Below are 872,516 nucleotides of genomic sequence, written 5' to 3'. Positions count from 1 at the left end.
GAGGAAAGCAGGAAAAGCAGAAATAAGAGATGAGAGGCAGAGCAAAACAAAGCTTGTTAGAATAAACTTTGAAGATTCATTTGAGTTAAAGCACCTCTCACAACCTTAGCATGCCAGCAGTGTTCTTCAAACTTTTTTCCCGGGAAACCGGCCAACTTTCGGGACCCAACCCGGCCGACCTTCGGGACCCAACCCGGCCGACCTTCGGGACCCAACGCGGCCGACCTTCGCGACCCATGCCAGCCGACCTTCGGGACCCAACGCGGCCGACCTTCGCGACCCATGCCAGCCGACCTTCGTGACCCACGTCGGCCGACCTGAGCAACCCACCATTTTCTCTTACCTTGTTTGCTGCTGATAAAAATGGAGGAAATAGCTTTGGGTCCCTTTGGCCCTCGTACACGCTCCTCCAATGGAGCCTGTTGGATGAAGGTGAAGCCTTCCTGTGTTGGAAAGTATGGAGTCTCCATCTGTCCAAAGTTCTGCATTTTTTTTCCTGTAAAATTTTATCAAATAAAACCCCCCCCCGAACTTGTAAAAAAAAATGAATAAAATAAATGAAAAAAATAAAAATTAAATGAATAAAATAAATGAATAAAATGAATTTTAAAAACCCGAATTTGTAAAAAAATAAAATGAATAAAATAAATGAAAAAAATAAAAATTAAATGAATAAAATGGATAAAACCCCCCGAATTTGAAACAAAAAACTGCGACCGTTTAAAAAAATAGCGGCAGCACTGCGCATGCGTGCCCGATCATCGGCACGCATGTGCATAGTTTTGAGCATGCGCGCCGATGATCGTGCACGCACTGTGGCCGAATTTCTTTTACATGTTCGCGGCCATTTTAAAGGCCGCTTGCAGCCGGCGTTATTAAAAGCCGGCTACTGCGCGGGGATTTGCGCGATCGGGAGCGCCGCTAAGGACGGCTCCGCGACCCTCCCGACACCCGGCCGTGCCCCCGACTTTGAAGAACACTGCCCTAGAGCAGTGGGTCACGGGTGGGTGTGTGGAGGGTCACGGAGCCGTCCGTCGCGGCATTCCCAATCGCGCAAATCTGCGCGCAACAGCCAGTTGTTAATAACGCCTGCTGCAAGCGGCCTTTAAAATGGCAGCGAGCATGTGAAAAAAAAGGCGGCCGCACTGCGCATGGGTGCCAGATCATTGGCGTGCATGCGCAAAACTATGCGCATGCGCGACGATGATCGGGTACGCATGCACAGTGCGGCTGCTTTTTTAAAAAATGGTCGCAACTTTTTGTTTTCCAAGTTCGGGGGGGGTTTATTGATTTTATTCATTTATTTTATTCATTTTATTTTAATTTTTTTCATTTATTTTATTCATTTTTTTTTACAAGTTTTATTCGATAACGTTTTATAGGAAAAAATTGCAGAACGCTGGACAGATGGAGACTCCATACTTTCTGACACCAGAAGGCATCACCTTCATCCAACAGGTTCCATTGGAGGAGCGTGTACGAGGGCCAAAGGGACCCAAAACCATTTCCTCCATTTTTGTCAGCAGCAAACAAGGTAAGAGAAAATGGTGGGTCACGCAGGTCAGCCGGAGTGGGCCGCGAAGGCCGGCCGGCGTAGGCCGCGAAGGCCGGCCGGCGTGGGTTGTGAAGGTCGGCCGGCGTGGGTCGCGAAGGTCGACCTGGGTTGGGTCCCGAAGGTTGGTCGGTTGGTAAAAGTGGGTCCCCGGAAATAAAGTTTGAAAAACATTGCCCTAGAGTGCTTTAGCATCATGAAGTACCTTTTCAAGTGTAGTCACTGCGGCAACCAATTTTTGCACTGCATGGTCTAACAAGTAGCAATTTATAACTCAGAAAATGGCCATTCAGCCCAACAGATGCGTGCTGGTGTTTGTCCTCAACACAAGCATAATATGCCCTGGGGAAATGATGGTATTGTGGTGATGTTACTGTATTAATAATCCAGAGTCCCAGGCTAATGCATTGGGTACATGGGTTCAAATCCCATCACAGTAACTGGTGGAAGTTAAATTCAGTTAATAAATTTGAAATTGAAAGTTAGTCTCAATCATGACAGCCATGACATCAATTGTTGTAAAAACATATCTGGTTCAACAATGTCCCCTAGGGAAGGAAATCTGGCAACCTTACCTGGTCTGGTCTATATCTGACTACAGACTCACAGCAATATTGTTGACTCTTAACTGTCTTTTGAAATGCTCAGTTCAAGGGCAATTAAGAATGTGCAACAAATGCTGCTTTGCTAGCAATGCCCACATCCCATGAAAGAATAAAGAAAAAATAATGATCAGACAATCTATATTTAGTGACTTTGGTTGAGGGTAAATATTGGACTGGACATGGGGGAAAACATGTGGTGACACAGTGGTTAGCACTGCTGCCTCAAAGCGCCAGGGTCCCGGGTTCAATTCCGGCCTTGGGTGACAGTCTTGGGAGTTTGCACTTTCTCCCATGTCTGTGTGTTTCCTCTGGGTGCTCCGGTTTCCTTTCACAGTCCAAAGATGTGCACATCTTTGTGGATTGGCCATACTAAATTGCCCCTTGTGTCAAAAAATGTGCAGGTTAGGTGGGGTTACGGGAATACGGTGGGGGAATGGATCTAGGTAAGGCACACTTTGGAGGATCTTGCAGACTCGATGGGCCAAATGGCCTCCTTCTGCACTGTACGGATTCTATGAACTCCCCTGGTCTTTTTTGAAATACTGTCCATGAGATCTTTTACATTTCCCCATTTAACATCTTAGGATGGTGCCTCTGACAGGTTATATTAATTAAGTTCATACTAACCTGAATCATCTTTTATTCTTTCATGGGATGTGTGAGTGTGGCTGGCAAGATTAGCATTTTTTGCTCAGCCCCAATTTCCGAGTCAACAGTTACGAGTCAACCACATTGCTGGAGTCACATGTCGGCCGAACCAGATAAGGACAGCAGATTTCCTTCCCTAAAGGGCATGAGTGAACCAGATGGAATTTTACAGCAACCAATGTCATGGTCACCATTACTGAGATTAGCTTCATATTTGAGATTTATCAGTTGAATTTAAATTCCACCAGCTGCCATGGTGGGATTTGAATCCATGTTTCCAGGTCGTTAGTCTGGGCCCGTGGATTACCAGCCCAGTGACATACCCACTACACCACCATCTCCCCACAACTTACCTGGCAACAATACAATAAGCATCTGTCCCTGAGACCTCTCCAGCTCCATCTCCAAAATAGTTGGTCGTCATAGAGTGGCATTACGTTTGTTGTCTGTTGTTGACTTCACTCTACCTACTGTCAACTCCACACCGTGAGTTTAAATACATCCACCCTTAAATACACCCATCCTTAAATACACCCATCCTTAAATACATCCACCCTTAAATACATCCACCCTTAAATACACCCATCCTTAAATACATCCACCCTTAAATACATCCACCCTTAAATACACCCATCCTTAAATACATCCACCCTTAAATACACCCATCCTTAAATACATCCACCCTTAAATACATCCACCCTTAAATACACCCATCCTTAAATACATCCACCCTTAAATACATCCACCCTTAAATACACCCATCCTTAAATACATCCACCCTTAAATACACCCATCCTTAAATACACCCATCCTTAAATACATCCACCCTTAAATACATCCACCCTTAAATACACCCATCCTTAAATACATCCACCCTTAAATACACCCATCCTTAAATACACCCATCCTTAAATACATCCACCCTTAAATGCATCCACCCTTAAATACACCCATCCTTGAATACATCCACCCTTAAATACACCCATCCTTAAATACATCCACCCTTAAATACACCCATCCTTAAATACATCCACCCTTAAATACATCCACCCTTAAATACACCCATCCTTAAATACATCCACCCTTAAATACACCCATCCTTAAATACATCCACCCTTAAATACACCCATCCTTAAATACATCCACCCTTAAATACACCCATCCTTAAATACACCCATCCTTAAATACATCCACCCTTAAATACACCCATCCTTAAATACATCCACCCTTAAATACACCCATCCTTAAATACATCCACCCTTAAATACACCCATCCTTAAATACGTCCACCCTTAAATACACCCATCCTTAAATACATCCACCCTTAAATACATCCACCCTTAAATACACCCATCCTTAAATACATCCACCCTTAAATACACCCATCCTTAAATACATCCACCCTTAAATACACCCATCCTTAAATACATCCACCCTTAAATACACCCATCCTTAAATACACCCATCCTTAAATACATCCACCCTTAAATACACCCATCCTTAAATACATCCACCCTTAAATACACCCATCCTTAAATACATCCACCCTTAAATACACCCATCCTTAAATACGTCCACCCTTAAATACACCCATCCTTAAATACACCCTTCCTTAAATACATCCACCCTTAAATACATCCACCCTTAAATACACCCATCCTTAAATACACCCATCCTTAAATACATCCACCCTTAAATGCACCCACCCTTAAATACACCCATCCTTAAATACATCCACCCTTAAATACACCCATCCTTAAATACATCCACCCTTAAATACACCCATCCTTAAATACACCCATCCTTAAATACACCCACCCTTAAATACATCCACCCTTAAATACACCCATCCTTAAATACATCCACCCTTAAATACACCCATCCTTAAATACATCCATCCTTAAATACACCCATCCTTAAATACGTCCACCCTTAAATACACCCATCCTTAAATACACCCATCCTTAAATACATCCACCCTTAAATACATCCACCCTTAAATACACCCATCCTTAAATACATCCACCCTTAAATACACCCATCCTTAAATACACCCATCCTTAAATACACCCATCCTTAAATACACCCATCCTTAAATACATCCACCCTTAAATACATCCACCCTTAAATACACCCACCCTTAAATACACCCATCCTTAAATACATCCACCCTTAAATGCACCCATCCTTAAATACACCCATCCTTAAATACATCCACCCTGGCCTCAGTTGGAGCCTAACACTCAATGGGAATTCATCTCCACCCTCCTACCTCAAGTCCCAATGCCACAATCAGGAAGGTTGTGTTCCTGGTCACCACTGAGAGCCGGATTTAAATTTTTGGAGTGTTTTCCATTCCTCGCTATCTGTGAGTGTCTTCTCTATATCATGCAGCAAAAGAAAAGTATTGAAAAATGGAACCAAACTCCAATTATTTTAAATTTAGATTGAACAAAAACGCTTTCTTTTCACATTGGTATCTCCTTGCTGGTTGTATCTAAGAAACTTTCAACTATTATTCCAACCTGCACAATTCCCTGCAGTTTACAAATGTTAATGGTGCTATATAAATGCAATTTGTTATTGTTGATGCAATACAACATAAATACAGTTCAACACCTGTAGGAGCACCTTTACGACGCAGACTGCTGCAGTTCACTAGTTGCAGGGCCACTAGGGGTAGATAATAAATGCTGGCCTAGCCAGTGACACCCACATCCCAAAATTGAAATGAGGGGCTGTTTAGCACACTGGGCTAAATCGCTGGCTTTGAAAGCAGACCAAGGCAGGCCAGCAGCATGGTTCGATTCCCGTAACAGCCTCCCCGAACAGGCGCTGGAATGTGGCGACTAGGGGCTTGTCACAGTAACTTCATTTGAAGCCTACTTGTGACAATAAGCGATTTTCATTTCATTTCAATATGTTTTTAAAACTATACAAGATTACATTTTAACAACCATACTTTGTGATATGAGAATAAGTGGTGCTTTCAGACATTAAGGGTGTGATTTACCAGTCACGTCTCGCCAGAATCGGTACGGGACACGGCCAGTAAATCCCGCGTGATGCCTCTTCCAGGATTCCCGATGGTCGTTATGCCCCATGAGATCTAACTGGCCATAATGGGTGGGGTACAAACTTGCATAGTTAAGTGATCTTTACAGCTCACTTAACCATGCCTGCGCCGGATCTAATCAGTCCCCAGGATCTCCAGGTCTCCACAAATGGGGACCAGGTGAAATGGCACTGGGGGGTGGGGGGGGGGGGGGTGTCTCCCAGGTAATCAGAGGCCCCCGGGTGGTTGAGATCTGGGCGGCGTGGTACCTTGGCACTGCTGATGCCACACAGGCACCATGGCACAGCCAGCCTGGCATACTGACAGTGCCACCTGGACACCCTAGCAGTGCTAACTGGGCGCCATCCTGGCACTGCCAGGGTACCCAGGTGGCCAGGCTGCCAGTGCCAACACACCCAGGTGGTATTTTGCCCATGCTGTGGATCATGGCTGGGGTCACCCTGCCCGTATGAGGTGGGGTGCGGAGGGGAGGGTTTGAGTTCCCTCCAACAGGTTGAGTTGGGGCGATGGGGGGTCACATGGGGAGCCAAGAGATCAGGGCACCATTTTGATCTCTTCCTGCACTGGCGAGCGGAGCTCGTCGCAGGAAATGAAATTGAGTACTGCCTCGGTGGGGTGTTCCCCACTGAGGCCGGAAAAAATTACAGAGTTCCGTTCGATAGTGGGTTGTAAACGACAGGAACAACCCCGCTAAAACCTAAAACGGGACTCTGTTTTTTTGTGAAATCGTGTCCTCATTTTCTTCCATAAAAAGGGACTTGAAGTGGTTCAGAATGCTTCATTTAGAATCATGGAATGATACGTCACAGGAGGTGGGGGCCATTTGACCCCACAAGGGTGTATCAGCTCTCTGAAAAAACTATCCAATTACTCCCCCTGCTCTCGCCCCGTAGTTCAGCAATTTGTTGATAATTCCTTTTTAAGTATTTATCTAATTCCCTTTTGAAAGAATCTGCTTCCAACCGCCCACAGGCAGCACATTCTGGGTCACAACAATAACTTCAGAGAAAGAATATTCCACATCAACTCTCTGATTCTTATACGAACTATCTTAAATCTGCACCTTCTGTGCACCACTGTCAGAAGCAACAGTTTTTCCTTCACTACTCAATTAAAACTATTCATGATTTTGAACACCTCTATTATATCTCCCGATTAACCCTTCTCTGCTATAAGCAGAACATTTAAGGTGGAGAGGCTGACGAAGTGGGAATGAAGTCCCTCTGCCCTGGTACAACTTTAGTAAATCTCCTTTCCAATTTGTCTTTTCCAGTGCAAAGTTGAAACTTTCCATGGATTACATTGTGTAAAATGGTAACAGTGCACCGTGACAGTAATCAGGGCCAATGATGAAATATTGCGGTAGTTGCCAATGAGGATTTATTTTCTCTTATCAGTTTTTGTTTTAAACTGGGGGAGTATTGTTTCTGTTTGTTTATTAATTTTCAAACTGAACGTGTTACACGTTAGGACATGCCAAGATGTTGCTAGACAGAAGGATCGCCAAGCGTCGGACCCTGTCTTCGAGTAGGGAAGCTGTAAAGCCAGCCCCTTCTGAGGAAACAATTGCTTTCTATGGAGATGGTAAACAAAAGGGCATTGACCTGATCTGCCCTACCCCCACTGGGCAGTGCTGCTGCTTCCTCTGAGCAAATACAGCAATGTCTGGCAGCAGTCAAGAAAACCCGTTCAACACTGAGCTACCACTGAGACTGTTGCTATTTGCACTTCCTATTAATCTGTCACTTGGCTAGTCAAACATTCAGCACAATCTGGACCGCACATTTCTCCATTAGTCACCACTGGGCATTCATGGCAGAAGATGAGTGAGTTATGAGTTGGCTCTACTTTTACCTATCCTTTAAAAGTGCAGCTTTGCTGGAACAGGAGAGACTGAAAGAGTCATTCTGGGTGCCATTCAACCGTACTTGCATCTTTATTATATTGCTGGCCAACAATAGACTGTAGAGAAGGCAGGCTCATCAGAACAAAAGCGTGAACATACAAAGTAGAACTTATCGACAATAACCAGCATTCCCACTATTGTGATGCACAGGTGTCTGTGAGCACAAAGTCTGAATGAATTGGACGGGTTTATTGTTCCGCACAGTTTCTGGCTACTTGTTCAGAAACCTGGTCGCAGCTTCCTACATGTTTTAACTGATTTCCATAAAGAACGATGAAACAAGAAAGTTGCCTGTGAGCCCCCTGAACTGCAGGGCTATGACATTAGTTTAGACAGCTTTGTAGCAGGGTATTGTCTCTAGATTATTCACGAGTTAAAAGAGGCCATAGCCTTGCATTATCGCAAGGGGTTGGGGGGGGAATGTTTTGCTGCAGCTCCTAAAGGAAACCACTGATTTACTGTAGCCGGGTTTTCCAAGGCACCTGCAGGTTGTACACATAGAAACCATAACGAAATGTGCACCATTCCATCCCCCCCCCCCCGACCCCCCCCCCCCCCCCCCCCAACCCTGCCCCTGCTGGCCCACGATTGGCAATGAATCTAGTTGACAGCTATGAAGTTAGTGTAAATCAGCGAATTGTCCCACTTGCTTTTATGGCAGTCTCTGCAATTTGCTACATTCGTTCTGAATGGGATAAAGCTAAAAGATGCCAGCTTCACCTCGCATTCCCTCCTCCAACCCCCCTGCTCAGTATGAATAACACACTGTCTGCCTAACCACAGGGAAATGGTTTAGGACACCGTGGAGAAACGAGCGCTGCTGGAAGAAAGAATCCTGGAGAATTGAGGAGCTAAGAAAGGAGAGCAATATGATCAATATGGTTTCATTGTTCACCCCGTGCTTACCTCCACAGGGAAACCATCTGTTTGCTGTCAATGCATCACCTGCTTGTCTGGACTGTTGCTGCAGCAACCAGTGGAGGGGTGTTTAGAAACCAGAGGTTATGCTGGTGGGAGGGGCAGCCTATCAGGGGGTGGGAGAGAATGGCACCCCAAATACAAATATACTGCCAACTTCTGGCAAGTTGTGAACTTTATGCTCATTCCCTTTGGTCCCGGATTCTATAACCTCTAATTAATATTTTGAAGGGGAGAATGCAATGCATTACAGAGGTGAACCAGTCAACATATCTAGAGTCTGGGCCAGCTATCACAGGTATTTTTACCCTGGACAGAGGGAGATCTGTGAGAATGGAAAGAATGGTACACACGTGTGGGGCTTTGATGAAGTAGTTTTAAGTAAAAATAAACAGAAATTCTGGACGTCTGAACAGAAAATACAGACCGTCTAATAGAGAGGTAAGACAATTGTATATTATAGTGTATTAACAGAATTGTTATGGTGCAGAATGAGGCCATTCGACTCATCGTGTCTGCACCGGCTCTCCAAATGCACATTATGACTTGGTGCCATCCCCTTGCCTTTTCCCCATATCCGTGTACATTGTTTCTATTCAAATAACCATCTGATACCCTCTTGAATGCCTCAATGGAATCTGCCTCCACCACACCTCCAGGCAGTGCATTCCAGGTGCCAACCACCCTTAGTGTGAAAAGCTTTTCCTCACATTACATTTGCTTCTTTTGCAAATCACTTTAACCTGTGCTCGCTCATTCTTGATCCTGATATGAGCAGTAACAATTTCTGCCGATCTACATTGTCCAGCCCTCCAATGATTTTGAACATCTCTATCAAATCTTCTCTCAGCCTTCTTCAGTCCAAGAAGAACGGTCTGAACTTTTCTAACCTATCCTCATAACTGAATTTTCTCATCCCTGGAACCATTCTTGTAAACCTCTTCTGCACTCTCTCCAATGTGTTCACATCCTTCCTATAGTGTGGCATCCAGAACTGTACACAATAATCCAGCTGAGGTCTAACGAGTGTCTAGTATAATTTCAGCATATCCTCCTGGCTCTTGTACTCTATGCCTCTATTTATAATGCTCAGAATACTGCGTCCTTTATTAACTGCTCTCTCCACCTGTTCTGCCACCTTCAATGATCTATGCACATGAACACCAGGTCCCTCTGCTCCTGCATCCCTAATGCTATCTCTCCATGTTCTTCCTACCACAATGCATCAGCTCACACTTCTCCACATTGAACTTTACCTGCCACCTATCTGTCATTCCACCAACTTGTCCATGTCCTTTTGAAGTTCTACACTGTCTTCCTCACAGTTTACAATGGTTCCAGGTTTCATGGCAGCTGCAAACATTTAAATTGTCCCCAACACACTTAGGGTAGAATTTCACCCCCGGACGGCACGGTGGCACAGCGGTTAGCACTGCTGTCTCACGTCACCGAGGCCCAGGTTCGATCCCGGCCATGGGTCAGAGTCCGTGTGAAGTTTGCATGTTCTCCCCATGTCTGCGTGGGTCTCACCTCCATATCCCAAAGATGTGCAGGGTAGGTGGATTGCCCATGCTAAATTGCCCCTTAATTGGGGAAAACAATTGGATTCTCTAAATTTATTTTGCAAAAAAATAATTTCACCCTTGGCAGGCGAGCTTGGTGGGCGGAACTGGAAGCAGCCGTAAATCCCATTTCCGCCAACATTCCATTGAAACTCGCGATATTATGCTTAAAACAGCATGAATTGTGTCTGAATTGGTAGAGCAGGTCTGGAGGAGGTGGGTGCATGGTGACCATCATGTCCAGTGGTGGCCTGCCGCAAACTTCAAAACGTCAGAAGAATCCCTGACAGAGGAGGCCACAGCAAATGTGAGGGGAGTTCTGGTGGCCAGCAAGATCCCCAGTTCCCAGATGACTGTCTTCGTGCCCTGGGGGGAGGGAGCAGTCATGTAAAGGAGGGGAGTGCTGACACTGAGGGATGGGAGGAGGAGGCCACCCCACCTCACCAAGAAGACTTGGACCAAGGTGGCAGCAGAGGTCAGTAGGCATGATCTTGTACAGAGAACCTGGAACGAGTGCCAGAAAAGATTCAATGATCTTCTGCACTCGGCACGGGTGAGTACTGAGTGGGCATTGTGCTGAATGGGTCACTGAGGAGGGTGGCCACCCATGGTTGCGATCAAGTGTGGGGTCTCACGTAGCCTCGGATCACATAAGGCTGGAAAGGTGAATCAGCAGCCTCTGGTCCATCAAAGGTTCAGGTGTCCAGCGGTTGATAATGTCCTCAAACCTCTCGGGGGTGATTTGAGCTGCGGGGGGAGGGGGGGGGGGGGGGGGGGGGGGGGTCGAGAAGAGTACTTAGTGTTATGTAACCACAGTGGTAAATGGAGTTGAAATACACAACTAATTGAATGGTTGAACAGGCTCAAGGGGCTGAATAGTCTCCTCCTGTTCCTATGTTCCTGTGAATTGCTGAGAATGGTGAAGGAGGGGGCGAGAGGGGTATTGTCAGCTGTTATTGAGTTTGTAAACCTAAGCTCATGCAAAATTCTGCTGTTTATGTCCTAACTCTCACCAAATCCTGTTTCCCTCTCACTCTGTGCTCACTAACCCACATTGGATCCCAGTTGAGCAATAACTCAATTTTAAAATTCTCATCCTTGTTTTCCAATCCTCCACATCCCACCTGTTTCTGCAATCACCTCCAGACCTCCACCCCTCAAAGATGTTTGCCTCTTCTGGTCTCTTGTGCATCTCCAATTTTCATGACTCCAACACAGCCATCCCGACCTTCTGTGCCTGGGTCCTGAGTTCGCCCTAAACCTCTCTAAATCTCTCTCCTTCTTTACCATACTCCCTAGAACCTACCTCTCCAACCAAGGATTTGGTCATTTGCCCTAATACCTCCGCAAGTGACACAATGTCAATTTTCTGCTTTTTAATGCTCCTGTGAAGGGTCATGGGATGTTTTGTTCCATTAAAGGTGCCATATAAATGCAAGTTGTTGTTGAAAAATGTGAAGAGATGTACTCACCCCTGTTGCTCATGAGATGATTAAAGGTCTTCCTACATGGTAGCCAGGAATTCGGTGACGATGCTCCCAGTACTGACCATCCCAGCTGCCTCAGAACAAGCTTGCTATAGTGACTGTGGGTAATCCTCTGCAAATCTGTGGAGTAAAACTGTCCTCTTTGTCCTGACCACCAACATCATGACCTCTAGGAGACCTCTGAGAACCTTGGGGGTCACACCGTGGGAGTTTACCACTTGTTCAACACCCATTCCACCTTTTTGACTTAAAGTCAGGACTACTATTTTAATCAATTCGCTGTTCACAGATAAGAGCAATTTTAAATACTCATTGTGCTCTGGAGGTTTACTAGTCTCCCGTGTTATGCAGGATTTATTCCACATCTGGTCTAATCACAGTGACCTTAATTAGCAATGATGTGTGGACTCAAATTCTATGAAACAATAGCAGGTAACAGATGGGCAGCAGTGAGTTACAAGGCAGTAATTATGTTAAGCATTAACATCAGGCAGAATCCCCAGATTGAATTATTTCATTAAACTCACTGCCAGCTTGCCTTTTCTAAATGTGTCCAATATTTCCTTTGCTCATACTGAGGGCTACTTGTCTGAAAGCTTCTCCTTGCGAAGCCAGGAGCCACCCTGTAGCAGATAGTGGTCTGAGAGATTCTGGGTTCACCCCCATTTTGGCTGGTTCAACCAGCCACAGTCAAGTGGTGCAGGACCCAGGATGATCATTCCATATCTGCAAGCATAGAACTGTATCTACAGAACACCTCCCCAAGGCGACAGGCTTTCAGATTGAGAGGTTTGCCATAAAGGAGGCTTATCAATACCAACCACAAACATAAAAAACATAGGCACATGCGGCATCCAGTGTTCTGGCTTCTCTGTCCATTGATGGGGGTTCATTCCCCACATAGGAGCAGAATTAGGCCACTCGGCCCATCAAGTTTGCTCCGCTATTCAATCATGGCTGATATTTTCTCATCCCCATTCACCTGCCTTCTCACCATAATCCCTGATCCCTTTATTAATCAAGAACCTATCTATCTCTGTCTTAAAGACACTCAGTGATTTGGCCTCCACAGCCTTCTGCGGCAAAGAGTTCCACAGATTCACCACCCTCTGGCTGAAGAAATTCCTCCTCATCTCTGTTTTAAAGGATCGTCCCTTTAGTCTGAGATTGTGTCCTCTGCTTCTAGTTTTTCTTACAAGTGGAAACACCCTCTCCACGTCTACTCTATCCAGGCCTCGCAGTATCCTGTAAGTTTCACTAAGATTCCCCCCCCTTCATCCTTCTAAACTCCAACGAGTACAGACCCAGAATCCTCAACCGTTCCTCATACAACAAGCTCTTCATTCCAGGGATCATTCTTGTGAACCTCTACTGGACCCTTTCCAAGGCCAGAACATCCTTCCTTAGATACGGGGCCCAAAACTGCTCATGATACTCCAAAAGGGATCTGACCAGAGCGTTACACAGCCTCAGAAGTACATCCCTGGTCTTGTATTCTAGCCCTCTTAACATGAATACTAACGTTTGCCTTCTTAACTGCTGACTGAACGTGCACGTTAACCTTAAGAGAATCGTGAACAAGGACTGCCAAGACCCTTTGTGCTTCTGATTTTCTAAGCATTTCCCCATTTAGAAAATAGTCTATGCCTAAATTCCTCCTTCCAAAGTGCATAACCTCACACTTTTCCACATTATATTTCATTTGCCACTTCATTGTCCACTCTCCTAGCTTGTCCAAATCCTTCTGCAGCCCCCTTGCTTCCTCAATACTACCTGTCCCTCTACAGATCTTTGTATGATCTGCAAACTTAGCAACAGGGCCTTCAGTTCCTTCTTCCAGATCATTAATGTATATTGTGAAAAGTTGTGGACCCAGCACAGACCCTTGAGGCAAACCACTGGTCACCGTCTGCAATCCTGAAAAATACCCTTTTATCCCCACTCTCTGCCTTCTGCCAGTCAGCCAATCCTCTATCCATGCCAGGATCTTACCCTTAACACCATGGGCTCTTAACTTATTTAACAGTCTCCTATGCGGCAAATGTCAAACACCTTCTGAAAATCTAAATAAATCACGTCCACTGGTTCTCCTTGTCTAACTTCCTTGTTACCTCCTCAAAGAACAATAACAGATTTGTCAGACACGACCTCCTTTTGACAAAGCCGTGCTGACTCAGCCCTATTTTACCATTCATTTCCAAGTACTTCGCGATCTCATCTTTAATAAGACTCTAAAATCTTACCAATGACCAACGTCAGGCTAACCAGCCTATAATTTCCCGTCTTCTGCCTCCCTCCCTTCTTAAACAGCAGTGTTACTTAGCCACTTTCCAGTCCTCTGGGACCCTTCCTGCTTCCAGTCATTCCTGAAAAATCACCACTACTGCCTCCTCAATTTCCTCAGCTATCTCTTTTAGGACCCTGGGGTGTAGACCATCTGGTCCAGGTGACTTATCCACCTTTAGACCTTTCAGATTCCCAAGAACCTTCTCCTTAATGATGGCCACTGCACTCACCTCTGCCCCCTGATTTTTCTGGAGCTCTGGCACCTCACTGGTGTCTTCCACCATGAAGATTGATGCAAAATAACTATTCAGTTCGTCTGCCATTTCTTTGTTCCCTATTATTACTTCTCCGGGCATATTTTCCAGTGGTCCAATGTCTATTTTTGCCTCTCTCTTACCTTTTATATATTGAAAGAAACTCTTCCTATCTTCTTTTATATTACTAGCTAACTTGCACTCATATTTCATCTTCTCTCCCCTTATTGCTTTTTTAGTTGTCCTCTGCTCCATTTTAAATGATTCCCAATCCTCAGGCTTCCCACTAATTCTTGCCACTTTGTTTGCTTTTTCTTTTTCTTTTATGCTGTCCTTGACTTCCCTCGTCAACCATGGACGCCTTGTCCTGCCCTTAGCATGTTTCCTCCTCCTTGGGATGAATTTCTGGTGTGCCTCAATTCAAAGAAATTTATCATGATTCCTCCTGGCCGTTGCTAACAGATTATCTGACCATTGCCGATTGTGGGATCTTGCTGCGTGTAAACTGGCTGCTGTAATTCCTACTGTTATGGGCAAGGCATTTTCAGAACCCCAAAATGTATCATGGAGTTCAACCAACCTCTCCCTTTTTTGGATTTGTTGCTTTTCCGAGCACGTGGCTTTTTCCCTAGGTGTGGGATTACAATTATAGACACGTGGGTTTTTAAACACAAAACAATGTTTATTCCATGAACTCAACTTAACATCTTAAATAAACATTGGATCTCTTAACACCCTTACTTCAAAGATAACTCAGAAAATATTGCAACAGTAAATACTTCCTTAAAATGTTCCTTCAAACTTCCAAGAGACTTAACACCTTTAAACAGTGTCACATCACATTAAAGGATATATATATTTTCTGTAGAATGGCAGAGACATATTAGCTTGGTTGCCTTCAGCTCCAGCAAATCAGCCAGGCACTTTTAAACTGCTCTCAGCAAAAACAGCCAGGCACTTTTCAAACTGAAACTAAAAACCTACAAAATGGCTGAACTGAGCTGAGCTCCACCCACTCTATGACATCACTGTTTTGTTAAAGGTACATTGCTTAAACATCCAGTTCTTAAAGGCACTCTCGCATGACACCTCCCCCCCAAGAAAAAAAACCCATCAACGTCAAGATGGTTTCATTTTTCACTTTTGCATTATCCACTAAGAAATGCACACAGTAAATATACATTTTCATTTAAAGAAAACAACACACGCAAACAGGTATAATAATATAGCCACTTTTCTTTGTTCTTCTTCCTCCAACCGAAATCCTTCTCGATTGACAGTCTCTTTGAACAAAGTCTCTGCACGATCCATTCATTCCTCTACTCCTCGGCATTTCTCTTTAGAATGAGATACTTTAGTTCAATCTGACCACAGAGTCCCTTGCAATTCTCCAATACAGGAGCATTGATGATCACAGCTTTCAGGCAGTCAAATGCCTGTTGAAAGTCTGCTGTCCATTGAAATTTTTTAGGTTTCTTTTGCAAGTCCATCAGTGGAGTAATCACGCCACAAAACTGTTGCACAACTGTTCGATCAAATCCACTCATGCTAAGAAATCGCATTATTTCCCTTCGACTTGAGGCTATCGGAAACTCCACCAGGAAAGTGATTTAGGCGTCTCCAAATTCACTTTCAGCTAGGTTCATCACCAAACCCGCCTCCTGAAGTCGATCGAAGAACTCCATACGATGTTTTAAATGGTCTTTCCATGTCTGGAAGTTGGAAATAAAAGCAGATTGTCCCACTTTCTCCATGCAATCCTTTAATGGTGGGACAGGATAAGAGTCCGTTCTTGTAACTGCATTAACCTTTCTATAGTCCACACACAATCGTTGGGTACTGCCGGGTTTAGGTACCATCACTATGGGTGAGCTCCATTGGCTGCAACCCACTTCAATTATTCCATTCTTCAGCATACTCTCAATCTCTCTGTTAACCTGTGCCAATTTTAAAGGATTAAGACTATATGGATGTTGTTTGATAGGAACAGCATTTCCCACATCTACATCATGTGTCGCCATTTTAGTACTTCCCAATTTATCTCTACAAACGTGCCCATGTGATATCAATAACTCTTTCAGGTCAGTTCGTTTTTCCTCTGGAAGGTAACTTAACAATTCATCCCAATTTTTAAGAACATCCTCATTTTCCAATTTAATTTGAGGTGTGTCAAATTCACAGTCATCTGGATTTGGTTCGTCACTTTGAGTTAGAATCATTAAAACCTCCTTTTTCTCTCCTTCCCTTTCAAAATACCTTTTAAGCATATTCACATGACACACTCGGTGAGTCTTCCTTCTATCTGGTTTTTACCACATAATTCACCTCACTTAATTTCCCTTCAATCTGATACGGTCCACAAAACCTAGCTTTTGAAGACTCCCCAACCACTGGTAACAACACAAAAACTTTATCCCCACTGGCAAAACTACGAACTTTGGATTTCTTGTCCGCAAACCCATTTCATTACATTTTGTGCAATTTTCAAATGTTGTCTAACCAATTCACCTGCTCTATTTAATCGTTCTCTAAAATGTGACACGTAATCCAATAGTGCAATTTCCGATTTCTCACCCACCAATTTTTCTTTAATCAATTTAAGTGGTCCTCTTACCTCATGACCAAAAATTAGTTCAAAAGGACTAAATTTGGTAGACTCATTAGATGCATCCCTAATTGCAAACAATACGAATGGGATTCCTTTATCCCAATCCTTTGGATAATCTTGACAATAAGCCCTCAACATTGTCTTTAATGTCTGATGCCACCTTTCTAATGCTCCCTGCGATTCTGAATGGTACACAGTTGATTTAAATTGTTTTATTCCTAAGCTTTCCATAACTCCTTTGAATAACCTTGAAGTAAAATTCATTCCTTGATCCGATTGAATTTCTGTGGGTGTCTATATCTAGTAAAGAATTTAAGTAACTCCTCCACAATCCTTTTAGCTGTAATATTACGTACTGGAATGGCCTCTGGAAACCTAGTCGATACATCCATTACAGTCAAAAGATATTGATTCCCACCTTTTGTTTTAGGAAGCGGTCCTACACAATCGATTAGGACCCTTGTAAAAGGTTCCTCAAATGCTGGAATGGGTATTAAGGGTGCTGGTTTTATCACTGCTTGAGGTTTCCCTATCATTTGACATGTGTGACATGATTGACAAAATTTAACTACATCTTTATGTAGTCCAGGCCAATAAAAATGTTTCTGGATTTTGATCCTTATTCCCAAATTACCTCCCACTGGTACCTCATGTGCAACTCGCAACACCTACTTTCTATACCCTACCGGCAATACTATTTGATGAACTTCTGCCCACTTTTCATCCACCTGCATATGTACAGGTCTCCATTTTCTCATCAAGACATCATTTTTACGGTAATAACACTCTGTTATACTCTCAGATTCCTCTTCCGTATATGCTTTATGATATATCCGTTTTATTTCTACATCTTTCTGTTGTAACTCCGCCAATTTTCCTGAATAAAAATATCCGCCTCATCCTCCACCTGTTCTTGTTCTTTTTCAACCATCTGATCAAAAATCGTTTCTGATAATTGCACTTCAACTTCATCTTCACTCATTGATTTCTCCTCTTGTCTCAACCTGTGACTTTGCGACCTTGCTACTACACAATCCGGAAAAATCCCAGGATATTCGTCCTTCAACACTTCAGTTGTCTGATTTTCCACTGGCTTATCAAACACAGTAGGCATCACTCCCACCTGTGATCCAGCTATATCATTACCCAAGATAAACTGTATTCCTGGACAAGATAGTTTATCTATTACTCCTACTACCACTTCACCACTCTTTACTGGACTTTCCAACCTTACCTTATATAATGGAACGCTACTCCTCTCACCCTGAATTCCAGATATCACCACCTTTTCTGGCAACATTCTTCCCAAACTACATAATTCCTCATCTCTTACCATTAAAGATTGACTAGCCCCTGTATCTCTTCTTTACCTGCTCCTCCTGATACACATGAGTAAACTTTACCCACACAAGTAAATTCTTGAAAGACATCTGACACCTTCTAAACAATTACTTCTTGAACAGGCTGTACAATCTTTTGCATCTCCTTTGCTTTCCTTGGGCTTTCCTTTAACACTGTAACAAACCCCACTGTCTTATCCTGTTTTACCACATCAGCCTTCCCAGTGCATTTCTTCAACCACCAACACTGTGACTTTACATGGCCTAGTTTATTACAGTGAAAACATTTGAAACTTTTCATTTCTTTTCCACCCTCCTGGATTTATTTTTTAATCTGAGGTACACTCTCTTTATTGTCTCCCATCAGATCACCTTTACCTTTACCACTTGAGTATTTCTCATGTCCCCAGTTTCTATCCCTCGCCGGCTGAAACTGATGTCGGAAACCAATCTTTGATTTATGAACTAATTCATAATCATCTGCCATTTCCGCTGCTAATCTCACAGTTTTAACCCTCTGTTCTTCCACATGAGTTCTCACTACATCAGGAATTGAATTTTTAAACTCCTCCAAAAGTATAATTTCTCTGAGAGCTTCATATGTTTGGTCTATTTTCAAAGCCCTTATCCACCTATCAAAATTACTCTGTTTGAGCCTTTCAAACTCCATGTATGGTTGACCAAATTATTTCCTTAAATTTCTAAACCTTTGTCTGTAAGCTTCAGGCACTAGCTCATATGCACTTAAGATAGATTTCTTCACCTCCTCATACGTTCCAGATACTTCCTGCGGTAGTGATACAAACACTTCACTAGCTCTACCTACCAGCTTTGTTTGAATCAGTAACACCCACATGTCCTGTGGCCATTTCATTTGTTTAGCTACCTTCTCAAATGAAATGAAAAAGGCTTCCACTTCCTTCTCGTCAAACCTTGGCAATGCTTGGACATATTTAAATAGATTCCCACCAAGCTTTCGACTATAACGCTCCTTCTCACTATCCTGATCACTATCATCCAACCGTACGTTTCCCTTTACGTCTGCCAATTTTAACTGAATGTCATGTTTCATTGCCATTTTCTGAAGTTCAAACTCCCTCTCTTTATCTTTTTCCCTGATCTGTATCTCCCTTTCTTTTACTTTTTGTTCTGCTCGGGCTATTCTTTCTTTTCTCCTTTCTTCTCTCTCCTTTTTTTTTTCCTCTCTCTCTCTTTCTCTTTCTTTTTCCTCTCTCTCTCTTTCTTTTTCCTCTCTCTCACGCTCGTATGCCAGCCGCTTTAATTTTTCCTCATGTTCCATTTGTTTAATTTGCAACTGAATTTTTGCCATTTCCAATGAGTCAAATTCTATCTTAGGCAACTTTAAATGCTTAACCACCGCCATAATTACCTCATCTTTTCACATTTTGTCAGGTAATGTTAACTGCAATGTTCTTGCCAAATCTAACAGTCTGCTTTTCGTTTCTGTCTGTAATGTACTACGTGTAACATTCTCCACCCCAAAAAACTTCAGAGCCTCTTAAAGAGCAATTGTTCACAACACACTCCCCACTTAAACTAAAATACCACACCGGAAAAGCAACAATCCTTCACTGTCTTTAAGTTCACAAAAGCTAATCCAATAGATAGACTTTTATACCCCTTGAGCCCCCAATTGTTATGGGCGAGGCGTTTTCAGAACCCCAAAATGTATCATGGAGTTCAACCAACCTCTCCCTTTAATGGATTTGTTGCTTTACCGAGCACACGGCTTTTTCCCTAAGTGTGGGATTACAATTATAGACACGTGGGTTTTTAAACACAACACAATGTTTATTCCATGAACTCAACTTAACATATTAAATAAACATTGGATCTCTTAACGCCCCTTACTTCAAAGATAACTCAGAAAATATTGCAACAGTAAATACTTCCTTAAAATGTTCCTTCAAACTTCCAAGAGACTTAACTCCTTTAAACAAAGTCACATCAGGTTAAAGGATATATATATTTTCTGTAGAATGGCAAATACATATTAGCTTGGTTGCCTTCAGCTCCAGCAAAACAGCCAGGCACTTTTAAACTGAAACTAAAAACCTGCAAAATGGCTGAACTGAGCTGAGCTCCACCCACTCTATGACATCACTGTTTTAAAAAAAAAAAGATTTTTATTAAGGTTTTCATAAAATATCAATAACAAAATGAAAAAGGAACCTAACAGGGTTGAGTACAAACCACAGTCCAAAAAAAGCAAACCGCCATACCCCCCTCCCCTCTGTACATTAATAATAAATTAACATTATCCCCTCGACTTAACACAACAAATATATACACCCCCTCAGACCCCCCAGTGTAAATAACAAAAACAAAAATAAAGTAAACCCCCCCCCCTCCCCGAGTTGCTGCTGCCATTGACCAATGTCTATGTTCTGCCAGGAAGTCTAAGAACGGTTGCCACCACCTAAAGAACCCTTGTACCGGCCCTCTCAAGGCGAATTTCACCCTCTCCGAGTTAATATCCCACCATATCGTTGATCCAGGATTCCACGCTTGGGGGCCTCGCATCCCTGAAGAAGAATCCTCCGCCGGGCTACCAGGGACGCAAAGGCCAGAATACATGCCTCTTTCACCTCCTGCACTCCAAGCTCTTCTGCCACCCCAAATATTGCGAGCCCCCAGCCCGGCTTGACCCTGGAACCTACCACCCTCGACACCGTCCTCGCTACACCCCTCCAAAATTCCTGCAGCGCTGGGCATGCCCAGAACATATGGGTGTGATTCGCTGGGCTCCCCAAGCACCTAACACACCTGTCCTCGCCCCCAAAGAAACGGCTCATCCTTGTCCCGGTCATGTGTGCCCTGTGCAGCACCTTAAACTGTATGAGGCTGAGCCTCGCGCACGATGCGGAAGAGTTCACCCTCCCGAGGGCATCTGCCCACGTCCTTTCCTCGATTTCATCTCCCAACTCCTCCTCCCACTTACCTTTCACCTCCACCACCGATACCTCCTCCTCCTCCTCCTGCATCACCTGGTAACTTTCCGAAATCTTCCCCACTCCCACCCACCCCCGCGAGAGCACCCTGTCCTGCACTGTACGTGGCAGCAGCCGCGGGAACTCCACCACCTGCCGCCTGGCAAACGCCCTTACCTGTAAGTACCTGAAGGTGTTCCCCGGGGAGAGCCCCTATTTCTCCTCCAGCTCACCCAAGCTCGCGAAATTCCCGTCCACAAACAGGTCTCCCAACCTTCGTATCCCTGCCCTGTACCACCCCAAAAACCCTCCACTTGTTCCCCCTGGGACGAACCGGTGGTTCCCCCGTATTGGGGTCCACACCGAGGCCCCAACTTCCCCCCTGTGCCGCCTCCACTGCCCCCAGATTTTGAGGGCAGCCGTCACCACCTGGCCCGTGGTATACCTCCTTGGAGGGAACGGCAGCGGCGCCGTTGCCAGCGCCCCCAGACTTGTACCCACACATGACGCCGTCTCCAGCCTCTTCCATGCAGCCCCCTCCCCCTCCATTACCCACTTGTGCACCATCGTCGCATTGGCGGCCCAGTAGTACCCACAGAGGTTGGGCAGCGCCAGCCCCCCCTATCTCTACTCTGCTCCAGGAACACCTTTATCACCCTCGGAGTCCCTCGCGCCCACACAAACCCCATTATACTCCTGTTGACCCGCCTAAAAAAGGCCTTCAGGATAAACACAGGGAGGCACTGGAACAGGAACAAAAACCTTGGGAGCACCGTCATTTTGATTGACTGCACCCTACCCACCAAGGACAGCGGCAACGCGTCCCACCTCTTGAACTCCTCCTCCATTTGCTCCACCAACCTTGTGAAATTAAGACTATGCAGGGCCCCCCAGCTCCTGGCCACCTGGACCCTCAAATACCTGAAGCTCCTCTCCGCCCTTTTTAGTGGGAGCTCGCCAATTCCCCTCTCCTTGTCCCCTGGGTGAACCACGAACAGCTCGCTCTTCCCCATGTTGAGCTTGTACCCTGAGAAATCCCCGAATTCCCTGAAGATCCTGATTACCTCCGGCATTCCTCCCACCGGGTCCGCCACATATAGCAGCAAGTCATCCGCATATAGCGACACCCTATGCTCCTCCCCACCCCGCGCCAACCTCGACTCCCTCAGTGCCATAGCCAGGGGTTCAATCGCCAGTGCGAAGAGCAGGGGGGACAGGGGACACCCCTGCCTCGTCCCTCGGTGCAACCGAAAGTACTCAGACCTCCTCCTATTCGTGGCCACACTCGCCATCGAGACCTCATACAACAGCCTAACCCACCTGACGAACCCCTCCCCAAACCCAAACCTCTTCAGCACCTCCCACAAGTACCCCCACTCTACCCTATTGAAGTCTTTCTCAGCGTCCATCGCCATCACTATCTCCGCCTCCCCCTCCCTCGCCGGCATCATGATAACGTTCAGAAGCCACCGCACATTTGCGTTCAACCGCCTGCCCTTCACGAACCCCGTCTGGTCTTCGTGGATGACCTGCGGCACACAATCCTCGTGGCTAAGACCTGCGCCAGCACCTTGGCATCTACGTTTAGCAACGAAATAGACCTGTAAGACCCACACTACAGGGGATCCTTGTCCCGCTTCAGGATCAAGGAGATCAGTGCCCGGGACATAGTCGGTGGCAAAGCCCCCCCCTCCCTTGCCTCATTGAAGGTCCTAACTAGCAACGGGCCCAACAGGTCCAATTATTTTTCATAAAATTCGACCGGGAAACCGTCCGGCCCCGGTGCGTTCCCCGCCTGCATGCTCCCTATCCCTTTGGTCAGCTCCTCCAGACCAATCGGGGCCCCCAATCCCGCCACCAGTCCCTCCTCCACCTTCGGAAACCTCAATTGGTCCAGAAAGCGGCCCATTCCTCCCTCCTCCAGTGGGAGCTCGGACCGATACAATTCCTCACAAAAGTCGCTGAAGACCCCATTGATGCCAACCCCACTCCGCACCACACTCCCTCCCCTGTCCTTAACTCCCCCGATCTCCCTAGCTGCGTCCCGCTTCCGAAGCTGACACACTCGTAAATCGCCCCCTGGGCCTTCCTCCACTGCACCTCCGCCTTCCTGGTGGTCACCAGGTCGAATTTGGCCTGGAGGCTGCGCCTCTTCCTCAACAGTCCTTCCTCAGTCACTTCCGCATACCTCCTGTCTACCCTCATCATCACCCCCACCAGCCTCTCCATTCCCTCTTCTCCCTCGTCTCGTTGTGGGCCCTAATGGAGATCAGCTCTCCCCTCACCACCGCCTTCAGCGCGTCCTATACCATCCCCACTCGGACCTCCCTGTTATCGTTGGCCTCCAGGTACCTCTCTATGCTTCCTCGGACCCGCTCACTCACCTCCTCGTCCGCCAACAGCCCCACCTCCAAGCGCCACAACGGGCGCTGATCCCTCTCCTCCCCCAGTTCTAAGTCCACCCAATGCGGGACGTGATCCAAAATGGCAATCGCCGAGTTCTCGGTATCCTCTACTCTCGCTATCAGTGCCCTGCTCAAAATTAAAAAGTCGATCCGGGAATAAGCCTTATGGACATGTGAGAAGAATGAAAATTCCCTAGCCCCCGGCCTTGCAAATCTCCAAGGGTCCACCCCTCCCATCTGGTCCATAAACCCCCTCAGCACCTTAGCCGCCGCCCGCTTCCTACTCGTCCTAGACCTGGAGCGATCCAGTGCCGGATCCAACACCGTGTTAAAGTCTCCCCCCATTATCAGGCCCCCCACTTCCAAGTCTGGGATCCGACCCAACATGCGCCGCATAAAACCCGCATCATCCCAGTTCGGGGCATACACATTGACCAGTACCACCCTCTCTCCCTGCAGCTTACCACTTACCATTATGTACCTGCCGCCATTATCTGCCACAATGCTCGACGCCTCGAACGACACCTTCTTTCCCACCAAGATCGCCACCCCTCGATTTTTGGTATCCAGCCCCTAATAAAACATCTGACCTACCCACCCTTTCCTCAATCTTACCTGGTCTGCCACCTTCAGGTGTGTCGCCTGGTGCATAACAACATCCGCCTTCAGCCCCTTCAGGTGCGCGAACACGCGGGCCCGCTTGACCAGCCCATTCAGTCCCCTTACATGCCAGGTTATCAGCCGGATCAGGGGACTACCCGACCCCCTCCCCCGCCGACTAGCCATGACCCCTCCTCGGCCAGCCACGCGCCCGCACCCCACACCCGGCCCGTTCCCCACGGCGGCAGACCCCCGTCTCGACGCCCCCCACTCGCTCCAGCTCCCCTTGACCATAGCATCACTGTTTTCTTGTAGGTACATTGCTTAAATATCCAGTTCTTAAAAGCACTCTCGCATGACCCTACATTACAGCAGTGACTGCACTTCAAATCTTCGCCATGTCTGTAAAGCACTTTGGGACGTTCGCCAGTCATGAAAGGTGCTACCTAAAGATTTTTCTTTATAATAGTAATCTTTATTAGTGTCACAAGTAGACTTACATTAACACTGCAATGAAGTTACTGTGAAAATCCCCTAGTTGCCACGCTCCGGTGCCTGTTTGGCAGGAAGAGTTCAGAATGTCCAATTCACCTAATAAGCACGTCTTTCGGGACTTAGTGAGAGGAAATTGGAGCACCAGGAGGAAACCCACGCAGAGACGGGGAGAACGTGCAGACTCCGCACAGCCCGGAATCGAACCCGGGTCCCTGGTGCTGTAAAGCAATAGTGCTAGCCACAGTGCTACCGTGCTGCCCAAGGTAAACTATGACAAGGTGAACAGCAGATCCATTGAGTTCATTGATGTGTTGGGTGCTCTGGATCCGTGGAACACATACAGGCCACCAACACTTAAAATAGTGCAACACTATTTTATTAAGTTAGAAACTGTTGAACATACTTTCACTGTGGGTTAACACGATGTTAGATTAAACTAAAGACCTATGCCTGTCCGTACCAGTCTATGCACTCAGCACATGGTGAAGATCTGGGCTATAAGCTATAAGCTCTGTCCTTGTAGGAGGCTGCATCCCGAATGAGCGGGAACTCTTATGCCCCCTGTCTTTATAGTGAGTGTGCTCTAACTGGTGATTGGCTGCGGTGTTGTGTGTGTTGATTGGCCTTGCTGTGTGTCCATCAGTCTGTGTGTATCTGCACCATGATATACTGGTGTATATCATGACATTCCCCCCTTTTATAAAAGAATGTATATGTGTGGCAATAAATAATGTGTGGTGAGAATGTTCCTAACTACGTGTGGGGTGCGAAGACATATTTACAGGACTATATACAAGAGAACTAAGCTATTTACATGGGACGGTGCCTGGTGCAGAGAAGCAGTATGCAACAAGAATAACGAGATCAACACTATATGCAAACCAGGGAAACGATCAAACAAAGCAACAAAACAATTCAGAGAGTCTATAAGTCCGCAAAGTTCATAAATTAACGTGGGCGACGAATTCTGGTTGACTGCCTCAAGGGTGGGTCGAGAGCCGCCGGTTCAGGAGCGGGCTAGACTGCGTCAGAGTCAGGGGGATGCAGAGTGACAGGGAGCTCTGCATAGTCCGTGGCAGGGTCAGCAGGAGGGCGAGGCGACAGTGGAGGATCACGAGACGAGCGTGGAACGAGACGAAGGGCGCGTCGATTGCGGCGCAGAATAGAGCCATCTGGTAGACGAACCAGGAACGAGCGGGGGGCCACCTGCCGAAGGACAACAGCGGTTGCAGACCAGCCACCATCCGGAAGATGGACGCGGACGTTGTCATCTGGAGCCAGAGCAGGGAGATCAGCTGCACGGGAGTCATGAGCCGCCTTGTGCTGTGCACGAGACAGTTGCATCCGGCGAAGGACCGGAACATGGTCGAGGTCTGGGACATGGATGGACGGCACCGTCGTCCTCAGGGAATGACCCATGAATAACTGGGCTGGCGACAGGCCAGTGGACAGTGGGGCAGAGCGATAGGCCAGCAAGGCAAGGTAGAAATCGGACCCAGCATTGGCAGCCTTGCATAGGAGCCGTTTGACTATATGTACTCCCTTCTCCGCTTTGCCGTTGGATTGGGGGTACAGGGGACTGGATGTCACATGGGCAAAATTGGTCCCGCTGTGTGTCCATCAGTGTGTGTGCATCTGCACCATGATATACTGGTATATTATGACATTCATGTATCTGGCTACCAAGTTACAGTGAGGCTACAGCAGTGAAACAAGAGGCTGGAGAAGATTCGTCCACTGCTGAAGCTTATGCTCTACATGCATTTATCTCACTTTCCCTCAAAGATGGGGCCTATTTTTAATTCCAACCTGTTCAAGCCAGTGTAGAGAAGCTGTGAAGATACTTTACCGCTAAAAGTATGATAAAAATCAAAACATTGCTACTATCTGTTTATTAATATTTGTAAGAAATGTGGAAAACAGCCTAGGCTTCTTTTCTCCAGAAAAGAGAAGGCAGAGGGGTGACCTGAGCTTTAAACTAAAAAGGTTTAAATAGGGTAGACAGGGAGAAAATGTTTTGACTTGTGGGAGGGACTAGAACTTGGGGCTGTAAATATAAGATGGTTATGAAAAAATCCATTAGGAAATTCAGGAGAGGGTTGGCACTGCTGCCTCACGGCGCTGAGTTCTATCCAGGCCCCGGGTCGCCGTCTGTGTTTGCACATTCTCCCCTTGTTTGCGAACCCTGAGTGAAACACCTGACCCACCCTGCCCTTTCTCAACCTAACCTCGTCATTCACCCGGAGGTGCACCTCCTGGAGAATGACCACCACCGCCTTCGAGCTACTCAAGTGCACGAAGACCCGAGACCTCTTCACCGGCCTGTTCAGTCCCCGTATATTCCATGTTACAAACCTCACCGGAGGCGTCGCCACTCCCCTCTACTGTTCGTCATCCTCCTCTTCCGGTTCTGTCTTCTTTAATTTTGCCCTAAACCGGGCCCATCTCCTTCTCCAACCATGACCCCGCTCCAACTCCAACAATGCTGCGTCGCATTCCCCCTTCCCTCCACCCCCCCCCCCCCCCCCCCCCACCCGCCACCCGCAACTTGGCCAATCCCACGGCCACCTCCCCCACCTCACCAGCAATACCTGCCAGCATGGCACCTCCTGCCCGAAGGCTTCTCTTATCTATCCCTCCACCCCTCCCCCACATTTCCCTCCTTGGTCTGTGCAACTGGCTCCCTGTGGACCCTACCCTCCCTCCCATGAACAAAGAGACATCCAAGGCCACAGGTCACCTCCACCAAAAATGAAAAACACACCCCAGCAGTGGCGGGGGGGGGGGAGGGGGGTTGCCCCCTTACAAACTTATTGCCCCTTAACAAACAATCACAACAACAAATCACCCAACCCGAGAAGAAAAACCCACTGGCCCCCACACTACCTGCAACTTCCGAATTCCATTGTTCCAGTTCCTCCATCTCCCATCAACGTCCAGTTCTCCCCCAGTTTATGGTTTCTAATAAAGTCATTGGCCTTCTCTGGGGTTTCAAAATAGTACTCCCGGCCTTCAAAGGTCACCAAGTTTTGCCGGGTACAGCGTCCCAAATTTCATCTGCCTTCGGTAAAGAACTGCTTTGGCCCTGTTGAACCTGGTGCATCGTTTCGCCAGCTCCACTCCAATGTCCTGATAGATTCAGACCCTGTTCCCCTCCCATTCACAGTTCCGCTTCTCCCTGGCCCACCGCAGGATCTTCTCCTTCTCCACAAACTTGTGGAGCTTCACAATCACCACCCGTGGCGGCTCCCCCGCTCTCAGCTTCTGCCTTAGTGAGTGTGCTCTAACTGGTGATTGGCTGCAGTGTTGTGTGTGTTGATTGGTCCCGCTGTGTGTCCATCAGTGTGTGTGTATCTGCACCATGATATACTGGTATATTATGACATTCATGTATCTGGCTACCAAGTTACAGTGAGGCTACAGCAGTGAAACAAGAGGCTGGAGAAGATTCGTCCACTGCTGAAGCTTATGCTCTACATGCATTTATCTCACTTTCCCTCAAAGATGGGGCCTATTTTTAAGTCAAACCTGTTCACCCAATGCACCTCTGGGGCCTTGTCCAGCACCCCCTCTGCCACCAGCTCCGCCTGCATCCGTGAGACGTATCGCGTGGCACGTTTTGCCAACAATACGCAGCTTCTGCCTTTTGGATCTATTTTCCTGCTCCTCTATCCTTGCCCTTAGTGACTTTCAAAGGTCCCACAGGAGCTTCACCTCCACCTCCAATGCCACCACCCGGTCACTGTGGTCAGACGTAGTCCTCTCCATCTCCCGCATCTGCGACCCCTGTGCCTCCACGCACTTCTCGACTCTCTCCACTGAGCCTTTCAAGAGTGCTACTGCTCCCTTGATGGCCTTCGATCGATCTTCAAGAATCTCCTTTCGCTGCTGGTGGAACGTCTTTCTGATGAACCCCATCAACTGCTCCATCTGGAGCTTTCCAGCATGCGACATCCCTTCCTTCTCCGTCATCTTCTCAATTGCTACTGCGTCACAGGTCTCTTCCAGTTCCTTGGCTAGGTCTTTAACCTTCTTCTGCCGGGTCTGATAACTAGGAGACATGCCACTCCCGGGGGCAACTGCTCCTCCACATCTTCAGCTACACATTCCTATTAAAATTCCCCTGCATTCGGGCAAAAAAACCTCAATTCAACACCTTTGATTCGGCACTGCCCTGTGCGCGTATCACTCACTCCATGGCCACTGCCGGAAGTCGGATGATTGTTCTGGTTGATGGAGATCTCAATTGCAGGAGATCACTGAGTTTGACAGTGGGGTGACCGAGGCCCAACCACCTTCAGTTGTTTCATTAGTGACCTTCCCTCTTCATAAGGAAAATGGGATGTTCACTGATGCTTGGACAGCATTCAGTTCAGTTTGTAACTCATCAAATACTGAAGCAGTCCATGTCCAAATGCAGCAATACCTGGACAATATCCAGGCTTGGGCTGACAAGTGGCAAGGAACATTTGCACCACACAAGTGCTAGATAATGACCATCTCCAACAAGAGAACTTCCAACCATCTTCCCTCAACGTTCAATGGCAATATCATCATCAAACCCAGATCAGTGACATCCTCAAAGTTACCACTGACCAGTAAATCAACTGGACTAACCACAAAAATTCTGTGGTGACAAGAGCAAGTCAAAAGCTGGGACTTCTGCAGCATGTAACTCGCATTCTGACTGCCTGAAGCCTGTTCTTCATCTATAAGGCACAAGTCAGGAGTGATGAATACCCTCCACCTGTCTGGATGAGTGCAACTCCAACAGCACTCAAGATGTTTGACATCATCCAGGCCAAAGCAGCCCACACGATTGGCACCCCAACACCTTCAACATTCACTCCCTCCACCATTATCACACTATGACAGTATTATGTGCCATCTACAAGCTGCACTGCAGCAACTCACCAATGCGCCTTCAACAGCACTTTCAGAACTTGCAAACTCCTAGAAGGACAAGGGCAGCAGACGCTTGAGATCACCAGCACCTGAAAGTTCCCCTCCAAGCTACACACCATCCTGACTTCGAACTACATTGCTGTTCCTTCACTATTGCTGGGTCAAAATCCAGAAACTCCCTCCCTAACAGCATGGGCTGCAGCGATTCAAGAAGGCAGCTCATTGCCATCTCAAGGGTCACTGGGGATGGGTGATAATGTCCACTTCCTGTGAAAGATTTTAAAACATTTTCAGATCACAAAATAAAGGATTATTATTGGATTTACATAGATGCTAAAATGTCAATGTAAACAAGATTTTAAAATATTATTTTAGAAATAGGTAGAATTCTTATGGTTATAATGGAGAAATGTAACATTCCACAACTATAAAATTAGCTTCTCAGAGTGAGTGAGGATGTTTAGCAGTAATTATGAAGTTGGTACACTGTTAAAAAACCATTAAATGCAGTGTCAATTGTTTGAGGCACTGTTTAAGAATGTTTAAGTTTTCAGCAATTCAATTGTCTGGAAGGATTTCAGCAGCTCACCCTCTAGAGAAAAGTAGAATCACTGAGAAAAACTTCTGGGATTTTCATGTTAATTTCAGCATCTGCGGACTCCAGTTTTAGAGGAGTAGAGGTGATGATCTATACTTCAAAAAATACTGCATTGGCTGTAAAGAGCTTTGAAACGTCCAATGATCATGAAAAGTGTAAAAAATGATGCAAGTCCTTCTTCCTTTAACATTTTGTTGTCGTTGCCACTGAAAAATCTGCAACATAAGGGTGCATTGGCACTCCTGTGTAATAGTAACAACACACAAGCCTATATAAATGGAACAGAATGACCAAGGTTCCAATCCATTGCATTTTACTTCCATTCCACTTCAAGTTCACTGAAACTCTTCAAACCTGTTATAACCTGCCTGCTTACCACTGGCTGGGGACTAATGGCAGTCCCACAATCCTTTGGGAGTATGAGCTTCCCCAAAGAGGGGGCGGAGAAATCATTAGCAGATTCCCTGCATAAATAGAGCTGGTCAGTTTGGAACTGGCGAGAGGAGAATGAGCAGCAAGGGAGTTGCTGCTGTATATATATATGTTATTGTAAATAAATGTTATTTCTTTCTATCCTTCAACTTGTGCTGGATTCTTCGTGGCCCTCACAAAACTGGCGACGAGGGTTAAAGTGAACAGCTGTCTACACTGCTGAAGCCACCTCCCTGGATTTTTGTTGGATACAGGTTGGAAGTTGTTTTCTATTATACCATGCCTCTGTATGGATGTTTGGATGTTTTTGACGCTGCGCTGGAAAGCTGGAACCAGTACGCACAAAGGATGCGTTACTATTTCCGGGCAAACAACATCACCGAAAATGAGCGCCAGGTGGTCATATTGCTCACCGCCTGCGGCCCGCATACATTTGGGGTGATTAGGAGCCTTACGTACCCAGCTATGCCGGACACCAAAACATTTGATGATCTTGTGAACTTAATGGGGCAACATTTTAACCCAACCCCGTCCATGATAGTCCAGCGTTACCGGTTTAATACACCAGAGGATCCCAGGAGAATCCCTTGCCGAGTTTCTATCCAGGCTACGCAGGATTGCGGAGTACTGTGACTATGGTGAGACCTTGTCAGAAATGTTACGCGCCGTTTGGTTTGCGGTATTAACAATGCGGCCACCCAGAGAAACGTGTTAGCTGAGACAACATTGACTTTTCAACAGGCCATTCAAATAGTATTGTCCCGAGAGAGTGCAGAACGAGGAGTGCAGGAGCTACAGGGAATGGAGGTGCACGTCTTGGGGCACAACCCCTTCCGCCCGAAAGCGTCCCCCCCGCACCCCTGCGGTACCTTGGGCAAGGCGACGTCCGGATCGACGCCAGTGGCCGTCGGACATTTCTCCCCAAAGAGAGCCTTCTCCAGAACCAATAGATGAGGAGCCATGCCCGTGTCAGTCTTGTGGGCGCCGACCCCGTCGCGGACGCCGGTCCTGGGGGCGGGCCGTCGTTCGGACAGAAACTGGGGCCAGCCCAGGGGCCGTACCTTCCATTTGAATGAACCTGCGGCGACTACTCCCGCTGATGTGGAGACGGAGAACGACTGCCTGCAGCTACATTGTGTGGCAGCTCCCCATGTGGCCCCCATTAAGGTGACAGTACGGGTAAATGGTCACCCTCTTGAGATGGAGTTGATCACCCAGAGGACATTCGACCGCATCAAGAAGGGTGTACAGACCCTTACATTAAGCGACACACAGCGAGGTTTACCACATATACGGAGGAACCATTGGATATTGCAGGAACTACGATGACCCCTGTTGTTTATGGATGCCAGGAGGGGCGTTTCCCACTTATCGTGGTGCGCGGCCACGGGCCCAACCTGTTGGGTCGGGACTGGTTGGGCCATTTGCGGCTGCAGTGACAGCACATCCTCCAAACAGTTCCTGGAGGGTTAACTGAGGTGCTAGGATGATACCCAGATGTATTCCAGCCCGGTTTGGGGAAAATAAAAGGGGCCGCAGCCCGTATCTAAGTCGAACCAGGAGCCACACCGCGTTATTTCCGGGTGCGTCCGGTGCCTTACGCCTTGCTCGAGAAGGTAGAAGGGGAGCTCACTCGTTTGGAGACTTTGGGTATTATCAGGCCTGTCCGTTTCGCTGACTGGGCAGCACTAATTGTACCTGTAATGAAGCCAGGTGCCACAGTTCACTAGTGTGGCGACTATAAACGTACAGTGAATACGGCTTCCTGGCTCGACCGATATTCAATGCCTCGCATCAAGGATCTCTACGCAAAGCTTGCAGACGGACTCTCGTTCACAAAATTAGATATGAGTCACGCCTACCTACAGTTGGAGCTGGACCCTGCCTCCCGACCATATGTAACGATTAATACACACTGGGGCCTGTATGAATATACACAGTTGCCCTTTGGGATAGCCTCTGCCTGTGCTATTTTTCAACGCGTCATGGAGGGCATTTTGAGAGGTTTACCGCGTGTCGCTGTCTACCTGGACGACGTTTTGATTACAGGGACGTCGGAGCAGGAACATTTGGAAAATATGGAGGATGTCCTTAGATGCTTTTCGGAGGCTGGAGTCCGTTTACGTCACACAAAGTGCGTCTTTCAGGCGAAGGAAGTAGTCTACCTGGGTTATCGGGTGGACCGCGAAGGTTAGCACCCCGTTACAGAGAAGGTGCGCGCAATTCAACAGGCCCCCGTTCCGACTGACACTTTGCATCTTCATTCTTTTCTCGGCCTCGTAAACTATTATGGGAAGTTCCCTCCCAATCTGGCAACTACGCTGGCCCTGTTGCACCTTCTGCTAAAGAAGAATCACACCTGGGTTTGGGGTCAGCCGCAAGAAACCGCTTTCTGGCGGGTAAAACAACAATTGTCGTTGTCTGGGTTACTAACCCACTATGATCCTGGAAAGCCTTTGTTCATCACATGTGATGCATCCCCGTATGGTATTGGGGACGTCCTGTCCCACAAGATGGAGAACGGGGCTGAGCGGCCGATAGCTTCCGCCTCCCACACATGAACTGCAGCGGAAAAAAAGTACGCGCAGATCGAGAAGGAGGGCCTGGCAGTGGTCTTTGCGGTGAAACGCTTCCACCAGTACGTGTATGGCCGCCACTTCACTATCATGACTGATTATAAGTCTCTGCTGAGACTTTTCCGAGAGGAGAAGCCAGTACCGCCCATTGCTTCCGCACGGATCCAGCGCTGGGCTTTGTTGCTCCCTGCCTACTAGTAATCTCTGGAGCACAAACCAGGAACCCAGATAGCGAATGCTGACGCACTGAGCCAATTGCCTTTATCAACCGGCCCTATGTCGACCCCCACGACCGGTGAGGTGGTTGCAACCCTAGATCTTATGGACACCTTGCCTGTCACGGCATCACAGATCCGTGAGTGGACCCAGACGGAGCCAGTCCTGTCAAAGGTTCAGCACATAGTCCTGTATGGTGGGCAGCATAGACAGCTCCCAGGCGAGCTGTCGGAATTTAGCGTGGAAGACGGTATCCTCTTGTGGGGGACACATGCGATTGTCCCAGAAAAAGGACAGGAGCTGATACTAAGAGACTTGCACAATGGGCATCCGGGTGTGACCAAAATGAAAATGTTGGCCCCGAGTTATGTCTGGTGGCCAGGCCTCGATATCGACATTGAGAAGGTGGCCCAAAACTGCTCCATCTGCCAGGAGCATCAGAAGCTTCCGCCGGCCGCGCCCCTACATCACTGGGAATGGCCAGGGCAGCCTTGGGCGCGCTTGCATGCGGATTTCGCCGGCCCTTTTCAAGGATCCATGTTCCTTCTATTAATCGATGCCCAGTCTAAATGGTTAGAGGTGCATAAGATGGTAGGCACAACGTCCTGCGCAACAATTGAGAAGATGCGTTTGTCTTTCAATACACATGGCCTCCCCGAGGTGCTGGTCACGGACAACGGCACTCCATTCACAAGTGAGGAGTTTGCGAGATTCATGAAGATGTACGGCATACGCCATATCCGCACCGCCCCATACCACACGGCTTCAAATGGGTTGGCAGAGCGCACATTGCAGACACTCAAACAAGGCCTAAAGAAGCAGTCTTCCGGGTCGATGGACACAAGACTGGCTCACTTTTTGTTTTCATATAGGATCACCCCACATGCGGTGACTAGGGTAGCTCCGGCGGAACTCCTCATGGGCCAGAGACTTCGCACCCACCTTAGCATGGTTCCCCGGACATTGGCACAAAAGTACGCCGCACACAAGAACGGCAGGGACGTAGTTTTTCTCAACATCGGCCGATTCGGCAGTTTGCACCCGGTGGCCCAGTGTTCGTTCGGGATTTTGCTGGTGGTGCCCAGTGGGTCCCTGGCGTAATCCTTCACCAAACAGGCCCTATCTCTTACCAGGTGCAAGCCCAGGGTCGTTTCCAGTGCAAGCATGTAGACCACATTCGGTCCAGAAGATCATCTCTTCCAAAGATTGCCCACCCCCAGAGCTAGTTTCTACAGCCACAGAGACCAGACACAGTGGAACGTATTCCTCACAATTTTCCTCTGGTGCCGTACTCAAAGCCTGCGCAGGTCATTGCAGAACCCCGTGGAGATAGACGCGGATATGACGGAGGCAGCGGACTCCGACTCCGAGATGGAGACACAGGATGCCTCAGAGGGGGAATCCTCGGGTCCACGGGCCGTGGATATACAACCGCTACACCATTCATCACGGAAGCGCTATTCTCCGTCTCGTTACACGCCGCCTGATCCAGCGCCTCGTGCAAAAGGTGTCCGGCCTGCGGCAAAACGAGTCCAACGCCCTCCTTCACCAGGGCCTTTGGTGGATTCCTTGGACCTTGGGGGGGGGGGGGGGGGGGGGGGGGGGGGAGGGGAGGATGTTATAACCTGCCTGCTTACTACTGGCTGGGGACTAATGGCAATCCCATAATCCTTTGGGAGCATGAGCTTGCCCAATGAGGGGGCGGAGAAATCATTAACAGATTCCCTGCATAAATAAAGCTGGCCAGTTTGGAACCGGCTAGAGGAGAGTGAGCAGCAAGGGAGTTGCTGCTGCTGCTGTTGTGTGTGTATATATGTTATTGTAAATAAATGTTATTTCTTTCTATCCTTCAACTCGTGCTGGATTCTTCGTGGCCCTCACAAAAAAACCCTAGCTCAATGTATTACATTGTTGCCTTTAGGTCAGGAGGTTGTGTGTTCAAGTTCCATTCTAACCTAACTTGCACTTAGCCCTGTTCTGCTTTCACACCTCTCAATGACCTCTGTTGGCGGCTGATCAAGCAATGCCCCTATTTTAAGATTCTTATCCTTGTTTTCAAATCCCTCCATGACCTCACCCCTCCCTACCTCTGCATCCTCCTCCGGCCCACCAACTACCTGTGATCTCTGCGCTGCTCTAGTTTTCAGAGTCCCAGTTTTAATCGCTCCGCCATTGGAGGCCGCGCCTTCAATGTCCTAGGCCCAAACTCTGGAATTCTCTCCCCAAGCCTTTCCACCTCTCTCTCTCTCCTCTTTTAATCTGTTCTTTTAGACTTATCTCTTTGATCAAGCTTTTGGTCACCTGTCTCGGCATACATGGTTTAGTGTCAAGTTTTGTTTGATAATGCTTCTATGAACAATACCTATGAATGACACAACAGATTAGCAACGGTGAGGCATTAGGCACAAAAGAAATACCTTACATCCCTACAATCAGCCCAAGTAAGTACCCAAACTATTTTGTATCGTTCATCAGTGTGAGGACAACCTGTCAGTGGCAAGGTATTTTTCAAGCTACTTCTAGAATCTGTAAGCTGGAGGGATCTCCATAAAAGGAAGGTTTGTATTTCTATAGCGTCTTTCACATCCTCAGGACATCCCAAAGTTCTTAACAACCAATGAAGTGGTTTTTAATGTATAGTTGCTGCAGCAATGCAGGAAGCCACCGGTTGGAATTTTGCAGTCCCTTTGGGGCAGCAAAATACAATGAGCCACTCAAAAGTGACTTTGGCGGGCCCGAAAAATCCCATGGGCAGGAGGGGTGGTAAAATCCTGCCTGAGGTTTGTGCACAGCAATCACCCACGAACAACTATGCGATAATAACCAGATAATCTGTGATGCTGGTTGAGAGGGATGAATATTGGCCCCAGGACACTGGGGAGAACTCCCAACTCAACAGTCAGAAATGCTGTGAAATTCATTAATACTATTTCACAGTGCGTCACTCCCCATATTTACTATTGTATTAATAAACCATCTGAACTCCTTGATTGAATTTGTGCCTTGTAATCACTCCAATTACATGAAATCAAGATGTGTAATAGGAGAATTTGAAAGAAGATATATATGCATTTACATTTATTAAAATAAACACGATGACTTACACAGAAAGGGGTTTAATTTTAAACTCAGTGTACTGTCGGATAGTCAATCATCCTCTTTATCTAGAGAACAGCATGACCTTCCTTTATTGTGGAGGAGAAAATAATCTCTTTCACGTCTTTCATTGCAGAGAACATTTTGTTTGTTTTAAGGACAGAAGCATTGATGGATATTTTAGGTTCTCTTTCAGTCCCCTCGGTGGCAACAAGACACAGCCTGCGAACACCACATTGGTCCCCAGCCTCAGCATGACATTCTCCTCCATACAATTTTGCCCGTTCTCTAACCTTTGGCCTTGCTTTTCATCCGTTTAGATGTCCACCCACCGGGGACACAGTGTGTGGTTGTAGCAATGCAGCCTCCCAGCCCTTTGCAAGGCCTTTCCTGGTTTGCCTGCACGCTGTGCTGGCATCAACGACCACTGCAAAAAATAAAGTACTGAAGCGATCAATCTTCAGATTGTCAGATCCCAGCTTTCATAAGTCAAATGCCTAACCTATTCGTCATTTTCAAAAGTGACGGTGCCTTGTTATCTCTACCTAGTCACTCACAACACCCCCCTGCTCCCCACAGCCAGCATCAGAAAAGAAAGTGGACGCAATTGGGCCTCAAAAGATTTTCAACAGCAATTCAGTTTGACTCAAGTGACAGGTGAAATGTGCTTCTGGAGCCATCCATTGTTTGACATCCCAGCAACAATATGCTCACTGTCAAACCTGCTTAAGAAAAGCCCGAGGGAGGGAGGGGCAGACTGCAGATCCCACACAAACATGGAAACAAGACAGGTGCCTTCAACATCTGTATCTGTCACTCCCAGTTAGAGTGAACAAACTGCTTTGGTGCCGAGCCCAGCTGTGGTGTTTTTGGTTATTTTTCTCTCTCTTAATGGCCCAAACGTAAGCATCTTAATGCCGCTCGTCATCTCAAAATGAATCTGCTGGGTCCTCAATAAAGTGAGCGAGCAGGTCTGCAGCCCACACTGACTGGCAGCAGTTTATCTGCTGCTGCACACAAGCTTTGTCCATTGTCTTGCTGTATCATTGCCCTACCATTTCCTGACTTCTCATTTTGGCTCTGATGCAGTTGCAATGTAAAAATTCACCATCTCACTTCAAAGAGGCAGCCACACTGTGACAGGCGATTTGATTTTCACAGACTCACAGCACCGTCACAGTGCAGAAGGAGGCCATTTGTCCCATCGTGTCTGCACCGGCTTTCCAAACGAGCAGCATGACTTAGTGCCATTCTCCTGCCTTTTCCCCGTACCCCTGCACATTGTTTCTATTCAAATAATCATTTAATGCCCTCTCGAATGTTCCAATTGAACCGGCCTCCACCACACTTCCAGGCAGTGCATTCCAGACTCGAACCACTCACTGTGTGAGAAAGCTTTTGCTCACATCACATTTTGCTTCTATTTCAAATCACCTTGAATCTGTGCCCTCTCCTCCTTGATCATTTTACAGGCGGGAACAGTTTCGCCCCATCTACTCTGTCCAGTCCCTTCATGATTTTGAACATCTCTAACAGTATTCGTTAAGTTCCTGGGGGTGGGGGGTGGAATTGCATTTATATAGCGCCTCCTATGACCTAGGGATGTTCCAATAACCCTTCACAGCCAATGAAGCACTTTCTGAAATGAAGCATGAAATGTGGCAGCCAGTCTGTGCACAGTAAGATCCCACAAACAGCGATGAGGTAAATTCCCAGCTAATCTGCTTTTTAGCGATTCAAAAGCAGCCAGCCCACAAGGGAAAGTGACTATCTCCTTCTTTGAAATTGTATCAGGGAATCTCGCAGACAGGGCCTCCTTTTAATGTCACGTCCAAAAGGCTGTACCTCAGGCAATGCAGAGCTCCCTCAGTATTGCATCAACACTGTCAGCTAGGTTCTAGGCACAACTCTCTGGAGCAGGGCATAAACTACAATCTTCCGACTCCGAGACGAGGATGCTGCCCTCTGAGCCAAGGTTGGCACAAGGAATAACCTCGCTATTTGGCAGAGGAGGAAGTTGAGGAAGACAAACTGCCAGAACTTCTGATGCATACTCCTGGACAAGGTTCACAGCCAGGAGCACAAAACCAGAAGTTATCTTGAATATCTCCAACTGGCAAAATACATAATACAGCAGTTTCAAAACTCTGAGCTGAATATAAATGGGCCAATTTTAACCCTTATCCATTTATGAAGAAACTGATGGGATTGGGTGCTATGATGATTCTACACCTCATCTGATTTTACTCTCTACAGAAGCCAACATAAAACAGATGGGCTGAACCGTCTGTTTCTGTGCTGTAATTTTGTTAATAGAGAGTAATATTGTAGAATAAGACACATCAGTGAGCTTTGCGCATGAGCAGTGGGAGAGAGCACATCCTGAGTGAGTCACATTCAGAATGAATGTGGGTATTGGGAATTTGCAGCACAGTGGGAAATTGGTACAGAGGGGAAAATGGTGCTTCTAACTTTTTTTCTTTGCTTTTTAACTTTTAAATCTTCAGAAAGTGGTCTTGCCCTGTTGCAGCAATAATAGCTGCAAGGCAAAGAGTTGATTGGCAAGTAGCAACATCAGGAAAGTACCGCTTATAATTTATCAGGTCTTTTAGTGGTTTATAATTTGTAAGAGCTATATTCTGTAGTAACAAGGATCGGGAAAGAAGGGCCCGATAGTAATTGATATTATCTGATATTAAGCATCTTCCAAAGGTTTAATTTAAATGGGTAAGTCACGGCAGGAGAGCTCCAAGCTGTGGCGTGCTCTTCTTGCTCTATATGGGAAGCCGGGAACATTTCCAGGGCTCAGTGCCAGCATGAGTGCAGGAAGTGTCTCCAGCTGCAGCAGCTGGAAGCCCCGGTTTCAGAGCTGGAATGGCGGCTCGGAACACTCTGGGGCATCCATGCGGTGGAGAGAACCGTGGATAGCACATATAGCGAGGTAGTCAGACTCCACATGGCTGGAAGGGAATGGGTGACCACCAGGCAGAGCAAGAGGACTAGACAAGCAGTGCAGGAATCTCCTGTGACCATTCCCCTGCAACACAGATATACCGCTTTGGATACTGTTGAGGATAATGGCCTCTCAAGGGAAACAGCAACAACCAAATTTGTTGCAACACAGTTGGCTCTGCTCCACAGGGGGTGAGTAAAAGGCATTATAGTTTTTATTCAAAATATTTTTATTCAAGGCTTTTTACATATGTACTCAAAATATCAGAAGAGCATCACATCAACCGAAACAAACAAACGCAGATTCCCACACTCCCCTGATAACAACACCCCACCACATCCAGCCTTCCCCATTTTACCCCCTTAACACGCCCCAAATCCACCCTTACCCTGCTGACCCCTCAATCCTTGAAGAAATTGATGAATGGTTTCCACCTCCAGGTGAACCCCTCTCCAACCCCCACAGAGCCACCTTGACCTTCTCCAACCTCAAGAATTCTGCCAGGTCGCTCACTCACACCCCTGCCTTCAGCAACTCCGAGTCCCGCCAACACAGTGTGGTGAATGCATAATTACTGATAATTCACCAGTGCACTGTGTTATGTTATGTTATGTTATTAACCCTGTGGGCTCCGTTCGACGTTTTAGTTGCTGTGATATGAAGAGTCTAAAGTTCTGTTCCTTTTTCACAAACACACATTAAACAAAATTTCAAGAAACTCAAAAACACACACATGATTTCCCTCCTTTTTTTGGGGACGGGAAGGAAAAAAAAAAAACAGTCACAGAAACAAAGGCCCTTCATTAACAATATCCAAAAGTTTCTGTGAACTCGCCCCTCTTTTCGTAAAACAGTCTGACAGTTGATAGCTCCTGTCGACCCATTTAATTTTTGTTATTTCCCCTCTGTCCAACATCTGCTTCAAACTTGCGATGTCTATCCGTAACCTCTTTTCATTGACACTTTTTGTAGAGTGCACATTTTCCCACAGGGATTTATTGTCAATGTGACAGTCAATAGGTATATTACCCAAATCCCCTCATCCCAAAATTTCTGTCAATATCAAACTTATATAAAAGGCCATATCCACTGCCTCTACAAGGCTTAACGTCTCAGCAGCCAAAGTGCTTTTTGCCACTCTCCTTATTTTCTTTGTTTCCCACACAAGCGGGCAACATTTACTATTGTTTCCCAAAAGGAAAATTATAAAACCTCCTGCGCTTGAAACCCCATCACATAAATTTGCGTAGGACGCATCATTATAAACTATGAGTTTCAAGTGCCTAAGGTCACCTAAAACCGGGAACTTCGAAACACACTCCTGCATTTTTAGTTTGGCCAACGCTTTATTTGCTCTTATTATGTCTTCCACTTTGGGATCATTCATTTTTGTACTCAACTCCAAGACATCAAAACTCACGTCCGGTCTAGTCTGTCTACCTAACCAGTTCAGTTGCCCAATTAAACTTCGCAATTGCTCTTTTTCTATCTTTGAAACCATTGCGTCTTTTTGTGAAACTCTGCCACGACTAATTGCTATTGGGCTGATGCTTTCCAAATAAGATTGCTGACAAAGTTGCCCCTAACTTAGTCTGTCCAATTTCCAGTCCAATATATTTAAATGCACCGGAAGCCTGACTTCCAACCCTGAATTATTTCGTCAAACCAGAGATTACAATAGCTTCAAAATCACTAGTCCCACCCCACAAAAAATCATCGACATGCATCATAAAAATGCCAGAAAGATTTCCTTTATAGTGCCAGTAAAACATTGCAGGATCTGCTTTCAACTGGCAACAGCCGAACTTTAACAAAACTGACCTTACCGAAAAGTACCAGACTCCAGATGCATCATTTAATCCATATACACATTTGTTCAACTTCCAGAGTACCCCTTCTGTGTTAGCTGCTTCTTTAGGACGGAGAAAAATGTCTTTCTGGAGCTGATGCCTCTGCAAAAAGGCAGCTTTTATATCTATAGATTTGCATTCCCATGCCTTTGTGGCTAACAGAGCCAAGAAGATCTTTCAAATCACCTTTCCTGCTGTAGGTGAATCTACCCTTAAATCCTGATCTTCTAAGTTTTCTTCAAATCCCCTTGCCACAAACCTGACCTTTGCCTTATAAGTTCCATCCGGAAGAACCTTTTCCATGCAAATTCATCTGTGGGATAGAGCTCTTTGTCCCCTATCCGGTACTTCCATGTATACCCCAAATTCACTCCAACTATGCAATTCTTGCTGTTTAGCTTCTTTGATAACTTTTTCATCTAATTTATTTGAAGCCACCAAAATCTCACATGCATGTGGGCTTCTACTCCTATTAGTATTCGTAGTCTTACTCATGTTCTGAGATCTTGATAAGCTACGTCCCCTCTCCCGCCTGGTATCTCGTTCTGTACTGCTACTGCTTGATCTTTCCCTTCTGCTGTGGGATGTCCTTTCAATAGTTCTCGACCTTTTCCTGCGGACCTGTTCACTATCCGATGTACAATCTGAACTGGCACTGTGTTTCTGTGCCCTCCATTTTTGAACTTCGTTTTCCCAATCCATTGTCTTGACTCGTTCCCCTGAATGCTGTACATTCAACCAATGTTTATACTTTCCAGTGGCCTTCCCTGCTCTACTAATAACAGTTGCATCCTTCCATTGACTAGATCCTTCAGGCGAGTATGTCGCTTTTGTACCAACTTTTGGCAGTTGCCCTTTTGGAAAAATGGCCTGTTCTAATTCATCAGAAGTGTTGTGTTCCTCCACAGAAACCCTGTCTATATCAGTTAATTGGTCCTCATAGTTCTGTAACACATGCGTACCAGATGACTCTGGTTCCTCGTCATGTCTGTCTGCTCTGTCTAAATTTGAAAATTTGTAATCTATACCCATTATCCTTGATGAATGTACCCTAACATTTTATTACCATGTTGCAAAATAATTGTTTTACCATCTATGCCTAAGATCTTCCCTGGGCCTTTCCATTCATTAGAATTGTCTCTCTTATAGTATACCATGCCTGCTTGCAGAAAAACGGCATCTGATGGCCGTACGTTATGTCTTAAAGCTCTGCGAATTCTTTCAGAGACTTCTGCTTGCAAAAAAGCTTTTCTACTCCTATGTAATGCATTTAAATGGTCAGAAAAACCAGAGCTAATTGTAGTCCCCTCCCAAGCTGGAGGCTGGTCATCCAAAATGGACGGAATTTTAGGATTTCTACCAAACACTAATTGATAAGGACTATAGCCCCCAACCATCTGCAATTAATTCTTTGCATGTACTGCCCATGCTAAAGCTGAATTTAGCCTGCAATTTGGTCGATCTGCCAAAATTTTCCAAAGCATGTCATCGATGACAGCATGATTTCTTTCACAGACACCATTACTAAATGGGCTTTCTGCAGCCATATTCATAACTCTGATATTCATGTTTTCACACATATCCCTAAACTCATCATTAGCAAATTCTCCCCCATTGTCCGTAAAGAATTTTGCCGGTGGACCCATTCCTGTCCCTATCCATTTTTCCACGATTTGATCCAGAATTACTCTCTTTTCTTTACTTCGTACAATCCTTGATTGACTAAATCTGGTTGCTAAATCTACAAAATGCAAAGTAAATATATTATTTGTTTTACCCCAGATCTTCAGGTCCATGGCCACAATGTCGTTAAAATCCCTGGCCAAAGGTTGGAGCCGCAGAGGGTAATAGATGCGATGTTGGAGGTAGATAGGAGGTATGCAGAGGATGGGGACCTGGCAAATCTGGAAAAGAGGAAGGAACTACAGGCGAGCTTCGACCGACTGTCCGCCAGGAAGGCGGTGCGCCAACTGAGATGAGCAAGGGGTGCAGTTTATGAACATGGAGATAAGGCAGCACAGTTAGCAGGTCAGCTCCGGAGGGAGGCAGCGGCAAGGGAAATTCTTCAGCTGAAGGATAGGGCAGGGAGGTTGGTGGTGGCTCCAGTGCTGATTAACAAGGTTTTTGAGGCGTTTTATGAGAGGTTGTACAAGTCAGAGCCACTCGGGGGAGACCATGAGATGCAGGAATTTCTAGATGGGTTGGAGTACCCGAGGCTAGGGGAGGGGGACAGGGCTACATTAGAAGGAGCAATAGTGGAGCAGGAGATAAAGGATGCGATTGGGAGGATGCAGTCGGGGAAGGTGGCAGGGCCGGATGGGTTTCCGGTGGAATATTATAAAAAATTTAAGGATGGGTTGGCACTCCCTGATGGTGGGGATGTTTGAGGAGGTGATAGAGCATAGGGTGTCCTTATATGCCGACGACTTGCTGCTCTATGTGTCAGAGCCGAGTGCGTCGATAGAAGGAATATTGGAGCTACTGCGGGTATTTGGGTCTTTCTCGGGCTACAAGTTGAACCTGGACAAGAGTGAATACTTTGTGGTGTCTCGGCCGGGGGTGGAGGCAGGGGTGGGGGGGCTGCAGTTCCGTAGAGCAGGGACTCATTTTAGGTATCTGGGGGTGCAGGTTGCCCGGGAGTGGGGGAGGCTTCGCAGGTACAACATCACTAGTTTGGTGGGGAGAGTGAAAGCCGATCTGGCAAGGTGGGACGGCCTTCCTCTGTCACTGGCAGGTCGGGTACAGGCGGATAAAATGAATGTGTTGCCGCGATTCCTGTTTATTTTTCAATGCCTACCGATTTTCCTCCCAAAGTCTTTTTTCAGGGAGATTGAGGGAAGGATTACCTCATTCATATGGGTAGGGAAGGTGGCCAGAGTGAGAAAGGTGCTGCTACAGAGGGGAAGGCAGGCAGTGGGTTTGGGTCTCCCGAACCTGTTGTACTACTACTGGGCGGCGAACGTGGAGAAAGTGCGGAGCTGGGTCAGAGGGGTGGATTCTCAGTGGGTCAGAATGGAGGAGAGTTTGTGCAGGGGGTCAGGGCTGAAGGCACTTGCAACAGCGCCGCTCCCGATAGCTCCGGGGAAATATTCCGGGAGTCCGGTAATAATAGCTTCATTGAAAATCTGGAGACAGTTTCGCCAACACTTCGGGTTGGGTTTAGGGTCAAGGGAGATGCCAATTCGGGGGAACCACAGATTTGAGCCAGGGAGGTGGGATGGAAGCTTTCAGAAATGGGAAGAGAAGGGGATTAAGACGCTAAAAGATTTGTTTCTTCGGGGTTGGTTTGCAGGATTGAGGGAGCTGGAAGCGAAGTATGAGCTGGAGCAGGGAGAAGTGTTTAGGTACATGCAGGTTCGGGATTTTGCCAGGAAGGAGATACAGAGCTTCCCAGAGGAACCGGCCTCCACATTGCTGGAGGAGGTGTTGACGACAAGGGGACTAGAGAAGGGGGCAGTGTCAGCAGTGTACGGAGCTATTTTGGAAGAGGATAAGGCACCACTGGAAGGGATCAAAGCAAAGTGGGAGGAAGAGTTGGGGGATGTCATAGATGAGGGGTTCTGGTGTGAGGTGCTCCAGAGAATGCCTCCACCTCATGTGCGAGGTTGGGGCTGATACAGGTGGTATATAGAGCGCACCTCACGAGACTGAGGAGGAGCCAATTTTTTGAAGGAATAGAGGATGTGTGTGAGCGTTGCGGGGGCGGGGGGGCGGGGGGGGTGGGAGGGGGGGCGGGGGGGGGCGAATCACGTTCATATGTTTTGGTCCTGTCCAAAGCTAGGGGAGTACTGGAAGGAGGTGTTTAGGGTAATTTCCAAGGTGGTGCGTGTGAAACTAAACCCGGGTCCCCGGAGGCCATATTCTGGGTGTCGGACCAGCCAGGGTTGGAAACGGGAGAGGAGGCAGATATCATAGCCTTCGCCTCGTTGATCGCCCAAAGGCGGATCCTGCTGGGATGGAGAGCAGCCTCTTCACCCAGTGCCCTGGCGTGGCGGGGGGACCTGTTGGAATACTTGACCCTTGAGAAGGTTAAGTTCGAACTGAGGGGAAGCTCGGAGGGGTTTTACAAGTCATGGGCACTATTTATTATGCACTTTCAAGAACTGGATAACATCGAACATTAGTTGGGGGGGGGGCTGTGTAGATTAACGGTGACTACGCGTAATCTCTGATTCCTTTTTGTCATTTGTTTATGTAAACATGCGGGCTGATGTTTGGGGGCTGGTGGGCGGATGGGATCGTTGTTATTATGGGGATTGACATATCTTGCTGATTATTGTTTATTGTTGATGGGTGTAAATGCGGGAGAAAATGTGAAAAAGGAGAATAAAAAATTTTTTTTTTTTAAATCCCTGGCCAAAGGTAGGGTTACTATCGGTCGTGCTGGTGTCCTTCTGTACTTCCTATAAACTTCACAGCGGTCACTAACCTGTTCTATCAATTTAGTATATTCATCATCCCTTACCCCTGCATCCTTTAATAAATTTTTCAGCCTCCGAGGAGACGGATGTGCAAATTGCCTATGCAGTTTTAATACCACAAGCTTTTTATCAGCTAAAGTCCCATTTTCAACTGCCATTAACACATCCTTAACCACTCTACTTGAAATATTATTTGTCAGTAATGGAATACAATAGTGTCCCGACTGTGTAAATTGTAAGTCCACCACCTTTGCAAAAACTGTTGCCTTATCCTGTTCCATATCCAGTTTCATGTGTGCTTTTTCATCGATGGTCTGCTCAGAAGCAAAGGTATCTCACTTGATACAACATCCGTGCTAATGAAATGATTCAGCCCGGCAATATTGCAAGGGATCACCACTCTTTTCAGTGACTTTAGAGTATTATCACCTCCAAACCTGAAACTTGTGTAACTTTCAAATTCCTTAACCTTGTTACGATTTTCAGCATTCAAAGAGTCCAGGTAACATTTTACCCAGTCAATTCCACACACAGTAGATGTGCAGCCACTGTCCAATACAGCACAGTTGAAGGATTCTACACCCAACACCCTCATTACCGGCATAAAACTGCTTGTCAATAGGACAATGCCTTCTTTCTGGTCACAATCTTTTTCCTCTTCTGACTCTTCCGTGTCATGTGTCGCTTCAAACTTTCTATCATAACGAGTTGGACAGTTGAAAGCATAATGGTATTGAGAGTCACATCGAAAACATTGATTTATCAAGCCCGGTGCATTTCTGGGGTTCATCTTCCTATTGTAGGTTCTAACTGGGTTTCTGTCTTCATAATTTCCTTGTCTCCGTCTCCTTCTATAGTCTTGAGCCCTGTTCGTAGCCATACGATTTCGCCATCCTGTTAGTAGTGTATCTTCCATATTCTGCCTTATTGCAGGCTGACCTATTTGGGTCATCAGAGCCATCGGAATCGAATGCTTTCCCAGAAACTTTTGTAAAGCTTTTGTCATCTGTTCGAATAAAGTATCCTTATCAGTAAACTGAACTCCTGTCAAAACCAGGAGTCTATCCATGTTGCTCACTCTAGCACAGTCAAGTAATTTAAAGGCCAACGCAGACTGTGGAAATTCCAGGTTGTGTTTCTGCAGCCTTTTATATTGTCTGCCAAATTCCATTATATAGCCTTCCATGGAGATATCCTCCATTTTCCGGAACTTATCAAAATCCAACCATGCTTCATACGCACTTGACAAGTCATCTTTCTCATAAATCTTATCCATATAATGTAATAAAGTCTCCAGACCTTCTTCTGAGTCTAACTCTTCCAATTCCAGCTCAGAAAGCACTTTGTTTCAGATTTTACTGCCATATGGTAGAGAAAGAGCCAATGTCATACCTTGTTTTCTCTTTCCCAAAGCAGTTACCTTAGTCCACATAACTACTGCACTTCTCCGTTGGTTGTACGATTCCCTTTCAGAAAATAAGGGAGGATAGTCATATCCAGTCATCTTTATCCTCAGCTCAGCCATATATCCCTTTTTTTTTTCTCACTCACTCCTTGGTTTGATCTGGAAAAGTTGTATCTTTCAACCCTTCACATTTACACAGCAACCATTCTCTGCTACCAATTGTTAGACGTTTTAGTTGCTGTGATGTGAAGAGTTTAAAGTTCTGTTCCTTTTTCACAAACACACATTTATTTCCTTCCAACAGCCTTTGCACAAATCTCTCACTGTACATCACCCGACAGAGGCCACCTGAAGCCCCTTTACATATATGTCAATTAATGGATACTTAACATAAATGTGACAATTAATTGCAATGTCTCTTAACCCATTACTTAACAGGCTCCACCTATGGGCCATTGTGTGGCTTCACCCACAGGGGGATATGTTGGGGCATGTACGGGCTCCGCCCATGGCTCCAACCCTTTAGAGGAAATATAAGAGCAGCTGACCTGCGGGGCTGCCTTCAGTATTGTACCGGTCACAGGCAGGCACAGTTCTAAGCTGATTAAAACCACGGTTTACTTCTCCACGAGTGAATTGATGGTCGCATCACACAGCAGAACCCGTCTCCGGGCTATCAGGGAGGCAAAGGCCTTTACATCGGCCTCTCTCTCCCACTGGACACCCCAGTCTTCTGTCACACCAAATATCGCCACTTCTGGTCTTGGCACCACCCCCACACCCAGAACCTTGGACATCACATCCGAGAACCCCTGCCAGAACCCCCTTAATCTTGGAAACGCCCAGATCATGTGGATGTGATTCACGGGGCCCCCATGCACCACCCACACCTATCCTCTACCCCCGCAAAGAACCTACTCATCCTCGCCACCATCATGTGGGTCCTATGAACCACTTTAAAGGGATGAGGCTTAACATCGCACACGACGAGGACGCGTTCACCCTCCGCAAGGTTCCTACCCACATCTCAGCCCGCAACTCCCCTCCCAACACCTCCTCCCATTGTACTTGATCTCCGCCACTGGAGTGCCCTCCCATCCATCAATTCCTTATATACATCCCATACCTTCCCCTCTCCTATTTTGTCTTCCGACAACAGCTTATCCTGCAAAATGGGAGGTGGCAGCCCTGGGAACGACGGCACCTCTCTCCTCATGAAATCCCTTACCTGGAGGTACCTAAAGCCCCTTGGGTTACTTATACAGTTCCTCCTAATCCCCCAAACTCATCTGGTTCATCCGAACGCTCATCACTGGAGCCTTGTACAACAGCCGACACAATCCACAAACATCTGCCTGAACCCAAACCGTCCCAAACCCTCCAACAAATAAGCTCACTCCACCTGATCAAAAGCCTTCTCCACGTTCATCACCACCACCACATCTACCCCCTGCCCCTCAGAGGGAATCATAATCACATGAAGTAACATCCGCACATTCGGCAACAACTGCCTTCCCTACACAAATCCCGTCTGGTCCTCCCCTATCACCCCCGGCAGACAGCAGTCCTCAATTTGCGATGTAAGCACCTTTGCCAACAGCTTACATTGACATTCAGCAGGGACAGCGGGCTGTGCGAGACACACTGCTCCGGGCCCTCATCTTTCTTTAAAATCAGGGAGATGGAAGCCTGCGACAGTATTTGGGGGTGGGGGGTCGGGGGAGTTCTTCACATAGGGGGAGGGGGGGGGGGGGAGGGGGAGTTCCTCACTTTCCTCGCTATATGTCATCACCAGCAGTGGCCCCAGCTCCCCGCCAAGCTTTTTATGACAATCTACTGGGAACCTGTCTGTCCCAGGGTCTTCCCTGCCTGCATTGCACCCATGCCATCCATCACTTCCCTCAGCCCAATCGGGCTCTGAACCTACTCCCCATCAACCTTTGGGGAACTCCAAACCATCCATGAACTGCCGCACCCCTCTTCCCCTGTGCGGGGGCTCCCACTAGTACAGACTCCTGGAGAAGGCCTCAAATGCCCCATTCATCCCCACTAGGTCCATCACCCTTACCCTACCAATTTCCTTCACCGCTGCCTGCTTCCTCAACTGGTGGACCTGCACCCTGCTTGTCTTTCCCCCGTACTCATGCGCTGCCTCTCAGGCCCTCTGCAACTGCCCCACCACCTTCCCCGTCAACACTAACCCAAACTCCATCTGGAACCTCTGTCTCTCCCCCAACAACCCCTCCTCCGGCACTACCGAGTACCTTCAATCACCCTCAATCTCGTCTACCAGCCTTGCTCTCTCCTCCAGCTCCACCCTCTCCCTGTGTTCCCGAATCAAAATAAATTCCCCCTTACCTTAAGTGCCTCCCACAGCGTGGTGGATGTGACCTCCCCCGTGTCGTTCAACTCCACATAGCCCTGAACGGCAGCTCTCACTCGCTCACACATCCCCTCATCCGTCAACAGCTCCACCTCTAGCCTCCACTGTGGTCATTGTGTCACACCTGGGCCTCCTCCTCAATGCCCTGTGCACCCGATCCAGCTCGAGGGGCCGATCAAAGGTCTCCTCCCCCAGCACGCTCGCCACAGACTTTGAGGCCTCCGCTCCCCCAATACCCTTGGGCATCCCGACAATCCTCAATTCTGCCTCCTGGAACGGTTCTCAAGGTCCTCCAATTTTTCTCTTGGCCTCTTCTGGCTTTTCAACACCATCCCCAGCTCCGTCTCCAGTGAGGCCAGCCACTCCTCATTCTCCCCACCGCCTCCTCCACCTTCTGGATCGCCAGGCCCTGAGCCTCCTGCCTCTGCTCCACTTGCTCAATCGCCGCCCTGAGCGGCTCCATCACCTTGGCCAAATCCTCCAAAGTCTCTTTCCTCTGCTGCTGGAATTTGTTATTCAAAAACTCTACCAGCTGCTCCGTCGACCACTGGGTGGGCAGCGCTGTCCCCTTGCCCTCCGCCATCTTCATTGTGGTGGACCACAAAAACCTTCTTGCTCCAGCTGCTCGCTCTTTCTCGTGGCACTTCTTGTCTGTTGATCCATACACCAGCCTCACCAGAGGAGTATTACCTTCCCTGGGTACTCTCACACCTTTTGCCCTTAAATATCACCCCATTTGCGTGGGGAAGGAACAAAAACATCCACCTTGAGCTGGAGCCACCAAATGTGCAACCACTCACTCTAAGGCCACCAACAGAACCTCGTGAATGGTGTCATAGTTATAGCAATAGTTAAAGGGGATTCAATTGTAAGGGGAATATATAGGTGTTTCTGTGACTGCAGTTGAGATTCCAGGATGGTATTCTGCCTCTCTGATGTTAGGGTCAAGGATCTCTAGGAGCAGTTACTGGACATTCTGGAGGGGGAAGGTGAACATCCAGTAGCACACATCAGTACCAACGGCATAGGTAATAAAAGGATGAGGTCCTAAAACCAGTCTATTGGGAGTTCGGAAGTCAGTTGAAAAGCAGGACCTCAAAGATAGTGGGGCGGGATTCCCTGATCCTGAGGCTATGTTGACGCCGTTGTAAACGACGTTGCATTTCCCGATGGCATCAACATGGCCTCAGGAGCAGAAATTCTGTCCCCTACAGGGGGCCAGCACAGCACTGGTGCGACCCACGCCGCTCTAGCTGCCGATCCCCGGTGTCAGAAGGGCGCCGCGGGTCTGCACGTGCGCTGTGGCACCGGCGCGATTGCCGTGAATGCGCGGTGGCTCGCTTCTCCGCACCGGCCCCGACGCAACATGGCGTAGGGCTACAGGGGCCAGCCCAGAACAAAAGAGGCCCCCAGCCCGAGAGGCCAGCCCGCCAATCGGTAGGCCCCAATCGCGGGCTAGGCCACAGCAGAGACCCCCCCCCCGGGGTCGGACCCCCCTCATCCTCCACCAGGCCGCCCCCAGATGCATCCACGCCGAGGTCCCGTCGGGAAAGAGCAGGTGTGGACGGCGCCGGCGGGACTCAGCTTTTTCAGCGTGGCCGCTCCACCCACCCCGGGGAGCCCCGTAGAGCGGCACCCGACCGCCGCTGATTCTCGACGCTCCGGAGAATCGGCAGACCGGCGACGGGGCGGCGTGCCGCGATTCGCGTCAGTCCAGGCGATTCTCCTGCTGGGCCCCGGGGTGAGAGAATCCCGGCCAGTGATCTCAGGATTACTACCAGTGCCACATGCTAGTCTATCGGATGAATACATGGCTGAAGAGACGGTGTGAGGGGGAAGGTTTCAAATTCCTGGGACATTGGGACCAGTTCTGGGGGAGGTGGGACCAGTATAAATTGGATGGGTTACACCTGGGCAGGACCGGTATTAATGTTCGAGGAGGAGTATTTGCCAGAGTAGTTGGGCAGGGGTTAAACTAAAATGGGGGGGGGGACCTATTCAAGGAGTAGGAGGAGGGGGAATCAAGGACAAGAACAAAAGACAGGAAGGTGAATAAGAAAAGTGATAGGCAGAGAATGCAGGTGCCAGAATCAAATAGGGCCACAGTAAAAATTAGTGAGAACGGGACAAGTAATGTTAAAAAGGCATGCCTTAAGGCTTTGTGCCTCAATGCATGGAGCATTCGCAATAAAGTGGATGAATTAATCACGCAAATAGATGTAAACGGGTACAATATAGTTGGGATTAGGGAGACATGGTTGCAGGGTGACCAGGGATGGGAATTGAACATCCAGGGGTATTCAATATTGCAGAAGGAAAGACAAAAAGGAAAAGGTGTTGGAGTTGCATTGCTGGTTAAAGGAGAAATTAACGCAATAGCGAGGAAAGATATTGGGCGGGATTCTCAGTTCTCCGACATCAAAATCGTGTTCGCCGTTCGGCTGGAGAATCCCCGTTTGCACTAAAATCCCGGTTTGCTCTGCCGCCTCAAAAGCTGCATACTCGGGAGTACGCAGCACGCCGTATGGACGGCCTCAGGACATCACCTGAGACCCTCCCCCGATGCTCCGCACTCGAGGGGCCGAGTTCCCGACGGAGTGGGTCACTCATGCTATTTATTTTCATGAACCTGGTGTGGTGGCTGCGGACTGAGTCCAGCACCACCACAGTCGGGTGGGAGCCGTTCCACGGGCAGGGGGGGCTTTGGCAGGGGCTGGGGGCACTGTGGGGGGCCACGGACCCGGAAATTCTCCAGCCGTATCAGCAGCTAAAGCCGGGGGCTTTACACTGCGTGTCTGCTATACTGTTGAAAATGTAGGAGAGGCTTGCTGATACCACTTTGGGTAAAAAGAAAGCATTTGTGCTTATCTATAACACAGAATGTCAATTCATTGTAAAAACCTGACCGTAGTGTAAGCATGAGACATCTTAAAGAGGAGTATGGGGTCGGAACGACCACCATCTACGGTCTGAAGAAAGAGAAGGACAAACTGTTAAAGTTCTCTGCTGGAAGTGATGAGCAGAAGCTAATGAAAAATAAAAAATCATTGCATAAAATGGAATGGAAGATATTCCAAGATTCAAAGAATTCCGGAATCCACGACACTTTCGGCCCCAAGCATTTTGGATAAAGGATGCTTATCCTGTCCTAGAAAGGAATGAATGGCTTGCAGCAAATGGATTTGAGGGGTTGAAACACAGGTCACAGCGGTTCTCCTTCGAGGACATGTGGGGCCTCCAAGTAGGTGTTACAGCTGTTATGTCCCTGTCTGCACTACTCTCTAGCTTCCAGACAGGTGTCTTTTCTCTGGGTGTGGGGGATCAATGGGAGAGGTGGGGGGGTGGAATCTGTTGGGGGAGGTCTATGAGGGGGATCCCTTTAGTCATTGGCGCATCATCGGCTGGCCATGTCGCGATGCTCCACCCCCGATGGGCCGAGTTCCTGACGGCGCGGGACACACGAGGTCTAAGCCGGCGTGCCAGCGCCACCACACTCGGCCGGGATCCGTGTCGCTAACCGGGGCAGCGTCTGCTGGGGAGACAGGGTGGGGGATGGCTGGGGGTGGGCTGTGAGGGTCATGGTTTGCGGTTTAGGTTACGTGCACGGTCGGCGACATGTTTTATGGCGTGACCGGTGCAGGTCATCAGCCGTGTGCATGCGCGGTCCGGGCCCCGGCCATTCTCCAGCCGTTTTCTGTGCGATTATCTGGCATTCCAGATGGCCACGGTGCTAACCCCTCACCAGTCCCAGATTTGGTGAGGGGTTCATGCCGATTTGCCGGTCCGTGAAACCCCATGGGAAGGATTCTGCGGGAATCAGCGGGGCGGGCAACTCCGGCGCCGAGCAGCGGCATGAACCACTCCGGCGTCGGGCCACCCCAAAGGTGCGGAATCCTCCACACCTTCAGGGGCTAGGCCAGCTCCGGGGTGGTTTGCGCCATGCCGGCCGGCGGGGAGGGGCTTGGTGCCACGCTAACCGGCGACAAAGGGCTTCCGCCGGCCTGAGCGAGTTGACGCATGCGCGGGAGCGGCAGTGTGTGCTGGCGTCATCTCAGCACATGCGCAGGGGGGTGGTCATCTCCGCGTCGGCCATGGCTGGGGACCACAGCAGCCGACGCGGAAGAATAGAGTGCCCCCACAGCACAGGCCCGCCCGCAGATCAGTGGGCCCCAATCGCGGGCCAGGCCACCATGGGGGCACCCCCCCGAGGACCCCGGAGGCCTCCCGCGCAGCCAGGTCCCGCCGGTAAGTACCTACTGTAATTTACACTGCCGGGTCCGGCCGAAAACGGGCAGCCACTCGGCCCATCGCGGGCCGGAGAATCGCCTAGGGGGGGGTGCTGCTGCCAGCGGCCGCTGACTGACGCAGCGTGATTCCCGCCCCCGCCAAATCCCCGGCACCGGAGAATTCGGCAGCCGGCGGGGCCGAGGATTCACGCCGCCCCCCTGGCGATTCTCCGTCCCGGCGGATGGTCGGAGAATCCTGCCCCACAGGCCCCACGCTGGCGTTGCGTGCTTAGCCTCAGAAACTGAGAATTTACTCCTCTACCTCCAGCAGTGCAGCTTTCCCTCAATACAGCTCTGGAGTGCCACTCTGCATATTTACATTCAAGTGGGACTTGAGGCCACAATCGACTGACTCAGAAAGTCAGAGTACTGTCCACTGAATTTCAGCTCACAATAGAACTAGTAAGTGAGGTACTGACCGACATTTTGCTGAGTAGAGAATCTCATGTCACACTGTTAGTTCGATTTATTCCCTCAATCCTTTAGCTCAGAATTTTTGTAGCCTATAATTTGCTGAATGTGTGAACTGACAACAGCTTGGTGAGGGGAACTGGACTCCTGAGACCTTACTGAATGATGGGGATCAACTGTCTATCTCCTTACCCAAGGAGATTTAAGTTTTGAAAATGAAACAGGACAAAGGAAATAAAGTGAATTAGAGTCAAATCTAAAGGAGAACTAGAGGGAAGGAAAGATTTTATTAACAAAGAGAGAAAAAGTGGACTTCCAGTGGCAGCATGTTGGTGGCGGTCGCACATTGGGTGGCTCCTGCTAGAGTCTCTGGTTTTTGGACTTTTATGCTCGGTTTCATGGTAGCTTGTGGATGAGTTGGTGTGGGAAATCATCAGGAAGAAGAGGAATGTCGAAGCCCCAGAAGAAAGATGGAAAGAAGGGGGTGAGCGAACGTCTGCCAACGAATGAGTCTGTGAGTCTTGCAGGAAGAAAGATGGTGGGGCTGGGTCGTTGGGTGCGGCCACTCCCCTCACAGTGGAAACTCTGACCGAGGTGATGTTGGTGGATTTGAGAGACTGTTTGCCAAGCATATGGAGCTGCTTCAGACGGAGATGATGGCTACGCTGAAAGATTGGGTGGAGGAGGGGACTGCCCTGGCAAAGGCAGCAGTGATGATGATGTTGGTCGCGGTGCAGGAGTGGAGGAAGCACTGTTGCTACACTGCTACCAGTTCACCTCGATGGATGAAGAGCTGCGGAGGATGGCGGAGGTCAACAAAGGGGTCAGAGCTAAGGTGGAGGACCTGGAGAACAGGTCGAGGAGGCAAAAGCTGAGACTTGTGGGCTTGCCCGAGGGGGTGGAGGGCCCGAGGCCAACCATGGATTTTGCGACGATGTTTGTGGAGGTAATGGGGAGGGGGAAGAACCCTCCTGCTACGAGTTGGACCAGGGCACATCGGTCACTCAGGCTGAAACCTAAAGCATATGAGCCCAGAAGGGCGGTTATCGACTGCTTTCACAGCTCCACGTGAAGGAGAAGGATTTGAGCTGGCAAAGCAGAAACGAGATGTGAAGTGGGAAGGCGTTGGTACATGAATATATCAAGATCTGACGGAGGAGCTGGCAAGAAGGCGGGTGGCCTTTGAACTGGTAAAGACGGCACTGTACGGCAGCGGAGTGAGATTAGGAGTGGTCTACCCTGCAAAACTGAGAATGACTCCCAATTCGAATTATTTTTATATTTTTTTTATTTTTATGAATTTAGAGTACCCAATTATTTTTTTCCAATTAAGGGGCAATCCACCTACACTGCACATCTTTTTGGGTTGTGGGGGTGAGACCCACGCAGACACGGGGAGAATGTGCAAACTCCACACGGACAATGACCTGGAGCCAGGATTGAACCCGGGTCCTTGGCACCGTGAGGCAGTCGGGTGATTTTTATTTTGAGACGGTGGAGGCATTCATTTAGGCTGAAGGACTGGGACTGAGATGAGAGTTGGGATTTGGAGTTGATTGGTGGGGACGGGGATTGTGTTTTTCTTATGGAGTGTGGTCTATTTGATTGGGGTTTTGTTTCTGTCTCTGGAATGGGGGGGTGTGGTGTTGTTTTCATGTGTTCTGGGTTTTGTTTTGTTTTCCTTATGGGTGCAGTTCTATATTGTTTCTTGTTTTTTTTTAAAAATTCACTTTATGGGATCTGGGCATCGCTGGTTAGCCCAGCATTTATTGCCCATCCCTACTTGCCCTTCAGAAGGTGGTGGTGAGCTGCCTTCTTGAACCGCTGTAGTCCTTGAGGTGTAGGTATACCCACTGTGCTGTTAGGGAGGGCCCAGCAACAGTGAAGGAACAGCAATATATTTCCAAGTCAGGATGGTGAGTGACGTGGAGGTGAACCTCCAGGTGGTGGAGTTTCCAGATATCTGCTGCTCTTGTCCTTCTAAATGGTAGCGGTTGTGGGTTTGGAAGGTGTTGGCTAAGGAACCTTGGTGAGTTACTGCAGTGCATCTTGTAGATGGTACACATGGCTGCCACTATTCATTGGTGGTGGAGGGTTTGAATGTTTGTGAAGGGGGAGCAAGGGAGCAATCAAGTGGGTTGCTTTGTCCTGGATGTTGTCGATCGTCTTGAGTGTTGTTGGAGCTGCACTCATCCAGGCAAGTGGAGAGTATCCCATCATATTCCTGACTTGTGTCTTGTAGATGATGGACAGGCTTTGGGGGGTCGGGAGGTGAGTTACTTGCGGTAGGATTTCTAGCCTTTGACCTGCTCTGGTAGCGACAGTATTAACATAGCTAGTCCTGTTCAGTTTCTGATCAATGGTAACCCCCAGAGTGCTGATTGTGGGGGATTCAGCGATGGTAATGCCATTGAATATCAAGGGGCTGTAGTTAGATCCTCTCTGTAGGACATGGTCATTGCTTGGTCATTGACTGACACGAATGTAACTTTAAGGGAGGTGGGTTTTGGGTACGTGGGGCTGGTTGCTGAGGAGAGGGTGGGGAGGAGGAGGGGGATTCTGGCAGGGGTCACCACACTAGCAAAAGTAGGTTGGCTAGCATTGTTGTTTAGGCCAGCATTTCTTACTCATCCGTAATTGCCCTTGTAAAGGTGGTGGTGAGCCACCTTCTTGAAGCGCTGCAGTCCTTGTGGTGTAGGTGCACCCACAGTGCTGTTAGGAAGGGAGTTCCAGGATTTTGATTCAACGACAATGATCATCTTGTGCGACTAACTACCAGTTCTAACTTTCTGCAGGAATTTAATGTATAAATCCAACAATTTCTTAATAGTGGTATGGAGACTGTGGGGGAAGATGTCATTGGTGCAAAGTAAATGTTTGAGCAACCCAAATTGGCCATGAAATTCTGGAGATTTGCAACTCATGGTGTATCCGTGAGTTGTCTGAAATGCTAGCTGCGTTAGGCATTAATAACAGCATGCCTCGTCAACACAGTGTGACTTTTCCAGCATGATTTAGGACATGTGCTCCCTAATCTCTGCACTTTATGTAGAAAAACTGTGATGTTACTACAAAAATTGTTCAAATATTTTAAGGACAAATTTGTTTTACATTCTGTGCTTATTTCCACTACACACAGCTTCAGAGTGACACACACTAATGTACTATCACACAGCATATAGTTCAGAAAACAGTGGGGGGTGATTGGTATAAAAGGGTTTCTTTATTAACGATAACACTTGAGTGGACTAGATAATTGAAAGCTTGTTTTTACTTGTGGACTTTGTAGACTATCTCTGAATCTGTGAATGGGCTCTCGAATTGCCATCTGCTCCTGTCCCATGCCCTCAGCACATTAAAGGAAAGTCGACAACTGACTGGGGTCAAACAGCAAGAGACTACAGCAACATATTCCTTTTGTTTGAAGCACGGTTAAACATTGATTCGGAAAGGTCTACGGTCTTACAGAGGGAGGGTCAGGCTAACCCCCAGATGGATATGCCACAGGGAGAATCTTGCAGATGCCAGCAGAGACAGTCCTTGAGTTCTCTTTGTGTAAGATTGCTTCCATATTTTAATTCCAAATTCCTTCACACGATGATAAAACTACAAAGAAAAAAAATCAATCTCACAGTTCCCTCTGACAGCAGGGCACTGTCACAAAGTGGGAACACTCTGTGTAAACTGGATCATTATCTGTAAACTTCAGCTCATCCACAACTCTACTGCCTGTATTTTAATTTGCACCAACGCGGTAGCACAGCGGTCAGCACTGTTGCTTCACAGCGCCAGGGTCCCAAGTTCGATTCCCGGCTTGATCGCTAATTGTGTGGAGTCTGCATGTTCTCCGTCTCTCCTCCGGTTGCCTCCCATGTCCCAAAAGATGTGCTGTTAGATAATTTGGACATTCTGAATTCTCCCTCTGTGTACCTGAACAGGTGCCGGAATGTAGCGACTAGGGGATTTTCACTGTAACTTCATTGCAGTGTTAATGTAAGCCTACTTGTGACAATAATAAAGATTTTTTTGAAGTACCATTCATCTATCATTCCTCTTCTTGCGGGGCTGTTTAGCACAGGGCTAAATCGCTGGCTTTGAGAGCAGACCAAGGCAGGCCAGCAGCACGGTTCAATTCCCGTAACAGCCTCCCCGAACAGGTGCCGGAATGTGGCGACTAGGGGCTTTTCCCAGTAACTTAGTTGAAGCCTACTTGTGACAATAAGCGATTTTCATTTCATTTAATTGGATCTCGCCTGGCAGCACCATTTTAAAATTCTCATCCATGTTGTTCAAATTCCTCCATTACCTCATCCCCTCCCCCCATCTCTGTAACTTCCTCCAATTTTCCGAGGTATCTGCACTCCTCTAATTCTCACCTCTTGTGTAGCCCTGATTTAATCGCTCCATCACTCGTGGCCTGTTTTCAGGTGGGCCCTAAGCTGAGGAATTTCCTCCGTAAATCTTGCTGCCTTTCTCTCTCTCTGCCTGTACATTGCTCCTTAAAACCTATGTCTCTAGCCTTGATTTCTGATATTTCCTTCCGTGGTTCCAATGTCACATTGTGTCGGATAACACTCCTGTGAAGCACCTTGTGATGCTTTACTACATTAAAGCTGCTACATAAATGCATAATGTTGTTATTGATTTCCCTGATTACCATGGATAGATGGTTGCAACTTTACCTTAGCTCAGTTGGATGGCACCCTCAGCTTTGAGTTGGAGGTTGTGCGCTCCACCGTCAGAGATTTGAGCTCACACCCAGGCTGACACATCAGTGCAGAACTTGTGAGGAAGAACAAGAGGGTTCTCCCCTTCTCCCCAATGTCCTGGCCCATTTTTTTATCACTCAAGTGACTTTACTACAGCAGATGATCTGCTCATTTAGTTCATCGCTTTGTGTTGGACCTTGCTGTTCTCAAATTAGTTGCTGCATTTACTCCATCATGACAGTGACGACACCCCACTTCAACAAGTATTTAATTGGCTGCAAATCACCTCGAGACATCCTGAGGAAGCTCGGAATTTACCAGTAGCAATCCGAAAGTGCATTAAACACAAACACCAGGGGCTTTAATTTGACAAAAGTGAAGTTTTTAATTCTGGCAACTAGCCATCTGGATCTCATACGGAGCTCACTGAAATGGACTGTCAGTGTTCCTTTAATTGCATTTTAATCTAATTTCTGTGAGAATCTCAAATCGACAGGTGAAAGAGGATACAGATTGTTACCAACCAATGATTGTGAAATGGAGCAGGAGGTACCTTGATGGAGGAGAGGAGCACTTCAGAAGACAGGTGCTGGATAGATAAGGAAGGGAGGGAGGGAGCAGGAGTAGACTATGTGACTAGCTGAGCCTTGTCTGCTATTCAAAATGATCATGGCTGATCTTCTGCCTTAGTTTCACTTTCCCACCCGCTCTCCAGATCCATCGATTCCTCGAGAGACCAAACATCTAACAATCTCGAATGAACTGAAGCTCTTTATGGTGGTTTGGAAAGCCGTTGGCAGGAACCCATCAATTGCTGCAGTGTGGGTGTTCATGAACAAGGCAGGTTCCTGATTCAAATGTGAGGCCATTACTGCCCCCAATAGGCAAATGGGACAATAACAGCCCCTCAATCAATAATGATGGAAATTGACATTTTCAACAGGCAAAAGCTCTTTACCAGGGAGTTGTGAGAATTGTGGAACTTGCTACCCCAGGGAATATTTGAGTTGAACAGTATAGATACATTCATGGGGAAGATAAATGAACACATGAGGGGAAAAGAATAGAAAGATATACTGATAGGGTAAGATGAAGAAGAATGGGCGAGTAGGATTATGTGAATGCAAACACCGCACAGACCAGAGGGGCTGAATGGCCTGCATCTGTGATCTACATTCTATGTAATCTAGTGTATAAATTAAACATTCCTATATTTGTTTAATATTATTGTGATAATCAGCATGAGCTTAAAGCAAATAACCGTCCTTTATACACACTGAGCTTCCCACAACAGAGAGAGCTTGCTGTTTATTATTAATTCACGGGCTGTGGGCATCGGTAGCAACCCAGCATTTATTGCCCATTCCTATTTGGCCGGAGACGATGGTGGTGGTTAGCTGACTTCTTAATTCTTTGTGTGGTTTGATACAATTGAATCAAACCACACTTGGCCCTTTTAGAAAGAAGTTAAGAGTCAATCAGGTGGTAGATGCAACTGGAGAGTAACTGTTGGGATTGCATCAATTCATCCATTCAGATTTCTGAATACAAATATCTATTTTCACATTTATAACAGAAATGGCTTTCTGCAAACTTTGAATTGCACTTACTTGTAGGGAGGTTATGCTTCAGTTCTACAGAGCACTATAGTGAAACCACATCTGGAATACTGTGTGCAGTATTGGTCTCCTTATTTAAGAAAGGATGTAAATGCATTGCAAGCAGTTCAGAGCAGGTTTACCAGACAAATATCTGGAATGGGTGGGTTGTTTTATGAGGAAAGGTTGAAAAGGCTAGGCTTGTATCCGTTGGAGTTTAGAAGAGTAAGAGGTAAATTAATTGAAACATAGAAGATCCTGAGAGGTATTGACAGGGTGGATGTGGAGAGGATGGGCAGTTTTCTCCAGAGAGATTTTGGAGTGTTGTAGCGAGCGTGACTGCCGCGAGCTTCCTGCCGCTCGGCACAGCGACCCCAGCAACGCTATTTAATGTTAATTGGTCCACTTAACGAGATCTCATGGGCCTCTCACCGCAAATGAAGGCTCGCCAACCGATTCGCAGCACCACGCTCGCTTGCCCCCGCTGTCGAGCAGCACTTAAGCAGCTCTTGCTGAGTCAATCCCAGCCAGCTCACAACAATTGCGCCCAGGAGACCGGTCCCAAGATTCGGGGATGCAGATCTGGCCAAGCTCCTAGACACAGTGGAAGCCAGGAGGGATGTCCTGTTCCCCCGTGGCTCCTGGAGGGTCAGCCACAAGGCAGCCAGTGCTGCCTGGGACGAGGTTGCGGCCGCTGTGAGCGCCGGGAGTGTGACCAGGAGGACTGGCCTCCAGTGCCGAAATAAGGTCAATGATCTACACCGGACAGCGCAAGTGAATAGATATCAACACCCAACTGGCCCCTGCCAACCCCCCGAGACCTTTCTGCAATCGTAGAGTATCCGCCCCCCAACTCTCCATGTGGCCCCAACGTTCCCGCCACCCCCTCTCCCTTCAACACCCTCAACCTTCCCTTGACAACCCCCCCCATCACTGTGAAGCACGTGTGTGGCTAATGAGCACCTCGGAGGAGATCTCCGAGGAAGACACGATCGAGGTGTCACAGCTGTCATCCCCACCCACACCTGCACAGATACATGCACCTCGGTGGGAAGTGTTAATGGTCAGGCTTCTGGTGCACAATCTGATCAGCACCACATAGCTGCTGATGCACATCAGGTGGCGGCAGGGAGCCTCAGGCGAGACAGCAGTCAGAGGTCTGCTGGATTCCAGGACCCAGCTAGCCCCAACCTGATGCTGAGCCTGTGGAAGAGGTATACCTGGAGCTGATGGAGACAGTAGGGTGCGGCTATAACATTCAGAGGGAAATCTGAGCCACACTCCAGCAAATCCATAGCTAATTGGAGGAGTCTCAGAGGCTATGGGCGCAGGAGATATCATTGGCAATGCGGGGCACCAAGGCCAACACTGCTAGGCTGGCAACTGCAGTGGAGAGCCTGGTGCACGACTTCGGTACCATTAGTGAAGATGTCCAAGGCATCGAGCAGTCGGTGACGGCCAAGGCTGAGGGTCTCGGCAGAATGTCCACCTTGCTGGGGGATATCACCAGTACCAGGCTGACCTTGATGAGGATCTGCGGGACATGGCCCACTCTCAGATGGGAATGGCCAAGGCACTGTGGAGCTTATCCCAGGCATAGGTGGCCATTACCGTGGCGCTGCAGAGCATTCCCCAATCACTGAGGAGCATTGCCGAGGGCGACACGATGGTGCAGACCTTGGGGAACCGCCACATCTGACAGAGCCAGATGATGCAGGGACAGCCAAGGCTCGAACAAGCTGCCCATCTGTCCCAAGGTGAACCACCCGGCCCTATGGGCACCGACTGGGAGGAAGGGGCACCAGGTGCCAACCCGGACCCGTCCCATGAAGTGGCGACGCTGTCCACCAGCTCCCCCGAGTTCCAACCCTCTGAGGCCGCATCTCAAAGTCAGCACACGGGAAAGGGTGGCACAGCTGTGCATGTGCCGCCGACAAGTGAGCAGGGGCCCTTGGCCCCCAGACGATGCTCGTAATAGGCAGTGAAGGCCACGGGATGTGGTGAGCAGTTGGCTGCCTCCATCTTTGATGTGCATCTTGGGGACACACCTAGATGTACTGATAGAGCTAGGAAGGCAAAGTACTTGAGGATCACTGACCCCACTGGGGGTGGGGGGTGGGAGTGGGGCAGGGGTGGGGGGAGTAGGTATGGGGTGTGGGGGGAGGTGGTCCCGTTAATTATAAAAAATAGGGCTTAAGTGCTGATAATTGGTTTCTTGCATGCCCCGGCGAGATCCCGATTTCGCCTACAGGAGCGGGCCGGTTGCAACGCAAACTGCCGCCTGCCGCAGTTCCAATTTTTGGCCTCTCCTGATATTCACCGGCCTAGTTTCGCGAGAGCGAGAGCAGAATGAAGCCGGAGATTGTGCCCGATGTTTCGTCTTGTGGAAGAATTGAGAACTAGGGAGTCACTGTTTAAAAATAAGGGATCACCCATTTAAAACGGAGATGAGGAGAATTTTATTCTCTCAAAGCATCGTGAGTCTTTGGAATTATCGTCCTGAAAAAGCAGTAGAAGCGGAGGGCGGGATTCCCCAGAATCATTTCTAAGTGTGGTAGCGAGCGGGAACTGCCGCGAGCTTCCTGGCGCTCGGCCCAGCAAGGCCGGCAACGTTATTCAACGTTAATCAGTCCACTTAATGAGGCCCCATGGGCTTCTTACTGCACTACCAGCGATAACGGGAGAACATCCCTCTTTAAATCCTCCTTCACCCTTTCTACCGGATTGGCCACATTTAACTAGCACAGCAGAGTCTAGTTATGTGTCACCCATATTCCCAAATACCGGAAGCACGACCTGACCAGCTGAAAAGGCAACTTCACCAGGGCCCTTCGCTGTCCCTGGGAACTCACCAGGCACAGCTCACTCTTCCCCACATTTAGACTGTACCCCGAAAAAGAGCCAAACTTACTCAGCATCTCCATAATCCTATTCATACAGGATATCAGATCCGTCATATATAGCAACAAGTAGACTACTTATAGGGACACTCGGTGATTCATTCCCCTCCCCTCTATTCCCCTCCACTCAGTCAGGGTCTCAATTGCTAGCGCAAAAAGTAATGGGGAGAGTGGACCTCCCTGCTTTGTACCCCAGTGCAAATGGAAATACACCAAACATGTTGTGTTAGTGCGAACACTAGCCGTGGGGGCCCGATACAACAACCTAATCCAGGCAATGACCCGTTTCCAAACCGCCCCAATACCTCAAACAGATATTCTCACTCAACCCAGTTGAACACCTTGTCTGCATCCATGGGAATTATTACCTCCGGTTCCTGACCAGTCGGGGGAGTCATCACTACATTCAATAACCTCCTTTTTTTGGTTGACAATTGTCGTCCCTTCACAAACTCTGTCTGATCCTTAGCTTTCAACCGGCAAACAATCCTCCAAGCATGTTGCCAGCAACTTTGCATCAGCATTTAATAATGATATCGGCTGATAAGATTCACACTCCTCGGGATTCTTGTTCTTTAGTGAAATCAAAGCTTGTACCAATGTGGGCAGAAGTTCCCCCGGGGTAATGAGTCATTGAACATTTCCATGGGATCAGATTTACAAGGATGTTGCCAGGATTCAAGGGACTGAGTTACAGGGAGAGATTGGTCAGGCTAGGACTTTTTTCTTTGGAGCGTAGGAGACTGAGGGGTGATCTTATAGATGTGAATAAGATCATGAGAGGCATGGATAGGGCAAATGCACTCAGTCATTTTCCCAGGGTTGGGAAATCGAGAACTAGAGGGCATAGGTTTAAGTTAGGAGGGGAAATAATTAATGGGAACCTGAAGAGCACAGAGGGTGGTGCGGATGTGGAATGAACTGCCGGAGGATGTGGTTGAGGCAGGGACCTGGTGCGGCGGGACGGTGAATCCCGCCCAAGGTTTTAAACTTGCAGGTAGATGTATCTGAAGCATGGACTTGTGTCAGTAAGAGATCCCATCTGTGACTGTAGATGATTCCATTGAAGTCATGGACTTATTAAGACTTTTTTATAAAGTGCAAATGACTGTTCTGTTCTCCTCATTTTTTTTGTGTCTGTCTTCCTTAGATAGTGCGCTCGCTCATCTGTACCATGGGTTTAGCCTCTGGCGGTCTTGAGAGGGCTCTGGAGCAGTGTAGCCACTGATGAAGACCATTGTTTGGTGCCTTCCTCTTGACTACCTAAAGGATGAACACAAAGGAAAAGGAATGATGCCTGGATTCCACCATTAGACCTACGTTACAACCACTCTCCATTTTTTAACCTTTTATTTTCCTTCATTGGATATTAATTGAAACAGAGTCTGTCCTTTCGGCTGGACGTAAGATGTAAGAGATCCTCCGGTACTATTTGTAAGAGAAACAGGGAAGTTACTCCCCAGTGTTAGGGTTGACAACTGTTATAGGGAAAATCAATCTCCAGGCGACTGCTGTGTGTAACCCTGGAGGCAAATCTTAGGGACATAAAAAATGACTTTTAAAACTTTTCTTTTGAACATTTTTTACCAGATCTAAAAATATTGAACACTAGGGGTGTAGCAATTTTGATTAGTAAGCGAGTGGCATTCGAGGCGGGGAGAATCGTGTCGGATAAGGGGGGTAGGTACATAATGGTGAGTGGAAGGCTGGAGGGTGTACGAGTGGTGCTCGTCAACATATATGCTCCGAATTGGGATGACGTGGAGTTTATTAGGTGGGTGTTAGGTAAGATCCCGGACTTAGAGTTGCATAACTTGATCATGTGGTGGGGGGGGGGACTTTAACACGGTCATTGATCCAGAATTGGATCGGTCATTATCGAGGTCGGGGAGGAGGCCGGCTGTGACAAAGGAATTGAAGGGCTTTATGGCACAAATGGGGGGCATAGATCCATGGAGGTTTACACGGCCGAGGGCGAAGGAGTTTTCTTTTTTTTCCCACGTTCATAAGGTTTATTCTCGTATTGACTGTTTTGTTCTAAGCAGGACGCTAACACCGAGGATGATGGGGGCGGAATACTCGGCAATTGTAGTCTCGGATCATGCACCACATTGGGTGGACTTGCGGGTTGGCGAGGAGCGAGGCCAACGTCCGTTATGGAGATTGGATCTGGGGTTGTTAGCGGATGAAGCGGTCTGCGGGCGGGTGAATATGTCCATTCAGAACTGTCTGGAAACTAATGACACGGGAGAGGTATCTGCGGCGATGGTGTGAGAAGCTCTGAAGGCGGTTGTTAGAGGGGAGCTAATTTTGATCCAGTCCCACAGGCAAAAGGGGGAGCGGGCAGAGAGGGAGAGGTTAGTGGAGGAGATACTCCGGCTGGACAGGAGATACGCGGAGGCCCCAGATGCGGGGCTCCTGAGTGAGTGGCGGAAGCTGCAGGCAGAGTTTGAGTTATTGACCACAGGGAGAGCAGTGGAACAGTTGAGGAAGGTAAATGGGGCGGTTTATGAGTACGAGGAAAAGGCGAGTAGGCTGTTGGCGCAGCAGCTTAGGAAGAGAAAGGCGGCCAGGGAGATTGGTAGAGTAAAGAATAGGGACGGTGTAGTAGTCACCACTAGTTGTATTACATGTATTACGGCACTGCCCATATAGTAGAGGTATATGGGTAAATCCCTGCCTGCTGGCTCCGCCCAGTAGGCGGCGTATAAATGTGTGCGCTCGTCGGTGCTGCAGCCATTCTGGTTCCAGCTACAGGAGGCACAACATCTTTGCTCAATAAAACCTCAATTATTCCACTACTCTCGACTTTGTGGTAATTGATAGTGCATCAGACGGGAACATGGTCTTGGACCCAGGGGGGGTGAAGAAAGTTTCCAAAGAATTTTACAGTAGACTATATGAGTCGGAACCCTCGGCTGGTGTGGAGGGGATGAGGCAATTTTTGGATCGGTTGGAGTTCCCGAGGGTGGAGGAGGACCTGGTGGCGGGGCTGGGGGCCCCAATTGAGATGGAGGAAGTTATTAAGGGGCTGGAGGGTATGCAGTCGGGCAAAGCTTTGCGGCCGGACGCCTACCCGGTGGAATTTCATAAGACGTTCTCAGAGATACTGAGCCCACTGCTGGTTAGGACGGTTAACAAGGCTAGAGAGAAGGGCTTCCTCCCCCCGACAATGTCGCAGTCTCGATTTCACTTATTCTTAAACGGGAGAAGGACCCTAAGCAGTGTGGGTCATATCGGCCGATATCGCTTTTGAATTTAGATGCCAAATTGCTGGCGAAGATATTGGCCACTAGGATAGAAGACTGTGTTCCGGGGATGATAGGGGAAGACCAAACGGGATTCATTAAGGGCAGGCAGTTCAAGGCTAATGTGCGGAGGCTTCTAAATGTTATTACGATGCCCTCAGAGAGAGGAGATGCGGATGTCGTGGTAGCGATGGACGCGGAGAAGGCCTTTGATCGGGTGGAGTGGGAGTACCTGTGGGAGGCGCTGGGAAGATTTAGGTTTGGAGAGGGCTTTATTGGCTGGGTGCGGTTACTTTACCAAGCGCCTGTAGTGAGTGTACGTACGGACCGGCTGGGGTCGGGGTATTTTAAATTACTTCGAGGGATGAGACAAGGGTGCCCCCTCTCCCCTTTATTGTTTGCTCTAGCTATAGAGCCACTGGCCATGGAGCTAAGATCTTCGAGGAACTGGCAGGGGCTAGTTCGGGGGGGGGGGGGGGGGGGGGGGGGTGGAGCATCGGGTCTCGCTCTATGCAGACGATTTGTTCTTGTACATTTCGAACCCGCTGGAGGGGATGGGAAAGGACATGCAGATCTTGGGGGAATTTGGCAGTTTTTCGGGGTATAAATTGAACTTGGGGAAGAGCGAAATGTTCGTGATCCAGGCTGGAGGGCAGGAGGCGAAACTGGGGGAGCTGCCGCTTCGAATGGTGGGGAAGAGCTTTCGCTATCTGGGAATCCAGGTGGCACTGCTTAAGCTTAATCTATCCCGGTTGGTGGAGCAAATGGAAGGGAACTTTAAGAGATGGGACATGCTCCCACTGTCATTGGCGGGGAGGGTTTAGACCATGAAAATGACGGTCCTCCCCAGATTTCTTTTTGTTTTTCAGTGCAACCCCATCTTCATCCCTAAGGCCTTTTTCAAGCGGGTGAATAAGATAATCTTGGGCTTTGTATGGGCAAATAAAACCCAGTGGGTGAAGAGAATATGGTTGGAGCGCAGTCGGGGCGAGGGTGGTTGGCGCTGCCGAACTTCTGCAACTAATACTGGACGGCTAACATCGCCATGATTCGGAAGTGGGTAATGGGGGAGGGGAGGCATGGGAGCGGCTGGAGGCAGCGTCTTGTAAAGGTGCCAGTTTGGGAGCATTGGTTACGGCAACTCTGTCGTTCTCGCCAGCCCGATACTTCACGCGTTCGGTGGTAGTGGTGGCTTTGAGGATCTGGGGGCAATGGAGGAGGCATAAGAAGGTGGAGGGTGTGTCGGCCTGGACCCCGATTTGCAACAACCACAGGTTTGTTCTGGGCAGGCTGGGCGGCGGGTTCCAGAGCTGGCAGAGGGCAGAAATTAGAAGGATGGGGGATCTATTTATAGACGGGGGCTTTCCCAGCTTGAAGGCACTGGAGGATAAATTTAAACTGCAGCCAGGGAATGGGTTCAGATACTTGCAAGTGCGGGACTTTCTGAGAAAGCAGCTGCCGGCCTTTCCGCTGCTGCTGCCGCGGGGGATACAGGACAGGGTAGTGTCCGGTACTTGGGTGGGGAAGGGGAAAGTGTCGGATATCTACTAGGAGCTGTTGGAGGCGGAGGAAACTCCGGTGGAGGAGCTTAAGGACAAGTGGGAGGACGAGCTCAGTGAGGAGTTAGAGGCAGGTCTATGTGCGGATGCCTTAAGCAGAGTCAATTCCTCCTCTTCATGTGCCAGGCTTAGCCTAATACAATTTAAGGTGGTCCACTGGGCACATATGATGGCGGCGAGATGGGCACGTTTTTCAGGGTAGAGGATAGATCTGTGAGGTGCGCGGGAAGCCCAGCAAACCATGTCCACATGTTCTAGGCATGCCCGAAGCTTAGTGGGTTTTAGGTGTTAGATGGTTGTGGTGTGTGAAGATTGGGCCGGGCGGCGAAATGTTTATTTTACCATGTTAATGTTTTTGTTTTTGTTATTGTTATAAAAATGTGCAAATACTTTCATAAAAATATTTTTTTTAAATAAAAATATTGAACATGGAGGGCAAAAGTGCTGTTTGGTTGACAATCATGCATTATCCAATTGGATAATGATTCTTTTTGCTTTCTAATTGGCGTAAGAAGACACTGCATCAGAAGGATGGATGTATTGGCCAACTAATGACTGCAGCGCAGGAGTAAGTCATGTGATGAAATCTCCAGGAATACATTTAATCACAATTGGAAATATTTCCTGGCCAATCTTTATCTTTCAATCCACATCACTACAAAAAAAACAGGTGACTTGGTCATTATCAGATTGCTGTTTGTGGGAACTTGCTGTGATCAAATTGGCTGCTACGTTTCCCTACATTATGACAGTGACTACCCTGCAAAGAAACATACATCAAATTGCCGTACAACTTCCTTGAAGTTCTTGCTAACCGCCTCACTGTAGAAAAAGACATGTTAAATAATATTTCTATTGCTTGGGGACCAGCTACAGTGAGCAGCAATGCAATACACTCTTGTCAGGCTGTGCCTGCAGACCAAGAGCTGCAACATAGAGTTTGAATTGCTGTTTGAATACACACTAATGCTCATCTACATTACCGGTGACACAAAGCTGGTGAGGGACTGTCCATTCGAAACTTTGAAGTCTTATAGTGCATTGAGTACTAGTTGCCAGTAGTTCACAAGGTTAGTAGAAAATGTTTTTCTTTTTCTGTACCAGCTTCTTCTTCGGAGCTATCTTTAATTGTGCAGATCTTCAAAGTATCTTTTTTACTTAGTTGATCTTCAATCCTGGTACCATGTCATACCTTCAAAACCCCCACTCCTGGTATCATGTAATGTTCTGGTGCTATGGCCGGTAGGAATGATGCACAATAGAACTTCTGGTTCTTGACTAGTTAAAGTAATTTAGTATAAAACAAATGCATGGTAAAGATAACTATAAGAAATATATTACAAACTTCTGATACTAATAAATTATCCTAGACCTACTACAAGTATGACTATCCACTAACACAACTAACTCCCAACTCCTTGAGGTACAGAGTCACATGGTAGATTTACACTGCCACCTGCTGGTCAGAGGCCATGTACTTCATTATATACATGATTAGGGCAGCACGGTGGCGCAGTGGTTAGCACTGCTGTTTATGGCGCTGAGGACCCGGTTTTGATCCCGGCCCTGGGTCACTGTCCATGTAGAGTTTGCACATTTTCCCCGTGTCTACGTGGGTTTCACCGCCACAACCCAAAGATGTGCAGGTTAGGTGGATTCGCCATACTAAATTGCCCCTTAATTGGAAAAAGAAAGTGGTTAAAAATGATATACATGATTGCTTATGCATATCATCACATCATATTTGACTGAACTAAAGAATCATATAAATGAGGAGGCAGGAAATTAGGAAGTTTGCGTGCTGACTATGCAGCCTATAGGTGAACTGGGAGTGGGCTAATGGCAAATTCTACCCCCATGCCTGAAAGTGGGAACAATCCCACTTTTAACTCTATCTATTTTCCACCTTGCACATTCTAGTTCACTGTTTTGTTTAGTTTCCTCTCATTTGTGTTACTCTCTTTCAAACCTTGCAATTTAAAAAGAATCCTGAATTCACTTGGGGTGCAGAGACTTTTTTCATCGGCATGTATTCAATCTCCAGTCAAACAGCAATCTCTCATTAGCACCATCAAGTTACAATAAGCTTTTTTTTTTAAAAACTGCATGAAAGGAGCAACAGTTTAATTCAATGAGACAAGTCAAACTCCTGACAATTTGCACTTATCTCAGTACAGTAACCAAGGAGACACAATGTGAATGAGCTGTGCAAACAAATGTGCAAACCAAACTATCTTCTACCCCCTCCTCATGTCAGTAAAGATTATCAAAGGGTAAATCATCATTCTGGATTTATTTATACTTTATTATTTATAAATGAATTAGTTCCAGACGTCAACTGGTCATGCCAGAAGGTTTCCAAAAAAATGCTATTGTAAACTTTATGCCTGCAGCTCTTTCAGCCCAGTCTCCCTTAAATTGAGGTCCTTCATTACTGAGGACCTATCAGAGGCATTGCAGTCTACACACTGTATTCAGCTGAGCATTTGTTTAATGAGGTTTCCATTCAAACATAGCAACAAATATTGGAGTTGCCAACTTTACAGCAGCATCACCTGCTGCTAAGTGCAACGTACCATTGTGTCGCCCTATTAGAAAGGGAATTCTGAGGCTCCTTTCATACGTTTGATATGCCTGGAGCATTTCTTCCTTGTAGCTTCCTTGCCGCCGCACTGAAAATAAAACTTCCAGGGTTGACAAGTGCAGCGAAGCAGATTCGTTGCCCAGATGCAGCACTCCAACTAAATGGGACTTCCAACTAAACAGGACTTCCACTCAAAATACTAGCATTGGAACTGGCTGCCTCGACAGGCTTCACCTGCTAGAGAGTATAACATGTCATTGTGCTGCCCTTTCAAAGCGGTTTCTGTCCCTCTTTTCAAATGCTTGTCATGCTAACTATGTATGAAAATGTAGCGAATTAGGATAAGTACAGTTAGCCAATTACTACAGTTAAACTCTGCACTGTCACCATGCATTTATTACCCACAGATTATATGCAAGGGTTGCACTCATTCACCAATCTTCAGAGAGCAGTGTTTAAATGTCTATGGCTGGCAGCTCCCCATAGGCAAGGTACAACTTAGAACATACATACAAAGAGCTATTGTCCACTGGTCCCCAACAACTGGAGCTAATGTGCATCTAACAATAGTTCATTTAGAGGATAAATCATTCTCATTGCCATTATGTGATTTTCTTAAGTGTTTTGCATTAGTCATTGACTGTATTTTGCCAAACGCAGTTTATCAGCCATTTAATGAATCATAATTACTGACATGAATGCATCAAGTAAAAATGACATTTATAGACAATGATTGATGACACCCCCAGCAGAGTGAAGGTTGCGGTGAAAGAACACGAGAACGCAAGAATGAGGAGCTGGTGTCGGCCATTTTGACCTCCGAGCCTGTTCCTCAATTCAACAAGATTATGACTGATATTTTGCCTCAATTCCACCTTCCCCCCACTATTCCCATATTCCTTGATTCCCTTGGTGTTCAAACTAGTTATGGTATGTGAAATGACATTGTAATGGGATTAAATTTCAGTGCTGAATCATCTGATAGACAAAGCATCTTAAATTAGGAATAAAGACAGGTGGTAGAGGAAGAGTTGCGGTATGGTTGCTAATGTCATGTGAGAGTACCTTTAAGAAATGGGTGTTTATTACTGCAGTGATGTCAGAGAGTGGGTGGAGCTGGGCTGTAGGTCAGCTTTTTACTTTCGGTTTAGGCTGTTTGCTGCAGGGTGTGTTTTAGTTTTGTTTTCAGAGCTGGATAGCTGCAGTCACAGCCAGAAGGTGTATTAGAGTCTCTCTCTGTAATCTAAAGACTGTAAATCAATCCCGGTGATTCAAAACTATTAACAGTAGTGACTTTAACCTGATGTACTTCTGGTAAAAGGTGTTTTAAGTCTTATGGAGGTTAAAAGGAAAGTTTAACGGATTACTTAGTGTTGTAAGCTTTGGGGGTTGTATTTGAATTAATGGTTGCTAAGATGTTCACTGTATGTTTTAAAAAGGTTAACTTGAGTTCATAGAATAAACATTGTTGTGCTTTAAAAAATACTTTTCCATTTCTGCTGTACCACACCTGTAGAGTGGGCCATATGCTCCCCATACCACAATCTAGTAAAAGTTGTGGGTCAGATGAACTCCATGATACACTTTGGGGTTCTCAAAACAGTGGCCCATAACAAATTGGGGGCTCGTCTAGGATAAAAGTCTATCTATTGGATTAAATTTGTAAACTTAAAGACAGTGAGGGGTGAGCATATTGTGTGTGCTTTTCAGGTGTGGTATTTTAGTTTAAGTAGGGAGTGTGTTGTGGACAATGGCTCTTTCAGAGACTCAGACATTTTTGGGGGTGGAGACGGTCACACGCAGTACCTTACGGACAGAGACTAAAAGCAGACTGTTAGATTTGGCAAAAACATTGCAGTTAACATTACCTGACAAAATGCGAAAAGATGAGGTCATTATGGCGGTGGCTAAGCATTTAAACTTGCCTGAGATACAGTTTGATCCATTGGAAATGGCGAAAAATTCAGTTACAAATTAAACAAATGGCACATGAGGAAGAATTAAAGCAGCTTGAATACAAAAAAGAGAGAGAGGAAAAAGAAAGAGAAAGAGAAAGAGAGAGAGAGGAAAAAGAGAGAGAAGAAAGGAAAACAGAAAGAATAGCCCTAGCAGAACAAAAAGAAAGAGAAAGGGACATACAGATCAGGGAAAAAGATCAAGAGAGAGAGTTTGAACTTCAGAAAATGGTCATGAAACATGACAGACAGTTAAAATTGGCAGACGTAAAGGGAAACATATAGTTCATGGATAGTGATGAGGATAGTGAGAAAGAGCGTCAAAGTCGAAGGCTCGGTGGGAATCTATTTAAATATGTCCAAGCATTGCCAAGGTTTGACAAGAAAGAGGTAGAAGCCTTTTTCATTTCATTTGAGAAGGTAGCTAAACAAATGAAATGGCCACAGGACATGTGGGTATTACTGATTCAAACAAAGCTGATAGGTAGGGCTAGTGAAATGTTTCCATCACTACCGGAGGAGGTATCTGGGACGTATGAGGAGGTGAAAAAAGCCATCTTAGGTGCATATGAACTAGTGCCTGAAGCCTTCAGACAAAGGTTTAGAAATTTAAGGAAAGAATTTGCTCAAACAGAGTAATTTTGATAGGTGGATAAGGGCTTTGAAAATAGACCAAACGTATGAAGCTCTCAGAGAAATTATACTTTTGGAGGAGTTTAAAAATTCAATTCCTGATGTAGTGAGAATTCATGTGGAAGAGCAGAGGGTTAAAACTGCGAGGTTAGCAGCAGAAATGGCAGATGATTCTGAATTGGTTCATAAATCAAAGCTTGGTTTCCGACATCAGTTTCAGCCTGTGAGGGATAGAAACTGGGGACATGAGAAATACTCAAGTGGTAACGGTAAAGGTGATCTGATGGGAGATAATAAGGAGAGTGTACCTCAGATTTAAAAAGAAATCCAGGAGGGTGAAAGAGACATGAAAAGTTTCAAATGTTTTCACTGTAACAAACTAGGCCATGTCAAGTCACAATGTTGGTGGTTGAAGGCTGATGTGGTAAAACAGGATAAGACAGTGGGGTTTGTTAAAGTGGTAAAGGAAAGCCCAAGTGAAGCGGAGGAGGTGCAAAAGATTGTACAGCCTGATCAAGAGGTGATTGATAAGAAGGTGCCAGATCTCTTTAAAGAATTTACTTGTGTGGATAAAGTTTACTCACGTGTATCAGGAGGAGTAGGTAAAGAAGTCACAATTTTATTTTTTTTTAAATATATTTATTAAGAATTTTAACACAGTTTTTCACCTTTACAAACAACCCCCCCACCCACCCCCCGTAACAAAAAGAAAGAAAGCACTCATAGCAAGACATGAACATGGTAAATCGATATGATACAGAGCTTTGTACATTGGATTCCTCCCGTATATGTCAGTTTTCCAGATCCTTCATGTATTTCCTTGCTCAAATACCCCTCAGATAAACCCCTCTTCCCCCTCCCTCCCTCCTCCTCCCCCCCCCCCCCCCCCCCCCACGCAAGACATCTCCCCCTCCCCCCCTGGGTTGCTGCTGCTGCTGACCGACCTTCATCTAACGCTCCGCGAGATAGTCTAGTAACGGTTGCCACCGCCTGTAGAACCCCTGCGCAGACCCTCTCAAGGCAAACTTTATCCTCTCCAGCTTGATAAACCCAGCCATATCATTTATCCAGGCCTCCACGCTGGGGGGCTTCGCCTCCTTCCACATTAGCAAGATCCTTCGCCGGGCTACTAGGGACGCAAAGGCCAGAATGCCGGCCTCTTTCGCCTCCTGCACTCCCGGCTCGTCCACTACTCCAAATAGTGCTAGCCCCCAGCTTGGCTTGACCCGGACTTTCACCACCTTAGATACTGTTCCCACAACTCCCCTCCAAAACCCCTCCAGTGCCGGGCATGACCAAAACATATGGACATGGATCGCCGGACCTCCTGAGCACCTCCCACATCTGCCCTCCACCCAAAAGAACCTACTCAGCTTCACCCCCAGGCTAAGCCTGGCACACGAGGAAGAGGAATTAACCCTACTTCGGGCATCAGCCCACAGCCCCTCCTCAATCTCCTCCCCCAGCTCCACTTCCTTTCAGCTCCTCTGCCAAAGCCTCTCCCTCTTCTTTCATCTCCTGGTATATCGCCGACACCTTGCCCTCTCCGACCCATACGCCCGAAATCACCCTGTCCTGAATCCCCTGTGCTGGGAGCAGCGGGAATTCCCTCACCTGTCGCCTCACAAACGCCCTCACCTGGATGTACCTGCATTCCCCGGGGGTAGCCCAAACTTCTCCTCCAGTGCCCCTAGGCTCGGAAATGTCCCATCAATGAACAGGTCTCCCATTCTGCTAATCCCTGCCCGATGCCAGCTCTGAAACCCCCCGTCCATCCTCCCTGGGACAAACCGATGATTACCCCTGATCGGGGACCACACCGAGGCTCCCATTGCACCCCTGTGCCGTCTCCACTGGCCCCAGATGTTTAGCGTTGCCGCCACCACCGGATCCGTGGTGTACCTTGTCGGCGAGAGCGACAGCGGTGCCGTCACCAGCGCCCCCAGGCTCGTTTCTTTGCAGGACGCCATCTCCAACCTCTTCCATGCCGTCCCTTCTCCCTCCATCACCCACTTACGGATCATCGCCACGTTGGCTGCACCCAGATTCGGCAACGCCAACCCTCCTCTGTCCCGACTGTGCTCCAGAAACCCCCTCCTTACCCTTGGGGTCTTATTCGCCCACACAAACCCCATAATACTCCTGCCTACCCTCTTAAAAAAGGCCTTGGTGATTACAATTGGAAGGCATTGGAACACAAAAAGAAACCTCGGGAGGACCACCATTTTGACCGACTGCACTCTACCCGCTAGCGAGAGCGGCAACATGTCCCATCGTTTGAAATCCTCCTCCATCTGCTCCACCAGCCTCGTCAGATTGAGTTTGAGTAGGGCCGGGACTTCCGGGTGCGGCGATGATCAGCTGAGTCGCACGTTTCGGCAGCTCCCAGTGGAACGGACTTTTGGGCTCTTAATAAGAGCCCCAACGGCAATTTTAACGGCTAAAAGTACTGTGCGGTGAACCAGAAGGGAATCCCCCCTGGATACGGATGAAAAAAGGAGAGGAAGGTGGCCGGATTGCGGTGGATCCTTTAGAACAGCGGCAAGGAAGGCAAGCAAAAACCAAGATGGCGTCGGAAGGTGGCAGTTTAATATGGGGCCCTGAACAACACGAGTTTTTGAAACGCTGCGTGGAAGAACTCAAAAAGGAAATGAAGAAGGAGCTGTTGGCCCCGATATTACAGGCGATCGAAGGGCTAAAGGAGGAGCAAAAGACCCAGGAGCGGGAGCTTCGGGTCGTGAAGGCAAAGGCTGCCGAGAATGAGGACGACATACAGGGCCTGGTGGTGAAGACGGAGATGCACGAGGCACACCATAAACGATGTATGGAAAGGCTGGAGGCGCTGGAGAACAACGCGAGGAGGAACAACCTAAGGATTCTTGGTCTTCCTGAAGGTGCGGAGGGAGCGGACGTCGGGGCATATGTGAGCACGATGCTGCACTCGTTAATGGGAGCGGGTCCGCTGGAGGTGGAGGGAGCATACCGAGTGATGGCGCAAGGACCGAGAGCAGGAGAAATTCCGAGAGCCATAGTGGTGAGATTCCTCCGTTTTAAGGATAGAGAGATGGTCCTTAGATGGGCAAAGAAAACTCGGAGCAGTAAGTGGGAGAACGCGGTGATCCGCGTATACCAAGATTGGAGTGCGGAGGTGGCGAGAAGGAGGGCGAGCTTTAATCGGGCCAAGGCGGTGCTTCACAAAAAGAAGATAAAATTCGGAATGCTGCAACCGGCAAGACTGTGGGTCACATATCAAGGGAGGCACCACTACTTCGAGACGGCGGATGAGGCGTGGACTTTTATCGTGGAAGAAAAATTGGAATGAGCGGGTTATTAAAAAAAAGAACGTTTGAAACAAAGTGGTGGGGCGAGTATGGGGGGCGAAGAGGGGGGTAAAAAGGGGGGAAAGAGGAGTTTTATGTTATTAATCCTGCGATGTGGTAACTTTTCTCTCTTCCACAGGAGGTGGTGGGGGGAGGAAAGGAGGTGGAGGAGATGGGGCGTTGGCCATTGGGGGCGGGGCCAATGGGGAAGCGCGGGCTCGGTTCCCGCGCTACGATAATCATGGCGGGAATAGGGAAGCAGGAAGGAGGGGGCGTCGCACGGTGCGAGCCGAGGTCACGGGGGGAAGCCGAGGTCGGCCAGAGTTTGCTGACTTCTGGGAGCAACATGGGGGGTGTAACTACGCTAGTGGGGGATCTAGCGGGGGGGTGGGAGGGGGAAATTATTGGGCTGCTGCTGCTGGGGAGAGGGGGGAGCTGGCATGGGGTGGGATGGGCGGGGGGGGCACCGCCTGGGGGGGACACAGCTGCGTGGGAACCGGGTGAGGAGCTGGAAAAAGGGGATGACTAATCGACAAGGGGGGGGGGGTAAAAAGCCCCCCAACCTGGCTGATCACGTGGAACGTGAGAGGGCTGAACGGGCCGATAAAGAGGGCACGGGTACTCGCACGCCTTAAGAAACTTAAGGCAGACGTGGTTATGTTACAGGAAACACACTTGAAACTGATAGACCAGGTGAGATTACGCAAAGGTTGGGTGGGGCAGGTGTTACATTCGGGGCTAGATGCGAAAAACAGGGGGGTGGCTATATTAGTGGGGAAGCGGGTAATGTTTGAGGCAAAGACTACAGTGGCGGATAGCGGGGGCAGATACGTGATGGTGAGTGGCAAACTACAGGGGGAGGCGGTGGTTTTGGTAAACGTATATGCCCCGAACTGGGATGATGCCAATTTTATGAGGCGTATGCTAGGACGCATCCCGGACCTAGAGGTGGGAAAGTTGGTAATGGGGGGAGATTTCAATACGGTGTTGGAACCAGGGCTGGACAGGTCGAGGTCCAGGACTGGAAGGAGGCCGGCAGCAGCCAAGGTGCTTAAAGATTTTATGGAGCAGATGGGAGGAGTAGACCCGTGGAGATTTAGCAGACCTAGGAGTAAGAAGTTTTCGTTTTTCTCCTATGTCCACAAAGTCTGTTCGCGAATAGACTTTTTTGTTTTGGGAAGGGCGTTGATCCCGAAGGTGAGGGGAACGGAGTATATGGCTATAGCCATTTCGGATCACGCTCCACATTGGGTGGACTTGGAGATAGGGGAGGAAACAGAAGGGTGCCCACCCTGGAGAATGGACATGGGACTAATGGCAGATGAGGGGGTGTGTCTAAGGGTGAGGGGGTGCATTGAAAAGTACTTGGAACTCAATGATAATGGGGAGGTCCAGGTGGGAGTGGTCTGGGAGGCGCTGAAGGCAGTGGTTAGAGGGGAGCTGATATCAATAAGGGCACATAAAGGAAAGCAGGAGAGTAGGGAACGGGAGCGGTTGCTGCAAGAACGTCTGAGGGTGGACAGGCAATATGCGGAGGCACCGGAGGAGGGACTGTACAGGGAAAGGCAAAGGCTACACGTAGAATTTGACTTGCTGACAACGGGTACTGCAGAGGCACAGTGGAGGAAGGCACAGGGCGTACAGTACGAATATGGGGAGAAGGCGAGCAGGTTGCTGGCCCACCAATTGAGGAAAAGGGGAGCAGCGAGGGAAATAGGGGGAGTGAGGGATGAGGAAGGAGAGATGGAGCGGGGAGCGGAGAGAGTGAATGGAGTGTTCAAGGCATTTTATAAAAAATAATACGAAGCTGAACCCCCGGATGGGAGGGAGAGAATGATGGGCTTTCTGGACCGGCTGGAATTTCCCAAGGTGGAGGAGCAGGAAAGGGTGGGACTGGGAGCACAGATTGAAATAGAGGAAGTAGTGAAAGGAATTAGGAGCATGCAGGCGGGGAAAGCTTCGGGACCGGATGGATTCCCAGTTGAATTTTACAGGAAATATGTGGACTTGCTCGCCCCGCTACTGATGAGGACCTTTAATGAGGCAAAGGAAAGGGGACAGCTGCCCCCGACTATGTCTGAGGCAACGATATCGCTTCTCCTAAAGAAGGAAAAGGACCCGCTGCAATGCGGGTCCTATAGACCTATTTCCCTCCTAAATGTAGACGCTAAGATTCTGGCCAAGGTAATGGCAATGAGGATAGAGGATTGTGTCCCGAGGGTGGTCCATGAGGCCCAAACTGGGTTTGTGAAGGGGAGACAGCTGAATACGAATATACGGAGGCTGCTAGGGGTAATGATGATGCCCCCACCAGAGGGGGAATCGGAGATAGTGGTGGCGATGGATGCCGAGAAAGCACTTGATAGAGTGGAGTGGGATTATCTGTGGGAGGTGCTGAGGAGATTTGGTTTTGGAGATGAGTATGTTGGATGGGTGCAGCTGTTGTATAGGGCCCCAGTGGCGAGTGTGGTCATGAATGGACGGGGATCTGCATACTTTCGGCTCCATAGAGGGACAAGGCAGGGATGCCCTCTGTCTCCATTATTGTTTGCACTGGCGATTGAGCCCCTGGCAATAGCATTGAGGGGTTCCAAGAAGTGGAAGGGAGTACTTAGAGGAGGAGAAGAACACCGGGTATCTCTGTATGCGGATGATTTGTTGTTATATGTAGCGGACCCGGCGGAGGGGATGCCAGAGATAATGCGGACACTTCGGGAGTTTGGAGAATTCTCAAGATATAAACTGAACATGGGGAAAAGTGAGTTGTTTGTGGTGCATCCAGGGGAGCAGAGCAGAGAAATAGAGGACTTTCCGCTGAGGAAGGTAACTAGGGACTTTCGTTACTTGGGGATCCAGATAGCCAAGAATTGGGGTACATTGCATAGGTTAAATTTAACGCGATTGGTGGAACAAATGGAGGAGGACTTCAAGAGATGGGACATGGTATCCCTGTCACTGGCAGGGAGGGTGCAGGCGGTTCAAATGGTAGTCCTCCCGAGATTCCTCTTTGTGTTTCAGTGCCTCCCGGTGGTGATCACAAAGGCTTTTTTCAAAAGGATTGAAAAGAGTATCATGAGTTTTGTGTGGGCCGGGAAGACCCCGAGAGTGAGGAAGGGATTCTTACAGCGTAGTAGGGATAGGGGGGGCTGGCACTACCGAGCCTAAGTGAGTACTACTGGGCCGCCAATATCTCAATGGTGAGTAAGTGGATGGGAGAAGAGGAGGGAGCGGCGTGGAAGAGATTGGAGAGGGCGTCCTGAAGGGGGACTAGCCTACAAGCTATGGTGACGGCCCCATTGCCGTTCTCACCGAAGAAATACACCACAAGCCCGGTGGTGGTGGCGACTTTGAAAATTTGGGGACAGTGGAGACGGCATAGGGGAAAGACGGGAGCCTTGGTGGGGTCCCCGATAAGAAATAACCATAGGTTTGCCCCGGGAAGAATGGATGGGGGATTTGGAATATGGCAAAGAGCAGGAGTAACGCAACTGAAAGATCTGTTTGTGGATGGGAAGTTCGCAAGTCTGGGAGCGCTGACCGAGAAATATGGGTTGCCCCAAGGGAATGCATTCCGGTATATGCAACTGAGGGCTTTTGCGAGGCAACAGGTGAGGGAATTCCCGCAGCTCCCGACGCATGAGGTGCAGGACAGAGTGATCTCAAAGACATGGGTGGGGGACGGTAAGGTGTCAGATATATATAGGGAAATGAGGGACGAGGGGGAGATTATGGTAGATGAGCTGAAAGGGAAATGGGAAGAAGAGCTGGGGGAGGAGATTGAGGAGGGGCTGTGGGCGGATGCCCTAAGTAGGGTAAACTCATCGTCCTCGTGTGCCAGGGTAAGCCTGATTCAATTTAAGGTGTTACACAGGGCGCATATGACTGGAGCATGGCTCAGTAAATTTTTGGGGGTAGAGGATAGGTGTGCGAGATGCTCGAGAAGCCCAGCGAATCACACCCACATGTTCTGGTCATGTCCGGCACTACAGGGGTTCTGGGTGGGGGTGACAAAGGTGCTTTCGAAAGTAGTGGGGGTCCAGGTCGAACCAAGCTGGGGGTTGGCTATATTTGGGGTTGCACAAGAGCCGGGAGTGCAGGAGGCGAGAGAGGCCGATGTTTTGGCCTTTGCGTCCCTAGTAGCCCGGCGCAGGATACTGTTGATGTGGAAGGAAGCCAAGCCCCCGGGGGTGGAGACCCGGATAAATGACATGGCAGGGTTTATAAAGCTGGAACGGATTAAGTTCGTCCTAAGGGGATCGGCTCAAGGGTTTACCAGGCGGTGGCAACCGTTCGTCGAATACCTCACAGAGAGATAGAGGGAATGGAAAAGAAGAAGACAGCAGCAGCCCCGGGGGGGGGGGGGGGGGGGGGAGGAACCAGAAGGACTCTCAGGGCTGTTAATATATATATATAATATGTATAGGTCGTTGCTATAAATAATTGTATATTGGACTGTTAAATCATATTTTTGGAGAGTGTTTATCTGAGACAAGGCAGTTGCCATTTAGTTTTAGTTTTCGTTTTTGTTATATATTATTTATTCTTTGTTTATAAAACAGGTCATTGTTATTTATACTGTTATATTATTGTGTAAAGGATACACAATGTACTGTGATGGTTGACCAAAAATTTTCAATAAAATATTTTTTTTTTAAAAAGAAACTGAATGTCATCTGTTAGTGCTAGAGCTGAAGTAAAAGTTTAAATATTGTTTTTTTCTTTTGTTTTAATAAAGTTTGTTTATAAAATTAAAAAAATACATAAAAATTTTTTTAAAAAGAGTTTGTGTCGGGCCCCCCAACTCCTCGCTATTTGGATCCCCAGATACCGAAAGCTCCCCTCCGCCGTCCTCAGCGGTAGGACCCTATCCCTCTTTCTTGGTCCCCCGCCTGCAATACAAAGAGCTCACTCTTGCCTACATTAAGCTTATAGCCCGAAAAATCCCCAAACTCCCTTAGAGTCTGCATGACCTCCACCATCCCCTCCATTGGATCCGCCACGTACAGCAACAGGTCGTCCACGTATAGCGGCACCCGATGCTCCACTCCCCCTCGGACCACCCCCCTCCGTTTCCTGGACTCCATTAATGACATGGCCAAGGGTTCAATTGCTAATGCAAACAACAGGGGGGACAGGGGGCACCCCTGCCTCGTCCCACGATACAGCCGAGAATACTCCGACCTCCACCGATTCATAACCACACTTGCCACCGGGGCTCTGTATAGGAGCTTAACCCAGCTAATAAACCCTCCCCTGAACCCAAACCTCTGCAGCACTTCCCAGAGGTACCCCCACTCTACTCGGTCAAAGGCCTTCTCCGCGTCCATAGCCGCCACTATCTCCGCCTCTCCCTCCACCGATGGCATCATTATCCCGTTTAGGAGCCGCCGCACATTGGTGTTTAGCTGCCTGCCCTTTACAAATCCCATCTGGTCCTTGTGAATCACCCCCGGGACACAGTCCTCGATCCTCGTAGCCAGCACTTTTGCCAGCAACTTAGCATCCACGTTGAGGAACGAGATCGGCCTGTATGACCCACATTGCAGTGGGTCCTTATCCCGCTTCAGGATCAAAGAGATCGTCGCCTCAGACATTGTCGGGGGCAGGGTCCCTCCCTCCCTTGATTCATTGAAGGTCCTTACCAGCAACGGGGCTAACAGGTCTACATACTTCCTGTAGAACTCCACCGGGAACCCGTCCGGTCCCGGGGCCTTCCCCGCCTGCATACTCCCCAGACCTTTGATCAGCTCCTCCAACCCAATTGGTGCCCCCAAACCAGCCACCTCCTGCTCTTCCACCCTCGGGAACCTCAGTTGGTCCAAGAATCGTCTCATCCCCTCTTCCCCCACTGAGGGCTGAAATCTGTACAGCTCCTCATAAAAGGCCTTGAATGCCTCATTCACTTTCATCGCACTCCGCACCGTAGCTCCCCTTCCATCCTTCCTCCCTCGCTGCCATCTTCTTACGGAGCTGGTGTGGCAGCATCCGGCTCGCCTTCTCCCCATACTCATACGTCGCCCCCTGCGCTTTCCTCCACTGTGCCTCTGCCTTCCCTGTGGTCAACAGGTCGAACTCCGTCTGGAGATTTCGCCTTTCCTTAAGTAGTCCCTCTTCAGGGGTCTCTGCGTATCTCCTGTCCACTCTTAAAATCTCCCCCACTAACCTCTCCCTTTCCCTGCCCTCTATCTTCTCCCTATGAGCCCTGATGGAGATTAGCTCTCCCCTGACCACCGCCTTCAGCGCCTCCCATACTACACCACCTGCACCTCCCCACTGTCGTTGGCCTCTAAATACTTTTCAATACACCCCCTCACCCTCCCACACACCGCCTCATCTGCAAACAGTCCCACATCCAACCGCCACAACGGCGTTGGTCCCTCTCCCCTCCCAACTCCAGTTCCACCCAGGGCGGGCGTGATCTGAAATGGCAGTGGCCGAACACTCCGTTCCCTCCACTTTCGGGATCAGCGCCCTGCCCAGAACAAAAAAATCTATCCGAGAGTAGGCTTTATGCACGTGGGAGAAAAAAGAAAATTCCCTGGCCTGCGGCCTGGCAAACCTCCACGGATCCACTCCCCCCATCTGGTCCATAAACCCCCTAAGCACCTTGGCCGCAGCCGGCCTCTTTCCGGTCCTAGATCTGGAGCGATCCAGTGCTGGGTCCAACACCGTGTTGAAATCCCCACCCATTATCAAGCTTCCTACCTCCAGGTCCGGAATGCGCCCCAACATACGCTTCATGAATCCAGCATCATCCCAGTTCGGGGCATATACATTTACCAATACAACCCACGTCACCTGCAACTTACCGCACACCATCACATATCGACCTCGATTGCCCACTACAATATTCTTGGCCTCAAACGACACCCGCTTCCCCACCAATATTGCCACCCCCCAGTTCTTCGCATCCAGCCCCGAGTGGAATGCCTGTCCTACCCATCCCTTTCTTAACCTGACCTGGTCTGCCACCTTCAAATGTGTCTCCTGGAGCATGACCACGTCTGCCTTCAGTCCCTTTAAGCGCGCGAACACTCGGGCCCTCTTTACCGGCCCATTCAGGCCCCTCGCATACCACGTTATCAGCCGGATTGGGGGGCCTCCTCCTCCCCCCGCCAACTAGCCATCACCTTTTCTAGGCCAGTCCCGTGCCCGCGCCACCCTCACCCTCCAGTCCCCCAGACGGGGGACCCCCGCCCCGACCACCTCTTCTGTGTCCAATTCCCCCTCGGCCAGTGCAGCAGCAACCCTGTTTCCCCACCTCCTTCCCCCCCCCGCTAGACCTATGTCTAGCTCTTTTGCTCCCCCCATAACACTCCCGTAAGTCAGCTGACGCCTGCTGACCCCGGCTTCCCCCGCCGTCCCATTGACCCCCCCCGTGTGGGAATCTCCCCTCCCCAACTATCAGTGTGCGCTCCTCCATTCCCCCCCCCCTCCGTCCTTCCCTAGCGCGGGAAGCCTGCCCCGCCCCCTCTGGCGCAGCTCCTGTCGCGGCCTTATCTAATTTCCCCCATCCCCATCTCACCCGATCCCTTTCCCCATCCCCATCCATCACCCAACCCGTGAAACATTTCCTGCGCGTGATTAAAATCCTGTGTACAACAAACATCGAACATTCCCCCCCCCACCCTCACAAACCCTCAGTTTGAGTCCAACTTTTCAGTTTGGATGAAGGTCCAAGCCTCCTCAGGCGTTTCAAAATAGTAATGTTGATCCTTGAATGTGACCCACAATCGCGCTGGCTGCAGCATTCCGAATCTCACTCCCTTCCGATGCAGCACCGCCTTGGCCCGGTTGAAACCCGCTCTCTTCTTTGCCACCTCTGTGCTCCAGTCCGGGTAGATTCGGATCTCCGCATTCTCCCAGCTGCTGCTCCGCTCTTTCTTGGCCCATTTCAAGACCCTCTCTCTGTCCGTAAATCGGTGAAACCTCACCACAATCGCCCTTGGCGGCTCGTTAGCCTTGGGCCTCCTCGCCAGCACCCGATGTGCCCCATCCAGCTCCAGAAGCCTCAGAGGGGCCTCCGCACCCATCAGTGACACGAGCATCGTGCTCGCATATGCCCCGGCATCGGCCCCCTCCACTCCTTCAGGGAGATCCAGGATCCTCGACCTGTTATCCATGTCTTCGAATCTTTCCGCCCACCTTTTGTGCAGCTCCTCGTGCCTCTCCAACCTCACCGCCAGGCCCAAGATCTCATCCTCGTTCTCATTGACTTTTTCCTGCACCTCCTGGATCTTTACCTCGTGGGCCTTCTGGGTCATCCCGAATCCTTCAATCGCCAACAGCATAGGCGCCAGCATCTCTTTCCGCAGCTCCTCAAAACAGCGCTTGATGAACTCTTGCAGCTCCGGCCCACCTTCCACTTTATCTCCGGCCGCCGCCATCTTGTTTTTCTTCCCTCGCTTCCCTCGCTGCTCGAACGCCGCTTTTTTAGCCGTTTCACTTCTTGTCCGTTCCATAAACAGTGAAGGGGGAACTCACTCTCACCTTCCCACACGGGACGTCTTCGAAAAATTCCCGTTGGGGCTCTTCTGGAGAGCCCGAAAGTCGGTGATCGCGGGAGCTGCCGAATCGTGCGGCCTAGCTCCGCATCGCCGCAACCGGAAGTGTCAAGAAATCACAATTTTAATAAATACGGGAGCTAGTCAATCTTTATTGGTAAGAGATGAGGAGTTATGTAGTTTGGGAAGAATGTTGCCAGAAAAGGTGGTAATATGTGGAATTCAAGGTGAGAGGAGTAGTGTTCCATTATATAAGGTAAGGTTGGAAAGTCTAGTGAAGAGTGGTGAAGTGGTAGTAGGAGTAATAGAGAATCTATCTTGTCCAGGAATACAGTTTATCTTGGGTAATGATATAGCTGGATCGCAAGTGGGAGTGATGCCTACTGTGGTTGATAAGCCAGTGGAAAATCAGACAACTGGGGCGAAATTCTCCGGTATCGGCGCGGTGTCCGCCGACTGGTGCCCAAAACGGCGCAAATCAGTCGGGCATCGCGCCACCCCAAAGGTGCGGAATGCTCCGCATCTTGGGGGGCCGAGCCCCAACCTTAAGGGGCTCGGCCCCCTAATTTCCGCCCCGCCAGCTGGCGGAAAAGGCCTTTGGTGCCCCGCCAGCCGGCGTCGAAATGACATCTCCGGACGGCGCATGCACGGGAGCGTTAGCGGCCGCTGACGGCATTCCCGCGCATGCGCAGTGGAGGGAGTCTCTTCTGCCTCCGCCATGGTGGAGACCGTGGCGAAGGCGGAAGGGAAAGATTGCCCCCATGGCACAGGCCCACCCGTGGATCGGTGGGCCCCGATCGCGGGCCAGGCCACCGTGGGGGCACCCCCGGGGCCAGATCACTCCGTGCCCCCCCAGGACCCCGGAGCCCGCCCGCGCCACCTTGTCCCGCCGGTAAGGTAGGTGGTTTAATCTACGCCGGTGGGATAGGCATTTTAGAGGCGGGACTTCGGCGCATCAGGGCCGGAGAATCACGGGGGGTGGGGCCCGCCAACCAGCGTGGCGCGATTCCCACCCCCACCGAATATCCGGTGCCGGAGAATTCGGCAACCGGCGGGGGGGTCGGAGAATCTCGCCCCTGAAGTGTTGAAGGACGAATATCCTGGGATTTTTCCGGATTGTGTGGTAACAAGGTCGCAAAGTCACAGGTTAAGACAAGAGGAGAAATCAAAGAATGAAGATGAAGTTGAAGGGCAATTATCAGAAACGATTTTTGATCAGATGGTTGAAAAAGAACAAGAACAGGTGGAGGATGAGGCGGATATTTTTACTTCAGGAAAAGTGGCGGAGTTACAACAAAACGATATAGAAATAAAACGGATATATCAGAAAGCGTACATGGAAGAGGAATCTGAGTGGATACCAGAGTGTTATTACCGGAAAAGTGATGTCTTGATGAAATGTAAATGGAGACCTTTACATATGCAGGCGGATGAAAAGTGGGCAGAAGTTCATCAAGCGTATTGCCAGTAGGGTATAGAAAGGAGGTGTTGTGAGTTGCACATGAGGTCCCAGTGGGAGGTCATTTGGGAATAAGGAAAACTCAAGCTAAAATCCAAAAACATTTTTATTGGCCTGGACTACATAAAGATGTAGTTAAATTTTGTCAATCATGTCACACATGTCAAGTGATAGGGAAACCTCAAGCATTGATTAAACCAGCACCCTTCATGCCCATTCCAGCATTTGAAGAACATTTTACAAGGGTCCTAATTGATTGCATAAGACCGCTTCCTAAAACAGAAAGTGGCAATCAATATCTTTTGACTATAATGGATGTGTCTACTAGGTTTCCAGAGGTCATTCCAATACACAATATTACAGCTAAAAAGATTGTGGAGGAATTACATAAATTCTTTACTAGATATGGACTACCCACAAAAATACAATCGGATCAAGGATCAAATTTTATCTCCAGGTTATTCAAAGAAGTTATGGATAGCTTTGGAATAAAACAATTTAAATCAACTACCATCCAGAATCGCAGGGAGCATTAGAAAGGTGGCATCAGACATCAAAGACAATGTTGAGGGCTTATTGTCAAGATTATCCAGAGGATTGGGATAAAGGAATTCCATTTGTACTGTTTGCAATTAGGGATGCACCTAATGAGTCAACCAAATTTAGTCCTTTTGAACTAATGCTTGGTCATGAGGTAAGAGGACCACTTAAATTGATTAAGGAAAAATTGGTGAGTGAGAAATTGGAAATTACATTATTGGATTACGTGTCAAATTTTAGGAAACGATTAAATAGAGCAGGTAAATTGGCTAGACAACATTTAAAAGTTGCACAAAATGTGATGAAACGGGTAACGGACAAGAAATCCAAAGTTCGTAATTTTGGCAGTGGACATAAAGTTTTAGTGTTTTGTGGACTTTATCAGATTGAAAGGAAATGAAGTGAGGTGAATTATGTGGTAAAAAAATACCAGATAGAAGGAAAACTCATCGAGTGTGTCATGTGAATATGCTTAAAAGGTACTTTGAAAGGGCAGGAGAGAAAAAGGAGGAGGTTTTAATGATTCTAACTCAAAGTGACGAACCAAGTCCAGATGACTGTGAATTTGACATACCTCAAATTAAATTGGAAAACGAGGATGTTCTTAAAAATTGGGATAAATTGTTACCTTCCAGAGGAAAAATGGACTGACCTGAAAGACTTATTGATATCACATGGGCATATTTGTTGAGATAAATTGGGAAGTACTAAAATGGCTATACATGATGTAAATGTGGGAAATGCTGTGCCAATCAAACAACATCCATACAGACTTAACCCTTTAAAATTGACACAGGTTAACAAAGAGATTGAGAGTATGCTTACAAATGGCATAATTGAAGTGGGTTGCAGCCAATGGAGCTCACCCATAGTGATGGTACCTAAACCAGACGGTACCCAATGGTTGTGTGTGGACTATAGAAAGGTTAATGCAGTTACAAGAATGGACTCTTATCCTATCCCACGTTCAGAGGATTGCATTGAGAAAGTGGAACAATCAGCTTTTATTTCCAAACTGGATTTACTTAAAGGTTACTGGCAGGTACCTTTATCCGAAAGGACGAAGGAGATTTCAGCTTTTGTGACTCCAGATGGTATATACCAATTCAAAGTTATGCCATTTGGCATGAAAAGCGCTCCAGCCACATTTCAACGTTAACCAACAAAGTTGTTTCAGGATTACCCAATTGTGCGGTACACATCGATCTGGTAATTTTCAGCCAGACAAGGAAAGAACATTTAATTTTATTGAAAATTTTTGGTCAACCATCACAGTACATTGTGTATCCTTTACACAATAATATAACAATATAAATAACAATGGCCAGTTTTATAAACAAAGAATAAATAATATATAACAAAAACTAAAACTAAAACTAAATGGCAACTGCCTTGTCTCAGATAAACACTCTCCAAAAATATGATTTAACAGTCCAATATACAATTATTTATAGCAACGACCTATACATATTATACATATATATTAACAGCCCTGAGAGTCCTTCTGGTTCCTCCCCCCCCCCCTCACCCCCTCCCCCCCCCCCCCCCCACCCCCCTGGCTGCTGCTGCCTTCTTCTTTTCCATTCCCTCTATCTTTCTGTGGGGTATTCGACGAACGGTTGCCACCACCTGGTGAACCCTTGAGCCGAACCCCTCAGGACGAACTTATAAACCCTGCTATGTCATTTATCCAGGTCTCCACCCCCGGGGGCTTGGCTTCCTTCCACATCAACAGTATCCTGCGCCGGGCTACTAGGGACGCAAAGGCCAAAACATCGGCCTCTCTCGCCTCCTGCACTCCCGGCTCTTGTGCAACCCCAAATATAGCCAACCCCCAGCTTGGTTCGACCTGGACCCCCACTATTTTCGAAAGCACCTTTGTCACCCCCACCCAGAACACCTGTAGTGCTGGACATGACCAGAACATGTGGGTATGATTCGCTGAGCTTCTCAAGCATCTCGCACACCTATCCTCTACCCCAAAATATTTACTGAGCCGTGCTCCAGTCCTATGCGCCCTGTGTAACACCTTAAATTGAATCAGGCTTAGCCTGGCACACGAGGACGATGAGTTTACCCTACTTAGGGCATCCGCCCACAGCCCCTCCTCAATCTCCTCCCCCAGCTCTTCTTCCCATTTCCCTTTCAGCTCATCTACAATAATCTCCCCCTCGTCCCTCATTTCCCTATATATATCTGACACCTTACCGTCCCCCACCCATGTCTTTGAGATCACTCTGTCCTGCACCTCATGCGTCGGGAGCTGCGGGAATTCCCTCACCTGTTGCCTCGCAAAAGCCCTCAGTTGCATATAACGGAATGCATTCCCTTGGGGCAACCCATATTTCTCGGTCAGCGCTCCCAGACTTGCGAACTTCCCACCCACAAACAGATCTTTCAGTTGCGTTACTCCTGCTCTTTGCCATATTCCAAATCCCCCATCCATTCTCCCCGGGGCAAACCTATGGTTATTTCTTATCGGGGACCCCACCAAGGCTCCCGTCTTTCCCCTATGACGTCTCCACTATCCCCAAATTTTCAAAGTCGCCACCACCACCGGGCTTGTGGTGTATTTCTTCGGTGAGAACGGCAATGGGGCCGTCACCATAGCTTGTAGGCTAGTCCCCCTATAGGACGCCCTCTCCAATCTCTTCCACGCCGCTCCCTCCTCTTCCCCCATCCACTTACTCACCATTGAGATATTGGCGGCCTAGTAGTACTCACTTAGGCTCGGTAGTGTCAGCCCCCCCCTATCCCTACTACGCTGTAAGAATCCCTCCCTCACTCTCGGGGTCTTCCCGGCCCACACAAAACTCATGATACTCTTTCCGATCCTTTTGAAAAAAGCCTTCGTGATCACCACCGGGAGGCACTGAAACACAAAGAGGAATCTCGGGAGGACTACCATTTTAACCGCCTGCACCCTCCCTGCCAGTGACAGGGATACCATGTCCCATCTCTTGAAGTCCTCCTCCATTTGTTCCACCAATCGCGTTAAATTTAACCTATGCAATGTACCCCAATTCTTGGCTATCTGGATCCCCAAGTAACGAAAGTCCCTTGTTACCTTCCTCAGCGGAAAGTCCTCTATTTCTCTGCTCTGCTCCCCTGGATGCACCACAAACAACTCACTTTTCCCCATGTTCAGTTTATATCCTGAGAATTCTCCAAACTCCCGAAGTGTCCGCATTATCTCTGGCATCCCCTCCGCCGGGTCCGCTACATATAACAACAAATCATCCGCATACAGAGATACCCGGTGTTCTTCTCCTCCTCTAAGTACTCCCCTCCACTTCTTGGAACCCCTCAATGCTATTGCCAGGGGCTCAATCGCCAGTACAAACAATAATGGGGACAGAGGGCATCCCTGCCTTGTCCCTCTATGGAGCCGAAAATATGCAGATCCCCGTCCATTCGTGACCACACTCGCCACTGGGGCCCTATACAACAGCTGCACCCATCCAACATATTCATCTCCAAAACCAAACCTCCTCAGCACCTCCCACAGATAATCCCACTCCACTCTATCAAGTGCTTTCTCGGCATCCATCGCCACCACTATCTCCGCTTCCCCCTCTGGCGGGGGCATCATCATTACCCCTAGCAGCCTCCGTATATTCGTATTCAGCTGTCTCCCCTTCACAAACCCAGTTTGGTCCTCATGGACCACCCTCGGGACACAATCCTCTATCCTCATTGCCATTACCTTGGCCAGAATCTTAGCGTCTACATTTAGGAGGGAAATAGGTCTATAGGACCCGCATTGCAGCGGGTCCTTTTCCTTCTTTAGGAGAAGCGATATCGTTGCCTCAGACATAGTCGGGGGCAGCTGTCCCCTTTCCTTTGCCTCATTAAAGGTCCTCATCAGTAGCGGGGCGAGCAAGTCCACATATTTCCTGTAAAATTCAACTGGGAATCCATCAGGTCCAGGAGCCTTCCCCGCCTGCATGCTCCTAATTCCTTTCACTACTTCCTCTATTTCAATCTGTGCTCCCAGTCCCACCCTTTCCTGCTCCTCCACCTTGGGAAATTCCAGCCGGTCCAGAAAGCCCATCATTCTCTCCCTCCCATCCGGGGGTTCAGCTTCGTATTATTTTTTATAAAATGCCTTGAACACTCCATTCACTCTCTCCGCTCCCCGCTCCATCTCTCCTTCCTCATCCCTCACTCCCCCTATTTCCCTCGCTGCTCCCCTTTTCCTCAATTGGTGGGCCAGCAACCTGCTCGCCTTCACCCCATATTCGTACTGTACACCCTGTGCCTTCCTCCACTGTGCCTCTGCAGTACCCGTTGTCAGCAAGTCAAATTCTACGTGTAGCCTTTGCCTTTCCCTGTACAGTCCCTCCTCCGGTGCCTCCGCATATTGTCTGTCCACCCTCAGAAGTTCTTGCAGCAACCGCTCCCGTTCCCTACTCTCCTGCTTTCCTTTATGTGCCCTTATTGATATCAGCTCCCCTCTAACCACTGCCTTCAGCGCCTCCCAGACCTCTCCCACCTGGACCTCCCCATTATCATTGAGTTCCAAGTACTTTTCAATGCACCCCCTCACCCTTAGACACACCCCCTCATCTGCCATTAGTCCCATGTCCATTCTCCAGGGTGGACGCCTGAAAGAACATTTAAAACATCTGATGGAGTTATTCGATCGACTTCAGGAGGCGGGTTTGGTGATAAACCTAGCCTTGGCCATACAATTGGACAAGGTCGAATGGTCACAGGGGATGTGAAACCAACAGTTATTGAGGAGTTTTCGATACCCTCAAGACGAAGGGAAATAATGCGAGTTCTTGACATGAGTGGATTTGATCGAACATTTGTGCAAAAGTTGTGTAGCGTGATTGCTCCACTGATGAACTTGCTGAAGAAGCGTAACAAATTCCAGTGGACAGCGGAGTGTCAACAGGCATTTGACTGCCTGAAGGCTTTGATAACCAATGCTCCTGTGTTGGAGAATTACAAGGGACTCTGTGATCAGATTGAACTAAAATTTCTGACTTTAAAGAGAAATGCTGAGGCGTAGATAAATGGATGAATCATGCCGAGACCTTCTTGTTCAAAGAAACTGTCAATCGAGAAGGATTTCAGTTGGAGGAAGAAAAACGAGAAAAAAAAATGGACTATATTATTATACCTGTTTGCATGTGTTGCTTTTTGAAACAAACAAAAAAGTATATTTACTGTGTGCATTTCTTAAAGGATAGTGAAAAGGTGAAAAATGAAACCACCTTGAAGATGATGGGTTTTTTTTTCTTGGGGGGAGGTGTCATGTGAGAGTGCCTTTAAGAAATGTGTGTTTATAAATGGGTGTGTATATAAATAGCTGTAGTGAGGGTACCTTTAAGAAATGGGTGTTTATTACTGCAGTGATGTCAGAGAGTGGGTGGAGCTGGGCTGTCTGTCAGCTTTTTACTTTCGTTTTAGGCTGTTTGCTGCAGGGTGTGTTTTCGTTTCGTTTACAGAGCTGGATAGCTGCAGTCACAGCCAGAAGATGTATTAGAGTCTCTCTCTGTAATCCAAAGACTGTAAATCGATCCTTGTGATTTAAAACTATTAACAGTAGTGACTTTAACCTGATGTGCTTCTGGTAAAAGGTGGTTTAAGTCTTATGGATGTTAAAAGGAAAGCTTAAAGGATTACTTAGTGTTGTATTCTTTGGGGGTTGTATTTGAATTAATGGTTGCTGAGATGTTCACTGTATGTTTTAAAAAGGTTAACTTGAGTTCATAGAATAAACATTGTTTTGCTTTAAAAAATACTTTTCCATTTCTGTTCTACCACACCTGTAGAGTGGGCCGTGTGCTCCCCATACCACAATCTATTAAAAGTTGTGGGTCAGGTGAACTCCACTTTGGGGTTCTCTCAACCCTGGCCCATAACACTAAAACCATTCTGAGCTTTAACATCAATCCCGGCTTAGCCTTTGCTCTATCACAGGGATGGAAAGGAAATTTGACAAACACAAACAAAGTGAAATAATTTAATTTCAGGTGTCAATATATCAGTGTGTGGAACATTAATGTTCAAATTCTGTAGGTGATACATCAGTCCATCAAAACCCATTTTTTTATTGATTGCGTATAACTGTCCCTATGATTGAGTATAATGGTCTAAATGATTGCAAATCTCTGTCTATGGCAAGTTGACCTCTCATTTTTCATCTCTCCCTGTTGTAGCGGTTTTATAATCATTTGCAGGTCTCAGAGGCTCAAAAAAAGAATTGTTTTATTCAGGAGATGTTAATACTACAGGCTGTGATGTTACACTGCCCGTTTGCCCATGCAAATAGACAATGATGTCATGTGATCGGTCTCTCAAAGTGCACTTGTTCCACTGCAAGGCAGCTAGTGAGGAAACACTGGCAATACCACATAACCAATACATAACCTTTTCCTTACCCTTTAAATCAAAGGTCCCTGACACAATAAACAGTATAACATTAACAATCAATCAACAACAACAGTCAATACGTCAGACGCTTCAGGGGTTGTCATTCTCTGTGTGATTGTTGGCGATTGTCAGTGCTTCCTGCAATCTCTGATGTCTTTGGCTTCATTTGGGTGTCATCAATGGTCGTCTTAACCGGATTTGATGTAATGGTCTGAGGTTAACAGTGTCCGGTTCTCAACTGAGGTACTGCTTTCTCCAATTGTTTTGATTAGTGTCAGGTTGTCGAGAAGGTCCAGGTCATCTCTTTGCACAGCTGGATTTGGACACTCCGTCGGTTCAGCCTCTGGCAGATTGGTTCTTGTCGCCAAAGGTGAATCCACATGTCTCTCCCTTATTGTACCATCACGGGTTTGTACGATGTAGGAGAGCAGTCCTGTCTGCGCTAAAATGGTGGCAGGTATCCACTTTTCACTTGTGGCATAATTCCTTGCCAGAATTTCTTGAGCAAAAACCACGACGCCTCGCTTTTTGTCCCGCCATATGAACTGATCCTGCTGCTTTTTCTTGACAATTTATTTTGTCTTGGGGGTTTTAGCAAATCGAATCCTGTGCATAGTTGGTGCCTAACCATTAGCAATGGTTGAGTTGTTAAGTGTGCAGCTTTCCTATATGTGAGTGGGAATTGACTCAAACATTTGGACAATTAACCTTGTTTTCTGATCACCTTTAACAAATGTTTAATTGTCTGTAGCTCTGCCAGCTTATTTGTGCCAGGAAGATAAGGTGCGAATCAGATCTGTTGAATTCAAGTAGAACACTTGTGAAATGAACTGCCGCTCATTATTGCTCGTGAGTTCTTCAGGGTAAGTGAATCTGCTGAAGGTTTCACACAATCTCTCAACTGTTTTCTCCATTGAAGTTGTTTTCATGATGGCAACTTCAGGCCATTTCGAGTGAGCATCGACTAGAATGAGAAACATGGCCCTTCAAATGGCATGATCAACATGTACCCATTGCCAGGCTCCTTCTGACCATTCCCATGGTGTAATGGGGCTAATGGCGGCAGGTTCCACACCAGTATTGGACAACCTGCGGTTTGGAGGCCACATAAGGCGCATAAGTATTCTGAGTGAGGCCCACAAAACATTTTGTTGACTGTTACCCACGTGCAGGTTTGCCACATCCCATTGGTTTCCATCCATGTTAAATTTTTCCTCCCAATGTAACTGAAGTGATATGCCTGTAAAGCAGGGGCACTTGAAGTGAGGCATGTGCTGATTGCACACAACATTGACTGTGAGAACTGTGCATCCAATCAAGCATAAATATTTATTTTGTTTTTACCACTTGAAGTTGATGACAGTTCTATTAATATATGAATGAGTAAGCATTTTCTATAGATTGTAATGAAATATTCGGCATGTATTAAATGTTTTTAGTCTTATTCATAGGGTCAGGGCTAGTGAACATGCCTGATTTTAACCTGGTGGCCCACTGAGATGAAGGAGGGCCACTCTTGCGGCTCACTCACCAGCTTAGGTTACCCATCAGTTTTGCGCAAGACAAACACATTCCTGGCTTCTCCTTGATTTATACATCTCGCCCTGGCCACTAAAAATAGCTTCTGGCTATCTTCTTCATCCTTACAATACCACAATGACCTTCGTGTAATTGATTTAATACACATGTTTTCAGTAATGATGGAATGATGACTCTCATTCCCCAAAGGAGACAACCACTCTGTATGAATAATTCAAGCCTTTGCGTGGAATATGGCTTTAACTCAGGGTTTTAACTCTTTGCTCGAAGCACCATGTCCATTACCTCCGACAGTACTGGATTATTTCTGGTATGTTTCTTAACTTGTCCAGCGGCTGCAGGAGTATTATCTACGTGCTCAAAGTAGAAAATGTTCCCACACAAACTGCTTATTGACAAACTATTTGGTAAGGGTAGTCAGGAGAATCTATTTGCGTTCCAATGAATGCTTGATCTTTGATTTTGTATGTGTGTGCTGACAAAAACAATGCCCATCTCTGCATCCTGCTCAATGCCCTTGATGAAATCCGGGCATGAGGTTCACAAAATGTTGGTGGACGATGGTCACTCAGTAAAGTGAATTTCTTCTGAAACAGGAATTGGTAGAATTGTTTTATGCCAAATACGATTCCTAGTGCTCCTTTCTCTATCTGTGCGTAATCGCTTTCGGCTTTATTCAAGGTCCTGGATGCAAAGATTATTGGATTCTCTTCATCTGTGAACATTATATGGGAGACCACTGCCCGAAACCCATAAGGTGATGTGTCACATGCCAGTTGCAGGGGTAAATTTGGACCAAAATATGTCAGGACTTCTGACTTGAGTAGTACCTCTTTGGATTGCTGTCTCACATTGATCCACTCATGCCACTTTTTTTTTTGGCCCAGTAAAATGTATAAGGGTTTTAGAATAATCATCAGATTGGGGTCAAACCTTCTGTAGTGATTTAATAAGCCTAAGAAAGATCGAAGTTGGTTCATATTCTGAGGTGCAGGTGCCTGAGTAATGACTTTGACTTTCGAAAGCGGCTTATGCAGTCCCTTGGCCTGGATGGCAAGTCCGAGATGTTTGATTGAAGATTAGAAAAATTAACATCTGTGATTAATTGATTAATTGCACTGTTACCTCAATACGGCCACTCAGTGGAGCCACTTCTCCAGTATAGGTTATTACCATTATCCCTGAGGGTTTCAGCGCAATATGTTTTAATTGAAAATGGGGTAAAGGGTTATGGAGACCAGGCAAGATGGTGGAGTTAAGGACAGGATGAGTATCAGCTATGATCGTATTGAACAGTGGAGTGGGCTCAAGAGGCTAAATTACCTACTCCTGCTCCTAGTTCATGTGTTCTGAGAAAGAACTATTCTGGTTGATTTCACCATCCAGCTCTTGGTCGGTAGCACTGTAGGTGACTGCACCCCAAGCACAAATATGGTGTTCATGATCAATAAGGGGATTTCTCGGGCAGCACGGTGGCACAGTGGGTTAGCCCTGTTGCCTCACGGCGCCGAGATCCCAGGTTCGATCCCGGCTCTGGGTCACTGTCCGTGTGGAGTTTGCACATTCTCCCCATGTTTGCGTGGGTTTCGCCCCCACAACCCAAAGATGTGTAAGGTAGGTGGATTGAACATGCTAAATTGCCCCTTAATTGGAAAAAAAATGAATTGGGTACACTAAATTTTTTTAAAAAAGGGGATTTCTCGATTAATATGAAGATCAGGGGTTAGAGGGAGAAGGCGGGAGAATGGGGATGAGGAACATGATCGAATGGAGGAGCAGACTTGAGCGTCTGAATACCTAATTCTGCTCCTATATATCTTATGTCAGAGCTTTTCTTGATTAACAGTTTCTGGTACCAATGACACTGCTGCCCCAGTGCCCATCTCCATCTTCACTGGCTGAATAATGGAGTGACCCAGGAGTGATTTGTTTCAACCACAATAACCAATACCTTTAATGAAAGTTCATCTTTTGCTGGATTCCTCTACCCGCTCGCCGTAGGATTGCCATGGGTGGGTCGCGGACCATGTAAAGGTCCATTGATCTCGGGGGGGGGAATTTCCAGTCGCTGGGGAGGCGAGGCCGGAGAATCCTGCCCCGGGTTTCTTCTCACATCCATTTTGTACCACGTGGATGCTTTTTCCTTTATTCAGTTTCCCATTTGATTTATTCTCCTCTTGCTTTTTGCAACTTTTGCCTGGAGCTTGCTTCTTTTTCCAACAAGCATATTCAATGTGGCCCTTCCTGCCACAATTCCTACACATGATGTTTTTGCACCAACAACCTGTTGCTGAGTATCTGGTTTTTGCACATCTATGACAAGTGTGAGTCTGTGCCTGTGTTCGGTATTCAGATGACATCATGCGAATTCTTGTGCTCAAACTCAACTGTTGAACATCTTTGGATGCTAATTCGATGGATACTGCAACTTCCAAAGTTTTCATTAAAGTCAGGTTGCTTTCAGTTAACAATAGCTTTGAATAGCTTTGCTCCTTAAACCACAGACTAATCTATCTCTGATGGTATTGATTGATTGATTGATATTTCTTGTCACATGTACCGAAGTACAGTGAGAAGTATTTTTCTGCGGCCAAGGGAAAGTACACCGTGAATACATAGTAGACAAAAAAAATAATCGACAGAGTACATTGACAGTGTTGCATCAACAAATAGTGATTGGTTACAGTGCGGAACAAGGCCTAACAAGAGCAGCATAGGGCGTCATGAATAGTGTTCTTACAGGGTACAGATCAGCCCAAGGGAGAGTCGTTGAGGAGTCTAGTAGCTGAGGGGAAGAAGCTGTTCCTATCTCTGGATGTGCGGGTCTTCAGACTTCTGTATCTTCTGCCTGATGTAAGGGTCAGGAAGAGGGCAAAGCCTGGGTGTGAGGGGTTTCTGACAATGCTGCCTGCCTTTCTGAGGCAGCGGGAGGTGTATACAGAATCAATGCGAGGGTGGCAAGCTTGTGTGATGGGTTGGGCTGAGTTCACCACACTCTGCAGTTTCTTGCAATCTTGGGCCGAGCAATTGCCATACCAGGCTGTAATTCAGCCAGATAGGATGCTCTCTATGGCACATCTGCAGAGGTTTGTGAGAGTCATTGCAGACATGCCGAATTTCTTTAGCTTCCGTAGGAAGTAGAGGTGTTGTTGGGCTTTCTTGAATGTTGCTTCAACATCAGTGGCCCAGGACAAACTGTTGGTGATGGTGACCCCAGGAACTTAAAGCTATCGACCGTCTTCGGAGCCATTGATGTAGACGGGTTGGGGGGGGGGGGGGGCTTGTTTAACACGTCGCCCAAATTGCAGCATTCAGCCAGTCTTTTCAGGGTAGCTGCAAACTGTGCAATTGATTCACCTCCTTGGTTGTGCTTATGAAACCTAAACCTTTCTGCGATGACTAAAGGTCATCGCAGTGAATAGCAGCCCCGCAATATTTCCACTATTTCATCGTAGCATTTAAGTGCCTGCCGTTTCCAACTGTGCCGGACTTTTCAGGAGGTTAAATATTTCCCCAGTTGTGCTTAGGAAGGTTGGGACTTCTTTATCTGCTGCTTTCTTGTTTACTTGAACAAAATTGTCAAATCTCTCTTTATATGAGCTCCATTGTTTTGTATTCTCATCAAACTGAGAATACAGATTGGCGCCCAAACCTCACGCCATTTTTCACAATGAAACGACAAGCATGTGCACAACGTGCCATGAATGTTTAGCACTACCATGCTTCCCTTCTCCTCAAAGCAAGGCAGACCTGAGCAAAGTCTGTTGTCCTTTAGTGTTTTAAAACACCTCCAGCTCTAAATAGAACATAGAACGTTACAGCGCAGTACAGGCCCTTCGGCCCTCGATGTTGCGCCGACCTATGAAACCACTCTAAAGCCCATCTACACTATTCCCTTATCGTCCATATGTCTACCCAATGACCATTTGAATGCCCTAAGTGTTGGCGACTCCACTACTGTTGCAGGCAGGGCATTCCACGCCCTTACTACTCTCTGAGTAATGAACCTACCTCTGACATCTGTCCTATATCTCCCCTCAATTTAAAGCTATGCCCCTCATGCTAGACATCACCATCCGAGGAAAAAGGCTCTCACTGTCCACCCTATCTAATCCTCTGATCACCTTGTATGCCTCAATTAAGTCACCTCTTAACCTTCTTCTCTCTAACGAAAACAGCCTCAAGTCCCTCAGCCTTTCCTCATAAGATCTTCCCTCCATACCAGGCAACATTCTGGTAAATCTCCTCTGCACCCTTTCCAATGCTTCCACATCCTTCCTATAAGGCGACGACCAGAATTACACGCAATACTCCAAATGTGGCCGCACCAGAGTTTTGTACAGCTGCAACATGACCTCATGGCTCCGAAACTCAATCCCTCTACCATTAACAGCTAACACACCGTACGCCTTCTTAACAACCCTCTCAACCTGGGTGGCAACTTTCAGGGATCAATGTACATGGACACCAAATTCTCTCTGCTCATCCACACTACCAAGAATCTTACCATTAGCCCAGTACTCTGTCTTCCTGTTATTCCTTCCAAAATGAATCACCTCACACTTTTCTGAATTAAACTCCATTTACCACCTCTCAGCCCAGCTCTGCAGCTTATCTATGTTCCTCTGTAACTTGCAACATCCTACCGCACTGTCCACAACTCAACCGACTTTAGTGTCATCTGCAAATTTACTCACCCATCCTTCAATGCCTTCCTCCAGGTCATTTATAAAAATGACAAACAGCAGTGGCCCCAAAACAGATCTTTGTGGTACACCACTAGTAACTGGACTCCAGGCTGAACATTTCCCATCAACCACCACCCTTTGTCTTCTTCCAGCTAGCCAATTTCTGATCCAAACTGCTAAATCACCCTGAATCCCATGCCACCGTATTTTCTGCAATAGCCTACCGTGGGGAACCTTATAAAATGCTTTACTGAAATCCATATACACCACATCAACTGCTTTACCCTCGTCCACCTGCTTGGTCACCTTCTCAAATAACTCAATAAGGTTTGTGAGGCACGACCTACCCTTCACAAAACCGTGTTGACTACCTCTAATCAAATTATTCCTTTCCAGATGATTATACATCCTATCTCTTATAAACCTTTCCAAGATTTTGCCCACAACTGAAGTAAGGCTCACTGGTCTATAGTTACCGGGGTTGTCTCTACTCCCCTTCTTGAACAAGGGGACAACATTTGCTATCCTCCAGTCTTCTGGCACTATTCCTGTAGACAAAGATGACTTAAAGATCAAAGCCAAAGGCTCAGCAATCTCGTCCCTAGCTTCCCAGGGAATCCTAGGATGAATCCCATCCGGCCCAGGGGACTTATCTATTTTCACACTTTCCAGAATTGGTAACAGATCCTCCTTATGAATCTCAAGCCCTTCTAGTCTAGTAGTCTGTATCTCAGTATTCTCCTCGACAACATTGTCTTTTTCCTGTGTGAATACTGCTGAAAAATATTCATTTAGCACCTCTCCTACCTCCTCGGATTCCACACACAACTTCCCAGTACTGTCCTTGACTGGCCCTAGTCTTATCCTAGTCATTCTTTTATTCCTGACATATCTGTAGAAAGCTTTTGGGTTATCCTTGATCCTACCTGCCAAAGACTTCTCATGTCCCCTCCTGGCTCTTCTTAGCTCTCTCTTTAGGTCCTTCCTAGCTAACTTGTAACTCTCGAGTGCCCTAACTGAACCTTCACGTCTCATCTTTACATAAGCCTCCTTCTTCCTCTTGACAAGTGTTTCAACTGCTTTTGTGAACCACTGTTCCCTCGACCACTTCCTCCCTGCCTGACAGGTACATACTCATCAAGGACACGCAGTAGCTGTTCCTTGAACAAGCTCCACATTTCCATTGTGCCCATCCCCTGCAGTTTTCCTCTCCATTCAATGCATCCTAAGTCTTGCCTCATCGCATCATAATTGCCTTTCCCCCAGATATAACTCTTGCCCTGCGGTATATACCTATCCCTTTCCATCACTAAAGTAATCGTAATCGAATTGTGGTCACTTTCACCAAAGTGCTCACCTACCTCCAAATCTAACACCTGTCCTGGTTCATTACCCAGTACCAAATCCAATATGGCTTCGCCTCTCGTTGGCTTATCTACATACCGTGTCAGGAAACCCTCCTGCACACATTGGACAAAATCGACCCATCTAAAGTACTCGAACTATAGCGTTTCCAGTCAATATTTGGAAAGTTAAAGTCCCCCATAACAACTACCCTGTTACTTTCGCTCCTATCCAGAATCATCTTTGCAATCCTTTCCTCTACATCTCTGGAACTTTTCAGAGGCCTACAGAATACCTCTAGCAGGGTGACCTCTCCTATCCTGTTTCTAACCTCAGCCCATACAACCTCAGCAGACGAATCCTCATCAAACGTCCTTTCTGCCACCGTAATACTGTCCTTGACTAACAATGCCACCCCTCCCCCTCTTTTACCACCTTCCCTGAGCTTACTGAAATATTTAAACACCGGCACCTGCAACAACCATTCCTGTCCCTGCTCTATACAATCTGCTGTTGTAGGGCACTTAGGACTCTTGGCGCTCCCAGTACTGTTAATGGTAATTTCACACAGAGCATGTGGCGAGCTTCTTTCCAAAGGTTGTTTTCTTTGGGTTACTCAATGATTTTTATTGTTCCTCCGGTGGCTGCAACCGTTGTTTGGCTCCCCCGTTGCTAGCTTTCATGTAGCACCAATTTTAATTATTTAGTTTTCTTTTTGGGTGCCTACAAAACTCTGTTTGACTATTTGTTTAGGTGCATACAAACATTGTCGCCAGTTTTGATGTGGAGGTTTTAAAATCAAGTCAGCAGGCCTCAGCGGTTCAAACCAATGAAGAGTTCTATCCACAAGATGTTAACACTGAAGGTTGCTCTGTTATACTGCCCATTTGCCCGCACAAACAGTCGATGATGTCATCCGCTTGGTCTCCTAAAGTGCTCCTGTTCCACTGCGAGTGAGGAAGCGCAAGGTATACCATGGCTACATAACATCTGTCTTCTGATGTTCACTGGATATAAACATGTGGGGAGGTGGGTTCCACAATCAAATAAAGTCAAAACGGGGCCAAGCTGAATACGTAGAAATTTCTCAGGAACAGTTACTGATGGTGGCAATCGATTAATCTATTCCATGAATGTGTTGTCAAAAGTCATGTGAATGTATTGGTACACGAGAAGATGTGACTCATCGTTTATCTCATTTGCGACAGTTATTTGTTGGTTGTTTGAAAATTGCCTGGTGCTTTTGTGCAACTGACCATACATCAAAGAACAATTTGTTGAACCTGAAGTAATTCTGGATGTCCTAACAAAGTACTCCTCAAGGCATTCTTCCTGGATGCAAATTGCCAAGGCCTTGGGAGGAGCTCACTGGAATGGAACCTGGTTTGGGAGGCTTCAGTTCCCTGGAGAGATTGGAAAAGCTGTGATTGTTCTCCTTAGGGCAGAGAAGGTTTGGGAGAGAATTAATTGAAGTGTTCAAAGTTATAATGAGTTTTGATGGGATAAATGAGAATAAACTATTTCCAATGTCAGTTTTCATTGTGCAGTGAGTTGTTGTGATCTGGACAGTGCTGCCTGGAAGGATGGTGGAAGCAGATTGAATAGGAACTTTCAAAGGGAGTTGGATAGACACTTGAAAAGGAAAGAATTTCAAGGCTATGGGGAAAGTGAAGGGGAGTGTGACAATTTGGATCACTCTTTCAAAGAGCCCATGCACGCATGATGGGCCAGCTGGCTTCTTTCTGTGCAGTAAAATTCTATGGGGAACCTCGGGGGGTGTTTGTCTTGATAGGCTAAAGTAAGGAAGGGTTAGATTCAGAGGCAATTGAAGTTCTGGATTAGCTGTGATCATGCAGAATGTTGAAGCAGGCTTGATGAGCCATGTGGTCTGCTCTTGCTCCTATTCCTTGTGTTCACATGTGCTCTTGTGGCCTGCTGTTGTTGGTGAGGATTTTGAGGGTAGGGCAGATGGGTTAAGGAGACATTTGGAAGGAGAGATGAATGAGAGAGAAGTTTAGGGGAAGAAGAACAAGGCCCAACAACACTACAACCCTTCAGGATTGCTCCATTCTGGCACCATCAGCATTTCCGATGTTAAACACTCTACCACCAGTGCTCGTGCCTTCCGAAACGTCTCCACCTTGCTGTGTCCTCCTTCAAGTTGATTTTAAAACCTACCTCTTAACAGCAAATTATGTGGCCTGCCATCAGTTTGACAGCACTCCTGTGACACTCCTTGTGATTTTCACAACCTTGAAGGTGTAGGAGCGGTTTCAAGGCCTGTGTATTGAGTCGGCTTCCACATGGGCTTTTCTCCTGTGGCTCAACTCAGTACAAAGAACAGTAGCAGACACATCAACAATCTGAAGATGGTTTAATTTTCTACAAGCATGCTTTCATGTACATGAGAGATAAGACCTGGAAAGCTGCCAAGGTCCTTCTACAGAACAAAGACACAAACTCAGTACATGTACAGCATTCAAAAATTAATAGCTCTCCCCAGTTGGATGTGATCCAATCCCTGAAGCTGCTATGTTTAAACTCACCCAATAGAATTGCAAACAATGTTTAAACTTCACCCAATAGAATTGCAAGCAATCTTTAAACTTCACCCAATAGAATTGCAAGCAACCCATGATTGATGCCAGGATCCTCATCCAGACTATGTACAATCTCAACATCCTGTGCTGTTTGTTTGTGAGAAACAGAACAGAACCAGCACCCTGGATTGTTTCACTATTGATTACGTATTACTGCTATGTCCTAAAAATACATGTTTAATGGTTAATAATGATTACTCGGTACTCTTCCTATAATTCATCTCAATCCTTAATAAAGTAACTTATGTGTCATGTGAGTGTATCTTTAGGAAATGTGTGTTTAAGAAATGTACCTTTAAGAAATGGGTGTTTATCAGTGATGTTAGAGTGTGGGTGGAGCTGGGCTGTCTGTCAGCTTTTTACTTTTGTTATAGGCTGTTTGCTGCAGGGTGTGTTTTAGTTTCGTTTTCAGAGCTGGATAGCTGCAGTCACAGCTAGAAGGTGTATAAGTCTCTCTCTCTGTATTCTACCCAATCAATCCTTTGGTGATTTAAAACTAATAATTTCTCTCAGTCGTGGCTTTAACCTGATGTGCTTCTGTTTAAAGTTTTTTTTAAAGTCTTCTGGATGGTAAAAGGTTAGCTTAAGGATTATTTAGTGTTATATTCTTTGGGGGTTGTATTTGAATTGATGGTTGTTAAGATGTTCACTGTATGTTTCAAAAAGGTTAACTTGAGTTCATAGAATAAACATTGTTTTGCTTTAAAAAATACTTTTCCATTTCTGCTGCACCACACCTGTAGAGTGGGCCGTGTGCTCCCCATACCACAATCTATTAAAAGTTGTGGGTCATGAGGGGGTAGCACGGTGGCGCAGTGGGTTAGCCCTGATGCCTCACGGCGGCGAGGTCCCAGGTTCGATCCCGGCTCTGGGTCACTGTCCGTGTGGAGTTTGCACATTTTCCCCGTGTTTGCGTGGGTTTCGTCCCCACAACCCAAAGATGTGCAGGCTAGGTGGATTGGCCACGCTAAATTGCCCCTTAATTGGAAAAAAAAATGAATTGGGTATTCTAAATTTATAAAAAAGAAAAAAATAAGTTGTGGGCCACGTGAACTCCATGATACACTTTGGGGTTCTCCAAACCCTGGCCCATAACATATGTAAAACTAATCTAGTGGCATGCTAACTATTTAGTTTTAAGAGGTATCATCGCTGAACGCCTCCCTTCAGAAGGCTCTATATAAATACAGTTTGCTATTGTTGATATGTGCCCAGTCAGGTCTGGCAATGAATGGCTAAACCAGTTGTTCACCATACACATCTAAAACTGTGCCCACGGCAGTGTAGCCCAAGCACGACTCCAAAACTCTAAAATCAGCCATTGCAAACATTTAAAGCAACAATAATGAAGCAGCAACTATTTGTGGATTTACCACAGAACTAAAACAAACTCTTCAACTATAAGCAATTTGGACAGCAAGGTGGCGCAGTGGTTAGCACTGCTGCCTCACGGCGCTGAGGTCCCAGGTTCGATCCCGGCTCTGGGTCACTGTCCATGTGGAGTTTGCATATTCTCCCGTGCGTTTTGCCCCCACAACCCAAAAGACGTGAACGGTAGGTGGATTGGCCACACTAAATTGCCCGTAATTAGAAAAAAATGAATTGGGTACTCTAAATTTATTTTAAAAATACAAGCAATTTATCTTGTTAAAGGGAGGACAGGTAGTCTCCTAAAATGCAGTAAGAGAAGCCTGTTATTTTTATAACAATTACAGATTTTTCTTTCTTTCATGGGATGTGGGCGTCATGGGCAAGACCAGCATTTGTTGCACTTAAACTGAGTGGCTTGCAAAGCTATTTTAGGGGGCAGTTAAGAGTCAAATTTTGGCCAAGCCAGGTAAGGACATTGGTGAATTGGATAGGTTTTGGGGACAATCAGCAATGGTTTCATGGTCACCATGACTGAGACTTGCTTCATATTCCAGATTTTTTGTCAATTGAATTTAATTTCCTCGAGGTGCTGTGGTGGGATTTGAACCCATGAACCAAGCACATTAGCCTCGGCCTCTGGATTACTAGTCCAGTGGCATTACCACTATTCCACGATCTCCTCAGTTACTGCAGCCGATAACTCCTATAGGTTTGGAAACAATTCATAGCACTGTACACTGGGTTGAATAGTGTCAATGTGAAGACAAATGTTTCTATTTTGAGTGAGTTTAGTCCCAATTTACAATTAGATTTGCCATTTGCTGATCACATTGCCTGTCCTTTCGGAGGGATGTGATTCATGATGTGCACGTAATTGGGTCTGAAGGGGTCAACAGAGGTCAAGCTAATGATAACAGGTATAATGACAAGGATGGTTGTGGTAGATCATAGGTCACAAATTCAAAGGAAGTCATCAGCCCTGAAGCTTTGGGGCCTTTTCAGCCCAACAACCTCTGTCTTGTCTGTTAAAAACATGACATAAAGCAGTTAAGCTGTAAAGTGTCACAGTTGATCTAGGGACATGGCCCATTCGACCCCTGTCAATTTAGTCATATAGCCCTCAGTAACCTAGCTTTCGCACTGATGTGGATAACACAGCATTACAACTCACGTCACACCTGGAAAATCAGCAAGAGAGAGACATTTACATTAAATCTTTCACAAACTTAGGACATCCTATCCACTTTGCAGCCAAAGACGTGCTTTTGAAGTTTGCTCACTGTTACAAAGTTGGAACACAGCAGCCAAGTTGCGCACAACAATCTCCCTTAACAGCAGTGTGATAATAATCCAATGATCTTAGTGATGTTCATTGAGGGACAAATATTGGTCATGTCCACCAAGGAAAACTCCCCTGCTCTTCTTAAAAGTAGCGGCATGGGATGGTTTAAATCCACAGAGAGGGCGGAGAGGATCTTGGTTCAATTACTTATCTGAAAGTAGCAACCCAATGGGTCTGCGCAAGCTAACCAACTTTGCAGTGATATCAGAGTGATCCCAAAGTTTGATATGTTTAAATTTCAGATAATAACATTGCACTAAGTACTTCTTGACTCTCAGCTTTAGACATTGTCCAGGCATCAGACGGTATAAATTAGATAAAGCAGCAGCCCTGCTCTGGAATTGCCCCAGGCAAGGTGCTGCAATCCGGGTTTCAGAAGGACATTCCCAACTGCATCGGTGTGACACTTTCATTATCACCATTGGTCATCTTTAACAACTCGCTGAGCTTGCTACTTAGCACCAAATTAGAAGCAGCATTGCACCGTGGTTTCAGATTCACTACAAACATGCTCATCCTGTCCAACCTCATTTCTTATTGAACACTTCACATACCAGAGGCTGCTGACACTTCAGTCTTAACTGGATTTGAGCCCAGGTCCCAAGTGTAAAATGACAGTTCACTCACCCACCATGCTTTATGCCTTCAGCAGAAACGTATTTACACAGAATAGTTGTTAATCAATCTTACTTTAACCTGCTATTTATCTCAAGAAAAAAGGTTTGCATATCTTCCCTGGAATTTCATTGTCGGCACAGCACCGAAAGAGGCCATTCAGCCTATCAGGTGCATGCTAGTATTTATGTTCCACATGAAAATCATTCCAACCTGTTCTGCTTTATGCATTGGAGATATGCACAGATGACACACGCGTTTCTATGCCTAAGTAGAAGCTTCAGTTACAATGCTTTTAAAATGAAATAATCTTGATTAATAATCTTTATTATTGTCACAAGTAGGCTTACATTAACACTGCAATGAAGTTACTGTGAAAATGAACGCTGTCATGCCTACAGCGCCTCGCTGTCAGTTTAGTTTCTGTTTATTGTGTAACAACACCCAGGCCTAACGAGTAGCAAATAACAGTAAACAGAAGTACACTATCAAAACACCAAATATTGAACAATTGAATATTGCAGACCCTATCAGCATATCTTTCTATTCATAGAGTCATAGAATTTACAGCGCAAAAGGAGGCCATTCAGCCCATTGAGTCTGCACTGGCCCTTAAAAAGAGCACCCTACTTAAGCCCACACCTCAAACCTATCCCCATAACCTCACCTAACCTTTTTTTTGGACACTAAGGGGCAATTTAGCATGGCCAATCCACCTAACCTGCACATCTTTGTACTGTGGGAGGAAACCGGAGCACCCGGAGGAAACACATGCAGGCACAGGAGAAAGTGCAAACTCCACACAGACAGTGACCTGAGGCCGGAATTGAACCTGGGACCCTGGAGGCTGTGAGGCAGCAGTATTAACCACTGTGCCACCAAGCCATCCATATTCCTTCCTCACTCACGTGTTGTACTTTCCGAGGTTCAGTACTCAGGGAATGCTGCACAGACCAACGGTCAGTATTGAGGGAATGTTGCACTGTGAGAGGATAAGTACTGAGAGAGTGCTGCTGTGTCTGACGGTCAATACTGAGAGAGTGCTACTCTGTCAGAGGGAATGCTGCATTAGAGGATCAGTACTGAGGGAATGTTGCACTGTGAGAGGATCAGTACTGAGGGAGTTCTGCTCTGTCAGAGGCTCAATACAGAGGGAGCGCTGTATTGGCGGTGGGACAGTACTGAGGGAATGTTGCACTGTGAGAGAATCAGGACTAATGGAGTGCTGCTCTGCCAGAGGCTTGATACTGAGGGTGCTGCATTGGTGAAGGGTCACTATTAAGGGAGTGCTGCAGTGTCAGAGAGTCAATACTGAGGGAGTGCAGTACTGTCAGAGTGTCAGTACGGAGGGACTGTTGCATTTTGAGAGGGTCAGTACAAAAAGAACGTTGCACAGTGAGAGAATCAGTACTGAGGGAGTACTGCACTGTCAGAGGTTCAATGCTGCGGGAGCACTGCATTGTTGGAGGGTCAGTACTGAGGGAACACTGCACGATCAGAGATTCAGTACTGAGGAAGTGCTGCACTGTCAGTGGTTCAACACTGAGGGAATGCTGCACAGTGAGAGAATCAGTACTGAGGAAATGCTGCACTGTCAGAGGTTCAGTACTGAGGGAGTGCAGCACTGTCCAAGGGTCAATACTGAGGGAGTGCTGCACAGTCAGAGGGTCAGTACTGAGGGAGTGCTGCACTGACAGAGGTTCAACACCGAGGGAATACTGCACTGTCAGAGGATCAGTACTGAGGAAGTGCTGCACTGTCCAAGGGTCAGTACTGAGGGAGTGCTGCACTGTCAGAGGGTCAGTACTGAGGGAGCGATGTATTGTTGGAGGGTCAGTACAGAGGGAACACTGCACTATCAGAGATTCAGTACTGAGGAAGGGCTGCACTGTCCAAGGGTCAGTATTGAGGGATTGCTGCACTCTCAGAGGGTCAGTACTGAGGGAGCGCTGCACTGTCAGAGAATCAATGCTGAGGGAGTGCTGTAATGTTAGAGTGTCAGTGCTGAAGGAGTGCTGCACTTTCGGAGGGTCAGTACTGAGGGAGTGCTGCACTGTCAGAGGGTCAGTACTGAGGGAGTGCTGCACTGTCAGAGGGTCAGTACTGAGGGAGTGCTGCACTTTCAGAGGGTCAGTACTGAGGGAGTGCTGTACTGTGAATTTGGCAGCACTGAGATGGGTAGTATTGAGGGAGTGCTACACTGTGAGATGGGCAGTACTGTTGGAGGTTCAATGCTGAGGGAGCACCGCATTCTCAGAGAGTCAATAATGAGGTATTGTTGCACTGTGCAAGGGGTCAGGACTGAAGGGTCACTACCAAGGGAGCGCTGTATTGTTGGAGGGTAGGTGCTGAGTGAGTGCTACACTGTCGGAGGATCAATACTGAGGGAGTACTGCACTGTCCATGGGTCAATACTGAGGGTGTGCTGCATTGTCAGAGGGTTAGTACTGAGGAAGTGCTACACTGTCAGAGGGTCAGGACTGAGGGAGAGAATGCCGCTGTAAGAGGGTCAGTACTAAGGGAGTGCCACTCTTTCAGAGGGTCAATACTGAAAGAATTCTGTACTGTCAGAGGCTCAGGACTGAGGAAACACTCCACTCTCAGAGAGTCAGTACTGAGGGAGTGCTGCACCGTCCAATGGTCAGAACTGAGGAAGTGCCACACTGTCAGAGGGTCAGTACTGAGGGAAAGTTGCACTGTCAGAGCGTCAGGACTGAGGGAGTGCTGCACTGTCAGAGCGTCAGGACTGAGGGAGTGCTGCACTGTCAGAAGGTCAGTACTGAGGGTGTGCTGCACTGTCAGAGTGTCAGTACTGAGGGAGTGCTGCACTGTCAGAGCGTCAGGACTGAGGGAGTGCTGCACTGTCAGAGTCAGGACTGAGGGAGTGCCGTACTGTCAGAGGGTCAGGACTGAGGGAGTGCCGTACTGTCAGAGTGTCAGTACTGACGGAGTGCTGCACTGTCAGAGTCAGGACTGAGGGAGTGCTGCACTGTCAGAGGGTCAGTACTGAGAGTGTACTGCACCATCAGAGTGTCAGTACTGAGGGAGTTTTGTACTGTCAGAGCTTCCGGACTGAGGGAGTGCTGCACTGTCAGAGGGTCAGGACTGAGGGAGTGCCGTACTGTCAGAGGGTCAGTACAGAGGGTGCGCTGCACTGTCAGAGTGTCAGTACTGAGGGAGTTTTGTACTGTCAGAGGGTCAGGACTGAGGGAGTGCCGTACTGTCAGAGGGTCAGTACAGAGGGTGCGCTGCACTGTCAGAGGACCATGTCTGTCCTCTCGTGTGATTGTAAAAGAATCCAGGGTCACTATTGGAAGAAGAGGAGAGGTACTCACCCAAACTTCTGGCTAATATTTATCCCTTAACGAACATTATTAGAGCAAACAGTTTAGCCCTCGTTTATCATGTTCCTGTTTTTTCAGGTTGCTGTTTGAACATTGTTATCATGTTTCCTAAGACTAGCGGTAATCAGGTTTGGCTTTCATTGTTTAGAACATTGGCCTCAACTTCTGTTGAAAATCCCTCATATTTTGGCTGCGACATTTTCAACCACCAGCTTTATGAATGTAATTAAGTAAAGGATAGGAGCAGGGGTAGAGAGCATTTAGCCCCTCGAGCCTGCTATGATTTTCACTAAAATCATGGCTGACATTCTACCTCAACCACACTGTTCCCCTGCTCCTGAAATCCTCTAATTTCCCTTCTTATCCGAAAGATCTATCGATCTATTGAACAGACTCAGTGACTGAGCATACGCAGCTCTCTGGGCTAGAGAAATCCCCAAATACTCAATCTTCTGAGTAAGCAATTTCTCCTCATTTCCCCCCAAATTGGCCAACCCTTTATCCTGAGAATGTGCCTCCTTGCCCAGACTCCCCCAGCCACAGGGGGGAGGGGGGGAGGGGGCGCATCTCTGAGGGGACTTCCATAAAATCCCTACAGAATCCCTACCCTGTCAAACCATGTAATCATTTTAAACATAATGGCAATGAAATTATCGGCCGGTCCTTTGAGAATTAGATCGGAATTGGTCAAAATCAATTCATAGCTGTCCTTTAGGGGGGCCAAAGTAGAGGGAAAGGGATCGAATGAAGAGTCTTTTGTGTCCGAGCTCGGATTACATCCGTGTTCCAGACTTGAAAGGGTTATTATTCTAGCACCGAGTACTACAGCAACTCGATCAGAAAGACAAAAGGTGGGCACCTTGCTGGACACTAAGTAGTCTGACCCGCTGACATCTGAAGGTGTGCAGTTTCCTTTCCTTTATGTGCAGCCTCATTCATTAATCCAGAAATAATCCGATGACAACCAGCAAACTGGGTTGCTGGTGAGTGTCATTTTGCAGTCCCTTTTTCAGAAACACAATGAGAACAACAGTGCCCAAAGCCCTTCTTAAATTGAGCTCTTTCTCAGCGTGAGGCAGTGGCTTCTTTCCCAAGTCGGATTGTGAGGGAGGGTCAAGGAAATTGGGCCTGCCTCAGGAATTCCCTGCAGGGATCTGGAAATCCATTAAAATAAAATAAAATAATTTTAAGAGTGAGGACTTCGATCCACCCATCTTCCAGAATATTGTCACCAGTCTCCAAGTCTGAGCATTCCCACAACAAACATCCCATCGATTATTTAATCCTGCCTTTCCTCCTCTTTGTTTACGGATGTGTCCCTCGTGAAAGGGATTCTTGCTTTCACGGGAGGGCCCCATTGGTGGTTTGTACTGGAAACAAAGCAGTTCTCTTGGTGCCAGCCGTGACTCAGTGAGTCACATTTTCCTGCCTGGAAGATTGAAAGTCGTGGGTTCGAGTCTCACTCCGGAGGCTCGCGAACAAACTCCAGGCTGAGTTCCCAGTGCAGTGCTGAGGGAGTGTTGCACTATCAGATGTGCTGTCTTTCAGGTAAGATATTAAACTGAGGCCACATCGGTTCTCTCAGGTGAATATAAAAGATTCCACAGGATCACTTTAAACAATAAAATTCTCCCCGGCGTCCTGGTCAATATTTATCCTTCGCCCATCATAACTAAAAACAGATTATCTGGTCATTATCACATTGCTGTTTGTGGGATCTTGCTGTGCACAAATAGATTTCTGTGCACCCTACAGTGACTAAGCTTTGAAGGTACTTCATTGACTGTAAAGTTCTTTGGATGTCGCAAGGTTGTGGAAGCTGCTACAGAAATTCAAGGCTTTCTTTAATCATCTGGAGAGGAAACTGGTAAATTCCTCCAACCCCTTCAGCAAATCTAAATGATTTCAGGAATGCAGACTGACTCTGACATAATATTGGGACCAACATCTTGTGATGTTCACTGCTCCCATACCCACCCGCCTGTCCCCCTCCTTCCTCCCCCCACCCCACTCCACTATGTTGAACACACATCCCTCCCCCACTCCAGCCAGGAGACATTTCAGATCTCCTTGAAGGCACAAAGTGAATCAATATTCACCACAGGACATGCCAGCAGGTTCCGCAGGCCCAAAGTTCTCTGGGAAGCATCCAATCTAATCCTGTCTTTATATGATGAATAACCCGGAAGGCAATTTGCCATTGTGGATACAGTCCATAGAATAGAATCCAAAGAATTCCTACAGTGCAGAAGGTCATTCAGCCCATCAAGTCTACACCGATCCTTCAAAAGAGCGCCCCACCCTAGGCCCACTACCCCGCCTTATCCCCGTAACCCCAGTTAACCTGCACGTCTGTGGACATTTTAGGGGAATTTAGCATGAACAAACTACCTAACCTGCACATCTCTGAAGCAAAGTACTGTACACACCCCTGTCAGCATCAACGGGGCCGAGATGGAGATGGTTAGCAGTTTCAAATTCCTAGGGGTGCACATCTCCAAAAATCTGTCCTGGTCCACCCACGTTGACACTACCACCAAGAAAGCACAACAGCGCCTATCCTTCCTCAGGAAACTAAGGAAATTCGGCATGTCCACATTAACCCTTACCAACTTTTACAGATGCACCATAGAAAGCATCCTATCAGGCTGCATCACAGCCTGGTATGGCAACTGCTCGGCCCAGGACCGCAAGAAACTTAAGAGAGTCGTGAACACCGCCCAGTCCATCACACAAACCTGCCTCTCATCCATTGACTCCATCTACACCTCCCACTGCCTGGGGAAAGCGGGCAGCATAATCAAAGATCCCTCCCACCCGGCTTACTCACTCTTCCAACTTCTCCCATCGGGCAGGAGATACAGAAGTCTGAGAACACGCACGAATAGACTCAAAAACAGCTTCTTCCCCACTGTCACCAGACTCCTAAATGACGCTTTTATGGACTGACCTCATTAACGCTACACCCTGTATGCTTCATCCGATGCCAGTGCTTTTGTAGTTACATTGTATATGTTGTGTTGCCGATTATGTATTTTCTTTTATTCCCTTTTCTTCCCATGCACTTAAAGATCTGTTGAGCTGCTCGCAGAAAAATACTTTTCACTGTACCTCGGTACACGTGACAATAAACAAATCCAATCCAATCCTTCATTATTTTATAGAGCAGTGTACAGAACTCTGTGAGCTACTTTGAGTAGAGTCAAGACATTTCTCCATGCTCACTGATCTAAACTGGTGCATGGTTCAGCAACGTCTCATTTTAAAATTTCACATCCTTGTTTTCAAACCCCTCCATGGTTTTGCCCCTGCCTATTTCTGAAATCTCCTCCACAATCTTTCGAGATCTCCCCATTCCTCCTATTCTGGCCCATTAAGACTTCCTCCACCTCACTATTAGTGGTTGCATCTTCAGCTGCCTCAGACACAAGCTCAGGAATTCCCTCCTGAAATCTCGCTGCCTCTCTTTGTCCCTGTCCTCAAAAATTACCCCTCGGATCATCTGCCTCATTTGGTCATCTGTCCAAATATCTCCTTCTGTGGCACTGTGCCAATTCTTGGTAGATAATGCCCCCGTGAAGCAGCTTGGAGCATTTAATTACATTAAAGTTGCTACATAAAAGCACAATGTTGTTGTTATGGGTTCTCAACATGCTTCCTGATGGTTTAATGCTCCATAAAAAGTGATTTGTGAACAAATTTAATATTAGATATTTCTGTGTGAATTTTGGTCTTTTGGATGAACTCTCGATGATTGACGTTTGGCATCTCATGGTCCAGCACAGATCTGCACACTTGGCTATACATTTATTTCAGAGTAATTTTAGAAATAGTAATTGCATCATGTAAACAAGCCATTCGGACAATGGGTTCCATGCCTTTGTTTATTATCCACACAAACCGATGGCACGGTGGCGCAGTGGTTAGCACTGCTGCCTCACGGCGCCGAGGGCCCGGGTTTGATCCCGGCCCCGGGTCACTGTCCATGTTGAGTTTGCACATTCGCTCCGTGTCTGCGTGGGTCTCACCCCTACATCCCGAAGATGTGCAGGTTAGGTGAATTGGCCATGCTAACTTGCCCCTAAATTGGAAAAAAAGAATTGGATGCTCTAAATTTTTTTTTCAATTATCCACACATACCTCGGTCCACTCTTCATCGTGCCTCATTGGCACAACCTCCTATTCCTTTCTCTCTCGTTTGTTTACCCAACTTCCCCTTAACTGTGTCTTTAATATTCCCTTCTATAGCACCAGATGGGAATGAGTTCCCATCTCTCTGCATAAAGAGGTTTCTCTTGAATGCACAACTGGATTTGTAAGCGACTATCTTACATTTGTGGCCTCTAGTTCTAGACATTGACAAGTAGAAATATCTTCTCTCCGTCGATCCCATTTCATGATTTTAAAGATCTCTATCAGGTTACCTTTCAGTCTTCCCTTTCTAGAGAAAAGAGCTCAGCCCGTCTACCCTGTTTCTTATTAAAATTAAGAACTGAAAAGTCTTGATTTTAGTCACACACTCAGTAATTCTAAGTGTTTTTCCACCTGTTCCACACCAGCCTTAGGCAGGTCTGGTTGGATCCTCAACCTCATCGTTCAACCAATCACATATCCTGTACTCTGCTGACACCTGCTGGATGGAGAGGGCATTGCAACAGATTGCCCCACAATACTTTTTCTTTATTCTTTCATCGGAATGTGGGCATCATTGGTATGAAGACCCAAGAGGCGCTTGGAAGGAAGTAAATAAATACAAGTTGATTGTAGTCATATAAAATGGCCGCTAGGGCAGCGTGTACACAATAACTACTGGAGTGTTAGTCCCTATCGAGATCGTCTTTTACATAATCCAGTAATGCGCCCCAGTTGGGCGGGCTTCCGCCCAGGAGCGGGGAAGCTCGTATTCCAGGAGTCCCACTGGGAGAACGATTAGCGTATCCCCCTGGGCCTCTTATGGCTTCTCCATCCAACCCCGCCCCCTCCCAAGTCTGAAGGTTCCCCTCCAATAGCCAGCTGAGGGGGCTTCACCATGGCAGAGTCAATGCCAGTGGTGGGGCTCGCCTTTCTCGTGACGAATGGCGGAGTGTCACTCAGGGAGCTCGGCTCCGGTTGCGACGATGTCCATAAGTGCAGATGCTCCCGCGTCACTGTCCGAGGCTGAGTCGGACTGGATGCTGCTCCATGGCAGGTTGTGCCACTTGAGTGCATGGTGGCATGAAGGACAGTGGAGGCACTGATGTGCCTGGCGTGGCATCCTCTGAGGCGGGTACCCTGCCTTTTGAGGCCATCCACAGTCTTCTCGGGTTCTAACCTTGTATGAAACGGGCCCCATTCTCTCCAACATGACCCCAGGGACCCAATCGGCGCTGTCCCCGAAAATACAGATGTACATATTTTAAAGCCTCTCTCGGGTATCCGGTGGTCATGGTACTTCTTTTGGAGGCCCTGCTTTGTTTCTACTTTTCTGCCTAGAATTGGAAATGTCAGGCTCAGGCGGGTTCAGAGGCGTCGGCCCATTAATAGCTCTGCCAGTGTTATCCCTGTTGTGGCATGAGGCATGGTCTGATCATGAAACAGGAACATTGCCAGCTTTGCATCAAGGGAGCCCGTATTCTGCTCATTCTTGCCTTGTTTGAATGTGTGAACTGCCCTTTCCTCAAACCTTTCGAGAACAGGTGGTATAGAGCAGCCTTGCCCCGTTGGCACACATAAATAATTGGAACTCCGCACTGGTGAACAGGGTTCCGTTGTTCATGACCAAAACCTCCGGTACCCTGTGGGTGCTAAATGATTGGCATAATTTCTCCATGGTAGTCTCAAGGTGGTACTGGGCACCCTGTGCTCATCCAGCCACTTGGACTGGGCGCCTGAGGATCAGAAACATGGACCCCCATGAACGGCCCAGCGAAGTCGGCATGCAACCGCACTGCACCCAGGGGCACCCTAGCCATTCCCAGGGGTAGAGCGAGTCCGACGGGGGGAGCTTTTGGTGTTCTTGGCTTGCCGGGCACCGTTTTATAATTCTCTCGATGTCGCCGTCAATTCCAGGCCACCACACAAAGCTCCTCGAAATATCTTCATCTTCGAGTTCCCAGGGTGTCCACTATGCAGGTCCTGTAGGATCGTCTCTTGACCCGGCCATGGGATGACCACGTGAGCTCCCCATCGAAGGATACCATCCTCCACACTGAACTCCTGCTGCTGCGTGGTGTAGGGCTGTAGCGCTGCCGGGGGCTTCACTGTAACCTGTTATGCAGGATGATGGTGGCATTGTTTTGCCAACGTGGGATCCCTCTGGATCCAGTTACAGATCTGCGTGGCAGTGAGGGGCAAAGGATCCATGAAGATCAGCGGTGACACGATCTCGCCCATTAGGTGGAGATGGGGGCTGACAGGCAATCGGAGTCGACTGAGGACATCAGCGTTTGCTATATGTACACCCAGGTGATGCTCAAATGTGTACTTCTGGGGCAGCACGGTGGCACAGTGGGTTAGCCCTGATGCCTCACGGCGTTGAGGTCCCAGGTTCGATCCTGGCTCTGGGTCACTGTCCGTATGGAGTTTGCACATTCTCCCTGTGCTTGTGTGGGTTTCGCCCCCACAACCCAAAGATGTGCAGGCTAGGTGGATTGGCCACACTAAATTGCTCCTTGGAAAAAATGAATTGGGTAATCTAAATTTTTTTTTTAATGTATACTCCTAAGCCGCTAATAACACGGCCCAGCGCTGGTTCTGGGATGAGGCTATAGGAGGAGTCCCTTTGTCCTCCTTGAAGAGGCCCAGCAGCGGATTATAATCAGTGATGATAAAGAAGTGGTGCCCGTAGATGTACTGATGACATTTTTTGTCACATACATCACGCACAACCCTTCTTTCTCTAGCTGGATGTAGCGTCGTTCTGCTCGGCGAGGGTTCTAAATTTGATTTGATTTGTTTTGATTTTGATTTGATTTATTGTCTCATGTACCGAAGTACACCGTGGCCAAGGGAACGTGAGTGGACCAGGACAGACTGTTGGTGACGGTGACCCCCAGGAACTTAAAGCTATCGACCGTCTCCACTTCGGAGCCATTGATGCAGACGGGAGTGTGTGTTGCGCTACGCTTCCTGAAGTCAATGATCAGTTCCTTGGTCTTTCCGGCATTTAGAGAGAGGCTGTTCTCGGTGCACCATGCAACCAAGTGATTTATTTCCCTCCTGTAGTCTGATTTGTCGTTGTTTGAGATTCGGCCCACCACAGTTGTATCATCCGTAAACTTATAGATTGAGTTGGAGTTAAATCTTGCCACACAGTCATATGTGTATAGGGAGTACACATCCTTGCAGGGCCCTGGTGTTGAGGACTATTGTGGAGGAGGTGCTGTTGCCTATCCTGACAGATTGCGGTCTGTTGGTGAGGAAGTAAAGGATCCAGCTGCACAGGGAGGGGTCAAGTCAATGATTGCAGAGTTTGGTTATTAGTCTTGTTGGCATAATGGTGTTGAAGGAGGAGCTGTAGTCTATGAATAGCAGTTTTACATAGGTGTCCTTGTTGTCGAGATGTTTGAGCATTGATTGTAGAGCCAGGGGGATAGCATCTGCTGTGGACCAGTTGCAGTGATAGGCAAACTGCAGTGGATTGAGACCATCTGGGAGGCTGGCAGTGATCCGTCTCATGACTAGCCGCTCGAAGCATTTCATGATAACAGATGTCAGGGCCACTGGTCGGTAGTCATTGAGGCAGGCTACCTTGTTCTTCTTTGGTACTGGTATTATGGTGGTCTTCTTGAAGCAGGTAGTGACCTCGGAGTGGAGAAGTGAGGTGTTCAAGATATCTTCGAATACACTCGCCAGCTGGTCTGCGCAGGCATTGAGTGCTCGCCCAGGGACTCCGTCGGGACCCAATGCTTTCCGCAGATTCACTTTCAAGAAGGCAGCTCTTACCTCTGAGGCTGTAATAGTGGATATAGGTGTGTCCCGGGCTGTTGGGGCGGGTGGCACAGATGCATTGGCTGACTGCTAAAAGCGGGCATAGAACTCGTTCAGATCATCAGGTAGGGATGCTCAGCCCCAAATATTCCGCCTGGCCTTGCTTTATAGCCTGTGATCTTGTGTAGACCCTGCCATAGTCGTCGTGGGTTAGTGTCGTTGGCCTGGGACTCTAGTTTGATGCAGGATTGTCTTTTTGCATCCCTGATGGCTTTCCGTACGTCGTACCTGCCGTAGGGGAGGTTTTGCATGTGAGGACGAGTGGCCTTGAAGGGTCGTAATGCATCAACAGCTGGGAAGATAGCAGCTGTCGCTTTATCCTTGCAAATGCTTCCTCATATGGTGATCCCCATGCATATCTTTGGTTCTTCTTCAGCAGTGCCTGAACGAGCACCAAGGGAATGGCTACGCTTGGGATAAATATTTCATAATATTTTGCGAGGCCCACAATGACAGTTCAGTTGTATTTTCTGCAGTCAGAGCTCCCTTTATGGCCTGAACCTACTGGGTGCAAGCCAGGATCTTAAAGAATAGCACTCTTCCTCTAACCCTCTCAAGGCATACTTAATCTTTTCCAATCTCAGGAACTCTGCCAAGTCCCCCAACCATGCCAAGTCCCCCAACCATGCCAAGTCCCCCAACCATTAGGTGACACCGCCAACCTCCATCCAAGCAGGACCCGTCTCCACGCTATCAGAGAGGTGAAGGCCAAGACATCAGCCTTCCTCCCCTCTGGTGAGTCTGACACCCCAAAGATTGCCACCAATGGACATGGCTCCAGTCTGATCCCCACAATCTCTGACATGGTCTCAAAAAATGAGACCAAGTGCGGCACAGTGGCATAGTGGTTAGCACTGCTGCCTGATGGTGCCAAGGACCCAGGTTCGATCCCTGTCACGGGTCACAGTCTGTGTGGAGTTTGCACATTCTCCCCATGTCTGCGTGGGTCTCACCCCAAAACCCAAAGATGTGCAGGTTAGGTGGATTGGCCACGCTAAATTGCCCCTTAATTGGAAAAAATAATTGGGTACTCTAAATTTATATATTTTTTTAAATGAGGCCTAGAACCCAACCAGCTTAGGGCAGGACCAGAACATGTGAGTTCATAGGCCGCCTTTAGTAATGCGCACACCTGTCCTCTAATCCGTGGAAGAACCCACTCATGCTGTCGTCAAGAGTGCCCTATGAACTACTTTAAACTGTATCAGGCTCAGCCTGTTGCAAGAAGAGGTGGAATTCACCCTATGAAAAATCTCACTCCACACCTCTCCCTCTAGCTCTAGCCCCAGGCCCAGTTCCTCTTCCCACTTCCCCTTTACCTCCTCCAATGGTGCTCTCCCTGTCTCCAGCAACCACCCATATTTATCGGAAACTTTCCCTTCCCCTACCTCCTCTCGAGATATCATCCTGTCTATCGTGTAGGTCTCGGTAACCGAGGGAACGAAGACAGCTCTTTATGAACAAAATTCCTCACCTGCAGATACCCAAACACACTCCCCCTTGGTAGTTGAAATTTCTCCACCATCTCCTCCAGTCCCGCAAACCTACCTTCCACAACCAAATCCCTGAACCTCTCAACCCTCTCCCTCCTACAAATCTTGTACATTGCATCCATCCCTGACAGTACAAACCTATGATTCCCACAAACTGGTGACAGTAATGACATGGCCGCTAATCTAAAACGCTGCCTAAATTGGTTCCAGATTCTTAGAGGCGCCACCACGACCGGGCCCGTTGAGACCTGGCCGGAGAAAATAGATAAGGGGCATAACCAAGGCCCTTAGATACAATAAGAGGACTCCTCCATCCGCCCCCACCTTGACCCAGGCTCTCAAACCACCTTCATAATTTCTGATTGTTCACCGCTCAGTAACAGAATATTAAATTTGGTTGTGCCAGTCCGCCCACCTGTTGTCCCCTCTGCAGGAAGGCTCTTCGAATCCTGGGAGTCTTATCCGCCCAAACAAAGATTAATTTATCAATCTCAACAAAAAGATTTAGGGAGGAAGATCGGGAAACTCCAGAACACAAATAAGAAGCTCAGCAGAATGTTCATTTTGACCGTCTGCACTCTACCCGCCACGGAGACCAAGAGGGCATCCCACCTCTTCAAGTCCCCCTTCACCCCCTCTGGCCAAGTTCAGTTTATGTAATAGAGCCCAGTCATGTACCACCTGAATTCCTAAATACCTAAACTTAGTCTTGGCCAGCTGAAACGGCAGCCTCCCTAAATCTGCCCCCCATCCCAGGGGATTCAATGGGAAGATTTCACTCATACTTACATTCAGTTTGTACCCTGAGAAGGATCCAAACTTCTTCAACAACTCCATTATCCCTCTTACACCAGCAAGAGGATCAGAAAAGTACAACAACAAATTGCGTGCATAAAGGGACACCCTGGCCGGGATTCTCCGAGCCCGCGCCGGGTCGGAGAATCGGCAGGGTCGCGGGAAGTTCCCGCCACGCCGCTCCAACGCCGGGCTGCTGATTCTCTGGTCACCGGAGAATCGGCGGCAATCGCACCTGCGTGGTCGCCACGGCGCCGGTGAAATAGGCCCCCGTGGCACTTCTCCGCGGGCAACGGGCCAAACTCCCGCTGGTGTGGTTTACATCTGGCACCACCCAACGGGAGCTCGGACCAGCGGCCGCGGTGGCGGTCCTGGTGGGGTCGTTGAGAATCTGACTCCGAGGGGGGCCTCAGCGGTGGCCAGGCCCGCAATCTGGGGGGGACCTACAATCCACCGCGCGGGCCCGCTGTGTGGGTCTGCCATGTCTGCGGCACCCACACCGAAGTGAGCTGCCTCACGCATGCGCGGACCCGCTTGCAGCCACCGTGCACATGCACGGCCGTGCGGTCTGGACAGCAGGGCACGCCAGAAGCCAGAGCTGCGGGACGCACGCCAGGGCCCTGGAAAACGGAGGATCATCCCAGACTTTCGAGGAAAAAGTCCGGAGTGATCCTTGCCCATTTTCCGGCGGGCGTGGGGTCTTAGTCCCCAAAAAGGAGAATCCCGACCCCTATGTTCTTCGCACCCCTCTCTCAATATCTCTCCACTTCTCTGACGATCTAAGTGCGATGACCAACAGTTTATTCACAAACGCAAACAACAATGGGGACCGCTGGCATTCCTGCCCTGTGTCCCTATATAACCGGAAATACCCTGAGCTTGCCGCATTGGTCCAGACATTAGCCATTGGGGACAGTCTCACCCAGGCGATGAATGTTGGTCCATCCCCAAATGTTCCCAAGACTTCAAAGAGGTACCTCCACTCCAGCCGATCAAAAGCCTTCTTCGCATCCATTGAGATAATTATCTCAGGCACCTGCCCCTTAAAGGGTGACATGACATGGTCAAAAATCTCTGATGCTGGTTGACAACTGTTGGCCTTTAACAAACTCTGTTTGGTCCTCACAGATCACCTCTCCAGACACTTTGCCAGAACCTTAGCTATTACCTTAGCATCAGAATTCAACAGTGAAATAGACCTGTAACACCCACACTCCACAGGATCCTTGTCCTTTTTCGGGATCAAGGAGATCAATGCCTGCCTCAATGTGGCTGGCAGGACCCCCTTTGACAGAGAATCATTGAACATCTCCAATAAATGTGGTGCCAACAAGACTGCAAACTGCTTTTAGAATTCCACTGGAAAACTATCCGGCCCCAGTGCCTTTCCCGATTGCATGGAACTGATAGAATGCATAACCTCCTCCAAACTCCTGTCTCTTCACCCTCTCCACCACCAGGAAATCCAACCCTTCCAAAGGTTGCTCCATCCCCGAGCCACCCCCCGGAGGCCCAGCTTGCACAGCCCTCGGTAGAAATCCTCAAAAGCTCCATTAATCTTGTCCAAAGCAGTAACCAGCCCCTTCCCTCATCCTTAACCTGGGTTATCTCCTATGCAGCTGCCTGTCACCTCAGCTGATGAGCCAGTAGACATCTGGCCTTATCCCTGTGCTCATAAAATGCCCCTAGCAAGTAGCGAAGTTGGATCACTGCCTTCCCCGTCGATTCAACTCTATTTGTAGCCTCTTTTTCTCCGCTAACAACTCCGTCATAAGGGAGTACTGCCAATCTACCTCCAAATTTGGTCAACCAACCTCTGTCTTTCTGCCCTGCCGACTTTATCTCTGTAAGCCTTGTATGAAATTACCTCCCGTCTGACCACCGCCTTCAACCCTTGCAAGAAAGTGGAAAGCAAAACCTCCCCATTCTGATTAAAACCTATGTAGTTCCTGATGGCCAAAGTTACTCTTTCACGAAAGCCCTTATCTGCAAGGAGCGATGGTCAAGTAATCCTCGGACTAACCATATCTGCAACAACTGCATTTTATTTTAACATATGGAAAGTAATTGCATTATTTGGATTCTTGAAAGCTGGCTTTGTTTTAAATAAAGATCATGGGCGGGATTCTCCGTTGTCGGGATCCTCCACTTTTCTGGCAGCGCACTCACGCTCGTGGATTTCCCGATGGCGTGGGGTCGCCACAATGGGGAACCCCATCGGCCGGCTGCCGGGACGGGGGATCCCACTGCCGGTGGGGACGCACCGTGCCAGAAAACGGGTCTGCCAGGACGGAGAATCCCACCCCATAAGTTCACATTTGGACTAGGAGCAAGCATGCCTTTTCTAAGGAATCACCTAACCAGCATGGTACTTGAGAGGGGAGATCATTGGATCAGGACCAGCATAAATAGAAGGTAAACAGCCCAAGTCTTTGTGGTTCTGGCCAATCACAGAGAAATCAGTGCATGTTGGAATCAGCAATCAGAAATTTAAAATTCTTCTGTCAGTAGCAGGGATGTGCTTATGTCGCGATATCCGATGGTCCACTGTGTCGCTTTCGGGTCACTCTGGTCTCCGAATATCTTCATAAAATTAACAGCAAAGTGGATAAATTAAGACAGCAACTTTTGGATATTTGCAATTGATTCCTCTCCTGGAGTTGCTGCAGTATTTACCTTTAAATACCAGAAAGTGCCAGTTAACCTTACCCTTATTTTTAGAATAAATCTGGCCCATTGTAATGTTATGGATAAGGTTAATTGGCTGTTTACCTTCTAATTATGCAGGTTCTGACCCAGATTTACTCAGGGCTTTTCAGAGCTGTTTAAAATCAACCAAACTAAGCAAATCAGTCTTTGGTTTGGAGTCTGGATGGGATTTCTTTAGGGTTTGTCTGTTAGCCTAAGAATGTCACCATAGACTGTGATTCATAAAAAACATTCTTGTTTATTTAAAGATCTATATATGTCTCAATTAGATTGCACCAGATTGTACTTCTACTTCTCTTGGTCATGTGACATTGCATCATAATGTCGGCAGTGTCAGGGGCGGCATGGTGGCAGTGACTAGCACTGCTGCCTCACAACTCCAGGGACCCAGGTTCAATTCTGGTCTCGGGTGACTGTCTCCCCAGTTTCCTGGCACTAGATCGTCCAGATGATGGGCACCATACCAAGACCAACAATAATACGTAGAGACATGGATGTTAAATGTACTTCCCTCAGGGCACATTTAATTCATGTTGACTTGGACCAGAGTGTTTTTGCCTTTGTCATGATTATTTTGGCAGCACAGTTGTTAGCATTGTTGCTTCACAACACCAGGGACCTGGGTTCGATTCCCGGCTTGGGTCACTGTCTGTGCGGAATCTGCACGTTCTCCCCGTGCCCGAGTGTGTTTCCCCGGGATGCTCCGGTTTCCTCCCACAAGTCGCAATAGATTACTTTGATATTCTAAATTCTCACTCTGTGTACCCAAACAGGTGCCGGAGTGTGGCGACTAGGGGCTTTTCACTGTAACTTCATTGCGGTGTTAATGTAAGCCTACTTGTGACACTAATAAAGATTATTATTAGATTTGTCTAATTATTTTCAATCCGTTGATTGGTTATTGTACTTTTGGTGACCAAGGGCATTTTTGTTGTAATAGTTTTACATTTGGGGAATCAGAAGGGTTCAAGAAAGCAGCTCACCACTATCTTCTCAAGCGCAACTAGGAATGGGCAACAAAAGCAAAATACTGACGCTGGAAATCTGAAATAAAAATAGAAAACACTGAGGAAACTCAGCAGATCTGGCAGTATCTGTGCAGAAACAGAATTGACCTTTTAAGATTTTCTACAAAGCAGGAAGGACCACATTAGAATCGAAACTTTAACTAACACCTAGTCCTCTCTCACGCCTGATCCCCATAACCCCGCCTAACCCGTACATCTTTGGACCCTAAGGGCAATTTTAGCATGGCCAATGCACCAAGCCTGCACATCTTTGGACTGTAAGAACATTTTTAAAATGTGTGATCCGACTTGTCAAACATCTAAAAAGCCTCCTGCAATCGAAACCCTCAGCTGACTTCCTGGAAATAGGTTCGCCTCCTCTTTGCTCAGCTTGGCACCCCCTCCTGTGCTATCTCCGCCATCGCAATTTGGTTGGACGTGAATTTTGCGAAGGCGACTCATTTGCAGAGGAAGGACATCCTCTTGCAGAGCTCGGTATGGCTTCGAGATTGGAGCTGGGGGATGGTGAGTGGCGCTTCAGAACCGCTTCGAATCCTCATTGTCAGCGGGGGTCACATTTAACCTGGCGTCAATTTCTCGTGTCAGTTTCCTTCTGCCCTGGTCGCCGGCTCCGAAATTGACTTCATTGATTTGAGAGATCGAATATTACAGCAGTCAGCCCCCCGGGGGTGGGGGGTTTAAATTAGGGTTGTGAGCCCTGAATTGTCCTCTGATCCACTCTCTCCCTCTCTCTGACCCAGTAATGCGGAGTCCACTGACCATGTCTCCCTCTAGAGTCCCCATTCAGACCGTGCCTTCTCTCAGTTTTCAAGCGAAACGAAAGTGATAGAGAATTGAAGAGGCAGACTTGGCTCTATTTATAGAACAAAGAATAAGTGGATCTGTTGGAAAGTTTATCCAGGGTTTTGGGGAGTCGTGTTTTCCTCACTGACTGTGTGTTATTTACTTTACACCCTTTTTAACAACAGAAATAGACCATTCGGCCCAACGGGCCCATGATGACGGTTAACTCCCCATTTCACCCCGCCAACATTATCCTTCAATTCGTTTCTTCCGTTTATGCACATTTTCTTAAATGCAGCATCGTATATGTCAGTAAAGACCCCTGTAATGTGAATGAGAGAGGCTTCCATTGTATACTGGAAACAAAGGGAGGCGAAGTGTATTAGAGTGAGACACAGAAAGGCATAGGATTTCAGCAACTTCTAAAATACCCACTAGTCCCGGTCCTTCCCCGGCCTTGATGCTAAATTTATTGGCAGTGCACCCACCCCTGTCATCCTACAAGAGACAACGTCCAAGCCCGCCATTTGGTTAATGCGGGAGTAGATTCCTGAGGCTGCCAGTCCAAATGGTTAACCTTGGAAAGTTGGCAGCCCTGCTGGCACAGGTAGGCACTGTTGGTATTAGAGAGGGAATGCAAGGGCATCTCCTTCTTGAGGCAACCTTTAAAGACATTGCAACCTTTTTCAAGAAGTGGAAGTGTGAAGGGGGGAACGCTGTGCTGTCTGGGGCCTGCAAAAAGGGGAGGAAATTCCTTCCATAGCATATACCTGTGACCTGTGTGGATCCCTGTAATTCTAGTAGTGGGTGGAGTGATGGGGTAAGTATGGCAGATCTCGCACCCCCCCCCCCCCCTCCCCCATACCCCTACTCCACCCAGGGCTGCCATCAGTAAACCACCTCCAGGAACCTACCCAGCCTGTCCCCCAGTGACATCCCCAATGTGTGCAGAATTGGGAACTTCAATATTCAGGTTGATTTTCTTTCAGGTGGGTTCCAAGTTCCACCCCAAGATCAGCCAGATCTTGAGGGGGATGCTTGTTGAACTGCCACCCTCCCATCATAACATCTTCCCAGTCCTGTGATCAAAATCACCTCCAGTGGGACCAGGACGACTTCACCCGGGGGGAGAATAAGAGGACACATGAATGAGGAACTGAAAGATGGATGTGTGATGTATTAACAGAGCGAGAAACAGAAAAATAAGGAGAGAGAGAACGAAAGAGTGAATGGAAATGTGAGAATGGAGAGAGATGTGCAGATCCAGTACAAACTTCAATTTCACAAATCTTTCAAACAAATTGCTTTGTCTCCAATGAATCACTCTCGAGTAACTTTTCTACACAGTCAAAAAGCAGCAGCAATTTTGTGTTTGGCGGGATTTTCCAGGAGTTATTGGTCTGTTTTTTAAAAAATGTTATAGAAATTTAGAGTACCCAATTAATTTTTCCCAATTAAGGGGCAATTTAGCGTGGCCAATCCACCTAGCCTGCACATCATTTTGAATTGTGGGGGCGAAACCCACACAAACAGGGGGAGAATGTGTAAAATCCACACAGACCGTGACCCAGGGCCGGGATCGAACCTGCTAACCACTGCGCCACCTTGCTGCCCGTGCTTTTTATTTTAACAAAAATGTAGAGAGTAGAATTCAATTTGAGTGGAGAGCATAAATACTTATTAGGCATTCAAGCTAGCAAGTCTCTAAACTCTGGAATTCCCTCCCTCTGACTCTCCCCATCTCTCAACTCCTTTAAAATGCTCCTTACGACCAACGCCTTTGACCAAGTTTTTAATCATCTGTCTGAGCTGGGCATGTGACTCAGCATCAAATTTTGTTTGATAACTACTCCTGTGAAGTACTTAGAGACGCTTCACTATGTTAAACCTGCAATCCAATTTGGGAATACTGATGATATGAGCGTTATATTAATGCAGGATTATTCTCTTGGCATTAGCCATGGTTCAGTGGGTATCTCTGAGGCAGGGGGTCATGTGTTCAGCAGCACTGAGGGAGTGCTGCAGTGTCACAGGTGGTGGCTTTCAAATACAAAGAATAGTACAGCACAGGACCAAGCCCTTCACCTCTTCAAGCCTGTGCCGATCATGATGCCTGTCTAAATGAAAACCTTATGCACTTATGGGGTCTTTATCCCTCTATTTCCATCCTATTCATGTATTCGTCAAGATACCTCTTAAACGCTGCTATCTATCGGCTTCCACTACCTCGCCCAGCACTCACCACCCTCTGTGAAAATAAAACTTGCCTCGCACACCTCTAAACTTTCCCACTTGCACCATAAACCTATATCCTCTATGATATGGAGATGCCGGCGTTGGACTGGGGTGAGCACAGTAAGAAGTCTTACAACACCAGGTTAAAGTCCAACAGGTTTGTTTCAAACACTAGCTTTCAGAGCACTGCTCCCTCCTCAGGTGAATCAGAAGGAGCAGTGCTCTGAAAGCTAGTGTTTGAAACAAACCTGTTGGACTTTAACCTGGTGTTGTAAGACTTCTTACTATATCCTCTAGTAATTGACATTTCTACCCTAGGAAAAAGCATCTGACTACCCACTCTGTCCATGCCACTCATAATTTTGTAAACCTCTATCAGGTTGCCCCTCACCCTCTGTCGTTCTAGTGAAAACAATCCAACAAATCTCTCCTTATAAATGAGTCATTAAACCAGTCTGCTCTCGGGTCGATGTAAAGATCCCATGATAGCTCTTTTGAAGACAAGTAAGGAAGTTCCCAATCCCTGCACCCTGGTATCTTAGCCAGTGTTTATTCCCCCAACCAGCATCAGTAAAGAGATTATCAGATTGCTGAGTGTGGGAGGAGTTTGCTGTGTGCAAATTGGCTGCTGTAACTTTTTTTCACATTAATCATCGACTACATTCTAAAAGTGCTGAACTGGGCATAAAAAGATTTGGGAGATCCTGAGATGGTGCAAGGGGTTATATAAATACAAAAGTCACACTAACTCTGTTTCTCTCTCTGCAGATGAGGCCAGGCTTGCATGAACTTTTCCAGCATTTTCTGCTTTTATTTCATATATCCGGCATTCACAGTATTTTACTTTTATTGTATTATATAAATAAAATTGTATTATATAAATAAAATCTCTTTCATCCTTCACTCAAGAGGAAGGCAGCGAAAGCGATGATAGCATCTACAGCGCTGATGGTGATGACAATCATGAAGGAGCGAGTGGCAGTGATACAGCCAGTTTTGCTGAAGGACAATTTAATGAAGGAAGATTCAAGAAGAATCGCGCAGAGAGGACAGGGCTTATCGTAAGTGCCTAATGCAAAAAATAACATGATCAAATGGCATGGCAGACATGCTACAATGCGTACCAGAGCACGAAAGTCATGTAAGCCCCGTGTGATAGTGAAAATGGAGAACTTTGTTCAGTAGGATTGGATTGGATTTGTTTATTGTCACATGTACCAAGTTATAATGAAAAGTATTGTTCTGCGTGCAGCTCAGACAGATCATTCCGTACATGAAAAGAAAATACAGAATAGGACAAAGTACACAGTTAAGTACAATGTAAGGTGAGCACATTTTGATCATTGTCATTTCAATCACATGTGGAGATTATTTTTCCCCCACCATCTGAGCTGAAGATTATTTCACCATGCACAGCGCTTCACCAAGTCACTTCGTGAGCATCAATCACCTGTGAGCTTGAACAATAAGTTTCATGGAAGTGATCAAGTCACCTTTTGGACTGGTTCACCTTCCTATTGAGATCCATACATCCAATGGGCAACAGTCCGAGTAAAATAGTGTTCCACCAATAATCCACCAACACTGATGCCATTTCCTGTACAAACTAATACCTTGTTTCAAGGTTTCTCAATTCCAAGAACTAAAGACTGTGGATGTTAAGTAATCACCAAGAAATCCAATCAGGAAGTCAGGAGAAACTTCTTTCCCCAGAGTGACAGAACTGTGGAATTTGCTACCATAGGTCATAGCCAAGGTGAAAATTGAGATACATTTAAGGAGAAGCTAGATAAGCATGAAGTAGAAAAGAATGACAGCTTACTCTGATAGAGTGTGGAGCATAAAGACAATTAGGCTGAATCCCTGTTTCTGTGCGGTGGACACTATTGGGGAGTTTGCATATTCTCCCCGTGTCTGTGAGGGTTTTTGCTGGGTGCTCCGGTTTCCTCCCACAGTCCAAATACATGCAGGTTAGGTAGATTGGCCACGCTAAATTGCCCCTTAGTTTGCCTGTGTGTGAGTGTGGCTATGTTTGCTGTGGTTAATGCTCCTCAAGCTATAAGCCCCTGGCGACAGACTAGCGACCTGTTCCAGGAATAATTAGCTACAGAAACAGACAAAAGTCTGACCTGTGCACCATTAGGGTGCAGAAAGGTAGAGAGAGAGAGAGATATACTATTGGAGTGTAGGTGATAGAATTAGATCTAGTATTAATCCAGGTGATGGTGAGTAGTCTTCTTGGTCCACTGCAGTCCCATATAAGGAAGGTGCTCCCATGGTGCTATGAAGGAGGGAAGGAGTTTCAGGATTTTGACATAACAATAATACAGGAATGATGTTCTATGGCCAGGTCAGGATGGTGTAGACTTAAAATGGAAACATTTACAGGGCAACAGAGCAACAGCGGAGGGACTAACTGGACAGCTTGACCAAAGAGCCGGCATAGGCACGATGGGCCGAATGGTTGCCTTCTGTATGATTCCACATTCCTCCAATTGGTCCTCATGACCCCAACTCCTAACAACATTGGTGTTAAGCATGGATTTCTCCTGTGTCTCAGTGGCCTGAACTGGACACCCTGAAAACACTCGGGGAATCTTCAAAATGCATCTTAATTTTGGTACTTCTCTTTCCTTCCAGCCGTGTAAATATTACAACGAACGTAAATGCATGAACAAGAACTGCACATATCAGCATGTTTGCAAGTATTACTTCAGTGGAAATTGCAGATATGGGAACTCTTGTAGGCTGAGCCACAGTACGCATTCTGACTCCGAATCATCAGATGAAGCCACACCACAAAGTGAGTTTGTTTGTTACGAGGATTGTGTTATTCCAACCAGCAGAAGTGACATTTGTAAAGTACTTACTTTGAAATCCCTCCATAGCCTCGCTCCTCCCTATCTCAGTAACCCTCAAAGATATCTCAGTCACAAATTCTAGCCTCTTGTGCATCCCCGGTCTGAATTGCTCCACAGATCTTTACGTGGCACGATGTTTGTTTTTATAATGTTCCTGTGAAGTGCCTTGGGATGTTTTGTTATGTTGAAGGTGCTATATAAAAAAGTTGTTGAATTCAGTTTTAGCGGGTGCAGAGGTCAGGAAAGGGTAACGGTAAGGATGAGTGAAACAGAAGATCTGTGATAGGAGCTGAAGCAGGAATGATTAAACGAAAAACAGGAGAGGTAACATAGTGGTTAGCATTGCTACCTCACGGCGCCGAGGTCCCAGGTTCGGTCCCAGGTTCAATCCCAGCTCTGAGTCACTGTCCGTGTGGAGTTTGTACATTCTCCCAGTGTTTGAATGGGTTTCACCCCACAACAAAGATGTGCCGGATAGGTGGATTGGCCACGCTAAATTGCCCCTGAATTGGAAAAAAATAATTGGGTACTCTTTTTAAAAAATAAAAAATTAAATGACAAACAGGACAATGGTACAAGGCAAAAAAGGTAATGAGACCTAGAGGAACAAAAGAATGATGACCGAAGGGAGTGGGGGACAGAGGAGGAGTGGGGGACAGAGGAGGAGTGGGGGGACCAGAGGAGGAGTGGGGGGACCAGAGGAGGAGTGGGGGGACAGAGGAGGAGTGGGGGGACAGAGGAGGAGTGGGGGGAGAGAGAAGTGGGGGGAGAGAGGAGGAGTGGGGGCCAGAGGAGGAGTGGGGGCCAGAGGAGGAGTGGGGGGAGAGAGGAGGAGTGGGGGCCAGAGGAGGAGTGGGGGGGGGGACAGAGGAGGAGTGGGGGGGGACAGAGGAGGAGTGGGGGGGGACAGAGGAGGAGTGGGGGGGGACAGAGGAGGAGTGGGGGGGGACAGAGGAGGAGTGGGGGGGGACAGAGGAGGAGTGGGGGGGGACAGAGGAGGAGTGGGGGGGGACAGGAGGAGTGGGGGGGACAGAGGAGGAGTGGGGGGACAGAGGGGGAGTGGTGGACAGAGGGGGAGTGGTGGACAGAGGGGGAGTGGTGGACAGAGGGGGAGTGGTGGACAGAGGGGGAGTGGTGGACAGAGGGGGAGTGGTGGACAGAGGGGGAGTGGTGGACAGAGGGGGAGTGGTGGACAGAGGGGGGGGGTGGACAGAGGGAATGATGACAGAGGGGGAATGGTGGACAAAGGGGGAGTGGTGGACAGAGGGGGAGTGGTGGACAGAGGGGGAGTGGTGGACAGAGGGGGAGTGGTGGACATGGGGGGAAGTGGGGGACAGAGGGGGAGTGGGGACAGAGGGGGAGTGGGGGACAGAGGGGGAGTGGGGGACAGAGGGGGAGTGGGGGACAGAGGGGGAGTGGGGGACAGAGGGGGAGTGGGGGACAGAGGGGTAGTGGGGGACAGAGGGGTAGTGGGGGACAGAATGGTAGTGGGGGACAGAGGAGGAGTGGTGGACAGAGGGGGAGTGGGGGACAGAGGGGGAGTGGGGGACAGAGGGGGAGTGGTGGACATAGGGTGTGCTGGACAGAGGGGGAGTGGTGGACAGAGGGTGTGGTGGACAGAGGGGGAGTGGGGACAGAGGGAATGATGACAGAGGGGGAGTGGGGGGACAGAGTGGGAGTCGGGGACAGAGGGGGAGTGGGGGACAGAGAGTGTGGTGGACAGAGGGGGAGTAGTGGAAAGAGTGTGTGTGATGGACAGAGGGGGAGTGGGGGACAGAGGGGGAGTGGTGGACAGAGGGTGTGGTGGACAGAGGGGGAGCGGTGGACAGAGGGGGAGCGGTGGACACAGGGGGAGCGGTGGACACAGGGGGAGTGGGGACAGAGGGAATGATGACAGAGGGGTAGTGGGGGACAGAGGGGGAGTGGGGGACAGAGGGGGAGTGGGGGACAGAGGGTGTGGTGGACAGAGGCGGAGCGGTGGACACAGGGGAGCGGTGGACACAGGGGAGCGGTGGACACAGGGGGAGCGGTGGACACAGGGGGAGCGGAGACAGAGGGGGAGTGGGGGACAGAGGGGGAGTGGGGGACAGAGGGGGAGTGGGGGACAGAGGGGGAGTGGGGGACAGAGGGGGAGTGGGGGACAGAGGGGGAGTGGTGGACAGAGGGGGAGTGGTGGACAGAGGGGGAGCGGTGGACACAGGGGGAGCGGTGGACACAGGGGGAGTGGGGACAGAGGGGGAGTGGGGGACAGGGGAGGAGTGGGGGACAGAGGGGGAGTGGGGGACAGAGGGGGAGTGGGGGACAGAGGGGGAGTGGGGGACAGAGGGGGAGTGGGGGACAGAGGGGGAGTGGGGGACAGGGAATGATGACAGAGGAGTGGGGACAGGGGAGGAGTGGGGGACAGAAGGAATGAAGACAGGGGGAGTGGTGGACAGAAGGAAAGGTGACAGGGGGAGTGAGGGACAGGGGGAATGATGACAGAGCAGGAGTGAGGGACAGAGGGGGAGTGGGGGACAGAGAAGGAGTGGGGAACATGGGGGAGTGGGGGACAGAGGGTGTGGTGGTCAGAGGGGGAGCGGTGGACACAGGGGGAGTGGGGACAGAGGGAATGATGACAGAGGGGGAGAGGGGGACAGGGGAGGAGTGGAGGACAGGGGAGGAGTGGGGGGACAGAGGGGGAGTGGGGGGACAGAGGGGGAGTGGGGGACAGGGAATGATGACAGAGGAGGAGTGGGGGACAGAAGGAATGAAGACAGGGGGAGTGGGGGACAGAAGGAAAGGTGACAGGGGGAGTGAGGGACAGGGGGAATGATGACAGAGCAGGAGTGAGGGACAGAGGGGGAGTGGGGGACAGAGAAGGAGTGGGGAACATGGGGGAGTGGGGGACAGAGGGTGTGGTGGTCAGAGGGGGAGCGGTGGACACAGGGGGAGTGGGGACAGAGGGAATGATGACAGAGGGGGAGAGGGGGACAGGGGAGGAGTGGAGGACAGGGGAGGAGTGGGGGGACAGAGGGGGAGTGGGGGGACAGAGGGGGAGTGGGGGACAGGGAATGATGACAGAGGAGGAGTGGGGGACAGAAGGAATGAAGACAGGGGGAGTGGGGGACAGAAGGAAAGATGACAGGGGGAGTGAGGGACAGGGGGAATGATGACAGAGCAGGAGTGAGGGACAGAGGGGGAGTGGGGGACAGAGGGGGAGTGGGGGACAGAGGGGGAGTGGGGGACAGAGGGGGAGTGGGGGGAACAGAGGGGGAGTGGGGGGAACAGAGGGAGAGTGGGGGACAGAGGGGGAGTGTGGGACAGAAGGAATTATGACAGAGGGGGAGTGAGGGACAGACGGAATGATGGCAGAGGGGGAGTGGGGGCAGAGGGGGAGTGGTGGACATTGGGGGAGTGGGGGGCAGAGGGGGAGTGGGGGGCAGAGGGGGAGTGGGGGACAGAAGGAATTATGACAAAGGGGGAGTGAGGGACATTGGGAATGATGACAGAGCATGAGTGAGGGACAGAGGGAATGATGACAGAGGGGGAGTGGGGGACAGAGGGGGAGTGGGGGACAGAGGGGGAGTGGGGGACAGAGGGGGAGTGGGGGACAGAGGGGGAGTGGGGAACAGAGGGGGAGTGGGGAACAGAGGGGGAGTGGGGGACAGAGGGGGAGTGGGGGACAGAGGGGGAGTGGGGGACAGAGGGGGAGTGGTGGACATGGGGGGAGTGGGGGGCAGAGGGGGAGTGGGGGGCAGAGGGGGAGTGGGGGACAGAGGAGGAGTGGGGGACAGAGGGGGAGTGGTGGACAGAAGGAATTATTACAGAGGGGGAGTGAGGGACATTGGGAATGATGACAGAGCATGAGTGAGGGACAGAGGGAATGATGACAGAGGGGGAGTAGGGGACAGAGGGGCAGTGGGGGACAGAGGGGCAGTGGGGGACAGAGGGGGAGTGGGGGACAGAGGGGGAGTGGGGGACAGAGGGGGAGTGGGGGACAGAGGGGGAGTGTGGGACAGAGGGGGAGTGTGGGACAGAAGGAATTATGACAGAGGGGGAGTGAGGGACAGACGGAATGATGGCAGAGGGGGAGTGGGGGCAGAGGGGGAGTGGTGGACATGGGGGGAGTGGGGGGCAGAGGGGGAGTGGGGGGCAGAGGGGGAGTGGGGGGCAGAGGGGGAGTGGGGGACAGAGGGGGAGTGGTGGACAGAAGGAATTATGACAGAGGGGGAGTGAGGGACATTGGGAATGATGACAGAGCATGAGTGAGGGACAGAGGGAATGATGACAGAGGGGGAGTGGGGGACAGAGGGGGAGTAGGGGACAGAGGGGGAGTGGGGGACAGAGGGGGAGTGGGGAACAGAGGGGGAGTGGGGAACAGAGGGGGAGTGGGGAACAGAGGGGGAGTGGGGGACAGAGGGGGAGTGGGGGACAGAGGGGGAGTGGGGGACAGAGGGGGAGTGGGGGCAGAGGGGGAGTGGTGGACATGGGGGGAGTGGGGGGCAGAGGGGGAGTGGGGGGCAGAGGGGGAGTGGGGGGCAGAGGGGGAGTGGCGGACAGAGGAGGAGTGGGGGACAGAGGGGGAGTGGTGGACAGAAGGAATTATGACAGAGGGGGAGTGAGGGACATTGGGAATGATGACAGAGCATGAGTGAGGGACAGAGGGAATGATGACAGAGGGGCAGTGGGGGACAGAGGGGCAGTGGGGGACAGAGGGGGAGTGGGGGACAGAGGGGGAGTGGGGGACAGAGGGGGAGTGGGGGACAGAGGGGGAGTGGGGGACAGAGGGGGAGTGGGGGACAGAGGGGGAGTGGGGGACAGAGGGGGAGTGGGGGACAGAGGGGGAGTGGGGCGGAACAGAGGGGGAGTGGTGGACAGAGGGGGAGTGGTGGACAGAGGGGGAGTGGGGGACAGAGGGGGAGTGGGGGACATGGGGGGAGTGGGGGACAGAGGGGGAGTGGGGGACAGAGGGGGAGTGGGGGGCAGAGGGGGGATTGGGGGGCAGAGTAGTAGTGGGGGACCGAGGGGGAGTGTGGGACAGAAGGAATTATGACAGAGGGGGAGTGAGGGACAGTGGGAATGATGACAGAGCATGAGTGAGGGACAGAGGGAATGATGACAGAGGGGGAGTGAGGGACTGACGGAATGATGGCAGAGGGGGAGTGGGGGCAGAGGGGGAGTGGTGGACATGGGGGGAGTGGGGGGGAGTGGGGGGCAGAGGGGGAGTGGGGGACAGAGGGGGAGTGGTGGACAGAAGGAATTATGACAGAGGGGGAGTGAGGGACATTGGGAATGATGACAGAGCATGAGTGAGGGACAGAGGGAATGATGACAGAGGGGGAGTGGGGGACAGAGGGGGAGTGGGGGACAGAGGGGGAGTGGGGGACAGAGGGGGAGTGGGGGGAACAGAGGGGGAGTGGGGGAACAGAGGGGGAGTGGGGGAACAGAGGGGGAGTGGGGGAACAGAGGGGAGTGGGGGGCAGAGGGGGAGTGGTGGACAGAGGGAATGATGACAGAGGGGGAGTGGGGGGCAGAGGGGGAGTGGGGGACAGAGGGGGAGTGGGGGACAGAGGGGGAGTGGGGGGAACAGAGGGGGAGTGGGGGGAACAGAGGGGGAGTGGGGGGAACAGAGGGGGAGTGGGGGGAACAGAGGGGGAGTGGGGGGAACAGAGGGGGAGTGGGGGGAACAGAGGGGGAGTGGGGGGAACAGAGGGGGAGTGGGGGGAACAGAGGGGGAGTGGGGGGAACAGAGGGGGAGTGGGGGGAACAGAGGGGGAGTGGGGGGAACAGAGGGGGAGTGGGGGGAACAGAGGGGGAGTGGGGGGAACAGAGGGGGAGTGGGGGGAACAGAGGGGGAGTGGGGGGAACAGAGGGGGAGTGGGGGGAACAGAGGGGGAGTGGGGGGAACAGAGGGGGAGTGGGGGGAACAGAGGGGGAGTGGGGGGAACAGAGGGGGAGTGGGGGGAACAGAGGGGGAGTGGGGGGGACAGAGCGGGAGTGGAGGACAGAGGAGGAGTGGAGGACAGAGGAGGAGTGGAGGACAGAGGAGGAGTGGAGGACAGAGGAGGAGTGGAGGACAGAGAAGGAGTGGAGGACAGAGAAGGAGTGGAGGACAGTGGGGGAGTGGAGGACAGTGGGGGAGTGGAGGACAGTGGGGGAGTGGAGGACAGAGGGGGACTGGGGACAGCGGAGGAGTGGGGGACAGAGGAGGAGTGGAGGACAGAGGAGGAGTGGAGGACAGAGGAGGAGTGGAGGACAGTGGGGGAGTGGAGGACAGAGGGGGAGTGGAGGACCGAGGGGGAGTGGGGGACCGAGGGGGAGTGGGGGACAGAGGAGGAGTGGAGGACAGAGGAGGAGTGGAGGACAGAGGAGGAGTGGAGGACAGAGGAGGAGTGGAGGACAGAGGAGGAGTGGAGGACAGTGAATGAAACTAGCATGTGTCTGGAAGTCAGTGTCACCCTTGCAAACTGAACAGAGGTTGTTCCACAAAGTGATCTTCCAATCTGCAGTGGGTCTGCCCATAATTGACAAGTTGTGAAACCGTGAAATACTTTTATTATTCATGTTTTTCTTCTCTGAAGTATTCTTTTCAAAATCCACAGGAAAAAAGAGACAGTCTGCAGGGGAGCAATACCAGTGGCAGATTAAGGATAGAAAAGGCTGGAACGACATTGACTGCGACCACGTAATCGAGGCTCAATACTCAATGCCTGAGACAAAAGGCATCAAACTTTACAACTCCGCATATGGGTGAGCTGCCTAAACTTGCAAGGGTTATCAAAAATGACAGGAAGGGTGTGACGAAGTAGATTGTAATTCAGCAATAGTAACTAAAGTAGACAACCATGAGCATAGTAAAAAGTCTTTCAACACCAGGTTAAAGTCCAACAGGTTTGTTTCAAATCATTAGCTTTCGGAGCACTGCTCCTTCCTCAGGTGAAAGAAGAGGTAGGTTCCAGAAACATTCATATACACAAAGTCAAAGAAGCAAGACGATACTTTGAATGTGAGCATTTGCAGATAATTAAGTCTTTACAGAGCCAGAATGAGGGGTAACCCCAGGTTAAAGAGGTGTGAATTGTCTCAAGCCAGGACAGTTGGTAAGATTTTGCAAACCCAGACGAGATGTGGAGGGTCAACATAATGCAACATGAATCCAAAGTCCCGGTTGAGGCCGTACTCGTGTGCGGAACGTGGCTATAAGTTTCTGCTCTGCGATTCTGCGTTGTCATGCATCCTGAAGACCGCCTTGGAGAACGCTTACCCGGAGATCAGAGGCTGAATGCCCTCGACTGCTGAAGTGTTCCCCGACTGGAAGGGAACATTTCTGCCTGGCGACTGGCGCGCGATGTCCGTTCATCCGTTGTCGCAGTGTCTGCATAGTCTCGTCAATGTACCTCTACCACCCTTTGCAAAGACGGCCTGGTGGGTCAAGGATCTTCTCTTCCGCTGTTGTAAACATTGTTTGCAACCCCCACTAGCAGGGTCGCCGTCGGCAGGACCAGATGATCCTGCTCATGGGAATGACTGGAAAATTCTGGCCCTTCTTTCCACCATGAGGTCAGTACTGAGGATATTTGTTGATGATCACACAGTGTTCAGCATCCTTCTATATCCCTCAGCTACTGAAGCAGCTCACGCCTGCAGCATTCAGCAGGAAGTGGCGTTCATGCCACAGAGGAAAGAATGCAAGAGGTCTAGTTCCAGATTGCAGTGAGAAAGTAGCAGGAAACCTAAACATGGAGAGCAGGGAATCTTGTTGCAAACACAGAGTGGTTATACTTTTTTTTATATAGGCTAGAGAAAACAGAGCCACTTGAGTCCCAAACCCAGTGATTTTTTAAAGATATATTTGGAATGATTTTCTGGAATAATTTATTCTTCTTTAATATATAAATTTAGAGTACCCAATTCCACCTACCTTGCACATTTTTGGGTTGTGGGGGTAAAACCCACACAAACACGGGGAGAATGTGCAAACTCCACACGGACAGTGACCCAGAGCCGGGATCGAACCTGGGACCTCGGCACCGTGATGGAATAATATATTCTTGAACTAAAAGACAACACATAATCATAGATTTTGTACTAAGCTTAACAATCAAATTAATTATACTAGTTAACCGTAACCATAATGTGATAGAATTTCAAATTGGGTTTGTCAAGGAGGAGGGTGATTTACAAACCATGGTTTACATTCAGGTATGATTGAGTTTGAAGAGATGAGACAGGAATTGACCACAATAAACTGAGCAAAAATATTTTTTAAATTGAATAATTGATGCCCCAGGACCTGGCGGTTTCCATCCCAGGGTATTAAGAAAAGCAGATGAGAAATTGTTGACCATTCCAGGAAGGAACCCTGACAATTGTATTAATTCTACAATTAACCAATGGGATGAAATCAGCTACATATGCATTCATGGATAGATCGATAAAAGTTAAAGATAAACAATGAAGAAGATATTAATTGAATAATGCCAAAAGAACCTGAGGCAACACATGACAATTTGAGTGAAATAAAGTTTCCCGTGATAGGGAATGCGTGGTCTGAAAAGGCAGTGGGAGCAGATTCATAGAGATAGACTCAAAAGGGGAAGGGGAAGGAACAGGGAAATGGGATTGGATATTGGATAGCTCTTTCAAAGAGTTGGTGTAGGCATGATGGGCTGAATGGCCTACATGTGTGCTGTATCATTCTGATCTTATATAGATCCATATTTAAGTCATGACCTACTTATTTCATGGCCTCCAGCTGAAAAGAAGCACTTAATACTTCTCTCCAAAGGAGAGGCCTTTCCTTGGCACCATCCTCTATTGGCACAGGTCGGGTTTAAAAGGGTAACTGTTCATGGCCTCACTCTATGGGGCTGAGGTGGAACTCTCTGGGTGATATTTAATGGAAGCTATGGGGTCTCGGTGACTGATAGCCAATATACTGTACAGTGCTTACAGTCAATGAATGTTCTGTATTTTTCAGCATGATCTCAATAGATTTCAATAAAATGCAAGTCCATGGAAAAGATCTCCAAGTTCAGCGTAAGACCTTTGCTAACTCCTCAAAGGACGAATGGTTCTGGTATTACCGTTGTGAGCACAAATGGAAACAGTTTTCAGCCAAGGTAAGGGAACAAGTTTCCATCCTGCCAGGTACAGAAGTTATGTTTAACTTTGTAGTCACCCAACCATAACCATAGCTGAAACCCTCATCCATTTGTTCGTCACTTCCAACCACAATTTCCCCAACACTCTCTGGCCCTCCTATGATGCACCCAACACAAACTGCAAGTCTAAAAGTACCATTGCCTGCATCCTATCCCTAACCTCTCCATTGTATTACTACCCTTTCTGAATGCAAACTCTAACAGGACTAAGCTAATCGTAGGTTTGGTTTATTTGAAGATGTAGTACTAGATTGCTCAGCGCACAGATTTACTATAAAGATTCAACAGCTATTGTTATCAGGAGCATATAGCTGTAATTCCTTCACAGATGTGTCGCTAGGTAAAATGAAAACTCTTCTGAACAATATGTGCTGATCACATGGTTTATATCCTGGCTACTTACTCATTACCATATTCTCTCTTAAAGCAATATCGCAACACAGTAACTCACCTCCTGACTCCCCAAAGCCTGTCCACCACCACCTGCAAGGCACAAGTCAAGAGTTTAATGGAATACTCTCCACTTGCCTGGATGAGTGCAGCTCCAACAACACTCAAAAGCTCGACTATCCAAGACAAAGCGGCACATTTGATTGAGGTCCGTTCCACAAACATTCATTCCCTCCACCACCAATGCACAATAGCAACAGTGTTCCATCTACTGCAGCAAAAAGCTCTTTCGGCAGCATCTTCGAAACCCACAACCACTACCATCTAGAAGGACGAGGGCAGCAGATACATGGGAAAACCACCATGCGGATGTTCCCCTCCCAGTCACTCACGATCCTGACTTGGAAATATATCGCCGTTCATTCACTGTCGCTGTGTCAAAATCCTAGAACTCCCTCACTAATAGCACAGTGGGTGTACCGACACCACATGAACTGCACTGGTTCAAGAAGGAAGCTCACCATCACCTTCGCAAGGGCAATTAGAGATGGGAAACCAATGCTGGCCTTGCCAGTAAAGCCTACATCCTGTAAAAAAAAATACTCCTCACTGCAATCAACTATCGCCCATTCCTTCACACATTTGATTTAAAACCTGTAGCACCATCGATCACACGCGAGGCGAGACGTAAAGAACTTCAATCGAGGATTTATTGAGAAGACTTGTTCAGACACGTTCCCCAGCAGCTCACTCACAGAATGCAGCTGCGGGGATTAACCCAGGTTCTTATATCCCGCCTATCTAGGTGGAGCCCAGTAGGCGGCGGATCCAATCGGGATCCAGCATCTGTCCTCCAATGGCTTCTCGGCATTCATGGTGTACTTTATTACCCTTAATACATACCACCACATTCTCCCCTTGTTAAAAAAGAACCCGGCGGGGTGGTGGGTGGTATGGTGGTAGGGGTTTACAGGGTCGGTGCCTTAACCATTGAACTATATACAATCATGCCACTTTTACTGGGCCACCAAATTATTCACATTTTACCCGATTTGCAGCGTTAACTATTTACAACAATGCCGCTTTACTGGGCCACTGAATTATATACATCTTAAGTCGATTCGATGAGTCGAGATGGTGCTCTGGTCGCCCTTTCCGATCGTCTCAGCCCGGGTGGTGGTGGTGGTGCTGGCTCGGGTCCGGTCGACTCTGGGAGCATCGCGCTGTCCCCCTCGGTTTCCTTACCCCTGGATGGGCCTGGGAGGAGAATTGATCCCCCCGGGAAGGGGGTGGCTGTGGGGTGGACTGGCGGGAGTGAGGGGGAGGTGATTTGTGTTGGCGGGGGAGGGGGGGTAGCTCCGGTGGGCGCCAGGTCCCGCAGAGAGACCGTGTCCTGTCGGCCGTCTGGGTACGCCACGTGGGCGTACTGCGGGTTTGCGTGGAGTAGGTGTACCTTCTCCACCAGTGGGTCTGATTTGTGCGCCCGCACATGTTTCCGGAGCAGGATGGGTCCCGGAGCTGCCAGCCTTGTCGGAAGTGACGTTCCAGAAGCGGACCTCCTGGAGAAGACAAGGAGGCGCTCGTGAGGCGTTTGGTTAGGTGGTACACAGCAGGGACTGGATAGAATGAAGGGCATCCGGGAGGACTTCCTGCCAGTGGGAAGTTGGGAGACTCCTAGACCGTAGGGCCAGTAGGACGGTCTTCCAGACCGTTCCGTTCTCCCCCTCTACCTGCCCGTTCCCCCGAGGGTTGTAGCTGGTCGTCCTGCTCGAGGCTATGCCCTTGCTGAGCAGGAATTGACGCAGCTCATCACTCATGAAGGAGGACCTCCTGTCGCTATGGATGTAGGCGGGGAAACCGAACAGGGTAAAGATGGTGCCGAGGGCTTTAATGACCATGGCCGCGGTCATGTCGGGGCAGGGGATGGCGAAGGGGAAGCGGGAGTATTCGTCAACGACGTTAAGAAAGTACGTGTTGCGATCGGTGGAGGGGAGGGGGCCTTTGAAATCCAAACTGAGGTTTTCAAAGGGACGGGAAGCCTTTATCAGGTGCGTTCTATCTGGCCTGAAAAATGCGGTTTGCATTCTGCGCAGATTTGGCAGTTCCTGGTGACTGTTCGGACGTCCTCGACGGAGTAAGGGAGGTTGCGGGCCTTTATGAAGTGGTAGAAACGAGTGATCCCCAGGTGGCAGAGGTCCTCGTGGAGGGCTTGGAGACGGTCCACTTGTGCGTTGGCACAAGTGCCGTGAGATAGGGCATCGGACGGCTCGTTCAGCTTTCCGGGACGGTACAAGATCTCATAATTGTAGGTGGAGAGTTCGATCCTCCACCGCAGGATCTTGTCGTTTTTTTATCTTGCCCCGCTGTACACTATCGAACATGAAGGCCACCGACCGTTGGTCAGTGAGGAGAGTGAATCTCCTACCGGCCAGGTAATGCCTCCAATGTCGCACAGCTTCCACTATGGCTTGGGTCTCCTTTTCTACTGAGGAGTGGCGAATTTCTGAAGTGTGTAGGGTCCGGGAGAAAAAGGCCACGGGTCTGCCCGCTTGTTTGAGCGTGGCCACCAGAGCTACGTCGGACGCGTCGCTCTCGACTTGGAAGGGGAGGGACTCGTCGATGGCGCGCATCCGCTTTGATGCGGCTGAAGGCCTGGCGGGCCTCTGTCGACAGGGGAAAAGTAGTGGACTGGATTAGTCGGCGGGCCTTGTCTGCGTACTGGGGGACCCACTGGGCGTAATAAGAAAAGAAGCCCAGGCAGCGTTTCAGGGCTTTGGTACAGTGGGGGAGAGGGAACTCCATGAGGGGCAGCACGGTAGCATAGTGGATAGCACAATTGCTTCACAGCTCCAGGGTCCCAGGTTTGATTCCCGGCTTGGGTCACTGTCTGTGCGGAGTCTGCACGTCCTCCCCGTGTGTGCGTGGGTTTCCTCCGGGTGCTCCGGTTTCCTCCCACAGTCCAAAGATGTGCAGGTTAGGTGGATTGGCCATGTTAAATTGTCCTTAGTGTCCAAAATTGCCCTTAGTGTTGGGTGGGGTTACTGGGTTATGGGGATAGGGTGGAGGTGTGGGCTTGGGTAGGGTGCTCTTTCCAAGAGCCGGTGCAGACTCGATGGGCCGAATGGCCTCCTTCTGCACTGTAAATTCTATGAAATCTATGAGGGGGCGCATGCGTTCGGGGTCTGGGCCTATCACTCCATTACGCACTACGTAGCCAAGGATGGCTAGACGGTCGGTGCTAAACACGCATTTTTTCTCGTTGTAGGTGAGGTTGAGGGCGTTAGCGGTCTGGAGGAGTTTTTGGAGGTTGGCGTCGTGGTCCTGCTGGTCGTGGCCACAGATGGTGACGTTGACGAGGTACGGGAACGTGGCCCGTAAACCATGCTGGTCGACCATTCGATCCATCTCCCGTTGGAAGACCGAGACTCCGTTCGTGACGCCGAATGGAACCCTTAAGAAGTGGTATAGCCGCCCGTCTGCTTCAAAGGCATTGTACTTGCGGTCACCGGGATGAATGGGGAGCTGGTGGTAGACGGACTTAAGGTCCACTGTGGAGAAGACCTTGTACTGTGCAATCCGATTGACCATGTCGGATATGCGGGGAAGAGAGTACGCATCTAGCTGCGTGTACCTGTTGATGGTCTGACTGTCGTCTATGACCATCCTTTGCTTCTCCCCTGTCTTCACTACTACCACCTGGGCTCTCCAGGGACTATTGCTGGCCTGGATTATGCCTTCCTTCAGCAGCCGCTGTACTTCGGACCTGATAAACGTCCGGTCCTGTGTGCTGTACTGTCTGCTCCTAGTGGCGACGGGTTTGCAATCCGGGGTGAGGTTCGCAAACAGGGAGGGCGGTTCGACCTTGAGTGTCGCGAGGCCGGAGATAGTCAGTGGGGGTATAGGGCCGCCAAATATGAATGTTAAGCTCTGGAGGTTGCATTGGAAGTTCAACCCCAGGAGCGTGGCAGCGCAGAGGTGGGGAAGGACATACAGCCGGTAATTTTTGAACTCTCTCCCCTGCACCGTTAGGTTTGCGATGCTGAACCCTTTGATTTCAACGGAGTGGGACCCCGCCGCCAGGAAAAACTTTTGGGTGCTTGGCCAAATTACAAGGGAACAGCGTCTTACCATGTCCGGGTGAATAAAACTCTCCGTGCTCCCTGAGTCGATCAGACACGGCGTCTCGTGCCCGTTCACCAGCACCTTTGTCGTTGTCGTTTGTAGCGTCCGGGCCCGCGACTGGTCGAGGGTCACCAATGCCAAACGTGGTTGGTGTATCAGATCGTTGTCTTCAGGCAGTGTGGAGCCGTCCACGCTGGGGTCCTTGACTGTCAGCCAAGATGGCAGCGTCCATGGATCGCACGCGGTCGGGGGTGGACAAAATGGCCGCTCCCATGAGTCGCACGCTGCCGGGGGTGGACAAAATGGCCACTCCCATGGATCGCACGCGGCCCGTAGGTAGGAAGATGGCGGCGCCCATTCCCCCCCTCGTGGTGTCCGGGGGCCAAAATGGCGGCACCCGTTGGCCGCCCGTGGGTCGCTGGGGGGGTTGAGCCCGTGGTCCCATTTGTTCCCCTGAGATAGCGGCGGCCCCACGGGACTGGCACACTGCTGCGTAGTGCCCCTTTTTACCGCAGCTTTTGCAGGTGGCCGAGCGGGCCGGGCAGCGCTGGCGGGGGTGTTTCGGCTGCCCGCAAAAATAGCAGCGGGGCCCCCCCGAGTGGTCTGGGATTCTGGCTGTGTACGCTTGTGGAGGGGTGGGGGTTGCTGGGGGTCGGTCGCGGCGGGGGTCCACGGAGCCCAAGGGGCTGCAGCGCAGTCGGGGGCATAGACGCGGGCGTTTTGGGAGGCCACGACGAGGGAGGCTGCAAGGGCCCGTACCTCTGTGAGTCCGAGAGAGTCTTTCTCTAAAAGTCTCTGGCGAATTTGCGACGATGCCAAGCCTGTTACGTAAGCGTCTCTGATCAGGAGGTCCGTATGTTCGTTCGCCGTAACCGCTGGGCAGTTGCAGTTTCATCCCAGGATCGTTAGAGCATTGAAGAAATCGTGTAGCGATTCCCCGGGGATTTGTCGTCTCGTCGCGAGCTGGTAGCGTGCGTAGACCTGGTTGACGGGCTTAATGTAGATCTCCTTCAGCAAGTTGAGCGCCGCTGGGAATTCTTCCGCGTCCTCGATGAGTGAGTAGATTTCGGGACTCACCCTGGAATGCAGGACCTGCATCTTCTGGTCTTCTGTTGGTCTGCCGGGGGCTGTTCGGAGGTATCCCTCAAAGCACGCCAGCCAGTGCTTAAACGCCGATGTTCCGTTAGCTGCTTGGGGCCGATTCGCAGGCACTCCGGGGCGATCCGGAGCTCCATATTCCTTTTTAAGTCTGCTCAATAAATTGTAGCACCATCGATCACACATGAGGCGAGACGTAAAGAACTTCAATCGAGGCTTTATTGAGCAGACTTGTTCAGACACGTTCCCCAGCAGCTCAGTCACAGAATGCAGCTGCGGGGATTAAACCCAGGTTCTTATACCCCGCCTATCTGGGTGGAGCAATCGGGATCCAGCATCTGTCCTCCAATGACTCCTCGGCATTCATGGTCTACCTTATTACCCTTAATACATGCCACCACAAAACCCTAATTGGTGTTGAAAACAGAAACTTGCATTTATATGCCACCTTTCATATCCTCAGTGTATCCCATTTTAATCATCTTTGTTATGTACGAGATGTAGCAAACAGCTTTTGCATTATTAAGGTCCCACAAGTAGCAATAAGATAAATGGCCTGATAATTTGAGGGAAATGAAATTAAGACACTGACAGGAACTCATCTTTCAAAAAGTGCCATGTGCTCTTTCACTTTTACCTGTTGGGGCCTCGGGTTAACCTCATCTATAATATCACACTTTATCACTGTGGAGGTATGTATTACGGGTAATACGGTACACCAGGAATGCCGAGGAGCTATTGGAGGACAGATGCTGGATCCCGATTGGATCCTCCACCTACTGGGCTCCACCCAGATAGGAGGGATATAAGAACCTGGGTTTAATACCCGCAGCTGCATTCTGTGACTGAGCTGCTGGGGAACGTGACTGAACAAGTCTGCTCAATAAAGCCTCGATTGAAGTTCTTTACGTCTCGCCTCGTGTGTGATCGATGGTGCTACAATTTATTGAGCAGACTTAAAAAGGAATATGGAGCTCCGGATCGCCCCGGAGTGCCTGCGAATCAGCCCCCACGCAGCAAACGCAACATCCGCGTTTAAACACTGGCTGGTGTGCTTTGATGGATACCTCCGAACAGCCCCCGGCAGACCAGCAGAAGACCAGAAGATGCAGGTACTGCATTCCAGGGTGAGTCCCGAAATCTACTCACTCATCGAGGGCGCGGAAGAATTCCCAGAGGCGATCAACTTGCTGAAGGAAATCTACATTAAGCCCGTCAACCAGGTCTACGCACGCTACCAGCTCGCGACGAGACGACAAATCCCCGGGGAATCGCTAGACGATTTCTTCAATGCTCTAACGATCCTGGGACGAAACTGCAACTGCCCAGTGGTTACGGCGAACGAACATACGGACCTCCTGATCAGAGACGCTTACGTAGCAGGTTTGGCATCGTCGCAAATTCGCCAGAGACTTTTAGAGAAAGACTCACTCGGACTCACAGAGGTACGGGCCCTCACAGCCTCCCTCGACGTGGCCTCCCAAAACGCCCGCGCCTATGCCTCCGACCGCGCTGCAGCCCCTTGGGCTCCGTGGACCCCCGCCGCGATCGACCCCCCGGCAACCCCAACCCCTCCGCAAGCGTGCGCAGCCAGAATCCCAGACCACCCGGGCGGCCCCCGCTGCTACTTTTGCGGGCAGTCAAAACACCCCCGCCAGCGCTGCCCGGCCCGCTCGGCCACCTGCAAAAGCTGCGGTAAAAAGGGGCACTACGCAGCGGTGTGCCAGTCCCGTGGGGCCGCCGCTATCTCAGGGGAACAAATGGGACCACGGGCTCAACTCTCCCAGCGACCCACGGGCGGCCAATGGCCGCCGCCATTTTGGACCCCGGACACCACGAGGGGGGGACGGGCGCCGCCATCTTCCTACCCACAGGCCGCGTGCGATCCATGGGAGCGGCCATTTTGTCCACCCCCCGGCTGCGTGCGACTCATGGGAGTGGCCATTTTGTCCACCCCCGGCCGCGTGCGACTCATGGGAGTGGCCATTCTGTCCACCCCCGACCGCGTGCGATCCATGGACGCCGCCATCTTGGCTGACAGGCAAGGACCCCGGTGTGGACGGCTCCACACTGCCTGAAGACAACGGTCTGATACACCAACCACGTTTGGCATTGGTGACCCTCGACCAGTCGCGGCCCCAGACGCTCCAGACGACAACGACAATGGTGCTGGTGAACGGCCACGAAATGCCGTGTTTGATCGACTCGAGGAGCACGGAGAGTTTTATTGACCCGGACACGGTAAGACGCTGTTCCCTTGTAATTCAGCCAAGCACCCAAAAAATGTTCCTGGCGGCGGGGTCCCACTCCGTTGAAATCAAAGGGTTCTGCATCGCAAACCTAACGGTGCAGGGGAGAGAGTTCAAAAATTACCGGCTGTATGTCCTCCCCCACCTCTGCGCTCCCACACTCCTGGGGTTGGACTTCCAATGCAACCTCCAGAGCTTAACATTCAAATTTGGCGGCCCTATACCCCCACTGACTATCTGCGGCCTCGCGACACTCAAGGTCGAACCGCCCTCCCTGTTTGCGAACCTCACCCCGGATTGCAAACCCGTCGCCACTAGGAGCAGACGGTACAGCACCCAGGACCGGACGTTTATCAGGTCCGAAGTACAGCGGCTGCTGGAGGAAGGCATAATCCAGGCCAGCAATAGTCCCTGGAGAGCCCAGGTGGTAGTAGTGAAGACAGGGGAGAAGCAAAGGATGGTCATAGATGACAGTCAGACCATCAACAGGTACACGCAGCTAGATGCGTACCCTCTCCCCCGCATATCCGACATGGTCAATCGGATTGCACAGTACAAGGTCTTCTCCACCGTGGACCTTAAGTCCGCCTACCACCAGCTCCCCATTCGCCCCGGTGACCGCAAGTACACTGCCTTCGAAGCAGACGGGCGGCTATACCACTTCTTAAGGGTTCCATTCGGTGTCACGAACGGAGTCTCGGTCTTCCAACGAGAGATGGACCGAATGGTCGAACAGCACGGTTTACGGGCCACATTCCCGTACCTCGACAGCGTCACCATCTGTGGCCATGACCAGCAGGACCACGACGCCAACCTCCGCAAATTCCTCCAGACTGCTAACGCCCTCAACCTCACCTACAACGAGGAAAAATGCGTGTTTAGCACCGACCGTCTAGCCATCCTTGGCTACGTAGTGCGTAATGGAGTGATAGGCCCCGACCCCGAACGCATGCGCCCCCTCATGGAGTTCCCTCTCCCCCACTGTACCAAAGCCCTGAAACGCTGCCTGGGCTTCTTTTCTTATTACGCCCAGTGGGTCCCCCAGTACGCAGACAAGGCCCGCCCACTAATCCAGTCCACTACTTTTCCTCTGTCGTCAGAGGCCCGCCAGGCATTTAGCCGCATCAAAACGGATATCGCAAAGGCCACGATGCGCGCCATCGACGAGTCCCTCCCCTTCCAAGTCGAGAGCGACGCGTCCGACATAGCTCTGGCGGCCACGCTCAACCAAGCGGGCAGACCCGTGGCCTTTTTCTCCCGGACCCTACACGCTTCAGAAATTCGCCACTCCTCAGTAGAAAAGGAGGCCCAAGCCATAGTGGAAGCTGTGCGACATTGGAGGCATTACCTGGCCGGCAGGAGATTCACTCTCCTCACTGACCAACGGTCGGTAGCCTTCATGTTCGATAATGCACAGCGGGGCAAGATAAAAAACGACAAGATCCTGCGGTGGAGGATCGAACTCTCCACCTACAACTACGAGATCATGTACCGTCCCGGAAAGCTGAACGAGCGTCCGATGCCCTATCTCGCGGCACTTGTGCCAACGCACAAGTGGACCGTCTCCAAGCCCTCCACGAGGTCCTCTGCCACCCGGGGGTCACTCGTTCCTACCACTTCACAAAGGCTCGCAACCTCCCTTACTCCGTCGAGGACGTCCGAACAGTCACCAGGAACTGCCAAATCTGCGCAGAATGCAAACCGCATTTTTTCAGGCCAGATAGAGCGCACCTGATAAAGGCTTCCCGTCCCTTTGAACGCCTCAGTTTGGATTTCAAAGGCCCCCTCCCCTCCACCGATCGCAACACGTACTTTCTTAACGTCGCTGACGAATACTCCCGCTTCCCCTTCGCCATCCCCTGCCCCGACATGACCGCGGCCACGGTCAGTAAAGCCCTCGGCACCATCTTTACCCTGTTCGGTTTCCCCGCCTACATTCATAGCGATAGGGGGTCCTCCTTCATGAGTGACGAGCTGCGTCAATTCCAGCTCAGCAAGGGCATAGCCTCGAGCAGGACGACCAGCTACAACCCCCGGGGGAATGGGCAGGTAGAGACCGTCCTACTGGCCCTACGGTCTAGGGGTCTCCCAACTTCCTGCTGGCAGGAAGTCCTCCCGGATGTACTTCATTCTATCCGGTCCCTGCTGTGTACCACCACTAACCAAACGCCTCACGAGCGCCTCCTTGTCTTCTCCAGGAGGTCCGCTTCTGGAACGTCACTTCCGACCTGGCTGGCAGCCCCGGGACCCATCCTGCTCCGGAAACATGTGCGGGCGCACAAATCAGACCAGCTGGTGGAAAAGGTACATCTACTCCACGCAAACCCGCAGTACGCCTACGTGGCGTACCCAGACGGCCGACAGGACACGGTCTCTCTGCGGGACCTGGCACCCACCGGAGCTCCCCACCACCCCCCAACACAAATCACCTCCCCCTCACTCCCGCCGGTGCACCCCACAGCCACCCCCTTCCCGGGGGGATCGGTCCTCCTCCCAGGCCCATCCAGGAGTAAGGAAACAGAAGGGGACAGCGCGATGCTCCCAGAGTCGACCGGACCCGAGCCAGCACCACCACCACCACCCGGGCTGAGACGATCGGAAAGGGCGACCAGAGCACCATCTCGACTCATCGAATCGACTTAAGATGTATATAATTCAGTGGCCCAGTAAAGCGGCATTGTTGTAAATAGTTAACACTGCAAATCGGGTAAATTGTGAATAATTCGGTGTCGCAGTAAAAGCGGCATGATTGTATATAGTTCAATGGTTAAGGTACCAACCCTGTAAACCCCTACCACCATACCACCCACCACCCCGCCGGGTTCTTTTTTAACAAGGGGAGAATGTGGTGGTATGTATTAGGGGTAATACGGTACACCAGGAATGCCGAGGAGCTATTGGAGGACAGATGCTGGATCCCGATTGGATCCTCCACCTACTGGGCTCCACCCAGATAGGAGGGATATAAGAATCTGGGTTTAATCCCCGCAGCTGCATTCTGTGAGTGAGCTGCTGGGGAACAAGTCTGCTCAATAAAGCCTCGATTGAAATTCTTTACGTCTCGCCTCGTGTGTGATCGATGGTGCTACAATCACTTTATACAGTTCAGCACTATCTCTTGTTGAATGGTGGAGTAGGCTCAAAGAGCTGCATGGTCTATCCAACTCCTGTTTCTAAGGGCAGCACGGTAGCATGGTGGTTAGCGCAATTGCTTCACAGCTCCAGGGTCCCAGGTTCGATTCCCGGCTGGGTCACTGTCTGTGCGGAGTCTGCACGTTCTCTCCGTGTGTGCGTGGGTTTCTTCCGGGTGCACCGGTTTCCTCCCACAGTCCAAAGTCCAAAGATGTGCAGGCTAGGTGGATTGGCCATGCTAAATTGCCCTTAGTGTCCAAAATTGCCCTTAGTGTTGGTTGAGTGGGGTTACTGGGTTATGGGGATAGGGTGGTGTGGGCTTAGGTAGGGCGCTCTTTCCAAGAGCCAGTGTAGACACGATGGGCCGAATGGCCTCCTTCTGCCTGTAAATTCTATGGTATGGTAATGGTACCAGGAATCTCAGCCTGGACTTGTGCTAGAGGCTCTAGAGAGCCTCTCTCTAGAGAAGGCCTTGAACTTACAATCTCCTGGCTCTAAAGCAAGATGCTACCTATTGGATCATGGCTGGCACTATGCATAAGGTCCGCTGAAGCCTACATCGCAATGCTTTGCGAACTCTTTCTCGAAGAGTTTGTTTTCCTCGCTTATGCTACCGTTCCTTACATCACTCATGTTATCACTGGTTGAGTTGCCTAGACCCTTCACTCAGAAGCTTCCTGCCAAATCCCTCCAAACCTGTGGCCTTTCATTAGCTCAGTCCAACCTGGCTCAGTGGTAGCACAAAATTAGAGCCAGGTTGTTCAGGAGGACAATCTAGAAGCACTTCTTCACACAAAGGATAATTTAAATCTAGAATTTTGTCTCCTGCAGGGTATTAAGGAATATGGAACAAAGGATAAATTGAGTTCAGCTTCATGTCAGCCATGGTTAACTGTCAGTTCTGTAGAAGGGTCATTTAGATAATTCTGTTTCTCTCTCCACAGATGCTGCCAGACCTACTGTGTTTATTCAGCATTTTCTGTTTTTATTTCAGATTACCTGCATCTGCAGTATTTTGCTTTTATTATTTTAGATAAATGCCAGAACATGTTCAAGGGGCTGAATGACCTCATGTTCATGTTCTTCATGTTCCTATCTTCTTAGTGCTGTACTGGGCTGCACCTAATTTGTGAGGCATCAGAGCTGATGCCTTTGCAATTAATTAGTGTAATTAATCAATTCCTCTTTATTAATAGGATAACACCATCAGCAGCGCTGACATTGAAAGTGAGTATCAACTGGATAGATGCAAAACCATCCCAATTACACTGAACCACACATCTTACGAGATCTGCTTCCGCAGTAAGTTATTTTGAAACTCAACTTGATAGATATATTATTAATGCTTTCAAGACATATGAAAAAGTTCATGGCGTATTTCCAAATGTACAATGATAAAGTTAGTGGGAAGCTCAGGCTCACTGACATATTTGATATCATATGGGGACAGTAAAATTATACACAGAAAGTTTTAAGTACACTCCCATTGCAGTTTATTGAGTTTGGTAAAATGTTGACATACAATCGTATGGGGTAGAATGTTACGTTGACCGGGTGGGCATGAACCCAACCCGGAAGACCAGTAAATTGCTTGTCAGGTACACATGCTAACACACTTACACAATGTCTTGGTTTGTGGGCTCTGGTGCAGATCAATAGCTCATCCACTGACAATAATGGAAGAGGTTGAGGGGATTAAAATCACAAGTGACCATAATTAACGTCGCCCATGCAATTTAAGCTCATTGCAGGGGCAAAACGGGCAGGCGGATTAAATGTAATTTATCTTTTTCATGCAAGGGTGGGATAAAAGGGACCTGCTGCAAACGCTGGCTGAGGAGTTAGGCGTTTCTATGAGTGAGGTGAGGTGGTATTTTGGAGTGTTGATGCTGAGTGTTTTCTGCGTTGGGTTCATCACAGTAGAGTGCGCAGGACATTTCTGTCCTCTGGCACTGGAGGTTTGGCTCCCTCTGTTGCTCTTTGCGCACAGGTGAGCCCCATTCACTGACCTGCTGATGGGAATTCTCTACTCGGCAGGGAGCACCTGCTCCGCTGAGGGGGAGTGGAAACAAAGAAGCAAGGTGGTCGCAGGTGCCCCCCATGGGCAGAGGTGCCGGCACAGGAAGATCAGGGCAAGGAGACTGCCTTTGCAGAAGATGCCACTACCAAGTTGCCAGGGTGTAGAGGTGGCAATCAAACTCCTCAACATGACCAAGGTCCAGTGCCGCAGAAGGCTCTGGCTTTCATGGGGAGCAGTGACGAGCATCTGCCAGGTGGTTGGATCTGAAAAATCTTCTAATTGTTTGGACTGACACCCAATGCCTGTGGCTCACCACCCCCCACCATTAACCCCACCCCACACCCCACAAGAACGCCATGGGTGAGACACCGACAATGGAAAAATCCATTGACCTCGAGATGAGGGTGGCTTTTGAGGCAGGGTGATGATCTTGTTGTCCTGTTGGCACAGATTACCTTGAGAGTCGTCGTCTGGTCGGCAGGGCCCGAGCAGGTACCACCTAGGAGGGTTAGATCATTAACATTGCCGGACAACCCCCAGTCGCCACGGACACGGAGGATGGAGCAGCACCTGGCAGTGAGACAGAGGAGCTGCTGCCCTCGTCTGGGGCTCCATGAGAGGAGTCTACAGAGACAGCAGCAGGTTTGGATTTGATTTATTGTCACGTGTACTGAGGTACAGTGAAAAGTATTGTTCGGCATACAGTTCAGACAGATCATGAAGAAAAAAGGACTTGCAATAAATACACACTGCAAATACATAGATACAGGCAATAGGTGAGCATACGGAGTGTAGTACTACTCAGTAGAGAAACTATGAAGAGATCAGATCAGTCGATAAGACAGTCATTCAGGAGTCTGGTAACAGTGGGGAAGAAGCTGTTTTTGAACTTGTTAGTGCGTGTTCTCAGACTTCTGTACCTTCTGCCCAATGGAAGAAGTTGGAAGAGTGAATAACCCGGGTGGTAGGGGTCTTTGATTATGCTGTCCACTTTCCCAAGGCAGTGGGATGTGTAGACAGAGTCACTGGATGGGAGGCGGGTACGCGTGATGGACTGGGCTGTGTTCACGACTCTCTGTAGTTTCTTACGGTCTTGGGCCGAGCAGTTGCCATACCAGGCTGTGATGCAGCAGATAGGATGCTTTCTATGGTGCATCTGTAAAAGTTGGTAAGAGTCAATGTGAACATGCTGAATTTCCTTAGTTTCCTGAGGAAGTGTAAGCGCTGTTGTGCTTTCTTGGTCGTAGCAGCGACGTGAGTGGACCAGAACAGATTTTTGGTGATGAGCACCTAGGAATTTGATGCTGTCAACCATCTCCACCTCAGCACCATTGATGCTGACAGGAGTCTGTACAGTACTTTGTTTCCTGAAGTCAAAGACCAGGGGCGCGATTCTCCACTCCCACGCCGGTTGGGAGAATCGCTGGGCCGCCAAAATTTTCGGGGACGCCGGTCCGACGCCCTCCCGCGATTCTCCCAAGCGGCGGGAACGGCCCGGTTGAGTTTTGCGGGCCGCAGGCCGGACAATCGCCGGAGACACCCAAAATGGCGATTCTCCGGCACCCCCGCTATTCTGAGGCCCGGATGGGCTGAGTGGCCAGGCCAAAATGGCAGGTTCCCCCCCGGCGCCGTCCACACTTGGTCGCTGCAGTCGTGGGCGGTGCGTGAACGCTGGGGGGGGCGGCCTGTGGGGGGGCGAGGGGGGATCCTGCACGGGGCTTCACCTGGAATGTGGAGTGGCCCACGATCGGTGCCCACCGATCATCGGGCCGTCCTCTCTGAAGGAGGACCTCCTTCCTTCCGCGGCCCCGCAAGATCCGTCCCCCATCTTCTTGCGGGGCGGATTTAGGGAGGACGACAACCATGCATGCGCGGATGATGCCCGTTATGCGGCGCCGGCCGCGTCATCTATGCGGCGCCGCCTTTACGCGGGCGACAAGGCCTGGCGCGTGTAGATGACGCGGCCCCGATCCTGGCCCATTGTCAGGGCCTGAATCGGTCGGGACCGGGGCCGTTCCGTGCCGTCGTGAACCTCGACGGCGTTCACGACGGCACGGCCACTTCGGCGTGGGGGTGGAGAATCCCGCCCCAGTTCTTTAGTTTTGCTGACATTGGAGAAGAGATTGTTCTTGTTACACCACTCTACTCGGTTCTCTATCTCCTTTCTGTACAGAGAGTGAGCAGGGAAGTGAATCTTCACCCCTCTGCTCACCGATTGAAGGATGCAACCACATTGACACTGGATGCTGCCTCCTTCTCCCACACAAGCATTGATCTCCAGAGATCAGTGTCTGTGTGGGGGCTTACCGGTCCGGTCCAATCATAACCCCAGTAGTGTGTCATTGCGCACCTGGAGCTGCCTCTCCACTTAAGTTGCCAATCCCTGGTCCCCCGCAGTCCTTTGATCACTGATTAACTGGAAACTCTTTGCCTCCACCATCTGCCCCTGTGCGTGTGTTATGTACTCACTGATGTGCCCTCGCAACTCTCCCAACATGGTCACGGCCACCAGCATGCCAGTATCTGAGCTGCTGCGCAGTTCGGAGAGATGATGTGCCACGTGTGCATCCCCCAATGTCTCGGATGTTCAGGGAGGGCCGTTGGCCTCTTGGCTGGCTCTGGTGGACATTTCATCAGAGGGATGAAAACAAAGGATGAGATTATATCACACAGGTTAACATCTCAGCATATGCTGCCCATTGCGATTGGTCTCAGTTGCATTCGGGTGTTTCAGTGATCAGCACATACATGAGGTCGTTCTGATGGATGAAATGCTCATTCGTCTCCTTGAGCCTCATTCTGTCATACTTTATCCCAATGGGCTCATATCTTCCTCAGAGATGCCAGCCTCTCCATGACCTGAGGACCTTCCTCCTCAATCACCCTTGGCTCCCAGGTCCTGGCTGGTGTCGATCGCCAGGCTAGCCATTCCCACCACCAGTTGCAGTTCGCTCACAATTGTTGTGATTTTGTTTCTCCTGAATGTCAGTGCAGAGCTCCAATGAGTGCTGAAACCTTCACCTCCAATTCCATACCTTGCTGCCCCCCTCCCCAACTCGAAACACCCCAGGGAGGGTTGTGAATGTTACCACCCCTTTAGGCACCTGCACCTTTGATGGACCAAAGGCTGCTGATTCATCTCTCCAGTCTTGGAACAAACTGGCAATTGCATGGTGTGTAACTTCCTGGACCCCATGAATGGGTGCCCTCCTCAGTGCCCCATTTAGCACAATGCCCAATCAGTACTCACCCATGCCGAACGCAAAAGGTCATTGAACCCTTTCCAGCATTGAATTCAGATTCTCCAGACAAGGCCATAACTGCTGACCTCAGCTGACCTCTTACACCATGGATTCAACAGCAGCCTGTGGAAGCCACTTTTAAAACTTGTGGAGGCTGCCATTGAACACGGCACCCGCTGTGTGCCCACTCCCACCAGCCAGGCTCACCCAATGAGGGTGTGATTTGCACTGGTTGCCACTTAAATGTGAGTATTAATATTGGGAGTATTTATTGGAGTCAGACAGGATTGGGATTTGCAGCCGCTGCTGGTTCCGCCCGCCAATTGGCCTGCCAAGCGTGAAATTCTACCCTATCGTGCAGATGGAGGCCATTTGGCCTGCCATGCCTGTGATGACCCTTTAAGATCTACCCAATAGTCCCACTCCTCCAATCGTTCCCCATAGCCCTGCAGTTTTATTTTTATTTTTGGAGTCAACTTCCCCATTTTCCTTTTGAGAGTTACGATTGGAACTTGTGCAACTGCTATTTCAGCCAATGCATTTCAGGTCATTATAACTTGCAGCATTAAAAGTGTCTTCTGGTTATTTTCCCAATTACCTTAAACAACATTAACAAAAACTCTCCTTGTTGTTTGTATTGGGCTCTTGAAAGATAGGGGGCTGGATTCTCCATCGGCGGGCTCCTCCGTTTCGCTGACGACATGGGGGTGCCCACAATGGGCGGGCTTCCGGGATAGAGAATCCCACTGCCGGCGGGGATGCGCCGCACCAGAAAACAGGTGCGGAGGGACGGAGGGTCCTGCCAAGGAACTTGGGTCCATTCAACCTGTCAAAACTGGTCCACTATTCAATTATTTCATGATCTGTGCATTAACCCCATTTACCTACTTTGTCATCATAACCCAATAAAAATCTATTAATTTTAAAATGTCCAGCATCAGAAACTTTCCTGGGAGAGAAAGTTCCCGATTTCTGCTATCCTTTGTGAAAATTAGATTACACTCTCTTGTTCTAGATTCCCCTCCACAGGAAACAGTTTATCTGAATCTACTTCACAAACTTTTCTAACACTTTAAACACCCCTCAATCATTCATACTTAAGAGTATATAAACCAGGTTTAAGAAACCTGTCCCCATAATTTAACCCTCTAAGCTCTGGGGCGGGATTCTCTGATCCTGAGGCTAACTGTTGACGCCGTCGTAAACGCCATCACGTTTCACGACGGCATCAACATGCCATCATGAGCAGCAATTCAGACTCCTACAGGGGGCCAGCATGGCACTGGATCGAGCCACGCCGCTCCAGCTGCCGATGCCGGTGTCAAATGGGCGCTGCGGGTCTGCGCATGTGCACTGTGACCGCCTCAATGCGCAGTGGCTCCCTTCTCCGCGCCGGCCCTGACGCAACATGGCATAGGATACAGGGGCCGGCGGGAGCAAGAGATGCCCCCAGCCCGAGAGGCTGGCCCACCGATCGGTAGTCCCCAATTGCAGGCCAGGCCACAGTGGAGGTCCCTCCTGGGGTCAGACCCCCCCCCCCTTCCTGGGGTCGGAGCCCCCCCCACACCAGGCCGCCCCTGGATGGATGCACGCCGAGGTCCCGCCGGGCAAGACCACACATGGACGGCGCCGGCGGGACTCGGATTTTTTGTGCGGCCACTTGTCCCATCCTGGGTGGAGAATCACCTGGGGGGGGGGCCGAGTAGAGCAGCCCCCAACCGGCGCCGCGCCGGCGCCAATGGCGCTGATTCTCCACTCTCCGGAGAATCAGCAGACCAGCGTCAGGGCAGCGGCGTGCGATTCGCGCCCGGCCCGGCGATTCTCCGGCCCGGCGTGGGCTGAGAGAATCCCGTCCCTGGTATCGTCCTGATGAAGCTAAGCTGCACACCCTCTAATAACTGTTTCCTGAGGTGTGGTGCGGTACCCAGAACTGAACACAGTTACGCCAGATGTGGGCTGACCAGGGCTGTGTAGGAAAAAGCCATAATTTCATTTTGTCTTTCAGCCCCCTTGGGATAAAGCGCAGCTTTCCATAACTCATTTGATTGCTTTTTGTACCTATATACTGGGCATATTTATAAACTGGATATATTTATATACTGGATATATTTATATGCTGGACATATTTATATACTGGACATATTTAATCAGCTTTCTCCTCTGGATTCCTGAGAAACAATTTACTGGTCTCTTTCTAGGAATGATGCAGATCAACATGGTGACTGGGACAAAAAGACACCTCAAACGCAGACCAAAGTTTCAAGGCAAAATGAAGGCCAGATTCAGGTTAGCACCATGAGACAACACTGAATAATGAAAGGAAAGGCTTGAATTTAAATACTGTGACTTCCTAAAATACACTAAAACCAATCAAATAGTTGTGTTGTGTATTCACTTGTAATTAGGAAATGTGGCAATCAGTCTGCTCACAGCAAAGTCCCACAAAGAACAATATGATGATGACCTTATAGTCTGTCCTATTGAGGTTGATTAAGGGATAAATATTTATCAGGAGTCCAAGGTTGAGGAACTTCAGTTACATCGATTGGAGAGATTAGGACTTTTTCTTGGGAGAAGATTTGATAGAGGCGTCCAAAGTCATGAGGGGTCTGGATGGAGTAGACAGGAGAAAACTATTCCTATTGATGGAAGGATTGGAAATGGGATGGGGGGTGCACAGAGTAAGGTAAATGACAAAAGAAACAATGGTGACAGGAGGAAAACCATTTTCACGCAGCAAGTGGTTAGGATGTGGAATGAGGTGGAGGCAGCTTCAATCATGGCATTCCAAGAGGAAACTGGGTAATTGTCTGAAAAGGAAGAATGTGCAGGATTACTGGGAGCAGGACAGTCGTGAATTGCTTCTTTAGAGAGCAAGCATTGGGATGAGGGGCCAAATGGCCTCCCTCTGTGCTGTAACCATTCTCTGGTTCTATGGAAAATCCCTATTGAATTTGCATCCACTCCAATTTCAGGCAGTTCATTACAGATCACCACAACTGGCTGAGTTAAAAGAAAAAAGTTTCCTCACGTCATCTATGGTTCTTCTGCCAATCACCTTAAATTTGTGTCCTCTGGTTACTTTTGCCCCTGGAAACAATGTCTCCTTATTCCTCCCTGCTCATGATTTTGAGTAGCTGTATCAAATCTCCATTTAACCTGCCCTGTTTGAAGAAACACACTGCCAGTTTCTCCATTCATGGTGCATAACTGACATGCCTCATCCTTGATACCATTCCAATAAATCTCCTGGCATCCTCTTAACTACCTTGACATCCTCGCTAAAGTGTGGTGCACAGATTTGAACACAATAATCCATCGGGGGCCTAACCAGTATTTATTTTCTAAATGTTTAGCAAAACTTGCTTGGTTTTGTATTTGCTGCCTCTATTTATAATGTCCAGAAATCCATCTCAGCCTTCTGAAATCCTGCTCAACTTGTACTCGCTGATCTCCATTAGTTTCCTTTCCCTCTCTGCATTATGATGTATTCAAAGTCTTCATCTTGATTTAGCAAGTCCAGCCAAGATGTCACTCCTGCTGACCTTTGCAGTCTTCTACAGACCGATGTGCCGATGTTGAGTCAATCTTCGTTAGTTTCAAGTGGGGTTTGTTTGTCATTTTCAGTAGGGATATTTATCCCAGGCAGTGATTCTAAAATCTGTGTTTTTTATGGTGTGCTATGCTTAGTCTTTCAGAACCAATGAGTCATTTAAACCTCCATGGGCAGCATCAGCAATACAGGTGGCAGTTTTCAGGAAACCATGGCAGCTGGTACAACTACAAAAGACGGGTAAGGAAGCATTCTGTGATTAAAGTTTGTGTTTTATGAAAATTATGATTAATAAGAGCTGAAGTACCATCTGCCAGTGAATAAACTCGCTCATATGAACTTACAAATTTAAGAGCTGAAGTAGGTCATTCGCCCCCTTGAGCCTGCTCCGCAGATCTTCACTAAGATCATGGCTGATCAGTTTGTGTTTTGTATTCCACATTCCCATCTACCCTCAACCTTTGGTTTCCCCTGCCTAACAAGAATCCATCCACAGTGAGGTATTACGGGCCAGGATTTAGAGAACCCCAAAGTGTATCATGGAATTCACCTGACCCACAACTTTTAATAGATTTTGGTTATGAGGAGCACAAGGTCCCACTCTACAGGTGTGATGCAACAGAGATCTAAAGTATTTTTAAAGCAAAACAATGTTTATTCTATGAATCCAGTTAACATTTTATAAACACACAGTAAACATCTTAGCAACTATCAACTCAAATACTCCCCCCGAAAGAATACAGTACTCTATAAGTAACCCTTAATCTTTCCTAGCAACATCCAGAAGACAAATACTCTCTTTAACAAAGACAGCAGATTTAAATTCTCTACTGAGAGCAGTTATCACTTTTAAATTAGCAAGTGATCTGAAGACATTCTTTTCATGCAGAGAGAGATCAAAATTACACCTTGTTTGGCTGGATGCAGCTCCAACTCTGAAAACGAAACCAAACACACACTTTGGGCAGCACGGTAGCACAAGTGGATAGCACTGTGGCTTCACAGCGCCAGGGTCCCAGGTTTGATTCCCCGCTGGGTCACTGTCTGTGCGGAGTCTGCACGTTCTCCCTGTGTCTGTGTGGGTTTCCTCCCACAGTCCAAGGACGTGCAGGTTAGGCGGATTGGCCATGATAAATTGCCCTTAATGACGAAAAAGGTTAGGAGGGGTTATTGGGTTACAGGGATAGGGTGGAAGTGAGGGCTTAAATGGGTCGGTGCAGACTCGATGGGCCGAACGGCCTCCTTCTGCACTGTATGTTCTATGTAGCTGTCAGCTCAAAAACGAAAGTAATAACAGACAGACAGCCCAGCTCAACCCACACTCTGACATCACTGCAACTATTTGATAAACACCCATTTCTTAAAGGTACATCCACTACAGCTATTTGATAAACACCCATTTCTTAAAGGTACTCTCACATGACAAGAGTGCAACGACCTTGCCCTACAGACGTCCTAACTGCTCTATATAGATTTGGCACCATTCAGACATGACATGCCAGGCAAAGCTTGGATGTACAAGTTCAACCAAGGACTGGGAATATATCCAATAGTCTACACCCACAGACTGGAGCTCAGTCCTCGCCAGCCACTCCCACCCTTCACACACCCTACAACATCTCGAGCAATACGGGCACAATCTGCCCACGTTTTCTTGATGAATGTGACTGATGGTGTAACCACCTGTGCGTCGAGAATTAGTCCACTATGTTTGGTGGTTGACAAAAGTCTCACTGAGGCGCATTAATCCACCAATAATATCCAACAACTAACCGACCATTCATATAGGAGGTAGCCAGTGCTCTCCCCAAACATACGTTTGAGCATCTGACCAGACTTGGGGTGGATATTTTGATATTTCCTGGAACTGGGATGAACTGATCAGCTAACCAGTCTGAAGCAGACCGGGTAAAGTGAGGTTGGCTGATCTTGCACAATGTTAGCAACATAAAGGTTGTGGCATCCAAAGAATTTTAAATGTTCCAGTTTTTCTGACTTTCCCTTATATATCACAGAGCGGAACAGGCACAGAATGCTCGGTGACCAGTGAGGAGATCGAATCTGAATACTTGCAGAACCCATCGGGCTCTCTGACTTTCTATGTGAATAATGACCAGTTCGAATTGGATTTCCTGGGTGAGCCAAACGCTTCTACTAAAGATGTTTCCATGATGTAACCTCTATGTTTTTATTAATTTTGGGGAAGTGTGCGTCACTGGCTAGGCCAGCATTTATTGCCCATCCCTCGTGAGCCTTCAGAAGGTGAGCTGCCTTCTTGAACAGCTGCAGCCCCTGAGGTGTAGGTTCATTTACGGTGCTGTTGGGAGTGAATTCCAGGAACTTCACCTAGCGATAATGAAGGAACAGCGAGTTTGAAATGTACAACAGGAGATTGTAGAGAGAGACTCGGTGCTCCACCCCCCCCCCGCCCCCCCCCCCCCCCACAATACACTCCACCCTCCGAGACCCTGAGTGCAATAGCTAGAGCAAAAAGCAACAGGGAGAACGGGCACCCCTATCTCATCCCCCACTGTAATCCAAAGTTATTCATCCGGAGAGGCGCTATAGGGGCCTTATACAGCAGCCTCACCCAATCTACGAATCCATGTCCTAACATAAACCGTCCCAACACCTCAAACAAATATGTCCATTCAACCCAGTCAAATGCTTTCTCTGCGTCCATCAACACTAGTACCTGGCCCCCAGGAGGCTCCATGATCACATTCAATACCCTCCGGACATTAGCCGACAATTGCCGCCCCTTCACAAACCCAATCTGGTCCTCACCTATCATCCCTGGCACACAATCCTCTATACGCATCACTAGCACCATCACCAATATTTTCATATCCACATTCAACAACAAAATTGGACGGTACAACCCACACTGTTCTGGGCCCTTATCCTATTTTAAAAGAAGCGAGATAGAAGCCTGAAACAGCTTTTGGGGACCTCCCCACTCTCCAAAGACTCGTTGTACATCTTGATTAATAGGGGCCCCAATTCTGAACCAAATTTTTTATAAAACTTTGCCAGGAACCCGTCCAGGCCCCAGAACTTCCCTGACTGCATAGATCCCACAACATTATCTCCCTCAGCCCCATCGGCGCTCCCAACCCCTGTATCATCCGCTCGGGAACTGCAGCCCGTCCAAGAACCGTCTCATACCCTCATCACCCACCGGAGGCTCCAAGCTGTGCAGCGTCCATAAAAAAAGCATCAAATACCCCAATTCACCCCCCCACCGACTCTGTGACCACTGCACCCCCACTATCCCTCATCCATCCAATCTCCCTCGATGCTGCCTGCCTCCTCAGCTGATGTGCCAGCATCCTGTTGGCTTTTTCCCCATACTCGTACATCGACCTACTGGCCCTGCGCAATTGCCTCACTGCCTTCCCTGTGGACATAAGCCCAAACTCCATTTGGAGACTCTCCTTTAACAATGCCTCCTCTGGTGTTGAGTATTTCCGGTCCACCACTTGGGTGGCCTCCACCAAGCTCTGCCTCTGTAACCTCTCCAACCTCTCCTTTGTGCTCCTGAGTCAAAATTAAACTCACCTCTAATCACCACCTCAGCACCTCCCATAACATGGAGGTGGAGACCTCACCCATCTTGATATGCGCCACATAATCCCAGATGGCCACCCCTACCTTTTCAGATCTTCTTATCTGCCAACAACCCCACATCCATTCTGCACTGCGGCCACTGGGAGCCCCCCCTTTCCACCCACAAGTCCACCCAGTGCTGCGTGTGGTCAGACACCATAATCGACGAATGTTCCGACTCAACCACCCCAGCTAACATCGCCTTGTCAAGTACAAAAAAAAATCAATCTGGAATACACCCGGTGGACATGCGAAACAACAAAAATTCACTTTCCCTCGGCCTCTCAGACTGCCACGTGTCCACCTTACCCATCCGCCCCATAAACCCCCTGCAACTCCTTCACCATCACCGACACCTTCAAAGACCTGGGACACAACCGATCAAGCCTAAGATCCAACGCTATATTGGAGTCATCCCCCACCCCGCCGCCATAGTCAGCCGGTGCATACAAGTTCGGAACATTTGCCGAAACCTGCTTCATGAATTCTACATCATCCCAATTTGGGGCATATATGTTCCTCAGCGCTACCGGCACCCCCTCCAGACTCCCACTTACCATCACAAACCTGCCCCCAGGGTCTGCCTCTATATTTCACACACGTAAAGGTCACCTTCTTATTCATCAACACTGCCACTCCCTCGTTTTCATGCCCAACCCAGAGAGAAAAGCCTGCCCCACTGAGCCCTTCCTCAGCCCCATCTGATCTACTAACTTCAAATGAGTCTCTCGTAGAAACGCAACATCCGCTTTCAAACTCCCCAAATGTGCAAAGATGCGTGACCTCTTAATCGGCCCATTTAATCACCGAACATTCCAAAAGATCAGCCTTCTATTACACTCCAAACTTGTACCTTGTTGATGGTGGACAGGCTTTGGGGAGTCAGGAGGTGAATTACTCGCTGCAGGATTCCTAGCCTTTGATCTGCTCATGTAGCCTTGGTATTTATATGGCTGGTCCAGTGCAGTTTCTGGTCAATGGAAACCCCCAGGCTGCTGATAGTGGAGGATACAGCAATGGTAATGCCTTTGAATCAGCCATGGTAATGTCATCGAATGTCAAACAGCGATTGTTTGATTCTCCCTTGATGCAGATGGTCATTGCCTACTACTTGTGTGGCACAAATGTCCACTCCAGTTTGAATTTTAAAGTTTATGACGGAGTTTAAATGCCTTCATGTTTCCATTTCAATCTTTCAGCCATGATGCAGACTAATCTGTCCACTGGTGCAACACGCAGTGTTCAGCGGCTTGCCCTGTTGCCGTAAGCGACACCACCCAGGTAACTCTGTCTGATGATCCTTCTGCTGCCAATCTACCCGTGGACAGAGAGATGGAAATTGCTTTGCGACAATAATTGATGACGCAGCTTTGAGCAACTATTAGATCCTCTACTGATTCCCATAGTATCTATGCTAACTGACAATAGCCATATATTTGATACATTTGTTTATCATATTCAAATCTTTAAACTGCCAAATATTTACCACTGCCTTCCTTGACCTGCACAATAAAAAACCTTTTAAAATATTAGATATATGAAAAATCTAGCTAAGAATTTTTGGGATTAAATATTAAACCGAGGCCTCCCCTGCCGTCCCAGGTGGATATACAAGATACCATGGCACTATTTCAGACAAAAGCAGGGATGTTCTCTCTGGTTTTCTGCCCACTGTTTACCCTGCAACCAACATGTGTTTGAAAAAGAAACACTTTTTTTGTGTACGGATTTACTGCCACATTTCCCACATTAAAACAGTAACGACACTTCTGGGAAGTAATTTACTGACATTAAAAACCTATAAAGAGTCCTCGAAGTACAGTTCCTGCTTTATCTTCGGTTTAGAACACTCCTTAAAACTTACCTTTTTGACCAAACGTTTGGCTATTTGTCCCAGTATTTCCTCATACTGCCAGTTCTTGTCTAATCCTGCCTCTGGGAAGCTCTTGGGAATTTGATCCTGTCTCTGGGAAACTGCAAGGGATATATTATACTATATATAATATATAAGCAAACGGTGTATGCACCAGACCCTTGTAAAGGAAACAGTTGTATGCAGAGGAGACTTAGATTAACATTCATTGACGGTTTAAAAACAAACGGGTGATAGTAAATTAGCTGCTGCCTCATGCAGCCATCAAATTGCTGGACCCCTCTCCATGATTACCCTGCAATCTCTGTGAATTAAATATCAGCCAAGCCAGCAGTGTTCCTTCCCTAAAGGACATTGATGAACCAGCTGTGTTTTTACAATAACCTCACAGCTTCCTGGTCATTTCTCTTTACTGATACTAGTTTATTGATTTCTGGACGTTTTAAACTAAATTCAGCTTCTCAAACTGCGGTGGGGGAGATTAGTGCTAGGGTGCTAATCTAGACCTTTGAAGTATTAGCCCAGTAACAACACCACAACCCTATTCTACCCCAATGCTATTACTCTAAGAAGGCTGTAGAGTAAATGGTCATCCAAAGAAATATTCATTAGCATCGGTGATGATATCAGTGATCGGTGACAATATCAGTTATGTAATCTCTGGCTTTTATATTGAAATCGGTTCTCATCTTTTTGTGCAATGTTGGAAATATTAACCTCAATCAATTTGTTGCATCGGGAACTGGTGGCAACTGAAGTAATTTATCTTTTGCTTGAATTAATATCATCTGTGGTGTTTTGTATCTGAATAAACTTGGAATGAAATTGTGTTGCTCTTCATGTATCCCTGACTCTGTAACACACAGCATCATAGAACATTACAGCACAAAACCAGGCCAGTCGGCCAAACATGCCTGTGTTAGCCCATTTAGACCCATGCTCCAGCTTTTTCTCCATAGCCCTGCAAATTAGTCCTAGTCAAGTACATGTCCTATTGCCTTTTGGGGATTCTTCTGGAATCTGCTTCACTATTATTGCAAGTAGTGCCTTCCAAATCTTAATACTGGGTAAAAACATTTCTTCCTATTTACTATCTAGTTTTTTGGCAATGATTTTAAATCTATGATCCCTAGTTGCTGACCCACTTGCTGAGGGGGTTGAGGTGCTTGCAAGATACTGTCAAATTGCAATTTAGAAATTCCTCAGAATTTCCACCCCTAATATAAATCTGGCAATCCCTGTTAGGTCGATCTGCCAAATTTAATGTTTACTTCACTGATACGTCTGTAATGTCATAGGTTAACAACAAAGGCCATGCAGCCGAGCATTCTGTTGCTGCTAGCTTTACGAATAGAGCTGCCCTATCCCCATATTGTTTTGGATTCCTGCTTCTCAAATATTCATCCAATTTCTTATCTTGGATGACAACAAATTAGGAAGTCATTTGTCCAATTGCACCTGTGATGGCAGAAAAATACCTTGAATAAAAGATTTGTGCCACAAATTTCCTCAGGAGTTGCTCCTACTCAGTAACCTGAATCAGTAACTCAAAAAGCTTGACTTGTGTGCTCAAGTGGATGTTTCACCAAAGTTGAAATCGTATATTACTGTTTAAACTCTCCGGGACTGGAGCTGAGGAGCTCAGAGAAGAATTTTTCCAGAGCATTTATTCAACTAACTGTCGTCCTGGTTTATCTTTTTTTTAAAAAACTGATGAAACTGCATCAAATGCAAATGAATGAGTGCAGTGAACATAGAACATACAGTGCAGAAGGAGGCCATTTGGCCCATTGAGTCTGCACTGAACCACTTAAAGCCCTCACTTCCACCCTATCCCCGTAACCCAATAACCCCTCCTAACCTTTTTTGGTCACTAAGGGCAATTTATCAAATCCAATCCACCTAACCTGCACATCTTTGGACTGTGGGAGGAAACCGGAGCACCCGGAGGAAACCCACGCATATACGGTGAGAACGTGCAGACTCCATACAGCCAGTAACCCGGGGCCGGGATCGAACTTGGTTCTCGGTGCCGTGAGGCAACAGTGCTAACCACTGCACCACCGTGCCACCCACATCATCTCTACTTTTACAACATCAAACCCGTTCATAATCCTCAGACCTCTACCTGCTCAGTTTTGACATTGTCTAAATGCTGGTGGAGCTGGGGGTGGGTGGGTGAAATCTCTGATCACCTATGGTCTGGTCGTCATGGGGAGGAGGCAGGGGCGGGGCAGGCTTGTCAGATAATCTGAATTTTCTCCTGTGCATCAATCTGATCTGTTGACCCAGAGTGACTTACCTGATGAAGGAGCTAAACTCCGAAAGCTAATGATTCCAAACAAACCTGTTGAACTTCAAGCTGGGGTTGAAGACTTCTTACTGTGCCCACCACAGTCCAATGCCGGAATCTCCATATATATAGGAACAGGAGGAGAGGAAGCCTTTCAGCTGCTTAAGCCTGATCTGTCATTCAGTGAGATCAGGGACTGGATTCTCCGCCGGCGGGACGCTCCATTTTGCCGGCAGCCCGGGGGTTTCCCGATGGCGTGGGGCTGCCGCACAATGGGAAACCCCATTGACCAGCCAGCATAACAGAACATCCCGCCGGCATGCTGAAACAGAAATGTGGCGCGGCGGGATGGAAAGTCCAGCCCCAGAGCTTTAGTCTCTCAGGGAATCAAGGGATATGGGGAGGTTAGGGGTCGGGAAAGTGGAATTGAAACTGAAGATCAGCCACATGGTCTACTCCCACTCCCGTTTCCTATCATTGATTCCTTTCCTAACTCCTGAATACCCTTGTTTAACAAATCTATATCAATCTTAAGAGTTGATCTTGCATCAATTGCTGTGTTTGGAAGAGTTCCAAACTGGCCATCTGCAAAAGCACTCAAGTCAAGGCATAAACCTGTTATTGCTATATGAACTTTGTGATTACCCACTCCAAGTCTATGAATATGCAACAAACTTCGAGACACAGGTGATCAACTTTGCAGCAGGACGAGGAACAGACAAAAGAAGCCATCAGACTCCTTAATGAGCTGATGGCTGGTCAGAAAAAGGAAGTTTCAGAGGACAATGGGTCTTGATTGAACCACCATGGATAAACAGGAGTATCCTGTCTTTCCCATTAACCAGTTGAACATGAATAGGATGGGAATAGAGGGATACACACCCCAGAAGTGTAGAAGAATTTAGTTTAGGCGGCGCAGGCTTGGAGGGCCGAAGGGCCTGTTCCTGTGCTGTACTTTTCTTTGTTCTTTGTTCTACCACCCTTTGTGTGCCAAAGAATTTCCTCATTTCACTCCTGAAAGGTCTGACTCTAATGGCCGCTATTCCTGAACTCCCCAATCCGCGGGAAACCTTTCTACCCCATCAGCTTCCCACAATATCTTGAAAACTCCGATCACCCCAAAACCGTACAAATCCTGGGGAATACAACCATAGTTAATGTAATCTCTCCTGGTAAATTCATTCTAACAAATCCACTCCCTCCTAAAGTGTGGTGTCCAGCTTTAACTCCAGTTGCAATCTAATGTGTAGCTGATTTCCAGCCTCTTGTAGTGTATTTCTCTCAATATAAATTCCACAGGCACACAACATGAAGCAGGGGACAATTTGGTGAACTGGACAGATTTAAATTAGGCGACATTGTCATATTTTTCCCAGGATGAGAATATCCAGGGGAAGTAAACAACACGTGACCAGTCAGCCTTGGAACTGGCGGGAGCTCTGGAAGCGAGAAAATGTTAGGATGAAGGTTTGCTTAGTCGGTGATGTGATGGGAATGGAGCGAATATAAATCGACATGTGGGAGAATTCACATTGCAAAGACAGAAAGGGTCAGCTTGCGACGCCCTTCAGTAACGTCAGCTAGTTTCATTCTGAGCAACTCAGCAACAACAAGATGGATTTTCCCTTTCAGGCTGTGACAGTGTGGGGTGTATAACCCAAATTGTTGTGCATTCAGCAATAGTCCCACTGAGAGTAGAACCATCCACCCAATGGTTTAAGATCCAACAGCTGATGCCAGGAAACTGCTGAGACTTATCGAAGTGAAAGTAACTTGTCGGCAGGAAGATTCGCCCTTTGTCAGAAGTTAGAATCCAACAGGCAGCAACTCCTGGAGACCCCCAGATGCAACATCACTTTAGTTCAGAAGGTAAGGAGGCGACTGGGGAGAGTTTGCTGATTGGGGTTGTTCCGAGCAACAACCGGGTGAATGGTTTGTGCTGTATGAACACAGATTCTCCAGCCTACAGCCAAGAATTATATACCAGGAAGTGAGGTTGCCGAAACCTTGGGGGATAAGATCCCTCTGGGTAGATTTACCAATAACTCCGGCTGTAATGCTGTCAGCTTGTTCGTTAACGTCTGGTCCCGTTTTACTGAAACATGACACAGGGCGAGGGAGGTCCTGTGATGCATTGAGTAGGGTCCCTGCCTCTCGGCCAGTTCCCAGTTCAAGTTCCACTTCAGGACTTCATGGCCACGGAAGTTGTGTTCATCGTGTGACCAGGAATTAAGAGCGTGGGTCAGGCAGACCACGAAAAACAACAGCAAATAACTGCAACACTTTTTCTAAGCATAATCATGGGCCAATCCAAAGGATGTCGATGGTCACTTCGGGCATGGTATCTGGAGGAGGATAATGGGTTAAAATGTTGGCCTTAATTATGGGGAATTCCTCCAAGGACAGTCTCATTTCACAGAAGGTTTTATTAATTGGAGATTAGCTTGGTGAAACTTAGTGTGGGAGGACAACAGCAAGATCAGCAAGCAGTGGAGAGATGTGGGGAAGTGGTGCTGGGGCCATTAACTGTCAAAACCTTCAGCTATGGGATTCTCTCCTCAAAGATCCACTTCCACCAAACTCGGGGTCACCTGCCCTAATATCTTCTTCTGTGACTGGCTGTTGAATTTTGTTTTATAACATTCTGGTGAAGCATTTTGTGACATGGAATCATAGAATGGTCATGGCACATATAGCAGTCCTTTCACCACATCGAGCCTGTGCCAGCTCTTTGCAAGTGTAATTTAGCTAGTCCACCCCCCCCCCCCACCTTTCCCTGTAATGCTGCATTTTTAATCTTCAGGAACTTATCAAATTCATCTTTTTTTTAAAAATAAATTTAGCGTACCCAATTCATGGGCAAAATTCTCCGTTATCGGCGGAAAGTCCGCCAATCAGCGCAAAAAACGGCGCAAATCCGACTTGCGTCACGTCGGAAAAATGGGTTGATAGTCTCCGGCCCGAAATGGGCTAGCAGCGACGTAACGGGATCCGCGCTTGCGCAGTGGTTCACGCCGTGCAGCGGCATACGCGCTGCACGGCGTGATGGCTCATAAGGCCGCGCTGCTCCCCCCCCCACCCGACCGCAACACCCGACCGCAACACCCGACTGGATGGCTGGCCGTCGCTCAGCCCCGAGGTTCGAGTCATGCGATGTGGAGGCGCTCCTGGAGGGACGCCCTGTATCCCGGGCACGGCCGCAGAGTTGCCCCATGCCACAGCCGGCGTCTGTGGAGGGAAGTGGCAGAGTCCGTCACCGCTGCGGCCCTGACACCACGGACAGGCACCCAGTGCCACAAGAAGGTGAACGACCTCGTCAGAGCAGGCAGGGTAAGCCCCCCCATATCCCCCCTCCCCATATCCCCCCTCCCCCATATCCCCCCCCTCCCCCATATCCCCCCTCCCTCATATCCCCCCTCCCCCATATCCCCCCCTCCCCCATATCCCCCCTCCCCCATATCCCCCCTCCCCATATCCCCCCTCCCCATATCCCCCCTCCCCATATCCCCCCTCCCCCATATCCCCCCTCCCCATATCCCCCTCCCCCATATCCCCCATACCCCCTCCCCCATATCCCCCTCCCCCATATCCCCCCTCTCCCATATCCCTCCTCCCCCATATCCCCCCCTCCCCCATATCCCCCCTCCCCCATATCCCCCCTCCCCCATATCCCCCCTCCCCATATCCCCCCTCCCCCATATCCCCCCTCCCCCATATCCCCAAGTGAATCCAGCCCTAACCTTAACCTCTGCAATGCACGCGCAACCGATGGCGTGCATTCATATACCTGCCTAACACTGTTGCCTTTTACCCCTCCCCCCCCCCCCAACAGGAGAAGCGCGCACACAACAATAGGGAGCATGTGAGGACTGGAGGACGGCCCGCTGATGAGAGGCCACTGACCGTACACGAGGAAAGGGCCCTGGAACTGGCTGGCGGACCTGAGGACCGGGAGGTTGCTGATGCAGAGGTCGGGGGCGTACTAGCGAGTGAGCCACCGACAGCCTGTCCCCATATCCCCCCTCCCCCGTATCACCTGATCACTGCCTGATATCTAACCATGCATGCTTCATTGTGTATCGCAGGACCAAACGTCCAGGCACCCATCCCCGCAGATGCAGACCGCCCGCAGGATGCCCCTCGGAGACCACAGGAGACGGAGAGACCCGCACCCTCCAGCATGCGACGCCCGCAGGATTCCCCTCAGAGACCACAGGAGACGGAGAGACCCGCACCCTCCAGCATGCGACGCCCGCAGGATTCCCCTCGGGACCACAGGAGACGCAGAGACCCGCACCCTCCAGCATGCTACGCCCGCAGGATGCCCCTCGGAGACCACAGGAGACGGAGAGACCCGCACCCTCCAGCATGCGACGCCCGCAGGATGCCCCTCGGAGACCACAGGAGACGGAGAGACCCGGACCCTCCAGCATGCGACGCCCGCAGGATGCCCCTCGGAGACCACAGGAGACGGAGAGACCCCCACCCTCCAGCATGCGACGCCCGCAGGATGCCCCTCGGAGACCACGGGAGACGGAGAGACCCGGACCCTCCAGCATGCGACGCCCGCAGGATGCCCCTCGGAGACCAAGGGAGACGGAGAGAACCGCACCCTCCAGCATGCGACGCCCGCAGGATGCCCCTCGGAGACCACGGGAGACGGAGAGACCCGGACCCTCCAGCATGCGACGCCCGCAGGATGCCCCTCGCACACCACGGGAGACGGAGAAACCTGGAGCAACAGGGAGACGACACCCCCGTCACGTGCAGGAGCGACCACCCAGCGACGAGGGGGGCAGCCACAGGCCCCCGTCACATCCGAGCCAGGACACCACTACCCAGGACACCACTACCCAGGACACCCCTACCCGGGACAGCACTACCCAGGAAGACGAAATACCGGACAGTGACTCAGAGTGGATGGGTGGAGACGAACCCCAACCCTAAAGTGCCATGGACTCAGAGTGGGATGGAGAGCACGACACAACGCCACTGCTGTCACCAACACCCTCCACCATCGCAGAAACACTCACCACGGTTGGGCACTTTAGTGATGAGGCGTCTGGTACACTCACTGGTGCGCACAACACAGCCGTCCCAGTACAGCAGGTGGAGGTAGGAGCAGCAGAGGGACCGGGCGGTCGGAGGGCAGCCCAGCCCAAGTGAACATCTGCCGCCCAGATAGATCCCGGGTTCCTGCAGTTACCACACCCACACATAGATCCGATGCAACCACCGACCCGGAGACGAGCGAAGAGGGTGACGGGCGGCTTGCGGCGACTGCGGTCGCAGGTGGAGGAGTCCACCCGCGTCCAGGAGCTGGGAGTGGTGCCGGTCATGCGTGCCACCCAGGCTGACACCGCACGGGTGGCGTCCGCGGTGGAGGCAATGGGTGCGACGGTGTCAGACATGGGGAACGGTTTGCGAGGCCTGGGGCCTTCCGTGCAGGCGGCGTCTGTGGCCCAGGAAATGGCTGCCCTCTCACAGGAGGCCATGAGCCAGTGCCAGCGCCAGATGGCAGAGGCGCTCAACGCCATAGCCCAGTCTCTGCAGGCCATGGCCCAGTCTCTGCAGGCCATCGCTGAGGGCATCGGCGCCAGTGGCCATGTGCGAGCCGGCGTCGCACTGTCACAGACAGGGTTTGCCAACCCCCTGGGCCCCATGGCTGCAAACCTGCAGACCCCTGTCGATACCAGCACGGGCCTCCAGGACTGGCAGTGCCAGATGTCGGGGGGGCGTCGAATGGCCAGTCCGTTTGCATCCCCCACCCATGTAGAGGCCTGGGGGCCATCGGGCACCCCGAGGGAGGAGGAGGTGGTGTGGTCCGTCCCGGCTCCCTCTGTAGGGGAGGTCCCGGTACACCGCGACACTCGGACTCCCCCCCCCTTCCGTCCCAGGTGCATCGGGTGGGCAACGGGCAGGACAGGCTGGCAGCTCGCCATCCCAGTCGCCCGGGCCGCAGCCTGGCCCATCTAGGCCAGGACACCCCAGGAAATGGCCGCCAAAGGGATCCAGTGTCAGAGGGCAGGAATCACAGGAGTCCACCTCCAGTTCTGCTGTACCGTCTGGGGAACCACGTAGACGTAGTCAAAGGGCCCGTAAGGCCAAACAATTAGACACTGAGTAAGTTGGCACGGCTGCAGGGCACAGGTGAGTTTTAGGGGCTAGGGCACGTGCATGAACTCCTTTGGTTATTAAAGTCAATGTTACACCTACCGAAGCTGCCTTTGTGCTCTGTCCAAAGTGTGCGGGGGTGTCATGTACGTTGAGCGCAAGTGTGTGTGTGAGGGGTGGTCTTACCTCAGCCCCAGGTGAGTCTGCCCCCTTCCCCCTGGGCCGCCATCAACATCCCCCGGGCAGAGGACGGGACCGTGCGCTGCAGTGTCACAGCCGCATGCAGGGATGGTCCGGGTGGATGGTGGTACTGTGGCCATGGCTCAGACATAGTCCAATGATGTAGAGCCAGGAGCTCACCGCAGGGCGGGTTGTCATCATCCTCCATGGCCTGCGATAGACACGCGTCCACCCGCAACTGTGTGAGCCCGGCCCGTTGTGCCGCAGGTGGATCGGCAATGGGGGGGGGGGGGTGTGCATGCGGGTGGGGTGGGTGGGGTTGGGGAGGGGGGTGAGGGTGCTGGGTGGGTGGATGGGTGGGGGGTGTGGGTGGTCAGCTGTTGCCATGGTGTGCGGTCTGTGGCCATACTACCCGATTCCCACGCTCATCTAGTCAGTGAAGCGGGCGTCTATCAGTCTGTCCCGTGCCCACTGGGCCAGCCAGTAACGGTGGACAGCCACCCGCCTGTGTCTACCCCGTCTGCCCTGACCATTGCCCCCATCCCCCTCATCTGGGGAGGACTGGGCCTCTTCCTGCTGCTCCTCCACTCCGCCCTCCTCTGCCTGCGGCACATCGCCCCTCTGCTGGGCTATGTTGTGCAGGACGCAGCACACCACAATGATGCGGCCGACCCTATCTGACCGATACTGGAGGGCGCCCCCAGAGAGGTCCAGGCACCTGAAACGCATCTTCAGCACGCCAAAGCACCTCTCGATCACTCCCCTTGTCGCTACATGGGCATCATTGTAGCGGTTCTCCGCCTCATTGCGTGGCCTCCGTATAGGCGTCATCAGCCACGATCGCAATGGGTAGCCCCTGTCGCCCAGCAACCAGCCCCTCAGCCGGGGATGGCGTCCCTCGTACATGCCGGGGATGGATGACCGCGACAACACGAATGAGTCGTGTACACTGCCTTGTTGACGGGCGCAGACGTGCAGGATCATCATGCGGTGGTCGCAGACCACCTGTACGTTCATCGAATAGGTCCCCTTCCTATTAGTGAACACGGCCCTGTTATCTGCAGGTGGCCGCACGGCGACGTGCATCCCATCGATCGCGCCCTGGACCATGGGGAACCCGGCCACGGCAGAGAAGCCCACGGCCCAGGCATCTTGGCTGGCCCGGTCCATGGGGAAGCGGATGTAGCGGTGCGCCATGGCATATAGGGCGTCTGTCACTGCCCAGATGCACCGGTGCACCGATGTCTGCGATATGCCGGACAGGTCCCCACTCGGTGCCTGGAATGACCCCGTTGCATAAAAGTTCAGGGCCACCGTAACCTTGACAGACACGGGGAGAGGGTGTCCCCCGCCAGTGCCACGCGGTGACAGGTGTGCCAGCAGGTGGCAGATGTGTGCCACGGTTTCCCGGCTCATCCGGAGTCTCCTCCTGCATTCCCGGTCTGTGAGGTCCTGGTATGACTGCCGGGGCCGGTACACACGGGGCGCCCTCGGGTGCCTCCGTTGCCATGGGGCCGCGACGTCCTCCTCCCCCTCCTCGTCCTGTCGGTCAGGTGTCCCTCCAGCCTGGGCGGCTGCCGCCTGCCCCTCTGCGGCAGCCTGCGCCGCCTCTCTGGCACGCTACTCCTCCTCCTCCTCCTCATCCAGGGCAACATAGACATGAGCGGCTGCCACCACGGCGGCCAACATCGCTGGATGATCTGAAAACATGACGGCCTGGTGGGGGGGAGGGGAACGACGACATGTCATCATTGCCCATATCCCCTCCTCCCCCCAGCCAGGTGGCATGGACCGCATGGGTCCAACTGTTGGAGGCTGGCACCTGGCCAGGTGGACCAACTCACTTGCCCTCCCATCCCCCTCCTCGGCACGGACCCCCCCCCAACCCCCAACCTCCACCCCGGCACGGCACGGACCCCCCCCCCCCCCCCCCAACCTCCACCCCAGCACGGACCCCCCCCCAACCTCCACCCCGGCACGGCACGGACCCCCCCCAACCTCCACCCCAGCACGGACCCCCCCCCAACCTCCACCCCAGCACGGACCCCCCCCCCCCAACCTCCACCCCGGCACAGCACGGAACCCCCCCCAACCTCCACCCCAGCACGGACCACCCCCCAACCTCCACCCCAGCACGGACCCCCCCCACCCCCAACCTCCACCCCGGCACGGCACGGACCCCCCCCCCCCAACCTCCACCCCAGCACGGACCCCCCCCCCCAACCTCCACCCCGGCACGGACCCCCCCCCCAACCTCCACCCCAGCACGGACCCCCCCCCCCCAACCTCCACCCCGGCACGGCACAGACCCCCCCCCATCTCCACCCCAGCATGGACCCCCCCCCAACCTCCACCCCAGCATTGACCCAACCCCCAACCTCCACCCCGGCACGGACCCCCCCCCCCCAGCCTCCACCCCGGCACGGACCACCTCCCGGCACTCCCCCGGAGCCCAGCCTACTCTAACCCCCCCCCCCCGCCGCTCACACACACACACAACCCGAGACACACCTCTCCTCACGCATTCAGACTGCGGCCACGCCATTGCCTGCCCAGAGCCAACCCCCCAGGCCGTCACTCACCTCCACGCTGGTCGGCGTGAGCCTGGAGCACCGGGTCACGCCGATGAAAAGGAGGTTTGATTCACGTCGACGTGAACGGTCATCACGTCGACGGGACTTCGGCCCATCCGGAAGGGAGAATATCGGCAGGCCGAAAATCGGCTGCCTTGCGCAGACCCGTGACATTCTCCGCGGCAGCGGCGCCATTAACGCCCCGCCGACTTTTCTCCCTTCGGAGACTTCGGCAACCGGCGGGGGCGGGATTCACGGCGGCCAACGGCCATTCTCCGACCCTCTGGAGAATGACGCCCCATTTTTTCCAATTCAGGGTCAATTTAGCGTTTTCAATCCACCTAACCTGCACATCTTTGGGTTGTGTGGCGAAACCCACGCAAACACGGGGATAATGTGCAAACTCCACACGGACAGTGACCCAGAGCCGGGATCGAACCTGGGACCTCGGACCACCCTGCTGCCTTATCCAATTCACCTTTGATGGTCACGATTGAATCTGTCGCCACCACACTCAGACAGTGTGTCCTAACCACTTGCTACGTAAAATATTGTTTTTCCTCATGTTGCCTTTGGTCCTTTGCCAGTCACCTTAACTCTGGCTTCTATTGGGAAACACGGTGGCACAGTGGTTAGCATTGAAGTCTCACGGCGCCGAGGTCCCGGGTTCGATCCTGGCTCCATGTGGAGTTTGCACATTCTCCTCGTGTTTGCGTGGCTTTCTCCCCACAATACAAAGATGTGCAGGCTAGGTGGATTGGATACGCTAAATTGCCCCTTAATTGGAAAAAATGAATTGGGTACTCTAAATTTATGGGGAAAAAAATCTGGAGCGGGATTCTCCCAGCCCGGGGTCAGGCTGGAGAATCCCCGCAACCGGGCCTCGCTGCCCTGACGTCCGCACGCGGAGAATCGGAGCGATTGGCGCCGGCACGGGCTTCGGTCGCGGGCCGCTGTACACTGCCGGGCTGCCGCTTCTCAGCCCGGGATGGGCCAAGCGGCCGCTCTAAAAAGGCAACCGTCCACACCTGATCACAGCCAGCAGGAACTTTGCGTGCAGGGCCTGGGGGGGAGCCTGTGTGGGGGGAGAGGGGCTCCGACCCCTGGGGGGGGTGGGGGCCTCCCGACCCCGGGGGGGGGCCTCCGATGGGGCCGAGCCTGCGATCGGGGCCCACCGATCGGCGGGCTGGCCTCTCGCTCCCCGGGCCAATTTTCTTCCGCGCCGGCCCCATAACTCCCGTGCCATGTTGCGTCTGGGCCGGCGCGTTGAGGGAGGCCACCGCGCATGAGCGGGTTGGCGCTGGTGCCACTGCGCACGCGCGGATCCCGCGGCGCACAGTTCACGCCGGGATGGGAGGCTGGAGCGGCGTGAACCGCTCCAGCGCCGTGCCGGCCCCCTGTAGGGGCCAGAATCAATACTCCCAGCGGCCTGTTCACGCCGTCGTGACACGAGACAGCATGTCCGACGGCGAGGACACTCTGCCGCCGAATGGGAGAATCCCGCCCAGGGCTTCTATTTCTCAATCCTTTTCTCCCTATCTACTTTGTCCAAACCCCTCTTAGTTTTGGGGGAAAAAATTACTAGGTTATATTTACATTTTACCATGTTACGGGTACTATATAAATGCAAGATGTAAGGTATACAGTTGCCGTGCCATTTTGTGGGGGGAGGGGTGGGGTGGCAGGATAAAGTCACAGTCGCTGTCGCTGTTGCTGCAGTCTGTGGGCGTTCCGGGGCAGAGTGTATATTTTGGGGGTGGAGTCGAGGTTGAGTCCGTGGCTGGGCTGGATGTGTTGGGGGATGGTAGGGTTACGTTGGCTGTGGGCGGGGCGTGGTGTGCTGTGTCGAGCATGACGTGGTGTGAGTGGTTAGACTGTGTTCCATATGCCTTCAGCTGGTTGATATGGAACCACGCAGTCTTTCTATTAGGGTACTTTATTTTGTAGACGGAAGGGCTTACTTTGTCCGCAATGGAGTACGGACCCGAGTACTTTGGTGACAGGAATGTGCTGGGGTTGTATACGGAGAGCATGACTTGCTGTCCTACACTGAACTCAGTTGCATGCGCTGTCTTATCGAAACAAGCCTTGCTCTTTTTCTTTCTTGTGCCCAATTGCGGCTGCTAGCTGAGCCGTTTTAACATTCGCCTCTAACTGTTCTACTGCTTTCTCGTGTGTGAGGGCCGTCACTTCGGGGCTGGTCAAATCTAAGCCTAATAAAAATTCTGTGCCTTTCATGGGGCGTCCGGTCATGAGGGTGTGTGGGGTGTAATCTGTAGAAGTGGAAACTGTATTTCGCAGAAACATCAGCGCAAAGGGGAGGACTGAATCCCAAATGGTGTTGTTTTGCTGGACCATTTTTCTGAGGGTGGAATTTAGGGTCCGATTCATGCGCTCCACGATACCACTTGACTGGGGGTGGTATGCAAGGTGGAATTTTTGGGTAATGCCAAATATCGTGAGGACATTCTTCATGACACGTCCCGTAAAATGGGAACCTTGGTCGGATTCAATGCTGCAGGGGAGTCCCCATCTCGTAAAGATGTGGTGGGTTAGGATCTTTGCGGTGGTCTTTGCCGTGTTAGTTCTGAATGGGAATGCTTGCACCCATTTGGTAAACGTGTCTATCACCACGAGTACATATTTATAACCATTCCTACAAGGGGGCAATGGTCCTATAAAATCAATCTGGAAGTTAGTCCAGGGGCCATTAACGGGTCGGGTGTGACTGAGTTGAACCTTTTTGGCGTATCTGTCCGGATTATTCTGGGCGCAGATAAGACAATTCTCAATGTAGTGATTTACATCGTCTTTTAAACTCGGCCACCAGCAGAGCTGCCTGAGGTGGGTTGTAGTGGGATCAATTCCCTGATGTCCATGACCGTCATGGAATAAACAAATCAGTTGATTCCTGTCCTGTTCAGGAACCACATGCAGGGTGTCTTTTAACACCACACCGTCATGTGTGGTCAGTGCATTTTTGAACCACTCATAGGGTGATGGATAGTTTCCTTTCAAAATCTCCTTGAGATTGCTGTCCTGCTTCTGGGCCTGCACTAGATCCTCGATCTTAGTCTGCGAGACCTGAACTGCATTCACTGGTGCGCTTTCGGGGGGTGTCCAAAAATATCCGTGCCTGGAACCTGCATAGCAATCGCATAGCAAGACATGAACATGGCAAGTCAATATGATACAGAGCTTTGTACATTGTTTCCTGGATCATTCATGTATTTTCTTGCTCAAATGCCCCCCAGAAAGGCCGCCCTTCCCCCTCCCCCCTCCTCTCCCCCCCCCCCCCACCCCAAGGAAGATGTACCCCCCCTCCCCTCCCCTCCTCCCCCCCTGGGTTGCTGCTGCTGTCCGACCTTCCTCTAATGCTCCGCGAGATAGTCTAGGAACGGTTGCCACCCGCCTGTAGAACACCTGCGCAGACCCCCTCAAGGCAAACTTTATCCTCTCCAACTTAATAAACCCAGCCATATCATTTATCCAGGCCTCCACGCTGGGGGGCTTCGCCTCTTTCCACATGAACAAGATCCTTCGCCGGGCTACTAGGGACGCAAAGGCCAAAATGCCGGCCTCTTTCGCCTCCTGCACTCCCGGCTCGTCCACTACTCCAAATAGTGCTAGCCCCCAGCTTGGCTTGACCCGGACTTTCACCACCTTAGATACTGTTCCCGCAACTCCCCTCCAGAACCCCTCCAGTGCCGGGCATGACCAAAACATATGGACATGGTTCGCCGGACTTCCTGAGCACCTCCCACATCTGTCCTCCACCCCAAAGAACCTACTCAGCCTCGCCCCCGTCATATGCGCTCTGTGAACTACCTTAATCTGTATCAGGCTAAGCCTGGCACACAAGGAAGAGGAATTAACCCTACTTAGGGCTTCAGCCCACAGCCCCTCCTCAATCTCCTCCCCCAGCTCCTCTTCCCATTTACCTTTTAGCTCCTCTACCAAAGCCTCCCCCTCTTCTTTCATCTCCTGGTATATCGCCGACACCTTGCCCTCTCTGACCCATACGCCCCAAATCACCCTGTCTTGAATCCCCTGTGCCGGGAGCAGCGGGAATTCCCTCACCTGCCGCCTCACAAACGCCCTCACTTGCATGTACCTGAAAGCATTTCCCGGGGGTAGTCCAAATTTCTCCTCCAGCTCCCCTAAGCTCGCAAACGTCCCGTCGATGAACAGGTCCCCCATTCTTCTAATCTCTGCCCGATGCCAGCTCTGAAATCCCCCGTCCATCTTTCCTGGGACAAACCGATGGTTATCCCTGATCGGGGACCACACCGAGGCTCCCATCGCTCCCCTATGTCGTCTCCACTGCCCCCACATCTTTAACGTTGCTGCCACCACCGGGCTCGTGGTGTACCTTGTCGGCGAGAGCGGCAGCGGTGCTGTCACCAGCGCCCCCAGGCTCGTTCCTTTGCAGGACACCATCTCCAACCTCTTCCACATCACCCTCTCTCCCTCCATCACCCACTTACGGATCATCGCCACGTTGGCTGCCCAGTAGTAGCCACCCAGATTCGGCAACGCCAACCCTCCTCTATCTCTGCTACGCTCCAGGAACCCCCTCCTTACACTCGGGGTCTTGCTCGCCCACACAAATCCCATAATGCTCCTGCTTACCCTCTTAAAGAAGGCCTTGGTAATCACAATTGGGAGGCATTGGAATACAAAAAGAAACCTCGGGCGAACCACCATTTTAATCGACTGTACCCTGCCCGCCAGCGAGAGTGGCAACATGTCCCACCTTTTAAAGTCCTCCTCCATTGTTCCACCAGCCGCGTCAAATTAAGTTTGTGCAGTGCCCTCCAGCTCCTAGCTACCTGAATCCCCAAGTATCGAAAGCTCCTTTCCGCCCTCCTCAATGGTAGGTCGTCTATCCCTCTTCCCTGATCCCCCGGCTGCACCACAAAGAGCTCACTCTTTCCCACATTGAGCTTATAGCCCGAGAAGTCTCCAAACTCCCTTAGGATCTGCATGACCTCCACCATCCCGTCCACTGGATCTGTCACATACAGCAACAAGTCGTCTGCGTACAGTGACACTCGATGTTCCTCTCCCCCCTCGGACCACCCCCCTCCATTTCCCTGATTCCCTTAACGCCATGGCCAAAGGTTCAATTGCTAATGCAAACAGCAGAGGGTACAGGGGGCACCCCTGCCTCGTCCCTCGGCACAGCCGGAAATACTCCGACCTCCGCCGGTTCATGACCACACTCGCCACCGGGGCTCTGTACAGGAGCTTAACCCAACTAATAAACCCTCCCCCGAACCCAAACGTCCTCAACACTTCCCAGAGGTACTCCCACTCTACTCGGTCAAAGGCCTTCTCCGCGTCCATGGCTGCCACAATCTCTGCCTCTCCCTCCACCGATGGCATCATTATCACATATAGGAGCCTTCGCACATTGGTATTTAGCTGCCTGTCCTTTACGAATCCCGTCTGGTCCTCGTGAATCACCCCCGGGACACAGTCCTCAATTCTCGTAGCCAACATTTTTGCCAGCAATTTAGCATCTACGTTGAGGAGCGAGATCTGTCTATACGACCCGCATTGCAGTGGGTCTTTATCCCGCTTCAAGATCAAAGAGATCGTCGCCTCTGACATTGTCGGGGGCAGGGTCCCCCCTCCCTTGCTTCATTGAAGGACCTTACCAGCAACGGGGCTAACAGGTCTACATACTTCCTATAAAACACCACCGGGAACCCATCCGGCCCCGGGGCCTTCCCCGCCTGCATGCTCCCCAGTCCTTTAACCAGCTCCTCCACCCCAATGGGCGCCCCCAAACCAGCCACCACCTGCTCCTCCACCCTCGGGAACCCCAGTTGGTCCAAGAATCGTCGCATCCCCTCTTTTCCCCCTGGGGGCTGGGACCTCTACAGCTCCTCGTAAAAGGCCTTAAATGCCTCATTCACTTTCACCGCACTCCGCACCGTAGTTCCCTGCCATCCTTGACTCCACCTATTTCCCTCGCTGCCATCCTCTTACGGAGCTGATGTGCCAGCATCTGACTCGCCTTCTCCCCATATTCATATATCGCCCCCTGTGCCTTCCTCCACTGTGCCTCTGCCTTCCCTGTGGTCAACAGGTTGAACTCCGTCTGGAGACTTCGTCTCTCCCTGAGTAGTCCCTCATCAGGAGCCTCTGCATAGCTCCTGTCCACCCTTAAAATCTCCCCCACTAACGTCTCCCCTTCCCTGCCCTCTCTCTTCACCCTGTGAGCCCTGATGGAGATGAACTCTCCCCTGACCACCGCCTTCAGCGCCTCCCATGCTACCCCCACCTGCACCTCCCCGTTGTCGTTGGCCTCCAGATACCTTTCAATACACCCCCGCATCCTCCCGCACATTTCCTCGCCTGCCAGAAGTCCCACATCCAACCGCCACAACGGGCGTTGGTCCCTCTCTTCTCCCAACTCCAGTTCCACCCAGTGCGGGGCGTGGTCTGAAATGGCTATGGCCGAATACTCCATTCCCTCCACTTTCGGGATCAATGCCCTGCCCAAAACAAAAACATCTATCCGGGAGTAGGCCTTATGTACATGGGAGAAAAAATAAAATTCTCTGGCCAAAGGCCTGGCAAATCTCCACGGATCTACTCCCCCCATCTGATCCATAAACCCCCTGAGCACCTTGGCCGCCGCCGGCCTCTTCCCCGTCCTAGATCTGGAACGATCTAATGCTGGGTCCAACACCGTGTTGAAATCCCCCCCCATTATCAAGCTCCCTACCTCCAGGTCTGGAATACGCCCCAACATCCGTTTCATGAAACCAGCATCGTCCCAGTTCAGGGCGTATACATTTATCAATACCACCTCCGTCCCCTGCAACCTACCGCTCACCATCACGTATCGGCCTCCATTGTCCGCTACTATGTTCTTGGCCTCAAACGACACCCGCTTCCCCACCAGTATTGCCACCCCTCTATTCTTCGCATCCAGACCCGAATGGAACACCTGTCCTACCCATCCCTTCCTTAACCTGACCTGATCTGCCACCTTCAGATGTGTCTCCTGAAGCATGACGACGTCTGCCTTCAGTCCCTTTAGGTGCGCGAATACTCGGGCCCTCTTAACCGGCCCGTTTAGGCCTCTCACATTCCACGTGATCAGCCGGATTGGGGGGCTACCCCCACCCACCCCCACCCCCCGCCGACTAGACATCTCCTATCTTAGGCCAGTCACGTGCCCGGGCCTCCCGCACCCTCCAGTCCCCCCGACGGGGAACCCCCGCCCCGACCACCTCTTCCATTTTCAGTTCCACCTTGGCCAGTGCAGAAGCAACCCTATTGTCTCCCCCCCTTCCCTCCCCCCCCCCCCTTCCCCGCTCGATCCGCATCTAGGTCTTTTGCTCCCCCCATACTACTTCCGTGAGTCAGCTGACTTCTGCTGACCCCGGCTTCCCCCGCCTTCCCGTTGATCTCCCCGTGTGGGAGTCTCTCCTCCTCTTTACCTTTCTCCATCCCCCCCCCCTCCCTAGCGTGGGAAAAAGCCCGCACTTTCCTGAGCCAGCCCCGCCCCCTGTGGCGCAGCTCCTGTTGCGGCCTTATCCCAGTTCCCCCATCCCCGAGTCTCACCTCCCTCCAGCACCGACGCCCACATTTCCCACTATCTCGTCAACAGAAATTTTTTTTTAACAAGAACTCTTCCCACATCCCCCTCCATCATCCCACCCATGAAACATTCTTTACCCATATTTACAACCCCGTATACTGCCAACATCCCCCCCACAACCACATCCCCTCAGTTCGAGTCCAATTTTTCCGTTTGGATAAAGGGCCAAGCCTTTTCTGGCGTTTCGAAATAGTGGTGTCGGACCTGATACGTGACCCACAGTCGCGCAGGCTGCAGCATTCCGAACCTGACACTTTTTTTGTGCAGCACCGCCTTGGCCCGGTTGAAGCCAGCTCTCCTCTTTGCCACCTCCACACTCCAGTCCTGGTAGACTTGGATCACCACATTCTCCCATCTACTGCTCCGCACCTTCTTGGCCCATCTCAGGACACTTTCTTTGCCCGCGAAGCGATGGAACCTCGCCACTATCGCCCTTGGCGGTTCATCAGCCCTGGGTCTCCTCGCCAGGACCCGGTGAGCTCCTTCCAGCTCCAGGGGGGTCGGAGAGACCTCCGCACCCATCAGCGAATGGAGCATCGTGCTCACTTACGCCCCGGCATCAGCTCCCTCCACTCCTTCGTGGAGACCCAGAATCCGGAGATACTTCCTCCTCGACCTGTTCTCCAGGACCTCGAGTCTCTCGGCTCACCTCCTGTGCACCGCCTTGTGCGCCTCCATCTTTACCGCCACGCCCAGGATCTTGTCCTCGTTCTCATTAGTTTTATCCTTCACCTCACGGAGCTCCACCGCCTGGGCCTTCTGGGTCTCCTTCAGCCCCTCGATCGCCAACAGCATTGGCGCCAGCTCCTCCTTTTTAAGCTCCTCCACACAGCGCCTGAGGAATTCCTGCTGGTCCGGCCCCCATGCTGCTCGATCTCCGCCCTCCGCCATCTTGTTTTTTCCTCCTCGTTTTTGACGCTGCTCCAAAGCCTTTTTCTCCGACGCTCCACCGCTAACCCCTGCCATACAACGTAAGGGGGACCTTACTTCACCTTCCCACACGGGATTCAATCAAAAAATTTCCATTGGGGCTCCTCTGGAGAGCCCTAAAGTCCGTGATAGCGGGAACTGCCGAAATGTGCGGCTTAGCTCCGCATCACCGCAACTGGAAGTCCGTTATGCGCTTCCCTTCTAATATTGTGGAAGATCCATCCACATATATCTTTATGGGTTCGCACGTGTCTGTGTGCTTGGGGCTCTGGGTTGAACTGCCTATCTTTCTGGGGGGTGTTTTAGCAATAAAGAGGCCTGAGTTGTGGTGTGGAGATATAATTTCACATTCATGGGGGGTTCCGGGTACTGTAAGTTGTCGGCTAAAAAAGTGTGGGCCTTTGTCCTTTTAACAGTGATGTCCCGTCCCTGCAAAAGAAAGGTCCATCTGGCTGCTCTTATCTGACTAACTGTACCGTCTTTTAGTCGTCCATCCAGTAAAAGTTGGGTGGGGGTGTGTTCCTTGAGGATGGTGATGGGGTTCAGTCCAGTAATGTACGAAAAATACTGTACATCCAGAATACTGCGAGCAGGTGCCTCTAAAAATCTCTGCTCCACAGCATCTAAAACTCTGGAGGTGTAAGCCACGGGCCTTAACTGTTCGTGCCGTTCCTGAAGGAGCACGGCCGAAAGGGTGAGGTCTTTGCTTGCTTCCTCTATAGCGTAAGGGGAAAGCGGGTCTGGAACTTGTAGTGCGGGGGCTGCTATGAGTGCTTGCTTCAACGCATCCACAGCATCCGTATGCTGCGGAAGCCATTCCCAGGGGGCTCCTTTCTTTAGGAGGTCTGAGAGGGGTGCTGCCTTGCTGGCAAAACTGTCAATGTGGTTTCGCAGTAGCCAACCAGTCGTAAAAACGACCGGAGGGCTGAATCGTTCTGGTGAAGGGGCAATTTAGCAATCGAGTCAATCCTTTTATGCTCGATCTCGCGTTTACCATGTGTGATAATTGTACCCAAATATATCACCTTATCTTCCAAAATCTGGGCCTTTTTGGGGTTAACTTTACAACCAATTGAATGTAAGAGTTCCAGGAGTTCGGACAGAAGCTCAATGTGCTCTTCCTTGGTGTCTGTCTGCAGTAGTAGGTCGTCTACGTACTGGACCAGACATTCGGGGCGAGAAAATTTGGCTAAACCATTTGCCAGCTGTCGGTGGAAAATGGAGGGGAGTTGTGGAATCCTTGTGGAAGGCATGTCCACGTGTACTGTTGGTTTTTAAAGGTGACGGCAAATTTGTACTGGCACGCCTTTGCCAATGGAATAGACCAGAATCCATTACTGATGTCCAAAACCGTAAAGAATCGGGAATTGAGTCCCTGCTTGAGCATGGTCTCGGGATTTGTGGCTACTGTGGGGGCTGCTGCGGGGGTGACTTTGTTGAGTTCCCGGTAATCGATGGTCAGTCGCCATGATCCATCGGGCTTTCTCACTGGCCAAATCGGGGCATTATTAGTGGAGGCTACTGATCTAAGTACGCCCTGCTCTAATAAGCTTTCGATTACTTTTGCGATTTCTCCCTCTGCCTCTTGGGGAAATCCATACTGTTTCTGGGGTCTAGGGTCAGGTCCTGTGATTTGTTCGGAGCCAGTCATCCGCCCACAGTCGTGCTTGTGGGTCGCGAATGCTGTCCTGTTTTTCTGTAACACTGCCCTAACCTGCTTGTCCGTACTAAGCGTGGTCGGGTTAAACCAAAATTCGCCTACTGCGCTAATTTTGTTGGCGTATTCTCCTATGTTGAGCGATGCAGGGACTCTTGCAGACTTTGCCATTTTCCAGACACACTGGTTGACTGGATCAAATGATAGATTGTGGAAATTCATGAAGTCTATTCCCAGAATGTGTTCTGCTGTGTGGGCAGGTCAACTAAAACTACGGGGTGCTTGGTGGTGATGTTGCCGATTTGAATGGGTACAGGGGCTGTGATGTGTCTCTGCTGTGAGTAGCCTGTAAAGCCGCTGAGGGTGATAGTGGCTGTAGTGGGCCATGTGTCGTTTTGGAACATGTGGAGGAATTTATTGTGGTGCGGGACCCTCCTGTGTCCCACAGAAACTCGATGGGCTGTCCCCAGATTTTTGCTGTCGTCCGGACCTATCCCAAAGGGTGTCGCAGACCCAACTGGGGGAGCCCGAGCACCGTCAGTCCGTTCCGTTCAGGTCCGTCTGATCTGAACGGGTGCTCACACTATGTATGGGCTCTGTCTTATTCTTACTTAGAGTGTCTGCTGGGCTCTCTGTGGCTTTCGTGGAGCATTACATTCCCTTGCAAAGTGTCCCAACTGTCCACAGTTGTAACACTCCTGTGACTTTTGTGGGGGGCTGTTCTGTCCTTCATTTACCCATGCGGGGTTCTGGTGTGTTTTAGCTGCTTGTATGTCTGCGTTTGCCTGCTTTTCTTTGGGATTTTTAACTGCGGGTTTGCTTTGTACAGACTGCTCCCAGGTGCGGGACAATCTTTTTACGACCCATTTCTCGTTATGAGCCTCCTCTGAGGGATCATAATTCGCGCAAGCTTTTTGTCCTGTTTCTGTGGCATGGGAGATAAGGGTGCGGGTCCATTTGGTCATGTTGTCTGGGGACAAATGGGCGTGGTCTAAGTCTCCAAAAACTGCTGCAAAGTGGATCCACAGGCGTCCAGCAAACGCTGTGGGGTGCTCGGTTTTCTTTTGCCTGCATTTATTGAGGCCATCTACGGGGTCACCCCGGTTATACCCGATCGCGTCTAGGACCGCGGTATGCATTTCTGCAAGGGTGCCTCCTCCTACATTCTGTGGGTCGGGAAGGGCTGCTACGACTGAAGGGTCTAAACTTAAAACTGTGAGCTTTACATGCTCTCGCTCATCCAGGCCGTACATGGTCGCCTGCTGCTTTACTCTGGCAAAGAAATGGTGGGGGTCTGAGGTGGGGAGGAACGGTTTGATTTTATCGCATGCATCCCGTAATTGGGTTACTGTTAAGGGGGTAGTAAACAAAAATTCCGTGTCGTCCGATGTGGCTGTGCGGTGGGTGGTTACTGGGTTCATTGGAGCCTGAACTATCTGCTCTGTGGGGGGTTGGGGCGCTTTTCTCTTTTGGGGCTTTCCCTGCGCACATGTTCCCTGAACATATCTCTGCGCTGTTTCATTTAACCCTTCCCAATCAGGGCCGTCTTCCTCATCTAATTTTGCTCCAAAGGTTTCCTGGAATCCTTTTTGGACTGAAAGCAGCGATTGCAGCTCTGCAATCTGCTTCCGGCACTTTGCTTGGTCTAGTGAGCTTTGTCTTTGCTCCGTGGTGGCAGCATGGAGTGCTCTTAACGCTGCCTTCAGGTCACTACACTGCCTCTGCAATGCTTCCACCTGCTTCTCGGTTTCTTCTCGTACCAGGACTGCACGTTGCGTGTCCTGATAGGCCTTTTCATACTGGGACTGCAAGCTGCTTAAGTGCGCCAGACAAGATTGGTGAGCCCTTTTGGCATCATCCACCTCTCTGTCTTTTGCTGCCAACTTCCTCCTTAACTCTAAGTTCTCTCTTTCTACTTCACTAACATTGACCTTACTCATTCGATGTATGCCTTCTACCTCTTTCCGGAGAATCTTAACGACCTCACCTGTGCCTCGCAACAGTGCCAAGCAGGACACGATTGCCATCGGCTTGCGAGCTTTCCCTAAGCTCTTCTTGTGGATCTTGCTCAGGGTTCTCCCACCAAGTACGTCCTATACTCCCGGGACCTGTTTCCTCATTGCTACAGAATTTGCTCCAAAGGGGCATCTTTTCCCTTTGAGGTGCTTCCTGATTTTTTTCCTCCCATTCGGGACATTGTCCTACTCTGCTGCTGCTGGTCGCTGCGACCGCAAATTCCTGCATTGCCATCTTTCTTGTCCGAATGCTTCTTTTAAATTTGGAACAGGGGAGCTAAGGCGGTGCTGTAAATACGGGTACGGCTTTCGCTAATTTCCGAAGTACAAACTCCCAACAGTTTTGTCGCAACAAAAAATCTATCAGTTTACCGTATAGCCCTGTTAGTTACGCATGCATACACACACTTCCGAATTATGAGGATTGGTCAGAACTGCTTGAACACTTGTGGTGTTCCCAATTGGATCTCTAATTCAAATTTTTGGGTTCTCCCGGAGTGGTTAAGCCACTTTTAGTTCGGGTCCAGTCAGAATGCCGCCAGTAATATGTTGCTAACGTTTGGTTGGTTCACTTGGCTCTGTTTTATAACCTTTGCTCTCAAGTCGCCAGGTATCTTTATGATACCACCACGAGGTTCAAGTTCGAGTAATGACCAATAACTCAATACACCGATTAGTAAGATTTAAATCAAAGCACATTTATTATACACAGTAATTGCTACTCATGCACAAATTCTACGTCTAAGCTACTTCTACGACTAACAGGCCTGTACTTAACTTCGGACTGGCCCACCAGGTCAGGGGAACAAATGGCCTTTCGTTCGGGTTCTGAGCCTGCGGGATTCGAAGTTGGTACGGATTGATAGCTAGGAGCGCCTATCTCGTAGCGTGCGTTGACTTAAGACTTGCGATCTCTCGGCGGCCGTTGGACCGGTCACGGTCAATGTTGGTTTGCGTTTCTGGGTGACCCAGTCAAGAAGAAGAGGGGCAATGTGAACTTGTGGCTTAACTTTATAGTCCCCAGGGGCTTCCCGCCTTTCGGGGCGGATCCTGTACCTGGTTCTAGGTGATTGGACTTTGTTCCAATCGCTTGGTTCGATTTCTCCAATACTGGAGCGGTTCCCTGATCGATGGGCGGTCTTGAGGTGTCCGTTAACCTCTTTTGTGTTGGCTCCTGCTGGCGCCGGGGAGTCTGGCTTAGTTTTGTTTGTCCCAAATGTTGCTATTGTTCCCGGGGATTGCTCATTAGTATGTAGATGGCTGCTACATTATTATGCTGATGGTCGCTGGTATCGATGCTGTCTGGGTTTCTGCAGAGTTAAATACACAGCAAACCTGCACCTGCTGGTTTCTGCCTGTGTTGGCTGAATTTCCCTTCAGCCTTTGCCGTTCGCTATTTTAAATCGGGACTTGGCCAACTCAGGTGGCTACAATACAGTCCCACCTCACTGCTGAACGGGGATGCCAAAATACTGGCCAAGATTCTAGCCAAAAGGCTAGAAGACTGCGTGCCAGAGGTGGTCGCAGAGGACCAGACGGGCTTTATCAAAGTTAGACAGCTTACATCCAACATTAGGCACCTACTGAACGTAATAATGACCCCCTCCGGGGAGAGAACACCAGAGCTGATCGTCTCCCTAGATGCAGAAAAGGCCTTCGACAGAGTCGAATGGAAATACCTCATAGAGGTACTGGAGGGGTTCGGGCTTGGAACAGGATTCACCTCCTGGGTAAAACTCCTATACAACGCTTCCATGGCGAGTGTACGGACCAACAATACCAACTCCCGATTCTTCCAGCTGCACAGGGGCACCAGACAAGGATGCCCACTGTCCCCGCTGCTGTTCGTTCTAGCGATCGAACCACTAGCAATTGCGCTCAGAGCAACAAAAAGCTGGAGGGAGTTCCTAAGGGGAGGCAGAGAGGACAGAGTCTCACTCTATGCAGATGACCCGCTCCTCTACATTTCGGATCCACAGAGCAGCGTGGACGGAATCATCGCGCTCCTAAAAGAGTTTGGCGCCTTCTCGGGCTACAAACTCAACATGAGCAAAAGCAAGATCTTCCCGGTACACCCACAAGTAGGTGGGGCAGCAGTAACGGGATTGCCGTTTAAACAAGCCTGACACAAATTCCGCTACATGGGGATCCAAATAGCCCACGACTGGAAAGGGATCCACAAATGGAACCTCACCAGTCTGAGAGGAAGTAAAAAAGGACCTGCAAAGAGGTAACACACTCCAACTCTCCCTCACGGGGAGAGTCCAGACGATCAAAATGAATGTGCTGCCCAGGTACCTCTTCCTATTCAGATCCATCCCGATCTTCATCCCCAAGGCCTTTTTCAAAGCACCAGACAAACTAATCATAGCGTTCATATGGGGGGGGGGGGGGGGAGAAGAATGCTAGGATCCCAAACAAGGTCTTACAAAAAACAAAATCCAGTGGGGGGCTAGCCCTCCCAAACCTACAATTCTACCACTGGGCGGCCACGGCTGAGCATGTAAGGGGTTGGATCAGAAGCCGAATGGGTGCGCGCAGAGGAGGCCTCCTGCAGGGGGACCTCCCTCCGGGCCCTCGCCACGGTGGCACTCCCATCCCCACCCAAAAAACACTCCAGCAGCCTGGTGGTAACAGCCACCCTCCAGTCCTGGAACCAACTACGGCAGCAATTTGGCCTGACCAGAATGTCGGGTAAAGCTCCCATCTGCAACAACCATAGGTTCACGCCAGCACTGACTGACGCCACCTTCAAAAGGTGGGGACAGGACAGAGGGACACTGACAGTCAGGGACCTATACATACAGCAGGATCGCAACACTGGGCGAACTGACAGAGAAATTCCAGCTAGCCAGGGGGAACGAGCTAAGGTACCTGCAACTAAAAAACTTCCTACGAAAGGAGACAAGGACATACCCACAACCACCACGACAGACATTACTGGAAGACTGGACGCAAGCATACGAGATAAAGAAAACTAGCGGCATGTATGACTGACTGGTAAAAGGGGCCGACACCGTACTGGATGCAACAAGAATGAAGTGGGAGGAGGACCTGGGGATTGAAATAGGGTGGGGACTCTGGAGCGAAGCACTGCATAGGGTCAACTCCACCTCCACGTGTGCAAGGCTCAGCCTGACGCAACTAAAAGTGGTACACAGAGCCCACTTAACAAGAACTAGTATGAGTAGGTTCTTCCCGGAAGTGGAGGACAGATGTGAACGGTGCCAAGGAGGCCCGGCCAACCAAGCCCACATGTTCTGGTCTTGTCCCAGACTTGCAGGGTACTGGACAGCCTTCTTCGAGGCAATGTCCAAAGTGGTGGGGATGAGGGTGGAGCCATGCCCGAAAGTGACAGTCTTCGGGGTTTCAGACCAGCCAGATCTATTCCTGGGGAGGAGGGCGGACGCCCTTGCCTTTGCCTCCCTGATCGCCCGCCGTAGAATCCTGTTCGGCTGGCGGTCAGCAGCACCACCCAAAGCTGCAGACTGGCTGTCCAACCTCTCAGAATCTCTCCAAATGGAGAAAATCGAATACGCCATCCGAGGGTCAGACGACGGCTTCCACAGAACGTGGGAGCCATTCACCCAATTGTTCCGGGGCCTGTTTGTGGCCAACAAACAAGCAGAAGAATAGCCAGGTAGCCAAGAAACAGGGGAAAGTAGCCAAAGCATGAGAGTGAGAGATAGACCGGGGGGGGGGGGGAAGACAACAGCTAAATCTAAGAGGAAGGAAAGGCGAACCACAGGGGGGGAGGGGCAGAAGCGGGGGAAGGAGGGGTAGAGGGGAAGAGACGGGGAACAATAGAGGAGAGCCAGGGAGGGGGAAGGGGAGGCAGGGAAATGTTAACAAACTTGGCATCCACAGAAACAGAGAAGACGGGAGGACCGCTGAAGTGGAAGTGAGCACGAGATGACAACAGCAGAGAAATCCGTCTGGGAGAAGCAAGGGACAACACCACAAACAGATGCCTACTTATGTGTGGAAATAATTTTGCCAAGTGTACAGAGCTGCTGCTGTTGAGCGGGGGCATAATACCACTCGTCGACTTTCTCGCGGAAAATTAAAATGTCAGCAGCAGCAGCGACCCATAGGGGGGGTGGGTGAGTGTTCCGTCATGATGGTGTGGGAAGACTGAGGCGTGTGGGGTAACGTCTAGTTAATTGCTATTGTATATTCTCTTTCTGCACTATGTTAATGTTCACTCTATTTTGTTGTGTTAGTATTATTACTATTGTTTATTATGAAAAATTTTGCAAAACTTTAATAAAAATATATTTTTAAAAAATCTTTGAGGTACCTCAATGTGGCCATGCAACATTTGTGAAGTATGAAAGATGCCTTGTAAATGTAACTAAATCTTAATTTTTATCTTATTTATTTGATAGCTGCAGAGAGCAGGCTGGATGAGAAAGCATTCCAGTGGCAGGTTCACAATGGAAATCAATGGCTGGATATAGCCCATGATGAGATAATTGAAGCACAGTACACATTGCCGACATCAGAAGGAATACATCTCCACACCGCTCAACATGGGTAAGCACGGCCCAAAGGCGTTACCAGTAGCACATCCTGAAGAAATCCCAATTTTTTTTTAGATTTGTTTATGGAATGCAAGTTTCACTGGCAAAATTAGAATTGTACTCCGAATTAGCACTTAGTTCCAATCCTTAAAATGTTCAAAATGATATTGGGGTGTAACAAAATAGATAGTGAGAAACTGTTGGCACTGGCAGGAGGTCAGTAAGCATGTTAATTTATGGTAATTTGCAATAAAGCTGAGTATGGGAGGAGGTGAAGAGAAATCCTTTTGATGCAGGGAGTTGTTCTGATCTGGAATGTGGGGCGGGATTCTCCGCAATCGGCGCGATGTCCGCCGACCGGCGCCAAAAACGGCGCGAATCAGTCTGGCATCGCGCCGCCCCAAAGGTGCGGAAGTCTCCGCATCTTGAGGGGCCGAGCCCTCACCTTGAGGGGCTAGGCCCGCGCCGGACTGATTTCCGCCCCGCCAGCTGGCGGGAAAGGCCTTTGGTGTCCCGCCAGCTGGCGCAAAACTGACTTTGCCGGGCGGCGCATACGCGGGAGCGTCAGCGGCCGCTCACGGCATCCCCGCGCATGCGCAGTGGAGGGGGTCTCTTCCGCCTCCGCCATGGTGGGGACCATGGCGAAGGCGGAAGGAAAAGAGTGCCCTCACGGCACAGGCCCGCCCGTGGATCGGTGGGCCCCGATCGCGGGCCAGGCCACCATGGGGGCACCCCCCGGGGCCAGATCGCCCCACGCCCCCCCCAGGACCCCGGAGCCCACCCGCGCCGCCTTGTCCCGCCGGTCAGAGAGGTGGTTTGATTCTCGCCGGCGGGACATGCATTCCAGCAGCGGGACTTCGGCCCATTGCGGGCTGGAGAATCGCCGGGGGGGGCCGCCAACCGGCGCAGTGCAATTCCCGCCCCCGCCGAATATCCGGTGCCGGAGAATTCGACAACCGGCAGGGTAGGATTCACACCAGCCCCCGGCGATTCTCCAACCCGGCGGGGGGTTGGAGAATCCCGCCCGTGATGTCTGAAAGTAGGAGAAAGCATCTTCAGTGATAACTTTCAAAAGGGAATTGGATAAATACTTGAAAAGGGGAAGATTTGCAGGGTTACCAGGAAAGTAGAAACATTAGATTAGGTCAAAGGTTTTAAGGAGCAGCTGAAAGGAGGAGTGAGTGGGAGAGAGAGGAAGATGTGTAGGGAGAGATTTCCTGAGCTTAGGACCTAGATAGCTGAAAGTATCTCATAGTCTCCCCGCAAGGGCAAGTACTTCGCCCAATGATGAGTCGAGTCAAATTGTGGATGTTCTTGAGGCCAGAATAATAGGAGCGCAGAGATCTCAGGGAGTTCTAGGAAATTACAGAGGTAGGGAGGTGGCACCATGGCAGTGGCTAGCACTGGTACCCCACAGCGCCAGGGATCCGGGTTCAATTCTGACCATGGATGACTGTGTGGAGTTTGCACGTTCTCCCCATGTCTGCATGGGTTTTCTCCGGGTGCTCTGGTTTCCTCCCACAGTCCAAAGATGTGCAGGTTCAGTGGATTGGCCGTGCTAAATTGTCCCTTAGCACCCAAAGGTTAGGTGGGGTTATGGAAATAGGTAGGGGGGGGGGGGAAGTGGGCCTAGTTAGGATGTTTCTTCGGAGGGTTGGTGCAAACTATATGGGCCGAATGGCATCCTTCTGCACTGTAGGGATTCTATGATTCTATGAAGGAAAGTGGGCAGAGAATTGTGTGGAGCATAAACACTCACAGTGAGTATTTGCGTCAAAAGATTTTGTATTGTACAATTCAATATCTTTTTGATCCCCTCATCCCCAGTCAATGAATTTCTGTTTGTCTCTGCTGCCTAGAGCAAGAGATTGACAAAGTGTCTGCAACCTGTTCTCACTGAGCCGTTCCCAGAAAGGTTACTCGGAATTAATGAAAGAAAATAAACAAACTTAACTTACAACAAAACCAAACTCTTGCAGATATTGAACATCAGAAATATGCAGCAGGTCAGGAGTATCTGACCAAGAGAGAAACATATGGGATTTTCCAGCCATTCTGGGATCCTCCAGTCCTGCCGACGGTGCCCCCTGATGCGGATTCCCCGGCGGAGGAGATGTGAACAATGGGTAACCCTGTTGACGGTGACAGTGCCGGAAGATTCTGCCACTGGACAATAGCGGACTGTCGTAAAACATGGCGTGGGGTTGGGAAATCCCATCCGTGAGTGAATGTTTCAGGTCAATGATTTTATTTCAGATCCGGGAGGAAAAGTGAGAAATATTAAGACTGTCCATCCTGGAACATCGGAGGTTAAGAGATGACTTAATTGAGATTTTCAAGATAATGAGAGATTTGGTAAATAGGAAAAGGCTTTTCCCTTGGGTGAGTGGGGCAATAAACAGTGGCCCTGGGTTTAAACTCACTGGCCTAGAGCAGAGATGAGGAGACATTCCTATAGTCTGAGAATTGCAGAGTTCTGGAACTTTCTAACTGGAAAGGTGGTAGAATCTGAATCCATAAGTAACTTGAAAAGAGAGTTGGACGGATAATGGAGGATGAGAAACTGACAGGGTTACAGAGAAAAGTGGGGGATGTGGGACTAATGGTTACTGCTGTTTCAAAGAGCTGGTACAGAAATGATGGGCTGAGTGGCCAGCTTTGATGCTGTAGGTATCAGTGAATATCGCCTGTTCTAACTGCACACATACTCTTGTCTCCCTGTTCGACCGTAGGACAATCTATCTCGACTTTAACAAGATGGCGATTGTTGGCAACAGTTTCAAACTACAAAGGCTGACCTTTTCACAGTCCCAACAAATGAACGAATACTGCTGGTATTTTCTGGATGATCATTTCTGGAGGGAATATGGAGTTCATGTAAGATGACAGAAGATTGGAATTGATTTAGCATTGAAGTGAATGCACTGTGCACCTGAGCTCACCGAATAAATGTTGCCTTTGTATAGAATATTGTTATTGATCTCTTTTGCCCTTGCAGAGGCATTAGGACATATTGATTATATCATTCATCTCGAATACAGGTACAAGAACTTGGAAACGTTGAATAATCTGGTTAATACCCAATATTAAATCAAGTCAATGAGATAATTTACAGACAATGAGTTACAGTTCTAATTGACAAATGAAAGAAAGAGCTTGCATTTATATATCTCCTGTCACAAGCTCAGGGCATCCCAAAACCCTTTCACAGCCAATTAGGTACCCTTGAAGTGCAGACACTGTTGAAATGCAGCAGCCGATTTGTGCAGAACAAAATCCCATTACACAAATATGGTAATGACCAGGGAATTTGTTTTTGTGATGTTGATGGAAGGATAAATATTGACCAGGATACAGGGGATAACTCTCCTAATCTTCGTCGACATGTTGCCATGGGATCTTTACCATCCATCTGAGAGAGCAAACAGGGCCTTGGTTCACGTTCTCATTTGAAAGATGGAAACTCTGACAGTGCGGCACTCCCTCAATACTGCACTAGAATGTCAACCTGGTGCTCAGGTTCTGGGAATGGGACTTGAACCTACAATCTCCTGATCCAAAGGCTGCAACCAAAAAACAGGAGGGTGGAGATAATCACAACTATCCTTTTAAAGAAGCAGCACAGGCAAAATGGACAGAATGGCTTCCTTCTGTACTGTAAGCTCCTATGATTTGGGGACTAGTACAGATAAATTTACTGGAAATCTGGATAAACACACAAGGCAAAACTTACAGATTCATGGAATCTTGAAAAATACAGCAGGGAAGGATACCATTCAACCCTGGCTGATAAAGAGTAATCCAGCCTAATCCTACTTCGAGTCCTTGGTCCATATCCTTGTAGCTGGTATTACTTCAGGTATATATCCAAGTACTTTTCAAATGTGATGAGGTTCTTTGTCTCTAATATCCTTTCAGGCAGCAAGTTCCAGGCTCCCAACACCCTCTGGTGAACAACTTTCTCTTCAACTCCCCACTAATCCACCTAATTAATCAATTATTTTAAATATCTCCTCCATGGTTATTGTTCTCCCCTGCTAGGGTAAAATAGGTTGTCCCTATTTTTTCTTATCTCGGGCCTGCTTTATGGACCTCATTTAAATCTGCCCTCAAGCTTCTCTGTTCCAAAGAAAACAACTTCAGCATAAGCAATCTTTTCTCATTGTTAAAACTTTCCATCCTGACAATATCTTTGTATATCTCCTCTGTGCCCTCTTGAGCCGGATCACATCCTTCCTAAAATCCTTCTTCTTCGACAATCCCTTGGGATTTAGGATGACTTGCTTCTAATCCGATTTGATGGGTTCTGAGGTGGCTGATAAATCCAATGCGCAATGTGCAGATTCAGCCACAGGTGGTGCCTGAGGTATTGGGTAGATAGGAGGTTTTTGCGCTCACTCTGTTGCGTCCAACTTGCCTCTTCATGTTCCCGATGAAGTCTCGATGTGCTTGGTTCCTTCCTGAATGAATCTTCTCCATTTTTGTCAGTCACAAGCCAGGGTCTCCCACGGGTCAGTGGGATGTTTGACCTTTTCAGAGATGATTTCAGGACATTCCTGAAGTGTTTCCGCTGTCTTCCTGGGAATTTCCTGCCACAACCAAGTTCCAAGTAGTTTCTCCTGGTGTCTGGTTTCAGGTATATGAACGGTCTGTCCTTCCCAGTGGAGCTGGTTTTGAGTGATTGATGCCTCAATGCTGGGTATGTTGGTTTGAGAGATGCTGTTTTCCTGGCCAGCCCATTTGGAGGATCTTGCAAAGGGCACACTGGTGGTACTTCTCCGGTGCTCTGATGTGCCTGCTGTTGCTTGTCAAAATCTCTCATATGGAAGCACAGAGATTACTGTGGCTCAGTAAACCATCACCTCGTAGAATTTACAGTGCAGAAGGGGGTCATATGACCCATCGAGCCTGCACCAGCTCTTGGAAAGAGGACCCTACTTAAGCCCATGCCTCCATCCTATCCCTGTAACCCCACCTAAACTTTTTGACACTAAGGGGCAATTTAGCATGGCAAATCTACCTAACCTGCACATCTTTGGGCTGTGGGAGGAAATCAGAGCACCCGGAGGAAACCCACGCAGACCAGGGGAGAAAATGCAAACTCCACACAGTCACCCGAGGTCAGAATTGAACCAGGAACTCTGGAGCTATGAGGCAGCAGTGCTAACCACCTTGCACAATGTAATGGGTTTGAGATCAAGACTTGGGTCATGTCATGCCAAATTCTAAGAATATAGAGGTTTCTTTAGGCCCCAAAATATTTTATCCTATTTATCGTATTTGAAGCATAACCACAATGCCTAAAAGTATCTATGAAACACTGATAATTGCCCAGAAATTAGTGTGTGTGTTACCTTATTCAATAGATAGTATGTTAGGAAAAAAATAGTTGAGGATGAAGGCAAGAATTTCTTCTTGCTCAACATGTTAGGAAATAATGGACTTAAATAGCAGCGTTACTCCTGAAATGATATCCGATTTCCATGTGGGAACTGTAGAAATTCACAGCATTAGAAGGAAGTTACGTAGCCTATGATTGTAACTGCACAATTCTCAGAATGTCATCCCATTTCCCATATCTCTCTATGTAGTTTAATTTTGTATAGAAAATGTTTGATGGATTCTATTCCTGCCGCTGTTTGTGCTGGGTGCATTCCATGTCCTAACATTCCATGTCCTCAATTCATATCAATAGTCATTGTATTTCATTGGTTGAGAAAGCTATTGCTGCAGACAATTTGCTGTACCTGCTGTAAGAATGGGTTCAATTTTCAGGTCTAAAGAAATGTTTCAAAAATGGAGATTGGGGTGCGCTGATTGATGGTAATAAGTTATAGAGAAGAAAATTAAGTTATTTACATAAATAGTCAGAAAGTAGCCGCAAAAATAAATATTTCACAAAGTATAAAACATTGGGAAGATTTCATGGATATGTATCAGATACAGCTAAAGTTAACTAAAGCCACAAGTGAATGCCACAAATATAACGCTTTAGAAATTCTGTTAGTGGCCAGAAAGACCAAGTAAGTCCTTTGAAAGATTCAGTACAATGGTTAGGATTGAGAGTAGGATATGGCTAAAATATAAATGTATATGTTTAGAATTCATTTTCACCATTGAAGATAATACAACGGTAGGTATAAATGCTTTCTGCATTGACTCCTTGAATGTAAATGTATAAATGGCCTTAGCTTAGTTTGAGGCTGAGGGGAGTCAGGGGTGGGGGTTTAATGGAATGGGGGAGGGGAGGGTTGCGTTTGTTGTAAATTGTAAAAATGTTGAAAATTTGTCAATAAAAATACTTTACAAAACAAAAGCTCAGTTTGAGGCACTGAAGATTGATCAGGTTGCTGAATCTGATAATGTTTAACATCTAATGTGGGAGAAAATCAGAGTGGTAACCATGTGAGCCATTAATTTAGCTGACTAATAGCTATTTGCAATCTGGGCTAGTCTGAATGGACTGGGGAAAGGGCTTGATGGTTTCACAGATGTGCCAAGCCCTGTTCATTGATATCTAGATATTAACATGCAAACAAGATTATGCCATTCAGCCACTTGAGCTTGTTCTATCATTATGGCTGATCTGTATCTTAACTCTATTTACGCAGTTTTGTTCCATATCTTGTTGGTAACGTGCTATAAACGCCATGTTTTAATAGGCTAGAATTTCATAATTAAACTGTTGCATAACAAACTTCTAGCGCTAATGATTCAGTAATACCTATTTTGAAATAAAATGTCAACTGCCACTAATATTTTTCACTTAAAAAAACATAGTTTTAGGCTCAAATAATTAATACATAGGAAAACAATGTAGTAGAAAATTGAGAAATTATATTGCGAGGGGTCAGGTAGAAGAGAGGGTGTGTGCGCAAAGTTGGGCAGAAAGAGAGGGTGTGCGCAAAGTTGGGCAGAAAGAGAGGGTGTGTGTGAGAGTGGGGAGGAAGAGAGGGTGTGTGTGTGAGAGTGGGGAGGAAGAGAGGGTGTGTGTGCGAGGGTGGGGAGGAAGAGAGGGTGTGTGTGCGAGGGATCGGGAGGAAGAGACGGTGTGTGTGCGAGGAGACAGAAGGAAGAGAGAGTGAGTGTGAGGAATCGGGAGGAAGAGAGGGTGTGTGTGTGAGAGAGGGAGTGCGTGAGAGTGAGCAGAAATGGTGTGTGTGTGAGAGTGGGCGAACAGGAGAGGGTGCGTGTGTGAGAGTGGGGAGGAGGAGAGGGTGTCTGCGCGAGGAATCCGAAGGAAGAGAGGGTGTGTGTGCGAGGGTGGGCAGAAAGAGAGGGTGTGTGTGTGAGAGAGGGAGTGCATGAGAGTGAGCAGAAATGGTGTGTGTGCGAGAGTGGGGAGGAAGAGAGGGTGTGTGTGCGAGGAATCATAAGGAAGAGAGAGTGAGTGCGAGGAATCGGGAGGAAGAGAGGGTGAGTGCGAGGGGGCGGGAGGAAGAGAGGGTGTGTGTGCGAGGGTGGGCAGAAAGAGAGGGTGCGTGCGGGAGAATGGGCACAATGGGTGTGTGCGTGAGAGTGGGCACAATGGGTGTGTGCGTGAGAGTGGGCAGAAAGGGTGTGCGTGAGAGTGGGCAGAAAGGGTGTGTGTGAGAGTGGGCACAATGGGTGTGTGCGTGAGAGTGGGCAGAAAGGGTGTGTGCGTGAGAGTGGGCAGAGAGGGTGCGTGAGAGTGGGCAGAAAGGATGTGTGTGTGAGAGTGGGCAGAAAGGGTGTATGCGTGAGAGTGGCAGAAAGGGTGTGTGCGTGAGAGTGGCAGAAAGAGAGGGTGCGTGCGTGAGAGTGGGCAGAAAGGGTATATGCGTGAGAGTGGCAGAAAGGGTGTGTGTGTGAGAGTGGGCAGAAAGAGAGGGTCCGTGCGTGAGAGTGGGCAGAAAGGGTGTGTGCGGGAGAGTGGGCAGAAAGAGAGGGTGTGTGCGTGAGAGTGGGCACAATGGGTGTGTGCGGGAGTGGGCACAATGGGTGCGTGCGTGAGAGTGGGCAGAAAGAGTGAGTGCGGGAGAGTGGGCAGAAAGGGAGTGTGCGGGAGAGTGGGCAGAAAGGGTGCGTGCGTGAGACTGGGCAGAAAGGGTGTGTGCGGGAGAGTGGGCAGAAAGGGTGCGTGCGTGAGACTGGGCAGAAAGGGTGTGTGCGGGACAGTGGGCACAATGGGTGTGTGCGTGAGAGTGGGCACATTGGGTGTGTGCAGGAGAGTGGGCACAATGGGTGTGTGCGGGAGTGGGCAGAAAGGGTGCGTGCGTGAGAGTGGGCAGAAAGGGTGAGTGCAGGAGAGTGGGCAGAAAGGGTGTGTGCAGGAGAGTGGGCACAATGGGTGTGTGCGTGAGTGGGCACATTGGGTGTGTGCGGGAGAGTGGGCAGAAAGGGTGTGTGCGTGAGAGTGGGTAGAAAGGGTGTGTGCAGGAGAGTGGGCACAATGGGTGTGTGCGTGAGAGTGGGCACATTGGGTGTGTGCGTGAGAGTGGGCACATTGGGTGTGTGCGTGAGAGTGGGCACATTGGGTGTGTGCGTGAGAGTGGGCACAATGGGTGTGTGCAGGACAGTGGGCAGAAAGGGTGTGTGCGGGAGAGTGGGCACAATGGGTGTTTGCGTGAGAGTGGGCACAATGGGTGTGTGCGTGAGAGTGGGCACAATGGGTGTGTGCGTGAGAGTGGGCAGAAAGGGTGTGTGCGGGAGAGTGGGCAGAAAGGGTGTGTGCGGGAGAGTGGGCACAATGGGTGTGTGCGGGAGAGTGGGCACAATGGGTGTGTGCGTGAGTGGGCACAATGGATGTGTGCGTGAGAGTGGGCACAATGGGTGTGTGCGGGAGAGTGGGCAGAAAGGGTGTGTGCGTGAGAGTGGGCAGAAAGGGTGTGTGTGTGAGAGTGGGCACAATGGGTGTGTGTGTGAGAGTGGGCAGAAAGGATGTGTGCGGGAGAGTGGGCAGAAAGAGAGGGTGTGTGCGGGAGAGTGGGCACAATGGGTGTGTGCGGGAGAGTGGGCACAATGGGTGTGCGTGAGTGGGCACAATGGGTGTGTGCGTGAGTGGGCACAATGGATGTGTGCGTGAGAGTGGGCACAATGGGTGTGTGCGGGAGAGTGGGCAGAAAGGGTGTGTGCGTGAGAGTGGGCAGAAAGGGTGTGTGTGTGAGAGTGGGCACAATGGGTGTGTGTGTGAGAGTGGGCACAATGGGTGTGTGCGTGAGAGTGGGCACAATGGGTGTGTGTGTGAGAGTGGGCACAATGGGTGTGTGCGAGGGTGGGGAAGAAGAGAGGGTGTGTGTGAGAGTGGGGAGGAGGAGAGGGTGTGCGCACGAGGGTGGGGAGGCAGAGAGGGTGTGTGTGCGAGGGTGGGGAGGAAGAGAGAGTGTGTGTGCAAGGAGTCAGAAGGAAGAGAGAGTGAGTGTGAGGGATCGGGAGGAATAGACGGTGTGCGTGCGAGAGGGGAGGAAGAGAGGTTATGTGTGCGAGGGTGGGCAGAAAGAGAGGGTGTGTGTGCGAGGGTGGGTAGGAACAGAGGGTGTGTGTGCGAGGGTGGGGAGGAAGAGAGGGTGTGTGTGCGAGGAATCAGAAGGAAGAGAGAGTGAGTGCGAGGGATCGGGAGGAAGAGAGGGTGTGTGTGCGAGGAATCAGAAGGAAGAGAGAGTGAGTGCTAGGTGTTGGGAGGAAGAGAGGGTGTGTGTCCGAAGATGGGCAGAAAGCGAGGGTGTGTGCGAGGGTGGGGAGGAAGAGAGGGTGAATGCGAGGGTGGGGAGAAAGAGAGAGTGAGTGCGAGGGTGGGGAGGAACAGAGGGTGCATGTGCGAGGAGTCAGAAGGAAGAGAGGGTGTGTGCGAGGGGGCGGGAGGAAGAGAGGGTGTGTGTGCGAGGAGTCAGAAGGAAGAGAAGGTGCGAGCGAGGGTGGGGAGGAAGAGTGAGTGAGTGTGAGGGATCGGGAGGAAGAGAGGGTGAGTGCGGGGGGTCGGGAGGAAGAGAGAGAGTGGGTGAGGGGAAGAGAAAGTGTGTGCCAGGATTGGGCTTTGTCTTTAGATCCCAGAGTGGGGTTGGGGGGGCGGAGGTGGTACTGAAAATGAAGCTGAGCAGGGGGCCTACCGACCTGTAAATCCGCCTCTGCTGGCTGGGAAATCGAGAACACTGGGCATGGCCTCAGGATAAGGAGTTGGCCATTTCGGACTGAGGACTAATGAAATATAATGACCCAATGACGATTGATGTGAATTGAGGACATGGAATGCTCCCAGCAGAAACTGTGGCAGGAATAAAATCCATCAAACATTTTAAATACAAAATTTAATTCCTTCACTCAAAAGGATGGGAATGTTGTGCATAACCATAAGCCCTCACTGAAATCCAATGTGTTTTGTGTTTCTTCACTCCAGGGCACTGGCAGCAAAACAGCAACCGTTAACAGTTCTGATATTGAATACCAATTCCAGATGGCTTCTCAAAATATCTATAGGTTTCAAGTCGGAAATTCAAGTTACACCATTAATTTCCCAGGTATGAAGATTGGTTAGTATGATTCATGTGGCACAGTGTTTACAGCCTGTACCTGTACCTGTATCTGGTATGTTAATATGACAGATCTTTCTCTTTTCTCCGTCACTTTTTTAGCAATGATTCAGACTAATGTTCAAACGGGTATGAAGAGAAAGGTCAGGAGGAGGTCACGGTTTACTCCAGCGACTCAGAATGCAAATCGGTTAGTACAGTTTCAAAGATGAGGGGCGGGGTCCTTCGTTTCTGAGACCAAGTGTTGACGCCAATGCAGAATCTGTGGACTTTTACAACAGAAAAGCCGGTGCCGCAGCTGGAGCGATTCCGATACCTTTGAGGGGCTAGCACCGGTGCCGCGTGGAACACAATCGATTCCAATGAAAAACGGTGCGGGATTCGCCGGGTCCGTGATTGACACTCGGGATGCTGACAAGCTGCAGCCGCACATAAACATTACAATCCCAACACACACTCATCCCAGCCAAGAAGATGGCACTGGTTGCACTGGAGCATGCCCATACAGCTGATGGGTCGGCTGGGGCCAGAGGGCACCCAAGGCGAATGTCCTGGGGGGACACCTATACGACCCGTGGCGCGAAGTCCAAAGTGGGCTGTTAGCAGTGTGCACAGCTGTATGGCTATCTTGCCGGCTGCAGCAATGGTGTTCCGACCCTAACAGCGACCCTCTCAAGGCGAACTTAATTTTCTCCATACAAAGAAAGCTAGCTATGTCCAATAGCCAGGTCTCCGACTTCGGGGGCTTTGAGCCCCTCCATGCCAATAGTATCCGTCTCCGGGCTACCAGGGAAGCAAAGGCCAGAACATCTGCCTCTCTCCTCCTGGATTCCCGGATCTTCCGACACCCCAAAAATTGCCACCTCTGGACCCAGCGCCACCCTTGTTTTTAAAACCTTGGACATGACGTCCGCAAACCCCTGCCAAAATCCCCTAAGCTTCGGACATGCCCAAAACATGTGGACATGGTTCACTGGTCCTCCCGCGTATTTTGTGTACCTGTCCTCCACCCCAAAGAATCTACTCAACCGTGCCACTGTCAAGTGAGCCCGGTGAACAACCTTAAATTGTATCAGGCTGAGCCTGGCACATGTTGCGGATGCGTTGACTCTACTCAACGCGTCTGCCCATAGACCATCCTCTATCTCACCTCCCAGCTCCTCCTCGCACTTGAGCTTCAGCTCCTTGGCCTGCGACTCCTCCGACCCCATAAGCTCCTGATAGATGTCCGAGGCGCTCCCCTCCCCTTCCCACCCTGTCCTGAATCCCCCTCAGCGGTAAGAGCAGGAAGGTTGACACCTGTTTACGAAGGAAGTCTCGCACCTGCAGATACCTGAATTCGTTTCCCCTCGCCAGCCCAAAGTTTTCCTCCAATGCCCTCATACTCAGAGCTCCCCTCTATGAACACATCTCCCATCCTCTCAATGCCCGCTCTCCACCATAACCGGAAACCCCCATCCATCCTCCCCGGGGCAAACCGGTGATTATCACAAATTGGGGCCCAGACCAATGCTCCCATTGCTCCCACATGCTGCCTCCACTGGACCCAAACTCTCAGGGCCGCCACCACCACGGGGCTGGTGGAGTGCCGTGCCAGCGGGAGCGGCAGAGGCGCAGTTACCAACGCCCCTAGACTGGTGCCCTTACAAGAAGCCGCCTCCATACGCACTCATGCCGACTCCCCCTCCCCCCCCCCACCTGATCATGGCTATATTAGTCGCCCAGTAATAGTTGCTAAAATTTGGCAGCGCCAGCCCACCCTCTCCCCCACTCCGCTCAAGCATCACCTTCCTTACCCGCGGGGTCTTGCCCGCAGACGAAGCCAATGATCACTCTGTTGACCCGCTCAAAAAGGATCGCGGAGACACTGAAATACAAACAGGAATCTCGGGAGAACCGTCATTTTCGCCGTTTGCATCCTCCCAGCCAGAGACAACGGAAACGCATCCAACTTCGAAAATCATCCTTCATTTGGTCCACTAGCCGGGCCAGATTCAATTTATGCAGCCGGTCCCATTCCCGCGCCACTTGGATGCCTAGGTACCTAAAACTTCCTCCTACTGACCTAATTGGCAGCTCTCCCAGTTGCCCCTCTTGTCCCCTCGCCTGAACCACAAACATCTCACTCTTTTCCATATTTAGCTTATACCCCTACAACCAGCCGAATTCCCCTAGAATCTTCATGATTTTTTCCATCCCCTCTACTGGGTCCGAAATGTACAGAAGCATATCATCCTCATAGAGCGAAACCCTGCAAACAACAGTGGGGAGAGGGGGCATCCCTGTCTCGCACCCCGGTGCAGTCTAAAATAGTCCGAAGTTGTCCTATTCGTCCGTACACTTGCCGCAGGAGCCTGATTCAGTAACCTGACCCAGTTAATAAAGCCCCGCCCAAATCCGAACCGTCCCAGTACCTCGATTCTACCCGATCAAAAGCCTTTTCTGCATCCATTGCGATCACTACCTCCACCTCCCTACCTTCCAGGGGCATCATGATCACATTTGACAGTCTTCTTACATTGGCCACCAACTGCCTACCCTTAACAAACCCCGTCTGGTCCTCCCCAATAACGTCCGGAACACAATCCTCAATCCTGGAGGACAAGATTTTGGCCAGCAACTTGGCATCCACATTCAACAGGGAGATCGGCCTGTAGGACCCACACATCTCCGGGTTCTTGACCGCTTAAGAGTCAGCGAAATCGTTGCCTCTGACATCATCGGGGGCAGCACCCCTCTTTCCCTTGCCTCATTGAACATCCTCAACAACACTGGCCCCAATATCCCCGAGAACTTTTTATAAAACTCCACTGGGTACTCGTCCGGACCCCGGGCCTTACCTGCCTGCATGGCCTTCAAGCCCTCCACTATCTCTTCCAGCCAAATTGGGGCCCCCTGCCCTTCTACCCGCTCTCTGTCCACCATTGGAAAATTCAGCCCCTCCAAGAAGTGCCTCATTCCCTCCGGCCCCGTAGGGGGTTCCGACCTGTACAGCCTGCTGTAGAAATGCCTAAACGCCTTATTCACCCCTACCGAATCAACAGCCAGGTTCCCTTCACTGTCCTTTACTTCCCTATCTCCTTAGCTGCCTCCCTCTTCCTAAGCTGCTGTGCAAGCATTCTGCTGGCCTTCTCTCCATGTTCATAAATCGCACCACCTCGCCTTTCTCAGCTGCTCCACCGCCCTCCCTGTGGTCTCCGCCTGTAACCTCCGCCGTTCCCTTAAAAGCCCTGTCTCTGGCATCTCCGCATACTTCCTATCAATCTGTAATACCTCCTTTACCAGTCGGTTCCTCACTGCCCTGTCAACCTTCTCCCTATGAGCCCGGATCGAGATCAGCTCCCCCCTGACCACCACCTTCAGTGCTTCCCAAACCTTAGCTGCCGAAGTTTCCCCCGTGTCATTGACCTGTAAGTAGCTCTGAATGCATTTCTCAGCCGCTCGCACACCCCTTCATCCGCCAAAAGTCCCACATCTAACTCCAGTGCGGGCGCTGACTACTGTCTTTGCTAACCTGCAGGTCAACCCAGTGTGGAGCATGGTCTGAGATTGTGATCGCCGAGTACCCCGTGTCCGCCACCCCAGCCAGAAAGGCCCTGCTCAAAATAAAGAAATCAATCCGGGAGTACACTTTATGCACGTGTGAGTAGAAGGAGAACTCCTTCACCCTCAGCTGCCCAAATCTCCATGGATCCACCCCCCCCCCCCCCCCATCAGCTCCATGAACCCTCTTAGTTCCTTTGCCATTGCTGGCAGCCTGCCTGTTTTCGAGGTTGACCGGTCTACGCCCGGGCCCATAACTGTATTGAAGTCCCCTCCCATGACCATCCTGTGCGAGTCCAGGTCCGGTATCTTTCCCAGCATCCTCCTAATAAACTCCACATCGCCCCAGTTTGCCACATATACATTAACTAATAACACCTGCACCGCCTCTAGCTTCCCACTGACCATAATGTACCGTCCTCCCACGTCCGAGATTATTCTTCCCACTTCAAACACCACCCGCTTATTGATCAGGATTGTGACCCAGTTTCATTATTTCTAAAAGAACACGTGAACCACGCCATCAGGAACGTGGCCCATTGGAGGCGGAGAATCGCGGAGGCCCTGGAAAATACCGGGCTGGGCCCGCTAATGATATGCAAACGGTGTCTACTGTACATGTGTTCCGGAATGCATTGAAGCCGCTGTTGAGGTGCTGGGGTGTTGCGATTTGGCGTCGGATCCGATTCTCCAGCCAATCCTGCCCGAGAAATCCCATTTATCTGAGCAGTAACGGAATGTTGAAACAATTTATTCTGAAACAGCAATTTGCATTTATAAAAGCACCTTTGACGTAATAAAACATCCCATGGCAATTCACTGGAACGAATATTTTAAAAATTAACATCAAGCCACATGAGGAGAGATTAGGGTGATCAAAAACGTGGCGAACTTGATTGGTGTCAGAAGTGTCTTAATGGGGGAGAGATGGAGAGACAGAGAGGTTTATGGAGGGAATTCCAGAGCTTGGGGTCCAGGTAGTTGAAGGCATGGCCACCAGTTTAGGAACAATTAAAATTGGGAATGCTCAAGTGGCTGGAATTGAAGCAGCTCAGAGATTCCTGAGGGCTGCAGAAAGTTCCAGAAATCAAGTTAGGTGTCAGGTGGAAGCCATGAAAACAAAGATGAGGGGCGAAATTCTCCTACCCGCCCCGCCACATTTCTGCCCCGACCGGCCGGCGGGAGTCTCCGTAACACCGGCCGGTCAATGGGGTTTCCCATTGTGGGGCACCCCCACGCCGTCGGGAAACCCCCGGGCGCTGGCAGAACGGAGACTCCCGCCGGCGGAGAATGACGCCCGAGAATTTTAAAAATCGAATAACTTTATCCTAAGGGTTCCTTAGACAATAAACCACTCTGTAATTTTCAATCTATTTTTACCAACTAAAAAAGGATAGATTATTAAAATCACTCCTTCTCATAATGGGAGATGCCATTTTTTCCTCCGTCTTCACTGGGAGAGTAAGTAGAATGGTTGTAATTGGAAGCTTAACACTGACCAAGGTGCAATTAACGTGAAATCTTTAAATTACGGACACCTTAGTGACTGGCATCAGCTCTTCTTATTTTCAAAATGGTTATTGTGCTTATTGTAAAAAAAAATCAGGAAAATGGGGAGGTCATTACCCAACATCTATCGCTGCAGAAAAACAATTCTAACCCTGGGCTAAATCTACAGAAGCATTCAATCTCCGAGACAAGTCATTCCCTTGTCAGAATCAAACACACGGTACAAGGACAGGAACTGGAGCAGTTTAGAAAGAATCTCCCAATTTTAATTAAATTATTTAAAAGGTAGGTTTTATTTTACAGCCCATAAATTAACTTTTTGAAGTTCTGATTTAGGTGGAAACAATAGCCAATTTGAGCAAAGTAAGATCCCACAAATAGTATCTGACAGGCAGCACCTCTGGCGGTACAGCACTGGAACGTCCGCCTAGATTACATACTCACGGTGAGAGGGATGTTAGTTGGGCGGCTTTCTCCCTCCAGATATGCGGGAGTTGGTGTTACAAATTAAGCCAAAGAATTTTGAAGTCAAGGTTCAGCGGGATGGACAGTAAATGACAGTCAACATGGACAAGCCCTGATCGAGTGGTATCTTCTGAGGCAGGAAGACTTAAAGGAAAAGTCATTGTTAAAGTGATGTTGACACCTGTGGAAAATATTAAATGTCAGCATTGGCGCAGTACTCGGGTATTAATAATCTTTATTGTCACAAGTAGGCTTACATTGCAATTAAGGTACTGTGAAAAGCCCCTAGTTGCCACATTCTGTCACCTGTTCGGAGACACAGAGGGAGAATTCAGAATGTCCAAATGACCTAACAGCATGTCTTTCGGGACTTGTGGGAGGAAACCGGAGCACCCGGAGGAAACCCATGCAGACACAAGGAGAACGTGCAGACTCCACACAGACAATGACCCAGCCGGGAATCGAACCTGGGACCCTGGCGCTGTGAAGCCACAGTGCTAACCACTGTGCTACCGTGCACTGCGGTAGCAGAGATGCCGAAGCCGTCTTCCTTCTTAGATGGACTTAAAGATTCCAAAGCCACGATTCACAAATCATGAGCACGGGTAGCTGTAGTAACTTGCATGGGCCACATCCAGCTGGGGATGATTGTTTCCCTGTGCTCGTGCTCATTGGTGCTGTTAGCTCCCCACATTGGGCAGAGTAGCCTATTAGCACTGATATAATAGTTCAGCCAGCGTGGGGTTGACCAGAAAAGAGAGAGGACCCGGTGAGGTGCACCGGACTTCGTGTAGATAATGTTGTTTGCAGAATAAAAAGACTTTTACGAAACTCGCCGGAATCCTCTCGCTTTATTAAAGCGGTTTTCCCCAGTTTGCTGAACAATATTTATCCCTCAAACAAAACTGATGGTCTGGTCGGTATCGCATTGATGTTTGTGGGATCTTGCTGTGTATAAATTGCCTGCTACATTTCCGACATTATAGCAGTGACTACACTTCAAAAAGGCTTCACTGGCTGTGAGGCTCTTTTTGAAAATCTTGAGGAAGAGAAAGGTGCTGTATAAATGCAAATCTCCTTTCTGGCTTTTCAGCCTGTAACCTCTGCCACAGTTGTCTTTTGATCCAATGGACTTTTAAGGGTAGAAGAAAGAGAAAGCAAGTTGCTTTTCATAAAAATAATAAGAAAAAGTACTAACCTTAAAATGAAAAAACATGAATTGTTGGTTTTGAACTCTGCAGCGTTTCAGATGCAATGGTTCACCTGACTCAATCTCCGCCACTCACCTCTTGTACTTGGCAGTTCAAAGGTGATGATGACCATTGGTTGGATTACAGGAGACAGGTAAGGGGTGAAACTTATTTTCCTTTGTTGTCATTGCCCAGTTATGCACACAAATTTGGAGATTCAGATCCGATATCAAGAAACGAGGATCCAGGAATCTCACTGAGTTCCTGAGTGGAAATTGGTTCAGCTGCCAGGCATGGATATGTAGATCGGCTGAAATATAATCCTGCCGGAATTCTGGCCCATTAAACAAGGCCAGGAAAATTCCAAAAGGGGATGAATGAATCTTACACCTGTCAAATTTCCCTGCCAACCCCAGCCACTATTGCACACAGCAAACTCCTACAAGTAGCAGTGATCAGATCATCTGTTTTCTGATGTTGATTCAGGGATGAGTATTGGCCCCAGGAAAGTGGCACGATAATATCCTGTTCTTCTTTGAATTAGTGCCATGGGAGGCAACGTCTCATCCAAAAGATGGCACCTCTGACAGTGCAGCACTCCCTCGCTACTGCACTGGAGTGTCAATCTTGAATTTTGTTCCCAAGTCGTTGGAGTGGGTCTTGACCCCACAGTCTTTTGGCACACAGAAGAGAGTACGACCCACTGAGCTGACACCTCATGGAAATGTGATCGGGGAGTTCCCAGGAATTTCACTCAGTACGTATTTGGCAGTCCTCAGCAGATTGGCTGCCGGCTGTTGCCAGTCTCTCTGATTTGGCACTAATAATCTCAGAAATCGGCCAGAAGGACTTAACCCTGGCGAGACAGGGGGTCAATCCGCTTAACATTACGAAACCCAACTTTCGCTCAAGAAACTAATTTGAATTACCCATGGAGAGGCACAATTTTCCTGGCTGCTTTTGGTGTCTTATCCCGTGGTCAAATCAAGACTTTGAGAGCTGCTCCACTTTGCTTCCCACTGTGGCATTGTCCGAGTTGGAATTTTGAGCTTCGGATATGTGCAGGTTTAGACACAGGGTGTGATTCCTTATGTTCTCCCGCTGGAGGGGAATTGTTACTGATCCCCCCCCCCCCCCCCCCCCCACACACACACACACACAATGTGGAGCGCAAATCACAAAGTAATTCAATATCCTTCGCCATGCAAATTTATTACGAGTGATTCCCGAAGGAATCCAGCTATCGGGCCTCCATTTTGAGTGGGGCGGCCTGACAGCGAAGTCCCGTGGCCTCTCCAACACCCCCCCCCCCCCCCCTCCCCCCCCCCCACACCCCTCCAAATGTCATAAAGCAGCCCACCAACTCCGGGCTTTCTGGGTGCCCCCCTTCCCCCAAGTACGGGGTGACCCCCCCCTCCCGGCCACTCCAGAACCCCATAAATGAGGAGGTGCCCCTCCTGGGACAACCCCACAGACTCTCCCAGAAAAGAGATCCCTGTCTGGAAGCTACAGAGTAGTCCAGACGAGGCAATGAAAAAAGTGACAGTTGTAACACTTACCTGGAAGCACCACCTGTCCATTCCTGGAAAGAAAACAGATGTATCCATTGTTTAAACCCCTCAAATCTTTTAGCTGGAAGCCACTCGTTCATTTCCCATAGTGCGCTGTGATTGACAACGTCTACAAACCAGCTTCATTCATCTTCTTCAAGGATGAGTAACTCATAAGTGATGTAACCAACGAGAGTTAAGTGCTGTACATTTCCAGTTCAGCACTTCAACATCGCTTCAGCATGAAGGAGCGTGTTTGGAGTGCACTTAACTCTCTTTGATGTGGTTGATATTTGTAAACATTGTGTTTACAACACTTAAGAGTTACCCAACTTAGAGTTGCCCTTGTGGGGACATTTAAGAGTCAATCACATTGCTGTGGATCTGGAGTCACATGTAGGCCAGACTGGGTAAGGATGCAGGTAGAATACCCTAAGCCACTTCACAGGAATGTTAAGAAACAAAATTTGCCCTTGAATTACATTAGGTCAGTTAACAAGTGGAAAGTGGGAGAAAGGAGGAGAGGTTTAGGGAGGGAATTTGAGAGCTCAGGGCGCAGGCCACTAAATGCATAACTGCCAATTTGTGTACAGCAATAACCCACAAAGAGCAGGTGAAGGAAAGTGAAGAATTGATTGTGAAGAATTTGACTGGAAGACCAGAAGATCTGCCTCCTTCTCTGCACAGATTGAGATGGGAGCTTTTGCATTCACGTGATGGGGCAAACAGGAATAGCAGCTCATCTAAAAGGCAATGCGTTCATTAATACAGCACTCCCTCAGCATCGTAGTCCAGAGCAATCACCCTAGTTTAGGATAAGGCATCCTACAATGGGGGGGGGGGGGGGGGATGTGGGGGGGTTGGAGAGGCCACGGGACTTCGCTGTCAGGCCGCCCCACTCAAAATGAACTGAGTTGAGACGTGTGTTCACAGATGCTGCCAAGTCTGCTGTATGCTTTGAACTTCCTTCCACACAACAACTTGCACCTTTAATGTTGTAAAACATTTTATGGGGAGGCGGTGGCATATTTCTGAACAAATATCTAACAACCAGTGGAACCAGTTAGGATCACCGCTGTGCTCACTGACCTACATTAACCACCCTCCCTCCTTGTTCAGCAACACCTTGAATATAAAATTCTCACCCTTGTTTTCAAATGCCTCCATGGCTTCACCTGCAGCCTTACAGTCCCCCAAGGATTCTGCAGCTCCACCAATTTTTATTTGTTGCACATTCACATGGGTGGCCGAACCTTCAGCTCTCTGGGCCCTAAGCTCTGGAATTCACTCCCTGTGGCTTAATGCTTGATAATTCCACCTGTGAGTGTCTTGTGATTTTTTTTTTTTATTCGTTCATGTGGGACGTGAGTGTCACTGGCTGGGACACCATTTATTACCCATCTCTACTTGCTCTTGAGTCCCATTTCAAAGCGCGTTTTAGAGCAAATCACATTGCTGTGGGTCAGACCAGGGAAAGGCGGCAGATTTCCTTCCCTAAATGGCATCAGTGAACCAGATGGGTTTTTACAACCATGGTTTCATGGTCATCATTGGACTTTTGATTCCATAATTTTTTTAATCTGCCGTGGTGGGATTCGAACCGGGTTTGCAGAACATTACCCTGGGTGTCTGCATTATTCGTCCAGTGACAACACCACTGAGCCACTGACTCCCCATCAAATGTTTTACAAAATGAAAGGTGTACTAGTGGTATGGGAACTCCCGAATCTTCATCAAATAGTTCAATTGGTTCAGGCGTTGGATTTTAGTATATTTTCTGAAAGATGATACCCCTGGCTCTGCAACACTTACTCAGTATTATCTTCCCTTATTATTAGCTTGGCAGATCTATGACTGAGAGTCAGAGGTTGTGTGCTGACACTTAAGTGCATTGCTGAGGGAGTGCTGTGTTTTGGGTGCTTTGTTCCACATGAGGCAAATCAATGCCTCAGGTACATGTGCAGAGGGATGTTAAAAACACCATGCGACTTTTTAGAAAGGAATGGCCAGGGAAGCACGGTGGCACAGTGGTTAGCACTGTTGCCTACAGCGCTGAGGACCCAGGTTTGATCCCGACCCTGGGTCACAGTCTGTGTGGAGTTTGCACATTCCCCGCGAGTCTGCATGGGTTTCACTCCCACAACCCAAAAGATGTGCAGGTTAGGTGCATTGGCCGCGCTAAATTGTCCCTTAATTGGAAACAAATAACTCTAAAAAAAAATTTTAAAGAATGTAAATTGATGGTTTGGATGATTATACTGATGTCTTGTTTTAATTCCACAGGGTGGAGGTAGGGCTGTCTGCTCACTCAATAGTCAAGATATCGAACAGAGTTATCAGCTGAATCCCCAAGGATCCCTACAATTTGCTGCTGGCCATTTTAAATATACACTGGACTTTTCAGGTAAAATTATGAATCTATAAATCTGGGCCGGGAGTCTCACCAATTGGCGGGACGGCCCGACGCCGGCGCCAAGAGCGGCGCGAACATCTCCAGTGTCAGGCCGCCCGGAAGTTGCGTAATACTCCACACTTCCGGGGCTAGGCCGGCACCGGCGGGTTTGGCGCTGCGCCAACTGGCGCCGAAGGGCCGCCGTTGGCCGGCGCGAGTTGGCGCATGCGCAGAACCGCCGGTGTCTTTCCTGCTCATGCACAGGGGGTTTCTTCACTGCGCCGGCCATGGCTGAGCCTTAGAGAGGCCAGCGCGGAGGGAAAGAGTGCCCCCAAGGCACAGGCCCGCCATGGATGCCCCCCCCCGGGGCCAGATCTCCCCGAGGACTCCGCTAGCCGCCCTCCAAACCAGGTCCCGCCGGGATGGACCATGTCCATTTCACACCTGCGGGACTGGCCGAAAACGGGCGGCCGCTCGGTCCATCGGGACCCGGGGAATTGCTGGGGGGGCGGGGGGGTCGCTGCCAACGGCCCCTGACTGGAGCGATGTGATCCCCGCCCCCGCATGAAAACCGGCGCCGGAGAATTTGGCAGCCGCCAGCGGGGTGGGATTCATGCCGCCCCCCCGCGATTTTGCGACCCGGTGGTGGGTCGGAGATTCCCGCCCCGGTCTCAAATGTGGGAATTCTTCATTGTGATTGGCTGGTTAGCCTGCTCGATGACAATGCCGTTGATCGGATGGCAGAATGAAGTTAACGTTCAGAAAGGGAAGTTCACCCCACGGAGCTCATTAGATCTCTCAGTGAGCGGCACGGTAGCACAGTAGTTAGCACTGTTACTTCACAGCACCAGGGACCCGGGTTCGATTCCTGTCTTGAGTCACTGTCTGTGCGGAGTCTGCACGTCCTCCACGTGTCTGCATGGGTTTCCTCCGGGTGCTCCGGTTCCCTCCCACAAGTCCCGAAAGACGTGCAGGTTAGGTGAATTGGACATTCTGAATTCTCCCTCAGTGTACCCGAACAGTTGCCGGAGTGTGGCGACTAGGGGATTTTCACAGTAACCTCATTAATGTAAACCTACTTGTGACACTAAGAAAGTGTGTCACATGGTGAGCGGCAAGCACAATCATTTCACCGCTGAGTCCAGGCCAGAGTTACTTCAGGGAGCTGAGTCATTCAGCTCAACTAGTTTGTGTTGGTGGTTTACCTTCCTCCTGAACAAATAATTTTGATCACAATTACCCTGATCATTGCTTTTTAATTTTTCAGCCATGACACAGACCAATCTTTTAATTGGCACCAAGAGAGCTGTCAGGCGCTTGGTAACTCCCAGCCTTTGGGGAGCAAGTGGGTAAGTGTGTGCTATATGTGTTTATACTGTAAATGCAACTGAAATATCAACTATGAAATGTTGGTGTGAAATGGAATCGGTCCAAGCTGCACTTTCATTGATGTACAATTTACTCTCCTTTGGTACTGACAGATGGAGCAATAATCAAGGGAATCAAGTGGGGAATATAGAATAATGGACAGGCCAGAGAGAGATGTTTGGGGGATTCATAGTGAGTGTAATTTCAATGCTCAGCCAGTTCATACAAGGCATTGTAACGCAGTGAGGATTATTTTACTATCCAGTAACGCTTTTATCAAGTTTCCTCTGGAACACACCCTTGCTTAGCATCTCATAATAAAATAAACCCTGCTCTGAATTAATGCTTTCCCCACCAAGGCAATACGTGAATTACACCAGTGCAGTCCTGACAACTAATAGTGGGAGTGTTGGAGCTAAACTGACTTGTCCACTATCAGCACTGGATTGTTCAAACTCTATATGACACCTGATCCTGGAGCATTTGAACATGGAGAGTTCCTCGGTGTTCTCCTTGGTGATCCACTCACCGGGACTTTGCCTCTTAAAGTGTGGCAACTCAGATCCCACCTGTTGCAAGGTTCAAGATTAGCACCAACATTTGGACTAAAGAGGGAAGATTTAGCCTGGGTGCCCAGGAACAGGTTGGACACCTTGGAGATAAGTGGGGTCCTCAAAGGGAAGGAAGCCACAGATACCCTTAGAGAATAGAGCTAAATGAACCTTGTTTTTTTGTTTAAACGTTCGTGGGATGTGGACATCACTGTCTCGGCCAGCATCTGTTGTCTATCCTAATTGCCCTTGGGAAGTTGGTGGTGAGCCACCTTCTTGAATCGCTGAAGCCCATGTGTTAGGCAGGGAGTCCCAGGATATTTATCTAGAGACAGTGAAGGGACGGTGATATAGTTCCAAGCTGGATGGTATGTTGCTTGGAGGGTGATGCACGATCAATGACCACTAAAGCGAGGTTGTAGTCCAACTGAAGGCTTTAATAAGCTAGATGTTTTCCCCAGCAGCTCAGGTACAGAACGAAGGCTGCTGGGGCGGCACGGGCTCTTATACCCCGCCTAGCAGGACGGAGCTACCATACAGCTTGACCAATAGGAAGCATACAATTTCTACCAATGGTGTTCCAGCATTATCAGGTTCCATAATACCTCTACTACTACATTCATCCCCTGTTAAAAAAGAGTTCGGCGGGGGGGGGTGGCCTGATACTACAAACATGGCAACGTGGTAGAATTAGTTATGGAGGTACCGTAATACCTCCCTACAGCGTTTTGTAACTATTTACAATTCTAGTAACTATTTACAATTTATGATTTAAATTTACAATTTAAAACGAAGCAATCAGTCGCTCGGGGGCCCTGGTCGTCCTCTGTGATCGTCGGAGTTTCGGTGGTGATTTCGGTGGAGGCTCGGGCGTCTGTGACTCCGGGAGCGTGGCTTCGATCTCCATGGCAGCTTCGACACCCATAGACGGCGCTGGTGGGGAAAACGGTTGACCTGGGAAGGGAGCGCCTGCGGGGTGCATCGGTGAGCGGGGGGGCCGAGACGGGGCCGGCAGAAGGACCGATCCTCCTGTAAGGTGCCCTGCTGGAGGGGAGGGTGGAACTGGTGGCTGGGGTGTGTGGGGGGCTCCGGCTGGCGCCAGGTCTCGTAGGGAGACCGTTTCTTGTCGGCCGTCGGGGTACGCCACCGAGGCATACTGGGGGTTAGCGTGGAGAAGATGGACCCTCTCGACCAACGGGTCCGACTTGTGCGCCCGCACGTGTTTTCGGAGCAGGACGGGTCCGGGAGCTGCCAGCCAGGTCGGGAGCGAGGTCCCAGAGGAGGACTTCCTGGGGAAGACAAGGAGACGTTCGTGAGGTGTCTGGTTGGTTGTGGTACAAAGCAGTGACTGGATGGAGTGGAGGGCATCCGGGAGGACTTCCTGTCAGCGGGAGACTGGGAGATTCCTGGACCGTAGGGCCAGTAGGATGGTCTTCCAGACCGCTCCGTTCTCCCTCTCTACCTGTCCGTTACCCCGGGGGTTGTAACTGGTCATCCTGCTCGAGGTGATGCCCTTGCTGAGCAGGAATTGACGCAGTTCATCGCTCATAAAGGAGGACCCCCTATCACTATGTATGTAGGCGGGGAACCCGAAGAGTGCAAAGATGCTATGGAGGGCCTTGATGTCGGTGGTTGCGGTCATGTCGGGGCAGGGGATGGCGAATGGGAACCGGGAGTACTCGTCAATCACGTTCAGGAAGTACGTGATGCGGTCGGTGGAGGGGAGGGGGCCTTTGAAGTCCATGCTGAGGCGTTCAAATGGACGGGAAGCCTTTATCAGGCGCGCTTTCTCTGGCCGGTAGAAGTGCAGTTTGCACTCCGCGCAGATTTGGCAGTCCCTGGTGGCTGTCCTGACCTCCTCAATGGAGTAGGGCAGGTTGCGGATCTTGATAAAGTGGAAAAAGCGAGTGACCCCCGGCTGGCAGGGGTCCCCGTGGAGGGCTCGGAGGCGGTCCACTTGTGCGGTGGCACATGTACTGCGGGACAGGGCGTCAGGAGGCTTGTTTAGCTTCCCGGGATGATACAAGATCTCGTAGTTGTAGGTGGAGAGTTCGATCCTCCACCGCAAGATCTTATCGTTTTTTATCTTGCCCCGCTGTGCATTATCGAACATGAAAGCAACCGACCGTTGGTCAGTGAGGAGAGTGAATCTCCTGCCGGCCAGGTAATGCCTCCAATGTCGCACAGCTTCTACTATGGCCTGGGCCTCCTTTTCGACTGAGGGGTGGCAGATTTCGGAAGCATGGAGGGTACGTGAGAAGAAGGCCACGGGCCTGCCTGCTTGGTTGAGGGTGGTCGCCAGAGCTGCGTCAGACGCGTCGCTCTCGACCTGGGGGAAAGCTGTAGATTGGATCAGGGGACGGGCCTTGTCCGCATAGTTGGGGACCCACTGGGAGTAGTAACTGAAAAACCCTAGGCAGCGCTTCAGGGCCTTGGAGCAGTGGGGGAGGGGTAACTCCATAAGGGGGCACATGCGTTCAGGGTCGGGGCCTATAACTCCATTTTGCACTACGTAGCCGAGGATGACTAGACGGTCAGTGCTAAACACACATTTATCCTTGTATATAAGGTTAAGGATCTTTGCGGTCTGGAGGAATTTTTGGAGGTTGGTGTCGTGGTCCTGCTGGTCGTGGCCGCAGATGGTGACATTATCGAGTTACGGGAATGTTGCCCGTAAACCGTACCAGTCAACCATTCGGTCCATCTTGCGCTGGAAGACTGAGACCCGGTTGGTGACACCGAAGGGAACCCTTAAGAAGTGATAGAGCCGCCGCCCATCTGCCTCGAAGGCAGTGTATATGCGGTCACTAGTGCGGATGGGGAGCTGGTGATAGGCGGATTTAAGATCCACCGTGGAAAAGACCTTATAATGCGCGATCCTGTTTACCAGGTCGGATATGCGGGGGAGAGGGTACGCGTCCAGCTGCGTAAACCTGTTGATGGTCTCACTGTAGTCGATGACCATCCTATGCTTCTCACCGGTCTTTACCACCACTACTTGAGCTCTCCAGGGACTGTTGCTAGCTTCAATGACTCCTTCCCTCAGTAGCCTTTGAACCTCTGACCTAAAAAAGATCCGGTCCTGGGCACTGTACCGTCTGCTCCTGGTGGCGACGGGTTTGCAATCCGGGGTGAGGTTCGTAAACAGGGAAGGCGAGTCGACCTTTAGGGTCGCGAGGACGCAGACAGTGAGGGGGGTATAGAGCCGCCGAATTTGAAAGTTAGACTTTGGAGATTACACTGGAAGTCTAAACCTAGGAGTGTGGCTGCGCAGAGGTGGGGAAGGACGTAGAGCCGGTACTTTTTAAACTCCCTTCCCTGGACCGTGAGGTTTGCTGCACAAAACCCCTTTATCTCTACTGAGTGGGAACCGGAGGCCAGGGAGATTTTTTGATTAACGGGGTGGACGAGGAGAGAACAGCGCCTTACCGTGTCGGGGTGTATGAAGCTCTGCGTGCTCCCAGAGTCGATTAAGCAGGACGTTTCGTGCCCGTTGATAAATACAGTCATTGTAACAGTTGAGAGTGTTCGAGGCCGCGACTGATCCAGAGTCACCGAGGCTAATCGCAGCAGTTGAGTGTTGTCTTCGGGCAGTGTGTGGTCAGCCGAGCTGGGGTCCTGGGGGTCCATCCAAGATGGCGGCTCCCATTGGTCGCATATGGCTGGGGGTACACAAATTGGCGGCGCCCATCCATCTAACATGGCGTCCGCGGGACAAGATGCCCCGCGGGGGCTGCACGTGGCCCTGGAGTAGGAATTTGGCGGCACCCACTGGCCGCACGGGGACCGTGGAGAGGTTTATGGTGGCGGTCCGCATTCGCCGCCGGACACCGCGGCGACCGCATGGGCCTGGCATACCACCACAAAATGGCCCTTTTTACCGCATCCTTGCAGGTGGATGCGCAGGCTGGGCAGCGCTGGCGGGGGTGCTTAGCCTGCCCGCAAAAGTAGCAGCGAGGCCCCCCCAGGGTTGCCAGGCCGCCTTGCAGCACAAGCTTGTGGGGGGATGGGGGATGTCTCGGGGTCAGCTGCGGAGGGGTTCCACACTGCCCAGGGGGCTGCCACGCGGTTGGGAATGTAAGCGCGGGCGTTTCTGGAGGCCACATCCAGGGAGCCTGCAAGGGCCCGTGCCTCCTTGAGACCTAGAGTGTCTTTTTCCAGCAATCGCTGGCGGATTTGGGAGGACAGCATACCTGCCACAAAAGCGTCCTGATGGCATCAACATGGCCTCAGGAGCAGAAATTCTGTGTGTTCGCTCGCCGAAACCTGCGGGCAGCTGCAGTTTCTCCCCAACACCAGGAGTGCACGGTAGAATTCTTCCAGCGATTCTCCAGGGATTTTTCGCCTCGTTGCTAGCAGATGTCAGGCGTTGACCTGGTTTATCGGGCGAATATAATGTCCTTTTAGCAGCTCTATTGCTGCATCGAAGTCTTCCGCTTCCTCGATGAGGGTGTAAATCTCCGGGCTCACCCTCGAGTGCAAGACTTGCATTTTCTGTTCTCCTGTGGGAGTGTTTTCGGCCGTCCCGAGATATCCTTTAAAACACGCCAGCCAGTGCTTGAAGATTGCCGCTGAGTTCGCCGCGTGGGGGCTGAGTTGCAGACACTCCGGCTTGATTTAAATCTAGTTTATTAAATTGATGCACGATCAATGACCACTAAAGCGAAGTTGTAGTACAACTGAAGGCTTTAATCAGCTAGATGTTTTCCCCAGCAGCTCAGGTACAGAATGAAGGCTGCTGGGGCGGCACGGGCTCTTATTCCCCGCCTAGCAGGGCGGAGCTACCATACAGCTTGACCAATAGGAAGCATACAATTTCTACCAATGGTGTTCCAGCATTACCAGGTACCGTAATACTTCTACTACCACAGAGGGGAACTTCCAGCTGATGGTATTCCCATATGTCTGCTACCCTTGCTCTTCTAGTTTATAAAGATCACAGGTCTGGAAAGTGCTATCGAAGGAGGTTTGGTGAGTCACTGCTGTGCACCTCGTATACAGTACACACTGCTGCCACATACATCACTGTTGGAGTTGGAGGGAGTAAATGTTTAAGATGGTGGATGGAGTTCCAATCAAGCGGGCTGCTTTGTAATGGAGAGTATCAAACTTTTTGAGTGTTGTTGTTGGATCTGCTCTCATCCTGGCAAATGTAAACTATTCCATCACACTCCTGACTCCTGTGCCTTGTTGATGGTGGACAGGCTTTGGGGAGTCAGGAGGTGAGTTACTGCAGGATTCTGAGCCTCTGACCTGCACGTAGCCACAGTATTTATATGGCTGTTCTAGTTCAGTATCTGGTCAATGATAACCCCCAGAATGTTGATAGTGGGGTATTCAGAGATGGTAATGCCATTGAATTTCAAGGAGTGATAGTTAGATCCTCTCTTATTGGAAATGGTCATCATCAGGCACTTGTGTGGCACAAATGTTACTTGTCACCTACTAGCTCAAGCCTTGATATTGCTGCATATGGCCAAGGAGTAATTCAGTATCTGAGGAGTTGCAAATAGTGCTGTACATTGTACAATCATCAGTGAACATCCCACTTTCTGACCTTTATGATGGAGGGAAGATTATTGATGAAGCAGCTGAAGATGGTTGGGCCGAGGACACTACTCTAAGGATTTTCTATAGTGATGTCACTCTTCCTTTGTGCCAGGTACAACTCCAACCAGCAGAGGGCAGTACCTCGGAACACGTGACAATAAATCTAAATCACTTTACTGATGATCAAGAGTAGACTGAGGGGTCTGTAATTGTCCAGGTTGGATTTACTCAACTTTTGTATGTCTTTTGCACAGATGTGCTAACCTCCTCAACCATTGAGGATGGGGTCAGAAAGTGCTGGGAAAACCCAGTAAGTCTGTCAGTAACTGTGGAGAGAGGAACAGAGTTAACGATTTGAGTCCAATTTCCAACTTTCTTTGGAACTGATGGTCGGGAGGTAGCTATGTGAGTGTGTGGAATTAGGTGCCTAACTGTGATCCTCTGAGGAATTTCTCACAGAACCGGAGTGGGCATGCTTCGATAAAGCACCTGGTGTTTTCTTGTCCTTTGATTTTGCATCTTTACACCCAATGTCATGCTGCGTTTTTGAACAGATTTCTACACGTTCCAATTTTGTTTCTGTATACTGATAAAAACATTTTGTGTAAATTATGCAATCAGCTTCCAAGATATCAGACAAAACACTTTATAATAAAAGAAAAAAAAATGCTAAGCGGACTGGAAACATTATCTTTCCAAGGTGCCACCAAACCTGCTGAGTTTTCCCAGCACTCTGCTTTTATTTCAGATCTTGACCATCTGCAGTATTTTACTTTTATTGAGGATTAGGATATTTGTGGGTGAGGATTCAGAGGTAGATGAGGAGAAAGCAATCTAAGCAGCAAGAAGCTGAATGCAGTTAGTCAATGGTACCAAGGATCACTGGAACAGGAGGAGGTCATTCAGCCGCTTGTGCGTTTTAATTGACGGGGATTCTATTACACCCACTTGGGAATACCCAATAGAAATACACAATTTACCTCATTGGGTTAACTGCAGGTACGGCAGGGTCATTCCCTTAAGTTTCTGAAACCAAGACATTCCCATTACATTTAACGGCAAGACTGATGCAGTTCTACATAACAACACAATGTCCGGGTCTGTCAGGTAGGCTGTCCTCTTAGAATTATAGAATCCCCACAGTGCAGAAGGAGGCCATTTGGCCCACTGAGTGTGCAATAACCCGCTGAAAGAGCCCCCTACCCAGGCCCACCCCCCCTGCCCCATCTCCACAACCCCACCCAACCTGGACATCCTTGGACATCAAGGGGAAATTTAGCATGGCCAATCCACCTAATCTGCACATCTTTGGACTGTGGGAGAAAACCGGATATGGGGAGAAAGTGCAAACTCCACACAGTCACCCAAGGCCAGAATTGAACCCGGGACCCTGGCGCTGTGAGGCAGCAGTGCCAACCACTGTGCCACCCTTAAGATGATACTCCAATATTTTTCAGTTTACATGTAGTAACTGAGATACAGTAACCACCTTGATGTTTCCCACGTGCCATTCTCAACTCTGAGTCGGAAGACTGTGGATTTGAGACACACTTTGTAGACCTGAGCCCATCGTCAAGGTTGACATTGCAGTGCAGCACTGAGGAAATGCTGCACTGTCTGAGGTGCGGTCTTTTGAATGAGATGTTATACAGAGATCTCTCAGATGGACATAAAAGATCCCAAGGATCAAAGTAGAACAGGAGTTATCTCCGGTGTCCTGGCCAATGTTTATAACTCAACATCACAAAAACAGGTTATCTGGTCATTATCACACTGCTGTTTGCGAGAGCTTGCTGTGCACAAATTGGCTGCATTGCATTACAACAGTGACTACACTTCAGAAGTACTCAATTTATCGTAAAGCACATTGTGACTTCCTGAGGTCATGAAAGGTGCCAAATAAATGCAAGTGTTTTAATTGTTTCCTTCTCTCTTACAGAAGCGTTGTAGACAAAGGAATGTGGCAGTTCATGGATGACAGTGGGTTATGGAAGGACTACTCGCAGGTTAGTTCAGTTTTCTACTTGAAGTACAGCTGTAGAATTAGCTCCACTTAGTCTTCAAGTGTTCAAATTGGACACTGAATCATCGCAAAATGTAGGCTACATTGCTCAGCACTGACATGTTTCTATTGATGTAGGTGCATCTCAGGAGGGGAAAATTAAGGGGCCTTCTTGTGTAACCCCCAGCGAGGTGCTGTATATCACGAGATGTTAAATGGAGGCCTCGTCTGCCTAAAGGATGGCAAGGTAGCACAGTAGTTAGCACTGTTGCTTCACAGCTCCAGGGTCCTGGGTCACTGTCTGTGCGGAGTCTGCATCTTCTCCTAGTGTCTGTGTGGGTTTCCTCCGGGTGCTCTGGTTTCCTCCCACAAGTCCCGAAAGGCATGCTTGTTGGGTGAATTGGACATTCTGAATTCTCCCTCTGTGTACCCGAACAGGCGCTGGAGTGTGGCGACTCGGGGATTTTCACAGTAATTTAATTGCAGTTAATGTAAGTCTACTTGTGACAAAAATAAAGATCATTATTAAAAAGAGATCCCACAACTAACATCTGAATAAGAGCAGGGGAGTATTCCTTTAAGCCCTGGTATCCATGCCTCAATCTACATTGTTAAAACAGATTGCCTGGTCATTATAACTTTGTTGTTTGTTGGATTTAGCTGTGCATAAATTGGCTGCCCCGTTTCCAGGATTGGTGTGCGGTTGAAGATGCAGCCCTAGGATCAGTCACACCAGGATCCACAGAAGCCGAGTAGCACGGAGCTTCTTCGGTGGACAATCATACTCGTTAGCGAGTGATCGCCAACAAAGAAGATACTTCAAAAATACTTCATTATCTGTAAAGTGTTTTTCGGATGCCTGTTGGTCGTGATAGAAGCTATAGAAATCCATTACTTACTTCCTTTCAATCTTTTCACTGCACCTACAATTAAATAACCAAACCAGAAACTTAATGGTCTTTTCCAGGTCCCAACAGACCTGCTGTGGAATTTTGATTATTTTATTTTTATTTAAGATACATATTGTTTGCAGTTTCTTTGTCCTTTTTTAATGTACAAGGAAATGCGAGATAGGAGCAAAAGCAGATTCGGCCCCTCAAGCCTGTGCCTTCATTCAATTAGTTCATCTGTTTGGCTGATCGGTTGTGGCCTTAATTCCACTTTCCTGCCTCTCCCACATAACCCTCAACTCCCTTGTCAATCAAAATTGAGCAGGAACATGGTGAATGCTACCCTCTTGTGGGGGAAAATGGAATCTTACAACAAAAAGGCATCATCACAGAATTCAAGCTCAGTTACTTAAACATGGATCTGGGAGAAAATCATAGAATCTCTACAGTGCAGGAGGCGGCTATTCAGCCCATCGAGTCTGCACTGACCCTCCAAAAGAGCACACCCTGTCCACCCCACCCCACCTATCCTGCACATCCCTGGACACTAAGGGGCAATTGATTATGGCCAATCCACCTAACTCGCAGATCTTTGGACTGTGGGAGGAAACTGGAGCACCCAGAAGAAACCCATGGAGACACGGGGGGAATATGCAAACTTCACACCAAGTCACCCGAGGCCGGAATTGAACCCAGGTCCCTGGCGCTGTGAAGCAGCAGTGCTAAACACTGTGCCACCGTGAAACAAATCACGTGGTTAAATAGGAAGAAACATGGCAGATGCAAAAAAAAAGTGAAGTAATTCAATTTGAGTGAACTAATACAGGAAGAGACTGTACTATAAAATGGCAAGGTCTGAAAAGTGCAGAGAGCACAAGCACAAAGATTAAGCCATTCAGCCCTTTGAGCCTGCTGTGTCATTCAAATAGATCATGGCTGATTATCTATCTCAGTGCCTTTTTCCCTGCACTATCCCCATATTGCTTGAATACCGTGAAATCTATATATTTCTGTGTTGAACATGCTCAATGACTTAGCCTAAATTGCCCTCTGAGATAGTTTCTTTATAAAAGTTGATAAGAATAATTAACCTAAAACTGGCCCTTCCACTTAAATGATTCGGAGAATCTGAAACGTATTGAGATCGATGCAGTGTGACTCATGATGTTTCAAAACTTATCTATTTTCGAAGGATATTGGGTCAACAGCCCAGTGGTAGTAAATTGCAGAATTGATTCAATAAACCTGATACAGCGTGGTACCCTTGAGGAGGGAATTGAGAATTCCTGCTCCAGATGTAACTTGTGTTCCTTGCTGTGTGGTCAACTCACTGTCCTAAGAGCAATATTGAATGGCCAAATACTACTTTGTCAGTCTTGACTACAACCCAAACAAAAATTGTGATGCACAGGAAGGATTTGAGGTCTGGTTTAGCACAGTGGGCTAAACAGCTGGCTTGTAATTCAGAACAAGGCCAGCAGCGCGGGTTCAATTCCCGTACCAGCCTCCCCGAACAGGTGCCGGAATGTGGCGACTAGGGGTTTTTCACAGTAACTTCATTGAAGCCTACTTGTGACAATAAGTTATTATTATCATGGTAACAAGATGCCTGGCTCTGTCAGTGATACAACAGAGGAGGTCATTCATTCCTGTACCAGCTCTTTGAAAGAGCTATCCAATTACACCCGCACCCTGTCCTTACTCACATAACACTTGCTGCTTTTTTCCTTTTCAAATATTTGTCAAATTCCCTTTTGAAAACTAATATTGAATCTGCTTCCACCACCCTTCCAGACAGCGCATTCCAGATCACCATCCACTGTTTTAAAAAGCTCTCAGCTTCCTGCTGGTTATTTTACAAATTATCTTTAATCAGTGTGCAACCTTCTGACCAATTTTTAAAAATCAAAACCCTTCAAAATTTTAAACGCCGCTGCTCAGATGCGAACAATCCCAGCTTTTCCAGTCTCTCCCCGTAACTTAAGTCCCTAAGCCCTTGTGCTATTCTAGTAAATCTCCTCTACATCTGGTTAAATTGGTTTACTGTTCCTTTTATTGGGGTGTTCTGCAAACGTTTGGTGAAATACTGTAATTCTAGTACAATAACTATATGTCACATCTTCACACAGCCTGGAGTCCGCAAGTCAATTCCAAGTCAGGACATTGAAATAAATTATCAGATGAACCCTCAGGGTTCCATGAAGCTTAATGCTGGACCATTTGTGTATAACTTGGATTTCTCAGGTAAACCAAAGCTCCGTCAAAACCATCACAAAAATATTCATTAGCTGCAGCAGTTCTGTTCCAAATGAAACTAACCTCTCCGCTCTGTTATCTTTTGCAGCCATGACACAGACCAATTTGACAACCAGGAAAGTTAGACAAGTACGTCGTCTTTGAAGAAAAATCACACGTTCTAAATGAGAAAGGAAAGTGTGGGATCAGAGCTGTGTTCCAATCAATACATGATGATGTTAACAGGACTAATGGAAACCTGGGAACCAATTGAAGGATGAGCATACAAATATTTCATGAATTATGTGATAGCAAACGCAGATTAAACCCCTTCAATTTCAGTAGATGAGCTAGAGGCACTTCAGTGCAGGACTGAGGGAGCGCTGCGCTGTCAGGAGTCCATCTATTGAGTAAGCAGAAGAGGAAAAGAGGGGTTCACTATGTCCATCAGCCTCTACTCAGCTATCAAACCACAATAAATGAAAGGCCTATCACAACCTTCTCAAACAAACCAGAGATGGCCAAAGAATACCAGCAATACACATACCAAGAGTTAATTTTTTATTTAAAACAAATTTGTAACATTTACAGAAAAAAGGCAATAAGCAAAGAACCTTAACATGGTGAAAACAAACAATGGGAAAAAACAAACATACTAAGGCACTCCCCTCCGTCGGCTCTGTTTGTACAGCCCACATATGGTCATCTAAACTAAAGTGCCCCGCCCCCCGGGGATGCTGCTGCTGCCGGTATCCTAGACTTCTCCCTGAAAGTTGACAAGTGACTTCCCCCTCCGGGGTATCCCTGGTCCCCACCACTGGCCCACTTGTGCCTCCCCTATGCTATCTCACAACAACCCTCTCCCCACCAGACTTCCCCAGCCCCAAAAGCCTGAACCAGGTCAGCCATCTGCTTGGCCCCAGCTCACCCCTCCTCCTACACTCCCTAGTGCCCCCTGACCTACGCTAGCCTCGCTGACCCCTACCCTTGGCACCTGTCTGACTACCACCCGACTACTCGGGCCCTCCCCCCCCACACAGAAAAGACCCATTGTGGTAGTATGTATTGGGGGTCATGTGGGACTGGAAGCCCTAATGTCATTGGCTGACAGATCCCGGGTCCTGGTTGGCCGTTGACCTCATACTCCGCCCTGAAGGCGAAGTATAAGAAGCCGGTGCCTTCCCCCGCATGCCAGTTTACTATCGGGCTGCTGGGGAACAGACACGCTTAATAAAGCCTCATCGACTTCACTCTGTTTGTCTCACGGAGTCTTTGTGCGCCACACCCATTAACCTGATTGCATTCCTTAGTGAGTAAACAGCTACTCTCTAAAGAACATTTACATAGCCTTAACCAGCCCAGAGCCAGTCCCCCAGAACAGAGGCCCCGCTCTCCCGCCGAAAGATACTGACTGCAGGGCCCCCTTGCACCCCCCTCCCCCCATGCAGGCATCCCCGCACATGCAAACTCCCGAAACAATGCGCCCTCCAACCGTCCCTCCAGTCCATATTCTCTGCCAAGACTAAGTACCTTATTGAATGGAGCAATACAGTACAGATTAAATTAACAAACCACCACCACATTACATCTCTGGAAGCCCAAAGTCCTTTAGTTCAAATCCAGTTTCTTCTCTTAATAAAAGTCCAAACCTGATCAGGACAAATTAGATTAACAAACCGCCGTCACTGTACAACACTGGAAACTAAGTGTCCTTCAGTTCAAGTCCAGTTTCTTCTCGTTAATAAAAGTCTAAACCTGATCTGGCGACTCAAAGTACTAGTGATGCTCTTCGAACGTTACCCAAAACTTCGCAAGATGCAGCATTCCAAACCTCACCTATTTAAAGAGGGCCGCCTTTACCTCGATGAACCCCGCACGTCTCTTGGCCAGCTCCGCTCCCAGGTCCTGGTATATGTGCACCTCACAGTTCTCCCACCTGCTGCTCCGCTCCTTGCCTGAAAGCTGCTGGAAGCAAACCACCAGGGCCCTCGGTCGATGCCCGCCTTGGGATTCCTTGCGGGGACTCTCTGCGCCCCATCCAGCTCCAGGGGTCGAGGAAAGGTCCCCGACCCCATCAATGCCTCCAGCATACTCAACGCGTATGCTCCTGTATCCGATCCCTCACTGCCTTCGGGAAGGCCAACGATCCTCAGGTTCTGTCTTCTGGCTCTGTTTCCCAGCTCCTCAAGCTGCTCCTGCATCCTCTTTTGGTGGCGTTCAGTTCCTCCACCTCGTGCTCTTCCTGGCTAGAAAGCTTCGACTCAACCTCCTTAATTGCCTTCTCCTGGACCGCCTTGTCATGATATTCAAACATACATCATAACACATACATAATGATAGACAGACCAACGGACCAATTAGCACACATAACATGACAGCCAATCACAGACAAGAGCAGACACAGTATAAAACAAGAAACACGACACTTCCTGGGCAGTCCATCTGGAGACGGCACAGGGCCAGGACCTCATAACAAGACACTCACACAGTCACAACGTGCTGAGTACCAAGTCTGATGTATAAATAGTTTAATGGAATAAAACTGCGTTGTACCAATGGCAACCGTGTTGGTTCATCTGTACCTCAGAGCACCCAACACTTCATGATACCAGGAGTGAATCAATACCTACTGGCAAATCTGCCATCCTGAGCCATGGACACCCTCAACAAACCGCAGCCATTGCAAGTCACTGGGCACAAATTGGACGCTCTTCAAGCAGCGCTCCGAACTCTTCATGCATGCCAATGAAAAACAGGGCGCCTCGGACGAAACAAAGATTGCCATGCTCCTCACTACCGCAGGTCAGCACGCCATCGATGTACACAACTCCTTGGTGTTCGCGGAAGGCGAGAACAAAGCTAAGTATGACACGGCCCTCCTCAAGCTCGCCAAGCACTTCAACGTTGAGGTCAACGAAAGCTTTGTCTTTCAGCAGCGCCTGCAAGGTAAGGATGAGCTCTTTCAGTCCTTCCTGACGCACCTCCGCATACTCGCGCAGTCCTGCGGTTACGACACCCACCTCAGAGTCCATGATCCGGGACCAGATCGTTTTTGGCGTTGCCTCCAGTGGCCTACGCCAGCAGCTTCTAAAAATTAAAGGCCTGACCTTAGCATCTGCAGTTGAATCCTGTGTCCTGCATGAGAATGCGACTAGCCGCTATCCCCAATTTCAGGCGACTGAATCGGCACGGAGGGGGTCCCACACGACCGAATCGGCAAGCCAGGCCACCCACGAGGCCGAACGCGTCCAGGCAATCGAGTTTCTCCCGGCCCGCGGCCCAGACGAGGGCGGCCGTTTCGCGTGTTTTTCAAGGCCTCCTGCGTTCGTGCGCGGCAAAACCTACGGCAACACTGAGGGACGTACTGCGCAGGCGCACCCGATGCAAGACCGAACTGCGCATGCGCAGTGGCGTAACGAACGCCATGACATCATGACGTGCGGCAACTGTGGAGCTGCACATTTAAAAGGGCAATGTCCTGCAAACACCCGACAATGCCTACGCTGTGGCAAGATGGGCCACTACGCTGCCTACTGTCGAGCGGCTCAACCTGTTGATCTTCCACATCTCCGACAACCTTGCAGGAACGTGCGGACCATTCAGCCTCCACATCACGACATCCAAACCGATGACACAGATGACCAAGACGCCTTCTGGGTTCCGGTCATTGATGGGAACCGGGTCAACACCATCAATCCGGGCGATGAATGGAGTGCCACCCTAACGGTCAACCGATCGCCGATCACTTTCCGCCTGGACACTGGCGCCTCCGCCAACCTCATAGCATGGTCAGCCTTCTACGCAATGAAGGTCAGACCACCAATCCGGCCATCCCGGTGCAAGATGGTCGACTACAACGGCCATGGGATCCTGCCAGCTCCAGGTGACGCTCAACACACACACGGCCACACTCTCGTTCGAGATAGTCGGTTCATCGAAGGACTCCCTGCTGGGCGCACAGGTATGCAAGGCTCTCCACCTTGTGCAACAAATTCTTTCTCTCTCTCTAGACGGCACGGTATTCCCAGATGCTGAGTTCAACGCACAGCTCCAATCGCTCCTCGCCCACAACCAGGAGGCATTCGAAGGCATGGGAACACTGCCATACACCTACCGAATTCGCCTCAAACCGACGCCATCCCGGTTGTTCACGCACCTCGCAGGGTTCCTGCGCCACTTAAAGACCGCCTCAAGCAGCAGCTGCAGGATCTCCAGGACCAAGGGGTCCTATCCAGGGTCACGGAGCCCACGCCATGGGTCAGCTCCATGGTGTGTGTCAAGAAGCCCTCCTGCGAGCTCCGCATCTGTATTGACCCCAAAGACCTCAATAATATTATGGTAATAATATTATGGTAATAATATTATTAATAATAATAATAATATATTCAACACCCCTTTCGGCAGGTTCTGCTACAACCGGATGCCATTTGGCATCATCTCGGCATCCGAGGTCTTCCATAGAATCATGGAGCAGATGATGGAGGGCATCGAAGGGGTGCACGTATATGTGGACGATGTCATCATCTGGTCCACCACACCGCAGGAGCACATACATCGTCTCCAACGCGTTTTTGCCCGCATACGGGAAAACGGCCTGCGTCTCAACCGAGCCAAGTGCTCCTTTGGCCAGGCCGAGTTGAAGTTCCTGGGGGACCATATCTCTCGGTCAGGTGTCCGTCCGGATGCAGACAAGGTGAGCGCCATCGCAGCCATGCCGCAGCCGGCCGACAAAAAAGCAGTGCTACGCTTCCTTGGCATGGTCAACTTCCTGGGGAAGTTCATTCCCAACCTTGCCTCCCACACAACGACTCTGCGCCAGCTCGTCAGAAAATCCACAGAGTTCCAGTGGCAACACACACACCAGCTGGAAAGGGAGGAGCTCAAACGCAAACTCACCACGGCACCAGTGTTGCCGTTTTTTGACACGTCTCGTGCCACCAAAATCTCAACTAATGCCAGCCAATCCGGCATTGGAGCAGTGCTCCTGCAGAGGGATGACATGGCATCATGGGCCCCAGTGGCCTATGCATCGCGGGCCATGACCCCCACAGAACAGCGCTACGCGCAAATCGAAAAAGAGTGCCTGGGTTTGCTAACCGGTTTAGGCAAGTTCCATGATTACGTATATGGTCTTCCCCTGTTTACTGTCAAAACTGACCACCGTCCCCTGGTCAGCATAATAAACAAGGACCTGAACGAGATGACCTCTCACCTCCAGCGCATCCTACTTAAACTCAGGAGGTACGACTTCCAACTGGTCTATACTCCAGGGAAGGACCTCATCGTGGCGGATGCCCTATCCAGCGTAGTGAGCACGCCGCCAGATGCGGAGGGGTTCGTATGTCAGGTCGAGGCACAGCTGGCTTTCACAGCGGCAAATCTGCCGGCTGACGACTCCAGTCTGGCCCGTATGCCCCATGAGCTGGTGACGTCCCCCTGGGCGAAGGTGGGTGTCGACCTGTTTCACGCGCTCGGCAGGGACTATGTCATCATAGTTGACTACTTCTCAAACTACACTGAAGTCATACGCCTGCACGATTTGACGTCGTCTGCTGTCACCAGGGCCTGCAAAGACACCTTTGCTTGCCACGGCATTCCGATGACTGTCATGTCGGACAATGGGCCCTGTTTTGCCAGCCAGGAATGGTCGTCCTTTGCTGCTTCGCATGGCTTCACACACGTGACGTCTAGCCCTCTGCATCCCCAATCAAATTTAAAGGCGGAGAAGGGCGTTCACATTGCCAAGCGGCTCCTCTGCAAGGCTGCTGCTGCCGGGTCGGACTTCTGCCTCGCCCTGCTGGCCTATCGCTCGGCCCCACTAGCCACTGGTCTCTCACCAGTACAGCTGCTGATGGGTCGCGCCCTCAGAACCACTGTGCCTTCAATCCTGGCACCAAAATAGACCATGCTCCGGTACTGCATAGGATGCAACTGCAGCGCGGTCGCCAGAAGAGATCGTACGACACACGTGCAACTGATCTTCCCTCCCTGGCCCCTGGAGACAACGTCCGCATCCACCTACCAGACGGTGGCTGGTCAGCACCTGCCGAAGTCCTCCGACGCGTGGCTCCCCGCTCGTTCCTGGTACGCATGCCGGATGGATCCGTGCGTAGGCGCAATCGCCGAGCCCTTCGCTTACTTCCACGCTCGCAACGGTACCCTACACAGACGCCGTGTCCTCCACTGGTTCTTGATAGTGACTTCGTGGAGCTGCCATATACCATGCCCCTTCTATCGCCGTCCGTGGCCAGGCTCGCACCTCAGCCGGTGGTTCTCGACCCATCCTTGAGGCGGTCAACCCGAATTCGTCGCTCACCCACTAGACTGGACTTATGAGACTGTTCACACGTCAAACTTTTGCAACCACTGTTTTATAACATGTCTCTGTTTTATCGTTACAGGCTTCGTTTGATCGTTCCAAATTTCCACGTTGTTCTTTTTGTTATGGTACAACCTCGTTAGCATGTCACACCTGGCATTGCCCCTTGTATATAGTTAAGCCCCATGTACATGATGTAAATATTATGCACACACACACACACCTTTAGCTGCACTCAGGACACATTTATATTTATAACCACGTAGGCACATAATCTTGTAAAAAAGGGGGGATATCATGGTATTCAAACATACATCATAACACATATATAATGATAGACAGACCAACGGACCAATTAGCACACATAACACGACAGCCAATCACAGACAAGAGCAGACACAGTATAAAACAAGAAACACAACACTTCCTGGGCAGTCCATCTGGGGACAGCACAGGGCCAGGACCTCATAGCAAGACACTCACACAGTCACAACGTGCTGAGTATCAAGTCTGATGTATAAATAGTTTAATGGAATAAAACTGCGTTATACCAATCGCAACCGTGTTGGTTCGTCTGTACCTCAGAGCACCCAACACTTCACGCCTGTGTCTCGACGATTCGGTCCATCACCGTTCTCATCGGGTCCAGCGATGCAGTTCTTAAAAAACTCCATCTGCTGCTCCCTTGGCCAGTGAGCCTCCGCTCTCTGGTCCCTGCCGTCCACCATGCTTCGCCGCCCGGTTTGCTGTCCTCGCTGCTCCGCTTCTATCCAAGCCGCTTCACTTCACTACTTCTGGTCCAGCCATCCATACCCGGGGGGAAGGGGGGGGGGGGGGGGCCTCTTCCCTGTTGTTTCCTCCACCGATTCAGGTCGCAAAGTCCCTAAACATCCGGTCGAAAATGTCCGTTAGCCCATCACCGGCGGGAGCGATCGGACCTGCGACCTACTTCATCCTGGCCGTCACCGGAAGTGAAGAGTTATTTTTTTTTTATGCATATCTGATGCAATGCAATAATTAATCCTCGTGACATTTTCATAAGATGTATGTTTTACAGTTAGATGAAACAGAATAATCAAGCAGTTTCTCAAGGTGGAAAAGAAATGTAAGGATCAAGAGGAATAATACGAGCAGTAATATGGACAATTATTCTGAAGAAGGATTAATTTACTACTACACCAAAACTCCTAACTCTTGGTGTATGAACTTTAGATATGTCTGCATTTCTGCATTAGAATGATAGAACTCAATTGGGTAGTTCCAGAGAAAGTATTTCCTCTAGTGTGGGAATGCAAATCAAAAGTGGCAGAATCTTAAATTATGTCAAATAAGGAGTGAAAGCAAGAAGCGCTTTGTTCACAATAAGGGTGGTGAAAATCGGGAACACTGCCCTCCCAAAAGGCTGTGGATGATGGGGGTTAACTAAATCTGTCAAGATTGCAAGATTTTTATTGCGTACAGGTATTTAAAAATATATGGGCCGGATTCTCCAGTCCGCCAGCCGCGTTTTCCGGCGCAGCGCATCCCCGCCAGCAGTGGGATTCCCCCTTACCACACCCGGCCAACAGAGTTTCCCATTATGGCCGCCTCAAGCTGTCGGAAAACCCGTGGACGTGGGCGCGCTCCCGGCGAACTGCAGGATCCCGCCAATGGAGAATTCCGCCAACGGAGAATTCCACTGCTTATTTTTTAATTCAACGTTTTGCATTTTCAAATATAAGGGACGTAACATTGCCCTTCTCCCCTACTTCCTTTTTCAAATATTTTTTATTTATCTATTTTTCCCCCAAATATATATGCTTTTTCCCTTAAATTTAAAACTTTAATGTAGAACTTTAACGGGAGCCACCTCACGCGTAAACTGGGGCTGGCTAGTGAAAAGCATGGTAGGGTGGGAGTGGCTGCGACACGTGGAACCTGCTAAAATAGGATTCGGCCGGCCTAGGTGCTGTGACTGAATGCGGAATAGGGGTAAAGATAAGGAAAGTAGTTTCAAGAGTAAATATCTGGGGGATTTATGGGAGGGGGGGGGGGGCGTTAGGGGAAGCTGACTGCCGGAGTTATGGAATAAGAGTGAGGCCAAAGATTATAAAAATGAGGTGAGGAATTGGAAATACTGGCAGGGGGTCAGACATACCCCTCGGAAGGGCGACGGTTGAACGGGCCAAGAGGAGAGGTGAGAAACCCCAGTCCGGTTTGTGACTTGGAACAACAGGGGACAGGGAAGTCCAGTGAATAGGACAAGAGTCCCCTCACATCTGAAGAGTTGGAAAGCCAACATAGTGCTACACAGGAGATTCATTTGAGGTAATAGATCAGTTACGGCCCCAAAAGAGATGGGTGAGTTAGATGTTCCACTCGGGTTCTAATAGCAGAGCCCAAAGGGTGGCAATATTGGTGAGCAAAAGGGTTAAATTTCCATACGGAGCAAGTAATAATAGATCAAGGGGGCAGGGACTTGGTATATTGGGAAGATCAGTGGTACTGGATAGTGCATCTCCCCCGAACTGGAACAATGTAGGATTTCTGAAAAGGCTGGTGGTAGCCATTCCAAGTCTAGATACACATCAGGTAGTTTTAGGTGGAGACTTAAACACTGGACTGAACCCAAAGTTAGACCATTCGAATCCCCGTGCATTTACGCCTTCAGCTGGGGCGAGAGTGTTGGCAGCATTTATGAAGAGGGAGGGGGGCGGGGTGCGTGGACCCATTGCGTTTTTTGCACCGGGAGGGAAGAGAATACTCTTCCTCAGTACACTATGTACATTCAAGGATTGATTTTTTTTTTTCATCATACGGAGGGCGCTATTATAGGGGGTGAGAAAAGATAATTATTCCGCCAGTGTTATTTCAGACCATGCCCCACAATTGGTAGAAGTAGTCTTGGAGAAGGGGCCGATTCAAAGACTGCCATGGCGGATGGATTGTTGGCGGATTGCGAAAGGATGAGTGGAGTTATCGAATATATTATAAATAATAATGGAGAGGTCTCGCCCTCAATGGTTTGGGAAGCTGTAAAGGCAGTAGTGCGGGGGGGAAGTTATCTCATACAAAGACACAGATCTATAGGGAAGTAAGGGAGGAACACCAATGACTACTGGACAAAATTTTGAAGGTGGATGAGAAACCACACCAGTTATTGATCAGCAGGAAGGAGCTATCTACTCGGAAAGTAGGACAGGCTAAAGGAGTGGTGTTTGAATATGGGGACAAATGGATGTTGGCAAGCCAACTTGGGCATCAGGCAGCCGCGAGGGAGATTACACAGGTCCGGGATGAAACAGGGAGGTTGGTGTCAGCACCGGATCAGGTGAATAAGGTGTTCAATAAGTTTTGTAGAAATGTGTACAGATCAGAGCTCCTGGGGATTGAGGGGGGATATGCAAAAATAGTTTGAGGGATTGAAATTTCCTATTCTAGATGAAGAAGAGAAGGCCAGACTGGAGGGGCCCATAGGGGTAGAGGAAATACATATTGCAATGGGGAAGATGCATACAGAAATAACAGCAGGACCGGATGGATTGCCAGTGGATTTCTATGTTAAATTTAAGGATAAGCTGGCTCAACTACTGGTAATGATATTTGAACATGCAGTAAAAGAGAGGATGCTCCCAGAGGCGATGAGGCAAGCTTCAAATTCATTATTGTTGAAAAAAGATAAAGATCCGATTGAGTGAGGGTCATATTGGCCGACACATTATTAAATGTGGACTGGCCGGCATGGTGGTGCAGTGGTTAGCACTGCTGCCTCACGGCGCCCAGGACCCAGGTTCGATCCCGGCCCTGGGTCGCTGTCCATGTGGAGTTTGCACATTCTCTGAGTCTGCATGGGCCTCACCACTACAAACCCATAGATATGCAGGGTAGGTGGATTGGCCATGCTAAATTGCCCCTTAATTGGGAAACAAAGAGACTTCTGGTTGCGGCTATGCGGAGCTAAGCCGCACGATTCGGCAGCTCCCGCTACTACGGACATTCGGGCTCATTGGAGGAGCCCCAACGGAATGTTTTTTTTGACGACAACCCGTGGGGAAGTGAAGAGAGAGGTCCCCCTCCAACTTTTATGGACCGGACCAGAAGTGCAACGGCCAAAAAAGCGGCATTGGAGCAGCGGGAGAAGCGAGGGAAAAAAATCAAAATGGCGGCGGGCGGAGACAAAGCGGAGTGCGGGCCAGAGCTGCAGGAATTCATCAAGTGCTGCTTCGAGGAGCTGCGCAAGGAGATGCTGGCGCCTATGCTGGCGGTAATTGAAGGACTAGGGATAACCCAGAAGGCCCACGAGGTGAAGAACCAGGAGGTACAGAAAAGAGTTGGTGAGAATGAGGACGAGCTCTTGGGCCTGGCGGTGAGAGTGGAGCAGCACGAGGCGCTACACAAGAGGTGGGCGGGAAGACTCGAAGACCTGGAGGACAGGTCAAGGAGAAAGAATCTGCGGATCCTGGGTCTCCCAGAAGGAGTGGAGGGGGCCGATGCCGTGGCATACGTGAGCACGATGCTCGAGGCGATGATGGGCACGAAGGCCCCTTCGAGGCCGCTGGAGCTGGACGGGGCACACCGGGTGCTGGCGAGGAAGCCCAAGGCAAATGAGCCGCCAAGGGCGATGGTGGTGAGATTTCACCGGTTCACAGGGTCCTGAAATGGGCCAAGAAGGAGCAGAGCAGCAAGTGGGACAATGCAGAGATCCGAATATACCCGGACTGGAGGACGGAGGTTGCAAAGCGGAGAGCGGGTTTCAACCGGGCCAAAGCGGTGCTGCACCGGAAAGGAGTGAAATTTGGAATGTTGCAGCCAGCGCGATTGTGGGTCACATACAAGGACCAACACTACTACTTTGAAACGCCTGAAGAGGCGTGGACCTTCATACAAACTCAAAAGTTGGACTCTAACTGAGGGTTTGTGAGGATGGGGGGGATGTTTGAGGGTTGATGTGTGATGGTTGTTGTATATAGGGGGTCAATCACGTGCAGGAAATGTTACACGGGCTGGGGGAGAGAGACAAGGCCGCGACAGGAGTTACGCCAGAAGGGCGGGGCAGGCTTTGGAAAGCGCGGGGTTTTTCCCGCGCGCGGGAAGAAAGGCGGGAAGGGGAACGAAGGAACGCACATTGATTGGGAGACTCCCACACAGGGGGGTCAAAGGGACGGTGGGGGAAGCCGGGGTCAGCAGGTGTCAGCTGACCTACGGGAGTGATATGGGGGGAGCAAAAAAGGTAGACAGGGGTCTAGCGGGGGGAGAGGAGGGGGGGAAGGGGGGGGGGAAAAGGGTTGCTGCTGCACTGGCCGAAAAGGAATGGGACACAGAAGAGGTGGTCGGGACGGAGGTCCCCCGGCTGGGGGACTGGAGGGCGAGGGAGACGCGCATACGGGGCTGGCCCAGAAAAGGAGATGGCTAGTCGGCGCGGGGGGGGGGGGGGGGGGGGGGGGGGGGTGAGAGCCCCTCCAATCCGGCTGATAGCGTGGAACGTGAGGAGCCTGAATGGGCCGGTGAAGAGGGCTCGAGTGTTCGCGCACTTGAAGGGACTGAAGGCAGACGTGGCTATGCTCCAAGAGACACACCTGAAGGTGGCGGACCAGGTCAAGTTAAGAAGGGGATGGGTAGGACAGGTATTTCACTCGGGACTGGACGCGAAGAATAGAGGGGTGGCAATATTGGTGGGAAAGTGGGTGTCATTTGAGGCCAAGACTATCGTAGTGGATAATGGAGGGAGATATGTGATGGTGAGTGGTAGGTTGCAAGGGACGTGGTTGGTGTTGGTAAATGTATACGCCCCGAATTGGGATGATGCTGGATTCATGAAGCGCATATTGGGGCGCATTCCGGACCTGGAGGTAGGAGGCCTGATAATGGGAGGGGGCTTCAATACAGTGTTGGATCCAGCACTGGACCGTTCCAGATCAAGAACTGGAAAGAGGCCGGCGGCGGCCAAGGTACTTAGGGGGTTTATGGCTCAGATGGGGGGAGTGGACCCATGGAGGTTTGCAAGACCGCAGGCCAGGGAACTTTCTTTCTTCTCCCACGTGCACAAAGCCTACTCCCGGATAGATTTTTTTGTTCTGGGCAGGGCGCTCATCCCGAGGGTGGAGGGGACGGAGTATTCGGCCATAGCCGTTTTGGACCACTTCCGCACTGGGTGGAAATGGGGCTGGGAGAGGAGAGGGACCAACGCCCGCTGTGGCGGCTGGATGTGGGACTGATGGCGAACGAGGTGGTGTGTGGGAAGGTGAGGGGGTGTATCGAAAGTACTTGGAGGCCAACGACAATGGGGAGGTGCGTGGGGTGGTATGGGGGGCGTTGAAGGCGGTGATCAGGGGAGAGCTAATCTCCATCAGGGTTCATAGGGAGAGGACAGAGGGCATGGAAAGGGAGAGGTTAGTGGGGGAGATTTTGAGAGTGGACAGGAGATACGCAGAGGCCCCGGAGGAAAGATTACTTGGGGAAAGACGACGGCTCCAGACGGAGTTTGACCTGTTGACCACAGGGAAGGCGGAGGCACAGTGGAGGAAGGCGCAGGGGGCGACCGATGAGTCTGGGGAAAACGCTAGTCGGATGCTGGCACACTAGCTCCGTAAGAGGACGGCAGCGAGGGAAATAGGGGGAATCAAAGATGGAAGGGGAGCCACGGTTCGGAGTGCAACGAAAATAAACAAGGTATTCAAGGCCTTCTATGAAGAGCTGTACAGATCCCAGCCCCCAGCGGGGGAAGAGGGGATGAGACGATTCCTAGACCAACTGAGATTCCCGAGGGTGGAGGAGCAAGAGGTGGCTGGTTTGGGGGCACCAATTGGGTTGGAGAAGCTGAGCAAGGGTTTGGGGAGCATGCAGGCGGGGAAGGCCCCGGGACCGGACGGATTCCCGGTGGAGTTCTACAGGAAGTACGTAGACCTGTTGGCCCCGCTACTAGTGAGGAGCTTTAACGAGGCAAGAGAGGAGGGGACCCTGCCCCCGACAAGGTCGGAAGCGACAATTTCTTTGATCCTAAAGCGGGACAAGGACCCACTGCAATGTGGATCGTACAGGCCGATCTCGCTCCTCGATGTGGATGCTAAGTTGTTGGCAAAAGTGATGGCCACGAGGATTGAGGACTGTGTCCCGGGGATGATCCATGAGGACCAGACGGGATTCGTAAAGGGCAGGCAATTAAACACCAATGTGCGGCGGCTCTTAAACCTGATAATGATGCCATTGGAGGAGGGAGAGGCGGAGATAGTGGTAGCTATGGACGCGGAAAAGGCCTTTGACCGAGTAGAGTGGGAGTACCTCTGGGAGGTGCTGCGTAGGTTTGGGTTTGGAGGAGGGTTTATCAGCTGGGTTAAGCTCCTTTACAGAGCCCCGGTGGCGAGTGTAGTGACGAACCGGCGGAGGTCGGAGTACTTTCGGTTGTACCGAGGAACGAGGCAGGGGTGCTCCCTGTCCCCCGTTGTTTGCATTGGCGATTGAACCCTTGGCCATGTCATTGAGGGAGTCTAATAAATGGAGGGGGGTGGTCGGAGGGGGAGAAGAGCATCGGGTGTCGCTATATGCGGATGACCTGTTGCTGTATGTGGCGGATCCAATGGAGGGGATGGTGGAGGTCATGCAGACTCTAAGGGAGTTTGGAGAGTTTTGGGGCTATAAGCTCAATGTAGGGAAGAGTGAGCTCTTTGTATTACAGGCAGGGGACCAAGAAAGAGGGATAGGGGACCTACTGCTGAGGAGGGCGGCGGGGAGTTTTCGGTATCTGGGAATCCAGATAGCCAGGAGTTGGGGGGCCCTACATAAACTGAATCTGACGAGGTTGGTGGACCAAATGGAGAAGGACTTCAAAAGATGGGACATGTTACCGCTCTCGCTGGCGGGTGAGTGCAGTCGGTCAAAATGGTGGTCCTTCCGAGGTTTCTGTTTGTGTTTCAGTGCCTTCCCATCGTGATCACCAAAGTCTTTTTTAAGAGAGTAGGTAGGAGCATTATGGGGTTTGTGTGGGCGAATAAGACCCCGAGGGTAAGGAGAGGGTTCCTGGAAAGCAGTAGGGACCGAGGAGGGTTGACGCTGCCAAACCTAGGGAGCTACTACTGGGCAGCAAATGTGGCGATGATCCGCAAGTGGGTTATGGAGGGAGAGGGGGCGGCATGGAAGAGGATGGAGATGGAGTCCTGTAAAGGAACGAGCCTGGGGGTGTTGGTGACGGCACCACTGTCGTTCTCACCGTCAAAGTATACCAGTGATGGTGGCAATGTTAAGGATCTGGGGCCAGTGGAGACGGCGCAGGGGTGCAGTGGGAGCATCGGTGTGGTCCCCGATCAGGGGTAACCACCGGTTTGTCCCGGGGAAGATGGACGGGGGTTCCAGAGCTGGCATCGGGCGGGGATTAGAAGAATGGGGGATATATGCAGGTGAGGGCTTTTGTGAGGCGACAGGTGAGGGAATTCCCGTTGCTCCCGGCACAAGAAATTCAAGACAGGGTGATCTCGGGTGTATGGGTCGGAGAGGGAAAAGTGTCGGCAATACACCAGGAGATGAAAGAGGGGGAAGCGCTAGTAGAAGAGTTGAAGGGTAAATGGGAGGAGCTGGGGGAGGAGATCGAGGAAGGTCTGTGGGCTGATGCCCTAGGTAGGGTTAATTCCTCCTCCTCGTGTGCCAGGCTCAGCCTGATACAATTTAAGGTGGTTCACAGAGCTCACTTGACGGGGGCGAGGTTGAGCAGGTTCTTTGGGGTAGAGGACAGATGTGGAAGGTGCTCAGGGAGCCCGGCGAACCATGTCCATATGTTTTGGTCATGCCCGGCACTGGAGGGGTTCTGGAGAGGAGTGGCGTGAGCAATATCTCAGGTGGTGAAAGTCCGGGTCAAGCCAAGCTGGGGGCTGGCAATATTTGGAGTAGTGGACGAGCCGGGAGTGCAGGAGGCGAAAGAGGCCGGCATTCTGGCCTTTGCATCCCTAGTAGCCCAGCGAAGGATCTTGCTCATGTGGAAGGAGGCGAAGCCCCCTAGCGTGGAGGCCATGGCTGGGTTCATTAAGCTGGAGAGGATAAAGTTTGCCTTGAGAGGGTCTGCGCATGGGTTCTACAGGCGGTGGCAACCGTTCCTCGACTATCTCGCGGAGAGTTAGAGGAAGGTCGGTCAGCAGCAGCAGCAACCCAGGGTGGGGGAGGGGGGGGGAACGTCTTGGGGGGACGTCTTGGGGAGGGGGGGGGGGAAATGGGGGACTGCTTGGGGGGATGGATGAGCAAGAGATAACATGAAGGGTGGGGGAAACTGGCACGTGCGGGAGAGAGCCAGTGTATAAAGCTATGTAAATATACCATTTTGCCATGTATATATCTTGCTCAGTGCGATTTTTTGTTATTTTGTTACGGGGGGCGAGGGGTTATTGTTTGTAAGGGAGAAAAATTGTGTTGTTAAAAAACTTTAATAAATATATATATATTTTTTTTAAATTGGGAAACAAAAATTGGGTACTCTTAATTTATTTTTAAAATGTTTTTAATGTGGACGTTGATATTGACAAAGATATAGGCTCTTAGATTAGTGAAGTGCCTGCCACGGATAATAGGGGAAGACCAGACAGGATTCGTAAAGAGACGGTTGGCTTCAAATGTATGACGCCTGTTAAACGTGGTTTTGACTCTGGCAGAGGAGACAGTGCAGTAGGTGATAGCGCATTAGATGCAAAGAAGGTGTTTGATAAGAGTCGAATGGAGGTTTTTGTTTGCGGTGTTGGAGCAGTTTGGAATTGGGCCAGAGTTCACAGCTTGGGTCAAATTATTGTACGCAGATCCGAGGGCGTGTACGAGCAAACAAAATGAGCTCGGACTACTTTTGGCTACAGAGGGGAACGAGACAAGGGTAGCCCATGTCCCCCTCTACTATTTACGTTAGCAATACAATCCTTGGCCATTGCACTGAGGAGCTGGAATAAATGGAAGGGATAATGAGGGGGTGGAACACAGGGTATCATGCTCTGACAATTTACTTTTATGTATATCTGACCCGACACTTATGACTGCAAACATTATGGGGCTACTAAAAAGGTTCGGAACCTTCTAAGGCTACAAGTTAAATTTTGGAAAAAGTGAGTGCTTTTCAATCTCAACACCAAGGGAAGGACAGAGCTTGGAAAACATGCCATTTTGATCAGTAACGAACCACTTTGGATACTTGGAGATACAAGTAACTCGAGAGTGGGCTCAGATCCGTAAATTAAATGTTACAAGCCTAACAGCAAGGACTTAGGAAGACTTACAAAGATGGGATAGTCTGCCCCTGTCGCTTGCAGGGCGAATGCAAGTTTTTATTTCTAAAGCCTTTTTTAATGGGGGTGGAAAGATTGAGTTCTTCATTTATATGGGCTGGTAAGTTTCCTAGGATTCATAAATCGTTGCTTCAGAGGGAGCAACAATTGGGCAGCTAGCCCTGCCAAATTTTAGGCACTATTACTGGGTGATGAACGGTGAGAAGGTTCGTTGCTGGAGTATGGAACCAGATACGGTGTGGGTGCAGATGGCAGAAGGGGCATGTAAAGGGCCAGGGCAGTGGCCATTGGCTACTTCCATTGATGCCTCGGAAATACTCAAAGAGCACGGTTATAGTGCCAACACTGAAGATATGGAAGCAGTTTAGCAAACATTTAAAATTAGGGCAGGGTCAAGACCAATACCAGTCCGAGAAAACTATCTGTTTAAGCTTGCAACAATAGACGCTGAGTTTCAAGACTGGGAGGAAAAAGGTGTGATCACGTTGAAAGACTTGTTTCTTGAAGGTCATTTTATAACATTTGAAGAATTGAGGGAGAAACGTGAGCTCCCAAGGAGGGAGGCCTTCAGATATAACACAGAAACGGACTTTCATAAAGGAGATCTTCTCTACGTTTCCAATGTTGCCCTCTTCTTTGCTGGAGGAGGTATTGATGTGTTGGGGATAGAAGGGAGTTACTTCTGCCATTTATAGAAAAATTATGGAAGCCAGATCAGAATCCCTGGATAAGGTTACGACCAAATGAGTGAGGAATTGGGGAGATGTTCGAAGGCGGGCATTTGTGCTAAATTGTACAGAGGATAAATGCATTGACCTCATGCGCAAGGTCGGCACTAATACAATTGAAGGCAATTCACAGAACATATTTGAGAAGATGGAGAATAAGTTGCATGTTTTAAGGGGTTGGGACAGATGCAGGAGGGGGCCAGCCAATCACGTACACTGGTTTTGGTCGTGCGTGAAACTGAGGAAATTCTGGAACCCTTCTTTAGCACCAGGTCGGCAGTGTTACGGTTGAACAAGAACCCAGTCCCCTGGGGGGCATATATGGAGTGTCGGACTTGCCGGAGCTCCAGACAGGGGCAGGTGGTGGCAAGGAGGTGGATCTTATTGGGATGGAGGTCATTTGCTCCACCCTGTGCCTCAGCATTGCTGGGAGACTTAATGGAGTTTCTAAGCATAGAGAAGGTTAAATTTAGTTTAAGAGGGAATGAGGAGTTTCATAAGAGATGGCGTTTGTTCATATCTCACTTGAAGGAATTAAGTCAGCAGCTTAATAGGGGAGGGGGGTAGTTAGTTAATGAATTGTTTTCAGGTTGAGGAAGGGATTGTTAAATGTTAGTTAAATATGAGTAATGTAATTTATGTTGAAAATATTTTGAAAAAGCTAATAAAAATATGTATTTTAAAAAACGTTTTCAATTTATACATTTAAGAACAAAACCACACAGCATAAAAGCCACCTATCCCCCCTGCCACCTCCCCCCTCCCCACCCACTCAGACCCCTTCAAACAAAACACCTAACCCATCACTCAGCAACTAGCTCTTTGAATAAACGGTTGCCATCTTCGGTAAAACCCCTCAATTGTTCCCCTCACTATGTACTTGGCTTTCTCGAGATAGAGGAACCCCATCAGATCTCCCATCCCCACTGAGACACTGGGTGGAGAAGCTGACCTCCAACCCATCAGGACTCGCCTCCAGGCAATCAGTGAAGCAAAGGTCAGGACATTCGTCCCCGTGCCACTAAGGGACATTGACCAGCTCAATTTTCATAATCGCCGACATGATGCTAAAGAAGGAGACCCAGAAGATTGGGAACTGACCAGAACATATCACATAGTTGGCTGGACCCCCTGCACAGTGCTCACACTGGTCCTCCTCCCCTGCAAAGAACTAATTCATCTGGACCTAGTCAGATGAGTCCTGTACACTACTTTAGGTTATATTAAATCAAGCCTCGCAAGGAGTTCAACCTCCGCACATCATCCAACACCGACCCCCAACTCCTCCCACTTGGCCTTAACCCCCTCCACCGAATACTGCGGCCTCCAACATAATCTGTCCATAGATACCAGAAATGTTCCCTTTCTCTAAACTTGCGAGCGAAAGAATCCTCCCCATTAGAGAGATTGGCAGCGCCACAGGGAAAGTCAGGAAGATCTTATTTGCAAAATTCCAAACTTGTAAGTATTTGAATGAGTCAGGTCGCAAGAGTCCAAACTTCTCCGCTAGTTCCTCTGAACTGGCAAACTGCAACTTCAGGAACAGGTCCCCCATTCTTTCCAATACCTTCCCTTCCCACCCCTAAAATGTGGCATCCAACCTCGCAGGCTCAAACATGATTCGCACAGATCAGAGCCAGCTTCGATACAGCCCCCAATTGAAAATGCTGTCGAAATTGCCTCCATAACATCCCGGTGGAGAAAACTACCGGATCTGACAAATATTTCACCAGTAAGAACAGGAGCAAAGCTGTCACTAGTGGCCTCAACCCAGACCCTCTACACGACTTTGATTCTATCCGTGCCCAAGCAGAACCCGGATCCCTACACCACCCCAACACCTTCTCCGCATTCGCCACACAATAATTACATCAGGCTCAGCAATTCTAAGCCCCCTTTGAAGGACGGTCCGTCGAATTTTCATGGTCTTGCCCACCCATTTAAAGGCTGAGATCAATTTATCGACTCCCCCAAAAAACGATTTGGAATAAAAGTAGTTGAGAGCAGTTGTTTCCAGTTTCCCTTCTGGGATTTGAACTCGGCATTTACCATCAGCTGTGTCCTTAACAGTATTAAGGGATATGCAACCAATGTAGAGTTGAAGTACAGAGTAGCCCTATTCTGAACGTCAGAATAAGCTCAAGGGACTGAATAGCAATCTTCTTTTGCCAATATTCCCTTTCGGTTGTGTTGTTATGCACAGCCTGTTTTCTTACACTTTGTGGTCCATTTTTGATTGCTCAGTAGCCATCACATGGGCTCATCTTAAAGGGAACACTGGTTGTGTGCAGACTGTGTATTGCATGCAAAGTTTTGGATTACTAGGCAATGCGCACCCTGTGCAGTTTAAAGGGAACATACCTGTTGCCACGTGTCTATATGACAATCAGCAGGAAACTTATACCATAATTTAATATAATGGTGTCGCTGCTGTTTCACTGAATGGAGGAAGGTCAGTTTAGAGAGCACGAGAGAATCTGGGCCCCAAGTTAATTGTTATATTTGAAATTTGGCATAAGTTATTTTTCTGTTGCAACCTGCACAACTCCTATTGGGTAGGGACACTTGGTTACCCCATGGATCTTGGGGAATATGAATAAAGGGGCAGGCAATCGTTAACCTTTTCTGTTGTATAAATAGAAACGGCCAGTTAGGTACTGGCTAGATAGAAAACCAGTAGCGAACTACTGGTGCTGTGTAAATATTAAGTGTAAATAAAGTTTTGTTTGACTCACAAACTTGTGTTGGACTCTTTGTGGCACTCACAAAATTTCCATTAGTCATATGTCCGACAAGGGGATCTCTGTGCCCCAAATCAAAACCAGTGATGTTGCTTGCTAAATTCCTATCCCATTTTGGATGGTGCTCCTTATTCAAAGGTAAAATATAGGGGGCCTGGACTCCAGAAGTTAAATTATTTGAGATTACATAAACCAGGATTGTAATGTCTAGAATTTAAACGGTTAAGAGGTGATTTGATTCAGGTTTTCAAGATTTTAAGCGGATCAGATACAGCAGGTGGAGAGAAATTATTTCTGCTGTTTGTGGAATCTAGGACTAGAGGGCAAACTTTAAAGATTAGATTCAGCCCTTTCAGGGGTAAAATCAGGAAACAGTTCTACACGGACACACACACACACACAAAGGGTAACAGAAATTTTGAACATTTTCACAAATGGCAACAATGCAAAAATTGTTCCTTTTGAAACTCGAAACGATAGCCTTTGTTAGCCAAAATGTATTAAAGTGTGTGTACGGAGTTAGGTTGCTGATAAGCCAGGATCTTATTGAATGGTGGAACAAGGTCAAGGGGCTAAATGGTGTTCTCCTGGTCTATTTGGTGTGCAGCTTTCATTGTCACTGCTGACTGCAAAATCCAGTCAGCTACAGCTACGTTTCTATATAAATTCTGTTGAAAAAAAAAATCTAATTTGGTCATTCTTAGCTTATTTGGTGGGGAATTCAGCATATGAGCAACAATTAATCCAAACTTTGAAACAAATACAGAAAGGAAATAATAAGAGGAAAGACTCTCCAGACCAGTTAATACATTACATATTGAAACACATTCCCACAGACTGAGTACCGGCTACTCACAGTAATTATCGAGCACATCAACACCAATATTCAGAGTTCGAAAAGGTAATTTGACGTGTCAATTCCGTTCCTTTCACATACAGATCACATACAGATCTAGTGAGAACAATCATGGCTTCTAACCAAATTGATCAATTTCTTCATGGTACAAACTGAAAGAATATGGAACTAGTTGACAATTTAGCAGTTCTTCACAAAGTTGTTTCGCTTCACAACAGCAGTAGAAATTTCATAGTGCAAATCCAGAGAAAGGAGGGTGTCAGTTTTTACTTCAGAGCAACTGAGCTAGATTGCCTATTCCAGGTTGGGTGCCGGTACCAAAACCAGAGAGCACCTGTCGCAGCTTCAGGATGTTAAAAGGTGCTTTACAGCCAATCAAGTATACAGCAAGATTCCACAAACAGCAATGAGATAATAAACAAGCAGCTCTAATGATGTTACTGGGCATTACTGGGTAGAACGCCCCTGCTTTTCTTCAGTATAGTGGCCTTGGAATCTTCTACATCTGCCTGAAGTGGCAACAGGCCCTCAATTTAACATCTAATCTGAACAACAGCAACTCAGACAACCCAGCACTGTCTGAATCGAGTGTCCATTTGGATTTTGTGCTCAAGTCTCTGGAATGGGACTTGAACCCTTAACCTATTGACAAGCTGACATCTCCACAAATTTATACCATGTCTAAAATAATGTTGAAGCCGAAATGTAATTAATTATCAGATCATAATCCATTCTGCATAAAATTGGTGTGCGTGGAACTGATAGCCGATGATTTACAACAGTGATGCCCCTGTTAGTTGGTTCACTGCCCTTCAAGTTACACCTATAGTATCTCAGGCACGAATGTTTTGTAAGCTTCAGGTTACATACAGTTTGACTAGTGATGCACAAACACCCCTCCCTCCTCCGTTGAACTTGGGAAATATATTGCCGTTCCTTCACTGTTGCTGGGGCAAAATCTCTCCCTAATAGCACAGTGGGTGTATCTACACCTGAAGGTCTTCAGTTGTTCAAGAAGGTAACTCGTCACACCTTCTAAAGGGGAACTAGGGATGGGCAATAAATGCTGCCTAACCTACGCTCACATCCCGTAAATGAATAAAAAACTTGAGAATATGGGGATTACTACTCGACTGTAAGTCCTTCGCCTCTTCTGCTATGAAAAATCTACATACATGCATACACACACACACACACCATGCAGGCTTGTTTTTTTTTTCCTTTTTTAATGTTAAACATCGAGGGTTTTTTCCCAATCTGGTATCTTCACTTTCTAAGTGCCAAAACAATACCAGTTGTTTTTTCTGTTCCAGTACAAACTGATTTATCATTGCTGAATACTGTACATTTCAACTGATCTGTAATTTGGTACAAGAATATTTATGTTCTCTCTTTTTAAATACCTGCAGTGTTCAGCAAATGATATATACAATAATGCCATGCCAGGACAAAGCATCTTTTAACAAACTATCACAGAATTTATCACAAACTTACAGTTACTGACATAGACAGGAAATAACCAATGCCCAAAATATGTGCACAATATATTTTATCTTCACCAAACCATTACAATCAAACAGAATGTCTAAAAATAACACAGTTTCAGAAGACACTTGAGTGCCTGGAAACTAAGATGAACAGGAATGTTGATATGTTCAATTACTTTGGACTGCCCACTTCTATATCCCTGAAGTACAGAATGGCAGTGAGTATATTTTACAAGGGGGTTGACATGCGGCTCAGCCAGTTTGAAAAAGTGTCTTCATCTGATGGGCCGCATTTATTTATTGCACAACAATAAAGAAATGGAGAGAACGGGCTTCACTGCAAGTCATCTGACTTTCCCTTCAAGGTGATTTTGGTTTGCTTATTAGGAGCTACGGTGGCAGTGTGAACCCCCAGAGCCACCTCAGTACAAGAACTGGACAACATGTAGAATAAATTAAATTGCTTTGCCTAATATTGCTGTACATTCATTAAGGCTGCAGAACTGGTCCCAGACAAAAAGCTTCTTAACAAATGGAACTAAAACAGAGTACGGTTTGGAAGTATAAAGTGGACATTCTTCTCACAGCAAAAAATTGCCAAAAAGACAATTTGCTCTACTTAATGTAAGACCACTTACAACACATGGGAAACTGCTATTTTTTGAGGCATTGTGTGGCTTTTACTGTGTAAGGCCGTGTGGGTTTCACAGCAGCAAAAATGGAACAGGAACCAACTTCCGTATAAAAGCACAAGGTACCCAAATGGAACAGAAACATGTTTAATCGGTAGCGGTCCTCTTCCAAAAGGTCTGCAATAAAGGAAGAGGTAAACACTAGCCAAACAGGTCTTTCAGGTCGTTGTTAGCAGAGCTGCTGGGCGGTTTCGAGTTCGTTGGCAAGCTCGGCTGTGTGAAGTCCTGGGGTGACATGAATGGGTTAGCCTGTAGTGGGGTCATAGAGACGGTGGGCTTCCCCATTACACTGGGCTGAGCCCCTCCCATCGGATTGTTTGTGGCTGGTGAGCCTTGGGCTGGGACAAACTGCTTCAGCCACTGGTTCTGAGCTGCTGGCGGCTTCGGCACTGGTTGGGCCATTTGATTCAGGGTGACTTTGTTCTTCTGAGGGCCCAGCAGGTTGTCCAAAGCGGACAGATCCACAGCTTTACCTGGTTGCAAAATGGGCCCAGGCCCAGGCTGGCCCAGTGTGCCCATGCCAGAGAATGTTGGCAAGTTGGTCGCTGATGACATGGGCAGTCTGATGCCAGTGGTAATTCGGCTGCCATAGAAGTTTTGCCCTGTGCCAGCCATGGTCATGCTGTTGCTATAAGTAGGTTGAAAAGCCATGGAAGTGTTGAACCCCATGCCGTTGCTCATGCTCCCCAAAGCACTCATGCCGGTGCTGGAACTGGTGAATCCAATATTGCTGTTGATTGGGGTAGGTGAGGAGAACCCACTCGAGGAGATAGTCTGCGCAGGACCAGTCTTGGACGCACCAATGGAAAATGAGTTCATGGAGGACATGTTTTCTAACAAATTACTTGTCAGGTCTTTGGTCTGTGAACAAAAGAAAAAGAAAAGGGAAGACGTGTTCAAAAGCACTTCAAAATAGCAACTGGTGTCCAAGGCAGCTTTCTATAGTTTCATATTCACAGATTATAGAATGGTCCAGCACAAGAGGCCATTCAGGTCAGGATCATGTGATGCCTCTTAGAAAGTGCCAATTCTCTTTTATGTTATCTCCATGTGAGCTTTAAATTAATTTTGCCGAAGCAATAACAGATGCTCTGAGGACCATTTTCAAATCATCACAAGGTACAGGCGAGGTCAAAGAGGATTAGAGGTCTGCGACCATTATTTAAAAAGAGTACGAGGGATGGGCCAGAAAAATTACAGGCCAGTCAGTCTGACTTCTGGCAAATTATTGCAAACAATTCTGAGAGAATAGCAGTAACAGTTCGCATTGGGGGAAGACAAATTTTAAAAAGCTGAGAGGTAATCTGGCGAAGGGACTGGAAACAGCTATTGGAAGCAAAAGCTGCATCAAATCAGTGGGAGGCATTCAAGGTGAGATTCTACGGGCACTGTGTAGACATATTCCCACAAAGAAAAAGGGTGGTCTGCCAAACCTAGAGCCCTCTGGTTATCCAGCAACATTCAGGACAAGATAAAGCAGAGAGCAGAAAGCAGAGAGTGGGGATAAATGGGTGTTTCTCTGGTTGGCAACCTGTAACTAGTGGGGTCCCTCAAGGATCAGTGTTGGGCCCGCAGTTGTTCACAATTTACATAGACGATTTGGAGTTGGGGACCAAGTGCAATGTGTCAAAGTTTGCAGGCGTCACTAAGATGAGTGGTAAAGCAAAAAGTGCAGAGGATACCGGAAGTCTGCAGAAGGATTTGGATAGGTTAGGTGAATGGGCTAGGGTCTGGCAGATGGAATTCAATGTTGCCAAGTGTGAGGCTATCCATTTTGGGAGGAATAACAGCAGAATGGATTATTACTTAAACGGTAAGATGTTAAAACATGCTGCTGTGCAGAGGGACCTGGGTGTGCTGGTGCACGAGTCGCAAAAAGTTGGTGTGCAGGTGCAACAGGTGATTAAGAAAGCTAATCGAGTTTTGTATTTCATTGCTAGAGGGATGGAGTTCAAGACTAGGGAGGTTATTCTGCAATTGTATAGGGTGTTGGTGAGGCCGCATCTGGAGTATTGTGTTCAGTTTTGGTCTCCTTACCTGAGAAAAGACATATTGGCACTGGAGGGAGTGCAGAGGAGATTCACTAGGTTGATCCCAGAGTTGAGGGGATTAGATTATGACGAGAGGTTGAGTAGACTGGGACTGTACTCATTAGAGTTTAGAAGGATGCGGGGAGATCTTATTGAGACATATAAAATTATGAAGGGAATAGATAGGATAGATGCGGGCAGGTTGTTTCCACTGGTCAGGGAAAGCAGAACTAGGGGGCATAGCCTCAAAATAAGGGGAAGTAGATTTAGGACGGAGTGTAGGAGGAACTTCTTCACCCAAAGGGTTGTGAATCTCTGGAATTCCTTGCCCAGTGAAGCAGTTGAGGCTCCTTCTTTAAACGTTTTTAAGAAAAAGATAGATACCTTTCTAAAGAATAAAGGGATTCGGGGATATGGTGTACGGGCCGGGGAGTGGAGCTGAGTCCACAAAGATCAGCCATGATCTCATTAAATGGCGGAGCAGGCTCGAGGGGCCAGATGGCCTACTCCTGTTCCTAGTTCTTATGTAAAAGAAAGCTTATGACAGAGACTGTAGAAAGCCGAAAGGAGTAATAGAAAGTACAGGGGTGAAGTAAAAATGGAAATTAGGAAAGCAAAGAGGATAGGAAAAAATATTAGTAAGGTAAAATCAAGAACATTCTAAGATGTCTTACAAATACATTAAGAGCAAGAGAACAATCAAGGAAAAGGTAGGGCCTATCAGAGATGTACCTGGTAACTTGAGTTGATGCAGATTTTGTGGGCCGGGTTCTCAATGAATACTTTGTCTCTGTCTTCACTAGGGAAGAGGGATGATGCAGACATTCTAGTTAAAGAGGAAGAGGGTGAAATACTAGATTTGAGAGAGGAAGAACTGGAGGAACTGGCATCCTTGAAGGTAGATAAATCACCAGGATCAGATGGATTGTATCCCAGGCTGTTGAAGGAAGTCAAGGAGGAAACAGCAGATATTCATAATTTTTCAAACCTCACTAGATACAAACGAGATCTCTGGAGGATTGGAGGTCTGCGAATGTTGTACCATTATTTTAAAAGGATGTGAGGGATGGGCCAGAAAATTATAGGCCAGTCAGTCTGACTTCAGTGATGGGCAAATTATTGGAAACAATTGAGACAGGAAAAACTCATTTAGAAAGGCAGATTGATCAGGGATAGGCAGCATGGTTGTGTTATGAGAAGATTGTGTCTTACTAACTTAATAGACTTTTTTGAGGAAGTAACAAGGAGGTATGATAATAGTAGTACAGTGGATGTTGTCCACATGGTCAGAAATGTGAGGCCTCATGGGGTATGAGGGAAGGTGGTAGGAAAAAGGTCATGGTCGGTGGATGTTTTTGCAAATGGTAGATGGTTTCCAGTGGTGTTCCACAGGGCTCAGTGTTGGGGCCCTTGCTGTTTGTTGTATATATATATTAATAGTTAGGCTTAGGCCAGAATTTAACGTTACTGTCAGGTGTCTGCCTGACCCGGAAATGTGTAACATTGTGCAAGACTACATTGGGCACATATTCCCAATATCATTGCACAATATTTTGTTTGGTGGGCACGAGTTGCAAGTGCGCCCGCCGAAAATCAAGAAGCCAATTTAAATCAAACAGCAATTGACTGGGATTTTAGGTTGCCTGTCTGTCTTTATGGTTGGCGGGCAGGCCGATTGGGAAGGCGGTCTTTACATTTTAGCTGCAACCTTGATCCAGGACGGGATGAAAATCAGGGCTCAAACAAAATTAACTTGTGTCTGGGACTGAGTATGCTGCCCAGACACTTGTGGCATAGTGGTTCTGCTGATAATTAGTTTTACAAGTCAGCTCAGACAGCTCCACGGTGGCTGTACCTGAGTGGGCACATTGGAAGCTCAAGCCCGCACCTTCCTCTTTCTCGTCACCACCCCTCCCACGTCCTCCCGGCAGCTTTTATGCTTTCACAGAGCCCATTTCACCCTGGATGGCGGTTAACTGGCCAGCTGGAGTAATATTGCGTAATAACGCAATCTCAAGTGGGAGTGGATTTCACATCCTCTCCCGCCCGTGCTGTCCAAACTTAAATTCAGGCCTTAAGTGTGGGTAGCAGGATTGGTAAATTTACAGATTACACAAAAATTGAATGGGCAGAGAAGTGGCATTCAATTCGGAAAAGTGTGAGGTAATGCATTTGGGGAGAGCAAACAAAGCAACGCAATACTCAATAAATGTGAGGATATTGAGAAGGGTTGAGATAGTGAGAGGTCTTTGAATACATGTCTTCGGATCCTTGAAGGTGGATAAGGTAGTTAAGAAAGCATAGGGATGCCCCCACCAGAGGGGGAGGCGGAGATAGTGGTGGCGATGGACGCCGAGAAAGCATTCGACAGAGTGGAGTGGGATTATCTGTGGGAGGTGCTGAGGAGATTTGGTTTTGGAGAAGGGTATATCGGATGGGTACAGCTGCTGTATAGGGCCCCGGTGGCGAACGTGGTCACGAATAGACAGAGGTCTGACTACTTCCATCTTCATAGAGGGACGAGGCAGGGGTGTCCCCTGTCTCCGTTACTGTTTGCATTGGCGATTGAGCCCCTGGTCATAGCACTGAGGGGCTCCAGGAAGTGGAGGGGAGTATTCAGGGGAGGAGAAGAACACCGGGTATCTTTGTATGCAGATGATTTATTGCCGTATGTTGCGGACCCAGTGGAGGGGATGCCTGAGATAATGCAGACACTTAGGGAGTTTGGGGAATTTCCGGGGTACAAATTGAATATGGGGAAGAGTGAGTTGTTTGTGGTGCATTTGGGGGAGCAGAGCAGGGGAATAGATGACTTGCCGCTGAGGAAGGTGACAAGAGATTTCCGGTACTTAGGGATTCAGATAGCCAGGAGTTGGGGAACCTTTCATAGGCTTAATTTAACAAGGTTGGTGGAACAGGTGGAGGAGGATTTTAAGAGATGGGACATGGTGCCCCTGTCACTGGTGGGTAGGGTGCAGGCGGTCAAAATGGTAGTCCTCCCGAGATTCCTTTTTGTGTTTCAGTGCCTTCCGGTGATGGCCACGAAGGCTTTTTTGAAGAGAATTGAGAAAAGTGTCATGAGTTTTGTGTGGGCCGGGAAGACCCCGAGAGTGAGGAGGGGGTTCTTGCAGCGTAGCAGGGATAGGGGGGGGCTGGCACTACCGAGCCTAAGTGAATACTACTGGGCCGCCAATATCTCAATGGTGTGTAAGTGGATGGGAGAAGGGGAGGGAGCAGCATGGAAGAGATTGGAGATGGCGTCCTGCAAAGGAACCAGCCTACAAGCAATGGTGACGGCGCCGTTGCCGTTCTCCCCGAAGAAATACACCACAAGTCCAGTGGTGGTGGCAACACTAAAAATTTGGGGGCAGTGGAGACGACATAGGGGAAGGACGGGAGCCTCGGTGCAGTCCCCGACAAGAAATAACCATAGGTTTGTCCCGGGGAGAATGGATGGGGGATTTGGAGCATGGCAGAGAGCTGGGGTTGTGCAACTGAGAGATCTGTTCGTAGACGGGACGTTTGCGAGTCTGGGAGCGCTGACGGAAAAATATGGGTTGCCCCAAGGGAATGAATTTCGATACATGCAACTGAGGGCTTTTGCGAGGCAGCAGGTGAGGGAATTCCCGCAGCTCCCGATGCAGGAGATTCAAGATAGAGTGATCTCAGGGACATGGGTGGGGGATGGTAGGGTGTCGGATATATACAGGGAAATGAGGGATGAGGGGGAGATCATGGTGGATGAGCTGAAGGGGAAGAAGAGCTGGGGGAAGAGATTGAGGAGGGGCTGTGGGCTGATGCCCTACGTAGGGTAAACTCGTCGTCCTTGTGCGCCAGGCTAAGCCTGATACAATTCAAGGTTTTACACAGGGCGCATATGACCGGAGCAAGGCTCAGTAAATTTTTCGGGGTAGAGGATAGGTGTGGGAGATGCTCGAGAAGCCCAGCAAACCACACCCACATGTTTTGGTCATGTCCGGCACTGCAGGGGTTCTGGGTGGGGGTGGTAAAGGTGCTTTCGAAGGTGGTGGGGGTCCGGGTCGAGCAAGGCTGGGGGTTGGCTATATTCGGGGTTGCAGAAAAGCCGGGAGTGCAGGAGGCGAAAGAGGCTGATGTCTTGGCCTTTGCGTCCCTAGTAGCCTGCCGAAGGAAATTGCTTATGTGGAAAGAAGCCAAACCCCCGGGCGTGGAGACCTGGATAAATGACATGGCAGGGTTTATAAAACTAGAACGGATAAAGTTCGCACTAAAGGGTTCGGCTCAAGGGTTCACCAGGCGGTGGCAACCGTTCATTGACTACCTCGCAGAACGATAAAGGAAATGGGAAGGTAACAGCAGCAACCTGGGGGGGGGTTGGGGGGGGGGGGGGGGGGGGGGGGGGGGGGAAGAGAGCCCGGGCGGGTCCTCAGGGGTGTTTTTGTATAGATATTTGTATTAGGCTATGTATATTGGATTGTTTGATTTTATTTTTGGAGAGTTATTATTTTTGATATGGCAGTTGCCATTTAGTTTATATATATATTATTTATCTATTTGTTAAAAACGGCCACTGTTATTTATACTGTTTTATTGTTGTAAAAAGGAAAACCTTTGTATTGTTTTGTTTGGCCAAAAAATTTGAATAAAATATATATATTTTTAAAAAGCATAGGGAATGCTTTCCTTTATTGGGCAAGGTACCGAATATAAAGCAGGAATGCAATAATAGAACTGTATAGCACTGGTTAAGCCACAGCTAAAATTTTGTGTACAGTTCTGGTCATTACATTGCAGGAAGGACATAATTGCTCTGGAGAGGTTGCAGAGGAGATGTACAAGAATGTTGCCAGGGCTTAAAAAATGTAGCTATGAGGAGAGATTGAATAAGCTAGGGTAGTTTTCCTAGGCCAGGGATTTATCTAATAGAGGTGTACAAAATTGACTGGATAGACAGGAAAGCCTTGTTTCCCCTAGCTGAGGGGTCAAATACGAAGGGCCTTAGATTTAGGGTGATTGGTAGAAATATTAGAGAGGGCACAAGGAAAAACCTTTTCACCCAGAGGGTGGTGAGCATCTGGATTTCACTACATAGATTGATGGGTGAGGCTGAAACAGTCAACTCATTTCACAGGTACCAGGATCTGCATCTGAAGTGCTGTAACCTGCAAGGTTAGAGACCAGGTGTTGGAAAGTGGCATTAAAATGAGTGGCTAGTTTCTGCTTTCTCTTTTATGGCCGGCACAGACACAATAGGCTGAATGGCCTCTTTCTGTACCATAGCTTTTTTATGGTTCAGATGATAACCATTTATTGAACAGTTACATGCTGGATATTGCTTCAATAACCTGGGAAGCTATGGGGTATTGCACACCAGCTGCCCATGTTTCCGAGCAAAGGAAACAAACTGGGTGTAGACACGGCTAATAATGTGTTTCCCTGTTCCTTGTGTCTCCAACAAACAACCCAATGGAACATTAAAATATGGCGCAAGAAAAAAAAAACATTCAGCCCATCACAACAGACAACAAATCTGTACTGTTAATCATGGAACCTTCGAGTAAAAGGACGTCATTCAGCCTATGTTGGCTCTTTGAAAGATCTATCCAATTTGTCCCACTCACCCTGCTTTTTCCTCGCAGCTCCGTTCATTTTTCCTTTTCAGAAATTTATTTGGTTCCTTTTGATTCTGCTTCCATCACTTTACAAATTGGAACAAATAATCATCTTGCCTCTAGTTCCTTCACCAATAATCTTCAATCCCCCAATGAAACGTTTCTCCTTAGTTACTCGATATCAAAGCCAATCATGATTTTGTATACCTCTATTTAATCTCTGTTAGCCTGCTCTGTTCCAAAGGTAACATAATCCCAGTTTCTTCACATAATTGAAATCCCTCATCCCTAGTACCACACAATCTAGTAAATCTCCTCTACACCCTCTCAAAGCATTAATATCATTCCTAACATGCACCATACCCATCAGCCTCTCCCTCTTCAGGCCAATTGTGGGTCCAAAAACAAAGTTGTAAAGCTCCTAATAATCCTCACAGTCCACAATCAGTTGTGTATGCGTACTGTATGCGTACACAAGCCTCATCCCATCCTACTTCATGTTACCCCATCTTATATCCTTCTATTCCTTTCCCATGTACTTATTAAGCTTCTCCCCAAATGCATTACAGTTGTTTCGGTTCCTTGTGGTGGCTGGTTCCACTTAATATTTATGCTGAGGAAAGACGTTTACCCAAAAATCTTTTTACTCATTCATTGCATGTAGGTATTGCTAGCAAGGTCAGCATTTCTCGCTCATCCGTATACAGCCGAGTGGCTTGCGGAGTCAAATATATATTTTATAAATATATAGATTTAATATTGATGAATCTCTGTAGAGGTTCCAAGTGGTACACCTTCACCATATGGCTTTGGATAGCCAAAGTATTTTATAAACAGATAATTGGAAATCAAAGTGAATGAGGTTGTCGACATGCTCCCGGGAGTTGGCAGCTTTACAAAGGTATACCTGCTTGCTTGGGGCTGAAACTTTAACAGCCTTTGGGGCAAGAGGCTGCTGATTCCGAAGCTTCTGAGCCTGTTCTTGCTCTTTGGCCAGTCGCTGCTTTTCTTCCAGTGTGAGAGGAGTCTGGAGAAGAAAACGCATTAAAATTATTTCGCAGAATGGTAGAATTCGATAGCACAGGAGGAAGCTGTTCAGATCACCATGCCCACGCTGGCCATCTGAAAGAGCAATACGTTCCCGAACATCCTTAAGAAAACTGTTCTTCAAATTATTTTTATCCCCTTTGCTTTTCATAGAATCCCACATCACAGGAGTCCCTTTAGTCCACATATTTGTTCTAATCTCTGATAAAGCCATCCAATTAGACCCCTGCTATTTCCCCTTAGGCAGACAAGTTTTAAAAGCTATTATGGATGCTGTTTCTAGTTGAGCATTCGGTCTCCTAGCAACCCTCTGTATCAAATGAAATTCTCCTAGCTCTTTCTTTGCCTTTTTTGATGACCAGTGGAAATAGCTTTTCTTCTTTATTTATCTGAACAAAACCACTCATGCTCATTACATCCTTACAATGCTGTTCTGAAAGGAACAGCCCCAAGTTTATCCAATCAATCTTCATATTTAAACATTTGGTATCTTAGCGAATTGATTGTTCACTCTCCATGCACGGTAGCATTGTGGATAGCACAATTGCTTCACAGCTCCAGGGTCCCAGGTTCAATTCCCAGCTTGGGTCACTGTCTGTGCGGAGTCTGCACGTTCTCCCCATATGTGCGTGGGTTTCCTCCGGGTGCTCCGGTTTCCTCCCACAGTCCAAAGATGTGCAGGTTAGGTGGATTGGCCATGCTAAATTGCCCTGAGTATCCAAAATTGCCCTTAGCGTTGGGTGGGGTTACTGGGTGATGGGGATAGGGTGGAGGTGTGAGCTTGGGTAGGGTACTCTTTCAAAGAGCCGGTGCAGACTCAATGGGCTGAATGGCCTCCTTCTACACTGTAAATTCTATGATTCTATGATTCATTACCTTGATCTTCTTCCTGAAAAAGCCCAAAACACTGCGCACAATATTCTAGCTCAGTCCGAACCAATGATTTGTACAGTTTCATTATTATCTCTATATGCTTGTGTATTATGCCCTTATTTATAAAACCTGGAAACTATTTTTAATGCCATAATGTTTCTTGTCCTACTTTTAAGTTGGAGTATATCTGAACTTGAAATGTCTCAGCTCCTCCTTTCCTTTCAAAGCCTCACCCAGACTCTCATACATGAGAAATTTTAGTAAATTACTCTGAAGAACAAGCCAAAGGGAAGGTACATGGATTGGGAATATTTTAGGAGATCAAGGAGGAAGAAGCCACTGCTGCTTCAATAGATCGTGAGCCACGTTAAAAAAAAAAGATGAGTGTCCTTCCATTTCTCAAATTAAACAACTTTTCTCCTTCCACCTTGAGAATCTACATGGGGCAGCTATGGCAAAGATCATGGGCAGGCAACCCAGGACTGAAAGAGGCTTGCATTCATATAGCATCTTTCATGCTGACCTGAAATGCTTTACAGCCAATGAAGCACTATCTTGAAGTGTAGTCACTGTTGTAGGAAACAGCAACATTTTTTTTGCACAGCAAGATCCCACAAACAGCAATCTGATAAATGTTTTTAATGGTCCTGTATCAGGGTTACAATTGGTCAGGACACTGGGGAGAATACTCCTGCTCTTCAAAATAGTAACGTGGGTTCCTCTATATCTGCCTGAGGGTCAACGGGGACCTCAGTGAAATAGCTCATCTGAAAGTCAGCACCAGTGACAGCGCTGAACCCTGACATTGTCAGTCCATATTTTGAGTTCAGAGTCTGAAGTGCAACCTAAACCCATGACCTTTTTACTGAGACGAGAGTTCTACTCACTAAGCTACAGTTAATACCATGACACTTTGGATTGAATTTCCTCAGCTGAGTGGAGATGGAAATGGATGTGCTGGGGTAGAGTGGGGTGGGGGGCCAAGAAAACAGTGGAGAGCCAAATCGAGACAGCTCCCTAAAACATACAAGACCCTGAAGGGACTTGATAGCGTCGATACTGGGAGGATGTTTCCTCTTGTGGGGGAAAACTAGAACTCGGTGCAGAGTTCTCTCTTTTAAGATCGAGATGAGAAGCAACATTTTCTCCTACAGAGTCATTAGTATGTGGAATTCTCTTCCCAAGAAGAAAATTCTTTTTTTAAAAAGAATATTTTTATTCAAATTTTTAACATATTTTCAACAACCCCCCCCCTTACAGAAATAAGAAAAAACAAAGAACACATAAATAAACATCTAATAGCTATGTCACGTATTCCCCCAATATACAAGCCCCCCATTAAACGATAATAAACACAGTAGTAAACACAAAGTAACACCCCCCGGTTGCTGCTGCTGCTGACCACCTCCTAACGCTCCGCTAGAAAGTCTGGGAACGGTTGCCACCGCCTGAAGAACCCTTGCACAGATTCTCTTAAGGCAAATTTTACCCTCTCCAATTTAATGAACCCTGCCATGTCGCTGATCCAGGCTTCCATGCTTGGGGGCCTCGCATCCTTCCACTGTAGCAGAATCCTCCGCCGAGCTACCAGGGGCGCAAAGGCCAGAATACCGGCCTCTTTCGCCTCCTGCACTCCCGGCTCGTCCGATACCCGAAATAGTGCGAGCCCCCAACTCACTTAACCAGGGTGTTTACCACCTTAGACACCGTCCTCGCAACGCCCCTCCAGAACCCATCCAGCGCTGGGCACGCCCAGAACATGTGGACATGATTTGCTGGGCTCCCCGAACACCTCACACACCTGTCCTCCACTCCAAAAAAACGACTCAGCCTTGCCCCCGTCATATGCGCCCTGTGCAACCTTAAATTGTATCAGGCTAAGCCTGGCGCAAGAGGTGGAAGAATTTACCCTACCCAGGGCGTCCGCCCACATACCCTCGTCTATCTCCTTCCCCAGCTCCTCCTCCCATTTACCTTTCAGCTCCCCCACCGAAGCTTTCCTCCTCCTCCTGCATCACCTGGTAGATCGCCGAGACTTTGCCTTCTCCAACCCACACCCCCAAGAGCACCTTATCCTGGATCCTACGTGCTGGCAGCAGCGGAAATTCCCTCACCTGCCGCCTTACAAACGCCCTTACCTGCATGTACCTGAAGGCATTTCCAGAGGGGAGCCCGAATTTTTCCTCCAACGCCCCAAGGCCCGCAAACGTCCCATCTATAAACAGGTCCCCCATCCTTCTAATACCTGCCCTGTGCCAGCTCAGGAACCCCCCATCCATTCTCCCCGGGACAAACCGATGGTTCTCTCAGATCGGGGACCACACTGAAGCCTCTGCCTCCCCCCTGTGGCATCTCCACTGCCCCCAAATTTTGAGGGTCGCCGCCACCACTGGACTCGTGGTGGACCTTGTCGGCAGGAGCGGCAGCGATGCAGTCACCAGCGCTCTCAGGCTCGTGCCCACACAGGACGCCATCTCCAGCCTCTTCCACGCCGCCCCCGCCCCCTCCATTACCCACTTGCATATCATCGCCACATTGGCAGCCCAGTAGTACCCACACAGTTGAGGCAACGCTAGCCCTCCTGCTCCGTTCCAGAAACACCCTTGTCATCCTCGGGGTCTTTTTCACCCATACAAACCCTATGATGCTCCTGCTGACCCGCTTAAAAAAGGCCTTAGGGATCAGGATGGGGAGGCACTGGAATATAAAAAGGAACCTCGGGAGCACCGTCATCTTCACCAACTGTACCCTACCCGCCAGGGAGAGTGGCAGCATATCCCACCTTTTAAACTCCTCCTCCATCTGCTCCACCAACATTGTCAAGTTGAGCTTATGTAGGGCCCCCCAGCTCCTGGCCACCTGGATCCCTAGGTACCGAAAACTCCTTTCCGTCCTCTTCAGTGGAAGCTCGTCTATCCCCCTTCCCTGGTCCCCTGGGTGTATCACGAATAGCTCACTCTTCCCCATGTTGAGCTTATACCCGGAAAAGTCTCCAAACTCCCGGAGGATCCGCATCACCTCCAGCATCCCCCCACCGGGTCCGCCACATACAGTAACAGGTCATCTGCATACAGTGATACCCGGTGTTCCTCCCCCCCAACACCCGCACCAGCCCCCTCCAGTTCCTGGACTCCCTCAAAGCCATCGCCAAAGGTTCAATTGCCAATGCAAATAGCAGGGGGGATAGGGGGCACCCTTGCCTCGTCCCCCGGTACAGACAAAAGTATTCCAACCTCCTTCGATTTGTGGCCACACTAGCCACCGGGGCTTCGTACAGTAACCTAACCCAACTAACGAACCCCTCCCCGAACCTCCTCAACACTTCCCACAGGTACCCACACTCCACCCTATCGAAGGCCTTCTCCGCATCCATAGCCGCCACTATCTCCGCTTCCCCCTCCACTGCAGGCATCATGATTATATTTAGGAGCCTCCGCACATTGGTGTTTAGCTGCCAGCCCTTCACAAAATCCGTCTGGTACTCGTGGATCACCCCCGGAACACAATCCTCAATTCTGGTAGCCAACACCTTCGCTAACAGCTTCGCATCCACGTTGAGGAGCCAGATTGGCCAATGCGACCCACACAGTAAAGGGTCCTTGTCCCGTTTCAAGATCAGTGAGATCAGCGCTCTGGACATTGTCGGGGGTAGGCCCCCCCCTCCGTCGCCTCATTGAAAGTCCTCACTAGTAGTGGGCCCAACAGGTCCAAATACTTCCTGTAAAATTCCACCGGGAACCCATCTGGCCCCGGTACCTTCCCCGCCTGCATACTCCCCAGCCCCTTAGTCAGCTCCTCCAGCCCTACCGGTGCCCCAAGCCCCGCCACCTGCCCCTCCTCTACCCTCGGGAACCTCAGCCGATCCAGAAAATGACGCATCCCCCCGCTCCTCCGTCGGGGGCTCAGACCTATACAACCCCTCATAGAAGTCTCTAAATACCCCATTTATTCCCACCGCACTCCGCACCGTGTTCCCCCCATTATCCCTAACTCCCCCAATCTCCCTCACCGCCTCCCGCTTCCGCAACTGGTGTGCCAGCATCCGTCTAGCCTTCTCCCCTTATTCATACACCGCCCCTTGCGCCTTCCTCCACTGCACCTCCGCCTTCTTGGTAGTCAACAGGTCGAACTCGGCCTGGAGGCTTTGTCGCTCCTTGAGTAGTCCCTCCTCGGGGACCTCTGCATACTTCCTATCTACTCTTAAAATCTCTCCCTCTCTCCCCTCTCCTTCCCCTCCTTGTGGGCCGTAGTGGAGATTAGCTCTCCCCTAATCACCGCCTTCAGCGCCTCCCAGACCACCCCTACCTGCACCTCCCCATTATCGTTCACCTGTAGGTAGCTTTCAATGCGCCCCCGGATCCGCCCGCTCACCTCCTCATCCGCCAGCAAACCCACCTCCAGGTGCCACAGCGGGCGCTGGTCCCTCGCCTCCCCTAGCTCGAGCTCCACCCAGTGCGGGGCATGGTCTGAGATGGCTATGGCCGAATACTCCGTGTCCTCCACCCTCGGGATCAGCGCCCTGCTCAAAACGAAGAAGTCAATCCGGGAGTAGGCTTTATGGACGTGCGAAAAGAAAGAGAATTCCCTGGCCCCCGGCCTAACAAACCTCCATGGGTCCACTCCTCCCATCTGGTCCATAAATCCCCTCAACACCTTGGCCGCCGCCGGCCTCTTACCCGTCCTGGATCTAGAGCGGTCCAATGCTGGATACGTATTGAAGTCCCCCCCCCCCCCCATTATCAAGCTCCCTGCCTCCAGGTCCGAAATCCGGCCCAACATGCGCCGCATAAATCCGGCATCATCCCAATTCGGGGCATACACATTCACCAAGACCACCCGCACCCCCTGCAGCTTACCGCTCACCATCACGTACCTACCTCCATTGGCTGCCACGGTGCTCAGCGCCTCAAACGACACCTGCTTCCCCACCAAAATCGCCACCACTCGATTCTTTGCGTCCAACCCCGAGTGGAAAACCTGCCCTACCCACCCCTTTCTCAGCCTAACCTGGTCTGTTACCCTCAAATGCGTCTCCTGGAGCATGACCACATCTGCCTTCAGTCCCTTCAGGTGCGCGAACATACGGGCCCTCTTGACCGGCCCTTCAGGCCTCTCACATTCCAAGTTATCAGCCGGATCCGGGGGGGGGGGGGGGGGGGGGGGGGGGGGGGGGGGTTCCCCGCCGCCGATTGGCCTTCTCCCTTTCTAGGCCAGCCGCGTGCCCGCGTCTCCCGCACTCTCCGTTCGCCCCAGCAGCAGACCCCCACCCCGACTCTCTCTTGAGGCTCCAGCTCCCCTTTGGCCAGTGCAGGAGCAACCCAGTTTCTCCCCCCCCTCCCCCCCCCCCCCCCCCCCCCCCCCCAGCTAGATCCCCCCCCTAGCTGCGTTGCTCCCCCCATAGGACTGCCGTAAGTCAGCTGACTCCTGCTGACCCCGGCCGCTCCCGCCACTCCATCGACCCCCCCCAGTGTGAGAATCTCTCCCACCCCCCTCCTGTCCATCAGCGGGCTCTCCTCTCCAGCACCACCCCGCCCCCTTCCTTCCCTAGCATGGGGGGGAAAAAACGCCCTTTCCACCAAGCCGGCACCGCCTCCTCAGGCGCAGCTCCCTTTCGCTGCCTGATCCCAGCACCCCCACCTCGGGCCTCCCCTTCCCCCAATGGGGCCCCCTCTTCCAACCAACGACACCCGCACTCTCACCAAATCCCCACTACGAACCATTTCACCCTCATCTACCCAGCACCCAAAAAAAAAAAACCCAGTACCAAACATAACAGAACATCCTCCCAAAACACAATAATCACATCAATCCCCTCTCGACATCCCCTCGCAACCGACCCTCAATCCGAGTCCAACTTTTCGGCCTGGATAAAGGTCCACGCCTCCTCCGGCGTCTCGAAGTAGCGGTGGCAGTCCTTGAAAGTGACCCACAGTCACGCCGGCTGCAACATTCCAAATTTCATCCCCTTCCGATGCAGAGCCGCCTTAGCCCGATTGTACCCGGCCCTCTTCTTGGCCACCTCCGCGCTCCAGTCCTGGTATATCCGGACCTCTGCATTCTCCCACCTGCTGCTTCGCTCCTTCTTTGCCCACCTTAGGACACACTCCCTGTCCACGAAGTGGTGGAACCGCACCAGCACTGCCCGCGGCGGCTCGTTGGGCTTGGGCCCCCTCCAGCTCCAGGGGCCCCGGGAAGGCCCCCGCGCCCATCACCGTGTTCAGCATCGTGACCACGTATGCTCCAACATCCGACCCCTCCACTCCCTCCGGGAGACCCAGAATCCGCAGGTTCTTCCTCCTCGACCGGTTCTCCATGTCCTCGAACTTCTCCTGCCATTTCTTATGCATCGTCTCGTGCGCCTCTACCTTCACCGCCAGGCCCATGATCTCGTCCGCATTCTCGGAGGCCTTTTGCCACACCTCCTGGATTGTCGCCCCATGGGACTTCTGGGTCTCGAGCAGCTCTGCCTTCAATTCCGTGAAGCAGCGCTGGAGAAATTCCTGCTGTTCCTGCGACCACGCTGCCTGGTCTCCACCCGCCGCCATCTTGGTTTTTCTCCCTCGCACTTGTCGCTGCTCAAAAACTACTTTTTTCACCACTCCACTCCTGGTCCAATCCATACAGTGCCGGGGAAATGTTACTATCACCTTCCCACACTGGGAACGGTCGAACAAATGCTGCTGGGGGCCCTAAAAAGAGCCCAAAAGTCCGTTTCTGTCAGGAGCTGCCAAACGTGCGACTTAGCCCCGCATAGCCGCAACCGGAAGTCAAGAAGAGAATTCCTCTGTAGTGATTGCTGAGCCTTTAGGTCAAGGCTGTGTTGGATAGATTTTTGTTCAACGAAGGAGTCAGGATTATGAAGGGCAGATAGAAAAGTAGAGCTGAGACCTCTATTAGATCAGCCATGATCTATTGAATGGTGGAGTAGTCTCAAAGGGCCAAATGGCCTACTCCTGCTTCCAGGTCCTATATACGTTCCAGACACTCTCACGTCTCGGGGAAACACCCGAGAGAAGGGCTGGCAGGGAAAAAGGTTGGAAGTTCCAAATAGGATGGCAGTCAATTACACCAATGAAAAAGAAATTTTCCGATGGACTCAGGATATTCCTGTCATCGGAATGGCATCATCCCCCAGCCACACTATATGCAGAAGCCTCTAGACACAGCTCCTGACATCAAGGCTAGAGGAGAAGTTCCCTCAGAGTTGGAGACTCCAAAGCCTAACAAAGGCACGGCCAATACAAAAGTCTACTGCAGCCTAAACCAGATCTGTAAAGGGGTTCCCTCTCCACATAATGGTCCTACCGGCTAGGATCCTTGTCATTTTAATATCTACAGAAGGCAAAAAGAGAATCCATGTTGGTACGCCCTCATGCTTCCTAACCTTGTGGTGCCAAGCTCCTTGGTGGGACTGCTATTTGGATATCACTGTCAGCCCTATTGAGCCTCCCGCTCCCCTGTCTGCCATCCATCTTTAATTGGATGGCTTCCCAGAAGCAGCTTTTTAAACGGTTGCCTCCAGGAGGATTGTAACTGATGTCCACCCATGGAAACGCTCAGGTTTTCAACGTGATCATTACCCAACCGAGAAAATCAGCCCATTGACTCAGACAATACCGCATGGTAAAATCGGACTAACATTTGGTTTAATATCTTACTTTGACTTGCTTCTGTGAATTGGAGGCCGATCCGTTCTCTTTCCTATTAGCTCCTGCATTTACATCCACTCCAAAGCTGGTGAAGATCTTGTCAATCTATTTAGCAAGACAACAGTACAAATCAATAATTAAACAAAATAGAACTATCATACAGAGCTCAAATGGGGTAGATGCTCAACTCCAGCCAAAGAATTTCAACAAACCCCTCTCAAGCCATTCAAGCTTCAGAATCCTAGGAACCACAGCAGAGATGGTAACCATGTGGCCCCTGGCCGTGCTAGTTCTTCGACAGGCACTTCTGATCCAAATCCCATTTCCCTGCTTTCTCCTACTTCCATCCAGATTAGATTTTTCTTTACCCAGTTCTCAACTGATGGTATTCCTCAGTGGCCACTTGCAGCAAAGCTTTCCAACTTTTTGTTCAAAATATATTTTAACTGACCCATTTCGTTACCAGCATTATATTTGCTGGTAAATCTCATCAGTTTCCAGCTGTCCCAGGACTCTCATATGCAAAGGCCTATCATCCATGCATGGATACTGATCTCTTCTTCTCATCCATCCTCTCTTTGAGATGCTCATATTCTTTGCTGCATAATTGCCATGACTGGGAAAAGAAATTTAATTTATAAATCAAGAAAGTAAAACAAAGAACACTTGATGCAGCCAGTTAGAATGCAAATCTCTACACTGCTGAAGCTGGACTGACAGAATAATTTCAGAGAACGTGACATTTGTGACTTTATGGTTAGTTTCACGAGTGTCTATTTTTAAAAAATTATAAAATTGCAATGTAATACGAAAGCCAGGTCCCATAGCTAAAAGGATAACTTTCACCCATCATAGTGTTATTGAATGATACAACACAAGAAGCCATTCAGCCCATCAAACTGGCCCACTGGTAGAGCGATCTAACTGATCATGGACCCCTCCTCTGTCCGCAGAACTATATATATTATTTCTCTTCAAATATTTATCAAACTCTCTTTACAATGTTACTGTTGAATCAGCTTTGGGAACATCCTTACTGGGAACTCAGTTAAAAATCAGGCATAATTTCACATTCCAGACATCATAAAAATGCAAAGCTTTCTTAAAATGTGAGATAATTCTGAACCAGCACTGAAACTGCCACAGATTTTCCAGTTTTCAAAGTTCTTTGACAAACAGTTGATTTCTGATAAACTTGACCCTACATTTATTGAATCACCATTTATACTTTAAGGATTACAAAGGACACAGTTCTTCCAAGTGCATTATGTGCAACGTATCCATCTTAGGAACAAGATGAGGTCACTCAGCCCTCTCGCTGTATCATGGCTGATGTGCACCTAAATTTTCCCCCCCAAAATTTTCCAATTTAGCGTGGCCAATCCACCTCCCCTGCACATCTTTTGGTTGTTTGGGGGGGGGAGACACGGGGAGAATGTGCAACTCCACGCGGACAGTGAGCTGGGACCGGGATCGAACCTGGGTCCTTGGCGCCATGAGGCAGCAGTGCTAACCACCGTGCCACCCCATCTGCACCTAAATTCTGAAATAAAAACAGGAAATATTGCAAAAACTCAGCTAGTTGAGCAGCATCTGTGGAGAGTTAACGTTTCAAGTCCGTATGAGTTCCTCGGAGCCAGAGAGGGGGAGAAATTTGATGGATTTTATATTGTTTGAGAGGGGGTGGAGCAGAACAGAAGGTCAGGGGCAGGTGGAGCTCGTACAGATTTGACAAAGGTGTTATGGGGACAAGACAACGGGTGTGTTAATATTAGTGTTAAAGACTAAAGAAGGTTTAGATAGTTGCATAAAGTTAAGATAGCAGAATGTGTTAATAGCAGAACAAGGGTCAGCGTTCTGTGAAAGCAAAACTTCAGCACAAGCGACAGAAGGGCCAGTGGGGGAGTCGTTGGGCCAAAAGAAAACTGAACTAAAAAGTGTTCAAAATGGAGGAGTGTTCCTTGTCTGAAATTGTTGAACTCAATGCTAAGCCCAGAAGATTGTACAGTGTCAAATTGGAAGATGAGGTGGTGTCCTTCCAGATTTTGCTGGGCTTCACTGGAACACAGGAGCAGGCCAAAGATGGGCATGTGCGCATGAGAGCAAGATGGAATTGAAATGGAAAACGACAGGAAGATGGGGAATGGGTTTACGGACTGAACTATGGCGTTCCATAAACCAACCTGCGTTTAGTCCCTAAATGTAGAGATGACTGGTGCTTGCTAACTATTTTCTAGTACCAAGGTTGTGTATTTCTCTTCTGCTTACACTCAGGAACTGTTACCTTACCTGACTGTCTGTGCTTTCCTTTGATTCAGTTGCTTTACTGAACTGGCCAGGTAGATCCAAACTTCTAAAAAAAAATACAAAACTTCACTGTTGTATTGTCTAAAAAAAACAAAGAACCTGCAATCAAATAGTAGCTCTCAGGGCGTACTTCACATCCAATGGAATTGTAGTTACTGCTGTAATGTAGAAACCTGACAGCCAATTTGCACACAGCAAGTTCCCAGAAATAGCAATGAAATAATGACCAGAAAATCTGTAATAAAGTATGTTGCCTGAAAGACAAAATTAGCCCCATTACACTAGTGACCAGATCCAATTGTAAACTGAGGGTTCAAATCTTAGAGTGAATCAGAATCTTTTATTCGTCAGGTTGCAGTTGATATCTACCATTGAACGATTTTCTTTTAAAATTAGCTTTACTTTACAAGAAAAAGACTATGAAAATCATAGAAATATGTAACACAAAAGGAAACCATTTGGCTTGTTGTGCCTGTGCCGGCAGTGATCCAAAGAGTAATCTAGTTGGTCCCACTTACCTGTTCTTTCCTTATTAACACCGCGTAATCATCCTGTTCTAGTAAATATCCAATTCCTTTTTGAAAGTTTCCCTGATCCACCACCCTTTCAGAAAGTCCAGATCATGGTTTGCTGCATAATGTCTCATCTTCTCTCTGGTTCTTTAACCATTTAAATCTGTGACCTCTGGTTACTGACTCATGAGCCAGTGGGAACAGTTTTTCATTATTTACTCTATTACAAAAGAGATTTAAACATGATGAGAATTTTCTATTTCAGACTCCAGAGAGCCATTGTGGGTCAGCAAGAAAAAATGTGATCGGTGCGGGGAGGCGGACAGGTTGAAAGGCAATAGTGGTGAAGGGCAGAATGGGTTAAAATTCTTAAGTGTTATTACGCTGTGATGCAAGAAAGACAAAAATATTTTGGGAGTTGTATTAATGTCTGTGTTAAATTAAATAATTTCTGCTACACAGCGGTGTTCGTAGGAAATTGTCTTAAATTAAGTTGATAAGATTGATGATTACAAGTTTAGGGTGTTGCTTTAAATATTTTCACAAAGGTAATGTGATCTGGGGAGTGTGCCCTTATTGTCTGATATCTCATTGTATTTAGCATTACTCCCTTCTGATCTGAACCAGATGTTTGAATCTTTACCACATGCTTCATTGTGCCTCCGATCACTTCGAAGGAGGACCGGAAAGCACTTAAGATGCAAGTATGAAAAATATAACTGCATTCACTTAGTTCAAACACTACAACTTATTTTTGTGAAATAAACAAAATAACGAACATGCTGTGCATTTCATATCAGTGGTTATCGCATTCACCTGAAACAAAATAACCTCTCAACTCCCCTCTAACATGCTAAATCTCTCGCAACCTTCTGCTCAAAATTTGATTGAGTTTGTAACCTTTTCTGAACCTATTTCCCTGTCCTCATCTCTAGCACTACTTTTTTTTAAAGTCACTGCGTTCAAAGCCAAAAGGAACCAGTGACTTGCCAAACCAACGATCAGTCTGCCACCACAGGTTAATGAATTGTTTATTATTTAAGAGTCTGAGGAAAACAACAAAGCTTAGCATGTAGCCAACTGTAGAACTGTCTTGGTGACTATCGTTTTCTTAATTTGTGAAAATACATACCGTTTTAAAAACATAACAAATAACCATTATCTCCCCCAAATACTTTCTCTGGAAAAATTGGTCAAAAGATTCTGAAACTCAACACTGCAATTTCTCCAGTTACCCTTGATGTGTTAAGTAAGTTGGTTCAACGTTGACTGCAGCTGGATGCAGTGAAACTAGAAACAGGCTTCTGACACAGGAGATGGTCCTGTTTTACTGAACTTCCTGATTGCTGTACATAGTCTGCTGTGAGTTGACACTCTATCAATCTAACTGATAACCTCCTACTGGCTTAACCAGACTTGCTCTCTACCTCATGGTGATCGTGCTCACTGGCTTGTTCACCCTTACTATCTCAGTAGTTGTGTCCTGTAGAGAGAGGGAGAGTCTTAATGCCCTGTGTGCTTTATAGTGATGGTGTCCTGTCTGGTGATTGGTTGTTATGTATCGTGGGTGTTCATTGGTTATCCTGTGTGTCAATCACTGCCTGTCTGCATCTCATTATATACATGAGTGGATATTATGACATCTCCCCTTTTTGAAGTAAAGTTTGGAACGCGGCGATGTATATACATGCATGATTATATACATGTGGTGAGTGAATGAACATATGTACATGGGAAGGTGTCTATCGTGCAGATACAGAGCAAACTGAAAACAATTTACAAGATTTAAGTCTATATATTCAGTCTTTGTGGCGGGCGACGAATTCTTGTCGATCGCCTCAGAGGTGGAGGGGGGAACGCTGGCACTTGGATAGGCAGGATTGCTGCCATGTCGGTGGCCTCATGGAGAGGCGGGATCACTGCCAGATCGGTGGCCTCGTGTTGCGAGATGTCCGGAGGAGGAATGATGACATGCGGAGGAGTGCGGCCAGGCGGTGGGCAGGGAACATTTCGTAGCGCCCTCCTGTTGCGCCGTAGAATGGAGCCATCAGCAGTTTGGACAACAAAGGACCTGGGGGCAGCCTGCCTGACGACAATAGCTGGGGCTGACCAACCTCCGTCAGGCAACTGGACACGAACAACATCGTCTGGAGCCAGCGCAGGTAGATCCTTGGCATGAGCATCATACGTGACCTTCTGCTGGCCCCTGTGTCGCTGCACTTTCTGCAGCACCGTGAGGCGGTCAAGGTCTGGAACATGGATGGCTGGAACAGTCGTCCTCAGGTTGCGGTTCATGAGCAGCTGCGCCGGAGACAAACTAGTTGACAGAGGGGTTGCCCTGTATGCCAACAGCGCCAGGTTGAAGTCCGAGGCTGAGTCTGCAGCCTTGCACAGCAACCGCTTGACAATATGGACCCCTTTTTCGGCCGTCCCATTTGATTGCAGGTAATGGGGACTGGATGTGATGTGACTGAAGTGGTAGGATCGTGCAAAGTCGGATCACTCTTGGCTGTAGAAACATGGGCCGTTGTCACTCATTACTGTGAGTGGCATGCCGTGCCTGGCAATCGTCTCTTTGCAGGCTTTAATCACTGACTTGGACGTGAGGTCCGACAGTTTCACCACTTCTGGGTAGCTGGAGAAGTAGTCGACCAAGAGCACGTAATCACGCCCATTTGCGTGAAAGAGGTCTATTCCCACCTTGGACCACGGAGAAGTCACGATCTTATGCTGTTGCAGTGTTTCCTTGAGCTGAGCTGGTTGAAACTTCTGGCATGTTGTGCAGTTGAGGACCGTGTTGGCAATGTCCTGGCTGATGCCAGGTCAGTAGACTGCCTGCCGAGCTCTGCTTCGACATTGTTCGACCCCAAGGTGACCCTCATGGATCTGTCTGAGCACCATGGCTTGCATGCTTTGGGGAATAACGATTCTATCTAGTTTAAGAAGGATCCCCTCGACAACCGTCAACTCGTCCTTAACGTTGAAGAACTGGGGGCACTGCCCTTTTTGCCAGCCATGGGCAAGGTGTTGCATCACGCGCTGCAGTTAGAGGATCTTTGGCAGTTTCTTCACGTATCTGGACAACTCGTTCATCAGTGGCTGGGAGGTTGCTGGCACACAACTGCACCTGTGCCTCAATGTGGCGAATGAAGTCGCCCGGTTGACACGGCATGGTGATGGATCGGGATAGGGCATCCGCGACGATCAGCTCCTTGCCCGGTGTATAGACGAGTTCAAAGTCATATCGGCGGAGACGAAGAAGAATTTGCTACAGACGAGGTGTCATGTCATTTAAATCCTTCTGGATTATGTGGACTAAACGACTGTGCTCTGATTCCACCATGAACTTCGGCAGACCATATACATAGTCATGAAACTTGACTATTCCTGTAAGGAGACCCAGACACTCTTTTTCGATCTGGGCATACCGTTGTTCGGTCAGAGTCATGGCCCTGGAGGCATATGCCACTGGAGCCCAGGACGAGGAATCAACTCGCTGGAGGAGCACCGCCCCAATGCCATCCTGGCTTGCGTCTGTGGATATCTTGGTATCCTTGGTTGGGTCAAAGAACGCCAGTACTGGGGCTGTGGTGAGCTTCGCCTTCAGCTCAAGCCACTCCGCTTGATGTGCGGGAAGCCACTGGAACACTGTCGACTTTTTAACGAGATGCCGGAGGGCCGTGGTGTGGGATGCCATGTTGGGAATTAATTTTCCGAGAAAATGTACCATCCCGAGAAAGCGGAGGACCGCCTTTTTGTCCTCTGGTGTCTTCATGGCATTGATTGCCAGCACATTGTCAGCGTCAGATTGCACACCCTGCTGTGAAATGTGGTCACCTAAAAACTTGATAGCGGACCGCCCAAACGAGCATTTGGCCCTGTTGAGATGGAAGCCATTTTCATGAATCCCTGGAAAACCTGTTTGAGGCTAGCAATGTGATCCTCGGGCGTCGTGGACCAGATGATCACGTCGTCCACATAGACTCGCACCCCCTCGATGCCCTCCATAATTTGCTCCATTATGCGATGAAATACTTCGGAAGCTGATGATACTAAAAGGCATGCAGTTGTAGCAATACCTGCCGAACGGAGTGTTAAAAGTGTACAGCTTCTGACTGGACTCATCCAGCTGAATTTGCCAGAAGCCACGTGAGGCGTCCAGCTTGGTAAAGAATTTGGCGTGAGCCATCTCACAGGTCAATTCTTCACGCTTCGGGATCGGGTAATGCTCTCGCATGATGTTGCAATTCAGGTCTTTGGGATCAATGCAAATGCGGAGTTCGCCAGAGGGCTTCTTGACGTAGACCATGGAGCTGACCCAGTCTGTGGGTTCCGTGACCTTTGAGATGATGCCCTGGTCTTGGAGCTCTCGTAGCTGCATTTTCAGACGATCCTTGAGAGGAGCCGGCACCCGGCGTGGTGCATGGATGACTGGGGTGGCATTCGGCTTGAGCAATATCTTGTAACGATATGGGAGCATGCCCATCCCATCAAACACACTGTGGTATTGTGTGAGAATGTCGTCTATCTCAGCCTGGAGATTCGCATTGAGCGAGGCTGTCGCCGGTGTCGAGGACATGGCATGAACTCACTGTACCAGATTTAGGAGTTTGCATGCGCGAGCAGGGATGCCTTGTCAGGCCGGACGATCTCGAATCTCAATGTCACCTTGATTGCCTTGTGAGAGACACCTAGCTGACACGTCCCACTGGCAGCTATGGCATTACCATTGTAGTCGAGGAGCTGGCAGGAAGAATGCTAGGTTGGTGTCGGATGCTGTCGCGGTCCAACTGTGATATGAGGTTCTCAGGCGCGCCAGTGTCCAATTTAAATCGGATGCGAGACTGGTTGACCGTGATGACGGCATACCACTTGTTGTCAGGATCCACGAGGATCGAAAGGCGGTTGGCAGGCATGATAGAGACCAACTCGCGTGTGGTGATGATGCCCACCCGATATGGAGACTCGAGGCAGTCAGCATCGGGGTCCGTTGGGCTGTCTGGATCAGAATCCTGCATGCCTTGTTGTACGCAGCGGACACGTCTGCACTGCAGCTGGGACCGCTGGCTGTTGTTCGGAGGAGCGGACCTGCAGAAGGCCGCGTAGTGGCCAGGCTTTCCACACTGTAGACATCGCCTGCCTTTGGCTGGACATTGCTGCTTTAAATGGGCGGAGCCACAATTCGGACACGTCATGCTGCTGACGCAGCACGTTCTGTGCGCCATCGCGCATGTGCAGTCGGTCGATGTTCGTGCATGCGCCTTAGGGTTTTCGGCCTCATCGTCCACCTGGTCGTGGCGCGCATGCGTGGGGACCAGAGGACAACGCGCGAAGCGGCCACTTTCCTCGATGCTCAGGGCTTGCATTTTCGCTATGGCCTGCACCCTTTCTGCCTCGAGGGAGGCCAGTTTTGCAGTTTCTGCCGCTCTGATGTGGGAGTAGCGATTTCTGGCATGCTCATGGACAACGCACGTTTCGATGGTGAAGGAGAGGGTCAACTGTTTGATTTTGAGGAGCTGCTCCCGCAGGGAGTCGGACTGGACCCGAAAACAATTTGATACCGGATCATGGAATCAGTTGTCGAGTCATAATTACATGACTGCGCTAGGATGCGGAGATGGGTCAAGAAGGACTGAAAAGGTTCATCCTTACCCTGAAGCCTCTGTTGGAAGATGTACCGTTCAAAGCTCTCATTCACCTCAATGTCGCAGTGGCTGTCGAATTTCAGCAGAACTGTCATGAACTTTGTCTTGTCTTCGCCATCGCCAAACGTAAGCGAGTTATAGATGTGGATGGCGTGATCCCCCGCAGTCGACAGGAACAGCGCGATCTTTCTGGCATCCGATGCTGCCTCGAGGTCGGAGGCCTCGATGTACAGGAGGAACTTTTGTTTGAAGACTTTCCAGTTGGTGCAGAGGTTGCCGGAGATCCGGAGTTGCGAAGGAGGCTGGATCCTTTCCATGCCGCTGGATGGCTACTTGCTGGTCGTTGCAGATGCACTCGAGGTAGGTTCGTTAGGATTAATAGCACTCTGGTACCATGATGTGTTAAGTAAGTTGGTTCAATGTTGACTGCAACTGGATGCAGTGAAACTAGAAACAGGCTTCTGACACAGGAGATGGTCCAACGCTGTTTTATTGAACTTCCTGATTGCTGTACATAGGCTGTGAGTTGACACTCTTATCAATCTAACTGATAACCTCCTACTGGCTTGACCAGACTAACTCTCTACCTCATGGTGATAGTGCTCACTGGCTTGTGCACCATTACTATCTCAGTAGCTGTATCCTGTAGAGAGAGGGAGAGTCTTAATGCCCTGTGCGCTTTATAGTGGTGGTGTCCTGTCTGGTGATTGGTTGTTATGTGTCGTGTGTGTTCATTGGTTATCCTGTGTGTCAATCACTGCCTGTCTGCATCTCATTATATACATGAGTGGATATTATGACAACCTTTATTACCAGATCGGGAAACAAGAACAGCAGCAGTTTAATTTGGACAGGCACAACTGCTGAAAAAATATTATCGGATTTGCTGCTTTCAATTGACATTAACTTTCTCTCAAGAATCCTAGAAGGGTCGTCATTACTCTGTGGCGCAAGCAGATTGCAGGCTGTCACACTGAATACAAAGCACATTGCGAGCACTCATTACCTCTGTTGTTCTTGCATATGGTGTAGCTGTTCCAGTTTAGTCTTGTGCTCAGCCTCCAACTTACTCAACATTTCCTTGATCACTCCCATGAAGGAGTTGAACTATATTAAAAAGAGAGAAATTCATATTAATTTTTGGAAATTATACAAAGAGGCATATAAAAAAACAAATCATCAATCCTGCGCTGACCATGGGAACAGGGGTTGGAGAAGCGAGCCCTCACAGGATCATATTCTAAAGACCACGGAGAGCAAAAACCAACTGTATGGACTACAGTCCCTTTGGTATTTAAAAAAATCTTTCTGAAGTACTCAGTAAGGCTGCAATTTTTCAAAAGATTGTGCCTTTAGTTTAAGGTGTAACAAATAAATTTGCTGTAAAAAAAGGCCATAATCACCAAACAGTTATGCAAATATGAATTGTTTTGACTTTTAGATGCTTAGCTGTAAGAGCAGTGTTGATGTAAAGTGGCACTGCACAAATCTGAAGAAATTACATCATAAATTAAGAGGCAGGACCTTACTTTTCTTTGAAATGAGGCAGGACGAGGTGACGAGAAGAGCTACCTTCTCTGCTCAGGGGATACATCTTCAGTAGAGTGCAAACAAAGCCCAATTAAACATTTTAGAGTAGTGGCTACCTACATAACAAATGGATTACATTCTAACCTTAGCAACACATGGTTTACAGTCCTTGATGACTGCATGTCTACACTTAAGGTTTGCACGATGAGCATTGCTGAAAAAGAGAGACATCTTTCGAAGCTTTTCTTCTTGCAAACATCAGGACAGATATGCAAGATAAACCAACAGTAAAGGAAGCCACAATTCATACTGCATGAGAAGAGTGCTGATTGGTTGGCAAGTGCACTCAGATCGCTAGAGGCATTACAGCAGAGAACAGTTAACTGCCAAGATTTTGTTTCAAATTCAAACCAGGGAGTTGACACTGATTGGTGAAGGCATTCCCATGGGAACACTCAAAATATAGAGTGGAATTTTCCCTTCTTGGACAAAGGTCCATGGGTAGCATTTCCAGTCACAGAGGCAGACGGGAGTTTGCGTGGTATTGCATGACCCTGGCCTCATGAATTATGCTGATGTATCGCATGGTGGGGCAGGCTAGATGATGTGCACCGTGCCATCATATCCAGACAGCAACTTACTAACAATGTGACGACCAGAATTGCACACAGTACTCCAGCTGTGGTCTCACCAAAGCTCTATACAACTCCCAACATGACCATCCAGCTTTTGTAATCTATGCTTCGACTGAAAACGACAAGTGTCCCACATGCCTTTTCCACCCCGCTATTAACGAGCCCTCCTGCCTTTAAAGATCTATGGGCGAATACTCCAGGATCCTTTTGTTTCTCGGAACTTCCCAGTGTCAAACCATTCACTGATTGCTTCCTTGTCAAATTACTCGTTTCAAAGTGTATCACCTCACACTTTTCAGAGTTAAATTCCATCTGCCACTTTTCTGCTCATTTGACCTTCCCGTCTATATCTTCCTGCAACCCAAGACACTATTAACCACTCGGTCAATCTATGTGTAATCCGTAAAGTTACTGATCCTACCCCCCACAGTCATCTATGTTGTTTATCTAAATGACAAACAATTGGGGACCCCAGCACAGATCCCTGTGGTACGCCATTGGACACTGGCTTCCAGTCACTAAAGCAGCCGTCTGTCATCACCCTCTGCCTCCTACAGCTCAGCCAATTAGAAATCCACCATATCAATTTACCCTGTATCCCACGTGCATTTGTCTTCTTTAGAAGTGTCCCATGTGGGACCTTCTAAAAGGCTTTGCTGAAATCCATGTAAACTACATCAACTACACTGCCTGGTCACATGCTCAAAGAATTCTAATTTATTAGGCATGACCTCCCTCTGACAAAGCCATGCTGACTATTCCTGATCAAACCTTGCCTCTCCAAGTGGTGATAGATTCTCTCCTTCAGAGTTTTCTCCAATAGTTTCCCTACCACTGACGTGAGACTCACTGGTCTGTAGTTCTCTGGCTGATCTCTCACAACCTTTCTTAAATAGTGAGACAACGTTAGCTGGTCTCCAGTCTTCTGGCACCTCCCCTGTGGTCAGAGAGGAAATAAAAATTTGGTTCAGAACCCCTGCAATCTCCTCGCTCAGCATCCTGGGACATAATTCATCTGGATCTAGAGATTTGTCCACTGTTAAGCCTGCCAACACCTCCAAAACCTTTTCACTCCGCGTGTCAATTTGCTCAAGCACCTCACAGTCTCTCTCTCCGAGTTCCATATCTACCTCCTCATTCTCTTGGGTGAAGACAAATGTGAAGTATTCGTTCAATACCTTACCAATGTCCTCTGGCTCCACCCACAGATTTACCCCTTGGTCCCTAATGGGTCCTATTCTTTACTGGTTATCTTCTTCCCATTGATATACTTATAGAATATCTTGTGATAGTCCCTAATCCCCTACTTTTACCAGCCAGAGCTTTCTCAAATCTCCTCTTTCTCTCCAAATTACTTTCTTAAGCTCCATTCTCCACATTTTGTACTCCACTAATGCCTCAGTTAATTTGCTCCCCTTGCACTTGCTAAAAGCCTCTCTTTTCCTTCTCATCGAGAATGTAGGACAAGAGGAACATCCTGTTCCCAGCTACTGGGAGGAGACTACCGAGCAGGGAAATCAACCCTGCATAGGAGCAGTCAGTGCCCAGGGCCTCCAGCGCAGGTTATCCCTCCAATGTCAAGGGAACAACAACATCATTCGCACCACCAGAGTAAGTGAGTCCGCAGCTACTCGCAATAACCACAATGAATGGTACAGGGGAAATGGTCCTCAGTGGCAACACTATATGCTTATGCCTCGCAGGCCCACAGCAGTCCAAGCAGTCTGCAGGACAGCCCACTCTGTCCTCCTCACCTTTCCATGCAGAAAGAGCTTACATGCTGTCTGGAAGGACAGGTGGGGAAGAGTAGTGGTGAGGTGATGAGTGGGGGTGGGGCAGTGAAAGAAGGGGCTCAAGCATTTTTAGTACCAGCAAACTCCGCAAATGATATGCCTCTCTCTGAGCCTTATCTCTATATCTGGATGGGCTCATTGCTCTGGAGGATGGTGGCCCTGAACCCTTCTGGACAACCTGTACTACATCAATGACACCATATAACCCAGTGGGTTGTCTGGAAAAGACTGGAAGCATGAGAGAAACGTGAAATTGCTATGTAAAAATGGATGCTAAATACAATTCCTATCCATCTGTTCTCTTTGAGCAGGAGAAGTTAGGGCATAACCAGTGAGAGAGGGAGAGAGAGAGGGGGGGGGGGGGGGCCTGGCCACATGTGAAGGAAGTGATAAGAATTCAAGGAGCGGGTAGCCCAGCTGGCAGGCATTGAGCAGGAACAGGCCACTGCTAATGGAGAGATTATCATGTAGCCTCCAACCAGTAAGGATATATGCAGGTCAGAGAAACTTAGGGGAAGGTCACCTCCATGTTGGAAGCAGCTCATGCTGTCACTCGCTCTCTCCTCTCTCACTTACAGGTGTCACCAGGAAGAGGGCAAGGGCCAAGCAACAAGAAGCCCTGGCCAGCGCCAACCCAAGCAGAGGGCAGTAGAGCAGAGCTGCTGATTGTCTGTTGCGGGGGAAATTTGCATACGTCCGTGTGCTCACCCTAACTTGAAGGTGCACCTGAGCAAGAGACCCTAGCTGTTCAAGTGAAGCCAAGCATCAGCAGAGGGCAGTAGAGCGGAGATGCTGATTGGCTGTTGCATGGGGAAATTTGCATACGTCCGTGTGCTCACCCTAACTTGAAGGTGGTTTGTGGAGGAGCTGTTGTCAAGTGACACTTAAACCCAAAACACTTCTTCAGTGTTTCCCTCCCTACCCCTCCTCCAACCTAAAAATAACAACCGCTGTAAAGATCAAGAGGAAGGTTCGAGGGCAGGTAGAAGTAGAAAGAAGTTGAACCGTGATGTCACAGTCTGCAGGTAAGGGATTGGCTGGTGACTGGTAAGTAGTTTTTATTTTATTTTCCCTCAGGTGTTATCGTGCGGGGTGCAGAAGTTGCTGAGTGAGTGCTTGCTGAGAAGGGGAGTGAATAACAGGTAAGCTCTTTCTTTCTTTTTCTTTTTTTAATCTAGAGGGGATGGCAGGGAAGGTAGTGCAATGTTCCTCCTGCAGAATGTTTGAGGTGAGGGACGCTGTCAGTGTCCCTGCTGAGTTCATCTGTGGGAAGTGCACCCATCTCCAGCTCCTCAGAAATCGCGTTAGGGAACTGGAGCTGGAGCTGGATGAACTTCGGATCATTCTGGAGGCAGAGGTGGTCATAGATAGAAGCTTCAGGGATGTAGTTACTCCAAAGAATAAAGATAGATGGGTGACGTTGAGAGGGGCTGGGAGGAAGCAGTCAGTACAGGGATCCTCTGTGGTCGTTCCCCTTAGTAACAAGTATACAGCTTTGGATACTGTTGGGGGGGGGGGGGTAAGCCATGGGGTACAGGTCTCTGGCACAGAGTCTGTCCCTGTTGCCCAGAAGGGAAGGGGGGAGAGGAGCAGAGCATTAGTCATTAGAGACTCCATAGTTAGGGGGATAGAGAGGAGATTCTGTGGGAACGAGAGAGAGACTCGCGGTTGGTGTGTTGCCTCCCAGGTGCCAGGGTGCGTGATGCCTCGGATCGTGTTTTCGGGATCCTAAAGGGGGAGGGGGAGCAGCCCCAAGTCGTGGTCCACATAGGTACCAACAACATAGGTAGGAAAAGGGAGAGGGATGTAAGGCAGGAATTCAGGGAGCTAGGGTGGAAACTTAGATCTAGGTCAAACAGAGTTATTATCTCTGGGTTGTTACCCGTGCCACGTGATAGCGAGATGAGGAATAGGGAGAGAGAGGAGTTGGACACGTGGCTACAGGGATGGTGCAGGTGGGAGGGTTTCAGATTTCTGGATAATTGGGGCTCATTCTGGGGTCGGTGGGACCTCTACAAACGGGATGGTCTACACCTGGACCAGAGGGGTACCAATATCCTGGGGGGGAAATTTGCTCATGCTCTTCGGGAGGGTTTAAACTAGTTCAGCAGGGGCTTGGGAACCTGAATTGTAGCTTCAGTATACAGGAGGTTGAGAGTAGTGAGGTCATGAGTAAGGTTTCAAAGTTGCAGGAGTGTACCGGCAGGCAGGAAGGTGGTTTAAAGTGTGTCTTCTTCAATGCCAGGAGCATCCGGAATAAGGTGGGTGAACCTGCGGCATGGGTTGGTACCTGGAACTTCTATGTTGTGGCCATTTCGGAGACTTGGATAGAGCAGGGACAAGAATGGTTGTTGCAGGTGCCGGGGTTTCGATATTTCAGTAAGCTCAGGGAAGGTGGTAAAAGAGGGGGTGGGGTGGCATTGTTAGTCAAGGACAGTATGACGGTGGCAGAAAGGACGTTTGATGAGGACTCGTCTACTGAGATAATATGAGGTTAGAAACAGGAAAGGAGAGGTCACCCTGTTAGGGGTTTTCGATAGGCCTCCGAAAAGTTCCAGAGATGTAGAGGAAAGGATTGCAAACATGTTTCTGGATAGGAGCGAAAGCAACAGGGTAGTTGTTGTGGGGGAACTTTAACTTTCCAAATATTGACTGGAAACGCTATAGTTCGAGTACTTTAGATGGGTCCGTTTTTGTCCAATGTGTGCAGGAGGGTTTCCTGACACAGTATGTAGATAGGCCAACGAGAGGCGAGGCCATATTGGATTTGGTACTGGGTAATGAACCAGGCCAGGTGTTAGATTTGGAGGGAGGTGAGCACTTTGGTGATAGTGACCACAATTCGATTACATTTACTTTAGTGATGGAAAGGGATAGGTATATACCGCAGGGCAAGAGTTATATCTGGGGAAAAGGCAATTATGATGCGATGAGGCAAAACTTAGGATGCATCGGGTGGAGAGGAAAACTGCAGGGGACGGGCACAATGGAAATGTGGGGCTTGTTCAAGCAACAGCTACTGCGTGTCCTTGATAAGTATGTACCTGTCAGGCAGGGAGGAAGTGGTCGAGCAAGGGAACCGTGGTTTACTAAAGCAGTCGAAACACTTGTCAAGAGGAAAAAGGAGGCTTATGTAAAGATGGGACATGAAGGTTCAGTTAGGGCGCTCGAGAGTTACAAGTTAGCTAGGAAGGACCTAAAGAGAGAGCTAAGAAGAGCCAGGAGGGGACATGAGAAGTCTTTGGCAGGTAGGATCAAGGAGAACCCTAAAGTTTTCTATAGATATGTCAGGAATAAAAGAATGACTAGGGTAAGAGTAGGGCCAGTCAAGGACAGTAGTGGGAAGTTGTGCGTGGAGTCCGAGGAGATAGGAGAGGTGCTAAATGAATATTTTTTGTCAGTATTCACACAGGAAAAAGACAATGTTGTCGAGGAGAATACTGAGATTCAAGCTACTAGACTAGAAGGGCTTCAGGTTCATGAGGAGGTGTTAGCAATTCTGGAAAGTGTGAAAATAGATAAGTCCCCTGGGCCGGATGGGATTTATCCTAGGATTCTCTGGGAAGCTAGGGACGAGATTGCTGAGCCTTTGGCTTTGACTTTAAGTCATCTTTGTCTACAGGAATAGTGCCAGAGGACTAGAGGATAGCAAATGTTGTCCCCTTGTTCAAGAAGAGGAGTAGAGACAACCCCGGTAACTATAGACCAGTGAGCCTTACTTCTGTTGTGGGCAAAATCTTGGAAAGGTTTATAAGAGATAAGATGTATAATCATCTGGAAAGGAATAATTTGATTAGAGATATTCAATACGGTTTTGTGAAGGGTAGGTCGTGCCTCACAAACCTTATTGAGTTCTTTGAGACGGTGACCAAACAGGTGGATGAGGGTAAAGCAGTTGATGTGGTGTATATGGATTTCAGTAAAGCGTTTGATAAGGTTCCCCACGGTAGGCTACTGCAGAAAATACGGAGGCATGGGATTCAGGGTGATTTAGCAGTTTGGATGAGAAATTGGCCTGCTGGAAGAAGACAAAGGGTGGTGGTTGATGGGAAATGTTCAGACTGGAGTCCAGTTATTAGTGGTGTACCATAAGGATCTGTTTTGGGGCCACTGCTGTTTGTCATTTTTATAAATGACCTGGAGGAGGACGTAGAAGGATGGGTGAGTAAATTTGCAGATGATACAAAAGTCGGTGGAGTTGTTCACTGCCCATCATCAGAAAATGTGGACATATGAGATACATCAACCTTTTTTGAAAAGGAAATGGCTGCCACTTGCTAATTTTGAAATGTACGTCAAGCTGGAGAAAACGGGATCATTTTGAAGAGCACAGAGGAGGTGGTCTGACCTGGTTAAGATTCAGATTGCTGTCAATGCTGAGGGGTATGAGATGCGGTAGTACTTTTGAGGCCAACTGCTCTTTGGTAATACCCAACTTCTTGTGGCTGAATGTACATTTGTAGATACCTGAAATACAAAAGTGAATTAAAACATTTGTTAAAACTCACTGCCAAATATTATTCCTTACTTACTGGCAAAACCGGCAGCAAGGAATATCCCCCAAAATTTGGCTTGTAGGAGCCTGTCTGGGAGCAGAAAGATCAGAAATAGCAGGTTTTTAAAAACGTACATTTGCCCAGTGCCTTTTCGAAGCAGCTAAAATTAAACATTGAGGCAGGCAGGGGGAAAAAACTGAAAATTACGAGATATTAAAAATTACAGCTGTACATCTCTCAAACACCTGCAACTGCTTCAATATTACAATGGAAAGCAAGGGCAGTAGCAGCAGAGACCGGGCACTCATTCCATCATTCTAGGTTTGATTCAACAACATATTCCAGAGATGAACAGCTAAAGGGTGTCCAAGTCTTTTAACTTTGCAACAGTCACACTGCTGCATCTCCTTGGGCCTCAGAGGCCACTTGAAAGTTAAATATTTGTTTTGATTTATTGGCAAAACATTTGTTAACTCTCCTGAGAAGGGCCTTGAGATGTTTTACCATGTTAAAGACACTAAATAAATGAAAGTTACTGCGTTGTTTGCTACTCAAGTCAACTGAAATTACATTTGAGAAACACTGCAACATAAATTACTTAAACAGTCTCACCTAAAATTCCCATGAGAACTGCAGGCTCCCGGGATGGAATCTGCTGTAAGAAAGGAAGTATCTCATCCAGGACAAACCACTTGTCCAGGTACTCCAGGAGCTTGCCTAAGCAAACCAATGAATTTACGCGCACCTGTAGAGATTGGAAGCAGAATACAAGTCAAGGTAACGTAACGGATTAACATCCTGAAGAAGAGCTAAACAGTTACTACTGTCGAGTTAGAAGTTGGCCAAGTTTATCGCAGTGAGCTTATTTTTAAATTTAGAGTACGCAATATTTTTTTCCAATTAAGGGCCAATTTAGCATGGCCAATCCACCTACTTGCAAATCTTTGGGTTGTGGGGGTGAGGCCAACGCAGACACGGGGAAAATGTGCAAACTCGACAGACAGTGACCCGGGGCCGGGATCGAACCCGGGGCCTCAGCGCTGAGAGGCAGCAGCGTTAACCACTATATCACTCGCCGTCCCTATCCCAGTGAGCTTATGAGACCAGAGATGTCCCAATTTAGGCAGAAGAAACAGGTGACTTATACTGGGAGTGGCAGTGAATAGGCATCAACAACAGTTGTGATTTGAGCAGGAGGATAGAGGAAGACAGTCAGTTTTCTGTGTCCTTTGGTAGGTAACTCATGCTGGAATTGTGCATGTATACATATTACATACAGCAGCTATGGGGACAATTTGGCTTAGCTGCGACTTTGAGTAATTTGTCAGTGGCCATTGCCACATTAGGGCTATATGGGCTAGCCAACCAGCTTACACCCGCTGCTACAAGGTCTCTAGGAGTGAGCAGAGGAGAAAAAGGGGCATAAACAAACTGGTGACCATCCTTAATTATTGCTTGCACTTTGTAACCTTTCATCAGGCAATTTCACGACAGCATTTGTTAAACAAAATGTACTGCAGCTTGCAAGTTTCAGAAAAAGGTGAATCATTCTGTTTAGCATCAAATAGTATCGCATTACCAGCTGCTCCTGAGTCAGAAGATAATGTTAATTAATGTTCTATCACCTGTGGTTTAGTGGGCCACACTCTCATCTCCAAGTATAAAGATTGTGACTTCAAATCCCACTCCAGAGACCTGATCACAAACAAATACCTAGGCTGACACTCCAGTGCAGTACTTAGGGAGTGCTCCACTGTCAGAGGTGTCAGATGAGATGTTAAATCAAGACCCATCTGATCTCGCAGGTGGACGGAAGAGATACCCTGGCACAATGTTTGAAGTATAAGAGAGTGCTTCCTGGGGCGCTAGCCAATATTTATCATTCAACCAAATTCACTTCAAATAATGCTCTGGTCATTATCCCAGTGCTGATTTTAGGAGCTTACGATGCGCTTCTTGGCAATTGCATGTCTTACACTTGAGAAGTATTTAATTGGGCATAATGTGTTTTGAGACATTATGAAATTGTGAAAGGCACTATATTAAGTACAAGCCTTTCTTTCATAGTCCCAAGTCAAGTTTAAGCACATTAACCTTCAATCCACTGGAGAAACCTGCAGGGAATCACTGTAAAGTTGTTTATCTAAATGATAATGACTGCAAGAATACAAGTCCACTTACTGCAAGGGAGGAGGTCTGTAAACTAGTACTCTTAATGCGTGGTATTAAAGCATTCTTCATGGATGGATAATCTACCAAGTTTGCAAACGTGGGAATTATGTTGAGGCAGAGTTCCTAAAAGGCAAAGAAGATAACTCAGCAAATGTTCACAGTCATCACAGCAATCCCCGTTTCATTTTAACCAATGATTGGAGTGAAGAAAGGCAGGAGAGAAAATATCCAAAAACAATTAATCCTCATGAGCCCAAAGCTGGACAGAAAATGCAGAATTCTGAACTTGGAAATAATTTTCTGCTTGATGCTTATTGAGCTGAGCCTGTAGGCCAACATGATGTAGGATGCAGGGATGTACGGTGACACAGTGGTTTGCACTGCTGCCTCACAGCTCCAGGGACCCGGGTTTAAGTCCGGCCTTGGGTGACTGTGCTGAGCAGAGTTTGCACATTCGCTCTGTATCTATGAGCGTTTCCTCTGGATGCACAGTCCAAAGATGTGCGGATTAGATGGATTAGCCATGCTAGTGTCCAAGGTTAGGTTGGGGTTATACGAATAGGGTGGGGGGGTGTGCCTCAGTAGAGTGCACTTTCGGAGGTCACTGCAGATTTGATGAGCGAATGGCCTCCTTCTGCATTGAAGGAATTCCTAACTAGGTCACTTGGCCCATCGGGTCTGCTCTGCCATTCAACTCCACTTTCCTGCCTTATTCCTATAACCCTAGATTCCCTTGCCGATTGAAAATCTGTCTATCTGAGCCTTTGCACCCTCTCCGTAAAGAATTCCACAGAATTCCTCCTCATCTCCATCTTAAATGGGTGACCCCTTATTCTGAGATTATGTATATTATCTTCAAGTGGTGGCATATCTCTAGACTGCACACCTGCCTGATGAGACATTAAACAGAGGGCCCCACCTGCCCTCTAAGTGCATGCAAATATTCAAAGGTTGCTCTGCAACTGCTTAGGGGAGCTCTCTAGTTTTCTGACCAATCAATAAATGCTTAAAAACAACCATCTGGTAATCATCACTATGCTGTTTGTGGGAGTTTGCTGTGAGAAAATTGACTATTGGATTACATAGAACATACAATGCAGAAGGAGGCCATTGGCCCATCGAGTCTGCACCGACCCACTTAAGCCCTCACCTCCCACCCTATCCCTGTAACCCAATAACACCTCCTACCTTTTTTGGACATTAATGGCAATTTAGCATGGCCAATGCACCTAACCTGCATGTCTTTGGACTGTGGGAGGAAACCGGAGCCCCCGGAGGAAACCCATGCAGCCACGGGGAGGACGTGCAGACTCCGCACAGTGACCCTGTGGGGAATCATACCTGGGACCCTGGTGCTGTGAAGCCACAGTGCTAGCCACTGTGCTACCGGTGCTGTCCATCATTTTTCCCTAAATTAAAACAGTTACAACACTGCAAAGGTACTTCATTGGCGGTGAAGTAGGACACTGAGGCAGTGATGGGCAACCTAGTGGCCCTCTGTCATCTCAGAGGGTCACAAGATTTAAATCAGGCATGTTTACTACCCATGTCCTCATGAGTAAGACTGAATACATTCAGGGCTCGTCAAGTATTTTGTAATGAGTTATAAAACATGCTTAAATGATCATATTAATAGAACTAACAACTTCAAATGCTAAAGCAAAATAATATTTACATTTTGATTGGACACAGAGGGAGGTGCACGGCTCTCAGTCAATGTTGTTGTGCAATCAGCACGCACCTCACTTCACATGCCTATGCTTTATGTGCCTATCAATTCCCTTATACCGGTAAGGAAAAAACTGCAGACGGGAACCAGTGGATCTGGAACAATGCACAGGGGCAATGGTCTCTCGTGAGCAGTACTCAGAACCCTGATGGGCCGCATGTAGCCCCAGGACGCTGGTTGCCCACCATTCCACTGAGGGCACGAAAGGTGCTATTCTAAATATCCTTTCTTTTTTGTTTGCAGTCCCAAGATACAGTAGACCCTTAAAATAATTTATAGTTGTTTGCATCACAAAATTGATTGACGGATTGATTGATCGATTTATTGTCACATGTACGCCCGAATTACAAAGAAAAGTATTTTTCTGCGTCCAGGGAACGTACACAGTACGTACATAGTAGACAAAAGAATAATCAACAAAGTACATTAACAAATAGTGATTGGTTACAGTGCGGAACAAGGGCCAAACAAAGCAAATACATGAGCAAGAGCAGCATAGGGCGTCGTGAATAGTGTCTTACAAGGAACAGATCAGTCCGAGGGAGAGTCGTTGAGGAGTCTAGTGGCTGTGGGGAAGAAGCTTTTCTTATATCTGGATGTGCGGGTCTTCAGACTTCTGTATCTTCTGCCTGATGGAAGGCTCTGGAAGAGGGAAACCATGGGTGTGAGGGGTCTCTTACAATGCTGTCGGCCTATCTGGGGCAGCGGGAGGTGCAGACAATCAATGGGAGGGTGGCAAAGCTTGTGTAATGCGTTGGGCTGAGTTCACCACACCCTACAGTTTCTTGCGATTTTGGGCTGAGCAGTTGCAATGCCAAGCTGTGTTGCAGCCGGATAGGATGCATCTATATGCACATCTATAGAAGTTTGAGAGTCGATGCAGACATGCCGAATTTCTTTAGATTCCGTAGGAAGTAGAGACATTGTTGGGCTTTCTTAATTGTTGCATCAACGTGAGTGGACCAGGACAGACTGTGGTGACCCCCAGGAAAGCTATAGACCATCTCCACTTCGGAGCCATTGATGTAGATTTGGAGGGGGGGGGGGGGGGGTTAGGGGGGACGTGGTCTTGGCTTTGCTTCCTGAAGTCGAATAACAGTTCCTTGGTCTTGCCGACATTTAAAGAAAAGTTGTTTTCAGTACACCATGCAACCAAGTGATCTAGTGTGATTCGGCGTTGTTTGAGCTATGACCCCCCACAGTTGTATCATCCGCAAAACTTATAGATTGAATTGGAGTCAATCTTGCCACACAGTCGTGTGTATATAGGGAGTACCACAGAGGACTGAACACACATCCTTGCGGGGCCCCGGTGTTGAGGACTAATATGGAGGAGGTGCTGTTATCTATCCTGACAGATTGCGGTCTGTTGATGAGGAAGTCAAGGATCCAGCTGCATGGGAGGGGTCAGGTCCAAGATTGTAGAGTTTGGTTATTAGTCTTGTCGGGATAATGGTGTTGAAATTCTACATTCAAACCATCTTCTCTGTAAAGACATTTTCGTATCGTCTCTCAATTCGTTCGTCAATTCTTTATGTTCTAAATTTCTCCCCTCTTCCTGACCATGTGCCACTGGAACCAATTTATCACAATTTACCCCACTATAACTCTTCTAGAAGCTAGTGAATAGTGAACATGGAAAACAGGTTGCCAGGTTACTCATGCCTTCAAGCCAAAATTAATACTGGATAGCGAACAATCACCTTGTACAAAAGGAAGTAATTGTACGATATTAGTAAGGCCGGAGTGATCCCTGGGACTACTCTGAATTACTTAAGGGAGTGAGAGACATATTTCAGATTTTCGATTGGGATTTTATCTGCCTTCTTCAGGGATATCCCATGGCTTTGGGTGGAGTGGCAGATGTAGATATTATGACATAGGCATCAGGATTGTGCGACCCAGGATGAGTGAACCAGCCCCTCATCTGTCACTGGTCATATATTTTTGTAATTTTGAAGATCTCCATGATTAAATTTGTTAGCTCTGATGAAAAATGCCCCAAATCTTCAATTTCGCAACATAACTGTAACCTCTCATGCCTGGCACCTAAACCTCCGCTGTACCTATCCAGTGAAATGAAAGCAATATACTGCTGATTCTGGAGAGATCTGAATAATAACTGGGGGTGCTGTAAAAACTCGAGGTCTGGTGGCATCTGTGGCGAGGGAAACAGAGGTAATGTTTTGAGATGAATGTGACTCTTCTTCAGAATTCTGTTCTGAAGCAGTTCTGACGAGAGTCATATTGGATGCGCAACATTAACAGTTTCTCTCGCCACCGTGCTGCCAAACCAGTTGAGTCTTCCAGTACTTTATTTTTATTTCTCTACTTAACCAGCAATTCCATATACTTGCTTAGCTGGAGCCTAATAAAGACAACATTAGTTGCTCTTTGTTTTTGCATTCCATGTACCTAGACATGCAACGTTTATGTTTGTCGGCAGACTACTGCCTACACTTTAGGCAGTCTAGATTTACAGCAAATTAAAACAGAAAGGTTAAAATAGTGCAGAGAGAGTCGGTGAAATTTTCTATGCACTAAATTGTAATTAATTTGTTTTGAATCAATAGACTGGTCCATATATAAGAACTCAACAACCAACCTAAACGAGTATGCACCACAGACTTATCAGCAAATGTGGCAGAAGACTGCGTGCAAAGTAAGTATACGTAAGTTCCGCAACCGGAAACAATGGCTTAATCGGGAGATTGCTCCCTACTGAAGGCCAGTGCTGAGGCGTTCAAGTCAGGCGACCCGGACCTATACAACAAATCAGATACGACCTCCCGCAAAGTCATCAGGGACGGCAAGAGACAATATCAGACCAAGCTAGAGTCACAGACTAACGTCACAGACCATCGTCGATTGTGACAAGGCTTAAACGGGGTACAAAGCAAAGCCGAGCAGAGTCTCTGGCAGCAGTGCACTCTCCTCGATGAACTCGATGCATTCCATGCTCGGTTCGAGCAGGAAACCATCAAACCTTTGTCAACTGCCCCAGCAGTCCCGGACACATCCATGCCCACTGTCACAGCTTCCAAAGTCAGATTGGCCTTCTTGAAAGTGAACCCTCAGAAGGCGACCGGTCCTGGCGGGGGTCCTGGTTGTGCACTCGGAACCAGCTGGCAGGTGGTGTGTTCAAGGACATCTTCAACCTCTTCCTCAACCTCCGATCAGACGTCCCCACCTGCTTCAAGAAGACCACCATCATACCAATGCCAAAGAAGAACCAGCAACATGCCTCAATGACTATCGTCCGGTGGCTTTGACATCGATCGTAATAAAGTGCTTTGAAAGGTTGGTCATGAGGCACTTCAACTGCATACTCCAGAATGCCATCGACCCACTGCAATTTGCATACCACAATGGGTCCACAGCAGACGCCATCTCCCTGCCCTACACTCATCCCTGGAGTATCTCGACAACAAAGCTCCTACAACAGACTCCTATTTATTGACCAAGCTCCATAATCCAGCTCATTTCAAAGCTCCAAAACCTAGGACTTGGCTCCTCACTCTGGAACTGTATCCTCACTTTCTGACCCACAGACCACAATCAGTAATGATAAACTACAACACCTCCTCCACGATAGTCTTCAATACCGGGGCCCTGCAAGGTTGTGTACTTAGCCCCCTACTATACTCCCTATACACACACGGCTGCGTGGCAAAATTTGGCTCCATCTCCATCTACACATTTGCTGACATCACGACCGTAGTGGTCGGATCTCAAACAACGATGAGTCACAATACAGGAGGGAAATAGAGAACCTAGTGGAGTGATGTAACAACAACAATCTCTCCTCAATGTCAGCAAAGATGAAGAGCTGGTCATTGACTACAGGATGCAAAGTATCATTCACAACCCTGTCTGCTTCAACAGGGCCGAGGTGAAGATGGTTGACAGCTTCAAATTCTAGGTGTGCACATCACCAATCTGTTCTGGTCCACACACGTCGACGCTGCGATCAAGAAAGCACAACAGCACCTATATTTCTCAGGAAACTAAGAAATTCAGCATGTCCACACTGATTCTTACCAACATTCACAGATGCACCATAGAAAGCATCCTATCTGGCTGCATCACAGCCTGGTATGGCAACTGCTCGGCCCAAGACCGTAAGAAACTACAGAGTCGAGAACACAGTCCAGTCCATCACCCCGCTGCCTTGAAAAAGCGGGCAGCATAATCTAAGACCCGACCACCGGCTTATTCACTCTTCCAACGTCTTCCATCGGGCAGGCGATACAAAAGTCTGAGAACACGCACTAACAGATTCAAAACAGCTTCTTCTTCACTGTTATCAGACCCCTAAATGACCCTCCTATGGACTGATCTGATCTCTTCACACATCTTCCTCTACTGAGTGGTACTACACTCCTGTATGCTTCACCCGATGCCTATGTCTATGTATTTGCATTGTGTGTATTTTATGTTTGCCCTATGTATTTTCTTTTCATCTACGGAACGATCTGTCTGACTGTACGCAGAACAATACTTACTTTTCACTGTACCTCGGTACCGTGACAATAAACAAATCCATCCATCCATTTGGAATTCAGTGCCTGAAAAGTGGTGGGAGCTGTTTTAATAGTATGTTTCAAATGGGAATTGGAGATACCTTTGAAAAGGAAAATATTGCAGAGCTCTGGCGGGTGAGGTCAATTGGTTAGTACCAAGAGCTAGCACTGGCACGATGGGTTCCTGTTCCTTATGATTCAACTTCTGAAAACGTATTAATCACGCACATAATGAATTGCCAAGTGATGCACTATACATCCTGTGTCAGCATACCCCAGATCTCTCCATGCCCTTCAATAAGACCATACCTGAATCTGAATTGAAGGTGCTTCTAGGGCCCTGTAAATCATGGGCAAGACAGTGCTCTTTATATCTTCTGGTGGAGTTTTAGTCAACAGCAAATCCATCTTCTGCAAGAATATCAGTAAAACCTGTAACAACCACAAAAATATGTCAAGAATAAAGCAACGTCAAACGATTTGCAACTGCTTCTACAAACGTCCTGGTAAAGTGCACAAAAATAAAGCTTGACAGAAATCTTGTTAAAAATGCATCAGCCAACACTGCCCTCCTGCTTTTTCTTTATATATTTAATCATGTACAACAAACTCACCATGTTGCTAGCCTGAAGCATGAAAAGCAAAAGGATAATTTCCTCACTTGAAATGAAGTGCGCAATTTACAAAGGCACAGGAAAGAGCATCACAAATGCTTTTTTATAGCACAACACAGACCATATAAAAGCAATCCTCCACAGCACAAATTCCAAACTGACCAACACACAGCAAGTCATTGCTATAAGCAATATCAGTCAGCGTGCAGCAGCAAAGTCACAGTACAATTAGATCTCAGAGGTACAGATGTGAAGCCAGCTTTAATCCATAATCGATCAGCAGCATCAACTGAATAGGTATCATGCATACCACCAAATGAAGCTCCATTAAGCACACCCAGCAATCAGTGAATTACAATGACGATGTGGGGAAACAATTACTCTTGGTTATTCAGCTCGCTGGTGTCAAACTGCACACTTGCTTAAAATAAAAATACGATTGTGCAATGATTTGAGGCTTCCATGGTCTTGACTTTCAATACCTGAATGGGTTCCTGGAGCCGGAAAACTGGAACAAGGTCTGGGAGAATCAGCCTGACGTACTCTTCTTTGGTACACTCTTCAACAATGAGAAGGACATTGGGTAGGACAAAGGGCACCATGTCTGGGTTCACAAACTCAGAAGTCAAGAATGGCAGAATGCGTTGGATGACAACCCGCTGAAAACAAAAAGGAGTGGGAAGAGGATTATTACATGCTGCACTGCACATTAGAATACAGGGAAACCAACTAAATAACTGTCTATGGAATAGATTGATAAACATTTCCCTCATTCAAATACTGGTCAAGAACCAAATTAACTGATCACTTTTTGTTTTAAAAAACATTTTATTAAGGCATTTATGATTTTGTAACAATAAACAATACAAATGTACACATAGTTCAGTGCGTAACACATCCCTTCATCTCCCATTGTTCCTGCCTACTCTAAACACAAAATAGCCCAACTCTCCCCCCCCCCCCCACAAATGAATCTGCTGACAGTTTAGTTTTCTCCACAGAAGTCGATAAACGGCTGCCACCTCCAGACGAACCCTAACGTTGATCCTCTGAGGGCAAACTTAATTTTCTCAAATCTGAGAAACCCAGCCATGTCACTAACCCAAACCCCTGATTTTAGGGACTTCGAGTCCCTCCACGCTAATAAGATCAGTCTCCGGGCTACCAAAGAGGCAAAGGCCAAAACGTCAGCCTCTCTCTCCTCCTGGACTCATGGATCTTCCGACACTCCGAAAAACACTACCTCTGGACTCGGTGCCACCCTTGCTTTTAGTACCGTGGACATGACATCCGCAAATCCCTGCCAGTATGCCCTAAGCTTCGGGCATGCCCAAAACATATGGACATGGTTTTCTGGCCCTCCCGCACACCTCACACACTTGTCCTCTATCCCAAAAAACTTGCTCATCCAGGCCATTGTCATGTGTGCCCAATGAACCACCTTGAATTGTATCAGGCTGAGCCTGGCACATGATGAGGACGTGTTGACTCTGTTCACAGCATCCTCCCACAGACCCATCTCTACCTCCCCTCCCAGCTCATCTTCCCTTTTACGCTTTAGCTCACCTATCTGAGTTTCCTCCAACTCCATGAATTCTTTATAGATATCCGAAACCTTCCCCTCCCCCACCCCGTTTTAGAAACAACTTTGTCTTGTATCCCCTGTGGCGGTAGAAGGGGAAAGGTCGAATACTGCCTTCGCGCAAAATCCCTTATCTGCAGATATTGAAACACATTTTCTCCCGGCAATTCAAACTCCTCCTCCAAATCCTCTAAACATAGAAAGCTCCCATCAATAAATAGATCCCCCAGCCTCTCAATCCCTGCTCACTGCCACCTTCGAATCCCCCCATCTAGCCTCCCCGGGCCAAACTGGTGATTACCACAAATTGGAGCCCACACCGATGCTCCCTCCACTCCCATATGCTTCCGCAACTGCCCCCCAGACTCTCAGGGCCGCCACTACCACCAGGCTTGCGGAGTACCGGGCCGGCAAGAACGGCAGAGGAGCCGTTACCAATGCACCCAACCTTGTGCCCTTACATGATGCTGCCTCTACTCACTCCCACACTGACACCCCCACTCCCCACTTCATGATCATGGTTATATTTGCCGCCCAGTAGTAATTACTAAAGTTTGGCAGCGCCAGAACTGATCACTATTAATAGACAGAGTTGAACGTCTGTGGAGATGTGAAGGTGGGACAGGAGGTGGGCATGCTGTAAATTTCCCACAATCAGCCAGTTATGCCAACATGGTCCCACCTCTGGGCTATTTTAAAGCTGCGTGTATTGGGCTAGAGACAATTACCCAACTGCTTTTGGCAGATAGCTAATTAAGCCAATGAAATTGTCTATTGAGAGCAATAATCAGAAGCTGCCTGGTAAGCAGACACCCCTGCTAAGGCTGAAGTCTGGCTGAACAGGGGAGGTGGCCTCCTGGAGGATGCCATTATTGCCTCATTCACACTAACTCAGCCAACCCCACCCCTTTTGAGGTGTGATTGTCCAACGGTTACCTTTAAGGCTGCAACCTGTCCATTGGAAGGGTTCCCACTCCACAATGCAGCAGCTGTGGAAATTTTTTATTTTTAAACTTCGAAAATTCTTCAGAGGCGCCTCCATCTTTCATTCTCCAAATTGTGTCCCTGCACCCACTTCTGACAGTGGGGCTGTTTTTTTCCCCCCATTATTCTTTCACAGGATGTGGGTATCAATGGCAGGTCTGCATTTATTGGGCATCCCTAATTTCCTTTGAGAGGGTGATCTTCAAGTTGTCCTTGCAAATGTTTCAGTGCTGAAGAGCCTCCAACAAGCCTCAGGGGTCGGATCTCTGTCCCTAATTGTATGGGGCCACCAGAGGTAGTCACTTACTTGGCAGGCTCCTCCCAAGTCATCTTTGGGACCCTGCTACTGGCATTTCCAGGTTCCTGATCCACAATTCATGCCAACAGTGGAATTGGAAAATAGGAACAGAATTTAGCCCACAGTAAGGGCAGCACGGTGGTGCAGTGGTTAGCACTCCTGCCTCACGGCGCCGAGGTCCCAGGTTCGATCCCGGCTCTGGGTCATTGTCCGTGTGGAGTTTGCACATACTCCCCGTGGTTTCTCCCCCACAACCCAAAGATGTGCAGAGTAGGTGGATTGGTCATGCTGAATTTTCCCTTAATTGGAAGAAATGATTTGGGTATTCTAAATTTATTTTAAAAAATAATTTAGCCCACAGTCTCTGTCGGCATATTTCTCATTGGTTTTAAAATGTTAAAATTTTAAGCATTGCTGACCAAAACCATCACTAACAATGCAGTTTTCTTAATCTTGTAAATGGGCAGTGAATTCTTATCTCCATGCATCTCTTGACAATTCCATATCATGGACAATACATGAAGTTTAAATCCACGCACAATAATTTTCAAGTTGCACATGCTGACAGATCTTGGTCTTCTGATTTAGGGATTCATCCACCAATGACACGACAGTTTGAAATACAGCCTCCAGACCCCAGCATTCAAACAGAGTTGTCATGTTTTGTGGACAAGCCTGTTCAGGTTTACAAGTCAAAAGTCTTGGCATACGAGATTCATATTGCACAGAGGACACCATTCAGACTATCATGTGTGTTCCAGCTCTTTGAAAGTAAAATCCAATTAGTCCCACTCCCTCCACGCTTTTTCCACTGCCCTGAAAAAACTTCCTTTTGAAATGGAGATCTAAATCCCTTTCGAAAGTATCTACTGAATTTGCATGCTTAGGCAGTGCATTCCAGATCATTAAAAACATTTCTTCCATCTCCCGGCTGAGTTTCTTTTGCCAACTGTTTTAAGTCTGTGTCCTCTGATTACCAACCGTTCTACCAGTAGGAACAATCTCCCCATCTACACACTCACCTCTAACTAAATATTCATTTTTATTTTTATTTCCCTTCTACGTTTATCAATTGAAATTGAAGTTCTTGCTCCTTAATGATGCAATTTTCAATGGTGACTGGCCATTGTCCCCAAGCAGCAGCCTGATTACAATTCCTACAGTAAAAGTGAACGGTTCTGTCCTGCAGCTGTCTCTGGTCCAAATCAGCATGCAGCAGAGTCCACAGTTAACACATTATTTGCAGCAGAGGTGACAGGCCATTTGAACTGAATGATCCATGTCAGTGTTTATGTTCCACACAGGCCTCCTTTCACCCTCCTTCACCTAACCCGATCAACATTCCTTTCTATTCTTTTCTCGCATGTACTCAGCTAAGTTGCCCTTAAATACACCTATGCTCAATTTCACTGTGTGGTACTGAGTTCCAGGCCCAAACTTCTCTTTGGGTAAATAAATTACTCCTGAATTCCCTTTTGGATTTATTAGTGACTATCATAAATTCATGGGCCCCACTTTTGCTCTCCCCACAAGTGGAAATAACTTTACATCTAACCAGGCATTGTCAAACTCAGGGACGCGACCCGCGGGTGGGTCGCGGAGCAGTCCATCGCTGCGCACCTGATCACGCAAATCTGCGCGCAACAGCCGCAGCAGCCGGCTGTTAATAACGCCGACTGCAAGCAGCCTTCAAAATGGCCCCGAACATGTAAAAAAAATGCAGCCGCACTGCGCAATCGTGCCAGATCATCGGCGCACATGCACAAAACTATGCACATGCGCGCCAATGATCAGGCACGCATACGCAATGAGGCCGCTTTTTTTTTTTAACGGTTGTAGCTTTTTGTTTTACAAGTTCCAGGGTGTTTTAATTCATTTATTTAATTCATTTTATTTTTATTTTTTTAATTCATTTTATTTTTTTTACAAGTTCGGGGGGGTTTTATTTGATAAAACTTTACAGCAAAAAAAATGCAGAACTTTGGACAGATGGAGTCTCCATACTTTCCAACGCCGGAAGGCTTCACCTTCACCAACAGGTTCCATTGGAGGAGCGTGTACGAGGGCCAATGGGACCCCAAAACCATTTCCTCCATTTTTGTCAGCAGCAAACAAGGTAAGAGAAAATAGTGGGTCGCCCAGGTCAGCCGGCATAGGCCGCGAAGGTCGGCAGGCGTGGGTTGCAAAGAACAGCCAGAGTGGGCCGCGAAGCCGGACGGCCTGGGTCGCGAAGGCCGGCCCGCATGGGTCGCGAAGGCTGGCATGGGTCGCGAAGGCCGACCGGCATGGGTCGCGAAGGCCGGCCGGCGGGGTCGCGAAGGTCGGCCGACGTAGGTCGCGAAGGTTGGCCGGTTGGTAAAAATGGGTCCCCGGAAACAAAGTTTGTAAAACACTGATCTAATTTTAAAGACCTCCAGTTTTCTCTTTTCTAGAGTCGCGAAGGTTGGCCGGTTGGTAAAAATGGGTCCCCGGAAACAAAGTTTGTAAAACACTGATCTAATTTTAAAGACCTCCAGTTTTCTCTTTTCTAGAGTAAGAGCTCCAGTCTGTTCAATCTTGGAAAAGTATAACTTTACAGTTCTGTTATCATTCTAATAAATCTTTTTTGCACCTTCTCAATTGCCTCTATATTCTTTTTGTAATGAGGCACGGTGGACAAAGCAAGTTTAACATAATTTCTTTGCTTTTCAATTCTATCCCTCTAGAAATAAACACCAACGCTTGCTTTGCTTTTTTTCCATAGCCGTATTTACATAGAATTTACAGTGCAGAAGGAGGCCATTCGGCCCATCGAGTCAGTACCGGCTCTTGGAAAGAGCACCCTACCCAACGTCAACACCGCCACCCTATCCCCATAACCCAGCAACCCCACCCAACACTAAGGGCAATTTTGGACACTAAGGGCAATTTAGCATGGCCAATCCACCTAACCTGCACATCTTTGGACTGTGGGAGGAAACCGGAGCACCCGGAGGAAACCCACGCACACACAGGATGTGCAGACTCCGCACAGACAGTGACCCAAGCCGGAATCGAACCTGGGACCCTGGAGCTGTGAAGCAATTGTGCTATCCACAAGGCTACCGTGCTGCCCATTAATTTGTGTCACTACTTTAGAGTGGTTTGTGTACCTCTGCCCCAGAATCACATTTACTCCATTCAGTAATTTATTTTCAAAGGAAATAAGGACAAAGCCGCAATACCTTTAAAATTGCATTCACTCTCTATAAAACGTTAAATCAAGATTTTTTTTTTAAACCACATTATTTCAGGAGAATTTCAAAATCAAATACTTCCAAAAGACAAGTACCACATGGCGGGCTTCAGCTTTTCTGGCAAGCCTGTGGAATAAAAGGAACAGTGGCAATATGGATAGGGAATTGGCTGAGTGACAGATAACAGAGGAGTGGTGAACATTCATTTTAAGGCCTATAATGGTTTGGTTCTGGAACATTTGCTTTTCTTCATAGATATTGATGACTTTGTGTGCAGGACACAACTTCTAAATTTGCAGATGACACAAAATTTGGAAGCATACTGAACTGCGAAGAGAAAATGATAAGACTTCAAGAAAACAGACAGGTTAATGAAATGTCATGGATGGACACATAACAGAAGAAATGTAATGCAGAAAAGTGTGAAGCGTTACATTTTGGTCGGATGAATGAGAGGCAATACAAAGTACCGGATGCAGGTACAGAAATACCCAGGGGTATATCTGCACAAGTCATTGAAGGTGGACGGTCAGGCTGAGAAAGTGTTTCAAAAGGCATGTAGAAACCCGGACTTCATAAATAGAGGCATAGACTGATACACTACGAAAGTAAGGAAACTATGATGAACCTGCATAAAACACAGGTTCAGTCTCAAGTGGAGTACCCTGTCAATTCGGGGATATTTTCCTTAAGAAGGCTGAGAGGAGAGATGACCGAAATATTCAAAACCATGAGGAATCTGGACAGAGCAGATAGGGATAAGCTGCTCTCATTGGTGGAAGAATTGAGAACCAAAGGACACAGATTTAAGGTGGTTGGCAAATGAACCAAAGGTGAAATGAAAAACTTTATGTAACAAATGATTAGGGTCCGGAATACCCTGCCTGAGTATGTGGTGCCGACAGGGTCAATCGTGGCTTTGAAAAGAGAATTGAATAATTATCTGAGGAAAAATGATTTGAAGGGCTAAGAGGAAAAGGCAGGGAAGTGGAACTAGCCGAGCTGCCCTTGCAGAGAGCTGGCATGTGCTTCATGGGCTGAATGGCATTGTAACCATTCTGTGATTCTACATTTTAAAGAGTTATAGTTCAGTACAGGTGTTTAAATTATACAGCTAACTAACAGGCAGATATAAATCAATATCAATTTGGTTAGTGGGTAACTTGCTTTCAAAAGGATTAGCCAAAACAATATATGGATTGTCCAACTAGGGAAGGGGCCATTCTGGATCTGGTATTGGGGGTGAGCCCGGCCAGGTTGTCGACGTTTCAGTAAGGTTCAGTTCGGGAACAGTGACCACAATTCAGTAAGCTTTAAGGTACTGATGGATAAAGATAAGTGTAGTCCTCAGATGATGGTGCTAAATTGGGGAAGGCTAATTACAACAATATTAGGCAGGAACTAAAGAATGTAGATTGGGGCAGATGTTGGAGGGCAAATCAACAACTGGCATGTGGGAGTGTGGGAGGCTTTCAAGTGTAAGTTGATATGAATTCAGGACTGGCACTTTCCTGTAAGGATGAAAGATAAGTATGGCAAGTTTCGGGAACCTTGGATAAGGGGCTGGTTTAGCACATTGGGCTAAATAGCTGGTTTTTAAAGCAGACCAAGGCAGGCCAGCAGCACGGTTCAATTCCCGTACCAGCCGCTCCGAACAGACGCCGGAATGTGGCGACTAAGGGCTTTTCACAGTAACTTCATTTGAAGCCTACTTGTGACAATAAGTGATTTTCATTTCATTTTCATAATGAGAGATATTGTGAGCCTAGTCAAAAAGAAAAAGGAAGCTAGGAGGCTGGGAACACACAAAGCAAGTGTGGTGTAGCCACGGAAAATGGCTGCTTCCCGATTAATTTGGCCCAAAACCCGATTTAAAATGGCTAACCGGAAAGGCTGCTGGGAAAAGCAGGGAACAAGACAGAAACGGACAGCTGCAGACAGAATAGCATATTCGGCTCTGGGGAAGTTGGCCCAGATCGATTCTCAGGGCTATTAACAGCCCATCCACCCAGACATCTGCAGTGTAATCAGCTATCCCCGGGAACAATTGCAACATATTAGCAATTGAATACCAGGCCAGACCTGTCGGCACCTGCAGTGGCCGAAACAAAGGCAGGTGACCGACCACCCCCCGATCGGGGAATCGCCTCGCAATTGGACATATCGAACCCAGCGATTGGGAACAAGTTCAATCACTTGGGACTCAGGGTCAAGGGCCGCCCCGGGAGGCGGGAAGCCCCTGGGCCCTATAAAGTGAGGGGCCAAGTTCAGATCGCTCTCTCTCTCCCTTCTTCGCCTGCTCGAGACCTCCGCAAGAACAGCAACCGGCAACCGTAAGTTTGAGTCCAGCGATCGCTATCTGATAAAGACTCCTAGCCATCGACCTGTAGCAGCCTTTTGAATCCCGCGGGCCAGATCCGATTGGATAAGCCATTCGTTTCCCTGACCTGGTAGGCTCTTCCTAAAGTTAAGTATTGGCCAGTAGTGATAGGTTTATTATATAGATAGTAGGATTATTGTGTAAACATTACTTGTTGTATATAATAAATGACCGTTGATTTCAATCTTACTAAGTGGTGTGCTGACTTATTAATCATAACTTGAACTTGAACCACGTGGCGGTATCAGAAAGATACCTGGCGACTCGTGAGCAAAGGTGACGTAATCAGAGCTAATAAACTAAGGCTAAAAAGAGCAACAGTGGTATACAAGGAAAGTAGAAAGAAACTTAAACAAGGAGTCAGGGGGGCTAAAAGGGGGCATGAAAAGTCCAGCTGGATTAAGGAAAATCTCACGTTTTTTAATATAAAGAGCAAGAGGGTAGCCAGAGAGAGGGTTGGGGGGGGGGGGGGGGGAAGAGAGAGAGAGAGAGAGAGAGAGAGAGAGAGAGAGAGAGAATATCTATGTGTGGAGCCAGGGCAAAGTATAAAATGAGTACTTTGCGTCAGCATTCACCAAAGAGAAGGACTTGGTGGATGATGAGTCTGGGGAAGGGTGTGTAGATAGTTTGGGTCATGTTGAGATCAAAATGGAGGTATTGGGCGTCTTGAAAAACATTAAGATAGACAAATCCCCTAGGGCTGATGGGATGTACCACAGAATACTGACTGGCTACAGGGGAGGGCCCAGAGAATTGGAGAATAGCCAATGGTGTTCCTTTGTTTTGCCCCAGCAATTTCCTCCCTTGCCTCTGTCAGTATTCTGGGTTTAAGAAGGCTAGCAAGGATAATCCAGGTAATTACAGGACGGTGAGCCTTATGTCAGTGGTAGGGAAATTCTTGGAAAGGATTCTTCGAGACAGGATTTATTCCCACTTGGAAATAAGTGGACGTATTGGTGAGAGGCAGCATGGTTTTGTGAAGGGGAGGTCGTGTCTCACTAACTTGATCGAGTTCTTCGAGGAAGTGACAAAGATGATTGATGAGGGTGGGGCAGTGGATGTTGTCTACATGGACTTCAGTAAGGCCTTTGACAAGGTCCCTCATGCAGACTGGTACAGAAGGTGACGTCACAGAGGATCAGAGGTGAGCAGGCAAGATGGATACAGAAATGGCTCGGTCATAGAAGACAGAGGGTAGCAGTGGAAGGGTGTGTTTCTGAATGGAGGGCTGTGACGAGTGGCGTTCCTCAGGGATCACTTTGCAATATATATAAATGATTTGGAGGAAAATGTAACTGGTTTGATTTGCAAAGGTTGATGGAATTGCGGATAGCATTGAAGACTGTCAGAGGATATAGCAGGATATAGATCAGCTGGAGACTTGGGCAGAGAGATGGCAGACCACCTGAGGTTCAATCCAGACAAATGTGAGGTAATGCATTTTGGAAGGTCTAATACAGATGGGAAATATACAGTAAATGGCTGAACCCTTAAGAGTATTGATAGGCAGAGAGATCTAGGTGTACAGGTACATAGGTCACTGAAATTGGGAACACAGGTGGAGAAGGTAGTCAAGAAGTCATACAGCATCAGCCGGGGCATTGAGTTTAAAAATTAGCAAGTCATGTTGCAACTTTATAGAACCTTTGTTAGGCCGCACTTGGAATATAGTGTTCAATTCTGGTTGCCATACTACCAGAAGGATGTGGAGAAGGTACAGAAAAGATTTACCATGTTGCCTGGTATGGAGGGCATTAGCTATGAGGTGAGGTTGGAGAAACTTGGTTTGTTCTCACTGGAACAACGGAGATTGAGGGGCGACCTGATAGAAGTCTACAAGATAATGAGGGGCATGGATAGAGTGGATAGTCAGAAGCTTTTTCCCAGGGTAGAAGAGTCAATTACTTGGGGACATAGGTTTAAGGTGAGAGGGGCAAGGTTTAAAGGAAATGTATGAGGCAGGATGTTTTACACAGAGGGTGGTGGGAGCCTCAAAATCGCTGCCTGGGGAGCTAGTGGAAGCAGATACAATACGGACTTTTAAGGGGCATCTTGACAAATACATGACTAGGATGGGAATAAAGGGATATAGGGATATGCCCCCCCCGGGTAGGGGCTTTTAGTTCAGACGAGCAGCATGGTAGGTGCAGGTTTGGAGGCCAAACGGCCTGCTCCTGGGCTGTAATTTTCTTTGTTCTTAAGTGGCAATAACATTTTAATGATCGGAGCATGAATGCTATACATTATCAGCCTTAAAATTACTCTTCGGTCTGTAATTATCGTGGGAGAGAAGGTTGCCTGCACCCAGGGTTTGGCCTTTGTTTCCTCAGTTTTTGCAACTGGCAGACTTAACATTTGTTTCCAACGATTCCGCTAAGATCTCATATCTCTCCACTGTTCAACACTATTTTGCATATTCTTCTTTGTTTTGAATGTGTTTTCATTGACTCTGGGATGATATTTATTCAGTATCGCATTCTTTATGAAAAGCATAGAATCACAAAGCACAGAAGGGCCCATTTGGTCTATCATGCCTGGATCAACTATTTGAAAGGGTTGTCCAATTAGCCTCATTCAACCTGCTCTTCTCCATAGAACTGCAAATTTCTTCTATGAAAATATATATCCAATTCCTTTCAAACTTATTACTGCATCTGCTTTCACCAACCTTTCAAGCAACACATTCCAGACCATAAGTCGATGTGTAAAAAAACTCATTTTTACCCTGGACTTTTTGCCAATTATTGATTACCCATCTCTGGTTAACAATTTATCTGCCAATGGAAACTACTTTTCTTAATCTAATCGATTTTCAACTCCTCTATTAAATCTCCTTTTCAGCTCTCAGGAGAAAAAATCCAGTTTTTTTTTCTATTTTCCTCTCACCTGCAGTTCCTCATCTCTGGTGTTATACTTGTCATCTACTGTACACCTTCTCAAGATCTTGACATCGTTCCACAAGTATCATGTCCAGAACTGGACATAATCCTCCAGCTGAGGCCTAACCAGTAATTTAGCAAGATTCACTATGACTTATTTCCTTTTGTACTCTATGCTTCTATTTCCCAAGCCCATTCTGTTATTTTAACTTCATCAACTAGGGGAGGGGGTGGCATAATGGTATTGCCGCTGAACTAATAATCCCGAGACACAGGGTGATGGTCTGGGGACTCGGGTCCAAATCCCATCATTTAAACTCAATAAAATATCTGGAATTAAAAGTCTAATGATGACCATGAAATCATTGTCGACTGTCGTAAAAACCTACCTGGTTCAGGAATGTCCTTTAGAGAAAGAACGCTGCCATCCTTACCTGGTCTGGCCTACATGTGACTCCAGACCCACAGCAATGTGGTTGACTCTTAAATCCCCAATTAGGAATGGGCAATAAATGCTGGCTTCAGCCACGTCCCATGAATGAATAAAAAAACCTTGCCCTGTCCTCTTTAAATATTTGGCTTTCAGTGGTCTTATGGTCCCTTTAGAAATCTGCATTTTCTATTTGTATTTCAAATTCCACGTATTTGCTCATTAAAGAGAAACATTTTAATTTGTGTCATTATCAGATCAGATATGAACAGCAGGGCATCTATCTGTCAGAATTATACCCCTTGATTTGCAGCACTCCGTTTTGAGCACATGCTTCGTTGTCAGCCATGTCAAATCACAGTTGAACTAACCATACCTTCGGTAACTTTGCCAAGATTTTTGGCAGACCTTTGTAAAACTGCGATTTCTGGAGGTTGTCTCGTTGAAATAGTGAGTCAAAATACTGGAGAGTCATGGCGCCTACATCATCAAAAAATGGGATCTGAAAAAAATGCAGAGATTTCATGAGAAAGAAAGGAATTATGTACGAGTTGCAAGACTGAGGTGGCAGTACCGAGGGCGAGCGGCACTGTCGGAAGGGCAGTACTAGGGCGCGCGGCATCGTCGGAGGGGCATGGCCGAGGGGGCGCGTGGCACCATTGGAGGAGCATGGGCGAGGGAGCGCAGCACCGCCGGAGGGGCAGTGGTGAGGGCGTGTGGCACTGTTAAGGGCATGCGGCACTGTCAGAGGACTGTCGGAGGGGCAGTATCGAGGGCACGCGGCACTGTCGGAGGGACAGTATCGAGGGCATGCTGCACTGTTAGACGGGCAGTACCGAAGGCGTACTGCACTGTTAGACGGACAGAACTGAAGGCGTGCTGCACTGTCAGAGGGGCAGTACCGAGGGCATGTTGCACTGTTAGGCGGGCAGTACAGAGGGCACGCGGCACTGTCGGAGGGGTAGTACCGAAGGCACGCGGCACTGTCGGAGAGGCATGGCCGAATGCGCGCAGCAATGTCGGAGGGGCATGGCCGAGGGGCATTGTACTGTCGGAGGGGCAGTACCGAGGATGCGTTGCACTGTTGGAGAGGCAGTGCCAAGGACGCGCTGCACTGTCAGAGTGCAGTCCCGAGAATACAGAGTCAGTACTGCACTGTCAGGGAGGCAGTACTGAGGGTACACTGCACTGTCAGACGTCTGCAGGTGACCTAAAAGAACCCATGGCAATATTTTGAAGAGCATGGGAGTTCTCCGCAGTGTTCTGGTTAAAATTTATACCTCAATTAAACATCACTATATCTGATTATCCGGTCATTTATTTCACTGTTTCTTGTGGGAGTTTGCTGTGTGCAAACTGCCTGCTGTGTTTTCCAACATTACAACAATGATTACACTTCTAAAGTAGGTCCACAGCTAAGAATACTCTGACATCTGCATTGTAGAGAAACAAGCAACTGATTATGCTGAAGAATGACAATTAAAAGAAACATGATTTTGTGCTCATGTGTCTGCTTCCTGTTTACTTACCTTACTTAGCTGGTCAGGGTCTGGTCTGACATTGGGAACAACATTGAGCAACAATTTCATGTGCTCCCGAACTTCTTTAGGAACTTTATGCAGTAAGTTGGGGCCTAACCGGGTGAGCTGCAAAAATTGAAAGGCACCCATTGTTTAAACCTTAACACAAGAAAAATCATACTTATACAGTGCTTTTAACCTAAAGAGACATCCCCAAAGGATCTCACACAAGCGATGCTAAAATCAGAACAAGACCAAAAGAGATGATAACAAGAGGTAGGTTTTAACGGCAAATTTAAAAGGAGGAATGTGGGTGGTGTTTTGGAGAGGTTTCGAAAATCTTCATATTAAAGCTAGAGAAGCAGAAATCTCAAACTCCTTTAATAATAATAATCGCTTATTGTCACAAGTAGGCTTCAATGAAGTTACTGTGAAAAGCCCCTCGTCGCCACATTCCAGCACCTGTTCGGAGAGGCCAGTACGGGAATTGAACCCGTGCTGCTGGTCTTGTTCTGCATTACAAGCCAGCTGTTTAGCCCACTGCTAAACCAGCCCCTCCACTGTGCTAAAGCAGCGCCTTCCCCAAATGGCTGGGAGTCAAATAAAGTTTGAATCTGAGATTGTTGAGATTTTTGTTGGGTAAGAGAATAAAGGAACATGGAGCAAAGGTGAGTAAGTGAATTGAGATTGGTATCAGCTGTAATCTAACTGAATAGTGAAACAAAATCAAGGGGCTGTTCAGCTCCCTCCTGACCCTATGGAAGAGTTTGGATAAAGGACACATCTTTCCGGTACTCCAAAGGAGAGTGTGACAACAGAAGGAGTACCCATTGTTAAAGGTATCCTTGGCTACGACTTCACATAAAAGTGAAACCAGAGGTCAATTCCACTGATCTGAAGGGTGGCGTGGTGTCACAAAGATCGTGAAAGATGGGGAAGAATAGAAACTGAATACACATTCATGAACGACACAATTAGCGAATGATTAGGGGGGAGTTCAACAGTATGGTGGGTAGAGATTCAAGCATTGGGGTTGTTGGAAAGATGTGCATGAGTTTGGAGAGTGCCATTTTTATTCAAGAATAATGGGGAAGTTGGAGATCAAGCAGCAGCTTGCAAAGACACATGGCATCAAGCTGTTCTTTTTGAGGATGGTGCGTTACAAAAGGTGGGGGAAATGGGTGGTTGGGAAACAATAACCAAAACGAGGGAACCATTTGCAACATCAGCTAGAAAAGGAGCCACTAAGGGAACGTGGATGGTCAGCAGTCATGTGGGACTGTAATCAAGGGAATCAGAGATAAGTCTTATAATGTGCTCTCAGACTTGGATTCAGGGCTAAGGGGCAGGGATAGGGAGGGGGGGGGGGGGGGAGGAGGAGAGTAGGGCAGGCTTGGCAGAATGTTACCTGATCCAGTTGTCTGCTGAAACTCTTGAAAATATCTTGCTTGTTGACCTCGAAGATAGGCTTGCCATCATTAAACACAGCAAACATGACACCTCCTAATGAGTACATATCACTGGCCAGATCACAACTCACTGACAGGATATACTCAGGAGCAACATACTCAGGGTTAGGGAGGCTCAAAGAAGGAAGATTTGGGTCCCATTCCTTGCAACTAAATGTAAGCTATAAAGAACAGAAGCAAAACATTGATTGATTTAATTACATTTAAAAAAATATATATATATTTTATTGAGTATTTGAAATTTTTTATAACAGTAACATAAACAATGACATCAACATGGCAAAATAAACATTCCCCCGCCCCCAGCCCAATCTTCACACGCCTCAATCATACAACAACAACAACAATCCCCCCCCCCCCCCCCGGGAATACTGCATCTGTTGACATTTTAATTTTCCCCAAGAAAGTCGACGAACGGCTGCCACCTCCGGGTGAACCCGAACATTGACCCTCTTAAGGCTAATTTATTTTCTCGAGCCTGAGAAACCCAGTCATGTCACTAACCCAGGTCTCTACACTTGGGGGCTCCGAGTCCTTCCACATCAACAAGATCCATCTCCGGGCTACCAGGGAGGCACAGTCCTCTTTCGCCCCTGAACTCCCGGATCTTCCGACACTCCAAAGATCGCTACCTCCGGACTCAGTACCACCCGTGTTTTTAGTACCATGGACATTGCCTTAGCAAAATTCTGCCAAAACCCTCTAAGCTTCGGGGGCATGCCCAAAACATGTGGACATGATTTGCTGGGCTTCCCGCGCACCTCGCACACCTATCCTCAACCCCGAAGAACTTACTCATCCTAGCCATTTAATTTTAATTTATCACATCAAATTGTTTCTTCAAAATAAAGTCACTTATTAAAACCAACCCTCCATCTACATTTCTTCAAATCTAGCAATGCCTCATTTTAAAATTCTTATCCTGGTGTGGAAATCTCTCTATGGCCTTACTCCTCCATTTCTCTATAACCTCCTGCAGCAGAAAAAGACAAATGAGGAGGAGTAGGCCATTTGACCCCTCAAGCTATTTGATAAGATTATGGTTTATCGAATTGTGGCCTCAACTCCACTGTGTACCCCCAATAACCTTTGACTCCCTTGTCAGTAAATAATCTATTTTCTTGTCTTAAAATATTCAATGACCCTGATCCATCACCCTCTGGGGAATGGATTTCCACAGACTCACCACCCTCCATTTCCCCTCATCTCCTTAAATTGGGGACTCCTTATCTTTAAAGGGTGTTCCTTACTTCCGGCCTCAACCACTGGCAAAACATCCTTTCAGCATCCACCTCCAGCCTTACAACTTTCTGAGATTTCTGCTCTCCTTGTAGACCGGGTCTGATATGTGCAGCTGATTTTCTCGCTCCACCACTGGCTTACCCAGATCCTAAGATCTGGGGTTGCCTCCCAAAATGTCTTCATCTCCCTCTTCTCCTTTAAGTCAACCCTTTGAAATGCTCTCTTTGACAAAGCTTTTAGTCACCTGTCTTTCTTTACAGAGTTTTAAGTGTCAAATTGTCTGATAAAGCTCCTTATATTATTTTACTTTTTTAAATGCAATCCATCCAACATAAAAACCAAGGGTCAATTTCTTTTCTCTCCACATAATGGTCTTGACTTACTTCTCTGATTATTGAAAGGTTCTCTCCTTTCCAATTTATTTGAAAACACAGAAAAATTAAATGTAGTATTTATACTCCATAGTACTGGAGTATAATACATGGGTGGCAGTGTAGAGGCAGCAGGACATTGTGAAGTACTGGGTGCAGGTTTGATAACCAGCTCCACCCTTTCCAGGTCCCAGTTATTCAGAGTTGTTGAGGTACTGGGCTGTAGCTACCCTCACATGGGGGGGATATGTAATAAGACCGTGTGGTTTCTGCCAGGGTAATTCCTGCAGCTTTGGATCACAGACGTTTGCTGCAAAGAAGAGGCCATTGCGAGAGCAATCCAAAACAAATCTCCTTTCACCTACTCACTCATCAACCTACAAAAATTATCAACTCTTCCCTTGCAAGATGACTTAGCCACTTCCTGTGGGAAAAATATGCCACTCAAAAACAGCCTGCATCTTGGGTACTCTAAATTTATAAAAAGAAAATGCAGATATAAATCATAGAATCCCTACAGTGTGGAAGGAGGCCAATCAGCCTGTCAAGTCTGCACCAATCCTCCAAAAGAGCACCCACCTATGCCCACGTCCCCGTCCTAGCCCAGTAACCCCACCTAATCTTTGGACACTTAGGGACAATTTATCATGGCATAGCCACCTAACCTGCACATCTTGGGACTGTGGGAAGAAACTAGAGCACCCGAGTGCAAACTCCACACAGTCAGCCACTGCCGGAATTGAACCCGGGTTCCTGACACTGTGAGGCAGCAGTGTTAACCACAGTGCCACCATGCTTCCCACTGTGGAAAAAAAACCTGTCCAGCTCCACTGACACTATCAAAATCTACTGTGCGATTTAGACAATTTCTATTAAATTTCCGCTTACCCTTTCGTCTCCAGCGGAAAGAGACCCGATGTCTAAAGTCTTGCCTTATAACCAGTGTTTATCATTCCTGGTTTCATCATAAAGATCAAAGACGAGCGGGTAAATTACATTAATCAGAACCTCCACTTTGTACACATTATTTCGCACCGATTGCCTCTGAAGGATTGCCATTTTGCAAAATCTGTTTTACATTCCACCCATTAGGCAGGCTAACATGTTCAGTCAGTGTGCTACCTTTTTGTAGCCCTGTTATAATGGCCAACTCACTAAATGTTTAACGAGAGGGGACAATTATTTTGCTCAGTTCAAACTTCATCACAAATGAGCTGCAGCCGATGTCATACGATGAGTCACAGAGATTAAGCATGCACAATATTTATTTACAAATCAACAGCATAACTACAGGAGGCTGCTCATCAATATTGCTCCTTCATCGGAGCTCAGAGTGGGAGTCCAGTGGGAGAAGAACACACCAGGAACTTATCAGTTTTCCAGTAATTTGGGAAAAGAAAAGGGACCAAAATAAATCAAGCCTGCACACTGAATGAAAGGGAAAAACTCCAGGGGGAAAAGTTTATATCAAATAACAGAAGGGAGAACAATGCAGTTGAGAAGTACAATTTTGCCATATGGTATAATTCCTCTTTGGAATCTCCATTTTTCTGTTAAAACCAAGCCATTCACAAAGTCCACAATCAAATGGCACAAATATCATTTGAATCATGTGACAGAGATTTGGTCCTGTCATAATATGTCACAAATGTCACATATTTTTCAAAGCTCTCAGTTAAATTAAATGCTGTTCTTTAAAACATGACTTCACAAAAGGAAGACAAATTGGCCAAGTTTAGGACTGATGTACAAAGGCACATTTTCACACAAACTACAGTCACCACCTGAAATGATCACTGGTTAGAAGGTTGGAAGCATTCTGGAGGAAGTTATTTTTTTTAATTTAGAGGTCCCAATTGTTTTTTTTCTAATTAAGGGGCAATTTAGCATGGCCAATCCACCTACTCTGCACATTTTTGGGTTGTGGGGTGAGACCCACGCAGACAATGGGAGAATGTGCAAACTTCACACAGACAGTGACCCGGGGCCGGGATCGAACCCGGGTCCTCGGCACTGCTGAGCAGCAGTGCTAACCAGTGCGTCACCATGCCACCCCTGGAGAAAGTTAGTTGCTGAGATGATGGAGTTCTAGGAATCAATGACAGAATGACTGAGTTAGCCTTAAGACTTCTTCATCTGCACTTAACTTTTTGTTTTCACCAAGGTTGAAAAGAAGGGTCAGCATACAGAATAAGGTTCATTTTCTGTCTTAGTAGCTATTCTTTTAATCAAGGGTTTCATTAAGTTCAAGAGCTTTGAAATGTCATTTTTACAGAGCCTGTTTGTAGAAATAATACAGGGGTCCACTCGCATAACATTTCAGTAAATACAGGGACATCATAACTGATAGCAAAATAGTTCAACTTATATCATCCTGGTCGTCATATGATACAACAATAAAGGAGCTGTTGACTAAACAGAACAATAGGCAATACATGAGACAAGGAATCCTCCAGTGTGGAGAGTTTGGGAAGCAAGGGCTCAAATTTACCTGTTCCTTCAAAGCATGTTAAACTCACAGGTAATGTTACAATTCGTGCTGGTTTGATATGTGAAATGGCCTCATTTTATGATTTTGTAGACTTCAGCTATCTCATGAATGGACACTCCTTTCATCAGGAGTGGAGATATTCATAATTCCTCCAACAATGATGCAGTTCACACAAAACTACAGCAGAACCTGGGTAACATTCAGGCTTGGTTTGGTGACTGACAAATAAACCAAATAATCTCCACCTAAAACAAAGCTTCCCACCACTGGCCCCTGACCTTCAACACTACCTTGTCAAGCTATCCACTATCAGGATTTTGTGGGTGTCACTGATTACTGGTTGCTCAACCCCATCTTCTCAAAGGCAATTAGAGATGAGCAATACAGGGCAGCACGGTTAGCACTGGGACTGTGGCGCTGAGAACCCGGGTTCGAATCCTGTCCCTGGGTAACTGTCCGTGCGGAGTTTGCACATTCTCCCCGTGTCTGCGTGGGTTTTAACCCCACAACCCAAAAAGATGTGCAGGTTGGGTGGATTGGCCATGCTCAATTGCCCCTTAATTGGAAAAAATGAATTGGGTACTCTAAATTTATTAAAAAAGAGATGGGCAATAGATACTGGTCTTCCTACATTCCATGAATGAATTAAAAAAACTCAACTGGACCAGGCATAACAACACTGTGACTACTGGAACAGGACAGAAACTGGGTAATCTAGAATGGCTGGCTTACACCTGACCCCTAAATGTCTCAGCCTCTACATCAGTCCCGCGGTTTAACTTAGAAGTGCGACCACTTCATGTAAAGAGCAGCAACGGTAGCACAGTGGGTAGCACTGTTGCTTCACAGCGCCAGGGTCCCAGGTTCGATTCCTGCATGGGTCACTGTCTGTGCGGAGTCTGCATGTTCACCCCATGCCTGCTTGGGTTTCCTCCGGGTGCTCCAGTTTCCTCCCACAAGTCCCGAAAGACGAGCGTGTTAGGTGAATTGGACATTCTGAATTCTCCCTCAGTATACCGGAACAGACGCCGGAATGTGGCGAGGGGATTTTCACAGTAACTTCATTGCGGGGTTAATGTAATCCTACTTGTGACAATAATAGATTATTATTATTAAATGGGTTTTGTTGCAACACTTAACATGCTTGATACCCTATAGGACAGAGTATTTTGTGAGATTGGTGCTCTTGCCACTGGATGCAGTACCTGCGCTCTCTATCACTGATACATTGCGGCTGGAGTGTACCATCAGCAGTACTTCAGTATAGATACTTTCAGGATCTTCCAGCTCTGAAAGGTCTACCACCAAGCAGGCCAAGAATAGGAACACTGACAAACTGTCTCACTTCTTCTAATTTAGATATATGCCTCTACTTCTTCATCATCATTGGATTAATTTCTTGGAATCTCTGATCTAATATCATTGATTTGATGGATTCATAATAACTAGGAGTTCAGGAACTCACTATCTGATTGTGTTAAAGTACTGACCCTAGAAGTGAAAGCACAGTGCTTCATCCCATCGCACCATAGCCTCCATCTAACATCAATCCAGGAAACAGAAAAAGTATTTATTTACTATATACACTGACCAGTTACAATGACCTTCAAAGTTCCTGTCCTTAGATCGCTCACACGCCTCAGCAACAGTTAGTGCCAGTATTTATGTTGTCCCTTCAACATGATGAAATACTTGGGGTGCTTGATTGAATAAAAAAAACAAACTCAAGTGTTGGGCAAGATGGAAGAGATGGAGAGAACAACTCAAAGTCCACTGATTGAAGCAGGAGAAAAGAGCTGCAGCTTCCGATCACCCAGCCCGTATCCCTTACACATACTCGCGACCAGAATCCCAATCCCCACAGAACATTACTCCATTCGGAGCCACATGCTTCACATATATGTCTGGACCCACCTCCCCCATTCAAACCCTCCAATGTTGATGAACAGTGGCAGCAGTGAATACCATCTACAAAATGCACTGCAGGAACTCGCCATGGTTTCATAGACAGCACCTTCCAAACCCATGACCACTACCATCTAGAAGGACAAGAGCAGCAGATACCTGGAAACCCCACCACCTGGAGAGTCCCCTCCAAGTCGCTCACCATCCTAACTTGGAAATATATCTGTTTGCAAGCCGTTCCTTCACTGTCACTGGGGCAAAATCCGGGAACTCCCTCCCTAATAGCACAGTGGGTGTACCTACACCTCAGGAACTGCAGAGGTTCAAGAAGGCAACTAGGGATGGGCGATAAGGCTGGCCTAACCAGCGACGCCCACACCCCCTAAATTAATTTAAAAGGATCTGAAAGAATTTCTTCCCTCAAAAACATAGTTCAGGTCCTTCAAAACAATTACACATCCATAACATGAACAGAGTAAAACACAAAAAAAAAATCCATTTAATTTATTATCTTCAGAATCAATTAGGACTTTGCAGTTCATTTATTATGAAGAGAATTCACCTTTTCAGCTTTATTTTAACTCAGGATAAAACAGACTCTCTTTTAATAATGCCTTGTTAGAATTATAAATAGAAGTAAAGCAACCAGTTGAATAACTCAATTGTCCCTACCTCCTTTTCTGAGGGATTAGATGAAGAGATGCAAAAGTCAAAACCCATGATTTTCCAGGCGCCACTTTTATTCAAGATGATATTCTCTGGTGTCAGGTTCCCATGAATCATTTTCACACCGCTGTGTAAAAAGGACAGGGCTTCGCAAACCTGCAGATTAAAACAGTGTAACATTACTGTATTCGACAGTGCAGCTTTAACATTTATTTAATTAAATTAAGTTTGTGTACTTGCAAAATTACTTTGTTGGTAGATTAGAAGTGCAGAGGTGTGACAAAGAGAAAGAGAACAGAAGACCAGGGAATGCAAGCCTCCTGACATAATCAGGTGATATTTTTAGGATGGGTTATAACAGGGTGAACATCAGAGATAAATATGAAGCATAAGTCTTATGAGACTGATATTGGGAGGGTGGCATAGTGCATTGGATCACAATTTATTTTTGCTCATTGAAGGGATGTGGGCTTCACTGGCCAGGCCAGCATTTATTGCCTATCCTTAAATATGGAGAATCAAGTAAGGAAGAATCAAATCAAATAGGAAGAAAGAATTGGCATTTCTAGAACACCTTCCCTGACATCCCAAAGTACTTCCAAGCCAATTAATTTGTTTTAAAGGCAGTCATTGTTTTGTAGCGGCACGAAGCAGCCAACCTACTCACAGCAAAATCCCCAAAAATTAACCTGATAAATAACCAATTCACAAAAGCAAAGATGCTGAAAATTTGCTACAAAAATAGAAAATGATGGGAAATCTCTCGTGTCCAACGCATCTTTTTGAGGTGTCAATTGAAGTATAAATGCTGTTATAGGGATGTCCCAAGGGAAACCCAGTCTAGACTTACCAGGTGTTTTTGTTTTAAATTGTAATTGTTCCATGATAATACATAAATATTTGTTTAGTGCCTCAACAAATCTTTCAGGAATGGCCCAAAACACATTACAGCCAATGAATTTATTTTGAAGCATGATTATGTAAGTGAATCTGCCCCTGACCTTGCACACAAGGACCTATTAAAAGTAAATTAGATGAGTGACCAATCTGTTTCAGGTGGTGCTGTTGGAGGTCACCACATTAGGCAACAACATCCTATTCTGTGGCCAGTTTCAGATATGGCTCAGCAGGTAGCACTCTCGCCTCTGAACCAGTATGTGATGGATTCCAACTGCACTGCAGAGTGGATTACAAAATTAAGGCAATGTTGAATGGGCACAGCATTATTGAAGATTTTTCAGATGAAACGTTAAACTGAGGTCCTGACAGCTCTCTCATGTAGACATAAAAGACCTCCACAGCATTCTGAAGAGGAGCAGGAGAGTTCTGCCCAATGTCTTGGCTAATATTGATCCCTCAATCAATATCACTAAAACAGGATCAACTGGTTATTTATTTCATTACTGGTTTTGGGAGATAGCTGTGGGTACATTGGCTCCTGTGTTTCCAACAGTAGCTATACATCAATCGGTACTTCATTTGCTGTAAAATATTTTATGATGGCCTGAGGTCATGAAAGGCGTTAGATAAATGCAAGTTTTCTTTAGTGCTGTGGGATCTTTGTCACCCCTCTGAACCACCAAAACACAGCTTTCAATGCTTCCTGTACACAAACTCAATGTAGCACCCTAACCTAGGCCCAATCCCTCATCTTGCAAATCCTTATAGGGGCAGTTTCGTACATCCAATCCACTTAACTTCACCGTCAACAGGGGTGGTACCAGGGGATTGGAGTGGCAAATGTCGCGCCCCTGTTCAAAAAAGGGAATAGGGATAACCCTGGGAATTACAGGCCAGTTAGTCTTACTTCGGTGGTAGGCAAAGTAATGGAAAGGGTACTGATGGATAGGATTTCTGAACATCTGGAAAGACACTGCTTGATTAGGGATAGTCAGCACGGATTTATGAGGGATAGGTCTTGCCTTACAAGTCTTATTGAATTCTTTGAGGAGGTGACCAAGCATGTAGGTGAAGGTAAAGCAGTGGATGTAGTGTACATGGATTTTAGTAAGGCATTTGATAAGGTTCCCCATGGTAGGCTTATGCAGAAAGTAAGGAGGCATGGGATAGTGGGAAATTTGGCCAGTTGGATAACGAACTGGCTAACCGATAGAAGTCAGAGAGTGGTGGTGGATGGCAAATATTCAGCCTGGATCCCAGTTACCAGTGGCGTACTGCAGGGATCAGTTCTGGGACCTCTGCTGTTTGTGATTTTCATTCATGACTTGGATGAGGGAGTTGAAGGGTGGGTCAGTAAATTTGCAGACGATACAAAGATTGGTGGAGTTGTGGATAGTGAGGAGGGCTGTTGTCGGCTGCAAAGAGACATAGATAGGATGCAGAGCTGGGCTGTGAAGTGGCAGATGGAGTTTAACCCTGAAAAGTGTGAGGTTGTCCATTTTGGAAGGACAAATATGAATGTGGAATACCGGGGTAATGGTATTGTTCTTGGCAATGTGGAGGAGCAGAGAGATCTTGGGGTCTATGTTCATACATCTTTGAAAGTTGCCACTCAAGTGGATAGAGCTGTGAAGAAGGCCTTTGGTGTGCTAGCGTTCATTAACAGAGGGATTCAATTTAAGAGCCATGAGGTGATGATGCAGCTGTACAAAACCTTGGTAAGGCCACATTTGGAGTACTGTGTACAGTTCTGGTCATTTTAGGAAGGATGTGGAAGCTTTGGAAAAGGTGCAAAGAAGATTTACCAGGATGTTGCCTGGAATGGAGAGTAGGTCTTACGAGGAAAGGTTGAGGGTGCTAGGCCTTTTCTCATTAGAACGGAGAAGGATGCGGGGCGACTTGATAGAGGTTTACAAGATGATCAGGGGAATAGATAGAGTAGACAGTCAGAGACTTTTTCCCCGGGTGGAACAAACCATTACAAGGGGACATAAATTTAAGGTGAATGGTGGAAGATATAGGGGGGATGTCAGAGAGTAGTGGGGCATGGAATGCACTGCCTGTGGAAATAGTTGAGTCGGAAACATTAGGGACATGGATTACTGTAGAATGATATAGTGTAGCTAATTTGTTCTTCAGGGCAGCACGGTAGCATTGTGGATAGCACAATTGTTTCACAGCTCCAGAGTCCCGGTTCGATTCCGGCTTGGGTCTCTGTCTGTGCGGAGTCTGCACATCCTCCCCGTGTGTGCGTGGGTTTCCTCCGGGTGCTCCGGTTTCCTCCCACAGTCCAAAGATGTGCGGGTTAGGTGGATTGGCCCTTCTAAATTGCCCTTAGTGTCCAAAATTGCCCTTAGTGTTGGATGGGGTTACTGGGTTATGGGGATAGGGTGGAGGTGTTGACCTTGGGTAGGGTGCTCTTTCCAAGAGCCGGTGCAGACTCGATGGGCCGAATGGCCTCCTTCTGCACTGTCAATTCTATGATAATCTATGATTAATCTGGGACAAAGGTTCGGCACAACATCGTGGGCCGAAGGGCCTGTTCTGTGCTGTATTTTGCTATGTTCTATGTTTTAACCTGCACATCTTTGGACTGTGGGAGGAAACCGGAGAGGAGGAAACCCACGCAGACATGGGGAGAACGTGCAAATTCCACACAGTCGCCAGAGATCGGAATCGTACACGGGTCCCTGGCGTTGTGAGGCAGCAGTGCTTAACCACTGTGCCACCCTATCCCTCTATCCATTGTAAACACTGATATCTCGATGTATGTAGAAATTGCTTGTTACATATGTTTTAATGTTTCTTTTAATCAAGCAACAATATAATTTAACTGTTAGAAGTAATCTATAAAATTAGAAGAAAGTGTTGAGTTGAAACAGCTGTTGCATTTTTTCATCAGTTATTAACTTTTCTTTACATCCCTTAGATTATTTTTTAAAAAAATATTTCTGAGCAGCAGTCAATCTGCTCTAAATAGAATGTGCAATTATTGATCCATCGGGCTTTCTTTTCAGGATTTGATCACATGATATGGGTACAACATTAAGCCAAGTCTCATCTATTTTGGTGATCCAGATGATTCCATGATGCCATTCACCAAGAATCATAGAATCCCTACAATGCAGGAGGAGGCCTTTTGGCCCATCAAGTCTGGACCACCCTCTTAAATAGCACCATACCTAGGCCCACCCATAACCCACCTAATCTTTGGATACTAAGGGGTAAACTTAGCATGGCCAATCCATCTAACCTGCACATCCTTGGACTGTGGGAGGAAACCGGAGCACCCAGAGGAAACCCATGCAGACACGGGAGAACATAGAAACTCCATACATACATAAAGCCAAGGTTGGAATTGAACCCGAAACCCTGGCGCTGAGGCAGTAGTGCTAAACACTGTGCCACTGTGTCACCCCCATCAGAACTTTGCCTTTTTTGTCCTGACTAACATTCCTCCTCCCTCAACCAACACCATCAAAAACATTAAACAATCCACCTGGTCATTCACCTTAACTGCTGCATCTTACTGCTATATTTGCTTATTTAACTGCAACTGCACTCAGCAGTAACAAATTGCGAAGCAATTCGCGATGTTTGCAAAAATAATGGCATGATCGGGTGAATGGCCTCCTTTTTATTATTTGTTCATAGGATGGAGGCATCGCTGTTATTTCCCATCCCCAATTGCCCTTGAGAAAAATAATAGCTGCCCTACTATGCTTTATTATTTGTTGATTCTTGCCTTTTTCTTTGGACTATTAATTGCATATAATTCTACTGTTTCAAGTTATTAAGTCAGCAGAATGGCTGGATGGCCCTCATTGGTTGAAACATTATACAGGTGTTATATCTTAGGCAGATCATTTGTTGAGGTATTGCAATTTAACAATTGTCCTGCTCACCCATAACACCATTCCTTTTTTAAAAAAACATCAGTCACTTTGTACTGCAGAAGTTCAATATTGATGAAAAGAGGAATATGTTGGCAAAGCTTTTCATTATGCACTCATCAGGACAAACACAAGAAGCAATCTTTCAAATAATGACAACAATTTATGCGACAGGAGGGACCCATCCTCTGCAAACAAAACCAATGTGTTCAAGCTTTGTCTCATTTTGAATTACACAGGAACTTGGGCCATTGCTTTCCTCATGGCAAGGCTTCAGCCGATCAAAGTGACCTTGCCAACCAATCAGCACCCTTTCCTTAAGTATCAATTGTTTTGATGGTTTGAAATTTGGTATTCTTGTGTTTGCTCTGATGAATGGAAGAGAAAAGCATCAGCAATATAAAAGCAATGCCCTGTTTAATTTTTACGTTGATGGTTGATATGTTAATTAACACCCCCCTATGGTGTCAGCGATGGGTCAGTGATAGCACTCTGAGCAAAATCATGGATTCAAACCTCCATCCAGATTTTTGAGAGTGTAATCTAGATTGATATGTGAGTTTTAGTCCATGGATATTAATTGTGGAACCTCTTGCACTTTATAAAATTGCAAAACTCCAAAGATTAGCATAGTTGAGTACAGGTAAAAGTCCAGCTAGCTGAGACAGTAGACTGAGAGAGTCATGCGGTACATCCATTTATCGCCACAGAAATCTGAATATCTAATAAATTCACCTGCAGGAGACCATATTTGACTTCAACATCAAAAAGTTTGTGTTCTTTAATTTCCGTAGGTACAGGAGATGGTAAGTGGTCATAGCAACCAAGGACGTTGGCTAAACTTGCAAAGATGGGCTCCGTGCAAAAGGCTAAGCAGTCTCTGTAATAAATAATTCAGACAGTTTACACACAAAGAAGCATCTGTTTGAAAAACAGGTTAACCTTCGTTGATGGTCATGAAAAATAAATATGGGAATTCCTTTACCTGGACTCCTCTAATGGATGCTGCACAGTCAATAGGCGTGGGTGTCTCAGTCTGGTTAGCTGCTGTGCACCTTTTTTGAGCGAATCAATAATGTGGTCCTTCTCAAACTTTTGATACTTCTCAATTAACTTTTTGTCAAAAACAAATACAGCCACTTCCTGAAAAAGAAAACGAGATGAATAAGTCTGAATTGATGCTAGAGAATTGAAATGCTGTACATCTCTCGGTGTTGTATCATTGATTGTATCAACACAGCTTGGAGTCCTGATTTGAGATTTATCCATCTACAATCCTCCGAGATCTCTACAGTGCTCTAATATTGGTTGTACCACTGGTGCCCTTCAGGTCTTTCGACAGCATCTTCCAAACCCACAACCTCTACCATCAAGAAGGATAAGGACAGCAACAATTCAAGAAGCAGCTCACCACTGCCTCCTCAAGGGCAATTAGGGATGGTCAACAAATTCTGGTCAAGCTACCACATCTTGTAAATTTTTTTAAAAGCTGCCTAAACTCCAAGGTCTGCAATTTCCTCCCTAATTTCTCTGACTTCTATCTCCTTAAAATCTGCTTTTTTGACCAAGCTTTTAGTCACCTAATATCTCCTATTGTGTGACTCGGTGTTAAATTTTATTTGATAATCACGCCTGTGAACTGCTTTCTGGTGTTTTATGTTAACAGCACTACTACATAAAACGCAAGTTGTTGTTGTCGCAGCAGCAAGGCAGAATTTGAAACAACACTTTTTGGTTCAGCAGACAGCATTGCTACTAGGTGGTTTAGAGTTCTTTTGATATGTTCGTGTGTGACAGAAATGTAACAACAATGAAAATATACCAGAAGGCAACTCGGGGTACTGAAGCACAATTAAGGAGGGCATCCTCAGAGGCACTAATTAATTCCCATGGGTTCTGCATAATGCTGATGATTAAACTTTCAACAGGGAGTCCCAAGTAACCAGTTTTAATTTCCAAAGATCGCGAATAAAACAAAACAAAAGTGACCCACGCAATTAACAGTCATTCCCCGTCCAGATAGACAAAACATAAACATTTAAGAAATTCACTGAGAGAAGGGTGGACACAACTAAGTAAAAACAACTGCAACTAAAAGCATACAATTTTAAGGGCAATAAATGTAAAAACAAGGAATAATACTGGATTTACACTCAACTTTGGACCATAGTCGGTAAACAGTATGAACTTCAGAGCACCTCATTAGAAGAATAAATACTGGGACTATGGAAAGCAGAGAATAACTGGAGTAATTTCAGAAACAATGGAGAGATTAGAAGTGGGTGGAGGTCTTTTGCCGATTTTCAAAATTATGAATAGTTTGAGGGCAAATACTGAAAGTTTGTTCCTTTTGGTTGGTTAAATCGGTAACAACAGGCACCAATTGAGGATTATCAAAAAGGGGAAGTTAGAAGAAATCTTTTCATACAAGAGGGTTATCATAAATAAAATGATTTAAACACAGTTGACGAGCAATGCAAAGACTATATCATCTTTAAAATGCAATGAATTCTTGTAACTCCAAATTTACTTTACAGCCAGTGAAATACTTGAAGTGTAGTCACTTTTGCAATGTAGGAAACAGATCTGCCAATCTGCTCTCAGCAAGTTTCCACAAACAGCAATGCGAAAATAAGCAGGTAATCTTTTTTTATATTAATTAAGGATGAATATTGGCCAGGATATGAGAGATGTTGTGGTGCCTGTTCTTCTTTGAAATAGTGCTTTTGGGTCTTTTATGATCAACTGAAAGTGGAAATGGGACCTTGACTTAACGTTTCACCTGAAAGACGCACCTCCAACAATGCAGCACTGGGTGCGTCAGCAAGGATGTAATGCTCTAATTTCTTGATGACTCCCTTAAGTCTTTCGATAATCCGACTATTTCCCTGACAGTGACAAATCTTAAACTTCGCTCATGGAATGTACGGGGAATTCATCAAAAGGAAAAAGATCCTCGCTTTTCTTAAGGAGGAGAAAGTGGACATAGGCCTATTACAGGAGACTCACTTGCATGACAACGAGCACTTAAAATTGAGAGGGGAGTAGGTGGGGCAGGTCTCCTTTGCCTCTTTTTCAACCATTAGTAGGGGTGTGGCAATCCTCAAATAAAAATGCCCCAAACTAGAGAACTGTGTTAAGGATAAAGGTGGCAGGGGCAGCACGGTGGTGCAGTGGTTAGCACTGCTGCCTCACAGCGCCGAGGACCCGTGTTCGATCCCGGCCCCAGGTCACTGTCGGTGTAGAGTTTGCACATTCTCTCTGTGCCTGCGTGGGTCTCACTCCCACAACCCAAAGATGTGCATGGTAGGTGAATTGGCCATGCTAAATTGCCCCTTAATTGGATAAAAAAAAGAATTGGGTACTCTAAAATTATGAAGAAAAAGGATAAAAGGTCGCAGGTATATGATAGTTAAGGGGCTGGTACAGAGGGAAGCTGCTTTAATAATGAATGTGTATGGCCCACCGAATTGCTCTTCGCAGTCTTTCACTAAGTCTTTTCTGGACCTTGCAGAATTGGACTTGGCTAATTTGTTTGTGGGTGTTGAACGACCAGTTATTTCTCACATGGTCAACTAAATGCATAAAATGTTGGAGAACCAGCATCAGTTGCAGGTCTGTTTGGCTGATGCTGAGGAGAGGTTTAGGAGGGCTCTAGCAAGCAATTGTTGAAGAAGTTTAACACAGCAAGGGTGGCTGTGGACTTATTGGTGCAGCAGTCAGAGAGGCTTGAAATTTGCTAGGCAGAAACTCTACAAGTTTGGGAATAAGCTAAGTACTTGGCCTGTCTAAGAAGAAGGCAGGCTCCATGGCTAAGCCTGGGAGGGTGGGTGGGCGAGGGGTAATTCTTTTGGAGGCCAACACCAACATCTCCCTGATTTTGAAGACAGATAAAGGTTGGGAGGAATGTGCCTCTCCCTTTTGAATGTTGACTTGAAATTGTTGTCTACCGTATTGGCGAACGGCTGGAGGGTATCCTTCCGGTGATTTTTCAGGAAGCTCCGACTGCGTTTACATAAGAACATAAGAACTAGGAACAGGAGTAGGCCATCTGGCCCCTCGAGCCTGCTCCGCTATTTAATGAGATCATGGCTGATCTTTGTGGGCTCAGCTTCACTCTCCGGCCCGTACACCATAACCCCGACAGGTTTAAGGGCAGGTTCTCCAATAATGTTAGAGGATTGTTGAATGAGATTCAGATCTTTCAGAAGCAGGTCCTGGACAGACGAGTGATCGCCATGGATTCGGAGAAAGCCTTTGATTGGGTTGAATGGAACTATTTTCCCGTAACAGCCTCCCCGAACAGGCGCCGGAATGTGGCGACTAGGAGCTTTTCACAGTAACTTCATTTGAAGCCTACTTGTGACAATAAGCGATTTTCACTTTTTTCATTTGGTGTACACGTTGCAGAGATTTGGGCTGGGTGAGAACTAATGGATTCAAGTGTACATAGCCCTGTGGCAGCAGTGCTCACGAATGGTTTTAGGTCTGAGTATTTTGGGTCGGCAAGACTTCCTTCTATCCCCCTTGTTATTTGCACTGGTCAGAGCCTTTGGCGGAGGCAAATGGGCGAGTCCCCCTAATATCAGGCTTTATGCGGATAACGTGCTGCTACGTGTCGAAGCCGGCATCTCGGTTCCCGCGATCATTAGTGCGATGGATAGATTTAGTGCCTTCTCCAATTACAAGATCAACGTTACAAAGTCAGAGGCAATGCCAGTGGGAGAGCTGAGGGACGCATCTCCCCCTCACCTTGCTATTTCCCCTTTAGGTCTTCCTCCTTGAGGTTTCAGTACCTGGGTGTCATGATGACCCCTTGTTTTAGCAGTTGTATACTTTCCCTCAGTTGAGTGCTTCTATTAGGTGGGACTTGACTCATTGATCATCCCTGCCAGTTTCATGGCTGGGCAGGATTTTCATGATTAAAATGAATGTGTTGCCTAGATTGTGATACCCCCTGCGGTGCGGGATATTGCCAATATTGTTGTCAGCTAGAGTTTTACAAGAGATTAATGGAATGAGCGTAGAGAAGGTTTACCAGACTGATTCCAGGGATAACAGGAATGATGTATCAGGAGAGATTGAATCAGTAAGGATTGTATTTGATGTTCAGAAGAATGAGGGCGGATCTCATAGAAACCTAACAGGACTAGACAGGGTAGATGCAAGAAGGATGTTCCCGATGATGGGGGTGTCCAGAAACAGGGTCACAATCTGAGGATACAGAGTAGACCATTTAGGACTGAGAATAGGAGACATTTTTTCACCCACAGAGTGGTCGGCCTGTGGAATTCGCCACCACAGAAAACAATTGAGGGCAAAACACGGTTTTCGAGAAGCAGTCAGATATTGCACTTGGGGCAAAGGGGGAAACAGGTTATTGAGTTGGATGATCATTCATGATCATAATGAATGGCGGAGCAGGCTTGAACGGTCGAATGGCCTCCTCCTGCTCCTAATTCCTATGTTAAGTTTAATAATTTCCAGCTCATGGGGGCTAAGGCAGGGCTGGGTGTCCGAACATTAGGCTGTACTAACTGACTTCTCATCTCAGGAAGGACCCTACCTCCATTCGGTTTGAGGCAGCCAGTCGACTTACCCTCTGCAGGTCTTGTTATTTTATGGAGACATTAATTAAGACTGGTATTGCTAAATGTGATAATCCTTTTAATACTCAAGAGCACAGAGATTGCTCTGCCAATTTGAAGGGAGATCCAAACTGACTTCTGCCCTTCTCCCATCCAGTACAACCCACCAGGCATTATGGACCATGGAGAAATAGAGGCATTGTAGGCTGGGAGACGTGTTCAGAGATGCTCCTCGTCATCTTTGTCAACAATGTTACATCCCGAGATGCTCCTTTTTGAAGTTATTTACAACCAACTCAAGAGACTTTATCCTTAACAAGATGACTTTTCCTCTTAACTCCATTTCCCCAGTGGAAAAAGCCTGAATTCTGTGGAGCTTAAGAAGTTAATCAGCAGGGCCGCACGGTGGTGCAGTGGTTAGCATTGCAGCCTCATGGCACCCAGGTCAGATCCCGGCCCTGGGTCACTGTCTATGTGGAGTTTGCACAATCTCTCAGTGTTTGCATGGGTTTCGCCCCCACAACCCAAAGATGTGCAGGGTAGGTGGATTGGCCACGCTAAATTGCCCCTTAATTGGAAAAAAATGAATTGGGTACTCTGAACTTTTTTTTTCAAAAAAGGCATCAGTGAGTTTTATGACACTATGTTCTAGATCCTGCATTACATCTAGATTAATACATTGGGTACTTTGCAAAAAAACTTGGTAACTAACACCAATGAGGAAACGAGGGGTAATATATGGGATTATGCAAGTAAAAGTTTGGTTTGCGAGACTTCCGGTGGCGGCTATGCGGAGCTAAGTCGCACATTTGGCGGCTCCCGCAAAAAACGGACTTTTGGGCTCTTTTCAGGGCCACCAATGGATTTTTTTCGACGCTTCCCGGTGTGGGAAAGAGATTACTATAGTTCCCCGACAGTATATGGCTTTTACCAGGAGCGGGGCGACTAAAAAGGAGGTGGCGGACCCGAAGAAGGAGCGAGGGAAAAAGAACAAAATGGCGGCGGGCGGGGACCAGGCAGCGTGGATGCAGTGGGCGCAGGAGCAACAGGAGGTTATCCAGCGCTGCTTCAGAGAGATCGAAGCGGACCTGCTTGAGCCGATGAAGGCTTCTATTGATAAGCTGCTGGAGACACAGTTGGCCCAGGGGGTGGCGATCCGCCAGGCCCGACAAAAGATCTCCGACAATGACGAGATCTTAGGCCTGGCGGTAAAGGTGGAGGCGCACGAGGCGCTCCACAAGAAATGGCAGGAGTGGTTCGAGGAGATGGAGAATCGGTCGAGGCGGAAGAATCTGCGGATTCTGGGCCTCCCGGAGGGGCCTGACGTGGGGGCCTGTGTGGTCACCATGTTGAACTCGCTGATGGGAGCGGGGTCCTTTCAGGGGCCCCTGGAGCTGGAAGGGGCCCATAGAGTGCTGGCGAGGAGGCCCAAGGCTAACGAGATCCCACGGGCGGTGCTGGTGCGGTTTCATCGGTTCGCTGATCGGGAGTGTGTGCTCAGGTGGGCCAAGGAGAGGAGCAGCAGGTGGGAGAACGCGGAGGTTCGAATATACCAGGACTGGAGTGCGGAGGTGGCGAAGAGGGGGGCCGGGTACAATTGAGCGAAGGCGGTGCTGAACAGGAAGGGGGTGAAGTTTGGCATATTGCAGCCGGCTCGACTGTGGGTCACCTACAAGGACCGGCACCATTATTTTGAGTCTCCGGAGGAGGCGTGGGCCTTTGTTCAGGCCGAGATGTTGGACACAGATTGAGGGTCGGGGTGGGCGTTTGGGGATTGCGGTTGATTGTTACTTTTTGAGGGGGGGTGGGGGGGGTCCTTTGCTCTTGGTTTTTTTTCTTTTCTCTTTCTGGTCCGGTGAGGGTGGTTAGGGCGGGTTGGGCACTGTTTTGGTTGGGTTGGTTGGGGGGGCTCTTGGAGGGGGGTAAGCAAATGGAACAGGGGTGGATGGCCGCCGGTGAGATGGGGCCCCGCGGGGGAGGGGATACCGAGTACTTGGCGATAGCCATTTCGGATCATGCCCCGCATTGGGTGGACTTAGAGCTGGGGGAGCAGAGGGACCAGCGCCCGTTGTGGCGCTTGGAGGTAGGGCTGTTGGCGGACGAGGAGGTGAGTGAGCGGGTCCGAGGAAGTAGAGAGGTACCTGGAGTCCAACGATGACGGAGAGGTCCGAGTGGGGATGGTATGGGAGGCGCTGAAGGCGGTGGGTAGGGGAGAGCTGATCTCCATTAGGGCCCACAAGGAGAGGAGGGAGCGGGGGGAGAGGGAGAGGCTGGTGGGGGAGATGGTGAGGGTAGACAGGAGGTATGCGGAGGTGCCCGAGGAAGGATTGTTGAGGAAGAGGCGCAGCCTCCAGGCCGAGTTCGACCTGGTGACCACCAGGAAGGCGGAAGTGCAGTGGAGGAAGGCCCAGGGGGCGATTTACGAGTATGGGGAAAAGGCAAGCCGGATGCAGGCGCATCAGCTTCGGAAGCGGGACGCAACTAGGGAGATCGGGGGAGTTAAGGACAGAGGAGGAAGTGTGGTGCGGAGTGGGGTTGGCATCAATGGGGTCTTCAGGGACATTTGAGGAATTGTACCGGTCCGAGCCCCCACTGGAGGAGGGAGGGATGGGCCGTTTTCTGAACCAATTGAGGTTTCCGAAGGTGGAGGAGGGACTGGTGGCGGGATTGGGGGCCCCGATTAGGCTGGAGGAGCTGACCAAAGGGATAGGAAGCATGCAGGCGGGGAAGGCACCGGGACCGGATGGTTTCCCGGTCGAATTCTATAAAAAATATATGTTGGGCCCGTTGCTAGTTAGGACCTTCAATGAGGCAAGGGAGGGGGGGGGGCGCTTTGCCCCCCGACGATGTCCCGGGCACTGATCTCCTTGATCCTGAAGCGGGACAAGGATCCCCTGCAGTGTGGGTCTCACAGGCCAATTTTATTGCTAAACGTAGATGCAAAGGTGCTGGCGAAGGTCTTAGCCACGAGGATTGAGGATTGTGTGCCGCAGATCATCCACGAAGACCAGACAGGGTTCGTGAAGGGGAGGCAGTTGAACGCAAATGTGCGGAGGCTTTTGAACGTTATCATGATGCCAGCGAAGGAGGGGGAGGCGATGGACGCTGAGAAAGCCTTTGCTAGGGTAGAGTGGAGGTACCTGTGGGAGGTGCTGAAGAGGTTTGGGGAGGGGTTTGTCAGGTGGGTTAGGCTGTTGTATGAGGTCCCGATGGCAAGTGTGGCAACGAACAGGAGGCGGTCCGAGTACTTTCGGTTGCACCGAGGGACGAGGCAGGGGTGTCCCCTGTCCCCCCTGCTCTTCGCACTGGTGATTGAGCCCCTGGCAATGGCACTGAGGGAGTCGAGGAACTGGAGGGGGTTGGTGCGGGGTGGGGAGGAGCATAGGGTGTCGTTCTATGCGGACGATTTGCTGCTATATGTGGCGGACCCGGTGGGGGTAATGCCGGAGGTAATGAGGATCCTTAGGGAATTTGGGGATTTCTCGGGTACAAGCTCAACATGGAGAAGAGCGAGCTGTTCGTGGTTCACCCAGGGGACCAAGAGAGGGGGATTGGCGAGCTCCCACTAAAAAGGACAGAGAGGAGTTTCAGGTATTTGAGGGTCCAGGTGGCCAGGAGCTGGGGGGCCCTGCATAGGCTTAATTTCACAAGGCTGGTGGAGCAAATGGAGGAGTTCAAGAGGTGGGACGCGTTGCCGCTGTCCTTGGCGGGTAGGGTGCAGTCAGTCAAAATGACGGTGCTCCCAAGGTTTTTGTTCCTGTTTCAGTGCCTCCCCGTGTTTATCCCGAAGGCCTTTTTTAGGCGGGTCAACAGGAATATAATGGGGTTTGTGTGGGTGCGAGGGACTCCGAGGGTGAGAAGGGTGTTCCTGGAGCGGAGTAGAGATGGGGGGGGCTGGCGCTGCCCAACCTCTGTGGGTACTACTGGGCCGCCAATGCGACGATGGTGCGCAAGTGGGTGATGGAGGGGGAGGGGGCTGCATGGAAGAGGCTGGAGACGGTGTCGTGTGGGTACGAGTTTGGGGGCGCTGGCAACGGCACCGCTGCCGTTCCCTCCAAGGAGGTATACCACGAGCCCGGTGGCGGCGGCTGCCCTCAAAATCTGGGGGCAGTAGAGGCGGCACAGAGGGGGGGGGGCCTTCGGTGTGGACCCCAATACGGGGGAACCACCGGTTCGTCCCAGGGAGAACAGATGGAGGGTTTTCGTGGTGGCACAGGGCAGGGATACGAAGGTTGGGGGACCTGTTTGTGGACGGGAAGTTCGCGAGCCTGGGTGAGCTGGAGGAGAAGTACGGGCTCCCCCCCGGGGAACACCTTCAGGTACTTACAGGTTTGCCAGGCGGCAGGTGGTGGAATTCCCACAGCTGCTGCCACACACAGTACAGGACAGGGTGCTCTCAGGGGGATGGGTGGGTGTGGGGAAGATCTCGGAAACTTACCAGGTGATGCAGGAGGAGGCCGCGGTGGTGGAGGTGAAAGGTAAGTGGGAGGAGGAGTTGGGAGAGGAGATTGAGGAAGGGACGTGGGCAGATGCCCTAGGGAGGGTGAACTCTTCCTCATTGTGCGCGAGGCTCAGCCTCATACAGTTTAAGGTGCTGCACAGGGCACACATGACCGGGACAAGGATGAGCTGGTTTTTTGGGGGTGAGGACAGGTGTGTTAGGTGCTCAGGGAGCCCAGCAAATCACACCCATATGTTCTGGGCGTGCCTAGCGCTGGAGGAATTTTGGAAGGGCGTAGCGAGGACGGTGTCAAGGGTGGTAGGATCCAGGGTCAAACCGGGCTGGGGGCTCGCAATATTTGGGGTCGCAGAGGAGCCGGGAGTGCAGGGGGCGACAGAGGCCCTGGTAGCCCGACGAAGGATTCTTCTTCAGTGGAAGGATGCGAGGCCCCCCAAGTGTGGATCAACGATATGGCGGGGTTTATTAAGTTGGAGAGGGTGAAATTCGCCTTGAGAGGGTCGGTACAAGGGTTCTTTAGGTGGTGGCAACCGTTCTTAGGCTTCCTGGCAGAACTGTAGACATTGGTCAATGGCAGCAGCAACTGGCAGGGGGGGGGGGGGACCTTAATAAAAATTATTTTTTTAAAAAAAAATTCTGTTTGCAATAAAATGAAGGAGACTCAATTTAAGATACCGCACCGTTTACTTATCACGCCTAATCTTGCTATATCCCCAATGTGCCTAAAGTGCCTTGCAGTTGACAATGATTATAGACATTGCATATAGGCGTGTGTTCAAATTCAATTCTGTTGGTGTAGTCAGAGAGCTGAGAAGATCTTTGACAGAGAATGTAACATTATGTTCCTAATTCTGGGTCTTCCCAATGGGAGAATTATTGCTATATGTGAAAAAAGGCTGTAAAACACCGACTTGTGCAGCTCATAAGAATATTCTCTGCTCCTGGATCACTGACGTGTCCTTCAATTCAAAACTGGGACAAATTAGTTATGGAATGCATTCCAATGGAATTCTCAACATCTGTGAGCCGTTTTAAATCTGATGCATTCCATATAGTGTGGGACCCCCACCTTAAATTTATAGGTTCCATCTTGTCTGGCTTGCTCCTGTTGAGTTTTTCATGAGCCATATGAGCCATTATTGTATTGTACGTCTTGATCTCGCAACATAACTATGTGGGCACTGAACTGCTGTCCTTTGGCACTTATATGGCCATATTATCCTCCTTTCCCCTCCCAATCTGAAATTGGATTGATCCGCTATCAAAACTGGAGACACTGGTTCCTTAAGTATATTATTCAAAATTTATCGTTTCTTGGTTGTTCCTATATTTGCAATTATTCTTGTTCTTTTCTGTACCTGTTTTGCATTGTTAATTTTTGTTGCGATAATTGTGAAAAATAGAAAAATATAGTAAAAATATATATTTTTAAAATGAAGAATTATCACATTGTTTGTGTGTTTACGGGAGCTTGCTGTGTGCATATTGGTTGCCATCTTTCCTACATTACAACAGTGCCCACACTTCAAAAATGCATCATTGGATGTAAAGCACTTGGAATGTCATGGAAGGCATTATGTAAATTCAAATTCTTTCTTTAGCCCATAATGTCCTGAGCTGTCTCGCTCCTTCTCCAGGCACAACTGTCCGGCATCTTAAAAGTGCCATTAGCAATAAGCAATCAATTCTTATGGTCCTTGTGATCATGTGGTGCTTTTATTTATTTTTAAAGTTTCACAAAAAGTCAAAATATTCAATGAATGCTGTACAGATAGCCATTTGTACAAAATCAATGCTCTTGGTATGTTGCATAATAATTAAGCCTATTAAATATTAACTGCCATGATTTTGAAGTTTTTGACATGTCAAGGATATTTATACAACTAGACCTTTGGACGGGAATTTATTTTAGAAGTTAGAGGTTCTGAGGTAATGAACAACAAGGAAGCACAAAGAAAACGGAATTGCATTTGTACATGGCTTTTCAAACATATTACAAGGAATCAAGTCCCGTCACTGTTGTAAAGTCAGAAAGAGGCCAAAGGGATATCTTTGACCCAGAATACAGATGGCGAGCAGGGGTAGTTATTCCCATAATCCAGTTCAGATATTGGCAAAATAAATCTTTTGAGCAAATCTCCAGTGGAACAATCCTGTTGAAAGGAAGTTTCTATCAGGAGCATACCCAAGTTTGTGGCTGAGCAAAATGACCTATTTTAAGCATCAACACCATGCTTTGTAGAAAGAAAACAACCTGCTCAAAAACAAAATGTAAAAATAATTTTCAGACAGGCTGGGGGTAAATCCAGAGTGTGTGAAATCGTTAATTAGTTAGCCGCCCGTTTTACATCTCCCCCATTTTAATTTCCATTTGTGGTCACGGATTAAAGCAGCATGCCATTTTCCAATGGCTCATTTTACAGAGCACACAAAGTTGAGACTCAATCCAGTGACTCTTCAGCCAATCCAAACTGACTTCAGGTGAAAGCAAAATACTGTGGTCCTAGAAACTCATCGAGACAATTCTCAAGAATACCAAATGTAATGGGAACAACAATTTGTACTTTGTGAGAAGAGTGCTGCTTGATTGACAAGTGGACTCTGATTTGTAGAACATTGTCATGGCGAATGCAGCAATTAACTGATGACTGACAGTCAGGGCAGCACGGTGGCGCAGTGGTTAGCATTGCTGCTTCACGGCACCGAGGTCCCAGGTTCGATCACGGCTCTGGGTCACTGTGGAGATCGCACATTCTTGCCGTGTTAGCATTGGTTTCGCCAATTGCCCCTTAATTGGAAAAAATGAATTGGGCACTCTAAAAGATAACTGACAGTTAACTGCCAACCTGTCAAGCTTTGTTTAAATTCAAGCCAGGCAGGTTGGTCAACGCACTGCCCTGGGGAATAAATCAGAGAATGGCTACCACCTATTATGTTCAGCTGAAATAGGCACAATACATGTTCTTTCTTTCTGGAAAGAACAGGGTCTGTGTTAATATATGTAATTTCTAGCACATGTATGTGTGCCATACTGTGGGCCCACCTGATGATCCTAAATTGGTTACCAGCATAATTGTTTAGCAAATGTTGTCCAATCATGGAATCACATCTAGGGCGTCATTCTCCGACCCCCCGCCGGGTCGGAGAATGGCCGTTGGCCGCCGTGAATCCCGCCCCCGCCGAAGTCTCCGGTACCAGAGATTGGGCAGGGGCGGGAATCGGGCCGCGCTGGTTGGCAGGAACCCCCGCTCAATTCTCCGGGCCGCATGGGCCGAAGTCCTGCCCAGAGATTGCCTGTCCCGCCGGCGTAAATCAAAGCTGGTATTTACTGGCGGGACCAGGCGGCGTGGGCAGGCTCCGGGGTCCTGGGGGGCGATCTGACCCCAGGGGGTGCCCCCATGGTGGCCTGGCCCGCGATCGGGGCCCACCGATCCGCGGGCGGGCCTGTGCCGTGGGGGCACTCTTTCCCTTCCGCCTCCGCCACGGCCTCCACCATGGCGGAGGCGGAAGAGACTCTCCCCACTGCGCATGCGCAGGAAACTGTCGGTGGCCGCTGACGCTCCTGCGCATGCGCCGCATTTCCGCGCCAGCTGGCGGGGCACCAAACGCCATTTCCGCCAGCTGGCGGGGCAGAAATCCCTCCGGCGCCGGCCTAGCCCCTCAATGTTGGGGCTCGGCCCCCAAAGATGCGGAGCATTCCGCACCTTTGGGCTGGCGTGATGCCAGTCTGATTGGCGCCGTTTTTGGCGCCAGTCGGCGGACATCGCGCCGTTGGGGGAGAATTTCGCCCCTAATGTTGGACACAATGTGGAGTTTGAATACACGGATTGGTTGGGTTGGGTATGGTTAGTAATTTGTATTATATGGTCAGTACTTTGCCTGTTGCGAACAACAGAGGGGATATACGATCCTCATCAGTCTTTGAGACATACAGCCTACATACCAAGCATCATACCGGCACTGAAATTCTCTTATCACATTACCCATTTGTGTAATAGGCAAAACATCTTTTTGGTTTGATAGCAGCATCCTGTGACTGAAGAATACTACTCCTGCATAGTTTTGAGACAGACCGGGCACTTTTCAGGACAGAAAGTGGCAGCCTTCGGCCTACTCACAAGTTTGCGCGATAAGTGGTGAGGAATGAACTGATCAGTTATCTCACATGATGGCTTTGATACGCACGATATCAGATATTGCACGGTTAGCAAGCGGCTTGAGCTCCATTTACGAGGTACCTTGTTTTTTTTTAAAAAGGCATTTTATTCTAAACATGTTCAACATAATAATACAACCTTAACATCCAACAGAAGGGCTTCATGGCACGGTGGTGCAGTGGTTTGCACTGCTGCCTCACGGCACCGAGGACCCGGGTTCGATCCCGGCCCCGTGTGGAATTTGCATATTCTCCCTGTGTTTGCGTGGGTCTCACCCTCACGACCCAAAGACTTGTAGGGTAGGTGGATTGGCCACGCTAAATTGCCCCTCAACTTTAAAAAAATCCAACCACTGTGGTACCCGCACTGTACAGAGCATAACAAAATGCAATATAATAAAACATTACACCCCAGCACCGAATGGACCCCTCAGAAAAAAGCAGCAATTTAACTTCAATACAAGGGCGGCGCGGTAGCATAGTGGTCAGCACTGTTGCTTCATAGCCAAGGTCCCAGGTTAGATTCCCGGCTTGGGTCACTGTCTGTGCGGAGTCTGCACATTCTCCCCGTGTCTACGTGGGTTTCCTCCGGGTGCTTTGGTTTCCTCCCACAAGTCCCAAAAGACATGCTGTTAAGTAATTTGGACATTCTGAATTCTCCCTCAGTGTACCTGAACAGGCGCCAGTGTGGCGCGACTAGGGGCTTTTCACAGTAACTTAATTGCAGTGTTAATGTAAGGCTACTTGTGATAATAAAGATTATTAAAAGAGAAAGTACAAAAACAGCATCCAAAAGAATACTCCCGGCTCTCAAAAGTGACCCAACGTTTGGCTGGGTGCAACACTCCAAACCGAATCGGGTACCAGTACAACACTGCCAGTCTCTCGGCCAGCTCTGCATCAACGTCCTGATAAATTCGGATTCTGTTTCCATCCCACTCGCAATCCCGCTGCGCTCTGACCCACCTCAGGATCTTTTCCTTGTCCTGGAACTTGTGCGTACTCACAATCACCGCCAATGATTGCTCCCCCCTCCCGGCTTCTGCCTCAGGGACCTATGGGCCCGATCCACCTCCAGGGCCTTGTCCACCAACTTGGACAATGTCTTTGTGATGTAGTCCGTTCCCTCCACTGACTCCAGTAGGCCCACAATCTGAAGATTTTGCTGCCTGGACCTGTTTTCCTGGTCCACCACCTTAGCTTGTAGTGTCTTGCACGTCCACCAGAATCGGCATCTCTGCTTCCAGCAACACAATCTGGTCACTCTAGTCAAACACCACCTTATTGAATCGTCGCTCCCTGTCCCTCCAGGCTCTTCTCCATCCGTTCCAGAGTCCGCGAAGAGCTGCCACTGCCTCCTCAATCACCTTTGACCAGTCATTCTGCATTTCTTTACGCTGCTGCCAAAATTTGTCCTTAATGAAGCTCATCAACTGCTCCATTGACAACTTTCCAATCAACGACAACCCTTCACCTCTGCCATTTTTCTAACTGATATTGCGCCACAAGTCTTCCTCCAAATTTTTAGCCAGGGCTCTCACTGTCTTCTGTTGAGTTTGATAACCCACAAACACCATCAGGGGGAGAACTGAACTCCCTCCACTCGCCTCACGACGTTCCCGCCAAAATTCCCCAAACTTCAGATAAAAGGGACCAAAACCATCGCCTTCAAGTAGGAGCCACCCTGTGTACGACCGTTCACTCCATGGCCGCCACCGGAAAGAAGTGTTAATTTGTTACTGGTGCATTCTCTATGACAATGTCTCTACTAGAGTCCACTTATCAACCAATCAATACTCTTTCCTCATGAAGTATAGATTGTTGTTCCCTTTACATTTTAGAATGGCCTGATGAGTACAAGACGAAAAGCTTCAACATGCATCTTTTTCAGTGATATGAGCGGAGGCACAGTGGTTAACACTGCTGCCCCACCGCACCAGAGCCCCGGGTTCAATTGTGTCCTTGGGAGTCTGTCTGTGTGGAATTTGCATATTCTCCCAGTGTCTGCTTGGGTTTCTTCCGGGTGCTCCAGTTTCCTCCCACAGTCCAAAGATGTGCAGGTTAGGTGGAGATAGGGCGAGGAGCTCGCCTAGGTAGGATGCTCTTTCAGAGGATCGGTGCAGACTCGATGGACCAAATGGCCTCCTTCTGCACGGTCAGGATTCCAAGATATTCAAGTTCCATACTACCAAACAACCACGGTCATTTGTACAACAACAAAACAAAAATCTACATTTAATGAAGAAATTATTCAGTGTGGTTTCATCTCATTTAGGAAAAAATAATTTACATTTGCATTTAAAGAAAATGTTGCAGGCATTACCTGCTTAGTTGATTTCTTTACACCATGGAAGATCTTCCAGGCCATTGCTGGCCCACCACTAGCCATGTGACGCCCAACTTCAAATTCCCTTGTAACAGGGTTTCCCATCACTGCACTGGTAACATCTGCTGTTACCTTAGTAACAGTACTCTTGAGTTTATGAAGCATCGACTCCATGGTTTCAGATGAACAGCCTAGCTGCAGAAACAGGGCAAGAACAAGAAATTAGTAAAAAGAAAACTCCATTTTTCTTAGTTATGGAGATATGGTTACCATCAACAACAAGGCATTTAATACGAATCCCTGGGTATTCTTAACAATCTGGTGAGCTTCATTCAAGAAATCTTTCTACAACCAAGTATCTTGTTAGGTCAAGTGTATAGTATAAGTCAGACTCGGGAGACATGGCAGGTTCCATTTCCTTAAGAGGTAGCTGGGGTTGTTTTCGCTCCAAGAAAACAGTTGAGATGAGATTTGATATAGGTATTCAGAACTATGGAGGGGCCTGGACAGTGTAGAGAGAAACTATTCCCATTGGCTGGAGGGTCGAGACAAGAGGTCGCCAATTTCAGGTGATTGGCACAGGAAAAATAGCTTTCGCACACAATGAATGGTTAAGATCTGGAATGAACTGCCCGAGAGAAAGCAGATACAATCGTGGATTCAAGAGAGAGCTGGATAGGCATCTGGAAGAAAGCAATCAGCAGGGTTATAGGGAAAGGTCAGGGGAGTAAGACAAATAGAGTTGGTCCTGCAAAGAGCTGGCACAGATACAACAGGCCGAATGGCTTCCTTTCTATGCTCTGTCTGTCTTCCCAGATACATAAAAAATCTCCCATAGACTAGAACAGGAGTGTTGCCTGGATCACTGACTTCACCCAACTTCACTAAAGCAGATATTTTTCAGTGTCACTGCTTTTTATGGGAGCTTGCTGAGTGGAAATTGATTGGTGGGTTTTCCTGAATTAAACAACTCAAAACCAGACCATTGATTGAGAGATATCCAGAGCTCAAAAAGTTCTGCCTTTCTTTAAAGACACGGTTGAATGTACAATGCAGGCCTGGAATTAAAGGACACCTGACCACAAAGCACACAACCTTTATTAAAGTTCTTCAGGGAAGTAGGCATTTAGAACTTGATGTTCAAAGAGATTAAACAGTTTGAGTGATTTCTTCGTACCCTTGAACATCATCCATCCAAAGGTCAGAACCCAGCCTGTGCTGTTAACTGACTGCACTGCAAAAATGACTCGTCCATAACTCTGGCAGCACTGGGGCTATTCTGTGCGATGGAGTGTCTGGATTACTTACAACTGTCACAAAGGTTCTTTTACGGGCAGCACGGTGGCACAGTGGTTAGCACTGCTGCCTCATGGCGCCGAGGTCCCAGGTTCGATCCTGGCCCTGGGTCACTGTCCATTTGGAGTTTGCACATGTCTGCATGGGTTTTGACCCCACAACCCAAAGATGGGCAGGGTAGGTGGATTGGCTGTGCTAAATTGCCCCTTAATTGGAAAAAATTGAATTGGGTACTCTAAATTGGGTACTTTATTTTTAAAAAAACAAAGGGTCTTTTACTCTGCAGGCTTGCTGAGCCCCAGAGCAATTTACTATTCAGGAGGCTGCTATTTGGCCTATCGAGTCTATGCTGTCTTTCTGCATAGTCCAGTCAGTCCCAAACACTTACTCCGTTCTCGTAGGCCTGCAACTTTATTTCCTTCAAGTACCCATCCAATTTTCTTTTGAAAACATTGTCACGACCTCCAAGACCCTCATGGGCAGCAGATTCCAGGTCATCACGGAGCGCTATGTTCTTCTTCACATCCCCCTGAATCTTTTGCCCTGAACCATATCTGATTCCTCGAGTTCTTGCACCATCAGTTAACGGAACAGCCTTTTCTTTGTCTGTCTTCTCTAAACTAGTCACAATCTTATACACCTCTATCTGTTCTCTTTTTTTTGTATAAATTTAGAGTACCCAATTTTTTTTGTCCAATTAAGGGCAATTTAGTGTGGCCTACCCTGCACATCTTTGACTACACCTACCCTGCACATCTTTGGGACGTCGGGGTGAGATCCACGCAGACACGTGGAGAACGTGCAAACGCCACACGGAGTGACCCGGGGCCAGGGTCGAACCAGGGTCCTCGGTGCAGTGAGGCAGCAGTGCTAACCACTGCACCACCCCAACTCTATCTGATCTCCCTGCTCCAATGTGAAAAGCCCAGCTCCACCAACTAACTTTGGAGCTATACCACTCCTTCCTTTCCCCAATCCCTGGAACCATTCTGATAATCTCCTCTGCACACTCGCAAAGATCTGCACATATTTTCCTAAAGTGTAGTAGGCGGTATTGGATGGAATCCTTTAGTTATGACATAACGAGAGCTTTATAATGGTTCCACATAATGTAACTCAACATGAGACATACTTTCATCGTAAAACTGAAGTACATTACAAAACCATTGAACAGGTTCAAAACAAATCTACAATTGAATATGTTTTGTCAGTCTGTGTACATAGGTTTTGTTTAAAAATAAAGTACACCCTATTTTTTAATACCCAGTTCTAGGAAAATAAATGTGATAAAACAAATAAAAAGATAAACACTCCTTCCATGCAAGACATCAATTTCCACTTCTAACCTTGTACCCTAAAAACTTCTACTCATACAAATTAGGAGTAGAAGGTCAATCGGCTCCTCTAGCCTGAACCGCCATTCAATTAGATCATGATTGATCTGATTGAAATCTCAACCCCGCATTCCTGCCTACACCTGATAACGTTTCACCCCTTGTTAATAAAGAATTTATCGAGCTCTGCCTTAAAAATATTCAAAGACTCTGCTTCCACTATTTTGAGGAAGAGAGATCCAGAGGCTCATTACCCTCAGACAAAATCATTCTTCTCATCTGTCTTCAATTAGTTCTAGTTTCTGCAAAGGAAATCTCCATACTTTTCTAATCAAATTCCCCTCGCAATAAATGATAATATTCTATTAGTTGTCCTTAGAACCCTACATGCAGAAGGAGGCAGTTTGGCCCATCGAGTCTGCACCGGCCCTTGGAAAGAGCACCCTACTTAAGCCCATGCCACCCTATCCCCATACACCAGTAACTCCACCTAAAAGTTTAGGCACAAAGGGGCAATTTAGCTTGGCCAATCCACCTAACCTCCACATCTTTGGGATGCGGGAGGAAACTGGAGTACCTGGATGATACCCACACAGATACGGGGAGAATGTACAAACTCCACACAGTCACCCGAGGCCGGAATTGAACACGGGTTCCTGGAGCTGTGATGCAGCAGTGCTAACCACTGTGCCACCGTGCATCCTAATTACTTGCTGTACATGTATACTAACCTATTGTGATTCTTGCACCAGGACACCCAGATCCCTCTGCACCTCTGAACTCTTATCACTCACCATTCAGATAATAAGCTTTTTATTCTTCCTGCCAAAATGGACAATTACACATTTGAAGATTTGAACATTAGAACATAAGAAATAGGAGCAGGAGTAGGCCATCTGGCCCCTTGAGCCTGCTCCGCCATTCAATAAGATCATGATGTGGAGATGCCGGCGTTGGACTGGGGTGAGCACAGTAAGAAGTCTTACAACACCAGGTTAAAGTCCAACAGGTTTGTTTCAAACACTAGCTTTCGGAGCACTGCTCCTTCCTCAGGTGAATGAAGAGGTATGTTCCAGAAACATATATATAGACAAATTCAAAGATGCAATACAATGCTTTGAATGAGAGCATTTGCAGTTAATTACTGACTGGAAAAGATATAGTTTGAGTACATTAGATGGGTCGTTTTTTGTACAATGTGTGCAGGAGGGTTTCCTGACACAATATGTTGACAGGCCAAAAAGAGGAGAGGCCACATTGGATTTGGTTTTGGGTAATGAACCAGGCCAGGTGTTAGATTTGGAGGTAGGTGAGCACTTTGGGGACAGTGACCACAATTCGGTGACGTTTACGTTAGTGATGGAAAGGGATAAGTATACCCCGCAGGGCAAGAGTTATAGTTGGGGGAAGGGCAATTATGATGCCATTAGACATGACTTGGGGGGGATAGGTTGGAGAAGTAGGCTGCAAGTGTTGGGCACACTGGATATGTGGAGCTTGTTTAAGGAACAGCTACTGCGTGTTCTTGATAAGTACGTAGCGGTCAGGCAGGGAGGAAGGCGTCGAGCGAGGGAACCGTGATTTACCAAAGAAGTGGAATCTCTTGTTAAGAGGAAGAAGGAGGCCTATGTGAAGATGAGGAGTGAAGTTTCAGTTGGGGCGCTTGATAGTTACAAGGTAGCGAGGAAGGATCTAAAGAGAGAGCTAAGACAAGCAAGGAGGGGACATGAGAAGTATTTGGCAGGTAGGATCAAGAAAAACCCAAAAGCTTTCTATAGGTATGTCAGGAATAAAAGAATGACTAGGGTAAGAGTAGGGCCAGTCAAGGACAGGGATGGGAAGTTGTGTGTGGAGTCTGAAGAGATAGGCGAGATACTAAATGAATATTTTTTGTCAGTATTCACTCAGGAAAAAGATAATGTTGTGGAGGAGAATGCTGAGACCCAGGCTATTAGAATAGATGTGATGTGGAGATGCCGGCTTTGGACTGGGGTGAGCACAGTACGAAGTCTTACAACACCAGGTTAAAGTCCAACAGGTTTGTTTCGATGTCACTAGCTTTTGGAGCGCTACTCCTTCCTCAGGTGAATGAAGAGGTCTGTTCCAGAAACACATATATAGACAAATTCAAAGATGCCAAACAATGCTTGGAATGCGAGCATTAGCAGGTGATTAAATCTTTACAGATCCAGAGATGGGGTAACCGCAGGTTAAAGAGGTGTGAATTGTACCAAGCCAGGACAGTTGGTAGGATTTCGTAGGCCAGATGGTGGGGGATGAATGTAATGTGACATGAATCCCAGGTCCCGGTTGAGGCTGCACTCGTGTGTGCGGAACTTGGCTATAAGTTTCTGCTCGGCGATTCTGCGTTGTCGCGGGTCCTGAAGGCCGCCTTGGAGAACGCTTACCCGGAGATCAGAGGCTGAATGCCCTTGACTGCTATTAGACTGTATTAGAATAGATGGCATTGAGGAACGTAGGGAAGAGGTGTTGGCAATTCTGGACAGGCTGAAAATAGATACGTCCCCGGGGCCTGATGGGATTTATCCTAGGATTCTCTGGGAAGCCAGGGAAGAGATTGCTGGGCCTTTGGCTTTGATTTTTATGTCATCATTGGCTACAGGAATAGTGCCAGAGGACTGGAGGATAGCAAATGTGGTCCCTTTGTTCAAGAAGGGGAGTAGAGACAACCCCGGCAACTATAGGCCGGTGAGCCTCACGTCTGTTGTGGGTAAAGTCTTGGAGGGGATTATAAGAGACAAGATTTATAATCATCTAGATAGGAATAATATGATTAGGGATAGTCAGCATGGCTTTGTGAAGGGTAGGTCATGCCTCACAAACCTTATTGAGTTCTTTGAGAAGGTGACTGAACAGGTAGACGAGGGTAGAGCAGTTGATGTGGTGTATATGGATTTCAGTCAAGCGTTTGATAAGGTTCCCCACGGTAGGCTATTGCAGAAAATACGGAGGCTGGGGATTGAGGGTGATTTAGAGATGTGGATCAGAAATTGGCTAGCTGAAAGAAGACAGAGGGTGGTGGTTGATGGGAAATGTTCAGAATGGAGTTCAGTTACAAGTGGCGTACCACAAGGATCTGTTCTGGGGCCGTTGCTGTTTGTCATTTTTATCAATGACCTAGAGGAGGGCGCAGAAGGGTGGGTGAGTAACATTGCAGACGACACTAAAGTCGGTGGTGTTGTCGACAGTGCGGAAGGATGTAGCAGGTTACAGAGGGATATAGATAAGCTGCAGAGCTGGGCTGAGAGTTGGCAATGGAGTTTAATGTAGAGAAGTGTGAGGTGATTCACTTTGGAAGGAATAACAGGAATGCGGAATATTTGGCGAATGGTAAAGTTCTTGGAAGTGTGGATGAGCAGAGGGATTTCGGTGTCCATGTACATAGATCCCTGAAAGTTGCCACCCAGGTTGATAGGGTTGTGAAGAAGGTCTATGGAGTGTTGGCCTTTATTGGTAGAGGGATTCAGTTCCGGAGTCATGAGGTCATGTTGCAGCTGTACAAAACTCTGGTACAGCCGCATTTGGAGTATTGCGTACAGTTCTGGTCACCGCATTATAGGAGGGACGTGGAAGCTTTGGAGCGGGTGCAGAGGAGATTTACAATGATGTTGCCTGGTATGGAGGGAAAATCTTATGAGGAAAGGCTGATGGACTGGAGGTTGATTTCGTTAGAGAGAAGAAGGTTAAGAGGAGACTTAATAGAGGCATACAAAATGAACAGGGGGTTAGATAGGGTGGACCGTGAGAGCCTTCTCCCGCGGATGGAAATGGCTAGCACGAGGGGACATAGACTTAAACTGAGGGGTAATAGATATAGGACAGAGGTCAGAGGTAGGTTCTTTACGCAAAGAGTGGTGAGGCCGTGGAATGCCCTACCTGCAACAGTAGTGAACTCGCCAACATTGAGGGCATTTAAAAGTTTATTGGATAAGCATATGGATGATAATGGCATAGCATAGGTAGATGGCTTTTGTTTTTTGACTTCCCATGTTGGTGCAACATCGTGGGCCGAAGGGCCTGTACTGCGCTGTATCGTTCTTAAGTGTTTACAGATCCAGAGGTAGGGGTAACCCCAGGTTAAAGAGGTGTGAATTGTCTCAAGCCAGGACAGTTGGTAGGATTTTGCAAGCCTAGGCCAGATGGGGGGGGCATTGTCTTGCATCTTTGAATTTGTCTATATATATGTTTCTGGAACATACCTCTTCATTCACCTGAGGAAGCAGTGCTCCGAAAGCTAGTGTTTGAAACAAACCTGTTGGACTTTAACTGGTGTTGTAAGACTTCTTACTATAAGATCATGGCTGATGATTTTGTGGACTCGGCTCCACTTACCCACTGGCTCACCGTAACCTTTTATTCATTTACTGTTCAAAAATCTATTTACCTTTGCCTTAAAAACATGTAATGAGGTAGCCTCAACTGCTTCACTGGGTAGGGAATACCAGATTGACAATCCTTTGCCCGCATTGTACTCCATTTGCAGAGTTGTAACCACTCTCTAAACCTATTTATGTCCATTCATAGCCTCTTTATGTCCTCTTCACAATATACTTTCCTACCTGTGTCATCAACAAATTTGACAACCATGCCTTCAGTCCCTTCAATACTTTTACCTTTCATAAAACCATGTTGAGTCCAGCCGATTGTCTTTAAATTTTCTCAGTATCCTGCTATAACATCTTTAATAATGGTCTCTAACAGAAGTGTGGCAACAATTGCTCTGCATACAAGGACTTTGATTTGCGGAGGTCTTTTTGTTGTCAAACACGTTGCTGTAGTTTGCTGAAAGCTGAACTGGCGCAGCTGATCCAGTGTTGGATTCACTCGATAGTAGCCTTTTGAGAGAGATGGTTGCAATGGTATGGGAAGTGTTCAACATAATCCAGAGTCTCTATTCAACATGTATGAGGGGAGGAATATTTGGCTCTCTAGGTATGGGTTGATATGACATTTGTTTTGGTAACATTCAAGGTCAGGCTGAATTGAAGAGATCAATAAATAGGAGTAAACCACATGGCCTCTAAAGCCTGCTCTGCCTTTCAATACAACTTCTGATCTTGGGTTACAACCCCAATTCTCTGCCTGATTCACCATACCTCCTGATTCCAAGAACAAAAATCTATCCACTCCACCCAGAAATATATTCAACGATGGAGCATCCACAACTCTCTGGGGTAGAAGATTGCAAAGATTCACAATTCGAAATCGTTGACAAAGAAGCTCAATATAAAAAAGGCTCAGGAGGGAAGCCTGAAGAAAGGTGAAAGAGGGAAGATGGCCGCTGTGCCCATTACATTAGACACGTTGGCAGTGGTAATGGCGCAGGAGCTTCATAGGAACATAAGAACTAGGAACAGGAGTAGGCCATCTGGCCCCTCGAGCCTGCTCCGCCATTTAATGAGATCATGGCTGATCTGTGTGGACTCAGCTCCACTCTCCGGCCCGTACACCATATCCCCGAATCCCTTTATTCTTTAGAAAGGCATCTATCTTTTTCTTAAAAACGTTTAAAGAAGGAGCCTCAACTGCTTCACTGGGCAAGGATTCACAACCCTTTGGGTGAAGAAGTTCCTCCGTCCTAAATCTACCTCCCCTTATTTTGAGGCTATGCCCCCTAGTTCTGCTTTCCCCGACCAGTGGAAACAACCTGCCCGCATCTATCCTATCTATTCCCTTCATAATTTTATATGTCTCAATAAGATCTCCCCGCATCCTTCTAAACTCCAATGAGTACAGTCCCAGTCTACTCAACCTCTTGTCAATCTAATCCCCTCAACTCTGGGATCAACCTAGTGAATCTCCTCTGCACTCCCTCCAGTGCCAATATGTCCTTTCTCAGGTAAGGAGACCAAAACTGAACACAATACTCCAGATGCGGCCTCACCAACACCCTATACAATTGCAGCATAACCTCCCTAGTCTTGAACTCCATCCCTCTAGCAATGAAAGACAAAACTCGATTAGCCTTCTTAATCACCTGTTGCACCTGCACACCAACTTTTTGCGACTCGTGCACCAGCACACCCAGGTCCCTCTGCACAGCAGCATGTTTTAACATCTTACCGTTTAAATAATAATCCATTCTGCTGTTATTCCTCCCAAAATGGATAGCCTCACACTTGGCAACATTGAATTCCATCTGCCAGACCCTAGCCCATTCACCTAACCTATCCAAATCCTTCTGCAGACTTCCGGTATCCTCTGTCCTTTTTGCTTTACCACTCATCTTAGTGTCGTCTGCAAACTTTGACACATTGCACTTGGTCCCCAACTCCCTAGTTCAGCAAACAAATGAACAGGCAAGTTTGAGCAGTAGGGCCAGGAAATTAAGGAATCTTTTAAAGCAACTATTGAAGAAGCTTTGGCCTCGATCCGTTAACAGGTGGTGCGAATTTTGAACATGTTGAAGGCACAAGGCGAGTCGCTAAAAGGGGTGGAAGAAGCCTAGTTGGGGCACAAGGTTTGCCTTGGTGGAGGCAGAGTTGCTGTTGGTGACGAAAAGCAATAAAGGCCTGAGAGTTGAAGTGGAGGACCTCGAGTATAGGTCACAGCGGTTAGATCTCAGGTTGGTGGGGCTGCCAGAGGGAGCAGACGGCCCGGAGCAGACCCAGTATTTCTCGAAAATGTTTTCTCGGCCGGTGGGAAGGAATAAAGTGTTTGCCCTTCTGTAATTGGACAGAGCGCTTAGACAAGAGCCAAGACAGAACGAGGCAGTGATAATCCATTACACAATTATCAAAGCAAGGAGGGGGTCCTGGTGTGGGGGAACATATTCGGACCATTGACTGGGACAGAACTATCAAGATATTGGGACTAAATTCACGAGGAGGCATGAAGCCTTTAATAGGACAAAGCCACTTTTTCATAAAAAGGGCGTGTGGTTTGGAGTGGTGTACCTGCCGCATTTCCGGGTTGCAATGGATTTGAACGATCACTTTTTCTGACAAGTCGGAGCAAGCAGAGGACCAACACCAGCGTTAGTTACTTTTTTTTCCTATTCAAATACTTGTAGAAACTCTTACTTTCTGTTTTTATATTGCCAGCTAGCTTTCTCTCTCCCAGACCTTTTTTTTTTTTTAAAATCATTCTTTTCCAGTTCTTAAAATCTGTCCAATTCTATAACCTACCCCTAATCTTTACAGATTTGCCATGCTTCTTTTAAGTTAATACTATCTATGACTTCCTTATTTAGCCACAGATAGTGCATTCATCGCAAATATACACATGTATAAATAGAGAGCCTCTTTAAATAAAAATGTATCTGGACTTCCGGTGGCGGCATGTCGGTGGAAGTCGCAAGTTCGGTAGCTCTTGCCTGCGGCTTAGTTTTAGGAACTTGTGCCCGGTCCCAGGGCAACAGGTGCAGGAAGACATAAGGAAGGAGGAAGATGTCTAAAAACCAGAAGAAAGCAGTCAGGAAGAAGGGGAAAAGTGAAGGTTCACCATCGAGCGAAAGGGTCAGCCCGGCAGCAGGAAAGATGGCGGAGGTTGGATCAGACTATGTGGCGCATTGGGTGGATGTGGTCCTAGAGAGAGGGAGGGGGGGGGGGGGCAGAGGCTGGGGCAAGCAATGGTAGGGTTGTTGGGGGACCGAAGTTTCTGTGATAAGATCGGTAAAGTGATTGAAGAGTACATAGGATTTAACTGTACTGGGGAAGTATCGCATGCGGTGGTATGGGAAACCATGATGGCAGTTGTGAGGGGAGGGGGGGGGGGGGGGGGGGTGCAGGGGGGGGGAGATGATATTGTTTATGTCCAAGTTGGATGAGGAGGAAAGGGAGGAGCGTCAAAGGTTGGTAGAGGAGTAGAGGAGGTTGGAGGTGGACAGGAGGAACACGGGGGATGCTAATCTGACGCTTCTGGACAAGAGGAAGGAGTTCTAGGCTAGTTTTGATCGGGTGTCTATGGGAAAGGCAGTGCACCAACTGAAGCAGATGAGGGGAGCAGTTTATGAACATGGGGAGAAGGTGGGCGCATGTTGGCAAGCCAGCTTCGGAGAGAGGTGGCAGCGAGGGAGATAGTCCAGGTGCGTGATAGGACGGGGAAACTGGTGGTAACTTCGGAATAAATTAATACAGCGTTTGAGGAGTTTTATGAAAGATTGTATAGATTGGAGCCACCGTGGGAGGACCAGGGGGTGAGGGAGCTTCTGCACGAATTGAAGTATCCGAGGCAAGGGGGAGGTAGATAGGGCCAAGTTGGAGGGGTCAGTGGGGGAATAAGAGGTAAAGGAGGCAATTGGGAAGGCGGTAGGGCCAGATGAGTTCCAAGTGTAGTACAAGAAGTTCAAAGACAAGTTGGTGCCGCTGATGGTGGGGATGAATGGTGTGCCAATAGTGGGGGGTGGGACCAAACTTTGGGACAGGGGTTGCAGCACATGATGCAGTGGTTAGCACTGGGACTGCAGTGCTGAGGACCCGGGTTTGAATCTCGGCCCTGGGTCACTGTCCGTGTGGAGTTTGCACATTCTCCCCATGTCTGCGTGGGTTTCACCCCCACAACCCAAAGATGTGTAGGTTAGGTGGATTGGCCACGCTAAATTGCCCCTTAATTGGGAAAAAAATAATTGGGTACTCTTAATTTATAAGACAAAGAAAACTTTGGGACAGGCCTCAATCTCCCTGTTGTTAAAGGAGGACAAGGACCCGATGGAGTGTGGGTCGTATAGGCCCATATCGTTACTGAAAGTAGACGCCAAGATACTGGCGAAGGTACTGATGGCTAGGTTGGAGGGGTGGCTCCCGAAGGTGATGGGGAAGACCAGACCGGTTGTGAAAGGAAGGCAGTTATTCTTGAATGTCAGGTGGTTATTAAATATGATCAAGACGCCGGCCAAGGGAAAGGAGATGGAGGTGGTGGTGGCGCTAGATGCGGAAAAGGCGTTCAATCAGGTGGCGTGGGGGGTACTTGACGATGACCCTCGAGAGATTTGGGATTGGGCCGAGGTTTACGGAGTGGGTACGGCTATTGTATTAGGGAGCCGATGGACAGTGTTTGGACAAATAATATGAGCTAGAGGTCGTTTGCTCTGCACCAGGTAGGGGTGTCCTATCTCCCTCCTGCTATTTGCATTAGCAAGAGAGCCATTAGCCATCACTGTAAGGAGATCGGGACTGTGGATGGGGATGGAACATAGGGTATCTTTGTACGTGGATGATCTAACGTTGTACATTTCAGAGCAGATCACGTTCTCGAGGTGAGAATTTTATGGTGTCCCAACCAGGAGTGGGGGGGGGGCTGTCATTTTGAAGGGCAGCAACCCACTTCAGGTATTTCCGGGTGCAGGTGGCACAGGACTGGGTGGGGGGGCTCCATATGTACAATTTCACTAGCTTGGTGGCGAGGGTGAGGCTGACTTGGCACAGTGGGAGGGACAATCTTCCTGTCATTGGCAAGTCGGGTGCAGGCGATTAAAATGAATGTGTTGCCACAAATTTTGTTTCTGTTCCAGAGCCTACCAGTCTTTTCACCCAAGTCATTTCCAAACCTACTATATTACTTTTGGGCGACAAACAAAGAGAACAGCACTGACAACAGCACTGTTTCCGTCAGCACCTGGAAAGTACTCTGGAAGTCCAGTGGTGGTGGCAACACTGAAGATTTGGAGGCAGCACTTAAGGGTCAAGTGAGATGCCGATTAGGGGGAATCATAGGTTTGAGCCGGGGAGGTTGGACGGGAGATTTTGGAGATGGGAGGAGAGAGGAGGATCAAGGTAATAAAAGATCTGCTCCTGGGGGGAACGTTTCAAAATGCTTTACAGTCAATGAAATATTGTCACTATGATACTGCAGCCAGTTTGTGCACAGTAAACACCCAGAAACCACAGCCAGGTGATCTGTTTTAATGTTGATGAGAGATAAAAACAAAATTCCCAGAAAACAGGGAGAATCACCCTGCAATTAGAGCACAAAATGCTGGACCAGAAGTAGGTCATTTGGCTGCTGTTATTTTTTACTTACACCCAAGAAGGCTTAACGGTCTCATCGGAAAGGTAGTACCTTTGATGGTGCAGTACTGCACTGAAGTGTCAAATTAGAACCCAGATTCAAAGCGAGACTGGGACTTGAAGCTACCTCAAACGAAAGTGCTGTTCGTTGACATAATCACAGAAGAGGCCCTTCGGCCCATCAAGTCTGCACCCGCACATGAGAAACACCCGACCTGCCTTCCTAATCCCATTTGCCAGCACTTAACCCAGAGCCTTGAATGTTATGATGTGCCAAGTACTCATCCAGGTACTTTTTAAAGGATGTAAGGCAACCCGCCTCTGCCACCCTCCCAGGCAGTGCATTCCACAACTGACAATCTCCACCAACTCCCAATTCCGGATCTCTTGACCCCAGGTCACAGATCCCAGACTCTAATCCAGTCTCCCACATATCCTGTTCTCTCATCCGAATCCTAACACAGGGTCCCTGATCTGTAACACGGATCCTGTGTCCCACTCGCGGATCCGGGTGTCCATCTCCGACTCACAGGGTACCAGCCCGCACTCTGACCCCTGTCCGCACTGCTCACAGTGCCAGCTCCCTGTGTGTGTGACTCAGCCTCACTCTCTGTCAGTTTACAACGCTGGCTCCTCATTGTCCGGCTCTCGGCTGCCTGCCCCTGACCTCCTCTCACACTATAACCAGGCGGGGCCTCCCTCCCCCCGGGCAGCCTAGGCCGCTGCGACCTTTAGCCGCCGCCGGTTGGAGAGTGAAGCGGTGTTACCTGAGCCTTCCAGGCAGTTGGACTGTCGGACGGTAAGAAGCTGTGCAACTCGCGGCCCGCCCGCCTCGCTCCGTCCCGGGCGAGCTCACATCGACAGCGGCGCCGCCAGCCTTTTCGCCATCACAACACTGCCCCTCCCCCAGCCCGCCTACCTCACTTCCGCTTGCGCCCACACACGTGACCCGACTCCAGGGGCGTGGCGACAGGTACAGGAAGGTCCAGGTATCTCCACCTGATCCAGAGAAACTGTCCTGGGGCACACTGCCCCCCCCCCCCCCCCCCCCAATTGCACCACCCTGGACAGGGGGGCGGGGCGGGGGGCCACACTCTCCCCATTACACCGCCATGGGTTTCACACTCCCCCCATTACACCGCCATGGGCTTCACTTGCACCACACTGGGGGAGGGGGAGGGATTCACACTCACCCCCCACCCCCCCCATTACAGCGCCATGGGTCAGGGAGAGGGGATTCACTCTCCACCTGCCCCCTTCCCCCACAATGGGTCAGGTGGTTTACACTCCCGACGCCCCTCCCTCTCCATTGCACCGCCATGCGCCAAGGGTTTCACACTCCCAGGAAACAGGGAGTATGAGTAAATTAATATTTTTTGAACTAGAAGGTAGTGACTAGTAGTGACAGGGATCAGTGCTTAGTCCACAGTTATTCACAATATACATCGATAATTTGGATCAGGTAATTAAACGTAATATTTCCAAGTTTGCTGACAACACGAAACTAGGTGGAATTGTGAGTTTTGAGAATGAAATAAAGAGGCTTTAAGGTTGCCTCACAGCACCAAAAACCCGGGTTCGAACCCGGCCCCGAGTAACTGTCAGTGTGGAGTTTGCACATTCTCCCAGTGTCTGCATGGGTCTCACCCCCACAACCCAAAGATATGCAGGGTAGATAGATTGGCCACTCTTTTGAGGTCAACCAACAAAATAGAAGAAAGGAAACAAACTTAGGTACAAAGCAAAAAAGGCCGCCCCTATTAGGGGCATTGATCGAATGTAAAATGAAAACGTAAAATGAAAGGGGTCAATAAAGCACCCCAACCGTTGCGGTGCCCACCAAGCATGGAAGGCCTCAATGGTGTCTGTGAACACTGCATGCTCCCTTTCTCGGGACACCCAGCGGAAAATGTAGCCGTGGAAGAGGGGCAGACAGGCTGGTCGGAGGACCCCCTTGGTCGTCTGCTGCCTGGACCTATAATAATATCAATAACCTTTTATTGTCACAAGTATGAAGTTGCTGTGAAAAGCCCCTAGTCGCCACATTCCGCCGCCTGTTAGGGTAAGCTGGTACGGGAATTGAACCCGCGCTGCTGGCCTTGTTCTGCATCATAAACCAGCTGTCTTGCCCACTGAGCTAATCCAGCCCTACAAATGGTTCTCTTCGCCAGGCCCAGGAGCAGGTTCACAAGGAGCTCCTCTGCCTTTTGTGCCCCTTTCTGCACCGGGTGCCTGTAGATCAGGAGCGTGGGGCTGAAGTGCGAACAAAACCTCAACAAAAGATTTGACAAAAAACTAAAACAGAGGTGCAGCCTATAACACCTAACATGGATGTGGTCCACAGATTCCACAAGGCCGCAAAAATGGCGGTGCAGTCCGTAAACCGGTGCAATCGGTGATTGTACGGCACTGCTGCAGGCAACACCCTCCACCCCAGGTCCACAAGATTTGAGGGGGAAGATTCCTCCATAGAGGGACTTCCACCACCAAACAGCAACAAGGCACGCCATGGCATGTCCGGGCGAAGGGCTAGGGTGAGGTGGTGAATTGAGGGCAGCACGGTAGCCTTGTGGATAGCACAATTGCTTCACAGCTCCAGGGTCCCAGGTTCGATTCCGGCTTGGGTCACTGTCTGTGCGGAGTCTGCACATCCTCCCCGTGTGTGCGTGGGTTTCCTCCGGGTGCTCCGGTTTCCTCCCACAGTCCAAAGCTGTGCAGGTTAGGTGGATTGGCCATGATAAATTGCCCTTAGTGTCCAAAATTGCCCTTAGTGTTGGGTGGGGTTACTGGGTTATGGGGATACGGTGGCGGTGTTGACCTTGGGTAGGGTACTCTTTCCAAGAGCCGGTGCAGACTCGATGGGCCGAATGGCCTCCTTCTGCACTGTAAATTCTATGAAATTCTATGAATGGTGTGCAGCAGCAGGCCATACAGGAAACACCTCCGTGCAGTGCGAGAAGGCACGGAGGGCATTTCCGTGAGGCGGCTAGGATTGTGGGGCACCAGCCCCCGAGGGAGGCGAAACCCACGCAAATACGGGGAGAATGTGCAAACTCCACACGGACAGTGACCCAAAGCCGGGATCAAACCTGGGATCTTGGTGCCGTGAGGCTGCAGGGCTAATCCACTGTGCCACCATGCTGCCCTAGCTTGTGGGGTTTTTCGCATCCAGCAAAGATCCCACATCCCACACCATCCTCAAAGCTCGGGAATGGTAGAGCGGATGAACCAATCCTTGAAAATAGCCTAGCCAAAGCTATATTGCAGGAAGGGAATAATTGGGTATGGGCCCTGCCTGCAAAATTGCTGCGACAAAGAGCCCCCCCCCCCTGCCCCCGGGAACGGGTCTAACCCCTTTTGAGTTAATTACAGGAAGAGCAATGCGCCTCCCGGAGGAGGTGATAACTGGAGGAGCGGAACTTGAGATAAGCAAAGGCACTGTACTCCAATGCATGCAAGATCTGGTGAACTGCCTGCATACCCTTACGGGTCAGGTAATTGCACAGCAACAGCATAGATTGGACCAAACTGACTGGAAAGGATACCCCAGAACTACCGACACCAGGGGATAGGGTCGTGGTCAAACTCATGACAGGTAAAAAGGGACCAGGGGTTTGATGGGAGGAATCCTATGCAGTAATCATCGCTGGACAAATATGTGCCTTAATAGACGAGAAACCCAGTCCAAGGTGGCGGCACTGGACGCAGTTGAAATCATACCCTCATGAGTCATCCCATAATCACAAGGATTGAGAGAACCCTCTGGTGGGTTGGCGAACCTAAGGAGCGGGGGGTAGCCATGGCATTGCCAGCTGCTGCACTTGTAATGGGACTTATCTGGATTTGTCGGGCCACCAGAGTGGCTCAGGATATGGGACTAAGGCCCGGAGAGGATGTATATGAGGAAGGATTGGCAATGATGCGAATGATATAATACTAATTGAGCGCCAGAAGATGTTTGTTTATTCCTACAGGATTCTATTGCGAGCACACCTCAGGATCCCATCTCATCTCTGGCTGCAACCATCAACATCGACCACCTCACCAGGGACGCGGAAGGAGCTGGACATTGCTGAAGCCAAGTCCAGTGATCGCATGTATTCTAATGTCACACGGGTGAGTCGGGATGCTGTTAATGTTATGAGCGATGCAAAGGGGAGGAGTGGTATAGGTTTTTATTATGATGGGACTCAGGATGTATGCACAAACAGGACTCTATATGTCCCTGTGGGGCAGCTTATACAAATTACGTGCAATTCCGAAATACCTGGGCCATATATCAGTTGGGAACCGAGGATCATGGGAGTTACAGGTGATACGGAAAGCTGGGACGCAGGATCTTTGCCCCCAGGCAGGATGACATTGTTTTTAAAATGACCGATCAGGGAACGCTACATGCCATCGGTGGCCCAAATCACTCGATTGTGAAATAGTAAGTTATGGGGGACCGTCTGGTAATTCACTGTATAGATCCCTGCCAGGCACCTAACCGTACTGAAAATCATGAGATGATTATGTGATAGATTAACAGCTTTGTATCGGGGAAGTAAGGTAGGTAGCCAGTCAGCGCAGGAATCTGAGAATCAGGTGGGATATTGTAGGAAGCAAGGACTCCACGGGGTACCAGGCCGAAGCCTACCACCTCCACTGTGACACCGGCGAGCTCTGGCTCGATTACAACCACGAGTCCAAGGACAACCCCCAAGCCCGAATGTGATGAGCATATCACTAGCCACACTGTGGGACACGGGTTAGTTCTGACCCTCACTGATGAATCAGTGACGATAGTATAAGGATATGGACCTGTAAGAGTTATTATTGATGTCACCAACCTACACTTACCAGTCTATTGCTGTGGTCAAAGATTGTTTCTAGCCTTGGAGAGGGGGATATTGCCCCCTTTTGCAGCTTTTTATATTGTTCGTCTTTTTTATTACGCTCTGTTGCCTCAGACGCCGCATTAGGAAATGGCAGACAGACTGTCGCCCCCTAGTTGAAGAGGAACTGTTACAGCTCTTACCTGTTGAGTATTCCACACATCAGCCGGACCCCAACACATTCAGTATGTCTCTTTAATGACCTATTCTTGGGCTAGCCAAGGGCCAACAGGGGGGAATTGAAGGGGGGGGGGGGGCTCAGCTATGATACCTTTTAAAACTGAATAGTTAGCATGCCACTAGAGCAGTTTTACGCAAGTTATTTTATTAAAGATTTAGATGAATTGTAGGACTGAGTAATCATTATTAACCATTAAACATGTATTTTTAGGACATAGCAGTAATAAGTAATCAAATGGGATTTAGGATAGCTAACTTGACCAAAAGGACATTACTTCTGACAGCTTGTCTTTGTGAAACAATTCAGGGTGCTGGTTCTGTTGTTCTGTTTCTCACGAACAGGTTGCTGGGATTGTACACAGCTGTCAGGATGAGGAGCAATCATGCGCTGCTTGCGATTCTATTGGGTGAAGTTTAAACACTGCTTGCAAGTTTAAAAGTAGCAGCTTCAGGGACTGAATCGCGTCCAACTGGGGTGAGCTATTGATTTTTGAATGTTGTATAAGTTCTGTGTTCTGGTCTTTGTTCGGCGAACAGGTCTTGGCAGATATCCAGTTTGTTCTCCGTGTACACGTAACAAGCTTGATTAATTAAGCCAGGTTGTCATGTTTGTTCCTCTCTGTACTGAGTTGAGCCACAGGGAATAACCCCATGTGGAAGCTGACTCAATACATAGGTCTTGAAACCGCTCCTACATCAATATCCAAAAATCTCTTTCAAACAGCAAGTAAGTATCTGGGTCACACTGCCTGAGAGTGTGATGGAGGCAAGTTCAATCGACGCATTCAAAGGATATTTAAGACTGTGCAGGGTTACGACGAGAATGGTACGAAGTTCATTACTCATTCGGAGAGCCGGTGCTGATAAAATGGGCTGAATGGCCTCCTTCACAAGGATGATTCTGAGTTTTGTTTTCAAAGCACCCAAGCAATTTTTTCTAAAATTTAAAGTACACAATTCTTTTTATTTCCAATTAAAGGGAAATTTAGCGTGGCCAGTCCACCCACCTGCACATCTTTGGGTTGTGGGGGTGAAACCCACGCAGACACGGGGAGCATGTGCAAACTCCACACAGACAGTGACCCAGGGCCAGGTTAGAACCCGGGTCCTCGGCACCATGAAGCAGCAGTGCTAACCACTGTGCCACCTGCATCCAAGCAATTCACCTCAATTGCATCATCTCTAATCGGAGAAAGTTTTCCTTTTGGAAATATTAACAATCTTGCATTTATGGCCCCAGTGGTACCATTGGAATCAGAATCACAGAAGGAAGCTATTCGGCCCATCAAGTCTGCACTAATGCTCTGCATCATACCCAGGCCCATGCCTCTGCCATATTCCCATAACCCCACCTAATGTTTGGACACTAAGGGGCAATTTAGCATGGCCATTCCACCTAACCTGCACACCTTTGGACTGTGGGAGGAAACCCACACAGACGCGGAGAGAACGTGCAAACTCCACACACAAAATCACACAAGGCCGGAATTGAACCCAGGTCCCTGTGAGGCAGCGGTGCTAACCACTCAATATATACCCTCTGTCCAACACATTTGTACTTTTTTGTTTAGATCGCTCATCGCTCTCTTGGCTGGTGAAACTGAATTTCTACTTATATTTGAACAGAGAATGGTATAATTTCTATCAAAATAGAACCATAATTACATCAGGATAAAATTTCACATGCAGCAGTCTGAAGATCTTGTGCAATTTAAGTAACATTGGCTGATGTCATTGCCTTTGCTAACCTTTGTTTTTTTCCAACTATCCATTTCCACAAAAGGTGTTATTAGAATCACAGAATTGTCACCGTGCAGGAGGCCATTTGGCCCATCATGTCTGTACCGACTCTCAGAATGAGAAATTCACTGTGCCATTCTCTCCGCAACCATGCACATTCTTCCTTCTCAGATAACTGAGGGGGGAATAGTGTAGAACTTCAAAAGAACATGGGCATTTTGGTGGAATGAGGGGGTTGGTGCGGGTAATGCAGTTGATGTGGACCTCCAAAAGACATTTAGTGCCACACAACAGACTTGTGAACAAGCTCATAGAATAAAAGGGATAGGAGCAAAATAGATAATTTCCTTTTGAATACCTCGATTGAACCCGTCTCCCACCACTCTCAGACAGTGCAATTCAGGCCTTAACCACTCATAGAATCATAGAATTTACAGTGCAGAAGGAGGCCATTTGACCCATCGAGTCTGGAAAGAGCACCCTATTTAACCCCACACCTCCACCCTATCCCTGTAACCCACCTAACCTTTTTTGGACACAAAGGGCAATTTAGCATGGCCACTCTACCTAACCTGCACATCTTTGTACTGTGGGAGGAAACCGGAGCACCCGGAGGAAACCCATGCAGGCACGAGGAGAACGTGCAGACTCCGCAGACAGTGACTCCAGCCAGGAATCGAACCTGGGACCCAGGAGCTGTGAAACAACGGTGCTAACCACTGTGCTACCATGCTGCCCTTGCAGCGAGAAAACACTCATATTATTTTGTTTTTTGACAATAACTTTAAATCTGTGCCCTCACGTTCTCGATCCGTTCACCAGTTGGAAGTTTCTCCGTTATCTATTCTGTCCAGATCTCATGATTAAAATGTCTCTTTCAAATCTCCTTAGCCTTCTTTCCTTCAAAAGAAAACAGTCCTAACTTCTTCAATCTAACTTTGTAACTGAAGTTCCTCATCCCTGGAACCATTCCAGAGAATCGCAACAGTGCAGAAGGAGGCTATTCAGCTCAAGTCTGCACCGACCCTCCAAAAGAGCACTCCTAGGTGCACTCTCCTGCCCTATCCCTGTAACCCCAGGCATTGATCATGGCCAATCCACCTAACCTGAACATCTTTGTACTGTGGGAGGAAACTGGGACACTTGGAAGAAACCCACGGAGACACGGAGGACATGCAAACTCTAAACAGTCACTCCCGAACCCAGGTTGCTAATGCTGTGAGGCAGCAGCGCTAACCACTGTGCTACCGTGCACACTTCATTCTCATGAACATTTTCAGCTCTCTCCAATACCTTCATATCCTTCCCAAAGTGTGAAGTTCAGATGAGGTTGAGTTAGTGTCTTCGATATGTTCAACATAACTTCCTTGCTCTTGTACTGCATATCCCTGTCAGTAGATACCATATGCTTTATTAACTATGCTCTCCACCGGTCTTGACACCTGCATTGACTTATACATAGATACATCCAAGTCTCACTGCTCCCATTCATTTTAGAAATGCCCCTTTATTTTATATCATGCCTGTGTTCTTCCTACACAATGACTCACTTCACATTTCTCAAGACTGAACTTCATCTGCTACCTGTCCGCCCATTCCACCAACTTGCCCATGTCCTTTGGAAGTCCGACACTCTCATCTTCACAGTTTGCAATACTTACAAGATTCGTATCATACATAAAATTTGAAGTTGCTCCCTGTACACCAAGGTCAAGATTGTCAGATACATATCTTTATATATGCTCCTATTTTCTGTTAGGAATGTGGCAAGTTAACAAGATTGACAGTGAACTCGAGATGAAAATAAAATGACAGACAAGTAACGTGACTAGCAGGTATCGAGAGGAATTTTTTTCTTTAGTACCCAATTATTTTTTTTTCCAATTAAGGGGCAGTTTCGTGTGGTCAATCCACCTACCCTGCACAACTTTAGGTTGTGGGGGTGAAACCCACGCAGACACGGGGAGAACCACAGACAGTGGCCTGGGCCGGGTCCGCGGCACCATAGGCATCAGTGCTAACCACTGTGCCACTGTGGCATCTGGAGGAATAATAAGATTTGATTTGCCCAGTAACAAGAAAAGCAGTGAGGTGAGAATGGCCGTTTCAGAAACATTGTTCACCACAGATCTGTGGGGGCTATGTAAATGATAAATTCTAACAACAAGGAACTGAGAGAGTTAGACAACAGAATCCAGAGTGGAATATCAAACAGACAAAACCGTACAACGGCTAGCAGCCTCATTGGGGTGGGAGGCTAGTTGTACGCTCAAAAAGTCAGACAGGCTAGTTCTCCGTGATCCGACACATGGAGGCATATTCCTGTTAACATTTAGAGCCACGTCCGATGGCAGATAATCTCCTCCAAAAAGATATTGGCCAGGATTCTGCAACCCCCCCCCACCGCCGGGTCGGAGAATCCCCGGCGCGTATTCTCCGGCGCCGTTTTTCATGCGGGGGCGGGATTCACGCCACACCGGTTGGGGGCCATTGGCAGTGGCCCCCTGGCGATTCTCCGGGCCCCGATGGGCCAAGCGGCCAACCATTTTTGGCCAGTCCCGGCGACATGACTCAACTCACATACCGGCTGGACCTGGCAGGTAAGTCAGTGGGGGCAGTCCTCGGGGGGGGCACGGTGGACTGGCCCGCGATCGGGGCCCACAGATCTGCGGGCGGGCTTGTTCCGTGGGGGCACTTCATCCTTCTGCACTGGCCCCTGTAGGGCTCCGCCATGGCCAGCGCGGAGGCGAGAACCCCTCGCGCATGCGCCAAAATACGGCAGCCGGTCTGCGCATGCGCGGAACCACACTGGAGGTTCCGCGCATGCGTGAGATCACGCCGGCCCTTCGGCGCATGCGCAAACTTGCGCCGTCCCTTCTGCGCCAGCTGGAGCAGAGCCAACCCCTCAGTCGTCCACCTAGCCCCCGAAAGTGCGGAGGATTCCGCACTTTTGGGGGCTGTTGACGCCAGAGTAGTTGTCGCCGGTTCTCCCACTGGCGTGGGGACTTATTCCCCAGAAGGGAGAATCCTGGCCATTGTTTTGTACCTTCACTGAACCAGGAGAGACTGTTTCACAGGCCTGGTACCCAAGCAGTATGGTGTGGTAACTACTAACTAGATTGGACCTGTAGAGTTACTGAAATTGGATGTTACTTGGGAAGAGGGATGTCTGTGAGTTCAGAGAATGTAGGTATATTTCGCAAACAAGAGGTAACCAGATAACACTGTGCTTAGTCATTCAGATACTTAAGTGGCATAGTGTATGTCAGTCTTCTGTTGTGTATTTTTTCATTTATTTTACCTTAATAAATATTCTGGACTGGTTCCTCACTGGGTTGTACATTGTTTCCTCACATTATTCCAAATAAAAATACACCACTAAGAACCAGTGTTTCACGTTATCCTTCAGGATTCTGAGACACACCCACAGGTTTCCTAACATTTCTATGTCTGCATGCAAAAATAATATCACACCTCATGTGCGCAGAGCGTGAAGGAAAGAAAGATAGGGACTGAGTAAAAGACAAAAGCAAACCAAAAAGAAAAGTTGATTGAAATAATGAAAGCAAAAGGGCAGTGAAGGGAACCATGGTGGAGAAAAACAAAAATTACAAAAGGAAAATAGATCAAAAACCAATGTTTCACCTTTTAAAATCAGCGTAATGGAGCAATATGGAATGGACAAAAGGTTCTAACTGAAGCCAAGCAGTAAATATAATTTTTATTTTAAAATCATTATCACTGGATTAAAATACACATTTGAATCGGTTTACCACACAATAGATAAATCTTTTTCAGTGTCAATATTAAATATAAAAACGTTTCCACAATTAGCCGTTTCCATCATTTAGCATTTTGTCAAGTAATATTTTAAATTATTTATTCTTATTATATGCTAGCTGGCAGAAGGTCACCAATGCGAAAGAATTAGGCACATTTCTAATCTTCGCAGTTATGCCTTTGATCTCCCCTCCAAAGACCACCACCCATTTAAGTTTCCTGATGTACAGAGTTCCAATGCAAAACAATTACCTAAAATGCAGAGTGAAAAAGGTCCATTTAGCCAATTGGGCCTCCTTAAACCAGCGCAAATTGGATCATTACAAATACTTCCATCAAAGTTCACTGAAATGCCTCATGCCTTTCATATGCCTGTGATTGAAGAAGATTCACTTGACAGGTTAGAGGGGCAAATATGAGTTCATATTTCTGACATGACTGTGCTTAGAAGAAATCATGTTGCCTGTAATCAACGCGGCCAGCAGACAAGGCTCCCAGGTCGTGGCGCAATCACAAAAGAGCCACCTGATGTGTCAATTAAGGAAAACAATTGTTTCCATTGAAATACTGCAACATTAATCAGTAGCATAAAAGGAAACTTCACAACTTAGACAATTTAATAATTCTATAATTCTCATTCACTGCAAAATAAATTAAACCATAAGCCAAGATTTTAGTAGAGAAATTAACACATCACTGTTACCAGTGCCAAATGGCCAGCACCCATGCATATTTTTACAATTGAGGTCGTGCCATTAAATTCTTGCAATTGTTCGAAATGCTAGTTTTTCAAAAAATACAGGAACAATTTTACTGATATTCTCCTCCTAAATATTTTAGAAGTGCTGAAGAAATACTAAAGGATGATGTTTCTGAAACTGATGAAGCAGTATGTTTCTCTCTTTTACAGATATGTTGGAGTTTTGATTGATTTCTTGGACTAACTGTTGAAGTTGGTCCATGGTGGTCTTGTTTTTCTGCTCATCAAACTCCTTCTGCGATATATGCTGGCAGAATGTAAAACCTGGCACAAAATGAGCAGCATAATTAAAAATACTCATCAGGGATGGAAGTATTATATAGTGAACAGTCCATGCAAGAATGATTTCATTCATATAGCATCTGGTCGCATCCCGAAGACATCCTCTCTACTTTGCAACCATTGATTAATTTTGAAATGTCACCATTTTGTTATGCAGACAAATGTAACAGCCAATCTGCACATGGTAAGATTAAGGTCATTACTCTGTGAAACTGTTTTATTCTTAACTGTTCTTTGCTAATGATTGTGACAGGAAGAAGTCTGACTCACATTGGAGTTGATATGGTTGATAGAGAGGAACTACTTACTCTTAGTGGGCAGCACGGTAGCATTGTGGATAGCACAATTGCTTCACAGCTCCAGGGTCTCAGGTTCGATTCCGGCTTGGGTCACTGCCTGTGCGGAGTCTGCACATCCTCCCCATGTGTGCGTGGGTTTCCTCCGGGTGCTCCGGTTTCCTCCCACAGTCCAAAGATGTGCAGGTTAGGTGGATTGGCCATGATAAATTGCCCTTAGGGTCCAAAATTGCCCTTAGTGTTGGGTGGGGTTACTGGGTTGTGGGGATGGGGTGGAGGTGTTGACCTTGGGTGGGGTGCTCTTTCCAAGAGCCGGTGCAGCGTCGATGGGCCAAATGGCCTCCTTCTGCACTGTAAATTCTATGAAATCTATGATGGCGAGTTCAGAATATGATATGGAGCTACCAGTGCTGGACTGGGCTGGGCACACTATGAAGTCTCACAACACCAGGTTAAAGTTCAACAGGTTTATTTGAAATCAAAAGCTTTTGGAGCACTGCACCTTCATTAGGTGAAATCCTGATGAAGCGCTCCGAAAGCTTGTGATTTCAAATAAACCTGTTGGACTTTAACCTGGTGTTGTGAGGCTTCTTACAGAGTTCAGAATATGGTGATGCACAGAGCTCGGGTCATCAGGTGGCACTTCCTCATACAACCCTTTCCCTGAAAAAGTTTATAAAAGCTGGCGGTCAGTTTAACATTTTAAAGCTGGGATTGCTTGATTTTTTTGTTGCATAAAGATGTTAAGAGATACAGGACCAAGGCAGGCAAACAAAGTTGAGGTGCAGAACAGCCATGATCTAATTGAATGGAGAAGCAGTCTTAAGTAGCTGAATGACCTGCTCGTGTTCCAGTGTTCGATTTGTGCCATGGGAGTTTTAACATCCACTTGAGCTATTGTAACAAGCAGACAGGGTCTTAATTTCTCACTTTAAATAGAAGGTGCCATTAACACTCTTGATATTGCTCTGCACTGGAGCGTCAGCCTAGATTTAGGCTTTTCTCAAAGAAAAGTATTTTAATAATTAATTGCTGGAAGGGCGGCGCAGTGGTTAGCACTGCTGCTTCATGACACTGAGGATCCAGGTTCGATCCTGACCCCGGGTCACTGTCTGTGTGGAGTTTGCACATTCTTTCACTGTTTGCGTGGGTCTCACTCCCACAATACAAAAAGATGTGCAGGGTAGGTGGATCAGCCACTTTAAATTGCCCCTTAATTGTACAAAAATAATTGGGTACTCAATTTATTTTTAAAAACATTAATCACTGGAGGGACTAATTCATGCCCCGATCAGTTCAAACAGCAATTAAAATTGTTGCTGCAGTAGCTTCTCCAAGGCACTGAGGGGCACTGCAGACAGTTCGCTGAATGCTACTCCATTCCCACAATTATCCATTCCTCTTGAACAAACACTACAACTGATATTTGTCTGGCATCTCAACAGAAATTGTCTCAAAGCACCTCATCTGGGAATAGCTAAATAAATATATAAAAATGATGGTTATTGATACTTGCCATAAAATTCGAGACAAATGACATTTGGCATCTAGCCCCGAGTGAAACACCCGACCTACCCACCCTTTCCTCAGTCTTACCTGGTCTGCCACCTTCAGGTGTGTCTCCTGGAGCATAACCACATCCGCCTTAAGCCCCTTCAGGTGCGCGAACACGCGGGCCCCGCTTAACCGGCCCATTCAGTCCCCTTACATTCCAGGTTATCAGCCGGATCAGGAGGTTATCAGCCGGATCAGGGGGTTACCCGCCCCCCTACCCCGCCGACTAGCCATGACCCCTCCTCGGCCAGCCACGTGCCCGCACCCCACACCCGGCCCGTTCCCCACAGCGGCATACCCACGTCTCGACCCCCCCCCCCCACGCTCCAGCTCCTCCTTGACCTTAGCAGCAGCAACTCGATTCCCCCCCACCCACCCGGCTAGGACCCAACCTAGCTGGTTTACTCCCCCCATTGCACTACCGCAAGTCAGCTGACTCCTGCTGACCCCGGCCACTCCCGCCTCCCCTTCGACTCCTCCCATTGTGTGGCACACCCTCCTCTCCCGCTCCCCATCGACAGGCTCTCCCCCTCCCCCCTCCGTTCTAAGCGCAGGAAACAATCCTCGCTTCCCCGCCCCCCCAGTCTTCGGCGCAAGAAAAAAGCCCGCGCTCTCCACCTACCAGGCCCCGCCACCAACTAAAACAGTGCCCAACCCGCCCCATCCACCCTCCCCAACCCGAAAGAGAAAAAGAAAAACACAGAGAAAAAGAAACCCAAAACAATGCAAAGGCCCCCCCCCGCGAACCAAAAATAGGCATAACATATCCACCGCAGTCCCCAATCGCCCATCCTGACCCTCAGTCTGTGTCCAGCTTCTCGGCCTGAACAAAGGCCCACGCCTCCTCCGGAGACTCAAAATAATGGTGCCGGTCCTTGTAGGTAACCCAGTCGCGCCGGCTGCAACATGCCAAACTTCACCCTCTTCCTGTGCAGCATCGCCTTCGCTCGATTGTACCCGGCCCTCCTCTTCGCCACCTCCGCACTCCAGTCCTGATATATCTGAACCTCCGCGTTCTCCCACCTGCTGCTCCTCTCCTTCTTGGCCCACCTGAGCACACACTCCCGATCGACAAACCGACAGAACCGCACCAGCACCGCCCGCAGAGGCTCGTTAGCCTTGGGCCTCCTCGCCAACACTCTATGGGTCCTTTCCAGCTCCAGGGTCCCCTGGAAGGACCCCGCTCCCATCAGCGAGTTCAACATGGCGACCACATAGTCCCCCACGTCCGGCCCCTCCAGCACCTCCGGGAGGCCCAGAGTCCGCAGATTCTTCCGCCTCGACCGATTCTCCATCTCCTCAAACCGCTCCTGCCATTTCTTGTGGAGCGCCTCCACCTTTACTGCCAGGCCCAAGATCTCGTCCTCATTGTCAGAAATCTTTTGTCGAGCCTCACGGATCGCCACCCCCTGGGCCGCCTGTGTCTCCAGCAGCTTATCAATAGAAGCCTTCATCGGCTCGAGCAGGTCCGTTTTAATCTCTGAGGGAGCGCTGGATACCGTCCTGTTGCTCCTCCGCCCACTGCCTGGTCTCCGCCCGCTGCCAGTTGGTCCTTCTTCCCTCCCTTCTTCTGTTCCACCACCACCTTTTTTGTCGCCCCGCTCCTAGTTAAAGCCATATACTGACGGGGAGCTTTTATTAACTCCTTCCCACACCGGGAAACGTCAAAAAAGTGCCTTTGGGGGCCCTGAAAAGAGCCTAAAAGTCCGTTTTTGTGGGAGCCGCCGAATGTGCGACTTAGCTCCGCATAGCCGCAACCGGAAGTCTCGAGAGGGAATCCTTTTGGCAGTGTTCGCTTCACCAATCTGCCCCAAAAAGTCTGTGAAAACTCCTGAAAAAGGTCTGAGTGTAAGTTCCAGACTGGAGCTGCCGAATGTGCGACCTACTCCTCAATGGCCGCCACCGGAAGCCTCGTCCCCGCTTCTTCAATGGCCTTGGTAGATCTCGTCACAGTTGTTCCTTCTGCTGCTAGAATTCACCTTTATTAGAGGCCCTCAAGTCAGGTTGCAGCTTTAAGCTTGCCCTTCCCCCGCCTGCATGCTGGAAGAGGCTCCTCTTTTCCCTGCAGTTACAGACAAATCTTTTACTGTTTCTGCCGGGTCTGGTAACCAAAAGACGTAACATTCCTGGGGGACACTGTCAGGGGAATGTTACAGTCTTCTTCCCACTCCGGGAAATGTCAAACAAATGCCGTGGGGGCCCTGTAAAAGAGCCCAAAAGTCCATTCCAAGCGGGAGCTACCGAATATGCAACCTAGCTCTGCATAGCCGCACCCGGAAGTCACAAATGACATTTGATTCAACAGGTATCTTTGGAGAAGGGATAGCAAAAAATGGAAAGTAGATCCACCATTCAAAATTATGTTTACTGCAGTACCATTTCTTCCATGGGTTATTTTTGCTCATTTAATCCGGTTTCAAACCTTTCAGTAATTTATTATTTTTCGAATACGAGTTTTTTTTTTTAATACTCTTCCCCCAATGTGAAAAATATCTAGAAGATCAAGGAGACGAGCAGCTCCTAAATATCACCAAGGCACCAACTTTGATCATTAGCTTTGCACTTTCATATCCATTTCATGTTTTGCAATTTTAGTCACCAGATCTTCAAACAGGCAATCTCTAGTGACTCTCAGTATTTTGTAGTGTACCATCAACATCCTGGGGTTATCACGGATTAGAAAATGAACTGGACTGGTCATATAAATACTGTGGCTACAAGAGCAGGTCACACGCTGGAAATACCATGGCGAGAAGGGTGTGAAAGAACCTTGCATGCTTTCAATGGGACTTGTCCAAGGTACCTGTGGAAGCGTCAGGGTCCCCTCCTTCCTGGAGGAGCAGAAGCTTCTTCCTGACAATCTGAAGCAGAGAACCAGGGATCTATTTAATTGAAAAACAGGGGGGAAACAAGATATTAAATTGCCGTACTCAACCTTATGGATATTAAACAGTTCAAGGTCTCTGCCACAAAAATAAAAGCTTTAAGTACTTTGCCAAGATATAATTCAACCAGTTATAAACTGTTGACAAACTACTTCCTTCTCAATAACCTACCCTCATGAGTAAAAATGTGAGTTTAAGGGGCCAGTTCATTCTGGTGAATTTATTATAGCATACTAGGTTTGTAAACTGCAAGCAGAGAACATCTTTATTGAAAGAATGAGCTATTATGCTGCAAATTGCAAATATTTGCAAACCAAAGGGATGTGGTAAAAGGGAACAAGCACATGGGGTCAAAACTGCTGCTAATATGGAGGAAGACAGCTCACATTTTCATAGCACCTACAGGTGGTTTACAGGCAAAATGAAAAGAAAACACTCAACAAATCACAGGAGGAAATGTTGTGAAGTATAAAAGAAGTATGAAAGTAGTGGGAGGGGGAAGAGTGGGTGGCAATTACATTGCATGTACTTATGTGGCCGCAGGCACAACTGAGTGTGGAAAGTGAGAGAGGGCATGTCAGGCAAACAGAAATCTCTAATGGAGGTGCAAGGGTTGAATAGGTTACAGAGATAGGCAAAGGTGAAGTCACACAGAGATTTCAACACCAGGATTGGAACTTTAATCTGACTGTGTTGGGTGACCAGCAGCTGATTTTGGACAGCAAGATCATTGGGTAAACAGCATTGTTTTACAGGAATCGAAGCTTATCGAAGATGGAGGATGGAAGGGCAGTCCAGAGAAAACCAGAATAATCACATTTCAATGTGATAAAATGCGGATAAAGATCCAAGCAGCAAATAGGTTGTCAGGGTGGAGATGGACAATGTTTACCAAGGTGGACGTTTTTTGACTTTGTTGACTAGGTCAGAAGCTCAGATCAGGATCGAATGGGACTTGAAGACCTCAAACAGTTTGCATCAGCCTGAGACAATGGCTGGGAAGGGAAGGAAATCAGTGGCAAGGACACCCAGTTTTCAATGTAAGAAACAGAAGTAAGCCAGATAGCCTCTCGAGGCTGCTCCCTCATTGAATCGATCATGGCCGATCTTCTACATCAAACCCACTTTCCTATCCTGTGAAGACAATGGGCCAGGTCTTCCAGGAATGGGAGTGGCAATATACTTCAGGACCCTGAGGAGGTCCTAACACGCAAGTGTACTGCCATTTCCTGCAAAGTTTAAAGTTCTGAATAACAAATTTATACCACTCTTACACTTATCTGTGCCATAAATCCTGGCTAGATAGATGTATTTACCCAGATACGTACCCTAGAATCATTCCTGCTGTAACTGTGATTAACAGCATAACCCAATCCACACCCTGACTCAACCACCCACCCTTGACTGACCAAGCCACCTTCCATCCCCTCGCACTCCCCGAAGACAACTTTCCCCCCACCTCATCACATCCCCAACCACACTACCAACCAAACTACGCACTCCTATCTCTCAGCCACCCATTTGCCAACACCACTGAAAGACCCGAAACCTTAAAAATGAAACCTGGGCAGCACGTTAATGCACTGGGTTAGCCCTGCTGCCTCACGGCGCCGAGGTCCCAGTGACCCGACTCTGGGTCACTGTCCGTGTAGAGTTTACACATTCTCCCCATGTTTGCGTGGGTTTTGCCCGCACAACCCAAAAGATGTTCAGGCTAGGTGGATTGTCTATGCTGAATTACCCCTTAAGAAAAAATGAATTGGGTACTCTAAAATTATTATTTTTTAAAAATGAAACCTGAAAAAACGTGGTAAAAAGGAGGCATGTCCTCTGCGGTACTCCTCTTCATCAGTTTTCCCTTGGATCACTGCGCAGAGATGGTGTTGTTCCAGCTAGGATTGAAAGTCCCAACTCAAAGTGCACAGAAAAGTAAGCATACAAAGGTCTTCGCAGTCAACAGCAATGCACACGGCATCACCACTAATCGGAAAATCTGCCCCAATGGCTTCCATCTTTGCAACCATCAACCACAGAAAATCATGGTTCATCCAAGACTGTTCAAACATGCAATCTGAAAGCAAAGGCAGTGGAGGGTTTGGGAGGTGGGAGTCAAGCAGCCTATAAGTTGAAGTTAACCATCCATCTGTGGAGAAGGAGCATCATCTGGATGAAGACATGGATATATCCTCAAGAGAATTCCATGGGCAACAGTGCAAGAATGAGAAGAGAAGCCAATGCTAGAGATTGCTCTGACTACAACGATCAACCAAGTCAAACGTCGTTGCTTACATTAAAGATGGTTTAATAGTGTTGGACAATAAAGAATTCAGGACCAGAAAGTAGGAGGGAGGTTGAGAAACGTGAGCAGGGGTAAAGTGCACCATTTTGATGCTAGAGCTGAGAGGATATCAACACAGAGTGGCTGGGTCTTTCCTGTTGCAAATTCAATGAAATTCGACTTTCGGAAGAAAACAAACTGAAATTCTCATGAGTCATAGCACAAAAACCTTTATCTATCCCAACAGGCAGCTTCTGACCTCAACTCAAACAGTGAGCCATGTTCAGATGACAACTGTCCCACATCTTTCAAGTAGCAATCAATTACAGATAACAAAATAATCGCAAGAATATCCAATAATATGCTACTAGTTACTAGTGGTGTACCTCAAGGATCTATTTTGGGGCCACTGCTGTTTGTCATTTTTATAAATGACCTGGAGGAGGGCGTAGAAGGATGGGTGAGTAAATTTGCAGATGACACTAAAGTCAGTGGAGTTGTGGACAGTGCGGAAGGATGTTACAAGTTACAGAGGGACATAGATAAGCTGCAGCGCTGGGCTGAGAGGTGGCAAATGGAGTTTAATGCAGAAAAGTGAGGGGTGATTCATTTTGGAAGGAATAACAGGAAGACAGTACTGGGCTAATGGTAAGATTCTTGGCAGTGTGGATGAGCAGAGAGATCTCGGTGTCCATGTTTAGCGATCCCTGAACGTTGCCACCCAGGTTGAGAGGGTTGTTAAGGTGGTGTACGGTGTGTCAGCTTTTATTTGGCAGAGGGACTGAGTTTCAGAGCCATGGGGTCATGTTGCAGCTGTACAAAAACTCTGGTGCGGCCGCATTTGGAGTATTGCGTGCAATTCTGGTCGCCGCATTATAGGAAGGATGTGGAAGCATTGGAAAGGGTGCAGAGGAGATTTACCAGAATGTTGCCTGGTATGGAGGGAAGATCTTATGAGGAGAGGCTGAGGGACTTGAGGCTGTTTTCATTAGAGAGGTTAAGAGGTGACATAATTGAGGCATACAAGATGATCAGAGGATTGGATAGGGTGGACAGTGAGAGCCGTTTTCCTCGGATGGTGATGTCTAGCACGAGGGGACATAGCTTTAAATTGAGGGGAGATAGATATAAGACAGATGTCAGAGGTAGGTTCTTTACTCAGAGAGTAGTAAGGGCGTGGAATGCCCTGTCTGCAACAGTAGTGGACTCGCCAACACTAAGGGCATTCAAATGGTCATTGGATAAACATATGGACGATAAGGGAATAGTGTAGATGGGCTTTAGAGTGGTTTCACAGGTTGGCGCACATTGAGGACTGAAGGGCCTGTACTGCGCCGTAATGTTCTATGTTCTATAATGGACCCCATAACCTTTCTCATCAATACTGTACCTTGAAGACAGCAGTGCAGTTATCCATTAGAAATAAGACCAGTTCCTCGGCCTGTGTTTTTGGTAAAGATTTATTTTGTATAATAGCTTTGGTGAAAGTTCGCCCGATTACAGTTTTGTTTGTATTCTGCAACAATAGAAAAATCAGAAATCAAAGGGGTAAAGCACAAGACCCGAGAGCAAGAATGAATCTGGAAAAACCCTGGTACAGCCCCGCACAAAACACTGTACAATTCTGGTGGTCATACAACAGCAACACTATTGAAGCACAGGGAGCAGTGCATACTGATAGCAAGAACAAACTTGAATTTCTACACCACCAAGACTACGATATCCCAAAGCACTTTCGAACCAATAAAATGCTTTTGAAATGTAATCACTGCTGCTGCACAGAAAAGCCAGTAGCTAATTTGTGCACAGCAAACTTGCGCAAATAGCAATTCGCTGGTGGCTAGATTATCGGAGTGATTTTTAAAAATGGATTCATAATGACCAGGACACAGGGTGAACCGTTTACTCTTCCTCAAGTAATGCTATGGCATCATTTATAATACGAAGTTTCAGGTGCCTGGGGTATAGGCAGAGGTCGAAGAGCCGAGGATTACTCACTCTGGACAATATCAAGAAACATATTCAGCAGCACGGTAGCCTTGTGGATAGCACAATTGCTTCACAGCTCCAGGGTCCCAGGTTTGATTCCGGCTTGGGTCACTGTCTGTGCGGAGTCTGCACATCCTCCCCGTGTGTGCGTGGGTTTCCTCCGGGTGCTCCGGTTTCCTCCCACAGTCCAAAGATGTGTAGGTTAGGTGGATTGGCCATGCTAAATTGCCCTTAGTGTCCAAAATTGCCCTTAGTGTTGGGTGGGGCTACTGGATTATGGGGATCGGGTGGTGGTGTTGACCTTGGGTGGGGTGCTCTTTCCAAGAGCCGGTGCAGACTCGATGGGCCGAATGGCCTCCTTCTGCACTGTAAATTCTATGATAATTTCTATATTCAAAATTTTCAAGGAAATCAAGTAAATGCAAATAATATGTTCAACATTGTCATAAACGAATAATTATGCTCAGAACTGCAGGGGTGTAGACAGTTTAGCTATAGCTGGTCAGAGGGTAATGGGTACACAGAATTACCCGCCCAGTGAGCCAGATAGTGCTGTGAATTAGTTGGTATTTTCAAAAGTTGATGTTTGGGACTTATTACCCTTTGGGGCCAACAAGTTAGACGGCAGATAGTTTTCTTGTCCTGACTTCGTATTTTCTGAGTCTTATTGAACTACCTTTAATATCAGACACAAATTTTCTTCGGGATAACAAGGTAAATAGAAAACCAAGAGAAAAGCAGGAACATCTGAACCATTTAGTCGGGAGCACGAGTGGGGAGAAGGTGTAGTGCTGTTTGCAAATACATCTCATTCGGATGTCAGTACTCACACAAAGTATGCTTGCACAGTTCAATGGCAGAAATAGAACTGTTGTGCTAAACGAAGATGACTGTCCTCTGATTAATTATTTTAGCGCCCGGTCCCGGGGGGCTACGGAGGATGAAAAGGCTGTAAGAAGGCACAGAGAGGAGAAATGTCCAAGTTTGGGAGAAAAACGGCCCTGAAAAAGGGGGTTAACGGAAGTCCACCGGGGAGTGAAAAAGTCAACGCAGGAACTGTAAGGAAAGCGGAGGCTGAAGCACCAGGGGAGGCTGCATCACTCACAGCAGAAGAAATGACCCCAAGGTGATGGCTGTGGAACTTGAAAAACAGTTCACAAAACACATGGAGGCGATGAAGGAGGAGATGGGGGCAGTATTGAAAGTGCTGGTGGAGGAGTTGATTGCCCCGGTGGGGGCAGCGGTATCAAGCACAGTGGCAGAGGTGAAGGAGCAACGTGAGACACTGAAGGAAACGGAAGAGGCATTATCGCAGCACAGTGATCAACTCACCTCGATGGGGAAGGAGTTGCGGAGGGTGATGGAGACCAACAAGGGCCTGCGAGCCAAAATCGAAGACCTGGAAAACAGATCCAGGCGACAGAATCTGAGGATTGTGGGTCTGCCCGAAGGGGTGGAAGGCTTGAGGCCGACGGAGTATTTTGCCACGATGTTGGCGAAGCTATTGGGGGGGGCGGGGGAGGAGGACGATCCCTCCCGATATTAACGGACCCGTTGGTCGTGGAGGCCTATATCAAAGGCGAGCGAGCCGCCAACAGTAGTAACTCTGTGTTTCCGTAGGTACAGCGTGAAGGAGAGAGTCCTGTGCTGGGGCAAAGCAGAAGCGGGTGGTGCAGTGGGCTGGAGCTGGTATACACAGATATCAGGACTTTACGGTGGAGCTGGCGAGGAGGCGGGCTGCTTTCAGCCGGGTGAAGAAGGCATTGTACATCAGCAAGGTGCAGTGCGGCATAGTATATCCAGCTAAGTTGAGGGTGACCTACAAATCCAAGCACTTTTATTTTGGGACGGCGGAAGCAGCGGAGGAGTTTCCAAAGGCAGAAGGACTGTGGTGGAATTGAGAAATGGTTGTGTACCGATGTAGCCTCATGTAACTTTATTTTTTCACTGCTTGTTGGTGTATGTACTAAATTAGTCGACGCGGTATATATTTGGACAAGGGAAGAGATGGGACTTTCATTTGCAATGATGGTTCTTTGGGGCTTGGGTGTGTATGCGGGGGTTGTGTGCTAAAGGAGATTTCTTGGTTTTCCTGGAACCGGAGAAGGGGGAAGGAGACCCGGGCGGGGGCCTCAGGTTTCGGTGAGTCTAGCCGGGGTGAAAAGTTGGGGGAAGGAACCGAGGTTCGGGGGAGTTTACAAAAGGAAGTGGAGGGGAGGAGTTTGGGAGGGGGTCCGTCTACAATTCATGGGAGTCATTCATGGTACTCTTTTGGGGATTGGATGGCATTGAATATTAGGGGGGGGGGGGGGAAACTGTATATGTCAATGGTGACCATAGGCGATTCCGGATTCCTTTTTTCGTTCCACCTTGGGAGGGTTTGTTTTATTTTATGCTTATATTATGAGGTGGGCCGCTGTTTGGGACGGAGGGAGGATGGGATCGCTGTTGTTGATAAGGGGATTGACATTGTATTCGTTACTGATTTGTTGGTGGGGTGTAAATTTTGAAGAAAATGTGAAAATGGAGAATAAAAATATTTATTTTTAAAAAAATAATTGCACTGTTGGCAGACAAGCCAGCAAAGAAAACAAAACAGATGTCAAACACTCCCCACCACCTCTCTCTGCACAACCCTTACATCAAAAATACTAACATTCTAAGCATTGCTAGAGTAAGCATATTCATCCAGTAATTAGTAAGATAATACCACATTTGAACAAGAATTCTATGTGGTTCGCATGGACCACATTGATAAAAGTCTAATATATTGATACAGTTCCCTTCAACAGTTGATCTCAGTTGCATTTTGCAATGCCACAAACAAAGTTGTGGCTGCGATTCAGCCATCGCGTTGCACTCAGTGGAGCCAGACAAATCCCAGGGGAGTCCCAAATCGGGCTGTGTGTCAGCCACTGGGTCAATTGTGAGTCACCCGACTTGCAACGCCCGATGCGATCTGTCTCATGCCCTTGCTGGGTGTGCTCCAGATAATGATATTGATGAGGAGTCGTTAGGCTCACTTAAATATCCCCGATGCCACATTCAAAGGCTGTGCCTGCGAGGCCTCAACTGGGCAACTGTTTCCACAGGTGTGGCACTGCCAAGATTCAGGGGCCTGGGGGAGCCATGACCATGAAAGGAGGGGGTGCAGGGTAATGAAGGAGCTTCCGGCAGCGTTTCTCGGATGTTATGTCCGAGGTTCTGGGGGTGAGGGTGGCCCAGAGTCCGGAGGTGGCGATATTTTGGGTGTGACTCAGGAGTGCAAGGGGGCGAGGGGAGATGTATTGGCCTCCTTGATAGCCCGGAGACAGATTTTGTTATGTTGGAGGGGCTCGAGGGCAGTACGGTGGCACAGTGGTTAGCATTGCTGCCTCACGGCGCCGAGGTCCCAGGTTCGAATACCGGCCCTGGTCACTGTCCGTGTAGAGTTTGCACGTTCTCCCAGTGTCTGCGTGGGAACCGTTCATCGACTTCTTAAAGGAGGATTGAGGTGTCAGCGTTAGAAGGGCTGGAGTGTTGGGTGGGTTGATGTGATGGTCTTTTGTTGTTCTTTGGTTGTTCTTTTTATACTTTGTATATTTATATTTTGTTGAAAAGCCTTGAATAAAGAGATTATTTAAAAACAATGGACTGCAGAAAGGTGGCGGGGGGGGGGGGGGGGGGGGGGGGGGGGGGGGGGGAAGAAAGAGTGTGGAAGAAGCGGAAGGGGTGTCCTTAAAGACGGAGGTCCTGAAAGGAAACTCAGCTCCCCGATGCCAAAACAATTTCTAAGTATAGCCTTGACCAGAGGTCCCCAAAGTCCAAAGAAAAATGGCGAAATAGCTGTCTCTATGACAGCATTGCAGCCTTCGTGAAACACACTGCCAAACACGCTCGAAACTGCACTTTGAAATTTGTCTGGTGAATCGCGCCCGTTGTGTCGGACCCGGTCAGTCTGACAGGAAATCATGGGATCTGGGCTACACTTTCCAGCACCCTTGCACAAAACAGTTGTGTCTTAGACTACCTGCACTAAACAGAGCACAAATCTAAGATGGATTTATCATCAGTAAGTTTGCATCTAGAATTGTGGCAATCCATACACTTCTACCACAAATTAGATTTTCTCGTGTGTGAAATCACATGAGGAATGTTCAAACTCGGGTTCAAATCAAAACCCTCCTTTGCGATGTTCTTATTCTATCACTGTCCCCCCTGCCCTCTGGAATTTTCCCAGATTTCTCTCCATGCAATCCTTGTCACCTGCCTCTTTCTCCATGTTCAGCCTTCACTGTGTTCCTTTCCTGCCCAGCAACAGAGTAATTGCTGGACGAAGAGAGACCAAAGTCCATTTCTTCATCTTCTACCATTCTAGTGGTCACATGGTACAATGATAAGTTATTCATCAATCAGTGATCAATCTCTATCAATCCATCTACAACAGAGCCAGACAAGAGTGAGGAAGGTGGTGAAGACTTTTGGAAACCATTGTGTCCCCCTGCACCCTCACCCCAGCATATAACACATCCTACACCATGTTGCCAATTACTCATATTATAAAATACTCGTGGGCGGCAAGGTTGCACAGTGGTTAGCACTACTGTCTCACGGCACCGAGGACCTGGGCGTTTGTATGGATCTCACTCCCACAACCCAAAGATGTGTAGGGTAGGTGGATTGGGCACACTAAATTGCCCCTAAAATTGGAAAAATTAAATAGGAACAAAAATTATGAAATACTCTCGAATGTACTTGCATGACTAAAGATTGCTAATAGTTACCTACGACTGTCATGTGAGGGAGATATTAGGAAATTGGGTCCAGAAATGAGACCCCAATCTAGGAGGCAATTTAGGGGTTAAACAGACGGAGTGGGAAAAAGTCAGAGATACACGGCCACACCTGGCAGAGTTACATTGTCCCAGTCAGACGTAAACCCATTAGTGGAATATACAGGATGCCTCAGATCCATTGTTCGTCAGGACCTTGCTCTCTGACCATCTATTGGCTCATTACAGAGTCTGATGGCCTCTTTGTCCACCAATGGGAAGATAGTTAAAATATCAATAACGTGGTTCTGTTCTTTTGTAAAAGCGGGAGTGGGCAATCAGCCAAGATAATGACGACAAGTTCAAGTCTGGAAACCCCAGAGAAGCTTTGTTTGAGGGATTGGGCAGAGCTTAGAGAGAATGAGAAAGAATGCTGTTTTGAACAATTATAGGGAGAAGGCTATGAAAATCGACTGAGACTGTCATGAAAATTGCCACCGAGGTAGACTTGTAAAAAGTCAGAACAAATTTTCCCGTCAGAAAAAAGGTACTTTGTAAATGCAAGTATTACTTTTGTCTGCCTGTGAAAGTGACATGAGAGTTGCATGTTCTGTTATAGCGTTGCTAAATGGAAACCAGTGTTAAGGCTAAGAAATTGCATGTAATCTGTTAGTGTCAGAGTTGAAGTTTAAAAATTTAAATTATTTTCTTTTAATAAAGTTTACAAATAAAATAACCATGCTCTATTTCTTATATTATCGCTCCCGGAACGAGTTGATCTTTACCCGCCATCTTAAAACTTCAAAAAGTTATGATCCTGGTCCAGTCTCTCGGCCATTGTTCAGTGCTGATCAGGCGTCTATAACAGTACCCACAAATAATTTGTTTTACGGATGGCACAGTGACGCAGTGGTTTGCACTACTGCCTCACAGTGCTGAGGACCCGGGTTCAACCCCGGCCCCCTGTCCGTGTGGAGCTTGCACATTCTCCCCGTATCTGCGTGGGTCTCACCTCCACAACCCAAAGATGTACAGACTAGGTGGATTGGCCACAGTAAATTGCCCCTTAATTGGAAAAACAATTAGGTACATAAATTTATTTTTAAAAAACAAATAATTTGTTTTATATTGCACGGCTATCTGCCATCAGCTCACTCTACCAGTTGCTAATGAATAATTAATGAATTATTATAGTCTGTGCGCATGCATCCGTCTGCGACTGTCCATACGTGTGTGTGTAACAGCTTGATGCAAACTCTCCTCTTGGTAACCAAGGGCTTCAGTACATAAGCCAGACTTACAGTCCCAATACAGTACTGAACGAGTGCTGCACAGTCTTTCAGGCAAGACATCGAGTACGTCGGCTCTCTCAGATCAATGTAAAGGATCCTGCAGGAGCCGCTTCACTGAAAGGAGAAGCGTTCTTCGTATCTTAATTAATAATTAACTCTCAAGCAGCATCACTAAAAACAGACTATCCAGTTATTCCTTCCACGGAATATTCCTGTGTACGAACTGGCTGACATTTCCTATCACGTTACAATAATGTAACTTCATGAAAAGTCTTTCAATGGATTGTGAAGCCCCAGGTTTGCGAAAGCCACTATTTAAATACAAATTCTTTATTTTCATCCTAAATTTTAGAAACTGATTTTTGCGATTTGTCACCAAGATGATCTAACACAAGAATGGCCTAAATGCAAAGGAAATAACCAATTTTCAGAAAAAAACTGTCACTTTTGTTTGGTATATGCACATTTAATCACAGAACACATTTCCTGAACAACCAATAAAATGTTATCAAAATATTGTTTCCTTGTTCAGAAATGCTTGAAAATAGATTAAAATATTTTTACAACATATTTTTCTCATCAAGGTTTTCCAATTAGTTTAAAAATATCAATGAACCTGTTTATGTAGTTTGTAGGCACCAGGGGCAGCTGCAACAGCCATGAAGGACAGCAATCTGTGCAGCTCCTCTCTGCAGTTAGGCTCCAACAGTCTGATACAAAGCTGTGCTGCTTCCAGAGCGCGTCCAGAATTTCCACTTTCTGTAGTTTTATAGGACAAAAAGTAATATATTAATTGTGATTGTGATGATTCTTTTCCAAGATAGGAAAATGCACTTATTTTTTCTACTACTGTTAAGAGCAAACTGCACAGTGTTTGACGGTTTAATCTAAATGTGATGTAGTTACTGTATCAGAACAGCAATTACGCTTCACAAGTACATCACTAACAGTGAAGTGCTTTGGGATGTCAGAGTTCAAAGACTCTTTCTTTCAGAGGAAATTTAAATAATTTGATTGATTACTTCCTGGTTTTTGTCAGTTTTGGATTGAAACTTATAAAAACAAAAATCGAATGGTCAGATTGTTGAACTTTTTTCTGATTCTTCAATGTTCACTAGTGGTTACCAGGTGAACCAAATTGCTTTTGATTAATTCACATTGAGTCAATTAAGGTTTTTTGATGATTGATCGTGTAGGCTCACGTTTCAGCAAATTACAACCACTGCCTGGAAAGGTGTGGCAGTCTGATGTGATGATTCAGTCAAGAGGGAAGACTCAGAAAGGCATGATTCAGCACTTCAAAAACGTACAAAATACCAGATTGGCCAGGAGAAATGTCAGAGTCAGAGGATCCCATCTTATCTGCCAACTGCCTGTCGGCTAGTGATTTCCAGCTTCGTGGTACACTCATCTGTTCCAAGCTTGCTCATGGGACAGACTGAAGAGGGGGAAACAGCAACAGGTAGCTTATAACCTAGGACATCTCTAAATTCTTCTAGATCTGATGAAAGGTCATTGAAATGAAAAGTTAGCACTTTCTCTGTCCACGGATGATACCTGGCCTGGTGAGTCTCCAATATAGGATTAAATGATCAGGTATTCAAATAGACAGCATGCACGGTTCAATTCCCGTACCAGCCTCCCCGAACAGGCGCCGGAATGTGGCGACGAGGGGCTTTTCACAGTAACTTCATTTGAAACCCATTTGTGATAAGTGATTTTCATACTTCCCGAAACAGCTACCCCCCTCACTCTAGTGTTTCTCAAGCTCAGATCTGAGGCCTCCCACTTCCACCAAGTTTCCTATCTTCAGGCAGCCCATCCCCATATACCCACTGACAGAGTAGTGTCTCAGGTTCCAGATGGAGACTCCATCAAGTGTATCCAGACTCCAACATTCCCATATTTCACTCACCCAATTAGTTCCAGGCTCAGCCCTTCCTCCACACCCACCCAGACAAAGGCCTCCAAGTCTGTTTATTTCCAGTGTTCAAACCCAAATTCCTGCTTCCTCCTCCCCACCCCATAGATCCGCCCATTATGGTGGTGTCTTTCCTTAAACCCCATCCTCCACTTTTTCAATCAATAATGCAGCATCTCTGACACCTGCCTCGTCCTTAGTTCCTTCCATCCAGCAAAGACGAGAGATATCGCTCACATTAACAGGGAAAAATTGGCAAGAACCATATATATTGGAGAGAGACACACTCAAGGTCAGAGACCAACAGAAAGCATAAGACAGAAATATTGGGAGTGGGGGCAGGGGAGCTAGCAGTGATAAAAATTAGAAACAAGTGGGACAATCAAAAAGAGAACAAAGGAAGGCAAAGGCAGAAAGGGCACAAAAGAGTTATGTAATACAGATTTATTGGAATGAGAGTTTTTTTCCATCTGCCACCAGTCACATGCAAATTACATACATGGCATGTATGACACAACTAATTTTAAATGAGCGTATCTTCTGACTTGTGAAATTCTGTACACATTATTAGGCAATGTTCATCACGCACAAGCAATTCAAATCATGTTGACCCAAAATTTAAGATATGATCAACATTGGCTTCATTTTTTAAAAAATAAACATTTTATTGAGGTATTTTTGGTATAGTAACAACAAAATAAACAATATACATGAAACCATAATCATAGTGCAAAAGCCATTTACCTCTCGTACAGGACCCACCCTTATTGACCCCCTACTCTAATCTAAACTCCCCCCCCCCCCCAGTCTGCTGACGATTAATTTTCCGCAAAAGAAGTCGACGAACATTTGCCACAGCCGGATGAACCCCAACAACAGTGACCCTCTCAAGGCGAATTTGATTTTCTCCAAACAGAAAAAGCTAGCCATGTCCGATAGCCAGGTCACGACTTTGGGGGCTTTGAGTCCCTCCATGCTAAAAGTATGTGTCTCCGGGCTACCAGGGAAGCAAAGGTCAGAACGTCGTCCTCTTTCTCCTCCTGGATTCCAGGGTCTTCTGACAACCTGAAAATCGCCACCTCTGGACTCAGCCCCACCCTTGTTTTTAACACTGTGGACATGATGTCCGCAAACCCCTGCCGAAATCCCCATAGCTTTGGAAAGTACCCGGTCCTGAATCCCCCTCAGCAGTAGGAACAGGAAGGTTGACACCTGATTACGAAGGAAGACCCGCACCTGCAGATACCTGAATTTGTTTCCCCTCGCCAACCCAAACTTTTCCTCCAACGCCCTCATACTCTGAAAGCTCCCCTCGATGAACATATCCCCCCATCCTCTCAATCCCCGCTCTCTGCCATAACCGGAACCCCCCGTCCATACTGCCCAGGGCAAACCGGTGATTATCACAAATTGGGACCCAGACCGATGCTCCCACATGCCGCCTCCACTGGCCCCAAACTCTAAGGGCCGCCACCACCACTGGACTGGTGGAGTACCGTGCCGGCGGGAACGGCAGAGGCGCAGTTATTGGCTTAATTTGTAACAAGTCTGCAAAATAAACCCTTTACCTAGAAGTTCAATGATCCCAGCATGGATGTTGAGATATCGGTCATAGAGAAGTGGCTCCCTGTTCTGACTGTAGTGCCTTGCTATAGTATCAAACAGCACCCTTTTGTTTGACTCTGCAAACACCTCTCTGTCATTTACGATTTGAGATAACAGTTCACTTGCATGCACAATCAGCTCATCTGGGAAATATTCCAGGCAATCAACTGCAACCTTGAACCACTCATCTGTACTGTGGACAGAAACAAAAACAAAGAGACTGAGGAAGTTATATCTCATGCAGTTTGTCTTGACAAGACACCGCGTATTCCTGTCCTGAAATCTCAGGCGCTCATTTCAGAGAATGTTACAGCACAGAAGGTGATCATTCAGTACATCAAGTCTGTGCCAGCTCACTTGATGAACAATCTTGTGCTTTTTCCTCATCTTTGCAATATTTTACTGAAATATTTATCCAATTCCCTTTTGAAGGCAACGACTGAATCTGCACCCAGACCCGATCAGACAGTGCAAATCTTAACCACTCAGTGCGCAAAAAGATTTTTCCTCATCTCTGGTTCTTTTGAAAATCCCGTTAAATCTGTGCCCTCTGGTTACTGGCACTTCAGCCATTAGAAACAGTTGCTCTATCTAAATCTTGCATAATTTTAAACATGTTTTTCAAATCTTCTCTTAGTCTTCTCCATTCCAAAGAGAACAATCCCAACTTCTCCAGTCGCTTCATGTACCTGTAATCCTTCATCCCTGGCCGATTCTCATTAATAGCTGGCATGCTGTAGTCCAAGCTGGTTAGTGAAGCCAAAAGAAAGACAGAGCTTTTCTTTATTGAGAGAGTTTATTGACTTGTTCAATTTCTCAGCTCTCCTGCCACTCAACCTCGTGTCCCAGTTATCCCCAATTCACTTGTGCCCAAAGACAATACCCGTCCCATTTCTTGTTACTGTAAAAATGTAATTGACAAGACACTAACACCCAATTAGGTAGAAATACTACGACAAATCCTAGAAACAATTGGTCTTCGTGTCTACATTTCTATAATGTACTATTTGAATTGTGTGCCTGACATTTACAAAGAACAAACACGCCCTTCTCCCGTGTCTGCATGGGTTTCACTCCCACAACCCAAAGATGCGCTGGGTAGGTGAATTGGCCATGCTAAATTGCCCCTTAATTGGAAAAAAAAAAAAGAATTGGGTACTCTAATTTTTTTTTTTTTAAAAACACACCCAAATATGGAAAGACAGGAGAGAGAGAAAACGGTTTAGCGCGAAGCAAGATCAACAGAAGACAATGCATTTTAAAAGTTTTTTTACACATAAAACATAATGCTCTAGTTTTTCAAGGAACCATTAGGGGGAGAAACTGAGGTTTACTATACATTTCCCATTATTTTCATCTTCTCTACACAGCTAAAATTTTAAGATAATATTTTAGATCTCATGTTTACTGTACTTTAAATGCTATTTATTACAAACTCATTATGAGTTAAAATTATTTGCAAATACTAACTAGGACAGATTTAGGCTCTTAGAAACTTCTCGATCCAGGAACGTGTTGGAGATAATAAGATCAGTTTGCCGATTGAACTGAGCTAGTCGCCTTCTTTCCACCTTCAAAGGAGACTCCAAGATGCTGTCCAAGATGGGGAGGTGAATTAAATGTAGCAGCTGCAACAAAGTTGCTTGCTTCCAAACATCTTCTACAACTGTCGTGGAGCAAGTCAGACCCCAGTGTTGAAGGTAGAAGAGAAGCACAGTAGAAACATCATTAGTGCTCACATGCTAAGTTATCAAAAAAATTAAACAGCCATGCACCAGTTAGTCAATGCATGCAATTCGCACATTGAAATGCAACATCCAATTCTGAGTTAGCTTCTACAAAAAGGGAACTAGGAGAGGGGGCAATTGTTAAATCTGGGACAACATTAACAAATTAACTACTGCGCTTCCCTACATTCCAAACACATCTCAAAGCTACTTCATTGGCTGCAAAGGACTGACTACAACAATTAATCAAAAGGGACACCATTTGAATGTGCAACAGTGATCACTCCCCAAAATCTGGGTTGAGGAACGGTCAACAATTTGAAAGGGAGCATAAACAGTACAGTTCAATGAGTTTGATTTCATAAATTTCTTGCTTGTGAGCAAAACTTCCCAATGCAAATTCCTAATTTTCGCCAGGCCATGAATAGATCCTATATGAAACTGAAGTTAGTGGATTAGACACCCGTTTTTTTTACACTGAAGGTCTAGGTTCAAATTCAGCACAGCCGGATGGACTGAAAGTCTCTGCTGTTTGTTGGTTAAAAAGATCCTTTGAGGGCAGCACGGTGGCACAGTGGTTAGCATTGCTGCCTCACGGTGCCGAGGGCCCAGGTTCAATCCCGGCTCTGGGTCACTGCCTGTGTGGAGTTTGCACATTCGCCCCGTGTTTGCACGGGTTTCGCTCCCACAACCGATAAATGTGCAGGGTCGGTGGATTGGCTACGCTAAATTGCCCCTTAATTAGAAAAAATGAATTGGGTACTCTAAATTTATTTTTTTAAATATCCTTTGAACCGGGTTTGGCAGTTCCCAAGCTCGCATTTAGTTGGCAGTGTCACCCAGACCCATTCCAGGCAAAGCACAAAAATTGCTTCAAATTCTTCAAGTGATTATGACGCTCAGCCATAATGGAGTGTACCCCACAATGGCATATTAGGGGTTAATTGCCAAGCATAGGACTGTTACACATTCTTGAGGCAGAGTAGAAGGAACTTTTTTTGTATCTCAGAATAAAAGATTGTCCAAAAACACAAACACCATCTTGAGGATAAAGAAAAGTGAGAATAAAATTCATTATTGTTGCAATAGTGCAGTTTTGTTCCCCAAACAGAGCAGTTCACTATAAGGATTGCCCTCCCCATCCTTTCCTGTCAATATTTGGGTAAATAAAACCAAACGAATAGCCAATATAGAATTGGGAAGGCAAAGAGGTGAAGGAGAGGGAAGATGAATCTTTTTTAAAAATTCAATAATTTAAAGGACTCAATGATGTGTTGGGTGCTCTGGATCCGTGGAACACATACAGGCCACCAACACTTAAAATAGTGCAACACTATTTTATTAAGTTAGAAACTGTTGAACATACTTTCACTGTGGGTTAACACGATGTTAGATTAAACTAAAGACCTATGCCTGTCCGAACCAGTCTATGCACTCAGCACATGGTGAGGACCTGTGCTGCAAGCTCTGTCCTTGTAGGAGGCTGCATCCCGAATGAGCGGGAACTCTGATGCCCCCTGTCTTTATAGTGAGTGTGCTCTAACTGGTGATTGGCTGCGGGGTTGTGTGTGTTGATTGGTCTTGCTGTGTGTCCATCAGTGTGTATGTCTCTGCACCATGACATACTGGTGTATATCATGACACCCAATTCTTCTTTTCCAATTAAGGAGCAATTTAGCGTGGCCAATCCACCTGCCCTGCACATATTTGGGTTGTGGGGGTGAGACACGTGGAGAATGTGCAAACTCCACATGGACATGACCCTGGACTGGAATCGAACCTGGGTCCTCAGCATCGTGAGGCAGCAGTGCTAACCACTGCACCACCGTACCGTCCTGGAAACCAAGTATTCTCAACTTGCTCCACACCCATTTCTTAACCATTCTCTGATCATTGTATAGCAGTCATAATGATGATGCCAGTGACACAGGCTAGTTTGCACACATCTCCCTACAGGAGGATTGATACTACAGAACTGTATTAAGGGAAGGCCAGATTGGGAAAGCAAGAATCCAATTTGAAATGAGTTCTGTCCTGGCTGAAATCTGTGTTAATCAGCGAGTGTGCTAATTTAAATTGTAGTACGAACTGAGATGCCTGCTGACATCAAAAGCTATTTAAAATGAAGTGCGGACAAAATTTGCAGTTTATTCCATGTACTAAGGAATAAAATTAAAAGAACAGCCAATATTTAAATTTGAGCCTCTACCAAACACAGATTGAAAATATGGACAAAGTTCATATGATGAAACTCAGCAACAGAAACATATACAGAAAATAAATTAAATGCTTCTCCATACATAGATCCTTGTGGCCACAGATAATGTAAAAAGAAATCACAGGTTCACTCACCTTTTTTAGACAGCAGGTTGGTCGGTCTTTTTCGTTTAGGGTTTGGGGATAGCGAGGGATGAAGGTTGATCATTTTCAGAAGCTCTTTAATTCTTTTATCATGAGCTTCCAAGGCAACAGGATTCAAAAAAGTTATTTTATTTGTTCTGTTGAAAAGAAAAATAAACAACCAGTACTTCGATCATGGAATACGTTCTAGTCATTGACGACTGAAGACTGATATTACAAAAATTAAACAGCTGGTAACTAAATACTGAGAGTATAAAATTAAATATTTAATGAAATGCAATCTAGAGGTTGGAGCTATCAAGTCCAAAAGACTCTTTGCAATGCATTGAATATTTGCTCTTTTTGGATCATATCTCTCAATCCATGCCCAAGCAACAATGGCAGAGGAAGACTCCACGGAATGGCACATTGACATTCCAGCTCATCATTTTCTTTTTATGATTTTTTTTTTTATATAAAAGAGGCAATTTAGCTTGGCCAATCCACCTACCATGTACAGCCCGAGACCCACACAGACACGGGAAGAATGTGCAAACTCCACATGGAGCAGTTCATCATTTTCATGTCACATAAATGGTGGTAGAGGCCAGTTGGGCCAAATGGCCTGTTTCTGTGTTGTAGACTTATTTTTATTTTTTTTAAATTTAGAGTATCCAATAATTTTTTTTTCCAATTGAGGGGCAATTTTAGCATGGCCAATCCACCTAACCTGCATATCTTTGGGTTGTGGGGGTGAAACGTAGACACGGGGAGAATGTGCAAACTCCACACAGACAGTGACCCAGGGCCGGGATTCGAACCTGGGTCCTCAGTGCTGTAGTCCCAGTGCTAACCACTGCGCCATGTGCCATCCCTCGACTTATTCTAATTCCAATACAAACATATCCTCCAAAGTAATATGTTCTCTAACTTGGCTAGGTCAAGGGAAAAAAATGGTAAAATAACTGAGGAACAGTTAACCTAGATTGAAAAAGGGCAACACGATGGCACAGTGGTTAGCATTGCTGCCTACGGCACTGAAGACCCGGGATTGAATCCCGGCCCAGAGTCACTATCCGTGTGGAGTTTGCACATTCTCCTCGTGTCTGCTTGGGTTTCATCCCCACAACCCAAAGATGTGCAGGTTAGGTGGATTGGCCATACTAAATTGTCCCTTAATTGGAAAAAAATAATTGGGTACTCTAAATTTATTTTTAAAAATCTAGATTGAAAAGCGGTGAGAGAACAGTCAGTATGAAGTGGCAGGGAGTTGTTTCTCTACAATCAAGGCTGTAGATCCATGAACAATCCATGAAGAAAAATCAATCAAATTATGTACATTCAAATTCTATTTTGCACTGGTATATATTACATTTTAGAACTATACTTTTTTAGAACTATACTTTAGACTAACATTTAAACTAGTTGAGCCAACAATATTCTCTATAGCCACCAGTTTCCAACAGTCAAGAAGTTGGGGTTAAATTGGAAACTGCTGGATCTGGCAGTGTTGCAGTTACATTACTGAAGTAGCAATACAAGAACGCAATTTCTAATCCATGACAAAATGTGAGTTTGAATAAAATTCCTTTATAATATCTGGAAAGAGGGTGCATGTGGCGCAGTTGTTAGCACTGGGACTGCGGCGCCCAGGACCCAGGTTTGAATCCCAGCCCTGGGTCACTGTCCGTGTGGAGTTTGCACATTCTCCCCATGTCTGCGTGGGTTTCACCCCACAACCCAAAGATGTGCAGGTTAGGTGGATTGTCCACGCTAAATTGGCCCTTAATTGGAAAAAAATAATTGGGTACTCTAAAATTTAAAAAAAATATCTGGAAATAAAAATCTTGTATCAATGAAGATGAACCTTTGTGACTGAATCTGGCTGGTTCATGAGCATTTGGAGTCATTCCACACCAACCTAGTTATCTGCTCTTTGAAGTAGCCTATCAAGCTATTTTGTTTTGTGGTGGATGATAAACATTGGCCTCGTCAGTAATGGTTATATCCAAAAAAGGGAATGAGAAAGAATTCTTACTCGGGAAATTTCCTCTTTGGCTCCAGTCCCTCATGACACAACAAATTCTCCATTTCTTGGTCTTTTTCAGCTCCAGGCAAAGCGTAACTGTTCATAAATTTATAGAGACTGCTGCTGCGGTCCTCAAACATGATCTTTTGCTCTTTACTGAAGAGTCTTGAACCAACAGGATAAAACACTTTGTGATCCATCAGAGTCTGACAAAGGCGAGCTGCCTTCAAACGTGAAATATCATTGCTGCTGAAGTAGACATTCTGCATGAGGTGACTGAGCACCACATCAACAGCATCAGCGCCAGTGAAGCAATCATTGTGCATTCTCCAATGCCATCTCTGCTGCCTCAAGTCCACCTGGGTCTGGAGGGCATGAATAATATTGTTCCAAAGCTGTGTTGCATGAAAAGGTTCCAAATGGCCTTAAAGAAAACACAATGTTACATTAAGAAAATTCCAATATTTATAAATTAACTATTTGTATTGTGCCTTATCACATCTATCCAGATAGCCCGAAGTTCACCAAATCCAGGGAATAACTTTGAAGTGCTATCACTTTTATAATAATCTTTATTGTCACAAGTAGGCTTAAATTAACATTGCAATGAAGTTACTGTGAAAATCCCCTAGTCGCCACATTCCGGTGCCTGTTTGGGTACACAAAGGGAGAATTTAGAATGCCCAATTCACCGAACAGCACGTCTTCCTGGACTTGTGGGAAGAAGCCGGAGCACCCAGAGGAAACCCATGCAGACATGGGGAGAACGTGCAGACTCCGCACAGACAGTGTCATGTGAGAGTGCCTTTAAGAAATGGGGGTTTATAAAATAGCTGTAATGGATGTACCTTTAAGAAATGGGTGTTTATCAGTGATGTCAGAGTGTGGGTGGAGCTGGGCTGTCTGTCTGCTTTTACTTTCACATTGGGCTCACAGCTACAGGGTGTGTTTTATTTTTGTTTTAGATTTGGAGAAGCTGCAGTCAGAGCAAGATGTGTAAGAATCTCTGCAAGCTTATGAATATTCATTTGGTGATTTCAAAGTGGTAACTGTTCTCAGTAGTGAAGTTAAACCTGATGTCTTTCTGTAAAAAGGATTATTTTTGTCTTATGGATGTTGCAAGGAAAGATTAAGAGTTACTTAGAGAGTACTGTATTCTTTGGGGGATTTATTGGTGTTGATAGTTGTTAAGATGCTTATTGTGGGTTTATAAAGTGTTAACTGGTTTCATAAATAAACATGGTTTTAATTTAAAAGTACTTTAGATTTCTGTTGCATCACACCTGCAGAGAGTAGGGCTGTGTGCTCCCCATAACCACAATCTATTCAAAGTTGGAGTTCACCTGACCCCATGATACACTTTGGGGTTCTCCAAACCCTGGCCCATAACACCAGTGACTGGGAATCGAACCTGGGACCCTCGAGCTGTGAAGCAACAGTGCTACTCACTGTGCTACAGTGCTGCCCTAGTTGCTGCATAAGCTCCTACAGCAGTCATTTTATGCACATTTTGTGTGTGACTCTCTCCTCCTCCCCTCCCCCCCCCCCCCCCCCAGGTATCCATCCTTCCATTAATGGAACACCATGGCTGCAATGCGCACAGGAATCACTGCAGTGACGCAACAAGGTTATTTCAGTAGCATCTTCCTCCCGACCTTGTTCTAACAACAACAATTTCCTGGGAAAACCACCACCTGCAACTTACCTCCATGCAACCCATCATCCTGATCTGGGTATATAATCACCATTCTTCTACCATTGCTTTGTCAATATTCAACTAATATCACTCTGGAAGTTCCACCATTACAAGCGTTGCAGTGATTCAAGCTCACCGTCACCTCCTTGGGGTAACAGAGAATGCAACCCAGCTTGCACCGTCACATCCAGTGAACAAACCGAAAAAACAAAATTCTGCCATGCTAAGTTATTACCTCATCACGGATGCAAAAATCAACATCTGCAACCGAGCTCTTTCAAAGGAAAATAAACCAATGCTATCCAGATTGTAAATTTTCAATTCTTCATGCATATATTTACAGCACAGAAACAGGCCATTATTTGGCCCATCTGGTTCATCCTGATGTTTATGTTCCAAACAAGCTTCTTTCAACCCTCTTCATCAAAGCTCATCAAAATATCGCCCAGTGGATGACTTCCAGTGCCGGCTATGAAGGAGTAAGTCGCACATTTGATGGCTCCCGCTCTGGTCGGACTTTTGCACCTCTCCCCCGTTTTTCTACCGGACCGGAATTGTAAAACAGATGTTAGTGGCAATTGTTTACTGAATTCCCACTTCAGTGCATGGAGAGAAGGACTAGAAGTGTTCATAAGGGCAGAAACAAAAATAGAGAAGGCTTGGGCTGTAGCTGCAACAGAAGACAGCATGGCGGAGGTTCGGACCCAGCAGTCTATGGAGCAGCTGAAGCAAGTCATTCTGGAAGGCTTTGCTACACAGAAACGTGACTGCTTGGACCCGATAAAAGAGTTGATTGAGTGGTTGGAGCATAGATTGAATGCCCAGGATCGGGCGATCCAGAAGGTGGAGAAGTCGCTGGCTGAGCAGGAGGAACATCAGACTGCTGTGGAGCTGGAGGTGGGGATGCTGAGGGACCAGCAGAGGAAGCTCCTGGAGAAGGGTGGTGGAGGACCTAGAAAATAGGTCCAGCCGGCAGAACCTAAGAATCGTTGGGCTCCCGGAGGGGTCTGAAGGAACGGAATCTGAGGCATACATCACAGACATGTTTGTGAAGCTGCTGGGGGATGGGGCATTCTTCCAGCCCTTGGAGGTGGAGAGGGCTCACACCCTCATGGGTGTGAGCGCATGGATAAGGAGCGCATTCTACAGTGGGCCAAGCAGACACGGAGCTGTAAAAGGGATAATAGCATCCTGCGGTTTACCAGGACCCGAGTGTAGAGATGGCCAGGAGGAGAGCAGGCTTCAACCAGGTCAGGTCGATCCTGCTTAAGAAAAAGGTGAAGTCTGTGCTGTTATACCCAGCCCGTCTCTGGGTCTCGCATGAGGATCAGCACTTCTACTTCGAATCGCCCGAGGACGTGTTGGACTTTGTGAAAAAGAAAGGGCTGGTGGTGCACTGAGAACTTTTGAACTTGGCTGCAACGTTCATGTTTTTGTTTTTTCTTTTTGTTTCTCTGGTTTTTGTAAAAAGTGTCTCGTTTTGCATTTCATGGAAGATGTTTGTGATGCTGTTTGCATTGATTTGGAACCAGCGGTAGAGCTGAGTGAGTTAAGGTTTTCATTTGCATTGTTAGGGGATGGAGGTGTGCTTGTTTTGATCTTGGTGTTTTTCTGTTGGGCAATTGTGGGGATTGTCTGATGTTGGAGTTTGTTTGTACGAGTGTGGGAGAGGGAACAATAGGTGGGAGACTATCTGGCGCCGGGAATGGGGCCACCAAGCTAGCTGGGCGAGCTAGCTCTCGGAGGCACAGTGCCTATGTTTGGTTTAGTAGAGGTTTTTTTAATATACAGGGTGTTGTTACGGGGGGGGGGGGGGGGGAAGAGAAAGAGAGGAGAAAGTGGTGAATGTTTTGCTGATCAGGGACGGACTTGGGCTGAGGGACAGAGAGGAGGTTGGGGATGGGGGCTGCCTGGGGATGGGCCGGTGGAGGCACGGGCTGGAGGTGGGCCTAAAAAAGGGGATGGCTGATCTGCGGAGGGGGGGGGCGTCAATGAGACCCCCAACTAGGTAGATCACCTGGAATGTTCGAGGGTTAAATGGGCCGGTCAAAAAGGCACGTGTGTTCGCACATCTTAGGGGATTGAAGGCGGATGTGGTAATGTTGCAGGAGACGCACCTTAGAATAACGGACCAGGTTAGACGGAGGAAAGGCTGGGTCGTCAGGTCTTTCACTCGGGACTAGATTCAAAGGCTAGTGGGGTCGCGATCCTGATCAATAAGCGGGTGGCATTTGAGGTGGGTAGAATAGTCTCGGACGTGGGAGGTTGGTACATTATAGTCAGTGGGAAGCTAGGGGGGGGGGGGGGTGCAGGTGGTATTAGTAAATGTGTATGCGCCAAATTGGGATGATGTGGAGTTTATAAAGAGGATGCTGGGGAAGATAGCGGACCTGGACTCGCACAGGTTGGTCAGGGGAGGGGACTTCAACATACTTATGGACCCTGGCTTGGACCCGTCAAGTTCAAAAACGGGCAGGGTGCCAGCAATGGCAAAGGCACTAAGAGGTACCAGACTAAGATGGCTGCCAAGGGTCAGGTGACTTTTGTCAATTCAACACAGATTATATTAAGCTTCCAGAAAGTTCCAACTTGAATCATCCTGGGTGGGGGACTCCTCTTGAATAGAAATACCCAGACAGCATCCCTCTGTGGAATTCATGCCTGCCATTGTTCATAGTTTACTCCAAATTCAGAACCAATGGAATTAGAGACTCCACATATCCAAAGTTACATAAGAACATGGAACAGGAGTAGGCCATCTGGCCCCTCGAGCCTGCTCCGCCATTCAATGAGATCATGGCTGATCTTTGTGGACAATTCAACAAAGGGAGAATTGCAGAAAACCTGTTGTCCACAAGTGGATGTGAAAAGCCATCGTCTAACTCCATTGTGTAGCAATAACAATCAGCTTTAAGCCAGTCTGGGTGGACAATAGCTGTTTAACGTGTGACCAAAACGGACTTCAGACACTCTGGTGATATACATCACTAAGTACACAAAGGGTTAATGTACATACACTACACCTAGCTAGACACTAGAGTGAACACCAGAGCCAGGCCAGGCACGCACAGGCATTACATCAACCTCAGTCTCTTTCCAGTGGAGACACTCTGAGTACAGACACAGGGTTGATCATTGTTATCATAACTTACACAGAGTATCACTCGTCTACCTAGTTTGTTCAATTTTCTTTTAACACTGTACAGAAAATATTTTACATGAAAAAAGGGGGATGTGGTGATATACATCACTAAGTACATAAAGGGTTAGGGTACACAACCAATGGGCAGTCACGATACACACAGAGGTGACACGACCACAGGAGGGCATGACACCAACCCATATAAAAGGACACATCTCACATGCTCAGTCTCTTTCCAGTGGAGACTCGGAGTACAGACACAGGGTCGATTGAGCATCACACCCACACCCACCATGTGGATTGTAGCAGACTGGTTAGTCTGTCTGAGTAGCTATAGAAGGATTAACAGTAGCGTCGAATCCAAGTGGGAGAAGTGTTAATAGTTTAATAAACATGTTAAAGCTATCTCCAAGTCTGAACCTTCCTTTGTCAGAGTGCACATCAAGGAAGCAGCTTATGCTACGTCAAGAGCACAACAAAACATGATTCCAGGAGTGAACTGTTAAATCCATATAGTTGCAACACAGCGAACAGTGACAACCAGCAACAGCCAGGCAAGATGATGTTCGGGATTCCGGTTCCACAATCACTCAGGTACCAAGGCAATCTCAGTGAAAACTGGCACTGGTTCAGGCAGAGATTCGACATCTACGTGGTAGCGTCCGAATTAGATGGCGTGGCGAATGCAGAAAAAATAAAGCTTTTACTTACCATCGCGGGTCCAGAAGCAGCTGAAATCTTCCAGATCTTCAAATACTCAAAGGGGCAAAACAAAAGTGATTTCCAAGCAGTCCTGTACAAATTCCAAGAATTCTGTGAGGAACATACAAGAAGAAAAGGTAAACGAGGCGCCAAAACTCACCGCGAGGTAGGCTTGCAGCAACGAACGGCAGTTTTGAATTGCAGCCATCTTGGAAAAGGTGCTGCACATGCACAGTTGCGCGAAGAGTGCACAGAACGGGAAGGTCTGTTTGCGCATGCGCGAGAAGTCGCGCATAAGCAATTGAGAACAAGGCCCCAAGTAAAGGAACAGCGATCTGCGCATGCGCAACCGCTTCCTACGCCACAAGCGTCATGACGTCAGAGGCCCCGGACCACACCCACTTAAAGGGGAAATGTCCCAAACACAGGGGAAAAAATTTGAAGCCTCAAAACTGGATTCTTTCACCTGGAACGACAGCACAATGCCGGAACTTCGATCAGTAGCTGAAAGTAACCTCTGCAGAACCCTGCAACAAGCAGTTAGCACCACCCAAAGAGATGATACAGTCCTTGAAGACTATGACTCAGACCTTGAATTCTTCTTTGAACATCGCGAGCCCAATGCCAGCTCCGACACAAAATGTAATGATATGGTCTTGGAAGATAACGACTCAGACAAAGCTTTCACCTTGGGAGGCTACCCCAGTACCAAATCCAAACCGCAACTAGACGTGTTGTACATTGACAACCCCGACGAAGAGTTCTTCGGATTTGAGGATCTTCAGCCCAGCATATATGACATCTCGACTCGTGAGTGCAGGATTATGCTGCGGCCTGACACCAAGAGACAGAGGGCGGTACAACCCCACAGAGAGCGGCCTACTGCCACACAGAGAGTGGTCCACGCACCGCGAAGGGTCCCCGACTCCACATAGAGAGTGGTCCATGCACCACAAAGGGTCCCAGCCTCCACAGAAAGCGATGAAAGCCTTCACAGCGAGCTCGTGGACAGACTCCATGATAGAAGCAACGCAAGACTCCAGAGCGCAGTCCTTGCATGAACAAGTGATGACAGTTTCCAGAGAGAATTCCACACAAGGAACGCTGTAAAACTCCACAGACGGAGTGACACAAGCCTCCACAGCGAGCTCGTGGACAGCCTCCATGATAGAAGCAATGCAAGACTCCAAAGCGCAGTTCTTGCATGAACAAGACCATGAGGGTCTAGCAACCTCCTCTGAGCAACCAGCAGCAGATAATGCAAGTCTGCCATGCTCAAGTGAACACCAGAAAGACTTTGACAGTCTGCCATGCTCATGTGTACAGCAAGCAGACTATGACACTCCACCCAGATTATTTGAGCCACCAGAAGAAGACTCTGACGGTCTACCCAGCTCAAGTGAACGACAAGAAGACACGGAGGCTCTACCCACTGTATGTGCGACAAGTGACGACGGCATCCCACTTCCCATACCAGATGTGCAACGTGACAGATCTCAGCTAGTGTGTACAGAGGCACTCGACAAGCACAGTGAGACTACTGGTGACTCCGGTGACACCATGTTACTTCAAACCTCACTCGCTCGAGCCTCTCCACAAGCAAATGCACTCGTGACTGTTTTGACTCCGTACGGGGAGCATCACGAAACTTCAGAAAATTCAAGTGAACTTAAAATGACTCCGGACATGGAGCATCAAGAAGCCAAAACTGACTCAGGTGAAACAGACCAGACTCCAGACGGGGAGCATCGACATGCCAAAACTTACTCAGGTGAAACAGACCAGACTCTAGACGGGGAGCATCCACAAGCCAAAGCTGATTCAAGTAAGCCGGACATGACTCCAGACGGGGAGCGCCGCAAACTCAGTGACGGCACGCTCAAGGAGACAGCAGACGCCACAAAGCACGCTGACACAAGTAACTGTGTGAAGGACTCGTATTATCCACAGAGTGTGGTCCTTGAGCGCAGCAAACACGGCAACAAAACCAACCACAGCAACAACAAAGACAGTAGCAAGAAGCGTACCAAAGGCAACAACGTCGACAACAAGCACAACGTCACTGGAACAACGACTGGTACGACATGGTACAACTCTGCAAATGAGGGACACTTTATGCTCAGCTCAGTAGAACGACATGCCATGGCAGGACGATGGATCTTACCAATTCACGTTTGCTGCACTACCAACAGGCAACCTGGCTTTCAAACAGATGTCATCAAGAATTACCACCACAAGCACCGAAAGAAAAAAAAAGTCCAAATCAGACAACAAAGTGAGTTGACCACTTCTTGGTTCCTTCAGCACAGGGACACTGATGGCGTTTACAATGCAATGCCACCATCAACATCACCAACCAAACAAGAAAGCCACTCAACCATAATAATTAATGAACTTTGGACTCATGCAAATGATTTGGACTTATTGTTTAATGATCACTGTTATCATAACTTGGACAGAGTATCAGTCATCTACCTAGTTTGTTCAATTTTCTTTAACACTGTACAGAAAATATGTAACATGAAAAAAGGGGGATGTGGTGATATACATCACTAAGTACACAAAGGGTTAATGTACATACACTACACCTAGCTAGACACTAGAGGGAACACCAGAGACATGACACAGTCAACCGATAGGTCACTAAGATAGGACACGACCAATGGGCAGTCACGATACACACGGAGGTGATTCTACCACAGGAGGGCATTACACCAACCCATATAAAAAGGACACATCTCACATGCTCAGTCTCTTTCCAGTGGAGACTCGGAGTACAGACACAGGGTTGATTGAGCATCACACCCACCATGTGGATTGTAGCAGACTGGTTAGTCTGTCTGAGTAGCTATAGAAGGATTAACAGTAGCGTTGAATCCAAGTAGGAGAATTGTTAATAGTTTAATAAACGTGTTAAAGCTATCAGAGTGCACATCAAGGAAGCAGCTTATGCTACGTCAAGAGCATAACAAAACAGACACCAAAATCCTTTATTATCTCCAAGGCCCAGAAATACCTCGGCAGTCTGCAAAAAGCACTGCTGCATACCATCAGCTGCAGTCCAAGGCACTAAAACGGAAGTCTTTTTCAACTTGGAGGCGGCCACATCTTAGAAAGCCTGTCTCAATCCTTAATCCAAGAACACATGTAACGAAATTAGACCTCCTGATACGAATACCACAAATATTTGGATATTCATCGCTGAGAGGGGATCCTGCAATAATCCCAATATCCAACTATTCAAACGCATCAAAACTGCAATTCAAGAGTGGAAAAGACTTCCATTTTTACCAGGCCCGCATATGTTCTGCGACAATTGGACAAGCACATGAACTAAGAACTATTATTTACAACTTGTACAATTATACTATTCTTCCGAGCTGTATTCTACAAGTGTGTATGTCTTCTGAATTTCTTCTGAATTCCTATTGCACGTTTTTGGTCACAGTTCTGATCTTCCCCACAAATGGAAAGACCATCTTTGTATGTACCTGGGCAGCGCCATGGTGCAGTGGTTAGCACTGCAGCCTCACAGTGCCAAGGTCCCAGGTTCAATCCTGGCTCTGGGTCACCTTCCGTGTGGAGTTTACACATTCTCCTTGTGTTTGCGTGGATTTCGCCCCCATAACCCAAAGATGTGCAGGGTAGGTGGATTGGCCACACTAAATTGCCCCTTAATTGGAAAAAATTAATTGAGCACTCTAGATTTATAGAAAAAAAACGTTTGCATGTACGTTATCAAAGCCTTCGACAATTTTGATGTGAAGGTGCTCCCTCAGTACTGTTCAGGAGGGACTTGCAGGACTTTGATCCTGCTATAGTGCAGGGACCATCTTCATTTGCAAACAATGCAACAAGCTAAAATTACACTGTGAAATATGTAATCTTAAAAACAAATTAATTGCAAGTTGCGTTGTGCAGTGCAAGTCTTTGCAGCTCAAAACAAGCCAAGTTCATGAAATATATACTTTTGCATCTCATGCAAAGAAATGCTTGAAGTTCAGTCAGTTTAATAAATAGATTTGTCCCCAAAATTTCCAGGACTCTTGAAAAGAAATTGCTGTGTTGCACTACTTTGATGTGGGCAGTTAGTTCTTAATGGAAACTGTGGAAATGAGCTTCAAATATTCTTAAAATTAAATTGAAAAACCCAAATTGAAGTGTCAGTGTAACCTGTGTGAAGTGGTTTCAGTCTCAGTTACATTTTGAATAATCATGCACTCTCACTCTTCAAAAAGTGTAATCATCACTGTTTTAAGACATTCAGCACAATATACACATTATATCAAACTTCTCTATAATTCACTTCGTAATTAGTTTTAACCAAGCACACAGAATTTGATATTCTTAAACTAAGGATCCTGTGGGTGGAGTAAATTCCTGGGGATCAGATCAACCACAATCTATACTACTTGCAAGATACTTTAGTCAGTGGAATCTGTTGTGCTGCCTTTTGCAAGAAATTGGGAGAAAATAAAAGACCAATAAAAATCCCAATCTATCATTTCAATGGTGAGCTTTTGGAACTGGACATGGCAATTACTGCTCAGTATTAGCTGAAGCCAGGCAGTTCTGTCAACATTACCAATAAGGGCAACACGGTGGCGCAGTGGGTTAGCCCTGCTACGTCATGGCGCCGAGGTCCCAGGTTCGATCCTGGCTCTGGGTCACTACCCGTGTGGAGTTAGCACATTCTCCCCGTGTTTGCGTGGGTTTCGCCCCCACAACCCAAAAATGTGCAGGCTAGGTGGATTGGCCATGCTAAATTGCCCCTTAATTGGAAAAAATGAATTGGGTACTCTAAATTTTTTAATTTTTTTTTTTTTTTTTTTAAAAACATTACCAATGATGATGGATAAGGCATTGAAGTTAAGGTTTCGGAACTATAAAGCAGATTCAGCTTGAAACTTTCCCAAAGACTAAAACAATTATCTGTCTCAGTAAATGGATAATCACCTCACATCCATTGTATTCCTTCCAGACATCTGGCAGGAATTATCTGAACCAGACCCAGATCTTGGATTTTTGAACACAAAAGGTGAAGAATACAAATTAGATAGCCAAGGCTTCTAAATATAATGTTGATGGGTTACATTTTTCCAGATTAAGAGAATGCAGGAAGGTGCTTAGGAACACAAGAACATTCAGTCCGCCACATCTTCTCCATCATTCAATCTTTTTAAATTCAGACATGGGATGCAAGCCCAATATTTATTGCTCATCCCGAATTGCCCTCAAACCTTGAGCCACTGCAGTCAATGTGATGCAAGTTAGTCAGCGTGTTCCAAGATTTTGACCCAGCAACAGTGAAGGAATGGGGAGTGACTTGGAAAAGAATTCCAGTTGGTGTTCCTATAGACACCAGGTGGTGGTGTCTGCTGCCCTTGTCCTTCTAGATGGCAGTGGGTTTGGAAAGTGCCATCAAAGGATTCTTGGTGAGTTCCTGCAGTGCAGCTTGTAGATGGTACACACTGCTGCCACTGTGCATTAGTGGAGGGAGTGAATGTTTGTGATGGGGTACCAATCAAGCAGGCAACATCAGGTCTGCTCAATGCCACTTTCCTGCACTAGCCCCATATTCCTCGATATTGTTCGTATCCAAGAACCAACCTATTTCTGTCTTTAATATGCTCAATGATTGAGGCTCCACAACCTCAGTGAAGAAACTCCTTCTCATCTTGGTCCTAACTGCCCCTTATTCGAAGACTTTTCTTTTGTTCCAGGCTTGCCAGCCAGAAGAAATATCCTGTCCATATCTACATTGTCACAGCCTGCAAGAATTCTCCAAGCTTCAATGAGATCACCTCTCATTCTTTTAAGTTAAAGGCAACCTGATGTGGCAGAGCATTGGGGAATTTATCAATGTTGTATTATTGTGTTGTGACTCCAGGTCAAGTGGGGTTGGAATTGACCACGCACTAGCCCAGGGTGTCGTACCAAAATACACAAATACAGAAAGCACTCAGATAATATACGGGAGCGAGGAGCACTTGAACTCCAGAAAATCTCTACAAGCAGGAGCCAAGATTTGTAACAATGCTTTGTGGTTTATCCTCAAATTATATCAAAGAATGGCAGACTGTGGGAAAGATGGCATAACAGATGAAAGACAGAATTTGGAGGATTTGATACCGGAAATACATTGGTTTCAGTCAAGTGGCATTAAAGGCTTGTGCATTGCAACGGGCTGGTGCTTGATAAAGATCATATAATCCTTACAGTGCAGGCCATTCGGCCCATCGAGGCTGCTCCAGCCCTCGGAAAGAGTACCCTACGTAAGCTCACACCTCCACCCTATCCCCACCCAACCTTTTTGACACATTCTCCCCGTGTTTGCGTCTAAAGATGTGCAAGGTAGATGGATTGGCCACACTAAATCACCCCTTAATTGGAAAAATGAATTGGGCACTCTAAATTAAAATCTAAATTCTTTGGACTGCGGGAGGAAACCAGAGCACCCGGAGACCAGAGCACCCGGAGGAAACCCAAGCACACACGGGGATAAAGTGCAAACTCCCAGAGTCATCCGAGGCCGTAAATCAACCCGGGTCCCTGGTGCTGGGGGGGGGGTAAGGGGCTGGTGCTGGGGGGGGGTAAGGGGCTGGTGCTGGGGGGGGGTAAGGGGCTGGTGCTGGGGGGGGGTAAGGGGCTGGTGCTGGGGGGGGGTAAGGGGCTGGTGCTGGGGGGGGGTAAGGGGCTGGTGCTGGGGGGGGGTAAGGGGCTGGTGCTGGGGGGGGGTAAGGGGCTGGTGCTGGGGGGGGGTAAGGGGCTGGTGCTGGGGGGGGGTAAGGGGCTGGTGCTGGGGGGGGGTAAGGGGCTGGTGCTGGGGGGGGTAAGGGGCTGGTGCTGGGGGGGGTAAGGGGCTGGTGCTGGGGGGGGGTAAGGGGCTGGTGCTGGGGGGGGGTAAGGGGCTGGTGCTGGGGGGGGGTAAGGGGCTGGTGCTGGGGGGGGGTAAGGGGCTGGTGCTGGGGGGGGGTAAGGGGCTGGTGCTGGGGGGGGGTAAGGGGCTGGTGCTGGGGGGGGGTAAGGGGCTGGTGCTGGGGGGGGGTAAGGGGCTGGTGCTGGGGGGGGGTAAGGGGCTGGTGCTGGGGGGGGGTAAGGGGCTGGTGCTGGGGGGGGGTAAGGGGCTGGTGCTGGGGGGGGGTAAGGGGCTGGTGCTGGGGGGGGGTAAGGGGCTGGTGCTGGGGGGGGGTAAGGGGCTGGTGCTGGGGGGGGGTAAGGGGCTGGTGCTGGGGGGGGGTAAGGGGCTGGTGCTGGGGGGGGTAAGGGGCTGGTGCTGGGGGGGGTAAGGGGCTGGTGCTGGGGGGGGGTAAGGGGCTGGTGCTGGGGGGGGGTAAGGGGCTGGTGCTGGGGGGGGGTAAGGGGCTGGTGCTGGGGGGGGGTAAGGGGCTGGTGCTGGGGGGGGGTAAGGGGCTGGTGCTGGGGGGGGTAAGGGGCTGGTGCTGGGGGGGGTAAGGGGCTGGTGCTGGGGGGGGGTAAGGGGCTGGTGCTGGGGGGGGGTAAGGGGCTGGTGCTGGGGGGGGGTAAGGGGCTGGTGCTGGGGGGGGTAAGGGGCTGGTGCTGGGGGGGTAAGGGGCTGGTGCTGGGGGGGTAAGGGGCTGGTGCTGGGGGGGTAAGGGGCTGGTGCTGGGGGGGTAAGGGGCTGGTGCTGGGGGGGTAAGGGGCTGGTGCTGGGGGGGTAAGGGGCTGGTGCTGGGGGGGTAAGGGGCTGGTGCTGGGGGGGTAAGGGGCTGGTGCTGGGGGGGTAAGGGGCTGGTGCTGGGGGGGTAAGGGGCTGGTGCTGGGGGGGTAAGGGGCTGGTGCTGGGGGGGTAAGGGGCTGGTGCTGGGGGGGTAAGGGGCTGGTGCTGGGGGGGTAAGGGGCTGGTGCTGGGGGGGTAAGGGGCTGGTGCTGGGGGGGTAAGGGGCTGGTGCTGGGGGGGTAAGGGGCTGGTGCTGGGGGGGTAAGGGGCTGGTGCTGGGGGGGTAAGGGGCTGGTGCTGGGGGGGTAAGGGGCTGGTGCTGGGGGGGTAAGGGGCTGGTGCTGGGGGGGTAAGGGGCTGGTGCTGGGGGGGTAAGGGGCTGGTGCTGGGGGGGTAAGGGGCTGGTGCTGGGGGGGTAAGGGGCTGGTGCTGGGGGGGTAAGGGGCTGGTGCTGGGGGGGTAAGGGGCTGGTGCTGGGGGGGTAAGGGGCTGGTGCTGGGGGGGTAAGGGGCTGGTGCTGGGGGGGTAAGGGGCTGGTGCTGGGGGGGTAAGGGGCTGGTGCTGGGGGGGTAAGGGGCTGGTGCTGGGGGGGTAAGGGGCTGGTGCTGGGGGGGTAAGGGGCTGGTGCTGGGGGGGTAAGGGGCTGGTGCTGGGGGGGTAAGGGGCTGGTGCTGGGGGGGTAAGGGGCTGGTGCTGGGGGGGTAAGGGGCTGGTGCTGGGGGGGTAAGGGGCTGGTGCTGGGGGGGTAAGGGGCTGGTGCTGGGGGGGTAAGGGGCTGGTGCTGGGGGGGTAAGGGGCTGGTGCTGGGGGGGTAAGGGGCTGGTGCTGGGGGGGTAAGGGGCTGGTGCTGGGGGGGTAAGGGGCTGGTGCTGGGGGGGTAAGGGGCTGGTGCTGGGGGGGTAAGGGGCTGGTGCTGGGGGGGTAAGGGGCTGGTGCTGGGGGGGTAAGGGGCTGGTGCTGGGGGGGTAAGGGGCTGGTGCTGGGGGGGTAAGGGGCTGGTGCTGGGGGGGTAAGGGGCTGGTGCTGGGGGGGTAAGGGGCTGGTGCTGGGGGGGTAAGGGGCTGGTGCTGGGGGGGTAAGGGGCTGGTGCTGGGGGGGTAAGGGGCTGGTGCTGGGGGGGTAAGGGGCTGGTGCTGGGGGGGTAAGGGGCTGGTGCTGGGGGGGTAAGGGGCTGGTGCTGGGGGGGTAAGGGGCTGGTGCTGGGGGGGTAAGGGGCTGGTGCTGGGGGGGTAAGGGGCTGGTGCTGGGGGGGTAAGGGGCTGGTGCTGGGGGGGTAAGGGGCTGGTGCTGGGGGGGTAAGGGGCTGGTGCTGGGGGGGTAAGGGGCTGGTGCTGGGGGGGTAAGGGGCTGGTGCTGGGGGGGTAAGGGGCTGGTGCTGGGGGGGTAAGGGGCTGGTGCTGGGGGGGTAAGGGGCTGGTGCTGGGGGGGTAAGGGGCTGGTGCTGGGGGGGTAAGGGGCTGGTGCTGGGGGGGTAAGGGGCTGGTGCTGGGGGGGTAAGGGGCTGGTGCTGGGGGGGTAAGGGGCTGGTGCTGGGGGGGTAAGGGGCTGGTGCTGGGGGGGTAAGGGGCTGGTGCTGGGGGGGTAAGGGGCTGGTGCTGGGGGGGTAAGGGGCTGGTGCTGGGGGGGTAAGGGGCTGGTGCTGGGGGGGTAAGGGGCTGGTGCTGGGGGGGTAAGGGGCTGGTGCTGGGGGGGTAAGGGGCTGGTGCTGGGGGGGTAAGGGGCTGGTGCTGGGGGGGTAAGGGGCTGGTGCTGGGGGGGTAAGGGGCTGGTGCTGGGGGGGTAAGGGGCTGGTGCTGGGGGGGTAAGGGGCTGGTGCTGGGGGGGTAAGGGGCTGGTGCTGGGGGGGTAAGGGGCTGGTGCTGGGGGGGTAAGGGGCTGGTGCTGGGGGGGTAAGGGGCTGGTGCTGGGGGGGTAAGGGGCTGGTGCTGGGGGGGTAAGGGGCTGGTGCTGGGGGGGCAAGGGGCTGGTGCTGGGGGGGCAAGGGGCTGGTGCTGGGGGGGCAAGGGGCTGGTGCTGGGGGGGCAAGGGGCTGGTGCTGGGGGGGCAAGGGGCTGGTGCTGGGGGGGCAAGGGGCTGGTGCTGGGGGGGCAAGGGGCTGGTGCTGGGGGGGCAAGGGGCTGGTGCTGGGGGGGCAAGGGGCTGGTGCTGGGGGGGCAAGGGGCTGGTGCTGGGGGGGCAAGGGGCTGGTGGGGCAAGGGGCTGGTGCTGGGGGGGCAAGGGGCTGGTGCTGGGGGGGCAAGGGGCTGGTGCTGGGGGGGCAAGGGGCTGGTGCTGGGGGGGCAAGGGGCTGGTGCTGGGGGGGCAAGGGGCTGGTGCTGGGGGGGCAAGGGGCTGGTGCTGGGGGGGCAAGGGGCTGGTGCTGGGGGGGCAAGGGGCTGGTGCTGGGGGGGCAAGGGGCTGGTGCTGGGGGGGCAAGGGGCTGGTGCTGGGGGGGCAAGGGGCTGGTGCTGGGGGGGCAAGGGGCTGGTGCTGGGGGGGCAAGGGGCTGGTGCTGGGGGGGCAAGGGGCTGGTGCTGGGGGGGCAAGGGGCTGGTCCTGGGGGGGGGTAAGGGGCTGGTGCTGGGGGGGGGGTAAGGGGCTGGTGCTGGGGGGGGGGGTAAGGGGCTGGTGCTGGGGGGGGGGGTAAGGGGCTGGTGCTGGGGGGGGGGGTAAGGGGCTGGTGGGGGGATAAAGGGTCGGTGGGGGGGGGTTAGGGGCCCGTGGGGGGGGGGTAAGGGGCTGGTGGGGGAGGAGGGGTAGGGGGCCGGTGGGAGAGGAGGGGTAGGGGGCCGGTGGGAGGAGATCAGGGGCCGATGGGGGGGTGTAGGGTGGGAAGAGGAGCGATAAGGAGCCGGGGGGGGGGGGGGGGGGGGGAGAGAAAGAAAGAGACAAGGGGCCGGGAGGGGGGAGAGATAAGGGGCCGGGGGGGGGGGGGGCGAGAGAAAGAAAGAGATAAGGGGCCGGGGAGGGGGGGGAAGAGAAAGAGATAAGGGGCCGGGGAGGGGGGGGGGGGGGAGAGAAAGAAAGAGATAAGGGGCCGGGGAGGGGGGGGGGGGAAAGAGAAAGAGAGAGATAAGGGGCCGGGGAGGGGGGGAAGAGATAAGGGGCCGGGGAGGGGGGGGGGGGGAGAGAAAGAAAGAGATAAGGGGCCGGGGAGGGGGGGGGGGGAAAGAGAAAGAAAGAGATAAGGGGCCGGGGAGGGGGGGGGGGGGAAAGAGAAAGAGAGAGATAAGGGGCCGGGGAGGGGGGGGGAAGAGATAAGGGGCCGGGGAGGGGGGAAGAGATAAGGGGCCGGGGAGGGGGGAAGAGATAAGGGGCCGGGGAGGGGGGAAGAGATAAGGGGCCGGGGAGGGGGGAAGAGATAAGGGGCCGGGGAGGGGGGAAGAGATAAGGGGCCGGGGAGGGGGGAAGAGATAAGGGGCCGGGGAGGGGGGAAGAGATAAGGGGCCGGGGAGGGGGGAAGAGATAAGGGGCCGGGGAGGGGGGAAGAGATAAGGGGCCGGGGAGGGGGGAAGAGATAAGGGGCCGGGGAGGGGGGAAGAGATAAGGGGCCGGGGAGGGGGGAAGAGATAAGGGGCCGGGGAGGGGGGAAGAGATAAGGGGCCGGGGAGGGGGGAAGAGATAAGGGGCCGGGGAGGGGGGAAGAGATAAGGGGCCGGGGAGGGGGGAAGAGATAAGGGGCCGGGGAGGGGGGGAAGAGATAAGGGGCCGGGGAGGGGGGAAGAGATAAGGGGCCGGGGAGGGGGGAAGAAATAAGGGGCCGGGGAGGGGGGAAGAGATAAGGGGCCGGGGAGGGGGGAGAGATGGTAAGGGGCCGGGGGGGGGGGGGGGGGGGGGGGGGGGGGGGAGGGTAAGGGGCCGGGGAGGGGGGAGAGATGGTAAGGGGCCGGGGGGGGGGGGAGAGGGTAAGGGGCCGGGGGGGGGGGGGGGGGAGAGGGTAAGGGGCCGGGGGGGGGAGAGGGTAAGGGGCCGGGGGGGGGGGGGAAGAGGGTAAGGGGCCGGGGGGGGGGGGGGGAGAGGGTAAGGGGCCGGGGGGGGGGGGGGGGGGGGGAGGGTAAGGGGCCGGGGGGGGGGGGGGGAGGGAGAGGGTAAGGGGCCGGGGGGGGGGGGGGGGGGAGAGGGTAAGGGGCCGGGGGGGGGGGGGGGAGAGGGTAAGGGGCCGGGGGGGGGGGGGGGGGGGAGAGGGTAAGGGGCCGGGGGGGGGGGGGGGGGAGAGAGGGTAAGGGGCCGGGGGGGGGGGGGGGGGGAGAGAGGGTAAGGGGCCGGGGGGGGGGGGGGAGAGGGTAAGGGGCCGGGGGGGGGGGGGGAGAGGGTAAGGGACCGGGGGGGGGGGGGGGGGGAGGGTAAGGGGCCGGGGGGGGGGGAGGGTAAGGGGCCGGGGGGGGGGGAAGAGAGAGGGTAAGGGGCCGGGGGGGGGGGGGGGGGGGAAAGAGGGTAAGGGGCCGACAGGGGGGGGGGGGGGAAGGGGCCGACAGGGGGGGGGGGGAAGGGGCCGACAGGGGGGGGGGGGAAGGGGCCGACAGGGGGGGGGGGGGGGAAGGGGCCGACAGGGGGGGGGGGGGGGAAGGGGCCGACAGGGGGGGGGGGGGGAAGGGGCCGACAGGGGGGGGGGGGGGAAGGGGCCGACAGGGGGGGGGGGAAAGGGGCCGACAGGGGGGGGGGAGAAGGGGCCGACAGGGGGGGGGGGGGGGAGAAGGGGCCGACAGGGGGGGGGGGGGAGAAGGGGCCGACAGGGGGGGGGGGGGGAGAAGGGGCCGACAGGGGGGGGGGGGGGGAAGGGGCCGACAGGGGGGGGGGGGGGGAAGGGGCCGACAGGGGGGGGGGGGAGAAGGGGCCGACAGGGGGGGGGGAAGGGGCCGACAAGGGGGGGGGGGGGGAAGGGGCCGACAAGGGGGGGGGGGGGGAAGGGGCCGACAAGGGGGGGGGGGGGGGGAAGGGGCCGACAGGGGGGGGGGGAAGAGGGGCCGACAGGGGGGGGGGGGAGAAGGGGCCGAAAGGGGGGGGGGGGGGAAGGGGCCGACAGGGGGGGGGGGGAAGGGGCCGACAGGGGGGGGGGGGGAAGGGGCCGACAGGGGGGGGGGGGGGGAAGGGGCCGACAAGGGGGGGGGGGAAGAGGGGCCGACAGGGGGGGGGGGAAGAGGGGCCGACAGGGGGGGGGGGAGAAGGGGCCGAAAGGGGGGGGGGGGGGGGGGAAGGGGCCGAAAGGGGGGGGGGGGAAGGGGCCGACGGGGGGGGGGGGGAAGGGGCCGACAGGGGGGGGGGGAAGAGGCCGACAGGGGGGGGGGGGAAGGGGCCGACAGGGGGGGGGGGGGGAGGGGCCGACAGGGGGGGGGGGGGGGAAGGGGCCGACAGGGGGGGGGGGGGGGAAAAGGGGCCGACAGGGGGGGGGGGAAAGGGGCCGACAGGGGGGGGGGGGGAAAGGGGCCGACAGGGGGGGGGGGGGAAAGGGGCCGACAGGGGGGGGGGGGAAGGGGCCGACAGGGGGGGGGGGGGAAGGGGCCGACAGGGGGGGGGGGGGGGAAGGGGCCGACAGGGGGGGGGGGGGGAAGGGGCCGACAGGGGGGGGGGGGGGGGGAAGGGGCCGACAGGGGGGGGGGGGGGAAGGGGCCGACAGGGGGGGGGGGGGGGAAGGGGCCGACAGGGGGGGGGGGGGGGGAAGGGGCCGACAGGGGGGGGGGGGGGGGGAAGGGGCCGACAAGGGGGGGGGGGGGAAGGGGCCGACAGGGGGGGGGGGGGGAAGGGGCCGACAGGGGGGGGGGGGGGGAAGGGGCCGACAGGGGGGGGGGGGGGAAGGGGCCGACAGGGGGGGGTACGGGCCGACAAGTGGGGGGGGGGGTAAGGGGTCGGGGGGTAGGGGTCGGGGGGTAAGGGGCCGGGGGGGGGGGGGGGAGGGTAAGGGCCGACGGGAGTTGAAGACATTGTAGTTTCGGTAGCTTGGACAGAATTTTTGCATCCCACCCAATTCACCCGGGAACTGTTGCCGGCACCGCCGGCTGCAGGAGCGGCTTCCCACCTCTAGCCCTTGCTCCTCAGTACCTGGCCTTCTCCTCAGGGAACTCCCGCTCCCCAACCGCCGAAACCGGGGAGTTAAATTCAGCGCCATTCGCGGCCGACTTCACCGCAGACACGCCCCTCCTGTGAACGTCACTGCAGACACGCCCCTCCTGTTAACGTCACGGCAGACACTCCCATTCCCAGAGGCTGACCTCAGCTGGTGGCCCCTCTCTGAGTGTCTCAGGCAGCAATCTGAGTGAGGGGTCTTGGTGACCCACGGGGGGCTTTGAATGACCAATGCACATGAACACATTAACATTCGAAATTGGAGAATTAGGCCATTTGGCCCCTCGAGCCTAATCTGCCATTCAATTAGATCGAGGCTGTTCTATTTGTGTTGTGTTCCACATTCCTATCTATCCCAATAATCTTTGAGTCCGTCGCCTAGCAAGAATCTATCTAACTCCCCCTTAAAAATATTAATGACCCTGTGTCCACCATCTTTTGACACAGTGAGTTCCAAAGTTGCACAACCCTCAGAAAAATAATAATCCCCCTCATCTCTATCTTGAAAGGGTGACCTCCAATTCAACCTTTTTAAAGAAGTGCTCCCTCATTCTGGACTCGCCCACAAGAGGAAACATAATTTCCATGTCCACCTTGTAAAGACCATTCAGGACCTTACATTCTTCAATCAAGTCACCCCTCACTCTTCTAAACTCCGATGGAAACAAGCCCAGCCTGACCATCCTATCTTCATAAGACAGCCCACGCATTCTCCATATCAATCTAGTGAACATTCCCTGAACCGGTTCCTTAAGTAAGAAGACCAAAACTGCGCACAATATTGAAGACAGTCTCACCAATACCCTGTATAACCAAAGCAGAACATTGTTACTTTTATGTTCAATTCCTCTCATTATAAATGATAGCATTCCATTAGCCTTCTTGATTACATGCTGCATGTGCATATTAACTTTGTGACACATATGTGACTTATACAGGAGAATACCTAAATCCCTTAGCACATCAGCATTCTGTAGGCGTTCTCCGTTTAAGTAATACTCTGCTTTTTAAATTCTTCCTGCCAAAGTGAACAACTTCACATTTTCACACATTATGTTCCATTGGCCAGATTTTTGCACACTCACTTAACCTATTTGTATCCATGCCAACTTTGTATGTCTTCTTCACAACATACTTTCCTCCTGACCTTTGTGGCAACTGCAAATTTAGCTACCATGCCTTTGCTCCCTGCATTTAACACATTGATGTAAATTACAAAAGGTTGAGGCCCCATCACAGACTCCTGTGGGACTCCACTCATCACATGCTGCCTATCAGACAAAGACCCATTGATGTATAATCTGTTTTCTGCCAGCGCCTACACTATGAGCTTTGATGTGGCACCTGAGCAAATGCTTTCTGGAAATCCAAGTGCAGTCCATCTACAGGCTTCCCTCTGTCCATTGCCTACTTTACTCCTTCAAAGGACACTAGTAAATTGGTTAAACATGACCTCCCTTTCATAAAACCATGCTGATTCTTGCCAATTACCTTGAGCTTGTCTAAATGCCACATTATAAACTCGTTAATCAGCGATTCTTTTTTAAAAAAATGTTTAGTTTAGAGTACACAATTCTTTTTTTTTTTCCAATTAAGGGGCAATTTAGCATGGCCAATTCACCTACCCTGCACATCTTTGGGTTGTGGGGGTGAGACCCATACGTACATGGGGAGAATGTGCAAACTCCACACGGACAGGGCTGGCTCAGGAAACTAAGGAAATTCGGCATGTCCACACTGGCTCTTACCAACTTTTACAGAAGCACCATAGAAAGCGTGCATCAAAGCCTGGTGTAGCAACTGCTCGGCCCTTGACCGCAAGAAACTTCAGATAGTCGTGAATACAGCCCAGTCCATCATATGAACCTGTCTCCCATCCATTGACTCTATCTGCACCTCACGCTGCCTGGAGAAAGCTGGCAGCATAATCAAAGGCCCCTCCCACCCAGCTTACTCACTCTTCCAAAGTCTTCCATTGGGCAGGAGATACAAAAGTCTGAGAACACGCACGAACAGATTCAAAAACAGCTTTTTTCTTGCTGTTACCAGACTCTTAAATGACCCTCTTATGGACTGACCGATTAATACTACACTCCTGCATGCTTCACCCGATGCCAGTGTCTATGTATTTATATTGTGTACCTTGTGTTGCCCTATTATGCATTTTTCTTTTCCTTTCATGTACTAAATGATCTGTTTGAGCTGCTCGCAGACGATATTTTTTACTGTACCTCGGTACACGTGACAATAAAGAAATCCATCCATCCACCCTCAGCGCTGAGGCAGCAGTGCTAACCACTGCACCACTGTGCTGCCCCTGTTAATGATCGATTCTAACACTTTCCCCACGACAGATGTCGACCTTACTGGCCTATACTTTCCTGTTTCCTGCCTCCCTCTCTTCTTGAATACAGAGGTTGCATTCACTACTTTCCAGTCTGATGGAACCTTTCCAGATTTTTACAAATGTTGGAAAATATATATATTTTTATACATTTAGAGTACCCAATTATTTTTTTTTCCAATTAAGGCGCAATTTAGGATGGCCAATTCACCTATCCTCCACATCTTTGGGTTGCAGGGGTGAAACCCACGCAGACATGGGGAGAATGTGCAAACTCCACACGGACAGTGACCCAGGGCCGGGATTCGAACCCGGGTCCTCAGCGCCGCAGTCCCAGTGCTATCCACTGTGCCACATGCCGCCCCTTAAATTTTTGAAAATTAACTCCGACACATCTACAATCTTATTAGCCGCCTCTTTTAAGACCCTAGGATGTAGTCCATCAGGACCTGGAGACTTGTCAGCCAGCACCTCCATTAGTTTGCTCAGTGCTGCTTCCCTCTTGATTGTAATTTTGCCAAGGGCGGCACGATAGCACAGTGGTTAGCACTGTTGCTTCTCAGCACCAGGGTCCCAGGTTTGATTCCCACTTGGGTCACTATCTGTGTGGAGTCTGCACGTTCTCCCTGTGTCGGCGTGGGTTTCTTCCGGGTGCTCCGGTTTCCTCCCACAAGCCTCGAAAGATGTGCTGTTCGGTGAATTCTGAATTCTCCCTCTGTGTACACGAACAGACACCGGAGCGTGACGACCAGGGGATTTTCACAGTAGCTTAATTGCAGTGTTAATGTAAGCTTGTGACAATAATAAAGATTATTATTATTATAAGTTCCTCTCTCTCTTCCATCTCCTGATTTACAGTTATTACTGGAATGTCTCCTAGTGAATACAGAGGCAAAATATCTGTTCATTTCATCAGCCATTTCCTTACTCTCGACTATTAACTGTCCATTCTCACATGCGAGTGGACCAATGCTCACTTTACTTACTCTTTTCCTTTTTAAATGCATGTAGAAACTCTTGCTCTCCATTTTTACATTTCTTGTTAGCTTTCTCTCGTACTCTGATTTCTTTCTCCTGATTAATATTTTAGTTATTTTTTGAGGGCCACGAAGAATCCAGCACAAGTTTTAAGGATGCAAAGTAATAACATTTATTTACAATAACATATATATATATATATATATATAGATATATAACAGCAGCAGCAACTTCCCTTGCTACATACTCCTTCCTGCTGGTTCCTAAACTGGCCAGCTTTATTTATACTAGGAGTTTACTCATGGTTTCTCCGCCCCCCTCATTGGGGAAGTTCATACTCCCACAGGATTGTGGGATTGTCATTAGTCCCCAGCCAATGGTAAGTAGGCAGGTTATAACATCCCTCCCCCCCCAAAGTCCAAGCAATCCACCGAAGACCCTGGCGAAGGCGGGCGTCGGACTCGTTTTGCCGTAGGCCGGACCCCATTTGCACGTGGCGCTGGATCAGGCGGCGTGTAACGAGACGGAGACCGGCGCTTCCGTGATGAATGGCGCAACGGTTGTACATCCACGGCCCGTGGACCCGAGGATTCCCCCTCTGATGCATCTGCTGCCTCCGTCATGTCAGCGTCTCTATCTCCATTCGGTTCTGTAACGACCTGCGCAGGCTTCGAGTGAGGCACCAGTGGAAGATTGTGAGGACTACCTTCCCTTGTCTCTGGTCTCTGCGGCTGTAGAAATGAGCTCTGGGGGTGGGGAATCTTTTGAGGGGATAGTCTTCTGGACCGAACGTGGTCTACATGTTTGCGCTGGAGATGACCCTGGGTTTGCACCTGGTAAGATATAGGGCCCGTTTGGCGAAAGATTACACCAGGAACCCACTGGTCACCACCAGCAAAATTCCGAACGAACACTGGGTCACCGGGCGCAAACTGCTGAATCGGCTGATGCCGAGAAAATCCCTGTCCCTGCAGTTCTTGTGTGCGGTGTACTTTTGCGCCAATGTCCGGGAAAACCATACTAAGGCGGGTGCGAAGTCTCCGGCCCATTAGGAGTTCTGCGGGAGCTACCCCAGACACCGCATGGGGGGTGGTCCTATACGTAAACAAAAAGCGAGCCAGTATCGTGTCCATTGATCCGGAAGACTGCTTCTTTAGGCCTCTTTTGAATGTCTGCACTGCGCGCTCTGCCAACCCATTTGAAGCCGGGTGGTAAGGGGCAGTGCGGATATGGCGTATGCCGTTCATCTTCGTGAACCTCGCAAACTCCTCACTCGTGAATGGAGTGCCGTTATCCGTGACCAGCACCTCGGGGAGGCCATGCGTACTAAGCGACAAACGCATCTTTTCAATTGTTGCGCAGGACGTTGTCCCCTGCATCTTATGCACCTCTAGTCATTTAGACTGGGCGTCAGTTATTAGAAGGAACATGGATCCTTGAAAAGAGCCTGCGAAATCTGCATGCAAGCGTGCCCAAGGCCGCCCTGGCCATTCCCAGTGATGTAGGCGCATGGCCGGCGGAAGCTTCTGATGCTCCTGGCAAATGGAGCAGTTTTGGGCCACCTTCTCAATGTCGGTGTCGAGGCCTGGCCACCAGACATAACTCCGGGCCAACATTTCATTTTGGTCACACCTGGATGCCCATTGTGCAAGTCTGTTAGTATCAGCTCCTGGCCTTTTTCCGGGGCAATCACAAGCATCCCCCACAAGAGGATGCCATCTTCCACGCTGAATTCTGACAGCTTGGAGGAAAATGCCCGCAAATCGCCTGGGAGCTGTCTATGCTGCCCACCATACAGAACTATGTGCCGAACCTTTGACAGGACTGGCTCCGTCTGGGTCCACTCACGGATCTGTGATGCCGTGACAGGCAAGGTGTCCATAAAATTTAGGGTTGCAACCACCTCACCGGTCGTGGGGGTCGACATGGGGCCGGTCGATAAAGGCAATCGGCTCAGTGCGTCGGCATTTGCTATCTGCGTACCTGGTTTGTGCTCCAGAGAATACTCGTATGCAGCAAGCAACAAAGCCCAGCACTGGATCCATGCGGAAGCAATGGTCGGTATTGGCTTATCCTCTCTGAAAAGTCCCAGCAGAGGCTTATGATCAGTCACGATAGTGAAATGGCAGCCTTACACGTACTGGTGGAAGCGTTTCACCGCAAAAACCACTGCCAGGCCCTCCTTCTCGATCTGCGAGTACTTTTTCTCCGCTGCAGTCAATGTGCGGGAGGCGAAAGCTATCGGTTGCTCGGCCCCGTTCTCCATCTTGTGGGACAGGACGGCCCCAATATCATACGGGGATGCATCACATGTGACGAGCAAAGGCTTTCCAGGATCATAGTAGGTTAGTAACCCAGACGACGACAATTGTTGCTTTACCCGCCGGAAAGCGGTTTCTTGCGGCTGACCCCAAACCCAGGTGTGATTTTTCTTTAGCAGAAGGTGCAAAGGGGCCAGCGTAGTTGCCAGGTTGGGGAGGAACTTCCCGAAATAGTTTATGAGACCGAGAAAAGAACGAAGATGCGAAGTGTCAGTCGGGGCGGGGGCCTGTTGAATTGCACGCACCTTCTCTGCGACGGGGTGCAAACCTTCGCGGTCCACCCGATAACCTAGGTAGACTACTTCCTTTCCCAGAAATACGCACTTTGTGCGACGTAAACGGACTCCAGTCTCTGAAAGGCGTCTAAGGACAGCCTCCAGATTTTCCAAATGTTCCTGCTCCGACGTCCCTGTAATCAAAACGTCATCTAAGTAGACAGCAACACGTGGTAAACCTCTCAAAATGCCCTCCATAGCACATTGAAAAATTGCACAGGCAAAGGATACTCCAAAGGGCAACCGTGTATATTCATACAGGCCCCGGTGTGTATTAATCGTTACATATGGTCGGGAGGCAGGGTCCAGCTCCAACTGCAGGTAGGCGTGACTCATATCTAATTTTGTGAACGAGAGTCCACCTGCAAGCTTCGTGTAGAGATCCTCTATGCGAGGCATTGGATATCGGTCGAGTCGGGAAGCCGTATTCACTGTAAGTTTATAGTCGCCACACAAGCGAACTGTGGCATCTGGCTTCATTACAGGTGCAATTGGTGCTGCCCAGTCAGCAAAATGGACGGGCCTGATAATACCCAAACTCTCCAAACGAGTGAGCTCCCCTTCTACCTTCTCGAGCAAGGCGTAAGGCACCAGGCGTGCCCGGAAATCGCACGGCGTGGCTTCTGGTTCGACTTGGATACGGGCTACGGCCCCTTTTATTTTCCCCAAACCAGGCTGGAATATATCTGGGTATCGTCCTAGCACCTCAGTCAACCCTTCAGAAACTGTTTGGAGGATGTGCTGCCATTGCAACCGCAAATGGCGCAACCAGTCCCAACCCAACAGGCTGGGCCCATGGCCGCGCACCACGATAAGTGGGAAACACCCCTCCTGGCATCCATAAACAACAGGGGTCATTGTAGTTCCTGCAATGTCCAGAAATTTTCCCCGTGTAGGTGGCCAACCTGGCCTGTGAGTCGGTTAATGTAAGGGTCTGTATACACTGCTTGATGCGGTCGAATGTCCTCTGGGTGATCACGGAGACCGCTGCGCCAATGTCCAACTCCATCTCAAGCGGGTGGCCATTGACCCGTACTGTCACCTTAATGGGGGCCACACGGGGAGCTGCCACACAATGCAACTGCAGGCAGTCGTCTTCCGTCTCCACGTCCTCAGGAGTAATCGCCGCAGGTTCATCCACATGGAAGGTATGGCCCCTGGGCTGGTCCCAGTTTCGGTCGGAACGACGGCGCCTCTGGCGCCCCCAGGACCGCCGTCCGCGACGGGGTCGGCGCCTACAAGTCTGACACAGACATGGCTCCTCATCCATTGGTTCTGGAGAAGGCTCCCTTAGGGGAGGAATGTCCGACGGCCACTGGCGTCGGTCCGGACGTTGCCTCGCCCAAGGTACCGCAGGAGTGCGGGGGGACGTTTTCGGACGGAAGGGGTTGCGCCCCAAGGCATGCACTTCCATTCCCTGTAGCTCCTGCACTCCTCGTTCTGCGTTCTCTCGGGACAATACTCTTTGAATGGCCTGTTGAAAAGTCAATGTTGGCTCAGCTAACAACTTTCTCTGGGTGGCCACATTGTTAATACCACAAACCAAACGGTCGCGTAACATTTCTGACAAGGTCTCACCATAGTCACAGTACTCCGCAATCCTGCGTAACCTGGATAGAAAATCGGCAAGGGATTCTCCAGGGGTCCTCTCAGCGGTATTAAACTGGTAATGCTGGACTATCGTAAACGGGGTTGGGTTAAAATGTTGCCCCACTATATTCACAAGTTCAACAAACGTTTTGGTGTCCAGCGCAGCTGGGTGCGTAAGGCTCCTAATCACCCCAAACGTATGCGGGCCTCGGCGGTGAGCAATATGACCACCTGGCACTCGTTTTCGGCGATATTGTTTGTCCGGAAATAGTAACGCATCCGTTGTGTGTACTGGTTCCAGCTTACCAGCGCAGCATCAAAAACATCCAAACGTCCGTACAGAGGCATGGTATAATAGAAAACAACTTCCAACCTGTATCCAACAAAAATCCAGGGAGGTGGCTTCAGCAGTGTAGACAGCTATTCACTTTAACCCTCGTCGCCAGTTTTGTGAGGGCCACAAAGGATCCAGCACGAGTTTTAAGGATACAAAGTAATAACATTTATTTACAATAACATATATATATATATATATATATATATAATATATATATATATAACAGCAGCAGCAACTTCCCTTGCTGCACACTCCTTCCTGCTGGTTCCAAACTGGCCTGCTTTATTTATATTTGGAGTTTACTAATGGTTTCTCCGCCCCCCTCATTGGGGAAGCTCATACTCCCACAGGATTGTGGGATTGTCATTAGTCCCCAGCCAATGGTAAGTAGGCAGGTTATAACAGTTATTCCCTGCTGTTCTTTATATTCGGACAAATCATCTGAGTCACCTGCCTCTCAGCTTTACAGTTATATTTGTTTTTCTTAAGTTTGATGCTTTCCTTAACTTATTTGGTTAACCATGGATGGTAGTTCCTCTTTTTAGAATTTTGTTTCACAGCAGGAATATACTTATTCTGAAATATCCCCTTAAATGTCTGCCATTGGTTCTATATTGATCTATCTCCTAGCCTATTATCCCCATTCATGTCAGCTTGCTCAGCTTTCATGCCCACATAGTTGCCCTCATTTGAGCTTAAAATAGTCGTCTTAGACCCACTCTTCTCCCTTTCAAACTGGATGTAAAATCCAATCATATGGTTGCTGCTAAGGGTGCCTTCATTCTGAGGTCATTAATTAATCCTGTCATATTTCAAGATAATATGTTGGGGGCTAAGTGATGAATTAGGGTTTTGAGTGATAAATTACTTTTGTTGGGGGTTTTAAGTGACTGATGCAAGTTTTAAGTGACTGATGGGGATTTTGAGTGACCAATGGGTTTTGAGTAACTGATGGGGGTTTTGCGTTACTGATGGGAGCTTTGAGTGATTGTTGGGGTTTTGAGTGACTGATGGGGTTTTGGGTGACCAATGGGGGTTTTAAGTGACCTAAGGGGGCTTTAACAGCCGTAACAGCCTCCCCGAACAGGCGCCGGAATGTGGCGACTAGGGGCTTTTCACAGTAACTTCATTGAAGTCTACTTGTGACAATAAGCGATATTCATTCATTAAGTGACCAATGGGATTTCAGTGATTATTGGGAGTTTTGAGTAACTGATGGGGGTTTTGAGTGACTGATGGGGGTTTTGAGTGACTGATGGGAGTTTTGAGTGACCAATGCGTTTGGAGTGACTGATGGGGGTTTTGACTGACTGATGAGGGTTTTGAATTACTGAAGGGAGTTTTGAGTGACCAATGCATTTTGAGTGATTGATGGGGGGTTTGAGTGACTGATGGGGGATACAGTGACTGATGGGGGATACAGTGACTGATGAGGGTTTTGAATGACTGTTGGGGGTGACTGTTGAGTGACCAATGGGTTTTGAATGACTGCTGGGCGTTTTGAGTGACTTATAGGGGGTTTGAGTGACTGATGGGGGTTTTGAGTGACCAATGTGTTTTGAGTGACTGATGGGGATTTTGAATGACTGATGGGGGTTTTGAGTGACCAATGGGTTTTGAATGACTGATGGGGATTTTGAATGACTGATGAGGATTTTGAATGACTGATGGGGGTTGAGTGACCAATGTGTTATGAGTGACTGATGGGGGTTTGAGTGACTGATGGGGGTTTTGAGTGACCAATGCGTTTTGAGTGACTGATGGGGGTTTAGAGTGACTGATGGGGGTTTTGTGTGACTGATGAGGATTTTAACTGACTGATGGGAGTTTTGAGTGACCAATGCGTTTAGAGTGACTGATGGGGGTTTTGAGTGACATATAGGGGGTTTGAGTGACTGATGGGGGTTTTGAGTGATTGTTGGGGGTTTTGAGTGACTGATGGGGGTTTTGGGTGACCAATGGGGGTTTTAAGTGACCTAAGGGGGCTTTAACAGCCGTAACAGTCTCCCCGAACAGGCGCCGGAATGTGGCGACGAGGGGCTTTTAACAGTAAATTCATCGAAGCCTACTTGTGACAATAAGCGATATTCATTCATTCAGTGACCAATGGGATTTCAGTGATTATTGGGAGTTTTGAGTAACTGATGGGGGTTTTGAGTTATTGTTGGGGGTTTTGAATTACTGATGGGAGTTTTGAGTGACCAATGCGTTTTGAGTGACTGATGGGGGTTTTGACTGACTGATGGGGGTTTTGACTGACTGATGGGGGTTTTGACTGACTGATGGGGGTTTTGAATTACTGAAGGGAGTTTTGAGTGATTGATCGGGGGTTTGAGTGACTGATGAGGGTTTTGAATGAATGTTGGGGGTGACTGTTGAGTGACCAATGGGTTTTGAATGACTGATGGGGGTTTTGAGTGACTTATAGAGAGTTTGAGTGACTGATGGGGTTTTGAGTGACCAATGTGTTTTGAGTGACTGATGGGGATTTTGAGTGACCAATGGGTTTTGAATGACAGATGGGGGTTTTGAGTGACCAATGTGTTTTGAGTGACTGATGGGGGTATAACTGATGGGGGTTTTGAGTGACCAATGCGTTTTGAGTGACTGATGGGGGTTTAGAGTGACTGATGGGGGTTTAGAGTGACTGATGGGGGTTTTGAGTGACTGAGGTTTTTGACTGACTGATGGGGTTTGAGTGACTGATGGGAGTTTTGAGTGACTGATGGGGGCTTTGAGTGACTGAGGTTTTTGACTGACTGATGGGGTTTGAGTGACTGATGGGGGCTTTGAGTGACATATAGGGGGTTTGAGTGACTGATGGGGGTTTTGAGTGACCAATGCGTTTGGAGTGACTGATGGGGGTTTTGACTGACTGATGAGGGTTTTGAATTACTGAAGGGAGTTTTGAGTGACCAATGCATTTTGAGTGATTGATGGGGGGTTTGAGTGACTGATGGGGGTTTGAGTGACTGATGGGGGATACAGTGACTGATGAGGGTTTTGAATGACTGTTGGGGGTGACTGTTGAGTGACCAATCGGTTTTGAATGACTGCTGGGCGTTTTGAGTGACTTATAGGGGGTTTGAGTGACTGATGGGGGTTTTGAGTGACCAATGTGTTTTGAGTGACTGATGGGGATTTTGAATGACTGATGGGGGTTTTGAGTGACCAATGGGTTTTGAATGACTGATGGGGATTTTGAATGACTGATGAGGATTTTGAATGACTGATGGGGGTTGAGTGACCAATGTGTTATGAGTGACTGATGGGGGTTTGAGTGACTGATGGGGGTTTTGAGTGACCAATGCGTTTTGAGTGACTGATGGGGGTTTAGAGTGACTGATGGGGGTTTTGTGTGACTGATGAGGATTTTAACTGACTGATGGGAGTTTTGAGTGACCAATGCGTTTAGAGTGACTGATGGGGGTTTTGAGTGACATATAGGGGGTTTGAGTGACTGATGGGGGTTTTGAGTGATTGTTGGGGGTTTTGAGTGACTGATGGGGGTTTTGGGTGACCAATGGGGGTTTTAAGTGACCTAAGGGGGCTTTAACAGCCGTAACAGTCTCCCCGAACAGGCGCCGGAATGTGGCGACTAGGGGCTTTTCACAGTAAATTCATCGAAGCCTACTTGTGACAATAAGCGATATTCATTCATTCAGTGACCAATGGGATTTCAGTAATTATTGGGAGTTTTGAGTAACTGATGGGGGTTTTGAGTTATTGTTGGGGGTTTTGAATTACTGATGGGAGTTTTGAGTGACCAATGCGTTTTGAGTGACTGATGGGGGTTTTGACTGACTGATGGGGGTTTTGACTGACTGATGGGAGTTTTGACTGACTGATGGGGGTTTTGAATTACTGAAGGGAGTTTTGAGTGACCAATGCGTTTTGAGTGATTGATCGGGGGTTTGAGTGACTGATGAGGGTTTTGAATGAATGTTGGGGGTGACTGTTGAGTGACCAATGGGTTTTGAATGACTGATGGGGGTTTTGAGTGACTTATAGAGAGTTTGAGTGACTGATGGGGTTTTGAGTGACCAATGTGTTTTGAGTGACTGATGGGGATTTTGAGTGACCAATGGGTTTTGAATGACAGATGGGGGTTTTGAGTGACCAATGTGTTTTGAGTGACTGATGGGGGTATGAATAACTGATGGGGGTTTTGAGTGACCAATGCGTTTTGAGTGACTGATGGGGGTATAACTGATGGGGGTTTTGAGTGACCAATGCGTTTTGAGTGACTGATGGGAGTTTTGAGTGACTGATGGGGGTTTTGAGTGACTGAGGTTTTTGACTGACTGATGGGGTTTGAGTGACTGATGGGAGTTTTGAGTGACTGATGGGGGCTTTGAGTGACATATAGGGGGTTTGAGTGATTGATGGGGGTTTTGAGTGACCGTGGGCAGCACGGTAGCCTTGTGGATAACACAATTGCTTCACAGCTCCAGGGTCTGATGGGGGTTGAGTGACTGATGGGGGTTTTGAATGACTGATGGGGTTTTGAGTGACCAATGCGTTTTGAGTGACTAATGGGGGTTTTGAGTGACTGATGGGGGTTTTGATTGACTGATGGGATTTATGACTGACTGATGGGGGTTTTGAGTGACCAATGCGTTTTGAGTGACTGATGGGGGTTTTGAGTGACTCATGGGGGGTTTGAGTGACTGATGGACGTTTTGAGTGACTGATGGGGATTTTGAGTGACCAATGCATTTTGAGTGACTGATGGGGAGTTTGAGTGACCAATGCGTTTTGAGTGACTGGTGGGGGTTTGGGTGACCAATAGGTTTTGAGTGACTAATGGGGAGTTTGAGTGACCAATGGGGAGGTTGAGTGACTGATGAGGGTTTTGAATTACTGTTGGGGGTGTTGAGTGACCAATGCTTTTGAGAGTCCAATGGGTTTTGAATGACTGATGGGGGTTTGAGTGACCAATGTGTTTTGAGTGACCTATGGGGGTTTTGGGTGACCAATGGAGTTTGAGTGACTGATGGGGGTTTTGAGTGACTGATGGGGGTTTGAGTGACCAATGCGTTCTGAGTGACTGATAGGGAGTTTGAGTGACTGAAGGGAGTTTTGAGTGACCAATGCGTTTTGAGTGATTATTGGGAGTTTTGAGTAACTGATGGGGGTTTTGAGTGATTGTTGGGGGTTTTCAGTGACTGATGGGGGTTTTGAGTGATTGTTGGGGGTTTTCAGTGACTGATGGGGGTTTTGAGTGGCTGATGGGGGTTTTGAATTACTGAAGGGAGTTTTGAGTGACCAATGCGTTTTGAGTGATTGATCGGGGGTTTGAGTGACTGATGAGGGTTTTGAATGACTGTTGGGGGTGACTGTTGAGTAACCAATGGGTTTTGAATGACTGATGGGGGTTTTGAGTGACTTATAGGGAGTTTGAGTGACTGATGGGGGTTTTGAGTGACCAATGGGTTTTGAATGACTGATGGTGGTTTTGAGTGACTGATGGGGGTATGAATAACTGATGGGGGTTTTGAGTGACCAATGTGTTTTGAGTGACTGATGGGGGTTTAGAGTGACCAATGCGTTTTGAGTGACTGATGGGGGTTTTGAGTGACTGATGAGGTTTTTGACTGACTGATGGGAGTTTTGAGTGACCAAAGAGGGTTTTGAGTGACCAATGTGTTTTGACTGACTGATGGGAGTTTTGAGTGACCAATGCGTTTAGAGTGGCTGATGGGGCTTTGAGTGACATATAGGGGGTTTGAGTGACTGATGGGGGTTTTGAGTGACCAAAGAGGGTTTTGAGTGACCAATGTGTTTTGAGTGACTGATGGGAGTTTTGAGTGACCAATGCGTTTTGAGTGACTGATGGGGTTTTTGAGTGACCAATGCGTTTTGAGTGACTGATGGGGGTTTTGAGTGACTGATGGGGGTTTTGATTGACTGATGGGGTTTATGACTGACTGATGGGGGTTTTGAGTGACCAATGTGTTTTGAGTGACTGATGGGGGTTTTGAGTGACTCATGGGGGGTTTGAGTGACTGATGGACGTTTTGAGTGACTGATGGGGATTTTGAGTGACCAATGCATTTTGAGTGACTGATGGGGGTTTTGAGTGACCAATAGGTTTTGAGTGACTGATGGGGAGTTTGAGTGACCAATGCGTTTTGAGTGACTGATGGGGGTTTTGGGTGACCAATAGGTTTTGAGTGACTAATGGGGAGTTTGAGTGACTGATGGGGGTTTTGAGTGACCAATGGGGAGGTTGAGTGACTGATGAGGGTTTTGAATTACTGTTGGGGGTGTTGAGTGACCAATGCTTTTTGAGTGTCCAATGGGTTTTGAATGACTGATGGGGGTTTGAGTGACCTATGGGTTAGAGTGACTGATGGGGGTTTTGGGTGACCAATGGAGTTTGAGTGACTGATGGGGGTTTTGAGTGACTGATGGGGGTTTGAGTGACCAATGCGTTCTGAGTGACTGATAGGGAGTTTGAGTGACTGATGGGTGTCTTGAGTGATCAATGTGGTTTGAGTGACTAATGGGGAGTTTGAGTGACCTATGGGTTAGAGTGACTGAAGGGATGTTTGAGTGACCAATGTGTTTTGAGTGACTGATGGGTGTTTGAATTATTGTTGGGGTTTTTGAGTGACTGTTGGGGTTTTTGAGTGTCTGGTGGGGGTTTTGAATGACTGATGGGGGTTTTAAGTGACTGATGGGGGTTTTGATGACCAATGCGTTTTGAGTGACTGATGGGTGTTTGAATTATTGTTGGGGTTTTTGAGTGACTGATGGGGTTTTTGAGTGTCTGATGGGGGTTTTGAATGACTGATGGGGGTTTTAAGTGACTGATGGGGGTTTTGAGTGACCAATGCATTTTGAGTGATTGATGGGGGTTTTGAGTGACTAATGGTTGGTTTGAGTGACTGATGGGGTTTTTGAGTGACCAATGTGTTTTGAGTGACTGATGGGTGTTTGAATGATTGTTGGGGTTTTTGAGTGACTGATGGGGGTTTTGAGTGACTGATGGGGGTTTTGAATAATTGTTGGGGTTTTTGAGTGACTGATGGGGGTTTTGAGTGACCAATGCGTTTTGAGTGACTGATGGGTGTTTGAATGATTGTTGGGGTTTTTGAGTGACTGATGGGGGTTTTGAGTGACTGATGGGGGTTTTGAATAATTGTTGGGGTTTTTGAGTGACTGATGGAGTTTTTGAGTGACCAATGCGTTTTGAGTAACTGATGGGGGATACAGTGACTGATGAGGGTTTTGAATGACTGTTGGGGGTGACTGTTGAGTGACCAATGGGTTTTGAATGACTGATGGGAGTTTTGAGTGACCAATGTGTTTTGAGTGACTGATGGGGGTTTTGAATGACTGATGGGGGTTGAGTGACTGATGGGGGTTTTGAGTGTCCAATGCGTTTTGAGTGACTGATGGGGGTTTGAGTGACTGATGGGGGATACAGTGACTGATGAGGGTTTTGAATGACTGTTGGGCGTGACTGTTGAGTGACCAATGGGTTTTGAATGACTGATGGGCGTTTTGAGTGACTTATAGGGGGTTTGAGTGACTGATGGGGGTTTTGAGTGACCAATGTGTTATGAGTGACTGATGGGGGTTTGAGTGACTGATGGGGGTTTTGAGTGACCAATGCGTTTTGAGTGACTGATGGGGGTTTAGAGTGACTGATGGGGGTTTTGAGTGAATAATGAGGATTTTGACTGACTGATGGGAGTTTTGAGTGACCAATGCGTTTAGAGTGACTGATGGGGGTTTTGAGTGACATATAGGGGGTTTGAGTGACTGATGGGGGTTTTGAGTGATTGTTGGGGGTTTTGAGTGACTGATGGGGGTTTTGGGTGACCAATGGAGTTTGAGTGACTGATGGGGGGTTTTGAGTGACTGATGGGGGTTTGAGTGACCAATGCGTTCTGAGTGACTGATAGGGAGTTTGAGTGACTGAAGGGAGTTTTGAGTGACCAATGCGTTTTGAGTGATTGATGGGGGGTTTGTGTGACTGATGGGGGTTTCAGTGGCTGATGGGGGATACAGTGACTGATGAGGGTTTTGAATGACTGTTGGGGGTGACTGTTGAATGAATGATGGGAGTTTTAAGTGACTGATGGGGGATTTGAGTGACCAATGTGTTTTGAGTGACTGATGGGGATTTTGAATGACTGATGGGGGTTTTGAGTGACCAATGGGTTTTGAATGACTGATGGGGATTGAGTGACCAATGTGTTATGAGTGACTGATGGGGGTTTGAGTGACTGATGGGGGTTTTGAGTGACCTATGCGTTTTGAGTGACTGATGGGGGTTTTGAGTGACTGATGGGGGTTTTGAGTGACTGATGAGGATTTTGACTGACTGATGGGAGTTTTGAGTGACCAATGCGTTTAGAGTGACTGATGGGGATTTTGAGTGACCAATGGGTTTTGAATGACAGATGGGGGTTTTGAGTGACCAATGTGTTTTGAGTGACTGATGGGGGTATGAATAACTGATGGGGGTTTTGAGTGACCAATGCGTTTTGAGTGACTGATGGGGGTATAACTGATGGGGGTTTTGAGTGACCAATGCGTTTTGAGTGACTGATGGGAGTTTTGAGTGACTGATGGGGGTTTTGAGTGACTGAGGTTTTTGACTGACTGATGGGGTTTGAGTGACTGATGGGAGTTTTGAGTGACTGATGGGGGCTTTGAGTGACATATAGGGGGTTTGAGTGATTGATGGGGGTTTTGAGTGACCGTGGGCAGCACGGTAGCCTTGTGGATAACACAATTGCTTCACAGCTCCAGGGTCTGATGGGGGTTGAGTGACTGATGGGGGTTTTGAATGACTGATGGGGTTTTGAGTGACCAATGCGTTTTGAGTGACTAATGGGGGTTTTGAGTGACTGATGGGGGTTTTGATTGACTGATGGGATTTATGACTGACTGATGGGGGTTTTGAGTGACCAATGCGTTTTGAGTGACTGATGGGGGTTTTGAGTGACTCATGGGGGGTTTGAGTGACTGATGGACGTTTTGAGTGACTGATGGGGATTTTGAGTGACCAATGCATTTTGAGTGACTGATGGGGAGTTTGAGTGACCAATGCGTTTTGAGTGACTGGTGGGGGTTTGGGTGACCAATAGGTTTTGAGTGACTAATGGGGAGTTTGAGTGACCAATGGGGAGGTTGAGTGACTGATGAGGGTTTTGAATTACTGTTGGGGGTGTTGAGTGACCAATGCTTTTGAGAGTCCAATGGGTTTTGAATGACTGATGGGGGTTTGAGTGACCAATGTGTTTTGAGTGACCTATGGGGGTTTTGGGTGACCAATGGAGTTTGAGTGACTGATGGGGGTTTTGAGTGACTGATGGGGGTTTGAGTGACCAATGCGTTCTGAGTGACTGATAGGGAGTTTGAGTGACTGAAGGGAGTTTTGAGTGACCAATGCGTTTTGAGTGATTATTGGGAGTTTTGAGTAACTGATGGGGGTTTTGAGTGATTGTTGGGGGTTTTCAGTGACTGATGGGGGTTTTGAGTGATTGTTGGGGGTTTTCAGTGACTGATGGGGGTTTTGAGTGGCTGATGGGGGTTTTGAATTACTGAAGGGAGTTTTGAGTGACCAATGCGTTTTGAGTGATTGATCGGGGGTTTGAGTGACTGATGAGGGTTTTGAATGACTGTTGGGGGTGACTGTTGAGTAACCAATGGGTTTTGAATGACTGATGGGGGTTTTGAGTGACTTATAGGGAGTTTGAGTGACTGATGGGGGTTTTGAGTGACCAATGGGTTTTGAATGACTGATGGTGGTTTTGAGTGACTGATGGGGGTATGAATAACTGATGGGGGTTTTGAGTGACCAATGTGTTTTGAGTGACTGATGGGGGTTTAGAGTGACCAATGCGTTTTGAGTGACTGATGGGGGTTTTGAGTGACTGATGAGGTTTTTGACTGACTGATGGGAGTTTTGAGTGACCAAAGAGGGTTTTGAGTGACCAATGTGTTTTGACTGACTGATGGGAGTTTTGAGTGACCAATGCGTTTAGAGTGGCTGATGGGGCTTTGAGTGACATATAGGGGGTTTGAGTGACTGATGGGGGTTTTGAGTGACCAAAGAGGGTTTTGAGTGACCAATGTGTTTTGAGTGACTGATGGGAGTTTTGAGTGACCAATGCGTTTTGAGTGACTGATGGGGTTTTTGAGTGACCAATGCGTTTTGAGTGACTGATGGGGGTTTTGAGTGACTGATGGGGGTTTTGATTGACTGATGGGGTTTATGACTGACTGATGGGGGTTTTGAGTGACCAATGTGTTTTGAGTGACTGATGGGGGTTTTGAGTGACTCATGGGGGGTTTGAGTGACTGATGGACGTTTTGAGTGACTGATGGGGATTTTGAGTGACCAATGCATTTTGAGTGACTGATGGGGGTTTTGAGTGACCAATAGGTTTTGAGTGACTGATGGGGAGTTTGAGTGACCAATGCGTTTTGAGTGACTGATGGGGGTTTTGGGTGACCAATAGGTTTTGAGTGACTAATGGGGAGTTTGAGTGACTGATGGGGGTTTTGAGTGACCAATGGGGAGGTTGAGTGACTGATGAGGGTTTTGAATTACTGTTGGGGGTGTTGAGTGACCAATGCTTTTTGAGTGTCCAATGGGTTTTGAATGACTGATGGGGGTTTGAGTGACCTATGGGTTAGAGTGACTGATGGGGGTTTTGGGTGACCAATGGAGTTTGAGTGACTGATGGGGGTTTTGAGTGACTGATGGGGGTTTGAGTGACCAATGCGTTCTGAGTGACTGATAGGGAGTTTGAGTGACTGATGGGTGTCTTGAGTGATCAATGTGGTTTGAGTGACTAATGGGGAGTTTGAGTGACCTATGGGTTAGAGTGACTGAAGGGATGTTTGAGTGACCAATGTGTTTTGAGTGACTGATGGGTGTTTGAATTATTGTTGGGGTTTTTGAGTGACTGTTGGGGTTTTTGAGTGTCTGGTGGGGGTTTTGAATGACTGATGGGGGTTTTAAGTGACTGATGGGGGTTTTGATGACCAATGCGTTTTGAGTGACTGATGGGTGTTTGAATTATTGTTGGGGTTTTTGAGTGACTGATGGGGTTTTTGAGTGTCTGATGGGGGTTTTGAATGACTGATGGGGGTTTTAAGTGACTGATGGGGGTTTTGAGTGACCAATGCATTTTGAGTGATTGATGGGGGTTTTGAGTGACTAATGGTTGGTTTGAGTGACTGATGGGGTTTTTGAGTGACCAATGTGTTTTGAGTGACTGATGGGTGTTTGAATGATTGTTGGGGTTTTTGAGTGACTGATGGGGGTTTTGAGTGACTGATGGGGGTTTTGAATAATTGTTGGGGTTTTTGAGTGACTGATGGGGGTTTTGAGTGACCAATGCGTTTTGAGTGACTGATGGGTGTTTGAATGATTGTTGGGGTTTTTGAGTGACTGATGGGGGTTTTGAGTGACTGATGGGGGTTTTGAATAATTGTTGGGGTTTTTGAGTGACTGATGGAGTTTTTGAGTGACCAATGCGTTTTGAGTAACTGATGGGGGATACAGTGACTGATGAGGGTTTTGAATGACTGTTGGGGGTGACTGTTGAGTGACCAATGGGTTTTGAATGACTGATGGGAGTTTTGAGTGACCAATGTGTTTTGAGTGACTGATGGGGGTTTTGAATGACTGATGGGGGTTGAGTGACTGATGGGGGTTTTGAGTGTCCAATGCGTTTTGAGTGACTGATGGGGGTTTGAGTGACTGATGGGGGATACAGTGACTGATGAGGGTTTTGAATGACTGTTGGGCGTGACTGTTGAGTGACCAATGGGTTTTGAATGACTGATGGGCGTTTTGAGTGACTTATAGGGGGTTTGAGTGACTGATGGGGGTTTTGAGTGACCAATGTGTTATGAGTGACTGATGGGGGTTTGAGTGACTGATGGGGGTTTTGAGTGACCAATGCGTTTTGAGTGACTGATGGGGGTTTAGAGTGACTGATGGGGGTTTTGAGTGAATAATGAGGATTTTGACTGACTGATGGGAGTTTTGAGTGACCAATGCGTTTAGAGTGACTGATGGGGGTTTTGAGTGACATATATGGGGTTTGAGTGACTGATGGGGGTTTTGAGTGATTGTTGGGGGTTTTGAGTGACTGATGGGGGTTTTGGGTGACCAATGGAGTTTGAGTGACTGATGGGGGTTTTGAGTGACTGATGGGGGTTTGAGTGACCAATGCGTTCTGAGTGACTGATAGGGAGTTTGAGTGACTGAAGGGAGTTTTGAGTGACCAATGCGTTTTGAGTGATTGATGGGGGGTTTGTGTGACTGATGGGGGTTTCAGTGGCTGATGGGGGATACAGTGACTGATGAGGGTTTTGAATGACTGTTGGGGGTGACTGTTGAATGAATGATGGGAGTTTTAAGTGACTGATGGGGGATTTGAGTGACCAATGTGTTTTGAGTGACTGATGGGGATTTTGAATGACTGATGGGGGTTTTGAGTGACCAATGGGTTTTGAATGACTGATGGGGATTGAGTGACCAATGTGTTATGAGTGACTGATGGGGGTTTGAGTGACTGATGGGGGTTTTGAGTGACCTATGCGTTTTGAGTGACTGATGGGGGTTTTGAGTGACTGATGGGGGTTTTGAGTGACTGATGAGGATTTTGACTGACTGATGGGAGTTTTGAGTGACCAATGCGTTTAGAGTGACTGATGGGGGTTTTGAGTGACATATAGGGGGTTTGAGTGAATGATGGGGGTTTTGAGTGATTGTTGGGGGTTTTGAGTGACTGATGGGGGTTTTGGGTGACCTATGGGGTAGAGTGACTGATGGGGGTTTTGGGTGACCAATGGAGTTTGAGTGACTGATGGGGGTTTGAGTGACTGATGGGGGTTTGAGTGACCAATGCGTTCTGAGTGACTGATAGGGAGTTTGAGTGACTGAAGGGAGTTTTGAGTGACCAATGCGTTTTGAGTGATTGATGGGGGTTTTGAGTGACTGATGGGGGTTTGAGTGACCAATGCGTTCTGAGTGACTGATAGGGAGTTTGAGTGACTGAAGGGAGTTTTGAGTTACCAATGGGTTTTGAATGACTGATGGGGGTTTTGAGTGACCAATGTGTTTTGAGTGACTGATGGGGATTTTGAATGACTGATGGGGGTTTTGAGTGACCAATGCGTTTTGAGTGGCTGATGGGGGTTTGAGTGACTGATGGGGGATACAGTGACTGATGAGGGTTTTGAATGACTGTTTGGGGTGACTGTTGAGTGACCAATGGGTTTTGAATGACTGATGGGCGTTTTGAGTGACTTATAAGGGGTTTGAATGACTGATGGGGGTTTTGAGTGACCAATGTGTTTTGAGTGACTAATGGGGATTTTGAATGACTGATGGGGGTTTTGAGTGACCAATGGGTTTTGAATGACTGATGGGGGTTGAGTGACCAATGTGTTATGAGTGACTGATGGGGGTTTGAGTGACTGATGGGGGTTTTGAGTGACCAATGCGTTTTGAGTGACTGATGGGGGTTTAGAGTGACTGATGGGGGTTTTGAGTGACTGATGAGGATTTTAACTGACTGATGGGTGTTTTGAGTGACCAATTCGTTTAGAGTGACTGATGGGGGTTTTGAGTGACATATAGGGGGCTTGAGTGACTGATGGGTGTTTTGAGTGATTGTTGGGGGTTTTGAGTGACTGATGGGGGTTTTGGGTGGACAATGGGGGTTGTAAGTGACCGAAGGGGGCTTTAACAGCCGTAACAGTCTCCCCGAACTGGCGCCGGAATGTGGCGACTCGGGGCTTTTCACGGTAACTTCATTGAAGCCTACTTGTGACAATAAGCGATATTCATTCATTCAGTGACCAATGGGATTTCAGTGATTATTGGGAGTTTTGAGTAACTGATGGGGGTTTTGAGTAACTGATGGGGGGTTTGAGTGATTGTTGGGGGTTTTCAGTGACTGATGGGGGTTTTGAGTGATTGTTGGGGGTTTTCAGTGACTGATGGGAGTTTTGAGTGGCTGATGGGGGTTTTGAATTACTGAAGGGAGTTTTGAGTGACCAATGCGTTTTGAGTGATTGATCGGGGGTTTGAGTGACTGATGAGGGTTTTGAATGACTGTTGGGGGTGACTGTTGAGTAACCAATGGGTTTTGAATGACTGATGGGGGTTTTGAGTGACTTATAGGGAGTTTGAGTGACTGATGGGGGTTTTGAGTGACCAATGGGTTTTGAATGACTGATGGTGGTTTTGAGTGACTGATGGGGGTATGAATAACTGATGGGGGTTTTGAGTGACCAATGTGTTTTGAGTGACTGATGGGGGTTTTGGGTGACCTATGGGTTAGAGTGACTGATGGGGGTTTTGGGTGACCTATGGGTTAGAGTGGCTGATGGGGGTTTGAGTGACCAATGCGTTCTGAGTGACTGATGGGGAGTTTGAGTGACTGAAGGGAGTTTTGAGTGACCAATGCGTTTTGAGTGATTGATGGGGGTTTTGAGTGACTGATGGGGGTTTGAGTGACCAATGCGTTCTGAGTGACTGATAGGGAGTTTGAGTGACTGAAGGGAGTTTTGAGTTACCAATGGGTTTTGAATGACTGATGGGGGTTTTGAGTGACCAATGTGTTTTGAGTGACTGATGGGGATTTTGAATGACTGATGGGGGTTTTGAGTGACCACTGCGTTTTGAGTGACTGATGGGGGTTTGAGTGACTGATGGGGGATACAGTGACTGATGAGGGTTTTGAATGACTGTTTGGGGTGACTGTTGAGTGACCAATGGGTTTTGAATGACTGATGGGCGTTTTGAGTGACTTATAAGGGGTTTGAATGACTGATGGGGGTTTTGAGTGACCAATGTGTTTTGAGTGACTAATGGGGATTTTGAATGACTGATGGGGGTTTTGAGTGACCAATGGGTTTTGAATGACTGATGGGGGTTGAGTGACCAATGTGTTATGAGTGACTGATGAGGGTTTGAGTGACTGATGGGGGTTTTGAGTGACCAATGCGTTTTGAGTGACTGATGGGGGTTTAGAGTGACTGATGGGGGTTTTGAGTAACTGATGGGGGTTTTGAGTGATTGTTGGGGGTTTTCAGTGACTGATGGGGGTTTTGAGTGATTGTTGGGGGTTTTCAGTGACTGATGGGGGTTTTGAGTGGCTGATGGGGGTTTTGAATTACTGAAGGGAGTTTTGAGTGACCAATGCGTTTTGAGTGATTGATCGGGGGTTTGAGTGACTGATGAGGGTTTTGAATGACTGTTGGGGGTGACTGTTGAGTAACCAATGGGTTTTGAATGACTGATGGGGGTTTTGAGTGACTTATAGGGAGTTTGAGTGACTGATGGGGGTTTTGAGTGACCAATGGGTTTTGAATGACTGATGGTGGTTTTGAGTGACTGATGGGGGTATGAATAACTGATGGGGGTTTTGAGTGACCAATGTGTTTTGAGTGACTGATGGGGGTTTAGAGTGACCAATGTGTTTTGAGTGACTGATGGGGGTTTTGAGTGACTGATGAGGTTTTTGACTGACTGATGGGAGTTTTGAGTGACCAAAGAGGGTTTTGAGTGACCAATGTGTTTTGACTGACTGATGGGAGTTTTGAGTGACCAATGCGTTTAGAGTGGCTGATGGGGCTTTGAGTGACATATAGGGGGTTTGAGTGACTGATGGGGGTTTTGAGTGACCAAAGAGGGTTTTGAGTGACCAATGTGTTTTGAGTGACTGATGGGAGTTTTGAGTGACCAATGCGTTTTGAGTGACTGATGGGGTTTTTGAGTGACCAATGCGTTTTGAGTGACTGATGGGGGTTTTGAGTGACTGATGGGGGTTTTGATTGACTGATGGGGGTTTTGAGTGACCAATGTGTTTTGAGTGACTGATGGGGGTTTTGAGTGACTCATGGGGGGTTTGAGTGACTGATGGACGTTTTGAGTGACTGATGGGGATTTTGAGTGACCAATGCATTTTGAGTGACTGATGGGGGTTTTGAGTGACCAATAGGTTTTGAGTGACTGATGGGGAGTTTGAGTGACCAATGCGTTTTGAGTGACTGATGGGGGTTTTGGGTGACCAATAGGTTTTGAGTGACTAATGGGGAGTTTGAGTGACTGATGGGGGTTTTGAGTGACCAATGGGGAGGTTGAGTGACTGATGAGGGTTTTGAATTACTGTTGGGGGTGTTGAGTGACCAATGCTTTTTGAGTGTCCAATGGGTTTTGAATGACTGATGGGGGTTTGAGTGACCTATGGGTTAGAGTGACTGATGGGGGTTTTGGGTGACCAATGGAGTTTGAGTGACTGATGGGGGTTTTGAGTGACTGATGGGGGTTTGAGTGACCAATGCGTTCTGAGTGACTGATAGGGAGTTTGAGTGTCTGATGGGTGTCTTGAGTGATCAATGTGGTTTGAGTGACTAATGGGGAGTTTGAGTGACCTATGGGTTAGAGTGACTGAAGGGATGTTTGAGTGACCAATGTGTTTTGAGTGACTGATGGGTGTTTGAATTATTGTTGGAGTTTTTGAGTGACTGTTGGGGTTTTTGAGTGTCTGGTGGGGGTTTTGAATGACTGATGGGGGTTTTAAGTGACTGATGGGGGTTTTGATGACCAATGCGTTTTGAGTGACTGATGGGTGTTTGAATTATTGTTGGGGTTTTTGAGTGACTGATGGGGTTTTTGAGTGTCTGATGGGGGTTTTGAATGACTGATGGGGGTTTTAAGTGACTGATGGGGGTTTTGAGTGACCAATGCATTTTGAGTGATTGATGGGGGTTTTGAGTGACTAATGGTTGGTTTGAGTGACTGATGGGGTTTTTGAGTGACCAATGTGTTTTGAGTGACTGATGGGTGTTTGAATGATTGTTGGGGTTTTTGAGTGACTGATGGGGGTTTTGAGTGACTGATGGGGGTTTTGAATAATTGTTGGGGTTTTTGAGTGACTGATGGGGGTTTTGAGTGACCAATGCGTTTTGAGTGACTGATGGGTGTTTGAATGATTGTTGGGGTTTTTGAGTGACTGATGGGGGTTTTGAGTGACTGATGGGGGTTTTGAATAATTGTTGGGGTTTTTGAGTGACTGATGGGGTTTTTGAGTGACCAATGCGTTTTGAGTAACTGATGGGGGATACAGTGACTGATGAGGGTTTTGAATGACTGTTGGGGGTGACTGTTGAGTGACCAATGGGTTTTGAATGACTGATGGGAGTTTTGAGTGACCAATGTGTTTTGAGTGACTGATGGGGGTTTTGAATGACTGATGGGGGTTGAGTGACTGATGGGGGTTTTGAGTGTCCAATGCGTTTTGAGTGACTGATGGGGGTTTGAGTGACTGATGGGGGATACAGTGACTGATGAGGGTTTTGAATGACTGTTGGGCGTGACTGTTGAGTGACCAATGGGTTTTGAATGACTGATGGGCGTTTTGAGTGACTTATAGGGGGTTTGAGTGACTGATGGGGGGTTTGAGTGACCAATGTGTTTTGAGTGACTGATGGGGAGTTTGAGTGACCTATGGGTTAGAGTGACAGACGGGGGGTTTGAGTAACTGATGGAGGTTTTGAGTGACTGATGGGGGTGTTGAGTGACTGATGGGGGTTTTGAATGACCAATGCGTTTTGAGTGACTGATGGGGGTTTGAATAATTGTTGGGGTTTTTGAGTGACTGATGGGGTTTTTGAATGGCCAATGCGTTTTGAGTGACAGATGGGGCTTTTGAGTGACCGATGGGGGTTTTGAGTGACTGATGGGAGTTTTGAGTGACTAATGCGTTTAGAGTGACTGATGGGGGTTTTGAGTGACCAATGCGTTTTGAGTGACCAATGGGGGGTTTGAGTTACTGATGGAGGTTTTGAGTGGCCAATGCGTTTTGAGTGACTGATGGGGGTTTGAATAATTGTTGGGGTTTTTGAGTGACTGATGGGGTTTTTGAATGGCCAATGCGTTTTGAGTGACAGATGGGGCTTTTGAGTGACAGATGGTGGTTTTGAGTGACTGATGGGAGTTTTGAGTGACTAATGCGTTTAGAGTGACTGATGGGGGTTTTGAATGACCAATGCGTTTTGAGTGACCAATGGGGGGTTTGAGTTACTGATGGAGGTTTTGAGTGGCCAATGCGTTTTGAGTGCCTGATGGGGGGTTTGAGTGACTGAAGGGGGTTTGAGTGACTGATGGGGGTTTTGAGTGACCAATGCGTTTTGAGTGACTGATGGGTGTTTGAATGATTGTTGGGGTTTTTGAGTGACTGTTGGGCTTTTTGAGTAACTGATGGGGGTTTTGAATGACTGATGGGGGTTTTAAGTGACTGATGGGGGATTTGAGTGACCAATGCATTTTGAGTGATTGATGGGAGATTTGAGTGACTGATGAGGGTTTTGAATGACTGATGGGGGTTTTGAGTGACTGGTGGGGTTTTTGAGTGACCAATGCGTTTTGAGTGACTGATGGGGGGTTTGAGTGACTGAAGGGGGTTTGAGTGACTGATGGGGGTTTTGAGTGACCAATGCGTTTTGAGTGACTGATGGGTGTTTGAATGATTGTTGGGGTTTTTGAGTGACTGTTGGGCTTTTTGAGTAACTGATGGGGGTTTTGAATGACTGATGGGTGTTTTAAGTGACTGATGGGGGATTTGAGTGACCAATGCATTTTGAGTGATTGATGGGAGATTTGAGTGACTGATGGGGGTTTTGAGTGACTGATGGGGGTTTGATTGACTGATGAGGGTTTTGAATGACTGATGGGGGTTTTGAGTGACTGATGGGGTTTTTGAGTGACCAATGCGTTTTGAGTGACTGATGGGGGTTTGAATGATTGTTGGGGTTTTTGAGTGACTGATGGGGTTTTTGAGTGACTGATGGGGGTTTTGAGTGACTGATGGGGGTTTGATTGACTGATGAGGGTTTTGAATGACTGATGGGGGTTTTGAGTGACTGATGGGGATTTTGAGTGACCAATGCGTTTTGAGTGACTGATGGGGGTTTTGAGTGACTGATGGGGATTTTGAGTTACAGAAACATAGAAAATAGGAGCAGGAGGAGGCCTTTTGACCCTGCTCCACAATTCATTATGATCATGGCTGATCATCCAGCTCAAAGTGAAATCCTGCTCTCCCCCATATCCTTTGATTCCCTTCGCCCTAAGTGCTATATCTAACTGCTTCTTGAAAACATACAATGTTTTGGCCTCAACTACTTCCTGTGGTAATGAATTCCACAGGCTAACCACTCTCTGGGTGAAGAAATGTCTCATCTCTATCCAAAATGGTCTATCCCGTATCCTCAGACTGTGAGCCCTGCTTCTGGACACCCACCACTAGGAACATCCTTTCTGTGTCTACTCTGTCTTGTCCGGTAATAATTTTATAGGTCTCCCCTTGCCTGCGAGGATCTTCCCACAACACAAAGATGTGCAAGGTAGTTGGATTGGCCATGCTAAATTTTCCTTAATTGGAAAAAAATAATTTGGTACTCTAAATTTATTTTAAAAAAAGAACATCCTTCCTCAGACAAGGAGACCAAAACTGCTCAATATTCCAGGTGTGGCCTCACCAAGGCACTGTATAATTGCAGCAAGACATTCGTGCTCCTTTTCTCGAATCCTATGAATGAAGGCCAGCATACCATTTTCCTTCTTTACCATCTGCTGTACCTGCATGCTTTCCTTCAGATACTGATGTACGAGGACACCCAGGTCTCATTGCACATTCCCCCTCTCCTAATCTATGGCCATACGGATAATACTCTGCTTTCTTGTTTTTGCTATCAAAGTGGATAACCTCAAATTTATTCAATTATACTGTATCTGCCATCCATTTTCCCACTCACTTGTCGAAATTATACTGCAGGATCTCTGCATCCTCTTCACAGCTCACCCTCCCACCAAACGAGATGTCATCTACAAATTTGGAGATATTACATTTTTTCAAGTGCCCTGCTATAAAATCTTTGCTAATGGCTTCTAGAATTTTTCCCACTACCGACGTCAGGCTTACCGGTCTATAATTCCGTTTTGTCTCGACCTCCCTTTTTAAACAGTGAAGTTACATTAGCCGCCCTCCAATCTGCAGGAACTGTTCCAGAGTCTATAGAAGATGACCACCAATGCATCCACTTTTCTAGAGCCAGTTCCTTAAGTACTCTAGGATGTAGATTATTAGGCACTAGGGATTTATTAGCTTTCAATCCAATCAATTTCCCCAACATCATTTCTGTACAATCAGTTCCTCCTTCTCACTAAACCCTATGTTCCCCAACATTTCTGATATCTGATTGGTGTCCTCATTTGTGAAGACAGAACCAAAGTATGTGTTAGTTAGTCAGCCATTTCTTTGTCCCTATTATACATTCACCTGTTTCTGACTGTAAGGACCGACATTTGTCTTCACCAATCTTTTTCTCTTCACGTTCCTGTAGAAACTTTTAGTCAGTTTTTATGTTCCCTTCTCGCTTACTCTCGTACTCTATTTTCCCCATTCAAAAATAAAAAAATTTAAAGTACCCAATTTATTTTTTCCAATTAAGGGGCAATTTAGATTGGCCAATCCACCTAGCCTGCACATCTTTGGGTTGTGTGAGTGAAACCCATGCAAACACGGGGAGAATGTGCAATATTATCTCCATCTTAATCAATCCCTTCATCCTTCTTTGCTGAATTATAAACTGCTTCCTATCCTCAGACCTGTTGGTTTTTCTTGGCCAATTGGTATGCTTCTTTCCTGGATCAAATACCATCTCTAATTTCCCTTGTAAGCTCTGGATTGGTCACCTTTCCCGTTTTATTTTTGTGCCAGACAGGAATAAACAATTGTTGCAGTTCCCCCATACATTCCTTAAATGTTTGCTATTGCCTATCCACTGTCATCCCTTTAATTACGTTTCCAAATCGATCAAAGCCAACTCACACCTCAGATCATTGTACTTTCCTTTATTCAGATTCAGGACCCTAGTCTCAGAATCAACTACTTCACTCTCCATCTTGATGAAAAATCCGATCATATTGTGGTTGCTCATCCCCAAGGGGAATCAATAGGTTTTGAGTGACTGATGGGTTTTCAGTGACGATTGGGGATTTGAGTGACTGATGGGTATTAAGAGACCAATAGAGTTTTTCAAGTAACTGATGGATTTTGAGTGACCAGTGGGTTTTCAGTGGTAATTGGTTTTGAGAGTCTGATCGAGGGTTTTGAGGGACCGGTAGGTTTTGAGTGATCAATGTGGGATTTTGAGTGACCAATGTGGGATTTTGAGTGACTGATGGTGTGGGTTTTGCATGACTGATGATGGCGGTTTGAATGACTAATGGACTTCACTGAGGGATTGGGAGTTTTGGGTGATGGGAGATTTAGGTGATCGATGAATTCCAGTGACCGATGGGGCTTTTGAATGACAAGTTCCAGATTTCATCATCACAGAATCATTTATGATACCAAAGGAGGCCATTTGCCCCACTGAATCCATGTTGTCTCTCTGCAGAGCAATCCAATCAGGTCCATTCTTCTCCTCTCTCACCATAGTCTTGAATGTTTATTTATTTCAAGAGCCCATTCAATTTCCTTACAAAATCATTAACTGTGTTTCCTGCTACCCACATAGACAGAGAGCTCTATATCAACTCCACTCGTTACTTAAAAAATGTCCTTCCTTGGGGTGGCACAGTGGCGGAGTGGTTAGCACTGCAGCCTCACGGTGCTGAGGACCCAGATTTGAACCCAGTCGCGGGTCACTGTCCATGTGGAGTTTGCACATTCTCCCCGTGTCTGCGTAGGTCTCACCCCAGCAACTCAAAAGATGTGCAGGATCGGTGGATTGGCCACTTTAAATTGCCCGTTAATCGGAAAAAAGTGTTGGGTGCTCTAAATTTATATTTTAAAAAAGTCCTTCCTCAAATCTCCTTCGTGTATCTTGTCCAAAACCTTTTCTTTGTACCTGTTAGTCCTTGTACCATCAGAAAATGGGAACGGCGTTTCCTTATTTATCTTATCCAAATTCATCATGAGCTTTTATGTCTCGATCAAATCTCCCCTCAAATCAATTGATCCAGAGAGAACAACCCCAACATGATCTTGTAACTAAATTCCCCACCCCCATCCTCATTCTGCATCATCGAGCCAATGGGCAGAAGGAAAATTTTAGCCCAGTGTTTCTGGGGGCAAACTCTGCAGCTTCTTCCTGACCCACTGTCATGTGAGAGTACCTTTAAGAAATGGGTGTTTAAGAAGTGTACCGTTAAGAAATGGAGCTTCTCATGTTACTGGAGTGATATCAGAGTGTGGGTGGAGCTGAGCTCTACTTCTGCTTTTTAGTTTCAGTTTGAGAAAAAGCTTGGGTGTGCCTGTGTTTTTTCAGTGAGCTGCATCTGAATTTTAACAAAGAGCTGTACGGTTGATCTCTGCCATCTCAAGAATATTTATGGACCATTTGGTGACCCCAGAAATGTAAAAGGTCACAGTATTGAATGTAAACCTAATGTGCTCCTGTTTGAAGGTTTGTTAAGTCCTTTGGATGTTAAAAGGACAGCTTACAGGGTTACTTAGTGTTGTAGTCTTTGGGGTTGTATTTGAATTAATGGTTGCTTAGATGTTCAGTTTGTTTTAAAAAGGTTAACTTGCGTTCATAGAATAAACATTGTTTTGTTTTAAAGAAATACTTGTCCTTTTCTGCTGTACCAAACCTGTAGAGTGGGCCGTGTGCTCCCCATACCACAATCTATTAAAAGTTGTGGGTCAGATGAACTCCATGATACACTTTGGGGTTCTCAAAACCCTGACCCGTAACACCCACAGCCTGAAATGCTTAGAAAATGAGGAGTGCTCTTCCATTGCCCAGCCTACAGGAGCACTCCACAAGTAGCTGATCAGATTGTGGTCTGAACCCCAACTTTCTGGCTGTTCCCCATAACCCTCAACTCCCATGATGATAAAAAATTTATTCAACTCAGTCTTGATATATATTCAATGACCCAGTCAGTCTCCACTGCTGCCTTGAGTAAAGAATTCCAAAAATTATCAACCCTCTGAGAAAAGCAATTTCTCCTACTTTTTGGCTTAATTTTTTAACTGCCTACTCAGTTCTAGATTCACCCATGAGGGGAAATATGCTCTCAGCATTTACCTGACAGTGTTATACCTCTCAGTGTTATGTTTCAGTAAGACCATTTCTCATTTTTCTATACCCCAATGAGTACTGACCCAACCTGCCCAAACTTTTATCTTAAGGCGACCCTTCACCCTTTGACTCAACTTAATTCACAGAATGTGCACTGTCTCCAATGGAACGCTATCACTCCTCAGATAAGGAGACCAAACTGTACACAGTACTTCAGGTGTGGTCTCACCAACACCCTGTTGTTGCAAGACTTCTCTACTTTTATATTCCTCTCCCATGCAGTAAAGGCATGTATTCCATTCGCTTTCCTAATTACTTGCTTTACCTGGTGATGCACGATCAATCACTACTGAAGCGAGATTGTAGTCCAATTGAAGGCTTTAATGAACAAGTAGTTACCCCAGCAGCTCCGGTACAGAATGACTGCTTTGGGAGAAACATAGACTCTTATGCTCCGCCTGTTGGACGGAACTAGCAGGCAAGTTCTACTACTCATACTACAGTTTTAGGTACATCCCACCTGGGTACCACGATACCCCTAATATAGCCTACCACATTCACCCCCTGTTTAAAAAAGAGTCCGGCAGGGGTGGTGTCTTGCTTTTACAGTGGTAGAGGTTGTAGCGGTACACTTCGGTGCCTTTACATGCAATACACATATTTACAGGCAATTATTTATAAGTTTATTTTACAATGAAACTATCAGCCGGTCGGGGGCCCTGGTCGTCCTCTGCGATCATCGCAGTCCTGGCGGTGATGCTGGCGTCAGCTCGGGCATCCATGGCTCTGGGAGCGTGTCGTCTTCAGCTTCATCACATCCGGGTGGGGCAAGTGGGAGGATGGAGCCTCCTGGGAAGGGGGCTGCGGTGGTGTGCATGGTGAAAAAATGGTTGGGGTTGGTGGGGGGGGATCCAGCAGGGGCCAGATCCCTGAGGGAGACCGTGTCTTGTCGGCCGTCGGGGTGCGCCACATAGGCGTGCTGGGGGTTAGCATGGAGGAGATGTACCCGCTCGACCATTAACCTTTCTATAGTCCACACACAACCGTTGGGTACAGTCTGGTTTGGGTGAGCTCCATTGGCTGCAACCCACTTCAATTATGCCATCTTTAAGCATACTCTCAATCTCTTTGTTAACCTGTGCCAATTTTAAAGGGTTAAGTCTGGATGGTTGTTGTTTGATTGGAACAGCATTTCCCACATTTACACCATGTAAAGCCATTTTAGTACTTCCCAATTTATCTCTACAAACTTGCCCATGTGATTTCAATAACTCTTTCAGGTCAGTTCGTGTTTCCTCTGGAAGATGACGCGACAATTTATCCCAATTTTTAAGAAAATCCTCGTTTTCCAATTTAATTTGAGGTATGTCAAATTCACAGTCATCTGGATTTGGTTCGTCACTGAGTTAGAATCATTAAAACCTCCTCCTTTTTCTCTCCTTCCCTTTCAAAGTACCTTTTAAGCATATTCACATGACACACTCGGTGAGTCTTCCTTCTATCTGATGTTTTTACCACATAATTCACCCTCACTTAATTTCCTTTCAATCTGATAAGGTCCACAAAACCTAGCTTTTAAAGATTCACCTACCACTGATAACAATACTAAAACTTTATCTCCACTGGCAAAACTACCAACTTTGGATTTCTTGTCCGTTACCCATTTCATCACATTTTGTGCAACTTTTAAATGTTGTCTAGCCAATTCACCTGCTCTATTTAATCGTTCCCTAAAATTTGACACGTAATCCAATAATGTAATTTCCGATTTCTCACGCACCAATTTTTCCTCATTCAATTTAAGTGGTCCTCTTAACTCATGACTAAACATTAGTTCAGAAGGACTAAATTTGGTTGACTTATTAGGTGCATCCCTAATTGCAAACAGTACGAATGAAATTCCTTTATCCCAATCATCTGGATAATCTTGACAATAAGCCCTCAACATTGTCTTTAATGTCTGATGCCACCTTTCTAACACTCCCTGCGATTCTGGATGGTACGCAGTTGATTTAAATTGTTGATTCCTAAGCTATCCATAACTTCTTCGAATAACCTTGAGGTAAAATTTGATCCTTGATCCGATTGTATTTCTGTGGGTAGTCCATATATAGTAAAGAATTTAAGTAGCTGCTCCACAATCATTTTAGCTGTAATATTACATACTGGAATCGCCTCTGGAAACCTAGTAGACACATCCATTATAGTCAAAAGATATTGATTCCCACTTTGTTTTAGGAAGCGGTCCTACGCAATCAATTAGGACCCTTGTAAAAGGTTCCTCAAATGCTGGAATGGGCATTAAGGTTGCTGGTTTTATCACTGCTTGAGGTTTCCCTATCAGTTGACATGTGTGACATGATTGACAAAATTTAACTACATCTTTATGTAGTCCAGGCCAATAAAAATGTTCCTGGATTTTAGCTTGAGTTTTTCTTATTCCCAAATGACCTCCCACTGGTACCTCATGTGCAACTCGCAACACCTCCTTTCTATACCCTACCGACAATACTACTTGATGAACTTCTGCCTACTTTTCATTCGCCTGCATATGTAAAGGTCTCCATTTTCTCATCAAGACATTACTTTTACGGTAATAACTCTCTGGTATACACTCAGATTCCTCTTCCGTGTATGCTTTCTGATACATCCGTTTTATTTCTACATCTTTCTGTTGTAACTCCACCAATTTTCCTGACCTAAAAATATCCGCCTCATCCTCCACCTGTTCTTGTTTTTTTTCAACCATCTGATCAAAAATCGTTTCAGATAATTGCACTTCAACTTCATCTTCATTCTTCGATTTCTCCTCTTGTCTTAACCTGTGACTTTGCGACCTTGTTACTACAAAATCCGGAAAAATCCCAGGATATTCGTCCTTCAACACTTCAGTTGTCTGATTTTCCATTGGCTTATCAACTACAGTAGGCATCACTCCCACCTGCAATCCAGCTATATCATTACCCAAGATAAATTGTATTCCTGGACAAGATAGTTTCTCTATTACTCCTACTACCACTTCACCACTCTTCACTGGACTTTCCAACCTTACCTTATATAATGGAACGCTACTCCCCTCACCCTGAATTCCACATATTACCACCTTTTCTGGCAACATTCTTCCCAAACTACATAACTCCTCATCTCTTACCATTAAAGACTGACTCGCTCCCGTATCTCTTAAAATTGCTACTTCTTCACCTGCTCCTCCTGATACACATGAGTAAACTTTACCCACACAAGTAAATTCTTCAAAGACATCTGGCACCTTCTTATCAATCACCTCTTGAACAGGCTGTACAATCTTTTGCACCTCCTTCGCTTCACTTGGGCTTTCCTTTACCACTTTTAACAAACCCCACTGTCTTATCCTGTTTTACCACATCAGCCTTCAACCACCAACACTGTGACTTTACATGGCCTAGTTTATTACAGTGAAAACATTTGAAACTTTTCATTTCTTTTCCACCCTCCTGGATTTCCTTTTTAATCTGAGGTACACCCTCCTCATTATCTCCCATCAGATCACCTTTACCGTTACCACTTGAGTATTTCTCATATCCCAGTTTCTATCCCTCACCGGCTGAAACTGATGTCGGAAACCAAGCTTTGCTTTAATAACTAATTCATAATCATCTGCCATTTCTGCTGTACCCTCGCAGTTTTAACCCTCTGTTGTTCCACATGAGTTCTCACTACATCAGGAATTGAATTTTTAAACTCCTCCAAAACATAATTCCTCTGAGAGCTTCATAGGTTTGGTCTATTTTCAAAGCCCTTATCCACCTACCAAAATTACTCTGTTTGATTCTTTCAAACTCCATGTATGTTTGACCAAATTCTTTCCTTAAATTTCTAAACCTTTGTCTGTAGGCTTCAGGCACTAGTTCATATGCACCCAAGATGGATTTTTTCACCTTCTCATACGACTCAGATACCTCCTCCGGTAGTGATGCAGACACTTCACTAGCCCTACCTACCAGCTTTGTTTGAATCAGTAATGCCCACCTGTCCTGTGGCCATTTCATTTGTTTAGCTACCTTCTCAAATGAAATGAAAAAGGTTTCCACTTCCTTCTCGTCAAATCTTGGCAATGCTTGGACATATTTAAATAGATCCCCACCAAGCCTTCGACTATGACGCTCTTTCTCACTATCCTCATCACTATCATCCAACTGTACATTTCCCTTTATGCCTGCCAATTTTAACTGACTGTCATGTTTCATGACCATTTCCTGAAGTTCAAACTCTCTCTCTTTATCTTTTTCCCTGATCTGTATCTCCCTTTCTCTTTCTTTTTCCTCTCTATCTCTTTCGTATTTAAGCTGCTTTAATTCTTTCTCATGTTCCATTTGTTTAATTTGCAACTGAATTTTTGCCATTTCTAATGAGTCAAACTGTATCTCAGGCAACATTAAATGCTTCGCCACCACCACAATTATCTCACCTTTTCGCATTTTGTCAGGTAATGTTAACTGCAATGTTTTTGCCAAATCTAACAGTCTGCTTTTAGTCTCTGTCCGTAAGGTATGGTGTGTGACCGTCTCCACCCCAAAAAACCTCAGAGCCTCTGAAAGAGCCATTGTCCACAACACACTCCCTACTTAAACTAAAATAACACACCTGAAAATCAACCACAAAATGCTCACCCCTCACTGTCTTTAAGTTCACTAAGCCAATCCAATAGATAGACTTTTATCCCCCTCGAGCCCCCAATTGTTATGGGTCAAGGTTCAGAGAATCCCAAAGTCTATCATGGAGTTCACCTGACCCACAACTAGTAATAGATTGTGGTATGGGGAACACACGGGTCACTCTACAGGTGTGGTACTTCAGAAAGGGAAAAGTTCTTTTTTAAAGCAAAACAATGTTTATTCTGTGAACTCAAGTTAACCTTTTTAAAACAAACAGTGAATATCTTAGAAACCATTAATTCAAAGATAACCTCCAAAGAATGCAACACTAAGTAACCTGTATGCTGTCCTTTTACACCCAAAAGACTTAACAAACCTTTAAACAGAAACACATCAGAGTTTACATTCAATACTGAAAACATTTATAATTCTGAATTCACCAAATGATTAAGAAATAGTCCTTCATGGCAGAGAGCTCAACAATACAGCTGCTTTGGCTGACTTCAGCTGCAACACACTGAAAAACGAAATCAAAAAGACAGACACACCCAAGCTTTTCTCAAAGTGAAACTAAAAAGCAGAACCAGAGCTCAGCTCCACCCACACTCTGACATCACTGCAGTAACATGAGCAGCCAAACAGTTCTTCAAGCAACATTCTCATGACACTACTAATAACCAACAGAAAACCCGAGTTAGGATAAACTCAGAAGGTTTGTTTATTTCACACCTTCAAAACCCGCGAAAAGGAGTGTTTGCAATATTTCACTCTGCATTCGCAGAGTAAAACTGAGGTGGGGGAGAGAGAAAAAGGAGGTTTACTGCAAAAGGACCACAGAAAAACTGAGTTCCAGAGTCCAATAAGGAATTGTTTCACGTAGGCATGTCGAGTTCGGCTGGCTGGAGACCAGTGTTGCAAGATTCATTTTTCAAATGGTGCTGGTGTCACAAGATGAAGTTGGTACACAGAGATTGAGTTGGCTCTCTAGGTACAAAATCATTCAGCAGAGTCAGGTCAGATGGGTCGGTTGTCCTGTCTGGGCAGAGTGGCTTCTTTGTGGATTTCCAGTCAGATGGTAAAGCAGCAAACTGGGTGTGCAGTCCCGAAATGGAATATTAAACCGTTCAAAGGACCAGTGTCTTGGGTCACGTGCCATTCCTCCGCCACAATGATTTCCAAAGAAATATTTATCGAGGATCTGGAATTTGATTTGTTTTCAGGACTAATAATGTCTCAGCCAATATGGGTTGAGGATCTGGTGTTTGTCTCCACTGTCTCTGTAGATTCACTGATTTTGCTGACAAAGTTGGCTTAAGAAAGGCAAATGGCATTCCTGTAGCTCCCTTTGAAATTGATCTGAACAGTTTCAACTTGTTTGTCAATAGCTCCCTCAGCACTATGTTCCAGAAACTGAGAAGATAATTGTTTTGTTCTGGTGAAAAAGTCCAGTTTAAAAATAAAAAATAGAAATAAGGATAACATTTTGAAATATTGAGGGTGTTGTGTTTCTTTTCCATGTTGGGGTGACACATCATTTAATTTACTCTGTTTGAGACCAAGGGGTGCCACATCTGCTGTAAATACCAGTGTCTATATTTCAAACATGACTCAATAACTGTATGCTTTGGAACTTTGGGGGCGGCATGGTGGCACAGCAGTTAGTACTGATGCCTCACAGCACCTGGGTTCGATTCTGGCATTGGGTGACTGCCTGTGTGGAGTTTGCACATTCTCCCTGTATCTGCGTGGGTTTCCTCAGGGTGCTTTGGCTTCCTCCCACAATCCAAAGATATGCAGGTTAGGTGGATTGGCCATGATAAATGTGTAGAATTACGGGGATAGGGTGGGTGAGTGGACCTAGGTCGAGTGATCTTTCGCAGGGCCGGTGCAGACCCAATGGCTGAATGGTCTGCTTCTGCTCCGTAGGGATTCCATGACATCTTTTTTTTTTAAACTTTAGAGTGCCTAATTCATATTTTCCAATTATGGGGCAATTTAGCATGGCAAGTCCACCTACCCTGCACATCTTTGTGGGAGCAAAACCAACACAAACACAGGGAGAATGTGCAAACTCCACATGGACAGTGATCCAGCGCGGGGATCAAACCTGGGACCTCAGCACCATGATGGTGCAGTGCTAACCACTGCGTCACCATGCTGTCCGATTCTATGGCCTCTATGGACATTCTGAAGATGTGTAAGGTGCTATATAAATGCATGTTCTTTCCTCCCTGATTATTCCCTGGCTGTTTGCCATCACTGTATTTATAAGGCTGTTCTTCTCAAATATGTTCAGGTTGGAGTGACCTGAGCAGACTGCTCTCAATCTCTTTGGCATTTTCTCTCCACACAAAATATTTTACAAACATTTCAAACAATAAATCAGCCCCAGGGAGTAAAACTTCTAAATGATAAGTAATTGAGAGCATATGTGTTATAAATCTAATATATATTTATGTGCGTAATACATTCTTGTCTCTACCTGTAAGTGGCTATTATAGACATTTTCATTACACTCACTAACTGTGCTGATTATACTTATATGGTAGAATTTTTTTGCCCTGTCGCGGAAGTGATGGGGTTAGAAAATGTGGTGAACTAGTCCAACGTCTATTGACTTCAGCGGGAATGGATAATCCCGCCATTGTAACCTCCTACAGCATGACAATCTTCCGGGATAGCTCCAGTTTGGCCCTCTTCAATATTTCCGAAGCCATCGTTCTGCCATTGGCATGTCATCAACTGCGTAAGCTGCAAGTGTTATATTTTGTTGCCGCAAAGAGAAAAAGTATGACAGTTCCCACACTCTGGATTCTTGTAAAACACGAATAGAGGTTTATTAGGGATAGTGCTCATAAAACCATGATGGTGATCTGCTCAAAGCCCGTTCAAACACTCTGCTGCCGTCATTACACATCACATGATGCATGACCAGCAGGAATGTATCCTCTCATACATACTTCACTAGTGTAATGACAACAATTAACATTTTGACTTTTGAGTGGTTAGCACTGCTGCCTCACAGCGCCAGGGACCTGGGTTCAGTTCCCGCCTTGTGTCACTGTCAGTGTGGAGTTTGTAAGTTCTCCCCGTGTGCCACAGTCCAAAGATGTGCAGGTTAGGTGAATTGGCCATGATAGAATTATCCCTTAGTGTTCAAAACGTTAGATGGGGTTATTGGTTTACGGGGATTGAATGGGATGTGGGCCTGGGTAGGGTGTTCTTTGAGAGGGTTGGTGCAGACTTGATGGGCCAAATGGCCTCCTTCTGAACTGTAGTGATTCTCTGATTTATTCAACAGATCATTTCTATACATATACACATTTCAATCAGACAGTCTCTGTGGTGGACATCTATTCCTTTTTGGTAAAATTCGGTGTTCTTGAACTTGGCTACTTGCGACCTGAGAAGTGTCCTCATTCCTTTCTGTAGATGGTATTTCTTGGGTAGTTATTTCAGTATCTGACACTATTGGCATTGAAACGTCCTCAGAAACAGAATCCGAACTCATCACTGTCTCTGGTCTCTGTTCTGAAGTATTGTTCTCTAGAATGCTCCAGGGAAGAACCTCTTGAGAAGTTTCTGCAAACTCACTTAGTGCAGTAAATAACTGATCAGCATGACATCGCCAAACTCTTTCATCATCCGTCTATACGGTGTATGATATTGGACCCGTCTTTGGTAGGATCATAGCTGGTACCAATTTCTCGTTGGTGGTGTAGTTCCCAGCTAACACTTTCTCTCTCTGGTTGAATACTTGCTTTTCAGAGATTTTCTCCCTCCTAACAATTTTTGCTTGTTGTTGTCGGTTGACAGTCTCTGAAGTATCGGGTGGAGTCAACAAATCAGACTGTATTCTTAGTTTCTTCTTGAACAACAGCATTTCTGATGAACAGTGCGTGGTAGCACGTACAGTGTTCTTGGAAGATATCAGAAATGTGTTTACTCTTCTTGATAATGTCCCCTGGTCCTGACAGAATGCTTTAATGATTGCACAAAACATCCAGCCAATTCATCCGTTGCTGGATGATATGGAGCTGACTTGCTATGGTGTATACCGTTCCCTTTCAAGTCGTCCTCAAACTCCTTCAAAGTAAACTGCGTACCATTATCACTGACAATCTGCTCCGGTGTTCTAAATCTTGCAAGTCTTTAATCTAGTTTCACAATGGTTTGCTCACTCATGATTGACTTCATTACAACAATCTCTGACCATTTTCAGTGTGCGCCCACAATCACCAAGAATGGCCATCCCTCCAGTGGACCAGCATAATCGATACGCATTCTCGGCCATGGCTGAGTCGCCCCATTCCCACAAATATAATGGTGGAGTGTTCCTTAGTTTTGTACAAGATTGGCATTGCCCAGTTTTCTCTTCAACTTAAGCGTCTAATTCTGGCTACCAATAATAACTGTGTGCCAATTCCTTCTTCCTCAGCCCCCTAGGGTGTCTCTCATGGAGTTGGTCAAGGACTCTACTACGCAGGCGCGGATTCCCCACAATATAATTCCTTTCTGCACTGTAACTCAAGTCCTCGTGTGATATGGGATTGTAGATCTGGATTTTGTCTGTGAACATGTGACAGTGTTCCTTTTTGGACCAGGTCCATCACCTTACCCATTACTGGACCGGTTCTTATATAACTTCGAACTTGAGATGAAGTCACAGGTACACTATCCACAAGCAATGAATACAAAATATTGACAAAATGTTCTTCAAGGTCATGCCTGACTCGTAATGTCAGTTGTGATAAAGCACCAGCATTTACATGCTGCTCTGACTTGCGATACTGGAGTTTGTAAATGTGTACATAGCAATGATCATCTTTGCAATCTACTAGCTGCCAAAGAAGGCATACTTTTATACGGCCCAAAGATTGTATTCAAGGGTAGATGATCCATCAAAAGAGATTTGTGGACCTGCACACCCAGATCCATCTACCTGTTAATACTCTTAAGAATTCTGCCATATACTCTATATTTTCCACATGTATTCAACCTTCCAAAATGCATTACCTCACATTTGTCCAGATTAAAGTCCTTTGTCGATAATATGACTTTGGAATTCATGGATGACTTGAAGAGTCGAAAGTTTCCTTTTTAACTCTCAAGCAGTGGCTCTGTAACTGCTACAGAACGGCTTCCAAATACTCCAAGAGCTGGAATCTCCACTGTCGGGATTCTCCATTTCGCCGGCAGCCCAGGGATTCCCTGACGGCATGGGGTTGCCCACAGTGGGAAATTCCATTGGCCGGCTGGCGAGATGGAGAACCCCGGGGGCCCGCCACACCAGAAATCCCATCCCAAGTGTTCCTATTCACTTGAACTGGTGATGAGCATGTCATCTAAATAACATTGCACTCCATTCAACCCATTTAGAGTTTGATCTATTGATCTTTGAAAAAGAGCAGATGCAGATGTTATTCTGAAATGAAACAGACCTTTGTGTGCTCTGATGGTGATTGGTGGCTGTGATTATGCAGCCACATTCACCAACAGAAATGTCTGTGAAAGATCAATTTTTACTAAATTTCTGTCATCCAGAAAGCCCAGCAAACAAGTACAAAGAAACAAGAACAAAGAAAAGTACAGCACAGGAACAGGCCCTTCGGCCCTCCAAGCTCGTGCCGACCATGCTGCCCGACTAAACTACAATCTTCTACACTTCCTGGGTCCGTATCCCTCTATTCCCATCCGATTCATGTATTTGTCAAGATGCCCCTTAAATGTCACTATCGTCCCTGCTTCCACCACCTCCTCCGGCAGCGAGTTCCAGGCACCCACTACCCTCTGTGTAAAAAACGTGCCTCGTACATCTACGCTAAACCTTGCCCCTCGCACCTTAAACCTATGCCCCCTAGTAATTGACCCCTCGACCCTGGGGAAAAGCCTCTGACTATCCACTCTGTCTATGTCCCTCATAATTTTGTAGACCTCTATCAGATCGCCCCTCAACCTCCGTCGTTCCAGTGAGAACAAACCGAGTTTATTCAACCGCTCCTCATAGCTAATGCCCTCCATACCAGGCAACATGCTGGTAAATCTCTTCTGCACCCTCTCTAAAGCCTCCTGGAAGTGTGGCGACCAGAATTGAACACTACTCCAAGTGTGGCCTAACTAAGGTTCTATACAGCTGCAACATGTCTTGCCAATTCTTATATTCAATGTCCCGGCCAATGAAGGCAAGCATGCTGTATGCCTTCTTGACTACCTTCTCCACCTGTGTTGCCTCTTTCAGTGACCTGTGGACCTGTACACCTAGATCTCTCTGACATTCAATACTCTTGAGGGTTCTACCATTCACTGTATATTCCCTACCTGCATTAGACCTTCCAAAATGCATTACCTCACATTTGTCCGGATTAAACTCCATCTGCCATCTCTCCGCCCAAGTCTCCAAACGATCTAAATCCTGCTGTATCCTCTGACAGTCCCCATCGCTATCCGCAATTCCACCAACCTTTGTGTCGTCTGCAAACTTACTAATCCGACCAGTTCCATTTTCCTACAAATATATCAGATCCCTGCAGAACACCACTAGTCTTCAATCAGCGGCAGTGAATAAAGATCTGAGCATAATACTGGGTTAAATGTGGTTTTAAAGTCTCCACAAATTCTCACTGTGCCATCACGTTTTAATACAGGAACGATTGGTGTTGCCCAATTATTTGTAGCAACAGGTTCAGTGACTCCTGTTCTTACTAATCTTTCTAATTCTTGGCCAACTTTAGGCCCATTGGCATTTGGTATGATTTTAGCTTTGAGATATTTATGTGTGCTGCCTGGCTTGATTTTTAGGTGTTCCTCAACGCCAGTCATAGAGCCGAGTGAATTTTCGAACACCTTTGTGTGCTTCTTCAGAGGTTGTTGCAACTTGCTCTTTGAAGACTGCTTCCCAAGCCTGATCGTAGCCAACCATGATCTGCCAAATAGAGCAGGAAAGTTTCCACAGACAATGTGAAGAGCCAATTTTGGCATGTGTGCATTTGCTTCTACGTTGACCCTAATTCATCCTTTCAACCGGGACCTGGGATTCATGTCGCATTACATTCATCCCCCACCATCTGGCCTGCGAAATCCTACCAACTGTCCTGGCTTGACACAATTCACACCTCTTTAACCTGGGGTTACCACATCTCTGGATCTGTAAAGATTTAATCACCTGCTAATGCTCGCATTCCAAGTATTGTCTGGCATCTTTGAATCTGTCTCTATATATGTTTCTGGAACATACCTCTTCATTCAGCGCTCCGAAAGCTAGTGACATCGAAACAAACCTGTTGGACTTTAACCTGGTGTTGTAAGACTTCTTACCATCCTTTTAATGGTATGACCTCTTCAGGTGTATGTTATTAGGATTAAATGTAATGGTTTTAAAGGCAGATGCTTCAGCTTTTTAAAAATAAATTTAGAGTACCCAATTCATTTTTCCAATTAAGGGGCAATTTAGCGTGGCCAATCCACCTATCCTGAACATCTTTGGGTTGTGGGGGCGAAACCCACACAAACACAGGGAGAATGTGCAAACTCCACACGGACAGTGACCCAGAGCCAGGATCGAACCTGGGGCCTCGGTGCCGTGAGACTGCAAGTGCGACCCACTGTACCACCGTGCTGCCCTGATGCTTCAGCTTTTGATGGTAAATTGTCTCAGGTATTAGTGATACTGTGTATCCACTTCTATTTCAATTCATGACTTTCAACTTTTGGATATGTCCAAAAACATTGTTGATCACCCTGCATTGATTAAACACCTAGCTTTAGCTCTTCCAGTTGCTTGGTTTCACAGTCTTTTGAGTGAACTTGAGCTTCATCCACTAATTTGTAGAGATGACTAGATTGTTTTACTGTGTTTTCCTTCTTGCACCTTCATGGTGTAGGAGACATTTTCTGAGCCCAGCATGCCTTCGCGATGTGGCCCTTCTTGCCACAATTCTTAATTGTATTCGATTTACTCCAGAATTCTCCCGCTGAGTGTCCAACGTGTGTACAATGGTGACATGGTTGCACTTTTGCAGCCTTGTTCTTTGTAGTAACAATTCTGTGGATCTTGGCTCCAGGCCTTGTGAACCTTCTCTTGTTGTTAGCTCCGTAGATGTGGTAAGTTCCACAGCAGCTTTTAGAGCTAAATCACTTACAGGAAGCAGCTTCCTCTGAATAGCTTCACTGCGGTGTTCACAAACCATCCCGTCACGAAGAGTATCATCAAGTGTTGCACCAAACTCACAATATTTATCTAACCTTCTTAAAGTTGCCATGAACTGTAAATGCTTTCACCTTCTTCCAGACTCTGGCGATGGATTCAAAATCTTTCTGCAATCAATAAAGTTTTGGAGAGAAATGTCCCTCAAAGATTTTCATTAATTCGATGTAGGACTTATCTCCTGGTTTTCCTGGGTCAACTAGATTAAGTGTCAGCATTAACGTTTTATGCCAAACTAAGCGGAGAAATGTTGCGACCTTTAGGTCATCCAGTGTCTGATTTGCACTGAGAAACAATTACATTTTTTTCTCATATGAATTCCATGTCTCATAACCCTCATCAAACGCATCCATGGTACCTGTTTGTCCCTCCATTATTGGGTCCCGGCTCATGTGTGTATGTGCAAGTCCCGAGAATCTTCCGTTGTTCCCGATGTCGTCCTTCTGTTAGTTGACTAATCTTTGTTTCACTGAGGTGCCCATACTTTGAATCCTTATAAAACGCAATGAGAGGTTTATTAAGAGATATTGCTCATACAATCAAGATGGTGATCTGCCCAAAGCCTGCGCCAATACTCTGTTAATGCCACTACACATCATGTGATGCAGAACCAGCAAGAATGTATTCTCTGATACATAACATGAAGCTCTCCAGCCTCCTTGAAGACGCTCCAACCTCTTTGACCAAGATTTTGGGCACCTGTTTGTTTATCGATCCCAATACCTTATGTGGCTTGGAGACAAATTATATCTATAAAAAAATGCCCCGTGAAGCACTTTTTCAAGATAATATGTAACTAAACATTGTTGTTGTAAAGGTGCCTCTTGAAATGAAAATCGCTTATTGTCACAAGTAGGCTTCAAATGAAGTTACTGTGAAAAGCCCCTAGTCGCCACATTCCGGCGCCTGTTCGCGGAGGCTGTTACGGGAATTGAACCGTGCTGCTGGCCTGCCTTGGTCTGCTTTCAAAGCCAGCGATTTAGCTCTGTGCTAAACAGCTTTTACATCAGTTAGTTAAAAGTTTCCCCAATGGACTTCCGGGTGCGGCGATGACCAGCTAAGTCGCACGTTTCGGCAGCTCCCGGTGGAACGGACTTTTGGGCTCTTGATAGGAGCCCCAACGGCAATTTTAACGGCTAAAAACACCGTGCGGTAAACCAGAAGGGTGTTCCCCCTGGACACGGATGGAAAAAGGAGAGGAAAGTGGCCGGATTGCAGCGGATCCTTTGGAACAACGGCAAGGAAGGCAAGCAAAAACCAAGATGGCGTCGGAAGGTGGCAGTTTCATATGGGGCCCTGAACAACAAGAGTTCTTGAAATGCTGCGTGGAGGAGATAAAAAAGGAAATGAAGAAAGAGTTGTTGGCCCCGATACTACAGGCGATCGAAGGGCTAAAGGAGGAACAAAAGACCCAGGAGCAGGAGCTTCGGGTCGTGAAGGCGAAAGCAGCCGAGAATGAGAACGATATACAGGGCCTGGTGGTGAAGTCGGAGATACAGGAGGCACATCAGAAACGATGTGTGGAGAGGTTGGAGGCACTGGAAAACAACGCAAGGAGGAACAACCTGAGGATTCTTGGCCTTCCTGAAGGTGTGGAGGGGGCGGACGTCGGGGCATATGTGAGCACGATGCTGCACTCGTTAATGGGAGCGGAGGCCCCGACGGGTCCGTTGGAGGTGGAGGGAGCGTACCGAGTTATGGTGCGAGGATCGAGAGCAGGAGAAACTCCCAGAGCCATAGTGGTGAGATTCCTCCGTTTTAAGGATAGAGAAATGGTCCTTAGATGGGCGAAGAAAACTCGGTGCAGTAAATGGGAGAACGCGGTGATCCGCGTTTATCAAGACTGGAGTGCGGAGGTGGCGAGAAGGAGGGCGAGCTTTAATCGGGCCAAGGCGGTACTTCATAAAAGGAAGATAAAATTTGGAATGCTGCAACCGGCAAGACTGTGGGTCACATATCAAGGGAGGCACCACTACTTTGAGACGGCGGATGAAGTGTGGACTTTTATTGTAGAAGAAAAACTGGAATGAGTGGATTATGAAAAAGAACGTTTGGACAAAGTGGTGGGGCGAATGGGGGGGGGCGAAGAGGGGTTTTATGTTCTAATCCTGCGGTATGGTAACTTTTCTTTCTCCCACAGGTTGTGATGGGGGGAGGTGGGGAGGGAGAGGAGATGGGGCGTTGGCCATGGGAGGCGGGGCCGAGGGAGAAGCGCGGGCTTGTTTCCCGCGCTATGATAATTATGGCGGGAATAGAGAAGCAGGAAGGAGGGGGCGTCGCACGGTGCGAGCCGTGGTCACGGGGGGAAGCCGAGGTCAGCCAGAGTTTGCTGACTTCTGGGAGCAACATGGGGGGAGTAATTACGCTAGCGGGGGGGTCTAGCGGGGGGGGGGGGGTGGGAGGGGGGAATTACTGGGTTGCTGCTGCTGGGGGAAGGGGGGAGTGGGTACGGGAGAGGATGGGCGGGGGGGCACCGCCTGGGGGAGATACAGCTGCGTGGGAACTGGGTGAGAAGCTGGAAAAAGATGATGGCTAACCGGCAAGGGGGGGGGGGGGGGGGGGGTGGGTGGAAGCCCCCCAACTCGGCTGATCACGTGGAACGTGAGAGGGCTCAACGGGCCGATAAAGAGGGCACGAGTACTCGCACACCTTAAGAAACTTAAAGCAGATGTGGTTATGTTACAGGAAACGCACCTGAAACTGATAGACCAGGTTAGGCTGCGCAAAGGATGGGTGGGGCAGGTGTTCCATTCGGGGCTGGATGCGAAAAACAGGGGGGTGGCTATATTAGTGGGGAAGCGGGTAATGTTCGAGGCAAAGACTATAGTGGCGGATAACGGGGGCAGATACGTGATGGTGAGTGGCAAATTACAGGGAGAGATGGTGGTTTTGGTAAACGTGTATGCCCCGAACTGGGATGATGCCAACTTTATGAGGCGAATGCTAGGACGCATCCCGGACCTAGAGACGGGAAAGCTGATAATGGGGGGAGACTTTAACACGGTGTTGGAACCAGGGCTGGATAGGTCGAAGTCCAGGACTGGTAGGAGGCCGGCAGCAGCCAAGGTACTTAAGGATTTTATGGAGCAGATGGGAGGTGTGGACCCGTGGAGATTCAGTAGACCTAGGAGTAAGGAGTTCTCGTTTTTCTCCTATGTCCATAAAGTCTATTCGCGCATAGACTTTTTTGTGTTGGGGAGGGCATTGATCCCGAAGGTGAGGGGAACGGAATATACGGCTATAGCCATTTCGGATCATGCCCCACACTGGGTAGACTTGGAGATAGGGGAGGAAACAGGAGGGCGCCCACCCTGGAGAATGGACATGGGACTAATGGCGGATGAGGGGGTGTGCCTAAGGGTGAGGGGATGCATTGAAAAGTACTTGGAACTCAATGACAATGGGGAGGTTCAGGTGGGAGTGGTCTGGGAGGCGTTGAAGGCGGTGGTTAGGGGGGAGCTGATATCAATAAGGGCACATAAAGGGAAGCAGGAGAGTAAGGAACGGGAGCGGTTGCTGCAAGAACTTTTGAGGGTGGACAGACAATATGCGGAAGCACCGGAGGAGGGACTGTACAGGGAAAGGCAAAGGCTGCATGTGGAATTTGACTTGCTGACTACAGGCACTGCAGAGGCACAATGGAGGAAGGCGCAGGGTGTACAGTATGAATATGGGGAGAAGGCGAGCAGATTGCTGGCACACCAATTGAGGAAAAGGGGAGCAGCGAGGGAAATAGGGGGAGTGAGGGATGAGGAAGGAGAGATGGAGCGGGGAGCGGAGAGAGTGAATGAAGTGTTCAAGACATTTTATAAAAAATTATATGAAGCTCAACCCCCGGATGGGAGGGAGAGAATGATGGATTTTTTGGATCGGCTGGAAATTCCCAAGGTGGAAGAGCAGGAAAGGGTGGGACTGGGAGCACAGATCACGGTAGAAGAAGTGGTGAAAGGAATTAGGAACATGCAGACGGGAAAGGCCCCGGGACCGGACGGATTCCCAGTGGAATTTTACAGAAAATATTTGGACTTGCTCGCCCCGGTACTGACGAGGACCTTTAACGAGGCAAAGGAAAGGGGACAACTGCCCCCGACTATGTCTGAAGCAACGATATCGCTTCTCTTAAAGAAGGAAAAGGACCCGCTACAATGCGGGTCCTACAGACCAATTTCCCTCCTAAATGTGGATGCCAAGGTCCTGGCCAAGGTAATGGCAATGAGAATAGAGGAATGTGTCCCGGGGGTGGTTCACGAGGACCAAACTGGGTTTGTGAAGGGGAGACAGCTGAACACGAATATACGGAGGCTGTTAGGGGTAATGATGATGGCCCCACCAGAGGGTGAAACGGAGATAGTAGTGGCGATGGATGCCGAGAAAGCATTTGATAGAGTGGAATGGGATTATCTGTGGGAGGTTTTGAGGAGGTTTGGTTTTGGAGAGGGGTATGTTAGATGGGTGCAGCTATTGTATAGGGCCCCAGTGGCGAGTGTGGTCACGAATGGACGGGGATCGGCATATTTTCGGCTCCATAGAGGGACAAGGCAGGGATGTCCTCTGTCCCGATTACTGTTTGCACTGGCGATTGAGCCCCTGGCGATAGCGCTGAGAGGTTCCGGGAGATGGAGGGGAATACTTAGGGGAGGAGAAGAACACCGGGTATCTTTGTATGCGGATGATTTGCTACTATATGTGGCGGATCCGGCGGAGGGGATGCCAGAAATAATGCGGATACTTGGGGAGTTTGGGGATTTTTCAGGGTATAAATTGAACATGGGGAAGAGTGAGCTGTTTGTGGTGCATCCAGGGGAGCAGAGTAGAGAAATAGAAGACCTACCGTTGAGGAAGGTAACAAGAGACTTTCGTTACCTGGGGATCCAGATAGCTAAGAATTGGGGCACATTGCACAGGCTAAATTTAACGCGGTTGGTGGAACAGATGGAGGAAGATTTCAAGAGATGGGATATGGTAGCACTGTCAATGGCAGGGAGGGTGCAGGCGGTTAAGATGGTGGTCCTCCCGAGATTCCTCTTTGTGTTTCAGTGCCTCCCGGTGATGATCACGAAGGCTTTTTTTAAAAGGATAGAAAAGAGCATCATGGGTTTTGTTTGGGCCGGGAAGACTCCGAGAGTGAGGAAGGGATTCTTACAGCGTAGTAGGGATAGGGGGGGGCTGGCACTACCGAGCCTAAGTGAGTACTATTGGGCCGCTAATATTTCAATGGTGAGTAAGTGGATGGGAGAGGAGGAGGGAGCGGCGTGGAAGAGATTAAAGAGTGCGTCCTGTAGGGGGACCAGCCTGCAGGCTATGGTGACAGCCCCATTGCCGTTCTCACCGAGGAACTACACCACGAGCCCGGTGGTGGTAGCTACACTGAAGATTTGGGGACAGTGGAGACGACATAGGGGAAAGACCGGAGCATTGGGGGGGTCCCCGATAAGAAACAACCATAGGTTTGCCCCGGGGGGAATGGATGGGGGATATGGAATGTGGCAAAGAGCAGGAATAACGCAACTGAAAGATCTATTTGTGGATGGGAAGTTCGCAAGTCTGGGAGCGCTGACCGAGAAATATGGGTTGCCCCAAGGGAATGCATTCAGGTATATGCAATTGAGGGCTTTTGCGAGCCAACAGGTGAGGGAATTCCCGCAGCTCCCGACACAAGAGGTGCAGGACAGAGTCATCTCAAAGAAATGGGTGGGGGATGGTAAGGTGTCGGATATATATAGGGAAATGAGGGACGAAGGGGAGACTATGATGGATGAACTAAAAGGGAAATGGGAAGAAGAGCTAGGGGAGGAGATCGAGGAGGGGCTGTGGGCAGATGCCCTAAACAGGGTAAACTCGTCGTCCTCGTGTGCCAGGCTAAGCCTGATTCAGTTTAAGGTATTACACAGGGCACATATGACTGGAACACGGCTCAGTAAATTTTTTGGGGTGGAGGATAGGTGTGCGAGGTGCTCGAGAAGCCCAGCGAATCATACCCATATGTTTTGGTCATGCCCGGCACTACAGGGGTTTTGGGTGGGGGTGACAAAGGCGCTTTCAAAAGTAGTAGGAGTCCGGGTCGAACCAAGCTGGGGGTTGGCTATATTTGGGGTTGCACAAGAGCCGGGAGTGCAGGAGGCGAGGGAGGCCGATGTTTTGGCCTTTGCGTCCCTAGTAGCCCGGCGCAGGATATTGCTAATGTGGAAAGAAGCCAAGCCCCCGGGGGTGGAGACCTGGATAAATGACATGGCGGGGTTCATAAAGCTAGAGCGGATTAAGTTCGTCCTAAGGGGGTCGGCTCAAGGGTTCACCAGGCGGTGGCAACCGTTCGTCGAATATCTTGCGGAAAGATAGATGGGGGAAAAAAGAAGGCAGCAGCAGCAGCCCAGGACTTTGGGGGGGGGGGGGGGGAGGAATGGGGGGTGGGGGGGTGGGGGGGGGGTGTAGCCTGTGACAAGGCAGTTGCCAATTAGGGCTAGTTTTCATTTTTGTTATTTAATATTTATTTATTTGTTGTTTTTTGTTTATATAAAAAAGGTAATTATTATCTGTATTGTTATAATGTTGTGTAAAGGATGCACAATGTACTGTGTTGGTTGACCAAAAATATTCAATAAAATATTTATTTAAAAAAAAGTTTCCCCAATGAGACTTAAAAAGAGCACAAATAATGTCCGATCAGAGAATTATACTCACAAGAGTTTACCTCTAACAAAATAAACTATTTCAAAGTGTCCTTCTTTTATATCTTAATTTTAAAGAGAAACTTCTCGCATTTAATTGACTCATTTCCTGACTCCCCAAAGTCTGTCCACCATCTACAAGGCACAAGTCAGGAGCGTGATGGAATACTCTCCACTTGCCTGGATGAGTGCTGCTCCAACAGTACTCAAGAAGCTCGACACCATCCAAGACAAAGCAATCCATTTGATTGCCACCCCTTTCACAAGCATTCAATCCCTCCACCACCAATGAACGATGGCAGCTACGTGTGCTAGCTACAAGATGCACTGCAGCAATTCACCAAGTCTCCTTCACCAGCACCTCTTTAATCTACACCTTCTACCAACTAGAAGGACAAGGAGGAAGGCACATGGGAGCACCACCACCTGCAAGTCCCCCTTCAAGTCACACATCATCCTGACTTAAGACGAGACCACTGTTCCTTCATTGTCACTGAATCAAAATCATGGAACTCCATCCCCTAGAACACAGGCAGAACACCTTTACCACAGAAACTGAAGTGGTTCAAGTAGGTAGCTCACCACCACCTTCTTAAGGGAAATTGGGGATTGGCAATGAATGCTGGCCTTGCCAGTGATGGCCACACCCTATGAACGAATAAATAAAAGGGGGAAAAAAACAATCATAGCAGCACATGTGCTGAAAGATTTTGTCCCTTCTCCGGTGAATTATTTTAAGGTTGTTTGGTGTCACGCTAAGAGGACTGGAAGCTTGTGTGGTTGAGCATAAACAGTTTATTGGTAACCCATAACTATATACATAGGGTATAGTCCTATCTAGGTGCTATCATCTTACTGACTTCCCTCAGATCCTCTCTGCACCATTCTGCCATTGTCATGTGTCTTTCTGTATCATGAGATGAGATATCTTTTAAAAACATTTCAGACCATGTTGGTATTCTGTACAGGGAAAGAAAGCTGTGTATGTGTGTGTCCAGGGTTAATTAAACAAGGGGGAAGTTACTGAAGATAGAGGGCGGGATTCTGTGATCCTGAGGCTAAGTGTTGACGCCATTGGAAACGCCGTCGCGTTTCTCGATGGCGTCAACAGCCTCAGGATCAGCAATTCTGGCCCCTACAGGGAGCCAGCACGGCACTGGAGCGATCCACGCCGCTTCAGCTGCTGATCCTGGTGTGAACTGGGCGCCGCGGGGTCCGAGCATGCGCAGTGGCACCTACGCCAACGCGTGCATGCGCAGTGGCTCCCTTATCCACACCGGCCCCGACGGAACATGGCGCAGGGCTACAGGGGCCGGCGCGGAGGAAAGGAGGCCCCCAGCCAAAGAGGCCGGCCCGCCCATCAGTGGGCCCCGATCGTGGGCTAGGCCACATTGGAGGTTCCCCCCCCCGGGGTCGGATTCCTCACCCCTCCGGGGTCGGACCCCCCCGCCCCAAAGGCTGCCCCCGGACCCTTCCAGGCCGAGGTCCCGCCGGCTGAGAGGAGATGTGAACGGTGCCATCGTTTTTTTCGATGGCCGCTCGGCCCATCCCGGGCCGAGAATCGCCCGGGGAAGGGGGGGGGGGGCGCCACGTAGAGCTGACCACGACAGGCGCCACACCAACCACGCCGGCGCCAATGGCGCCGATTCTCCGCTCTGCGGAGCCAAGAGACAAAAGTTTAACGGTGTTAGATTGTTGCATTTGTAATGAGAAGCTCTGGTGAATTTGAGTTACATGTAAATAGGTCTGAAAATTGCATTGTGAGGTTAGTGGTAAACTAGGTTTTTCAGCTGTTGAGTTTGAAAAGGGAGTTCAGAGATGATAAGGAACTTTTCCATCTTTCAAAGGCTTCATGTTTTTTTTTTAAATTTAGAGTAACCAATTCATTTTTTCCAATTAAGGGGCAATGTAGCGTGGCCAATCCACCTACCCTGCACATCTTTGGGTTGTGGGGGCAAAACCCACACAAACACGGGGAGAATGTGCAAACTCCACACTGGCAGTGACCCAGAGCCGGGATCAAACCTGGGACCTCGGTGCCGTGAGGCAGCAGGGCAAAGGTTTCATGGTTAAACAGGGAATCATATAACTTTTATTGATTAAAGGTAGAGGCAAAATAGAAAATAATTGACAGATTTTGATATTTGGGGAAGTTGAATTCAAAGAGGTGTTTGAGGACAATGAAACCTGAGATGAAAGGAGAAAATTATAGGTAAGAAAGGATGTGCAACTGAATTGTAGTGGCTGAGGGGTAAAGCCCTGAAAGCCAACTACTTTGTACCAAGAAGCTGTGAAAGGTTTGAATAAGAGGCAACTATCCAGCATTAAGACAAGAGTCTTCGTTTTCGAAAAAAGTTTGTTTCTCAGCCTCCTTTTTGGAATTCCATCTCAGAGTGGCAGTGTTGGAGAAGTGTTGCAGCGTAATATTACTGCATTACTTTGGCAAAAAAATCGATAAGGGGTGTTACAACCCCTCAGGGACCAAGCAATGTGTTGTATCCGATTCCCCTCCTACACCATGGAATATGAACTCACCCGGTAATTGAGGGGGTAGAGCCTCACCCTGAGTGGGTGCAGGTCAGGGAGGGTCCCTTCAGGGTGAGGAGTGGTTATTCTGTATAGTAAATAAACCTTATTCTTATCCAGCCAATCCATGAAGTCTCCTCCTTCAGCTACTACAAGGGAGTTGTTGCACTTGTGTACTTTTGACCAAGTAGGATCTTTGGGGCCTCTTCCGTAAGACTGCTTTAACTGTGTAATTTATTCCGGGTGCGGCGATGACCAGCTGAGTCGCACGTTTCGGCAGCTCCCTGTGAAACGGACTTTTGGGCTCTTGATAGGAGCCCCAACGGCAATTTTAACGGCTGAAAACACCGTGCGGTAAACCAGAAGGGTGTTCCCCCTGGACACGGATGGAAAAAGGAGAGGAAAGTGGCCGGATTGCAGCGGATCCTTTGGAACAACGGCAAGGAAGGCAAGCAGAAACCAAGATGGCGTCGGAAGGTGGCAGTTTCATATGGGGCCCTGAACAACAAGAGTTTTTGAAACGCTGCGTGGAGGAGATAAAAAAGGAAATGAAGAAAGAGTTGTTGGCCCCGATATTACAGGCGATTGAAGGGCTGAAAGAGGAACAAAAGACCCAGGAGCAGGAGCTTCGGGTCGTGAAGGCGAAAGCAGCAGAGAATGAAAACGACATACAGGGCCTGGTGGTGAAGTCGGAGATACAGGAGGCACACCAGAAACGATCTGTGGAGAGGTTGGAGGCACTGGAAAATAACGCAAGGAGGAACAACTTGAGGATTCTTGGCCTTCCTGAAGGTGTGGAGGGGTGGACGTCGGGGCATATGTGAGCACGATGCTGCACTCGTTAATGGGAGTGGAGGCCCCGACGGGTCCGTTGGAGGTGGAGGGAGCATACCGAGTTATGGTGCGAGGACCGAGAGCAGGAGAAGCTCCCAGAGCCATAGTGGTGAGATTTCTCCGTTTTAAGGATAGAGAAATGGTCCTTAGATGGGCGAAGAAAACTCGGTGTAGTAAATGGGAGAACGCGGTGATCCGCGTCTATCAAGATTGGAGTGCGGAGGTGGCGAGAAGGAGGGCGGGCTTTAATCGGGCCAAAGCGGTACTTCACAAAAAAAAGATAAAGTTTGGAATGCTGCAACCGGCAAGACTGTGGGTCACATATCAAGGGAGGCACCACTACTTTGAGACGGCGGATGAAGCGTGGACTTTTATTGTAGAAGAAAAATTGGAATGATTGGACTACGAAAATGAACGTTTGGACAAAGTGGTGGGACGAGTGGGGGGGGGGGGGGCGAAGAGGGATTGTATGATTAATCCTGCGGTATGGTAACTTTTCTTTCTCCCACAGGTGGTGATGGGGGGAGGTGGGGAGGGAGAGGAGATGGGGCGTTGGCCATGGGAGGCGGGGCCGAGGGAGAGGCGCGGGCTTGGTTCCCGCGCTATGATAATTATGGCGGGAATAGAGAAGCAGGAAGGAGGGGGCGCCGCACGGGGCGAGCCGTGATCACGGGGGGAAGCCGAGGTCAGCCAGAGTTTGCTGACTTCTGGGAGCAACATGGGGGGAGTAATTACGCTAGCGGGGGGTCTAGCGGGGGGGGGGGGGGGGGAGGGGGGAATTACTGGGTTGCTGCTGCTGGGGAAAGGGGGGAGTGGGTGCGGGAAAGGATGGGCGGGGGGGCACCGTCTGGGAGAAATACAGCCGCGTGGGAACTGGGCGAGAAGCTGGAAAAAGATGATGGCTAACCGGCAGGGGGGGGGGGGGGTGGGAAGCCCCCCAACTCGGCTGATCACGTGGAACGTGAGGGGGCTTAACGGGCCGATGAAGAGGGCACGAGTACTCGCACACCTTAAGAAACTTAAAGCAGATGTGGTCATGTTACAGGAAACGCACCTGAAACTGATAGATCAGGTTAGGTTGCGCAAAGGATGGGTAGGGCAGGTGTTCCATTCGGGGCTGGATGCGAAAAACAGGGGGGTGGCTATATTAGTGGGGAAGCGGGTAACGTTCGAGGCAAAGACTATAGTGGCGGATAACGGGGGCAGATACGTGATGGTGAGTGGCAAATTACAGGGAGAGATGGTGGTGTTGGTAAACGTGTATGCCCCGAATTGGGACGATGCCAATTTTATGAGGCGAATGCTAGGACGCATCCCAGACCTAGAGACCGGAAAGCTGATAATGGGGGGAGACTTTAACACGGTGTTGGAACCAAGGCTGGATAGGTCGAGGTCCAGGACTGGTAGGAGGCCGGCAGCAGCCAAGGTGCTTAAGGATTTTATGGAGCAGATGGGAGGGGTGGACCCGTGGAGATTCAGTAGACCTAGGAGTAAGGAGTTCTCGTTTTTCTCCTATGTCCATAAAGTCTATTCACGCAGAGACTTTTTTGTGTTGGGTAGGGCATTGATCCCGAGGGTGAGGGGAACGGAATATACGGCTATAGCCATTTCGGATCATGCCCCACACTGGGTAGACTTGGAGATAGGGGAGGAAACAAGAGGGCGTCCACCCTGGAGAATGGATATGGGACTAATGGCGGATGAGGGGGTGTGCTTAAGGGTGAGGGGATGCATTGAAAAGTACTTGGAACTCAATGACAATGGGGAGGTTCAGGTGGGAGTGGTCTGGGAGGCGTTGAAGGCGGTGGTTAGGGGGGAGCTGATATCAATAAGGACACATAAAGGGAAGCAGGAGAGTAAGGAATGGGAGCGGTTGTTGCAAGAACTTTTGAGGGTGGACAGACAGTATGCGGAAGCACCGGAGGAGGGACTGTATAGGGAAAGGCAAAGGCTGCATGTGGAATTTGACTTGCTGACCACAGGCACTGCAGAGGCACAATGGAGGAAGGCGCAGGGTGTACAGTATGAATATGGAGAGAAGGCGAGCAGATTGCTGGCACACCAATTGAGGAAAAGGGGAGCAGCGAGGGAAATAGGGGGGGTGAGAGACGAAGATGGAGAGACGGTGCGGGGAGCGGAGAGAGTGAATGAAGTGTTTAAGACATTTTATAAAAAATTGTATGAAGCTCAACCCCCGGATGGGAGGGAGAGAATGATGGAGTTTTGGGATCGGCTGGAAATTCCCAAGGTGGAAGAGCAGGAAAGGATGGGATTGGGAGCACAGATCACGGTAGAAGAAGTGGTGAAAGGAATTAGGAACATGCAGACGGGAAAGGCCCCGGGACCGGACGGATTCCCAGTTGAATTTTACAGAAAATATTTGGACTTGCTCGCCCCGCTACTGACGAGGACCTTCAACGAGGCAAAGGAAAGGGGACAACTGCCCCCGACTATGTCAGAAGCAACGATATCGCTTCTTTTAAAGAAGGAAAAGGATCCGCTACAATGCGGGTCCTACAGACCAATCTCCCTCCTCAATGTAGATGCCAAGGTCTTGGCCAAGGTAATGGCAATGAGAATAGAGGAATGTGTCCCGGGGGTGGTTCATGAGGACCAAACTGGGTTTGTGAAGGGGAGACAGCTGAACACGAACATACGGAGGTTGTTAGGGGTAATGATGATGGCCCCACCAGAGGGTGAAACGGAGATAGTAGTGGCGATGGATGCCGAGAAAGCATTTGATAGAGTGGAGTGGGATTATCTGTGGGAGGTGTTGAGGAGATTTGGGTTCGGAGAGGGGTATGTTAGATGGGTGCAGCTGTTGTATAGGGCCCCAGTGGCGAGTGTGGTCACGAATGGATGGGGATCGGCATATTTTCGGCTCCATAGAGGGACAAGGCAGGGATGTCCTCTGTCCCCATTACTGTTTGCACTGGCGATTGAGCCCCTGGCGATAGCGCTGAGAGGTTCCAAGGGATGGAGGGGAATACTTAGGGGAGGAGAAGAACACCGGGTATCTTTATATGCGGATGATCTGCTACTATATGTGGCGGATCCAGCGGAGGGGATGCCAGAAATAATGCGGATACTTGGGGAGTTTGGGGATTTTTCAGGGTATAAATTGAACATGGGAAAGAGTGAGCTGTTTGTGGTGCATCCAGGGGAGCAGAGTAGAGAAATAGAAGACCTACCGTTGAGGAAGGTAACAAGAGACTTTCGTTACCTGGGGATCCAGATAGCTAAGAATTGGGGCATATTGCACAGGCTAAATTTGACGCGGTTGGTGGAACAGATGGAGGAAGATTTCAAGAGATGGGATATGGTAGCATTGTCAATGGCAGGGAGGGTGCAGGCAGTTAAGATGGTGGTCCTCCCGAGATTCCTTTTTGTGTTTCAGTGTCTCCCGGTGGTGATCACGAAGGCTTTTTTCAAAAGGATAGAAAAGAGTATTATGGGTTTTGTTTGGGCCGGGAAGACTCCGAGAGTGAGGAAGGGATTCTTACAGCGTAGTAGGGATAGGGGGGGGCTGGCACTACCGAGCCTAAGTGAGTATTATTGGGCCGCTAATATTTCAATGGTGAGTAAGTGGATGGGAGAGGAGGAAGGAGCGGCGTGGAAGAGATTAGAGAGGGCGTCCTGTAGGGGGACCAGCCTGCAGGCTATGGTGACAGCCCCATTGCCGTTCTCACCAAGGAACTATACCACGAGTCCGGTGGTGGTAGCTACACTGAAGATTTGGGGACAGTGGAGACGACATAGGGGAAAGACCGGAGCACTGGGGGGTCCCCGATAAGAAACAACCATAGGTTTGCCCCGGGGGGAATGGATGGGGGATATGGAATGTGGCAAAGAGCAGGTATAACGCAATTGAAAGATCTATTTGTGGATGGGAAGTTTGCGAGTCTGGGAGCGCTGACCGAGAAATATGGGTTGCCCCAAGGGAATGCATTCAGGTACATGCAATTGAGGGCTTTTGCGAGGCAGCAGGTGAGGGAATTCCCGCAGCTCCTGACACAAGAGGTGCAGGACAGAGTCATCTCAAAGAAATGGGTGGGGGACGGTAAGGTGTCGGATATATATAGGGAAATGAGAGACGAAGGGGAGACTATGATGGACGAACTAAAAGGGAAATGGGAAGAAGAGCTAGGGGAGGAGATTGAGGAGGGGATGTGGGCAGATGCCCTAAACAGGGTAAACTCGTCGTCCTCGTGCGCCAGGCTAAGCCTGATTCAGTTTAAGGTATTACACAGGGCACATATGACTGGAACACGGCTCAGTAAATTTTTTGGGGTGGAGGATAGGTGTGCGAGGTGCTCGAGAAGCCCAGCGAATCATACCCATATGTTTTGGTCATGCCCGGCACTACAGGGGTTTTGGATGGGGGTGACAAAGGTGCTTTCGAAAGTAGTAGGAGTCCGGGTCGAACCAAGCTGGGGGTTGGCTATATTTGGGGTTGCACAAGAGCCGGGAGTGCAGGAGGCGAAAGAGGCCGATGTTTTGGCCTTTGCGTCCCTAGTAGCCCGGCGCAGAATATTGCTAATGTGGAAAGAAGCCAAGCCCCCGGGGGTGGAGACCTGGATAAATGATATGGCGGGGTTCATAAAGTTAGAGCGGATTAAGTTCGTCCTAAGGGGGTCGGCTCAAGGGTTTACTAGGCGGTGGCAACCGTTCGTCGAATATCTTGCGGAAAGATAGATAGGGGAGAACAAAGAAGGCAGCAGCAGCGGCCCAGGACTTTGGGGGGGGGGGGGGGGGGGGGGGGGGAGGGATGGGGGGGGGGGGTGTGGCCTGAGACAAGGCAGTTGCCAATTAGGGCTAGTTTTTATTTTTTGTTATTTAATATTTATTTATTTGTTGTTGTTTTTGTTTAAATTTAAAAAAGGTCATTATTATCTGTATTGTTACAATGTTGTGTAAAGATGCACAATTGCGTACAGTTCTGGTCACCGCATTATAGGAAGGACGTGGAGGCTTTGGAACGGGTGCAGAGGAGATTTACCAGGATGTTGCCTGGTATGGAGGGAAAATCTTATGAGGAAAGGCTGATGGACTTGAGGTTGTTTTCGTTAGAGAGAAGAAGGTTAAGAGGAGACTTAATAGAGGCATACAAAATGATCAGAGGGTTAGATAGGGTGGACAGTGAGAGCCTTCTCCCGCGGATGGAAATGGCTAGCACGAGGGGACATAGCCTTAAACTGAGGGGTAATAGATATAGGACAGAGGTCAGGGGTAGGTTCTTTACGCAAAGAGTAGTGAGGCCGTGGAATGCCCTACCTGCTACAGTAGTGAACTCGCCAACATTAAGGGCATTTAAAAGTTTATTGGATAAACATATGGATGATAATGGTATAGTGTAGGTTAGATGGCTTTTGTTTCGGTGCAACATCGTGGGCCGAAGGGCCTGTACTGCGCTGTATTGTTCTATGTTCTATGTTCTAATGTACTGTGTTGGTTGACCAAAAATTTTCAATAAAATATTATTTAAAAAAAAACTGTGTAATTTAAATCTTGTCTGCTCAAGCTCTTTTTCCTTTTCAAAGGTGTTACTGGAGTTCTCTGTTTTGGGGGTCATGAGCTCTTTATCCTCATTTTCACAATTCAGAAAAGTAAGACAGCCCTCACTCTGGAGTCTCTTGCTCAGCAATAACATTTGCTGCGGTCGTAATAAATTTGGGGGCTTTGGTGGGATCAAAATTCCTTGAATGGATTGGAATTTGTGAATCCAAAGGATATGTGTATGAGGAGGAATACTGAACACAGAAATTTTATATTGGTTGGCCGGCAAAATGGCTTTTGCAGTTACTCAGACCTTTCTGGGTGTGCAAGTTGTAACTGTGGAGTATTTGAAATCTCTGACTAAGGTTCAGCTGAGAGAGTTGGCAGATAAGGTGCAATCAGCCGGGGTTGTAATAATAATACTGTGGGCGGTACTCTTTCCCAAGTCCCACATTAACCCTTACTACCCCAAACACCCTTCTATTACATGAATTACCTTTAAAAACTGTGGAGACCTGTGAATTTCATTATTGCTGAAGTGTCACAGACTTCATGTCTGCAGTTATAGTATTCTCTTCTTCTAGCTTACATTTCTCAAAAGTTTATTCCACACAAATGGGGTGCTGACATATTTAGGAGCTCTACTTGAGTCCTAAACCAGAGAAAGTGGCTTCTCACACTGTGATGGAATGTCTGTATATCTACACTCTTTCCTGGTGTAATTAGCTTAGAGGTTTTATGCCTTAATTATTTCATGGTTTTTAGATCAGAAATTTATTATTAGTTTTACCGACCAACCTGCTGCGTGTTCTTTGGCGGCAGAGGCGGACGTCCAGTGGGTTTTCTGGTTCCGCTGTTGTCAACAGGATAGCATATACGTGGTTTACAACAGCTACCTCTGTGGGTGTTGGGGAGGGGAGCGTTAAACGTCACTGCTGATTGTGACACCCTTTAAAGATGGTGCCCCGATCTCTGTGGAGGCGAGTACCAGCTCTATCAGGTCCCACCCTGCCAGAGTGATGGCGTAAACCACACCCACTCGTTTTCTTTTCTCAGAGATGCTCAAGTAGAGAAAACTGGTCTGTGCAACTGGAGAGCGAGACATCAGTTTTCTGTCTGAGCCTGACACTTTGAAAAAATGTGGTCAGATTCCACGCAACAGAAAGAAGTGAAGTAAGGCAATGTTGAAATTGGTTGGCTTGTGGTAGGAATCTTGGAACTGTTGTCACATACTGTACCTTGCTTCTTGACAAAAATATCATCAGTCAGCCTGGTAATACCATATTATTTCAGTGACGGAGTGTTCTGTTTAATTATAACCTGAGTCGTGTTGCTCCACCATGCCCTTCCTGTGACCTGACAGTCACGATGCATGAGTTGGCTGGTGAGGAGTTTATGAATAGACTGGGCCAAAATACTCATCCAATCTTGTGTAATATTGATCACAACCTGACTGCCTCACTCAATTCTCACTTTTCCACGGTACCCATTTTTGTTAATTGTTTCAAATGCATACCTTAAACTTGACTCACTTTTTGAGGAAATAGCTTTTAATCTATTCTATAATTGCCCTTGACAGGCCACTGAGGTTTTGTCATGTCTTCTAGTGTCCACCTCCAATCTTTCACCAGATCACCTGATATCACATAACGGAAGACTTGGAGTTGGGATAAGAGGGTGTATTCAGGGTGGCAGCCTTATAAACAAGAGGAGTGCCACAGGGATCAGTGGCAAAACAAACATTTAATTGAGGCATTTTTGGTATAGTAATAACAACAAAATAAACAATATACATGAAACCACAAACATAGTGCAAAAGCCATTTACCTCTCGTACAGGTCCCACCCTTATTGACCCCTGACTCTAATCTAAACTACCCCGCCGCCCCGCCCCCCCTCCCCCGTCTGCTTTTTTCCCCCCCGCAAAGTCGTCGACGAATGGTTGCCACCTCCGGGTGAATCCCAACGGTGACCCTCTCAAGGTGAACTTGATTTTCTCCAAACAGAGAAAGCTAGCCATATCCGATAGCCACTTCTCCGAATTTGGGGGCTTTGAGTCCCTCCATGCTAATAGTATCCGTCTCCTGGCTACCAGGGAAGCAAAGTCCAGAACATCTGCATCTTTCGCCACCTGGATTCCCGGGTCTTCTGACACCCCGAAAATCGCCACCTCGGGACTCAGCGCCACCCTTGTTTTTAACACCGTGGACATGACGTCCGCAAACCCCTGCCAAAATCCCCTAAGCTTCGGACATGTCCAAAACATGTGGACATGGTTCGCCGGTCCTGCCGCACATTTTGCGCACCTGTCCTCCACCCCAAAGAATCTGCTCATCCAGGCCACTGTCATGTGAGCCCGGTGAACAACCTTAAATTGTATCAGGCTGAGCCTGGCACATGTTGCGGATGTGTTGATACTGATCATGACTATATACGCCTCCAGGATTAGTTGTGAAAATTTGGCAGTGCCAGCCCGCCCACTCCCCGACTCCGCTCAAGCACTACCTTCCTTACTTGCAGGGTCTTGCCCATCCAGACGAAGCCCGTGATCACTCTGTTGACCCGCTTAAAAAAGGATAAAGATGGGGAGACACTGAAATACAAATAGGAATCTCGGGAGGGCCGTCATCTTCACCGTTTGCACCCTCCCATCCAGAGACAACGGAAGCGCGTCCCATCTCCGAAAATCGCCGGTCCCATTCTTGCGCCACTTGGATGCCTAGGTAACTAAAGCTTCCCTTTACTAACCTAAACGGCAGCTCTCCCAGTCGCCTCTCCTGTCTCCTGTTTGTGGCTGGACCACAAGCATCTCACTCTTTCCCATATTAAGCTTATACCCCGAAAACCAGCCAAATTCCCCTAGAGTCCTCATGATTTCTTCCATCCCCTCTATTGGGTCTGAAACGTACAGAAGCAGGTCATCTGCATAGAGCGAAACCCTGTGCTCTACCTCCCCCCCGCCACGGACCAGTCCTCTCCAGCCCCTCGAAGCTCTCAGAGCAATTGCCAACGGCTCTAGAGTCAGCGCAAACAACAGTGGGGAGAGGGGGCATCCCTCTCGTCCCCTGTTGCAGTCTAAAATAGCCCGATATTGTCCTATTCGTCTGTACACTTGCCACAGGAGCCTGATACAGTAACCTGACCCAGTCAATAAAGGGCGCCCGAATCCAAACCGTCCCAGCATCTCCCACAGATAGTCCCATTCTACCCGATCAAAAGCCTTTTCTGCATCCATTGCGATCGCTACCTCCACCTCCCTACCTTCTGGGGGCATCATTATCACATTTAACAGCCTTCTTACATTGGCCACCAACTGCCTGCCCTTAACAAACACCGACTGGGCCTCCCCAATAACATCCGGAACACAATCCTCGCTCCTGGAGGACAAGATTATGGCCAGCAACTTGGCATCTACATTCAACAGGGAGATCGACCTGTAGGACCCACACAGTTCCGGGTTCTTGTCCCGCTTAAGAATCAGCGAAATCGTTGCCTGCGGCATCGTCGGGGGCAACACCCCTTTCCCTTGCATCACTGAACATCCTCAACAACATCGGCCCCAATATCCCCGAGAACGTTTTATAAAACTCCACTGGGTACCCGTCCGGACCTGGGGCCTTACCCGCCTGCATGGCCTTCAAGCCCCCCACTATCTCTTCCAACCCGATTGGGGCCCCAGCCCTTCTACCCGCTCCCCGTCCACCTTTGGGAAATCCAGCCCCTCCAAGAAGTGCCTCAACCCCTCCGGCCCCGTAGGGGGTTCCGACCTATACAGCCTGCTGTAGAAATCCCAAAACGCCTTATTCACCCCTACTGCATCACCAACCAGGTTCCCATCTCCATCCTTTACTTTCCCTATCTCCTTAGCTGCCTCCCTCTTCCTAAGCTGCTGTGCAAGCATTCTGCTGGCCTTCTCTCCATGTTCATAAATCGCACCACCTCGCCTTTCTCAGCTGCTCCACCGCCCTCCCTGCGGTCAGCAAGCTAAACTCCGCCTGTAACCTCCGCCGTTCCATTAAAAGCCCTGCCTCTGGGGTGTCTGCATACCTCCTATCAATCCGTGGTATCTCTTTTACCAGTCGGTCCGTCTCTGCCCTGTCCACCTTCTCCCTATGGGCCCGGATTGAGATCAGCTCCCCCCTGACCAGCACCTTCAGTGCTTCCCACACCGCTGCTGAAATTTTGCCCGTCTCATTGATCTGGAGGTAGCTCTGAATATATTTCCTCAGCCGCTCGCACACCCCTACATCCGCCAAAAGTCCCACATCCAACCTCCAGCCCGGGCGCTGGTTACTGTCTTTACTAACCTGCAGGTCAACCCAGTGCGGAGCATGGTCTGAGATTGTAATCGCCGAGTACCCTGAGACCACCACCCCAGTCGGCAAGTCCCTGCTCAAAATTTAAAAAATCAATCCGGGAATACACTTTATGCACGTGTGAGTAGAAGGAGAACTCCTTCACCCTCGGCTTCCCAAATCTCCATGGATCCAATCCCCCATCAGCTCCATGAACCCTCTTAGTTCCTTTGCCATTGCTGGCACCCTGCCCATTTTCAAGCTTGACCGGTCCAAACCAGGGCCCATAACTGTGTTGAAGACCCTCCCATGATCAACCTGTGCGAGTCACCAAGATCAAAACAAGCACACCTCCATCCCCCAACAGTGCAAATGAAAACCTTAACCCACTCAGCTCTACCGCTGGTTCCAAATCAATGCAAACGGCATTACAAACATCTTCCATGAAACGCAAAACGAGAAACTTGTTACAAAAACAGAGAAACAAAAAGAAAAAACAAAAACATGAACGTTGCAGCCAAGTTCAAAAGTTCTCAATCCACCACCAGCCCTTTCTCTTTCGCAAAGTCCAACACGTCCTCAGGCGACTCTAAGTAGAAGTGCTGATCCTCATGCGTGCCCAGAGACGGGCTGGGTATAACAGTTCAAACTTCACCCTTTTCTTAAAAAGGATCGACCTGATCTGGTTGAAGCCTGCTCTCCTCCTGGCCACCTCTTGTAGCCATCTGGGATGGCCACTTCTAACTAGGTACAGAGAAACTCGCAAAGCCTGGCGGGTAAAATGGACAAGCCAAGACACAGACAGGCTCAGAGCCTGAATTGCATATTTGTCAGCAAAAAGTCCAGACGGTATTGAAACTCCAACCAATTAGCATTTTAATGGGGTCGATTAACATTTGATGGCCTATCTTCACCAAAACAAAGGACTGGTACTCAAGCAACCGGGACAGTCCTAGAAATTTCGGCGCCACTCCCTATTCAAGGTAAACGCAAACAACGGGATCAGTGACCGCTTGGGACACACCCAGCCATCCAGATCCCCGCCCATTTATTGGCTAAGGAATTGAACGGAGAGATCAGGGATCACCCAATTAGTAAGACCCAAATCGAAGGACCACCCAAAAGAGGGCGAAAACCCCTGAGTATAAGAAGAAGAGTTTGCCATATGTTCGCTCTCTCTTGGCGCCATCTTGGCCTTGGTACCCCGGTCACGGCCATCGCCAATTGCAGCAACACCAGAAGCGAGTCCAAGTTCAACGCCCGCTACCAGACGGATGAGCCCAGCTGAGCAGCAGTTACTCCTTCGAACCCGAGAGATCCAGAATTGAACAGCGGCCACTGTTTTCTGACCTAAGCCGGGTGCCCGAAGTTAAGTACAGGTTGTCTTAGTTGATAGGTGTAGTTAACTAGTAGTGTTTATGTTGCATGACTAATTGTGTGTAAATAAAGTACCCTTGACTTTAACCTAACTAACTGGTGTTTGGCCCTTTGATCAATAGCTGGTTGAAACTTGTGGTAGGATCATTCGATACCTGGCGACTCTAAGCATTCGGACACAGATGACATAAAAAGGGCAAACTCACTGATTGCCATAATTGGAACAGAGCCACAGAAAAGACAGAGTAAAAGAAACTCGCAACACTCTATACTCAGGTCCTGGTAAACCCGCAGGATGCTATTGTCCCATTTACAGCTCAGTGTCTGCTTGGCCCACTGTAGAATACACTCCTTATCCGAGAACTTGTGGAATCTCACCACCATTGCCCTCGGCGGGTCTCCCATTCGCGGCTTCCTCGCGAGGGCTCTGTGAGCCCTCTCCTCCTCCAAGGGCCGGGAGAATGCCCCATCCCCCAGCAGCTTCACAAACATGTCTGCGATGTATGTCCCAGCGTCCGTTCCTTCGGACCCCTCCGGGAGCCCGACGATTCTTAGGTTCTGCCGGCGGGACCTATTTCTTGGTCCTCCACCTTCTCCAGGAGCTATTTCTGCTGGTTCCTCAGCATCCCCACCTCCAGCTCCACTGCAGTCTGATATTTCTACTGCTCAGCCAGCGCCTTCTCCACCTTCTGGATCGCCCGATCCTGGACGTCCAATCTATGTTCCAACCGCTCAATCGACTCTTTTTATCGGGTCCAATGGACAAGCCAAGACTCAGGCAGGCTGCGTAGCAAAGCCTTCCTGAATGACTTGCATCAGCTGCTCCATAGACTGCTGGGTCGACATGCCAGAAGTCCGAACCTCCGCCTTGCTGTCTTCTGTTGCAGCTACAGCCCAAGCCTTCTCTATCTTTTTGTTTCTGCCCTTACGAACACTTCTAGTCCTTCTCTCCATGCACCGAAGTGGGAATTCAGTAAACAATTGCCACTAACATCCGTTTTGTCCGGTAGAAAAACGGGGGAAAGATGCAAAAGTCCGACCAGAGCGGGAGCCACCAAATGTGTGGCTTACTCCTTCATAGCCGCCACCGGAAGTCCGGGGTACAATATATTTAATGATTTGGATGAGTGATGTACTATTGTTAAGTTTGCGGATGACACAAAATAGGTAGGAAGGCAAGTGGGGAGGATGACATAAAGAGTCTACAGAGGGATACAGAGAGATTAACTGAGTGGGAAAAAACTTGGCAAATGGAATGCAAAATAGGAAAAAGCGAAGTAATGCACTTTGGTTGGAAGACTAAAGGAGCTGAATATTATTTAAATAGAGAAAGACTGCAGAAAGCTGCAGTACAGAGATATTTTGGGATTGTTGCTCATAAATCACAAAAAGCTAGTATTCAAGTTCAGCAGGTAATTGGGAAGGCAAATGGAATGTTGGCCTTTATTTCAAAGGAAATGGAGTATAAAAATTAAGAAGTCCTGCCAGACATTTGTTTTTTTTTAAACAAAGAATTTTAATGAGGTATTTTTGGCATGCAAACAGCAACAGTATAAAAACAATGTACAAAGAACAATAAACATAGTGCAAACACCGACTCCCATCTCTCCAAGACCCACCTATTTAACCCCTTATTCTATGCTACACTAGCCACCACCTCCCCCCTCCGCTGATGATTAATTCACCGCGAAGAAGTCAATGAATGGTTGCCACCTCCGGTCGAACCCTAACAAAGACCCTCTCAAGGCGAACTTCATCTTCTCTAGGCCGAGAAAGCTCGCCATGTCGGTTAACCAGGTCTCCGACTTCGGGGGCTTTGAATCCCTCCAAGCCAATAATATCCGTCTCCAGGCTACCAGGGAGGCAAAGACCAGAACATCTGCGTCTTTCTCCTCCTGGACTCCCTGATCTTCCGACACCCCAAAAATCGCCGCCTCTGGACTCATTGCCACCCTTGTTTTCAATACTCTGGACAGGACGTCCGCAAACCCCTGCCAATACCCCCCAAGTTTTGGACATGCCCAGAACATGTGGACATGGTTCGCTGGTCCTCCCGCACAGTTTACACACCTGTCCTCGACTCCAAAGAATCTACCCATCCGGGCCACTGTCCTATGGGCCCGGTGTACCACCTTGAATTGGATCAAGCTGAGCCTTGCGCATGTAGCGGCCGCGTTGACTCTGCTCAACGCTTCCGCCCATAAGCCATCCTCCATCTCACCCCCAAACCCCTCCTCCCACTTACGCCTCAGCTCCTCAATCTGTGTCTCCTCCGCTCCCATAAGTTCTTTATAAATGTCCGAGACACTCCCCTCTCCCACCCATCCCCTAGACACCACCCTATCCTGGATCCCCCTCAGTGGCAGGAGCGGGAAGGATGATACCTGCCTGCGCAGGAAGTCCCGCACCTGCAAATATCTGAATTTGTTCCCTCTTACCAACCCAAACTTCTCCTCCAGCACACAGGACCAAACCGATGCTCCCACTGCTCCAACGTACCTCCTCCACTGACCCCAGATCCTCAAGGCCGCCTAAAACTGTCCCCCACTAACCTAAACCGTAACTCACCCAGCCGACCCTTCTGTCCCCTTGCCTGGACTACAAACATCTCGTTCTTTGCCATATTCAGTTTATATCCCGAAAGCCGGCCAAATTCCCCCAGAGTCGCCATGATTTCACCCATCCCTGCCCCTGGATCTGCTACAAATAAGAACAGGTCGTCCGCGTACAGCGAGACCCTATGCTCCACCCCCGAACCAGCCCTTTCCAGCCCCTTAAAGCTCTCAGAGCAATCGCCAGCGGCTCTATAGCTAACGCAAAAAGCAGTGGGGAGAGGGGGCATCCCTGTCTTGTCCCCGGTACAGTCTGAAATAGTCCGAGGTCATCCTATTCGTCCTTACACTAGCCTCCGGGGCCTGGTACAACAGCCTAACCCAGTCGATAAAGCCTTAACCAAACTCAAATCGCCCCAACACCACCCATAGATAGTCCCATTCCATCCGGTCAAACACCTTCTCCGCATCCATGGCCACAACTACCTCAACCTCCCTACTCTCCGGGGGCATCATAATCACATTGAGCAGCCTTCTTATATTGGCCACCAACTGCCTGCCCTTGACAAACCCGGTTTGATCCTCCATAATCACATCTGGCACACAATCTTCAATCCTGGAGGCCAAAACCTTGGCCAGCAGCTTGGCGTCCACATTAAGCAGTGAGCTTGGCCTATATGACCCGCATAGCTCCGGGTTCTTGTCCCGCTTCAATATTAACAAAATAGTGGCCTGTGACATCGTCAGGGGCAGCACCCCTCTATCCCTCGCCTCATTAAAAACCTTGACCAGCAACAGCCCTAATATACCCGAGAATTTCTAGTAGAATTCCACCGGGTACCCGTCCGGCCCCGGGGCTTTTACCCGACTTCATTGCCTTCAAGCCCACCCCTATTTCTTCGGCCCTAATCGGGGCCCCCAACCCAGCCACCAGCTCCCTGCCCACCCTTGGGAAGGTCAGTACGTCCAAAAAGCGTCTCATCCCCTCGGGCCCCGCGGGGGGTTCCGAGCGATAGAGTCTACTGTAAAAGTCCCTATACACCCTGTTTAGTCCCGCCGAGACCCCTACTAAATTCCCATCCCCATCAACCACCAACCCTGGCCGCCTCCCTCTCTGCCAGACATTTGTTAAACCACACCTGGAATACTGTGAAACGTTTTGGTCCCTTTACATCAGAAAGAATATACTGCATTGGAGGCAGTCGAGAGAAGGTTCACTAGGTTGATCCCAGGTAGGAGGGATTTTTGTATGAGGAGAAATTGAGTAGGTTGGGCCTCTACTCATTGGAGTTTAGAAGAATCGAGGCAAGATTTCCGTTGACAAAGGCAGGACCAGTAGATCCCGCTGCTGGGCCACCTCCCCTTCCGAAAAACACGCGGCAGGGTGGTCGGTAAATCCAGTCCATAGGATTCTCAGGGGGCTTGACAGGGTAGATGCTGAGAGTCTGTTTTTCCTTGTGGAAGAGTCTAGGATTGGAGGGCATCGTCTTAGAGTAAAGGGTCTCCCATTTAAGACAGAGGTGGGGAGGAATTTTTTTCTCTCAGGGGCAGTGAATCTGTGGGATTCTTTACCGCAGAGAGTTGTAGAGGCTGGGTTGTTAAGTTTGTTCAAGGCTGAGATAGACAGATTTTTAATCAGTAAGGTATCAAGGGTTATGGGGATAAGGCGGAAAAATGGAGTTGAGGATTATCATATCAGATATAATCAGTCATAACCTGATTGAATGGCGGAGCAGACCTGATGGGCTGAATGGCCTACTTTTGCTCTTGTATTTTATGGTCACATCAGGGCATTCCTTTTATTTATTTTCTTATTTATATATTTTTTAAAGAGTACCCAATTCATTTTTCCAACTAAGGGGCAATTTAGAGCAGCCAATCCACCTAGCCTGCACATCTTTTGGGTTTTGGGGGCGAAACCCACTCAAAGACAGGGAGAATGTGGAAACTCCACACGGACAGTGACCCAGAGCCAGGATCGAACCTGGGACCTCGGCGCCGTGAGGCAGCAGGGCTAACCCACTGCGCCACCGTGTTTCCCAGGGCATTCCATTTAAAAAGGAAACAATCTGACCTCACTTTCTTCACCTTACATCATAATAAAAGATCTCTATTGGCTACTACTGATCATCTTTGCGCAGCTCAAAGGCAATAATATCCATCCTCAAGCAGTATTACACAATATTACTTTACTGCACCACAGTGCTCCCAATTTAAAAAAAACATTAATTCAGGATTTTTCATTTATAATAACTTTATAACAAAACTAACATCATATACAACGGATGAAACACAAAACAATATAGCAAAATATAACCAACCATATAAATCTCATCCAGAAGGAAAAAAAACCTCCCCACCCATAAACTAAACCTGCCCCCGCCCCAACAAATGACAATGACTAACTCCTTAAAGAAGAAAATGAATGGCTGACATCTCAGGTAGAACCCTTCAACCGACCCCTTAACGGTGTATTTGACTTCCAGAGATGCAAAAATTCCATTAGGTCACCCAGTTCGAGGAGCTGGGCCTAGCAGAACTTGCTATCAATGAGGCAAAGGTGAGGACATCTACCTTCACCACTGTTTGCAGCCCAAGTGAGTCTGACACCCCGAAAATGATCACCATAGGACAAGGCTCCAGATCAAAGTTAAGAATCACTGACATGGTGCTGAAGAAGGAGACCCAAAAACTTACCAGTTTAGGACACGACCAGAACATGTGGGTGTGGTTGGCCAGCTCACGGGAACACCACTCACACATGTCTTCTACCCCCGGAAAGAAACCACTCATCCTAGCATTGGTCAGGTGAGCCCTATGTACTGCCGTAAGCTGGATCAGGCTGAGCCGTGTACAAGAATACGTGGAGTTCACCCTGTGAAGGGCCTCATTCCACACCTCCTCATCCAAAATGGGTCCCAGTTTCCCCTCCCACTTTGCCTTCACCTCATCAACCGGGGCCGAATCCACTGACAGGATCTGCCCGTAGATAGCTTAAATACTCCCCCCAACAGACCCTGCTAGAGAAAGAATCCTCGCCAGAAGGTATGACGGTGGTGTCAAGAGAAATGACGAAAAGGCATTTCGCAGTGAGGATTCTGGAGGTATCTGAACAAATCCGTCCCAGAAAGTCCGAACTTTACTGACAGTTCCTCCAGGCTGGCAAACCGTTCCTCCACAAATAAATCACCAAATCTCTCACGTCCCTTCCCTCCCCATGACCTAAACGTGGGGTCTAATCTCGACAGCTCAAACAGGTGGTTATCGCAGATAGTGGTCAGCAACGACATGGGTTCAACTTAAAATGCTGCCAAAACGGATTCCATATCCTCAGAGTGGTCACAACTACTGGTTCGAAGAATACCTCGCTGGAAAAAACAGGAGCGAGGCTGTTACTAATGTACCTAAGCTAGAGCCCCTACACAAACTCCATGTGGAACCCGAGTTGCTGATCCACCCCAATACCTTCTCAATAATAGAAGAATAAATTAGGCAACGCTAGACTCCACGACTGCTTGTCCCTCTGAAGAACTACCCTACGGATCCTTGGGGTCGTACCCATTCAAAGAAGGGTGTTACCAATTTATTAACTTTAACAAAAAATGTTTTAGGGAGAAAAGTGGGGAGATACAGAAAATGGAGGATATTCATTTGAACAGACTGGATTCTGCCAGCTAATGACAAAGGAAGGTTATCCCACTTTTGCAAATCGGACTTAACGTTGCTCACCAGACTAGCATGGTTCAGTTTCTGGAGCAGGGCCCATTCATGGACCACCTGGTTCCCCAGAAAACGGAAGCTAGACCTGGCAAGGCGAAAAGGTAGCACCCCCAGAGTGGCTTTCGTCCACGGGGGATTAACCGGAAAGCATTCACTCGTTTCCAGATTCAACGTGTCCACGTAATATCATGAAACAGCTGAAGGCATTAGATATTGTAAAGGCTATGGGCCCTGATATCATTTTGGCAATCGTATTGAGGTCTTGTGCTCCAGAACTTGACGCGCCCCCAGCCAACTTGCTTCAGTACAGCTAAAACACTGGCATCTATCCAGCAATGTGAAAAATTGCCCAGACACTGTACGCAAAAAGCAGGACAAATCCAACCCAGGCAATTAATGGCTCATCAGTCTAATCTCGATCATCATCAAGGAACTGGAAGGGATCATCAACTGTGCTATCAAGCAGCACTTGCTCAGCAATACCTGCTCACTGACGTGCAATTTCAGTTCTGCCAGGGCCATTCAGCTCCTGACCTCATTACAGCCTTGGTTCAATCATGGGCAAAAGAGCTGAATTCCAGGGCAGCATGGTGGCGCAGTGGATAGCATTGCTGCCTCACGGTGCCGAGGTCCCAAGTTCGATCCCAGCGCTGGGTCATTGTCCATGTGTCCATTGAGCCTTTCAGCAGGCAATACAGAACAATATCAGACTCTGATTGGAGGATTCACATTTAGAGCGGTAACACTTTGCCAGACGTTAAGAGGTAGACTTAGAGCAGTTCAGACACGTGGGGTTGCAGGAATAGTGCGGAGGATTGGGACTTAGTAGGGTGTCTTTCGAGTGGTTGGTATAGACTCGATGAGCTGAATGGCCTCTTTCTAGACTGTAGGGGTTCCATGGAGTTTGCACATTCTCCCCGTGTTTGTGTGGGTTTCGCCCCTACAACCCAAAGATATGCACGCTAGGTGGATTGGTCACACTACATTGCCCCTTAATTGGAAAAAAATTGGATACTCTTCAATTAAAAGAAAAAGAGCTGAATTCCATAGGTGAGGTGATAGCGACTGTCCTTGATATCAACTCAGCAATTGACCGAGTGTGGCATCAAGGAGCCCTCATTAAACTGGAATCAATGGGAATCGAGGGGGAAACTCTCCACTGGTTGGAGTCATACCTGGCACAAAGGAAGACGGTTGTGGTGTTTGTAGGTCAATCATCTTGCAGGATATCATTGCAGGAGTTCCTCAGGGTAGTGTCATCGACCCAATCATCTTCAGCAGCTTCATCAACGACTTTCCATCATAAGGTCAGAAGTGGGGATGTTCGCTGATGATTGCACAATGTTCAGCACCATTTGTGACTTTTCATATACTGAAGCAGTCCATCTCCAAATGCAGTACGACCTAGACAATGTCCAGGCTTGGGCTGACAAATGGCAAGTAATATTCGTGCGACACAAATACCAGGCAATGACAACCTCCAACAAGAGAGAATCCAATTGTCACCCTTGATGTTCAATCGCATTACCATCACTGAACCCCCCGCAATCAATATCCTGGGGTTATCATTGACCAAAAACTGAACTAGCCATATAAACACTGTGGCTGCAAGAGCAGGTCAGAGGTTAGGAATCCTGTGACAAGTAACTGACCTCCTGACTTCCCAAAGTCCACCATGTACAAGGTACATGTCAGGAGTGTTATGGAATACTCTCCTCATGTCTGGATGAGTGCAGCTCCAACAACTATCAAGAGGTGTGACACCATCCATGACAAAGCAGCCTGTTTGAGTGGCATCCTATCCATAAACATTCACTCCCTCCTCAACTGAGGCACAGTAGCAACAGTGTGTCCCATCTGAAAGATGCACTGCAGGAACTCACCCAGCGTCCTTGCACAGCACCTTCCAAGCACATGTCCACTATCATTTAGAATGACAAGAGGAGCAGACATATGGGAATACCATTGCAAATTCCCCTTCAAGTCACTCACCATACTGACTTGGAAATATATCACGATTCATTCACTGTCACAGAGTCAAAATCCTGGAACTCCCTCCCTACACAACTCATGGATTGGAGGAGTTCAGGAAGGCAGCTCACCACCACCTTCTGAAGGGCAATAAATGCTGGCCTAGCCAGTGATGCCCGCATCCCATGAATGAATTTTTAAAAAAGCTTCGACAAAGAATAACCCAGATTTGAAATGTTAGCTCCTTTCTCTCTCCACAGACCTGCTGAGAATGTCCAGTGTTTTCTGTTTTTGTTCAAAAAAGCTTGTTGTCTGCTGTAGGACATCTCTCAGTTCTGAACTGGCAGATAGCCCTGGACGGCTAACCCTGAGATTAATTTCTTGGGTAGAATGGGAAGCTGTGTTCGAAGCTTTCTACCCATCCACATTCCAGTCGGGTAAACCTTGATGTTGCACGTGCCTTTGGAAAATCCTTGTTCTTCTTCAAGAGGGTATTTCAAAAAAATCTTTTTATTGGCATTTTCACAATTATATACATTGCCGTTCGTTTTCATTTATTGTACAGTCACAAAAGTTTCTTCATAGGTTTCTCTATTTACAGTCTGCCGCCATCTGGCTCAGCATACAATCCTCCCTATCCCCCCCTCCAGCTCCCTTCTCCCTAACCCCTCCCCCCTTTTTCACTGCTGCTTCCCATTTTTTCTTGCTGGGCTTTGCTACCTTATCTTGCTCCCCCCCCGCCCCCCCCTCCCTCACCGCCACCACCGCCCTCCGCAACCCCCCGGTCCTCCCTCGCTTTCCTCTTCCTATCTTGTCCTGGCTATTTCTCCCTGGCAACTGGCTATTTATTTATTTATGTGTTGTCCACCAACAGGTCTCAGAACAGTCGGGTGAATGGCTCTCATGTTTTGGGGAAGCCCTCTTCAGACCCACGGATGGTGAATTTGATTTTCTCCATTTGGAGAAATTCTGATAGGTCGGACAGCCAGTCTGCAGCTTTAGGTGGTGCTGCTGACCGCCAACCAAGCAGGATTCTATGGCGGGTGATCAGGGAGACAAAGGCAAGGGCGTCCGCACTCCTCCCCATGAAGAGATTTGGCTGGTCTGATACCCCAAAGACCATCACTTTCAGGCATGGCTCAACCCTCATCCCCACCACTTTGGACATTGCCTCGAAGAAGGCTGTCCAGTACCCAGCAAGTCTGGGGCAAGACCAGAACAGGTGGTTGGCTGGGCCTCCTTGGCACCGTTCACATCTATCCTCCACCTCCGGGAAGAACCTGATCATTCGGGTTCTGGTCAAGTGGGCTCTGTGTACCACTGATACCTCAGGGAACTGGTGAGTAGGATTCCGTAATTCTTCTGTTTTGGTATTGCTGGCTAAGCTAGCATTTATTGCCCATCTCTAATTTCCCTCTGGTTAGAAGGTGGTGCAAAACTGTTTTCTTGAACTGCTGCAGTCCATGTGGTGTTGGTACACCCAGAGTGCTGTTAGGAAGTTCCAGGATTTGGGCTTTATTCTGGGATTTCAAATTTAGTCCACTTTGCAACAAATGTCCTTCACTGGATCGTAACAATCATCACAGTGCTGTTGAGCTTGCCAAGTGCAAATTGGTTGCCTCCTTTCTTACAGTGACCATACTTCAAAAGTGCTTTATTGACTGTTAAGTGTTTTGGGACATCCTACGGCTGTGACAGAGTCTATATAAATGCAGGATCTTTCTTTTGCTGACGGAAGTCTGGAGGTGGCTGCTTCAAAGAGAGAGAGAGAAAGGGAAACTCACATCTTTATGGCACCCTTGGAGGCCACGGTGAAGGAGGGAATGAAAGGAGGCATTTACCTTGGATGTAAGGTGCACCCTCGTTAGAAAGCTGGAGCCCAGGGCAGCCTGGGAAAAGAGGTCAGTGCAGGTTAATGTCAGTGTCCTTATCAAAGAGTTAATCCTCCCAGGTGAGGAAGAAATTCAGCTAGCTGACAAAGTTTGTCAAGGTATGTGACTTCTGCATTTATCTTTCAAGGGTGTTCTCACAATTGCAGATTGGTTACAGCGCAATTAGGCCATCATATCTGTATTGGCTGTCCATAGGTGCTCCCCCACCCTCTCCCCATAGCCCTGGACATTCTTCCTTTTCAGAAAACACACCAATCCGCGCCCCCCCCCCCCCCCCCCCCCCCCACCACCAGTCTCCGCAATCGAACCTGCCTTCACCACAATCTCAGGCGCGCATTCCAGATCCTAACCACTTGCTTTGTGAAAATGTTTTCCTCATGTCGCCAGTGTTTCTTTTGTCAATATCTCCAATCTGTTCCTTCTTCCTCTCGATCCTTCCATATATAGAGACTTTTTCCCCTATCTGCTCTGACCCCTCATGTTTTTGAACACCTCTATTAAACACCTCAGTGAAATGGTCCTAACTTCTCCAATCTATCGGTGTAAGTGAAGTTCCTCATCCCTGGGATCATTCTCATGAATCTTTGCTGCATCTTCTAATGCCTTTACATCATTCCTTTTTTAAAAAATTTAAGAGTATCCAATTCATTTTTTTCCAATTAAGGGGCAATTTAGCGTGGCCAATCCACCTAGCCTGCACATATTTTGGGTTGTGGGGGCGAAACCCACGCTAACACGGGGAGAATGTGCAAACTCCACATGGACAGTGGCCCAGAGCCGGAATCGAACCTGGGACCTTGGGGCCGTGAGGCAACCGTGCTAACCACTTGTGCCACCGTGCTGCCCTTTTCACATCATCCCTAAGGTATGGCGCCAAGAATTCGACCCAATACTCCAGCGAAGGTTGAACCGGTATTTTATACAAGTTTAACAAAACCTCCTCGCTCTTTTACTTTATGCCCCTATCAATAAAGCTGAGGCTACTGCTCACTTTATTAATTGCTCTTTCAACATGCTCTGCCATCTTTAATAATTTATGCACACATACACCCGGGTTCTTGCTCCTGCACCCTTGTTAGAATTATACCCTTTATTTTATATTGTTCTTACCAAAATTAATCACTTCACATTTCTCTACTTGAAATTTCATCTGCCACTTGTCCACCCATTCCCCCAACTTGTCTATGTCCCTTTGAAGTTCTGCACTTATCCTCCTCACAGTTCACAATGCTTCCAAGTTTTCTATAATCTGCAAAATTTGAAATTGTGCCTTGTCACCAACGTCTAGGTCATTAATATGTATCAGGAAGAGCAAGTATTCCAACCCTGACCCCTGGGAAACTCCACTATAAACCTTCCTCCAGTCCAAAACACAACCATTAACAACTGTTTTTTGTTTCCAGTCACTCAATCAGTTTTGTATCCATGATGCTATTGTCACTTTTATTCCGTGAACTATAACTTAACTCACAAGTTTGTGCAGCACAAATGCCAAGTCTGTACACGGCTGATCAACATCATTGTCCTCATCAACGTTCTCCGTTACCTCTTCATAAAACTCCAGCAAGTCAGTTAAGCATGATTTGCCCTCAACAAACGCATTTTCTTAATGAACTTGCATTTATCCAACTGACAATTCATTTTGTCCCAAATTATTGAACTGAGTTTTATCAGGTCTGCTGTTGTCCTGCGCATGTGTGAAATCTGATGTGATGACAGTTTTTGAAATAAGCAGTCCGCCTGGCATTTTTAAAAACACATTAACCCGAATATTGATGTCACCCATGTCTTAATATGATGGGTACATGGGAAGCAGATTCGGTGGGTTTTATGATTTTCAATGGGAAAGGCTACAAAGGCAGGTACAAATTCTACAAGTGAACTGTACGGGTCAAGGAGAGTTTGGTATTGTTGCTGCATTTATTTTACTTTCAATTTAATGGGAGTACTCCATTTTGGAGGCTTGTCTTCCAGTGTGGAGGAGGACAGCTGGGCAAGGAAAGGTTGTGCCTTGTGCTCCAGCAAGCTGACAGGTAGACGGATGAAAAGACACCATGCAGCCAATCGAGTCTACTAGCCCAGGTTCACATACTTGCAAATAAAAGTGTTCCAGTGGGTCCAAAGACTCCTGCTGTCCAGGGAGATGGTCACAGCAACCTGTGGCACATTGGCTGCTGACAGTGCACCCAATTGTGAAGGTGGGCACCTGATGCCTGTGGCCTTCAAGGTCACAATGGCCCTGCATTCTTTCGTCACAGGATCATTCCAGGCCTCATCAGGAGACCTGTGTGAAATTGGCATCTCTGCAACACATGGACAAAATAGTTTCCCCCTCAATCAGCTGCTTAGTATAATGCCCTCCTCTCTTTATGCTTTCTCTGGCACAGGATCAAGGTAACCCAGATTCATGTGGGACACATCTTTTTGTATCTGTGCAAGTGAACTTTGGTTGCATTCAGGCAATTTAAGCACAAAAACTGCACTTCAAAAAGTAATCCATTGATAGCTAGTACTTTAAGTTAGATCATGACGGGATAAGAATGACGGACAAGCAACAGTGGACAAACGGGTTTTTCCAGGTCTTTGCTCCGGGCTGAAAATTTCTTTACAGAGTGTAACAGCAGTTATTTTAAAACACAGCTTCTGTCAAGGTTCATTCTTTTTATAACTGAATCCTATAGGGACTGCTTGGGAAATAAGATTATTACCTCTTGTTGTCATACAAACATATAAACTAGAAGCAGGGGTACGCCATTCCGCCATTCAATACGATCATGGCTGATCTGATTGTAACTTCAACCCCACATTCCTGCCTACCCCCAATAACCTTCCACCCCTTTCTTATCAAGAATCAATCTAGCTCCGCCTTAAAAATATTCAAAGACTCTGCTTCTACTGTCTTTTGAGGAAGAGTTTCAGAGACTCACGACCCTCTCAGAAAAAAACTCTCCTTATCTTTGTCTTAAATGCGCAACGCCTTATTTTTAAACAGTAACCTTGTTCTAAAATCTCTAACGAGATGAAACATCCTCTCATGATCAATCCTGGTATTCCCTCTGGACTGTGAAGGTCTTGAACAAGTCACCTCTTACTGTTCTAAACTCCATTGGATACACACCTAACCTCTCCAACCTTTCCTTCTAAGACAACCTGCGCATTCATGCCATTAGTCCAGTAAGCCTTCTCTGAACTGTTTCCAGTACTGTACACAATACTTCAGATGTGGTCTCACCAATATTATATATAACCAAAGCATAACCTTCCTACTTTTGTAATCAATTCCTCTTACAACAAATGATAACTTTCTATTAGCTATCCTAACTAAATGCTTCCCCTGTATACTAGCCCTTTGTGATTCATGCACAAGGACACTCAGATCCCTCTGCATCTGCGCTCTGCAATTTCTGCCATCTCTGACCATTCAGATATATATTCTTCCTGCCAAAATGCACAATTTCACGTATGCCCACATTATACTCCAACTCCTTGTTCGCTCACATAGCCCATCTATGTCACTTTGTAGCCTCCTTATGTCCTCTTCACAATTTATTTTCCCACCTATCTTAGTGTTGTCAGCAAATTTAGAAATTATACCTTCAATCCCAAGACATTTAAATAAATCGTAAAAGGTTGAGGGCACAACACTGATCCCTGTGGCACACCACTCGTGACATCAAGCCAAACAGAAAAGGACCAATTTATGTCAACTCTCTATTTTCTGTCAGCTAACCAATCTTCAATCCATGCTAATATGTTACACCCCACACCATGAACTTTTATTTTACACAATTACCTTTGATGTGGCACCTCATCAAATGCTTTCTGGAAATCTAAGCACAGTACATCTACTAGTTCTCTTTTATCCACAGTACATGTAACTCCTTCAAAGAACTCCAATAAATTGGTTAAGCATGATTTCCCTTTCACAAAACCATATTGACTCTGCCTGACTGTCTTGAATTTTTCCAAGTGCCCTGCTTTTAACAATGGCTTCTCACATTTTCCCTACGACAGATGTTAGGCTAACTAGCCTGTAGTTTCCTGCTTTCTGTCTCCTTTCCCTTTTGAATAAAGGAGTTACATTTACGTTAGATTGGAGAACCTTCCCCAAATGTAGGAAAGTTTGAAAAATTAAAACCAATGCATCAACTATCTCATTAGCCACTTCTTTTAAGGTCTTAGTGTAAAGTCCATCTGGACCTGGGGATTTGTCAGCCGTCTGACCCAACAATTTGCTCAATTCCAGTTCCCTGGTGATTGTAATTCTCCTAAGTTCCTCCCTCCCTTCCACGTCCTGATTCACAGCTATTTATGGGATTATACTTGTGTCCTTGAAAGTGAATATAGATTCAAAATACCAGTTTAATTTATCCATCATCATCCTACTTTCCACTTCGAATTCCTCAGGTACACTATCCATAGGACCAACGCTCACTTAGTTAACTGAAAAGAAATCTGAATATCAATAGAAACTCTTATTATATTTATATATTATTATTGTATTGCATTATATTATATGTTATTATTTAACTTTATATACTAGCTAGCTTTCTCTCATCCTCTAATTTCCACTCCTTACCAATCTTTTGGTCATTCTTTGATGTTCTTTATATTATTTCCAGTCTTCTGACCTACGACTCGTCTTTGCGCAACACATGTTTTTTCTTTATGTTTAATACTTTCTGCAACTTTTTTACTGAACCATATATTCTTTTATCCAGTCTATTCATAAACCACCAAATCCTGAGACAATCTCATTGTTATTTGAAGGCATGTCATGGCATGTTTATTTTAAATTGCCTGTAAAATGTGACCCTTCGGTTATATAGATTTTTAACAATAAATTTAGAATACCCACTTCTACAGATGTGAGCGGCGCCAAGGAGGCCCAGCCAACCATACCCACATGTTCTGGTCCTGCCCCAGACTTGTGGAGTACTGGACAGCCTTCTTCGAGGCAAGGTGGTGGGGGTGAGGGTGGAGCCATGCCCGAAAGTGACAGTCTTCGGGGTTTCAGAGCAGCCAGATCTATTCCTGGGGAGGAGGGTGGACGCCCTTGCCTTTGCCTCCCTGATCGCCCGCCGTAGAATCCTGTTCGGCTGGCGGTCAGCAGCACCACCCAAAGCTGCAGACTGGCTGTCCGACCTCTCGGAATCTCTCCAAATGGAGAAATCAATTTCGCCATCCGAGGGTCAGACAACGGCTTCCACAGAACGTGGGAGCCATTCACCCAATTGTTCCGAGACCTGTTTGTGGCCAACAAACAAGCAGAAGAATAGCCAGGTAGCCAAGAAACAGGGGAGAGGGAGAGATAGACCGGGAAGGGGGGGTGGGGGGGGACAGCTAAATCTAAGAGGAAGGAAAGGCGAATCACAGGAGAGGGGGGGGGGGGGGGGGGGGGGCAGAAACAGGGAGAGGGGGGGGGGTAGAGGAAAGAGACAGGGAACAATAGAGGAGAGCCAGGGAGGGGGAGGGGGAGGCAGGAAAAAGTTAACAAGTTTAACATCCACAGGAACAGAGAAAACAGGGAAGACGGGAGGGCCGCAGAAGCGGAAGTGCGCACGAGACGACAACGAACTCCGTCTGGGAGAAGCAAGGGATGACAACACCACGAACAGATGCCTACTTATGTGTGTAAATAATTTTGCTAAGTGTACAGAGCTGCTGCTGTTGAGCGGGGGCATAATACTGTCCGATGACTTCTCAGGGAAAATTAAAATGTCAGCAGCAGCAGCAGCGACCCATAGGGGAGTGGGGGTGAGTGCTCCGTTGGGAGGGTGTGGGAAGACTGAGGCGCGTGGGGCTACTTCTAGTCAATTGCTATTGTATAATTCTCTTTTTGCACTATGTTAATGTTCACTCTATTTTGCTGTGTTAGGATTATTACTATTTATTATGAAAAACTTTGCAAAACTTTAATTTAAAAAAATATATTTTTTAAAAGAATACCCACTTCTTTTTTTTTCAATTAAGGGGCAATTTAGCATAGCCAATACACCTATTTGCTCATCTTTGTGGGGGTGTAACCCACACAAACGTGAGGAGAATGTGCAAACTCCACACAGACATAGACCCGGGGCCGGGATTGAACCCGGGTCCTTGGCGTCGTGAGGCAGCAGTGCTAACCACTACTCCACCGTGTCGCCCATTGCTGTCGTCTAGATCTACTTCCCAAAGATCTCTTTGACGAAATAAAAATAAAAACGTGCACTTTTCACAACCACTGGGTAATGCAAAGCATTTAATAGCCAATTAAGTACTTTTGAAGTATAGACATTGTTGTAATGTGGGACAGGCAGTAGCCATTTTGTGCACAGCTTGATCCCACCAAGAGCGATATGATAACAGATGTTCGTGTGATGTCAATTGAGAGACAAATGTTGACCAGGACTCCGGGGAGAACTCCCCTCTGTTTCTTTGAAATAGTGCCAGGGGATATTTTACATCACCCAAACAGGCAGATGGGGCCTTGGTTTAAGATCTCATCCAAATAATGGCATCACTAACAGTAAAGTCCTTCCTCAGTACTGCACTGGCGTGTCAATGTAGATTTTTGTGCTCAAGACCTGGAGTAGAACTTGAACCTTGTGACTCAGAGGCAAGAGTGCTACTTAGTGAACCACAGCTGACATTTTAGCCGCACAACAGCTTGTAGTTTTAGACCACTTTTAACGTGGGAAAGCATCTTAAGGTATTTCACAAGAGTGCAATCAGAAAAAAATTTACACTGATATTGGGAGAAGTAACCAAAAAACTTGGTTAAAGTAGTAGGTTTTAAGGAAGGCATGACCACCAGTGTTAGAGCGAGCAAAGTGAGGGATGCATGTGTTGAAGGCACAAAAGGGTTTTGGCTGGGGCTGGAGGCAAAGAGGGATTTGAACACTCAAACCCCTTCATTGGAATGAGAAAAAAGTTGAGAATTTTTAAATAAAGCCATAGCCTTTCTATCACTCTGCCAGTTGAAGCAAATGACAATTCAGCATATCTGCTTCTGCTTTGGTTGTGTTGGTGTCACAGACTCATAACCATATTCCACCAACATGTATATGGGTAGCACGAGTTAAACCAGGCACGAGCTGCTGAGATGGCAGTTCTGATAATGCAAACTTTTAAATGGAAATAATCTAAAGATGGATCTTGAAGGTTTCCAGTGTTGGGACTGTGATTGTTTCATTGTGGGATTGCCCTCGAGAAGAAAGATGGTTGATACGCTGTCTTGGAAACAAGTGGTCTTTGTAGTTTCTGTGGATGGCTACCTTGGGGGCAGCACGGTGGTGCAGTGGTTAGCACTGCTGCCTATGGCACGGAGGACCCGGGTCACTGTCTGTGTGGAGTTTGTACATTCTCCTTGTTTCTGTGTGGGTTTCACCCTCACAACCCAAAGATGTGCAGGTTAGGTAGATTGGCCACACTAAATTGTCCCTAATTGGAAAAAAAAGTTGGGTACTCTAAAAGGGAATGGCTACCTTCCATTTTGTCATTGCCGAGGGCACCAGGTACTTGTTTCCGTCAACTCCCACTAGCCCATCCCATATTTCAGAGAACATGGTTAGCCTACTTTTCTCCCTCCTTTGCTGCAGTGATTCACATTCCAAACCGTTGATCAAGAATGTGACACTTGTGTAATTCCCATATCTGAAAGGATGTTTGTTCAGTGTTAAGGTGTAAGAATAATACATTATTGAGACACAAAAGAGATCGACTCCGAACATTAACAGCCAATCCCTGCACACTAGCACTTTATGTTAAAATGGAGGTTTAAGGTTCTAAATCATGGATTTATTTTTACATGTAAAATTACATATATATCCTGCATGTCTCTAAGGATTGGTAATTATAATTCTTAAACTATTGATCATAAAATATGATATTTTTATCATGTTGTGTAATTATCCTATTAAATCCACATCAAAATGTTTTATATTTTCAGTACGTTCACTAGAATACACAGATTTGGACTAATCCAATAATTTAGGGGCAACTTTGTAAGTTTCTAGCATGATATTTCTCATATCATGAAGGTCAGAGAATCGTCAGAGGCTATAATGTTATCATTGCTCTCTCTCACCCACACTGGTATCTAATAAAACTCCACAATGGGAGGAGTTAGGGAAGAGGCAGCAACAACACCGGGAATCGAGCCTGGGACACTGGGGCTGTGAAGCAATTGTGCTGACCACTATGCTACCGTGTTGCGTATCGGGAGATTACAAAAGGTTTCAAAATATTTTTATTAAGGTATTTGCAAACTTTTTATAACAAAAACGATAACATTAACATGGTAAAATAAACATTTCCCCACCTGACCCAATCTTCACACACCTCCACCATCTAACACCTATCCGCCCGCTCCCCCCCGCCTTCAGAATGCTGCTTCTGCCGACATTTTCATTTTCCCCGAGAAAGTCGACGAACGGCTGCCACCTCCAAGAGAACCCCAACATTGACCCTCTTGAGGCAAACTTTATTTTCTCAAGACTGAGAAACCCAGCCATGCCACTAACCCAGGTCTCTACACTCGGGGGGGCTTCGAGTCCCTCCACATTAAAAGGATCCGTCTCCGAGCTACCAGGGAGGCAAAGACCAGGACGACGGCCTCTTTCACTCCCTGAACTCCCGGGTCTTCTGACACCCCAAAGATCGCCACTTCTGAACTCGGCACCACGTGTGTTTCTAGCACCGTGGACATTGCCTTCGCAAACCCCTGCCAAAACCCTCTGAGCTTCGGGCATGCCCAGAACATGTGGGCTTGGTTTGCTGGGGTTCCCGCACACCTCGCACATCTATTTTCTACCTGAAAAACTTGCTCATCCTCGCCGCCATCATGTGTGCCCGGTGGACCACCTTAAATTGTATTAGGCTAAGCCTAATATGAGGAGGAATTGACCCTGCCTAGTGTGTCCTCCCATAGACCCGCCTCTAACTCTCCTCCTAGCTCGTCCTCCCACTTGCCGTTAAGCTCCTCCACCGCGGTTTCCTCCGCCTCCAACAGCTCCTGTTAGATATCCAGCACCTTCCCCTCCCCCACCCAGGTACCGGAAACTACTCTATCCTGTATCCCCCGTGGTGGCAGTAGCGGGAAGGCCAACACCTGTTTCCTCAGGAAGTCTCGCACTTGCAAATATCTAATACCATTCCCTGGTAGTAGTTTAAATTAATCCTCCAGCGCCTTCAAGCTGGGAAAGCTCCCATCTATATACAGATCCCCCATCCTTCTAATTCCTGCCCTCTGCCAGCTCTGGAACCCTCCATCCAGCCTGCCCGGTAATCGGGGTCCGGACCGACGCATCCTCCACCTGAGATTAATAGAGGTTTATAAGATAATGAGGGGGATCGATAGAGTGGACGTTCAGAGGCTATTTCCTCGGGTGGATGTAGCTGTTACAATGGGGCATAACTATAAGATTCAGGGTGGGAGATATAGGAGGGATGTCCGAGGTAGGTTCTTTACTCAGAGAGTGGTTAGGGTGTGGAATGGACTGCCTGCTGTGATAGTGGAGTCAGACACTTTAGGAACTTTCAAGCGGTAATTGGATAGGCACATGGAGCACACCAGAATGACAGGGAGTGGGATAGCTTGATCTTGGTTTCGGACAATGTTCGGCACAACATCGAGGGCCGAAGGGCCTGTTCTGTGCTGTACTGTTCTATGTTCTCACACTTGGTTGTGAGATAGGTAATTGAAAAAAGGTTTGCGATCTAGATTTTGCCCTCACTGGGCAGGTAGCAGATTTTCATATTTCATTGGTGAGCAATTAGACTTATTTAAATATGCCTGCACCGATTCTCCCAAGGCCTTGGATCGAATGCCCGCACCTGGGGACCTCACCATGGCGCCGTTTAGCACTGGTCCACACATACATGACCCAGGCATAACGGCACCTGGGGAGGGTCTCCCAGGCCACTGGAGGCCCCCGGGTGGTCGGGCCCTGGGCAGGGTGGTACCCTGGCACTCCCGCTGGCACTCAGGCACTGCCACATGGGAATCTTGGCAGTGCCAAGGTGCCTGGTGCCAGGTTGGCGCTACCAGGGATCAGGCAAAAGTGCCCTGCCCATATGAGTTGGTGTGAAAGGGTGCTCGAGGACCCCCTAACAGGTACGTTGGGGCACAGGGGGTGTTTGGAGGCTGCGGTGGGGGAGTGGGCAAGTCCAGAGATCGGGGCAGCATTTAAAAATGGTGCCCCGATCTGCAGTGTCAAGCTCAGCTTCTTAGTGCAGGAAATGAAGGTAAAGGCGGCATCGGTGGGGCATTCCTCGCAGAAGCCAAGAAAAAACATTCCCATTTGATAGTGTGGCAATTTTCAGCGCTAAGAAACACCCTGTTAAAGGGGCAGCACGGTGGCACAGTGGGTTAGCCCTGCTGCCTCACAGCGCCGAGGGCCCAGGTTCGATCCTGGCTCTGAGTCACTGTCCGTGTGGAGTTTGCACATTAGAACATAGAACATACAGTGCAGAAGGAGGCCATTCGGCCCATTGAGTCTGCACCGACCCACTCAAGCCCTCACCTCCACCCTATCCCCACAACCCCTCCTAATCTTTTGGTCACTAAGGGCAATTTATCATGGCCAATCCACCTAACCTGCACGTCTTTGGACTGTGGGAGGAAACCGGAGAACCCGGAGGAAACCCACGGAGACACGGGGAGCACGTGCAGACTCCGCACAGACAGTGACCCAGTGGGGAATCGAACCTGGGACCCTTGTGCTGTGAAGCCACAGTGCTATCCACTTGTGCTACCGTGCTTTCCCTAAATTCCCTACATTCTCCCCGTGTTTGCGTGGGTTTCGCCCCCACAATCCAAAAAGATGTGCAGGCTAGGTGGATTGGCCAAGCTAAATTGCTACTTAATTGGAAAAAATGAATTGTGTTCTCTAAATTTATTTTAAAAAAAAGAAACACCCTGCTAAATGTGCCCCAAACCCTTTTTTCACCTGATAAATTGCACCCATAGTTCCAAGGGAGGATGTGTGTGGCTTGAAGAGAACTTACAGGCAACCGCTGCCCTTGACTTTCCAGATAGTGGAGGTGGAGTGACCAACCGTACCTTGTTCCATGGGATTATTCCATATCCGAGTGCACCATGTCCCGATTTGCATGGGTCCAGAATGTTGTTTTTCCTTTCATGTGCATGCGTAGTGCCCACTCTCCTCCTATTTGCAAGTTCCAAAATTGTTGACATCTCCGTGCATAAAAGATTAATCCAGAAGGTGAGATCGCAGGGAGCACACTACTAAATTGGGTCGACGATCAGCTGACTACAGAAAGCAGAAGGTTAGGTTAAATCGGTCCTTCTCTGGCTGGTGGACTGTAACTAGTGGGGTGCTGAAGGGTTCAGTCCTCCGACCTCAACTGTTTACAATCTATATAAATGATCTACAAGCAGGGACAGAGTGTAACAGAGCAAAATTTGCAGATTATACTAAAATAGGTGGTAAAGTAGGCAGTGAAGAGGAGATACAGATTTTACAGACATATATAGCTAGGCTAGGAGACTGGCCAAAATCTGGCAGATGAAGTTAAATGTGGATAAGTGTGAGGTTATTCATTTTGGCCTCTGGGTCTCCACTTCCGAACTAACTCGGGCAGCGAATTCCAGACTCCCACTACTCTCGGTGTAAAAAAAAGTTCTCCCTCATGTCCCCTCTACACCTTCTGCCTCTTATCTTGAATCTATGTCCCGGTTCTAGAATTCTCCAACAAGGGGAACAATTTTATCCTGTCCATTCTGTCTCTTCCCCTCATATTTTTGTACACCCCAGTTAAGTCACCTATCAGCCTTCTTTGTTCCAAGGAAAATAACCCCAACCTCTGCTCTAGCTAGAATTTCTTAAATGTTGTGATGTTTGCTCCTCTACCATCCTTTCCGGCAATGGCTCATAGATTCCCTACAACCTCTGGGTGAAGAGTTTTCCTCAAATCCCCTGCACCTTGCTGTAAATCTATGCCCCCTGGTTTTGGGCCCCTCTACCAAGGGGAATAGTTTCTTCCCATCTACCCTATCAATGTCCCTCAAGACCCCAGTCCAAAGATGTGCAGGTTAGGTGGATCGGCCATGTTAAATTGCCCCTTAGTGTCCAGAGGTTGGGTGGGGATACAGGGCTGGAGCAGGGATTGGGCTTGGGTGTGGGGTACTCTTTTGAGGGATCAGCGTAGACTCTGCACTTCACTGCAGGGATTCTACGATGAAGACCTCAATGAGGTCTGCCCTCATCCTTCTCTGTGCGAAAGAGAACCCCAGCCTGGCTTCATTGTTGAAATGCTCCAGCCCAGGCATCCTTTCACAGTAACTTCATTGCATTTCTTAATCTAAGCCTATTTGACAATAAAGATTATCATTAACCTCGTGGTGCTTCTACTCTGCACCCTCTGCAGTGCAATCACATCTTTCCTCTGGTGTGGCGACCAGAACTGCACACGGTGCTGTAACCGAGCGAGCGTTTTATACAGCACTTCCTATATTCTCAACATGCCCTGCCACCTGTTACCTTGAATGACTTCTGCACACGTGTGGTAATCCTCTTTGCTCCTGCAAACCTTTTAGAATTATCCCCATTATCTCTCCATGTTCTTTACCCAAATTGTATCTTCCAACTGAGAGCAATCTGCCCAAGAGTCTCGTGACGTCACCTCCCCACTCCCCCGGCCGATGACATGAACGAGCCGAGCCGGGCCTCCAGCTCTCGCGGGATTATGCAGATGAGCGGCGCCATGGCTCCCAGGGCGATGGGATAGCCGGAGGGAGACGGCCCACGCAAGATGGCGGACGCTAAACAGAAGCGGAATGAGCAGTTGAAGCGCTGGTTGGGCTCCGAGACCGAGCTGGAGCCGCCCGTCCTCAAGAAGAAGAAAACCAAGGTCAAGTTTGACGATGGCGCTGTGTTCCTGGCTGCCTGCTCGAGCGGGGACACGGATGAGGTGAAGAAGCTTCTGGATCGCGGCTCGGACATTAACTACGCTAATGTGGACGGACTGACCGCCCTGCACCAGGTGAGGAAGGGGAGAGGAACCGGCCGCGGACTGGCACCAGGCCCGGAAAATCGGGCCGTGGTCCTTCAGCTCCATCGGTTCCGGGGACTCGGGAGGCGGAGATTAACCCCCTCATCCCCTCCGGCTCACTGCCTCCCAATTTCCCTACCTGTCCTCGCCAGCTTCCAGCCGGTTCTCTTCCCCCGTACACCCTCTTCGTCTTCTCTCTCTCCCCTCTTCCCCCCCCCCCCCCCCCCAAAAAAAAGCTGGGCACCACACCCGCTCCCCCCCCCCCCCCCATGCCTACCCCCACGCCCCCCTCACCACCGTTCCTTCCCCAGGCCCCCCCTCCAAATCCCCATCTCTCCTCCCTGCTTCCCTGCTCTACCCCCCCCCCCCCCCCCCCCCCGCCGCTCCAGGTTAAGATGTGACATTTGCTTTGGGTGACCGGGGTTCACCCCTACAAGGAGGAGATGTTTTGCCAGTCACTTTGCCAGGGAGCTGGACAAGAACAATGTCTCTGGATTGAAGTTGCCACCCTTTGCATGAGGGTTGGTTTCGGGCATGACACATTTGCACTGCAGATTTCGATCCCCATTCTCGTTGTCTGAGCCAATATCGCTGCCACAGTGGAGATCGAAAGCTTGAGTTTCCAAAACTGTTGCGCTGAATTTGGGTGTCAGCAGTTAGAAAGTTGAACGTTTTCAGGCTGAATGTCAGCTCCTTTGGTCACCACTTAAACCACCTTGTTGCACCACAAGTGTAGGTTTATGAATTGCACCGTTTGTGTGATCATAAAGTTTGCACTGCTTAGGGAATTGTTTTTTTTTGGTGGTGGGGTGGGGGGGGTTGTGAAGACTGTTGAAGCCCGTGTGTAGCATATCCAGTATTTTATTCATTTGTTTGCAAGTAGGTTCTATAGTGATACTTAACGTTTAATTTTCTTTTATTGATGAAAATGCTGTGATTGAGTGTTATTTTCGCCCCTGTGAAATTGAACTTGGGCTGTATTGAAATGATGCAAATGGATCTCGTGCACTCGGCTGTGTTTCTGATGCATACTATAGTTTGTCACTTTGTTTTAGATTGTTGTCATGAAGGCTGGTTGCTTTGCTATCTTGAAAGAATAGTTCTAATTATTGAATTTGACCGTGATGCTGAGAAATGAGCACTGAACAAATAACAAGTCCCGTATCTACCAGGGATTGTACAACAGTCTGTCAATGATGCTAAATGTGGCAGAAAAGCTGGTAAATTTTGCAACTTGTCAAAACCCTGAGATCAGCCAACAGCCGTGGAATCTAACTATCTTAGTGCTTTAGATGTGTGTCTTTGTCTTTTGTTGCTGATAGAAGTTGTCATTGTGTCCTCTGTGATCAAAGTTCATGCAAGTATTTATTTTCTAATCTCATTACCCGTACATTGAAAAATGTGATTAACTTTGTTTGTATACTGAAGATTCACACTTGCTCCATGGTTAATAATGATTTGAGCCAAGGTTCAGGCATGTATCATCTACATTGATGTTAACCTGGTTACATAACATATAGCATACAAGCACCTATCTGGAAGTTTGACAAATTCCTCCTAATCTTGTAATTTAATGTTTCAAGACGACTAATCTGAAAAACATGTTGGACTTCCAAAACGAAATTGTTCAACAGCACAGTCTTCTGTACCTGACATTCCAAGATGACAGCAGGCGTAGAATAGAGAAGTTATTTTTATGGAAAAATAGATATGTATATAAAAATATATTGAACATTTCTCTTTAAAGGTAAATTAAGCTTGGAGTATAGGGACGTATGATTCTCAGTATGCACTGCACAATGCATATTCTGATGATCTCAGATGGGCGGTTGCATTCCACCCTGCCATGCTTTGCAGTGTACATTCCTGAAATGACAGACAATGGAAACAATGGTTTAGGAGTGGATGCATTCCTTAGCTGCCAGGTTTGAAATGACCTCTAATTGAGGATGCACATCTTGTTGAAAAGTAGAATTGATAAGAAAGTACAAGAAGTTTCTACTTTTATACTGGCAGCAAGAAGTTATTGCAGCAAATCTAATACATCTTCCGTAGTTCAGAAGAATGCAGTGAAGCTAGTTTTGACCATCCATGTTAAGGACATTTTTTTTCGATGCAGAGGTCCTTTGTTTTTAAATCTGAGAGGGATTACTTTACTGGTTCAACTTCTCTACCTTGCAATGGACTTAATGTTGAGGTTTCTAAACATTAGACACAGTTTACTATCCATAGTTAGATATTGCTCATATGTCAATGATGAATCTTCCTGCAGATGGCTGGCTTTAAGTGAGATGTGTTGGCTAAGATGGCAAATGAGCCCCATCCGAACCTTACAGGCTCTCCCATATTGAATATGTCAGTTGGGAAGAGGTGGTGGCGGATTGTTGGCATGAGCCATCTTTCTGCTTTGGTGGCTGCTCTTGCTGATTGGATGGTCTTGACACGATTGTTTTTGATGAATCGCCAATTTGGTTGCAATTGGGCATTTGTTTCCCATGTGTTGATGCTAACAGAGCAGACCTTCAAAGAGGCGTTAAGATTGTCTTGCACTTGAAAGGATGGCGCTGTGGTGCAGTGGTTAGCACTGCTGCCTCATGGTGCCGAGAACCCGGGTTCGATCCCAGCCCCGGGTCACTGTCCGTGTGGAGTTTTCACACCCCCACCCCTGTGTCTGCGAGGGTCTCGCTCCCACAACCCAAAGATGTGCAAGATAGGTGGACTGGCCATCCTAAATTGCCCCTTTATTGGGGAAAAAAAAGATTTGGGCATTTAAATTATTAACAAAACAGATGGTCTTTGATATATTTACTTTGGTTCTGTGTGAGCAGGTTCCCTGGTGTAGTTGTGTACAAAACATATTGGGCAGTCCTGAATGAGGGAATCTGACACTGCATCCTGTCCATCTCGGCTGATGTGAGATTATCACGGCCTTTAATCTTGGCATTTTTGTGTCTTGTGCTCATGCTTGTCCTTTTGTTCTCCCGTTTGCTTTGCAAGATCCAATAAGACCTTGGTTCTCAGACCTTGAAGTGGTGACTATAACTCGTCCAGGCTTCAGCATCGTAGAAGAGTTGGGTGTGCCAGTGCCCAACAGACGAGTTCAGTGTCAGATTTGATATTACATTCTCAAATTCAGGTACATGATATAGTATCGGTTGAGTTACTGAGGTACACCACTGAATCCAGGAGTGTGGCGAGGTACATCACTGAATCTGGAGTGTGGCGACTAGGCGGTTTTCATAGTAACTTTGTTGCAGTAAGCCAACTTGTGACACTGAGGTACACCACTGAACCCAGTGTCAGCTTTTTGGACTGGATAGGTTTTTATAATCTTTATCAGTGTCACAAGTTGGCTTCCATTAGCACTGCAACAAAGTTACTGTGAAAACCACCTAGTCGCCACACTCTGGCACCTGTTCGGGATATAATAATAATAATCGCTTATTGTCACAAGTAGGCTTCAATGAAGTTACTGTGCATTTTCCAGCCCTTTAAATTCTTTGCTGTGGACTTCTGCCTCGTATTTGAACACAACTCTATTTCTTTTTTTAAATCCATGAGGTAATTTTTGAATTGAAAAACACTATTTCAATTAAGATACAATTTTAGCGTGCGCATCTCTGGGATGTAGGGGTGAGACCCACTCTGATACAGGGAAAATGTGAAACACCACACAGACAGTGACCCGGGATTGAACCTTCGGTGGCTTGAGGCAGCAGTGCTAACCACTGTACTGCCGTGCTTCACCCTCCTTGAGGTATTTGATACATGTTAGAGTCATAGCACAGAAAGAGGCTCTTTGGCCCATCGTCTCTGTAAGCTAACAAACACATCTATTCTAATCCTATTTTCCAGCATTTGGCCTGTAGCCTTGTATGCTATGGCGTTTCAAGTGCTCAACGAAATGGTTCTCAAATATTGAGGGTTCCCACCTCTACCACCCTTTTGGACAGTGAATTCCAGATTCTCACCATCTCTGGGTGAGAGAGATTTTCCTCAAATCCCCACTAAATCTCTTGCCTTTAACCTTAAATGTATGGCACCTGGTCATTCATCCCTCAACTAAGGGGGAATGTCTTACTATCTCTATCTCATAATTTTGTACACCTCTATTAGGTCCCCTTTCAGCCTTCTCTGCTCTAGAAAAACAACACCAGCCTAACTTGCCTCTTCATCACTGACATGCTCCAGTCCAGACAGGATCCTGGTGAACCTCCTCTGCACTCTTTCTAGTGTAATCGAACTGCACACCGTACTCTAGCTGTGGCCTAATGTGTGTTTTATACAGCTCCATTATAACCTCCCTGCTCTTACGTTCTATGCCCCGGGTACTAAAGGCCTTAGCCACCTAATCTAACTGCCTTCAGGGACCTTTGACATACTCCCCAAGATCCCTCTGGTTCTCTGTATTTCCTAGTATTCTGACATATATGGTGCATTCCCTGGCTTTAGTAGTCCTCCCTAAATGCATCACCTCACACTTTTCAGGGTTAAATTCCATTTGCCACGGTTCTGCCTATCTGACCAGCCTGTCTCTAGCATCCTGTAATCTAAGGCTTTCCTCCTTACTGTTTAAGGCATTAAAAGTTTTTGTGTCATCTGCGAACTTACTGATCATACCCCCCACATTCAGGTCGAGATCATTAATGTACACTGCGAACAGTAAGGGACCATCAATGCCTATGGCACACCACTGGACACAGGCTTCCAATCACAATTTTTAAATTTTTTTTTAGAGTATCCAATTCATTTTTTCCAATTAAGGGGCAATTTAGCGTGGCCAATCCACCTATCCTGCACATCTTTTGGGTTGTGGGGGTGAAACCCACGCAAACACGGGGAGAATGTGCAAACTCCACATGGACAGTGACCCAGAGCCATGATCGAACCTGGGACCTCGGCGCCGTAAGCCAACCGTGCTAACCGCTTGTGCCACCATGCTGCCCTTTCCAATCACAAAAATAACCTTCACCCATCACCCTCTGCCTCCTGCCACTGAGCCAATTTTGGACTCTCTTTGCCAAATTGCCCTGGATTATCATTGATTAGTCTCCCATACAGGACCTTGTCAAAAACCTTACTGAAGTCCATGTAGACTACATAAACTGTACTGCCCTCTTCTATGTACCACGTCACCACCTCAAACAATTTGGTTAAATTTGTTGGACTTCCCCTGGGAAAGCCATGCTGACTTCCTTGATTAATTCATTTCGCTCCAGGTGGGAATTAATTCTCTCCATCAGAATTTCTTCCGATAATTTCCCTACCAATGATGTTACTGATTGGCCTGTAATTATCAGTTTTTTCCCTACTTCCCTTTTTGAATAATCATTAGCTGTCCTCCAGACCCCTGGCACCCCTCCTGTGACCAGAGAGGATTTGAAAATTAGCATCAGAGCCCCGCAATCCTCTCCCTTGCCTCCCACAGAAACCGAGGATACATCTCCTCTGAACCTGGGGATTTATCTACTTTTAACCCCACAAAAACTACTAATGCCTCCCTCTCGAGGCTCTTCATTTTACACTTATCAGGACAGATGCATAAATGTCAAATTTCAAAGGGAAAATCAATTATACTGCTTGGGGGGGAAAAAAGTGCTGATTGGTTTGCAAATCAGCTTTGGTTGAGATGTTGCGCGGGTGAATGCATCAGGGAGCTCTTGTCCCCCATGCTTTACTTTATTCCTAAAAGGTTCAATGTCTGGACACGTTCCATTTGTCTACAGAGGATAGGTCCCTGTACACAAATACATAATTAATAAATAATCTTTTATTGTCACAAGTATGAAATTACTGTGAAAAACCCCTAGTCGCCACATTCCAGCACCTGTTCGGGTAAGCCGGTATGGGAATTGAACCCGCGCTGCTGGCCTTGTTCTGCATTACAAACCAGCTGTCTAGCCCTGTCACTTGCAGCAAGCGTACATGAGCTACATTGCAAGCCTGACTATCTTCAGTTGGTTGGTAGTGTAATCAGCACAGTCAGGATGGTTCAGCAAATGCTGCCCGATAACCGAATCACATCTAATGTTAGATGCTATGTTCTGAATTTCACAAGCGCGGATTGGTTGAGTACAGTCTGGACTGCCTATTTCAAGTTGAAGGGATGTGCTGTTTGATACGATGTGTCAGCCATTGGTACATACAACCTATGTACCTGGCATCGCACTGCCAATGAAATTCATATCCACATCACTCATTTGTGTGATCAGCAGAGCGTCTTTTTAGCTTGATGGCAGCATCCTGTTAGTGGAAAGCATCACTCTTGTCACTGAACAGAGTCCACTGACAAACCAATCAACATCCTTCTTTCATGCAGTGTAAATTGTTTTTCCCTTTGAAATTTGGCATTCTTTTGTCTGTCCTACTGAGTGCAAGATGTATGTAAAGCTTGACAGCACAGGGGCAGCACGGTAGCACATGTGGCTAGCACTGTGGCTTCACAGCGCCAGGGTCCCAGTTTCGATTCCCTGCTGGGTCACTGTCTGTGCGGGGTCTGCACGTTCTCTCTGTGTCTGTGTGGGTTTGCTCCGGGTGCTCCGGTTTCCTCCCACAGTCCAAAGATGTGTAGGTTAGGTGGATTGGCCATGCTAAATTGCCCATAGTGTCCAAAAAGGTTAGGAGGGGTTATTGGGTTTTGGAGATAGGGTGGAAGTGAGGGCTTAAGTGGATCGGTGCAGACTCGATGGGCCAAATGGCCTCCATCTGCACTGTATGTTCTATGTATCTACGACATATATCTTTTTCAACGTAACTCAAGGTCTTGTACTACCTAGCGATTATTCATTAATCCTGAAAATTGGATTTTACGTGACATATTCAAAACATTCAAATGGATTCTGTGTTCCACAGTTCTGTGACATTTCTAGGTTATATATATTAGATTAAAAAAAGATTGTAGTGTTGTTGTAGCACTATTGGATGGCACTGGCTTCTTAGCAGAAAGATGCACACTTTGTCTCGCCAAATGAATTGCAAAGCTGCATTTGAGCTGCCCACTTATGCTTATTATGTGCATTAACACGCCTGGAAGAAGCAAAGAATGCAGCAAGTCCCAGAGGTTTAAATAGCTGGGTTTTGTTTCCCAGGTTGCTGCATAAGTGCAGGTAAATAGTGGTGTTCATCTTGGAACATGCAAGTGAATAGTTTCTGAAAAACTACAGTTGTAACATTTTTGTGTGTAGTCTTTTCCCTCCACATGATACAGAGCTATGTAATTGATCCTTATTGTCTGAAATAATATGGTCAGTCAATCAGTCCCATGAATAAAAACTCTAAAAGACACACCGTCCACCTTGGCACAGCTGGTGGTAGTGGTCAGTAAAGCTGGCCTGCGCCACAGTTCACATTCCAAAGGCAAACCTAGACTGACCTCAGTGACTGTTGCCAACTAGAAGTGCTCTTGTGGTGAGCCAAACATCATGCTTACTCCATGTCTGTCTTTTATAGCCCCTCCCAATGTAATATTCTGTAATGTGACGAGGAGGAATATATGACAAAACTGCATTTGTGTTAATGAGGATCAATGTCAAACGGAATTAGGATAAAGGTCAAAATATGACTGATTTGGACATGACTAAATTTCAGAATGATGTTCCTCTTTGATCAGTTTGGATTCTTACAAGTACGAAGTATGATTATGTCACCAGTTGGTTAAGTATGTGCTTTGTACCACCGGCTGTCAGCTGTTTTTTTTTGCGCACAAAGCCACAAAGATGGTGCAATCATGACGATTTGCATTTATTTGATACTGTCTGGTTCTCCATGCCCCAGTACTTCCCTTGACACCTCATAATGAATCAGTTATCTTCGAAATGTATCAGCCAGTTTGCACATAGCAGAGACTGATATGCAAAATCATATTAATTCACGGTATGGTAGCACAATGGTTAACACTGCTGCTTCACGGTGCCAGGTTCGATTCCCAGCTTGGGTCACTGTCTGTGCGGAGTTTGCACTTTCTCCCCGTGTCTTCAGTGGGTTTCCTCCAGGCGTTCCGGTTTCCTCCCACAAGTCCCGAAAGACTTGCTTGTTAGGTGAATCGGATATTCTAAATTCTCTCTGTGTACCCGAACAGGCGCTGGAGCGTGGCGACTAGGGAATTTTCACAATAACTTCATTGCAGTGTTAATGTGAGCCGACATGTGATAATAAATTATTATTTATTTATTTTTGGTTGTGCAATACCAAACACTGCAGTACTACTTGACTGAATTAATATTTGTTCGATGTGTAAATGTATACTCAAACTGGAAGTTAGCAGTAAAACAGAAGTTAGCAAAAACCAGACCTTTACAGCATTGAACTCTCCATTCAATGTGGTTTCACTTCTGTTTTCACTGTGATAAGTGCTAAAAGTTAAAACTATGGCATTTTGGCCCCAGCAAATCCCTATCTTACGAAACATGCTCCTTAGGTTCCATTAAATGTGGTTTGCCTTTGTAAATGTTGACATTTTTTGTTTGTGGGATAGAGATGTGGAGCAGAGGGATGCCTTAGAAGGAGGCAAAAGAAACTTCTTGTGCTCAGCTCTTGGAGGCTAATGTTGGGAACTTTTAAGTCTCACAAGAGAATTTGAGATCCCATAATTCAACGGTTTGCACTCAACAATTGTAGTATACTGTAGAAACAAATGTTAACTGTGTGTTCATGTATTAGGAACTAGCGATAGTTTTAAGTAAGTTGTAATTGTGAGTGTTGGCTAGAAGCTATAGCTTAGTTTATTTATATTCTGTATTTGTGTTAAGAAAAGGGGGGTATGAATTTTGGTTTCATTTTAAAAGTTGTCTTTAATTCTGGGGGCGTTTGTATTGTAATTAAATTTTATGATCCTTGGGGTGGATACTGGTTTATGGAAGCTGAAACAAAGTAGAAAAACTGGGCTGCTGCCTGACAACAGTGGACTTGGGGTGAAACGGACCAGAAGTTTTAGTTCAGTTGGAAGCAGGTGCCAGGAGAGAGCACTGCAGGAAGCGGGCTGAAAAAGAAAAGTTCCAAAACCAAAAAGTGGAACCAAGAGATAGATCCAGAAAAGAACAGGAATCTAGAAATACTCCTGTTAAGTGAGGGAAGACTGAGGAGCAGAGGAAAAGGCAACAAGTTAAAAGACAGAACTTTAGGGAGCAGACTTGTAAGAAAGTGGGCTTGCTAGAAGCCAGAGATATGAGGAGACAGCCGAAAGTTGACATCTCCTTACTACGGGTCTTTCGAGTAGTGGTGTCCTGTTTTGCACAGCCGAAACCTAAGAAGTTGCACTTCTTAGAAGATAAATCCTGAATGCGCACACAGATCCAGGGCAAAGGGACATCAGAAGGAGAGATTGAAATCCTGGATGTGGATCCATGTTGAAGGCATGCAAATGAAAGCATTGTTTGGGAGAACATTTTAGAAGTGTTGAAATTGGAAACACTTTGGAGAAAGATGGAGTTCGGTTTTGTGATGGTTTGCAAGCATGGGCAGGGGGTTTGGGGAGTGTTGATGAGAGATCCATAGTATCTGTTTTGGATGGCATCTATCATTTGGTTTCAGATTGTGGTGTGTCTGACTACAGTTACTTACTGGTTTACATGGACTGTACACGTAATGTGAACAGAGTACAAGGTGGAATTTGTGTTCTCCTTATGAAATTGCATATATTTGTAAAGGTAGGGTTGGGTGAACGAGTAGTGTAATGTAATTTGTCTTGTCCTGTTTTATAAATGTTTATTCTTTTGTTCAAAGTTTATCAGAGGACTCTGCGACTGTTTGGTCATCGCTCCACGTTTTTGGACACAAAATATAAGTTAGGATCTACCAAGCTGGGTTCCAGCCTGGGATCTGACTTGTCCAGCAGTAACATCAGCTGGGATCATAACAGAGGTGTAGGTTGTTCGTCATGGCTCACTGGGTAGCCCACTGCAGGTACTTGGAACACAGAAATCAAGGCTGATCCTCTAGTGCAGTACTGTGGGAGAGTACACTGTCAGGGAAGCCATATTTCAGGAAAGGCCCCACCTGACTCCTCAGGTGGCTATTTCTGGCATTTCCTGATTTCATGAAAGGTGCGAAAAAGATGCAATTTTCTTGAACATTTTTGGTGTGAATTTTGGCAGTCAAATGAGCAGCGAAGCCAACTTTGGAAGGACAGCATGCTGCAGTATAGAAATCGGGCTGTTCAACTCATCACGCTTCTGTTAGTCAGAACTACTTAAATGATATGGTTTTGGTTGTGGACGTGCTTGGTAAGGTAATGTTTTGAGAGTGTTCAAATGATACAAAATATTTGAATACATTATGATTTATCCAAAGGACTATTTTTGAAGCAAGCCAACCACACTTTCTCCTTGCATGCGAGGTAGGCGCATCAGTAGGTCATTCGATTCCTCGAGCTTGTTCAGCCATTCAGTCAGCTTGTGGCCTCCACTCGTTTACTTCCTATCCCTGATACCCTATGACCCCCTTGCCTGTAAAAAATGTATATAACAGCCTTAAAAATATTCAATGACCCTGCCTCTACTGTTCTCTGGGGAAGAGAGAGTTCACAGATCCATGACCATCTGAGGAAAATAAATTCTCCTTATATCCGTTTTATTTTTAAACTGTACACTGCTCGTTCTAGTCTCATAAGGGTAAACATCCCCTGAATGTCCACTCTGTCAAGTCCCCTCAGGATTTTGCATGTCTCAAAAGATCACTTCTCATTCTTCTAAAACTCTAATGGATACAAACTCGACCTACCCAGATATTTCTCAGAAGATAGTCCATTCATCCCAGGTATCAGTTGAGTGAACCATCCAGGAACTGCTACTGCAATTATATCCTTAAGTAAAGAGACTAGTACTGTAGGCAATGCTCCAGATATGGTTTCACATATGTCCTGTAAAACTAGCAAAATGCCCCTACTTTTATGTCCACCCTTTACAATAAAGCCCAGAATTCGATTTGTCTTCCTAATTCACTTCTTGTACTTGCCTATAACTTTGTGATTCATATACCAGGACATCCTGATCACCTCTGACTCAGCAATCTCTCCTCTTTTAAATAATGTGTTGCTTTTTTATTTTGTCATGCCAAAGTGGACAAGTTCATTTTTTCCCACGTTATACTCTATCTGTCAAATTTTAACCTATATAATATATCTTTGCAGACTCCTTGTGTCTTCTTCGCAACTTGCTTTGCTACCTTTGTGTCATAAGCAAATTTAGCCATCATGTCATTAAATTCTCCTTAAATTCTCATTGCATTTGATGGTTACTTTTGAGTGTTTGCAACCTTCAACAAATCAGCATTGATGTGTACGTGCAAAAAATCTGACCAACATGAAAGCAAAATGTGAGGGCTGGTCCCATATGTGCACACTGCTCTGTAGTTATCCCCACCATGAGTATCCTCAGCCTGAAGCCTGGCATTGACCAGCCAGACCTATTGGGTAGAAGGCACATGTATGTTGTAGGTGTATTTGATAAATGATAAGGTATTAGTTTGTTCAGGTTTGCAGAATTTTTTAACTTAAATACTGTGTATTGATAACTGAATTTTAAATGAATGTTAATTATGGGGCAGTGAAAACTTAACCCAGAATCTAATTACTTTGTTTTAAGTGGTTTGGACAATGCTGGAAATTGCTTTTGAGGAAAGCTTTAGATGGCAGCAGGGATATTTTTATTGTTTAGCAGCACTTGAAGCAGCAAAACCCTTTTTAGTTGTCTAACAAGATTTTTTTCAAATGCACAGGAATTTTTTTTATTGCAAATGATTTAGTTGTCTACTTAGTGAAACAGAAAATCTGTGTATATTGATATATTAGGCTTTCAAAGCTGCATAATTGAGAACTTAAATTATGGTTCACAATTTCAGCTAGAAGAAACTGTACCTTAATTTTTTTCTGTAATTTTTCCAATTAAGGGGCAATTTAGCATGGCCAATCCACTTGCCTGCACATCTTTGGGTTGTGGGGGTGAGACCTATGCAGGAACTGGCGGAATGCACAAAGTCTACACGGACAGTGACCCGGGGCTGGGATCGAACCACGGTCTTCGGCGCTTTGAGGCAGCATTGCTAACCACATCACATTGCCACCGTTGATTTTGTATTTTGGGGAAGACACTGCATTCTTGACTCCCTTGAATCTGCATAATTCAATTTGTTCTAGATGTGCATTTTTGTTAAATAAGTATTTTTCCTTTGCTATCTGCCTCCCTCAAAAACGTAGTTTAAGGGATGATGATTGGGTAGTTTGTTGCTTTTAGATTGTTGGATTTAATGTAGTTCACATACTTTATTGGAAACAGCGAAATACTTACCATATGAAGCAAGGGATAGGTTAATAGAGATGCAGTGGTAAGCAATTAAGGGGATATTTTCAGAATACACAGAATAGAAGCATTCTAACACATAAGAAAAAATGCAAGGGACAGACACTAGTTAACTAGAAAGATAAAAGATGGTATTGAACTTAAATTAAAAAAGCATATAATTGTGCAAAACAGGAGGACGGTCAGAAGATTGGACAGAATATAAGGAACTGCACAGGATGACTAAAAGATTCATGGGTGGGGGGGATTACAGTACTAGAGAAAGCGAACAAGAAATATAAAAGCTTAAAAGTTTCTATGAATATTTAAAAGTGCCTGGTGTAGCACAGTGGGCTAAAAAGCTGGCTTGTAATGCAGAACAATGCCAGCAAGGTGGGTTCAATTCCCGTACCGGCCTCCCCGAACAGGCGCCGTAATGTGGCAACTAGGAGTTTTTCGCAGTAACTTAATTGAAGCCTACTTGTGACAATAAGTGATTATTATTATTATTAAAAGGAGATGTATTAAAGCAACAATGGTCCTATGGAAAGTGAATCTGGAGAATTAATGATGGAAAACAAGGAGATGGCAGAGATTGAATAGGTATTTTGTATCAGTTTTCACTCGAGGATGCAACATCCCAGAAGCAGTTATAAACCAGGAAGGGATGGAGGAACTCAGGAAAATTACAGTCACCCGAGAAGTGGTACTGAGAAATTGTTGGAGCTGTGGACTGGCAAGTACCCAGGTTAAAAGAAGTGGTCAATGAGATCGTTTGTGCAGTGATTTTAAGTTTCCAAACTCCGTATATTTGTGATAGATAGGTAGATTGGAAATGTAATTCTACTATTTAAAAAAGGGAGGGAGACACAAAGAGACAAACTACAGGCCAGTTCGTTTAACATCTGTCATCGGGAAAATGTTTGGAGCTATTATTAAAAAAGCTATACAAGGGCACTTGGATAAATTCATCAGGCAGACCCAACATGGTTTTGTGAAAGGGAAATCATGTTTAACCAACTTATTGAATTTACTTGAAGTGAATAAAGGAGAACAGGTGGATATCCTGCACATGGATTTCAAGAACACTTTTGACAAGGTGCCACATTAAAGGTTAGTGCGGAAAATAAAAGCTCATTTTATTGGGGGTAACATATGAAAATGAAAATCGTTTATTTTCACAAGTAGGCTTCAAATGAAGTTACTGTGAAAAGCCCCTAGTCGCCACATTCCGGCGCCTGTTCGGGGAGGCTATTACGGGAATTGAACCGTGCTGCTGGCCTGCCTTGGTCTGCTTTCAAAGCCAGCGATTTAGCCCTGTGCTAAACAGCCCTATCATATTGGCATGGATGGAAGAATAGTTGGCTAACAAAAAGCTGAGCGTAAGCGTAAATGGTTTTTTTTCAGGTTAGCACCAGGATAGATGCTGGGGCCTTATGATTTATATAAATGACTTTGGATGATGGGAGGTTGCCAAATTTGCTGCTGACACAGATGGGAAAGTAAGTTGTGAAGATGGCATAAGGAGGCTACAAAAATATATAGATGGGTTAAGTGAGTGGGCAAAAATTTGGCAAATGGAGTATAATGTGGGAGAATGTGAAACTGTCCATTTTGGCAGGAAGAATAAAAAAGCATATAATCTAAATGGTGAGACTTTGCAGAACTCTGAGATGCAGAGATACATTGCAAAAGGCTAGCATGCAGGTACTAATTAGGAAAATTTATACGGTTATCATTTATTGCAAGGGGAATTGAATACAAAAGTCATGGGAGGTCATACTTCAGTTATGTAGTGCAATAGTGATACTACATCTGGAGTAATGTGTACAGTATTGATTAACTTATTTAAGGAATGATGTAAATGCGTTTGAAGCCGTTCAGAAAAGATTAATATGTGGAGTGGGCAGTGTGTATTATAAGAATAGGTTGGGCAGGCTAAGTTTTCGTCTGCTGAAGTTTAGATGAGGAAGAGGCGACTTGATCAAAGCATACAAGATGCTGAAGGGGTCTTGACATCATGGATATGGAAGGAATGTTTCCTTTTGTGGGCAAATTTAGAACACTTTAAAAATAAGGGGTCGTCCATTTTGGTCAGTGATGAGGTGATGTTATTTCTCTGAGGGTTGAGAGCCTTTGGAATGCTTTCTGGAAAGATGGTGGAAGCAGAGTGAATATTGTTTAAGGCAGGGGTGCATGAATTCTTGATAAGCAAAAGAGTGATAGATTATCAAGGATTGTCAGGATGCAGATTTTAAGGTTACTGTCGGATTAGCTATAATAGCTGGAGTGGACTCGGGGTTAAATGACCTACCCCAACCCCTTGTTTGTATGTTATTACGTGTCATGTGTCTACCTGAAGAAAGCAGTCGATAGTATTCAAAGGCCCTCAATTGGTAGCGTCTCTCCCGTGTTTAGAATGCCAATTTAGATGATGATCAAGCATATGGAGGAGAAACCGATTATAGGTGGTTGGGAAGGTCACTGAGATATACATATGTTAATATATAGTCAAGGAAGTTGATGGAGGCAGACAGCCAAATACACAGAATGCAAAATCAAAGAACAACAAAGGCATAATTTCCCAAACCCTGAGAAGCCAGGAGAGGCCGTTACCATCTAGCAGTCTCAGAAAGTCGACAGGCCAGTTTCCAGGCTTCAAGCCTGAAGGCCAAGTTTACAGCAAACAAGTTTAAGTCCTGGAGAGAAGGCAGTGCAGAAAATCTTTGCATCAACAATTTTAAAATATCTTTGTACGAGGAAAAAGATAGTTCTCAGATATGAGTATCATCCCTCTATTGTGTGGTAGCTACAGTTAGTTATTCAATTTGGATGTTGTTTGTGGAACAGGGGAAAGTATTAGTTCAGGTATGGGAGATATATTGTGCAACAAAGAATATGTTTTCTAGAAACTGTGTTTAATCATCCATATGTGCTAATTGTATAAGAATAGAGTAGTCAGTTTTGTGTGTATTTGTTTTTTATTTTAAGAAAAAGTATTTTATAATTATTGCCTGACAACTGAGTTTTTATTTTCGCTGGGGTTTCGCAAGGTTCCTTACATCAAAACAAAACTATACACCCCCACGAACTGGTGTTCCAAGTTGGGATAACAGGATGCAGATTTTAAGGTTACTATCAGATCAGCTATGATATTAATTTGTGGAGTGGTCTCGGGGATAACAGTCGCAGATAACATCAGCGTGCTTTGTGACATTGCGTTGAGTTGAAATTTCTGCAAAATGCCAGAGACCTGTTTAATGAGGAATTTGTCAACTTACAAATATATATCTTTTTGTATCTCATGCTCTCGGTGATATCAAAATGTTGATATCTGAATAAACTTCAGACTTCCTTTCCTATTTCAACCTCTTGACTTTTCCGAGCAATTAAGATTAACATTTTTTTTGAACCAGGCCTCCAGACAGCCGAAGACCGATTTTCATAAATTAATACAAAGACATGTCTCTTAGTGATGGATAAATTCAGAAGATATCCTCTGCTGACTTAGAACTATATTGCTGTTCCTTCACTTTTGTCAGGTCAGAATCCTGGAGCTCCCTCTCTTGAAATGAAATGAAAATCGCTTATTGTCACAAGTAGGCTTCAAATGAAGTTACTGTGAAAAGCCCCTAGTCGCCACATTCCGACGCCTGTTGTTCGGGGAGGCTGGTATGGGAATTGAACCGTGCTGCTGGCCTGCCTTGGTCTGCTTTAAAAGTCAGCTCTTTAGCCTTGTGCTAAACCAGCCCCTGCACTGTGGGCGTACCTAAATCACATGGACTGCAGCGGTTCAAGAAGGCAGCTCACCACCACTTTTCGAGGGAAATTAGGGATGGGCAATAAATGCTGGCCTAGCTAATGACTTCCACAACCTGTAAATAAATTTTAAAAATTTGCAGATTTGTACCCATCATATAAAAACTGCAGTGGGTCATGGAAACCTTTCGCATCTAAGGGGGTTGGTGGTGTTGAATGAAGGAATATACGCCACGAATACTGTAAACAGAACTAACAATTCAACTTTGACTGCATAGCCCTCTATCTAGCCAGCACACCCGGCGCCATTGTTAAAATGTCTGTTGGATTGTGTTTCCTCATTGTAGTAAATTCATCTGGCTTAGTTGGCTACTCATTTTCAGCCTCCGATCTGGCAGAAGGAGAGAAGCTCATTCCTGCAGGATTCCAGTCTAGCTGAATAACTTAGAATTTACTCCAGGTTGCTGACTTGTTGATCCGAACCTTTGATTTCTGGTGACAGATGTGGGATTTTCCAGCATGTTTATTTTGAGATTGTCATTCCAACAATTCTTTTTGTCAGTGGCTTTGCTATGGGTGATGTTAGCTCTCTTCCGATTTAAACTTATGGAGTATTGAGTAACTTTATTCCTTGATATCAGTTTTGTTGGACAGACAGGGGTCAGGTGCTTCAGCCCTGGAAAAAGTCTTAATTTAGTTAGTCTCCAGCTGTGCAGTGTTTACTATTATTGCCTAGAACTGGCTTGCAAGTCGCTTTCATGTTCCCACCATTAAAGTTTAGGAGAGCAATAGCTGTGAATCAGGGCCAGATGTTTGCACAGTTCTATCTGGTTCCTTTACTCTGTTAGCTGGTTCAGTAATCCACAAAAACCTGGGGCATCTGTTTTTGGTACATGGTACACTTAATTGAAGGCACTAATTGTTCAGTATCCAAATTTAATCAGTGCTAATATCAAAGCAGTTTAGTTTAGTGTTAATTATCTGAAGCTTGGTTGCCTTCTCAATAGAGGACTATTGTGTGATTTAACAAGTGGGCTGGGTGGAATGACAATACGTAGATCAGAACTAAATTGGGAGTTGTGATGCCAATGGTGTTGATGAACAGACATATTAGGCTTTCAGCCTGAGCTCGATAGCAGACCAGAGACCTATTTTAAATTTAGAGTACCCAATTCTTTTTTTCCCATATTCGTTGTACCCAATTAGTTTTTTCCAATTAAGGGGCAATATAGCGTAGCCAATCCACCTGTCCTGCACATCTTTGTGTTGTGGAGGTGAGACCCACGTAGACATGGGGAGAATGTGCAAACTGCAATGACCCGTGGCCGGAATTGAACCCGGGTCCTCGGCACTGTGAGACAGCAGTGCTAACCACTGCACCACAGTGCTGCCCTGCAGACCAGAGTCTTGAGCACATGATCAAAGCTGACACTTGAGTACAGCATTGAGTGCTGCATTGTCAGAATTTCCGTCTTAACAGATCAGTCACGACACCGTGGCTCCTTGTACCTTCTCAGCTTGGTGTGAAAGATCAGCAACACCCTTAAAGAGCAGGAGAGGGATTCTGACATTTTGGTCAATACATCATTAAAACTTTTAACAGGTCGTTAATTTGGATTGGTCTCTCAGCCGTCAGAAAAAGTGCACAATATGAAGCTAGCCTATCCAAAACAGATTTGATTTGCTGCATATCCATCATACACAGATGCCAACGACAAGTTATTAATTCAGTGTGTGGGCATTGGCTGCTGACTTTCTCTACACTTTCATTTCCACAGTGACCACGCTTCAAAAAAGTACAATTGGCTGCAAAGTCTTTATGAATGCCATGAGAGCTTGAAAATGTCATTTAAATACATGTTTGTGACGGCACGGTGGTGCAGTGGTTAGCACTTCTGCCTCATGGCTGAGGACCCGGGTTCGATCATGGCCCCGGGTCACTGTCCATGTGGAGTTTGCCCATTCTCCCAGTATCCGCGTGGGTCTCACCCCCACAACCCAAAAAGATGAGCAGGATAGGTGAATTGCCCACACTAAATTGGCCCTTAATTGGAAAAAAAGAGTTGGATACTTAAATTTATGTAAAAAATGCACGCTTGTTCTTCCAAAATTTTAAAGATGCTTGTGTGTTTGGAACACAGGTATCGGGCATTTTATCCAGCATCCCAAAATCTGGAAGGACCCGAAAACTGGTGACATTCAAAGATGGCATTCTGGGTAGAAATTAGTGTGCTGGGTACTACTTTGAGCTGTTGCTTAGTTTGGTGATGTCACCGACTCCTGCGTGGTTCAAACACTGCTCCATGTGCTTATAAGTGTCTCTCTGTAATTCCAGTCTTTTTCAGCTCTGGGTTTTTTCAGCCATGTGGAAAAGGCCAGCACATAGTCCTGTGGCTGGTAAGAGGGCCAAGAGGAAGCACTTGTCATTAAGTATTGAGCAGGAAGTGGAGTTGCTAAGTTGTCGAGAGAAAGGTGGCCCAGTGAAAATATTAAATGGTGGTGTTGGTACATCGATCATTTATGATTTGAAGAAGGAGAAGTTACTTACATTTTATGCTGATCGCGATGTGCCAAAATTAATGGATAATAGGAAAACACCGCATTAGTCAAAGACTGACTATGTAGACCGTGTTAGTAGAGTTAAGTTGGGCAGAGTTGGAGCAAAAAACATCCATTGGATTTCTTAATTGTTATGGCCCAAGTGAAAGAGTTCTGTGAAATCTAACAATACCATGTGCATATTCCTCAGGATAATATAACAAATGTTTAAAAAAAACACACCATGGCATGTGTTTGCTGTAAAAATGCAGTGAAAACGCTTCAGCTGACCATGCTGAGGCATACTTGGATAGATTTTTACGATAATATCGAAAGAAGGTTTAACAGCAGAGCAAGTGTACGATGTTGATGAGACAACATTTATTTTGTGAGTATGTTCCTAGGAAAATCAACATTCTACTCAGCACCAACAGAATGCAAAGATTCTAAAGACAGCTTGCTGTACTCCAATCTTCAAATACAGTGGAGATGTACAGGTGACGCTTGCTTATTATTGGTAAAGACCAGAATCCTCGGGTTTCCAAGGTGATTGCGATTTTTCCTGATGTTTATAAGGCAATGAGTGCATATGGATTACTAGATAAATTTTCCTCGATTGGTGCAACACCCATTTTGCCCCTGAAGCTGCAGGACATGTTTGAAAGAATAATGAAAAAGCCCCAACCGTGCTTCCTCGACCTGTGCCTCTATTTCAGCTACCAACCCAGACATTCCTGTTGATGATGACTCTTCAGATAATAATAAGATGCAATGTAATTTAAAAAAACAATAAATTTAGAGTACCCAATTGTTTTTCCAATTAAGGGGCAATTTAGCGTGGCTAATCTACCTACGCTGCACGGTTGTGGGGGTGGAACCCAAGCACACACTGGGAGAATGTGCAAACTCCACATGGACAGTGACCCAGAGCCGGGATCGAACCTGGGACCTTGGTGCCGTAAGGCACCAGTGCTAACCACTGTGCCACCGTGCTGCCCTCTGGTGCAATGTAATTTTAGAAAATAAATCCAACAGGCCTTCATTTGGAAGCAAAAAAACTGATGATGATTTGGTCAGTAAATAAAAACCTTTTATTCTTTTTCATACTATATTTTGTATGTAGTTTGTGTACAGTGTACATGTTACGCCTAGGACCCAAAATCCATGAAGTCCCCAAATTGGGTCCTGAGCTTCCCGGATATGGGATCTGGTACCTGGATTCTTTTCTTTTTTTCTTTTTGAAAATAAATTTAGAGTACCCAATTCTTTTTTTCCAATTAAGGGTCAATTTAGCATGATCAATTCACCTATCCTGCCCTGTATTGTTTTCTGATTACATTTGTCCATTTGGATTCCTTGGAGATGAAGCGTCGAAGCATTTTCTCAGGTGCATAACATGGCAATTCAAGACTGAAGGTTAAGTCATGTTCCATTAATTTGCTTATACATGCAGTTTCTGGTATGTTTTGAGAAGAATGTATGTACCACTGGAGCAGTATCGTAAAGACCAGGCCATTCCCAACATTCCATTCGAGCAGGACAAACAAGCAAATGAGAAATACAGATGCAAATAGGATCAAGTTGCCTCGGCTGTGTCGACTTGATTGCCCCAAGCACAGCAGGCATGTGACCAGAGGGCCAGAGATCAGATGCTGCTGAACTTTAGAGACTTGAGTGACATCTGGTATTTAAATATGAAACACCTGTGTTAAAAACTTGGAAAAGTTGGATGTTTTGGGTCCTCAATCACAAGCTTCAGGTTCGATTTTTCTGGTCATGCTTTTTGTTAGCATTTGTTGATTGAAACAGTTTTGCTTTGCGAACTGCCACTGCCACCAAGTAGTAATACCTCTGGCCATTAACTGGCTCTCTAGAGTAGGGTTCTGTAGTCTGTTCACCTCCAAGTCTTGCCAATTTATACATTAAAACTTAGATTAATCAAATAAATATGGACAACATCAAAGGAAATTTGCTAGTTGTGGGAAACATGCAATCAACCCTACATTTTTAAAATGCGCTGCACCGTGCCCCATCTGAGCTCTTTACAAATGTTAATTGGACAGATTGTGTTCAAATTTGTAGCAATTTTATCAGTTTCTTGTTGATTATTGGTATTTAAAAGTAAAATTTTTATGACGACAAGACTGCATTAGAACCATCACTCAACAAGGCTGTTCATGCTTCACTTCCCAAACCCATGATGCCATGTCAAAGCACAAGGGCAGCATGGGAGTACCACCTCTTTCAAGTTTCCCACCAAGCCACTCATTATCCTGACTTGGAAATATATCGCTGTTCCTTCACTGTGAGTGGGTTGAAATCCTGGCCAGGACAGTGGGTGTACTTGCACCACATGCTGAACAGCCAGAGTTCCAGGAGAATCAGGGAGCAGAGGCAAGTACAGTGGTCGTTGTTAAGGCGAAAGTTCTGGAGAAGCTGAAAGGGCTGAAGGTGGATAAATCACCAGGACCAACCGGACTACTCCCCAGGATTCTGAAGAAGATAGCTGAGGAGATTGTGGAGGCATTGGTGATGATCTTTCAGGAATCACTGGAGGCAGGGAGGGTCCCAGAGAACCGGAATGTAACACCGCTGTTTAAGAAGGGAGGGAGGCAGAAGACTGGAAATTATATGGCTATTAGCTCAGGGTTATTCAAACTCCGGATCATGACCCACGGGTTGGTGTCAGGAGGGTAGTGGAGCGATCGGTTGTGGCGCTGCCGATCACGGGAAGAAGTTCCCAACTGCCACAACCGGCATTTTAAGAATGCCGGCCATGGGTAGTCCCCGGTTGGTTGCGGTGGTTGAGGGGGTGGGCGGCGCGAGGCTGGGCAGTGTGCTGGTCACTGCGCGCAGAGTGGGAGGGGGGGGGGGCGGTGGAAATGGTCTTAACGGGCATCCATGTGGACACGATGCTAACAATGGTGGCCCCAGCTTGGAGCTCTGCTCTATTGCTCGTCCTTTGCGCGCTGCTCGGCTCATCCCCTGCCATCGATCGGCAGCATGCAACCTGCGGCTACTTGGTCAATCCATTCAATGGCCAGCACAACATCCGTTAGCACTCCCACGACGGTAAGTACTGGTCGGGAAGTGGTCTGTGACTGGGGTGGATACAGTGAGAGGAAGCCAGGCCAGGTTTCTTGGACTACTGATTAACCAAGGTCATCCAATAGGTCTGACATATGTGAACACTGGAAGAAGCCTACAGTCATCACTTTGTGTCGACACTCTCTGGAAACCAGGAAGTAAGTGCTTTTGGTGAGAATGGAGCAGGAGGTGACTTGGATGTTTGGATAGTGCAATGCAGTGGGACCAGTAAGAAATAGTGTGACATTGTGCATGTTTGACAAGTTACTTCATCTCCTCTAAAGTCGTAGTTTGTAAAGTAAAAACAAAATTATACTTTTTTCTATAATTGGTTGCATTTCTTTTTTAAAATAAATTTAGAGTTCTCAATTATTTTTTCCAATTATGGGGCAATTTTTAAAAAATGTGGCCAATTCACCTATCCTGCACATCTTTGGGTTGTGGGGGTGAAACCCACGCAGATAGGGGGAGAATGTGCAAACTCCACACGGACAGTGACCCAAGGCCGGGATTCGAGCCCGGGTCCTCAGCGCTGTAGTAGCAATGCTAACCACTGTGCCATCGTGCTGTCCCCATAATTGGTTACATTTCTAAAGAAATTGGAATATATTTAAAACAAAGATTGTGTGTAAATGTAAGGGTGCACATGTTCAACTGAAGTTTTAATTTTTAGCAGTCAAAGGTCATACATTTGGAAAAATTATGTTTCAAAGTTTAAAAAAAAAAATGCCCGCCTCGACCGGCCTTTAAATATGAACGATGAGTCTTCTCTGGCAGCGGCAGAGAGAAGGTCATGTGCCGCATGCCAATGCTTTGGGTGTAAAATCATAAGAAGTGAGCTTCCTCCATTTTGTAGCTGCCAGCAAGCAAGCAATTGGACTGTGTGAAGAACTGAAGATGGGTAATTTTGTAATAAGGTAGAGAGGGTCAGAGATCCAAACAGAACAGGATCTCCCAACTAAATCTGCTGGAGAGAGCTTTTCAGGAGAGTCCACGTGCTGGTGTGAACTGTATCCCGAGCTCCAGGGCCCCTGGTGAACAAAAAATTAAGAAGAAACTGAAATCGGGACCAAAGCAGTACAAAGATGATTTCTTGAGGTATGGTGCTCATTGCACCAATGCAAATCAGGATGCAAAGCCCATGTGTGTTATATGCAGGGAAGTACTGACAAATTAAGTTTAAAACCTTTAAATCTTCAAAGACATTTGAAGACTCAGCATGGTGAGTTCGGGGACAAACCTCTTGATTTTTTTCAAAGCATGCAGCAAGAACTTAAATCGTCAGCTGAAGGCCTTAGCAGAAATGCAACATTGAATGACGAAGCAAGTGAGATCGTGAGGCCAAAGCAGGCACACCTGCCTCATTAAAGGTAAGCAATGATGGTGTCTCGCGAAGAGCGGCCGGCATGCCTCGTGAACATCGGCCGCATGGGTCCCGCAGGTCCGCCGGTTGGTAAAAGTGGGTCCTGGGGAAAAAAAGTTTTAAAAATACTGGGTTAGCTTGACTTCGGTCATTGCCAAGATTTTAGAGTCCATTATTAAAGATGAGATCGTGGAGTACTTGGAAATGCATGATAAAATAGGACTGAGTCAGCACGGCTTCGTCAAGGGGAGGTCATGTCTGACAAATCTGTTATAGTTGTTTGAGGAAGTAACAAGGAAGTTAGACAAGGAGAACCAGTGGACGTGATTAAATTTAGATTTTCAGAAGGTCTTTGACAAGGTGACGCGTGAAAGGTTATGCACTTGGGAAGGAGGAATGGAGGCGCAGACTATTTTCTAAATGGGGAAATGCTTCGGAAATCAGAAGCACAAAGTGACGTAGGAGTCCTTGTTCAAGATTCTCTTAAGGTTAACGTGCAGGTTCAGTCGGCAGTTAGGAAGGCAAATGCAATGTTAACATTCATGTCGAGAGGGCTAGAATACAAGAGCAGGGATGTACTTCTGAGGCTGTATAAGGCTCTGGTCAGACCCTATTGGGAGTATTGGAAGCAGTTTTGGGCCATGTATCTAAGGAAGGATGTGTTGACCTTGGAAAATGTGCAGAAGAGGGTCACAAGAATGATCCCTGGAATGAAGAGCTTGTCGTATGAGGAATGGTTGAGGACCCTGGGCCTGTATTCGTTGCAGTTTAGAAGCATGAGCGGGGATCTTATTGAAACTTTCAGGATTGATTGATTGATTTGATTTATTGTCACCTGTACCGAAGTACAGTGAAAAGGCGTACATAGTAGACAAATAAAGTAGATCAACAGAGAACATTGACAAACGGTACATCGACAAACAGTGATTGGTAACAAACGGTGATACTGAGTGGTCTCGATAGAGTGGACATGGAGAGTATGTTTCAACTAGTAGGAAAAACTGGAACGCAAGGGCACAGCACCAGATTGAAGGGACGATCCTTTAAAACTGACATGAGGAAGAATTTCTTCAGCCAGAGGGTGGTGAATCTGTGGAACTCTTTGCTGCAGAAGGCTGTGGAGGCCAAATCACTGAGTGTCTTTAAGACAGAGATAGATAGGTTCTTGATTAATAAGGGGATCAGGGGTTATGGGAAAAAGCTAGGAGAATGATGAGAAAAATATCAGCCATGATTGAATGGCGGAGCAGGCTCGATGGGTCGTGTGATCTAATTCTGCTCCTATGTTTTATGGACCGCAGCGGTTCCAAAAGACAGCTCACCATCAACTTCTCGAGGGCAATTAGGGATGGGCAATAAATGCTGGCTTATCCAGAGATGCCACCACCCCATTAATGAGTAAAAAACAAGGTGCGTATTTGTTATCTCTGCAGTCTTGTCATCTGAAATTGTTGCCTGTATCCTAACTCCGCCATTACCCCTTTGCTCAATTACCTACATTGGCTCCCAGTTAAGCAATGCATTAATTAAATGTTTTCACCCTTTCATATTTTTCATGGCACATCCTTCCATATCTCTGTAATCTGGGATACCTTTGCTTCTCCAATTCTGGCCTGATAACCGCTGCACCATTGCCTTCAGCTTTCTAGGCAGAAGTCAGGAATTCCCTTTGTAAACTTCTCTACTTCGCCACCCTCTGAAGTCACTTCTTAAAACATATCTCTGGTGAAGCTTATCTGCACTAATATGTCTATGTGCCTTGGCATCAAATATTGTTCCTGTGAAGTTCCTTGGGACATTGGTTGTGCCGAACGAGAAGTCATTGCACATTTGATATCTCTGATAAATTCAGGTGACATCAGAATGAGATGACCGATTGATGAGATGATGTAGTTTATGAAATTTTATCGGCCAGTCTGAGAGGAAGTTCTGTCTGCTATATCAGATCAGTGAAGCATCAAAAATTATGCAAGTTCAGGGGAAGGGGGGAGAATGGAGTTCATTTTGGCTGATAAAGATCAGGGAGTGGACGAACAGCCATGGAAAGAGGATTTGCAAACTCTGTAGCTGTGTTATAAAGTTTAGTACGAATAAATACAGGCTATACACATGCCATCTGTGCATGCTACATTTACCACCTTGTCTTCAGTATCCAGCTTTAAAATTCACATTAAGACTGTTTTCCAATTTTGTTTTACCTCATCTGATTGTTGCTATTTGAAGACATGACCTAGTTAACATTTCAGAAATTCCACGAAAATTTCTGTCAAAGTTTGCAAAGAAGAACTTAATTGACTTTGGAATATTGAAAAGTGAACAAAACTTGTACATGCTTATAGATTGTCCTGAAAGGTACCTGCAAGTGTTTGTTCCTACCGTGAGCACTTGTGTTTATGTTACGATATGCTTTGAAAGCCCTTTGTCTTCTACATATGTTACTCGAAGATTAAGGAGTTATAAAAATTACAATTGATGTAGTAGTCTATCCTAATTTGTATAGTCGGCTGTACATACATTCGTATGCATGTTGTTACTGTTTTAAATTTTGTGAATGACTTTTTATGCTCTCCAGTGAATTGCATAGATGCCTTTGAGATCTTGAAACAAATTCAGTTAAGTTTGAAATGGGTGTTGGCTGTTTCATTTAAAAACCTAGATCTTTGTGTTTGTTTCAAATGCTGACTTCCTCCATGGTCCCATCCGATAGATAGAATATTTATAATATCTCACTGAGTTGCAAAGTCAGTCATATCATTCTGACGACTGATAAACTTAATTTCAATTTGATGTAAAACTTCCAAGGTTTCCAAAATACTGCCAAAATACTGTATGTTGTACAATAAAAGTTTTTATTATATTTTGTAAGCTGTTCCTTTCAGATTATTACAAAAACACCACTTTGGTTTATAGCTGATAGGTTAATTGTTTAAAGCCTTATATGGGTGGTTTATTTTGAACCCATTTACGTCATGTAAGCCTGCAATTAAACTATGTAAGCCTTCAAGAATGAGAGGTGATGTGATTGAAACATGTGTGAGTTAGACAGGGTAAATGTTGGGGGAATGTTTCCACTCACCAGAGGGCATGTTGCAGAATAAGGGGGTACTCATTTAAGATGGATTTGAGGAAGAATTTCTTCCGTGATGAGTCTTTGGAATTCTTTACCCCCAGGAAGCTGTGGAAGACAGTCCTTGAACATTTTCAAGGCTGAGATCAGTAGGATTTTAATCAGCAGGAGAACTAAGGGTTACAGAGAGAAGGCAGGAAAGTGGGTGGACTGAGTGTTACATCAGTCATTATCTTATTAAATGATGGAGCAGGCTCAAAGGGCCTACTGTAGCTATTTTTTATGGTCTCAGACTTGCTGACAAAATTTCGTAAACTACATCATCTCATCAATATTCTGTTGTCACCTTAATTTATCAGAGATATTTTGATGATGGGAAATGCTACTGTTAGCTCTGCTGTGGACTTTGATTTGCACCTATGCACAGCAGAAAAACAAAGCTGTGTGTATGTGCAGGAACAGTACTATGTACAGTTTTAGCCCAATTTGAGGAGCAATATACTTGCATTGGAGACAGGAGATGGTTCACTGGAGTGATGCTTGGGGTGACGGAGTTGTCTTGTATGTACTCATGGGAGTGTAGATGAATGAGACATGATCTCATTGAATGACAAAGCAGATTTGACAGGCAAAGTTCCTGTTTCTTATGTTGGGTTTATAATTGTTCCAATTCTGTTTCGCCCTTGATAACTTACCTGGCAACATCTGTTATTTGGTCATTTCCAAGTTGTGAAAGGTTATTGGGGGAAGGCAGGAATGAGGGGCAGATGTTACATGCAAATTTGCGGATCAGACTCGAGTGGCCTACTCTTAATTTGAACATTCGTAAGTGCATGAGCACGTTTCAAACAACTCCCGAACAACTCCTGGTTTCTTTCTCCATCTTTGGTGACCATGCTTTGTATTGCCAGCAAACTGAGATGAAGAGGCAGAGTAATGTATCTAAGCCATTGATCCAGATTTGTAAATAGTTCATGTCTCAACACTGATTCTTGTGGCACTCCATTCGTCAAAGCCTGCCAACTTGAAAATGCCCCATTTTTCCTACTTTTTGCTATCTGCTCATTGACCAATCCTAACAGCCTCCCCGAACAGGTGCCGGAATGTGGCGACTAGGGGCTTTTCACCGTAACTTCATTGAAGCCTACTTGTGACAATAAGCGATTTTCATTTCATTTCATTTCATGTGTTGCCCCCAGCCCATGAACCCTGTGTAACTTTATCAAATGCTTTTTGCAAATTCACATCTCTACTAGTTAGTTAATTCAGAAAAGTCAAATTAATTTGTCAAACAAGATTCCCCTTGCACAAACGTGTTATTTAATCTGATCATGCGATGATTTTCTGTTTAAAGTTCCTTATTAATGGATTCCAGCACTGTCAGGCTACAACAGGCCTGTAATTCCATCTTTTCTCTCCCTATCTTGTTGAAGAGCATTGTTACATTTGCTATATTCCAATCTTGTGGGGCTGACTCAATTTAGGAAAATTATGGCATCCACCAGCTGTTATACAGCCCTAAGATGAAGGCCATAAGGTCCTGGGGATTTGTCAGATTTAGGCTCCTTAAGTATCTCCACTACTTTTTCCTCTGATAATTACCTTAATTTCTTCACTTTTTAAATCCCTAGGTTCATGTCTATTTCTGGTATGTAATTTTTGTCCCTCAAGTGCCTATCCAATTTCCTTTTGAAATCATTCAACATCACTGCTTCTTCCTTCCATACTTGCAGGAAATCAATTCTAGGTCATTACCATGTACTGTGTATTTTTAAAATGCAATTCCCACCTTCATCTCTTTCCCAAAACAGTGAATGAACAACTTTTCTTTGCCTACCGTGCATAAACCTGTCATAGGTTTGTGCATGTTATCAAATCTTCCTTCACCTACTTTACTTCAAAGAGAGCAATCCCAGCACCTCCAACCTAACTCTGTATGTAGCCTTATCCCTCATTGCTGGAACCATTCTGGTAAATATTGTATACACCCTCTCGAACACCCTTGCTGGTGTGGTGACCAGAAATGGACCCACATCTCTAGTTGTGGCCTAACTAGAGCTTCATACAGATTCAGAATTCCGTCCCTTGGGTTCCATTTGCCTTTCCCCATTTAACCATTCTTTGGCATTTGGTCATCCCGTTTCATTTTTTCTTTTGCCCTCACTTTGACAGCTATTGTTTTGGCACCTTTATGGCATGATTTGTGACACATTTGTGTTGATGACACTATATAAATGCAGGTTATTGTGAGTGTGTGGACAGTCACCAGTGCTCTAAAAAGCTTGATTTTTAATGTGCTCGAAAGCCAGACTGAGATCGAAGTCGGAAATTATACTTTCACGCTGATTTTCTGAAGCTAAGTTTACTAGTGTAAAATGGGGAGTGTAACTGCAGAATATGATTTAGTAAAATATCTTTACAGTTGGTTATGACCACATTTTCAAAGCATTGAAAATTCTCTGAAAATGAACCAATGTTTCTTGAACCAACGTTAGTATGTATTGGCGATTGAATTATTGAATGTGATTCATTTGAGGGTCTAATGAATGCATTTCAGCCTGATCTAACAAAACTGCTGTCAATTCAGAAAGTCTTTTGAATTGGAAGTCATAAATTACTTTCTATGAAGTATAGTATGCTGCCAGTGTTTTTGCATCCCTTGAACTCTGGTATCTGGTACCGCAGCCTTGTGGTTTTTGAAACTTTGAATCTTGCCAAAAGGACTTCGAGTCAGAAGCACAGAAAGAGGCCCTTCGGCCCATCCTGTCTGCACTGGCCATCAAGCACTATCTATTCTCATCCAAATTCCAGCACTTGGCCTGTATGTAGCCTTGTATGCAATGGTGTTTCAAGTGCTCATCTAAATGCGTTTTAAATGTTGAGAGTTTGTTCATTTTAATAGAATTTCCACAATGCATTGAAAACATGGTCATAACTTTAACTGTAAAATACTTTACTAAATCATATTCACACTTCCCATTTTACATGAGTAAACTAGTTTCAAAAAATCATAATTATGGATTATAATTTAAGGCATCATTCTCAGTCTGGCTTTCAAGCAGGTTAAAAGTCGAGCTTTTTAGAGAATCTATGACTGTCCTCGGTTCCCATTCAGGCAGTGAGTTCCAGATTCCTGTGGAAAGAATGTTTCCTCTTGTCGGGGAATTTAGTGCTAAGGACCACTGCTTAAAAATAAGGGTTGCCCATTTAGGGCTGAGATCAGGAGAAATCTTTACAGGAGGTTAAGTCTCTTTGGACCTTTCTTCGTCCAAAGGCAATGGCAGCAGAGCCTTTGAATATTTTTAAGACAGAGGTAAGTAGATTCTTGATGATAATGGGGCTGGTTTAGCACAGGGCTAAATCGCTGGCTTTGAAAGCAGACCAAGGCAGGCCAGCAGCACGGTCCAATTCCCGTACCAGCCTCCCGGAACAGGCGTCGGAATGTGGCGACTAGGCGCTTTTCACAGTAACTTCATTGGAAGCCTACTTGTGACAACTGATTTTAATTTCATAAAGGGGGTGAAAGGCTATCGGGGGATGTGGAGTTGAGGTTAAAATCAGATCAGCCATGATATTGAATGGCAGGGCATGCTCGAGGAGCTGAATGGCTAATACCTAATTCATACATTTATCCCAGGCCTGTTCTGTTAGCTCCTCAATAAAAGCTATGTGCATATTGTAATCCAGCTCTGCTGCCCTTTATATTTTTTTCATCAGGTTCTATTTTTAATATGCACTTAATAGGCATTTTTGTTGAAGCATCCTTTGTTCTAAACCCACTGATTGAAAGGAATACATTTTAATAATAGATATTTTTGCTTGGGCTAATGGTTTTCTGTTGTTGCATCACTAAATGAAATATTCAATGTTGAAATTAACGTGCATTTGCTGAACAGGCCAAGCAACACTTGACCTTTTTCACTTACCACATTTTAATTTGTACCAAAGTTACACATCACTTTGTGAATTGCACCACTGTGATAGGTGTTTCTTGTCACTTGACTTTAGCTTGCTTGAGAGTCTGGGGACCAAATAGAGTTCTGTCACTCCCATGCTAATGTCTGTTTGAAATCATTTATGCCTCCAGCGATAAAGCTAGGTGTGTTGGCCACCGACATTTCAGTTTCCTTAATGGCTGGTTTCAGCATATCGTCTGTCCTTATTCATAAATCTAGTCTTCATGTGGAAAATGTCACCTGAATGCAATGATGCTGTATTAAGTTTAACAGACTTGCTCATCACACTGGTTCTTTGAAAACTGCTGCACCTTGACTTGCTCTTCCCTTGAGCACAGCTCAAAAAAGTATCCAGCTTCTGGATTTTGCCAGATTTAAAAATTCCTCATTCCCCTATTTATTTCTCAACAAAGAGAGGTAGAGGCAGTCACTGCATCTGTGAATATTCTGTACTCCCAGGGTCTAAGTTGCCATAGCGTAAAGATTTGGCGAGACGGGAAGCTTTTTTCTTACATCAACAAACTGCATTGGTTATTCCGAGCTTTTCACTCCGACAAACAAACTTCCTCAGCTCAAAACGACTGGAGAAAACAAAAACCAATGTGGCAGCAAGTAAATTGTCGTAAGGTGTGTTTACTGCTGTTGTAGCTTTGATGCAAAGCAAGATTCCTGGTAGTTGATAATGAGCAATGCAGACCGAATCCCAGTTTAATGCAGCTTTTAAAATATACAGTTGTGGGGATGAGGAAGCTTCTTGAATTTCGTAGCTTTCAATGCAACAGTGGTGTAGATTCTTTCAAGTGTGGCACTAAAACAGCATTTTTAACTTCATAGTCTCATTCTGAGCAGCTTTAAAGCTTTGTTTAAATCTCCTCGTTCACTTGTTTGTTACACTCATTGGCACAGTGGCTGATGTATTGGATATTCAATCTACAGGATGCCCTGCAGCAACTCAACAAGGCTATTTTGATAGGAATAAAAATGAGGTGCTGAAAATACTTGGATCTGGCAGTATATCTGGAGAGAGAAAAACAGTTTTGACCTTTTGAGTGTAATATGACTCGTAATCTAGGTAATGCTATGGGGACTTGGATTCAAATCACACAACGGCAGATGGTGGAATTTGAATTCAGTAAAAAAAATCTGGACTTAAACATACGGCCATCGGTGATTTTCATAAAAACCAATCTGGTCCATTGATGTCCTTTACGGAAGGAAATCTCTCTTTACCTGGTCTGTCCTACATGTGACTCCAGAATGCTTCCTGAAATGGAGCCACTCTCAGTTGTGTCAAACCGCTAAAAAATCTAAAAGGAATGGAACCGGGTGGAATACCCAGCATCGACCTCAGCACTGGAAACAACAATGGCAAACTCAGCTGTGTCAACCCGTGCAAAGTCCTCCTTACTAACCTCTGGGAGCTTGTGCCAAATCCCCACTACTGAAGGTGGCAAGGGCACAGAATGTACTCTGGGTGGGGGACTTCACTGTCCACGACACCACTACTGACTGAATTGGCTGGGCCCTACAGGATGTAACTTGTTGACTGGGTATGTGGCAGGTGGTGAAGGAACTAATGAGATGAAAAAACATACTTGATCTCATCCTCCAATTGATTGCCTCAGATGCATCTGTCAGTGACAGTATTGGTTGGATACTGCATAATCATTTTGGAGTCAAAGTTCCATCTTCACATTGAGGATGTCCTCCATTTGTATGGCACTACCACCATGTTTTATAATCTTTATTGTCTCAAGGAGGCTTAAATTAACACTGCAATGAAGTTATTGTGAAAATCCCCTAGTCACCACATTCTGGCACAGTCAACGACGCCCATGTCCCATGAACAAATAACAAAAAAAAGATCTACAGTGCTACCAAGTGGCATTTGCTTAGTAATAGCCTGCTCACTGATGCTCCGTTTGGGTTCCGCTTGTTCAGGTCCTGATATCATTACAGCACTGGTCCAAGCATGGACAAAAGAGGAGAGTGTGACTGCCAAGGCATTATTTGACTTGAATGTGGCATCCAAGAACCCAAGCAAAACTGGAATTGATAGGAATCTGGGAAAAGTCTCTGCTGGTTGGAGTCATAACCAGGACAAAGGAAAATGGCTGTTGTTGTTGGAGGCCAAAAGCAACAGTTTCAGGATATCACAGCTGAAGTTATTCAGTGTAGTGTCATGGCCCAAACATCTTCAGCTGCTTCATCGATGACCTTCCTGCCATCGGAAGAGCAGAGGTAGAGATGATAGAACAATGTTAAGCACCATTAGCGACAACTCATACTGAAGCAACTCGTATCCAAATGCTGCAAGACCTAGGCAGTATGCAGGCTCAGCTACACAAGTGACACATTGTTTCACAAATGCCAGGCAATAATCGTCTCCAACAAGAGAGAATCTCTCTATTTCCCCATGACATTCAATGGCATTGCCATCGCTGAATCCCCCACTACCAACAGCATGGATGTTACCATTGACCAGAAACTGAACTGGATTAGCTATATAAATACTGTGGCTACAAGAGCAGGTCAAAGGCTTGGAATCCTACTGCAAGTAACTCCCCTCCTGACTGTCCAAAGCCTGCCCACAAGGCACAAGTCGGGAGTGTGATGGAACACACTCCACTTGTCAAGATGAATGCCGCTCCAACACCACTCGAGAAGCTTGACACCATCAAGAACTTAGCTACTCGCCAACCGCGTTAAACATGTATTCCCTCCTCCAATGGCAGCTGTATGTACCATCTGCAAGATGCATTGGAGCAACTCAGCAAGGTTCCTGCGACAGCACCTTCTAAACTGTTGACCTCTTAACACTTAGAAGGACAAGTGCAGCAAATACATAAGAACAACAACACCTGCAAGTTCTCTTCCAAGCCACTCATACTGACTTGAAAATATATCACCATTCCTTTACTGTTACTGGATCAAAATCCAACAACAATGTGGGTGTACCTACGCCACATTGACTGCAGTGGTTCAAGAATGCAGCTCGCCACCACTTTGACATGGTGATTTGGGATGGGCAATATGCTGGCCTAGCCAATGGCGTCCACCACAACCTGTGAACGAGGAAAAATAAACCTACCATTTATCTATTAACTGAGTTTCACTGATTAATCTGCTTTTTGGCAGAATTCTTTTTACATTTTTATCCTGACAAGGTACTCTTGGGTCGCCTATCCAAAGTTGAAGGGTTTCAGTAGTACTCAGCAGCAGAATTGCATTATCCTAATCAAAATGATTAGGACCCAGGAACTGCAGAAGAGAGTGAATGCTGGACTAAGATCCATCGTGTGTGAGTAAGTCCTTCGACTGGTGCCATTGTTGCTGCTCCAGTGGTTCTGGGAGCAATGGGATTTGCCAGTGCTGTAACAGCAAGCGCTTCCATTGCAGCAAGTATTATGTCTGCAGCAGCAGTTGCCAATGGAGGAGGTGTAGCTGCTGGAAATCTGGTGGCTGCACTTCAATTTGGTGGGACTGTTCGGTTGTCGACCAGTGCCAAAGTTGTTCTGGGAGTTGAAGGTGCGCTTGCAAGTTCAATCTTCGGCCCTAAAACAACTGGAAGAGAACGTGGAAAGCAGTCACCCTAGGTTCCAGTTGCCGGCAGTGGAAGCTACTGATGCTGTTGTGCCTTGATGTATAGCTTAGAGTAATGGAACAGAGGTCTATTTGCATTCCAGGGCCGTTTTACCAGTATGAAAATGTGAGGGGTAAAACAAGTAAATACCAGAGTGTGGTGACACTCTGCAGGTTCTCTCTCACAGATCCTTCTCTTCATGTATGTAATGATCTGCCTGGATTGAACGCAGAACAATACTTTTCACTGTACCTCAGTACATGTGACATCTCAAATCGAAATATAAATGTTTTTCCATTTAAAACTTGATTGTCGAATTGTTCAATGGCAAATCTGACCATGACACACTGTTTTGAAATGTAACACCAAATAATGCATACCACAGGTATAGAATATCAAATTGAAAGAGGAATATTGTCTCACATATCTATAAATTATAGTCTGAGAAATATGCACTTCAATGTAAAATAGTTCCTGTCCCAGGTAATTGCCCAAAATCTAACTCTAACTTGTGTGTCGTGAAGACCTGTGGGATATTGCAGTGTCACACCTGGGTAAGAAATAGCTTTATTTATTGGGTAACTAATAGAATCATAGAATCACTACAGTGCAGAAGAGGCCATTTGGCCTAATTGAGTCTGCACCGAACCTCTGAAAGAACACTCTACCTAAGCCCATGCCCCTGCCCTATCCTCTTAAACCCATCTAACCCATGAAGAGGGAATTTGGCATGGTCAATCCACCTAACCTGTATCTTCCTACTGTGGGAGGAAACCGCAGCACCCGAAGGAAACCCACCCAGGCACTGGGAAGAAGTGCAAACTCCACACAGTCACGCAAGACTGATATCAAACCTAGGTCCCTGGCGCTGTGAGGCAGCAGTACTAACCATGTGCCACTATGCTGCCCATAAACAACAAGCTGCACAACAAATTCTTTTCAAGTGTACCAATTGTTGATGTAAAGGTGAACACAGCAATTTTGAGCAAGATGAACTTAATAATAAATTACGAGTTGTTTCTGAGGTATTGGCCCAGTAGAACTCGTGACTCTGCTTTGGTGCGTGGAGCATTTTAATGTACCCCTGAGCAACCAGCAGGGCTTTGGCATTGACAGCAAGGCAATGCCTAGAATGGTACTGAGACATCAGCCTAGATAATAGAAGATTGTAGTTTAGTCGGGCAGTATGGTCGGCACAGGCTTGGAGGGCCGAAGGGCCTGTTCCTGTGCTGTACATTTCTTTGTTCTTTGTTCTTTGTAATGTGCCACTAAGAAAGCACAACAGCACCTGGACTTCCACAGGAAACTAAGGAAATTCGGCATGTCCACATTAACTCTTACTAACTTTTACAGATGCACCATAGAAAGCATCCTATCTGGCTGCATCACAGCCTGGTATGGCAACTGCTCGGCCAAAGACCACAAGAAACTTCAGAGAGTCGTGAACATAGTCCAGCCCATCACACAAACCTGCTTCCCATCCATTGACTCCATCTACACCTCCCGCTGCCTGGGGAAAGCGGGCAGCATAATCAAAGACCCCTCCCACCCGGCTTACTCACTCTTCCATCGGGCAGCAGGTACAGAAGTCTGAGAACACGCATGAACAGACTCAAAAACAGCTTCTTGCCCGCTGTTACCAGACTCCTAAACGATCCTCTTATGGACTGACCTCATTAACAGTACACCCCTGTATGCTTTATCCGATGCCGGTGCTTATGCAGTTACACTGTGTATCTTGTGTTGCCCTATTATGTATTTTCTTTATTTCCTTTTCTTTTCATGTACTTAATGATCTGTTGAACTGCGCGCAGAAAAATACTTTTCACTGTACCTCGGTGCACATGACAAACACATCCAATCCAATCAAGCACACAATCTTTAAATTCAGAAGAAAAATGCTGTCTGCTGAGCCAAACTGATAACCCATAAGCATGTTGGGATGCACGGCTGAGCATGGTGTTGAGGCACATCACTAGGAGCAGAGTGAAGGAACGGTGCAGAAGAGGTTCACCAGGATGTTGACTGGGCTGGAGCATTTCAGCTCTGAAGAGAGGCAGGCCAGACTCTGTTTTCCTTAGAGTAGGGAAGGCTTCTGGGTAACTTGATCGAGCTGTACAAATATCGAGGAATAGCGATAGGATTGATGGAAAGAAAATGTTCCCTTAGCCGAGGGATCAATAATCAGGGGGCACAGATTTAAGGTAAGAGACAGGGGATTTTGGAGGGAATACGAGGAAAAACCGTTTCACCCAGAGGATGGTGAGTATCTGGAACTCTCTGTCTGAAAGGGTGGTAGAGGCACTCAACATTTAACAAGCGTTTAGATGAGCACTTGAAATGCTGTAACTTGGTTTCAGGCCAAGTGCTGGCAAATAGGATTAGAATATATAGGTGCTTGATGGGCAGCCCAGACACGACGGGCCAAAGGTCCCCTCCTCAAACTGTGGGTCGTGACCCGAATGAGGGTGTCAGGGGGGCCATGGAGCAATCGGTCGCCACTTTCCCGGCTGCAACTTGCTTTTCAGTTGAGAATGCCCGTTTCCTCCCACAGTACCAAGACGTGCAGGTTTGGTAGACTGGCGATACTAAATTGCCCCTCGGTGTTCAAAAAGGTTAGGTGGGGTTACGGGAATAGGGTGGAGGCGTGGGCTTAAGTATATTGCTCTTTCCATGGGCCGGTACAGATTTGATGGGCCAAATGGCCTCCTTCTGCAATGTAAATACTATGACTCTATATGCAGGCCGCAACCTGCCTTTAAAAACCGTCGTCTTGCCACAAACGGTGACAGAGAACAGGTCACGGCCTGACACGTTCACTGACATTACACGCCCTGTACATCTGTGCTTTGGGCAAAAAAATCGAGAGATTCCTCCCATTTTCTAGCTACCAGCAAGCAATGGCACTGTGAGGAACTGAAGATGGATCATTTTGTAATAAGGAAGAGAGGGCCAGAGACACAACAAACCAGAATCTCACAACTGAACCTGCTGGAGAGAACTGCTCAGAAAAGACCAGACATTGGAACAGAATTAGGCCACTCAGCCCATCGAGACTGCTCCACCATTCAATGGCTGATATTTCTCTCATCCCCATTATCCTGCCTTGTCCCCATAACCCCTGATCCCTTATTAATCAAGAACCTATCTATCTCTATCTTAAAGACATTCAGTGATTTGGCCTCCACAGCCTTCCACGGCAAAGAGTTCCACAGATTCACCACCCTCTGGCTGAAGAAATTCCTCCACATCTCTGTTTTAAAGGATTGCTCCTTTAGTCTGAGATTATGTCCTCCGCTTCTAGTTTTTCCTACAAGTGGAAACATCCTCTCCACATCCACTCTATCCAGGCCTCGCAGTATCCTGTAAGTTTCAATAAGACCCCCCCCCCCCCCCACAATCCTTCCAAACTCCCAACGAGTACAGACCCAGAGTCCTCAACCGTTCCTCATACGACAAACTCTTCATTCCAGGGATCATTCTTGTGAACCTCCTCTGCACATTTTCCAAGGCCAACACATCCTTCCTCAGATACATGGCCCAAAACTGCTCACAGTACTCCAAATGGGGTCTGATCAGAGACTTTTCCAGCCTCAGAAGTACATCCCTGGTCTTGTATTTTAGCCTTTCAACATGAATGCTAATGGGGTCTGATCAGAGACTTATGCAGCTTCAGAATTACATCCCTCGTCCTCTCGACATGAATGCTAACATTGCATTTGCCTTCCTAACTGCCGACTGAACCTGCACGGTAACCTTAAGAGAATCTTGAACAAGGACTCTCAAGTCCCTTTGTGCTTCTGATTTCCGAAGCATTTCCCCATTTAGAAAATAGCCTGCGCCTCCATTTCTCCTTCCAAAGTGCATAACCTCACACTTTTCCACATTGTATTCCATTACATTTGTATTCCAGCAGGGGCATGGGAACCTGGATTGTAGTTTTAGGGTAAGGGAGAATGAGAGTATAGAGGTCAGGAGCACAGATTTGACGTCGCAGGAGGGGGCCAGTGTTCAGGTAGGTGGTTTGAAGTGTGTCTACTTCAATGCCAGGAGTATACGAAACAAGGTAGGGGAACTGGCAGCATGGGTTAGTACCTGGGACTTCGATGTTGTGGCCATTTCGGAGACATGGATAGAGCAGGGACAGGAATGGATGTTGCAGGTTCCGGGGTTTAGGTGTTTTAGTAAGCTCAGAGAAGGAGGCAAAAGAGGGGGAGGTGTGGCGCTGCTAGTCAAGAGCAGTATTACTGTGGCGGAGAGGATGCTAGATGGGGACTCTTCTTCCGAGGTAGTATGGGCTGAAGTTAGAAACAGGAAAGGAGAGGTCACCCTGTTGGGAGTTTTTTATAGGCCTCCTAATAGTTCTAGGGATGTAGAGGAAAGGATGGCGAGGATGATCCTGGATAAGAGCGAAAGTAACAGGGTAGTTATTATGGGAGACTTTAACTTTCCAAATATTGACTGGAAAAGATATAGTTCGAGTACAATAGATGGGTCGTTTTTTGTACAGTGTGTGCAGGAGGGTTTCCTGAAACAATATGTTGACAGGCCAACAAGAGGCGAGGCCACGTTGGATTTGGTTTTGGGTAATGAACCAGGCCAGGTGTTGGATTTGGAGGTAGAAGAGCACTTTGGGGACAGTGACCACAATTCGGTGACGTTTACGTTAATGATGGAAAGGGATAAGTATACACCGCAGGGCAAGAGTTATAGCTGGGGGAAGGGCAATTATGATGCCATTAGACGTGACTTGGGGGGGGATAAGGTGGAGAAGTAGGCTGCAAGTGTTGGGCACACTGGATAAGTGGGGCTTGTTCAAGGATCAGCCTTGTTCAAGGATCAGCTACTGCGTGTTCTTGATAAGTATGTACCGGTCAGACAGGGAGGAAGGCGTCGAGCGAGGGAACCGTGGTTTACCAAGGAAGTGGAATCTCTTGTTAAGAGGAAGAAGGAGGCCTATGTGAAGATGAAGTGTGAAGTTTCGGTTGGGGCGATGGATAGTTACAAGGTAGCGAGGAAGGATCTAAAGAGAGAGCTAAGACGAGCAAGGAGGGGACATGAGAAGTATTTGGCAGGAAGGATCAAGGAAAACCCAAAAGCTTTCTATAGGTATGTCAGGAATAAGCGAATGACTAGGGAAAGAGTAGGACCAGTCAAGGACAGGGATGGGAAATTGTGTGTGGAGTCTGAAGAGATTGGCGAGATACTAAATGAATATTTTTCGTCAGTATTCACTCAGGAAAAAGATAATGTTGTGGAGGAGAATGCTGAGCCCCAGGCTAATAGAATAGATGGCATTGAGGTACGTAGGGAAGAGGTGTTGGCAATTCTGGACAGGTTGAAAATAGATAAGTCCCCGGGACCTGATGGGATTTATCCTAGGATTCTCTGGGAGGCCAGGGAAGAGATTGCTGGACCTTTGGCTTTGATTTTTATGTCATCATTGGCTACAGGAATAGTGCCAGAGGACTGGAGGACAGCAAATGTGGTCCCTTTGTTCAAAAAGGGGAGCAGAGACAACCCCGGCAACTATAGACCGGTGAGCCTCACGTCTGTAGTGGGTAAAATCTTGGAGGGGATTATAAGAGACAAGATTTATAATCATCTAGATAGGAATAATATGATCAGGGATAGTCAGCATGGCTTTGTGAAGGGTAGGTCATGCCTCACAAACCTTATTGAGTTCTTTGAGAAGGTGACTGAACAGGTAGACGAGGGTAGAGCAGTTGATGTGGTGTATATGGATTTCAGCAAAGCGTTTGATAAGGTTCCCCACGGTAGGCTATTGCAAAAAATACGGAGGCTGGGGATTGAGGGTGATTTAGAGATGTGGATCAGAAATTGGCTCGCTGAAAGAAGACAGAGGGTGGTGGTTGATGGGAAATGTTCAGAATGGAGTACAGTCACAAGTGGAGTACCACAAGGATCTGTTCTGGGGCCGTTGCTGTTTGTCATTTTTATCAATGACCTAGAGGAAGGCGCAGAAGGGTGGGTGAGTAAATTTGCAGACGGTAATAAAGTCGGTGGTGTTGTCGACAGTGTGGAAGGATGTAGCAGGTTACAGAGGGATATAGATAAGCTGCAGAGCTGGGCTGAGAGGTGGCAAATGGAGTTTAATGTAGAGAAGTGTGAGATGATTCACTTTGGAAGGAATAACAGGAATGCGGAATATTTGGCTAATGGTAAAGTTCTTGAAAGCGTGGATGAGCAGAGGGATCTAGGTGTCCATGTACATAGATCCCTGAAAGTTGCCACCCAGGTTGATAGGGTTGTGAAGAAGGCCTATGGCGTGTTGGCCTTTATTGGTAGAGGGATTGAGTTCCGGAGTCGGGAGGTCATGTTGCAGCTGTACAGAACTCTGGTACGGCCGCATTTGGAGTATTGCGTACAGTTCTGGTCACCGCATTATAGGAAGGACGTGGAGGCTTTGGAGCGGGTGCAGAGGAGATTTACCAGGATGTTGCCTGGTATGGAGGGAAAATCTTATGAGGAAAGGCTGATGGACTTGAGGTTGTTTTCGTTGGAGAGAAGAAGGTTAAGAGGAGACTTAATAGAGGCATACAAAATGATCAGGGGGTTGGATAGGGTGGACAGTGAGAGCCTTCTCCCGCGGATGGATATGGCTGGCACGAGGGGACATAACTTTAAACTGAGGGGTAATAGATATAGGACAGAGGTCAGAGGTAGGTTCTTTACGCAAAGAGTAGTGAGGCCGTGGAATGCCCTACCTGCTACAGTAGTGAACTCGCCAACATTGAGGGCATTTAAAAGTTTATTGGATAAACATATGGATGATAATGGCATAGTGTAGGTTAGATGGCTTTTGTTTCGGTGCAACATCGTGGGCCGAAGGGCCTGTACTGCGCTGTATTGTTCTATGTTCTATTTGCCACTTCTTTGCCACTCTCCTGGCCTGTCCAAGTCCTTCTGCAGCCCACCTGCTTCCTCAATACTACCTGTCCATCAGCTGCAAACTTAGCAACAGTGCCTTGAGTTCCTTCTTCCAAATCGTTAATATATGTATTGTTAAAAGTTGTGGCCCCAGCCCCGACCCCTGAGGCACACCAGTAGTCACCGGCTGCCATTCTGAAAAAGACCACTTTATCCCTACTCTCTGCCTTCTGCCAGTCAGCCAATCCTCTATACATGCCAGGATCTTACCCGTAACACAATGGGATCCTAACTTATTTAACACCACGTTGTCAAAGGCCTTCTGGAAATCTAAATAAATCATACTCACTGGTTCTCCTTTGTTTAACTTCATTGATACTTCCTCAAAGAACTATAACAGATTGGTCAGACATGACCTCCCCTTGACAAAGCTGTGCTGACTCAGTCCTATTTTATCATGCACGTCTAAGTATTCTGAGATTTCATCTTTAATAATGGACTCTAAACTCTTACCCATGACCAAAGTCAGGCTAACCGGCCTGTAATTTCCTCTCTTCTGCCTCCCTCCCTTCTTAAACAGCGGTGTCACTTAGCCACTTTCCAGTCCCCTGGTACCCTTCCTGTCTCCAGTGATTCCTGAAAGATCACCACCAATGCCTCCACAATCTCCTCAGCTATCTCTTTTAGAACCCTGGGGTGTAGTCCAGGTGACTTATCCACCTGCAGATCTTTCAGTTTCCCTAGATCCTTCTCCTTCATGATCGTCAATGCACTCACCTCTGGCCCCCTGATTCCACAGCAGGACAAAGCAATGCAGTATGAGATGTATACAGAGCTCCAGGGTGAACAACTCGTTAACAAGAAACTGAAATCGATAACAAAGCAGTTTAAATTATTTCTTGAGTTATGGCTTTTATGCCAATACAAATCAGAATTCAAAGCCCTTGTATGTGATATTCAGGGAAGTACTGGCACATGAGAGTTGGATGCTAACTATGCTTTACCTGACAGACATGTTTTTAATTCTAAATGAACTGAACCTCAAATTGCAAGGCAAAAATGATGATTGCTTTCGGCACTGTGAAAAAATGGGTACATCGGTACCTAGGTATTAGGAGGAGAGGTAGACAATTCAGCCCATTGAGCCTGCTCTGCCATTCAATCAGATCATGCCTGATCCCTTCCTGGTCTCAAATCCATCTCCCTGCCTGTTCCTCAAAACTAATTAAATTTAAAAAAAAAAAAAAAAAAATTCTCTAAATTGTACCAAGTTCATGTTTCCAATTAGGGGATAATTTAGCTTGTCAATCCACCTACCATGTACATCTTTAGGTTGTGGGAGTGAAACCCTCGCAGACACGGGGAGAATGTGCAAACTCCACAAGAACAGTGACCCAGAGCCGGGATCGAACCTGGGACCTCGGTGCCGTGGGGCAGCAGTGCTAACCACTGCTCTACCGTGCTGCCCTCTCTATCCCCTTGAAACCATTTAATGAATGGGATTCCGTCGCACTATGAGGCAGCGAGTTTCAAAAATTCACCACCTTTTGCGAGAAGTAGTTCCTCCTCATCTCCATTATAAATGTAGCGCCTCTCAACATGTATCTGTGACCTCTTGTTCTAAATTGCTCCACAAAGGGGAACAATTTATGTACCTTTACTTTGCCTATCAGTCTTAGTATTTTATGTGCCTCGATCAGATTCTTTATCATTCTTCTGAACTCGAACGAGCATAAGCCCAAATTGTTCAATCGCTTCTCATCCCTTTCATCCCCAGAATCAATCTGGTGAACATCCTCTGAACGACCTCCAATGCCACCACGTCCTTCCTCAAATAAGGAGACCACGGCGGCATGTGCCGCAGTGTTTAGCACGGAGACTGCGCCGCTGAGGACCCGGGATCGAATCCCGGCCCTGGGTCACTGTCCGTGTGGAGTTCGCACATTCTCCCCATGTCTGCGTGGGTTTCAGCCCCACAACCCAAAGATGTGCAGGTTAGGTGGATTGTTCACGCTAAGTTGCCCCTTAATTGGAGAAAAAATAATTGGGTACTCTAAATTTATTTTTAAAATAATGAGACCACTTGGGAATATTGTTCAATTCTGTTTGCCATACTACCAGAAAGATGTGGAGGCTTTGGAGAGGTTACATAGAATCATAGAAGTTACAGTGCAGAAGGAGGCCATTCGGCCCATCGAGTCTGCACCGGCTCTTGGAAAGAGCACCCTACCCAAGCCCACACCTTCACCCTATCCCTATAACCCAGTAACCCCACCCAACACTAAGGGCAATTATGCATGGCCAATCCACCTAACCTGCACATCTTTGGATTGTGGGAGGAAACCGGAGCACCCGGAGGAAACCCACGCACACACGGGGAGAACGTGCAGACTCCGCACAGACAGTGACCCAAGCCGGAATCGAACCTGGGACCCTGGAGCTGTGAAGCAATTGTGCTAACCACTATGCTACAGTGCTGCCCTTATATATGAAAATTCACAAATGTTGCTGAACATTGTGCAATCATCAGCGAACATCCCCACTTCTGACCTTGTGATGAAAAGTCGCTGATGAAGCTGCTGAAGATGATAGGGTCGATGACACTACCCTGAGGAACTCCTGCAATGATATCCTGCAATATGATTGACCTACAAACACCACAACCGTCTTCCTTTGTGCCAGGTATGACCCCAACCAGTGGAGAGTTTCCCCTTCGATTCCCATTGACTCCAGTTTAATTAGGGCTCCTTGATGCCACACTCGGTCAATTGCTGAGTTAATATCAAGGACAGTCGCTATCACCTCACCTATGGAATTCAGCTCTTTTTAAAAAAAAAAAAAAATTTAGAGTGTCCCAATTTTTTTCCAATTAAGGGGCAATGTAGCGTGACCAATCCACCTAGACTGCACCTCTTTGGGTTGTGGGGCGAAACCCACGCAAACACGGGGAGAATGTGCAAACTCCACACGGACAGTGACCCAGAGCCGGGATCGAACCTGGGACCTCGGCGCCGTGAGGCTGCAGGGCTAACCCACTGTGCCCACCGTGCTGCCCTAGTCATCTCCTCCTTAATGATTGATTCCAACAACCTCCTCACCAGAGAGGTTAAGCTAACCGGTCTTTAGTTTCCTATTTTATACTCCTCCCCCTTTTTGAATAGGGGCATCACATTAGCATTAGATTGTTTCCAATCTCCTGGGGCCGTAGTAGAATCCAAGGAATTTTGAAATATCATAACCAACGCATCCGTTATCGCTGCTGCCACCTCCTTTAATGGATGCTTTCCAAAAGTTATTGGAAGTTTGGCAAGTGAAAGTACAAAGCCAAAACTACTAAATTTTCCCCACACTGCTATAACATATCGAAGAAAACTGTTAGTAAGTGAACTGTCAATAGATTGGCAAGCATTATTCAGCAGCCTCTGGCTGTGTTCAACAACAGTCTTTGTCACTACTTTCCAAAGAAGTTTCAGATTTAGAAAGGGAAGAGGTGGGTGAAAAATCCTTTTTGAGTTTGAAACTCCAGGGTCAATTATTAACTTAGCTGACTCCAAATGAAGAGACTGAACTTTTGCACCTCACCTGTGACAGCATATTAAAAACATGCCCCAAGTCCTTGAGGCTGTCTGCATTCTGGAATAGCATCTCCAAGGAGTATCCCGTGCGGAGTAAAAGGAGCATTGTTTTGCTTTTGCACTTCACAACAACCTACACAGCATTTCTTTTTTAAAAATATATTTTATTAAAGTTTTTCGATAAAACAAAAATTTCCCATTTTGCAACTTTGTAATAATATATACATTGATCGTTTTTTTAAATAAATAATATGCTAACTAACGGCAACTGCCAACAACAAAATAAGAAACAACAGAAATAGTAACTAAAATAGTAACTTCGTAAAATCTAATATAAATAACTAATATACAAACACACACACAAAACCCCTGGGGACCCAAATGAGTCCTCCTCCTCCCCCCCCCCCCCCCCCCCCCCCCCCCCCCCCCCCCCCCCCCCCCCGGGTTGCTGCTGCTACCTTTCCTATTTTCCCTTATCGCTCTGCGAGATAGTCGCGGAACGGTTGCCACTGCCTGGTGAACCCTTGAGCCGAACCTCTTAGTGCGTACTTTATCCGCTCCAATTTTATGAACCCTGCCATGTCGTTTATCCAGGCCTCCACGCCCGGGGGTTTAGCTTCTTTCCACATAAGAAGAATCTTTTGCCGGGCTACTAGGGACGCAAAGGCCAAAACATCGGCCTCTCTCACCTCCTGCACTCCCGGCTCATCTGCAACCCCAAATATAGCCAACCCCCAGCCTGGTTCGACCCGGACCCCCACCACCTTTGTAATCACTTTTGCCACACCCACCCAGAACCCATGCAATACCGGACATGACCATAACATGTGGGTGTGGTTCGCCGGGCTTCCTGCGCATCTCCCACACCTATCCTCCACTCCAAAAAATCTACTCAGCCTTGCTCCAGTCATATGCGCCCTGTGTAGAACCTTGAATTGTATCAGGCTGAGCCTGGCACACGAGGACGAAGAGTTTACCCTATTTAGGGCATCTGCCCACAGCCCCCCCTCAATCTCTTCCCCCAGCTCCTCCTCCCATTTTTCCTTCAGCTCCTCTACCATCGTCTCCCCCTCGTCTCTCATTTCCCTATATATATCTGACACCCTACCATCACCCACCCATGCCCCCAATATCACTCTGTCCTGGATCTCCTGCGCCGGGAGCTGCGGAAATTCCCTCACCTGTTGCCTCACAAATGCCCTCACTTGCATATAGCGAAATGCATTCCCAGGTGGCAACCCATATTTTTCTGTCAGTGCTCCCAGACTCGCGAACGTCCCGTCTAAGAACAAGTCCTTCAATTTCGCAATTCCTGCTCGCTGCCAAGATTTAAATCCCCCATCTATCCTTCCCGGGACGACCCTATGGTTGTTCCTTATCGGGGACCACACTGAGGCACCCGTCACTCCCTTATGTCGTCTCCACTGCCCCCAAATTTTCAGAGTTGCCACCACCACTGGGTTTGTGGTGTATTTCTTCGGGGAGAACGGTAACGGCGCCGTTGCCAGTGCTTTTAGGCTAGTTCCCCTACAGGACGCCATCTCCAGTCTTTTCCACGCCGCTCCTTCCCCTTCCCTCATCCACTTCCATATCATTGATACGTTGGCGGCCCAATAATAATCACTTAGACTCGGCAGTGCCAGTCCCCCTCTGTCCCTACTGCGCTGCAGGAACCCCCTCTTTACTCTTGGGGTCTTTCCAGCCCACACAAAGCTCATAATACTCTTGTCCACCTTCTTAAAAAAGGCCTTTGTAATCAGTACAGGGAGGCACTGGAACACAAAAAGAAACCTCGGAAGGACCACCATTTTAACCGCCTGCACCCTGCCCGCCAATGACAGGGGCGCCATGTCCCACCTCCTAAAGTCCTCTTCCATCTGCTCTACCAGTCGTGCCAAGTTAAGCTTATGCAAGGTTCCCCAGTTCCTGGCCACCTAGATCCCTAAATACCGGAAATCCCTTGTTACCCTCCTCAACGGTAAATCGTCTATTCCCCTGCCCTGTTCCCCGGGGTGCATCACAAACAGTTCACTTCCCCATATTCAATTTATATTCTGAAAATTCTCCAAACTCCCTGAGTGTCTACATTATCTCAGGCATCCCCTCCACTGGGTCCGCGACATACAACAACAAATCATCCGCGTATAATGACACCCAATGCTCTTCTCCTCCTCTAAGTACCCCCCTCCACTTCCTAGAGCCCCTCAGCGCTATGGCCAGTGGCTCAATTGCCAACGCAAACAGTAACGGGGACAGGGGACATCCCTGTCTTGTACCCCTATAGAGTCGGAAGTGGTCAGATCGTTGCCTATTTGTAATCACACTTGCCACTGGGGCCCTGTACAGGAGCTGAACCCATCTAATGAACCCCTCTCCAAATCCAAATCTCCTCAGTACTTCCCACAGGTAGTCCCACTCCACTCTATCAAATGCTTTCTCTGCATCCATCGCCACCACTATCTTCGCCTCCCCCTCCGGTGGGGGCATCATCATCACCCCCAGCAGCCTCCGTATATTAGCATTCAATTGCCTCCCTTTAACAAACCCCGTTTGATCATCATGCACCACCCCAGGGACACAGTCCTCTATCCTCGTCACCATCACCTTGGCCAAAAGCTTGGCATCTACGTTCAAGAGGGAAATAGGCCTGTATGACCCGCACTGCAGCGGGTCTTTGTCTCTTTTCAGAATCAGCGATATCGTCGCCTCCGACATCGTCGGGGGTAGTGTCTCCCTTTCCCATGCCTCATTAAAGGTTCTCGTCAGAAGTGGGGCCAGCAGGTCCACGTATTTCCTATAGAACTCCACCGAGAACCCATCCGGTCCCGGGGCCTTCCCTGCCTGCATGTTCCCAATTCCTTTTACCACCACCTCCACCTCAATCTGCGCTCCCAGTCCTGTCATCTCCTGTTCCTCAACCTTCGGGAACTCCAGCTTGTCGAGGAAACGCATCATTCCCTCTTTCCCTTCCGGGGGTTGAGCCTTATATAGCCTCTCGTAAAATACCTTAAACACCCCGTTCACCCTCTCCGCTCCCCGTTCCATCTTTCCCTCCTCGTCTCTAACCCCTCCGATCTCTCTTGCCGCCCCCCTCTTCCTAAGCTGTTGGGCCAGCAGCCGGCTCGCCTTCTCTCCATATTCATACTGCACTCCTGGTGCCTTCCTCCATTGTGCCTCCGCCTTACCCGTGGTCAACAAGTCAAGTCCGTGTGCAATCTCCGTCTTTCCCTGTATAGCCCTTCATCTGGAGCCTCCGCATATTGCCTATCCACCCTCAAAATCTCCCTCAACAATCTCTCCCTTTCTTTACCCTCTTGTTTGCCCTTATGGGTCCTTATGGAGATCAGCACCCCTCTAACCACCGCCTTCAGCGCCTCCCAGACCACTCCCACCTGGACCTCTCCATCATCATTAATCTCTAGGTACCTTTCAATACATCCCCTCACCCTTACACATACCCCCTCGTCCGCCAACAGTCCCATATCTAATCTCCAGGGTGGGCGCTGTTCCTTTTCCTCTCCTACTTCCAGATCTACCCAATGTGGGGCATGATCTGAAATGGCTATAGCCGAATACTCCGTTCCTGCCACCTTCGGGATCAGCGCCCTTCCCAGGACAAAGAAGTCTATCCGGGAGTACACTTTGTGGACATGGGAGAAGAAGGAAAACTCTTTACTCCTTGGCCTAGTAAATCTCCAGGGATCCACTCCTCCCATCTGCTCCATAAAGCCCTGAAGCACCTTGGCCGCTGCCGGCCTCCTCCCAGTCCTAGATCTGGACCGGTCCAGCCCTGGGTCCAGCACCGTGTTGAAGTTTCCCCCCCCCCCCCCCATTACCAACTTTCCCATCTCCAGGTCCGGGATGCGCCCCAACATACGCTTCATAAAGTTCGCGTCATCCCAGTTCGGGGCATATACATTCACCAGCACCACCGCCTCACCTTGCAATCTGCCACTCACCATCACGTATCTACCCCCACTGTCCGCCACTATGGTCTTCGCCTCAAACAATACCCGTTTCCCCACCAGTATTGCCACCCCTCTATTTTTCGCTTCCAAGCCCGAGTGGAATACCTGTCCCACCCATCCTTTTCTTAATCTGACCTGATCCGCCAGTTTCACGTGCGTCTCCTGAAGCATGACCACGTCTGCCTTTAGCTTCTTTAGGTGCGCAAGTACCCTTGCCCTCTTAATCGGCCCATTCAACCCTCTCACGTTCCACGTGATCAACCGGGTTGGGGGGCTCTTTACCCCCCCCCCCTTGTCGACTAGCCATCCCCTTTTTTAGACCAGCTCCTCACCCGGTTCCCACGCACCCGCTTATCCCCCCGACGGCGCCCTCCCGTCCCGACCATCCCATCCCGTAACAGTTCCCCCTTCCCCTTAGCAGCTGCAACCCAGTTAACCCCCCCCCCTCCCCCCACCGCTAGATCCCTCTCTAGCTTAGTTGCTCCCCCCATATTGCTTCCGGAAGTCAGCAAACTCTGGCTGACCTCGGCTTCCCCCGTTTATCCTTCGCCTCCCATCATGTGAGGCCCCCTCCTTCCTGTGCCCCCTTTACCCGCCACAATTTCCATAGCGCGGGAACAAAGCCCGCGCTTCCCTCTCGGCCCCGCCCCTGATGGCGCTCCTTCCCCCTCCCCTTCCCCACCGGCGCCCACATTTCTTCGTGTCCCCCCCTTCGAGGGGAAAGAAAATTTTCCTCCATCTGATTCACAGTCCCTTGCCACCACCTCACTCCTTCATTTCAAACACTCTTTCTCCAATCTAGTCCAACTTCTCCTCTTCAATAAATGTCCACGCCTCTTCTGCCGTCTCGAAGTAGTGGTGTTTACCCTGGTGTGTAACCCACAGTCTTGCCGGCTGCAACATTCCGAACTTCACTTTCCTCTTGTGGAGCACCGCCTTGGCCCGATTGAAACTCGCCCTCCTTCTCGCCACCTCCGCACTCCAATCCTGATACAGGCGGATCACCGCGTTCTCCCACCTGCTGCTCCGTATCTTTTTCGCCCATCTCAGGACCATCTCCCTGTCCTTGTAGCGGTGGAACCTCACCACTATTGCTCGAGGTATTTCTCCTGCCTTTGGTCTTCTCACGAGGACTCGATATGCTCCCTCCACTTCCAGGGGTCCCGTCGGGGCCTCAGCTCCCATTAAGGTATGGAGCATCGTGCTCACATACGCCCCAACGTCCGCTCCCTCTGCCCCTTCGGGAAGACCCAAGATTCTTAAGTTCTTCCTCCTCGAGCTATTTTCCAGGGCTTCCAGTCTCTCCATATACCTCTTATGCAGTGCCTCGTGCGTCTCCGTCTTTACCACCAAGCCCTGTATCTCATCCTCATTTTCGGCAGCTTTTGCCTTCACTCCACGGAGCTCCATCTGTTGGGTCTTCTGCGCCTCCTTTAACCCCTCAATCGCCTGCAGCATCGGCGCCAACACCTCCTTGCTGAGCTCCTCCACACATCGCCGGGGGAACTCCTGCTGTTCCAGGCCCCATACCAACTGGCCTCCCTCCGCTGCCATCTTGCTTCTCACTTCCCTTCTTTGCCGCTGCTCCAGAGGATCCTCCTCAATCTGGCCACTATTATCTCTTCTGTCCATTCACATCCGAGGGGACTACCTTCTATGTCGCCTCACAGTGGGTTTAGCCTTCGAAAATTGCCGTTGGGGCTCCCGATAAGAGCCCAAAGGTCCGTTAAAACGGGAGGTGCCAAAACGTGCGACTTAGCTGGTCATCGCCGCACGCGGAAGTCCCCTACACTGCATTTCTGAATGCTAGTCAGATGAGTGTCCCATACCAAAGGGTATAACTACTGACAATTTTAAAGGTTGATTCTCGGTAAAAAAACAGTGTAGAAATCTGTGGTTAGTGTTCCACCATCTGCAAGTTTTTATCATTGTTTACCTGCTTAAGTTGTGCAGCTTTGCAATGGCTGTGAATTGATCTAAAAGCTGCAAGTTTCACTTTTACGCCAGTGAATCTGACCAAAATGATTAAGATGGGGCAGTAAATAATGGAGACCAGGAAGCTCAGCCCTTGTCTGTGTTGGTTTAACAGTTAACAAAAATTTAATTGACATTTCTTTCTTATCCCTCTTGGCCAGTGGTTCCCATCCTTTCCGGCACACCTCTGTCCTGTTTTTGAAAATAAAAATTGAGGCACACCTATTTTCTCTGCCTCTTTCTGTTATGACACCCTGGGCTGGTATGCGTTTGGTTCCAGCCCCATGGACCCCGGAGTCCCAACACAATGAATTGCCCAATAACTTGTATAGCGTTTGCAGAATCTTTGGGCCCTTGACTGCTCAATACGTTATAGCTAGCAGGGTTGAACGTTGAACACAAACTATTTAAATAAACTAAGTTGAAATATGCAATAATTATAATGAAATAATTGTCAGCTAATCTACTAAACCCCCCACCTGCTGTCTCACCTTCGACCCAAACGTGCACAAGACAAGTAAACATAGAGGGAGGGATTAAATAAAAGGGATTCAAATGAAAAGAGATGAGTGATCTTGTTCCGATGTTGAAGTCGTTGCAGCAGCCTGTCCTCTCAGGATACTTGGGGAACAAAGCTAACATAGAACAGTACAGCACAGTGCAGGCCTGCTAGTGGAGATGCCCTGGCAGCAACACTCAGTCAGTACTTCCAGGCTGTAGGATTCTCTTTAGGGAGTTGCTTTAACTTTTATTAACCTGGGCCTTCACACAAAGGATGCCTGTTTAATTCATATTTATTTCCAATTCTATCAGCATGCCCAACAGCCGTACTGAGATAAGAACAGAGTTCCCCATACAGGATTTTAAAAAAGGGTTTTAAACAACTGACCCTGCCTTGTGGTTGGACTGAATTTCCCTGCAGTTCAATCTGGCTGTGGCGAGAGAAGGCCTTTACTTTGTATCTTCAGAAAGAATCCATCAGAGGAGAGAGAGAGAGAGATCAGAGCTGTGGCCCTCCAGCTTCTGACCAAAATGGAAGTAAAAGCAAAACCAGTCACAAACAGAAAGGACCAATACAGAAAGAACCTTGACCTATCAGCAGGGGCCTTTGATGAGGCCCGGCCATTCGAAACAGTCCGTCGACTGACAGCCAAGTTAATCGTGATTTGTCATCACTGATCTCCCTTAAATCGCCTGATCCGAAATCTAAACAGCTCTTTGTAACCTGTCTTGCCGGAGGTCATAAGTCAATCTTCAATTTCCCGGCCACTGGAATTAAAGGTGAGGTTCATCTTGAAGGCCAAGGTCCCACTCATTGTCCATGTTCACAAATTGAAATAGCAGAATAACAGAAATTAAAAGGAAAAAAAACAAGGTACAGACAGGGAATAACAGGATGATCCTTACACTTCCCTTGCTGTGAACTTTATTTTTTAACCTGTCTCTGTCCCCTTTCTATTTTACTTTTTAAAAAAAAAAAAACCCTCTCCCTGTCTCTCTCGCTTTAAAAATAAATAAATTGAGGGATAGACCTAATTATTTTTTTCCAATTAAGGGGCAATTTAGCGTGGCCAATCCACCTATCCTGCACATCTTTGGGTTGTGGGGGTGTGACCCATGCAGACACGAGGAGAATGTGAAAACTGAACACAGTGACTCGGGACCGGGATCAAACCCGGGTACCCGACACTGTGAGGCAGCAGTGCTAACCAATGCACCACCGTGCCGCCCTGTATCTCTCGCTTCTTCCAGGGTTTTGTGCCCTTTTTGAGTTTTCATTTTCTGTGCAGGCTCATTGGACCTTTGTCTTGAGCTCCAAGTCCCATTGGTCATGCACATGGGCCTGACCAACATAAAAAATCTAACCCATGCATGCGCGGCTCTTTCCTAGCCACTGCATGCGCGCGAGACCAAAGATTCGCCGGGCCTCGGAGATGCCAACCACAGAGCTGAAGACTAAGGTTACTTTTAGTTCAATGACATGAATTTTAAATCTTTGTTCGTGGCACAAACGAGTTGGGAACCCCTATTCTACATCCCACACCAAGTCAAATGTAAAAGCAGCTTGTTGAAAAAGGAACCAATTACAATGGCCAAATGGATAACATTGGACACTTGCAGGCTTTAGGGTTCTCCATGGGCTCTCTGAACCATTTTGCAATATGATTGAAGTTCCAGCAATGCACTTTTAGAATACAGGCTATGTACTAATTAGTAACTGCCTACTTTTGGAGATTTTAAATTACTGGACAGGAAAAATAATCAGCATCAGCCAACTGCTGCTGCCAAATTCAACTTGAATATGCTTTAGATCAATAAATTTTCTTCTTAATTGGCTTTATTTCCTGTAGTAATCTCATCTTTGGAAAAAGTTAATGGAGCTGCTCTTACAGTAATGTTTGTGTCATTACAAGATTTTGGTGTTTTGTGATCTGAGGTATTTAGATTAGATTTAATGTTTTGTCTTGGCTGTATCACAAAACTTTTCTTTTAGTTAGTTTGACCACAAGCTGTGACGTGAGAGTGAAATATCGCAATGTTGGTTTTGCAAAATACTGTTGATTTTAATTTAAAAGCTGGGACATAGATTTTGTGAAAAGTTTATCTGAAAAGGGATACTGTAGTTCAGTGATGGGCAATAACTTCCTGTTATTGAGATGAAATGTGTTGTAGCAAGGGTCGTTAAGTGTGATTTCCCATGGAAGTCTTGGTTGAGACAGTGACTGGTAAAGCTGCTGCCAGTGCATTGATATTTCTTGGGTCCTTTTTTGGAATTCTGTGGCAGCATCAAATCTTGTCAGTTTTATTAATCTTGCGTACATCAAGTGGTTCCAGTGCCAAGTTGCCCTTAGCATTAGGACACTTTCAATGTGAGGAACTTAAATAAAATAGAAGGTTTTCTTGAAATGGCATTTTCATTTGCATTTAAAGCATAACTGCAAGTCATTCATCTTATCTCTGTTTGTAAAGAAAGAAAACCTGATAAGAATTTCAGGACACATTTATGAACACAGTCAATGGCTTTGTGCTTAATTGTAGGCGTGCAGAGATGATTTGCACGGACTCATCCCAACCATTCTCATTTCCTCATTACAAAGCTGCAACAAGGACTTCCGGTGATGGCGGGCAGGAGGCAGCCGCACACTGGAGGGCTCCCGTTCGGGAACGGAATTTTCGGGGTCTGAACGCCCGGTCCCAGGGGTAACTGAGGCTGCAAAAGCAGTAAGAAGGCACAGTGAGGTGAAATGTCCAAGTTGGGGGAAAAAAGGCCGTGAAAAAAGTGGTTAAAGAAAGTCCACCGGGGAATGGAAAGGTCAGAGCGGGGACTGCAAGGAAAGCGGAGGTTGGGGCACCAGGGGAGACAGCATTGCTCACAGCAGTAGAAATGACCAAGGTGATGGCCGTGGAACTTGAAAAATAGTTCACAAAGCACATGGAAGAGATGAAGAAGGAGATGGGGGCGGTATTGAAAGTGCTGGTGGAGGAGATGATTGCCCCGGTGAGGGCAGCGGAATCGAGCGCAGCACAGTGATCAACTCACCTCGATGGGGAAGGAGTTGCGGAGGGTGATGGAGACCAACAAGGGTCTGCGAGCCACAATGGAAGTCCTGGAAAACAGATCCAGGCGACAGAATCTGAGGATTGTGGGTCTACCCGAAGGAGTGGAAGGCCCGAGGCCGACGGAATATTTTACCACAATGTTGGCAAAGCTACTGGGGGAGGGGGACGATCCATCCCGATATGAACTGCATCGGGCTCATCGGTCGTGGAGGCCTATATCAAAGGCGAGTGAGCCGCCAAAAGTAGTGACTCTGTGTTTCTGTAGGTACAACGTGAAGGAGAAGGTCCTGTGCTGGGCAAAGCAGAAGCGGATGGTGCAGTGGGCTGGAGCTAGTGTACGCATATACCAGGACTTTACGGTGGAGCTGGCGAGGAGGCGGGCTGCCTTCAGCCCAGTGAAGAAGGCACTGTACATCAGCAAGGTGCAGTACAGCATAGTATATCCAGCTAAGTTGAGGGTGGCCTACAAATCCAAGGACTTTTATTTTGGGGCAGCGGAAGAGTTTCCAAAGGCAGAAGGACTGTGGCAGAATTGAGAAATGGTTGTGTACCGATGTAGTCTCATGTAACTTTATTTTTTCACTTCGTGTTGGTGTATGTACTAAATGAGTCAACGCTGTATATATTTCAACGAGGGAAGAGATGGGACTTTCATTTGCAATGATGGTTCTTTGGGGCTTGGGTGTGTATGCGGGGGTTGTGTGCTGGAGGGGATTTCTTAGTTTTCCTGGGACCGGGCAAGGGGGAAGGCTTGTCCCACCTTGGGAGGGTTTGTTTTATTTGCTGCTTATATTGTCAGGTGGGCCGCTGTTTGGGACGGTGGGAGGATGGGATTGTTGTTGATAAGGGGATTGACATTGTATTTGTTACCGTTTACTGTTTGTTGGTGGGGTGTAAACTCTGAAGAAAATGTGAAAATGGAGAAGAAAAATACTTAGAAGAAAAAAAAAAGCTGCAACAATGGAGTATATCCTAATGGTACAAGACTGTGTGGGAACAAAATAGCTTGAGGCATGAAGTGCTCAAGACAGCTATATGTTATGGTGAAGGATCTGCAGTTTATGCTTGAAATCCCAAGCTACTGATAGGAAGTTGCCTCCGCTTTGACCAAGTTTACCATCACAAGTTGGAGCATAGTGAAGTAGAAATTGCTGAAGTAGGCATGTGAATATGTTCAATTGTTGTTTTAATTTGTCACAAGTATGATACTCTTGTGAATGTCTGCTGAGGGCTGATGACCTCCGGCCACTCCCTCAATGAGATCATGAGACCTAAATGAATGTGAATGACAAGGTGTAATTCAATTATTTTGATTCCACTGTGTATGCACATTTGTTAGTGTGATGTGCAGCTAGAAGCAGTAGTCCCTCTGAATCCCATTCTTTGTAAATTCAGCAACACTTGATGTGACTAAAAAATTTGAAGCACCAATCTTTCCAAATCAATTTTTATTGTTGATACTGTTTGCCTTTGTTCCTTAATATGGGCAGCATGGTAGCACAGTGGTTAGCACTGTGGCTTCACAGCACCAGGGTCCCAGGTTCGATTCCTGGCTGGGTCACTGTGCAGCGATTGCACGTTCTCCCTGTGTCTGCGTGGGTTTCGTCCAGGTGCTCCGGTTTACTCCCATAAGTCCCGAAAGATGTGCTGTTAGGTAATTTGGACATTCTGAATTCTCCCTCTGTGTACCGGAACAGGCGCTGCAATGTGGCGACTAGGTGCTTTTCACAGTAACCTCATGTAAACCTACTTGTGACAATAAAGATTATTATTATGTACATGTTATACAGCACCATCACAGTACCACTGGGCTTATTCACACCCTTGCTCAATCTTTGGGAATCACTCAAGGATCTATCTTGGCTGCTTTTTCCTGAACTGCATGTTGTCTAATGCTGATTTCTAAACAAGACATGGGACTTGGTGTCTATACAGACACTAGCACCCCACTGTCTGTGGGGACAGATTGCTTGTCTCATATTCAGGATTTGATGAGCAGCAATTTACTTGACCGTAGAACATGGCATGTAGGTGCATCCAACATTTTAGCCAACCTCATGTTTTTGGCAGGTATGATGTAATTACCACTGACAACGAAGATAAGGAGGAAGACTGCAGGGAAAATTGCCACAATGCAGATCATGGCATCATGCCTCAAGGCTGTTGAAAGTGGGGAAGGAGCAGCAAAATAGAATTGTGATGGTAATAGGACACTGCATAATTAGGGGAAGTGATAATGTAGTCGAGAACACCCCTTGGGGTGTCTGGTGCCAGATTAAGCGTTATTTTATGGCAACATGATGGGAGCTTGGAAAGAGAGGGGACAAGTCGTGTTTTATGGTCCGTGTCTGATGAGTGAGGAGGTTCTGCTGAAAGAATATTTCGTTACACTCGAAAAGGTATGGTAGTAACTTGGATAATTGCTAATTGGCATGTGACATAGGCAAAGGAGCAAACAGATCATGCAATGTACCTTGTGGCTGAAGGGCTGGTGTGGGGAAAAAGGTGTTCCTTTCCGTGGGACACTGACACCAGAACAGGAAGGAGCTGTACCAATGGGATAAACTTCACCTGAATCATAATTGGACCCATGTCCTAGTGGAAAGGGTAAATAGGGATATGACAAAGGCTTTGAGTGAGTCTGTGGGGGAGGGGGGGGGGGGGGGGCGGGAAGCAAGGGGTTGGTGAGGAATGTATTAGAAACATGAGCAACCTAAACATTGATCAAAGATAATAAAGGATCAATCTTGTTCATAGGTACAAAATACAGACCACCAAATAGTGGAAGGGGAATAAGAAATGTGTAGGAAACTTGGGTAAATTTAGAGTACCAAATTATTTTTTCCAATTAAGGGACAATTTAACGTGGCCAATCCACCTAGCCTGCACATCATTGGGTTCTGGGGGTGAGACCCACCAAAACACGGGGAGAAGGTATAAACTCCACATGGACAGTGACCTGGGCCCGGGATCGAACCCGGGTACTCAGTGCCATGAGGCAGCAGTGCTAACCAATGCGCCATCATGCCACCCGAGGGAATTTAATTTCGAACAAAGTTGGAAGAATAATCATGAATGAATCCAATTTGCCTACGGTGCTGAGGAACTGGGTTTGATTCTGGACCCGGTTCACTGTCTGTGTGAAGTTTGCACATTCTCCCTAGTCCCTTGTCTGCATGGGTCTCACCCCCCATAACCCAAAGCTGTGCAGGGTAGGTGGCTTGGCCATGCTAAATTGCCCCTGAAATTAAAAGAAAAGGAATGATTCCAAGTATCCTGATATCCATTGACCTGAAGAGGTAGGTTAACGGCATAAGTACAAAGTCCAGCAAGGGAAGATTTGCTATTGAATCTGGTCATGGGGAGAGGCAGAGTAAATGATAGAAGTCAAGTAAGGGGACATGCAGGTAATGGTGGCCATAACATACCCTTTGAGATGATGTCAGAAAAGGACCCAAGTATAATAAACACTGGGTTAATAGGTTGAAGAAAAGCTTATCTTTGAAGGGCAGAAAATAGAATGTAGGGAAACAAAATGGGCAATAAACTTGACAGAACAATGTTGAAAAACAACGGGAATCATTTAAAACTCTGTTCAACAGAGAGCAGGGGAAATGTATTCATTTGAAGATAGGAATTAGGGGCATGAATAGGCCAGTGCACCCTTTGAGCCTGCTCCACCATTCAATAAGATCACAGCTGATTTGATTTTAACCGTGACTCCACATTGCCACCTATCCCTGGATATCCTTTCACCCCATTGATCATCAATAATATATCTAGCTCTGCCATATAGATATTCAAACTCTAGGCTTCCACAGCCCTTTAAGGAATTTCTGCTCATTGCTATCTTAAATGGGCGACCCCTTATTTTTAAACAGTGACTCCTAGTTTGAGATTATCAGGGACTGCTTGGGAAATAAGATTATTACCGCACGCCATATGATCATACAAATTAGGACGAGGAGTAGGCCACTTGACTCCTCGAGCCTACTCCGCCTTTTAATAAAACTGCCTAATCTGATTTTATTGTCACATGTGCCGAAGTACATAACGTACATAGTACCTACATGGTAGACAAAAAGAATAATCGACAGAGTATATTGACAAATGGTCCATCGACAAATAGTGATTGGTTACAGTGTGGGACAAGGGCTAAACAAAGCAAATAAATGAGCGAGAGCAGCATAGGGCGTAATGAGTAGTGTTCTTGCAGGGAACAGATCAGTCCAAGGGAGAGTAGTTGAGGAGTCTAGTAGCTGTGGGGAAGAAGCTGTTCCTGTGTCAGGATGTGCGGGTCTTCAGACTTCTGTATCTTCTGCCTGATGGAAGGGTCTGGAAGAAGGCAAAGCCTGTGTGTGAGTGGCCTCTGACAATGCTGTCTGCCTTCCTGAGGCAGTGGGAGGTGTGGACAGAATCAACGGGCGGGTAGCAAGCTTGTGTGATGCGTTGGGCTGAGTTCACCACACTCTGCAGTTTTGCGCGATCTTTGGCTGAGCAGTTGCCATACCAAGTTGTGATGCAGCTGGATAGCATCGTAGGATACTCTCTGTGGCACATCTTAGACATTTGTGAGAGTCGATGCAGGATTGCTGAATTTCTTTAGCTTCCGCTGGAAGTAAAGACGCTGATGAGGTTTTACTGTTGCATCAACATGAGTGGACCATGACCGACTGTTAGTGGTGACCCCCAGGAACTTAAAGCTATCGACCATCTCCACTTCGGAACCATTGATGCAGATGGGGGATGTATGTTGTGCTACCTGAAGTCGATGATCAGTTTCTTGGTCTTTCCAACATTTAGAGGTTGTTTTCGGTGCATTATGCAACCAAGTGATCTAACTCCCTTTTGTAGTCTGATTCGTCGTTGTTTGAGATACGACCCACCATAGTTTAATCATCTGCAAACTCAACCCCACATTCCTGCCTACCCTGATATCCTTTCACCCCCTGTTAATCAAAAATCTATCTAACTCTGCCGTAAAAATATTCCAAGACTCTGCTTCCACTGCCCTTTGAGGAAGAGAGTTCCAGAGACAAACAACGCTCCGAGAAAATATTTCTTATCCCTGTCTTAAATGAGACCCCTTATTTTGAATCAGTGACCTCTAGTTCCAGATTCTCCGACAAGAAGAAACATCCTCTCAACATCTAGCTGTTAAGAGCCCTCGGGATCGTTTCTGGTTCAGTCCAATTACTCTTCTAAACTCCAGTTCACCTGTCCAACCTTTCATCATAAGGCAACCTGCCCATCCAGGTATTAGTCCAGTAAACCTTTTCTGAACTGCCTCTATCATGGTTACATCTTTCCTTGAATAAGGTGCCAATTCTGTATAGTTTGCAGATGACACAAAAATATTTGGTGTGGTAAATAATGAGGAGGAAAGCCTTTGATTACAAGATGATATAGATGGGCTGGTTAGATGGGCAGAAGAGTGGCAAATTGAATTTAACCCTCAAATATTAAGTAATGCATTTTGAGAGGATTAACAAGGCAAGGAAATATACAATAAATGGTAGGAACCCAGGAAGTGCAGAGCATCAGAGGGACCTTGGTGTGCATGTCAATAAATCCCTGAAAATTGCAGGACATATAGATAAAGTGGTTAAAAAGGCTTTATTAGACGAGGCATAGAATACAAGAGCAGGGAGATTATGATGAAGCTGTATAAAACGCTGGTTAGGCCACAGCTGGAGTGATTGGGATCAGAGTAGATGGGTGCTTCATGGCCGGCATGGACACGATGGGCTGAAGAGCCTCGTCCCATGCTGTAAAAACTTTGACATTCTGTGTACACAGATATGGTCTCAATAATGCCCTGTAAAACTGAAGCATAACCTCCCTATTCGGGTATTCAATTGCCATCCTGATAAACAATCTTCTATTAGATTTTCTGATTACTTGCTGGACCTGCATGTTATTCTTTTGTGACTCATGCAGTAGGACACCCAGATCCTAGTGTATTCGCAGATATCTTTTTAAAAAAAAATAAAAATAAATTTAGAGTACCCAATTTTTATTTTGTTTCCCATTAAGGGGCAATTTAGCGTGGCCAATCCACCTAACCTGCACATCTTTGTGTTGTGGGGGTGAAACCCACGCAGACACGGGGAGAATGTGCAAACACCACACGGACAGTGACCCAGGGCCGGCATTCGAACCCGGGTCCTCAGCGCCATAGGCAGCAATGCTAACCATTGTGCCACGTGCCGCCCTCGCAGATATCTTCAACACCTCACATCTCCGCTCCGAGGTCCCGACCTGCTTCAAGAAGACCACCATAATACCAGTACCAAAGAAGAACAAAGAAGTGTGCCTCAACGACTACCGACCGGTGGCCCTGATGTCTGTTATCATGAAATGCTTCGAGCGGCTAGTCGTGAGACAAATCAACACCAACCTCCGAGATGGTCTTGATCCATTGCAGTTTGCCCACGCAACAACCGATCCACAGCAGATGCTATCTCTCTGGCCCGACAATCACTCTCGAACATCTTTTTTTTAAAAATAAAATTTAGAATACCCAATTCATTTTTTCCAATTAAGGGGCAATATAGCATGGCCAATCCATCTACCCTGCCCATCTTTGGGTTGTGGGGTCAAAACCCACGCATACACAGGGAGAATGTGCAAACTCCACACAGACCGTGACCCAGAGCCGGGATCTCGGTGCCATGATGAAGCAGTGCTAACCACTGCGCCACCGTGCTGCCCCTGCTCTCGAACATCTTGACAACAAGGACACCTACATTAGGCTGTTGTTCATAGACTACAGCTCTGCCTTCAACACCATTATCCCGACAAGACTAACAACTAAACTCTACATCCCTGTGCTGCTGGATCCTTGACTTCATCACCAACAGACCGCAATCTGTCAGGATAGGTAACAACACCTCCTCCACAATAGTCCTCAACACCAGGGCTCCGCAAGAATGTGTGCTCAGTCCTTTACTGTACTCCCTATACACACAAGACTGTGTGGCAAGATTTAACTCCAATTCAATCTATAAGTTTGCAGATGATACAACTGTGGTGGGTCGTATCTCAAACAATGACAAATCAGACTTCAAAGGGAGATAGACCACTTGGTTGCATGGTGTACCGAAAACAACCTCTAACTAAATGCTGGAAATACGAAGGAACTGACCATTGACTTAAGGAACCGTAGTACGACCCCCGTCGACATCAGTGGCTCCAAAGTGGAGTTGGTTCCTGGGGGTCACCATCACCAACAGTCTGTCCTGGTCCACGCACGTTGATGCAACAGTCAAGAAAACCCAACAACGTCTCTATTTCCTACGGCAGCTAAAGAAATTCTGCATGTCTGCATCGACTCTCTCAAATTTCTACAGATGTGCCATAGAGTGTGCCCTATCCGCTGCATTACAGCTTGGTATGGCAACTGCTCGGCCCAAGATTGCAAGAAACTGCAGAGTATGGTGAACTCAGCCCAATGCGTCGCACAAGTTTGCCAACCTCCCATTGATTCTGTATGCATGTCCCACTGCCTCAGGAAGCATTATCAGAGACCCCTCCCACCCAGGCATTCCTTCTTCCAGACCCTTCCATCAGGCAGAAGGTACAGAAGTCTGAAGACCCGCACATCCAGACATGGGAACAGCTTTTCCCCCACAGCTACTAATCTCCTCAACGACTCTCCCTTGGACTGATCTGTTCTCTGTAAGAACACTATTCACAACGCCCTATGCTGCTCTTGTTTGGCCCTTGTTCCGCACTGTAACCAATCTCATTGCCAATGTACTCTGTTGATTACCCTTTTGTCTACTATGTACGCACTGTGTATGATCCCTTGGCCGTAGGAAAATACTTTTCACTGTACTAAGGTACATGTGACAAATATCAATATCCTTCTGCATCTCAGTGCTGCAATTTCTTACCATTTACATTGTTTCAATTTTATTGCTCCTGATTAAATTTCACATTTTTCCCACATGAAATTTGTCAATCTTTGCCCACTCACAAAACCTAGCTTTTTATCTCTTTTAACCTCCTATCTGCTCTTTCCTCTGAAAGGAAAGGACAATTAAATACTACTGGGACTTTGTGGCTAAATAAGGGCAAAATGGAATATGATTAGGAAAGAGGCATACAGTAAGTATGTCGATAGTGGAGGGTTGCCAGATAAAAGAGAAGATGATGAAGTTAGGTGAAAAGCCAAAACAAAATTAGGATGGCATAGAGCAGTGTTTTTCAAACTTTTTTTCCTGGCGACCCATGTTTACAAGTGGCTGTCCCTCATGACCCACATCATGTTCACTGTCCTCACTTTTATGCATTTAAAATTAATTTAATTGATATTCCTCACTTATGGCAGTAAATTGCACTCAGTTCTGCATACTTAAAACCAAGATGTTGCATGGCAAAAAAAATTCCCCTTTGTATTTTGCAAATTTAGCTTACCAACAGTTTTACATCCCTGAAACTGAAATCTATGTTTTTTTTTCCAATCGGGCATTTCCAATTCGAAGCTGAGATTTCACTCTGGGCTCCAAAGAACCAAAAAGCTACCTAATTGATCTGAGGATTTGGCACGCCATGTACCATCCTACCTACCTGAACGCATTCGCTGTTTTGATCGTGCTGTATCAACGCAAATTCAGCTATAAAGAAATACGATGAATCTTATCCCCCTCGTCAAGATATAAATTCAAAATGTCCGACATCAGACGATATGTTCATTTACAGTCAGTCAGCCATCTGTCAGACGTCATTTCATTTTGAAATTGATTCAACAGCAAAATATTTCAATGCACACTGGAAGAAATAATAAGTTGGATTGTGAGATAATGGCAAATCCAGCCAAAATTCTGAAGCCATAGCCTGCCTTCATGGTGGGAAATTTGAGACTCGGGCAGAGTCCACTGACCAGGCAAGCTGCCTCACTGCTCCTACAGTCGCAATCTGAACGGAATTCACTGTACATTTAAAAATACACATTCCTCCCAATTCCTTCCTTTTCCTTTCATAAAGTGCACACAATTCAAATTATATGAGGCACTACTCAGCTTTTCCTCCAGATGAAAAGACCTCGTGCTGGCAATGTCTGTAATATTGCCCTCTACAAAATGCACGCTACAAACAGAACCAGACTGTAAGCCACACCAGTGATGATCTCACATCCATTCCAAATATTAGGTTTCATAATGAAACATTGTATTTGTGGATTAGCTAGGTATTGAATTAACCTTATGAATGTGCACTATCTTTTTGAACAGGATCACAATGGGCAGCAAAACTTGACCCAGATAGAAAACGGAAAGAAAGATCAGGTGATCTTTGGGGATCATTTTTGGCGACCTGTTTTCAACATTCGCGACACACCTGCGGGCCGCGTCAACCCCACTTTGAAAATGTGAAGCACAGAGAAAAAGTATCACGACATTAACTTATTCAAGAAAATAAAATAAAGTAAGAAAATATTCTGCCGGCCTATGAATAAACAGGAAGGATGTGGTGGAAATGGGATAGACAGGATAATACTACCGGTAATGACAGATGGCAGGAATATTATGATTATTCTACTTCGGTTTTGACCAAGGAGGTAGAACAGGTAGATGTGACATTGAATCATGATTAATAAATGCATTAAAAATAACAAAAGATGTATTTCATAAATTAATCAAGCTAAAAGGATAAGGGCCTTGGATTGGGATTCGGATGGATTGTGCCCATGTATTTTAAAGAAATCTGGGGAAGAGCCCTCAGATGTATTGCTCAATATTTAATTACTTAAGGATGTGCCAGAGGTTAGACTGGTAGCTAATGTGTTTCTTAGGCCAGAACATGCCCAGGTGGTTATGTACCCATCATCTTCAGTGGTAAGAAAAATAATAAAATCCTTACTAAATGCACGACTGAAAGAACATCAAGAAATTAAAAATAACACAAAGAATAGTTAACATGGAGTGCAAAATAAAAAATCTTGCCTGATCACCTTTTGAAATTTTTGATGGGGTAACAGTGTGTCGACAATGGTAGTGCAGTCATGCAGTATATACAATTGATCTGGATTTTCAAAAGGTTTTTGATCAGTTATCCTACAATGTACTAATGAATAAGTTCAGAGTATGTGGAGGCAGAGGAAAAATGGCTAGCTGGCTTGAAGACCGAAAGCATAATGGCGGCACAGTGGTTAGCACTGCTGCCTCATGGGGCTGAGGACTCCGATTTGAAAAGAATAAGCAGGTCACATTACTTAGAAGGTGCAAGTCTAGGTGGGGGCAGTTGAACAAAGGGGACGCAAATATACCAATCATTAAAAGTTGTACCACAGATTTGCAAGGCCTTAAAAATCACCCACACACACTGGGTTTTATTTCTGGAGAATGGAATGGAAAAGTAGGGAAGCTATGCTCAGCCTACATCGAACCTTGTTTAGATCTCTTTTGAGTATTGCATGCAGTTCTGGTCTTCATATTATAAAAATGATTAAGGCACTCGAGAGGGTGTCGAGAAAATATTCGAGGGTGATACCAGAAATATGAGCTGGTTTAGCTCAGTGGGTTAGATAGCTGGTTTGTGATGCAGAACAAGGCCAGCAGCGCGGGTTCAATTCCCGTACCAGCTTACCCGAACAGGCGCCGGAATGTGGCGACTAGGGGCTTTTCACAGTAGCTTCATACTTGTGACAATAAAAGGTTATTAATTATTATTATATGGGGATGCAGATCAGCAAAGGATTGATAGGTTTGATCTTGTGGCTTTGAGGTGACCCAAGAGGTCTTTAAAATTATGAAAGATTTTGATTTAGTGGATGCAAAATTCTTCCAATTGTGAAGAGCATAACTCGAGGCAACCAATATAAGATAGTTGTGAATAAAGTCAATGGGAAGTTCAGGAGGAACGTCTTTACCCAAAGTGGCGAGAATGTGGAACTTGTTACCATGGGAAGATGAGAAACTTTTCCTCTTGTCATTCTGTAGAATTCTCTTCCCCAGAAACCAGTAGAAGCTGGGTCATTTAATTTATTCAAAGCAGAGTTAGAATTAGATTTTGGGGCGCAGCATGGCGGTGCAGTGGTTAGCACTGCTGCCTCATGGCACTGAGGACCCAGGTTCAAATCGCCCCTCAGTGTCCAAAGTTGTGCAGGTTTTTAAATAATAAATTGAGTACCTAATATTTTTTTCCAATTAAGGGGCTATTTAGTGTGGCCAATTCACCTACCTTGCACATCTTTTGGTTATGGGGGCGAGACCCATGCAGACATGGGGAAACAGTGACCCGGGTCCTCGGTGCCGTAGACAGCAGTGCTAACCACTGCACCACCCGTCGTCTTCCGACTTTACTCTTTTCATTCACCTTTCTGTTCTTTAGAGTGGGACTGGGCTTCTGCCCCCGAGCGTTGTTCTGGCTGTTCTTGCAGTCTCTAGTTCTATTCCTTGTCTCTGGGTTACCTGGTTCCAAACTGTAACTCAAGTGCTTTTGCTTTTCAGTGTGGACCTCTGGTTGCAGAGCAACAGCTTAGTTCTTTGAAAACCCAGTAATTGAGGTCAGCACGTTGGTGCAGTGGTTAGCACTGCTGCCTCAAGGCGTAGAGGACCCGGGTTCGATGCTGGCCCCGGGTCACTGTCCGTGTGGAGTTTGCACATTCTCCCTGTGTCTGTGTGGGTCTCACCATACAACCCAAAGATGTGCAGGATAGGTGATTGGCCACGATAAATTGCCCGTTAATTGGAAAAAAATAATTGTGTACTCTAAATTTTTTTTAAAAACAGTAATTGTGTTTACGTTGTGAAAACTTCATTACAATGCAGGCAAAGTTGAAATTGAAATTAAGCTGACAGACTTGGAGGCACCTTTGTTTAACATGAAGCTAAACCGGTTTTAATCCTTTCTTAGCATACAAACGCAGAAACCCATGTTAAGCCTACTTCCACCTTATTCTTAATGTGCACAAAACAAATATAATTAACTTAAACTATCTCTATTTCCTAACATTACATATCAAGAAATGACTGAAGTAATTGGATACTGCAAAGACTATGGGTCCTGACAATTTCCTCTTTATAATTCTGAAGACTTGTGCCTTAGCTGCACCTCCAGTCAAGTTTCCATACAGCTGCAGCATTGGTATCAACCTCAAGTGTGGAAAATTGCCCAGTAATGTCCTGTCCAAAAAAAGCAAGACAAATCCAATATGGTCAACTATCACTTCATCAATCCACTCTTGATCATCAACAAACTGATGTAAGGTGTCACTAACAGTGCTATAAAGTGGCACTCCTAAGCAATAACCTGGTCAACCAAGCTCACCTTGGGTTTCTACAAAGCCACTCTTCTCCAGACTTTGTTGCAACCTTAATCTAAACATCGGCAAAGGAGCGGAATTCTAGAGGTGAAATGAGTGACTTCCCTCGACAGCAAGGTAACATTTGACCCTCTGTGACGTCAAGGGGCTATGGCAAAGTTGAAGTCAATCAAAAACCTTGAGAAGCACTCCACTGATTGGAGTGACACTGAGTGCAAACTCAGCTGGTTGTCCCAGGACATCTTCAGGGCTTAGTCCAAGGCTCAACCAGCTTCATCTGCTTTGACAATGACCGTCCCTCCATCATGTGGTCAGAGGTTGGGACAATCACTTCTAATTGCACTGTTAAGTATCATTTACAACTCTTCACATGCTGATTCGGGCTGAGTGCATGCAGCAAGACCTGGATGACTTTCAGACTTTTGACTGATCAGTGACGAGCAACCTTCATGCCACACAAGTGTCAGGCAATGATGACCTCCATCAAGAGAGAATTTATGTTCACAGTGAAGGGTATTACCATTATTGAATCCCTCAGCATCCTAGGAGTTACTATTGACCAGTGTCCATTTAAATATTGCGGCTACAAGAGAAGGCCAGAAGCTGGGAATGTTCACAGAGAATAATTCACCTCCTGACTCTCAAAGCCTGCCCACAATCTGGAAGGCACAGGTAAGGAATATGATGGAATACACTCCAATTGCCTGATGAGTGCAGCTCCAACAGCATTCAAGAAGCCCAGGAAAAAAACAGCCCTGCTTGTTTGGCACCCCATCCACCACATTCAACAGTTACTCCCTCCACCACTGACTCTAAGCGCCAGCAGTGTGCAATAAGGTTAAGGTACACAATGCACTGCAACAGCTCTCCAATCCTCTTAGGACAGCACCTTGCAGACATACAGTCTCTTATTACTTGGATAAATCAGGGCAGCTGCTGCATGGGAACATCCAAACCTCAGACTGCATGCCAGTCTGACTTGAAGCTACATTACGGTCAACATCCTGTAACTCATCTCCCTCGTGCACCCTGTCTCTCTCGCACGCTCTGTCTCTCTCGCACGCTCTGTCTCTCTCGCACGCTCTGTCTCTCGCGCACGCTCTGTCTCTCTCGCACGCTCTGTCTCTCTCGCACGCTCTGTCTCTCTCGCACGCTCTGTCTCTCTCGCACGCTCTGTCTCTCTCGCACGCTCTGTCTCTCTCGCACGCTCTGTCTCTCTCGCACGCTCTGTCTCTCTCGCACGCTCTGTCTCTCTCGCACGCTCTGTCACTCTCGCACGCTCTGTCACTCTCGCACGCTCTGTCACTCTCGCACGCTCTGGCACTCTCGCACGCTCTGTCACTCTCGCACGCTCTGTCACTCGCACGCTCTGTCACTCGCACGCTCTGTCACTCGCACGCTCTGTCACTCACACGCTCTGTCACTCTCGCACGCTCTGTCACTCTCGCACGCTCTGTCACTCTCGCACGCTCTGTCACTCTCGCACGCTCTGTCTCTCTCGCACGCTCTGTCTCTCTCGCCTGCTTCCTGTCTCTCTCGCCCGCCCCCCGCCTCCCTCATCCACCCCCGCCTCTCTCCCCGCCTCCCTCGCCCGGCCCCGCCTCCCTCGCCCGGCCCCGCCTCCCTCGCCCGGCCCCGCCTCCCTCGCCCGGCCCCGCCTCCCTCGCCCGGCCCCGCCTCCCTCGCCCGGCCCCGCCTCCCTCGCCCGGCCCCGCCTCCCTCGCCCGGCCCCGCCTCCCTCGCCCGGCCCCGCCTCCCTCGCCCGGCCCCGCCTCCCTCGCCCGGCCCCGCCTCCCTCGCCCGGCCCCCGCCTCCCTCGCCCGGCCCCCGCCTCCCTCGCCCGGCCCCGCCTCCCTCGCCCGGCCCCCGCCTCGCTCGCTCCCTCCCTCGCCAGCCCCCGCCTCGCTCGCTCGCTCCCTCGCCCTGGCCCCCGCCTCGCTCGCCCCGCCCCCCCCGCCTCCCTCGCCCTGGCCCCCCCGCCTCCCTCGCCCCTGCCCCCATCTCCGGAGATGAACTGCTGACCAATTGTCACCTCTGATCAACCCTACTGCACTTCCGCCTCCCTCGCCCGCCCCCCGCCTCCCTCGCCCGCCCCCCGCCTCCCTCGCCCGCCCCCCGCCTCCCTCGCCCGCCCCCCGCCTCCCTCGCCTGCCCCCCGCCTCCCTCGCCCGCCCCCCGCCTCCCTCGCCCGCCCCCCGCCTCCCTCGCCCGCCCCCCGCCTCCCTCGCCCGCCCCCCGCCTCCCTCGCCCGCCCCCCGCCTCCCTCGCCCGCCCCCCGCCTCCCTCGCCCGCCCCCGCCTCCCTCGCCCGCCCCCCGCCTCCCTCGCCCGCCCCCCGCCTCCCTCGCCCGCCCCCCGCCTCCCTCGCCCGCCCCCCGCCTCCCTCGCCCGCCCCCCGCCTCCCTCGCCCGCCCCCCGCCTCCCTCGCCCGCCCCCCGCCTCCCTCGCCCGCCCCCCGCCTCCCTCGCCCGCCCCCCGCCTCCCTCGCCCGCCCCCCGCCTCCCTCGCCCGCCCCCCGCCTCCCTCGCCCGCCCGCAACCGCCTCCCCCGCCTCCCTCGCCCGCCCCCGCCTCCCTCCCTCGCCCGCCCGCCGCCTCCCTAGCCCGCCCCCCGCCTCCCTCGCCCGCCTCCCTCGCCCGCCTCGCTCGCTCCCTCACTCGCCCTGGCCCCCGCCTCGCTCGCTCCCTCCCTCGCCCGCCCCCGCCTCCCTCGCCCGCCTCCCGCCTCCCTCCCTCGCCCGCCCGCCGCCTCCCTCGCCCGCCTCGCTCGCTCCCTCACTCGCCCTGGCCCCCGCCTCGCTCGCACCCGCCTCCCTCGCCCGCCTCCCGCCCCCGCCTCCCTCGCCCGCCCCCGCCTCCCTCGCCCGCCCCCGCCTCCCTCCCTCGCCCGCCCGCCGCCTCCCTCGCCCGCCCCCCGCCTCCCTCGCCCGCCTCCCGCCTCCCTCGCTCCCTCCCTCGCCCGCCTCGCTCGCTCCCTCCCTCGCCCTGGCCCCCGCCTCGCTCGCTCCCTCCCTCGCCCGCCCCCGCCTCCCTCGCCCGCCCCCGCCTCCCTCGCCCGCCCCCGCCTCCCTCGCCCGCCTCCCGCCTCCCTCGCCTGCCCCCGCCCCCCTCGCCCGCCCCCCGCCCCCCTCGCCCGCCCCCCGCCTCCCTCGCCCGCCCCCCGCCTCCCTCGCCCGCCCCCCGCCTCCCTCCCTCGCCCGCCCGCCGCCTCCCTCGCCCGCCCCCCGCCTCCCTCGCCCGCCTCCCGCCTCCCTCGCTCCCTCCCTCGCCCGCCTCGCTCGCTCCCTCCCTCGCCCTGGCCCCCGCCTCGCTCGCTCCCTCCCTCACCCGCCCCCGCCTCCCTCGCCCGCCCCCGCCTCCCTCGCCCGCCCCCGCCTCCCTCGCCCGCCTCCCGCCTCCCTCGCCCGCCCCCCGCCTCCCTCGCCCGCCCCCCGCCTCCCTCGCCCGCCCCCCGCCTCCCTCGCCCGCCTCCCTCGCCCGCCTCCCGCCTCCCTCGCCCGCCTCCCGCCTCCCTCGCCCGCCTCCCGCCTCCCTCGCCCGCCCCCCGCCTCCCTCGCCCGCCCCCCGCCTCCCTCGCCCGCCCCCCGCCTCCCTCGCCCGCCCCCCGCCTCCCTCGCCCGCCCCCCGCCTCCCTCGCCCGCCCCCCGCCTCCCTCGCCCGCCCCCCGCCTCCCTCGCCCGCCCCGCCTCCCTCGCCCCCCGCCCCCGCCTCCCTCGCCCGCCTCCCTCGCCCGCCTCCCTCGCCCGCCCCCGCCTCCCTCGCCCGCCCCCCGCCTCCCTCGCCCGCACCCCGCCTCCCTCGCCCGCCCCCCGCCTCCCTCGCCCGCCCCCCGCCTCCCTCGCCCGCCCCCCGCCTCCCTCGCCCGCCCCCCGCCTCCCTCGCCCGCCCCCCGCCTCCCTCGCCCGCCCCCCGCCTCCCTCGCCCGCCCCCCGCCTCCCTCGCCCGCCCCCCGCCTCCCTCGCCCGCCCCCCGCCTCCCTCGCCCGCCTCCCTCGCCCGCCCCCCGCCTCCCTCGCCCGCCTCCGCCTCCCTCGCCCGCCCCCGCCTCCCTCGCCCGCCCCCCGCCTCCCTCGCCCGCCCCCCGCCTCCCTCGCCCGCCCCCCGCCTCCCTCGCCCGCCCCCCGCCTCCCTCGCCCGCCCCCCGCCTCCCTCGCCCGCCCCCCGCCTCCCTCGCCCGCCCCCCGCCTCCCTCGCCCGCCCCCCGCCTCCCTCGCCCGCCCCCCGCCTCCCTCGCCCGCCCCCCGCCTCCCTCGCCCGCCCCCCGCCTCCCTCGCCCGCCCCCCGCCTCCCTCGCCCGCCCCCCGCCTCCCTCGCCCGCCCCCCGCCTCCCTCGCCCGCCCCCCGCCTCCCTCGCCCGCCCCCCGCCTCCCTCGCCCGCCCCCCCGCCTCCCTCGCCCGCCCCCCCGCCTCCCTCGCCCGCCCTCCCGCCTCCCTCGCCCGCCCCCCGCCTCCCTCGCCCGCCCCCCGCCTCCCTCGCCCGCCCCCGCCTCCCTCGCCCGCCCCCCGCCTCCCTCGCCCGCCCCGCCTCCCTCGCCCCCCGCCCCCGCCTCCCTCGCCCGCCTCCCTCGCCCGCCTCCCTCGCCCGCCCCCCGCCTCCCTCGCCCGCCCCCCGCCTCCCTCGCCCGCACCCCGCCTCCCTCGCCCGCCCCCCGCCTCCCTCGCCCGCCCCCCGCCTCCCTCGCCCGCCCCCCGCCTCCCTCGCCCGCCCCCCGCCTCCCTCGCCCGCCCCCCGCCTCCCTCGCCCGCCCCCCGCCTCCCTCGCCCGCCCCCGCCTCCCTCGCCCGCCCCCGCCTCCCTCGCCCGCCTCCCTCGCCCGCCCCCCGCCTCCCTCGCCCGCCCCCCGCCTCCCTCGCCCGCCTCCGCCTCCCTCGCCCGCCCCCCGCCTCCCTCGCCCGCCCCCCGCCTCCCTCGCCCGCCCCCCGCCTCCCTCGCCCGCCCCCCGCCTCCCTCGCCCGCCCCCCGCCTCCCTCGCCCGCCCCCCGCCTCCCTCGCCCGCCCCCCGCCTCCCTCGCCCGCCCCCCGCCTCCCTCGCCCGCCCCCCGCCTCCCTCGCCCGCCCCCCGCCTCCCTCGCCCGCCCCCCGCCTCCCTCGCCCGCCCCCCGCCTCCCTCGCCCGCCCCCCGCCTCCCTCGCCCGCCCCCCGCCTCCCTCGCCCGCCCCCCGCCTCCCTCGCCCGCCCCCCGCCTCCCTCGCCCGCCCCCCGCCTCCCTCGCCCGCCCCCCGCCTCCCTCGCCCGCCCCCCCGCCTCCCTCGCCCGCCCCCCCGCCTCCCTCGCCCGCCCCCCCGCCTCCCTCGCCCGCCCCCCCGCCTCCCTCGCCCGCCCCCCCGCCTCCCTCGCCCGCCCCCCCGCCTCCCTCGCCCGCCCCCCCGCCTCCCTCGCCCGCCCCCCCGCCTCCCTCGCCCGCCCCCCCGCCTCCCTCGCCCGCCCCCCCGCCTCCCTCGCCCGCCCCCCCGCCTCCCTCGCCCGCCCCCCCGCCTCCCTCGCCCGCCCCCCCGCCTCCCTCGCCCGCCCCCCCGCCTCCCTCGCCCGCCCCCCCGCCTCCCTCGCCCGCCCCCCCGCCTCCCTCGCCCGCCCCCCCGCCTCCCTCGCCCGCCCCCCCGCCTCCCTCGCCCGCCCCCCCGCCTCCCTCGCCCGCCCCCCCGCCTCCCTCGCCCGCCCCCCCGCCTCCCTCGCCCGCCCCCCCGCCTCCCTCGCCCGCCCCCCCGCCTCCCTCGCCCGCCCCCCCGCCTCCCTCGCCCGCCCGCCCCCCGCCTCGCTCGCTCCCTCCCTCGCCCGCCCCCGCCTCGCTCGCTCGCTCCCTCGCCCCGCCCCCCCCGCCTCGCTCGCCCCGCCCCCCCGCCTCCCTCGCCCCGGCCCCCCCGCCTCCCTCGCCCCTGCCCCCATCTCCGGAGATGAACTGCTGACCAAGTGTCACCTCTGATCAACCCTACTGCACTTCTGTCTGCATATCATTCATCTTTGCCGCTGTCTCAGTCCATCTGTCATTTCAATCTATATCCATGCTTTTGCCACTCCATACTCAACTATTCCAATGCCTTCCAGATTAACGTCTCATCTTCCACCTCTGTTCATTTTTCTTGCCCAAAGCCTAGCTAACAATTGCTATCTTTTGCCAAGTCCTGTTGCCCATTGCTGTTGTGCTCTCCATATTGCCTCAGCCACACAGAATCTAAGTTAAATTAAGCACAAGAGTGAGAATTTTAAGCCATGGCTGTGCCCCATCCCTATCTCCATTTGCGGAAAACATGGTGGCACAATGGTTAGCATTGATGCCTCACAACACTGAGGTCCCAGGTTCGATCCTGGCTCTGGGCCTCTGTCCTTGTGGAGTTTGCACATTCTCCCCGTGTTTGTGTGGGTTTCACCTACACAACCCAAAGATGTGCAGGGTAGGTGAAATGGCCATGATAAATTGCCCCTTAATTGGAAAGAATGAATTGGGTACTCTAAATTTAAAAAAAAAAAAAAAATCTTTGATTTGCAATTAGTGCTCTGCCCTGTTGTTGCTTGTCCTAAATTTTCTAATTCTACAACTTCCTGTCCGCTCTCTTTGACCCAGAGTTGGTGGCTCCATTTTGAGCTGCCTTAAAACTACGTGGGCTAAAAATGTTTCCCTAAATCCCTCAGCAGTTCCTCCTAATTGTCTCATGTGAGTTAATTGTTTCCCCTGTAGACCTCTGTGAAGCATTTTGGGATGTCAGAGGTGCTACATGAGTGCACGTTGTGGCAATGTTGTGTTCAATTGCATCAGTGGACTTTGGTTGTAATTTTATGTCGGCCAGCAATCTGCGAATGGTATCGTGACATATGTGGAATGGGCTAAGAATTCTAATGTGCTAAAACCAGTATAACTGGTGGCAGTTGACATTTGTCACAACCAGCAGGCTTCCAGAAGTAATGACAAAGTCACCTTCTTTGGCAATTGCCACTGCATCTTGTGACCAATTAGCATTGATGCAAATGGGAAGTACAATGAATAGAGCTGGCAGTTACTACTCTGAAATCAACACTATATTTGCCAGGTTGTTTGCTTGGTATAGGCAAATTGTTTCTCATCTAGCTCCAGTATAGTTGAAACTGAATGTGATTATTTTATCTACTTTTTATGCTATTATTAAGATGCATAATAAGCTTTACTGGGGGTTAATATTCAACCCCCCCCAGATAATTTAATGCAGTGGTGTACAAACAAGTTCATTTGAACCATTCAAGCACTCTGCAGTACAAATACAGATTTTGCAATTCCAAATTCTGCTTGTTGGACATAGCACTTTAACTGTATACTTGCCGGGTGAAGATATAGTAATTAAAAAAAACACAATTTAGAGTACCCAATTGGGGCAACTTAGCGTGGCCAATCTACCTATCCTGCACATCTTTGGGTTGTGGGGTTGAATCCCCTGCAGGCAAGGGGCAAATGTGCAAACTCCACACAGACAGCGACCCAGGACCAGGATTCAAACCCGGGTCCTCCGGTCCGTAGTCTCAGTGCTAACCACAGCACCACGTGCAGCCCTGTTGATGTAGTAATTTTGAGCAAATTTAAAACATTGCTCAAGGAACACTGCTTGGCAATAACTTGCTGACTGGTGCTCAGTTTGGGTTTTCCAGGGTCACTCAGCTCATGACCTCATTACAGGCTTGGTTCAAGCCACTCCCCATCCTAGTTTGGTAATATATCGCCGTTCCTTCACTGGTGCTGGATCCAAATCCTGGAGCTCCCTCCCTAACAGCACTGCAGATGTATCTATACCAGTGTTCTTCAAACTTTTTTCCGGGGACCCATTTTTACCAACCGGCCGACCTTCGTGACCCACGCCAGCCGACCTGCGCGACCCACCAATTTCTCTTAACTTGTTTGCTGCTGACAAAAATGGAGGAAATGGTTTTGGGTCCCTTTGCCCTCGTGCACGCACCTCCAATGGAACCTGTTGGATGAAGGTGAAGCCTTCCGGTGTCGGAAAGTATGGAGTCTCCCTCTGTCCAAAGTTCAGCATTTTTTCCCTGTAAAACTTTATCAAATAAAACCCCCCCAAACTTGTAAAAAAAAATGAATAAAATAAATGAATAAACCCCCCCCCCCCGAACTTGTAAAACAAAAAGCCGCAACCGTTTATAAAAAAAAAAAAAAAGCGGCCGCACTGCTCATGCGTGCCCGATCATGGGTGCGCATGCGCATTTTTAAAACATGTTCGCAGCCAATTTGAAGGCCGCTTGCAGCCGGCGTTATTAACAGCCAGCTGCTGCGGCTGTGTGCAGATTTGCGCGATTGGGAGCGCCGCGAAGGACGGCTCCGGGTAACGCCCCCGAGTTTGACAGTGCTTGATCTATATCACAGGGACTGCAACAGCTTACCACCACTGACGTGGGCAATTTGGCATGTGCAATAAATACTGGCCTAGGCAATGTTGCTCATGTCCCATGAATGAATAAGACAAAAACCTCCAGGTCAGGATGCTGAGTGACCTGGAGGGGAACTTGCAAGTAGTGGTGCTGCAACATGTCTGCTGAGATGGGAGGGGTTGTGGGTTTGGAAGATGCTGTCTAAGTAGCCTTGGTGAGTTCCTACAGTGCATCTTATAGATGGTGCACACTGCTACCACTGTGCTTCGATGGTGGAACGAGTGAATGTTTTTGGATAGCGTGTCAATCAAGTGGGCTGCTTTGTCCTGAATGGTGTCAAGCTTTTTGAGTGTTGTTGGAACTTATTCAGGCAAATGGTGAGTATTCCATTACATTCCTGACTTGTGCCTTGTAAATGGTGGACATGCTTTGGGGTGTCAGGAGATGAATTATTCACCAGAGGATTCCTAGCCCCTGAACTGCTGTTGTAGCCACAGTATTTTTATGGCTAGTCCAGTGCCATTCCTGGTAAGTGACAACTCCTAGAATTTTGATAGTGGGGGATTCAGTGATGGCAATACAATTGATTATCAATGGTCGAAAGTGAGATCCTCTCTTGCTGGCTGTGATCATTGCCTGGCACTTGTCTGGCATAAATGTTACTTGCCACTTGTCAGCCCAAGCCTAGATATTGCCCAGGTCTTGCTGCATGTGGATATACGCTGCTTCAATATCTGAGGCGTCATGAATGGTGCTAAACATTGTGCAGTCATGAACAAATTTCCCCACTTCTGACCTTGTAATGGAAGGCAGGTTATTGATGAAACAGCTGGAGATGGTTGGTCCTAGCACACTGCCCTGTGGAATTCCTGCAGTGATGTGCTGGAACTGAATGGAGATGATTTACCGACAACAACCACAATCTTTTGTGCCAGACATGACTCCAACCAGCGGAGAGTTTTCCCCCTCATTCAAATAGATTCAAGTAAGGCTCCTTGATCTCATACCCAGTCAAATGCTGTCTAGATGTTGAGGGAAATCACACCTCAGCCCACCTCTGCAGTTCAGCTCTTTTGTCCATGCTCAAACCAAGGCTGTGATGAGGTCAGGAGCTGCGCAATCATTGTTCATAGCAGGGTTTTGACACGTTCTCTGTTTTTTGCAGAGTTTAATTACAGGCTTTAATTAGTTTTAAACAAATCCAAAGTTTTCATGTCTACAACTCTACCCAGGTGTTTATTCCATCACTGGATGAAGAAGAATGTTCTGAAAATTTCCACCCAAAAATTGCTTTTTCGTTAAGTTGAAACTGCGGTCCTTGTACCTACACACCCGGTACTGGTAATTATTCTGACACTTAAGAATTCCCTGAAGCTGTACATGAACTATAGCAGATGAATTTGAGTTGTCATAACCCATATGAGGAGAGCATCCATGCTGTGTTTTGGTCTTGTGTCAATGAAATGTTGATCAAAGTGGGATTCTGGTTTCTGCTCACACTGATTCATTTGTCAACTGTTGGGAGAATTCTGAATTTGCTAGTTGTGTGCAGCAGTGAATTATGTGGTGAAACTAGCAAAGGACAGGGTAAAAACACTGATATGGAAGAGTGAAGTGCCACTGTGGTTTGCTGTGAACTAATTTGTACTGAACTCTTTCACCCAAAACAAATTAGGCTTTGGCAGCTTTCCATTTCAAAACTGAACTTGTATTGTCTGATAACGTTGTGCATGGTCTCCTTTATGATTCCAGTCACGTTGTAATTTTTGAGAATGAGTAAAGAGAGTTCAGTTTGCCAGAAATTGCTGTATTTTGTACAATTATTGTATAGAATTCCTAACTTTTACCCCACTATCCATTTTCATTCTTTGCCATGTTAGTGATATAAAGAAATAAACCTGTATATTAGACAGTAATTCTAGCAGCTGATCAGAATACTTACTATATCTATTTGTGCAATAGTAACTTTTTCATACTCTTATTTTGTCATAAGGCATAAAAGTGCATATCTGATAACTTTTGTGTTCAACAAAGAATTTTACCACTGTTAGCTGTTTTCCTGAAATTATGATTTTTGACAAACTATCTTGAGTAGTTTTCTTGTATCTTCATGTGCTTCCGTCAGAGTAAAGTGTGGTTCAATGGAAAGGTTCACAAACTGATTAACGGTTTGACGGGCCCCAATATGACTACATGTTCCATGGCTGTAATCATCTTCATACTGTTACAGTAATTCCTCATTTAACGTCATGGTTGCATTCCTGAAAAGTGCAACATTAAATCAAAACAACATGAAGAGAACCAGGTTGACCCGTTACAAAACGAGCAAAAGCTTGAGTTAGTTTCTGTAGGATTTTAGTAACAAGATTTGTACAAGGGACTAGGCCATTGTCAAAAACATAAAAGAAGAAATCAAGCAACACTAACTCCATAAACAACTGTACAACAGGTTGTCAGGGTTCCCGTGCTCACATTATCTTCTTTACATTTGTTTTTACAATCAATGCCTGAATGCTCTGCTTTCTTTTTATTTGCACTTATTTTGGTGGGGTCTTAGTTATTTGCTGGTTGCAAACAGGTCCTCAAAGAGGTTTGTGGACTTCTCCAGTGTCTCGTGCAATCTCTCCTCGGACCCTCTGATTGACAATTTTAGTTTCTCTAGCCTCAGGAACTCGACCACGTCTGAGAGCCATTCCAAGGACCCGGGTGGTGCTGCCGACTTCCATCCCACTTGCACCCTTTTGTGCTCCACCTGACGATCAGTGAGGCGAAGGCCAGGGCGTTCCCCCCCCCCCTCCCTGTGCAGAGCTCTGGATGCTCTGACACCCCAAAGACCTTCACAGATGGGCATGGCCCCATCTCGATCCCCACAATACATGGCCTCAAAAAAAGGCGATGCAGAACTCAAGAGTCTGGGACATGACCAGAATGTTTAGGTGTCGTTGGCTGGGACCCCCCTGACGCCGCTCGCACTTATCTTCCATGTCCGGGAAGAAACCGCTCATGCCTGTCTTAGTATGTGCATTCTGTGTACTACCTTGAGCTGCAACAGGGTTAGCCCAACACAAGAGGAGGTGGAGTTGACCTTGTACAGTGACGCGATCCAGAGTCCTCCACTTTCTCCATGCTCAGCTCCTCTCTTCCCCGACCCCCACCTCCTTCCATTTCCGTCTCATCTTGTCCACTGGGTCCTGACCTTTTTCTATGAATCATCCATAAATGTCGCCACATTTGTCGTCTCCCAGCCAGTCCACCCCTACCATTGTGTCCAGAAATGTGTGTCCAGGTCTCTTGGGGGAAAGTTTTTATCTCCTTGCAGAGAAAGACATGCAGCCGGTATGGGTTTATTCCCTTTCGGGAGTTTGAGCTTCTCAAAATTATCCCAGGGTTTCCCATCGAATGTCCATGTGCATGTCCTTGACTCTCAATGTCCCTCTGTCCTCCCTCCACGTCCCAAATGTGTTGTTTGTCTTCGCTGGTGTTAACCTATGGTTGTTACATATGGGATGGGGGCAAATGGGCACGGGCACCCCCCCCCATTCTGTGGGGCCAGTCATACTTCCCCTGTGGGTCTGAAACTGTTTGTCTGGGCCTGCCCTTGCTCACGTGCTATTCAAGATGGCCACCAACTACTACCTCATTTTTGCTGTCTCCATGTGCAAACCCTTGCAACCGACGCTCTACCCTCCACCCCCTCTGCTTATTCTCCCTCTGTGTTCCCCCCCCCCCTTGGCTTTGCCCCCTTTTCTACCCCCTCCGATCCCTCCCTTCTTGCCCTTAGTTTCCTATGAAATTCTGATTTTCCCCTTCCTCCTGCCAGGCGCTCCCTCCCTCCCGGGAGGTGCACCGCGGCCTCCTGCACACCGTATCTCCAGACACCGGCTATTTGTTAGTGTAGCAGCTCTCCTACCAGTCGGATTTCCCCAATTTAACCACCCTACCCCCACCCCCGCACCTCTGTATGTGGCTGTTCCCTGCCTCTTTCAGATTCTTACAGCCCGCGTTCTGGCCATTGCCCTCTTGTTGGTTGCCCAGTCAATTTTTCTGGACCAACTAGTTGGCCTCATCCACGGCATCAAAGTAGAGTTCTTTGCCCTGATACGAGACCCACAGTTTGGCAGGGTAGAGCATGCCAAACCGCATCCCACTTGTGCACAGCGCGGATTTGGCACGATTAAATTTCACCTGCTGCTTGGCCAGGTCTGCACCAAAAGTCCTGGTACACGCGGATGGAATGGCCTTCCCACTTGCACCCTTTTGTGCTCTTCGCCCACCGCAGGATTCGCTATTTATCCTGGTACCTGTAGAGCCTCACTATTATCACCTGCGGTGGTTCCTCAGCCCTGGGCTGCTGCCAAAGCGACCTGTGGCCACGATCTACCTCCGGCTTGGCGAAATCCTCCTTGCCGACCAGCTTCCCGAGCATCGCTGCAATGTATTCTCTTCTCCGTTCCCTCTGGCAGCCCCATAATTCTCATGTTTTGCCAATGTGATCAGTTTTCTTGGTCATCGAAAAGTCCTTCAATCCCTTCAGGATCTTGACCAGCCTCACCACCTTGGCCTCAAGTGCCATGATCCCTTTGGTCCGTGATGGCTTTTTCGAGGTGCGTGTCATCGTCTCCTGGACCTCTAGCTTCCACTCCACATGTCCATTGCCTCCCTCATGGGGGCTGTCGGACCTCCACTGGTGTCTCAATGGCTGCCAAGAGGTCTTTTTTTAATCTCCTCCCTATGTTTCTGGAACTCTGAGGTGATGATCATTGTGTTCATCAGTGCCTGGGTCTGCACTGGGAACACTGCGGGGTTGACCCTCGCAGTTTCTATGTCTCCACGTGCGGTTCTGAGACTGATGATTACCTCCCCTCGACCCTGCAGGCTTTTAGGCTGGGCGGCTGATTCTTTCCCATGTTGGTTGTCAGTGTGATCGATGAGGGATTATTTTGGGGGCTTTTGTGTACTTGTGCCTATTTCTTGGGGTAAAAAGGCCTTAGTCGATGTTCTTAGACATGAGCCATTTTTCATGCGATCGCTCAACTGGAAGTCCAGGTTCTTATAAGTTCAGAAGAAATAGGAGCAGAATTAGGCCATTTGGTCCATTGAGTCTGTTTCGCCATTTGACCATGGCTGATCTCATCTTGGCCTTAACTCCACCATCCTGCCCATTCTCCGTAACCCTTCAACCCATTACCAACTAAAAATCTACCTAATTTATCCTTAAATTTACTCACCATTCCAGCATCCATCGCACTCTGGGGTAGCGAATTCCACAGATTCACAACCCTTTGGCACAAGTAGTTTCTCCTTAACTCTGTTTTAAATTTGCTATCTCTTCAGGCTAGAATGCCCTACCAGCGGAAGCATCCACTCCATGTCTACTTTATCCATACCTTTTATCATCTTGTGTACCTCAATTTTATATCCCCTCATACTTCTAAATTCCAGAGAATCTAAACCTAAACTGTTCAACCTTTCTTCATATGACAAACCCCTCGGCTCTGGGATCAACCTAGTAACCTCCTCTGAACTGCCTCCAATGCCACTGCAGCCTTCCTCAAATAAGGGGACCAAAACTGTGCACAATACTCTAGATGTGGTCTCACCAATGCCTTGTTTAGTTGCAACAACATTTTCTTACCTTTTATATGGGTGGCATGGACAAGCTGGGCTTTTCCATGCTGTAAGCATAGAATCTATGATTCTATGACTATACTCTATTTCTTTAGCTGTAAATGCCAACATTCCATTCGCTTTCTTTATGATCTGCTGTGCCTGCATGGTAGATTTCTGTGATTCATGAACGAGGACACCCCCCCCCCCCCCCCCCCCCCCCCCCCCGATCCCTCTGTAGGATTTATACCCTGGGAGTTTAAATATGTACATTACTATGTTGGTAAACAAAATAATTTTTAAAATAAATTAAAAATTGTAGAACTATTCTCTTTGCACTTAACTCCAGCTTGTTGTCTATCATGCTCACCACCTCTCCCACTCCTCAGCCCTCCAACCCCCTCCCTTACCACATTCTGCCTGTTTGAATTGCAAGAGGCAAATATCCCCTTACAAAATGTGCAGTTTTGAGTTGCAGGGTCATGGAGGTAACCCACAAGCTAGAGTGGCAATGTATGCAAAGGTCAGTGGCAACAAAGATGCTGGAGAAGCCACTCCAAAATGGCAGCAATTGCATTATGCAACCCTATATTTCACTGGTGCAAAATGATATAAATCCGAGTACACAATGCTAAACATTAATGCCATCCCCATTAAAAACAAGATGTCAAGTCAAAGTGACTTGTATCACAGCAACTTAAAGTGTGGACTTAATGCAGTTTCCATACTGCAGGAGGAATTTATGGCCATCCATAACTCATATAATCGGCGGCAGGGTGGTAGATGCCCATGCCATGTGAGCTGGATTTGAACCTGCAATATAAAGCTGGGGTTCCTGTCTCCACTCGCCAGAACTCTCCGAAGTAGATTCCAGCTCTATACATTTTGACTCTTGGGCAGGGATGCTTTTACCGAGCCAAAGGCTCGCTCTCTATCAAGCACTTAATATTGAGACATGGTGGCACTTATAGCATAAACATTGAGTAACATTACTCATTGATTTTTTTTTTCAGTCCGATTCTTAACGTCTGTACAGATCCTGAGGTGCAATCCTTTTTGGTGCCTGCCAATGACTATCGCACCTAGCGTGTGAGCAACATTAATTGTTTTTTCCCCATATTTGAGTGTTTTTACTGAATGTCTGCATATCTTCTTAGAAAGCCATGAATCAGGAAGAATGCAACATTGCTCCTCAGCTGATTATTATTCTCAATATATATGAAATGTTAGCATACAATATTTAGCCATTGGTAAAGTGACATTTCAATTTCCTTTTAGCTGTGTCCCTTTTTCTTAATGCTTGTTTGATATACATTTCTGCAAAATGCTTGGGATTGATTTGTACATTAATGATGCTATATAAGTACACATTGTTGAAATTAAAACTGAGTGACTCTTTGCAGTGCTTTCTGTAAGTTTCAGTGACCGCAACATGAGGAATGTTGCAGGTGGAGGGAAGGGATGTTTCAGCTGGTGAATGGAGCGTTGATCAAGCAGACTGCATGGTATCTAGCTTCTTTAATGCTGTTGCAGCTGTAACCATCAAGGTGAAGTTATTCATCACACTTTCAACAACTTGCTGCTTGTTGGCGATGGAGAGGCTGAGCCACAATACTCAGTCTGTGACCTGTTTCAGCAGCTGCAACATTTCCGTAGCCTGTTAAGTTGCATTTCTCCTGACTAATGGGGACCAGAATGTTGAGTTGGGTACTGAGTGCAGGTCATGCCCTTGGTCATCAAGGCGTGATCGGGAGGCCATCTCTTGTTGGAAATTTATTATTGCCCATCAAGTATGGTGCAATTGCCATTTGTTATTTATCAGCCCAAACCTGGATGTTATCCAGATCTTGCTACCAGTGGTAATTGGCTCAATGATTGTGACAAATTGAAAGTGTGGCTGAACATGGCAATCGTCAGCGAACAGCTCCACTTTTAACCTTGAGGCAGTGACATTGCTGAAGCTTCAGAACACAGCTGGTTTTAAGATTGTCTTGACGAGCTCCATAACAATGTTCAGAGGCTGAGCTGATTGACCTTCATAAACTATAACAAGCTTCCTTTGGTCCAGGATTAACTCCAACCACTAATCTCACCCGCCCCCCCCAATCTTCACCGACGTCGATTTTACTCTGACCCCCTTGATGCCATACTTAATTGAATGCTGCCTTTATGCCGAGAGCACTCACTCCCACCTCACTACTTTTTCTTTGAAAGGTTTTTAAAAAAAATTTAGTGTACACAATTCATTTTTTCTAATTAAGGGGCAATTTAGCATGACCAATTCACCTAGCCTGCACATCTTTGGGTTGTGGGGGCGAAACCCACGCAAACATGGGAAGAATGTGCAAACTCCACACGGACAATGACCCAGAGCTGGGATCAAACTTGGGATCTCAGTGCTGTGAGATTACAGGGCTAACCCATGCTCCCACCTCACTTCTGATGTTCAGCACTTTTGCCCATTTTGGATAGGGTCTATAAAATGTTTGAAGCCAAGCGATTGTCAGAACCCAAACTGAGAATATTATTGATTTAAGCACCCCTTAATTGCAGTGATAATTGACCGTAGATTGATAAGATTGCTAATAGCTAGATTAGGTTGATTATGTGGGCAGCACGGTAGCACAGTGGTTAGCACAGTTGCTTCACAACTCCAGGGTCCCAGGTTCAACTCCTGGTTTGGGTCACTGTCTGTGCAGAGTCTGCACGTGCTCCCCGTGTCTGCGTGGGCTTTCTCCGGGTGCTCCGGTTTCCTCCCAAAGTCCAAAGATGTGCAGGTTAGGTGGATTGGCCTTGATAAATTACCCTTAGTGTCCAAAACGGTTAGGTGGGGTTACATGATGGGTGGGGATGGGGTGGAGTTGTGGGCTTAAAGTGGGGTGCTCTTTCCAGGGGCCGGTGCAGACACGATGGGCCGAATGGCCTCCTTCACTGTAAATTCTATGATTCTATGCTTTTTGTGGGCAAGGCCACAGATTCATTTTCCACATAGTAGTCCGTATTATAGATGCACTAGAGCAAGTTTATTAGAGATGTGACTGGTTGTGGAGTAACTTCATGATATTGTGGAATGAAAGCAATTGTTTGTCTGACACCCAATACTGGTTGAGTATAAATTTCCTTCAACAAAATATTGGGATGGTAAAAGTCATTGTCTTCCATCCCTGTCACAAAGTTTGTTCCCTTGCCACTGATTCCATCCCATTTTGTGGCAGCTCGGAGGCTGAACCAGATTGTTTGCATCCTTGGTGTTTTATATTTGACCCCAAGATGAGCTTCCACATTTCTTTGCCATCACTTAGACTGTCTATTTCCATGCTGTGATACCAACCCTGCCTCCGCTTATCTGCTGCTGAAATCCTCAATGTGCGGTAGTTATTTCTAGCCTTGATGGTTCCAGTGCACTCCTGTATGGCTTCCCTGATTCTACCCGCAGCAAACTTAAGGCCATTGAAAACTAAGCTGTCAGTCATAATTCGCACCAAGTCCTGCTCACCCATGACCCCAGTGCTCACTGATCCATATTCACTCCTGGTTCAACAATGCCTTGAGTTTTAAATTTATTTTATTGTTTTAAATTTATTTCATTGTTTCCAAGTCGCTTTCTATTTGTGATCTTCTCTACCTCTGCAGACCTTTGAAATCTTCATGCTCCACCTGTTCTGGCTTGTTGAGCATTTCCAATTTTAATTTCCCACGATTGGTGTCTGTGCCTGCTGCTACCATGGCTCTCTCTCTCTCTCTCTCTTGCTCTCTCTCTCCCTCCCCTCCTCCCCTCCATGCAGGGCGAACGTATCCAAAGATTGGTTAGAGAATTTGCACTTAATTACCAGATATAACCGAGATCCCTCTTTTAAAAAAAAAAAAAAAAAAAAATGCCTTTGTCTAAAATGGTAAGGCAATCTCGTGGTTGGGTGCTTAACCTGCAACCATTAAGGTCATGTAGAATTTTTCACCTGAATGGGGTCAAGGAGATTTGCCGAATGCACAAGCAACAAAGTCTTTGGATGCTTCGGCAGGCATGGTCCGATAACACATTGGACAGTGTGAAGTGTTGAATAGCCTAATGGGTAAGAATATATGGAATGCTTTATATAATGTGTTTATTTAGATGTCATTATTGGTCTTGTACTGTGCAAGTAGTCTGTCTAGTCTAAAATCGTATTAAGCACACTATCTATCTGGCTAAATGACAGCCAATGAGAATGCAAATCCTTTTAAATTCCAGGTCTTGTTACAATGGTATTTTAAACTGTAAAGCTGGGCTTCTCTGGGATTCCTATTCCATATATGGTAATATGCTACCATAACGATCCTGAAGAGTCGAAGTAAAATCAGCTCTGCCCTTTTTTTGGCCTCCTGTAACAGCACAGTAGCTCGCTTAACGAAGCCTGCTTGAAGCTCTGTACTGCAGTGCTGGCGCTGGAAAAATATAATTTTCTTGACCTTCAAAGACTGTTAATTATGTGAAGGAAGCTATCTTCATGCTTTTAGCCTGTATCATGTTCAGGCCACACTACATTTAGTAGGAATATTAATGCTTTCACGGGGTTTCGATGTGGCTGGCCAGGTCAGCATAGATTGCCCATCTAGAATTGATGAGGTGATGGTGAGCTGCAAAAATAGCCATATTTCTAATAAATGTAGCGTGCGCTTCTTACTTCGCAAAATCGCTTTCATAATACACCAGCTTGATGCAAATTTTTAGATAATTATCCATAACTTTAGTTTAATCATTTCTTTACTTGGTGAACTTTTAAAAATTCTGTTCTTTTGCCTAAATGGCTATTTGAATGTTTCCAGGTGTGGGATAGAGAAAGATTTGACAAACATTGAGAAAGAATAATGAAAGGTATTCAGCTTGTATGAAGTAGTTAATGGCTTAAGTTGAAAGGAACAGGTTTATATACTGTTTCTGATCCTGTTAAGAACAGTTGATGTTTAAAGGAGAAAACTGAATCACCCAGCCATTAACCAGCAGAACTATGCCACTAGATTTCACGAATTTAAGCAAACTTTATTGCATATAGAAAGAAATTAAACAAAGCAAGCACCATGAAGTTTTAAAAAATAAACTTGGAATAGCCAATTTGTTTCTTTCCAATTAACAGGCAATTTATCGTGGCCAATCCACCTACCCTGCACATCTTTGGGTTGGGAGGGTGAGATCCACGCAAACACGGAGAATGTGCAAACTCCACACGGACAGTGACCCGGGGCTGGGATCGAACCGGGTCCTTTGCTAACCACTGCACTACCATGCCGATCCACCATGAACTTAACACTATAGCTCTTGCAGACTTATTCTCTCAACTCTGTTCTTTTTACTGCCCCCCACCCCACCAAAAGAGTTCCATTAGCTGAACAACACAAGGTGCATTTGCCTTTCCTAGGACCAATCCAAAGGGAGGCAACAGTACTCTGAAATTTACTTCAGTTCAGTTCACTATTCCAGCTCCTCTAAGGTACAAGACTAATGGGGATCTTACCATTTGTTTTTTGCAAAGCGGCCCTCAGTTTTCCTTAAAGACTGCGGAATCTTAAATGCAAGCCTGACGAGCAATTCATATTCTTTGGCTCTTCCCGTTCAATGTATTTCTGCCTCTGTTCCCAAATTGAACTGCTTGCTTTTGTCAGCAAACATACACAAGTTAAACTCAAGGACCTTTTACCCCCATACCCTGTCTCCATGACTAGCTAGCATGCTCCTGGATGCTCTCAAACCGGGTTGTAAGCAAATCCTTTTACCTTCCATGTTACTCTTTGATTCTGTTAACAATGCAAATAATTTATATTGCTAACAGAACTTTATGAATTTTTCTCCCACATTTCTAACCTACAAAGGAAGTTTGCAACTGGCTTTCACTTTTTTTCAGCTGGCTGGAAACTACATAAAAAATTTCAATCTTTATTGAAGTAAGTAGCCTTTCAAGCACCATCATAAGGTCAGAGATGGGTCATTCATTTGGCCTACCAGGTCAGGGGAACAAATGGCCTTTCATTCGATCTGAGTCTGCAAAAAAACGGTACCTCTAACATCCTCAATAAACTACACTCACTCAAACATTCAATCATACTAACTTCCTAACAATACAAAAATAAAAGCAGCATTCACATTTTTCCTGGCTTGGCAGTCAAGCACAGGGTTATACGATCTTTCCGTCGAAAATGAAATTTCCAAAAGAACACAAACTAATGTCCTTTATTATAGATCGAAGGTTCGGGGTCCTGCTGATAACCGAACATAGGGGATCTTATCCTATATACCGGGGTGCGAGCGCGGTAGGCTCTCCTTCGCCATTTCCTCATGCGGATAGTCTGCACGATGCTGCAGAGTATCGCCAATGTTAATAGGGATTCGACTACGTAGGAAAGGGAGTACCATGTTATGAGCTTATCACACCATGATGGTGTGGTGTTGCCTGTTACTGGGCTTTGGGTGCTGTGGGGAAGTGAATCATTAACGGCCGGGGGGGGTTGGGGTCAGGAGGTTCGTGTTCACGCGCAACCAAATACACATTATAATGGTGGTGATCAACACGGAGGATGTCCTTATTGTTCGTCTTTCTCTTCTCTTTTCTTTCCTTGGGGCTTCTGGAGTTCTGTGGGATCAAGCACAGTTTCTGTTACTATCTTGGTTAATATCTCGTCTGTTAGTATGTCTGTCCTTTAGTGCCAATTCCTGTTTACAATTTGTCACCATGTGTGACTCCCTCATTTTTTTTTAAACAGAATATTCAGGACAAGACACATTTAAAAATACTGAAACAGTGCGAGCCATCTCGCAGGCTGTGCGATTTACCATCCAAATGTTTGAGGATGTAAATAGCATAGGGATGACAACCGGAAAACAAAACAAAACGTTTTGAACCAAGAGTGCCGAAATGAGGTGCGTATGGGCCGCGACGGGTAAGAATTGGATGGAATCCCCGGGTAGGACGGTGACCGATGCCATGTGTGCTCTACCCGAGCGTAGCTGACCAGAGGGGGGGGGGTCCTCAGGCAGGGCGGAGACCAATGCCGGTCTCCACTGCCTGAGCAACTGGCAAGAACGGTCAAAAAATGTAGTCATCGTGGGGGGTTGCTGTAAAGGTTCCACCTTCGAACCAGAAGAGCAGTTATGAACGGGGCTGGCAAGCTCTCAGCGGTTTCTGCCGATGATCGTGCTGGCAAGTTTTCATACGTTTCGGCAGACAAATAAGGCGTGGGGCCGTGGAAGAAAAAAAAAATTTCCGGTCTTACATACAACACATAACAATAACAGTAACAAACAAACATTGAACAACATGCTGCAGGTTCCATCAGAAAGGACCCCGTTTCTCCCAAGCGGTTCCTTTTTAAAACATCATCTGGACATCTCAGTTATCAGTTGCGAACAGGGTCGCAAAGGGGTTCTCGTTTTGGGAGTCAGACTCAAAGTAATCCTCTTCTCCCGGATGCCATACTCTCGAGTGTATCAGGGCTGATAGGGCTGCATGGTGCGATTTGGGGTCCATCTCGTCGTTCCGGCGAGCCTGTATGAATTGTCACGGTGCCAGAAAGTTGTATCTAGTTCTGTGGGGACGGAGTCGGGGTCTTAATCGTAGGGCGGTGGTCTTTGGTGAGGTTTGTTGAGGAATGTGATCAGGAAGGGATCACTCGAATCGTGTTCAGATTCGCTGGGTGTGGGTCCTGTTGCATGGGGAGAGTAGGGAGGCGTGCTGTGGCTATTGTCTGAGTCACAGTCGCTGTCTCTGCTGCTGCTGTCCGTGGGCGTTCCGGGGCGGAGTCTAGAGTTTGGGCTGGAGTCGAGGGTGAGTCCGTGGATGGGGTGGCCGTGTTGGGGGAGGGTAGGGATACGTTGGCTGTGGGCGGGGCGTGGTGTGCTGCGTCGAGCATGATGTGATGTGCGTGGTTGAACTGTGGGCCATATGCCTTAAGCTGGTTAATATGGAACCACGCAGTCTTTCCGTTGGGGTACTTAATTTTATAGACGGAGGGGCTTACTTTGTCCGCAATGGAGTACGGACCCGAATATTTAGGTGACAGGAATGTGCTGGGGTTATAGATGGAGAGCATGACCTGCTGTCCTACCTCAAACTCAGTCGCATGCACTGTCTTGTCGAAACAGGCCATGCTCTGTTTCTTTCTTGTGCCTAATCTTACTGCGGCTGCTAGCTGAGCCGTTTTCACATTTTCAACTAACTGTTTGACTGCTTTCTCGTGTGTGAGGGCTGTCACTTCGGGGCTGGTCAAGTCCAATCCTAATAAAAATTCTGTGCCTTTGATGGGGCGTCTGGTCATGAGTGTGTGTGGGTGTAACCTGTGGATGTTGAAATAGTATTTCTCAAAAACATCAGTGCAAAAGGGAGGACTGAATCCCAAGTGGTGTTGTTTTGTTGGACCATTTTTCTGAGGGTGGCTTTTAGGGTCTGATTCATGCGCTCCACGATACCACTTAACTGGGGGTGGTATGCGATGTGGAAGTTTTGGGTAATGCCAAATATCATGAGGACGTTCTTCATGACACGTCCCATAAAATGGGAAGTTTGGTCGGATTCAATGCTGCGGGGGAGTCCCCATCTCGTAAAGATGTGGTGGGTTAAGATCTTTGCGGTGGTCTTTGCCATGTTCGTTCTGGATGGGAATGCCTCTACCCATTTCGTAAAAGTGTCTATGACAACTAATACGTACTTGTAACCATTCCTGCAAGGGGGCAATGGTCCTATAAAATCGATCTGGAGGTTAGTCCAGGGGCCATTAACGGGGCGGGTGTGGACGAAGTTGTGCTTTCTTTGCGTATCTGTCCGGATTGTTTTGGGCACAGATAAGGCAATTCTCAACATAGTGCGTTACGTCTTCTTTTAAACTTGGCCACCAACAGAGCTGCCTGAGGTGGGATCAATTCCCTGATGTCCATGACTGTCATGGAATAACAAATAAGTTGATTCCTGTCCTGTTCAGGAACCACATAAAGGGTGTCTTTTAACACCACACCGTCATGTGTGGTCAGTGCATTTTTAAACCTATCATAAGGTGCCGTAAATTTTCCTTTCAAAATCTCCCTGAGATTGCTATCTTGCTTCTGGGCCTGCACTAAATCCTCGATATTTGTCTGCGAGACCTGAACTGCATCCACTGGTGCGCTTTCGGGGGGGGGGGGGGGGGGGAAGTGTCCAAAAATATCCATGCCTGGAACCTGCTTTTGCCAGTGCGTCGGCCTTTACATTTCCAGGGGGGAGGAAAGGTGGTGACTGCGATCTTTAACAATACCAAAGGTCCTGTCCTGTGCTTTCTCTAAAATGTGGCAGAGCAATGGGGCTGAAGGGAGGGGTTTTCTGTCTGCGGAAACAAATCCTCTTGCTTTCCACAGGGGTAGGCATTCTGTAAGGCTGTTGCAGACATAGAGGCTGTCCGAATATATGTCTGCTGGGCTGGGGAAGGAATCTGGGTGATCGGCTGCTAGTTCTGCCGCCTGCGCGCCTAAGTGTCCTGGTAGTTTTAGTGAGATTTCTTCTAGGGCGCGTCCCTGCACGTCCTCGACATAGATGCCGCATCCTGTAATGCACTACCCGTCTAATACAGTGGAAGAACCATCCACATATATCCTTAAGGGTGTCTGTGGGCTGGGGGCTCTGGGGTGAACTACCTATCTTTCTGGGGGTTGTTTTCGCAATAAAGGGGCTGTGTTGTGGTGCGGTGAGATGATTTCACATTTGTGGGGGGTGCCTGGGTACTGATGTATATCGGCTAAGAAAGTGTGGGTCTTGGTCCTTTTAACAGTGATGTCCCGTCCCTGCAAAAGAAGGGTCCATCTTGCTGCTCTAATTTGGCTGCCTGTACCGTCCTTAAGTCGTCCGTCCAGTTAGAGTTGGGTGGGGGTGTGTTCCGTGAGGATTGTGATAGGGTTTAGTCCGGTTATGTAGGAAAAATACTGAACTGCCCAGAAAACTGCGAGCAGGTGCCTTTCACAGGTCGAAAATCCCTGCTCCACAGGATCTAAAAGTCTGGAGGCATAAGCCACGGGTCTTAACTGTTCGTGCCGTTCCTGGAGGAGCACGGCCGAATGGGTGCGGTCGGTGCTAGCTATCTCTATAGCGTAGGGGGAAAGCGGGTTTGGAACTTGTAGTGCGGGGGCTGCAATGAGGGCTCTTTTCCATGCATCCACAGCATCCGTATGCTGCGGAAGCCATTCCCAAAGGGCTCCTTTCTTTAGGAGATCCGAGAGGGGTGCTGCCTTGCTGGCGAAACCGTCAGTATGGTTCCGGCAGTAGCCAACCAGTCCTAAAAACGACAGAAGGGCTGAAACATTCTGGGGAAGAGGCAATTTGGCAATCGAGTCAATTCTTTTGTGCTCGATCTCGCGTTTACCATGCGTGATAATCGAACCCAAATATATCACTTTGTTTTCCAAAATCTGGGCATTTGGGGGGTTTACTTTGCAGCCAATCTGTTGCAGGAGTTCGGACAGAAGCTCAATGTGCTCTGCCTTGGTGTCTGACTGCAGTAATAGGTTGTTCACATACTGGACCAGACATTCGGGGCGAGAAAATTTTGACAAACCATTTGCCAACTGTCGTGGAAAATGGAGGGGGAGTTGTGGAATCCTTGTGGAAGGCATGTCCACGTATGCTGCTGACTTTTAAAAGTGAAGGCAAATTTGTATTTGCACGCTTTTGCCAATGGAATGGACCAGAATCCATTACTGACGTCCAAAACCGTAAAGTATTGTGAGTTGAGTCACTGTTTGAGCATGATCTCGGGACTTGTGGCTACCGTGGGGGCTGCTGCAGGGGTGACTTTGTTGAGTTCCCGGTAATCGATGGTCAGTCGCCATGATCCATCGGGCTTTCTCACTGGCCAAATCGGGGCATTATTAGTGGAGGCTACTGATCTGAGTATGCCCTGCTCTAATAAGCTGTCGATAACTTTTGAGATTTCTCCCTCTGCCTCTTGGGGAAATCCGTATTGCTTTTGGGGTCTGGGGTCAGGTCCTTTGATTTGAACGGAACCAGTCATCCCCGCACAGTCGAGTTTGTGGGTCGCGAATGCTGGACTGTGCTTCTGCAGAACTGCCCTAACCTGCTTGTCTGTGCTAATCATGGTCAGGTCAAACCAAAATTCGCCGACTGCACTAATCTTGTTTGCGTATTCACCTATTGTGACCGTTGCGGGGGCTCTTGTGGATTTTGCCATTTTCCAGACACATTGGTTGACTGGATCAAAGGACAGGTTGTGGGAATTCATAAAATTGATGCCCAAAATGTGTTCTGCTGTGTGGGGCAGGTCGACTAAGACTATGGGGTGCTTGGTGGTGATGTTGCCGATTTGAATGGGTACAGGGGCGGTGATGCATCCCTGTTGTGAGTGGCCTGTGAAGCCGCTGAGGGTGATTGTGGCTGTAGTGGGCCACGTGTCTTTTTGGAACATGGTGGAGGAATTTATTGTGGTGCAGGACCCTCCTGTGTCCAAGAGAAATTCGATGGGCTGTTCCAGTACTTTTGCTGCAACTACTGGTCGGCCGGACCTATCCCAAAGGGTGTCACAGACCCAGTTGGGGGAGCCCGAACACCGTCAGTCAGTTCTGTTCATGTCTGCTTGGTCTGAACGGGTGTTTACACTATGGACTGGCTTTGTCCTGTTTCTATTCAGAGTGCCTGTCTGCTGGGCTCTCAGTGGCTTTTGTGGGGCATTGCACTCTCGTGCAAAGTGACCTAATTGTCCACAGTTGTAACACTCCTGTGGTTTCTGTGGGGGGCTGTTCATGCTTTCGTTCACCCATGCGGGGTTCTGGTGCGCTTTAACTGCTTGGATATCTGCCTCTGCCTGCAGTTCTTAGGGTTTCTTAATTAGGGGTTTGTTTTGGACAGATTGCTCCCAGGTGCGGGACAATCTCTTTAAAACCCACTTTTCATTGTGCGCATCTTCTGAGGGGTCATAGTTGGTACAGGCCTTTTGTCCTGCCTCTGTGGCATGGGAGATAAGGGTGCGGGTCCATTTGGCCATACCGTCTTGGGACAAATGGGCGCGTTCTAAATTGCCGAAAACGGCTGTGAAATGAATCCACAGGCGTCCAGCAAACACTGTGGGGTGTTCTGTCTTTTTCTGCCTGCACTTATTCAGGCCTTCTACTGGGTCATCCCTGTTGTAACCGATCGCGTCTCGGATCGCTGCGTGCATCTCTGCAAGGGTGCCTCCTCCTACATTCTGTGGGTGGGAAGGGCTGCTACGACTGAAGGGCCTACACTCAAAACTGTGAGCTTCACGTGTTCACGCTCATCCAGGCTGTACATGGTCGCCTGCTGTTTTACTCTAGCAAAGAAGTGGTGGGGGTCTGAGGTGGTGAGTAACGGTGTGATCGTTTTGCACGCGTCCCGTAATTGGGTCACGGTTAAGGGGGTGGTGTAAAGGAATTCTGCGTCTCCTTCCGATGTGACTGTGCGGTCGGTAGTGACTGGGTTCATTGGTGCCTGAACTATCTGCTCTGTGGGGGGTTGGGGCTCTTTTCTCTTCTGGGGCTTTCCTTGCGCACATGTTCCCTGAACATATTTATGCGCGGTCTCATTTAATTCTTCCCAATCCGGGCCGTCTTCTGCATCTAACTGGGATCCAAAGGTGCTCTGGAATCCATTCTGAACTGAAAGCAAAGACTGCAGTTCTGCAATCTGCTTCCGGCACTTTGCGTGATCTAATGAGCTTTGTCTCTGCTCCGTGGTGGCAGCATGGAGTGCTCGTAATGCTGCTTTCAGGTCGCTACACTGCCTTTGCGATGCCTCTACTTATGTCTCTGTTTCCTCTCTTACCAGGACTGCACGTTGCGTGTCCTGATAGGTCTTTTCGTACTGTGTCTGGAAGCTGCTTATGTGTGCCAGGCAAGAATGGTGTGCACTTTTGGCATCATCCACCTCTCCGTCCTTTGCTGCTAACTTCCTTCTCAACTCTATGTTCTCTTTCTCAACCTCACTTACATCGACCTTACTCATTCGATGTATTCCTTCTATCTCTTTACGGAGCGTCCGAACGACCTCCTCTGTTCCTCGCAATTGTGCCAGACAGGACACGATTGCCATCGGCTTGCGAGCTTTCACTAAGCTTTTCTTATGGATTTCTGACAGGTTCTCCCACCAAGTATGTCCTATACTCCCGGGTCCTGTTTCCTCATTGTCACAGAATTCACTCCAAAGGGGCCATCCCTTCCCTTTGAGATATTTCCTGATCTCTTCTTCCCAAACGGGACACTGACCTACTCTGCTGCTGGTCGCTGCGACCACAAATTCTTCAGGGTTCATGAGGCATTGCATTGCCTGCATTGCCATCTTTCTTCTCTAAATACTCTCTTAAAATTTGGAACGAGGGGTACTAAGGCGGTACTGTAATTACGGGTATGGCTTTCGCTATTTTCTGGAATACAAAGTCCCAACAGTTTTTCGCAACAAAAATCTATCAGTTTTACCTTATAGCCCTGTTAGATACGCATGCATAAACACACTTCTGAATTACGAGGATTGATCAGAACTGCTTGAACACTTGTGGTTTTTCTGTTCCCAATTGGATTCTAATTCAAATTTTGGGTTCTCCCGGAGTGGTTAAGCCACTTCTAATTCGGATCCCATCGGAGTCGCCAGTAATATGTTGCTAACTTTGGTTGGCTGTTAATTCGTTGCCCGTTGTATCTTTACTTAATTTGCTCTGTTTCTATAACCTTTGCTCTCGAGTCGCCAGGTATCTTTATGATACCGCCACGAGGTTCAAGTTCAAGTAATGATCAATAACTCAACACACCAATTAGTAAGATTCAAATCAAAACACATTTATTATACACAGTAAATCACTACTCATGCATAAACTCTACTTTCTAGACTATTCTCTATCACTAAAAGGCCTATACCTAGCTTCGGAATTGGCCCACCAGGTAAGAGGAACAAATGGCCTTTCGTTCGATCTGAGTCTGCAGGATTCAAAAGCTGGTATGGACTAGTATTATTTTTTCAAGAATAAAGGGATTAAGGGTTATGGTGTTCGGGCCGGAAAGTGGAGCTGAGTCCACAAAAGATCAGCCATGATCTCATTGAATGGCAGAGCAGGCTCGAGGGGCCAGATGGCCTACTCCTGCTCCTAGTTCTTATGTTCTTAGTAGCTAGGAGCGCCTATCTCGTAGCGTGCGCTGACTGGAGACTTATTTGGTTGATGCGGCAGCTTGGGCAGTTCACTCTCTAGGGTTGATTCACTGCTGAGTGACCCTGTCAAGAAGGACGATTTGAACTTGGGGACTCTACTTTATAGGCCCCAGGGGCTTCCCGCCCTTTGGGGCGGACCCTGTACCTGGTTCCAAGTGATTGGACTGCGTTCCGATCACTTGGATCGATTTCTCCAATACTGGAGTTGTTCCCTGATCGCTGGGCGGTCCCTGAGTGTCCGTTGGCCTTCCTTTGTCTTGGCTCCTGCTGGCGCCGAGGAGTCTGGCTTGGCTTTATTCACCTTAAGTGTTTCAATTGTGCCTGGGGATCGCTCATTAATATGCAGATGGCTGCTGGTTTCAGTGCTGTCTGGGCTTTTGCAAGTTCTAATACACAGGATTTCTGCATTTGCTAGTTTTTGCCTGTGTTGGCTGAATTTCCCTGCAGCCTTTGCGGATCTCCATTTTAAGTCGGGAAGTGGCCAACCCAGGTGGCCACAGCACCCCAACCAACACCTTGAACAGTCACTTCCTTCACAGCTGATGCACAGTGGTAGCAGTGTGCACCATCTCAGAGATGCATTGTAGCAACTCACCAAGGTCCTTCAACAGCACCTTCCAAGACTGTGACCTCTACCACCTAGAAGGACAAGGGCCTGGGTGACCCCCCATTATTGCTTGCCTTTAATGCGACAGATGAGCCTGTTTGCTACTCGCGATCACCCTTGCTTTGCCATTCAGTGTTACATTTCACCTAAGGGCTTCAGCTGATGATTTAAGTTCCTGCTGCATCCCTTGAAAAAAAATCAAGAGGTTTGTCCCAACTTTCCATGCCTAGTCTTCAAATGTCTGTAGTTTTGAAGGTTTAAACTTTCATTTTCCAGTACTTCTCTGCATACAAGAAACGGGTTAAAGGAGACATGGGGAACAGCTAGGGAGGTGGCTTTAAGACAAGGAAGAGATCAGCCATGATCTGATTGAATGGCAGAGCAGGCTTGAAGGGTTGAATTTGCACATTTGCACAATTAACAAAGTCATACCTGAAGAAATCATGTTTATACTGCTTTGTTCCCGATTTCAGTTTCTTAATTGTTTGTTCATTCGAGGCCTTGGAGCTCTGGATACAACTCACACCACTGCTTTGTCCTGCTGTGGACTCTCCTGAGAAGTGTCCTCCAGATTCAATTGCGAGATGCTGACTTGTTGTGTCTCTGACCCTCTCTTCTTTTGTTGCAAACTGATCCATCTTAAGTTCTTCGCACAGTCCTGTTGCTTGCTTGCTGGCAGTTACAAAATGGAGGAATCTCTCCTCGATGATTTCATGCCCAGAGCACACAACATCAGAGAGCGGGTGACCTAATGTCTGCCGTCCTTTCTGGTGGGAAGACTCCATCGATTTAAAAAGAATCTGGGCCTGGGTTAGCCCGCTGATGTCAGGAGGATGCGGTCTGCCCTGCTGGGCTTGGGCCTGCGCGCTGCTAGATCCGGCTGAGGGGGCATGCTTGCGCAGGACAGCCACCATTCTTGACAGTCGGTCACGGCCAGCATTTTTAAAAGCCGGTCGCAAGACGGTTGGGCATGTCTTCCCACAATTGGGAATGCGCAACCGATCGCTCCTCAACCCACCTGTGACTTGCGACGCTGAGTTTGAAAACAGCTGAACTTGAGGGCAATTAGGGTTGGACAATAAATGCTGGCCATAGACAGTAACTCCTGCATCCCTTAAAAATGAAAATTCTTAGTGAAAGGACAAAACATTTCAGTAATGTTAGTGACAGTATGAAATACCTCTGTATGAAATTGATTGAAAAGTCAAAATTCTGAAACCAGCAAGATTCTGATGCATAAAATGTAGTTTGCGCTTAATTATGATCAATCTGTTCTTGGGTCCAGAAAATAATGAAATCATAAGACCATAAGACATAGGAGCGGAAGTAAGGCCATTCGGCCCATCGAGTCCACTCCGGCATTCAATCATGGCTGATTTCAACTCCATTTACCCGCTCTCTCTCCATAGCCCTTAATTCCTCGAGAAATCAAGAATTTATCAACTTCTGTCTTAAAGACACTCAACGTCCCGGCCTCCACCGCCCTCTGTGGCAATGAATTCCACAGACCCACCACTCTCTGGCTGAAGAAATTTCTCCTCATCTCTGTTCTAAAGTGACTCCCTTTTATTCTAAGGCTGTGCCCCCGGGTCCTAGTCTCCCCTGCTAATGGAAACAACTTCCCTACATCCACCCTATCTAAGCCATTCATTATCTTGTAAGTTTCTATTAGATCTCCCCTCAACCTCCTAAACTCCAATGAATATAATCCCAGGATCCTCAGACGTTCATCGTATGTTAGGCCTACCATTCCTGGGATCATCCGTGTGAATCTCCGCTGGACCTGCTCCAGTGCCAGTATGTCCTTCCTGAGGTGTGGGGCCCAAAATTGCTCACAGTATTCTAAATGGGGCCTAACTAATGCTTTATAAAGCTTCAGAAGTACATCCCTGCTTTTATATTCCAAGCCTCTTGAGATGAATGACAACATTGCATTTGCTTTCTTAATTACGGACTCAACCTGCAAGTTTACCTTTAGAGAATCCTGGACTTGGACTCCCAAGTCCCTTTGCACTTCAGCATTATGAATTTTGTCACCGTTTAGAAAATAGTCCATGCCTCTATTCTTTTTTCCAAAGTGCAAGACCTCGCACTTGCCCACGTTGAATTTCATCAGCCATTTCTTGGACCACTCTCCGAAACTGTCTAAATCTTTCTGCAGCCTCCCCACCTCCTCCATACTACCTGCCCCTCCACCTATCTTTGTATCATCGGCAAACTTATCCAGAATGCCCCCAGTCCCGTCATCTAGATCGTTAATATATAAAGAGAACAGCTGTGGCCCCAACACTGAACCCTGCGGGACACCACTCGTCACCGGTTGCCATTCCGAAAAAGAACCTTTTATCCCAACTCTCTGCCTTCTGCCTGACAGCCAATCGTCAATCCATGTTAGTACCTTGCCTCGAATACCATGGGCCCTTATTTTACTCAGCAGTCTCCCGTGAGGCACCTTATCAAAGGCCTTTTGGAAGCCAAGATAGATAACATCCATTGGCTGTCCTTGGTCTAACCTATTTGTTATCTCTTCAAAGAACTCTAACAGGTTTGTCAGGCACGATCTCCCCTTACTAAATCCATGCTGACTTGTCCTAATCTGACCCTGCACTTCCAAGAATTTAGAAATCTCATCCTTAACAATGGATTCTAGAATCTTGCCAACAACCGAGGTTAGGCTAATTGGCCTATAATTTTCCATCTTTTTCCTTGTTCCCTTCTTGAACAGGGGGGTTACAACAGCGATTTTCCAATCCTCTGGGACTTTCCCTGACTCCAGTGACTTTTGAAAGTTCATAACTAACGCCTCCACTATTTCTTCAGCTATCTCCTTTAGAACTCTAGGATGTAGCCCATCTGGGCCCGGACATTTATCAATTTTTAGACCTCTTAGTTTCTCTAGCACTTTCTCCTCTGTGATGGCTACCATATTCAACTCTGCCCCCTGACTCTCCGGAATTGTTGGGATATTACTCATGTCTTCTACTGTGAAGACTGATGCAAAGTACTTATTTAGTTCCTCAGCTATTTCCTTGTCTCCCATCACAAAATTACCAGCGTCATTTTGGAGCGGCCCAATGTCAACTTTTGCCTCCCGTTTGTTTTTAATGTATTTAAAGAAACTTTTACTATCATTCCTAATGTTACTGGCTAGCCTACCTTCATATTTGATCCTTTCTTTCCTTATTTCTCTCTTTGTTATCCTCTGTTTGTTTTTGTATCAGGCCATAATGAAGTCTTCATTAGCTGAATAATGAATAGTTAGAACAAGGGAACAGTGATCTCGCAGGTACTTCCCAACCAATATGCAGCCAGCGTTTGATTGTTGAATGCTATGTTTGTTTTCTTCGAACCATGTATTTTGGGTTTCCCAATTGTGGATTGTTGTAGATGTGGAGTAAATCGTTGTTTGTGAATGTTCATTACCAAGTCCATAAAATGTTTGGGCTGAGAAGTGGCAAGTAACATTCGAACCACACAAGTGTCAGGCAATGACTATCTCTCACAAAAGGGAATCTAACCATTACTCCTTGACATTCAATGACATTCTCATCACTGAATCCCCCACTGTCAACATCCTGGAGGTTATCATTGAACAAAAACTGAACTGGACTAGGGAATAAATACTGTAGCTACAATAATAATAATAATAATTATTATTATTATTAAAAGCAGTCTGCTGATTGGCACCCCTTTAACATTCACTCCTACCACCAATGCTTCGGAAGCAGACTCATGATCTCTGCCACTCGACGCATGGGAACTATAAATGCTGGCCTAGCCAGGACAACTAAAAAAGCAATAAGGGGGGAGAAGAAGAAGTACGAGTCCAAGCTAGCAAGTAATATAAAGGGAGATAGGAAGAGGTTTTTTTTAATATATAGAAAGTAAGAGAGGCCAAATAAACATTGGACTATTGAAACATGTGGATGGAGAAGTAATAGTAGGAAATAAAGAAATGGCAAGTGAACTGAATAGTTACTTTGCATCAGTCTTCACGGTGGAAGACACCAGTGGGATGCCAGAGCTCCAGGAGAACCAGGGGGCAGAGGTGAGTGCAATGGCCATTACTAAGGAGAAGGTTCTGTGGAAACTGAAAGGTCTGTAGGTGGATAAATCACCTGGACCAGATGGCATACACCACAGGGTTCTAAAAGAGATAGCTGAGGAGATTGTGCAGGCATTGGTGATGATCATTCAGAATAACTGGAGGCAGGGAGGGTCTCAGAGGACTGGAAGGTGTCTAACACCACTGTTAAAGAAGGGAGGGAGGCAGAAGACGGGAAATTATAGGCCGGTTCGCCTGACTTTGGTCATTGGTGAGATTTTCGTGTCCATTGTTAAAGATGAGGTCGCGGAGTACTTGGAAGTGCATGATAAAATAGGACCGAGTCAGCACGGCTTCGTCACGGGGAGGTCATGTCTGACAAATCTGTTGTAGTTCTTTGAGGAAATAACAAGGAAGTTCGACAAAGGAGAAACAGTGGACGTGATTTATTTAGATTTCCAGAAGGCCTTTGACAAGGTGCCGTATAGGAGTCTGTTGAATAAGTTATGAGCCCATGGTGTTCAGGGTAAGATCCTGGCATGGACGGAGGATTGGCTGACTGGCAGAAGGCAGAGAGTGGGGATAAAGGGGTCTTTTTCAGGATGGCAGCCGGTTGCTACTGGTGTGCGTCCTGGGTCGGTGCTGGGACCACAACTTTTCACAATATGCATTAATGATCTGGAGGAAGGAACTGAAGGCATGGTTGCTAAGTTTGCAGATGATGCAAAGATCTGTAAAGGGGCAGGTAGTATTGAGGAAGCAGGCGGGCTTCAGAAGGACTTGGACAGGCTAGGAGAGTGGGCAAAGAAGTGGCAGGTGGAATACAATGTGGAAAAGTGTGAGGCTATGCACTTTGGAAGGTTCAGTCAGCAGTTAGGAAGGCAAATGCAATGTTAGCATTCATGTCGAGAGGACGAGGGATGTAATTCTGAAGCTGCATAAGTCCCTGATCAGACCCCATTTGGAGTATTGTGAGCAATTATGGGCCCCGTATCTAAGGATGGATGTGCTGGCCTTGGAAAGGGCCCAGAGGAGGTCCACAAGAATGATCCCTGGAATGAAGAGCTTGCCGTATGAGGAACGGTTGAGGACTCCGGGTATGTACTCGTTGGAGTTTAGAAGGGTGAGGGCGGGGATCTCATTGAAACTTACATGATACTGCGAGACCTGGATAGAGTGGACGTGGAGAGGGCGTTTCCACTTGTAGGAAAAACTAGAAGCAGAGGACACAATCTCAGACTAAAGGGACGATCCTTTAAAACCGAGATGAGGAGGAATTTCTTCAGCCAGCGGGTGGTGAATCTGTGGAACTCTTTGCTGTGGAGGCCATATCACTGAGTGTCTTTAAGACAGAGATAGATAGGTTCTTAATTAATAAGGGGATCAGGGGTATGGGGAGAAGGCAGGAGAATGGGGATGTGAAAAATATCAGCCATGATTGAATGGCGGAGCAGACTCGATGGGCCGAGTGGCCTAATTCTACTCCTGTGTCTTATGGCCTTACGGTCTAACACCATCTCTTACAAGTTCTCCTCTAAACCACTCACCACCCTGACTTGGAAATATTTTGCTGTTCTTTCACTGTTGCTGGGTCAAACTCCTGGGACTATCTCCTCAACACCACTCTGGGTGTGTTCATGATACATGGACTGTAGCAGTTCAGGAAGATGGCTCCTCATAACCTTCTGGTGGGTATTTGGGGATGGGTGATAAATGGCCAGCAATACACTCATCCCATGAAAGAATGAAAACTTGTCATGAAAATGGGAAATGCTGGAGATACTCGGGCAACATCTGTGGTGAAATATCAATAGTTCTGATCAATTTCTCCTTTTTATAATAATCTTAATTATTTTCACAAGTAGGCTTACATTAACTGCAATGAAGTTACTGTGAATATCCCCTAGTCGCCACACTACGGCACCTGTTCGGGTACACAGAGGGAGAATTCAGAATGTTCAATTCACCTAACAAGCATGTCTTTCAGAGGAGCATCCGAAGGAAACCCATGCAGTCACGGTAAGAACTTGCCGACTCCCCACAGACAGTGACCCAAGCCGGAACTCGAACCTGGGACCCTGGAGCTGTGAAGCAACAGTGCTAACCACTGTGCTACCTTGCGTGCAGCCCTACACTTTGATAGTGGAAAAAGTGCTTCCTGATTCCATCACCAGAGGAAACAATTTTTTTGTTTTTGCTATTTCATTTGTATGATTTTTAAACCCCACTTACCAGCTCATCTATGAAAAATTGTGACATCCACTAGTTATTTAAAAAATAAACTTGTGTAACTTGCAGTTTTCAAATTCTAAACTTTTTTGACATACTAGTTTTGCTGATGTCAAACCAAGGGATTTTGGCACCAAGGAACAGAACAGTTTGAAATTCAGCAAACCATAATCAGCATAAAATGTTCTTTTTCTGGTAGAACCTGGTGAGCTGAGGACTAAAGCTCATTGTTTTCTGTTCCAATAATGTGCATGAGCCACTTCTTATACCTGTCATTTTTGTGGTGTTTTTCCCTGCTAGTCACCCAGTGGTTTCTGTGAAAGATTGTTTTCAGTGCAAATGTCTGTTAGAAACTGAATCGAGACTGCTGCAGTGAGAGCTCCAGATTATTGAAACCTGGAATCCTCCCAACCAGCACGAAGCAGACTTGCCATCAGTTTGGCCTGAAACTGCATCAAGATCCCAGTGGTGCAAGGCTGGTATCAAATCCACTGCCTTTTTAAGAAGTCTAATTATCTGTTAGTGAAATTAAAACCACTGTAAGAATCCATTCTGAGCAAAGCTTTTTGTGGATACATGGGAGCACAGTTGATTGCCTCTAAAACAAAATGTGATGCTGAAAAATTGTACTAAATCTAATTTGACAATTATGTAGGTCTCTTTTATATATTATTTTGTGAAATGAAATGAAATTCTATGCTCTGTTCATGACACGGTCATTGCCTGATACAACTTTTCAATCTCCTATGAATGAAAATCTAACCATCTCCCCCTGCCGTCCAATTGTATTACCATTGCTGAATTTCCAGAATCAACATCCTGGGTGGTTACTGTTGACTAGAAACTTAACTGGCCCAACAATATAAATACTATGGCAATAAGAGATGTCAAAGGCTGGGAATTCTGTGCTGAGTGATGAATCTCGTCTCTCCAAAGTCTGCCCACCATCTGCGATACAGTCGGTATGAGGTTGTCAGTGAGGTTATTCATTTTGACCAAAAAAAATAGAAAGACATGTTATTTTATAAATTATATAATTTTATAAAATTTATAAATTTTCAAAATGCATTTGGACAGAGGGATCTGGGCGTCTTTGTTCATGAATCACCAAGTCGGTATGCAAGTACAGCATGAAATAAAAAAGGCAATTGAAATGTTAGCATTGATTGCGAAAGGACTGGAGTATAAAAGTAGAGAAGTGTTGCAATTTTATAGGATGCTGGTGAGACCACACCTGGTGTTTTGTGCCAAGTTTTCCTTAGAGGAAGGATGTGACATTGGAGGCAGTTCAGAGGAGGATCACAAGATTGATTCCATGGGTGAAAGTGTTGACTTATGAGGAGAGATGAAACAGTTTGGGCTTATACTTGCTGGAGTTGAAGGATGTGAGAGGATCTGATCGAGGTATATAAAACACTAAAAGCAATTATTAAAGTAAATGTAGACCAAATTTCCCGCCCTTGTGGGGTAATCTGGAGTGAGAGGACACGATATATGTTGAGAGCCGGTAGATTTAGAATTGAGCTGAGGAGGAACTACTTCTCACAAAGGGTGATGAATTTGTGGAACTTGCTGCCCCCATAGTGAGGTGGAATCTGAGTAATTAAATGGTTTCAAGAAAGAGATGGATATATTTCTGATACAAAATGGGTTGAAGGATGTGGGTTGCAGGTGGGAGGTGGATTTCAGACCAGGAAGAGATCAGCCATGACCTGATTGAATGGTGGAGCAGGCTCGCAGGGCTGAATTGCCTACTTCTGCTCCTAGTTCCTATGTTAGTCAAGAGTGTGATGAAATAATCTCCCCACTTGTATGAATGAGAGCAGTTCCAACAACATTTAAGAAGCCCAATGCCAGGGGCAGCATGGTGGCGCAGTGGTTAGCATTGCTGCCTCATGGCGTTGAGGTCCCAGGTTCGATCCCGGCTCTGGGTCACTGTCCGTGTGGAATTTACACATTCTCCCCGTGTTTGCGTGGGTTTCACCACCACAACCCAAAGATGTGCAGGGTAGGTTGATTGGCCATGTTAAATTGCCCCTTAATTGGGAAAAAAATGAATTGGGTACACTAATTTTTTTAAAAAAATAAGTAAGAGGTATTGGGTAGAAAAACAGGGAAGTTATGCACAATCTTCCTCATTAGACCCAAATCTGAGTATTACCTTCAGTTCTGCTCGTCACATTTTGAAAAAGATGTGAAGTTACTTGAGAGGGTGAGAGAAGATTTACCAGAATTTTCACCCCCGCAACCCAACGATGTGCAGGGTAGGTGGATTGGCCACATTAAATTGCTCCTTAATTGGAAAAAATGAATTGGGTACTCTAAATTTAAAAAAAAAGAAGCCAATGCCATTCATGACGAAGCAGCCTGCCTGATTGATGCATCATCCACCACTTTCAACATTCACTCCCTCCCTCCAGTACCTTTCAGGCACTTATTAGTCAAAATTCTGAAATTTGCTCATTGAATTTGCATTTCCATCTTGGTCTTGTGTGATGTCATGAATCTACAGAATTAAATCTTGCTTCTAGGGTGTGCAATTGTTTGGTTCAAGTGCCATATCAATCAATAATTACTGTTAACTGAACAATCTTTTAGTCTTAAATTTTCGCGAGCAAAAACTTAGTAATGAAATAACATAATGAAAAACATCCAAGTGTTTCACAGAAACATTTTAAAGCAAGGTAAGATTCTAAGCCACGTAAGGGGATGCTCGTTAGATGATCAAAAACTTGATCAAAGAGTTCTTAAGGAGTGAATTCAAAGAAGAAAGCCAAATAGAGAACTTTATGGAACGAATTTCAGAACTGGGAGCCGAGGCAACTGAATGCACAAGCACCCATAGTGGGGAAATTCTAATTGGGTTTCACAAGGGGCCAAACATAGAGTGTAGACATCTCGATGGGTTGTGGGGTTGGAGGAGATTAAAGGTGGGGAAGGGCAAGAGAGAGAGGGATTTGAAAACAAGGATGCGAATTTTGAAATCAAGATTTTTTTGACTGAGGGCCATTATAGTTCAGTGAGCAGGTGTGATAGGAAATAGGACTTGCTGCGAGTTAGGATAAGCTCAAATTTCTGGAGGGTAGAATTTGATATCAAAATGTTTAAGGGCTGTTCGATATCATTGGTCCAATTCCCACTGTATAATTGGACTGATGTTACGGAGCTCCAGAGAGTTAGGCTTGTACACAATTTGTTTGTCATTGAAATCTATTTATGAGGTCATTTATTTACTGTTGTGTTCAGGTGAATTGGTAATCAATATAGTGGCTGAGATTAGTTTTTCTCCAGCTCAAGAGCTAGCACAAAATGAGCTGACTGTTTTGCTGTGTTGTGTGATGCCACCCTGGGCTAGTACAAAGTCTATTCCAGCTCTGCAGACCCCGGAGTCCCAACACAAGTGAATTATGCAATAATTCAAATACAGTTTGCAGAATCATTGGCCCCTTGGCTGCTCAATAAGTTATAGCCACTAGGTTATATACTAGCTATGACAGGTGCAGAGTTGAAATATGCAATAATGATAATAGAATAAAGGCCAGCTAATCGAGTACGCCCCAATTTTACCGTCCCATCTTGTCACACACACGCAAACACACACACACAAACACACGGGAAGGGGAAAAGTAATAGGAATTAAAAAGAAATGAAAGATGAGTGTCCTTGCTTCCGATGTCAAGGTTGTTGCAGCAGACTGTCCTCCCAGGATGCTTAGGAATCAAAGCCACCGGCTGGACTGTTAATGAGCATCTGCTGGCAGGTATATTCAGTCACAATTCCCAGGCTGTAAAATACCCTCTGGGGAATCACTAACTTTTATTAACCCGGGCCCTCGCTTAAAGGATCGACTCAGGCCCGTTTCATTCTTTCTTTCCAACTCCACCAGAATGACAACAACATCACTGAAATAAAAACATAGTTACCCACAAGAGATTTCAAAAAGGGTTTTTAAACAGCTGACCCTGACTGCAGCTGATGGCTGGACTGAATTTCCCTGCAGTTCAATCTGACTGTGGAGAGAGAAAGGTCTTTACTTTGGATCTTCAGAAATAATCTATTAGATGAGAGAGCTGAGGGCTATGACCTGTCAACTTCTGACCAAAAATAAAAGTAAAAGCAAACAGTCACACATAAGAAGGAATATTCCAGAGAAAACCCCAACCAATCGGCAGGGACCGGCAATTTGAAACAGTCCATTGGCCGACAGCTAAGTCCATCAAGATGTGTCACCACTGATCTCCCTTGAATCTGCTGATCCAAAATATAACCAGCTCTTTTTCAACCTGCCAAGCCGGAGGTCATAAATCAATCCTCCGTTTACAAGCCACTCAAATTAAAGGTGAAGTCATCTCAAATGCATAGGTCGCATTAATTGTCCAAGCGCAAAAATTGAAATAGCAGAGTAACAGAAAATAAAAGGAAAAAACAAGGAACAGACAGAGATTAACAAGTAGATTCTTACAGTTGTAAATTTCAGTGGTCCTACTGTACGACGAGTTCTCTTCCCAAATTAAATATGTATAAGATATCTGTTCAAAAATTACATGTGGGTGAACAATTGTCGTTGCAGCAGCATACCCTTCCAAGCGAGGGAGTGATTAAATGTAATATTGGAAAGGCAAGGGGTATAATTTTATTTTTTAAATAAATATGGGAGTTTACACTCCACATTTAAAGTAAAATGGATTGTAAAATTGTAATAACGTAAAAGTGCATGTGAGCTACTCCTTAGATCAATCTATAAGGTCCAATTTGCTGAATTGTGTCAGGCCAGGGTTTTGAGAACCCCAAAGTGCAGTATGGAGTTCACCTGACCCACAACTTTTAATAGATTGTGGTATGGGGAGCACACGGCCCACTCTACAGGTGTGGTACAGCAGAAATGGAAAAGTATTTTTTAAAGCAAAACAATGTTTATTCTATGAACTCAAGTTAACCTTTTTAAAACATACAGTGAACATCTTAGCAACCATTAATTCAAATACAACCCCCAAAGAATACAACACTAAGTAATCCTTTAAGCTTTCCTTTGAACATCCATAAGACTTAACACCTTTTACCAGAAGCACATCAGGTTAAAGTCACTACAGAAAACATTTATAATTCTGAATTCACCAAATGATCACGAGATAGTGTTTTCATGGCAAAGAGATCAACAGTACACCTGCTCTGTCTGGCTTCAGCTCCAACACTGAAAACGAAACTAAAACACACCCTGCAACAAACAGCCTAAAATAAAAGTAAAAAGCTGACTGACCGCCCAGCTCCACCCACACTCTGACATCACTGATAAACACCCATTTCTTAAAGGTACTCTCACATGCCACCTCCTCCCAAGAAAAAACATAAACCATCAACTTCAAGATAGTTTCATTTTTCACCTTTTCACTATCCTTTAAGAAATGCACACAGTAAATATACTTTTTCGTTTCAAAACACAACACGCAAACAGGTATAATAATATAGTCCATTTTTTTTTGGTTCTTCTTCCTCCAACTGAAATCCTTCTCGATTGACGGTCTCTTCGAACAAGAAGGTCCTTGCATGATCCGTCCATTTCTCTACGCCTCGGCATTTCTCTTTAAAGTCAGATACTTTAGTTCATTCTGATCGCAGAGACCCTTGTAATTCTCCAACACAGGAGCATTGATTATCACAGCTTCCAGGCAGTCAAATGCCTGTTGAAAGTCCGCTGTCCACTGGAATTTGTTACGCTTCTTCAGCAAGCCCATCAGTGGAGCAATCGCGCTACAAAATGTTTGCACAAATGTTCGATCAAATCCACTCATGCCAAGAAATCGCATTATTTCCCTTCGTGTTGAGGGTATCGGAAAATCCTCAAGGAAAGTGACTTGGGTTTTTCCAAATTCACTTTTGGCTAGGTTTATCACCAAACCCGCCTCCTGAATAACTCCATCAGAAATTTTATTTCCATGTCTGGCTGAAAATTACCAGATCGTCGATGTATACCGCAAAATTGGGTAATCCTGAAACGACTTTGGAGTTAACCGTTGAAATGTCGCTGGGCGTTTTTCATGCCAAATGGCGGAACTTTGAATTGGTATATACCATCCGGAGTCACAAAAGCTGAAATCTCCTTCGCCCTTTCGGATAAAGGTACCTGCCAGTAACCTTTAAGTAAATCCAGTTTGGAAATAAAAACTGATCGTCCCACTTTCTCAATGCAATCCTCCAAACATGGGATAGGATAAGAGTCCGTTCTTGTAACTGCATTAACCTTTCTATAGTCCACACACAACCGTTGGGTACCGTCTGGTTTATGTACCATCACTATGGGTGAGCTCCATTGACTGCAACCCACTTCAATTGTGCCATTTTTAAGCATACACTCAATCTCTTTGTTAACCTGTGCCAATTTTAAAGGGTTAAGTCTGTATGGATGTTGTTTGGTTGGAACAGCATTTCCCACATTTACATCATGTATAGCCATTTTAGTATTTCCCAATTTATCTCCACAAACTTGTCCATGTGATATCAATAACTCTTTCAGGTCAGTTCGTGTTTCCTCTGGAAGATAACTCAACAATTTATCCCAATGTTTAAGAACATCCTCGTTTTCCAATTTAGTTTGAGGTATGTCAAATTCACAGTCATCTGGATTTGGTTCGTCACTTTGTGTTAGAATCATTAAAACCTCCTATTTCTCCTTCCCTTTCAAAGTACCTTTTGAAAATGAAATGAAAATCGCTTATTGTCACAAGTAGGCTTTAAATGAAGTTACTGTGAAAAGCCCCGAGTCGCCACATTCCGGCACCTGTTCGGGGAGGCTGGTACGGGAATTGAACCGTGCTGTTGGCCTGCCTTGGTCTGCTTTAAAAGCCAGCTATTTAGCCCTGTGCTAAACCAGCCCCTGGTTCAAGAATTTCTTTTTAAGCATATTCTTTTTAAGCATTAAGCATTATCCTTTTTAAGCATATTCACATGACACACTCGGTGAGTTTTCCTCCTATCTGGTGTTTTTAACCACATAATTCACCTCACTTAATTTCCTTTCAATCTGATAAGGTCAACAAAACCTAGCTTTTAAAGGTTCACCTACCACCGGGAACATCACTAAAACTTTATCTCCACTGGCAAAACTACAAACTTTCGATTTCTTGTCCGCTACCCGTTTCATCACATTTTGTGCAACTTTTAAATGTTGTCTAGCCAATTCACCTGCTCTATTTAATTGTTTCCGAACATTTGACACGTAATCCAATAATGTAATTTTCGATTTCTCACTCACCAATTTCTCCTTAATCAATTTAAGTGGTCCTCTTACCTCATGACCAAAAATTAGTTCAAAAGGACTGAATTTGGTTGACTCATTCGGTACATCCCTAATTGAAAACAGTACGAATGGAATTCCTTTACCCCAATCCTCTGGATAATCTTGACAATAAGCCCTCAACATTGTCTTTAATGTCTGATGCCACCTTTCTAACGCTCCCTGCGATTCTGGATGGTACGCAGTTGATTTAAATTGTTTTATTCCTAAGCTATCCATAACTTCTTTGAATAACTTTGAGGTAAAATTTGATCCTTGATCCGATTGTATTTCTGTGGGTAGTCCATATCTAGTAAAGAATTTAAGTAATACCTCCACAATCTTTTTCGCTGTAATATTACGTACTGGAATGGCCTCTGGAAACCTAGTGGACACATCCATTATAGTCATAAAATATTGATTCCCACTTTTTGTTTGAGGAAGCGGTCCTACGCAAACAATTAGGACCCTTGTAAAAGGTTCCTCAAATGCTGGAATGGGTGTTAAGGGCGCTGGTTTTATCCCGGCTGGAGGTTTCCCTGTCACTTGACATGTGTGACATGATTGACAAAATTTAACTACATTTTTATGTAGACCAGGCCAATAACAATGTTTCTGGACTTTAGCTTGAGTTTTCCTTATTCCCAAATGACCACTCACTGGTACCTCATGTGCAACTCGCAACACCTCCTTTCTATACCCGACCGGCAATACTACTTGATGAACTTCTGCCCACTTTTCATCCACCTGCATGTGTAAAGGTCTCCATTTTATCATCAAGACATTGCGCTGGTCAAGGAGACACAGCCTGAGTGAGTGAGACACAGACAGAGTGAGAATTTGGTAATTTGGTGCAGTGAGGTAACCAGGAAAGGTAAGTGGTTAATCTAATTGTGCTGTTTTTCAGTTAAAAGTGCAGTGTAGATTAGTGTCTGATTGGCTGAAGCTGCCCCCACCCTAATTGCTGAGATGCAGTTATGTGGCAGTCACCTGAGGCATGTTAAGGGGCACAAACGTACTCATTGTATTCTTCTCTTTGAAGTTTTAGTGTGAGTCATCCTAAAGTCTGTATAAAAGACAGACAGAAAGCGCACTGAGTAAGCATTGCGCTGGTCAAGGAGACAGAGCCTGAGTGAGTGAGACACAGACAGAGTGAGAATTTGGTAATTTGGTGCAGTGAGGTAATTCGCTGAAGAGTGGGAGAAGGTGCTTTTTCCCGACTGTTTTGTTCTCTCTCTTTCTTCGGGCCTAATTTCGGGAGCCGTTCGGAGGAGGAGGAGCAGTCTCTGTGAGTATAAAAACCGAACGGTAACTTCCTGTTTTCCAGTTTTTTCCCCCAAAAGTGAGGTCAGAGGGAAGCTGTGATCTGATTGGTTGATAGCAAATCACCCCCAAATTTAAACAAAAAACACAGCTAAACTCGTAAACTTAAATTAAACTAATTAATTAATTAGTGATGGCTGGTCAGGTGATGTGCTTGAGCTGTTTGATGTGGGAGCTGGCAGATCCCATTGCGAGCTGCAGCGGCCACATCTGCAGTAAGTGTTGGCTGCTCGAAGAGCTCCGGCTGAGAGTTGATGAGCTGGAGTCTGAGCTTCAAACACTGAGGCACATCCGGGAGGGGGAGACTTACCTGGACACTGTGTTTCAGGAGGCAGTCACACCTGTCAGAGTAAGTAGTTTAAATCCTGCCAGTGGCCAGGGACAGCAGGGTGTGACTGCAAGTCAGGCAGGTAAAGGGAACCAGCAGTCACGAACTCAGGAGCCTCAGCCCTTGACCCTGTCCAACAGGTATGAGGCACTTGCTCCCTGTGTGGATGGCGAACAGGGCTGCAGGAAGGATGAGTCAGCTGACCAAGGCACCATGGTTCAGCAGGCCATTCAAGGGGAGGGAGTAAATAGGCAAGTTGTAGTTGTAGGGGATTCTATTACCAGGGGGATAGATAGTATCATTTGTGAGCAGGATAAAGAGCCCCGCATGCTATGTTGCCTGCCCGGTGCTAGGGTGCGGGACATCTCTGACCGGCTTGAAGGGATACTGGAGAGGGAGGGGGAGGATCCAGTTGTTGTGGTCCATGTTGGTACCAACAACATAGGCAAGTCTAGGAAAGAGGACCTGTTTAGAGATTATAAAGAGCTAGGATTCAAATTTAAAAAACAGTTCCTCAAGGGCCATAATATCCGGATTACTGCCCGAGCCACGTGCAAATTGGCATAGGGAGGCAAGAATAAGGGAAGTTAACACATGGCTGCAAGAGTGGTGTGGGAAAGAGGGGTTCCTTTTCATGGGACACTGGCATCAGTTTTGGGACAGGGGGGACCTATACCGTTGGGATGGTCTCCACCTCAACCGAGCTGGGACCAGTGTTCTGGCGAAAAGAGTAAATAGGGTGGTCAATCGGACTTTAAACTAAAGATTGGGAGGGAAGGGAAAGTCAGGGAACCAAGAGGTGAAGTAATCAGTGGGAAGCGCAGCTGCTTAGGAATACAAAAAAGCACGAAAAGACAGAACTCAGGAGAGGTTACAATAGTCCCCATCCCACAAAATATGACTCAGTGTATGGAAAGGCTCAGTAAACCAAGGTCCACCACACTAAGAAAACAAAAAGGGACGGTCAATAGAGAATTAAAGGTGCTATATTTTAATGCGCGCAGTGTACGGAACAAGGTAGATGAGCTTGTGGCCCAGATTGTGACTGGCAGGTATGATGTGGTAGGCATCACAGAGACGTAGTTGCAGGGGGTTCAGGACTGGCATTTAAACATCCAGGGATTCACAACCTATCGAAAAGACAGAGAGGTGGGCAGAGGGGGCGGGGTTGCCTTTTTAATTAGGAATGAAATTAAATCAATAGCACTAAACGACATAGGGCCAGATGATGTGGAGTCTGTGTGGGTAGAGTTGAGGAACCACAAAGGCAAATAAACCACAATGGGAGTTATGTACAGGCCTCCTAACAGTGGTCAGGACCAAGGGCACAAAATGCACCACAAAATAGAAAGTGCATGTCAGAAAGGCAAGGTCACAGTGATCATGGGGGACTTCAATATGCAGGTGGACTGGGTAAATAATGCTGCCAGTGGACCCTAGGAAAGGGAATTCATTGAATGTTTACAGGAGGGCTTTTTGGAACAGCTTGTGATGGAGCCCACGAGGGGACAGGCCATTCTGGACTTAGTGTTATGTAATGAGCCAGACTTGATTAAAGATCTTAAAGTAAGGGAACACTTAGGAGGCAGTGATCATAATATGGTAGAATTCAATCTCCAATTTGAAATAAAGAAGGTAGAATCAGATGTAAAGGTGTTACAGTTAAATAAAGGTAACTACAGGGGCATGAGGGAGGAACTGACAAAAATCGACTTGGAGCAGAGCCTAGTGGGAAAGACAGTAGAACAGCAATGGCAGGAGTTCCTGGGAGTAATTGAGGACACAGTACAGAGGTTCATCCCAAAGAAAAGAAAGGTTATCAGAGGGGGGATTAGGCAGCCATGGCTGACAAAGGAAGTTAGGGAATGCATCAAAGCAAAAGAGAAAGCCTATAATGTGGCAAAGAGTAGTGGGAAGTCAGAAGATTGGGAAGGCTACAAAAACAAACAGAGGATAACAAAGAGAGAAATAAGGAAACAGAGGATCAATTATGAAGGTAGGCTAGCCAGTAACATTAGGAATGATAGTAAAAGTTTCTTTAAATACATTAAAAACAAACGGGAGGCAAAAGTAGACATTGGGCCGCTCCAAAATGACGCTGGTAATCTAGTGATGGGAGACCAGGAAATAGCTGAGGAACTAAATAAGTACTTTGCGTCAGTCTTCACAGTAGAAGACATGAGTAATATCCCAACAATTCAGGAGAGTCAGGGGGCAGAGTTGAATATGGTAGCCATCACAAAGGAGAAAGTGCTAGAGAAACTAAGAGGTCTAAAAATTGATACATGTCCGGGCCCAGATGGGCTACATCCTAGAGTTCTAAAGGAGATAGCTGAAGAAATAGTGGAGGCGTTAGTTATGAACTTTCAAAAGTCACTGGAGTCAGGGAAAGTCCCAGAGGATTGGAAAATCGCTGTTGTAACCCCCCTGTTCAAGAAGGGAACAAGTAAAAAGATGGAAAATTATAGGCCAATTAGCCTAACCTCGGTTGTTGGCAAGAATCTAGAATCCATTGTTAAGGATGAGATTTCTGAATTCTTGGAAGTGCAGGGTCAGATTAGGACAAGTCAGCATGGATTTAGTAAGGGGAGGTCGTGCCTGACAAACCTGTTGGAGTACTTTGAAGAGATAACAAGTAGGTTAGACCAAGGAGAGCCAATGGATGTTATCTATCTTGACTTCCAAAAGGCCTTTGATGAGGTGCCTCACGGGAGACTGCTGAGTAAAATAAGGGCCCATGGTATTCGAGGCAAGGTACTAACATGGATTGACGATTAGCTGTCAGGCAGAAGGTAGAGAGTTGGGATAAAAGGTTATTTTTCGGAATGGCAACCGGTGACGAGTAGTGTCCCGCAGGTTTCAGTGTTGGGGCCACAGCTGTTCTCTTTATATATTAACGATCTAGATGACGGGACTGGGGGCATTCTGGCTAAGTTTGCCGATGATACAAAGGTAGGTGGAGGGAGGGGCAGGTAGTATGGAGGAGGTGGGGAGGCTGCAGAAAGATTTAGACAGTTTCGGAGAGTGGTCCAAGAAATGGCTGATGAAATTCAACGTAGGCAAGTGCGAGGTCTTGCACTTTGGAAAAAAGAATAGAGGCATGAACTATTTTCTAAACGGTGACAAAATTCATAATGCTGAAGTGCAAAGGGACTTGGGAGTCCTAGTCCAGGATTCTCTAAAGGTAAACTTGCGGGTTGAGTCCGTAATTAAGAAAGCAAATGCAATGTTGTCATTTATCTCAAGAGGCTTGGAATATAAAAGCAGGGATGTACTTCTGAAGTTTTGTAAAGCATTAGTTAGGCCCCATTTAGAATACTGTGAGCAATTTTGGGCCCCACACCTCAGGAAGGACATACTGGCACTGGAGCGGGTCCAGCGGAGATTCACACGGATGCTCCCAGGAATGGTAGGCCTAACATACGATGAACGCCTGAGGATCCTGGGATTATATTTATTGGAGTTTAGGAGGTTGAGGGGAGATCTAATAGAAACTTACAAGATAATGAATGGCTTAGATAGGGTGGACGTAGGGAAGTTGTTTCCATTAGCAGGGGAGACTAGGACCCGGGGGCACAGCCTTAGAATGAAAGGGAGTCACTTTAGAACAGAGATGAGGAGAAATTTCTTCAGCCAGAGATTGGTGGGTCTGTGGAATTCATTGCCACAGAGGGCGGTGGAGGCCGGGTTGTTGAGTGTCTTTAAGACAGAAGTTGATAAATTCTTGATTTCTCGAGGAATTAAGGGCTATGGAGAGAGCGGGTAAATGGAGTTGAAATCAGCCATGATTGAATGGTGGAGTGGACTCGATGGGCCGAATGGCCTTCCTTCCGCTTCTATGTCTTATGGACATTACTTTTACGGTATACACTCAGATTCCTCTTCCGTGTCTGCTTTCTGATACATCCGTTTTACTTCTCTATCTTTCTGTTGTAACTCTGCCAATTTTCCTGAACTAAAAATATCCGCCTCATCCTTCGCCTGTTCTGGTTCTTTTTCAACTATCTGATCTAATATCATTTCTGATAACTGCACTTCAACTTCATCTTCACTCTTTGATTTCTCCTCTTGTCTTAACCCGTGACTTTGCGATCTTGTTACTACACAATCCGGAAAAATCCCAGGATATTCGTCCTTCAACACTTCAGTTGTCTGATTCTCCACTGGCTTATCAACCACAGTAGGCATCACTCCCACCTGCAATCCAGCTGTATCATTACCCAAGATAAGCTGTATTCCTAGTTTCTCTATTACTCCTACCACTTCACCACTCTTCACTGGACTTTCCAACCTTACCTTATATAATTGAACACTACTCCTCTTTTCCTGAATTCCACTTATTACCACCTTTTCTGGCAACATTCTTCCCAGACTATGTAACTCCTCATCTCTTACCATTAAAATTGACTAGCTCCCATATCTCATAATATGGTGACTTCTTTACCTGCTCCTCCTGATACACATGAGTAAACTTTACCCACACAAGTAAATTCTTCAAAGACATCTGGCACCTTCTTATCAATCACCTCTTGATCAGGCTGTACAATCTTTTGCACCTCCTCCGCTTCACTTGGTCTTTCCTTTCCCACTTTAACAAACCCCACTGTCTTATCCTGTTTTACCACATCAGCCTTCCCAGTGCTTTTCTTCAACCACCAACACTGTGACTTTGTATGGCCTAGTGTATTACAGTGAAAACATTTGAACCTTTTCATAGTCTCTTCCACCCTCCTGCATTTCTTTTTTAATCTGAGGTACACTCTCATTATCTCCCATCAGATCACCTTTACTTTTACCACTTGAGTATTTCTCATGTCCCCAATTTCTATTCCTCACAGGCTGAAACTAATGTTGGAAACTAAGCTTTGATTTATGAACTAATTCATAATCATCTGCCATTTCTGCTGCTAATCTCGCAGTTTTAACCCTCTGTTCTTGCACATGAGTTCTCAGTACATCAGGAATTGATTTTTTAAACTCCTCCAGAAGTATAATTTCTCTAAGAGCTTCATTCGCTTGGTCTATTTTCAAAGCCCTTATCCACCAATCAAAATTACTCTTTGATCCTTTCAAACTCCATATATGTTTCACCAATTTCTTTCCTTAAATTTCTAAACCTTTGTCTGTTGGCTTCAGGCGCTCGTTCATATGCACCTAAGATGGAATTTTTCACCTCTTCATACGTCTCGGATACCTCCCCCGATAGTGATGCAAACACTTCACTAGCTCTACCTACCAGCTTTGTTTGAATCAGTAATACCCATATGTCCTGTGGCCATTTCATTTGTTTAGCCACCTTCTCAAATGAAATGAAAAAGGCTTCTACCTCCTCCTCGTCAAACCTTGGCAATGCTTGGACATATTTAAATAGAATGCCACCAAGCCTTTGACTGTGACGCTTTTTCTCACTGTCCTCATCACTATCATCCAACTGTACGTTTCCCTTTACGTCTGCCAATTTTAACTGGCTGTCGTGTTTCATGGCCATTTTCTGAAGTTCAGTCTCTATCTCTTTATCTTTTTCCTTGATCTATATCTCCCTTTTTCTTTTTGTTCTGCTAGGGCTATTCTTTCATTTCTTCTTTCTTCTCTCTCTCTTTTTCCTGTATCTCTTTCATATTCAAGCTGCTTTAATTCTTTCTCATGTTCCATTTGTTTAAGTTGTAACTAAATTTTTCCATTTCCAATAAGTCAAACTGTATCTCAGGCAACTTTAAATGCTTAGCCACCGCCATAATTACCTCATCTTTTCGCATTTTGTCAGGTAATGTTAACTGTAATGTTTTTGCCAAATCTAACAGTCTGCTTTTAGTCTCTGTCCGTAAGGTCCTGCGTGTGACCGTCTCCACCCCCAAAAACCTCTGAGCCTCTGAAAGAGCTATTGTCCACAACACAGTCCCTACTTAAACTGAAATACCACACCTAAAAAGCAACCACAATATGCTCACCCCTCATTGTCTTTAAGTTTGTTAAACCAAACCAATAGATTGACTTTTATCCCCCTCGAGCCCCCAATTTGTTATTGGCCAGGGTTTTGAGAACCCCAAAGTGCAGTATGGAGTTCACCTGACCCACAACTTTTAATAGATTATGGTATGGGGAGCACACGGCCCACTCTGCAGGTGTGGTACAATAGAAATGGACAAGTATTTTTTTCAAGCAAAACAATGTTGATTCTATGAACTCAAGTTAACCTTTTTGAAACATACAGTGAACATCTTGGCAACCATCAATTCAAATACAACCCCCAAAGAATACAACACTAAGTAATCCTTGAAGCTTTCCTTTGAACATCCATAAGACTTAAAACACCTTTTACCAGAAGCACATCAGGTTAAAGTCACTACTGAAAACATTTATAATTCTGAATTCACCACATGGTCAAAAGATAGTATTTTCATGGCAGAGAGATCAACAGTACACCTGCTCTGTCTGGCTTCAGCTCCAGCAGTGAAAACGAAACTAAAACACCCTGCAGCAAACAGCCTAAAACAACAATAAAAAGCTGACAGACAGCCCAGCTCCAACCTCACTCTGACATCACTGATAAACACCCATTTCTTAATGGTATATTTCTTAAACACCCATTTCTTAAAATACTCTCACATGACACGAGTTGTGAGCATTTCTTTATGACACTAAAAGATGATCAGAACCGCACCATTTCTATTTAAACCTTGTTGGACGTTTCCACAAATGACACTTTCTTGCTGGCAGCAACAGAAGGTCTGTTATGGTCAACAGTATTTTATTCAACTATATCAAAATTTGAGACAGCAGTCTCTTGGTTGATCAGAGTTTAGTGCAGGTGTCTTTGCTGATTCTGCTGAACACATCCATCACTTTTTGAGAATGCTAGCAAGGAAGTGATTTTGACTGTGCTCTTTGGTGGCTTGCCATTTTTCCAATTTTCTAATTCCATCCACAAAATGCAAAACTTTTTTCTTTTGCAACTGAATTTGGCTTCTTTTCCTCCTCCCTTTTAAATTCTTTCTACCCCCCCCCCCAATGAAATTGGTAAATCTGGTTTATATACTTTCTACTGTCTATTGCAATTCTTAGTCCTGAACCCACCCTTTCAACTCATCTTTGAATTCCCTTCATTGAATAATTTCCATTTTGAAGGCAAGATGTCTAAAATTGATCTCGCCTTTCAATAAGTATCCTCTCCAATTCTGTATGGGATATGAGAATAACTTGCTTTCACTTGAAGCCACATTTCCCAGTGTTGCAACCCAGTACTTGTCTAACCTTGTTAACAACCAGGCATTACTGAATGGAAAGCTTCATCACCACCGATTCTATTTAGTTTAGAACAGTTTGCCAGTGGACATCTTTTCATGTAAAACATATAATTATTTTTCTTATTCCAAAGAGAATTGGATTCACTGCCTAAAAATCTGCAGCTCCGAAGCTATCCACATCATTTGTGCCGTCTCGTAAATTCAATCAGTCTCCTGATATATTTGTTGCCTCACCGTACAGCTTGGGGTCATGAGCAATTAAAAATAGAATCCGTAGAGGCAACTTAATCCATGTTAGTTTGTCAATCGAGTTAACTGCAGAACTTTACTGCTCGGACCACCTCCCTCACTGGTCTGGATGTTCGCCGAAAGCTAAAAATTATTACCCCATATTACTGATGTTTAAGTACTCGTGAGCATGCTGTAAGCGGATCTGCCTTTATCAGTTATAAAGTTTAATATTCAGTATTTCAATGTTACTGTGTCTTCTGGAATTCTTTTCTCTGCCCATCCTCTCATGGCTTCATTTTTACTTTGCAGATCATCATATATATAGAACATAGAACATAGAAAATACAGCACAGAACAGGCCCTTCAGCCCATGATGTTGTGCCGCACCTTTGTCCTAGATTAATCATAGATTATCATTGAATTTACAGTGCAGAAGGAGGCCATTCGGCCCCCTGAGTCTGCACCGGCTCTTGGAAAGAGCACCCTACCCACCACCAAGGGCAATTTTGGACACTAAGGGCAATTTATCATGGCCAATCCACCTACCCTGCACATCTTTCAATTGTCTAAGAAGTGGAATTTAATATTAAATTTGCACTTTAATTTTCAGCAAGTTATAATTCCAATCAGACAGAAGAGTTGCTTTAGTTTACACTGCTGAATAAAGCTTCATGATTGTGAGCCAAACCTATTCCCATCAATCCAGACTTCAGGCTACATGCAATGCCAGAAATCCCTGTGTGCTCACTGTCTTTCAGGTTACTTGAGGTTTGAGGAGTGACTTTTTAAAAATGTCAACTCATTGGTAGATTAATCTTTAATCAGTATCAAGATATATTAGCATCAGCAACTTGAAATATATGCAAACCCATGGGAAAATAAAGCTAAATTTTATATTAAATGCCTGTGAGATTTGCAAGGACAAAAAGAATGCCCTAGCTTTAGAACACCTTACAGTTGTTTCTGTTTGTGATTTTTTAGACTGATGGTTAAGGGTATCATTAGTGGAAAATTAAACACTTAATATTCATAGTTCTGGCACAGTATAACCTGATGCTCTGGTACAGAATAACCTGATGCAGGGAGGACTGTCCATACCTTCTTTTTTTTTTCCAATAATTTTTATCAAAGGTTTTCATAAAATATCAATAACAAAATAAGAAAGAAAAAAGAACCCAACAGGGTTAAGTACAAAACACAATCTTAAAAAAAGCAACCCCCCAAACTCCTCCCCCCCCGTACATAAACAATAAATGAACATTAACACCCCGACTTAACACAGCAGGTGTATGCGCCCCCTCAGACCCTCCAGTGTAAATAACATAAACAAAAATAAAGTTAAACCCCCCCCCGAGCTGCTGCTGCCATTGACCAATCGTTCTGCCAGGAAGTCTAAGAATGGTTGCCACCGCCTAAAGAACCCTTGTACCGACCATCTCGAGGCAAATTTCACCCTCTCTGTCCATACCTTCTAATGGCACCTTCTACCCTGTAATCAAAAGGCAGTATTATAAGAGCATGTTTATCTCAATGGCCTCCATCCAAACTCAATTCAGTGCTGATGTGGACATGTGTGACTGCTCTTTCTCTCTCTTTAATATATGTGAACACCCATGCAACCATGGGATTACTGTCATGAACAAGCAGATCAGCAATTCAAGAAGGTCCACCAACATCACCCTGAGGGAGGGTAATATATATGGCTTTGTCAGTGCTGTTTCTTCTTCAGGAACAAAACTAATAAAAATTGTAGGATTTTTGTGCTATCTAGTATCCTCTTCAAGACTTATTAAATTGTTGCCTCATGGCGCCGAAGTCCCAGGTTCGATCCCGGCTCTGGATCACTGTCCGTGTGGAGTTTGCACATTCTCCCCGTGTTTGCATGGGTTTTGCCCCCCCAATCCAAATATGTGCAGGGTAGGTGGATTGGCCACGCTAAATTGCCCCTTAATTGGGAAAAAAATGAATTGGGTACTCAATTTTTTTTTTTAATAAGTAAGAGGTATTGGGTAGAAAAACAGGGAAGTTATGCAGAATCTTTCTCATTAGACCCAAATCTGAGTATTATCTTCAGTTCTGTTCATCACATTTTGAAAAAGATGTGAAGATACTTGAGAGGATGAGAGAAGTTTTACCAGAATTTAAAAAAAATAAACCTAGAGGACTCAATTTCTTTCTCCCAATTAAGCGGCAATTTAGCAGTTGCACTTAGTATGAAAATTGAAATGAAATTATGCTAAACCTGTATTGAACCGTAGGTAGACCAACTTGGAGGAAGGTGTGCAGTTCTGGTTACGATCTAAAAGAATATAAAGGCACAGGAGAGGGTGCAAAGGAGATTTACAGGGCTGTAACTGAGTGGACAGAATAGAAAATAACATTGGTTTGCAACTCGTGCGTAAACGAAGACCAAAAGCTCCAACCAGCGATCCCTTTCCCCATTTCTAATCTGAGTCAATCATTCAATTAACTCTTCATCACTTGGAAATATCAGCTAAAATGTCATGCTTTGAAAATATCTACTTTGAAAGTATCAGTAAGTGAAGCATTGTGACAAGTAATTACTCCTTTTTGAAAGCTGACATGAGGCACAGCGGGAGAAAATGCAGAGAGCGTGTTCCTATTTGAACTGATAGGTGGTTTGTTGGATGCATGAACAGCTTTAAAAAATTGTTATAGCAGCATTGTATTTAGTTGGGCGAAGATGTAATTTGTGAATGAATTGGATTTTTAACTACGAAGGGCTGAGAGAATTTATAGATGAAACTTCTGTCGTCACTCTTATTACCCATTGGTGCTACGGGCCAAAGAGCTGAAATACATTTCTAGGTGTTGGTGGTGATGATCTTAGGAAATGCCTGAGGCTGTTGTGGTTGAATGGCCAACACCCAAACAGGGTCATTGGTGACCGACTCTAAAGTAAATAATATTTGGCTGCAAAATATTTACATTTGAAATGGTGAAACTGAAAACTTCAGACTTTATTTTCTTGGTTATATACATAAACATGTTAAAATTAACCATTGGAAATGTTCGACAAGTGTCTAATTTGTTGAAACTATTCTTGCAGTGTTTTATTTTTCCAAAGGAAAATAATCACTGGAAATCTTTGTTAGTTTGCCCCATGTTTGTTCCATTCTATATTGGATGGGGGACATAAACTGTCGCTGGTCACTGAGGGATTAGCTTATGTACGACAGGTACAATGCATGTCAGGGTTGCATGGTGAATTTTGCTGAAAATTTTCAGTTGTCATGCATTCATTAAATAAAATAAAATAAATTTAGAGTACCCAATTCATTTTTTCCAATTAAGGGGCAATTTAGCGTGGCAAATCCACCTACTCTGCACATCTTTGGGTTGTGGGGGCGAAACCCATGCAGACATGGGGAGAATGTGCAAACTTCACACGGACAGTGACCCAGTGCTGGGATTGAACCTGGGACTTTGGCGTCGTGAGGCAGCAATGCTAACCACTGCGCCACCGTGCTGCCCTAGTTGTCATGAATTCATGCTGGTTACATCTAACTGACCATAAAGGAGCTGACTCCAGTCATCCAAATTTAAAGAAATGTATGCATTTCGCAAACTGCCGCTTTTGTCTTGATTTTGACGGTTGTTGGGTAAATGGTGGGGACTATATATTCCCCCACCTACTAATCGTGCAAATAGCACAGGATTTGCCATTCGATTAAAGCCTTATTGTACAAGTTGAATATGTCAACTATTTTGGTTAGAAACTGGTAAATTTGCAATTTCACCTGCAAGTGGCATTGGCTACATTTCAGATCAAATATATTGCAGCTGAGCACTGACTTTCAGAGTTTGTGTCTGAATTGATCCAAATAAATTCATATTTGAAGTATTCTGGTGAGGACCTTCAAGGAAAGAACTGACTACATTTATTCAAATGTCGTTAGCCTGTTGTGCTGTCTGTGCGTGTATATTTGTTTTATTGAAATTTTTTTTCCCTGAGCAACATTTTTCCCGCTTACAATACAAGCGAAACGATAACAATAACAAAACAGAAATTTTTTAACTTTTTAACAATAATAATATCCAAGTAACAAAACCTCGTACTCTATTGACCTATACTCAACTAAGCCTCCCCCCCCCCTTTCTCCCTGGGTTGCTGCTGCTGGTCATCTGTCTTCCCTCTAACGTTCCCCGAGAAATGGCTGCCACCGCCTGGTGAACCCTTGAGCCGATCCTCTCAGGGCAAACTTTATCTTCTCCAGTTTAATAAACCCCGCCATATCGTTTACCCAGGCCTCCAGTCCGGGGGTTTCGCCTCCTTCCACATGAGTAGGATCCTGCGCCGAGCTACGAGGGACGCAAAGGCCACGACATCGGCCTCTTTCGCCTCCTGCACTCCCGGCTCTTCCGCAACTCCAAATAGAGCTAACCCCCCAGCCTGGTTTGACCCGGGCCTTCACCACCTGCGAAATCACTCCCGTCACTCCCTTCCAGTGCCGGGCACGCCCAAAACATATGTGCGTGGTTTGCCGGGCTCCCGCCACACCTCCCACATTTGTCCTCCACTCCAAAGAACCTGCTCAATCTTGCCCCCGTTATGTGTGCTCTATGTAGCACCTTAAATTGAATCAGGCTAAGCCTGGCGCATGAGGAAGAGGAATTTACCCTGCTTAGGGCATCCGCCCACATACCCTCCTCTAACTCCTCCCCTAATTCTTCTTCCCACTTTCTTTTTAGTTCGCCCACCGACTCCTCCCCCTCTTCCCTCATCTCTCTATAAATCTCTGACATCTTGCCCTCTCCAACCTACACCCCGAAAGCACCCTGTCCTGTATCCCCTGTGTCGGGAGCCGCGGAAATTCCCTCACCTGTTGTCTAGTAAACGCCCTCACCTGCATATTTCTCAAGAAATTCCCCCGGGGTAACTTATACTTTTCCTCCAGTGCTCCCAAGCTCGCAAAAGTCCCATCTATGAATAAATCTCCCACCTTCCTAATTCCCAACTGGTACCAGCTCTGAAATCCTCCATCCATTCTTCCTGGGGCGAACCTATGGTTGTTCCTGATAGGGGACCCCACCAGGGCTCCCCGCACCCCTCTCTGTCGCCTCCACTGTCCCCATATGTTCAGTGTTGCTGCCACCACCGGGTTCGTGGTGTACTTTTTCGGTGAGAACGGTAGCGGCGCCGTCACCAGTGCCTCTAGACTCGTCCCTTTACAGGACCTTCTCTCCAGCCTTTTCCACGCAGCTCCCTCACCCTCCATCATCCATCTACGTATCATTGCCACATTGGCGGCCCAATAATAATCTCCCAAGTTCGGTAGTGCCAGTCCTCCTCTGTCCCTACTGCGCTGAAGGAACCCCCTCCTTACTCTCGGAACTTTCCCTGCCCACACAAAGCTCGTAATGCTCCTATCTATTTTATTAAAAAAGGTCCTGGTGATGAAAATAGGGAGACATTGAAATACAAATAAGAACCTCGGGAGGACCATCATCTTAATTGCTGTGCGTGTATATTTGTATACACAAATACAATAATCTTTGATTTGGAGGCAAAATATCTGGAACGATTAATTGTTCTGGTCTCCAAGAGGGGAAATCCTAGATTGAGAGATAGATTTCTCCAATTATGCAGCCTCACACTCTGAAAATTGCCATAAATTGTCCATTGAGGACAAGATGGTTGGCACTAATTGATGTCTCTCACACAATTGACCCTTTGTGCACCTCTCCTTCTGGTGCGAAACTCCATTCACTCAATTATTTTATTAAAAGCATTTGAATCTCCATTTTAAGTGACATAAGTTGTTCAGCATAATTAGGCTAGACTTTTCTTTCAGGTACTGTGCTAATAGTTGTATTTCAATATGAAATATAGGCATGGTTTAATTACACTTGGCAGTTTGACAGTGAAACGTTAAGTTTCAGTACAGTTTTGTACCCTGTTTTAGTTTATTGGATTTCATACTCTGAATGGAACAGATTTGTGAAGCACATAATGGTGATTTAAATCACATTCAAATGAATTATATTGTTTGTGAAGGACATTGTTGTGACACTGCTCTTCCAAATGCTTTTGGCTCGAAACTTTTCAGCGATCGTGACCGTCAACTCTCAAAATATGTCCTTAATATTCTGACAATTAAGGATTTTGTCGTGTTTTGTTCATTAAGGCATGATTTGACTTAATTTCATTTCATTTTCAGTGTTCTTCACCATTTTGAATATTTTGGACATGTTATCTGTGAAGTCATCCAGTATCAAAGGCCAATTCTCCTTTATTGTAACAGTTTTATTTTGAACGTAATCATAAAGTACTTGATTTAAAATGATTTGCCTTCTCTCAGCAGTTGCTGCAAATCTGTTGGAAATTAGCAGCATTTTCTGTTCCCATTTGTTCTACATTCATGCTTCCACTTCACCTGCAAAATAAAATTTCTCTTGTTTGGAAGTGAATGTGGTAACTCCGGGTCTGCAAATTTTAATTTTAAAAGAAAGCTATTTCATTTGCTTGGTCTTGCATTTGGAACATTGATGAATGGGTGCATCAAGAACATAAAATATTACCTGATGCTAACTTGCAGTGCAGCTTTGGCAGCTAGTAATAAAACCCAACCATTGAATATCTCTGAGTTTTGTCCCTTTAGTACATGGACCAGTACTTTAAGATGCTATCATGAGAAGGTGTGCTTGAGTTTTCTTTTGGCTCTATCTGTAGCAAATATTGAAACAAAATATTTTTCGTCTCTCTTTTAGGCATGTATAGATGATAACCTGGATATGGTGAAATTCCTAGTGGAGCATTCTGCAAATATTAATCAGCCAGATAATGAGGGTTGGATACCATTGCATGCAGCTGCTTCCTGTGGCTATGCAGACATAGCAGAGTAAGTACAATTCTTTTTCAGACTTGCATTCATGTTTTTTGCCTTCCTTGCTCTCCTATAGTATTTAGAGATCCTGAAAGGATGGAACCTTCTGTGGGAATTCAACAGTTCTGTATAATTGTCTGAATAGTGTCTCAGGGTGACTGGATGTACCCCCCCCCCCCGCCCTTTTAAACTTTTGTCGCTAATTAATAGATTTTCATTTGATTCTGTAAAACTCACGTTGATGTTAGGATTCATTACAGGCACATTGAAGTTCCCTGAGTTGAGAAGTACTCCACTGTTTTAAAGCATTTTCTTGAGGATTGATTATTTTAAAGAACAAATTAGTCATCCTATTCCATCTCATTTGACTTAGTTATTTGGATATAAGATTCTTTCAGTTTGATGATACAGGTGTGACTGTTGCATGCTCTCTGAACCTGGAGGTGAGAGCACTGCACGCTCTCTGAACCTGGGGGTGTGAGCACTGCAAGCTCTCTCAACCTGGGGGTGTGAGCACACCACGCTCTCTGAACCCTGGGGGTGTGAGCACTGCAAGCTCTCTGAACCTGGGGGTGTGAGCACTGCACGCTCTCTGAACCAGGGGCTGTGAGCACTGCACGCTCTCTGAACCAGGGGCTGTGAGCACTGCAAGCTCTCTGAGCCTGGGGGTGTGAGCACTGCACGCTCTCTGAACCAGGGGCTGTGAGCACTGCACACTCTCTGAACCTGGGGGTGTGAGCACTGCAAGCTCTCTGAACCTGGGGGTGTGAGCACTGCACGCTCTCTGAACCTGGGGGTGCGAGCACTGCACGCTCTCTGAACCTGGGGGTGTGAGCACTGCACGCTCTCTGAACCTGGGGGTGTGAGTACTGCACGCTCTCTGAACCTGGGGGTGTGAGCACTGCACGCTCTCTGAACCTGGGCGTGTGAGCACTGCACGCTCTCTGAACCTGGGGGTGTGAGCACTGCACACTCTCTGAACCTGGGGGTGTGAGCACTGCACGCTCTGAACCTGGGAGTGTGAGCACTGCACGCTCTGTGAACCAGGGGGTGTGAGCACTGCACACACTCTGAACCTGGATGTGTGAGCACTGCACGCTCTCTGAACCTGGGGTGTGAGCACTGCACGCTCTCTGAACCTGGGGTGTGAGCAGTGCAAGCTCTCTGAACCTGGGGGTGTGAGCACTTCACGCTCTCTGAACCGGGGTGTGTGAGCACTGCATGCTCTCGGAACCTGGGGGTGTGAGCACTGCAAGCTATCTGAACCTGTGGGTGTGAGCACTGCACGCTCTCTGAACCAGGGGGTGTAAGCACTGCACGCTCTCTGAACCAGGGGGTTTGAGCACTGCACGCTCTCTGAACCAGGGGGTGTGAGCACTGCACGCTCTCTGAACCAGGGGGTGTGAGCACTGCACGCTCTCTGAACCAGGGGGTGTGAGCACAGTACGCTCTCTGAACCTGGGGGTATGAGCACTGCACGCTCTCTGAACCTGGGGGTGTGAGCACTGCACGTTCTCTGAAACTGGATGTGTGAGCACTGCACGCTCTCTGAACCTGGGGCTGTGAGCACTGCAAGCTCTCTTAACCTGGGGGGGTGAGCACTGCACGCTCTCTGAACCTGGGGTGTGAGCACTGCACGCTCTCTGAACCTGGGGCTGTGAGCTCTGCAAGCTCTCTTAACCTGGGGGTTGAGCACTGCACGCTCTCTGAACCTGGGGGTGTGAGCACTGCACGCTCTCTGAACCTAGGGGTGTGAGCACTGCACGCTCTCTGAACCTGGTGGTGTGAGCACTGCACGCTCTCTGAACCTCGGGGTGTGAGCACTGCACGCTCTCTGAACCTGGGGGTGTGAGCACTGCACGCTCTCTGAACCTGGGGGTGTGAGCACTGCACGCTCTCTGAACCTGGGTGTGTGAGCACAGGACGCTCTCTGAACCTGGGGGTGTGAGCACTGCACGCTCTCTGAACCTGGGGTGTGAGCACTGCACGCTCTCTGAACCTGGGGTGTGAGCACTGCAGCTCTCTGAACCTGGGGGTGTGAGCACTGCACGCTCTCTGAACCTGGGGGTGCGAGCACTGCACGCTCTCTGAGCCTGGGGGTGTGAGCAGTGCACGCTCTCTGAACCTGGGGGTGTGAGCATTGCACGCTCTCTGAACCTGGGGGTATGAGCACTGCACGCTCTCTGAACATGGGGGTGTGAGCACTGCACGCTCTCTGAACCTGGGGGTGTGAGCACTGCACGCTCTGTGAACTTGGGGGTGTGAGCACTGCAGGCTCTGTGAACCAGGGGGTGTGAGCACTGCACACACTCTGAACCTGGATGTGTGAGCACTGCACGGTCTCTGAACCTGGGGTGTGAGCACTGCACGCTCTCTGAACCAGGGGTATGAGCACGGCACGCTCTCTGAACCTGGGGTGTGAGCATTGCAAGCTCTCTGAACCTGGGGGTGTGAGCACTGCACGCTCTCTGAACCAGGGTGTGTGAGCACTGCACGCTCTCTGAACCGGGGTGTGAGAGCACTGCATGCTCTCTGAACCTGGGGGTGTGAGCACTGCAAGCTCTCTGAACCTGTGGGTGTGAGCACTGCACGCTCTCTGAACCAGGGGGTGTGAGCACTGCACGCTCTCTGAACCAGGGGGTGTGAGCACTGCACGCTTTCTGAACCTGGGGGTGTGAGCACTGCACGCTCTCAGAACCAGGGGGTGTGAGCACTGCACGCTCTCTGAACCAGGGGGTGTGGGCACAGCACGCTCTCTGAACCTGGGGGTGTGAGCACTGCACGCTCTCTGAACCTGGGGGTGTGAGCACTGCACGTTCTCTGAAACTGGATGTGTGAGCACTGCACGCTCTCTGAACCTGGGGCTGTGAGCACTGCAAGCTCTCTTAACCTGGGGGGGTGAGCACTGCACGCTCTCTGAACCTGGGGTGTGAGCACTGCACGCTCTCTGAACCTGGGGCTGTGAGCTCTGCAAGCTCTCTTAACCTGGGGGTTGAGCACCGCACGCTCTCTGAACCTGGGGGTGTGAGCACTGCACGCTCTCTGAACCTAGGGGTGTGAGCACTGCACGCTCTCTGAACCTGGGGGTGTGAGCACTGCACGCTCTCTGAACCTGGGGGTGTGAGCACTGCACGCTCTCTGAACCTGGGGGTGTGAGCACTGCACGCTCTCTGAACCTGGGGGTGTGAGCACTGCACGCTCTGTGAACCTGGGGGTGTGAGCACTGCACACACTCTGAACCTGGATGTGTGAGCACTGCACGCTCTCTGAACCTGGGGGTGTGAGCACTGCACGCTCTCTGAACCTGGGGTCTGAGCACGGCACGCTCTCTGAACCTGGGATTTGAATACGGCACGCTCTCTGAACCTGGGGTGTGAGCACTGCAAGCTCTCTGAATCTGGGGGTGTGAGCACTGCACGCTCTCTGAACCAGGGGGTGTGAGCACTGCACGCTCTCTGAACCTGGGGGTGTGAGCACTGCATGCTCTCTGAACCTGGGGGTGTGAGCACTGCACGCTCTCTGAACCTGGGGGTGTGAGCACTGCACGCTCTCTGAACCTGCCTGTGTGAGCACAGCACACTCTCTGAACCTGGGGTATGAGCACGGCACACTCTCTGAACCTGGGGGTGTGAGCACGGCACGCTCTCTGAACCTGGGGGTGTGAGCACTGAACGCTCTCTGAACCTGGGGGTGTGAGCACTGCACGCTCTCTGAACCTGGGGGTGTGAGCACTGCACACACTCTGAACCTGGATGTGTGAGCACTGCACGCTCTCTGAACCTGGGGGTGTGAGCACTGCAAGCTCTCTGAACCTGGGGTATGAGCACGGCACGCTCTCTGAACCTGGGGTATGAGTACGGCACGCTCTCTGAACCTGGGGTGCGAGCACTGCAAGCTCTCTGAACCTGAGGGTGTGAGCACTGCACGCTCTCTGAACCAGGGGGTGTGAGCACTGCACGCTCTCTGAACCTGAGGGTGTGAGCACTGCACGCTCTCTGAACCTGGGGGTGTGAGCACTGCACGCTCTCTGAACCTGGGCGTGTGAGCACTGCACGCTCTCTGAACCTGGGGGTGTGAGCACTGCACGCTCTCTGAACCTGGGGTTGTGAGCACTGCACGCTCTCTGAACCTGGGGGTGTGAGCACTGCACGCTCTCTGAACCTGGGGGTGTGAGCACTGCACGCTCTCTGAACCTGCCTGTGTGAGCACTGCACGCTCTCTGAACCTGGGGTATGAGCACGGCACACTCTCTGAACCTGGGGGTGTGAGCACGGCACGCTCTCTGAACCTGGAGGTATGAGCACTGCACGCTCTCTGAACCTGGGGGTATGAGCTCTGCAAGCTCTCTTAACCTGGGGGGGGTGAGCACTCCACGCTCTCTGAACCTGGGGTGAGAGCACTGCACGCTCTCTGAACCTGGGGGTGTGAGCACTGCACGCTCTCTGAACCTGGGGGGGGTGAGCACTGCACGCTCTCTGAATCTGGCTGGTGGGGGAAGGTGCGAGGCTGGCAGGCAGTGTTGCATATTCTCTGAAAGTGGGGATGCGAGTGCTGCATGTTCTCTGAAGCAGCAATGTTAGCAGTGTGACCTTTGCCTGACTAATGAACATCAATTGCACAATGCAGAGATCTTGGAGTGCTCTTGGCAGGTTCTAATTACACATTCCAGGAAAACCTGTCTTCCGGGGGACAAATCAAAAATCTGGTCTAACCCACAAATAAACACTGTCAAAAATGTTTGATATGTAACATGTTCAAAGTGCAGAGACAATGAAAGTGGGAAGGTGGACGGTGTGTGAAAGTCTGTGGTGCGTTGGGAGCGGCAGAAATCAAATACCATCATTTTGTCACATAGAACAAAGTGAGGTGGGATAGCTGCAACTAAAAATGGTACAAGTAAACACCTGAAAGTAGCTAATTCAATGGTGCGGTTAGTCTCAGTATTCAAAAGTATCTTGGATTCTTTGCCATTCAAGTGGCTGGTAAAGTTGAAGCATTTTTACCACTGAGAAACCAGGTAAAGTTGACCACTGCAGTTCTTGCACACAACCATAGCTGCCTGTTGGCAAAACATTTTTTAAACAGTGAGTTGTCAACTCTCTTTATTGCTATTATTGTGTTGCTCAATTCTGCTGTGCTGGAAGTACCTGAAACAAATTGAGTATATATAGTTAAATGTTCACTTTCAGAAAATTGATTTGGTTTGTGTTGAATGTGGAGAAAAAAAACCTTGATGTTCAGTTTTAGATTGTGCTGAGAACAAGTTTTGTTTGTCAAATGTGCGGCACCTGGCATCTTGTCAAGAAATTGGAATATGATTTATAATTCCTTATTTGTGATAGGTAAGGCAGAGGTTAAAGTCTTGATGCTGTTTCTATTGACTGAGCCTCAAAATATTACATCGGATGCCACAAGGAGAAGCATTGCACAAGGAGGTTTGGATGAAGATGGTCCCATGTTACTTTAAAAAAAATTCCCAGCCAATGTCCTGAAATGCTCCACCTATCAGTTAACAGGAGCACCGTCACCACCACCTCAGGGCAACTATGAACAATAAATTCTGCTTTATCAGTGTTGTCTGTACTCTGATGATAACTTGTACCACCTTTGTTATCTTGCGATTGCAGCAATAGTATTAGCAATGTGAGCATTTCAATCTGTCTGATGAAGGCTGCACCAAATTATGAAATGTGTTTTTGTTGTCTTGGCTATTCTTCCAGATAATACGTGCCAGCTGTGAAGAAATATCTCTTTTATCTTCCATAAATAAGCCTTTCATGCTGCTGAGTATCCTCTCACTAATCCTCTGTTTTTTGAGTAACTTGATTTAACAAAGAGAAGCAATCTTTGTGCAAAGTTTTTCCTTTATTCTTTACAAATGAACTATGTGAATCAATAACTTGATTTATTTCACAGCAGTTTTTTGCTGCGTAATATTTCAAGTTGTTCTTGAGACCAAAAGATGTATTTGTTGACATTTAATTAAAAAAACAGAGCAGGTCTCTCTCTTGATAGCTGGAACCTCTGTGTGTTCCCCCAGGGTTGATGCGTTCAAGTCAAAAGCATGTTTCGCAAAGGAACGCCGACATACCTCAGATACCAGTACACTCACTAGTAGAAATACTGCTGAATGCAGGTGACCTAGGGGAGGGGAACTGTCGGGACATGTATGAGCAACTCCTGGAGGAGGTACACTGCTCCCTGGACAAGAGAAGGAAAGGATAAGAGGCGGAACTAGGCATAGAGGTGTGGGGAGGAATCTGGATTGAAGCACTGCACAGGGAGAACACCATCTCCACGTGCACAGTACTGAGCATAACACAGCTAAAAGTGGTGCACAGAGCGTACCTAACCAGAACTCGAATGAGCAGGTTCTTCCTGGTGGAGAGGGAGGCTTTGCCAACTGCACCTGTTCTGGTCTTTTCCCAGGCTTGTTGTGTATTGGACGTCCTTCTTCGAGGCCATGTCCAGGTTTGTGCCCAAAAGTTGCAGTCTTCAGGTATCGGACAAGCCAGAGTTTTTCATGGGAGGGGTGCCGATGCTCCAGGTTTTGCCCCCTTGATCACCTGCTGGAGAATCCTGCTCGGTTGGCGGTTTGCAACACCACCTAAGACTGCAAACTGGCTGCCCGACCGAGCTGAATTTCTCAGGCTGGAGAAAATAAAATTCACCGCCTGCAGATCGGAAGAAGGCTTCCGTCGGACATGGAAGCCATTCACCAACTTGTTTCAAGACCTGTTCGTCGCCAGCAACCAGTTGAGCAAGGTGCAGAGGGTGGTGGGAGCGGGCAGCGGTGGTGAAGGCAAACCAAAAGGAACACTAGATACTAGCAAGAGGACTGGTCCAATGGCAAGCAAAGCCCAAACCAAGTTGTGTATAAATGGCTGTACATATGTGTCAGCCATATTGGGAATGTCAAATATGTATGTATGCAGGTTAAGAGGGGGGCGGGAGGCGGTCACGACCACAGTTGTTATGAAGATGCTTGCTTGTAAAGATACATGTTGGTTTTTGCCCATTTTTTTCTGATAATGTATAATTTAGAATTTGTTGGATATAAATTATGAAAACGCGATTTAAAAAAAAACATTTCTAAAAAGCCCCCCAGAACAATCCAGTAAAAGAGTTTCTGAAATACTTTCATTCCTAAAATTGCTAAACCACCTTGGTGTGCTTTCTGTAAGTAAGCTCAACTATGGAGGTGCTTAAAATTCACAAATAATCTGCATCTAAAGAAAATCTGAGGTAATTTTACTTTGGGTAGAATAAAGCAGAATACGCTGAAAGTAAAGATAGGATTTGTTTATATAAATTATATGCATTCAATGACCTTTTAAACAGCTTAAAATCTAATTTGAAAATTCAAATTAAAAACGAATCCAACTTCAATCAATGTTGTTAAACAATGAAATTTAAGGAGGAAGTTACTGACCGTACCTTGTGCTGTCAACTTTTCTGAATTTCTGAAGTTGGAATCAATTTATTGCAACATCTTGCTCACTGGATAATAATTTCAGATGCATTGGCATTAAAGGAGTGGGGCTAGAGTTTCAGGGAAGAAGTAATTTTCAGATGTTGTGGTATCGAAAGCTGTTTGTGCTACTGAACATGTTTTTTTCAGTTGAGTGGTTAGAGATTGTGCAATGCATATATGAATAAAAAATTGTATGATTTGGAAGCAGGAGTAGGCCATTTATCCCCTTGAACCTGCTCCACCATTTATTAACATGAGCTGGTCTGATTGTGGCCTCCAGTCTACTTTCCTGTCCACCCCCTATAACCTTTGACTCCCTTGTCAGTTAAGAATCTGTCTCTAACTCGGCTTTAAAAATATTTAATGACGTTGCCACCTGCTGCTCTCTGGGAAAGTTAATTCCACTACTCACAGCACTCGAAAGAAGATATTTCTCCTCGGGGTGACCCCTTATTTTTAAACTGTGTCCCATCATTCTAGTCTCTCCCATAAGGGAAAAGGTCCTCTGCATCCACCCTGTCAAGTCCCCTCAGAACCTTGCATTTCAGTAAGATCACCTCTCAACCTTAAACTCCAATTGGTCAGTCTGTCCAAGATTTCCTATTTACATAAACCCTTCATCCCAGGACTCAGTCGCGTCAACCTTCTCTGAACTGCGTAGAATCCCTACTGTGCAGAAGGAGGCCAATCTGGCCTTTGGAAAGAGCACCCTACTTAAGCCCATGCCTCCACCCTATCCCTGCTTTGGACACCTATGGACAATTTAGCATGCCCAATCCTCCTAACCTGCACTTCTTTGGACTGTGGGAGGAAACTGGAGAACCCAGAGGAACCACGTAGACATGGGGAAAAAGTGCAAACTGCACACAGTCACCCGAGGCTGGTATTGAACCCGGGTCTCTGGAGCTGAGGCAGCAGTGCTAAACACTGCGCCACATCACTTTACTTCAGTAAGGAGATCAAAGCTCTACACAGTATATCAGATGTGGTCTCACTGACTCCGTGTAAAACTGTAGCAAAGCTTCCCTACTTTTGTATTCCACCTTCCTTGCAATAAATGGCAACATTCCATTTGCCATTCTAATCATTTGCAATATTTTGACTTAACAGTACTCCTTCAAGTCCCAGCCATTACTGAAAACTTGCAATAATCAGTATTAATATAGAATTTCAATGTACAAATATTTTGATTTGTTTTAAAATGCGTGCTTTGGGACATTTTTTGTATAATTTTATAACTGCGGTTTGGCAGGGCTGGATGGGGAATGTCTTAATTGGGAGCATGAAGATAATGAATTCTTTGAACTAAACATGGCGATGTGCTCTTTTATCTGAAGTCTATTGGATTGTAGGTAAGTTGTCAGTATATCCAGCTCTCAAAGGTCATTCACTGTCTTTATTTTCTGTGGGGGAGAGCATACCAGCAGCAAGTGATTCTTGTGTGTAAGCCTGAATTTGATCACTTTTGAGTAGTACTGCAGCATTTCTCATGCCTACACCAGAGAGCAGATGGCAGCTTCAGTGTTATCACTTCACCTGAAAGATGATGCTTCTAACAGGACACAGTGCTCTTTCAGCACTGCACGTGAGTGGGAGCGTAAATTGAAGCATCATAGATAGTGACTTATGAGAGTCTAGACAATGATTATCGAATCATTAAATTGCCATAGCCAAATTCAATTTTGTTTTTCCATTAGGGAAGTGAAAAATGAGAAACCTAGACAAATGTTTATAAAAAGAAAATCAATCAGTTAGCTGAATGTTCAATCGTGTTATAATTCTGATTTAAGGTGCTTGAACTTAGAGAAAATAAAAAAGATGGCATTGCCAGAGTAAGCAACAGTAACATCTGTGCACAGCAAACCTGTCAACATCTAAAGAAAAGAAAGTTAACAATAGCATTATATTTTAATGCCTGTAAGGTAATCATTCTTGCTTTTCTCACTGATTTAACTTGCCAAAGAGATCTGGATAGTTTGGGATGGTGGACAGCTGTGTGCTGAATGGCACCACTTCCCACATCTCGAGAACAAAATTCAAGCCAGACAAATGAGCAAATCAAAATTTTGACTGCTATGGAACTGATGGTTCTGGACTTTGTCTGCTTGTTATTTGGGGTTCAGCGAACCAGTACATTGGCTCTCTCTCCCTTTCATCATGTAACTGCGTAGATCCTTGGACAATTTGCGGGCCCTTGATGTGCTTAAACTCATTTCCATCTTTACCGTTCATTGTGAAATGCTCTGAGTTGAAATCTTCTTCCTCAAACAAACACTTTGTTTCCCGAGACTTTTGTAAAACATTGGCCTCTTCTCAAAATTAATAAAAATCTGGAAGAAAAACACAGAAATCAGAGCAGTGCCATGAGCAAATCAAAGTTGTTTTTTTTCCCCCCCAAACATAGAAACTAAGAGCAGGGACAGGCCATTCTACCCCTTCGAGTCCTCTCCACCATTCAAAATGATCATGGCTGACCCTTGATCTCAATGCCGTATTCCCGCTTTCTGCCCATACATGCCCTTTGCCTTTAAAATCCATAAAAAATTTATTTCTTTCTTGAATACATTCAGTGACTTGGCCTCCCAAAATGAGAACCTATTGTCTCTTTCAGGTGCTGATGTACCCTGCCATATATTCCCGGCAGATTTATTTGACCATTTCCTGGACAAACAAATCCCGTATTTATTGAAGGCTAAAAACAGGAAATACTCTGGTCAGGTAGCATCTGTAGAGAGTGAAACAGAGGTAATGTTTCAGGTTGGTAAACTGTCAACCGTATCAAAAAGATTAGCATCATGCCTTCTTGGCACTTACACCCTTGTTACGGACGCATGGGCAGCCCTCAACAATGACTAAGATACAAAACCAGACAGGTAATGTTTTTAAGTTTTAATGCGGTGCGGAAAGATAGATTCATCCTCTGAGTGCTAATATAAGAAATAGGGCTTGGTTATTTTGTAAACAAAAGAAAACAATATTTGAACACTAGCAGATTACATGCAGTTTATTTAGCCTTAACATACTAGTTCCAATTGCAGAACGCAGCTATTGTTTCACTTACACAAACAAGACAACGGCGTACTTGCGTTTAAAAGCACTTTTATTCTGCTAGGGACATTTGTTCACGATCTTTTTTCAAAGCCTGCCTCAGTGGCAACTTTCATGACCTCCCTGGTTGATTTCCACAGTCTTCTATGTAACTGTTTAAACAGCATTTCCTCTCTGTTTGTCTAAGCTCCGCCCACAAACAAAGGTTATTCCCTGAGGTGGCCAGACTTGAATCTATTTTCGTTATCTTGGCTGATTGCCAACTCCCATGCATATAAAAGAACAGAGCTACACCATTTATATGCAACTGACCTTCCATTGACGGACAAATAGGTCATCAGTCTCTGTGATGGGCTGCTGGCTGGTCAAACAAGGTTGTCCTGAAATACAATGGACCTTGAGTAGATCATCCTGGCTAAATCGGGACATCCTGTGTATTCCCACTGACGAGGTTAAGTCTGAATGGAACAAGGTAACTCAGGCTGCGAGCGAATCCCTCTGACTCTGCTGTAAGCAGTCTTTTCCTTCAGTTTGTTCAACCCCTAAATTGCCTGCTACATCTTGGACCCCATTTCTGGAACCAAGTTCAAAATATCATCACCCCATCATGGACTTTTCCTTTTGTTTATCGCACTTCCCTGCCTCTTTACTTTAAAAATGTTACATCTTTTTCCAGTTCTGATGGAAAGTCATTGACCTAAAACATTAACTACTGTTGTTTTCTCTCCACTGATGGGTTTCACCTGAGGTTTTCCAGCATTTCATTTTGAGTTTCCATCATTTTTAAGAATCTTGTTTTTGATTTAGTGAAGTCTACCTACTGTATTATAATATCAGAGTAGGAGATTAATTAACTTCAACCCTATCAATCCCAAACTCTTAATTGATGTTCCCTGGCTTCAGATTGCGTGAGGTTATTCTCCCATTTTTTTCTGTTTTGTGTCTCAAATGTCAAAGGATGAAGGATCTCAGTTATGAGTAACTTGCTGTTTTCTGCAACAGTGGGCACTTGCAGATTTCAAAATACAATAAAACAAGTGTATGAATATTTTGCTGAGCATTACTTGGGTAAAGTTGCTGTGATAAATGTTCAGTTTGAGCAAAAATACATTTTAACCATCATCACTGCTCAAATGTCTCCCATGTTTCTGCCTGCCCATAAAAGTAATGGGAAAGTATAGACAAAGCTTGTGGGAATGACAACTGTGTTGGATGTTTTGGCTGTTGAACTGTTGTCATCAAACCAGCTTCAACCTGGCTTTAACCCAAGCCTCAAACCCCTACAGCATTGATTTTGAACCGTTCAAGTGTATAACACACAAGGAGCCATGTGACCCAGTAAATAGCAATTGTTAAGCAATTTAAGTTTGTTATATTTGATGCACGGGATCATAGAATACCTAGAATACTAGGAGTGTATTTTCATTTTTTCACAGTCAAATATGGGAGGATGTTGGCATTTTCTGTCCCAAGTGTGTTGAACTCCTCTTCCAACGAATTCCTCCGACAACATGATTTGGTAACTGGCTTAATTTCCGAACATATAAATTAGGAGTAGGAGTAGGCCAATGAGCCCCTCGATCCTGTTCCACCATTTGATAACATCATGGCTGATCTGGTTGTGAGCTCAACTCTACATTCCTTCCCCGATAATTTTTCACCTTGCTTATGAAGAATGCTTACGAAGGATCTATCTACCTATGCCATAAACATATTCAAAGGTTCTGCTTCCATCACCCTTTGAGGAAGAGATAGACTGAGGACCCTCAGAAAATTCTTCCTCATCCTGGCCTTGACTGAACGACCCTTAAATTGTTTACATCTTTAAGGCGCTGTTTTCTAACTGTCGCATTGAATCCAGGAAGGTTTGTTGTTTGTGTTGGTGGCACGGTAGCACAGTGGTTAGTACTGATGCTTCACAGCGTCAGGGTCCCAGAATTATGGAGATTGAAACCTCTTCCCTCATTGAATACCTTGTGGCACAGGCTGGGTCCCATCATAACCCAGTATGTGCTTTCCAAATGTTTTGCCACCCAGCATCAAGCGGTGCATTAGGACATACTTTCTTGGAACTTAAGCAGGCAAGTATTGGTGTATTGTCCCCACACCTGACATCCTGAACAGCCTGTATCATTAAGGCATATGATGTCAAAGAGAGCTTTATTCACTATTCTGGGGATGAGACAGCAGTCTGTTAAGGTGTATTATTTGAACAATTTTCCAGTGTCCAGAAATGCTAAAACCTCCCTCTTGCAAACTAAGAAAGATTTTTTAAATCTATGCTGTAAAATCTTTTTTCCAGAGTACCTAATTAATGGTCAATTTAGTGTGGCCAATCCTGAACATCTTTGGGTTGTGGGGGTGAGACCCTCGCAGACATGGAGAGAATGTGCAAACTCCACACGGCCAGTGACCCGGGGCTGGGAACAAACTCGGGTCCTCTGCACCATGAGGCAGCAGTGCCAACCACTGAGCCACCGTGCCTCCGCTGTTTTAAATCTATGGTGACAGATTTTCAGTTATTTTGTATTTGATGTGTGTGTGTTATGCATGTTTAGCTGGAGAAACCTTCCAAATCCAGAGTAGTGCGGAGTACCTCACAATATTGCTCCAGCTGTTAGCATTCTGCTTGTTGCAGTGCTTCTGCTCATTGCACAATCAATTTTTAATAATCAAGCAGTAATAGAATTTTTCTTGCATCTGTTAAATAAGTTTCAAATGGTCATCTCTTAAGATATAAACCACTATCTGCTGAATTGGTGCCAACAACCTGTTAGAAAGATAGCAGGAAGCATGGGCGATACATTAGCTTATCGTTTCTGGTAACTTGCCTTACACCTGAACGTGTGACAACATAGCAATGTCTGGTTGAAATTGTGAGGATTTGTTTCTTGTGTAGACTTTGCTTAACTTGAACATGCATAATTTACTATGGGATTTGTTTTTGTATGTCCAGGCGCAGGCCAGATAGTTGGCAGTGAAACCAGTTTTGTCCCAGTGAGACAATTTTCTCAAATTCTAAGTGGTGGAAATAGATCTGTGCAAAACTCTACTTTGTGCACTGCTAGTCTGAGGGGTTTTGGACCAATGTGCATTGACCGATTTATGTGGGTTAGAATGGGGACGAGAAATTAAGAACAGCAGTTGTACATTTGGGATGATCCAGAATGTTGGATAAATTAGGATAGAGTAGGGAAGTCAGACTAGCCCAGTAGAGCTGCACAGTAGACGAATATTACTTGTATCTTTAATTCCACTCACGGGCAATCTGTTTGAAACATTCTACGACCAAGAAACATCTCAACATGCTTTAAAGGCAATTAATTACTTTTTGCAGTGCAACCAGTATAATGTAGGAATTTGCAGTACTATCTTAACTCGATGCATGCAACCCGTTGGGCAGTTTGCAGGAGGAACATTCTGCAGGAATGAGAGGGCAAATTAGCCGCCATTGACTGTTCTGTGGTCAGGGAAATCCCCCTGCATTCCTTCTCTTTTTCTTTCTCTATTCTGGCCCCATCCCACTTTGACTGACAAAGCTCGGAAAAATACTGTATTGGGAGTAGCTTCACTTGAAAGCAGTGATGGGGCACCAACTCAGTGGTTAGACTGAAATATCGTTGGATAAATCAGAGTAATTTACAGTACAGGAGGTGGCCATTCAGCTCATCTCGCTCATGCTGGTTCCCCATGAAGCAACCCAGTCAGTCTCTCACTCATTCAGTCCCTGTCGCCCTGCAAGTTTAATTCTTTAGTGTCCATCCAAATTCCTTTCTGACTGGTTGATCGGCTCACCAACCTTGTGGGGAGCAATACTATATTAATTCTATGCTTTGTTTTTGAAAAACCTCATCCTCATTCCAGCTGCATCTCTTGCCTAAATCTTAATTCTGTACCCTCTTGTCTTTGTACCAACAGCTAATGGGATGCATTTTTCCTTGTCTACCTTAGCTAAGCCTGTCATAATCTTGTGCACTTGCTTCAAAACGTGCCTCAATTTATTTTCCTCTAAGGAGAACATACCTAGACGTTCTAACCTTTCAACAAAATCCCTGGAACCATTTTGTGTCTGTGGTTCAAAGGTGGATGTACTTACATTTCCAGAAGGCATTCAATAAGTGATATACCTTCAATTTACCAAGAGGCCGAGAGAGCGAGTGAACATGAGGCTTTATTAGTCGTGAACTTGCCTAGCCAGAGTCGGTTGTGCAGACAAGTGCCACCCGCAGGTGGCCAGGTTACATATGGCCCCGGTGAGGGCGGAGCCAGAGGCGGAGCCCGCCAGGATTACAGTACAGTACCGGGAAGCAGCTCGTATCACCACTTCCAGGTCAAAGGTTACATTAGGTGGTTACAATGGTTACAGTGTCATGCATTATGGTGAATACATTCACCACATTCACCCCCTGTTAAAAAATCAAGTCCAGCGGGGATGAAGTGGGGTCATTACATATTCAGTCTCTCTGGAGGCCGGATGGTTCTCTTCGACCTCCTCAGCTCTGGCGGTGTGGCGGGCATGGTTGTTGCAGGTGGTGACTCCAGGGGCGTTGTGTCTGGAGCTGGAGCCTCAGTCCGGCGAGTCGGAGACGGTTGGGGTGTGGGGGTAGACGGGGGTGATGGGTGGCGGCAGTGTCGGCACAGGACAGTGCAGGAGGCCCAGGGGGTGTACGGGGCGCTGGTGGCGGGTCGTGGGGGGGGGCGCGCTGGCAGGGGAACCAGCTGGTGCCAGGTCTAGTAGGGAGACCGTATCTTGCCGTCCGTCCTGGTGCGCAATGTAGGCGTACTGGGGGTTGGCGTGGAGCAGCTGGACCCTCTCGACCAGCGGGTCGGTCTTATGGCTCCTCATGAGCCTCCGGAGAAGGACCGGTCCCGGGGTTGACAGCCAAGGTGGAAGCGAGACCCCGGAGATGGACTTCTTGGGGAAGATAAACAAACGATTGTGAGGAGTCTCATTCGTGGCTGTGCAGAGGAGTGGTCTGATGGAGTGGAGGGCGTCAGGGAGGACCTCCTGCCAGCGGGGGATTGGGAGCCTTCTAGACCTGAGGGTCAGAAGGACGGCCTTCCATACCGTTGCGGTCTCCCTCTCCACCTGCCCGTTTCCCTGCGGGTTATAGCTCGTAGTCCTGCTCGAGGCAATGCCTTTGCTGAGAAGGTACTGGCGTAGCTCATCGCACATGAATGATGTACCCCGGTCACTGTGGATGTAGGCAGGGAAACCGAACAGTGTGAAGATGCTTTATTACAGTGGCCGAGGTCATGTCGGGGCAGGGGACAGCAAAGGGGAAGCGGGAGTACTCGTCGATGACGGTGAAAAAATATATATTACGGTTGGTGGAGGGGAGGGGCCCTTTGAAATCGATACTTAGGTGTTCAAAAGGCCAGGAGGCCTTTACCAGGCGGGCCTTGTCTGGCCGGTAGAAGTGCGGTTTGCACTCCACGCAGACTTGGCAGTCCCTGGTCATTGCCTTGACCTCCTCGGTGGAGAAGTGCAGATTGCGAGCCTTAATGAAGTGGGTAAGCCGGGTGACCCCCGGGTGACGGAGGTCATTGTGGATAACCCGAAGTCGGTCATCCTGCGTGCTGGCGCATGTGCCGCGAGACAGGGCATCTGGGGGCTCGTTGAGCTTCCCAGGACGATACTTGATATCGTAATTGTAGGTGGAGAACTCTATCATCCACCTCAGGATTTTGTCATTTTTTATTTTTCCCCATTGTGCGTTGTCGAACATGAAGGCGACCGACCGTTGGTCGGTGACGAGGGTGAATCTCCTACCGGCTCGTTAGTGCCTCCAGTGCTGCACGGCTTCCACTATGGCTTGTACTTCCTTCTCGAGGGGTGTCGAATTTCGGAAGCGTGGACGGTCCTAGAGAAGAATGCGACTGGCCTGCCCGCCTGGTTGAGGGTGGCGGCCAGGGCGACGTCTGACACATCGCTGTCTATCTGGAAGGGGACAGACTTGTCCACCACGTGCATTGCGCCCTTGGTGATGTCGGCCTTGATGCGGCTGAAGGCCGAGCGAGCCTCATCGTCAGGGGGAAACTGGTGGTTTGAATAAGTGGGCGTGCTTTGTCCGCGTAGTTGGCGAACCACTGGGTGTAGTAGGAGAACAGCCCCAGGCATCGTTTTAGGGCCTTGAGACTGTGGGGAGGGGCGAGTTCTGTGAGGGGGCGCATACGGTCGGGGTCGGGCCCTAGGACTCCGTTCTCTACGACGTAGCCAAGGATGGCCAGTCGGGTAGTAGTTAGGTGTTCTTTTCTTTGTTGTATGTAAGATTAAGGGATTGGGTGGCCTGGAGGAACCTCTGAAGGTTGACGTCATGGTCCTGCTGATCATGGCAGCAGATGGTCAGGTTGTCCAGGTACGGGAATGCCGCCCGCAAACCGTACTGGTCCACCATTCGGTCCATCGTTATCTGAAAGACCGAGACCCCATTAGTGATGCCGAAGGGAACTCTGAGGAAGTGGAAGAGTCGGCCGGCTGCTTCAAAGGCAGTGTAATGGCGCTCTTCCGGGCGGATTGGGAGCTGGTGGTAGGCCGACTTCAGATCGACTGTGGAGAACCCACGGTACTTTGCGATCTGGTTGACCATCTCCGCTATGCGGGGGAGGGGTACGCATCCAGTTGCGTGAACCTGTTAATTGTCTGGCTGTAGTCCACAACCAACTGGTTCTTTTCACGGTCAGGACGCCCACCACTTGCGCTCTCCAGGGGCTGTTGCTGGCCTCTATGATCCCTTGGCTCAACAATCGTTGGACCTCCGACTTGATAAATACCATGTCTAGCGAGCTGTACCGCCTGCTCCTGGTGCAATGGGCTTACAGTCAGGAGTGAGATCCGCAAATAGTGAAGGTGGGGAGACCTTGAGGGTCACGAGGTTGCATACTGTGAGGGGGGCAAGGGTCCGCCGAACTGAAGGGTCAGGCTTCGGTGATTACACTGAAAATCCAATCCGACCATTAGGGGGGGGGGGGGGGGGGGGGGGTGCGCAGAGGTAGGGGAGGACGTGGAGCTTAAAGCGGGTATACTCCGTGCCCTGCATCGTGAGATTGCCGATGCAGTATGGAGGGAGCAGCGCCTTACCGTGTCGGGGTGGACAAAGCTCTCCGTGCTCCCGGAGTCGAAGAGGCAGGGGGTCTCATGCCCGTTGACCCGGACGACCATCATGGAGTTATTTAGCGGTTTTGGCTGCGACTGGTCGAGGGTCACCGCGCCCAGCTGCGGGTAGCCTGCGTGGTCGGTGGAGTCACAAGATGGCAGCCCACATGTGTCGGACGGGATCGAAGATGGCGACCAAGATGGTCGCCCCCATCGGTCGCACGTGTCGGTCGGTGCCGGCAGCCATGATGGCGGCTCCCATGAGTCACACGATGCCGATGACTCATCTGGAGGGGGCGTTCCGGGCAGGCAGCCACATTGCGGGGTCTGTGGGGCTGCGAGTCCATAGGTCGGGCCTGGTGCGTTTTCGATTTCTGGGCCTTGGGTCGGCCCAGATAGACTCTCGCGTAGTGCCCTTTTTTCCCCGCAGTCGCTGCACGTCGCTGAGCGGGCCGGGGGTGTTGGCCCTGGCCGCAGAAGTAGCATTGCGGTTCTCCGGGCTGGGCTGGCAGACGCGCAGCGCAGGCCTGCGACGTAGGTGGGTCTGAAGGGGCCGCGACGCTAGTGTCCACAAGGTGTTTGTCGGGCCCGCGGGGAATGCGCTAAGGTTCGGGTAGGCCACCTCCAGCGAGGTAGGTAGCTTTACCGTGTCCTGCACGTCGGAGGTCCCGTTTCCCAGTAGACGCTGCCTGATATAGTTCGAGCTATATCACCCGCCACGTAGGTGTCCCGGATCTGAGAGTTCATATGCTCCTCCGCCGTCACATCTCGATAGTTGCAGTTCCTCGCGAGTAGAATCAGGGTTTCCAGAAACTCATCCAGCGATTCTCCGGTGCGTTGACGGCGAGTAGTGAGGAGGTGTCTCGCGAACACCTCGTTTACGGGCTTTACGAAGTGCGCCTTGAGGGTTGCGACTGCCTCTTCGTACGTGGACTCTTTCTCAATCATTACCGAGATTCGATGGCTCACCCGAGCGTGGAGGAGTCGCAGTTTTAGGGTCTCTGAGGGAGCCGTTGTGGAGGAGTCGATGCAGGTGAAGCATCAAAGCCAATGTTCAAATATTTCCTTGGCTTCGGACGCACGGGCGTCGAGTTCGAGCCTATCTGGCTTTAGAGCGGCCTCCATGGTGCTGTCGACGACTAATAAATTGATATACCTTCAATTCACCAAGAGAGCGAGTGAACATAAGACTTTATTAGTCGTGAACGTGCCTAGCCAGAGTCGGTTGTGCAGATGAGTGCCACCCGCAGGTGGCCGGTTGAGATATGGCCCCGCTGAAGGCGGAGCCCACCTTGGTTACAGTACCTGGAAGCAGCTCGTATCATCACTTCCAGGTCAAAGGTTACATTAGGTGGATACAATGGTTACAGTGTCATGCATTATGGTGAATACATTCACCTCAATAAGGTCCCATAACAAGTTATTGTGGAAAATGAAAGCTCATGTGTATGGAGTAACATATGGACAAGTGGTGAAGATTGGCTAGCTAACAGGAAAGAGTTGGCATAAAACAAATGGCAGATGAACTGAACAGTTACTTTGCATCAGTCTTTACTGTGGACGAAACCAGTGGGATGCCAGAGCTCCAGGAGAATCGGGGGGGGCACAGTTGAGTGTTGTGGCCATCACTAAGGAGAAGGTTCTGGGGAAACTGAAAGGTCTGAAGGTGGATAAATCAGCTGGACCGGATGGACTACACCCCAGGGTTCTAAAAGAGATAGCTGAGGAGATTGTGGAGGCATTGGTGGTGATCTTTCAGGTCTCACTGGAGACGGGGAGGATCCCAGAGGACTGGAAAGTGGCTAATGTACCACCGCTGTTTAAGAAGGGAGGGTGGCAGAAGACAGGAAATTATAGGCCGGTTAGCCTGACTTTGGTCATTGGTAAGATTTTAGAGTCCATTATTAAAGATGAGATCGTGGAGTACTTGGAAGTGAATGATAAAAATAGGACTGCTTCGGCACGGCTTTGTCAAAGGGCGGTCATATCTGATAAATCTGTTATAGTTCTTTGAGGAGGTAGCAAGGAAGTAAGATAAAGAAGAACCCGTGGACCTGATCTATTTAGATTTCCAGAAGGCCTTTGACAAGGTGCCACATAGGAGACTGTTAAATAAGTTCAGAGCCCATGGTGTTAAGGGTACGATCCTGGCATGGATAGAGGATTGACTGACTGGCAGAAGGCAGAGAGTGGGATAAAGGGGTCTTTTTCAGGATGGCAGCCGGTGACTAGTGGTGTGCCTCAGGGGTCGGTGCTGGGACCATACATTTTCACAATATATATTAACGATTTGGAAGAAGGAACTGAAGGCATGGTTGCTAAGTTTGCAGATAATACAAAGATCCATGACAGGTAATATTAAGGAAGCAGGGGGCTGCAGAAGGACTTGGACAGGCTAGGAGAGTGGGCAAAGAAGTGGTAAATGGAATACAATGTGGAAAAGTGAGAGGTTATGCACTTTGGTAGGAAGAATAGATGTACAGACTATATTCTAAATGGGGAAATGCTTAGGAAATCAGAAGCACAAAGGGACTTGGGAGTCCTTGTTCAAGATTCTCTTAAGGTTAACTTGCAGGTTCAGTCAGCAGTTAGGAAGGCAAATGCAATGTTACCATTCATGTTGAGAGGGCTAGAATACAAGAGCAGGGATGTACTTCTGAGGCTAGAAAAGTCTCTGATCAGACCCCATTTTGAGTACTGTGAGCAGTTTTGTGCCCCGTATCTAAGGAAGAACGTGCTGGCCTTAGAAAATGTTCAGAGGAGGTTCAGAAAAATGATCCCTGGAATGAAGAACTTGTCATATGAGGAACGGCTGAGGACTCTGGGTCTGTACTCGTTGGAGTTTAGAAGGATGAAGGTGATATTATTGAAACTTACAGATACTGCTTGGATAGAATGGACGTAGAGAGGATGTTTCCACTTGTCGGAAAAACTAGAGCCAGAGGGTACAATCTCAGACTAAAGGGACGATCCTTTACAACCGAGATGAGGAGGAATTTCTTCAGCCAGAGGGTGGTGAATCTGTGGAACTCTTTGCTGCAGAAGGCTGTGGAGGCCAAATCACTGAGTGTCTTTAAGACAGAGATAGATAGGTTCTTAATTAATAAGGGGATCAGGGGTATGGGGAGAAGGCAGGAGAATGATGATGAAAAAAATATCATTAAAAAATATCTAAAAAAATATCTGCAGAGCAGACCCGATGGGCTGAGTGGCCGAATTCTGCTGCTATGTCTTATGGTCTTAAAAGTGTATTTTTCTGGTTGGTAGGATGTGACAAGTGGTGTGCCACATGGATCAGTACTGTGACCTCAACTTTTCATAATTTATATAAATGACTTGGATGAAGGGACAGAAGGTGTGGTTGTGAAATTTGCGAACAACATAGGTAGAAAAGTAAATTGTGAGGAGGGCGTAAGAAGGTTGCAAATGGACATGGGTTAAGTGAGTGGGCAAAACCTTGGCAAATGGAGTATAAAGTAGACAAATGTGAAATTGTCCATTTCGGCAGAAAGAATAAAGCAAGCTTATTCTAAAAGGTCAGAGGCTGCAGAGGGATCTAGGTCTGCTGGTGCATGAATCACAATAGGCTAGTATACAGGTCGAGCAAGTAGTTAGGAAATCAAATTGAATGTTGTCATTTATTGTGAGGAGAATTGATTACACAAGTAGAGAGGTTATGCTTCAGTTGTACAGGGCCAGATGTGAGACCACATCTGGGGTATTGTGCAGTGTTGGCCTCCTTATTTAAGGAAAGATGTAAATATTTTCTAAGCTGTTCAGAGAAGGTTTACGAGACTAATACCAGGATCAGTGGGTTGTCTTCTGAGGAATGGTTGGACAAGTTAGCTTTGCAGTGTCCACTAGTTTAGAAGAGCAAGAAGCGACTTTAAAAAAAAAAAAAAAATGATTCTGACAAGGTTTTCATTATAAAGTAACAAAAAAACCACAAACCCCAAAACAAACTACACCCACCTAAACCCTAGTCCACTGCCTCTTCCTCCTCAGCCGACCATAAAGAAAACAAAACCTTGACAAAAAGTGCCCCCACCCCCCCCAAACAACTGACGGTAACCCGTTCCCTGACAAAGGAGATAAAAGGCTAGACCCTTCCACTCAAGATACAAAAATTCACCAGGTCCCCCAACTAGGCTAAGGCAGTAGGCGACATAGGGGATCTTCACCCAAGTAGAACCTACCTCTGGCGATGACCTACCTTCGTCCCTGTGTGCAGCACCAGCGAGCCCGATATTCCAAAAATTGCATGCAACTGGCACAGCTGCAGCTGAATACCCCAAATCCCCAACACAGTGTTGAAAAAGGAGATCCAGGAGCTTCCAAGCTTGGGGCAAGACCTCAACATCTGCTTTTGATTGGCTGGTCCCATCGACCACTGTTCACACCTATCCTCCATCCCAGAGAAGAACTCACTCATATGCGCCCTGGTCAGGTGTGCCTGAGAACATAGAACAGTACAGGCCCTTCAGCCCATGAAGTTGTGCCGACCATTTATCCTAATATAAGATCAACCTAACCTACACCCCTTCAATTTACTGCTGTCCATGTGCCTGTCTAAGAATCAGCCGGAGTGGGTCGCGAAGGTCGGCCGGGTTGCGTCCCGAAGGTTGGCCGGTTGGTAAAAATGGGTCCCCGGAAAAAAGTTTGAAAAACACTGACCTAACCTACACTCCATCAATTTACTGCTGTCCATATTCCTGTACAAGAGTCGCTTAAATGCCCCTAATGACTGGCTCCACCACCTCTGCTGGCAGTGCATTCCACGCACCCACCACTCTGTGTAAAGAACCTACCTCTGATATCTCCCCAAATACCTTAAAATTGTGTCTCTCGTGACAGCCATTTCCACCGTGGGGAAAAGTCTCTGGCTATCCACCCTATCCATGCCTCTCATCACCTTGTACACCTCTATCAAGTCACCTCTCTGCCTTCTTCGCTCCAGTGAGAAAAGCCCTAGCTCCCTCAACCTTTCTTCAGAAGACATGCCCTCCAGTCCAGGCAGCATCCTGGTAAATCTCCTCTGTACCCTCTCCAAAGCATCCACATCCTTCCTATAATGAGGCGACCAGAACTGGACACACTATTCCAAGTGTGGTCTAACTAGGGTTTTATAAAGCTGCAGCAAAACCTCTCAGCTCTTAAACTCAATCCACCTGTTAATGAAAGCCAATACACCATACGCCTTCTTAACAACCCTATCAACCTGGGTGGCAACTTTGAGGGATCTATGAGCGTGCCTTGTGCACCACCTAGCACATGAGGAGATAAAGCTGACCCTGTTAAGAGACTCACTCCACCACCACCGCCTACTAAAAAATAAAACCCAGTTCACGCTCCCAGTTCATTTTTGCTTCTTTCCGTTGACCGGATCCGCCCATAAATATCCAAAATCTTACCCTCCCCTAACTTGCCCAAGTATTAGGACTTTAACCAAGAGCGAGGGAAATGGTGCCAAGGGAAATGAAGGAATCTCATTACATAGAAAGCTGTGAACCTGCAAGTACTTGAATACGTTCACTCTCAGAAGCTGGAACCTCTCCTCCTAACCAGCAAACCTTCTTCAAGAAACATGCCCCTAAACCTCTCCAACCCCTCCGCCTCCCATGCCTTGAACAATGAATCCAAGCCAGGCGGCTGCAAATCGGAGCCAAGAGTGATATGGAGCCCTGTTTAAAATGCTGTGTAAATTCATCAAAGTGAATCAAAGAGGAAAATGGGAGTGGGGCAATAACCAGTGCCCTCAGACGCGACCCTCCTCCATCTGCCCCCATATAGAATCCCGATCCCTGAGCCACCCCTGCACCATATCAACATTTGCCGCCCATTAGTACCATAACAGTTTAGCTCGTGCCAAAATCCACCCGCCCCCCATCTATCCATTTGCAGTAATGTCCTACCAGCCCAAACAAAAGTAGATAGCAATTTATTGACCTGCAAAGAAAAAAAGCCTTGTGAAGAAAGACTGGGGGACACTGCAACAAAAACCTCGTATGGGTGGATCAGTGTTTAGCACTGCTGCCTCAGAGCGCCGAGGTCGTGGGTTCGATCCCAGCCCTGGGTCACTGCCCGTGTGGAGTTTGCACATTCCCGCTGTTTCACTCCCACAGCCCAAAGATGTGCAGGGTAGGTGCATTGGCCACGCTAAATCGGCCCTTAATTGGAAAAAAAAGAAATGGAGACTCCAAATTTATTTTTTTGAAAACTTTGGGAGAATATTCATCTTCACCTTCTGTACTCTTCCGACTAAGGTCAGAGAGAGGGCCCCCCACCTTGTTAAGTAAGCTATCCATCACCCTATCCACCAGGCTAATCATGAGCCATCCGGATTCCCAGGTAACAGAAGCTGTTCCTGACAGGCAAAATGGCAATCTCCCCATCCCCAGATCAACTCCCCTCCCGGGGGGGTTCACCGGAAAATATACACTTTTGCCCAGATTCAGCTTTTACCCCGAGAAGGAGCCAAAACCCGGTGCAATAGAGAAAACTTGCATATATTTGATACTGGCTAGTTCTCAATGCCCTAATACTTCCCTTGACACTTCATAATTAATCAATGCAATAGCCAGTTTGCACATAGCAAGATCCTAGAAACTGATATGCAAAATCATATTGATTCACGGTACAGTAACATAATGGTTGGCATTGCTGCTTCACAGTGCCTGGGTCCCAGGTTCGATTCCTGGCTTGGGTCACTATCTGTGTGGACTTTGCATGTTTTCCCTGTCTTCGTGAATTTCCTCCAGGCGCTTCGGTTTCCTCCCAGAAGCCCCGAAAGACGTGCTTATCAGGTGAATTGGCCATTCTGAATTCTCCCTCGGTATACCCGAACAGGCGCCGGAGTGAGGGGATTGTCACAGTAACTTCATTGCAGTGTTAATGTAAGCCTACTTGTGACAATAATAAAGATTCTTATTATTAATAATAAACTCCTGAGCAGCTTCATTATCTCCTTTGCATCGGAGAGTGGGTCCGTTATATGTAGCAGCAAATCAACTGCGTATAAGGACACTCTGTATCCCCTTCTCCCATGCTTTATCCCCCCCTCCGTCTGCTGGATGACCTCAACACAATGACCAGTGGCTCGATTGCTAAGGCAAACAAAAATGGAGACAATGCATACCCCTGCTTTGTACCCGTAGTCATTTGAAAATAACACAAGCTCAGGGCATCAGTATGCACTTTCGTGGTGGGGCCCTGCACAAAAGCCTAATCCATAATATAAATTTTGGCTGAAAGCCAAACTGTCCAATGATTTCAAAGAGGTACACCCACTCAACCCTAACAAACACTTCCTCTGCGTCCACCAAAACAATTACCTCTGACTTGGGCCCTAAGGAGGAAGACAACACAACGTGAAACAATCCCTGAATGTTTGCCGACAACTATCAGCCCTTCAAAAGCCCAATCCACTCCTCTGTGATCACCCTAGGGACACTGAATCATTTAACATATCCAGCAGAATTGGGACCAACTGATCGGCAAACTGTTTGTAAAATTCGATCAGGATTCCATCTGGACCAGGTGGTTTACCTATCTGCATTAACCTAATACAGTTTATTAGGTGAGACCGCGTCTTTCCTGTTCAATTTAACATACTCCCCAATGGCAGAGGATATACACTGACAAAATCGGCGAGCAACACTGTCCAATCTCCACGGGGGCCGTTGAGAGGGCACGGCTCCACCTTCAATTCCACACAATGCTGATCATGATCCGAGATAACGATCGCAGAGTATCTCTGGGAAAAGAGACCTACCCCCCAAAAATAAATCAATTTGAGAATAGATTTGATGGATGTGGGGGGAAATAAAACCTCCACCTGGGTCTGTTAATATATTAACCACAGAAACTGACACTGAGACTAGGGAATCTTAAAGTCAAAGACAACTAAACAGTATACTGACAATCAGCGCGCTCCCCCCCCCCCCCTCCCACCCCCACCAATCTTTAAGACAGAATAATAGAGGAAAATAAAGAACCAACCCCCACCCCACAAACAACTCCCAACAGCACAATATGCAAACCCCAACTTCACCCAGAAAAAATACTCCAGAGCAAAGTCCCATAACAACCCCATTCCCTCCCCCACAATACAGAAATCCCACAGTAAACAAAGATTCAGATGAACCTAACAGTGGTAAAACAATCTAACTTAGTCCTTGAGCACTTTAATTCAACCCCAGTCCATGGTGCTTGACAAATTCATTTGCATCAATAGTAATCTCTTTCATTGAAAATCACCAGAAGACGAGCCAGGCACACCACACCAAATCTCAAATTATTCTTTTACAGCGCAGCCTTTGCCTTGTTGAATGCCGCACACCTTCTTACCAGCTCTGCCCTCATGGCCTGATATATTCTGATGTTGTAGTCCTCCCAGCTACAGCCTTTATGGTCTTTCACCCACCTTGGACCCGTTTCTCGTCTTGGGAACTGTGAAACCTGACTCTGATCACCCATGGTCGCTCCCCAGATCTGGGCTTCTGCTTCAGCGACGAATGGGCCCAGTCCAATTCTGGAGGTGACAGCAAACCGCCCTCCCCCACCAACTTTCCAAACATCTTGGACATATAGATAGCCCTCCGGTATTCCAACAATTTAAATGTTGCCACCTGGAGCGGTTCTCCAATTTGTCCACCTTGGCCTTCAATGCTTGACGCTCTTCAGCCAGCAACTCTGCCTCCAGGGAGACAATCCGATCCTTATGGTCTGAGAGTGCCCCTTTCACTTGAAATGAATGAAAATCGCTTATTGTCACAAGTAGGCTTAAAATGAAGTTACTGTGAAAAGCCCCTGGTCGCCACATTCTGGCGCCTGTTCGAGGGAGGCTGATATGGGAATTGAACCGTGCTGCTGGCCTGCCTTGGTCTGCTTTAAAAGCCAGCTATTTAGCCCAGTGTGCTAAACCAGCCCCTTTCAGCATCACTGCATTTTGCTCTTCTAACTACCGGTCCATCTTCTCCAAGACACCTGAATAGGGACCAAAGGTCACCCCTCCAACTCTGCCTCCAGGGAGACAATCCGATCATTATGGTCTGAGAGTGCCCCCTTCACTTTCAGTATCACTGCATCTTGCTCTTCTATCTACCGGTCCATCTTCTCCAAGACACCGGAATAGGGACTAAAGGCCACCCCTCCCTCTCCTGGCTCTAGGGGCTTCGGGCTTCTGAGTCTGACAACGATCCCTTGCCTGACTTCTACCTTGCGAGGGGACCCTATCCCATCTATTCAAACTAAACAAATTCCGCCATCCCGCAAACATTGCCCATAAACTGGCATAAAGGGCCAAAATCAAATTACCCTGGCGGCAACTACCACATGTGACTGCTCATCACAGAGTCGCCACCGGAAGTCCCAGTAAGAGGTGACGTGATCAAAACCTTGAAGATCCTGAGGAGTATTGATAGGCTGGATGTGGAGAGAATGTTTCCTCTTGTCAGAGAATCTGGAATGGTGGGTCATTTAAGACAGATGAGAATTTTTTTTCTGAGAGGGTTGTGGGTCTCTGGAACTCTCTTCCTCAAAAGGCAGTGGAAGCAGGTTCTTTGAATATTTTAAGTCTGAGCTAGATAGATTTTTGATTAGCAAAGGGGCGTACGATTATCGGGGATAGGAAGGAATGTCTGGTTGAAGTTGCAATCTGATCAGCCATGATTTTCTTCAATGGCAGAGCAGGCTCAAGTGGCCTACCCCTCGTAATTTGCCTGTTTGTGTGTCCTGGCTCCTGCCCAATATCTACTGGGCAGTGATGGAATACTCTTTCTTGCAATATATTGCAATTCCTTCACTGTGGCTGGGTCAAAATCCTGAAACCCCGTCCCTAATAGCACTGTGGGTGTACTGCGCTACGTGGACTGCAGTGGTTGAAGAAGGTTCATCACTACCTTCTCGTGGCCAACTAGGGTTGAGCAATCAATGATTGCCTATCTAGCAACACCACATCCCATAAATGAATACAGAAAAAGTCTGCTTGCCTAACCTCACCCCTGTTGCCAAATTGTATCATGTCACACTTCTCTGTATTAATTTCCACCTGCCACTTGTCTGCCCATTCTGCTAGCCTATGTCCTGTTGCAGACAATTGGTATCAACCTCAGTTTGCCATGTTTTGAAATTTTACTTGCATTCCAAGATCTGAGTAATTTATGCATAAATGAAAAAAAGCACTGACCCTTGGGGAACACCACTGTCTACACTCCAGTCCAAACAACAATCAACTACTCCCACTTTCTCTCTATCCTTAAGTCAACTTTTTAAAAATGCAATTGGACACTGGCCCTCTTATTCCTTAAGCCTCAATGTTGTTAACCAACCTTTAGAACAAAGAAATGTACAGCACAGGAACAGGCCCTTCGGCCCTCCAAGCCCGTGCCGACCATACTGCCCGACTAAACTACAATCTTCTACACTTCCTGGGTCCGTATCCCTCTATTCCCATCCTATTCATGTATTTGTCAAGATGCCCCTTAAATATCACTATCGTCCCTGCTTCCACCACCTCCTCCGGTAGCGAGTTCCAGGCACCCACTACCCTCTGCGTAAAAAAACTTGCCTCGTACATCTACTCTAAACCTTGCCCCTCTCACCTTAAACCTATGCCCCCTAGTAATTGACCCCTCTACCCCGGGGAAAAGCTATCTTGTCAAACAATTTCTTAAAATGCATATTGACAGCATCCACAGCATTCTCTTCATCAATTGTCCCCGATTCTTCAATTCATTCAATTAGATTAGTCAAACATGATCTCCCTTTATCAGTGCTCAAACTCCTTAACTCTAACCTTTCATAGTGCCTGGTGATTCTCTCCCTGCCCCACCCTAGATTCAGATCCCAAAACCTGTGTGATCACTGATGTTAGACTGACTGGCCTGCAGTAGCTAGAAATGTCCTTGACATCCGTATTCAAGAAAAGGTATTACATTTATCACCCTCTAGTCCTCTAGCGGTTCTCTCATATCTGGCTAAGCTTGAAAAATTAAGGTACCCCTTCTGTCACCACCCGCACTTCATTTAGCAACCTATCAACTCGGTGTTTTTTTGGTTCCCTTACCATTCCCCTTTGTCGGCACTTACTTATCCTGTTCCTGAAGCACCCCTTAAAGATCACTGTGCCCTGTTAGTTGTTCCTGTCTGTCTCTGGCTCCATAGGCTAGATCCTTTTTTGCCCCATTAAAATTAGCACACTTCCAATTTAAAAGTTCTATATTAGATTGTTCCTTGCTCTTTTCCATTACTATTCTAAACCTTATGAATCAAGGTCCCACTAGATTAGGAATTCATTGGGGAATGTGGTTGAAACTTGAGTATGGGCTGGTTGGGAGAGTTTTGGAAGCGATTCAAAGAATGTATTCCAATGGTTTTATGCAGTTAAACTTGCTTACACGTGGGAAAATTTGATTAAGATAAATGAATTGAAATTCAATCTCCATTTTGGTGAAAGTAGGAAATCAAACTCTGTTTAGGATTAAATTCATGGAGTAATGAAGATGTTGAATTTGTAGTGTTTAGCCTCAAATTGATGAAGGTTACTTTCCAATCCAAATTTATTTTTAAAAACGAAATTAGAACTAAGTTAAAATCTTAATTGGCATTGTTAATTCAAATTTGCCATTTGTTTTTATCCAGTAAGTGAAATCCAATAAAGACTGTTTCTCTTTTAAACATAATTTTGCAGGTATTTAATTAGTCGTGGAGCAAATGTAGCTGCAGTCAACAGTGAAGGAGAAACTCCATTAGATATAGCTGAAGAAGAGGCCATGGAAGAGCTCTTGCAGGAAGAAATTAGTAGGCAAGGTAAGAAATGAGCCATGGGGAAATTATCTCAACAATACTGTGCAGCAATGCTAACAGTAGAATGCAATAAATGGATAACTTTCAAATTTGTGGTAGTTCCAATATAATTGGAATTGTTTGATCCTTCAAACTCTTAAGTGGACAATCTCACCGGAAAAACCATAGTTAAACCATGCCTTGGAGGCTGTTTTCATAGAACCTAAATTACCTTGCTTTCCAAAAGCAAAATGCTGTGAATGCTGGAAATCTGAAATAAAAACTGAAATTGCGGATATACTTAGCAAGTCAGGCTTCTGTGGAAAGAGGAACAGAATGAATGTTTCAGGTTTTGTCAGAATGTTCTGTCAAAAGCCTTGAAGCATTAATTGTGTTTCTCTCGGGGTGGCATGTGGCGCTGTGGATAGCACTGGGATTGCAGCACTGTCGACCCGGGTTCGAACCCGGCTCTGGGTCACTGTCCGTGTGGTGTTTGAGCATTCTCCCCATGTCTGTGTGTGTTTCACCCCCACAACCCAAAGATGTGCTGGTTAGGTGGATTGGCCATGCTAAATTGCCCGTTAATTGGAAAAAGAAAAATAATTGGCTACTCAAAATTCATATTAAAAAGAAAGAAAAGAAAAAAAAAATTGTTTATCTCTCCACAGACGCTACCTGGCCTGCTAACAATATCCATAGATTTCTCCAGCATTTTCTGTTTTATCAGATGCTTTCTCGTGACTTTTAACATTGTATCCATTGGTCTCTGTCTTCACTTCCTTTTCTGCATTCAGTCACACTGAACTTTGCTTTGCTCAACATTATAAGTCTAAAACCTGTTGCCCTTATGGATTTCAAATTGAACCAGGTTCTGAACTTAGCAGTAAGTTCGGAGAACACTTGAGCGCTAACTGCAATCCAATGCAACTTTGCATTCCGTTCAGGCTAATTTGTTTGTAAATTCTGTCAGTATTTTCATGGTGACATGGATTCTACCAAGGCAAGGCACTCCACATTTAGATTATGCATACAATGTGATCTCAAGGATCAACCTAATTGAAGATCAGATGCTTGTTATTGATGGAAGGAATTTCACCCAGCGGCCCCACATTTTACCTGCTTTGGGCATAAGAATAAGTGCTATCGGGAAGACTTTTCAATGAGGTTTGTCGCACGAGGCACACACTTGAACTTGTATAAATATTACAACAGGCCATTTGACCCAACCAAACTGTATTCATGTTTATCCTTTATACCAATAGTAATCCTAATTTTATGCCCTGTATCGCTGTCAATTGTTCCTCTAACCTATTAAATGTTGACTTGGTCACTGCTTCGGTCATCAACTTTGCGACTGCATTTATAGCTCTGTCGAAAATAGTTTTGTCTTTCTTAGCTAAATCTCTTGTCTTTGATTTGTGTCTTGTGTCATTTCATTATGGACTCCAAGTTACTTGAAGCTGTTTCTACCTGGCCGTCCTAATTTGAACTATCTTCATCAAATCACTGATTAATATTTTGTGCCCTAATGAAAACAGCATCAGTTTGTCAAGTCTTCCCCACGGTCAGCATCTTGGTGACTGTACTCTTCCCTACCTATTGTCTTGGCATATAATTGTGCTCTCATTAAAGATGTATATGGACTCGGGGCAGCACGGTGGCCCAGTGGTTAGCACTGCTGCATCACGGCACCGGGAACCCGGGTTTGATCCCGGCCCCGGGTCACTGTCCGTGTGGAGTTTGCACATTCTCTCAAGTCTGTGTGGAGTTTGCACATTCTCTCCATGTCTGCGTGGGTCTCACCCCCACAACCCAAAAAGATGTACAGGTGAAATGGCCACACTAAATTACCCCTTAATTGGAAAAAAAAAAAGAATTGGGTACTCGAAATTGAAAGAAAAATCTATATCGACTCATCATCTTGACTTTTATATTCCTAGACCCAATATTTTATATTTTAAACCCAATATTGTCTTACCATTTGTTACCTGATTCATTTGAAATTGTCTACACTGTCTCTCAAAATTCCCAACCCCGGGACCAAGTCCATACCGGATTTGGAAGCTTGCTGGTTTTGGGTTCAGGGTGGGTGGACGAGCGAGCTGGGTTGGGTGGGATCAAAGGTCATTCGGACCACTGGGAGCGCAGGAAAAGACAGGCGGACAAAGCCAATAACCAGTTTGTGTGTAGTGCAGCACCTAGCCGAACAAGTCAGTTAGTTTCCTCATCTGATGATTTACATTCAGCTTAAAAAAAAAAAAAAATTCTTTTGGGGCATGGCCGGTTTTGTGACAGTTTTCAGATAGCCAGTTTTGTGAACCTGAAGTCCCCCCTCTACATTACACAACTTTCCCCCATTTTGGAGTGTAATCATTACTTTCATTTTTTTATTGGCAAGTCATCTGATATTTACTAATATTAGCAAACATCTGCCTAACCAGCACTGCATATATTTTTGCAAACAGTGTGGGCTACTCACAAGCTAACTTCTCTTGCTCTGTTCATGATGTGAATGCAGCTGGCCATATTTCAGTCTGCCTTTTGTCTTTGTGCTGTAATACGACCTATGATTTTACTGGGGATGGTTGGAGAAAAAATGCATCTATACAGCATCTCATTTTACCATTTAGAAAAGACTATGTTGCTCACGAAGTAACAGATCTGAAGCATAGCGACTGTTAAAGAGGCTAACAGTTTTCCTGGGTACAACAAGTACGTACAAATGTTATGATGAAAGGTCAGTTAATCTTTATGGTTAGGGCATCAAGAGAGTTTCCTGGTGATCTAGCCACTGTTGATTTATTTAATTGCTTTTGAGATCTACAGGAGATCTTTATCATCCACCTGAGTCACAAATAGGCAAGCAAGATCTTGGTTTAACATTTGATCGAACGGGCAGCATTCCTAGAGTGCAACACTGAAATGTACACTGAATTCCTGGAATGGTGCTAGAGCCCCCTCCGATTTAAGCATGAAGATGTCTTTTCCTGTGCTCCCACGGTCCGAATATCCTTTGATCCCACCCAACCCAGCTCGCACGGCCACCTCCCCAACCCGAACCCAAAACCAGCAAGATTAGAAATCCGGCATGGACTCAGTCCCGAGGTTGCCAGTTTTGAGAGACAGTTGCTGTAGAAACCATCTCTTCATGTAATACTGTATTTCGCCACCAGTGTAATTTAATGTTGTGTATTACAGCCCTCCTTGACTTTTTTTTCTTTTTTAAAGTTGATAAATATTCTTTATTAATTGTTCACACAACACCTGGACTATTTCTCCCCGGTTCTCACATTTTTCTCTCTGTATACCAAATTGAAAATATACACCACTTGGTGTTCCAAGTTACCTTTCTGTGTTTTGGGGTACCCTCGCATTTAGCATCAGTGGGTTCTTATCAGTAGTAGATTTTGTCTTAACAAACCTCATTCATCCAATTATCGTTTGTGTGAACTTTCTGGGGTAAAATGATTGTCAACATTGCATTCCGAAGAAACACTTCATATTTGTAGTGCTTGGAATATTTTTGAGCTGTGACAAGACTGAAAGTTTTGCCCAGACTGGTGCGCCCCATTATTCAAACGATTCTAATTTAAATTTGATGTGTAAGTTGAATCTTTATTTCTCTTGAATCTTTATTTTATAAATTTAAAGTGCCCGATTCTTTTTTCCAATGAAGGGGCAATTTAGCATGGCCAATCCATCTACTGTGCACATCTTTGGGTTGTGGGTGTGAGACCCACGCAGACACGGGAGAATGTGCACCAGGATCGAACCCGAGTCCGTGGCACCGTGAGGCAGCACTGCTAACCACTACGCCACTGTACTGCCCACTTGAATCTCATTTAAATTTTTGCTATTCAAAAAAATCCGCTGTAAGGAAAGTTGCGTTTCTTCTGTTCAAGCCCAACAGCATACTACATCGCCCTCTGCAGGCACTTTTTAAATCTCTCTGTATCACAAAGCCTGGGCAATAAAATTAATAATGTAATAAATATAAAATACTGCATTATAATGCAGTTTGGTTTCTCAGTTCTGTGCTTATAAATGGCGCATAAACTGTTCCAATAATTATAGAAATATCTCCTTGGGGTAGGAAATATTTCATATTTAGCATCGATCTTTCACTGGATCTATTTTCCTCAGCTTTTTTAATACAGGAATGTTGAGAACGTGTTGGACTGCTTTATCATGAATGGTATTGAGCTGCTTGAGTGTTGTGGGAACTGCATACATCTGTGCAACTAGAGAATATTCAGTGTCCTGACTCTGTGTCATAATTGACCAGAAAATTGCCCCTTCTGGGTATTGGAGAGACATTGGTTGTTATTGGATGTGTCACTTGCTGTTGCAGCCACAGTATTTATGTGGCTGATTCAGTTAAATTTCTGGTCAATTATGACACCTAGGGTGTTGATGGGCAAGTGATCTGTGGTAATACTGTTGAACATGAAGTGAGATAGTTAGATTCTCTCTTGGAGATAATTATTACCTTCCACTTACCTGGCATGCTTATCTCTTATCAGCCTGAGCCTGAAAGTTGTTTAGGTCTTGCTTCAGACGGGCATGGACTGTTTCAGTATATGAGAAGTTGCGACATTACTGAACTCTAGTTCTTGGCATAATACAACTGATCCTTAACATCCATTGCACAAGACAGATGGTCTGATTTTAATATCTCATCATAAATATGGTGCCTCTGACAATGTAACACTCTCTTATCAGCACTTCAGTGTTCTCTCAACCTGGATTGTGTTCAAAATTCTGGAGCCATGAATTCCTAACTTTCTGACTCAAGAGTGAGCTACAACTGACCCAAGTTGCTGCTGGATAAGATTGACTGCCTTAAACATGGTGCCAGAAGAAATGAAGTTGATCTTTCACGACTAGTTGCATTCCTTGGAACCTTTTCTCCTGCCTGAATCTATGTTTTGGGCTGTTTTAATGCTTTGAATGTCACTATCCTTAATTTTCAAAATGTGTGCATGCTCGATCTGTGATGAGCTTGTATTGGGGGGGGGGTCTGACTCTAGTTCTTTGGCAGACAGTGTAATTTCTATTTCAACTTTCATTGATTTATTAATCTCGTGCTTCTCACAGTAGTCAGTGTACGTTTAAGTCTTTGAACTTGGCCCACCGGGCTCTTGATCTTGACTAAGTAAGTGCAGACGGATGTTGGAGGTCAAGCAGTCCTCTAATGGAGAAGAGAAAGTTACATAGAAACATACAGAGAAAATAGAAGCAGGAGGAGGTTGTTAGGCTCTTTGAGCCTGCTCCACCATTCAGTACGATCATGGCTGATCATCAAGTTCAGTACCCTGATCCCGCCTTCTCCCCCGTATCCCTTGATTCCTTTAGCCCCAAGAGCAATATATAATTCCTCCTTTAAAATTACACAACGTTTTGGCCTCAAATACTTTGTGCGGTACTGAATTCTATAGATTCACCATTCTCTGGGTGAAGAAATTTCTCCTTACCTCAGTCCTAAATGGTTTACCCCTTATTCTTAAACTATGACCCCTGGTTCTGGACTTTCCCACCATCGGGAACGCATTCTTTCTGAACCTACCCTGTCTAATTTTGTTACAATTATGAGTTTTTATGATGTCCCCCCTCACTCTTCAAAATTCCAATGAAAATAATCCTAACCGATTTAATCTCTCTTCATGTGACAGCCCTGATGTGTTGGGTGCTCTGCTACACAGACAAACCAACACGGTTGCGAATGGTACAACTCAGTTTTATTGCTAACATTTATTTACAGTGGTAAAATGGTTACTGAGGTTCGATCATAACCCTAGGATCTGTGGACCTATTCCTCACACTATCTTGGAGTGGCACTCAGCACATGGTGGATGTCTGTGTGGCTTGCTGTGAGCTCTGTGCCCTGAGCTGTCTCCTGCTGGAATGAACAGGAAGTGTTGTGTTCCCTGTTTTGTAGTGTGTATGCTCTTGCCTGTGATTGGCTGTGGTGTTGTGTGTGTGTTGATTGGTCCGTTGATCTGACCATCAGTATGTATGTCTGTTTGCACCATGATGTTTACCTGAATATCATGACATGCCCCCTTTTTTGTTTTACAAGAACATGTGCCTGTGTGGTTATAAATAGAGATGTGTACTGAGTGCAGCTGAATGTGTGTGTGCGCAATATCTACAGCATGTACATGGGGCTAAACTACATACAAGATGCGATGTCGGGTGTGACATAGCAACGAGGTTGTACCATAAACAAAGGACGGGGAAATGTTGAACGACAAAATGAACTCCTGTAACGACAAGGAAGAACAGAAACATATTAACACAGTGGTATTATGAGTTCAATGTACAAACAGGCTCATAAGTCCAGTCTAGTAGGTGGGTGACGAATTTGGGTTGACCGTTAGGGTGGCACACCATTCATCACCCGGATTGACAGTGTTCACTTGCAACGGCTGGTGGGTCCTGGCTGGAGACATCCGGTTCCCATCAATGACCGCAACACGGATGGCGTCCCGGTCGTCTGTGTAACTGGTCTGGATATCGTCTGGGCACGACTCGTAGTAAGGAGGTTGAATGGCCTGCACGTCCCTGCGAGGTTGTCGGAATTGGGGATCATTGGCAGGTTGAGCTGCTCGACAGCAGGCAGCGTAGTGGCCCATCATCCCACAGCGGAGGCATTGTCGGTTTCTTGCCGGACATTGCCGCTTTAAATGTGCGGCTCCGCAGTTGCCGCACGTCGTGATGTCATGCCGTTCGTTGCGCCACCGCGCATGCGCAGTTCGGTCTTGCGTCGAGCGCGCCTGCACATCACGTCCCTCTGTGTCAACATCTTTTTTGGCGCGTACAAACGCGGGAGGCCTCGGAAAGCGCGTGAAATGGCCGCCCTGCGGCCCGGAGGAACTCAGTCGGCTGTGGTTGGCTGTGGTATTGTGTGTGTGTTGATTGGTCCGTTGATCTGTCCATCAGTATGTATGTCTGTTTGCACCATGATGTTTACCTGAATATCATGACCGGTCCCACCATCCCAGGAACCAGCCTGGTAAACCTTTGCTGCACTTCCTCCACAGCAGATGAGGACACCAAAACTGCCCACGGTACTCCAGGTGTGGTTTCACCAATGCCCTAGACAATTGCAGTGAAACATCCCTGTTCCTATAGTCTAATCCTCTTGCTATGAAGGCTAACCTCCCATTTGCCTTCTTTACTGCCTGCTGTACCTGCCCGCTTAGGTTCATCGAAGGCTAACCTACTATTTTCCTTCTTTACTGCCTGCTGTACCTGCCCACTTACTTTCAGCGACTGATGCACAAGAACACCAAAGTCTCGCTGAATATCCCCCTCTCTCAATTTACATCCATTTAAATAATCTGCCTTCCTATTTTTGCTACCAGAGTGCAAACTAAGTTCCCTTTTGTCCACATTATACTGCATCTGCCATGCATATGCCCACTCACTTGAACCTTTAGCCTTGAACCTTTGAACCTCATCTTGCAGCTGCCATAACTAGTTCTCTAAACCCCCTGTGACAGTATAAATCTGACCCTCTTTCCAGTTTTCTCTAGCTTTGACAAAGAGTCATTTAGATTCAAAATGTTAGCTCACTTCTCCACAGGTGCTACCAGACCTGCTGAGATTGTCCAGTATTTTCTGTTTTATTTCAGATTCCAGCATCCACAGATATTTGCTTTTAACTAGTTCTCTGTTCATTGTTGTGTGTAAGTGTAAAGTTGCCATAATCCCAGGTGACCATAGGCTGCTTTCCCCTTTGAGGGTGAGAGCTGACTGGTGGTGATTTATCCTGAGGACCACTAGACCTCGGTCGAGGGACAAGATTGAGAAGGCGGGTCTTCATAAATAATCTCAGCCGGTACGGGGATTGAACCACCGTTGCTTGTCTCGCTCTGCATCACAAAACCAGCTGTCTTGCCAACTGAGCTAAACATATAATATTGTGTATTGCTTCGGAAGATTACAATCCTACATCGTGGTACTCCCTTAAATTGGAAGGAGAGCTAGAATGTCCCATCTCTTAGATGGGATTGCATTTATAATTCTATTGTTGAGGCTACTGTTTCATATTATATTCTTGAAAGAATTTCTCCAGTATTATTATTTGGTGAATGAGATGAGTGTTGTATGTCTCCAGTATATGAGAAGGACAAACAGCCCTGTTTTCAAATTGGGCTCAAACTTTTAACTTGGCAATTTTCCCTCTAATTTTTTTTGTGGAATGCGTGGGCAATTTGTTTAAAGTGCACAACCCCATTACATTGACTTATGCTGCTGTGGATGTGCTGTAATTTAAAGGTGTTCACTTGTGCATAATCTGCGTGGGGATTTATAGGCTGTGCATTTTTGAGAAACTGTTACTTGGTCTCTTTACGCTACTGTATGTTTTGCATTCTCCAATCTTGAGATTTCATTTTCTGAAAAGGAATTGTATGTTGTATTGGAAATATATATTATACACCGCATTAGAAGAGGGTTTAAATACAAATCAAATACACACAAAATGACTGGCAGAGTTTCTTTTGTTCATGCTGGGTTGTGAGTGAGGTTGGCAAGACTCCTATATTACTCTTGAACGCTTACAAAATATGGTGGTCAGCTTCTGCCATGTATTACTGCAGTTGTTGCACATAGAACTGATACATTTATTTGTCACACTCACTCCACATGGTCATGAGTTCCCAACCCCACACCAGGTGAAGGGGTTTCTCTTAAATTCCCTTTTGGGATTTATTGATGATTTTCTGTATTTGGCGATCTGTGTTTTTGGGTTTCTCCCAAAAGAATCCAACGAAAATTTTCAGACGTTCATCAGGTCATTTTTATGACTTGGATGTCAATTTCATGGTTGAGGTATTGCTCCCACACCAGTGATGAATACAACCCATCATGATGGTTGGGCAGGCTGGGACTCCTTTTTTTTTGTAGGAAAGAGAAGTTTGAGGTGTGATCAGATAGTTTTCTTTGACATTGCGAAAGGGTTTGATAAGGTAGACATCGCAGGATTCTGGGGGAGAGCAGAACTTGTGGCCGGGAAAAAAGATAGCCACTACTGAATCCAATAAGGAATTCAGGATAAACTTTACTCAGTGGTGAGAATATGGAGCTTGCTCTTACAAGGAATTGTTACGGTCAATAACAACTTTAAGGAGAAGCTAGATAAATCCATGAGGATAAAGGAATAGACGAATATGTTAAGGATTGCAGTAGGCTCAGGTGGAGCATTAGAAAACAGCACAGACCACTAAATTGCCCCTTAATTGGAAAAAAAATAATTGGGTACTCTAAAAATCTTTAAATTTTTTTTAAAGAAAACTGCACAGACCAGCAGCCTGGATGGCCTAATTGTGTGCTTTAATTACAATGGAAATAGAACTAAGAACAAAGAACAATACAGCACAGGAACAGGCTCTTCGGCCCTCCAAGCTTGTATTGGTCATGTTACCACCTTTGGCCAAAATCCTCAGCACTTCCGAGTGCCATATCCCTCTATATCCATCCTGTCCATATATTTGTCAAGATGCCTTTTGAACGCTGTTAATTTATCTGCTTCCACAAACTCCCCTGGCAACGCGTTTCAGGCACTCACCAACCTCTGTGTAAAAAATACCTGCCTCGCACATCTCTTCTAAACGTTACCCTACGGACCTTAAACCTATGCCCCCTCGTGACTGACCCCTCCACCCTGGGAAAGAGTGCCTGCCCATCCACTCTATCCATGCCCCTCATAATCTTGTAGACCTCTATCAAGTCGCCCCGCAACTTCCGTCTTTCTAATGAAAACAGTCTGAGTCTATTCAGCCTCTCCACATAGCTAACACCCTCCAGAGAAGGAAACATCCTGGTAAACCTCCTCTGCACCCTCTCCAAAGCCTCCACATCCTTCTGGTAGTGTGACGACCAGAATTCATAGAATTTACAGTGCAGAAGGAGGCCATTCGGCCCATCGAGTCTGCACCGGCTCTTGGAAAGAGCACCCTACCCAAGGTCAACACCGCCACCCTATCCCCATATCCCAGAAACTCCACCCAACACTAAGGGCAATTTTGGACACTAAGGGCAATTTATCATGGCCAATCCACCTAACCTGCACATCTTTGGACTGTGGGAGGAAACCGGAGCACCCGGAGGAAACCCACACACACACTGGGAGGATGGGCAGACTCCGCACAGACAGTGACCCAAGCCGCAATCGAACCTGGGACCCTGGAGCTGTGAAGCAATTGTGCTATCCACAAGGCTACCGTGCTGCCCCGTGCGCAATATTCCAAGTGCAGTAGTAGCAAGGTTCTATACAACTGTAGCATTTTTATACTTGACGCCCTGTCTAATGAAGCTCAGCATTCCATATGCTTTCTTGACTACCTCGTCCACTTTCACAGATCTGTGGACCTGTATGCCCAGATCTCTCTGACTTTCTATATTCCTAAGATTTTTACCATTTACGGTATATTTCCCCTCTGTTAGAGTTGCCAAAATGCATTACCTCACATTTGTCCAGATTAAACTCCATTTGCCATTTATCTGCCCAAGTCTCCAACCTATCTATGTCCTGCTGTATCCTCTGTCAATCCTCAACACTATCTGGCACTCCACCAACCTTGGTGTCATCCGCAAACTTACTAATCAGACCAGCTACATTTTCCTCCAAATCGTTTATATATACTACAAACAACAGAGGCCCCATCACCAGTTTCTTGTGGAATACCACTAGTCACAACCTTTCATTCAGAAAAACACCCTTCTACTGCTACCCTGTGCCTTCTGTGACTGAGCCAGTTCTGTATCCATCTTGTCACCTCACCTCTCATCCCGTGTGACTGTAGATTTATCTGCATCAGAAATATCAACGGATGCATTTTCCCCCTGACTGGGATGGATTGACTTCCCAAGTTCCCAAACTCTCACATGCGTCTCCCAAAGAGCTGAATTCAGAATGGGGCAAACATGAATCCACTTCATAACAATGGGCCAATTGCAAGGTGGGGAGACCTCCACAGGATACACAGAAATGATCTGCTAAATCTTCTACATGGGAGTCCTCTGGCTACGAGTTGCTGACTGGGGTACTTGTGGAATCATGTTCCAGCAAGCAGTCGTTTGGTTTTGGGTGCGAGGTTCAGGCCTCACAAGAAGAAAGTAAGAAGCATTACTGGAAACTCTGCTGAAGGGCATTTTTAGGAAAGAAATTTGAAAAGAATTGATTTTTCTCATAACCTCTTCAGTTTTAGTTGCAGGTGCTAACTAACCTGGACAGTCACCTGTTGCAGAAACTGGAGGGCGTATTGATGGCTGTGACTGTAACATAGATCCAGGGAGGCAAAAAGGTCCACAGCACCACCTTCCACATTTGGCCATACATTGTACTGCAGTGAGAATTTACCCAGAAAGAAAATGGTCAGGCGATCTTTGGGGATTATTTTGCTGACCTATTGGTGACTCATTTTACACCATTTTGGTCGCGACCCCCACTTTGAAAAATATTGCTTTATGTGACTGACCTGTTGTGTACATAAATGATACTTCCAATTCCTGACTTTAACAGTGCTTTTAAATCAGTAATTCCTAAAGGGTCGATGGACTACATTGGGAATATTTGTAAATTTTGTTCTGGCTAAGATTTCAGAATCGGGTTCTGGGTTTTAGCCCTAGTCACAGGACTGGATCAGAAAATGTAGCTGACCACAGTGCATTACTTGGGAGGGTCTTTCCTATATAATGAACAGAGATCAGTAACAGCACCAAGAACTTTATCCGTCATAGACCCCACATATGTGTTATGAGACAAAATTGACACTGGCTGAAGAGTGAAATATGAGGGGAGGTGACCAAATGCTTGTTTAGAGGAGTAACACTTGAAACAAGGGAGAGAGCTTGAGGCTCAAGGAGGAAATCTCAGAGACTTGAGCGCAGATGGTGGGAGACAGTGAATGAAATTGCACATGTGCAAGTGGCTAGGTTTGGAGGACTGCAGAGTTCTAGAGGAAGGAGAAAGAGGAAAGAGAATAAACAGGGCAATGCCAGGAGGGATTTGAATGTTAGAATGAAAAATACAATTTGATGAACTGGGAGATTTTAGGTTAGTAGGCTCTTAAGTAATCGCTGAACAGGACTTGGTATGAAATGGAATAATGAAAGCAGAGTGTTGAATAAATTCTCATTGATGGAGACTGGAAAATAGTAAGCTAATGAAAGGCTGGATGTAGAAAAATAATGGATAAGTGACTCAACACCATAGGCAGAAATAGGTGATATTATGGAAGAGAGGATATAATGGACTTGAGAGATGTCATAGTGCTCTTTGGTGTTCGAGCCAATATTGATTCCTTAAAGTTATGAAAACATATTACCTGGTCTCTCTCTTGTTGCTATATGCCAATTGTTGTTGTTCCTCCACATGACCAAACCCTGATTTCATGAAAGATACTCAAATGAAATTTTGTTCCTTCCTTTGTTCCTTATGTCATGAGCCTAAGGGGGATATAAACATAAAAGGTAAATTGGATGTTCTTTATTACATGATGACAACTGCGCAAGCAATATCAATAATTTCTAATCTGATGTAATTCCATTTTTTTTATAAAGCCTTAATTTTGACGTTGTTAATGCAGTGTGCTCTGTAGAGCAGTAGCCTCATCAAAATATCTGGCCAGATTTTAGATTGCCATGTTTTTTGTGTTGTTTCATTGCTGCATGTGGATTTGTTTTCTGTGCTGAAACATTTATATTATATATATATATATATATATATATATATATATATATATATATATATATATATATATATATATATATATATATATATAAAATACAATATCCTCTGAAGTTTTGTAAATGTAATGATGCATACTCAGCATTGGTTAGGTGTGAGGATAACCTGTTTGTTAACTTGCTTTTTGAACTGGCTTTCTTTGTTTAGGAGTGGATATAGAAGCAGCTCGGAAAGAAGAAGAACGAATCATGCTCCGCGATGCCAGGCAGTGGTTAAATAGTGGGCAAATAAATGACAATAGGCATCCCAAATCTGGGGGAACAGCTCTTCATGTAGCTGCAGCTAAAGGCTACACAGAGGTTTTAAAGTAGGTACTTAAAATTACTCCAATACTTTGTACTTAAAAATTAATAAAGGAATGAAATGAGCAAATTGGTTCCTTTTCCATCTGTTACACAATGCACCAGAGTCCCTTGTGTTTCAAAATTATAATTACTGTGGCTAAAATGACTGGTTCATACCCTGTAGCTATTTGATGGAGGTGGGACACTTTGTGATGCTTGCATGCTATTAACAGGAGCATGCAACGTAATTGCTCACTGACTGTTTTAGAAACTATTGTTGGTGACTCATGGCAGTTAAAATGTTGAGAAGTGGTAGTAGGACATTGGAAAGCGGAGTTGAAATCCGTAAAGTGAAGATGGTCGTAAATTACACCCACTAGTGGGGAGTTGGTTGAGTGAGCCTGGTAATAGGGGTGTTCTACTCTGTTAGCATGTTCTTGTCTTGTAAACATCAAACCTTGAGCTTGTCTTGAAGTACATATGACTGAGAAGTGATTGATATAGTGCAGCTGAATCAAAACCTTTTGCTTGGGTTCTTGGACAACTAGCTCAATTTAACTTTTTAAAATGTACATGACAGATCCAGAAAGCTCCTGTAACTCACTAAGATGACATTTATGGGGTGTTCCTTTTCTTAGTTGACTTTTTCCAAAAGTTTACTTTTTTTTAAATCCACAGGCTTCTACTCCAGGCAGGTTATGATGTAAATATCAAAGATTATGATGGCTGGACCCCACTTCACGCTGCAGCACACTGGGGTAAAGAGGAAACCTGCCGAATCCTGGTCGAAAGCTTCTGTGATATGGAGACGATCAACAAAGTGGTTTGTTGCCAGCTACATTTTATTTGTTTGTCGTAACCAGTTTTTTTTTTTCTTGTTTTGAGTCACAAGTGTAAAGAAAAGCAGATGGTTAAGTGATTACACCTAAACTGGAGGGCACCAATACCCTCGGTGGGAGGTTTGCTAGAACTCTTAGGGAGGGTTTGAACTCGTTTGGCAGGGGGATGAGAACCAGAGCTATGGATCAGAGGATAGGGTAGCTGTTGAACAGACAGAAATAGTATGCAGCAAGTCTGTGAGGAAGGATAGACAGTCAATAAGGCAAAGTTGGACTCAGTGGAATGGGTTAAAGTGTGTCTGTTTCAATGCACGGAGTGTCAGGAATAAGGGAGATTAACTTAGAGCATGGATCAGTACTTGGAACTGCGATGTTGTGGCCATTACGGAGACATGGATTTCACAGGTGCAGGAATGGTTGTTAGATGTTCCAGGGTTCAGATGTTTTAAGAAGAATAGGGAGGGAGGTAAAAAAGAAGGGGGAGTGGCACTGTTAATTAGGGAGTGCACCACAGCCGCAGAAAAGGAGGTAGTTCGGGAGGGTTTGTCTACTGAGTCAGTATGAGTGGAAGTCCGAAACAAGAAAGGAGCAGTCACTTTATTGGGAGTTTTCTATAGACCCCCCCCCCAATAGCAGCCGAGAGATAAAGGAACAGATTGGGCGTCAGATCTTGGAAAAATGCTGAAGTAACAGAGTTGTTGTCATGGGTGATTTCAACTTCCCTAATATTGACTGGAACCTCCTTAGTACAAATGGTTTGGATGGAGCAGATTTTGTCAGGTTAGAACAGGAAGGATTCCTGACTCAATATGCAGTAAGGCCGACTAGGGGGGGAGGCCACATTGGAATTGATGCTCGGCAACAAACCAGGCCAGGTGTCAGATGTCTTGGTGGGAGAGCATTTTGGTGACCACAACTCCCTGACCTTTACCATAGTCATGGAGAGGGATAGGAACACACAGTATGGGAAGGTATTTAATTGGGGGAGGGCAAATGATATTGCTATTGAGGATTCTTTGCTACCAGTCCGGATGAAATGATCAGTCGTACACCTCGTTACTTCAACGTATACTTTATTTCACGGCCGGTGCTAAGACCGCTGTATCACTGAGAGTTACAACAATAAGCCAAAGTCAATACATCTGACAGCAGTTCTTATACATTTTTGGTTCATTGCTGAGGGCAGCCCCATCAATTATAATTATCTTTAAAGCCAGCGCAACCATTCCCAAGGCCGTTACTGCAATTTGTCTGGTACGAAAACAAGTGATTACAGCTTGCGACCAAAAAGCCTGTCTTGACATTCCTTCACACAAAGCTTTATCTCACATTTTGTTTTCCCATAAAGTTCCAATCCATCTTGAGCCAAACTCTCATTTATCCATCATCAGCCAAACTCTCACTATTAGACAGGAGCTGAGGAGCATAAAGTGGGAACAATTGTTCTTGGGGAATTGCACAGCAGTAATGTGGGGATTGTTTAAGGAGCACATGCTGCGAGTGCTGAGTTGTTTCTTCCCACTGAGACGAGGAAGGAATGGTAAGGTTGAAGGAGCTTTGGATGACAAGAGAAGTGGAGCTTCTAGTCAAGAGGAAGAAGGAAGCTTGCGTAAGGTTGAGGAAGCAAGGATCTGACTCTGCTCTAGAGGGTTACAAGGTAGCCAGGAAGGAACTCAAAAATGGACTGAGGAGAGCTAGAAGGGAGCATGAAAAAGCCCTGGTGGGAAGGATTAGGGAAAACCCCCAAGGCGTTCTACACTTGTGAGAAATAAGAGGATGATCAGAGTGAGAGTAGGACCGATCAGGGATAGTGGAGGGAACTTGTGCCTAGAGTCTGAAGAGATGGGGGAGGCCCTAAATGAATACTTTGCTTCAGTATTCACGAGAGAGAGGGACCTTGTTGCCCATGAGAACAGCGTGAACCAGGTTAATAGACTCGAACAGGTTGATATTAAGAAGGAGGATGTGCTGGAAATTTTGAAAAGCATCAGGATAGATAAGTCCCCTGGGCCTGACGGGATATACCCAAGGTTACAACGGGAAGCGAGGGAGGAGATTGCTGCGCCGTTGGCAATGATTTTTGCGTCCTCGCTCTCCACTGGAGAAGTACCAGATGATTGGAGGGAGGCGAATGTTGTTCCCCTATTCAAGAAAGGGAATAGGGAAACCCCTGGGAATTACAGACCCATAAGTCTTACGTCTGCGGTGAGCAAAATATTGGAATGGATGCTGAGAGATAGGATTTATGATTATTTGGAAAAGCATAGTTTGATTAAAGATAGTCAGCATGGCTTTGTGTGGGCAGGCCATGCCTCCCAAGCCTCATTGAATTCTTGGAGGATGTGACGTGACACATTGATGAAGGTCAGGCAGTGGATGTGGTGTATATGGATTTCAGTAAGGCATTTGATAAGTTTCCCCATGATGGGCCCATTCAGAAAGTCAGGGGGCATGGGATACAGGGAAATTTGGCTGTCTGGATACAGAATTGGCTGGCCGAAAGAAGACAGCGAGTGGTAGTGGATGGAAAGTATTCCGCCTGGAGGTCGGTGACCAGTGGTGTCCCACAAGGATCTGTTCTGGGACCTCTGCTCTTTGTGGTTTTTATAAAAGACTTGGATGAGGAAGTGGAAGGGTGGGTTAGTAAGTTTGCCGATGACACAAAGGTTGGTGGAGTTGTAGATAGTGTTGAGGGTTGTTGCAGGTTACAACAGGACATTTCCAGGATGCAGAGGTGGGCTGAGAAGTGATAGATGGAGTTCAACCTTGATAAATGTGAAGTGATTCATTTTGGAAGGTCGAATTTCAATGCTGAATGCAGGGTTAAAGGCAGGATTCTTGGAAGTGTGGAGGAACAGAGGGATCTTGGGGTCCATGTACATAGATCCCTCAAAGTTGCCACCCAGGTTGATAGGGTTGTTAAGAAGGCATAATGTGTGTTGGCTTTCATTAACAGGGGGATTGAGTTTAAGAGCTGCGAGGTTTTGCTGCAGCTTTATAAAACCCTAGTTAGACCACACTTGGAATAGTGTGTCCAGTTCTGGTCGCCTCATTATAGGAAGGATGTGGATGCTTTGGAGAGGGTACAGAGGAGATTTACCAGGATGCTGCCTGGACTGGAGGGCATGTCTTCTGAAGAAAGGTTGAGGGAGCTAGGGCTTTTCTCACTGGAGCGAAGAAGGCAGAGAGGTGACTTGATAGAGGTGTACAAGGTGACGAGAGGCATGGATAGAGTGGATAGCCAGAGACTTTTCCCCAGGGTGGAAATGGCTGTCATGAGGGACATACTTTTAAGGTGTTTGGAGGAAGGTATAGGGGAGATATCAGAGGTAGGTTCTTTACACAGAGAGTGGTGGGTGTGTGGAATGCACTGCCAGCAGAGGTGGTGGAGTCAGAGTCATTAGGGACATTTAAGCGATTCTTAGACAGGCACATGGACAGTAGTAAATTGAAGGAGTGTAGGTTAGGTTGATCTTAGATTAGGATAAATGGTGGGCACAATATCGTGGGCTGAAGGGCCTGTACTGTACTGTGCTGTACTGTTCTATGTTCTCTGATTGCAAGATCAGATTGAAATCACAATGGTGCGCAAGTTGCCAGGGAAGGGCAACTTGTAGCCTGACAGACTATTCCTGTCCCATGATGCTAATGGACTCCAAATATCCTCTGAAGTGACCCAACAAACCACTTGGTTCTAAAATCAATTGTCAGAAAGTCAGCCCACCATCACCTCAGAGGATGGGCAAAAATGCAGTCAACTGTTAGGCCACATTGACCAGAATTTCAGTAACGTCATGAATCGTCTTCTAAGCATTTAAATGTTGCATTTAAGTAGCAGTACAGGCATATCAATTCATCTTTGAAATATAGGAATACATTTAGTAGAAGAAAGTGCCTTACATGACTGCAGGATGTCTCAAAATACTTTGCAGCTGATGATATACTTTTTGAACTGCAGTCACTGTTGTAATGTAGAAAACGTGGCAAAGTTGCACACAGCAAGATCCCACAAATGGCAATGTAATGGCCAGATAATCTGCTTTCAGTTGTGTTTATTGAGGGAAAGGTATGGACCAAGATGAGAACTCCTCAAATAGTGCTGTGGGATCTTTTATGACTTTTCAGGAGAGAACAGATTGTGACTTGTCTTGACGAACAGGCTCACATAAACTTAGGCTTTAGTGTCTTGCCTAAATGTATTTATTTTCTGTTTTCAATCATGGGTTAATCCTGTGATAACAGAGCTTTGTAAGGCACTCTCCTAAAACACTAAATTTAGTCCAGTTTTTTTCTCCCTCCCTGTTTTTCCTGAAAGTATTGATTTTTTGCAACAGTGGGGTTTCACAGGTGTTAGGCAACATCTGTCAGCACACTTAGGTGGCCATTCATCAGTGGTAAGAATTGGCAGTCAGTGTTTGCAAGATATTGGGCAAGTGGGGTGTAATGGAGAGGTAGAGCTGTGATTCAAACTGCTCTTTCACTAACAGGTTGCTCTTTCACCTTCCTTGGCTCAGGAGAACTGAAGGTAATTGTCGTGCCTGTATCACTGGCTAAATAAGGTAGCTCAGCACATATACCAGGCTTAATACACAGGCACATTCTTCTTTTTTTAAATTAAGAGTACCCAATTCATTTTTTCCAATTAAGGGGCAATTTAGCAGGGGTAATTTAGCGTGGCCAATCCACCGACCCTGCACATCTTTGGGGTGTGGGGGCGAAACCCACGCAAACACGGGGAGAATGTGCAAACTCCACGCGGACAGTGACCCAGAGCCGTGATCGAACCTGAGACCTCGGCGCCGTGAGGCAGCAATGCTCACCACAGGCACATTCCTGATCCTCTTGACTCCATTGGCCATGCAAAGCACTCGGTGTCAATGTCATGTGAATGTGAAGCTGTTTGGTGGCAAACTGCAGCTGTGCTTGAGGGGTGACCCATAAGGAAACCATGTAACCAGAAAAAGATGTTTCCAATATATTTTTTTAAATAAATAAGTTTAGAGTACCCAATTCATTTTTCCAATTCAAGGGCAGTTTGGCATGGCCAATCCACCTACCCTGCACATAAAGAACAAAGAGCAAAACAGCACAGGGGCAGGCTCTTCGGCCCTCCAAACCTGCGCCGATCACGTCCTATCTAGACCAACCGCCTGTATCCTTCTGTACCCCGTCTGTTCAAGTGCCTATCCAGACTCAGTCTTAAAGGGCGCCAACGTATCTGCTTCAACCACCTCACTTGGCAATGCATTCCAATGCACCACCACTTTCTGTGTAAAAAACACTTACCCCGCACATCTCCATTGAACCTTTCCCTCCCTCCTCTTGAACTTGTGGCCCCTTGCAATTTACATTTCCGCCCTGGGAAAAAGCCTTCAACTGTTCACCCTATCTATACCCCTAATAATTTTATAAACTTCTATCCGGTCGCCCTTCATCCTCCGTCTCGTTCGGGCGAACAATCCCAGTTTATTCAATCTCTCCTCACAGCTAATACCCTCCATTCCAGGCAACATCCTGGTAAAGTGTTGGGGCCACAGCTGTTCTCTTTATATATTAACGATCTAGATGACGGGACTGGGGGCATTCTGGCTAAGTTTGCCGATGATACAAAGCTAGGTGGAGGGGCAGGTAGTATGGAGGAGGTGGGGAGGCTGCAGAAAGATTTAGACAGTTTAGGAGAGTGGTCCAAGAAATGGCTGATGAAATTCAACGTGGGCAAGTGCGAGGTCTTGCACTTTGGAAAAAAGAATAGAGGCATGGACTATTTTCTAAACGGTGACAAAATTCATAATGCTGAAGTGCAAAGGGACTTGGGAGTCCTAGTCCAGGATTCTCTAAAGGTAAACTTGCAGGTTAAGTCCGTAATTAAGAAAGCAAATGCAATGTTGTCATTCATCTCAAGAGGCTTGGAATATAAAAGCAGGGATGTACTTCTGAAGCTTTAGAAAGCACTAGTTAGGCCCCATTTAGAATACTGTGAGCAATTTTGGACCCCATACCTCAGGAAGGACATACTGGCACTGGAGCGGGTCCAGCGGAGATTCACACGGATGATCCCAGTAATGGTCGGCCTAACATACGATGAACGTCTGAGGATCCTGGGATTATATTCATTGGAGTTTAGGAGGTTGAATGAAATGAAATGAAATGAAAATCGCTTATTGTCACAAGTAGGCTTCAACGAAGTTACTGTGAAAAGCCCCTAGTTGCCACATTCCGGCGCCTGTTCAGCGAGGCTGGTACGGGAATTGTACCGTGCTGCTTGGTCTGCTTTAAAAGCCAGCGATTTAGCCCAGTGTGCTAAACCAGCCCCAGGGGAGATCTAATAGAGGGGAGATCTAATAGAAACTTACAAGATAATGAATGGCTTAGATAGGGTGGACGTAGGGAAGTTGTTTCCATTAGCAGGGGAGACTAGGACCCGGGGACACAGCCTTAGAATAAAAGGGAGTCACTTTAGAACAGAGATGAGGAGAAATGCCTTCAGCCAGAGTGGTGCGTCTGTGGAATTCATTGCCACAGAGGGCGGTGGAGGCAGGGACGTTGAGTGTCTTTAAGACAGAAGTGGATAAATTCTTGATTTCTCGAGGAATTAAGGGTTATGGAGAGAGCGCGGGTAAATGGAGTTGAAATCAGCCATGATTGAATGGTGGAGTGGACTCGATGTTCCGAATGGCCTTGCTTCCGCTCCTATGTCTTATGGTCTTAAACCTTTTTTGTACCCTCTCCAAAGCCTTCTGGTAGTGCGATGACCAGAATTGTACACAGTATTCCAAATGTATCCATACCTGCGTTCTGTATAACTAACATAATTTTTGAGCTTTTATACTCGATACCCCATCCTATGAAGGCAAGCATGCCATATGCTTTCTTTACCACCATTTCCACCTGTGCTGCCACTTTTAAGGATATGTGGATCTGCACGCCCAGATCTCTGTGTCTCTATGCTCCTGATGTTTCTGCCGTTAATTTTATATCTCCCACTTGAATTGGATCTACCACGATGCATCACCCCGCATTTGTCCGGGTTAAATTCCATCTGCCATTTCTCTGCCCAATTTTGCAACCTATCTATATCCTGTTGCATTCTCTGACAATCTTCATCACTATCCACAACTCCTGCAATCTTAGTATCATCCGCAAACTTGCTAATCAGACCCGCTATGTTTTCTTTCAAGTCATTTATATATATTACAAAGAGCAGAGCTCCCAGTACTGATCCCTGCGGAACACCACTAGTTACAGACCTCCATTCGGAAACACACCCTTCCACTGCCACCCTCTTGCCTTCTATGGCCAAGCCAGTTCAGATCCATCCACCTCGTTCAACCCTGACCCCATGTGATTTAATCTTTTGCACCAGCCTGCCATGAGAGACCTTATCAAATGCTTGACTAAAATCCATGCAGACAATATCCACAGCCCTTCCCTCGTCAATCATTTTTGTCACCTCCTCAAAAAATTCAATTGAATTAGTGAGACATGACGTCCCTCATACAAAGCCATGCTGTCTGTCGCTAATAAGACCATTCACTTCCAAATGTGAGTAGATCCTATCTCTGAGAATCTTTTCCAACAATCTCACTGTCACTGACGTGAAGCTCACTGGCCTATAATTACCCGGATTATCTATGCAACCCTTCTTCAATACATTGGCTATCCTCCAATTCTCTGGGATCTCACCTGTGGCCAACGAGGACGCAAAGATTTCTGTTAAGAGGCCCAGCGATTTAATCTTTTGTCTCCCTCAGTAATCTGGAAAAAATGCCATCTGGCCCTGGGTATTTGTCTACCTTAATGCTTTTTAACGCACCTCGTAATAACGACCTGTTCTAAAGTGTTTTAGCATCCCTCTGAAATATCACCAATCAATGTGTGCAGGGTAGGTGAATTGGCCACGCTAAATTGTCCCTTAATTGGAAAAATGAATTGGGTACTCTAAATTTTTTTATTTTAATTACCACCTTAACCCTCGGACAACACTCGTCCTTTTCTTTGGGTTGTGGGGGTAAAACCCACGCAAACACGAGGAGAATGTGCACACTCCACATGGACAGTGACCCAGGGCCACCGTGCTGCCCTAATATTCCAATATATTAACACCAGTAAATACTCAATCTGTTTGCACGGTTCTCATTAATCACTTTGTTCAAAAATTTTGATACACAAGCCAGCATTATAAACTTGCTTGCTATTTTGAAGCTTTGCTGGAGAGCTGCACCCGATGTTTTGTTGACCGTGATCTTCCAGGTTCATTTTCCTGTCACACTGTTTACAAATTGGAACACAAAAGACTGCAAGCAAGAATGACATCCCATTTCCACTAATCATGGACTGGCATTTTTACTCTGGTTGTAAATGGTGCATAAAGCTGAAGTTGGAGTGTAACTTTGATCAGATCAGATTTTTAAGGGGCAAATGTGTGGTTGGGCAATTGGGATTCCAGATTTCCTTTGCCGCAGTCTTGCAATGACAGGTAACAGGAATGAAAACTTGCTTCACAATGAAGTTATGACAAGAGTGTGGTAGTGCAAGGGTAAACGGGGTTAGTGTTTCGTGTGAGGAGCTTAGATGTGCTTTTGATGTACTTTGATCTAATGGCAACAAAGTAGGCTGCAGTTGAAATCACTATAATAAAGTAGACAAAATTCTATGTCACCCTAGCAATGATCCATGAGAGGATGTTTTCTTGGTATGGCTTGAGGTAATCAAATTCCCAACGATTGGCTTTGATTTTGTTTACGGAAAACAAAATTCAAACCTTTTGGGAATAAATGCTTTGCTGACATATTACATTTTTATAACCTGTTCAACGTAGCAAAATGCTTTCCGGGAGGATTAACAATTGACATTAAAGCCAAAGGAGGAGTTATCAGGACAGGTGACCAAAACCCTGATCAAATATATAGGTTTTTAGGAATGATTTAAAGGAGGACGAACCGGTTTTAAGGACGGACTTCCAGAGCTCTGGGCTAAGGATGCTGACAATATGCCTGTCACTCGCTAAGCAGTTAAAATCAGGGATGTGCAAGAGGCCAGAATAGGAGGGGGCATAGAGACCTTTGAAGGCTTGCAGGTCTGGAGGAAGTCAGAGATGGGTAAGTGTAAGACATGGAGGAATTTGAAAACAAGGTTAAGGGTTTTAAAATCAGGATTAATCAAGATAAAGCCAATTTTGTATTCATGCTGCTGTTTCTTTTATTTCATGCTGAGAAACGTCAAGTGGCACTCTCAAATGCCTTTTGGAAGTCCACGTATGACATGTCAAAGGCATTATCCTCATCGGCCCTCTCCTCGACATAAAACTGAAGCAAGTTAGTTGATCTTTAAATCTGCGCTGGCTTTCCTTCTTCCACACTCGTATGAATGACTTTTTTGTCTCAAATTATCATTTCTAAAAGCTCTCCTACCACCAAAGTTCAAGTGCTAAGCCTGTAGTTGCTGAATTTAACCTTGCATCCTTTTTTGAATAAGGGTGTAACTTTTGCAGTTCTCCAGTCCTCTAGATGGTAACCTACAAAATACTTCCAGCAATATAATGGTGCCATTGGGAGTCAGTTAGCACAGGTGGTTAGATGGCCGGTTTGTGATGTGGAGCTACGCCTATTCCTGAATCGGCTGAGGTTATCCATGAAACCTTCTCCATCAAACAAACCCCTTACCTGTGGTGTGGTGACCCTCTGGGTAAATCCCCACCAGTCAGTCAGCTCTCTCTCAAAAAGGGAGTGCAGCCTATGTCATTGAGGCTGAGGCAACTTTCACTTTTATGGGACCTCCATTGTTTCTTTGTTTTAACCTTCAGGACCACCTTCACCTCAACCATGCCTGCACCAGTTTTCTCGCAAGTTGTATGACTGGGGCAGTAGGGGCGGCTTTAAATGAAATAGTGGGATAAAGGGATTACCTGAAGGAAGACATTGTATATTCAAGGGAACGGGCCAGGCAAAAGAGCATGGTCGCAAAAAGGATAATAATCAGTGTGGCCGGAAGGGTCCAAGTATGCAAATTTGTGTGACCGCAAATAAGGCCAGAGTTTCAAAAAAATAGTGAAGACAGAACTCGAAGCACTGTATCTGTGAGTAACATTTGTAACAAAACAGATGAATTGTCAGTTCAAATGTAAATAAATATCTGTGATAGCCATTACAGAGAAGTGGTTGCAAAGTGACCATGGCATATTCAAATGGACTTGCATTTCGGAAGGACAGGAAGCTAGAAAAAGATGGTGATGTAGCTTTGTTAACTAAGGATGACTCTAGTACAGGAGTGAGAGATGACCTTTGTTCTAAAGATCAAGATGTAGAGATGAGAATTCTATATATTTGTGATGTAGAGATGATAAATAACAATGGTAAACACGGTGGCATAGTCGTTTGCACTGCTGCCTCACAGCACCCGGGCCCCGGGTTCGATTCCGGCCTTGGATGACTGTCTGTGTGGAGATTGCGCATTCTCCCCATGTCTGCGTGGGTTTCCTCAAGCTGCTCCAGTTTCTCCCAAAGTCCAAAGATGTACAAGTTAGGTGGATTGGCCATGATCAATCCGCGGGGTTACGAGGACAGGGCAGGGGAGTGGGGCTCGGTAGTGCTTTTTCAGAGGGTAGGTGCAGACTGGTTGGATGGAATGGTCTGCTGCGCAAAGGAAAAAAAGTCACTTGTGGAAGTTTTTTTAATTTGTTCATGGGACTGGGTGTCCAACATTTATTGCCCATCCCTAATTGCCCTTGAGGGGGTAATTAAGAGTCAACCACATTGCTGTGGGTCTAAAGTTGCATGTGGGCCAGACCAGGTAAGGATGGCAGATTTCCTTCCCTGAAGGACATTAATGAACAAGATGTTTTTTTTACAACAATTTGGACCCAGGTCCCCAGAGCATTACCCTGGGTTTCTGTTTTTTTTAACAGTCCAGTGCCAATACCACTGCGCCATTGCCTCCCCATAATTTCTAGGTCCGTTAACAGTCGCCACAATGTAGGATGGAGTACAAAGAAATAAATCATGGGAGCTTGAAAAAAGGTATGGCACTAATCATCAGTGATTTTAATCTACATATAGATTGAACAAATTAGATTGGCAAAGTTAGCCTGTAAGATGAGTTGATTGGTTTTGGAACAATTTCTTTGATGAGAATGTTCGAGAGTCAACCAGGGAGCAGTCTATTTTAGACTATATACAATGAGACAGGGTTAATTAAGGATCTCCGTGAAGGGGGCCTTCAGTAGTGGCGATGATAACATGATTGAGTTTCACATTCAGCCTGAGGGAGAGAAGAGTGGGTCGAGATCAAGTGTTTTAAACTTAACGGCAATTGCAAGGGTATGAAGACAGAGCTGGCTAACGTGAATTGAGAAATTGGGTTTGCAGTAAATGGAGTTGCAGTGGAAGACATTTCAGGAGCAATTTCATAATATTAACAAAGATACATTCGACTGAGAAAGAGCGACTTTGGGAAAAGGATGCACCATCATGGCTAAATAACAATGTTAAAGGTAGTGTCAAATTGAAAGAAAAAACACTGCTCTGCAGCCACTCAGTGACATTCTTAACCTGCCACCAGCAAGGCAATGTAACACCCTGGATTCATGGCTGCAGTCACAGAAATGCCTTTCTGTTCCCTTTATTATTGAATCCCTTGTCATGTTTTTCCACCCAGTCTTTCTTCTGCCCCAGTTGTCCAACCGAGCCTGCCATGGGCAAGGCTCTGGCTGCACACTGTTTGAAAAATATATATTTTTATTTCAGGCATTTTCAATTCATGTACAAAACATTCATCTTTATACACGTGCCGTAATATAAAAAAACCTCCATTTCCTTTAACACCCCACATGCTGCACTTTATACTTATTTTTTAAAAATAAATAAATTTGGAGTAACCAATTCATTTTTTCCAATTAAGGGGCAATTTAGTGTGGCCAATCCACCTAGCCTGCTCATCTTTGGATTGAGGGGGCGAAACTCACGCAAACACTGGGAGAATGTGCAAACTCCACACGGACAGTGACCCAGAGCGGGGATCGAACCTGGGACCTCGGCGCCGTGAGGCAGCAGTACTAACCACTGCGCCACCGTGCTGCCCTTGAACTTTATACTTTTATACAAAACAACGATAACCCCTAACAAAACATACTCTTCCCCCCCCCCCCCCCCCCCAAACTGACGTATACCACTCCTTAAAGAAGGCGATGAACAACCTCCACCTCAAGAGGAACCCCTCCTCTGATCCCATAATGGCAAACTTTATCTATTTCAAATGTAGGTTACTCACCCACCCTGCTGCTTTGGGCGGCTCTTCAGCCCGTCACCCTAACAAGATCTGCCTCCAGGCTATCAGGGAGGCAAAGGCCAATACATCAGCCTTTCTCCCCACCTGCACTCCTGGATCCTCCGACACTCCAAATATCGCCACCCACAGGCTCGGGGCCACCTTCGCTCCCAAGATCTCCGACATAACCCCCGAAAAAGCCACCCAATACTCCTCCAACTTCGGGCAAGACCAGAACGTGTGTGTGGTTTGCTGGCCCCCTTGAACACCGTCCACATTTATCCTCCACCTCTGGAAAAACCTCATCCGTGATACTGTCATTTGCGCCCAGTGCCCAATTTGAATTGTATTAGGCTCCGTCTTGCACAAGAGGAGGTCAAATTTATCCTCCGCATGGCCTTGCTCCATACTACCACTTCGAATATCCCCCTTCCCCACCCACAGCCCCTCCTCCCACTTCCGTTTTACCGCATCCAGGGAGGCTCTCTCCCACTCTATTAGCTCTCCATAGATATCGGCGAACTTACCCTTCCCTATTTCCTCCTCAGACACACTTTACAAGCAATGACTGGGGTGGCAACCTCCGAAACGTAGCCAGCTCCTTCCTCACAAAGTCTCTGATTTGTAAATACCAAAATCCATTACTCAACAAACTTCCCCACCAACTATGCAAACCTGCCCTCCGGGAACAAATCCCTGAACCTCTCTAACCCCTCTCGCTCCCTGAACGTTGAGTCCAGCCCTGCTGAAATAACGCTACGATTATCACAAATTGGCACCCACAGCGGCATGCCCTTAATCCTAAAATGTTCACCACACTGATTCCAGACTCTTGAGCAACGCAACCACCACTGGGCTCAGAGTATTTGGCCAGCGAGAACCGAAGAGGCGCTAACACAAGTGCCTTCAAACTTGTCCCCCTGCACGAAGCATCCTCCATCTGCCCCTACATTGACCCTTTCCCCCATGTCCTACTTTCCGAGACTTCTGCAAGTTCGCTGCCCAGTAATAATTCAACAAACTCGGCAAATCCAACTCTCCCCTCCACCTGTCCCTCTGCAAAACACCCTCCTAAACAGAGGTACCTTACCCGTCCAACCAGAGGTACCTTACCCGCCCATATAAAATCCAGAATGAACCTGTTTATCCTCCCAAAAAAGACTTGGGCACAAAAGTCAGGAGACTCTGAAAGACAAACGGAAACTTTGGTAAGGCCGCCGTCTTCACTGTCTGGACCCTCCCTGCCAATGAAAGTGGAAGAACATCCCACCTCTTGAAGCCCTCCTTCATCTCCTCCACCAAATTAGTACAAAATTCAACTTCAACAGAATTAACAATACTGAGTAGATAATACGAACGAAGATATACTTAACCGTTCAAAAAAAAATAAATCCCTCCCTCCCGCTGAATAACATTTCCCCAGTCCAAGTCATAGGCGAACTCACCCAATATCCAAACCCTTCAAACTCCCCCCAATCCATGGTTCCTTAAAATGTTACTTGCCTCCTGGTGTATCAAAGTAGTACTCCTTTACCCCATGCGTGACCCACAGGTGAGCAGGGTACATTATCCCAAACAGCACCGTGTTCCTGAATAGGGCTGCCATGGCCCTATTGAAACCCACTTGGCCAGCTCCGCTCCCAATTCCTGGTAAATATGAACCATATGGCATTCCAGAGTCTTCTTCACCCACTTCAGAATCTTCTCCTTGTCTAGGTATCAGTGTAGTCTCACGATGATTGCCCAAGGCAGCTCCCCCACTCTCAGTTTCCTCCTCAACAGCCGGGATGCAAATGGTGGCCAGTGAATATAGTTTGTGGTGGGGACCAAAGACAAAGGTTTCAGTCTTCGCAGTACTTGGTTGGAAATTTATTTTTGTGCAATTTTTGATGTTGGAGAAGCAGTGTGAGCAGAGACAGTGGAGGGGTCTAGAAAAGTGATGGTGAGATGGAGCTGAGATGTCAATGCATATATGGAATCATATGTATTTGGATAATTTGTCTAGGAGTGGAATCTAGATGGAAAAACCGAAGGGCTCCAAAGATAGATACACTAGTAGCTCCAGAGCCAGTGGAAAGAAAATCCATCGCAGGTCACTTCCAACTTCAATTCCAGTGGAAAAGAATGAAACTAAACGAGGGCAGTTCCACCCAGTTGGATGATGGAAGAGAGACGTTGGAGGTGGATTATGTTGTCAGCTGTGTCGAAGACTGCAGACCATTCGAGAAAAATGAAGAGGGATAGTTTACCTTTGTCAAAGTCACCGGGGATATCATTTGTGATTTTGCTAAGAGCCATTTCAGAACCGTTGTTGGGCTGGATATCTGGTTCAAAATGGAATTGTACACTGGATGGGCATGGATTTGGGAGGTGACAAGACGTGCAAGGACTTTGAAGAGAAAAGGGCAGTTTGAGATGGGGCAAAGACCAGTCATGGTAAGTTCTTGAGAAGAGTTTATAATGGCAGATTTGAAGTGGAAGACACTTGAGTGTAAACAAAAAACAATTATCAGTGAATGTGGTGGCTGATCACTGACCCCTCTCAATTCCCAAGAGAGTATTGTGAAGGGTTTGAGAAATGTTACCATGTCCTTTGAAACTGTCTAGCCCAGTTTGTGCTTTATTAACTTGAATTAGGCGCATGGATTAGAAGAAAGATTTTCCTTTTCTATCAACCTCTTTTTGAGACTTCTAAATGTTGTCCATAGGGGCAGACAGCTTTTGATGTAGCTGATGAAGACATTCTTGGGTACTTAGAAGAGTTGCAAAAAAGGCAGAATATGGTAAGTATCTGGCACCTATTTCAAATCGTTTTTATTGATGGCCTTTTGACAGGAGGTGAATTAGTTCAATAATAATTATTGTAATTGGACTATCCATACAAAAACATATAAAGTTTTATGCTGAGTAACTAAAGATGGAAAAAACCCTCCGGTCATAATATTAAAGCTGCCTTACATGGAAACATAGAAAATCGGAATAGGAGGAGGTCATTCATTATGATCATGGCTGATATAAAATCATAGATTCCTTACAGTGCAGAAGGAGGCCCATTGAGTCTGCACCAACCCTTTGAAAGAGCACCCCAACCAACCTTTGGACACAATGGGCAGTTTAGAATGGCCAATCCACCTAACATCACATCTTTGGATTGTGGGAGGAAACCAGACCATCTGAAGAAAACCAACACAAACACAGGGAGAACGTGCAAACTCCACAAAGTCACCCAAGGCCGGAATTGAACCCAGGTCCCTGGCACTGAGGCACCATGCCTCTCTTGATCATCCAATTCAATTGCCTAATTCTGCTTTCCCCATATCCTTTGAACCCTTTTGCCCCAAGACCTATATCTAACTGCTTCTTGAAAACTACTTTCTATGGCAACAAATTTCACAGGCTCTCCGCTCTCTGGTGAAGAAATTTCTCCTCACCTCTGTCCTGAATCGTCCACCACATATCCTCGGAGTGCGACCCCTGATTCTGGACACACCTACCATTGGGAGCATCCTTCCTGCAGCTACCCTGTTTAGTCCTGTTTGCAATTTCATAGGTTTTGAGATCGCCCTCATTCTTCTGAACTCAGCGAATGCAAACGTAACCGATTCAATCTCTCTTCGTAAGTCAGTCCCGCCATTCCAGGAATCGGTCTGGTAAATCTCGCTGCACTCCCTCCAGAGCAAGAACATCCTACCTCTGATAAGGAGACCAAAACTGCACACACTCTTACAGGTGTGGCATCACTAAGGCCCTGTATAATTGCAGCAAGCTGAACCCAATAGAACTTGAGTACTTATCGTTTAAATCAGAATTGACATCTTTACGGAAATTGAACTTTCACAACCATGGAAGACACATACACTGCCCCTTTTAGCCTGTTGGTTTTCAGTATGTTTTGGAGTGGCAAATGTTGTTTTGGACAACTGTCATTGTGCACAACTAAATAATGCTGTTTTAATATTCTATGCAAGAAAAATCTGTTTGAAATTCCGATGTGTGGAATCTCTGCCTGCATATAATTAGTTCAAAAAACCTGACTGCTGCCACGTATAATTCTGCATGTATATCAATGGTTCTGCTACCAGTAAGTTCTTATTTTGCCTGTTGCTATCCCCTGGTGACACAATTCACAAGCACTGAGTACATTTTCACATCAATGAAACCTGTGGCACTCAACTTTACCTCTGGTCAGTCATCAAGTCTGCATTTTTTTCTTCCACCTCCAGAAAATGGTTTTCCTCTCATTTACTGACGTCCTTAACCCATTGCTTCACAGGAATTCGGTTCTCACTTTGCCAGAGTCCTCTCTTCTTTTCCCTCCTCCTTTCACAAACCTAAATTGGTTTCACTCTGCGGCTTTCCCTCACCCAATAGCATGTGTCCTTGCTATGTTACATTAGCTCTTTCCCCATGATGTTAAAATTTTGGGATTACCCTGTGATCTTGTTTCACTTAAGTAAACCTCTCGAGCTGGCTGTTCCAACCTTCCTCACCATCTGCTCTTCAACTCGGCATTAACATTCTTTGGAACTCTGTCAAAAAAAAATAATTACTTGCATTTAATTTGGGGGAAATTATGGGGTTGTCATCATCAAATATTATCACTGGACCAATAATTCACTGGACTAGTAATCCAGAAACACAGAGTAATGCTTTCGAGACCTGGGTTTCGTTTAGGAAAGGAAATCTGCCATTCTTACCCGGTCTGGCCTACATGTAACTCGAGACACACAGCAGTGGTTGACTCTGAAACAGCCTTCTGAAATAGCTTAGCAAGCCAATTATTTCTAGGCAATAAGAGATGAGCAATAAATGCTGGACCAGTTAGCGATGACCACATCCCGTGAATGAATAAAAAATATATACTTTACAGCAAATATGAATTAAAATTGACTGTAGGTATTGATTTTGAGACTCCTTTGCCACTGTTTGGGGAGAGGCCAATACATAAAACTGCCTAATCCATGTCTGTTTCCTCAGAGTCAAGAGAGCAGAAGCAAGTTGTTTGCTATGAACCAGTTAGAATACAGATGCATACTGTTAGCCACTTGAGTTCCAGAGAAATTGATGTTTGATCTGTTGAGTCCCAACAATTATCCATCAGACTGGTACCAGCCAGAAGCTGTCTGTGTTCTTCAAATCTTTTCAGGTCTTTACAGTGATGTTTGCCAAGAAAAAAGATAAATGAATTTTCATTCCAGACTCGGTCCATGCCTCCGACAGCTGTTCTTGCTGAAAAAATGTTACTTGAGGTGTAAAATGAAATATCCCAGCAACAAATGCATACATCATTGAGACATGGTCTTTCGAACTCCGATGCGCTGCTTCCTAAAATGTGGTTTAAGCATTCGGTGTGCAATGTCTTTGAGGATCCTTTATCAAAATGCGGTTGGTTCCCATAGATTGGAGAACGGATGGTTCCTCAATTTCAGTCAATTGCTTTTTCTGAAATTAAAAAATAATATGCCATAGCATAAAACAGCATTTTGGGTTCAGAATTTGAAATATTTTCTGTTTTCCATGTATAGTTTAGTTTCTTCAAGTTTTCAAACACGCAAAAAAATATTGCACATAGTTCAAACTATCCAAAACCTTGAATTTGCAAACTTGAAAACTCCTGAATTTGTCAGGCCATTTAAATTGCTCAGCTAAAGGTTGGTTGGGGTAACAAAGCCCTTTGCCTAATTTAAGCTAATTTCTAGAATGTCAACTTTCTTAATTTCCTCTTGCAGCACCTATTGGTTCGATTTAAATTAGTCCACTGTTAGCAGTCTCAAACTACTCTCCCCAGCTGCCTGTTCCACCTTCAAATCAAATAAATACATTGCGTGCCTTCCTTAATTCTGCATTCACCTGGTCAGTTCATGTGTGCTGAATGGAAATGGAAATGCAATTGAGTTTCATAATGTGAAACCATTTTCAAATTGTACCTTGATTTTTTTTTTTACCTGCCCCCCCCCCCCTCCAAAAAGCTTTATAGGGAGAAACAAGCAAATAAATCCCCATTGATCGAGTCAACAACAACAATGGATAACAACCAACAATTAAAACCCATCAAAAGGTAAGTAAAAGTGAGATTCACAACATGTTAACGATGATTGATTTGGGAAATCAAATTTTCTGTTTCCTGTTCCTGCTGATGAACAAGGTTACTCATAATCTACAATCTGGTACCTTACTGAAATTCCTCCAACAGTAAAGAAACCCTGCTGAATGAACAAAAGATTCCAGTGCATATAGAGTCTCTGGAGCAGGAGAAAGTGGATGAAGAGGAGGAAGGAAAGAAAGATGACTCTAGTTGTTCTAGTGAAGAGGAGGAAGAGGATGACACTGAGTCAGAAGCAGAGACAGGTAACCTCTGAGAAATGTTCAGACTGTTGCCCATAAATTCAACCATGGTTATAATAATTTGACCATCTCAAAGCCTAGAATAATGTTGAATAACTTTACCCTTTTCTGAAGGTTACTGGATTTTTTTGTCTAAAATTGATTAGTTTTTGTTGTTGCATTAAGGGATCTGCTAATGATAGGTATAGAACATTCTCTGCTTCATGTACCCCATGTCAGCATCAATCAATCCCAAGTCATCAACAGCATGCAGAGTGAAATTCTCTTCACATCATTGTCTACAATGCCAACCTTATTAATTGCCTAGTAAAGGTTTTGAGAAACAGTTTTGTGCAACGAGTTAAGATCCATTAGAAACTGAATTGAGACTGAAATCATTTCCACGTGTAATTCTTGGAGCCAACAGTCAGAATTCTCATTGCATCAGCCTGCACTACATTTGTGTTCAGGTGCTTGTAGACTGATGCGTGACCAACTATGCAGCACATTTCATTTTTAAAAGTTATGCCAGTTGTATTCTACATTTAGCAAATTAAGCAGGAAATGTGATTTTAGATTTGTTCATTCTACAAAACTTTTCATCTTGAAATATGATGTACACGGATCAATGCTGCAACTTTCAAAATGGAATGCTACGACTACCTTGGGTAGCTATTCATTTTGAGAGTTTTTTTAGTTTACTTGGTTAACAAGTACAATTTTCTTCCAGAAAAAAGCAAACCTACAGCAACTGTAAATAGTGTAAACCGTATCAACTGTGGAAGTATACAGTCTGCTGCAGTGGCCCCATCAACTGTACCCACAAATCCAGTTGCACCAACATCACCAGTGAAAAAGGTATGGAATAACCAGTTTGAACCTTAAATGACAGCAGTAGGTGGACTAGTAATCTTGGCAAGAGATGTTTGGACACTTGACCAGAGGATTTAGATCTCTCTCTTAACTGATAATTCAAAACAATTTATTGTTGGGTTAGTTTAATTAATAGCTGGTTTGCTGTACCGTGCAGCAAATGCAACCTTATATCTGAGGAGAAAGATAAATGCTGTCCTTTGGCCTGTCCTAAATAGCTCGGTGTGCAACCTACCTGCAGCTGTTGAATGATATAGTAATTTTGGTAGTACTTAAATTGGTCAGTCTTGCATTCTACCTTCCTAGAGAGAGAGACAGCATTGAGTCGAGAAAGTGAAGATTAAGCATGAAAGATCAAAACATATATTTGTTGCAGTTGGCACATGAAACTGCAAAGACTGGTAATGAGCAGGTCAAATGAATAGATTATTCAAGTGAAAATCAGTCACAGTCCCTTTAAGACTGCATCACTACTGTCCCAGACTAGTCCAACAATCCTTTGTAGTGAGAAATTACAACAAGGTTACAATACATACACAAAGATCCCCCAATACTTAAGGTCAGAGAAGGGAAGACATTTTCTAAGTACAAGAAAAACTTTTAAATGCGATTACTCCAGCATTCTTCTTTAATTATTCATCATTTGAGAGTTGTGGCTTGAAAGATGGTGCTTTCGATTCCTGCCTCACTGGGATGGGCTTTGCGAGAGATGGCATCTGTACAAGCCAGATGGGTTGCACCTAAACAGAGCCGGGACCGAGTTCCTTTTAGGGCGTTTTGCTAGTGCTATAGAGATTTTAAACAAACTCAGTCGGGGTGTGAACCAGGAGATATTAGAGCGTAATACCAAGGTGCACAAATTACCGGGAGAGACAGATAGCACTGAAATAGAGTTAATAGATGGAGTCGGAGTTTATAAATCAGGGTTATACTGCATATTTGAGAATAGATGCAGTGCAGCAAATAAAATTGGTGAGTTACAGGTGCAGATTGTCAAGCGGAAGTATGATGTTGTGGTGATAAGACTGAAGGAAGGGAGGACTGGGTGTTAAATATTCCTGGATACGTGTACAGGGAAGAAAGGGCAGCAAGAAAAAGAGGAGTGGCACTGTTGGTTGAGAAAAGCATTACAGTGCTGGAAAAAAAGATGTCCCAGAGGGTTCAAGGGCAGAATCCATTTGCCTGAAGCTAACAAACAAAAAGGGTGTAATTACTTTGATCAGTGTATTCTATAGGCCACCAATTATTGGGAACAATGTAGAGCAGCAAATCTGCAGGGAAATTACGGAGAAGTGCAAACATTTTAAGAGTAGTTATAATGGAGGACTTTTAATTACCGGATCATAGATTGGGATAGCAGTGTTGTAAAGGACGGAGAGAGACAGAAGTTCCGAGATTGTGTTCAGGAGAATTTTCTACAGCAGTATTGTTAGGATCCCAGATGAGAACCCAACTATTCTTAGTTTATAAAACTGAGAGGAAAGAAGAAAGCACCAGAGGAGTGATGACACTGGCTTCCACAAACACATTAATCGTGAAGGGTGATAAAATGAAAAGTAGCATTGATTAGGGACCAAAAAGGGAATTTATACATGGAGGTGGAGATGTTAAATGAATCCGTCTTTATCAAGGAGGTAGATGTTGTCCAATACATGGTGACAGATGAGGAAATTCTATCATCAGAAGAATTCAAAATTGATGAGGAGAGGAGGTTATGGATAAGGCCTCAGTACTGAAGGGCACTGGGACCGGATAAGGTGTATCCAAAGATATGGAAGGAAGTGAGTGTGGAAATTACAGAGACACTGGCCATAATGTTCAGCTAGATTCTGGGGTGGTACCAGAGGACTGGGGAATTGCAAACATTACGCCCTGTTTGAATAAAGGTTGTACGGTTAAGCTCAGCAATTATAGATCAGTCAGTTTAATTTCTGTGGTGGGGATAATTCCAGGAACATTTATTTGGGATAGAATTAATAGTCATGTGAAAAAGTGTGTGTTTATTAGGACCAGCCAGCATGGATGCTTAAGTGAAATCGTGCTTCAGTAAATTTTGCTGGAGTTTTTATTTTAATAAGGTAACCGAGAGGGTCGATGACAGCAAAGATGTTGATATGGTATACATGGACTTCCAAAAGACATTCAAAATAACAGACTTGTGAGAAAAGCTATAGCTCGTGCAATAAAAGTGATAGTTGCAACATGGATATCATTGGCTGAGTAATAGGAAACAGAGAGTAGTGGTCAATGGATACTTTTTGGTTGGAGGGAGGTTTGTAGTGGTGTTCTTCAGGGATCGCTGTTGGGGCCCTTGTTTTTACTGAGTGTAAATAATATATCTATATATTTATATCTGGATCTTGGTGTATAGGGGACAATTTCAAAGTTTGCGAATGATACAATGGAAGCATTGTAAACTATGAGGACAGGTCGAACTTCAGAATGACACAGACAAGTTGGGGTAGACAGGTGGCAGATGAAGTTCAATGCAGAGAAGTGTGAGGTGATTCATTTTGTGAGGAAGAACATGGAGAAACAGTATAAAATAAAGATTGTAGCTCTAAAAGGTGCAGAGGAGGACCGGGATCTGGGCATATATGTGCATAAATCATTGAAGGTGGCAGGACAGGTGGAGAGAGCAGTTAACCAAGCATACAATATCCTTGGGGGATAGAGTACAAGAACAAGGAGCTTATGCTGAGTTTGTATAGGACACTAGTTAGACCTCAACTGGGTTATTGTGTCCAGTTCTGGGTGCTATATTTCAGGAAGGATGTGAACATATTCATCTGCTGAAGGAGCTGCGCTCCGAAAGCTAGTGATTCAAAACAAACCTGTTGGACTTTAACCTGGTGTTGTAAGACTTCTTGGACAGAGTAGATGGGGAGAAAGTTTCCTCTTGTAAAAGGATTGTGAACGAAAGGGCACAATTTTAAAAGAATTTGCAATGGTAGCAAATGCAACATGAAAAATGTTTAACACAATGAGTGGCTCAGGTCTGAAGTGCAGTGCCTGAAGGTGTGGTGTTGGCAAGTCAGTCAAGCCATTCAGCAGGGCTATGGGGAACAGGCAGGAGAATGGCACAAAGTTATAATGCTCATCCAGTGACGACTGGTGCAGACAGGGCAGGCCGAATGCCCTTCTTTTGCACTGGAGCAATTCCGTGAATTTTGCATAGATATACCAGATGGAGCTGGACTAAATATTGAGGCAGCTGTGAACCACAGAAATGCCAAAGCGTTCTCCATTATATAAAATACATTCTGAAGCATTTAAGCATGTAGTTGGTACTGCACATTGGTTCAGTTGGTACTGGAACTTGACTAGAATGAGTCATATGTGAAATTTCACAAGCTGAAGTCTAACTCAGAGCAATGAGTTTTGTTGTCAATTGGCCATGTTTTTAAAAAATGGCTTTATCCAAGCTCTTACTGTCAGATCATAGAATCTACAGGGCAGAAGGAGCCATTTGGCCCATCGAGTACACAGACCCTGGAAAGCGCACCCTACTTAAGGTCAAATAGTGTTCTGCACTGGAATGTGACCGTGGTCCTGCAAGCATAGATAGCCAAGTCACTAATGAGCAAAGTTTAGAGAAAAGAGGTGACAAATAAAAATTAAGCATCTTAAAGCTTGACCAGTGAAGGGCAGGTTCAAGCAAGCACTGACAAAATGTTTTGTTTTATATTGGAATGCCAGGCAATGCAGCTGAGGTTAACTCATCTGCAGATGTAGGCAAAATAATGGAAAACTGGAATTTTCCATGTGGGTCACTAAAGGGAGACTTTTTTTCTTTTTTAAGAGGTATCAAACAAACTATTTTGTCAGCCACACTCACGCATCCTTAGTTATCTCCTAAAGACATGTCACTTACCAGGCAGCCCTCAATAGAGTATTATGAATCGGCAATTGGTCTCGTAGTGGATGTGAATAAGGTTCTGTCCAACCCAGAAAATATACTCTTGGATATTGCAGAAAGTTTAAGGGAAAAGTCGGATTATAAGGGCATAATGTGGTCTAATGCATATTCTAGAAAAACTTGATTCAATTTTCTGCATCATGTTTCAGGCAAAGATAGTTTTTGGAAGACAGCCCACAACAGGTGAAACAAATTGTCTTTCTGTGCAGATGTTGTACTTTATTTTGAATACTGATGTGCGACTGCTGCAGTTCGTTTGAGGTATTTAAGGGAAAAAAAGTTGAGATCGACTTTCGTTGTTCTTTTATATAGAATTAACAATCTGACAATCTCTGATGCTAGACACGTTGGGTAGCAAGCATGAAATAAACCCTCCAATATGTAATTTTGGACAATATTAAGCCTAAAAATGAAGGGAAATTTGCATGCTTGTGTAGTATGTCATTCTACCACAGGGCCTTTTAGAATATTAAAGTTGATAGTAATGTTGCAGATTTATTATGAACTGGCCAGGTAGTAAGGAAATTACGTATACAGAGAACTTTCTAATACTGATTAGCGATCATACCTTGGCTCCAGTTAGGATTGAAAGAATTTTGGCATTCCCAGGAAACTCATAAGAGGCTGTAATGTTCCAGTGTATTTTCTATTATCAAAAGTGCCTAGTGGATAAAGGTGGTAGATTGTCAGATAGTTCAGATAGGTGTTGAGCATTCTATGACACTGGGGAAAAGGAAGTTCTGGTGTCTCATCAGTATTTCTGGCCAGAGATGTTTTTCAGAACATGCGAAACAAGAAATGGATGCTGGTTGCATTGAAACGTCAGAACCATTCAAAGCTTTCCAAGATACTTGTTCGACATGCTAATTCCTTGAATAGAGGCCCAACCAGTCCCCACCTACCGTTGCCCTCTTCCGCCTGACTGAACTTAATTTTCACCTTGAACAATTTGCCTTTATCTCACTTCTTCGACCAAATAAAAGGTGTTTATATGCATAGGTCCTAGTGGGGGTTATGTGGAAGAATGTTTTGGTCCAGTTCTACATGGGGCCCCTTCCCTATCTCTCTTTTCCCTGTACATTGATCACTATGTTAATGCAATTTCCTGCTCTTGTCCAGAACTGGAAAACTTAATCAACTTTGCTTTCAATTTCTACTATTCTCTCGCCTTAGCATGGACCATCTGTGACACTTTCCTTTCATTCCTCAACTTCTTTTCTCCATATTTGAGGCTTAACTGTCATCTAATATTTGTTACAAGCCCATCGACTCTCTCCTCTGCCTCAGCTACACTTCCTCATGTTGTCCCCCTGTAAGAACTACATTCCATTCTCCGTTTCTCTGTCTCCATTGTATCTGTACTGATGCAATATCTTTCCACAAGAGCGTTTCTGATACGTCTTCCTTTTAAAATCCAGCAATTTAATCCTCCAGTTGTGAAAAAGAATCATAGTCGACTCTTCATAGCCAAAACTTTAACCTTCTCTCCACAGAGCTGCTGGGTATTTCCAGCATATTCTATTGCAGATTTCAAACAACCAGAGTATTTTGTTTTATATTAAATGAATGGGTATTTTTCATATCTTTAAGAATGGAAAGCCATACAGTCCATTTTAGCTCAACCACCAGATAAGATTCTACAGTTTTCCCTCCCCTCCTGTCCTCTTTACATCTGCAAACCTGTTCCTATGTTTAATGCATAGAAGAAACTGGTAGCATCAGCCCTGCATTTTTCTCTTGAAAATGTTCTCTCTGATGTCTCTTTGCTTTGTGTGGCTTGTCCGTGGCACTGAGCAATCCCGTTAAAATTATTGCGCACCTGTGCAGCATTGAAGTTCTTTGAGCATGTAACAAGCAGGGTGATAATGGGGAACAAGTAGATGTAGTGCATTTGGATTTCCAAAAGGCATTCAGTTACGTGCCACACAGAAGGTTACTGCACAAAATAAGAGCTGATGGTGTTGCGTTGATATTATCATGGATAGAGGAATGACGAACAGAAAACAATGCATAGTTGGGTTATTTTCAGGTTGGAAAACTGTAACTGCTGGAATGCCACAGGGATCAGTGCTGGGGCCTCGACTATTTATGATCTATATTCGTTACTTGAATCAAGAGACCAAGTGTATTGTAGTAAAATTTAGCAATGATTCAAAGATGGGTAGGAAAGCAAATTGTGAAGAGGATACAAAGTCTGATAAGTTAAATGAGGGGACAAAAAATTGGCAGACGGCGAATAATGTGGAAAAAAGTTAAGTTGTCCATTTTGTCAGAAAGAATAGAAAAACAGCCTATTATTTAAATGAAGAGAAATTGCAGACCTCTGGATGGATTGGTTTATTGTCACGTGTACCGAGATACAGTGACAAGTATTTTTCTGCGAGCAGCTCAACAGATCATTAAGTACATGAAAATAAAATGTAAAGAAAATACATAGTAGGGCAACATAAGGTACACAATGTAATGACTTCCACTGAGACAAGGAAGGACTGGTAAGGTGAAGGAGCCTTGGATGACAAGAGAAGTGGAGCTTCTAGTCAAGAGGAAGAAGGAAGCTTACGTAAGGTTGAGGAAGCAAGGATCTGGCATGGCTCTAGAGGGTTACAAGGTAGCCAGGAAGGAACTCAAAAATGGACTGAGGAGAGCCAGAAGGGGGCATGAAAAAGCCCTGGTCGGAAGGATTAGGGAAAATCCCCAGGCGTTCTACACTTATGTGAGAAATAAGAGGATGATCAGAGTGAGAGTAGTGCCGATCAGGGATAGTGGAGGGAACTTGTGCCTAGAGTCTGAAGCGATGGGGAGGACCTAAATGAATATTTTGCTTCAGTGTTCACTAGAGAGAGGGATCTTGTTGCTGTGAGAACAGCGTGAACCAGGCTAATAGGCTCAAACAGGTTGATATTAAGAAAGCGGATTTTCTGGAAATTTTGAAAAGCGTCAGGATAGATAAGTCCCCTGGGCCAGACGGGATATTCCAAAGAACAAACAAAGAACAAAGAAATGTACAGCACAGGAACAGGCCCTTCGGCCCTCCAAGCACGTGCCGACCATGCTGCCCGACTAAACTACAATCTTCTACACTTCCTGGGTCCGTATCCTTCTATTCCCATCCTATTCATATATTTGTCAAGATGCCCCTTAAATGTCCCTATCGCCCCTGCTTCCACTACCTCCTCCGGTAGCGAGTTCCAGGCACCTACTACCCTCTGCGTAAAAAACTTGCCTCGTACATCTACTCTAAACCTTGCCCCTCTCACCTTAAACCTATGCCCCCTAGTAATTGACCCCTCTACCCTGGGGAAAAGCCTCTGACTATCCACTCTGTCTATGCCGCTCATAATTTTGTATACCTCTATCAGGTCTCCCTGATAGGAAAGGTTACTACGGGAATCAAGGGAGGAGATTGTTGCGCTGTTGGCAATGATCTTTGTGACCTCACTCTTCACAGGAGTAGTACCGGATGATTGGAGGAGGTTGAATGTTGTTCCCCTGTTCAAGAAAGGGAATAGTGAAATCTCTGGGAATTACAGACCAGTCAGTCTTACTTTTGTGGTGAGCAAAATACTGGAAAGGATTCTGAGAGATATGATTTATGATTATTCAGAAAAACATAGTTTGATTAAAGATAGTCAGCATGGCTTTGTGAGGGGCAGGCCATGCCACACAAGCCTCATTGAATTCTTGGAGGAGGTGATGAGACATATTGATGAAGGTCGGGCAGTGGATGTGTATATGGATTTCAGTAAGGCATTTGATAAGGTTCCCCATGATAGGCCCATTCAGAAAGTCAGGGGGCATGGGATACAGGGAAATTTGGCTGTCTGGATACAGAATTGGCTGGCCGAAAGAAGACAGCAAGTGGTAGTGGATGGAAAGTATTCCGCCTGGAGGTCGGTGACCAGTGGTGTCCCGCAAGGATCTGTTCTGGGACCTCTGCTCTTTGTGGTTTTTATAAATGACTTGGATGAGGAAGTGGAAGATTGGATTAGTAAGTTTGCTGATGACACGAAGGTTGGTGGAGTTGTAGATAGTATTGAGGGTTGTTGCAGGTTACAACAGGACATTGACAGGATACAGAGCTGGGCTGAAAAGTGGCAGATGGAGTTCAACATAGATAAATGTGAAGTGATTAATTTTGGAAGGTTGAATTTCAATGCTGAATATAGGGTAAAAGGTAGGTTTCTTGGAAGTGTGGAGGAACAGAGGGATCTTGGGGTACACGTACTTAGATCCCTCAAAGTTCTCACCCAGGTTGATAGGGTTGTTAAGAAGACGTATGGTGTGTTGGCTTTCATTAACAGGGGGATTGAGTTTAAGAGCTGCGAGGTTTTGCGGCAGCTTTATAAAACCTTGGTTAGACCACACTTGGAATATTATGCCCAGCTCTGGTCGCCTCATTATAGGAAGGATGTGGATGCTTTGGAGAGGGAGCAGAGGAGATGTACCAGGAAGCTGCCTGGAATGGAGGGCATGTCTTATGAAGAAAGGTTGAGGGAGAATAGACTTTTCTCACTGCAGCGAAGAAGGAAGACAGCAGTAAATTGAAGGAGTGTAGGTTAGGTCAGTGTTTTTAAAACTTTTTTTCCGGGGACTCATTTTAAACAACCGGCCACCTTCGCGGCCCACGCCGGCCGACCTTCGCGGCCCACGCCGGCCGACCTTCGCGGCCCACGCCGGCCGACCTTCGCGGCCCACGCCGGCCGACCTTCGCGGCCCACGCCGGCCGACCTTCGCGGCCCACGCCGGCCGACCTTCGCGGCCCACGCCGGCCGACCTTCGCGGCCCACGCCGGCCGACCTTCGCGGCCCACGCCGGCCGACCTTCGCGGCCCACGCCGGCCGACCTTCGCGGCCCACGCCGGCCGACCTTCGCGGCCCACGCCGGCCGACCTTCGCGGCCCACGCCGGCCGACCTTCGCGGCCCACGCCGGCCGACCTTCGCGGCCCACGCCGGCCGACCTTCGCGGCCCACGCCGGCCGACCTTCGCGGCCCAGGCCGGCCGACCTTCGCGGCCCAGGCCGGCCGACCTTCGCGGCCCAGGCCGGCCGACCTTCGCGGCCCAGGCCGGCCGACCTTCGCGGCCCAGGCCGGCCGACCTTCGCGGCCCAGGCCGGCCGACCTTCGCGGCCCAGGCCGGCCGACCTTCGCGGCCCAGGCCGGCCGACCTTCGCGGCCCAGGCCGGCCGACCTTCGCGGCCCAGGCCGGCCGACCTTCGCGGCCCAGGCCGGCCGACCTTCGCGGCCCACGCCGGCCGACCTGCACTTTCTCTTGTTTGTTGCTGACAAAAATGGAGGAAATGGTTTTGGGTCCCTTTGCCCCAATGGTCCCTTTGGCCCCCCAACTTGTAAGAAAAAAAAGGCTGCGACCATATTAAAAAAATGCGGCTGCACTGCGCATTCATGCCCGATTATCGGCTGAATTTTTCTCATGTGTTCCTGGCCATTTTGATGGCAGCTCGCAGCCGGTATTATTAAAACCCGGCTGTTGTGCGCGGATTTGCCCGATCGGGAGCGCCGCGACGGACGGCTCCGTGATCCTCCCGACACCCGCCCGCGACCCACCCGTGGGTCGCGCCCCCGGGTTTGACAGTGCCTGGGTTAGGTTGATCTTAGATTAGGATAAGTGGTCGGCACAACGTTGTGGGCCGAAGGGCCTGTACTGTGCTGTACTGTTCCATGTTCAATAAACATCAGCATCAGGTGAAGCATACAGGGGTGTAGTGTTAATCACGTCAGTCCATTAGAGGGTCATTCAGGAGTCTGGTAACAGCGGGGCAGAAGCTGTTTTTGAGTCTGTTCGTGCAGACTTTTGTATCTCCTGCCCGATGAAGAAGTTGAAAGAGTGAGTAAGAAGGTGGGAGGGGTCTTTGATTATGCTGCCCGCTTTTCCCAGGCAGCAGAAGGTGTAGATGGAGTCAATGGATGGGAAGCAGGTTTGTGTAATGGACTGGGCTGTGTTCACGACTCTCTGAAGTTTCTTGTGGCCTTGGGCCGAGTAATTGCCATACCAGGCTACGATGCAGCCAGATGGGATGCTTTCTATGGTGCATCTGTAAAAGTCTGCAGTATAGAGGAATCTTAGTGTCACAAAAAGTGAGTACACAGCTACAAGAAGTAATTTGAAAGATAAATGGAATGTTGCCCTTTTTTGTAAGGGGGGTGGAGTATAAAATTAGGCAAGTCTTGGCGCAATTGTACAGGGTGTTGATGAGGCTGCAGCTGCAGTACTTGGTCTCCTTACTCAAGGAGGGATATACTTCCATTGGAAGCAGTTCAGAAAAGGATCGACTCATTCCTGGGATGAAGAGATGATCTTATTGAAACATATAAGATTCTGAAGGGACTTGACGGTGGATGCTGAGAGGATGGTTTCCCCTTGTGGGGAAATGTATAACTCGGGGGCACAGTTTAAAAATAAGGGGCCTCGCATTTAAGACTGATGAGAAGGAATTTCTAAACTTGGAAGTTGTTATTCTTTGAAAATTTTCTACCCCAGAGGGCAGTGGAGGCTGGGTCATCAAATATATTCGAGGCTGAGTTAGATTGTTGGTTGGCAACAGAGTCCAGGGTTTCTGGGGGCAACCAAAAAAGTGGACTTGAGCCACAATCAACCAGCCATGATCTTATTGAATGGTGGAGCAGGTTCGATGAGGCACTACTCATATTTCTTATGTTCTTATGGTGAATGTTGCTTTCAACTATTTTGAACTTTTAACTAATTCTAGTGGATTAAATTTAACTATCCAGATTTACTTTCTTTATTGTATTTACAATTTTGCACACTTAGTTTTCTGCAACCTTTTAGTGAATTATTGAGATTATAGATTCATGTTACTTTTCAATGGAAATCAGTAGTTTGTCCCATTTAAAGCTTAATGCGAAATGGTTTAAAGGATGCATTTACTTGGGAAAAGCAGTACAAATTGGATGAAAGGTTCCAATTTAGCTGTAAAGCCAAGACAATAAACCTCCCATCAAGCTTCTCACAACATTTGGGAGCTGGGGGTTTCTTGCACTGTATGAAAGCATTAAAAACTATCAATGAAATATTTGAAAAAGTGGGTACTCCAGTTGGGCTCTAATAATAGTGAAGGTTATTTGCAACACTAATGGAACAATAAACTTGTGTGGAAGCTCAGTTACTGTTGCACCAGGATGCCAGTCAGACTGAGGTCAGCATGTATTTTTGACAGCTGCCTCTTGACGGATGTGGCCTGGTGAGCAGGTAACCGTTGGTAATTCGCTGCAGCATGTCGGCAGTAATCTATTACGTTTTTATGGAAATTAAATTTGTAGTCTTATTTTGAGCTTAAGGCTCGTTGCCCATTCTGCAACCATTCTGCTTATGATCTTGAGATCTAGTCTAGCCTCATGTGAAGTTTAATGGAACCGAGCATGTATTAAAAACACTAAATTATCTAAGCTTTGATTCATTTCAGGTTTATGACTGTATACTGCTCGATACTGTAGGGTGTTGAACTATCCCCACAAAGTGTTCCTTGATGGCTGTTATTCACGCCGGTAGCGTGCGACTCATGTCACTCTTGCTTATTTCTCTTTGCAGTTTTCTCATTGCATTTTTTGTTTTAATTGGCTTCAGTATGAATCCATTACTCCACCAATGCCTGTGGCGGAGCCATTAGATCCGACATCTTGGCGTCAGGGCTTGCGCAAAACTGGCATTGTTCTTGTGCCCCAAAAGGGTGAAAAAGTTATGGTGAGCTGGCTTTTGTGTGCACAGAGGTTTGTGTTTGTGTTAAGTTACCTGTTTACCCAGAAGTATCCGGGTTTCACTGCATGTTGTGATGACACTCATTTTCCACGTGTTTTCAAACAAATAGTTGGACATCGGAGCATTTGAATTGAAATGCAGAATTTGTGTGGTTTGTGTGCACATATTTTTTTCACATTTGTCTTGTTGCATTCCTTTAATCTGCCTTCAAAGTGCATGAATGACTATTATGTAAATATAGAGTAATTCATGGAATTATAGTTTAACAGTAGTGGTTTCCTTCCTGACTCCCAGCTCCCCACCCCATCAGCTCTTGAGGACCAAAGGCACCACACACAGGCAAAATACACATGATGTGACCTACTTGAATAGTGCAGTGTTAATTGTTTGTCTTTATGTTCAAAGATTATATGATTTTTAAGACCAGTCTTAGCAATTTTTCAGTTTGGGAGCAGGTTGGAAATTGGCTGTTTTATTGTGAAATATAGGCTTGCTGATTCCTTCAATTTATAAATTGTGTTCACTTTGTAGACATTTTAAAAACCTCAGACAAATAAATATATCTGAAATTAAGCTGGAAAAGCAAATATTTCTGTGTCAAATTGGAAAGCGATTTAGACCTTGATTTATTCCGAAGAGATTTAGAATATTCCAGTGTTTCATTAAGAACAAAGAACAGTCGTAAAACAAGATTTGTTAGAATAAATGATATTTGACAGCATTAGCAATAATGGTTGTTCTCCATTGTTTTCATTGGTTCAGATAGCTATTCAACGCAAAGAACAAACCTGTAATTGCTGAGAATGTTGCATATTTTTGTATTCCGAGAGATTGCAGTGTTGAAAGTTCTACATTTTCAGAATTTTGCTAAGTATTAAAATGTTGCCATCATTGGGCCTCAAAGCTGCTGAATCAGATCGTGGTCAGACTTTTAATCATTCAGCTGTAGTGGTGGATTGCTTGCGTTTCTGAGTCATCTTGTTTCAGTAAAGTTTGGAACGTTTTGTCTTTTAGTGAAGGCAATCAACTGTTTTCTAAATCTGATTGCTTGTTGAATGGTTCATTGCAAGCAAACCTGAGGAAAACCTTTTAAACACGACCTAAAACAATGGCATATTAAAAACCATAATGTAAATTGGCTGTGATAGATTTCATAGAATTTACAGTGCAGAAGGAGGCCATTCGACCCATCGAATCTGCACTGGTCCTTGGAAAGAGCACCCTACCCAAACCTACACCTCCACCCTCTCCCCGTAACCCCACCCAACCCAACCCTTTTGGAAACTAAGGGCTAATCCATCTAACCCGCACATCTTTGGACTGTGGAAACCGGAGCACCCGGTGGAAACCCATGCAGACACGGGGAGAACCTGCAAACTCTGCACAGACAGTGACCCAAGCCGGGAATCGAACCTGGGACCCTGGAGCTGTGAAGCAAATGTGCTAACCACAATGCTACCGTGCTGCCCATGATGTTTGAGATGTTTCTGCAATTCGACAGCAACATAGTCGTGGATTTCTGATTTTCACACCTGTAATTTGAAATTGCCTGATTTCGTCCACTGGAAAAATTTTACAGTTCTCAGTACTGAAGGACTTGTTTGCCAGCATAATTCTATGATCTGGATCTTAACTTCCTCAGTGGAGGAGAAAAAGGAATGTTCCAACAAAGTACAATATCAATAATACCAAGGTTAAGATAGCTAATGAATTGATACATCTTAACTTGAATCTCTATCTTTATAAAAAGTTGACATGGTAGTTTTAAGTTTACTGTGAAAGTGAAGTACCAAAAGAGTGAGTGGTTGTTTTGACAAGCCCTAACCTTTATATATGGTCTGTCCAGTCACAGGCGCTTGATAAACACTCGTGAATAGTATATTATTCAATATTTTACAGTTCACCACTCCGTTAATCAAGTCTTCAAAAGAGGAAGAAAAAAAGAAGAAAGATGAGGAAGAGAAGAAAGATGCATCTCCGGCGTCTTGGAGGTCTGGGCTTCGGAAGACTGGAAGCTATGGTGCATTGGCTGAAATTAGTGGTTCGAAAGAAGCACAGAAAGAGAGGGATGTTACAGGTGTGATGCGTTCAGCCTCAAGTCCCCGGCTCTCATCGACTCTAGATAACAAAGAGAAGGTAGCTATTCCTTGCACATATCATCCCATTTATGTTGAAACCTATTTAAGTTGTGTACTAAATTGCCTGTGAAAGTTGGATATGAAGTAATTCTCTCATGCATCCCTGTCCCCACCCCCCAAAAGATGTTCAGTTTTGAATTGATTGCGCAATGTCAATTACATTTTTTTAAAAAAGCACTGCTATTGTTTGGATGGTAGATTAAAGAGCAGTGTGCCATTGGACTGTATAAATATGTTTTCTATGTCACCAAAAATGAACATTTGTTCATTCTGGACATTAACCACTTCAAGCGTGCTCCACCATTTAGTAAGATTATGGCTGTTGGTTGTGGCCACAACTCCACTTTGACATTTGGGCCCCAAAACCTTTGACTCTTGTCTATCAAAAATCTGTCTTACTGTGTCTTGTATCAATTTAGTGACCCAGCCTGCTCTGCTTTCAGGGGAAGATATTGCACATACTAACCTACCCTCTTAAAGAAAAAGATTCTCCTCATCTCTGCCTTAAATGGGAGACCTAGTATTCTTCAATTGTGTCCCTGAGCTGTAGTCTCTCCTACAAGTAGCAACATCCTCCCAGTATCTAGCCTATCAAGTCCATTTCGGATCTTCTGTTTCCATAAGATCACTTCTCATTCCACTAAACTCCAGTGGGTTTAGGCACAACCTGTTCAACCTTCCTTCATAAGATAAGCCCCTTATTTCACCTCCCCTGAACTGCTTCTAATGCAGTTTTAACCTTTTTCAAATAAGACCAAAGCTTTTATATTCCACTCCTCTTGCAATAAACGCCAGTATTCAATTTACCTTCCTAATAACTTGCTGTATCTACATGTGTTTCCTGATTCAAGTAAAGTGACATCCAGATCCCTCTACCATTGATTCCTGCAATCTCTTTCCATTTAAGTAGTATACTGCTTTTCTATTCTTCCTGCCAAAGTGGACACGTTCACATTTTCCCACATTATACTCACATCTACCAAGCTTTTTGCCTACTCACTTAACCTACCTCTCTTCCTTTGAAGACTATTTCTCTCCTCTTAATAACTTACTTTCTAAATGACCTTGGTGTCATTGGCAAATTTAGTGATCATTCAATGCCTTCATTGATGTAGATTGTAAATAGTTGAGGCCATAGCAGTGATTCCTGTGAAACTCTTTTGGCAAGCTGTTACAACTTGCCAAAAGGACCTATTTAACATAGGACTCTGTTTCCTGTCAGTTAACCTGTCTGTGTGGAGTTTGCACTTTCTCCATGTGTCTGCATGGGTTTCCTCTGTGTGCTGCTGTTTCCTCCCACAGTCCAGATATGCCGAGGTAGGGTGCTCTTTCAGAGGGTCTGTGCAGATTTGATGGGCTGAATGGCCTCCTGAACTGTAGGAATTTCATGATTCTATAATAAAGTGGTCAGATCATCATTAAAAAGCTGTAACTAATACTTTACTTTGGGAAATATTTGGCCATGATGCGAGATGCCGGCGTTGGACTGGGGTGGGCACAGTAAGAAGTCTTACAATACCAGGTTAAAATCCAACAGGTTTGTTTCTAATCACTAGCTTTCGGAACGCAGCTGTGCTCACCAACCAGAAGATCATGTCAGCACACTTGACAAAAAACACAATTGAGTAAAAATAATTACCTACTTTGTATTTGAGACCTAAATTGTGAATCCCCACGCCTGATTAGTAAACTGCAAGCAAGCGTATTGTAATTTCTTTACTCTTTTCTTTTCATGGTGCAATTGTAAATTATCTATGCAAGGGTTGAAAGATAGGAATAGCCTGATAATTAGCACCAAGGTTAAATATCCTTTCCTGGAACATGATTCTGGGCAAGCCAGTGGTAGACAGGGGAATTGAAGACAACTGATTTGGAAAGAACAAATCGTATGATAAATGACATTTTTTTTAAAATGCTGGAAATATTTGGCCATGATGTGGAGATGCCGGCGTTGGACTGGGGTGGGCACAGTAAGAAGCCTTACAACACCAGGTTAAAATCTAACAGGTTTGTTTCTAATCACTAGCTTTTGGAGCACAGCCCTTTCCTTGGGTGAATGAAAAGGTGGGTTCCAGAAAAAGATATATAGACAAAGTCAGTGATGCAAGAGTATATTTGGGTCAGAGAAACAGAGGTAGTGTCATCTTAATGACTTTCTCTCACCAAAGGTGATGCTTAATTTCCACGATTTTGTGACCTATCGTTCCAGCATTTTTGTTTCTGACAGATTTCCAGCATTCTTTGTGTTGTGCTTAAATGATAAATGGTTTCATATATTGTTTTAATGTGGCAGAGATATCGCAAGATTGTTTAGCACCTCTGGGAAAAATTTGTTGTTGAAATAGTTCTCCCCATTGCCAGCAGGAGAAGGACCAAAAAGGAGCGAGACTTGCATATGTTGTACCTACCATTCCATCCAGAAGACTGGCAAGTGCATCTGACATTGATGAGAGAGAAATCAGGTAAAATCCTGCTCTGATTTATTTTATTATTTCCTTAGAGTCTCTTCCTTTCTTTGCGTGTTTTCAACTGAGATGATTGCTTCACAGAGATTCTGCGAGTAACTTAGTGCGTAGTGGTTCTTACACACGGCGACGGTGGGAAGAAGATCTGAGGAGGAAAGAAATAAACCATGCATCCACCATTGAAGGGCCAACATCACAAAATCCTGCTATCACCAATGTAGTGCCTAGTTATCAAAGAAGGTAATTGAAAGCTCTTGATGTTTGTGTTGTAATGTGGTTGTGGAAACAAGTTGGAGGAAAGGAAAAATCAACTTAAGACTGTCCTAACCACATTATTGTTCTTGTTGATTTTACTACACTTGAAGAGGCCCATCAGGTAACAAAGGCAGGAAAATATCACCTCATTGGGGGTTGTACCTGTAACCCTGATTCAGGAAAAATAAGAGTAATTATTCAAGTTTAAAAAAAAAAAACCATCTAGCTCATCAATTGTCGTTTATGTCGTACATTAAATGTTTCATAAGTATATCTATTTGTAAGATAACAAAAGAAGTGTTGATGAGGAAGAACCTTGGAGTCCTGCTGTTATCACCCTGGTTTCAACAAAGTTGCATGCTACCAATGCATACTAGTGCAGAATCCAGGGTTTATTGCATCCCGTTGGCAGGCAAAGCGCCTCAGCACAGTTGAAGATGAGCAAATCAACAATTGCATATGTTCACTGGTACAATTTCTTTGTCCATCGTTTTCCCTCTTAAATTCCCCCAAGCCAAAGAAAAGGCAGAGAAGAAGAATGACCAAACTGTCACCTGCCTCAGTGACAGATCTGCATTTAGAGGATAGAATCTCTACAGTGCAGAAGGAGGCCATTCAGCCCATCAAGTCTGCATCAACCCTTGGAAAAAGGTCCCTGCCTAAGCCCATGCCCTGACCCTACCCCTGTAACCCCACCTTTTGGACACTAAGGGACAATTTAACATGGCCAATCTACTGAGCCTGCACACCTTTGGACTGTGGAAGGAAACCGGAACATCCGGAGGAAACTCACACAGTCACGGGGAAAACGTTCAAACTCCACACAGTCACCCGAGGCCGGAATTGAACCCGGGTCCCTGGCGCTGTGAGACAGCCATGCCACATTTTGCACTGTGCACATAGATGATGGGTCCTTGATGGTTGAATCTTCCAATTGACATTTTACTGGCACTGGTCTAGAAAGCTAGATGCAGCCACCGAAAGTAATGTCATTAGATATGGAAAGGACATTTGAACATTTTTGAAAAGGTGCGAATGCCTTGTTCTTGGAGGTTGCCCATGGTTTGTGGAGAATACTGACCTTTAAATAATGGAGTGTGCTACACTTTGCCGGTGAGAAATTTACCTTTCACATAAAGCTGCTTTTCTGTTCAAGCATATATCAAAAAAAGGAACGCTGATATCCTCCAACAGACAATTTGTTGTCATGTATTTATCATAGAACACACAATGCAGAAGGAGGCCATTCAGCCCATCGAGTCTGCACTGACCCACTTAAGCCCTCTCTTCCACCCTATCACCGTAATCCAATAACCCCTCCTAACCTATTTTGGTCACCAATGGCAATTTATCATGTCCAGTCCACCTAACCTGCACGCCTTTGGACTGTGGGAGGAAACCGGAGCACCCGGAGGAAACCCACGCAAACACTGGGAGAACGTGCAGACTCCACACAGACAGTGACCCAGCAGGGAATCGAACCTGGGACCCTGGCGCTGTGAAGTCACAGTGCTAATCACTTGTGCTACCGTGCTGCCCCCGCTCATGCTCAACCATCTGAAATAATAAGTATTTACAGATACTAGATGGTTCCCAAGTGTTACTGAACTATTTGGTGCTGTAGATATTAATAAGCTAACATTTTTGCTTTGTATTTTGCATGTAAAATTCAGCCACCTTCTGCAAAATAGATGAGGTCAAGGTTTCTGTGCAATTTGTAAATCAGATAATTTCCAATGGTGAAGGACTCCTGAGAAATGTTGTCACCTGTAAAAGGCTACACAGTAAAGCAAACCTGATCATAATTTTTAATTGTAATGCTGTAGATACATGCCTCAGCATTTTTTCCAACTGTTTTGTGTACTGTTGTAACTTGCTCTTGATCTAAATGGAAGTCCTGTGCTCCATGTCAAATAATTGCATGCGCTGTCTTGAGTTGTCTGCAAATATAATTGAAAGGCTATGAATGTTATTGACACACCTCTGCATCCTAAATATCTGTTCCAAGTTGATGATATCGAGAATTTCTGGCACATTATATGAAAACATCAGTGATCATTCTAAATTAGGAATTTAAGTGTAATAATGTGTGTTCTGCTGTCATGACTGGGGAGAGCTGGAGTGCAGTGTTGAGATAGAAGACCAGCCATGATACTGAATGGCAGTGCAGACTTGAGGGGCCAGATGGCCTACTATTTTCTATGTTTTTATGATGTTGGACAAGGTAGCTTCAATTTGGCACCCTAAAAACAAAGGCAGTGCTTGAGAGTAACTTCCGGAAGTGAGTTCATCACCAGCTTCCTATACATAATAAACTCAATGTTACAATTTTGTAACATCCGAAAAGTTACAACTCCAACTCATACGTACATCTGGAAATCACATATTTAACATCATTATTCTCATTGAAATGTAAAAAGAATAGGATTTGTTACAGTCAAATCGAGTTTAACTAACTTGCTTGAATTTGGTGAGGTAGCAGAGAGGGTTGATGAGGTCAATGCTGTTGATGTGAACGCTGACTTTGAAAAAGCATTTCGTAAAGTGTCACACAACAAACACGAGCAAAGTTATAGCTACAGGTGTAAAAGGGTCATGGATACAAAACTGGCTGAGTGACCGGAAACAGAGTAGTGGAAAATGTTGTTTTTTGATTGAGGGGTATCTCAGGGATTGGTGTTAGGGTCCCTTAGCTCCCTGATTATATATACATGACCTAGATCTTGGTGCACAGGGTACAATTTGCATGTTAGGAGGCATTTGAAGTATTGTGAATCATGAAGAAAGTAGAACTTTACAAGGATGTAATTTGGTGGAATGGGTAGACAAGTGGCAGATGAAATGTAGAGAAATGTGAGGTGATTCATTTGGTAGGAAGAATGCAGATAAATGATAATAAATTCTAAAGGGGTACAAATACCTGGGTGTATTTGTGCATAAATTATTAACGGTGGCAAGACAGGTTGAGAGTGCACTTAGTGAAGCATACTGCATTCTGGACTTCATCAATAGGGGCATGAAGTACAATCAGCAAGGAAGCAGTGTTAAATATCTATAAAATGCCAGCCTCCGGGTAACACAGTGGTTAGCACTGATGCCTCACGGCGCCGAGGACCCGGGTTCGATCGTCGCCCTGGGTCACTGTCTTTGTGGAGTTTGCACAATCTCCCCGTGTCTGCATGGGTTTCACCCCCACAACCCAAAAAGATGTGCAGGGTAGGTGGATTGGCCACATTAAATTGCCCCTTAATTGGGGGAAAAAAGAATTGGGTACACTAGCCTCAACTGGAGTATTGTGTCCAATTCTGGGCACCACACTTGGAAGGATATGAAAGGTGTTAGGAAGGGTGCAGAAAAGATTCATTAGAATGGTTCCAGAGATGAGGGACTTAATTTGGGGAAGGTAGGAGTGTTCTCCTTGAAGAAGAAATGGGTGGAAGGAGATTTGGTAAAGTTATTCAAAATCAGGAAGGGTCTGGATAGAGTAGATGGGGGAAAATCTGTTCTCCGAGGTGGAAAGATTGAAAAAGAGAGGGTACAAATTTAAGATCATTGGCAAAAGAAGCAATGGCGACTGAAGGAAAGCTTTTTCATGCAGCGAGTGGTTTGCAGTGCTCAAGAGTATGGTGTCGGCAGTGTCATTTGGGGTATTCAACAAAGTGGGATCGTTATCGAAAAGGAAACTCCAGAGAGAAAGTCAGAGTGGCACTGGATGAGTTGCTCCTTCAGAGGACCAGCACAGACACGACGAGCTGAATGGTCTCCTGTGCTGCAATCATTCTGATTCTATAACGGCTAAGTAAATTTTATTCATTGAGGTTTTTGTAATTCAAACCAAAATTGGGTTTTGTTTGTTCCTGTCCAGTCAAACTAAATGTTGCAAACAATTTTCCAGCTTTTGTCACTCACTTAACTGCTTGCATATTTAAGACTTTTTATTTTACATTTGTGCATGATAGCATGTATTCCTATTGCTTTTGTTACATTTTTCTAATTGTTTTGATGTGCTTTCTTGCTTGGTATGCATGCAGTAATTCGTATCTGCTAGCAATAGGCAGAAGTAGCAGTGCCAGAGATCTCCCAGCCAGCTCTTCCTCAATCATCAACTTGGATTCCACTAATTCTAAACCTAGGCAACCATCTTCAACTCAGTACTCATCTTACAGCATCTACAAAAGGTATAACATTGAACTGTTTGAAAAGGCCAACACCTTAGTTTGACCAGAATGCTTTGCTTTTGTGTTTCATGCTCACCTTTGGTGTATGTATGTACGTGTCTGTTACTGTGTGTGTGTAAGGTTCTGTCATCATTGTTTTCCTAATTTTTTGATTGAGGTATTGGCTTTTAAGGAGTATAAAAGATAGGTGCAGCAACTGATAACTTTATGATTAGTGTACAAGATCTAATATATTCACAAGTTCTGTCGAGATTTTGCTCCAAAATAAAATGTTGATAAGACATCAGTTTGCCACCATATGAAAACTGGAAAAAGTGGGTAGTGTTTTGGGCATAGATCCTTCTGCTCTGTGGGAAGGATTGTACCCAGATAGTAACTTTATTTTTTTCACTCTTATAGTGAATTTCTTGCCAATTATTTCTGACTTATGTATATACACATATATATATTTGTGATTCATGGGAAAGAGGGAGTTATTTAGACTGACATGACCTTTTTTACACATGCTGCCATGAGTCAGATGTAATCTTGCCAGTAATCTGTTTGCATTTCCATTACAATTTTGCATCCTGGTGGTTACGATGCGTCTTTTATCACCTGAGCCCCATATTGTATTCTTGCCAGATAGTAATTTTCAAAAAGAAATTGATAAAATCTTAAAGGGACTCAGTATGCTCAGCTGTGGGGAAACAATGGGTGAGTGGGACCAGAATAATGCCTCTATCATTGAGCTGGTATAAACACGTTGAGATGAATGGCCTCATTCTATCGCAGTATTGTTACGGAGCAGGAGGCCAATATGACTCATCATGTCTGAATTGGCTCTCCAAATGAGCATCATGGCTTCATATCATTCCCCTGGTCTTTCCCTGTACCCCTGCACATTGTTTCTATTCAATTACTCATCTGATGCCCACTTAAATGCATTGATTGAACCTGCCTCTACCACATTTCCAGGCAGTGCATTCCCAATCCAAATCGCTCACTGAAAAATATTTTTTTCACATTTCAATAGCTTCTTTTGCAAATCAGTTTTAATATGTGCCCCCTCATTTTTGATCAGTGGGAACAGTTTCTCCCTATTCACCCTGTCCAGCCCCCTCAGGATTTTGAACATCTCTATAAAATCTCCCCTAACCACCTCTCTATGGAGAACAATCACTTTTTAAAAATAAACATTTTATTGGAATTTTGAAGTTTGTACAAAAAGTGGTCATCGTGTATTGACATATATATAGTTCCCTCCCCTCCCCTGTTTAGGTGTTGCCTTGGCGTCTTGGTCTATTTACATTTTGACGGTTATAATGGACTTTGGGGCCCTTTGTCCCTGCCGCAGGGCCCTGTCTCAGTGGCCTTGTTCTTGGCTCCCTGTTGTCCATTCTCGTTCCCCTTCTCTTTATTTCCCCCCCCCCCCCCCCCCCCCCCCCTTCTTCCCTCTTCCTGCTCTTTGGTGTCTTAGTGACCTCTATGCGCCCCCTCCCCCTCGCTCTATTGGCCGTTGAATTCAAGCAGGTCCTGGAACAGGTTGGTGCTGTCTTGTGGACGTCCTCCTCCGACCCTCGGATAGTGAATTTGAATTTGATGGAGAAATGACTACGAGCCTGTAGCTCTCAGCAGCTTCATGTACCGGCCATGCAGCTCTGTGGGCCCGAGACGTCGAGGAGAAGGTAATCTGCATAACTAAGACCCTGTGCTCTTTGTCCCCTCTTCGGATTCCCTTCCAGTGTTTCGTAAATACGAGGGGTGACAGCGGACATCACTACCTTGTGCTTGTGTGCAGCTGGAAGCATTCAGAGCTGGCGATGTTGGTCCGTATGTTGTACAGGAGTTTCACCCTTGAGGTGAACCCTGTCCCCAGCCCAAACCGCTCTAGTATCTCAATGAGGTACTTCTACTCGATTTTGTCGAAGGCCTTTTCTGTGTCCAGAGAGATGATCAACTCTGGTGTTCGGTCCCAGGTGGGATCATGGTCACGTTTAGCAGTCGCCTGATGTTCGCTTTTAGCTGTCTACCCTTAACAAAGCCCGTCTGGTCTTCTGTGACCATCTCTGGTACGCAGTTCTCCAATCGCTTGGTCAAGATTTTTACGACTATTTTCGCATCCACATTGAGCTGCAAAATGGGTTGTTGTCTTTCTTGGGTATCAGCGATATAGTGGTTTGTGCCAGCATTGGAGGCAGGGTGCCAGTCGCTAGCGAGTCTACAAACATCTCCTGCAAGTGTGGGGCCAATGCTTCTGTGGAGTTTCTGTAGAAGTCCGCTGGGAACCAATCTGGTCCCAGTGTCTTCTCCGCCCACCCGCATGGAGCTGATGCTCTCCATGGCTTCTCCCAGTTCTGGTGGTAGTTCCAGCCCCCTCCTCCTATCATCCCCCATGACTGGCATGTGCATGTCCAGTCCGTCGGGGTGCTTGGAGGCATACAGCCCCTGATAGAAGGTCTCAATTGCTTTGACTACCAGTCAGCGTTTGCTATCCTTCACCTGCGCTACTCCTTTGTGGCTGCCTGCTTTCTCAGCTGGTGAGCCAGTAGGCGGCTAACTTTGTCTCCTTGTTCGTAGAAGGTTCCCCATGTCTGGCGGAGTTGGTGCACTGCTTTCCTGGTAGAGAGCAGGATAAAGTCCATTTGTAGCTTTTTCCGCTCTACCAGAAGCACTGCGGTCGGGACCTCGGCGTATCATCTGTTTACCTCCAGAATGGAGTCGATCAGTTGTTGCCAAGTCGCCCTCTCTTCCCTGTGTGCCTTGTTGGCGATAATTTCTCTTCTGATCACAGCCTTCAGCATCTCCAGAATATAGCGGTGGGACCTCCCCATTCCGGTTGTTGGTAGTATACTCGCTTATGGTCATGGACATGGGGCACAGCCCATCTTCAACCTCACATCCGTGTAATGTGGAAGTGAGGTCGGAGAATACGATTGCGGAGTATTCCGCTCTTCCTATCCCTGGAAACAACGATTTTCCCACCATAAAGAAGTCGATACGGTTATGGATCCTGTGTACTTGTGAATAAAATGAGAACTCCTTCGCACCTGGATGCGTGAACATCCATGGGTCCACTGCCCTCATCTGCTCCCTAAATGCCCCTAGTTCTCTCGCCATGTTTGACGGTTTTCCCGTTTTGGGGTTCGACATATCCTTCAGCAGACCCTGTGCACAATTAAAGCTGTCGCCCCCCTCCCCCTCCCCCAAATCATTAGTCTGTTGGGGATTTCCATCATGGTCGTCTTTACGAATTCCATGTTGTCCCAGTTGGACGTGTACACGTTTACCAGGACTACCGGTGCCCTGTCAAGGACACCGCTGACCATGACGTACTGTCCCCCTGGGTCAATAACCACCCCTCGTCACGGTAAATGTTATCCTCTTGCTAAGATGTTTCGCTACCCCCTCATGCTCGTCATGTAACATGCTTGGGTCACTGTCTGTACAAAGTCTGCACGTTCTCACCGTGTCTGCGTGGGTTTCTTCCGGGTTCTCCGGTTTCCTCCCACAGTCCAAAGATGTGCAGTTTAGGTGGATTGGCCATGCTAAATTGCCCTTAGTGGCCAAAAAAGGTTAGGTGGGGTTACTGTGTTACGGGGATAGGTTGGAAATGTGGGCTTAAGTAGGATGCTCTTTTCCAAGGGCTTGTGCAGTCTCGATGGGCCGAATGGCCTCCTGCGCTGTGAATTCTATGATTCTATCCCTTTCTTATCCTCAGTCGGTCCTTCTCACATATGTGTCTTGAAGGAAGACCATGTCGGCTTTCATACTTTTCAGGCGGACAAAGACTCTGGATCTTTTCACTGCGCTGTTGAGTCCCCGGTCTTTCCAGATGACCACTCTGATGGTGGGGAGGTTATTGTCCACCCCCGCGCCTCCTGCGGGGTTAACCATACTTACATTGCAGATATGTCCCTGCACTCCAGGGTTTTCCTTTCTTCGGGAGCCATCCGAATGGCTGTGGTCACTGTAATCACCATGAGGTCGAGCCCCTGTGCTCTGGGGTTTGCCTTTTCCAGGGCCACCCAACATGGCCACCAACTGTGTCTATATGCCAGGTGAGTGAGCCCATGCACTCGGGGGTTTTCCATTGTTCAGGGACCCTCCAAACTGGCTGCTTGTGGTGACATATTGTTCCTTGTTGCCAAGAGTGGCCTGTTGAAGCCAGTCTAGAACCCTTTACCCCACATGTCGTTTTGTTCACGATACGAAGATTGGTGGAGTTGTGGATAGTAAGGAGGGCTGTTGTCGGCTGCAAAGAGACATAGATAGGATGCAGAGCTGGGCTGAGAAGTGGCAGATGGAGTTTAACCCTGAAAAGTGTGAGGTTGTCCATTTTGGAAGGACAAATATGAATGCGGAATACAGGGTTAACGGTAGAGTTCTTGGCATTGTGGAGGAGCAGAGAGACCTTGGGGTCTATGTTCATACATCTTTGAAAGTTGCCACTCAAGTGGATAGAGCTGTGAAGAAGGCCTATGGTGTGCTCGCGTTCATTAACAGAGGGATTGAATTTAAGAGCCATGAGGTAATGATGCAGCTGTACAAAACCTTGGTAAGGCCACATTTGGAGTACTGTGTACAGTTCTGGTCGCCTCATTTTAGGAAGGATGTGGAAGCTCTGGAAAAGGTGCAAAGAAGATTTACCAGGATGTTGCCTGGAATGGAGAGTAGGTCTTACGAGGAAAGGTTGAGGGTGCTAGGCCTTTTCTCATTAGAGCGGAGAAGGATGAGGGGCGACTTGATAGAGGTTTATAAGATGATCAGGGGAATAGATAGAGTAGACAGTCAGAGACTTTTTCCCCAGGTGGAACACACCATTACAAGGGGACATAAATTTAAGGTGAAAGGTGGAAGATATAGGAGGGATATCAGAGGTAGGTTCTTTACCCAGAGAGTAGTGGGGGCATGGAATGCACTGCCTGTGGAAGTAGTTGAGTCGGAAACATTAGGGACCTTCAAGCAGCTGTTGGATAGGTACATGGATTACGGGAAAATGATATAGTGTAGATTTATTTGTTCTTAAGGGCAGCACGGTAGCATTGTGGATAGCACAATTGCTTCACAGATCCATGGTCCCAGGTTCGATTCCAGCTTGGGTCATTGTCTGTGCGGAGTCTGCACGTCCTCCCCGTGTCTGCGTGGGTTTCCTCCGGGTGCTCCGGTTTCCTCCCACAGTCCAAAGATGTGCGGGTTAGGTGAATTGGCCAATGATAAATTGCCCTTAATGTCCAAATTGCCCTTGGTGGTGGGTGGAGGTGTTGAGTTTGGGTAGGGTGCTCTTTCCAAGAGCTGGTGCAGACTCAAGGGGCCGAATGGCCTCCTTCTGCACTGTAAATTCAATGATAATCTATGATTAATCTAGGACAAAGGTTCGGCACAACATCGTGGGCCGAAGGGCCTGTTCTGTGCTGTATTTTCTATGTTCTATGTTCTATGTTCTTCCTGTGGGTTTGCTTCCCCTCCCCTTGCCTGCCTGTCCCACCTCCCCTTGCCTGCCTGCCCCCCTCCTATGCCAGCTATGTCAATTTCCCCTCTGTCTCCTCCTCATCCTCTCTTGCGCTCTGCTGCATTTGCCTCCTTTTTGTGAACTAGTTCCCCGGTTCAGAATGAGGCAGTACGATTCCGTGCAAATTGTCATTTAGCTTTCTCTGTGTCCGCCTTATTGCTGCCTTCTCTGGTGCTTGTCTAATCCTTTCTTTTGGACGAACTTGTCCGCATCCGCAGGGACAGTAAAATAGTGTTCCCTCTTCTAGTATGTTACCCAGAGTACAGCAGATGGGTACAGCATCAAACTTGATGTTCATGTACAGGGCCAATTTTTCTCTTTTAAATTCTGCCTGACACTTTGCCAGGTCTGCCCCAATGTCCTAGTACATCCTGATCCTGTGACCCTCCCAGCTGGAGGCCTTCTTTTGCCTGGCCCAGCATAGGATTTTTTCCCCGTTCCTGGTACCGGTGTATTTTGGCGATGATTGCTCTCGGCTATTCCCCCACTTTGGGTTTCGGCTGGAGTGACCTATAGGTCCCGTCGCTCTCCAGTGGGTTGGGAAGCTGTCTCTCCCCACCAGGTTTCCCAGCATCTGGGCCACGTCGCCTGTTGGGTCCCTGTCCTTGGTTCGTTCTGACAGGCCCACTATATTAATAGTCTGGCGTCTTGACCGATTCTCCTGTTCGTACACCTGCCCCTTTTGGTTCCTCTGAGTCGCCACCAACCTCATTATTTCTGCCTCCAGGGTGATGATTCAGTCGCTCTGGTCCATCGAGGCCTTCTCCAGTTCTTTAATCGTGTTCCCCTGGACCTCTAGTCTCTCTCACATTTCTTCGATAGCCACCTGCATGATGGCCAGCGCTTCCATCACTACCACCTTGATCGCTACCTTGATTTTGTTTTTTATCTCCTCTTTCAGTTGCCTCGTGAGAAACGTCTCCCATCCATCTTCCAGTGGGGGGGGGGTTACGGTCGCTGGTCTCCCTCTCTCTCGGGAGTGACTGGGACCCCCCTCATCCTGCCTTGTGGGTCCGCTGACCCGCACACTCATGGCTCCTGTCCTTTATCTCCGTTTCTGGTTTCTCTATGGCCTCTAGAGCTGCTGCTTCCTGGCATTTTTGTTAATCTTTGTGTTATTGAAGGCAAGGGAATGTTTTAGTCTGGTTTTTGTGGGCTAATGTCTACTAAAAGTGCTTATTTTTGTGGCCTTCAGAGGAGGACCACCTGACGTGCGCTCAGCACATCCCCGTCACGGAAAGTCTGACGGAGAACAATCCAATTTATTGACTGCAATTTCTCATTCCTGGAGCCATTCTTGTAAATCTCATCTTCACACTTTCCAATGACTTCACATTCAATAGTGTGGCAACCAGAACGTTCCACAACAATACAGCGAATGTCTAATTGGTGCCTTGTATACGTTCAGCATAGCATCCATGCTCTTGTACTCTGTCCCTATAATTATGGTAAGAAGTCTTGCAACACCAGGTTAAAGTCCAACAAGTTTGTTTCAAATCACTAGCTTTTGGAGCACTGCTCCTTCCTCAGGTGAATGGAGCAGTGCTCCGAAAGCTAGTGATTTGAAACAAACCTGTTGGACTTTAACCTGGTGTTGTAAGACTTCTTACTGTGCTCACCCCAGTCCAACGCCGGCATCTCCACATCATGCCTATTATGGGCCAGGATTTAGAGAACCCCAAAATATATCATGGGGTTCACCTGATCCACAACTTCAAATAGGTTTTGTTATGGGGAGCACAAGGGCCCTCTTTACAGGTATGATGCAACAGAGAACAAAAAGTATTTTTAAACAAAAACAATATTTATTCTATGAATCAAGTTAACATTTTATAAACACAGTAAACAGTTTATCATCTACCAACCCTGACCACCCCCAAAAAGATACAGTACTCTATAGGTAACCCTTAATAACTTCCCAAACAACATCCATAAGTTAAGCCCTTTTTAAATAAAGTTAAACACTTTTTAAATAAAGGCATCAGGTTTAAATTCTCGACAGATCGTGTCTCGGATCGTGTTTTCCGGGTCCTTGGGGGGAGGGGGAGCAGCCCCAAGTCGTGGTCCACATTGGCACTAACGACATAGGTAGGAAAGGGGGCAAGGATGTCAGGCAGGCTTTCAGGGAGCTAGGATGGAAGCTCAGAACTAGAACAAACAGAGTTGTTATCTCTGGGTTGTTGCCCGTGCCACGTGATAGTGAGATGAGGAATAGGGAGAGAGAGCAATTAAACACGTGGCTACAGGGATGGTGCAGGCGGGAGGGATTCAGATTTCTGGATAACTGGGGCTCTTTCTGGGGAAGGTGGGACCTCTACAGACAGGATGGTCTACATCTGAACCTGAGGGGCACAAATATCCTGGGGGGGAGATTTGTTAGTGCTCTTTGGGGGGGTTTAAACTAATGCAGCAGGGGCATGGGAACCTGGATTGTAGTTTGAGGGTAAGGGAGAATGAGAGTATAGAGGTCAGGAGCACAGATTTGACGTCGCAGGAGGGGGCCAGTGTTCAGGTAGGTGGTTTGAAGTGTGTCTACTTCAATGCCAGGAGTATACGAAATAAGGTAGGGGAACTGGCAGCATGGGTTGGTACCTGGGACTTCGATGTTGTGGCCATTTCGGAGACATGGATAGAGCAGGGACAGGAATGGATGTTGCAGGTTCCGGGGTTTAGGTGTTTTAGTAAGCTCAGAGAAGGAGGCAAAAGAGGGGGAGGTGTGGCGCTGCTAGCCAAGAGCAGTTTTACGGTGGCGGAGAGGATGCTAGATGGGGACTCATCTTCCAAGGTAGTATGGGCTGATGTTAGAAACATGAAAGAAGAGGTCACCCTGTTGGGAGTCTTCTATAGACCTCCAAATAGTTCTAGGGATGTAGAGAAAAGGATGGCGAGGATGATCCTGGATAAGAGCGAAAGTAACAGGGTAGTTATTATGGGAGACTTTAACTTTCCAAATATTGACTGGAAAAGATATAGTTCGAGTACATTAGATGGGTCGTTTTTTGTACAGTGTGTGCAGGAGGGTTTCCTGACACAATATGTTGACAGGCCAACAAGAGGCGAGGCCACGTTGGATTTGGTTTTGGGTAATGAACCAGGCCAGGTGTTGGATTTGGAGGTAGGAGAGCACTTTGGGGACAGTGACCACAATTCGGTGACGTTTACGTTAATGATGGAAAGGGATAAGTATACACCGCAGGGCAAGAGTTATAGCTGGGGGAAGGGCAATTATGATGCCATTAGACGTGACTTGGGGGGGGGGGGGGGGATAAGGTGGAGAAGTAGGCTGCAAGTGTTGGGCACACTGGATAAGTGGAGCTTGTTCAAGGATCAGCTACTGCGTGTTCTTGATAAGTATGTACCGGTCAGGCAGGGAGGAAGGCGTTGAGCGAGGGAACCGTGGTTTACCAAAGAAGTGGAATCTCGTTAAGAGGAAGAAAGAGGCCGATGTGAAGATGAGGTGTGAAGTTTCAGTTGAGGCGATGGATAGTTACAAGGTAGCGAGGAAGGATCTAAAGAGAGAGCTAAGACGAGCAAGGAGGGGACATGAGAAGTATTTGGCAGGTAGGATCAAGGAAAACCCAAAAGCTTTCTATATGTATGTCAGGAATAAGCGAATGACAAGGGAAAGAGTAGGACCAGTCAAGGACAGGGATGGGAAGTTGTGTGTGGAGTCTGAGGAGATAGGCGAGATACTAAATGAATATTTTTCGTCAGTATTCACTCAGGAAAAAGATAATGTTGTGGAGGAGAATGCTGAGACCCAGTCTAATAGAATAGATGGCATTGAGGTACGTAGGGAAGAGGTGTTGGCAATTCTGGACAGGCTGAAAATAGATAAGTCCCCGGGTCCTGATGGGATTTATCCTAAGATTCTCTGGGAGGCCAGGGAAGAGATTGCTGGACCTTTGGCTTTGATTATTATGTCATCATTGGCTACAGGAATAGTGCCAGAGGACTGGAGGATAGCAAATGTGGTCCCTTTGTTCAAAAAGGGGAGCAGAGACAACCCCGGCAACTATAGAACGGTGAGCCTCACGTCTGTAGTGGGTAAAGTCTTGGAGGGGATTATAAGAGACAAGATTTATAATCATCTAGATAGGAATAATATGATCAGGGATAGTCAGCATGGCTTTGTGAAGGGTAGGTCATGCCTCACAAACCTTATCGAGTTCTTTGAGAAGGTGACTGAACAGGTAGACGAGGGTAGAGCAGTTGATGTGGTGTATATGGATTTCAGCAAAGCGTTTGATAAGGTTCCCCACGGTAGGCTATTGCAGAAAATACGGAGGCTGGGGATTGAGGGCGATTTAGAGATGTGGATCAGAAATTGGCTAGCTGAAAGAAGACAGAGGGTGGTGGTTGATGGGAAATGTTCAGAATGGAGTTCAGTTACAAGTGGAGTACCACAAGGATCTGTTCTGGGGCCGTTGCTGTTTGTCATTTTTATCAATGACCTAGAGGAAGGCGCAGAAGGGTGGGTGAGTAAATTTGCAGACGATACTAAAGTCGGTGGTGTTGTCGACAGTGCGGAAGGATGTAGCAGGTTACAGAGGGATATAGATAAGCTGCAGAGCTGGGCTGAGAGGTGGCAAATGGAGTTTAATGCAGAGAAGTGTGAGGTGATTCACTTTGGAAGGAATAACAGGAATGCGGAATATTTAGCTAATGGTAAAGTTCTTGGAAGTGTGGATGAGCAGAGGGATCTAGGTGTCCATGTACATAGATCCCTGAAAGTTGCCACCCAGGTTGATAGGGTTATGAAGAAGGCCTATGGAGTGTTGGCCTTTATTGGTAGAGGGATTGAGTTCCGGAGTCAGGAGGTCATGTTGCAGCTGTACAGAACTCTGGTACGGCCGCATTTGGAGTATTGCGTACAGTTCTGGTCACCGCATTATAGGAAGGACGTGGAGGCTTTGGAGCGGGTGCAGAGGAGATTTACCAGGATGTTGCCTGGTACGGAGGGAAAATCTTATGAGGAAAGGCTGATGGACTTGAGGTTGTTTTCGTTGGAGAGAAGAAGGTTAAGAGGAGACTTAATAGAGGCATACAAAATGATCAGGGGATTAGATAGGGTGGACAGTGAGAGCCTTCTCCCGCAGATGGAAATGGCTGGCACGAGGGGACATATCTTTAAACTGAGGGGTAATAGATATAGGTCAGAGGTAGGTTCTTTACGCAAAGAGTAGTGAGGCCGTGGAATGCCCTACCTGCTACAGTAGTGAACTCGCCAACATTGAGGGCATTTAAAAGTTTATTGGATAAACATATGGATGATAATGGCATAGTGTAGGTTAGATGGCTTTTGTTTCGGTGCAACATCGTGGGCCGAAGGGCCTGTACTGCGCTGTATCGTTCTATGTTCTATGTTCTAGAAGCAGGTGTTACTTTGAAATCATCAAGTGATTTGGAGACGGCCTTTAGATTGCAGATATACAGCTTCTTGTTTGAATGCAGCTCTCCAACTCTGAAAACTAAACTAAACACACTGCAGCTGCCAGCTTCAAAACAAAAGTAAAAGCAGAGATGGAGCTCAGCTCCACCCACACAATGACATCACTGCAGCTATTTGATAAACACCTATTTCTTAAAGGTACATCCACCTGACACTTAATTAATAGTGACACTGACCATAAGACAAAAGAGCAAAATTGGACCATTCAGCCCATCGTGTATGCTCCGCCATTCAATCAGGGCTGATATGTTTCTCATCCCCATTCTCCTGCCTTATCCCCATAACCCCTGATCCCTTTATTAATCAGGAAGCTATCTATCTCTGTCTTAAAGACACTCAGTGATTAGGCCTCCACAGCCTCCTGCAGCAATGAGTTCCACAGATTCACCACCCTCTGGCTGAAGAAATTCCTCCTCATCTCTGTTTTCAAGGATACTACATGCTTTATTAACTACTCTCTCCACTTGACTTGTCATCTTCAATGACCATTGTACACCTATGCTCCGGTCCCTCTACTCCTGCAAGCCCTGAATTATTTTACCATTATTTTATATCATGTGCCATGTTCTTCTTAGCCAAATGCATCACCCCACATTTCTCTGCATTGAACTTCATCTGCACCCTGTAATGATGCATCTGCTGAAGAGAACCCCTCCCTTTCAGGGTGCTTTTCCACTCAGTACCAATTGGTCACCCAGGCCAGGAGACCCTTTTTATGCTGTGTTCCCCTTAAAGGAGCAAAATGGCAATCACCACAGACTTTTCTGCCCATTCCAACTTGCCCATGACCGTTTTTAAGTTCTGCACTCTCCTCTTACAGTCCACGATACTTCCAAGTTTTGTACCATCCGCAAACTTTGAAATTGTCCCCCGTATAGAGTAATGGGGGGAACATTCAAAAAGGAATGGGGAGGGTCAGGCCCAACATGTTCCCTCTAAAGTGATAGGAAGGAGTAACAAGCCTAGAGAACCATGGATGACCAGAGACATCTAGGGTACGATGAGAAGGAAAAGAGAGGCTTTTAGCAAGTGCAAGGGGAGCAAATCACCAGAGGCATTAGTGAGAGCACACAAAGTACAGATAGAGCTTAAAAAAGTAATTAGGAGAGCAAAGAGGGGATATGAGAAAGCTCTGGCTGGTGAAAGTAGGGAAAATCGCAGGATATTCTAACAGTATATCAATGGGAAGAGGATAGCCAGGGAAAGGCATCAGGGGGAAATCTGCGTGGAGCCAAAGGACATTGGTAGAGTGTTGATCGAATATTTTGCATCTTGGGGGCGGCACATGGAGCAGTGGTCAGCCCTGGGTCACTGTCCGTGTGGAGTTTGCACATTCTCCCCATGTCTGCTTGGGTTTCATGCCAACAACCCAAAGATGTGCAGGTTAGGTGGATTGGCCATGTGAAATTGCCCCTCAATTGGCAAAAAAAAAAGTAATTGGGTATTCTAAATTTATTTCAAAAAAAGTAAATTTTGCATCTGTTTTCACCCAAGAGAATGAGGATGTAGGTATGAAACGGGGGAGAGACTGAGGTTTTTGAGCAAATTGACATCGAGAGTGACAAGGTATTGGAGGCATTGGCAGGCTTAAAAGTGGACAAATCGCCAGGTCCGGATGAATTGTGTCCAGGTTGCTGTGGGAGGTGAGGGAGGAGATTGCAGGGGCTCTGATGCAACTTTGTAATTCCTCTCGCCATGGGGGAGGTGCCAGAGGACTGGAGGAGAACCGCTAATGTGGTTCCACTATTTAAGAAGGGTTCTAGAGATGAGCCAGGAACTAAAGACCAGTGAATCTCATGTGAAACATTTGGAGAAAATTCTGAAGGAGAGAATCGATCTCCACTTGGAGAGGCAAGGTTTGATCAGGGATGGTCAGCATGGCTTTGTCAGAGGGAAGTCATGCCTAACAAATTGGATTAAATTTTTTTGAGGAGCTAACCAGGAGTGTAAATGAGGATAGTGCAATTGAACTAATTTGTATGGATTTCAGCAAAGCCTTTGACAAGATTCCACATGGGAGACTTACAAAGAAGACAAAAGATACAGGGTAATTTGATAAGGTGGATTCAAAATTGGCTGAGCTGTAGGAGTCCGAGGGTGATGACAGACGGCTGCTTTAGTGACCGGAAGCCAGTGTCCAGTGGTGTACCACAGGGATCTATACTGGGTCCCCTATTAATCGTCATTTATGTAAATGACATAGATGACTTTGGTGCGGGTATGATCAGTAAGTTTGCGGATGGCACAAGGATTGACCGGGTGGTTGACAGTGAGGTTGAGTGTCTTGGTTTACAGGAAGATATCAATGGGATGGTCAAATGGGCAGATAAGTAGCAGATGGAATTTAACCCTGAAAAGTGCTTTGGAAGGAGTAATTTGACAAGCAAGTATTTAATGAACGGCATGACACTGGGAAGTTCCAAGGAACGAAGGATCCGTAGCGTGTTTGTCCCTAGATTTCTGAAGGCGGGAGGGCAGGTTAGTTAATAGGGTGGTGTAAAAGGCATTAAAAAATAAATAAAAACATTTTTTGGGGATGTGGGCATCGCAGGCTGGGTCAGCAATTGTTTCCCATCCCTACGTGCCCTTGAACTGAGTGCTTGCTGGGCCATTTCGGTGGGGGGCAGTAGAGTCACCACATTGAGTCACAAGTAGGCCAGATCGGGTGAGGATGGCAGATGTCCTTCCTTGAAGGGCATTAGTGAATAAAATGGGTTTTTATGACAATCGGCAATGGTTTCATGGCCATCAGTAGATGTTTAATTCCAGATTTTTATTGAATTAAAATTTCACCATCTGCTATGGTGAAGTTCAACCCTGGGACCACAGAGCATTACCCTAATTCTCTAGAATTCTAATCCAGTGACAATACCACTATGTCACCACCACCTCATATGGGATTCTTGCCTTTATGCATCGAAGCACAGGTTACATAGATACACAGAAGCTAGGAGACAGGAGGAGTCCTTTACAAAAGCAAGGAGATTATGTTGCAGTTGTGTAGAACTTTGGGGAGGCTACAGCTGGAGTGCTGTGTGTAATTCTGATCACCACATTATAGGAAGGGTATGATTGCACTGGAGGGAAGAGCAAAGGAGATTCACCAGGATGTTGCCCGGGATGATATATTTTCGCTATTAGAGAGGTTGATTAGGGTTGGGTTGTTTTTGTTGGATCAGAGAAGACTGATCGAGTTGTACAAGATTATGAGGGGCATGGTCAGGGTGGATAGGGAGCAGCTGTTCCCCTTAGTTGAACGGTCAGTTACGAGAGACACAAGTTCAAGATGAGGGGCAGGAAGTTTTGGGGGAATGTGAAGAAAAACATTTTTACCGAGAGTGTGGTGACTGTCTGGTATGCACTGCCTGGGAGGGTGATCGAGGTGGGTTGCCTCACAACCTTTTAATAAGTACTTGGATGAGGACTTGACACATCATAACATTCAAGACTGTGGGCCAAGTGCTGGCAAATGGGATTAGGTAGGTAGGTGAGGTGATTTTCATGCATCAGTTCAGACTCGATGGATGCAAGGGCCTCTTCTGCACTGTATTTTCTGGTGATTCTGTGTGCCTACCGCTGATGTTGAATTGACTGGTCTGTAGTTGCCGGTGTTATATGTACAACCTTTTTTTAACAAGAGTGTAACATTTGCAATTTTCCAGTCCTATAGCTTTTCAAGTAACTTCATTGCAGTGTTAATGTAAGCCTACTTGTGACAATAAAGATTACTAGAATTCATTAAAATTAAATCTTCCTTGAGTCATGAATACTGGGAGAATATGGACAGTGTCCCTGAAATTTTCATTCTCGCTTCCTTCAGCATCCTTGGATGCATCTCATCTGGTCACTGTGCTTTGTCAACTTTAGTACCAACATTATATTTAACACTTCATCTGTACCAATTTTCCACCCTTTTAGGGACAGCGATTCCTCCCCTGTCGTCTTGGCCTGTGTAGCATCTACCTCCTTGGTAAAAACAGACAAAAAATATCTATTTAATACTTCAGGGGTGCCCCCTTTTTGGTCCATGATTCGCCCTACTCCTTTTACCACCCTTTTATGCCAAGGGACTTTAGGGCTCCCCTTATGTTGGCTGCCAATCTTTTCTCATAATTCCTCTTTGCTTCACTCGCATGCTTCTTCACCTCCTCATCTGAACCTTCTGTGTTCCTCTATGTTCTCAACTGTATTTTCCACCTGTCACAGGCATATTAAGTTTTCTTCTTTATCTTAATTTCAATCTGCTTTTTCATGTAGGGAGCTCCGGATTTGGTTTGCCCTACCTTTCCCTTTTAAGCAAATATACCTTGACTGTGCCCTTTTTTGAACGTAGTCATTTGTTCAGCTACAGTTTTTCCCACCAACCTTTCATTCCAATCTAACCAACCCAGTTCTGTTCTTGTCCATTGAAGTCCGCTCTCCTCCAGTTAATTATTTTTACTCTGAATTGTTTTTTTTCCTTTTCTATCATCATCCTAAACCTTACAGTACAATGATCACTGTCTCGGAATTGTTCCTTCACTGACATTTGATCTAATTGGTCCACCTCATTTTGAAGGACCAGGTCCAACAGTGCATCCTTTCTTGTTGGACTGGGCACCTACTGCTGTAGGAAATTGTCCCGATCGCAATTTATGAATTTTTGCCCCACTCCATAATAATAACCTTTTATTGCCACAAGTATGAAGTTATTGTGAAAAGCCCCTAGTCGCTACAGTCCTGCGCCTGTTTGGGTAATCTGGTACGGGAATTGAACCCCGCTGCTGGCCTTAGAACATATAACATAGAACATCGCAGTACAGGCCCTTCGGCCCTCAATGTTGCGCCGACCTGTGAAACCACTCTAAAGCCCATCTACACTATTCCCTTATCGTCCATATGTCTATCCAATGACCATTTGAATGCCCTTAGTGTTGGCGAGTCCACTACTGTTGCAATCAGGGCATTCCACGCCCTTACTACTCTCTGAGTAAAGAACCTACCTCCGACATCTGTCTTATATCTATCTCCCCTCAATTTAAAGCTATGTCCCCTCGTGCTAGACATCACCATCCGAGGAAAAAGGCTCTCACTGTCCACCCTATCCAATCCTCTGATCATCTTGTATGCCTCAATTAAGTCACCTTTTAACCTTCTTCTCGCTAAAGAAAATAGCCTCAAGTCCTCATAAGATCTTCCCTCCATACCAAGCAACATTCTGGTAAATCTCCTCTGCACCCTTTCCAATGCTTCCACATCCTTCCTATAATGTGGCGACCAGAATTGCACGCAATACTCCAAATGCAGCCGCACCAGAGTTTTGTACAGCTGCAACATGACATCATGGCTCCGAAACTCAATCCCTCTACCAATAAAAGCTAACACACCGTATGCTTTCTTAACAACCCTCTCAACCTGGGTGGCAACTTTCAGGGATCTATGTACATGGACACCTAGATCCCTCTGCTCATCCACACTACCAAGAATCTTATCATTAGCCCAGTACTCTGTCTTCCTGTTATTCCTTCAAAAATGAATCACCTCACACTTTTCTGCATTAAACTCCATTTGCCACCTCTCAGCCCAGCGCTGCAGCTTATCTATGTCCCTCTGTAACTTGTAACATCCTTCCGCACTGTCCACAACTCCACTGACTTTAGTGTCATCTGCAAATTTACTCACCCATCCTTCTACGCCCTCTTCCAGGTCATTTATAAAAATGACAAACAGCAGTGGCCCCAAAACAGATCCTTGTGGTACACCACTCGTAACTGGACTCCAGTCTGAACATTTCCCATCAACCACCACCCTTTGTCTTCTTCCAGCTAGCCAATTTCTGATCCAAACTGCTAAATCACCCTGAATCCCATGCCTCCGTATTTTCTGCAGTAGCCTACCGTGGGGAACCTTATCAAACGCTTTACTGAAATCCATATACACCACATCAACTACTTTACCCTCATCCACCTGTTTGGTCACCTTCTCAAATAATTCAATAAGATTTTTTGAGGCACCACCTACCCTTCACAAAACCGTGTTGACTATCTCTAATCAAATTATTCCTTTCCAGATGATTATACATCTTATCTCTTATAAACCTTTCCAAGATTTTGCCCACAACAGAAGTAAGGCTCACTGGTCTATAGTTACCGGGGTTGTCTTTACTCCCCTTCTTGAACAAGGGGACAACATTTGCTATCCTCCAGTCTTCTGACACTATTCCTGTAGACAAAGATGACTTAAAGATCAAATCCAAAGGCTCAGCAATCTCCTCCCTAGCTTCCCAGAGAATCCTAGGATAAATCCCATGTGGCCCAGGGGACTTATCTATTTCCACCCTTTCCAGAATTGCTAACCCCTCCTCCTTATGAACCTCAAGCCCGTCTAGTCTAGTAGCCTGAATCTCAGTACTCTACTCGACAACATTGTCTTTTTCCAATACAAACCAGCCATCTAGCCCACTGAGCTAAACCATCCTTTGCAGTCCCATCATCCCAGTCTACATTCAGGTGGCTATAATTCCCCCATTGTAACTACTCAAAATGTTGGCATTTCTCTCATTTCTGTGCTGTATCATTCTGTGATGTAATGAAAGCTGGTATGAGGTCATTCTAATATGCACATGGTGGCTTTTGCCCACTTTGTCTTGGTATTGCATGGAGCTGACATGCAGGGGTGACTTTTGGTACTCCTGGAACATGGGTAATCCTGGGAAAGCGCTTAAAACTATTCCATGCCTGGTTTGCCTTTGTTTTTGTGTGTCCCAAAGAAACCCAAGTTTCCATTCATTTAAATTAATGTTTGGCAAGCTCTGTAGAGGTAGTTCCCCCCAGCCTTATATTTCTACTGCACCCAGGTGTTCCAGTATGCCCAGTAACAGGAAAATATGTCAGTGTTGTCTCATATATAGATGATCCTTGCTGTCCCAATCTTTGTTGAACTGTATTTGTTGTGGAAGCATCAAAAAAAGTCAAGTATAATGAGTGTAGACTAAATCTATTGACCGTCATTTTAGTCAACCTGCTTTTGCAATCTACCAATTGTTTAGGATCCTTTCAAAGATTGGGTTGTTGACACGCCCTTGGTATCCAAATTTCATTTTTGAATGGCATTTTAAGAACTTGCATGTTTCATTGGATCCTCACCAAACAGCACCGTTTTCTGACCTTTTTGCAAAGCAGTATGGGTTGGATGGTTACATTCTAGAAATATCATTGCACTACATTTTTTTTGATTGCTTTTTTAACAAAACTGATTTGATTATCTTGTCTGCAAAACTGGAATTCAACTCCCATACACCACACATTCAGCTCGGTAGCATTGTGGATAGCACAATTGCTTCACAGCTCCAGGGCCCCAGGTTCGATTCCGGCTTGGGTCACTGTCTGTGCGGAGTCTGCACATTCTCCCCATATGTGCGTGGGTTTCCTCCGGGTGCTCCGGTTTCCTCCCACAATCCAAAGATGTGCAGGTTAGGTGGATTGGCCATGATAAATTGCCCTTAGTGTCCAAAATTGGCCTTAGTGTTGGGTGGGGTTACTGGGTTATGGGGATAGGATGGAGGTGTTGACCTTGGGTAGGGTGCTCTTTCCAAGAGCCGGTGCAGACCCGATTGGCCGAATGGCCTCCTTCTGCACTGTAAATTCCATGATTCACCAAACTTCAGTAGCATCCTCTCGCGACATGTGTTTCTTTGGATAAATGTGCAGGCTGAAAGGGAAATTATGTGTGCATTTGATAACTCTTAATTTTTAGTTGCAGCTGAAAGAACATTGCGGCAACTATTGCTTTTCATGTGTAATAAAAGTTAACCATTCTGTAACATCACAAATATAAACAAAGGACAACTTTTTAATAACCTCAATCAATGTTTGAGAACAAAGCAAATCAAAAGCACTGTGCTGATGCATTTCCATACATGTTTTTATTCAATCCATTTGACTTGGCATCTTTTCCATATCTTGTTCCACATGCATGCAAACCATGGTTGATTTTCTGGTCAAATTATTTTTTTCATGTTATGAAACACTGAACTCCAATATACTGTTCGTAGCCTGAAAACTGGATGCAATAAAAACCATTGCCAAACTCTGAAGGTATACTCAAACTGAAAACAAATCTGTTCATTATACAGAATTCAATGTTTCAGGCTGCCCTGTTTAAACACAGCAGTGCTTAGAAAATGTTTGATAAAAATTCTCATAAAAGGTCTCCATTTTGAAACTGTGTCCAACGAATAATATTATTCCCACAGGGGTAGCCTATAAAACAATTGTGCAAGCTTCCACATAAAAGTTTGGATTAACCAAGTTCTTGCCCTCATTTGTTTGACAAAATTAATTGATATTGCACAAGATGTTGTTTTACAGAGGGCACTTTATCCCTGTCTATTAGTGAAGATCGTACTTTTGGAATTTGCTAAACATTGCAACAAATTAAGTTGTGTGCATGCATGTGTCAGCAACACTATCTTTTTAAGTCATTCTGGAAGGGAAGAAAGAGCTTGGCATTTAGATCTTGTTTTTGATTTCATTTTTTAACAGCTCATAATATAGCCAAGTGATTCATTTAACATCAAATTTAAAAACAATCTAAAGCTTAGTTGGATTGGCCAATGTGCGGGGTTTTGGGAATAGGCGGGGGGGTGGGCCTAGGTAGAGTGCTCTTTCGGAGGGTTGGTGCAGACTCTGTGGGCCAAATGGTCTCCTATAGAGTGGACTCCTATAGAGTAGTTCTTTGAAGAGATAACAAATAGGTTAGACCAAGGAGAGCCAATGGATGTTATCTATCTTGACTTCCAAAAGGCCTTTGATAAGGTGCCTCACGGGAGACTGCTGAGTAAAAGAAGGGCCCATGGTATTCGAGGCAAGGTACGAACATGGATTGACGATTGGCTGTCAGGCAGAAGGCAGAGAGTTGGAATGATAGTTTCTTTTTTGGAATGGCAACCGGTGTCCCGCAGTGTTGGGGCCACAGCTGTTCTCTTTATATATTAACGACCTAGATGATGGGACTGGGGGCATTCTGGCTAAGTTTGCCGATGATACAAAGATAGGTGGAGGGGCAGGTAGTATTGAGGAGGTGGGGAGGCTGCAGAAAGATTTAGACAGTTTAGGAGAGTGGTCCAAGAAATGGCTGATGAAATTCAACATGGGCAAGTGCGAGGTCTTGCACTTTGGAAAAAAGAATAGAGGCATGGACTATTTTCTAAACGGTGACAAAATTCATAATGCTGAAGTGCAAAGGGACTTGGGAGTCCTAGTCCAGGATTCTCTAAAGGTAAACTTGCAGGTTGAGTCCGTAATTAAGAAAGCAAATGCGATGTTGTCATTTATCGCAAGAGGCTTGGAATATAAAAGCAGGGATGTACTTCTGAAGCTTTATAAAGCACTAGTTAGGCCCCATTTAGAATACTGTGAGCAATTTTGGGCCCCATACCTCAGGAAGGACATACTGGCACTGGAGCGGGTCCAGCGGAGATTCACACGGATGATCCCAGGAATGGTAGGCCTAACATACGATGAACGTCTGAGGATCCTGGGATTATATTCATTGTAGTTTAGGAGGTTGAGAGGAGATCTAATAGAAACTTACAAGATAATGAATGGCTTAGATAGGGTGGACGTAGGGAAGTTGTTTCCATTAGCAGGGGAGACTAGGACCCAGGGGCACAGCCTTCGAATAAAAGGGAGTCACTTTGGAACAGAGATGAGGAGAAATTTCTTCAGCCAGAGAGTGTTGGGTCTGTGGAATTCATTGCCACAGAGGCGGTGGAGGCTGGGACGTTGAGTGTCTTTAAGACAGTAGTTGATAAATTCTTGATTTCTTGAGGAATTAAGGGCTATAGAGAGAGCGGGTAAATGGAGTTGAAATCAGTCATGATTGAATGGTGGAGTGGACTCGATGGGCCGAATGGCCTTACTTCCGCTCCCATGTCTTATGGTCTTGTGGATGTTCAGAGACTATTTCCTTGGGTGGATGTAGCAGTTACAAGGGGGCATAACAATAAGGTTCAGGGTGGGAGGTATAGGAGGGATGTGCGAGGTAGGTTCTTTACTCAGAGAGTGGCTAGGGTGTGCAATGGACTGCCTGCTGTGATAGTGGAGTCGGACACTTTAGAAACTTTCAAGCGGTTATTGGATAGACACATGGAGCACACCAGAATGACAGGGAGTGGGATAGCTTGATCTTGGTTTCAGACAAGGCTCGGCACAACATCGAGGGCCAAAGGGCCTGTTCTGTGCTCTACTGTTCTATAAAACATGGAATTTGAGGTGAAGAATTTTCACCAATCTTTCTGTTTAATATAACATCCAATGTCGGAAATAAATTGTGTGCTAATTTCAAAATGGTTTATTACGGTTACTGAAAATCAATATTTAGCATTGAGGTAAGATCACAACAAAGACTTTTGATGAACCCTTCTCCCCACTTTTCCCTTCAGTAGTTCTTTTGGACGAAGGAAAGAGGATTCGATCAGTCCTGTTCAAAGTGCCATTTCAACCAACACCATAGCAACCATTACCTCATCAAACAGCCTGCAACCGATTACCAGGACCTCTGCATCCACTTCATCTGGCAGGTAAAGCAAATGAACTGTAGAGATTTTACAAGGAAGTTGGAAGTTTCCTTTCCTTCCTATGTTGTATGTTTTCTTTCCTTTGTATGTCTTAAGGATACTCAATTCTATGTGCAACCGTCATTTGGGGAAAGTCAAAATTTTGCTCAGAAAAGAGGCCATTTGGACTATTGGCTAGTGCCGTCACTAAATGCACATCAGAATCATCTACTTGAAATTTATTTTCTTCAAGTATTCAAATTTTTAAAAAAAAATTCAAGGGGTGTGCATCATTGGCACAGTCAGCATATATTGCCCTTGAGAAGGTGAAGGTGAGCCCTGTCTTGAACCACTGCAATCTGTCTGGTGTAGATACCCCCACAGTGTTGTTTGGAAGTAAGTTCCAAGTTTTTGACCTAACGACAGTGAATGAATGGCAATATGGTTCCAAATTAGGATGATGTGTGGCTTGGAGGAGAACTTGCAGGTGTTCTCATGAATCTGTTGCCCTTATCTTAGGTGATAAGCCATGTGTTGGAAAAGTGCTGTTGAAGGAGCAGTGGCAAGTTGTTGCAATGAACATTGTGTATAGTATACACTGCTGTCACTGTCAGTGGTGTTGGGGAGTGAATGTTTAAGGTTGTTTGGGATGACAATCAACCTGGCTGCCTTTTCATGTGTGTTGTTATGGAAGTCTCTTCAATAGCTGCTTTTAATAATAGCTTCCATGTTCCATAATCCTTTGCTAATGAAGAAATTTCTAACATCCCCTCCTCGTATGCATTTATTGTTATCCACCTTATGGTGTACTGACTGGCAGAAAAATCTATTATTGTTTACTCCTCAGACCTGCTGAACACCCATTAACATCTTGTCCTGTAAATATAGTTTGTATTTTCCAAGCCTCTCAAGATATACTAAACCCTGCCATCTATGCCATGCTTGAAAATTTTTAGCATGGCTTCAATAGTTAATATTTATAATGATTTTTGGGCAAGTACCCAGATATATCTATTGACCAGTTAGTGTTTAAAGAAACTAAGTGGTAATCGCAAATTGCCAGGGCAATCAGGAATAATTTGGAGAATCAAAATGAAATTAAAGCTATATGTTGGAAATATATGAAATTCTTCAATAAGAATAATGAGGATACAGATTTTGAAATATTGGTCCAGATTTTGAAATAAGCATCCTATTTAGAAATGTGAGAATAGGTTGACAATGGCATATTGATGGACTTTGATGAATAGCTGTTGGAATGATGTTTACCCTTTAGCTTAGTTGGCTGGACAGCTGGTTCGTGATGCAGAGTGAGGCCAACAATGTGCGTTCAATTCCCATAACGGCTGAGGTTATTCATGAACCTTGCCCCTTGCTTGAGGTGTGGTGATCCTCAGATTAAACCACTACTCGTCAGCTCTCCCCTCAAAAGGGAAAGCAGCCTATGGTCGTTTGGGACTATGGTGACTTTACTTTACCCTGACATTGGTAAATTATTTATCCTCTCCCCTCAAAAGGGAAAGCAGCCTATGGTCGTCTGGGACTATGGTGACTTTACTTTACCCTGACATTGGTAAATTATAAATCCAGTCAGCCCACAGGTGTACTTGCGACTCCAAAGGTGTAAACTGCTGTGTATTACTTGGTAAGTTCTACAACAATTGACTTATGTTTCTGTTCATAAATATCATAATTAAACTTCTTGAAGTAAAAGGTGAGCTCTTCAGGAAGGCAAGGTGAAGTCTCATGCCCTTAAAGAGATCAATGCCAACACAATTAACATTTTAAGAATATTCTAGCAAAGCAGCATTAGCTGTTCTTTAAAGGTTTGTAAACATTAAGTATTTCAGACCAGGCCAATAAGCCTAGCAGATCCAAATACACTCCTGTAAATAGTAAAATGCTCAAAAAATACAACTAGTGAATGTACAAAAGACAGGTTAACAATTCAGATGTAGGCCTTTCATTGATTCCAGTGAGGGAGTTAGGAGACAAAGAAAATCACCCCCAACTTCTCTCTCTCTCTCTCTCTTCTCCTCTCCTCTCTCTCTCTCTCTCCCCCCCCACCCCTCCCCGTCATGTTATCGTTTCCAGTGCTGTTTCATCTGATGTGTGTTTCCAGTACTTTCTGTTATGAATTTCGCAGTCCATCTTTAATTTTCTTCCGTCATTTCAGACAGTAGGATGATGGAATATGTAAACAACTGTTCTTAAATCTCAGCAGTACTGTAATCAATTTTCCTACCCTCAGCAGATTGCTTTTTAAAATTCTTTCACAGTATTTGGATCTGACTGGCGAGACGAGCCTTTGTTGCCTAATTCCCCTTGAAAAGGTGATAGTGAGCAGAATATTTGAACTGATGTAGTCTGTGGTGTAGTTACCTCCAGAGTACTGTTTTTGTTCTTCCCAAAAGAAATACATCTCTTCTTGGATGGTACCAAGATTCTAGTTGGCTGATATTTGAACAAAATTCTCAATTTGCAGATTAAACTGCAGAAACAAAAGTAGCCCAGAAAAATGAAAACAATTCAGGCAAAGGCCCTAAATTATTGACCTTTTATTTAACCTTTAAAGCCAGTCCTTAAGTCATACAAAATCTGTTTGAAAATTGATTTTGGTTGATTTTTATTTCATGTTTGTTGTGCTTTGCTTATTTTCTTGTTTGTGTTGCTGCTTGATATGCCGTAGTACCTCAAATCGGTTCTCGACGGGGGACAATACTGAAAGAGAGAAAGAGAATGTTCCTTCAGCGGTTACAACTGGCACTGTCTCTTCAGCAACAGAGGTCAGGGAGAGACGCAGGTGTGTAGCCTTCCTGGTAGTGTCGATGCAGCTTTAGAGAGGTGGCGATTAGGTTTTCAAATAGTCTAATTTTTGGAATTTTACATAGATCCAGCATGTACTTCAAAAGTCGATTTAAAGGTTCCAATGTTGTGACCTGATTCCTGAGTGTGTAATGTCCAGACTTCCCACCCCCCACTTTTGTTCCATTCATCATTAGTCTTTTCCACTTGTTTTTTGGTGTATTTTGGAGCACATGTTGGGCAGACCACTCCTTACAACTGCTGCAAAAGGATGGATTAAATTATTTGGTTGTTGTAGGCTTATGAAGCGGACATATAAAATGCATCAGAATATAGGCAAACTTGAGACATGGAAGCGTTGGGGACAGATATTGGGTATGAATTTAGCATAATTAATTATTACAGAAATTCTCAAGCTTGGTTGTGAAGAAGACGCTGAGGTTAGAATACTTTGGTAGAGATTTTGTTGCTTGCCATAGAGGTAACTTCTCCATTCTAATACAATTTCCCCCAATGTGGGCAGCACGGTAGCATTGTGGATAGCACTATTGCTTCACAGCTCCAGGGTCCCAGGTTTGATTCTGGCTTGGGTCACTGTCTGTGCGGAGTCTGCATATCCTCCCCGTGTGTGCGTGGGTTTCCTCCGGGTTCTCCGGTTTCCTCCCACAGTCCAAAGATGTGCAGGTTAGGTGGATTGGCCATGATAAATTGCCCTTAGTGTCCAAAATTGGCCTTAGTGTTGGGTGGGGTTACTGGGTTATGGGGATAGGGTGGCGGAGTTGACCTTGGGTAGGGTACTTTTCCAGGGGCCGGTGTAGACTCGATGGGCCGAATGGCCTTCTGCACTGTAAATTCTATGATAATGTTGGCTGACTCTTTATATACATATCTGATCATAATTAATCAATACCAAACACCTGTTTACTTTATCGCCATAAACTCCTCGGTATTTAACATCCATCAACACAACCTGTTCGATAAGTCATTATGCTAAAGTTTTGAATATTATTCTTCAAGAGGAGGTATGGAAAGTAAATTAGGAGCTATGTTTTAATTCTAATGCAGCATAAGAATGGCACATTGTTCATGCTACCAGACTGAGAATTGCATATGAAGTTAGAATTTGCTTCGGGATTTGGCAGAGGACCATTGCCAGTATGGCTTTCTTTCTATGTGATTGACAGAGGCAGGTGATGCTGTTATATCTGACTATAGTTTCAACCATCACACTTTGTGCTTTCCCAAAGTGCAGTAAGCGTGATGTGCTGTTGAACCCTACATGGATTTTAATATTTTAATTTCTTGTATGATGTTTTTAATATTTTCCAAAATAAACTATTTGAAGATCAAGGCAAACAAAGTATTCCTTTAGCCCCTTTCTCAACCTCGGGAAGTCACAAAGTGCTTGTGAAATAGTTACCGTTATAATGTAAGAAAAATTGGCAGCCAGTTTGCAAACAGTAATAGTCCCACAACTAGTGAGATAATGACCAGATAATCAGCAATATGAATCATTAATAAGTTGGTCATTTATATCATCACTGCTTTTGTAATAGCCGTAGGAAACCATGATGATGAAATATTGGAGTTGTTTTGAGAAGTATTTTTCCTTCAGCTTTTTTTAGAGGAAGGTGTAAATGGGACTGGAGGAGTAGCTGATGAGAGGAAAAGAGATACATATTCAAGTTAGTGTGATGACTGGAGGATTTTGGGAATATTGGATTCTGAATATTGGGACAATTGGGCTTACAGTGTGTTTGACTGCAGTGGTCATGCTTTTAAAATGGATTTTGTTTGCAGGGCCTGGGACCCTTTAGGAGCCAGAAGGTGAAATTGACCAGAGCAATGTGTTTTTCAGTCTTGGCTGATGCTTTTCAGCTTCAGAAAATCGTCATTGCTGGGTGGAACTAAGGAATTCCGAGAGATTTTTTGAAAAGCTTTGGAGGGAGCTGAGATCTGATCTGTCTGACACTCCAGCCACAATTTCTCTCCCACTGGGTTAGTTATAAAAAGATAGATGTTTAATGCAGAGCACTCTTGTCTGAGGACAAGGAAGAAACTGAAACATGCCAAATGAACGTCTTTTTAAGATACTCAGGCAGAGTCTAAAGGGGTTCTAAGTGGAGCCATATCTGGTCTGCAAAGCAAGTATTACCCAATGCCGTGCTGATTTTAAGATGGATTGAGAGCTGTCTGTTTCTTGCTTAATGGGGAATTGAGTCGTGGTGTTTAAGTGGTAATTGTAAGCTGTTCTTTTTGGATATGAAGTTAAAGAGTTTAATATTGTATTCACAATAAAGTTTTGTTTTAAAAATCCCAAATCCCAATTTCCTCATGCTGGAGTGAACCATTCTTTACACACAGTCTTATAAAATAAACTAAAATATTAGGGTTTAGATCCAGTATCCTAGCCCCTATTGGGGTCTGGTTTGGGATTGTAATATTAATAACAGTAAAGTGGAAAAGACATAAATGGTAACCATCCCAGAATACTGAAGGAAATAACACAGGCTTTGTCATAATTTTCTCTTAATTTGTCAGAGCTTTGCAGGTAAGGGATAAACCATGAAACGGTACACTGGCTAATCCCATGTATGTAAACTTCTGGAGCTCATTGTGGGATAACATTTTCAAATACTTCGAAAAGTATGGGCTAATGAGGGATCAACAAACGACATGGCACACTTGACCAATTTAATTGCATCTTTTGTGGAATTTGTGACGTTTGATAAAGAATATGGTCAATATTATGTATCCCATTTTCAGAAGTCATTCGATAATGTGCCACATAGACTCAGGAACAGAAATAGACCATTCAGTCAGTCAAGCCTGCTCTGCCATTTAATACTATCGTGGCTGATTGGACACTTCAATGTTTTTCACCCTCATCCCTATAACCCTTTACATTATTATGTTACTACTTTCAATGGAAATTAAGGCACTATGAAGGGAGTGCATCTGTCTAAATATAGAGATAGATGAGGGACAAATAGAAATCATAAGTATAAGGTGTTTCTGAAGTGGCGCAGCAGAGAATTCAGAGTAAAAGATCTAGATTTGTAATTGTATCAGTGGTTCTAAGTGGACGCATTATGTACTGCTTTTCCCAAGAGTCAAGGCAAGACCTGATTCCAGTATTACTTGGCAAATTTAGTGTTGCTGCAATTTGGAAAAAGCTAAATTAACTTTCTAGACTCGGTGGACATTCAAGTGTCCAATCAGCCACAATCGTATTAAATGGCGGAGCAGGCTTGACTGACTGTACGGCCTATTCCTGTTCCTGAGTCTGTGGCACATTATCAAAGAACAAAGAAAAGTACAGCACAGGAACAGGCCCTTCGGCCCTCCAAACCTGCACCGACCATGCCGCCCGTCTAAACTATCAAATGACTTCTGAAAATGAGATATATAATATTGACCATATTCTTTATAAAACATTATAAATTCCACAAAAGGTGCAATTAAATTGGTCAAGTGTGCCATGTCGTTTGTTGATCCCTCATCAGCCCATACTTTTCTGTTAAGTGTCTATCAATGTGACAGTAAATAACTCGTGATGGACATAAAAATTATATTGAATATAAAATTATTATTGAAGAATGCATCATTAGTGTCATGAAATGCAACAAATTACTTTGGCATTTTAATTTCTTTGATCAAGTTGAGAAATGGGAGATTAGTCAAATCAGTGCGTGAGTTTATGAACCAATCAAATTCTCTCTAATCTTTGCCTTTTCTCTTCTCTGAATTTCAGCCTCTTGATCCTTTTCCCTGCTATTTCCTCACTTGTTATCTCCTCTTCTTTTCTTTCCCATTTCCACCCTTCCTTTTTCTTTATTCTTTTTCTCACTCTTTATTTTTAAAATCTAGACAGCACTCAATCATAATCAGTAATTCCATTTTTTGAATTTTTACCAAAACTTAATTTTTTTTCATCAGACTATTGGCTCCTTTCGAGATTCGGTGAGATGAAGATCTGCATGCTTTGTGGCCATTAATACTGGCTTGTGATTTTGAGAATTTAATTTCAATACACTGTAACCAAAACATTAAAATGACATAATTACCCAAATACCTGATATGAAGTGAAAGCAATTGGCATGATACAGGCTTTCCCTTTCCATCAATATTCCTTTTATAATTGCTTACTCTGAGAATTGCATAAAATTTTATAATTGGATGCTTGGGACTACTATAAATAAGATGCTTCTAAATTTGCATGCGTTTTAACATCTGTATTGGTATTAAATATTTGAATTGAGCACTTGCAGTTTGAAGTATCATCTATGTTCTGTTTTATTTTCACATCAGACACCTATAATTGTAGTGACTTAAATATCTAATATAGCAAATACTTCGTTTTTGGTGTAATTGTGTTATGCTATGTTGCAATGAAGGAGGTCTTGAGGTTCAATGGGTAGTGTCACTGCCTCTGAGCCAGTAACCCCGTGTTCGAGTCTTTAGACTTGATGGCCAAGGAAGGTGTGTTCCATAAGTGGCCAACAGGTTGGCTATCATGCTGCCAAATCCTTCGAACAAGCCAGTGGCAGATGGGAAGAGCGGGAGTGACTCCTGGTTAGCCATGCTTGATGTGGAATGGCGCCTTTCAAGTTCCAAGCCCCTGGCAACAGGCTAGAGACCTATTCCAGGAAAAAAAACATTATGGGAACAGATGAAGATTTGCCTTATGCACCACTAGGTGCGGGAAGAGAAACAATAACAAAAATGCTGTACTGAATCCGTATGAACATAGCAACATGATTAGACCACCTGACCCTTCAAGCCAGCTCCACCATTCAATATCATGATGGTTGATGTAAATCAAATCTACTTTTCTACACTTTCCTTATACCTCATAATTCTCTTCTCATCCAAAAATCTGTCGATCTCTTTTTTCTTTATTCGTTTATGGAATGGTGGGTGTCGATGGCTGAACCAGCATTTATTTCCCATCCCTGAGGGTATTTAAGAGTCAACCACATTGCTGTGGGTCTGGAGTCACATGTAGACCAGACCAGGTAAGGATGGCAGATTTCCTTCCCAAAAGGACATTAGAGAACCAGATGGTTTTTTGTGACCATCGACAATGGTTTCACGGCCGCCGTTAGACTTTTAATTCCAGACTTCTTATTGAATTCGAATTCCATCATCTGCCTTGGCGGGATTCGAACCCAGACCTCCAGAGCATTATCCTGGGTCTCTGGATTACTAGTCCAGCGACAATACCACAAGCCACTGCCCGTTCCGGGATATGTGTTGATATACTCAACAATTCAGCATCTACAGTTGCCTGGGGTGAAGAATTCTAAAGATCTAAGAATGTTGCAATTTCTCCTATCAATCTCAAATTGCTGGTTCATTATTCGGAGACTGTGATCTCGTGTTCTAGGCTAGCCAGCCACGGCAACATCCCCTAACATCACTGTTTCCTCTCATTTCCCTCATCATACATAGTCCATTTGCTCACAGAATCACAGGATTGTTAGGGCATAGGAGACTGCCATTTAACCCATGGCTGTACCAGATCTCCGAATGAGCAACCACATAGTGCCATTCTCCCAAATTCTGCCTGTAACCCTGCACATTCTTCCTTTAACTGTCTAATTCCCTTTTGAATGCTTCAATTGAACCTACCTCCACCAACACGGGCAGTGCATTCCAGACTGCAACCACTTGCTGCATGTAAAACCTTTTCCTCATGTCACATTTGCTTCTTTTACCAATTACTTTCAATTTGTGCATTCTTCTTCTCGATCATTTCACAAGTGAGAACACTTTCTCCCTATTTACTCTGTCCAGACTCCTCATGATTTTGAATACCTCTATCAAATCTCTTCTTGACCTTCTTTGCTCCAATGAAAACAGTCCTAAACTTCTCCAATCTGTTCTCAAAACTGAAGTTTCTCACCCCTGGAACAATTCTCATGATTTGTTTCTGTACTCTCCCCAATTCCTTCTCATCATTCCTAAAGTGCAGCACCCAGAACTGGATGCAACACAGGCAGGTCAATGTCCTATGAAATTCAACATAACCACCTTGCTCTGCCCTTGTTAATAAAGTCTGTACTATTGAATGCTTTATTAACTGCTCTATCACACTGTCCTGCTACCTTCAATTAAAAATTGCGCACACACACCCAGGTCTTTGCTCCTGCACTCCCTTTAGAATTGTGCCTTTTATTTCATATTGTCACTGCCATATTTTCCTACCAAAAAAATGAATCTCTTCACATTTATCCAGATTGAACTTCATCTGCCAACTGTCAATCCATTCGACAAACTTGTCTGGTATCTTTAGAGGTCTACACCATCCTTCACACGGTTCACATTGTTTCCAAGATTGTGTCACTTGCTAACTTTGAAATTCTGCTTTGTACACCATGTTGAGGTTATTAACGTGCAACAGGAAAAGCAAGGGTCCATACACTGACCCAAGGAGAACTCGACTAAAATCCTTCACAGAATCATAGAATCCCTACAGTGCAGAAGGAGGACATTCGGCCCATTGAGTGCACCAACCCTTGGAACGTGCACCCTACCTAGGCCCATACCCCCACCCTATCCCAGTAACCCCACCTAATCGTTTGAACACTAACGGGCAATTGAGCATGGCCAATTCACCTAACTTGCACATCTTTGGACTTCTAACAGCCTGAAAAATATAAGACCATAAAAAATAGGAACAGGAGTGTGCTACTTTGTCCCTTGAGTCTGCTACTTACGCTATTCAATAGGATCGTGGCTGATGCAACTTTCTTCATGTCCACTTTCCTGCCCTTCATTACCTTGCTAATCAAGAATATATCTGTCTCTGCCTGAAATATACACACAGACTGTGCCCCCCACAGTGCTCTGTGGCAAGGAATTCTGAGGACACTCAACCCACTCAGAGAAGACATTTTTCCCCATCTCAGTCTTAACTTGACACAACTTAATTCTGGGATTATGCCCTCTGCTCCAAAAGTCTCCCATGAGGGGAAACATCTCTCAACATTTACCCTGTCAAGTCCCTTAATAATCCTACATGTTTTAATGAGATCACCTCTCATTTTTCTAAATTTCAATGAGTAGAATCCCAATATTTTTAATCTTTGCTCATAAGACAGTCCCCGTCCCCCGTCCCCCCCCGTCCCCCCCCCGGGCAATACTGGGGATCAGGCCTTGTGAGCACTGCTGCCTCACAGGCCCAGGGACCCGGGTTCAATTCTAGACTTGGGAGACCGTGTGGACTTTGCACTTCCTCCCCGTGTCTACATGGGTTTCCTCCAGATGCTCTGGTTTCGTCCCACAGTCCAAGGCTGTGCAGATTGGGAGGATTGACCATGTTAAATTGCCCCTTGGTGTCCAAAGATTTGCAGGTTAGGTAGGGCTATGGGGTTATGACGAGAGGGTGGGGGTGTGGGCCTTGGTAGGGTGCTCTTTCAGTGGGTTGGTGCAGATTCGACGTGCCAAATGCCCTTCTACACTAGGAATTCTATGGTTCTCGGAACGGCTTCCAATGAAATAATATCTTTCCTAAATAAGGGAACCAAAACTGCTCTCTCTACCCCAGATATGGTCTCACCAGTATATCGTACAGTTAAAACCATTCCATTAACCACTTCTCTCTCTTTCCTGTCACTCAGCAATTTTTATATCCAGGTTGCTAATGTCCCTTTTATTCCATGATCTATAACTCTGTTCACTAGTCTGTTGGGTCCCATGGTACCAAATGCTTTTGGAAGTCCAAGTACATTATATCAACTGCATTACCGTCATCACCCTTTCTGTTGCCTCTTCAAAAAGCTCCAAGTTAGCTAAACACAATTTTCCCTTAAGAAATCCATGCTGGCTTTCTTTAATTACTGGACACATGGACAATATGTTCAACCTCAGTGAGCAGCTTGTGAGGAGAACAAAATTGGGAACTCCGCTCAGTTTCTAGTGAGAACCTAGCAAATGGCTTCAGTTTTGATCAATTGATTGTTCTGTTTTATCTATCGGGCAAGCAACGGGATGCATAATGGTCACTGTCTTGAAGGTGGTAATAAAATAATGTGGGTGCCATCATTATCCATATGGAAGATGATATCTGTAGATTAATTTGGAAAACCAAATTAACTTGTACGAGTTCTTGTGATGTGTTGAACTGGTGAAAGTGTTTATTTTCCCACTCTTAGATGCCCTGAGAAGCTGGTGGCCTTTATCACTGTGCTGTTTGTCAAGATGCTCCTAAAAGCAATAAGATTGGAGGCACTTGTAGGTCGAGCCAGCACTGTGTGTCATGTTCCCTCCCTTAAAAGATAGAAGTGAACCGTTTTTGGGTATCGTAAGAACTTTTCATGATCAGATTTATTGAATTCAATTTCACAGGCTGGTAAGGGCTGCATCAGTTGCCCAACCCTAAATGCTCTTGATAAATGGTGGGCTGCTACCTTGCACCACATGTTCATGGAAGTTCTGCATTTTAACCGTGAGGTTGAATGAATAGCGAGTCAGGATGTTGTGTGTGACTTGTGATGTTAAGAGGAGGTAGTTGACTCTCCTTTGTTAAAGATGATATTTGCCTGGCACTAATATGAATTGACATCTAGCAGCTTAAGCCTGAAATGTTGTCTAGATTTTGTGGCTTAAGGAAATTGATTGCTTAATTACTTGAGGAATGCAGATGGAGTCTGAGCTTGTGATGGACACAAGGTAATTGATGGAGTTGTTGAAGATCTTTGGTCCTGTGCATTACCCTGAAGTATTCCTGCAGCAGTGTTGTGGAGCTGAGATGATTGGCCTCCCACAACCACATCCATCTTCCTTTGTGCTCAGTCTGATTCCAACTGTTTCCCGTTTAGTTTAGTCTTATTAGGACTTCTTGGTGCCTCAGTCTGTGCAATGCTTCCCTTATGTCGAGGGCAGTTACACTCCCTTCACCTCTGGAATGCAGACCCGTTGTCCATGTTTGGGCCAAGGTTGTAATTGAGGTCCGGAGCTGAATGCCCCTGGCAGAACCCAAACTGATTGGGGGTCTCAATTTGTGTTGCTAGTCGAGTACCATAGTCACGAGATTGCTTTTCTTCCATAGTTCTAATTGGTTGGTTAGTACCTTGCTAAAAATTTTGTTCTCTGTCGACTTAGTGTTCACTTCTGAAAACAACTGTTGAATCAACTCAAAAATTAGGGCTTGACTTAATTTAGCAATCGCACATTATTTTAGCAGTTTATTGATGAATGTTATCATTAGCAAATTATTTAACAGTTCTGTTTGTAGGACAGTTACATTTATAAAATTAAGCATTATATTTATAACGAGAATGCTTACAGATAAGTTTAATAGCTTTTTATCATTCAATTGTGGCAAACTGCAGAATTGATTAGTTTTTTGTGTTTGATTACTTCAGCTGTTCTGTGGAGGCAGAAAGTTGTGATGTGCCAAACTTTGTCCTGCCAAGCTCCAAATTTGATGGAGCTTTGGTGCAGTGTTCTGGCATTTGCAGCCAAATTTTGTGTCCCTGTTATCAGCTATTATAATGCATGCCAAATAGTACAAGCTTTTCCTCGAACGGTTACATGTGTGTCTTTGAATAATTCCCTTCAGAAACAGTCTAATTGTGTCCTGCATTTCTGTTAGCATATGCTGCCTAGTGTTTGAGTGTAAGTATGCCAGTGGTGTCTGTAGTACAAATGACTTTGAAGTAAATGCTTGTTCCAGAATGAACAATCTGGCCTTGAGTTGAAATATTGAATATAATTTTTTAAGCTTGGTACTGAAATTTATAATTCAGTTTGCATGCAAAATGGAAATATCCATTGTCTAAATGTGTTTAGATCAATGTACAGGTCAAGTGGCTCAAATCTGGCAACCCAAAAAGTGCGTTCCGAGTGGCACAGTAAACCTTGAACCCAGTTTGGACTTATCCATCTGACCTGACCCACATAGGAGCGCCTCCTTACAGTTGGCCTCAGTCAGTTCAAAGTTAGTTATTAAAAGTACTTTACAATCTTGCATGAATAAAAGCAAAGTTTTCAGTTACAACTACAGAGTATTTTTAACATCTTTTCAATTTGATCTTTTTGTTATAACCAGGATGGGAGGAGCCCCAATACTCCGCAGATCATACCATTAATTTAAGAGTTCAGTTTACGCACCAAAATGTTGTTTACCTTTTGCACTGATACTCCGTATAAAATAGACTTTAAAAGGGCTTCTATGAATACACTCAGAACAATTGTTTATTATAAAACAAAACTTCTTAAGTTGCAAAACTGGTTAAAACCCAAAGAAGCACCAGTAAACAAAGGACAAACGAATAGAGTTTCTCTGCAGAAATGGGTTTTCAAGGATAGGCATTCCAAAATAAAGGATAAGATTTGCAGGGGCTCAACGCTGTCGACCTACAGTTCCCTCTTGAAGATGTGACAATGGTCCCAGTGGGCACCTGGGAGTTTTCATCAAGGGTACTTGGTGCATTTATCAGCTTTGTAGCTCCAAATGCAGACAAGTTATACTTGGATGAGGATTCTTTGACAGCAGATTGAGAACCACACACAATCTTGGGTAATGCAGATGAAGAGAGTAGGGAAGCCTTCTCTTCTCTGCCAATTACACAACAAGGCTGACTTTAAAACCAGCAGGTTCAAAACCTGAAGCTTGTCCCTGCCATTTGATTTCCTCCATCAATTAAAGTGATAACAGTACAAGATCTTCCTCCAGGATCATGCAGGTTAGTGATTTCTTGGAAGAAGACAGGCTTGCTTCCAGTCCAAGGTAAATGACCTTTTAAAAAAAAACACTGCAGGTCAATATCCAATGTGTTCAGAAAATGCGATTTTGTTCCATACTTAAAAAAAACAATATAGTTTTCTCATTTTAAACAGGGTGTGCTGATTTAGGGAAGTGGGTGTGGCATGATAGTTATTAAATCCAATGAGTAATAATTGAAATAATATCAGCAACCACATGGCCATTAACCTAAAGTGCTTTGCAATCCTATCACTTAATTTGTCAGTGTTCCCTGCTCACTGAATTAAATGGTTCCAATTTCTCCCCAAAACCTGGCAAGGCCCAATAGTATGAGTCCCACTGTTGCTGGTTTTGAGGTACTTCCCCTGTAATTAGATTTGAAAAAAAGTGAGATTGATGCTCAAGTTCATTTTGGAATTGGTGTACTTGCACAACAGTTTAAGTAGAGATACATATGTTCTTTTAAACATATGTTTAAAACTGTCGCGATTTGTAGGAGATATTAAGTTGAAGGCTGTTTATGTCATCATTTGTGAATAACTACAAATGGGACGTGGATATATTTGGCTTCATATTTAAGAAGCGATTTGCACTCAAGTTGAGTAAATTGCACTTCTCATTGAACAAATATATGCGAATTACAAGTCATTTGTCATTTCCTGACTCAAATAACATTTACTGTTGAAGGTCGTATTTAACTCCTGTTCGAGATGAAGAATCTGAGTCACAAAGAAAAGCCAGGTCGAGGCAAGCAAGGCAATCGCGAAGGTCAACACAGGCAAGTTTTGTCTTTTCCTCCTTGATTTAAAAGTTATTGTTCTTCATTTGCCTACCCAGTCTAATCTTGAATTTTTGTCTTGCTTTCACATCAATTGTCAACCCTGGATCTGAAATTCAAATCCTCTTCGCTCTGCAAAGCAGTTTCTCTTTCCCTCTGTCCTGAAGCTGACATTTAATCTTGAATCTAGTTTTCTTGTTCTTGAACCCCACAACAACCAGAAGAATCTACTTCTGCCTGACCAATTGTATCACAATGTTGTTCTCATGTGGAAAAAGATGCACCCCCATCTTTTTTGGAATCTTTATTTTGCCTCATACCAACCAGCCAGCACATGGTGAATATAATCTGCCTTGTACTCTCTCATGCTCAAATCTTTCTTTGTGTTCTTCCATGGAATGTAGCCATCATTGGCTAGATCCCTAATTGCCATTGAGAAGGTAGCAGTGAGCCAATTTGAACAGCTGCAGATTTTATAATGAAATGAAAGTCGCCATATTCTCGGAGGACCAGAGGCTGTTCTCCTCTATTGAGAGAGAGCTGCCTGGTGGTGATTTAACCTGAAGGTTACCACATCTCTGGCAAGGAGTAAGGTTGAGAAGGTTATCATGGATAACCTCAGCTGGTATGGGAAATGAACCTGTGTTGTTTTATAAATAGTGGAGCTGAAATCATGGAGAGCATCAGCTCCATGCAGGCGGGGAAGGCACCGGGACCCAACAGGTTCCAGGCGGACTTCTACAAAAAATTTGCATCAGTCCTGGCCCCACATCTAAGGGACATGTTCGCAGACTCACTGGCAGAGGGCACCCTGCCCCCAACGCTAGCGCAGGCCACAATCTCACTGATAGCCAAAAAAGATAAAGACCTGACGGAATGTGGATCATACAGACCCATTTCACTGCTAAACGTGGATGCAAAAATACTCGCAAAGATCCTGGCCTGGAGGGCTGCGTGCCAGAGGTGGTCGTAGAGGACCAAACGGGCTTTGTCAAGGGTAGACAGCTCACAGTGAACATCAGGCGGCTGCTGAATGTGATCATGACAGCCCCCCCCCCCCCCCCCCGGGTGGGAACACCAGAGGTGATCGTCTCCATGGACGCAGAAAAGGCCTTTGACAGAGACGAATGGAGCTACCTCCTCTAGGTACTGGAACAATTTGGGCTAGGAGCAGGATTCACTGCCTGGGCGAGTGTCCGAACTAACACCACCAGCTCTGAATACTTCCAGCTACAGAGAGGAACAAGACAGGGCTGCCCCCTGTCCCCACTCTTGTTTGCGCTAGTGATCGAACCCCTGGCGATAGCCCTGGGACGCAAAAAGCTGGAAGGGAATCCGGAGAGGAGACAGAGAGCACAGAGTCTCACTCTATGCAGATGACCTGCTCCTCTATGTCTCAAAGCCACATGAGGGACTGAAGGCAATACTGCAAATACTGAAAGAGTTTGGAACCTTCTCGTGCTACAAACATAACCTGGGCAAAAGCGAGACATTCCCAGTGAACCCAAAAGGGGGAGGGACAGAGCTGAAGGTGCTCCCGTTCAAAACGGCCCAGAACAGATTCCGTTACCTGGGGATCCAAATAGCCAGAGACTGGACAAGTGGAACCTGACCAGCCTGGTGGAGGAAGTAAGAAAAGACCTTCAACGGTGGGGCTCACTACCACTGTCCCTGGCGGGTAGAGTACAGACGATCAAGATGAACGTACTGCCAAGGTTCCTCTCCCTGTTCAGATCCATCCTGATCTTCATCCCCAAGGCCTTTTTCCAAAACATAGACAGGCTAATCATGTCGTTTCTGTGGGGTGGTAAGAACCCGAGAATTCCCAAACCGACACTGCAACGAGGGAAAGTCAGAGGGAGCCTGGCTCTACCGAACCTACAATACTACCACTGGGCAGCAACGGCAGAAAGAGTGAGGGGATGGGTACAGGAACCCGACACAGACTGGGTACAAATGGAGGAGGCATCCTGTAAAGGAACAACCCTCCGGACCGTGGCCACAGCAGCACTCTCATCCTCCTCAATAAGGTACACAACGAGCCCAGTGGTAGCGGCCACGCTGAGAACGTGGACCCAGTTGAGACAGCACTTAGGGATAACCAAAACGTCCCTTATGGCCCCCATCTGCGGCAATCACCGATTTCCTCCAGTCATGCTAGATACCACCTTCAAAAGATGAAGGCGGGACGGGGGCACATTGACGGTCGGGGACTTCTACGTAGGGCGCAGACTGGTGACACTGGACGAACTGACTAAGTAGAAACTAGCAAAAGGACAGGAATTGAGACACCTCCAAATAAAGCACTTACTCCACAAAGAGACAAAAGGATACCCTGGGGCCCCAGAAAGCACACTACTAGAGGACCTGATGGGCACAAGCAGCGAGAAGGGGGGGGGGGGGGGGGGGGTGCTGCTATGTGCGAAAATATACGGACAGCTACTGGACAGAGCCCAAACACCACTGGACGGGACCAGACAAAAGTGGGAGGAGGAACTGGGGACAGAGGTAGGATGGGGACTCTGGAGTGAAGCACTGAGCAGGGTGAGCTCCACCTCCTCCTGCGCAAGGCTAAGCCTAATGCAGCTCAAAGTGGTGCACAGAGCGCACCTGACCAGAACCTGAATGAGCAGGTTATTCCCGGAGGTGGAAGACAAATGTGAATGGTGCCAGACAGGCCTGGCTAACTACACCCGCATGTTTTGGGCTTGCCCCAAGCTTGCTGGGTTCTGGACAGCCTTCTCCGAGGCAATGTCCAAGGTTGTGGGGGTGAGGGTGAAGCCATGCCCAATAGTGGCAATCTTCAGTGTATCGGAGCAGCCAGAGTTACAAATGGGGGCCAACGCCCTGGCTTTCGCTTCCCTAATCGCACGCCGGAGAATCCTGCTCGGCTGGTGATCGGCAGCACCACCCAAAGCTGCAGACTGGCTCGCTGACCTCTTGGAATTTCTGCACCTGGAGAAGGTTAAGTACGCCATCCGAGGGTCAGAGGAAGGCTTTGTGGATACTTGGAGGCAGTTCGTCGGCCTGTTCCAAAAACCTGTTCGAGGCCAGCAACGAGGAGTGAGCCAGAGGGAAAAAAAGATTAAGAACCAAAGGACTGCATAAAGGGGGAGAGGGGGACCACAAGAGAAGAGGAAGGGTGCTGAAACCAATGGGGGGGGGGGGGGGTGGAGGAAGGGGCAATATCATCGACTGATCAAGAGGGCAGCAAAATGTCAAATGAAGGGCAAAACAAACCTCTGGAAAATAAAGCAAATTAGCACGGGCAAGAAAAATGTAATGTATATAAGCAACAACTGTTTATAAATATGAGAAACAGCAATAAAAAGATTTTCAAAAAAAATATATAGTGGAGCTAGCTAACAGGTTCTACAATATTGGCTCAATACATCTTGGTATTTGTATTCTAAAGCTCCTTAAACACTAAAGTAGTCAGTGTCCATGTGGCGCGAGACCTGGACAACATTTTGGTTTGGTCCATTAAGTGGCTGGTAATATTCATGCCACTGAAGTGGTAATGACACGAGCAATGATTATCTCCAACAAGAGTAAACCTAACCAACTCTCTTGACAGACAACGGCATCATCGTTACTGATTTTCCCGATTATCAGCATGATGTGGCAGGTGTTTCCATTCACCAGGAATTGAATTAGACCAGCCATATGAATACTGCAGCTCCAAGGGCAGGTTAATGGCTGGAAATTCTGTGGCGACTAACTTAGCTGCTGTCCAAGGTTTGCAAGCCACAAGTCACGTGTGTGATAGAATACTCTATACTTAGCTGGATGAGGGCAGCTCTAACAACCCAAGAGGCTTAACACAGCCCAGAACAAAGCAGCCCGCTTGATTGGCATCCCATCCACCACAAACCTGTTCGAGGCCAGCAACGAGGAGTGAGCCAGAGGGAAAAAAAAAGATATTAAGAACCAAAGGACTGCATAAAGGGGGGGAGGGGGACCACTCTCTCCACCATCACGGTGGCAGCATTATGTACCATCTACAAAATGCACTGCAGCAACTCACCAAGACTCTTTTTGACACCACCTTCCAATTGTGTGTCATCTGATACCTAAGACCAGGGCAGTAGATGCGTGGGAACACCATCATCTACAAGTTCCCCTCCAAGCCACACATCACCTTGCTATAGAAGTTTATCAATGTTCCTTCACTGTCGCTGGAACAAAACCCAAGAACTTGCTCCCTAACATCACTGTGGGTGTACCTACACCACATGGCCTGAAGCCGTATAAGATGGCAGTGCATCACCACCTTCCCGGGGCAATTTTAGATAATCAATAAATACTGGCCTTGCCAGCAATGCTCTCATTGTGTGAAAAAATGTTTTGAAAAATGGACTGCAGTTCAAGAAGGCCACTCATCACCACCACCTCGTGGGCAATTAGTTATGGATGACAAATGCTGGCCTAGCCAACGATGCCCACATCCTGCAAAATAATTTTGGAAAGGTTGTTGCTTAACTAATATCCTTAAGGTTTTAAGAAGTACCATCAGGCAGAGCAAATATTTAGCTAGTTTTAAACTAGTTTCGCAAGCAAGTTTATTTTTTTGACATGACTTGGGTGCATGTGATTAGTGTCCCAGCTGCACCAGAGGTCCTTCGTTCATAAGACAGAGGAGCAGAAGTAGGCCATTCGCTTCATCAAGTCTGTTCCGGCATTCAATGAGATCTTGACTGATCGCCTATGATGATTCTCAACCTTCCTGCCTTATCCCCATAACCCTTGATTCTCTTTCAAATTAAAAATCTGTCTATTTCAGCGTTGAATACACCTAATGATCCAGCCCCTACAGCTCGCTGTCGTAAAGAACTAATGGGCAAATGGTCGAAAAGTCCCCTGGACCTGATGTGTTTCATCCTAGGATATTAAAGGAAGTAGCTACAGAAACAGTGATGTACTGGTAGTAATCTTCGAAGAATCTTTAAATTACGAGGATAGAGTGGGGCATGGGCCCATGTAGGGTGCTCTTTCGGAGAGTAAGTGCAGACCCGATGGGCCGAATGACTACCTGCACTGTTGGGGTTCAATGATGATTCTATAAATGTCTGCCATTGCTGATGAACTGCTTCTTCTGCTGAGCTCCTTTCCCAATCCACTCCAGCCAATTCTGTCCTCATTTATTTGTAGTTACCCTTGTTTAAGTTTCGCTCAGTTGTTTCTGGCCCTGCTTTCTTGCTCCCAAACTTAATGCTAAATTCTTCCATTTATGGTCACTGTTTCCTTGGGTATCTGTTACGCAGATTGTTTATTAAGCTTGCCTCATTACCAGGTACAAAATAGAATGAGCTCTGGTTCCATCCACAACATATTGTTCGAGGAAACTGTTCCGAATACATTCTGAATTCTTTCTCATGGCGACCTCTGCCAATTTGATTTTCCCAATCCACAAGATGATCAAAGTCAGCTCTGATTAATTAACTGCCTTTTTTACATGCCGTCTTATCTCCTGATTTATTTTCCATCCTACAGTATAACTACAGTTAGGGGGTCTATAGACTCCTCCCACCAGTGTTGTCTTCCCCTTGTTATTTCTTAATTCCACCCATGGGAATTCTACATCGTCCCATCCAATATAATTTCTTGCGATCTTAATTATTCCATCTCGTACTAAAAAAGCTAACCAACTCACTTTCCTTCTTGCCTGTCCTTAAGAAAAGTTAGACACCGCTTTTTAACCATGTCTCTATAATGGCTATAAAATCATACCCATTAACCTCAATTTGTGCCATGAATTCTCTTAATACTACTGCCTTTATGCAAGAGCCATTAATCTTGTAATTTAAAAAAAATTATTTATTTATTTTATAAATTCAGAGTACCCAATTATTTATTTTTTTCCAATTAAGGACAATTTAGCGTGGCCAATCCACCTAACCTGCACATCTTTGGGTTGTGGGGTGAAACCCACGCAGACACGGAGAATGTGCAAACTACACGGACAGAGACCTAGGGCCGGGATTCGAACCCGGGTCCTCAGCGCCGCAGTCCCAGTGCTAACCACTGCGCCACATGCCGTCCTCTTAATCTTAATTTTACCAATTTTTCCCCCTCTGACCCTGTTTGTTGCTGTTTTTTATGTTTGTACACTCACCCAGAGTCTGACAGGAAGGGGCATCATTACCCGCATAAGTGCCTTGCAATGCTGCCATTTTGTTTTCTAAGCGTACGTATCCGCTCTCCAGAACCACCCCCCCTCAAAGCCCCCTCTACTTCCCTAGTTGTACAGTTTGCAACAACACTGGTCCCAGCACAGTTCAGATGTAGGCCGTCCCAATGGTACAGCCTCACTTTTCTCTGATGCTGGTGCCCCATGAGCCGAAACCCACTTTACCCACATCAGTCTTTGAGCCATGTATTCATCTTTCTAATGTTATGTACCCTATTCCAATTTGCATGCACCCCGAGGATTAATCCAGAGATGATAACCTGGGTGGGGGGTTCTTTTTACTTAATTCAGTGCCTAGCTCCTCAAACTGTATGCCAAATCTCTTTCTCATTCTACCTCTGTCGTTGGTGCCTACAAGGACCACAGCAAGGGTCCCTCCCCCTTCAACTGCCTGGAGCAGTTGTCCTGAACGCTGGCACCAGGCGTGCAACACAGCCCTCTGGACTGTCACTCATTGCTACAGAGCCCAGTGTCAATCTCCTCTCTATACTGTCAGCTACTACCACTACAGCCTTATGTGCCTTCCCACTTGAATGACATATTAAACCACAGTCCCATCATCAGTGAGTTCATGCACCCTGCAGCCCTGACTCTCATCCAAACAAGCTGAATGAACCTCCAACCTGTTGGACAATTTCTGAGGCTAATGCTCCTGCACTCCTGCTCCCTCTCTCCTTACCTGCCTTCGGTGCAGTCACACCCCTTGTGTCCCTGACCACTGTCCAAACCAGAGGTTCTGTCCTTCGGGTCATGACCGCCTCCTGAATCAAACTGTTCAGGTAACTCTCACCCTGTCACAATGTCCGCAGCTCAGTCTTCAGCTCAATGCCTCTGAGCTAAGCTCCTTAAGCTGCAGGCACTTATTGAGGACCTGCTTGCCCTGGATAACATGGACTCCCGCATGCTGCAGCCGTGACGCATCACCTATCCTGCCAGATTTATGAGCTTTAATTCATTACTTGAATATTTTGTTCAATTAATTATTTTCTTTTAGATGTGCACCAATCTGCTCACAAACTTCAGTGCTATTTTGAACCTTTGGAAAATGGACCTTGACCACTTACCAGATAATCATCAGACACTCGCCAACTCGCCCATACTACACCAGAAATGCATTCCAACAGGGTGAAAATGTTAGAAAAGTAAAGGAATATCTCTCTCCCCTTATCACCAAACATCCACACTCTGTCTGAGAAAACATTCAAGGCTGGTCGCTGAGAGTGTGTCTCAATTTCTATTGTGAACAAAGGGACTAGATGAGCCCAGGTACAGCAGAGGCCAGTTCAAGCTAGTTTTCTTAATTAACTCTTTTTAGCTGCTGCCGATCGATGGCTTCTATCCCTCCCATTCAGGCCCCTGGATGAGGCCATTGTTCTTGCACCGAACAGTTCGCCAATTTATCCCCTGATGATCCTTATTTTTTATTTATAGATATTTGTGCAATTCCCTTTTGAAAGTAACCATTGAATCTGCCTTCACCACCTTTTCAGGCAGTTCACTTCAGATCACCACAACTTGCAATGAAGGAATAAAGCTAATTTCTTAATTTCCTCTCTTTTCTCCCCCCCCCCCCCTTTATTTTACCAATTATTTGAAGCCTGTGCTGTCGGATAACCCACCTGATGGTTCCTTTTCATCTACTCTATCGAGCCCCTTATTATTTTGAATGCTTCTATTAAATTTCTTTAACTTTGTCAGTTCCAAAATGAAAGTGCCTATTTCTGTGCAGAATCTCTTCTCTCTCGTGCATGTTTTAAATTGGGGTACTAAGAAATGGACACAGTACTTCAGCCTAACCAGTATTTTATGAAGGTAATGCTCCCTGGGTGTAGACTATAATGGGTACAAGAAATGCAGTGAGCCATGACAAAACATTGAACAAAACTGCCTTCCAGGGTGTAACTCTGACAGACCTACAAGAAGCCGAGAAAACAATCGGGAGGAGCCGTTTAGACCGTCGAACGAGAGAACAGGAAGAAAAAGAAAAGGAAGAAAAAGAAAAGCAGGACCGAGAAAAGCAAGAAGACAAGAATCAACCAGAAACTCAAGATGACGAGAGACAAAGGTTTAGTCACAACACTGAAGAGGTATTGATCTTTATGAAAAGGAAATTGCTTGATTTATTCAGTAAATGTGTCAATATTTGAGAACTAGTGCTTTTATTTTCATTAATCATGGTAAATGTGTTTTCGAAGCAAATTTTAATAACGGTTTTGGGGGAACTGCTTCACAAAATCCTAGCATACCATTGTTGATTAGTGGTGCTCTCCACTTCCTTCTGCTTTTTATCAAGTACATACCAATTTACAAATTAGGAGTAGGAATAGGCTCTCTTTCATCCCCTTGTTTATCAAGAATCTATTCAAAGAGCCTGCTTCCATTGCCTTTTGAGGAAGAGTTCCAAAGACACTCAACCCTCAGAAAAAAATATTTCCCTTCACCTGTGCCTTATTTTTAAACCCTGACTCTTTGTTCTAGATTCTGCCACAAACATCCTCTGACATAACACCATTGTGCCAATCTATCTATTATATCTGAAAAGATGGTGTTCTTTTGAAATGTATTTTCTTCCAAACTTATAGAAAAGGTTACAAAACATAAATAATTCGGGGAACAAACTCCCCAACGCACAACTATACAGTTTATACAATTTTTTCCCTTTTTAACCCCCCCCTCCTCCCCCAGGTGACGAACAGCTCCTCAAACACAGCCACGACCATCCTCCACCTTGTCTTGAAGCCCTCCGCTGAACCCCTTAATTCGTACTTAATCTTTTCCAACCGAAGAAAGTCATATAAGTCCCCCAGGCAAGCCGCCACCCCCGGGTGCAATGCTGACCGCCACTCCAGCGGAATTCTTTGCCAGGCAATCAGAGAGGCGAAGGCCACAACGTCGGCCCTCCTCCCCTCCATCAGCTCCGGCTTCTCGGAATATCGTCACCAGTGGGTCCAGCTCAACCTCCACCCCACTATCCTTGTTAACGCTGCGAACACTCACTCCCAAAATCTCCCCAACATTTCAAAGCCCAGAACATATGAACATGATTTGCTGGTCCTCGACCATACTTCTCACACTCGTCTGCCACCCCCTGAAAGAACCCACTCATTCTTGCCCGAGTCATATGAACCCTGTGTACCACCTTGAACTGTATCGGGTTCATCCTTGCGCACAAGGAAGTCGCATTTACCCTTCGTAATGCGTCACTCCATACTCCTCAGTTTATCTCCCCTCCTAGCTCCCCTTCCCACTTCTCCTTAATCTGCACCACCTGCTCACCTCCCTGCTCTCCCAGCTGCCCGTATATGTCTCTAATCCTGCCCTCCCCTTCCAGCTGCTCCAACAGGGTGTACCTCGGCAACCTAGGGAACTCTTTCCAAACCTTCCACGCGAAGTACCTAAACGCACTTCCTCTCAGGAGCTCTACCCTCTCCTTCAGTTCCTCTATACGGGCAAACCCTTCTTCCAGGTACAAATCTCTCACCCTAACCAGCCCCACTTCTCTCCATTTCCTATACATGCCATTTATTCTCCCCTGGCTCAAAACCTTGGTTTTCGCACAACGGCATTAACATGGCATAATCCCCGCTACCCTAAAGTCCCTCCTCAGCTGGTCCAGACCTTCACAGTGGACTGCACCACAGGGCTCTCCCATGGTTTCCTTGGCACCATTGGCAATGCTGCCATCGTCATAGCCCTCAAGCTGGACCCCTTACAGGATTCTTCCTCCATCCTAACCCATTCTACCCCTTCTCCACGTTCGCCACCCAGTAATAAAGTAGCAGGTTCGGAAACACCAACCCTCCTTTCTATCTCTGTAACAGGGTCCTCTTAATTCTTGGCACCTTGCCTGCCCATACAAAGTCGTAAATAATCATAGCCAGCTTTAGAAAGAAGGCCTTCGGAACAAAGGTCAAGAGTGTCTGGAATATGAACAGGAACCTCGGCAGAATGTTTATCTTCACCACCTGGACCCTCCCTGCCAAAGTCAAGTGCAGCATGTCCAACCTCTTCAGATCCTCCCTAACCTCCTCCACCAGTTTTGTTAAATTCCATTTGTGTAGCATCACCCATTCCCTTGCTACCTGAATCCCCAGGTATCTAAACATGTCTCTGGATACCTTAAATGGCATCTCCCCCCCCACCCCCAGATTGGTTCACCGACCCAACCCATTCACTGAATACTTCGCTTTTCCCTAGAACGTATATCCCAAGAACGCCCCAGAGATCCCCAACAGGCTCATGATCTTCACCATGCTCTGCAGCGGGTCCAAAATATACAATAGTAGGTTGTCCGTGTATAGCGACACCCAATGCTCCCTTCGTCCCATTGTAATTCCTCGCCAGTCTGCTGACCCCTAAGAGCCATTGCCAGAGACTCTATAGTCAGCGCAAACAGCAGCAGCCACAGCGGGCATCCCTGCCTTGTTCCTCTGTGCAATTCAAAGTTCCATGAACCCATGTCATTGGTCTGTACATTCGCCATCGGTGCCACATATACCCAGCACACCCATGCCACAAACTCCGACCCAAACCTTCACAGGACCTCAAACAGGTACCGCTACTCCACCCGGTCAAATGCCTTCTCCACGTCCATGGAAACCACTACCTCCGGTATCTGAGCTGTCGACAGGGTCATGATCATGTTTAACAGCAGCGTTTTATTACCAGAAAGCTGCCTGCCCTTTACAAAACCTGTTTGGTCCTCCACAACCACCCCAGGGACACTCACTTCCATCCTTCCCGCCATCAACTTAGCCAGTACTTTCACATCCATATTTAACAATGATATGGGCCTATACGACCACATTCCAACGGGTCCTTCCCAGCGCTGCCAACAAGCACAGACTTTCTGTATTTCATACGGAAAATCTGCTTAAATATGGCAATACGATTTCTCGCGTTGAAATACGAAATCCACTGCTGCCCTCGGACAAATCCCACACACCGTACTTAAGGAGAGTAATTTAAGCGAGAGGAGGAGTTTTTTGAGGGGGAAATACTCCAGTAGACTATAATTGGTACAAGAAATGCAGTGAGCCACGCCCAAACTTCAGGTGAAGTTGAGAGAAATTCCAAGAGCAGGAATGCAACTTGTATTCAACGTTTATTCTGACTAAAGTCTCAGCAGAGTTAGTTGTGAGGGCCTATGGAAGATTGTAGCAAGATTTGGCTCTCCATAAAAATTCTTCATTATTGTACGGCATGCTTGCTCATGGTCTGGAGAATCATCTGAAGGTAAGCTCATTGAAAGGAAATGTTCTAGTGGCGGCCTGAAAACGCACTCAAGGACATCTTGAAGGTCTCGCTGAAGAGTTTATTTTTTTAAAAAAAGATTACCCAATTCATTTTTTTTTCCACTTAAGGGGCAATTTCGCATGGCCAATCCACCTACCCTGCACATATTTGGGTTGTGGGGATGAGACACGGGGAGAATGTGCAAACTCCACACAGACAGTGACCCGTGGCCGGAATCGAACACGGGTCCTGGGCGCCATGAGGCAGCAGTACTAACCACTGCATCACTTTGCTGCCCCTCGCTGAAGAGTTTCAACATAACCCCTGAGGCATGAGAGAATCTCACATGGGATCTTTCGATATGGCAGTCAATCTAGCAAAGACACCACCTCCTATGAAGGAACAGTGTTGAACTGGCCAACAGGAGTTGTGGGCTTCACAAGTCTAGAGCTGCAAACGCCTCTTTGGGACCAACAATACTTGTGTCCATCCAACAATTTTGTATAACATAAAGAACTAAGTAAACAAATTAACTGTGGGACAAATTAAAGGGACAGACCCTTAAGAAAAACTTAAACAAAAACGAAGCGCAAATGAAATTTAAATGTGACTAACAGTGTTAGTAAGGCACCCAGCCCCTGTGGCACCCAGAGAGCTGACTGATTGTGATTTAACCTGAGGGTCATCATACTTCAGGCAAGGGGCAAGGTTGAGATGGATAACCTCAGCTGGTACTGGAATTGAACCCACACTGTTGGACTCACTCTGCTTCACGAAGCAACTGTCCAGCCCAACATGCAACATCCTTCCGTGCTCCAATTGAACTGATTAGTCATCGTTGAACACATTGCTTCTGAAGCTGAACTCATTGAATTCTCATTGATTTTCATTTCATTTTCATTTCATGTCATGATAATCTTTGACTGCAAAGGACAAACCCATTCCAGAAAGCTGGATGGTAAAGACTAGCATTGGAGCCAAACTTTACGCACTTCTTAAGCATTTATTTAGGGATCCATGGTATAAACATCTCCTAATCCATCGACCACTGTTTTAGTCTGTTCTTTAGTCGGTTCTTATTTGTAGCAGCACACATGAACCCAAGTTCATGCCTGGCCAATTGCAAGCAATCAAACACAATTAACATATATTTGACAATTGAGACACGTCTTCAATTGGACCACAAGAAGTTTGACAGTTCATTTTTCTCACTTTTCTGTTTCTTCTAATCCATGTTTTTCTCACTTATGCAAGTTCTGTCCTGCAACTCTGGACATTAGCGCTGATGGAATCCGGCAAAGAAACCTCCAGAATGAGTATCAGTGGAAACACTGCTGCCCTTAAAAAGACATTTCTATGAATAAAATGAGGCAAAATAAAAGCAAGTGGACAATTTCAAGCTTTTCCTAGACTCAGCAATCAACTGTATTCTATTAATTTCTTCTGGCCAGCTTATTGGACTAAATGACTCTTTTGAAAGGACCCTGAAGCAGATATCACTCACTCTTGATTGTTATTGATACCGATCAGTGCAACTTTAATGAATCGTTGCTGTTCGATACATTGTTAGCAGTGACAACATTGTCATAATATGCACCCATGCACATCATGAGGTAAAAGCAGGCAGTGACAGACACCCAGGTGAGCCAATGAATGTACAGAACAGAACACGACCAATCACAAGACAGGACACCATAGGGGGACTTACACCTATAAAACACACGAGGCATCAGCACTCTGCCTCTTTCCACTGGTGATAGCTATAGTGATAGTCAGGGTGTACAAATCATTCAACACCTCCAACACGTGGATCAGAGCTAAGCTGGTCTAGATAGTTAGCTTTAGTTTACTTAGGGTAGTAGAGAGTCAACCCACAGGCAGCTGTGCGTTTTGTTGCTAGAGTTCAATAAATCTTTTATTGAACCAACGCCTTCGTTTGGTGTATACTTGATCAGTTAATTGCATTGCGTGCAATCCGTGTTACCCCAGGGTGAACAACACCACATGATACCAGAAGTGACTATTGCCTCTAAGCAATTTACCGTTGAAAATTCTCTGAAGATCAGCAACTGCCTTCCTGTGGCATGGAAAAGATCTAGGCACCTCTGCAGCTCCGCATCTCCGGGAACCTTGGCGCCAACTGGCGGGCCTTCAAGCAAAATTTCAGCCTATACCTTGAGGCCTCGGGCCTCGAAAGTGCCTCCAATGCGTGAAAAATAGCCCTGCTGCTGTCTACTGCGGGGAACCAGGCCATCCAAATCTTCAATTCGCTCACTTTCTCCGAAGGTGAGGACAAGGTCAAGTTCCAGACCGTCCTCGCCAAATTCGAGAGTCACTGCGAGATCGAGACAAACGAAAGCTTCGAGCGTTACGTATTCCAGCGGCGCCTTCAGGGTAAGGACGAGCCTTTTCAGTGTTTTCTTACACAGCTTCGCATTCTAGCGCAATCCTGCAACTACGGAGACACCGCTGACTGCCTCGTCAGCGATCAGATTGTGTTTGGCAGCCACTCCGACGCCCTGCGGGAGCAGCTCCTAAAAATATAATATATGACCTTGCCAGTGACCATCGAGACATGCAAAGTCCACAAACTGGTGAAAAGTCACTATTCCCGCCTGAAGTCGGCAGAGCAGGGCTAACTCGCCTCCCACGAGGCTGTAAGTGTACAGGCCATCGCCCAAATGTGGGGCCTGAACATCGATGAAGGCGGCCATTTCACGTGCTTTTCCAGGGATCCCACGCATGCGCATGATGGTCGGGTAAACAAAGCAGGTGCGAGTGGCGGCTGACCGCACTGCTCAGGCGTGACGACGCGCCGAATGTCACGCGTCGACGTAATGACGTGTCCCAACTGCAGAACCGCCCATTTAAAGCGGCAATGCCCCGCGAGAGGCAGGCGTGTCTCAACTGCAAGAAACTTGGCCATTATGCTGCTCTGTGCAGATCTGCACCTCCGACAGGGGGCCAGCGGTACCAGGTCCAACAAAAATGAGTTTGAAGTGTGCAGCAAGAGCTGCTGGACTTGGAACCGGATCCCATTACCGATCCAGAGGACGACTGCCCGGAGTCCACATATCTAGTGGGCATCATCACCATGCATAAGCATGCCTCCTCACTTTCAACAAAATACATGCCATCCTTAAAGTGGGTTGTGCGGACGAGTGGCGTTTCACAGTACAGGTCAACAATTGTAGCATCTGGTTCAAGCTTGACACCGGTGCTTCGGCCAACGTGATAACCAAATCAGATCTGGCTCCCATCCGGAGGCAGCCTACCATTCTTCCACCGGCTTGCCAGTTGCTCGACTACAATGGGAATGCCATCACGGCGCTAGGGTCCTGTCACCTGCAAGTATCCAACAGGGCCGTCAAGGCCACTTTGCGATTTGAGATCGTCCAGCCCGGCAAGGCTTCTCTGCTGGGTGCCTGAGCATGCAAGCTCCTCCAGCTAGTTCAGCGTGTACATGCCATGTCCTCAGCTGACAACACTCAGCAAGCCGACATTGAGGAGCTCCTACTGCAGTACCCGGATGTGTTCACAGGGATGGGCACGCTGCCCTACCGCTATAAAATTCTGCTCATGCTTGATGCCACGCCTGTCATCCATGCGCCGCGCCGGGTGCTGGCGCCCCTCAAAGACCGTCTGAAGGTGCAACTGCAGGATCTCCAGGAGCAAGGGTTAATATCCAAGGTGACGGAACCAACTGACTGGGTCAGCTTGATGGTCTGCAGCAAGAAGCCCTCAGGAGAACTGCGCATTTGCATCGATCCAAGGATCTGAACCGCAACATTGAGGGAACACTATCCGATCCCAAAGCGGGAGGAGCTGACGAGTGAAATGGCGCATCCAAATATTTTACAAAGCTGGACGCATCGAAGGGCCTCTGGCAGATACAGCTGGATGAGTCCAGCCGGAAGCTATGCACATTTAACACGCCCTTTGGGAGATATTGCTACAACCAAATGCCATTTGGCATTTTGTCGGCCTCCGAAATCTTTCATTGAATAATGGAGCAAATGCTCGAGGGCATAGACCCGTACACCGTCAATGTTAACAATGTCATCATCTGGTCCACGACCCCGGAGGAACATGTTGCCCGTCTGCAGCAGGTCTTTAGGCGCATTCATGCCAACGACCTGAAGCTCAACAAAACGAAATGCTCCTTTGGCAGGTCGTCAATTAAATTTCTGGGCGATCAGATCTCACAACAGGGCGTGCAGCCGGACTCCGACAAAGTCCAGGCAATTAACACGATGAAGACTCCAGAGGACAAGAAGGCGGTCCTCCGCTTCTTGGGGATGATGAACTTTCTGGGGAAGTTCATTCCCAATCTCGCGTCACACACCACGGCCCTTAGACAACTTGTGAAAATGTCGACCACTTTCCAGTGGCTGCCCGCACATCAAGAAGAGTGGCTTGAGTTGAAAGCGAAGCTAACCACCGCTCCTGTTCTAGCCTTTTTTGACCCAGCAAGGGAGACCAAGATCTCCACAGACGCCAGCCAGGATGGCATTGGGGTGGTGCTCCTGCAGAAGGACAACACCTCGTCCTGGGCTCCAGTGGCCGACGCGTCCAGGGCCATGGCGCCCACTGAGCAACGCTATGCTCAGATTGAGAAAGAATGCCTGGGCCTGCTCACTGGCATCGTGAAAGTCCACGATTATGTGTATGGCCTCCCGACCTTTACCGTGGAGCCGGACCACAGACCCCCGGTGCACATTATGCACAAGGACTTAAATGACATGACACCCAGGCTCCAGTGCATTCTTCTTCGGCTCCGCAGGTATGATTTTGAACTTGTTTCCACACCTGGGAAGGAGGTAATCATCGCAGATGCCCTTTCCCGTGCCATGTGAGCAGGTAGACATCATGCATGACATCGAGGCGCATGAGGAACTGTGTGCCAGCACCCTCCCTTCATCCGACGACCGACTCGGCATCATTCGGGAGGAGACCGCCAAGGACCCTCTGCTGCCAATTCATGGACCAATTGAGGTTTCCAAAGGTGGAAGAGGATCTGGAGGAGGGACTGGGGGCCCCGTTAGAGTTTGTTAAGGGCCTAGGGAGTATGCAGTTAGGCAAGGTCCTGGTGCCGGATGGCTATCCTGTAGAATTCTACAAGAAATTTTCGGAACTGTTGAGCCCACTCCTGCTAAGGACCTTTAATGAGGCTAAAGAGAGAGAGACCCTCCCCCCAACAATGTCACAGGCCTCTATCTCACTCATTCTCAAACGGGAGAAAGATCCGCTACACTGTGGGTCCTACAGACTGATATCGCTCTTGAATGTAGATGCCAAATTGCTGGCCAAGATTTTGACCGCTAGAATAGAGGACTGTGTCCCAGGGGTGATCGAGGAGGATAAGACAGGCTTTGTTAAGGGCAGGCAACTGAACTCCAATGTACGGAGGCTCCTAAACATTATTATGAGGCAGAAGTAGCGGCTGCGATGGATGCAGAGAACGCCTTTGACCGGGTGGAATGGGGTACCTGTGGGAAACGCTAAGAAGGTTTGGATTCAGTGAGGGATTCATAGGGTGGGTAAAACTACTTTATCAGGCCCCCGTAGCAAGTGTATGCATGAACAGGCTGCGGTAGGAGTATTTTAGGCTTCACCGGGGGACGAGGCAGTGGTGCCCCCTCTCCCCATTACTATTTGCCTTGCAATAGAGCCGTTGGCCATAGCGCTGAGGGCTTCAAAGAACTGGCAGGGGTTGGTTCGGGGGAGGAGGAGCATCTGGTCATGCTCTACGCTGATGATCTGCTCCTGTATATTTCGGACCCACTAGAGGGGATGGGGGAGGTCATGCAGATTTTGAGGCACTTCGGTAACTTTTCGGGATACAAATTAAACAAGAGGAAAAGCGAGATGTTCATTATCCAAGCTAAGGGGCAGGAGAAGAGACTGGGAGAGCTTCCGCTTAAGATGGTAGAGAAGAGCTTTTGGTACATAGGCATACAGGTGGCTCAAAACTGGAATGCCCTCCAGAAGCTTAACTTATCCCGGCTGGTAGAGCAGATGGAGGGGGATTTTAAAAGGTGGGACATGCTCCTGCTTTCTCTACCGGGGAGGGTGCAGTCTGTTAAGAGGACGGTCCTCCCCAGATTTTTGTTTGTATTCCAGTGTCTTATCATCTTCATCCCTAAGTCCTTCTTTAAGCGGGTGAACAAGATCATTTTGGGATTTGCATGGGCAAATAAGACCCCGCGAGTAAAGAGACTGTATCTAGAGCGCAGGTGGGGGGGGGGGGGGGCTGGCGCTGCCAAATTTTTGCAGCTACTACTGGGCGGCTAATATCGCCATGATTAGGAAATGGGTCTTTGGGGAGGGGTCGACGTGGGAGCATTTAGAGGCGGCCTCATGCAAAGGCACCAGCTTAGGGGCACTTGTAACGGCACCTCTGCCATTCTCGCCGGCGCGCTACTCCTCAAGTCCGGTGGTGGCGGCGGCACTAAGGATCTGGGATCAGTGGAGAAGGCACAGGAAGGTGGAAGGAGCCTCAATTTGGACCCCGATACGCAACAATCACAGATTTGTCCTGGGCAAGATAGATGGAGGGTTTCAAAGCTGGCATAGGGCAGGTATTAAAACGATGGGGGACCTGTTCATAGACTGGACTTTTCCCAGCTTGAAGGTGCTGGAGGAGAAATTTAATCTGCCCCCTGGAAATGCCTTCAGATACCTTCAGGTACTCGCCTTCCTAAAAAAAATAGGTGGTGACATTCCCGATGCTACCCCCGCGCAGGATACAGGATAGGGTGGACTCTGGCACCTGGGTTGGGGCGGGGAAGGTGTCAGACATTTACCAAGAACTCCAGGAGGCGGAGGAAGCACCAGTGGTGGAACTTGAGGGCAAGTGGGAGGAGGAGCTAGGCGGGGTGCTGGATGCGGGCCTGTGGGCGGATGCCCTAAGTAGGGTTAATTCCTCCTCATCTTGTGCCAGGCTTAGCTTAATTCAGTTTAAGATGGTCCATCGGGCACACATGGCAGCAGCGAAAATGAGCAAGTTCTTTGGGGTTGAGGATAGATGTGCAAGATGTGCAGGAAGCCCAGCGAACCATGTCTGTATGTTCCATATCTGGCTCTCAAAGGATTCTGGCAGGGATTCGCTAAGGCAATGTCCAAGATCCTAGACACGCGGGTGGTGCCGAGTCCAGAGATAGTGATCTTTTGGTGTGTCAGACGAGCCGGGAGTTCAGGAAGCGAAAGAGGCCGAGGTTTTGGCCTTTGCCTCCCTGATAGCCTGGAGATGGATCCTTTTAATGTGGCGAGACTCTAAACCCCCGAGTGTGGAGACCTGGCTTGGTGACATGGCTGGGTTTCTCAGTCTTGAGAAAATAAAGTTTGCCTTGAGAGGGTCCATAACGGGGTTCTCTCAGAGGTGGCAGCCGTTCCTCAACTTTCTGGGAGAGCATTAAAATGGCAGCAGCAGCAATCCGGGGGGGTGGGGGGAGGAAATGTTCATGCACTGCATATTCTTGGGTTTTTTTTTCCTCTTTATATAATGTTAATGTTCACCTTGTTTTGTTAATAGTTATGTAAAAATTTTGTTTTGATAAAAATCTGAATAAAAATAATGTATTAAAAAAAAGGACCCTCTGCTGCAGCGGGTCATACATCACCTCACGAATGGCTGGCAGAAAGGGCAATGCCCCCAATACTAAAGGATGACCTAACTGTTGTCGAGGGGATCCTTCTGAAATTGGATCGCATCGCCATCCCGCACAGCCTCCAGAGCTTGGTGCTCACGCAGATACACGAGGGACACCTCTGCATTGAGAAGTGTAGGCGCAGGGCCCGGCAAGCTGTCTATTGGCCGGCATCAATGAGGACATCTCAAATATGGTCCTCAACTGCGTGACATGCCAGCAGGGTTCCTGCCTGCTCAGCCCAAAGAGATGCTCCACCAGCATGAGCTTGTGACCTCTCCGTGGTCTAACGTCGGTGTGGACCTCTTTCATGTCAATGGGTGTGACTACGTCCTGATAATTGATTACTTCTCCAGTTACCCCGAGGTAGTGAAACTATCGGACCTAACATCCCGGAACGTGATACGGGCCTGCAAAGAGGCATTCGCCAGGCATGGAATTCCGCTCACGGTCATGAGCGACAACGGTCCCTGTTTCTTCAGTCAAGAATGGTCCAATTTTGCAAAGCAATACCACTTCCAGCACATCACCTCGAGCCCGCATTATCCACAATCGAATGGGAAAGTCGAAAAAGGGGTCCACGTCGTGAAGCAAATGCTCGAGAAGGCTGCGGACTCAGCTTCGGACTTCAATCTCGCTCTTCTGGCATACAGGGCAACCCCTTTGTCCAATGGGCTATCTCCGGCTCAGCTCCTAATGAATCGTAACCTGTGGACGACTGTCCTGGCCATTCATGTACCTGACCTGGATCACCTTCCAGTGTTGCAAAAGATGCAGCAGATCAGAACCATGCAAAAGATGCTCACGCTACGGATCTGCCGCTCCTCTCTCCGAAGGACAATGTTCGCATTCAGTTGCCTGGTGGCGGCTGGTCAGCTCCTGCTGTTGTGGTTCGACAGGCTGCTCCCAGGTCGTTCGTGGTTCGCATGGCGGATGGATTGTTATGGATCAGAGTTTAGAGAACCCCGAAGTGTAGCATGGAGTTCAACTGACCCACAACTTTTAATAGATTGTGATGTGGTGCACACGGCCCACTCTACAGGTGTGATACAGCATAAATGGACAAGTGTTTTTTAAAACAAAACAATGTTTATTCTATCAACTCCAGTTAACCTTTTTAAAACAACAACCATTGAATATCTTAACACCCATTAATTCAAAGATAACCCCCAAAGTCTAAGTAATCGTTGCAGCTGTCCTTTTAACATCCAATTGACTTAACCAACCTTCAAACAGGAGCACATTAGGTTACATTCAATTATATATATATATATATATATATACATATATATATATATATATATATATAGTGAGAAAGGGTTCAACCGTGCTGCTGCTTTTGGTACTTCAGCTGCAGCCCCTTTGTTTTCTTCATGCAGCTCACTAGAAACACACAGGCACATACAAGCTGCTCTCTCAAACTGAAACTCAAAAAGCAGAAGTGAGCTTAGCTCCCCCCACACTCTGACATCACTTCAGTAACATAGATTATCATAGAATTTACAGTGCAGAAGGAGGCCATTCGGCCCATCGAGTCTGCACCGGCTCTTGGAGAAGAGCACCCTACCCAAGGTCAACACCTCCACACCCTATTCCCATAACCCAGTAACTCCACCCAACACTAAGGGCAATTTTGGACACTAAGGGCAATTTATCATGGCCAATCCACCTAACCTGCACATCTTTGGACTGTGGGAGGAAACCGGAGCACCCGGAGGAAACTCACGCACACACGGGGAGGATATGCAGACTCCGCACAGACAGTGACCCAAGCCGGAATCGAACCTGGGACCCTGGAGCTGTGAAGCAATGAGCAGTTCCATTTCTTAAAGGTACATTTATTAAACACCCATTTCTTAAAGGTACACTCACATGACAGGATCGATTGTAAGGCGCAACAGAAGGGCGCCACGCACACTTGCATGCCCACCACCGGATCTCACTTTCCCAGATGTCACTTTGCCCGACCCGAACACCTCGCTCCATGAGGCCACCAGCCTGGCTGCATGCCAACCGGTCAAGACACCATCATCTCCACCCCTCAGGCGGTCCACGAGAATCTGTCGACCGCCTCAACGATTGGACTTATAAATAATTCTCTGTATATATGTTATGTTTCTGCACACTAGACACCTTACATGTACATAACCATCCACTCACCGATTTTGTATATAGTTACTCTTGTAAATATGTATTTTCTGCTCTAAGCAGCCGACAACATTTGTTTTTAAAAAGGGGGATGTCATAATATGCACCCATGCACAACATGAGGCAAAAGCAGGCAGTGACAGACACCCAGGTGAGCCAATGAATGTACAGAACAGAACACGACCAATCACAAGACAGGACACCATAGGGGGACTTACACCTATAAAACACACGAGGCATCAGCACTCTGCCTCTTTCCGCTGGTGATAGCTATAGTGATAGTCAGGGTGTACAAATCATTCAACACCTCCAACACGTGGATCAGAGCTAAGCTGGTCTAGATAGTTAGCTTTAGTTTACTTAGGGTAGTAGAGAGTCAACCCACAGGCAGCTGTGTGTTTTGTTGCTAGAGTTCAATAAATCTTTTATTGAACCAACGCCTTCGTTTGGTGTGTACTTGATCAGTTAATTGCATCGCGTGCAATCCGTGTTACCCCAGGGTGAACAACACGACAAACATAATGCCAGCATTGAAAACCAACATGTTCTCTATTTGGGTGAGGCTTGTACGTTCAGCTGCCTTGCCTTGAACTATCAGGAGGCCTGATGCCTGCCTCAGTGTGATTAGAATATCTCTCCGCTAGCGGATAGAGCTGAAATGCTTCACTGAATCTTTACACTGCAGAAGGAAGCCACCTGCCCATCGACTCTGCAGTAACTTTAAAAGAGCATTCTGCTTAGTCCCACTCCCCAGGTTTTTTCCCTGTAACCTTGCACATTCTTTCTTTTCAGATAGCAATCCAATTTCCTTCTGGAAACCACAATCAAACCTGCTCCACAATCCACTCAGGAGGTTTGTTCCAGACTCCAGCCACCATCTGGGTGAAAACATTTTTTCCTCCCATCATTTTTACTAATTTTGCCAATTATTTGGCATCTGTATCGTTTCGTTCTCGATGCACTTTTTTTCAGTTTTTCCAATTAAGGGGCAATTTAGCGAGTCCAATCCACCTGCCATGCACATCTTTGGGTTGTGGGGATGAGACCCACACAGACATGGGGAAAATGTGCAAACTCCACACAGACAGTGACCCAGAGCCAGGATCGAGCCCAGGTCCTCGGCGCCTTGAGGCAACAATGCTAACCACTGCACCACCTTACCACCCCTTGATACACTCGAGTGGGAACAGTTTCTTCCTATTTACCTTGTCCATACCCCTCAGGATCTTGAACACCTCTATCGAGTCTCCTCTCAGCCTTCTTTTCTCCAAGGAAAAGAGTCCCAACCCCTTCAATCTATCCTTGAGGCGACAGTTCTATATCCCTGGAATCATTCTTGTGAATCTCCTATGAACTCTCCAATGTCTTCACATTTCTTCTCCAGCGTTGATGTGGAGAAGTCGGCATTGGACTGGGGTGGGCACAGTAAGAAGTCTGAAAACACCAGGTTAAAGTCCAACAGGTTTATTTGGAATCACTAGCTTTCGGAGCATAGTTCCTTCATCAGGCGAGTCCTTCTCAAGCGTGGCACACAGAACTGGATGCAGTACTCCAGGTGTGACCTCACCATTGTCTTATACAAGTTCAACATGACCATGCTCCTGTACTAAATGCCCCCATTCATCAGACCCAAGATACTATATGCTTTTTAGTATTTCCTCAAAGTACCCTAAAATCATCAATGACTTCTGTACATATACCCCCAAGTCCCTCTGTTCCTACATCTTCTTTAGAGTTCCTTCTTTTAATTTATACTGTCTCTCCATATTCTTCCTGCCAAATTGAATCAACTAACACTTCTCTACATTGAACTTCATATGCCACTTGTCTGCTCATCCATCAATGTTTCAATGTCCTTCTGAAGTTCAAAACTATCCTCATTACAGTAGACAACGCTTCCAATTTTCTTTTCGTCTGCAGATTTTGAAATTATGCCCTGAACACTACAGTCAAGGGCATTAATATATATCCAGAAGAACAAGGGTCCCAACACAGACCCCTGAGAACTCCACTGCAAACCTTCTTTTAATCTGAAAAACAACCATTTATTACCACTCCTGTTTCCTGTCATTCAGCCGATTTCTTATCCAAGTGCCTACTTTCCTTTTTATTCTATGAGCTAGAACTTAGCTCACAAGCCTGCTGTGTGATGCTGCATCAAATACCTTTTGAAAATCCATATAAGCCACATCAACAGTGTTGCCCTTTTCTGTTACCTTCTCAAAAAACTCCATGTTAGTTAAACATGATTTTCTCTTAAGGAAAGGTAGCATGGATTCATTAATTATTCTGCACTTGTCTTATCCTGAAGTTTCTCTACTACTGAAGTCAAACTGACTGGTCTGCAGTTTCTGGCTTTATCCTTGCACCCTTTTTTGCACAAGAGTAGAAATGCACAATCACCCCTGTGTCTGGGGAAGGCTGGAAGATTATCTCCTGTGCCTGTGCATTTTCCACACTCTTCCCTCCGTAACCTTGGATGCATTTCATCCAGCCCTGATAACTTGTCTATTTTAAGTAAATACAACCTTTCTGACACCTCAATTGTAGTGATGTTACCCAGGAAGCACGTAAATGGCATGAGCTAAGAGATTATGACATTAATTCCAAGAAATTGCCATTTCCTGTCGTCTATAAAGATGTACATGTTAGACCTACGGCTGTAGGAACGTGTACACCTCGGGAACAAGAGGGGCCTTATCCAGGTCACTGGATACAATGCGGAGATGACTATCCATACTTTGAACCAGGCATCAGCCCACAAGCTCCAAAGGAACTTGACATTGATCTGCTTAATAAATTGCCAAAAGTCACTGCAGAACAATCCAAAAAAGCTGAAAGTAATTTAAATTCATTAATTAAACATATTGTATGTAAAAAAGATGTATCAGGCACAACTGAAATCTGTACAAATGATGATGCTGAAAACAAACGTGTTTCAATTTCGCATTTGCCAGTACATGTCACTGCCGGTAGAAAAACGAATAAAGCACATGTTTATTACTCCTCTGCGAAAGGTGTCATTAATTCAGCAGAAACGAACCAGCAGGTTAATTATAGAATGTGGGATTTGATTAATAGACATCCCAAAACATGGACAGTAGGTGATTTGAATTCCTGGGGTTTGTACCGAAATCATGATGCAGTGGGCCTCATAAATTGGAATGAAATGATGGCCAAATCAATATTATATCATGCTTGGGATGATGCGCTAAAATACATTCCCAAGTTTGACAGACAGAAAATCTTAATTGATAAATTCATTACTAGAACTAAAAAAGTAGGTGAAAGCGAACAATCTGAACTAATGAGACCAGGTCCATGGTGGTTGGATTGGAGACTTTTAACAATCGGACAGGACAATTTTTGGGGGCTGTTCTCACCCGAAAAGAATTTATTTCCAACCTGTCACACAGATTTGTGTGCACAGATTCATGTTCAATCGTATGACAAAATGTTAAAACTTGGATTGACACCTCACACCAGTTGGAGTAATGCAGATGCTGATTTTATACTGTGCTTACAAAAAAATAACAATTGGGGTGCTGCAGCAGGTAGAAGTTTGTTTAGGATGAAAGATATCATGACCAAGTTACTTGACCGTAGAATTCTGAAAACAGCAGAAACATGTATGGAGACATTAGAAACAGCTTGTACAGAGTATGAAAAGGAAAATTGTTTCAATGTACAAAGCGATGATATTGATCAACAAACCGGGTCTACACAAAATCTATTAGAGAATGAGGAAATACAAGCACATACCGTGAAAACAAAATTTAGAGTAAATGATAAATGGACATTAGAAGAATATATTAAGTGGGGTCTTGTAAATACTAATCTAACAAGGTCTGAACTTTGGCATTCTTGGATTAAAAGAAATACAGGGCAATCTGATGTTGGAGAAACGGAATTGGTAAAATCACCTGCGTTGACTCCAGAAGACATTAAAGATGTGCACTTCATCCGTGATAGTAAAGAGAATATTGAACATTTAAAGTCCAAAGAAAAACTTAAACGTAATCATCGTATCTATTTTAGAAATCGCATAATGTCACAAATGGTGTCGAAGAAAAGAAAGATGAATTCTGACAACGAAGAATCAGAGTCTGTAAATTGCCCACTAGGAAACCCGCCAGTACTGAGAGGATCAGTTCCACGAAGTAGTGGATGGAGGATTAATGGAAACATGTTGCATTGTTTTCAATCAAGAAGAGTTGTCTTTCAAACAAGAGATGTTTACAGAAAATAATTCAAACATGCAAAAAGACAGAGAGGTGGGCAGAGGGGGCGGGGTTGCCTTGTTAATTAGGTATGAAACTAAATCAATAGCACTAAACGACATAGGGTCAGATGATGTGGAGTCTGTGTGGGTAGAGTTGAGGAACCACAAAGGCAAAAAAACCCACAATGGGAGTTATGTACAGGCCTCCTAACAGTGGTCAGGACCAGGGGCACAAAATGCACCACGAAATAGAAAGTGCATGTCAGAAAGGCAAGGTCACAGTGATCATGGGGGACTTCAATATGCAGGTGGACTGGGTAAATAATGCTGCCAGTGGACCCAAGGAAAGGGAATTCATTGAATGTTTACAGGAGGGCTTTTTGGAACAGCTTGTGATGGAGCCCACGAGGGAACAGGCCATTCTGGACTTAGTGTTATGTAATGAGCCAGACTTGATTAAAGATCTTAAAGTAAGGGAACACTTAGGAGGCAGTGATCATAATATGGTAGAATTCAATCTCCAATTTGAAAGAAAGAAGGTAGAATCAGATGTAAAGGTGTTACAGTTAAATAAAAGTAACGACAGGGGCATGAGGGAGGAACTGACAAAAATCGACTGGGAGCAGAGCCTAGTGGGAAAGACCGTAGAACAGCAATGGCAGGAGTTTCTGGGAGTAATTGAGGACACAGTACAGAGGTTCATCCCAAAGAAAAGAAAGGTTATCAGAGGGGGGATTAGGCAGCCATGGCTGACAAAGGAAGTTAGGGAATGCATCAAAGCAAAAGAGAAAGCCTATAATGTGGCAAAGAGTAGTGGGAAGTCAGAAGATTGGGAAGGCTACAAAAACAAACAGAGGATAACAAAGAGAGAAATAAGGAAAGAGAGGATCAATTATGAAGGTAGGCTAGCCAGTAACATTAGGAATGATAGTAAAAGTTTCGTTAAATACATTAAAAACAAACGGGAGGCAAAAGTAGACATTGGGCCGCTCCAAAATGACGCTGGTAATCTAGTGATGGGAGACAAGGAAATAGCTGAGGAACTAAATAAGTACTTTGCATCAGTCTTCACAGTAGAAGACATGAGTAATATCCCAACAATTCCGAAGAGTCGGGGGGCAGAGTTGAATATGGTAGCCATCACAAAGGAGAAAGTGCTAGAGAAACTAAGAGGTCTAAAAATTGATAAATCTCCGGGCCCAGATGGGCTACATCCTAGAGTTCTAAAGGAGATAGCTGAAGAAATAGTGGAGGCGTTAGTTATGATCTTTCAAAAGTCACTGGAGTCAGGGAAAGTCCCAGAGGATTGGAAAATCGCTGTTGTAACCCCCCTGTTCAAGAAGGGAACAAGGAAAAAGATGGAAAATTATAGGCCAATTAGCCGAACCTCGGTTGTTGGCAAGATTCTAGAATCCATTGTTAAGGATGAGATTTCTGAATTCTTGGAAGTGCAGGGTCGGATTAGGACACATCAGCATGGATTTAGTAAGGGGAGGTCGTGCCTGACAAACCTGTTAGAGTTCTTTGAAGAGATAACAAATAGGTTAGACCAAGGAGAGCCAATGGATGTTATCTATCTTGACTTCCAAAAGGCCTTTGATAAGGTGCCTCACGGGAGACTGCTGAGTAAAATAAGGGCCCATGGTATTCGAGGCAAGGTACTAACATGGATTGACGATTGGCTGTCAGGCAGAAGGCAGAGAGTCGGGATAAAAGGTTCTTTTTCGGAATGGCAACCGGTGACAAGTGGTGTCTCGCAGGGTTCAGTGTTGGGGCCACAGCTGTTCTCTTTATATATTAACATTCTAGATGACGGGACTGGGGGCATTCTGGCTATGTTTGCCGATGATACAAAGATAGGTGGAGGGGCAGGTAGTATGGAGGAGGTGGGGAGGCTGCAGAAAGATTTAGACAGTTTAGGAGAGTGGTCCAAGAAATGGCTGAAATTCAACGTGGGCAAGTGCGAGGTCTTGCACTTTGGAAAAAAGAATAGAGGCATGGACTATTTTCTAAACTGTGACAAAATTCATAATGCTGAAGTGCAAAGGGACTTGGGAGTCCTAGACCAGGATTCTCTAAACGTAAACTTGCAGGTTGAGTCCATAATTAAGAAAGCAAATGCAATGTTGTCATTTATCTCAAGAGGCTTGGAATATAAAAGCAGGGATGTACTTCTGAAGCTTTATAAAGCATTAGTTAGGCCCCATTTAGAATAATGTGAGCAATTTTGGGCCCCACACCTCAGGAAGGACATACTGGCACTGGAGCGGGTCCAGCGGAGATTCACACGGATGATCCCAGGAATGGTAGGCCTAACAGGGCATTTAAAAGTTTATTGGATAAACATATGGATGATAATGGCATAGTGTAGGTTAGATGGCTTTTGTTTCGGTGCAACATCATGGGCCGAAGGGCCTGTACTGCGCTGTATTGTTCTATGTTCTATGTTCTAACATACGATGAACGTCTGAGGATCCTTGGATTATATTCATTGTAGTTTAGGAGGTTGAGAGGAGATCTAATAGAAACTTACAAGATAATGAATGGCTTAGATAGGGTGGAGGTAGGGAAGTTGTTTCCATTAGCAGGGGAGACTAGGACCCGGGGGCACAGCCTTAGAATAAAAGGGAGTCACTTTAGAACAGAGATGAGGAGAAATCTCTTCAGCCAGAGAGTGGTGGGTCTGTGGAATTCATTGCCACAGAGGCCGGTGGAGGCCGGGACGTTGAGTGTCTTTAAGACAGAAGTTGATAAATTCTTGATTTCTCGAGGAATTAAGGGCTATGGAGAGAGATCGGGTAAATGGAGTTGAAACCAGCCATGATTGAATGGTGGAGTGGACTCGATGGGCCGAATGGCCTTACTTCCGCTCCTCTGTCTTACGGTCTTATGATTACATGTACACTGACAGACTGGAATCACATCAATATTAATACATGGGGAGACTTAATGATGCCAGGAGCACAGGAATTTCTACTCCAGCAGAGTAGCAGATTTCAAGCATATGCTATAAAATACATAATAGGTGAATTCGAGACAAGAGAGCCAGATACCGAAAAGGGTTGTTGGTACCCAAGTTCAAATACAGTATCCATTTTATTTGACACTGGTAAACTGCCATACTGTTCCGGTTTGAATCAAAGTGTTTTTCCAGTTGATCCAACAATGATATTTGAACCTGTACCATTTGGTTACTGGAACGAGGAATTGACTCAAGATCCAGTCATGGAAAATGTAAGACTGTTAAAAGAGGGAGAAGTTACAAATTATTACATTGCCATAAACGGTCCATGGCAAAGTAACGAAAAAGCAAGATTTAATGCTATTCAATTTGGTACCAACCCTGTTACAAACTATTCATTAGACGTTGAGAGACCTTGGAAAATTAAAAAGGTGCTAAAAACAAATCAAGTATCTACATTGAAAGATGACTTTGATCCAAAACAAATAACTAGAAGCGTGGACGGTAGAGACCTAGTTCACCAAAAGAAGAAAAAAGTGCTATCTACGTTAGCGGGTGAAATACATTTGACACCACATTGGGAAAGCACAGATCCAATACTTCTGAGAACACCTGATCATGTTGACTTTCCAAACGGTCTAAGATATAATTGTGCATTAGTTCCTAACGCACCACAAATCTTGATTAAATCAGACCCAGGTTGGAGTCCAGACCTAATAATTCAAAAATCAGTAGAAGGATGGATAAGAGTAGAATTGTCAATTAAATATCAGATGAAGTATCCAAAATCACAATGGAATATCACAGAAGGAAGCACAAAACCAGACGTCGAAGATTTGACCAAAGTAAAGACCTTATTCCCTCATACGGAGGGAATGTCTAGAACGGCGGCCATAGTGAAGGGTAAATTGGTGGATAAATGTGAAATAACTCACATGGACACATCAATGGAAGTTCAAGCTGCTGGATCAAGCGGACAAGCTCCAAAACCTACTTGCGAAGCAAGTACTTCAGGAGAACCTAAACTGTATCCTCAGATTAAAAAAGAATCCAGCCAGTTCAATTGTAATTGTAATGTCATTAAAAATGTCATACTGCCAAAATGAAACAATAAAAGGCTTTAAATACTAAAAATTTCATTTTTGGACTTGGGAAAGACCAGGACCTATCTCTCACCACCACCACCCTGTCAGTTATTGAGGAAGGTGTGACTAAGCGTGATATCCGGTGTTGACTAGACATCATATCTGGTCCAATGTACAATTCCTAGTTACCTCCTTGCCTCAGTCTTTCGTTTGCAAAGACTGATGCAAACTACTCATTTATTACCTCCGCAACTAATACTGTTTCCATGTACAAATCCTCTTTTTATACCCAGTTGGCCCGACCCTTTTAGCACCTTTTTAGTATTCTAAAATAAGACCTTGGGATTCCACTTGGTTAGCTGCCAGTCTCCTTTCCTGTTCTCTCCTTTGCTTATTAGTTTTTTACACTTCCTCTCTGGTTCTTCTGTATCCAGCCAGATTCTCCTTGTATTTTCTGCCTGGCATCTGTCGAGCACACCCTTTTTGCCTTTTTACTTGCACCTGTATCTCTCTTGCCATCCAGAGTGCCATGGAATATTTATCCTACTTTTTCCCTTCAAGGGAATATATCTTGGCACTAGCTCCAATAATTTATCTTTGAAGGTGGCCCATTGTTCTGCCCCCATCTTATCTGCCAACATTTGATTCCTACTCTCTCAACTCCGATGCATTCTCATCCCGTTCGAAGTTGGTGTCTCCCAATTCATTATTCATACTCTGGGTTGTTCCTTGTTCTTTTCCATGGCTAACCTAAACCTGATTATGCAATGGTCACTATATCCTAAATGTTGTCCCACTGATACTTGATCCACTTGGGCCAATTCATTCCCCAGAATAGGGCCCAAGAGTGCCTCCCCTCCATTGGACTGGAAACATACTGCTGCAGCAAATTATCCTGAACACATTTCAGGGGCTCTCTCTCCCTTGTTACTTTGCACTATTCCTATCCCAGTCTATATTTGGATAATAGAAATCTCCCATTATAAGCACTCTATAATTCTTGCACCTCTCTGTACCTTCTTTGCAAGTTTGTTTTTCTACATCTCTTCCCCTATTTGGTGGTCTGTATACCACATCAATCAATGTTATTGCTCCTTTTCCATTCTCTACCTCTAGCCAGAGAGATTCCGTCCTTGACCCCTCTGAAACGTCTTCTCTTTCCCATACTGGAATACCATCTTTAATCAACACTGCCACTCCATGTCACCCCTGGTTTCTGCCTTTCCTGACTCTCCTAAACACCTTGTTACCTTTGAGCCTGGCTTCTTTTACACCAATAATATCATAATTGCATTTATCAGCCTGTGCCTGTAGTTCACCAATCTCACAAACCATATTCCGTGCATTGACATATGAGCACATTAACCCTGATTAAGACTTTTTTTTACTTTTCCACTTATTCTGACCCCATCTAATGACTTACTATTGCCTACTCTAATTCCCTAATGCAAGTATCCTATTTACCTTGATATAATTCTCAGACATATCCTCCTGATTAGTTCCCACTTCCAGTTTTTCTCCTCTGCACTCTGAATTTCCCCTAAGCTTCCCCCACCTCCAATCGAATTTAAACCCTTCCCAACAGCACAAGCAAAACTCTCCATGAGGGCATTTATCCCAGTCTTGTTGAGTGTTACCTGCCTTCCTTGTACAGGTTCCACCTGCTCCAGAACCGATCCCAATGCCTCAGAGATCTGAAGCCCATCCTCCTGCATTTGTCCAACCACGTGTTTCACTGCTCAATCTTCATATTTTGATGCTCACTAGTTTGTGACACTGGGAGAACTTCAATGATAATCTTTATTGTCACAAGTAGGCTTACATTAACACTGCAATGAAGTTACTGCGAAAATCCCCGAGTCGCCACATTCCGGCGCCTGTTCGGGTACACAGAGGAGGGAGTATTCAGAATGTCCAAATTACCTAATAGCACGTCTTTCAGGACTTGTGGGAGGAAACCGAAGCACCCGGAGGAAACCCACGCAGACACGGGGAGAACGTGCAGACTCTGCACAGAAAGTGCAGACTCTGCACCGAAAGTGACCCAAGCTGGGAATCGAACCTGGGACCCTGGTGCTGCGAAGCCATAGTGATAACCACTGTGCTACCGTGGTGCTCTTGAACTCCTTTGTAATTCCCTAACTCCCTAAAATCTGCTTTCAAGGTTCTCCCGGCTCTCTCTCCGCTGCTTTACGGGCTCGCTCTCCGCTGCTTTATGGGCTCACTCTCTCTCTGAACTCCCACGGTTTTATGTGCTTCCCCTTTAGCAAAGTAACGGCCAGCTACTGGAGGCTGAGGAAAGATACAAAAGAAAGTAGAACCTCCTTCCCCTCTTTACCAAACTGCCTCACTCGCCAAACTCCAACTTAGCACTCTTATGCACCCAAAGCAGCACTCTAGTACCGACTCTTGATGATGAACTGATGCTGTTGCCTGGTTTCTCTAAATGCAGCTTGAGTAAACCAGTTTGTGTATTTGATCTCTCGCAGTGAAAATTGAATCTCCAGTTGGTCCTAAAGAGCCCCAGAAGATGGGTGGTATCTAGATTTGACCGCATGTATTATCCTTGACAGCTGTGCTGAAGTTGTTTTATGGTGCCAGTCTTTTCCTGCACCGTACCAATGATGATGAAGAAATGAAGATAATGAATGAAAGAGACACTGTAGGCTGGTTTTCATTCTTAAAATGTAGATCATTCTCCACAGACCACAATCCTGTTGATCTTCAGACACCGTCAGTATGTTGGAATTTCCTAGTTTCAATTTTGAATAAAAATGCTTTGGTGCAGCAGTGTCCAGAACTTTCTTCGGGGTTAACATGCAGCTTAGCTACAGTGTACCAGCAATCATAATTTTACCATTGGTGCAAGGCGTCCAGTTCCCCTGTGAACCATCGTACTGAGGTAGGCTACTATGCCAGGAAGTTGCGAGATAATTTGACAAATGCAAAGGACTCAAAGTGAATAATTACTCAGTAATTTGCTGAAAAGGAGTAACCTTTCAAAACCTATGAAGTTAATGCTATCGCTGTAAGTATTTACATGTTTTTGGTGAAATTGTTAATGCTCTGTCTTACTTTTGAAGCCATATCAACGCACCAGATCAAGTACCACAACATCTTCAACTGCTACTATCTCTGCCCTCAATAGTTCATATGTTCCATCCCAATTCAATCGACCCAACAGCCTTATCGGCATTACGTCTGCTTACTCTGCATACTCCCGAGGTCCTGGAGAAGCTGAGAAAGGTACTGTTGCAATTGTTTCTGCAAGGTCTGTTGGTGAGATCTAAGCATGAGTCTATGACTATATACTTGCTCCACTTGAATGGGCTTCAAGATCAAATGATTGAATTTTGTCCATTTTTAAAAATTTATTTATATTTGTCCATATCTGTGGGAATATTGTACATTAAACATAGAACATGCACACACACAAATCCTAGATAAAAATTCCAGTGTCAAAAAAATTTACATCTTGGAAAACTTTTCCTCTTCCCAGCAAAAAAACTTGCAGTTACAGGTAACTTCGCACCCAGCACTTGCAATCAATGTATTCCTTTCAAAATGCAGCCACTCCCGGCAACCAGCTGCCAATGTGCATAAAGTTAATTTTAGTTAAAGGTTGTTTGATAAAGGGTTATTTGCCACTGGGAAAGCTCCCTAAACTTAAGCAGGTAGTTTAATATCTCATTCAAAAAACAGTACTTATGTTGAAGCATGAGCTAAAGTTATCTGCTTGTATACTGGAGTGGAACTGGAATTTCTGATTTGAACTGAGTTGCAAATGCTAATCTGCTCATTATTAATCCATTTCCTACTGTACGCAGTGACAGCACTTACTAAATTTTGTTTTATTTGAACCAGTCCTCTATTAATTTGCAGTGTTGTGTACGCTGGCACAAGCATCCTGTGCTTGAAATTTATTTGATTCTATTCGGAGTGCAGAATCCTGGGAAGAATTTCTTTTTTCTGTGGACATTACAGCCTGACCACTTTCCAGAGAGAGTAAGATGACACTTGACAAATATTCCCACCCTCCATGATGAAGGATCCCAGCACATCTGTGCAAAAGAACAGGCTGAAGCATTTTCCACAATCTTCAGCCAGAAGTGTCGATTGCTGATCCATCTTGGCCTCTACTGGAGGTTCCCAGCATCATAGAGGTTCCAGTCTTTTGATTCAATTCACCCCACGTGTTATCAAGAAATGCCTGAAGACCCTGTATACTCAAAGGTTATGGATCGAGACAACATTATGGAAATAATCCTGAAGACATGTGCTCCAGAGCTTGTCGTGCCCCTAGCCATGCTGTTCCAGTACAGCTATGATGCTGGCATCTACCCAGCAATGTGGAGTATTACCCAGGTATGTCCTGAAAAATCCAAAGCGTCTGTTTGCCGCCCCATCAGCCTACTCTTGATCATCAGTAAAGTGATAGAAGGGGTCTTCAGCAGTATAATCAAACGGAAGTGGCTTCGCAATAACCTGCTCATGGGCGCTCAGTTTGAGTTACGCCAGGGCCATTCAGTTCCTGACCTCATTAGAGCCATGATTGAAACATGGACAAGAAGGCTGATCTCCAGAGGTGAGGATGGCTGCACTTGACATCAAGGCAACATTTACCCGAGTATTGCATCAAGGAGCCCAAGTAAAATAGGAGTTACTAAGAAGCAGAGGGAAAACTTCTATATTGGTTGGAGTCATAACCTGTCACAAAGGTAGATGATTGTTTTTGGAGGTCCATCCTCTCATTTCCAGGACATCACTGCAGGGGTTCCTCAGGGTAATGTCTGAGGCCCAACCATGTTCATCTGCTTCATCCATGACCTTCACTCGATCAGAAGGTCAGAAGTGGGGATTTTGCTGATGATTGGACAATGTTCAGCAATGACTCCGATACTGATAGAAGCTCATGCCCAAATGCAACAAGACATGGACAATATCCAGGTTTTGGCTGAGAAGTGGCAAGTATTATTTGCATCCATCAATATCCAGGTTTGGGCTGACAAGGGGCAAGTGTCATTTGCATCACGGAAGTGAAGGCAATGACCATCTCCAATAAGAGAGAGTCTAACCATTACCCCATCTCATTTAATGTCATTGCACGGTAGCACAGTGGTTAGCACTGTTGCTGCACAGCGCCAGGGTCCCAGCTTCGATTCCCGGCTTGGGTCACTGTCTGTGCGGAGTCTGCACGTTCTGCCCGTGTCTGCATGGGTTTCCTCCGGGTGCTTCGGTTTCCTCCCACGAGTGCCAAAACACAGGCTTGTTTGGTGAATTGGACATTCTGAATTCTCCCTCAGTGTACCCAAACAGGTGCTGGAATGTGGCGACGAGGAGATTTTCACAGTAACTTCATTGCAGTGTTAATGTAAGCCTACTTGTGACAATAATAAAGATGATTTTTATTATTAATCACTGAATTCCCCCACTAGCAGAATCCTGGGGTGTTGCCATTGATCAGAATGTCAGCTGGCCTTGCCACATAAATAATGTGCCTACAAGATCAGGTCAGAGTTCAGGAAATCTGTGGCGGGCAACTCCGCTCTTGACTCCCCAAAGTCTGTCGGCAATTACATGCCACAAGTCCACTTATCTGAATGAGTGCAGCTCCAGCAATTTTCAAGCTTGACTGCATCCAGGACAAAGCAGTTCACCTTACTGGCACTCCTTTAAAAAACATTCTCTCCCTCCACCAATGCATGATGGTAGTCGTATGTGACATCTGTAACATGCACTGTCGGAACTCAAGAGACAGCACCTTCCAAACCCTGAACCATGACATCCAGAAGGACAAGGGCAACAGATACATGGGAACACAAGCACCAGCAAAACTGGAGTCAATGGAAATCAGGAGGAAAACGCTCCACTGGTTGGAGTCATATGGAACACAAAGGAAGATGGTTGCGGTGATGGAAGATCAATCATTTTATCTTCAGAACATCACCACAGGAGTTTCTCAGGGGTGTCCTAGGCCTAACCATCTTCAGGTACTTCATCACTGACCTTCCATCCAGCATGAGGTCAGAAGTGGGGATGTTTGCTGATAATTGCACAATGTTCAGTATCATTCCCGACTCCTCCAACATTGAAGCAATCTATGTCCAAATAGACAATATCCAGGCTTGGGCTGACAAGTGGAAAGTAACAATCGTGCCACACAAGTGTCAGGCAATGACTAGCTCCAAGAAGAGAGAATCTAAACATCGCCCCTTGACATTCGATGGCATTACTATCAATGAAACCCCCACTATTAAAATCCTGGGGGTTACGATTGACCGGAAACTGAATTGGACCAGCCATATAAATACTGTGGCTACCAGACCAGGTAAAAGGCTAGGACTCCTGAAGCGAATAACTCTCCCGATTCCCCAAAGCCTGTCCACCAGCTTCAAGGCAGGTGTGTAATGGAATACTCTACACTTGCCTGGATGAGTGCAGCACTAACAACACTCAAGATGCTGAACACCACCCAGGACAAAGCAGCTGCTTGATTGCTATCCCTTCCACAAACATCCAATCCCTCCACCACTGACGAACAGTGGTGGCCGTGTGTACCATCTACAAGATGCACTGCAGGGACTCGCCGAGGTTCCTTCAGCAGCACCCACCAGACCCACGACCACCATCCTCCAGACCCATGACCACTACCATCCAGAAAGACAAGAACAGCAGATACCTGGAAACACCACCAACTGGAGGTTCACTTCCAAGTCACTCACCATCCTGACTTGGAAATATTTTGCCGTTCCTTCACTGTCGCTGAGTCAAAATCATGGAAATGCCTCCGTAACAGCATTATGGGTGGACCTCCACCTAAGGAACTGGAACAGTTCCAGCAGGCAGCTCACAACCATCTTTTCAAGGGCAATTAGAGTTGGGCAATGAATACTGGCCTAGCCAGTGAAATCCACATACCTTGAAACAGCAAATAAAATAATGGAGTAGATATGGGCAAGTATCTGTGTAGAAAGCTAGACACAGCTTAAAAAAGTTTTAGCTTTTCCATTTATCTCGCATGCTAAAAGCTGTAGAAGCAGAATTTGTGCTATGATTATGTTGCTTGAGCAAAACTAGTGACATGTGGTTTCCTTATTTGTCAAAATAAAATCATTATTTTCTTTAATTTACTAGAAATGGACAAAAGGGAGGATGAGCGAGACGGAGAAGAGAAATTGGATGATAAGTCACAAAACAAACCATCAATAAGAGATCGGCGGCGGCCTAGGGAAAAACGGAGATCCACAGGTGTTTCTTATTGGACACAGGATGTAAGTGTGATGTCTTTCCAGGTTATTAACGCAAGGCACACTTGATGCTATTAAGATATTTCCTGCTCAGTCAGCTCCTCGAGATTGACACCTTTGTCAGAAAAAGCAAGAATCTGCTGTTTAAATTGTGTTCAATCTCCTAAGAGAGTATGCGTCGGGCCAGTTGGATCCAGTGTTTCTCCAGGTGCATTGTCATGTCAGATAATCCACAGAATAAGTACATAGCATTCTTTTGTTGGCAAGTACCCAGTGGCCACAAAAGTTCCCATGTTTTCATTTGTTTTATACCATTCATGTAAGCAAAAAGAACAAAACATGTTAAAAACACAAGCTAGGCCTCTGATTGTGCAAATTCTTCAATGACTCGAGGAGATGGGAGGAGGCTCCGGTCCTTCAAAGTCTGTGGAACTTCTGACAGCTCCAGCAGTCAATTTGCACGCTTCTGTAATGCCTCCGGAATGCTCCACAAGCCAATGGATGCAATTCGATAATCAGCAGGAGGGAGAAAAAAAAGATGATCCGTAAACTAAATCCTACTTATGAAACATCGCTTTTCTATCTAACCTATAGTAAGTAGGTCCTGATCCTTGAATTTATTTGCTGGTTTTTGTCATCAGATATCTTGCCCTCCCAACATTCTACACCCTCCTGACAGCTTCAGTTTTGCTTGATGCTGTCCAAGCCCTAAACCCTCCGTTGCTCAACCTCCTTCCTCTCCCTTAATATTCTCCTTTGCTTGAATCTTTGGTCATTTCTGGTAAACTTTGTTTGGCTCTGTATCCGTTTCCTTAGTTTCTTTGGAAGTGCACTGGGATATATTTCTTCATTAAAAACACAACCTAAATGTGCATTGTTGGTACATAAAAAGTTGAATCATTTTTATTCAAAACATTTGCTTATGTCTTGCACTTTTCTGCTGAGCAACTATTTCATTTTTCACTGAAATTTGATACATTGAAGATATTAACGAGAAATAGGAGCACCTGAACCTGCTCCTGGTCAAAACAATCCTGGCTGATCTTCAAACCAGTCAAACCATGTGAACTCGTTTTAATCATTTCTAAAATGCCTTGTTCAGACTTCCTTAACAATAGATTCCAGCATTTTTCCCAACAGCTGATGATAGGCTAACTGGCCTGTAGTTTTTCTCTTCCCCGCTTTCTTGAAAAGCTGAGTAACATTTGCTAACTTACAATCTCGTGGGACCATTCTTGATTTTAACGAATTTTGGAAATCATAGCTAATACATTCTTTATCTCTGCAGCTATGTCTTTTGGAGCCTTTGGGTGTAGTCCGTCAGGTCCTCGGGATTTGTCAGATTTTAGTCCCTTACGTTTCTCCCATACTTTGCTCTGCCAATTTTCCCCAATGTCCTCACTGATTTTAGCCCCTAGTTTTTCTGGTATGGAACGTGTATTGCCTCTGAAGACAGCCACAAAATGTGTGTTCATTGCCACTGCCATTTACTCAATCACCATGCCTATCTTTCCTGTCTCTGCTTCTAAGGGGCCACCATTTACTTTTGCTAGTCTCCCCGTTTTTATATACCTATGTACGCTCTTATCTGTTTTGATAATTCTGGCTAGTTTACTCTGATTTTATATTTTCCCTTTATGTTAACTTTTTGGTGGCCTTCTGCTGGTTTCTAAACGACACCCAATCCTCCAACCTGCTACTATTTTTGCAATTTTCTAAACCTCTTTTAATCGAACACTATGCTTAACTTCCTGAGTGAACCGCAAATGGGTCTTTCTCATTTGAGGCTTTGATCTTAATGGATTTTTTTTTTGTTGAACACTTGCATGGTTTCTTTAATTGTTTCCCACTGCTCAATTTCCTCCATACATTTTAGTCTATTTACCCAATTAACCTTAGCCAGTTCCTCCCTCATACCTACATAATTGGCTTTATGTATTAGTGGATTTAGTATACAATATGTTGTTTTCAAACTAAACGTGGAATTCAGTGGGATAGTGATATTATGATCACTGTTTCCCAATGGATCTTTCACTATGACATTACAAATTACACAAGACTAGATTTGAGATAGCTTTTGTCAATTGTTGGTTCCGCTTTGTACTGCTCTATGAAACTCAGAAAAATGTAAAAATGAATTGTCAAGACCATTCTCACCAATTCAATTTTTCAGCCAAAATGAATTGTGTTTCCTTTGTTACAAACTCCAATCATTTTTTGTTCAATGCTCATAACAATATAACTATTAGGGGGCCTATAAACTACTCAGACCAGTGTTTTCTGACTCTTGCTTTTCCTAATTTCGACACAGATTCTACTTTGTGATCTTCTGAGGCCAGGTCCTTTCTCACGACTGCCCATATATTATTCTTATTATCAGGGCTAACCCTTCCCCCTTTGCCATTCTGTCTGTCTCCTGAAACATAGTGTACCCTGGAGTACTTATTCACAACCATGATTACCTTGTAACCATCCCCTGTAATGGGGATTTGACCCCAAATTGTTTACCTTAGTCGTGCTGCTAATTCGACTATCCTCTTGCAGATGCTTTATGCATTTAGGTAAAGAACATTTTATTTCATTTTTTTTACTTCGATTCCCTGTCATGACATTCATTAATGTGCATTTTTTGTTAAACCCTATTTTTTCCTGTCCCAGTCTGCTTGCTTTTACATACATTGCTATTCCAGTATCTCAAACTTTCTCTTTGGAGAAACTTTATCTTCCTTTACCTGAACCTTCTCCTTCCTCTTAGTTTAAAGCACTGTCCATAGGCCTCGTTATGCAATTGCCCAGGTTAAAGTGAAGCGAATCGCAATGCAATAGCCCACTCTTTCCCGAGAACTGATGCCAGTGCCCCATGAATCCAAGACCCCTCCTTCCTTCAAAACTGAGGCACATGTTTAATTCTCTGATCGCTTGATATCTGTGCCAATTGATACATGGCTCGGGTAAGAATCCAGAGATGATTACTTTTAATTTTCTGCATTTTAGTTTGGACCCTAACTCCTCAAATTCTCTCAGCAAAACACCATTCTTAGCTCTACTGATGTCATTCGTTCCCACATGGACCTCAACAACTGGATCCCTACCCCCACTCCCACTCTCTGTTCCTCTTCAGCCACAAGATATCCTTAAATCTGGCATCAGGCAACACAACCTTCAGAGCTCCCTGTCGTCACTGCAGAGAGTAATATCGGTCCTCCTGATGATACGATCTCCTATCGCTACCGCATTCTTCTTTGCTCCACCCATTTGAATGGCATCCTTCACCGTGGGTCAATCTGCTCATCTAGCTTGCAGTCCTTCTCATCCAAACAGGTGAACAATCACCTGTTGAACAAAAGCAAGGGCTGAGGCTCCTCCAACACTAAATGCCCATATGTGCCTGACCTGCAGTTACACCCTCCTGTCCCTGACTGTTGACCATCTCTGCAGCCCTGCTAGTCTAAGGGGTGTGACAACCTTGTGGAATTAAGTGTCCAGTAACTTTCCCACTCCCTGATACATTGCAATATCTGCAGCTCAGTCTCCAGCCTATTGACAGTGCTGAGGTTGTTATAAAATGGACACACTCATCTTGTGTTGTTTTCAATCTCTCATTTCTCTCGCCTCTTTCTCCATGTTGTATTAAAATGGACCGTTGTCTTTTGTGCTGTTTTCAATCTCCCGCTTCTCTCCACTGCTGTTTTTGATTAAAAAAATTCTGCGCACAGTTCCAGGATGGAGATTTCTTTTTGTTGCTTTGTGATTGGAAGGGGATGATTTCTCAGACTGACTCCAGATGCCAGTGCCCCCACCCCCACCCACCATTCCCACTCTTAAGTTCTCTTCAGCCACAAGACTGGAGTTAATCAGGCCAGGTAAAAGCAAAGGACCACTTATTGATTGTACAAGATATTGGTAATTTGAAGGCGGGAAAAACGGTGGTGCAATTACACCTGTGACTACTTCAGCAAGAACCATAGGTCCACAGGAGGCAGTAAAGGAGAACAGTTACACATATCAGGAAAGATCTGGGGAGAGAACAGTGTAAAATATAAATCAACATCTTAAATCGTAAGCAAATTGTACACTCCACGATGAGGAGATCATTTTTGTAGAGGGAATAGACAGGTAGTTGCATATAAACACATTTTATTTTATGAGTATCGCAGATATATCTTTGGAGCCCTGTATCTTTCACAATTTAGCCATGTGCTAAATTTAAAGCTTGTGTTAATCATGTGATAAAATTCTTTGCACAACCGACCGGGTTTCAGATGCTTGTCTGATAGCAGCCACCAATACTGCAAAGACGATGGACCTTGAGAATATTTTGAAAAGTAGCAATAGTACTGAAGTTTTGTGCTCCAGAACTCACTGTGCTCCCTAGCCAAGCTGTTCCAGACAAAACCAGAAGATGTAGGAGCAGAAGTAGGCCATTTGGCCCAGTGAATCTGCTTCGCCGTTCAATGAGATCATGGCTGATCTGATACAATACTCCTCATTTCCACTTTCCCGTCTTATTCCCATAACTCTTGATTCCCTTACTGATGATAAAATCTGCCTATCTCAGCCTTGAACAGAACGATCCCGGCCTCACAGATTCACCACCCTCTGAGAGAAGAAATTCCTTGTTTCTGTGTTAAATGGGTGATACCTTACTCTGAGATTATGCACTTTGGTGGTTCTAGACTCTCCCACAAGAGGAAACAACCTCTCAGCATCTACCCTGTCAAGATACCTGAGAATCCTATTTGTCTCAATAAGGTACCCTCTTATTCTTCAACACTCCAATGAGTACAGGCCCAAATTACTTAACCTCGCCTCATCAAAAAATCTCTCCATACTCTGGGTAACCTCATGAATGTTCTCTGATGGGGCAGCATGGTGGCGCAGTGGTTAGCACTGCTGTCTCATGGCACCGAGGTCCCAGGTTCGATCCCGGCCCTGGGTGACTGTCTGTGAGGAGTTTGCACATTCTCCCTGTGCCTGCGTGGGTCTCACCCCCACAACCCAAAGATGTGCAGCGTAGGTGAATTGGCCACACTGCCCCTTAATTGGAAAAAAATAATTGGGTACACTATATTTTTATTTTTAATGAATGTTCTCTGACTGCCTCCAATGCCAGTATATCTTTCCTTAGATAAGGGGACCAAAACTGTTCTCAGTTGTTGGCTAATTTGTGCCTTGTATAGTTTCAGCAGGACTTTCCTATTTTTACATTCCATTCTCTTTGAAATAATGGCTAATATTCCATTTCCCATCCCAATTACCTGTTGGACTTGCATGCTGTCATGTGAGAGTACCTTTAAGAAATGGGTGTTTATAAATGGGTGTGTATATAAATATCTGTAATGAGAGTACCTTTAAGAAATTGGTGTTTATTACTGCAGTGATGTCAGAAAGTGGGTGGAGCTGGGCTGCCTGTCAGCTTTTTACTTTCGTTTTAGGCCGTTTGCTGCAGGGTGTGTTTTAGTTTCGTTTTCATTGCTGGATAGCTGCAGTCACAGCCAGTAGGTGTATGAATCTCTCTGTAATCGAAAGACTAAATCGATCCTGGTGATTTAAAACTAATAACAGTAGTGACTTCAACCTGATGTGCTTCTGATAAAGGTTTTGTTTTGAAGTCGTATGGATGTTAAAAAGGAAAGCTTAAAGGTTTACTTCGTGTTGTAGTCTGTGGGGGTTGTATTTGAATTAATGGTTGCTAAGATGTTCACTGTATGTTTTAAAAAGGTTAACTTGAGTTCATAGAATACACATTGTTTTGCTTTAAAAAATACTTTTCTATTTCTGCTGTACCACACCTGTAGAGTGGGCCGTGTGCTCCCCATACCACAATCTATTAAAAGTTGTGGGTCAGGATTACTCCATGATACACTTTGGTGTTCTCTAAACCCTGGCCCATAACAATGCTTTTTGTGATTTATGCACGAGGGCCCCCAAATCCCTTTCTGCAGAAGCTTTCTGCAGCTGTACTCAATTAAAATAATATTCCATTCCTTTATTCTTCTAACCAAAGTGCATAACATCACATTTTTCAACATTACACTCCATCTGCCAAGTTTTTGCCCATTCACCTAACCTGTCTATAATCCTCTGTAAACTTTGCCATCCTTGCCACTTGCTTTCCCACCTATTTATGTTTCATTTAACTACAAAATTGGCAAGTACATTTACATACTTCATCCAAGTCATTAATATAATGTAAATAACTGTGACCCCAGCAGTGATCCATGCGGCACTCCTGTCGTTACAGGTTGCCGTCCTGGAAATGCCCCTCTTATCCCACTCTGTCTTTTATTAGTTATCCAATCCTTTATCCATGCTAATATATTATCCACAACACTTTGGGTTCTCATCTTAAGTAACCTTTTGTGAGGTACCTTATTGAATGCTTTTTGGAAATCCAAGAACGTTGTATCCACTGGTTCCCTTTTATCATGCTTGTTACCACCTGAAAACATTCCAATCCAGTCAGGCATGATTTCACCTCCATGAAGTTATGCCGCCTCTGCTTATTATGTATTTCTAAATGTTCTGTGATTATATTCTTTATAATGGTCTCGCAATGACAGATGTTAAGCTAACTGGCCTGTAGTTATGTTTTTTCTCTCCCCTTTTTGACTAAGGGTGGTACATTGACGGTTTCAAATTCTCTGGGACTTCTCCGGAATTTAAGGAATCTTAGAAGATGACTACCAATGCATCTATTGTCTCTGCAGCTACTTCTTTTAATATCCTAAGATGCAACCCATCAAGCCCAGGGATCTCATCGGCCTTTAGCCCCATTCGTTTCCCTTGTTCTTTTTCTCCAGTGATATTTATTGTATTTATTTCTACCCCCACCCCCACCTTTTTCTCCTTGATTATTTGATCTTTTTGAAATGTTATTAATATCTTCCACTGTGAAGTCTGATGCAAAGTATTTGTTTAACTCCTCTGGCATTTCCTGGTTCCCCATTATTATTTCCCCAGTCTATTTCTCTAAGGACCTATGTTCACTTTGGCCCCTCTCTACCTTTTTATACACTTAAAGAAGCTCCAACTGTACATTTTATATCACTTTCTCGTTTAAAGTCATGTTTTATCTTTTCCCTTTTTGTATTTGGCTTGGTCATACTTTGTTGGTTTTTGAATCTTGCCCAATTCTCTGGTTTACCACCAATCTTTGCCACATTGCATGTTCTTTTAAAACAGTTTAATACTATCCTTAACTTGCTGGTTTAACCTCCTTCACTGGGATTTATCTTTGTTGTGAGTCATGAACTATTTTCATATACATCTGTCATTGCTGATTAACTGATTTTACCACTAAACTCCTTTCCCAGCCTCATTCCTTTGTCGTTACCCTTGTTCAAGTTTAGCACAGTTGTTTCTGACTGAAGTTTCTCAATCTCAAACTGAATGCTAAATTCTACCATGTTGTGGTCATTGTTTCCATGGGGATCTTTTACTTGGAGATTGTTTACTAATCCTGCCTCATTGCACATTACCAGGTCCAAAATAGCCTGAGCCATGGCTGGATCTGTAACATGTGAAGGAAACTGTCCCCAGTACACTCTTTTATGAATGCTTCCTCATGGCTATCTCTGCGAATTTAGTTTTCCCACTCCTGGAACTCCCTCCCTAACAGTACTGTGGATGTACTGACACCACACGAACTGCAGCAGTTCAAGATGGCAGCTCACCACCACCGTCTCAAGGGCAATTAGGTATGGGCAATAAATGCTGACCTATCCAGCAATGTCCACATCCCTTAAAGTGGACTTCAAGTCTTGGGCTGCCCATGATCAATACCATGGAGCAAATGAGCATGTGCATAAATATCCTGAGTTTGCATTCCTTTTATCCTCACACTTGAAACTTCTTTTTAGAGTGATGAGAACGAACAAGAGCCCCAGTCGGATGCAGAAGATGGAACGAACAAGAAGCATCAGGTAAAATATCTTTCTCTAAATACTCAACCTTGAAATGTTTCTCTTGGAAAGGTGACAAATTTACAATCAAAAGGGTAAGCTCATGCAATCCTGCGAGTTAGCTCGTGTGTGTGTGCTTTAATATTGGGGTCAGCTGTGTTTGAGCCAGAATTGGTTGAACTACTTCAAAACTAATTAAGTTTCAAGTGGAGGGATTTTCTGTTGGTTGTAATATTTGTGATGTTCTGTTTATGGAAACATTGAATCTGCCATTTAATGCTCGCACGCAGCTTTACAGCAATAACAAATCAGCACTAAAAATGCACATATTTGGGCATGTTTGGTGACAATTGATAAACCACATTTTAAAAAATGTAATACTTTTATTAAGGCATTTGTTTCAATACACCAAACACAATCACACAACCAAAAAGAGAGCAAACAGGAATTCACATAGCAAATAAATATCTAACAATCCACCCTCCATGCCGCTACACTCCACCTCCCCTACATCCTTTTTTAATCCCTCACTCCCCACCTCTCTGACTTAACTATTCTTGAAGTAGTCGATAAACTATTTCCATCTCCGGGCAAATCCCTTCACAGTCCCTCCAAGGCAAACTTGATATTTTCCAACTTGTGGAATTCCGCGAGGTCGCTTGCCCATGCCCCTGGTTTCAGTGGCCCCAAGTCCCTCCATTTCAGGAAGATCTACCAGGGAGGCAAAGGCCAGCACATTGACCTCTCTCTCCTCCTGGACTCCCGAGTCTTCTGACACTCCAAAGATTGCCACTTATGGACTCGGGACCACCTTCACCCTCAACACCACAGACATCACGTCAGCAAACCCCCACCAGAATCCCTCCAGCTTCGGACAGGCCCAAAAACATGTGCATGTTTCCGGGCCCTAACATAGATGTGCAATCTCTTTACACCTCCATCCACGGTAGAATAGTGGTTAGCACAGTTGCTTCACAGCTCCAGGGTCCCAGGTTCAATTCCCAGCTTGGGTCATTGTGTGGAGTCTGCATGTTCTCCCCCTGTGTGCATGGGTTTCCTCCGGTTTCCTCCCACAGTCCAAAGATTGTGCGGGTTAGGTGGATTGGCCATGCTAAATTGCCCTTGGTGTCCAAGAAGGTTAATTGGGGTTACTGGGTTAAGGGGATGGGGTGGAGGAGGTGTGTGCTTAAGTGAGGTGCTCTTTCCAAGGACTGGTGCAGACTCGATGGGCTGAATGGCCTCCTGCACTGTACAGTCTATGATTCAGCTCCGTACGCCCCCGAATAGCAGCCCTCACCCGCTCACAAACCTCCTCGTCTACTAATAATCCCACATCTAACCATCAAGACACTAATGTGGAAGCTAGAGCCCCGTGAGACCAGTTAGTGCACAGTGTAATAATTATCTGGAGGGACTTGAGAAATCCACAGAAGTTCGATTAGGGCGGCATCTGCCACTTGGTTTCAGAGTGGGGCCTGTTTGTCCACCGCAAGCCTTTTGCTTTACAGGAACTGTGTATTTACTGAGAACATTATAGCATAAGATGTATTTTGTAACCTGGGCTCCTTGATGCCATACACAATCAGATGCTGCCTTAATGTGAAGGGCAGTCGCACTCACTTCACCTCTGGAATTCAGTGCTTTTGTCCATGTTTGAACCAAGGCTGTAATGAGGTCAGGAGCTGAGTGACGATGACGGAACCCAAACTGCGCGTCCTTAGAAGGTTATTACTGAGTAAGTGCTGCATGACAGCACTGTTGATGTTTCCTTCCATCACTTTGCTGATGATGAAGAGTAGACTGATAGGGCGGTAATTAGCCTGGTTGCATTTGTCCTGCTTTTTGTGTGCAGGACATACCTGGGCAAGTTCCCACATTGTCGGATAGATGCCAGTGTTATATCTGTACTGGAATACCTTGGCGAGGAGTGTGGCAAGTTTTGCAGCATAAGTCTTCAGTTCAATTGCAGGAATATTGTCAGGGCCCAAAGTCTTTGCAGTGTTCAGTGCCTTCAGATGTTTCTTGATGTCACATGGGATGAATCAAATTGGCTGAAGACTGGCATCTCTGATGTTCGGGACCTCTGGAGGAGACTGACATGGATCATCCACTCGACATTTCTGGCTATAGATTGTTGCAAATGCTTCAGCTTGCTCTTTTCCACAGATGTGCTGGGCTCCTCCATTGAGGGTGGGAATATTTGTTGTCCCTCCTCCTCCAGAGAATTATTTTAATTGTCGTCCACCATTTACGACTGGGTGCGGCAGGACTGCAGAGCTTAGATCTGATCCATTGGTTGTGTGATCGCTTAGCTGTGTTTGTCACTTGCTGCTTATGTTGTTTAGCATGCAAGTAGTCCTGTGTTGGGGCTTCACCAGATTGACATCTCATTTTTCAGTATGCCTGGTGCTACTCCTGGCATGCTCTCCTGCACTCTTCATTGAACCAGAGTTGATCCCCATGCTTGGTGGTCATGATAGAGTGAAGGATTCGCCAGGGTATGAGGTTACAGATTGTGGCTGAATACAATTCTGCTGCTGATGGCCACAGCCCCTCATGCATGCACAGTCTTGAGTTGCTAGATCTGTTATCAATATATCCCATTTAGCACGATGGTACTGCCACACACCATGGAGGGTATCTTCAATGTGAAGACGAGACTTTGTCTCCACAAAGACTGTGCAATGGTCACTTCTACCAATACTATTATGGACAGATGCACCTAAAGCAGGCAGGTTGGTGAGGATGAGGTCAAGTATGTTTTTCCCTCTTGTTGGTTTCCTCACCACCTGCTGCAGTCCCAGTCTATCAGCTATGTCCTTTCGGACCTGGCCGGCTTGGTTTATGGTGGCACCACTGAGCCACTCCTCGTGATGGGCATTGAAGTCCCCCACCCAGAGTTGATACTCAATGCTTCCTCCATTTAATAATAATAATCTTTTATTATCACAAGTATGAAGTTACTGTGAAAAGCCCCTAGTCGCTACATTCCGGTGCCTGTTCGGGTAAGCTGGTATGGGAATTGAACGCGCGCTGCTGGCCTTGCTCTGCATTACAAACCAGCTGTCTAGCCCACTGAGCTAATGTTCAACATGGAGGCGTACTGATTCATTAGCTGAGGGTGGACGGTATGTGGTAATCCGGAGGTTTCCTTCCCCATGTTTGACCTGAAGCTTCATGGAGTCCAGAGTCAATGTTGACGCTAGGTGCAGCTCCCTCCCGACTCTATACCATTGTGCTGTCACCTCTGCTGGGTCTTTCCTGCCGGTGGGAATGGTGATAGTGGCGTCTGGGACATTGTCTGTAAGGTATGATTCTATGAGTATGACTATGTCAGGCTGTTACTTGACTAGTCTTCGAGAAAGCTCTTCCAATTTTGTCACAACCTCCCAGACTGTGGCGTTTATAACCAGATGTTAGAAAGAAGGACTCTGCAGGGTCAGCAGGGTTTCGTTTGTCGTTTCTAGTGCCTGGTGGTCTGTCCGGTTTCTTTCCTTTTTATTGACTTCGTAGCGGTTTGATACAACTAAGTAACTTGCTAGGCCATTTCAGGGGGCATTTAAGAGTCAACCACATTGCTTTGGATCTGGAGTCACATGAAGACAAGCTGAGGACTGCAGACTCCCTTCCCGAAAGGGCATTCGTGAACCAGCTGGTTTTTTTTTTGCGAGAAATCATTATTAGACTTTTAATTCCACATATTTATTGGATTCAATTTCCACCATCTGCCATGGAGGGATTCGAAGATCACCAGTCCAGTGGCAATATCACTATGCCACCGTCTTCCCCCTTCGAAGTTGTCTACGGTGAAGACAGACACAAGACACCTGTTCAATGCTTGTGCCATTTCTTTGCTTTCTGTAATCAGTTCCCCAATTAATTTCTGGAGGACCAACACAGTCTTTAATTTATAGTTGAATTCCGCAATCATCTTTGTGTAGCGTATGACTCCAGCCAGCAGAAAGCTTTCCCCATATCCCATTTACTTCAATTTTATTTGGGCTCCTTGATACCACACTGTATCAAATTTAGAATCAATCAAGTTGGCAACCATTGTATTCAAAAATTTCTGTTGGAATCAGGCGGCATGGTGGTGCAGTGGTTAGCACTGCTGCCTCACGATGCTGAGGACTCTGCTTTGATCCCGGTCTTGGGGCACTGTACGTGTGGAGTTTGCACATTCTCCCCCCTGTCTGAATGGGTCCCACCTCCACAACCCAAAGAGTAGGTGAATTGGCCCCTTAATTGGAAAAAAATTGAATTGGGTACTCTTAAATTAAAAACAAAGACGAGTAATGGAAGAATCTGGCCTCGTTTTCTTTCCTTGGTTTAATTAAAAACATGCTTACTTCAATATGACAGAGTAAAAATCCAACACACAGATTTGTGGCTGTCCGGGATGTTTTGAATAACTGTATAAGCAAGCAACCTTTTAGATGAGAATTATCTGGGGCTGCACTTGTAAATTTCCAATGTCTGCAGATCTATCATTAAAGATTAACCACTTTGCTGGGGCTGACGGGGGAGACAACTGATCAGGTCAATTTTGAGCACTTCAGTAAATGGTCGATCCACATTAAATTAATCTTTAGGAGTAAATCCCCTGAGCACTCCTTCCCAGCAGAGAAAATATCCTTTCTGATGCATGTCAAGCAGCTTAAAATTTGTTTGTACACCTTTTGCTTTGTCGTATTTCTGTAACATCATCTCACATATGTCTGGAAACTCTTCAGTAACAGACAATGGTTTCTGTTCTGTGTGAAGCACTCTGGTCATGTCAAGCGTTTCATATTTTCTTAGGAGACCATTTGGGAAAAGTTAGCTTACTATTTTTTGGGTTTGTGCAAATATTGAGAGCCTGACTTGCAGCTGTTAAGACCAATATTGCATTTGTATGGCACCTTTCACAATCTCCGGATTTCCCCAAATCCTTCACAACTAATGATGTTGCTAACTTTGCCTTAGTTTAATTGCTCTGTTTTATCACCTTTGCTCTTGAGTCGCCAGGTATCTTTATGATACCGCCATGTGGTTCAAGTCCGAGTAATGATCAATAATCCAATGTACCGATTAGTAAGATTTAAATCAAAGCACATTTATTATACACCGTAATCACTACTCATGCATAAATTCTCCGTCTAAGCTACTTCTACAACTACCAGGCCTATGCTTAACTTAGAACTGGTCCACCAGGTCAGGGAAACAAATGGCCTTTCGTTCGGGTTCTGAGCCTGCGGGATTCAAAGTTGGTACAGATTGATAGCTAGGAGCGCCTATCTCGTAGCGAGCGTTGAAGTAAGACTTACAGGTTCGATCGGCTGCTGAAGAGTGACGAGAGCTGGAAGAGAGAGCGCCTTGAACTTGGGGCTCAATTCCTCTAGTCCCCAGGGGCTTCCCACCTTTCGGGGCGGACCCTGTACCTGGTCCCAAGTGATTGGACTTTGTCCCAATCACTTGGTTCGATTTTCTCCAATGCTGGAGCGGTTCCCTGATCGATGGGCGGTCTTGAGGTGGTCGTTCACCTCCTTTGTGTAGGCTTCTGCTGGCGCCGAAGAGTCTGGTTTTGCTTTGTGTGTCTAAATGTTGCATATTGTTCCCGGGGATTGCTCATAAGTATGCAGATGGCTGGTGTTTTGTTATACTGATGGTTGCTGGTATCGATCTTGTCTGGCCTTTCCAGAGGTAAATACACAGCCAACCTGCAGCTGCTCGTTTTTGTCCTGTTGGCTGACTTTCCCATCAGCGTTTGCCATTCGCCATTTTGAATCGGGAGTTGGCCATTTTAAGTGGCTACATTCCCTCCTTGTGATCCTGACACGAAGCGTGAAGGATCACATAACTATGTTGCTTTCCAATCCCTGACCTGGGGGGGGGGGGTCACTTCCTTCATGGCCTCTGCACTGACCATAGCTATGCAAAAAAATTTTAACTAACAATTCTAAGGGCGCTATGTCAAACAGGGACATGCATTACAAAACAATAAACTGGGGACCTCTAACTATTCTTAATACACTGCACTTAAACATTTCATTATCCTAACTTCCCCAACCATACAACAAAATCATAGCATTTTATACACAGTTTTCCTGGCTTGGCAGTCAAGCTCAGGATCGTACAATTTGCTCATGAATAGTTCTTTACATTTCTTTGTTTACAATAAACGCAAGTGAATGCTCTTTATTATAGATCGCGGGGGTCGGGGGTCTGGTCGTATCCGAAAATAGGGGATCTGATCCTATATACTGGAGTTCGAGCGCGGTAGGCCCTCCTTCTCCATTTCCGTAGACGCACAGTCTGCACGATGCAGCAGAGTTTTGCTAATACCAGTATGGTTTCTATTACATAGGACAGGGAGTACCAGGTTATAAACCTGGCACACCAAGATGATGTGGTGTCGCTGGTGACTGGGCTCTGGGTACTGCGGGGAAGTGAAACATTAACGGCTGGGGGGCTTGATGTCATGGGGTTCGCGTTCACGCGCAACCAAATGTCCATAAAGATTATGCTGATCCATGTGAAGGAAGTCCTCATGGCTCTTCTCTTTCCTTTTCTTTCTTCTCTTCTCCGGTCCTGGAGCTTCTGGAGTTCTGTGGAAACAAGCATCGTGTCTGTAACTATCTTTGTTTAATATCTCGTACGATAGTGTGTCTGTCCTGTAGTGCCAATTACTCCCTTTATAATTGGTCACTATGTGTGACTCCCTCATTTTTTTTCAAAAATCGAATTTTAGGACAAGACACACTTCCCAATAATGAACCAGTGAGAGCCGTCTCACAGATTGCGCAATTTACCATCCAAATGTTTCAGGATGTAAATAGCATGTGATTGGCAATCTAAAAGTTACCTAAACAAAAAAAACGTTTTGAACTGAAACTGCCAAAATGAGGTGCGTATGGGCCGCGACGGGTAAGAGTTGGATGGAGTCCCCGGGTAGGACGGCTACCAATGCCGTGTCTTTCCTACCCGAGCGTAGTTGACCAGAGGGGGGGTTCCCAGGCAGGGCGGGTCCCAAGCCGTTTCTCCACTGCCTGAGCAACCGACAAGAACAGGCAAGAAATGTAGTCATCGTGGTGGGGCTGCCGTAGTGGTTCTTTCCTTTGAACCAGAAGGGCAGTTACGAACGGGCGTCTGGTTCCTTAACCAGTCTCTGCAGACAAGTTCTCAGGTTTCGGCCGAATAGGCGTGGCGCAGTGAAAAACGTTTTTTTCTGTCTGACATACAACATGTAACAAACTTACAAACAACATAAAACATTCTGCAGGTTCCATCACAAAGGACACCACTTCTCCCAAGCGGTTCCTTTTAAAACATCATCTGGGCACCTCAGTTCTCGGTTGTGAACAGGGTCGCAAAGGGGTTCTCGGTATGGGAGTCAGACCCAAGGTCGTCATCTTCTCCTGGGTGCCAAACTCTTGAGTGTATCAGGGCTGAAAGAGCTGTGAGGTGGGGTCGCTCTCGTCGTTGCGGACGAGTTGGAACGAGTTATCTCGGTGCCAATAGTTGGTGTCTAGTTGTGTGGGGACAAAATCGGGGTCGTCAGCGTAGTTCGGTGGTCGGTGGTGGGGTTTGTTCAGGAAAGTGATCATGGAGGGATCACTTGGATCATAGTCGGAATCGCTGGGCGTGGGTCCTGTTGCATGGGGATAGTAGGGAGGCGTGCTGTGGCTATCGTCCGAGTCACTGCTGCTCTGCTGCTGCAGTCTGGGCGTTCCGGGGCGGAGTGTATATTTCGGGGGTGGAGTCGAGGTTGAGTCCGTGGCTGGGCTGGACGTGTTGGGGGATGGTAGGGTTACAGTGGCTGTGGGCGGGGCGTGGTGTGTTGCGTCGAGCATGACGTGGTGTGCGTGGTTCGACTATGTTCCATATGCCTTCAGCTAGTTTATGTTGAACCACGCAGTCTTACCGTTGGGGTACTTCATTTTATACACGGAAGGGCTTACTTTATCCGCAATGGAGTACGGACCCGAGTATTTTGGTGACAGGAATGTGCTGGGGTTATATACAGAGAGCATAACTTGCTGTCCTATACTGTACTCAGTCGCGTGCACTGTCTTGTCGAAACAAGCCTTGCTCTGTTTCTTCCTGGTGCCCAATTTTACTGCGGCTGCTAGCTGAGCTGTTTTAACATTTTCCACTAATTGTTCTACTGCTGTCTCGTGTGTGAGGGCCGTCACTTCGGAGCTGGTCAACTCCAAACCTAATAAAAATTCTGTGCCTTTCACGGGGCGTCCGGTCATGAGGATGTGTAGGGTGTAACCTGTGGAAGTAGAAATTGTGTTACGCAAAAACATCAACGCAAAAGGGGGGACTGAGTCCCAAGTGGTGTTGTTCTGCTGGACCATTTTTCTGAGGGTGGATTTTAGGGTCCGATTCATGCGCTCCACGATACCACTCGACTGTGGGTGGTATGTTATGTGGAATTTTTGGGTGATGCCAAATATCGTGAGGACGTTCTGCATGACATGTCCCGTAAAATGGGAACCTTAGTCGGATTCAATGCTGCGGGGGAGTCCCCATCTTGTAAAGATGTGGTGGGTCAAAATCTTGGCTGTGGTTTTTGCAGTGTTTGTGCGGGCTGGGAATGTTTCCACCCATTTCGTAAATGTGTCAATTACCACAAGTACATATTTGTAGCCATTCCTGCAAGGGGGCAATGGTCCTATAAAATCAATCTGGAGATTAGTCCAGGGGCCATTAACGGGTCGGGTGTGGCTGAGTTGAGCCTTTTTGGCATATCTGTCCGGATTATTCTGGGCATACATAAGACAATTCTCGATGTAATGGTTTACATCGTCCTTTAAATTCGGCCACCAACAAAGCTGCTTGAGATGGGCTGTAGTGGGATCGATTCCCTGATGTCCGTGACCATCATGGAACAAGCAAATCAATTGATTCTGTCCTGTTCAGGAACCACATAAAGGGTGACCCATCATGTGTGGTCAGTGCATTTCTAAACCTCTCATAGGGTGCTGGATATTTTCCTTTTACAATCTCCCTGAGATTGCTGTCCTGCTTCTGGGCCTCCACTAGATCCTTGATCTTTGTCTGTGAGACCTGAACTGCACTCACTGGTGCGCCTTTGGGGGGTGTCCAACAGTACCCATGCCTGGAACCTGCTTTGGCCAGTGCGTCGGCTTTCACATTTCCAGGGGGGGAGGAACGATGGTGGCTGCGGACTTTGATTATCCCAAAAGTCCTGTTCTGGGCTCTCTATAAAATATGACGGAGCAATGGGGCTGAGGGGAGGGGTTTTCCGTCTGCGGAAACAAATCCTCTTGCTTTCCACAGGGGCAGAATTTCCGTGAGGCTGTTGCAGACATAGAGGCTGTCCGAGTATATGTCTGCTGGGCTGGGGAAGGAACCTGGGTGTTCCACTATATATGCGATGGCCACAAGTTCTGCTGCCTGCGCGCCTAAGTGGCCTGGAAGTTTTAACGATATTTTCTCAAGGGCGCGTCCCTGCGCGTCCTCGACATAGATACCGCAACCTGTTATGCGCTTCCCATCCAAGACTGTGGAAGATCCATCCACATAGATCTTTATGGGCTCACACGTGTCTGTGTGCTGGGGGCTCTGGGTTGAACTACCTATCTTTCTGGAGGGTGTTTTAGCAATAAAGGGGCCTGTGTTGTGGTGTGGAGAGATAATTTTGCATTCATGGGGGGTTCAGGGGTATTGTAAGTTGTCGGCTAAATAGGTGAGCGTCTTTGTCCTTTTCACAGTGATGTCGCGTCCCTGCAAGAGAAGGGTCCATCTCGCTGCTCTAGTCTGGCTTACTGTCCCCTCCTTGAGTCGTCCGTCCAGTAAAAGTTGGGTGGGGGTGTGTTCGGTGAGAATTGTGATGGGGTTCAGTCTGGTAATGTGTGAAAAATACTGCACTGCCCAGAATACTGCGAGCACGTGCCTCTCACAGGCTGAAAATCTCTGCTACACAGCGTCTAAAAGTCTGGAGGCGTAAGCTACGGGCCTTAACTGGTCGTGTCGTTCCTGGAGGAGCACGGCTGAAAGGGTGCGGCCTGTGGTCGCTACCACTATGGCGTAAGGGGAAAGCGGGTCTGGAACTTGTAGTGCGGGGGCTGCTATTAGTGCCTGTTTTAAAGAGTCCACAGCATCCGTATGCTGCGGAAGCCATTCCCAGGGGGCTCCTTTCTTTAGGAGATCTGAGAGGGGTGCTGCCTTGCTGGCGAAACCGTCAATGTGGTTTCGGCAGTAGCCAACCAGTCCTAAAAACGACTGGAGGGCTGAAACGTTCTGGGGAAGGGGCAATTTAGCAATCAAGTCAATCCTTTTATGCTCGATCTCTCGTTTACCGTGTGTGATAATTGTTCCCAAATATATCACCTTTTCTTCCAAAATCTGGGCCTTTTTGGGGTTAACTTTACAACCAATTGAATGTAAGAGTTCCAGGAGTTCGGACAGAAGCTCAATGTGCTCTTCCTTGGTGTCTGTCTGCAGTAGTAGGTCGTCTACGTACTGTACCAGACATTCGGGGCGAGAGAATTTGGCTAAACCATTTGCCAGCTGTCAGTGGAAAATGAAGGGGGAGTTGAGGAAGCCTTGTGGAAGGCATGTCCATGTGTACTGCTGTGCTTTAAAGGTGAAGGCAAATTTGTACTGGCACGCCTTTGCCAATGGAATGGACCAGAATCCATTACTGACGTCCAAAACCGTAAAGAATCGGGAATTGAGTCACTGCTTGAGCATGGTCTCGGGACTTGTTGCTACTGTGGGGGCTGCTGTGGGGGTGACTTTGTTGAGTTTCCGGTAATCGATGGTCAGTTGCCATGATCCATCGGGCTTTCTCACTGGCCAAATCAGGGCATTATTAGTGGAGGCTACTGATCTAAGTACGCCCTGCTCTAATAAGCTTTCTATTACCTTAGATTTCTCCCTCTGCCTCTTGGGGAAATCCATACTGTTTTTGGGGTCTAGGGTCAGGTCCTGTTATTTGTACGGAGCCAGTCATCCGCCCACAGTCGTGCTTGTGGGTCGCGAATGCTGCCCTGTTCTTTTGCAGAACTGCCCTAACCTGCTTGTCCGTACTAAGCGTGGTCGGGTTGAACCAAGATTCGCCTACTGCGCTAATTTTGTTTGCGTACTCTCCTATGTTGAGCGTTGCGGGGGCTCTTGCAGATTTTGCCATCTTCCAGACACATTGGTTGACTGGATCGAATGAAAGATTATGGGAATTCATGAAATCGATTCCCAGAATGTGTTCTGCTGTGTGGGGCAGGTCAACTAAAACTATGGGGTGCTTGGTGGTGATGGTACCGATTTGAATTGGTACAGGGGCTGTGATGTGTCCCTGCTGTGAGTGGCCTGTAAAGCCGCTGAGGGTGATAGTGTCTGTAGTGGGCCATGTGTCTTTTTGAAACAGGATGGAGGAATTTATTGTGGTGCGGGACCCTCTGCCCCATAGAAATTCGATGGGCTGTCCCCAAATCTTTGCTGCAACTAGCGGTCGTCCGGACCTATCCCAAAGGGTGTCACAGACCCAACTGGGGGAGCCTGTACACCGTCAGTCCGTTCCGGTCAAGTCCGTCTGATCTGAACGGGCGCTAACGCTATGAATGGGCTCTGTCTTTTTCTTACTCAGAGTGCCCGTCTGCTGGGCTCTCTGGCTTTTTAGGGGCATTGCACTATCTTGCGAAGTATCCCAACTGTCTGCAGTTGTAACACTCCTGTGACTTGGGTGGGGGGCTGTTCTTTCCCTCATTCACCCATGCGGGGTTCGGGTGTGTTTTTACTGCCTGCATATCTGCTCCGGCCTGCTTTTCCTCGGGATTCTTGACTGCGGGTTCACTTTGAACAGATTGCTCCCAAGCGCGGGACAATCTTTTCACTACCCACTTCTCGTTATGGGCCTCCTCTGAGGGATCATAACTCGTGCAAGCTTTCTGTCCTGTTTCTGTGGCATGGGAGATAAGGGTGCGGGTCCATTTGGCTATTTTGTCTGGGGACAAATGGGCACGGTCTAAGTCTCCAAAGACTGCTGGAAAGTGGATCCACAGGCGTCCAGCAAACACTGTGGGGTGTTCGGATTTCTTTTGCCTACATTTGTTGAGGCCATCTACGGGGTCACCCCGGTTATACCCGATCGCATCTAGGATCGCGGTATGCATTTCTGCAAGGGTGCCTCCTCCTACATTCTGTGGGTCGGGAAGGGCTGCTGCTACTGACCGGTCTAAACTTAAAACGGTGAGCTTTACATGTTGTCGCTCATCCAGGCTGTACATGGTCGCCTGATGCTTAACTGTGGCAAAGAATGATGGGGGTCTGAGGTGGGGAGGAACGGTGTGATCTTATCACACGCGTCCCGTAATTGGGTCACTGTTAAGGGGGTGGAGTATAGAAATTCCGCCTCGTCCAATGTGGCTGTGCGGTGGGTGGTTACTGGGTTCATTGGAGCTTGAACTATCTGCTGTGTGGGGGGTTGGGGCGCTTTCCTCTTTTGTGGCTTTCCCTGCGCACATGTTCCCTGAACATATCTCTGCGCTGTTTCGTTCAGTTCTTCCCAATCAGGGCCATCTTCCTGATCTAATTTTTCTCCAAAGGTTTCCTGGAAACCTTTCTGAACAGAAAGCAGCGATTGCAGCTCTGCAATCTGCTTCCGGCACTTTGCGTGATCTAGCGTGCTTTGTCTTTGTTCTGTGGTGGCAGCATGGAGTGATCTTAATGCTGCCTTAAGGTCACTACCCTGTTTCTAAAATGCCTCTAACTGTTTTTCCGTTTCTTCTCGTACCAGGACCGCACGTTGCGTGTCCTGATAGGCCTTTTCGTATTGAGACTGGAAGCTGTTTAAGTGCGCCAGACAAGACTGGTGAGGCCTTTTGGCGTCGTCCACCTCTCCATCTTTTGCTGCCAACTTCCTTCTCAATTCCAAATTCTCCTTTTCTACCTCGCTTACATCGCCCTTCCTCATTCGATGTATGCCCTCAACTTGTTTCCGGAGCGTCCTAACGACCTCCTCTGTGCCTCGCAATTGTGCCAAGCAGGGCACGATTGCCATCGGCTTGCAAGCTTTCCCTAAGCTCTTTTTGTGGATCTCGCTCAGGTTCTCCCACCAAGTATGTCCTATACTCCCGGGACCTGATTCCTCGGTGTCACAGAAATCATTCCAAAGGGGCCATCCTTTCCCTTTGAGATATTTCCTGATCTCTTCCTCCCAAATGGGACATTGTCCCACTCTACCGCTGCTGGTCGCTGCGACCCCAAATTCCTCTGGGTTCATTAGGCGCTGCATTGCCTGCATTGCCAGCTCTCCTATCCGAATGCTGCTCTTCAAACTTTGGGACAGGGGTATGAAGGCGGTGCTGTAAATACGGGTACGGCTTTCGCTACTTTCCGATATACAAACTTCCGACAGTTTTGTCGCAACAAAAAATCTATCAGTTTTACCTTTTCGCCCTGTTAGTTACGCATGCATACACACACTTCCGAATTATGAGTATTGATCAGAACTGCTTGAACACTTGTGGTTTTCTGTTTCCAATTGGATCTCTAATTCAAATTCTTGTGTTCTCCCGGTGTGGTTTTCCACTTCTAGATCGGGTTCCGTCAGGATATCGCCAAATAATGTTGCTAACTTTGCCTTAGTTTAATTGCTCTGTTTTATCACCTTCGCTCTTGAGTCGCCAGGTATCTTTATGATACCGCCACGTGGTTCAAGTCTGAGTAATGATCAATAATCCAATACACCGATTAGTAAGATTTAAATCAAAGCACATTTATTATACACAGTAATCACTACTCATGCATAAATTCTACGTCTAAGCTACTTCTACAACTATCAGGCCTATACTTAACTTAGAACTGGTCCACCAGGTCAGGCAAACAAATGGCCATTTTGTATCGGGAGTTGGCCATTTTAAGTGGCTGCAATGAAGTTCTTTTGAAGCAGATGCTTTACTTCAATCTTTTATGATAAATATTCTGTTTGGTCTTTGTTTTGTTTGCTTTTACTAATTGATTTAAATTTCCAAACTATAGTTTCATTTTGATAGATTACAAAATCTAATTCACAAAACTAGAAGATTGAAGGGGGAAGCAACTTCTCCGTTATTGACAGGTCAAATGCTTTGTTTCCTGGGCAGTGACCATAAATATAATCTGAAAGGGAACTGGAGTAATTTTTAAAAAGAAACCGTATGTGTGTGTGTGAGCAAGCTACATATATATCTTACCTGAATGGATTGAGCACGTGTGCTGCCATTTTTGTTGTGTGTTCCTTCAGTAGTCCAGGGAGTTTAGGTTTGTTTTGGTCCAATGGCACAGCAACTGAGAATTTGTTGCTGCTGTCCTTGGCAAATCCTCAAGAATCTGAATTCTAAACCTGAAGAGATGTGGGAATTCAGTAATAAGATGACACAAACTTTTGAGGCCTGTGACACAATGGAAAGAATCCAGTTCTAATCCTCCCAGCTATAGAATGAATCCCTGAATTTGTCCAAACTTAACATTTGCAGCAATCATGAGCTTAGGGTGCTTCACCAACCATGAAGGACTAAGTTGATAGGTCTGACTGGAATGTAGGACATTATAAGAGCATGTAAAACTTTGTGATCTTAAATAAGAAAGATACAGTTCAATTACTCGCGAGCTTATTCTGGAATAGTTGTTACAAAACATGAAATGTTAAAAATGGCTCGAGTATCTTGATAGAAAATGGCTTGTATATAATATTTGACCATTGCATTTCAGAGTTATAATAAGTAATTTTTGTGTGTTAATTAATCATCTTGTGTTGTGACAAAATGCCAAATTTTAACTAATTACCATTGTAAACTCCATTCCATTGTTTTACTCCTAAAATTGTAATAAATTGGAACTTCTATTTTTGATTAAGATATTGATTGCCACATGAAAGAAGCATTGTGCTGAATAAATGATGAATAACCTGAATTAACATTCGTGCAAAAAGGTGCTTTTGGTTATAGCTATCTTTGTGTGACTGTTTTGTTTAACATGCAAGTCTTTAATTTTGGCACTTTCAGAAAATGATGATGGTGAATTCCAAACTTTGTTCATGTTGGATATTAGCTGATATTTTTACTCCGTCTTCATACTTTAGGAAATTTTATGATCATAATTTCTCATTGCCCCATAATTAGAAACAGCTGCAGTGATCTGTTTAAGATGACAAATATTCCTGACCGGAATATTCCATCAAGGACACCAAATTAATCCTTAACCTTGGCTATAGCACCAGAGTCTGGAGTTTATCACCCAATTTATGCCTGGGAGTTTATGCCAACATTTGTGTCCCTTTGTCTTTGACTTCCATCAATCAGTTGAGATTATATTAGCATCTATAATCACTGACCTCCCATCTATTCTCACTATTTGCTGATTGGATTAACCTTTTTTTTGCCAATTAGAAAACAGATTGGGCTCCAAAGTCATGAACTAACATTTCTTTATTAACTTTAGACTCTTCGGACTGAAACATAACATTGAGTATGCAAATAATTATTAGGATGAATTGACAAAATCCAAAAGCAGTTACAGAAGCAGGCAAAGGTTACCATTGTGTCTCGGTAGTTCTGTATTGATTATTATGCATTTGCTTTGAGGCCACTGAGATTGTTGCAAATTGTTGCTTTCAATTTCAATTGTAACTTCTTGACCAAGGAGTTAACGGGATTAGATAACCAATAATTGAGTAGAATGATGTTTATAGGCTTGTTGTGGCCCACGCCCAGGGAGGCTTGGACTAGCCTTACTGGTCCAAGTTCCTCATCTAGGTTGTCAGGAAGTCCTGTCCATCCCTTTTGGATGTTCTGCTCCTGCATAAATTCATTGTGTATCTCGCCTAGCTGTATTGAATCTCACCTCTTTTGATCTTCAGATCTGTACATCGATCTAGCTTATGCACCTGCCTACATCTGACTGATATAGCCCTACTTCTCAACTGTAATCGTTGATACAACAGAATACCCTGCTCTCAAGTCTAGAAATAGAACTCCACACATTCTACTGCAAATCCATGCAAAACTGGCATCTAGTCCTCTCAGGGTCTTTGTTTACTCCTTGATTTCTCTGGCCTTTGCTAGCAAAATGGTCCACTGGCCCAAAAAAGCTGGAAATACTTTTTTTTTTAAAAGAAATTCCCCAAACTTTTAATATTTACAACACAGTCCCCCCCCCCCCCTCTCCCTCAGCAGTCAATGGTAACCAACTCTCCAAAATGCAAAATGAACAACCCCTACCTATTGTAAACACCCTCCCCCTCTAGCAGCAAATTTCACTTTCTCCAGGACCAAAACTCCCAACAGGTCCCCCGCCACGCTGAGGCACTGGATGGTGGAGAAGCTGATATCCACCCAACAAGACCCGCTGCGAGTAATCTCAGAGAAACACACAAAATCCAGATGGGACTGGACAGGCTAGATGTGAGAATAATGTTCTTGATGTTGGAGACATCCAGAACTAGGTGTCACAGCCCAAGAATAACAGGTAAGCCATTCAGTAATGAGATGAGGAAGAACTTCTCTCAGAGTTGTGAACTTGTGGAATTCTCTCCCACAGAGAGAAAGCAGGAGTGGGATATTGAATTTGCATGATCAGACCATATTGAATGGTGGTGCATGCTCGAAGGTCTGAATGGCCTACTCCTGCACCTATTTTCTATGTACCCGGGCCGCCAACGACTGAGGAAGATTGTCCCACCTCAACAAGTAGGCCTTAACCACCCCCCCCCCCCCCCACCCCGCCACTTAGCTAGTGAAATTGAACTTCCAGAACCTGCCCAGTGACCCGGGCCACATGCAGCCCCATATACCCAAAGTTGAGACACCGCCAAACAAAATGAATTTGGATGAACTATTAGCTCCTCGTTTTTCGGACAAAACTAAACCATACTGTTGCTCAATTTGTTTCATAGTTTATTAGCTGGTTTTATCATGGTGATTGGAAAATTTGCTAAAATTCAACCTTTCTGATTTTTTCCAGAATGACAGACTTTCAAGGTACGATTTTGTTCATTTTTCTGCCATTCCAAGGTGATGTACTTGCTACATAATCAAAGCTACAAACGACACAATTTTTAAAAAAAGCGTGTAGACCTTGTGTTTGTGCCGAATGTCTGATTTGCATTTTGTTCGGTGTCAGTGGAGGAAGTGTCATTGCGGCTTTAAGCATAATTGGGGAAGTCAAATTAGAAAGATTTACAGCTTTGAGAGTGATGCTTTATTTGTTGCAAATGTTTTGCTGGGAAGATTACCAAAGTTAGTAAGAAACCACAGTGTTCTGGAGCTGTTGAATGAGGATTTATTTGATTGCAATAAACTTTTGCTCAGCATTATCTGATCTTAGAACCATGAAAAATATCAAGCTGACAATGTCTACTTGTTTTACAGGTTTGACTCTGTGCTTTCTAGCACTGCGCATAATGAGGGTTCCGACCAGACAACTGGTCGAACCAGTTTCTGTCCTTACAGAGGAAGCCGGCATGCATTTCACAACAGGGCAGAAAAGGAAGACTCGTTGGATTATAAAAAGGTGACCATTGACGTGGTGTCTTCTCTAGATTGGTGCTTAGCAAAGAGATTTACACCTTTGTCATGTGAGAGTACCTTTAAGAAATGGGTGTTTATAAATGGGTGTGTATATAAATATCTGTAGTGAGAGTACCTTTAAGAAATGGGTGTTTACTGCTGCAGTGATGTCAGAGAGTGGGTGGAGCTGGGCTGTCTGTCCGCTTTTTACTTTCATTTTTGAGCAGGCTGCAGGGTGGGTTTTAGTTTCGTTTTCAGTGTTGGAGCTGAAGCCAGACCAAGCGGGTGTACTGCTGTTCTCTCTGCCATCAAACGACTATCTCTTGATCATTTGGTGAATTCAGAATTGTAGATGTTCTCAGTAGTGAAGTTAAGCCTTATGTCTTTCTGTTTTGAAGGTTTTTTTAAGTCTTATGGGTGTTAAAAGGAAAGCTTAAATCATTACTTAGTGTTGTATTCTTTGGGGGTTATATTTGAATTGATGGTTGCTAAGTTGTTCACTGTATGTTTTTAAAAGGTTAACTTGAGTTCATAGAATAAACATTGTTTTGCTTTAAAAAATACGTTTTCCTTTTCTGCTGTACCACACCTGTAGAGTGGACCGTGTGCTCCCCATACCACAATGTAGTAAAGGTTGTGGGTCAGGTGAACTCCATGATACATTTTGGGGTTCTCTAAACCCTGGCCCATAACAAATTGGGGGTTCGAGGGGGATAAAAGTCTATCAATTGGATTGGCTTAGTGAACATAAAGACAGTGAGGGGTGAGCATATTGTGGGTGCTTTTCAGGTGTGGTATTTCAGTTTAAGTAGGGAGTGTATTGTGGACAATGGCTCTTTCAGAGGCTGTGAAGTTTTTGGGGAAGGTGACGGGCTCATGCAGTACCTTACGGACAGAAACTAAAAGCAGACTGTTAGATTTGGCAATAACATTGCAGTTCACATTAGCTGACAAAATGCGAAAAGGTGAGATAACTATGGTGGTGGCTAAGGATTTAAGGTTGCCTGAGTTGCCTGACTCATTAGAAATGGCAAAGATCCAGTTGCAGATTAAGCAACTTGAACATGAAAAAGAATTAAAGCAGCTTGAATACGAAAGAGAGGAAAAGGAAAGTGAAAGAGATAGAGCGGAAAGAGAGAGAGAGAGAGGAAAAAGAAAAGGAGAAAAGAAAGAATAGCCCTAGCAGAACCGAAAGAACGAGAAAGGGAGATACAGATCAGGGAAAAAGATAAAGAGAGAGCGTTTGAACTTCAGAAAATGGCCGTGAAGAATGACAGAAATTGGGACTTCCAGTTGCGGCGATGACCAGCTAAGCCGCACGTTTCGGTGGCTCCAGCTCCAACGGACCTTCGGGCACTTTTAAGAGCCCCAACGGGAAATTTTCGCACGACGAAACCCGGTGTGGGGTGAGTTAATAGGGAGTCCCCCCCCCCCCCAACGAAAGAGGAAAATATCGGCGGCGACGGCTACATTGCGAGAAATCCACGACGATAGGGACAGAAAGGGGAAAATAAGCAAGATGGCGGCGGAGAAAGCCCAGGCGACATGGGGGCCCGATCAAGACGAATTTTTAAGACGGTGTGTGGAGCTACTAAAGAAGGAGGTGCTGACCCCGATGCTACAGGCAATTGAGGGGCTTAAGGAGGCACAAAGGACCCAGGAGACAGAGCTCCGCGTGGTGGAGCAGAAGGTGACGGATAATGAGGACGAGACCCTGGCGGTCAAAACACAGTCGCACGAGGCGCTCCACAAAAAGTGCATTGAAAGGATTGAGGCCCTAGAAAACAGAGCACGAAGGAAGAACCTTCGGATCCTGGGTCTCCCTGAGGGAGTGGAAGGAGCGGACTGCGGGGCTTATGTGAGCACGATGCTAAGCTCGCTGATGGGAGCTGAGGCCCCTGCGGGCCCCTTAGAAGTGGAGGGGGCTCATCGGGTCCCGGCGAGGAGACCAAAGGCGGGAGAACCACCTAGGGCGACAATCGTGCGATTTCACCGCTTTAATGATAGAGAAGTGGTTCTGAGATGGGCCAAAAAGGTACGGAGTAGCAGATGGGAGAATGCAGTGGTACGGGTGTACCAGGATTGGAGTGCGGAGGTGGCGAGAAGGAGGGCGAGTTTTAATCGAGCCAAGGAGGTGTTACACAAGAAGAAGGTGAAGTTCGGGATGCTGCAGCCGGCGCGACTATGGGTCACGTACCAGGAGAGACATCACTACTTCAAAACGGCGGAAGAAGCATGGTTCTTTATTAAAGATGAGAAATTGGATCGGAACGGAGGGACTGATATTACAGGGAAATGTCACTGTCGATGTATATAGAGATGTAAATTGGGAAGGGGGAGACACTAAGAAATGTGGGCGCCGGTGGGGGGGGAAAAGAAGAGACATAGGCGGAGGATGAGGAATGGGAGTGGGGTGGGAGAGGGAGCTGCGCCACAAGAGGCGGGTCAGCTACAGAGATGTTCCCGCGCCAGAAAGATAATGGCGGGAAGATAGGCGCAAGGTAGATGGGAGTTCAAGGAGTGAGCAGGAGAAGCTGGGGTCAGTTGAAGTCAGCTGATTTGCGGAAGTAATATGGGGGGAGCAATCACGCTAGAGGGGGATCTAGCGGGGGGGGGGGGGGGGGAGGATAACTGGGTTGCTGCTGCAGAAATCAAAGAGGAACTGGCTAAAGAAAGGGTGGTCGGGGCTGGAATGCGGCACCTGAGGAACGAGTGGGAGCGCGGAATTGGGACGTGGGACTGGCCTAGAGAGGGTGATGGCTAGTCGACACGGGAAGGGGGCAGGTAGCCCCCTAGTGAGGCTGATCACGTGGAACGTGAGAGGCCTAAATGGACCGATTTAAAGGGCCCGAGTGCTCGCGCACTTGAAAGGACTGAGGGCAGACGTGGCTATGCTCCAGGAGACGCAGCTGAAGGTGGCGGACCAAGTTAGGTTAAGGAAAGGTTGTGTGGGACAGGTGTTCCATTTGGGGCTAGATGCAAAGAATAGAAGGGTGGCCATACTGGTGGGGAAACGGGTACCATTCGAAGCAAGGAGCACTGTAGCAGATAGTGGAGGCAGATATGTAATGGTGAGTGGCAGGCTGGAGGGAATGGAGGTTGTGTTGGTTAACATATATGCCCCGAATTGGGATGATGCGGGATTTATGAGGCGGATGCTGGGACGTATACCGGACCTGGAGGTAGGAAACTTGATAATGGGGGGAGACTTCAACACCGTGCTGGACCCAGGGTTAGATAGATCCAGATCTAAGACCGGACGAAGGCCGGCAGCGGCCAAGGTGCTTAAGGGGTTTATGGACCAAATGGGGGGAGTGGATCCATGGCGATTTCTTAGACCAAGGACCAGGGAGTTCTCCTCCTTCTCCCATGTTCATAAGGTGTACTCCCGGATAGATTTTTTTGTTTTGGGAAGGTCGTTGATCTCGAGGGTAGAAGAAACTGAGTATTCAGCCATAGCTATCTCGGATCATGCCCCACATTGGGTGGACCTGGAACTAGGAGGGGAGAGGGAGCAGCGAGCACTCTGGCGATTAGATGTGGGATTGTTGGTGGATGAGGGAGTCTGTGGAAGAGTGCGGGGATGTATCGAGAGGTACCTGGAGGCCAATGACGACGGGGAGGTCCGAGTGGGAGTGGTATGGGAAGCACTAAAGGCGGTGGTCAGAGGAGAGCTGATCTCCATCAGGGCCCACAAAGGGAAAACAGAGGCCAAGGAAAGGGAAAGACTACTGGGGGAGATCTTAAGGGTGGACAGGGAATTTGCGGAGACCCCGGAGGAGGGACTGTACAGGGAGAGACGACGACTCCAGACGGAGTTCGACCTTCTGACCACCAGGAGGGCGGAGGTGCTGTGGAGGAAGGCACAGGGGGTGAGGTATGAGTATGGGGAAAAGGCTAGTCGCCTTGGCCCATCAGCTGCGAAAGAGGACAGCGGCGAGGGAGATAGGGGGAATTAGAGACGAAAAGGGAGCTACGGTGCGGAGAGCAGGGAAGATAAACGGGGTGTTTAAGACCTTTTACGAAAGACTTTATAGGTCCCAACCCCCGGAGGGAAAAGAGGAGATGCGGCAGTTCCTGGACCAATTAAGGTTCCCGAGGGTGGAGGAGCAGGAGGCGGAAGGCCTGGGGGCACCAATTGGGGTGGACGAGGTTACTAAGGGGCTGGGGAATATGCAGGCAGGGAAGGCTCCGGGACCAGATGGGTTCCCGGTGGAATTTTATAGAAAATATGTGGACCTGCTGGCCCCGCTGTTGGTGAGGACTTTTAACGAGGCCAGGGAAGGAGGGACTCTACCCCCGACAATGTCGGAGGCGACGATATCGCTAATTTTGAAGCAGGATAAAGATCCGTTGCAGTGCGGGTCCTATAGGCCTGTTTCACTATTAAATGTGGACGCCAAATTGCTAGCAAAGGTGCTGGCATCGAGGATAGAGGAGTGTGTCCCGGGGGTGGTGTACGAAGACCAGACAGGATTCGTAAAGGGGAGACAACTAAATGTCAACGTGCGACGGCTATTAGGGGTGATAATGATGCCCCCAGTAGAGGGGGAGGCAGAGATAGTGGCGGCAATGGATGCAGAGAAGGCATTTGACAGGGTGGAGTGGGAGTACCTATGGGAGGTGCTAAGGAGGTTCGGGTTCGGAAACGGGTTTATTAGCTGGGTCAAACTCCTTTATGGGGCCCCAACGGCAAGTGTGGTCACGGGTCGGCAAAGATTGGAGTATTTCCGACTATACAGGGGAACAAGACCGGGATGCCCGCTATCTCCATTACTGTTCGCGTTGGCAATTGAACCACTGGCCATGGCGCTGAGAGACTCCAGGAAATGGAGGGAGGTGATTAGAGGGGGAGAAGAACACCGAGTGTCACTCTACGCGGATGACCTACTGTTGTATGTGACGGACCCAGTGGGGGGGAATGACAGAGGTCATGCAGATATTGAGGGAGTTCGGAGATTTCTTGGGATATAGGCTTAACATGGGGAAGAGTGAACTTTTCGTGATACACCTGGGGGACCAGAGTAGAGGGATAGATGGCCTGCCTCTAAGGAAAGTGTAAAGAAACTTCCGATACCTGGGGATTCAGATAGCCAGGAGCTGGGGAACCTTGCACAGACTTAATCTGACACGACTGGTAGAACAAATGGAAGAGGACTTCAAGAGGTGGGACATGCAGCCACTGTCACTGGTGGGCAGAGTGCAGGCAATTAAGATGATGGTCCTCCTGAGGTTCCTATTTGTATTCCAATGTCTCCCTATACTGATCACTGAGGCCTTCTTTAAAAAAATAGACATGAGCATCACGAGCTTCGTGTGGGCAGGGAAAGTCCCGAGGGTAAGGAGGGGGTTCTTACAACGTAGCAGAGACAGAGGGGGGCTGGCGCTGCCGAATTTGGGCGACTACTATTGGGCCGCCAATATGGCGATGATGCGTAAATGGATGATAGAGGGAGAGGGAGCGGCGTGGAAAAGACTAGAGAGAAAGTCCTGTAAAGGGACGAGTCTAGAGGCGCTGGTGACGGCGCCACTACCGCTCTCACCAAAAAAAATTTACCACGAACCCAGTGGTGGCGGCAACATTAAATATCTGGGGACAATGGAGGCGACAGAGAGGTGTGCTGGGAGCCCTGGTGGGGTCCCCAATCAGGAACAACCATAGGTTTCCCCCTGGGAGGATAGATGGAGGATTCCAGAGCTGGCACCAGTTGGGAATTAGGAGGGTGGGAGATTTATTTATAGATGGGACGTTTGCGAGCTTGGGAGCGTTGGAGGAAAAGTATAAGCTGCCCCGGGGAAATTTCTTTAGGTATATGCAGGTGAGGGCATTCACAAGACAACAGGTGAGGGAATTTCCATTGCTCCCGACACAGGGGATCCAGGATAGAATGCTCTCAGGGGTGTGGGTCGGGGAAGGCAAGGTGTCAGAGATATACCGAGAGAAGAGGGGGAGGAGCTGGTGGGCGAACTAAAAGGAAAGTGGGAAGAAGAGTTCGAGGAGGAGATAGAGGAGGGTCTGTGGGCTGATGCCCTAAGCAGGGTAAATTCCTCTTCCTCGTGCGCCAGGCTTAGCCTGATTCAATTTAAGGTGCTACATAGAGCACACATAACGGGAGAAAGGTTGAGCAGGTTCTTCGGAGTGGAGGACAAGTGTGGGAGGTGCGGCGGAAGCCCGGCAAAACCACGCACATATGTTTTGGTTGTGCCCGGCACTGGAGAGGTATTGGAGGGGAGTGACGGGAGTGATTTCGAAGGTGGTGAAGGTCCGGGTCAAACCAGGCTGGGGGTTAGCTTTATTTGGAGTTGCGGATGAGCCGGGAGTGCAGGAGGCGAAAGAGGCCGATGTCGTGGCCTTTGCGTCCCTAGTAACCCGGCGTAGGATTTTACCCATGTGGAAGGAAGCGAAACCCCCCGGACTGGAGGCCTGGATAAACGATATGGCGGGGTTCATAAAACTGGAGCAGATGAAGTTTGCGCTGAGAGGATCGGTTCAAGGGTTCACCAGGCGGTGGCAGCCATTCCTCGACTACCTAGATAGATGACCAGCAGCAGCAACTCAGGGGGAGGGGGGAAGATTCATTTTATGTTAATTGATTAGTTTATCATGTTGGTTAGTTACCTTTTATTAGACTGTGGTTAACATGTTACATGTACTGTTAAATTTTTCTTTTTGTTTTTATGTTTGATTTGTAAAGGGAAAAAATTGTGATCAAAAAATTTCAATAAAATATATTTAAAAAAAAAAAAGAATGACAGAAATTAAAATTGGCAGACGTAAAGGGAAACGTACAGTTGGATGATAGTGATGAGGATAGTGAGAAAGAGCGTCAAAAGTCGAAGGCTTGGTGGGAACCTATTTAAATATGTCCAAGCATTGCCAAGGTTTGACGAGAAGGAAGTGGAAGCCTTTTTCATTTCATTTGAGAAGGTAGCTAAACAAATGAAATGGCCACAGGACATGTGGGTATTACTGATTCAAACAAAGCTGGTAGATAGGGCTAGTGAAGTGTTTGCATGACTACCGGAGGCGGTATCTGGGACGTATGAGGAAGTGAAAAAATCCATCTTGGGTGCATATGAACTAGTGCCTGAAGCTAACAGACAAAGATTTAGAAATCTTAAGGAAAGAATGGAGTTTGAAAGGCTCAAACAGAGTAATTTTGATAGGTGGATAAGGGCTTTGAAAATAGACCAAACGTATGAAGCTCTCAGAGAAATTATACTTTTGGAGGAGTTTAAAAATTCAATTCCTGATGTAGTGAGAACTCATGTGGAAGAGCAGAGGGATGAAACTGCGAGATTAGCAGCAGAAATGGCAGATGATTATGAATTAGTTCATAAATCAAAGCTTTAGGTTTCCGACATCAGTTTCCGAGTGTAAGGGTTAGATACTGGGGACATGAGAAATACTCAAGTGGTAAAGGTGAAGGTGACCTGATGGGAGATAATAAGGGGAGTGTATCTCAGACTAAAAAAGAAATCCAGGAGGGTGGAAGAGACATGAAAAGTTTCAAATGTTTTCACTGTAATAAACTAGGCCATGTAAAGTCACAGTGTTGGCGGCTGAAAAACAGCACTGGGAAGGCTGATGTGGTAAAACAGGATAAGACAGTGGGGTTTGTTAAAGTGGTAAAGGAAAGCCCAAGTGAAGCGAAGGGGGTGCAAAAGATTGTACAGCCTGATCAAAAGGTGATTGATCAGAAGGTGCCAGATCTCTTTAAAGAATTTATTTGTGTGGGTAAAGTTTACTCATGTGTATCAGGAGGAGCAGGTAAAGAAGTCACCATTTTATGAGATATGGGAGCTAGTCAATCTTTAATGGTAAGAGATGAGGAGTTACGTAGTCTGGGAAGAATGTTGCCAGAAAAGGTGGTAATATGTGGAATTTAGGGTGAAAGGAGTAGTGTTCAATTGTATACAGTAAGGTTGAAAAGTCCAGTGAAGAGTGGTGAAGTGGTAGTAGGGGTAATAGAGTAACTATCTTGTCCAGGAATACAGTTTATCTTGGGTAATGTTATAGCTAGATCGCAGGTGGGAGTGATGCCTACTGTGGTTGATAAGCCAGTGGAAAATCAGACAACTGAAGGGTTGAAGGCCGAATATCCTGGGATTTTTCCGGATTGTGTAGTAACACGGTCGCAAAGTCACAGGTTAAGACAAGAGGAGAAATCAAAGAGTGAAGATTAAGTTGAAGTGCAATTATCAGAAACGATTGACTTCCGGGTGCGGTGATGCACTGCTAAGCCGCACGTTTCGGCACCTCCCGTTCCAACGGACTTTTGGGCTCTTATCGGGAGCCCCAACGAAATTTTTTTTCGACCTAACCCAGTGTGGGGTGACGAAGGAAGGAGTCCCCCCGGGTGTGTATGGAAAGGAGCGGCGGTAGTGGCCAGATTGCGAAGGATCCTTTGGAGCAGCGGCAGAGAAGAGAAAGGAGAAGCAAGATGGCGGCGGATGGAGCCCAGATGGTATGGGGCCCGGACCAGCAGGAGTTTCTCCGACGATGTGTGGAGGAGCTCAAGAAAGAGGTGCTGGCGCCGATGCTACTGGCAATCAAGGGACTGAAGGAAACACAAAAGGTCCAGGCGATGGAGCTCCGTGGAGTGAAGGCAAAGGCAGCCGAGAATGAAGATGAGATACAGGGCCTGGTGGTAAAAACGGAGACACACGAGGCACTACACAAGAGGTGCATAGAAAGGCTGGAAGCCCTGGAGAACAGCTCGAGGAGGAAAAACCTACGGATTCTAGGTCTCCCCGAAGGAGCAGAGGGAGCTGACGCTGGGGCTTATGTGAGCACGATGCTCCATACACTAATGGGAGCTGAGGCCCCAACGGGCCCCCTGGAAATGGAGGGAGCATACCGGGTCCTCGTGAGAAGACCAAAGGCAGGTGAAACACCAAGAGCAATAGTGGTGAAGTTCCATCGCTACAGGGACAGAGAGATGGTCCTGAGCTGGGCCAAGAAGGCACGGAGTAGCAAATGGGAGAATGCGGTGATTCGTGTGTATCAGGACTGGAGTGCGGAGGTGGCGAGAAGGAGGTCGAGCTTTAACCGGGCCAAGGCGGTGCTCCATAGGAAGAAAATTAAATTTGGGATGCTGCAGCCGGCGCGACTGTGGGTCACGCATCAGGGCAAGCACCACTACTTCGAGGCGGCGGAGGAGGCATGGACATTCATCCAAGAAGAGAAACTGGACTAGATTTGAGAGTTTGATGTTTGGAGAGAAGCAGCGAGGTGGTGATACAGAAATGTAAAGTGGGGAAAGGGAGGGCTACTGTACAGCAATGTTGGACGGGGAATTTCTCTCCCCCCGATGGGGGGGACACGAAGAAATGTGGGCGCCAGTGGGAAAAGGGACAGGAAAGGGGAATGAGGGAACTGAGCCATAGGGGGCGGGGCCGAGAGGAAAGCGCGGGTATTTTCCCGCGCTATGGAAATTATAGTGGGAAAACGGGCGCAGGAAGGAAGGGAGCCCCACATGCAGGGAGGTCAAAGAGTGAACGGGGGAAGCCGAGGTCAGCCAGAGTTAGCTGACTTCCGGAAGCAATATGGGGGGAGTAATCAAGTAATCAAGAGGGGGATCTAGCGGGGGGTGGGGAACAACTGGGTTGCTGCTGCTGAGTGCAAGGGGGAGCTGGTAAGAGATGAGGTGGTCGGGGCGGGAAGGCGCTACCTGGGGGACAGACGGGTGCGCGAGACCTGGATGAGGAGATGGCCTAAAAAAGGGGATGCCTAGTCGACGAGGGAGGGGGGTGAATGGCCCCCCAATCCGGCTGATCACATGGAATGTGAGAGGCTTAAATGGGCCGATTAAGAGGGCAAGGGTGTTTGCGCACTTAAAGAAACTGTAGGCGGACGTAGTCATGCTCCAGGAGACATACCTGAAGTTGGCGGATCAGGTTAGACTAAGAAATGGATGGGTGTGACAGGTATCCCACTCAGGGTTGGACGCGAAAAATTGGCAATATTGGTGGGGAAACGTGTATCATTCGAGGCTAAGAACATAGTGGTGGACAGTGGGGGCAGATATGTGAGGGCGAGGCGGTTATGCTGGTGAATGTATATGCCCCGAATTGGGATGACGCGGGATTCATGAAGCGAATGCTGGGACGCATCCCGGACCTGGAGGTGGGAAATTTGATAATCGGGGGGGGACTTTAACACAGTGCTGGATCCAGGGCTAGACCGGTCCAGATCCAGGACCGGGAGAAGGCCGACAGCGGCCAAGGTGCTTAAGGGATTTATGGAACAAATGGGGGGAGTGGATCCGTGGAGATTCGCCAGGCCAATGGCTAAAGAGTTCCCTTCTCCCACGTCCATAAGGTATACTCCCGGATAGACTTTTTCGTTTTGGGAAGGGCACTGATCCCGAAAATGGCAGGAACGGAGTACTCGGCCATAGCCGTTTCAGACCACGCCCCGCACTGGGTGGATCTGGAACTAGGAGAGGAAAGGGAGCAGCGCCCACTCTGGCGATTAGATATGGGACTACTGGCGGACGAGGGGGTCTGCGGAAGGGTGAGGGGGTGTATTGAGCGATACCTGGAGGTCAATGACGATGGGGAGGTTCAGGTGGGGGTAGTATGGGAAGCGCTGAAGGCGGTGGTCAGAGGAGAGCTGATTTCCATTAGAGCCCACAAGGGGAAACGAGGGCAAAGAAAGAGAGAGATTAGTGGGGGAAATTTTGAGGGTGGATAAAAAATATGCGGAGGCCCCAGACGAAGGGCTATACAGAGAAAGACGAAGACTACAGACGGAGTTTGACCTGCTGACCACGGGAAAGGCAGAGGCACACTGGAGGAAGGCACAGGGGATGCAATATGAGTATGGGGAAAAGGCGAGCCGGCAGCTAGCCCAACAACTTCGGAAGAGAATGGCGGCGAGAGAGATCGGGGGAGTTAGGGACGAAACGGGAAATTTGGAGCAGAGAGCAGGGAAAGTGAATGAGGTGTTCAAGACCTTTTATGAGAGGCTATACAAGTCCCAACCCCCGGGGGGAAAAGAAGGAATGCTACACTTTCTGGACCAGCTAAGGTTCCCGAAGGTGAAGGGGCAGGAGGTGGCAGGTCTGGGGGCGCCAATCGAGGTGGATGAGGTGATTAAAGGACTGGGGAACATGCAGGCAGGGAAGGCCCCGGGACCAGACGGGTTTCCGGTGGAATTCTGCAGGAAGTATATGGATCTGTTGGCCCTGCTTTTGGCGAGAACCTTTAATGAGGCTAAGGAAAGGGGGATGCTACCCCCGACAATGTCGGAGGCGACGATATCGCTAATCCTGAAACGAGATAAAGACCCGCTGCAATGCGGGTCATACAGGCCTATCTCACTCCTAAATGTAGATGCCAAACTGCTGGCCAAAGCGATGGCGACAAGGATAGAGGATTGTGTCCCAGGGGTGGTGCATGAAGATCAGACAGGGTTTGTAAAGGGGAGACAACTGAATGTTAATGTACGAAGGTTGCTGGGGGTGATGATGATGCCCCCACCGGAGGGGGAGGCAGAGATGGTGGCGGCGATAGATGCAGAGAAGGCATTCGATAGGGTGGAGTAGGACTATCTGTGGGAGGTGCTGAAGAGGTTTGGGTTCAGTGAGGGGTTTATTAGTTGGGTCAGACTCTTATATGGGGCCCCGATGGCAAGCGTAGTTACAAACCGGCAAAGATCGGGATATTTTCGGCTACAGTGGGGTTCAAGACAAGGGTGTCCTCTGTCCCCGTTACTGTTCATGTTGGCAATTGAACCACTGGCCATAGCGCTATGGGGTTCTAAGAAGTGGAGGGGGTTGCTTAGAGGGGGAGAGGAGCACCGAGTGCCGCTCTACACAGACGATCTACTGCTATATGTTGCGGACCCGGTAGAGGGGATGCCAGAGGTAATGCAGATACTTAGGGAGTTTGGAGCGTTCTCGGGATACAAACTAAATATGGGGAAGAGCGAGCTTTTTGTAATGCACCCCGGGGAACAGGGCAGGGGGCTAGATGCTCTGCCGCTGAGGTGAGTGGTAAGGAACTTCCGATACCTGGGGATCCAGGTGGCCAGGAACTGGGGAACCCTGCATAGACTTAACCTGACGTGACTGGTGGAGCAGATGGAGGAGGACTTTAAGAGGTGGGATATGGTGTCGCTGGCGGGCAGAGTTCAGGCAGTTAAAATGGTGTTTCAGTGCCTCCCCGTTCTGATCACAAAGGCCTTTTTTTAAAAAATAGATAGGAGCATTATGAGCTTTGTGTGGGCGGGAACGACCCCGAGAGTAAAGAGGGGGTTCCTGCAGCGCAGTAGGGACAGAGGGGGACTGGCGCTGCCGAGTCTGAGCGACTACTATTGGGCCGCCAATGTGTCGATGGTCTGTAAGTGGATGAGGGAGGAAGAGGGAGCAGCGTGGAAGAGGCTGGAGATGGCGTCCTGTAAGGGAACGCGCCTAAAAGCGCTGGCGACGGCGCCGCTGCCGTTCTCCCCGAAAAGGTACACCACAAACCCAGTGGTGGTGGCAACCTTGAGGATCTGGGGGCAGTGGAGGCGACACGGGAGTGACGGGTGCCTCGGTGTGGTCCCCGATAAGGAATAACCACAGGTTTGTCGCAGGGAGATTGGATTGGGGGTTCCAGTGTTGGCAGCGAGCAGGAATTAGGAAACTGAGGGACCTGTGTATAGACGGGACGTTTGCAAGTCTGGGAGTGCTATAAGAAAAATATAAGTTGCCCCCAGGGAACGCCTTCCGATATTTGCAAGTGAGGGCATTTGCGAGGTAACAGGTGAGGGAATTTCTGCAGCTCCCGACGCAGGGGATCCAAGATAGAGTGATATCGGGGGCATGGGTTGGAGAGGGCAAAGTGTCCGAAATATACCGGGAGATGAGGGACGAGGGGGAGGCGATGATAGAGGAGCCGAAGGGAAAATGGGAAGAAGAGCTGGGGGAAGAGATCGAGGAGGGGCTATAGGCGGATGCCCTAAGTCGGGTAAATTCCTCGTCCTCGTGTGCCAGGCTTAGCCTGATTCAATTTAAGATTCTACACAGAGCACATATGCCGGGAGCAAGACTGAGCAGGTTTTTTGGGGTCGAGGACAGGTGTGGGAGGTGCTCAGGAAGCTTGGCGAACCACACACACGTTTTGGTCGTGTCCGGCACTGCATGAGTTCTGGGGGGGTGTAGCAAGGGTAATTTCAACGGTGGTGAAGGTCCGGGTCAAGCCAGGCTGGGGGTTAGCTATATTTCGGGTTGCAGAAGAACCGGGAGTGCAGGAGGCGAAAGAGGCCGACATTTTGGCCTTTGCGTCCCTAGTAGCCCGGCGTAGGAATCTACTCATGTGGAAGGAAGCGAAGCCCCCGGTCGTGGAGGCCTGGATAAACGACATGGCAGGGTTCATAAGATTGGAACGAATAAAATTTGCGTTGAGAGGATCAGCTCAGGGGTTCTCCAGGCAGTGGCAACCGTTCCTTGACTATCTCGCGGAACGATAATGAAAAGATAGAAATGACAGCAGCAGCAACCCAGGGGGGAGGGGTGGGGGGGGAGCACTATTTTGTGTTTTTGCTATTTGATTTTCTCTTCTAGTTTTTGTTGTAAGCTCACTATATTATTTAAATTATGTTTGCAAGTCTGGGAGTGCTATAAGAAAAATATAAGTTGCCCCCAGGGAACGCCTTCCGATATATGCAAGTGAGGGCATTTGCGAGGTAACAGGTGAGGGAATTTCTGCAGCTCCCGACGCAGGGGATCCAAGATAGAGTGATATCGGGGGCATGGGTTGGAGAGGGCAAAGTGTCCGAAATATACCGGGAGATGAGGGACGAGGGGGAGGCGATGATAGAGGAGCCGAAGGGAAAATGGGAAGAAGAGCTGGGGGAAGAGATCGAGGAGGGGCTATAGGCGGATGCCCTAAGTCGGGTAAATTCCTCGTCCTCGTGTGCCAGGCTTAGCCTGATTCAATTTAAGATTCTACACAGAGCACATATGCCGGGAGCAAGACTGAGCAGGTTTTTCGGGGTCGAGGACAGGTGTGGGAGGTGCTCAGGAAGCTTGGCGAACCACACACACGTTTTGGTCGTGTCCGGCACTGCATGAGTTCTGGGGGGGTGTAGCAAGGGTAATTTCAACGGTGGTGAAGGTCCGGGTCAAGCCAGGCTGGGGGTTAGCTATATTTCGGGTTGCAGAAGAACCGGGAGTGCAGGAGGCGAAAGAGGCCGACATTTTGGCCTTTGCGTCCCTAGTAGCCCGGCGTAGGAATCTACTCATGTGGAAGGAAGCGAAGCCCCCGGTCGTGGAGGCCTGGATAAACGACATGGCAGGGTTCATAAGATTGGAACGAATAAAATTTGCGTTGAGAGGATCGGCTCAGGGGTTCTCCAGGCAGTGGCAACCGTTCCTTGACTATCTCGCGGAACGATAATGAAAAGATAGAAATGACAGCAGCAGCAACCCAGGGGGGAGGGGTGGGAGCACTATTTTGTGTTTTTGCTATTTGATTTTCTCTTCTAGTTTTTGTTGTAAGCTCACTATATTATTTAAATGATGTTTCATGTATAATCCCTTGTTGAGCTGTAAAAACGGAAACATTTTTGTTTGAAAAATTTCAATAAAATATATATTTTTTAATTATCCGAAACGATTTTTGATCAGATGGTGGAGGATGAGGCGGATATTTTTAGTTCAGGAAAATTGGCGGATTTACAATAGAAAGATGTAGAAATAAACCGGATGTATCAGAAAGCATACACAGAAGAGGAATCTGAGTGTATACCAGAGTGTTATTACCGTAAAAGTGATGTCTTGATGAGAAAATGGAGACCTTTACATATGCAGGCTGATGAAAAGTGGGCAGACGTTCATCAAGTAGTATTGCCGGTAGGGTATAGAAAGGAGGTGTTGCGAGTTGCACATGAGGTACCAGTGGGAGGTCATTTGGGAATAAGGAAAACTCAAGCTAAAATCCAGAAACATTGTTATTGGCCTGGTCTACATAAAAATGTAGTTAAATTTTGTCAATCACGTCACACATGTCAAGTGACAGGGAAACCTCAAGACGTGATAAAACCAGCGCCCTTAATACCCATTCCAGCATTTGAGGAACCTTTTACAAGAGTCCTAATTGATTGCGTAGGACCGCTTCCTCAAACAAAAAGTGGGAATCAATATTTTATGACTATAATGGATGTGTCTACTAGGTTTCCAGAGGCCATTCCAGTACGTAATATTACAGCGAAAAAGATTGTGGAGGTATTACTTAAATTCTTTACTAGATATGGACTACCCACAGAAATACAATCGGATCAAGGATCAAATTTTACCTCAAAGTTATTCAAAGAAGTTATGGATAGCTTAGCAATAAAACAATTTAAATCAACTGCGTACCATCCAGAATCGCAGGGAGCGTTAGAAAGGGGGCATCAGACATTAAAGACAATGTTGAAGGCTTATTGTCAAAATTATCCAGAGGATTGGGATAAAGGAATTCCATTCGTATGGTTTGCAATTAGGGATGCACCTAATGAGTCAACCAAATTTAGTCCTTTTGAACTAATTTTTGGTCATGAGGTAAGAGGACCACTTAAATTGATTAAGGAAAAATTGGTGAGTGAGAAATCGGAAATTACATTCTTGGATTTTAGGGAATGATTAAATAGAGTAGGTGAATTGGCTAGACAACATTTGAAAGTTGCACAAAATGTGATGAAACGGGTCGCGGACAAGAAATCCAAAGTTTGTAGTTTTGCCAGTGGAGATAAAGTTTTAGTATTGTTACCAGTGATCGGTGAGCCTTTAAAAGCTAGGTTTTGTGGACCTTATCAGATTGAAAGGAAATTAAGTGATGTAACTTATGTGGTAAAAACACCAGATAGAAGGAAGACTCACTGAGTGTGTCATGTGAATATGCTTAAAAGATACTTTGAAAGGGAAGGAGAGAAAAAGGAGGAGGTTTTAATGATTCTAACTCGAAGTGACAAACCAAATCCAGATGACTTTGAATTTGACATGCCTCAAATTAAATTGGTAAACGAGGATGTTCTTAAAAATTGGGATAAATTGTTGAGTTACCTTTCAGAGGAAAAACAGACTGACCTGAAAGAATTATTGATATCACATGGGCAAGTTTGTGGAGATAGATTGGGAAATACTAAAATGGCTATACATGATGTAAATGTGGGAAATGCTGTTCCAATCAAACAACATCCATACAGGCTTAACCCTTTAAAATTGGCGCAGGTTAACGAAGAGATTGAGAGTATGCTTAAAAAATGGCATAATTGAAGTGGGTTGCAGCCAATGGAGATCACCCGTAGTGATGGTACCAAAACCAGACGGTACCCAATGGTTGTGTGTGGACTATAGAAAGGTTAATGCAGTTACAAGAACGGATCTTATCCTATCTCCCGTTTGGAGGATTGCATTGAGAAAGTGGGACAATCAGTTTTTATTTCCAAACTGGATTTACTTAAAGGTTACTGGCAGGTACCTTTATCCGAAAGGGCGAAGGAGATTTCAGCTTTTGTGACTCCAGATGGTATATACCAATTCAAAGTTATGCCATTTGGCATGAAAAATGCCCCAGCCACATTTCAACGGTTAACTACCAAAGTCGTTTCAGGATTACTCAATTGTGCGGTATACATCGACGATCTGGTAGTTTTCAGCCAGACATCGAAAGAACATGTAAAACATCTGATGGAGTTATTTGATCGACTTCAGGAGGCGGATTTGGTGATAAACCTAGCCAAAAGTGAATTTGGAAAGGCCAAAGTCACTTTCATTGAGGAGTTTTCGATACCCTCGAGACGAAGGGAAATAATGCGATTTCTTAGTATGAGTGGGTTTGATCGAACATTTGTGCAAAATTATTGTAGCGTAGTGGCTCCACTGATGAACCTACTGAAGAAACGTCAAAACATTCAGTGGACAGCGGACTTTCAACAGGCATTTGACTGCCTGAAAGCTGTGATAACCAATGCTCCTGTGTTGGAGAATTTCAAGGGACTCTGTGATCAGATTGAACTAAAGTATCTGACTTTAAAGAGAAATGCCGAGGCGTAGAGAAATGGACGGATCGTGCAGAGACCTTCTTGTTCAAAGAGACTGTCAATCGAGAAAGATTTGGGAGGAAGAAGATCAGAAATGGATGATATTGTTATGCCGGTTTGCGTGTGTTGATTTTTGAAATGAAAAAATATATTTACTGTGTGCATTTCTTAAAGGATAGTGCAAAGATGAAAAATGAAACCATCTTAAAGTTGATGGGTTTTTTTTTCTTGGGGGGAGGTGTCTTGTGAGAGTACCTTTAGAAATGGGTGTTTATCAATGTGTGTGTATAGAAATATCTGTAGTGAGAGTACCTTTAAGAAATGGGTGTTTACTACTGCAGTGATGTCAGAGTGGGTGGAGCTGGCCTGTCTGTCAGCTTTTTACTTTCATTTTTGAGCAGGCTGCAGGGTGTGTTTTAGTTTCGTTTTCAGTGTTGGAGCTGAAGCCAGACCAAGCAGGTGTACTGCTGTTCTCTCTGCCATCAAAAGACTATCCCTTGACCATTTGGTGAATTCAGAATTGTAAATGTTCTCAGTAGTGAAGTGAAGCCTGATGTCTTTCTGTTCTGAAGGTTTTTTAAGTCTTATGGATGTTAAAAGGAAAGCTTAAATCATTATTTAGCGTTGTATTCTTTGGGGGTTGTATTTGAATTGATGGTTGCTAAGATGTTCACTATGTTTTAAAAAGGTTAACTTGAGTTCATAGAATAAACATTGTTTTCATTTAAAAGTACTGTAAAGCTCTGTTTGTACCACACCTGTAGAGTGGGCCATGTGCTCCCCATACCACAATCCAGTAAAAGTTGTGGGTCAGGTGAACACCATGATACACTTTGGGGTTCTCTAAACCCTGGCCCATAACACATTGTAAAATAACCCTTGTCTCTGAATTGCTTGTGGCTGGGTGCAAAGCAGCCCCTTGAGTTACAGCCCTACTCCTGGACCTGAACACATAATCAAGCTGATACTTCCAAACTGTGATTCTAAGGGAGTGAGATGCTATTAGAGTTCCTGATTTTCAGATGCACTGTCAAAACAAGGGGCTTATTTGACTGCTTGTTTGGGCTAAAAGATTTCACGGCGCAATTTGCTGAAGTTTAGTGGAGTTCTGCTGTCCTGAAGGCAGTATATTATTCCTCAACCAAAGCCAATGATCCGTCCAGTTACCTTGTTTTTGTGTGACATGCATAGGTGCAAAATGGCTGCTGTTTTTCATAAGTGACTACATTTCAAATAATTGACTTGAAGCACTCTTGTAATGAAATGAAATGAAATGAAAATCGCTTGTTGTCACAAGTTGGCTTCAAATGAAGTTACTGTGAAAAGCCCCTAGTCGCCACATTCCGGCGCCTGTTCGGGTGCCTGGTGTCCCTGGTTTGTGCAAGGCAAGTTCATTCCTGCTAATGACTACAAGTTTTGCCAAGTAGAACAATTTATTGAAAAAACAATATTACATTTGGTGAATAGTGGTATTTAACTTGTAGCATTTAAATGTGGAATCCCAGGTATTACAATGACTGAAATTTGGTGTTTTCACAGCTTTATGAACAGTTCCTGGCAGAAAATGATAAACTTAAGGCGAATCTACACGACACAAACATAGAATTGAATGAGTTGAAAGTGCAATTAGAGAAACTGACACAGGTAAATACAACAGTTAACTCTTTGGTGAAAAAGATGAACACATGCGAACATTTGAAAAAATCTATTCTGCAAAATTGAAAGTTTTAGCCCGAATAGCAAATGTTCAGTTTATCCTGCATCCATATCTTTAATTGATCTTAATCCTGAGTAGCTCTTATTGGTTTGCTTTTGTCTTGGCGTTTTGAATGGACCAATATTTGTACAGTAGATTCTAATCAGACAGATTATTTTGACCAATGGAATCTAGCAAGGCTGCCCAGTCACCACCTTCAGTTGTTACCAACTCAAAACACGTCTGCAGCTGCAAGAACTGATCATGGAAGAAACTTAATCACTGGCACCAAATCTAAAGTGAGGGTATGGCAGATATTGTAAGATATAAGTGGTACCCTATCCAGTAAGTTAATTTCATAGAATCTGTATGTTTGCCACCAATGTTTTTTCCAACTTCTCATTGTTGGGCCAGACAAATAGAGGACATTGTTAGTGATTGTTTGAGGTTTGTGCATACCCCATCTGCATTCAGCTTGCAAGTGTGGCCTTACTGGTTCACAGAATCTTTAAAGTGCAAAAGAAGACCATACAGCCAAGTTTGCACTGGCTTGCTGAAGGAGCATATTCTTGAATGGAAACAGTTTCTTACTATTTGCAAGCAAAATACTGTACGCTGAAATCATTTTTTTAAAAAAACAGAAAATGCTTGAAAACCTCAGCATGTCTGGCAGCAACCATGGAGAGAGTGTTGCAATCTCAGTTGGGTGGTATAATTGGATAGGAAGATCCCAGAATGGAACCCTGGCTCAGGGCTCGAGATGTACACTCAAAACTTCCAGTGGTTAAAAAAGGGTTTTATTGATGAAAGACAAAGGCAGTTAAATAACAGGCTCAGAACACAATACAACAGGTCTTAACACTTCGGCTCTCTAGTCCACACCGCCTGGGATCCAGCTCCCAGAGCCCTGTGCAAACTCGCCATTGGCCAAAGTTCGCATGCTCTTGAGTGATTGGCCCTGAGCCAGTGAATGTGGTCCATGGTGCCCCGCCCTTAAAGGGGCTGCACTGCCACATCCATCCCTCCTCAAATTCCCTTTTACAGCGACCGCAAAGAAAATATATACAGAAGTTACAAAAGTTAACAGAGGAAAGGAGAGTTCATCAAAAATCAATAAATCTGGAGATCTCCAGGTCCTCCCAGACCTCCTTTGCGCTGCCACTCTTTGGGTGATCAAGTGGTCAACCAGTCAGTGCCTCCTCAGGAGGCACCACTTCACAACAGGCCCAATCGGCCTCGACATATGCAGCTAATTAAACAGAAACACGGGTCTCTCTCCCTCGCCCTTTATCTCCCTTACTCTGTCTCCCTCGCCCACTCACTCCCTCGCCCTCTCTCCACTCGCTCCCTCGCCCTCTCTCTCCCCCTCACCCTCTCCCTCTCCCTCTCCTCGCACTCTCTCCCTTGCCCTCTCTCTCCCTTGCCCCCTCTCTCCCTTGCCCTCTCTCTCCCTTGCCCTCTCTCTCCCTTGCCCTCTCTCTCCCTTGCCCTCTCTCTCCCTTGCCCTCTCTCTCCCTTGCCCTCTCTCTCCCTTGCCCTCTCTCTCCCTTGCCCTCTCTCTCCCTTGCCCTCTCTCTCCCTTGCCCTCTCTCTCCCTTGCCCTCTCTCTCCCTTGCCCTCTCTCTCCCTTGCCCTCTCTCTCCCTTGCCCTCTCTCTCCCTCGCCCTCTCTCTCCCTCGCCCTCTCTCTCCCTCGCCCTCTCTCTCCCTCGCCCTCTCTCTCCCTCGCCCTCTCTCTCCCTCGCCCTCTCTCTCCCTCGCACTCTCTCTCCCTCGCACTCTCTCTCTCTCCCTCGCCCTCTAACTCTCTCGCCCTCTCTCTCTCTCGCCCTCTCTCTCTCTCGCCCTCTCTCTCTCGCCCTCTCTCTCTCGCCCTCTCTCTCTCGCCCTCTCTCTCTCTCGCCCTCTCTCTCTCTCGCCCTCTCTCTCTCGCCCTCTCTCCCTCGCCCACTCTCTCTCCCTCGCCCTCTCTCTCCCTCGCCCTCTCTCTCCCTCGCCCTCTCTCTCCCTCGCCCTCTCTCTCCCTCGCCCTCTCTCTCCCTCGCCCTCTCTCTCCCTCGCCCTCTCTCTCCCTCGCCCTCTCCCCCCCTCGCCCTCTCTCTCTCTCCCCCCACCTCACCCTCTCTCTCTCCCCTCGCCCTCGCTCTCTGCCCCTCGCCCTCTCTCTGCCCCTCGCCCTCTCTCTGCCCCTCGCCCTCTCTCTGCCCCTCGCCCTCTCTCTGCCCCTCGCCCTCTCTCTGCCCCTCACCCTCTCTCTCCCCGCGCCCTCTCTCCCCCTCGCCCTCTCTCCCCCTCTCCCTCTCGCCCTCTCTCTCTCCCTCGCCCTTCTCTCGCCCTTCTCTCGCCCTCTCTCTCGCCCTCTCTCTCGCCCTCTCTCTCGCCCTCTCTCTCGCCCTCTCTCTTGCCCTCTCTCCCTCGCCCTCTCTCTCCCTCACCCTCTCTCCCTCACCCTCTCTCTCCCTTGCCCCCTCTCTCTCCCTTGCCCTCTCTCTCCCTTGCCCTCTCTCTCCCTTGCCCTCTCTCTCCCTTGCCCTCTCTCTCCCTTGCCCTCTCTCTCCCTTGCCCTCTCTCTCCCTTGCCCTCTCTCTCCCTTGCCCTTTCTCTCCCTCGCCCTCTCTCACCCTCGCCCTCTCTCCCTCGCCCTCTCTCTCTCCCTCGCGCACTCCCTCGCCCTCTCTCTCCCTCACCCTCTCTCTCCCTCTCCCTCCCTCACCCTCTCTCTCTCCCTCGCCCTCCCTCTCTCCTTCGCCCTCCCTCTCTCCCTCGCCCACCCTCTCTCCCTCGCCCTCCCTCTCTCCCTCGCCCTCCCTCTCTCCCTCCCTCCCTTCCTCGCCCTCCCTCTCTCCCTCGCCCTCCCTCTCTCCCTCGCCCTCCCTCTCTCCTTCGCCCTCCCTCTCTCCCTCGCCCTCCCTCTCTCCCTCGCCCTCCCTCTCTCCCTCGCCCTCCCTCTCTCCCTCGCCCTCCCTCTCTCCCTCGCCCTCCCTCTCTCCCTCGCCCTCCCTCTCTCCCTCGCCCTCCCTCTCTCCCTCGCCCTCCCTCTCTCCCTCGCCCACTCTCTCTCCCTCCTCCACTCTCCCTCCTCCACACTCTTTCCCTCCTCTACTCTCTCCCTCCTCCACTCTCTCTCCCTCGTCCGCTCTCTCTCCCTCGCCCACTCTCTCTCCCTCGCCCACTCTCTCTCCCTCGCCCACTCTCTCTCCCTCGCCCACTCTCTCTCCCTCGCCCACTCTCTCTCCCTCGCCCACTCTCTCTCCCTCGCCCACTCTCTCTCCCTCGCCCACTCTCTCTCCCTCGCCCACTCTCTCTCCCTCGCCCACTCTCTCTCCCTCGCCCACTCTCTCTCCCTCGCCCACTCTCTCTCCCTCGCCCACTCTCTCTCCCTCGCCCACTCTCTCTCCCTCGCCCACTCTCTCTCCCTCGCCCACTCTCTCTCCCTCGCCCACTCTCTCTCCCTCGCCCACTCTCTCTCCCTCGCCCACTCTCTCTCCCTCGCCCACTCTCTCTCCCTCGCCCACTCTCTCTCCCTCGCCCACTCTCTCTCCCTCGCCCACTCTCTCTCCCTCGCCCACTCTCTCTCCCTCGCCCACTCTCTCTCCCTCGCCCACTCTCTCTCCCTCGCCCACTCTCTCTCCCTCGCCCACTCTCTCTCCCTCGCCCACTCTCTCTCCCTCGCCCACTCTCTCTCCCTCGCCCACTCTCTCTCCCTCGCCCACTCTCTCTCCCTCGCCCACTCTCTCTCCCTCGCCCACTCTCTCTCCCTCGCCCACTCTCTCTCCCTCGCCCTCGGCCCCCCTCGCTCTCGCGCTCTTTCGCTCGCCCTCCCTCTCTTTTGCTCACTCTCGCTCGCCCTCCTCCCTCTATCTCTTCTCCCCCTCCCTCTATCTCTCCTCCCCCTCTTCCAAGTTTCTACACTATCGGCTCACTGTTTGTAGTGATTGCCTCATGATTAGTGTTGTTGCATATCCATATTATGGGGAGATGGATATCGTAGTAATATCACTGGGTGAGTAATCCAGGGACCTAGAGCAACTCTTTGGGACATGGGTTAAAATCCCACCATGGCAACTGGTGGAATTTGAATTCAATTAATAAAACCTTGAATTAAAAGCTGGTCTCAGTTCTGAAAGTTTCAAACTATCATTATTATTATTATTACAATGCAGACAGGGCCCTTCGTCCCATTGAATCTTATGCCGTGCCAAGAGCTCATCCAGGGACTTTTTAAGGATGTGTAGAAACCCGCCTCTACCACCCTCCCAGGCAGTGTATTGCAGACCATCACCACTGTGTAAAAAGGTTTTTCCTCAAATCCTCCCTAAATCTCATGCCCCTTACCGTAAAAGTGTGTCCCTTGTAACTGACCCTTCAACTCAGGGGAACATCTGCTTGCTATCCACCCCTTGCCCCTTATAATCGTGTACACCTCAATCAGGTCACCCTTCCATCTTCTCTACTCCAGCGAAACCAACCCAAGCCTATCCAACCTCTCCTCATAACTTTTTTAAAATACATTTAGAGTACTCAATTTTTTTTTCCAATTGAGGGCCAGTTTAGTGTGGCCAATCCACCTAACCACATCTTTTGGGTTGTGGGGGTGAAACCCACGCAGACATGGGGAGAATGTGCAAACTCCAGATGGACAGTGACTGAGGGCCGGGATTCAAACCCGGGTCCTCAGCGCCGCAGTCCCAGCGCTAACCACTGCGCCACATGCCGCCCTTGTCGCTTCATAACTTAAGTATCCCATCCCAGGCAACATCCTGGTGAATGGCCTCTGCACCCCCTCCAGTGCAATCACATCCTTCCTATAATGTGACAACCAGAATTGCACACAGTACTCATGCTGTGGCCTCTTCAAAGGTTTATCAAATCCAACATGACCTTTTGTAATCTATGCCTCGATTGCAAAAGGCAAGTGACCCAAACGCCTTTCACCATCCTATTAACCTCCCCTTCTCAGCCTCCCATGTGGGACCTTGTCAAAGGTTTTACTGAAATCCATGTAAACTTATAGAATTTACAGTGTAGAAGGAGGCCATTCAGCGCATCGAGCTAGCACGAGCATTTGGAAAGAGCACCCACTTAAGGCTACCCCTCCACCCCAACCCCCATAACCTCACCTAACACTAAGGGCAATTTATCATGGCCAATCCACCTAATCTGCACATTTTTGGACTGTGGGAGGAAACTGGAGCGTCCGGAGGAAACCCACGTGGACACGGGGAGAACATGCAGACTCCACACAGACAGTGACCTAAGCCAGGAATCGAACCTGGGACCCTGGAGCTGTGAAGCAACTGGGGTAACCACTGTGCTACATTGCTGTCCGAACTTCATCTACGCATCTGGGTCTGGTCACATGCTCAAAGAAATTCAATTCAGTTTATTAAGCATGGCATCCCTCTGACAAAGCCGTGCTGACTATCCCAGATCAAACCTTGCCTCTCTAAGTGGAGATAGATTCTCTCCTTCAGAATTTTCTCCAGTAGTTTCCCTACCACTGACATGCGACTCACTGGTCTGTAGTTCCCTGGCATCTGATTGCTAATGTTGAATAAGGAAGGAAATCTGCTGTGCTTAGTTGTCATAGCCTACATGTGACTCCAGTCCCACAGCGAAGTGGTTGACTCTTCACTCAACTCTGAAAATGCCCAGCAAACCACTGAGTTCAATGGCAATTAGGGATTGACACCACATTCTGACTTTGCCAGTGATGCCCACATCCTATGAAAGAATTAAAAGATGCAGGGCACTAACTTGTGACTCTCATTATCTCCAATTGACTTGTTTGCAAACAAATTAATTATTTTGAATGTAGGGCTTTGGATTTACCGGGGCATTTACACTGAGCAAGCATTGATGAGCAGAGATCATTGATTGATTGCTTGCATTTAGCAGATCTTCCTCTTCCAATATGAATCTGTCCACATGCATTCCTGTTAGACGTTTTCGTTGCTGTGATATGAAGAGTCGAAAGTTCTGTTCCTTTTTAACAAACATTTATTTCATTCCAACAGTCTTTGCACAAAACTCTAACTATACATCACCTGACAGAGGCCACCTGAAGTTCCTTTACATATGTGTCAATTAATGGATACTTAACATAAATGAGACAATTAATTGCAATGTCTCTTAACCCATTACTTAACACTTCCTCCACAATTCCTGAAATTTGGTGATATGGAGTCTGTGGGGTTCAATTTCAAAGCTCCACATTATGCTTCAAGAATAGCTAAAATGTTTTGACCTGTTTGGGAATGGGTAATATGAAATGTTTTCCTTGAAGCACTTTTGGAAGGGGAAATTATATTTGGCATCAGTAGTCTTAAAATGTCAGTGATAACTGTGACTTAAAAATGGCATTGAATAGCCACACTTTGTCTCTGCTATGTTGAGTGTAATGTGATATGAACCAGCGAGATGATGCTCAATGCACATGACCTAACATTGTTTTTCAGAGGCAAGAAAGGATAGCTGATCGATCGCTGCTTGAGATGGAGAAAAGGGTAAGCTTCAGTTTCCAGTTTAATCCTGTGTCGTACTGGTCCTGAAAATTTTTAATACGTTCAGTGATCGTGATACTTTTAGCAATTTGTGAGATTACTGTGTTACGACTCTTGGGCGAGTGTTCAGTCAGTTCCAGCCCCACAGACCCTGGACTCCCAACACAAGTGAATTAACCAAATAATTTGTGTACTCTCCTGATATCTTCAACCCTCGACTAGTCCAATGAGTTACAGGCACCTGATTTATAAGTAAAACATTTGAAAAACTGTTTATTTATAACAAAAGGAAACAATGAACATATAATGGAACAATAGTCCACTGGTCTAACTATTCCCAAAACCCTGTCCCACCCTCCACCCAGACACACGCGGTGAAGGGTGTAGGAGAGGTTATAAAAACAACAGGGGAGTGAGAGATTTGTGATTTTTTGTGGTCCGTGATCTTCCAAGGAGACAGTGTCAAACTCAGATGGATTGGCTTTCCTAATGGTTGTCATCAATTAGAACATGGAGGCGGAATTCCCTTCAGAGTCACCAGCATTTGTTGGACCTCTGCCAGTCGAACCCTCAGATCACTGAGGTAATTTTAGAATTCTTCACCCAGGGATTTCACTAGTTTTTTAAACAACCCCTTCTTCCTGCAGGTGGCACTGGACTAGGTCCTTCCGCAGGTTGAACTGACTGCAGAGAGAAAGGTCTTTAACCACAGGTCATCAGTTGAGAAAAGTTAGTTTCAGCTCCCAGCCTTTTATTCCGAAGTGGAACATTCATGGACTGGCACTTTGATTGTCAGCCTTAGCTGTGACCAATCACTAGTGAAAATATGAAAAGGTCCGGAATTCCAGAAGAGGTGATTGGCTGGTAGCCGAGTCCATCAAAATGACATCAAAAGCTATGCCACAGAGCATACTGAATCAAATGGAATTTGCCGGATCAGTCCACAGAGCAGCTTGCAGCGGTTTGGAGGGGAAGGGGGTTCAGTTCAAAACCATAAGTCTGTGGTTTTAAAACCAGTCAGCAGGACGGGCATTAAAAGAGAAACACAAAACAGCCCAGGATTTAGCAAGTTCCGATTGATTTAAATGACATTGTAATGTCCAGTTGAACTTTCCTGGATTTATAATCCACGTGGACAAAGGTTTTCTTGAACCCTGAACATATTTAAAATGTGATATTTTAGGTAAAAGTGATTCACTGTGACTTGAGGACTAAGTTCAAAAATGGATCTTGCATTGAATGGCATTGTTATCGTAATTTTATTAGCCTTGCGACTTTTAATTAAACTGCAGCAGCAAGTTGAAAAATGTCTGAAATTAGATGGTACATAATGTGTTATTGTTACAGAATGCATTTCATTTTGTACAGTAGAAGCTGACTTATTTCCATCACCGTTAAACCACAAGCACTGTAGTTTATTCAAGTTTGTTCCACAAATATCAGATGCTTGCTCTTTGTTGACTGCATGCATTCTCAAGTGCAGTCTTCCAGAGTTGGAGCTCCAGAATTGTGCTCAGGTTGGTTAAAAGCCATGACACAGGGTGTAATTGGTTCAACAGATCCCGGACCATGCAGGGTGTCTTTCCATCACTCACCAGAACAGCATGCAAACTTTCACTGAAGTGGAAAACCGTTTGCTTTTTTAAAAAAGGGAGGCTGGGGGAGGAGGATCATTTTAGAAAACAGCGGGTGAAGAGTTGGAGCAAAAAGTGATTTTTCTAAACCTCGATTTTCCTTTTTAATGCAGGTGGTGTGACGATTGTCATGATATGCAGATAATGATATACAGACAGGCAGCTAATGAACACAGAGAACAGGACATGACCAATGAGCAGGCAGGACACTCAGTGGTGGTATCTCACTATAAAAGGCACGAGGCACTCGCACTTCGCCTCTTTTCACTGATGAACATCTACAGAGTGAGTCAGGGTGTATGTACAGTCTCACACCTCCAGCACTTGGCTAAGAGCTAGTCTGGTTCAGTCAGACAGAGTAACCACACTTAGGTTAGCAGAGAGTCGAACTCATGTGCTAACTGTGCTACTGGTTCAATAAATCAGATTGAACTAACTTCAAGGTCTGGAGTATCTTTTGGTTAAAGCTGCATCCAGTTGCAGCCTGTGTTATCCCAGAGTACATAACACGACATGCTACCAGGAAACTGCTTAATTATCATAGAATTTACAGTGCAGCAGGAGGCCATTCGGCCCATCGAGTCTGCACCCCACCCAAGGTCAACACCTCCACCCTATCCCCATAACCCAGTAACCCCACCCAACATTAAGGGCAATTTTGGACATTAAGGGCAATTTATCATGGCCAATCCATCTAACCCGCACATCTTTGGACTGTGGGAGGAAACCGGAGCACCCGGAGGAAACCCACGCGCACACGGGGAGGATGTGCAGACTCCGCACAGACAGTGACCCAAGCCGGAATCGAACCTGGGACCCTGGAGCTGTGAAGCAATTGGGCTATCCACAATGCTACCATGCTGCCCCAAATCTAGGTGGTTTACCTCAGTCCGTTCCGTGATGACCAGCGAATATATCCCGGCACCATGGAGAAGATTCAGGCTCCTCACCAGCTCAGGACCTCCAGCAATCTCAGTGCCAACAAGCGGACATTCAAGCAAAAGTTTCTTCTGTACATCGAAGCTTCAGACCTCGTGGGTGCGTCTGATGGAAGGAAAATCGCGCTTCTCCTCTCAACGGCGGGTGATCAAGCCATCAAACTCATCAACTCTTTTTTTTCTCTTCACCGAAGGCCAGGACAAGACCAAGTTTCAGACCATCCTGGACAAGTTTGACAGTCACTGTGAAGTGGACACCAATGAAATCTTCGAGCGCTACATATTCAAACAGCGTCTACAAGGTAAAGATGAATCTTTCAACTCCTTCTTAACTCACCTCCACCGGCTAGCGCTGTCCTGCAACTTTGGTGATTTTGCTGACTCCATGTTCAGAGACCAAATCGTTTTTGGAGTTCACTCTGATCCTCTGAGAGAGCAGCTACTGAAAATCAAGCATATGATCCTGCCAGTCGCGATTGAAACATGCACAGTGTGTGAGCACGCCAAAAATCGCTATGCCCAGTACAAATCGGCTGAAAATGAGAAACTTGCCTCCCACGAGGCAGAGAGTGTGCAGGCCATCTCCCGGATGCAGCGACTCCGCATTGATGAAAGCGGCCATTTTGCACGCTTTACCCGAGCCCCACACATGCGCGATGCGAACCGGATAACGAAGCGGCCGACACCCACACTGCGCATGTGCGACGACGCACGGAGCGTCAGGACGCCAAGATGCAGGTCAACCACTGCTCCATCCAGTTTAAGCTGGACACAGGTGCATCGCTGCCAACCTCTTCTCACAGGCAGATTTCAAATGCATCAAGAAGCCTCCCCAAGGTCCTTCTAGCAGTCTGCAGGCTCCTGGACTACAACGGAAATGCCATCACGGCACTGGGATCCTGCCATCTACTCGTCTCCAACCGGATCACCCATGCACGGTTACGTTTTGAAATTACCAAGCCAGACAGGGCAACCCTACTTGGCGCGCAGACCTGCAAGCAGCTGAACCTCGTGCAGTGGGTTTACACAACGACATCCTCCAATGTGGATCTTCAGGCCGGCATTGACGACATCCTCGCTCAGTATCCGGTGTGTTCGACGGGATGGGCACGCTGCCATATCAATACAAGATTCTACTACGACCTGATGCCAAGCCAGTGGTCCATGCACCACACCGGACCCGGCTCCGCTGAGGGAGCACCTGAAGGCACAGCTCAAGGATCTTCAGCAATAGGGCATCAGTTCCAAGGTAACCGAACCGACTGACTGGGTCAGCTCCATGGTATGTGTTAGAAAGCCTTTGGGAGACTTGCGCATCTGCATTGATCCCAAGGATCTCAGTAAGAATATAATGCGTGAACACTACCGCATTCCGAAGCGGGAGGGACTCACCAGTGAGATGGCACACACACGTTTTTTTCACCAAGTTAGATGCACCACATGGATTTTGGCAAATCCAGCTGGATGAGTCCAGCAGAAGGCTCTGCACCTTCAACACACCGCTTGGCAGATACTGCTATAATCGCATGCCGTTTGACATTGTCTCGGCATCGGAGATCTTCCATCGCATCATGGAGCAGATGATGGAGGGCATTGAAGGGGTTTGTGTGTATGTGGACAACATCATCATATGGTCCACGACCCCTGAAGAGCATGTTTCCCGTCTCCAGCAGGTATTCCGCCATGTCCATGCCAATGGCCTGAAGCTGAACAGGTCCAAATGTTGCTTTGGTATGTTGCCACTCAAGTTCCTAGGTGACCAGATCTCTCAGCAGGGTGTGCGCCCGGACACAGACAAGGCCAAGGCCATCAAAGCCATGAAGGTCCCTGAAGACACGAAGGCGGTTCTGCGCTTCCTGGGCATGGTCAATTTTCTGGGCAAGTTCATCCCAAACCTGGCCCCACACACCATGGCCCTACGAAACTGGTAAAAAAATGTCCACTGCCTTTGAGTGGAAGGCAGCACATCAGGCAGAGTGGTTGGAGCTGGAAGCCAAGCTCACCACTGCACCCGTCTTGGCATTTTTCGACCCAGACAGGGAGACAAACATCTCGACAGATGCGAGCCAGGATGGCATCGGTGCGATGCTGCTTCAACACGATGACACTTCATCCTGGGCACCGGTAGCCGACGCATCAAGGGCCATGACGCCCACCGAAACAAGGTATGCGCAAATAGAGAAGGAATGCCTGGGTCTTCTCACTGGCATTCTCACGTTTCACGACTATGTCTACGGCCTGCCGACATTCACTGTCAAGACGGATCATAGGCCTCTGGTCCACATTATCCACAAGCACTTGAACGACATGACGCCTCGGTTGCAGCGCATCCTCCTCAAACTCAGAAGGTACGACTTTGACTTAGTTTACACGCCTGGCAAGGGGCTCATCATCGCTGATGCATTGTCCCGCTCCATCACATTACCTAGTGAACTGTTGGAAATCATCCGCCAGATTAAATCACAGATGCAGCTGTGTGCTAGCACCCTCCCGGCGTCTGATGAGAAGGTGGTTCGTATCTGAGGAGACAGCCAAAGACCCCCTCTTGCAGCGTGTCATGCACCACCTCGCCAATGGCTGGCAGAAAGGGCAGTGCCCTCAATTTTATAATGTAAAGGACGACCTGACTGTGATTAATGGTATCCTCCTCAAGCTGGACCGGATTGTCATTCCACTCAGTCTCCAGAGCTTGGTGCTCCGCCAAATCCATGAGGGACACCTGGGCGTCGAGAAGTGCAGACGCAGAGCCAGGCAGGCTGTCTACTGGCCCAGTATTAGCCAGGACATCTCGAACATGGTTTTCAACTGTGCGACCTGTCAACGCTTCCAGCCAGCGCAGAGCAAGGAGACGCTCCAGCAGCATGAAATCGAGACCTCCGCGTGGTCCAAGGTTGGTATCGACCTCTTTCGTGCGATCGGTCGTGACGACGTGTTGATTATTGACTATTTCTCCAATTACCCTGAAGTCGTGAAGCTCTCAGACCTCACATCTCGGACCGTCATCAAGGCCTGTAAGGAGACGTTCTCCAGGCATGGTATCCCACTCACTGTCATGAGTGGCAATGGCCTGTGCTTGGAACAGCCACGAGTGGTCTATGTTTGCCAAGTCCTACCATTTCAAACATGTCACTTCCAGCCCACACTATCCACAGTCCAATGGGAAGGTTGAAAAAGGGGTGCACATTGTGAAACAGCTCATCTGAAAGGCCGCGGATTCTGCTTCTGACATCTACCTCGCGCTGCTTGCGTACAGGGCGATCCCACTGTCCACTGGCATGTCACCGGCTCAACTCCTGATGAACAGGGACCTGCGGACGACACTTCCAGCCATACACTTGCCCAACCTGGATCACCTTCCGGTGCTGCAGAAGATGCAGCAGCTCCGAAACCAGCAAAAGCAGGACTTATGATGCTCATGCCACCCATTTGCCCGTGTTATCCCCGGCAGACACTGTCAGGATCAAGATACCGGAAGGTGGCTGGTCTGCTCCAGCTGTCATTGTTCGACAGGCTGTGCCCCACTCGTATGTTGTACGTATGGCTGATGGTTCCGTTGTGCGACAAAACAGACGGGCCTGCCCGCAACCGCTTTCTTCTCCGTTTCCGTCCGTTGTTTTGCCACCTCCTGATACCTCGAACTACGAGGCCACCAGTCAGGTTTCCATCCCGCCTGTCAAGGCGCCGTCGTCCCCACCACCACCCCTCCGGCGGTCGAAAGGATCAGACGCAAGCCCCAGAGACTGGACTTATGAACATTTGTTTTGTTTGCTATGTTCTGTTTTCTCACATGAGACAGCTGCCTTCACATGTAAATGCGTTCACATATGCCACCGCTTGTAAATATGTTCATTTATGCCACCACATGTAAGTATGTTCCCATGTGCCAACAAAACATTTTTAAAAAGGGGAGATGTCATGAAATGCAGACATGCAGATAATGATATATAGACAGGCATAAACAGGCAGCTAATGAACACAGAGAACAGGACATAACCAATGAGCAGGCAGGACACTCAGGGGTGGTATCTCACGTAAGGCACAAGGCACTCACACTCCCCCTCTTTCCATTGATGAACATCTACAGAGTGAGTCAGGGTGTATGTACAGTATCAAACCTCCAGCGTGTGACTAAGAGCTAGTCTGATTCAGCCAGAGTAACCACACTTAGGTTAGCAGAGAGTCGAACTCATAGAGAACTGTGCAACTTGTTCAATAAATCAGATTGAACGAACTTCAAGGTCTGGAGTATCTTTTGGTTAAAGCTGCATCCAGTTGCAGCATGTGTTTTTCCAGAGTACATAACACGACAACGATTTGTCATTATTTAACAGGAAAGAAGAGCTTTGGAGAGAAAGATTGCAGAATTGGAAGAGGAGCTTAAGGTGAATTATTGTTCATCCAATTAATATTCTTTACATGAGACAGTTTCTTAGATTACTTAAACACAAACTTGAAAAATCCTCAAAAGGGGATCTTTTAAATGGCACTAGAAGTTTTCTGGTGTGGAAGTTAAATGAGATTGTATATTAACTTCTGGTGCATAACAATGTAATTAAATGACTGCTGACCAAATAAGATTGAATATGTTGAGACTAGTGATTGTAATGGCAGAGTAAAATTGGAAAAAGCGATATAAACGAATTTCAGACTGTTTACCAGAATATTATACGGCTATTAGAATTCTTCAGTGATTTTTTTTTTCAGAAATAAAATTGTTACTGCTTGATTTGATCTTGGAATTGGCAGCCATCTGCAACATGGTTTTCTTTTAATGTACATGATATATAAAGAGGCTGTATCATAATGCATTTGACAAAACCTCAAGGCCCTGGTTTTCCCCTTGGTTCAGTTAGACAACTGGCACAATTGTTTCCATGCAATCAGATAAACCGATTCATGTGATTGTTAATTTGTTTTCTAATAGTTAAATTGAAGGAAGGCTTCCGTTGCTAACTAACACAGTAAACCAGTATAAGGGTGGGTTTATTATTTTGTTGCTCACGGTGCAGAGGAACTCAACCCTATTACGTTAACGGTGCAATTTCTGTGAGCTATCATGACCTGGTTGATTTTGAACATCTGCTTTCAACAGGGTAAGAGACAAGTTAAAATATTTTCTTCATGCTCAGCTGCTTGTTTGAATTGTATTTTGTTATCCCTCAACATCCTGCAAAATCATGCTGCTTTTTCAACATCTCTCCTTTGTTTCAGAACTTCCATCCTATATTGGGTGATTTAAGCACTCATTCCTAAGTAAAAGTAGGAAGTTCCAGCTTCATCAAGCTGGAGAGAAGCTGAATGTTAAGTATTGCAGATGGTGGCCTTTTACATCGAGGTCAGGAGATTGAAATTCTTGGCATGAATCATCATGTATTTATTTACTTGCTGGACCTCATTGATTGAACAGCATCATTTTTGTTCCTGTATTAGGTCCATATTGTAATTTGGATGCTTCAACAATTGTTTTTGGCTTTTAAGAGGAGGGACAGCAGTTGCTTGCATACAGATATCTCCACCGAGCTGCAACAGGTCCTATTTCTATTTATATATTTTCTGGCTAGAGCACCATTTTGGAGATATCAGAAACTTTTTACGGAGCATTTGAGCCATTTCAGTACACAATTGATCCATGCCGATTCCCTGTAGAGCAATCTAGTCAGTCCCATGCCCCTGCTCTATCCCCGTAGCCTCGCAAGTTTATTTTCAAATGCCTATCCAATTTCAGGTCCTATCCAGATTTTTGAACATCACTACTTTCACCACCTCTGCAGGCAGAAAGTTCCAGGTATTACCACTTGCTGCTTAAATAAAAGTTTTTCCTGCATCTTTTGCCCAATATCTTAAATCTTTGTATCCTTGCTCCTTTTACCATTAACTAATGGGGGTTATTCATGAAGGCCCGCCTTCTGAACCTTGGCCCAAGGTGTGGTGATCCTCAGGTTAAATCACCACCAAGCAGCCCTCCCCATCAAAGGGGAAAGCAGCTTATGGTCATCTGGGACTATGGCAACTTTACCGTACCTAATGGAAGCAGCTTTTCTTTGTCTACTTTATCTAAACCTATCGTAACCTTGTGCCTATCAAATCCCTTCTTAATCATCTTTGCTCCAAGGAGAACAACCTCTGCTTCTCCAACCTAATGTTCGAGCGAAGGTCCCTCATCCCTGCAGCCATTCTGCTAAATCTTCTGTGTTCACTTGAGGACTTTCACATCCTTGCAGAAGTGTGATGACCAGAGTTGGGCACCATCCTCTAATTCTGGCTGAGCTACAGTTTCAAAAAGATCCAGTGGAAATTCCTTGCTTCTGTACTCTACCTCCTATTTATGAAGCCTGAGATCCAATTAACCTTGCTGAGTACTCTCTCAGTATATCCTGCTGCCTTCAAAGGTCTATGCACATTAACCCTCGGGTCCTTCGGTTTCTGCGCACTCTTTCGAATTGTGCCAGTATTTTCTTTGTTCGTTTCTGCCAAAATACAGCAATTCACACTTCTCCATGTTAAATTCTATCACAACTTGCCTATCTTTTCCCTGTTGCTGCCAATTGGTAACATCCTCACCATTTGTCACACCTCCATTTTGGTATCATTGGCACATTGAACTTCCCTGTATTCCTTGCACTATTAATTCTGTATTAGGCATTCTCTTTTTAAGGGGGCTCTATTATTTCAACACAACATAGTCAAAACCTGAAATTATTTATATTTAAATTCAAAGCCATTTTAAGTCTTAAATTAGACACCAGATTTACTTTTTTGCATGGTTTTTCCTTGGGTATCGAGGAATGAATGAAAAGTCCACTTTTACACTTTTGTATGAAAACCTGTTTTGTCACACTGGGTTCTTGCTGATCTCCATGTGATGAGGTTTTGCTGTTGAGGTCCCTACACTCCAAGAAAAAGTTGGTCATTGAGCCAAGGAGCTGATAGATAATCAAGGAGGCTGATAGATAGAAATCAGCCATGATTGAATGGTGGAGTGGACTCGATGGGCCGAATGGCCTTACTTCCGCTCCTATGTCTTATGGTCTTATAAACTTGACTTTGCATTATTTGCTGCCTTTTGGGGAACATGCCTCACATTCTTCTTACACTATTTATGAGATGTTTCTTCAGTTCACTGGTACTTCATGAACATTTGAATTCTCCGTTAGAAGGAAGAGGAATTGCAACATGTTTAGAAAAAGTTCCCTGCTGTAGAATTTTTCTCAAGGCAACCTTTGAATCATTGCTGTCTTATCACTAATACTTCACATGAAGAATTTCAGTTGCTCTGACCAGGTGGAGGAACTTGCTTCAGGAGTTCATTTGTCACTCAACTGCGTATATTCAACCTGACCTTTTGGCTACTGAGTCGATTATATGTTCTTCAGCTAGCCACAGATTATTTTGATTACTTTTTTACTATATCACATATATTTCTGTCATTTTTAATATCAGTGTGTGTGTCAAGCATTTCTGGAGACAGCAAATAGTCTCTGGTTCTTGAATCAACAGCAGGCGGTTAATGGCATTGACTAGAGCTTAACTAAACCAACCATATCAATACCATGGCAACACAAGCAAGGCAAAGGCTGTACTTGAATGTGTGTGTTACCTTCTGGTCCCTCAACTTCTCCACCATCTACAAGCACTTGAGTCTTGAATATGATTCGTTTCCACCCGAAGTTGCACACCGTCCAATTTGAACATATATTTTTGTTCTTTCGTCTGTGCTGCATCAATATCTTCTCATTCCCTACCTAGCGCCCTCAGCACAAGGACAGCAGTGATGCAAGAAGAAAGTCCACAAGCACCAGGTGTTGACGAATGGTCCATAAAGGCATTGGATCGCCTTGCAATCATGGAGTGTGGTTCCTGGAAGCCTGGCTCACTGTGGCCATAAACAGCCAGAATAATCTGTGAAACTCTGACCTTGGCATATGCGTGTTTTTAGTAAACAGTGGTCTCAATCTGTGTATGTCTTGTCCTGATCATTTAAATCATTTCGCCTGCTATTGGGGATCATGATTGACTTTTTTCTGTCTTAATTGCCTGATTGAAAGTGCAATGGATATGCATAGGAATGTTGGGATATGCCCAAATATTGTGCTTTTGTCTCCTCATGGAATTATGATGTAACTCTTTTCATGACACCATGAAATCTATGCTTGCAGCATGGGTGCACAGTGGTTAGTATTGTGGCTTCACAGCGCCAGCATCCCAGGTTCAAATCCTGGCTGGGTCACTGTCTGTGTGGAGTCTGCACCGTTTCCCTGTGCCTGCATGGGTTTCCTCCTGGTGCTCCGGTTTCCTCCCGCAAATCCCGAAATATGTGCTGTTAGGTAATTTGGGCATTCTGAATTCTCCCTCTGTGTACCCAAACAGGCGCCAGGATGTGGCGACTAGGGACTTTTCACAGTAGCTTCTTTGCAGTGTTAACGTAAGCCTACTTGTGTCAATAAAGATTATTATTATAATAGAACCTTCAACATAGCACAATTAAGGGAGGCGGTGGTGTAGTGGTATTGTCGATTGGCTAGTAATCCAGAAATGGTGGATTGTGCTCTGGTTTGAATTCCACCACAACAGATGGAATTTGAATTCAATACAAAATCTGAAATTAAGAAGTCTCATGATGCCCATGAAATCATTATCAATTGTCGCAAAAAATGCATCTTTAGGGAAGTAAGTAGCTTGGCGTCTATGTGACTCGAGACCCAGAGCAATGTGGTTGACTCTTAAATGCCACTCCAACTGCTATGAAGTCTACAAAAGGAAATAGCTTCGACCCAGGCACCAGAAATGACAGACCAACTCAGCCCCGTTGACCCTGCAAAGCCGCCTTTCCTAACATCTGGGGCTTGTTCCAAAATTGGGATAGCTGCCTCAGACTACTCAGAATCATACCTCACACACAATCGTACCAGACGTGATCATCGCTATACTTGGACATACCCAAGCAAAGGTAGCAGCACAGTGATACAGACGGGCAGGATTTGCCCTTGGTGTCTCGTGAAACCTGTGACAGATGGCGAGGGAGTTGCCCTGGGAGGTTCGTGAAATGCACGGCAGGTCATAAGGAAACCAACAAGAGGGAAAAACATGTCCTAACCTGCATGTCACGGATGCATCTGTCCATGACACTATTAGGAGGAGTGACCACCGCACAGTCCTTGTGGAGACCCTTCTTCACACTGAAGACACCTTCATCATGTTGTGTGGCACTTCCACCATGCTAAATGGGATAGACTTCGAAACAATCTAGCAGCTCAAGACTGGACATGCATGAGGCGCTGTGGGCCATCAGCAGCAGCAGAATTGTACTCTACCACAATCTGTAACCACATGATCTGGCATATTCCCCCAAGTCCCAAGTGGATGAACCAACTGAAGGTGTCCAGCATCCCAGATTCACTGCATATGATATCAAGAAACTGCTGAAAATACAGGACATTGCACAAGCTAGGGGCCGTGACAGTATTCCGGCAATAGTGCTGAAGATTTGTGCTCCTGAACCTGCCGGGTCCCTAGTCTAGCTTTCCCAGTACAACTACAACACTGACATAGGGCAGCACGGTAGCATAGTGGTTAGCACAATTGCTTTACAGCTCCAGGGTCCCAGGTTCGATTCCCGGCTGGGTCACTGTCTGTGTGGAGTCTGCACAGTCTCCCCTTGTGTGCGTGGGTTTCCTCCGGGTGCTCCGGTTTCCTCCCACAGTCCAAAGATATGCAGGTTAGGTGGATTGCCCATGCTAAATTGCCCTTAGTGTCCAAAATTGCCCTTAGTGTTGGTTGAATGGGGTTACTGGGTTACGGCGATAGGGTGATGTGGGCTTGGGTAGGGTGCTCTTTCCAAGAGCTGGTGCAGACTCGATGGGCCGAATGGCCTCCTTCTGCACTGTAAATTCTATAATCTACCGGCAATGTGGAAAATTGGCCAGGCATGTCCTATACACAAAATGCAGGTCAAATCCAATCCAGCCAATTACCACCCCATCAGTCTAATCTCCATTATCAGTAAAGGGATGGAAGGGGTTCATCAACGGGGCAATCAAACAACACTTAACAATAAGTTTGGGTACTGCCAGGGCTACTCGGCTCCTGACCTAATTACAGACTTGGTTCAAATATGGACAAAAGAGCTGAACCCCAGAAGTGAGGTGAGAGTGAGTGCCTTTGATGTCGAGATCCATTTGGATGGGGGTGGGGTGGAAATCTCCACTGGTTGCATTCATACCAAGCACACCGGAAGATGGTTGTTGTTATTGGAGGTCAGTATTCTCAGTTCCAGGATGTCACTGCGGGAGCTCCTCCAAGTAGTGTCCTAGGCCCAGCCTAGTGTCCCTTCCATCTTAAGGTCAGAAGTGGGGATTTGTTGATGCACAATGTTCACCATTCGAGACGTAGATACTGAAGCAGTCCATGTCCAAATGCAACAAAACCTGGACAACCTTCAGGCTTGGCCTGACCAGTGGCAAGTAGCATTTGTGCCCCACAAGTGCCAAGCAATGACCATCTCCGACAAGAGAGGATGTTACCATCGTCCCTTGACATTCCATAAGACATAGGAGCAGAATTAGGCCACTCGGCCCATCGAGTCTGCTCCGCCATTCAATCATGGCTGATATTTTCTCATCCCCATTCTCCTGCCTTCTCCCCATAACCCCTGATCCCCTTATTAATCAAGAATGCTATCATTCCACTGTAGCCACATGTTCCGCTGCAGCCATTCTCTCCCCCCAACCCCGTCAAAGTTCTCTCTCCCTCCCCCTCATCCCAATCTGGGAGCGGCGACTTCCCCCCTGCCTCCACACCGGTCCCAGGGAACCGCTCTCGGCGCCACCTCCTCCAGTCGAATATCTGGGGCGGCTCCCCTTCTTTACCCCTCCGTCGTCGTTGCTGGGGTTTGGCGAGCGTATGGGCGGGCGGTGTGGTGGTTTGGGAACGAGGGCGTCCTGCCCCCCCAAAGAGGGTGGGGGTGGGGGCAAGCCGACGCCCGACTGATAGGAATTGCCCACTCGGCCACAGGGAGCAGGCCGAGGTTTCAGCGTCTGAGCTTCCGCATGCCGCCCGTCGAGCTTGGCGCAAGTGTGACGTGTCGGCACTCGTGTGCGCCCACGCACGCCTCTCTCTCACACCCTCTCTCCCACTCCTTCCCTCCTCTCTCTCCCACTCCTTCCCTCCTCTCTCTCACACACAGCCTCCCTTCTCTCTCTCTCTCACACACACCCTCTCTCTCTCACACACACCCTCTCTCTCTCTCTCTCACGCACAGCCTCCCTCCTCTCTCTCTCATACACACCCTTCCCCCCTCTCTCACACACACCCTCCCTCCCCTCTCTCCCACTCCCTCCCCTCTCTCCCACTCCCTCCCCCTCTCTCACACACCCTCCCTCCACTCTCCCACTCTCGCCCTCCTCTCTCTCCCACTCCCACCCTCCTCTCTCTCCCACTCCCTCTCTCTCTCTAAACCTGGGGCTGGTTTAGCACACTGGGCTAAATCGCTGGCTTTGAAAGCACACCCAGGCAGGCCAGCAGCACGGTTCAATTCCCGTACCAGCCTCCCAGAACAGGCGCCGGAACGTGGCTACTAGGGGCTTTTCACAGTAACTTCATTTGAAGCCTACTTGTGACAATAAGCAATTTTCATTTCATTTTCATTTCATTCGATAGCATTGTCATCACTGAATCCCCTACTTTCAACATCCTGGGGGTTACCATTGACCAGAAACTCAAGTGGACTAACCATATAAATACTGTGGCTGCAAGAGCCATTCAGAGGCTGGGTATTCTTATGGAGAGCAACTAATTTCCTGACTCCCCAAAGTCTGTCCACAACTTACAGGGCATAAGTTAATAGTGTAATGGAATACTCCACTTGCCTGGGTGAGCACAACTCCAGCAATACTCTAGAAACTTGATACCATCCAGGCAAGGTGGCGCAGTGGTTTGCACTGCTGCCTCACACCGCCGAAGACCCGGATTCGATCCCGGCCCCGGGTCACTGTGCACGTGGAGTTTGTACATTCTCCCTGTGTCTGCGTGGGTCTCATCCCGCAAACCCCCAAAAAGATGAGCAGGCTAGGTGGATTGGCCTTGCTCAATTACCCCTTAATTGGGAAAAAAGAAATGGGCACTCAAGTTATATTTAATAAAAAAATAAACTTGACACCAACCAGGACAAAACAGCCCGCTTGATTGACATCCCTTCAACAAACACTCACTTCCTCCACCACAGTGGCAGCAGTATTTACCATCTACAAGGTGCACTGCAGCAACTCACCAAGACTACTTAGACAGCACATTCCAAACCCACAACTACTACTACCTAGAAGGACAAGATCAACAGATACGTTGGGGACCCCAACACCCATTCGCAATCCTGGCTTGGAAATATATCGCTGTTCCTTTACTGTCACTGGGTCAAAATCCTGGGGTTCCCTTCCGAGCAGCAATGCAGATGCACTTCAACAGCATGGACTGCATCAGTTCAAGAAAGTAGCTCATGTCCAGCTTCTCGTGGGTAACCAGAATGGGCAGAAAATTCATCTCTTGAATGAAATTTTAAAAATAATTCCCAAGGTACGCGACTGGAGCACTATTAGACGAGATTCAACACCGAATCACATGGGAAATATTTGAACATGTCATGAAAAGCATTGCCAGAGGTAGGTTTTACAGTGTGTTTTGAACAGAATGAGAGGTAGAGAGGCAAAGAGATTGAGTGGGAGTGCCACAGCAGGGTCTCAGCAGCTGAAGGCATAGCTACCAAAGGTGAACTGAAAACATTTGGATATGCTTTAGAGACCAGGTTTGCAGGACTACTGAAATCTGAGTGTTGTTGGTCTCGTGGAGATTATAGAGATGGGGTAGGGTGAGGCCATGGATGATTTTTGAAACAAGGATTGCAATTTTAGAGTTGAGACTGAAGGATTGAATTTAATCCTGACATTGTAAACCTATTGTAGACATATTGTAGCTCCTGTGTCTTTATTTATAAAGACTGGCTGCAACATGTTTCTGGCCGATCGTCTCATTTTCCCTGTATTCTCCCCTGACAATTGCTGACAGTAGGCCCTTTTTCTTCTGCATGTGTAGTTTGATGCCTTCACAGTTACTTCTAAGAAATTGCTTCCGTGTATATGTGTGCACAGAGTTTAATTTGTCTTGGCAAGCAGACAACGTATGTTATGTGTTAAAGAAATCAAAAACTGCTCCATTGGCTAAACTAAGTTCCAAATCCAGAATTGCATGGAGACCTTGTGCTATATGATCTAATTTGTATTGCTATTAAAATTGATGATGAATTACGATTTAAAAATCTAATATGTTAATTGTACAAACTTGAGTTGCCTTGCCATCATGCTGCCAAACTCACTGTGAGGGGGACACCCCCAAGGCCTGTGCGCTTGTGCCAAGTGGAAAATTGGGCACCGATTATCATTTTATTAACTTTTTTCTTTCCTTATGCCTGCTTTTCATTCTGCTTTCCAATTCTGTTTCTTCTCCTTGTGTTTTGATCCCTTGCAGAATCTGCATCAAGTAAAAGAGTTTCAGACTCTGAGGCAGTTAAATGAGCGGTTGCTGGCTGAGAATAGGGCTCTGACCAGAGTGGTTACCAAGCTTTCTGAGTCCTGTAGGCAGCTCCAGGCTGTGGACTCGTAGCTTCTTCCCTTTTCTTCATTACTTCCCTTCACAGCCAGGCAGGTGTTAAACTTCAGTTATGTTTCTAGTCCCACTTTTTGCAATCTTTTTGAGTGAGGACTGCTTCTGTTTGCTGCAGTGCTTCATCTAAATTTGTGGAATGCAAATGTCTTGCTGCTTTTGAGAGTTAGGCAATTTGATGTGACTTATGTATATTTGTGCTGTTGCTGATGTGGTTTCCCCCGTCTCCCCATGTTTTATTGAGCAATATCTCGAAAGCTATGCTATTTCAGTTAGAAGTGTACTTAAACATGACCTACAAGCTCACCAAGAACTTTATTTGCATTGACCAGCGATGGTGGTTTGTTAAAAGTTGCCAATACAAATTGCATGCATTTAACTTCACTGGAAACTGGTTTGCACACTAGAACTAAATTGCTATTTGACTTCCTTTCACTTGTGTTCCTTTGTGGTTGACATGAAAATAGTACAATTCTGTTAGAGCATGTTGCGCCAGTGCAATTCCAGATGTGCAGGGACCTCTGAGGCTCGAGGTAAAATAGCTTCAAGCCAAGAGAAACCTCTTGCAGCACTTGGAAGAAGAGGTGCAAGAGCGAAAATTTTCCATTCATAAAGTTCCTTTGGTGACCCCAGGATGTTACAAAATGCTCAACCAATGAAACTTCTGAAATATAATTACTGTTGTAATACTGGAAACGTAACAGCCATCTTACGCACACATAGGCGAGGTCTCCGACTATATATATTTTCCTTTTGATGACACAGGTTGAGGGATAAATATTGCACTGAAGACCTTGATTCCCAGTTCTTGTTTGAAATAGTGCCAGGAGATCTTTCACTTGAGACTGGACCTCAGTTTAATCTCAACTGAAAGATTGCAGATTTGATAATGCTGTGCTCCCTCAGTACTGACTGAAGTATCAGCCTCTGTTACAGGCTCAAGTCTTCAGAGTGGGACTTTGAACCCACAATCTTTTCATAGATTCCTACACATTTACAGCACATTCGGTCTATTGTGTCCATGCCGGTCAATAAAGATGTGACTGCACTGATCCCGTTTTCCAGTATTTGGCCCATAGCCCTGGAGGTTGTGGCAGTGTAAGTAAATATATCATTGCCTGATTCAAATGAAATTGCTACCAGAGAGGCACGGCTGCAATTAAGAAAGGCCCAAAGTACTATGAGCCATTTAGGGCAGCACAGTAGCATTGTGGATAGCACAATTGCTTCACAGCTCCAGGGTCCCAGGTTCGATTCCGGCTTGGGTCACTGTCTGTGCGGAGTCTGCACATCCTCCCCGTGTGTGCGTGTGTTTCCTCCGGGTGCTCCGGTTTCCTCCCACAGTCCAAAGATGTGCGGGTTAGGTGGATTGGCCATGATAAATTGCCCTTAGTGTCCAAAGTTTCCCTTAGTGTTTACTGGGTTATGGGGATAGGGTGGAGGTGTTGACCTTGGGTAGGGTGCTCGTTCCAAGAGCCGGTGCAGACTCGATGTGCCGAATATTCTCCTTCTGCACTGTAAATTCTATGATCTATGATTTCATAGTTAAAACAAAAATTGCAGGAATAACTGTAGTACTGACATTTAGAACACAGAACATACCGTGCAGAAGGAGGCCATTCTGCCCATCGCATCTGCACCGACCCACTTAAGCCCTCACTTCCACCCTATCCCCGTAACCCAATAACCCCTCCTAACCTTTTTGGACACTAAGGACAATTTAGCATGCCCAATCCACCTAATCTGCAAGTCTTTGGACTGTGGGAGGAAACCGGAGCACCCGGAGGAAACCCACGCAGACACTGGGAGAACGTGCAGAATTCGCACAGACAGTGACCCAGCTGCGAATCGAACCTGGGACCCTGGCTCTGTGAAGCCACAGTGCTAACCACTATGCTACTGTCCTGCCCAATATTTAGGCTCTGTTCATCACCAGGATGCTCCAAAGTTAATCGGTCCCTGGCTGCAAGTTCACACAACGATTGAATATGTGTGACCATTACAGTTTTATAACTATAGCTTTGCATGGTTTTTTTAAAGAAAATCTGCGGGATGTGGGCGTCGCTGGTTAGCCCTGTATTTATTGCCCATTCCTTGTTGCCATACATAAGATGGTGGTGAGCTGCCTTGAACTGCTGCAGCCCCTGAGGTGCAGGTGAACCCACAGTGCTGTTACGTAGGGAGTTCCAGAGTTCCAAATACTGAGTCCTGGTAGCTTTGTCTATTTTAGGCAGCAAATGAGAGTTCATTCAATTTGCCGTGAGGAACATTATTGTGGAGTGGTTGAGGGAAAACTTGCTCAAATTATGTGCATACACGAATGGATAGAATATTTGTCTATTTGTGGGTTGGAGATGTGTGACATTAACTCCATATTTATCGCCGTGATTTGTGCAAGGGAGATACAGTTTTTGAAATAACACTTGTACATTTAGTTAAAAACATGATAACCTGTTTTGCCGCCCTGTGGTTTTTACTCTTCCTCATAGGCACTCCTGCTAATTCCATTTGCCTATCTATTCCCTTTCCTCCTCCTTTTAAACATCTTCATTCTAACTATTAATTGTTGACATATGGTCCCTGCCCTCATTTCCAGCTCTGCAACACACACTTTCGAGGGTTTAATCTCTCCGGCATCGGGTTGCAGAAATAGTGAACGCCAGTCTCCTTGTCTCAAAACCCCACACATTCTTTTCTGCACCACCCCCTTTAAAAGGCCATTGGCTGCAGATGTTGCTTCCCATAAGGACAGTCACCAGTCACCTCTTGCCAGTCTGCTGCACCCCAGTAACCAGTTAGAAAATGGGGCTTCTATTAATCTGTTCCTGAACTAATTTCAGGACATGATGATCATCATCATCTCAAAAGTGTCTGATGCGTAACTTGCAGTGAATACTGCAATTTTAAAACTGATGTGGCAAAGTTGCTGTCAAGTTAAAATTAGTAGTATCGCTATTTACTTGACGATAAAATCTTGCTCATTTACCCTCCTGTAAATGCAATAGGAAGAGAACACTTAACGGGTACAATGATGTTAACATATGTAACCCAGCTACAACCCAAATAAATCGATCCTAGCTGTAGTTTAGTTTAGGATGGATGATCACATTTGAGATCAAGTACATGGAAGAAGTTGATGTTGCCTGCTCTTTTTGGGGACAGCAATAAAAGTTTAAGCTTGATTTAAACAGCGTACAATATTAAAATTAATTGGGGTCCTTTATTTTTCATTTATTCATGAGTTCGTTCTTTCGTATGATTTCCACTTTTGTGAAGAATGACTACATGCCAGCTCTGTTCTGATCCGACAACTCAAAATGTAGTCTGATGCTGCCAAGTCCAAAAGAGTCCCTAAACAGGATTATCACCGTTGGTAGGGTAGAAGCTCATCTCAACGGTCGATATATGTGACAAAGTTAGCATGCTTAAAATTGTCCACAACCCACTGACAGTTGAAGAAAGTTGCCACAGTGCCATTGCAATTGAAAACTAACTAGCTCCCACAAGGCAAAATTTCACTTTTAAGGGTTAAAAAGGAAAAGAAAGAACCTGCACTTATATCAGACCTAAGAACATCCCAAAGAACATTGCAGCCGTCGAGTTACACTTGAAATGTAATGGTGTTTTCGTAGAGGAAATGCAGCAGCCTATTTATGCAGAGCAATCTTCCACAAACTGCAATGTAATGACCAGAATTTCTTGTTGCTGCTGTTGTTTAAAGAATTAATATTGGGCAGGAGACTGGGGAGAACACGCCTGCTGCCCTTTGAATAGTCCCAGAGGATTTTCTATATCCGTCTGAAAGGTGGAAAGGGCCTTAGTTTGACATCTCATCCAATTATATCTCATTCACCTGATTATTTTAATATATCATGTGTATTTGAGATACTTGAACGTGACTTCAAGAAGTATCAAAAAGAATGAAAGCTCTACGGCTGCAGTAATCTTCACGAGTACAGATATGAAGTTGTTCATGCTCCACTCTCAAAATCTGTACATGATCCCATAATACACGTTTTATTTTGTACAGTTTGGTTTATGATCCTGGTTATCAACTTTGTGCAGGCTGAAGGTTATATTAACAGTGGCTTAACATGTTCTTTGCTTTCACTGCAGATGTTACCAGACTTGAAAGCAGACAACCAGAGACTGAAAGATGAAAATGGGGCTTTGATCAGGGTCATCAGCAAACTTTCCAAGTAAACAGGATTCTGACTGCTGTTTATGCCATTGCATGAAAACTGATCAACTCTGAGCTATGTCACACTCATTCAGCAAAGTGATGAAAAGGAGATGGGAGTGACTGACCAGGCTCCCACCTTGAAGAGAATCATCTTTCTTGAACCGTTTGATGTCTTTTTATATATATCATATATATTATATATTATATAATATACATATTAATATATATATATATATATATATATATATATGAAAAGCCATTTTAACAGATACAAAAACTGCTGAAGAAGTGGAATGACTGAAAATCTTGTTTACAGTAATAGAGGAAAGTGTTTAAGGGCAGAAGCGCCTCGATATTAAACCAATAAGCCTTACTTGTACATAAAACTCTTGCATCAGCAAACTGCTTTCATTGTCACAGCAAAGACAGTTAAGAATACAAGTACATTTTATTGTGCCACAGAGTTGTTTTCCTTTTTCACATGCTTAAAAGTGTTTAATATGTGCTTGACCACCCATGTGCCAGTTCAGGTTGGGACAAATATTCACAGAATTATCCCATTTTGGAAATAATGCGGCTAAGCCCAGAAGAGGAGGTAACTGTGAATGGTGATTTGTCCCTCCATATTGATGGATACAGTTGGTGAAACATTTGCTTTCACTGTTTGTGCAATATGCATTTCTTTATAAGATGCTTTAACGAGTCAGTTGAATTGGAATTATTTTAACAAAATGTTTTCATGACTTACATCTGTCACAGTTTTTAAGTCTGTAGCTTAAGTTCTTAAATAATCTGTAACCTGCACTTTCATTTTAGCAGGTCCTGTGTATATATATTTTATATTTATATAGATATATATACACACACACACACATACACGTCCTGTTTTAGGTTTCAATGCACCATGTAGGCGTAATTGGTACACAAGCAGATTATTCAAAGATTTGTCTTTTTAATGATGAGGTTTTATGGCTTAAAGGTGCATATGTACATGAAATGATTCTTTGGAAAAGCATGGTGTCTTGAATGGTAAGCGGTACTTTTCAATCGGGATTCCATTATTCACAGATGTAAAAAGGTGCATCAAAGATTAACGCAAGGTTTCTCACTTATTTTACATTCTGTGAGTCACGTCCAGGCCATTTAAGTTCCTGCCAAAGCAATATCACTAAAGAACATTTGTTTGGGAAATCGAACTTAATGGCCTTCACATACCTTATTTAGTTTTGTATCTATTGTTTTGGAGCTAATGGGAAGAGTTGCTGAAATTTTGAAAGTATCATCATGTTGGAGCCCAGAAATCTAAGCCCACTTCTGATATTTTGGTGGTCTTTTACAAAAATAAAATTCAGTGAAAGCTTTTACCATTTGACCAATATTGTGCATCACCCCTAGGTTATTTTGAATATATATTTAAACGTCAATACAACTTCATACGGCACATATATGTCAAGTAAAACCACTGAAGAGTTCAAACGTGCTGAGTCATTGTACATTGTTAAGCTTGCAGTAGCTGTTGTATTATCCTTAAATATATTGTATTAAATGTGAATTTATACCCCGTCATCATAAAAACACGGTTCTTGTGTTACATTACTTATCATAATCTTCTAGTAATTGGGGCATAATGCCTCTTGTCTCTGGGGCGTGATATTTTCTGTTAATTGGTTTTATGCAGGTGTGGATTCATACTCTTACTACTAATCTCAGGAGATTGATTTTATAAAGGTACCAAGAAAACTAGATTTTCACATTCAAATGGTATTTGGACTAAGTGATTGTTGGGTTGAAATTACCAGTGGTGTGTGACATTTTACTGTGGTTTGACATCAGAAATAGTGATGACAGAGGGTTTGAATGCTGGTTCACCACAGTGCTTTGGGTGTGTGACTGACTGACTGGCTAGCAGATTGTGGAATGTGTTGAGTGCATGTGCAAATTTACATAGATATTTCTAATATTTTAGTGTTTTATATTTAGGTTATTTATTCTTTATATTGGATTCCATGATGTAGCCGGTGTGCTGTTTCAGTTTTATTGGTAGTATTGAGCAGACAGTGCATCTGCATGAAACTGATTGCAAAAACTTCCACTATTTTCTGAAAATTGTATTTTGACATATACAAATAAAAATTAAAAACTTAATTTAGTGCCACATTTATTGATCCATGAGCTGAATAAGAAAATACAGTGTAACCATGACTTTGAAATTACTTCAACTGCTTTTAAGTATTCACGAATACTCCTTGACAGAGTAACGTGTGGAAGGTAAAATGTGTAATTGTGAAAATCAGGCAATGGCATTTGTCGCAGACTTATCTGAGGGAGGATGTTCTTTCCCTGGAGGAGTTGCAGCAAAGATTTACCAGACAGATACCTGGGGTGATGAAAAGAGCTTGAGTCGGATAGGATTATATTCACTGGAGTTGAGAAGAATGAGAGGGTTCTCATAGAAACCTATAAACCTCCAACAGGACTAGAGAGGGTAGATGCGAGAAGTATGTTCCCGATGGCAGGTAGTCCAGAACAAGGGGTCAAAATCTAAGGATACGGGGTAAACCATTTAGGACTGAGATGAGAAATTTCTTAACCCAGAGAGTGGTGAGTCTGTGGAATTTGCTACCACAGAGAGCAGTTGAGGCCAAAACATTGTATGTTTCAATAAGGAGTTACACATGGCTCTTGGGGGTAAAGGATCAAAGGATATGGAAGGGAAAGCAGGGACAGTTGCTGAGTTGAATGATCAACCATGATCATAATGAATGGTGGAGCGGGCTCAAAGAGTCAAATGGCCTGCTCCTATTTTCTATGTTTCTATGACAGCAGTTCTGGAATCCATGTGGTCTCTTACTGTGTCCGATCCCAGGGGTGTCCAAACAGGAATGGTTGGTTCTCATGACCTTCAAGCAAATCTCAAGAACCTAATAAATAGGTACAGGAGCATAGAGTCCCAGGAACCAGTCCGAACCATGTTCAAAAACAGAAATCCATGTGTGATGTGATGGAAGCAGGTAGGTGATTGGCTGGTGAGTATTTCTAGTATTTTCTATTTATCTTAACTAGTCAATTTTAATTGTGATAAGAACATTTATTGGATTAAGAATATAAGGACAGGCATTCGCAACACTGGGCAAACTGACAGAGAAATTCCAGCTAGCCAGGGTGAACGAGCTAAGGTACCTGCAACTAAAAAAACTTCCTACAAAAGGAGACAGGGACCCACAACCACCACGACAGACACTACTGGAAGAGTTACTGGACGCAAGCATACTAGGTAAAGGAAAGTAGTGACATGTATGACCGACTGGTAGAAGGGGCCAACACCGTACTGGACGCAACAAGAATGAAGTGGGAGGAGGACCTGGGGATCGAAATAGGGTGGGGACTCTGGAGCGAAGCACTGCATAGGGTCAACTCCACCTCCACGTGCGCAAGGCTCAGCCTGACGCAACTAAAAGTGGTACATAAAGCCCACTTAACAAGAACCCGTATGAGTAGGTTCTTCCCGGAGGTGGAGGACAGATGTGAGCGGTGCCAAAGAGGCCCAGCCAACCACGCCCACATGTTCTGGTCCTGCCCCAGACTTGTGGAGTACTGGACAGCCTTCTTCGAGGCAATGTCCAAGGGGGTGAGGGTGGAGCCATGCCCGAAAGTGGAGGTCTTCTGGGTTTCAGACCAGCCAGATCTATTCCTGGGGAGGAGGGCGGAGGCCCTTGCCTTTGCCTCCCTGATCGCCCGCCGTAGAATCCTGTTTGGCTGGCGGTCAGCAGCACCACCCAAAGCTGCAGACTGGCTGTCCGACCTCTCGGAATCTCTCCAAATGGAGAAAATCAAATTCGCCATCCAAGGGTCAGACGACGGCTTCCACAGAACGTGGGAGCCATTCACCCAATTGTTCCGAGACCTGTTTGTGGCCAACAAACAAGCAGAAGAATAGCCAGGCAGCCAAGAAACAGGGGAGTGTAGCCAAAGCATGAGAGGGAGAGATAGACCGGGAGAGGGGGGGAGGGACAGCTAAATCTAAGAGGAAAGAAAGGCGAGCCACGGAGGGGAGGGGGGGTGGTGGTGGCAGGAGCGGGGAGAGGGGGGGTAGAGGGAAGAGACGGAACAATAGAGGAGAGCCAGGGAGGGGGAGGGGGGAGGCAGGGAAATGTAAACAAACTTAATGTCCACAGGAACAGAGAAAACGGGAGGGCCGCAGAAGCGGAAGTGCACAGAAGCGGAACGAGATGACAACGGCAGCGAACTCCATCTGGGAGAGCAAGGGACAACAGCACTACGAACAGATGCCTACTTATGTGTGTAAATAATTTTGCCAAGTGTACAGAGCTGCTGCTGTTGAGCAGGGGCATAATACCGTCTGATGGCTTCTCAGGGAAAATTAAAATGTCAGCAGCAGCAGCGACCCGTAGGGGAGTGGGGGTGAGTGCTCCGTTGGAAGGGTGTGGGAAGACTGAGGCACGTGGGGTCACGTCTAGTCAATTGTTATTGTATATTCTCTTTTTGCACTGTTAATGTTCACTCTATTTTGCTATGTTAGGATTATTAGTATTTATTGAAAAACTTTGCAAAACTTTAATTTAAAAAAAATATATTTTTTTAAATAGGTACAGCCATGGCTAGTGACATTTTAATTACATTTTATTTCATTAAACGCTATAAAGATGGTAGGGCAGGTGATAGAACATAGAACAGTACAGCACAGAACAGCGCGGGAGCAGAGAGAGCCGGGACAGCGAAAACAGCGCCGGAGGAGAGAGCTGGGAGATTTAAAAAGCACGGGAGCAGAGAGAGCCGGGACAGCAAAAACAGCGCCGGAGGAGAGTCGGGAGATTTAAAAAGCGCGGGAGGAGAGAGCCGGGACAGCGAAAACAGCGCGGGAGCAGAGAGAGCCGGGACAGCGAAAACAGCGCCGGAGGAGAGAGCTGGGAGATTTTAAAAGCGCGGGAGGAGAGAGCCGGGAGTGCTGGGAGAGGTGAGTGCACAAAAGGTGTGGCAGGAGTGCCTTTAGTCACGGAGTGCTGATTGGAACAGAGTGCATCTGAGTTTAGGTGAGTGACTGAGTTCGGGTGAGTGGCGAGAGAGGGCTGTGTTTTTGATGGTGTTCGGGTTTATCCTTGAGGTTCTATAAAGACATTTTTTTTAAAATAAAATTAATTAACTAGTTGAATATGGCTGGACAGGTGATGTGCTGTTGCTGTATGATGATGGAACTGGTGGATCCCATTGAGACCGTCAGTGACCACATCTGCAGCAAGTGTTGGCTGCTCGAGGAACTTCGGCTCAGAATTGATGAGCTGGAAACCGAGCTGCACACACCCGGCACATCAGGGAGGGGGAACATTACCTGGACGCTTTGTTTCAGGAGGCAGTCACACCCGGTAGAATAAGTTCTGTTAATTCGGACAGTGGTCAGGGACAGAGTGGTGTGACTGCAAGGGAGGCAGGTAGGGGGATCCTGAGTTTAGGAGTTGAGGAGCCTCAGCCCTTGACCTTGTCCAACAGGTATGAGGTACTTGCTCCCTGTGTGGATGAGGAAGAGGGCTGTAGGGAGGATGCGTTGACTGACCACTGCACCGTGGTACAGGAAGCCATTCAAGAGGGGGGAGCAAAAAGACAAGTGGAAGTTGTAGGGGATTCTATAATTAGGGGATTGATGGCATCCTTTGTAAGCCAGATCGAGAGTCCCGCATGGTATGTTGCCTACCCGGTGCCAGGGTGAGGGACATCTCTGATTGGCTTGAAAGGATTTTGGAACGGGAGGGGGAGGATCCAGTTGTTGTGGTCCACGTTGGGACTAACAACATAGGTAAGACTAGGAAAGAGGACCTGTTTGGGGATTATCAAACACTCGGGACTAAATTAAAGAACAGGTCCTCCAGGGTTATAATCTCTGGATTACTACCCGAGCCACATGCCAATTGGCATAGGGTTGAGAAAATTAGAGAAGTTAACACGTGGCTAAAGGAGTGGTGCGGGAAAGAGGGATTCCATTTCATGGGGCATTGGCATCAGTACTTGGGCAGGAGGGACCTGTACCGTTGGGACGGTCTTCGCCTGAACCATTCTGGGACCAGTGTTCTAGCGAATAGGATAAATAGGTTGGTCACAAGGACTTTAAACTAGCAAGTTGGGGGGAAGGGAAGTGTAAAGCTATGGACAGTATAATGGTTAATGGAGATCAAGGCCGGAGGTTACATGACAGGTTATTATGTAGAGATATGGGTTCAAAGACGAGGAAAATTAGGAGAAAGGGTAAGAGGAAAAATAAATTGCGAAAAGTTACTGATCAAGGTGTTAGGATTCATAACAAAGACATAAAAAACAGCATAAGTGTACTTTACCTGAATGCTCGTAGTATACGAAATGAGTTGATGGCGCAAATCATCGTGAATGACTATGATTTAGTGAAACTATGAAACATGGTTAAAAGATGGTCACGACTGGGAGTTAAATATCCATGGGTATCAGACTATACGAAAGGATAGAATAGACGGTAAGGGCGGTGGTGTAGCTTTGTTGTTTAAGGATGGCATCCGGGCGCATAGTAAGGGATGATATTGGTGCTATGGAGGACAAGGTTGAATCAATTTGGGTGGAAATCAGGAATAGTAAGGCGAAAAGGTTACTGAGAGGAGTAGTCTATAGGCCACCAAATAGTAACAGGATGGTTGGGCAGGCAATAAGCAAAGAAATAACGGATGCATGTAGAAATGGTACAGCGGTTATCATGGGAGATTTTAATCTGCATATCGATTGGTTTAACCAGGTTGGTAAAGGCAGCCTTGAGGAGGAGTTTATAGAATGTGCCTGGGATAATTTCCTGGAACAGTATGTAATGGAACCTACAAGGGAACAAGCGGTCCTAGATCTGGTCCTGTGTAATGAGGCAGGATTGATTAATGATCTCATAGTTCGGGATCCTCTTGGAAGGAGCGACCACAATATGGTGGAATTTAAAATACAGTTGGAGGATGACAAGGTAAAATCAAACACTAGTGTTTTGTGCTGAAACAAAGGCGATTACAATGGGATGAGAGAAGAACTAGCTAAGGTAGACTGGGAGCAAAGACTTCATGGTGAAGCAGTTGAGGAACAGTGGAGAACCTTCCGAGCGATCTTTCAGTGTTCAGAAAAGGTTCATACCGACAAAAAAGAAAGACGGTAGAAAGGGGAAAAATCGACCGTGGATATCTAAGGAGGTGAGGGAGAGTATCAAATTGAAGGAAAAAACATACAAAGTGGTAAAAATTAGTGGGAGACTAAAGGACTGGGAAGTCTTTAGGGGACAACAGAAAGCTACTAAAAAAGCCATGAAGAAGAGTAAGGTAGACTATGAAAGTAAACTGGCTCAGAACATAAAAGCAGATAGTAAAAGCTTCTACAAATATATAAGACAAAAAAGAGTGGCTAAGGTAAATATTGGTCCTTTGGAAGATGAGAATGGAGATTTAATAATAGGAGACGGGGAAATGGCTGAGGAGCTGAACAGGTTTTTTGGGTCTGTCTTCACAGTGGAGGACACAAATAACATGCCAGTGACTGATGGAAATAAGGATATGATAGGTGAAGACCTTGAGATGATTGTAATCACTAAGGAGGCAGTATTGGGCACGCTAATGGGGCTAAAGGTAGACAAGTCTCCTGGCCCTGATGGGATGCATCCCAGAGTGTTAAAAGAGATGGCTAGGGAAATTGTAAACGCACTAGTGATAATTTATCAAAATTCACTAGACTCTGGGTTGGTCCCAGAGGATTGGATAGTAGCAAACGTGACACCACTGTTTAAAAAAGGAGGTCGGCAGAAAGCGGGTAATTATAGGCTGGTAAGCTTAACTTCGGTTGTAGGGAAAATGCTGGAATCTATCATTAAGGAGGAAATAGCGGGGCACCTGGAGGGAAATTGTCCCATTGGGCAGACGCAGCATGGGTTCACAAAGGGTAGGTCGTGTCTGACTAATTTGGTAGAATTTTTTGAGGCCGTTACCAGTGCAGTAGATAACGGGGAGCCAATGGATGTGGTCTATCTGGATTTCCAGAAAGCTTTTGACAAAGGTGCCACACAAAAGGTTGCTGCATAAACTAAAGATTCATGGCATTGAGGGTAAAGTGGTAGCATGGGTAGAGGATTTGTTAACTAACAGAAAGCAGAGAGTGGGGATAAATGGATGTTTCTCTGGTTGGCAACCTGTAACGAGTGGGGTCCCTCAAGGATCAGTGTTGGGCCCGCAGTTGTTCACAATTTACATAGACGATTTGGAGTTGGGGACCAAGTGCAATGTGTCAAAGTTTGCAGACGACACTAAGATGAGTGGTAAAGCAAAAAGGGCGGAGGATACCGGAAGTCTGCAGAAGGATTTGGATAGGTTAGGTGAACGGGCTTGGGTCTGGCAGATGGAATTCAATGTTGCCAAGTGTGAGGCTATCCATTTTGGGAGGAATAACAGCAGAATGGATTATTATTTAAACGGTAAGATGTTAAAACATGCTGCTGTGCAGAGGGACCTGGGTGTGCTGGTGCACGAGTCGCAAAAAGTTGGTGTGCAGGTGCAACAGGTGATTAAGAAGGCTAATCGAGTTTTGTATTTCATTGCTAGAGGGATGGAGTTCAAGAGTAGGGAGGTTATTCTGCAATTGTATAGGGTGTTGGTGAGGCCGCATCTGGAGTATTGTGTTCAGTTTTGGTCTCCTTACCTGAGAAAGGACATATTGGCACTGGAGGGAGTGCAGAGGAGATTCACTAGGTTGATCCCAGAGTTATGGGGATTAGATTATGACGAGAGGTTGAGTAGACTGGGACTGTACTCATTGGAGTTTAGAAGGATGCGGGGAGATCTTATTGAGACATATAAAATTATGAAGGGAATAGATAGGATAGATGCGGGCAGGTTGTTCCCACTGGTCGGGGAAAGCAGAACTAGGGGGCATAGCCTCAAAATAAGGGGAGGTAGATTTAGGACGGAGTGTAGGAGGAACTTCTTCACCCAAAGGGTTGTGAATCTCTGGAATTCCTTACCCAGTGAAGCAGTTGAGTCTCCTTCTTTAAACGTTTTTAAGAAAAAGATAGATGCCTTTCTAAAGAATAAAGGGATTCGGGGATATGGTGTACGGGCTGGAGAGTGGAGCTGAGTCCACAAAGATCAGCCATGATCTCATTAAATGGCGGAGCAGGCTCGAGGGGCCAGATGGCCTACTCCTGTTCCTTGTTCTTATGTAGAACAGGCCCTTCGACCCTCGATGTTGTGCCGAGCATGGTCCGAAACCATGATCAAGCTAACTCACTCCGTCATTCTGGTGTGCTCCATGTGCCTATCCAATAATCACTTGAAAGTTCCTAAAGTGTCCGACTCCACTATCACAGCAGGCAGTCCATTCCACACCCTAGCCACTCTCTGAGTAAAGAACCTACCTCGGACATCCCTCCTATATCTCCCACTCTGAATCTTATAGTTATGCCCCCTTGTAACAGCTACATCCACCGGATGAAATAGTCTCTGAACGTCCACTCTATCCCCCTCATTATCTTATAAACCTCTATTAAGTCGCCTCTCATCCTCTTCCCCTCCAAAGAGAAAAGCCCTAGCTCCCTCAACCTATCCTCATAAAACCTATCCTGCAAACCAGGCAGCATCCTGGTAAATCTCCTTTGCACCCTTTCCAATGCTTCCACACCCTTCCTATAATGAGGTGACCAGAACTGCACACAATACTCCAAATATGGTCTCACCAGGATCATGTATAGTTGCAGCATAACCCGCAGCTCTTAAACTAAAGCCCCCAGTTAATAAACGCTAACACACTATAAGCCTTCTTCACGGCTTTATCCACTTGAGTCGCAACCTTCAGAGATCTGTGGACATGAACCCCAAGATCTCTCTGTTCCTACACATTCCTCAGAACCCTGCTGTTGACCCTGTAATCCGCATTCAAATTTTTTCTACCAAAATGAATCACCTCGCACTTATCAGGGTTAAACTCCATCTGCCATTTTTCAGCCCAGCTCTGCATCCTATCAATGTCTCTTTGCAGCCTACAACAGCCCTCCACCTCATCCACTACTCCACCAATCTTGGTGTCATCAGCAAATTTACTGACCCACCCTTCAGCCCCCTCCTCTAAGTCATTGATAAAAATCATAAATAGCAGAGGACCCAGCACTGATCCCTGTGGTACACCGCTGGTAACTGGTCTCCAGTCTGTAACTTTTCCATCCACCACCACTCTCTGTCTTCTATGTGATAGCCAGTTACTTATCCAATTGGCCAAATCTCCCTCTATCCCACACCTCCTTACTTTCTTCATGAGCCGACCATGGGGAACCTTATCAAACGCCTTACTAAAATCCATGTATCCGACATCAACTGCTCTACCTTCATCAATACACTTAGTTACCTCCTCAAAGAATTCAATCAAATTTGTGAGGCAAAACCTACCCTTCACAAATCCGTGTTGACTATCCCGGATTAAGCTGCATCTTTCCAAATGGTCATAAATCCTATCCTTCAGGACCTTTTCCATTATCTTCCCGACCACCGAAGTAAGGCTAACTGGCCTATAATTACCAGGGTCATTCCTATTCCCTTTCTTGAACAAAGGAACAATATTCGCCACTCTCCAGTCCTCTGGCACTATCCCCGTGGACAGCGAGGACCCAAAGATCAAAGCCAAAGGCTCTGCAATCTCATCCCTTGCCTCCCAAAGAATCCTTGGATATATCCCATCTGGCCCAGGGGACTTGTCAAACTTCAGGTTTTTCAAAATTGCGAATACATCCTTCCTCAGAACATCTACCTCCTCCAGCCTACCCACCTGAATCACACTCTCATCCTCAAAAACATGGCCCCTCTCCTTTGTGAACACTGAAGAAAAGTATTCATTCAACACCTCTCCTATTTCTTCTGACTCCATGCACAAGTTCCCACTACTGTCCTTGACCGGCCCTACGCTCACCCTGGTCATTCTTTTATTTCTCACATAAGAGTAAAAAGCTTTGGGGTTTTCCTTGATCCGACCCGCCAAGGACTCCTCATGCCCCCTCCTAGCTCTCCTAAGCCCTTTTTTCAGCTCATTCCTTGCTACCTTGTCACCCTCAAGCAACCCTACTGACCTTTATTTTCTCATCCTCACATACTCTTCCTTTTTCCTCTTGACAAGACATTCAACCTCTTTTGTGAACCATGGTTCCTTCACAAGGCCATTTCCTCCCTGCCTGACAGGGACATGCCTATCAAGGACACGCAGTATTTGTTCCTTGAACAAGCTCCACTTTTCATTTGTGTCTTTCCCTGACAGTTTCTGTTCCCATCTTATGCTCCCTAATTCTTGCCTAATCGCATCATAATTACCCCTCCCTCAATTATAAACCTTGCCCTGCCATATGGCCCTATCCCTCTCCATTGCAATAGTGAAAGACACCGAATTGTGGTCACTATCTCCAAAGTGCTCTCCCACAAACAAATCTAACACTTGGCCCGGTTCATTACCCAGTACCAAATCCAATGTGGCCCCCCCCCCCTCTTGTCGGCCTATCCACATATTGTGTCAGGAAACCCTCCTGCACACTCTGTACAAAAACTGCCCCATCCGAACTGTTCGACCTATAGAGGTTCCAATCAATATTTGCAAAGTTAAAGTCACCCATGACAACTACCCTGAGACCTTCACCCCGATCCATAATCTGTTTTGGAATTTCTTCCTCCACATCTGTATTACTATTTGATGGCCTATAGAAAACTCCTAACAATGTGACAGTTCCTTTCCTATTTCTAACTTTGGCCCATATTACCTCAGTAGGCAGATTCTGCCTTTCTGCAGCCGTTAAACTATCCTTGATTAACAATGCTACTCTACCACCTTCCCTACTCTTACTGAAACATCTATACCCCGGAACTTCCAACAACCATTCCTGTCCCTGTTCTAACCATGTCTCCGTAATGCCCACAACATCATAGTCCCAAGTACCAATCCACGCTCCAAGTTCACCTACCTTATTCCGGATGCTCCTTGCATTGAAGTAGACACACTTCAAACCACCTTTCTGTCTGCCGGTACACTCCTGCGACCTTGATACCCTCCTCAGTACCTCACTACTCTCGGCACTGGCTTCTGGACTACAGCTCGTTTTCCCAGCCCCCTGACAAATTAGTTTAATCCCCACCGAAGAGCCGTAGCAAATTTCCCTCCCAGGATATTGGTGCCCCTCTGGTTCAGGTGCAAACCATCCTGTCTGTACAGGTCCCACCTTCCCCAGAATGTGCTCCAATTATCCACGTACCTGAAACCCTCCCTCCTACACCATCCCTGCAGCCACGTGTTTATCTGCACTCTCTCCCTGTTCCTCACCTCACTAGCACGTGGCACCGGCAACAAACCAGAGATGACAACATGGGTTGTCCTGGCTCTCAGCTTCCACCCTCGCTCCCTAAATTCCTGTTTTAAATCCCCTTCTCTTACCTATGTCGTTGGTACCGATGTGTACCACGACTTGTGACTGTTCCCCCTCCCCTTTAAGGATTTTGAAAACACGGCCCTAAACGTCATGGATCTGGCACCCGGGAGGCAACATACCATCCGTGAGTCTCTTTCATTGCCACAGAACCGTCTATCTGTCCCTCTAACTATCGAGTCCCCAATAACTATTGCTCTCCTGCTCTCCCTCCTTCCCTTCTGAGCCACAGGGACGGACTCAGTGCTGGAGATCTGTTCACCATGGCTTACCCCTGGTAGGTCGTCCCCCTCAACAGTATCCAAAACGGTATACTTGTTACTGAGGGGAATGACCACAGAGGATCCCTGCACTGACTGCTTCATGCCAGCCCCTCTCATCGTCACCCATCTACCTTGATTCTTCGGAGTAACCACATCCCTGAAGCTACTATCTATGACCACCTCTGCCTCCCGAATGATTCGACGTTCATCCAGCTCCAGTTCCCGAACTCGGTTTCTGAGGAGCTGGAGATGGGTGCACTTCCCACAGGTGAAATCAGCAGGGACACTGACGGCGTCCCTCACCTCAAACATTCTGCAGGAGGAACATTGCACTGCCTTCCCTGCCATCCCCTCTAGATAATAAAAGAAAAAGAAAGAACGAGCTTACCTATTATTCACTCTACCCCTTGGTTAAAGGAGGTGGAAGGGTGGGGGACACTACAAGTGTAGTGTCTAGGGTTCAGAAATTGCGCAACTTAAATACAGGTAAAAATAAAACACTTAACCAGCAACCACTGCGCCCCACACGAGAACAGCAATCAGCTGTTATGGGCCTGCGCAAACAATTTAAATCTGGAATTCAGCTGGAAACTCCCAACAGTAAATTTTTTAAAGATTTACTCCCCTTCTCAGCAAGCACTCAGCAACCATTGCGCCCCTCACGATAACACCTCAGGGAAAAGAAAAACTACTTAGCAGTCACCAGCCAATCACTTACCTGCAGGCTGATGTGTGGCGGCTTCAGAATGTGGGAGCTTGTGGACACTTGTGTGACATAAGGCAAACATGTTTGTAATAAGTATCGTGGCTTGAGGAATTCCGGCTCAGTTATTGAGCTGGAGGTCGAGCTGCAGACCCTACGACATCTGTTGGGAGCAAAGTTACGTCAACACTTTATTCTTGGAGGCATTCACATCGCTCAGGCAGTGCTGAACTGGAGTTGGTCAATGGTCAGGGACAGGACTGCGACTGCGAGTTAGGTAGGCATGGGCAATCAGCATGTCGTATGAGAGCAGCTCTAGCCTGGGCGGCACGGTGGTACAGTGTTTAGCACTGCTGCCTCATGGCGCTGAGGACCTGCCTCATGGTGATGAGGCAGCAGTGCTAAACACTGTACCACCGTGCCGCCCAGGCTAGAGCTGCTCTCATACGACATGCTGATTGCCCATACCTACCTAACTCGCAGTCACTGTCTGTGTGGGTCTCACCCCCCACAACCCAAAGATCTGCAGGGCAGGTGGGTTGGCCATGCTCAAGTGCCCCTTAATTGGAAAAAATAATTGGGTACTCTAAATTCATATTTTAAACAAAATATTGGCGGTGCTTCAGCCCCTGGCTTTATGGAACAGGAATGAGGTATTTTCTTCACGTGTGGATAAGGCAAAGAACCACAGGGTGGGTGAGCAGACTGACCACAGCATCAAAATGATGGATGCAATTCAAGAGGAAACAAAGGGAATGTGTTACTGTGAAGAAGCTGTATAGTGAGAGGATAGATACTGTTCTCTGCAGACAATTCTGTTACCTGTCCAGTGCTAAGGTTAATGGCAGCTGCTCACGGCTGAGGAGGAACTTCGAGGAGGAGGGGTGTAAGGGTTCAGTTGTCATGGCCCACGTGGAAGCCAGCAACATAGGTAGACTCTTCTGCGAAGAGAATTTGAGGGGTTAGGAGCCAAATTAAACTGCAGAATAGCAACGGTAATCATGAGTCACGTGTAAGTTGGCATAGGTTCAAGCAGATCAGAGGATTAAACATGTGAATTAATTCGTTGTGCACATGAATCGGGCGAAAGGAGACTTAGAAACCCATAGAGGGAGGCTGAGGCATCAGAACAGAATAGTGATGTGGGTAAGGACAAGCTGAGTGTGAAGAGAAGGGACTGAGTTCAACAAAAAAATTGAACATAAGTGAATAAAATCATTGCAAAGAACGTGAATAAAGAAATTATATTAAACGTTTTATTTGAATGCACGAAGCATCTGCAATAATGGATGAACTGATGGCACAATGATTAGGATCCAATTGCCATTGAGGAGACATGGTTACAAGGTGATCCAGTTTGGGAATTAAAGGGCAGCACGATGGCGCAGTGGTTTCCACCATTAAATAAGATCATGGCTGATTTGTTGTGATTTCAGCTCCTTTTTCCTGTCTGCCCCATAACCCCTGACTCCTTTGAACAAAAATCTATCCAACTCAACCTAAAATAAGCTTGACGACCCAGCCTCTACTACCTTCAGGGAAAGTCAATTCCACGCCCCATTGACCCTTTGGGCAAAATAGTTTCTCCTCATCTCTAGACCCCTTATTCTTCAACTGTATCCCCAAGCTCTAGTTGCCCCCCCCCCCCCCCCAAAGAGGAAACGTCTTCCTGGCATCCACCCTTTCCAGTCCCCTCAGGCTCTTGTATGTTTCAGTCAGTTCACTTTTTATTCGTCTAAACTCCAATGCCTACAGACATCACCCATTGAACCTTTCTTCATATGAAGAACTTCTAATGCAATTAAAGCTCTTTCAAATAGAGAGACCAAAACTACGCAGTTCTCTAGATATGGTTGCATCAAGGCTTGTATAGCTGCAGTAAAGCTTCTGTACTTTTACATTCCATTCCACTTGCAATAAACAACATTCCATTTGCCTTCCTAATCACTTGCTGTACCTGACTTTGTGATTCATGTACCAGGACACCCAGATCCTTTGGCAATCTCTCACCATTTAAATAGTTTACTGCTTTCCTATTCTTCCTGCTGAAGTGGTCAAGTTCACATTGTCCCACATTAAACTTCATCTGCCAAATTTTTGTCCACTCATTTAACCTGCCTATGTCCCTTTGCATACTCGCTATCTCTTAATAATTGATTGATCTAGCTATCTTTGGGTCATTGGCAAATGTAGCTATCACATACCTATTCAGTCCCTTCAACAAAGTCACTGACATAGATTGGAAATAGTTGAGGCCCCAGCACTGATCCCTATAGGAAATGCAGCTTGCCAATCTGAAAAATATACATTTACCCTGACTATCTTCTTCCTGTTAGCTAACCAATTATTTGTCCGTGCTGATATATTACCCTCTACACCAGGCATGGTCAAAGTCGGGGGCGCGGGTGTCGGGAGGGTCGCGGAGCCATCCGTCGCGGCGCTCCCGATTGAGCAAATCCGCGCGCAACAGTCGCAGCAGCCGGCTTTTAACAATGCTGGCTGCTGCGGCCTTCAAAAAGGCTGGGAGCATATTAAAAAAAAATGTGGCTGCACTGCGCATGCATGCCTGCTCATCGGTGTGCATGCACCGAGGTTTACGCATGCGCACCGATGAGCAGGCAAGCATGTGCAGAGAGGCCGCATTTTTAAAAAATGTTCCCAGCCTTTTTGAAGGACGCAGCAGCTGCCATTGTTTAAAGCCAGCTGCAAAACATTTGGGGAGAATGGTGTGATTGGTTGCTTTCTGAACTTTGATGCCTTTGAAGTGGAAGGCTCTTACTCCAAGAATCATCAGGATCTGGGTGTCGCACTTAAGATTGGGAAAGACAGTCTCGCTGACAGAGCCTTATTGCAGCATGCTCTGTGCCACAATTGTGCTGTGGAGCTTAACTTTGTACAGATGGAGACTCCATACTTTACAACAGCTGAAGGCTTCACCTTCATCCAACAGGTTCCATTGGAGGAGCGTGTATGAGGGCCAAAGGGACCCAAAACCATTTCCCAGATTTTGTCAGCAGCAAACAAGGTAAGAGAAAATGGTGCATTGCGAAGGTTCGCCGGCGTGGGTCGCAAAGGTCGGCAGGCATGGGCCGTGAAGTTCGGCCAGGTTGGGTCCCGAAGGTTGGCCGGTTGGTAAAAATGGGTCCCCGGAAAAAAAGTTTGAAAAACACTGCTCTACACTATGTGCTCTTGTGCAGTAACCTTTGATATGGCGCCTTTTCGAAATCCAAGTCCTCTTGGTCCTGGAAGTTGTCAGTCAGCCTTCAGGCATAATAAGTGATGGTGACTGTTTTAAGCGCCTTCCTATCGCTTCTTGATGTTCAATTATCTTTTGGAAGTCTTCTACCATGAAGACACAAAAAATACATGTGCAACGCCTCTGCCGTTTCTTTGTTTTGCATTATAATTTCCCCAGACTTGCTCTCTAGAGGACCAACACAACCTTTAGTCACTCTTTTCTGATTCAGATACTTGTAGAAACTCTTACTATCTGTTTTATATTATTAACTGGCCTTCTCTCATACTCTGCTCTGCTTTGAATGTCATCTTTTTCGTCATTCTTTGCGTTCATGAAGTCTGTCCAATCCTCTGACCTCCCTCCCTCTAATCCTTTTTACAGTGTATGTTTCAATTTACTACTATCCATGGATGGTGCATATTTCTCAAAGAGCCTTGCTTTCTCAGGGGGATAAATCTTTGCTGAGAGTTGTTAAATATCTCCTTAAAAGACTGCAACTTTTTTACCTTGTTTCCCAATTCACTGTTGCCAGCTCTCCTTCATGTCTTTGTTGTTGCCTTTATTTAGGTTTAAAACATGAGTAAGACCATAAGACGTAGGAGCAGTAGTCCATTTGTTCCATCAGGTCTGCCCTGCCATTCAATGAGATTGTGACTGCTCTGATAGGTAACACTCAACTCCACATTCCTGCCTCTCCCCATAACCCATACTTCTGACTTTTATCATGAGATTGTATTATGTTGTAATCATTATCACTTGGAGGTTCATTTACCATGGGGTGATTGATCAATCCTGCCTCATTACACGTAATCAGGTCCAGGATAGCCTGCTCCCTGGTTGGCTCTAGAATGTACTGCTCTAAGCAATTGTCCCAAAAACACACTTGTGAACTCCTTTTCCAGGCTACCTTTACCAATCGGATTCTCCCACACTCCGTGTAGATTGAAGTCACTCGTGATTATTGCGTTATCTTTCTTACATGCCTAATTTATTCCTTCCTGTCGGCAGCATAGGACAGCAATGTAATAATTGTGGGAGACTTAAACTGGGACAATCAAATTGGCAAGAGTGCTCTGGGAGATGAGCTTGTACAATCTTTTCATGACACTTGGAGTAATATTTCATGGAACGTATCTTCTCCTGGATTTGGTATTGTGTAATGGAGCTGGGTTAGTTAGTCATGTCATAGGAAAAGATCCACTGGGAAATAGGGATCACTGTATCATTGAATTGCATATTCAGTTTGAAAATGACATGGTCTAATCACAAACAAGAACCTTAAACATAAGTATTATAGGATGGCAATTAAGGTTAATTGGGGAAATAGATTAAAAGGTATGGTGGTGGGACAGCACGGTGGCGCAGTGGGTTAGCCCTGCAACCTCACGGCGTCGAGGTCCCAGGTTCGATCCCGGCTCTGGGTCACTGTTCGTGTGGAGTTTGCACATTCTCCCCGTGTTTGCGTGGGTTTCGCTTCCACGACGCAAAGATGTGTAAGGTAGGTGGATTGGCCACGCTAAATTGCGCCTTAATTGGGAAAAATGAATTTAGTACTCTAAATTTATTTTAAAAAAGAAGAGAAAAACAAAAACTCTGCATCCGAAAGATTAGTCAGGAAGTTAAGTATAATGGTAGATGTAAAGAAGAGCCTTACAATCTTTCAAAAAAAAAGTAGCAAGTCTGAGGAGTCGGAGTGTTTTAGAAACAGCAATGGGCCGCCAGAAATTGAGAAAAAGCGGAGAAAATCGAATGAGAGTAAAGCAGCTGGGAAAATAAAAACAGGTTTGAAGAATTTTTAAGTTTGTAAAAAGAAGTAGCTGAAGTAAACATTGGTTCTTCAGAATCGGGTCCGAATGGATTGGAAGTTGTCAAATGTTACTCAGTTTTTCAAGAAAGGAGAGAAGAGCGAAAAGGCCAGATAACCTAACATCAGTTGTTGGGAAAATGCTGGAATCTATTATTAAGGAAGACTTAACACACATTTAGAAAATGATTAGAGTAAGTCAACATGGTTTTAGTAAAGGGAAATCCTTTATGACAGATTTTTGAGTTTTTGAGGATGTAACTAGTAAGGTCGATTAAAGGGAACCAGTAGGGACTTCCAGTTGCAGCTATGCGGAGCTATGTCGCACATTCGGCAGCTAACGCAAAAAACAGACTTTTGGGCTCTTTTCAGGGCCCCCAACGGCATTTTTTCGACGTTTCCCGCTGTGGGAAGGAGAGTACAATAGTTCCCCGACCGTATATGGCTTTTACCAGGAGCGGGGCAACAAAACAGTGGTGGTGGACCCGAAGAAGATGGGAGGAAAGAAGAACAAAATGGCGGCGGGCGGGGACCAGGCAGCATGGATGCAGTGGGCGCAGGAGCAACATGAGGTTATCCAGCGCTGCTTCAGGGAGATTAAAGCGGACCTGCTTGAGCCGATGAAGGCCTCTATCAATAAGCTGCTGGAGAAACAGACGGCCCAGGGGGTGGCGATCCGCGAGGCCCGACAAAAGATCTCTGACAACGAGGACGAGATCTTAGACATGGTGGTAAAGGTGGAGGCGCACGAGGCGCTCCACAAGAAATGGCAGGAGCGGTTCGAGGAGATGGAGAATCGGTCGAGGCGGAAGAACTTGCGGATTCTAGGCGTCCTGGAGGGGCCGGACGTGGGGGCCTATGTGGTCACCATGTTAACTCGCTGATGGGAGCGGGGTCCTTCCAGGGGCTCCTGGAGCTGGAAGGGGCCCATAGAGTGCTGGCGAGGAGGCCCAAGGCTAACGAGCCTCCGTGGGTGGTGCTGGTGCGGTTTCATCGGTTCGCTGATCGGGAGTGTGTGCTCAGGTGGGCCAAGAAGGAGAGGAGCAGCAGGTGAGAGAACGCGGAGGTTCGAATATACCAGGACTGGAGTGCGGAGGTGGCGAAGAGGAGGGCCGGGTAGAATCGAGGGAAGGCGGTGCTGCACAGGAAGGGGGTGAAGTTTGGCATGTTGTAGCCGGGGAGTAAAGCAGCTAGGATTGGTCCCGGTGGGGGGGAATCGAGTTGCTGCTGCTATGGTCAAGGGGGAGCTGGAGCAAGTGGGTGGGGGGGGGGGGGGGAGGTCGAGACGGGGGTCTGCCACCGTGGGGAACGGGCCGGGCGTGGGGTGCGAGCAGGTGGCTGGCCGAGGAGGGGTTATGGCTAGTCGGCGTGGGAGGGGGGCAGGTAACCCCCTGATCCAGCTGATAACCGAGAATGTAAGGGGACTGAACGGGCCGGTCAAGCGGGCCCGTGTGTTCGCGCACCTGAAGGGGCTGAAGGCGGATGTGGTCATGCTCCAGAAGACACACCTGAAAGTGGCAGACCAGGTAAGATTGAGGAAAGGGTGGGTACGTCAGGTGTTTCATTCGGGGCTGGATGCCAAAATTCGAGGGGTGGCGATCTTGGTGGGAAAGAAGGTATCGTTCGAGGCGTCGAGCATTGTGGCAGACAATGGCGGCAGGTACGTAATGGTAAGTGGTAAGCTGCAGGGAGAGAGGGTGGTACTGGTCAATATGTATGCCCCAAACTGGGATGATGCGGGTTTTATGTGATGCATGTTGGGTCGGATCCCAGACTTGGAAGTGGGGGGCCTGATAATGGGGGGAGACTTTAACACGGTGTTGGATCCGGCACTGGATCGCTCCAGGTCTAGGACGGGTAGGAAGCCGACGGCGGCTAAGGTGCTGAGGGGGTTTATGGACCAGATGTAAGGGGTGGACCCTTGGAGATTTGCAAGGCCGGGGGCTAGGGAATTTTCATTATTCTCACATGTCCATAAGGCTTATTCCCGGTTCGACTTTTTTATTTTGAGCAGGGCACTGACAGCGAGAGTAGAGGATACCGAGTACTCGGCGATAGCCATTTCGGATCACGCCCCGCATTGGGTGGACTTGGAGCTGGGGGAGGAGAGGGACCAGCGCCCGTTGTGGCGCTTGGAGGTGGGGCTGTTGGCGGACGAGGAGGTGAGTGAGTGGGTCCGAGGAAGCATAGATAGGTACCTGGAGGCCAACAATAATGGGGAGGTCCGAGTGGGGATGGTATGGGAGGCGCTGAAGGCGGTGGTTAGGGGAGAGCTGATCTCCATTAGGGCCCACAAGGAGAGGAGGGAGCAGAGGGAGAAGGAGAGGCTGGTGGGGGAGATGGTGAGGGTAGACGGGAGGTAGCGGAGGTGCCTGAGGAAGGACTGTTGAGGAAGAGGCGCAGCCACCAGGCCGAATTCGACCTGGTGACCACCAGGAAGGCGGAGGTGCAGTGGAGGAAGGCCCAGGGGCGATTTATGAGTATGGGGAAAAGGCAAGCCGGATGCTGGCGCATCAGCCTCGGAAGCGGAACGCAGCTAGGGAGATCGGGGGAGTTAAGGACAGGGGAGGGAGTGTGGTGCGGAGTGGGGTTGACATCAATGGGGTCTTCAGTGACTTTTATGAGGAATTGTTTCGGTCCGAGCCCCCACTGGAGGAGGGAGGGATGGGCCGCTTTCTGGACCAATTGAGGTTTCCGAAGGTGGAGGAGGGACTGGTGGTGGGATTGGGGGCCCCGATTGGGCTGGAGGAGCTGACCAAAGGGATAGGGAGCATGCAGGCGGGGAAGGCACTGGGGCCGGACGGTTTCTTGGTCGAATTCTATAAAAAATATATGGACCTGTTGGGCCCCTTGCTAGTTAGGACCTTCAATGAGGCAAGGGAGGGCGGGGGATTTGCCCCCAACGATGTCCTGGGCACTGATCTCCTTGATCCTGAAGCGGGACAAGGATCCCCTGCAGTGTGGGTCTTACAGGCTGATTTCGTTGCTAAATGTAGATGCCAAGATGCTGGCGAAGGTCTTAGCCACTCGGACTGAGGATTGTGTGCTGCAGGTCATCCACGAAGACCAGACGGGGTTCGTGAAGGAGAGGCAGTTGAACGCGAATGTGAGGAGGCTTCTTAACGTTATCATGATGCCGGCGAGGGAGGGGGAGGCGGAGATAGTGGTGGAGATGGACGCTGAGAAACCCTTCGATAGGGTAGAGTGGGGGTACCTGTGGGAGGTGCTGAAGAGGTTTGGGGAGGGGTTTGTCAGGTGGGTTAGGTTGTTGTATGAGGTCCCGATGGCGAGTGTGGCCACGAACAGGAGGAGGTCTGAGTACTTTCGGTTGCACCCAGGGACGAGGCAGGGGTGTCCCCTGTCCCCCCTGCTCTTCGCACTGGTGATTGAACCCCTGGCAATGGCACTGAGGGAGTCGAAGAACTGGAGGGGGTTGGTGCGGGCTGGGGAGGAGCATAGGGTGTCGCTCTATGCGGATGACTTGCTGCTATATGTGGCAGACCCGGTGGGGGGAATGCCGGAGGTAATGAGTATCCTCAGGGAATTTGGGGATTTCTCGGGGTACAAGCTCAACATGGGGAAGAGCGAGCTGTTCGTGGTTCTCCCAGGGGACCAGGAGAGTGGGATTGGCGAGCTTCCACTAAAAAGGGCGGAGAGGAGCTTCAGGTATTTGGGGGGTCCAGGTGGCCGGGAGCTGGGGGGCCCTGCATAGGCTTAATTTCAAAAGGCTGGTGGAGCAAATGGAGGAGGAGTTCAAGAGGTGGGACGCGTTGCCGCTGTCCTTGGTGGGTAGGGAGCAGTCAGTCAAAATGACGGTGCTCCCAAGGTTTTTGTTCCTGATCCAGTGCCTCCCTGTGTTTATCCCGAAGGCCATTTTTAGGCGGGTCAACAGGAGCATAATGGGGTTTGTGTGGGCGCGTGGGACTCAGAGGGTGAGAAGGGTGTTCCTGGAGCGGAGTAAAGATAGGGGGGGGGGGGCTAGCGCTGACCAACCTCTGTGGGCACTACTGGACCGCCAATGCGACGATGGTGCACAAATGGGTGATGGAGGGGGAGGAGGCTGCATGGAAGAGGCTGGAGACGGCGTCTTGTGTGGGTACGAGTCTGGGGGCGCTGGCAACGGCGCCGCTGCCGCTCCCTCCAAGGAGGTATACCACGAGCCCGGTAGTAGCGGCTGCCCTCAAAATCTGGGGGCAGTGGAGGCGGCACGGGGGAAGTTGGGGCCTCGGTGTGGACCCCAATACGGGGGAACCACCGGTTCGTCCCAGGGAGAACAGATGGAGGGTTTTCGGGGTGGCATAGGGCAGGGATACGAAGGTTGGGAGACCTGTTTGTGGACGGGAAGTTTGCGAAACTGGGTGAGCTGGAGGAGAAGTATGGGCTCCCCCTGGGGAACACCTTCAGGTACTTGCAGGTAAGGGCATTTGCCAGGCGGCAGGTGGTGGAACTCCCGCGGCTGCTGCCACGCACAGTGCAGGATAGGGTGCTCTCGGGGGGGGGGGGGGGGGGGGGGGTTCTCGGAAACCTACCAGGTGATGCAGCAAGAGGAGGAGGCCTCGGTGGTGGAGGTAAAAGGTAAGTGGGAGGAGGAGTTGGGAGAGGAAATCGAGGAAGGGACGTGGGCAGGTGCCCTCGGGAGGGTGAACTCTCTTCCTCTTCGTGCGTGAGGCTCAGCCTCATACAGTTAAAGGTGCTGCACAGGGCACACATGACCGGAACAAGGATGAGCCGGTTCTTTGGGGGCGAGGACAGGTGTGTTAGGTGCTTGGGGAGCCCAGCGAATCACACCCATATGTTCTGGGCATGCCCAGCGCTGGAGGAATTTTGGAGGGGTGTAGCGAGGACGGTGTTGAAGGTGGTAGGTTCCAGGGTCAAGCCAGGCTGGGGGCTCGCAATATTTGGGGTGGCAGAGGAGCCGGGAGTGCAGGAGGCGATAGAGGCCGGTATTCTGGCCTTTGCGTCCCTGGTAGCCCAGCGGAGGATTCTTCTTCAGTGGAAGGATGCGAGGCCCACAAGCGTGGAATCCTGGATCAACGATATGGCAGGGTTTATTAAGTTGGAGAGGGTAAAATTCGCCTTGAGGGGCTCGGTACAAGGGTTCTTTAGGCAGTGGCAACCGTTCTTAGACCTCCTGGCAGAACGGTAGACATTGGTCAATGGCAGCAGCAACGTGGGGGGGGGTTACTTGATTTTTGTTTTTGTTTATTTACACTGAGGGGGTGTATATATTTGCTATGTTTGCTTTGTGTTAAGTCGGGGTGTTACTTTATTATTTATGTACAGGGGGGATGGAGGGTTGTTCCTTTGGACTGAGTTTTGTATTTAACCCTGTTGGGATCCTTTTTCATTTTGTTACTGATATTCTGTGAAAACCTTAATAAAAATTTGTTTTTGTTTTTTTAAAGGGAACCAGTAGAGCAGTACCCCTGGATTCCAAAAGCTGCTCGATAACATGCCAAATGGTTAATAAACAAGGTCATGTAGTTGGGGTAATCGGTTCGCATGGATAGAAGATCCTGGCTAAGCAGCTGGAGAACTGTGTGCCAGAGGTGATTGCAGAGGAAGAGATGGACTTGTTAAGAGTAGGCAGCTAACATCGAACATCAGGTGCTTGCTGAACGTGATAATGAGCGCATCCAGGGAGAGAACACCTGGAAGCATAAAAGGCCTTCGACAGAGTGAGTGGAAGTAACTCCGAGGTACTGGAGCATTGTGGGCTCATGGCCTAAGTGAAACATCTGTACAGCGCCCCCACGGCGAGCGTGTGGACCTTCACCATCAGCTCTAAATATTGCCAGCTGCACAGGGACACAAGGCAGGGATGTCGCTGTCCCTGCTCCTATTCGCCCTAGCAATCGAACCACTGGCAATCGTCCTCAAGAGCAGCAAAAAATTGGAAGGAGGTCCAGAGAGCACAGAGTCTGACTCTATTCGGATGGCCTGCTCCTCTATGTCTCGGACCCCCAAAGCAGCATGGAGAGGATCCATGAGGCTCCTGAAAAGAGCTTGGAGCCTCTTCGGGGCTACAAACTCAACCTGAGAAAAAGTGAAATCTTCCCAGTGAACCCGCAATGGAGAGGGGCAGAGCTGGAGGGACTAACATTTGAACAAGCCCAAAACAAACTCTGCTGCTTGGGGATCCACGTTTCCCACGACTGGACATGGATCCACAAATGGAACCTGACAAGTCTGGTGGAGAAAGTAAAGAAGACCTGCAGATTTCTCACTCTCCCTGGTGTGGAGGGTGCAGCCGATCAAGTGTGTGTGCATGTCTTCGTCTTTCCACCTCATCTCCAGAATGCAAGATCTCGCTTATTGATCATTGGATTTGGTCTTTGGCTGCTGTAGGTCCACTCCATTCGATGTCCCCAGCGATGTTCATCATCTGAATGACAGTCTTGAGGCTTAGATTCCCTAGAGACACCTTTTATCTGACTCCTTGAATAAATTTCATTAAATGGTCTGCTCAGCAAAATTGAAGCATAATCGTGGAATTGTCCAATTTACGATGTCTGCTCCAACCCTGTCTTCAGATATCTACCCATTTTTACAGTTATGCACTTAGTTCTTTGTAAATGTGCCCTCTGTGTTCTTCCCCTGTTTGCAGCCTTTCCTTTTGTGTCTGCGAACTACAGGGTTTCTGTTCATAACTTCCTTCCTATTAATACTACTGCCAAGTCAGGGCAGCACGGTGGCGCAGTGGTAGCACTGCAGTCTCACGGCGCCGAGGTCCCAGGTTCGATCTCTGCTCTGGGTCACTGTCCGTGTGGAGTTTGCACATTCTCCCCGTGTTTGCGTGGGTTTCGCCCCCACAACCCAAAGATGTGTAAGGTAGGTGGATTGGCCACGCTAAATTGCCCCATATTGGAAAAAGTTAATTGGGTACTCTAAATTTTTTTTAACCTACTGCCAAATCTGTGGTCATGTGGACCAGTATTTATTATCCAGGAAAATTATAATTGATCCTTTTACAATTGATGCAAACTCTTTAAAAAGTTAGCTTAAAACATCCTTAACAATTGCTGTAGATATTAACGACAACCTGTCCTTAGTATGCCAGTGTGGTGACCTTTGACTTGGAAGCAGTGAAGTCATATTCATAGTGTGTACAGTGCAGAAGGAGGCCATTCGGCCCTTCGAGGCTGCACTGACCCTTGAAAAGTGCACCCTACGCCTCCACCCTATCCTTGTAACCAATAACTCCACCTAACCTTTTGGACACGAAGGGGCAATTTAATATGACCAATCCACCTAACCTGCACATCTTTGGACTGTGGGAGGAAACCGGAGCACCCGGAGGAAACCCACGTGGTCACAGGGAGAAAGTGCAAACTCCACACCAACAATCACTCAAGGCCGGAATTGAACCCGGGACCCTGGAGCTGTGAGGCAGCAGTGCTAACTACTGTGCTACTCTGCCGCCTGAAAGAGGAGTTAGTTGAGAGATTGGATTGGGTAAAAAGTAATAGGAGGTATTACAACGGCAGGCTGTACTTAAAGCTGATAAATCACCAGGCCTGAATAATATGCATCTGAGGATACTAAGAAAAGAATGGATGGAAATGGCGACAAACTTCCAGTTGTTCTCGGATTCAGGAGTGGTGCCAAATGACTGAAGATTTTTCAAATATTGCACCCTTGCTCAAGCAAGGGTGTAAGGATCAACCCAGCAACTTCACGTCAGCCAGTTTTAACCATGGTGGGAAAGCATGTAGAAATAATAATTAAGAGCAAAATTAACAGTTATGCTTTGCATTCCGGAAGAAAAGTCAGCATGGATTCGTTAGGCAAATCATGTTTAACTAGACTGATTGCGATTTTTGATGAGATGAGAGGGACAATGAGCATCATGCTGAGATTGTTCTCCAAGAAAAAGTTGCGACGAGATTTGATTGATGTATTCAAAATCACTGGTCTGGACAGAGTAGATAGGGAGAAACTATTCCCAATGGTGGAATGGTTGTGCGGACGAGACTGGTCGATGGTCTCTGAGGTGAGTCATGGTTGGTCGTCGTTGGTGTCGGATGATGGGGTGCCCGGGGGGCGCAGGTCCTGGAATGCTGGTGGTGCCCATGTGCTGTGGGGGAGACAAGATGGCGGCGCCTGAAGATCTTGGGGAGGACAAAATGGCGGCGCCCATGGGCCGCATGTGTTGCGCGGAGGGGATGATGGCCGCGTTTGGTCTGAGGGGAGTAGATAGGGAGAAACTATTCCCAATGGGGGGACTGTATGTGTTAATGGTGACTATGGGTGATTCCTTTTTGGCATTTGTTTATGTTCACATGCGGGCTAATGTTTGGGGTTTGGTGGGAGGATGGGATTGTTGTTATTGGGGATTAACTTTACATTCTTTACTGATTATTGTTTATTGTTGGGTGTAAATTTGGGAGAAAATGTAAAAACAAGGAGGAGAATTAAAATATTTGGAAAAAACTGATTGCAGGTTTGAATCCTCAAAACCACAGATTTTAAAAATAAATTTAGTGTATCCAATTTTTTTTTTCCAATTAAGGGGCAATTTAGCGTGGGCAATTCACCTACCTTGCACATCTTGGGTTGTGGGGGTGAGACCCACGCAGACACAGAGAATGTGCAAACTCCACCCGGGTCTTCGGCACCATGAAGCATCAATGCTATCTATCCACTGTGCCACCGTATCAAACCCGCAGTTGACTTAACTAGTTTATTTTTATTTTCTTAGGGATGTTTAAATGTACCTTGAAGTTTCAATTGTCATACAGAAGTAAAACATAGATTTGCTCTTCTCTGGATTAAGAGAGGTGCATTGGGTCAGGTGTGCCAATTATTGCTCGGCATGACATCAGCTGTAAATTTAAATCCCGCCCAGAGTCAGCACTGAGATTTTTTGTTTTGCTCTCTGTTGATGCCCATAGAAGGTTAAGGGAGACTTTTAGACTGCATTTCATTTCTGGTATATAACTGAAATTTAGCAGGGAAAAAAATAGTTGTTTTTTTAAACCAGCAGGTGGTGCTTTTCACTGCCAGCTTTACTGCACTCCAACTACCTTTTGTACTGTGTTGTCTCGACTGAGTTCACTTTGTTGCATAATTTGAGAAACAAATACTTTGCTGCATTTACGTGAACCGTTTTGCGCACATGGATTTCATTCACTTCATATTGCATGCCATTTCTACATTTAAGAGCAAAACTCCTGTGATCCAAGTTTTTTTTAATTTTAAAAGCTAACTGCGTGTGCACTGACTGAAAACTAAAATCTTTTTAACATTTTATTTGCCATTACGTATTTCCATAAAGCTGCATAGGTTAATGCAGCAAAAAATCTTTCTAAAATCCTTCCAAACAGTTTCAGTAGTAGCTTGTGTGTATAGATTTTATATATTAACATATACAACTCCAGAGCAAAGCTAGACAATGCTGAAAAGCACTACTGTCCTTCCAGAAAAGCAATAATTAGTAATTAAATTCATGAGATTGACCATGGAAGATTTGAAACGAGAGAAGGAAACCAGATTAATAAACTTATTGGAATAGAAGCAGAAATAGATTGAGAATGTTAAAAAGTGACCAATTTGAATCTTTGATCAGAGCAGTTGTTTAAACCTTTGCACGGCCACTGTGCCTTCCAGTTGTTGTTCATATAGTTAATTCATAATGCTGATGAAGGTGAGGGATAACAACATGTGATGAATGCAAGAAATTGGTATATATATTGTAGTATATTTATCTGATGCAGTAATGGTTTTAAAAGCCTGGGTTAGGGTGAATATATCTGCTGCAGTAATTTTTTTTAAAATCCTGGTTTAAAAGAAAGATAGACACTGACTATGAAAGGGTGCAGTTAAGATGTCATAAAAGTGAGATCATCATTATTTCAAGCCATACTTCTGTTGAAAAGGAGAGGCTAATGGGTTTTTGTTATAATTTCTGGGGAGTAGATAATTAGAGACTTGTGTTTAAACTTAAATAATTAGGTCATGAGATTTGAGTGGGGTAAAGATGATCTCGGAAGAGGTTCTGGTTGATGACCTTGCATCAGAATATGAAGATTTCCTGTTGGTTTCGGCTGGATTTGAGCTTGGATCTTTGGTGAAAGACCCATATCTTTTTTTTCCTGTTGTTCAAACTGGTGTTTGTACATGGAAATCCACTGTCACCTTCGGAATTCTATAAAGCCAAAGTACTGTGAAAGTTTTTATTTATTGTGTGGAGTGCAAGCCATGGAACTTGAATCATGGAACATGTAGTAATGAGGAGGCCATTTGACCCATTGTGCCCTTGCCGTTTTGCTCTCCCCCATTTCCCTGTCGGACCATGAATTTTTCCCTTCAAATATTTAACCAGCTCTTTCCTCAATGTTGTTGAATCTTCTTCCATTACCCTTTCAGGCAGCACATTCCAGATTACAACTTGTAGCCAATCACTTTGAATCTGTGTCCTTTGCTTACTGATGTTTCTGCAGCTAGAAATAGTTCTTCCTCGCTTACTTATCAAACTTCTTAACCTTCTCTACAGGAGAGCTTAACTTCTTTACATAACTGAAGATCTCCCATCCTTGGTAATATTTTGTAAATCGTTCGAGCCTTGAAATCCTTCCAAACGTGTAGTGCACAGAATTGAATAGAATACTCCAGTTGAGGTTTGATGTAACTTTCTTGCTTTTATACTCCCTTCCTTTACCAATATAGCTCAAGACCTTATGTTCTAGCTTGAATCACCTTGTCCTGCCGCATTTAAAATGTTGTGTTTATACAACCACAGATGTCTCTGTTCCGGCAATTGGTTCCAAAATGAATTATTTTGGCATAACAACACCCTCTTGCTCAACTCCAGACTGTTTGGGTGCAGGTTAACTTGTTTAGGGCACTGCTGGAGTGTAAGCAGTTGATATTAATGTACCTTACCAATGCGAGCATTAGTAAGCTTCCCACTGTTGGTCCTGCAAGGGCCATCTTACCACTGAGGCACTGGGTTATCTGCAGTTGCTTTGGAGAATCCTGGTTCCCCCTCTATCAGATCTAAACTTCCAGCCTCTGTTGATGCGCCAGGCTGCTCATGATTCACATTATCATGGGAGTGCATGGGCTTGTCTGGCTCGGCATCACTAACCAAGTCTGCGAAAAAAGGTTGATTTGTTCCAGACCTGTTTTCCTTGGAACTGTTTTGATTCGAGGTTGCTGGAATGCTGCCAGCGGAGTCATTCCTGGAACAGAATAATTGGGCCGAGTGGTGTGTTTCCGTGCCATAACTTCAAAGTAAGAAGTCACCACCATCAAAAAAAAATGGGAAAAAGACAATGGAGCACAAAACCCATGTGAGGTTTAAACATAACTAACATTGAAACAGTTTATTTGCGTTTTCTTCAAATATGATTTCCTAATATGTAGTTTCTGTGGGTTTCCATTGTATGATATTCCCAAGGGACAAGTTTGGAGCTGCTTCGATAA

General features: G+C 47.1%; 5 protein-coding genes and 1 long non-coding RNA gene across 26 annotated transcripts; 4 read left to right on the top strand and 2 right to left on the bottom strand.

The window, feature by feature from the left end:
- The first annotated feature begins 124,684 nt into the window (after positions 1-124,684).
- LOC140396302 (protein mono-ADP-ribosyltransferase PARP12) lies at positions 124,685-165,595 on the top strand. Of its 2 annotated transcripts, none has more exons than XM_072484761.1 (10): positions 124,685-124,961; positions 128,385-128,536; positions 130,116-130,278; positions 136,918-137,065; positions 139,296-139,437; positions 151,667-151,772; positions 157,931-158,018; positions 159,423-159,525; positions 161,301-161,421; positions 164,094-165,595. In XM_072484761.1, the coding sequence occupies exons 1-10, from the start codon at positions 124,934-124,936 to the stop codon at positions 164,159-164,161; spliced, it is 1,119 nt and encodes a 372-aa protein (XP_072340862.1). In that variant the 5' UTR covers positions 124,685-124,933; the 3' UTR covers positions 164,162-165,595. The 2 variants fall into 2 exon arrangements, with proteins under 2 accessions (XP_072340862.1, XP_072340863.1); XM_072484762.1 differs by having other exon boundaries at positions 124,694-124,961; positions 136,897-137,065.
- A 2,898-nt stretch (positions 165,596-168,493) lies between these two features.
- LOC140396301 (uncharacterized) lies at positions 168,494-228,961 on the top strand. The gene is made up of 11 exons (XM_072484760.1): positions 168,494-168,929; positions 192,539-192,686; positions 195,406-195,550; positions 203,028-203,148; positions 203,263-203,350; positions 209,919-210,021; positions 213,701-213,821; positions 215,077-215,158; positions 223,218-223,284; positions 226,300-226,414; positions 226,515-228,961. Exons 1-11 carry the CDS (start codon positions 168,905-168,907, stop codon positions 226,568-226,570), a joined length of 1,071 nt encoding a protein of 356 aa, XP_072340861.1. The 5' UTR covers positions 168,494-168,904; the 3' UTR covers positions 226,571-228,961.
- Positions 228,962-248,807: 19,846 nt separating this feature from the next.
- On the bottom strand, positions 248,808-348,867 carry scyl2 (SCY1 like pseudokinase 2). 3 transcript variants are annotated; one of them, XM_072484757.1, is made up of 19 exons: positions 348,720-348,867; positions 335,352-335,549; positions 319,811-319,968; positions 319,561-319,705; positions 314,039-314,188; positions 307,297-307,518; positions 305,898-306,014; positions 304,745-304,870; positions 293,083-293,259; positions 292,601-292,612; positions 292,296-292,418; positions 285,744-285,857; positions 284,175-284,307; positions 283,415-283,533; positions 276,115-276,215; positions 268,934-268,997; positions 266,654-266,749; positions 257,983-258,102; positions 248,808-250,315 (listed from the first exon to the last, which is right to left on the bottom strand). In XM_072484757.1, the coding sequence occupies exons 2-19, from the start codon at positions 335,526-335,528 to the stop codon at positions 249,596-249,598; spliced, it is 2,874 nt and encodes a 957-aa protein (XP_072340858.1). In that variant the 5' UTR covers positions 335,529-335,549; positions 348,720-348,867; the 3' UTR covers positions 248,808-249,595. The 3 variants fall into 3 exon arrangements, with proteins under 3 accessions (XP_072340858.1, XP_072340859.1, XP_072340860.1); XM_072484758.1 differs by having other exon boundaries at positions 335,352-335,545; positions 348,720-348,855; XM_072484759.1 differs by lacking the exon at positions 292,601-292,612.
- A 3,067-nt stretch (positions 348,868-351,934) lies between these two features.
- Positions 351,935-353,478, top strand: LOC140395920 (uncharacterized). The gene is made up of 3 exons (XR_011936395.1): positions 351,935-352,068; positions 352,905-353,014; positions 353,352-353,478. It is a non-coding gene; the product is annotated as an uncharacterized lncRNA (long non-coding RNA).
- Positions 353,479-358,455: 4,977 nt separating this feature from the next.
- depdc4 (DEP domain containing 4) lies at positions 358,456-491,190 on the bottom strand. 8 transcript variants are annotated; one of them, XM_072484751.1, is made up of 10 exons: positions 403,475-403,581; positions 389,788-389,889; positions 384,248-384,662; positions 382,222-382,367; positions 379,613-379,808; positions 378,106-378,335; positions 375,233-375,375; positions 367,975-368,100; positions 364,225-364,303; positions 358,456-359,553 (listed from the first exon to the last, which is right to left on the bottom strand). In XM_072484751.1, the coding sequence occupies exons 3-10, from the start codon at positions 384,562-384,564 to the stop codon at positions 359,366-359,368; spliced, it is 1,425 nt and encodes a 474-aa protein (XP_072340852.1). In that variant the 5' UTR covers positions 384,565-384,662; positions 389,788-389,889; positions 403,475-403,581; the 3' UTR covers positions 358,456-359,365. The 8 variants fall into 8 exon arrangements, with proteins under 8 accessions (XP_072340852.1, XP_072340854.1, XP_072340850.1 ...); XM_072484753.1 differs by lacking the exons at positions 389,788-389,889; positions 403,475-403,581 and adding an exon at positions 491,081-491,190; XM_072484749.1 differs by lacking the exon at positions 389,788-389,889 and having other exon boundaries at positions 403,475-403,586.
- Positions 491,191-491,295: 105 nt separating this feature from the next.
- ppp1r12a (protein phosphatase 1, regulatory subunit 12A) lies at positions 491,296-844,781 on the top strand. Of its 11 annotated transcripts, none has more exons than XM_072484740.1 (28): positions 491,296-491,582; positions 615,566-615,696; positions 644,989-645,107; positions 657,988-658,147; positions 658,803-658,947; positions 673,933-674,007; positions 677,194-677,282; positions 677,418-677,572; positions 678,279-678,406; positions 691,972-692,208; positions 694,575-694,672; positions 694,760-694,915; positions 698,962-699,108; positions 720,475-720,612; positions 723,278-723,391; positions 727,333-727,356; positions 734,795-734,885; positions 742,971-743,162; positions 767,460-767,622; positions 771,511-771,647; positions 779,486-779,548; positions 796,478-796,494; positions 796,885-797,026; positions 815,576-815,680; positions 822,190-822,237; positions 829,138-829,188; positions 838,319-838,491; positions 842,570-844,781. In XM_072484740.1, the coding sequence occupies exons 1-27, from the start codon at positions 491,352-491,354 to the stop codon at positions 838,451-838,453; spliced, it is 3,291 nt and encodes a 1,096-aa protein (XP_072340841.1). In that variant the 5' UTR covers positions 491,296-491,351; the 3' UTR covers positions 838,454-838,491; positions 842,570-844,781. The 11 variants fall into 11 exon arrangements, with proteins under 11 accessions (XP_072340841.1, XP_072340840.1, XP_072340838.1 ...); XM_072484739.1 differs by having other exon boundaries at positions 694,572-694,672; positions 720,478-720,612; XM_072484737.1 differs by having other exon boundaries at positions 694,572-694,672.
- Positions 844,782-872,516: the final 27,735 nt, after the last annotated feature.

The sequence above is a fragment of the Scyliorhinus torazame genome, chromosome 19, assembly GCF_047496885.1.
Source record: "Scyliorhinus torazame isolate Kashiwa2021f chromosome 19, sScyTor2.1, whole genome shotgun sequence".
In the NCBI taxonomy this organism is placed as follows: domain Eukaryota; kingdom Metazoa; phylum Chordata; class Chondrichthyes; order Carcharhiniformes; family Scyliorhinidae; genus Scyliorhinus; species Scyliorhinus torazame.
Note: the sequence above shows the minus strand (reverse complement) of the source record. Positions and strands in the feature narration are given on the sequence as shown.

Excerpts from the sequence above, each read along its gene's own strand:
- LOC140396302 (XM_072484762.1), top strand. The coding sequence starts at position 124,934 with ATGGCTTCGAGATTGGAGCTGGGGGATG. Across the intron at positions 137,066-139,295 it reads CTTTACAACTCCGCATATGG|CATGATCTCAATAGATTTCA; the intron begins GTGAGCTGCCTA and ends TGTATTTTTCAG. Across the intron at positions 151,773-157,930 it reads TTACGAGATCTGCTTCCGCA|GAATGATGCAGATCAACATG; the intron begins GTAAGTTATTTT and ends GTCTCTTTCTAG.
- LOC140396301 (XM_072484760.1), top strand. The coding sequence starts at position 168,905 with ATGCAACATCACTTTAGTTCAGAAG. Across the intron at positions 192,687-195,405 it reads CTCCACACCGCTCAACATGG|GACAATCTATCTCGACTTTA; the intron begins GTAAGCACGGCC and ends GTTCGACCGTAG. Across the intron at positions 203,149-203,262 it reads TTACACCATTAATTTCCCAG|CAATGATTCAGACTAATGTT; the intron begins GTATGAAGATTG and ends TCACTTTTTTAG.
- scyl2 (XM_072484757.1), bottom strand. The coding sequence starts at position 335,528 with ATGGAGTCGATGCTTCATAAACTCAAGAGTACTGTTACTAAGGTAACA. Across the intron at positions 283,534-284,174 it reads AGTTCTCATGGGAATTTTAG|GTATCTACAAATGTACATTC; the intron begins GTGAGACTGTTT and ends TTTGTATTTCAG. Across the intron at positions 266,750-268,933 it reads AGGAAAGCACAGACAGTCAG|ATTGACAAGATCTTCACCAG; the intron begins GTAAGGTAACAG and ends CTTGCTAAATAG.
- depdc4 (XM_072484749.1), bottom strand. The coding sequence starts at position 403,541 with ATGGCGCTGAATTTAACTCCCCGGTTTCGGCGGTTGGGGAGCGGGAGT. Across the intron at positions 375,376-378,105 it reads TGGGATCATTGAACTTCTAG|AAAGTGGAAATTCTGGACGC; the intron begins GTAAAGGGTTTA and ends ATAAAACTACAG. Across the intron at positions 368,101-375,232 it reads CCTACAAACTACATAAACAG|AATACAAACAAAACTGTAAT; the intron begins GTTCATTGATAT and ends CTATTGTTGCAG.
- ppp1r12a (XM_072484737.1), top strand. The coding sequence starts at position 491,352 with ATGGCGGACGCTAAACAGAAGCGGAATGAGCAGTTGAAGCGCTGGTTG. Across the intron at positions 658,148-658,802 it reads GGCTACACAGAGGTTTTAAA|GCTTCTACTCCAGGCAGGTT; the intron begins GTAGGTACTTAA and ends TTAAATCCACAG. Across the intron at positions 743,163-767,459 it reads TTAGTCACAACACTGAAGAG|CCATATCAACGCACCAGATC; the intron begins GTATTGATCTTT and ends TTACTTTTGAAG.